At 44.3% G+C, this 1,101,296-nt stretch overlaps 2 protein-coding genes, 3 long non-coding RNA genes and 5 pseudogenes across 18 annotated transcripts; 4 read left to right on the forward strand and 6 right to left on the reverse strand.

Moving 5' to 3' along the window:
* Positions 1-13,277: 13,277 nt before the first annotated feature.
* Positions 13,278-372,709, reverse strand: RUNX2 (RUNX family transcription factor 2). Of its 11 annotated transcripts, XM_051855670.3 has the most exons (9): positions 372,490-372,709; positions 372,166-372,289; positions 268,421-268,785; positions 259,127-259,283; positions 252,167-252,271; positions 190,195-190,368; positions 165,989-166,150; positions 134,208-134,273; positions 128,392-132,665 (listed from the first exon to the last, which is right to left on the reverse strand). In XM_051855670.3, the coding sequence occupies exons 1-9, from the start codon at positions 372,625-372,627 to the stop codon at positions 132,187-132,189; spliced, it is 1,770 nt and encodes a 589-aa protein (XP_051711630.1). In that variant the 5' UTR covers positions 372,628-372,709; the 3' UTR covers positions 128,392-132,186. The 11 variants fall into 11 exon arrangements, with proteins under 11 accessions (XP_069930140.2, XP_069930132.2, XP_089189999.1 ...); XM_070074031.2 differs by lacking the exons at positions 128,392-132,665; positions 134,208-134,273; positions 372,490-372,709 and adding an exon at positions 13,653-14,384 and having other exon boundaries at positions 372,166-372,238; XM_089333877.1 differs by lacking the exons at positions 128,392-132,665; positions 134,208-134,273; positions 372,166-372,289; positions 372,490-372,709 and adding exons at positions 14,280-14,384; positions 164,896-164,964 and having other exon boundaries at positions 268,421-269,290.
* Positions 314,509-810,898, forward strand: SUPT3H (SPT3 homolog, SAGA and STAGA complex component). 3 transcript variants are annotated; one of them, XM_008262998.5, is made up of 12 exons: positions 314,527-314,810; positions 320,232-320,270; positions 331,369-331,469; positions 574,457-574,541; positions 648,969-649,055; positions 651,441-651,531; positions 668,238-668,377; positions 709,089-709,164; positions 718,001-718,113; positions 718,878-718,985; positions 731,318-731,428; positions 809,868-810,898. In XM_008262998.5, the coding sequence occupies exons 3-12, from the start codon at positions 331,369-331,371 to the stop codon at positions 809,907-809,909; spliced, it is 954 nt and encodes a 317-aa protein (XP_008261220.1). In that variant the 5' UTR covers positions 314,527-314,810; positions 320,232-320,270; the 3' UTR covers positions 809,910-810,898. The 3 variants fall into 3 exon arrangements, with proteins under 3 accessions (XP_008261221.1, XP_008261220.1, XP_089190004.1); XM_089333878.1 differs by lacking the exon at positions 314,527-314,810 and adding an exon at positions 317,491-317,513; XM_008262999.5 differs by lacking the exon at positions 320,232-320,270 and having other exon boundaries at positions 314,509-314,810.
* On the forward strand, positions 339,480-339,577 carry LOC127493292 (U2 spliceosomal RNA; annotated as a pseudogene).
* LOC127493293 (U2 spliceosomal RNA) lies at positions 367,915-368,012 on the reverse strand (annotated as a pseudogene).
* On the forward strand, positions 451,626-451,724 carry LOC127493322 (U6 spliceosomal RNA; annotated as a pseudogene).
* LOC103349767 (renalase pseudogene) lies at positions 499,605-500,311 on the reverse strand (annotated as a pseudogene).
* LOC149126638 (uncharacterized) lies at positions 706,484-709,830 on the reverse strand. Of its 2 annotated transcripts, none has more exons than XR_016234573.1 (2): positions 709,605-709,830; positions 706,484-708,663 (listed from the first exon to the last, which is right to left on the reverse strand). It is a non-coding gene; the product is annotated as an uncharacterized LOC149126638 (long non-coding RNA). The 2 variants fall into 2 exon arrangements; XR_016234572.1 differs by having other exon boundaries at positions 709,448-709,816.
* Positions 749,249-753,554, reverse strand: LOC149126639 (uncharacterized). The gene is made up of 2 exons (XR_016234574.1): positions 752,763-753,554; positions 749,249-750,446 (listed from the first exon to the last, which is right to left on the reverse strand). It is a non-coding gene; the product is annotated as an uncharacterized LOC149126639 (long non-coding RNA).
* An 86,405-nt stretch (positions 810,899-897,303) lies between the features above and the next one.
* Positions 897,304-898,160, forward strand: LOC149126640 (casein kinase I pseudogene; annotated as a pseudogene).
* A 109,535-nt stretch (positions 898,161-1,007,695) lies between these two features.
* Positions 1,007,696-1,013,460, reverse strand: LOC149126641 (uncharacterized). Its single transcript, XR_016234050.1, has 6 exons — positions 1,013,358-1,013,460; positions 1,012,586-1,012,627; positions 1,010,808-1,010,986; positions 1,010,481-1,010,625; positions 1,008,890-1,008,974; positions 1,007,696-1,008,102 (listed from the first exon to the last, which is right to left on the reverse strand). It is a non-coding gene; the product is annotated as an uncharacterized LOC149126641 (long non-coding RNA).
* Between the last annotated feature and the right edge of the window lie 87,836 nt (positions 1,013,461-1,101,296).

Genomic DNA, 1,101,296 nt, shown 5'->3' on the forward strand with positions numbered 1-1,101,296 from the left:
GCAGGACCCTGGTATCTTCATACGCGTCAGTCTTTCTGAGTTTCACCTCGCCCCACCAAGTGAAATACATGACCAGTTTGCATGGGAACTAAATGAGATCCTGGAGAGAGGTGTGTTTTGTATACAAAGAACTGCTTAAAAATCAAATGCTATTGATTGTGTACGGATGAGGAAGGGAGTCCAAGTCCGATTCTCCTAGTGGGACCGAGGATTTTCACCCAGAGAAAGCGACTTTTTGTCTTTAATTCAAAGCCTGCGGTTCAGGTTGGAGATCCATACACTGGACTGCCCACGAGGTAGGCTTGGGACCCCCCTCCAGGACCACCCAAGAGTCTGAGCAGCCACAGGACGCCAGCAGTGTTGACTTAAGAATATGAACCATTGGAATGTATTACACCTGTCTGTACTGGCTACCTAGCCTTACAGTCATTCAAGGTGTTTAATTTAATCTGCAGAACTCTATACAGTGGGACCCTCATTCCCTCTGTGGTTACTGCTTGCTTTTATAACATCAAGCTAGGAAGTTATAAAATTGCAGGGTGTGGGAAAAATACCAAGAGCCTAACCTTGGTTTGACCACCGACCAACTGTGTGGTCTTGAGCAAATCATTTCACTCCTCAAGCCTCGGTTTCCTCTCCTACAAAATGGGGCTCTCCATCCCTATGGGTCTCTCGGGGTCGCGATGAAGGTCAAGGCAGCATTTCGTTCCGTGTGAACAACTAGAGAAGCGTTCTCGTTTCCGCCATGTTGGTTATGACAGGATACCCTCTACTGAGATGCCACACGCACTTCCTGGACGCCCGGTGACATATGCAGACTAGGTGGCTCCTTGGGGCGCCCTCCGGTCTGAGGTGGGTCTCCGGGCTCACTGCAGCACAGGAGGAGAAGTATGGCGGTTTACCTAGAACATTATGAGACGCTACACCTGAGACCGGCTGTCCTTCGCCCATATGCTGGTGGAGGCAACCTCACTGCACACCAAGGTGGAAGATTTAAGGGAGTCCAGGAGGTAATGGGTGAGCACCTCTGTTTTTGCTGCACCTGCACCAGTGACGAAGAATTTACGTGTTTGGGAAACTGGAGGACAGAGAAAGAAGGGCTCAGACTCAGAAAAGCCCAGCCCGGCTTCAGGTCCAAGCTTTGGTGCCCTGCGCCCCGTGCTGTGCGACCTGGAGCAGTCAGCTTCCCTTTTCAACCCCATTTCCTCGGCTTTGGGAAGGGAGTGTTAACAGAGACACGTCATAGTTCTACAGTCAGGATTACAGGAGCTCACCCTGTAAATGCCCTTCTATTCGATACATAAGTGTTTAAAAAACAGTAGCTATTTAGGAGTCTTATTTTTCTATCCTCTGAGCTTTGAAAAGGTTGCTCCACTTCTGAGAATACTATGTAGCAGCCTGGAAAGAAGAAAGTTGGGCTTCTGTCACACTCACCACTTCCACCCCAGAAACACTTTATTGCTGGTAAAACTTGATCAAAATGAGCTTCAGAAAGAAGCAGTCATCTGAGAGTTATTCATTTATCAAATGAGCAGCGTGGACTGTGCCCTGAGAGCCAAGGACCAAGGTCATTATCCCACAAAATATCTGTGTGCAAATTAGAGACAGGCACTTCCTCTCGTGTACCATAATCTCGTGGGGCCTGCTGCTTGATGACTGTGTATTTCTCTCACTCCTCAACCTAACCTGCACAGCTGTACTGAGCAGCCCTGCCAGGGATGCATAAAGAAAATACATGTAGCCATGCCTCTTGTTGCACTCAACAGGAAGCCCTGGGAAGGCAGACCTACAACCCACTGACTCCACTCGGCCATGGAACAGCCAGGATGGAGCAAATAATTTTGTGGACACAAAAGACAGTGGGTTGTCTTTTATGTCTCTGTCCCTACTTGTCCTGGACTGCGGTGGCTTTCAGTCTTGGTTTGTCCCTGCGGGGTTAAAAAGAAAAGTCAGGGTTTTCAGTCTCTGCTCAGGGAAAGCAGAAATGCAGCACAACCTACAATTCAGAAATTCAGTCTCTGTGGTTTGCTCTTGGGAAGATACACATCAGATCCTTCCTCCAGATGGCTGGGGAACCTGTTTTCAAGTCCCTCCCCTGGCTGCCTTCCTAACAGGTTGTTTTCCTTTGAATAACTCGCTAATCCACCCCTTGCCTCAGTTTCCCTTAGTGTACTATGGATATGGGGTTACCAATCAGAAGTGTGTTGAAGAAGACGCAGTGAGAACATCACAAACTTTGAACAACATACACCAACATAAACATCTGAAGGCTATTTGTAGTTGATGTGTATAATTGATAAAGTGATGTAGTGATTAGCAGTCACATTTTGTCTACGAACTATCTTTAGAACACATCTTTAATTGTTCTAATGACTTTCTTGCAAACAAGGATGATGTGGGTGCCAGCGAATGGTATGAAGAATTACAATAAGCTACAAGTAAGATAAGGCTAAAAAAAAGAGTGGCATAAATAGTTGAGTAGTCTGATTTTTTTAACTAGAAGTACATAAAGAAGGAAGCCCGGGGCTGGTACTGTGGCTGTCCCATCAAAGATCAAGCTCTTTCTATGTTTCCTTTCAACCATTCGCAGCTTATCCTGTCACCTCGGGGCTGTGATATGCCGCAGCGTCAGCTTCTCTCCTTCTAGGCAGGAGGAAGAGGGAAAAGGCAGACCCCACCTCCTTTAGGGAGCCCCATCCAACGTTTCTCTCTGGCTAAAGAAGGTATCCCGTGACAGCTCCTTTCTGGTTTTTAGCTGGGTGTGTACTTTCGATATTAAGGAAAGAGAGGAGAATGAGTGCTGGGTATGCATCTAACACTGTCCCGAATGTATTTGGGCAGTTGATTGAAACGAGGGAAAAACCTGTGATTAAAATACATAGCTATACATACGCTCGTGCAGGGTCATTCTCCTTATCAGTCATCTACTTCCAGAGTAATACTGCCTCACACTCACCAAACCTCAGGGACACGCAACAGCAAACAGGAGGGGTGAGCTGGGGGTCAGCTAGGTGGCTCTGCCATTTGGCCAGTACTCCCATAGCCGGAAGTCACCCAGCAGTTGGCTGCTCTGGGCTGGCCTTGGCTGGGACAGCGGGGATGGCTTGCCTCTGGTCCTCAGTGTCTCCTCCTCCCATGGGATGGTTTGAACATCTTGTCGTGGCAGTGAGAGATGCACAAGGCCTCCTGAGATCCAGGTTTGGAAGTAACACCCAGCAATTCCACTTTCACTTGTTGGCCCAAACAGTACCATGACCAAGCCCAGAGATGGTGTTGGAGAACAACATGAAGTTTCGTGGTGAAGGGCAGGGATACAAGAGGGATGAAGAATTGAGGTTATTTATACAGTCTTCTATATCCCCTCTCTGGGCCCTCAGATCTAGAAGCTAAAAGGAATATTAAGTGGCAAAAAAAAAAAAAAAAAAGAATTCCCTAGAAAGTCAAGTTCATCACTTCCGTGCTCACTCAAAGGTCTACTGATAGTAGAGCTGTACCCAAGCAGCGTCATTACATGTTTAAACAATTTTAGGCTGTGTACCATATATTTAGAAGGCTTATTTTATTTAGATTAGTAAAAGTATGTGGCATCTGTTTCCATTTTTATTGTGGTGAATACACGTAGCCTAATCCAACACCTTCATGATCTTCAGTGTAGACCTCCAGTGGTATTAAGACTGTTCAGAATATCGTACAGCCACCACCAGGGTTCATCTCCACAACTCTATTCATCCCGTAAAACTGAAACTCTGTTCTCATTAACCACTGGTTTCCCAGTCTCTTCCCCGCCCCCGGCTCCGGGAAGCCACTGTTCTACTTCCTCTATGTTGTAGACATCTCCACCTACCTCCTGGATGTGGAATCATGTGGTATTTGTGACTGGATGCTCTTCACTTCATGTAGGGTCCTCACGTGTCATCCATGTTGTTGTATGTGTCGGAAGGGCCTTCATTTTTAAGACAGAATAATATCCGCTTGTTTGGATACACCACATTTTATTTATCCATCCACCTGTCAGTGGACCCTTGAGTCACCTCCACATGTTGGCCATGGTGAACAATGAACTTGGGAGTACGAATATCTGTTAGAGAGCCTGCTTTCAATTCTTTCAGGTATGGACACGTGATTGGAACTGATGGATTGTACGATCATTTTATTTTCAATTTTTTGAGGTACTGCTATGCTGTTTCCCACAGTGGCTGCTCCACGTTACATTCTTACCAACATGCGAAAGCCTTCCAGTTTCTCTACACCTTTCCCAACACTGGTTATTTTCTGGTGTTGTTGGGTTTTTTGTTTTTGCAGTATCGGTAGTCTTCCTTATGGGTGTGCGGTAGTATTTCACTGTAGTTGTTGAATTGTGATTCCCTGCTGAGCATCTTTTCACGTGTTTATTGGCCATTTGCATATCTTCTCTGGAGGAATACCGATTCAAGACCTCAGCCCATTTCTAAATTAAGTTGTTTGTTTTATGCTATCGAGTTTTAGCAGTGATCTTTATATTCTGGATGCTAATCATTTATCAGATAGATGATCTAGGAATATCTTCTCCTATTCTGAGGGTTGCCTTGTTATTCTGCTGCTGATCACGTGAGTTCTTACAGCTCGTGTTGAGGATGGCATGCCTTCCCAGAAAGTGGAGCAATGACGTCAGAACTGGCAAAAGATGGAACGCCCCGGATGCTCCAGACTTGGAGTTGGGGGTGTGGTGGGGAGGGAAGACACTTTCATCAGCTGCAGGAACCAGCCTTCCTGGCTCACTACCTCGCAGTCCCGTAAAACTGTACCTGTTTCAAAGCCGCCTCTTCTGCACGGCGCTGCCACCGTGCACCTCTGAGTACGGCACGCAGTTCTGAGAGGCGAGTACACTGTTACCCGCAGCTTGGCAATGCACGGGCTCAGAGCCCTTCAGTGAATCAGACCTGAGCATCCGCTCATCAACCAGAGGTGACGTGACCGCACGTGGAACATCCTGCTCCCTTCCCGTCTCTGAGGCACAGGCGACAAACGCCATCCCCCACCCATCTGTCACAGGTGGAGACCCTGACCGGGGAGACCTCTGAGAGCTGCAGGTCAGCCCAAGGAGGAAAAGCAACAGGGCAGCCCCTGTTCCTTCAGCTGCCCTTCTGGACCCAGTGTCCCAGCCTGAAACGTTGTCCGTGGCCAGGACAAAGAGCAAGAGAGAGCACACCCGCGACAGGCGCGGGGTGGGGAAAGACGGGGAGGAGGAAGGATCTTGGAAGACCTCCAGGTATTTTATTCCAGCTTTCTCTTTCCAGTTTGGAGAGCTGGGACACATTGATTCACAACTTTATAGTTCTTATTCAGCATTGATTTATGGCCTGACCAATCTGGGCCTAATCAGTAGGAGAAGGATTGGGGCTTTTGTCTAATAATGTGATATTTATGAGCCCACGAAGTGCACCGTGACTGCGGCCCTGGCTGGAGCCAATGAAGAGAACTTCTGAGGTCTCAGAGGGGGGAGCTCGCCAGCACGTCCTGCCCCCGCATGAAGCCCAGCGCCACCGTACACTGGGCGGCTCCTGTTGTCATCTTGTATTTGGAACCTCAAACGGCTTGCCCATAAATCTTTAACGGCCGTGAACAGCTAAGGCAGGCAGGCAAGCCTGAACATTCGTGGTCCTGGGCGTCCGTGAGTCCTTCTCCTCATCCCTTCTCCCACCGAGGAAGCGAATCTGCTTTCTGCTTCGGCTGGCTGCTCCCCAGCTGCAGCGACAAGGCCGTCGTCGCGTCTGCTGGCTCGGGGAAGCCCAGCCAAGCCTGTGCCGGGTTCAGCAGGTTATCGTGCACTTCCGGCTTGATTTGTGGTTATTCTGGTTCGGTGACTCTAAAGAAATGAGCGGCCTGGCTAGACAGGAACTAGTTGAGAAGCTTGCCGTGGTGGGGAGGAAATAGAAGTCCTCAGATGCAGTTTGCTTTGACGGGAAGGACCTGGTCGCACTCCGCAGCTGTCTGCTCTCAGGCCCCTGGCCGCCGGCCCTGCCTCCCCACGCCGGGGGAGGGCCAGCAGCGAATGCGCACCTCGTCCACCTGTGGAAGCGTCCCGATGGGGAGTTCCACCACGTGGTTAATCCCCGGGGAGAGAAGAGATGAACAACAGCAAGGAGCTTCTCAGAAAAGTCACGGGGACATTTGATGAGTGCTGGAGAAGGAGGAGAGCTGGGGGTTCTACGTGTCAGCGCCTGAGTCCCGCGCAGGTGCCCAGATCTGCCTGCAGAGAGCGCGCCCTAGGCATCCTGGGAAGGCGCTTAGCCACCACTGGGTAGACCAGCACAGGGACCGTCCAGGCCTGAGACTGGCCAACTTTTTCGCTGTCGACTGCCAGAGTAAATATTTTCTGCTTTGAGAGCCACATATGGTCTCTGTCATATAGCTTTCTGCTACTCCGATTTCCTTCTGAGTCTGCAGGCTATGCGTGACCACGTCCTCAGCCACCACTGGACAGCCCCTGGTTTAGATAAACTGAAATCTTTTTCATTTCAAAACGTTGAGCCCCTTCCCATGTGTGCATGGGTGTGAGTGTGTGAGTGAGTGTGTGTGTGTGTGTGTGTGTGTGTGAGACCTGCTCAGGGGAGAAGACCACGGGGGAGGAGGTGGCCTCTCAGTTCCAGGCAGCTCCACTCCTGCACAGCTCACCAGCCTGGGTGGGTGCGACACTGCTGGGATGACTCAGTACAAGGCGCCAGGACGGGCTCCGGGCCTCGGGAGGTACCAGGTGCCATCCCCGCTCTGCTGTGCCTTTGCTCAGTAGCCCAGCGCATGCACTGGGAGGCCTCTGGCGTCTGTCTGGGAGGTGCAGGGGGCCAGGCCTGATGAGGTCCAAGCTCCCTCCCAAATGACACTCTGCCTGGGCATCTCCAGCCCTTTATGGCACAAAGTGGGACGTCAGGGGAAAGGTGGATAAAACCTGTCCTGTTGGTTCCTTGTAGCCCAAAGGACAGCCAAGTTCAAGGTAACCACCCCCACACCCCCTTCAGAAAACCCGCCTTTGGAATCAGGGTGACTGGCACAAGCCCTGCTCAGGAAGACCCAGGAGGAAGGCTCGTCAGCCAGGGGCGCTGGCCATCCTGCCGTGCTCACCACGGAACAAGCTATGCGGCCTGCTCAGCTGCGCCAAGAATCCGGGCGGCTGACGGAGCCATGCCATTGTGGGCAGACACTGAGACTCCCAGAAAACAAGCAAAGGCGAGGCCTGGAAGCTGCCGTGGAGACAGGTCGTCATGACCTTCCCTCACCAGCCAGCGCCAGGCCGGCCAGCACACACGGCTTCATCTCCATCCAGGCATCCTGGGCAGCCCTGGAGAAGGGAGGGATGGAGCTCACCACTGCCAGGCAGGACCCCAGGATTGCACCCTCTATCAACATTTGTTGAGCATCAGCTGCGTGCCTAGAAGGTGATGGGTAGGACACAGTTACTGCTTGGAAGAGACGGCTGGACCCGAGGGTGAGCGGCCTCCAGCCAGCACATGGGCAGTGGGAACAGCATCTCATGCAACTTGGAAGAAGCAGCCAGAGCCAAGAGCCTCAGAAGATGCTCCCCAGTGGCTTCGCAACAGAGCTTTGCACTTCTACTTCACAGAAATGGCTTCGGGCCCCTGGGTACCCAGACAGCCTCACCCAGTCTGCAGGAACAAAGGAGCAGGGGGAACCTTGTTGTCTAGGAACCTTAGCAAGAATTTGGTGGCCAATGCCCCTGGGCCTTGGCAGTTTTATGCAGTCACCACAGAGACCTGCAGAAACCTTGCATTTGCTGGTTCTCTGGGCAGCATTGCTTGTTTAAGTCAGGTGGCTGAGGGGCTGAACAGCATGCAATGGGCTGTGTGCATGTAATGTGGTTAATGACATTGACCATGAAGAACCTGCAGGCTCATGGATGCTTCAAAGCCACCAAGGCCTCCCCCTCATCTTTCCTGCACCTTGTTTTGTCCTCAGTGCCTCCTCCCTCTCCCCCACCGGCCCCCAGGAAGGGCGCAGCCATTGATGCTGTGGACGGTGGTGCTGGTTGGGAGGTCATTTATTTTCCCAGTTTCCTGGCTCTTTCTATTTCGTTCAGAGAAGGAATACTTCCAGAGAACAGCTTTGCTGCCACCCAAGGGGAAATCCACAAGCCAACAGCCGCTGAATGGTTCTGGGGCTTTGAACTACTAATCAAAGGAACAGGAAGTCTCTGGTGGGAGAAGAGGTGCGGCTCCCAGGAGAGGGATCCAGACGCTGGACAGAGACAGATCCAGGCTTTTGTTAGTGATGAGCTGTGTGGCAGTAGGCAGGTCACATGGCCTCTTTGTGCCTCTGTTTCTGGTGGGTGAAATGAGGATGACAGGCCCTGATGCCCAACCTTGGTTAGGGGCTGCTGTGAGCCATCAGTGAGTTCCTGGCTACAGAACACACAGCCCGAGGTGCACGTTGGTGCAGATGTCCACGTTAGTGCAGATGTCCTTCTGCCGAGGGGAGTGGCAAGAGCTGGGCCCTGGGAGCTGGGTTGCTAGGGTTCCAGTGTGTTCTTCCAAACCTGTGTGTTGGAGCCTGGGACCCAATGTGACAGTATTGAGAGGGCTGTCCCGTCATCAGTGGATTAGTGCCCTGGTGAAAGTGCTGCAGGAAATGAACAAGGCCATTTTTGCCCTTGTGCCCAACCACCTTCTGCCACGTGAGGAAGCAGCCAGAGGCACCATCTTGGAAGCAGGGACTGGGTCCTCACCAGACACTGGACCTGCTGGCCCCTGGATGTTGGCTCATTTCTGTGGCTTGTAAGTTGCCCAGTCTTGGGTACTTGGTTACAGCAGCAGGAAAGGACTAAGACAAATGTCTTAAGGGCAGCCGGCTTCCTGTCCCCCAAAGGGGCAGTGTCTCCTGGTCAAGCTGCTCTTATCCTTGTCTGAACAGCCTGCCCACCCCAACCCCAGAGGCTGAGGAACCCAGCCCACATGTCATCTGTGGTAGAGCCGTTGCTAGGGGACAGGCACCATTGCACCGCCCCCGACTGCTGAGTGGCGGAGACTGGGAAAGCCGGGAGTTGTGCCTATCATGGGACCTACGTCCAGCCCCTTCTCCAACTGGTAGCCGCTTGCTTTGGGCCTTATCACTGCTGTGGCTCATGGTCCTATCTGCAGGGCATATGCCCTTTCGTGTTCAGTTGCGTCCCCCCAGCTCCTTTGCAATGCTCTATCAAAGAGGGTGGGACAGCCCCCACTTCCCAGACTCTCTCCAAGGGGCTTCCAGTCAGCCTCTGGGAAAAGGAGGCCCTGGGCAGAGGCTGGGCGGTGGGAAGAGGGAGAAACCACTCTTACTTCTTCCCTTCTGGCTTCCAGGGGTCCTCCCGGGGAGTCAAGAGGACGCCAGTGACATTTGAGGGTGATGTGACAGTGGTGGTTTCAGGCTGTGACCCACCAGTGTTGCTCCTGGGTTCATCTGGTGCAATTCAGTCCTTCAGCCAGAGCCTGAGGATCACACCGATCCTGGTCCCCCAGACAGCTTCTGCATGGGCCCTCCAGCCCGGGGCAGGTGGCCCTTTCCTGCGGCTGCGAGTCTCTGGGTAACCACCTTAATGCCATGGCTCCCCCAACACCCTTGTTTCCAACTCCCGAATTAGGTACCCCTGATTTGAAAAAGCTAGACTGCTTCTGTTTCCTGCACTGCCCATGACCAGTGCCCTATCTGAGTGGCCACCCCGAGCCGGCTCTTCATGGCGGTTTTGCACATCTCTGCTCTGACTGCTGCATGCGATTTTGAAGTTTCACCTTCAGAAGCCAGCCTTTTATTTGGCTTCTTGAATGGACGCACACCTGGGCCCCGAGCAGGAGCTGATCATTCACTTCTCCTTTTGGAGCCTGATGAAGCCACAGCAGCAGAGACCGAAATCAAGAAGCAGGAGTGGACCCAGCAGTCCTACCTCTGGGAACTTAGCACAAGTGGAGAAGAGCAAAAACATGGATACTCTGATACAGTCACCTCAGCATGGCTTATCACAGTGAAAAGTTGACAGCATAAATAGAGAATAGGTTGCATACATTTTGCTTCATAAATAACATTTTTTTTAGATTTGCCTTTTAAAGATCTAACATTATTAGCTCTCTCCGGGAATCAGCAAAAGTCAATACTTCATTGTCCTTTTATTTCTTTGTAAGATGTATTTATTTATTTGAAAGACAGGTGACAGAGAGATCCTCCATCCACTGGTCCACACCCCAAGAATCCACAACACCCAGGACTGAGCCAGGCCAAAGGCAGAAGCCAGGGACACAAAGACCTGGGCCAACATCCACTGCCCTTCCAGGCACATTAGCAGGAAGCAGGATCAGAAACGGAGCAGCTGGGACTCAAGTCGGTGCTCTGATACCAGATGCAGGCGTCACAAGCAGCAGCTCGACCTGCTGTGCCACAATACCAGCCCCGACATTTTTTTAAAATCTGTTTTAATTTTTTATTTTTACTTATTTATTTGAGAGAAAGAGAGAGAAAAACAAACAAAAACATAAACAGAGACTCCCTAAATGACCAGAGCAGTTGGGATTGGGCCATACCAAAGCTGGGAGCTGGGACTCCGATCTTGTTCTCCCACATGGGTGGCAGGAACCCAGTTACTTGGGTCAGCCCCAATATTCTCTTCTTTCTTCCCTCCCTCCCTCTCTTTCTTTCTTTCCTTCTTCCCTCCCTCCCTCTCTCTCTCTCTTTCTTTCTTCCCTCCTTCCCTCCCTCTCTTTCTTTCTTCCCTCCCCCTTTCTTTCTTTCTTTCTTTCTTTCTTTCTTTCTTTTCTTTCTTTCTTTCTTTCTTCCCTCCTTCCCTCCCTCCCTCCCTCCCTCTCTTTCTTTCTTTCTTTCTTTCTTTCTTTCTTTCTTTCTTTCTTTCTTCCCTCCCTCCTTCCCTCTCTCTCTTTCTTCCCTCCTTCCCCCGCTCTTTCTTTCTTCCCTCCCTCCCTCCCTCTCTCTCTATCTCTTTCTTCCCTCCCTCCCTCCCTCCCTCCCGCCCTCTCTCTCTTTCTTTCTTTTTTCCCTCCCTCTTTCTCTTTCTTTCTTTCTTTCTTCCCTCCCTCCCTCTCTCTCTTTCTTTCTCTCTCTCTCTTTCTCTCTCTCTTTCTTTCTCTCTGTCTCTCTTTCTGTCTCTCTCTCTGTCTCTCTGTCTCTCTGTTTCTTTCTTTTCCTTCCTTCCTTCCTTCCTTCCTTCCTTCCTTCCTTCCTTCCTTCCTTTTTCTTTAGCAGAAAGTTTTTCATCACCTATTATCAGGATTTTAAAAACAGACTGCAGATCAGAAAGCACATTATGATCACAGTTAAGTAAAACTTACACAGAGACACAAATGTTTCAAAGAGTAGTTGACAGTGGTTATCTCGGGGGAGGGGGCGTGGAACTTTCTGGGTGTGTTTTATATCTAACCACTACCTAGATGCGCACTAGTCAAAGGGTTCATTTACTGCATCTGTTTTTAGGATTTACAGGTCAGTCCCTCTTCATTCCTGAAAAATTTGGGTTTTTGTTGTTTTAGTCTGATGAAAAGGAAGTCAGCTAAAGTTTGGGTGAAAGAGTGCTTGAGAGAGAGAGGCCGATGCTGTGGCATTATAGGGTGAGCCTCCAGCTGCAGTGCATGGAATGCTGGTTCGTGTCCCGGCTGCTCCTCTTCTGATCCAGCATCTCTGCTGAGGGGCCTGGGAAAGCAGTAGAAGATGGCATCAGCCACCTCCAGCCATTGCAGCCATTTGGGGAGTGAACCAGCCAATGGAAGACCTCTCTCTCTCTCTCCCTCTCTCTCTCTCTCTCTGTCTTTCTCCCCCTCTCTCTGTCTGTAACTCTGCCTCTCAAATAGATAAATTTTTAAAAATGTTTGGATTCTCTTCTTGAAAACAAGAAAGGAGGGAGGCCTTAGTCCCTTAGAAACGGAAGTGCTGCAGCTCGGTCCCAGCGTACAACTCTGCTGTCCATCAGCGCTGCACCCTAACGGCACAGCACCGGGGACAGAGCAAGTAACAGAAGCAAGCGCGCGCCCGCCTGTGGACGGCACTGCTGTCCAGAGGCAGGCTCAGGGAGGGCAGGGGTTGCTCCCTCTCCATTTGCCACAGATTAGGAGACGGAGGCTCAGAGGGGTTAAAGATCGCTCCCCAAGTCCAACCACAAGAAGCCAGGCCTCCGGGGGAATACTGTTTTCGCCACACCCTGCTGCTTCCCAGAGCCCCTCCAAATTGTATACACACTGGAGCTGTGGCTAATCCCTCTCTGTGTGAGCCTCTGGGCTGGGAGTCTCTGCAGGGCAGGGACCTCAGCCTTTTCATCTTCGTGTCCCCCGAGGCACCAGCATTGTAGCACTCAATAAATGTTTGTCGAATTTGGAATAAACTTCATTGAAACTCCTTTAGAAGCAAGTGGCTAGACTCAACACACCCAGTCTCAAATAAATAAATAAATAAATAAAACTAAAAGTCGCCCCAAAGAGCTTGCATTGAAAGTTTTGGTTAGAGACTAAGGAATCTAGGTAGCTATTGGATACAAAGAGAAGCAGAAGTTCCCAGGGGAACACCGGCAAACGGAACTGGCGGGAATCCCAGGGCAGACAACCCCTCATTACTCAAACGGAGGCTTGGGCCAGAAGCATTAGTGTCTCTCGTTGGGGGGGGGGGGGGGGGGCTGGTTAGAAATACTGAGTCTCAGCCTGCAGGCGCAGAAGGCACAATTTCTCTGGCACTCGCCCGTGGTTCCTGCACACCAGGGTCTTGGAGGCACAGCGGGGCACAGAGCTGCAGAGAGCTGGCTGTCCCCAGCCCCGTGCGAGTCCTGCAAATGCACACAGGAAGACTTGTACCCTGCACAGGCAGACTGGTACCCTGCACAGTGTGTCTCCAGACTCCTGGGAGAGAGAGGGAGTCATGTCTGCTAATTGCAGCAGGCCAGGTGGAAGAGCCCTGCCTCACTACCGGGAGCTCGATCGCAGAGGGTGTGGGTCATCCCGGGTGTCCGAAGCAGGACTCAACCCGGGGAGGGAGGGGGACACGGGCAGTGTCTGCAGACACTACTGGTTTTCGCGACTGAGGAGGGTGGTGCTAAGGGTGCCCGCTGTCCAGAGCTGCTGTGAATGTTTCCACTCTGGTCCTGAGGAAAGGGGGGTGGGTGCTGTTACCAAACTTAGGGACACGTCGGGGCTTTAGACCAGAGCCATCAGGAGGTATTCTTCAGAAGCCTGAGAAAAGCCGCACTGGGACAGAGGCTAAGAGCAGAAAGCAGGGGGTGAGGGCACAGGGAGAAGTGTGTGTGGAGAGGCCAACGCCCAGAAAATGAATATATATAAAGACTTTATTTAGTATACAAAATACTTTCTTATTCAAAAGAAAGACTTAAATACCCCCCACTCCCCCCAAATACATCACTTTCTTACACTTCTCTATTTTTTTCCAAACTTCTTGAAATGTGGTTATAACAGGAAAAAAAAATAAATTTATGTTTCCAAAAGATAAATTTTAACAAAAGAAACGTGTGCAAGTGACCCTCAAGGCCGCAGTAGAGGAAGCCTGAGGCTCTCCCACCTGCGCCTTCCTCAGGTGTCCGGCGTGAAGGGGCCACGCGCCGTCTGGGAGCCCCGGACACCACCAACCTGAGGCTGTGAGAAGGGGCATTGGAAGGGTCCGGGTAGAGTGGCTGCAGGCTAGGCTGCACCAGCCGTCCAGGCTCGCGTGCAAGGCCATGTCCATTCCCGGCTGAGCTCTCTCGCTGAGTTTGCGAGGCTCTGGGACACAGGCATGCGGGGAGTGTCCCTTTGTCCCAGGCGGCCCGGCCTCGCCAGATCAGTTGGCATCCGGGGAATCGGGCAGGGGCTGCGGCGGGGGCCCCAGGGACGAGGCCAGTTTGGTGAGGGCCCTGGCTATGACGTCCAGGTGCCCGTTCATCGTCCGCAGCTCCACCAGGATGTCCCCGACGTTGGCCTCCAAGCTCGCGGCGGCAGCGGCGGGCCGGGCGCAGGGCGACGGCGAGGCGCCCGGGTCCTCGGCCGCCTCCTCCCTGCCCGCTGCTCCGGGGCGCGGGCCGCGGCCCCTCTCGGGGCCCTGGGCCGGCGCCAGGCGCTCCCGCTCCTCTGCCCGGACGCCGGGAGAGGTGGCCGAGGGGCAGGCGGGCAGCCAGTCGAGGCGCGCGGCAGCGTCAGGAGAGGTGGCCACCACGGCGTAGAGGCCCGCGCGCCGGGGAGCGCCTGGGCCAGGGGGCGCGGCGGCTGCGGGCAGCGGCGGCAGCAGGGCGGGCAGCACGGCGGCGGCAGCGGGGCCGGGGGAGAAGGCCTGGGGCTCGCAGGAGGAGGCGGGCGACGGCAGGGCGGCGGTGGAGGGGCCCGGCTCCTCGGAGGAGAGGAACAGGGTGGTGGAAGACTGGGAGTCCAAGGTGCTGGGCTCTGAATCTGTCAGGGAAGAAAGGAGAGAGGGGTCACTCCGCAGTCCTGCCCGCCAGCGTTTGTGGGAGTGCCCGGTGTGTGCGCCCGGCTCCGCGCTGGGTACTCAGGGAGAGGGGATTTGTTGGCTGTCCCCAGGGCCCTGGTAATGTGGTCAGGCGGGGTGGCGTGCGGTGTGCCACGGAAGCCAGGAGTGGTGCTAGAGAGGGCAGCCTGGGGCACGGGCTGTCCAGGGAGCTAAGAAGGGGTCCCGGGCAGGGGACCAGGGCGCAGTTTATCCAGAGGCAACCTGGCCCAGGGCAGTAGGGAGAAGACCGGAACAGAAGGCCTCTTCCCTGAGCTTCCCAGAAGCGGGAGGTGTTGGACATGACTGCTCCACTGCCTGGGCAAATCCAGAGCCTCAGCCTGAAACCAGAAAGCGTTCAAGGCCCACAACCTGAAACCCTTCGTCGTGTTGGGCCAGAAGAGGCCCTGGGACCCCCGGACAAGCCCCATCCTCCTTGGGGACTTTCATTTCCCCCATGGGACGAGGTCAGGCCCAGTGATCTGTGGGACCAGCTGAGTCCACAGTGGGCCACACCTGAAGACCTGGGAGCGCTTTCCACACCTACCTTTGTTCTCCCCTAATCTCCCGGGCCTCTGGCTAGAAAGTGGGCCGCAGCTCTTTGTGACTGGTACGGAAACGAGGTTTACCAACCTCAGATCAAAGGCTCCACATCAATGCACAGGGCCCAGTTGCCACCTTTGGTGGATGGTCCATGCTCGCGCTGGAAGCGGTTCTGAGCCTTCCCGGAGCCAAGTCTCTGAAGCCTCCCCTCCACGCCTACCCCCTACCAGCTCCAGTGTCTGGGCTGGGTTCTCCGCATTGTGCATGTGGGTGTCCACCCTTACGCCCCACCCTGGAGGGAGTCTGGGCTTTTCAAAGGCAGAACTGCTGAGTACCTCTGCTTATTATGTTGGAGAGAGTGACATGATGAAAGAGGCCGTGAGTAAACGCATCTGCCGCCGCCGCATGTGAACACGTGTGCTCTCCTCGTCATGGGTGAGCTGCTGCTCGGCTGGCGTCTGGCTGAGGCTCGGAGAAGCCCTTGGCAGCGAGTGTGAGCTCGGTTCCTTGCCTGTCCTAACTCCGGGGGCCTCACAGAGCTCTGGGAATTCCATCTGGTGGGGCCAGAGGGGCAGCGATTCCTCACGTGACAACATTGACACGGAAGCCACCAGTGCGCCCGAGGCTTCTCTGACAGGCATTTCATGGGCACTTCCTGCTGTGTCACAGAACTGCCTCTCCTCCACCCAGATGAAAGTCCCCCCGGCCTCTGTGGTGAGCTTTTGTAAACCAAGAACCACAGACACTTCTAGAACTATAGCTATGCTGAATTGAAAATGATTTTTAAAAATCAAAAAAAAGAAAGAAAGCAACTCCACAAGCTGCTCTGTTTTTACTTGAGAAAGATATCAGTGAGCTTCCCAGCAACTCCTGTAGCACACGAGAGACCTGTGTATTCAATCAAACGGAAGTCTGGCTTGTCAAAGAAAGCGAGCCAGTACACAGAGTGTTCTGGGGCAAGGCCATGGTCTTCCCCTGGGCGATGGCAGATCAGGGCTGGGGCCCGAGACCCTGGCTTTCTGACTGGCTCCCAGGTGATATGAATCCCGCTGGTCTGAGGACCACACTTGGAGTAGCAAAAGGGGGTGGGACAAACGCATGAACTTGGCAATAAGGCAGAGGTTCATGATCGGAGAAACCAGAGTAACCATGGGGTAGAGAAGCAACCTGGAAGCCAATATGATCATGAAGGTAACCACAGAGATGAGGCGGATTTGTCCGGGCTGCCAGGGGTGGAAGAGTGGTGACCCGCCATGAGCTTAACAGACCCCGGAAAAGTCCCAAATGGAGACGTGCCCGCTGATTGCAGAGGTATTCTGAAGCAGCACACCCATTCTCATTATTTCAGCTCAAAGTTCACGAGTGAGAGCTGTCGGGACCCTACCCAGCTGGACCGGTGAGTAGGACCGAGAAATAGAAACCCCTTTTTCGTAGATGCATCCCTGCCTAGAACTTTCTCCTGGCTGTCGGGAAGCTCTGGTGGCAGCCCTGCTCGAGCTGAAATGTGAGGCAAATGACTGGCAGCTCTCTCCCATGCAAGCAGGCACTCATTTTCTCTTTGAGTGGGTGCAGGGCCTTTGCAGTCAGCATCAGTTTTGTGCATCATGGTGGGGGCTGTCAGGTGCACGGGGCTGAGTTCATCAAACTGCCTAATTCCCTCCGCTGCCTTCTGCGTGTGACCTCCGGATAATTTAGGCATCTGTTGTTGTTGCTAACTAGGAGGCTAAGCCTGATGAAAACGAGGACATTGCTGATTTCATTCTCTGCTGCATCACCAGGAGCTAGTCTGCTCAGTAAACTGGTCAAATCAATGCCCATACAATCATCTTCCACGTGGAAACACAACTCCACACACGATAAACTGATCCAGCTACACATCGTGGGCCATTCGGTGCTCTGATTATTAATGGTGCCCGTGAGGTATTTGGGGCGTGCCTATACCGCAAATAGATCCCTTGTTTGTCTCATATTCACCTGTAACGGAGCACCCTGTCCTCTTTTCTGGCAACCTTTTAGGAAGTCAGCGTTTCCATCTTGTTTCATTGATGAGGAAACTCAAGCAAGAGAAGAGCTAAGAGTGTTCACAGAATTTCAGAGTTAGAAGGAACCGCTGCTGTAGTCTGGGCTCACTGCTTAAAATGCGGACAATTGAGAGAAAGGGATTTGCTATTTAGTGACATAGTGAAGAACAGAACTGAGAGCAGGGAGAACAGACACTCCTCCCTCCTAGTCATTCCTTCCTGATCACTCGGACATGCAGCAAGTGTGTATTGAGGGCCTTCTGTGTGCCAGGTGCCCTAGAAGGCTCTGGAGACACAGCTGAGCCAGACAGGGTCTCCCCCCCAGGAAGGAGCAGACAGGGCCATGTGCCCCCCATGCTCCTACAGGCTGTCAGGCGTTCAGATTGGGCAGTGATGTGACAGAGCCACACAGCAGATGCCAGTGGCGATTTAGTTAGCACTGATCTGTTCACGGGCTTTAAGCCTCACTCCATTTGGGACTTTGCTTGGGTCTCTTAAGGTGGTCTGTTACAGTGGAGGTTAACTAAATTTCAGTGATTCTTGTTCTCCATTCCAGTTCTAGAAAGATCATTGCCAAAGTTGATTGTGAAAGAAAACTGTAGTCTCAGTCTCTCAAAAGAACTGCAAGTTAAAATAATAAGTTGCAATTTTTCACTCAGGTGAGTACTTGCTGTGGCCAGCATTACCAGGAGACAGGTGGTCGACTGCAGTGTGGTCAGCCGGCCACTGTGTGGAGTGGGTGGGTGCAGCCTTTCCAGAAATCAGCTGTGATGCATGTGTTCCATTGCTTAGTGAACAGAGGCAACCCCCCAAGTGGTGTCAGGTGATGGGCTCAGCTGCTAATACTAAAGATGGGGAAAAAGCACGTAAAGATGCGAGAGGTGATTTCCTGAACTTTCTAGAATCTTCAAAGATTCCTCCAGTGACCGTGCACAGATACGCCTCCTCTCATCTGCAGAAATGACTGCTTCCTGCCAAGCTGGCATGTCAAGGCTGTCTGACTTTGTGGCTGGAAGCTATGCAGTTTGAAAGGTGGAGCTCTCTTTTCTATATACCATTTTTATACCCAGCTGGCATATACCCTGTTGTCACCACTGATACCTACCAGCCAGAGGACACCTGTGGAAGAGGAGGAATATGCTAGCAAGCTGTGGGAACCTGAGATTTATTTGCAACAAAACCCTTCCAATCATGACCCTAAAACCTGGTCTTCTCACTGCCTGCCCCTTCTCAGGAAATGGCCTTCTGTTTGTTCAACCAAGTACCCAAGGCTATGCTTGACCCCTCTCTTTCCCTTACTCCCTAAGCCCAGTGAACCAGCAATTGTTGTCAGCTCTATCTTCAAAATATACCCAGTCTCTGAACACCTTCTGTCCCCAGGCACTGGCCCAGCTGCCAGTGCTGGGGAAAATGGCTCTCCTCAGTCCCATGCCAGTGTTTTCTTATCCAGACCTGATGCCTACTCAGTTTGAATGAATTCTTTAAAATTATCCATTTGCTTGACTGTATCTCCCAAGCCCTCCTGGCCACCGCTTATCACTTGTTCCAGGAAATTCCTTTGCCTAAGTCCTGGCCCTCTTTTCTATGTACTTTTTAAATAATATCAAAGATTATTCACTGATTCATTCAACAAATACTTATTTGAATACCCATAGCATGCCAGGTAGGATGCTCCATTGTATGCAAAACCAGGCCTAAACCCTGCCCTCGTCTAGGGGCAGAAAATAATCAAATGATTGTACACACCAAATATGTCATTGCCACCATGATGTGACCTGTATGTGAATGGCAGAAACCCTCTAAAACACAAGGCTTCCTACCTAAGGAAGGCTCCCTGAGGACATGCTGCGTGAACAGAGCTCTGAAGGCTGCAGATAAGTGGGCAGGGAGGGAGGGTGCTGACATGGGAGCAGGGCCTCTGACAGGAAGGCGTGTTTCAGATATGTGGACACCCATGTGAGGTGCCAGCATCTCAGGCAGTAGCTTTACTGGCTACGCTACCATTCCGACCCCCGGCTTGCATTCTGAAACGTTCACCTGTCTACCAGGGGTGGGGTGGAGGCATTCACTGGGAAGGGTGGGGCAGACAGAGTAGGAGAAATTAGGAGGTTGCAGCTGCAGCTGAGAAGTGACAAAATGAGGGTGGCTTTTGTAGCCGTGGTGACACTGGAGAAGCAGAGGAGATGTTCTGGAGACAGCTAGGACGTGGAAACAATGGGACTTCCCGTCGGCAGGGATATGGCAGGTGGGGAAAAGAAGATCTCAGGGAGGCGGGTGCCCTACCTGACTGCCGCTGCAGGGCAAGTGTGCAGAAGTCCCGACCCCAGAAGGGACGGTTCCCTGCCTCGTTCTCTGGAGGCTGGCTGGCCGCCTCCCAGCCCACACCCAGCCCTCCAGCATAGCTCAGACTGACACACCTCACCAGCGGCATTTTCCCAAGAGCCTGGAGGGAAGAGAAACTCAGTGGCCTTGGGGGACAGGCGGCTGAGAGGCCCGTGGGATGAGGACAGCCCTGTCTGCAGGAGAAGCCAATCTCTCAGCACCGCAGCTGGGCCCTCGCCTTTGATGGTTGGAACTTGGCTGAGTTGCTGCCCTCACTCTGCAGAACAAACCAGCATACAAAAGGCAGGCCGGAGTGTCTGATGAACTCAGCCCAATAATATTCACTTCTTTTATTTTCCAGGAACGTCATGAGACCCACAGGGCAATCGTACAGTTTTAAGACCTGGTGAGTCAAGTCTACAAATACCTCTGACTCAGTCTCATCCCAAGTTCTCACCAGGCATCTCCCGTGAATGTGGCTCACTCAGCGGGGGAGCTGGAACAGGCCAGCCCCCGCAGTGAAGAGGAGGCTTGGTTTCTTGGGTTTAGAGTTTGGAGAGGGAGCGGGTGAGAAGGGCTGAGATTCCTAACTTGACACTGACTGTGCTCGCCATAAGAGCCAACGTGTATTGAGTGCTTAATAATCAATCCACGCCATGCTTGACCGTTCTGTTCCTTATGGGGAACTGCGAGCCCACTGGCAAGCCACTGAGGAAACTGAGGCCGAGCTGTGTGCCGTACCCTGCTTGCCTGCACAGAGCTGGGATACGAACCAAGGCAGCTGCTGCCCAGGCTATCGCGTGGGGAGGGGGAGATGAGGAGGGCTGAGAAGGCAGGCGGCCGAGGGCCTGCCGCACTCCAGGCCTGTGCTGCACCACCTTCTCTGTACGTGAAAAGCACCCGGGGCCTGGGTTCATTCAGAGTATCCACGGGTGCTGCCCAGGCACCCTACGCTGTAAAAGTTCCCATAGGCAGCTAGGGACTGCTCAGAGAAAGTGGTTCCTGCATTTTCTCACGTTAACCCAACCATGACCCCATACCCATTTGCCAGTGTGGAAACTGAACCTCCCAGAACGGGTGCGGCTTAGACAAAGCCCATGGCTGACGAGCCTCCTGCCTTGGTCTGCGTCTGGCTGCTCCCACTCCAACCCCTGTGCTCATTCCTGTTCATTCCATTCCCTCTCATGGCGTGGCGTCTTCCATTTTGAAACTGTGTGAGTTCTTGTATACAGAAATCTCTTCTTCGGTTTGTATCTCCTTTGCTCCCGTCCAAGCGCTGGCCCAGGGGCTGCTGAAACCATGGTCTTAGCTACATCCCGGGCTCTGTTACAGGCAAAAGTGCCAGGCTCTCCAAAGAGGTGTCCAGGAGCCCTGGCCAGGATGTAGGCTGGCCTGGCACCACCAGCCTCCACAGCCTCCACCCCTGCGGGCCACTAGCGGAGGCTTAGCAGGCCCAGCCCTGGGGCAACCCTGGGTTTCCAGCCATGTTTGTGACTTCCCATTCACCTCTGTGTAAAGCATCCAGCCGCTAATTTCCTGGTGGCTGAGGGTTGAGCTAATGGGAAAAAGTGTTCACCACCCATTGAGCTAATAAAACAAAATTGCTGGGAAGGGAAAAGGCAGCCACAGGGGACAGACTGAAGCAGCCAGAAGGCACTCCAGCCTGAAGAGTGCACTCAGAGCAGGGAAACTAAAGAAGTACAAGCAGGCACCTGTGCGGCCATGCATAGTGCTTATCCTGCCTTCCACTGAGGAGCACACAGGCCCCTCTCATCTGTTGGCTGTGGCAAATAAACGCAGTCTGTCCCGACAGTGGAATATTATTCAGCCTTTAAAAAGGAAGGTCATTTGGATACAGGCTAACACAACATAGATAACCCATGAAGGCACTGTGCTAAGTGACTGCAAGGTGCTCGCCAAAGTCAAAGCGCAAAATATTGTACAAGTATGATTTCTCTTGTCTGAAGTTCCTGGAGTAGTCCTGGTCACAGACACAGGAAGTGGAATGCTGCTTGCCAGGGGCCGGGGGCAGGGGAGGTAGCGTTTAATGGGTACAGGGCTTCAGAGGAGAAGGATGGGGAAGAAGATGGGTGGGGGTGACACTTTCCCAACAGTGTGAGTGGGCCTCATGCCGTGGACCGTACACTTACGAATGCTAAGAACGGGGGCAAGTGTTCGGGCCAGTGGTTAAGGCACCAGTTAGGACTCTTACGTCTCACGGTGCTCTGGCTCCGGATTCTGGCTTCCAGCTAATGTGAGCCCCAGGAGACAGCGACGATGACTCAGCTAGTTGCGTACCTGACACCCACACGGGAGACCTGAATTGAGTTTCTGGCTCTTGGCTTTGGCTCAGCCCAATCTTGGCTTCTGCCAGCATTTGGGGAGTGAGCCAGCAGACTGAGGAGCCCTCCTCCCCCACCCCACCCCTGTTGCCTCTCAAATAACTTAAAAACTTCAGTGATGAAAATGGAGAGCTGTATGTTGTGTATATTTACCATAATTAAGAGAGAGAGAGAGAGAATGACACCCTAATTCACAACTGAGCCAAGCGAAATTGAAACAAGAGCTACGTATGGCATTTCCACAGATGTCCATAACATGGGAATGCAGAAGAACTGCTGAAAGCTGCGAAAGCTACAGATCAGATGAGGGGCAAACCCCACAAGGGGCCGCTGAGACCAGGGATCGCCGACCCAGTCCCCGAGCCTAAACACAAATGCGTCCTCAAAGATGTGTCGTTTTCCAGTCATCAGGGGGAAAACGTCCATGGTGTGGCCGCACGTTGGAGAAGAGTAAACTCTAGCGTCTAACACGCTAAGAACCACTGTCAGGCCCACTCTGCTTGCATGAGCAAGATCATGGCCACCCTTCTAGCATTTCACAGCCAAGCTGCTGGCTCCTCAGCGCCGAGTATCCCCAGTGGCACACTGGGCACGGATACCAGTCAAGAGCACCCTGATTCAGGTCATCAGCCAAGAGAACCGCCCCCCCTGCACGCTACACCCCACTCCCACTGCTCCTGGAAGGTAGGGACCGCCTCCCACCTCTCCCCTCTGCCTGGGACGCTCTGCCCCGGGGTGGCTTCCTGGCTGTCTCCCTCATCGCCTCCATGCTTTGTTCAGGGTCACCTTCTCCAGAGCCTTCTCCTGGCCACCCCCTGCCAACCCCGCTCCTCTTCATCAGCTTTCAGACACTGTCACCACCCTCTCACATCCGTGGGGCACCCCAGGTGCAGGGAACCACACACACAAACCGGTGAGGCTTGGGCGATGGCGGCCTGCCTTGAACACAGACAGCAGTGGCTGGAATGAAGGCTGCACAGGGCCGCAGCCTTTCATCAGATGGCTTCCGAGGTCACCAGGACAGAGGGCAGAGGGAGCTTGTCTACCAGGCTTAGGAAGCTGCACTTTGGCAGGCAAGGGTGCGCCATCAAAGCATTTTAAGTAGGGGAGCCATCAATTAGATTTGTGTTGTTAAAAGGTTACTCTGGTGGTCGGCGCAGTGGAGGCCACACTGGAAGCTTGAGGCTGGAGGCTGAGACCAAATGCAAAAGTAACCTCCTGGATGTTGAATGAGTTACGGTGACATTACAGCACAGAGGAACAGGGGAATGAAGTCCATCCAACCAGTATTAGAAGCAGTTAGGGCCAGTACTGTGGCACAGCGAGTTAACGCCCTGGCCTGAAGTGCCGGCATCCCATATGGGTGCCAGTTCTAGTCCTGGCTGCTCCATTTACAATCCAGCTCTCTGCTATGTCCTGGGAAAGCAGTAGAAGATGGCCCAAGTTCTTGGGCCCCTGTACCCGTGTGGGAGACCGGGAAGAAGCTCCTGGTTCCTAGCTTCGGATCGGCGCAGCTCCGTCCTTTGTGGCCAATTGAGGAGTGAACCGTCTGATGGAAGACCTCTCTCTCTCTCTCTCTCTCTCTGCCACTCCTCTCTCTGTAAAACTCTGACTTTCAAATAAATAAATAAATCTTTAAAAAGAAAGAAAGAAAGAAAGAGTGTTTTAAAAAAAAGGAGCAATTTTTTTTGTTTTTTGAGTTTGTTTGTTTTTTTTTTGGGTCTAGGAATAGATTGAGCTTCAGCAAAAAAAAAAAAAAAAAAAAAAAAAAACTTTGCTGCCACCCTTTGTGACAACGCCTTGGATGCTGGCTGCAGCCTCCATCAGGTTGGCCACCCTCGGCCTTCGCTGCATCACCATTCAGTAGAAGCCAGCATGGGTTTTATGGGATTGTTTGTTAGGCCCCGAGCCAAGCTTTTCTACTCGCTCAGGCAGGGCTGCTTTGCCAGCTCCTCAATTGGCTGTTTTTGACGTCTAGGGTGTGAAAGATATCTCTATGTGTCTCCGTGAGCACACCCAATCTGGAAGGAGACGCGCAGGACGATATATAATATTTTTATGTGATGTCTTGAAGAGCTGTTTATACAACCCCTATATTCTTTGGCATGAGTATTTCTGTAGCATGGAGAAAGGAAGAGACAGGACGAGAAAGCTGCTCTGACACCGCAACTGGCTTTGGCTCATGAAGCAGAATTCAAAATAGATTATGTTCCTGAGAGATGCCTCCAGGGTTGAACAGTTCCCAGATCAACTCATTTAATCTTTCCCCCTGCAGGGTCACTCACCTTTGAACTTCACGGTTCTTTATAAACTACCCATTACAAAAGAACGGTGAGGGACAGCACAGCACTTCCCTGGGGAAGCTGAGTTTCCCTGCCACCCCCCAAACCCCAGAGGTAGCGCTCAGCAAAGGGGCCATCTCCTTGTAAAAAGCAGGCTGCTTGATGAACTCGATGGTGAGGGCCGCGTTGTAAAGATGGCATCTGGCCTTTAACAAGGCCAGGAAGCCCGGAGTGGAGCCAGCTGGGTAGTCTGAACAAACCCAAGAATATTAGAACCCCGGGGTCACATGGAGGTGGGACGCCTCCAGGAAGGCAGGCAGGAGAGACAGTCTGGCGAGGGGCTGGGGAACAACTGGAGCCCTGCACTGCCAGCTCCGTGTGGATAAACAAGAGGGATGGGCAGAAGGAGGGGCAGCTCCGCGGGGCAGAGGGTAACTCTGTGCCTGGCCACTCGGGGCTGCCCTGGGTCCTCTTTGCACCACGGGGCTCTGGGAGCTCTATGGGCAGCCAGGTGCGGCAGGTGTACGGCTCAGCCAGCCAGAACAGGCAGCTCAAAGTTGGTTCCACGACACCGCCTGAGCACGCCCTGGCCCTGCACTGAGGAAGGAAGCTGTGGGACACGCCATCTGGGAGAGGAGGAGAGGTGATGGCCCCCATCTCCCGAAGCAGGCAGCAGCCTGGTTTTTGGACAAGGATGTTCAGTTTGTCAGGGGCAGAGCAGAGGAAATAACTCAGGCTCCTTTGGGGGCCCTCCGTGGTTTCCGGGAGCATGGTGACCATGCCCAGCCCTGCACACGCTGGCAAGCATCTGTGAACTGGGTGAGCCTGTTGCCTGAGCAGTCCATGTGGTCCCAGGAGCAGCCCCCTGCTCTCAAAGGCTGGCTGGTGCTCCTGCTGTCTGCTACCGTGCATGACCATGGCCCCCCCTGCCCTGAGGAGCAAACAGTCCTAAGGATGGCAGGACCAGCGAGGGCTCTCTAAATGTCCTATCCGGGCACTTTTCCTGTGCAGTCCTTTGTTCTAAGAATTCCTCTGAGGCCGGACCTCCCAGCCTTGCCACTGTGTCTCTCCCTCAGGAAATCTTTTCTAATTTGGGTCCGAGCTCCCCTTTCCTGCGTTCCATGCCATTCTTCCTAATGATAACCTTTCGTGCCAGCCTCAATTATATACAAAGCTCAACTGAGCAGCCCCAAGTCTAAATTTGGCCCCGTCCATTGGAAATGGAGCCTGGGCATCATGTTTGTTTCAAAAGGGGGGGATGCTAACTGCTCCCCATCAGGAAACAGCCACGGAAGCAGGCCGGGGGCGGGGTGGGGGGGGATGCCTTTTGCAAAAAGAAAAGTCTGGAATGAAGAAACAGACCAGCACTGGCTGCCCCTGCTCACCGGGGCTGGGGGCTGATCCTGCCTCTTGAGCCAGGCCTGACGGCCCTGCCACAGGCACGCAGAGGCGACCGGTGTGCTTTGATTTTTCCTCCAGCCTGACCCTACCTTTGCTCTCACTGCAGGGTTAGCAGAGGGTGAAATGAGAGCATTCGCCAGGAATTTCCTGACTTCTGTGAATTTTTCTCAAGATCTGGCGGTGAGTCAACGTGATGCGCTTGTGACACATGGTAGAACTCGCAGCGGCTCCCCCTCCCCTCTGGGACGCCACGAAAAGCCCCTCCCTGCTGAGTGACTCAGGGTGAAAATCCGGAGGACCCCCCCCCCGCCACACACTCACCCCCACCCCAGCTCAAGCTCCATGCCCACGGCAGAGCAGAGGAGCTGGGGGACATTAGAGAAAGATCTCTCCGAGTCTCTGCATCTCGCCCCTTTCCCAGGTTCAATGGTTTCTCTATTTTGAGCATGTGGAGCCTGGGAGGAGGGAGGTGATGAGAAGGGGGACAGAAAAGAAAGGACAAGCACTGCTCGTCAGACTTACAACATCTGACGAGCGCTGAGAACCCCCGAAAAGGCCCCTGATGAACTGGACGGGTAGGCAGGCAGGCCAGTCGCTCCAGTTTTATTGATGCTGACAACCCATCCAAAATACTCAAACACAGCAGATTAATTACAATTGCATGTGTGAGATGTCTGCCTATCACTTGCCAGAGGAGAACAGCTAGGACCAGTCTCCGCCAGGGGTGGTTTGTAATCAGCACCCCCGCCCCCCGCCGCCCCGCCGAGTCTGGGAGGCACAGTGACATCCTTCTGAAGATCCTAGGAGCAAACTTCAGCCAGTGTTCAAAGGGGGCTGCTCAACATGGGGAAGGCATGGCCCCGCGCGGGGCTGCTGGGACAGAAAAGGGTGTGCTTTGCGGACCGTCGGATGCCACGCAAACAGCGAGAGGTTGTCGCCGCTGCAGTCGTTGGGGTGCACTCGCTCAGCACCTTGCAACCAAAGAACGTGCAAGGCTTTCATAAGCACAGCCTAGAGTCTCTAACACCCTTGTGGGCTTAGGGGCAAGGACACTGCATAAGTTGCACTGGGCACTGATGACAATACGACTTCCCTTGCCCGAAAGCCACAGCACCAGGAGACCCTCTGTTCTCACTGTGCAGAGCCTGACTTGGGGAGGATTATCCCCACATGAAGCCAGAGTGTGCTGAGGGGAGTGACCCTGTTTCTCTTCTCTGGGGCAGTGAGGGCGACTCCGAATAGGGACAACCAGAGGCTTGCAGGGACACCAGCCAGGCTTTGAGAGCAGGGGCTGCTCCCAGAAACCAGAGTGGGCTGTTCTGCAGCTCCCTGCGGCTCACGGCCCAGGCTGTCCCACCTACTTGAGCCCAGCTCACTGTGCCACCTGCCAGACCTGGTTTCCGAGGCCACCACGCAGCTCTCACATGCCCTGTTGTCATGGGGGTAAGGAAGATCAATATTTTCCAAGGCTCTCGCAGCCCAGATGAAGAAGGTAATTTTCCTCTTCCTCCCTTCCCCCCACTCGGCCCTTCACCCTGGTCTCTCTTGCCAGGTAGAGATGGTGACATCATCAAAAAATACAACTCTTCAGTTTCCTTTTCCTTCTGGAAAAAAAAAAAAAAACACTTTGAACTGCTGCTTCTTATAAAAGCAAAACAAGGGGATAAGCTGATGTCTAAAAAATCTTAGTGAACTTTGATCTTTATTTTTTAGTATAGAAAATCATACTTTTATTTTAAATGTATTGACCTATGCCATCTATTTGAGAGACAGAGAGCTCTCATCCCTACTTCAACTTCTCCCAAATGCCTCCAATGTCCAGAGTGAACCAGGAACTCCATTCAGGTCTCCCACGTGGGTGGCAGGGATCCAACTATTTGAGCCATCACCACTGCCTCCCAGGGTCTGCATGAGGAGGAAGCTGGAATAGGAGAGGAGCAAGACAGGGGTGTCCCAAGTGACACCTGCCCTTAAACTATAGTTTGTAATTTTTTTATTTTAAAATTATTGTTATGGTATTTTATGTTATATATGTTTGTTATTTATTCTAAACTGACATCCTTTCTTTTTTCCTAGCCAAATCATTTGGCTCCTTTTGTTCTTTGTTTTTTGAGGTGCAAGCTGTTGGAGCCTAGCTATTCCCATTAGCAGGCTCTGGAAGCATCTCCTTCCAAACTCTCAGTCTGTGGTTCACTTGTATATGAAATGGGCAGAGGCCGGCGCCGTGTCGTAGTGGGTAAAGCCGCTGTCTGCAGTGCCAGCATCCCATATGAGCACCAGTTCAAGTTCCAACTGCCCCACTTCTGATCCAGCTCTCAGCTATGACCTGGGAAAGCAGCAGAAGATGGATCAAGTACTTGGGCCCTTGCACTCACATGGGAGACCCGGAGGAAGCTCCTGGCTCCTGGCTTCAGAATGGGATCGGCCAAGCTCCAGCCATTGCAGCCAGCTGGGGAGTGAATCAGCGGATAGAAGATCTCTCTCTCTCTCTCTCTCTCTCTCTCTGCCTCTGCTTCTCTGTAACTCTGCCTTTCAAATAATAAATAAATCTTTAAAAATAAAGTAAAATGGGCAAAAGAAGACTGCTTCTCACAGATATGGGATGAGGTTGAGTCATCACAGATCTGTTAAGTGTTTCAGGTCTTGGGATTAAAGACGTTACACAAGGAAAAACAACAGTTTATTATAGAGCAGAGTCCTGCTTGGTTGTCAGGTGTCTCTTGTAACTCTCCCCCCGTGTCTTCTATTATTTGGAACAAGCACCCTGAGCTATGAGGTGTTCAGAAAGCCTTTAAGTAATTTCTTGGCCTGCTTTTCTTCACCTTTAATTTTAAAAGAAATGCTGTTGCTGCTTCTCCTTTTCTTCTCCCTAAAGCAGCCAAGACCTTTCCCTCCTGCCTGCATCTCATCAGAGCGGAAGTCAGGTGGCTGGGATGGACCCGTTCCCATCTCTGCATTTCCCACCCCTCGTCCCTTTCCTCTCTGCTGTCTTCACTCCCTGCCTGCACCTCCAAGGCATAAATTCCCCATGAATTAAAGCAACTGTAACCTTGGAGCTCTTGGCTGTATAATCTGTGTCTGCTGCTTAGACTGATCTGCAAAACGTACTGCGTGGGCTCCCTGAACCGAGGGCAGGGTGTGGGCACAGCAGATGACCCGAGCAGAGCCCTGCGTCCCTGGAGCCCTGGGGCTCATGCCCGCTCAGGGCTTCCCGGCATTGGCGCTGCACTCGGAATGTGGGAAGGCACCCAAGCAGGTGCTCGGGCGGCTGTGAGAATGCCCCTTGTCTTGGCTGCAGCTGTGTCCCTCAGCAGGTGCTGCCTGGCGACTAGGCACCCGCACGTGTCACAGCCTCCCCAGATCACTGTCATACTGGTGCTCGCAAGCGGCACTCAAGGGTCCTCTCCTACTCCTCCACCAGTCCCAAGGCCATGAGGACTGCGAGCCAGAGATGGGCCACATCCCTCTGCCCTCAGCATATGACTAACTGGAGCCCAGACAGATTAGGGCAGCCCCTCTGCAAGGGAGGAATGTCCCCAGGGAGGCCACGTCTGATCCTTCCCTGGCCAGCTCCACATGAGGCACACATCGGCTGTCCTCCCTCCCCTCTCCACTCACCACCCAACCACCCCCCACCAGCCTGCCCTGGCTCCTGCCCCCTAGCAGCACACCCTCGTCTCAAGGGTACTTGCTTATCGTGTGTGTGTGTGTGTGTGTGTGTGTGTATCTGTTGGGGGTGGGGGTAGTTCCAGGAGCTACCAGATGGAGTGCCATGATCAAGTACCACTGGTATATGTTGAGAGAGGAAAGCTGCATGGTTCCCTTGTCGTGCCCATTCTCAGCTCCTGAACACGAGGAACCATTTGCAAGCGGAATGTCCCCTGGCCAGTGCTGCAGTCCACGTCAGCCCTTGGAAGGTGGGCTTCTCTCTCGAACCACACACAGGGCCCAGCATGAGGATCCCAGGCAGACAGCACCTAAAGGCCAGCCCTTCTGCCTTCCTCCAAGCCGGAAGAACACAGGTGGCCTGGTTTTCCAGAACCTTTGATCCTGCGGCAAGCCAGGGACTTGCTGCATGCAGTCTCTGTCAGGGTGCGCTGCAGCCCTGGAGACAACGGGAGCTCTCAAGCTGGCCTCCCCCTCCCTCAAGAAAGAGCACAGAGAGCACAGCCTCGCTTCACCAGCACCGGGACCTGTGTCCGCACAGCCAAAGCATCGCCAAGCGGAGCAAACCTGCTCCTGCCACCCTGCTCCTGTGGGCTGTCGCTACCATCACCGCCAGCCTGTCTCCGGCTGCCCACTTTCCTGGACCCAGCCTCCGTCCTTTCTTGCCCTTCACTGTGGACACTCACTTCCTGGCTCCTGGGGGCTGGGCTTGCTGCTTGTGTGGCCTTGGGTCCTGCACTCTTGTCTGGAGCCCCCAGCTGCACTACGGCCTGGACACATATCCATGGGCTAGATTTGTTTCCTTCAAGTTGAAAGAAAAGGAGAAGGGGGTCTTCTAGCTTCCTGGGAATGTCAGCAATTTCCAAGAGCCTGGAGCAGGTGACATCAGAGGCACAGTCGTGGCCAAGGCAAGGTCAGGGTCAGGGTGCTCCTCGTGGGCACCCCCAGCAGGGAAGCTTTGACAAGCTGAGGATCCTTGTGCCCACTGCCGTTCACAGCAGCACCACTGTGGCCTGAAGCTCACTCTTATCGCTTCCTCCTTATCCCCCCCACCCTGCTACGTGCTCCCCACAAAGGGGGTGGGGCTGTGTCGGAGTCAGGCAGGTGCTAAACACAAGCAGCACTGCAGGCCAGCTTGTCAACTCCTCTTCCCCTCCCAGTACCGCAACCAAGAAAGCCCACCTCCAGAGCCACCGGCACTATGGCCTGGCACAGTCACTCTGCAACCCGGAGCTCCCCCTGTGTTCATCTGCAACCTGGGCAGCAGACTCCGGTGGGGGTGGGAGCGTGTGAGAGACCTAAGTGCTGGTCCCCTCTCCACTTCCCCAGAGCTTCTGGTGCCCGCCACTAAGTCTCTCCTCCCCATGAGGAACCAATCCAGACTCCCTCCAGCCCCTACAGGAGGGGACAGGAGAGCAATGGTCACTGGGTGCCCAGTACAGATTTCATGGGCACCGGGGACAGCAGTGTGCTAGGAAAGATGACCCCACCCCTTCCCGTACCACCCACCCTGCCCCAGTGCTGCCTGAGTACCCAACAGCTCTGCAAGCCCTCTCCTGGGAAGCTCTCAAAGGCTGTGGCACCACAAGTATTTCTTTGAACTTGACCAGATTGCAGCTGGCATGGCCATGCCTCCCTCTCCCTCAGAGGTTCTTGTGGAGTGAGCCGGGGAAGGGGGTGCATTGGGGGTAAGGAGAGGGGAGGCAGGGAGGAGGAGCAAGCAGCTTGGATCCTGTCTCCTGCCTCATCCCTGTCCCCAGCTGGCGGCCAAGGCCAGCGAGGCAGCTCACAGACACTGGGAAGGCGGCTCCCCACTTTCTTGCTCAGTGCAATTCCAGTAGAGAGAGGCCCGGGATAAGACTGAGAAGATGCCTGTCCCCAGACAGAGGCGCCCTCCAGAGAGCCAAGTGTGGCCAGGCACTTCCGGCTCCTGAGCTCCTGTCCCCTTTTCTCCTCGACTGGAACTTGCAAAGCCCTCCTCAGCCTGCTCTCAGGAGGCAGGGTCCCCACCCTGCCACCCAGCCCTCCGCACCCCTCTCGAATTGTGATCTTTAATCCCTGAAGTCCAGCACAACCCTCATAGCTCAGTGCTGGAGGTAGCACAGGGAGGCAAAGGTGGCAGAGTTAGGTCTACGGCCAAGGGCTGGTATGGCAGGGAGGGGGTTTAGGGGAGCGAGAGGAGAGGAAAGGAAGAATATCAGGCATCAGGCCAGGGAAGACCCCTTTCAAAATGAGCTTCCACTCCCCAGCCAGGACTAGGGTTTGGGACTAGTGCCACCAAAACGAGCAGCCACGAGTCCACATAAATACGGTTATTTTAGGGCTGGGTGGAGAACAGCTGCTGGTGGTCTCCCCTGCTTCCTGGGGGGTCGGCCCTCATCCCGGGGAAGAAAACTGGGTCAGCACGAGTCCGGGCCTGCGGCCGGCCTGGGCGGCCCGCGTGGGAGCGCAGTGGGCGGCCACATGGGCAGCAGCCCCCGGGTATGTGAGAGCAGCACTTTGATACCTGGCCACGAAAGGGCGCGCTCTCAAAGCCCCCATTCATGGACCCTGCACACAGGAGCAGCAAACAGAAAAAGTAAAATGTAAAAAAGTTGTTTCCCCATCGGGCTAGAAAGGTGGGTTTCTGTTTATTAAACCCAAGACCACATAAAGGGCGCGCGGTTCGCAACGTTCCTCTGGGCAGCGGCGCGGCCGGCGCCGTTCCATCCGGCGGGGACTTGGGACAAACAGCGGCCGGCCGCGGGCCCGGGGTTGGTGTGGAAGGAAAGATGGCCCCAGTGAGGGCAGCGTGGCTTTCCCCGGGCCTGCAGGCCCTGCCCAGACGGCGACCACCACCTCCTCGCCTTCCTCCAGCTGCCGCCCCTCCTTTTTCTTTCCTTCCGACGTAAAGCACCCCAGGCGTTTTAGCAAGAGGGTCACTGGTCAATTAGCTCCCTGTGGAAATCGGGGCAGCATGGCGAGGGGCTCCCTGGGAGGAAGATGAGAGCGAGGCGCACGGGAGGCGCGGCACGGCCACGCCGGCAAGGTCCCAACCTCCTCCATCGTCGGAGGCCCCAGACTGCTTTCCCACCTACAGCCGGCACCGTGGAGAGGGGAATTAAGGAGCAAACTGGCGATAAGAGAGAGGCTCGGGCTGTCTTTTGAAGCTTAATGAAAGCAAACTGATCAGCCTTCTCCCGCGCATGCCGCAGACTACACAAATGGCGAGGATAATCGTTACCAGGGAGCCGCCTGATTCCCGAGCTGGACTGGGGAGGAAGCCGGCGGGGGCTTCCAAGGCAGCGCAGGACTTCTGAGCTGTGATAATTAAATACAAATCACGCCTGGAGGCGAAAAAACCCCTGGCCTCCCCAGATAAGGGGGAGAGGGAACCAGCGGGGTGGGGTAGGGGAATGGGTTTGGGGCCATCGCCGTTTAATTTTATTTCTTTGGCAGATTCTAACTTATTTCTAGGTGAGGGGATCAAACGGGCCTGTCACCAGATCACAAAAGTCCTCTCAAATATGTGCGGCGTGGACCCCGCCCAGCTCCCGGACCACCAGCACGTTTTATGATTTCTTTACACTACAAATATTTGGCGGTGCTGAAATCACCCAATAAAATCAACCTGGGGCCTCATCTGTAGCCCCGAGGAGCTCTCCAAGTGTTTGCTGGAGCCTGGCCCACAATAACCACTGCTCATCTTATTCTGAAATCCCAGGAAAACATGTCCTCCTGCCCATGTCTGCCTACCACCGTCTACGAGCCCAGGGAGGGCTTCTACTCGGTACGGGTGGCTGTCGCCTTTGCCGTGGGACGCGACGGCTCTTGTTTTCCATACACACAGACGCAGACGTGGTCAAGTTGAATTGCCCATGGGTGACAGCCAGGTCCCAAGAAGCAGAATACAGGGCCAGTCCTGAGCCTCCACAGACAGAATGTCCAGGCCAGCCACCAAGGCAGGGGCCACGCCTGCCACCCGTGGGCAGCCACAGAGGTAGCAACATGGCCTGAGTCATAGGATCCAGACCCTGAGATCTTCCACTCTTGCCCTCCACCTTCCTTGTCTGGAGAACGAAGCCAGGCCAAGTTCAGACAAGGGCTGCTGCAGAAACAGGAAGGAGAGAGACGGCTCTGAGTCACGGAAGGAAGCCAAGGCTTGGAGGTGGCCGTGTGAAGTGCTGTTTGGGACCAGCACTGCGGCACACAAGTAAAGCTTACAATGCCAGCACCCCGTTTTGCAATGCCTGCTGGAGTCCTGACTGCTCCACTTCCGAACCAGCTCCCTGCTAATGCTCCTGGGAAGGCAGCAGACGATGGCTCAAGTGCTTGGGTCCCTGCACCCACATGGGAGGCCTGGATGGAGGTCCTGGCTCTAGGCTTTGGCCTGGCACAGGCCTAGTGAACCAGCAGATGGAAGATCTGTCTATATCTCTCTCTCTCTGACACTCTGCCTTTCAAATAAACAAAAATTTTAAGAAAAAAGAAGTGTTGTTCAGGACAAGAGGGAAAGTAAGGGGCAGGAAAGGTGGCATAGCCCTCATTCCTCAAGAAGATCGCATAGGGAAGCGCCATCATCCGTGAGACAACGCCACAACTCTGTCACAGAAAGAGCCCACTCCCCAGTAGGACATCCACGCCCAACTGCGTCATCCTTCTCGTTGAAGGCAGAAGTTCTTGGAGAATTCAGTTTGAGTTCCAGCTGGGGCCGTGCTGGCCTTACGTAGAGAAGTTGTAGAGAGAAATTAGGGGGTCCAAGGAAGTCAGGCAGGAATCTTTAGGCTGCAGCTAACACTCCACAATCCAGAGTTGCCAGTGTCTATAAGGAGGAGCCTGGAAGACCTTATCTTTAGTTGTTTATCCAGCACCTGTCTCCAAGAGCCCCTCTGCCCCTGGATTCAGGCCCTGATCCATGAACTTGACAAGTGGTTTTCTTCACAGGCCTGCAAACTGCCAGCACCTGGCCAATGCTATGAATGATGAAGTCATCCCAGGAAGCAACAACAGCACCACCCATGGCATCCTCATGTCGTGAGCCTGGCTCATGGTCAGAGCAGGTGCCAGCAACCCCCATCCCCCCCCCCCCCAGCCAAGGATGCTGTGCAGGAACCCTAAGGAGTGCAGAGGAGACAGCCCTGGGGATCATCAAATGGAGACAACCCTGAACTACACGACGAGGCCCACGCACATCCGTCTTCCCTCCGAGGCTGCACCCGCGCTCCTTGTCACACTTGCCTTGCCAATGACTTCCCCAGCTTGGTCCTCTCCTCACTAAAGAGACCCTTCCCACTGGTATGCAACCCTGAGTAGGTCCACAGTTCCCATAATGTCTCCTTCTCATCACTGTGCATGAGTCCAAACCAGATCAAAAGGCCCCACCCCATGCCATCCTCCTGAGACTTCCCAGGACCCCTCGCCACAGCAAGTTAACCTAACTGACGACAAGTGCCTGTGGCAATCAGCGCGTTCTGGAAGGTCATGCAGGGGAAGAACTTTGAGGTGAGGGAGCTGGGGTTGAGCCATGGGGCCTCTGCAGACCCAGCTCCCGCTGGATTGACCCTGATGCTCAGCTGAGACATCCCTCTGGCAATGGATAACTGGCTCTCAGAGAGAGGTCCCAGCCCCAGCCTCAGCCCTTGTCACTTATCTCCTCCGCATCTCCCCTGGAGGCCACATTTCCACTGTGCACCTGGGCTGCAGGTGGGGAGGAGGAGAGGGGTACCCCGAGCTCTGCCGCACAGCAGCTGTCTTTGTGTTACTGTTGCGATTTTTCATTTTTTGTATTCAAAGTAGCTTTGTTGTTTCCTGGTTTTAAAACAATAAGCTCTGCAAAAAAAAAAAAAAATGTAGGCTCTAGGAAAATGTCAGAAAAGAACACTAACCTGAAACCCACTAACCTGTTCCTTGCCATTAACATTTTGGTGACCATTCTCTCACCTATCTCTTTACAGGACAAGGTCGCCAATATGTTCACAGGCCTGTATATTATGAAAAAACTAGGCGTGGCTTTCAAATATTTTTACACCAAAATACGCTTTTAATTCCACTTTCCATGAAGTTTTCATGTGTAGATTTCCTATTTAAGCGGGATAGCACACAGACGGTCTTTTCTTAGTGTAATGTTCACCTTCTGTTTCTCATTTCTAACCTTTTTTTTTATGTCCCTCTTGCTCTTTTCAAAGCTCCTGCTCGAGGTGATGGCTATTACCTGTGTACTTCTGTGCCTCCTTCCATCCTTAGCTACTTTCTGTTCCCCATGGGAAGCATAGATTTTGACCATGTACCTCGGGAGGGACAGGTGGCGATCCAGATACGGAACTAAGGAGTCTCTGATTAGGAGTCAGAAGACCTCCAACCCTCAGACACTGCTGTGCTGTTGGAATTTTACAGACTGTTGGAGTCATGGCTTGTGGCCAGCGTTGTGGTGTAGTGGGTTAAGCCGCCACCTGCAACCCTGGCATCCCATATGGGCACCGGTTTGAGTCCAGGCTGCTCTGCTTCCGATCCAGCCCTCTGCTAGTGTGCCTGGGAAACAGTGGAAGATGGTGCAAGGGCTTGGGCTGCTGCCACCCACATGGGAGACTTGCATGGAGTTCCTGGTTCCAGGCTTCAGCCTGGCCCAGTCCAGGCCCTTGTGGCCATGTGGGGAGTGAATCAACAGATAGAAGATCTCTCTTTCTCTCTCACGTGGCAGTGATTTGGGCAGGAGGGTGACAAAGCAGATCACTGCCAGGCGTCTCCGTGGCTCTACCCCCTCCCCCAACAGGGACACAACCCTCTGCTCGATCCTGCTGAACACAGTTCTGCCGGCTCCCACCAGCAGCCGCTTCCTCTCCCTCGGCAGATTATGCCAGCTCTTGACTGTCCTGGCCTTCTGCGGAGTGGGCTCGCCTGCCGTGGTCCTCACTGAACCTGCCTTGCCTGTCCGTGAGTGACGCCTGCTCACCACCCCGAGTGGCATACGCAGGACGCCCATCACACTCGAGCGTGTGAGGAAGGTGGACATCCATGTAGTCAAACCTATCTTCTGAAAATTCAGATGTGCGCTAGAGATTAAGTAGATGGTAATTTTTTTTTTTCATTTATAAAATAATTCTTTTCCGGCATTGTGGCAAGCCGTTACCTGCAACGCTAGCATCCCCTATGGGCACCAGTTAGTGTCTTGGCTGTTCCACTTCTGATCCATCAGCTCTCTGCTCATGGCCTGAGAAAATCAGTGGAAGATGGCTTGGGCCCCTGCTCCCCAACATGGAGAGCTGGATGAAGCTCCTGGCCCCTGATTTCAGCCTGGCCCAGCCCTGCCCATTGCAGCTGGCATGAACCAGCAGATGGAAGATACTCTCTCTCTCTCTCTCTTTTTCTCTCTCCCCTCCCTCCCTCCCTCCCTCTCTCCCTCTCTCTCTCTCCCTCTTCTCTGTCTCTCTCCCTCTCTCTAACTCTGACTTTCAAATAAATAAACAAATCTTTAAGAAAACATAATTCCTTGCCTAAGGAAGGGATAGCTTAGTTGGGGCTACAAAATACGTGCTTCGTACCCAACATTCCGGGTGTGCAGGTTTATAGTGTTAAACAGAGGACGGCACATCTGGGTCCCTGTTGGGGTGTGTGTTTCTGCTCCATGAGCCAGGGCCTCTGGTCTCTGGCCTTTTGTAAATCAGGACCAGGTTGCCTGCCACTTAGCTCTGCCCTGCCTGTCACTCACTCACAAGAAGCAGCGCCTGACGGCCAGATCTGGGCTGTGCAAACAGGTGCTGCAGAGTTCACCCAAAAGATTTTTTTTTTTTTTTACAAAAACAAAAAACAAAAACTTTCCACTCAGAGCAGGGGAGCTGTCCTTTTTTTAAAAAATAAAATGTTACTTAACAGAAGGCCTCCTAAAGCTCATAAAACACTGGAACATCTGGTAGACGGTGTCAGCTTTACACAGTCTGCAGCACAGGGTACACGACTCTGGTTTCCACTGGTGTAGCTCAACGATGCAGAGCCCCAGGCTGGTGCGACGGCAGGCCCCTGCCCGCCCTGACCTCCGGGGACAGCCCCAAGCCAGCAGATCTGTCTCTACCTTCACCCAGCCCAGCAGCTCCAGCTCCAACAGGAGAGGAGGAGGTGGGAGAACAGAAGAAGCTGAGGACCTGAGGCCAGCACCCCTGCTGTGACAGGCACACACTGCATGCTGGGAACTCCCCGCCCCGGCCCCTGCACTCAGCTGTCGCCTGTGATTGACAGATTCCCTTTTTTTGGGGGGCGGGGGTAGAGGGTGCCTCTAAAATATCAGGAGAACCTTTGCTCTTGGTATTCGTTCATTTATCCTGGATGGTAAACACAGTGCCTTGTGCCTGGGTTGGGTGCCAGGGGTTGGGGAGGGTGAGTCCAAAAGCACTCAAAATCAACATTTCCAAAGTCTTCTGGAAAGGGGGCCATGGTTCCATCTGCAACTGCTTTTTCTATAGCTGTTTTTATATCCTGACAAGTAGGTGACCCCAAAGTCTCCGCTGTGAGATTCTGGCTTTGCTAGCAAAAGAAGGCTTCTTGCTTCCTGGCTGGACTGTCTTCCCACCTTGTGACTTTGAACCCTGGGGACAGCCAGAAGAAAACATCAGAGAGATCATCTAAATGTTTGGACCCTGGGGCAAGCGTTTGGCACAGCAGCTGTGATCTCGTTGGATACGCCCACATCCCAAATTGGAGGGCCTGCTTCAAGTCCCAGCTCTGCTTCCAATTCTACCTTCTTGCTAATGCACACCCTGGGAGACAGCAGGTGATGTCTCAAGTACTTGGGTCCCTGCTACCCACAGGGGAGACCTGGATTGAGGGCCAGGCCCCCAGTTTTGGCCTGGCCTAGCTCTGGATATTGTAGGTATTTGGAGAAAGAATGATCAGGTGGAAGATGTCTCTCTCTCTCTCTCTCTCTGATTTTCAAATAAAATGAAAATTAACAAAAATTTAAAGTAAAGGCCGGCGCTGCAGCTCAATAGGCTAATCTTCTGCCTGCAGCGCCAGCACCCCGGGTTCTAGTCCCGGTCGGGGCGCCGGATTCTGTCCTGGTTGCCCCTCTTCCAGGCCAGCTCTCTGCTGTGGCCCAGGAGTGCAGTGGAGGATGGCCCAAGTGCTTGGGCCCTGCACCCGCATGGGAGACCAGGAGGGACACCTGGCTCCTGCCATCAGATCAGCGCAGTGCACCGACCGCGGCGGCCATTGGAGGGTGAACCAATGGTAAAGGAAGACCTTTCTCCCTGTCTCTCTCTCTTACTGTCCACTCTATCAAAAAAAAAAAAATTTTAAAGTAAAATAAAAGAAACCAAACTTAGGGTCCCTGAGCAAACACCAGAGAAAGTAAACCGTCAAGGTGCTTTGCTTGAGTGTCCCTTTGTGGGTATGCTGCATTTAGGGTTCAGGATTGTCCCATTCTCCCAAACCCAGCAAACACCTGGCAAAGCAGACTCCCACAATCAAGCTGAGGAGCCCTGGCTGTGTGACCCTGGGCAAGTCCGTCAGCCGAGCCTTACCCTTCATCTGAGCATCAGCTCTTTCTTTTTCACAGGACTGACCTAAGAATCAAAAGACTTAAAATGCCTAAATGTGGTTTGTAAAGCATTGCACAAATGTGGCTTCTCATCCTGCCTATGTAAGGGCTGTGGGCCTCCTTAAAATCCCAGCTGTGGCCAGTGAAATGCTGAATGGTTTCAGGGGGAGGAATTTGTAGCTGCTGAAATCTACTTGCAGCAGAGAAAAGAGCTGGGGGCACAGGTCCCTCCCCTGCATCACAGCAGCCATTCTGTCGTCATGAGGCTACAGACCTAAGGGAGAGAAGTCTATGGGATTGTATCACTGAACCAACACCAGCAAATGCCTGCTTCTGGACTTCTCCTCATATCTAAGAAACAAACCCTGTTTATGTGAAGCCGCTATTGCCTAGGTTGTTCTGTTACTGACTGCTGGAGGCATTGTAATGGATTGAGTTCCCCTGTTATCTGTTCTCATGAGACCTTGTATTTTTCCTCTAAAGAACTTATCACAGTTATCATCACTTAATAACTATTTGATTATTAGTATGATGACCTGTTTAATATCTCTATCTCCTACCAGAACTTTAAACACATCTGTCTGGCTCCCCATTGAAGCCCAAGCTCCTAGCTCTGTACCTAGCATCTGGTAGATGTTCAGTTGATACTGGTTGAATGAAAAGACACTGGCCCTCGGCTTCCTATGCCAGGTAGGACTAACATTATGACCTCTCAAATTAGTCTTTAAGTTCTGGCAACACGGAGCAGCCCCCCGAACGCTGACTTGATCCAATTTTCCCTGTTGGGCAAGCCACCTTCCCTTACAGAGAATAACACCCAGCACACACCCCTTGAAAGAGCCTTCGTACACACTAGTCGGACAGAATTTGCAGCCTCCAAAAGTCGCTCCCATAAGGTAAACACGTGCGCCCTGCCTCCGAGGGCAATCTGAATCCCTCTGCCTCCAGCCCTGGGAGCGGCCAGCACCTCCATAGATGACATCCCGAGAGGCCGCCTTGCACTTCCGGAAGAAGGGAGACACATTTCGTAGTAAGAATTCTTCCGCCCTTCCTTTCTTGCCGCTCCGTGGGCTGTGTGTTACCGCTTCTGGACTTCAGCTGGAACCAAAAGCAGTCCCAGGACAGAGAGGGAAAAAGAACTGCATCACACCAGGAGTTTACAAATCACTCTCCCCTGGCTGGCTGCATGCGCAGTGTGGAGGGTGCTCTCTTCCCCGCCATTGCTGCCCCCAGCCTCCCTGTGCCGAGGGGCGGATGTCATTACCTTTCCCTTTTGTTAACACACAAGCTCCCGGAAGGGGTCCATGGGCAGTTTGAAGGCACGAGACAGGAGGGTCCTGAGTCCCCACTTCCCTGCCTCCATTCACACTGAGCCTCCCAGAAGCAGGGAGCCGGGCTCCCGAGAGGCCAGAAAGCCTCGTGGTCAAGAACCAGGACTCCAGACCCGGGAACGCCGCCACTTCCTGGTTACATAATCCTGGACGTTTGATCCAATCTCTGTAAAAACTCACCCTCTGCATTAGTAAAATTCAGAAATAAAGGAGGTAGTGCACGTGGAGTGCAGGTTTACCACACAGCGAGCCTCCGATAGACTTCAGAGCCTTTTACCTAGCTCAGCCAAGGTCACACTTACGCAGACCCTACTCCATATCCCCCTGAGGTGTTAAGTAGCCCTCAAGGCTTTTCCTCCTGCCTGGTGGGTTCTCTCCCAGCATCCCTCAGCCTTGCCTGTGTCTTCTCTGAGTCCCCTGGTCTTCCCTAGGCTCACTCCCTCCCAACCAGTGGCTCCAATTTGAGAGACACCTTCCTGGAGGTGCTAGAGCCCAGCACCGGTTTCTCAGTCACTGCCTTAGCTACCCTTGACCTTGCTCTCCTGGACTTGGCCAAGCAAGTTGCCTGCCTCGGCCTGTTTTCATCGTCTGAAAATCAGGGATAACAATTTCTACTTTGCAGGGTTGTTGTAAGGTTTAAAAACTAAATATTTGTAAAGTGCCAGGCACATACCGGGCACTCGAATCACGGTTAATGTTGCTATTAATATTATTATTATTATTTCTATTATTCAAGATCCAAGTTAGTATATGCCTAAGTTAACTGGGGGCAAAGTGTGGTGGGGGAGGAGGAGGAGAAATAATAAGAAAAAGCAAAGGCAAAATTTCTTTTTTTCTTTTATTAAAGTTCAGATGCAACTTGGCATTCGGCTGGGGTCTGGAACGGGAGCCGGCCAGCCACCCAGTGTGCCGCTGCTTTCCGTCTCGGCCCTGCTTGAAAGCTGAAGCCCCCCCCACCCAACCCCGGGCAGGGTCCAGAGATGCCTGGCACAGTGCTAGCCGCACCACACAAATAAAGAAGAATGTGTGCTTGCAAATACATGTACAGATTTGGGTTGGAAACAAAGTCCTCGGATAGACCCACCAAGCTTATATTTTAGAAAGATTTCTTTTTCTCTCTGTCCCTCTGTGTACATCTCTCTCTCTCTCTCTCTTCTCCCTCTCTGGCAATGTTCAGGGCTCCTGAAAATAGAGGTTTATTATGGAAATGCTGACAGACCCTTAAATAGAGCACTGTATTTGCAACACTGTAATTATGCCTCCATTGAAAAGCTCCAAAGAAAACATGATTTCCTTGCACAAATAAATCATGCGTGGCTTTAAAGGCTCAGATTTAAATCATTCGGCCCATAAAGAATCGCCGTCTTCCATATATAAATGGATTATAAATAATAATGACTTTAAACAAAAACTAGACCTATACCACTAAAATGTGGACAGACTCCTATGGAATTTTGTAAAACTGGACCCACCTCTCCCCACCACCCTACTGCATGAGTAGGCACCAGATTAGCCTTGTTACAGCCAATTGACCTCAAAATTGCCCCTGGATAAATAAGAGCCTGATTCCTCCTTCCGTGTGCGCGAAGCACAGATTCTCTGAACCATTCTCTCTGTCCTGCTGCCTTCCCTCTCTAACACATTTGCTCTGTGCCATTCCTCAGTGAGTAGATCTGAACTCGGACCCTACAAATGCCCCCCCCCCCCCGCCCCAGGTGCTGCAGTAACTCAGATGAGTCTAGCGGCCACACCTAGGCTTTCTCCCTCACGGCAAAGGACTCGCACGCTTTTCTACCCTCGCTCTTGACTGATCTCCTGGAAGACGTGAACCCCACCCCCCACCCCAGCTCTTCGGCGCTGCATCTTGACAAGTACCGTGTGTTTGACAGACGGCATGTGTGTGCAGCCCCAGCAAAATGCGCTCCAGATTTCACAGCCACTGCTCCAGGACTGGATAAGGGGCCATTATGTGAATCTGCAGCAGCTCCCAGCAGTAATCGGAGAAGTACACCCCGGCAGTGGAGGACGAACTCCACCCCCACCCCACCCCACCCCACCCCACCCCCACCCCCACCCCCACCCAGATTGCGGTTTGCTTATTTCCAAACAGCTATTGATCCTTCCAAATGGTAGTCACTAAATGACAGGCTTCATTTCGATGATTATCAAAAACGAAACTAGCACGCTTGAGACTCTAATTCTTTTTTTCCTAGGAGCAAGAGAAAATCTGCATTTTGACTAGGAGAGCCACATGTGGTAATAAATACTTCTCCCTACCAACAATAAGTGCTAAGTGGCATTCATTTCTTCAACAAGGAAGTCACACCTAGATTTTTCAGAGATGTAATTTTCATGTTTGGGGGCAAGTGAACTCCTAAGAGACCGTTCAAAGAAGAAAGGGGATTGAATTGTATCTCTTCTGATTTTCTTATCGAGTCTATTTATTGCATTTTAATTCTTTGACAATTGGATGTGATTTGCCTGAATCTAAGCAGAACACAGACAAACTCAGGGTTCTGGTGGCCAGGCGTGGTGCGGTGCTGTGTTAGAACACAATCCAACAGGAAACATAAACATAATTGAAAACAATTTAAATCTTTTCTTGTTCGTTTTAGAAAACACCAGATTGCCGGAGCAGGAATGCGTGTTTGGCATCCTACAATGGCTTTTTCAACTTTTCATGTGGACAGAAGGGTGTCCCACAAAACGCATCCACTGAAGCCTCGACCCCCAGTGTGCCTGTATCTTGAGATAGAGCCTTTAGAGCAGCAGTCGGGGTTACGTGAGTCATAAGGGTCCGTAGGGTGGGGTCCTAATCCTGTAAGCCCAGTGTCCTTGTGAAACTAAGACAAGTCAAGGGCATGAGCAAAGGGAAGAGGCCGTGTGAGGACACAGCAGGAAGACCGTCACCTGCAAGCCAAGGAGAGACGCCTCCGGAGTAACCAAACCTGCCAGCACCTTGATCTTGGAATCCCAGCCTCTGAAGCTGTAAGAAAACAAACTTGTGCTGTACGTGCCATCGGCCTGTGGCATTCCGTAAGACAGCTGTGGCAGACTAATAGAACCTTCTTTAGGTATCTTTCACATTTACTGTATCTCCTACACCCATCTGTGCTCCTCCCCAAAATCTACGCACTCCTCCTCTGCCTGGCCCGCCCACTCTCCTGAATGCCCATGTCATGCCTGCCTCCATTTCTCTCTTCCTGTTCCCCTCTTGGTTCAGCTATTTATTCTATGTATCAGCTGGGCCTCTCTGGCTACTTAAAATATTTGTCTCCCTCTTCTCTCTCTTTTTTTTTAATCTTACCCCAACCAACATTGATTCCAGAAAATTAAAAGTCTTCCTCCAAGAGGATGGTGGGTAAAGAGGCCATGAGTATGCATTACAATCTATTGTCCATGTCGCATACTGCAAGATTATGATGTCAAAGCAACTGGGAAGAAAGAAAGGAATGAAGATTTAGAAAGACAGAGATGAAGCAGTAGCACTGCTTCCATGATGCCAGAGATGCAGTAGGAAACATCAATTATTTGTTGTCAATACCATGTGCTGCGGTGTAGTAGGCTAAGCCTCCGCCTGCAGTGCCAGCATCCCATTCGAGCACTGGTTCGAATCCCAGCTGCTCCACTTCCAATTCAACTCTCTGCTAATGACCTGCGAAAGCAGCAGAAGCTGATCCAAACCCATGGGCCCCTGCACCCACGTGGGAGACCTGGATGACACTCCTGGCTCCTGGCTTCAGCTTGGCTCAGCCCTGGCTCTTCAGGCCATTTGGGGAGTGAACCAGTGAATGGAAGAGCTTTCTCTCTGTCTCTCCTTCTCTCTGTCTGTAGTTCTGCCTTTCAAATAAATAACTAAATATTTTTTTAAAAATTCAAATGTTTGTCACACTGACAAAGGTAACCTAAAGCTGTTCCAGTAAGAAATGAGTGTGAAGGTGAGCAGATAGAAGTGGTGTGTTTGAGTCTCCCCAGGTCCTCTCTAGGAGAAAACAGACAACTCAGAAAGTTCCATTTGGCAACCTCCATCAGAAGAAAGGGAGAATGACGGGAACCGGAAGTGCTCCACGGAGCAATCACCAATGAAAGGCCTGAATTTTGTTTCAGAATGAGCTTGTTTACAAATGGCAACCAAAATATTTAGAAATGTAATGGGGAGGAAAGGTCACCACCAACTCCAACAAATTCTACTATTAGTCAGCAAAGTGCCTGCCAGTCTGGATGCAGGCATCTGTGTGCAATTATGACAGTATTTACAACACACTCTTCACCTTCAAAGCCCTTTCCCCAGCGTTAACTAATGAACCCTCACAACACCCCTGTCGGAGGTAGGATTATATCACACTTGGAGTGAGTGGGTGGGGTGGCCCAAAGAAACTCCACCTTCAGCAGATCCTTGGCAGGCTCTGTTCAGCTAGGAAGCTCCCCCTTCCCCCCAGGTCTCTAAGGACTCCAGGTTTCCTGGCTCCTTCTGGGAGCAGGAGCCATGCAGAGATGGGGGGTGGGGGTGGGAAGGGGCGCGAGCTTTTTTGCTGCCACACCCCAAAAACTAAAAAATGCAACTGCCCTCTCCCAGGGGATGGAGGCTCACTTCTGCATCCAGATTGGCATCTCTCCTCCAACTGTTAGTTTTTGGAGTCCTCTTGCAACATGTGCTGGCTTTGTCCTGTGTCAGTGTATCTTAGCTGTCACTGGGAGTCCCAGAGTTCCCTTCCCTGTATGGTTCCAGGTTGGAGTTGGCTGTAAAAGGCTTTGGAAAGAAATCTTGGAGGAGGACATGATGGGAAAGACTTGAAGGGCTCCAAGCACCTCTATGGCTTGCATTGGCTGCTTCTGGTCCATTGGCTTACTCTGCTGGAAGACAGCAGAGCTGGGCCTAATTGGATGGATTCTGCCAGCTCTCCTCCTTCAGCTTCTCTGAGTCCTAGACTGTTCCATAGAAAAGGGTGCTTGCTTCTAAAAATCTTCCACCTTATCAAGGTGCTAAGTACTACAGTCTGAATGTGGGTGTCTCCCCAAAATTTATATTTTGAAGATCCCTAAAAATAAAAAATAAATCTTTTAAAATAGATAAATAAATAAATAAACAAACAATAAATAAAAAAAAAAAAAACAAAAGAAAATGGGGACTTTCAAATAAATAAATAAATATTTTAAAATAGATAAATAAAAAAAAAAAAGAAAACGACTAAAGGGAACATGTTTGCCCCTTCTGCCACAGTTGGAAGGCCTCACTCATGACCCAGAAAGCAAGCTGTCACCAAGCACTGCATCTCCAATCTCCTGGAGCCTTGATCTTGAACTTCTCAGCCTCCAGAACTGAAGAAATGCATTCGCTGTTTATGGATGCACTGGGCTGTGGTATTTCCCAGTAGCGTCCCAAGTAGACTGACGGCGAGTGAGACACACGGGTTCCGGTTTGTCTTCACAGGTTTCATGCAAGTGCATTCCAGCTTGTCCTTGGTGCTCTCCCACTTGACATCCAATCTTCTCTTCCCAGCTGTTGTCCCTTCTTGATGGCAGTGACTTCACACCCACAACCACATGAAGCAACAGCCTTCCATAGACTTGCTCAGCATCTCCACAATGTGTGAAGTATGATTGTTATCGAAAACTCCTTATTTGCCATGTCATTGTCATGTCAGCTTCCATGATCAAACCCCAGCTGATGGCCCAGCACTGAACTCCTTACATGATCACAGAAGCTCCCAACAAAATGGGTCCCCTACTGGGACTCTCACCTCCTGAACGCCTACAAAGCATGTAAGATGGTGACCACAGTTTAGGTGAGCTTGTCATTTTCCCCATTTCTCTCTTTTATATCTTCAGAAGACCTATGATTCTGAACTCTAACCCAAAGGTACATACCTGGTCCTCTCTTCTCTCTCCTGCCCACCTCCACCACTTTGTGAGGGCAAAGCAAGGACTGGACAGCCCAGCACACCCAGTCTGATCCCTGGCAGGTCAAGTCAGTATTAAGGAGGAACTGCCCAAAAGGTGCTCCACCCATGCAAATTTCAGTTTCAAGCTTCAGGTTAGTTCAGGAGTTTCATGGTTTCAGTTAAAAGTCTCAATATTTTCCAAGAAAGACCAAATACGGGATAAACAGAAATGATGCAGGCACAGCTCTCCCAAGGGAACAGCACTTGTCTAAGGCAAGTGCATCGTGTTCTCTCAAATCCACACCATAAAGCAGAGTGGGCAATCAGGGAGAGCTCTGGATGGACGGATGCTGTACTGGCCATTGGCCATCTGCTTGACCTCGGATCTGGACTCCAACATTTTCCTGCTCCCCTCCATATTTAAAGGAGGATGACTCCCATAAGCCATCAAGGTTCCCCTCCTGCTTGGGTTGGTCAATGAGAAACACAGGCAGGAAATTGGAGAATGGGCAGAAAACAGAAGCCAGGTGTTTATACCCTTCTCTTATTTGAGGCTGAATTTTCCTCATCCAGGATACACCACTTGGATTCACCCTAGAACCATCTCCCAACAGGCGGCCCAGGCTCTTGGGCTCATACAGTCCCGTCATTCCTCCAGCCCCAGGAGAAGCAGCGGCTTTCAGCAGTGGCTAACCTTGGGGCTGCCTTGCTTTCCCTGATTGCTCTTCAACTCTTCTAAAAACCTCTGTAACTAATTCCCCATATTAAATTTCCTCTATTAAATTACTCTGCCTAGGTTCTGTTGTTTCTGGAGAGACACTGGCTGATACAGATGCTTTCAACTCCGGGGACCAGAATTTGCCAAAATTGACTTCCGTCCAAGACCTTAAGCTCCCTGGACTAGCATAATTTCTAAAATTACTTGTAGACAACAATACACAAAGTGTGCAGAAGAGGGAAATTGAATGGTGACTCTGCCCCCAGCCTCTGTGTGTGGCAGGGTTGGGCATGGGTATGGGAGCGGGGAGATTGACTCAATTTTTCCCTTAACCCAGTAAGCGCAGATATGTACTGAGGAGTTTCTCTCAAGTCCTAACAATGGGTTCTGGCTTTCTACTCACCTCTTCTGCACCGTCTTGCTCAAATTTCACATCTTCGCTGTATCTGCCAGCATACTTTGAGAATCTGCTAGGGTCCAAGAGTACACGCTTGGCAAATGTGCTACTGACCTCAGGGAAGTTCTAGTCTAGCAATCACATGTGATCATGGGCAGACCCATGCTAGGATCAGTCCTTGCCATTGGAACCAAACGAAATCACCTGGCCTTATTGGATTGAATCTGTGGTACTTAGAATTGCCTACTCCAATCAGCACAGCCTGATGAATTCATCAAAAGCTGATAACTTGCGTGGAGTTCTTTATGAACGTAAGGCTCTTCAGACTCATCCTCACAGCACTGCCTGCCACTAGGGTGATTCCACAGAAGGGCCGTGGTGTGCACTGCCAGGCAGGAAGCCATACTCTCCCTCTAAGTGAGATCTCAGTCTCTCAAGGTTGGACATTCTGATCCTTTGTGTTACCGTCATGCGTACTCCACTCTGACGACATACTGGTCCCATCCACTAAATCTGCAAGGGCTGACTAGTCTTCTGCTTTCAAAGATTTCCTTCTCTTTCTTCCTCCTCCTTCTCCAAGTGAGACACTGACCCTGCTAGTCTTCAAGTTTCTTTTGCAGCTTTTCTCAGTGCTTAGTAGTTTCTGACAAATGCAAAGAATCAGTAAAGTCAATGAGTTTGCTGAGCAAATGCTTGCATAGATGCAGGGATCAGTTTGGAGAGGGAAGTGACCACTGATATGCTAGCTAAGAGTTGTCTACGCAGCACTGGCTTAGAAATCTTGCTGTAAGTGCAGTAACATGCTCCTCCTTGGCCATCATTGGCATTCTATGCCAAAAACAAGACTTACAGGGAATCCGGCTAAATCCCCATTCCCCAGGCACAGACCAGGGCCGAGGTGTGCAAAGGCAAACTGGCTGCTGTTCCTAGACCTGAAAAAATAGTTTTGTCCCAAATTCAGCCCATTTTAGGAAAATCAAGACTTCCAAGGAAATATTTGAAGCTCATTTCCCAGAGCCTCCCCGTGAAGTTGGCTCAGTGTGGATCCAATATTTAAAAATCTTTCACTGGCATTTCTAGTTGCATAAAATGTGGATCCTAACAGACTATAGGCAGACAGCTTCTCCACTTTGCTTTGCCAAGGTGGCCTGCAGACTCCTTCTCCACTTTCCTTTGCCAATGGAGCCGGTGAACTCAACACCCACAGACAAAGCCCTCTGCAGTGTTGAGTTAGAGACCACAGGAGTGTACGTCTGTTTATAGCTGCAAGACTCTCACTCTTCCCAGACATCCAGCTTTGGTCTCTGGCTCCTTAAAGACAGAAAATACACTCCCCACTGAGCCCAGAGCTGTGCCCAGACTATGAGAAATAATCAATAAACCAGAGCTGACTCAGCTACTACCTAGACTCAGAGGCTGACTTTTCTACTGACTGCGCTGTTATTTTGAGGTATCCAGCCCTCTGTGTTCTTGACCCTGTGTATGTTGACCACCGAGACATGTTATCCCTGTCTGGCCTCTGCTAGTCCCCTGGCTGGCCTGAGGGACAGGCTCATCACTTGTGGCTGGCTCATCTCCAGTCTCAATTCCTGCCCCATCACTGCATGTCCAGTCCTGACAGGAGCCACCCACACTCCAACCTGGGAGTACCTCTTCCCCCAGGAGAAAAACAAAATAAAATGTAAATCAATAAAAAGCCTAGCTGAACATTAGATAGCAGATTTTTCATGGACTCGGGTGCCATGGAGAATTAACACAGAATGCCTCGTGCCGTAAGATGGAATCACAGTATCCCAAGATGAGCCAAAGGATGGCCTCCAATGTCCCCCTACCCTGCTGTGACTGGCTGGCAAAGGCCTGCCCTCTCTCTGCCTTCTGGGCAGGAAGTCTTATATGGCTTTGCATTCCATCCAAAAGACAAAAGAGGGGGTGGATTTCTCTGAACCCTCTCCAGGTTGCACTGAGGTGGGTGTTGGGTCTTTTGAAGCTGTCAGAATGAGTGTGCTTCTGATTATGGGGTTCCCAAGACTCTGAGCCAGTTTTTTTTTTTTTTTTTAAGCACATACATTTTCTTTTGGATCGGTGCCACACTGCTCTGGCTATGTTAATCTCCCTAGTAGTCACATTGCTTCCCAGGGCATCCAGGGAGTTGCTTGTTTTAGGGAAATCCTGTGAGTTTGAACTCTGTTCAAGAATGCGCCTGGTGCACTACAGCCCAGGAGCAAAGTGGATTTCGCCTGGAGAGTTAAAAGCACTTGGGTAGTTGGGGGTGGTGCGAGGCAGGGTCAGCCAGCGACGATCTGTGAGACTGGAGGAACTGTAGGTGGCTCCAGGGGGTCAGCTAGTGTGGTTCTGCAGCGTTCTGACCCATGACCTTGGAGATGGCCTAACTGATGAAGGATCTGCTTGTGTTGGTGTGGTGAAGGCAACTGTGCAGTGGGATTGTCGTGGTTACTCTACCTCTTGTGTTGGGACCTTCCTCTTCTAATGTGTTCTCCAGGCCTTGTCTGTGTCTGAGAGACGAAGCTCTTCTCAACCAGGTGCCTTTCCTGATAAAGAAATATGCGCTCTTTCTAGGTATTCACCTCTCATTTTCCTAACTCATAAAAACTCACCTGCCCTGTCTGTCTACACTGATAATAGGAGATAGGTATTACCCTGTTAATGTGGTGTCCAGGGTAAACCTTAAAGGAACTGGAGTAGGCCCCTCCTATAGGACAGGACTTTAAAAGCACCAGTGGTTTGCCTCCCTCGACCCAAGAACTCTCTACTTCTGACATGAAGCCACTTGGACCCCTAAACTCACTTTCAAAAGTGACTCATTTGGCTTTAAGTTTTTACTGCATGTTAAAAGGCACAGAGGAGGCAGTCTAATAAACGGGAGAGAACACGAGACCAAGAATCAGGGTGGATCAGGGGTCTCAGTCTTCCTACTGGCTCTGCATTCATTCTCTGGCTGTGGGATCTCAGGCAGCCACTTCATCTCTCTGGTCCTATATGTGCCAAGAGCTAGTGAAGGTCCCCAGGCAGTTTACTGATTCATTAAGTTACATGGCCCTGAGAATGCCTGGTGGGGACATTAACTAAATATTTGATGAGCAGATGTGCTCCTTCCATATCCTGGCCTGCAAGCCAAGTACAACCTCATGATCACCTGGACTTGTGTGTTCATCAGATTCTTTCCCACTACTGGACTTTATCTCATTGGGGATGGCAAAAAGACAGAAAAAAAAGAGAGAGAGGGAGGGATACAGAGAAAATGAACCAGAATATACTGTCAAGAAAAGGGAAAAAGAGGGGTCAGGGCTGTGGCTGTGGTGTAGCTGATTAACCTACTGCCAGCAGCACCGACATCCAATATGGGCACCAGTTCATGTCCAGGCTGCTCCACTTCTGCTTCAGCTTCCTGCTAATGTGCCTAGGAAAGCATTGGAAGATGGCTCAAATGCTTTGGCCCCTGCACCCATGTGGGAGACCTGGAAGAAGCTCCTGGCTCCTGGCTTTGGTTTGGCCTATCCCCAGCCATTGCAGCCATTTGGGGAATGAACCAGTGGATGAAAGACCTCTTTATCTCTCTCTCTCTCTCCCTTACTCTCTCTGTAACTCTGCCTTTCAAATGAACAAAAATAAATAAAAATAAAAAAAGAGTAGAACAAGAAGATAAAGGTAGTAAATGGTGCTATGGAGAAAATGAGCCTCCCTCACACATTTTCTCAATTGTGTTTCTCTTAATTATAACACATTTAAAATATACTACAGGCCCTGTGTCCCAATAGTTAATACAGTAGAGGGTGGCCCAAGTGCTTGGGCCTCTGAACCCACATGGGAGACCCAGAAGAAACTCCAGGCTCCTGGCTTTTGCCTGGCACAGATCCAACAGTTGCAGCCATTTGGGTAGTGAACCAGCAGATGGAGAATCAATATCTCTCTTTCTCTCTCTGTCTCTCCCCCATCTCCCCTCCCTCCCTCCCTCTCTCCTCTGTAACTCTGCCTTTCAAATAAATAAAAAAAAATTTAAAAATACAGAATGTTATGATTTGAATCCAGACTCTACCTCTCATTTGGGAAAAATGTGTTTAGCCTTCCTACACCTTGAATTTTTATTCTATAAAAGGAGATTAATATTTATACCTCCTCAACTGGTTATTTTAAGGACAAAAAAACAGCAAGACATATTCAATTCTGCACTAACAATGCACATTAAGCCTTCCCTACAACAAACCACTATACTTCTTATAGGTTAATTTTATTTTTAGGGAGGAGCACAGGTGATCCAAATTCTAGTAGGTGACTAGAAGAAGTATTCGTTAGGTAGGAGGACAAGAGCTGTGAGGGTTGCCAGGCCTCTGAAGTCACACCATGTAAAATGGGAGAATTAGCTCTCCTGAATGAGCTACATGAAGAAAATCCTGAGACCTGCTTAAAACCCCAGGTAATGCGTAGACACCAAGTTACCAGTGCTCCACGTGCACCTCCTGCCAAATGCCGAGTAAGATGTATCACAGCGTGGGGCTTGACTCCACATGTGCAATATGTTCCCTGTGAAATACCCGGACTCTTGATGGTTCTAGACCACTGAGCTATTATTTTTAATTTTCTTGTGTTTACTTATTTTCAGTTTTTATTTGAAAGGCAGAGAGATAAAGAGAAAGAGAGAGAGAGAGAGAGAGAGATCTTCCATTTGCTGGTTCACTTCCCAAATGTCTGCACCAGGCTGAGGCCAGGAACCTGGAACTCAATCTGGGTCTCCCACATGGGTGGCAGGGACCCAAGTACTTGAGCCAGCACCTGCTGCCTTCCAAGATGCATATTAGCAGGAAGTTGGAATTGGGAACAGAGCCAGGACTCCAACCCTGACTCTCTACTATGGGATGCAGGTGTCCCAGAGGGGCATCTTAACCACTAAGCCAAATGCCCATTCCAAAACTCCTTATGAGTAAAATTATCATGTAGAATAAGGCCTGCTGAAGCTTAGGCAAGCAGCCATGCTCAAAGGGAATGAGGATGAGTTGGATGAACGTGTTTCCTTCTCAAGCCACAACTTCAGACTTTTTTTTTTAATCACCAATCATGCTGTGAGTTCATAGCCACAGCACCTTAGTGAACTACTATGGCCATTAAGAAGTTTGTGTGAAAGAAAAATGATCTAACAAGAACATCTTTTTTAATTAGTCCAGACAGTACTGAATCACAAAATACGTATTTTAATTTTATGTGCACGTTTTTAAAGTCCTAATAAAAAATAGATTTCTTTTTCACTGTGGGTCATTGTTTAAAGGCTTGAAAACTATTGATTTAAAAGGATCTATTATACTCTCAGATTGTTTGATCAAAGCCTGAATTGGAGTAGAAGTTACAAGAGAAGAGCAGTAATAAGTATTATTATCTCATGTACTCTTCACAGTAACTCTATGGAATAGGTACTCTCTTGACTGATTTTTCAGAGGTTGAATAGCAGGTCTGACATCTCACAGTAAACAAATAGAAGAGCCTGATTCTGACGCAATCTTTCTTGTGGTTTCTCTTTCTACTCCAAACACTCTGGTCACTAGACCATCTGCCTCACGTCTAAGTGGGCTGAGGAAGGTGGGAAGCTACGGCAATGAGGAGTCCAAATTATTGATGCCGGTTTCAGCCCTAAGTGGCTGAGTAAATGCTTGTGCAAATGCCTAAACTGTGCAACACAACAGAACAAGTTGGTCTAATTAGGGGAGTGAGCAAAATAGGAATTTTTAAAAAAATAAAGGGACGCCCAAATGTCTAATTCACAAGCCCTTTACAGAGATCACTGGGATTTGAGACAGGAACCCTCTCTGGGTTTGTGGATCTTGGGGTCAGAGTCAGCCCCTGGAGCCCCATGAAGGAAGAGCACTCCCTCTACTCCAGGTGCCTGCACTTGCAGGGAGGTGCACCTGCCTCATCATGGCACCGGCAGCCCACAGACACACTGGGATTGTGGGAGGCCAGCAGCCCACCCCTTTGTGCACACCTCTGCCTCCTCCCCCAAAAGACTGTCTTCTGCTCAGAGGTCCAAGAACGCATGACCAAGTCATTTCCTGTCGGCCACTTCAGTCTCTCAGGCTCAGATCTCCCTTAACCTTGTCCTTCCCCGGTTGAGAAGGTACTGGCCCCATCACTTGCCCTGTGCTCGCGTCTTGTATACATCTGTCCCTGATGTCTCTTTCTAGAGGGAAGCACTGAGCTTGTAGAGGAGGTGGGCACCACGTGGACTTTTGCCTTCCATGTAAACGTTGGCCAAGGGCAACCACACGTTCAGCATCTAAACTGAAAGTTGGCCTCATGAGAAATATGAAAAACTCAAGCACGTGCATCAGCCAAGAGTTAACAACACGGCCCAGACACATTCAAAATCGCTGCCCCTACACTCGTGGGAAGTGACTTAAACTACTCGATGCCTGCTCTGTGTCCTCAGGCCAGGTAAACTTCACAGGTGAGGCCCATAGCCAGAGACGAGGGCTGTGGCATCTGGAATCCAAAACTAACAACAAATTATATGAGTGGCTAAGTTGTGAACTAGCCCATTATAAAATATTAATGATTAGTCAGTGGAGGGGAGTTCCTCCCCCCAAAATAAAGCAGTGATTGCTTCTTTATCTTGGAGAAAAGTAATTTTGCAGATGTCAAGGAGTCTCAAGATGGGGAGGTTACCATGGGTAATCTGTGTGGGCCCTAAAAACAGTCCACACTGCCTGGTAAGAGAGAGGCAGGAGGAGATGTGACAGGCAAAGGAGAGAAGGTTGACGTGACTACAAAGGCCGAGATCAGAGTGATGTGGTCAAAGCCAAGGAAGTCTGGCAGCTGCTAGACACTGGAAGAAGCAAGGAACAGATGGTGCCCTTGAGCCTGCACAAGAGCGGGGGCCCTGCCACCCCGCCAGCTTCAGCACAGTGACACTGACCTCTAAAACCATGGGGGCATAATCTCTGTTGCTGCTGTAGTGCTTTGGTTTGCTTTGGTTTCGTTTCAAAGATCTATTTATTTATTTGGAATTCTGAATTGCAAAGAGAGAGAGAGAGAGCGAGCTTCCATCAGCTGGTTCACTCTAGGTCTCCTGCTTGGGTGCAGGGGCCCAAGCACTTGGAGCATCTTCCACTGTTTTCCCAGGTGCACCAGACAGGGAGCTGGATTGGAAGGGGAAGAGATGGGACTTGAACCAGAGCCTGTGTGGGATGCTGGCACTGCAAATAGTGCTGCGCCAAAGCACCAGCCCCCATAATCTCTATCGCTTGCCACTGTGTGGTGATTTGATAGAGCATCCCTGGGAAGTACTACGGCCTGTAACACAGACGTGCGACAGTGCCTGGCACAATTAATGGCACACAGTATGTACTCAGTAAGCGTCTGCTTTGTGCCCGCACATCTTTCTTCATTTATTGGGGGGCCAGGCAGAGTTAGACAGTGAGAGAGAGACAGAAAGAGAGAGTTATAGACAGTGAGAGAGAGACAGAGAGAAAGGTTTTCCTTCTGTTGGTTCACTCCCTAATGGCCACTACGGCCTGCGCGCTGTGCCGATCCGAAGCCAGGAGCCAGGTACTTCCTTGGGGTCTCCCATGCAGGTGCAGGAACCCAAGCACTTGGGCCATCTTCTGCTGCCCTCCTGGGCCACAGCATAGAGCTGGACTGGAAGAGGGGCAACCGGTGCCCCAACCGGGACTAGAACCCAGGGTGCTGGCGCCAGCCCGCCTTTCTTCATTTCTTTCTTCCTTAACGTGCCTTCTGATTACACATCCTCTTGTAAACAAAATATCCAGTGTGGGGGCAGGGATTCAGCCTGGCTATTAGACATCCAAGTCTCACATCCAAGTGACTGCATTCAGCTCCCAGCTCTGGCTCCTGATTCCAGTTTCCAGTGAATGCAGACCCGGGGAGGAAGCAGTGATGGATCAAGTAATTGGGTTCCTGGCACCCACATGGGAGGCCTGGTCCAGCCCTGGCCAATGCGGGTGTTTGGGGAATGAACCACCCAGTGGGAGAGTTTCTCTCTCTCTCTCTCTCTCTCTCTCTCTCTCTCTCTCTCTCTCTCTCTTTCTTTCTCTGTAAAATAAGGCATTTTTTAAAACTATGAAATCTGTAAGGCATTAGAAAAAGAAAGTACAGGCTTTGGAGCACGAGTTCAAATTCCACCACTGCTCATTCGTCACAAAACTTGGGGCTGATTGTGTGAACTCCTTCAGTTTTCCCTTCTTCTAAATGGGGATCATGCCACCTACTTCAGGGAGTTCTCATGGAAAGCAAAGGAGATAAGACACCTACGTCTTAACCCAGTCGGTTTACATCGTAGCCTTGTCTACCCTGCAGATCCAACTCCCCTTATTTGGGGGAAAAAGAGAGGGAGACCAAAAAATGTTTAAAAACAACAACAATGGGCTGGCGCCACGGCTCAATAGGCTAATCCTCCGCCTGTGGTGCCAGCACTCCAGGTTCTAGTCCCGGTCAGGGTGCTGGATTCTGTCCCGGTTGCCCCTCTTCCAGGCCAGCTCTCTGCTGTGGCCCAGCCCGGAAGGCAGTGGAGGATGGCCCAAGTGCTTGGGCCCTGCACCCGCATGAGACCAGGAGAAGCACCTGACTCCTGGCTTCGGATCAGCGCAGTGCGCCGGCTGCGGCGGCCATTGGAGGGTGAACCAATGGCAAAGGAAGACCTTTCTCTCTGTCTCTCTCACTGTCCACTCTGCCTGTCAAAAAAAAAAAAAAAATGTAAACAGTCAGAAAATAAGCCTGATGCTTCTCCCTGTAGGTGTTTGCCACAACCAGCACGCAAGAGGAAGGATGTGAATCCACCGCTCCTTCTGAGCCTTAGGCCTCAGCTGCTGCTGTGAGTACACAGAGTCTGCTTCTTAAAGATGCATTTTCAGGGTTAACAGCCTGGTCTGAAGCTCCGGCATCCCATATGAGCGCCGGTTCGAGACCTGGCTGCTCCACTTCCTATCCAGCTCTCTGCTATGGCCTGGGAAAGCCATGGAAGATGGCCCGAGTCCTTGGGCCCTTGCACCCACATGGGAGACGCAGAGAAAGCTCCTGCTCCTGGCTTCGGATTGACGCAGCTCCGGCCATTGCGGCCAATCGGGGAGTGAAACATCGGATGGAAGACCTCTCTCTGCCTCTCCTTCCCTCTCTGTGTAACTCTGACTATCAAATAAATAAAAATCTTTAAAAAAATGCATTTTCATACAGCATGATCTCTGAACAAAAATGCGTTTTCAACTGGAGCCTGACAGCACAAACAGAAATCTGATCCTAACCAAAGACACAGAAGCACACAGCGAAATCACTACGAGGGTGCCTTTTTCTCATTTTCACCCAGGTCAAGCATGCGTGGTGTTCACTCAGGCTGCAGGCCCAGGTAGGAGGTGACTCTGGGAGCGGGGCTGCCTGGGCGTTCTCCTCCTCCGCAGGGAGGCTCTGGGCTTGCCCAGCCCTTTCCTTTCAGCCCCGACTGAGCCAACTCGCATCAAGCTCCTGCAGACACCAAAGACCATTGCCTCACTGATTTTTCAGCAACACTCTCTTTGGGAAAAAGTCTGCTTTTGAAATCTTATCTTCATTACATAATCTTCATGCCAACATGCCACTAAGGGGCATAATGATTCCCAAAAGTTGGGCAAATGCAGAAAGTACCAACAATTCATGGGGCCCATCAAATACCAGATTCCTTACCCTCTACAATTCTCTCAAGGAAGATATTCCAGGGTACTTCAAAAAGTTTGTGGAAAATGAATTAAAAGGATAAGTTTAGGGCACATACTTGGCACAGTGGTTAAGATTCCAGCTTGGATGCCCGTAGCCTATTACCAGAGTGCTGGGTTCCATGCCAGCCTCGCTCCAATCTAGCTTCCTGCTAAAGCTCACCTGGGAGGCAGCAGTGATGCTTCAAGCAGTTGGGTCCCGCCACCCGACTACTAGAGACCTAGGTTGAGTTCCCAGCTCCCAGGCATCTGAGTAGTAAAATAATGGATGGTAGCTTTCTCTCTTTCTCTCTCTCATTTTCTCTCTCTCTCGCTTTTTTATTTGACAGGTAGAGTTATAGACAGTGAGAGAGAGAGAGCGAGAGAGAGAGGTCTTCTTTCCATTGGTTCACTCCCCAAATGGCCGCTACAGCCAGAACTACGCCAATCCCAAGCCAGAAGCCGGGTGCTTCCTCCTGGTCTCCCATGGGGTGCAGGGCCCAAGGACTTGGGCCATCCTCCACTGCCCTCCCGGGCCACAGCAGAGAGCTGGCCTGGAAGAAGAGCAACTGGGACTAGAACTCAGCACCCACATGAGATGCTGGCGCCGCAGGCGGAGGATTAACCAAGTGAGCCATGGCGCCAGCCTCCTTTTCTCTCTCTTTATGTGTGAGTGTGTGTCCTGTGCTTTTCAAAGAAAATAAATAAATTTTAAAAATATAATGTTTATTTTCATGCAATTTGAAATCCATGCATAATTTTTCATAATACACATTTTTAAAAGATTTATTTGAAAGGTAGAGTTACAGAGAGGCATAGGCAGAGAAAAGAGAGATCTTCTATCTGCTAGTTCACTCCCCTCATGGCCTCAACAGCTGGAGCTGCGCCTATCTGGAGCCAGGAGCCAGGAGCCAGGAGCTTCTTCTGGGTCTCCCATGTGGGTGCAGGGGCCCAAGGACCTGGGCCATCTTCCACCGCTTTCCCAGGCCATAGCAGAGAGCTTGATCAGAAGAGGAGCAGCCAGGACTCGAACCGGTGTCCATATGGGATGTTGGTGCTGCATGCAGAGGCTTTACCCACTGTGTCTCAGCAGCGACTCCCATAATACACATTTTTCATAATCTTTTTGAAGATACTTCATAGGCATAGATTTCTAAATTTTTTTTGCACCAAAATAAACTTATCTTGAAAATCCATTTACTCATTTATTTATTTGAGTGGTAGAGAGATAGAGAAAGAAGCACTCCCATTGGCTCGTTCACTCCCCAAGTGCCCGCAATGACCAGGGTGAGGCCAGGCCAAGGCCAGGAACCAGGAACTCAATCCAGTCTTTCACACAGGACCGCTTTTCTTCTATCCTCACACCAAACCAAGTCTCACCAAGCATCCAAAAGCTCCCACACGCACCAAAGACCAAGCTGGCTTACTGATTTCCAGCAATGTGTATTTGGGAACAAACCCCCTTTTTGAACCTGATCTTCATTACGTAATCTTCATTCCAACATGCCGATTATTTGAGCCATTGCTGCTGCTTCCCAGGGCCTGCATTAGCAGGAAGATGGTGTCAAGAAACAGAGCCAGGAATTGAACGCAATATGGACTGTGGACATTTAACCACCAGGCCAGATGCCTGCCCCTAAACTCAACTTTTAAGCTCATTTTCCATGAACTTTTTGAAGTCCCCTTGCATGTATTTAGAGAACACTGGGCTTCCTACACAGTCATTTACCACTTCAAAAGTCATTTTTCAAATTGTGGCAGACCTTCTTGCTATGCAACCACTTCTACAGCCAATAGTTTTTTGAGAGATTATAAAACCAACAAGCAGTTCTATTGGAACCATAACAGAGTAAAAACCTAGTCATACGGCCGAAAAAAGAGAAAACCAGAAATTTACCCTTCCCACCTTAAAATGGAAGTCTCTTGCGGAGAAAAAGAAAGGGGGGGAGAAAAGGTTCCTCTGGCTTCTTTAAATATCTCCCTGTATTTAATTTCACTGCAAACCACACTTCTGGCCCTACCATGCCAGCAGCCTTCTCATTACCTCCAGCAATTTACATTGCATCTTTTTTGAACTCTGAATTCCCGGACAGAGGTGAGTGTGGTGCAGCAAATTAGTGAATCATAAAAATTAGAGCTGAAAAAGGCCTCTGGGGTCGTAGGGTTATCCTCTGCCAATTCTAGATGGTTCTCTGTGGTTTATTCTTGAGTGCTTTGTTCAAACTGGTTTTAAATCAACAGAACATCCCAAGGGAGGTGGAAAAGAGCGGCAACAACAAGGAAGACTGTTGCCCATGCGTTCCCTTGCCAGCCCAACCCAGGAGACGGAAGCCGAGGGCCAGCGACTGGGGATGCAGGGATGAATTACCAGACACCAGGGCTTCAAAGGGCATCGAGACTAACATCAAACTTTACAAGTAAGGAAAGTGAGGTTCTGGTGGATCAACGCTCAATTCCATGAGGATTACAGGGGGCCCATGACAAGAGCAATGGAGCCTGCTACACCAAAGAAACTCGACAAATATTGATCCATTGCCTTCATCAGATCATCTGCTTTGCCTTACAACTTGTATTCTGGATTATACTGTGGCTCGTGAATTTCTTGGACCTCGCTCTTATTTTTATAACCCCTACAGTTCCTAGATCAGAGCCTTGCACATACAGGATGACTAGTCATGTTGAATTAAGTTACCAACAAAAAAGAAAAATGCTCTCTCTTCCTTTTATGAATCTCACCAGCTTGTATGTGTCTATCCTTGTCCCTGCCACCATCTTCCAGACCTAGGAACAATGTCGGTGCATTGCAGGAAGCATGACCAGAGCTTCCCATGCACTGCACCTGTAGTGGACAGGGCTGCCTCAACAGGGGTGTCAGGTAGAGCTGGACCCTGGGCAGAGACTAGAAGGGAACTCAGGCACTGGAATTAGGTTTACAGAATTGACCTCTGAGGTCCCATCCCACCTTCAAACTTTTACACTCCATGATATAAAAGAGCTTTCCTTCCAAATGCACATAAGGTTTCAACTAGTTGAATCCCTTAAAAGTCAAAGCCCTCTCAAGACAGATCCCCTAGTCCCTCACCCTTATAAATCAAAGACACCACAATATGGCTCCCTCCTTGGGCAAGGGGAAAGGGTCGTCCCCAAAGTTTTTCTCCCAAATGCATCTCTTGATCTAGCTTAGAGACTTCAAAAGTTATCCTCTAATACACTTTTTAAAACCTCATTTAACATAGTCTAAAGTGGAATTAGTTCTGTGAGTTAGCTTGGCAGAGGGATGAAATCACATCAAATCCATATTCATTATAGACATCCCATATGTCATCTATGAGGATGGATGGGAGCTCTCGCTCTTGTGGGAGGAAGGGTAGCTCAGCAGAAAAACTCAAAGGTTTTCACAGACCTGTCTGCTGCCTTCCTGTTTCACCTCCTTTTAATTGATTCGTCCCCAAGCCCTGGGTAGCCAGGGAGACTCGCCCGTGCCAGCTGAAACCTTTTCATGCTTAATACCCTTCTTCCCATTCTTAGCACTAGCTAGTTCTGTCTAAACAGGCCTTTGAAGACTATCTGATGTGTCGTTTTAAATTTTAACTTATTTAAAACTGGGAGCACCATTGTGGAATAATTACAAAATACCAGGAAACAAAAGCCCCGTGTCCTGGAGAGAGTTCCATGATTCTCTGCACACGTTCTAAGTTTTAAAGCTTTTCCTCTCCTGCTAGTCCTATTGAGCAATGGGAGTGGGAGCAGTTAGAGAGTAGCTTTATAACCCAGGCCACATTGAGGGTCAGCTGTAACTCCTCAGTCTGAGCCTCACTCTAGAACTCTGGACGTGGACAAGCCAAGACTAGGGGTGAACGGAAAAAACCCTCAGAAACAAAAACACCCTCCCCCTCTTGAGAGTAAGGGAGAGAGGAAAAGGGCAGGGGTGGCCTTTTCACCCAGATTATTCAGAATTCCCATCACCAGATCGTAGCTGGTATTTGTTCCACATTTACAGTGCACTCAGCATCCTTCGTCTCATTGACTTCACACTTCCTGGAGCTCTTCCAGGGCTGTGCTGGCGAAGTTTCAACAACTGGTCAATCTTGGAGGAAAGCCCTGACATGCAGCATTTGCCATTTTCTGTGGTGTAAATGCTCCTACCAATTTTAAGCTACAACACAGAGTTAGGAAGAGAAGCTCAGGAGTACAACACCATAAAGCATTACCACCATTCAAGACGCCAAAGTCACACATAGCCTCAGGAGCACGAACAATAGCAAAATGGAGTAAGGGCAGAGGGCTGTCATGAGATTCACATATTAATTGCCTATGTTTTAAAATAATGCATCCAAAGTAAAGTTTGTATAACTTAATTTTTGTCAGTGGCTTTAACTATTGGCTCTCAGAGTTCCTGGAAGGTGCTGACTGTGAGTTCCAGCACGCCACTGAACCTGCCTCAACACCTCCCTTCACCTTGCAATATAAACACAACCCAATTCATGAGCTTGCGTTTTATCTGAATTTAGGCTTTGTTTTAATACCTTCTACCTTCGAGATATTGTTGCATTTATTCCCTGTCCTCTGTTCTTGCCTTCCAACAGCAGGAGAGGTCAAGTTGGAGAAGGGAAGCCAATGTCTAGAGGGAAGGACTGGGGCCGGCACTGTGGCACAGCAGGTTAAAGCCCTGGCCTGAAGCACTGGTATCCCTTATGGGCGCCGGTTCAAGACCCGGCTGCTCCTCTTCCGATCCAGCTCTCTGCTATGGCCTGGGAAAGCTGTGGAAGGTGGCCCAAGTCCTTGGGCCCCTGCACCCACGTGGGAGACCCGGAGGAAACTCCTGGCTCCTGGCTTCGGATCAGCCCAACTCCAGCCATTGTGGCCATCTGGGGAGTGAACCAGCGGATGGAAGACCTCTCTCTGTCTCTACCTCTCTCTGTAACTATGTCTTTCAAATAAATAAAATAAATCTTTAAAAAAAATGAAATTAGAAGGACTTTCCCACTGAACCAAGATTTAAAGGTTGCAGGTGCTCGGCACAGTAGTTAAGTCACCCCTGGGATGCTGACATCCCAGGTCAGAGCGCCTGGCTCAAGTCCTGGCTACTCACCTCCAAGCCAGCTTCCAGCTAAGGTACATCCTGGGAGTCAGCAGATGATGGCTCAACTACTTGGGTCCCTGTCACATGTGAGACCCAGACTGGATCCATGTTCCTGGTTTCTAACTGGCCCAGTCCTAGCTCTTGCAGATATTTGGAGAAAAAATTAGCAGATGGTAGATCTCTCTCCATCTCTCTGTCTCTCTGTCTCTCTCTCTACCTTTCAAATAAAATGGAGATAATTAATTTTTAAATGCATCAAAGAAATGAGGAGCATTAAAGCAATAAGTGGGAGGCATGATCAAAAGGTACACTGTCCAGCATGGTAGCTACTACGTACAGCATGTGGATACTGTGCACTTGAAAACGTTTGAGTTGAGATGTGTTGTAACTGTAAAATACGTGCCAGATTTTTGGAGACTTAGTTCAAAACTATGTAAACTATCTCATGGATAATTTCATATTGTATGTTGACATTTTTACATATGATGGGTTTAAAATTATATTGGGAGATTAATTTCACCTGTTTATTTTTACTCGTAAAGCACATCTACTAGAAAATTTTAAATTACATATTGTAGCTTCCATTATTGTTCTATTGGACAGCACTGCTCTAGAGAGTTATCAGGGTTCAAGGATAACTTTGCTAGAGATGGCACACTGGTTTTTGCTTTTTTTAATTCATCCCTCCCCCAAAGGAACCTTTTATTTAAGGAATACAGACATCATGCATTTAATAAGCACAGCTTTAGGAATATAGTGACTCTTCCCACCATTCCTACCTTCCCACACGCTCTCCCATCCCTCCAACTCCTTCCTCTCCCATTCCCAGTCCCATTCTCCACTAAGATCCATTTTCAATTAACTTTATACACAGAAGACTAACTCTATACTAAGTAAAGGGTTCAACAATTTTCACAGTTAAAAAAAAAACTGTTCTTCCACAGTCAAGACAAGGGCTGTTCACAGTCATTGCATCTTGAAGTTAATTTCACTTCTTTTTTTTTTTTTTTAGAAACTTAATTAACTTTAATGAAGCACCCAAGAATAATACATCTTTTGGGAGCACTTAGACAAAACTATAATACAATTCTTTGAGGACAGAGGTCTTGCATGGGAAGTTAGTGCACAGTGACTTTTGTTAATTTAATAATTAACACTCTTATGTATGATGTCAGTGATCACCCAAGGCTATTGACATGAGCTGCCTAGGCTATGGAAACCTTTGGAATCCACAAACTCCATCAGTATTTAGACAAGGCCATAAGCAAAGTGGCAGTTCTCTCCTCCCTTCAGAAAAAAGTACCTCCTTCTTTGATGACCACGTCTTTTTTTTTTTTTTTTGACAGGCAGAGTTAGACAGTGAGAGAGAGAGACAGAGAGAAAGGTCTTCCTTCCATTGCTTCACCCCCCAAATGGATGCTACGGCTGGTGTGCTGTGCCAATCCGAAGCCAGGAGCCAGGTGCTTCCTCCTGGTCTCCCATGCGGGTGCAGGGCCCAAGCACTTGGGCCATCCTCCACTGCACTCCCGGGCCATAGCAGAGAGCTGGACTGGGAGAGGAGCAACTGGGACAGAATCCGGCGCCCCGACTGAGACTAGAACCCGGGGTGCCGGCACCACAGGCGGAGGATTAACCTAGAGAACCGCGGCACCGGCGATGACCATGTCTTTCCACTGGGGTTTCACCCACCAGGCACACCGGGTTATTTAGGACCAGGCTTCCCAGGTCAGAGCTCAGCTATAAACTTGTGTGGAAAAGTTCCCTCTGAACCTTTCAGGAACTCAGGCTGACCCTGATCTGTTGGGTGCTGACTCTTAAAGTGCTGAGTGAACAAGCACCAGCATGTTGCCAATGCGGCTCCAACCAGACAGCGCAGCTCGCTTGCATCATCTGACTTCCTCACTGCATCACTGCCCACAAAACCAGCAGCGCTGAACCAAATCCAGCGAGGAACTCCTGAAAACAGCTGGAGTCAACTTAGATCCTGAGCAGCTGCTAAACACTGTGTGTGTGCTAACCTTGGGTCGATGGCTTTGACACAGCAGGGTTCAGACTTACAAAATAAATAGTTCCCCAATATATGGCCAACTGATTTCTGACATAGATGCAAAAATATTTCAGGAGAGAAAGGAAATTCTTTTCTTTATTAAGATTTATTTATTTACTTGAAAGGTAGAGTGAGGGGGAGAGAGAGAGAGAGAGAGATCTTCTGTCTGTTGGTTCACACCCAAAATGGTCTTAACAGCCAGTGCTGAGCCAGGTGGAAGCCAGGAGCCAGGAGCTTCTTCCGGGTCTCCCAGCTGGGTGCAGGGGCCCAAGTACTTTGGTCATTATCCACTGCTTTCCTTGAAGCATTAGCAGGGAGCTGGATTGGAAGAGGAGCAACTGGGACTCAAACCAGAATCTGTATGGGATGCCCAGAATTGCAGAAGACAGCTTTACCTGCTACAGTGCTGGCCCCAGGGAAATTCTTTTCAACAAACGTTGCCAGAGCAATGAGACATTTCTATGCAAAAAACACCCTTCCACTCATATTTTGAAACACATAAGAAATTAACTCAAAATGGCACTTAGATCTAAAACTCTGAAACTTTTGAAGGAAACATGGAAGAAAAATTGGCAACCTTGTGTTGGGCAGATTTCTTAGTATGACACCAAAGCAAATCCATACAAGAAAAAGCACACAAATTGGGCTTCATCAAAGTTAAGAACTTGCATTCTTCAAAAGACATCACTAAGAAAATGGAAAAGACACCACAGACTTGGTGAAAATATTTATAAATCATACAGCTGATAAAATACTTATATCTAGAATATGTAAATTCTCACAACTCAATAATAAAAGAGCCAATAACCCAATGTGAGAATGGGAGAGTGATTTGAATAGACATCTCCCCAACAAGGACACACAGATAAAAAGGTGCTCATCACCATTAGGAAAATTAAAATTAAAACCACTAAGCATTAGGTACCTACCAGAATGTCTAAAATTAAAAGACCTGACCACAAGAAGTGTTGGGGAAGATATGGAGCAATTGGAGCTCTCATACAATGCTGGAAGGGAAGTAAAACGACACAGCCGCTGTGCAATACAGCATAGCACTTTCTTAAACGTGAAGTATACACCTACCACGGAACCCATTCCACTTGTGCTTATTTACCTAAGAAAAATGTGAGTATATGTTCATGCAAAGACTCGTACATGAGTGGTCATTACAGTTTTATTTATAACAGCCCAACATTGACAACAACTTAAATGTTCAATAGGTGAATGAAAAAAAACCAATGTCTACTATTCTGCAAATGAAATACTGCTCAGCAATGAGAAGGGATGAACTACGCATATGCAACAACAAGGTTGACTCTGAACTGAGTGTAAGAAGGCACTGCGGGGGGGGGGGGCGAGGGTATGTATTATATGACTGCATTTTTATAAAAGTCTAAAACAATACAAGCTCATCTATAGTGACAGAATGCAGATCAGTGATTGCTTGGGGTTGGAGCTGGTGAGGATGGAGAGGAAACATCTAAGGGTCTTAGGATAGATATTGTACTGATGGTTTTAATGGGTAACTACCTACATGTCAAAACTTATCAAATTGTGCACATTAAATATGTTCAGCTTATTGTCAATTATATCTCAAGAGAAGCACCTAAGGCAAGCCTTATCCTTGGGGAGTTTGCAACAGAAAGTATATGATCCGGATTCACAATGGTTTTCCCTATAAAACCAAGCATCAGGTGGTGGCCCCCGAGTTTCTACAGAACAAAGGCTTAAGGATGACATTGATGGATGCAAATGGGTGCCAGGGACTTCTGGTAATTTATCCTGAGGCTGAGTTGCACAGCAATGGGTGAAGCTTTTTAGATTTGATGTATGCGTGGTTGTGGGTGGTTGTGGAGATTACGGGAAGGAGACTAGCAGCCTCCTCGGCCCTGACTGTAGGCTCCGCTGCTCCCACTAAGGCTCTGTGAGAACCCTAACAAGTACACAAGATGGATTCCATTCAGTACCTGGTCCCACCTGGCCCAATGCAGGGCCCACCCCCACGGCCCTCCCACTTCTCTCTAGCACCTTCTTGTACCCCATGTTCGCTCCCTTCGGCTGCCTGGTCCCCACGCCCCTTGAGCAGCTCTGTTCCCAGCCACTCTCACTGGGGACTCAGGGCCTGGTGTAATGCTTCTGTTATGTCTCTCAACAGGGCCCCCATTTTTACAGATCAGCTAAATGAAAAGACTCAAAAGTATTCACGGCTAGAAGGGACATTTGCGAGTTAACAAGGACAGGGACAGCCTCCCGCCGTCACCTGTCTTCTGCAATTACAAGTCAGGAGATCTCTTCCCTTTGGTGCTGGCCCACTGGGAGAGGGAAGCTGGGCTATCGCTTGTGGTCCTTCAAATTTAATGCTCGCGAAGGAAGCAGGTGGTGGGAAAGCACAGAAGCCTCTGCCACCTGCTGGGAATCCAGGCGAGCTGCTTCCGCAACAGTGAGTGCCGGGCTGAGAAATGCGGGACACACTCAAGGTCCCCTGGAGAGTTATTTTAACCAGACTAAGCAGACTGCCCAAGAATGGCTTGCAGTCTCCCTGGAACGAAGTCCCTCTCCCCTCTGGGTAACAACCACCGAGCCAGCTTAGCTCCGAATGAGGCTGGAGGATGAGCCAGGGCCATGACTCAAAGCCCTGTTTCTGAGATGGCACAGGTTGGCTCTGCCTCGCTCGCTATTGGTTGAGCCCCAGGTCAGAACCCAGACAGAAACCCGCAACAACAATACTGTTTATTGAGTGGTTTTAATTGTTCTTTGATTCTTTGGAAAATGTAACAAAGGAGCAGGAAATCTCAGCTGAAGGGACAGTAGATGTTTTCCAGCCTGCCTACCTCGCTGACACATAAATCTCTACCCATCAAACCTGAGAATCGGCCACCAGTCTGCCTGAATGCCTCCAGTGACAGAGTCTTATTTTAAAACAAGCTCTGATTGTTGGAAAGGTCTTCCTTATGTGTGCAGCTGTTGAAAAGAATGAGGAAGCTCTCTTTGTACTGCTGTGGAACAATCTCCAAGATATACTCTCAAGTTAAAAAAGAAGTGCACAACATGTATAACACACTAGCATGGGGACTTCAAACTGAGACAAATAAGAATTCATGTTCACATTTGATTGCAAGTGGATTCAGAGACTCTGAAAGGACACACAAGAAACTTTAAAAAGTAATGATTGCTTAGCGAGGACAAAGGAACACTAAGCCAACAGCTTACACATGTGACAGCGACCACGTATGTGAAATGTGCTAGGAACCAAGTTCTTTACTTATACAAACTCATTGATTTCTCAAAACAACCTTACAAGATAAGTACCGTTATTACCCACATTTGTCTCACTAGCAAGCTGAGGCCTAGAGAGGTTAAGTAATTAGCTGAAGGTCACACACCCAGGAATAACAGAGCTAGCACAGACCCAGGCAGCCGGGCTTCCGAAACAGTGCTCCGAAAGACCATGCCCTGGCAGGGTATAAGAACAACCATGCTTTTCCTTGTATTTGTTTTTGTGCTTTGTGTTGGTTATTTAACTACTCATTTATTTATTTGCTTATTAAATCATTCTCTCATTTATTTATGTGGCTGGTTGGTGGGTTTGTTTTTGAACTGTGTGACCATTATACATTGATAGGCATTTCTCTGGCTGCTGTGTGCAGGCAATGTTAAAAGTTAGGGGCCTAGATGAAAAGGAAGAAAGAGGGGTGTGCATTGTTGTGCAGCCGGTTAGGCCGCACCCCTAGGAGCTCAGATGGAGTTTCGGGCTCCTGATCAGCCGTGTCCAGCCCCAACTGTTACAGGCACTTGGAAAGTGAACCAGAGGACGGAAGCTCATTCAGGCTCGCTCTCTCTCTCTCCCCCTTTCTCTGTCACGCTGCCTTTCAAGTGAATGAATGAATCTTTGAGAAGGACAAAGAAAGAGGGAGAGAGATGGAGGAGGAGGAAGAGGAGGAGGGCGAAGAGGGAAATGAAGGAAGTAAATAGAAGAAATCTCTTCTGTGAGCTGAGCAAAAACCTGCGCTCCCGAAGCTGACTCACTTCTTTGTCCTAGGTTGGTTCTCTGGGCACCTACCAGGTTCTGCTAAATGGACCCCTTCCCAGGACTGAAAAAGGACATTTTCAGTTCTTTCTACCAATCCCGAGAGGCCCTGGGCTCCCATCCCCCTCACTGCAAGGGGAGTCTGAAATACAGTTCAGGGTATCACTGCCCCAGACACAGCCCAGCTTGTCAGCCCTGGTGAGGCCAATATGTTTATCACCATTCTTGTTTTGCGAAGCATCTTTCCACGAATGCAGCCTATGTTTGCACTTGTGTTTTGGAGTTCTCATTCCCATGTTGCAATTAATGAAGTATCCAACCGTTATTCCCAGGAGCTCCTGCCGACTCAGCCCCTCCCCATTCCTGACTGGTCCTGGTGTTTTCTGAGCCCATTTCTGAGACATTAACTCTCTCATTAAACTCTGTCTTGTTGGCCTGTTTGTTCCAGCCTAGTTCAGATGGCTCCTGGCTCAGTTTCCCAAAAGAGCCAAGATCCCTCCCAGCCTCCTGTGAGATGTTTGGTAAAAAAAGACACTCAGCCCACACAGGGAACCTGCCTAAGATCTCTCACGCATGGAGGGCTCTCCACCACCACTCAATGCCGCTTCCAGGAATCCCTGGGGCCACACTAGGCCCACAGTCAGGTGCCTTCCAGAAGAAGAATCCCATCCTGCAGGCACTACCAGGTCGGTCTCCCTAGCACGAGCATCTTCCATAGGAACCCGGGAGAGTTTGCAGGAAGGCCAGCCGCCCCCTGATCAGGGCTACAGTGAGAAGAGAGGGCCGCCATGTGCAGGGCACATGTTCAAAGCTGGCTGGTGATTACAGGGACTTAAAACATCATGTTCTAGATGAGCTGCGTGGGGTTTTGTGAAGCTTGTGCCGAAATCAGAGATGCCGTGGGGATGACATCTTCTTTATCTGTGTGGTGATGGGAGGGGGAGTTACTCAGCCAGGAATCCCCAGAGACAGCCGACCAAGGAAGCCGTCCAGGAATGCCGGCTCTCGCCCGCCGGCCAGATGTTTAAGTCCCGTGCTGCGCGTGCCTGCTCTGGGGAGAGGAGACCCGTGCTATTGCAAAGGCAAACCTCAGCAGCGGGGGAGGGGCTGCCTGCCCGGCTCCCCGGCTGGCAAAGCGGGTGGACCAAGTGAGAACAGGTCGAGGCCCAGGGTGAATCAATCAGCGGCGGCAGGGATGTCGGACAGAGAGAACCAAGCCAGGGCTGGTCCCAGCACTGCGGGACCCACGACTGTGGGGAAGTCAGGAGGGCACAGGGAGCGGAGAGACCGCCTCGGGAAGCTGCCTCTGCAGTGAGGTGCGGCTGGGGTGGGCAGAGGTTACAGCCCCCTGTGACGGGCACCACAGCACACACCTCAGCCTCCGGAATCAAGTCTCAGAAGCCCCTAGAACTTCGGCTTGGCTGGATGGGCTTTCTACCCAAACTCTGCCTTACTGTGGGGCTTTTGAATATTACATAAAAAAAGAAAAACACTGCGTGCCTCAGTATCCCCATGTGGGTAGCTGTTGGGAGCGTAGGAGGCGGTGAACAGTCCCCACCCTGCCAGACTAACTCTCGGCCTGTAAATACAGGGGTGATAGCCTCGGGAAAGCCTCCCGAGTTACTCAAGGAGAGACAGAGAACGAGATGCACTCTTTACCGCCATTGCCACCGGGAGACCTAAAACCGTCTGTGAGGGTCTGTCTGCTGCAATCCTGACAGTTTCCCTCCCAGCGACATAACGGTGACCGCCTCGTTACCACGCGGCGGGGAGCGTCCCCGGGACTATATGCCGAGAAATTAAACCCCTGGAAAAGCAAAAAGACCTCTCGGAGATGCCCTTCTGACCCCAAACCGGTGCGGGAAGTCATCTCAAGCGTGTTCAGTTGTGCACTGGGTGCAGCTGGCACCCCTTAATGGCTAAAACTGGTTCCAAGAGTGAGTCATTCTGATTATACCCTTGGGACATCATTCATAAATATCATCTGTCCCCAAAGACGTCCAAAACACAGGAGTCATGGTAAAACACACACACACACACGCAAACAGGCTCCGAACAGTCAGGCCATTGTTCACAGCGGAATCACCAGCCACACCCTCTATCTAAGATAAAAGGAAAATGCAAAAAGCAATCAGATGAAACCTATCTTGCCCAACCTGAAAAGCAACAGCTGGATGAGAATACTGTCTGTGATCCGTTTGCGGGGAGCCACCTTTCGGGGAGCATTTCAGAGAGCAAGAAGGCCTTCTCAGGGTGGTGATGGGTCCCCCTTGCTCCCTGGACCCATGAACCCATTTACTGTTCCCAATTAGTCCCATCCTCCAAACAGGAGCTCAGCACTTGGCTAATTAAGCTTTCTTCTTTCCTATAAAATATGTTCCCAGAAAACAGCTCCCCCCCCCTCCAAGAATAGAACTTGAAAAATAAATGCCAATTTCAGCATTTGGGACATCAGCGAGCTCCTAGAGAGGAGGGCAGGTGAGGTGAGGAAGTATGCATAAACTTCTCTCCAGTGCCACAACACAGAGCCTGACTCGGTACCTCAGGGGACTCCCTCCCATCTCCACCTTCATTCCTGCACAGAACAGAAAGTCTCAAAAGGACCAGCCTTACCAGTGGCCATTTGGTCTCACTGTGGTCCTGCCCCAAAGAAAATTGCCCCAAGGATGCCTCTCTACAGAGATGACCTAATGCAAGGCCAGGTGCAGGATACCTTCCACCTGCTAAGCCTGCAGCAGTCGGGCAGAGGGTGAGCGGGTTCAGGCTCTCTCTCCAACCTAATGGGATTCTTGGTAGGCTTTAGAAACCATAGAGAGAGATGCACAGAACTGTCCCACACCCCCACCTGCAAGAGCACCAACCTTCAAAGAGCAAGGCTGCCCCCCATGTCCTTCTTTAGAAGGCATGAGACAAACAGCTTCCCACTGGACACACATCTGAGTTGTCCACCCAGAGGTCAAGGAGTCCTGCATTGATTCTGCATGTTTGAAACACTTGCCCAACATGAGAAGGAGACAGGCGGAGGTGGAGAAAGGGTGGGAGGTAGGGAGGCTCTCATGGACCACCAGGGCGTGATGATGCCTCCGTGTCGCTTCTTCAGTGGTTCTAGGTCTATTTGGGTTCTGCATTTATTCCAAGTCAATTTTGGTAATGTACTTTAATAGGAAACCGCCCACCTGACTTTTCACCTTTATGAATAAGGTTAGTCAATGTATAGCTGTATTTTGAAATCTCATGCTTACTGTCGTGTTTAGTTAATTTCATAGGTTGTTCATGGTTAACTTTCCCACAGACTTGTCTAGCAGCCTTTGCAAAGGAGCGGCTTTTGACACTATCAATCCCTTCCTGAATCTTTGCTTCCGCTTCATCCAGCCCTGTACTTCCTTCTACTTTCTTTGTCTTTACTCTTGCATTTTTCCTACTTTCCTCATCTGGACACTTAGTTCGTTCATTTAAATGTTCTTCATTTGTGATTGCAATGCCCACTCCATGACCACGGGAAGCCCCTTGGATCAGCTTCACTTAGAAACTACAAGACAAGGAACAGAGTGGCCAGCAGTCCAGGGTCAGGTAAGTCTCTTTCACAGGACGCCTCATAGTAGTCCAGGGGTTAGTTTATTTTTTTTAATTATTTATTATTTGAAAAACAGGGTTGGGGTGAGCAGTACTCTGATCTGCTGGTTCACTCCACAAATGCCTGCACTGTCCAGGGCTAGGCCAAGCCAAAGCCAGATGCCAGAAACTCAATACAGTTTCCCTTCTGGGTGGCAGGGACCCTACTACTTGAGCCATCACCTGCTGCCTCTCAGGGTGTGCATTGTCAGGAAGCTGGAATCAGGAGCAGAGCAGGATGTGGTCCATCCCAAGTGGCACCTTAACTGCTAGGCCAAATGCCCATCCCAGCTTATTGTTTTAAAAATGAGGACACTGAGGCCCAAAGAGAGAGAAACTGATAATAATCAATAGCAAGTTAATAGCAGAGTTGGACCCAGACACCAAATCCTGTCTCTTTTCCATGCTGTCCTAATTGGAAAACCAAGTGGAAAGTCTACCTCCAGAGTATCATAATATCTTTGACTCTCTATGTCTGCTTCTTCATCTGTTAGCCTTCTTATAACCATCCCAGATCACAGCATTTGGTAGAAAACAGTTGGTCGTATTCAAGAGATACAGTTGGTTGGTTTGGGGTGTGTGTGTGTGTGTGTGTGTGTGTGCGCACGCGTGCGTGTTTCGTTGTCTTCTCCTTTCTTCTTCTTCCTCTTCTTCTACTTCATTTAAGACTGGAGTCAAGATGCCTTGATTTTCCTGATCCATGATCTCAGCATTGATTATCCAGGATGAGCCCAAAGGTGAAATTCTCAGTGGTAAATAATTTAAACTTCTTCAGATACCATCAGTGAATACAGTAAGTCTGCAGAATTCAGTGGAAGAGATAAGTTTTGTCCTGGGCTTTAAAACCTTATTGTCTGGGAGGGACAGGGAGAATGGAGTCACATTTATATGGGACCAACCCTGAGTTCAGGAGTTTAAAAGGCATTTTCCATCATGTGTATCTTTGTGGGAAGACTTCAATTATCAATTTTACTTTACTTGTTATTAACACATTCATATTTTCTATTTCTCCTTGATTTTTTTACAGCTTCTTTTTAGGAATTCATCCATTTCATCTAAATTTTTTAATTTTATTAGCATAAAGTTGTTCATAGTATCCCTTAATTCTTTCACTTTTGAAAAGTCATTACTAATTTTGGTACATGTGGCTTCTATCTCATCAATCCTTGGCCAGTCTTGCTACAGTTTTGTCACTTTTGTTAAACTTTTCAAAGAATCAGCTTTGAGGTTCATTAAATTTATTTTTTTGTCTTCTATTTCATTCATTTCCATTATAATTTTATTAGTTCCTTCCCTCCGTTTGATATGGATTTAATTTAATTTTTTTCCAATTTCTTAAGATATAAGCTAACGATGTTGATTTGAGATCTTTCTCTTTTCAAACACAGATGCTGAAAACTATAAATTTCCTCCTGGAAAAATGTGGACTGATGGAGTAAGGATCTCTAAAAGTCAACTCCTCCAGAAAACCAAGAACACTGGCAGAAATGTCAATTTTTTTCAGAATTTTATTAAGTTAGCAAATCTTAAAATGATCCAAGAAACATTTATAAATTTTAGGATTGGCTTTTCCACCTCTGAAAAAAAGACAGTTAGAATTTTGATAAGGATTTCATTGAATCTATGAGACAGGTCAATTTGAGGGAGTGTTGCCATTCTTAATAACACTGAGTTTTCTGATCCGTGAACATTAGCTATCTTTCCATGTTTTAGGTGTTTTTTAATTTACTTCCACAATGTTTCGTAGTTTTCAGTATATAAATCTTATGCCATAGCTATATATAAATATTTATTTATCTTTACTATGCCTACATATAAATATTTATAAGTCTTATACTTATCCTTTTGATTCTGTTGTACTTAGAATTTTCTTCATTTCATTTTGGATTATTAATGATTGGTTTATGGAAATGAAACTGAATTTTGTATTTTTTGTATATACTTGATAGTGTATCCTGAGACCCTGCTTAATTGGTTTATTAGCTTGAAAAGGTTTTCTGTGGTTCCTTAGGATTTTCTCTGTACAGATTGTGTCATATGCAAGATAGTTTTGCTTCTTCCTTTCTAATCTGATTGCCTTTTATTTCTTTGTTTTGTCTAATTGAGCTGACTGGAAATTTCAGTGTAAAATTGAATGAGAGCTGTGAGCACAGACATCCTTGTCTTGTTCCTCACTTTAGAAGGAAACCTTTCAGTCTTTCACCGCTGTTTTACTTTAGCTCCAGGTTTGTTATACCTAGGCTGGTGGGTCTGTAAAGTGGTGCAGCCACTTTGGAAAAATGCCTGAAAGTTCCTCAAAAAGCTAAATACAGGGGCAGACCATTGGCCTAGGCACCAGCTGAATTAACTGCATTCAAATCTGAGTGCCTGGGTTCAAGTCCCAGCTCCATCTGCTGATTCCAATTTCCTGCTATTGCACACCCTGAGAGGAAGCAGGTGATGGCTCAAGTGTTTGGGTCCCATCACAAACCTTGGAGACCACGACTGAGTTACCGCTTCCTGGCTCTGATCTGGCCCTGCTCCAGCCATTGCAGGCATTTGAGGAGTGAACCAAGTTCATAGGAGCACTCTGTTTCTCTCCCTCTCCCTCTCCCTCTCCCTCTCCCTCGCCCTCGCCCTCGCCCTCGCCCTCGCCCTCGCCCTCGCCCTCTCCTTTTTCCTTTCTCCTCCCTCCCCCTGCCTTTCAAATTGATAATAACAACAACAATAAGGTTAAACACAAAGTTCCCATGAGATCTAGCAATTCCACTCCTAGGTTTGTACACAAAATAATTGAAAATGTGTCCACATAAAAGCCTGTACATGAATGCCCGTAGCAGCATTATTTAAAAGAGCCAAAAACTAGAGACATCCCAAATGTCTATCACGAGGAATAGCTAAACAAAATGTAGCATATCCATATAACACATTATTCAAAAACAATGCAATATTGATACATGCTACATTTGGATGAACCTTGAAACCATTCTGCTAAACAAAAGAAGGCAGGTGCAAAAGGCCACATGTTGTATGACTCAACTTCTGTTAAATGTCCATAATAGGTTATCCATGCAGATAACAAAGAGATTAGTGTTTGTAAGGGAATGGGGAAAGCGGACTATTAGAAGTGACAGGTAGGGGACAGCATAGCAGGTAAAGCCACCACCTACAGTGTGGACATCCCATATGTGCTCTGGATCAAGAACTGGCTACTCCACTTCTGAACCAGCTCTCTGCTGTGACCTGGGAAAGCGGTGAAAGATGGCCCTTGTCATTGGGCCCATGTGGGAGACCTGGAAGAAGCTACTGGCTCCTGGATTCAGATCAGCCCAGCTCCGGCTGTTGTGGCCATTTGGGGAGTGAACCAGCGGATGGAAGACTCTCTCTCTCTCTCTCTCTCTCTCTCTCTCTGACTCTCTGTAACTCTGCCTTTCAAATAAATAAATCCTTTAAAAATATGACAGGTAATAGGTACAGGTTTAGTTCTGGAAAGATGAAAATGTTCTGAAGTGACTAGCGATGGTTACAAAACTCTGAATATACTAAAGCCACTGAATTATATACTTTAAAAGGCTCAGTAACACTGTTATTTAAAAATGTTTTCCTTCTAAGCACTTTAGCAGCATCATAAAAATCGGAGTGATGTGTCTTTGTTTTCATTCAGTGAAAAACATTTTCTGGAGCAGTATTGTGGCACAGTGAGTAAGCTGTCATTTAGGATGCCCTCACTCTGTATCAGGATGCCAGTTCAAGTCCTGGGTCCTCTATAACCCAGCTCCTTGGAGGCAGCAGGTGATGGCTCAAGTACTTGGGTCCCTTCCACCTATGTGGGAGACCTGGATGGAGTTCCAGACTCCTGGCTTCAGCTTGGCGCTGCCCTCCAAATGTTGGCAGACATTTAGAGAGTGAACCAGAGGGTTAAAAGTGCTCTTGCTTTCTCACCCTCTCACTCTCACTCTCTCTCTCCCTCACTCTGTGTGTGTGTGCGTGTGCATGTGTTTCTGCATTGCAAATAAATGTTAAATTTTAAAACTATTTTCTGATTTTTTGTGTGAGCCATGAGTTACTGAGACATGTTTAATTTCCAAATATTTGGAAGTCTCTCATATTTGTGTTGTTTATATGTAACATAATTCCATTGTATTCAAAGAAATAGTTTATATTGTTTAAAAAATGCTTTTAAATTTCTTGGCATTTTGCTTTTAGTGTATAGCCTTTCCTGGAGAATATTCCATATATGCTTGAAAAGAATGTGGAATGTTCTGTGAATGTCACTGAGGCAAGTTGGCTGATAGTGTTGTTCAAATCTTGGCAGTTTTCTGTCCAGATAGTCTTATCAATCAAGAAAGTACCAACGATTCCCACTGTTGTTGAACTATCTATTTCTCCCTTAAATTCTTTCAACTTTTGTGTCACATATTTTAGGATTCTTCTCTTACGTGTGCTTAAATTTATAACTTATATTTTCTTGGTGGATGAAGCCACTTATCATTGTGAATCGTCTCTCTTTGTTTCTAATAATATATTTTGTCTTAGAGTCTATTTTGTCTGAGATTAATATAACCAATTTCGTATGTTTTATGATTCTTGTTTGTATAGTATAGCTTTTTCCATTCCTTTTTTTTAAATCTATTTGTATCTTTGGGTCTACTGTGACTCTTGAAGATAATTGGATCTTTTTTTAATTTTAGCATTTTTAATGAAAGTTGTAAATAAGATTACTTTATTCTAGCATCTTCTTGGTAGTTTCTTCCTTACGCCCACCCCTTTGCTTTCCTATTTGATGAGACTTGGCTTTCTGTTCCAGGTCTGTCTGTGACAAGAACCTTTCCGTGTGAGCCTTTTTCTGCTTCATATTCAGTGTAGAAGACACTTCTGGTGAGCCGGAACTACTTCATCGATTTGTTGACCCATTCAGTGTCCTTGCACAGTCTGACCCTCATTAGCCTTTCTGAAGGGTGTAGATGGGCCACTGTACTTCTGTCTCAGCTCTTGGGAAAGAGGGGAAGATAAACTCATCCTGCAAATGTGGGGAGTTGATTTGAAATGTCTTTTTTGGTTCTTCTTACATTGGAAGTCACAAAGAAACTGAACACCATTTTGGCCAATGCCGCTGTGGCAGTGGCTCCAAAAGGAAAGAACTGGATCTTATTGTTTATCCAGTGTGGAAATGTCTGCTTGGATTCACATCTGCCATGTCTTTTCTGTTTTCTACAGCTCATGCCCTTTTCAAATTATCTCTTTTACTACTTCTTTTGTGTCAAATAGATATTTTCTAGTGTGTCATTTTAATTCCTTTGTTTGCTTTTTAAAATTATTTTAAAATAACTTTCTTGGGGCCATAATTGTGACACAATAGGTTAAGCTGACATCTGCAAGGCTGGCATCCCATATGAGCACTAGTTCAAGTCCTAAATACTCCACTTCCAATCCAGCTCCCCGCTAATGTGCTTGGGAAAGCAACAGAAGATAGTCCAAGTGCTCGCAACTCTGCCACCTAGGTTGGAGACCTGTGTGGAGTTCCAGGCTCCTGGCTTTGGCCTGGCCCAGCCCTGGCTGTTGCAGCCATTTAAGGCATAAATCAGTAGATGGATGATATCTATCTCTCTCTAACTCTGCCTTTTATATAAATAAGTAAATCTTTTTTTAAAAAAAATAGCTTTGTTAGTGATTACTCTGGGAATTACATTATTCATTACAATTTATCACAGTCTACTTGGGATTAATACTAACTGAATTCCAGTGCAATAAAAAAGTATACCATTCCATCCCCTCTCCTGTGTGCTATTATTATATTACTTCTTTATAGATGTTAAACCCAATAATACAGTTTTATAAATATTGTTTTATGCAATTACCTTTTAAATCTGATAAGAGAATGAAAGAGCAAAAACATATAATACAGTCCTTACATTTACCTATTTAGTTACTTTCCCCGGTGTTCTTTATTTCTTTATGTAGATTTAAATTATTCTCTGGTGCCATTTCCTTTCAGCCCAGATGATATTTCTTATGAGGCAGGTTTTGCTAGCAATGAACTCTTTCAGTGTTTGTTTATCTGGGAAAGTGTTTAACTCACCTTCACTTTTAAAGGACAATTTTGCTGAATATAATATCCTTGGTTGGCTTTTTCTTCCCTTACACTTTGAATACATTATGTGTTGCCATCTGACTTTCAGTATTTGTAATGGAAATCAACTTTCATTACACCATTTTTATGTGTATATTATGGCTTCTTCTCTTACTGCTTTCAAATATTTCTATTTGTCTCTTAACAGTTATACTGTGCCTACATGTAGGTCAGTTTTTTCCTTATACAACTTGCTTATTAAGCTTCTTGGATATTTAAGTTAATCTTTCTAGTAAAAATTTGATAACTTTGGGAGCATATTTCTTTTAATATTTTTCTGCCTCCTCTCTCTTGCCTTTCCTGAGACTCATATTGCACACGCTCATCTGCTTGATAATGTCCCATAAATCACCGTAGCTCTATTCACTGCTTGTCACACAGCTTCTTCTGCTCCTCAGTTTGAATTTCTTCTATTGCTCTTTCTTCATGTTTACCAGTTCTTTCTATTGCTATTTGAAGTCTGCTGTTTAGGGTCTCCAGCGAACTTTTCATTTCACTTATTGTACTTTTCAACTCCAGAATTTCAACCTGATTCTTTTTATATGATTTATCTCTTTATTGATATTCTCCATTTGATGTGTCATCATCATACTTTACTCCTTTAAACATGGTTTCTTTTAGTTCTCTGAGCATGTTTATTATACTTGCTTTGAAGTCTTTGTCTGCTAAGTCCAAAATCTGGATTTCCTCAAAGACAGCTTATGTTAGCTGTTCTTATTTTTTTTTTCTGTATATGCATCATACTGTTCTGTTTCTTTGGATGTATTGTAATTTTTTTGTTGAAAACTGAGCATTTCGGTTAATGTGCTAGAGCAAGTCTGAATTCTGATTCCTCCTCCCCTTGGTTGTTTTGCTGGTGACTTCTTGGGGCTAATTCTGGAGACTCTGTGTGGCCACTGATGAAACTGCTCAGAGTTTTATTTGGTTTGGTTTTGTTTTAAGCCTGGTTTCCTATATTTCCTGTTTAGCCAGAAATATGTGGATATCTTAGTGCCCTCTCTGGTCACTCCCGAGTGTGTGCACAGCTTTCTATCTGTGAGCAGCCCCACTATGGCTGTCTCACTCTTGAAACTCTCCTTGTTCCTTTTTGGCAAGTTGCCTCTCTCTTGCTTACCTAACGCAGGATCGCAACTTCACGACTGTAATGTTAGCCTTTCCTATTCATTTGCCACCAAGATGGTTCCTCGATTCTCATTTTCACTGAAGATAAAAACCAAAATGAAGCAATAGGAAGTGCTTTCCCATTTCATCAGGAAAATCTAACTTCTTTCAAAGATTCACAAGATGTTAAAGGCTATTAGCTAAAAGTTTTTATATAATCTCCTTCTTCAATAACTAATTGTTTTTTTTTTTCAAATTCCCTTATAGTATGGCTCTGGTGAAGGCATACTCTTTCAGCTCTACCTGAAATTCCCAAATCTGAACAGCAGACTCGCACCCCCACCAGTGTGTGAGCTCCATACGCTGCTGAGCTCTGGTGCTTCCACACCTCTCTCTGGTCCTTGTAACAAAACAAAGGGAGACTCTTACAAGATACACTCCCCCTTTCAGGTAAGGCCAAATCCATATTTAAAAGGAGAAAATACTGTGTGAGTTTTAATAAAGAGATGTGTAAAAACCCCACTTGTTCCCATGAAAATCTCCTGCTTGATTTAATACTCAGAGGTAAGGCATAGCCTGCAGAATGTGACTGCTAAAGCACATGCAGGCCCTTGGACACATCTGCTTAAAGAGACGAGTACATCAAGCTGGCTAACCTTGGGGAGAAGGAGTGACTACGAGGATACTGACCTAGACCAAGGGAGCTTTGACCTGTGGACAATAAAGGTAGAGAGGCTGAGATTTGTGTCTTGCTGGAGGAATGGGTGCTGAGAAAGGCAAAGCTCCTGAGAAACGGGCTCATGCCCAGGGCATGAAACATTCGTCCTTAACAAGTGTCCTTTCAGTCCAGCCTTCACTCAGATCACGAAAAATGTATTCCTTGGGGCCAGGAGTCAGAAACAGGGACCTAAATCCTGCACCTTGGCTGCACCTCCGCCAGCCAGCTGGAACCATAAGCATATGTTTTTACATTCACATTTATATTAACTTCATTTTGCTAGAGATTTCATTAAAACCCACTTCCAGTGCTGATATGTGCAACATGAAATCCTCCAGATGAACTGGTTCTGTGGATGGTGACAACACTCTCGCCACACTCCATGGATCACATTTCTCTTTATCCACTTGACTTGACCGGAATGTAAAGGCAAATGCTATGAAATCAATAGCTACAGAGTGTTTGGTTTTGGTTTTGTTTTTTTTTTCTTTTTTTTTTTTTTCTGTGTAGACCCAAAGGAGACTGACATGCAGATTAGACAAATCACTTTTCATAATCCTAAGGACTGCTGCATGGTGTATCCAGAGTATTAATCAAAGGTTGAAACCAAGTGAAATGTGAATTAAATTTCTTAATGGAGAGAGACATGAACTTTCTATCCTTAGATCTCTGGCTGTGGACGTCTCTAAAGCAATGAAAAATTCAGCTACCCAGTTTATAATATTGTGAGAGATATATCACAAAAGTGACACGACTTATTGTGGTTACAGTTTCTGTGCAGAGAACTCAGTTTCCGATGTGGTCAAAGGGAGCTCTGGGGTTGCTGGCAGAGAAGTTAAGGGCAGCCCAGGCAAACCAAGGTCCTATATGTTCGAAGTCGTTTCGAGATTCCATGATCCTTTTCACCAGTGCCTGGAGGCTTGTCCTGAGTCTCAATCAAACACCAGTGGCTTAACATGTTTTGTTTAGTCTACAGAATTGCAATAAAGTACAATCTTTTTGCTTTCCATGCCAGCAAAGCTAAGATGGGCCTTAAAGAAATTAGACGGAAAGCCAATGAGATTTAATTCTAAAATTGGAAATAAGCCTGCATCACGCTCTTCTGGGAAGGCCAAACTCCCACCATCGGAACTCTCTGCCGTGACACAGGTCACATCAGGGTTCAATGGCAAGAAAAAAAAATGGAAGTCGTAAAAGTGTTTGTGAAACAGAGATTTTTTTTCTTGCTCTCCCCAAAAATACTTGGGATGAATGTGGCATGGCAAAGTCAATCCAGTACAATTGTGTATCCCAGAGGAAGGAACCAGGGCTGCAGGTGCTTCTACCCGATCTGGGGCTGTGTTGAGCACCCTGAGGATAGAGATTTTATAGGACACAGTGTTGGTATGCAAGCAGCTTTCTCATTAGGAGTTAAAAGGCTTTTATGGGCGTTATCTGACTTACCCCACCACCTCCTAATAGGTGGAAAGAGGGAACACCAAACAGAAATTCATGAAGCCTGTGTAGGAAGTACCAGCCACTGGTTTGGGATAAAGCAATTTGGTCAAAAAGAATTAGAGGCGTTCAGCTTTCCCAAGGAGTTGGTGGCTGCAGGACTGTACGTGCCCTCCAGCACGCATGCCTCTCCTGGCGATTCAGTTTGCTTCATTTCTAACATGGGGCCTATAGTGCTCGCCTTGCAGGATTTTGATGAGGATTCAGGGAGATGATCTAGGTTGAAAATGTTTCAAAAGCCTGATCCATAATAAAAGGCAATGTCTCCCTAAGCCCTGCTCTTTTTCCTGGTCACTGCTGTATCTTTCCAGAAAATGGACCAGCCACAGGTGGAGGCAGAACCTAAGAGGCAGCCCACTGGGCCCTGAAAGTAGTGAAACTTTTAACAACCCTCAAACAAATCAGCATACTATCTATTCCAGACATTGTCGGGATTATGGCAGCATGATAGAACACAGTTTTCATTAGTCAGGCTGTTGATAGTGCACCAGATCCCTAGCTGAAACTTCAGCTTCTCCATCCATGTCCATCACTTCTCTCTGCCTCTACTGGAATTCTCAGTAATTCACAGAGGCAAATCCTCCACACACTCCTTCAAATCCACGCCCCCCCTCCCCCCCGCCCCACACACACACACACACACACAGTTTGGAGACCTTGTGAGATTATCAGCCATTGTGCAGTAAATCTTGAAGATCTATCCCTCCTCAAATGCGGAGTGCCATAGCACACCTGGTTACAAGATGCATAATTAGGGCCCATTTGGCTGACAGATTAATGGAGGTGTAACAAAAGCTAGCTGACAGTAAATTAAGCAGCTAAACACAGCACTCTCTGGTTACCACTGGCATTAAATTCTTTCTTTCTTTCTTTCTTTCTTTCTTTCTTTCTTTCTTTCTTTCTTTCTTTCTTTCTTTCTTTCTTACAGATTTATTTATTTATTTGAAAGGCAGAGTGAGAGAGAGAGAGAGAATTCTTCCATCCACTGCTTCACTTCCCAAATGGTCCCAGAGGCTGGGGTTGGGCTGGTCTAAAGCCAGGAGTCAGGAGCCAGGAGCTGCATTTGGATCTCCCACATGGAGCAGGGGCCCATGCACTTGAGCCATGTTCCACTGCCTTCCCTGGTGCATTAGCAGGGAGCTGGATCAGAAGTGGAGCAGCTGGGACTCGAACTGGCACCCACATAGGATGCCAGCGTCACAGGACTACGCCACAGCACTGGCCTCAAACTTCACATCTTTCATAGTGCATTGGCCCCTTCTCACAGATTCTTTAGCATGTATCTGTTTGATGAAGTGTTTGCTTTCAAAGGTGTTCCTTAGCATAAAAGCAACATGGAGAGCTCAATCTACCTGTAGTCAGCACTCTATTGTCCCAACCACTTTGGAATTGTCTGCTTTATATATTCCTTTTACTTGTGGAAAATGCATATTATGAAAAAAAATAACAAATGGATTTCAGGAAATCTTTGGCCTGAAATATCTTTTAATTCTACTTTTCCACAAAGTTCTCGAAGTAGCCTCAAATATAATATATTTCCATGGTCTATTATTCTATGAGCAGTTAAATGTATATGCAACAACAGTGACTTCACAGTAGGACTTAGAAATATTCTTCTTGGGGCTGGCGCTGTGGCATAGCAGGTAAAGCTGCCGCCTGCAGTGCCAGCATCCCCTATGGGCACCAGTTCGAGTCCCAGCTACTCCATTTCTTATCCAGCTCTCTGCTATAGCCTGGGAAAGCAGTAGAAGATGACCCAAGTGCTTGAACCCCTGCACCCATATGGGAGACCTGGAAGAAGCTCCTGGCTCCTGGCTTCAGATCAGTGCAGCTCCAGCCGTTGCAGCCAACTGGGGAGTGAACCATCGGATGGAAGACCTCTCTCTCTCTCTCTCTCTCTCTCTCTCTCTCTCTCTCTCTGCCTCTCCTTCCCTGTGTGTAAATCTGACTTTCAAATAAATTAATTAATTAAAAAAAGAAAAAGAAATACTCTCCCTAACATGCTAAAAAAAATACCAAGCTCATTATTTGTGTTCATATTACCTGATTCTCTTAAACTAGGTAAGAAGGAATCTAAATTCCAGAGTGTTCAGATGGCTACAGCAAATACACCTGCATGATCAGAGTATTCTCATTCTAGGTAGGAGAGTTTGCCAGGCCCATGAAGTGTCAAACTCCAGCCCATAGTGCAGGCACCAGGATCTTCTCTAGCAGAACTTTTTAATTTTTCTTACCCTTTTCCACCTTTTTTCGGAGTTCTAGACTCTGGAGAGCATTTTTCTAATAGCAAAGTTCCTTTCTGCCTCTTAATGAATTTCCTCCTTGCCTCAGTCTGTAATCTTTCTCTAAACCACAGGTCTTCAAACAATTTGTGTACATCCTAAAAGAATGCTTTAAAACTGCATTTTAAAGATGACACTTACATTTCAAATTACACCTTGAGATGGTGATGCAGGCTGTGCTGCTGTCTGGCAGTCTGTGCACGCTGCTTGTCTTCAGCTACATTTTTATCAAAGCTACAAAGTTCCTGCTACAGATTTAGCTATTTTGGTTACGGGGAATGTCTGCCACATGACCTAACAGGCAAAGCAGCTCTCATGGTGAATCCAATTAGCCACATCAGACTCACTTTCTCACAGAGCAATTCTAACCACATTTTTCATTTAAAAGAAGTGTGTTAATGTGTGTCCCCATGGCAACTGCCTGGTTTCTGAATCGTCACCCTAATAGACAGCTGGAGCAGTGGGCAGATGGAGGGTGCTGATGTATCTGTAAATTCATATCCAGAGGTTGGCCACGAGTTTGTCAGGGGACAAACAGTGCTCTGCCCTTTTCAATGTTTCTACCCAGAGCTCTTTGTTTTGTCCTTCTGGGACTCTGCCCTGGGAAAAAACCTTCTTAACTTACCCCACTGTTTGGGAGATCTACGGCATATTTAGAAATTTAGACCCTGTGCCAGTGCTGTACGGCTAGATGGATATGGTGGTAAGATTTTCTTACCTGAAAAGGGTAGTGGGGTGGCTGTGGAATGATGGGGGGCAAGGAAAGCTGGCAGGGTCCAGGAAAGGGTGGCGTGGAAGCTAAGGACCTGGCAGTCTGTGGAAATCTGCAGCTGCAAAGCCACTGGAAAGCTTGTTCTTATCAAACACACACAAAGCAGGGGTCACCCTGTGCCAAGCTGAGACACCAGCTGCTTCTGCTACTCCAACCATCACAAGAGGCATCGCCAAGGGGGCTGGTGCTGTGGCCTAGCAGGTAAAACCACGACCTGCAGCGCCAGCATCCCATATGGGTGCCGGTTCCAGATCTGGCTGTTCCACTTCCGATCCAGCTCCCTGCTAATTCACCTGCAAATGCAATGGCAGATGGCCCAAGTGCTTGGGCCCCTGCACCCACCTGGGAGATCTGGAAGAAGCTATGGGCTCCTGGGTTTGGCCTGGTACAACCCTGGCCGTTGGGGCCATTTGGGGAGTAAACCAGCGGATGGAAGATTCTCTCTCTCTCTCTCTCCCCTTCCTCTCTCTGTAACTCTGCCTTTCAAGTAAATAAAATATAAATCTTAAAAAAGTGGCAATATTGAAAAAAAAGAAGAGGCATCGCCAAGGGCTCCCCCATTCATTTATTCATTCAATAAACATCTTTGTGTGAAGCACAGTGCCTTGACGCACTGCCTTGGCATCTCATGTCCCAGGGATCATCTGCAATGCTCACTGCCATCCAAATATGGAAACTCTACCAAACCTCATTGGTGATAACTGTATCATTAACAAAAACATGGTGTGCATAGAGAGTAACAGGTCACTTGGTTAAAAAAAAAAATCTGTCTACAGTATTTCCAGATGCTTGGGCCATTTAGATTCCAGATCCCAAATAAAATAAAATAAAATAAAAGAGGTGGGAGGGGTGCTTGAGGGAAGAGGTCATATCCTAAACTCATCATTAAATTGCTGGGAAGTGTGAGTGATGAAAATGGCCAGAAAATATGATCCTTGGGTGAATTGGGATCTTGCTAATGTTTAATTGAGTCTCCTGTGAAACATTTAAATCTATGGGCAGCTATCAAGGGTGAGAATTCTCCTCTCGAGGCCCCCAAATGATTTCACCTTCACTTTCATTTTAGTGGTGGAGGAAAGCCAGGACATTTGCTAAAATATTTGAACTCTGGGTGTGTGTTTTAAGGCTGCATGTGTGTGGCAGTCACCCTTGAGGAATCTCAGGGTCCATTGGTCTATTTCAGCACACCGGCTACGAAAAACCAGAGCAGCCGCACTGGAGGCCCAGGCCCCTCCTACAAGTCCTGGATTTCTCAGTTTCCCCAAACAGAGCTTTAGTTTGCTTCCTGTTTTTTCTTTTTCTTTTTCTTTTTTCTTTTTTTTTTTTCCACAAAGCTCCTCAAGGCTGACATCTAGGTGCTTCCAAATAAAAACAAAACGATTTGCAAAGCGTTCCTTAGCCCCTGCACCCCAAGATTTTCCAAAATAAACCCAAAAAGGGAAATGTACTTTCTTCTTTTGAGTCCCACCTCGGTGTCACAGGTGTGGGGACAGAAAGACCAGGAGGCAGTCTCTATGCTGGATGGGACCAAGGGCCCTCTGCAATGCGCTGCGAGTCTTGGCCCTCCTGTTCCTTGCTGTGCGACCCAGGACAAGTGACTTACCCACCCTTTGCCTTGGGATCTCTCTGAGAGCGGAGCAGCCCACCCCTCTGGGGGTGTGCAGGATTAAATGAGAGCAGGCACGGGAAGTGCTTAGCCTAATGCTGAACACAGACTTGGGGCTCATATTGACCATGGCTATACATGGTGCAAATGCGCATACACACACACAAACACACGTGTGCACACACACACAGAGGTCCATTTTCTTCCTCTGTAAAACTGCAAAACGTCCTGGGGCCTGAAACCCAAACCTTGTGTTTCAACCCCAGCTCTCCACCCGCTGTCTCTCTCCACTGCCCAACAGCACTTTCCACACCATGGGCCACAATACATAAATGGCTTCTGACTTGAGTTACCTCAACGTGCAAGTGGGCGATAAGGGAGTAAGTGAGCAAGCCGTTTCTGTGCGGGTGTGGGAGAGTCTGTGCAAGGAACGGGGGGTGTATCTGTTGGTGATTTAGTGGGGGACAGGCGGCTGCACAGGGCTGAAAACATCTCTGTGGTTACTGAAACGGCTTTAACTGACCCAGACACTTCATGGTAACATTGATCTCCAACTAGCACACAGAGATGCGGCTATTAAAACAGAACCAAAAAAAAAAAAAAAAGCACACTATTCACTCTTAAGTGAATCAGATTTTGGGATTGATCTTCCAAAGATAAGTGTGTGGGGGGAGAAAATGAGTTGCTTGTTTTCCATCTTTGCCCTTTCTGGCCTCTGTTAATCGAAAATGTCACCTCCAAGAGGGCTGGATTTTTTTTTTCACTTTGGAAAACAATTGACAATCAACCTCTCTCTTCCTTGGGGTTCCCCCCTCTCCCCTATGAATAACACCGAGGACAGAGGGAGCCCTTCCCCACAAACCTGGGGACCCAGATTGCAACTTCAGAAGCAAACAAACAACAAAAAACCCTAACACCAAAAACAAATCTAATCACGGAATGGGAATTTCTTTCATTTTTCTTTTTAAATAAAGGAGAGAAAACACACGCACACACACACACTCCAAGTGTTTTACCTGACACGTGTTGTCTGTGATGACTCACTTCGAGAACATTCTGGAGGGGAAACCCACCTTACTTCCACCTTTAGGAAATTCCCTCTTCGTGGGAATGAAAACCCCGGCTCCCACGCTCTCAGATCTGGGGAGCGTGGGGTGGGGAAGAGGGACTGCTACCAGCCCTAAGGCAAACCAGTGCTTTCTCTCTAACCAGATCATATTTTTCGATCTGAGCGATTTTATGGTGGGGGCTTAAGCGACTTCCTACATTCCTGTTGTTGCTCTTAATTTCTTCTACTTGGAGTGAAACCCCTACTGGGAAGCTGTAAAGAAAATAGAATAAATAAAGAAGGAAGAAAATGTTTCTCTTCTCTTTCCTCCCTAAACCCCACTCATAAACATCCCACCCCGTGTCACAAAATGTATGGCGAGCGTTAAGCCTCGGCAGTATTTTGACGCGGTGCACGGCTCTTTTCTCCTCGCCTGGCCCTTTGAGGTTCATCGCGCAGCCCAGGGCTCTGTTCCCCTGCCAACTTGGTGGGAGTGTTTAGTGACTGGAAGGCTGTGGCCTGCTCTCCCCAGAACTTCACACTTCATTTTTCCATATCCCTGGGAGCAGCAGCAAATATTTCACCAGCCTGGTTTGCCGGCTACTGCCATAAATCAGACTTAGGCCTCAAAAAAATATCCAGGCCTGTCAAGGCATTAAGCTTTTATTTTCTGACTCGATCCAGTGGTAAATGAGAGCTTGTATTTTCCCTTAAAACTGTAGAGGGATTTTTTAGGATTGTCACTGGACGGCTGCCAGCTACGACAGATACAATACAGCATGTAGCTGGTTAGGAGAGATTTGAAAAAGTCCTAAGTATGAAAAATGTCTTTTCTTAAAGGTTTTTCAATGAAATAAGAAACGGGGCTTAAATTTCATAAAGTTTTTTTAAAGAAAAAAAAAACAAAATCTTGAACTATTCACGAGAAAAGCATTAGGAAATGGAAGAGCCTTGCTCTTGGAGCACTGTGAGTTATATTTGTTATGCGTGCTCTCTCCTGCTTGCCTCTCCTCCCCGCCCCCGCCCCCCTAAACCCCATCTTCCTCTCTCTCTGTGTACACAGATACTCGGGCCGGTTCATTAGTCAGTTCCTGCCATCATTACTGATGATATGACAGCAAGAACAAACAGACTGGACAGTTTTATGTGCTGTATATTAATTGCTTCATAATTTAGGTCTGCAAACCCGGACAGTGGAGCAAGCCCACTTGGAAAACCCCCTGCTTAAAATTCTAAGCAAGTTTGCAAGGTGCAAATCATGCCTATGAGATCACTCCTTAATGTTTCCCCTGGTTGAGTCATCAAATCTTACAGGCCAAATGCTCAAAGTCGCCTTGCAGTTGGAAGAGCAATGGAGTGAAAGCAGGCAGGTAGTGTACCAGAAACACCACGTCCAGGAAATCTGGAAAAAGGTGCAAGGATCCAAGCTAAGATCAGGTACTAATTGTAGAAAAACAGTCTGTTCAGATTCTGGGATGTGTTGGGTTGCATGGAGGTATACATCGGGTTTCGGTAAGACGTAACTGAACGAGAGCAAACATAACCTTTGCCCTGCCTAGGCAAGGTCCTCGAGTGTACTTGCAGTGTGGGGTGGCGAGGAGGTCTGGGAAGTGGGGAGGAAATCACTAAGGAAACACGGACTCGCGTTTATGAAGCTTTCGGAGTAGCACTTAAACCAGATGAGGCTGGTGAAGACAGTCACCGGCCCATTAGACCGCGTGATCTGACTTCAGGGTCAGGACTGTTGGGAAGGAGGTAGGTGGGGCTGATGGGCACACAACAGCAATGGAACCCTGGAGTGGGAATGAGGAAGGGAGCGAGTACAAAGCTCCAAGGAGAATGGGCGCGTGCATCGTCCTGGGCTGATGTGTAAGCACCACCTGCACACGAGCAAAGTCGTTCACGTGCACCTCTCCCTCTCCAATCTCAAGCTGCTCAGCTGGGTTACATAGTGGGCGTTCCCCTGAATGGATCCAGTTCATCTCCCACCGCTGCTCCGCACCCTCCAGTGGCACATGCCTCTGCTCTCCAGCCATGCCTCAGCCCTGCTCCCGCTCCAAGTCTATCACAACTTCTGCTAGCTCTCTGAACTTGCCCAGGCTCTCTGGCCTGTGGGCCTTTCCTCTGGGCTGAAATATTTACCCCCAGCCTTCCAAGGGCCAGACCTAGCCTGCCTCCTGGTTTCATATGGTCCCTAAGGTAAGAATTACTGTTACATTTAGAAATTTTTTTATTAAAAGAAGATTGTTCATGACATGTGAAAATCACATGGAACCATACATAAAACTTTATTGGAACAAGTCGTGTTCACCTATTTCTATGTCGTCCGTGGCTACTTCGACAGTACAACAGCCCAACTGAGTACTTGTGACAGAGACCACATAACCTGCAAACATTTACTACCTCCCCTGGTCACCTCACACCTCCACACTGAGCCTAACCAAGCCCTCCTCCTTCGGATTGCCCTCTGGACTGACTCCTGGTCTCCTTGCCCCTGCCTTGTCCATGCAGTACTTATTGCTTAACCAAAATGTTAAATACTGAATTCATTTTTAGATGTTTTTCATTTAAAAATTTTCATCAAAATGACAGAATAATTAGATGAATAAACATTAGTCAATCATAAAAAAATTACCCAAATGTAGAACTGGAATAATACACCTAAAATGGTCATAGGGATTATCCATTAGGGAGGAAGGAGCTTAGTGTATTTTTCAATGTCTGTATTTTATGCATTTTCATAAAACATATCTTCTAAACTTTCTCAGTAATGTACCTGTTCTGAATTTTCTACAATGTAAATTCTATAATATGGAAATGTTATTTGCATAGGAATTTTACCAAAAATATGTATTGTACAGCTTTCATGAGCAAAGCGCTGAGCTAAGCACCATGGGAGAAATGCGAATTTTGCCTCTGTTGGTTGAGTATTCAAGACGGCAAAGATTGCTCGCTGAGGAAATGTGTTTCAGTATTACTGGATGACACACGTGCGTGTGTCTCTGTGAGCCTCTGTTTTATTCCCTTCCCCCAAGGATATGTATTTATTTACTATAAGGTCTTGAATGAGTTCATATCTTTTTTAAATGAAGTGTATGCTTTAGTTTATATGAAAGATATCTACTATACTATCATTCTTTTACTTTTAATTCTTGAAAAGAATTCTTTTTTATTTTTCCCAGAAGGTTTTGGGCAATCTTCTGTTAACTCAGTTTGCAGATATGCTGCAGTTTAGCTTTGGCTGCAAATGGTAGCTCATGGTCTATCATCTTTTCTGATTGATAAGTGCTGGGGAATAACAAATCTTGAACATGGCAAACCCTGTTGGGGAAGGAAAGATATAAGTGAAACCACAGAGAAGCCCCCTCCTGAGCACTGTGCTGCTAACCATGGAGTTTGAGGCCACAGCTGAGATACAAAAGACTGCGGCAGGATGGGGTGGGGCAGAACGGGAGTGGGGGAGCCATCTCTGTCACTTGTCACCAAGCATATAACCCACACACTTTGTAACTGAGGTCCCTGCAAGCCCGCTCCACGTGTCTAGCAAGCCCTGACATTGCTTCATTGCGACGCTGCCAATGCAAGTCCTACCCACTGAGTAACCCGCCCTTTCTTTAAAACCCCTTACACTTCCTTGTTTCTTCCTGGAGAGTCCTGCTGAGGCTCCCAGCCCACAGTCTGGTCTATAAATCTGTTGGAAGCAGCAGCTCTGGCTGTGTCCTCTCTCACTCGGAGTTTCACTTGTATTCTCTGAGCTTTCCTGGTGAGTTTCAAATGCCTCCAGTATCTGCCAAATGGTGCTGGGTGGAGTTCCTTATTCTAGGGCACAGGTACCACCAGTCCAATAACACATAGAGAATGGAGGAACACCCTAATTACCAGAGGTGTCCACTCTTGCTTGGTTCCTCTCACCACCTGGGCTACGTCATTTCAGAGGTGTCAGGACTTCCTGTGTTTCCCAGGAGTTTGCTGAGAGGGTGAAAAATGAACTGGGCACCATCCGCCTTTTGGCCACATCCAGAAAGTGATGGGAAATAAGCTTTAGAGAGGCTTATCAAAAGACTTGAATCATCCTCAGCCAGTGTGTATGAAGAAGCGATGATAACTTCTGCTGAGCCCGACTGATCCCCAATGTCTTCCCTTGTAAGTACAGTAGTGAGTCATCTATTTCTTCAATAACTGCACCAGAGGCTCTCCACCACCTGGGAACCTCTCACAACCACCCCAGAGAAACTGAATTAGAATCTCCCCATCTGCTATGCAAAGAGTAGCGTATTCTGGTCTCTGAGATGGAGTCGGGCATGTCAGAGGGGTGAGGCAAGGTGGAGGAGTCGGGTGGAGAGCTTGTCCTCTGACCCCACCTCTCTCTAACCACATCTAAGTTAAAACCACAAAACCAAGTAAACAGGCAAGGGAGGGTTGATGCAGTGATTGGAAGAAAGGAAGAGAGGAGGGGTGGGTGTTGGAAGAGGGAGAAAGGCCACATTTCACTAACAAAGTCTTCCTCAAATTCGGAACTCACAGTCCATGAATGGAAGTGATCTTGGAATGCCTGCGACACACTGTGACCCGGGCACGAGAAGGACGGTGCCATTCAGTGTCCAGACTGGAGAGGACTGAGCCTTGGCTAACTGCAGGCATCACTTCCACTTCCTCCCAGCGGCCTCTGGGCTGCGCTTGCACCCCTCCCCAGTGGCCTTCAAATTCAGTCACTCCATCACCACTGCTGCAGCCTGTGCTTCACGGACGTTCCCCCCACGGAGGAAAGCAACTTCCTAACATGCCTTGGCTTGAGCAGGCCATGTCTGCAGTGGGCAGCAGAGTGGGCCAGGTGGCTCAGGTGGATGTGTGCCCAAGTAGGAGTGCCGAAGAGTCGGGACTTCCTAAGACTAAAGGTAGACTCGGCAGCCTTCACTCCATGCTATGAGCTTTGTAGATTAGAGACTCGGCTTATCAGAAAAGTCAGAGCTGGTGTTCAAAGGGTCTCACCCGCATTAAGCAGATGCACCAGAACTCAGAGTCACTAGGAAAACTCTGATGGGAACCAGACAAGCTAATGTTGGGAGCATCCTCAGGCTTTCACTCAACCAGTTACTTGGTTCTGCATCCTCCATACTCATCTGTAAAACCAGACCATAGTGCGTACAGTGGAATCATTTAGTACCACGTCAGCTAAAGCCTAGGAGTTCCACATAATGTAGCCACCTTATTAACAGTATTATGATTAGAAGTATATGTGGCAAACATGTACTCACTCAGTGAATTTATACAGAGAGCCCTGTACTAGTCACCAGGATGCATTTGTGACCCACCCATGGGTTGGTTCTCTCTCCAGTTGAAAAGTCCACTGTGGAAAGTGAGTTGCCATCAGACGATCCACTGGAAATGGTAGAATTGGAGAATCATGGTGAGTTTCTGAGTTGCTATAGCTTCAAGTGGCTACTTCCCTTCGAGCATCTTTGAGTACCCGAACCTAGACTCAGGACAGGAGGGACCTTGCCTGACACAGCAGCTCCTTGTCAGATGCCTGTCACCCACGAGGAAGAAATGGTTCTACGTAGCACCTGAGATGCCCTCAGGCGGCAGGAGGCCCCAGCATTAGACGACACTGACTGACGGGGTGAGAGAGCAGGAGTCCTGCCGTGAAGAACTCCAGCTCAGTATCAGGTCATTGTGTTCCCAGCATGTCTCCTTCCCCAGCTACCTGTGTGCTCCCAGCAAGTGATTCATTCTCTCCCCACCTGGATGTCCTCAGCTCGAGAAAACATAAAAGTACAGCAGTCAGGGTTGGCAATGTGGCACAGCAGGCAAGGCCACTGCCTACAATACCAGCATTCCATATGGGCGCCAGTTCAAGTCCCAGCTGCTGCACTTCCAATCCAGCTCCCTGCTAATGCACCCACGTGGCAGACCCAGATGGAGTTCCAGGCTCCTGGCTTCAGCCTGGCCTGGCTCTGGCCATTGCAGCTATTTGGGGAGTGAACCAGCAGATAGAAGATCTCTGTCCTTCCTCTCTCTGTAACTCTGCCTTCCAAATAAATAAACAAAAAAGATTTTTTTAAAGAAGTATTGCAGTCCCCCCATAAACACATCTTCACTCTCCATGGTTTTCATTACCAACAGTCAACTGTGGTTAGAAAATACGCAGTGGGCTTCCATAGCCTTGGCAGCTCATGACAAGGGCCTAGGGTGATTACTGATGCCATAAACAAGAGTGTCAATTTGTTAAGTCAACAACAGGAGTCACTGTGCACTTATTCCTCATGTAGGATCTTTGTCCTTAGTGTGCTGTACATTGAGATTTAATGCTATAACTAGTACTCAAACAGTATTTTTCACTTTATGTTTCTGTGTGGGAGCAAACTGTTGAAATCTTTACTTAATGTATGCTAAACTGATCTTCTGTATATAAAGAGAATCAAAAATGAATCTTGATGTGAATGGAAGGGGAGAGGGAGTGGATAAGGGGAGGGTTGCGGGTTGGAGGGACGCTATGGGGGGAAGCCATTGTAATCCATAAGTCGTACTTTGGAAATTTATATTCATTAAATAAAAGTTTAAAAAAATGGAACTTTGAGAACACTGGCGATTTTGTGAATGGTAAGTCACAATTCATATCTCCAAAATTTATTTTAAAATTTATAGCTTAAATTGACATACTATTGTATATTTATCAATGAAGTCAATTTTTCAACTCAAAATAAAAATTGTAATTTTTTTAGTAAAAAAAAAAAGAAAATACGAAGTGGAAAATTCCAGAAATAAATAATTTGTAGGTTTTAAATTATGCACTGTTCTGAGTAGTGTGATGAGATCTCACAGCATCCTACGCCGTCCTGCCAACGACATGAATCATGCCTTTATCCACGCTGCATATGTTTCCTGCCTGCTGGTCACTTAGCAGTTGTCTCAGTTATCAGATAGAAGGCTGACATACTGCAGTGCTTATGTTCCAGTAACCCTTACGCAGTGGCCTAGCGCTATGTCACATGCCCATGTCATTCACCTCACTTCATCTCACCACATAGGCAGTGTATTGTCCCAAATCATCACAAGACCAGTGAGTACACAATAAGACATTTTAAGACAGACAGAGATCATAGTGACACTACTTTTATTATTATATTTTATTATTATCATTATTCTATTAGTAGCTATTTTTAGTTAAACCCATTTTTCAGACATTCAAGACACCACTGCACTTGAGCCACTCACTTCTAACAGGTCATGTGCCACTGACATGGTTTCACACCCTGGAACACCATTCCAGGCTTGGGGATAGGGCCCAGCCCCCTTGCCTCGGGGTCCTCCTCCACTAGGCTCAGAGACACAACCACAAACTGTCTCTAGGTGTGGCTTTCTTTTGCAGACGGTTGACCTCACTCACTTGGTATCAGTTCCAACACTTCCTTAGACGGCAGCTGTGGCACCCGGCTGTGGTCCCTCAAGTTCCAACCACTAGTCTCAGAGAGATGAGCACCTTATCAAGCTGGCGAGGACACAGCCACATGAAGAATTCTGTTCCTCCTGGCAGACATTGCAGTAGTAAGCAGAGATCTTTCACACAGCTGTGATTGTGGGTCTCAGACATTAGTGAATGAAAGAGTGCTGGGGGTGTGAATGAGACTGAGACATGAGAATCTCAGAAACTCAACGTAGCACTTCCCTAAAACTACACAGTCCCCCTCTTCTGCTTTGCACAGAAAAAGGCTGGGAGAGGTAACTTGACCTGCCCACGGCCACACGCATCCCAGTCAGAAATCAGCTACGTCCCCCTTTGGGCTCTGAACCCAGTTTGACCCAGGACCTCATTAAAAAAATTTTTGCCATGTCTTTTCTTCAATGGGTAATTTAAAAATAGAAATAATAATAAATATAACACCTCATTGTATATGTGTAGCGCCTTCCCTCCAATAAATGGTGTTCTTTGAGTTTGCCCACCCATGCTGCACAGAGCCAAAGTGTTTCCACTGTGGGCTCCGACATCGGCTAGAGACCGGAGTCTAGCTTCCAGCCCACACACACACCCCACTATCAAGGCACGGCTCAGCGGACAGGGCTCATCGCCGTTATTATTAGCAACTCCAGGGCCCTGCTGTTAAAAACCCCCTCCGCCACACAGCACTTGTGAAGAATATGTTTAGAAAGCTGAAATTTTATCTATTTTGAAAATTCACTCCTCTACTTTTTTTTCTTGCCTTTTTTTTAACTTCTCCATGAAATAGCAGGTCTTTCTGCATCGTGAGTAGCAGAAGTAGTTATTAATAGTAACAGGAGTAGCATTAGTAGCAGTTAGTACTAGCACTAATAGTAGCAGCAGTAACTAATTAAAATTCTATGGGGTCCGGCGCTGTGGCACAGGGGGTTAAAGCCCCAGTCTGCATCCCATATGGAAGCTGGTTCTAGTCCTGGCTGCTCCTCTTCCAATCCAGCTCTCTGCTAGGGCCTGGGAAAGCAGTGGAAGATGGCCCAAGTCCTTGGGCACCTGCACCCATGGGGGAGACCCAGAAGAAGCTCCTGGCTCCTGGCTTCGGATCAGTGTAGCTCTGGCCGTTGCGGTCATTTGGGGAGTGAACCAGTGGAATAAAAGACCTCTCTCTCTGTCTCTACCTCTCTCTGTAACTCTGTCTTTCAAATAAATAAAATAGTTCTTTTAAAAAAAAACTTCTATGGAGAAGGCATTTATATCCAGTTTCTTCACAAAAATATTAATGATATAGGTATTATTTAATCTTACTGATTAAATAAGCTAAATCTGAGATATAATTTGGCCAATATTACAATGCAAAACAAAAGTGAAGTCTTATCTTTTTGAAAGTAGGGTAGACTAGATTTCAGAGAATCCCTCAACGCAGCAGGTAAAATACCAACACACTTTCTGAATATATGACAGGTCTAGCAGACACATTCCAATGTCCCTGGGAGAAAGAGTATTTTAGATGCAGCTTTAAGGAAGTCCTACTATTAAGTTATGAGAAAAATGAGGTCATTAAAATACATCACTAAACATACAAGTAAATAGCACCCGAGTGCTAGTCAGAAGAAACAATGAACTCTGGAATCAGACCTTCAGAGACCACAGGTACCAGCATTACTCAAACACAGAACATGATATCAGTGTTTGATGTGTTCAAAAATACAAGAAGTTGAAAGTACAGCAAATGAAAAAAAAACTACCATAATCAGCCACATGTGGAAAAGGACCAAATAGAAATTTAGAAATAAAAACTATGATACTTGAAATCAGAATTTTAATGAATGGGCTTACAGATAAAATGGATGAACTAGAATACTGAAGAGATTAGACAGACTCTAGCAATGACAGAGAGAAATATGAAAATGGTCAATAAGCCTGGAGAACAGATGGGGATACTCTCAAAGAAGAAATAAAGAGAGTGGGAGAAGCAATATTAAAAGAGATAATGGTGGGCCAGTGCTTTGGCTTAGTGGGTAAAGCTGTTGCCTATCGTATGGCATCCCAAATGGGGGCCAGTTCCAGACCAGGCTGCTCCACCTCCAATCCAGCTCCCTGCTCATGTGCCTGGGAGAGCAGTGGAAAATGGCCCAAGTGCTGGGGCTCCTGCTCCCATGTGGGAGACCTGAAGGAAGCTCCTGGCTCCTGCTTCAGCCTGACCCTGCTCTGGCTGTTGTGGCCATCTGGGGCATGAACCAGTGGATGGAAGATCTCTGTCTCTGTCTCTGTTTCTGTCTCTCCCTCTCTGTAACTCTGCCTTTCAAATAAATAAATAAATCTTTAAAAAAGAGAAAGAGAGACAAGAGAGAGAGACAATGGCTAAAAACCCTCCAGATTTCATGATACCAGAACACAGATTAAGAAAGCCCAGGGAATTTAAGCAAAATAAATAAAATGAAATCCATTCCTAAATACACTATAATGAAACTACAGAAAAACAGACAAAAAAAATCTTAAAAGCAGTCAGAGAGTACAAGCAGATTACCTTAAAAAGAATGATAAGCTTGTAACTGAATTCTCAGGAGTAGCAGAGAAATTTAGGTGTATTATTATCAATCAGCTAATATCAAATATAACTAAGGATCTGGGGCCGGCGCTGTGGCATAGCAGGTAAAGCCACCGCCTGCAGTGCCGGCATCCCATATGGACGCCGGTTCGAGTCCCAGCTGCTCCACTTCCAATCCAGCTCTCTTCTAGGGCCTGGGAAAGCAGTAGAAGATGGCCCAAGGCCTTGGACCCTTAACCCATGTAGGAGACCCAGAAGAAGCTCCTGGCTCCTGGCTTCAGATCAGCACAGCTCTGGCCGTTGCAGCCATCTGGGGAGTGAACCAGCAGATGGAAGACCTCTCTCTCTTTCTGCCTCTCCTTCTCTCTCTGTGTAACTCTGGCTTTCAAATAAAATAATAAATCTTTAACAATAAATTGGAACAACTGAAATGATTGCCTGGACCAGTGTAGAGTGGAGGGAAATGGCAAATCGGAAACAACAGAGGTGACAGTTGGGAGCTGTTGTGTTCCTAGAGGTTAGCGGTAGTAATAGTGACTGAGAGTGAAGGAAGAGGCAAAACCGACTTCCTGATGGCAGTGACAAAGCCCGCTCTCGCCGGCTCCGGCAGGAGGCTCGCTGCATTGTGGAGCATTCATCCAGAACAGCGGCCCCCTTCTGATATCCTTCCTTACATCAGAGCAGGAAGCACCGCTGGGGCCTTGGCAGCCTCCTAACACATGAGTCAGTTTGATGAGATGAAAACACAAATCCAAAGACCCTCCCCAGTCGCCAGTCGACAAAACTGGAGGATCTGGAATGACCGTGAACTTTCATTCAGACGAATGGCTGGAGGAGACAGGAAAGTACTGTACTATGGGCCCTCAAATGGAGCTGACCGGTGCACCTCTGTGCCCCAGACCAGGCACTTCCTGAGAGAGCATTATTCCATGGTTAGATATGAGATCATAAGCAATTTGGAAATTGAAAGACCTTTATAATCCTTTTCAGTGCCTCCAGAGAGGGGTCCCTTGGCTTCCTAGAGCGCCACTTGTACAAGTAACTTAGCTTCTCTGAGCCCCAGACTGCTCATTCAAGCAAAGGGAATGGCAATAACAGGCTCCTAAAGGTTTGCTGTGGGGATTAAAGGGGATGATAACAGGGAAACGACTTGGCACAGTGTTTGGCCAATGTACGAATTTAATGCTTTTTTTTTTTTTTTTAATTACGGTTTCTAGAAAGGGAAGATAAAGATAGCCCTTCTGTTTCTGGAGAAATAATAGTGGAAATGGAAAGGAAAGAAGAGATTTTAAAACACAGTAAGGGAAAAGCAGCAGCAATAGGATTGAATAGAGGATAAAAGAGATAGCATCTTCCACGAATTCAAGAAAACAACAGGTGGGCCTATTTATCTGCGATCTAAATAGAGACGTCAGGAATGGAAATCTTGTCTCTGCAACAATATTTTAAGATCGGTAAAGCCGCCACCTCTCGCGCCAGCATCCCATATAGGCGCCAGTTCGAGTCCAGGCTGTTCCACTTCTCATCCAGTTTTCTGCTGTGGCCTGGGAAAGCAGTGGAAAATGGCCCAAGTCCTTGGACCCCTGCACCCGTGTGGGAGACCCAGAAGAAGCTCCTGGCTCCTGGCTTCAGATCGGTGCAGCTCCAGCCGTTGTGGCCAAATGGGGAGTGAACCAGCGGATGGAAGACCTCTCTCTCTCTCTCTCTCTGTCTCTCTCTGCCTCTGTAACTCTGCCTTTCAAATAAATAAATAAATCTTTAAAAAAAAAATTCTAAGACCTCTGAGGCGAAAAAGCAGGAAAAAAAAAAAAAAAACTATGCTTCCTTACCACAGCACTGAGCACAGGCCAAAGATTATTTTAGTTCTGAAAAACAAAAAGTGCTGGCTGGGTAAATACTGAGTAGGTGAAAGAGTAAATGAGCAGAGGAGGGGAGAAGGAAAGGGTGGGAGGGAGGCAAAAAGAGAGCAGAGTTATGATGGGGGGAGGCGGCTTCTCCTAGGCTGGGACAGCTGGTGGTTTGTGCACCCTGGCCAACACGTCATCATTGCCAAAGCAAGATGGGATCCTAAACCTTGGGGCCATATGTACATGATAAACCAGAATCCTTTCTGAGCAGCCGACATTGTCCTCCACCTAGCCCCACGTCCTCATCGCATTTCCGGAGGTGAGCCCTCGAAACCCAGAAAAGGGCTACAGGTTCATGCGAAGGTATGTGGCTGTCCCTGGCTTTGTAGGTGACAGGCAGAGGGGGGCCTGCCCTGCTCCAAGACCTAGCTTCCAGCAGAAAGCTCCCAAGGCCTGAGCCGACTCCTTCCCGAATCATTGGTGGGAAAGGAGGCCCCATCACTACTAAGCAGCATGGTATTTGAGAGTCCTCAAGAAGGAGTCAGGAAATGGAAGGAGTTATTTTGCCTGAAGACAGTTTGTTCTTTTGATAAACTAAAGTTTTGTTTTGTTTTGTTTTATTAATGCCAATAGTAGACTGAGTTTTCTCATGATTAAGCTTGTCTCCTCCCCCTTTAGACTTTGGCTATAAATAGAAACTTCTTTGTTCTGTCTCCTGTGGGCAATAATTGCAAACATAAACTGGGTGAGACCCCCTCGTGTCTGTCTTTCCATGTCTCTTGGTTGTTTCTCCACAGAGTAGGCAGTTGCACAAACAAACAGGCTGCTCTGTTTGTGTTTCCTCTGAAGTCACAATTTCTTCCACTAAATGTTTATGCATTCCAACATCTCAAGAACTTCAGGGCCAAGATTGATGGCATTTTAATATTCGTTTGAACATGTGCACTTAATGTGTTGGTTAATTGAAGTAATTAGTAGTCTTTTCATTCCAAGGCCATTGCTGAAATTAAAGTAGGGCTGTTATTTCTTTTAATGGACTAACTGAAGGATTCGTATTTTGAAAGTGAACCAGGACCAACGGATATGAAGTTCTGCACTGTGATAGGGAGGAAGGGACAAGGACACTGAAAAGCTGAGCATCTTTTGGGAGAGACCCCAACCTCATTTAGCCCTCCAGAGTTCAGTGTGTCAAAAACCACAGTACCCAGGGTGATAAAATCTATTACCCAAACTAAGACTCTTTTGAGAATGAAATGGGGTCCCATTAGTGAGCTTACCAGGACAATAGTCCTGAACAGGGTTTGTCCCAAGCAAACCTGGAGTATGATCACCTTATCAATGTCTCATTCGTGTGCCTCTTTACAAAGGGGATTCACTACTTGATCCCATTTGTTCCTTACATTCAACCAGGAGGGAGAAATCATCCCCATTTAACAGATGAAGGAACTGAGGCCGACAGGTCAGTGACCTCCCACAAGCCCACCAGGCAGTAGACAAAGCTGGGCTCAACCCCAGCTCTTGTTTGGAGCCTTATTCTTTGCCCACCACATGTGACCCACAATCTTCCTGGTTAGCCAGGGAGATGCAGAGGTGAGCTGGTAACAATTGGAGCATGTGTGGCAGACAGAAGAGCTGTCTTGATGAGTGGAGTGGGCCAGACAGCTGACCCAGAAAACTGGTGGGCAAGATAGGGTGGGTTTCCCAAAGAGGCCGAGCTTCTTGGGGAGTCTCCCAGGTGGCTGCTGTCTTGGTGGTCTGGAGCTTGTCACTCCGCAGGCAGGTATGGGGCTGGCTGGAAGGAGATCCCGGGGTCCTGTGTGGCCAAAGGGGCTTCATTTTAAAGGCACCAGCTGTTGTGAACAGAATTTTCCAGAAGATAATTTTTGACAAATCCCTGGACTGAGTACTGGCCATAAGGCTGCAGTGGCCTGTGGGCTATCATAGTTTCGCTTCGCACATCACCCCCAACTAGGACTTATGCGCTAGGCAGCATCAGCTGCCTGTTGCTTCTTATCAGCTCCCAGCTCCCCTGCTCTCTTGTCATTCCTGCTGCTCTGTTCCACTTAACTAATTCCCTCTGAGAGCAGAATTCCTATCTTTACAATTTGGCGTCCCTGTGAAGTTTCCCTTTGTATATTTTCCTGTTCCTGTATTCCCATTATTCAGGTATCATCACTCAATAACCCTCTGACAGCAGTAACACTTTTCACATGGAAAGAATTGGGGTTTTATTGATGGCAAATGTTGCGATGAACTTTCATGCCTGCTCAGAGCTGGTGGAGCTTTGTTGTTGGGTGAACCATGGTAAGATGTGGTTCCAAGAAATGTCTTTGGAGTGTGGCCTGAGATGTACTTTTGGGAACAATTCTTGTGGCAGGGGTGTGGCTGAGGGAGGGAGGAAGCTTCCCCATTATCAAAATCTCATCTATCAAAATGTGTAATAGCCACATTCTTAATAACTGTATAGAAGTATCACACGTGGTATTTTTTTCCAAGTACTTCCATACAATGCTAAAATGAAGGCAGGGCAGATATTATCACTTCATGTTACAAGTCAAACGACATGGTCACAGGACTGACTGGCTCCATGTGCAAGGAGTCAGCTGATAAGTGGGCAAGTGTCCCGTGAAGGGGAGACTTTTAGCACGCCTCAAAGTTGTCTTTGGGGTCCACAGATGCTCTGAAGATCAGGAGTCCTCCCAAAGATGAACTCTTCTCAAGGTCCCTTCTCCCCAGTCCAAATACGAGGGCATGGCCGCTATTCCCAGATTCGCGCCCCCGTGCAGTGCAGTGCAGTGCAGTCAAGCGTCCCGACACAGTGAGAAACGAAGGATTATTTAACAATGTGTGCCGTTGGCACAGAGTGTGAGAGACAGCACGTGGATGCCAGGGATTAGCTGTCCTCTAGACAAGCCTGGAAATGATGTGGATAAGAGACACAGGCCATTCTCCACTGGACCTAACAAGAGGATGGCAAACAGTGGATGATGGCGGGGGTGATGCTGGTGCACCCCATCCAATAACCAGCTGGGCCAGCTGGGACCCTAACCCAACCCTGCACACCTCTGAAGCCAGTCTTGGCACCTGCCCTGGTGAAAAGAAAATTAGGGGATTAGGCAGAGCCTGGAAACCATCTCAGGCTACCACTATCACCACATGTTGTTAACCAGGAAGCCAAAGCCTCGAGACTGTGAAGGGACTTGGCCTAGCAGCAAGATGAGCCAGGGCAGAATGGTGCTAGAAACTCACATGGCCCCTGACAGAAAGGGTCCTCCAGTCTCACCAGGACTTCTCCTTTTTCTACTTAACCTGTTAACTTTCCCTTTTCCTTGTCTGCAGCTGATACTCAGGGACTGGCCAGACTGAGCTGAGAAGAGGATGTTTTTGCTACACACTTGCCTTTCCGTGCTCTGGCCCACTCCCATCGCTGGTATAAAGTACAGCAGGTGTCCATTCCCACCATCATAAGAGCGTGTCCACCCACCCCCAGGGCAAGGCTCCCTGAGCAGCAGGCTGTGCAAGGAGCACTGGGAAACCGGCGTGAAGCCACAAGGAGTCACAACTCATGTTCGTGTGCACCTGGCACATCCCCAGGGGCTCGCCATGGCCTTTGTCTCGAACTCAGCCTCAGGTAAGTCCTGCTTCCGAACACACTACACAGCCCAGGAATGTGCTGGGAGGAAAGGTGCTCTGTTTCTGGCCACCTGCTTCCATCACTCACAGACACGGCTCATCCGGGCCATGCCTCCTTGTCGTCTAACTCGCTGGCTCATAAGGTAACACTCGGACCCTGCAGAGTTCAGATGGTGCGTCATTTCACACCCGCTCATCCCTGGCTCAAATCCCAGGTGATGTTTTCCCGCCTATCCCTTTTGGCTTGCCCTCTATGGTTTGCATGCCTTGTGAAATGTCATCTTCACTCTAAGCTGATAGGCTGCTTCTTCTTCAGTTTGATTCCAGGCAGAGAATGCTGAAGAGGCCAAACCATGATTAGCTTCTACAGACTCTAAGGTCGTAGAAAATTCCATGCTACAGATCTACAGCTAATGACCAATGTCAAAAGCAGGGCTCTTAAATTAACTTATATTTTGCTTGACAAACAAAACAACTTGTGGGGACTTTTTTCCCCCTGATTCCACTCAGAAATCAGCCTCCTTAAAAATCAGTCTTCTAGGGGCCGGCACTGTGGTGCATTAGGTTGATCCTCTGCCTGCAGCGCCGGCATCCCATATGGGCGCCAGGTTCTAGTCCCCGTTGCTCCTCATCCACTCCAGCTCTCTGCTGTGGCCCAGAAAGGCAGTGCAGGATGGCCCAAGTGCTTGGGCCCTTGCATCCACATGGGAGACCAGGAAGAAGCACCTGGCTCTTGGCTCCTGGCTTCGGATCGGCATAGCTCCAGCCATTGCGGCCATTTTGGGAGTGAACCAATGGAAGGAAGACCTTTCTCTCTGTCTCTCTCTCACTGTCTGTAACTCTGCCTGTCAAATAAATAAAAATCTAAAAAAAAAAAAAAATCAGTCTTCTAGTGCTATTCCTACCATCCTTTGCTTGAAGACAAAGTCAAAACCACCAGAGGGAGGTAGCCATTAATAAGTTCATGAAAGTTCCACAGCTCTCATGGCCGTTCTGGTGTCTGCCTTGCTGGACTTGCCGCACTGTCCCACCTTGTCCTCTGCCCCTTCAGCACCTCTCACTGCCAGGTCTTCCTCCCTCTGCCTTTTTTGGGTTGGTTCCGCTTGGGTTCACTGATGAGGATTGCTTAAAAGTTGGTCTCAGGTATACCCATGGCCCACGGCTCTTCACATTGGCGACATTATGAGTTGATTAGCTATTCTGTGCCCAACACTGTGCAAAGCACTTTATATAATTTGCCACATATTAATGTACTTCACATACATTATCTCATGCAATCACAGGGATCAAAGTCCAAGAGGGTCACAACACCCAAAGTCAATGAAAGATTCAGTTCACAGTCACCTAATTCCAAAACACTTGCATCATTCAATATTCCACTATGTCTTCTCAGGGAAATAGCTTCTACCAGGCACCCCTGCCAAGGCCCGACATCTTCACCCTAAGCCAGGCTTTCTCCTTTATCTCTGTATCTAATTCTTTCTCTTCCTATTGCTGAAGCTTCAAGTCAAAGCGCTGACTTCAGGGAAACAGGGGTCATTTATCATAGTGACCAGCACTTGCATTCCAGTGGACAGATACCGCTATGGCAGGATTAACAAACCTGAAATAATTTGAAATAACAAATCCTCCAACTTCAAGCACCCACCCCAGAGCACAGGCAGTTCTTAAGTGTAGCCTAGAAAATTCATGTGTGGTTTCCATTCAGCAGATATGAAGGGACTCCAAGATCTTCAGGGCCCACTAAGGACAAGTTTGTAGGTACTTTGCAGAAGCAGAAAGAACAGAGGCGCTGGCGCTGGCTCGCACTTGGAATCAGCTGCGTGCATCATTTCTCAACTCCAGTGAGTTTGTCCTGGCGGTTTGAACTTGGCCATAGTGGGAGTGTTTACATCACAAAAACTGGTAAATGCTACAAATAAGGGCTTTTCTTTTCTCCTCTTCCTCCCCTTCTTCCTCCTTTTTACAGACAGCTAATCATTAAACATTCACCAGCATTTGCAGCAACAGGTACCGCAGTGAGAGACAGCAGCGTAGGTGGCTTACCAGGCGGCTGTGAGTGGCTCCCATGCACTCATCTGCCACGTTGTCCTCACCAGCCAGGGCTACTTCCCAGGCCAGAGCACAGAAGAAAGGGCTCTTCCTGAAAGCCCTGGGCACCGTGCCCCACCCCCACCCCCCGGGGGCCCATGCGAGGCCCGGGCTTTCCCTCCAGTCCTACCCTTTAGGAACTGGCTCACTCAGCAAGAACAGCTCCACGCTGAGGATGGGAGCAGCTGGGTCTGAAGCTTTCTACCCTAGAGTCCTGGTATAGGGTGGGAGCCTAAAGCCAGCAGCCGGCAAAGAAAGAACTTAGCAGAGGCAGGAAGCTGAGTTAAAAGTGGAAACTACAAAGTTCCTAGGTCCAGGGCTTTCATTTTTTCCTCTCCAAGTTCTGGGAGAGGACTGCTCTAACCTGAGAAATTGCAGGCTTGCTGGATGCCTCCCCACCATCCTGCAGAGTCCCCTCATTCCTGCCAAAGACCCCAATTTCCGTCTCATGCAGCCCCACGTGTCTGAAGGCAGGAGTGGTGGGAGGAAGTTCAGGAAGAAAGAAGAGGAAGGAAACCGAGGTTAGAGGTAAATAAGCCAGAAACAGAGGAGCGGCATAGGAAACAGTCCTTTTGCTTCAGAAACCAGAGTAAGGAAGGGAGGGTGGGGCTGGGGATAGCATGAAGACAGGCAAATGCCTCCATTTCACAGACAGAAATGCCACCATGTATGTACCCTGCAGCCCGATGAACCACCCTAGAACGCTGCTTCCACTGGCTCGCTGTCAGATAGGTGCAGTGAATCCCTGAGAGCCGCATCACAGGTTTCACACCGAAGTCCCACCTATCTGACCACAATCTCCCTTCTCAAACCCAGGTCCTTTTTCTTTCCCTAAGCTTCTTCTAAACAGGTCTTCATCTCAGCCACTTAAGTTTTCATTCCCACTGAATTGACTACAGGGGAGTACTCTAAATTAACAGAAGGGGTGGGTGTTTGGTCTAGCGATTAGGGAACCTGTGTCCCTCATCAGAGTGCCTGGGTTCCATTCCCAGCTCTACTGCCCAATTCCAGTTTCCTGCTAATGCAAGAGGCAGCAGCAGGTGATGGCTCAAGTAATTGGCTCCATACCACGCATGTAAGAGAACTGGATTGAGTTTCCAGTTCCCAGCTACCCACATCAGGCCCAGCCCTGGATTGCAGGCCCATGCAGGGTAAGCCTACAGATGGAACTCTGTCTATTTCTCTCTCTTTCTTTCTCTCAGTCTCTCTCCCCACCACTCCATCTCTGCATCTCAAATAATAATAATAAATATAGAAAAATAATAAATTAAAAGAGGATATCAAGGGATGACAGTTAATACAATATGTGATCCTTGAGTGAATCTTAGAATTTTTTCAAAATAATTATAAAAGTATATTCTTGGGACAATTTGAGAAATTTAATATATTACTGTTTAGTATATTTAACAGTATTTTATAAATGAAGTTATTTTAATAAATAATAATAGGTCATACTGTTTTATCACAATTTCCTGGGTGTAATAATCATAAGATGGACATATATGATGAACCTTTAGGTGTGAAATGACACAATATCTGTAACTTACTTCAGAGAGAAAGCACAGTGAAATATGTTAGTGAAGAATCTAGATTAAGAGGATTATCAAATTCTTTCAGCCTTCTGAAGGCTTGAGGATGTTCAAAATAGAAAGATGGATTAAAAATAATAGAACAAATAAAGCCTAAGCCCTCATGCCTTCCAGCCACCCCTACCACAGCTTCCCCAGTGACCTCAGAAGGAACTCACCTGCTCCCCAGTCCCAGCCCTGCACTGTCTGGCCCGAGCCGCCTCCCGGACATCGCTTCCCATGGCTCTCCCTGATCTCACTGCACGCCAGCTACAGGAGTCACCCTTTGTTTCTAGAGCTGAGCATGGACTATATGACAGGGAAGCAGACCATAAATACGTAATCAGATAAGGAATACATGGTTGGTTTGTGTTAGTACAAGAAGGAAAACAAAGCGTGCACCTGCCCTAGGGCCTTTGCTCTTCATGACTCCTGCTGCTTGCAGCAGTCTCCCCGGGTAGGGTCTGCTCCCTCTCTTTCTTCGGGCCTCTGTTCAAGCGTGCCATCTTCAGAGAGGCCTGTACTTGCAAGCCCATCTAAAACAATACCCACCCCCCTTCCCCTTCCTCAGCTTCTCGACGTTACGCTGCTTGTTTGATTGTGAGTTTACCATCTATCGACCAGCGTCTAGAAGAGTGAATGGCACACATTTTGTAGGAAACGCGTAGGTTAACATGTAGATGTGACCATTTCATGCCTGACTGGGCACTGTGGGCTGCTTTTGCATCCACACGCATCCTTCGTCACAGGTAGTTGTGCTGAATTACTTCTGACTCTAATACTCTTGCCTGAGGGGGATTTCAGGAGGGTTATAAATATACACACAAATTCCTTCCTTTTTGGAAAGTGCACAGGGAGAGAACCTGTGCTGTAATCCTGGCTCTGCCACTCACTGTTTACAGAACCTTGGCCCAGCTGCGTAACCTCTCGAAACCTCGCTGCTTTATCTGAACATCAGTACCCACCCCTCTTTGCAAGGTTACTGCACTGAAGAAGACCAAGTATGCGAATGCAGTTGCAAACGACAAAGTACTGGGAGAATACAGTATTTTACCTCTGAGAAAATAAACACCTCATGTACCATTAAAAGCATTAAACTAGCCATAGCACTGGGTATAGAAATGGAGTCTTCCTTTACTTATCCTTTAAAGCAGCACTGTCTAAAACAACCTACTGCAATGATGGAAATCGCCTGCACTTTGGCCATCCAAGGCCGTGGCCGCTAGCCGCATGTCGCTAAAGAGCACTTGAAGGGCCGGCGCTGTGGCATAGTGGGTATAGCCTCTGCGTGCAGCTCCAGAATCCCATTTGTGTGCCAGTTCAAGTCCTGGCTGTTCCACTTCTGATCCAGCTGCTTACTAATGTACCTGGGAAAGCAGTGGAGGATGGCCCAAGTCCTTAGGCCCCTGAACCCATGTGGGAGACCCTGAAGAAGCACCTGGTTCCTGGCCCAGCTTTGGATGGACCCAGCTCCAGCTGTTGCAGCCATTTGGTAAGTGAACCAGCAGATGGAAGATTTCTCTGTCTCTGCCTCTCTCTTTTCTCTCTCTCTCTCTCTCTCTCTCTTTCTCTCTCTCTAACTCTGCCTTTCAGCTGGATATATAAATCTTAAAAAAATAAATAAAGAGCATTTGCAATGTGTCCAGTGTAACTGGGGGACTGCATTTTCTTTTTTTCCTTTTTTTTTTTACAGGCAGAGTGGACAGTGAGAGAGACAGAGAGAAAGGTCTTCCTTTGCCGTTGGTTCACCCTCCAATGGCCGCCACGGCCGGCGCACTGAGGCCAGCGCACCACGATGATCCAAAGGCAGGAGCCAGGTGCTTCTCCTGGTCTCCCATGGGGTGCAGGGCCCAAGCACTTGGGCCATCCTCCACTGCACTCCCTGGCCACAGCAGAGAGCTGGCCTGGAAGAGGGGCAACCAGGACAGAATCCGGCACCCCGACCGGGACTAGAACCCGGTGTGCCGGCGCCACTAGGGGGAGGATTAGCTTATTGAGCCGCGGCACCGGCGGGACTGCATTTTCAATTCCATTGGACTTCGATCGTTTAATTTAGAGCTGTGCTGTCTCATGTGGCCAGAGGCTACATTTTTGGATAGTACAGCCCTAGGCATCATTTACTCAGAAATATTTTGTAGAAAACCCCTTCATGGCCCGAACTAGGAAGGGAGTAGGTTTTGCAAGTGAAAAAGTGTGAGATAGGATGGAGACTGGAAGAGGAGAGCTTCCTCACCCCATGGCCATGCCTTGTGGCCCTGCGGAATTTCCAAAAACAAACAGGACCTGCCCCTCTTATTTTCTGTGTGATCTTAGAAAAGGTTTTTAACCTCTCTGAGCTCAGTCTCTTATCTGTAAAATAAGTCATAAAGCCTACATCCTAGGATAATCGTGAGGATTAAATAAAACAGGTGTTGCACAAGGTCTAACACAGTGCCCAGCACAAAGCAAACTCTGAACCCTTCTCCCTCCCCACACTCTCCTGCTACTCCAGATGTAGTAGGTGAGGTGGGGGGCACGATGGCTCGCAGGTCCTGCTGCTGGGGCTGCCTTGCCACGCTCAGGGCACCACCCCAGCTTCACGCAGTGCTGATGCGGCTGGGGCTGGCCTCCCTCCCTCCGGGCCTCCTGAACACCCTGACCTCACTCAACACTTTAGCAGGAGTCCCACTCCTGCTAAAAAACAGGTAGTGGCGGCCCCACTTCTCAGTAGAAAATGAAAATCTTAAACAAATGCTTTAGAAGCCATTTCTTCCCAAGAAAGTCCCCTTCACAACGACCCCGTGTCTGTAAACCTCCAAAATGCTCCAGAGCGCCAATACGTCACTGCCCAGATCTCATCTCTCAGCTTGTCTCTCCCCACTGGAAGTGGCACCAGAATTCTTTGTAAGGCAGAGAACTCTGTGTTCAGAAAGCAGGCTCACAGGTGGGACTGGAACAACAGGGCTGTCCATTCATGGGACTGCTTTAACCAATCTACTACAGATAGAGTGGCACCGGGTGGCCTCAGTAGCAATGTCATAAAAGGCCACACAGCTCTCACTGAGCTGACTAGGACACTTGGTCTCAGAGCACAAGCCACCTTGGAAGAAGCCTAACCACCCTGAGACCTCTGTATTGCAGAGGCCACCTGGACCTGTGCAGGGCAGGCTCAGCTAAGATGGTTAGTCCTGCAATCGCCCCAGGCCAGGCCCCAGACAAGGAAGACACTGCAGAAGATTCTAAGCCCAGCCTCTCAAGTCACCCTCCTGCCATCTGAGTGTTCCCAGCTGAGACCACATTTAGTGGGAAGACGAGCCCTTCCTGCTGAGCCTGTCCGAATTCCTGTTACAGAACCTGAGAGCATAATGAAATGTCAACTTCCTGTACCATGCTAAGTTTTGGGGTGATTTGTTGCACAGTAGTAGAGAACAGGGCCCCAGTACAGTGTCTCACAGAACCCAGGGCCCCGGACTCCCAGCCCGTCTGGAGCACTGACTCCCTAGACGGGCAGACTCCTTGGTGGGGACTCCTGCAGCTTCCACAGCTACTTGTTGAAAGGGGAAGGCAAAGCTGGACATGCACATGGAGTCTGGCGGAGAACCAGTCAGGAAGGAGACCTGTTGTTTTTTTTTTTTTTTTCACTTTATTATAATTCTGAACTCTGATTTTTAAAATAATTTCTTAAACTAGAGGGCGTGAGCATTTGGGCTAAAGGTGAAGCCTCCAGTGTAGATGCCTGCATCCCATCTCAAAGAACCAGGGTTCAATTCCCAGTTCCAGTTCCTAACTCCACTTCCCACTAACTCCAGCTTCCTACTAATCACCAGGAGGCAGTGGCGATGGTTTAGCTGGGTTCCTGTCACCCACCGAGGTAGGAGACCTGGGTTCGGTCCCTGGCTCCAGAATGGGCATTTGGGGGAATGAAACAGCAGATGGAAGTGAAAGAAAGAAGAGGCAGGGACTTCTAATGTGATTCCAGGGGATGGATTTATTCCGAGTTTTAGGTTGGAATTTGCTACTGCTTTAGTTATTTGTTTTGCTTTGATGTTCTGCTTTTTTTCTTAAGCTAGCATTTCCTCTTCACCCCTGGGTCATATGGAGTACTCTGAGAATAAAGGTCATTCGAGTGGCGTGTGGCTGTGATGATAAGTGCCTCCTACCCTTGAGATGGATTTGAATATCTGTGCAACAGAGAGGAAAGCCTGGGTCAAAAGGGGAAAACAGGGATTCACCAACATGTTGCTTAACCTTGGGCAAATCACTTTAATGTCTCCGCGTGTCTCAGTGCGGTCATTTGCAAATTGGATTTAGTGATTTTCAACATTTAGTGATTTTCTAACATTTGGGAGACAAAAGTGAAGATTAAGTGCTCACCTTCATTAAGTATAAGCACCAAGCAATGCCTTCTATCTAGATTATTTTATTTAACCCTTAAAAATTTCTGAGAGGCCGGCGCCGTGGCTCACCTGGCTAATTTTCCGCCTGCGGTGCCGGGACCTCAGGTTCTAGTCCCGGTTGCTCCTCTTCCAGTCCAGCTTTCTGCTGTGGCCTGGGTAGGCAGTGGAGGATGGGTCCTTGGGCCCTGCACCCGCATGGGAGACCAGGAGGAAGCACCTGGCTCCTGGCTTCGGATCAGCGTAGTGGCCATTTAGGGGGTGAATCAACGGAAGGAAGACCTTTCTCTCTGTCTCTCTCTCACTGTCTAACTCTACCTGTAAAAAAAAAAAAAATCTAAAAAAAAAAATTTCTGAGAACCATCATCCTCATTGTGTACCAGAGGGCATGGACAGTGAGGGGAGGGGTTTGGGGTAGGTGCTCCAGAGTCAACATGCCCCCCCCCCGGGGGGGGGGGGAGACCGCTGGCTCCCCTGTCTGCCTCTCTGGTGTTTCCCACCTCTTGTGCCCAGAGGCTCCCACAGTCTGGTTCTTCAGTCTCTAATCCTCCATAGTTAGAAGGGAGGGTCCTAACTACATTCCTTTGTGCTGTCATCAGACACTTCACGTGGCAAAAACAATAGCCTCTTTCTCTGGAGAGGTGAAGCACTGCTTTCCTGGTTCTTTGGACCGGCTGAGTCTCTGAGCGACAGCCAGGGCAGCCCTTCCAGCTCGGCTGCCCCCAGGTGCCCCGGGCAAGTATAGAGGGAATCTGCCACCCAGCCTTGCCTGCAGACCTTAAGACTGTTTGCGTGATGTGACTTCCATTTCCCCTTACCAAGGGTCCCTTAATTTGTAGGGAGCATATGAGTATAAGGAGATATCAAAAAGTTCAAGGAAAAATGGAATTAGAAGGAAATGTACATTTTCCATGAATTTTATGAAGCCCCTTTGTACTAAAAACTCATCTCTTCCTGATAAATATACATCTTCTCCATACCAGGATGCCTCTTATCCTTGTGTTTAATGAAGAGGTATCTAACTACCTGTGCAGGCATCCCTCATGCCCAAATCTCTTCCCCTTGCACAGCTCTTATCAATGCTAGAATTCTGAAATAATCACCAAACGTTTACTAAGTCCTCACCAAGAGGGACCTTGAGAACTGAGATAACCTCACAAGAGGAATCACTTCAGGATGGTAATCAGGAACATCAAAATCAGACAGGGTGGATTTCAACTATACATGCTAGATTAAAGATAACTCTAAATCTTTTGTCTGTCCTCCTATCTCCCTGCCCTTGCCTCCAGGCTGGCTTCTGTGACTGGCTTTGACCAACAGAACATAGTGGAAGTGACCCTGACCAGCCCCCTTTCCAAAGAGATCTATGGCTTCTGCTTCTGTGCCTATTAGAAGCCTGTGCTGTGTAAGAATTCTGACTACCCTGGGACCACATGAGGAGAAAAGCCATGTGGAAGAACACCACAAAACTAGACCCATGAGTAAAGGCTACCTGGACTTGGCAGCTCTGCTCCAGTTGAATGAAGCCATGTGAATGACACCAGCTGATTCCCTGTGAAGCAGAACCATCCTGCTGAGCCCTGCCTAAATTCCTGACCCACAGAACTATAATAAATGGCCATTGTCCTAAATCACTAGATTGTGGTGTAATTTGTTAACCAGCAATCGATATCTGAAGTAGAGTACAAGAGGATTAGAGTGTCAAACTCACAGTAAGCAGAATAGGCCACATGTGTGATCACCGAGCAGCTGGGACAGAATGGCAAAGAAACCTCCAGAGGAGAAGGCCTGAAGGTCTGAAGGAAGGGATGGGGTCAGATGAGTGAAAGAACCAGGTACAGGGAAAGGAAATCCTACCACTCCACGGGCCTCAGGGGAAACGTCCTGAACACCACTTTTTTTTTTTTTTTTTTTTTTTTGGATAGGCAGAGTTGGACAGTGAGAGAGAGAGAGAGACAGAGAGAAAGGTCTTCCTTTGCCATTGGTTCACCCCCCCCAAATGGTTGCCACGGCCGGCGCACTGCGCTGATCTGAAGCCAGGAGCCGGGTGCTTCTCCTGGTCTCCCATGTGGGTGCAGGGCCCAAGCACTTGGGCCATTCTCCACTGCACTCCCAGGCCACAGCAGAGAGCTGGCCTGGAAGAGGAGCAACCAGGACAGAATCCGGTGCCCCGACCGGGACTAGAACCTGGGTTGCCAGCACCACAGGCAGAGGATTAGCCAAGTGAGCCACAGCGCTGGCCATCAACTATTTTTACTGCAGCCCCCTAACTGCCTTAACTCTGGAGAGTTTGCCCCAAAGTAGCCTACCACAAGTAAAATATTTCTTCAATGTCCTGTTTTAGCTTTACAACCCTATGAACTTTGTACTGCATTCTATAGTTTATGCACTTGTATTTTAATATTAAAAAGGTTGCAATTAGTTAACAATTAAAATATTAAACCTTGGGGCCAATGCTGTGGTGTAGTGGACCAAGTCTCTGCCTGCAGCACTGGCATCCCATAAGGGCACTGCTCCTCTTCTGATCCTACTCTCTGCTATGGCCTGGGAAAGCAGGAGAAGATGGCTCAAGTGCTTGGGACACTGCACCCCTGTGGGAGACCTGGAAGAAGCTCCTGGCTCCCACTTCAGATCTGCCCAGCTCTGGCTGTTGCGGCCATTTGGGGAGTGAACCAGTGGATGGAAGACCTCTCTCTCTCTCTCTCTCCCTCTCTCTCTCTGTAACTCTACCTCTCAAATAAACAAATAAATAAAATATTTTTTTAAAAAATCACTAAACCTTATCCTAGATTCCATGCCCCTCCCCCACTGTCTCTTCAAAAATAGACACTCCACGAAGAGGGGTCACAATGAGACCCAGGTCTCTGTGTACCCAGAAAGGGGCAGCCTCCCTTTCCTCCTGGGATTAAAGATTCAGGATCATTCTTTCAGAATTAAGTCACTCATCTTCAGCAGCCAGAACCAGCCTTGGGCTTCCCCCAGGCCTGTCTCAGTCCAGGCTCTAAGCTACCCTTAGATTTGCAAGGAACCTGGCCAGGGAGAGGCCACCTGCTGAACCTCTCCAGATGCAGGTTGGGGAAAAAATCCAGATCTGCTGCTGCTGGACCAGGCTTGGGCCCCCATTCCCACAGAGTGTGTGCAACGCAACCTGAGGCAGTTCTTGGTCTGTCCCGAGCATACTCAATGCTCCCCAGGTTTTGTCTTCAACAGGCAATTCACATACGCATCGACAGCCTGTGTAGGTACGTTGACACTTGGAAGCAAAACAGAGGAAAGCTTTTATTATTGTTTGCCATTTGCGAATGATTATCTGGTGGAATGATGGGTATTGAAGGAGACAGTTTGCAGTTAGCATCCCGGAGAGAGTTCTTTCTAGACCTGGGTGAGCCTACACTACGTCCGAGCTTTGAGACCGGGGCCTGCCTGGTGCCAGACTTGGATGCCTCCCAACACAAATTAAAGGAGGAAGACGCCTCCTGGATGGGAGGCGGGATGCCTGAGAATGAGAATGCTGAGAATTTTCAAGGGATCATCACCTCAGCAGGAGACCAAAAATCTGCTGCAGAAAGAGTAGCTACCCCAACAGATGGTCCTCTCTGGTCCAGAAAGTTGTTGATTCCATGTTATTGTGAGATTCCAGACCCTGTCTCTCAAGTGCTTCATCCAGGTCCCAGCCCAGTCCCTCTACCCCTCCCCACAAGAAATATTCTCTCTCATCTCCCAGTTCTATCTGGAGATAGAGTAATTTCTTCCTGAAAATTGTGCAGCCCTAACAGGACGTTCTGTGAAAACCAAGCAAACCAGACAAACTTGAGCTCAAAAAAAAAAAAAAAAAAAAAGGATCTACAGTGGGACTATGCAACAACTGCTTAATGGGTTCAGGGTTTCCCTTGGGGGTGATAGAAGTGTTTAGGAATTAGAGAGAGGTTGCCATGGAATCCTTCACTTTAACATGATTAGTTTAAACTGTTCACTGTAAAATGGTTAATTTTGCTATGTGAATTTCATCTCTCTCTCCCTCTCTATCTCTCATTAAGGAAGAGTAAGCCCTTCTAGAATCCTATTAACCAGCACACATTTGACTCAAATCTTAGTGTCCTCATTTGCTAATGGGATCAGATTGTGGGAGAAGAAGCAGTTCTGCCATTCTATGGTTGTTCCAGTTCCTAGCAGGACAGGGACTTCAGATGATTCCAGGACATAGAGAAAATAAGATCATTGAGCTGGTGCATCAGGTTAAGCTGCCACTTGTGAGCCCAGATCCCATACAGGAGTTCCTGGAATTGAGTCCTGTCTCCACCTCCAATCCAGCTTCCTGCTAATGCACCTGGAAGGCAGCACATGATGACCCAAGTAGTTGAGTTCTTGCCACCCATGTGGGAAACACAATGGAGTTCCTGACTCCTGGCTTTGGCATGGCCCAGCCCTGGCTATGGTGGACATTTAGGAAGCAAACCAATGAATTGCAGATTCTCATTCTCTCTCTCTCTCTCTCTCCCTCCCTCCCTTCCTCTCTCTCTCTCTCTCTCTCTCTCTGCCTTTCAAATCAACGAAAACTTTAAAAAATAAGTTCAGTGAGTTTTCCGGGAAGATAAAATTAACTAACCCTCCATGGTCTAGATTTGACAAGTGCCTAAACTTCTCTTATGTACCTCCTCTGTGAGTTCAAATATATCATGTGAGGCTCTTGAGGGGAGATCATAAACATGACTGCAAGACTCAGACCAAATCTGGGGAGCTATATATTTGAATCTTTTAACTTTATTTCTTTCTCAATCACTAGCTAACAGATGGCAATAAGTCCCCATGTCAGGTAATGCAGGAGTTTTCTTAATGTAAAACTTTTGTCTTCACCAGCCCTTGCCAATTCACAATAAAAAGAGAGGATGCTGGGAGTGTGCACCCCACAAGTTGAAAAATAAAATTAAAAGGGTCTCATCTTGTACTTCAACCAGTCAATCTGGTACTTAGAAAATGATCCTTTTGGCCAAGGAGTATTTTTACTTTATGTGTCGATACAAATAAGCTCTTTTTTTAAAAAAATATAGAAAGCATGTCTCTTAAGACCAAATGTGGTTTTGATTGAACCAAACTTACATTTATACCTGAAGCTCATTTGCTAACAATAGAACTGGCTCTCCCATTTGCCAAGATCAATGTTGACCTGTTTTCACCTAAATTTTATAGATGTCAGAAAAAGAAACTGTTCGCTACTCAGTGGCATACCCTGGCCTTTTTCAGCCACACTTGCTTGCATTTTTGCAGCTCCTTTAAATTCCCCTTGTCACAAAAGCTAACAATAAGGTCAAGTATTTCAGTAAGAAATATTGAATTATTATCCAACGTTGTCAAACAGCCAAGAACCTACGAAAGCTAACCACGAACTGCAGAAGAGCGCGGCTTAATCTTGGGCCTTCAGGCCCTGCCTCTATTGCGCGGGGAAGGATTTTTGGCACTGAGGGGTTAGGGAGGAAGGGGGAGGGTGGGGGGGGGGAATGGGAACTGGACGGCTCACAATCACGTCCAGGCTCCCGTCCCTCAGGAGTGTCTTGTTGCACTCGTTTGCTGCTGCAAAGAGCCAGCTTTGATTTTTCTTGGAGAGGGCTCCAGGCACCCTATCATCTCAGCCATGCCAGCACCACGAGGCTGCCGAGCTCTCCTGATCCCCTGGCCATATCCCTGTCCATCAAAGCTAATTTCTGTGACAACATAAACTTCACTGTGCAGCCAATAAACTCAAACCCGATGGAACCTGATGTGGCCAGGAAGGAGAATGACAAACTGGCAAGACGTCAGGGCTGGAAATAGAACTAATTTCACCAGCCAGTGGTTTGGGAGGGGTACAGATGGATTTATGTGTGTGTGCATGTGATTTATTTGTTCTAATAACTCTAATAAAGATTCCATTAATCAATCAATGCACTCTCACAAAGACAGAAAGAAACGCAAGGCCCCAAAATGGGCCCCAGGTAAAACCAGGACTCACTCTCACATTCACCTTAACCCACAGTGGCTAAGGGTACAGATCCTCCCTTGCTTCAGGGATCTGGGTGTGGTGCATGGGCAAGAGGCAGAGAGAGAGGAGTGAGGACTGGCTTCAGCTGGGCGGAGAAGAGCAGCCTGCAAGGAGGCACAGCCCAGGATGGGAGGTGAGGGATGGCAGAGGTCCCCGGGAAGGTTCCTGCCCTTTCAGCAGGCTGAGGCTTTGCAGACGAGGTTTTGGTGGTTTCAGCAAACTTCCCTTGAAAAGCAAGTACACTCACTTCTCAGTGGTAAGAGTCAGCACAGGTTCATTCTTCAAAAGGGGCAGGCCACAGTACAGGGTTAGCCGGGGTGGATTTGGGAGAGAAGAGCCTGGTGTGAGGTCTGTTAGGAACAAAGTGGGCCTCCAAACAGAGGTCTGGAGGGGTGGGCAGAGAGGACCCCAAGATCCTGTTTTAAAATGTTACTTAGGCTGGCGCCGCGGCTCACTAGGCTAATCCTCCGCCTAGCGGCGCCGGCACACTGGGTTCTAGTCCCGGTCAGGGCGCCGGATTCTGTCCCGGTTGCCCCTCTTCCAGGCCAGCTCTCTGCTGTGGCCAGGGAGTGCAGTGGAGGATGGCCCAGGTGCTTGGGCCCTGCACCCCATGGGAGACCAGGAAAAGCACCTGGCTCCTGGCTCCTGCCATCGGATCAGCGCGGTGCGCCGGCCGCAGCGCACCGGCCAAGGCAGCCATTGGAGGGTGAACCAACGGCAAAGGAAGACCTTTCTCTCTGTCTCTCTCTCTCACTGTCCACTCTGCCTGTCAAAAAAAAAAATGTTACTTAAGGGGGCTGGTGCTGTGGCGTAGCAGGTGAAGCCACCGCTTGCAGTACCGACATCCCATGTGGGTGCTGGTTCAATTCCAATACAGCTCTCTGCTATCGCCTGGGAAAGCAGTAGGGGATGGCCCAAGTCCTTGGGCCTCTGCAGCTGTTGCAGCCAACTGGGGAGTGAACCAGTGGATGGAAGACCTCTCTATCTCTGCCTCTCCTTTTCTCTGTGTCTAACTCTGACTTTGAAATAAATAAATAAATCTTTAAAAATATATTACTTAGGGTCATTCATGGGGATAGGTCTTGTGAAGCTCTTTGAGTATGCAACCTTGCAAGGTGCAAACTTACCCCCACCGTTTAGGCTTATCACCCACCTCTGCTCAACACCGAAGGGCCCTGGGGGTCAAAATTATCCTTCACTGAGTCCCAAGGAGACTCCAATTCACATGATAGTAGGTGCAGGGCTGGCAACTGGATAGCAAACTTCCACACCCTCTGCTCAAAAGTTAATATTCTATGCCATCATCTTATCATTTTTCTATCTATAGCCTCTTGTGAACATTAAAATCCCACATTCTCTTTTTCATGTTATCTATTTTGATAACATAGATGTTTCTACTGATTGTTTTCTTCATTTTAAAGTTTTATTTATTTATTTATTTGAAAAGCAGAAAGAGGGGGCGGGGAGAAAAGGAGAGATCTTCCATGCTTCCATCTGCTGCTTCATTTCCCAAACGTCTGCAACATTGCCAGGGCTGGACCAGGCTGAGACCAATCTGGGTCTCCACGTGAGTTGCTGGGAGCCAAGTACTTGAGCTGCTGCCTCCCACGGTGCTCATTAGCAGGAGGCTGGTAGCAGAAGTGCCTTAACAGCTGCACCAAACACCTGCCCCTTCTCTCTTTCTGAAGAGCTATGCATGCGAGCTCCAAGGTGAAGGTATTTGTCTACTGCCAGGTACTGTACTGCGGGGGGATGTAGAGCTGCATCAGCAGAGTGCTGGATCCAGACTGGCAAAGAGTGACTCCTTCCAGACTCAGCTCCAATGTCATCTTGCTGCCTGTCCTGGGAGTTGCTGCCTCCTTGGGCCCCCACTGCCTTCGGTTCACATCTCTGATATGGCACCTGCTGCACCATAGGAGTTAATATTTCTGTCTCCCTGAGCAGATGGTGAGCTTCTTGAGGGAAGGAATGTGTCTCATACATTTCTGTTTCCATCACTTCTAGTAGGTGTTCAAACAATATTTACTAAATGAAGGACATTGCAATACCTCCCTTCAGATCAGGCTAGAGCTGGGACCTGAACCAAAGCAATGACAACTGCTCTGTGAAGGGATAGGGGGAAGCTGCTACAAGTCCCTCCTCCTCTCAGCCTTCCATCTCCTTTCATCCTGCAAATGCCTTAGCACTGGGGTCTCATCAGTACCATGATGGTTATGTCTATCATCAAACAGGGGTCAGATGATTAACTAGGTTATAGATTTTGTCTACACTTATTTTTATTTTTGACAGGTAGAGTTATAGACAAAGAGAGAGACACAGAGAAAGGTCTTCCTTCCTTTGGCTCACTCCCCACGTGGCTGCAACAGCCGGTGCTGCGCCAATCCGAAGCCAGGAGCCAGGTGCTTCCTCCCGGTCTCCCATGCAGGTGCAGAGACCCAAACACTTGGGCCATCCTCCACTGCCCTCCCAGGCCACAGCAGAGAGCTGACTGGAAGAGGAGCAACCGAGACTAGAACCCAGCGCCCATATGGGATGCTGGCGCTGCAGGCAGAGGATTAACCAAGTGAGCCACGGCGCCAGCCCCAATTTTGTCTACACTTAATACCTGTATGCTCTGTTGTTGCCTTGTTGTTGTTGTTGTTGTTTTTCTCTTTTTTTAACAGGCAGAGTTAGAGAGAGAGAGAGACAGAGAGAAAGGTCTTCCTTCCATTGGTTCACCCCTCAAGGGCCGCCACGGGTGGCACAGCGCCGATCCGAAGCCAGGAGCCAGGTGCAGGGCCCAAGTGCTTGGGCCACCCTCCACTGCCTTCCCGGGCCACAGCAGAGAGCTGGACCGGAAGAGGAGCAACTGGGACAGAATCTGGCGCCCCATCCGGGACTAGAAACCGGGGTGCTGGCGCCGCAGGCAGAGGATTAGCCTATTGAGCCGCAGCGCCAGCCTGTTGTTGCCTTGTTAACATGGTTCTCTGCTTCCAGGTTCTCAACTAAAGAGATATTGGTTATAGGTAATTCAGGTAGCAAGCAGAGAAAAGGTACGATTGAGATGAAGTCTTTTCTCAAAATTAGCTGTTAGGGTTCCACTTGTTTAGGTATCTAGGATGTCATATGAAACAAATAATTTCATCTTTCCTTAGCATTGAGAGCAAGGGGCCTGGCTGAGAAAAGTTCTCTTGTCAACTTGAAGCATGTTGCCAACAGACGGGTTATCTTTGTCCAAGGAGTAGCGTTGACATTCTTAGGCTGAATGTCTCACTTACCAAGTCAGGTACTGGTATACTAACTTAGCCTACAAGTGTTTTGTTGTTGTTGTTGTTGTTGTCATTGTTGTTGTTTTGACAGGCAGGGTGGACAGTGAGAGAGACAGAGAGAAAGGTCTTCCTTTTGCCGTTGGTTCACCCTCCAATGGCCGCCGCAGCCGGCGCGCTGCGGCCAGCATACTGCACTGATCCGAAGCCAGGAGCCAGGTGCTTCTCCTGGTCTCCCATGCGGGTGTAGGGCCCAAGGACATGGGCCATCCTCCACTGCACTCCTGGGCCACAGCAGAGAGCTGGCCTGGAAGAGGGGCAACCAGGACAGAATCCGGCACCCCGATCCGGACTAGAAACCGGGGTGCTGGCGCCGCAGGCAGAGGATTAGCCTATTGAGCCGCGGCGCCGGCCTGCCTACAAGTTTTTTAAAGTAACATACAACAGTTCTTCTTTAAGAAGTTTAGCTGAAACATGGTATGGGGTAAGTATACTAGAAATGAATTTATATGAGTCTAAGAATGATTTAATGAATCGGTTTGTCTGAGTTTATAACAAAAGGTTAATAGGTTCACGAGACCAAGAAAAGTAAGTGCTTAATGAAAATATATTGAGGAAGATGCTACTGTCAGAAAAGAAGGAAATGTCTCTTCCAGGGAACGCGTATAAGGATTGCTTTGAAACAGACGTCCTAACCCTCGACTTTCCATCATCCATCTAGTGTGATCTCATATAAGCGATTTGACCTCTCTGGGATTCCACTTCCTCATCCACCATAAAATGGCCATTTTTGCCCATTTGGTGAGAAACAATAGACCCCATTCTCTCCTGTAACGCTAGGCAGACCCTAGCTACCTCTTGCACTCACCATAATTTCTCCATTGCAAACCTATAGGCAGGAGCTGCATGATACCTCCACACACTAGCTGGTAGGCAACGTATCATGATTCACATTCAGGAGAAGGTCAAGGGGAGTCAAGTGGCTTTCTCAAGTCACACATCTCATTAGCAGGGGTTAAGAATCTGCAGTGCACATCTTTTTGCCCACTTCTGTTGTCCCCATTTCAATACATGGCTCAACCTCTTCAAGTAGGGTTGGTTACATTGCTGCAATAACAGAGAAGAAAGACTAGAAAGACAGCTTTTTTGTTGTGTAGAAATGCATTTACTATTATGCAGAGAACTGCAAAATATAACTGAAATGAGATACACCCTCAGACATCAAGGTGATGGCACAATTCTGGATGGATGGCAATACCATAAGTCACTATGTGAATGTTTAATTGTACAATTGGCAGGTTTTGCCCCTCTGAATATAAAGAAATCACTCACTGTTTAACACCATGCCATCCAAAAATGTGGTAGAAAGAAAGGCCTGTGTGACCAAAAATAGATGCTAAGTACCTGATAAATATCAGAGTGGTTTAGGAAATGAGAAATGGGAAATGAAATTGGCTATAAACAGAAGTCAAAACTATCTAAAAAATCTCCCTACTACAAACTAATTGCTAACTTTTTAACCTCTTTTTTTTTTTTTTTTTTGGCAATCTGAATTTGCTTAAAGAACAGCATGACAGAAACCTCTCCTATGGAGACGGATTAAGATGAACGCAAATACTTTCCAATGTGCTTCTTACCGGTGGTAAATATTGCTGTAGCTACAGTAGATGTTCAGTAAGTATTTGTGGAGAGAAAAAAGAAAACAAGGTACACAAGATGGGAGAGAGAGAGCTCATTTCTATTATCTAGACTTTTAGTACAATGAGATATTAATTCCATATAAAGTACATTTAAGAAAAATGGCCTTTAAAGTGCTTTAAGATCCTCAGAGAGAAATGCGCTTCTTCATTCCGAGTGACTTAAGTGATGATGCCCCATCCCTGGGACCCTGCAGGCCCAAGCACACAAGCAGAGAGCCTTGCCTGCCCCGGAAGTTCCACTTCCAGCTGGCCTCAAGCTTTCCGGATCAGCTCTTTCTACTCCACTGCACTGCCACTCCAGGAAAGGTGGGGCCAGGGTCTGCCCTGTCATCAGGTGGCAAGGAGGAGCCCACAACCCTTTATGGAAAAGTAGGGTTGAAATGGACAGAAGTTTCTTGGCCTAGGCCTTTCTCATAATATGAGGCCAAGGCTGCCAAATGAAGTCCCATCATACCTCTTCCAGGGCAGTGTTTACCTGAAACCCAACGCATCAAAATGGAAAACCTTGAGAGAGGCTCTGGATCAGAGGCTGGGACCAGGGTAGGGTCAACGTTCCTGAAAGCTTCGATGTGTTTTATATTTTATGGCTTCCATGCTGATACCTCTGGGCTCCTCACAGAAAAATAGTTTAGAAAATAGAAAAACATCACTTTCAAGGAGCAACATTTTTAAACGTGTTAAAATGGTATTGCTAAAAAACTGTTCCACTTGTGGCTCCAGCTCTATTGTGATTCAAACTAATTGCAAATTTTATTAGTGTTTTTTTAAAAATAATCCTCTTAATTATTATAATAATAATAGCTACCATCTAGTTTACATCTCTTACAAGGAGACACTTGGCTAGGCATGTCCTCCCCTCATTAAATCGTTTACCTCTTATCATAGCCTTTATTTATTTTCTTTCTTTCTTTCTTTTTTTTTTTTTTTTTTTTTTTTTGACAGACAGAGTTAAACAGTGAGAGAGACAGAGAGAAAGGTCTTCCTTTTTCCGTTGGTTCACCCCCCAAATGGCCGCCATGGCCTGCACACTGCACTGATCCAAAGCCAGGAGCCAGGTACTTCTCCTGATCTCCCATGCGGCTGCAGGGCCCAAGCACTTGGGCCATCCTCCACTGCACTCCCTGGCCACAGCAGAGAGCTGGACTGGAAGAGGAGCAACCGGGACAGACTCCAGTGCCCAACCGGGACTAGAACCCAGGGGGCCGGCGCCGCAGGCGGAGGCGCGGAGGCAGAAGTGAGCTGCGGCGTGGCCCATAGCCTTCATTTCTGCAAAGGATAAAGAAGCCTGGGTCCAAAGGGTTAGCCTAGGAACACAGTCCTTGGAATCGGGCTTGAGTCTTAGTATCCGGGTAACCTTGAACAAGCTGCAACCTCTGTTTCCTGTCAGTAAAATGGGGACAGAAGCAGTCGTTGCTGGGAAGACTGAGAAAAGGCAGTGAAATGCTACATAAAGTGCCAGGCCCCTACACGGTGAGCCTGCTGGCGCCAAGTCTTTTGCCCAAAGGGGAATGAAAGCACTGCTCTTTGGAGCCACCGCAAGAGCAAGAAGGAGAAGCATCTGAGTCCCTGCTCCACTCTCCCCCAGGACTTTCATCCTGGTGAGACGGGGGCCAAGAGGATGAGGAGGACAGCCGAGGGGAGGCGAGCGGTGAGGAACAAGCAGTGGGCCCTTTCTGTACTGCAAGGGCATGGGTGGACCCTGTTGGAGGGAAGTCAGAGGGCTCAGGGGGATGGTGTGAAGAACAAGGAAAGCAAAGCGAGCTTTGGGGACCGATTCTTTAGGGGTGAGCCTCTCAACCGTCTCCTAACACCAGATCCTTCTCTCTCCCTCACTCTCCTGATGCTCTGGGAACAAAGCCCCAAGGGGCGACCAGACGACAGGTCCACTCTATCCATCCCCGCCACAGGGCACTCCTGCTCTCCAGGGACACCACTGCAGCGCTCCAGGGTGGCATGAACCAGCAGAAGCGTGCCGCTTCGTCACCATCTGCTGTGGTCAGCCTGACCCCACGGAGCCCCACGCCGGCTGTGGCCGCTCCCTGCGACGAAGAAGGCAGCATCATGTATGTGTGGCATATTCTAGAACAAAATAGTAACTGACAGGTTGGATGAAGTCTGACAGGAGAAAGGAGGGAGTGAGAAAGATGGAACAAAGATGCCATTTTACACTATTGGCTCACGTTCAGGATTTCACTATTTTCTATGGCAAGGAGCAAGTCAAAAAATCCCTCCTATTGATGAGTATTTTTCTACAGTCATTGTAAGTCAAAGGGCTCGGGCTTCTGACTTTGCCTCTTGGGAAACCTGCAAACCGGTCCTCCAGATAACTTGGAAAAGGCCTGGATGGCAAAGGAGAGGCCCCATGGCCCCGAGCGAGCAGCCCGGCCGAGGAAGGGCTGCGGAGGGGACGCACCGTGTTTTCAGTTCGGATTCTGTGATCTTTCTGCCAAACGGGGGTTTACAAAGCAAAAACCTCCGGAGAATTCTCATACTTTCTGGCTTATTCTCCTGGTGTTCGTCTTAACAGGAATCAGCTGTTTGCCTTCTCACTTATACAGCATGTGGCCGGGGAGAAGTTAGCATCTGGTCTGGCTATTATTAAAAACAAGAACATCCTGCTCTGTTGGGAGAACAGCACCGCTGGCAATCCAAGGACAGAGATCATTTGCATTCTGGATTCCAGAGATGTGTTTCGCTTCGGTCTCTGCTCTCCCTCCTCCACCTCTGTTTCATTTGAAAATTTCCCGATGTGTCCATCACTTGGTCCCCTTTTTCTGAAACCGACAGGGAGAGACAGACACACTTTTTCCTTTCACTGGGAGGCAGGAATCACTGGAGTTGTTCAAGCCAGATCTGTTCCTGCAGTGTGATAAAGTTGAACTACCAGAGGAATTTTTTTTACAACTGCGGAAATGAAAAAGTAAACAAGACTGGGACTGCATTGGTATTTAGGCTCCAGCTTTTTGTTGTTGTTTTTGTCTTTTTCTTTTTTTAAGCATTGGGCTAGGAGCCTAGAGGAACCATATAATATGAAAAACCTTAAGAGGTTTTATTAGCTAATAAAAAAAAAAAAAAAACTCAGTTCCTATTCACCACTTAACTCTTTTGCTGGAGTCTGGCGCTTGCTTCCTCTCTGGGTGTGTCACTCCTCTCATGCCCACCAATCTCTTCCCCCACACAACCAGGGTTCTCAGTGTGCCTTCTAGAAGGTGTGGCTGAAAATTACATTCAATAATAATCTCTGCGTTTCTCATCTGTGAACTCACCAATAAAATTTCCATAGAAAGTCAGGTTTTTTTTCTCCATAAAGTCCATAGCCTCTTTATGTACTCTGCTAAAAAAGCAGTAAGGTCATTGTGATTTTCATGATTTTAAATATTATGTGACTTTGAGAAAACAGAATCCAGTTAAGGCACTCCTGGGACATGTAGTGATCCTACAGAGAGCTCCTCTCATTTTGGGGCAGAAGAATGAGGAGAAACAGAAAGTGAAACTGCTCAAAGAGGTTTCATGGCCAGAGGGGGGGATGGAATTATAGAAAAAAGAAAAAAAGAGAAAAAAAAAAAAGCATGATTTAGGAAGGAAAAGATGTCAAAAGAGACCTGAAGTATAAGGCCATTTTATTAATACTCCCACTATTACATGTCACATGGCTTTGCTATCTGCTTTTTGTTTTTAAATAATAACTGCATGGTGACATCAACCCACCACACCCAATTGTGTTTTGGGGGTTCTTGGTATCCCCATCTCTCAAAAACACCCTTAAGCTCTGACAGTATACTATAGGTCGAATTCCACCAAGCCTACCTCCATGCCACTTGTGTTTGCACATCCTGGCTAATTGCAGCAGTCCCGGTCTCTAGGAGAAACTTCTCTGACCTCAGCAGCACACAGCCACGAGACATGGTTGCATTTTTATGTTCTGGCACCACTTAATGTTGCTACTAGAAGAACCACTCCTTGAAGGCCTTGTGTGGAAGAATTTGGTTTGGAGGTTTGGGTTTGGGTTTTTTTTTCTCCCCAGTATACTGCTATATATTCTCGCCTTATTATGAGAATGGCAGGTGGGGGAAATTCTCTCTGTGTCAGTCAGCTGTGAAGCGGGACAGAATGATGTGAAGAACAGATAGCCATCAAGAAGTGCACTACGGTTTCAACGGGAAAACATAAAGCAACTGTTTTAAAAATCTCTCTAAGTGGCTCCACACCACTGCAACAGGATAATAAGAGAATGCATTAGAATAAGTTTTAGTAAAAGCTAAGTGCGTTTCCACAAATTTGATCTCTCTGCCTTCCAACTGGTTGCACCTAAAGCAGGGCTTGCTGGAGTCGCAAGCTTAGGAACAGAAGCTTTAGAAAAATCAATAACCTCTTCCTAAATGGCAGCTTCACCTTGCTGTCTTAATCGTCCTCTCAAGGAGCAGCCAGTGTCCCCTGAAGAAGGGTACTGCAGGAATAAGGAACTGAGGCAGGGATGCTGTGCCAGGAGCACTAGTGTTGGGACCATGGGTTTTATCTTTTCCTGAATGAATGCTCAGCCGTCCCCTCCCACCCCTCTTCTATCCTCCCACCCCCTCCTCCACCCCAACTCCCTTCAAGTGTGCCTGAGTACATACACACACACAAGCAAGACCACCTGCCCATGTGCGCGCACACACACACACACACACACACCCTTGCATCTTCAGTGGGTCCTTTTCTTTGTTAAGTTTTGATTCTTAGCTTTTCTAAAGTTCATTTCCAAAGCCTTCTGATTTATTAGCTACTACTGAGAAAGCCCTGGGAAGTCACCAAGAGGTTTATCAGGGTGCCTAGGAATGGTGGTGACGAGGGGAGCGATTCTTTGGCCTTTGCTCAGAGCCTGTAATTTCAATACAGAGTACTAGCTCTCCATGCCTTGGATCTTACCTGACCTTTTTAAGCACCTTCTCCAGGTGCAAAGAGCAAGTCAAAGAAGGAGGAGGAGGTGGGTGGAGAGCAATTTGGAATACAGCCAGAGTGTACAGCCCTGGCATGTACACCGAGTGTCTTATCACCTGCACATTCATGGCATGGTTGAGAAAGCTTAGCCCCTTAGGAACTGACTACAGGATCAAACGTATGAGCTTGCCCAGGATTTTAAAGGTGAGCTGGCCCATACTCTCCCATACAGTGCAGTCAGAAGAGTAGTCCCCCGCTTCCCTGGAAAACCTGAAGAGACTGTGACAGTGTCATCATAAGCCCCGTCCGTACCTTTTTAGATGCCCCAAACTGTTGTTTCCTAGAACCAATATTTAAGATGATTTTCAAAAAGTTGTAACAGAAAGCTTTTTGTTAATCCGATCCTCTCTGTGGGGGTGTTTGATTCCATGAAACAAACTCCATTTTCTGCCACAGCTCTTGGCTATGTCACTATTGTTCACTCCTTTTCAGAGGGAAGGAAAAAGCAACTCACGAAGATCTGCAGGACCTGCTCTCACTGACTGTGAATGAGGGCTTCCCCTACATCCTTCCTTGCCTTTCAGACTGTTTTCAAATCTCATAAATATAAACATGTGGCTCTTCAACCACATCTGTAGATAATAACTTCAGGGGGCTTCCTGTTTACATGGCAATACCCATTTCCCAGCCAAATAAACTCTGCAACAGAGAGCTGAGGTGTTTATTGGGCCAGTCTCGGCTGGGATTGAGTTAACAGGAAACACCCACTCTCGCAGAAATGTCTGATTATTAAATATTTGGGGGACGGGGGATCCAAGGGGTCACAACCACTGGAGAAATTGCTTTCTTCTTCCTCCTGGCGTTTCCGTGAGAAACAGAGGAGCCCGGGCCCAACACAGCCACACAGCTGTGGGGCTCACAGGCTGCGGAGCCTGTGATGCGGAGGGCAAGGCAAAAGAGGCACAGATCAGAAAGCCAGCAGAATCCTTCACAGTAACTCACGCAAACGCAGAGGTACAGCCTTCAGTGGGCAGCCCTTTGGCATTCTGCCTGGCGGGCTGCCCTGTTTTAACGAGCAGTGTACTTCCGAGTCAGCTCTGCTAGTAGCACCTGACCTAAAGAATTCAGAGACAGCCTCAAGTCCCCTGGTTCACCATCAGTGGTCAATCTTGCTTTGCTCTCCCACACGCACACGCCCAGGGGACATTTGGCAATGTCTGGAGACATGTTTAGTTGTAAGGTCTGAGGAGATGCTGCCAACATCTAGTGGGTAGAGGCCATGGGTGATGCTAAACATCTTACAGTGCACAGGGCAGCGCCTTCGCCACACACAACCGTGAGCCATCTAGTCTGATATGCCAAGAGTGCCAAGGTCTAAAGAAGCCCCTAGCTCCTCCTGGCTTCAGCCTGGCCCAGCCAAAGTAAACCAGCTAATGGAAGCTCTCTCTCTCTCTCTCTCTCTTTCAAATAAATAAATAAATCTTTAAAATAATAACAACAACAAAAAGAGTGCCAATGTCTAGCCCAACACTTTTTCATGAACCAAGAATCTAAGGCTCAGAGGAGTAAAGTGGTTGGCCCCAAACTATGCTTCTGGACAAAGATGGAAAGGGAAAGAAAACCATTGTGCCCACCTCCCTTGTGGATGCTTTTGTCACCCAGATGCTTAATTTTAATAAATAAACATACATCTTCAAAGAAGCTGCAAACGAGTTCCCTGTCCTAAGCCCACCCAAGTGCTTGCACTGTTCCTATTCTTGGGAGTCGGCTGTTCCCAAGATTTCTCAGACAGCAGTGCTGGGGGTTGAGACAGAGCACATGCTCTGAGGGAGGCCCCCTAACTCGCAGCATGATGTGGGCCCCTTGGCCAGGGACGGAGCTGCTCTGCACCACGGGTTCCTGGGTCCCTCTTTCAGAACTGCAATAAAGCCAAAGTACACCACCAGCACAGGAAGTCAAGACGGTGACCGCGGTACCCTAGGCCCTCAACCTTACTGCAAGGGGAGGGGCTTACTGAGAATAAATGATGGCTGAGGAAAACCCATTTCCAAACCACAGCTGCATTCACTGGCAGGATTGTTCTGATGCTAAGGCGATCCAGGGCAAGCGTCATTTTTACTCATCTTTGGGCTTTGGTTGACTTTATTTTTAAGAATCCAAAAGATATGTAGGAGGGAAGTAGCCTGCCTGCTAGGTCAGGGCTGTCTGAGACCTGCTGTCTACAGACAGGGGTTCCTCTGCTGGGCCCTGTTCATGTTCCCAGAGATCAGAATCACAAAACCATCAAGGCTGCCGTTTATATCCCCTGCCTGGTCCCTGAGTTGGAACAAAGTGCTTTACCCACGGATGGGGTGAGCATTGTTCCCTTGTCAGATTCCTCACCCTCCCCTCTCTAGAAGTGGAACAAAGCAAGAAGACACAGCGCTTACCAAGACTGTTTTCCCTCTCACCACTGAAAATAGGATCTCTGCTCTTACCCAGCCCTGGCAAGTCCTAAGACCAGTAAGTACCCAGGTGTAGGCAGGAGTAGGTGTCGACTAGAAAAGAAACCGCGGATGAGAAAAGACCCAAGGTACACACATAACAAAACAAAAAAAGCCATTTTATTGAAAATTAAATTCAAACTTCAAATTAATATTACAATCATGAGAAAAATGCCAAATAATTCAATTTACAGTTGCAACATACAATACAAATAGTCCCTTTGAAGTTAAGGGTAAACTCATCCACAATCATGTCCTGTGGCACAAAGCAGAATTTGTACAATATGTGCATGGAAAGCAAATCTTGGGCAATAGCAATTGGAAAAAAATAAAAATGAAAGCTTGTATTTACACAAAATGCTACAAATATTTTTGTTCCACAGAAATCTAAGAATGGTAAAGCATATCCAAAAACTGGAATTTTATTCAAAATACCTAAGAAATTACTGTAAGTTATGGTTTTGGCTGATATATTTCAAAGTACTGCATTAAAAAGCAAACAATTATTTGTAAACATGAAGTAAACAAACACCTAAAAATTCTCACATAGAAAATATTTTTTTTAAAATGCATTATCTTTTTAAGAACAACAAATTCAAGGTTTGGAAGAGTCATCTTTTATTTTATTATTGTTCCTTCAATACCATGGTGTAATTATCACCTCTGCTAATGCTTTGTATTCCCATGTTTTAACCCAGATTCTGGGTCAGTCCCTTTCCTTAATATGGAGGGGACCCTTGAAGCCAGTACACATCTCTTCCCTTGTGAATTTACAATGGAGGGTCCCTAACAGTATGGATTTCTCTGCTCATTTATAAAAGAGGCCCTTAAGGTGGGTGGGGCATGACAGTCTAAAGAGCAAAGGAGATTTAATCCATTGAGTCTCTCAGTTCTAGACTGGATATCTTTCTACTAATCTACAGCTTAAAGTTGTGGTACCTGTTCTGGAAACTGACATAGGTTAAAATTTGTGAGCAACTGAAATGGATTAAAAAAAAAAAGACTGCATTGGTCACGCTGTAAGTTCCAGCAACATCTGTGCTACCTAACAAACCACACTAACCCCAAGGAAAGAGAGTGTTGACTAGTACATGGTTCCACAGTAGGACTAAGATTTTGCTTTGGTCTTGAAATTACAAATCTTATACATGACACCAAGTGCAAACTAGGGTTCAGGGAAAAGAAAAGATTGTTTAACCCCTAGGCAAAAAAAGGACAGAATTTGTTCTAAGAAATGTCAATTGCCCATTGGAGTGGTGAGTGAGGGTGCAGGAAAGAAGTGCTTGAATTTTTCCCAAGGAAAAAACGTTTAAAGTGTTTTTGGGTTGCTGCCTGCAGCCACTCTAATTTAAACATTTCAACACTAGAGCATCCCTAAAGTCACTCAGTATGTGTACTGTAAACTTAAAAAAGCCCTTTAACATTAAAAAACAATGCACAAGTAGAGTACCTTTCTTATTAAATAGGGTGCAGATGGCACTGGTGGTTATGTCAATTAATTAAACTGGAAATGTGTAACCAGACACTGGCTTTTTTAAGTGCTGCTGAGACAAACACACATATTTCACACTTACATATAAATGGACAGTGGCATGCTTCAAGCTACCACACACAAAAAATAAATAGTATCAATTACTACTTCCATCTTAAGTAATAGAAAAGTGGCTTATTTATCTAAGCATACTTGGTATACATCCTTTAGAAGGCAAAGTATTTGGTTTGGTTTGGTTTGGTTTGGTTTGGTTTGGTTTGGTTTCCCCTCGATTGTTATCGGCAAGAGTCAGGACAAATTCCAAGGGAGACACCCAGGCAGGAAGCACAGGTGCAGCTGCCCCAGAGACTGCCCTGCAATGCCCTACAAAGGTGGGCTTCAGAATGGCTGAGGAACACAGGCGCTGGAGGGGACCTCTGCACGCCCTGCTTAGGTCGACACAGCATGTTCAGGAAGGGACCTGATCTTTGGTGAGGGGCCAGGGACGTGCCTGATGGTGTCATCAAATGACCCTGGCTTGGATGACGGATTCACATTTGGGAATTTGCCATGTGGGCTCCGAGGTGGTCAAAGTGCATCCTACAGGAGGGCTCTCACTCAAATTCATACACAGTAGTAGTAGACACCAAACTCCCCACAGCCTTGCCTTCCCTGGACCCTCCATTGTGAGAAATAGATATCAAAGGCTGGACGTTGTGTCCTCTCAGGTCAGCTACATGCAGGAACTGGGCTGCTGCTATCCAGAGGACCCAATCCCATGGGACAATGGCTTCATTCTGCTCCTTTCAATGCAAATTCTGTGGAAAGCCATGCCCAGTGGGGCAGGCCTTGGGTAAGGCTGATCTGGGTTCCCCTGATCTACTGCTTGGTAAGGCTGGTTGGCTAGGAATCCCTGGTGCAATTCTGCTTTCCTGTACGATGTGTATTACGATGGATCCTTTATCCATGTGTGTGGCTCTACACTAGGTCTTCACTAGGAAGCCTGGCGATTTAGAGTTTTACTTAACTAGGAAACCACAGAACGTTTCTCTGCAGTCAATAATTCAGTTGTGCTTGTGTTTTTTATATGACAAGAGTCATAATTATCCAAAAGAAATTAGGAAACCACATCACTCCAGCATCTCATGCTGATAAAGGGCAATGTGAGTGACAAAGGGCTATGAGTTGCTTTTTAAATCCCTAATTATTGCTTTAAAAGGCAAAAGCTGTGTTAGAGGCAATCAGAGATCTGAAAGAACTAAACATAACATTTCCTTCATACATCACAAAAACAAGCTACATCTAAAATATCTGGAGATGGAAGCATTTTTAAAAATCACATTGTGCCTGGATGAACTGAAATTGCTTAGCAATATTTCAGATATGGCTCTAGCCCACTGAAGAAATTTGTTATTTAATAAAGAGCACTTTTAGAGACCGAAGTCAACATATCAATACACTAAGAAATGTTTCAAGGGTCCAAATGTCATTAAATAATTATAAATATATCTTTAAAGTTATATGACCATTCATGTTAGCAAGTTACCTCAGATTTTTACACATATTCATAATTTAAAAAAAAAGAAAACAAATAACACACAGCCAAACGCAAACACTATCTATACCATTATGGCTATAATAAGGTATTGCCATTTTTAGTTTTGCATAATAGGAGAAGGGGAGTTTTAAGGAATGGGATTTTCTTTTTGGCTAAATGGGAAAAGGGAAAAAAGTATAAAAAAGTAAAATAAAATCTTCTATCCTGATCAGTATTTTTGAAGTCACTTTCTTAGAGAAGGGGAAGAAAAAAAAAAAAACTGAACCAGAGAGTTCAGATGAGTACCTGCACAGGTCTGTGAGTGAGCAGAGCCGAGAGCCAGGACAGCCGCTGCAAACACGCAGTGCTGTGGGGGATACATCCATTCTACCTGTCTCTTCCCTGTGCCTCCCCTGGCTCTGCAGCTGCTCAGAAGAGAGCACCGGCCAAGGCCATGAGGCTTTGAGCACAGGGAGGAAGCAGCTTTGCTCATTTTCCTCCTGCGCCCGGAAGCCACATCTCAGAATCGGCCAAGGAACAGGTTATTTACGATAACAGACCAAAAAAAAAAAAAAAAAAAAAAAAAAAAACCACCAACAACAAAATACCTTTTCCCTTGTTTGTTCTTTGCAAAAGTACTTCTTAAATAATAAACGATCTGAAACCCAATTATGATTGTCTCTCTTGGGCCTTCTGTTTCTAGTATCTCTACCCTCTTATGGCTGTCAGATCATGAGTGAGTGAATGAATGAAAACTCTTGTAAAAAAACAGGCACTTTGTAGATAGTTGATATACATATATATGCACTCTCTATATATGTATATATTGATACATGTGGGATGTGGCCCCCAGATACCGCTGGACCACTGTTGGGCCACGGCTGAGGAATTTCAGTATGGTCGCCAGACAGATTCATCCATTCTGCCACTAGAATTCAAAACAGTTGGGGAACTGCTGTGGCTTCCATCAGCGTCAACACCATCATTCTGGTTAGGCAAATTGGGGTTTAATAGCGTGCTGCCATTCGAGGTGGTGCTGCATGGCGGAAGCATTCTGGGAGGAGACCGGTCTCCCCCCGGCACCATGGGGAACTGATAGGATCCTGATGAAGTGCCATAGTAGAGATATGGAGTGCTGCTGGTCTGGAAGGGTCCACTCTGGCTTTGGGAAGAGCCGGGGTAGGGTGGTGGCAGGTAGGTATGGTAGTGGGTGGTGGCGGACATACCGAGGGACATGCCTGAGGTGACTGGCGGGGTGTAAGTAAAGGTGGCTGGATAGTGCATTCGTGGGTTGGAGAAGCGGCTCTCAGTGAGGGATGAAATGCTTGGGAACTGCCTGGGGTCTGAAAAAGGGCCCAGTTCTGAAGCACCTAAAAATTACAACAGAAGATGGGGGGAAAAAATCTGTAAATATCAATTAAAATAATGATAGAATTTTTTACAAGAAAAAGAAAACTTTAGCTTTCCCAAAAAGGAACAGCAAGCCACAAACAGACTTTCAAAGGCACCAGTCACTTGACAGACTTCGTTTTTTCCATGTGACAGTCTTAACGGCATTTATCCTTTCGTGCTTTACCTCCGGAGAATCCCAAAGGGCTTTAAAAACCCAATCGTGTGCTAGGTCCTGTGTGTGAACCAACCCAACACTCACATCATAGGGGCTCACTCACCAGACTTTAAGACCAAATCCTCATTGATTTTTTTTTCTTTTTGCTTCTCGTTGCACTTCAGATATTTGAAGTAAAATTTGTACTAAGTCAGACAAGTTTATTTTTCTCAACCCAATATAAAGAAATTCCAAAATGATCCATTTTTATGATTAGTACTCTTGGCAGGACTCCTTCATCAATGAAGGGACATCAAAAAGGTACCCTAACATGTTCCTATCATTTCCTTTTTAAACACTTAAAAGAGTTTAGAATTGTGTCATCATCTGCATCTTAGTGACAATGAAATCAAACCATAGTCCAATGTACCTTGAAACTATCTTACTTATCCAGGGACTGTAGGGGAAGCCTAGCCATCAGAAATTCTCTGGAGAGTAATCAGCTAAATAAGGAGGGTTTTGGGGAGGATTGCGGGAGGCTCACCACCTTAGGAGTCACTGTATTTCAAGTCTTAATGTCAGATGTAGGCCCTGTTTTAGGCCTGGGAAGGGTTCATTGCCTAGGGACGATTCAGAGGATGGTACCTCCTCAGCCCCTCTTCCCAGTCCTAGGGCCCCTCTACGGCATCAGTTTCAGGTCGGTCTGAAGCAGTGACCTGGAGGCAGACTAGGTCTCCCCTTTCATTGCTGAAGCTCCCAGCATGGCTCCTTAATAGATATGTCTGGTGCCAAACTGATGAAACCACTGTTAGGATCCATTTCATATGAAAGTAAGTTTTCTGAAATGCCTGAAAACTTACAGCTGTGATCATGGATTGATCATAATTTTCTAGAATTGACAGAATTGTGACAAGCCCCTTCATAATACCAGTGCTCTCACTAAGATTTTGGTTCCTTCTAAAAATCTTTACAGGATTTTGATCTCATGGGACTGTATTTTACCATAGCTGTCAGATATAAGGGAACGCATTTAGCCATTCCAGAAGACCTTAGTGATAGGTACTTCTTCAGCCCCATTTCTATTCACCCCTCGTCCTTGAATATCCCAGTGTTTCATAAAGGAATAATTCTAATACTTTCCTTTAAAGGTGCTGATTGAGCGTTGTTAATTTTTAATAAAATGCACGCTATTTAATGTCCACCTTAAAATACTAGGGCTAGTGCCATGATATGTATTTTTAATTGAAAGTGACTATTTGAAGGCAACACACAGTTAACAAAATTTTTCTCACAAATCGGATAGTATCAATCAGACAGCCCAGCCCAGCCCAGCCCTGCCCAGCCCAGCAATTGTTAAAAATCTCACCTGCCTGGCTCTTCTTACTGAGAGTGGAAGGCCAGAGGCAGAAGTCAGAAGTGGCAGTGTCATCATCTGTAAAATGAGGGGATGAGCTCTAAGTTCCCTTCCAGCTCTAATGTTCTATGACCATGAATTCCAAGGCAGAAGGAGAAGCAACAGCTTTAGGGGAGCGGTAAGGGGTAGACAGACAGGTTCCCATCCCTCATTAGTACTTTCCCAGGACTCCCAGGCCCATAAGCAGAGGGTAAAAAGTTAGCGAGCAGCTTCTAATACCAGAAGCAAACACTTTGAAGATGACAAACCAAAACTAACACAGACCCAGAAGTGACTCTCTGCTTCTTATAAATTATTCCATCCTCAACCTGCCTCTACCTAATCCCTCCCCAAAATGAAATTCTGACAGGCCCAAATTCAAAAAATGTGCAAGTAGTGATTCTGACAGAATCAGAAAGGGGAGCAGATGAGATGTAACAGCTCCCACACCTGGTGCTTACGCACGGCCTTGTACAATAATACAGACACTAAAACGGGGGTACAGATGTTCCTCAGCCAGCCTTCTCAGTGCAGAGCAGGTGGGTGAATTTGAGTTGGCAGAGCTAATAGTTCTAGGCAGGTCACTTTTGTATGAGTTGAGTTCAATACTCAGATCATATGAGAAAAAACAGAATAACACGAGCAATTTAAAGTAAGTCACACTTAAAATGTCAACATTTGCCCCTAACTCTAGAAGCTCAGAGTTCACACAGATAGGCATGTTGATATAAAAAATGCTTCTTGTGTGTATTTATACTTAAAATATACTGTAGTAATAATTAAAATTCTAAGTGGTTTATTTTGATGCAGAAGCCTCATTAAAACTGTAATGTGGGGCCCTGCCAGTAAACTTCAACATGGTTTTGCATATGCCACCCACACCCCTTCTTCTCTATTTTACCTGATAAATTTTGCCAATGTTTTTATTGCCCTTCAGATGCCAGGATCACTGTACCTCTGTGGTTTATAGACACCAGCTCACACAAATTGACATTCCTTTTTCAATTAATGAGCTCTGGTTGTGCTTGACTGAAAACAATGCAACAAATATCCACTAGATTTACAGTAATTTGGCCAGTCATTTGAGACTGTAACGTCTTAAGGATGAACTTTTTCTTGAAAAGGAGCTAATAAGGACTCTAAGGGGATTACAGGATTTTTTTATAATTCACAAAATATAGAGTTTTCTGGAATTTGCTTAGTCATTTTATGTTACTGAGAAATGTTTCTGAAACATACTGTAATATACTCTGTATGAAGAAATATTAGTAATTTGCTACAGTATAATGTGAAGTCCCTTATATAATAATCCATGAGGGGAGGCAGGAAGAATGCTACCTAATCTTCAACTTTTTATAATCTTCATTGCAGAAGGAAATAATATAATTCAATTATCTTTCTTTGATTGGGCTGTATCTATACTTCTAATCTTTGTTTTATACATGAAGTCAGGCTTTCTTTTACACTCCCTTCTTGGATTATTTTCACATTTGTGTCCTAAACTACTCAGACCTTGTATCACCGGCCTTGTTAGAACCACAAACTCAAAAACAAAAAACAAACAAACAAAAAAAACAATAAAAACATAACTGGATAATACATAAAGTACAGAAAATACAAATCTGGCTTACTAAAAAAACTATGAGATCAAAACCAATCACATGTTAAAAGTACTATTTCCCACACCTAATTTTATAAACATAGACCCAGAGCTCAGCAAGGGCCCCAGTGATGTGTGTGGTAGCCTTCATCCCCCCAGAACCAGTTTAAAACTCCTAAAACCTACTGAAGAAACTAATTACTGCTCAGATAACTCTAAGCTAATCCCCGTTTGGACAAATAGATAAACTGAAACCCAAAGAAGGGAAGCCATATACTCAGCATCACATAATCACACAGCTTGAGCCAAGCACACACACTAGGACTTTGACTTATAACCAAGAACATGAAATTTTAGTTTTCCTTCAGGAATTTGGTTGACATGATCACAGATTTCTCTCTCACCACCATCTACCTATTACTCTGCTATCTAAGAAATCTATTTGCCCAGGCTGGTGCTGTGGTGCAGCGGGTTAACGCCCTGGCCTGAAGCACCAGAGTAGAAGATGGCCCAAGTCCTTGGGCCTCTGCACCCACATGGGAGACCTGGAAGAGGCTCCTGGCTCCTGGCTTCAGATCAGCACAGCTCCGACCATTGCGGCCATCTGGGGAGTGAACCATTGGATGGAAGACCTCTCTCTGCCTCTCTGCCTCTCCTCTCTCTGTGTAACTCTGACTTTTAAATAAATCAATAAAATAAATCTTTAAAAAAAAAAAAAAGAAATCTATTTTCCCAAAAGAAAAACACTTCAGAAGACTCTTCTTGATGCCTCCATGAGAGTAACTACTTTGGGATACTATTAAAAATGCTTTTCAGCCTTGTTGCTGATTTAATCTTCTAACTAGTAGACAATTAATTCAGCTGCTCAGGGCACAATGTGAATAAGCCCAAGGTCAAGGGTTTGATCCCCTTAGGATCTGCCGGCTTCCTACAGATGCACTTCCTTCCAAAGCTTCTGTCTACACCCCTAGCCACAGCCAGACAGCTTGCAAACAAATGTAGCTGTCACAAGCAGAGCGGCAAGAGCCCTCCTCATTAAAGCAGCAGCAGCAGTTTCTCGTAACTTAATATACATAGGGAAGAATATATTAATAAAATGCCCATGAAGCTTAAATAAAAATAAAACCGTTAAAATAAAAACATCTTGCCCCTTACCACAAGGTCTATGGGGGAAAGGAAATAGTTCCTCTTTACCACGCTTCTTGGGTCTTCAGAGCGAGTAGAAGTGTGTGAAACCAAGATGGGGGAGCGAAAGAGAACCTCCATTCTCCTTTATTCCTCGTGCCCTGCAATTCCCCATGCAACAGCTGTCACTTGCTCTCTTCTAATGCTACCTATCTTGGGTCCCAGCAAAGAAAGCAAGGTGTTGAAGGCAGAGATCTGATGACACTTTGTCTCCCTTTCAGTAGTGAATAAGGATAATACTTGACATTCCTAGGCCTTTACCAAAGCCTTTACTTTAACATATACGTTCTCATTTAGCAGGCCCTCAATAAATGATGGTTGAATGAAAATGAGCAAGGAGACCTCTGGACTGAAAGGAAAGTGGAGGGTGAGAAGAATGACAGACGGGTTCCTGTCACTGGGCCCATCTGTGGGAAACCTCACACCCGTGTCATCCTCCCCTTGAAGCAGCAGAATTTACAGGTGCCCTCTGCGGAGGCCCGTCAGGGCAGAACTAAGGAAAGGGGCCTTCAACCCAGGATGAATGCTGGCCTGTTCAGAGACCTCTGTCCCACTTTTTTTTTTTTTTTTCAAATATGAGGGCATAAACTTACAGAATGAAAAGCCATCACACTTCTCAGCAATGAGGTGTTAACTTCAAAGCTTCACTGGGGCCTTTTAAATGGTAGAAGTTATTGCTTCAACAAATCTCAAATAAAGTCTAAGAACTTTTTTATTAACCCCCTCCTGGCATTCCTTCTACCAGGACATATAATGCACGAGATCTATGCAGGGCTGTTCTCTGCTAACCAGGAGTCTACTGCTTCTTTTCCAAGAGCATTTATTTCCTGTATCACTCTTTCAAGCCCTTACACACTACTTTCCTGAATTATTAGCTGTTTGTTAGTTTGTTCTTTCCAACTATAAAGTCAGCTTTGGATGATAAAGGATTTATTTTCCTCTCATATACCTTTCAGAATCTAGTATACTGTAAGTGCTTAAAATGAAAAAAAAAAAAACACTACATGGATGTACATAAGGATGGATAAATAGATAAATAACTGAATCTAAAGATTAGGAACTCTGTACAATAGCCAGTACATTTGGACAATTTAAAAGAAACAGATATGAAAAGCATTAAGCAATGTGGACATAAAATCTAAAATGTAGCTCACATATATTCCATACCTATAAAACCTTGTAAAACTCTTTAAAGAGTGTTCAAAGCTGTTTCCAAGCATCATTACATCACTTGACCTCACCCAGCAGATGGACCCCACCAACAGCATCTGCCACTAGTAAACAGATGCAGCACCTGTCCCATCTCAGAGCCAGGACCTGTGTGTAGGTCCACACTGGGGACACTGGACAGAAGAAAGGAAGTGGGCAGAGACTCTCCAGAAATGCCTGGCCTGCTGCAATGTCATCACATTCAGTCCCCTCATGATCCTGCATCAGTGGCTGCAACTAAGGTGATGGTATTGATTTGGAATGAGTAAATAACAGAGGGTAAAATATGCATCCCATCTGAATTCCTACAGTATGGAGAGCCAGTATGTCAGAGTCGTCAAGAATCATGGGGGACCTCGACAGGTGAAGACAGGGAAGCCTGCAAATGTGGTGGTCGCGAGTGGCAGCTCGAGCACCAATGGCACAGGGTTCTGCTCTGCCTCTGCAGCCTGACAGAGCATGCCGGTGCCAAACAGCAGAAGCGCCACTGCGAGCCTCCTGAGATCTGCATTCTACACAACACAGAGGAGAGGCAAACTCTTCACTGACGTGCACAAGCTGGCCTCAGAACAAGAATGACTCACCCCTACCTCTCACAGGGCATAACCAAGCAGCTCTGCAAAGAAGGGGTGAAAAATAAGGATGCAGCTGTGAGCCTCTGCCCACATACACACTACTCAGGACCCTCACGGGAGATGTCTGCATGCTCGCCCTGGCACACGTGGCCACCTCTCTCTCTCAGCCGAACCAAGTAAGGAAGCAGTCTTCAAAGCTCACCACTATGCAAGGACTTCCCAGGTGTGCACATTTTTATTATCTTTCCCATACACGCTTTGGACATTTATGGATATAAATCATATTACTCTGCAGGTTTTGAACAATTACCATCGTTTTACATAAGTATTTTCATCTTCCAGCTAAAGAGAAACCAAATTAAGAGTAAGACCCAAATACCCTTCTTTTAGTGCCTACCTATTATGTGTACATAGCATGGTGCTGAGAAAAGCCAGATGATTCAAAAACACACACTCAACAAATAATCACTAGCAATGTCCACAGCAGATGACACGGCAGAAGCAGAATGCTGTATAAACATGACCAAAAAGCTAACTGAGACTATGCATACGCATATACTACTTTATCCCTTCACACTAAAAAAAGATCAATTATCTATCACCAAATTAGCTTTACTTTCAACTCCATTAGGTTATAATTGGGAAAATATACCATATATTTGAGAGAAATGTAATGGATCATGCTGAGAGAGAAGAAACCAGCAAAAGAATTTGAGATCGATTTTTTAAGATAATGAAATGACTAGCAAACTCCATAGTTTTGCAAAGACAGGGAAAGTGCCTCAACTATCCAGTATAAATATTTGTTTTCCGTGTTGTAATGAATTGTACTTTTCCACTGCATGCTCACAAATTTTGAAAGACCAGCTGATCCTAACTAAGGCTAAGAAAGTATGTTACGCTGAAGGAAAAGACCAAGAGGAGGAAAAAATATCTGGCAATTTTCAGAAACTTCAATCATTCCTTAAACCCACCAAAATTTTGAGGATATTGCTGGAATAATGTACTTCCTTTCTGTGAAGGGAAAGGGGCAGGCAGTAGAAGACATGCAAGTATATGTGTATGCACACAAGGAGGGAAAGCAGGAGAGAAGAGAGGAGCCAAAGAGGGGGAGGGAGGAAGAAAAGAGAGATCTTCTCACTGGGCCTTGATTAAGAACTTTTTAAATCCTAGGAAGGGTGGATGGTCTTTGAAACCAGATCCGCTGCAGGAAGGAGGCCAGCACCCAGGACACCGTGTCTTTCAGAAGAGGCCACCCACGGTGCCGTGGCGGTCATATGACTGCTTTGTCACATCCTGAAGCCATTTCCAGCCCATGCACACGTCTGTGCTCCCATTTACAGAGGATGGGATATATTGGGAACACACATATGGAAACACTTTCAGAGAATCAGTTTCCATGAAATTCATAATGAGCCAAGTGGCTTCAGATGTGGTTGCGTTCCTCCGATTAGCCAGGAAAAAAGAAAAAGAAAAAAGGAGGAAAAAGGGACAAATCCACCCTTTCAGACCTTATTTCAGTTTCAGAAAAATTAAAAACCACTAATGACTTATGGCTACCAAAACACAGAGCCACAATTAAGAGAAGAGGAACTAGGAAAACGAGGGACAGAGGTTTAAAAGCAATAGCCTTTTTCTCCTAAAAATAACAGCTTCAGCGTCAGTAATCTCATCTTAAATTGGGGAAAGGCTTTCCATGATGCTATCTTCCGGGGGGAGGGGGGAGGCAGTAAATTTTCTGACCTCCTGGCAGGAGGTAGTACACAAGCACACCTGAGGGTGCTGGGGATGGTGAAGAGATGGGGAAAGAGGCAGACACCACAAGACTAGCTCTTATTTGATAACATATGTGGTCAATTAAGATTATTTTTAAAGTGGCAACTAAATGATAAATTGTTTCTAAGTAAATCTTTCAAAAAAAAGTCTGAATTCAGAGGACAGCCTGGCATTTTCCTATGACCTGGGCTACTGTTAACTTGGACTACACTAAAGCAGATACATATGAACTGGCTGAGATGTGATACAGTAGACACCAAGGCCTAGCTAACAGGAAGGCATGAAACACAAGAAGGGGACACATGGGGGAGGGCTTTTAAACTTCAGCTAATACAAGTAAGTTAAAACAGTTTTATATTAAAACAAAACCAGACATATTATGGAGAAAAATTCATGAATTTTCAGATAAAACCTGAGAGTTGAAAATATTCCCCTTAGGTGGCTGTGGTTGTTTTGGATTATTCCCAACAAATGGGGGTGAGGAGCGCAGGTATAGGGAAGGAGACTTTGAACTCCCTCTGCCCTTTGGGGTGCTTCCCTGAGAAGCATTTTTCTCAAGTAGTAGCAAAGTCTAAACCCGCTGTGCAGAAATGCTCTGACTCCAAGCTGCTTGATGACGGGCTGGCAATCAAAACTGGCTATTGCTCAACAGAACAGTCTTTGCCTTTCCCCTAACCAGACGGATCCTGCAGCTGATTTAATATTTACAACATCGCACTGATGAAGAGGAGAGTGGCTAACCAAACAACTGAGGTGCCACTGCCATGGCTCACATGGTATCATTAAATTCTCTGTGGGATGGACAAAATCAGTGACCTCACTTTGCGTTTTTTGTGGTTTTTCTTTTTTTATTTTTTATTTGAAAGGTAGAGTGACAGAGAATGAGAGGGAGAGACAAAGAAAGATCTCCCATCTGCTGGTTCACTCCCCAAATGGCCACAACAGCCAGGTCTGGGCCAACCCAAAGTCGGAGCCAGGAACTCCATCTTGGTCTCCACCCTAGCTGTCAGGCGCCCAAGTACTTGGGCTGCCTTCCTCTGCCTTCCCAGGCACATTAGCAGAAAGATGGATCAGAAGCAGGACAGCAAAGCAGTGGAAGTGGAGCTCCAATATGCGATGCCAGCATTGCAAGCAGCAGCTTAACCTGTTGCACCACAATGCCTGCATCCCCACTTGAAGGATGACAAACTTGAGCTTGCAGACATCAAGTGATTCTCTCAAGGTTACAGACCAGTAAATGGTGTCCTAGGACCTGCAGGGTTCTGTGTCACAGTCTCACTGCAGGGAGCAGGGACTGGGGGTCATCTTCATGTGAATTCTAATGGGCTGTGGACATCCCGGGTGGGGAGGCAATGATGCAGAGGATGCTGATCAATCATCCAAGGCAGCCCTGGGGATGGAGATGGGGATGGGATGGGAGATGGGGAGGCTGATGCAGTCCTGAAATCCTGTCTTCTTCACCCCTGGTGCTCTGAGTGATCTGAAGCAGGTTGGCCCACTGGATTAGCCTCTCATTTGTGGGAACTGATTGGTAAAAGGACACAACAGTAGATATCGCCATTTAAAAACCATGTCCCTTCTTACTGATGCTCTTTGAACCAGTACAGCCAGAAAAGAAACAAACCAACAAAAAGGATCCAGCAACCTGAAGTTCCAGAGTAGCCCTACACACCCAGCTCCAGGTGCAATGGGACTCTTCTGTTAAAAAACAAACAAATAAACAAAAACACACCTTGGAGAAGAAGGCTGTGAGAGCAAATCAGCAGAGGCGCCGGTTTTCACCACTCCCTGAATGCACACACTGTTTTCAGATGAACTTTGAATTCTCTGCTACCTAAAGTAAGAAATATCTGCCCCTCTTAAAAAGAAAAAAGAAAGAAAAGAAAAAGAGAGAGAGAGAGAATGAGAGAAGAGGGGCCTGGGGAACGGAGGAGTCCGCTCCAGGCAGCAGTTGCTTACAAGGTGGAACCACACAAAATTTGACAAGTGTGCAGCACAACATTTTCAAATACAACTCCCCAAGTTAGATCTCAAAAAGGCTTAACTCTGGTGTGGTCAAACAGCCCTGGAGCATCACAGACCTCAAAGCATGCGCTCAAACTGCCCCAAGCCCCCAACACTCAGAGTCTGAACCAGATTACCAAAGCGCTATCTGGACTTACAGCTACCCTGGGCCTGGCACAATCACACTGATCTATGATCAAAGCCACAGGCTCTGGCCTCAAACTGTTTCCTGTCAGAACTCATGCTAACCTTTGCCTTCCTTCCTACTACAGGTAGATGGATCCACTTACCTGCTCCCCAGAGTAGGCCTGGGCTACTCTGAAGTGGTCTCCTGTCCCAAGAGGAAACATATGCAAGGCTTTCTGGCTGTGACATAAAGCTGCCTTAAAATCAAGGTCCACTTCCACTCAGGTGACTTATCTGGGTTTCTGAATCCTTGTCTTGTTCAACTTTCTGTTGCCTCAAGATTTCCATGTTCATGTCTGCCCACCTGTGCTGCAATTTCAGATCAAACCTTTTTTTCCACCCAGCTGTGTGTGTATTTCTAGAGCTGTGTACTAGGCACACACAAACATCTGCAAGAGCAACAACCTTGCCCCAACTTACCTTTCCAGTCTCGCCTCTCATTCCAACCTTTGAGCTGCACAATCCTAGTCAAACTGGAACCGCTTTCTTTTCCTGCACTATCCAGAATGTTCCCACCTTCTTTATTCCTTCAGCCCTTAATAAACAACTCTGCTCTATCCCATCCCCTGGAAACACTAAGCAGCCTTTAAAATCTGACAAGCCCTCTCTGCTTCAAAGTTTCTTCCCATATTCTTGCTTCTGCCCATGGTAACCTTTCCTTCCTCTGCAGTTAGTTCTTCATCTGCATCTCTCTTGCAGTGTGCAGATGGAGCAAAAGCCACCTTGTCACCTGTTGCCTTTAAATGACTCAAGAATGGGGAACTCTGGGGCAGCTGCTGTGGTGTAGCCAGTTAAGCCACTGCCTGCAATGCTCACTCAAGTCCCAGTTGCTCCACTTCAGAGCCAGCTCCCTGACAATGGCCGAGGAAAAGCAGCAGAAGATGGCTCAAGTACTTGGACCCCTGCTACCCATGTGAGAGACCCAGAGGGAAGACTTTTCTCTTCCTTTCTCTTTCTCTCTCTCTCTCTAGCTCAAATAAATAAATCTTTAAAAAAAAAAAAAGGGAACTTTGTCCTCTCATCTGTCAATGCATTGTAGCCCCTCTCAGGGTAACATATAAGAAAATATTTAAATGTGTGTGAAAGGGGGACAAAAATGGCAATACCAGCTTTAACCAAAAAGACTGTCTCTATCTGCAATCTGTGTGTGCCCCCTGACTTCTGCCTGTACACCCTCAACTGCCTTCCCTGACCTAGTGTACCTGTCTTTACCCGAATCCAAAGGGCTTGAGTTAGTTCCAGATCCCCAGCTCTGCTCTCAATGCTGGTTTGTGTTGTCTCTCACTCATACCTGTTCTCTGGCTTATCCCCTTATCCTAGGAAAAAAACCTTTTCTCTGATGTTTTCAGTTTAGCAAACTAAAAGGAATCCACAATGATTCTCAAAAAATAAGATTTAAATAAAAAGAAGACATTTCAAATTTATACACTGCTTTTTAAGTTTTCACTACTTTTAAATATCTCTGAGTTTTTTGTTGTTGTTGTTGTTAACCTTTGCTAAAAGCCTGTGAGGCAGGCATAACAGGTACCAACTCACAATAAAGTTCAGTTCAAGGAGGAACACACTGTCTCAAGGATACAACTAATCAACCACAGAGCCCAAGGGAAGTTTCCGGGTTTCCTTACCTGTGTCCCCTTCCTCACTAGACTCTCCTCATTACATCTACTACTTTTCATCCAGACAGAAGTCCTGAAAAGGGAAACAATGGTGCTTCCTTCAATCAGGGGATGCTTGAACTATTTTATTTTAAAGTGATGACCAGTATGCTTTCTTTCTCACATTGGATGTTTATATCCAGTGACATCAGAAACCAAACTACTACTTTTTATTTAAATGAAAAACTGCTTCCTCTGACAAGAAATTCTATTTCTCTGTTGCTAGGATATAGCCTAAAACCATGTGTAAGAGTTGCCATCCTATCATGAGACAATGCTCCTTATGTAACTTCTGAATCCAGACCTGGTGCTGTAGTAACTCGTTCCTTTGACAGTCTCAGAGTTTTTCCACTCAAGCCCTGCGCACCGAATTAACTCAAAACTTCTGCAAGAAAAACGTCCCATTTAGAGTTTGATTTGGCATCCATTTCAAAGAGCTGTTTGTATACTTTAGAATATGTAGAATTTTCCTTTGATTGAAAACTCTCTTTTAACAATGGACAAGAGATGATTTCTCTTCTGAGTGTTTTAAACAAAAACAAACACATCCTAGTTACATAGAGCCTTGTTCTCAAAGTGGTTTTTGAGAGAAATCAAACCCTACAGATTGTTAAGCATTTGGCAAAGGCCCTCAAATAGTCAAATAGTGAAATTTTCCTTGTTGCAGGAGATAAACAAATCCTGGAGTTTTATATATATAAAACTACATATATGTATGTGTATATATATAGAGAGAGAGATAGATGGATATGGACTTCCTTTCACTTTCTCCTCTGCTAGATAACATTCCCATCTCAATTTACACACCCACCCAACCCCCTTCAGAGGGGTTTCATCCTTAATGTTTATTTCTAGTGCTATAGTAATAAACTCACCACAAATCGACATTTTCAACATCTGTTCATGGCTGCCTCCAGACTGCTTGGTTTCTTTGAGACATGAAGCCCTGTCTCCCAAGTATAAACAGATGCACCTAATTATGAATTAAGGTGTTTGACAGGAGCTACCTGTTTTGATGACCAAAAAAAAAAAAAAAAAAAAAAAAACTGGGGCTGTGGGACAAATACACAGCAGTCTTATAGTAGTCATGGCTCCTCACACAGTGGAAGTCCCCTGCCTGCAAAGGACAAAGCCAAGACCTATTTTTCTCAGCCTAAGAATAATGTCCACTCAGCCCACTCCAGATGTGGACCACATCAGCAGTAACTGGTCAAGAGTGATGGTGCTACCACAAATGCAGGGCAAAATCTACTCAATCTCTGCAGGACTCAATTTTAGGATGAAAAGAAGGAGCAACAGAAGACCTGGACGTAATTCAAAGTTATTCTTTTTCTTCTTCAGATAAAAATGGTCATGTACAGTCATCAATATCATCATCATCATCATCATCATCATCAAAGTCAGCAGCCTGTGAGGAAATGTTAAAAGCCCATAAAGAACATTCTAGAGTGCTGAGCCAGCAACTGGACATGCGGGTTGTGGTCCCAGTACTGCCTCACCCTGAATAGGGTGATGGTGATGGAGAGTCCCTTTCCCTCCCTGACCCTGCATTCCTCATCACTAAAATGAAGGGATCTGGTTAACTCACCTCCATGATTTTCTGGCTCTTTAAGTCTGATTTTACTATATATTAGACAACCCTGGGAATTTCAAAAATGCCTTCAAAATGTCTACTAGAAATTCTGTTCCTGTAAAGAAAGGTTCTTGTTCACTAAGGAGCAGTACTAGTTTTCAAAATGAGGCAATAAATTTATATATCCAATGTACAAAAAAAATCCAGGGTTTTTTTTTCTACAAACAAAGTATTAATTCAAAAATTTAGAACCTTTTTTTACAAAATTAAAAAGCATAATTGCTGGGGCCGGCACTGTGGCATAGCAGGTTAAACCACCATCTGAAGTGCTGGCATCCCTCATGGGCACCAGTTCGAGTACTGGCTGCTCCACTTCCAATCCAGCTCCCTGATAATGCACCTAGGGAAGCAGTGGAAGATGGCCCAAGTGCTTGTGCCCCTGTATCCATGGGAGACCCAGAAGAAGCTCCTGGCTCCTGGCTTCGGCCTGGCCCAGCTCTGGCCATTGCAGTCATCTGGGGAATGAACCAGCAGATGGAAGACCTCTCTCGGTCTCTCTCTCTCTCTCTCTCTTCATAACTCTGCCTTTCAAAATAAATAAAACAAATTAAAAAAAAAACATAATTGCTAACAGTTTGCAACAGAGACCAAAAGAAAATGGTAACACTATTAGTTTTTCAAGAAAATCTTTCATCAGTAAACTTAGCAATAAAGGGGGATAACCTTAGGTTCACATATTCAATGAGAAATACATGAGTTTTCTGTATTTCTTCTTTGTTCCAGTTCTTTAAGCAATTTGCTTCTTTGTTTCAGACTCTTTAAGAAAGTTGTTTACATCTGAACCATCTGAAGTTAAATTTTTACATCAACATTTCCAACTCTTCCAGCGTGGGATCTATTATTATGTGCAATTTATGTAACTTTAAGTTCCTTGATCCATACATAAAGATATATATATTTTTGAGGTTTTAACATTTCATTAATATGCACATTTTTAACCCTAGAACAAAATTTATGTTTATAGAATTAGGGATAGATTATCTCCATTGTTATTTCTGGCTAGGAATTTGGTGAGTTTTACTTTACTTTGGGTCCTCTGACCTATGTCACACATGATGGCTGACTACTGGTGTCATCCAGGTATGGCCTAGAGAGACCAATGCAAGAAAAAATTCCTCTTAGGGTCACATGAACAAGCTTTAGTAGCAAAGCCCAGTTGAGATTCTGATGACAAAGTATGGTAGGGAAAAGAATATTATTTGAAGCTAAAAGACTTGGGACTGATTTATTTTATTTTCCCTCTCTCATTCTGCAACCCAGGACAAGTCTCTGAATGTCTCTTATCCCTAATTTCCTACTGGCCAAATATAGACTATAAGATACTCATCCTCCAATGACAATCGCATAAGATAATGTCTATGAAAGTATTTTCTATAGGTTTAAATACAGTTGGCCCTATCTAAACACAGTTGGCCCTCTTTGTCCATGGGTTCTGTATCCACAGATCAAAAATATATGAAGGGGCTGGTGCTGCAGCGCAGCAGGTTAACGCCCTGGCCTGAAGCACTGGCATCCCATACGGACACTGGTTCGAGACCTGGCTACTCCACTTCTGATCCAGCTCTCTGCTATGGCCTGGGAAAGCAGTAGAAGATGGCCCAACTCCTTGGGACCCTGCACCCATCTGGGATACCCAGAAGAAGCTCCTGGCTCCTGGCTTCGGATTGGCACAGCTCCAGCTGTTGCGGCCATCTGGGGAGTGAACCAACAGATGGAAGACCTCTCTCTCTGTCTGCCTCTCTCTCTGTAACTCTGTCTTTCAAATAAATAAAAAATAAATATTTTTTAAAAAAGATGATTTAAAGTGTATGGAAGCTGTGTATAAGTTATATGCAAACACTATTTTATATAAGGAACTTAAATATCCTCAGGGGAGGAGGGTTCCGGAAGCCAATCCCCCTAGAATATGAAAGATAACTACACTAAGTGTTTGCTATGCACTTATTTTTACTTTAACCTTTGGACTCAACTACTATAATCCTTCCCATTTTCCCCTGTGCTTAATTATCTTAGGTTTTAACACGGGGTTCTTTACCCCCAAATTTAAGTAATTTCTGTCTTCCTACTCTTAGATGGCCCAAGTGTTCTGGGTCTTTTTAATTTCCTCTCTCTGGAGTTCCTGGACTAAAACAGAATATGCCCCAAAGATGCCTCCTTATTTCTGATGGTGTCCTTAGATTTTTCTCTACATATTCTGCTGTACCTGCCAAATCTCCACCTCTCTTAGCTGACCCAGCCTTTAAACCAGCGTCCTCTGGAGACAGTAGCTTGACAGGTTCCCAAGTCTGCTTGTCACTTATCTACAGTGTGCCACAGGCCTCTTCATATGCTGTGTGATGCTGTGGGGAATGCAACAATCCTACTCACAGTTTGCATCCATATCAATTTCTTTCTTTCCATCTTTCCCTGAATGCTAACTTGTTTATCTGCTGTATTTGTTAGTGCTTATTGGATTGCCATACTTCTAGATAACTGAAAGGGTTTGCCTCAGTGTGAATGGCTCCAAATTGCCTTTCTACATAACCTAAAGTGGTCCTGATTATTTGATTTTTATAAACTTCTAGAAAAACTTTCCAAACTTCCAACTTGAAGTTCTATAATTTGTAGTCTAAAACTGAATCTTTTTTAACAAAATGTTGATTGAAAGACTCCTGGCCCAGGGAACATGGCAGAGAAGAGCAGGGAGATGCAAAATTGCCACCTGCAGGGACCATCAGCATAAGCCGTGGCTTTACACGTCAAAGATGACGCTGATTAAAATACTAGCTTGGAGTTAAAGTGATCAGTGTAGGTTCATAACTGATCATAAAGATAGGATTAAATGTCAAAGGGATAACATAAATAAGACCAGTGTCTGCTAATAATAATTGATAGAATTAAAAAGGAGAGAACAGTCCAACATGGGAAGCAGGATACACAGCAGACTCATAGAATCACAAATGCTCCAAACAGCACTCTGGCCTCAGAATCAGCCCTTAAGGCATTCAGATCTGGCTAAAAAGTCCATGAGAGTATTTCAGGCATGGAAAGCCAAGACACTGTGGCAAAAATGACCTAAATGAAAGATCTCTTTGAGATCCCAGCAGAAAGAACAGGCCTTCAAAGAAGGAGGTACCTTTCTCTGAAGGAAGGAGAGAACTTCTACTTTTATTATGGCTTTGTCTAAATAATGTCAGAGTTTGTGACCTCAAGAGGCTTCCATAGCCTTGACAGCTCATAACAAGAGCCTCAGGTGATTGCTGACGTCACAAATAAGAGTGTCAATTGTTAAATCAACAACAGGAGTTACTGTGCACTTGCTTCCCATGTAGGACCTCTGTCCTTAATGTGTTGAACTATGAGAATTAATGGTAAAACTAGTCTTCAAACATTACTTTATACTTTGTGTGTCTGTGTGGGTGCAAACTGTTAAAATCTTTACTTAGTATAGAGTTGATCTTCTGTAAATAAAGATAATTAAAACTGAATCTTAATGAAGAATGGAATGGGAGAGGGAGTAGGAGATGGGATGGTTTGTGGGTGGGAGGGTGGTTATGGGGGGAAGAACCACTATAATCCAAAAGTTGTACTTTTGAAATTTATATTTATTAAATAAAAGTTTTCCATAAAAAATACTAGCTTTGAAAGTCTGCAGATGGGCTGAAATATAAACACATCTCCAGTTCTTTAGTTTTAAGGTCCTTAAATGTATGTCTTGTCTAGTTGCCTAGTTCCTTACCCATGTTTGTAATGATTTTCCATACTGCACTGCAGGGTGGTGGCTAAAAGATAAATATCAAAGCCTTCAGACCAGAGTAGATGGTGAGTTAGAGTAAGGCCAGCCCTTCCCCTTAAGAGGGAAGTACATATATCTGTTCCATCAAGACTTGGCTCTCTTGGCTCGTGGGGAGAAAACACTCCTCTTTTCAATGCATAACCCCATCTTTACACTTTATACCGTGTATAAGTGGCTGCTTTTTCCAGTGGCTCATTATCTGCTGTTTCTCACTCTGATTTTGCATCTTTCTCATGTTGAATTTTTTCTTTCCACTCTCTCCTACTGTACTCTCCTAAGTGAAAAGCCAGAGAGAAAGGCTGAAAACTAAATTTGATTGCCAAATAGTCAACCTATCATCCAGAGCTCCCATCTACATGGTTTTCGGAGCTCTTGGAACTGTATTGGACTTCCTTTGAACTGTATCTTCTTACGCATCCTTAGACTTTCCAAAATTCAAAATAAATCCATCAAATATATTTTAAGTAGTTTAGATCACTGGCAAATATGCTCTCCAGGCCCATATTTTACTGCTGTTCTTTTTTTTTTTTTTTTTTAAACAAATGGCTCCAATGGTTTTCAACACACATACTTCTGCACTTCAGGATTCCATGCATAAGAGGAAGCTTATGTCCAAGGAGAGCAGGAAATGTGTTACTTTTCAATCAGAAAATGTGAAAGAAACTGCCTGTGTCTCCACAAGACCTTGAAGCTAAAGTCTAGAATGTCAAACTAAAGCTTCTGTGAGAAAGAATGTCTTTGTACGGCACTGTTAAAGGAGCTGAGACAGAAGTTATGGCTTACTACCACTGTTGGATCCGTAGTTGGACCTGATTAAAGCTTTATTTTTAACCTTTGCTGGTGGTTATGAGATTCTGTTTAGACATGTTCCTTGGAGCTGGCGCTGTGGCATAGCGGATAAAGCCGCCTCCTGCAGTGCCAGCATCTCACATGGGCGCTTGTTTGAATCCTAGCTGCCCCACTTCCGATCTAGCTCTCTGCTATGGCCTGGGAAAGCAGTAAAAGAAGGCCCAAGTCCTTGGGCCCCTGTACCCACATGGGAGACCCGAAAGGAGCTCCTGGCTCCTGGCTGCAGATTGGCGCGGCTCTGGCCGATGTGGCCAATTGGGGAGTGAACCATCGGATGGAAGACCTCTCTCTCTCTCTCTCTCTCTCTCTCTGCCTCTCCTCTTTCTGTGTAATTCTGAATTTCAAATAAATAAATAAAATCTTAAAAAAAAAAAAAAGAACATGTTCCTCACCCTTTCTATTTAAGATATGCTACAACTTTTTAGTTCTCTGTGAAGAAGTTGTTCTGAATGTTGAGCCCAGGAAGCACATGTGCTGGGACCTCACCTAACTTTACCCTCCTCAAATGCAGGACATCAGCATGCGTGCCTGCCGTAACCACTGGCCACACACAGCTGTTGCAACACACTCCACTACAAACATGAGTATAATCATTTAAGGAGCACTCGTGTAGCTAATCTGATCAGACCCACAAGGCGATCTTCATTTCAACCCATCTTGAAAACAATAAAAGGAACTGGTATACTTAAAGGCCATGAATATACACAGCCTACATTTTAAGAGTATAAGGAGAACACAGAACACTGATTCAGTCCCCAAAACTCATCTCATCTTTGCACTTCACTGTAACAACATCTGGTTTTACACATTGCCAACGAAGGGGAGCAACGAGAAGTAACTGGATTAACCTTAAGTTGTTTTTTAAAATTAATAATTTTGAACTAGACAAAATATTTTGGGCCGGTGCCGCGGCTCACTTGGCTAATCTTCCGCCTGCGGCACTGGTGCCCCAGGTTCTAGTCCCGGATAGGGCGCCGGATTCTGTCCTGGTTGCCCCTCTTCCAGTCCAGCTCTCTGCTGTGGTCCAGGAGTGCAGTGGAGGATGGCCCAAGTGACTGGGACCTGCACCTGCATGGGAGACCAGGAGGAAGCACCTGGCTCCTGGCTTCGGATCAGCGCAGCGCACCGGCAGTAGCAGCCATTTGGGGAGTGAACCAGTGGAAGGAAGACCTTTCTCTCTGTCTCTCTCTCACTGTCTAACTCTGCCTGTCAAAAAAATTTGGTCCTCAAAGTGGATTTCTGGCCTGAATTTTCTATGCTAGTCATTCTGTATGTGCAAAATAAATCAAGTAATCCCTGAATGATCACTTCACTTTGGTGTGTATGAATAGTGTCTGAACATTAACTAAAGTTTCATAAGATGTGGTATTACTATTTTTAAAAGAAGTTAACAATTCAGAGAAAATATGATTAATCATTGTGATGACACAGGCAAAATACCCTTCTCTTGAGACCAGAGTACCTGGCTCTCCATCACTTCTAGGCAAGCCCCAGTCACCACCCTCTCACCCAGGCGGACTGCCACAGCCTCCCAAGCATACTCCTTGCTTCCTCCCTCCTCACCCTCTTAGAATTTTCCATCCAACATCCAGAGTGACCTTCTGGAAACAGAAATCAGATAACAACATGACTCTGTTTAAAATCTGCCAATGGATCTGCACCCAACAGAAGCTCCAACGTTCTGATCTTGACTATCAGAGGTCCTGCATGATGCAGACCCAGCCTTACCCCTCTGATTTCATGTCATCCACACACTCCTGCCACTGGGCATTCTTCTCCAAACACCCCAAATTCTTCCCACCTAAGGGCCCTCACACTATATTTTTCCCTGCCTGGAGTGTCCCCCCTCCGCCTCATCTTCACTTTTGATCTCCACTGAAATCTTGACTCCGTCATGTAACCCTACTTTACCTTTTTTTGTAGCACACATCCCTAGATAATATTTTCTTATTTTAAACTGCCCACACTTCCACAGAAACAACTAACATTTACTGAGTGCCAGGCACTCTTCAAAGGGTACATATATAAAGTATGCTTTGGTCCCTGTAACAGCCTTTTGAGGCAGGTATTATTGCTGCTATTGCATGCCCATTTTATGTTGAAGAAACCAAGGTATGAATGAGCTGAATTACCACCACAAGATCACATGGCTGCACCCAGAGCATCTGGCTCCAAAGGCTGAGTGTTGCAACACTATGCCACACGCCAGCAGAAAAAAAACTCCATGAGCTTTTCTGTCTTGTTCATCAGTGTATCTCCAATGGGTAGAACTGGGCTCAGTGAATTTAACATTGGTAATATTTTGTATTAACAAATAATTTTACCCTGTAGTCATAAAACACTATGACAGAAATATTTCACTAAAAGGAATTTTGTTAAGATTCAAATTACATTTTCCATGCCCATAGCTAATGTATTTAATGTAGAAAACCTGGTCCTCTAGTTTCGTTTATTCCATCACTAACAGAATTCACCCTGTTCTTGTGTTTTAGTAACCCCTAGCTTATAAGATCCTCAGTTCTCCAGTAAGATAAATTACACTTCATTATAGCCATTCGCAGGCCAAGAGAGCTAACAAAGATTACATGAAATTATGCAAGGGAATGCAAAATATCAATAACATTCCTTAATTTTAAATTAAATCTAGAAATCCAAAATCTGTGGTCTCTGACAAACACACGTGTATTTGAGACTTTACCTTGAACAGAAGCTAAGCTGAGGTCAAGTGTGAAGGTCTACACGCACAGATTTTTGGCATTAACTCACATCAAAATCGATTAGAATACAAAACAAAGCTTTTCTTGACATTGACAGCACTTGTTCCTGTTACCTAAGTTTTTTCAAGCAAACATCACACTAGCCTTTGTTGTTACTATTAATGGCAGTATTTAGATTTGTTTATTTATTTAAAATCAAAAGGGGGAGGGAGGGAGAGAGAGAGAGAGAAAGAGTGAGAGAGAGGAAGAGAGAAAGAGATCTTCCATCAGATGGTTCACTCTCCAAATAGCTGCAACAGCTGGGACAGGGCCAGACCAAAGCCAGGAGCCAGGAGCTTCGTCCGGGTCCACCACGTAGGTGCAGGGACCCAAGCACTTGAGCCATTTTCCGCTGCTTTCCCAGGCACATTAACAGGGAACTGGATTTGAAGTGGGGCAGCCGGGACTCCAACTGGCATTCATACGGATGCCAGACTGCAGACAGAGGCTTAACCTACACCACAGTGCCGGCCCCTGTAGTATTTAGCTTTATGATGTGATGATTAATACATTTTTTTCTGTAAGAAAACCTATCATTTGGGGTCTTAATTTAGAATCACAGCTACACAAAGCTTTATAATGTAACTTGGAGAACATCCAACCTAACCAACTCAGTTCACACTAAGGAAACTAAGACCCATTGGAAGTGATCTGTTCAAGAACTCAAAAGCACATACAAAAATCAACAGAAAGATCCTCAATTCCAGGCAAGTTCTGTTTCCAACATACTGCTGAAAATGCTATGGAGGTTTAATCAGTATGTCATATGCCTGGACTATGGAAGAAATGTTTTCCTGAGAAACCAAATCAATGCAACATAATTCTATTGAGCATCTGCTCTTTCGTCAGTGTTGGGTTCAATCCTTTGGGATGCATGTCCAAATTCAAACACTTCACCCATTTGCTGGATTACAAAGGTTGAGGTTTTGTTTACCTTTGAGAGGGTACCTGTGGCACCTGCCAAATTTTAAGGTCAGAGAACAACTTTAACTTTTTCTGTTAACTGCCCAAGGGGTCAAACTTTTTCCCTTTTAGAACCTCGTAGGTCAGTTCTCCACTGTGCCTTTTTTGTAATGTCTGTTTATTTTATTGACTTGAGAGCAAGCCATGCTGAGAACTCACTATTTTCCTGAAGTGTAGTGTGGGAGCTTACAGGTTTGTTTTCTTTAACGATGAGTACCACAAACTATTACTATACTTTTCCAAGCCTATTTTTATTTCCGTTATATTTTCTGTTTAGAAAGGGTTCTTCTTAATTCTGTATGGATTTACTGTGGCCACATCTCCTTGGAATAGGGCAAAGTGTGTTTATAACCATCATTATGTTTGTCATTACTGTTCCAATAACTGTAGCATTATTGCTGATTGCCATGGGGAGCTGGACCATGAACATTTTGGTTGGAGAGAGATGAATTTTAGTTACAGAAACATTGATCTGATCCCAGGCTGCCTGCTTGGCTGCATTTCCAAGGTGGTCACTTAAGGTCACAGACTCTCTGGGAAAGATATGACACCTTTTTGCTTAAATAAATCTTTTGAGATACTCAGGAACAATGTTGTCCAAGTCTTGTTTTATTTGCGTGACTTTCATGGATTTTAAATTCTTTAATTTCTTGGGTCACATAAAAATACTTTAGACAATATAGTCAAATAGGGTACAAAATCTGCTGAGATTAAGTTACTTAATTCTGACCCAATTTGGAATACATGCCTCCCTGACTGCTTTTCAGAAAAATAAACAAGAAGACTGAAGTTGACTTTGAACTGTTCAAAATCAAAATCAAGTATTGTTCACCAATGGCTTTGAACAACTCAAACTGAAGAGCTGTCATTTGCATTTTACCCTATAAAACTTTAATTATAAAAAATCTTTTTGTTTGCCTCTTTTCTAAGGTTCCTCTCATAACTCTACAAAACAGCAAACCTAAGAACTTACGCTAACCATGAAGTCTCTATCCCTTTTCTACAAGAAGTGACCAATCAATACTTCCTGAGAAATCAATGCTAAGTAAAATAACAAAATAATGCTATGATATAAGATTTCAATGGTCTATTTTTCCTGAAAGAAAAAAAAAGCATTATTTTGACTGGTACTTATTAATGTGACAAATAATAAATCTGTCAAGAATACTTGCATGAAAATTCATTCTAAATGTAGTGAGTAGGTGAATACATTCACATCAGCACACACATGTTAAAGCATAGAGCTAACACTGTTGTTATACTTTATTAGAGATACAGGAAAATTCTATAATATGTCATAGGCTGGACCCATACTTGTGTTTATGGAATATGAAATAAAGGCAATTGTCGCTAGTTTCCGAAGTAAGCCCACTTCTAAATCTATTAGCCAATTCTTAATAACAGTCGCAGCAGCAGTGACTCAAGCATGTGCACCACTAACTGCTGGGCGGACTTTTCTGCTGAATACAAGCACATTCCATGAGCACACACGTGCAGAGCATTAAAACAAGAACTACAGAGAGACAGCAAAGGACCAGTGGGTCAGGCTTTTGGCCTTTGGGAGCTTTCAATCTAACAGGACTTATGAAGAGATAGCAAAGGATTAGGATGAGAGGCCTGGCTTTCAATCTAGCTGAGAGAAGACAAGATCTTATACATTCTTGTCACATCTTAACATTTTGAAGCCACACACAGCATCATATGAAATTTTTAAAGTTGAAAACTTTAAAAACTATTGAAGCAATTCAGAGTAAAAGTCTGAAATTTTTAAAGTTGAAAACTTTAAAAACTATTGAAGCAATTCAGAGTAAAAGTCTAGTATGAACAGAACTATATAGGAATTTACTTTTTTAAGAAAATTCCTAAAAGAAATCACTTCAAGTTGGTTATGGATGTGAACTAACTGTGCAGAAGGGCAAAAGAGATCTCCATTCACTAAAATTCTGAAGCTTCTTTGCATATTTATACATCTACAATGGCTGGCATTACAGGGCAATGATGATCTTCACTTTATTTTGTCTCCTAAATGAGTCTGAAACTCTCTTGAAGGCACAGACTATGTCTTCTATTTCTTTTTTACTCCTTGTCTACCTTAAACACATTTTATTTGTTGACCTGACTTGAAATAATTAAAATGAACAGAAGAAAGGTATCCCACATAAGAAGGAATGCAAGGGACTACTAATATATAGGATAACATTTTTAAAATCTAAAAATTTCTTAGTGAGTAGCAATTACCTGAATCAAATAATGCCTACCAGGACTAACTAACTCAGCTTGATCTAATAAACAGCTATAGAGGTAAAGAAAGGGAGAAAGGCTGCTTGACAAAAGGGCAAATGTGAGAAAGCAGTGTACCACAGTCATCAGAAGAGTGCAGGCCACTTTCAGCCTGCACTAACAGAGCCAAAGAATCTGCCAGGCATAAAAAGGGACACTGACTGGGGCCGGCACTATAGCATAGTGGGTAAAGCCACCTGCAGTGCTGGCATCCCATATGGTCACTGGTTCAAGTCCCGGCTGCTCCACTTCCAATCCAGCTCTCTGCTATGGCCTGAGAAAGCAGTGGAAAATGGCCCAAATCCATGGTGTGCACAGAACCCACTGACTGGGACAGTGAGATATGTGATGATGTGAAACCATATTATGCAGAAAAGGGGGAAGGAAGAGGGATACAGGATAATTCGCCTAAAGAAAGTAAGACTGGGTAAGAAATAAGAGCTGTCAGAACCAGATCTTTTAGAGGAATAGCTTTGTCTTCAGTTTACAACTAAACTAATTTTCATTTAGTATTTTCTCAGAAAAGACTTTGACACTTTATTACATGATGGCTATAATTAATGTCAGACTCTAAATTAGAAATCAAAAATTCTATTTGATCATTTGGTTTCAAGCTGGACCTAAAGTGTGTTTTGGCATTATTACTAACTGTTAGCAGCAAGTTATGGAAACAGATGCAGTCTTGATAATGTGTTCCAAATATGAAACACATTGCAAGAAGACTTGGAGATAAAAATATATACTGCACATACACACTTTTACTGTGCTATTTCCTGTCCTTATCCGCAATAGAAGCGTCTTTTGTTGTGCCCTTTCTTTGTTGTTCCAGGTAAACGAAACCTTTGTCTTCCTTTTCTACATGCCTATCTTCCTCTTCTTCCTCTTTCTTTTCTTTTTTTTTTTTTTTTTCCAACTTCATTCCCAAGAATACTTGTTTTAGACATGACTAAGCACCTACTATGGGCCAAAACAGGGCTAGGTTGTTAAGACTCAAGAATATGTAAGCCATAGTTGCTGTCCTTGAGAAGCTCGCCTTCCACAAAAGGGGAATGGCACGTGATCAGTTATACGGGAGGAAGATGTGCACACATTCAGGGCATCCCAAGTGCAGAGGTAACATGCAGTGAGGACAGACAGGAGAAGGGATGGTGGGGAAAGGGTTACCCCAGGGACAGCAACAGGGCCCTGCTCTTGCTGTGGAGAAGTGAGCTGGCATGGAAGTGGGAAACAGCAAGGCAGACTCAAGGAACACCAGCCAGGCATCTCTAAGGAGAAAAGGAACATTCTTTACCTAGGAGAGTTGAGAGGCAGCAATCACACAGCTGTATTATTTTTTTAACTTGATTTGTTCTGTATTGGAATTGATGCCAATGACCACCTAAAGGTAAACATTTAAGAACTTATTTACGAGGAATTTTTTAATTAAAAATTAAATTTTAAAAATTAAAAATATGCCAGTGCATATTTTGTCTTAAGGAAACTTAAGACATTGCTAATTAGAAAAGGCAGAACCATAAAGATAATAAGAAAGTCAGTGGTGGGCCCAGCGCTGTGGCGTAGCAGGTAAAGCTGCTGCCTGCAACATTGGCATCTCAAATGGGTACTGGTTCATGTCCTGGCTGTTCCACTTGCAATCCAGCTCCCTGCTAATACACTTGGGGAAAAGCAGTGAAAGATGGCTCAAGTACTGGGCCCCTGCACTCACGTGGGAGACCCAGATGAAGTTCCTGGCTCCTGGCTCTTGCCTGGCCATTCCGGCCATCTGGGGAGTGAACCAGCAGATGGAAGATCTCTATCTATCTTTCTGTTTCTATCTCTCTTTCAAATAAATAAAAAAATCTTTAAAAAATAGAAAGAAAGAAAGTCAGTGGTACTGGGGATGGGAAGAGAGATGAATAGGTGATAATGAGATTTTTAGGGCAGGAAACTATTCCCTATTGATTCTGCAGCAGGGATACACAACATTGTGTATTTGCAAAACCCACAGAACTGCACAACACAAAGAGTGAACCCTAATGTAAAGTATGTCTTTACTTAATAACAATACATCAGTATTGGTCCATCATTTGTAGCAAACAGATCACACAAATGCAAGATATAAATAACAGAAGAGAGTGGGAGGTAGTAGGGGGAAGATATAGTAACCTTTACTTTCTGCTCAATTTTTCTGTGAGCCTAAAAAACTACTATAAAAAGTGTTAATTTAAAAACATAAATGTAATAGCATATTTGAAGCTAGTGACACAACTTATATTTTCCACTACCATTTATCTGACAAGGCAAACTTTCTTCATTGATAGTTCTAAGAAAAACCAATCACTAGACATATATCATCTGACTCCAAGCAGAACCTCTGAGACATAAGAATAAGCAACTTCAAGTAAGTCACTGACATGGTACTACTGAGGCACAATAAATAACTGCCATATCTGAAAATAACACGTAGACTCTCCAGTGACATTCAAACTAAAACTCAGGCTTCCTGAATTAAATCGCATCCCCCCTCTTCTCGGATCCCAGAGCAGCACAGAAGCCACTGCTGTTAGAAAATTAATATTTTTTGGTCGCATGAGATTCACACTCCCAAGTTTTCTTCTACAAAAAGGCGACTGCAGCAAATCTGTCAATAAAATTTATAACCATGTGTTTGCCATCCCTGCAGAAGCATGATTCCTTTCATTACTAAATCTTTTCCCTATGTGTGGGTGGCTGTGCATGTGTCAGAAATAAATCCCCACAAAAACAACTGACAAGAACCATGTATAAAATCCGTCAAACCATGTCCACAGGCTTCACTCTGAGTTTTGGTACCTGAGTCTAGCTACAAATAACTGTCATTAGTCATACGGCCAGGCTTCGTCAGCTTTGCAATGAGGGCCAACCATCTCCAATTGATTTAGTAGGAATGGAACCACTTCTTAGGTCCTCAGCACCAGTAAATCAAAGGTTACAGTAAACTGAGGTCCTTGTAACATTAAAACACCCCTTGCTCATGTCAGAAGGTGCCTATTTTTAGGGGAAAGAAAGATGAATTAAGACATATAGAATGCAAAAATAATCTAATTGATCATAGTTGATAAAATAGAGAAGAATACTGAGCATTCAGCTGTTAACACAGGGCTTTGCTTTTGTTGAGGGTCCATTAAGTTTAATAACTTCCCCCTCTGTGGCTTTAAACAGAGAACTTCTTCAAAATAAGAGTGGCTCCTATTAAACTTAATTACTTGCCCGTGGCTGCTGTGGCGAGGCATGTTCACCAAACAGGTGGCTCTTAATAAAGGAATGGTTCTGCAGTTTAAAAAGTAGATGCTCTAGTGTTTTACTATAGTTGTTTTAGCTTTCTGGTTTATTAGTATTGATTGCTGGAGTTTTCTTTTTAACCTTTCTGAAGGCGCTGCTCCCTCCTGTGAGTTAAGAGCTGCTCTGCTGAAGTGAATGTTCACGTATACTTGACACATTACTGAAGCTCCTGGTTTCAAAACTTGACAGAGACATGGTTCTAAGGGGCAATTTTAAATAAATGGCATCAAACGCCACTGGCTTTGAAATTACATGAAATTATCCTCCTGGCAGACCCTGAGTGGTCAACTGGGGTTTTCCACGGACAATTTCCAGATTTTGTGGCAGTGATAACATAATTTTTAGTAAATTTATTTGTTAGACTAGTGCCTAGTCTACTGACTTTTGGAACTATGATAGTTCAGCAACTGACACTCATAAAAACAGAAACATCGGGGCCGGCACTGTGGCATAGTGGGTAAAGCTGCCGCCTGCAGTGCCGGATTCCCATATGGGCAGGGGTTGGAGTCCCGGTTGCTCCATTTCTGATCCAGCTCTCTGCTATGGCCTGGGAAACCAGTGGAGGATGGCCCAAGTCTTTGGCCCCTGCACCCATGTGGGAGACCCAGAAGAAGCTCCTGGCTTTGGATCAGCCCAGCTCCGGCTATTGCAGCTATTTGGGGAATGAACCAGCGGATGGAAGATCTCTCTGTCTCTGCCTCTGCCTCTCTGTAACTCTGCCTTTCAAATAAATAAGTAAATATTTTTAAAAAAGAGACATCTTCAATAGTCTTATGCTGTTCAATTTTTAAATGGAATTTTTGATAGATAATTATTTCGAAAGAAGGGATTCAAAACTATTTTCTTAAATAGGAAAATAAAAAGCCTTCTGAAAGACTACAGTTCTTAACTCTGTCCTGGGTAAAAGAAATGCCACAGATGCAGAGAAAAATTATCCAGAAAACCTGTAGTAGCCTCGTCAAAGTGACTGAGGCAAAAAAATACCTAGGAGCCTCCCCGTACATGTAGTTATATGTACGTGTATACACAAACACACACACACACACACACACACACGCACACACACATATCTTAAGTTACTCTATGGTTGATATATCCTAAATCTCCAAGAGACCTCCAGAGAGCCGCAGAGAGGCCCCTGGGCACAATGACCACAATAACAGAAAACTGGCTGTGTAAATCTCTTTCAACTTCAGGTATGCCAAACAGTAGCACAGACCTAGGTCAGTCTAAGCCACTTCACCCAGGTCAGTGGGAGGGGGGAGGAGTAATTTGTGGTGAAAATGTATGTAAGTTCTCCAAGGAGGGGGAGCCACAAGCCAAAGAATCAGGAATAATAAGCAGCTGTGGTTCTTTTCAAAGCAGGATAACTATGTAAAATGTGTTTTGAAAGTCAGCAACTATTTATCTACACATTATTTTGTAATGACCTCCAGACAGTAACTATAATCTTTGTGTCAAATCTCACAAGTGCACTGGACATCAAAAATGCTGGGGTGTTGTTATTACAGCTATAAAGAAATACAACAGTTCACGTTGTATAAAGCAAGCTAGCCTTTACCTTACTATACCTTTCTCTTATCAATGGGAATGAACTTTCTGACTACCACTGCATAGAGAATATTCTTTTAGGACTATGTAAGATGAGATGGGTAATGTATAAATCACTCAGGCAGATATTATATGATAAAGTCATACACATAGTAAGTACCATGGGAAAGGAAGACTACATCTTTTGCTGCTTCTGCTCTATACTGCCAATAATCTGTTCTCTGATAAGTAGTGCTCGATTATTCTATGCAACTCAACACAATCCCAACTCTTCATAAAAGTGTAGGTCCTATTAGTCAACACTTGTGAATAACTCAGTTATAACCTTATCACTGCTATTGCTAAAATATTTAAGACTGCTCAAGGTTGAGGAAATATTTCCTGAAATATTGCACCACTGACCTTTAAGACATTTAGTATTATATCTTTCTCTATAGAAATACAGGGAATCAGAGGTGACACAACTTGGTCATTTTATTTTATCTTATTTTAATGATAACTTCTATCCAAAAAGGGTCTGAGGGAGATAACAGGAATATGCTATTCAACCAAGTGAGCCACAGCACCAGCCCCTGGAATGTGCTATTCAATATCATTGTCATTATTATAATTCATTAAGTCTGGAATTATAGTTACACTTAAAATTACTCAGAAGGATACTAACTGGGGCATGTATCTGGAGCAACAATGATGATGCCACTTGGGACACTAGCACCCTATACTGGAATATCTAAGTTCCAATCACAGCTTTGCTTCCAAGTCCAGCTTCCTGCTAATGAACACCCTGTGAGGCAACAGAGGATGGTTCAAGTACTTGGTCCCCCACCCTACATGGGAAACCCAGAATGAGTTCTGGGTTCCTGGCTTTGGCCTGGCCCAGCCACAGCTGTTTGGAAGTGAACCAGTGGATGGGAGAACACTCTCTCTCTCTCTCTCTCTCTCTCTCTTTCAAATAAATGAAAATTAAATAAGAAAAAGGTACTAGTAAAGAAAGATGTGGAAATGGATCCCCTGAATCATGGTTTTTCTCTGAAATGCTCTTTAAGGATGAAATGTAGTTTTTTTAGGAATGGTTCTTCTAAGGGATCTTTCAAGTTGCTTTTATTCCTATGATCCCCTGTTAATGTAAGTATATTATCATCCCCAGTTAATGTAAGCATAACTCAACATTTTCTGTTTTCTGACATAACTGAACAGCTATTTTTTTCTTAATGCTTAACTGACTTTTCTGTGATTGGCTCCCTATTGCTTTTAACTCTATTTACTTTAAGTCTATACAACAGTAATAATAAAGGCAATCATTTGAGTACTTACATGTACTAGGTATTATGTTAAGTACTTTGTGAATACCATGAGTATTAACTCATCTAAATATTTAAGTATTCAAAGGGTTTTTTATTTTAAATATGTTCTGTTGTAATTTATTTTGTTAAAATCCCATTCAAGAGTTTAGATTTTTATATATTTGATCCATTTAAACCAAAGTTTGCCTACAAATTATAAATGGATATTTCATTTTTATAAAATAATTTTAGCTTCATAATATCAACTACAATCTATTTGGCACAAACTGTGTCAGGTCTGTTGTAAGCACTTTATACCCTTGCAATAACCCTAAGAGATAGGTATTATATCCCTGCTTTTCCTAATAATAATAACTAAGTTTCAGAGAATTAAGAAGCTTGCCACATATATATAGGAGCAGGGATTCAAACCTGGAACCTCCAATCTTAAATATAAGTAATGAATTTTATTCTTTCTCACCCCAAATCATACAAGATTATTTTGTGCATTCCTCTAGAGAAAAGGATGAGAACTGTTCCAAGAATCATCTCTAAAAGTGACCATGGAACTGCCTGGGGATGAGGTTAGGGGTTAATAATTTAGCTGTGCATGTGACAGGGGAACAGTTTGATTTGGCACAGAACACGGTGAAGACTAGATGCACAGGGATGGACTTGATCCAAAGGATTTTATTCACAAAAGCAGTAAGACAGAAAAAAAACCAAAACTGTTCATTATTGAGTCTCACTTGTAGGAGCCTCTATGGCATGGACTTTAGGGACAGCCGTCCATAGGAAAGGGATAACAAGATAGAAATGTGCCTTTGGCACATGGGAACACATGAGACAGCAGCCTGTCCGAGGAGGTTCTCAGGAGCACGTGCCCAGGGAAGTGAAAAAGGTGCTCACTGCAAACGACACGGTCTGAAGTACAGCCCCACAGCCCACAGCAAGGCCAGGTAAATCAGGGCTCCTCCAGTTCCCTGACAGCCCACATCTAGTTGTTTCTTCCTGTTTCCCTACATGCTGACAAGAGGGATTTTCTGTTCCCTTTAATGTTTATATGAAACCTCCCACCCTGGCACCTTGCTACTTTACCAGCAACAACTCACAGAGATGCTTGGAGCAGGAGGAAAAAACCAGACTAGACTCAGCTGTAAACCAGTTTAAAGCAGAGGCTCATTACTACCTTCAGCTAAGATCAACATATGACTGGATAAATAACCAGTTTCTGCTCCCACCTCCTCTTCTGCAGAATCGAAAGACTGTGTTGTTTTAATGAAATGTTTACAGTATTCCTCAGTAAACTGATTCAAAATAATCTGGGTGCTCTATACTAGACATGTAAATGATAAATAATGAGTACCCATTCATACAGCATTTTTTCCGTGGTTTCCCAGTGAATTATTACATGAATAAGCCTCAGTGAGAAAGTTCTGTAGACAAGAGTCTAAAGCTACAATGGCTTCCTGAGGCTTGGTGCTTCCCCACTCCCCCAACCCCTCAATCTTATTCACAGAGGGTTGCGCAGATGGGAACCCCAGGGGATCCTCAACAGAAGCAAGTGTGTACAAGCCACAGTTTGTTCTATCAAAGTGTCATTCCAGCCCTGTGTAAAACAAAATGGATTTTCAGTGTGAAATACAGAAGGAATGACTAGAACTAACTCCATGCCCTGAAACACTGTGCCTTCAACCTCGCATCAGCCCTTGGTTTCCTCCCTGGGCCTTAGTCCTGCTTTCCTATGTCTTTAACTGATGTTTGCCTAAAGGAGATGGTGAGTCCAGCCAAAGGGGAGTAAATAAAATTCTATACTCTGCACAACGTGACAATAAATACCATGTGATTCATAAAAATAGTAATAGCAGTCATAACGAAAAGTGGTAACATGGTTTCCCAAGGAATCTTACAGTTCTCCCTCCACCCCTCTTCTTTCCCTACTCACCCCCACGAGAGTCCATCTGCAGCAGAGTATGTGAAGGCACTAGGACCAGAGAGCCCTTTCCTGCTATTTGCTTGAGAAACAAAGCTTTCCCTCCTCCCAAGTTGAAAGAAATAAAGGAGTCTGAACTAACGAAAACCTGCAAGCCTGCTGGTGGAGCTTCAGCTTGTCAGTGATGCAACTCAGCGGAGTGAGTAACGGCTTCGAGCTTTGCAGAAAATGAGAGAAGGGAGAGAAACAGAGACAGGAACACAAAGAGAAAGAAAGAAAGGCATTAACCTGGCCAGGAGTCACACAGGTACTTGGGGCCCGAACCCAGAGAAGAGTGTCTGGCAACATGGAATGCAGTGGGGTGTGTGCCTTTTTTTGTTTGTTTTGTTTTGGGGGCCAGTGTTGTAGTTCCTATAGCAGAGCATGCTGAGGGCTTTTCTTCCTTATTTGCAAGACTCATACCTTTGGCCAAGGGTCTTTAACTTTTCTGTCATGGACACTTTCTGGCTCTCTAGGATGAATTCTCCAGGAGAGAGAGGGAGGCAGTCAGGTCATTTAGCACTGCCACGGCCCCCATAAGCCACAGACTTTTGTGGTGCCTATGGCATAATCTGCAGGCACCGGACTGCCACACTGAGAGTGACGGCAGGGTGCTGTATGCCTCATAGAGAGGCTGCCCTGTTGTTGGGCTGGCTGCTCAGAGGCCAGCTCTGAATTGTCTCTCAAGACTCTCCCAGGCCTCACTGCACTTTGAGTGACTAGTTTCTGACAAGGACCCTAAGTTGGCAGGTGCTATCTTCGGGAACTGACTAACTTGGACTCCTGGGATTCATGAGCCTTTAGGAATGGAGGACTGTGCCACCCAAGCAGTAATCCGGCTCACAGGCAGATGTTAGGAAAAGAGAGGAACACAAGCAGAAGGAGGCCTGGCTAAGACCCTCAGGAGAAGGTCCTAGTCAAGAGGTAATGGGCACCAAATGGGATACAATTCAACTGGGTGGCATTAAATGTCATCTTAAGAAAAATATGCCACCTCTAGTGGATTTTCAGTCCCCTGACTTTAAAACACTTGAGTGTTTGATAACCCCATAATTCAGAAGACCCAGTTTACCCACTGCCTTACCCTTGCCCACATGCCTCTAATAGAATTGCTGTGAGTGTAGATCAGACAAAGCTTGGCCCATCCCACTTCCCTGGACCCCTGCACAGGGGTAGGTGTTTAGTTCAGGCATCATCTTTACCTGAAATGCGCCTGGGCACGTCGGTGATGGCAGGAAGCCCAGTGCCTCGTGTGGAAGACAGCGGGGTGGTGGAGTGAATGGACGGGGACGTCATCTGGCTCAGGTAAGAGGGGTAAGACTGGTCATAGGACCACGGCGGGGAAGACTGTGCCTGCCTGGGGTCTGAGAAAAACAAGAAGGAAAAAAACCTTTACTGGACCAGCCACTGCAGTCTTAGAAACATGCAACCCAAAACTCAGGACAAAGCAGAAAAATATGAAAATATATAAAAAATAACATTTGCTTCCCACAACCTCACCCTTTCACTCCCTGAATAGCACCAAGCAGCAAAATGGATCATGAATAAGGACCGTCTCTCTCTCATATAAATATTTGCATTTGGCAAGTCTAATGGTCACTTAGAAAACAATCTGCCTTGGTTATTTTTACCAGTGGAATTATGTCTTATTTATGTTCTGTGTTCTCCGAACTTCCTCCATCAAACATATATTATTTATATATAATATACATAATGATATAAATCTTTTTAAACAATTAACTTGCTTAAAGAACATACAGACTGTGCTCCTACTGCTATACATCCAGTAGAGAAAGGAAAAGATTGGAGGGGGCAGCTCCTAAGATGAACAGAAAGGAAGGGAGCAGGTTATATTGTTCCCATGCTAATTTAAACCAGAAAATAACCTTTAGGGAAAAGATAAAAGTTAATTTCAAGGTCAACTACCATTTAAAATTGCAAAGCTTCATCACTATCCAGTTTCAATGTTATACATATGATTTTCTAACAGTAAGAAAATGACCCAAAACAGGAGAACAGGGAAATGTTTTTAATCCTACTGGAGTCTGTCTTTAAAATGTCACGTGTTTGGAATGTGGCCTAGTGTTACCTACAGGCACAAATAAAAGTAGTGGGCAGTCAACTGGGTAGAAGTATTGCTGAACAATGACAATATGTTTTGATGTATCTCTATAGAGTTTCTTGAAGGTACAGATTTAAGGTCCAGTAAACTGACTAACAGACTAGTCTACCTAGGAACAAAAGGTAAATTTAATGTATATTTCCAAGGCAAAGAGGCACACACTATTTCAGAGTTTTGCTTCTACTTGGGAGAAAATCAAACAAAATCATAAGCAATTTTCTCTTAAAATATGTTCTTGTGCTAATTTTTAAATTTTTATGTGAATTTTTAGAATTCTAATAGACCAAGCTATTCACAGGGCAGCTTGGTCTATTAAAATTTGCTTGTACTTCTAAATGTTCAAAATTAGGCCTCACTACTAATCTCAGGAGTAATGAGACTCGTACTTTCTAGGTGATCTTGGCTTAATGGCTCAGTCAAGTTTCTCTGAGTCTGTTTCCTTATCTGTAAAGGGAAAAGAGTTAATAGCTGAAATGCAGGAATATGAGAATTACATGACAAAACTATTATGAAAAGAGTAGTACAAGATATACTCAAAAATGAATTCTTTCTTTAAAAAAATTCTTGGTAACACAGGTCTATTTCCATTAAGACACCTGAACTGGAGCTCATACATTTGGAGTAGATTTAGTTACTCCAGTGTCATCTACCACTCTTTGATAATGAAAAGCGTAATTTTCAAAAACAATATATTTGAACAGTCAAAGTTGAACTCTTACAAAAAGAATCTATGACAAGGCATGAGTTTTTCCTAAGATGACTCCTCTTTCCTCCCGCCATGGAAAAATCCTCTTGTTTATTTGATTCAACAAAAATAAGCTGCACAGGAACAAGTTTAAAGTCCAGAGAAATATACAGTTTGCTTTACAGTTATGGTATCTGACATAGCAAGCTTCTCAGTTTTTCTAGAGTCAAAGCGATTAAATTTCAGCTATATCTTATTTATTTGTTCAATTCAGACACAATTTATTTAAAGACTGTACAAATAGGACATATTTCCTTGAATCGAAATAATTAAATACACTTGGATATTTATCCGATATTTGCTGACATCAAGAAATACAGAGAAGACTTTCATCCAATCCAATTTTAAGGAACAGGTACCTGAGTTTTCAATTTGAATAAAAGTATACTATTGTAAGTGTCTGACATAAACTTTCTTTCAAAGAGCTAAAGCATATTTAATCATTATGAATTTCTGTATTTTAAAACTCTCAAGGCTGAGATGGTATAGACTGGCAACATTTCCAACTTTGAGTGATGGCCATGCTATGTATCTGATAATGACACACTTCCTTGTCATACACCATATCGTAATTCATTGTTCAGAGGAATGGTAAATGATCTTCAAGTGGAAAAAGATTCATTCCTTATAGCACAGGAAAGCAATTTCATAAAGGCAAGCCTTTCTCTCAAACAACATTGGGCACATGGGACTCGCTTTTGGATTTGAGTTCTAATCTAATTTCACCAGATGACTTCCTGGGCAAGCAGTTTAACCTGTACAACCATTTCTCTACTGAGCAGTATCATTATCAGCAGTATAGAGCTTCTGGCCTAAAAATAGGAAATTATACAAACAAATGTAAAGAATGGCTAAAATGATTAAAGTTATTTTAAATATATGAATATCTCAAAGGAATTAGGGTATTTAATTTGGATGCAGGAAACAACCTTACAGTTCTCATACAGGCAGGTATCTCAGTACAGTCAGAAACAAATGGGCCTTCTACTCTGAGTGGGAGTTCCAGCTGCACTATTTATAAGCTGCAGAATCTCAGCTGAGTTAGCAAACTCTCTCTCAATCTCAGTTTCCTTATCTGAAAAATGATGCAGCATAACATGGTAAAGCAAACAGAGCAAAGTGGCCACACATAACAACCAGGCAGAGAGGCCACAGCCTGAATTACGACTCTCCACCATGCATTTTTAGGGCCTCAGTGACCATGTGAAAAACAGGGATAGTGATATTTATTGGGATTTTTCTGAGCTTCATGTGAAGAAGGCCATATCTGACAAGGCATCTGGTACTCTCAGCACATATCAGCACATAGTAACTACATAATAGAGGTGCTATCTGTAATATGAATACAAAAATGACTATATCATGTTTGCTTGAAAAAATTAAATGAGGTAATGTAGTAAAACCACTTTGATAACTGTAAAGTACTATATTTAAACTATTATTATTCTCTTTAGGAGCTCTGTTTGGTCAAGAGTCCCTACCAGGTGACCTGAGGTAAGTTTCTTTTGGTTGATGAATTTTAATTTCCTCATCTGTAAAATGGGAATGATAATACTATCTCAGGTGCTGGATTTGTCCAGAGTTGACCTTAACAATTTTCAAGATCAAATTGAAAGGTCAGAGTTTGTGAACTCAAGAGGCTTCCATAGCCTTGGCAGCTCATGACAAGAGCCTCAGGTGATTACTGATATCATAAATAAGAGTGTCAATTGTTAAATCAACAAGAGAAGTCATTGTGCACTTGCTCCCCATGTAGGACCTCTGTCTTTAATGTGGTGTACTATGAGAATTAATGGTAAAACTAGTCTGCAAACAGTACTTAATACTTTGTGTGTCTGTGTGGGTGCAAACTGTTAAAATCTTTACTTAGTATAGAGTTGATCTTCTGTATATAAAGATAATTAAAACTGAATCTTAATGAAGAATGGGATGGGAGAGGGAGTAGGAGATGGGATGGTTTGTGGGTGGGAGGGTGGTTTTGGGGGGAAGAACCGCTATAATCCAAAAGTGGTACTTTTGAAATTTTTATTTATTAAATAAAAGTTTTCTATAAAAAAGATCAAATTGAACATACTTAAGCATAAATAACTGTAGGGTCATAAGCTGGAGAATATGTCTATGTTAGATGTGCAGACAACTTTGACAATAATTTAACCTTAATCATGTTCATTCTTAACCTTGGTTTCTTTCCAGAAGGAAAGTTCTAATCTTTTTAGTTCATTTTCAAATACTGCACACTTTTATATTCTCAACCTTTAGTGGATAATAATGGCTAGAAAATATCTTGACTTACTAAATGCTCTCGTGCCAAGAAAATAGTATATTGTAAATATATAGCACAGCATATTTGCCTTTTTATGGACGATTACTAATGCCTACAGTAGAGAAAAGTCACCTTAACTGGATCTCGTAAATAATTTCTGAACAACTTCCTGAAGAAATCTGAGACTTCTGAGATTCACTCTTAACTTGGATGAATCAGAGGACGTAGGTTGCTCCCTGCAGACCCTGAAGATGAAACCAGTGAGGAAATGGTCCCTAGCACTATGACAGCACATGAAGAACTACCATCTGTCTGTAAAGTCAGGCTACTGATTAGAGCCCTTGGGTCTGCAACTGTACCCTTCCAGAAGAACTGTGGCTTCCTTTGTGAAAATAGAGAAAATTTAGCTATTGTGACTTCAGGTTAAATTCTGTCTGAGGTGGAAAGTATTGAGAACCATAAAAAGAAAACAGTCATTTGACATAGGAATCCCCTCAGGACTTGCTCCAACTGAAGCAAAGTCTGCCACAAGCGTGTACTTGTGTTTTCACTGAAGCTCTAAAGTCAGAGATGAACTGTGGACAGGTGCGTACTTGTATAGCGGTTAAATGCTTGAGACTCCCACATCTCTTACTGGAGTGTTTTCATTCAATCCTAGTTCCACTCCTGATTCTGGCTTCCTGATGTGCACCTGGGAAGCAGAAGGTGATGCTTCAAGTATTTGGGTACCTGTCACCCACATGGGAGACTTGAAATTGAATTACTAGCTCCGGGCTACAGGCTGGCTCAGTTCCCAGCTGTTGTGGTTATTTGGGAAGTAAACCAGCAGATGGGAGATCTCTCTCTCTCTCTCTCTCTCTCTTTGTGTGTGTGTGTGTGTGTGTCTCCCCACTCGCATCCCCAGCCATTCAAATAAATAAATCTACAAGTTTTTCAAAAGATCTGCTACCTTAAAAAAGAAAAAGAAATGAGCCATGAAGGACCAGTGTCAGAGCTGCCTTCTGGGGGATGCTGTTGTTTCAGTTCAGACTTTGTGGAGAGAGGTTCCATCTGCTTTCCATGCTATAAGCTCCCAAAACATAAAAGTATGGCGGGTAACATATTCAGAGGATGCTAAAATGATAATTGAGAGGGGGTGGCTCTTGTCTCAAGGTGTCTTTTATGAGGCAAAAGTGAAGACAACCATTCATTTAAACTTGAAGATATGAGGAAAGTAAACAGTCTTCTTTGAGCTGAAGTTCAATCATGAGAATGGGTAAGGAGAAAGGGTGGCTGCAAACTCCCTAAAATGATGCATAAGGAGTCAAGTTCCACGAGTCTCCATACTTACAAATGACTCAAAAGCCAAACTTCATGTCTGCCTAATTAAACCCTAAATATTTGGGGTCCCAAAAAGAGAGAGGAGGATAGATGGTTAGAAAAAAAAAAGGGCTTCCAAGAAAAATGAATTAACTAAATGAAATCATATAGGATTCTTTTTGAATGAAAAAGTTTGAGCAGGAAGAGAGCTTTGTAAAAACCCAGTAAGAGGTATGCATGGTTGCTACTAGCAAGTCTCCTTTTTTAAGCACTTTGGCTAAACACATGGGGGTATAAAGGAGGGTCTGCTTTCCTAAGCATCACTTACAACAAGCACACCACGGACATGGAGGTAGGCTTCATGGCTTCGCGCAGAAATGGAAGGAAACAAGTCAACAGAGGCAAAGCCCAAACCAGCACACAAAAGGCTTCTTCCTGTTTGTGCTGCCAGCAGGCTTCAGTGTGATAGGAAACTATGACAGCCAGTGGTCCCTGCCAAATCAGGGTGTCTGCAATGAGCACTGCAATGAGTACTGGGGGAGGAGGGCACAATTAGGGAGACCCACATTCCCATCCATTATCCTCCACCCATTTCTCCTTAATCAGGACTTAAAATAGACTAAGCAAACTTCAGATATTTCTTGAGAAAAAATATATAAACAGCCTCTCCCAAGCATGGGAAGAACCCTGGACTACATAGGCTTTGGCACCAACTGTGTAATCATGAGCTAGCAATTTACCTCCTCTGAGTGTCTTTGTTCTCACAAGAATGCATGAGTTATCTCTAAGATATTGTCCAGCTATGAAAAGCTATGGCTCATTCCACTCAGAAAAATGAGCTTCCTAACCTCAGTCCTTTCTAGAGACACCTCCCATCACACAGTGTCTTGGCTCGTGTCAGCAGAGAAGACCTAAGAGCAGAATCTGACTCCCCATCTCGTCCCTACCAGGGTCTTCTAAAGCTGACCAAGGTGGCCACCAGACTCCATTTGTAAATCAACCTAACTTATTTAGAGCTTTAAAGTAAAATTTGAGAAAAATGCAGCCAACTGGATAAAAACTTGTTGCTATATAAATACATACACATACACCAAGCATGATAACAGGTTTGTAACAATGCAAACAATGTGAGAGGCAGGGCTCAGATCTTGGGAGACAATTTCAGGGGAGAGAATGAGGAATGGTATGTGCAACCTAAGGTATCACATCCTGTGAAAAGAGAAACCAGGAGGAAGAGGCACTGTTAAGACAAGGTGATAAGGATCTCATCACTAGCACCAAGTTCAATCTTACAGAAAAAGAAGGGCTTTTCTTTTTAAAGGAAAAACCCAACAAAAGAGGCAAGGGGTTATACCACATGTCACATCTGGGCTAGCCTCAGCCTTGGCATACCCTGGACCTAGATGGTAAGACAGTGGAGGGAAGAGAACAACATACAAATGGGTACGACCTGAACTTGAAATGTAACTGGGATCCGTGCTGGCCAGGAGAATGACTCATAGTTCAAGTCACATTATTGAAGTGGGTGTAGTAAATTCAGGTTCACATCAGGGTGGAGTCAGTATCCTGGGGCTCAGATAGAACAAGCGGGTGTTTCAGAAAGTGCCTAGGCACTGTGATACCTAATGTCAGATATCCACGCTTCTAGGAATTGTCTCCTAGTCATTCATTCCTTTAAAATATATTTACTGAGTCACTCTGGTGCTGTGGTAGGCACTAAGGATGCTAATGAAGAATAAAGGTAGGCTTTGTCCCTGCTCTCACGGAGTTTACAGTCAGGTAGAAGAGACTGGCATTAATCAAATAATGAGGTAACTGTTGCAGATATCCATGGCACCCTGAGAACATGCCAACCTGGGCATCAGGACATCTTTTCTTAGGTGGTTATGATTAAGTCAAGACCTGAAGAAGGAGCAGAAGTCCAAAGAGATGAACAGATGGGATCAAGAGAGCTTTTAAGCAAAGAGGATTGCATGAATCCAAAATCCAGGAAGGAGGTAGCTGAACTGTTTTTAAGCGCTTGATAGAAATCCAGTGTGTTTGGAGCACTGGCAAAAAAGTTCAAAATAATGTGAGATAAAATTGGAGAGCAGGAAGGGTATGCAGAACCTGCTGTTTAGGACCCAGCACAATAGGATGGGTATGCAGGAAAAACGGCAGCTGAAGTGGTGCTGCACTCAGAAAACTGGAAGGATCCTTACGGCACTTGGCTGCCTTCACATATCCTGACCACTGGGACGAGGTTCCTGAGGTGCCCCCATGCTGAACCAGGACTGGCTCTTGATGTGCACAGTGAACTTGGGGTAACAGGCTTGGGCCTACAGCTATGAGGGGTTTTGGTGAGCTCCACCTCTTACACGCTAATTCAAGGGTAAAGCCTGGCCATCTATACATTTAACCAGTTCCGTGGGTGATATTACTATATGCCAAAGTTTGAAAACAATGGACACAATCTTTATTAATGACAGTTGAAAAAGAAAATTACTCAACACTACTTTGATTTAATCTTTCCTATCAAGAAAGATCTTCAAATAGAAAGAGCAGAACAAACACAATTAAGAGGAAATTTAGGACCAAGAGAGGTGAAGAGATAAGGAAGAACAGCTTGCTGCTCTTGATGGAGTTAAGTCTCTGTCCAAGATGAATGATATCCCACAATACTGAAAGAATGTACGGCCACTAGCCGGCAAGAGCAATTTATTTGACAGGAGCTAAAATATTTTTCCTTATATGAAGTAAAATATGTCCCCTTGTTAATTCCATTCACTACTAATCTTAAGTTTTGCTTTCTTGAATCACTACTCAATATGACAGTTAAATTATTCGAGGATAATCCCTTTAGAGCTTACTAGAGGGGCCAGCATTATGACACAGCAATACTGGCATCCCATATGGGTGCTGGCACAAGTCCCATCTGCTCCATTTCTGATCCAGCTCCCTGCTTATGCATCTGAGAAAGCACTAGCCCCGCCCAGCCCTGGCCATTGTAGCTATCTGGGGAATGAAGATATCTCTCTATCTGTCTCTCTCTCTCTCTCTCTTTCTCTCTCTCTTTCTCTGTTTCTGTCACTCCCTCTCTCTCAGTAACTCTACCTTTCAAATAAATAAGTAAATATTTTACAAAAATAAAAAAGCTTATAATGTTAAATGCAGTAGGTTTTGTATTCTCTTACCCCATTTCCCTTATTCTGAAAAATGGCACAGCTATTAGTAAAATCTAACTGTCAACTAGTTTTTTGGAGCCCTTGTTGATGATGACATTTTTGCAGTCCTTAAAAAATCACTTTCAAAAACCTATGTACAGGGGCCAGTGCTGTGGCATGATGGGTAGAGCTGCCAACTGCAGTGCCAGCATCCCATATGGGCACCAGTTTGAGTCACAGCTGCCCCTCTTCTGATCCTGCTCTCTGCTATGGCCTGGGAAAACAGTAGGGGATGGTCCAAGTTCTTGGGCCCCTGCACCCATGTGGGAGGTCTCGAAGAAGCTCCTGGCTCCTGGCTTCAGATCAATGGAACACTGGCCATTGCAGCCAACTGGGGAGTGAACCAGGGAATGGAAGACCACTCTCTCTCTGCCTCTCCTTCTCTCTGTGTGTAACTCTGATTTTCAAATAAATAAATAAATCTTAAAAAAAAAAAGCCAATGTACAAACAACTTTTTACACCTGAACTCCACAGAGACCATCAGAAAGCAGATGGGATCCACTAAAAACCCATTTCATAGAATTACTGGAACAATAGATTAGAAGAAAGCTCATCAATCTACTATGTATCTGGACCTCAGCAAAGTAAAAGTTTTATCTCTAATGTGATTTATCACTAGTTAGTTAAAAGGCCTACAAGGAACTGGTTGCTAATATAGATCATAGTTTGGAGATAAGTATATAGTGGCATCACAGTTTTAATATGTCCAGCATTTTTACCAGTCTTGAATATATTACCTTGGAATATACTAACAGACTATTAGTCGACCCTTGCTGACGTGGTCAGACATGGCTAGAGGACTGTGTTCTTGAGTGTTCCAGACTGAAGAACACTGGAGAAAACAGTACAAGGTACAAGAACCCCCTCTAGGAGGAATGATTGAAGAAATAGCAAAGAGCTCCCATCCAGCCTAAATCTTTCCACATGATATTCCTACTTCCCACTTGAACTAGAATTCAGATTTTCCCCAGATCTTTCCTCCTAATCCTTCTATTTGGCTACTGGTCAGTCTCTAACTAGATGGGTTAACTCCAGAAGTTCTTCCATCATTGCCACCATCTACCAAACTATAAGACATTCCCACCTTGGTAATTAGCCCAATATCATCCTTGTTTTCCTGACTTGTAATGAGTCCTATGAAGTCCTAGGAGAACATGTCATTCACACGGATGACTCATCAGAGCATAGCCCACTCCTAGCCACAAACTGCAACTGCTGCAGTAGATAACCATGCTGACGGCTCTTCTAGCCTTCTCTGTCCTCAGCTGGGTCCTCAATGATGTTTATCCAAAGTCATGCTCCTGTCGCACTATTCACCCCAGTGACAGCTCCAGCACTCTCACCCCTCCCTACCTGAAATAATCCTGTCAGCTTTCACCTTCCTGAAAAACTGATGTATAATATAAGCTCTGAGTTTTTCACACATCTCCTAATGCCTCCATTCTCTTATTCACTAAATATTATTCATAGTACCAAGTATTCTGTTAAATCTGCCTTTTAAAGATTATTAAAGGGCACTGTGGCACAATAGGTTATCCTCCGCCTGCAGTGCTGGCATCCCATATGAGCGCCGGTTCTAGTCCCAGCTGCTCCACTTCCGATACAGCTTTCTGCTATGGCCTGAGAAAGCAGTAGAAGATGGCCCAATTCCTTGGACCCCTGCACCCATGTGGGAGACCCAGAGGAAGCTCCTGGCTCTGGCTTCAGATCAGTGCAGCTCTGGCCGTTGCGGCCATTTGGGGAGTGAACCAACGGAATGAAGACCTTTCTCTCTGTCTCTCCTTCCCACTGTCTCTAACTCTAGCTGTCAAATAAATAAATAAATCTTTAAAAAAATAATAAAGATTATTAAAGGGCCAGTGCTGTGGCATAGTAGGCTAAGCCTCCACCTGCGGTGCCCGCATCCCATATGAGTGCCAGTTTGTGTCTTGTTGTTCCTCTTCCAATCCAGCTCCCTGCTATGGCCTGGGAAAGCAGTAGAAGGTGACTTAAATGCTTGGGCTCCTGCACTTGTGTGTGAGACCTAGAGGAAGTTCCTGGATTCTGGTTTCAGATCAGCCCAGCTCCAGCCATAGAGGCCATTTGGGGAGTGAATCAGTGGATGGAAGACCTTTCTGTCTGTATCTCCCTCTGTCTATAACTCTACCTCTCAAATAAATACATAAAATCTTTTTTTACAAAAACATTATTAAAGCAGACTGTTTACAAACCATTAAAAGGCAAGTCCTAGGCCAGGCATTTAAGTATTCCAGTTAGCACACAAGTAAGATGCTTATATCCTATATTGGAGTACCAGGGTTGGATAAATGGCTCTAGCTCCTAACTCCAGCTTCCCACCAATACAGAAAATGGGAAGGAGCAGTGATGGGTTCTTGTCACCCACATGGTAGACTTCTATTGAATTCCCACCTTTTAGCTTCAGCCTGGCCCAGTCCTTGCCATCGGGAGTATGTGGGGAATGAACCAGCAGAGGAGAGTGCTGTCAGTGTCTCTGACTCTCAAATAGATTTTTAAAATATTTTAAAGTCCTTATCACAATAAGCAAAGCCCTAGAAATAATGTAAAGGTCATAACTGGAAGTGAATCCATACACTCTTATTTCTAGAATATTTCTGTATAAATTAAAATGTAATAAAATAATTTTACCCTGATAGTACCTATAATATATTACTGTTATGAACACTGCAGAGTCACTGTACACTAACTCTCTCAAAGCTTCAGATGTCTGTCTATGATCAAACATGAAAATATATCACCAGCATCTGTCATATCAAACTGTGTGCCTGACTTGCCCCTCTCCTGGATTAGCCCAATAGGTTGATTATTAACTTTAACATTGGTCTTCTATTCTGATTCTTTGCCAACACAGAGGATTAAAGCAGAGAAATAAAGATCACTAGAAAGCAAAACCAAGGAAGTATAGCCATCCTAATATGAAACAAAATAGACTTTAACACAAAAACTTCTAAGAGAGACAGAGAAGGGCATTATGGGATGATTAACAGATCAATTCAACAGTAAGATGTCAATATTGTAAATGCTTACACACCCAATGCCAGGGTGCCTGGCTATTTAAAATAAATGTTAATGGATCTAAAGGGAGACAGAGACTCCAATACAATAATAATGGGGAACTTCAACACCCCACTTTTATCATGGACAGATCAACTAAACAGAAAATCAACAAAGAAACAAAAGAGCTAATAGACACTATGGACCAAAATATTTCATCCCACAGTTGTAGAGTATCTATTCTTCAGTGAATGGAACTTTCTACATCATATGCTAGGCTATAAATCAAGTCTCAGCAAATTCAAAAGAATCGAAATTATACCATGTATCTTCTCTGACCACAGTGGAAAGAAGCTGGAAACTAACAACTTAAGAAAGTCTAGAAAATATACAAACACATGGAGACTAAACATCATGCTCCCAGTGGGTCACAGAAGAAATCAAAAGAGAAATAAAAAAATTACTGGAAATAAATAAAGATGACAATATAACATATCAAAACTTATGGGATACAGCAAAAGTAGAGTTAAGAGGGAAGTTTACAACAATTAGTGCCTAAATCAAGAAATCAGAAAGGCATCAAATTAATGGTCTATCAATGCATCTCAAGGTCCTAGAAAATCAACAACAAACCAAACCCCAAATTAGTAGAAAGAAAGATATAATTAAAATTAGAGTAGAAATAAACAAAATTGAAACCAAAAAAAAATCACTGAAATGAAGAGCTGTTTAAAAAAAAATCAACAAAACCGATACACCTAACTAACCAAAAAAAGAGGTAGAATATGCAAATCAACAACATCAGAGATGAAAAAGATGTAACAAGAGATACCACAGAAATAAAAAGAACCATCAGGAATTACTACAAACATCGATATGCCAACAAATTGGAAAATCTAGAGGAAATAATAGATTTTCTACCAAAATTGAGTCATGAAGGCATAGAAAACCTAAACAGACCAATAACCAAAATGGAGATTTAATTGATAATAAAGACCCTCCTAACAAAGAAAAGTCCAGGCCAGATGGCTTCACTGCTAAATTCTACCAGACTTTTAAAGAATTAGTTCCAATTCTTCTCAAACTATTCAAAACAATTGAAAGGCAGATCAGTATTACCTGAATTCCAAAACCAGAAAAAGATAGAATAAAGAAGGAGAACTATAGACCAATATCCCTGATAAAATGGATGCAAAAATACTCAACAAAATACAAAATCAACACACAAAAATCAATAGCCTTTGTATACACAATGCCATGACTGGGAAAGAACTTGTAAGATCAGTCCTCTTTACAATAGCTACAAAAAAAAAAAAAAAAAAACTTAAATACCTTGAAATAAATTTAACCAAGGATATGAAAGATCTTTGTAAATAAAACACATTAAATAAAGACATAGAAGAAGACACAAAAAGATATAAAAATCTTTCATGTTTATGGGTTGGAATAATTAATATAATCAAAAAGCCTATACTACCCAAAGCAATTTACAGATTCAGTGTGATCCCAATCAAAATACCAATGACATTCTTCTCAGATCTAGAAAAAAATTGTTGCTAAAATTCATATAGAAACACAAGATACCCCGATTGGCTAAAGCAATCTTAAACAACAAAAACAAAGCCAGAGGCATCACAATACCAGACTTCAAGACATACTACAGAGCAGCTATCATCAGAATAGCCTGGTACTGGCACATGAATAGACACGCAGACAAATGGAACAGAACAGAAAACCCAGAAATCAATCCATGCATCTACAACCAACTCATCTTTGAGAAACAAGCTGAAATCAATCCCTGGACAAAGGACAGTCTCTTCAACAAATGGTACCCGGTAAATTGGATCTATACATGCAGAAGTATTAAACAAGACCTACCTTACACCTTGTACAAAAATCAACACAAAATGGACCAAGGGTCTAAATCCATGACCTGATACCATCAAATTACCAGAGGAAAACATCAGGTAAACTCTGCAAGACATTTGCATAGGCAAAGACCTCCTGGAAAAGACCCTAGAAGCACAGGCAATAAACATAAAAACAGACAAATGGGACTATATCAAGCTAAGAAGCTTTGGCACTGCAGGGGAAGCATTCAATAAAGTAAAGAGGCAACCGACCAAATAGGAGAAAATATTTGCAAACTATGCAACTGATAAAGGATTAATATTCAGGATCTATTAAGAGCACAAGAACTCAACAACAAAACAAATAATCCAGTTAAGAAATGGATGAAGGGCATGAACAAGCAATTTTCAAAGGATGAAATAAAAATGGCCGACAGACACATGAAAAAATGCTCAGGATCATTAGCCACTAGGGAAATCCAAACAAAAATCACAATGAGGTATCACTTCACCTGAGTTAAAATGGCTGTCATCCAAAAAAAAAAAAAAAAAATGCTGGCAAGGATGTGGGTACCACAATCCACTGTTGGTGGGAATATAAAGTAGCATAACCATTATGTAAGACAGTAAGGAGATTCCTCAGAGATCTGAAAATAAATCTACCATATAACCCAGTCATCCCACTCCTGATAATTTACCCAAATGAAACGAAATCAGTATATAAAAAAGGTATTTGTACACTCATGTTTATTGTAGCTCAACTCACAATAGCTAAGTTATGGAATTAACCCAGATGTCCATCAACTGTGCTGTATATTTACACTATGGAATACTACACCATAAAAAAGATGAAATCTTGTTTTTCACAACAAAATGGATGCAACTGGAAACCATTATGCTTAGTGAAATAAGCCAATCTCAAAAAGACAAATATCATATGCTTTCTTTGATATGTGGCAGTTAATAAATACCAAAAAATGTATAGGAGTGAAACAATCATTTTGGGATATGATTGTCGTTTTAGCCCTTGTTTATACTCCTGTGGAACTGTGGTCTTCCTACTTTTTACTTGTTGAATATTATGATTAGTGGCAAATTAAGCCTGTGAATACAGATTAGATTAAAATTATGTTTTTGCAAAAACTGATGAAGAGATGGAATGAAGGGAGGGGAGTTGGGGGGGATAAAAGGAGTGAAGAATGTGGTTGTCTTCTTGGAACTGTATCTATGGAATGCATAAAATCTGTCTCTTTATATTAATGAAAAATTTAGGAAATTTAGAAAAAGAAGTATCCCTAGGCAACTAGTAAATGGGAAAGTGTGCATGTTGCACATATATATGTATACGCATATGAGCACACTGCAAAAGGTCTGTGGGGAAGATAGAACTAAAAGATAAAAATTAATTTTGGTGTAAGGAAATTTTTAAATCCAGACATAGCTCTTTCGTAATATACATTTTCCATGAAATTTTGAAGACCCTTATATCAAATTATTGAAACAGAGATGATGCTTTGGAAAAGACTAGGAGAATGAATTCAAGATGGATAGAAATGGAAAAGTCTTGGGGAAGAAGAACAAAGGGAGGCATCATATAGGAAACAGATTCTTTACACAATGAAATAGTAACTACGGGGCAGGCATTGTGGCACAGCAGGTTAAAGCCCTGGCCTGAAGTACTGACATTTTATATGGGCACCAGTTCTAGTCCTGGCTGTTCCACTTCCCATCCAGCTCTCTGCTACGGTCTGGGATAGCAGTAGAAGATGGCCCAAGTCCTTGGCCCCTGAACCCACATAGGAGAACCAGAAGAAGCTCCTGGCTCTTGGCTTGGGACCCTGCACTCACATGGGAGACCCGGAAGAATCTCCCAGCTCCTGGCTTCGGATCGGCGCAGCTCTGGCCATTGCGACCATCTGGGGAGTGAACCAGCAGATGGAAGACCTCTCTCTCTATCTCTACCTCTCTCTGTAACTCTGTCTTTCAAATAAATAAAATAAATCTTTATTTAAAAAAAAGAAATAGTAACTAAACTGAAGAAAATTACAAAGACAAGTTTTTGGAACAAGAAATTAATTTTTCTCAGAATATCACTCCTCTCTAGTTTTCTAACAGCATATTTCAGACCATCTTAAGTTAATAAGGGAATTCCAACTGATAGAAACCCAAACAGAGCATCTTTGAGAAGCTACCCTGCATGTTATGTTAACAGGCCAAGCAACATCATGACAGGTTGACCCCCAGCCCTTCACAGATCCTTCAGAACTTCATTCTTTAAAGCCATCACAGCCTGCACTCAAGTTCTGCTCTTCCTCATAAGGTGGCTGCCAAAGCTGAATAGATGTGAAACAGTGTTTACACACAGGACTTGTGATCCATTTGCAAACTAAGGCTTGTGACCAGCAACCTCCTCTAGAAGAGATTTCCTGCTATAAATGGGGTTGGCAGCAACACACACAACTAACCTGCCCAAAAGATCTCAAAGGAAGAAAATAGGGAAAGATTTCCCAGTAACTTCAGGAATTAAAACATAGCACCAAAACAACAACAAAACATAGCACCACCAAAGTAAAAGTACTTCCAACATTCTGTCTGTGAGTACGGAGCCTTCAGTTCTTTAAGACACAAGCTGACCCCAAGTGAGTAGAACCACAGTGGTTGTGAAGACTAACAGCTCACTTACCTCCCACTCTCCACACCCACACTGAGGGTGCCCTGCAGTTCTTCCTGCTCACCAACAGCCCCTGAGACTCTGATGGGCTCCTTCCCCTTCATATGCAACAGCTACCACTCCACGCCACTGCACCTCCGGACTTGCATCACATTAAAGTATCATATGGTCATTCATTACTTAAACTGAATAGTCATTTAAGACGCACAACTCAGCTGAACTTTCCCATTTCTGTTTCTGAAAAATCTCCACTAATAAATGTTCCAAGAGGGACTAGCATTGTGGCGCAGCGGGTTAAGCTGCCACCTGCAATGCCAGCATCCCAAATGAGGGTCAGTTTGAGTCCTGGCTACTCTGCTTCTGACCCAGCTCCCTACTAAGCTATCTGGAAAAGTGTATTACTTGCCACCCACATGGTAGACCTAGATGCAATTCCAGATTCCTCCCTTGAGCCTGGTAAAGTCCTGGACATTGTTGCAATTTGGGGAGTAAACCAGAAGATGGAAGATTCTCTTTCTCTCTCTCTCTCTCTAACCATTCCTTTTAATTAAATGTATAAATATTATTAAAAATAAATAACTAAAATAAAAAACAAATGTTTCAGGACAAGCACATAGAATCAGGCTGAAGAGAGCCAAGCACACATAGCCTAATTCCAACTGGCCTAAGTGGTACAAATTTTTTTAAAATTTTTAAAGGAGCACTGTTTGCTAAGGAAATACAGAACCACATAGAAGTTGAAGTGAAACCATGTGACTTCAGTCGGAGTAACTTTTGATAAGATCATTATTATTCCATAGATGTCTGGAAGCTGGGGCTCCCCCCACCAAGATATTCCTAGAAATATTAGTTTGAATACATGCTTTATATAACTGTGATTCAATCATTAAAAGCTATTATAATAAATTTCAAAGTATAAATCAGATACTCCTAATTCACCCCTTTAATGAAAATATCATCTCCGAGCAACTCAAATGAAAAAGAAATTAGTCTCGGGTCCAGCGCTGTGGCATAGCGGGTAAAGCTGCCGCCTGCAGTGCCAGCATCCCATATGGGCGCCAGTTTGTGTCCCGGCTGCTCCACTTCCTATCCAACACTTTTCTATGGCCTGGGAAAGTAGTGGAGAATGGCCAAAATCCTTGGGCCCCGGCAGCTGCATGGGAGACTCGGAAGAATCTCCTGGCTCCTGGCTTTGGATCAGTGTAGCTCCAACCATTGTGGCCAAATGGGGAGTGAACCAGCAGATAGAAGACCTCTCTCTCTCTCTGCCTCTCTGTAACTCTGCCTTTCAAATAAATAAATAAATCTTTAAGGAAAAAAATAAATTAGTCTTTTTGGGCATGTGTCACTCAGAATGTCAACTTCCATTGATGGGGAGGGCAATAACTGCCTGCTAAGAGCTGAAATCCATGGTCAATTATAATAACTCAAGTGGTCTTCAGCAAATCATTTCTCTAAGAATATATTTCTCCCTCTGTAAATATGTGCTTCTCAAAATTATTTTAAGGCTTCAGTAAAAACTTGGGTAAAAGTAGTTTGTAAGTGAAACCTAGTTGCATAAATTAAAGTTGTCAGGGACGTAAGAGGGAGGAAACTGAGTAACGTCAGCCTCCAAAGGGTGCAGAGTGCTAAAGAGCACTGGACCCTGAAGTATGGAGATCAGGTCTTAGCGTCTGTATTTGCCACTTACTAGTGTTGTAATGGAACTTCAGGGAGCTATCTCACCTCTCTGACCCTCAGTTTCCATAATAATGCCACTTTTCTCATAAAGCTAATGTAAGGAGTACATGAGTTAAATTCATTAGAACAATAAATGACACCTAACGGCAATCCAATCAGATAGATACTGGAAAAATACTATGACTAGGATAGTAATGGGTCACACTTCCTGAAGAAATCAACGTCAAGAGTCACCAACTAGGCAGGATGTAGTGGGGATACAACATTAAATAAAATGGCTTGGGGCCGGCACCGTGGCACAGCGGGTTAACACCCTGGCCTGAAGCACCAGCATCCCATATGGGCACCCGTTCTAGTCCCAGCTGCTCCTCTTCCAATCCAGCTCTCTGCTAGGGCCTGGGAAAGTAGTAGAAGATGGCCCAATTCCTTGAGCCCCTGCACCCATGTGGGAGACCAAGAAGAAGCTCCTGGTTCCTGGCTCCTGGCTTCAGATTGGCTCAGCTCTGGCCATTGAAGCCATTTGGGGAGTAAACCAACGGAAGGAAGATCTTTCTCTCTGTCCCTCACCCTCACTGTCTGTAACTCTACCTCTCAAATAAATAAATAAAATATTTAAAATAAATAAATAAATAAAATGGCTGTAGACTCTGAACTTTTTCAAAGTCTGATAAAGGAGACAGACATGCAAAGAAGTAACTGTCACCATGCAGGACTGTACAAGTTGGTATGGGAACTTGACTCAGCTTGATTATATTGGAAGAGGCTTGACAGAGGTGGCAGCATTTGGGGTAAGCTTGGAAGACAAAAATATAAATGTATTTAGAAAAGCAACACAAGGAATGGTATCCAGTGAGAGACAAAGGCATGAATTATGATAACATATTAATTTAGCATCCAAAAACAATATGCAGAAGTGTCAAGATGTACTTCTGACAACGGCCACTGCAAAAGAGGTCAGAATGGAGGGGTAAAATGTCCTGTGCACTTCCTTCTAGCATTTACATTCAGGGAAAATCAACTTCCATTGACTGCTTAAAAAAAAATTAAGAATCAAGAGCTGCTTTCAATGGAGAAAGGAACCCCACAGGGAATCATGAAACCTAGGAAAAATCATGGGGTGGGGGGCAGCTCTTCAGATGATGTTGCAGGGGAAGTTTTGTGCCTTGCTGTACAACTGAAAATGTCAAGTCTCCTTTCTCTACGTGACTGCTTTTCTGAGCTCCCCAGTTCCACCCCAGCCACGTGCTTCCAATTTTCCCCCACGTCAGTATAAACAGCACCACCAGCCTCCTTTTCCTAGGCCCTGTCTGTGTGAGGTCTCTATATTTTTAAGTGTTCAGAATACTTCTATCTCTACTGCAACCACCATCAACTCTCTTGTGCTACTACAGTATCTTCCAGAACACAACCCTCCTTCTTTCTTTACCCTCTGATAACCTACTCACCACACAGCATCCAACAGACATCATTTAAACATGCAAATTAGAAAATGTCACCCCTTGCTTCACATTCTTCAACAGCATCCACTACAATCATAACAGACTCAAGTGCCTATGGCCTTCCATACTCTCTATAATCTAGCCCCTGCTGGCTTCCTGCCATTCCCTTTACCTGAGTTTTCCACCACCTGAAGCGCCGTTCCTCATAGACCTTCAAATCTTTTCAAAGAATCTTTTCCCAACCTTCCAATCAAAATTAGCTTCTTCCACCCCTAAGCTGCTCTCTACCAATTACCTCATTTTATTTTCTAACAGCACTTGCTATTATTTGAAACTATTTTCTATGCATGCTTATTTACACTAAAATACAAGCTCCTTGTGAGTAGAAATTATGTCTGTCTTGCTCACTTGAATTAATGCCTGGCAGATAGCAGGCAATCAATAAATATTTTTTGAATAAATGAACGACAGAACAGCAGTGCATGCCCTGCCCTAAAGGTGAGATTAATGGTCCAATCCACAAAACCCAAGGCCCTGAATCAGTATAATTATTTTTAGATGTAGCTGACCAACACAGAGGCTACTGAATTAAAACACTGATTATCTTGAGAGATGCACTAATATAGTATCCTTACTCTACTATCATCATACTCTGAGTCAAAAGCAGTGGATGTTTGTGATAGACTAGGTGCTTCCTGGTGTCCAGAGGCAGGTAGCAGATATCAGAGCAATAAAGCAGTGCAGAGGAATCCATTTCCTTAGGAAGCTGTGGGGAGGCCCTGGACCCTACGGGTGGAAATCAGCCTGAAAGACTTCCACAGTTATCAGACCAGCACTACAAAGATGCAGGCCTACCTTATGATTAGAACCTTCACCTTGGGAATTGCAAGAGACATTGGAGAAGGCTAATAATTATAAAACACTAAATGCTTATGACTTCCTTCTTCAATTTATGATTTCTAATTTCATTTAAGCAATAAAATAAGACAATCTCAACTGAAGCTGAAAGGATGGAAAGACAGCCTTTAGATAAAGGTTCCAGGACTCTTTCCCAAAGAAGACAACATAGCAACCTTGAAGGACGCATGGTATCTTATTAATAGAGACTCGTAGAGATGTAGCAGTCTCAGTAAAAAAGAACAGAGGGAAAAATATGTACTCGAGGGTCAACAATATTATAGCCTGGGTCACAGAATGTGGAGCAGGAGGTTTGGGAAGGGTAACTAACTCTTCAGTGAGATTCTAAACCAAGGACAATACTTCTCCCACATATTACCTGGGCCCTAAAAGCTATTTGTGATAGACCTGAAATTATACTTACTAAGTAAACAAGAAAATTACTCTAGAGATTTAAAAAGTAAATCTATTCAACTCACTTTGATATTATTGCTGCTCTGCGTGTTTAGGGTTTTTCCTAATCATTTGGGTCACAGTAGAACTCTGTACATCCTTGGTTATGGGCAGCCACTTGTGTTATCTCACTAACAATATGAGGCCATTTAAAGAAAGTTACATGCCTCATTATTCCTGTAAGCCAATCGAGACCTTAAATACCTCTTCAAAAGGAAAAAGATAAGTAAAGCTTTTGCTTTTGCCACATCAAGACTTCTGCACCTTAAGACAAACATGATGCATCTGCCTCTTCTTTTGATTTTCTCTGGGAGCTGTTATTGACAAGAAAACTACCTAATGAGTTCTTCTATTATAATTCTCTATGCTCAGGCTAAATGGTTTTATAATCTGCATAAGGGTAGCCTATCACCAACCATTATCTGGGAGTCTGTAAGATATGTTCTTTCCATATTAAGGGGCACTCCACTGCAATTGGTTTTGTTCTAGTTTTGCTTATGCTGAATGACAAACTTACATGTTTCAGAACTCAACAACTTCTGAGAATAACTGACCATGCAGGGGACACTGCCATTGGTGGTGACCAAAAATTCTCCAGCTCATAAAGCAAACTCATTAGATGAGATAGCAAGAGACTTCCAGACCCAGGACAGGCAGGGTCTGTGCTACACCCCTCATAAGCAGGAAGCCGCTACAGAAGATATGATGATTCTACACCCTTCAGCATCCCTAAGATCAAGGTCTGGAATCTCTGATGGGGGGAATGATACAGGCAAGCAGATAGGATTAAATCAATTAGATTTGTGAGCTGGAAGACCACACCACCTGTGTGATCTCACGCCCCTACCTGACCCCACCTGCCAATCAGACAACATAACCACTCCCCTTTGGCAGTAAATAAAAGGCCTGGAGCATGGTGGGCCTGCCCTTGTTGTCCCGTGCCTCCAGGTACATGGTCTTCTGGCCACCTTGCTCTCTGATTTCCTGCCTGCATGCTTGCTTCACATGGCTCCCAGCCTGCTCTCTGCCTGGTATGGACCTAACTTAGTTTCTAGACTTCTTTCTCCCCTAAATAAAGCCCTCACTTTCCTGCATATTTCTCTCACTGAATAAATGCTAAAAACTAGCCAGCGCCGCAGCTCACTAGGCTAATCCTCCACCTTGCGGCGCCAGCACACCGGGTTCTAGTCCCGGTCGGGGCGCCGGATTCTGTCCCGGTTGCCCCTCTTCCAGGCCAGCTCTCTGCTGTGGCCAGGGAGTGCAGTGGAAGATAGCCCAAGTGCTTGGGCCCTGCATCCCATGGGAGACCAGGAGGAAGTACCTGGCTCCTGCCATCGGATCAGCGCGGTGCACCGGCCGCAGCGTGTGGCCCGTGCCGGCCGCGGCAGACATTGGAGGGTGAACCAACGGCAAAGGAAGACCTTTCTCTCTATCTCTCTCTCTCTCACTGTCCACTCTGCCTGTAAAAAAAAAAAAAAAAAAAAAAAAAAAAAAAAAAAAAAAAGCTAAAAACTGTAAAAAAAAAAAAAATAATAAAGTTAACAAGGCCAAGACTAAGTAGAGATGGCAAGCATGTATGTGTACATCAGCAAATTTGGAAAATTTGATATGAGATTTTAGACCCAACACCTTGTAGTCCTACAGATGTGGGGAGGAGAGGGGTAGGCGGTTAAAAACTTGCATCCCGTATTGGAGTACCCAAGTTCAATTCCCAGCTCCAGCTCCCAGGTAACACAGACCTTGGGAAGCAACAGGTGGTGGCTCAAGTACTTCATTCGCTGACACCCACATGGGAGACCTGGACTGAGTTCTTGATTCCTGGCTCTGGACCTGGGCCCAGACCATTGCAGGCTTTTGGGAGTGAACCAGTGGATGACCGCTCTCCTCTTTCTCTCTCTCACACACACTCTCTTGCTCTCACTCTTGCTCACTATCTCTCTAAAAAAAATTTTTTTAAAGAGAAGATTGATCTATAGATCAATTCTACTAATATTAATACTCCCCCAAATTAAGAGCTAATACTCTCATAAAAATTCCAAGAGGCTATCAGTACCTAGAAATGTTTGTTTTATACTTTCACTTTAAGAAATATATCCAATGTATATGTACACTTCTCTGCCACTAATTTGCCGTGCAACTATAGATGAGAAATTTCAGCTTCCTGAGCCTCCCACAGGGAAGAGAATGAGGAGTAGCTGACAAAGGAAGAGGATCCCTGTCTGTAGGGATAGCCACACTCCTGATCTGCTCAGCTGCTCTTCTGACATTGCTTAAAACAATAAGTCATTAATATAACATGATTAACAAGTAATTAAAAATTAAAACACAGAAATCAAACATTTAAATAAACCAGTGGTTGCCAAGTCATAGAACCTCTATTCACACACACACACACATATAAAGAGTTTAAGGATTACTATAAATACAAACAGACAAGATAAAACAAAGATAAGCCTTAATCAATAATCTAAAGTCCACTACCTTAAATGTAGTAGCACCTATAGCTACAAACATATAAGTCACAAGTTAAAGTGAATTTCACCCTTGCATTTTTATCAATTATAAATGTCTAGTGAACATATAAATGCTTATATGCATATAAATGTTTTATATTGGCTAAAACATGGACTTCTTTACAGATCTCTAATCTTTTTCCTTGATGTAGATATTTGATTCTCTTCAGTGTTTGGATATTTTTATTTTTATAACTATATTATTTTTAATATATACTTATGCAAAACTATATATTCAAAAATATACATATATATGTAAACTAAAATCTGAGTTAAATATACAAGAATGCTTTTATATAACACGGGCAGCAGAGAAGAAGTGGGTCAATTAGATTATAAACAATTACACTTTGAGACCATTAAGAACATTCAAGATTAACCATTATAGGTGAAAATCTAAACATTAAAAACGATTCATGTTGAGGGCTTTTCTATGTTTTGTTTTGACTTATTTTCCTTCTGTTCTAGTCCACCTCCACCAACAATAACAACTAGATGGCACCGAGTTCCCTTCAGCTCTCAGTACTTTTTGATCTGAAAATTAAAGCTCTATGATGACTGACACTCTATTCTATCACCATGTTCAAAAAAGCAGCCAAACTAGTCCTAAAATAAGGTCTGCTTCTGCACAAATGAGACAGGAAAAAAAAAAAAAGAGTTGGGGATATTCACATCATCTTTAAGAAGAAAGGTAAAGTAAGGAGCTCACTAGAATATATACAGAGAAATGTCACGTGAGGTGTCAGAGCTAAATGTGAATCAGAAGTGAATTCTGTCTGCCTAATGAGTTCCTTACTGACCAGGCTTTATAGCAACCAATGAAGGCTTCTCGGTAGCTCTGAGAAATTTTCAAGCAAACTTAATGAAACAGTTATACAGATAAGGAATTTAAGCCCAAATGTGAGACAGTAATGCTAGTTTTCTAATAGTGAGGATGTGATGTTATCTCCTGCACCATCCGGATATAATACAGAAACTTAAACAAACATTCTCCCCCAAAAAGCAGTCATTACCATTCCATCAGTGTGTAGACTGACATTGCTGCAGAGTGCAACAATGGTATAAGTTTCCCCAAAAATTTTACCCCAAAGTTATTGAATATTCAAATTTTTATATAAAAAAGAAGTTAGTATCCTCAAGTCAATTATTTAATAAGCCATTTCCCAGCTCCAGGAGTTTCGCAGTGAACACATCTCATCTGGTAGCCCCTCACCCCCAGCCTGCCAGTCTGCGCAAGTGAAACCTAGGAGTCTGTCTTACCTGTAATCTGACTCTGTCCTTGTGGATTAAAAGGACTTGGTGCAGAGTTCAGGGAGGGCCGTGGGTTCTGAGGCGGGACACCTACTCTCATACTGGGATGAGGAATGCGCCCTAAATCACTGAGGCGGTCAGAGAACAAACTAGGTTTAGAGTCATCAAGCTTCTGTCTGTGCCCTGGAAACAGCAAATCATAAAATAAAAGCATATTAATTAGCTGAACAATTGACCATACTAAATAGATATGTGAACATACAAACTGGAGGTTTAAGGCAAGGAATCATCAATACTGGTATTTATAATGATGTGTCTATAAATGCCTTCCATTTCTAATTGCTTGATAATCATTATCTGGTGGCAAGCATTCCTACTTCTGTTCTACAAATGGGGAGCTAAGGGTCCCAGAGACTCTGTGCCTTGGTAGAGCTCACGAGGAAGTCCAGGTGCCTCCTCCAGGCCTCTCAGTGAAAGGATGGGAAAGGTAGATGTGAACTGGGCAATGTTTGCTTGTTTCATGACAGAGGAGGCTGCCTCTGAAAGCTCAGAGAGTTCACGCATGTTAGACACACAGCCAGAGAGCTGGGGCAGAAACAGAGACAAACATTTGCCAAAGGGAAATTTCCACCATGATCACAGTAACTTTTTCTGTTTTATGTTAAAACTGTCCCTTACTGAAATCTTTTTCTAACTTTCTAAACGAACAAATAAAACTCAAACCTAGAACTTTAAGAAGTTAAGAAAAAAAAACAGAATATGGTCAAGGAAACGCAAATTTTCTAGAGGAATCTGGATATTTCATGATATGTCAAAGCCCAAAAATGCATAACAAGCTCTGTTAAGTCTGAGAGAATGCTTTTTTACCTTAAATTTACTGCTGTGGTTTTGTAAAAGAAACTGAAAAATTTTCGTCAGCTAAGCATGTAAATTTGAGTCTGTTTAAAAAAAAAAAAAACAACTTCCTATCCCTCTTCTAGTTTATTTGAATCTAAAACCTAAGGAAATCCTGGATAGTAAATAAATAAGTAAACTGAAATATACCCAAGGTAATAAGACTTCTTAAAAGTCATCAAATCATCCTTATCAGATGAGTATAGTGTCTTCACGCAATATAACAGAAGAGTATCAGACACTGCATGTGACATAGTTATCTGGAACTCTGGAGAATGGCAGTGTCATGAGTTAGTGCAATGCTTGATACATGAACAGAAATACAGTGTAACTCCCTGCCCTCAGATTCTGTACCAGTGAGGCCCTAGTACATTGTCCCAATAGCTAAGTAAAACCATTAAGTGACTGAAGCTGATTCCAAGAGCCACTATGATGATGACTGGATTCTGAATTTGTCCACTGAAGAAAAACTAAGGGGAATTAGGATTATCATCCATAAAAGAAAAAAAAAAGCTTGAAGGAGAATTATTAAAAGCCTTCAAGGTCGAGAATTCCTCACTGCTCCATGGGTGGTACAAACACTCTATTTTCCACTTAAGCAGGACAAGAGGAATGTATCAAGAAGGGTTAAATAGAACATTAGAATTTCCCAACTATAAGCTGTCTTCATAAGACAAATTCCTTATTTTATTTGCCCCAAAATGTATTTTCCTGTCTCCTTTTTCATTGCCTACCCAGACCAAAGAAAACAGACAGGAAGCCAAGGCTTGGTAATATGAGTGTAGCTGTCTCCACGGCCAAACATGTTCCAACTGGGCCCATTAACTGAAATGCACCCACCACCCTATTTCCTGCCAGTGCAAGTATTGGGCATCTGCTACAACAGAGGGACTGGACCTAGTAGAAAAATGATTGGGAAAAACTAGGGAAATTCATTGTTTAATAGTTGTTTTCCCCAACATTTATGAATTTTTACCCAGATTGCAAAGAGATTTTAAGACCCAAAAGAACTTTTAGAGGTGACCCAAAACAGTTCCTACCCCTAGCAAGTAAGGTGTCGGCAAATAAAGAAACCAAGGCTTGCAGAAGCAGAACAACTGTCCTGTGGTCCCCAGCGATTGATCCTGCGGTCCCCAGCTATTGATTAGGATAGTTAGTCTAAGTTGACTGTCTATTCATCATGTGATTCCATAAGTGTTGCTTTCTAGCTTTATCTCTGTTTCCTCCCACAACTGCTATGGAAGACTAAAAATAACCAGAATGTAGTAGAGTAAGACACCTAATAGTAAGAACTAATTTCAGTGAGGTGCCACGGCTGGTAGTAGCAGCAAGGATTCAATTACAAAGTTAATAACTCACCCATTACCATAAACAAATGGTTGCTGCCTGGCTCACCAGCTCCCACCAATACATTCTTCCAGGTATAACAATTGGGAAATTATATAGTATTTATAACAGCTAGGACCCATGGAGTCTCTCTGTCTCTCTGTCTCTCACACACAGTGTTGGTGTTGTATTGATACAGCTGTAAACATTAACAAGAAAACTTATGGAATTGTCCTTGGAAGTTTTTTTGGTTTTTTGTTTTTTTTTTTAAAAAAAACAGGCCATATTTTTGGAATGGCAGATTCCCTGAGGGCTAAGGGGAGGGCTACGGGAACTTGCATGGTTCCTTTATACTAGGACTTTATGTGGGCCATGGTTCACAAGAAAATTTAATAAGTTTTCCTCTGATTTGTACATTTAGCCTTTTCATTAGATTTTCATGGAGGCTGAATAGATGTGAGCTCAGTATGTGGATAGCTGAGGGCATTTTTATTTTCTTTTAACCCAGTGCTTTAGGGAGCAGTAGCAGGATGTAGGGCACATCCACAGTCAGCCTAGTTTCCCAGAGCTTCTATTCAAAGAGATCGGACCCTGATGACACCCTCCCTTCCCTTTTCAATGGTCGCTTCATCTCCCTTTCCCTCTTTGGTGCTTACACATCTCAGACCCCCAGCAAAACCCTTGCCGATCACAGTATTTTAGTTCTCATCATTCCCTGTGGTTGTTCATTCTTTGGAGGAAATCTGCCTTGACTGCAAGATGGGGCTCTGTGGGAAAGGGTGGCTTTCCTCCACCTGCACCTCTGCCTCCGGCTCTTCAGACAGGTGGTTGGAAGTAATGCAAGGTGACTAGGTTGTGCATATTTCCATGTGAATTTTTCTATTATTAATGTTACTGTGGTTGTTTTGAATAAAAATTCTGAAAGAAAAAAAGGAGGATGTAGGCATGAATAAAGAACTTGGAATAGCACTGGAAAGTGTGACTAATTTAAGAACAGGTAAAATTTTAAAGCTTCAATGATCTTTTGGAAATTACCTTCAAAGAGAGCTACCAAGACTCTACAGACATCAGGGAACATCTCTCTGTGGATGCATATATACAAACACACACACTCTTCCTGAAGATAACTGCCCCTTCACAGCAACCACTGCAACCACAAGAAAATTCTTACAGTACAACAAAAAGCAAAACCCAAACAGGTTCTTCATCTTTCAACCATGACAAATACCCACTACCGCTAAACCACATCAGGGTAACACTCAAATGACAGGCTGAAAGAAGATTTCTTAAATCCTCAGTACCAAAGACATCTTCAGAAATCAAGAAGACAAAAGACACATTGACTTAAATTCAGGACAGGATGCCCTGTCAGGGTGCACAGAGGACAATCCTCAAAGGTCCAAAGAGTAGATCTTCCAAGTAGCAGAAAGACACAAAGAGTGGAAAACTCGGGTTTTACCAGAGACTTTATATGTGCAAGCTCAGTCCTAGATCCACTTCTCTAGCTGTCCTTTCTCCCTACAGCAGTGGACCTTCCACCATGCACAGATAAGATTCCCTATAAAGCTTCGAAAAACATGAATGTATAGGCCCCACAATGGATCTAAGTCTGAATTTATGGAAGAGAATCCTGGGAAAAAAGTTTTATTTTATTTATTTTACTTTTGAGAGTGAGAGACAGACAGATAGAAAGAAGGAAACAGAAAGAGATGGAAAAAGAGTCCATCCATTTGTTCACTCCTTAAATGCTCACAACAACTGGGGCTGGGCTGGGCTAAAGCTGGGAACCAAGAACACAATCCAGGTCTCCCATGTGGGTAGCAGGAGCCCAATTTCTTGAGCCATCACCGCTGCATCCTTTAGCCTGTATTAGCAGGAAGCTGGAGTCAGGAGCTGAAGACAGAGTTGGGAATTGAACCCAGGGACTTGGATATGGGACATAGGCATCTCAAGCACTACGCTAAATGCCCACTCTCAAAGGTTATAGTCTAAAAGTTCACCATGTGAACCAATCCCATGTAGCCAGAGTTAAGAACACTGCTCAAGATGGTCTCAGTCCAATGCATGAACTGAGATCTATGCACACCAATGCCTTCCCCGTCTCTGGGTGAATCTTGATCTCTGTCCTGAGCTGCAGATTGTATGTCCCACTGCCTACTTGATATCTCCCCTGGGATGTCTCAAAAGTATCTTAAATGCAGTATATTCGAGATAGAATTCTCGATTCTTCCCTCCAAAAAAAACTATTCCTCCTTAACAGTCCCCCATTTCAGTAAATGACACTATCCACCCAACTGCTTAACTCAAAAACCTAAACATTTTCCTTGATTTCTCTTGATTCCTCACCTCCCACATTTAATCCATTAGCAAGTCTCTCCAATTCTATCTTAATGCTATATTTCACATCTAGTCAGTTCTCTCCACCTCTACTGCTATAACTGTAGTCCAAGACCCTATCATCTCTCTGAGTATCTAACATGTCTCCATTTCAGTTTCCCAACTCAAGAACCATCCGTCTTCCTGAAATGCTTCTTCCCTGATTCTTTCTCTGGCCTGTTCCCTCTTATTCCTGAGACCTCAGGGTGAATATCACCTTCTACAAGAGGTCTTTGCCTGCTTCCCATAACCAAAATAGGTTCCCACCCTCCCACACGTGCCCCCCCTCTTTATGGTGGCTATAATATGTAATTTTCTTTGTGTATTTATTTGTTTCTTCTGCCAGCTAAATCCCTCAGAACTCAGTGTTATGTCCTGTTCACAGCCTACTTCAGTGCCAGCTATATAGCAGGTATTCAATAATTATTTGTGCAATAAATGAGTGAATAAGTATTCTCCTCTTTTAAACAAAGGCCTAATTAAAAGACATTTTTCTGGCCCAAGATATCATATTACAACACTATCTTTCCCCACTCCCACGCTCCCCCCCCAAAAAAAATGCTTCTCTTCTTGTTAGTCAATCTAGTGAATCCAGGGGGCAAAATCTTTCCTTAGAGAATGCCTTTTATTGGTGCTTCCTACAAATTTTTACTAAGGAGCATTCATTTAAGAAAAGCTTTCTTTAATTCTGAAAAACCCCACTCATTCTTGCTGTAATTCTTAAGGTTTGTTGATAGTGATTTAGAATCAGAAATATGAAAAGGGCAACAAATTTTCAAGCAATGCACTTCCTTTTATGGATAAGGACCCTAAAACCCTGAGAGAGGATGTGACTTGCCCAAAGTCACTCAGTTAGTGGCAGGACTAGAACTCAGGTTTCCTCTTTGCTGGTCCAGTGGTCTCTTCTCTCCTGTTGCCAAAAAAGCTTGTTTTAGATCTTACTAGTGTGACAGTGGTTATTCAGAGTAAATCATGACCAAAAATGAATTTTAAATGGAAAAGAAAAAAGTGGTTTTCAGAAAAGATTTCCATGAAAAGTTGAATGTGCTTGGCTGAATATGACTTCTGTTGCAATAAATTCACAGACACAAGAAGAAAGCATGATCAAAAGGTCACAGCATTCACACATTCTTAGAGCAAAGACCCAAAAGGAACTGTTAAGTCACTAAGCAAGTTTAGCTAACCATCCCATTGTTCCCTACCCACAATGCTAGCAGTACTTCCATTATAACTTCTGCTTTCAAAAAATCACACTTCTGAAACTGGTATATAGAGGCTCTGAAAATATGGTCTGTGAACTACAAAAATAAAGTTGCCCACTTTTATAAAAGTTGACTGAGAAATGTTTAATAACTTTGGAGAGCTACCTGGCCCCCAGCCAGAACCTCACACTATGTAAAATATCCACAACATAATGCACTATACTAGTTAGAGCATTTCCCCTGAATGATGCCAAGATACACATATAAAAGAGCAAAATAAGAGGGGCTAGCATCGTGGTACAGGGGGTTAAGCTACCACTTGCAACACTGGCATCCCATATCAGAGCTCCAGTTCAAGTCCTGGGCTATTCCAATTCTGATCCAGTTCCCTGCTAATGTGCCCAAGAAAGCAGCAGAAGATGGTCCAGGTGCCTTTGCCACCCACATGGGAAGCACAATTTGACTTCTGGGCTCCTGGCTTCCGCCTGGCCCAGCCATGGCCATTGTACATATTTGGGTGGTGAACCAGTGAATGAAAGAGCTCCTTCTCTCTATTTCTCTCTCTCTCTCTCTCTCTCTCTCTCTCTCTCTCTCTCTCTCTCCATCACTATACCTTTCAAATAAGTAACTCTTCAAAAAAAATAAATAACAAAATATTGTATTTTTCACAATGAGTTCCCTAAGGAATACCTGGTTCACCCTACTAAGGCACAATACAGTAATTCTGCTGATCATTAGGGCATGCTGTGAAGCAACTCACCTTTTTATGGTAGTGTCTTAAATTGGTTTTAAACATTCACTTCTTTAATAAGGCATCTATCTGTAGTACCCTGGGTACCATCAAAATGCAATTTTTAAATAAAGTTTAAAGAAAGAGCTAAAACAGCATCAGTAAGGAATCAGAAGCTTGTCCACATTCAGACTAGTTACTCCAGCCAGCGTATACTGGGTTTCTACTCTCTGTGAGTCTCACTAGGCAATGTAAAGAGGGGACAGAAAAACATGAAACAAAACCACTTGCCCCAAAGAGTCACAATCTAGTGGGGAAGACAGGCAAGCAAAGAAAGACTATGGAGACAGAAACCACTGAAACACAAACACGGGATCAAATGAGAAATTTGAATATGGACTATTTTAAAGCCTTAAAAAAAGCTGTGGTTTTTGTGACTATGTAAGAAAACGTCCTCATTTTTGAGAAGGACTGACATATATCTCAAGGTTAAATGTCTTGATGTCTGGTATTTCCTTGACAATATTTCTGCAAAGCAGATGGAGCAAGTATGGCCAAAAAAACAGTAATGTGATGAGTAGATGGGACTTTATTAGGTATAACCTCTATTTTCATGTATATTTGAAATTTTTCATAATAAAACATTTAAAATTAATAATAGAGTGCTATAAGAAATACAGAGGATGGGGCCAGCACTAGTTAAAGCCCCGGTCTGCAGCACCTGCATCCCATGTGGGTGCAGGTTTGAGTCTCAGCTGCTCCACTTCCTATCCAGCTCTCTACTATGGCCTGGGAAAGCAGTAGAAGATGGCCCAAGTCCTTGAGTCCCTGTACCGGGTGGGAGACCCGGAAGAAGCTCACAGCTCCTGGCTTCGAATTGGCATAGCTCTGGCCATTGCTGCCATCTAGGGAGTGAACCAGTGGATGGAAGACCTTTCTCTCTCTCTCTGCCTCTGCCTCTCTGTAACTCTGCCTTTCAAATAAATAAATAAATCAGAAGGAAGGAAGGAAGGAAGGAAGGAAGGAAGGAAGGAAGGAAGGAAGGAAGGAAGGAAGACAGGGTAGCAATTAATTTCCACCAGAAGGAAAGAAGGAATTCACTAATAAGACCATTATGTCTTAGAAGGTTGAGTAGGCTTTTGATAAGCAGAGAGAGAAGGAGGAGCTAGCTGGAGAGTAAAATCACAAAATGATAATAGGGCTTGCATTGTGGTATAGCAAGTAAAGCTGTTGCTTGCAACACCAGTATCCCAAATTGCGCCAGTCTGATTCTCAGCTGCACCACTTCCAATCCAGCTTCCTGCTAATGTGCCTGGGAAAGCAATGGAAGATGGCCCATCTTGGGCCCCTGCACCTATGTGGGAGACCCAGAAGAAGGTCCTGACTCATGGCTTCGGACCAGCCCAACTGCAGCCATTGCAGCCATTTGGGGCTTGAGCCAGCAGATGGAATATCTTTCTCTCTCTCTCTCTCTATTTCACCCTCTCTATATATAACTCTGCCTTTCAAATAAACAAATATTTTTTTAAAAAAAAGAAACATGAAAGTAAATATCTTATGAAACAAGGTGATGCTGTACATACACACATGATAGCAATCCAAACAGAGGCACACCATTCTCCAATGACTGCTCTAGTCTTACTCCTACACATTATTTTTTTTTAAGCTTTGCAATCCATATGGGAAATTGCTCTTTAATAACAAATGTTCTGATCAATAAGATGATACTTTGGCAGTCCACGAGCCTCTATGGTCATGCATTCAGGCTTCTGGTGGAAAAAAGTGACTGGGGAGACATTAGCTAACTCTGCTGTCATCAAGTAAGAGATACAATGAAATCTGGTCCAATACTCCAGGGTTCAAGCCACAGGATATAACAGTTTAAGAATGTTGTGACAATGATTATTGGAGTAAAAAGGAAGAGAGGAGAAAACTTTGCACCAAAATTATGTTTCAGAATAAATTGGTTATGCGTCAACAGAATTGCTATTCCACAGCAGTTCCAAGAAAAAAATTATAAGACCCTCTGGTACTATCTCTCTGTCTTGAAAGCAGTACACAATGCTATATGTTTACAGCAACAGGTTGACTAATTTTAAGATCCTAATCCAATTCCTAAAAAAGTAGTTGAAATTCTACTACTAAGGATAAACCTTGGTATACCTCAGGGAGTTTAGCCAGTGGTTTCCAGCAAAAGCAATGTAACAGGAAGGATTATACAGACTCAGGTGGGTTCTTAGGGAAGCCATGCAAAGTTCTGATCCACACATTGTGACTACTGAAGCGCTAGACTAAAACCCTTGATTTTCTGCATTCCTACACACATGTGAAAACACCACTGAGGGACATGAAACTCCTTTCTGTTTACATTTAGATAATAGCATTTCACCAGTGGTTTGTGCAAGCCTAGAAATCAAAGACCTATAGATTACAATGTTTAGTTGAGCCCTTTGCCCTTCCCCACCCTCCACCACAAATGCTTCTCCTCTGAATTCCTTATTCCCAATAATGCCAATATTTTCTAGTTTCTAAGCCCCCAAATCCAGCAACCTCCTTTCCTAGACCCCATTATCCACTCAAACCCATTCCTAAAGTCTCTTCCCACCCTCACTAAAGCCACTCCTACCCTCTAGTCTGTGGCTCATATACCACAGAAACAGTCTGGAGTTTTTAAAAGGGCACTGACTAGTCCTATGACCATGGGGAGGGATTTAATGGAATTCTGTAGGTCCTAGTTTCTTCAACTACCAAAAATGAACGGTTAGCTGTCCTTTTAAAGCTCTTACTGCCCCCCAAACCTTAAAATTCACATTATTCAACTTAAGCTTAAAACATTTCATTGTCTTCCACTGACCATGGCAAAATAGAGCCTTGAGCCCAGCAAACAAGGCTCCTATAAATGGGGTGGGTATTTATTGTCATTCTCATTCCAATGGCTATAATTCCATCACTCCTAATCTATGCTCTATCCATAATGGTCTATTCACCATTCTTCAACGAGGCCCCATGTCTCTACCCAAGGCCTCCCCTCTACTTGGACCACCCTCTCCCCAACAATTACATTTGGCAAAACCCCACCCAAGTTTCACCTTGGTTATTACAGTGTTTTGGTGTTTTCTGTCTCATACATCCCTCTACTTTATGTCAGCAACCTGAGAACACCTATAGCTGTTTTGCTTGTTTATTTGTTTTAATTTTCATTTATTCAAGAGGCAGAGAGGGAGAAAGCTACAGACAGATCAACCAGGCTTCCATCTACTGCAACAGACAGGACCAAACTGGGGCCAAAGTCAGGATCTGGGAACAAAATCCAGATCGTCTATGTAGGTGGCAGGAACCCAATTACCTAAGCCATCATCACTGCCTCCTAGGATCTGCATTGGCAGAACAGGTGGAGTCAGGAACTAGAGCCAGGAATCCAACTCAGGTACTTCACTACAGGGTGTGGGCATCTTAACTGCTGGGCTAAATGCATGTTCCTACTACTGTTTTTTGTCTACTGTACATGTTTATGCTTAAGTGCAGTAGGTATTCAGTAAGAATTAATTTATTATAAAGTAATAGAATATATTTTTACGAAATCACAAACCCAATTATCTTAGATTTTCCTAGACTTGACTATGAAACCCATGCAGAGGAGTATCATGTTCTATCTCTATCACAAACTTAGAACGTAGGGCCATACAGGGGAGGTATACAACAAATGCTTGCTGAATTAATAAGAACATGGATAAGCTTAAAATTATCTTTCCTTTTGTCCAGAAAAGGCAGAAGGAAGGGAGGGACAGGGTGGGGTGGGGGTGGGGGTTTGGAACTGGCTATTGGGAAACATTTCCCACAGTAAAATTGATGAGTCTATAATCTTTGCTGGGAAAGGCTGCTGAGTCATCTTTTTCTCCTAAGAGTATACTGTCTGGTTCAGGTCAAAAAGCTATTTCTGGACTAGAATAATGAAATAGACTAAGAAACTGTCTTCATGTTTAAGGCTTCTAGCCCCTCTTGAGCCACTGGAAATTAACAGCCATGCAATATGACACAGCACAGCTCGTGAGAGGAGACAGCCCTAGAGCAATGTTAGTGTGTGGCTTCAGACAGAGGACCACAGATCATAAACAAAGCTCCTTCCAGGAGATTCTTCTCTGATGGCATTTCAAAAATGAGCTAACAGAGCTTCTCTCTAAGGGCCCCTCTTAATATATAAACCAATTGCTAAAAGAAAAAAAAATCATAATCACTACCACATATCTTCAAGAGCTCCCTTTCAGCCCTTGAACAGAGTCAGGCATGCAGGATTCAGAGTTTGTCAAGAAAGAAGAGAGGAAGAGCAATTTCACCCAAGAGAGGTCTGAAGCCTTTCCAGTCTCTTGGGTAAAACATAATTATGGGAAGAAAAATATAATCTACTCAAGAGACATAATTACATAGTTAAGCCATAGACTCCATAGAAATATTCTAGGAACTCCAGTTCATAGGGGAAAAAAAAATGCCAAAGCTGAATTTGCTTTCTTTTAATAATAAAAGGCTCCAGTTTAGATTAGGGAAAAAAGTTTACTCTCCAAAAACTACAATTAGATGTGTGTGAGAGAGGACTGAAGGCCTGTCCCTTTCAAGATTTAAGCCACTATAGGTTAAGATATCTCCATTAGCATACAAATGAAATATTGCAAATACTAATTTGCACACATATAAATGCAAGTTGCTTTAAAACTTTTAGGTGTTAGCTTGTGGCATATCACAACAATCATAACAAACAAGCATAAAGTATCTAGAAGGAAGGTCAGGGCTCTCAGACTGTGCCTGTATCAGTCACACATCAGGGAGTAAATTCTAACATACATGTAGGGCATAATCCCTTTCCTTGAAAAACTGCACTCAAAAAACTTGAGACATATAAAGAAAAAGGAACTCGTGGGAGATAAAAAGAGAAAAAGGATTTAAAAATGTTTAAGAAAGACCAGATAAAAGTATGGTAGAAATATACAAGAGGAGATGTGAGTAACACGTTTTGCAGGCAGGGGAAAAAAGAGCTCACAGGGAAGCCAGCTGAATTCCCTGTAGCCCCTCTCCCATGCCCTAATATGTCTCTGACCTGCTATGCTCCCTTATCCCCAGGTCCTCTCAAACTTTTTCATTTCAGTCCTGCTACCCTTGAACCCATTCTGCCTGGTGTCTCCTAGGGATCCTTCTTTTCCTTCTTACTCCCATCAAAGGAAAATTATATACATGAAAACTTTCCTGAGCTGGAGAATACAGACTTCACCAGACCTGGTTCTCCACGTTAGAAAAGTAATGGACTCTCAGAAAACTACTGTGACTTTCCCAATTCATGGAACAAGGAGCCTCAGCTCCTCCCAGAAGAAACTAGGCTGCCATGGAAGGAAGAAAAAGAAAAGCTGAGAAAAGAAACTCAAAGCACAGAGGAGCAAAAAGTAGAGAGGCTGACTTCAGAGATTTTATTATATTATAGGCAGTCTTTCCGACTCCGTGCTACCACAAGACATCTTGTTCTCCTGCTAATTACAAATCAACATCCACAGCCATCCTGGGCCATCTGACTCTTCATTGCTCCCTTCACTTTCTGGAAAATGAACAAAAGATCCCTTTCTCTATGTCTACTCTTCTCTCCCAAACTTCGGTAAAACTTGAGCAGTTTAGTTCCAAAAACATTCCTTTTGTCTTCTTTTACTCTGATACGTTCACAAAAGCCACAATTCTTTGTGTTACTAGCACTTATAGAGACCCCACTGAGAGATGTGAAGATTTCTTTTTTTTAATGGTAAGGTTTTTAGCAATGGAAATGGTAGTTTCCATAGTCAAACAAAAAACATCACTGTTTATTTGCCAATAATCCAGCTAAACATGGATGGCATTATTCTTCAAAGAGTACAGTGACAACTAGCCTACAAACGGACTGTCACGCAATTCTTGGTTTCTGGCTCAATTTCCTTAGCGTGCAATCCTCTCTGTTTCTCTTTCATTATTATGGTTTTGCGCATATGTTATGTGAGAGAGAGAGACAGAGACAGAGAGAGACTGATTTAAGCAATGAGAAACACTACACAGAAGTAACTAAAAAGTGCAAAGGGCTCCTCTTTAACGTTTGCTGCTATATCAGCAGAACATCATTTTCAATTTTCCTGTTTCTATAACAGGAAGAAAATGTTAAAAAGTAATAACCAAGGAAAAAGGCAGCCAGCTCTTGCAGCCTGGTCTTGCTGTGCTGAATGGCAGGGAAGATCACAGAGGAAGAAAAAAGAAAAAGAGAAAAAGGGGTGGGGGGGATTTTTTACTTAAACTGGACCTGGTCCAGCTGGCAAAAAGGGGTGGTTTTCTTAACGCTTGCGAAACCTGATTACTTTTTTAAAGGAATGAAGAAGAAGGAGATGTAAACACAGCCATTAAAACAGATTTAAGGTACTTAGTTTTAATCTAGACTAAGGCCTCTCCAATTGTATGCTGCTCTGCAATTCTCTGCTTGCTAGACATTAATACGGCACATACGGTGCATGTCAGTGTCTTCTAACCAGCGACTGCGGTCGGCAGAGCTCTGTGGTTACCCTCTCAGGTCAGGCATGGAAGGAACAGCAGCTTAAGCAATAATGGATGAATGTCTGTTATGGGCTATGTCTGTCAGAAGTCTGCTTTATTACATTAAAGGACTATTGTGTTTATATCTACACAACAGGTCTTAAACAGATTGTTTAAACACGATTAAACAAGATATGTCTTTGAAATAACCTCCCTAATAAAATTCAGATGGGTAAGGAACTGAAAAATGCAGTCAACAATATAAACAAAAAAAATCATTTCTTTCTAAGCTGCAAGGGTAACATGATACACACTCCAAAATAACAGTTTTCACAAGTTAAACTTGAAGGATTACCTCACATATCAGCACCCTTTCCCAATGCAGTAGCATTTATCCACCTATCCATTCACCCTTCTTTAATGCCATTGCACAATTTACTAGTCTTAATAATTGCTGTATTCAGCCATAGGTAATGAAGGGAGTCTGTTCTGTTAATCCCTGTATTCTTATCTTCTGTGAATTATGAATAATAAACTGAAAACTCTACCTCTTCATTCCAAAACTCCTGGAGTTCACTCACATTCAGATCTGCTAAAGTGTTCTTACATTCCACTCTGTCACTAAAGGTGCCAAGTATTTTGAGTAGGATCAAGTTATTGTTATATAAAAGAGAATTTAAAGTAGTGTTAAATGGAGTTAGAAAGATAACAAGTTTTACCCTTTTTTTCAAGGCACAGCAGATTTGAAAAGTGCATTGTTTTCAAGCCAAAGGAAGTAGGTTGGTGTAGGTCAATATTTTTAAAAACCTACAAGTGATTAAAATTGAAACTTCTTTCTGTATTTCAAAAGCAAGAGTAGTGTTAAGTTTTGTAGAATTCTGTCCCCTGACTTCATGCTGAATTATTTAATCAGTACTGACAGCTTGGTAGAATTTTCTTCTTTAATCATGTGAAGTATATCAGGTAATTCCTGGCTCACACATTCAGATGTATGATTATAAATTTGTATGATCCCTGTCCTGTGCATACATATGTTCAGGGAGGGAAAGCCAGCCAACGGGACAGCAGGACTACTAACATGAGCTCTACTGCTTTCCAGGCAGCCAGGGATACTGTCCTCTTGACTCCGCCTATTCAATAGGACTGTCATCACCTTGACTCCAAAAACACTTCTGACCATTAGACATACCTTTCCTTGCATCCCAGTATTCTCACGCTTCAGCCTGATTAGATGCCTTTGATTCATTTGAAATAGTACATGCTCAAAAACCTATTAAACTCACTGGGAAAGAAGTAAGATAATCTGGAAAAGAGGAGTAATCAATGAAAGAATGTCATCATTTCATTCTTTCTCTTCTGGGTCCTATCTCATTCATGGACTTTTGACTGAGAACATTGTTCAAAATTATATTCCTTCAGCACAGTTAGGCTCTTCTCAAGAATTCACTCGGGGCAGGTGTTGTAGTATAGCAGGGCAAGTCACCTGAATCACAGTACCTGGCATCGGTTACTACCTCTGCCTCTGCTTCTGATCCAACTTCCTACTTATGTGCCCGAGAGATAGCAACTGATGGCCCATGTGGGAGACCCAGATGGAATTCTTGGTTCCTGGCTTCAGCCTGGTCAAGCCCCAGTTGTCGTGGGCATTTGGGGAGTGGATGGAAAATCTTTTCTTCCCTGTCACTCTGCCTTTCAAATAAATAGAAAACAAAACAAAACAAAAAAAACTTAAAAAAATAATTAACTGTCTTAATGGCTTAACAAATCCTACTAGTAACCCTTGAGCTTCAACAATGAAACTCTGTTCTATAGAACTGATGATTATCAAGAATATAGTACAGAATGGGAAGGCAGCAGAAAATGACACAAGTACTTGGGTCCTTGCTGCCCACGGGGGAGACCTGGATGAATTCTAAGCTTCTGGCTTCTGCCTGGCCCACTCCCGGCTGTAGTGGCTATTTGGGAAGTGGACCAGTGGATGGAAGATCTCTTTCTCACTCTACCCCTCGCTTTATTTCTGCAACTCTGACTTTCAAATAATTAAATAAGCAAATCTTTAAAAATGTAAATATATTGACAATCTGTCTAATGAGTTAGAATTTTTTTAGGCTCGAAGACAATGAAAATGGCCCATATTACAGTTATGTACTGTGTTTCATTCAAGAGCAGTTAGGGAAGAGGAGACAGCCGTACTTGCTCCTCTTATGATAGAACAGGACTGACTATACATGTATTCAACTTCAATTCTGGAATTTATAAACCGAAACATGGGCTAGACACAAGGGATATATTAGAGAGTACATAATAACATTTACAATAATTATTACATTGGATATAATGAAATTAACACAATTGTTGATAAAATGGATACAACTATGCAATGAGGAGAAAAAGGTGAAACAACATAAAAACAATATTAATAAAAAGTAGCTGAATCTATTGTTAGAGGCTTTCTAAACTTCTGGAGACTAACACAAACTCTAATTTATAATTGTAAATTAGAAAACTGAGAGGAAAGTTATTTCTGGAAACTAAAACTTAAGTGAGATTAATTAGAAACTGGGAAAGCATACTTTTGATTATTTTAAATTATATTTTTTCCAAATATATGATATCTGGAGACTCTATTTTCAAATTTATTTCATTAACTTTTCTCTTATGTATCTCTAATGATAACAACAGTACTTGACAGATTGTACAGAGAAATTCAAAAAGTTTGTGTTCATTTGGTGCAAAATCTTTGGGGCATCATGTATAGTTTGGGTATAATATTCATTTTCTATGAAATTTTTGAACCCCCTGGTATGTTAATAATGTGGTTGAATATGTAATATAAGAGAATGGCTTAGATTAAAATCACAGAACAGATATTACAAAGTTGAACTGAACACTGGATCAATATAATCATGTCACTTCTCGAAAAAAAAAAAAAAAAAAAAAGAATATAGTACAGAGCCGGTGCCGCGGCTCACTAGGCTAACCCTCCACCTTGCGGCGCCGGCACACCGGGTTCTAGTCCCAGTTGGGGCGCCGGATTCTGTCCCGGTTGCCCCTCTTCCAGGCCAGCTCTCTGCTGTGGCCCGGGAGTGCAGTGGAGGATGGCCCAAGTCCTTGGGCCCTGCACCCCATGGGAGACCAGGATAAGTACCTGGCTCCTGCCATCGGATCAGCACAGTGCGCCGGCCGCAGCGCGCTGGCCGTGGCGGCCATTGGAGGGTGAACCAATGGCAAAGGAAGACCTTTCTCTCTGTCTCTCTCTCACTGTCCACTCTGCCTGTCAAAAAAAAAAAAAAAAAAAAAAAAGAAGAAGAAGAAGAATATAGTACAAAAGAGAGCATGTGACAAAGAATTCTACCAGTAACAACAAGTCGCAAACTTCTCAGGTACAAAATTCTTCAAATCTGTAGTAACAAACTACTCAACTCCAGTTCTAAGAACTACTGATGCTATGAATTCCTCACTTATCACTTTGGGTTACACATACACACTAACACAAAATTAGTGAACTTCATATAACCTTTAAAAGACTAAGGCTAACAGTTGTCCTAATTTTTTAAAGATTTATTTATTCATTTATTTGAAAGGTAGAGTTACAGAAAGAAGGAGACACAGAGAGAGAGAGAGAGATTATACATCCACTGGTTCACTCCCCAGATGGCTGTAATGGCCAGGGCTGTGCCAAGCCAAAACTAGGAGCCAGGAGCTTCTTCCTAGTCTCCTAAATGGGTGCAGGGTCCAAAGATGTTGGCATCTTCCGCTGGTTTCCCAGGCATATTGGCAAGGAGCTGGCTGAGAAGTGGAACAGCCAAGACTCGAACCAGTGCCCACATGGGATGCTGGCACCGCAGGCTGCAGCTTAACCTGCTGCAGCATAGCACCAGCCCGTAACAGTGGTCTTTACACTTTCTACTTGAACTCTTTACTTAGTGGAGCATTAAGCCTTTGACTATAAAGTAAATTGTGTTATGGATGGATGGATGGACGGAAGGAAGGAAGAGAGGGAGGGAGGGAAGAAAGGAAGAAAAAGAATAATACTTAGAATTGTGTCTATGAACTACAACAAATCTATTCTCTTTATATGAATAAAAAATATAAATATATAAATGACCAAGGCTTTATCTACTAAAAATGAAAACCCCTTATCTAAATCAGCCTGACAATACAATAAGCAGAAAAACTTGAAAGTCAATTCCCACTTTGCTCCTAATGTGGCTGTGAGGCTGAAGGCAAATATCTATTGTTTCTGTGACTCAGCTTCCTTGCATGACTCAACTTCCTCATCTGTCAAATGAGGATCAAAGTATCTGCATCATAGGATGTCATCAGCACAAAATGTTATAGAGGTATAAATGTCTTAGACAGGTAAAAATCACTATGCAAATATAATATTCACTTACCAAGGAAAACTGCCTAGGTACTTATTATGTACCAGGAACTATGCTAAGGCAAATGCCTCATAGTACACTGGGGGAGGGTATCATAAAAATAAATAATTGTAACAGTTTGCTAGACAACATAATCAAGCAGTGAACACAAAATCAAAGGTGAATTCAAAAAAATCAATATTTAACTTCCATGAGCAGTCAGGAAGGGCTCCCAGAAGATGGTATCTCAGCAGACTTAAAGAATGAACAGAATGCAGCCAAGCAAATGCAGAAGACATTTCAAACAGAGAACAGCAGGTGAAAAGGCCCAGAGATAACAAAGTTTAGAGTGAAGCAATTTGGCAAGGCTGGAGCTCAGCATCGTGGGTGTGGGTGGAAGGCCGCCAGGCAGATCAGATGCTGAAAGGCCTTGTCACTATGGCATAGAGGCAGAACTTCACCCTGCAAACAGGGAGCCATGGAAGAAGGGGTATGCCATGAGTTGGTTTCAAGTTTGGGTACACCATTATCTTTACAGGGGAAGACAGGTTTAGAAGAGAGTACAGTCAGAGACACAAAACCAGTCAGAAAAGTATTTTTATTCTCTAGGCCAGCAGATAAATACTGAGAGTGAACTAAGCTACCATATCACTAACAAATACGAGGGAATGCATCTGAGACATAGAATAGCGACACAGACAACCGTACAGTGGATAATTAGATGTAGGCAGGAAGGCAGAGAGAACGAGTTTCAGGTTTCTGGCTTGGTCAACTGGACAAACCTGGAACACTCAAAACCAGGAAACATGAAAGACATTAATGTTTAAGCAGAGAACTTTGGTTGATGTGGAAATTAGGAATCCCTAATGTCCTGTTGGATGCATGAAGTACCCATGGGACATATCCAGGTGGAGATACCCAGGGTGCAACTAAAAATATCAGTCTGAGGTTTAGAAGAGGCTGAATATGGGGAAGGTGCTGTGGTATAATGGGTTAAGCCACCACCTGCAGCACCAGCATCCCATATGGGCACTGGTCCAAGTACCAGCTGCTCCACTTCCAATCCAGCTCCCTGGAAAAGCACTGGAAGATGGCCCAGGTCCTTGGGCCTCTGCACCCAAGTGGGAGACTCGGGAGAAACTCCTGGCTTCAGCCTGGTCCAGCTCTGGTCCCCCATTGAGGGAGTAATCAGTGGGTGGAAGATTCTCTCATTCATTCTCTCTCTCTCTCTCTCTCTCTCTCTCTCTCTCTCTCTGCCTCTCAAATAAATAAAATAAATCTTGTAAAAAAGAATAGGCTGAAGATGCATTTTCAGTAGTCCTCCGAATGTGAAGCCAGTGGTGTAAGGACTCTCAGGGAATGGGTATAGAATGAGTGACGAAAGGTGTTTCAAAGGGAACTCTGAAAAGCACAAGCAATTAGGGGTTTAGGCAAGGAAGAGAAGCCAGCAAGGAGATCTAGGAAAGAGGACTTAGTGGTGTCATGAAGATCAAGGAGGAGACAGCACCCATCCTGGGGGGACCGTGGAACAGCCACTGTAATAGTTCTGAATCTGCTCTGCTACTTCAGGGGCCCATGAGGAGCGTGGCAAGAGGATGCGCTATTCCAGGACCAAGGACATAAAGTTAATTTGGACACAATGGTATAATAGGATAATTCTCCTCCATTAATTCCATTCTCCAAGCAACCTCACTGACGCTCATATCTTCAAGTTCCTTTAACTACTGAAAATACATCTCCAGTCCCTCCTGAACTTCAGACTCATATTTCTAGTTGTTTCCCAGGTGTCTTTTCATAAGAGTACTTCTAATGGTGATTACAAATGTTTGCACTGTCTTCTGAGTTAAAGGAAGAGAGAAATATCTGACCTGAAAGCTCCGCCAACTATATGATGAGGGGCCCCTTCTAGGCCAACTCACAAGGCAAACTATGGCTCTATTCCTACCTTGTGCACAATAAATAAACAAAATTTGTTCTGTTCTAAATATTATATTGGGAATGCTAATATCAGAGTCAGCATCAAAGGAGTTTCAGCAAAAAGAAAACACAAAGTGGGGGCTGGTGCTGTGGTATAGTGGGTAAATGCCGCTGCCTAGATTGCCGGCATCCCCTATGGGTGCTGGTTCGAGACCCCCTGCACCCGTGTGGGACACCTGGAAGAAGCTCCTGGATCCTGGGGAGTAAACCAACAGATGGAAGACTTCTCTCTCTCTCTCTCTCTTTCTCTCTTTCTCTCTTTCTCTCTCTCTCTGCCTCTCTATAACTCTGCCTTTGAAATAAATAAATCTTAAAAAAATCCACTTATTCATAAAAAAAACACAAAGTGACAACAAAACTTTCTACAATTAACCATCCTTCCCAGCATGTCTTTGGCTCCCCACAGGCTACCTACATCTCAGGGTATGGTTATATCTGACCACTTCCCATCCCACTATTTTCCAGTCCAATAGCCTTAAGGAAATATAGAAACAAAATTAAATGATTCAATGCCTCTTTTCTACCCTCCCCCCTTTTTGCATTCTCACTCCAGTTGTCTATCAGAGAGTAACAAACCCTGAAGAATGAATATAAGGATGGGAGAAAGAATTCATTTGTTACGCATGGCAATATGGCAGAAATCCAATGCAAAGAGTATCATTTATAGAGCTGCACAGACATAAAAGAAAGACTGTGAAAAGAAAGGCTGAGCCACCGAACTGACCTGAAGATTTTTGGATCTCTTATTTTTCCCACTAAACAAACTAAACTCCAGGGGTAGCTAAAGTCTAGAATGATTTAGAATATTCTTGGAAAAACATGATTACCACCCCTAATAATTTTGTAATTGGCTTAGTTTCTATCAATTCAAAAGAAGGCCCTAGACTGATCTATAATTTAACAAACCATTTCACAGTAATAAGCTTTTATTCCTTAACACTAATGTGAAAACAAGCTTCACTATGCCTTAAAGGGGTTAATTCAATTATCTGAGCTACTTTTGGCCAATCAAATTATATCCACTGAAATATCTACAATGTGTAGGGTGTAATCACATTGGTGGTATTGGTGCAGCATTAGTAGGGGAAATCAGCAATTACAGAACTTAAAAATGGTAGAAGTGTTAAAGTTCCAGAGAAGGTGGCATTTTAACGTATCCCTCAATGTATGTAATATATTTAATGTATCCCTCAATGATGTAATGTATTTAATGTATCCCTCAATACTGAGTCAGTCCTGGATAGCAGAGAAGAGAGTAGATGGTGGCTGAAGTAGAAGAAATCACCTGGGGGCCAGCACTGTGGCATAGCGGGTAAAGCCGCCACCTGCAGTGCCAGCATCCCATGTGGGCGCCGGTTCAAGTCCCAGCTGCTCCATTTCAATATCCAGCTCTCTGCAATGGCCTGGGGAAACAGCAGAAGGTGGCCCAAGTCCTTGAGCCCCTACACCCACGTGGGAGACCAGGAAGCAGCTCCTGCCTCCTGGCTTTGGATTGGCACAGCTCCGGCTGTTGTTGCCAATTGGGAAGTGCACCAGGGGATGGAAGACCCCTCTCTCGCTCGCTCTCTCTCTCTCTCTCTCTCTGCCTCTCCTTCTCTGTGTGTAACTCTGACTTTCAAATAAATAAATAATTTTTTTTTTAAAAAAAGGAGGAATAACCTGAGCCAAAGCAGAGAGGCATGTGAGTTTACACCTCCACTAGCAGACCTGCACATGAAGCAGGGGCAAGACGAAGTGGTTTTTTCCATCATAAAAACAACTGACATACAATGTTAGTCTTCTCAAAGATACCATCTATCTACCCAGTATTTAACAACCCAGAATTTCTAGCAGTAAGCCTAACTGTTGTTCCTCAAGACTCCACTCAAATGCTGTAATGTCAATAAAACCCTCCCTCCACATCCTAAATAGGAGTAAAACTGCTTCTTAACACCCCGTCACTTTAGCTGTCCATTTCTTAGGTCCCTTCTCATTTTCTATCAGAATCACTAATAACCAGGTCTCATCTTCCTTATTACATGAAGTTTCTTTCTGGGCCATCTGATGATAGAGATGCCTGGGTCATCTCTTAATTCCCACAGTGTTTTTAAAGTACATGTGGTAGATACCCAACAAGTGTTTATGACTGAATCCAAAACGTGAGTCAGTGATTGAAATAATCTACACGACAGCAACCATTCTACCTAGCAGAAAACATTCTCACTAAAAGACACATAAAGCAATAGAAAAAGTCTTCTCAACCATTCACAGCCACAGGACATTTTGCCTTCTTCCCCTCAGATATAAAATGAAAAGCTGACATAATGTTAAAGACACACTCACTGCAAGTCTGGCACTCAAGATGTTTCAACTCCCAAGCATCACCAACAGCCAAACTACGCACTACACAGTCTAATGTGATTCCAGGCTTATTAACAGACATCAACAAATATCAACAGTTTGCTTATATTCTTGCTACAGCAAGGACTAAACATGAATACTACTTCCCTCACAAAAAAAAGATGAAATCCACAATTATTCATCACAATGGACACATTGTAGTATATGCTTCAATACTTACACACACATATATATATAATATAAAAATATTATAGATATTACCTAACATGGTTCATTCCCAAATATTCCCTAGCCATTATACAAACTGCACTCTTACTTGACTTTTCGCTCTAATAGAGCTATTTCTGGGGCATCCTAGCACAGCAACAAACAAGTAGTTCATAGGAAAATTTTATAGTCATTGATGCTGGGCAAAGGAAAAATAATAGCAAAGCCAACTGAATCTGCACTAACGGTTTATACAGGCGGAATACAATTATCCTGACCTTAAGATGTGTTTTCAGTGCTGACAAATCACATGTTTCACTGGATAAAGGGAAATGTTTCTTTTCTTTTAAGAACAAAATTCTTGGCACAGAGAATAATTCAAACATTTATACCTGAAGCAGCTGTGCTGCTGTAGCCCAGCCTGCTACTTCCCAAGGACCTTGCACCTGGTGACCATGGTGGCATTTGTGAAAAAGGCAAGGAAACATCTGACTTCCACAGCTATGCCTGAGGAAGAAAACTTGACATTGGTTCGCACACATATGTGACTCCTTTCAAGAACTTCTGACTCAAAATTTCAGAGGGAAGTGGCCCTGTAATAACATCTCTTCTGAGAATAGTGCCATATGGTTTTAACAGAGGTTTATTTCCTGAACCCAAAGAGGGCTGCTGATTCTCAATCCAATGAAAATAATTATGCAGACAATTTCACTCTATTACTTTCAGTGAAACCCATTCTGTGTGGTCCACATATGCCGGCTGACACCTTCAAAGAGACATTAAGCCAGTTTTATGTACCATGCCCTTAATGGGTGGAATGCAAGGTAAATTTCCTTGAAGATTAGCACCTGTCGTCATGCATAAGGCACCGCTACCCCCACCTTTGACTGCCACATGTTAATTCTCTGGGTCAAGGAGAGAAATGAACTGGACTTCCAAGTTAAGAAACAACTAATCATCAGTCAAATATTAAGGCACACACACTGAGTAAGAACCGGAAATGCTGCATCTCCCAAAGTCAATAGCACTGCTGGGGAATTACTTCAGCCACAATTGGCAGGTGGGAAGACTGGGGCAGGGTGGAGCTGGGGGAAGGGAAGGATGGGGAACCACTCCCTTGTGTAAATTCTAGCAACATTCAACTACTAACCTTAAAATAATCAAGAGAATAGGAAAATAAAATCTCTTCGGTGCAAAGGCTGAATAACACAAATGCTATAAAAATAATGATTTAAACCAAAAATACTACTATTATACAGTGCTTTCAAAGACCACCCTTTAAGTCTAAGAATATTCCCTTAAGAACAGAATATGCTAACCCACGCCAGGTTGCCCCTGAATCCGAATTTTATTACAGTAGTTGGCAATGAAATGAACTGGTTCCCCCTTTCACGCCATTAAAGATCAAGTTTGAAAATGAACCAGTGAAAACTGTTTTTTATTTTGCCAATATACTTGGCCCACTGCAGAAAGAGTCTCTTCTCTTCCCATAAGATCTTTGCCTTCCAATACCCACCCACCTCTCTTCAAATCATTGCTGGAACAATCAAAACAAAGTTGTTCTAGCTGTCGTTAGCAGTTTCACTAAATCAAACACAAATCACAAATATGCTCTAAAAGAAAGAGAGTGAGTGAGAAAGAGAGAGACAGAGAGAGAGAGAGAGAATGGCTGTAGGGAAGCAGTAGGCCCAAAAGGTCAGAGCAGGAACGAGATACAAGCCGGCAAGTATTAACCACAAGGCAGGCCCAAAGGCTGTTCCAGGACTGTTTTCTTTAGACTGCCTGAAAATCTTGCCAAGAAGCAGACTGATGCTGCTGAAAGAATATCTTCCACAGCTGGGCATCTGGGTTCTGTGACAGACAGCCCTGTTCCTGTGTGTGTGGCCTATAGAACATATCGAAAGCCTGGGAGGGAGTACTTGGCAGAACAGGAGAAAATCCAAGGATGTTCTTTTTGGCGGAGAAGGAAACATAATTCCAAATCATGTTCATCTGATTAAAACTCTGCCTTCACTGCTGATACTCAGACTCAAATTCTGTTTCTCACTTTTGCTATTTGTTTCTGATGCCTACCACTGATGAGGTAGAGAAATCCCTCTGCTCACTTTCATTTCCAGTAACTTTTACATCTCAGTTTTGCACAGCCAACACTAAGGCGTTTTTATTTCTAACAATCCAGGGAAAAGTTTAAATAAAAAGTAAACTGAAAATCTTCAAATTTCTTGAAAACAGAAACAACTGGAAAGGGCCTAGCCATGCATGAAAACTATGTCACCAAACAAGTTATGAATTTTCTTAAATTAAAAAAAAAAAAACTCTACTTACCTTCATTTATCAGATTTATTTCCTTAAAACACAAGCAGTATCAAAGTTTAACTTTGACAGTATACTGGCTAAAACAGCAAGGCAAGAACAGATTTCTGTTAAAGAAGGAAAACCAGTTTCTACTGTGTGCCCTTCAGGAAAAAAAATCAGAGTTCTTTAGAGAAAAGGGAACTACGCCTGGAAAATTAACCATTAATAGAGAAAACTGTTTCCAATCTTATGAAATAAGAGGACACCTTGCCTTGACAATTCTATTTAATTCAAACAGCCTTGAAGACACCTGAGCTGAGAAGATACTCTCTGAGTTCTGCACAGGAGGAAAAAGGTACAAAGCACTTTGTTTTAAGAAATTTAAAAAATTAATAACAACAAGTATCTTTAAATTACAGCCATAAATATCATCCAAACGATAGTGTTTGCAGGGAAGCTGGGTGTACCCCTGACAAACAACAACTCCTCTGGTCTGGACCTGGTTTTTGATGTAACCAATCTGGTGAAGCCCATGAATGGGTATCACTCAACCAAATTTTAAAAGTTGAGGTACAGTTGCTAGAAAACATAGTGAGAAACCGAATAGCAATCTCCCATGCACCCCCATAGCCAACCCCCACATGCCCTTGTTTTTTAAGATGGTTCGTGGTTTGCTTTTCTTTTATCCTTGGTTTTAACTGGCAACACTGAAACGTGACACCATTATGATCACCACAATACCATTATTATGTAAGCATCTGTTAAATCTCAAATTTGGGGGGCCTGAATCCACAAGGTCTGCAAAAATTTCCCAGGGACAGAATGGTAGAGGGAGTGAGCTAAAGTGAATCAGTTTAATTTCCATGGAAATTTTTTGCCTTCTCAAAAGCCGCAGAACCCACCAGAGTCTTGGGCTAACAAATGTAAGAGCTACTGCATTTGGGACATGTCTTCAGAGAAGAGAAACAAGTCTGGAAGTGAGATCTTTTAATGCCCAACCACAGTGCTACAGAAGGCACAGCTTTTGAGCCCTCGGGGAAAAGCTCACAGAGATCAAGAGAAGCATTTTTGGGTATCAAAGAAAGGACAATCTAATAAAAGGCAACTTTAGTTGGGGCCGGTGCTGTGGCGCTGCGGGTTAAAGCCCTGGCCTGAAGCACCAGCATCCCATATGGGCGCCAGTTCTAATCCTGGCTGCTCCTCTTCCGATCCAGCTCTCTGCTATGGCCTGGGATAGCAGTAGAAGATGGCCCAAGTTCTTGGGCTCCTGCACCCATGTAGGAGACCCAGAAGAAGCTCGGGGCTCCTGGCTTCTGATCGGCACAGCTCCAGCTGTTGCGGCCATCTGGGGAGTGAACCAGCAGATGGAAGACCTCTCTGTCTCCACCTCTCTCTGTCTTTCAAATAAATAAAATTAATCTTTAAAAAAAAAAAAAAGGCAACCTTAGAAGAAGGCCAAAATCACCTGAAATCAGTGGTACTCCCCTCTGTATCACTCAGGTGACTTTTCTCACATCCTCTTTTGTAATCTCCTCTGTCAGGTATTTCTAAACTTCCTGGATCTACGTAAAATCACTGAAGGCAAAGCAAATCTTTGTACTCCGTTGCAGCGTTCAAACTACAAGAAGAGCTGGCTTTTAATTGACTGAACCATCCAAGGTCTGGGCTTTTTTCTTTCATGTCGCGGTCTGGGCAAGGCTTAAATGCACATGAGGGAAGAAATGGAAACAGAGTAATGAAAATTAATCATGTCATTTGACCATATCATTTTTCTTGGATCACTTTACATGGTCTCTGCATTCAAAGACAAGTATTTCCTATTTCAGGAAAAATTATAAACAAAGAGTTGTTAAGTTTCACATTACCATAGTTTCTCATCGTCCACTTTCATTGATTAACGCCTATAGATTGACTATTTAATACATGGAAACACGAAATGAAAATTGCATATTGCCAGAGTACTGCAGTTGGATTGACAGAAAAAATAATATCTACTTTTCCAGTGGCAATGGTGGTGTGCAGTAGCTTAAATGTGTTTTTCATTGTCAAAGGGGTCTGATTTCTTTCATACGGATATTGTTAGGAGGCTGAGGATTGGTGATGGAGTTAAGATGACAGAAAATGAAGGCACGGCAGGAAAGACTGCACAAATGCTTCATGCTCCTCTAGTTAGAGATGAAAGGTGGGTGGAGTGAGCACCGGCTTTCCTAGCTCATGTCACTGGAGAGAGATGCTCAAGAAAGTTGAAAGCTTTCAGTTCTTGGAAATCTTGCTTGCTCTTTAGACTGTATGTGTTAGAAGGAGCTCTTGAGGGAATTACCATAGTGGTTTTGAGGTTTCTGAAAAAGGGGGGAAAACAGGGAAGCTGCACAGGCATCCTGATTGACTTCAAAAGCTGATTTTTATCTGTACATTTCAGAATCGAATGAAAAGGAGGCACTTTATCCACATTTTCCCTACAATATTTGAGTACTGGTTAAGTTTTGCTCCAAACTTGCTAGGGGTAGAAAATTATCTTACATCTAATAACTATCCCAACAAGCACATATTTGTAAATATATATATATACAAATCAAGTCACAAAACTATGGACTTTTATGTGCATTTGCTAGTATCAATTTGTACCATTAGAAGTTAATGACATGAAGAGAAAATGTAAATATCATAAGAACAAAAGTAAGTTCTAAATGTTAAGATCAGAACCAACTTTCCCTTTTGTTCTTCTCTACATTCCATTTAAAAAAATATTTATTTATTTGAAAGGCAGAAGTACAAAGAGAGAGAGGGAGAGGCAGTGAGAGAGAGGTCTTCCATCTGTAGTTCACCCCTGCCCCCAAATGGCTACTGGGCCAGGTTGAAGTCAGGAGTCAGGAACTTCCTCCATGTCTCCTATATGGGTGCAGGGGCCCAAGCACTAGGGCCATCTTCCACTGCCCTCCCAGGAGCATCAGCAGGGTGCTGGATTGGAAGTGGAGCAGCTAGGACTCCACCTCAGGCAGCAGCAGCCCCACCCACTATGCCATGGTTCAAACATTCTTTTAAAATTACCTAATTTATTTACCTAATAAGCATTCACTGGACACCTACTATGTGCAAGAATTTTGCCAGAAATAATGAGGAATATAAATTCAGACATGTGGTCTGCATTTTCAAGAACCTTGCAAGCTGGCAGGTGAGATAATAGTTGTAACATAACACAAGGCACCGTTTCAAGAACTGTGAAGTGTCGTATCCAGAGTGCTGCAAGATTTCAGAATGAAAGACTTCACTCCTGAAGGAAGGCTTAATGGAGTGGTACCATCTAAGCTAGAGAGAAAAGATTTCAAGAGGGTGAGATTTGAAAAAAATGGAAATGGAGAGAAGCATATTCAAAGAAAAAAGCACAGCACAGAGATGTGCCACCAGGAAAGGGCCAGGCAGGTTCAACAACAGTGAGATCAGTTTGGCTAAAGTAGTGGTTCTTGGCACAGGACGGTATGAACCCCTGCGGGGAGGGGAGGTTCTGTCATCGAGTAGGCAGAAGCTACGAATGCTAACTATCCTGCGATACACAGGATAGTCAGTCTTACAGAATGAAAAGTCCCACATATGTCATGATTTATGGAAAACCCGTCAGACATTCAAGTAAGTGAGAAAACATGGTTATAGTTACATGAGCCTAGAACCAAACTTAGAGTGTTTTTTTCTATGGTTTCAATGCATTGGACTTTCTAGAAATAAAACTATCTAGAGAACAAAGTTAGAGCATACTTTTTTTGTAAGGAACTTCAGCAAGTATTGTTCTACATTTCAGAAAAGCTTTACCCACAAAACTGTTGCTCTTGGTATATCTGAACCACTAACCACACACCTAAACCAAACTCAGTTTGCAGCTGTCACATTCAAGGTAGGTTCACACATATTCAAGCACCTTGCTATGTTTTCTGAACATTCTTCTCCAAATATTTAGATATTTAAATGTCTAAATATAATTTTTAATCAACTTCACTTATTTTTCTTTTATATTACAGTGATGGCATTATACTGGTCTTTTGGAAACTGCATGCATAGATATAGAAAACCTGTGGATTTCATTTCAGCATAGTAAAGGATGCCTACTCTAAAAAAAAGAGGAGGTATTGGCTTGAATACAATTTGACAGCCACTGAACCAGAATGTGTGTGAGAAAGTGACTGGAGTTGTAAAGATAAGACAGGGCTAAGTCACTGTGGGCTTACGGAAACAGACTGAGAAGCTGTTGTTCACTGGACAACAGGCATACATGACGCACCAGGGAGGCATTCACAACGAGAAGCCCTCGTGTACACCTGATCAAAGCTAAGCCTTTAGAAGATGGAGCAGCAGCACCATGTAAGGAGAACTTCAAGCCAAAGAGTCAGTCTGGACAAATCATTAGTAATCTTGGCCTATTACAGCAATTCCCAATATTAAGGTAAGGAAAGGCTAGCTTTTAGATAGATTATTTAAAAATCAAAGGAGTAGCAGGTATTTAGCCTAGCAGTTAAGATACCCGTGTCCCACACTGTAGAGCCTTTGATTCCCAGCTCCAGCTCCTGATGGCAGCTTCCTGCCAATGCAGACCCCAGCACGCAGCCGGGATGGCTTGAGCAGTTGGGTTCCTGACACCCTTGTGGGAGTCTCAGCATGCATCCCCAGCCTGGCTCCAGCCACAGTGGGCATTTGGGAAGTGAACCAGCAGATATTCTCTCTCTCCCTCTCTCTCTATTTCTCCTTCTCTATGCCTCTCCACCTCCTAAATACAGTTTTTTAAATTTTTATTAAAGATTAAAAGTATTTTATGGCATTAGTTTTAGAAATAAGGGAGACAGGAAAATTGAAGATGGGGAGGCCAGCGTGTGGTACAGTAGGTAAAGCCACTGCCTGTGACACTGACATCTCATATGGGTGCCAGTTGGAGTCCCAGTTGCTCCACTTTGATCCAGCTACCTGCTAATTCACCTGAAAAAGTAGTGGAAGATGGTTCAAGTGCTTGGGTCCCTGCACCTATGTGGGAGACCCAAAAGAAGCTCCTGGTTCCTGGCTTCAGTCTGGCCCAGCCCTAGCCATTGCAGCCATTTGGAAAGTAAACCAGCAAATGGAAGATTCTCTCTCTCTCTCTCTCTCTTTCTCTCTCTCTTTCTCTCTCTCTCTCTCTCTCTCCCTCCCTCCCTCCCTCTTTCCCACCCTCCCTCTCTCTCTCTCCCTTCTTCCCTCCCTCCCTCTCTGGAACTCTACCTTTCAAATAAATAATCTCTAAAAAAAAAAATTAAGATGGTTAGAATTAAAGATTTGGGAGTTGTTCACAAAATCAAGGTGATGGCTGTGATCTTTTGACAATGCCATGCATAAATGAGAAACAGGGAGAGAGGACGGCCAAGGCCAGGGAGAGAGGAAAGCCCAAGTCCTGAACTTTTGCTGCTGTTCACTTGTAGGGGGGAGATGAGAGGTCTACAAGGAGTCAAGAATCATGAGAACTGATACGAAGGCTGCCAGAGTCATCGCCAGCAGCCTTCAGGAAAGCAGTGTCTGTCAGGCTGGGGGGTGGTGGTCAAAAGAAGAGAAGCCAGACTAACCTAAAGGAGTAATAAAGGAAATGAACACTCTAGGATAGTAAATCTAACCTTAAAAACAACAAAACACTGCAGGTATTGTCAGTTCTCTTCTCTGTTGATCACGTGCACTGAATCCAGTCTTTGTCACAACTCTAAGATTTCTATATGAGGAGCTGCTCAGCTGTACCAATTATGCTGGTTAAGATATAAAGCATTCCCAACAAAAATTTGTCCCATGGAGACAGGATTTACCTCTCCACAAGAAATGAAGAAGTAGAACGATAAATGTCTACTCCCACTAGGTTGCTACTGAAACCACAAAGCTAACACTTGAAGGGCTCACCAAGGCCACCTGTTGAAGAGATGCCAGCGACAGGCTGGCTGCCCTTCTTGGGGACCTGAAAAACCACAGCACAGGGGCAAGCACTGTGGCACAGCAAGTTAACTCACCACTTGGGCCATCCACATCCTATATCAGAGGGCTGGTTCAAGTGTTGGTTACTCTGTTTCCCATTCAGCATGCCAGCTAATGTATCCTGGGAGACAGCAGGTGGTTGGGCTCTTGCCATCCATGTGCGACACCTGGATGGATTTCTGGGCTCCTGGTTTCAGCCTGGACCAGCCCTGGTTGCTGAGAGCATTTGGAGAGGGAACCAAGGGATGAAAGATTGTGTACATTCTATCTCTCTCCTTCCCCCTTTCTTTCCCTTTCTCACCTCGTCTTCCCATCACTGTCTTTCATGTAGATGAAAATAAACATTTAAAAAAAAAACACACAGCACAACCAGACTGAGTTGTATCATGGCCTGGCAAGTGCCCATGCTCAGATGTCCATCCTGGATACCAATCCTGATTCTGAAACTTGGGTGTAAGGACTTGGGCAAGTTATTGGACTTCTCTATGATTTCTTCCCTTCACATTTAAGTTGAGATCACACAAGTACCTACCTCTTAGATTGCCATAAATACCATAAAATGTAAGATTATTATTCATATTCTTAATATCTCAATATTAGAGCCATGAAGTATTTTTCCTAATTTCCTATAGATATACAAGGCGAATTTCTAAGCTAACAACACATGACCATATCAATTAGACCAAACTACTTTTTTATTATCTGAATAGCTTATACTAGTTCAGATGAATAAAGTATTGGTATCTATTATAAAAGGTAAGTGTGGTACTAAAATCAGTCTTTTGAAAATAGGACTTTTGTGTCAAATAATATTTATCCACTGCTGAGTACTCTGAAAATATCATATAATTAACCATGAAAGACTAATATTTCAGAAGAATGAACTTTAAAGATAATTCATGTTCCCATTCCTTCACCTTTCAATAATCTAGATGTTAGTAAGAACTATCTACAGAATGCCCACAAGAAATGGGATGGTCCAGCTTACAAGTAAGTCATAAACAGGTAACCATATTTCAGAAGCATGCTGAGAGGATCATGAGGAAATACGATACAGACAGAAGACAGGGAATCATGTATAAATTCTAAAGCATTCCCTAAGCTTATAAACATTTACCTTACAAGGCACAAAAGATGACAAATCTTATGTACTCAAGAATCAGCGTCATTCCCTTTAGAGTTTCCTTGTGTTTGAAAGCAGTGAAGCAGCCACATTACAAATGTTCCAGATACTTCAGAAGCTGCCATAATCCCACTGTGCACAAGAGGCACTGTGATTCACACCCAGCAGAGGCTTTTTTCAGACTTTAAAAAAAAAAAAAAAAACATAAATCTGACTGCAGCCTAGTTAGGTGCCTGTGACAGTTTCTGATGCAAGTGAGGATATGAGTATGTTCATTAGCGCATAAGAGGGAAAGTGAATGAACAGGCCGCATATCTGCTCAATCACATATAGATTCTGAAGAGGAAATTCTTCCATTTCCTGTAAGAAAGTAAGTATAAAGTAAGTATTGGACAATGCGGTGACACTGGCCTGGGCTGGTTTTTCCAGCTCTGTAGACAGTAAGGTAAAGGAAGGACACACTAATCTTGTTTGAGGCAGCTCATGCCACCCAAGGGTCATAGCAGAGACAGCTTTAGAGTGCTAGCACCTATCAAAATGAAATAAAGGCTTTGTACTTCATTTTCCATTATTTTCATGTCAAACCCCAGCTCACACTCGTGGGCGAAAATATCATGTTTTTATTTAGGGTCCTTTTCTTGGGTTCAGCAATCACTTGATAGCTCATTTACTATTGGTAGCTACTACCTGATAGACAGTGACCTGGGACCTTACACACTAGGGTGGAAACACACAGTCCCTGATACAGAGAGAACCTGTAAGTGATCAGTTAGAAGCCACGGTATGCTGTTGTGAGCATTCTTCTAATTTTGAAGAAAATCCACAATGAGTCTAAGTCATTGTCTAGTTAATCTTATCTCACAAGTTAATAAAGATAGAAACATTTCCATTAACTTGTATATTTCCAGGATAAAGTGAAAATGAAGATCTGGATGCAAACACTTCACTTGATCTAGCTTGAAAAGAATAACTGTGTGAGAGAAACTATATTTTCCAGGGAAAAATAAACTGAAAGAGAAAAGGAACAAAAATAAGAAGAATGGAAATTAATTTATTAAATTATTTAAATAAAGTTGAGCATGACTCTATGGATTTCCTTGGTTTACTATTTTAACCTTTACACTGAAACAATCCATCTGATTTAATTCTACTGGCAAGACAAGAGGGAAAAAAAAAACATATACCAAATGAAACAGGGATTAATATTGGAAAGAACTATTCTCCCCAGCTAGAAAGGAAATATCTCCTTTTCTTGGCGTAATAAAGGCACTTAAAATGCCTTAACGGCAGCCTATTTAGTATATAGTCTACCTTATATCATTACTTTAATAGTTTATGTCTTAGTCAATTCACTCACTTTTTACTATGACTGAGAATGATACAAATGCTTCCTTGTACAGGCTTTTCCTCCTGCTTCTGTATGGAAAGATTTTATTTCTATTGGAGAGAGATGGTATGCATTTTATTTCCATTGGAAAGTATCAGCATGTACACTATTTCCTCTGCTTATAAGACCAATAAGAAAAAAGTGACCCAGGAACCAAACCTTTTGGTAGAGTCCTCTTTAAAAGTCAAAGAGCACTATTTAGTAGACAGAGAAATTGGCTGTGGTGTATTCCTGTTTCAGTTCATACACAAGCAGCTGCTGCTCTGTGAAGCCGCCCGTGCCAATGTATGCATCCTTAGTGCAGGTCCAGATGGGGATGACTTCAGCCTCAGGTCCTGGCCAGCCAGCACAGTCTGGGGTTAAACAAGCAACTCGCTCCTTCTCTTGCATGAGCACAGAGAGACAATATTACACTATGGCTCACAGAAAGTATGGCAATTGGTGATACTTTCCAGACCTCTGTGTCAAAACTAACTTGTAGTTGATGCCCACTTGCTTAAGTTTCATTCACTTGAATTCCAATTATTTGCTCTGAAAGGGAAATGTTTACTTTTGTACACATTTTGGTTTGAACCTCCCAAACCATTGCTAGAAATTAATCTTAACCACTGAACATCTGCTTTAAAACCCAAACCCAAGTCCATCATTTTAATGACATCAATTACAAATGTACTGTACTGTTTTGAAGACTATTATAAATAGTGGCATATGGTCATCACACAAATTATGAAAATAAGAGTCCTACCCTGATGAATTATTCAAAACTATAGTTTACTAATTCAGTAAGCACTCATTATTTCGTGTTTAAAGTTAGTTTTTAAGCCAATTCAAGAGCTCATTTATTCATGCATCTGTTTATTTGCACCTAAATCTCCAATGACAGTGTTGTCCTCTTACATATCCTTTCCACAGACATACATAAGACCTACAAGACCATCGATGCCAAGAAAAAACAATGGCAGAACTGTCATACTCCCTTAGCTTAATGCTGAATGAAAGATGGTAGGCCACTGCCACTCCCTCAGTACTGATCCAGAAATACTTTCCATAGGATTAGAAACACAGGTTACTATACAAAATTCTGCAGTATACCCCATTGACTCTAAATCCTTTCACTTATCTAAACAAATTTCCTTAATACAGACTGTCACAAATGGAACCTTTGTTCCCTTTATTTTTAATCAGTGTTTCTCTGTAAGTTTTGTGCTATTTATCTTTATTAGTGTCTTTTGTTTCGATTATTTACTTGTATGAGTGTCACAAGAGTGACTGTGGTATGGCAGGGGGCAGATTTGACAATATTCTTTACCAGCTGGACAAGCCAAATCTGGTCACGCATTCCAGCTACAAATGCACTGGGAACATTTTTAAAGCTCGTAATTTATATTGCCAAATTACATCTTTTTAATTGCAGCAACAGATAGATTGCTAATTCCTTTAACAAATATAATTAATTCATTTAACAAACTATGTAGTAGACAGAAAATATACAAAATCCAGTTACGTTACACTCCCTCACAAAACAGAAAGAAAAAAGGAAATGTAAGCCTAGTTCTGTCACCAGTTTGGCTTCCTCCCACACATTTCCTGCCATTAAGCATGTTGCAGTCCATGCTTAGAGCAGAATTTGGAACACAGCCCAGAGCAGTGTTGAGAGAACAGCAACTGCACATAGTACATACTCGGGAATCACTTGTGGACTCACTGACCTAGGACTCATCTCATGAGTTTTCCCTTCTGAAGACACATCTTCCTTCAACACTTTCCTTCTCCATGATGTTAACACCGGCTTCAACAGCACACACACTTCCTAACAGGAAGCTTCAATCCTGATTATCATCACTCTTAGGTTGTGGGAGTACCTTTCCTACGGGCTTTCCTGCTTCCATATACTCCTTACCTCCTGTGTCTTCCGTGTCTTTGGTTCTTACTGCTTCCCCTATCCAAATTAGAACACCCCAGTTGCTTCAAAACACTAGAGCTCTTCTGTAGACAGAGATAGAATTTCTTCCAGTTCCTGCAATTCCACATCAGGCAGAAATCCAAAGTCTTTCCTTGCACATATCTGATTGGAGATCTCACAGGGCCACCCTTCGGCAGGCCCTCAACAGACTTTTCTAAATGACTTTTTCAGCCCTCATCATTAGCCCAATTCTACCCACCTGATCTGATCCACCCCCCCAACATTTACTTTCTGTTGCAATCTAGCCTTTCTCTCCTTACTTCCTCCTCACACTCCCTGGTCTTTCCCTGCCCTGTGCCTTTAACAAATACCTTCAGTCCACTCATTCATTCATATATCTTTTCTTCAGGACTCAGCTTCCTCCAAATGATCATGTCTTTGTGAATTTCCATTACACACTAATGATGAGGTAACATATGCATTGATATAGAACTTTACAAATGACAAAACTCTTATTATACTCTATACCTTATAATCACTACTACTGGTAAATTTTATTATTCTCATTTTTCTACTGAAGATGCCAAGGCCCTAAGAAAAGAAGCACTTTGTCAAGAGTTGCCCCTCCCCCTGAAGACTCATCACAAGGGCTCCAGTTTTGTAACTCCAAGTCCAAATGCTCATTCCATTACTCCAGAACCTCTGCCAGTCGCTGCCTCACTTCTCTGTACCTTTTACAGTTAACACTCTGAACATGTGGCCATTTTCTAAATTTGTTAGCCTTACCTCCTATCCTCCACCTGTCTCAACTTTCGCCAAACCATTTTTTGGATCCATCCTTCCACTGACATCTCTTTTGTTGAGATCGCTGATAGCTTTCACATTACCAAATTCAGTATTAGTTCTTAGTCAGCAAAATGTGACACATTAGGGGCCACTCTTAAACCCTGAGTCCCTGGTTTCCTGAATGCCATGTTCTTTAGGCATCTCCTACCTCACTGGCTACACCTGCTTAGTTTCCCTCACTGGCTCCTCCTCTTAATCTGTTTGGCCCTCTTATCTAGCTAAATGGTTTTTACTGGTCTTATGGCTTCAAATACCACTCCAGACTTGTTCTTTAGCCTGAATTCCAGACTCATGGCCTACATCCTATATTGACCTGGCTCTTCTAACACCATTCCATGCCTCCACCTACCACTGTGTTTCTGTGGCCTCATCCCCTATTCACTCACACTGGTGTTCATGCTACGCCTTAAACATGCCAAAAAGCTTTGCTTTTGACACTGCACTGCCTGGATCCTCCCCCAGCTACTAATGGGTGGCTCACTTTCTAATTTAATTTAATTTAAGTTCTGAATTTAAATATCATCCCATCAAGACCTGCCTGATCAACATGAAAAAGCATCCACCTTCCTCTACTGTCTCCATCTCCTTTCTGTTTTTTTTTTTATTTAAAAACACTTATCACTACCTGTATATTTTCATGTATTTATTTGTCAATTTATTGTCTTCCTCTTTCAACAGAACACAAGCTCCACAATAGAAAGAAATCTGTGTGTTTTGTTAAAGGCTTTATCCCAACACAAAGAAGAATGCCTGACATATGGGAATACTCAATAAAAACTTGAAACAAACATAATAGCATCACACAATAGAATATGTGCCCCCTAAAGTTTATTAATTCCAGTTTCCTGATAATGGGAGGTAAAGTAGTTAGGTCATGGATGGAGGCATAGTAGTTAGATAACAGATGGAGGCACAGTAGTTAGATACTGGATGGACCAAGTAGTTAGATCCCTACCACCCCCATGGAAGACCTGGACTGAGTCCCCAGCTCCTACTATAGCCTGGCCCAGCCCTAGTTATTGCAGGCATTTGGGAATAACCTGGTAGTGGAGTCTGTGCCTCTCTCTCTCTCTCTCTCTCTCTCTCCCTCCCTCCCTCCCTGCCTTTCTCTCACACACACACACATATATATCTATCTCACTGGCTTTTTTTTTCTTTTTTTTTCTTTTTTTTTTGCAGCATGGTAAGGTTTATTTAGAGAGTGTGAGAAGACTACACAGGCACATGAGGGCTTCATTTAGGGAGAGTGGGCAAGGAAAAGTAAAAAGGCGAATTTCATGCCCTGCTTTGCTTATCCTGGATCCATGAAGTAGAGAGAGAATAAAAGGGCTCTCATTGCCTTTCACATAAGTAAAATAGCTAATTCTTAAACTGAAAAACATATATATGTGAACAAATAAATATAAACATGTCAAGCTCTTATGGTAAGAATCCAAACTGAAATAAATTCAACTCACATATGGAAGAGTAAGGTTTGAGATTAAAGAAGGAATAAGGAATATGGGATTTTAACTCGAGAAATCTAGTCAGAAATAAGGAGAGGGGATGATGTTACATGCAGAAGGGGAAGCAGGGATGAATTAGGACAGGAGAAGGAAAGGGTAAGCTGATCAAAGCTACAGGTTACTGAAACAGGTTTTAGAAACACAGACTACAAAGAATGTTCTCTGGGAACAAGGTCTTTCTGTAGGGATGGAACATGGACCTTGTGGCTTTACATGAGTAGCACCCACCATACCATCTCACAACTGAAACACTAACAACAGCAGCTCTGGAATTCCAAGATGTTAGGAGATTCTATAAAACTTCCAGAACATTCCTCATGACATTTTCTCTCCTGTGCCACAGATCGCTACATGAATTTTATTTTAAATGAATATATGAACCTTGATAGGTTCATTAAGCTAACTGTAAAATTCTGTTAGCAGTTTATTTTTCATAGATTGTTAATGGGATTGTTTATATCAGAGAAGAAAAAAATTACCCAATTATTAATTTAATGACTTCATTTACATGGGAAAAATAAATAGAAACTGACGGGGGTTATATTATATTTTCCAGTTAACACATTTTTTGGCACTGAATGAATGGTTTGTTTAAGTTATCTCAGTTGGTACCTTAGAAATTCAACATTTCTTCCTGATATTTCAATGTTATAAAAGCAAAATACATGGCCGGCGCCGCGGCTCACTAGGCTAATCCTCCGCCTAGCGGCGCCGGCACACCGGGTTCTAGTCCCGGTCGGGGCGCCGGATTCTGTCCCAGTTGCCCCTCTTCCAGGCCAGCCCTCTGCTGTGGCCAGGGAGTGCAGTGGAGGATGGCCCAGGTGCTTGGGCCCTGCACCCCATGGGAGACCAGGAAAAGCACCTGGCTCCTGGCTCCTGCCATCGGATCAGCGCCGTGCGCCGGCCACAGCGCGCCGGCCGCGGCGGCCATTGGAGGGTGAACCAACGGCAAAAGGAAGACCTTTCTCTCTGTCTCTCTCTCTCTCACTGTCCACTCTGCCTGTCAAAAAAAAAAAAAAAAAAAAAGTAAAATACAGGCTGAAGCTATGGCATGGTGCTGGCAATCCCATATGGGTGCTGGTTCAGGTCCCAGCTGCTCTACTTCCAATCCAGCTCTCTGCTATGGCCTGGGAAAGCAGTAAAAGATGGCCCAAGTACAGATCCGACCACTGCAGTAATTTGGGGAGTGAACGAGCAGATGGAAGATTCCCTCTCTCTCTCCACCTCTGCCTCTCTGTAACTCTGCCTTTCAAATAAATAAATAAAACTTAAAAAGAGAGAGAGAGAGAGAAAGTGAAATATAGACACTAAGTAGTTTCAATGTGAATTTAAGATGCTTAGCAGGGGCCCAGTACTGTGGTTTATCGAGGAAAACCACCACCTGTAGTGCCAGGATCCCATATGGATGCTGGTTTGAGTCCTGGCTGCTCCACTTCCAATCCAGCTCTCTGCTATGGCCTGGGTAAGCAGCGGAGGACAGCCCAAGTGCTTGGGCCCCTGCACCCACAGGAAGACCCAGAGGAAGCTCCTGGCTCCTGGCTTCAGATTGGCGTAGCTCTCTCTCTGCCTCTCCTTCTCTCTCTGTGTAACTCTGACTTTCAAATAAATAAATCTTTTTTAAAAAAAATGCTTAGCAAATATTCTGCACTGCCTGTAAGTTAGCACCATTCTTGTTTTTAACCTCCCACCCCAGAACATTATTGCTTAGTTCCCAATCAGTCAGTTAGGACAAGGATATTTGTCCTTGTCTATGCCTGTACATTTTAGAACCATCTTTGCACATTTTTCACAGAACTTTAAAATACAACAGTTGTCTGAGTCTCTGTTCCTTCCTCCTTGGTCTCAGTCAAGTGCCATTGCCCTGGCTTCTTTCTTCTGCACTGTTCAGCAAGGCAAACTCCCCAACTTGTGGCTGCTCCTTCTTTTCCTCTACCTCACTTGGCCTCTGTGACACTGGAAGTCAAACGCTGGAAAAGCTGGTTTTGTTTTCACAGGCTTAGAATACAAAATAATAATTCCCATTAGATGTCCAGGAAGACTTTGTCACTTGAAGCAAGGCATTTGCCCAGCAGGATGCTTTCTTATTTCTCAGATGACCTTATGCACTGACAGCACTATCCTATCATCTTCTGTGTTTCTAGAATCCAGAAATAAGAAAGGGCATTGTTTGACACTGGGTCTTCCTTCCACCAGCCCTTCACCAGAGAAAAAGAACCACGTCACCTAACTGATTGAGTTACCCTAACCTAACCTTCAGTCTTTCTGTAGAGAGAGGTTAAAACACTACCTTTCTTTTCCATCCCAAGGAGTGAGCAAGCTGCCACATGAAAGAGACAATCTTTGTCATTACACATATTTTCCCCTTATTAAATCCCTGCTGCCTTAACATATACAAAAACAAAAGACCAAAAACTACAAACACATTACTCCCAAAACAGACTTAAATTGTTTTTTCTTCCTTGTGCCTGATTCCTACTTATCTTCTCATAAAAAGCATATAGAATTGGTGAACTTCTAGGAGTAATCCAAAAGTGCTGCGGCTGCAGAAACTTAGTAACATCTTTTGCATTTCTCTTTAACAGCTTGCAATCTCAGTTCTTGGGTTTTTGAATCATTTTTAAATGTGAAATGTTTGGGGCCGGTGCCGTGGCTCACTTGCTTCATCCTCCCTGCGGCGCCGGCATCCCATATGGACACCGGGTTCTAGTCCCGGCTGCTCCTCTTCCAGTCCAGCTCTCTGCTGTGGCCCAGGAGTGCAGTGGAGAATGGCTCAAGTGCTCGGGCCCCTGCACCCGCATGGGAGACCAGGAGGAAGCACCTGGCTCCTGGCTTCGGATTGGCACAGCGCCAGCCATGGTGGCCATTTGGGGAGTGAACCAATGGAGGGAAGACCTTTCTCTCTGTCTCTCTCTCTCACTGTCTATAACTCTGCCTGTCCAAAAAAAAAAGTGAAATGTTTAACAGAAATGTGCAGCACTGATAAGTCCCTTAACTTCTCAAGTCCTCTTTCTCACTTGTAACATGGAATCCTCTCTACCTACATCACTGTGAAGTCGTCATTGTTAATAAAAACTTTGTAAACCACACACATGTACAAGATTGATTTTCTTATCAGACCAGGCCAGAAGGCAGGTCTGAGCACCCTAAGCTAAGGCTGGTAAGGACCACTTCAAAGGATGAATGACATAGAGAGGTGAAGCCCAGAAGAAGTGTGAAGAGGAGATCCTCAAAGCAAGATTATGGTACAAAACAGCACATTCATATTTGCTTAGCATCCCAGACATCGCATGAGCACCTAGATGAATAACGACGAAAGGAAAACAGAGAAAAGGACAGCCAGAAAGACAATCTACACGAAAAAGTAAGTTATATTCTGAAGCAGAAAACCAAATCAGGAAATGAATAGTCCAGGAACTCTCACGCAATGAGACTTCAGAAAGTTCACAGAAAGTGGAATTAAAGAATACAGTATTTTGGTACAATAAAAAATTGTAATCCATGGTTTTCCATAATACACATTTTCTAAGAACTTTCTGAAGGCCCCTCATATCTTTAAAGGAACAAGAATAGATTGACACCAATTTCTATAACATAATTATTGAAATGCACATCTTTATCAAACAGAAGACTTATCATCTTGAGATTAAGAATCTCAGTGTTGGAGCTGGCGCCATGGCATAGTGGGCTAAGCCTCCACCTATGGCACCAACATCCCATATGGATGCTGATTTGAGTCCTGGCTGCTCCACTTCTGATCCATCTCTCTGCTATGGCCTGCAAAAAGCAGTAGAAGATGGCCCAACATGCTTGGGCCCCTGCACCCGAGTGGGAGACCTGGAAGAAGCTCCTGGCTCCTGGCTTCGGATCAGCTCAGCTCTGGCCATTGTGGCCACTTGGGGAGTGAGCCAGCAGATGGATGACCTTTCTCTCTGTCTCTCCTCTCTCTGTCTGTAACTCTGCCTCTCAGATAAATAAATAAATCTAAAAAAAAAAAAAAAAAAAAGAAGAAGAAGAAGAAGAAGAAAAGAATCACAGTGTAGGGGTTGCATTGTGGTGTAGCAGGTTAAGCAGCATCCACAGTGCCAGCATCCCATATAAGCCCCAGCTGCTCCACTTCCAATCTAGCTCTCTGCTAATGGCCTGGGAAGGCAGCAGAATGAGGCCCAAGTGCTTGGGCCCCTGTACCCACGTGTGAGACTCAGTTGAAGCCCCTGGTTCCTGGCTTCTGTTGGCCCAGCCCTGACCATTGCAGCCATTTGAGAAGTTAACCACCAGATGGAAGACCTGTCTCCCTCTGTCTCTCTGTCTGTAAATCTGCCTTTCAAATAAATAAAATAAATCTTAAAAAAAAAAAAAAAAGAATCATGGTATAGCTCAATTCCTCCTCATAATTAAAACAATAAAATCTGGAAGATGTAAAAATCATATAAAATGAAGTGAACATATATGCACACACAAATATGCACTTAGGAAAAATATGAAAAGTAATTACATTAAAATATTAACTGAGATTATCTTTGGTATTGAGTTTCAAGTGATCTGATCTTTTTTCTTATGTTTCCTGCACTTTCTGAAATCTGTAAGAGACATTCATGGATATAAAGCATCCTGCAGAGCCTCACAAACTAAGGAAGGTTAATTTTCATCTGCCACCCCCAAACCCACATTTTAAACTAGATGAATGTTAGTTACACTCCCTTAAGCTTTCAGCTTTCAAACCCTTTCTTCAAACCCCGGTGTTCTCAGGAGCCCTCTGGGGCAGGCACAGAGGCGCCCTCAGCTCTGCTGAGAGGGAATGAGGCAGGGCAGGAGCACGGACGCTAAAAGGTGCTGCTAAGGAAATAGGTCGACAGCTGACGGAGAGAGAAAGGAGGCAGAGAGGGTGCACGAAGGAATGACAGACAAACTGAGACAGAGTGGGAGGCTCAGGGCTCAGGGCTCCGGAGGGCGGGAGCATGTGTGAGCAGAATGGTGACTGAGATGTGGTGTGGCCAGAGAGTGCACAACTGACAACGACCTATGAGTTTACAAGTCACAGACTTTTACAAGATACTAAGGGGGAAAAAAGCTGAAAAGTCTGTTCATTTCCTAAACAAACTAAGCCTGATACATTCAAAATAATATTGCACACTCCTCTTGGCTGTATCACCAGTTCTGCTGGTAGCCTTTGAGAAGTTATTTCAATTTTTTAATATTATTAGAAGGAATTAGGCTATACCCTGATTCTTAACCTCAAGATGATAAATCTTCTCTTTGGTAAGGATGACTAGTTCATTATTTGTGTACAAAAATTTGAATGCACTTAGCATTCAAAGTCCCTAAGACACAGTAGGCATGGTAAAAATGCTTGCCAATTAATGTAGAAATAAAGGATATGGAAATCTTATCAAAGCAGATTTTCTTTTGAGGGTTAGCTTATTTTAATCACTAAAGTCTAGAAATCAAAAGGATCCCAGATTCAATATTAGAATTTCACTGGAATATAATTATGTCAATTAAAAATAAAACTTTTTCAAAAAAGGAATTTCAACAAATTGCAGCAGGAATTTGTAAGTTGTATAGAGATCTTGAAATTTATGATCCTAATGTATAAAAAATAATGTTTTAAATCAGTCATCTTAAATCATTTAAAAAACATGAGCATTCCAGTAGCCTAGCTAATTGTGGAAGAGACCAGTGTGGTTCCATTTTCTTGATGTGAAAAAAATATCAAAATCAAGCCCAAGAACTGTCCAAATAGCACCAGGGACAGACCTAGGTCAGCTATGATTCAGCATCGTGAGCTCCTTGCAGTAGCAAAACAAAACAAATCTTCTGTTAGATTTTTTGGGGAGCAATTTATTCCAATTTAGGAAGGAATGAAAGGAAGCATTTAAAAACTAACCGGAAGTATCACCTGTTCTTTCAAACAAGATTTCTCTCTTCCCCATAAAAGTTTTTATTTACAGCTATATTTGACACATCCTGTTGCGTTCTTAACATAGAGGCACTCAACAGACGCAGTACTAACCAGAGCCATCTATCTAGATCATCAGATTTCCTTCCCCTGGCCTGTTTGCATCATGAATCTCATGCTACAAAAGCTACATTTCATCTAGTGTCAGCTTTTTCCCAATTCAGTTGTAAATCTGTATTTACTTATATTTCAGTTCTCTTAACAAAAATAAACAAACAGGTGGTGGTTCCATACCACAAAGGGGCTTTTGAAAGCTGTAACTGATAATGAAAGGTTGACCCTCAGCAAAAATGAATGAATTGGGTATTGTAAAGTCCCTTTCTATTAACTGATTTCCACTGAAATGCTACCACCGGGCTAGCAGGTAACAAATTAACTACAATTAGTTTCTCCATCCACCACCCTCAGGAAGGTTCCTGGACAACTCCAGAGGAAAGCAAAGGAGAGACCCATCTTTACTTTTTGTTACTCATAGCTCTTCCAAAGAACTGTTGTCCCAGGTCTCTCAAATTATAGGATTATATATTATGTAATATATAGAAAAAGCAAAAAAAATTAGCTTTGTAAAAAGTAAAATGGGCACTCATCGTGCATTATGGACCATTTGTGCTTTCCTAATTATAGAATCCAAAAACTCTTGGATCCCTGCCCTCTGTAAATTTCCTTGTTGCATCTGTCTGTGCCAGCAAGGTATCACTCCACAATACCTGGGAGAGTCCATGTGGGAATCCCCTGAGACGTGATCAAAGCACAGGACCATCACTATCCAAATCATTGGCTCTGTTCTCTTTACAAAACCCTCTGTCCTTCTTGATTGCACTTTTAGACATTATGTTTTATGAGCTCAACCTTCTGTAATGCCGTGACCTAGCAGCTCACTTTGTCTCTATCACAGTTCCTCTTAAGAAAAGGGAGGTTGGTTCAAAAATCTTAAGTCACAAGTCTTTGGGGAAGAAAAGAGCTCAAGGAAAAAGGCCAATGATGCCTATGGGTGCACCAATGGATCAAACTTCAGTTGCCTCAGATAAACCAAAGTATAATCTATTTCATAGCTTATTCCTTTAGGAAAATACAGCTAGCCTCAAAGCTAGCATTTCAAAGCTATTACAGAAAATATGGAACTGTCTCTCCCTTGTTCCCTGCATGTGTAATGATGAGACTTCATTTGTACAAAGTATTCAGGAAAAGGGCTCCTCCTTTTATTTTTTAAGATTGATTGAAAGGCAGAGTGACAGAGAGAGAAGGACAAACAAGATCTTCTATCTGCTGGCTCACTTCAAAAAGGGCTGTGCCAGGAACTCCTTGAGCCTGGAGCCAGGAGCCAGGAACTCTGTCTTGGTCTCCCATGTGGGTGGCAGGGTGCCAAGTACTTGGGCCATCCTCCATTGCCTTCCCAGGTGCATTAGCAGGGAACTGAATCCAAAGCTGAGTAGCTGGGACTCAAACAGGTGCTCCAATGTGGGATGTCGGGGATGCAAGCAGCAGTCTAACCCACTGCACCACAGCGCAGGCCGCAAGATGGTTCCTTTCTAAAAAGACTAACAATAGGAGAAAACCAAATCTCTCTTCAGCTGATTTTCCTTCCCACTATCCATCCTTTGGCCTCAAGAGCAGAAAGGGAGGGTTGCTAATCTCCTTAGGGTAGTAGTTCTAAAGAATCCTTAGAGGTTGAGATTGAAAGCAAACTATCTGGGAGTGAGGAATGAGGGAGACAAAAATGTAGAAATAATGAAAAGGACTAAATAAAGACCAAAGCGCCAAACAAGGCCACTAAGAAAACATTACAGACGAGGAAGAGGGGAGGGCAGGAACAGAAGTGGGTTGTGGCTTCTGACCCCGCCGTGGGCTACCGGTGGCTCTCCAGTGGTGATGATGCTTTGGAAAGGTAAAGGGTCTAAATGTGCTTGATGATCCAGGGAGCCCAAGCTATTTTGGGAGGAAAGAAAAACATGTTTTCTGAATATTTTTCCTTCCCCTTGCTTGACACCACACCCACAGCCCTCTTCCCAGTCCTGTCACCTGTTTCAAAGTCTGTTTCTTTAATTTTTTTTTTCCTTTAGAGAAAACTATATCTACAAAACAAAGACCTCAGCTGAAAATACTACGTGAGTGTTGTATTCTTTGTTTGCCACAGTTTCGTCAGTGAACTATCATGACTGCTTGAAACAAACCATCTACAGACATGCTGACTTATTATGACAAAAGTTGCTCAGACGGGCATTTAACAAACAAACGAGTAGATTAAAGAATAAATGTAAAAGTGAAGACTCTGCTGCTTGGCTCCTCTGAGAAATGCTAACCCAGGAAGCAGAGCCCTGTGCTCGCCAGCAGCTCCAGCTCCGCGGTCAGAAAGAACGGCACAGTCAGCCTGTCTTTCTCCCACCAGCTCTGCTCAACTTCTTCACTTCTCTGCCAGCTTTTAGATGCATGAAGTTTTCTGTTTTCAGAAATAAATCCTGCCCATTTCCTCTCTTCTTCCTTCTCTCTGATGATAATTTCCTTGAGGGTGATTTTTGGATTGCATCTGTGAAGCTCAGGTTATACAAAGTTTTTAGTTTCTCCCAGTAGGAAGAGAGCCGAGAAAAAGAAATCAACTTCATAAAACCCTATCGTTTTTTGTATCTGTAATATCCAAATAAAATAAACCTGAATTTTTCTAACAATAAAACATCATCTTCTTCATTATTAAATTCTCAATAATGCATTTATTCTAATTACCAATAGAAAAAAATTTTTTTACTAAGTGGCAGATCTGTTTCTCTTTTTGGTCATATTTTTCTCAATTAAAGATTTTAATGGCCATTGAAGCAAGACAAATTACCCTCATCATTTATGTCTACAAACCTCTGAGAGTCTGAGCTTCAGAATTATAATGGGAACCAGAAATCATGCCTTTGATTTTTAAAAACAGAAAGGTGGCACTTCGCTGCCCTTCAACACAGAGAATCACTAAGATGGAAGATGATTTGAAAATCCCTCAGCCTCTGGTAACTCATTCTATTTAAAAATTCTTATAGTCAAGAAGTCCTTCTTTAAATCTAACCTAAATCTATCATGCTTCAGTTAAAACCTATTCTTGTTTCTCTGATTTCACCAGAAACCAAACAGCTGGTCACCATACATGGCTTAATAACTCTCATAATTTTGAAGTCTGTTATTAAGTCATTTTTCAGTCTCCTCTTCTTGAAGCTAAATAATCCTAAGTCTTTCAACTTATCCTTATAGGTTCAATTTTACAATCCTTTAATCATCATCAATGCTCTTTGCTAAACATTCTGAAGTTTTCCATGTCGCTCTTATGTTTTGAAACCCAGCTCACCTTTGGAATTGCTTCTCATTGTCCATAAAAGCCCCAAGACTTTAGTGCATTACACACAATCCTAAGAGATTCTGTTCAAATAGGTGACCTACTGCTTTGTGTGGGTTATTTTTAGAACAAGCCCCCTCCTATTCCTCTTCTCTGAGAAAAAGCATGTTCTTCAGAACCCAGTACCCACACCAGCGCAGGTGCCGAGCAGCCAGTCCCCACCCAGCTGTCCCAGCCAGTCTTCCCCACCAGTGCACTTCCCCATCTTTCTCAACCTGCTTTCCCTACCACCCTGGGTCTCACGGTAACCTGCTATAAAATTAGTAACTAGCTAATCTTATCTGATCCACTTTTTAAAACAAAGTTGTTAACCAAAAATGGCCTAAAATGTGTTGTCCTCTGCGGATAACATCTATGAACATCCTGCCCTCAAAACCTTAACTCAAAGAAAGAAGACTCTCAGGCACCTGGTGAGAACAACACAAGAGATGGTGGGGCCCCTGGGATGGACATGGACTATCAGCCGTCTTCCTCAACTCACACGACAGCCGCCGGGGGTGAATTACTAACAGGTAACAGGTGGGAGCGTGAGCCTAGTCTCGGCTTCCTGAAATCTTTTCTTCTCTTCCCAACCATTTAGGCATTCGTATGTCGTCTGTTCTATCAACAGCAGACGTTAGATTTTGATCCTGAGGGAGCTCAAAGCCTTGCACAGGGCGTGCCGTCTGCCTTGAAATCTTTTCCCCACTTGTCCTTGATCTGGCTTTTTCTCACCCTCCAGATCTGCACTCAAGTGTAACCTCCTCAGAGAGACCCTCCCTGGACCACTCCGGAATAGGTTCATGACCACATCAGTGCCCCCTCCAGCACTTATCACAATTTGCAATTAGATGCAATTACAGATAGATGTTCATTTACCCATTTCTCCTGTCTTCCCTGCAGAATGCAGACTCCTAAAAGGCAGGGATCTGGCTGGCCCTGATTTGTATGCCTGGAACCTGGCTAACAGTAAGTGCTCAAAAATAATCTCTTGAAAAAAACCTTCCTGCCACTGGCAATATTTACATTTTAAAACGCCATTCTCTCATTGTCACAAAATAGGCATTGTCAGCTCAAAGGGAGATGGTGTTGCTAGGGATCAGACCCTTCTCAGATCTGTCCAGCCACACATCCTTTAGGCCAGAACACCCCTTCTCATCTCAGAGGCCACTAGAAACTGTCCTCACTCCTCATCCTCATGTTCCCAACCTCTTAGAGCAATTATTTTCATTTCTTGCTATTCTCTCTCAATTCAGTTTCCATGTAGCCATTGCATTCTACAGCATCCCACATTTTCCTGATATCTGCACAGAAGTACCAGCACTGGTCACGGAAAAACATTTGGGAGATATACATCACAATACTACCCTTGGCAATCTCGGAAGATGTAATTTACTCGTATAATTTTTTTTAAAGTTAACATATTTTCCAGGTACTAACTTTATTTCACTGGTATTCAAAATGAGATTCTATTTAGAATTCTTATTTTGCGAATTAGCTTACACAAATTGTTATTTTCATCTCAAAAAATTCAGTATTTCCAGTTGTTACTAAACTTTCTTCTTAATTAATTCAATATTCATTCAACCAACATGATAAACAAGTGTGAAGTAAACGAAATGCATGCTGGTGTGTGACTGGTCTTATACCTTGGATGGATTTATTACTCAGCAATGCTTCTACATCACTAACCATGCCAGCACCATTAGCACTGCAGTACCTAACATTACTTTCTCACACCAACCAAGAATGCCCTGGGCCCAACACCAGGAGCTCCCACAATTTTAATGACACAAGCGTCAAGGAGGTTCTGTAGTGAATAACTGAACAGAAAAAGACTTGGGATCATTGCCCATCTCTATAAACCACTGGCTGACTTGCAGAGTAACATGAGACAAATGAATTTTCAACTGTCCATGCCTCAGTTTACCTACCTGTAAAATGCATAATGCCTCCCTCAGAGGGATGTAAAGACAATCAATGAGGTAACGTCTAAGTGTTTGGAACTGCTTGGCAGAAAGGCGCTACATAATTACTATTTGGTATTCAGGCAGCCCTTCATGTGTGCCAAGTACTTTATGATCATTCCTTAGGAGTTACTCCCAACTACTCTGTAAAGGTGTCTTCATGTCTATTTCTACTTAAAGAAACTGAAATGGAGATTTTAGTGACTTCTTAAGGGTCACAAAGATGGCACTGAGATCTCAAAAGAAGAATTTCCAAGTCTTTCAATGTCCTTAGCTGTAGGTGAAGCCAATTCAAACCACCTTTAAGCTGCTCTCAAATAGACCGCATGGTAAAAAAGAAAACACTTTGTCACTTGCTTCTGCAGGGTGGAGTGAATGATGAAGGGGTAAAACAGAAACCAAAACTCTAGAATTTGTAACCCAGACTTCACACACACCCTTTCTACACATCTTTATTACTCCTCGCTTCCTGCCTTCATTTGGTAGCTTCGTAATCTCTCTGAAGGGCTCAGATTTTTATACTAACAATTTTGAAGAAGAAGAAGCCGCATAGACTGGATTAATCATCTTGAGTACACCCCTAGCCAAAATACACCTTAGCATTTTTACCCAGATTGTTAGTTCATGAAAATTAACCCAAGTAAGTAATGAATGAGAAGGTGGTAATGCACGCTGCAGAGGGGTCATTGGTAGTCTGAGGATGGAAAAGCAGAAGGTAGCACACGCCTGTCATTTCCTACACAACCCCAAGGAGACATACACTGAGCTGGCACTGAAGTGACCCTCCCACCACATTCATACAGTGCTAGCCCAGAGATCACAATCTCCCGGCTCCTACACCATGCCTCTCTCTTCCCCACACTCGTTTTCTTCCCTCTGCCTCATTCAGCAATCAGTTTACCATATAAAAGAAGCATCTTTTGGCTTTGAGTCCTGTACTCTCCCTAAAAAGACAGAAATATATAGATACCAAAATCTCAGATTTACTGTTCTCCTTGTTCAGTAAGCAGATGACTTCTGAGGATCAAATATAAGGATGGCACTCCTAAACATAAATTTGGGAAAAAGTTCCAAAGCATGGTGCGGTCTGCACAAAGAAAAACTGAAACGGGGGATTTAATTCTGTCTTTGCCTTCCACTGGGCAGGAACACTCCCTGCCACCCACTGACCTTGAACTCCTCAGAGCTCCCCACGATGACAGGCACTGAAGAGCCATTTCCCTTCCTCCATCTTCCATGAAGAATTACCTGTCTGTGCTTCATTCCCATAAGTACAACTGCAGCCAGCCTAACAAAAATGCCTGAAAGTCTTAACACACAGGACTGAGGACAAGCATGGTTCTCAGGCCCTCACACTTCCAGCAGGGTGTCTCACACATCACCTCATGCTGGCAGCAGCCAACGCACACAACTGCTAACATTTTCAGGAACAAAAATTTAAGAGTTTACCACAAACAGCCTCTCAGTGAAGGAACTACTGAAGGGTTGACATCAAGAAAAAGGAAACTGAACCCAGAAGAAAAACTGAACAAATAAACCAGAAACATAGGGGTAAATATACAACAAGCATCAACAGTTTCAAACACTGATTAACATCTAATCCAGGAAGTATAAAACAAGGACAAACTCAAATATCAGAAAAGCATTAGGAGACTGGTGGTGATGGCATTTTGAAGGACAATTAAAGTTTTGAAATGACACAGATCATGATTAACTTTATTAAGACAAATACATATATTAAAATGGCAAGAATAACTACAAAAAGAGAAGACACTAAAATGATGATTTTCAAACCAGTAGAGAGAGAAAAACAGACAATGACTACTCTGAAAAGGAAACATTTGCAAAGGTGGAAATACAGAAACCCAAACTTTCATTTTAAAATTCGCGGACCTTTAATAATGCAACAGACCTGAAATGCACTGGGAATCCACACTGCTGTGGCTGACATGCCACAGAACCATGATGCATGAAGCTGCCAACCACTGCCTTCAAGGCTGGCACACTTTGACTCACCATTTACTTTCTGGTACCCAGGACTTCATGAATCACCCCCCCTCTATTTCTCAAAACCTGCTCCCCCGAAAGAACTCTATATCGTTTTTTTTACCTTAATATGAATTTAACTCTAAACTACCTTTCCCATAGGTGCTTAAGTTTAAGCCTTAATCCTAAATTTTAATCAAGGGTTTTTGTCTTCTAGCAAATAGCTCCTAGTCATCAGTGCACAGGAGCAGAGAAATTCTGAGGCCTGGAGCTCTCTTTTTGCCACTTAAATACCACATTACAAACACAGCTTTTTATTGCAACTGTTGCATATGATCTTGAATTAATATTTTTATCTTTTTTTTAAATATTTATTTTATTTATTTGAAAGGCAGAGTTACAGAGAGAAGAGACTGACGTCTTCCATCCACTGGTTCACTCCTCAGATGGCTGCAATGACAGGAGCCGGGCAAGGAGGAAGCCAGGGCCCAGGAGTTCCTCCGGGTCTCCCACGTGGGTGCAGGGGCCCAAGGACTTGGGCCATCTTCTTACTGCTTTCCCAGGTGCATCAACAGGGAGCCAGATCAGAAGTGGAGTAGGGGCCAGCGCTGTGGCGCAGTGGGTTAATGCCCTGGCCTGAAGCACAGGCATCCCATATGGGCGCCGGTTCTAGTCCTGGCTGTTCCACTTCCCATCCAGCTCTCTGCTATGGTCTGGGAAAGCAGAATTTGGGCCCCTGCACCCGTGTAGGACACCCGGAAGAAGCTCTTGGCTCCTGGCTTCGGATCGGCGCAGTTCTGGCCGCTGTGGCCAATTGGGGAGTGAACCATTGGATGGAAGACCTCTCTCTCCTCTCTCTCTGTAACTCTGACTTTCAAATAAATAAATAAGTCTTCAAAAAAGAGTAGCCGGGACTCGAATAGGTGCCCATATAGGATGCTGACACTGCAGGCCAGGGCTTTAACCCACTGTGCCACAACATCGGCCCCTTGAATTAATATTTTAACCTAAATTGATTAATATTTTAACCTAAGTGGTTTATATGCCCTCTTGCTTAGTTACTTAGAAAAAAGAAAGAATTATTTTCCATATCTGCCTGAATAGAAACTTTTGAGATTTTACTTGGAGACCAAAAATGTGCTTTAGGGTACATCATAAATGAATCCTATGAAAATGCAAACTAGGGCCAGATCTGAATGTGAAAACTAGCACAATGAATCTTTTCCCCTGTTAGTTTTAAGTATATCCTATGCTCCTCCTGTCCCTCCCTACTTGAAGAAAATGCTATAGCACAATCACAACAGAAGTAAACGGAGGAAAAAAAAATAAAAGTAAATAGAGTATTTCAGTCAGTTGATTGATTAGGAATTATATCCCTTGGGAAGGAAAAGTCATTTTTATAAATAAACAAATAAGATGCCCCCACCCTCAGATGTAAGGGAGATTCATTCTCTCAAGTCCCAGTTTGTTTTTGTTTTTTTTTGTTTTTTTTATTTTATTTTTTTTTTTTTATTTTTTGACAGGCAGAGTGGACAGTGAGAGAGAGAGAGAGAGAGAGAGAGAAAGGTCTTCCTTTTTGCCGTTGGTTCACCCTCCAATGGCCGCCGCGGCCGGCGCGCTGCAGCCGGCGCACCGCGCTGATCCGATGGCAGGAGCCAGGTGCTTTTCCTGGTCTCCCATGGGGTGCAGGGCCCAAGCACCTGGGCCGTCCTCCACTGCACTCCCTGGCCACAGCAGAGGGCTGGCCTGGAAGAGGGGCAACCGGGACAGAATCCGGCGCCCCGACCGGGACTAGAACCCGGTGTGCCGGCGCCGCAAGGCGGATGATTAGCCTAGTGAGCCGCGGCGCCGGCCTTCAAGTCCCAGTTTTAAGAATGAATGATTTGGGCCGGCGCCGCAGCTCACTAGGCTAATACTCCGCCTGCGGCACCAGCACTCCGGGTTCTAGTCCTGGTCGGGGCACCGGATTCTGTCTCGGTTGCTCCTCTTCCAGTCCAGCCCGGGAGTGTAGTGGAGGATGGCCCGGGTCCTTGGGCCCTGCACCTGTATGGGAGACCAGGAGGAAGCACCTGGCTCCTGGCTTCAGATTGGCAAGGTGTGCCAGCTGCAACACACCGGCCGTAGCGGCCACTTTGGGAGTGAACCAACAGAAAAAGGAAGACCTTTCTCTCTATCTCTCTGTCTCTCTCTCACTGTCTAACTCTGTCTATCAAAAAAAATAATAATAAATAAAAAGAATGATTTGGAGCTGTGCTGTCAGTGGGTTAAATCTTCAGCCTGTAGCGCCAGAGCATCCCATATGGGCACTGGTTCAAGTCCAGACTGCTCTACTATCCAATCCAGCTCCCTGATGATGTGCCTAGGAAAGCAACAAAGGATGGCCCCAAGTCCTTGGGCCCCTGCACCCATATGGGAGACCTGGAAGAAGCTCCTGGCTCCTGGCTTTAGATGGCTCAGCTCCAGCCACTGTGGCCATTTGGGGAGTGAACCAGGGAATGGAAGACCTGTACCTATCTGTCTCTCTCTCTCTCTCTCTCTCTCTCTCTCTCTCCTCTCTCTGTAACTCTATCAAATAAATCTTTGGAAAAAATTAAAAAAAAAAAGAATAATTTCTGACTTACACCAAGAGAGAAACTACTGACACATTTGGATCAAGTATGTGTGTGTGTTTTTAGAATGCATATCATTTGAAAACCTGCCATGCTATATTTAGTTAGAAGTAAATATATCAACTGGAACACATGCACGTGGAAAATGTGCTCTTATTGTGAAAGCTGCAGGTCCTTGTTAACACAAGTCCAATACAATGAGAAAGCACATTCAGAACTAGGAAGCCAAGAAGAGTGCAAAGGAGGGACATGAGCATGTTTTAACGGCTGTGATAATTTGCCATGAAAGGATGTTAAGGCCATAGCTCCTTGCTGCAGCATGCCATGTGCTGCTGAATTAAATTACTGCCATGCAGCCTGCTAGCGAAGGAATGTGTAAACAGGCCATATATCCTTGCATCAGTTCCACAGAATGTTGCACAACACAAAATGCCTCTCGATGTGTCATTTCCTTCTTGGCCATCTTCCCAGCTCCTGACAGTCAGTCAACCAAAAAAAAAAAGCAAAAAAGCAAGCACTGAAAGAAATTTAAAACTGCTCTTCTCAAGAACACATTCCACCAACCACCAGACATAACCTCCACCAGTGCTTCTGACCAACCCCTGCCCAACACAATCTCCTTGAAGGGGGGAAAAAAAAGGAATAGAGAGTTAATAGCTGTTATTATTCTCTTCGGTCAAAGACCTGCAACATTTTTTAAAACTTATTTTTATTTAGTTGGACAGCAGAGCAACAGAAAGACAGACGAGATAGAGAAAAGTTCTTCCATGCACTGGTTCACTCCCCCAAATTCTCACAAGAGCCATGGCTGGGGCAGACCAAAGTCAGAACCCTGGAACTCTATTCAGCTGTCCCATGTGGGTGGCAGGGACTCAAATACTTGAGCATCACCTGCTGGGTGCATTAGCAGGAAGCTGGATCAGAAGCAGATTAGCTAAGACTCGAGCCAGGCACTCTGACATGGAACACTGGCATTCCAGGCAGTGACTTAACCACCGTCCAGCAACACCCACCCCAGTACTTTATGTACTAGCAGCCAAATGATTAATATCTATGACAATCAATATTGAAACATGCATTTACTCATTAAACACTGTGGCCATCTGGGGAGTGAACCAGGGGATGGAAGACCTCTCTCTCTCTCTCTCTCCTCTCTCTGTAACTCTATCAAATAAGCAAAATAAATCTTTGGAAAAAATTAAAAAAAAAAAGAATAATTTCTGACTTACACCAAGAGAGAAACTACTGACACATTTGGATCAAGTATGTGTGTGTGTTTTTAGAATGCATATCATTTGAACACTTCAGAGAAAGTTAAGAAGTCACAGGAAGTCTGTAAGTCAAGAAGCTAATTGCTTTTCTTCTAATGATCTATGCTCATAACTAAAACTTGGGGGCCAGTGTGGTGGTGTAGCAGGTAAAGCCACCGTCTGTAGCACCAGCATCCATATGGGTGCTGGTTCAAGTCCCAGCTGCTCCACTTCTGATTCAGCTCCCTGCTAAGCGCCTGGGAAAGCAGCAGACGATGGCCCAAGTTCTTGGGCCCCTTGTATCCAGGTGGGTGACCCAGATGAAGCTCCAGGCTCCTGGCTTCAGCCTGGCCCAGCCCCAGCCATTGCAGCCATTTAGAGAGTGAGCCAGCGGATGCAAGATCTCTCTCTCTCTCTTTCTCTGCCTCTGCCTCTCCTCTGTAACTCTGACTTTCAAATAAATCTTTAAAAAAAAAAAAAACCACCCTAAAAGCCAGGCCTGGGGCATCATCAAGACTATGCCACAAGGCCCACCAAGGTTTCTTCAAATTGTCTTTGCAGACAGCGAGAATGAAATGCAAGCACTGTGTCCAGAGGTATCAAATAACCTTATAAATTCTGCCGTTACTCCACACAACACATTGTACATACACGACCCGCCTCCAAATAAGCATTCCCCATTGGTAAATAAGCAAAGGTCACAGGTCAGCCACCATAAAAAGCCTATTCTTTCAGCCAAGCAGGATGGAAAGTAATGGAGGACAAAAGCAAACTGCCCCTGACATCATCTGGAATGAGGAAGAGAAAATTCCAAGCCCTCCACTCTCTCTGCCCTTTTCTGGGCTGGCACTCTCAGAGCTAGGAACAGCCTGAGAGAAAAATGAGAGGATGCCTTGCCCAGATCACCTGTTTTGTTAAATCCATTACCTCAAGTTTAAAACTTCTGCAACTGGATGTGCCTCAAGAATACAGAAAAGTAAAACTTCTCTGAAGAATTCTGAATTTGCTGATCAACTGGGCACAGGTGTGTGAGCAAACAAGAAAAGCAAATCACTTAACTACAGGACCTAAGCCTAACAGGCCAAGTCAACCAGTCTGGCGGGAGAAACAGTGCCTTCTCCTTCCAGAGAGGTTCTCACTCCTGAGCTCCTGCCTCTTCCCGAAGTCACAGAGTCCAGCTGAGAAGGAGAAGGGCTGCAGTCATGTCCTCTAATGCTGCAGGAAGGGAGCCAGAGCACTGGAGGAGCGGAGAGCTTTGCTTTTCTCCCAAGGCCAGGACAGGTAGCTGGTTGGTGGCCAACAGTCGTAGTATACAGCTGACGGCTTGGTATCTCCTTGAGAGTAATTTTGGTTTACTTTCCTAAGGCACAGCACAAAACAACTCATAGAAATCGAATCACCTGTGTCAAGTATTAGGGTTGCAGGTTTACCAGTAAGAGAGGATTTCAAAGCTGGATAATATAATATACTCACAGAACGTCCAGGCTTGTACATCTGAGGATTCAGAAGAATTTCTGCTATAGACCCAGATTGCCAGGCAAGGTTCATACCTCTTTTTGTTAAAACACTTACTGTTCTTTCATACTAGTACTGATCTGACTCAGTTTGATATTGATATGCTAATAACAAGCACTACTAGGTAACAGCCACCCTTAGCGAGGCTGGCACTGTGGCATACTAGGTTAAGCCACCACCTGTGGCACTCACATCCCATACGGACACCGGTTCAAGTCCTGGCTGCTCCACTTCCCATGTAGCTCCTTGCTAATGGTGTGAGAAAGCAGCAGAGGATGGCCCAAGTGCATGGGCCCCTGCACCCACCTGGAAGACCCAGAAGAAACTCCTGTTTCCTGACTTTGGCCTGGCCCAGCTCTGGCCATTGCAGCCATTTGGAGAGTGAACCAGCAGATAGAAAATCTCTCAAGTCTCTCTCTCTGTCTCTGTCTCTCTCTCTCTGTAACTCTGCCTTTCAAATAAAATACATAAATCTTTTCAAAAATAAATAGCCACCCTTAGGTTCCTCTGATTTTTGCCAAACTTGTTCAATTCAGGATGAAGCTACTATAATTGAAACTTGGAGTCACTTTGTAAAACTCTAAATGTTCCCGAGTGAAAAAGCCAACAGATAGGCCCAGGGTTGCAGTGTAGTAGGTAAAGCCACCACTGCAAAGCTGGCTTCCAATGTAAGTGCCAGTTTGAGTCCCAGCTGCTCCACTTATGATCCCGCTCTCTGCTTATGGCCTGAGAAAGCAGTGGAAAATGGTCCAGGTACTGGGACTCCTGCCAATCATGTGGAAGACCTGGTCTGCTGGCCAGCGCCATGGCTCACTAGGCTAATCCTCCACCTGCGGCGCTGGCACTCTGGGTTCTAGTCCTGGTTGGGGCACCAGTTTTGACCAGGATGCTCCTCTTTCAGTCCAGCTCTCTGTTATGGCCCGGGAAGGCAGTGGAAGATGGCCCAAGTGCTTGGGCCCTGCACTCACGTGGGAGACCAGGAGGAAGCACCTGGCTCCTGGCTTCGGATTGGCGCAGCGCGCTGGCCGTGGCGACCATTTGAGGGGTGAACCAACAGAAGGAAGACCTTTCTCTCTGTCTCTCTCTCTCACTGTCTAACTCTGCCTGTCAAAAAAGAAAAAAAAAAGACCTGGTCTGTGGCCATTTAGGGAGTGAACCAGCGGATAGAAGATCGATCTCTTTCTGTGTCTCCCTCTCTATATATCTCTGCCTTTCAAAAGCTAAATAAATCTTAAAAAAAAAAAAGCCAGCAGGCCTTTCAGAAAACAGTATCTTGGAAAGTTATTTCTCCCATTTCAACAACATTCCAGTTCAGCACCTGTGGAAGCTGATGACATTGGAGGTCCAGTGAGCCATTCAGCCCATCACTGACACCTTTGTGTAGTTTCTTCCTCTTGAGTTCAAGCTGCTCCTGTATCTTGCTTTACCCAATACACTATGGAAGAAGCAACTTGGTGCCAGTTCTGAACCTAAACCTTAAAATGAACTGGAAGCATCCATTTTTGCACCTTATGAAGTCTTGCACTGCCATATAAGAGGTCAGCCACTGCTGGAGAGATCTCATGGACAGGCCATGAGGAGAGACAGAGAGGGGCTTTAGGAGAGAGAGAGAAAGAAGCCCCACTGTCTCATTGTTCCAGTTGAGCCCAAACTTTCAGCCACACCACCAAGGCACAAGACAGATGAGTAAAGCCATCTTGGATGTCCCAGCCCCAGCCCCAATCTGACTGCAACCCCAAGAGAGATGAGCAGGGGCCGGCACTGTGGCGCACTAGGTTAATCCTCCACCTGCGGCACCGGCATCCCACATGGGCACCGGTTCTGGTCCCGGTTGCTCCTCTTCCAGTCCAGCTCTCTGCTAAGGCCTGGGAAAGCAGTGGAGGATGGCCCGGGTGCTTGGGCCCCTGCACCTGCATGGGAGACCAGGAAAAGGCACCTGGCTCCTGGCTTCGGATCGGCGTAGCTCTGGCCATTGCAGCCATTTGGGGAGTAAACCAACAGAAGGTAGACTTTTCTCTCTCTCACTGTCTATAACTCTACCTGTCAAATAAATAAATAAATAAAATCTTTAAAAAAAAGAGAGAGAGAGAGAGAGATCAGCAAGCAAACCATCCAGATGAACCCTAGTCAACCCACTGAATTGGGAGAAATAATAAACTGGTTACTGATTTAAGCCATTATGTTTTGGGGTAGTTTGTTACTTAGCAATAGATAATCAAATACACAATAGGGAATTAGAGGGACTCTGACTATGCACGGTGTTTACTTTTTTCCAACCCCTTCACAGTCAGTAATACCTTTTTCCATCAATCCTCCTCCCTAACTCGGAACTACTGCTACTATAGAATATGACATTGCCAACCTAGTCTTCACCTTCCTGTAGATATTTCTTAAATCAGACTGGAGGTCAAACCAAGTGCATAAATGGAACAAAGGATCCTAATGGGATCTGATGTTTAAAAGAGTAAGATATCCAAATTCATTACCATTGCTGCTGCTGCTGCTGCACTGACTTCTCCTGCTGGCAAACATACGGCAGTTGTCTTCAGAGCTAACTTGCCAACAGAAGGTCAAAACGCCTCGCCTAAACACAAGACTTACAAATTTGGGATCTTAAGTATGATGTCATGTCTTAAAATGATAAGCTGGCAAAGAAAATAAATGGCATTTTGCAAAGATGTGCACCGTTTTCATGTTTACGCTACTTAAGATGAAGGTTCTAATAAGTCATCGGCTATGTTCCTTTAAAGGGAAGTTTTATAACTGAGATGAATCACAACTGCAAAAGATCAAAGTTAAAAAACATCAATGATGCCATGGGGTACTTTTTAATCTTGTAATGAGTGATGATCATGTGCTCTTATGAAGTTAGTCCAACTGCCAACGCCAGATGTGTATATTAAGAAAAGAAGTTGTTTGTGATGTGACAGCACTGGTTCAGCTGCCAGAGACAGAAAGCATAGGAGGATGAAACCTTTTGGATTTTTGAGTGAAAAGCAAGTCTTGGCAGATGCGTTGATAAGCAGGGCCTCAGTGGGTTAGTAGTGCCACAGCATCCTCTCTTGGCCTCTGCACAATAGTGTTTGTCATCAGTTCTGCACCAGCTATCCCTGGAAAGCATGATGTCTGCTCAAAGCATGATTTATAACAATTATTAATGTCGTTTACTATTGAGCAAAAATTAGCAGAGCCATCTACAGGGGAAAAAATAATATCCTAGTGAAAACAATCTTGATGGTATCTGTTTCCTAGAAGCATATGATAAGCAAAGCACTACAGTAAACCTCTGACACTAGAGAAAACTGATGTAATAATATCTAACATTTAATGAGCACTTAATGCATGACAGTCACTGTGCTACCCATTTTACACACACCATTTAACATCCTGGCAGCAACTGATGGGGAACACACTATTATTTTTTATTATTATTATTCTCACTTTAAAAGACGAGAAAAGCAAAGCAAAGAGAAGTTAGGTAACTTGTCTATCTCCGAACAGTTAATAAACGGCACTGGGATTTCAATACCAGCAGTCTGACATAAAGATCTTAACCCAACCCAGAGTTTGCCCTTGTTCAAACAGCTGAGCTACTCAAAGCAGTTTTTTCAACACATACTCAGATCTTTAGGGGAATGAGAAAAGTTCCAGTAGCAGGAACCAATGGTACAAAATTCTCAACTCCTTCAAACCACCACAGTAATAAACAGAAGTATACTATTTCTATGAAAAATAACCACTATTTAAGGAATTCTAATTTTAGAGAAGAGCACGCTAAAACAATTGCATTGTCTTTTTTCTTCCTCTTCTCAGGAAAGCCTTTTATTAAAACCTTTCCCTTTTAAAAGTTTATAAAATAAGTGACTTTGAAATCTAGAGCAAGGATTGTCAAACTATAATTTGTAAGCCAAATGTGTACTACCACTCGTTTTTATCAATAAAGTTTTATTGACCATTCATTTATGTATTAGCCTGGGCTGCTCTGCACTAAAATGGTGGAGTTGAATGCTTGTACCATAAACCACCATATGAGCCACAGAGACAAAATCATTCCACCAATCTATGTGCTAGAGGCTCCTCTCTTCAACTTTGTACATACACCAAGTCAATCAAAATTCTTTAATACTCATTTTTGAAGAAAAATGAAAAATCATGTATGCTTTCCACACTAGGAGTGTCAAAATTAAAGACTAATATTGAGAAGAGTGCTACAATATAGTCAATACCCTGAATGGCCAAGAACAAGAATTAAATAAATAATACATGACAGAGTCCAGGCTGTAGGATTAGAGCTGTTACTGACACCAGATCCATCCTTACTTCCAGACTCTGACTTTAGCAACTGACCACATGATGTCAGGGAAATGACATCACATTTTCACAAATATATTCAGCTTCCAAGAAATGCTGTTCAGGCTGATCTAAGACAGGTGGTCTGCCACTCACAGATCTGTATCTGCTTCCCCCACCCACCCTCAGCACCATCCCAACCCTGAACGCAGGTCCCACATAAACCAGTGACTCCCTCCACCCCTACCCTCACTGCTTTCACAGCATTTCTCACAGCAATGAGTCTATACATTGATTAATTCTTCCCAAAGCCTCTTTGAAATAAGATAATGCTATCCACACTTGAAGCAGAAGTTAACTTTCCCAGCGCTGCTCTGCCTTCTGCTTTGTCATGTCTTTGAGAGTGGAGCAGCACCTACCCCCTTTTCCTGTTTCCTCCCAACAAGAAACTTTTGAGCATCAACTCTGGAGTGTACGTTCACATCCACACACACAGACATACACACACATTAATGGTTTTTCTAAGAACTAAGAAGAGCAACTGAGATCAGCCGGAAACATCTTTAAAAGACAAGCATTCGTGGTGCTAAATGTGAAGACTTCTATCCTGCCTTCTGCGCTACTAAAATGGACACCCTTGCCTTTTCAGAAACTCAACGGCTAGTTACATAAAAAGGTTACAAGTTGTCTTGCATCAGAAGGCATTATCTCTGATTTACAGCAAGTCCAGAAAAGTTAAGGAAAGCCCCAAACCAAGCAAGATACCTCTGCCCTCATCTGTTCACCAGCACTGCATAACCACTGGCCTTACGGACTCAAGACTTGGGGCTCACACACATGTGTATAGCAACCACCTAGTAGGACATTCCCAATGTGAACACAGGGCTAGCACTGACCCAATGTTATGAACTTGGAAGACTGCCATACACATGAAAGGAGGAGAAAACAAAAACCTCAAAGACTTGCTTTTGAGGCAGGAAACCTCCCTAGTTCAGGCTAGCAGTCAGCCTTTGTGAAAAGAGACAGCAGCAAAAGGGATGGAAGCCACCGTATGTTCCCACTGCTTAAAATCAGGGTACTTGGGGAGGGGCAAAACCTTTACCAGGCTTTTTCTCATTTCAGGGGAAGATATGTCACTCTCCTGATCTAGGCAGGTGTACTGTTATAGGACAAATATTCTTGGCAGCTGTATCTCCACCACAAATCAAATTTAACTCCCTAAATGCAATGGCTAGGACTCTAATGTATTCACACAGCAACAGCAGAGTTCTATAGGATGTTTCTATTGGTACAGAATTGTGCTCTATATGTCAAATAATTTTTAATCTCTAAATACATTTAAGTACTGCTATGCCAAGTTTGTTCAAGTCAGTTTTGAGGGGAAAGCCAAACTGTTTCAATTTAATTTTAGAAGTAAAACACATACTGGCCTAAACAGATCAGCTGTACTACCTTAAGCTGACTGCTGGTTAAACCTCTGGCTGACCAGAAGGACAAATGAACTAGGGTGGGTTTAAATCTGGTCTGACTCTATCTGTTAAAAGAAATTATCTATAACAATTACTCAAACATGACCAAGCAACGGTGTTGTAACAATCAAGCAAGTTATCATTTGCAAATAAATTCTTTGTAATTAAGCAGAGTGCTCTTTATAAAGGGAATTGAGTGGGCGAGTTAAAAAGCTAAAACACATTCTTAGGCCATGGGAAACATACACAAATGCTTTTTGACTAAGCTCAAGATTTTTAAGTTTATTGTTTTCTTCCTCAGCTCTCATGGGTCTCTTTTGTCCTGTCTATTATGTACAGTGGATGAGCAGAATTTCTTAGCAAATAGTTACAGTGACTAATTATCAAGGATTCTCAAAGTTACAAAGGCCTTAGCAATGCTGTGGCAAAAGTTAAAAACTGTAATTTGATTTTCTACTAACTCCATAGTTCTACTAACTGTCCCTCACTAAAAATCTATGCGGATAACAAACTTTGCAAAGACACACTATGTACATGAAAGTAACACTAACTCATCTGGAACAAAACTCCTCCTAGGGTATCAGCAAATTCTTACCCTTTTTAACACAAAAGTAAGTACTCACTTCTGGGTTCCCGGGGTCCATCCACTGTAACTTTAATAGCTCTGTGATAGGTGGCTACTTGGGGAGGATTTGTGAAGACAGTTATGGTCAAGGTGAAACTCTTGCCTGCAGATCAAAAAAAAAAAAAGAAGGAAGACATAGTGAGTATAAACGATAGTACTGACGACCATAAGAGCTTCACAGATGTCCAGATTTTCTTCGAGGAGGCAGTGAAGCAAAGACGAGAGCCACACTCCTTACGGTAAGCTAGAAACCCTCTGATGACCACTTCAGGATGTTTCGGAACTTGCTGAGTGTCAAGACCATTCTTAGCATTCTTCATGGCAGTACCCTTTCCAAACAAGCTCCTCAGTAGCCACAGCTGTATAAAAACAAAACCCTGGTCCACTTGAGGGTTCTCTTCCTTTCGGTTTTCTCCAACATCAGGAACACATCCAAGCACAGACAATTTTAGAAGTCTTTATTTAGGATTAGGTCACGACCCCATGAGAGAACAATGGTAAATCATTGTTGATTATGTTATTTACTTCACATGGCTTTAGCATTTCATTTGCTTAACTGCACTACAATAAGAAGATGAAAGAGGAAAGTTCTTATGGGAATCATTTTAACAGGAGCCAGTGTCTCCTGTCCTGGCCTTAATGTGCCTGTGGTATGATGATTTCATCATTACTGGAACAAAGTTTTTCTCCTCCCTGCCCGCCCCTCACCTAACATACAGCCATGCTGTTAAACCTTGAAACAACTCCCTGACAGAGCCTGATTTTTTGCTAAATGTATATGATATCTCTCGAGATAAACATGAAGCTTCACTTTAGGCAGGGGTGTGCTTCTTTGAAATAGTACATCTGATGCTTCAAATTAATGAGCCCAAAGCGATGAAAATAAGAGGAGGGCAAAGACAGGGAAAGATTTTGCAGCAGACTGGGGTGTCTGCTTTCTCCAGAAGAAGACACCAGACCCGGTTACACAGACTCACTGACAGTTGTAATCAGTTAGATTTGCAACGGTTAGTCATGTCAGATAGTCAAAACTGCAAACTGTTACAAGACAGGAAAAGGTGGGCGTGAAACAGTGACTCAATAAAACATTCAGCAATCTTGGGCTGAGTCCTCATTTAGTCTGCTCCTATAACCGACCTTTAAAAAGCTCCTTTTTGTTTTGCTTTGTTTTTTTGGTCAAAGACTCTTTTGCTCTCTACTGAAAGTGGAGGGTATTAAATCAGAACACAAATCTTAGACAATATGTAGCAATGCAAAGTTTAATGCAATCTTTTCAAAACTTAATATGGAACAGGTTACAGACAAGACTTAATGTAGAACAGGTCTTCGGCTGTCAGGTCTAGTGAATGGGTTTTCTTTTCAACCTAGACCATGTAAGTTCCTGAAATCTGTTTAAGACACACATCATTTGTTACTCTGTGTGTGTGTGTGTGTGTGTGCAGTTTTAAGTCTTCTTGGCTATTTTCCTCCACAGCCAAGGGGGAAAAATAGGACAGATAGAAATGTGGGGAGGAGTAAACAAGGAAAGATGAACACTGATTGGACACCTACTAAGAGCATCCACTTCATACATATCATTGCATTTAACCTCCCCAGCTTTTTGCTTTGAGGGACTGAAGCCCAAGAGAGGCTAAGTAATGTATCCATAGTCAAACAATTAATAAATGGAGAGGCCAGCTAAGCCTCCGCTTGCAGTGCTGGCATCCCATTTGGACACAGCTTAGCATCCTGGCTACTCCATTTCCAATCCACCTCTCTGTTAATGGCCTGGGAAAGCAGCAAAAGATGGCCCAAGTGCTTGGGCCCCTGCACCTGTGTGGGAGACCCGGAAGAAGTTCCTGGCTCCTGACTTCGGAAGGGCACAACTTCAGCCATTGCGGCCTTTTGGGGAGTGAACCAGCGGATGAAAGAATTTTCTCTCTCTCTCTCTCTCTTTCTCCCTCTCTCTGCCTCTGCCTCTGCCTCTCTGTAACTCTGCCTTTCAAATAAATAAATAAATCTTAAAAAAAAAAAAAAGAGAGAGAAGTGCTTTCTTTCTGTCTCTAACTCTACTTCGTAAATAAAATCTTTAAAAAAATTAATAAATGGAAAAAATCAGGATCTGAACTCAGTCCTTTCAGACTCCAAAATGAAGTTTCTTTTTTATTACTATTATTCTGTCACTTTTCCAAAGAACATTTAAAAATATTAATGTGTAATTTATTTCTAGATACGTCTCAATCAGTTCTATGTGTTCAAGCAACAAAGGATATAAACGGACAAATGTAATCTCTTAGGATGATGAAAGCATATCTTTTTAGAGTGTTACCGGTATTACATAGTCTTAAGTAACTTAATTTTTTAGGCAAAAGAAGATTTATTATAAACATTAAGACTAACCCAGGCTGGGCATTTGGTGCACTGGTGAAGCCACCACTTGGGATTCCCCATATCCTGAATCAAGAGGGCCTGGGTTCAAATCCCAGCTCTGCTCCCGATTCCACCTTCCAGCTAATGTGAACTCTGGAAGGCAGCTGTGGTGACTCAAGTACTTGGATCCTTTCCACCTACATGGGAGACCAGATTGGATTCCCCAGTTCCTGGCTTCAGCCTGGTCTAAACATGGCTGTTGCCGGCATCTGGGGAGCAAACCAGCAGCTAGAAGATATCTCTCTTGCCTCCCTCTCTCTCTCTCTCTGTCTCTCTGCCTTTCAAACAATTTTTTAAAATACATTTTTAAGAAGACTAACCAGAAGAACAAGATAGCCAGAAGTCTAAACTAGTTACAGGAAACTGAAAGCCTATAGAAATGGAGATTAGAAACTTAAATAGGAAGGCACTGCTTCAGGAGAGACTCTCAAAAGCCCTGGAAAGTTCTGGAGGACTGAGATCGCTAAATCTCTGGACTGAAAGTTAACATACATTGAAACATTAAAAAGTGCCACTCTGGACCCAGGACTGCATTTCCAACAGTGCCTCCAATGGCTATTTGGAAGGCAGATGTCATCCATGGCACTAATCTTAATAAATTAAGGATGCATCTATCTCAAATTATGCTTAATGTCTATAATTAGCTTATTAGAAATGCTGCCCATATGTTTACTTAGACTCATTTGGGGGAATATTTCTATTGTAGACCTTTACAATTTATTATGGATTTTAAAAATCATCTATGTATTGCCCAAATCCACCATCATGAAGGAACAAAAGCAAAACTCAAAACTCACCCTTCAAACATCTAAATGTTCAGAGGGGAGCCATTTTTTCTATAAATACTTACTTTAGAAAGGGGTGGGTTTGGGGGAGGAAACAGACATTGAAGCCATTGATGGTCTTCCAAAATCAAATCACAAGAGTCAAGACTCAACTAAAACAAAAGGCAAAGAGGGTCCTTCCATTCTTATTGTCCCCTTCAGAAGAAACTTGTTTGTTTTATTGAAAAAGCTCTCAGAAACTATAAACATGTTTGTTATACCGAAGAAACTCTCAGAAGCAGTGAGGTTCTTCATCTTTCAGTAACGATGCATTTCCTAAGTCTAATGTTCACGTGGGCATTCATGATTTCCTTAAATTAAAATGTGTGTGTGTGTGTGTGTGTGTGTGTGTCCCCAAACCCCATTTGTTATCACTTTCCATAAGTGATAAGAATGCAAGCTCTTACTTGTCAAAGAAGTCTCTTCTTATGGAGCTGGTACTGACCGGGATAGTTAATTCTATCACCCACAGCTTCATCCAAGAACTACAACATCCTCAAGTCATATGTAAACAGAGGGAAATGACACTGACAGAGAATTCTAACCTAGCCTAAGGGGCTGCCAGAAATAGTTGGGGGTGGGGGGACAGAGTGAGTCTGAGCAGACTGCATCCTACATTGACAAAGCACCATGATCTGTACACTGTAGATACTTAACAATGCCTGTAAATTAAAAGCAGCATACTTGCTGTCAAAACAGAGGAAGTACAAAACAAAGAAAAGGGCCAAAGTCATTTCAAACACTTCTGTTTAAAATATAAAGGAGAGGGGCCCGGCACTGTGGTGCAGTAGGCTAAGCCTTTGCCTGAGGTGCTGGCATCCTACAGGGATGCCAGTTCATGTCCCTGCTGCTCCTCTTCCAATCCAACTCTCTTCTAATGCACCTGGGAAAGCAGTGGAAGATGGCCCAAGTGCTTGGGACCCTGCACCTGTGTGCAGACCCAGAAGAAGCTCCTGGTTCCTGGCTCCTGGCTTCAGATTGGCTCAGCTCCAGCTGTTATGGACATTTGGGGAGTGAACCAGTGGATGCGAGACTTTTCTCTCTGTCTCCCCCTCTCTCTGCCTGGATCTCTCTCTCAAATAAATAAGTATATAGAGAAGAGAAAAGGAAAAGACAATTACAAACCATAAGCAACTCTGAAGTCAATGCAAGTTTCCTTGATGCTCTACTTTTATTCCACAGCACTTTCAAGGCTGTGTTCACAAGATGACCCATAAAGCCAAGGTTAGTAGTGACAGGACTCCTTGGTAAATCTTAGAATATCTTTTAATTTTTGAGAATTTATATTCCTGCCAGTGAAAATTTGTAGTATTTGAAGAATTTGATGCTTTTGTATTTGTTAAAGCTGCTAAAACCAAAAAAGGAAATGTAAGCTAAGACAGAAAATACAATGGTAGCACCGTGTTGGTCCAGCCTTAGTAATTTAAGAGAAAAGTAGAAGTGTGAAAATCAAAGAGGAAGCTGGAAAGAATCTGTTACAAAGCAGGTCAGGTGCAAAGGGTACAAAGGCAGGTTAAAGAGTTTCCTGCCACTGAAACACTGGCCTTTTTTTTTTAAGAGTGCAATCTCTTATCAGTGTTCTCTATCTTTTTCTTCCTCTTCATTTCAGCTTGATACTACTGTTTCCTTTCATACAATGTTAATACAGTGATTAAAAAATCTATTATTAGTGATAAATCAATTTTCCTTTCTCTGTCTACCCACTGCCCCCACCCCCATCTAAGTCTGGAAGACAAGTCTGGACCAATTTCTCCATCCTGCCTCTGGCAGCAGACTGTAGCATTTCAGATCCTCCACCAAGTCCCGGCTGCTTCAAAGGAAAAATCCTACTTTCTTCAGTTAAGATCATAAGAAATATAGGGGGAGGGGGTCAGCTCTGTTTGGACATAATTACACTTCATCAAAAGAAGCTTTCTTCATCTTCCATGCGTGAAAAGTCTGCAAGCAGTTAAGTCTGTCTTTTTTTTTTTTAAATATAAAAATTGCTATTTGGGAAACCAGCCAAAACTCAGAAAGCCAATATAGTAAAACAGTGCACACCCTTTGTTTCTCTTTGAAGTTTCTTAAATAAATATGTTGAGGGTTTACAAAGTACACTATCACTTTGCCATAGTTTCTACTCAAATTGATCAGAAAAAAAACCTATGCAGCATCTCTATGATACAAAAACAAGATAAATGAAAACACTAGCTTGAAGCTATAAAGTAATACTAAATAGTTCACTAAATCCTTTAAATACTTGAATTTGTTGCTATAGTTAATAAGAAAGTCTTAAGAAGAAAGATGCAATTTGGACTACACAGGTAAATCATCGTGTTCACATTTCTCCTGATTCTGACAGAGAGAAAGAGGGAGAGGGAGCATAAGGAGAGGGAGTGAGGAAGAGAGAGAGGACAAGAGAGATTTTTAATTGTACTGTGTACCTACATCAGTAACTGAGGGGAAACACACACACACACACACACAAACCTAATCAGTCAGTGCTGATATCAGATGTGTCCTTTTTTCATTTAATGAAAGTAAAATAAAACTGATGGACAGATAACTCTTTTAGTTTTGATTGTACCAGAGGCTCTGTGCCTCATTTTATTTCAAACAACCTTTCAGTGACAGTTTCTCATTAGCATGCATCGTTTTTTTTTTTTTTAAGTGAAAAAGTACAACTTCTTGGCCCTGTTCCTAGAAAGTAAACTAAAACTACTCATCGGAAACAGCCTTGCTTGAATTTCCCTTATCAAGTTTTTACAATGGTAATAATTTGACATCTGATCCAAACTAAAGAACAATTATTAGACATGGTTTAAAAACGGGTGCTTCCTCTTTCCTATTTCAAACCTGAGTTGCAGTGATGCCATGGGCTTTCTAATTTTATTTCACCTCAGTCTTAAAATGATATATTTTCTCTGCTCTTATCAAAATACTTAAAATGGAAATATTAGATTCAGTACATAAATAAATGAACATCTTACAGATGGATGACTAGAAAAAGTCTCTCTGAAAGTAAATAAAAGCCAAAATATTGGCCACCCTAGACTTTTTAAAAAACATTAACTCCATTTATGAAACAGCTGTGGAAACCCTTAAAGGGATTATTTCCTTTTTTATGATCCTTTTAAGGATTCTTAGCCTTTGAATGTGGATTGAGATAGTGGAAATCCCTAACAAGTGTGAACCACTACAATCCTGATCATTCATCTGTCTAGGCAACTTTACACTCTCATTCTCACATAAGTAATACATTAGTCACTCATTCAAATGAAAAGCCTTCCATTAAAAAAAAAACATGATTTTTAATAGATTCCTATTGTGAAAGCAAATTAAATCATATAGAGGTAATGTGTGACAAGTACAGAGCATTATGCTGGCTGTCCTTGCTACAATTTAAAGTAAAACCGATATGATTAGGAAACTGACCCAAGACATTCATTTTTCTTACCCCTTTGTCACTCAATTTAGTTGGTTATTTGATTCCTCACAATTCAGAATTTGATCCTCCAACTGTTCTGTTCTCTCCCTTATATGCTTTGAATTTTAAATATCATAAAACAAATGAAAAAGGCCTGAGTACTCAGAAATAACACTCAACTGCGTCTGGATGTATTTAAATAAAATCTTCAGTAATTCCAAAAGAAGGTGCTGACTTGTACACAGACTAGTCTACATTTCACCAGAGGATTCTAATGTGCTTATTCCATTATCAGTATTAAAAAAAATCAGAGACCTACCTCGTCCACTCCGGCCCACAAATCTCAGATCGTTGAACCTTGCTACTTGGTTTTTCATAACAGCAGAGGCATTTCGGAGCTCAGCGGAATAATTTTCATCATTACCCGCCATGACAGTAACCACAGTCCCATCTGGTACCTCTCCGAGGGCTACCACCTACATGAAACAGGAAACACAGCAGCAACAATGGCACATCAGAAAAGCTTAAAGACTGAGAATAAATTCTCATTGTAAACAATGTCTTATCAGGACATAGTCCTCCAGCCCGGTAATGGCAGGCAGGAGCAAAGCATCTGTCTACGTGTTAGGATGCCACTTCAAACAGACCAATGTTTCGAGGTCCACCCATTTCAAAGGCAGGCAAAAATTTCCTTCATTTGTTGTTGGATTCTTTGCAAAATAAATGTACATTTTTATTGAAACCCCATGTTAGGTTGTCCATAGCAATTATGCCACAGAAGGAAGGTTGATGTCCCATCAGTAGATTTCTTCATACATGAAGGCATGGCCTGTCTACAGCCTGGAAAGCACTTAGGTGTGGTCTCAGTTGGATCACAGGTTAAAAGATAGAAAGTCTGGTCAGCTCTATGGGAAGAACCTGCAGGTGAAACCTTGGAGTTCCTGACTATACAGAGCTCTAGAAACAATATGGCCCAGGGCCAGCATTGTGGTGCAGTGGGTTAAGGCATTGCCTGTGATGCCTACGCCTGGGGAGAACAGAAGATGGCTCAAGTATTTGGACCCTGCCATCCATGTGGGAGACCCACACAGAGTTTCAGGCTCCTGAACTTGAGCCAGTGGGCTTCCACTTGAGCCAGCCCAAACCACTGCAGTCATTTGGGGAGTGAACTGGTATATGAATGATCCCTTCTCTCTCTCTCTCTCTCTACCCCCGCCAAATCTGCTTTTAAAATAAATAAATGTCATAAAAGAAATTTAAAAAAAGATAGTCTATATACGGTCTCCTTACTTTGAGCTACATGTTTAGCATTTAATGACCCTACACATATTTACTAAATGCCCACTCTGCAGTGGGACCCAATGGGATAGCCCAAGTCATCAAGAAATTTACAGTCTAGGTGCAAAACAGGATATTTGCCAGGCTGAACATGATCAGTGACAAAGCCACACTTCTTATCTTGCCATTCTGCTATTCATCTTCTATTCCAGTTGGCCATCTTGGAATGGTATATTTGTCTCCTTGATCTTCAGAAGTTAATCTGATGCAAATTAAAGTCAAGCCAAGATCCCAAAGAATCAGTTTTTGAGGCTAATAGGACTTTTCTCTGCTCCAAGACTAGGGGTCGCACTTTAGCCTATATTTTATTAACTTATCAATGTGTGCCTCTGATTAGCACAGAGCCTAGAAACTGCACATCCCTTCCTACCATATTTATGCTTAAAATAGTTCAAGGAAAATGGAGCTAAAAGATATGTCTCTTTGGATGCAAAAAAAAAGATTATACATGCTATAAAACACACTATTCTTAATTTAAAAAAAAAATAAAAACCAAGAGACCGCACCTTGACAATAATTCTTTACCTCAACTATCCTCTAGGGTTCTATATTCAGATTAGTCCCATCTCTTCTTTGTTGAGCTTCCAAATGCCCTCATGGTAACTGAGCACTGGCTCCCAGCTAAAGTAGCTCCCTACTCCCAACTATGATAGCTCAGTATGGCTTGCCTGCCTGACAAACATCCACATATCTCTTTCTACTCTCAGTGCTACTCTGTCCTTCATTAAGATTTCCATAAGACAAGTTTAAATATTTAATCCCAGGCTCCCAAAACACCTGGAACACACGCTTATTAAAACAGAGTTCCTAAAGTATGATGAAGCAGACACTATTCTTTCATTTTAGGGCTAAATTTCCCCCATCCATGAACTCTGCTTTACCCAACACTCAGTCACCACATCCTCTCCTCCAACCAGGAAAACAGTCAAACAAGCCAAAAAAAATCCTGTCAATATTTTTGCCACTATCAGTTTCTTTTAGGTTGTTTCTCAGTCCCATTTCTTCCTTGTTCCTTCAGCTTGCTGCTCTGTTATTTGTACTTCGTTACTCAATTCAAAATCACAAAGCTGTCCTTTATCAAGCCCAGTTTCTGGCTTAGCAGATAAAGCTGCCGCCTGCACTGCCGGCATCCCATATGGGCACTGGTTCAAGTCCTGGCTGCTCCACTTCTAATCCAGCTCCCTGCTAATGGCCTGGGAAAGCAGTAGAAGATGGCCCAAGTCCTTGGCTCCGGATCAGCTCAGCTCCAGCTGTTGTGGCCAACTAGGGAGTGGACCAGCAGATGGAACACACCTTTCTCCCTGTCTCTCCCTCTCTGTCTGTAACTCTGCCTGACAAATAAGTAAATAAATCTTAAAAAAAAAAAAAAAAAGTTTCCACAGCATCTCATTCGACTTCAGTGATCTTCACCAACATACATATGTGCATAGGAATGATCAGCCTACTCATCTTGATATTCTAGCCCAAGAGACCATGTTAGATTTGTTTGTAAACTACATCAAGGAAGGGCCTTCACTTCATCTGTTCACTTCAAGTGTCTGCCCAGCTTCCCAATCAGTGCCCAGCACACAGGTATCTGATGAATATTTTTGAAAGGAGGAAACAAAAGAAATCCATGAAAGAGCACCACTGCCCATAGCCAGAAGTCTGGGAAGCTATCAACTAAAACACTGAGAGAGAGAACGAGTTGAAGGTTGAGTCAGCATCCGTCCCCAACAGCTGTGCCCCTGCTGGAGGTTTCTGCTATCCCAGGGGAGAGGGACTCATGCTGACTACCCTGCAGCTGGAGCATACGGTTACTCTCAGTCTGAGAAGTCCCCTCGGTTCCCCTCTGCATCCTTAACCTAGTGCCTCAAGTGGCTACCAGACATAATCAACAGTGCACTCCTGAGGGAGACAATGTGCTTTTCAATTTTTCAGCTTCATCATGCCAAAAATGTGAACATTCGAAAGTACTGAAACTGACTACCTCTGCCGGGCAACTGACTACCTTTGGCAGTATTCATCCAGAGGGCAGGCATTTTGTACGCTCAGCATATTGTGTTTTAACACCTGCTATGTGGCTTTCTATGTCAGTGTAAGTATGGAGTCTGTAAGTACATGAATAGAGGCAGAAGAAAAGCCGTACTGTTTGTAGAGGAGAAAGAATGCACTAAAAACCAAGGGGGTGCCCTTTTCCCCCACTTTTGTGGCATAGATACTACAACTTCACACAAGTAACTTCACCTCCAGGAACCACAGTCTTCCAAGATAAATGTGAAATAATTTTTTTAAGTCTGTAAGATGTGGAAGGTACTGTGCAAGAAGACAGTGTAATTATAATGATGTGCTTTTCCCACCATGAGGAGGGCAGCAGTGTTCTGTTCCAAGCGCACTGCCTGCTAAAGACAGGCTTTCACGGTGGAGTTCACCTGAACATACGATCCATCACATCCCAAGATGTTCTTCAGTATTGTTGTGCTACAAGAAGGCCATTGGATTTTACCCCCATCTGGGTGAATTTCAAAAGCAAAGAAATCTGTCCTAGTACCAAGGTTTTTCAAGAGCTCTAGGACATTATTATTTTACTGCATACTTTTAACATAATAGATTTTTCTTTAGTTAGAAAAAAATGAAAATTGATTCAATATGAGAAAATATGGGAAAAGGACCCACTTTATTTTGCATAAGTAGTATAGAAATGACCATATTAAACAGTGGTGTGTTTTACATATCACATTTAGCAAAACAGATAATCACAAATTGTGTGAGTCTCCCTCCCATAAGGCTTAGGACTTGGCCTGAAAAGAAAAAATCGCTAACATGATATAGTGACAATCGTTCTTGTTACGGCTGAATCCTAGGTTAACAGCTAAATATATATATATATTTTTTTCTGCTATTCATTCTACCAAATCAGGTTGCCCAGTGTTTTTCCAGGGGGAGGGGAGGTGTTGTGTGTAGGAGGTGGGGAGTACTGTATTTGACTTTATATCCATCAGAAGAGCTTTTTAAAGTAGACCTCTGAAGCTAAAAAGTTTCCCTTGGAGATTCTCAACCGTGTTTATCTAAAAGAAAACCAAAAGGATTGAAAATTTTTACACATTTCATCTGTACCAAACCCAAGCAACGGAAAAACATTTTAAGGGGTGAAGTGCAGTTAAAACTCGCTCTTCAGTTAAGAGCAGGCACAAAATAAAGTTTGTTTCTGTAACACAACACAAAAGTACTACACTGCAAATCATAATTTGTGACAAAACCTTAACAATTACATTCCTAGGTGATTTTAAAATATAAACTCTACAAATTCAAGAAATTTCATGGGAAGGGGAGAAGTAACTTTCCGCCTTAACATTACAGAACAGAGATTCCTTTACTTACCACACCTCACCCATAACTAGCATTTAAATCACATGATCTGTAACTTGTACAAAATAGATATTTAACCCTAGCAATGCTATTAAAATCTTGTGTGAGACTCCTTATGACTTAAATGTGAACACTTCTGGAAGAAAAGCAATGGAGAACTAACTCAGACCCTTAGAGTTGTTTCTGTAGTCTTATTATATGGAAATTAAAATTGCCCATGACACTTTCATGAGCAGAAATCTATTCTTAGTTAATCAATTACTCTTACAGGCCAACAATACTTGGCACATTGAACTTGCAGTATAATTGAGATATAATTATTTTTTAAGATAGAATCTGATAAAATCTTTCTTTGTAGCAAAAAAATGAGACTAATTACAAAAAACAAAAATTTTATCCCCATGTTAATTAATATAATGCTAAACTATAAAAAAAACTTTTAACAGATACTTCAGTTAATTTTTAGAATTTAATCCAAAATTTAGGAAAAGTCATTTGAATTCTAGAGGGAAAAAAAAAACAAGTATATCATTCATATCTTTTAAATATGTTAGAGAAAAATTTTGATGAAAATTATTTCAGTGTAAGCCAGCAATGCATGCGACATCAATTAAAATGGTTCAGATCTTATAATAATGGATGTTCCAGAAATTTGAAATGATACACAGAGTGATGTCAAAGAGGGGAAAAAACTATGAAAAATATCTACTATAACTTTTCTTAACTACAAGTTTTCTAAAAGTACTTTAAATATTCATTCTCCATCTAAAACTACTTGCTCTGGCTGCCTTATCAGTAAGTTTTAGATATTCAACCCTAAAATATTTAACTTTAAATGGGTTTTATTGCATTTAAAGGCATAACACAAAAATGTATCTTCCTTTATACAACTTGATATCTACTTTGATTTATACAATTTTGCACAGTAATTTGTAATAAGTTTACTGAGGACTTAACATGTTTAATACCCTATTTTCCATTGCTTAGGTATAACTTGATTTGAAACTATAGAAATATAAAATCTGATCATTAAATACAGAGGGAAAATATAATTCACTAGTGTTATGTATTTACTAGTTGCATAACTGTTGAAGAGGAAAATGGCCAATGTTGTCAAAAATATTTTCAAATAGAAATCGCTCTGTCATTTTGAAACCCTCCTTTTGACAATACTGAAAGTTCTTATTAAAGATACAAAATCAGCTAGGAGTTCTAGATCATGTATCTAAAAATGTGCTTTCTTCCTTTAATATTGCCAGAAAACATACGATATAGGCAAATAGATAGTTCAGTGTTCTCAAACTTAATACGCTTGCACTACTTTTAATATCCATACCTCTGGATTTAAAAAGTGTCTGCATAGTGCTTCAGCTGAAGCTATTTAAAGTAAGTTAGTTATGAGCCCAGAACACCAGCCTTCATAGTGGAAATGCTGACAGACCCCCTAACTAGAAGGACACTACCAGATACAGACTGGACATGTCCTCTCCACTGTTCCTACATGATCACCAACTAAGGAGCTACATTTGCAAAATGCTTCTCTGTCACTAGAATTATCTAGGACAGAAGGGGCCTGGGATCCTCTAACAGTATGCCTTAACTATTTTAAGCTTTCAGTGAGATACACCTGAAAGAAATGTTAAAAATATTTCCATTTCCTTGACACCTGGGAGAACTGAACTTTTCAAACCTGCAGTACTATGTTAAAAATACTATGTTAATAAATAAGCTTTATATAAGGTATGGTGTATACTGGTTGCTTTTGCATTTTGACACATCAAGCATAAATGAGTGCTTTATCTAATCCCAAAATAAGGTCAGATGAACAACACTAATAATCACTTACTTCTTGATGCAATGCATTGTCAGCATCACGAAGTACTGTTTCATATTAACGTATCAAACACAGTCTACTGAATTATCCTCTGATTGTCTGCAGTGCTGAGCTCAGTGTCATGGGCATAAAATACAGGCTCAATCCATATTGTATTGATTTGAATATCAGACTTCTCAACAATTAAATTCTGTGTGTGCATTTACCTATCCGCTATCTGCCCAACACTGTCATTTATTTTGTACATAGCTCTGAATAGAATAGCCAAATTGCTGTCACCACTTCTAAATTGGAGACTTCTTCATATTATTTCTTCATTGCAGATGTATTTGATTACGTTGCAAGAGTGTGGAAAGTCTACTGCTCTTGGGCTTTTAGTCCAAAAGGACAGGACGGCAAAGAAAGGTGGTTTTGACACCATTCAGGTGGAAGCGATAAAAACTGCTGTCAAAATCTGAACATTTCAAATCCCTATACTTCTCTTCAGGAGAGAGAGACAAAACTGCATTGCATGGATCTCTGTCATTCACCCACTTGTTTAATTCCATTCAACACAGGTATGGGGTGGGAAAACACTAAGAGTCAAGTTTTAGGTTAACTCAATTCATTATCCAATTAATAGGAACTAAAATACTCAACGTGGCCTGCTGTTATCTATAATCTGTTTATTGGTTAAAATAACAAAAATGTACTCTGTGTAATTACCAAGTATGATTAACAGCAAAGAAAAATTTATTTTCAAAATAGTTTCAAGAGGGTGGTAGTGAGAAAACCTAGACAACAACCAAAATAACTAAACATCTCAAACTAGATTGCATTCTATCTTGACCCAAACACATCCTTTCCATTCAGAATACTATTCCGCATCATAAATATAACAGTTTCGGACAGTAAACTCCCCAAACATGTTTAGCAGAAGGGTACATAGAACCTCAAACATCTAGATATCTTTAAAAACGTAAGCACTTATCCCTTTATTTTCCCATAACCTGATTTACAACATTGCACAGACAAAGTGCCTGCTGCTTTTTATTTTTTGCTGTTTTCATACGGGGTTTTTCTTGGTCTAGTTTTGGGGCTTTGCAGGGGAGGAGGGAGCAAATTTCCACCTTCCCATAAGGCTAATTAGAAAATTCTGGGCCCCTGCACGATGCACGTTGTACGTTGTATTAGATAGCTCTTGTATGGAAATTTAATTTTGTGTAATTCACATATATTGCGATTTTCATATTACATGGAAGAAAACATTAACGTATAAAAAAAACTGGCTGGTTTTATAAAAGGAGAAATGTGACGGTTAAAAAAAAAAAGATTTCTTGGGCCAACTGCAAAATGAAACTTGCCCCAGAATGCAACATCCCCTTTCCATAACAATTCATTCTGATTTCTGCTCTGATACAGACCGGGCGAGATAACCGGCTCTAATTGACCTGGACTTCTTTCTTTCCACCCACACACGGAATCTGAATTGGTGCGTGGAGGCGGGGGGTGGGGGGGCGGCGATCAACAACCGGGAACTGCCAGGGGCCCGTGGGAGTCTGGCCCCGGGGTCCGCCACGGAGGAACTGGCACGATTCCTCCCTTTCCCCCCCTCCCCCGAGGTCTCGCTTCCCACCCTGCTCCCCACAGATCCCACAGCCCAGGGGGTGTCGGGCCCACCTCCTCCAGCGCAGGGGCGAGCAAGGGCGGAGGGTGTGCGGGGAGCGCTCGCCTCCCCGTCGGGCCCCGCACGGGTCCGGCCCCCGCCGAGGGTGGGCAGCCCGAGACCCCCGTCTCCCTATCCAGCCAGGGAGCGCCCGCCCCGGGGCTCCGCGCCTCCCCCTGGCGAGGGCTGCTCCGGGAAATCTGCAGCGAGTCTGCGAGCGCCTCGGGAAGCCGCGAGGGGCGCGGGACCCCTCCGCCCCGTCTACCTGCCGAGCGCCTGCCACCCGCCCTGCGACTAACGGGCCGGCGGGGCGGAGGAGGCCGCTGTAGCGTCTCCGGGGCCCAACCCTTGCGCGCCCACGCCTCCACCTCTCAGAAGCCTGAGGGGCCTTTGGGGTTTGAACCCCTCCAGCATCCGAGTGGTGATAAAAACACATCTTCGAAAATGTCACCTCAGTTTTCAAGCCGGGGCAAACCGAAGTTGGTCCCAAGTTTCCCTCATCCCTCTCAGGCGCGGCCGGGCGCGCAGCTGGGTCCCGGCGAGAGGCGGCCGAGCCCCCGCCCCCTACCCCGGCCCCCGCCGCCCCGCACTCGAGGGCCCAGCGCCGCGGACTCCGGACCTCCCCGCCTCAGGGCGCGCGGAGACCCTGGAGGCCCCGCCTTCCCCCCCGGTAACGGGAACTGGCGCAGATCGGCGAACAGAGCAAACGCCCCCGTCCCGCGCCTCTCAGGAGCCCCCTAGGCTTAGCCCGGGACCCTCCAGAGTTCAGGTAGTGCGGCCCACGCGTCGCAGCCCGCAGCCTGCCTCGGCCCCCAGACATTGGTGCCCGGCGTCCGCGCCCCGCAAACACCGGCCCCCGAGCCCGGGAGGGGCCGGGGCCGCTGAGCTCAGGCGGATCGGGGCAGGGGATGCGGAGACCGGTGTTTGGGGTTGCGTGCGAGAACCCCGGAGAGAGGCGGCACCGGCAGCCCTCGGCGCAGGGCCGGCCGGGATGCCCAGCGAGGAAGACGCGGGAGTCCGGGGAGAGGGCACCGGGGGCCTCGCCCCTGGGGCAGGGGGCGGGGTGCAGCAAGTGGGGCTGGCGGGGCACGGTGGGCACCTTAGGGCTCCTAAGGGGGGAGGGGAGGCGCCTCGGGGGAGTGGGGTAGAACGCAGGCCGGGAGGCTGGAGGGGTGATGAATGGGTCAGGGGGACTTGGGCAGAGAGGTCGTGGTGGCAGCGGGCACAGGTGGGCGAGGGAGGGATTTTCTCGCGGCGACTACTCCCCGAACACGACCAGGCAGCGGGAGATAGAGGGGCAGCCGGGAGGTCCCTTGGGTCAGAGCCGCCGCGGCAGGGGGGGGGGGTCTTGGAGGACGCCCGGGGCCCGGCCCCCGAGAGCACGGAGGCGGCGGCGGGCAGGTTGCGCGGGGCCCGGCCGGGGGCGGGGGGCGGCCGTAGCCTCTTACCTTGAAGGCCACGGGCAGGGTCTTGTTGCAGCGCCAGTGCGAGGGCAGCACCGAGCACAGGAAGTTGGGGCTGTCGGTGCGGACAAGTTCGGCTGGGTGGTCGGCGATGATCTCCACCATGGTGCGGTTGTCGTGTGGCGGCCTCAACCGGGGCACCGCGGCGGCCGCCGCTGCCGCCGCCGCCGCCGCCGCTGCCGCCGCCGCCGCCTCCTGCTGCTGCTGCTGTTGCTGCTGCTGCTGCTGTTGCTGCTGCTGCTGTTGCTGTTGCTGCTGCTGCTGCGCAGCCACCACCGGGCTCACGTCGCTCATCTTGCCGGGCTGCAGGCTGCTGGAGGGGGGGCTGAAGCGCCGGCTGGTGCTCGGATCTACGGGAATACGCATCACAACAGCCACAAGTTAGCGAAGTGGCCGGGGGAGGGGGAGGAGGGTGGAAATGAGGGGCGAGGAGGAGGAAATTGGGGGGGGTGTAGGCGAGACAGGGGGAAAGGGGATGGAGGTGACGGGGCTGAGGAGGTGAGAAATGAAGTTCGATGAAGCCGACTGCCCGGCGGAGTCTGAGGGGGGCCAGTGGTGGCGTTGCGGCGCGGTGAGGTTGCGAGCAGGGAGAACCCGGAGGCGCTGATCTGTCCCGGAGCCGCTGGAACACCCCGGGTGGCAGCTGCAGACGGGCGCGGGGGTGTGTTCGGCCCGGAGAGGCAAGGGGCTTGAGTTTGCAGCGTGGAGTGGGGTCCCTTGGGGCAGCGCGTCCTGGGTGCGCTGGCGCCCCCTCCCAGTTCGAGTCCAGCGGTGGAGCCGAGTGGGTTCAGCAGTCCAGCCCCGGGGCCGGCACTGCCCCGCGCTGCCCGCCACCGCCGCGCCGCGCGCTGCTACCCAGCCGCAGGCGGCCGCGCCGCCGCCCTCCCGCGCCGCCGCCGCCGCCGCCGCCTCCTCCTCCGCGGCGGCCGCCGCTCCCCCCGCGCGGGCGGCACGCTCAGATTCCTCCCGCGGCGGCTGCCAGCCCGGCTCCCGGGCTCGGCTCCTTCCTCTCCCTTCTTCTCTTCTCGCCCCCTCACCGCCACCTCCTCGCATCCACTCCCTTCTGCTACGTGCAAAGCTCCCCTGTCCCTCGCGCTTCGAGGTGCCAGGAGGTAAGTCGCGGGCAGCGGATCTGGGGGCAACGGATTTCGAGCCCGCGAATCGCAGCCGCTGCCGCCGCCCGCCGGCCGCGCGAAGCAGCCCCCCGCGCGCCGTGCGCAGCTTCCGAGGCCGAGAGAGAGGCGGCCCCAGCCGAGGGCGATCTCTCCTGGCCGCGCGCGTCCTCTTGCTCCCCCACCCCCAGAACCAGGAACCCCCTCTTGGTCGGACGAGGCTGCAGCGGAGACGCCAGAGAGCCGCCGGCCGATCTGACTGTCGTTATTTTTCGTTGTTAACTTCGGCAGAGTAGGAAGGAAAATTCTTGAGCTTGGGTGCCTACTTCTCTGCGCTCTTCACCCGCCCCCCACCCCGCCCCCCACTCCTGCCCGAGCAGCTCCCGGGAAGAAGAAAGGTTTTGCAGGGTTTGGGTGGTTTTTGTCTTAAGTGACACACACACGCACAAATGAGGGGTTGGAGGGGTGTCCTTAGTTTTTAGAAACTCAAGTGGACGGCTGGACACTTCTCGTCCCCCCCCCCCTTATGTATTCCATCTTGTCATCCCCAGAAAGCAAGGATGAGTTTTTTTAAAGGACTGAGAAACTGTCAGCTTGATTAAAATAAGTGACAAAAAAAACTCTTGCTAGGAGAAGACTCCAGCGGCGTTCTATGAATTTCAATCTTAGCTTCTTTTTGACCCTCCGCTCTCGAGTACAAATATATAGAGTAAAATACAAAATAAAAAATGCAAAATGCTTCAATGACTATTTATTTCCTAAAATGAATTTAAAAAGCGATTTTGCATCCCCAAAAAGTTGTGGTCGAGAGGATGAAGGAGCGCGGGGGGGGGGGCGGTTGGGGGGAAGCGGCTCTTTTTACCTAAAATGTGGTTTTTGGAGGCTGGGATTTCTAATGATTAGGTTTTTGTGGTTTATATAGACACGACTCTGGCTAAGGCGATCATTACGCTGATGAGAGTCAGAAGCACGTGGGTGTCTCCGACCAGCCTCAAACTCTGAACCTTCAAAACAAATAAAACAATGCGCGGCGCCCGCAGAAGCCGGGAAATTCGCTGGAGGCTACCGCGCCGCAGCGAGAGGGCACGGGGCCGGCTCGCCCTCTGCGCCGGGGGCCGCTGCTTTTCTTGCTTATTTTCCTACCCTTGAAAGCCTTGTAAAGCTTGAAAACTTTGCAGAGAGCATCATCAGTTGCCAAAGTTTCAAAGACTCCTGATAGGGTAGCTGACACCGTAATCAGTGATTTTACAAAATAAATGAAAAGTTAGCATGCCTCCCTCTTGGAGTGTATTAGGGAAATGAGATAGGTGGGTCATCAGTCACCTCCTCTCATCTTATTGAAAGCTAGTCACATTCCCATTAATTGGTGTTTCTATTACTCGGTGCAAGCGCCTCCTGCCCTCGGCAGCGACCCGCCACGACCCTCCCTCTGGGCTTTTTAAGTGTCTGTTCCCGGGTCTGCGCCCTTGAATGGGCCTGGCCGGGCTCCGAGAGCGTGGGAGTCGCGGAAGAGGGGGTCCTGGTGCCTTTTGGGATGAACGTGGAGGGGCTGTGGCTGCCGGACTGTCTGGTCGCGGGGCTGCGCGCCGGCCTTGGGGGCTTCCAGACCGCAGGGGCGCAGGTGGCCGTGGGGGTAGCCAGGCCGGGGCTCCCACCTGGTGAGGATAGAGTTCGGGGGCGGGGGGGGGGACACTGCTGTCCTTCCTCTTAGTGCCTACCTTTCTTTTCTCTAGCCACAACTCCACGCCACCTTCATCTCTTCCCTGCCTCACTTCTCTCTCCACGTTCCCGCCTCTGGCCCCAAATCCCTCTCAAGCCCGAAGCCTCCTCGCCGCGCCCCTCCCGCCTCCTCGGCCTTCCCACGGCCGCCTTGCCACCGCCGCCACCCTCGGTGCGTCTCAGAAGCGATGCCCGTTAGGACTGCCGCTCCCAAACCTACTCGCTCGCGGCCTGCTGGCCTCCGGGCCGGGGCGGCCCTGGGGTGCGAGAACCCACTCATCCGGACGAACCAGCAGCGCTGCGACCTGGCTGCGCTGTCTCCTGCGCCTGCGATTTTTTAATTATCTTTTCGGTCACAGGGGAGAGCTCTAACCCCGGGCACGGCCGCGCCTCGTGCGTGCGCAGGTCTCCCCAGGCGCAGGCAAGGGAAGACAGGCTTTCCCTCCACTGGGAAAAAAGGGAGGGGGACGGCTGCATCGTCTCCTCGCCCACCTGACACTCCCTCGCAGCACACTCGCACAGCCACACGCCGGCACGCGTAATACACCGCTCACGAGCGTGGCTTGCCTGCTCCCTCTTGGGGGCCAGTTTTATCGGGGTCACACTGTGCCACTTTCGGAACAGAGATCTCTGACTCGCTTTGTTTTTTAATGTGTGGGGGCTGCGAGGGTGCAGAGGAGTCACAGGAAATGGATTATGTCTGCGGTCAAAAGGAAATAGAAATTCCGTGATGGGTGATTTGCCCCCTTCTCTGGGCTTGTCTTCTTGCCAGAGAGTCCAAGACCAGGGGACTCCTGAAATTTGAAGACAGTGAGAAACGGTCAATATTTCACATATGGGCGACCGGGGGCGGGGGGGTTCTTTGTATAAGAAATTCCCGGGCTGTGGAAATTTAAGAGATCATGTTGGACGCTTTTACTCTTTTCTTTCTCCATTGCTGGTTTATCCTTCCTTTGTTTCACTGGGTGAATAGTAAAAATGTGCAGGCCTCAATGGTTGGGGATTTTAAGGGCAATTTAATCAATGGTGAGATTATTTATTTTAATTAATCATATCCGGTAATTCAGCTTTATAGCCTTCCTCACAAACTCCCTCCATTAAACATTTCAGTGGAACTAATATAAGCAGCTCTTGGAAGTTACTAGTCTTGGATCCCTTAAAATATCCTACAGTTATTTATAATGTGGAAATGAAATTTTCCACTGAATACCCTAACAACGTTTCAGGTCTCTGGCACAGAGGATTTTCAGTCTCCTTTTAAAAATATCCTCTCGCTGAACATTCACACTTTCAACTGGAACTGCCTGAGCCTGGGACTGATGATGGCTTGGCTCTGAGCGGTATACTTAAAGGAAAAAAACATTTTTACAGACCCCCAAACCAAACCTCTCCTGGTAATAGTAGGCACATAGGAAAACCATGAGGCTTTGCATATGTGTGTTTTGTGCCATACTTCCATTGATCTCACCCTCGAGCTTAGATTTTCTTCTATGCTGAAATGTTCAGAACAAATCACCCACAAAATCCTCTTCAGAAATACTCATTTTTCGCTTGTATGTTATGGCATTTAAAAAAAAAGCACTTTTTTTCTGAAAATGTAGCTACTCTGAAAGACACAAGCATAATTTCACATTCCATCTCCTTTAACATTTGGTATGACTCTTCAACAATACCTGAAAATTCTGACTTTGCAAACAAAGTGTGATATGAAGTGGCCAAGTTATTCATCCAGTCAAAGAACTGAACCCTCAATGTAGGCACAGAACCTAGGCTTCTTTCATTCTGGTTTCCTATTCTAACTCCTCTACGTTATGTGTTTTTTCACAGTTAAAAGTAGAAAAAAAAAAAAACTAAAAATCTTAGCTATTTTTCAATAATAAAGATGACAATCAATGGAAAATTATGGCTAAGTTGGTGATCCCTAAAGCTTTAAATGTTTCTGGACTAATGCCTGTTTTTATACAATATACAAGTTAATTTTTTTGCATTTTTAAATAGCTGAAGAAATTTAAGGAATAATATTCATGCTGTACAAAGATGATATTAAATGCAAACTTCAGTGTCTAAAAGTAAGGATTTATTGGAATTCACCAATACTATGTATTATCTATTGGTGTCTTCATCTAGAGTGGTAGACTTGTGTGGTTGTAACAAAGATTTTTATGGCCCAAAAGGCTAAAATATTTAGTTTTTTTAATAGGAAAAGTTAGCCAATCCCTGCCCTAAATCGAAAGGCATTCAGGATCTAGCAGAATGAGACGATAGAAAGCAGTAGATATTAAAGAGAATAATGGAATGGAGTGTGCCTGAGGTTCAAATTAGTTCTTTAAAGTAAAAAACATATAATTTAACATTCTTCTTCGAATAAAATGTTAATAAGTTACAAATATTTTTCACTTAATACTTTCAGAAATGACAAATGAATGAGGAATAAATGCATTTTGATGGTTTCCTTTGTCTTGCAAATCTCCGTATGTCAGCATCTCCCTTTATCCTTAAAACACAGTAGGAGCGTATTAATTACATAGGTGAGAAGAGTGAAGAAATTTTCATGTAGTTTGAACATGAAGAGGTAAGGCTTTAATAGATTTGTATTCTATCTAGTTTACTCATGTTAAATAAGTAACACAAAGGAGCATACCAAGAAGTTTCTGGTATAGAGTATATTCACAAGTCCTACATACACTTTTAAGAAGTCAGTTTCATAATTTCAATGTCCCAGAGCTTTCTGACACACTATTTTGCATTTTGATTTTTTTTATCCAGTTAAATACTCTGATTTGTTTGAAGCTCAGTAAATTTCCCATTGCCATTGGACCCGTAACAATTTGCGTGGCTGTAACAAGAGATGAAATGTTTGTAGTGGAGGACTTAGCATCGTAAACCTCTCCTTGTTGTGCTATTGAGCGTCCCCCTGGGCCACTTCCAGGAACTTTTAAGAGAGTACAGAGCTGTCATAAAAAAAAAAAAAAAAAAAAAAAACCTGACACTTGCCACATGACCTTTTGGAACTACATTTGTGGAGCACCTATCTAATTGCTCTTCCGGAATGCTACTACCTCAAGAGGTACATATTTTGTTCAACTAAAATACCACTTTACTAAATGACATCCTAGTGACTGGAAGAGACCAGTATAATTTCTAAAGAGAATCTAATTAATTACCTAGGAGTCAAAGAAATAAAACTGACTTTTCGAAATCAACCCTCTGAAATATTGGCATTGCCAATTGGCATATGGCAGTAGTGTTGATCTCTGAGTGGTAATGGAAGGTTACACATAAAAGTTCATGGAGGTCTGTGATGAGGCATCTAAGAACACCCTAAAATTCAAGGTTTCCCATAGTCATTCAACCCTCTTATCAATCCGCTCATAACCTATTACTTTCAAAGCCCCTCGGAAGATGCTATCCAATTCTAATTCTGGTGCCCAAAGTTCCAGAGTTTCACATATGACTTTGCAGCGGTAGCCTGTACCTTTTCTCCCTTCCCTACACTCCATCATCAGGGTGAGAAAAGTAAATCATAATACTCTCAGTCTGTCTAACAAAGTACAAAAATCAGCATTTGCACAGTGGGAGAAATTTGAATTACAAACCAGAGATGAAAGAAAAATAAAACAGAAAAAAATACACAATGGCAAGAGTCCAAGTTGGTTCTATTTGCTGAGTACCAAGGGACACCAGTTATAGGGCACCATTTTAAATGCTTTGCTTCGCTGGATTTCAAACTCACAAATTCTCCTTCTAGTGTGCTCCCCCATGCTTTCCTTTACTAGGCTTTTCTCAGTCAAAGCACTTTCTTCTAATCTAGCCACGGCCGAGTTCTATAAGCAATAACTATTTCATCTTCTCCAAGTTTAAATGGGTCTCCTGGGGCTCTGGTTGTAGCACAACAGGTTACACTGCCTTCTAGGATAACAGCATCCCATATGAGCTCCGATTCAAGGCCCAGCTGCTCCACTTCTGATCCAGCTCCCTGCCAAAGTGCCTGGGAAAACAGCAGATGGTGGCCCAAGTGCTTGGAGTCCTGACACTCATGTGGGAGACCTGGTTGGAGTTCTGGGCTCCTGGCTTTCTCCTGGCCCAATCCCAGCTATTGTTGCCATTTGGAGAGTGAACCAGTACTTAGATCTGCCTGTCTCTATCTCTCTCCTTTTCTCTCTGTCACTCTGCCTTTCTGCTAAATAATTTTTTTAAAAAATAAGACTCTTGAATTATCTTTTTGATGGGCAGTATCTTATCCTCATGCACATTATTATCGTCACTGTTTTTCTTCCTTAGATGTATCAGTTGTCAACGTATTGCCTGTCAGCTCCAGATCCACCCTTTTTACCTGCTCTGGGAAAATGGATCTGGGCCTGTTAAATATTTCCCTTTACCAGCAGACATTGACATTTTGTCAATAGGTGGCACTGGAGATGCATTGCAGGAGGACAAGATTGTGCTTCCTGGTTCCCTTGTGTTTACAGAGCAGCAGGCTTTAGCAGTACAGCAAAGGGAGCTTCTCCAGCAACTGGCTCCTGTATTACACACACACACACACACACACACACATACACACACACATACACACACACGCACACACACACACACACACTGCACCCCTGAGGCCCAACTGCTGCAGGTGAGGACAGTTTCTCTGGTGCGAGGATCCTGGAGTGCAGGTCAGCCAGCAGCCCCCCAGCACCTCCCCTCTTGCACTATCATTGTGTCTCTGCGGAGACACTTCCTTCCTCCAGAACCAGAGAGGGAAGATTTGCAGCAATGTCCACCCGCCAATGCAACCTGTCTGCCATCCAGTAAGCCCAGACTGTGGAGGGTCTGAGTCTCAGTTCTGGGTGGGTATTGGGAGGATTATTCATTAGTTGCACTATTTTAGCTCTGCAGGCAGTGGATGCTCTTATTTCTACATTCTTTAGTGTTTTCTTCACTTCTTCCTAGCCAATTCTTTATTACTCCAAATCCTCTGTTATGGTCAACAATTCTTTATATTAAACTTTACTTGTTCAAATCATTGTGTGGTTTCTTTCTCTTCTCTGGACCCAAACCAATATGCTAAGGTTTCCATTTTTTGGCCCCTAAGATATTCATTGTCCTTGTCCATTTCGGAACCTCCATCTGGATCACATGAGCATTTCCAACACTGCATCACATCTATGAGGTAATTTATCTCTACCTGATAGGTATGGTAAGTATATAGTTAGAAGACTTAACAAAGGAATACATGGTCCAAGAGTAGAAATATTATAAAGCACAGGGTAAAATTGGTGGATATTTGTCCCAAGAATTCTCCTGACAACTTGCATGTAATCCCACAGCCCACACTTCGATTACAATAAATGAAAACTCACACAAAACTTCCATAGCTGTTCTCTCACTAGATCTGGTCATGGAAAGTGGAATGAATATCTTGCAGGATCTGAAGAGTAAAATACTACTGCCAAGGAAAAGAGAGGCTCAGAACTAAATGATTGCTGCTTTATTGCAGTTGAAATCAGAGATAAGCAATGCTATGGCCCATGATAAAAATAAAATGGGGAAGAACAGGCAGTTAGCCTAGAAGTTAAGATGCCTGTGTCCCACATAGGAGCAACTGGGTTCAATACTCAGATTTCTGACTCCATCTTCTTGCCAGTTGAGACTCCAGCAGACAACAGTGATGGCTCAAGTAACTGGATTCCTGCCACCCTCTGGGGAAACCTGGATTGAGTTCCTAGCTCCTGGCTTCCTTGTAGACATTTGGTTGGTGAGCCAGCAGATAGGAGCTTGCTGTCCCTTGCTCTTCTCCCCTTCCTCCACCCCCTGCCAAATGAAGAAATAAATTTTTAAAAATAAAATAAAATTGAGGGGCTGGCACTGTGGCACAGTGGATTAAGACACAGCCTTCAATGCTGGCATCCCATATGAGTGACTGTTCAAGTCCTGACTGTTCCACTTCCAATCCAGCTTCCTGCTATTGCACCTGGGAAAGCAGCAGCAAACAGTCCAAATGCTTAGGCTTCTGTCACCCAACTGGGAGACCCAAAAGGAGTTCCAGGCTCCTGGCTTCAGCCTGCCAAAGTCCAAGCCATTGTGGCTATTTAGGAAGTGAACCAGTGGATGGAAGATCTGTGTGTGTGTGTGTGTGTGTGTGTCTCCTTCTCTCTGTAACCCTGCCTTTCAAATAAATAAACAAATAAATCTTTAAAAAATAATAATAAAATTGAGAAAACACTGGATTAAACTAAATAAATTGATTTAGTATTGTCAATTTCCTCCCAGTTTTTACTACACTATATACATCCTAAATCTCCATGAGAATGTAAAATACAGGATTTACAAACTTAATTATTGCTTCTAAAACAATTTAAAAGTTTTTGAGGTATTTTGAGAAAATACTGAGCTAAAGGAGGGAAAAATTGTGTTGGCTGTCTAGAAGGGAATATTGCAATGTACTGAGGAAATAAAGGTAGGCGGCTTGTAGCTAACTCTCAGAGGGTCTTGGTACCATGTTTCCCACCTTTGTACACATTGAAAAGAATCCTTTCCCCCAATACCCCTGCCTATCACTATGCTTGGTCTGAGTAAGAGAGTTAAATAGAAGTTTCTCTTGGCAAGAGAAGGAGAGTCATGCAAATATAGAGTGGAATCCTTTATCTTTTAAATTTTTATTCATTTTCATTTATTTGAAAGGAAGAGAGAAAGAGAGCTCGAATCTACTGGTTCACTCCCTCAATGTGCCTAACAGCCAGTGCTGGACCAAGCCACAGCCAGGAGCTCAGAACTCAATCCAGGTCTCCTACATGGTAGCAGCTGTTTGAGCCATCAGGCACTCCGATAGGGGCCACAGGCCAAGTGACACTTTAACCATTGCACCAAACATCTGTCCCTGGTTTTTTGTTGTTGTTTTTTTTTTGTTTGTTTGTTTTTTGACAGGCAGAGTGAACAGTGAGAGAGAGAGAGAGAGAAAGAGAGAGAGAGAGAGAAAGGTCTTCCTTTTTCCGTTGGTTCATCCCCCTAATGGCCACTGCAGCCAGCGCACCGTGCTGATCTGAAGCCAGGAGCCAGGTGCTTCTTCTGGTCTCCCATGTGGGTGCAGGGCCCAAGGACCTGGGCCATCCTCCACTGCCCTCCTGGGCCATAGCAGAGAGCTGGACTGGAAGAACCGGGACAGAATCTGGCGCCCCAACCAGGACTAGAACCCAGGGTGCCGGCGTCGCAGGCAGAGGATTAGCCTATGGAGCCGCGGTGCCGGCCTGTCCCTGTTCTTCAGTTACAATTTTGATATTTGCTTTATCATTAATTTTTTGGTATTAAATTTGATTTTTAAGAATATTGCATTAAAATATTAACTTAAATACTAGATTTTTGGAATCCCCTTAAATTTTGCACCCAGGTAGCTGCTTTTCTCATTTCATCCTAATCCTGGCCTAAACCTCCCTGCTTCATTACCAACATCTTTCCTTTTCTTCTGTATTACTAAATGCAAAAACCAAACTGCAATCAATCCATATTCCACAAAGCAAGGCATTGTAAATCTTCAGTACAAATTGAGGCATCAACAGCAGCTATAACAGAAAGTTGACCTTCACTATGTAATTAGGAGTGTGTGTGTGTGTATGTGTGTGTATGGTTTTGTGTGTGTGTGAGAGAGAGAGAGAGAAACAGAGATATTTTTCTGGTTATCACTCTTTGGCAGCAAAAATACTGATCATATGTTTATTATTATGTAATTTTCAAAAGGTGAAAGATGTGCCTTCTTCATTGTTTTCATTCATTTTAGAATTGTCTTCAGTTTTATTTAAATATGTTGCAAACACAATACACTTAGAGCCCAGTATCTTTTGTTTCTATAAACATGGTGTCTTTGATGTTAAATGAATTAGATTCTTAAATTCTTCTCTTTTTTAAGATTTATTTATTTATTTGAAAGAGAGAGAGAGAGAGAAAGATCTTCCAACCACTGGTTCACTCCCCAAATGGCCATAATGACCAGGGCTGGGCCAGACAGAAGCCAGGAACCAGGAGCTTCTTCTGGGTCTCCCACATGGGTGCAGGGGCCCAAGGACTTGGGCCGTCTTCCACTACTTTCCCAGCTACATTAGCAGGGAGCTGGATTGCAAGTGGAACAGCCAGGACTCAAACCAGCACCCAAATGGAATGCTGGCACTGGAGGCTGTGGTTTTAACACACTTCACCACAGTGTCGGCCCTAGATTCTTCTTTTAATAACTGAAATGGATTCCATTATCAAATCTTTACAAGTGTTTGAAAGAGGCAGTCACCACTGGTGCCATTATGAAAGTCAACTTTCAATGGAGTGGGAAAAAGTAGAAAAGCAAAAAGACATTAAAAAAAATTAAGCTTACTTGGCCAGTACTCCTTCCTCTATCAATATAGTTCTTTCCTGTTCATTCACATATTTGCCCCAGGGAACATATTTATTTCTATTTCCTAAGTAAAACTTCTACCATTCTATAGTTTTTGATAACCAGATTTGAGTCTTTTCCTAGACATGTTGATTCTTTGACTTTTTGAAGTAGGAATTTTTCACATACCTTAAAATCACACTCCTCATATATACAAAAGAGTCTTAGTAAGTTTTGATTAGGGTATTTACCTAAACAAAGTATGGATAAAATATGGATAGTCAACAAATCTAAAATCCTGTTGAATTACACTACTCTCATTTTTTTCCAGTAAGAAATCCTATAGTAAACTGAACTGAATGAAATGTTCTAGATCTTCACCTGATGCATTCCGTTTACGCTTATTATTCTGAATATTGTTTAGAATATGGTTTGCATCCAGTATTTTCATTGAATAGTCTTTTTTTCTGCTTTTAACTGATTTGTTGGTGTTTATTCTTACAAAGGGGAATTATTAGGATGTGCCCATGACTGCAAACATGGAGACTGGTTGAAGTATTATAATTTCTTACTTATTATCATTCATGATTTAATCATGGTTTCTCTGATGTTAATAGTCCTCCTTCATAAGAAAATAAATAACTTTAGGGGCCAGTGCTGTGGTGCAGCGGGTTAACGCCCTGGCCTGCAATGCCGGCATCCCATATGGGTGCCGGTTCGAGATCCAGCTGCTCCACTTCCAATCCAGCTCTCTGCTATGGCCTGGGAAAGCAGAAGGGGATGGCCCAAGTCCTTGGGCCCCTGCACCTGCATGGGAGGCCCAGAAAATGCTCCTGGCTCCTGGCTTCAGATCTGCGCAGCTCCGACCATTATGGCCATCTGGGGAGTGAACCAGCAGATGGAAGACCTCTCTCTCTCTTTCTCTCTCTCTCTCTCTCTCTCTGCTTCTCCTCTCTCTGTGTAAATCTGACTTTCAAATAAATACATAAATCTTAAAAAAAAAGAAAAGAAATATCTTTTTATAAAAGGCATCCACGGAAAACTTGAACTGTGAAACATGAATTAATAACAAGAAAATTACTAAGAGTATAATACATAAGAAGCATAACTCATCTTATAGTCAGCCTTAAAAATTGAAAGACTTTCAATTTTTAACTTTGTTTTGCTAGCGTTTACAAACTCAACCATAAAAATTCCCTCTAGGCAGAAATCTGGCAAAAACATTCTAGTTCAAAGCCAAACTTTCTATAGAATGTTTCTTCCTGTCAGTATTAACATTACAAAATGGGAAGAAAAATAGCTGGAAAGTTGCTTTGCACTTGTCACTGAAAAAAGAGGGGAGGAATACATCTAAATAGATTAAAGTCTAAATAACCCATCAGTTATCTTTATTAGACATGTATGAAGAAGAAAAATGAATTCAATTTAGTTCATTCAGTTCACCCTTGAAATTGTTCCACTATATGAAAAACCTACACAGCCTTCATCATCTTAATATGAGTTGCTCAATTTTCTGAATTTCTCAGTTGGAAAGTATATAGTTTGATGCTATTGAATGAAAAAACAATTCCTTTTTTTCTTTTTTTTTAAGATTTATTTTTATTTATTTGAAAGACACAGCTACAGAGAAAGGTAGAGACAAAGAGAGAGAGAAAGAGGTTCTCCATCCACTGGTTCACTCCCTAGATGGCCACAACAGCCAGAGCTGTGCCAATCTGAAGCCAGGAGCCAGGAGCATCTTCCGGGCCTCCCATGTGGTTGCAGGGGCCCAAAGCCATCCTCCACTGCTTTCCCAGGCCATAGCAGAGAGCTAGATCGGAAGAGGAGCAGCCGGGACTAGAACACCCACGTGGGACACTGGCGCTTCAGGCCAGGGCTTTAACCCTCTGAGCCACAGCACAGGCCCCGAAAAAACACTTTCAAAATGTTTAAATTGGAGTGGGAGAATGATCTCTTCCCTTCGAAGTTCCTTGCAGGAGCAGAGCAACAGGACCACGTGTAGACTTCATTTCTTCTTAGCACATCCTAACAGAGCGAGTAGAGCTGCCAAATAGGAAGTGCACTGGCAAACCCATTTAAACAACTCACTCTAAAACTCCAAACAAGGGCTCTGAACTAACATGTCATAAGGGCTCAGAAATTTCCACTTGAAGATTTCATAAACCCTTCAAGGTCAATATGTTCAATATTCCCAGCTCAAGATTTGAGGCACAAAGAGAGACAAGGGACAGAATTTAGGTTCCCAAGACCCATTACACAGTCATTATTTTCCTCCATCTTGGTTAATAGTACCACTGCACCTAGGATGCTCCATAATGGTAGGAACTATGTTGGTCTGGCTCACAGATAATCGGCAACCACACCATTAAAGACCGGGGAATATCATTCCTACCATATTCCATGCATACTCAGTATGAACTGCATCCCTTGGAGTCATGTAACATGATGGCTCTAACGAAAGGCCTGGAGTACGGTATGTGATTGATGTATATTAACTGATTAAGTGAATGAATATACTCCCTTAGGCAGAAGGTTGGCTATCATGATTAATTAATGTTCTCCACCATTTTCTGTTTCTCATCTATCATCTAATTCTATTAGTGCTGTTTCCTGAAAATATTCATATCTACTTTCTGCACATCTCATTGTTACTTTCTTATGTTCAGGCCTTTATCATCTTGAATCTCAACTACAATAGGCCCCTAACCTGTTTCCCTGCCTCCACTCATGCCCATCTTAGTCCCTATCCATCCTTCTTTTTTTTTTTTTTTTTTTTTTTTTAACAGGCAGAGTGGACAGTGAGAGAGAGAGACAGAGAGAAAGGTCTTCCTTTGCCGTTGGTTCACCCTCCAATGGCCACCGCGGCCGGCGCGCTGCGGCCGGCGCACCGCGCTGATCCGATGGCAGGAGCCAGGAGCCAGGTGCTTTTCCTGGTCTCCCATGGGGTGCAGGGCCCAAGCACCTGGGCCATCCTCCACTGCACTCCCTGGCCACAGCAGAGAGCTGGCCTGGAAGAGGGGCAACCGGGACAGAATCCGGCGCCCCGACCGGGACTAGAACCCGGTGTGCCGGCGCCGCTAGGCGGAGGATTAGCCTAGTGAGCTGCGGCTCCGGCCCCTATCCATCCTTCTCATTGCTATCAGCAGTCTCTTTAGAATACAATTCCAATCCCATTGCTCCGATTGCTTAATACTCTTCAGTGGTTTCATATCAATGCTCATACAGGATTAAATCCCTTCATCGTCTGGCCTTCTCAGGTTACCAACATGAGTGTAGAGTATAAAAAAATGACACCCAGGGCCGGCACCATGACACAGTGAGTTAAGATTCTGCTTGCAATGCTAGAATCCCATGTATGCTCAGGTTCAAGTCCTGCTGTTCTTTTGATTCAGCTCCTTGCTGGTGAACCTGGGAAAGCAACGGAGGATGGCCCAAATGCTTGGTCCTGTGCACCCCTGCGGGAGACCCAGATGGAGTTCCAGGCTCTGGGACCAAGCCTCGATGTTGTGGCCATTTGGGAAGTGAATCGGCAGATGGAAGGTCTCTCTATATATACCTCTCCCTCTTTCTGTGACCTTGCCTTTCAAATAAATAGATAAATCTTTTAAAAATGGTACCCAATTTTGAAAGCAAACATATCTGATGAAAAACCTCAACTATTTGTCTCAATAGCCTTTGCCCCAAACTGGGACATATTTTTCTTTCTTTCCTTCATGAGTACTGTAGCAATTTGTGTTTACCTCCAATGTTGCACTGACCACCTGAATTCTTTGTTCACATATATGTCTCTCATATAGAAATATGGAGTATACATTCCTTAAGGTCAGGAATAGGTTTTATTTCACTACTGGGAATAATGATTAGAATACAATAAGTGCCAATAAATGTATATTAAAATGAGTCAACAAATAAACATATTTAGAATTTTCTACCCTTTTGAAATATGAAATTCTCACGCTATTAAGTTACATGGTTCTAGCTCAAATTATCAAATATTAATGAGTAGAGCAACAGTGACTTTCTTAAATTTTACCAGGAATGTGAATTAGGGAAAAGACTTGGTATAATAGTTTAACCTTGTCTAGTAGAGTTGAAGTCATATATTCTATGACTTAGCATTGCCATGACTAAGTATCACACTAGTTATAATATATACAGAAAGTGAAAGCATTTTGTAAGTCACTTTGCAGTAAAGCAATGAGAAGTTGAGGGACAGTCTTTTGACACAGCAGGTTAAGCTGCCACTTGCAGAGCCGGCAACCCATACTGGAGTCCCAGCTGTTCCTCTTGCAATCCATCTGCCTACTGGTATACCTGGAAAAACAGCAGACAATGGCCCAAGGGCTCAGGCTCCTGGTACCCATGTGGGAGACCAGGATGGAGTTCCAGGCTCCTGGCTTCAGCCTGACCCAGACCTAGCTGTGTGGCCATTTGGGGAGAGGACTGATGAGTGAAAGATCTCTCCTCTCCCACACCTACCACCCACCCTGTGTTTCTCCCCTGTCCCCTGTCATTTTGCCTCTCTAATTAGTTAAAAGTTTTGCTTGGGGGCTGGCACTGTGGCATAGTGCACAAAGCGGCCGCCTGCAGTGCCGGCATCCCAGCCTGTTAGAGTCCTGGCTGCCCCACTTCCAATCCAGCTCTCTGCTGTGGCCTGGGAAAGCAGCAGAGGATGGCTTAAGTCCTTGGGCCCCTGCACCCATGTGGGAGACCCAGAAGAAGCTCCTGGCTCCTGGCTTCAGATTGGCACAGCTCCAGCCGTTGCGGCTACCTGGAGAGTGAACCAGCAGATGGAAGACCTCTCTCTCTCTCCTCCTTCGCTCTTTGTGTAACTTTTTCAAGTAAAATAAATAAATCTTTAAAAAAAAAAGTTTTGCTTGGAGGCAAGGTAGTGAAGAGGAGACTCCATTGGTATCCTAAAAGCTGAGGAGATCAGTATCTCAGCACTGGTCCTGGTGGTGGTCTTTCACCTATGTGTAATGTAGTTTGCAGTGTGATTTAGCAATGTTCGGGGCAGAGATTAACAGTAGGTTAAGCTGTGCCCACATCCTATTTTGGAGTGCCCATTTGAGTCCCAGCTACCCCACTTCCAATCCAGCTCCCTGCTAATGCACCTGAGAAATAGCAAATGATGGCTCAAGTACTTATGTTCCTGCCACCCACATGGAGATCTATATGGAATTCCAGACTCCTGGCTTTAGCCTGGCCCTACTCCAGCTCTTGTGGTCATTTAGGGGATGAACCAGCAGTTGGAAGATTTCTCTCTCTCTCTCTCTCACTTTTTCTCTCTCACTCTCTCTCTCTGCCTCTCTGTGACTCTGCCTTTCAAATAAATAAATGTTTTTTTAAATAAATCCAATGTGAACAAGTTACAGAAAAATAGCTAATTACCAAGCATAAACAGTTATGAATTCAGAATTATATTACCAAATTTTGTTTGCAAATGGATTCTTTTAGTAGCAAGAATGAATCAATAATTTGCCACACAACATTATGAAAATTGGTCAAAATTCCCATCTGACTCTGGAAAACCTATATAACATGCAATAAATCTGAATATACACTAGTCGTATATTCTTCTATTGATTCTACAAAAAATGGGCCAACTACTGTCTGAGAAGTCAAGATGCCAGGACAAATCACTTACTAGTGTAGCCTCAGCCTCTCAATCAGTGAGCATTTCTACTCACTACCTGGACAGAGGGACTTCCATCCTATAGCTAAGTTCCCTCTCAGTAGAGGTAGGTTGGAAGAAGTCTGTTGTGGTGGCAAAGGGTGTGTACCGGGGAGCTGAGAGAAGCAATGGTGCAGAGATGAAGTATGACCATATCACCGGTAGCTGTGAAAGCTTTACAGAATTGCAGACAGTTTGTGAGATAGGTGGCTGCTTCAATAAAATTCAAGTATCAGTTGTTGAAAAGATACTATGTACCAAGGATTTTTCAAGGACCTGTATAAACTCATATACTTTGCAGCTTTATGGAGTTGCTAATTTAATATCCTCATTTTCAAATGAAGAAAATGGAAGGCACAAGGGGGTAGCATACCAAATGTCACAGTTAGTAAATGGTAAAGCTGTATGTGAATGCAGCCTACTGATCTGTAGCATTTATCTATTTCTATGGTATAAATATTCCTGTCAGAGTTGGTTTTAGGCCACCAAACTGGTGACACAAACACTGGGTTGTAAAGAGGCATGTATGGTTGGCTCTGGCAAGTTTATACTAGTCAGCTGTAGTGCATAACAGAACAGAGACTTCTCAAATGCTTATTGGCTACAAGAAGTATTGTGCAAAGGCACACATTGTTTTATTTCCAGTTCTTGACCTTGTGGTAGAGATAATATGAATGGACAGACAATAAAATGTTAAAGGACACAAATAGCTGCCCCCTGCAACACCAGGTTCAAGTCCTGGCTGCTCTACTTCCAATCCTGCTCCCTGCTAATGTTCCTAGGAAAGCAGTACTTGGGCCACTCCCTTCCACTTGGGCAATCTGGATGGAGTTCCAGGCTACTGGCTTCAGCCTGGGCCAGGCCTGGCTGTTGTGGCAATTTGGGGAATAAATCAGCAGATGGAAGATCTCTGTCTTTCCTTCTTTCTTTGTAATTCTTCCTCTCAGATAAATAAATAAATCTTTTAAAAAAGACACATAAATGTGTAATTCTATAAGAGGAATGATATTTCATGTTTAATTGCCAAGTAAATGCTACAGATATTACCATACAAGTGGAAAAACCACAATGAATTCCATGGGCAGGTAAGATTTTATGAAGAATTTATGAGTTATTAAATCACTGTAGAATTTGCACAGGTGGAGAGGAAAGAATTCTCAATAGAGGTAAAAGCACAAACAAAAGTGTTATTAAAGTGAGTTAATGTTCTTTGAAATAAGTTCAATAAATCAGACTATTGAGATAAACTAGAATTTCAATGGAAACTTTCCCAGGGACCTGGATAAGTTTCAGCTTCGATCTACCAAGAGGCAGCAGGGTAAATCATATGACTTTTAAAAATCTTTTCCAAGTTTGCTAGCTCTTAAAACCATAACTCATTATCCTATCTGATCTCATGTCTATACCATTGCCTTTCCTGAAATGCATTCATGAAGAGAGCATTGAAATTTGATCTTTCAAAACTGGATGATCTGCCTCTGGAATGTTGAGAATCTTTCTGTGGCTAAACTAAAATTTCACATCCTTTTTATGTTAAACTGTGAAGTTTGGCCCCTGGTCTATTTCCTATCAGTAAACAGGTTGGTCTGTTATGTTGTTGTCTTATATGTTGTTGAAAGACACCCTGAGAATTGTAAATTCTGTTCAACTGCATGAATATTTAAAGAATCAATTAATTATTGCTAATCAACAATATCAAAAAAAAAAAAAAGGATGATCTGCTAGAGGGAGAGTGTAGGAAGCTATTTCCTCACAGTCGGATTCCATAATGGGAGAGAAGGAGAAGAAATACCATAGAACACCAAGAGGAAAACAAAGAGATAGAGACTTGGGAAATTATAGGGCATGAGCGTTTCAAGAGGGTGAGTCTCTGCACACAAGTCCCTTCTGCCTAGAACATTTCTGTCTCCAGGATACTGCGTGGTTCACTCCCTCACCCGTTTCTACATTTATATTTATTTTCATTTTATTTGAAAGAGAGATACAGATCTTCCACCCATTGATTCATTCTCCAAACACTGGATGCTGGCAACAGCCAGGGCTGGGCCTGGCTAAAGCCAGGAGCACAGACAGACTTCAATCCAGATTTCCCATGTGGATGGCAGGAACCCAACTACTTGTGCCATCACCTTCTGCTTTTCAGACTGCACATCAGCAGGAAGCTAAAATCAGGAGTGGAGCTGGGACTCGAACCCAGACACTCCAGTATGAGATGTGGGGTCCCAAGCACCATCTTAACCATTGTGACAAATGTCCACTCTTGTTCACCCAATTAAGTATCATCTTCTCAGTGAATTTCCTGAGACTGTATATATGAAATACCAACTGTGGCCCCTAAGGCCCAAACTGACTCCCTATTTCCTTTACCTGCTCTGTTTTATCCCGTTTGTTTAGTAGCTCACCATTTGATATATATTTAGCTCTTCATATTCTGGCTTCCCTCTTCTCCTAACCACAAATATATCCATTTTAGAATACCAGCACTTTGGCCGGTGCCGCGGCTCACTAGGCTAATTCTCCACCTGCGGCGGGGGAATCCCATATGGGACTGGGTTCTAGTCGAGGTTGGGGCGCCGGATTCAGTCCCGGTTGCTCCTCTTCCAGTCCAGCTCTCTGCTATGGCCCAGGAGGGCAGTGGAGGATGGCCCAAGTCCTTGGGCCCTACACCGGCATGGGAGACCAGGAGGAAGCACCTGGCTCCTGGCTTCGGATCGGTGTAGCGTGCTGACCACAACGCACCAGCCATAGTGGCCACTTGGAGGGGTGAACCAACGGAAAAAAGAAGACCTTTCTCTCTGTCTCTTTCTCTCTGTCTAACTCTGCCTGTCCAAAAAAAAAAAAAACACCTGCTCAAGGTTTAATTAAAAATAGAATACCAGCACCATGACATTACTGCTTAATTCCCCACTGGCTTATATACAGTGGGTAAAGACCTTTCTCTCTGTCTCTCTCTCTCACTGTTTGTAACTCTACCTGCCAAATAAATAAATAAATCTTTTAAAAAAATACTAATTGAAGAAGGTATACTAGCTCCTGGAGTGGGCTACAACATCAACACTGGTCTGGTCTGCTTGAGTAATCATACCTCTATTAATTAAAAGGAAGATCAAAAGGATTTAAATATAAAAAAGATATCTTAAGCATGTTGCTAGTTGAAGATAAGCAAAATACAGCCTTAAATCCTGTTTTTGTGTGGATGATACATTTTATGTAAAGCACTTGGATCTTCACTATAAATGTTGTGATTATATTCTTGTGTTTTATAATCTTAAGAAAAATGTCCTGTGTGGATTACTTTTTAAAATTGCATAAATATGCCAAATATATGCCAAATAAGTTGTAAAGGTATTATTTAAAATTGATGTACTTTATGCTTTTCCAAAAAATGACTATCAAAGATATTTAAACATTGATTATCACACTGATTTTTAAAAATACTTTTAAAATATTACTTTGGGATTTTATAAGAACATCTTAAAATATTAATTGAAATTTATATATGTATAATATTAATATATATTTAACTAACTTGGCTAAACCATCTGAGGGCTTTAAAAAATCTTTTATATTTGGTTAAGTTTTGGTTTTGGGGCCAGCATTGTGGTGTAGTGGGTAAAGCCACCACCTGTAGTGCTGGCATCCCATATGGGTGCTGGTTCAAGTCCCGATTGCTTCATTTCCAATCCTGCTCTCTGTTATGGCCTGAGAAAGCAGCAGAAAATGGCCCAAGTCCTCAGGCCACTGCACCCACGTGGTAGACCCAGAAGAAGTTCCTGGCTCCTGCCTTCAGATCAGTGCAGCTCCAGCCACTTTGGCCAATTGGAGAGTGAACCAGCAGATGGAAGACTACTCTCTCTCTCTCTCTCTCTCTGCCTCTCCTTCTCTCTCTGTGTAACTCTGACTTTCAAATAAATAAAAATAAATCTTTAAAATTAAATAAATAAATAATTTTTGGTTTCAAGTTATTTGCTCTAGAAGACATCCTAATATTGACTGATCTTTCTTAATCCAACTTGTGATATGTGATTTTTCCAACTCTAAAGTTTAGTATAAGGCAATTTGCAAACTTTGCCAGTTTCTAAGGGGAAATTTCCTTTTAATTCTTTTTTGTCTGTTTCAGTTGAGGACTTGATAAGTTAAAAGAGGATAAGAGATTTTTAAATTATTTTGAAGAAAGTGAAGTGGTAACGAAAACCTTCAGTGATAAAGGAAAACTGTGGAGAGACAGGTGAATATTCACAATGAAACAGTATTTATTATATAACAGCACAATTAGCCAGAACTCCCCCGCATTATCTAACTTATTTCTCATAGTGTTGAATGGGACACTTCTTGATGCCCCAGAAGTACTACAACCTAAGGCACTTGAACCCAAAGCTGAAGACAGAGAGATTGAATACTGACATTACCACTGTGTGGACTGACATGGATACATGAGTTTTGTTTATGCCGAATGGGCACTGTGGAAAGCAGTGGTACTAGAGCCATCTGGAGATTAGCTCTTCTAAGAAGGCTGCCACTGCAGTTGCAGCTGGGGGTAGGAGAAGGGAAGAGGCTGAGCTTCCACATTAGAAAAGCATATTGGCCTTTGAATGCCTGTAGCTCATTAGCCAGAAAGGCAGGGACCCCCACAGCCACACAGTCCAGTCACATAAACAGGTTTTGCTCTCTGTTCATTATCCAATTATTCAATTACTGGTTGTAGATTTAAAAGACCATGTTATCCAATTTAATTCTCACAGCAATCCTGCAAGGTGGGCATTGTTTAAAACTCATACCTCTTTTTCAGATTAGAAAACTTGGAATTGGACTCAGAGAAGTTTTGTAGCTAGTCCAAGGTGACACAGTGAGAGACCCAGGACTTCAGCTTTATATCTCTTGGTTATTCCATCACCCAACATAGCCTCATAATCATATTTAGTGTCTCTTATGGACCATGCACTATTAAATGCATTAAAGAGTACATAAATATGTATCAAATGGTGTTTGCTCCTTTTTTTTTTTTTTGACAGGCAGAGTGGACAGTGAGAGAGAGACAGAGAGAAAGGTCTTCCTTTTTGCCGTTGGTTCACCCTCCAATGGCCACCGCGTCTGGTGCACTGCAGCCGGCGCACCGCGCTGATCCAAAGGCAGGAGCCAGGTGCTTCTCCTGGTCTGCCATGGGGTACAGGGCCCAAGCACTTGGGCCATCCTCCACTGCCTTCCCAGGCCATAGCAGAGAGCTGGCCTGGAAGAGGGGCAACCGGGACAGAATCTGGCGCCCCGACCGGGACTAGAACCCGGTGTGCAGGCACCGCAAGGCGGAGGATTAGCCTAGTGAGCCGTGGCGCCGGCCGGTGTTTTCTCTTAAAAATCCCTGAGAGGCCAGCACCGTGGCTCGCTTGGCTAATCCTCCACCTTGCGGCGCCGGCACACCAGGTCTAGTCCTGATTGGGGCGCCGGATTCAGTCCCGGTTGTTCCTCTTCCAGTCCAGCTCTCTGCTGTGGCCCGGGAAGGCAGTAGAGGATGGCCCAAGTGCTTGGGCCCTGCACCCGCATGGGAGACCAGAAGGAAGCACCTGGCTCCTGGCTTCGGATGGGCCTAGCTCTGTCCATTGCAGCCTTTTGAGGAGTAAACCAGTGGATGGGAGGCCTCACTGTCTCTCCCTCTCTCTGTCTGAAACTCTACCTCTCAAATAAATAATTAAACCTTAAAAAAAAAAAAAAACCCTGCCAAGTTGGAAGTTGTATTGCAGCAGTTATCCAAATACTCATCACCTACTTTCTGTATTCACATTTTATTATATAAAGAGTCTTCAAAAAATTCATAGAAAATGTATTATGCAGAGACTATGCTTGGATTTCAAAAATTTTGCACCAAATAAACTTACTTTTAAAAAAAATTATTTCTATTAATCTATTTAAAAGAATGAGAGAGAGAGAAAGAGAGAGAGAAAGAAAGAGGTCTTCCATCTACTGCTTCATGTCCCAAATGCCCAGAACAGGCAGAGCTAGGTGAGGCCAAAGACAGGAACTCATCTGAGTCTCCCACACAGGTGGCAGGGGCCCAACCACTTGAGCCTTCATCTGTTGCCTCCAAGATGCATTAGCAGGAAGCTGGATGGGAAGGAGAGGCGCTGGGACTCACCCTGGCACTCCAATACGGAATGTGAGCATCCCAAGCAGCAGCTTAACCCACTGTACCAAACACTGGCCCCAAACTTATCTTTTTTTAATGATTTTTTTTTATTTATTTGAAGGGCAGAGTTACAGAGCGGCAGAGGCAGAGAGAGAAGGAGGTCTTCCATCTGCTGGTTCACTCCCCAGATGGCCACAATGGCCAGAGCTGGACTGATCTGAAGCCAGGAGTCAGGAGCTTCTTCCGGGTCTCCCACACAGGTGCCAGGACCCAAACACTTGGGCCATCTTTCATTGTTTTCCCAAGCCATAGCAGAGAGCTAGATCAGAAGCGGAGTAGCGGGTCTCGAACCAGCACCCATATTGGTATGTTGGCACTGCAGGCAGCAGCTTTACCTGCTACGCCACAGCACCAGCCCCAAACTTATCTTTTGAAGTAACTCACATTTGCTTTATCACTCCCCTGGACATCTATTCATTCCTTTAGCTAACCAGCAATTCGTCTTCCTAATAAAATGAATTTTAAAGTAAAATGCAGACATTAATACAACTGAAGGTATATCATTCTTAAAAATTAAGAGGTAGAGAGAATGAGGAGAGCGACAGAGACAGAAAAGCTCCCATCTAGGGGCCGGCACTGTGGTGCAGCTCCCATCTAACAGTTCACTTTCCAGATGCCAGCAAGCATGGATCTTGGCTGGGAGCCAGGAACATGATTCCGCTCTCCCATATGGCTGGCAGGAACCCAACTACTTGAGCCATCACTGCTGCCTCCCAGGTCTACATTAGCAGGAAGTTGGATTCAGGAATTGAAGCTGGGCTTCAAACCCGGGTATTTAGATGTGGGAATCAGGCATCTTATCCTGTGTCTTAACCACTAGGCTAAAAGCCCACCCAAAAGGCTTTTAAAAAATTTAAAAAACAGGGATGTGTTTTAAAATGGCATTGTGGTGCAATAAGTTAAGCCAGGGCCAGCGCTGTGGTGCAGCAGGTTAACACCCTGGCCTGAAGTGCCGGCATCCCTTATGGACACCGGTTCGAGACCTGGCTGCTCCACTTCCGATCCAGCTCTGTACTATGGCCTGGGAAAGCAGTAGAAGATGGCTCAGGTCCTTGGGCCCCTGCACCCATATGGGAGACCTGGAAGACGCTCCTGGCTCTGGGCTTCAGATAGGCTCAGCTCTGGCCGTTGCGGCCAATTAGGGGGGTGAACCATCTAATGGAAGACCTCTCTCTCTCTCTGTCTCTCCTCTCTCTGTATAACTCTGACTTTAAAATAAATAAATTAAAAAAAAAAAAAGAAATAAGTTAAGCCTCTATTTGAAACACCAAGATCCCATATCAGATCACTCGTTCAAGTCCAGGTCACTTCTCTTCCCATGCAGCTTCTTGCTAATGCACCTGGAAAGGCAGCAGCAGGTGGTCTGAGTGCTTAGGTCCCTGCCACTTTCGCTGGAAACCTATATGAAATTCCAGGCTCCAGGCTTCAATGTATCCCAATTCTGGTTATTGTGGGCATTTGGGGAGTGAACAAGCAGATAGAAGATTCTCATTCATTTTCTCTCTCTCTCTCTCTCTCTCTCTCTCTTCTCTCTCTCCATATCCAATGTTCTGCCTTCCAAATAAATTAATTAATTAATAAATCCTAAAACACAACAGGGATGTACTGTTTTTAATTTTATTAAGTTGCTGCACTATAATTCTTCATTTCTCCTACCTCCAGTACCACTCACAACACACAAAGAGTTCTTATAAGAATGGTATTTTTAGGGACTGGTGCTGTGGTTAAGCTGTAGGTTAAGCTTCCATCTGTGGTACCAGCATCCCATATGGGCACTGGTTTGAGTCCCAGCTGCTCCACTTCTGATCCAGCTCTCTGCTGATTGCCTGGGAAAGCAGAAAGTGCTTGGGCACCTCCACCTGCATGGGAGACCTGGAAGAAGCTCCTGGCTCATGGCTTTAGATGGGCCCAGCTCTGTCCACTGCAGCCATTTGGGAAGTGAATCAGTGGATGGAAGACTCTCTCTCTCTCTCTGTCTCTGTCTGTAATTCTGCCTCTCAAATAAATAAATATTTTTTTTAGAAATTAAGGAAAGTGGCTAGATTTCAAGTGTAAACAGATGCAAAGATAGAAATAACAAAATATAGAATCAGTGCTTGGTATCTGCAGGGGATCAGTTTCAGGACCCCTCGTGAAGAGCACAGATGCACAAGTCCCTGTAGGAGTATAAAATGGTGTGTTTGTATATTACCTATGCATATCCTCCCACATGCTTTAAATAATCTCTAGATTGCTTATATACTTCCACAAAGTAAATGCTGTGCAAATAGTTGTCATACAGTATCGTTAAGGAATAGCGGCAAGGAAAAATTCTGCACATGTTCAGTACAGATATGATTTTTCCCCAGATACTTTCAACCAAATAATTTCCCCAAATAATTTCAATATGCTCAGAGCCCAGATTTAGTGGCATTGGGAAGTCAGAATTCAAGGTGATCATAAGACTATTAACTCCCAAGAATCTGAAGAAATCTTGGAGAGGGAGGACAATCAGATCTTGCACAAGGCAGAAATGGGGATTTGAGCCCATACTGTCTAGATCTTTTAAGGACGGGCAAACACCAGCTGACCAATAGATCACCATCTCCTTTCTTAGTTACCATTTACTGCAGCTAGAGGTATCTTAGTACTAGAGATAGCACCTGTGAGGGGAGGAGGATGGGGAGTAGGGAACAAGACAGAAAGAAAACTGTGACTTGTACCATAGGACCCAGGGCTGGCAATGGTTCTCCCTCTCAACACCACCTTCTCCACATTCCCCAAATTTCCCTTCCTTCCCTCTCCCCTCTCTCCCTTCTTTCCTCCTCTCCCTCTCTGCCTTCCTTCTACCTTTTCTCCCTCCTTGTCTTCTTCCCTCTCAAGTTGAAAAAACTCCATGTTCCAAATAAATCTTAAAAATTTCCCTTCACATATCTTTGGATTACTTGTAATGTTGTTATCTGTATGGTTTTAAAAAAGAATGTGTAGGGGCGGGCGCTGTGGCATAGTGGTTAAAGACGCTGCCTGCAGTGTCAGCATCCCATATGGGCACCAGTTTGAGTCTGGCTGCTCTACTTCTGATCCAGCTCTCTGCTGTGGCCTGGGAAAGCAGCAGAAGGTGGCCTAAGTCCTTGGGCCCCTGCACCTGCATGGGAGACCTGGAAAAAGACCCCGGCTCCTGATCAGCACAGCTCCGGCCGTTGTGGCCAATTGGGGAGTGAACCAACCAATGGAAGACCTCTCTCTCTCTCTCTCTCTTCCTCTCTCTCCCTCTCTCTCTCCCTCCCCCACCCCCCCACACCCCCCCGTGTGTGTAACTAAATTAAAAAAAAAAAACTTTAAGGAGAAAAAGTAGCTCACCTATCTTTTCTTTATTTTTTAAATTAATTTGTTTATTTGAAAGGCAGAGTTACACAGGCAGAGGCAGAGGTAGAGAAAGACTTCCAGCTTCCATCTGCTGTTTCACTCCCCAGATGGCCTAATGGCCAGAGCTGAGCCTATCCGAAGCCGGGAGTCAGGAGCTTCTTCCAGATCTCCTACATGGGTGCAAGGGTACAAGGACTTGGGTCATCTTCCACTGCTTTCCCAGGCCATAGCAGAGAGCTGGATGGGAAGTAGAACAGCTGAGTCTCAATGCGGTGCCCATATAGGATGCCAGCCCTGCAGGTGGCAGCTTTACCCGCTAGGCCACAGCATTGGCATGTTAACTTTTTTTTTTTTTTTTTTTGACAGAAAGAGTTAGACAGTGAAAGAGAAAGACAGAAAGGAGAGAAAGGTCTTCCTTCCATTGGTTCACTCCCCAAATGGCCGCTACGGCTGGAGCTACAGCGATCCAAAGCCAGGAGCCAGGTGCTTCTTCCTGGTCTCCCAAGCGGGTGCAGGCGCCCAAGCACCTGGGTCATCCTCCACTGCCTTCCCGGGCCACAGCAGAGATCTGGACTGGAAGAGGAGCAGCCTGGACTAGAATCCGGCACCCATATGGGATGCCGGCACCGCAGGCGGAGGATTAACCAAGTGAGCCACTGTGCAGGCCCCAGCATGTTGACTTTAAAGGCAATTATTTCTACAGCTATGTTAAATGTATAAAATTCTAGCATACAAACTAAGTTAAATCTCAATAATTTATTGACAATTCTGTAATTTCAGTTCCTTAAATCATTATGTGACTAGCAAAATATTTGAATAGACATTTCAGCAAAGACAGTGTAAAACTATCCTTGTTGAAACATTAAAAAGTATCACAAGTCTGGTATCACTAGCCATTAGGGAATGCAAATTAAATCACTATGAAGTACCATTTCACACTTATTAGGATGGCTTTAATCAAACAGATAATAAAAAATAGTGACAGGGATATGAAGAAATAGGAAACCTCAAACACTACTTGTGGGGAGGGGAGGTGGTATAGCCACCTCGGAAAAACGGTTGAATTGTTTCTTTAAAGAGTTAAACATAAATCTGCCATATGGCCCAGAAATTCTACTCCCCATTTACACCCAAGAGAAATAAAAGCATATACTTAGATTAAACCTTGTACAAATTGTGTATAACTGTTACTCGTGGCAACATTATTCTTAGGAGTCAAAAAGTGGGAATAATACAAACATCCATCAGCTACTGAATGGAAAAACAAAATGTGCTATATCCATTCAATGGCTATTGTTATTCAGCAATAAGGAGGAATGAAATACTGATACATGTTATAGAATAACAGCATGCTAAGTGAAAGAAGCCAGACACAGATAGCCACATATAATATGATTTCTTTTATAGAAGTCCAGAATTGTCAAGTACAGAGACAGAAAGTAAGTTAGTGGTCATCTAGGACTGGGGATGGGAAAAAAGATTAATTGGAAGTGGGTGTGCAGGGCTGGCGCTGTGGCGTAGCAGGTTAACACTTTGGCCTGAAGCGCCAGCATCCCATATGGGCCCCAGTTCAAGACCTGGCTGCTCCACTTCTGATCCAGCTCTCTGCTATGGCCTGGGAAAGCAGTACAAACGGGCCAAGTCCTTAGGGCCCTGCACCCATACGGGAGACCTGGAAGAAACTCCTGGCTCCTGGCTTCAGATCAACTTAGCTCAGGCCATTTTGGCCAACTGTGGAATGTACCAGTGAATGGTAGACCTCTCTCTCTCTCTGCCTCTCCTCTCTCTGTTTAACTCTGACTTTCAAATAAATAAATAAATCTTTAAAAAAAAAAAAACTGGAAGTGGGTGTAAAGAATCTTCTTGGGATGATGAAAATTTTCTGCGACTGGATTATGGTGATGATTGCACCCCTTAGTAAACTTGCTAAATACTGAGTTACACAACTAAAACAAGTGAATTTTACAAGATGTAGCTTACACTTCAATACAGATTTTAAATCCTAAAAATTATTATATGACTGCAATTTTCATAGATTTTAGTTATTAATATAGGGTCTATTTCTGTTTTATAAAATACTTACTTTGGCAAATGTACAAGTATTCTATATCTCACTAGGGGAGTTTTCTACACTAAAGCTTTATGATTGCCTGTCACTAGGTCGTATCCAATTTTAAACCCTGTCTTAATTTAAATCAATTCCTCAACTAAGAAATCATTTCATAAAGCAAGAAACATTCTGTATCAATAAATCTTTCTATAATTAACATTGGGAAACACTTTGGGTTAAACAGTGTATGCCTTATTTTTTGTTTATTTATTTACATATTTGAAAGGCAGAGTGACAGAGAGAAAGAGAAAGAGGGAGAGAGAGATTGATCTTCCATCTACTGGCTCATTCCCAAATGCCTGCAACAGCCAGGTCTAGGGTAGGCCAAAGTTCGAGGAGTCAGATGGATTAATAGACAGTCAGAGTGGTCCCAGTGGACATTTAGGGTGTAGAGTGCTTGCTCCCAGAATTTTTCCTTAGCAAAGCCTTTCAGGAGTAGGGAGAGAACCTTAAAATGGAGTTACAGAACATTTTTCCTGCTCCCACAATAGTCAGTCTCCTATACATCAGAGAATGCAAAAGACCTGGCAGTGTCAAAACTCTACTTATGAAGGAACCTGTAGGGAGACAAACAGGAGACAAAAATGAGGACATTAAAGGACATTTTAGACTCTGACACCACAGCTAGAGCAAAGAATGAGCACTGCCTAATTCCTTGCCAAATAAACATAAAAAATCACACAGAAGGCCTATGTATCTCAGTTCCTTTTACCTAATTTGTCACATCTGACTTACAACAGAAAATTGCAAGGCACACTAAAAAATAAAACAATGGTCTGGACAGGTAAGCTTTGGAACCAGACTCAGATACATCAGATATTTGAAATTATCAAATTGGAAATTTAGCATAACTATTATTTATATAGCAAGACTTCTGGGGAAAAATGGACAACATGTAAGAATACATGAGTCATGTACAGAGAGAATGGAAATATTAAGGAAGGATCAAAAGAAACTGCTAGAAATCAAAAACACTAATAGGGGTTAGTGCTGTGGTACAGTAGGCTAAGCCTCCACCTGTTCTGCCTGTATCCCATATGTGTACCAGTTCCAGTCCCAGCTGCTCCACTTCCAATCCAGCTCTCTGCTACGACCTGAGAAAGCAGTGGAAGATGGCCCAAGTGATTGGGCCCCTGTACCCACATGGGAGACCTGGAAGAAGCTCCTGGCTCCTGGCTTCGGGTGGGCTCAGCTCCGGCCATTGCAGCCATTTGGGGACTGAACCAGCAGATGGAAGATCAGTCTCTCCCTCTCTATGTCTGTAACTCTACTTCTCAAACAAATAAGTAAGATCTTTAAAAAAAAAAAAATACTGGCCAGCGCCGCAGCTCACTAGGCTAATCCTCTGCCTGCGGCGCCAGCACACCGAGTTCTAGTCCCGGTGGGGGTGCCGGATTCTGTCCCAGTTGCACCCCTCTTCCAGGCCAGCTCTCTGCTATGGCCAGGGAGTGCAGTGGAGGATGGCCCAAGTGCTTGGGCCCTGCACCCCATGGGAGACCAGGAGAAGCACCTGGCTCCTGGCTTCGGATCAGCGCGGTGTGCCGGCCGCAGCGTGGCAGCCGCGGCGGCCATTGGAGTGTGAACCAACAGCAAAGGAAGACCTTTCTCTCTGTCTCTCTCACTGTCCACTCTGCCTGTCAAAAAAAAAATACTAATAAAAATGTAGAATGCCTCCAATGGGCTCATCAGTAGATACAACATGGACAAAGAAAATCTGTGAGTCTGAAGACATGTCAATAGAAACTTAAAACTGGAGAGCTAAGAGAATAAAAGAAGGGGAGATCAGAATAGAATGTCAAGAACTGTAGTAGAATTACAAAAGGCATAATATACTTATAAGGAGAATATCAGGAGAAGAGAGACTGGAATACAAGAAATATTAGAAGTAGTAATGGCTGAGAATTTTCCAAAATTAATAGACATTAAATTACAGAAGTTTAGAGGACACCAAGTAGAACAGATACTCCCAAAAATGTTACATCTGATTATTTTCTAGGTAATTGCTTTTTTTTTTTTAAAGTAAATCTTTCTCTTTTTTTTTTTTTTTTTTTTGAGATTTGATTTTTTATTATTTTAAAGACAGAGTTACAGAGAGAGGTAGAGACAGAGAGAGGGAGGTCTTCCATCCACTGGTTCACTCCCCAAATGGTCATGAAGGCCAGAGCTGAGCTGTTCTGAAGCCAGGAGCCAAGAGCTTCTTCCAGGTCTCCCATGCAGATGCAGGGGCACAAATACTTGGGTCATCTTCCATTGCTTTCCCAGGCCATAGCAGAGAGCTGGATCAGAAGTGGAGCAGCTGGGACTCGAACCAGCACCCATATGGGATGCCAGTGCTGCAGACCAGAGCCTTAACCCACTGTGCCACAGCACTGGCCCCTTTTCTAAGTAATTTCTACACCTAGACATTAATATTAAAATTTCTTGGTCTTTCTTCTTTCTCTTCTGACTGTCACCTAAAGTTTCTCCTGTCTGGGAAATGTGGCAAGATTGTTACAGGAGTATGCAAAGTTGAATTATTTTCCATTTTAAGACAGAAAAATATATTTAAATACAAGGATAGGATTGGAGTTGTGACACAACGGGTTAAGCTAACCAGTGACAGTGTATCCCACATCAGTGTTGGTTCCAGTCTTGGCTGATGCTTCCCATCCAGCTTCCTGCTAATACTCCTGGGATAACACACAATAATGGTCCAAGTTCTTGGGCCCCTGATGCCCATGTAGTAGTCTAGGATGGAGTTCCTGGCTCCAGCTTCAGATTGGCCTAGTACTGGCTAGTGTGGCCATTTAGGGGGTGAAAAAGTGAATGGAAGATTCTCTCTGTCTCTCTACCTTTCAAAAAATAGGTAAATATTTTTAAAATGCAAGGATAAATAGTAAGTAATACAGTGTTCTTATATCCCCTTAAATGGACTACTAATTTCTTGAAGTCAAGGATTATGTATTATGTAATTCTGAATTCCCTAGAGTCTCTGGTATGTTTAAAATGAACATGTGCCACTTCCAGATTTTTCCTCTCTTGAAAGTCTCCCCTCTTTGCTGCTCTGGCTGAAAGTCTTTGACTCTAATAAATCTTGCTTTCTAAATCTAAAAAAAAAAAAAAAAAAAGAAAAAGAAAAAGAAAAAACACACACAAAAAACTACATGTAAAGAACATGCAGTTGGTTTAACTGATTGGAAGGAAATCTAAAAGCCTAACTGTACCAGAACCTGCAGGTGAAGACTAAAAACCTGGTGAAGAGCTAGACCACCAATCAAACAGATGAAATAGTTTTGAAATATTATTCAAGTATTTTAGAGGTAAAACCCATCTACTCTATGCTTCTTAATATGTTGTGCATATTTAAGATCCACAATGATTTATCAAGGAGCACATTTCTCCTGTTAGATAGTAAGTTCCTTTAGGACAGGGTCTTTCTTGCTCTTTTATGATGAGAAGCACTTAATTCAGATTTGGCAAATGAGTGAAATTTGAGAGATTCCATCCTGGAAGAAAGAGTCCAAAGTCATATAGCAATGAAGTTATGCATTTTAAAAGAAGCACCTAAATATCAGATTGCAGAGTGATTTTTACAGACTTTTCCCTCAAAGAGATGTATTTCCTTGCCCCACAATATAATATTGTTTGGGAGCCTGAATTCTCAATGTCTCCCATATAATTTTCATAACTCTACTTACATTGGCTTTTCTCTTTATTCTTAATCTACTTTATTTTTCATGGGAAAACAAAACCAACCAAAACTCTTTCCGCTTACCCAACTACCCTTTCCACCTTCTGTCTTGTTTCCTTGCTTCTTTTAATTGCTAACCTTCTTAAAAAAAAAAAAAAAGATTTATTTATTTGAAATGCAGAGTTACAGAGAGAGAGAAGGAAAAACAGAGAAAGACCTTTCTCTCTGTCTCTCCCTGTCTGTAACTCTACCTCTCAAATAAATAAATAAAATCTTAAAAAAAAAAAAAAAAAGGAGGGGGGGACCGTAGCCATGGCGCAGTAGCTTATTCCTCCACCTGTGCTGGCATCCCATCTGGGTGCCGGTTCTAGTCCTGGCTGCTCCTCTTCCCATCCAGTTCTCTGCTGAGGCCTGGGAAAGCAGGAGAAGATGGCCCAAGTCCTTGGGCCCTTGCACCCACGTGGGAGACTCAGAAGAAGCACCTGGCTCCTGGCTTTGGCCATTTGGGGAGCGAACCAACGGAAGACCTTTCTCTCTGTCTCTCCCTGTCTGTAACTCTACCTCTCTTTAAATAAAAAAAAAAAAAAAAAAAAAAAAAACAGAGAGAGGTCTTCCATCTGTTGGTTCACTCCCCTAATGGCCACAACCGTTGGGGCTGGGTGGATCTAAAGCCAGGATCTAGGAGCTTCTTGTTTTTCTGACACAGGTGCAGGGACCCAAGGACTTGAATCATCTTCAATTGCTTTCCCAGGGGTATTATCAGGGAGCTGGATTGAAAGTGGAGCAGCCAGGACTTGAACAGCTGCCCTTATGGGATGCTACCACTGTAGGCAGCCACTTTACCCACTATGCCACAGCTCCAGCCCACCTGCTAACCTTCTTAAATGAGACTAAGTTTTAGCTTTGGGGTTTGGCCCCTCCACTCTCATCAGAAAACATATCACTGTTCAGAGCCAACTCATTATAACTTATTAAAGACCCAGAATAAAAGCCAGAATGGTGAATTATTGATGGGCAGTGAGGAAAAATAACTGCTGAATGGAATGAACCTTCTAATCAAGCTGATCCTCATCATATTTGAAAACAAATTCTTTTATTATTTGGAAACTATCATAGCATTCATGGAAGTCAAAATACTTAAAGATTGCTTAGTTAGAATCAGGATAAAGGCGGTTAGCTACAAAACTTGAATTTTTAAATGATACTGGGTTTCTGATAGTCTGACCCATTTGTTTTCTTCCCTTTTACCTCTACAATATTGATATGGGCTATGCCAATATGTTCTAATTCTGATTTTTCTATGCTTCACAAGTAACCAACCAACTATTTACATAATATTTTTATCAGGATGTAATCAAGTATTGCTGACTTGGATCAGTCCTCCTACACTAATACATTCTTTTTTTTTTTTTTAAGATTTATTTATTTATTTGAAAGTCTGAGTTACACAGAGAGAAAGGAAGACGCAGAGAGAGAGAGAGAAATCTTCCATCCGCTGGTTTGCTCTCCAATTGGCCTCAGTGGCAGGAGCCGCACCTATCCGAAGCCAGGAGCCAGGAGCTTCTTCTGGGTCTCACATGCAGGTGTAAGGGCCCAACCACTTGGGCCATCTTCCACTGTTTTCCGAGGCCACAGCAGAAAAGTGGATAGGAAGCAGAGCAGCCGGGACTCGAACTTGTGTCCATATGGGATGCTGGCACTGAAGGCAGTGGCTTTACCCACTATGCCACAGCGCTGGCCTCAATACATTCTTTATTATTCATTAAATAAATTAGCTATCAGAGGTTAATCTTGTCAGTTAAATTACTGAAGAAATGTGCCAGTGTTATCTGCATGGGCCAGTATGATTTGTAAATATGGATTTCTACATATTATATTTCTTTAAGCAAAGCACATCTGGATAAATCAGCTTGATCACCTATATAGATAATTAACTGTAAAGTAAGTCTTTAAGATCATTTTGAGAGACCAGCTCAGTGGCGCAGAGGGTTAAGCCACTGTCTTCAGCACTAGCATCCCATATAAGCACCAGTTTGAGTCCTGGCTGCTCCACTTCCAATCCAGCTCCCTGTGAAAAATAGAAGAAAGCCATGGAGTATGGCTAAAGTGTTTGGGTCTCTGCACCCACACAAAACACCTGGATAAAGCTCCTGGCTTTGGTCTGGCCCAACCCCAGCTGCCAAGGCCATTTTGGGAATGAACCAGAGAATGGAAGATCTCTCTCTTTCTCTCTAATTCTGACTTACATATAAATTAAATAAATCTTTAAAAACAAGATCCTTTTAGACCACAAGTTTGTTGACTTTTTTATTGTTTAGGATCTTCAAAAGAACATCTCTCAGATCATGAAGGTGGTTTTAACTTAGGTTCTAAATATTTGAGTAACAGCAACCTTTTTAGAATAGTGACAGTAAAAAACTTTATTATTGGTCTATGATTCAAAAATAAGTCATAAATATGTGCTCAATTAAGGAGAACTTATTGAACTAAACATTACTAGCTAGCTTCAATTTCATTAATATTAATTTACTATTTGCTCACTTATTTTGTCATCTACTAGCACTTACTACAAGATAAATCTTAGCCAGGGTCATAAATTTAAGAAACATCTATGGAAGAATAAGTTAGAATTGAGAAAATTCAATTCATAAACATTTCTCCTATGAATTAAGAAATGATCATCATTATTTAGTTAGACTGGGATGGCACCAGTGCCAGAATATAATTTGAGAACTGCTATTATAGGGTGAGTCATTGAATAGTTTTCATGCAGTGAATAATAATTTTATTATTTTTCTATTATAATGTAAAACTTGAGAGGCAGGATTTTTTTCCTACAGTTTGTGCTGTGTAAAACTTGGGAGAAAGGAATCGCTTTGTTCAGAGTTTTAAATCTTATAGCACTTCCAGAGAGAAACCAGAAGTTATTTAAATCCTTAAGGATATTGTTCCAAATTAATAATTTTATTATAAATGGCAAATATTATTGAAAAGTGACTAGACTGTGGTTGAGTAGCTTAGTTTGTGTTTTATCATTCACTTACTAGTTGGTGAACACACCAATTCTGTACAAGCTCTAAGGCATGTAGTTCTGAAACATCAGTATACTTCAGAATCACCTGGAGGCTTGGTTAACATGGATGGCTGAGTTTCTCACAATGTGAGGAGTCGGATGAGTTAAAAGGCAGTCAGGGTAGTCCCAGTGGAATTTGGGGTATAGAATGCTTGCTTCCTCCCGAAAGGTTATCTTCAGCAAGAACAAAATGTCTGCCCTCCTTATTTAGGAATCACTAATTCTACCATGAGAATAGCAAGGAAGTGGTGATTCCATCCTCCTGAGCTCACAGCTTACTGTGAAAACACGTTGCCTATCCCACTCTTCTGGATGGTTTTTTGTTTTATCGTGAGCAAGCCAGACAGGATAAAGGATTGAAAAATCAGGTCTTTTGATGGGTTTTGCTTTACCTTGTAACTGAATGCCAATCTGATTGTCAAGGTTTTTTGTTTGTTTGTTTTTTCCAAAAGTGTGCTTAAAAACCCGACTACCACCAGGCACTTCAGGTTTTTTCCTCTCTTGGGAGCCCCCCTCCATGTTGCTCTGACTGGAGTTCTTTGATTCTAATAAATCTTGCTTTTTAAATCTCTCTGCTTGGAAATTCTTCTGCTATGTGAGACCAAGAACCGAGGTAATAATAGTTTCTCCACAGTCATTTCTCTGTAGCAATAATGTAGGTGTCGGTGGGGCCCAAATGTCCATTTCTAACAAGAAGCAGACATTACCACTAACGTGAAGAACGCCTGCCATGTATCCTGGGGTAGCATTAACTCAATGGCCTCTTGTATTTCTTTCCCATTCTCCATGGTGGTTTAACTCAACTTTATCACTAGATACAGAATTTACCTGGTCATTTTTTTAGCAAAAGAGTTTCTTATGTTACAGAAAAAAATGACATTATTAGGTATAAACTTCTTCAAGCTCTTATTTCTTCAAGGTTACCCTTTTTTCATGTTAAGGCTCTTCCTACTTCCTAGGCTCCTGATCAAAAGCCTTCCTTTCTGTCCCTGTGTCTAGTTCCATTCATGTGTCCTAGCAATTTTGTCATTGGCTCTCTTCTATCCTAAGTGTTCAAACCTTTCTCTCTCCTTCTTTTTCTTCTTTTTTTTTCAACCACTTTCTTCTCCAAAGCCTATACCCAAATTCAAATGTCTTGACCTTGAAAATCTATCCCATTATCCCTGAACATTTCTTTATTATTTATTTATTTCCTTCCAATGCCAGCAGGCCAAGTTCTGAGAGAAAGCAAGGAGCTTGATTTCTCCACTTCCTGTCTAAACTTCCCTTTTCAAGCCACTACTGTCAAGTTCCTGTTCCTACCACTCTCTTGAAGCTATTTTGCCAAAGGTCACCCTGAACTGAGTAAATTCTATTAATCCTAATTCTTGCTTTAGTACCACTAATGTTTCTCTTTGAAACTGTTTTCTTTGTTTCTGCAACACTATCGTCTCAGTGTTCCATCCTCAGTGTAAACTCTCCCTCTCCTATTGAATGTTGAGTGTTTAGGATCTAATCTTTAACTCATTTCTTTGGGTTGCATTCACTTTCTCTTGGCCATTTAATTTTCTTCCTTAGCTTTATTTGTGCTCACACAGATCCATGTGAGAACATTTTTAGGGCAAGTCTAGGTACAGAGATAAGTTCTATATACAAGTGATATGTATGGAATGATATATGCTGTACACTACTGATTCCTAAATCTAAATGTCCATCTACTTTCTTAAAGTTTAACTTTATTCTAGTTTCTATACTCTCCATTATGTCTGAATACTCCAGTTGGCAACTGGTTATATACACCTGTGTTAGGTAGGAAGTCAGAAATTGAGCCTATGTGTGTATGAGAAAGGCCTGAAGACCAGTACCAATTGCGGAAGCTCCAAAAACCCAGCATCTTGCACTTTAAAGTCCTGCCCGGATCCTGATGACCTTCCAGGGAGTCCTGCCCCTTCTACCTGGCCTGATAAACCTTCTTCCTCTAAGGCGGGGCGATGGCAGCCAGCCTTCTCCTGTCTGATAACTTCAGGGGGAAAAACTCAGAAAGGAATTTTTCATATTTACACCCAACAAGTCCTTTGTTCGGGAGAAGAAGGAGAGGGGGAGAGAAAAGGCAGGAAGGCAAGACCCATCCCCTTAAAAACCCCAGCCTAAATGTGAACTGTGCACCCTCTCTCAGGTCCTGTCTGGAGAGGTATCCATCTGTTCTTATGGATTTCCCTACCTAATAAACCTTGCTATTTTGCTTTCCATTACTCTCTGTCTCACGCCTGAATTCTTTCTTGTGCGAAGACAAGGACCCTGTGCTTCTCCAGCAACACCTGGATTCCATATAGTCACTTTAAACCCAATGTGTCTTTTTTTTTTAAAAAACAGGCAGAGTGGACAGTGAGAGAGAGAGAGATAGAGAGACAGACAGAGAGAAAGGTCTTCTTTTTCCATTGGTTCACCCCCCAATGGCTGCTGCGGCCGGCACGCTGTGCTGATCCGAAGGCAGGAGCCAGGTGCTTCTCCTGGTCTCCCATGTGGGTGCAGGGCCCAAGGGCCTGGGCCATCCTCCACTGCCCTCCCGGGCTACAGCAGAGAGCTGGACTGGAAGAGGAGCAACTGGGACAGAATCCGGCGCCCCGACCGGGTATAGAACCTGGTGTGCCGGCCTCGCAGGTGGAGGATTAGCCTACTGAGCCGCGGCACTGGCCGCCCAATGTGTCTTAAACTGCTACTTTTATTACTCCTTATCTTCATAATTAGTGCCACCATCCATTCAGTAAATCAAGAATCCTTGGAATTATCCTTGAGTTCATTCTTTGGGTTTCTTCTATTCTCCCCCTACCCCCCCCCTTTTTAAAGAATTATTTATTTATTTGAAAGGCAGAGTTGAGAGAGAAGAGAATCTTCCATCAGCTGGTTCACTCCCCAAATGCTTGCAATGATCAGGGCACATGAGTGGCAGAGGCCCAAGCACTTGGGTCATCTTTTGCTACTTTCCAAGGAACATTAGAAGGGAGCTAGGTTGAAAATGGAGCAGCCAGGAGTTGAACTAGGGCTCATATTGAATGCTGGTATTGGCAAGTGTTGACTTAACCCACTGAGCCACATTATTGTTCCCCTATCCTCTTATCTACCTTACCATTAACTAAGTTTTATAAAATTCTATCTTCTTGGCCGGCACTGCAGCTCAATAGGCTAATCCTCCGCTTGTGGCGCCAGCACACCGGGTTCTAGTCCCGGTCGGGGCGCCAGATTCTGTCCCAGTTGCCCCTCTTCCAGGCCAGCTCTCTGCTATGGCCCGGGAGTGCAGTGGAGGATGGCCCAAGTCCTTGGGCCCTGTACCCCATGGGAGACCAGGAGAAGCACCTGGCTCCTGGCTTCAGATCAGCGCGGTGTGCTGGCCACAGTGTGCCGGCTGTGGCGGCCATTGGAGGGTAAACCAATGGCAAAGGAAGACCTTTCTCTCTGTCTCTCTCTCACTGTCCAGTCCACTCTGCCTGTCAAAAAAAAAAAAATCTATCTTCTTGGTATTTCTCCTACCTATTATCTTCTATTGTTTCCTACTTCATTGACTTAGCTCTAGCCCATATCATCTCTTTCTTGAACTGTTAGCTCCTACCAATCGTTCACCCTTCCAATCTTTATTGCATGTTACTGTCAATTATCCAAGAGGAAAATTCAACCATTTCACTGCATTTTAAAAAATCCTTCCCAGGCTTCACATTAAAGTCCAATTTCCTTAACATGCTACTTAAGACTTTCTTTGATCTGACACCAAATTTCTAGCTTCTCTTCTTACACCCTATGGTCCATAATGTTGAACAAGTGAAGATCCCTCTTAACTCACTGAGACTTTGATAATAGGGCTCTCTGTGCTTAAATTATCTTTTCCCATCTTATTTGACTAGCACTCACTTTTTAAGGTGGAGTCTTAGGCACAGTGTTGTGGTGCAGTGTTAAGTCACTGCTTGCAACACCAGCATCCCATATGGGAGTGCTTATTCAAGTTCCAGCTTCTTTACCTCTGATCCAACTCCCTGCTATTGCACCTGTGAAAACAATGGAAGATGGAGCAAGTGCTTGGGCCCCTGCCACTCATGTGGGGGACCCAGATGGAGTTCTTGGTTCCTGGCTTTGGCCTGGCCCAGCCCCAGCCATTGCTGTCATTTCGTAAGTGAACCAGCGGATAGAAGATCTTTATCTCTTTCCTTTTCTCTCTTTCACTCTGCTTTTCAAATAAAAATAAAATAAATCTTTTTTTATTTTTATCTTTAAAAATGAAAGACAGAGTTACAGAGAGAGGTAGAGACAGAGAGAGAGGTTCTCTATCTGCTGGTTCACTCCCCAGATGGCCGCAATGGCCGGAGCTGTGCCGATCCGAAATCAGGAGCCAGGAGCTTCCTCCAGGTCTCCCACGTGGGAGATTTCACTTGGGCCTTCCTCCACTGCTTTCCTGGCCACAGCAGAGAGCTGGATCAGACGAGGAGCAGGGGCCGACACCCTGGCGCAGTAGGTTGGTCCTCTGCCTGTGGCGCCGGCATCCCATATGGGCGCCAGTTCTAATCCCGGCTGCTCCTCTTCCAGTCCAGCTCTCTGCTGTGGCCTGAGAAGGCAGTGGAACATGGCCAAGGTCCTTGGGCCCCTGCACCCGCATGGGAGACTGGGAGGAAGCTCCTGGCTCCTGGCTTCGGATTGGCGCAGCTCCAGTCGTTGTGGTCATTTGGGGAGTGAACCAATGGATGGAAGACCTTTCTCTCTGTCTCCCCCTCTCACTGTTTGTAACTCTACCTCTCAAATAAATAAATAAAATATTAAAAAAAAAAAAAAAAAGAAGAGGAGCAGCTGGGACCAGAACTGGTGCACATATGGGATGCTGGTACCCCAAGCCAGGGCTTTAACCTGCTGTGCCACAGCGCTGGTCCTAAAATAAATATTTTTTTTAAAAAAGGGAATGAGCTCTGAGTTTTCTTCTCAGTAGTAAAAACAATAATAATGAAAGTCAGCATTTATTAAGTGCATATTATATACAAGATATTTTATATACATCCTCATGTAATTTTCTTTTTGTTGTTGTTAAAGGTTTAAAAGTAAGATTTATTAGAATCAGAGGCCTCGAGCCAGAGTGGCAGGGAGGGGGGCTCCAAGAGAGGCAAAACCCTAAGGTGTCAGTGATACTGGGGTTTTTAAGCACAATTCTGGGGGAAAAAATCTGACATTCAGTTAAAAGGTGGGGACAAAACCCACCAAAAGTCCTGATTTGCAATCTTTTATCCTACTTGGCTAGCTCAGAATAAAAGAGCCTTCAGAAGGGCAGATACTTACTTGGCTTTACAATAAACTGGGAGTTCTGAAGGAATAGCCACTCCCTTGCTATTCTCATAAGATTGGAAGCTTTCTAGGAGTGGGCAGGCAGATTTTTTTGACCTTGCTTAAGATTTTGCATCCTCAATTTCCAGTGGGATCACCCTGACTGCCTATTAACCCATCTGACTCCTTACATCCCCCGCCCCAGCATCATGTAATCTTCATAACTAGGCTTTGGAGTTCATATCACTACCCTTGATTTAAGGCGGAGGCAACTGAGGCTTAGAGAGGTTGCCTCCTTTGACATCATTCTTTGCTCCAGTCTTCTAGTGCACTCACATGATTACTTCCTAATTGTATCTTTACTACAATTATGCATATAAATATGAAATAATTTATATTAGAGTTGATAGCTTTGAAGGAAATTATTTCCAAATTGCTTAAGAAAACTTACTAAGGAGCTGCAGGGTGGCCAGTAAGCCCTCAGAGACTTGGGCTGCTAGAATCTGAGAAAAAAAAAAAAAAAGACAACCTAACTACTCAGCATTAGAAAGAAAAAGAAGATTGTGATTGGGGAAGAGCAAAGAAGGATTGAGTAGGAAGGGGGACATTGTGGAGAAACATGCAATATAACATGAAGACACTTAAGACTAAGAATTTACTCTTAAGTTGTGTTTCTATGATGTAGAAACACATCTCTGATGGAACAAAGACATAAGCCTCAGCCATTCTTGCCCATTGCCCAAAATACAGATAAACATTGGAATGTATTCCTTGCCCTTGAATCTCAATTGGGTTTCACAGCCTATTGCCTTCAAACCCCACCCTGCATTCTTTTCCAGGTTCCAAGGCTCTGCCAAGTTCCAGGAATTCACCTCTGCCTGCTGCCCTCTACCTACCCCCCATCCCTCGCCCTCCTAAACATAAAAAGGCCCGGCACCTGGGGGTCAGGGCCTTCAGCCACATGTGCCGTCAGTGGTGTGCGTGGGCAGTGGGTCACCCACCTCTACAAATTCATTCTCTCTGAATAAATTCGGTCTGGCTGTAAATTCATACAGCGTCTTCTCTATTCTGCACCTCTTTTCCTAACATTTTGCTGTCCCATGTGAAGAGGCCCCAATTTGCAGCTCTTTTCCTAACACTCTCAAAACTCATAATCTCAAAACTTAAGTGAATCTGCAGTGCCTACACAGAACTTTGTGGAAATGCTTTTGGATAAAATCTATGAATGTGGGGGCCGGCGCTGTGACTCAGTGGGTTAATGCCCTGGCTTGAAGCACCAGGCATCCCATATGGGCGCTGGTTCTAGTCCCGGCTGCTCCACTTCTGATCCAGCTCTCTGCTATGGCCTGGGAAAGCAGTAGAAGATGGCCCAAGTCCTTGGGCCCTTGCACCCACTTGGGAGACCTGGAAGAAGCTCCTGGTTCCTGGCTTCAGATAGACGCAGCTCCAGCTGTTGCGACTATCTGGGGAGTGAACCAGCGGATGGAAGATCTCTCTGTCTCTACTTCTTTTTGTAACTCTGTCTTTGAAATAAATAAAATAAATCTTTTTTTTTTTTTAAAGAAATCTATGAATGTGGATGTCTGTGGAATAGGGGCAATTAGAGGTTCATTCATAAATCTCCATTCATATAGCAGAAGTGGAAGATCGGAGCCAGATGGGACTGTGGGAATATTTGCTCCCCAGGAATATGAAGAAATCTTGGGATGGCCATTTGGCTCACAAATGAGGTAGAATTGAAGTAAGCAGGCATATAGGTTAAAATCAATTAGGTTTGTGAGCTGGAAGACCACACTTTCGTGACTTCCCTGTGTGACCTCATGCCTCTACCTGGCTATACCTGGGTGCCCACCAGCCAATCAGGTTAATTAAACACTCCCCTTTGGAAGTGGGTTAAAAGCCTGGGGCACAGTGTGTCCAGCCTTCTTCTCGATTCTTCGCCCTGGCCTCTTGCTTTGAGGTGGCTTGCTGCAGCCCTGCACCCCCAGGGCACGTGGCCACACAGCCTACGCTTCCTGGCCTAGATGCTCCTCCACGTGGCTGGTTCCTGGTGCTCGGTACGAACCCAGATTTACCTCTCTTAAATAACTCTCCTATGCATCTTTCGCACTAAATAAAAGCCTAAAATGTACCATGCTGCCTCGTTTATTTATGCCGGTATGTAGAATTCTCTAAATATTAGGCAAGAACCCTCTTGGGCTTATTAATATTGGGGATTTATTAATAACTATATGGTAATATCATATGGCAACCCAAATTCTGGTAACATGTGGCAGCTCAGATGGCACTTCTGGGGAACTTTAAGGGGCCACATTTTCATATATATTTTAGGGGGTCATTTCTGAATGACGTTAAAGCCGATCTTAACCTACATCTTATAAATCAAGGAGGTCTTAGCTGATACTGAGGTTATACACATTACAGCACTTTTGCTCTTGTTTATATTCCTTTGTGTCTCCTAATACATCCTATTGAAGGCAGAAATTATGCTATTCATATTTACAGACCTAATTTCTACTAATGACTGGTGTATCTAATGGGTCCTCATAATTGTCATACTGACATAAATTTATTGAATTAAAAAGAAATAATCTCTACAGGTTGAGATATGAATTTTTGTTGAATATTCCAATGTCTAATGCAGTAAAAACAAAAGCATAAAATTACTAAAAAATTAATTACAAGGTGGAAAATAACAATAACTGTAAACAACTGGCATTTTCCATATTAGGAACTTTCCATTTCAATCCTGAAAACCATCCCACCTCTCCAGTGTTCTTTCTGTATTTTACAGTGGAGGACACTTATTTTCAGAGTTTGAATGGCTTGTCCAAAGTACTACAACTAATTAGTGGCACTGAAGCCCATATTTTACATTCTATCCTGATTAAATTAATGAGATGTAGCCTGGAAAGTCACAGTTTATGGTGCATTGATATAAAGCTAAAAATAAAAACGAAGTTTAAACCTGTTGGTACAGTTCCCTGATCACTATTTAACAACTGATCTAAGCATTACGTAGTCAAAAAAGGTTTATTGCATCCAGCTTCAGATTGTGAAGTAGCAATAGTGGGTTGTATTCACCACACTGTGGTTTATTTCACATGGCACCAATTAATTTTTGGCCCTATTTCCACATGTAATAGAAAAGGAAGGTAGTTATCCAAATAATTCACTGAAATACATCCAGTTTGACACTTTTCAAAGAAAATGCTTTAGGAAACTGTATGTTTCTGTATATTTGCCTCAACTGAATTTTCTAGTTTATTTTCAGTTTTTTTTTTTTTTTTTTTTTTTTGACAGGCAGAGTGGACAGTGAGAGAGACAGAGAGAAAGGTCTTCCTTTTTTGCCGTTGGTTCACCCTCCAATGGCTGCCACGGCTGGTGCGCTGCGGCCGGCACACCGCGCTGATCCGAAGGCAGGAGCCAGGTACTTATCCTGGTCTCCCATGGGGTGCAGGGCCCAAGCACTTGGGCCATCCTCCACTGCCTTCCCGAGCCACAGCAGAGAGCTGGCCTGGAAGAGGGGCAACCGGGAAAAGAATCCGGTGCCCCAACCGGGACTAGAACCTGGTGTGCCAGTGCCGCTAGGTGGAGGATTAGCCTATTGAGCCAAGGCACTGACTGAGTTTAGGTATTTTTAATAATCTAATGGAAAAATATTTTTGATCCCATTGTATAAAACAATGCTGTCAAACTACAAGCAAAATTATAACTTCAATTTTAAAAAATGGATTTTAACAGATTCTAGGAGGTAGCAGCACTAACATTGCCCATAAGGCTTCAAAGTTAAGACATCTGCCATCAATACAATTTCCTCAGAGCGAATTTTGAGCTCCCTGTACCAGTGCTTGAACTCAGCTTCCTTTCTCCACATCCATCATTAACTCTTGTTGCATGTGATTAGCCTGTGTCTAAGAGGATCTCTCTTCTATTCTGTCACATTCGGGGGTACTTCTGATGCAGGTGAAACTCCTGTGCAAGAACTACCATGGGTACCTGCATTGTGGCAAAGTGGGTTAAGCTGGTTACTCATATGGGTGCTGGTTCCAGTGTCGGCTCCTCCACTTCCAATCCAGCTTCCTGCTGATGTGCCTGGGAAAGCAGTGGAGGATGGCCCAAGTCCTTGGGCCCCTGCACCCATGTGGGAGACTTGGAAGAAGTTCCTGGCGCCTGGCTTTGGCCTGGCCCAGTTCTGGATGCTGTGGCCATTTGAAGAGTAAACCAAATCCAGTGGATGGAAAGACCTTTCTCTCCGTCTGTCCCTCTTTGTAATTCTGCCTTTCAAATAAAATAAACCTTTTTTTAAAAAAATGAGAAATTTAGTTGGGTGTAAATTTACTTAAAACGATCTGCTTGGAGTTCTATTTCTTTAGATGTGTAATTGATATTTTCTTTTTAGTTTTCTAACTACTTTCTTGGTAATGTACTCAAAAAAGTTTTCAACTATTGCAGAAACCAGACTCTCTTTTTAGGAGGTTAACGGTGTTACTTTTCCCTATACTGCATACTCTGCCCAGCATTGAATGAAATCCTGATTTACACATTATGCTCAGCTCTGACACCCTAGATATATTTCTGGAAGTTTAAGTGTTTGGCAAATATTGAAGTTTGGGGCGATTAAAGAGAACCAAACATAAAATTAACAGAAGAGTTCCACAATCCACAGAGGAAATAATCAAATAAGTTGCTATTTTTAAACAATATAAGCAAATAGGAGGAAGGAAGGATTATTTCAGAATACATTTACTCATAAGCAAGAAGATAACTGAAGCAGTAATGCTTAAAAAGATGTGGAGAAGCCTAATAGTTGATTCCCTATTAAATGTCTTATAATATTTGGCGTTCTGAGTGGATGTGAGCATGGATAATTAGTGTTTTTCCCTAAGCAGCCAGAAAAGAATGTTAAAAATATAAATAAGACTTCAAAAAACATAGAGTGAAAGCAACCGCAATCATTGTTTTACGACTATATAATTTAAAGAACTACATCTGCATTGATCAAACGTGCGAGCACAGGATGTACAGTTCACTACTGGGGTGTGTGTAAGATTAAAAAATGAGGAACAGGCCAACTTCCTAAGGAAAAATAAACATAGGCTCGTCCATAAAAAGCCTCTAAACAGAGTTTTCAGTAACAAAAACACGGTCTTTAAACGCCTGAGCTTAACAGAATTAGCTGGGGGGAAAACTAATCGCGGACCGTCTCCCAGCACCTCCTGACAGTCTCCGGGGAGCTGGGGGCGGCAGGGCCAGCTGGGACGTCACCGTCCCAACGCAAAAGCCGGCGAAGACCCCCATCACCCCCACTTCTGAGGCGAAGCTTCTATGAGCCAGTCTCTGACCTGGCGTTGAAAACAAACTTCCAGCGTCCGTCACCGTAGGCAGCAACAACCCTATGACTCTCAGCGCCAGTCCTAAAGAACTCGCGCTCAGGGCGCAAAGAACCCTAGCCGGATCGCAGGTCGTCCACACAAGCCTCCCAGCACGCCCCGCTCTCGGGCTCGCCGCGTGGCTGCGCGCGGCCCTCACGAAGCCCCACCCCCTGGCAAGTGTGGCGGAAGTAGCCTAGGAGACCGCGCGCCACCTGGCCGAACGCGCATGCGCCTGCGCCGCCAGTGCCGGGGGCGTCGAGATCGCTACCTCCTCGGTCCGCACAACCCCAGCCCGAGTCGGGCTTACGCCATCTTGCGCCCCCCCAACTCCTGCCACACAGCCGAGTCACCTTTTTCCTCTCTAGATTCTCTGCCATCCCCCCTCCCCGCCCCTTTTCAATCCTGTCGCGGGCCGCAGCAGGAGAAACCACGCCATCTCTACCCCCACAGTCTCCACGCGGGACGCGCAGCCGTGCCACAAGTGTTCTTAAAGCAGAGGTTGTAGGGGGCGTGGGGGGCGGCGCGGGGGGTGGCTGGGGGAGCGCTCAGGGCGCCGGGAGGGACGCCGAACGCTGCCCGGCGACGCGGGGCCCCTGAGCCGGCCACGCCCCGACCCCGGGAGTCGCCGGCGTGTGCGCGGGAAGAGCGGAGGGCGGGCGGCTGCGTGAGGCTGCGGCCCCGCGCCGCGTCGGTGCGCTGCCGCCCGCGGTGGCCTGGACTCTTGACTCCTCCCCGCCTGCGGGTGGGCGTGGGACGCGGGCCGCGCGCCGAGGCGTCGCTCGCGTGCCACCTGGGCAGCCTTTCCAGGGGAGAGTCCTTGAAGGAGGCAATTGTTGCTTGATAGCCCGTGAGGAAGTTAGGTGGGGTTAGTGGACTTCCAGTTTCCATGCGAAGGAAGAGAGCACCTCTGCCCTCGCCGGGGTGAGCCCGCCTCTGCGACCCTGGGCAAGTTCCTTAGCCTGTGTTTGCCTCGGTGTCCTGGAGGAATCGTGGTAGCCTCGGTCAGGACTGCGAGCGTGACACGCTAGCTGGATGTTGGTCCTGCTTACTGGCTAACTCTTGGTCTCCACGTTTCAAGAGTTCAGAGTGACTGTGACCTTGTTTTAAAAATCATGTCCGACAAGTGAGAGTGAAAATTACGGGGGCAAGTGGGATACATCTGACACTCAGAAGGTCTTGGGCATGCTGCTATGGCTCTACACGTTGATAAGTTAGTGTGTCCCCAAGTTTATAAGCTTCTGCTCGGAAGAAAGGAGTTTATGTTGATCCTGAAGAGGCCCAGAGCAGACCACTGCAAAGGTGCATTTGAACACCACATTGAGGTTGGAGCTGGGGGAATTTCTGGTGAATTCAGAAATTCCTTCAAAGAGGCTGAGTTTGAATGTGAGGAGCAGTTTCTTGATAGTCCTTTGCAGAGATGGGATGCGCTTGGTTCTGCAAGTTTCTTGTTATGGATATCAAGCAAAGTATGCCTAGGTTTAGAGCCCCAGTGTCCCATAGAACTTTCTGCCATCTGATGTGTGCCATCCCAGTATGGTAGCCATTGGACACTTGAAACATCACAAGTGTCACTGAGAAGCTTAACTTTTTATTTTATATTTTAATAAATTAATTAGAATCTACATTTAAACAGCCACATGTGGCTAGTCATTACTGCATTGGGCAGCGTAAGTTTAGAATACAGATTTTGAGAACCCTTCCAATTCTTGATTGGATTGAGTTTTAAAGCCAACTCTCAGAACATTTATTGCCTAAGGCAATCATAATTATATTCAAATAATGCCTTTCATTCAAATACTGTAGTTCAAAGCCTGGGTCTGTATTTATTTACAGCTTGACAAATTAAAGCAAAGCATTCTTTTGACTCCTACATTGTACAGCTCTGTCAGATTTAACAAGAGAGCCATAACAACACTCCCGGGAGTTTCCTTTAACAGTTTTAGACTGTATTGTGCTCATGAGTTTCCCACTATCTTGTATCACTTTGGTTAGTTTTCAGTAAAAAGTTTTCAAGTCTTCAACATTTTTATTCCTGGAGTTTTTTCCATGTGAAAAATGCGTGTTTTTTTTTTTTTAATTTTATATACTAAAACGATTTGATAAATTTTAGAAGTAACTTTTGAGCATTGGAACACTTTAGAAGTATTTTTACAGTTATTTGTATTCAAACATTTTAGAGATAAATGCAATTTTGTGATGTTTCACAAGATTACTTTATAAAGATCCTTTGAAATATGTATCTTATTTCTCAAGCAATTTTTTTATATACTGAGGTATGAAAATAAAATTTCCAAAAAACTTTTATGGGCAACACCCTTAACCGTAGCCTTAATGTCTATAAAATGGTACCCTTGGTCTCAAGGCTGAACGTTGTTTTAGATCTGGAACAATAACTTTCAGCTCATGAATTTAAATCATATGCAGAGAAAAGCCCCTAACATACAAAATCAGAATGAGTTATTCTTATGTCAGGTGACTGTATAGCTTATTTTTTCTGGGACAGTCATGGTTCAAAGCCTGACCAAGCATAATTATTAATCGAGCCCCTTTCACTATTAAAAAAAAAGTCCCAATTGAGACCATGTACTGACATGGTCACTGTATTTTTAGACTTGTTGAAATTTGTAATACATACTTTTAGAAGGATAAACCATACTGCAGTCTCAGGAATATACTTACTCTAGAACAATGACAACGTCACTGCTTTTGTGCTTAATTAATAGATGAGGTATGTGGCCATTAAATGACTTGTCCATTTAATCCACTGGTAATTTAAATATTTTGCTTTGGGTAGAAATTTTGGACAGCTTGTGTTCTTTTTTTTTCTACCTTTAAAAAATTTTTTTTTGACAGGCAGAGTTAGACAGTGAGAGAGAGAGAGACAGAGAGAAAGGTCTTCCTTTTTCTGTTGGTTCACCCCCAAAGTGGCCGCTGCGCTGATCTGAAGCCAGGAGTTTCCTTTTGGTCTCCCATGCAGGTGCAGGGCCCAAGGACTTGGGCCATCCTCCACTGCAACCCCGGGTCACAGCAAAGAGCTGGACTGGAGGAGGAGCAACCGGGACAGAATCCTGCGCCCCAACCGAGACTAGAACCCAGGGTGCCAGCGCTGCAGGCAGAGGATTAGCCTAGTGAGCCACGGCGCCAGCTTGTGTTCTTTCTGAAAAGAAAATGAATTTTTGGTGTAGAGAACTCCAAAGAAAAGTTAGGTTTCTGTGTATAAAGATCTAATCTTATCAGAGAAACAATTCTGAAGCTTTTTTTTTTTTTGAAAAAAAATTTTTTTGACAGGCAGAGTTAGAGAGAGGGAGACAGAGAGAAATGTCTTCCTTCCGTTGGTTTACCCCCTATATGGTCACTACCGCCGGCGTGCTGCGCTGATCCGAAGCCAGGAGCCAGGTGCTTCCTCCTGGTCTCCCATGCAGGTGCAGGGCCCAAGGACCTGGGCCATCCTCCACTGCACTCCCAGGCCACAGCAGAGAGCTGGACTGGAAGAGGGGCAACCAGGACAGAATCCGGCGCCCCAACTGGGACTAGAACCCCGGGTGCCGGCGCTGCAGGTGGAAGATTAGCCAAGTGAGCTGCGGTGCCAGCCCTGAAGCTTTTTTAAACTATAAAAATCACTCTTGGGTTCCATGCTGTGATATAATAGGCTAAGCTGCCACCCGCAACACTGGCATCCTATATGTTCCTGTCCTGCCTGCTCCACTAATCATCCAGCTCCCTGCTAATGCACCTGGGAAAGCAGTGGAGGATGGCCCAAGTACTTGGTCCCCTGCACCTGCACCACGTCGGAGACCTGGAGGAAGCTCCTGGCTGCTGTGGCCATTTGAGTGATGAACCAGCAGATGGAAGCTCTCTTTCTCATTCTGTCTTTCCCTCTCTGTAGCTCTGACTTTCAAATAAATAATATTGAAAAAATGTGGATTTAAAATAATTTTTGCACCAAACTTATTTTTTTTTAAATTTATTATTATTTTTTTGACAGGCAGAGTGGACAGTGAGAGAGAGAGACAGAGAGAAAGGTCTTCCTTTACCATTGGTTCACCTTCCAACGGGGAAGAATCCGGCGCCCCGACCGGGACTAGAACCCGGTGTGCTGGCGCCACAAGGCAGAGGATTAGCCTAGTGAGCCGCGGCGCCGGCTGCAAACTTATTTTTAAATTCAATTTTCCACAGACTTTGAAGTACCCTTATGTTTGTCTTGTTGGGTGATTGAGCAAAAAATGTGAACATGTGAAGATACCCTTTACAGATTCTAGATTTATTTTTCCATGCTTGCAATGAATCTTTCATTCCTCTTTTTTAGTGTTAAGTGTATTTTAACCAAATTAGACATGTTGTTGAATTATTTAACATAGAGCTCTCATGAAGTCTAATATTTCTTTTTGTAAAAGATTTATTTTTACTTATTTGAAAGGCTTAGTTACTGAGAGAGGTAGAGACAGAGAGACAGAGAGACAGAGAGGGGGGGGGGTCTTCTGACTGCTTGTTCATTCCCCAAAAGGCTGTAATGTCTGGGACTGGACCAGGCTGAAACCAGGAGCCAGGGTCTCCCACATGAGTGCAGTGGCTCAAGCACTTGGGCCATCCTCCAATGCTTTTCCAGGTGCCTTAGCAGGGAGCTGGATCAGAAGTGGAGCAGCCAGGACTTGAACTGGCACCCATATAGGGTGCCGGGACTTTAACCTGCTATGCCACAGCACTGGCCCTGAAGTTTAATATTTTTAAATTAAACCTGTAGATTGGAAGAGAATCTTGATGTTTAAAGGACATGCTTCTGTTTTTGGCCGGCGCCGCGGCTCAATAGGCTAATCCTCTGCCTTGCGGCGCCGGCACACCGGGTTCTAGTCCCGGTCGGGGCGCCGGATTCTGTCCCGGTTGCCCCTCTTCCAGGCCAGCCCTCTGCTGTGGCCAGGGAGTGCAGTGGAGGATGGCCCAGGTGCTTGGGCCCTGCACCCCATGGGAGACCAGGAAAAGCTCCTGGCTCCTGGCTCCTGCCACCGGATCGCGCGGTGCGCCGGCCGCATCGCGCCGGCCGCGGCGGCCATTGGAGGGTAAACCAATGGCAAAGGAAGACCTTTCTCTCTGTCTCTCTCTCTCACTGTCCACTCTGCCTGTCAAAAAAAAAATAAAAAAAATAAAATAAAAAAATAAAAAAAAAAATAAAGGACATGCTTCTGTTTTGCATTCTTGTCAAGTGCAGTTACTTCTTACTAAGGAATATAATTGATTCCAAAATTTCTCATATATCTAAAAAGTTAACCATTAGTGACTCAGTTTTATGTAAAAACAACAGTGTTTTGGTATTGGGAAAGAAAGCTTGTTATGTGCTATTTGTCAGAATTGAGATTTTGTGTATTTTTGGATCTGGTAAGCACATTTGCAGTGCACTTTAGGGAACATTTTGCAAAGAATATTTTTTTTTCTCATTTTAAGGCTTGGTTTTTCTGTAAGAGAGTACTGGGTATGAAAGCACATGGAATAGAAAGTAACATTAATATGAGACTAAAGAAAATATGATAATGGAACCTCCTGTGTCTCACATGTATTGGGCTCCAATGTCTATAACTCATGCAGCTAACTAGGATATATAAATACCCTATGTTTGTTTCTTTTTATCTCTCTTTGTCTCTTTCTGTCTTGCTTCCTTCTAGAAAGAAAGAAAGGGGAGGATTTTCATAGTTTACAAGATGTTTCGATATTATTTCCAATTCAGATATATTTTTTGAGTGATCCTGTGATAAGCACTGTGGTCTTCACACTCCCTTGAAGAGACAGAAATTATTCCTGTTAAGTGGAGAAACTAAGTTATGTTGGTTAATCCTTAACAAAAACCTTTTTATTTTAATTTTCCCCCTTATAATATCTCCCACAAAGCTTCTGCAGGATTTCATCTCCACTTGAATATCTCATTCACAGGTACTTCAAAGAGTTTGTGGAAAAAAGTGGAATTAAAAGGTAAGTTTATTTTGGTTTGAAAAATTTTAAAATCCATGTTTAGATAAACTACATTTCCATGAACTTTTTGAAGATCCTACATATAAATGATTTCAAAAATTTTTTGCATGAAAGTTACTTATTTCAGTTCCATTTTCTGTGTTTTTCTTTCTTTTCTTTTCTTTTTCAATTTATATTTATTTAAAAGGCAGAGTTACAGAGAGGAAGATACAGAGAAAGAGAAATCTTCCATGCCCCTCCCCACCAACCCTACTCCAAATGGCTGCAATGGCCAGGGCTGGGCTAGGCTGAAGCCAGGAACCAGGAGGTTCATCCAGGTCTCCCATGTGGGTGGCAGGGATCCAAGTACTTGGGCCATTTTGTGTTGTTTCTCAGGCGCAATAACAAGGAGCTGGATGGGAAGTGGAGAAGCCGGGACACCAGCCGGCACCTATATGGGATGGTAGTGTTGAAAGCAGAAGCTTAACCTGCTGTTACAACACTGGCTGCTTCCATGAGCTCTTGGAAGTACTCTCATAATCTTCTCAAATTTGACATAGTTTGAACTGAGCTCCTGGCTTTTTCCTTTCCAGTGGTTTTTTTTTTTTTTTTTTTTTTTTTTTTTGACAGGCAGAGTGGACAGTGAGAGAGAGAGACGGAGAGAAAGGTCTTCCTTTGCCATTGGTTCACCCTCCAATGGCTGCCATGGCTGGTGCGCTGCTGCCGGTGCACCGTGCTGATCTGAGAGCAGGAGCCAGGTGCTTCTTCTGGTCTCCCATGGGGTGCAGGACCCAAGGACTTGGGCCATCCTCCACTGCACTCCCTGGCCACAGCAGAGAGCTGGCCTGGAAGAGGGGCAACCGGGACAGAATCCGGCGCCCCGACCGGGACTAGAACCCGGTGTGCCAGCGCCGCAAGGCAGAGGATTAGCCTAGTGAACTGCAGCGCCGGCCCTTTCCAGTGTTCTTGATCTCAGTAAATGGAGCCACCATTCAATCTGTTGTTTCTTCTCATACTCAGTGTTTAATCCATCAGCAGGTCAGCTCTGCCTTTAAAATATATTCTGGAAATTGACCATTTGTTGTCATGTTCACCTGATACACTAATTTGAGCCAGTGACTTTTTGTTTGCAAAATGTCAGCAACTTCCTAGCTGGTTTCTTTGAGAAACCTTGCTTCCTTATAGTACATTCTCACAGTAGCTGGAGTTATCTTTGTATTTTACTTAAAAGTTTTTTCTTTAGTTAATTTACTTGAAAAGCAAAGAGAAAACCTAGACCATTTCAAGTAACTAACTTCTGTTTTCTATTTATCTAGTAGGGTTACATTACATTGAAGTAAAAATTTAAAACATTATTTGAGAGGTGGAGAGAGTAAATGAGAGAGAGAGAGAGAGATATACAGAGGGTGGCCTCTCATCCACTGGTTTACTCCCCCGATGCCTACAGCAGCTTAGGCTCGGTCATGTCAAAACTGGGAGCCAGAAGCTGGAACTTCAATCTAGGTCTCTTGTGGGTAAGCCATGACCCAACTGTTTGATCCATCATCTGCTGTTTCCCAGGTTGTGCATCAGCGCAAAGCTGGGATTGGAAGTGTAGTGGACACTCTGAGAAGGGATGTGCACATCCCCAGCAGCGTCTTTATTTATTTATTTTTTTTTGACTTGTTGCTGTCTTTCTCCTAACCTGATGTTAATTGTAGTGCTAAATAACTTTATGGGAATTTATGGGAAGTATATTTGCCCTTTCCAAAAGGACTAGATGGTAATGAGAGCTTTTTGGTATCACAAGCATATTTTTGGAAATGTGTTTTTTTTTTAAATGAAGATTTATTTATTTGAAAGAGTTACACAGAGAGAAGAGAGGCAGAGAGAGAGAGAGAGAGATGTCTTCCATCTGCTGGTTCACTTCCCCCGGTGGCTGCAATGGCCGGAGCTGTGCCAATCCGAAGCCAGGAGCCAGGAGCTTCTTCCTGGTCTCCCACATGGGTGCAGGGGCCCAAGGACTTGGGCCATCTTCTACTGCTTTCCCGGGCCACAGCAGAGAGCTGGACAGGAAGTGGAGCAGCTGGATCATCCCACATGGGATGTTGGCATTTCAGGCCAGGGCGTTAACCCCCTGCGCCACAGCGCTACCCCTCCCCCCCTTTTATTTTTAAAGATTTATTTGTTTACTTGAGAGGCAGAGTTACAGAGAGAGAGGCAAAGGCAGAGATCTTCTGTATGCAAGTTTACTCCCCAAATGACTGCAACAGCCAGACAGCTATTGCACAATGGCCAATCAAGCCAGGAACTGGGAGCCTGCTCCAGGTCTCCCATGTGGGTGAAGGGGCCCAAAGACTTGGGCCATCTCCCACTGCTTTCCCAGGCTGTAACAGGGAGCTGGATCAGAAGTGGATCATCCGGGACTCGAGCCAGTACCTATATGGGTGGCAGCAGTGCAGGTGGCAGCTTTACCCACTATGCCACAGTGCCTGCCCAACCCAGCAGCATCTTAACCACTAGTCCAAATGCCTACTCCAGGAAAAGGTGACCTTTTTGCCTACAGAGCTTTAGGAGATGTGTGTATTGCTACCTCTCAGATCTTATCTTCTACTGCCTCTTTGTTCACTTTGCTGTACATCTGTACACTGTCCTTAGGAAAACTTGGTACTTTGTTTTTTTTTTTTTTTTTTTTTGGCTTGAAAGTTCTCTAGCACCCCTTCCTGAGTTTCATTGAGGTCTTATGCTAAATTTCACCTCCTAGTTGAAATTAATTTGTTTTCACAGTATTTGTCATAATCTCAAGTTATATTTATTAATGTGCTATACTTCTTCATGACAATGAATTTCTTTTTATCTGGCTTAGTCATTAGTATATTCCTACTTCTTATGGCAGTGTGTGGCCTGTAGCAGGTGCCCAATAAATAAGTTATGATAATAACCCAAGTTATAAGTAGTGTTATCTTTAAATAAGAAGGTACCATTCTTATAAGTGGAGGGAGTAAAGGGAGCATACATCATCTTTGGTAAAGGAGAGAGGAGGGGGCTGACGCTATGGTATAGCGGGTAAAGCCACCTCCTATAGCGCCAGCATCCCATGTGGACACTGGTTTGAGTCCTAGCTGCTCCACTTCTGATCCAGATCTCTGCTATGGCCTGGGAAAGTATAGAAGATGGCCCAAGTTCTTGGGCCACTGTACCCCTGTGGAAGACCCAGAAGAAGCTCCTGGCTTCAGATAGGCACAGCTCTGGCCGTTGCGGCCATCTTGGGAGAAAACCATCTGATGGAAGACCTCTCTCTGCCTCTTTGTAACTCTGCCTTTCAAGTAAATAAATACATTTTTTTTTTTAAAAGAGAGAGGAAGGAGTTACTAAATTCGCTGGTTATTTGTACAGTAGATGCTTGCTTCTCCTGTAGCTGGGGGGAGGGATTTGGTGTGGAATAGAGGTTTGTTATTAATATAAGTTAATTATAGTAAAATAATGTAATGCTAAGTTAACATAATTAGTAAACTAAATTAGACAGGAGAATTCCTTATGGTTTTGTAACTAGGAATACTTCTTGGAGATGTTGAGCTTAGGTCAGATATTTGGATTTGGGTAGGTGAAGAGGTGTTACATTTTTTCAAAAGGTACTAGAAACAGGAAGAAGTGTAGGAGAAAGGTTCAGAAATACATTGGGTAGTTTGGAAGATACTGAATGCCTGATTTCATTGCTATAGAACAAAGATTGAGGAGGACTGATGTGACTGTTTTTAGACAAGTTTGAAAATCAGGTTTTTTTTAAAAAAAACTTTTCTTTTTTTTAAATTAAGATTTAAAAAAAAATTATTTGAAAGGCAGAGCTATGGAGAGAGGTAGAGAGAGACCAAGAAATCTTCCATCTGCCGGTTCATTCCCCAATGGCTGCAATGGCCAGGGCTTGGTCATGCCAAATCCAGGAGCCAGAAACTCTGGTCTCCTATGTGGGTGAAGGAGCCCAAGTACTTGGTCCTTCCTCTGCTGCTTTCCCAGGCACATTTGCAGGGAGCTATGTAGGAAGTGGAGTAGTTGGACTTGAAATGGTGCTCCTGTAGGATGCTGGTGTTACAGGCGGCTGGTTAACCCTCTGCACCATAATGCCTGCCCCTTTTTATATCTTTCAAAGTCTGCTTGAAATGGTGCATATAGAAGTATATTGGAATTACCACTGTGTTACTCCAGACACTACATACAGACTTTTTATAGGTACTTTAACATTTGATATTTTTTGCATCCTCAGAGGTTCAGTGACTGCTGGGTATTATTTTTCATATTGAGAAATTTAGATCATGATGTACATTGAGTTTTTTTTTTTTGTAAAAGTAAAATGCAATGTATAATAGTGTTGGTTGAACATAATTGCTTCCTCCCTTTAAAGATTTTTGGAAATGGAAATTTTCTAATTATAAAAATTTTTTATTTTTATATTATGTGGGTTGTTCAGTATACCAGTGATTAGGATTGAGACTGTAGATTCTCAGGATCAGTATATAGGTTGGCTAAATTAGTTTTCCTTAGCAATGATGATTGAAGAAATGATAAAAACATTCCATTAGTTTTTAATTAGTGGGTTGACTGATAGATTTCACAGTCTAGATTTTAATGTTGCTTTGAGGGTGCAGGAACTAATAATAAGGTTCCCAACTCCTCTGGGTCCTCTAAGCTTAAAGATACTTCATGATATTTCTTCTTTGATCACTTAGTCACCACAAATATGAGCTCTAAATAGAAACTTCATAACATAACATGTTTACTGCATTTTGTTTGCAGTATTTGTGGTGTGCAATTTTACTAGAATTAGAACTTCTTTTTCTATCAGTATTTTCTGAGGAAAACGGTATATCCTTAAATCCATTGTTTTAAATTAAAAAGTTGATTTTTTTCTTGTCTGGGACAGGATTTTACAGGTGTGACTTAATACTAGTTATTGGTTTAATGATCAGGTTTAAATAGTATTAATCAGAAATGAACCTTTTCCTTGGGTTCACATTTTAACTGGCATGTTGAAATAATCTAGGTCCCAATCTGCACATCTGAATTCATTTTGTAAAATATGGCAAACAGCTGCATTTCAATCGAAAGTTGAAACAACTGCAGGACATTAACCCATTGAGAAGATTACAGTAGGTTTTCAGTTCCATGTTAACTGTATTTATTAGAGAAAATTGACTTGAGTCCTCCTGCTTCTTACAGACTTTTTTTTTTAATGTCTGGAAGAAAGGAAATAAAGCATTTGAAAATGATAGAACTTTGATGTGTAAAGAAGTTAATGTCTAAAGAAGTTAATTACCTAAATCATCAAACAAAATATGGGTACGGGAAATAATTATTTTAAAGAATCTAATGAGCTATCAGCTCATCATGTCAAGAAAAATGTTTTTCACCTGTTTGATTTAAAAACTAAATAACTTGACTGTGAAAGGGTGATCATGGTTATAATAAACAAGGTTTAGGACCCTTTACATTTGCAGTAGGGAGACAACTAAAGAAAGCTATGGTTTTAATATGAATTTGCTTTATGAAATACCTTCTCTTCAGAAAGAATTAAAACAGGGTGAGTGGATTTGAAAATGAAAAAAGGGAAAGATTGCTCCAGCAGTGTCTCAGTACATTTGGCCATAAGATAGTTTCACAAAATGAAATGTATATAATGTGATGTGTGTCAACTCAAATCATAGCTGTGTTTTGAGGTTAGGATTGATACATAATCTTTAACATTTTCTCAAAGATATCTCTGTCAGTCAGCTGTTGAGACATTAGGGGAACATTTTCTGAAGTCTTCTAGAAATCCAGTGTTCTTTTTATTTGTTTGTTTGTTTGTTTTTGTAAAGCGTGTTCTGATTCTACAGCTCTTTGTGGAAATCTTTGGTTTCTTTCCATTTGCCCCAGTCTTGGAAGGTGATACCATTTTTCTTTAAACTCAGGTTTCAAATGGTAATGTTTCTTTTCCTATGTCATTTGTAGGAAAAATACTTATTCCAAAAATCTTTATGAAAAAGTAGAACAAATTTAAGCTTAAAGAAGTGATGGTCTTTTTTGGCATTAGAGTCTGTGTGTTTGAGAATTTTGGTTGTCAGGTTAAATTTGAGTGCAATTTTCTTCTTTTCCCTCTTTTTCTCTGCTCTTGTATTCTCTGGTGGTTTTGGCCTGGCCTTTTGGGCCCTCAGACTAGACCAGAGGGATATTGGAATATTCTAGATCTAGTCACTTAGCTAATGTGCTGCTTGTCTGACATGTTTGTCTTGCTGACTTCTCAGAAGTGTGATATAAAGCTCATCTCAGGCGGTGAACTGGGTAGCTTTTTTCCAGTTTCTTTTATTGAAGCCCAGCCTGTCTATCATCTCAGCCCTTGGTGAGTGTGTACTTGGTTTAGGTTTTCTGTGTTAATTTTTTCCATTATTTTGAAAAAAGTTTTTTACTTATTTGTGAGGCAGAGAGAGAGAGAGAGAGACAGAGACAGCAAGAATGAGTGTAAGAACATGTGAGCTCCCATAGTCTGATTCACTCCCCAAATGCCTGCAATGTCATAATAAATAAAATAAATCTTTAAAAAAAAAAAAGGGAGGGTCAGGGCCCAGCATTGTAGCGCAGCAGGTTAATCTGCTGCTTGTGGTGCTGGCATCCTACATGCGTGCCAGTTTGAGTCCTGGCTGCTCCACTTCTGATCCAGCTCTCTGCTAATGTGTCCAGGAAACCAGCGGAAGGTGGCTCAAGTTCTCGGACCCCTGCAACCATGTGGGACACCCAAAAGAAGATTTATTTATTTATTTGAAAGGCGGAGCTACAGAGAGAGAGAAGGAGAGACAAAGAGAGATCTTCTATCTGCTGGTTCATGCCCTAAGTGGCAGCAACAGCCAGGACTGGGCCAGGCCAAAGCCAAAAGCCAGGAGCTTCTTCCAGGTCTCCCACGTAGATGCAGGTGCCCAAGTACTTGAATCATCTTCCACTTCTTTCCCAGGTGCATTAGCAGGGAGCTGGATTGAAAGTGGAGCAGCTAGGACTTGAACTGGTGCCCACATGGGATGTGATTGCTGCAGACTGTGGCTTTAACCTGCTGAACCACAGCGCCGGCCCCTGTCTTCTTTCAAAATAATAGGGGTTGGGGCCGGCACTGTAGCGTTGTGGGTAAAATTGTTGCCTGCAGTGCTGTCATCCCTTATGGGCACCAGTTTGAGTCCTGGCTGCTCCTCTTCTGATCCAGCTCTCTGCTATGGCCTGGGAAAGCAGTAGAAGATGGCCCAAGTCCTTGGGTCCTTGCACCTGCATGGGAGACCCGGAAGAACCTCCTGGCTCCTGGCTTCTCTGATCAGCGCAGCTCCAGCCATCGTGGCCATTTGGGGAGTGAACCAGTGAATGAAAGACCTCTCTCTCTCTCTTTCTCTCTCTCTCCCTCTCTCTCTCTCCCTCTGCCTCTCTGTAACTCTGCCTTCAAATAAAATAAATAAATCTTAAAAATGATAATAATAGGGCTCCTGGCTGATGCTGTGGTGTAGCAGGTGAAGCAGTTTCTTGCAGTGCTGGCATCCCATGTGGGCATTGGCTCAAGTCCTGGCTTCTGCACTTCCTATTCAGCTCCCTGCTAATGGCCTGGGAGAGCAGCAGAAGATGGCCTAAGTATTTGGGCCCCTGCACCCATGTAGAGATCCCGAGGGGACTTCTAGCTTCTGGCTTTGGATTGGTCTAGTTCCTGCCATTGTGGCCATTTGGGGAGTGGACCATGGATGGAGAAATGTGCTTGTGTGTGCTTCTCTCTCTCTCTCTCTCTCTCTTTCTCTCTCTAGCTCTGCCTTTCAAATAAATAAATATTTTTAAAAAATAGGGCTCAGCAGGAGTCAAAGATAAGAGTGTGAGAATTAAATATTTTTTTAAAAGATGTATCTTATTCATTTGAAAGGCAGAGAGACAGAGATGGGTGGGGAGAGATAGAGATAGAGATAGATCTCTTCCATGCACTGGTTCACTCCCAAATACCTGCAACAGCCAGGAGTGGGCCAGGCCAATGCCTGGACTGGGAACTCAGTCCAGGTCTCCAGTGTAGAACCAGCTACTTGAGCCATTACCTGCTGCTTTCTAGGGTTCATGTTCCCAGGGAAGCTGAAATCAGGAGTGGAGCTAGGAGCTGCGTCCAGACACTCCAGTATGGGATGTGGACATCCCAGTGGTGTCTTCACCACTATGCCAAACACACACCACAGGGCTGAGAGTGAGCTGGATAGACTAATAGTTGTAGGTTTGTCAAAAGTGAAAACTGAACTTGCTTTATAAGAAAACTACTTGGCCGGCGCTGCGGCTCAATAGGCTGATCCTCCACCTAGTGGCGCTGGCACACCGGGTTCTAGTCCCGGTTGGGGCGCCGGATTCTTTCCCAGTTGCCCCTCTTCCAGGCCAGCTCTCTGCTGTGGCCTGGGAAGGCAGTGGAGAATGGCCCAAGTACTTGGGCCCTGCACCCCATGGGAGACCAGGAGAAGCACTGGCTCCTGCCTTCGGATCAGCGCGGTGCGCCAGCTGCAGTGCGCCAGCCGTGGCGGCCATTGGAGGGTGAACCATCGGCTAAAGGAAGACCTTTCTCTCTGTCTTTCTCTCTCACTATCCACTCTGCCTGTCAAAAAAAAAAAAAAAAAAAAAAACAAAAAACAAAAAACAAAAAACACTACTTAATATTTGTTGAAATTGATGTCTTTTAGTGAAAGTCTTCAAGGTGTTTGAACTTGTATGATTGTGAGATATGAATAATCTAAATTTATAAGGAGGTTAAGAAGGGGAATTCTTGATGTCTTTTCTTTTGATTATAATAGCCAGCATTAATTATGTGCTTACTGTGTGCTAAGTAATGTTCTGAATCTTGTATATGTTATTCATTTAATTCTCACAACTCCATTAAGAAGGTAGAACAGTCATTCCTGTTTTACAGATGAGGAAGCAAAGAAATATCTTGCTCAAAGGTCTAGCAAAGTAGCAGAGCCATGTTTTGAACCTAGGCAGTCTGACTGCAGAATCTACCCTCTTAGTCTTGTATACCTAGAGTTCTCTGTACTGCTTTATTTTATTGTATGTTGCACACTTTTTACTTTCTTTAGAATTTTTATTTTAAGGGAACATTATAACATTTCAAAATCTATGTACAGAGATGAAATAATACTTATTTTTGGAACTTACTATGTGATAATTGAGGATATACCTTCTTTCATGACTCTAACGTTATTTTGTTTCATTTGTATTTATTTAATGCTGTATACATTAATCAAAATGGCACACATTAGGATTGGCATCTAGTTTTCTCATACATGAGCTTAATTTTATGAGGGAAAATGCCATGTTTTAAATTGGATGAATTATTTGCCTGTAATATTATACATTATCATGTTTACTTTTGCTGTTGATTGATCTTATTTGTGTTTTAGGCTTAATGGGAATTCGATTCTGCTTTTTAAAAAAATTTTATTTAAAATTTTTATTTTTATTTTTTAATAGATTGAATATAGTTCAAAGATACAATTCCAAGAATATAATGATATTCCCTCTCTCCCTCTTTCTTTTCTTTTTTCTGTTCTTTTTCCTTCCTTCCATCCTTTTTTCCGTCCTTCCTTCCTCTTTAGTTTTTGAGATAATATTTGTAGTTTACATTACAGTAGATTCTGCTTTAGTTTTCTTTCTTTAATTCATTTGAGAGGCAGAGAGACAGCCAGCCAGAGAGAGCTAGCCTGTGTGTGTGCTAGAGAGGGAGAAAGAAAGTGAGCTGGCTTCATTGCTCACTCACATCCACTGACTCAATTCAGGTCTTCCACATGGTAACAGGGACTCCACCACTTGAGCCATCACCCTGGGAATCAGGAGCTGGGCTTAGGTACCAGGCACTCCCATATACGATGTGTGCATTCCAAGAGGCATCTTAACCACTAGGCCGGATCACAGGCCCTGTTGTACTTTTCTTTTCTTTTCTTTTTTTTTTTTTTTAAGATTTTATTTATTTACTTGAGAGGTAGAGTTACAGACAGAGGGAGAGGTAGAGAGAAAGGTCTTCCATCCACTGATTCACTCCCCAAATGTCTCCAACGGTGGCAGCTGGGCCAATCTGAAGCCAGGAGCTTCTTTTGGGGCTCCCATGTGAGTGCAGGGACCAAAGTGCCTGGGCCATCTTCTGCTTTCCTAGGCCATAAGCAGGGAGCTGGATCGCAAGAGGAGCAGCTGGGACACGAATGGGCACCACTATGGGGATGCCCAAGCCGTGGGCAGAGGATTAACCTACTGCGTCATAGCTCCGGCCCCCCGTATTTTTTAACTTTGTATTTTACAGTAGTGGCACTCTTTTTTAAAATGAAATCTTACGTGGGACTCTCATATTATGAAATAGAAAAATCATTATTGTTTTGGTGGTCAGATGAAGCAAGGGAGTATGTATGTTTGGGGGCCATTGTGAACTCCCTGAAGAGTCATTAATGAATCTTAGGGCTCCCTGAAACACATTTTGAACAATTAAGCTCTATTAAAGCATTTTAATGAATTTTTTTGTTATATTGCTTACTGCCAATTTATCAGTAAAGTGAATAGTTGATGTCTTAATTGAGCAGTCTTTTCTACCTTACTATTTCATTTTAATAATGAATATTTTTCAAGTATAAATAAATCAGACATATGCAAACCAAATAATCAGAAATTTCAAACTTTACTTCTTGATTTTATAATTGCTTACATTTTTAATACATTTTCTTATAGTTTAAAACAGTTTGTGGCCGGCACCGTGGCTCAATAGGCTAATCCTCCGCCTAGCGGCGCCGGCACACCAGGTTCTAGTCCCGGTCGGGGCACCAAATTCTTTCCCGGTTGCCCCTCTTCCAGTCCAGCTCTCTGCTGTGGCCCGGGAGTGCAGTGGAGGATGGCCCAAATGCTTGGGCCCTGCACTCGCAAGGGAGACCAGGAGAAGCACCTGGCTCCTGGCTACGGATCAGTGCAGTACGCTGGTTGCAGTGCGCCAGCCATAGCGGCCATTGTGGGGTGAACCAACAGAAAAAGGAAGACCTTTCTCTCTGTCTCTCTCTCACTGTCCACTCTGCCTGTTAAGAAAAAACAAAACAAACAAAAAAAACACAGTTTGTAAGCTTTATTTCTCCTTCTTATTTAGATGAATAGTACTGCAGCTAGCCCAATGTCTACTGCCACTTCAAATAGTGGAAGAAGTACAGGGAAGTCTATAAGCTTCGTGGCAGAATTACAGAGTATGATGTAAGTATATCTCTGCATGCTATTGCTGATACTGTTCATGTTGATGAAAGACAACAGAAATAACATTTATAAAACTTGAAAATATCTTGTACTTAAGTAGGAGAGGCAAATTGTTTAAAAATGCTACAGTGGTACTGTATTTGAAAAATGAGTATGAGTTCATCTTTATACAAAATGGAATAAATGATCATATATAAACATTAGATTTAATTATTACTTGCTCAAATTTATGGGTTGTTTATTGCTATTTTAGCTTTATATTTAGAAGATTTTGAAACTGATTATACTTGTTTTCTGGAATAGTTGAAATTTTTGGAGAAATTCTGTTTTTTTCAAATGTGATAATACTCTGTGAGCCTAATTCATTTTTTAGTTTTTATAATATTTGAAACTGCTGTTTATCATAATGTTGGGAAAAAGCTTAGATCTTTTAAACAACATACTTATTTAATCTTTGACAAATTGCAGAGGCCTTAAGATTTCTTTCCTAAGGCCCAATTCAGTTTGATTTCTGACTTCTTACATTGGGTGAGACTACATGTCTTAATTGATGAGGCAGCATATTTATTGGAAATGTCTATTGTTTCTTTACTGTTGGTTCAAGAGACAATCATTTACATGGGATGGGGAACACATTATATATTTTTTTCCTTTAGATACGTTATTCATGACTTCTCATGTAGTTTTGAAGAATATTTCTGTTGATGATTTACATGTCTTCTTGTGGGTGTTTACTGATACAGCCTTCATAATAGATTAACTCCACTATGTGATGATGATTATTTAAAGATAAAATGAGTTTGAACATATATCTATTAGTTGCTTGGTGAACATACTTTAAAGAGCCTTGAAAATGTTGAGGTCATAGGTTCTCAAACTTTATGGTCTCAAGATTCTTTTCGCCTTATTAAAGATCCTAAATGTGTGTTTATTTGGGTTATATCTATTAATATTTATTTTTCTACAGTTTAAGTTGAGAAATACAAAATTGCATTTATTTTAAAATTGATAAACCTAATATATTTCTCATAAAAATTATATTCTAAAATAAAAATTTGTAATACCTTTTGTTAGTTAAGATGGGAATAAAATAAACATAGTAATTTAGGAGCTGTAGGATGTGAATTTGTATTTTAAACTATGGAAATCTTAAGAATTTATACTTGTATATACTTTGATGGATTAGTTTTTTTTCACTATTAGCTTGGTGACTTTATGTGAAGAATCTCTTGTGTTGTGTTACTTATATTTAAAAATATTAAGCATATTTTATAATGTAAAGAAATTCTTGGTAGAGCTTACTTGAAGATTTAATTTGCATTTTTGAAATTTCTAATTTTGAATTTTTAACCCCTTAAAATTATAGAAGATAGAATAATGAACTCCATATACTCATCATCTAGCCTTAACTATAATTGTGTTTTACCAGTCTTACTTAACCTTTCTTCTTACTTTTTATTTTTCTTTCAATGAGTATTTTAAAGCAAATCTCACCACCTAATACCAAACTTTGAAGTATTTATTAAAACAATATATCTGTTAATAAAGAACAGGTAATCTATAGCAGAGGTCAGTAAAGCAAGGCTATGTACTTGCTTCCTATTTTTGTAAATAAAGTTTTATTTTGTTACAGCCATGCTTATTCACGTGTCTGTCATTTATTGCTGCTTTCATGCTACATGGCAGTTGAGTGTTTGTGACAATGACTATATGGGTTGTAAAGCTGAAAGTTTTATTATATGGCCCTTTATGAAAAAAGTTTTACCTCTGATTTTAAAACAAGCCTTTATAAGAAGCAAGGTGTAGAGCATAATTTTTTCTTTTGTCATTTGTACTTAGAAGTTTTACTTAATGCGTTTGATTGACCTTAGGCCATTTAAGAAAATTGAGTAAAAGTAAAAAAATAAAAAAAGTAAATTCAGCACTTTCTTATGAAATAGATTTGCAAACATCTTCCCAACTAATGTACCTAAGCTGGATTGAGAATGCAAAAGTTATTGTTGGCTCCAGCTCTGGAAGAAATGTACATTTTCCTTCTATTTTAGACTTCATAGAGAGGCCACTTCTAATAGTTACATTCATCATTTATAGTCTGGAGTTATTTTTTTCCTCTTATGAATTTCTTCACAGAAAGGAAAATGGGCTAATTTTGTGGCAGTCTTTTTTTTAATTTATTAATATTTTCTAGTGGTATAAAATTTTCAGCTCCTGATCATATAAAATGTGAATCAGTATACGTTTGATCCTTATCTATGTGCTCATTTCAAATGAGAAGTTGCAAACCTAAGCTGCTGTGTTAATTTTGTGTTGCAAGATTTTATTCTTGGAATCCCTATTTTATTGCTGCTGTTTCACTGTTTTTCTAAGCCTGTTTGTATTGCTGTGTTTCAATTCTATTAATGAATTATTTTCTTCTTGCATCTCTGCCTTCCAACTGTATTGTAGTGTTATTTCTGGGGAATGATTTCACTGAAATGTATCTAGTTTTTGTCGCTCCCCCTCTTCATGGAGGAACGACATAGGACCCTGCGCTGTTCTTTCGTCTGCTCGGCCCTCCCCGGGTTTGCTGCTGGTTCTTCCCGGGTTGGCTACTATCCCTTCCACCTCCGTGGAAGGGCAGTTCCCCCTGGCCGCTTTCCCCACTTCCGCAGGGGAGCGGCACACCGCCGGCCGGCTCTTCTCGGGGGCTGCACAGGTGTTCCCCTTAGATGTTCCCCATAGATGTTCCTGGTGCATGCTGTCTCTCTCCTCCTTTATAGTCCTCCTCCGCCAATCCTAACTCGGCTGCCCACACGCCGAGTACGCTGCTCTCCTCCAATCAATAGCAAGTCCTACAGTTTATTAGTTGAACTGGAGGCAGCTGTGCGGAAGCTGTTTACTTCTCTCCCAGCGCCATATTGTGGGAGAGCAGATGCATAGAATAAGTCTTAATTCCAGTAACTCAGTCTAGTCCGGATTGCTCCCCACAGTTTTCAAGCACAAATGAAATTATCATGATCTGCTAGTAAGTATAGAACAGGCAGCAAGTCTCTACCATTAGAGCTTTGAGAAAATTACCCTGTTTAAATTTGGGTAGTAGATACCACCAGTGAAGCATTCTTTAGCAAATGCTTCCACAGATGTTAAGTAAAGAATTAGTATTCAAACAGTTGTTAGTGGGTTGGGGTGACAGTAGCTGTCCCTTATCCACTGCATATAACAGCAGATTTGCTCTGTGCTACTTATCACAGCTCTTTAACAAATCACCTGGTTTGGAAGGGTCTAGAGACTTCATTTTTAACTTACAGAACTCAAGCAAGACTGTAAATTCACAAATCATTTAGTCCACACTGCTGGTATTTTAACAGACTTAAGAATTTTAATTTAAATGTACTTTAAGGGTCCTCATTGGACTCGCCCATGTTTTACTGTTGATACCTTGCCTTGTTGTGTTGCAGTTTTTCAGGTTTACAGGCCCAGAGATGATGATGCCAGGTTTCACTGCTTAGTAGCATTTAGTAACTCTAATGTGACCAAATTTTAACAAAAAAAGATTTGGTTTGCATGTAACTTACTTAAATAAGAGTTATAAAAATTAAAATTTTATTCTTACTTAAAAAGCCACAGATAAAATTTTAATTCATTCTTCCCATGTAGTAAAATGTACTCTTAATTGTATGGTTCTACAAAAAAAATTTTTTTAAGATCAAAATTTATTGACTCTTTTTTTATATGGCAGGACCTAAATGCTTTCAGAAAGCACCATGCTAGCAGTAGAGAAAAGGGTAAAGAGAGAAATAATGTCATGAAATAGGATGCAGAAAATTTCCTTGGTAGGGAGGGAGAGGTGAACCCTTTCAAGGGTAAGCTTCCTAACTTCAAGTCTGACTTTCTGACTGCTTTCTGGAATGGCTAGTAAGTATTCTGTGAGTATGTCCAAGACTGAACCGGTAATTTTCTGAGTAAGATTTTCTGCTGCTTGGAAGAGTTTTTGGGGTAATTAAGACCAACTCTTTACCCATTGCTGCACTAGACTAGAGTGTTATTATATATTTGAAAGATATCTTTTGGCTATTATTGACTTAGTGTTATAAAACTTTGAGCTGTGAGAGAATATGTTCCTATTTAACTTACTATGGCTATAAAAAGTCCTACTGTGTACATATCTGAATTAATGATAGATAATCAGGTTTTTAAACAGACATAGTGTTCCTTGAAATGTGTGTATTTAAGTTTTTCAGGAACCTGGAAGAAAAAGAAAATTCTGAAGGTAAATAGTGCTAACATACTTATAATTCCAAAGATGCCTTAATAATGCCAGTGATGATGATGAGTGGTTATATAGCACATACTGTGTTCAGCCTGTCTCCTGAGTATTTCCATATGCTATTTCATGCAGTCCTCACACCCTGTTAGGGTAGATACTGTTGTTCCCTTTTTTAGATGAAGGAATTGATACACAAAGGTTGAGTAATACCAAATATTACCCTAAAATCAGTACTGGATTTATACCAGGAAGTCAGACAACTTGTGCATCTGTGCTGTTCGCACTTACGCTAAACTGTATTTCAGTTAATATGATTTTTAGTTTTATTTATAAAATTTAGTTTATAAGTAAACCTTCACCGGTTCATTTGTGTAATGCAGTGATAATGTGAAAAGTAAATAACTGTTCAGGTAATTACCTAGTTGTTACTAAAGAGGCTAATTTTTATAAGATGTATTCGTTTAAATAGGCATTTTTGGGGCCGGTGCTGTGGCTCACTAGGCTAATCCTCCGCCTAGCGGCGCCGGCACACCGGGTTCTAGTCCCGGTCGGGGCGCCGGATTCTGTCCTGGTTGCCCCTCTTCCAGGCCAGCTCTCTGCTGTGGCCAGGGAGTGCAGTGGAGGATGGCCCAGGTGCTTGGGCCCTGCACCCCATGGGAGACCAGGAAAAGCACCTGGCTCCTGCCATTGGATCAGCGCGGTGCGCCGGCCGCGGCGGCCATTGGAGGGTGAACCAATGGCAAAGGAAGACCTTTCTCTCTCTCTCTCTCACTGTCCACTCTGCCTGTCAAAAAAAAAAAAAAAAAAAAAGGCATTTTTGTACAATTGTAGTGTTTGTTTCAGTTGCCTCTAACCACTAACTCTTTTCCAGCAAGGATATGTCAGTAACCAACAGAAAATATAACTTTCATAGAACTTAAATATTTATATATTCCTTACTATATGTCATACTGTGCTGCTATTACCATTTGGTATATAAATATGGCCGCATTGTTTTATTGAATATTTACTTATTTTTAATTTTTATTTGAGAAAGAGCTCCCTGATTCATTCCCCAAGTGCCCCTAATGGACATTCCTGTTTCCCCATTCCCCTGACAGAGGCTGGAAGCTAGGAGCTCAATCCAAGTCATTTCTCGCATGGATGTCAGGAACCCAATCCCTTGGGCCATTCTCTTTGTTCCTCAGGATCTGCATCAGCGGGAAGCTCAATGCAAGAGCTGCAACCTTGAATAGAAACTAGGCACTTCCCATGCAGGATGTGGGCCTCTTAACCACAAGGCCAGATGGCACAGAATATTTAGATATCTCTCTCCTGTCCACTGGCTCACTCTCCAGATGCCTTCAGTGGAAGAGCTAGACCAGACTAAAGCCAGGAGCCAGGAACTCAGTCTGGGTCTTCCACCTGGGTGGCAGAAAGATAACTCCATGAACCATCACTGCTGCCTCCTAAGATGTGCATTAGCTGGGATTTGAACCCAGGCACTTCATATAGGATGCAACTGTCCCAAGTGGTATCTTAACTGTTCTGCCAAATGCCCACTCCCCTAAAGTGTAATTTTAGAAAAGAATAGAATAAGCCTTTTTGATTTGACTATTGATTCTAAAGTCTCATGACAATTTTTAAGTGTGGCAAAGTGCAGTTGTGATTCTCTCTAAATTAGAGTCTGATAAATGGTTTTAGATTATTGCAAAGAAATGGGAATTGATGTGTTCACATATATATTAATATTTGTGTATATGTTTTTAACATATCAAAGTGTGCTAACATCTATATATTGATATATGTATGCCATTTTTTATGAATATATCTTTTTCAGATACATCTCTGTAGATACTTTAAAAAAAATCTTAAAACATCATAGGCCCTTAAAAAATGTTATTGTAGTCATTAGAAGGTTTTCCAACTGGCACAACATTTTTCCCAAGGACAGAATAAACAGAGTTCAAAAGCTACTTTCCTAGAGAAGAATAGTAAGAACTAATCCTGAATCTTATCTTTGTCTGATGGCTTGCTTCTTCCTTTACTTTTCATGGTTTTCTGACTTACAGCAACTGCATTGTGACTGGTTTTTGCCCTGGCTGGAAGATTATTAATAGCCTTTTGTGGCTTTCTCACCATTCCTGGATAACACTGATTGGTAGTGTGTGCTTAGTAGGGAAAAAGGAGTAAATCAAATGTTTTTGAGCTGTCCTGGCAATCAGAATTTATTTATGAAACAAAAATCACATTCTTTTTGTCTGGAATTACTCTCTGAAGAGTCAGACTTGGAGTCCAACCCATTTCTAAATGAAGTGCTAACTGTATTGTGCCTCTTCTTCAAACCTAGAACTTTAGTTTATCAGTGTTCTTTATTTACCTCTAATGTCAACAGAGATAGTGGTTATTTTTAATAGCCAATAAAATATCACTAATCTGGAATTTGTAGTAAATATAAATATTTAAAAATATTTTACAAAGAAAAATAAGTACTTTTTTTAATAATCACAATTTATTTGTGATTATGGTAGCATGATACAGTGGAAAGGATTGTAGACTTGGAGCCAGAAGATCCTAGTTCACTTCTGTATTAGTGGATTTTCCATGCTAATAACAAATACCCTTGGCTTCCTCCAATAAAAAATCCTGGAAATGTTATGGGTAGGGGAATTGTTGTTTTAACATTTTATTCTAAATGAAGTGTTTTTATAATTCCTTATTACAGAAGTAGTTCATATTATTTTCTAGAAAAAAAAATCAGAATGCACAGGAAGGTTATAAGAAACACCTTTAAACATGGAGAGTGAAAATGCTGTTAGTGCTTTAGCATTAATCCTTCCAGTTCCTTTCCAATGCATTAAAACAAAAACAAAAACCCAGAAGCCTAAATTTTAATTACTATTGTATAACCGGGGTTTTTACTTAATATGTAGTAAGACTTTTCCAGGTTGAAAAATATGCATAATCTTTATAGCTGCAATAATTACTATTCTATTATGATTAAAGAGGTATTTATAATTAAGAGGGATGAGAGGTCTGGGAGCCCTCTCACACAGTGGCAGGGCCCCAACTTCTTCAACACATCATCTGCTGCCTTTCAGGATGCACAAGTAGGAAGCTGGGAGTGGAGCACTCCAGTATGGGATCTGGTGTCTCAATCTGCATCTTAACTGCTTTTCCAAATTGCCCCCTCCCCCCTGCATTTGTTTGTTTATTTTTTTCTTCTTTTTTTTGGGGGGGGGTATTTTTATGACCTTTCCTGAAAGTTTTAGTGAGTTTTAATCCCGCCAGTGGTCTATGAGGGAACTTCAAAAAGTTGGTGGAAAATGGAATTAAGAGATAAGTTTAGGGGCCAGCACAGTGGGTAAAAGCTGCCACCTGCAACGCTGGCATCCCATATGGGCACCAGTAGTTGGGTAGTTGTACTTCCAATCCAGCTCTCTGCTAATGGCCTGGGAAAAGCAGTGGAAAATAACCCAAGTATTGGGAGACCCAGATGAAGTGTCCGGCCATTGCTGCCGTTTGGTGAGTGAACCAGCAAATATAAGATCTTTGTCTCTCCCTCTCTCTCTGTAACTCTGACTTTCAAATAAAAAAGTAATTTTTTAAAGATAAGAATAGTTTAGTGAAAAAAATTTTTGAAATTCATGTATGTGTTTTTCATAATATATATCTTCCAGGAAATATTTAAAGACCCCATGTAATGCTTTGACAATATTAAGTAATGTATGTTTTTTAGTGTGTTAGATTTGTTTTTCATTTAGTTTTTAAAGGTAATACATTTAATCGCTTCTCGGCCTTTTGGCTAAGATCAAGTGTAGTAAAGGTAATACATTTACATACTTAAAAAATAGTTATACAGCAAATAGTTCTGCTACCCATTTTGCCTACTTTCCTTCCTTTGAGTAACAACTTTTATTCTTTCTTGGGTATTTTTCCAGAGTTTGTCCATCCACATGTAAACAAGTGCATTTGTGAACTTTTTCCTTATTCTGTAGACATTCTTCTGTACTGGTTTTAACCTTTTATGAAGTGATGCATCATATAGAGACTGTGTGTTTGTGTAATTTAAAGTGTAGAGTTTTGTAGTTGCTGTTTGATTAATTCAGGAAGCCCTAAAAACAGAGAAACCCCTTGTTATTCAAGGAAACTGAGACAGCTACTAAATGAGATACTTACATTACAAGAGGTAATAAGACCCTTTTGCAGATAAGGAAAAGAAGAACTTAAAAACAATCTTTAACCCTTACCAAAAGAGACACTTTAGGATGTCTGTATGTATCTGAGTTAATTATTTAAAAAGTTTTTAGAAGATTTTAGACATTACTGTGGTTTTTTGATACCTGTCTCCCCCAATTAATGTGAACAACTTTCTATGTTATGACACTTCTTTATTTCAGTGTAGGAATATCTTTTTAAGTTATTAGTTGAGCCATTATTTCTAGTTTTCTACTATTAACTAAAACTGATGTAGTGAAATTTTGATACTTATTACCTTAAAGTCTTAACATTTTTGAGTCTAAAATCTCTTTTGTTGCTAATGTTCTAATTTTTCCTCCAGGAAATTTGAACTGATTTACTTACATTCCTATCAGGTTTGGAAAGCACCTCCTTCCAACTCTCTTTGACAATTTAATAGTAGTAGAAACGCTGTGTTGTTTTACAGCTTTTCTTGGACTAACTGATCATACAAATGTTTTAGCAATTTGTATTTCTTCTTTTGTGGTAGTCTTTTTGTGTTCTCACTGCATTTTTACCAAGTTTCTATTTTTTTCTTTTCTTTTTTTTTTAATTAAGGGCCTTTAATGTATTAAAGGCGTTGACCCTTTGTTGATCATATTTGGCATTCTTCTACCCCTCCGTCAATCTTTTGGTTTTCTTAAGGTTTGTTTATAGTGATTTTTTTTTTTTTTTTTTTTTGACAGGCAGAGTGGATAGTGAGAGAGAGAGACAGAGAGAAAGGTCTTCCTTTAGCCGATGGTTCACCCTCCAATGGCCGCCGCGGCCGGCGCGCTGTGGCCGGCGCACCGCGCTGATCTGAAGGCAGGAACCAGGTGCTTCTCCTGGTCTCCCATGGGGTGCAGGGCCTAAGCACTTGGGCCATCCTCCACTGCACTCCCTGGCCACAGCAGAGAGCTGGCCTGGAAGAGGGGCAACTGGGACAGAATCCAGCGCCCCAACCAGGACTAGAACCTGGGGTGCTGGCACCAGTAGGTGGAAGATTAGCCTATTGAGCCGCGGCGCCGGCCTGTTTATAGTGATTTTTAAAAACTATATGAACTGTGTGAGTTTTCATTTTTAAATGTAGCTTCATCAGTCATATATCTTAGTGCTTCTGCCTTTGACAGAAAGTCTCAACCTCTGTTTTGACACATATATCCATGTTCTTATATTTCAGGTTTTTAACTTCCGAATTTAATATTTAATCCATTTTTATATGATATTAGAGAGGGTTCAAAGTTAAAGCAATTTTATTTCAAATTGATTTGCCAGTGGTCATACACTATAAATTATATAACCCTTCCTTTCTATTTAGAATTGAAATGCTGCCTTTATGAAATAATAAATTATTAATTACTTTTCACTTTCTGCTTTGTTTTGTTGAATTGTCTATGCCTTTGCCAGTACTGCATTATTTTAGTTATTATAGTTTCTTAATATGTTTTAATATTTGGTATTATTGTTCATGTCCCTCTGCATAACTTTTCTTTTGAAAATATTTCTGGACTCTTCCTATTTTTATTCTTCCAGATGAATTTTTAGGAATCATTTCATCAAGCTCCAAAACAAATTCTAACTGCACATTTAAGCAGTTTCATTTTTCTTTTCTTTTTATACTATTTACTGTATTCTCAGATTTCAGACATTGGTTTGTGTGATTCATATTACTTTTAAAGTTGATTAATGAAGTAATTTTACATTTAGAAAGTTTATTTGAAAGAACTCTGGATAGAACAGCAAAAACAACTGACTAATGAGTGGGTTGGTTAGCTAGTGTATGATTAGAGACTCTGAAGAACTTCTCAGTTTTCTTTAATATTTATGTTTCTTGTTTAAATGTAGAATTGTGCTGTGACTGCATTATGTAAAAATCAAACTAGTCCCTTAATTTGAAATTATTGTCTTTATTTTTGAATGGTGAACATGGTTGGAAATTAAAGGGCAGTTTAATTTTTAAAATAGATATATAAAACTGCATTTTTACTAATGGAATTATATACAAGGTTGTCTATATCATAATTCATAGAAAATAAATATATTGGTACATTCTTTTATAAACACATGAGGATAATTTAAGTGATCAAATGAGTCTTATTTTGACCATGTTAATGAAAATGTTTCCACAATAGGTAATGACAGTGTATGAAAAAATGCACATAGAATACCAACTACAGTTGTAATAGTAATGCTCTCAGGCACCATAGAGGCATACAGTGTGCTCTGTTCCAGTGATAAATTGTCTTTTTTTGACATTTTATTTCAATTGATATATTTATTTGTATAGTTTTATTCTTTCTGTCTTCTCGGCACCTTATAATATATGCATATATATATATATTTAGTTTGCTTAATGCTTCAGCCGTGTTTCACTCCTCCTCCCCCCGCCCCCCTTTGAATAGACTAGTAACCAAATTTATTAGATTTGTGTCTAAATTAAGAGCTCATCAACTATGAAAACCTATACACTTTCTGTTCTGCAAAAATAGTTTAATTTCTGGTGCATAAGCTTAGTATTGAGAGTTGAGTGGCACATTTTTCAGTTCGGAATTTTGAATGTATTTTCAAAGGCTGAAATTGTTAGGTAGCAAGTCAAAGTTTATTTCCAACTCAAGATCAAATTTCATTTCTCAGATAATGTTAGGGTTTGTACCAGATTGCTGGGTGAGTTCAGTGCACACTTTTTGTCTTTCACCTATTAAAAAACGTCTGAAGTAATACTGATTTTTTTTAGCTATGCCTAATTATCCTTCACACCATTTTGAAGGAGTCGGCAGGGCCCCTGGGTGAAGAGGGTGGAGGAAGTGGCATAAATAAGAAGTAAGGAAGTTTGTAGAGAATAGTGAGGAGTTAATGAGAAGTGTGCTTAGTGTGATTTAGATGGTCAGGACTCAGCTTTAAGCTTAGGAAGATTATGTAATTTTCTAGAGTAGTGCTGAGCTGATAAGCACAGGACTGGGAAACAAAGATGATTGGGTTGATATGGAAATTAGAAGGGCAGTAGTGGCAGAAGGAGACTGAAATTAGAGGTGTGTTGGAGGTTCTGACATTGAGCCTAGGCTGGGTTGGGAAGTAAGGTATAGCAAGTAGGAAGCAGTTGACAACTTGAAGAATGTGATTTCTACAAATAAAAATTAGGTGGGAGCAATTTGAGCTAGAGAAATAGAAAATGTATCACAAAGTAGATGCGCCAGTTTGGACATCTCATTCTTTTGGAAGTCTTCCATGACCTCTTTGGTTTTCATCAACTTTCTTTGTGCTGTGTCACTTTCTACTGCTCTTACGACAGTCCCCATTTTATTGTTTTACAGTGTTTGTCTTTCTGTTTTTAATCCACTGTGAGCTTCTTGATTATAGAGATTGTTTACATTTTCCTGTTTTACAGTACTTGGTGTCTAGTAGGTGTGGAATTTTATAGAATAAATAGGAAGTTGAGATCATAGTGGGATTTTGTTTAGGAAGCCAACCTCTGTGAGTGTGGCTGGAGTTGAAAAGAGGTTAAAAGTCTGCAAAAATATAACTAGTAAATATGGGTATGGATAATCTATTTTCATACTATATTCTCCATATTAGAAATTCAAATTACTGTTTTATTTTGGTCATCCTCTAATTTTTAAAGGCTTTGAATATTTTCATATCCTGCCGCAGGTATTTATTTTGTTTCCTTATTAACTTTAGGAATGAAATTTAACCATCCCCATTATTTTGTTGTAATAATTTTGGTTTCTTCTTCATCTTAGCTGTCTGGAAAACATTTTTAGGTGTATTTAGATTTAGAGTGTCTTGAAGCTTTTATTATTTCCTTAGAAAGTAATATATGTATATGTATAGATAATATAAATAGTCTATGGAAGGTAGGATGACCTAATAGGGTTATGCAAATACGGGTGAATCTTATTTGTTTTAAAATATTTCTCTGAGGTATTTATTATTTATGAAGTCCAAATAACAGTATTCCTCTGTTAGACTCTGTTGTGTGTGGATTGAATCAGATTATGCAGATTATTTACATAGTCAATTGGTAGATGTTCATTGCAAATCTATGCCTTTTTTTAAGTTAGTTGGGCATTGTTGGATTCCAGATAGAATTGATGTCAGCCCCCCAAAAAATGCTGATGAAGATGCAGAGAAAAAGAACTCTTTCTCTCTCTCTCTACACACACACACACACACACACAAATACACACAAATACACAGCTATTACTATAAATACTATAGAGATTCCTCAAACATCAAGAAATAGAACTTCCATTTGATGCAGCAGAGCCATCACTGAATAGGTATCTAAAGGACATGAAATAAGTATGTCAAAGAGGAAATCTTCAATATCACTTTTATGGCAGCACTATTTACAATAGCCAAGATACAGAATCAACCTAAATCCATCAATGAATAAATGGATAAGGAAAATGTGATATAATCTCACACACAATGAAATATTAGTCAGTCATAAAAAAGAATGAAATTCTGTCATATGCAATGACATTGATAGAACTGGAGGGTATTATGTTAAGCCCTTATTAGTCAGGCTCAGAAAGACAAATACTACACATTCTTATGTATCTGTGGAACCTAAAATGTTGATCTCCTGGAATAACAGAACACTATTAACCAGAGCCTAAGAAGGGTGTGGGGGAGGGGATATGGAGGAATGATGATTAATGGGTACCAGGGTACACCTGGGTGGGAGGAATAACTTCTAATATTCTGTGGCACAACGGAGTAAATATGTTTAGCAATAACATTGAATATTTCAAAATAGCTAATAGAGAGGATTTTAAATGTTCCCAGCACAACGAAATCAATATCTGATCTGACCATTACACAATATCAATATCTCATCTGATCATTACACAATGTATACATATATTGAAAAGTCACACTGTACTCCTTAAATATGTACAATTACTATGTGTCAATTAAAAATTAAAAGATCTTTTAAAGGATTAAAAAAAGAATTAATGTCAGCATATTTTTTTGTGGGGCCACCTAATTGTCTTCATTTAGAAACAGAACAGTGTGTTTGGGTAATGTTAGGTAGAATGGAAAATCTGAGTCTTTAGTAATTATTTAGGTCAGTCTTGTTATTTACTCATGAAGAAATGAAGCAGCGGAGAGGTGAAGAGATTTGCTGTAGCATGTGTACTTCATTAGTTATGGACTCAGGACCATATACGCAGTCTTCTGAATGACAAGCAAGTGTACTTTCCCAGTATCTCTTTGCCATAAATTAGTGTTAATTTGGCTGGTTCTTCCTTATTCTTTATTTCTAAAAAACTGCAAGCACTTAATTCTTTACTTTTTATATTTGAGATGTCACTATAATATTAATGGGTAAGGTATATATTACTGGAAGTGTTTTTATTAAATCAAACAATTTTTTAAACCAATTTTTTTTAAATGTGTCTTAGATTCTGTGATCAGCTATTCTGAGTATGTAGACTTAAAACTATTCTGTATGGGGCCAGCGCGGTGGTGCAGTGGGTTAGCGCCCTGGCCTGAAGCGCTGGCATCCCATATGGGTGCCGGTTCGAGTCCTGACTGCTCCATTTCATATCCAGCTCTCTGTTATGGCCTGGGAAAGCAGTGGATGATGGCCCAAGTGGTTGGGCCCCTGCACCCACGTGGGAGACCTGGAGGAAGCTCCTGGCTCCTGGCTCCTGGCTCCTTGCTTTGGATCGGCACAGCTCCGGCCGTTGCAGCCAATTGGGGAGTGAACCAGTGGATGGAAGACCTCTCTTTCTCTCTCTCTGTCTCTGTGTAACTCTGACTTTCAGATAAATAAAAATAAAAATAAATCTTTAAAAAACTGTACCTGGCCGGCGACACGGCTCACTTGGCTAATCTTCCGCAAACAGTGCTGGCACCCCGGGTTCTAGTCCCGGTTGGGGCACCAGATTCTGTCCCAGTTGCTTCTCTTCCAGTCCAGCTCTCTGCTATGGCTTGGGAAGGCAGTGGAGGATGGCCCAAGTGCTTGGGCCCTGCACCCTCATGGGAGACCAGGAGGAAGCACCTGGCTCCTGGCTTCGGATCGGTGCAGCGCGCCGGCTGTAGCAGCTATTTGGGGGGTGAACCAACAGAAGGAAGACCTTTCTCTCTGTCTCTCTCTCTCTCTCTCACTGTCTAACTCTGCCTGTCAAAAACAAACAAACAAACAAACAAAAAACTGTACTGGGGTATCTTAAATTTCCTACTTATTTATCTGACAAAAATAACTATCCTTTAAATTTTTTGTTGCTTTCATGTTTCATAAGTTTCTTTAAACACTTAGGGATATAATTATGACATTTTAGCAGCCAGACATTATTTTTACAAATTATTCTTTGCTGTGAAATTGGTTTTTTTTCCTCATTTTTATTTCTGTTTTTAATTTGAGAGAGACACAGAGAAGTAGAGGCAGAGTTAGAGCTTCCATCTATTGGTTTACTCGCCAGTTGCCTGTAACAGCTAGACTGTGCTGAAGCTGAGAGCCTGGAACTGAGTCCCAGCTTCTACATGCATGGCAGGGACCCATCCAGTTGAACCATCACCTGCTGCCTCCTAGGATCTGCATTAACAGGAAGTTGGAATCAGGAGCCAGAAGCTGGAATCCAACCCAGGCACCCAGATAGGAGATGTGGCCAAGTGATAGGTAAAATGCTCACTCCTTCCCTCTTATTTTTTCTTCTCATTTCAACTCAACATTAAGTTTAAAACAGTGCTACTCAGCTTAGCCAGTTTGAACTGTTTGTCTTCTGTGAGATAAGTAGCTTGAGCCAGAATGTAGATCAATTCCCTACTTCATTAGTTATGTGTACTTCATTAGTTATGGACTCAGGACCATATACCCAGTCTTCTGAATGACAAGCAAGTGTACTTTCCCAGTATCTCTTTGCCATAAATTAGTGTTAATTTGGCTGGTTCTTCCTTATTCTTTATTTCTAAAAAACTGCAAGCACTTAATTCTGATAGTTTTCCTGTGATAAAACTGGAATTAAGCAGTATGTGTTAGAATCACCTACTGCTGTTGATTTACATTCTGGTACATATTCTTTATACGTATCTCATTGTGGACTTGTAACAAATAGTTCTTTGAATAGCACTTGTTGGATGACCACATTTGGTGTAGAGAATTATTGAATACTAATGCTTTTTGCTTATTCACTCATACCTATTGAATCCTTATTGTATGGTCAACATTGTTCTAAGCTCTGGAGATACAGGAGCAAATAAAACAAACAAGTATCATGGAACTTACTATTAGATATACCATTATTATTTCTCATTTCCCAGAAAACTATTTTTATAGTAAACTATACACCTTTGTTTTTTTGAAGGGAGAGGGAGGGAGGGAAGAAGAGAGAGATCATCCAACCAGGGGTTCACTCTGCAGATGGCTGCAAAAACTGGGGCTGGGCCAGGCCCAAGCCAGGAGCCAGGAACTCTATCCTGGTATCTTACATGAGTGGCAGGGACCCAATTATTTGGACCATCATCTGCTGCCTTTCCAGGCACATTATTAACAGGAAACTGGGGTGGAAGTGGAGCAGCCAGGATTTAAACCAGCATTCTGAAATGTGATGTTGGCATCCCAAGCAGCAACTTAACCCCCTGTGCCAAAGTGCTGGCCCTGTAAAATGTTTTCTTTCAGTTCAAAGTCTCGTGCACTAGAGCTATTTGACTTAATTATATATACATTTATGTATCATGGCAATACTACTTGTTTTAACGTTAATTTATTTCAAAGTGCAATAGAGGGAGGAAGAGAGAAAGAGAGAGAGAGAGAGAGAGAGAGACAGAGATCTTTCATCTGTTGGTTCATTCCCTGAATGCCTGCAACAGCCTGGACTTTTGGAGCCCAGAACTCCCTCCAGGTCTCCTACTTGGTGATGACAGGGACCCCAGGTACTTGAGAACATCATATGCTGCCTCCCAGGCTGCTCATTAAGTTAGAACCAGAAACAGAGCTTGGATTTGATCCCAGTCACTATAATGTGGGATGCAGGCATCTCAAGTGGTGGCTTAACCTGCTGCACCATAACGCCTGTCCCCTACTTTAAAAAAATAAAAAGAGGTTTTTTTTTTTTAACATATTATTTTATTTATTTTTGAAAGGGAGAGAGAGTTCTTCCATCACTGGCTAATTCCCCAAATGCCCAGAACAACTGGGGCTGGCCCAGGCCAAAGCCAAGAGCCTGGAACTCAATCTGGGTCTCCCAAATGGGTGGCAGGGATCCAAATACTTGAGTCATCACTTGCTGCCTCCTGCCTCTCAGGGTGTGCATAAGCCGGAAGCTGGAATTGGAAGCAGAGTTGGGATTCAGTCACAGGTACTCTCAAATGAGATGCAGGCATCTCAACCTCTACACAAACAGCTGCCCCAGCAATACTACTTTTACATTTTTTTCTTAAGTCATTTTGTTTTTCTCTTGTGTCTTATAAAACCTTTGAAAACAGTAATTATAGATTAGAGTCACCATTTAGTTTTACTTGAAATTAGTTTTTGTGAAAGAAGAGTTTTGTTTTTTAAGGAGTTGTAGAAGGAATTAATTTCCAATGAAAGAACAATGGACAACATGAATTGATTGTGCAGCAGATGCAGTAGTATATGAAACAGTCATTGCTTGGTTGTCTTGTGTTACTGATAGATGAACTATTAGAGTATTTTAGAGCTTATAATGAAATATTAAAATTTTAATGTTGAAATATAAAGACTGGCAAATTAAAATAAAGAAAACCAGTGAAACAAACTATGGTTAATAAAAAGACTTCTAATGCAGTCGTTCCCAGATCTCTTAAGACTGTTGTGCCTTGCCTCTAGGCTTTCTGGCAAATCCAAGGTGAACCCAATAATTTGCATTTTTTAGTAAATTACCAGGTGACGCTAATGATCCTGGGATCACACTTTGAGAGCCAGTGCTACAATGTTATCTAGCAGCAGCTCCCTAATTTCAATAAATGGTTGATTTGATCATGATTGGAGCAGATAGTGATTTGAAGAAAACTCAGTAGGATAGTAAAAGCCAAGAAAGAAAGTTAACATTTTTTTAAATTCCTATTTTAGTAAATTCATTAGTGGAAGATCAAGGAACAAAGTGTAGAGAATTATTGTGATTACATCATTGACCCTTTAGGTAGAAAGTGACTGAAATATGGGTAATGCTGTGTTCAGCTATTCCCAGGAGAATTAATTGAAATTTAAATACCCATTTATATTATAGGCAGTAATGTCTGTGGGGAGCAACTCGGACTAGACTGTTACTGGAATTAAGACTTATTCTATGCATCTGCCTTCCCACAATATGGCGCTGAGAAGGGAAACAGCTTCTACACAGCTGCCTCCAGTTCAACCAATAAACTGTAGGACCTGCTCCTGATTGGAGGAGAGCAGCGTACTCGGCGTGTGGGTAGCAGAGTTGGGATTGGTGGAAGAGGACTATAAAGGAGGAGAGAGACAATATGCACCGGGGAACATCTGAGGGAACACCTGTGCAGCCCCTGAGAGAGCCGGCCGGCGGTGTGCCGCTCCCCTGCGGAAGTGGGGAAAGTGGCCAGGGGGAACTGCCCTTCCTCGGAGGTGGAAGGGTCGGTAGCCAACCCGGGAAGAACCAGCAGCAAACCCGGGGAGGGCCGAGCAGACGAAAGAACAGCGCAGGGTCCTGTGTCGTTCCTCCACCAAGAGGGGGAGCGACAATGTCTAATCAGCATCCCACCGATTATGTGGCGATAAAATTTAATAATGTCAGTGGAAGAATTATAAACTTCTTTTATTTATTAATTAACTTGTAGTAATTTACTAGGTATATACAATTTCTGTGCACTGTATATATGTTTGTAAAAAATTCTACATTGTGATAATGACAATGAAGGAAAATATGCAGAATATTATGAAATAGTGCAGTGGGAGAACATAATTTGGGGATACGTTTTTAAGGAAGTTCATTTAAACTAAAACCTGAAAGGTAGAAATTTAAGCTATGCAAAGAGTTATATGAAGAAAAATGTTACTGCCATCACTGAATAGGTTCACTAACATCTTTCTGTGTGCTGTTTCATTTAACAGGTCTGTTAATTGGATAATATTATTTACAGATTTCAAATGAAGAAATTGAAGATTTTAGAATTGAAATAATTTTTCTAGAGTCACCTACATATTGTTATAGAACTTCTTTTTGACTCCAATCTTTTAACTGCTGTGTTACATTAGGGAGATGGGAGAATATTTTGGAATCTCTGGAAGGGCAAAAGAGGGAAAAATTTCCTTAATCAGAGATAACCATGTTGAAATTGCTTCATTATTTCAGTATTTAGTCATTTACCTTTTTTTTTTTTTTTTTTGGACAGGCAGAGTTAGAGAGACAGAGAGAAAAAGGTCTTCCTTTTCTGTTGGTTCACCCCCCAATTTGGCCACCACGGCTGGCATGCTGCGCTGATCTGATGCCAGGAACCAGGTACTTCCTCCTGGTCTCCCATGCGGGTGCAGGGCCCAGGCACTTGGGCCTTTCTCCACTGCCTTCCCGGGCCACAGCAGAGAGCTGGATTGGAAGAGGAGCAACTGGGACAAAATCAGCGCCCCAGCTGGGACTAGAACCTGGGGTTCCGGTGCCGCAGGTGGAGGATTAGCCAAGTGAGCCGTGGCGCCGGCCCGTTTATCATTTTTAAAAGATTATAAGCATGCTGTGTGTATAAATTTATTTACCATCAGATGCAGAGTATTTTAATAAAATATACAGTAAATAATTTATAGACACTAGTAATTTTTAAATTTTATAATGTATTGAGTTTGACCTTCATATAGGTAGTGAGAAAGAAAAGATTACCCATTTTTCCTGAAGTCAAGTGAAAAACAATCTGTTACAGTCATCTTCAGGAGTCAATTTTTGTAAACTATTTTTTAATCTTTTTGCCCTGATGGAGTGAAGTTTTCTTAAGACTTATTTATAATCTAATTTCTGTTTTTTTTTTCACTTTAAAGGACAGAAGAGAACTTTAAAAAATAATATCTAATTTTGACTCAGTTTACCATTATTGTGTGATATTGTCACTAGCTTTTTTTTTTAATTAAAGATTTATTTCTTTGACAGGTAGAGTTACAGAGAGAGAGAAAAAGAGAGAGAGAGATCTTCCATATGCTGGCCACAATAGCTAGGGCTGGATGAGCTTCATCCAGGTCTCCCATATGTACTAGTTTTTTTATGTAGTTCTTTTCAGTTTACTAATTTTCATCACTATGTAAATTTTTTTTGATATGAAAAAATAAATCACTTGGGTTTCAGTATTCTACATGAAGGAACAATTCCACAGGATATATGTCTTCTTCTTTTTTTTTTTTAAGAATTATTTTATTTATTTGAAAGAATTACAGAGAGAGGTAGAGCCAGAGAGAGAGAGAGAGGCCTTCCATTCCGCTAATTCACACCCCAAATGACTGCAAAAGCCAAGAGCTTTCTCTGTGTCTCCCACGGGGTGCAGGGGCCCAAGGAGTTGGGCCATCTTCTGCTTTCCTAAGTCATATCAGAGAGCTGGATTGCAAATGGAGCAGCCAGGACTTGAACCATAACCTATATGAGATGGCAGTGCTGCAGGCTGGGGCTTTAAACTGTTGTGCCACAGCATTGGCCCCTATTTCTTCTATTTGATTCGTTTTCTCTCTACCTACGCATACTCCTTTGCTTTTGTAAACAGACCTCAAGGATGGCAGAGAATTTAAAAATACATAGAATGTGAGGCTGGCACTGTGGCATAGTATGCTAAGCCTCTGCCTGCTGGCATCTCATATGGGCGCCAGTTCATGTCCCGGCTGCTCTTCTGATCCAGCTTTCTGCTTATGGCCTGGGAAAGCAGCAGAGGATGGCCCAAAGTGCTTGGGCCCTTGCACCAACATGGGAGACCTGTAGGAGGCTCCTGGCTCCTGGTTTCTGATACACTCGGGTGGAAGACCTTTCTCTTTGTCTCTCCCTCTCTCTCTGTGTAACTGCCTCTTAAATAAATAAATTTAAAAAATCTTAAAAGATACATAGACTGTGATCCTTGTTTTATTTATATTTACTAATCAAGTTATTAAAAATATTAAATGTTAGATCTTTTCAAACTTACAATGTGTTGCCTATAATGACATATGTCTGTTTCTTTTGGGTTCATTATGTGTCATGGTGATTCATTCTAAAATGTTTCTTTTGTGTGTATCTCCAACCAAGAGACTTTAAATATGGTTGCAAAATTTTACATTTGTAACTTGATACAAAAGGAAACGCATCTGAAAATCAAAACTGTTTCTTAAGAGTATACATGAATAAATGAAATAGAATTTATCTAAAAATAATTGTTCACTATAATTTCCTACATCTCTTAATTGTAAACTGTTGAATATGAATTGAATTTACATAATAGCCATATACTACAGTGTTAACACTTAAGCCTTACTATGATGTATGTGAATAAGTCTTTAGTCTTAGTGTCTGTCTTTGGTAGTAAGCCTATATTTATTTTTGTTGAAAATATGTCCTGTTTTTAATGATATCGAATACAAGTTTTGTTTTTAGCCATAAATTATTTTTTAAAAGTGTTCTTATTGTTTTCTTAGTTTTTTTAGCATGTCTTTTTTTCCTGTGGCTGTTACCAAATGCCTTTTCTAAGTTTGTTTAGACAGTTGTTATTCGTTTGTTCACCTATGCATTCCTCGTTCATTCAAGAGAAGTGTATTGAGTGATTATGTGCTAGGCATTTGACTAGATGATGTGGGAAGAAAGCAAGGGAGGAAAGAGACAATGGGAATTCTTGTGTTCCGGTTGTGTCAGTACTATGTAGTAACTTTTATGTCTCCTGCCTCATGTAATCATCACAGATGATAGGTTTTACATTTCCATTTTACAGATATGGATTAGGATCAGAGAGGTTAACGATTTGCATAGAAAAAAAGAGTGTATAAGTGGAAGAAGTAAGATTTGATTCCAAGAATATGATTTTACATAGTGTTGCCTTCCTACATGGGAGGTGAATAAAGTAAGTTCATTCCTTCATAAAGTGTGTTGTTAAGTGTACTCTGTCTCTGTGCTTTGTGAAGATTCCATTGGGGCTGCTCAGGCGAGGGTATGAGGTTCTGACTTCATCCTTTCTTTCTTCTAACTCCATAGGCTCCTTTGAAGATTTGCTTTATTTATTGTGCTTTCTCATAGTACTCATAGTAGTTCATATGAAGAGTTGGTTTTAGTTAATTTATTTCATTGAAGGGCAGAGTTTTGGGGCAGGGCAGAGATGGAGATCTTCCATCTGCAGGCTCACTTCCCAACTGGCTGCAATGGCTGGAGCTAGGTCAGGCCAAATGCAAGAGCCAGGAGCTTCATCCAGGTTTTCCTATGTGGTTGTGGGGGCCCGAATATTTGGGCCATCTTCTGCTTTCCCAGGCAAATTAGCTGGGAGCTGGATCAGAAATGGAGCAGCCAGGACTCCCAACTGGTGCCCCTATGGGATACCATGCAGTTGGTGGCTTAACCCATAATGCTACAATGCCAACCCTAAGAGTGATTTTTATGGTTTAAAAAGCTTCAGAACTACTAGTTTAATAAAATTACATTTGTTTATACACAGAAACTGAGCTAGAATGCAGGTGGTAGATGGAGTATGTCAACACAATTATAGATACACTTATATGAATTCAGAGGTAGGTGAACGAATTTGAATTTGAAGGATAATAGCTTGTGAAAATGCCTTTTGAGCTCTTGTTTTCAAGGTTAGGTAATATTTGTCATTCTAGAAATTTGGGAGGAGGGTGGTGGTGAAGGGAGGTGGAAAACATTGTAAGGGAGACTATGATCAAAGACATGCAGGAATGAGGCATATGGGACAAGTAGCTTAATGGGTCTAGAGAGAAACTTGGTTGTGAGAAATACAGATAAAGCTGTCAGTTGATATTAGAATATGGCAAGCTTTGAATAGCAAAGGAGTTTAATCTTTTTCATAGGCACTAGGAATCTTTAAAAGGTGTTTGAAGAGATAAAGATATGAAAAGTATTGATACTGGTTTAGGTGGATTGATTATAGGCAGGGTGTTAAATGTACTACCTGTGAGAAGTCCTGTTGCAGTCCATATAAGAGGGATTGGTATTGAGTGTGAATACTATCAAACAGGTGCAAGTGATAGGTTGAGGTCTTGGAGATTGAAGAGATTAATAAATTAGTTACTGAGGGTGATTTCGAGATCTTCTATCCTAGAGGAATGGGAAACTGATGGTGTCAGTTTGAACATTGAGTGTTAACATTTGTATCTAATTTGATTCCCAAAAGATTTGAGAGGAATGGGAAACTGATGGTGTCAGTTTGAACATTGAGTGTTAACATTTGTATCTAATTTGATTCCCAAAAGATTTGAGGAGTCTTTCATAATTGTTTATAATGTAACAGAATAGGAAATAAGAAAAAAGGAGATGAAGATGAGTCTTGAAAGGATATAGATCCAAAATTAATTCAAGAGGTAAAAATTCATAGAGATGTATATAATAAATTCCTTCTTTGGTTGTTGAAATTTGGGAGAATTTTACTGTTCAACTGTGTAGCAAATAAGAAAGCATGTCATTCTGTATTGCATTGTACTATCTCCAGAGAAACTAGATTTCCAGTTCACAAAGGTAGCATGTAGCAGCGGTTAGGAGCATAACATGTTTTGGTGATGAGACCTGAGAAAATTTTCTTTCACAGAAGGCTTTTTGGGCAGTTTCTTATATAGTCAACAGTATTCATCTGAGAGCACTTAAAGAAGTTTGTAGAGAGGGGCAAGTGTTTGGTTTAGCCATTAAGACGCTCATGTCTCATATTGGAGGGCCTAGGTGCCATGCCCACTTCAACTCCTTACTCCAGCTTCCTGCTAATGCAGATCCTGAGAGGCAGCAGTGATGGCTCATGGTGTTGTGTCCCTACAACCCACAGGGAAGGTCTGGCTCCTGGCCTTGACCCCAAACCTAGGACAATTGTAGACATTTGGCGAGTGAATCAGCAGATAGCAATTTGCTGACTCTGTCTCTCTCTGCCTCTCAAATAAGATAGCAATATTAACAAGTTTATAGATAAATGGAATTAAAAGATAAACTGATATTGGTGCAAAAACACTGAAATTCATTTGTAGGTTTTTTCATGATTTCATTTTCTATGAACATTTTGAAGATCCATCATTCCCTTAATTATAATCTGTGTAGTAAATATGGTATCAATCTGCTGAGTCTTACCACATCTTTACCTTCAAGCTGAGGAAACAGTTTTATTCAGTAAAAAACACTTTTATTACTTTTTAAAAAGAGGGCAATGGAAAGTCTGATCTCAGTTAAGATAGTTTTAAATTTTGCTGTCTGGAACTTTAAGGGTTTCACCATGGACCTCCAATTGTCTCTTCACTTACTCTTTTTAATCAGAGCAGCTCTACCTTCATCTGCTTTATAGATTAAATTTGAATTCTAAAACTTGGTGTTGGTTCAAACAGTCCCATAGGTTTGAAACCTTTGAAATGCAATGTGATTTCCAAAGTGCGTTTATATGCATTTTTTTTATACTGAAACACTTCTATTTTCACAAGTAATTTATAAGGTAAATAATACTTTAAAACAGTAACACGGAGCTGGCGCTATTGTGCAATGTGTTAAAGCCCTGGCCTGCAGTGTCAGCATCCCATGTGGGTGCTGGTTCAAGTCCTAGCTGCTCCACTTTTTTTTCTTTGAGTAGAAATCATGGCCAACAGCCAGCCAACAGCTACACGCCATAGATTTTTTTTTAAGTTGTTAACTTTATTTATTTATTTAAATGTTTACTTATTTGAAAGGCAGAATTACAGAGAAGCAGAGGCAGAGACAGAGAGATCTTCAATCTGCTGGTTCACTCACTCCCCAGATGGCTGCAATGGCCAGAGCTGTGCCGAGCCAGGAGCCTGGAGTTTCTTCCTTGTCTCCCGTGTGAGTGCAGGGGCCCAAGCACTAGGGCTATCTTTCACTGCTTTCCCAGGCAAGAAACAGAAAGCTGGATCGGAAAAGGAACAGCCGGGACATGAACTGGTGCCCATATGGGATACTAGCACTGCAGACGGTGGCTTTACCCACTAAGCCATAGCTCTGGCCCCTGCTCCACTTCTGATCTGGCTCCCTGCTGGTGCTCCTGGGAAAGCAGCTGAGAATGGCTGGGTCTTTTGGCCCCGGCACCCATGTGGGAGACCAGGAAGAAACTCCTGGCTCATGGCTCTGGACTTCGGATAGACTCAGCTTCAGCCATTGTGCCATTTGGGGAGTGAAACAATGATGGAAGACTTCTCTCTCTCTTATCTCCTCTTGTCTGTAACTCTGTCTTCTGTCTTTCAATTAAATAAAATAAGTCTTTAAAAAAAAACAGTAACACATAGATAATTATATATATAATTTTCAAACAAATAATATGGTGATTGCTACATGGTAAATGCTACATTTTTTAACTGATAGAGTACATTATAAAAAAAGGTTGATGATACCCGCTGAGCTACAGGAATATATAGAATAACTTGGAGATAATTTTAATTATTTTATTACTTTAAAGCTTTATTTATTTGAGAGGAGAGAGAGCAAGAAAATTTGCATCTACTGGTTTAACTCCCCAGAAGTCCTAGAGTTGGGAACTCTATCTGGTTTTCCACAAAGGTGGCAAGGACCCAATGGCTTAAGCCATCACCTGCTGCCTCCTAGGATGAATGTTGTCAGGAAGTTGGAATTAGGTGTGGAGCTGAGACTCAAACCCAGGTACTCTTGTGTGGGATGCAGACATCCCAAGCAAGGTGTTACCTGCTGCATGCTGTTTTAAAATTTGTGATAAGCTTATCTTTATGTGGACTCTTAATAGTTACTGCTGTATCTATCATAAAGGAATTAAGTGCTTAATTATGTTATTATAGGTGATATTTAAAGGGAAATTGACAGATATTGACTCTACTGGAAATTCAGAATCTCAGGCAGTGCTCATTGGACATGAATAAAAAGAAGGTACAATTAGAATAAAACTGCATGAATAGGCAAGAAAGTAAGTTATTTACAGCTGAGGGCAATTCTGTTTTAAGGGTAGAGCAAGAATAAATTTGTATGTAAGGGAAATTTAAACCAAGTAAATGAGAGAGTTCCCAGCTAAAAAAGAAATGTAAAAACGTTGAAAGTTATGCTTAAAATAGTCTTAAAAAATTTGTTCAGAGAAGATTAGCTTCTAGAAATTCTTGTGATGGTCTCTTAGTATACCATTGAATCTAACAAGTGTTCTTTTTCTTTGTCATACATACTTCATATCACATTTTATCTCCTAAATAAATTTGAGTTACTCTTTTGCCTGACAGTTTTTCATGGATACTGCTTTCTTCTATATTTCCTGTTTTATTTCATCAATAGTCATGGAAAGAAAAAAAAAAAAACAGGAGTAGGCATCTGTGATAGTAAACAATTAGTAGATCAAAGAAGAGGAACTAGTTGCAAAGTGGAAGTCTGTACACCTGTCAACTTGAGATCTCTGCTGGCTGATTCTAGACTGGATTGTTGAGGCAGAATTTATGAGCACCTAGAAGGTAAGCAGTAGGAGCTAAATGGTTTTGCTTAGTAGCAGCCGTACCTCACAAAGTCATGCTATTGTCAGGGTACTAGACAGTTGTCTCAGTAACATGGATAGATCCAGTATTTTTAATCTTCAGCAAGGCATTTGACAAGTTTTGATGAGCTATCATTGACATTGTGGAGAAGTGTAAGATTCGTAGCTATTAATGCAATGTGTAGCTTAATAATTTACACAATGTTAAATTATTGAAGACATTTACTAGAGAATTACATACATCAAACTCTTTGTTGTTCAGTCATTGTGGATAAACTGAAGAGTTGGATGAAAAAGAGAGTTTTCTTCAGATTTGTAAAGTTATCTTTTGGAAGTAAATTATATTCTCTGTCAATCTTTGAGTCTGTCAGAATTAGGAATTAGAAGTTACTGCCAGCTGTACTTCACACAGAACTCAGGATCAGAGATGAAGTAGACAACTTCAGGGAGCTGCTAATACATAAACAAATTGGGTACTCCCTTAGTTGAATGTTGTTTTGAGCAAGGCTTCTCAAACTCATTTCTCTTGGAGCTCTTGTTAAAATGTAGGTTCTGATTTGAAAGGTCTAGAGTGAGGTCTTTGATTCTGTTTTTTTAACAGTCTTTCAGGTCATGCAAATACTGCTACTCTGTGGATTTGCACTATGAGTAGTTGAGTTTAGGTGTCAGAGGATTTAAAGGTTAGAATGTGGATTATATTTTATAATTAATAATTTTGTCATATCAGGTATAGGTACTTTACATTTTATTTAATTTCATAGAAAACTTTCAGTGCAGGCAGTAATTTTTTTTTCAGATGAAAAAATTGAGACATAAGGCACTTAAGTAGCTTGTTTAAGGTTATATAATAAGTCATGTAACAGGGATTTAAAGTTAATACCCAAACCGTTACTTTGTCTGTCATGTTTCCATGAGAGTCTATGGTTTTTGTGAGAATAGTTTTCTCACTTAAAAACAGTTTCTAATTGGAAGATGTTGCTCTGTTTTTTACAACTTGAGCATAGAGAAATAAAAACATTGTTCACCCTGTAAGAAATTTGCTGCATGGGTTCAAAACAGAGTATACTATTAACTGAATTTGAAAAATTTTAATTTATATTCATGTTTTTGAGTTGAAAAATTGGCAATTATAAAAAAAAGTCTTCTATATTCCTACTACTGACTAGATATATTATAACATAATATTATTTTGGTTCCTTTAATATACATACACACTCCTGTAATTAAAAATAGTTGATTGGGGCCGGTGCCGTGGTGCACTAGGTTGATCCTCAGTCTGCAGCACCGGCATCCCATATGGGCATCGGGTTATAGTCCTGGCTGCTCCTCTTCCAGTCCAGCTCTCTGCTGTGGCCCTGGAAGGCAGTGGAGGATGACCCAAGTGCTTGGGCCCTGCACCCCAGGAGACCAGGAAGAAGCACCTGGCTCCTGGCTTCGGATCAGTGTAGCTCCAGCCATAGCAGCCATTTGGGGAGTGAACCAACGGAAGGAAGACCTTTCTCTCTCTCTCTCTCTCTCTCTCACTGTCTATAACTTTATCTGTCAAATAAATAAATAAAACCTTTTAAAAAAATAGTTGAGATTGTGTTATATATAATTCAGTTTCCCATTATTTTCCATTAATACAACTTCAGTAATGGCAAGGATGTAGCTCTTTCTACCTAAACCTCTTCCCATTTTACTCATAATTATTGGCACCATCTTCATTCTGTCCTCAGCTACAATCTTATTTTCCTTATCTTTTGCTTCTCCCAATAATTGACAACTCTGTGGTCATTTTCTTCTGCTAGTTTCTTAGTAATGTCTTCAACTTGTTCATCTTTTTCACATTCTATTTCAAGTTTTTACCCTAGATCAGTGACTACTGAGTTATGCCATTCTTAAATTTATTCTGTTGCTTTGATTGACTGTTTGGGCTGCACAGGAAACCATGCGTCTCTCTTACACCTTTTTAAAGGCATATGATGAAATAAGTGCAAACACTTTTGAAATTTAAAATGAAGATAATGAATTATGTTGCCCTATCACCATTTATTTCTAGCCAAATCTTTCTCTGACTTCTTTGTTCCATTATCAGATAGGATACTAGAATCAGAGAATTTATAATATATTGCAGCTACTGAAACCTGTAACTATCTCTTATTCAATAATTGTTTTCATATCTGTACTATATTTTGCCCATGACATTGCTTTCCTTATCTTTGCTTGAATTTTAACCCATTGTACTGCTCACCAAATTCCCAGAACAAACTCATTTTTAACCATTTTTTACTGGATGTTTCTAATTAAAATGAAAAATTGCTTCTTTTTCTAAGATGTAGAATCTGTGACTGTATATTTCCATATATATTTAATTTTATAGGTGATTCTACCCTATTTAGGCTTTTTAAAGTTGGGTGATCATTAAGGCATTACCTATCATATTAAATGTGGTGCAGAACAATTATAGATATTCAAATAGCTTTCTCAGTTCTCTTTCTGAAAATGGCTTTTCTTAACTACTATTATCTTCTATTCAGGTCGTGTTTTCTCAATGGTACTATATAACCAAAAAATTCAGCCTCACAGCTTTATCTTCTATGGCTTTTTGTTTTGAGTAACAATGTATAATTGGTTGTGGATGAAATTGGGATATTACATGTTAAAGATTTTCATCTTAGAATCTTGTATAATATATCTTTGATAGGCAATAAAAAGCTAAATTAACGTTTAGAAATTGAGGTTGCATAGATTACTTAGCATAAGTATGGAGGTAGGTGGGGCAGTAAGACTGGAGGGAAGGCTACTGATAAACACAGGACTAGAATTTGAGTCCTGGTCTAATTGATGCCAAAGCCCATGATTTTAGTCATTATTGTTTTCATTTTATAAAAAAGGAATTCTTTGTGTTCAATTTAAGAATTTAATTTTTTAAATCCTGAATGGTATTTCATATCAAATGAAGTATATACTGTGTGGTATGGATATTGAATAAGATTATTGGTTATAACAGTTGGTTAAGAATATATTGTAATTGTAACCTTTATTTTCTGATCAAACCTGGCTTTAGTCTTATCTCTTGATACACTTTTATTTTTCATAATCTCTCTGAATCTGATCAGTATTACTTAAAAATGTGCATTAGGATCATTGATAAACAAAGGTGATCTCCTTTTTTGTATTTTTTTTTCAGTTTAAGTTCAGAATAATTAGTTTCTGAGAACTAACACCTAAGCAGATGAAATTGAGGACTAGAGAGTAACTTCAATAAGATCATGTGTAACGTTATGTAGTAAGAGTTAAAAAACTTGGATTCAATTTTAGCTTTCCATGTGAGGTTGGACAAATTACATTATTCTCAGTTTCCTTCTCTTTAATTATTCTACTTGTCTCATATATGGACGGTTTGAGGATTAAAGGAAATAATGCTTAGAAAGTTTAGCACAGTACTTGGCACAGTAAACAATGAAGAAAAGCTCACATAAAATCAAAGAATAGTTTCAAGTAGGGTGTACCTATAAAAATCATGAACTGTGTTGTTTAGGCACATTGATTTTTCAAAATATGTTAATGAGCATAATTAAGTTAAAGTTTAAAATATTGCTTTGGAGTAGATTCATTCAGTACTTATAACAGCTTTTTGAACCTAATTGAAAAATTAAAATATTAATGTTTTTGACTATGGATCTTACTGAATTGTCTGTGCTTCTGTCTTTATTTTTCATATTAATAATTATTTTTTGGACACCTAACTATTGACTAACATTTCTGTGAGAAGAAAGGGAAGGAAAGAAAGGAACTGTTATTTTTTATTAAGCATGCTTTACAAATGTTTTGTGGCAGACAATTTATAGTTAATACATTTTGCATATCCAGCTTATCTTTAGCTTGTTTCTGGGTATATTAAAAGTTGGCTGTATTGGCTCTCAAATTGGCTGATGTATCTAGGGGAGGTTTGTTTAAAAACAGTTCCCAAAGCTCTTCCTCTCTTAGCCTCATCCCCTGAAGACATACTCTTTGGACAATTCTGGTGAGCAGCCAGATTTGGATACCCGTGGACTACAGGAATTTATGTATAGCACTTCATGGATAGCCCTGTGAACATTTTAATGGAACATACTTTGCAACTCCCGTTTAAAAGAAAAAAAGTATGGTCAAGTGATAATGACTCTTAGTTTAATTTGCAAGCTGTTTGTGGCAAATGTAAGTCTCCTTGAAGAAAATTTGTGCTGTCTCTGAAATCAACTGGCTAGAATGTAATGTGTTCATATTTAAAAAAAAATCATTTATGCTTAACTTTGAATCCTTTTAAAAGAAAAATATGAAGCAAACTGTTAAAGTGTTCTTTATGATTTTTATTGCTTAAAAATTGATTAATTAGTTTGAGAGAGAAAGAGACAGAGCTCCCCATCTGCTGGTTCACTCTCCCAAATGCCCACAGTGGCCAGGATGCTGAAGTGGGGAGACAGGAACTTCATCCAGGTCATTCATATGGATGGCTGGAATCCATTGACTTGAACCATCAACTGATGTCTCCTAGAGTTTGCATTAGCAGGAAGCTGGAGTCAGGAGTGGGAGGAGGTACTCAAACCTGTGCAACTCCAATGACTCCGGTATCCTAACCAGTGCCCATCTTCCACTTTCATACATTTAAAAAAATGTTTGAGAGACAGGATGATGCAATGAGTAACTTTTATTCTATTGCCATATTGCAATGTTTATGTTACCCTGCTTAATATTTGTCTCATGAAATGGTTTATGTTATTTTGTGTCTGTGACTAGACCGGACTAGGGTAAAGTACACAAAGTGCATAGGGTACAAAATATAGGGGGCTCTCACTTTGATGGCTGTGCAAGAGTGAGTATGTCCTTAAATTTTATGCCTTAGATTCCTCACTTGTCTCGCCCAAGCCCTAGCCCTATCCGTGTTGCAGAGATGTGGGCTCCACATAAATTATTTTGATTTTAGTTTAGCATAATCTCATGCATGCTTGGATAGTCTATAAAATTGATGACAAGGTGAAAATAATGTAATTAATTTCAAATTTATATTACCAAGATAAAACTTGACTGTTTAAATAAGAGAGTATTATAGTTTTATTCTTGCCTGTTCAGTAATCGTTAGCACTTCAGAAGTTGCAATTCAGTAGGATCTTAACTGACACTGAAGATTGTCGGTTTTACCTATTGGCAATTACCTGAAATCAGTGCTCTTGTAGGTACCATAAGCTTCTGAATTTGAAATATAGTGCCATCAGTCTTAATTTAAACTTAGAGATGCTCACTGAAGCAACAAGTAGTAGCTCTAGTTTTTCTGCATTTTTATTAATTTAGAATTCTTTGAGAATTTGCCTATGATTTTTTTTTTGAGTGCTACATCTGGAAATGCTCAAAAGTTGTTTGCCTTTTTGAGAGAAAGTTTGCAATGAAAGTATAACTTCTTTAGAGGTGAGGTTCAAGTTAACAAATGATGAGCCATAATATGAGGAAGCATAATATTGTGAATTATTATTTGGCAAATGTATCTAATGCAGGCATTAGCTGCTGGAGTCATTTATAAAGTACCACTTCCAGAATGCTAAAGAAATAGACTATACAGAACTTTCTCTGTAAACACTGAGAATGTAAACTAGAGTATAACTTAGTTTAGTATAAGGACTAAATTCTGTAAGTTTAAGTTTGATGTTTGTAGGTTCCATGATTAATGTATGATTAGAATATGAAAGGAATATTTAGGATCTGTTTAAATTTGTAGGTGTGACATCATTGTCAAGTAAGGAGTTTTATTTCTTCAAGTTAGATTTTATTTTAATGTCCTTTTTTCTCTAAAATAAATTTTTATTTCTGGTTACAGTGGTGCCAAGGCTATGTTTTCCCAAATAGAGTTTTTGGATATTTAGCTCCTTTGATAGTGTTTAAAATAAACAAAAATAAACCTATAACAACCAAAGGTGGAAGGGTGTCTAGATTTGTTTTTAGCTTTCTTTTTCATGGCTTCTCAGAAGTGTATCATATTATAAATACATTCAAAATGTTTTGCTCTGAGGATATGTAGCATTCCTATAAAGGTTAAATCAATAAAAATGATTTGGACACATTCCTAAGCGTGGCTAGAACAGGTAGCCCGTTGTTTTAGGTACCCTTGAGTTTCTGGAGCAGATCATTATGGCGTAGCAAAGAAACTCACTAAAAGTTGCTTTCTATGTGTAGATGCATCAGCTTTAAAAAAGTGAGATTTGCTAGCCTTTAAAAATGAATATTTTTAAACTAGCCCTAAATATACTGTTTTAATTATGTATTTTAAATGCAGTTAAAGTTTTGGAACTTCTTTTTTTTTATTCGAATGCTGAAGATGCACCCTAATTGATAAGGAAGAAGTATGTACAGGAGAAATGCTGTGGGCAAGCCTTTTCCGCAAATGTAGAATAAATGGTAGGTTTATGATTAAAGAAAATATCACACATTATTATAATTGTAAAATAGGAATTAAATGTAATTCTTTTTAGTCTTGCCAGTTTAGAAGAAAATTCTCTGGTCACTGGGATGTTATTCTGTTCATTTGAGCAGTTCAAAAGGAAAGCTTTAATTTGAAACTTTTATTTTAAAAAGCATGTGTATCTCCTATGCTCAGGGTTGGCTTCCTACTGTGTTATTGCTGGTAGATAGTTTTGTACATTAGGTTGCATTTTTGTTGTTCAATTAATATGTTTTGAATATGTACGTTTTCAGATCACGCTTTTCGTGGCTACTTTTTGAAAAACCTGTTAGTTTAAAATGATGAGTTAGGCTGTTTTTCTTAATTTCCTTTAAAGAGTATTGAAGTCATTAAATGGTTTTGGATGACAAATAATTGTAGTGAATTGACCATGAATTTGAATAAAGAAAATTTAAACAAACAAAATTTGAGTGACGTGTATTAATAAAGTTTTGTTACAGAAAATCTATTCCTATCTTTCTGTATGTCATATATAATTACTTTGTAAAAAATTTATAAAAAATACTGTTATATTAGTTGTTGGAGTACATGGTTTGATTTAACTTAGCTAAGAAAATGCTGCAAATATGTCTCAGTAAAAAGTTTTACATATATTTAAGGATTTAACCATTTAATAAATGAATAATTTATCGATTTAAACCAAATATTTTGTTCTTTTAAAAATAGCAAAATATGTCTTGGTAGATTCAGATTTATTTTGTGTCTTTATAAATCCAGAATATTTATAGAAATGAAAAATAAACCCAATAAGCTCTATTTTCTTTCTGAGTTCTTGGGAAGGGGAGTTCTCTTCGTCATGTGTTTCTCTAACCATGTTGGTACACTAAAGTATTCTGCAGTGTGCTTATGTATGTTATAAGCGAAGTATAATCTTTACTGTTGTCTCAACAGTGAAGTTCTTTTGACAATATCTGTTTTCCTTATTTATCTTAGATAATAACACTTCAAATGAGGTGAACACCATTGGTAGAAAGTTTTAAGAATGTTGTTTTCTTCCTAATTTGTAGAGTGAGTGAGTGTATGTGTATATGAGTATGTAAGTGAGAGTGTAAAGAATTCTGTGAGTACGTTGAAGTTTATAATATGAAAAAAAAGTTTCTGTTGTAGAGAGAAAGCTGAATTCATGATCAAGGTTTGGATTACATTGATTTTCATGTTTATATTGCCTTACAAAATGTACCATGGTACAATGTCTTTTAAGTAATATTTCCTTTATAGATTATGTTCTTAATAATTTTAATTTTTATATTGAACCTTATTTTTGCAGTAGCAATAGCAATTTTTTTCTGCATTTTATCAAAAGCTGAATTACCTAAAAGCTTTCCAAATTTCAGAGGGGTAAATTAATCTTTCTAGATTATCTTTTGTAACCAGTTATCTTACCTAATGTCAGGAGGCTATTGTCTTGATGGGAATTCTCTGGTAGAGTGGTTCTCATTGCATCTTAGTATTTTTGCATTGGATGTTTGAGTCCATAGTGTGAAATGCTTGCATACTTTACAGTTGTCAGTTTCATGGAAAACAGTGATCGATTTGTGATTAGCAACATAAAGAAGTTTTCTTTCATTGATACTGTACTATTGTAGCAGATATCTGTAATAAAGCTTATAAAATAAAATGGAAATTCACTTTTTTCTATAAAATAGATTTTTAAAATTGAGTTGTATTTATGAAAGCATTTGTAATAAATTATTATTCATTACAAAGAATCTGTACCTTGTGCCTTTTTGATACTCTTGCATCCTTTTCCTAGGATCAAGTTTTAAAGTAAAACAGCAAAGGTTGAAATATTACTTGTGAAAAATAGTACATTAAAATACATAAATAGTACATAAAATAAGATAAATGTGATGATCCTTTGTTTTCTGCTTCACACTGAATTCACTTTGAATTCTTTGTTTAGATTCATTTAAATTTTCATTCATTTGGTAGAATTAATGATACCTTTTAATTTAAAGATTACTCTGTAATTTGAAATCTTAAATCTGGAAGTTTAATACAGATATTTAAAAATGAAATTAATTATAATAATTGATAAAATCCCCAAAGTTAAAAATCCAGTGTTTACTCAGGTTGCATGGGCAATAATTAATATATAGAAAATAGGCCTGTTTAGTTCTGAGCCAGAGTTGTTCTTTGAGTAATAAATATGTATCTATTTGATTAATTACATTAATATTTCTCCTTGTAAACAGTAAAAATTTGTTTCATATCAGTTTCTAATTAGTGTTATTCAAGATTATAACTAGAAAGTAATATCCTTGGGATTTATAAGTATCATATTGTTTTAGTCTTGACTTTCCTAGTAGATTTCTAATCTTTGTTATTAGTTTTAACAATTGACATTACTCTGTTAGCGTACATGAAAAAATAGGTATTTTTTACAAGTAACTCATAGCACCTTGCTTAAATAATTTAGTTTTTTCCCTGGTTTATAATCATCATATCAAGTTCTGTAGTCATTGCTATATATTTACTCTCATATATAAGTAATTATATACTATATAGTAAGATTTTCAGCCAGATTGAGAACCACAAGAAATTAAAATTAATTGAATATATGTGACAGATAGTTTGTTTCTGTATAAAAATATATTCATGTCCATGTAAACTTACATTCAATGCATAATATCATTATTCCAATTTTTCCAAAGAAGGAATATCGGTATACTAGTATTTTACAAGCCTTATTGATGATTGTTATTGTGAGTTAGCGAGCATATTCTTTTATGTATTTAATTTTGCTTTTACTAAACCATATTTGGTGTAAGGTTTCTGACCATAAAGAGTGCATAAGTAATGATTTGACGCACTGATGGTTTATGTAATTTTAGGGAAGACTGAAAAATGTGTATTTAGGTTTATGGATTTTTAACTTAGTCTTTTATATAAATATATTTTTATAGTTGATTTTAGGATATTTCTAGTAGATGCCATTAATGTAAAATAAAAGTCAGTGTAACTGAAAAGTAAAATAAAAGTAATTTATTTGACTTTGTGGTAAAAATTATTTTCCCCTGCATAAGATATTAAGATATACATTGTTAGAAATATCACTCATCTAATGTAACTATCCTGTATAATTTCTGAAGAGAAATTACAGAAGAAATAGTGGAGATAGCAGTCTTGAAATTAGTTGCTGAAAAAATCTTACATACATTCCTGAGAAGAGTAATTTTCAAATTTTCTAACATTAAGATAATAATTTTAAAATTTCTTAAACATTGAAAATTGCATTTACTTAATATGTCTGTATATTGAAGAATTCCGTGTTGTGTGGGGCACCTGATTTAAAAGATGAAAATAATTTAATCAAGACACACTAACATTTAGTTCTTTGTTTTATTTTTGAATATTAACAAGAATATACAATATTTATAGGAAGTACATGATTGACAAAATTTTTTCACCACAAGTAGTAAATGGTTGTGTAGCAACTGGCCTTTAAGTGATTCTTTTAATTTTGTAGCTTATCTTATTTTGGGAGTGTTTTCTACATTGTGTTAAATGATGCACTTTCTATTTATTAATAGCAGAAAACATTTATGAAAAAATATGTCTTAGAGTGAACTCATGATCAACAATAGTAACAAAAGCCTAAAATACTTGATTTAGTATTGCTTATATCCATTCAGCACTGTTCCAAACCTTGAGTCCTGTGACCTTAATAAATAGTATGAGAAGGAGGAAATTGTTAAGGATTGTATATAAGGTGAAGCTATTTTATATCATAAAATAAAAAAGCATTCAATCTCAGTTGTTACGTAGGTCTTTAAAAAGTTATGTGGGAATGTATGGTCTGTTGTATGTGTATCTGCTGTTGAATGGACAAAAGCTTGTGGTTATGTGTGGTTAAAATTGTAAGGAAACTCCCTTTGAATAGGGTATAGGGTTTCGAATTGTAACACATTCATCAAAATACATAAACCAAGCTTTTAACTAGCAAGAGATTATAGTCAGGTGTATAATTTTGCTATATGAGATTTCCTTTTCTAAAAATTTATTTTAAAATATTAAATAGTTCAGATTTGGTGAAGAATTACACTTGATCTTAGCCAAAAGGCCGAGAAATGATTGATTAAGAATTTATACATACTTTAGGCAGAGTATTTTACCATTTAGAAAATATCAAGTTATCTTTATAAAGGGAGATTAATGACAATTTTTTATTTGGTAGAATTTTAACTTCAGTGCAAGTTACAGAGTTCTTTGGGATAAGAGAGAAAAATAATAGCACATTGAGGTAGTCTATTGGGAAGTCTGTCCCTAAATTATTATCTGTGCCTAAATTATTATGGTTTTCTTAGCATCCACTTAATAATAAGTGTGACATGACAGATGATTAGAAGAAATAGTTATGGTTTGTCACAATTACAATTTTAGTATTTGCAAGAAGGATTTTTTTTTTCCTGTTGAATTGCTGGTGTTCTATTTGGCCACATGTGTAATATTTTTAAAGAAACACTGTAGAGGTAGACTGTCTCAGTGAGCCCTTTATATAAAAATATCTCTAAAGACTTGTGTTAGTAATAGCATTTACAGTCTTAATGCTTTTGCTGAGCTTTTGTATGGTTTCACTATTGACTTGAAGTTGTCATATCTTGGTATCCTGTAACAAGTGTGAGTACAGCATGGAAGGCTGGTATTTACATGTTTTTGGAGAGGAATTTGAGATGGTGCCTGTTTTCCCATCAGTTTTCAAATATGCATGAGTGCATCATTAATCATAGGAAATGCAAAAATAAATGATCCAGTCCCATTGGATTTTTTAATATGAATACTTACCTTTTCATTTTTTTATATATACAGTTGAGGTATTTAGGTAACCCCTAACCTTTTACTTTAACAAAGAAGTACAGTATAAAAATATTACCACAGTTTTCATGTGAGCAGTTCTTGAGAGGGGGAAAAAAGCCCTCTAGATGAATATTTGTTGAAAAAAAAGTTGTGATACAGAATGTCTTAACTCAGCCCCAATACAGTACTTGCGGACCACCAGTGTGTAAAATTGAAAGCACATGAGTTTTGAAGCACTAGAAAAGGTTTGTAATTGATTAGCACTGCTTGAAAGTATTGAAGTACAGTGAGTTTTGATTTGTGAATGGTTCTATTCAATAAAGATTAATTCTGTGTGTTTGATAAAATCTTACTGCCTTCGATGAGTTAGCTACCTTCACCCCACCCCCCACAGTTTATTTAACCATCAAATATTTCAGTGTTCTTTTAACAAACTGGAACATTTCTATCTTACTGAGTTTAACTTTAGCATGACTGATTTAAACAAGTCAGACTATCAGTGATTAGTTTGAAGGATGTAATTGAAAAGATTAATATTTTGTGCTTTTAAAAATAAAATATATCATAATGTAATCATGTATATTTCATGCCTTTCTTGTAATTTAGGGACTATCAGGAGGTTCACACAGACTTATATGATATATTCCTGATTTCTTTTCAGTCTTCTACATTTCAAAACATTTTTAAAAACTAAATGTGAAATATTTAACAAATTTTCATGTAAAACAAGAATTAATAATAATTTAGAATAATTTATAATGTGAGTCTGGCAATCGTGTTGATATTTTTAGCTTTTTAGAGTGGTCTTCTGTTTTGTTCTTTTTGATTCTTTGAGAGTTCTGGAGTTTAGCTATCTTGTTTTAAAAGGAAGTAACAAAACTTTGGCACTATTAAATCTTGAAACTATTATTGATATGGACCACAGCTATTGTTTTGGAAATCAGTGTTCTCACATTGTGTTCAGTTAGTTACTGTGGTCAGTTAGAAAGGTTTTATGAAGAAATTTGACTCCTTAGCTGATCCGTTTTCATAAGTGAGTCACATCTATCATTTCCAACAGGCAGTATTTATGATAAATAATGAACAAATTTAGAGTAGCACAGATTGAAAATTGTTGATTAATTCAAAGTAAAGTATAATGAGAGATCGACACTGAGACTCTCATACACACACACACACACACACTCACACACTCTCCACTCATGTTTGAGGTGAGGCAGTTAGTTAACATGTGCTTTGTCCCTCATCTTAAAATTTTTAAAAACTGTTTTACAGAATTAGAGCACACACTCAGGACATTTCATTAGGAGGTTAATGATAATCATTATCTAAATAAAAATATGAAGCTTGGAGTGTGGTTTTAGATTTCAAATAGATTATAGAATGGGAAAATGTTTGCAATGTGATGATAACCTGTACAGAATTTCCACACTCACCTGTAATTAGTCTGGTGTAGTAGGTTCATGCTAAGTTCTCTATCTATCTAAGCTCTAAGGTACTATTTTTTAGTGTGTTGGGCTGTGGAGGGAAAAGTGAAATTCACTTTTCAGAAGAAGAAGAATTAGTTATAATGTTAAATATGATATGCAACAGAAGATGATTTTTATTTAGTTTATACCTTGCTAAGAAAATTAGTCAGGTTTGGAAATCATATTGTAGAATAGGTAAGAATGTCACAGAAATTTAAAACTCCTAGTATGAAATAATAAAAAGCATTTTAACGTGTTCTTTGTGACAACCTTACTTCTAATGCTGAAGTATTTCTTGTAACCTGTGTTGTTACTGGTCTGGTTAGAAACATTCTTTTTTAAAAAAAATAGAATTTTTCTAAAAGCACAACTGCTTGATTCGTCTGTTTCCAGTAATGCCTCTGTATAACAATAGTTTCCACTGCTTTTTGTTTTTCTTGGATAGTAAAAGTGAAAATTCCCAAGTATTAGCTATAATTATTATATAGACTATAATGTAGTCTAGTTGTGTTTATATTCTGCTTCCTTAATATAGAATTTTTTCTAGTAATGCTTAATATCCACTCTTCCATTTTAAAAATAATCTGTGATTATCAAATTGTGTATGTATTGTAACTGAGGGGGCTTATTCACAGCTATTGAGGGAGTCACTAGAGCAGTTTTACATTTTCTATAAAATACAGAGTACCTTACCTTATCCTTTAAGAGAAACTTTTTTCTCCCTTTCAGGTTTAATTATTTCCCTTTGACTTAAACTAAGACTGATCCTCTAGTAGTAGCCAGTTACAAAGTGTGAAGTAGGAGGAGTAAAGGAAACTCTCCAATCGTTAGTTGAAAATTACAAAGCAAAGTCAATACAGGTATACACAGCAAAAGGATTTATTTTAAATGATAAAAGTTAAAAAAGCTGCCTGGTAGTCAGAACATGTTGGACATCATAAAGAGAATCTTGTAAGTGTGTGGATATTTTACTATCATACCATGTTACCTGATGAATTTGAGGTCATTTATGTATCTGCAGCAACACTAACTTGGAATTAAATATTAAGGGGCTATATTATGCCTGTTTTCTTTTAAAGTCCAGCATGATTTAATAGGTATGGCTCTTTTAAATCAGGCAGGCCATCCTTACGGAGCTCTAGTTTTCGTGAGGTTTATTTTTGGTAGGTTGAAGAATGTGATTAAAACAATCAGATATTTCAGCGCTTGCTTTATGCTTGTAACAGATTTTACATATGGGTAACACTGTGTTCATGTACAATTAAGATTATATAGAAAAGTACACTTCCATGTAAGCTTTAAAAGACTTCTGTGAACTTTTTAATATCCTGGGTTACTATAAATATTCTTTCAAAAATGGCTCTGATGTACTGGTCATATTTTCTGTTGAATAGATTCTTCGATTTTATGGAGTTGTTTAAAAACAAACTTATGTAGCTATGATGCAGTTCAAAAGTTTGCATAGATTTCTTTTAATTGAATTTGTTAAATTATTAGCTATATTGCAAGTTTATTTCTGTTATACATGGTAGACCATAATGTTGAGATAATTCTGTGGTCTGTTATTTTGAAAATTGCTTCCTTTTTGAAGTTTGCTCAAATATTGGGAACTGCCGGAGTCAAGAATTTATGATACTTTGATTAATCTAGTGTCCAATTTTATTCTAGTGAGTACTAATGAGACTATTAAACTGTTTCTTTTACTGTTTTCATATCCTCATTTCTATAATTCTAGAAAACATGTTGATAAATGCAAAATTAAGTTTGTCTATTTCAAGTCATTACTCTGAGAATTAGTTATTGATGCCAAATGCAAATATGAACAGCAATTACATTTTTAATGCAACAAAATATAATTATTATGATATTTAATATACCATCATCTGGAAGAGTTACCAGTTTAAGAAATACTTTATGTTCAACAGGTTTATATATTAAAGGATTTTAAAATATAACACTTACCCCAAAAGAAGTTTTGCTGACATGGTGTCACTGTGCTGAAGAGGCTGTTTGATGCCATAGTCCCTCTTTTTTTTTTCAGATAGAACTTGTACCCTCTCTGGTAAATACTGCTTGCAGCCTTAAACTGAAAATACAAACCATACCCAAACTTTGTTTTAGTTTTACAGTATGTCTGGAGTACATAGACTTTATATTTATTTTTTTCTGTCAAGAAATTATGTAGCTGGTAACATGTGAAAAGCAAGGAAACAAAACAAAAAGAGAATGAGCAAATATTTGAAGGACCTACTATTACTGCATAGACTGTGGTTAGAGAGCACTCACTGACTCTGTTGGTCTCGGTGGCTGGTAGTGACCTGCGGAGATTAACCATTTAAAAACCAGAGACTTCTTGCTGTCCTGCTGGAGAAAGTTTGCACCGCACTTGTGGTTCTGTGGTTGTTTGTGAGGCGAATGAAGCATTCACACAATCCAAAAAAGCAAAAGCTTTAAAACTCCTTTTTTTTGCAAGCACTATTACTGGAGAGACAGAATCATGTGGTTTGTGACCTCACAGTGCTCAAAGTAAAGTGGGACTGCCTACCACTGTGGCTTTTCCCCCTTGCTCTTGCTTGCTCTCCCTCTTTCTCTCTCTCTCTCTGACAAAAGGCTTGTGGTAAGGCCTTTCCTGGCATCCAGAAGGATATAGCTTTTTAATTTTTGTGACTCATGAGGATTTGGATAGAATACAAATGCTGAAGGAGCCCAAACTCCTGTAAGGTTAAGCATTTGTAGAGCAGAGCTCTGCAGTTAGAGGACTTTCCTTTCTACCTACCCTCCCCACCTCCCCACCTTTTTTTTTTTTTTTTTTTTTTTGCCTCCTCCTTTTAGTTCATTATTTTGTCTGTGGCAAAGTGAACAAAATTGGCTCAAGAGGCTGTGTGAAATTCTGAACAACAGTGATGATTTACAATAATTTACATCTTTGGATTGTATCACATTCTGGGGTCTGCTTTGTATTTGCTTGGTGGCTGGATTCCTTCTGTTTTCCTTTTTCTTGTCTTCTTAAACTTGTGAATCTGTAACTCATTGTAAAAAAGTTTACCTTTCTTAAGGTCTGGTTGCAAACTGCTTGCTGGGCTTGACTGTAATTGGTTGTCATAAAAGTGTTAGTCTGGGGATTCCTTTACAGATTTTAAATCATGTCTGTCAAACTTATTAATATTAGATGTTGCCTCTTAGAATATAGATTAAATGTAATCAGTATCTTTTATGTTATGTATACCTTCATCTCATGGCTAGTTTGAGGATCTTAAGTGAATGGCAAGAATTGTTAACATAGTTTTCTTTATGATTGTAATTTTATTATTCAAGGAAATGTACAAGCACTTATTTTTTTATAGCTTTTTAATAAGTAGCCTGGACATTAACAGAGTTTTTGATAGCAAATCTTACTATAACTTAGATTGTTTAGTGTCAGATTTTACAAATTCAGAATGGAGTGGGTTAACAGAAGCTGTATTTTTTTTTGTTTATAATGGAAGCTTTGAAATAAATTGCAAAATGCTGTGTGTAGTAAGGAATAATGCACACAGACAGAGTATGTTAGTCGTCTCGATTTGCTAATTCTGATTCAGAAGAAAATTGAAAACATCTTTGGGAAACTATCTCCTTTTTTGCCCCTTTGGACATGTATGTATAGGACTCATTTTCTTATTAGGATGATTATATATCATAGACAGTGAATTTTGTATTTATGAATAGAGCTTCCTGTTTTCATCAGTTGGGAGCGATGGGGTATTTTTCAACAAAAATTATAAAGGCGAACAGGCCAATTTTCTAGGCATTTTTTGCCATTTATCCATGCCACTCTGAATTTGCATGTTAGTCTTCTTCCCAGTGTGGTAGTAACTAGGAGTGGCATGAAGTAAATGACTGGGATGTTGGGCGGAGACAGTGAATTACAAAGGATTATTTGGGGTATACATTGGGGTAAGGGCTAGGGAAACACTTTGGGAAGCTGTTAGGATCTGCAGTATCCTTGTGTATGTTCTTCCTAGCACAGTTCATTATCTGCTTTTGGTTTATGTTAGATAAAGATATCTTTATAGACATGTTTATAAATTGCTTTAAAAAGACTGATTTTTCCAAAATACATTGGAATGACATGATTATGAATTTAATCCTTTATTATTCAAATGTCCTGAACTTTTTAAGAATAAACTTTTAGTGATAAAAAACAGAATATATTTTGGTGTTTTACGTATAGATTTATCGTACCTTATTGTGCATGTAAACAGATTTTACATTGAAAAGTAAAAGTTTTCGTTTAACATGCAGTTGTTCATGCAAAGAGGAAAAATTATTCTCTTTCCCAAATAAAGTATGCTCGTATAATCCGTATCTCTCATTATTATCCAAAGTAAATAAAAAGAGGGTTTTGTTCATATAATTTGTAGAATTTCCAAACATAGTTCCATATAAACGTGTAATAGAAGAACCAAGCAGTTGAAAAAATTTAGGTGGCTGTAAATGGTCTTCATCTTTTAGAACAAGTTTATAGTTTCTCCATCAGGGTTCTCTGATGTATCTCATAACCCCAATGTTTTGCTGGGTATCTCTTCCTTAAAGCTTTAACAATATGTATACTTTGGCCTTCCAAACTTACTTGATAAGAATTTATTATTTTTTTTTACATCTGTCTGCTTTTTAACTGCCTGTTCTCTCTTTGCAGGTAACTTTCCTGCATGTAAACTTTGAATCAGGATCACCATTCTTACTTCATTAGAGCTTAGTAGATACTGTTGAATATATCCTTGTCTTGTGTGAGGTCCATGAAATTGTGGCATGAGAAAGGGAGTGAAATCATTTGCCTTAATATTTGTATACTCATTATCTACACATTTTTTTCTTCCTAAGTTAGAAATAGGTCTTCTTTGAAACAAGTATCACTTTGTGGTAAAATGCTGAAAACAGCAGTGATAACTGGTACACATTAGATAATTGACAGAGTGTTTCATTAGAAATGACTAAATACATGTGATGAAGAGACTAATTCAGAAAAGCCACTGCAAAGAAAGCTCTGATTATAGACTTATACCATGCTTATAATCAGAAATGGACACCACAGACTTTTTTGGGTCGCTGTTTTACTTTTGGAAGACCCTTAAAACTTTATACTTTTCTTGGGATGCGTTAATATTTGCTGTGTTGAAGTAACAAGTTCAGCATTACTATATCATTTTGTCTTTAAATGCCATGGAAATGAAATATAGCTTTGAACCTGAAATCAATTTAAAAAACCAAGGAATTGTTATTTTTGCTTCCTTATTTTATATTTAATAAAATTTGTCAAACTTTTTAGGATACCAACATATTCAGAATATAATAGCATAACGTTTTAAATGCTAATATGTCTCCATTTTTATATTTTAAATTATTTTCTCAATGATTGCATTTTAATACAATAGTTTTAGCTTATCAATATTTTACTAATTTCTTTGCAATTTTTTTAAGGATTGCTTCAGACTTCTATTTGCTGCTATTTTGTTCTTTTAGTTGAAAATAATAGGAGCAAATGGGTTGTCAACTGAAATTCCTAACTGGATTAAAATATTCTATGAGGTCTTAGCAAGGAACTTTCTTAATTTGTTGTTTCAACTGGGTATGTGATAATTTATTTTCTCTAATTTCTTGGTTCATTTTAATTTTTAAAATTTGATATATAACTTTTTGGAAAAGGATTTTAAGTTTATGTAGTATCTATTGAGTCTGATATTAATGATTTAAAATATTTTTATATTAGTAAAGTATGTATAGTTTTATATTTTAAATAATGTATAAGATATTCTGCTTCCTTATTTTAATGGATTTATGTCTTTGTACACAACTGAATGCTCATGTGTCAGTTTGTGTGAATATACAGTATATTATTTTGTGGTACTTTTCGTAGTGAGAGTGTTTTTTTTCTTCTTAGTTTGTTTTAATTATATCATGTTAAAACCCAAAGCAGCACCATTTCCTTGTTTGAACAACTCCATTTGGTTAGTTTTAGCAGATGTCTGTCTAAATGTCAGATTATATGGTAATTGGATACTGAAAGAGAAAATACTAAATCAAATTCTGTCTCTTCCTTTTTTCCTGTCCTTCCCTCTCTCCCTTCCTCACTTTGGGCTTTTTTGATTTTTATTTCCCTGTTTTGACATTTCTATACAGTCTCAAAGTAAATTCTTAAGTTGTAGTAGGGGATATACAGACATTCATCCTCACCGTGGATACCTGGTAGATTTGAAGCTATTAACAGTCATTGCAAAATGTTACATCCTGATGTATTATACCTCATTTGTAAGATAGTGTTGGCATCTGGTTATTGAGATTGTCTTTCTTATAATTCTTTTTAATTCAGAATTCCTTGACTTCTTCCTTTGTGTTAATTTACTTTTACACATGTTTCACATGACAACATTTGAGGAGGATTATGTCATTTTTAATCTTTGATTATTCTTTGAAGTACATAATGATGTATACTTAATGTAACTGTATAAATCATTTTTTCTTATAATTATTAGAACAATTCATCTTGTAGTGCTGTCATTTTGGTAGGAAAAAAAGGCGAGAACTTGCAGAAAATATGGGAAACATGCTCATATGATAGCTGAGGATGTGGCTAGAGTAAAGCAGGAAACTGCTACCCACAATGCAATGTTACATACACTACCACTTAATAAAATTTATATCAAACATGCTACTGACAAAACCAAAGAAAAATAATATCCCAACTATGCTTGCTAATGTATCTAGGGAAAAGTGAAACTAATCTTTTTAGAACTTTTGTATTAGAGAATATAGTAAATGAAACTGTGGAGCATCTTAGTACTTCAGAGCACTGCTGTTCCTTTGCCTTTGTGCCATGGGACTTTGGTTTAGGTGAAACTGTCTGACAGTGAGAACCTTTCAGATACACAGCTTCTTGGAAAGGTACAAAGGACACCCTTTCTCTTTTTCAGTATTAAGTAGTGTTAGAGGATATTGTCATCTGAAAGGAAAAATGAGTTAGATTTTGAGATGTTTATTGTGATTATCCAAACTTTTTATGTAGTCAAGTATATTTCATTACAGTTTATTTTAAATTGTCTTTTTGGAATGGGGCTTGAATTGTCTATTGAGACATATTTCTTTTCAAAGTAATTGTTTAATCCAACCATAACTTACCTGATCAGTTTATGTTTTATTATAGAATAAAGCAAAAATGTGAACTCCTTTTATAATGTATAAGTTAACTCATTTTCTTGAAAATCAAGTTTTAATATATGTAGAGTTTATATTTATAAATCTTAATCTACTGTGCTCTTAGCAGTCAGACTTAAACAGTTTTGACGGATTTAGGACCTTAGCACTTGAGGTGAATTTTGAGGTTTTATAAAGGATGTTGTTTATTTTTTAAATAAAGAAACATGACAGAGTTTTGAATGGATAACTAATGTATAGAAAGTTTATGAGTAAGAATAGTAAAGACTGTAAGTTAATGTTTCTTAAGAAAGATCCTCTCTAAGTATTCCAATATATGAATTGTCACTGTTTCATTTCAGAACTGGTAATTATCTCATCACTTAAATGTGAATATCATTGTCTGTCTATATCTCTATTAAGGATGATTTGCTTAATCGTTTGAAGTCTTTCTCTTCTTTAGAAAGTGCTTATCAATAACAGCTGTAGCACTGTGGCTTTTCTCCATGGACTCATGGTGGTCTTTGGAACAACGATCTTCAACTTTGACAGGTGAGACAGAGGCTCTCCAGTGCCACTGCTTTTGGATGAATCTGACTGTGGTTGGAGAAAGTGTATCTTGCCAAAATATATGGGTGAGACCACACACAGCCTTTAAAATAGTTATTGTAGGCTTATTTTTAGTAGTACATGTTTTGACAGTTCTTTTATTTGCATGCCAGTTTCATTGCTGTGTATAGATTTTTTTCATTGGTTTCACTATAAAGGCAATTGCAGATGTAGGTGTCTATTTGTTAAGCCTTTTTTTATAATTTATGCTGGAAAATACTCGATGAGTTCCAGCATAATTCACAATATAGAAAATATATTGAAAATGAAGCACTAGTATATTGAGCTTTTTTGTTTTTATAAATTTGACATATTCCCATTGGAAATCTCAATTTCTTGGTGTAGCAGTGAAAAATGGCTCCAGTTTGAAAGATTAGAGAAATTAAGAGACCATTCATTTACTTTAATTTACATTAATATTAACATTCATTTACATTAATATTACATTAATATTAACAAGAAACTTGTTCTTATTTCAAGTATATATTTTTATGATAGTTGTGTAATAAAGCATTGTTTGAAATGTAAGTTTTACACTTTTGTGGAAGTTTAGAAAAACGTAAGCAGATGATTGAAGAAGATAGCTTCTTAATGTATAGGCATAGTAACCAAGTTATCCAGGCTTTTTATGGGATATTAGAACATTAATCCAGCTTAATGAGCTATAAAATTAACTATAGGCTTTTCCTTTTAAAAAATATTTTAGACTTATACAACTGACTTCTTCAGTGACCAGTAGAGAACACTCTTAGACTTTCAGAAAATGTTGTTTCTCTTTATCAAATGATATTTTTGGGTTATTGTTCATGATTCTTAAGTTATTGCAGTATTAAAATGAATTTCTTGAGTCATGGCAGATCATAAAACTTTTCATTTGATGAATGTTCTTTTATATCGATTGTAACCTTCTAAGATAAAATTGTAGTTAAATTCCAGTTAGTTTCATTAAAAAGAAAAATCTACAAAGATAATTGGAAATTTAATTTTTCCCATTATTATCACAGTATCCTTCCACTGCTGAATGGATATGGCAGAAAAGTACTGGGGAAATTGTTTTCCTACAGCTTTTCCAGAAAATAAGTTTGTGGAAAGAAGAGAGAACATATTATATATGAATAAGTTATTTAATGAAGTATTTGGTCTTTGCCTCTCAGAAATTAACTATATATATGAACCTGGCTTGACTACTGGATTAAAAAAGCTATATAAATTATTTTAGGATATTTGAGAAAATTTGTGAATTATGTATCACTGATACTATGGAATATTTAATAAATTGTGAGAATTCTGTTGTACTTACATAAGAAATTATCCTTACTTTTAAAAGAAGTACATGATGAATTGTTATTAAGTCAGGAACATACTGACAAATACATAAATAAAATAAATGTGTGAACATATTAAATGGAGAATCTAAGTGAAGAAAATATGAATACTATGTGTTCATTTTATTTTTCAGCTCAAACAATGAATTCTGAAAGGCTAAACATTTTGCGTTTAAGGAGTTTTGGAATTGGATAGTTGGAGACAATTCATATTTATGTTTAAATAAATTTTTAAAAATGAGTGAATGGTTTGGGCTATTCATAGCAGTTTTGGATTTTAGTTTATAGTATTATTTAAATGTTTATGGCATAATATAACTAATTTTTACAAAACTAAATATCACAAATATAAATTGAAAGTTACAAAATATTTTAAAAAATCCCAACTTTTAAAATTTCAAGTTTGTATTGTAGTAACTTAAGGCCAGAAAGCTTTTAGAGGATAAAAACAAGTATCTTTTATTGGTATGTCATTTGTTCATTCTTTTTTTTTTTTTTTTTTGACAGGCAGAGTGGACAGTGAGAGAGAGAGACAGAGAGAAAGGTCTTCCTTTTGCCGTTGGTTCACCCTCCAATGGCCACCGTGGCCGGCGCGCTGTGGCCGGTACACCGCGCTGATCCGATGGCAGGAGCCAGGTACTTATCCTGGTCTCCCATGGGGTATAGGGCCCAGGTACTTGGGCCATCCTCCACTGCACTCCCTGGCCACAGCAGAGAGCTGGCCTGGAAGAGGGGCAACTGGGACAGAATCCGGCGCCCCGACTGGGACTAGAATTCGGTGTGCCTGCGCCACAAGGCAGAGGATTAGCCTAGTGAGCTGCGGCGCCGGCTTGTTCATTCTTAATTGAATATTTATGTAATATATATCAATTTTGAATGTGTGTGGGTATCTTAGATTATATGTATATATGTGCGTGTATATTTGATACCTTTATATGTTCACTCAGGATTAGGTATTTTGCTTAGTGGTTAAGACATCAGTTAGGATCCCCATGTCCCATACTGGAGTGCCTGGATTCAATACCTGGCTCTGGTTCCTGATTCTTAGCTCCCTGTTAATGCATATCCTGGGAGGAAGGAGTAATGGCTGAAGTAGTCGGGTCTCTGCCACCCACGTGTAAGACCTTGATTGAGTTCTGGACTATTAGCCTTGGCCAGCCCTAGTCCTATTTGTAGTGAGCATTTAGTATGTGAGCCAGAAAATGGGGTTTTCTCTCTTAAGCAAATAGTTTTAAAAATTTCACTCATATTAAATACGTATTATTAAATTATGCTATCATTACTAAATTGTTTAGAGTACTAAATTGTCCTTTTTCAACAAGTATTTAAAGAACAGAGATCTATATCGGTATATGGCAAGTGTTAGTTTAGAATCTGTGTTATATTAGTTGAAGGGCCAGTTAAGTAAATAGTTTTGACTTTGTGTGCCATAAAGCTTCTTTCTCTCAGCTGTGCAACTCTGATATGGAAGTCTGAAAGCAGACAATAAGTATATGAGTAGATGTTGCTATATCCCAGTAAAGTTTATGTATAAAAACAGACAGCTAGGGGTTGGCATTGTGGCACAGTGAGTTAAACTACCACCTGCAACACCAGCGTCCCATATGAGCGCCAGTGAGTCCTGGCTGCTCCACTTCAAATCCAGCTCCCTGTTACTATGCCTGGGGAGGCGACTATGATGACCCACGTGTTTGAGTCCCTGTCATCCATGTGCGAGACCAGGGTTTCCAGGCTCCTGGCTTTGGCCTTGCTCAGCCACAGCCATCATGTCCATATGGGGGAGTGAACCAGTGGGTGGAGATCTCCCTCCCTCCCTCCCTTCCTCTCTCTCTTTCTCTCTCTGTGATTCAATTTGCCTTTCAAATAAATAAAATAAATCTTAAACATGAACTACCTTAGTAGTTCTGCCTTCTCCTGCCTATTATGCTACACACACACACACACAGGTCCTTTTAAAAGTTCTTAGAAACATGAAATTGAAAGGCAAATTTTACTTTGTTGTAAAAAAAATTGCAAGTCCATTCTTAGCTTTTTCATAGTGCATTTTCCGTGAGCTTTTGAAGTCCTCTTGTACATGCATAGCTTTGTGGCCCTGTGTATATCCTCTTATAGGACAAATAAGAATGATTTATAATAACCAGTTTTTTGTTTATATATTGGAATTATTTCCTAAAGTATTGACAGTTTTTTAAGTAGCTGCTTTGCTATATTTACTTATTTATTTATTTCCATTTTTTATTTGAGAGGCAAAGGGACAGAGACCATCATTTGGTTGTTCACTGTTCAGCTGTCCACATTAGCTGGGTATGGGCCAGGCAGAAGTCAGGAGACATAAACTCATCCTCAGCCTTCCATGTGGGTGGCATGAACTCAGCTACTAACTGCCTCCCAGAGTGGTTTTTTTTTTTTTTTTTTTTTTTGACAGGCAGAGTGGACAGTGAGAGAGAGAGACAGAGAGAAAGGTCTTCCCTTGCCCTTGCTTCACCCTCCAATGGCCGCCACGGCCGCTGATCTGGAGCCAGGAGCCAGGTACTTATCCTGGTCTCCCATGGGGTGCAGGGCCCAAGTACTTGGGCCATGCTCCACTGCACTCCCTGGCCACAGCAGAGAGCTGGTCTGGAAGAGGGGCAACCAGGACAGAATCCGGCGCCCCGACCGGGACTAGAACCCGGTGTGCTGGCGCCGCAAGGCGGAGGATTAGCCTATTGAGCCGCGGCGCCGGCCCCAGAGTTTTATTACCAGGATACTAGAATCAAAAGTGGAGCCGGGACTTAAACCCGGGTATTCTAATAAAGGATGCAGACATTCTAAGCAGTGTCTTTTCTGGTGTACCAAATGCCTGACCCTACAAAAATTTTTTTAAAAGTTCATTGTTGGCCGGCGCCTCAGCTCACTTGGCTAATCCTCCACCTGCAGCACCAGCACCCTGGGTTCTAGTCCCGGTTGGGGCGCCGGATTCTGTCCCAGTTGCTCCTCTTCCAGGCCAGCTCTCTGCTGTGGCCCGGGAAGGCAGTGGAGGATGGCCCAAGTGCTTGGGCCCTGTACCCTCATGGGAGACCAGGAAGAAGTACCTGGCTCCTGGCTTTGGATCAGCGCAGCGCGTCAGCCATAGCGGCCACTTGGGGGGGTGAACCAACGGAAAAAGGAAGACCTTTCTCTCTGTCTCTGTCTTTGTCTCTCACTGTCTAACTCTGCCTGTCCAAAAAAAAAAAAAGTTTATTGTTACCTGAAAAATTACTATCCACGGTGCTTTTTGAATTATTGAATTGAATAAGTTTATCTTATTTTAAAAAATTGATTTCCTTTTGTGCAAGTTCATTGTGATTGTGTAGTTACTGCAATTTATATAGTTATAAACTATTCCAAAGTACATTTAAGGACGTGGTTAGAATCCCTATAGTCTTGATTAGAGTTCATCCCCATATTATTATTTAATGATTTATTTTATTTATTTGAAAGGCAGAGTTAAAGACAGGGACAGACACAGAGAGATCTTCTGTCTGCTGGTACACTCCTCAAATGGCCACAATGGCTATTGCTGGGCCAGATCAAAGCCAGGAACCAGGAGCTTCTTCTGGGGCTCCACCATGGGTAGCAGAGGCCCAAGAACTTGGGCCGCCATCTGCTGCTTTCCCAGGCACATTAGCAGGGAACTAGAGTAGAAGTAGAACAGCCAGTACTCCAGCTGGCGCTTGTATGGGATGCTGGCATTGTAGATGGTGGCTTAACTTGCTGTGCTACAATGCTGGCCCTAGTCCCCGTTATTATCAGTCTCAGTTCATTATTGCTAATGACATGTTATGATTTTTATACCTCTTATACATAGAAATGTTTCCTCTTTTAGAATTCACTACTTAATGCCCAAACATAATATTTAGCAGAAATCTTAATACCCTGATGAGCAATTTTCTGTTTTCCTACTGTATTTTAATTTAATTCTCAGTGTAAAAGAAAATTAGTTCTTTTTTGATATGCTTAATCTCCAGAAACACTTATGGCTTTCACCTTTGGACATAATATCCAAAATAAATTAGTTTTTTGAGGATTCATCTACATCAAGTAGACTTTATGTATTGCTTTGAAGATTTATTTATTTATTTGAAAGGCAGAGTTACAGGTTGAGGCAGAGGGAGGGAGTCAGGGAAGAAGGGAGGGAGAAGTAGAGAGAGAGAGAGAGAGAGAGAGAGAGAGAGATAGGGAGGTCAGTCTTCCATCTACTGGTTTACTCCCCAAATGGCTGCAACAGCTCTGGAGCTGGGCCGACCTGAAGCCAGGAACCAGGAGCTTCTGGGACTCCCACATGGGTGCAGGGGCCAAGGACTTGGACCGTCTTCCACTGCTTTCCCAGGCCATAGCAGAGATCTGGATTGGAAGTGGAGCAGCCAAAACTCGAACCAGCACCCATATAGGATGACGGCACTGCAGGTGTCGGCTTTACCTGCTACACCACAGCGCCAGCCCCAAACTAACCTTTTGAAGTACCTCACATTTGCTTTATCACTAACCTGACCATCTATTCATTCCCATAGCTAACAGCAATTCATCTCCCTTATAAAATAAATTTTAAAGTAAATGCAGACATCTAATCTGCTTTTCCCAGGCCATAGCAGAGATCTGCATGGAAAGCAGAGCAGCTGGAACTTGAACCGGCACCTATAAGGGATTGCTGGCATTGAACATGGCAGCTTTACTCACTTTGCCACAGCTCTGGCTCTTACGTAGACTTTAAATATTATTTTATTAGCTGATGATTATTACTAAGCAAGAAAAGTCACCCTCTTCCTCTATAAAAAGCACATAAATCTATAATTTGATCTGAATTTCAGACCTTTAGTGTATTAATATTTAAAATTTTAAATAAGTGAGGTACATATAAATGAGATAGCTTTAAGTAATAGCTTACAATTCATATTGTTGTCATATTTTATCCATGATCAATTTAATCTGTTTCAGTTATTAGATACTTAGGCTTGAATCAACAGCTGAAAAACTGTCTCAGAATTTTTTGAAGAATAATTCATCATGCCTTCTTTCTTCTCTCTTGAGAAACTCTGGTCACTTGTGATAAAGTTCTAACATTACTATTTTCATAATATCTCCAATACTGAATTATAAGACAGATGAATTTTTGAACTATTAAGAAGTATAACCTGTCTGGGAGGTAGAAATAAGAACAAACAAATGTATAGAAACTTAGAAAACATTATCCAGGTTCATTTGGTGTTAAGGAAGATTCCCCTGTCTACCTTTATTACATTTTAGAAGACATCCTTGAAAGTAGAATAGTAGGGCCGGTGTTGTGGCGCAGCATGTTAAAGCCCCGGTCTGCAGCACTGACATCCTATATGGGAGCTGGTTCTAGTCCCGGCTGCTCCACTTCTAATCCAGTTCCCTGCTAATGGCCTGGAAAAGCAGTGGAAGATGGTCCAAGTCCTTGGGCCCCTGCACCCGTATGGGAGACCTGGAAGAAGCTCCTGGCTCTTGGCTTCGATCAGTTCAGCTCTGGCCATCATGGCCATTTGGGGAGTGAGCCAATGGATAAAAGACCCCTCTCCCTTTCCTTCTTCTCCCTCTCCCTCTCCTTCTTCTCCCTCTCCCCCTCCCTCTCCCCTCTTCTCCCTCTCCCCCTCTCCCCCCTCTCCCTTTCCCTCTCCCCCTCCTTCTCCCTCTCCCCCCTCTCCCTTTCCCTCTCCCCCTCCTTCTCCCTCTCCCCCCTCTCCCTTTCCCTCTCCCCCTCCTTCTCCCCCTCTCCTCCTTCTCCCCCCTCTCCCCCCTCTCTCCCCTCACCCCCTCTCCTCCTTCTCCCCCCTCTCCCCCCTCTCCCCCCTCTTCCCCCTCTTCCCCCTCTCCTCCCTCACCCCCCTCTCCCCCTCTCCTCCTTCTCCCCCCTCTTCCCCCTCTTCCCCCTCTCCTCCCTCACCCCCCTCTCCCCCCTGCCTCCCTCACCCCCCTCTTCCCCCCTCCTCCCTCACCCCCCTCTCCCCTCTCTTCTCCCTCTCCCCCTCATTCTTCCCCCCCTTCCCCTCTCCCCCCTCTTCCCCTCTCCCCCCTCTCCCCTCTCCCCCCTCTCCCTCTCCCTCTCCCTGCTTCTATGTAACTCTGCATTTCAAATAAATAAATAAAATAATAAAGAATTTAAAAAAAGAAAGTAGAATAGTAATTACTAGATTACTGGAAAAAGTGCCAGAGAGGGAGATAAAAGAACGTTGGGTAAGGGGTACTGAAACCCAGATAGAAGGAATGAGTTGTAATGTTCTATGGCACAGTAGGTGACTGCAGCTCACATTAACACATTATATATTTGACACAGAGCTAGAAGACAGGAGCCTAAGGAAGACGAAATGATAATTACCCTGATTTGATTGTATATACTGTATGTGTGTGCTGAACTATCACACCGTATTCCAGAGATAAGAGTATTTTTGACTATTTTGTATTAATCCAGAAAATTCAAAGGGTATCAATATCTTGTGGCTATTCAGCAAATTAATTGGCAGGAGGAACGTTTTGTTAGACAGTCTGTTTCAAAAGATTAGGAATTATTTAATGTAGGAAAGGTTTTCACCTAAATTTAATAATGAAAAGTTCTAATATTTAAAGTTATAATGGTCACTTAGTAGGAAATTAAACCTCTAAAGGTTTAAATCTTGCTCAGTTGTAAATGGTTAAATATAGATTTGTTGTGTATGCTTTGTTGTCTCTTAGTACTATTTTAAATCTGTAAAACTCTTGCCTTTTTTTAGCTATATTGCTTTTTTTATTTTTTATTTTATTTATTTTTTGACAGGCAGAGTGGACAGTGAGAGAGAGAAAGGTCTTCCTTTGCCGTTGGTTCACCCTCCAATGGCTGCTGCAGCCAGCGCGCTGCAGCCAGTGCACTGCGCTGATCCGAAGCCAGGAGCCAGGTGCTTCTCCTGGTCTCCCATGGGGTGCAGGGCCCAAGGACTTGGGCCATCCTCCACTGCACTCTCGGGCCACAGCAGAGAGCTGGACAGGAAGAGGAGCAACCGGGACAGAATCCGGCGCCACGACCGGGACTAGAACCCGACCGGGACTAGAACCCGGGGTGCCAGCGCTGCAGGTGAAGGATTAGCCTATTGAGCCATGGCACTGGCCTATATTGCTTTTTCAAAATTGAGAAACCTTGGAATGCATATTTCTGAGAGAATTATGGATTGTTCAATAAGTTGATTTATACTGTAGCATTGCTGTTTAGTTATTTACTGCATGGAATCTTTATAAAGTTTATTAATGAAAGTCCCTAAAAGAACTGCTTTAAACAAGTTAATAGAGTTTTTTTGTTGTTGTTGTTCAGTGTTAAATTTACAGAAAACTAGGACAGAATAAAGTTACCATAAGCTCCTTCCTCTGTACCCATCTTCTGCAATAATCTTCCCTTTCTGCTTTTATTAATATTTTGCCTTGGTGCCATACATTTGTTAAAATTGATGATATTGGTCTGTTATTGTTAACAAAAATGTATAGTTTTCATTAAAGTTTATTTGTTATATTGTGCAATTCTGTAGGGTTTTTCAAATGTGTAAAGTCATATGTCTAACATTACAGTATCATACAGATTTAGTGTCACTTCCTTAAGAATTCTATGTGCCATGTGTTCATTCCTTCTCCCAATTCCTAGCAACAACTGATCTCCCTCATTTTTACTGTTATATACATAAAATATATAATATGTAATACTAATTATATATAATTGTGGTTAAATACACACGACATTTATCTTCTCAGTCATATTAAGTGACTGAGTCATATTTTTCTTTTCATAAGTCTCAGTCATATTTTCACTCTTTCTTATAGTGTCTCTTTTTCCAGAATGTCATAAAGTTGGTATTAAATGTAGCTTTTTTAAGATTGGTTCCTTCTAGTTTAGCAGTATGCTTTAAGTTTCCTCTACTTTTTGTGGCTTGATAGCTCTTTTTATTTTACTGAAGAATATTATTCCTTTGTCTGTGTTTACCATAGCTTATCCGTTAACCTGTTGAACAATATCTTAATTGCCTTAGTTTTTGGCAGTTATGCATAGAACTGCTGTAAACATTCAAGTGCCAGTTTTTTTGTGATCATACCTTTTCAACTCATGTTGTTGCTGGATTGTTTGATAAGGATATGTGTAACTTTGTGAGAGGCTGCCAAATTATCTTCCAACGTGACAGTATCCTTTAGCATTCATACCAACAATGAATGACAGTTTCTCTTGCTCCACATTATTGTCAAATTTCTGTTCTCGTTGTTTAGGTTCATAGCCATTGTAATAGGTTTGTAGTGGTATCTTATCATTATAATTTGCAAATGCCCCAGTGACATATGATAGTGAACTTCAGTTCACATGCTTATTTACCATCAGAGTATCTTCTTTAGTGAAGTGTCTGTTCGCCCTTTTAACTGGATTTTTGTTATCTTATTTTGGAGTTTTAAGATTTCTTTGGTATACTACATTTTGTTTATTCATCTCCAAGAGAGACTTTTTTTTACCTTTTGAGTATTACCTGTAGGGTGCAGTTGAACACTACACGCAAGTATCTGGTTGAGGTTTTTTTTTTTTTTTTTTTTTTTTTTTTTTTTTTTTTAAGATTTATCTTGATTTCTTTGAAAGACAGAGTTAAAGAGAGGCAGAGGCATAGAGAGAGGTCTTCCATCTGCTGGTTCATTCTCCAAATGGCTGCAATGGCCAGAGCTGGGCAAATCTGAAGCCAGAAGCCAGGAGCCAGGAGCTTGTTCCAGGTCTCCCATACGGGTGCAAGGTCCCAAGGACTTGGGCCATCTTCCACTGCTTTCCCAGGCAGTAGCAGAGAACTGGATCAGAAGAGGAGCAGCTGGGACTTGAACGGGCGCCCATATGGGATTCTGGCCCTGCTTGCAGTGGCTTTACCTGCTACGCCACAGTGCCGGTCCCTCTGTTTGTGTTGTGTTTAAACTTCTTCTGAATATGTACCTACATGTGAAATTCCTGGGTCATATGGTAATTCGTATTTAGCCTTGTGAGGAACTACTAAACCAGATATGTATTTTACAGATAGTGTTTTCTAGTCTGGGTCTTGCCTTTCATTTTCTTTACAGCGTCTTTCACAGAGCAGAATTTTTTTGTTTTAATGAAGTCCAGCCTAACAGTGTTTTTCTTTGCTGAATCATGCTTTTGTCATTGTGTCAAACTCTCTCTGAAGTCAAGATTGCCTACATTTTCTCCTATATTACCTTCTAGAAGTTTGATGATTATGAATGTAGGTCTATGATTTACTTTGAGATCATTTTTCTGAACTATTAGACCAATGTTTAGATAATGTTTTTAAATATGTGGCTCTCCTGTTATTTCAGCACCATTTGTTGTTAAGACTGTTTTGGATTGCCCTGTTGCTTTTTAGAAACTGGTTCATTATGTTTGTATGGATCTCTTTCTGAGCTTTTTATTCTGTTCCTTTGTTCAGTTCTATTCTTTTGTCATTACCACATGTATTGATTATTTTAGCCTTTTCATTTTAATTTAATGTGCTAGATTAGTGTCTGTATTTACAAAGTATTTACAAAGTAACTTAATGGGATTTTTATTAGGGTTGTATTGAAAGAATAGATAAAGTTAGGGGAATTGACTGACATCTTAATACTACTGAATCTGTCAATAAATAAATAAGACACTAATTTTTAATTTATCTAGATCTTTTGTCTCTTCTATCAGAGTTTGGTGATTTTCTTCATTATAGATCTTATACATATTTTGTTATATTGTTACTTTAGTATTTATTTTTTATTCTCATCTGAATTATATATATATTTTAAATTTTAACTGTTTACTGGTGGTTAATGGAAAAGCAGTTGACTTTTTAATATTAACTTTGTATTTCACAACCTCATTATATAATTGCTTATTATTTTTGTAGGGTGTGTGTGTGTGTGTGTGTGTGGTTCTTTGAAATTTTCCCCATAAACAACCATGCAATCTGTGAAAAAAGATGGTTTTATTTCTTCCATATCAATCTTTATACTTCATACTTCCTTTTCTTATCTTATTGCATTAGTCAGGACTTCTAATACAATGTTGAGTTGAAGTTATCAGAGGAGATATTCTTGCTTTGTTATCTTTTCTTAAGAGCAAAAGGTCTAGTTTCTATAAGTATAATGTTGCTTACATTTTTATAGCTGTTCTTTATCAGTTTGATAATTTGCCCTGCTCCTAGCTTACTGTTCACCAAAAAATTTCATGAATGTTGTTCAATTTTATCAAATGCTTTTTCTGTATCTGTTGAAGGCATCATGAGTTTTATTGGTTTTAATTATGCAGCCTTACATTACTGGAATAAATCCCACTTGGTTGTGGCTTATCATCTTTTTTATATCTTGCTAAGTTTAATTTACTGACATTTCTTGAAGGATTTTTACATCCATGTTTCTGGAAGATACTGGTCTGTAGTTTTCTTTACTTGTGATGTCTTCATCTGTTTTAGTATTTGGGTAATGTTGGCCTCATAGTATTGGTTAAGAAGAATTCCCTCTGCTTATATTACCTGGAAAAGATGATTGAGAATTGATATTATTTCTTAAATGTTTGCTTAATTCACCAGTGAAGCCATTCAGCCTTGGTACTTTCTATTTTTGAAAGGTTGTTAATTAATGATTTGACTTTTAAAACATGTAAGCTTATTCAAATTATTTCTCCTTATTTGAATTTAAAAAATATTTATTTATTTGGAAGGCAGAGAGAAAGAGAAAGAGACGGAGAGATGGGGCAGGGAAGAGAGGGGTGTTGTGGTGCAGTGGGTTAAGCTGCCACCTAGGATGCTGGCATCCCCTACAAGCTCCAGTTCAAGTTCTGGCTGCCCCACTTCTGATCCAGTTCCTTGCTAATGTTCCTGGGAAAGCAGCAGCAGATGGCCTAAGTGTTTGAAGCTCTGCTACCCATGTGGCAAACCTGGATGGAGTTCCAGGCTCCTGGTTTTGAGCTGGCCTAGTCGTGGCCATTTAGGCTATTTGTGGAATAAACCAGTGGATAAAACATCTTTTTGTCTGGAACTCTGCCTTCAGATAAATAAACATATCAGAGAAGGAGAGAGAGAGGGAGAGAGGGAGAGAGAGGGAGAGAGAGAGGGAGAGAGAGGGAGAGAGAGATACTGATTTTCTGTGAGTTTGCTGGTTTACTTCCCAAATGGCTATAATAGCCAGGGCTGTGCCAGGTTGAAGCCAGGAGCCAGGACTACTTCTGGGTTTCTTATGTGGGTCGCAGGGACCCAAGCACTGGTCCATCTTCCATTGCTTTCCCAGGTGCATTAGTAGAGAGCTGGATTGGAAGTGGGGTATCTTGAGTCTTGAATGGGAGCCCCCTATAACATACCAGTGTCGTGGGTAGCAGCTTATCTTGCTGCTCCTTGACTCCAGCCCCAGTCAGAGCGTTTTTCTAAGTTTTTCAGATAGCTGTGTCTTGCAATGTAGAACTTTAACATTCAATATTATTCATATATTCATTATACACGTACTTTAAAATTAATTATGTATGAAGTTTTTCATTAGTGCTAGGAATATAAAGTTGCATAATGTGTATGTTGTAGTCATATGTGCTGCTAAAATGAAATACCACAGAATGAGTAATTTTTAAAGAATGGAAACTTTATTGTGACATTTCTGGAGGCTGGGAAGTCTAAGATCAAGGCACCAGCATTTTGTGTATGGTGACATCCTGGTCTTTGCTTCTGTGATGGCACTCTGAATGCTGTGTGTTCTTACATGCCAGAAGAACACAAGCGAGTGAGCCCACTCCTGAAAGCCCTTTTTATAATGGCATTGATCCACTGATGAGGACAGGGTCCTCATGACCTAAATACCTCCCAAATCACCCCTCCTAATGTTGTTAATGTTAGCATTAAGTTTCCAATACACAAATAAAAAAAAATCTTTCTTTGTGAGGAAGGCATGCACACATACACACAGATAGATACAGAGCTTCTACCTGCTGGTGAACTTCCCAAATGCCGACAATTTCTAGACCTGGGTCAGAGCTGAAGTTGGGTGATAGGAACTCAGTCTAGCTCTCTCATGCAGGTGATAGGGAACCAGCTACTTGAGCCATCATCTACTGCCTCCCAAGGTGTGCATGAGCAGTAACCTGGAATGGAGAGCAAGGCTGGTACATGAACCCAGGCACTCTGATATGGGATGTGTGCATCCCAACACAGTATCTTAACCAGTAGGCTAAATTCTCAGCTCTCCAACCCATGAATATTAGAAACACATTCAGACCATAGTAACATAGCTCAAAAGTCAAATGAATCTATAGTAAATGGAGTATTTAGAACACACAGATAATAAATGTAATAATGCTGTGAGGCAAATACTATGGCAGAAGTAGTGAGACAATGGCTTGGTAAGATTAGAAAGGAGCAGTTTTGGTCAGACTGAAGATTCAGTGAATGTTATTCACAATAAAACTTAGATTAGGGGCTTGCCTTCTGCAGTGCTCGGCATCCCATATGGGCACTGGTTCAAGTCTTGGCTGCTCCGCTTTGGATCCAGCTCTCTGCTATGGCTGGGAAAGCAGAAGAAGGCCCAAGTCTTTGGGCCTCTGCACCCATGTAGGAGACCTGGAAAAACTCCTCGCTCTTGGCTTCAAATAGGCGCAGCTCCAGCCTTTGCAGCCATCTGGGGGAATGAACCAGTGGATGGAAGACCTCTTTCTCTCTGCCTTTGCCTCTCTGTAACTCTGCCTGTCAAATAAATAAATATTTTTTAAAAAAACAAACAAACAAAAAATCCAAAACCTGGCTTAATTTGAAAGGCTGGCAATAGTTGATTCAAGAGCACCTGTAAATAGGGTCAGGAGGAGGAAAATGTACAAAGAATGTTATGGGCCGAAACAACAGAAAACAATCTGTAGTGTTTTGTGAAATGCAGTCAAGGTAAGGATGCTGGGGCAAGGATTGAATGATGGATGGACAAAAGTCTAGAGAGATAGGCAGCAGCTAATCAGGAAGGAATGCCCCCCCTTTTTTTATTCAAAAATTTATTTATTTGAAAGAGTTACACAGAGAGAGGAGAGGCAAAGAGAGAGAGAGAGGGAGGGAGGGAGGGAGGGAGAGAGGGAGAGGTCTTCCGTCTACTGGTTCACTCCCCAATTGGCCATCTGAAGCCGGGAGCCAGGAGCTTCTTCCTGGTCTCCCACACGGGGTGCAGGGGCCCAAGAACTTGGGCCATCTTCCACTGCCCTCCCTGGCCATAGCAGAGAGGTGGATCAGAAGTGGAGCAGCACGATTCGAACCAGGACTCATATGGGATGCCTGCACTGCAGGCAGCCACTCCACTACTCCACAGTAGCGGCCCCACTTCCTTTCTTGTTAAGCTAAAATTAAACTTTGTTGAAAACTAAGGATAACTATTATCACAATTTTTATTTTTATTTAAAGATTTATTTATTTATTGAAAGGAGGAATTACAAAGAGGCAGAGGAAAAGCAGAGAGAGAGAAGTCTTCCATCTGCTGGTTCACTCCCCAAATGGCTGCAGTGGTTGGAGCTGAGCCGATCTGAAGCCAAGAGCTTCCTCTGTGTCTCACACATGGGAAGAGGGGGCCCAAGCACTTGGGCCATCTTGTACTGCTTTCCAGGCCCCTCAATTTTTATTTTTTAATTGGCAAATAAAAAAACTATGGTGAAGCATATCTGTGTTGTGGAATGTATAAATCAAGCTATTTATTAAAAACATTACTTCAAGCCGGCGCCGTGGCTCAATAGGCTAATCCTCCACCTTGCGGCGCCGGCACACCGGGTTCTAGTCCCGGTCGGGGCGCCGGATTCTGTCCCGGTTGCCCCTCTTCCAGGCCAGCTCTCTGCTGTGGCCAGGGAGTGCAGTGGAGGATGGCCCAGGTGCTTGGGCCCTGCACCCCATGGGAGACCAGGAAAAGCACCTGGATCCTGGCTCCTGCCATCGGATCAACGCGGTGCGCCGGCTGCAGCGGCAGCCATTGGAGGGTGAACCAACGGCAAAGGAAGACCTTTCTCTCTGTCTCTCTCTCTCTCACTGTCCACTCTGCCTGTCGAAAAATAAAAAAAAAATAAAAAAAATAAAAAAAAACATTACTTCATTCTCCCTGGATATCTCTCTCACTGTCCACTCTGCCTGTCAAAAAAAAAATGTACTTAATTTTTTGTGGTGAGAACACTGAAAATCTATTGTCCTAACAATTTTTAATTATACAATATTTTAGTTTTTGTTTGCTTTAAAAATTTTAAAAATATATCAAAAGACCTGCTTTACTGACATGCTAGTACCACCAGAAAATAATCCCAGTACCCACTGTGTCAGTAATACACTCAAGTTGAGCATCCAGCTCATATTTCTAAAGCCAAATGTGTGAGGCCGGCGCCGTGGCTCACTAGGCTAATCCTCCGCCTAGCGGCGCTGGCACACCGGGTTCTAGTCCCGGTTGGGGCGCTGGATTCTGTCCCGGTTGCCCCTCTTCCAGGCCAGCTCTCTGCTGTGGCCAGGGAGTGCAGTGGAGGATGGCCCAGGTGCTTGGGCCCTGCACCCCATGGGAGACCAGGAAAAGCACCTGACTCCTGGCTCCTGCCATCGGATCAGCGCGGTGCGCCGGCCGCAGCGCGCCGGCCGCGGTGGCCATTGGAGGGTGAACTAACGGCAAAAGGAAGACCTTTCTCTCTGTCTCTCTCTCTCTCTCACTGTCCACTCTGCCTGTCAAAAAATAATAATAATAAAAAAATAAAGCCAAATGTGTGGATAAATACCTGTGTGTGTTTTAAACTAAAGTCACAAGGCTTAAGTGACTGCACACAATGGATATCCACATGTTAACCAGTGTCCACATTCTCTAGAAGATGAGATTGTCATAGAAACCCTTGAGTAGTAATGAGAGTTGAACAACCTTAAATCACCAACTTTGCAAACACTGCTTCCACATGTACTTAAAAGGAGATCCTTCTGTCTGTCTTTTCTTTTTCTTTTTTCTTCATGATGTGTTTATTTATTTCGAAAGTCAGAGTTACAGAGAGAATCTTTCATCTGCTGGTTTACTCCCCAGATGGCCATAATGGCCAGGGCTTGGCTAGGCCAAAGCCAGGAACCAGGAACTTCTTCCAGATCTCCCAAGTGGGTGGCAGGGGCACAAACACTTGGGCTGTCTTCCACTGTTTTCCCCAGGCCGTTAACCTGGAGCTGAATTGGAAGTGGAGCAGTGGAGCACAAATTAGCGCCCATATGGGATACCAGTGTAGCAGGCAATGGCTTCACTTGCTTTGCCACAACACTGGCCTAGGAGATTTTCATTTATTTATTTATTTTTAAAGATTTATTTTTTATTTATTTGAAAGTTATGGAAAGAGATAGAGACAGCCAGAGAGAGGTCTTCCTCCTGTTCATTCCCCAAATGGCCGCAAAGGCTGGAGCTGAGCCGATCCAAAGCCAGGAGCTGCTTCCAGGTCTCCCACATGGGTGCAGGGGCAAAGACTTGGGCCAACCTCCATTGCTTTCTCAGGTGCATTAGCAGGGAGCTGGATCGTAAGTGGAGCATCCAGGAATCAAACTGGTGCCCGTACAGGATGCTGGCAAGGCTTTATCCCACTGTGCCACAACATTGGCCCTGGAGATTATTTCTAAAGTAGACTGGTTAGCTCAGATTTGACTCCTAGTGACTAGAATTGTTTTTTACCTTAGAGAAATACATACATATGTGTGTATACACAAGTGAGATAATTAAGACAACTGGGTGAAGGGACTGTGTTAGAGTGGGATGAGGAGAGCCTTGATAGTTTGAAGTCTAGTTCACTTAGTTTTTCTATTGGAGCAGCTCATTGTCAGTCTTATTGAGAAGACATGTGGATAAGGGCTTCTGCCACCTAGAAGGGATTGCAGTTGGTCAAGTGTAGCAGTAACCCTTTCTCCTTGGGAATGTAGATGCTGCTTCTACCATTTTTTTTTTATTTGACAGATACAGTTATAGACAGTGAGAGAGAGAGAGAGAGAAAGGTCTTCCTTCCGTTGATTCACTCCCCTAATGGCCACCACGGCCAGCGCTGCGCTGATCTGAAGCCAGGAGCCAGGTGCTTCGTCCTGGTTTCCCATGCAGGTGCAGGGGCCCAAGCACTTGGGTCATCCTCCACTGCCCTCCCGGGCCACAGCAGAGAGCTGGACTGGAAGAGGAGCAATTGGGACTAGAACTCGGCGCCCATATGGGATGCCTGTGCCGCAGGTGGAGGATTAAGCAAGTGAGCCACAGCGCCGGCCCCATTTCTTTTTTTAAAGATTTATTTTATTTATTTGAAAGACAAAGTTACAGAGAGAGGTAGAGACAGAGAGGGAGGTCTTCCATTCTCTGGTTCACTTCCCAGATGGCTGCAACGGCCGGAGCTGCGCCAATCTGAAGCCAGGAGCTTCTTCCAGGTCTCCGAAGCAGGTGCAGGGACCCAAGGACTTGGGCCATCTTCTGCTGCTTTCCCAGGCCATAGCAGAGAGCTGGATGGGAAGTGGAGCAGCCGGGACTAGAACCAGCACCTATATGGGATGCTGGCGCTTCAGGCCAGGGTGTTAACCCGCTGTGCCACAGCGCCGGACCCCTCTACCATTTGTTAAGTCAGCAGAAAATTTATGAGTACTGGTGGTTTTATGAAATCCAGTTAGGCGCTGGGCATTATCCCGTCTCCTTTGGGATCATAGGCCTGTGATATGTATTTGTGCCACTTGCCTAGCTTCTTGATGACCTCCACACTGTACTTCAGACCATTTTTCTTCTACATGGTTTTGGTATTAAAATTGAGATGATAAGTCTATACCATTCTGGTTCCCAGAAATGGGCTTAGGATCAAAAATTGCTTTCACTACAAAGTCTTCACATACATGGTGCAAGATGTAACAGGCCACCCGGAGATGATCTCCCCTGTGGACCCCATCATAAAGTCCTATTTGGAATTCTCACCAGGCAGGTACAACCTCATCATTCTTCTGCCCAGGAATGAGGGTCCACGATACCCTTGCCAAAGGCTTTGTCTGTTTCCACACTGTAGTGATATGAACCTTGAGATTTAAGGAAGCTATTGGTGATCCAAATGAAGAGATTCCCATCACAGTATATTCATGCTCCTTGCCAAACAAAGGTGCTGGAAGCTTACCATTTTTATACTGTTTACAGGTGTGCCTTAAATTGGTTTCAACAGACATTCAGTTGTACTTGAAAACCTCATATTGTTAGGGTTCTTACTGAGTTGACTTTTATATATGGTGTAAAATGAGGGTCTAGTTTCATTCTTCTTCATGGGGATTACCAGTTTTCCCTGTACTGCTTAATGAAAAGACTGTCCTTTTGCTTTTGTGTGTTCTTGGCTTCTTTGTTAAAAATCACTTGATATAAATGTATAGAGTTATTTCTGGACTCTCTATTTTGTTCTATTGGCCTGTGTGTGTTTTAATGCCAGTATCTTGCTGTTTTTTTTTTCTATTATTTTTGTTGTAGATTTAAGAATCAATCTTGGCTTCTCTTCTGATTCATGTTTTGGCTAATGCAGATGTTGAGAGGCAGCTGGTGGTGGTCCAAGTACTTGAGTCCCTAGCACTCATGTGGGAGACCCAAATTGAATTCTAGGCTCCTGGCTTCAGCCTTACCCAATCCTAGCTGTTGTGGGGATTTTGGGAGTGAACCATTAGATGGAAGATCTTTCTCTGTTGCTTTCTTTCTCTTTCTCCTTCTGTGCCTTTCAAATAAAATGAAAAAATTGGGTCATTTGATTTTCTCCCTCAAGATTGGGTTGGCTCTTCAGGGTGTTTTGTGGTTCCATAGGACTTTGACGATTGCCTTTTCTATTCTGTGGCAATTTGATAGAAATTACATTAAATCTATAGGTCCCTTCTGGTAGGTATAGAGAATTTAACAATATTAATTGGTTTAATCCATGAAGACAAGATATCTGTGTTTGCTTTTTCAATGTATTTTTTATTTATTTGAAAGCCAGAGTGGCAGAGGAAGATAGAGCCAGAGAGAGACATCTTCCATCTGTTGGTTCTCTCCCCAGATGCCTACAACTGTCAGGTCTAGGCCAGGCAGAAATGATGAACTCCACTAGAGTCTCCTGTGTGGTGACAGGGACTCAGGTCTTTGAGCCATCATCTGCTGTTTCCCACACACATTAGCAGGGAACTGGATCAGACACAGAGTAGCCAGGACTGGAACTGGCACAGTAATATATGATGCAGATGTCCCCAGTGGTGGCTTAACCTGCTGCAATACAGGGTCTGCCCCCTTTTATTTTTTACTTTTAGAATTATTTATTTGAAAAGCAGAGTGACAAGAGATCTTCTGTCTACTGCTTCACTCTGCAAATGCTGCAATAGCTGATGCTGGGTCAGCCTGAAGCCAGGAGTTAGGAACTCCATCCATGTCTCCTATGTGGGTGGGAGACTCAAGTACTTGGACTATCATCTGCTGCCTTCTAAGTACTTTAGTAGGAAGTTGTGTGGGAAACCAAGTAGCCAAGATTGGAACCAGGCATTCCATTCCAGCATGGGATGTTGACATCCCAAGGGGTGACTTAATGTGCTGCACTACAGTGCCTTCCCCTGTGTCTTCAATTTCTTGTAACTGTTTTATAGCTTTTAGTATACAATGTCTGGTTTCCATCTTCTTGATTAAATTTATTCCTGAGGATAATTGCATTTAGTCTAGAGGTTAAGACACCTGCTTCTCGTGGTGTAGCTCCTGGCTCCTGCTTCTTACCAGTGCAGACCCTGGAAGCCTGGAGCAATGGCTAAAGTACTTGGGTTTCTGACTCCCTTCTTGGATACCATACTTGTGTTCCTGGCTCTTGGTTCAGGCCTCAGCCCTCGTCCTGGCCTACCTCTGGCTGTTGTAACATTTGTGGAATAATTGAAAAATGGGTGCTTTGTTTGACTCTCTGTCAAAAATTAAAAAAAAAATTCCTGAATATTTTATTTATATATTTTATAGCTATTATAAGTGGGATTATTTTCTTGATTTCTTTTTTGGGTAGTTAATTTTTAGTGTAAATAGAAATGCTACTGATTTTTGGATGTTGATTTTGTATCTTAGAAGTTTGCTGAGTTTAGTAGTTTTTTTTTTATGAGGTCTGTAGATTTTTCTGTAAATAGGACATGTTGTCTATAAACAAAATTTAACTTCCTTCTCTCTGATGTTGATACCTTTTCTTTCGTGCCTTAATACTCTGGCTAGTACTTCCAGTACTATGTTATCAGAAGTGGCAAGTATGGTTATCGTGAACTTGTTTCTGTTCTTAGAGGAAAAGTTTTCTCCATTTCACTGTTGAGTTTGTGAGCTTTGGGTTTGTTATAAATGGTCATAATAGTGTTGAGATACATTCCTTCTATGTGTAAGTTCTTGAGAATTTTTTATATCATGACAATGTTAATTTTTGTCTAATGTGTTTTCTGAATTAAGTCGATCATATGGCTTTTGTCCTTCATTCAGATAATGTATATCACATTGATTGCTTTGTGTATATAGAGCCATCCTTGCTTCTCAGTGAGAACTACTGCTTGATTGTGGTGGATACTCTTCCTTTTAGTGTGCTCTTGAATTTGGTTTGCAGCATTTTATTAAGAATTTCTGCATCCATTTCCATAAGGAATATTGGCCTATAATTTTCTTTTCCTGTAGTATCTGGTTCTGGCTTTGGTATTTGGGTAATGCTAGCTTTAATGAGTTTGGTAGTTTTGGTAGTTTGGTAGTAAATTGAATTTGGAAGTTTTTCTGCCTCTTCAACTTTTGGAACATTTTGAAAAGGTTTATTAGTATTAGTCTTCTTTAAATGTTAGGGAAAACTCAGGAGTGAAGCATCAGGTTCTTGACTTTTTTTTTTTTTTTTTTTTTTTTTTTTATAATTTTTTTTTTTGACAGGCAGAGTGGACAGTGAGAGAGAGAGACAGAGAGAAAGGTCTTCCTTCTGCCGCTGGTTCACCCTCCAATGGCCGCCGTGGCCAGCGCGCTGCGGCCGGCGCAACTCGCTGATCCGATGGCAGGAGCCAGGAGCCAGGTGCTTTTCCTGGTCTCCCATGGGGTGCAGGGCCCAAGCACCTGGGCCATCCTCCACTGCACTCCCTGGCCACAGCAGAGGGCTGGCCTGGAAGAGGGGCAACCGGGACAGAATCCGGCGCCCCGACCGGGACTAGAACCCGGTGTGCCGGCGCCGCAAGGCGGAGGATTAGCCTAGTGAGCCGCGGCGCCGGCCAGGTTCTTGACCTTTTATTACTGATTCATTCTCATTTTTTTTTTAGATGTTATTAAACTTTTTTTTTAAACTTTTATTTAATGAATATAAATGTCCAAAGTACAGCTTATGGATTACAATGGCTCCCCCCCCCCATAACGTCCCTCCAACCCTCAACCCTCCCCTTATCCACTCCCTCTCCCCTTCCATTCACATCAAGATTCATTTTCATTTCTCTTTATATACAGAAGATCAGTTTAACATACATTAAGTAAAGATTTCAACAGTTTGCTCCCATACAGAAACATAAAGTGAAAAATACTGTTTGAGTACTAGTTATAGCATTAAATCTCAATGTACAGCACACTAAGGACAAAGATCCTACATGAGGAGTAAGTGCACAGTGACTCCTGTTGTTGACTTAACAAATTGACACTCTTGTTTATGGCATCAGTAATCACCCTAGGCTCTTGCCATGAGCTGCCAAAGCTATGTAAGCCCCCTGAGTTCACTGACTCTGATAATTTTTAGACAAGGCCATGGTCAAAGTGGAAGTTCTTTCCTCCCTTCAGAGAAAGGTACCTCCTTCTTTGATGACCCGTTCTTTCCACTGGGATCTCACTTGTGGAGATCTTTCATTTAGGTTTTTTTTTCCCCCAGAGTGTCTTGGCTTTCCATGCCTGAAATAGTCTCATGGGCTTTTCAGCCGGATCCGCATGCCTTAAGGGCTGATTCTGAGGCCAGAGTGCTGTTTAGGACATCTGCCATTCTATGGGTCTGCTGTGTATCTCACTTCCCATGTTGGATCATTCTCTCCCTTTTTTATTCTATCAGCTAGTATTTGCAGAAAGCCAGTTACACAGAGAGAGGAGAGCCAGATAGAGAGAGAGGTCTTCCATCCGATGGTTCACTCCCCAATTGGCTGCAACGGCTGGAGCTGCACCAGTATGAAGCCAGGAGCCAAGAGCTGCTTCCTGTTCTCCCACATGGGTACAGGGGCCCAAGGACTTGGGCCATCTTCCACTGCTTTCCCAAGCCATAGCAGAGAGCTGGATTGGAAGTGGAAGAGCCGGGTCTCCAACCAGCGCCCATATGGGATGCCGGCACTTTAGGCCAGGGCATTAACCCGCTGCGCCACAGCGCTGGCCCCGTGATTTGATCTCTTTGCTTGTTACTGTGAAGTTTGGATTTTCTGCTTCTTCACCGTTTAGTCTTGTAAGTTCTCTGTGTGTAAGAGTTGATCTGTTTCTTCTAGTTTTTTTAGTTGTTGGTATCTATTCATACTGTTCTCTTAGGATCCTTTGTATTTCTTGTGGTATTAGTTATAATGTACTTTTTTCAAATATTGATTTATTTGAAAGGCAGAATTACAGAGAGGCTGAGGCTGAGGCAGAGAGAGAGAGAGAGAGAGAGAGAGAGAGGTCTTCCATCTGCTTATTTCGCTCCCCAGATGGCTGCAATTGCTGAAGCTGTGCTGATCCAAATCCAGGAACCAAGAGCTTCTTCCGGGTCTTGTCCGCGGATGCAGGGACCCAAGGACTTAGGCCATCTTCTGCTGCTTTCTTTGACCATAGCAGAGAGGTGGATAGGGAGTGGAGCAGCCGGGACTCGAACTGGCACCCGTATGGGATGCCGGCAATGCAGGTGGTGGCTTTACCCACTACCCCACAGTACAGGCCCCCAGTGTATTTTTTTTTCTTTTTATTTGAGTCTTTTTGTTCTTAGTTTAGATACTTTTCCATTGATTTTATTTATCTTTTCAAAAATCTTACCCTTCGATTTGTTTGTCTTTTCTGTTGTTTTCTAGTCTCTATTTGAGTTATTTCTGCTCTGATCTTTATTTCCTTCCTTCTACTAACTTTGGGCCTAGTTGGTTTTTCCTTTTCTAGTTCCTTTAGGTATAATGTTAGGTTGTTAACTTCAGAGACCTTTCTTCTTTTTTGTTATAGCTATTCATTGCTAGAAAAGTCTCGCTTAAGACTACTTTTGCTGCATCCCATGAGTTTTGGTATGTAGTGTTTCCATTTTTGTTTGTCTCTAGATATTTTTAAATTTCCATTTTAGTTTCTTCTTTCACCCATCAGATGTTTAGGAACAATTCCTTCTATTATAGATTTCCAGTTTTATACCCGTAAGGTCTGAAAACATAACTTGATATTTCAATTTTTTAAAAGTTGTTAAGACTTATGTTGTGGTCTAACATATGATCTGTCCTGGAGAATGCCTGTGTATAAGAATGATACATTGATAAGAATGTCCATGCTTCTGCTGTTGGTTGGAATGTTCTGTATTTATTGGTTACCTTCATTTGATTTTATTCTCTGGGTAATTTGTCTATTGTTTACCAATACTGTAGTGATCTTTCTTCAGACAGTTTTTATTTTTATTTTTTTAAAGATTATTTATTTATTTGAAAGTCATAGTTAAACAGAAAGAGGAGAGGCAGAGAGAGAGAGAGGTCTTCCACCTGCTGGTTCACTCACCAATTGGCCGCAACGGCCAGAGCTGTGCCAGTCCGAAGCCAGAGCCAGGAGCTTTCTCTGGGTCTCCCACGCAGGTGCAAGGGCCCAAGGATTTGGGCCATCTTCCACTGCTTTCCCAGGCTATAGTAAAGAGCTGGATGGGAAGTGGAGCAGCTGGGACTAGAACCACCACCCATATGGGATGCCAGTGCTTCAGGCCAGAGTGTTAACCCGCTGTGCCACAGTGCCAGCCTCCAGATTTATTTATTTATTTGAAAGCTAGAGTTACAGAGAGCGAGGGAGGGACAGAGAAAGAAATCTTCTATGTGCTAGTCCACTTCCAAATTGGCCGCAACAGCCACAGCTGAGCCCGGCTGAAACCAGGAGTCAGGAGCTTCATCCAGGTCTCCCATGTAGGTGACAGGGGCCCAGCGTCTTGGGCCATCTTCTGCTTTTCCCAGGCCATTAGCAGGGAGCTGGATTGGATGTGGAGCAGCCAGGACATGAACCAGCGCTCATATGGGATGCTGGTGTTAGAAGTGGCGACTTTACCCACTATGCCACAACACCAGTCCCTCTTTCTCCAAATCTGTTAATATTTGCTTTATATATTTAGGTGTCTGATTTTAAGTGCATTGGCATTTATCATGATATCTTCTTAATGAATTTTTCCCTTTATCATTATAAAATGGCATTATTTTTCTTGTGTTTTACTTAAAGTCTATTTTGTCTGATGTAAGTATAACTATCCTCACCCTCTTTTGGTTTTCATTTTTATTGCATATCTTTGTTTACAAAGATATATTTGAATTTGTGTGTGTCCTTCAAAGATAGTTTCTGATAAGCAACATATACTTGGACTCTCCTTTTTTTTTGTAGGCAGCCACTCATTCAAGGTAATAATTGTTACGTAAACCATTGCTAGTACTGTTTTAATTATTTTTTGGTTGTTTTACAGAGGCTTTGTTCCTTCCTCTCTTCCTTTGTGCTTAGATGATTTTTTGTTGTTCTGTGTTTTGATTCTTTACTTTTTATCTTTTATATATTTACTATAGGTTTTTACTCAGTGGCTAACAAGAGGCTTACATAAAACATTTATAACAGGCTGTTTTTAGCAGATAACTTTGATTACATTAATAATTCTACAATTTTTCTCTGCTCTCACATTTTATAATTTTGGTTTCACAGTTTTCATCATGTCAAAAATTATAGTTACTATTTTGAATAATTTTGTCTTTCATACTAAAGTTATAAATGGATTACATGCCACCATTATATTATGTTAGAATATTTTGAATTTGACTACGCACTTAACTTTTACTGTTGAGTTTTATATTTTGATATGTTTTCACATTACTTATTAGTGCTCTGTTCTTTTGGCTTGAAGAACCCCTTTTAGCATTTCTTATAAACCTCTTCTGGTCAGTTTTGTTTGTGTTTACTAAAGTCTGTCTATCTGTCTGTTATTTTTGAATGGCAAATTTGCTGGGTGCAGTATTGCTGGTTAGAAATGTTTCCTTTCGTTTCTTTGAATTTTTTTTAAAGATTTATTTATTTATTTGAAAGTCAGAGTTACACACAGAGAGGAGAGGCAGAAAGAGAGAAGTCTTCCATCTGCTGGTTTACTCCCTAATTGGCCACAACAGCCGGAGCTGCACCCATCCGAAGCTAGGAGCCAGGAGATTTTTCTGGGTCTCTCATGCAGGTGCAGGGGCCCAAGGATTTGGGCCATCTTCTACTACTTTCCAGGCCATAGCAGAGAGCTGGAAGAAGTGGAGCAGCCAGGACTAGAACTGGCGCCTATATGGGATGCTGGCACTTCAGGCCAGGGCGTTAACCTGATACGCCACAGTGTCAGCCCCAGCATTTCCTTGAATTTATCAAACAACTCTATGCTGGGTCTCTAAGTTTTCTGCTCAGAAATTTGCTTCTAGGCTCATCCCTTGTACGTGATTTACTTTTCTCTTACTGCTTTCAGGATCTTTTCTTTGTCTTTGATTTTTAAGTCTGATTATAATATGTCTTGGTAGATGCTTATTTCGATTGAATTTAATTTGAGACCTTTGACTTTTCTGTATCTGATGTTCATATCTTCCTTCAATTTTTTTGCTGTTACTTCCTTAAATAAATTTTCTACCACTTCTTGTCTTTTTAAGCTCCTGTGATTTCTGAATTTGCTGTTTTTGATGCGCTCTCATAAATCATGTAAGCTTTTAGTCTTTCCATTATTTTTCTTTCTGTATATGTTCAAGTAACTTGATTCTGAATTCACAAATTCCTTCTTATGCTTGATCAGTTTTACTGTTAATACTCTTTGTTGGGGCCGGCGCCATGGCTCACTTGGTTAATCCTCTGCCTGTGGTGCCTGCATCCCATATGGGTGCCGGGTTCTAGTCCCGGTTGCTCCTCTTACAGTCCAGCTCTCTGCTGTGGCCTGGGAGGGCAGTGGAGGATGGCCCAAGTGCTTGGGCCCCTGCACCTGCATGGGACACCAGGAAGAGGCACCTGGCTTCTGGCTTCTGACCAGCGCAGCGCGGGCTGTAGCAGCCATTGGGGGGGAGGGGTGAACCGATGGAAGGAAGACCTTTCTCTTTGTCTCTCTTTCGTTGTCTACAACTCTATCTGTCAAATAAAAATACTCTTCGTTGAACTTTTGTTTTACTGTATTTTTCAGCTTCAGAATTTTTTCTTTGTGTAATTTCAATCTATTAAATTTCTCATTTTTATTATTTTCCTGATTTCGTTGAACTCTTTTTTTCATCTTTTAAAGATTTATTTATTTATTTGAAAGGCAGAATTACAGAGAGAGGTAGAGACAGAGAGAGAGGTCTTCTATCTGCTGGTTTACTCCCCAGATGGCTGCAATGGCGAGAGTTGCGCCAATCTGAAGCCAGGAGCCCAGAGCATCTTCCAGGTCTCCCACATGGGTGCAGGGGCCTAAGCCAAGAGCCAGGAGCTTCTTCCAGGTCTCCTATATGGAGAGAGAAGGAGAGACAGAGAGAGAGAGGTCCTCCATCTGCTGTTTCACTCCCCAATTGGCAGCAATGGCCGGAGCTGTGCCTATCCAAAGCCAGGAGCTTCTTCCAGATCTCCCACGTGGGCGCAGGTGCCCAAGAACTTGGGCCATTTTCAACTGCTTTCCCAGGCTACAGCTGAGAGGTGGATAGGAAGTGGAGCAGCCGGGTCTCAAACTGGCACCCATATGTGATGTCGGCTCTACAGGTGGTAGCTTTCCCCGCTATGCCACAGCATCGACCCCTCCATTTGTATTTTTCTGTTCTTAATTTTTTTAAGTAAAATTCCTCACTGTGCTAGATTGTTTTTTTCAAAATTAGAGCTTTTAAATTTGGAAGGGTCAATAGAAAGAAATGATTATTCTCTGTAATATTGTCTTGCAAAAGACAACTTTTAGTTATTTTTCATCTATTCTAAGTGAGATGTCATTATTAGATTTTTTTTTAAGATTTATTTTATTTATGTGAAAGAGTTAGAGAGAGAGGTAGAGACAGATGTCTTCTACCTGCTGGCTCACTCCCCAGATGGCTGCAACGGCCGGAGCCGCGCTGATCCAAGGCCAGGAGCCAGGAGCTTCCTCCGGGTCTCCCATGTGGGTGCAGGGGCCCATCGACTTGGGGCATCCTCTACTGTTTTCCCAGGCCATAACAGAGAGCTCAATGGGAAGTGGAGCAGCCGGAACTAGAGCTGGTGCTTCAGGCCAGGGTGTTAACCTGCTGAGTCACAGTGCTGGCCCTGTCATTATTAGATTTGGTATTTGTACATTTAAGCAGATATATATACATACACACACACACACATATGACATGTATATTATTTTTTCAGTTACAAAATTTCTACTTTAATGTTACTGCATTAATCTTGATCTGTGATATACCCCTGGTTAGTTCCCAACTACTAAGATAATTAAATAGCCTTTCAACAATGTATAGTCTGTCAAAAGCTAAAATTACAGCAAAGTATTTTAAAAAATTCACTTTTGTTTGTGATTTAGAATTAATTCTGTTGAGCTGAGCAGGAGGAAACTGGCTTTATAGGTAGAAGAGGGCTGGGGAAGCAGAAATAGAAAACAAAAAAAAATTGGTCATTTCAGTTACTTTCCTCTTAGGATTAAAATAGAGGGGACTTCCTACTAATGCTGGCTCTGGTAAATTTGGCCCCTTTTGGTTGATTACTGTGAATCTCCTATGTTTTGGGAACTTGCTTGTTTCAAAGTTCGTTTGGATTACGTGGCACTTAGCAGGAATGACTCAAGTCTGTTTTGATCTGGTGTGATAGGGTCTAATTTAAGAGGCTGTCACAATTGTGGTCTCCTGTAAACTTTATCAAGTCAAATCTACTTGAATAAAGGGCAGTGAAGAGTGCTTTGTAGTTATAGTAAATTATAGTTATATATAAAATTCCCTTTTAGTTATATTAGGACAACGTACAATTTAACGAACTTTTTTCAATTTCCTACTAAGTGACACATACCAATAATATGAAGATTGAATAAACCCATCTGATTCTTGCTTTCAGGCATATTAAAATTTTAAGAGCAAGCAGTTTTGTGAAGACAGTATAAAATCATAGCTATGAACAGGGATTTTAGATACAAAATTTAGAGCAACAGTTACTGCCAGGTGATGTGACATGAAGTAATAGTTTGCCAGAGAGGAGGCCAAAGGAGCACAAAGATCATTTCAGGCGGAACTGAAGGAATCCTGTCACTCTCCCTGCACCAGAAAAAAATCTCATAAAAAAGAAAGGACGGAGGGGGGTAAAACAAAACCACAGTGACCCAAAGTAGTCAAACAAAGATCCAAAACTAAAAGCAAGAAGAAAAACATAAAGGGATAAAAGAATGGATAAGGCTGTATATGAGGTGAGCTTAGCATTATATTTTAATAGATTGAAGTCTTGGCAAAGATGGGCTAGAAAGTTTCAAATTCCAGTTATACATGCTGTGTGATCCCAGCTAAATCACTCAATTTTCTTAAGCCTCATTTTCCTCCTTGTTGTAGCTATTTCATCCACCTATATCCTTTTTACCTTGATGGTCTGTCTACATATGTAGAGTTGGTGACTCACAGCCCTTAGTTTTTAGCACCTCCAGAGAATTACTGGGAGCTACATGCCTAGAGATTTCCTGAGACATTCTGCTCCCCGCTTTCCCAGAGGGTGAGTAGGTGATTTGTAGCCAATGACTGACTGTTTCAGGATATACAGGTTTGGCCATGTCTCAATATAGAGCAGCTCCCTGGTGCCAGTTAGACTATGGAACTCACCTTGTGATCAGGTTGAGGCTAGATTTTAGCTGAACCCACAGCTTTGTCATTTTATCCACTTCCTTGAATTTTTTACTTATGCATACTTCCTCAGTCAGGCACAAAGATTTCTTCTTTTAGGTGTCTCAGGAATTTGACATAAACCTTTCTCTCCATCTCTCTCTCTCTCATCGTCCACTCTGCCTGTCAAAAAAAAAAAATAAATAAAAATAAGGCCAGTGCCATGGCTCAGTAGGCTAATCCTCTGCCTTGCGGCGCTGGCACACCAGGTTCTAGTCCCTGTCGGGGCGCCGGATTCTGTCCCAGTTGCCCCTCTTCCAGGTCAGCTCTCTGCTGTGGCCAGGGAGTGCAGTGGAGGATGGCCCAAGTGCTTGGGCCCTGCACCCCATGAGGGACCCAGAAAAGCACCTGGCTCCTGGCTTCGGATCAGCACAATGCGCCGGCTGCAGTGCGCCAGCCGCGGCGGCCATTGGAGGGTGAACCAACGGCAAAAGGAAGACCTTTCTTTCTGTCCATGTCTCTCTCACTGTCCACTCTGCCTGTCAAAAAAAAAAAAAAAAAAAAAACACAAAAAACTGCCCCTCACTCCCTTTTAAATTAATTTCAAATACACATGAAGTTTACCATTTTAAATTAAAACATTAAATTTACCATAATATAAAGTTGGCCATTTTAAAGTGTACAAATGGTAGCATTAAGTACATAAACTGTGTTGTGCAACTGTCACCACCCTTCTAGTTCCAGAACTTTTTCATCAACACCCCAAAACCATGTAGCAATCATTCTGTTTTCCTACCCTGCATCAGCCACTGGCAACACCTAGGAATGGGATTATGGTGGTCATATGTCTTAATACTTTAAATGGAATTTAAAAATACATTTATTTTGGTGCAGAAATTTTTGAAATGATGCAGTTTTCTCATAATCTACATTTCCCATAAACTTTTCGAGGACTATTCATTTGTATGGATTTCAAAATTTTTTGCACCAGAATAAACATCTTTCTCATTATTTCATGAACATTTTCTAGTTCCTCAGTAATTCCATTTAACTCCTTGAGGAACCAGCAGTTGTTTTCCGAAGAGGCTGCATCATTTTATAATCCTACTAACAATGTGCTAGGATTTCAGTTTTCCATGTACTTGTCAACACTTGTTATTTTCTTTTTTTATTTTTATTTTTGTCCTAGTGAGTGTAAACATTCCTGTTTCAAACTGAATATTCATCTTAAAATTATTACGAGAATCAAATAACTTGGTAGATAAAAGATAAGACATACTAGAATCCATTGTAAGGTGGTTTTACTTATGATACATGGTTCAAACTGAAATTGGATTTAATTGATAGTTCTGTTCCATCTTAATTTTTGTTTGACTTTTATAGAAAGAAAATGGAAAAACTCATTGTAATAGACAACAGGAGAGATTAATAGAAGTCTACAGTGTTAAGCTTTGGCATATTTTATACATTTAAAAGACATTCTTGATTAATTTTTATTTATTTATTTATTTATTGGAGATATGTACTGGGCTCTGTACTGGGCTCTGTCATCTACTTGGGAGACCCAGACGGAGTTCCTGGCTCCTGGCTTGGTCTGGCCCAGCCACTGTGCTGCAGTTGTTTGGGGAGTGAACCAGCAAATGGAAGATCTCTTCCTTTCTTTCTTTCTTTCTTTCTTTCTTCTTTCTTTCTTTCTTTCTTTCTTTCTTTCTTTCTTTCTTTCTTTCTTTCTTTTCTTTCTTTCTTTCTTTCTTTCTTTCTTTCTTTCTTTCTTTCTTTCTTTCTTTCTTTCTTTCTTTCTTTCTTTCTTTCTTTCTTTCTTTCTTTCTTTCTTTCTTTCTTTCTTTCTTTCTTTCTTTCTTTCTTTCTTTCTTTCTTTCTTTCTTTCTTTCTTTCTTTCTTTCTTTCTTTCTTTCTTTCTTTCTTTCTTTCTTTCTTTCTTTCTTTCTTTCTTTCTTTCTTTCTTTCTTTCTTTCTTTCTTTCTTTCTTTCTTTCTTTCTTTCTTTCTTTCTTTCTTTCTTTCTTTCTTTCTTTCTTTCTTTCTTTCTTTCTTTCTTTCTTTCTTTCTTTCTTTCTTTCTTTCTTTCTTTCCTTCCTTCCTTCCTTCCTTCCTTCCTTCCTTCCTTCCTTCCTTCCTTCCTTCCTTCCTTCCTTCCTTCCTTCCTTCCTTCCTTCCTTCCTTCCTTCCTTCCTTCCTTCCTTCCTTCCTTCCTTCCTTCCTTCCTTCCTTCCTTCCTTCCTTCCTTCCTTTCTTTCTTTCTTTCTTTCTTTCTTTTTTCTTCTTCTTCTTTCTTCTTTCTTCTTTCTTCTTTCTTCTTCTTTCTTCTTCTTTCTTCTTCTTCTTCTTTTTTTTTTGACAGGCAGAGTTAGTGAGTGAGAGAAAGGTCTCCCTTTTACCGTTGGTTCACCCCTCAAGTGGCTGCTACCGCTGGTGTGCTGTGCTGATCTGAAACCAGGAGCCAGGTGCTTTCTCCTGGTCTCCCTTGCGGGTGCAGGGCCCAAGGACTTTGGCCATCCTCCACTGAAGAGGAGCAACAGGGACAGAATCTGGCATCCCAACCGGGACTAGAACCTGGGGTGCCAGCGCCGCAGGTGGAGGATTAGCCAAGTGAGCCATGCCGCTGGCCTTCCTCTTTCTTTCACTCTGTCTTTCAGATAATTTTTTTTGAAGAAGAAACAGATTTGAATCTATTTCATTTTTAGTGCCTGCTATTAGTTAAAGGACTGCTTTCACCAGAATCTACCATTGTTATGTTTTGTTGTAAATCATGTTATATACTAATTGAATTAGCAAGATATTGGCAGCTTGAAGAACACAAAACACCTATAATTTTTTTCCTAGAAATAAAAATTTTAAATTAGTCTTTTCTTCATGTTTTTATGTACATGATTTTAATTTTTAAGTTGCCATTATTACTTATGTTTTCTGAATATATTAAAAATTTCTATAGCATTTTGTCCCCAAAGGGACAAATGTCATATGTTCTCCCTGATCGGCGACAACTAACTGAGCACCAAAGAGGAAACCTGTTGAAGTGAAATGGACACTATGAGAAACAGTGACTTGTTCAGCTCTTGTCCTGACTATTGATGTACAATGTAATACTTTATCCATTTTAGAATTTTTTTTTGTTCTAGTACTATTGGTTGAACTCTGCAATTAACACACAATTATTCTTAGGTGTTTAAATTTTAACTGAAAAGTGATTCCTGTTAAATATAAGAGTGGGAAAAAGAGAGGGAGGAGATGTGCAATTTGGGACATGCTCAATCGGACTTGCCCCAAATGGTGGAGTTAGAAACGTGCCAGGGGATTCCAATACAATCCCATCAAGGTGGCATGTACCAGTGCCATCTCACTAGACCAAGTAATCAATTTCAGTTCACAATTGATCACACTGATAGGTCTAAGAGTCAAAGGGATCATGCAAACAAGACTAGTGTCTGCTAATACTAACTGATAGAATAAAAAAGGGAAAGAACGATCCAACATGGGAAGCGGGATACACAGCAGACTTGTAGAATGGCAGATGTCCTAAACAGCACTCTGACCTCAGAATCAGCCCTTAAGGCATTCGGATGTGGCTGAAGAGCCCATGAGAGTATTTTAGGCATGGAAAGCCAAGACACCCTGGGAAAAAAAAAAAAAAAAGAAGACCTAAATGGAAGATCTCTGCAAGTGAGATCCCAGTGGAAAGAACGGGGCCATCAAAGAAGGAGGTACCTTTCTCTGAAGGGAGGAGAGAACTTCCACTTTGACTGTGACCCTGTCTGAATAAGATCGAAGTCAGCGAACTCAAAAGGCTTCCATAGCCTTGGCAACTCATGACTAGAGCCTAGGGAGATTACTGACACCATAAACAAGATTGTCAAATTGTTAAGTCAACAACAGGAGTCACTGTATACTTACTTCTCATGTGGGATCTGCCCTTAATGTGTTGTCCAATGTGAAGTAATGCTGTAACTAGTACTGAAACAGTATTTTTCACTTTGTGTTTCTGTGTGGTTGCAAACTGATGAAATCTTCACTTAATATATACTGAATCGATCTTCTGTATATAAAGAGAATTGAAAATGAATCTTGATGTGAATGGAATGGGAGAGGGAGCGGGAGATGGGAGGGGTGTGAGTGGGAGGGAAGTTACAGGGGGCAGGAAAGCCATTGTAATCTATAAACTGTACTTTGGAAATTTATATTTACTAAATAAAAGTTAAAAAAAATTTCTATAGCATTTTCAGTTACTAGATGGTATTCCTTCTTACGTATGTTATAGAATTTTCACATGGTTGAACTTATATGTCTCTTTTTATGTGGTATATTTTGTCCATGAATTTAAAGCTTTTACAAAATCTTGGATCTTTAATTATTTTAAGATTTTAGTTTGTTTAGGATCTACCTGTTTTAGAGTTTGTTGCTTCTTTTGTTTTTTTGCATAGTCATCAGTTTAAGATCATTACTTCATATAAGTCTTAAAAACATTCTTTATTTATTTTGATTGTTTTAAAACCTTTCACTTACGTGGTTTTGTGACTTTTGGCCAAGGAAAATCAAAGAGCCTTAGGAATTAAATGGTCTATAATTTTGTTTTGCTCTCTGGTATCTAATTTAAACATTTTAATATGAAAAATGAATCTTTTTAAGGGTTATATTGTCAGAGAGATGTAGATTGCCATGTGTAACTTCAGATTTTACTGTTTAGTTAATAGAAAAGCAAAGGTTCATTTGGTAATCTTTATTCGTTTTTCTTTTCATTTCAGCAGATCTAGTAGTTGTGTATGTTTTACAGTATAATTTTTGGATGTTAGTTATTTGATGCTGAGTTAGAAAACATTTTAATGACCATTATTTACACATGGTGGCCCATCTTGTAAGATTCCTCCTGATTTTTTAAATGATTTGTTTTTTAGATATATTACAAGTGGATCAAGGCATAGATGCCTGGGAGCTAGCTGGGAAATATCTACAGTTCTCCTTTTATGACTGCTATTTTTCTTTAAGTGATAAGTTTTAAAATGAACTTCAGTATTTCTTGATTCTAAAATTTATGCATATACATTGTTGATTTGTAAAAAAATAAAGATGTTTAGTGGTACCATCATTTTTCTAGTCATTAAATTTATAGCTCTATCTTTGAGTCTTATTTTAGTCAGTTCTCACCAGTTCTTTCTTTTTCTGTATCCTTTCCTTCCCTTTCGTTTTTCCATCTTAACTTATACCTTAACCTTCAACAAACCTTGGCTTATGAATTATGATGAGGCCTCTACGCCACTCAATTTGTCCACGTAGATTTTTTTTTTTTTTTTTTGCTACTATAGTAATCTTCCCAAATCTTATGTACTTGTGTCCCTTCTCTTGTGTTAAATGCTTGTTGTAGGTGAGGATGCTGGACTTCACTCCCTAATTTCCTTCTTACTGTCTTCTGTGTTTGCATTCCTCTTCTTTTTGCTGCCTCAAATGACCTCCTTGCTCCTACTTGTTGTTGTTTTTTTTTTTTTATAAAGATTTATTTATTTACTTGAAAGAGTTACACAGAGAAAAGGAGAGGCAGAGAGAGGCCGAGAGAGGACTTCCATCTGCTGATTCACCCCCCAGTTGGCTGCAATGGCCGGAGCTGTGCTGATCTAAAGCCAGGAGCCAGGAGCTTCTTTTGGTCTCCCATGCAGGTGCAGGGGCCCAAAGATTTGGGCTATCTTCTACTGCTTTCCCAGGCCATCGCAGAGTGCTGGATTGGAAGTGGAGCAGCCAGGACTTGAACCAGCACCCATATGGGATGCCGGCACGGCAGGCTTTATCCGCTACACCACAGTGGTGTCCCCTGAATATCCATTAAGATATCATGTGTCCTACCCTTTCATAAAGCTTTCCAGAATAGCCTGTGGAAACAGAGATGAACTTCCTTGCAATCATAGCATGAAGCTATGAAAAGGTACCAACTTTGGATTTTTGTCAAAGTATCATTCCAGTTCTGTGTGTACACATTATAAAACCTGTGACCTGAATCAAGTTATATAGCCTCTATATTTTCCTGCTTCTTTGTCTCTGAAGTTGGCATAATAATATTTTATGGATATTGTTGGTGAGTGCTAAGTGCAAAAGTGGTTGTAAACATTACAGATCTTGTAGTTTATAAATAGTACCTAGTACAAGGAGCTGATAAGCAATTTACATTGAATCCTTCCCTCAGTATATACCAAGTGGATGTTTACTATCTACTGGATTTTTTCTTGGTAATGTGCTATATTGAATGATGTTGAAATTTTCAAATTTTGTATTATCTTAGCAATTTGGAAGAGGGAAAGTATGTAGGTAAGACAAAGCAAGGCTGTCTTTTATTTTTTAAGAGCAGCAACAAAAGTTCTAATTTAGTATCAGGAGAACCTACTTCTTCGAGGTGTAATTCTGCAACTTAAGAGATCACATAAAAATGTTTGTAAAGGATCTTCAGAGTCTGTCTGATCTTTGGCTGCTTTGAGATGCTGTGCTCTTGGGTAAGCCTCAATATCTTCATCCATAAAATGGGGTTAACACAGTAAACCCCTTCCCCCTCTGACTTTGCAAGGATTTGATTAAATATGTCACCTCCCTTTGTAGATCTTCAGAATAACCCTATGGAGTAGCTACTGTTATTTTTCCATTAAGAGATGAAAAACAGAAGCAAGCAGAGTCTAAGTGATTTATCTACAGTTTTCCAGTTAATTGTAATGGCATCCAAAGCAACTGCCATTGCCATACACTTCTCTTGTTCTGTGTGACTGTGGTTTCTGGTCTCACCAGAGTTTTGACCATGTTTTTTTTTTTATTATTATTATTTTTTTTTGACAGGCAGAGTGGACAGTGAGAGAGAGAGACAGAGAGAAAGGTCTTCCTTTTTGCCGTTGGTTCACCCTCCAATGGCTGCCGCAGCCGGCACGCTGCAGCCGGCGCACCGCGCTGATCCGATGGCAGGAGCCAGGTACTTATCCTGGTCTCCCATGGGGTGCAGGGCCCAAGGACTTGGGCCATCCTCCACTGCATTCCCGGGCCATGGCAGAGAGCTGGCCTGGAAGAGGGGCAACCGGGACAGAATCTGGCGCCCTGACCGGGACTAGAACCCGGTGTGCCGGCGCCGCTAGGCGGAGGATTAGCCTAGTGAGCCGACCATGTTGTTTTTAATACACATCTTTGCTGCACAGGTAAATATGCAAGGGGAAAAAACTACAGTGTGTTTTCCTTGGCTGGTAAAGTTGACGGGAAGTTGCATATCAGTTTTTGGTGGTGGTGATGGGACAAATATTCTCTGTCCATGAGGCTGTTAGATTGTTGAAAGGTCATATGAATTGGTAATCTCATTGTGATTCAGATGAACTTTTCAGAGAAAAAAGAAGTATTTTTGAAAGTTTTTCGGTCTAACTGGTGATGCCATTGGTGTAAAGGAACAATTTAGTATCTTTGACATTGAAAGGTTGAATTTAATCTTTTTTTTCTTTTTTTTTTTTTTTTTTTTTTGACAGGCAGAGTGGACAGTGAGAGAGAGAGACAGAGAGAAAGGTCTTCCTTTGCCGTTGGTTCACCCTCCAATGGCCGGCGCGCTGCGGCCGGCGCACCGCGCTGATCCGATGGCAGGAGCCAGGAGCCAGGTGCTTTTCCTGGTCTCCCATGGGGTGCAGGGCCCAAGCACCTGGGCCATCCTCCACTGCACTCCCTGGCCACAGCAGAGGGCTGGCCTGGAAGAGGGGCAACCGGGACAGAATCCGGCGCCCCGATCGGGACTAGAACCCGGTGTGCCGGCGCCGCTAGGCGGAGGATTAGCCTACTGAGCCGCGGCGCCGGCGATCTTTCTTCTATTAATAGCTCTAACTTTGAGTAAACCACCAACCTCTGAGATACCATCCTAAGTAGTCAAAAGGGATGATAATATTTATTTTTAAAATTTATTTATTTTAAAAGCAGAGTTAGAAAGGGAGGGAGAAAGAGAGAGAGATTGATTTCCACAGGTTCATATTCCAAATGGCTGTAACAGTAGGGCTGGGCTAGGCAGAAGCCAGGAGCCAGGAGCTTCTTCCACATTGTCTCTCACATGGGTGAAGGGGCCCAAGTACTTGGACCATCTTCTGCTGCTTTCCCGAATGGGGAGCTGGAATGGAAGTGGAACAGCTGGGTCTTGAACCAGTGCCCACATGGGATGCCAGTGCTGCAGCCAGCGGCTTAACCCACTGTGCCATGCTAGCCTCAATAATATATCTTGAAAGATCATGCTGAGGCTAAGATGAGATAAAGTTTAATTCCTTTACAGCATTATCCTTACTTAGCTCATAGTAGATGTAACATTCATGCTTTACCTCAAGCATTGTCACTTGTGAGGGAGCCTATAGTTTTATCCCTATTTGCAAATGAGGAATTCTGTTTAGTAGAGATTTATTGTAGATGGAAATATAGAGTAAAAAGGAGAAATCAAGTATACTCTAGATATTATAGATTGTTTATTCTCATCATTACACATGTCTTAATGTAAGGGCCTTATTACCTGTGTGTGTGTGTGTGTGTGTGTAATTTGTTAATTTATAGGTTGAGGAGTAAGGATTCTTTTATATATAGTATAACTTTTTAAAAGTCTCTAACAATGTTTTGATCGCATGAAGATAATAAAATAAATTTGGTTTTAAAGTGTTTGAGCGTACTTTTTGAGCATACTATTGGGGAGCATATTAACCCTTTGTGCTTGCATTTCTGCTGACCTGTCTTTGAACTTCCATGACAGAAGAACTCAGTACATAGAAGAATAGAATGTACTTCCTATGAGAAAACTTTTCTTGCTGTGTCTTTTTCCTTATAATTTTTGTTAGGCCTCATTGTGGCTCTTGAGATCCTAAGAAAAACAAATGATAAAACTAACTTTGCTTCTGTATAGCCCTTCAGGTGCTTGAAAAATATTCATGATCTCTATTGGAGATTCTCTTTTCAAGGGCAGCCTTCTCATTTTTTTCTATTTTGCTTGCAGTATGTTGGTTCAGTCAGTGTTTAAAATTTGGGGGCTGATGGTGTGGCACAGTGGTTAAGCCTTTGCCTGCAATGCTGGCATCCCATTTCAGAGCACTGGTTGGAGTCCTCTTTTTCTGATCCAGCTCCCTGCTAATGTTCCTGGGAAAGCAGCAAAAGATATGCTTGGGTCCCTGCCACTCATGTGGGAGACCAGGAGGGAGTTCCAGACTCCTGGCTTTGGCCTGTCCCGGCCCTTGCAGTTGTGGCTATTTGAGTAGCGAGCCAGCAAAGAGAAGATCTCTTTCTTTCTACTTCCTCCGGCCCCCTCCTTTGCCTCAACCCAATTAAATAAATAGAACAAATCCTATTAAAAAAAAAAAAAAGAAGTTCTTGGGTGTGAAGCCTAGTTTTGTCATGTATTTGCTGAAGTACCTTCTCATCTGCATGGCAGCAGCAAGATAGCCATCTCCACAGGCTTAAGTGATGTGCTTAGAACATAAAATAAGCCCTCTTTTTAAACATGTTTGTTATTTTTGTCTACTTAAAAGGCAGAATGACAGAGAGAGAAAGAGAAACACAGATTTTCCATCTACTTGTAAACTCCCCAAGTGCCCATGCCAACCAGGGCTGGGCCAGGCTGAAACCAGGGGCCTGGAACTCTGTCTGGATCTCCCATGTTGGGTGGTAGAAACCTAGTAATTGGGACATCTACTCCCCACCGCCTGCCATTTTGGGCAATCATCAATGCCCTGGTCCCCCTCTTTACCTATGACACTCACCATATGCAACATAATACCTATGTGTTTGAGAGAGAAGGAAAGCACTCCCATCTACTAGTTTGTTCCCCCATAAACCTGCAATGGCCAGGGCTGGATATGTGGCTGAAGCCAGGAGCCAGGGACTCAATCCAGGTTTATCTGTGGGTGGGAGGATCCAATTACTTGAGCCATCACTGCTGTTGCCCCAGGATGCACATTTTTGGGAAGCTAGAATCAGGGATTGAATTCATGCACTCTTGTATGAGGGACATGGGTGTCCTAACTTGTGTTAAATGCCTGCCCCATAATACAGGTTTGATGGTGAGTGGTCTCTTATGTTTACTTTTTCTTTTTTGAGAAACTGAAAATAAAAGGTAGGTAATGATTCATGTGTAAATATTTTCCACACAGCCTGTATGTTACTATATTATCTGACTTCAATAATTTATCATTTGATGATATTCTTTAAACATGATTCCAAGAATTAGTCTGTGGCATTTTTTTTTTAAGATTTATTTATTTACTTGAAGGGCAAAGGCAGACTTACAGAGAGAGAGGAAGAGACAGAGTGAGTGAGTGAGTGAGTTAGAGCGCACATGCTTCCTTCTGCTGGTTTACCTTGCGAATAGTTGCAATGGTTGGGACTGGGCTTGGCTGAAAAGCCGAGAGCCAGGAGCTTCATCCAGGTCTCCCTTGTGAGTGACAAGAGCCACCTTCCACTGCTTTCCCAGGTGCATTAGCAGGGAGCTTGATCAGAAGTGGAGCTGCCAGGACTCAAACTGGCAGTGATATGGGATGCCGGTGGGTGATGCAGGAGGCGACTTAACCCACTGCACCACAATGCTTGTCCCTCTGTAGTGTTTATACTTTCTTTTCCTAAAATTTGCATGGTACTTGTGAAAACAAAATATTGTACATTCTTCCAGGATGTCAGAATAAAATGACTCAGATACCACAGTGTATATCATTTCCAGGCCAATGATTTTAGATTTTAATTGGCATTTTCCCTTGGTCTATTTTAAGTCAAAATTAATGCCCATCTTTAATTATATTAGCATGTATCATAATGGGGAGAGAAAGGGTGGGTTAAGGAATATAGCAGATAAGACCAAAACATACTTAGGATTTCTATGATGTAGGACTTTGAACATAAGTGGAAGCATTTTATTTTTGCTTGTAAAATTGGAAACCATTATAGTATACTAAGCAAAAGAGTGACATGATTTTAGTTTTTAAAGGATCATTCTCTGCTCTATTGAAAATAGACTATAGGGAGGCACAAGTAGAGGAGAGAGACCTGTTAGGAGGCATTGAAGTAATCGCAGTTGAGAGGTAGCTTGACTCAGTATGGTAATAGTAGAAGAGATAATGAGACGTGATTAGATTTTGGATACATTTGAAAGATAGATTCAAGAGGGTTTGTCAAAAAATTGGATCTCAGGTTTGAAAGGAAAAGAGTTAAAAATGATTCCAAGGTTATCTTTGGCAACAGTTATAGTGGAGTGTAAATAAGCAACTAAAGGGAATTAAGTTTAAGTTATCTTAAGTTTGTGATATATCTTTGATAATCAAGTTGGAATGTCCAGTAGGCTATTAGGTATGATTCCAGAGAGATCTCTGGATGGCAGATAATGACTCAACTTTATGAAAATTTTCATGTTCATGTATATCAACATATATACACATCTGCACATACAAGCAAGCACACATACCATATACACGAATAAACTTTTTAAATGATTGGTCTGATTTTTCATTAACTTATGAATATTTTACCTTGTCTATACATAATGCTTAATAGTTACACAGTATTGTATTGTGCTAATGTACCATAATTTAATTTAATTTATAATTATTTTTGGTCAAGGAATATTAAGTATTTACTGTTTTAAAACTGAAATAATTTAATTGATAATAAACTCTAAGGAACACAAGAATTTTAATTGAGGAGCATTTTTTCCATTGTAATGAGATCTGAGGGTTTTAAATTTCAGAAATTACATAGAATTTTTCCAAAAAGATCATAAAATCTTCATTGTTTTTGAAATAAGCTAGTTATAGATTCTACATCAGTTCTGTTCTATGAAATGATTTTTATGTTGTTTGAAGGTCAGAATAAGCACTTTTTGGGTTTACTGTCTTATTCATGCATGATTTACAGTGTTCTTCAATATGTCTTCTTGTTATCCAAGAATGTAACAGTCAAATGTTTTTAACTGATTGTTCTGTCATTCTTTATAATCATCATTATTGAACAATTCACAGACTTCTCATTGTACTCTTCTCAATATAATCCTTGCTCATAAACTGTACTGCTTTGAAGAACTCATTAGTTCTTTTGAAATGACATTTAAAATGAAATCAACATTTAACTGTTAGAAAAAGTTAACAGCTGTGACTTTGTAAAGCTACTGTTAGTGGCTTTAAAAGCCAGTTGGTCAGCTAGTTGTCAGAATGAGGTCATTTTCCAAAAGAAAATGAAGTCATTTGCCATCTTGTTTTAGTCATATTGGTCTTTTTCTTTGCCCAAACATTTTCAAATTATACATTCCTACCCACTTATTTTCATAGTTGCTAATATTTTGATGGAACTTTTTAACATGTCCATTATGTGATTTTTATTTTGTGCCATAACTGGAGAAAGACCTGTATAGACTAGAATATTACTAATTTATATTTGCCAGTGGGAGACCAAGTAGTGTTTCGAATTCCCTGTGTAAATTTCTGGGAACAGAATATGGAACTCTACCAAGAACTGTGTTCTCCTGAGTCACTGTTGGCTAAGGATCTGTTTGGAACAAGGTAATCCTTATTTGCTTGACTGCCTTTTGCTTCACTATATGTCACCTCATCTCTGGAAGGTCTGTGGCCCTCATGATTTATTTGTGTTGGAAAGTTTGTGAATAGTAGAGATAAGAAGTAGCTGTCCTATGCTTTGCCATCTGTTTTCATGGCACCTGAATTCTGTTTTCTTCTGGGCTGATCCCATATCATTCTATGCATATGTGTTCATATGAGGATACCAGCCATACCAGGAGTCCTAATTCTAGTTACCTAATGACTGATTCAAGTCTCCTTTTCTTTGTAAACAAAAAATAATTACAGTGATGCTATGCAACAATATAAAAATAACTGTGTGATTTAGCAAGGTTCTTGTAATATAGCATTTAAAAGGTTTTATTTTCATTTTTTGAAAAAGAAATACATATAGACAGAGTGAGCTTCCATCCACTGATTCACTTTTCAAATGCAATAGCCAGACTGTGCCAGGCCAAAGCCATGATCCTGGAACTCAATATGGGTGTCCATGAGTGACAGGGATCCACATACTTGAGCCATCATTTGCCTCCCAGGGTATGCATTAGAAGGAAGCTGCAATTGGAAGCAGTGATGGGACTGGAACTCAGGCACTCTGATAGGGGTGTGAGTGTCTCAAGTGGTGTCTTAATTTCTGTGCCAAGTGGCTGTTCCAAGGAAGGTATTATAAGTATTAGAATTTATCTTAGAATAATAATTAAAGTAATTTATGAGCAATGGGGTAAAATGGAGAATGCCAAAATAGATTCAGTTGCATTTAATTAGTCACAAAGCAAGAATAATTATTAACTAATATTTACATTTGATTATAGAGTTTAATATTCATATATTGGATAAAATATTAGAGTTTTATATCATTTAAAATCAAAAGAAACAGGCATTAAAAAGAAATGTGTTCTATCTTTGGGTGTATTGTAATTATGACTGGAGTACTAAGTGGTGAATAGTTAAGTATCTTGTATAAGTTGTACTAAGAACACAGAAATCTCTGTGGCACACAAAAGTGCTTTTGGTCAGCTCTGCTCATTTAGGATGGCTTTATCTGGAATAATTGGTTGACTTGATTTTACTCTGTTCATTCGACATCCTAGCCTCAGTATGTTCTCATGATGATGGTAGGAGTGTAATAAACAGCAAACAACACAGTGCATTTTGAAGACTGATCTTGTGGCTGATGTGCCATTGTTCCTACTGTAATCTTTTAGCTGCAGTAAAATCACAAAATCAAGCAAGGTTCAAGGGGTGGAAAATAGTCACTATCTCTTCAGTGAGAGGAATTGCAAAGTCACACTGGAAAGGAATAGAAATAGGGAGAGCTGAGGGATTGGAACCATCCTTGCAACCTATCTCACAATTTCTAAAACAAACAAACAAAAAAGCCAATGAGCAATTATTTCAGTATATCAGTTTTCTTTTTTCTTTATATAGCATTTGATCATAATGTATATGTATTTTATAGCTCAGATTTCTTTTTTTGAAAACCTAAATAGGTTTAGATTTTTTTTCTGTCATAATGAATATATTTCTACATTGTAAATTTTAAAAGCTGCATGGTTTTTTTGTATTAATTTTTGAATGTTAAATGATAATCGCATTTCTGGTTTACACCTGACTTAGTTGTATATTATTATTTCCTATTTGTATGTCTGTACTGTATGTTTATTCAAATACCTTAAAAATTACTAGGCCATTTTATGTATTTGTATAAAATTTTAGTATAATCAGTAATATAACAAATGTTCCTAAACAAGAATCTTTCAGTCTGTTCTATGACTAGACTTTCTTTGTGAAAAAGCTGTATCTTGGAAATGTAATATACATACTTACCATGTATATATTTGCTTGCATATACATAAAAATCTCTGGAAGGATGTGTAAAAACATACAATATTGGTTGCTTTCTGCTATTGGGAATGAATAGCTGACAGACTAAGGAAAATTTCTGGTTTGTATTTTCTGTTTTTTCACCTACTAAATGTTGATCTAGGGGGACAGCGCCATGGCTCACTTGGTTAATCCTCCACCTGCGGCGCTGGCATCCCATGTGGGCGCCGAGTTCTAGTCCCGGTTGCTCCTCTTCCAGTCCAGATCTCTGCTGTGGCCATGGAAGGCAGTGGAGGATGGCCCAAGTGCTTGGGCCCTGCACCCGCATGGGAGACCAGGAGGAAGCACCTGGCTCCTGGCTTCGGATCAGTGCAGCGTGCCGGCCATGGCGGCCATTTGGGGGGTGAACCAACGGAAGGAAGACCTTTCTGTCTCTCACTCTCACTGTCTAACTCTATCAAATAAATTTTAAAAAATGTTGAGCTAGATATATGGATTATTTAGTCACAAAGTAACATTTTTAAAAACTTTTTATTTTGAAATAATTTAAGGCTTTCAAGAAAAGTTAGAAAAATAGTATGGAGAAAAAGGTATTCTTCAACCAAATTTCCCCAGTGTTAACAGCTTACCCAACCGTAGTACTAATTATCAAATCCAGGAAATGACTTAATAAATTTGTACTAAATTATAGAACTTATTTAGCAGTTCCATTTTTCTTCTAATGGCATTTTTCTATTCCAAGGATCAGTCTGGTATACTACAGTGCGTTTAGTCATTCTGTCTTTTAAGTTAGCAAGCTGTGCAACGTCTTTATTTTTTCTCTGTCTTTCAGGACCTTGATGCTTTAGATGTGTACTGACATTTTATAGAATGTTTCATGGACAATTTTAACAGCACCCTTTATAAGAACAACTTTGTAATTATGTTATAGTAAGTTTTTTCCTTTTGCTAAGAAGAAAATTGAAGTAAAACATACATCTCAAAAAGAGCACAGATCATGAGCATACAGCTCAGTGAATATTCAGAACCTTAACATACTCTTGAAATCAACATGCAGATTGAGAAACAGAGTATCGCCTTCATCTCTGAATGTTTTCTTATGCTTCCTTCCAGCCATTGATCCCTTTATTTCTTCTTCCTTCCAGTTAGTATTACTGTGACAAAATCAGAAATCACAAGAAAAGTACAGACTAATACTTCTTAGAAATTCATGCATACTGTCAGCATATAAAAATTATGTACAGCACTGTGTGGGATTTTTCCCCAGGAATGTAAGTTTGGTTCAATATCCAAAAATCTATATAATGCATCATTATATATCAGTAGAATTTATCAGTATAGTATAGCACAAAAAACACATGATCCATCTCAATAAACACAAAAATCACTTTGAATGAGATGCAGCACTTTTTCAAGCTAAACAATCAGAAATTAGAAATAGATGGAAACTTTTCTCAACCTGAAAAAACAAGTACAGAATCCCTGCAGCCTACATCATATGTAATGGTGTAAGACTGGTGGCTTCCTCCTGAAGAACATGCCGAAGAGGATGGCCTAGGACGCAGCGGATTAAGTCGCCATCTGTGGTGCTGGCATACCATATGGGCACTAGTTCATGTCCCGGTTGCTACACTTCCAATCCAGCTCCCTGCTAATGCACCTGGGAAAGCAGTGGAGGATGGCTCAAGTCCTTGGGCCCCTGCACCTATGTAGGAGACTCAGCAGAAGCTCCTGGCTTCAGCTTGGTCTAGCCCTGGTCGTTGGTGATCATTTGGGGAGTGAACCAGATCATGGAAGACTCTCTCTCTCTCTCTCTCTCTCTCTCTCTCTCTCTCTCTCAACCCCCCGACCCCTCACCTCTCTCTTTCAAGGAAATAAATCTTAGAAAATGGAAAGAAGAACAAGATGTCTTCTCTTACCATTTCTATTCAGCGTTGTTCTAGAGGTCCGAGCCAGGGCCAATAGGCAACAAAATGAAACAGAAGGCATCCAGATTGCCAAAAAAGAAATACAAGTGTATTTGCAGGTGACATGATCCTGTAGTTTCAGAATCCTGTGAGATTAATCCAAAAATGAGTTGATATGGCATCCAAGAAAGAATCAACTGTATTTTTTTGTATTAGCAGTGAACAATCTGAAAATGAAATTAAGAAAATTCCATTTTAAATTCATCAAAAATAATAAATACACAAGAATAAATATAACCAAAGAACCTGTACACTGAAAACTATAAAACATCCTTGAGAGGCACTGGGATTAAACATGACAATAGGTCTGATCTGATTTCATCATCATTTAAAAAAAATCATCTATTATTTTTCACTTTATGTTTCTGTGTGGGAGCAAACTGTTGAAATACTTACTTAAGGTATACTAAGCTGATCTTCTGTATATTAAGATAATCGAAAATGAATCTTGATGTGGATGAAAGGGGAGAGGGAGTGGGAAGGGGGAAGGTTGTGGGTGGGAGGGACGGTATGGGGGGGAAGCCATTGTAACACATGAGTCGTACTTTGGAAATTTATATTCATTAAATAAAAGATAAAAAAAAAAAAAAAAAACATCCTTGAGAGGGTGGCGCTGTTCTCTGAAGGGAGGAAGGAACCTCCACTGTGATAAGGCCTTTACTAAACAAGTTCAGAGTTGGTGAACTCAAGGGGCTTCCATAGCCTAGACAGCTCATGGCAAGAGCCTCGGGTGATTGCTGACGTCAAAAATAAGAGTGCCAATTGTTAAATCAACAACGGGAGTCACTGGGTACATGCTCCCCATGTAGGATCTCTGACCTTAATGTGTTTTACTATGAAACTTAAAAACACTACTAGTCGAACAATACCCTATACCTTGTGTGGTTGTGTGAGTGCAGCCTGTTGAAATCCTTGCTTAGTGTATACTAAGTTCATCTTCTGTACATGAAGGTAATTGAAAATGAAACTCGATGAAGGGCAGGATGGAAGAGGGAGTGGAAGGGAGGATCGCGGGAGGGAGGGAGGTTGCAGGGGGAAGCCACAACAATACAAAAGTTGTACTTTGTAAATTCACATTTATTAAATAAAAAAAAAAGAATAGGGTTAACAATTCTGAAAGTGTTATCCATGTATACTGGAATTGAAGAAGTAAATAAATAGCGATGGTGGGAGCCAGTTTTCTCACTGCTGGAGTGGGAGATTACAGAGATTAAGGGGAAGGGTTTAGAAGGACTCATGCAACAATGGATTAGAATTGGAGGATCAGTGAAGGTCATGTTTAGATTGATACAGATACAGAGGTTCCATGTAGAAATGTTTATGGATATATGTATATATCTGGGTCAGTACATACACATGTATTTTTTTTCTCTGTCAGCTGAGAGGACCAGGAAGCAAAAACCAGTGAGCCTATCTCACACTCATATTTTGGCTTCTAGTTCCCTTCTCCGATAAAAAAGACCTGAGATTCCTTGGAGAAATGACTGATTCCAGAACTGGAACAAGAAAGGCCCAAGATGAGCTTGGAGCATCTTGTAGTGACAGAAAGCATGAAGACAATAAAAACAAAGATCAACTACTTTGATGGGCATATGTCAAAGGGACACAGAAGGCAACTAAAAGAGCACCTAATGGCAAAGCTGGTACATTTGAATACCAAAAAATATTTTAAGTGAGATTGGATCATAATCCAAGCTATAAAGTAAATATATGTGAATTCATTCTGATACAAGTAAATAAATGAAAGAGAATAGACAAATTTCATGTACAGAAGAATCCCCAAAAAATTATGTAGCTACTGTGCCTTCAGGGAGGAAAGAACAACTCCCGGCTTATGTGGGGACTTTGTGCAGTGACTTCCTTCCATAAAGTGTAATGGATAGAGGCAGGGGTGGGGGTGGTGGGGGAAAAAGAGCAAACCTACAGTCAATAAACCTGACAAAAACTACCTCATCCAGGTGACCAAAGTTAAAATCAGCAATGGTAATTCATGTTCATAGTATGTACATGGCTTGTAGGCACCATGTACTTTAACTCTTTTTCCACAAAGCACATAATAATCATCAGAAGAACATTAAAATCTCAATTGAGAGACATTCTACAAAATACCTCCTCATATTCCTCAAAATTGTTATCACCAGAAATAAGGTGAGAAAACAAACTGAGAAACTGTCCCAGCCAAGAGGGGCCCATGGAGACAGAAGTGTGATGTGATGTGTTGGAGGGGATTCTGGAACAGAAAAGAAGAAATTAGCTAAGAGCTCAATAAAAATGAATTCAATATGGACTTAAATTAATAATGTGTTGATTTTGATTCACTAATTATAAGAAATATACAACACTAGTGTAATAACTAAATAATAAAGGAAAGTGGGTATGTGGCATAGAGGAAAAAAAATCCTTGAAAGAAGACCCTAATAAATAGAAGGACATCCCATATTCATAGATGAGAAGACAATATTTTTAAGATGACAATATGCCCCAAAATAATCTGACTCTATATAGTTTGTGTCAAAAATCTACCTTTTTCTAGAAACATACAAGCAGACTTATTTTATTTTATTTTATTTTGTAAGGGAATGGGTTTTTTGGTGGGGAAACCTGACAGACCGGAGGGAAGGGTTGAAGAAGGAGAAGAGGGAGAAGTAGAGCTGTAAGAGAGATCAAGAGAGAGAGAATCGAGAGAGAGCCTTGTGTTCAGGAACAGGTCCTCTTTTATATATATATATATATATTTATTTATTTGAAAGTCAGAGTTACACAGAGAAAGAAGGAGAGACAGAGAGAGGTCTTCCATCTGCTGGTTCACTCCCCAAATGGCCGCAATGATCAAAGCTGAGCTGATCCGAAGCTAGGACTCAGGAGCTTCTTCCCGGTATTCCACGCGGGTGCATGGGCCCAAGGACTTGGGCCATCTTCCACTGCTTTCCCAGGCCATAGCAGAGAGTGTATTGGAAGTGGAACAGCTGGGTCTCTAACTGCCGCCCATATGGGATGCCAGCACTGCAGGTGGCAACTTTACCTGCTCTGCCAGAGCCCAGCCCTGAACAGGTCCTCTTAAAACTTTGTGGGGATGGGGCAAGTAAGGAAGGAGTAGCGAATCCTATTAGGCCTGGCTTCCAGCAATTGCAGCGGGTGCTAGAGCCTAGGATGGTGTCTGGGAGACAGACTTATTTTAAATTCATATGGAAATGTCCAATTCTGACATGAAAGTGGCTCTTATTATGGGTCATATAATTTGCAAGATTGCCAATTCAATCTAGGTAAAGAAGGACAAAGTTGGCAAACTCATAATCAATTTTAAAGCTTACTAAAAAGATAACAGGAATCAGTGCAGGGTGCTTCTGGCATAAGAATAGATGTGTAGGTCAATTAAATAGAATTTAGATTCTAAAAATAGGCTCTCACGTTTACAATCAATTGATTTTTGAGAATTCTGAAACAGTTCAAAGGGCAAAGAATAGTTGAGTCAATAAATAGTGCTGGGATACATTCCTAATACAGTACACAAATATTAAAATTCATCATGCAACTTTATTCAATAACTAAAGCTATAAATGTATAGAAATATAGGGGTAGTGGCCTGGGAAAGCAGTGGAAGATGGCCCATGTCCTTGGGCCCCTGCACCCGCGTTGGAGACGTGGAAAATGCTCCTGGCTTCCAATTGGCACAGCTCCGGCCTTTCCAGCCATTTGGGGAGTGACCCAGCAGATGGAAGACCACTCTCTCTGTCTCTGCCTCTCTGTAACTCTGCCTTTCAAATAAAATAAATAAATCTTAAAAAAAATATGTAGGAGTAAATAAATGTTCACTACCTTAGGTTAGGTACTTTTAGCAGTGACACCAAAAGTGTAAGCTATCAAAAACAAAAGTTAAATGGACTTCACCAGATTTATGACATTTTGTTCTTTAAGGGATTCTGCCTAAGAAGTGAAAAGTCAGCCCATGAAGTGAGAGAAAATTTCTGTAAATCATAGTTTGATCAGTCCTAAATGGGTTATACATCATAACTAACTCATTCAACAATTAAAATACTACCTTATAGAAAAATGTACAAAGAATTCGAATAAACAGATTTACAAATGGCCAGTACATGCTTGAAAATATACCAGTAACAGTAGCCTTCAGTGAAATACGAATGGAAAGCCACAGTGCTACACTGATTCACACCCACTAGGACAGTTAATGATCAAAAAAGACAGCAGGAGGGATAGTTAAGATGCCACTTGGGATGCCACATTTTATGTCATATTACCCTGGGTTCAGTGCCTGGCTCTGGCTCTGGCTCCAGACTCCAGCTTCCCACTAATGAAGATCCTTGAAGGCAGTGATGATGGCTCAAGAAATTGAATTCCTGCTATCCACATGGGAGACCTGGATTGAGTTTTTGATTACAACTTCAGATGGGCATTTAGAGAGTGAGCCAGTATATGAGATCTCTTTTTCTTCACCTCCTCCTCTGTTCCCCTCCCCAAGAAAGAAAGAGGAAAATAAGGGAAACCCAATGTATTTTAATTTATTTATTTATTTGACAGTTATAGACAGAGAGAGAGATACAGAGAGAAAGGTCTTTCTTCCATTGGTTCACTCCCCAAATGGCCGCTACAGCTAGAACTGTGCCGAGCCGAAGCCAGGAGCCAGGTGCTCCTGGCGTGTGCAGGGCCCCAAGCACTCGGGCCATCCTCCACTGCCCTCCTGGGCCACAGCAGAGAGCTGGACTGGAAGAGGAGCAACGGGGACTAGAACCAGCACCCATATGGGATGCTGGCACCGCAGGCGGAGGATTAACCAAGTGAGCCACGGTGCTGGCTCCCCTCAATGTATTTTTAAAAGAAGTGTGTTATTGTGCAGAAATTGGAATCTTTAAAAAAATATATTTAAAAGAGTTACACAAAGGAAGAAACAGAGATCTTCCATCTACTAGTTCATTCCCTAATGGCTACAACATCTGGGAATGGATCAGGCCAAAGCCAGGGGTCAGGAGCTTCATCTGAGTCTCCCACATGGGTGGCGAAGGACCCATGCAACTTCTCCTTTCCCAGACACATTAGCAGGGAGCTCTATCAGAAGTGGACCATTGGGGCTTGCACCATGGCGCAGTAGGTTAATCCTCCGCCAGTGGTTCTGGCATCCCACATGGGCACATGGGTGCCGGTTCTAGTCTCGGCCGCTTGTCTTCCAATTCAGCTCTCTGCTGTGGCCTGGGAAAGCAGTGGAAGATGGCCCAAGTGCTTGGGCCCCTGCTCCTGCGTGGGAGACCAGGAAGAAGCACCTGGCTGCTTGCTTTGGATTGGCGCAGCTCCAGTGGGTACGGCCATTTGGGGAGTGAACCAGCGGAAGGAAGACCTTTCTCTCTCTCTCTCTCCCTCTCACCATCTGTAACTCTACCTCTCAAATAAATAAATAAATAAATAAAATATTTTAAAAGATAAAAAAATAAAACAAACACTGCAATTTCTGATTCAGTAGCTCTTGGATTGCAGTCCAAGTTTGAATTCTCTGAAGCACATTTTACTATACATTGCTTAAATTTCTTTTTACTAGCTATGGATATGGTGATGGGAGTATGACATACCCAGGCTACACTTGTTTGGATTCCTAGATGATTGAGGTATAGAACACTTCCTTCAGTTTGATGTTCATTTTTCTCTTTCATAAAGCTCTGCATTACATTGTCCTTTTGACAATAGGAACAAAGTTATATTTTCCTGATGAACTAACTATTGGCTTCATTTTACTAGATAAGACAATAGGAGCCTAGTAACCAATATGACTTCCTTTTTTTATTTTTTTAAATTTTTTTTGACAGGCAGAGTTAGACAGTGAGAGAGAGAGAGAGAGAGAAAGGTCTTCCTTCCGTTGGTTCTCCCCCCAGATGGCTGGCACACTGCACCGATCTGAAGCCAGGAGCCAGGTGCTTCCTCCTGGACGCCCAGGCAGGTGCAGGGCCCAAGCACTTGGGCCATCCTCCACTGCCCTCCCAGGCCACAGCAGAGAGCTGGACTGGAAGAGGAGCAACCAGGACAGAATCCAGCGCCCCAACCGGAACTAGAACCTGGTGTGCCGGTGCCACAGGTGGAGGATTAGCCTAGTGAGCCATGGCGCTGGCCTCCTCATTTAATTTTCATGAATGTTTTCAAACTGTTGACATGCACTTGACTTTTCAGTCTTCCTCAATATTAGTTATATATGATTTTTATTCCTTGATATTTTGAGGTACAGTATTTTAATTAAATCAGGAGAAATTTAACCTCTAAAGTTCTCATTATTTATGATATCCATATAAATGTTTTTATTTAAGTATACATTTAAAATTTTTTTCATTTATTGTGAGAGCATTCCCATTTAGAGATTTATTGCCAAACGCCTCCAGTAAGCAAGGGATGGCTGGGACCAAAGCTGGAAGCTGGGAACACAATCTAGGTGTCAGGAACCCAATTACTTAAGCCATCTCTACTGTCTCCTATGGTCATGAATTTGAGCCTGTTGTTGAATCTAGGTCCTCTGAATTGGGGGTATGGGTGTCTTAAGCACTGGACTATATCCGGCCCCCTCCCCTCCATGTATCTGGATATTTCTAAGGACCTGTCTTCTGATTCAGAGATTCTCAGTGCTGTTTGAGCTAATCTGTTGATACGGACTGTTTTTTTTTTTTTTTTAATTGCATACATTGAGGTCTTCAGTTCCACAATTTTTGTTAGACTTGTGTGTGTGTGTTTTTTTTAACATGCCCTCTAGCTCTACTGAATTTTCTCATTAGATCATGAATTATTCTCCTAATTTTATTTTTAAAAGATCTTGTTGAATCTTGGTATTATTTTGAATTCCTTTTCATATAATTCATTGATTTTCTTTTTAGTGTCTGTTGCTGTAGAGTTATTCTGTGGCTTTGTAAGCACTATGATACCTTTTTCAATGCTTTTTTTCCCCATGTGTTAGTTTTTGTACATCTGATGGCTTAATTGCTTCTATTTATTTTGTATGGTGGCTTTCATCATAATTTCTGCTAGTGATGTATCCTCAGATGATGGTCAGATGAGCTGCATTGACTTTGGTTCCAGATGAGTACTTTTATGTGTTGTTCATGTCTACTGGCTGCTTCCCAGGACTTGGGAAGGCTGTGCCACTCAGAAGGTGCTGTCTGGCTACTTCCCAGCATCACGGGTGGGTGTATGGGGTTACCTGGCTACTTACTAGGGCCACAGGAATATGTATTTTTTAAAGAATTATTATTTATTTTATTTGAAAGTCAGATTTACATATAGAGAGAAGGAGAGACAAAGAGAGAGGGCTTCCATCCGCTGATTCACTCCCCACTTGGCTGTAACTGCCAGAGCTGTGCTAATCCAAAGCTAGGAGCTAGGAGCATCCTCTAGGTCTCCCATGCAGGTGCAGGGGCCCTTCTGCTGCTTTCCTAGGCCATAGCAGAGAGCTGGATTGGAAGAGGAACAGTGGGAACTCGAACCAGTGCCCATATGGGATACCTGCACTGCAGGTGGTAGCTTTGCCCGCTATGCCACAGCGCTGGCTCCTATAATATGTATTTTTTATACACTAGATTCTGTACCTTGGTTTTCTGGGCTTTGTTCATTTTTCTTCTCTTTTATCTCTTTTCTTCAAATAGAATAATTCTCAATGTGATTCTTTTTTCCTCTTATCTGAACTCTTCTGTTGAATGCCTCTAGTGCGTTTTTCATTTTAGTTATTGAAACTTTAAACTTCAGTATTTCCAACTTTTTTATAATTTGTATCTTTTTGTTAGGGTTCTGTCTTCATGAAATTATTTTCATGATATTTTCCATTAATTCTTTTTTACAAATTTTATTTAACTTATACAGGTTTCATGTATTTCATATATATTTACATACATACACACACACAGTTTTGGGAACATAGTGACACTGTCCCCTGTACCCTCCCTCCCACCCATGCTCCATCCCTTCCTCCTTCTCCCTCTCATATTCCCACTCTTAATTTTCACAGAGATCTATTTTCAGTGTACTTAATGATCATATAGTTAACTCTACATTTAGTAAAATAGTTCAACAAATAGTATGAAAAAAACAAAAACACTGTTCCTCAATAGAAGAGACAAGGGCTGTGAATAATCAAATCTCAAAATATCCATTTCACTTCAATACATTACATTCCAGGTACTCTATTAGTTACCTTGGATCAGGAAAACATAGGATATCTATCTTTTGGGGATTGGCATATTTCACTGAGCATAATGGTTTTCAGTTGCGTCCATCTTGTTGTAAAAGGCAGTTGTAAAAGGTAGTACTCCATAATGTATATATGCCATAATTTCCTTATCCAGTCAACAGTTGATGGACATCTGGGTTGATTTTGTATCTTAGCTATTGTGAATTGTGCTGAAATGAACATGGGGGTACTACAAATAACTCATATACTGATTTCTTTTGGTTTGGGTAAATTCCCAGGAGTTGGATGGGTGGATCATATGGTAGGTCTGTATTCAGATTTCTGAGGTAATTCTTTAAAAATAATCTCTTTTAGCTCCTTGAACATATTAAATCTTTGCTAAATCCAACATCTGACAAAATGAGATTATTTCTTTTCACATATACTCTCCCTTTATAATTGTGTTGATCATTCTTTATCATTCTTTCCATTTCAAATATTTTTAAAAAATATTGAACACTTTAGATAATTTTTTATAGCAAGCCCGTGTTCTGATGATGGTCCCATAAGAAATGTTATCATTTTTATTGCTTGTTAAATCTATTTCTCCTCAGAATGTGAGTATAGGATTGCTTGTATCTTTTCTAACTTTTTCTTTGTTTTTATTTATTTATTAAAATATTTATTTATTTATTTATTTGAAAGGCAGAATGTCAGAGAGAGGAAGAAACACAGATAGATTGTCCATCCTTTGTTTACTCCCACATGGCCTCAATAGCCAGTGCTGTTCAGGCTACAGCCAAGAACCTGGAACTACATCTGAGTCTCTCCTGTGGTAGCAGGATCTCAATTCTCGGGCATCTACTGCTGCTTTACCTGGAACATTAGCGTAGAGCTAGATGGTGAATAGGCAGCTGGACTTAAACTTGCACTCTTGTATGGGATGCTGGTGTCATAAGCTTAGACCTCTGTTCCATAATGCCATTCCATCTTGTTTTCATTTAAAAACTAGAGCTCATCCTTTTATCTGTATTGCCAGTTGTTTACAATTTGCTTAGAAGCTGTGCTGAATCATTTCAAGGTAGTACAAGTTTTTTTTCCTTAAAGATTTATTTATTTATTTGAAAGTTACACACAGAGAGAAGGAGAGGCAGAGAGAGAGAGAGAGAGAGAGAGAGAGGGAGAGTTCTTCCATCCACTGGTTCACTCCCGAATTGGCTGCAACTGCTAGAGCTGCGCTGATCTGAAGCCAGGAGCCAGGAGCTTCTTCTGGGTCTCCCATGTGGGTGCAGGGGTGCAAAGACTTGGGCCATCCCCTGCTGCTTTCCCAGTCTATAGCAGAGAGCTGGATCAGAAGTGGAGCAACCAGGACTCGAACTGGTGCACACAGGGGATTCTGGCACTGCAGGTGGTGCCTTAACCAACTGTGCCACAGCGCCGGCCCCAAGCTAGTACAATTTCTAATTGCCACAACAGGATTTGTTTGTAGAGTGGGGAGCATTCTACATTCTTGCTGTTTTCAAATCTGCATTTTACACCTTTGTATCTCATTTGTCATCTGGAATGTGTATAGGCACTGTAGGTCCTTGTGCCCACTTTGGTTTTTGCTGTGCATGTACATGGTCACTGGTCAGTCTAGGATAAGTGAAAGACTTGTCAGCCCCTACTTGGCTAGTCTGTCTCCTGAAACTTTGTGTTAAGCCCCTAGCTAGTCTCACTGTCTAATGCTCCAACTTAAGCGAAGCCACTGCATAGCAGCTGAAAAGCTACTGGTTTTCATGACCTCTTATGCCATAGTTGAACTACAGTCCTCACAGAACAGTGAGGCACTGGATCATACCTGCGCAGAATACCACAAATTCATGCTGTTTTCTTTGAAGTTGAATATTTTTCTTGAATACATGCTTCTCAGTTTATTGTATTCTTTCCATTGACTTCTCCAGTGCTCAGATTTTTTTTTTTTTTTAAGTTTTGTCCAACTTAATAAGCAGTTCGTTTATCCTTTCACTGTGTCACACCTGAGATGAATTTTTGGTACTTTATCTCTGGCCTGTTTTTTTTTTTTTTCCCTTTCACAAAGTTCTTATTTATTGTCCTAGTTTCTTTTCTTGTTTTTGATATATTCCCTTCTGCAAATAGCAACCATAGTGAACCTTTTAAAACACAAATTAGATCATGGATTTTTGTGCTGCTGAAAACTCTTAATATTTCACACATTGTAGAAGCCACAAAGCTTTACAGTGGACATTTTGGCCTTACTTTATCCCTCTCCTTTTACTTTTCTGAACTTTTCTCCCCTCATTCATCTGCTTTTGCTAAATCAGTTTCCTTGAAGTTCTTCTAAAATGCTGAGTGTATCCTCTGCCAGGGGCCTTGCACTTACTCTTTGTTATGTCTGGAATGCCTTTCCTTTATATTCGCATATACTACATCATCAAGTATCTTGACCCTTTGTTGAAATATTACCTTCCAAGGGAAGCCCTCCTTTACCACCTAGTACAATCACAAGTTCTGCTGGCGCCGAGGCTCACTAGGCTAATCCTCTGCCTTGCGGCACTGGCACACCTGGTTCTAGTCCTGGTCGGGGCGCCGGATTCTGTCCCGGTTGCCCCTCTTCCAGGCCAGCTCTCTGCTGTGGCCAGGCAGTGCAGTGGAGGGTGACCCAGGTCCTTGGGCCCTGCACCCCATGGGAGACCAGGATAAGCACCTGGCTCCTGCCATCGGATCAGCGCGGTGCGCCGGCCACAGCGCGCCGGCCGCGGTGGCCATTGGAGGGTGAACCAATGGCAAAGGAAGACCTTTCTCTCTGTCTCTCTCTCTCTCTCACTGTCCACTCTGCCTGTCAAAAAAAAAAAAAAAATCACAAGTTCTTAGGTAACATTTCCCCTTCCATAAACCAAATATCACTACTTATTTTTTTCTCTAATACTTTATACTTTCTGATATATATTGATTTATTTCTTTTTCTACCCCATGTTAAGCTTCACTACAAGACGGATTTTGTTTCGTTCTATGTATTGTTAGGGCCTCATATACAACTGTGCCTTCCAGAGAACAGGCAGTTATTAAATATTTCTTGAATTAATGGATGAACATGAGAAGCTTGTCATCCAGCTAGAAAGATAGTGAAAAGACACTGTGAAAGACATGGTCCTTTTATAATTTGCCTACAGACTTACAGACTTATAATGTAGTAAGTACAGTGTTTAGAAGTAAATGCATAATGTGTTTTCAATTAGGAATTTGGCTTTTGGTTAATTTTGCTTGCAGAAGTCTAGAAATGTTTCACTGAGGAAGAGACCTTGAGTTAGGCAAAGGTGAAATAGAAATCTTCTGAGAAAGGAGACAGGTACAGAATTCTGAAAATACCCTTGTTCAGGAAAAGCAGAGGAAAGAAAGACCCTTACAAGATAGTGTTTCTATCATGGTGGGATAATCTTTTCAGGAAAATTCTTCAACTCTTAGGGTAAGAGACATTTTCTACTTTCAACAGTCAAATGCTGACCCATTGGAAGAAAATAAGCTGGGAACACACTTTAGTATTCCAGGAAGTCTGACTTTGAAAATTTTATGAATCATAGTGTCATTAACTTTGACGGGCAATCCATAGGGAAGAGAAGTTACTCTTACTGTTTTTTTAATCTATATTTTCTTGACTTAAATGTTTAAGACTTTTGCTGCTATATGTAACACTTTCACTTTTTTCTGAGCTCAAATTTTTATAAAATAATTGTGATTTTATTTCTCTGAGGTGTTGAACATCCAGTGTGACTTATTGATCTAGCCCAGTTTCCAATGCAGTACTTGGTACATCAAAAGGAATACGTAAATGCTTTCTTCATTCAGGCTAAACAGAAATCTCTGATTTGGACCTTTTTTGTGAGATGAACATGTGTATCTTTAGACATCTGGAGACTTCCTTGATGTTGTAGAAAATGTTGAACCTTTGTGTACCCAGTAGAACAGAAGACTGTCACCTGCCTTCTTTCTTTATTTTTGTTTTGTTTTGTTTTTGACAGGCAGAGTTAGACAGTGAGAGAGAGAGACAGACAGACAGACAGAGAGAAAGGTCTTCCTTCCGTTGGTTCACCCCCTAAATGGCTGCCATTGCTGGTGCACTGCTCTGATCCGAAGCCAGGAGCCAGGTGCTTCCTCCTGGTCTCCCATGTGGTACAGGGGCCCAAGCACTTAGGCCACCCTCCACTGCCTTCCCGGGCCACAGCAGAGAGCTGGATTAGAAGAGGAGCAACTGGGACAGAATCCGGCGCCCCAGTCGGGACTAGAACCTGGGGTGCCGGCACCGCAGGTGGAGGATTAGCCTAGTGAGCTGCAGCACCAGCCAGCCTGCGTTCTCATGTTACCGTCTTTGTTTTACTAGGGAGAATGGTAATGACTGACACAGAGTAATAAGTTGCATATATTCTTTTATCTGTAGTGTCAAGCAGAAGGGATTTTAGGGGCTGAAGTTTTGGCTCAGTGGGTTAAGCCCACACTTCCCATAGTAATATATCAGTTTGAGTCCTAATTATTCTCTTCCAGTGCAACTTCCTACTAATGTGCCTATGAAGGTGGTGGAAGGTGACCCGTGTGCCTGGGTCCCTGCCGCTCATGTGGGAGATCAGGATGGAGTTCCAGGCTCCTGACTTCAGCCTGGACCAACCATTTGGGCCATTTTGGGAGTGATTCCCCCCCCCCCCTATTTTTTTTAAGAAATTGTTTATTTATTTATAAAGCAGTGTTAAAGAGTTTTTTTTTTTTTTAAGCTTTATTTTATTTATTTGAAAAAGTTAGAGTGATGTAGGGCCAGAGAGAGAGTGAGAGTGAGAGAGAGAGAGAGAGAGAGAGAGAGGAGCAGTTAGAACTCGAACCAGTGCCCATATGGGATGTTGGTGCTGCAGGCTGGTGCTTTAACCTGCTGCGCCACAGAGCTGGCTCCAAGAGAGATATCTTCCATCTACTGGTTCACTGCTCCAAGCTGAGCTAGGCAGAAGGCAGGAGCCAGGAACTTCTTCTGAGTCTTCCACTTGGGTACAGGTATTTGGGCCATCTTCTGCTGCTTTCTCAGACACCTTAGCAGGGAGCTGGATCGGAAGTGGAGCAGCCCAACTTGAACCTGCTTAGCTCTTTAAAATGCATATAGGATGCGGGTGTCTCTGGTGGGGGGCTTTACCCACTAGGCCACAGCACTAGTCTGATTCTTTTGAGTTGTATTGTCAGTTAGAAACATCAGCTGTCTCATTTCATGGTGCAGGTAGTATACTGTGGATAATTTCATCTGTTTGAATGAGGAATTTGTTGCAAAGAATTGTACTGGTACTGTGGCACAGCTGAGTCAAAAATCTTGGTCACTAATTTTAGTCTTGGTGATTTCTATTGAAGCTCAGTGAGGCTTTCATATATTTCTTTACCTTGAGAATACATATCTAATTGTGATATTTTATTTGACTATTGAGTCAGCTTGGGAAATAATTGTTCCATTATTCAGAAATGATTTTCTGTAACCCCATAAAAGAATTTTCAGGCGTTTTTCATAGATTAGTGATGACCCTTTGGACATCTTTGTGCACTAGTATCCAAAAGGTTTGTGTAAGGTGTTAAATATTCTCAGGTAGTTAATGTTAATACATTGTTTTATTTGTTGAATTAAAATATAGGGATATAAGAATGATTTGCATTATGAAAGATCTGAATTTTAATAAAAATTTACTTATCATTACTTTCAATATGCTTTGAGCTTTAAAAGTTAGACTTGCCTTTAATGAACAATGCTCCTAAAAAGCTGTTACTTAGAATTTTTCCAAATGTGTTACTTTTTTGAAGGTACATTGATTTTTGATAGTAATAAATTGAATGTGCAGTGACCCTGGAAGATTTGGCCATGATTATTTAGGTAAACCACAGCTAATTCATAAAGTGCTGTGGACCCTTTAATACCTACCAAAAGTGGGCATGTTGTCAATTTGGAAGTTTCCATCTGAAACATATTCTTTCACTTGGCCCCTGAAAAACTTTCCTGCAGTGCCCTGCATAGAAGTTGGTTTATTTACTGAGAAGAAGGAATGGTTGAGTCAACTCACAGGAGATAAATCTGTGGTAGGTGTTACAAGGCTGATTTTGAAACCACACAACATCTCTCTCTTTCAGTTTATTTTACTTGCTAATATGTAAATTTTATGATGAAGCCAGGAGTGCTCATTCAGAGGTATTTTAGACTTCTTTTCAATGAAGAAAAACAGTGCTTTTGTTAGGTATAACAAATTAATTTTGTCTCTGAGTAACTGAGTTCAAAGCTTTTAGAAAAAGATTAAATTCTTGATTTAATCTGTGTGAAGGCATGAGAAAATAACCATCCAATGTTAATTTATATGTTTAAAGATTAATTTACAGTGTTAAATTGTAACATCCAAAGTTACCTTCTATGAGATTAACTGAAATGAACCTGTCATTTCCAGCATGAGTTTTGGATGTCAGCATTGGGCTGCCTGTGGTGGAGGAGATTCGCAACAGTACCCAGATTCCAGCCAAGGCCCAGGCTGGGCAGCAGAGGTCCTAACTTTATATGGCTTGATTTCAAAAAGAGGAGGTTCTTAGAAACTGAAATTTTCTCTTTTAAAGTGGGCACATTTCCCAGTGCAAATATGATACTTCTATACTAATCAGAACGCAGTTTTATCCTGCCTGGGACTTAACATTTTGGGCTTTTCACCACATCATTGCTGTTTTCTATGTGGTCAAAAATAGATATGGAGTAAACCAACCCCAAAAGTCAATTACAGGGTTTTATAGTGATGTACTGTGAAAAATTTGGTCGTGTTTTTCATTATACAGAATGTTCTTTCCAGAGACATAAACAGAAAAAGCACATATGTTTGATTTTAAAAATAACTCTGCTTAGCTCTTTAAAATGCTGCAGACATTTTAAATGATCATCATCATTGTATGATAAATCCTTTATCTAAAGGCAGGCCTGATTTGTAATTATTTATTCAATTGCTTCCTCCACCTTTAAAACAACCTTTTTTTTTTTTTTTAAGAGGGAATAACATACATACTTTGAAAATATTTCTGGTGATCTGATAAACTCAGTCTTTTCTCATCTCTTCCCAAGATATGAATGCTAAAATGTATTATGTCACTTTTGGAGAATACATGCCAGTTTATAAGTATTAAAATATAAAAAGTCTGGATCGGCGCCATGGCTCACTAGGCTAATCCTCCGCCTGCTGTGCCGGCACCTTGGGTTCTAGTCCCGGTTGGGGCGCCGGATTCTGTCCCGGTAGCTCCTCTTCCAGTCCAGCTCTCTGCTGTGGCCCAGGCCCTTGGGCCCTGCACCCACATGGGAGACCAGGAAAAGCACCTGGCTCCTGGCTTCGGATCGGCGCGGTGCGCCAGCCGCAGCACACCAGCCGCAGTGGCCATTGGAGAGTGAACCAAAGGTAAAGGAAGACCTCTCTCTCTGTCTTTCTTTCTCACTGTCCACTCTGCCTGTCAAATAAATAAATAAATAAATAAAAAAGTCTAGAAAATTAAAATCATTTGTCTGAGTTACTACTATGCTTAAAATATGATTTATGAAATTAATTGCTAGTACAATTATTACAATAACAAAATAGTACTTAAAATTATTTTAAATTAAGCTGTACTTTTTAAAAATTCTTTTTCAAAATTAAATTAAGCTTTACTTTATTTATTTATTTGAAAGGTAAACAGAAATATATTACATCTGTCAGTTCACTGTCCAAATGACAACAGCCAGGTCTGGGCGAAGGTATAGCCAGGACCTGCATCCTGGTCTCCCATGTGGATGGCAGAGGCCCAGGCACTTCGTCTATCCTTTGCTGCCTTCCTAGGTGCATTAACGAATTTGGATCAGAAGTGGAGAAGCTGGCAATTGAACTTGCATGCTGATATGGGATTCCAGTGTTACAAGCTGTGACTTAACCTGCTGCACCACATCCCAGGCCCCAGGCTTTACATTTTTAAGGAAAGCTTCTCTCTGCTACACAAACTCTAAATATAGGATGTGTGTGTGTGTCCTAGTACTTAAACCTCTGGTAGAATGCCTGTGTCTCATACCAGTGCACCTAGGTTCAGTGCCAAACTCTTGCTACTGAATCTTGCTTCCTGCTAATGGGCACCTTGAGAGGCAGTGGTGAAGGCTCAAATAATTGGGTTTGTGTCACCCATGTAGGAATCCTGGATTGAGTTTCCCATCCTGGCTTGGCCCTGGCTCAGCTCTGGCTGTTGTGGGCATTTACGTAGTGAAATAGTAGATGGGAGCTCATTCGCTCTCACTGACTTTCTCATTCTTTCTGTCTCTCAAAAAAAAGAAAAGAAAGGAAAAAATAGTTTCAGTGGTATTTTATTGGAAGGAAATACTATGTAGACTTGTAATTTAAGTCTTGCCTTTTATTAATGATTATTTGCCACGTTCAGCTTTAAACTCTAGTCAGTTTGTGTTTTGGAGGATCGGAGAGTTTGCAATAAATGTTTCTTATTTAATACTTCCCCTCATCAAAGCTAATTTTTCCTAGACATATTTCAACCTATTGCAAGTTTTGGTTTCTTTGCTTTTTTGAAATTGTTGCTTCCTTTGTTGTAAAGTCTTTTTCTGACTGATATTATAATTACCTACTTACTGATAGTTATACAAATACCACCAGCAGAAGTTGAATAATGACTCTTAAAATTTGGTATATTTTCTCATTTCTACGATGGACTGAACAGGAAAAACAAATGTTTTGTTTCCATATACATCTGGAGATGACTGATCAAGAGCCATTCTTAGTCTTTCTGAAAGAGCCCTCTTTTTGCTTAGAAACCCTAAGTAATCGTCCCCTCCAAACCTTAAGTAGAAATTTAATTGTCACTGTAACAGTATGGGAAGTAGGACCCTTAAGAAGTTTGAGGCCATGCGGGCTCCACCCTGATGAGTGGGATTGGTGACATTTTCAAAGGGTGAATTCAGCCTCCTCTTGCTCCCTCTTGACCTCCTGTCTTCAGTCACAGGGTGATGATGCAGCAAGAAGGCCCTTGTCAGATTCCAGGCCTCCAGCCTTGGACTTCCCAGCCTCTAGAACTGTGAGCCACTGAATTTTGGTTTAACCCAGTATGTGGTATTGTGTTACAGTGGTACAGAGCAGACTAGAAGAATGTTGTTCCTATTCTTATCAGTAATGGATTTAGGGAAGAGCATGTGCCCTAGTCTATGAAACAGGAGAAGTCTGAATGGTTTCTGGGAATATCTGACCGATAAAGTATACTACTGGAAAAGGCGGTTGCTGTGATGCCTAGAACTGCTGTAGGAGAATAATAGAAGATTCTGGGTCCAAGATTCAGCTTGCTTTGCTCAAAATTCCTACTTTTCCTTACCAAGTTTGTGACCTTGGGCAATTTATTTATTCTCTCTGTACTTCAGTTTTTCTTTTTGTAAAAATGGGGCAGATTCTCACATGGAAGGTTGATCATTAGGCAGAACATATTATTATCTTTAGAGAAATGCAAAGGAAAACCTTGATGAGATACTATTTGACACTTTCTAGGATGGCTACAATCTTGCTAAGTCAGATAACAACAGTTGGTGAGGGTGTTTACAGGTGAGAACCCTCCTACCCTGCTGGTGGGAATGTAAAATGGCCCATCCACCTTGGGGAAACTTCAAATGATTTAACAGAGTTACTATTTGATCTAGCACTCCTAGGTGTATACCCCAGAGAACTAACAACATAGATCAACACAGGAACTTGCACTTGAATGTTTATAGCAGCATTATTGGTAATGCCAAAGACAGAAGAAACTACCCAAATGTCCAACAATGGATGAATAAATAAACAGAATGTATCTATACAACAGGCTTTGTGTGGCTACAGAAGGAAATGAAGTACTGGTACATGCCACAGTGTGCATGAACTTTGAAAGCATTATGGTAAGAAGCCCATGCCAAAAACCCACATGCTGTGTCATTCTACAACTATGAAAGTGTAGAAGGGACATTTATAGAGACAGTGTGTGGATCAGTTGCTTAGGGTGTGGTTCAGGAAGACTAGCTGTTGAGTGGTTCAGGACAGAGAATGCTGTGGTCTGAATAAGTTGTGTCCCTCCAGAGTTCATATTGAAGCCTAATCCCCTGTTGTGGTATGAAGAGGTGAGGCCTTCAAGAGGTGATTGGGTCCCCAGGGCTGCAGCCTCAGCAATGGGATAATGTCCTTATAAATAGATTGGACGGGCACTAGTCCTTCTTTTAAGTGAGCACCTTCAGGAGCTTTTCCTTAAGCCGCACCAAATATGCTGATATCTTTATCTTGGACTTTGCAGCCTCTGGAACAGCGAGAAGTAAATTTCTGTTTAGAATTTATTCTATACTTTGTTGTAGCAGCTAGAATAGGCTAAGACAGAGTGATAGGTAAAAGACACCAGGTTTTTTTTTTTTTAACTAATTATTTTGTTTATTTGAGAAAAAGAGAGAGATGGAAATGGGGATGGAGAGAGAGAGAGAGAGAGAGAGAGAGAGAGAGAGAATGTGCAAGCTACCTCTCCCATCTGCTGGTTGACTCCCCAGACGCTCACAGCAGCTGGAGTTGGGACAGGCCACAGCTGGAAGCTAAGAACTTGACCCAGGTCTCCCACGTAGGTGGGAGCTATCACTGGTACCTCTCAGGGTGTGCATTAGCAGGAGACTAGAAATAGGAGGCAAACCTGGACTCGAACTGAGACACTCTGCTGTGGGATGCTAGTGTCCCAAATAATGGCTTATCTACTGTGCCAAAATCCTGCCTCCAGGTTTTTTTTTTTTTAATAATGAAATATGCTAAAATTGATATTGATGGTAGTTGTACAATATGTGATTGTACTAAAAGTTATTATATATTTTTATTTTACATTTTAATTTATTTTCATTTTATTTGAAAGGCAGAGAGACAGAGTTATTCCATCCACTGGGTCACTCCCCAAATACCTATGACAGCTAGGTCTGGAGCAGGCTGAAGCTAGGATCTTGTAGCTCAGTCTGGGTCTCCCACATGAGTGGCAGGAACCCAAGTACTTGGTCCTTTATCTACTGACTCCAGAGTGTGTATTAGAAGGAAACTGGATTGGAAATGGAGTATCTGGGACTCAAACCAGGCATTCCCGTTTGGGATGCAGTTGCCTCAAGCTGCATCTTACCAAATGCCCACCCCTGAATTATATACTTTAAATGGGTGAATCTGGGGGCTGGTGCTGTGGTGTCATAAGTACCAGCATCCCATATGGGCACCAGTTCAAGTCCCTGCAGCTCCACTTCCTGGAAAGCAGTAGAAGATGGCTCAAGTGCTTGGGCCCTTGCACCCACATTAGAGACCTGGAAGAAGCTCCTGGCTCCTAGCTTTGGACCCACCCAGCTCTGGCTGTTGTGGCCATATGGGAAGTAAACCAGCAGATGGAAGATACATCTCTCTGCACCTCCTCTCCTCCCCTCCCCTCCCCTCTTCCCTCCCCTCCTCTTCCCTCTCCTCTCCTCTCCTCTCTCTGTAACTCTGCCTTTCAAATAAATATATCAATTTTAAAAAGGGGTAAATTATATATGGTATGTGCATGATATCTCAACAAAGCTGTTAAAAATGGGACTGACTGATCCTCATATCTACCTTATTGGCTGTTTTAAGAATTAAATATATTAATGAATATAAAGTTCTTTTAATAATGCTGGCTGCAGAGCAAGCACTCAAATAATGGTAAGTTTATAAAATTATGTTCCTGAGAGAATGATGATACTGTGCAGAAGGAGGAGGACTCTAGATCTGGAGAAAGCACACTCTTTGAGACTCCTTCTGTGAAAAAACAAGGGATGTGTTGAGGCCAGTGCTGTGGCGTAGTGGGTAAAGCCACCGTCTGCAGTGCTCTCATCCCATATGGGCAGTGGTTTGAGTCCTGGCTGCTCCACTTCTGATCCATCTCTCTGCTGTGGCCTGGGAAAGCAGTAGAAGATAGCCCAAGTCCTTGCTCTGCACCTGTGTGGGAGACCTGGAAGAAACTCCTGGCTCTTGGCTTCAGATCAGCACAGCTCTGGCTGTTGTGGCCATTTGGAGAGTGAACCAGTGGATGGAAGGCCTCTTTCTTTCTCTGCCTCTGTTCTCTGTAACTCTGCCTTTCAAATAAAATAAGTAAATCTTTAAAAAAAAAAAGGGGGGGTGTGATTTTAGGGTTTTCTATTTAAAGTTTTCTGCTTCTTGCAGCTGAAGGCCTTTTACCTGGTATAACACTTATCTTCTGTAAATTTATTTTTTCTTAATCAGGATATAAAGGTTGTTACCTTCTCTGGACTTCAAGACTTGCAGTGTTTGTCATCTTTGCCTTTACTATAAATACTAGTATCTGTGATTAATTCATTTTCTAAGAATTTTAATGTCCTTTATATTGCTGAGTCCAGGTCTTAGGTTACTAACTTGAAATGGTTAATCCTCTGTTAATGAGAGAGAGAACAAATGACTTATATTTTATAGCATTCACCTCAAATTTGCAAATTTCTGCTTCTGTCTTGAGCTTGCCAGTGTGTCATAGTTGAAGTTCTTCCTTTTCAAAACGTTTAATACTATATGCTATATGGCTTCCTGTTTCAGCTTTGATTGAGCAAGGATATTTATTGAATTTTTAATTTCTTTTCTTTCTTTCTTTCTTTTCTTTTTTTTTTTCTTCTTCTTCTTCTTTTTTTTTTTTTTAGAAAGCGAGAACTATTCCATTAGTTTGCTTACCAAAAGCCCCTAGCCAGGGACTGGACCAAAATAAAGCCAGGAGCCCAGAATTTAATCCAGGAATCCCACATGGGTGGCCGGGATCTGTGTGAGCCTTCACCTGCTATCTCCCAAGATCCTCATTAGCAGGAAACTGGAATCAGGAAGGGAGCCATGACTCAGACCCATATACCCCGATATACAATGCCGGTGTCCTACTTGGTATCTTAACTAGTAGGCTAAATGACCACCCCTGAAGTTGATATTTGATAAAATGATTTGTTTATGTTCTTATACAGAACCTTTATTATTTTAGCACCTTTTCTTTTACAGTTACAAACAATATCTGAGTCTTTGAAGCTCTGAAACTTGTCATCAGGCAATGAATACTTCACTCAGTTCTCTAGCTTTTGTCAATACTACAATGGATCTAGAACTGGCTTTGTTTTACTAGGATGTGGGGTATGTGAAAATACTTTGAAGTATTGATATGGGAGGAATAGGCAGCTGCCAAATTTCTCTGACAATTTCTGTCTGTAGCCCTGCAGTGTAACTCCACCCCTTACATGTCAATCCAGTATGCCCACTTTCTCATGGTGCATCTGCTTCTCCTATACCAGGAGCTGATGACAGTACGGAAGTTAAACACCACACAGAGGTGCCAAGAAACTCCCTGAAAGCCTCACACACACTAAACTTCAGCCAAACTCCACCTCCTTAGTATATTCAATTAAGGGACCACACTCTACCCCATAAAGGAGACTGTTACACAAGGGAGCAGCCCCATTTTTGCCTTTTGGCTTCCTTCCCTGGTTGGTCCTACTTTGACCTCTTCCCACATTCTGTCTTCATAGGCAACTCTCTGGCCCACTTGTCACGGGGGTCTCTAGGTAGAGTTGCCTACAGTCATGCATGAATATATATTCACTCTCTTACTTTTAAATCTTGTTCTTATTTGTGCACTGTATTTATGCTTCTGCTCTGAATTCTTACCTCTGTGGTGGTAAGAAGTTGGAATAAAAATTGGGTTACATGTTCCCATAACTGTTTTATTGAGGCATATCTTTTTCTACTGGAAAAGTTGTCTTTCACATCTTTCTTCTCATTTTAATTTCCCAATTGTAGTTTACTCTTTATTAAAAGAGGATTATTGAATGCTTGAAAATTTTGCCAGTTGATTGTTGTTCAAATTGAAAATGACAGCCATGACTTTCTTTATAGTCAGCTGTGTTTGGAGATCCCCACTGCCAGTTTTTAACATTACTTTGACTTTGTGCTGGCAATGAGCACTTTTGTTGGCAGTTTCCCTTCATAGTCATTTAGAATGTGTTTAAAGAGACACTGATTGGTTTTAGGAAAATGTGATTTAGGTGTTAAATGTTGTTGATAGATTATAGACAATATAAATTTGAAGGTCAAGCTTAATGATTGCTAATATGTACTAGTATAGTACATTTCAGATAATTTGCCTATAAATCTCATATCATTTGAGAATAGACTTTTAGATTAAATCATTTTACCTTCATATTTTGAACCTTTGAACTACCTTTTTAAAAAAGGGTTTATTTATTTGAAAGGCAGAGAGAGAGAGAGAGAGAGACAGAGAATCTTCCTTCTGCTAGTCCACTCCGCAAATGGCCACAATGGCTGAGGCTGGGCCAGGAGCCTGGAACTCCATCTGAGTATCCCTTGTGGGTAACAGGGGTCCAAGTACTTGGCCATTTTACACTTACATCTTTCTCAAGCTCATTATCAGGGAGCTGGATTATAAGTCTAACAGGTGTAACTTGAATTAGCATTCATACAGGATGGCGGCATGCAGGTGACAGTGTAGTCCTCTGGCCCCTGATCCATGAGGAATTTTGTGTGACCTTCTCTCTCCTTTACTCTTGAAACTTTTATCTGTTATTTTCTGAAATTTTTATGATATTGTGCTAGATATGAGCCATTGTTCATCCACTTTGTTGGGTAAATTTTCATTTTAGTTCTTAGAAGATTTCTTTGATAATTTTTCTTTATTTTTCCTTTTTTTCTTTTAGCTTTCTGGAATTGCTACTTTTCAACTACTAGGTCTCTTAATCTGGCCTTTCAACTTTTTTTTTTCAAATGTTATTTGGACTATTTTTTTAAAAAACACATTTATTTATTTTTATTTATTTATTTTTTTGACGAGCAGAGTGGACAGTGAGAGAGAGAGAGACAGAGAGAAAGGTCTTCCTTTGCCGTTGGTTCACCCTCCAATGGCCGCCGCAGCAGGTGTGCTGTGGCTGGCGCACCGCACTGATCCGAAGGCAGGGGCCAGGTGCTTCTCCTGGTCTCTCATGGGGTGCAGGGCCCAAGGACTTGGGCCATCCTCCACTGCACTCCCTGGCCACAGCAGAGAGCTGGCCTGGAAGAGGGGCAACCAGGACAGAATCCGGCGCCCCGACCAGGACTAGAACCCGGTGTGCTGGCGCCACAAGGCAGAGGATTAGCCTATTGAGCCACAGCGCCGGCCTGGCCCTTCAACTTTAAAAAAAAAAATTTTCTATCTCATTTTTCATTTTCTTCTGTTTTCTAGGAGATTATTTTCTAGTTTATTCTTCAAGCTTGTCGTCAAGTTATTCTTCAAGTCATAATTTTAATTTCTGATTTTTTTATCAGAATTTTTATTTTACTGATGTTTTAAAAATTTACTGGATCTTTTCATGGGTGGAATATCATGTCTTACTAGAATATTTGTTATGATTGTATGAATTTTTTTTACTTCCTTTATTTATTCTGCTTCTGATTTCCTTTTCATCCTGTTTGTTTTGCCTCCCAGAGTGTGCAGTAGCAGGAAGCTGGAATTGAAAGTAGAGTCAGAACTTGAACCCATGTACTACAAAAAGGCATGTATTCATCCCTGGTGGTTTCTTAACTGGTGTGCCAAATCCCACTCCTCCCCAAACTTTTTGAAGTCTCCATTTGGAAAATTAGAAAAAATATTATGTGGTTTCTTTCTCCTTCTGTTCCTCCTCCTCTTCTTTTAAAGGATTATTTATTTATTTGAAAGGCAGAATAATGGGGATGGGGAGAAGGAGAGACAGAGACAGAGAGATAAAAATCTTTTCCATCTGATGCTCACTCCCAGGTGCCCACAACAGTCAGGGCTAGACTAAAGCAGGGAGCCAGCAACTCCATTTGGGTTTCCCATATGGGTGGGCCATTCTGTGCTGCCTGTGAGGCACATTAGCAGGAAGCTGGATCAGAAGTGCAGAGAGTAGTCTGTACTGAAACCAAGCACTCCAATATGGAATGCACTTGTACTGAATAAAGGTTTAACACATTTTGCCACAATACCTGTCCCTATTTGTGTGATTTCTAAGTGCTAAATATTCCGTGAATATAATTGCCAGATCATATGATAGGTTTATACTGAGTTTTACTAGAGACTGCCAAATGTTTTCAATAATGACTGTCATACTTTGCATTCATATCAGCATTACATGAGAGTTTTTGTAGTTTGGCATTGTCAGTGTTTTTGTTTTTTAAAAAAATTAATCTAACCATTCTAATAGGTGTGAAGGCATATCTTAATGTGATTTTATTGTGTATTTACCAGATGACAAATGCTGTTGAGAGTCTTTCTGTGTTCTTATTTACCATCTGTGAATCTACTTTGATAAAGTATATGTTCAAACTTTTTCTTGGTTGTTTACTAAATTATTTGCTTTCTTCTTATTTTTTTTTATTTTAAGAGCTTTTTTAAAAAATGTATTCAGGATACCAGTTTTGTAGAAGTCCTTTGTCTAGTAAATAATTTGAAAGTGCTTTCTCCCAATCTGTAGCTTTTCTTTTCATTCTTTGAACAGCATCTTTTGTAGAGCAAATGTTTTTAATTTTGACAAAGTCCAGTTTATCAATTTCCTTTTTATATATTATGACTTTAGTATTGTACCTAATAATTTTTTTAAAGATTTATTTATTTATTTGAAAGTCAGAGTTACACAGAGAGAGAGAGAGAGAAAGTGTCTTCCATCTGTTGGTTCTCTCCACAATTGGACGCAATGCTCCGAAGCCAGGAGCCAGGAGCTTCTTCCGGGTCTCCCACACAGGTGCAGGGGTCCAAGGACTTGGGCCATCTTCTACTGCTTTCTCAGGCCATAGCAGAGAGTTGGATCAGAAGTGGAGCAGCTGGGTCTCTAACTGGCACCCATATGGAATGCCAGCGCTTCAGGCCAGGTCATTAACGCGCTGCACCACAGCCCTGGCCCCTCCTAAGAATGTTTTGATTAACCAAAGTAACAACTGTTTCCTTGTGTTTTATTTGTAGCAGTTTTGTAGATTTTTTGTTTGACTTTTAAATGTATGGTTCATTTTTAATTAATTTGTGAAAGTTGTGAAATATAAAAGTATTTCAGAGAGTTCATGGAAAAAAGGAACTTCTAGGAGATACATTTATTTTCATGCAATGATATTTTCAAATCCATGGATAGTTTTTTTTTTCATAATATGCGTTTTCTTTTTTTTTGACAGGCAGAGTTAGACAGTGAGAGAGAGAGACAGAGAGAAAGGTCTTCCTTTTCCGTTGGTTCTCTCCCTAAATGGCCGCTATGGCTGGTGCACTATGCCGATCCGAAGCCAGGAGCCAGGTACTTCTTCCTGGTCTCCCATGCGGGTGCAGGGCCCAAGCACTTGGGCCATCTTCCACTGCCTTCCCCGGCCACAGCAGAGAGCTGGACCGGAAGAAGAGCAACTGGACAGAACCGGCACCCCAACTGGGACTTCTTGCATAGAACCTGGGGTGCCGGCGCCGCAGGCAGAGGATTAACCTAGTGAGCAGCAGCACCAGCCATAATATGCATTTTCAATAGACTGTTTGAAGGCCTCTTGTAAGGTCAAGATTACATCTTTTTCTGCATGAGTATCCAGATTTTGTAGCACTGTTTGTAGGTGAGTAAGTCTGCTGCTTCATCTCTGGAAACAATCAAGTGACCACATTTGTTTGGGTTTATTTCTTTTCTTTTTTAAGATTTATTTATTATTTGAAAGTCATAATTATACAGAGTGAGAAGAAGAGGAAGAGAGAGAGAGAGAGAGAGAGGTCTTCCTTCTGTGGATTGACTGTCCAGATGGCTGCAATGGCTGGAGAAGCACTGATCCAAAGCCAGGAGCCAGCAGCTTCTTCCAGGTCTCCCATTCAGGAGCAGGGGCCCAAGGACTTGGGCCATCTCCTACTGCTTTCCCAGGCAGTAGCAGAGAGCTGGATCAGAAGTGGAGCAGCTGGCACTGGAACCAGCGCTTATATGGGATGCTGGCACTGCAGGTGGCAGCTTTACCTGCTAAGCCACAGTGCAGGTCCCGTGTTTGGGTTTATTTCTGCAACCTCTGTTCTGTTCCATTGATCTCTGAGTCTAACCTTTTCTATTTTTCTTTAAAACTGTGGATTTGTAATAGGACAAAACATAGTTCTTTGTGTGTTTTTTTTTCCTTTTTTTTAGTTATTCTAGTTTCTGTAGTTTTCAGAATGAAGCTTTTAGAATTGACTTGTCTATGTTTATAAAAATATGGTTGATATTTTTGAGATCACTTTAAATGTATGGATCAATTTTGGGTCATAGTTTCCTATAAGCTTCTGCATATTCACTGATTTGCTAGGACTCAGAGCACCCAACATATTAGTTGTACTCACATCTGTAATTTATGATAGATCAGCATGGAAGTGTGGGAACACATGTGGCAATGTTTCTATTCAGGGAAGTCTGCTTCAGACTTAAAGTTCAGGGTTTTTTGTTTTTTGTTTTTGTTTGATTAAGGGCCGATAATGTAGGCACCTGCGTGAGCAGTAACAACTAATGAAATTCCTGACTCTTAGACAGCAAACAGATGTTTATGATAAGTCACAGTGTTTGTACAAAATTCTAGGCAAGCTAGTACATCGGGGTTCAGTGCTTAGATCCTGCAAAATAACCTTGTCATGTGAGGAACACACTAAAGGCTAAGTTTCCAGGAGCCTGCCAAAGACCACCTTTTCACTCATGCGTTTCTAAGGACAACACTGGGCTTGCTGTGTTGACTCCTCAAAAAAAAAAAAAAGCACTGTTCCAGGTGTCCATGTCTATTTCAATGGGTTTTTATTTTAAGTTTGTTTTACGCAAATGATCCCTTTTTAAAATTTATTTTATAAATGGTCGATTTCTTATAATTTGTCTATACTATGTTCTTAGATTTATTTATGATATTCCATTATTACCCTTTTATCATCTGTGGGGTCTCTTGAGAAAAACTTTTCTTAAACTTCTTGCATAGATTGGATTGAAAAGGATCAATTTAACTGATCTGATTAAAGAAATGGGTTTTGGTTTCACTCATTTTTGTCTGTTTCTGTTCAGTTAAACTGATGCTCGAAATTGCAGCTTTCCTTCTACTTGCTTTTGTTTTCTTCCTTTTAGTTTTCCTAAGAGTAAAAGTTTGGGGTAAGCACTGTGGTGTAGCAGGTAAAGCTGTCCACTGCAGTGCCGGCATCACATTTGGACCCCATTTTGAGTCCTGGCTGCTCCATTTTTGGCTAGCTATGTGCTGTGTGGCCTGGGAAAGTAGTTGAAGATGACCGTAGTCCTTGGGCTCCTGCACCCGCATGGGAGATCTGGAAGAAGCTCCTGGCTCCTAGTTTTTAGATTGGCACAGCTCCAGCCATTGTGGCCATCTGCGGGAGAGAACCAGCAGATGGAACACCTCTCTCTCTCTGTAACTCTGCCTTTCAAACAAATAAATAAATCTTTAAAAAAAGAGAGTAAAGGTTTAATTATTGCTTTAAGGCTTTTCTTCTTTTATAAAATATTAAATATTTAGAAAATATTTGAACAGCAGAGTGATTGAGAGAGTGGGGAAGGGGCCAAGAGATCTTCCATCAACTGGTTCACTTCCCAGATATCCACAACAGCCAGGTTGGGGCCAGGCTTAAGCTGGAGCCAGGAACTCCATCCTTTTCTCCCATGTGGGTGGCAGGGACTCAAGTATTTGGTCCATCATCTGTTGCCTTTCAGAGCACATTAGCAAGAAGCTGGATGGAAAGCTGAGACTCGCAAGTTGCAGCTTAATTGGTTTCCTCTTCTCTTCTGGTATGTTCATTTATGGTGTAAATTTCCCCATTAGCTCTGCTTCAGGTGTATCTCATGAATTTTGCTATGTTTAATTTACATTTTCATTTAGTTAAGAATATGTCTTTGAGCAGGAATTTAGCTTAGTAGTTAAGAAACTGGTTTAGCAGCACATGTACTAAAATTGGAATGATAGAAGATTAGCATGGCCCCTGCACAAGGATGACAGGCAAATTTTTGAAGCATTCCATATTTAAAAAAAAAAAAACACTGGTTTAGATGCCTGCAGCCATGGCTTAGTAGCTGAATTTAATTCCTTGCTGTAGCTCCAAATTCTAGCTTCCTGCCAGTGCAGACCCTGGGAGGCACACATATTTGGATTCCCGCCATCCATATGGGGGAAGTGGGTTGAATTTACAGCTCTGGCTTTAGTCCTGACCCAGCTCTGGCCATGTTGCTCATTTGGGGGGTCAACCAGTAGATAGAAGTTTTCTCTGTCCTTCCGCCTATCAGCCTGTCAATAAAGATTGAAATACATATTTTGTAAACCTGTAAAGAGATCCATTCTGAGTCATAGATTACTAAGAGGTGTGTTTTAAAATTTACGATTATGGGGCCAGTGTTGTGGCACAGTGGGTAAAAAAAGTGTACAAAAGGATGAAAACAGTACACACAAAAACGTGTACATAAATAGCAACTCTATAATTGCCCCAAATGAAAAATAATTCAAATGTCCCTCAACAAGTAGTGCCTTAACAAACTGGTACATTCATACCATAGAATAGTCAGCAATAGGCCGGCGCCACGGCTCAATAGGCTAATCCTCCACCTGTGGCACCGGCACCCGGGTTCTAGTCCCTGTCAGGGCGCCAGTTCTGTCCCGGTTGCTCCTCTTCCAGGCCAGCTCTCTGCTGTGGCCCGGGAGTGCAGTGGAGGATGGCCCAAGTGCTTGGGCCCTGCACCTGCATGGGAGAGGAGGAAGCACCTGGCTCCTGGCTTTGGATCAGCACAGCACGCCAGCCGCAATGCGCTGGCCGTAGCAGCCACTTGGGGGGTGAACCAATGGAAAAAGGAAGACCTTTCTCTCTCTCTCTCTCTCTCTCTCTCATTGTCTAACTCTGCCTGTCCAAAAAAAAAAAAAAAATAGCAATAAAAAAAGGAATGAACTATTGATATAGCTTCAATAAATCTCAAAAAAAAGAGAAAGGCAATAGAATAGTCCAATCTACTACTACCAAAAAAAAAATCCTGTTCAATGAAATATACATTCTTGAAAATTCACCAAGATATATCATATTCAAGGTCATCGAACAAATCTTAACAGATATAAAAGAAAATATTTTAGTGTATAAAAGAAAATATTATAGTGTGTTCTATGAACATAAACAAGTAATCAATAAAAGAAAGATAACTGGTAAATTCTCCAAATAATCAAAACTTTTTTTAAAGATTTATTTGAAAGTCAGAGTTACACAGAGAGAGAGGGGTGTTCTATCTGCTGGTTCACTCCCCAATTGGCTGCACTGGCCAGAGCTGCACCAATCCAAAGCCACGAGCTTCTTCCAGGTCTCATAGACAGGTACAGGGGCCCAAGGACTTGGGCTATCTTCTACTGCCTTCCCAGGCCATAGCAGAGAGTTGGATTGGAAGTGGAGCATCTGGGACTCGAACCAGTGCTCATATGGGATACTGGCACTGCAGGCGGCAGCTTTACCCACTATGCACAGCACCGGCCCCTCTATTACCTTTTAGTTAAACTTGTTTGATAGTGTTTTCTGATCTTTCTTATTTTTATTTATTTCTTTTTAAAAGATTTATATATCTGTTTGAAAGATAAAGTTACAGAGACTCAGAGAGACAGAAAGAGAGAGTGAGATCTTCCACCTGCTGGTTCACTCCCCAAATGGCTGCAATGGCTGGAGCTGGACTGATCTGAAGCCAGGAGTCAGGAGCTTCTTCTGGGTCTCCCACATAGGTGCAGAGGCTCAAGAACTTAGGTTGTCATCTTCTGCTTTCTCAGGTTCATTAGCAGGGAGCTGGATAGGAAATGGAGTAGCCAGAATTCGAACTGGTGCCTATACAGGATGCTGGTGCCCGGTGATAGCTTTACCCACTATGCCAGAGTGCCGGCCTCCCCTTGCTGTTTTGCTATAGAGGTGTTATGTAAATTACTTAGATAAAGGTGTTGAACTCTTCATGTCTTAGTATGGATTTATCTATTTCTCATTTCACTTTAGTAAGTGTTTGCTTTATGTATTTTGAAGCTCTGTTGTTAGGTGCATATGTTTAGAATTTTCATATCTTCATAGTGAAGTAACATTCTTTATTCCTTGTAATTTCTCTTGTACTGAAGTAAATTTTATATAATATCCATTTAGCTACTTTAGCTTTCTTTTGATTAATGTTGCATATTTTATCTTTTTTATCCTTTGGTTTTTAATGCATCTATATAATTTTAGTTAAAATAAATTAAACCTTACTTTTTGATGCCTCCAGCTACTTAAATGGATTAGAAAGAAACTTGGCTTTTTCTGCTTGTGAATCAAGTAAAAAATGTTTTGGGATTAACCAGGAATTGAGGTTGTTATTGAATTCTTATTTTAGGATGTGGTTGTAATTGGATTGCACCACAGTACCACAGTACCCAGGAAAGTAATAAAAAGAATCAGAACACTCCTTTTGGGAGTAGTTGTCTGCCTGTCTATTCTGAGGCTTGTTTATAGGCCCTAGATAAAATGCGTTTATCACTTTTCACCAGGATTCCTAATACAATAAGTAATGTCAGTTTTCAGGATCACTACAATTTTGTTTCTAGGCAGTATGGGCTAAAGATAAATTTGGGATGTTGCCTTGATATTTGGGGATTATGCCTGTTGGTCATAAATTAAGTTTTATAAATCTTAGTACTGAGAATTGCTTTGTTATTTCTTTTACATTATCCTTAAAACATCACATGAAGTCTAACTCAGAATAGGGAAGAATTCTGTATTTAGCCAACAGTGAAACTTGGGTCTGTTCTTATGTCTGTTTCCTTTTTTCTACACCCCAGTACTGTCTGTGTACTTTGCGGAGTTAATGTTTTTGAGAATATAGCCCTTACAAGATATACTATAACAAAAATACCTATGTTTTTTGAAATAGCCTGTTGAATTTTCAAAAGATAATCTCAGTGCTTATAAAATATTGCTTAGGAAAATAAGTGTTTTCTATTTCTAGAATCTTTACTGTCTACAATGTACATTATCTATAGTCTTTCTTTTGGTCATATCATTCTTTCAAATACCTTTAAAGGCCACTTATATGCTGCTGACAAAGTTGTATTTTCCTCCATACCTCTTTCCTGATTTCTAGACTATTCAGTTGCCTACCCTACATCTTCATTTAGATGTTCAGTAGTTTAAAACAACATTCTTCATTCTCTCCAAGTTTCCTTCTTTTTCTATGAAATCTCAATTTGATGTCGAATGTCTTAGCATCTTTCCTTTATACTTGATATTTAGTTTATCAGTAAATTCTTTGACCTGCATCTTTATGATTTCTTTAAATCAGCCTACTACTGCCTAACTCCAGTATCTTTCTAAAGTGTAATTTTTACTGATGAGTATTTCTGCTGCTTTTAGGAAGAGGAACAGAGACAAGGGAGCCAGACTACTTGTGTTAAAAGAAATCTCAGTTTTTAAATATTCTACTTGTGCAATCTCTGGTAGGTTTTTAAGCATCTCTGTGTGTTAGTTTCCTCATCTACACAATAATCTCACATGGTTGCCATGAAAATTTTAAAAAGGTAAATATTCCAAATATTCTTAGTCTTTGGCACATGGTTCTCTCTCTTTCCTTCCCTCCCTCCCTCCCTCCCACCCTTCCTCCCTCTCCCTCTCCCCTCTCTCCCTCCCCCTCCCTTTCTCTCTCTCTCTCTATATATAGTTTTCATATTTATATATTTTATATATAGTTTTTTAAGTTCTTATACTATTGTACATTATCTGATCCCAGCTATCTCTCAGTTACATCTCATGTGTTTCTTACCTATGCTTATGTCATTGTAGCCACATTTGTTTTCTTACTCTTTCAAAAACATAGCAATCACATTCCTACTAATATGTATCGGTTCATCCACTTGTTTTATTATGTGTCTTCTTCACTAGGATATACATTTCCTAAAATCAGAATCTTTGAAAGTCTGTTATCTCTAGTGTTTCTGACACGTAGAAATTTCTTTAAAATTTAAAGATTGGGGCCTGGTATTGTGGTATAGCAGGTAAACTGCCTCCTGCGATGCTGGCATCCCATATGGGCGTCAGTTCAAGTCCCAGCTGCTTTAACTCTGATCCAGCTCCCTGCTTGTCCCTGCTTGTCGCTCCCCCTCTTCCCGGAGGAACGACACTAAACCCTGCTGGTTCTTCCCGGGTTGGCTACCGACCCTTCAACCTCCGTCGAAGGGCGGTTCCCCCTGCCACTTTCCCCACTTCCGCAGGGGAGCGGCACACCGCCGGCCAGCTCTCTCGGGGGCTGCACAGGTGTTCCTTCAGATAGATGTTCCTGGTGCATGTTGTCTCTCTCCTCCTTTATAGTCCTCTTCCACCAATCCCAACTCTGCTACCCACACGCCGAGTACGCTGCTCTCCTCCAATCAGGAGCAGGATCAGCTCCTGCAGGTCATCACTCAAGTTGGCGAGAGGCAGCTGCGTAGAAGCTGTTTACTCCTCTCCCAGCGCCATATTGTGGGAGAGCAGATGCATAGAATAAGTCTTAATTCGAGTAACAGTCTAGTCCGAGTTGCTCCCCACACCTGCTAATGTACCTGGGAAAGCAGCAGAGGATGCTGCATTTGCTTGGGCCCCTGCAACCCACATGGGAGACCTGGATAACGCTCATGGCTCCTGGCTTTGGCCTGGACCAACGCTGACTGTTGTTCCTATCTGTGAAGTAAATCAGCAGATGCATGTGCCCTCACACTCTTTCCCTCTCTCTGCCTCTGTCTCTCCCCCTCTCCTTTTTTTTTTTTTTTTAAGGTTTATTTATTTATTTGAAAGTTAGAGTTAACAGAGAGACATGGAGCGGCAGAGAGAGAGAGAGAGAGGTCTTCCATCCACTGGTTCACTCCCCAGTTGGCTGCAATGGCCGGAGCTGTGCCAATCAAGCCAGGATCCAGGGTCTTTTTCCAGGTCTCCCACGTGGGTGTAGGGGCCCAAGGACTTGGGCCATCTTCTGCTGGTTTCCCAGGCCTCAGCAGAGAGCTGGATCAAAAGTGGAGCAGCCAGGACATGAACCGGTGCCCATATGGGATGCCGGCACTGCAAGTGGTGGCTTTACCAGCTACGCCACAGCGCCAGCCCCTTTCTCCTTCTCTTGTCTCTCCCCCTCGCCCTGTAACTCTGACTTTCAAAGTAAATAAATCTTAAAAGAAATTATTTTTTACTTATTGGAAAAAAAATTACTGATTGAATGAAATGAAGTAAGTCCTCTGGATTCAATTCCTAGATAGAGCATCCCTGGAAATCTTAGAATTTTTATTCAAGTGTCTGTTTATTTTTTTTAACTTTTATTTAATGAATATAAATTTCCAAAGTACCGCTTATAGATTACAATGGCTTCCCCCCCATAACGTCCTTCCCACCCGCAACCCTCCCCTTTCCCACTCCCTCTCCCCTTCCATTCACATCAAGATTCATTTTCAATTATCTTTATATATAGAATATCAGTTTAGCATACATTAAGTAAAGATTTCAACAGTTTGCTCCCACACAGAAACATAAAGTGAAAAATACTGTTTGAGTACTAGTTATAGCATTAAATCTCAATGTACAGCACACTAAGGACAAAGATCCTACATGAGGAGTAAGTGCACAGTGACTCCTGTTGTTGACTTAACAAATTGACACTCTTGTTTATGGCATCAGTAATCACCCTAGGCTCTTGCCATGAGCTGCCAAGGCTATGGAAGCCCCCTGAGTTCACCGACTCTTTTCATATTTAGACTAGGCCATGGTCAAAGTGGAAGTTCTCTCCTCCCTTCAGAGAAAGGTACCTCCTTCTTTGATGACCCGTTCTTTCCACTGGGATCTCACTTGTGGAGATCTTTCATTTAGGTTTTTTTTTTCCCCCAGAGTGTCTTGGCTTTCCATGCCTGAAATAGTCTCATGGGCTTTTCAGCCAGATCCGCATGCCTTAAGGGCTGATTCTGAGGCCAGAGTGCTGTTTAGGACATCTGCCATTCTATGGGTCTGCTGTGTATCTTGCTTCCCATGATGGATCGTTCTCTCCCTTTTTTATTCTATCAGCTAGTATTTGCAGACACTATTCTTGTTTATGTGATCCCTTTGGTTCTTAGTCCTATCATTATGATCAATTGTGAACAGAAATTGATCACTGGGACTAGTGAGATGGCACTGGTACATGCCACCTTGATAGGATTGAATTGAAATCCCCTGGTATGTTTCTAACTCTACTGTTTGAGGTAAGTGAGTTTGAGCATGTCCCGAATTGCACATCTCTTCCCTCTCTTATTCCCACTCTTATATTTAACAGCGATCACTTTTTTTTGTTTGTTTGTTCTACTTAATACCTTTGGTTGAATACTGTAATCAATACACAATTATTCTTAAGTGTTGAAACTTAACTGAAAAGTGATCAAGTGTCTGCTTAAAATCATGTAGGTGTTTAGAATTGGTAGGGAATTTTGAAACCGACACATTTCATTCCTTTCTTTTAAATTAAAGAGAATGAATAGTCAGGGTTGGTGGGGTGAGTTGGGGCAGAGCCACATTTTATGACTGTTCATTTTACTATAACACACTTCCTTCCTGGACCATGTGGCGATAGTGGTGGAAGCTAAGGTCCCAATATAGTATTTTGGTTTCATAGGGAGTAACAGCATCATATTTTCCTATTTAAGTCTGCACTGCTTTTTATTTTTATATAGAAGTAGGAGTTAAGATAAATATTGGTTCTTTATACTTCAGTTAGGAAAATGTTCTGTGAGTGGTTGGTAATGGCTTCTTATGATGATGCCCCTGCCATTCCTGATTTAAATGGTAATCAGTCAAAAGTAAACAAGGAGCCTGAATCTTGTCAGGATTTGTTTCTTTCATTTTGATACTGTCCATTCCAGTAGGTAAGGTTATATCTCATTGTGGTTTTGGTTTGCATTTTCCTCATGGCTAGTGATGTTGATCTTTTTTTTTTATCATGTATTTTGGGCCATTTTTATTTAATTGTTTATTTATTTATAGATATGTCTATTCATGTCATTTGCCCATTTCTGGATTAGTTCTTTCCTAAAGATTTTTTTATTTGAAAGGCAGAGTTACAGAGAGAGAGGGAGAGAGATCGTCCATCCACTGGTTCACTCTCCAATGACTACAATTGCAAGAGCTGGGCTGATCTGAAGCCAGCAGCCAAAAACTTCTTCCTGGTCTTCCTCATGGATTCAGAGGCGCAAGGAATTAGGCCAGCCTCCCCTGCTTTCCTGAACTCATTAGCAGGGAGCTGGATCTGAAGTAGAGCAGCAGACACACTAACCGGCTCCTGTATGGGATGCCTGTTTCACAGGACATGGCTTAACCCGCCATGCCACAGCTAAGGTCTCTGGATTAATTTTTGTTTTTAATGAGTGTTTTTGAGTTCCTGATGTAATCTGGATATTAACCTTTTGTTGGATGCATATTTTGCAAATATTTTCTCTGATTCTGTCAGATGCCTCTATACTCTATTGACTATTTCCTTTAAATTTGTTGCTTATTGGGGTATTACCAAAAAACTCTAAGTTGGGGCTGGTGCTGTGGTACAGTGTGTAAGCTGCTATCTGCAGCGCTAGCATCCTGTATGAGTTCAGGTTCAAGTCCTAGCTGCTCTACTTCCAATCCAGCTCCCTGATAATGTGTCTAGTAAGGCAGTATAAGATGGCCCAAATGTTGGGGCCCATGCCATGCACATTGGAGACTCCGGATGTATTTCAAGGCTCCTAGCTTCTGCCTGGCTTAGTACTGGCTCTCGAGGCCATTTGAGGCATGAAGATTCTCTCTCTCTCTCTTTCTCTTACTCTGCCTTTGAAGGAAAATAAATGTTAAAAAAAAAAAAAAAAACCTCATTATCTACACTAGGGTCTTGGGAAGTATTTCCCCTATGCTTCTAGCAATTTCATGGTTTCAGGTCTTAACATTTAGGTCTCTGATAACCAAGACATGGAGTGAACCAAGGTGTGCATTATCAGAAGAGTAGATAAAGAAAATATGGTAATAGAAGGAAGACCTTTTTTTCTGTCTCTCTCTCTCTCTCACTGTCTATAAATCTACTTGTCATTAAAAAAATAATAATAATAAAGAAGGGATGCATCAAAGCAGAGAATCTGAAATCAGATCTGATCCAGAAAATAAAAAACTAAACAGAGGAATATTTAAAAAAAAATATGGTATGTATATACATAGTGCAATACTATTCAGCCATAAAAAAGAATGAAAACCTGTCATTTGTAGCAGAATGGATGAAACTGGAGGGCATCATGTTAACTGAAATAAGCCAGACACAAAAAGACAAATACTGCATGTTCTTTCTTATGTGTTCTTTCTCAAAAATCCAAAAAACCGAAACCCTTAATGTAAACACAGAATGGTGATTACTAGACGCTAGAAGGGATGAAAGAGAGAGTTTGGATAAGAACTGATCAGGGAAGCTGGGTGTACTTCATTAATTGTGACAGTTAAATCATACTAACATGAGATGTTAGTAAACAGGGAAACAGAATGTGGTTTATCAATTGTGACAAATATAATATGTTAATAATAAGGGAAGGTGTGTGTGAAGTATATGGAGACTCTTTGTTCTACTTCACAACTTATATAAATCTAAAACTGTTCTAAAATAAAAAATTTATGGGGCTGGCATTGTAGCATAGCTGGCAAAACCTGGAATGCTGGCATTTCTTATGGGTGTCAGTTCATGTCCTGGCTGCTCCACTTCCCAATCCAATTCCTTGCTAATGGCCTAGAAAAGCAGTGGAAAATGGCACAGGTGTTTGGGCCCCTGCTACTCACATAGGAGACCTGGATGAAGTTCGAGGTGCCTGGCTTCAGCCTGGCCCAGGCCTGGGCATTGCTGCCATCTGTGGATGAACCAGTGGATGAAGATTTCTCTGTAGTTCTGGCTTTCCGATGAATAAATAAATTAAAAAAAAATTACTTAGAAAAGGTTGCTCTGCAGTTTCCACAAGTAGCACTGTCTAGAATGTTATTTAGAATGCTATAGGCATAATATATTTAATAGGTAGGTTTGTTATTAACTATATTTTACTAGATAGAGTAATGCCTTCTCCTTTGTGTGGTCCTTCCTGAGTAGTGATTTGCTTTCTAACTCCTTGAAGGAGCCTATTCTTTGTTTCATTCTTCTGGACAAATTTACTTTGCTTTTTCTTAATAATATTCCATTCTCTTTAAACTAGTCCTCTTTTCTCAGATGATTTCTTCCATTTCTGCTGACTCTGCGAGTTTGTCATATTCTGTTTCTTTGTCACAGTCCTCTTTTCTCAAGGTGACAGCTAACTCCCAGTCTACCTTCTTCTTTAAAATCAATTTAATCTATTCCATTTTCTTTTTTTTTTTTTTTTTTTTTTTAATTTTTTTGACAGGCAGAGTGGACAGTGAGAGAGAGAGAGACAGAGAGAAAGGTCTTCCTTTGCCGTTGGTTCACCCTCCAATGGCCGCCGCGGCCGGCGCGCTGCGGCCGGCGCACCGCGCTGATCCGATGGCAGGAGCCAGGAGCCAGGTGCTTTTCCTGGTCTCCCATGGGGTGCAGGGCCCAAGCACCTGGGCCATCCTCCACTGCACTCCCTGGCCACAGCAGAGAGCTGGCCTGGAAGAGGGGCAACCGGGACAGAATCCGGCGCCCCAACCGGGACTAGAACCCGGTGTGCCGGCGCCGCTAGGCGGAGGATTAGCCTAGTGAGCCGCGGCGCCGGCCTCCATTTTCTTAATTCTCCTGTCCAGCCATAGTCCACTTTTTCACCTTTATATTCCCACCATCCTAGTACCTGGAACCCTTAATTTGATTTGCTTCATACATACATATGCACAAGGCAGCTTCAAAAATTAACTTCATTTTGCACAAATTTTGTAAGCACATTGTACATATAGTTATAGTTGTATATGTTATATGGATTTCTGTTTATTAAAGTTTATGGTGTATATATAGGTAGGAAGTAGTTGTTTGTTTTAATAGCCTTTTTGTGAAGAAAAGGGCAACAAAATTTTTATAGATTATGTCACTTAAAACTTAGGTCAGATATGCTTTCTGTTAGTTTTTCATAAAAGTGGTAACTGTTTTCCATGTATTAAATTCAGTATAATGTATATAACTTATCATTTTAGAAGATACTTCTAATTTTCCTGTGTATATAAAAATTAATCAAATGTATATATTATTACATTTGTAAATTCTAAAAGGCTGCCATTTTTCAGTGATATTCAAATTAATATATGCAAACATGTTTCTCAGTAATGTCACTCAGAATTCCCAGATTTCAACATAGAACTTATTCTGAATTTTGGTAGTGCTGTTAATAAGGTAGACATCTTTATGTAGTATATGTGATGGCACTTTTCCAATTAGCAATGATATAAGCTTTTCAGATCTGAAAACTATTTGTTAGTGTTCATAACATGGTGTTTGGTTATTTAGTTTACAAGGCAGTTTCATAGAAATATTTTTTTCTTAAAATAACATGTATACTTTTTAAAAAAAGATGTATTTATTTATTTGAAAGTCAGAGTTACACACAGAGAGGAGAGGCAGAGAGAGAGAAAGAGGTCTTCCATCCGTTGGTTCACTCCCCAATTGGCCTCAACAGGACTGTGTGGGTTTGCTTTAGTACCCCTCTCCCTTTCTTATTTTGTGTAAAAAGTGAGATATAGAAGTTTTTGTTTTTTAATATATTCCTATTCCCACCATGTCCCTATCCCATCTGAAAGCATTGTATTACCCTTGTGTTCTTGATGTATTTGTGTGTCTTCCTTTATCTGGGCAAGCAAAATGTTTCCTCAAGGAATAGTTGCTCTTGACTTGCCCAGTGAAGTAGCTGGTACTAATGTTTTGATCCTTCTCTTACTCTTCTTCCCTACTTGTTTCTTGTTCACAAATAAGGCTGGCAGTGGATCTGAGTAACCTGTCTCAACGGGAAACCAGCAGATGTGCAGTCAGACTTTTTCTTACCTAGTATTATGACGTCAGTTTTAAATCTGAAACATAAAATGGAAAAGGAGATCCAGGTTTTAGAGGAAGCTTGGAAACAATTTAAAACTAGTAGAAGGGGCAGCACTGTAGTGTAGTAGGTTAAGCCTCTACCTGCGATGCCATCATTCCAGTGGATGCCTGTCAGAACCCTGGCTGCTCTACTTCTGATCCAGCTCCCTGCTAATGACCTGGGAAAGCAGAAGGTGGCCCAAGTGCTTGGGCCCCTACATCGGTGTTGGAGACTCGGAAGAAGCTCCTTGTTCCTGGCTTCAGATTGGCCCAGCTGCAGCTGCTGTGGCCATTGGGGAGTGAAGCAGCAGATGGAAGACCTCTCTCTCTGTCTCTTCCTCTCTCTGTAACTCTGACTCTCAAGTAAATAAATAAATCTTAAAAAAAAAAAACTAGTAGAAAAAGCTAATACTTAGGAGCAAGTGATTTTTATGGATAATATCTAGTTTTATGATAATCATTTATGTATTTATGTATTCTGAGATCTGCTAAATAAGTTAAAAATAGTGTGAAAGGGTTATGCACAGAGTTAAGGAATCATCATATTAATGAACTTTTTATAAATATTAAAAATTTCCTACTTCAGAAAGAGTATATTTTTCACAGGATATCTTAAATACTTTTTCTGAAGAATGTTAATTCCAGAAACTTTTCTCTTTCTCTGTTTGTTTATTGGAAGGGCAGAGTGACTTAGAAGGAAAGCAACAGGGAGCGAAAGAGATCTTTCATGTGCTGATTCACTCCCCAAATCCTCACAGCAGTTGGGCTGGACCAAGCCTAGACCAGGAACTAGGAACTCCATCTGGGGCTCTCACAAGGACGGCAGAGCCTCAAGCACTTGACCATTCAATTACTGGGTTTCCAGGCATGTGAGCAGGAGGCAGGTTTAGGAGTAGAGTAGCAGCAATGGCAGCAGGGCTTTTCCAAGCAGAGGGTTAACTACTGTACCACAGTTCTTCTCTTTTCTCATGCTAGTGTCTCCCATCATTAAATTGTCCTTTAAGTCTAATCATAGTATGAACCTATTTTTCTATGATGACAAAACTCGGCCTTCTGGGAATAATTATGTAGATGGAGAAAGAATATTGGTCTTCAGATTTTAAAGGAAATTTTCTTTCACTGTTTCCTTCTTCCTTAATTAAATAGGTTTGATGGTTGCATAAGTGGAGAGTATTTTTGTATTCTTTCATTTTATAAGCTAGCAATCATTAAATTACATATAAGCCTCTTTAACAGCACAACACATGCAGTCATCTTGCAGATATCAGATTTTATTTTTTTCTGTATTTGAGTAAACAAGTTTTATTTATGTATGTATAAATTATATCCTTAGAGTCATAGTGTCTGCCCAGCAGTGGCAGAAAACAATTTAAAACAATTTAGTTTCCTTAAAATAGGAATACTTTTCTGAAATAAAATTTGTAGTTTAAATACACTCAGTTGAAGGAGATCACTGTTTTCTGGATTTGATTTGTTTTGAAGTTATAGTAATATGTAGAATTATCAAGAAGATGAAATTATATAATATGTGTAAGGGGCACACAAATAGGCACTTTGTAAGTACTCAGTAGCTACATGACTTTTATTTGTCGATGATCAACTTAACATATTGGGGTCCCATGAGGATGACAGTGTTTAGGTTAATTTTTCACCTTATTGTATTTATCTTCCCTGTTTACCCAGTTACACTAAACAAACTCCTTCACGCTAGTCACTTCTTAGTAGAGAAGGAAATGTTTTAGTGGCGAATTTTAGTTCCACCACAAATAGTTGTGGAGGGGGAGATGGAAGGTTGTGTGTCTTTTTTTTTTTTCTTTTTTCTTTTGCAATTGTGTTTGATGTGAGGGTGCAGCGAATTTCCATACATATATAATAATGTGGTGAGAATAAAATATTTTAAATTATGTATTTTATTCTAAAGCAGTCTGAAGTGTATTTTTGTCATGTACCTTATGTATGTGTGTGTGTGTGTATATATATATATATATTTATGAGAATGAGACAGAGACAGTCATCTCCTTTCCATTGATTCACTTCCCAAATACAACAGCACAGTTGTGCCTTATGCTGAAGCCAGGAGCTGGGAACTCAATCCAGGTCTTTGTCGTGTGTGACAAGGACCAAACTTTTTGAGCCATCACCAGCTGTCTCTTGGGGTCTGTATTGGCAAAAAGCTGCCAAGTAGAGCTGAGTCTAGAATTCAAATCCAGACACCCTGCCCAGTAGATTCAGGGCATCGTAAACTGGCACCTTAGTCTAGGCAAAACTCCCACACCTCATGCACTCTTAATGAAATAATTGAGAGAAATCTCTAAGACACTTATAGGGCTTGAAAAAACCAGTAGTGAGCTCTCTGTGTCTACTGGTTCTGCTTCCTGGATTCAGACAGGTCAGAATTATTTGGAAAAGAGATTCAGTCTTTTTTTTTTTTTTTTTTTTTTTTAAGATTCATTTGCAAGGTGAGTTACAGAGAGAGGGAGACAGAGAGAGAGGTCTTCCATCCACTGATTCACTCCTCAAATGGCTGCAATGGCCAGAGCTACAACGATTCAAAGCCAGGAACCAGGAGGAGCTTCTTCTAGATCTCCCACTTGGGTGCAGGGCTCAAGTACTTGGGCAATCTTCCACTGCTTTCCCAGGTACATTAGCAGGAAGCTGGATCAGAAGAGGAGCAGCCAGGACATGATCTGGCACCCATATGGAATGCTGGTGCCATAAGCAGAGGCTTAGGCTACTTGGTGCCAGCCCCAAGAAGTTAAGTCTTAACTGAACTGAACATATATACTTTTATATTGTGATTATGCCCTAAACAATAAACACTACTTTATATAACATTTATATTGTATTAGGTATTATAAGTAATCTACAAGAGCAGGCATAGTAAGTGGGGCCATCCCATTTGGGCCCCTGTGTGTCCTAGCTGCTCCATATCCAATCCAGCTCCCTGCTAATGTGCTTAGGCAAGCAGTGGAGGATGGCTTGGGTGCTTGGGCCCTTGTACCCACACTGAGGGCCCAGAGGAGGCTCTTGGCTCCAGCTATGACAGTTGCAGCTATTTGAGGAGTAGACCAGCGGATGATCTCTCTCTGTCTCTCTCCATATATATGGATATATATATATATAAGATAAATATATATCTTTTGGTAAATAAATATTTTTGTTTAAAGATTCATTTTATTTATTTGAAAGACAGAATTCAGAGAGAAGTAGAGCCAGAGAGAGAAAGAGGTCTTCCATTCCTCTGGTTCACTCCACAAATGACTGTAATGGCTAGAGCTGAGCTGATCCGAAGCCAGGAGCCAGGAGCGTCTTCTGGGTCTCCCACGTGGGTACAGGGGCTCAAGGACTTGGGCCATCTTCCACTGCTTTCCCAGGCTATAGCAGAAAGCTGGGTTTGAAGAGGAACAGCTGCGATTTGAACTGATGCTCATATGGGATGCCGGCATTGCAGGCTGGGGCTTTAACCCGCTGCACCACAATGCTGGCCCAGTAATAAATCTTAAAAAAAAAAAAAAAAAAAAAGTAATCTGGGGATGATTTAAAGTATCTGGAATGTAGGGCCTGTGTTGACCTGGTGGTTAAGTTGCTGGTTAAGACAGCTGAATCTCACATCCTCAGGTGCCTGAGTTTGACACCTGGCTTCACTTCTAATTATAGCTTTTGTTAAAACAGATGCTGGGAAACAGTTGTGATGGCTCCAGTAATTGAGTTTCTAGCTTTGGCCCCCAACCAGAGGCTGTAGATGTTCAGGTAGTGGACCAGCCCATGGGAGTCTGCTTATGTGTGTTTCTTTGATAGAGATATAGGGACTTAAACATCGTGGATTTTGGCATCAGGAAATAGGCTGGGCTCCTGGAACCCATCCTCCTCCTCTATTGAATAATCATTTTTTTTGTGATAAGGAAGAGGAAGATAGAAGAAGAAAGAAAGTAGAAATTTGAGTTGGTTAATCTTTTTCCATCAGTGAAGCAGACAAAAGCATCTCTAAGTTATGATTTTAGTAAGTCATAAGTTATTTTGTGTAATTGATTGCTTGGGTCAGAAATAAAGCTTAACACAGCAGCTCTCTGTAATGATTTGATGTTGAACCTGAACCTTGAAAATTAGGATGTATAAAAAATTCATAAAATGTAGATTAAATAAGATGGTATATTTGTCTAAATGTTCTTTTGGCCTTGTTAGTGAAGATCATAAAAATCTCTTCTCAGAGTATAGATTATATATATATATATATATTTTTTTTTGACATGCAGAGTTAGACAGTGAGAGAGACAGAGAGAAAGGTTTTCCTTCTGTTGGTTCACCCCCAAATGGCTGCTACGGCCGGCATGATGCGCCGATCCAAAGCCAGGAGCCAGGTGCTTCCTCCTGGTCTCCCATGTGGGTGCAGGGCCCAAGGACCTGGGCCATCCTCCACTGCCCTCCCGGGCCACAGCAGAGAGCTGGACTGGAAGAGGAGCAACCAGGACAGAATCCAGTGCCCCAACTGGGACTAGAACCTGGGATGCCGGTGCCGCAGGCGGAAGATTAGCCAAGTAAGCCGCGGCATCGGCCGAATATATACATATTTTTAAGATTTACTTATTTATTTGAAAGGCAGAGTTGCAAGGAGGCAGAGGCAGAGAAAGAGAAGCCTTCCATCCACTGGTTCACTCCCCAAATAGCTACAATGGCCAGAGCTGGACTGATCTGATGCCAGGAGCAAGGGGGTTCTTCTGGGTCTCCCTTGCTGGTGCAGGGGCCCAAGGACTTGGGCAATCTTCCACTGCTTTCTCAAAAATATTAGCAGGGAGCTAGATAGGAAGTGGAGCAGCCGGGATGTGAACCAGTACCCATATGGAATGTTGGCACTGCAGGCAGCAGCTTTACTTGCTATGCCACAATGCTGGCCCCCAGATTATATTTTTTAAAGCTCGATAACTAAATGAGTGGGAAGTTTTGTGTGTTCAAAAATATAATATTTTTGCTGTGTCAAAATGTAGTGGCAATGATAGATGTTACAATTAGTAAGAAATTGTTTTTTTAATGCTTAATAAAACTTTTTGGGTATAGCTTTAAATAAACTGTTGCCCTTTTGTCAAATGATAGTAACGTAGGTATGTATTTTTTAGATTAACTGGTAGTCAGATGCCAAATACTGTAAGGTGCCATTATTTTTTTGTAATGGCAGTGAACTAGCTGTGTGTGGGTGGTGACAGAACCACACAGTGAGAACCATTCTTTCACCATGTCGTAGTTTGTTCTGCTTTAAACCATGAAGTATCGTAGATCCTTTAACAATCCCATTGAGAGAATTTCATGCTACTTAGGGGTACTGCTTCGTTATATATAGGTAATGACAGCATTCTTAGTAGACTGGAATATAGTGGAAACAGGAAAGCCTCAGAATAGTGAACAGTAAGAATGATGTTGATTCATTTTAGTGACTTATTTGTACTTTATGTCTATATATTATGTTTGACTTTCATTCCTGTAAATGAATTCTAACAGGAAAGAAACTGCCTTTGGTTCTTTGCAAAATTTTTTCAAAAAATTTGTTTTTGTACAGTGTATCTTAAATTTAATATACATGTTAGAGGACTATAGAAAGTTCATGGAAAACTGAATTTATAAGATGTTTATTTGGGTACATAATTTTTTGAAATTCGTACATAGACAGGTCTTGAGCTCGTTCATGAGAAATGTGTATAATGAAAAAACTATAGTGGTTATCAAAATTTTTTGTACAAAACTAAAATTATCTTTTAAATTCATTTTTCCATTAATTTTGTGAAGTACCATCATATAATATATAATCAACCCAGATATTTAGCATATTTTATTATGATTTATTTGCATAATTTAATCTTTGTAAGTATTTCTATTATATATAGGATTATAACCTGTAATATAACATCATTAATTAAGATCATAGATTATATATTTATATGTTAAAGATTCAATTTATTGGCCAGCGCCGCAGTTCAATAGGCTAATCCCCTGGTTCAATAGGCTAATCCTCCGCCTGCATCGCCGGCACCCTGGGTTCTAGTCTCGGTTGGGGCACCGGATTCTGTCCCGGTAGCTCCTCTTCCAGTCCAGCTCTCTGCTGTGGCCCAGGAGTGCAGTGGAGGATGGCCCAGGGCCTTGGGCCCTGCACCCGCATGGGAGATCACGAGAAGCAACTGGCTCCTGACTTCGGATCAGCGCGGTGCGCCCGCCGCGGCGGCTGTTTGGGGGTGAACCAACGGAAAAGGAAAACCTTTCTCTCTGTCTCTCTCTCTCTCACTGTCCACTCTGCCTGTCAAAAAAATAAGAAATAAATAAATAAGTAAAAAGATTTTTAATTTATTTATTTGTGTTACAGAGAGAGGGAGAGACAGAGAGAAAGGTCTTCCATCCACTAGGCCAATCCGAAAGGGAACCAAGTGCTTCTTCCTTGTCTCCCATGTGGGTAAAGGGGCCCAAGCACTTGGACCATTTTCTACTGCTTTCCCAGGCCGTAACAGAGAGCTGGATTGGAAGAGGAGCATCTGGGACAGAAACTGGCACCCATATGGGATGCTGGTGCCACAGGCAGAGGCTTAGCCCAATACACCACAATGCCGGCCTCCTATAGAGTCTATTTTTTAAAAAAGTTCATGGTATCCCCTGGCACGATTCTGACTCCACCATTTGGGGCAAGTCCGATTGAGCATGTCTCAAATTGTACATCTCCCTCTCTTATTCCCACTCTTATATTTAACAGGGATCACTTTTCAGTTAAAATTTAAACACCTAAGAATAATTGTGTGTTAATCACAGAGTTCAACCAATAGTTCTAGAACAAAACAAAGAGAAAATACTAAAATGGATAAAGTATTACATTGTATATCAACAGTCAGGACAAGAGCTGATCAAGTCACTGTTTCTCATAGTGTCCATTTCACTTCAACAGGTTTCCCGTTTGGTGGTCAGTTAGTTGTCACCGATCAGGGAAACATATGATATTTGTCCCTTTGGGACTGGCTTAATTCACTCAGCATAATGTTTTCCAGATTCCTCCATCTTGTTGCAAATGACAGGATTTCGTTGTTTTTGACTGCTGTATAGTATTCTATAGAGTACATGTCCCATAATTTCTTTATCCAGTCTACTGTTGATGGGCATTTGGGTTGGTTCCAGGTCTTAGCTATTGTGAATTGAGCTGGAGTAAACATTAATGTGCAGACAGCTTTTTTGTTTGCCAATTTCATTTCCTTTGTGTAAATTCCAAGGAGTGGCTGACTGTGGAGTTAGAATCATGCCAGGGGATACCAATACAATCCCATCAAGGTGGCAAGTACCAATGCCATCTCACTAGTCCAAGTGATCAATTTCAGTTCACAATTGATCACACTGATAGATATAAGAGTCAAAGGGATCATGTAAACAAGACTAGTGTCTGCTAATACTAGCTGATAGAATCAAAAAGGGAGAGAACGATCCATCATGGGAAGCGGGATACACAGCAGACTCATAGAATGGCAGATATCCTAAACAGCACTCTGGCCTCAGAATCAGCCCTTAAGGCATTCAGATATGGCTGAAGAGCCCATGAGAGTATTTTAGGCATGGAAAGCCAAGACACCCTGGGGAAAAAAAAAAAAAAGAAGACCTAAATGGAAGATCTCTGCAAGTGAGATCCCAGTGGAAAGAACGGGGCCATCAAAGAAGGAGGTACCTTTCTCTGAAGGGAGGAGAGAACTTCCACTTTGACTGTGACCCTGTCAGAATAAGATTGAAGTCGGTGAACTCAAAAAGCTTCCATAGCCTTGGCAACTCATGACTAGAGCCTAGGGAGATTACTGACATCATAAACAAGAGTGTCAAATTGTTAAGTCAACAACAGGAGTCACTGTGTACTTACTTCTCATGTGGGATCTGCCCTTAATGTGTTGTCCAATGTGAAGTAATGCTGTAACTAGTACTGAAACAGTATTTTTCACTTTGTGTTTCTGTGTGGTTGCAAACTGATGAAATCTTTACTTAATATATACTAAATAGATCTTCTGTATATAAAGAGAATTGAAAATGAATCTTGATGTGAATGGAATGGGAGAGGGAGCGGGAGATAGGATGGGTGTGAGTGGGAGGGAAATTATGGGGGGGGAGCCATTGTAATCCATAAACTGTACTTTGGAAATTTATATTTACGAAATAAAAAAAAAGTTCATGGGAAAATGGGATTAAAAGACAAATTCATTTTGATACAAAAGTTTTTGAAATCTATGCATTGTTTTCTCATAATATACATTTTCCACAAACTTTTTGAAGACTCTTTGGATAATAATTTGTATTAAGGAATTTGAAACAGTTGTAGGTGTTTGGCTTAGAGGTTAACATACCTGCATTTTATATTGGAGTTCCTAGATTCCATATCTGCCTCTGGCTGCTTATTCCAACCAACCTCATGCTAACGTTGATCCTGGGAGGTGGAATGGCTCAATTGATTGGATTCCTGCCATGCATGTGGGAGAACTTGATTGAGTTAGTTGATGCTGCCTTTGGCCTGGCCCAGTACTATGGAGTGAATCAGCAGATGGGAACTTTCTGTATCTGCCTCACGAGTAAATAAAATTTTAAAGCAGAAAATGAGTTTAAATAGACTAGGAATTTAGAGCTTCATAGTACATTCTCAAGTAGAATTCTAGTTTTTATTTAAATGTTCATAATATGTATTTTAGAAAAACAAAAATTTCACATTAGCTGGTTCACCCAAAAAAAAAAAAATGCTTTCAGCAGCTCCTGCTCGGCCAGGTCAAAGCTGGGAGCTCTATGTTGGCCTTCTCTGGGAGTGGCTTTCTCTGGGAGTGGCAGGAAATCAACTACTTGAGCCATTATCTGGTGCCATCCAGGGTGTGCATTAACAGGAAGCTGGAATTGGTAGCAGAAGTTGGGTTTGACTCAGGCACTCTGAGATGGGGAATGGGCATCTCAAGTGTTGTCTTAACCACTAGACTGATTCCCCTCTTTCTGTTTCTTATTATATTAGTAAATTTGTGATAATTTACATAATAGTATTGTGGGGAGCAATCCGGACTAGACTAAGTTACTCGAATTAGGACTTATTCTATGCATCTGCTCTCCCACAATATGGCGCTGGGAGAGAAGTAAACAGCTTCCGCACAGCTGCCTCCAGTTCAACCAATTAACTGTAGGACTTGCTCCTGATTGGAGAGCAGCGTACTCGGCGTGTGGGCAGCCGAGTTGGGATTGGCAGAGAAGGACTATAAAGGAGGAGAGAAACGGCATGCACCAGGAACATCTATGGGGAACATCTAAGGGAACCCGTGCAGCCCCCCAGAGAGCCGGCCGGCGGTGTGCCGCTCCCCTGCGGAAGTGGGGAATGTGGCTAGGGGGAACTGCCCTTCCACGGAGGTGGAAGGGATAGTAGCCAACCCGGGAAGAACCAGCAGCAAACCCGGGGAGGGCCGAGCAGACGAAAGAACAGCGCAGGGTCTTGTGTCGTTCCTCCACGAAGAGGGGGAGCGACATAATGGTGCCGTGACTCGGATAGGAAACTTAGGACGGATATGAAACTTAGGAGGGAAGAAACGGGAAGAACTAGGGAAAATATCGGAGAGAGAAACTAGCAAACAGCCTAGGGAAAAGCCGGACGAAAAAGGAGCCGGAAGAAGCTATTGAAAGCCTAGGCATAGACTCGGATACGGACTACGGGGGGAAGCTGGGAGAAATCTCTAAGGTCGAAAGCGAAAGTGAAAGCTAGAACAAACAGACTCGGATGCAGACTGTGGGGAGAGGCCAGGAGAAATGAGGGAGGAGTATTGTTGGAAGAAAGCTTGGGGAAACATACCGGGTAGAGAAAAATGTTAGGGAAATTGAAGCCGCGGGGGGCAGGCCGAGGCGGAAACGAAAGCCACTTTGGGGTTCTCAAGTTAGCCCGGGAATAGGGGGCGAAAAGTTGAAGCCAGAAGCTGAGACGTAAGCCAGATTGGGATCCGTCTGATTAGCCCGGGGAGCAAAGGACGGGAAGCCAAATCGTGGGGCGGAGACGTACGCTGGGTTGAATTCGCCAGGCTAGCCCGGGGAACTTAGATTGAATCCTAGTGGCGGAGACGCAAGCTACGCTGTGTTACTCGCGGAAGCCGCCGCGTGCAGAGAGAGCACGGGGCGTGAATAGATAGGGAACGCTGGCGTAGGCCGTGGTTCAGACGCGAAAGGGTTAAGCGTGGAGACCGCGGAGCGCGCAAAGCCGAGCCGCGCAAAGCCGGGAAGCTGCGCAGATGAGAGAGGCGCGCGGGCTGAAGCGGCGCAGAGCCGGGAACCCGCCGGCGGGGCGAGGTGCCGGAAAGCCGCAGGGATAAGAGAAACAGAAGTTTTAGAAGTAAAGTGAGAAAAATAGGAATGCTGGAAGATAGAAGTAAAATGGGAGAAATAGGAATGCCCGGAGATAGAGAAATAGAGAAATAAAAAGGCCTCCCTACAACACTGCAATGTGAGAGCTTGGATTCGGTCTGCCTAATCAAGTGAGGCGATGAGCACCTGCGGGCAGCTAGCAGCTTATGCGCCGCAGGTCACCGAAGACAGGCACGAATTAACATCAGTAAGGCTTCCCCACAATACAACAATATTAAGCTTGGATTCGGTCTGCCTGATTTAAGGCGGTAAGCGCCAGCAAAGCTCGACCAGAGTATGAGCTGCAGGTCACCGAAGATAGGCACAAACCAACACTAATAAGTCTCCCCCACAATACGGCAATGAGAAGGCTTGGATTCGGTTTGCCTGATAGGTTTTGTAAACACCTGCAGGCAGTTCTAGCAGAGCAGAGTATGCGCTGCAGGGCACCGAACACAGGCACGCATCAGCGCCTAAAAACCTCCTCACAACATGGCGAAGAGAGGACCCGGATTCGGTTTGCCTGATGGATAGGACTTGTAAGAGCCTGTGGCAACTCTAGTGTGTGCCGCGGGACACCGAAGACAGGCGCGTATCAACGCCAAAAATAAAAAGAAAGGGGGATCTGTGGGGAGCAATCCGGACTAGACTAAGTTACTCGAATTAGGACTTATTCTATGCATCTGCTCTCCCACAATATGGCGCTGGGAGAGAAGTAAACAGCTTCCGCACAGCTGCCTCCAGTTCAACCAATTAACTGTAGGACTTGCTCCTGATTGGAGAGCAGCGTACTCGGCGTGTGGGCAGCCGAGTTGGGATTGGCAGAGAAGGACTATAAAGGAGGAGAGAAACGGCATGCACCAGGAACATCTATGGGGAACATCTAAGGGAACCCGTGCAGCCCCCCAGAGAGCCGGCCGGCGGTGTGCCGCTCCCCTGCGGAAGTGGGGAATGTGGCTAGGGGGAACTGCCCTTCCACGGAGGTGGAAGGGATAGTAGCCAACCCGGGAAGAACCAGCAGCAAACCCGGGGAGGGCCGAGCAGACGAAAGAACAGCGCAGGGTCTTGTGTCGTTCCTCCACGAAGAGGGGGAGCGACAAGTATGATAATTATAGTAAGTATTTTTGTGCTTAAATTTAAAATATTTGATCATTTTAGATATAACACATTCAGAATTTGCTAGAATGTGATATAGTGTAAAAGTTTGCCTTATCTGTTTTAAGAGTATAAAGAGAATATGATCTATCAAATTATGAAAAATTTTAATTTAAAATAATTTAATATAAATTACATGGCATGGTTTTCTAATTAATAAAAATGTAAATGCTATAAATAATTGATATTTTAATTCTAGGAATCTTGGATGGAATTGCAAATTACATGAATTTAATAAAGCATGCCTTGCTGAGATTTTACAATAGTATATTTTGTCATTTCTTATTTTATGTTTTTTGAATTAACTTTTTTTAATAATTATAAATTCAAATGCAGTTGTAAAAAATATTACAGAGAGAGCCCGATGATAGCATCTTGCAAAACTGTCTTATTATCAACCGTGATGCAATCCATTGATCTTACTCAGAATTCTTCAGTGTGTGTGTGTGTGTGTGTGTGTGTGTGTTTTCTTCATCTTCATTACATGCAGTTTGATGTGGCTACTGTACAGTCAACATGTAGAACAGGCCCATTACAACAGACCTATTTGTGTTGCCCTTTTATAGTCTCAACCAAGTCCTTCTCATGTCTTCCACCTTTGTTCCTATCCCTTAGGAACCACTGAGTTCTTTATTTTTCTAATTTTGTCATTTTAAGAATGTTAAGTGGATTTATACAGCAGGTGGTCCATAGGTATTGATTATTTCACTCAGCATAATCCTGTGGCTATTCACTCACGTGGTTGCGTTCATCAATAGTTCATAGTTCTTTGTTGCTGAATAGTGTTCTATGATACGGATGTACTACAGTTTATTAGTCACCCATTGAAAGGCATCTGAATTGTTTCTAGGTTTTCACTAGTGTAAGAAAAGCTTCTGATGCTCTTAGTTTCTTTTTCTGATAGTTGTTTTCCACACTTCTTTGGCTACATATTATATTTTCATTTTCATTTAGTTTTATGTATTTTAAGATTTGCTTTGGAAGCTTTGTTTTGACTCATGGATTATTTAGAAATGTGCTGTTGAGTATCTGAGAACTTAAAAGATTTTTTTAAGCCGGCGCCGTGGCTCAATAGGCTAATCCTCCACCTTGCGGCGCCGGCACACCGGGTTCTAGTCCCGGTTGGGGCGCCGGATTCTGTCCCGGTTGCCCCTCTTCCAGGCCAGCTCTCTGCTATGGCCAGGGAGTGCAGTGGAGGATGGCCCAGGTGCTTGGGCCCTGCACCCCATGGGAGACCAGGAAAAGCACCTGGCTCCTGGCTCCTGCCAGGATCAGCGCGGTGCGCCGGCTGCAGCGGCGGCCATTGGAGGGTGAACCAACGGCAAAGGAAGACCTTTCTCTCTCTGTCTCTCTCTCTCACTGTCCACTCTGCCTGTCAAAAAAAAAAAAAAAAAAAAATTTTTAATTGTCTTTCTGTTATTTGCTAATCTGATCTAATTATGGTTAGATAATATGCTCTGGATGATTTCATGTCTTTTAAATATGTTGAAATTTGTTTTATTGTCTGGACATAGGGTGCCTTGGTGACTATTTTGTGGCTGGTGTTGTTAGGTAGCATATTCTATTGTGTATGTTACAATTTGATTCTGTTCTTTATGCTTAGATTTTCTATGCCCCTGATGATTTTTCAACTAGATTATCAGTTACTTATAAGTGGCTGTTTAATTCCTCGGTGACAGTAGTGGATTTGTCTGTTTCTCTTTCCAGCTCTATCTGTTTTTCCTTTTTGCATTTTCAGTTGTGTTTTTTAGTTTTTGAATAATTGTAGGATTGTTAGATTCTCCTAGTGGATTGATACTTGCATTAGTTAATGCCTGTCTGTATGTCTACATTCTTTGCTCTGAAAGCTGCTCTGATATTAATATAGCTTTTTATTGATTTATATATAAATGGTTTATCTTTTCCATACTTTCATTAAGGATTACTTTCATGTGTTTCACATACTAACTCTGCTTTTTTAAATGGTGTATTTTAACCACTTCTCTTTAAGTTAATTCTCAATATGTTATAGATTGTCTCCCATTTTACATTTTGTTTTTGTGTTTTGTTTATTTTCTTATATTTCCCATTTCTCTGATTCTTTTTTCTTGCGTTTTTGTGAGTGCTTGAACAGTTATTTTTGGATTCCATCTGGATTTATTCATAGTGTGTTTGAATTTTTATATAATTTTGAATACATTGCAAACTGGTTGTTCTAGGCATTACAATATCCATATGTGACTACTGGTATCCACTTTTCATCACTTTGAATGAAGTATAGAAACCCTGTTTCTATCTAGATGTTTTGACCACCTTCTCTTTAACATTAGATATTTTTAGAATTTTTGTTTCACTAATCACATAAGAATTTCAAGACTCGGAAGACTAATTGTGTGTCCCATGTACTGATATTTCTATTATTTCTGTTTTTTCTTTAGTGATACTCTAAGATTCCTTCTTTTTCACTTCTTTCCTTTCTGAAGAACTTTAGTTATTCTTTAGAACAGGTTCTTCAGTATATTTTATAAGCATGAGATAGAATAAAGTTTAAAGTACTGTATTCCAAATGGTCTTTGTGTTTTAGTGGTATTAAGAATAAGGACAAATTTTCTTATGGAAATGAAGTATCTTGGGGCCGGCATTGTGGCATTGCAGGTAAAGACACCTCCTGCAGTGCTGGCATCTGCTATGGGTGCCAGTTCCAGTCCTGGCTGCTCCACTTCTGATCCAGCTCTCTACTGTGGCCTGGGAAAGCAGTAGAAGATGGTCCAAGTACTTGGGCGCCTGCACCCATGTGGGAGACCCGGAGGAAGCTCCTGGCTCCTGGCTTCGGATTGGTGCAGGTCTGGCCATTTTTGACAGTTGGGGTGTAAACCAGCAGATGGAGGACCTCTCTCCTACCTCTCTCTCTCTTTCCCCCTCCCTCCCTCCCTCTCTCTCTCCCTCTCTCCCTTTCTCCCTCTCTCCCTCTCCTTCCTCTGTGTAACTCTTTCAAATAAATAATAAATCTTAAAAAAAAGAAAAAGAATTAAAGTATCTTGTACTTAGTGGGAATGCACAAAAATATTGATCTGTCATATAATATTTTCAGAATTTATTTGTTATACTGTTCTAACTTTCAAATAAATGTCAATAAGAATACTTCAGAGCTGTTTGCCATACTTTTTTAATCCTAATAGAAAAGAGAATATAGCAAAAAAATATAAAGATCATGATGTTATAGTCAAACTTCAGATTTATATTTGAGTTGTATGTTAATAATAGTGTTTTAATAATAATGTGTACATTTTATACTTAATCTGTTAACATTTCATACCAATTCACATTTTAAGTAAAATAGAGTTTTATATTTTTAATTGTTTGGGACGGCCGGCGCCTCGGCTCACTAGGCTAATCCTCCACCTAGCGGCGCCGGCACACCGGGTTCTAGTCCTGGTCGGGGCGCCGGATTCTGTCCCGGTTGCCCGTCTTCCAGGCCTGCCCTCTGCTTTGGCCAGGGAGTGCAGTGGAGGATGGCCCAGGTGCTTGGGCCCTGCACCCCATGGGAGACCAGGAAAAGCACCTGGCTCCTGGCTCCTGCCATCGGATCAGCGCGGTGCGCCGGCAGCAGTGCGCCGGCCGCGGCGGCCATTGGAGGGTGAACCAACGGCAAAGGAAGACCTTTCTCTCTGTCTCTCTCTCTCACTGTCCACTCTGCCTGTCAAAAAAAAAAAAAAATTGGGATATAAAAAATAGGCAGTTTTTTAAAAAGTTTTATTTATTTGAAAGGCAGAGTTACACAGAGAGAGAAGGAAAGGCAGAGAGAGAGAGAGAGAGAGAGAGAGAGAGAGAAAGATCTTCAATCCGCTGGTTCACTCTCCAGATGGCCGCAGCAGCCAGAGCTGCGCCGATCCAAAGCCTGGAGCCAGGAGCCTCTTCCAGGTTTCCCATGCGGGTGCAGGGGCCCAAGCACTTGGGCTGTCTTCTACTGCTTTCCCAGACCATAGCAGAGAGCTGGATGGGAAGTGGAGCCGGCGCCCATATGGGATCCCAGCATGGTAGGCAGCAGCTTTACCCGCTATGCCACAGTTCCAGCCCCCAAAATAGGCAGTTTTTAATAAAGGTCTTTTTTGCTTTCAGTTTTTTTCAGATCAATAAAACTCTTTTACTTTGATAATAGTAAATACCTGTGTAAGGTGATAGCAGTTAGCTTTGCAAATAGTTACATACAAATTTTGTTTCCTTAAAATAAGTTATGGTTATATAAACTCTTGGTATTCATCCTTTATATGAAGATATTTGGCTTCTGTTCACTTTTGTAAGCAGATACTTTATATTTAATGACTACCCTTAATGTCCTCACAAATGTGTATTCAGAGTAGCTGGAATGGCATAACAGTCTTTATTTTCAACTAGTCTACACTTTATCATGTTTCCTAAATTCTTACATATTTTCAGAGTTTTACATTAGTAGAGTTAATCATATGCTGATTTTCTTGCCATGCTTTTTACTGTCTTTATTTTTTTGAATGCTGTCAATCATTTCATTTACCATTTAGAACAATTTATACCTTTTCTTCATTTTTAGATTATTTTTACTCTGTTATTTTCTCTCCTCCTTAACTATGTGAAATGAGAATGTGTGTGGTCACATATTTAAATTTTTTTCCTAAGGTGTTGTAGAAAACTGATTTCTTATAAGCTGTTAAGTTCTTGGGTGGTCACTGAATGATTTGATACTATGGCTATGAGCTCTGTCTGGAGTTAACTGTTTTTAGTCTGTTGACTTTTTTTTTTTTAAGTTTCACAATCTCAGAATTACTTTGAATGCTATTGACATTATTGAAATGATTGTTTACGTTTAAGTGGTAAATTCTATGAATCTAAATGCATTTTGGAAACTTTGATATACCTCCTGTAGAATTAACTTTGAGTGTTCTTCAAGTATATTAATTCTCAAATGAGAATTTAATAGACCTTTTGGTTAAAATGATAAGAGTTTGGTGTCTAGTTGGAAGTAATTTTTAATGTCCTAGACTAAAAGTTTATAGATTGGATTATTAGCAACTTTTTAATATTTCACCAACACTTAATGAGCTCTCTTGCTTTTAATAATTTGTTCAATTGATTATTAGAGAATATAATCCTAGAAGTAAAAGATCTGTTTCCAAGGGTTAGACATTTAACGTTCTGTTACTAAATGTTTTCATGAATATAATGGTCCATATGATTATTTGTCTAACAACTTACTATATTTTGTAAAAAAATATGTTGGCTATTTATATTTGTTATTCTGTGAATACAGATAGTTCATTTTCCTTTGGAATATTTATCTTTTCCATATTTTCCTTTGGAATATTTATCTTTTCCATATTAAATTTAAATGTCTTTTTGTATGTTGAATATAATAGCCCTTTTTTTGATATATATGTTTATGTGTTCTTTATCCAGCAGTTTGCTTTAGATTCACTTGAACATCAAATGCTTGCAATGAGTGGCCTTGTTTGAACAATGCATTCTTAAATTCCCCAGGCACATCCAGTGTAGGGAGATGCTCAGTGTCAAAGAAATGTAAAGGGCTGGTTGGACTGAGATAGTAGATTTCATGTCTCTCATTAGGGCATATGTTAATTGAATTGTGTAGTAAGCAGAATTGTTTTCCCTTTCTGATTCTTATTTTTGCAATATTGGAGGGAAGAGGCAGTGGCACTTATTTGGGTAAACTAGTGTTTTTGCACTTTGATTCAAAATTGATTGCCACTTTTCTTGTGCTATTTTTGCCAAGTTTTGGTCTCAGGGATTTGTCAGCCTTGGAAAACAAATTGTCTTTATTTGGAAACAACCTTGATAATTTTAGAACAAGTTAAAGCATTCAAGGTGGGAGAAAGACTTCACATTGAAATAAGAATGGTATTTAATCTGTCACTATCAACATTTCATCCTAAAGAACAATGAATCATTGCATAATAATTGTGAAGGGAAGTTATTTTATCTGAATTTCTGTACACAAACAAACTGACAGCTGTGAAGACAGAACAAAGTATTTTTAAATATTCAAGCCTTCAAAAACAGTACCATGTTGAAAAAGTAGCGAAGGTTTTTTTTGGGTTGTTCTCTAATAAAATAAGGGATAAAATTAAGAAAAATAAAGTCTTAGGATCCAAACAGTAGTAGATTCAGTGTGCACGTGCATGTGTGTGTCCTACCTCCACCACACAAACAGAACATACACACACAGATAACCTTCATATACAGTGAATGGATGTTTCAGAAGTGAGAGCTGAGAAAGAGGACTCTCCAAGAAAGAAAAGAATCTCTTTGTAGTAGATCAATGTGATTAACTGAGTGGAAAACCTTAAAGAGATACATTACAAGTACTCATTTTTCAACAAGAAGGAAGGCAACAGTTAAAATGACATCCCGGCCGCCCCGGCTCAATAGGCTAACGCCGGCACACCGGGTTCTGGTCCCTGTCAGGGCGCCGGATTCTGTCCCGGATGCCCCTCTTCCAGTCCAGCTCTCTGCTGTGGCCCGGGAAGGCAGTGGAGGATGGATGGCCCAAGTGCTTGGGCCCTGCACCCCATGGGAGACCAGGAGTAGCACCTGGCTCCTGGCTTTGGATCAGTGCAATGCACTGGCTGCAGCGGCCATTGGAGGGTGAACCAAAGGTAAAGGAAGACCTTTCTCTCTGTCTGTCTCTATCTCACTGTCCACTTTGCCTGTAAAAATAAAATAAAATGACATTCCTACTTATAATTAGGACATCAACTTGGGACAACCACATTCAATATCAGGGTGCCTGGATTTGCTCCTATTTCCCAGGCTCTGCTCTTGATTCTAGATTCCTGCTGATGTGCATCTTTAAAGACAGGAGAGGATGACTCAAGTTGTAGGGTCCATATTCCCAAGTGGGAGTCCTGGCTCCTGGACTCAGCGTGGTCTGGATCTGGCTGTTGCAGGCATTTGGGGGAAAGAATCAGGGAATGGGAGTTCTTTGGCTATCTCTCCAGCTCTCATTTTGGGGGGAGGGGGAAGGGAAGGAAAAAACTGTCCTAAACATCATATAATAAATTCAGAATTTCAGGAGGAAGCATAAGTAAAAGTTGTTAGTTAGTCACATTTACACAAATTGGAGTTTTATATATAAACATATACATTATGTTTATAACTTTTATATTTGTTACTTTTAATGGTATTTGTTTATTCTGGGAGATTTTGACTTTTTTTTTCTGCTTTATATAAATAAATGGCAATGTATAGGGAGGGCATTTGGTATAGTACTTAATTCACTGCTTGAGCCTCCTAATTCCCACATCAGAATGCCTGGTTTGGGTCCTGCTCCTCTGCTTTTGACCTTGCTTTCTGCTAATGCACACCCTGGGAAGCAGCAGATAAGGCCCAAGTACTTGGGTCCTCGCCACCCATGTGGGACACTTGGATGGAGGTCTGGGCTCTTCTGTTCAGCCTTGCCTATCCCTGGCTGTTGTGGGCATTATGAGGAATGATCCACTAAATCAAACATCTTTCTCGCTCTTTCCCTCCCTTCCTCCCTCTCTTCCTCTCTCCTTTTTTGCCCACCCCTCCCCTTAATGTCTATAACCTTTCAAATAAAATGGAGAGGGGCAGATGTAACACATAGATTTTCTCAAAAACAGTTTCCCAAGCTCCCTTGTGCAGTGACAGTGAGAGTTAAAGTTACTGAGTGGAGGACTTCTGGGAACAGTTTTTAAAAGAGCCTGCTTCAGTTGGAGGCTTACCTTATTTTCTGTCCCTTTTTTTTTTTTTTTCCTTTTCCTGCCTTGAATTTGGGACTGGTGGTTAGAAACATGAGGGAAAGGCTCAAAGTACTCATAGGCCCAAGGCCCTGAAATTTTTGAGCCATTTTTATAGATAGAGTAATGGTGTCCCCAAAGTTCACCTGCTAATTCTTGGAACTTATGAATATGTTATGCATGGCACAGGATACTTGAAGGATGTGATTAAATGACAAACCTTGATTTAGGGAGATTATCTTGGATTATCAGAGTGCTTCTCATGTGATTACAGGAGTCCTTATTAGAGGGAAGCAGTAGAGTTAGACTGAGAAAGTGTGATGATGAAAACTTTAGTCAGGTAATGAGAACTGAAAATGTGGCCGGCGCCGCGGCTCACTGAGCTAATCCTCCGCCTAGCGGCGCCGGCACACCGGGTTCTAGTCCCGGTCGGGGCGCCGGATTCTGTCCCGGTTGCCCCTCTTCCAGGCCAGCTCTCTGCTGTGGCCAGGGAGTGCAGTGGAGGATGGCCCAAGTGCTTGGGCCCTGCACCCCATGGGAGACCAGGAAAAGCACCTGGCTCCTGGCTCCTGCCATTGGATCAGCGCGGTGCGCCGGCCGCAGCGGCCATTGGAGGGTGAACCAACGGCAAAGGAAGACCTTTCTCTCTGTCTCTCTCTCTCACTGTCCACTCTGCCTGTCAAAAAATAATAAAAAAAAAAAAGAAAATGTTTTGCTACTGTCCTTGAGTAGTAAAAGGGGCTGTCCAGAAACCAGAGAACACAGGCAACTTTTGAAATTAAAAAGGCAAGGGAACACAGACTGTATCCAGAAATTCAGGTGAGACGTGCCAGTAGTTCAGATTAAGTCAACAATAGCCAGATTGAAAAATCTACAAAAATATGAAACTTACTGAAGAAGTAGAATTCGTGGGACTTGGGGGAATAGATCTGAGTTCAAAAATTAGAGCTAGGAACTGAATTCAGGCCTCCTATGCAAATAGCAGGAACCCAATTACTTGAGCCTCCTAGGGTCTACATTAACAAAAAATTGAAATTAGAATCAGGATCCAGGAAATTAGCCCGGGTAGTCTCATGGGTGGTGCTGGCGTCTTAACTGTTGGGGTAAACGTCCACCCCAGAACTATTTTTGATACCTTTTTCTCTCACACTCCGCATTTAATTCCCTTCCTTACACATCATTCCCACCTTATTTTTCTCTAAAGCCTTATCACTATGTGATAGTAAATATTTAACTTGAATATTCATTCACATATCATCAGTCTCCCCTACTAATGCATATTCTTCATGAAGTTATTTTAGTCAGTTTTGTTCATTGCTCTATCCCTGGGATATGATAGGTACTCAATAAATGCTTGTTAAAATGAATGAGTCTTCTATTCTGTACATGTAGAAAAGTAAATTGCTAAAAATTAATACAGTGAAATAAATATTTTTTCAGGTATACATTATGACATATAATTAAACTCTAACAGTCGAGTCTAGAATCTTCTCCCATAATTGTACTCTAAGACTTCCACTGGAGGACCTGCATTGTGGTACCCCCAGTTAAGCTACTACTTGCAACACTGGCATCCCATATCAGAACATCAGTTTGAGTTCTGGCTGCTCTGCTTCCTATCTAGATCCCTACTAATAGCCTGGGAAGACAGCAGATGAGGCCCAAGTACCTAGGCCTCTGCCACCCACATGGGAGAACTGAATAGAGGTCCAGGCTCTTGGCTTTGGCCTGGACCAGCCCTGGCTGTTGAGGCCGTTTGGTGACTGAAATAGTAGATGGAACTGTATCTCTCTCTATCTGTTGCTCTGCCTTTAGCGAAAACAACAATAGCAACAGAAAAGACTTCCTATGGAAGATGATTGAGATAAAGTTGTACCATAAGAAAAAGGTGGTGTGTTGCGCTAGCTAGTAGGCTAGTAGTCTAAGTCATTAACTTAACTGTGTGACCTTGAACAAGTTGCTTACTTTTTTGACTTTGACTTCCTTACCAGTAAAATGTAGATTGTAGGTTTTATGTTAAGATTTTTCTTAACATTGGGATTCTTTGATTATTGAACTATGAGATTTTTTTATGCATAGACTTAATGGACCCAGGACTTACCAAAAATGTGGAAAGAAATATTGTTCCTATAGTTTAATTTTGCAAAAGTGGAACATAGAGTTATGCTGTGTTGCATCTGAGGTATCCAGGTAATTTAGGTTATGCAACTTTGGAACTGAAGTGTAGACAGAGTGTAAATCATCTTGCTTGGATAATTATGGTGTGCTTTTGAGAAAACTAAAAAACCAACCTGATCAAAGAAGAAGGAAATTTAATAAGTTGAAAAGGTGGTTTGGGCAGATTGTACAATTTAAAAAGCTGGACATGAGAATTTGGTCTTGTTAGGATGTACAACTGGAATTTACTGAGGATTTTTTCTCCAAAGATTTATTTATTTGAAAATCAGAGTTATACAGAGAGAGAAGGAGAGGCAGATAGAGAGAGTCTTTCATCCACTTCAGCCAATTGGTTCACTCCCCAGTTGGCTGCAATGGCCTGAACTGCGCCATTCTGAAGCCAGGAGCAAGGAGTTTCTTCCAGGTCCCCCACGAGGGTGCAGGGGCCTAAGGATTGGGGCCAACTTCTACGGCTTTCCCAGGCCACAGCAGAGAGCTGGATCAGAAGTGGAGCAGCTGGGACTCAAACCAGTGCCCATATGGGATGCCAACACTGCAAACAGTGGCTTTACCCACTACGCCACAGTGCCGGTCCCTCAAGATTTTTTATGGTCAAAAGAAAGTAGCATATGAGAAAATGAGTCCAACATGGGTGTGTTTATGAAGGGGAACTTGAAGTTTTGTAAATCAGTTGAGAAGCTGCTGTTGTAATTCCAGGACAAAAAGGTCTGAATTTGTTTTGCACTATCAATAATGAGAATGAGTAAAGTGGAGTAGAAATGAGAAGGGAAGAGTATTAGAATCTGGTAGTTGATTGGATGTGGAGAAACCAGGAATTAGAGAAATCAGATGATTTTGGGTTTTGGCTTGTGTGACTAGGGGTGGTTTCTATCAGGCAGCAGGTTGGAAATGATAGCAAGAGAAGGACATCATACCTGAATGAGTAGACTGCATCCTGAGTAGCCTGAGGGTGGTAGTGAGAAATCCCTGAAGTGCATCATCAAAGGGCTCCCTCTGACATTTGGTGATAGCCTGTGCATGTAATGGGTTGGCCATGGTTCCTTGTGTCTTCTCACTTAGTAATTACTAAATATTTATTGTTTCAGAATCTTATGTAGGCTCTGGGAAATAGTTGAATAAAAAGAGATATAATCTCTCCCCCACTGGAACTTACAGTTTATTCTAGAAAGGTGCTATTTAAAAAATAGCTGAACATTATTAAGTAATTTTAAGTATGACCCATAAAATACTAATAGAGAAGTACCAGGTATTCAAGTTTGTAAGAAGATCTAGCTTAGTGTGAGGAGGTTAAAGAATGGTCCAAGAGGACTTCCTTGGGAAAGGTACCCTTTAGCTTGCAGGTAGAGAGAGACAGAAACAGAGACTTGAAAGGAGAGAGGAGAAGGGAGGGAGAGGGGCAGAGGGTGGGGAGAGCAGGTTGTAGATGGGGAACTAAGGAAAGTTCTTCATGACCTCCCAGAAGGTGTCTCTCAAGGAGGCTGGAGAGGTGCAGGGTAAAATTTGAAAGAGAGATGCAGACCAAATCAACCTATGTCAAGTTAAAGATTCAAGGCTTTATTCTGGGAGCACTGGTAACCCATGAATGATTCTTTTAGTGAGGGAGTAACATGACCTGATTGACTTTTCAAACACACCAACCTGGAAACATGATAGAGAATTGCTTTGAAATTAGAGTGCAGTGAATCTGAGGGCTAAGGGATGTAAAAGACTACCTTGCAGGCCAGAGAAGTAGCTCAGATGGGACTGATTAGTCCATAGAATGGACAGTGTTACTGGGGAAGTGAAGATGAGAAGTCTAAAGATAGACTTGGAAGGTGGAATTAATAGGAATTGTGTGAGGGAAAGGAAAGTATCATTGATGAAACCTCAAATTGTGGTTTAACAGTTGGGTCAATGTTAGTGCCATTTATTAACTTTATAGTATGGCCTTTACCTCCTTTACTTTAGTTGCTTTTTATGTTGTCTTCACCTGCCTTCTACTCCTTTGGTACCCTCAATGCCTTTGTCCACCCCCATCTACTCTATGCCCTCAAGTTCTCTCTGCACATGTAAAGGAGCTGCTTTAACCTGTACCTTAATCAATTATGAGGCCTTTTCCCAAACCATGGTGCATGACTTTGTTCATGGAGTTTATCGTCAGTAGTCTCATGTTTGATTATTTATCTTGGCTTTATAGTCTTCAGCATTTGTGTGTAATATGTACCTTACTGTGTTATATTTGATATGTTTAGCAGTTGAACTCTAGTTTTTTTATATGTATGCTCTCATATTTGTAGAATATCCTAATTTATATTTTACTTTCCTTGTACATTATAAATACCTACACCTGAAACATAATGAAAGGTACAAATACTACCTCTCATATTTTTCTTCAGTATGTTTAATAGAATTTTGCGTGCCAAATTACCGAGAAACACTAGTTAACACTCTACATCAAATGACAAAGATATTTAATAATCTTCAGATAAATAGAAATTTTGGTAGGAGCAGTGGTAATAATTACGAGTTTTTTTGAAGTTAGCTGTTAAAGATTTTATATAAAACAATTTAAATAGTCAACGCAGACATTTGCTTTATATAAAAAGGTCATAAGGTAAAACCCATGTAATTAAATTGTTGTTAATTTTGTAAATGCTTCTGAATTACTTTTAAATAGCTAGTAAACTTAATTTTTTGTTGTTGAAGATATTGTTTTTTAAAATCTTCCAAGAAGCATATAAGGCATTTACTTTTTTCTCTTTTTTTTTCTGTTTACAGATATTTTCTCTTACAGATAAAATCAAGATATTACCTTGATTTTTTAAAATTCATTCAGTAATTATCTGCAGTTTATAATTTTATAAGTTCAAATGATATCATCATTAACTTAAAGATTTATATAATAAATATTTTTATTAGTGCATTTAAAATTTTTAATTAGGTCCAAAGAAAAGTGATATATTGAAAATCAATAGTAGTGATTTTGAGGTCTGGTTTCAAAACTTGATGCCTTATTTTGGGAATAAAAGGGAAATTAAAAGTGTAGCCACCTTAATATTAAAATGGCAAAGTATATGATTTGTGTATGTTGCATGAAGATCAGTCAAAATCAAGTTAAGTTTCAAAACTTGGGAAATCAGTGATATAAAATGTTGACTAGGTATATATACTATAACTTTTTATCATGTTAACATAACTTGAGAATTTGAACTGTTTAATGAAGTTAACTAGTTGTAAATTAAAGCAAAAAAATAAAACTACAATATTTTAAGAACTTAGGATAAGGCAGTTTGGTAAAGTTTAAGAACATGAATGTTTTACTTGGAACAGATGTGAAAGACATATTATTTAAAGGAAAATGAGCTCCACAGCTATCTGTTTGGAAATGTCTTTCAATTACAGTGGCGTCCGTGAATGTTGGATTTGAATGAAGATTTGGCTAGAACTTCTCTCTATCCTATTCTGTACTTCCTTCTGAATAAGAAATAGCATGTGTGAAATACATTTACTATAATCCATTCCATACTGAGTAATAAAAATTCTGTGAAGAATGATTATGCATGGTATGAAATTATCCCGATTATATGTTTTTTTTCCACTTCCAGCTAGCTAGTATTTTAAAGTTTATATAAACGTTATAGAGTGTGTTGATACATTAATTTATTTTTTAAAATGGCAATATGGAATAACTAACTCTTGTTATAGATAATCGCATTCCATTGGTGGTGTGACTTCCTGCATTTAACTAAAAATGAAACATTATTCACTAGAAAAAAAAATAGAGACCTTTTCTGAATGAACAACAAACCAAGCTATTAGAAATAAATTGCTTGCATTTTAAGTTGTATTTAAGAAGTTGCTGAATGAGATTATTTGCCTATACTGATTCTTATATTAACCTCTAGGTTGCCTTCAGTTTCTAAAATGAAAAATAAGACAGTAATGGGCTAGCTTTTAGATTACCTTAGAAGTAAAATGATGATTATGTTATCTAATTATTCATTTAACATCAAATACTAAAATTTCAGTAAATGAAATATTTAATAAATAATTATTTTATTATATACTTAATTATCAGAAGTACTTTTAGAAATGATTTTAAATATGTTCAGTTATATTGGAATCTTTATACTATTCTCACATGGAATTAATATATATGTGTTATGTATATTTATACATGTGAATTTTTAATTAAAATTGATAGTAGATAAAAATCAGTTTAATCTTACTCAATGTAGAAGATAACAAATAAGGTGAAGAATGAGCCATTTATTAAAAGAACAGTAATTTTATGTATTGTTTATTGTAGTATACTCAAATACAAGTATTTATAAATTTGATCCAGGTTTTATATCACTGAATGTTAGTTTTATTTTGAAATTTCATAAGGTCATAATTTTACTGAGATTCTTAGGTGGGTGAGCCTTAAGAGCATAGGCTTTGGAACCAAACTGCCCTTTTTCAGCTGTGCTATCTGCTAAATTACTTAAGTCCTCTGAGCCTCATTTTTCTCATTGATAAAGCGGAGGGTATTTTGAGCATTAGGGAGCTTCACAGATATAAAGTGCTTAGAGACAGTTGCACATAATTAGCAGTATTAACACATTACATATGTTTACATATGTTAGCCTAGTGTATCAGCTGCACTTAAAGGTATGTGATTTTGGTATCTTGATAAGTTTATTCATTTCAAAAAAGTAAATCAAAAAAGGATATGCTTTAACTGTTTTATTGAACATTTTGATTGTGAGTTTTTCATTAATGCATTAAATCATCTTGTTTTCGTTTAACATCGGAAAAATTAACTTTCACTTAGTGTTGGTAATTTTTTTAGAAAAATCAGACAAAAATATATGCAGCAGTATATAAACAGCATTTTGTACAATAATACAATTAAAGAACAAATTTCTAGATGTCTTATAAGAAGGCCTATGATATCACCATAATATGGCATTCATTATATTACCCTACTAGGGTTTTTATAAATATTTGCTGAATTGAATAGAAATGTTACTTAAATAGTACATTTAGGATATATTGAAATCAATTTTTGAGATCAGAAATGTTTTATTTTCCCCCATCATTCTCTTTTCATTTTTAACTGGTTTTGTTGTAGTGAATAATGACTCTTTCAGTCTCTTTATTTGGTTGATAGAGGATACAGCTGTTTGATTAAGCAGTTCTACTGCAGATGTCTGTATGGATAGAAGCTAGATTATGGTATTTCAGATACAAACTGACTTTCCCTGGACCAGAAAAATTCTTGTCAGTTAAGCCACAGACTCACATAAATAAGGTCCGGTCTTAAAGAAACATAATGTTTAGCTGATCTTTGAAAAAACTGAGTTCAAAGTCATGCATTTTTGCAAAAAAAATTTTTTTTGAATTATGAGTGCTTTTTGTACTGCTGACAGATAAAAGATATACCCACAATGAAACAGAAAATGTGTTATAGGTTTAACAGTGGTTTTAAGTAATGTGAAAAATTATGCTACTGTGAAACTACTAAAGAATTATCATCTAGCTATTGAGTTACCTACAAATGTCAATCTTCAGTATTTGGTAGGGTTTGTTGTCTGACCATAATGTAGAAAGAGTAGTCTATTGAATTACCAAGTATTTTTGGTATATTCTTTGCTCCAAAATAAGTGACTTTTTTTCTCTATAAGAATCCCGGAAAATGATCTTCATGTTGTGTGAATAAATGTGCAAAAATTATGTTTTTCATAAAAGCACAGTTTACTATCTTTGGGTCAATATATTTTGAATATAAAATTGCATGGATTTCTAATTTTAGAAGAATCATATATCCAAAGATGACAACAGGCTTTATATAAAAGCATTACTTGAAATATAATTACTATTTTAGGTCTTAAGATTTATAAAATGCTGTGAGGTAACACGAGTATTTGTAAGGGAACTAATGGTATAAGAAATAAATTATCTGTAGGTAATCTTGCATTTTTCTATACCTTTAATCACAAGACTTAGGTTCCTATTTCAGAGCTTAAAATAATAGATATGATTAGAATTTAATGTGTTTACTAAAAAATAATAGGTAGCTATTTCAGGGCAGTGATAATTAAGATATTAGTGCTCCAGATGCTTTAATTTCAGGTAGTAAGACATAACTTGAAGTAACTCAAGGACAATATGGATAGAATTTGAAAGTGTAGCATCTTAAATGGTCAAAAACCACCCATGTCAACTACTGTAAATCCCTAATGATCATTCTAGTTTTCTTCAAAACTAATTTATTTCATCAACTTAAATATGGATTTTTTTAAGTGTGTAGCTGTTATTATAGATAAGACATTAATACATTTTTGGTTGCTATTCCCCAATTCTGCAATGTAATTTACTTTCTTGAATGGAATTTTCAGCAAATTATTATAATGTGTTGGGACTGAGTCTTTTCTTTTTCTACATTTTTTTCATGGTTAAGTTTTTAAAAAGTATTTTAACCAAAAGTATACTTTTCATAAAGTATTAGGAGGACTGTTTCTAAGTTTCAGATTTTGAGGTTTGTATGTTCCATTAACTGCTAGTGTTTAATTCTGTATTTCTTTCCATCTCAGAACTTAATATTATAGCAAATGAGGTAACATTTATACTTTCATTCTTTGTTTTCATGCTGTTGCTGAATACAAAATGATACTTGAAATTTGTTAAAGTATCCTGTTTTAGATCAGAAAACTGCATCACTAGAATATATATTCCAATTTTGAAAAGCTTTTTAAAAAATATTGTTTTATTCCTGGCCTTCATATTGATTAGACTAGCTTTTATTTGTGGAAAATGTGATTAAGTATCATTTTAAAGTAATAATAGGCAATTCAAAGCAGCTAACCTTTCAGATGATGTGATGTTCAGTAGACCCTAAGATAAATTGAGAGGTTTTGTGATAATCTCTAGAAATGCAGTGATGTAACATTATCAAGTTTGTATTAAGCAGTATTCAAAGTAGGAATAAATGAAGTGTGAATGCTTATTATAGTTTACAGTCTGAATAGATGCCAATCGCAGATGCGAAGAATACATTTTATGTTTCTGAATTTATAATGTAATTTGGATGATTTTTAAAATTTTTGACAATTAGGTTCTTTTTCTGGTTTGTGAATTCAAAAAACAGAAGTTACTTAAAAAATTAATGCTTGTTAGAAAATATAGGGAGAGTAGCACTGTTGATACGATATCTGGCGGCCTGAAATACAAAGCTTAATAGTTTTGTAGTCTTGATTTTCTTGTTCTCAGTACAGTAAAATATATAGAAGTAAGTTTTTTCTGCAAGTACTGCAGAAATTTTGTCTTCCTAATTCATTTTACCTTTAATTTGTTACATTACATATTTTAATTTGAATTCTGATACTATTTTTATGAGTTTTAAAAAGCATATGTTATGTAAATTACATTTAATGTATTCATCCAATTGAATATGCATGTATTTAGTGAATCTTTGAAAATGATTTTTGCTTAAGTAAACTTGATAAAAATGCATATAGAAAGGAAACACCATGTAAAGCAGGAACCACTTAAAAATTCCTTAGTGGATTTACTTTTCTTTTAAGTCATTGGAATAATTAAATCATAATATGTAATATTGTTCACCAGATTTTGTATCCTTCATTTAAATAAGTTCATACAGTGCAAAAATGATCAAAAATGGCCAAGTGTCACCTTTTCTCCAGTTACTTAATAATTTTTGTCATTGTTAACAATTTCCTTATTGAATGCATCGAAAGATTAATAGACATAATTTTTCAATATTCCTCTACTGGTCCTTCAAAACCAGCTTAAATCTGTAGCATTAGGACTTTTAATATTGAAATGAGAACTAAAAATACTAAACAATTATTCATAGTGACAAAGCTTTTTTTCTCTACTGTTGAGTTTAATTTTATATATTATTTACTTTAACCTTTTGCACCAGGAATATTTTCCTTTTCTTTCTCCTCCTCAGAAGAAAGGATGTGTTATTTTAGATAACAGTAAAGAGACATAAAATCCAAGTTGTGGCTTGCATATTTATAAACAAATTTTTTCCTAGTTTTTAAAAAAATTAGCAATTCAGTAAATCAATCTTTTCTATCTTCCTGAATCTTGTTCATACCTTTGTCTTTTAGCAGTAGCTTTTATAATATTTTTATAGAATCAAATGCTTAATAATTGAAATACACACACAATCTTTGAAAAATCATGAAAGTACAATTCTTATTTCTAATGATATCCAGAAAGCATAATTTTCTGAAAAAAGATATTCCCTTTAGTCAATTTAAAATTAAATACTAATGCAAAAGGATATCTAAGGTGAAAGATGTTTGTGTAATGCTAAACATAACCAAAGAAACTGTGGTTTTAGCAAAGGTACTATTGCTCTATTTTATCAAGTGCCAAAAGTTGCATAATGAAAGTCTTTCAGTTAGTGAAAATATAAGTAAAAAAACATAAAAATACCACCCAGCTGGTAGAGATCTTCCTAATTTTTACCTGATTGTATTTCTGAAGAAATATGGCAGAGCTGTCGTAAATTTTCAACATGAACTGCATTTTTGTTGCCAATTTCCATATCCTTTAAAAAGTGCTGAAGCGTGCATTTGCTATTTATGTTTGCAGTAGACTGAGTACACTTTTACTATTTGTGGTTTTAGAAATTGGAAACAACCAAACAGTGGTGCTATGGTCTAAAAAAATAAATTTTAAACAGCTGCGGGGCAGTATTTTTAGAATGGTAGGAGTCCTTCTAAAGCAATATAAATGCCCCCACCCCCTTTTAAAATGATGAGATATTGTCACAGATATAATTTGAAGTCAGGCTTCCATTGCCTTTCATCTGTGATGGATTAAATCACTTAAACTAGTTTAATGTATACTTTTGATAGATTGTGAAACATACATTTAGCATCCTAGTGTTGGCTCCCTTTGCTAAATTGTAAACGTTTCCAACTATATCCGTGGTAATGGGCTTCCTCACTTTATATGCATGGATTCTTCACCAACTTTCTTCCTTGGACAAGCACTTTCCCTGTCTTACAAATGAGAAAACAGGCTGAGAGAGCAGGCCAATACCTTACTCAGGTTACATTTGTAGGTAGTAGACCTGAGAGTCAAGTTACTGTTCTCTAACTCCATACCCACTAATCCAAGTGTTTTCCTCCCTCCCTCCCTCCCTCCCTTCCTTTTTAAGGTTTATTTATTTGAAAGAGTTACATAGTGGGGGAGGAGAGAGAGAAAGAGAGAGAGAGAGAGAGAGAGAGAGAGAAAGAGAGAAAGAAAGAAAGAGAGAGAAAGAGAAAGAAAGAGAAAGAGAGAAAGAGAGAAAGAGAGAGAAAGAGAGAAAGAGAGAGAAAGAGAGAGAGAAAGAGAAAGAGAGAAAGAGAAAGAATCTCCCATCTGTTTGTTCGCTTCCCAGATGGCTGCTACAGCCGGCACTGGGCCATATGGAAGCCAGGAGCTAGGAGCTTCCTCTGGGTTTCCCACCTGCATGCAGAGGCCCAAGCACTTGTACCATCTCCCTTGCCTTTCCAGGCTATCAGCAGGGAGCTGAATCTGAAGTGGAGCAGCCAGGACTTGAATCGGCACCCCAATAAAGTTCTGATTATTGCTGTCATTTTCTGTGGGATAACTCAGTTTCTTGAGACATCTATTCCAGTTATATGGAACTGTTGTATTAAGGCATTATTTGGCCTTTTTTAAAAAATTATTAAATTAGCCTCATTCCATATCCTGTATCCATCCTTCCTATTTGTTTGCCACAATTAAAGAGGCTTTGGCTGCCAAGTCAATGTTTTTTATTAATAGAAAATTTTAATTATATAGGAAATACTATAGAAAACTTGCAAAGTTCCAAAAATTAGATCCACATTCAAAACACTTTGCTAACATTTATAGTCTTTGTATGTAGTTTAAACATTGTAACATGCCTTTTCTATGAAAGTAGCCTATGTATAGATAAATCTACTACAGATCAGTTTACCTCTTTCGAGTAAAAATTGTTAAACAGTATGAGATTAGATAAATACTACTCAGGGTGAGATTGGGTTTAAGTTGGGTTTATTTATATCAATGTAATGAAAATACCATGAGGGGGCATTTGATACAGTGTATAAGGTGCAGTACTTAAGGTACCACTTGGGTTACCAGTATCCCATATTGGAATGCTTGGTTTGAGTCCTGGCTCTGCTTCTGATTCCAAGTTCCTACTAATTTTCACTCCAGAAGAGGTTAACTAATCTTCCTGCTAATGTGCACTCTAAGAGGCAGCAGATGGTTGGATCCCTGCTACTCATGTGGGAGATCCAGATCAAGTTCTCAGCCCCTAGCTTTGGCCTGGCCCAACCTTGGCTTCTGTGGGATTTTGGGGAGCAGTGAACCAGCTGATAGGAGAACTTTGTCTTTGTCTCTCTGCCTTTCAAAGAAAAATATCACAGCAACTTCAGTTTAATTTCCTTTCTATTGCAATTACAGTTGTTTTATTGCATACTGTAGTATATTTACTGTAGAACTAAATGTATATTTCCATTAGCTTTGATGCCAGATTGATTGACAGCTTTTGTGAATATGTGTGTACTTAACTAAACATTTTGTCACCTGTACTTATGAAGCCGTTAGAAAATAAACCATTTTTTTTTTACTCCCAATTAATTTTAGAGACAATTTAGTCATAGTGGTTTGAATGATGATTTTACCCTACCTTTTTTTTTTTTTTTTTTTTTTTTTTTGTGGAAAACAACTGTCCATCGATACAATAGGCACTAGAATGGTTTTCTCTTTAAATTTATGACTTTTTGTATTTTGTTTTAAACAATTAGTTTAATAAAGCATACATTTAAGTAGCTATGTATATAATAGCAATTTTTTGTCCTTATACTACCACGAAGACTTTTAAGTACTACTCATTGTTGATTTTTTTTTCTTGTTAACAAAGGTCTATAAATCATGCTTCTCCTGGATGCAAGGGTAAATGCTTTATGCAAAATATAGTAAATATGATGAGTTATTTATTGCTTTCTATAATGTATATTTTCAAACTGTAGACTATAAAATGTGAAGTTTGAAAGAATCTTCTGTGTTGTGAAAACAGGTTGGTGGTTAAACTTCCACATAGACCTTGCCCTCTATCCATTCTCCCCTTAGTGTAAGGACCTTCTAATACACAATAAAATTGTCTCTAATTTTTAAAAATAAGCCTATCTTCTAATTCCATTTGTTTTCATAAATCAAAATGTCATGTGAATTGGAGGCATTGTTTCTCCCCAGAAACCCTGATAAGTTGGTACCATTTTTAGGATCCATAATGCCAGAATCAGAACCTTGATCCCTCCCTTTATCCAGTGACTAAGAGAATTCAAATGAGTGCCTGCAAAAGGTTTTAGAAACATCCTGGGAGTATCAATTTCCAACAAATCTAAATTGAAGGATTTAGAAAATGGAAGCATTGAACTAAGAGAAGAGAGAACTTCTGTGTCATAGCTTTCAGTGAGCTAATATTTGCCCTCTTAAGCAGTCTCCCTGACATTAGTTTACTCAGTAAAATAAGTGAATATGACGTGACTGCAATAAAATATGTTAAAGACATGTAGCAGGCATAAAATTTAATGACATCAATTTTACAAAGTAGGTATTTTAATAATTTTTACTTTAATAACCTGAATTGTTTTAAGTTATGGACAGTGGGCATGTTAAGATAGTATTCTCAGCTGGCCCTGTGGTTCACTAGGCTAATCCTCTGCCTATGGCACTGGCACCCCGGGTTCTAGTCTCGGTTGGGGTGCCGGATTCTGTCCTGGTTGCTCCTGTTCCAGGCCAGCTCTTTGCTGTGGCCTGGGAAGGCAGTGGAGGATGGCCTAGGTCCTTGGGCCCTGCACCCACATGGGACACCAGGAGGAAGCACCTGGCTCCTGGCTTCGGACCGGCACAGCGCGCTGGCTGGTGTGACCATTTGGGGGGTGAACCAACAGAAGGAAGACCTTTCTCTCTGTCTCTCTCTCTCACTAACTCTGCCTGTCCAAAAAAAAAAAAAAAAAAAAAAAAAAAAGGAGAGAGAGAGAGATAGTATTCTCTCTGCTTCTGCAAGAGAAAACGAGTGGATGATACAAATATTTAACACATGGCCTTACTGTGGGATTAGAGATTTGATAAAAATAATATTTTTATAAAGCTTGAGTATATATTACTTTTTTCCTCTCTTGAAATTCCCACATTGACTTTATTTTTAGTGCAGTTTTATGTTAATAGAAAATGATCTGAAAATACAAAGTTCCCATAAACCCCTTCTTCTACCTTTGCCACCTGCGCCCCTCTTCATAATTTCAATTTGAGTTAATGAGCCAACGTTATGTTGTTATTAACTAAAGTCCATAGTTTACATTACAGTTCATTCTTGGTGTTTCCCATTCTTTGGGTTTGGACAACAGTATAATGACATAAATGCAGCATTTTAATATCATATAGAATAGTTTCAATGCCCTAAAATATCTACTGTACTCCACCTATTCCTGTTCCCTTTCCTCTGAACTCCTGGCAACCATGACCGTTTTATTGTTTGCATAGTTTTGCCTTTTCCAAAGTGTCCAGTAGTCGATATCACACAGTATGTATATACCCTTTTCTTTCTTTTTTTGGACAGGCAGAGTTAGACAGTGAGAGAGAGAGAGACTGAGAGAGAATTATAGACAGTGAGAGAGAGACAGAGAGAAAGGTCTTCCTTCCGTTGGTTCACCCCCCCAAATGGCTGCCACAGCCAGCGCTGTGCCCATCTGAAGCCAGGAGCCGGGTGCTTCCTCCTAGTCTCCCATACATGTGCAGGGGCCCGAGCACTTGGGCCATCCTCCACTGCCCTCCCGGGCCACAGCAGAGAGCTGGACTGGAAGAGGAGCAACCAGGACTAGAACCTGGTGCCCATATAGGATGTCGGTGCCGCAGGCGGAGGAATAACCTAGTGAGCCACAGCGCCAGCCCCCTAAATATGTTTAGTATCTGTTTTTATTCTGACTACTCCCAACTCAATGTAGTGATCCAAATGAAAATAACCCAAAAAAGTCTTTTATTACCATTTGTTCATATAAGTTTCAGCACAAAGAATTGGCCTGTATCCAGAGTTTCAAACTGTGAAATCATTTGTAAAAATTAAATGTCAGATTTGAAGGCATATGGTGTGTTTTGTTTTGGGAAGCTTTAGATTGACCCAATTTCTTTGGGTCAGTTTGATCCTTCATTCATTTTAGTTCTTTTTAAATTTTATTTAAGTTATGTAAGTTTCATGTATTTCATATATACGGCTTTGGGAACATAATGAGACTTCCCCTCCTATCCTTCTCTCGTCCATGCACCATCCCTCTCTTCTCTCTCTCACATCCCCATTCTTAATTTTTATACAGACCTATCTTCAGTTTACTTAATAATCATATACACTTAGTATAGCAGTATGAAAACAAGCAAACAAACAAACAAACAAAAGCACTGTTCCTCAACAGAAGACACAAGGGCTGTAAACAATCATTTATTCTAAAAATGTCTGTGTCACTCCAATACATTACATTTCAGGTACTCTATTATTTACCTGAAATCAGGTAAACCATATGATATCTGTCTTTTGGGACTGGCTTATTTCACTAAGTATAATGATTTCCAGTTGCATCCATCTTGTGGCAAAAGACAGAATTCCATTTTTTTTTTTTTTACATCTGAGTAGAATACCATAGTGTAGATATACCATAGTTTATTTATCCAGTCAACAGTTGATGGATATCTGGGTTGATTCCATATCTTAGATATTGTGAATTGTGCTGCAGTGAACATGGGGGTACAGATAATTCTTTCTGATACTGATTTCTTTTAGTTTGGGTAAATTCTCAGGAGTGGGATGGCTGGATCATATAGTAGGTCTATACTTGGATTTCTGAGGTATCAACAAACCATCTTCCACAATGGCTAGACCAGCTTACATTCCCGCCAAAAGTGGTCCAGGGTACTTTTTTCCCCATATCGTCACCAGCAGTTTTCATTTGTTGATTTCTGTATGTTAGCCATTCTGACTAGAGTGAGATGAAACCTCACCGTGGTTTTGATTTGCATTTCCCTGATGGGTAGTGATCCTGAGTGATTTCTCAAGTGTCTTTTGGCCATCTGAATTTGCCTGTTTCTTTTTTTTTTTTTTAAAGATTTATTCATTTTACTTGAAAGTCACAGTTACACAGAGAGAGGAGAGGCAGAGAGAGAGAGAGGGAGAGAGAGAGAGAGTCTGCATCCTCTAGTTCACTCCCCAGATAGTCACATAAGCCGGAGCTGCGTGATACGAAGCCAGGAGCCAGGAGCTTCCTCCAGGTCTCCCACGTGGATGCAGGGGCCCAAGGACTTGGGCCATCCTCCACTGCCTTCCCAGGCCACAGCAGAGAGCTGAATCAGAAGTGGAGCAGCCAAGTCTCGAACCAGCGCCCATATGGGATGCCGGCACCGCAGGCGGCGGCTTTACCCGCTACGCCACAGTGCCGGCCCCTTGCCTGTTTCTTAACTGGATTTTTTTTTTTTTTTTTTTTGGTTACTGTTGAATTTCTTGAGCTTTTATAGATTCTGGATGTTAAGCCTTTATCAGTTGCATAGTTTGTAAATATTTTCTCCCATTCTGTTGCCTGTTCACTTTGCTAAGTGTTTCCTTTGCAGTGCAGAAGCTTCTCAGCTTGATGTAAACACATTTGTCAATTTTGGCCTTGATTACCTGTGTTTCTGGGGTCTTTTCCAAGAAGTCTTTGCTTATGCCAATGTGTTGCAGAGTTCCCCAAAATTCTTTAGTAATTTTAGGGTATTGGGGCATACATTTAGATCTTTGAGCCATTTTGAGTGGATTTTTGAGTAACGTGTAAGGCATGGGTCTAGTTACATACTTCGGGATACACATGGAGATCCAGTTTCCCCTGCATCATTTGTTAAAAGAGAATGTCATTCCTCCAGGGATTGATTTTAGCTATTTTGTCAAAGATTACTTGGTTGTAGATGTATGGATTGAATTCTGGAGTTTCTATTCTGTTCCATTGATCTATGAATCTGTTTTGTGCCAGTACCAGGCTGTTTTGATCATTAACTGCCTTTTAGTATGTCTTGACATCAGGTATTGTGATGCCTCTGGTTTAGTTTCTGTTGTATATGCTGCCTTTAGCTATTTGGGGTCTCCTATGTTTTCATATGAATTTTAGTATCATTTTTTCTAGATCGGAGAAGAATGCTGTTGGTATTTTTATTGGGATCACATTGAATCTGTAAATTGCTTTCCCTAGTGTATGCATTTTGATGCTGATTCTTCCAATCCATGAACATGGAAGATTTTTCCATTTTTTTTAATGTGTTCTTCTGTTTCTTTCTTTAGTGTTTTGTAATTTTCATTGTAGAGATCTTTGACATGCTTGGTTAAACTTTTTAATTCTTTTTGGAGCTATTGTGAATGAGACTGATCTTGAAAGTTCTTTCTCAGCCATGATATTTTCTGCATATACAAAGGCTATTGATTTTTCTGTGTTAATTTTGGATCCTTTTACCAAACTCTCTTATGAGTTCCAATAGTCTCTTATATGAAGGCAGCATCACGTTAATTCAGTTCATAATGTCACCTTGAAGTTGCAGAATCTGAGGAACTGGCATCATGAGGACAACAAGATCAAACCGCTCTGGGGAGTCTTTTTCCTTGGAGACTTCCCACTTCTCATTTCTCAGGTTGATTTAGGTCACACAGTGTCTGAAGTAGACTTCTGCACCTGAGTTTTTCAAGTAATGTTTAACAATGGAAGAAACTCCTTGAGGTGCCACAAAGTTACAATCTCCTTCTTTCATCACCATTTCTTCCATAGGAGCAGTCAGAGGTTTCAAAATGCCATGATCTAACAGTTCATCATAAAAACTTGGGTGCTTTTTTGCATAATATGGAGTGCAGGTGATGTACTGAGCACCTTAGTCTGCTGTGCATTGTGGGTTGTGGGGACTGCTGGCTGTAGTCATTCTTCCGGAGTCACCAGCCTTGTCCCACACAGTGAGGTACAAAGGACTGCTCGTTTCCTTCCTCAGCAGCACAGCGTAGAAGCTTCTTGTCAGCCCCGAGCCCAAGATGAGCACCTGTACCATGTGGGAAGGGGCCAGGGCACTAGGCTTCAATTTAGTTTTCACTTAAAATATCACTCTCCATACTGTATTCATGGAATGTGAATATTTTTCAAGATGTGATTTTTTTAACCCATTACATTTTTATTCCTTAGTCACTTATTTTGTGGGAAATAGTTCATAGTATGTGTTATTGCTTAGAGATATGTAATGCATATTAAAACTTTTAACAAGTTTTTATAGTATAGAAACCAATTTTATTTGTTTAGTGCAGTGGTTCAAGGTTTTGATGATGGAACCTGTTCTTTTGGAACACCTATTAAAGCTCTCAGAATGCCATTACACAGCGTTCTTGAAGAAAACGGTGCCCTGGAGCAGCATGCAGTTGGAAATGCCCTTGGCCTAGTACCAGAGGGAGGATAAAAACCTAAAAAGTTTAAAGTTTTGGTACGGGTATAAGCAAAAAAAATTTTTTTGTGGTAACTTCAGAAAATGTTTCCAATCCTGTAGTTATTAAAGTGATCAGTTATGTTACACATAGCTTGGGATATCTAGGAACATGGGGCTATTACATAATGGATTTCCAATCAAAATAAAAGCATTCTGTTTTTCTTCTGTAAAAAGGGGGTATCAAAGGTAAGGTTTTGGGTTTGTTTCACAAATGTATTATTCTGGAAACAGTGCTGTTTTCTTTGGTGGTGAGGGCTTCCTCTTTTATTTTCTAAGCTTTAAACCAGTGAAAATGTCTTTGGGTGGTCTTTTAGCCTGGGGGATGGATACAGAAATCTTAGTTTTCCTTTTCTGATAAATAGCCACTGCAGTTCTCCTTATTCAAAGCCATCTTATGACTTCCTTGATAGGTTTGAGCAAATGAGTAGGATTGGCTCGTGAACTTTTCTGAGGCTCTTTTTAAAATGGGGAACCATGTTTCTCTGACATCTTGGATTGATGAGAACTTAATATTTTTTATTGGTTAAACTGAGATGAGCCTTAAATATATTCATGTTAAAATTATGTTTTTCATCTCAGAGACTGATATATCAAAGGTTTTGCTTCTGATTTAAGGCTCTGAGCATTTCATGCCAAGTTACAATTCATGAACATGGTAAGGAGAAAAAAAAATCTTCCTTAAGTGTTTTGTACTTTGAAAATGTGAAGATTAAATTCCTACATAGTTTGTTTTGTATTTCCTCATATGTTTATTCTCCTTCTTTGAATACTTTATTTTTTGCCGTATAGAGTTTTTTAGTCCATACATGATGTGTTTCATCATTCCCATATTATAGGAAACTGTTAAGGGTAGCTTTTAAAGCTTTTTATTTCTTACAATTGATGGAAGGGCTAAATGAAAACTGTATTTACTTCACTCTAACTCTTAAAGAAGAAAGAAAAGTGTTAGTATTAGTATACAAGGAGATTGATGATACAGTAATTATATAAAACATTTATTTAGATTCCTTGTGTGTTTTTTAAAAAAACATTTATTTATTTATTTGAAAGAGTGACAGAGAGATGGAGAGACGGAGGGAGAAAGATTTCTTATCTGCTGGTTCACTCCCCATATTGCTGCAACTGTCAAGTGTGGGCCATGCTGAAGCCAGGAGCCAGGAACTCTGTCATTTGTGGAGGGCCAGGACCTAAGCTCTTGCACCTTCATGACTGTATTTCTAGGCACATTTCTGGAAGCTGGAGCAGAAGCAGAGTGGCCAGTACTTGAACTGGCCACTCTGCTGTGGGATACCATCATCACAAGCAGCATCCTAACCATCTGTGCCAAAACGTCCACCCATTCCTAATGTTTTTCACATGTAAAATTTGCTTTTGCCTGATCAAATTTTATTTTTGATCTCTCATTTATTTTATTAAAAAACATGTTTTATTTATTTAGAAGGTGGGATTGAGGCTAGAGGTGAGACAGAGAGCTCTTTTTTATTTTTTAAAAGATTTATTTATTTATTTGAAAGGCAGAGAGGCAGAGGCAGAGAGAGAGGTCTTCCATCTGCTGGTTCACTCCCCAGATGGCCACAACAGATCTGAAGCCAGGAGCCTGGAGATTCTTCCGGGTCTCCCACGTGGGTGCAGGGGCCCAAGTCCTTGAGCCATCTTCTACTGCTTTCCCAGGCCACCCTTTATGGGATGCTGGCACTGCAGGTGGTGACTTTACCTGCTATGCCACAGTGCCAGCCCTGACAGAGAGCTCTCAGTTCTGGTTTAGTTTCCAAATGACTGTACTAGCTGGTTTGGGACAGGCAGAAGTCGGGAGCTGGGAGCTCAACCAGGTACCCCATGTGCAGGACATGGACCCAACCACTCAAGCCATCTTCTGCTGCCTCCGAGGTTGTTCCTTGGCTGGAAGCTGGAATCAAGAATGGAGATGGGGCCGGCGCTGTGGCATAGCAGGTAAAGCTGCTGCCTGTGGCTCTGGCATCCCATATGGGCACCAGTTCAAGTCTTGGCTGCTCTACTTCCAGTCTGCCTCTTTGCTATAGCCTTGGAAAACAGTAAAAGATGGCCCAAGCCCTTGGGCCCCTGCACCCACGTGGGAAGACCTGGAGGAGGCTCTTAGTTCCTGGCTTCAGATTGGCGCAGCTTCAGCCATTGCTGCCGACTGGGGAGTGAACCAGTGATGGAAGAACTTTCTCTTTCTCTCTCTTTCTCTCTGCCTGTCCTTCTCTTGTGTGTAACTCTGATTTTGAAATGAATAATCAAAAAAAAAAAAAAAAGAATGAAGACAGGATTCCAATATAGGCACTCCGTTAGGATATGTGGGTGTCTCAAGTGGTATCTTAAATACTGTGCCAAATGCTTGTCCCATATTTATTAAATTTTTAAGTTCTTCCCAGGAAAATACCAGTGATCTAGTCATCTTAAAGAGGGCTGATTATTCAGTGAATAATTTTTCTAACAGTATAACAAAGCAAAAAGACTGCAATGAGGTGAGACCCAAATACTTTCAAAAATGAATACTGTAGTTTAAGGCCGGTTAGCACTGAGATGCACAGTGTGCTACAATGGAGAATGATCTGAAGCAAAAGGTAAAAAGGTTGGGTTTCAGATCCCCAAACATACACTGTGTACTCCCCAAAAATCCCTTGCACTTGCCCCTTTGTCTTCCTAGAATGCTGTCTCCTGACCCTCCCAGAGACTTTGTAATTTCACACAGTTCTCTCCCAGTTCTACCCCTTCTGAGATGATTTCCCTGACCACTTTGTCTAAAATAACACTTCTTTCCTTATTTCTTTCTTCAGCTTGCTTAGTTTTCTTTCATTGTACTTATTTCCACTTGTCATATTATCGTTATTTAAAGGTGGTGATTGCTGAAGTACACTATGCATTGTAGTAAAAAAATCAGAAGAAGCATTTGCTGAGAGTTTTTGTCATGAAATGATGTTGGATTATGTTGGGTCCTTTTTCTCCCATCAATTATATAATCATGTTTTCTCTTTCATCTGTTGATAAGGTGGGTTACACTGATTGATTTACAACTGTTTATTATTATTTTTTTTATTTGACAGGTAGAGTTATAGACAGTGAGAGAGAGAGACAGAGAGAAAGGTCTTCCTTCCGTTGGTTCACTCCCCAAATGGCCGCCCCGGGCAGCACTGAGCCGATCTGAAGCCAGGAGCCAGGTGCTTCTTCCTGGTCTCCCATGGAGGTGCAGGGGTCCAAGCACTTGGGCCATCCTCCACTGCCCTCCCGGGCCACAGCAGAGAGCTGGACTGGAAGAGAAGCAACTGGGACTAGAACCCGACGCCCATATGGGATGCCAGTGCTGCAGGCGGAGATTTAACCTAATGAGCCACGGCGCTGGCCCAAAAAACTGCTTTAACAGCCTGATATGCCTGGAATAAATTCCTCTAGTCATTGTGTATACTACTTTTTATATATTACTAGTTATGATGTGCTAATATTTTGTTGGGAATTTTTGCATCGTTTCTTTTTGTATTTTTTTATAAGGTTTAATACCCAAGCTTAGGGAAGCAGGGTATTTTTTTTTTTAAGGCTTATTTATTTACTTAAAAGGCTGAGTTACAGAGAGGCAGAGGCAGAGACAGATAGAGGTCTTTTATCTGCTGGTTTATTCCCCAGAATGGCTGCAATGGCCAGAGCTGGGCTGATCCGAAGCCAGGAGCCAGGAGCTTCTTCTGGGTCTCCCATGTGGGTGCAGGGGCCCAACGACCTGGGCCATCTTCTATGGCTTTCCCAGGCCATAGCAGAGAGCTGGATTGGAAGTGAAGCACCCATATGGGATGCTGGAATTGCAGCCAGCAGCTTTATCAGGTACTCCACAGTGCCGGCACCTGTATTTTTTTTTAATATTTATTTATTTATTTGAAAGTCAGAGTTACACAGAGAGAGGAGAGGGAGAGGGAGGGAGGGAGGGAGGGAGGGAGAGAGAGAGAGAGAGAGAGAGAGAGGTCTTTCATCTAATGGTTCACTCCCAATTGGCTGCAACTACCAGAGCTGCACCTATATGAAGCCAAGAGCCACAAGCTTCTTCCAGATTTCCCATGCAGGTGCAGGGGCCCAAGGGCTTGGGCCATCTTCTACTGCTTTCCTAGGTCATAGCAGAGAGCTGGATTAGAAGTGGAGCAGCTGAGACTTGAACCGGCACCCATATGGGAGACTAGTGCTTCAGGCCAGGGTGTTAACCTGCTGCGCCACAGCGCTGGCCCCTCTATTTGTTTTGCTTTTGTTGTTTGTATTATGAGAAATACCAGCCATGAAGCCACTTTGGAAGCTTCCCTTCATCCTTTGTTTTTTTTGGCACATATTGTGTAAAACTTCTGTAGAGAAGGAAATCTGTTTTTATGCCCCAGGTCCATGGTTGAAGACCCTGTAACAAAGGACAGATTAATAAGAGAAAAGATAAATTTATTTAATAGATGCTTTTCCTGACATAGGAGCATTCTTAGGGAAATGAAGACTGAAAGAAATGCATACTTGTTATGCTAGGTTTGGTGAAGAATGAATAATCATGGAGAAGTATTAATGGATAAGTAAAATATGACCTAATTGTAATGAACTGCAGGAAACTTTAGCGTTGTCCATCTGTCTAGATTCTTGTCTGTGACTCTTTGCCCTCAAGAGATCAGGATGGTCCTCTCCTCCTCCAGGTACTCTGGGAGCACCTCTCAGAGAAGGGGTCTATGTACCTGTCAAATGAGTGCCCATGACCTGCTTCAGTGGAAGGGCAGAAAATCCTTTCCAGGTTTGGTCTGTTTTGGGGAGAAGGGGTGAGAATGGCCATCGTTCTTTTAAGGTTTGCTCAGATTCTTTCCGGTTCAAATGTTTGGGGGTAGTGTGTCTTGAGCCTTATTATGTGTCATCTCTGCTTTAAATGTTTTTAGAGGGTCCAGGCTGTGGCATAGAGGGCAAAGCTGCTGCTTGCATCGCTGGCATCCCATGTCGGAGTGCTGGTTCATGTCCTGGCTACTCCACCTCTAAGCCAGCTTCCCATTATTGAAGCAGCAGATGGTGGTACAAGTACTTGGGTCATGTACAAGGGAAACATGGATGGAGTTCTTGGCTCCTGGCTTCAGCCTGGCCCAATAATAGACCATCTCTCTCTCTGACTCTCTCTCATTCTTTCTCTCTTTCCCTCCCTCCTCTGTGTGTGTGTGTGTGTATGTGTGACTCTCACTCTGCCTTTCAATAAATATATAAATATTAAAAATAAATAAATTTGTTAGAGTTCTACTAGGAAACCACCTGGACCTGAAGACTTCCTCTGTCACCTCCACTTTAGCATTGAGCCAATGTGCAATGAGTTCATTTTGATTATTGTATTTTTTAGTTTTACAACTTCTGTTTAGTTATTTAAAAATTTCTATTTTTTACTGAGATTTTGTTTTTTATGTATTTTAAGAGAATTTTAATGACTTTTTGAAGCATGTGTGTGATAATACTTTAAAATCTTTATCAGATAATTGTATCATTTGATCTTATTTTTTTTTTAAATTTTATGGTATTTATTTAAGAGGCTAGGGGGTGGTGGAATGCGATTGCACCTCCATCTGCTGGTTCATTCCCCAAATGTGTACAATGGCCTGGGCTGGATCAGGCTAGAGCCAGGAGCTCGGAACCCAACCTAGGTCTCCCACACTGGTGGCACCTAACACTTGAAGTGTAATTCGCTGCCTCCCAGGGTCAACATCAGCAAGAAATTAGAATCAAGAGTGAAGCCAAATATCAAACCCAGGCACTCTGATAGGGGAAGAGGGCATCAAAACACGTATCTTTGCTGGACCAAATGCCTGCACTGTCATCTTGGTTTTGTTATCTGTTAGTTGTTTTCTTTCTCATTCATGTTATGACTTCTTGGTTCTTGGTACTCAGTGATTCTTTTTTCCCCCTCTTTTAAAGAATTTATTTTACACCTATTATATCACATAGTATGTTTTAAACACTGACGTATTAACTCCCTAATAAGGTAAACTTTATCTTCTTTTTTCAGTGATTTATTTATTTATTTGAAAGTCAGAGCTACACAGAGAGGGGAGAGGCAGAGAGAGAGAGAGAGAGAGGTCTTCCATCTGATGGTTCACTTCCCTGTTGGCCACAATGGCTGGAGCTGCGCCGATCCAAAGCCAGAAGCCAGGAGCTTCTTTCGGATCTCCCACCCGTGTACAGGGGCCCAAGGACTTAAGCCACCTTCCTGTACTGTCTTATAACCCGTGATGGGGATTGTAAGATCCAGTCACTATGCAGCCAGCCTTGGTGTTTTCTCCCACATTTCAGAAATTTCCTTTGTTTCTTTGTTGTGTTATTTCCTGTGTTTTTTAGTTGTAAGAGTTTTTGTTTGTTTATTTGTTTTTTGGACAGAATGATTCAATAGAGGGTGCCTCAAAAATAAAATCTTCCTGCAAGATTTTTTTCCAAAAGGATTTTCATTGATTACTGTGCTGTACTATGATTTAATATTAGCATTTTTTCTTGAGACTCATAGAATTAAAACAGGGTCCATGACTTTTTTATTGCACTAAAATATATATAACATAAATCAGCTATTTAGCCATTTTTTAAAAAAAATATTTACTTGAAAAGGAGACAGAAAATGAGAGAGAGAGAGAGAGAGAGAGAGAGAGACTGAGAGAGAGAGAAATTTTTCCACCCCTTGGTTCACTCTTCAAATGCCTGCAAAAGCCAGGTCTAGACCAGGTTGAATTCAGGAACCAGGCCCTCCCCCTCGTTTCCCATCTGGATGGCATGGTCCCAAGTACTTGGGCTGTCTTCTGCTTTCTCAGGCACATTAACAGAAAGTAGAGCAGCTGGGACTCCAAGGCAATCTGATATGGGTTACCAGTGTCACAAGTAGCAGCTTAAGCTGCTGTGTCACATTGCTAACCTAACTTAGCTATTTTTAAGTATATGATTTGGTGGTGTTGATTACATTAATAATGTTACATGACTGTCACCACCATTCTAAAATTTTCCTTTTTTTTTTTTTTTCTTTTTTTCTTTTTTTTTCTTTTTTTTTTTCCCATAAGTTTTAGGTAGACAGAAGAAGGAAAAAACCAGTGGGGTGTTTCTGTGTACTTTCTTTCTCCCCCACCTCTTTTATCCTATTACCATTTGGCAATAATGTGGCATATTTGTTAAAACTGATGCGCAAAATACACTTTATAGGTTTTGACAAATGTCTGGTGATATGTGGCCACCATTATAGCATCAATCAAAATAACAGTACTGCCCTAAAAATCCCCTCTGCTTCTCCCTCACTTCTCCTTTTCTGCATTAACCCCGGGCAACCACTAATCCTTTTACTGTCTGCATGGTTTTGTCTTTTCCAGTATGTCAAATGGTTGGAAACAGAAGTTATGTAGCATTTTCAGATTGACTTCTTTCACTTAGCAATGTGTATTTAAAGTTCCTGTATGTCTTTGTGGCTTGATAGCTCATTTCTTTTTATTGCTGAATAATATTTTTCAAAGTACTTTCTTCATACCTAATAGAAACTGTATACATTAAGTAGTTACTTCCCATTGGATCTCCTCTCACCTCTTGGTAACCATTAACCTGCTTTCGGTCTTGATCAGTTTGCCTATACCAGGTATTTTATATAAGTGGAACCATACAATATTTTGTCCTTTTCTTAGTATAATGTTTTCACAGTTCATCCATGCTTCCATCCATGTTTCCCAGTCCGTTCCTTTTTATGTCTCAATAGTATCCAAGCATATGTGTAGAACACATTTTGTTTATCCATTCGTCTTTTTGTGAATACTTCCATTGTTTCTACCTTTAGAGTATTGTGAATACTGCTACAATAAACACTGACGTCCAAGTATCTGTTTAAGTCTCTGTTTTCAATTGTTTGTATGTGTAAGTAGGATTGCTGGGTCATATGGTAATTGTGTGGTTAACTTTTTGAGGAACTAACCAAATACTTTCCATAATGATGCCACCATTTTGTATTTCTGCAGCAATATACATGGATTCCAATTTCTCCATACCAGACTAACACTTGGCATTTTCTTTTAAAATATTTATTTATTTAATTTGAAACAACAGAGAGACAGAGAGAGAGAGAGAAAGAGAGATCTCCTATACCCTGGTTCACTCTCCAAATGCTGGCTACCGCTTAGGCTGTTCAAGGAAAACCAGGAGCCAGAAACTCAACCTGTGTCTTTCACATGGGTGGCAGGGACTCAACCACCTGAGCCATCATCTGCTGCCTCCCAAGGTGTGCATTAGCAGGGAGCTGGAATCAGGAGTGAAGCTGGAACTTGAGCCCGATTACTCTGAAATGGTATGTGGGTATTCCAAGTAGAAGCATATTAACCATTACAATCTTAACTGGTGAAGAAGTGTTTCATTGTGTTCTTGTGTCTATGTTTTTTTTTTTTTGTTTGTTTTTGTTTTTGTTTTTTTTAAGATTGGCTCAGCTCCCGCCATTGCGGTCATCTGGGAAGTGAACCAGCAGGGTGAAAGACATCTCCCTCTCTCTGCTTCTGCCTCTCTGTAACTCTTTCAAATAAATAAATAAATCTTTAAAGAAAAAAAATAAAGTGTGTAGCTCTAACCACCAGTGTTAGACCCGGGTGAAGCATTAGATTGAAGCATAAGTTATCACATGCAAAATAAAAGTTAGTTGTATTAGTGATTCCCATTAGGAACAACTTTGTGACATTTTCCTCTCAAAGACTCTAAATTAAATACTAACAAGGAAATCTACCAGTCTAGGAATAAATTCATTGCTGTCATATAAGGCTAACTGGTACCTGTACACAGAAGCTTTGATCATGGAATTAGATGTCTGTTTCTCAAGGTACTCTCACCCATTTTTATTATAATTTATAAAAATTCTAAATATAGTTGCAAAAGGTTGGGATTCCAAAATAAGTAAATTACCCAGTATTTTCCATTTCCCATATCTTCTGGGTATACCCAAGAGCCTGACTCCAGGTATTCTTCTTTGATACCTTCAAATATCTGTTAGTTAACTCAATGAACTCATAAATGCTGGGTGGTAGATGTAAAAAGGTTAATAAGAAACTCTTGTGCCACAGGCACTCAATCTAGTAGTAAATGATTGTGCATGTACACACACTTACACAAATGCACATAAATGAGGATACAGCAAAGAGTTTGTGGAAAGTGGAAATAAAAAATAAGTTTCTTTTGGTGCAACATGTTTTGAAATCCATGTGTGTAAGGGATCTTTAAAAGTTTCCTGGAAAATATGGATTATGCAGTAACTATGCATGGATTTCAATGAGTTTTTGCACTGAAGTAAACTCATACTAACATACTATAACATGTCTGAACAGGTTCTAGTTTGAGGCATTAAGGATAAGACAGCAATTTATAAAGAGCCTCTGTCAGAGCAACATGAATTCTGTTAAACTAGAAGCAAGAAAAAACACTGAATTTTGGTGAGACTCAGATGAAATCACTGATGCTTTATGAAACCTTTATGAGGAGAATGCTGCAAAGAAATCAGCAATGTACAAATGGATAACTGATTTTAAGATGAAGCAGCTCCAGACCATCTGCATCCATTTGTGAGAAAAATTTTCAACATTTTTGTTCCCTAGTTGAAGAAGACTAGCAGTTAGCTACAGGAACAGTAGACATTTCATTTGGTTCAACTTCCACAATTCTGACTGAAAAGTTAAAATAGAGCAACTTTCTGCTTGATGGATGCCAAAATTGTGTTTACATCAGCTACAAGTGAGCAGAACTTTCGATGGAAATTTTAAACAAGCGGAATCAAGATCCTAAAGCAAATTTTCAGAGAATTGGAACAGGATATGAAACATATGGCTTTACCAATACAATCCTGATGACACAGCATAATCAAAGCAGTGGTTACCAAGAGGTGGAAGAGTCCATGAAATAAAAACACACCAGTGAAGAGTAAAGGTCATAGCAACAGTTTTGGGGGCTGATGGAGGCATTTTGCTTGTTGACTTTCTGGAGAAACAACTGTAGTATCTGCTTAGTAGAGTATTTTGAGAACTTTAGCCAACTCTTCAGCAGAAAAATGCCTGGGAAACCTCATCAGAGATTCCTTTTCTTCCACAATAATGTTTCTTCTTGTTCTGCTCATCAAACAAGGACACTTTTATGCTAGTTTTGATGGTAGATTCCTTAGGCATCTACCTTACTGCCTTGATTTGGCTCTTTCTGACCTCTTTTTGTTTCCTAAACTCAAAAAAAAAAAATGTTTAAAGGGTCCTTCACCCCCCTTTATTTCAGTTAATAATATAAAGAAGATTGCATTGACATGGCTAAGTTGCCAGGACCCTCAGTTCTCTAGGGCTTGGACTAAATGTCTAAGCTCAAAAGGGTCTTGAACTTGATAGCACTTATGTTGAGAAATAAAGTTTTTATTTTTAATTTTTCAGTTTTGTCTTTTAATTCTATTTCCACTACCTTTTTGAAGTTCTTTTTATATGTGCATGATAAATAATTTTGATTAGATGATAAGTGATATAATAGGAAGCTGTCTATAAGTAAATGCCTCTGGCTAGTAGCCAGAAAAGAAATGTTGATGAAGATGTGACATTTTAGTGAGTCATGTGTTTGCAGAAATTAATGAAGAGATATCCAATGGGCATTTTGAGGAACGACTGACTAATCATCTTGTTTTTATACTGTGCCTCATTCAGTCTCACAAAATAGCCATATATGTATTTTAAGTTTGTTCATGAAAACATTTGGAGAACATAATTCAGTTTCAGAACATCAGGAAAATGAAATATAATATAAAATGATTTTTATAAACGTTCATTTTAAATAGGGCCAGTTAAAACAAACGATTCATAAATTCTTCTATTTTCCAAAGGTGCTATTTTGATTTATAGCTCACAAAGGTGAAAGCCAATTTAAGCAGTTAGCATTATACACCATTATGGCTGTTCAGCTTCATGTTTGCCAAGCTTTCCTCTTGTTCACCTCACTTTTTATGCTCAGTGATTCTTTAACTGCCTTTTGGTCCATGTCTTTTTATATTTAGATCATATACATTAGCAAGAAAAAGAATAGAATCTTTTATAACACTGAACTTATATATCCCTATAAGATTGGAACTAAGAGATGCAAAAAGGTTAATTTCTTATTTATTTGGAGTAAAGTAAAAACTAACACTTGTTTGCCTCTTTGTAACTTTAATGTGTCTCCATGTGTTTGTTGACAGACCTGAGGATCACTTCTTTGTGTTATATGCCTACAAATCACATGGAAAGTTCATGGTAGAACACAGAATAAAATTGTGAACTCTTGACCACTGTTGGCTGCTTCAGCCAGGAGGGAACACACTTTGAAACTCTTTCTCAATGTCTGCCCTATTTGATGTTAAAGCCTAATTGCTGACCTGACCGAGAATGAAAGATGAGAGGGACTGAGATGGTGGCACAGCTGGTTAAGGCACTGCTTGGGATGTCTGCCTCCCATGTTGAAGTACCAGTTCAAATCCTGGCTGCTCTGCTTCCAATCCAGGTATCTGCTGATGTATCTGAGGCAGTGGTGATGGCCCAAGAGCTTGGAACATGCCACCCATTTTGGGAAACAAGCATAGAGTTCCTGGTTCCTGGCTTCAGTCTAGCCCAGACCTGGTTAGGCCATTTAGGGAATAACCAGCATGTGGAAGAATCTCTCTCTCTCTCTCTCTCTCTCTCTCTCTCTCTCTCTCTCTCTCTCCATTTTAAGCAAATAAATAAATAAGTAAATCTTTAAAAAAGAGAGAAAGGTCAGAATCAGAATTAAATTGACCATGTTTATTCCTGAATTTTAGAGTTATTATATCACGCCTCCAGTCTAAGCAGTGGGTCTTTAATATGTTAGTTAGTGTTTTTTTTTTAATGTTTTATTTTGTTAGTAAATGTAGGCCCTTTTTGTGTGCTGACATAGTCCTCCCAATCTACCAATTGAGAACGTGTGGTATACAATTATTGGCTTAGAACCATTTCAAAAGAATTAAACTTCCATACTATAGGTGTAAGATGTCAGTGCTAATAATACTTAATGAAACATAGCTTGTCTTGTGGTAGTAGGAGATCCACTCTGGAATTCTGTTGACCTGATTTGATTTAAATCCTGCTCCTACAGTTACATGACTCTTTATAAAGCAGATAACCGCTGTATTATTGTGTATAAAGCACACAACCTACTGTTCTGTAGATTAAATGAGATTGTCTTATAAAGCACAGTACCTGACGTGTATTCCATATTGTATTAGCTGTTTCTATTAAAATATGAAGGTTACATAAACTGTCTTTGTAATTGCAAAAATATAATCATAAGTACATTTTACTCTGGTTCTAAATTTGTGCTTAACATAGTTCGGGAAATGTTCCATTTAAGTTTTTATAGACATAATAATATTTCCAGTGGTAACCATAAATTTAAACACTTGTGAAAAAATGAGAATTAAGAACATTTTAATTTTTGCAGAGAGATATTAAACAGTGTTTTTCTAAGAAGCCTGCAAATAGTTTATATACAGAGTTCTTCAGTGTGTGGCATTACAAGGTTTAGTGTTTGTTGCTGTGTACCTTCTCCAGTGTTTGGAAATCTAGATGCTTTATATTACCTCTTTATTTCTTATCACATCTCTGGACTGAGAAGTTTTTGATAAAGGGATTGTTTCATTGATAATTTTGGATTGTTGCTTTTATCTCTTGAAGGATTGCCAGTAGAAGTGCTCAGTCACTACATTTTTCTCTTTTTAGGCGTTTATCTTCAGGCTTTATTTTTTGGTTTTTGGACATATTTTGATTTTTTTAATAAGAAGAAAGTTGTGATCCCTGGCTTCAAGATGTTTAAAGTCAGAGGTGAAGAAGAATGATACAGATACATACAGGATAATATAAAGATAATATTTTATACATGATAAAAGTAAGACAATATTAAATATAAATGACCGTATTCCATTGGAGTCCCATGGGTCTTAAAAAAGCAAGTGGAATTATCCAGACAAGGATTATTGCACAGAATCATCTACATTTTTGGTCAGCTAGGTATTGGTGTTATATTAGATCATGATCTTTTATCAGACTTGAAGTGACTCACTGTTCAAGTTGGAGGTTCTGGTTTGAAAAGTCCTCTTCAGTAATTAGCCATAAAAATGCCATGGTGGTTTTGGGATTCCATTAAAAATAGCATGTGCTGATTTCAGTGTAGGTGTGCTTACCATATTTGTTTACATTTATTCCGTGTTGGTGTAGGTGTGCTTACCATATTTGTTTACATTTATTCCGTGTTGGTATTGCTTTTATTTCTAGTAAGTATTTCTTATATATATTTTGGTCTTGTTTGTGTCATAAGAAACAGAAGAAGTGAAACTGAAGGTATAAATTCATAACAATTTATAAGATTAAATACAGTATTAATTTTGAAAATGATGTCAGAGAAGTTGCTTTTTTTTCTTTGCCTATTTTTGTACTTTTCTCCTGAGATTAATTAAAACTGTTGCTGTTTTTGTAATCTTAAAGGTCATGCTTAAAAGTAATATAAATAAAAAAGATTACTTGTCAAGATTTTGATAATTGCTAATAATTTAAAAGACCACTACTGAACAATTATACTTTACTATTTATAGAGCCTGTGTATACAGGATGTCCTTGCGATCTTACCACCAACATGAGGTGATGTTATTATCTCAGAGAGCTTAATTGACTTGCTTGGGTCTTTAAAAAAAAATTATTTATTTATTTGAAAGTCAGAGTTACACAGAGAAAGGAGAGGCAGAGAGAGAGAGAGAGAGAGAGTGTTCTTCCATCTGATGGTTCACTCCCCAATTGGCCTCAACGGCCGGAGCTGTGCCGATTCAAAGCCAGGAACCAGGAACTTCTTCGGGTCTCCCACATGGGTGCCAGAGCCCAAGGACTTGGGCCATCTTCTGCTATCCCGGGCCATAGCAGAGAGCTAGATTGGAGGTGGAATAGCCGGGACTTGAACCAGCCCCCATATGGGATGCCTGCACTTCAGGCCAGGGCATAACCCGCTGCGCCACAGCACTGGCCCCCTTGCTTGTGTCCTAATATCTACCAAGTGATGTCACCAAGATGTTAGATTGTGGATCCCATGTTCTTTTCTACCTTCTGCAAGGAAGTATCTTGACTTTAAAATTAATTTTCATGAAATTTGGACTCTTGCTTTGTTAAATTTATTTTTTATAATCTCACTACATTTTAGAAAAAAAATAAAGAAGTTTTGTGATTATTCTTAAAGATATGAAAGAGGAAATGTTAGGCCCTATGCAAATGAAAATAATTGTGGCGCCTGAGCTGTGTCAGTCAGTAAAGCTGCTGCCTGCTGTGCCGGCATCCTGTATGGGTGCCGGTTTAAGTCCTGGGTTCTACACTTCCCTCCCATCCAGCTCTCTGCTATGGCCTAGGAAAGCAGTAGAAGATGGCCCACATTCAGAATTTTAAAGGGAAATAAAATAATGATCATTTGTGGACTTAATCACTGGTCAATGAACATAACCATTGCATTTGTCTAGAGAAAGAGCAGAGAGGTGTTTTTGTAGAGGAGGGGAAAATGCTCCACATAGGAACACTGTGGAAACTTTCATATGTTGTTATGCTCTAATTGGAAAAAATTCAAGGAAATGCGAAGTACCACTTAAAGTCATTAATTGGCATTAATTCAAGGTTCATATTTGTACCCAATATAGGAGGACACCTACAAAATTGTTCAAAATGATTTTTTTCATCTTCCATTAACTCTGGAAGCAATAATGATATCTCCACAGCTAAAACAAGTTGCTAGTATGCCCTAGAAAAAGATAAACTTCCTATCTAGAACTTCACCAAGAGTTGTTCTCCAAATCATAACCTTACCTAAATCAGAGTAGGCTGCTGTTAACTTTCTGTGTTTGAAGCAAGTTCCAGGGGTCTGATCTTTTGGGTAGCCGTTCCCTCTTCCTGAGGCTGGACCTTGTGGATCTATTTTGAGCTGCCAGACTGAGGTAATTTTATTTAACATCTCTGTTATGTACTGGCTTGAACCACTTACAGTTAAAAATAAATTATGTTGCAAGCAGTTTATGCTTCTTACCTGACTTTTATCACTTCTAATATATTTTGCAATCCTGGAAATAACAGGATGTGTCTTATTTAGATGTTTTAAATATATGTAAATATTGTTTTGGTCAGAAAATAATGCAATTGCTTTTCACAGATGAGACTGTTAAGATGATTGAGATCATTCCTTAAGGAGCCATCGCAGAATAATATGAAGAGTTTCTTCACAAATCTCCAAAGATTATTTAGTTACATAGTTCTGAGATGGCTCCTGTGTATGGCATATTTTTGTGAAGTTTCTGAGGTAGTGATTCTGATGGACATCAATGATGCACAACTATTTAATTCCAGTTTCTCACTCTCTCATTGAGTAAGGTGCTGCCCAGAATGTAAACTAGTTTTGCCATAGATTAGTGTTAGCAGAGCCTAGATCTGATCTTGCGCTCCTGCCTTAGGTTCCATGGTTTTTCTTTACTTTAGCAAAGTCACCCCCTAATTTGGATATTTACACTAATCAATGAAAACTTTCATTTCTTTTCTAGCTTGTTTCAGACTAGTGAGAGTGTACTGTAGAGTGTCACTTACTTTATGTTGGGATTTTTTTTTTTTTTTTTTTTTTGACAGAGTGGACAGTGAGAGAGAGAGACAAAGAGGAAGGTCTTCCTTTTTCTTTGGTTCACCCTACAATGGCCGCTGCGGCTGGCGCGCTGCGGCCGGCGCACCGCGCTGATCCGAAGCCAGGAGCCAGGTGCTTCTCCTGGTCTCCCATGTGGGTGCAGGGCCCAAGCACTTGGGCCATCCTCCACTGCACTCCCAGGCCACAGCAGAGAGCTGGACAGGAAGAGGAGCGACCGGGACAGAATCCGGCGCCGCAGGTGGAGGATTAGCCTATTGAGCCGTGGCGCTGGCCATTATGTAGTTTTAGATTGTGGTCATATGAAATATGTTTAATGACAGTAAGCTCTAGCAGTAAATTATAAGCAACATTAACATAAGAATGAACATAACAAATCTTTTTTTAACCTCCAAGCAATGTCTTAAATAACATTTTCCTTTTAATTATCATTCAGTAAACTTTAGTTGATGATAAGTAATTGAGACTTAATGTAGCACCTAATGCTATATATACTTGGTTTAGGTCCAATGCTCAATAATATTTAAAGGTCAGTCTTTAGGAAGCCTTTTTGTTTTGTTTTGTTTTGTTTTGTTTTGTTTTACAGTGTTAGGTATAAACTTAATTTTCTATGTAATTTTAAATAATTTTTATAATTTAAAACAATTTTTATATTTTCAAAATGAACTTTTTGTTTTGCTTTATGTGTAACAGTAGCACAATTTTTGCTTCTGGAAATAACAATACATTTGAGTAGTAAAGAAGTGTATTAGATTTAATGTGAGACCAGATTATGATACACTTTGGGCTAGAATTCAGCTCTAAAGTTATGTAAATATTTTTGTTATCATAAAGAAAAATATATACTCTAACTGTAGATTCTCTTTTTTCACATTCTTATAAATTATGTCATCCATTACAATCAGATTTCCAGGTTTATAAGTCCACTGAAACCAGCTATTCAAAATTCAGCAATGGCACTGTAGTTAACAAGAATCATTGTGTCTTTTTAGTACTAGGTCAGCAGTATGTTGGTTCTGGTTTTTCATCCCTTTACTATGTCTCCATGCAACATCATGAGTGATTTAAAAAATTAAATTTCTTTATGCCATTTTCATGTTTTCAATCCCTTAAGTGACATTGTTATTGTCTGTGTTTACATCTTTCAGACTGAAAGCAATTCATTGGCAGATAAGGAAATCAATTTTGTTGGTGAAGACTAGTGTTTAAAAATTATTTTTTAAAGATTTTATTTATTTGAGAGAGAGAGTTATAGACAGAGAGAGGGAGAGACAAAGAGAAAGGTCTTCCATCTGCTGGTTCACTCCCTAGATGGCCACGATGTCGGAGCTTCTTCCAGGTTTTCCACTTGGGTGCAGGGGCCTAAGCACTTGGGCTGCCTTTTACTGCTTTCCTAGGCCAAGCAGAGAGCTGGATCAGAAGAAGAGTAGCCGGGACACAAACTGGCGCCCATGTGGGATGCCAGCAAAGCAGGCACAGGCTTAGCCTACTGCACCACAGCACCAGCCCCTAAAATTTCTTCTAAGATAATTATTATTCAAGCGGCAGAGGGAGAAAGAGAGAGACAGAGTTCCCATCGGCTTACTCCCTAAATACCCACAATGACTAACAACCGGGGCTGAACTAGGCAGAAGCCAGGAACTGGGAACCCAATTCAGGTCTTCTACATGGGTGATAGAGATCCAACTACATGATCCATCATCTGCGGCCTCCTAAGGTCTGGATTAGCCAGATGCTAGAGTTGGAAGCTGGACTTATAGCCTGGCATGTGATATGGAATGTGGGCATATTAACTGGTATTCTTAGCTAGTAGGTGAAAGTCTTCCTGCTGGGACTGCTGTAGAAGAACTGGCATAGAATAGTATAGAAAATATTAGTAGACATCTTGGGGCCTGCGCCGTGGCTCACTTGGTTAATCCTCTGCCTGTGGTGCCGGCATCCCATATGGGCACCGGGTTCTAGTCCCGGTTGCTCCTCTTCCAGTCCAGTTCTCTGCTGTGGCCGGGAAGGCAGTGGAGGATGGCCCAAGTGCTTGGGCCCTGCACCCACATGCGAGACCAGGAGGAAGCATTGGCTTCTGGCTTTGGATCGGCGCAGCGTGCCGGCCATAGTGGCCATTTGGGGGGTGAACCAACCGAATGAAGACCTTTCTCTCTGTCTCTCACTTTCTCACTGTCTAACTCTATCTGTCAAATAAAATTTTAAAAAAATTTTTAAAAAGTAGACATCTGTAGTGAGAGTATTTTTATGAATGAGACAGTGTTTCATTTTATATACATCCCTGTATCTGGCTGCATACATTTGTATGGGTATTTCATCGTGATATTGCTTGTATTTCTTAAAATTCACAATCAAAAAATTTGAGAGCCCGTGGTCAAGCAGTGTTAGAGTCCAAACTCCATTGTATGACATTAAAGGTTCTTCATATGTTGAGCTGTTTTCCTTTTCCCTCTTAGTTCTTGTAGCACAACTGTTTCTTTTTCTGTTCAATGTCAGCTGTGTGTAAGGCCATCTTCACTACTCACAGTATTGACTTAACATGGGATCATCCAGAATCCAAGTTACTCTGATCCAGTTTTACCTGGAGTAAAAGGTCAGACTCAGAGATTGTAAGTAATCAAAAAGCAGTGATGGAGCCGAAATTCCAGTTCAGCATGTACTGACTTACTGACATAAGAATTTGCACATTTTAACAAGTTCCCAGGTGATGCCATTCCTACCGGACTAGGGCCATGTTCCAGTAGAGCCTTTAGAGAAGTGGTTCTCAAATTCTTGGCCCTTATTTGAGGCCTAATGAATCAGAAACTCTGGGAGTGGGGCCCAGCAGTTTGGGTTTTAAGTCCTCCCGGTGATGAGGACCATAGCGATGAAGAATATTGTTTACAGGCTCCTGTACTCGACACCTTCCTCCTGTGCTTCAACTAAGTCCAGAAAGAACTTTTATTACTGTGGCTACTCATTTCCTGTCTGCTTCCCATTCTGAAAATCGCAACACAAATCTGTCAGATTATCAGAGCATTTCTTTCTTTCTTCCGGGTGACCTTGCACCTTCCTTGCCTCCCTCTCTCATCCTTCTCCACTCTTCCCAAACCCCAACTTTGCTTTAGTACCAGGCACTTATTTAAACAGAGGAGATATAACAGTGAGGAAAACTAAAGTCTTTACATTCATGGAAATAACATTTTACCAGGCAAAACAGATTTTTAAAAAATTGTATATAACTTTCTCATATGATTATGTAATTTAAATGATGGCAGTGTTAAGCTATTTGAAGAAAAATGAAGCAAGGCACTAGAAGAGGGAAATAATGTTCCATTTTAGGTAATCAGAAGGGAGGCCTGAAGAAAGCAAGGGAGTGAGATATGTGGATCTCTCTGGCAGAGGGAAATGCTTACTGACTAGAACTTTATTCCTAAGTCACTCAAATGTCCATCAGCTAGGCAGTTGTACACAGAAAGGAATATTAGTCAAAATGAAGCACAACAAATACACCAATGTGGATATATCTGAAAAGCTGTAAAAGATTATATACCATATAAAATGTATCATTGTGACATTCAAGGAAAAGGCAAGTTGTTGTCACAGCGAACAAATCACTGGGTTCAGAAAAGGGGGCAGGAGGAGAAGGGGTGAAGGGCACAGAGAGCCTTTTGGGAGTAGAGTGGTGGAGACATTGTCGCCTTGATTGCCTTGTTATGTACTCATCTGTATACATTCGTCAGAACTCTTGCTGTACAGCTGAAAAGTGTGAATTTTACTGTTTAGGAATAATCTCACTAAACTTGACCTTACAGAGTTCTTTGTAAGTGACTCAGTATGAAGTAATGCTGATGCCATTGAATAAAACTTGATGCCAAATGCAGATAGGTCATTTTTCTCTTAGAACATTCTATTCTCCTTGGGGATGGAAGTACCTCTGTTCCAGTCTGAGAAGCATGGAGCTGAGTAAATTCTCACAGATAGTTCATTTAAGAAAAATTTCAGATGTAAGTTCATCCCAGCACAAACTGTGGGAGCCCTAGAAAGCAATAGTCCCTTGAAGAACACTAGTAAACAGTACTCCAATTACAAACTAAAAAGACTTGTTAATACTGTGGTCAGGAATACAGTTTCATGTGATGTAACAGGTGAAGTGAACCTTTTCTGGGGTAAGATTTATTTCTTTATTTGAAAGGCAGAGTTACATAGAAAGAATGGCAGAGTGAGAGAGACTCAGAGCAGGGGTTGGGGTGGGAGAGAGAGAGAGAGAGAGAGAGACAGAGACAGAGAGATCTTCCATTTGCTGGTTCACTCCTCAGGTGACCACAACAGCTGGGGCTGAGTCAGGCTGATGCCAGGAGCCAGGAACTCCATCCTGGTCTCCCACGTGGGTACAGGGGTCCAAGCACTTGGACCCTCTTCCGCTGCTTTCCCAGGTTAGCAGGAAGCTGGATCAGAAGTGAAGTAGCTGGGACTTGAACCCTTGCTAATGTGGGATGCTGGCCCTATAGACAGTGGTTTAACCTACCAATCCATAGCACTGGTCCGATAAAAAGTGAACTTTAACTTTGCCATTGTTGTAATCAAAACCTGAATGAAGCTACTGCTGATTCATTAGTAGGTCAATAAATGTTTCTCTCAGTTTTTTTTTTAATTTTCTACTCCTTTCTTTTTTTTTTTTTCCTCTCAGTGTTTTCATCACCTTCTGAATTTTCTTTAATCTAACAAGTTAGCCAAAGTCACCCAAATCTCTTCCTTCCATCCTACTATTGTTCATTGAATGCCAAGTCTAAGGTAATCAATGTTGAGTTTGTCAGCCATGAGCAACTGTTGAGGGGCTACAAAACCCTCATCCAGGGGAAGGATCAGGGACCCTGCCCTTTGCTAGGACCCACTCATGACCACTGGCTTTGCAATTTAACTTGTGGATAATGCAACTCCTAGAAGTTGATCACAAATGCCAGTCAAGAGCAGCATGGGCCAATCACCAGTTAACGCCCCTCACACTTTAGGGATAAAAGCCCCAGACCAGGAAGAAAGGGTGCTTTGTTTTCTCTCAGCTGGCCCCTTTTCCTTTCTCCCTTGGGGCATATTTAGCTTTACTACCCTTATGGGCTGGGGCCTTATGCTCTCTCCACTGTCTTGTTCTTTCCTTGGATCTTACTTCAGTAAGCTTTAGCTTTGTTATCTCTGCTTATATCTCAGAACATTAATTCATTACTACTCGGCGAAAAGGAAGTGAGACAAGTTGGCAACCACCAGTGACATGAACAAAATTTGCAGCTCATCAGGACTTTGAAATTACAAAGCAGATAATACAGCACGTGAAGAAAGATACAAAGAATAAGAACAAAAATATACCCTGCGGCTTCCCTTTTAAATTGGGCATACTACCAAAAATTACTTTTCAAACATTTCTTGACATGACTTTATTCCAGCCTTTCAAATAGTGTTTAGGATTCTAGCAGCTTCATAGGTAAGGCAAATGCTTAGTAATTATTTACTAAGGCCATTGAGAGCTGTGAAGCCAGAGGTAAAGTTCCAAGAGAAAGTTGAAGGTGCATCAACCTTTGGATGTATGCAAGATAGACAGTTGGTTGCCAAAGCTTCTTTCTCTTGGTTCTTGCCATGTATTAGATTACAGTGGAAATAAAGTAGTAACTCTGGCCCAGCTTTTCAGTACCTACAACTCCCACCCTATCCAAAGTACTTCAACCATTTGGAGAATCTTACCCAGCAACAATCTTATGTGCTGCAAAGTTTTAGCTTTTCATAATATACTTTTCATAATATACTTCTGACAATTCAAATTTGAGGCTTTTTTTTAAAGATTTATTTATTTGAAAGGCAAAGTTACAGAGAGCAGAAGCAGAGAGAGAGAGAGAGAGGTCTTCCATCCGCTGGTTCACTCCGCAATTGGCCTCAGCGGCCAGAGCTAGGCCAGTACGAAGCCAGGAGCCAGGAGATTCCTCCGGGTCTCCCTCGCGGGTACAGGGGACCAAGCACTTGGGCCATCTTCTGCTTTCCCAGGCTATAGCAGAGAGCTGTACCAGAAGTGGAGCAGCCACTTGCTTTTTTGTGTTTCATAGCTTTTAATTGAATGCTGAATATTGCTTGTACCCCAACACTGCACATTGTCCTGAATAGTATTTACTCTTGGAAATGGCACACTTCTGTTAAGTCTGAGTGGCTGAGCTGTGTTTGGATTTTGTTGTTGCTACAGTCATCTTTGGTGTACCAGACTTCAGTTTCTAACTATGGAACCTGTTGGTAGAGCTTATATAGGGTATGGAATCTGTGCTGCTTCAGGCTTGTCCTAGGTATTCTTGCTCTCTTAGGACAGTTTACGTGGTGGCTGCATGTTTGCACTGCAGTGTGGCCTCTCTGTAGCTGCCTTACCTCCTATGCAGCCAAACTTGGCCTGTTACTCTGGGATGTTGGACTTTAGCAGACTTCTGCTAAAGGCTAGACCCTAAGAGAATTTTTTCCTCTTCCTCCATTGCCTTAAGATTTTGTTTAGTATAAGAAAATGGTCTGGGAACTTGTGTGGGATTTTATTTGTGTGCCACCAAGGCCCATGCTTACTTTTTTTTTTTTTTTTTTTTTTTTTTTGACAGGCAGAGTTAGACAGTGAGAGACAGAGAGAAAGGTCTTCCTTTTCCATTGGTTCATCTGCCAAATGGCCACTACAGCTGGCGCTGCGCCGATACGAAGCCAGGAGCCAGGTGCTTCCTCCTGGTCTCCCATGCCAGTGCAGGGCCCAAGCACTTGGGCCATCCTCCACTGCCTTCCTGGGCCACAGCAGAGAGCTGGACTGGAAGAGGAGCAGCTGGCACCCGAACCGGGACTAGAATCCAGGGTGCTGGCACTGCAGGCGGAGGATTAGCCAAGTGAGCCACGGCGCCGGCCCCCCATGCTTACCTTTTAAACTTTGTGAAAATTTCAACTACTTGCTTCTTCTTACTTGGTGGTCCTGTCTTTCTCCCCTACATCAGTCTGTCCTGAGAGATTTTTTCCTTGCTGTCTTACAACCTCATTGTTCTGATAGGCTCTGGAAAAGCTATGATTTTCTAGATTTTTCTCATTGTGTAGTTAGGAAGTAGTATAAAATAAAGTAAGTACTTGTGTGATACTGAAAAAATCCTAAACATATAATAGTGTACCAGGAATTTAAGCAAATATTGCTTGTGATCGAGACACCAGTGCAATTTCATGTGCTCTAAGTGGTTAATAGCTTTAGAATGTGGAGAAATGGTTGAAGTAAGACATGGTTCATGTCTTCAAAGAGCTCTGATAATCAAGTACAGTATACTTCAAAAATGTAGTTTGTGAGGGTCTGAAGCACAGTTTATGGTAGAGAAGGGAAAATGCAATAGGGGTTTATACATTTAAAAAGAAGGATTTTTCTGGTGTCTGTAAATACTTCTGCTGTAGAAAAGTATAGAAGTCTAGACCTTAATTGGGTTCAGTCAACTGAAAATTTATAATAGGGCTGTGAACTCCTGGTCTTTTGGAGCCAAAAGTCCTTTTATAGCCAAGCTCTGATAACCCTTCTTTCTGGACACCATAATTTGTAAATTGCATATTACCCTATTTCAGAGGCACAGAGATTTATGATCTGATGAGAGGATTTTCAGAAAGAACTTCTTATCAAGACATAGAACTGTTGAATATGTAGATTTTTTCTTATATAACAAATTGTTGAATACTTTGACAGTATTCATTTTAAAATCATGTGCTTATTTTTATGTCATTCTGTTTTCTCATTTAAAACATACACATTTTATGGTTTTTTTTTTTTTTTGCTGTTGTTTCAATTCAGTATGCATTTTAAGTTCAGGCAGTTAGGAAACTCAACATAATTCACTTACATATAAAAAATGTTTTTACCAGCTAAAACAATATTTTTAGTTTCAGGTTTTGCTATGCTTGCAGAATCTGGATGTGTTGTACTCATTCATTTTTATGGAAAATCTTTACATCTCCAGACTCTAGACTTAGTACTTATGTTTTTTGTCATCTGATTTTAGACTAATTTTCGAGAAGACTTTGGGCCATACATTTAAAACATTTTCTCTTTTACTCTTAAGCCCTACTGTTGTATTACCAGTCTTTTTGTAAAATTGCTGTTAACATTTCAGAAACTTTTAACTGCCTTGCTTGGAGACTTGCCTCATGTTAATAATTTTTCAAAATAAGCAGTATATAGTGAATATGTATTTTAATTGACAAGGACATAAATGAGTCATACTTCAGCCTGCCAAATGTTTGTTGAATAGAAACATATTAGTATCTTGTTAATGACCTCAGTTTTAACTGATTGAGCAGTACATACCATGCTTTAGAGTAGCTCAGATAGTACCTGCTTTCAAATGGGATTTTAAAGATCTTTTTCATTTCTTTGATGATTATGCCGTAAATTAATTATTTTGGCCTGAGTTTATTTTGTTAGTTTGCAACCCAACATTAACTTTTGACATTGAAAACCATATTGTATAATTTGTTTGGGGTGTTTTGGGGCATGGGTATTCTTATACTGTGCCATTTGGTTTCTACTTTCAAAGAGAAAAGTCAGACTAATAACTGCTCCTAAAAAATTCTTGATACTATTGATCTGACCTGAAATTTATAAAAATTCACTCTTAAATTTATGAAGCAAGCAGAAAATAATATAGTTTGTAAGCAAGACACAAACCAGCATAAAAATATTAGGAGATTCTAAATTAATATGGATATCAACACTTAATAGCTAAACAAAAAAAATTAAAACACCTTAATTTTAAAATTACAAATGTATAATAGAATTATGTATAAACTACAACTTTATAATCCATTTAAAACATGGAATCTGTTCAGAAGTTATCTAGATGGAATATGAGTTATACATGAATCTGTATATTCTAGCTGATTTCCATGACACCTGTCTCTGAAGAATACTTGATGTTTAGATATTGAGTAAGGGAAATGATGATCGCAGATTCAATGATGGCATCCTGCCTATTAATAGATCCTTTTCGTGGGATGACAGTTTAGATCTGTACCTCGTGGGCCGGCACTGTGGTGCACCGAGTTAATGCCATGGCCTGAAGCGCCGGCATCCCATATGGGCAGCGGGTTCTAGTCCCGGCTGCTCCTCTTCCAATCCAGCTCTCTGCTGTGGCCTGGAAAAGCAGTGGAAGATGGCCCAAGTCCATGGGCCCCTGCACCCTCATGGAAGACCCAGAAGAAGCTCCTGGCTCTGGGCTTTGGATCAGCGCAGCTCCGGCTGTTGTGGCCATCTGGGGAGTAAGCCAGCTAATGGAAGACCTCTCTCTCTGTCTCTACCTCTCTCTGTAACTCTTTCAAATAAATAAATGAAATCTTAAAAAAAAAAAAAATGTGCCTCAGAAATCTTATATTGCTAATTGATTTTGGAGCCAAGGTGCTTAATCGGACAGATGAGGAGGTAAATTGGAATTCTAAAGTCATGAGAATAAGTCATAAATTCAAACACGAACGTTCAGAGGTGCCATGTAGTGATGTTCACGTCTGAAAATGATGTGTGACTGAATCCAGCATTTCCTCGTATCATGGGAAAATCAGCCTCTTGCACTGACAAGTACAGCTTCTTCAAATCTGGTCAGTGAAATAGCTTACTGTCCCTGAGTGGTGGCTCGACAGCCTGCAGAGGTGACTGGAGAATTAGACAGCTTGGTCATGCAATTCAGTGGAAGTGGAAGGATAGGTATGCAGATGCAACACTCCAGCCAACTGCAAAGATCTTTTTCTTTCCTTTTTTTTTTTTTTTAATTTGTTTTATTTGAGAGGCAGAGAGCTAGACAGGCAGATAGATAGGTCTCCCATCTGTTGGGTTAGTCCCTAAATGCCTGCAACAGCCAGGGTTGGGCCATGCTGAAGCCGGGAGCTAGGAACTCAATCTAGGTCTCCCAGATGGGTGGCAGGGAACCAGGTATTTGAGCCATGATTTGTTGCCTCACAGGGTACACATAAACAGGAAGCTGGAATCCAAAGGAGAGCCAGGCCTGGAACCCAGGTTCTCTGATGTGGGATGTGGGCTTCCCAACCAGTTTTTAAACGAGTAGCCCAAATACCTGCTCCATAGATTTTTTTGATACACTCCATTATAGATTTTGGAATGAAGCAGTAGTGATGAACACTCAATCAATTTAGACGTATGTCCCTTGCCACTTGGATCTGAGCCTGTTTGCTGTCTGTTTCTTCAATGTCACAACCATCTTTTCTTGTGAGAGAGTCCTGCTGACAAGCAGGAAACATCTGCCTGAGGATGACTGTAGTAGTAGAATGCCTCTTGTCATTATTGTTTTCTATTATTACATATTCCTGGAGGCAGGTGAACTGTGTGTTCAGATCAGGATACAACTTCTGATTCTGTGCCTTCATGATATAAAATGGACGAATTTGTATGTTAGGCAATAGGGATATTTCAGGCAACTATTCTTTTTTTTTTTAAATTTTATTTAAGGTATTCAGATTTCATGTATTTCCTGTATACAGGTTCAGGAACATTTGATACTTCCTACCTTACCCTCCCTTTCACCCATGCTCCCATTCATCTTCCTCCTCTTTCTCCTATTCCCACTCTTAGTTTTTTTTAATATTTATTTATTTATTTGAAAGAGTTACACAGAGAGAGAAGAAGAGGCAGAGAGAGAGAGAGAGAGAGAGGTCTTTTATCCGTTGGTTTACTCCCCAATTGGCCACAACGGCCAGAGCTGCACCAATCTGAAGCCAGGAGCCAGGAGCTTCTTCCGGATCTCCCATGCAGGTGCAGGGGCCCAAGGACTTGGGCCATCTTCTACTCCTTTCCCAGACTGTAACTGAGAGCTGGATTGGAAGTGGAGTAGCCGGCAGTCAAACCGGCGCCCATATGGGATACCAGCGATGCAGACAGCAGCTTTACCCACTGTACCACAGTGCTGGCCCCCCTATTCTTAAATTTTTAAGATCTGTTTTCAGTTTACTTTGCACTCATAAGATTAACCCTACACTAAGTAAAGAGTTCAACAAATAGTATGAAAAATCAACATTGTTCCTCAACAATTGAGATAAAGGCTGTAAACCATAATCAAATGTCAAAACATCAATTTCACTCCTATAGATTACCTTTTAAGTACTCTATTGTTATCACAAATCTGGGAAAACATAGGGCATTTGTCTTTTTGTCATATTTCACTAAGTATAATATTTTCCAGTTACATCCATTTTGTTGCAAACGACGGGATTTCATTTTTTTTTAACCACTGTGTAGTATTCCACTGAGTACATATATCATAATTGCTTTATGCAGTCTTCAGTTGACAGACATCTGGGTTGATTCCATATCTTAGCCATTGTGAATTGAGCTGCAATAAACAGTATTTCATATGCTGATTTCATTTCTTTTGAGTAAATTCCCAGGAGTGGGGTGGCTGGATCATATGGTAGATCTATATTCACATTTCTGAGTATCTCCATACTGTCTTCCACAATGGCTGCACCAGTTTACATTCCCACCAACAGTGGATTAGGGTAACTTCCCCTCCTACCCATCCATCCCCCACCCCCGCCCTGCATCCTCACCAGCATTGATTTCTGCATGAAAGCCATTCTAACAGGACTGAAGTGAAACCTCATTGTGATTTTGATTTGCATTTCCCTGATGGCTAATGATCCTAGCATTTTTTCATGTGTGTGTTAGGTGTGTGTCAGCCATTTGAATTTCCTCTTTTGAAAAATACTTGTTCAAGTCCTTTGCCCATTTCTTTACTGGAATATTTGTTTTGTTATTGTTGAGTTTCTTGAGCTCTTCAGATAGTACCATGTCAGCTAGCAACAACCAAGAAATAACTGATGATCACTAAATGTATGGCACTAAATTCAAACAAGAGGTATCCCCAATTTATCCTTCCATTAGCAGGATTCCAAAATGGCCTATTCTAGAAAAGTATTATTTTATATATGGGTCAGGTCTTCCGAGGTGGGTTTAGTAAACCCAAAATTTAAAATGTGGCTGTGACCTTGTGTTCTTCTGAGACCCATGAGTCACATTTATAAGTAAGACTAGGAAGTGCTTCCTTTTGGGCACCATAATTTATTAAGTTAAAAGTATCTTATTTCATAGATATGGAAGTTGTAGATCAGAGTTTTGCAGAAAGCAATTGAGATGTTGCAACTGTAAAAAAATAAGTTATGACAGTTTTTAAAGTTAAGATTAAGAAATATAATGTTGGGGCTGATGCTGTGGCATAATGGGTAAAGCTGCAGCCTGCAGTGCCAGCATCCCATATGGTGCCAGTTCAAGTCCCAGCTGCTCCACTTCCAATCCAGCTCTCTGCTATGGCTTGGGACACAGTAGAAGATGGCCCAAGTCCTTGGGCCACTGCACCCGCATGGGGGACTTAGAAGAGGCTCCTAGATCTTGGCTTCAGATAGCTCCGGCTATTGCGGCCAACTGGGGAGTGAGCCAGCGGATGGAAGACCTCTCTCTCTCTCTCTCTCTCTTTTTCTCTGTGCCTCTCCTTCTTTCACCGTGTTACTCTTTCAGATAAATAAATAAATCTTAAAAGAAATACAGTGTTTATCCTGGTGAACAAGGTCTAGAATGACGATTCTCAATCTTGGTTATACAATTTAATTACCTAAGGAGCTTTTTAAAAATACTAATGCCCCTTTCCTTCCCCTCCGCTCCCCTCCCCTTCTCTTCCCAAGGATTTATTTATTTCTTTAAAAGGCAGACTTAGAGTGAGGCTGGGAGATATCTTCCAGGCACTGGTTCACTCCCAAAATGGCTGCAACTGCTGGGGCTGGCCAAAGTGAAGCCAGAAGCCTGGAACCCCATCTGGTCTCCTATGTGGGTGCAGGTGCCCAGGCTCTTGGGCTATCACTTGCTGCCTCATGGAGCACATTAGCAGAAAGCTGGACAGGAAGCAGAGTGGTGGGGACTCAAACCAGTACTCTGATCTGGGATGTGGGCCTTTCATGTGGTGGCTTAGCCTGCTGCATCAGAACACCTACCCCACTGTTTTTTGTTTTGTTTTTTTTTGTTGTTGTTGTTGTTGTTGTTATTTGACAGGCAGAGTGGACAGTGAGAGAGAGAGACAGAGAAGAAGGTCTTCCTTTTCCCTTGGTTCACCCCGGAATGGCCGCTGCGGCCGGTGTGCTGCGGCGTGCGCACAGCGCTGATCCAAAGCCAGGAGCCAGGTGCTTCCCCTGTCTCCCATGCGGGTGCAGGGCCCAAGCACTTGGGCCATCCTCCACTGCACTCCTGGGCCACAGCAGAGAGCTGGACTGGAAGAGGAGGAACCGGGACAGAATCCGGTGCCCCAACTGGGACTAGAACCCTGGGTGCCGGTGCCGCAGGCAGAGGATTAGCCTATTGAGCCACAGCACCGGCCCCCAATGTTCTTTTTTCTTAAACATGTATTATTTGTTAAGCCTCGTAAATTATTAAATTATTGAAACTGTTTTCTCTAATGTTATATACATACAAACATAATGAATTGGAAGAATAATTTATGAAGTTGAAAGAAGGTAAAATGAAGGCTTTGCCAGTGTTTTTTTGGTAGTTTTTTTTTTTTTTTTTTTTTTTTTTTTTTTTTTTAATTTGACAGATAGAGTTAGACAGTGAGAGAGAGAGACAGAGAGAAAGGCCCACCCCCAAATGATTGCCACAGCCTGGTGCGCTGCGCCGATCTGAAACCAGGAGCCACCCCTCCCTCCCCAGTCTCCCATGCGGGTGCAGGGGCTCAAGCACCCGGGCCATCCTCCACTTCCCTCCCAGGCCACAGCAGAGAGCTGGACCAGAAGAGAAGCAACCAGGACTAAAACCCAGTGCCCATATGGGATGCCGGCGCTGCAGGCGGAGGATTAACCAAGTGAGCCGTGGTGCTGGCCCTGTTGGTGTTTTTAATAGCAAAGAAGTTTTTTCCAGGTGATTGTATTTTTATGGAAGATTACTGAAAGTCACATTCCTTTAACTTAATAGCATTCTCTGACAAAATCAGCAGAAATGAAATATAACCAGTAATGTCTTTTAAATTCTTTGTTTCTATATTTTTCATGAGATCATCAGATTCCTATTTTTTTTTCTTTAGAACTGTAGAAATTATGGTATTGTTAAGTCATGGAATTATTCTTTAAGTATCTCTTTATGAAAAAATACCAAGTTAGGCATTCTAAAAATTATCCTGTGGTGATCTCTTGCTCTAACAATTAGGCTACCAATTCGGATGCGTATATCCAGTATCAGAATGCCTGACTCTACTGCTGATTCTAGCTTCCTGCTAATGCAAGCCCTGGGAGGCAGTGGTCATAGCTCCAGTGGTTGTGTTCTTGCCATCTGCCTGAGAGACTTGGATTGAGTTCCTGGCTTCTGGCTGTTCCTGGCATTTGAAAGGAACCTGTAGATGGGAGCCAGTGCTTGCTCTCTCACTGTTTCTCTTTCTCATTCTCCCTTTCACACACATACACACACATTGGAATAAATAAATAGTTCTGATAAAAACTGAAAGTTGCCTCCATCCCTTATTGGAGCACTAGCTCAAGATTTGGTAGCTTCACTTCCTATCCAGCAAACTGCTAATGTGCCCAGGAAAGCAGCAAAATACAGCCTAAGTACTTGGGCCTCTGCCACACATGGTAGATCCAGACCTGGCTTTTGACTTTGGCCTGGCCCAGCCCCAATTGTTACAGCCATTTTAGAGTGAACCAGCAGATGGAAGATTGATCTCTCCCTCTATCTTTAAATAAATCTTTTAAAAAGTGAAAGGAACTATTTTCATTACTCTAAAGGGTATATGAGGAGCAGGCATTTGAGACGGTGATTACGAAGCCACTTGAGATGATCACAGCTCATATAGGAGTGCCTGGCTGAGTCATGGCTCTGCTTCCACACAGCTAATACACAGCCGGGGAGGTAGCAGGTGAGGACTTAAGTTGCTAGACCTTTACCACCCACGTGGGAGACCTGCACCGACTTCTTTCCTTCTGGCTTCAGCTTTGCCCAGCCCTGACTATTGCAGGCGTTGGAGAGTGAAATAGTTAAGGGAAGATTTCTGTGTCTGCTTGTCTCTGTCTCTCTCTGCCTTTCAAGTAAGTAAAAAGAAATAAGCACTCTTAATAAAAATATATGAGAGTCTTCAGAAAGTTTATGGAAAGTGGGATTAAAAGGTATGTTTAGTTTGGTGCAAAAAATTTTGAAATCCATATCTATGAAAGGTTTTCAAAAAGTTCATAGAAAATGTGGACTATGAGAAAGTTGTATACCCAAATAAGCTTACTTTTTTTTAAAAAAAATATTTATTTGAAAGCCAGAGTTACAGAGAGAGAAAGAGGAAAAGACAGAAATATCTTCCATTCACTGATGGACTCCCCAGATGGGCACAACATCCAGTGCTGTGCCAGACTGAAGCCAGCAGCCAGGAGCTACATCTGGGTCTCCCACGTGGGTGGCAGTGTCCCAAACACGTGGGCCATATTCTGCTGCTTTTCCCAGGCCTTGAGCAGAGAGCTGGACAGGAAATGAAAAAGCCAGAACATGAACCAGCACCCATATGGAATGCTGGCATCACAGGCAGTAGCTTTACCCCTAAGCCACAACACTGGCCCTTAAGCTTACCTTTTAGTTCCATTTATCACATGATGTTTCTGAAGTCTCATATATTCTAAGAGAAATCCAAGATTTTAAAATATTACATTTCTTTACACTTATTCATAGTTACCATCACAGAATTGGAACATTAAAAATAACATTTCTTGTAGTAAAAAAATTAGTTTTCTTTGGTTGACATTTGAATGATTATTGTGTTGACAGCATTGATTTAAACATTTTTATAAACAAAGGTCACAGAAATGTTCTGAAATCAAACTTAATCTTATAAACATCAGAATAGGAAAAGGAAAGAAAAGGGAGCTATCATTTTGATATTTACTCCAGTCATTGAGCCTATGTCTTTAAATGTGGAATCAAAGGTTATCCTAAGAAGTGTTTGCATTGAACCTTTTGACCATTCCAGAACTCAGGAAGGATGCAACAGTTTTGTTAGTTAAAGAACAGTATGCAAATGTGGAGGATGTCTGGGTGGCATTAGGTGAATGAAAGCATTTTGTCATCCTGTGATAAGAACCAAACCAGGTGTCTGTATTCTGTGGCTTAGGATGTGGGTTTCTTTGGTGCTGCTAGTCTTAGATGCTGAGGGAAACAGGTTATTTATGCAAAATGAGCTGTTATTTTAAGCTTTGTGTAGCTTGGTAGCATAATCATTGGCCATGTACTCTATTCTGTTGACCATGTTTTTGTGACAAGTTACTGGTTGTGTTCACCAGAGTATAGATGGGTCATGTTGGCAAATTAATTACAAATATATTCACTGTAAGATAAAAAGATGAAGTTGCCTTTATTTTTACTGTATTCACATGTCAGATGAATAAAGCATATTGCAAACATGGAAATTTCTCTATTTCTGAATACAGTGGCCTATTCAGTATAAACTTTCATGGTAGCATTGGGTTATCTCCATTGCCCAGATCCCTGAGTTTTTCCTCAGTACAGGGATCCTAGCATCTTAGTCTTGACTTTTGGTCTTTTTTCTCTTTCTTCTCTGTCATTCATTAACAAGCAACATTGTAAAAATTGTTTGTAATGCAAAAATCTATTTACTATTTCATGAGAAAATTTATGGCTGAAATATACACACTAACTCATTTTTTTGTGTATATGGAAGTTAGAAGGAAATAGCTGAAGCACAGATTCTAATCAGTCTAGTGAGTTTTCTTTTTTAGTTTCTATTTGTTTTACATGATTTTTGATGGGCTGCTTTCTAAGATAACCAGAGTTCCTCTTTGTAAATTAGAGATAAAACAGTATATTCTCCACAAAAGTCATGTATTGAATGTCCATATTTCAGGCACTTAGGCATAAGTTATTCCTCTTAATCCTGATCAAAGTCTTAGAAATTTTATTCTTTCTTTTTCCTTTCTTTCTCCTTCCTTCCTTCCTTCCTTTTTTCCTTCTTTCCTTCTTTCCTTCCATTTTAAAGATTTATTTATTTACTTGAGAGGTAGAGTTACAGACAGAGGGAGAGACAGAGAGGTCCACTGGTTCACTCCCCAAATGGCCACAATGGCTGCAGCTGGGCTGATCCGAAGCCAGGAGCCAGGAGCTTCTTCTGGGTCTCCCATGCGGGTGCAAGGGCTCAGGGACTTGAGCCATTCTACTACTTTCCCAGGCTATGGGCAAACAGCTGGATTAGAAGAGGAGCATCTGGGACATGACTCAGTGCCCATATGGGATGCCAGCGCTGTAGGTGGATGCTTAGACACAGTACCGGCCCATGTACAGTCATTTCTTAATTGAACTGACATTCACTGACCATTATCCTTGAGTCATTTTGCTTCTAAGACTTTCCAAAATCTTGGTATACAAGAATACATTGAGAAGTTCTTGGAAAAATAGAATTAAATTAATTAAATTATGTTTTATTTTGGTACATAACTTTTGAAATCCATGTGTAGCTTTTTTAATAATACATTTTCCATGAACTTTTTGAAGGCCCATGTAATAGTTGAAATTCAAAATTCTTTCATACCAAAATAAACTTAGCTTTTAATCCTACTTTCCACCAAATGTTGGGGGTACCCTCTTAAAGTCAGTGTGAAGTAAATCTCTGCTTCTTAATCATCTTTACTGTTTCTTCAAAATAAAATGTTATTCTGAGATGATTTTAAATATGGAGATAAAATCAAGTAGAATTTTTCTATAAATTCATATTACATGCTAGGTAGATTCTTAAATATTATGGCAACAAAGAATAAATAGATGAATTATATATAAAGTGCATTTTAGTTGTGAAGGGGTGATTCATGAAATATAAGATTAGACAGGGTGGGCTCATAGAATAATCCCCATCTCATATCTGAATTGTAATGGAGTAAGTGAACTTTTCATACCTATTTTAATTGTGGAACTATGGACTTAGAACTCAAATAGTATACTACTTTGTGACTGTTTAGCATCATGTGAATGTTCAGCATTATCTATTGACTTGTCTTTTGTAACACAAGTTTTGCACATTTTTCCTCAGTTTATTTTCTTTTTTTTAACTTTTATTTAAAAATATATATTTACAAAGTACAGCTTTTGAATTATAGCAGCTTCCCCCCCCATAACCTCCCTCCCACCTGCAATCATCCCATCTCCTACTCCCTCTCCCATCCCATTCTTCATCACAATTCGTTTTCAATTATATTTATATACAGAAGATCAACTTAGTATATATTAAGTAAACATTTCAACAGACTGCACCCACAAAGACACACAAAGTATAAAGTACTGTTTGGGTAGTAGTTATACCATTAATTCACATAGTACAACACATTAAGGACAGAGATCCTACATGGGGATCAGGTGCACAGTGACTCCCATTGTTGATTTATGACTTCAGTAATCACCTGAGGCTCTTGTCATGAGCTGCCAAGGCTATGGAAAGCCTCTTGAGTTCACCAACTCTGATCTTGTTTAGACAAGGCCATATTCAAAGTGGAAGTTCTCTCCTCCCTTCAGAGAAAGGTACTGCCTTCTTTGATGGCCTGTTCTTTCCACTGAGATCTCACTCACAGAGGTCTTTCATTTAGGTGGTTGTTTTTGTTTGTTTTGTTTTTTTTTTGTTTGTTTGTTTGTTTTTTGCCACAGTGTCTTGGCTTTCCATGCCTGTGAAACTCTCATTGACTTTTTAGCCAGATCTGAATGCCTTAAGGGCTGATTCTGAAGCCAGAGTGCTGTTTAGGGCATTTGCCATTCTATGAGTCTGCTGTGTATCCTGCTTCCCATGTAGGATCATTCTCTCCTTTTTAATTCTATTATTTGCAGACACTGGTCTTATTTATGTAATCCCTTTGACACTTATTCCTATCTTTTTGATCAATTATGAACTTAAACTGATCACTTTAACAAGTAAGATGGCATTGGTACATACCACTTTGATGCGATTTTCATTATCTGTTTTTATTTTATTACTGAAAGTTGTTTTATGAACATGAGAATTATATTCTAGCATCTATTTTCCTTTTAAATGATTAATTCATACTTGTCCCTGTTAAGTGACTAATTCATTGAACAAATTTCAGAAGCCAGCTTTGTGGCATAGCCATGAAAGCTACTGCTTGTAACACCGCATCCCATATGAGCACCAGTTTGAGTCCCTGCTACTGCACTTCCAGTCTAGCTCTCTGCTGATAGCTGGGGAAAAGCAGTGAAAAATGGCCCAAGAACTTGGGGCCCTCCTCCCCTGTGGGAGATGCAGATGAAGCTCCTGGCTGCTGACTTTGGTCTTGCCCAGACCTTGCCAATTGTGGCCCTCTGGGGAGTGAACCAGCAGATTAATTTTCTCTCTCTCTCTCTCCCTCTCTCCCTCCCTCCCTCTCTCCTTTTCTTCTTTGTGACTCTGACTATCAACTAAATAAATCAATAATAATAAATGAGTTCATTGTGTGCCTTCCATACCTGAGGTATAATGCTAGCCGCTAGGGCTCCAGTAAGGAACAACTGAAGTTTCTGTCTTACATCCCACTAGCGGAAATAAACAACAAATAAACACATATGTGATATCATTTCTGGTTGTACAGTGGAATTGCGGGGAAAGTGAGAATAGTTTTTGAGTTTGTGGATGGTGTTTGAAAACTGGGAACTAGGTGAGATCATCTTGGAGGTATCTATCTATATAAAAGAAAATTGGTTTGCGCATTGAGTCCTGAGGTACAAATTAGTCTTTCAAGAAAAGGAAGAGAACCAACCAAAGAAACTGAGAAGATGTTATAGTAGAGTTATAAGGACAGCAGAAGAACAGTCTGTCTTGGAGGCCGAGAGGAGAAGTATTTGGAGAAAGAAAGCATGAGCTGTATTAAACACTGACGGTGTTGGTTGGTAGGCTTACCAGGTAGCCTCCTTGTAGATAGTATTGGCCTAGAAAAGGGAAAAACAATATGAATTGATGTTGATTTTTAAAGCATTTTGAGTTAGAAAATAGTTGAGATATTACAGGCTTAGCTTTCATAAGTTAAAGCTTATGCCCATTGCTTCAGTGTGGGGAGCAACTTGGACTAGACTAAGTTACTGGAATTAAGACTTATTCTGTGCATCTGCTCTCCCACAATATGGCGCTGAGAAGGGAGTAAACAGCTTCTACACAGCTGCCTCTCGCCAATTTGAGCTGCAGGAGCTGATCTTGCTCCTGATTGGAGGAGAGCAGCGTGCTCGGTGTGTGGGTAGCAGAGTTGGGATTGGTGGAAGAGGACTATAAAGGAGGAGTGAGACAACATGCACCAGGAACATCTAAGGGGAACATCTATCTGAAGGAACACCTGAGCAGCCCCCGAGAGAGCCGCCGGTGGTGTGCCACTCCCCCGCGGAAGTGGGGAAAGTGGCAGGGGGAGCCGCCCTTCCACGGAGGTGGAAGGATCGGCAGCCAACCCGGGAAGAACCAGCAGCAAACCCGGGAAGGGCCGAGCAGACAAAAGAACAGCACAGGGTCGTTCCTCCGCGAAGAGGGGGAGTGACACTTCAGGAAAGTTAAAAATGTTTTAAGTAGTTTTAAATATAAAGTTAATAGTTAACTTCCTATTTCTGAAGACCTGATTTAAGCAGTTCTTTGTCTGGCTCCAGTCGTAATAGTGTAGCTTTTGTGTATTAATTTTAGCATATATATAGCTAGACATTTTCAAGAATGTAAACTTGGTTGAGCTGTCTTAATTATAGATAGTAAAAAAATGCTTTTGTCACTATGAATACTATATATATTATATGGTCTAGACTCTCAGTCTTGTTTTAATTTGATTTCCAGGGAATATTTAATACTATATTTAGGATGGTATGCATAGAAATTTATAAGTTAAAATGAATTTTTTAACTTTGTTAATCACCCACTTACCACTATGCAAAAATTTTCAAAAATTCTTTCTTATAAATAGTCATGAATAACATTTCAGCCACTTACAGAATCACTTTGCTAAAGCCATAACTCATGATATCAGACTGTTTGATAACAGATAATATCATACTGTAAGATAACAATAGGGTTGGAGAAATATGTATGAAATATCTTTTTCTTGGGATTTCAAGAAGTTAATTTCTTTAGTCTTACTGCTTTTCTGTTGGTTGTTGACTTTTTTGAAAGCAAATGGAAGGTGACAGATTCTGAACTTAGGTTTTTTTTTTTTTTTTTTTTTTGAAGATTTATTTTGAAAGTCAGAGTTACAGAGAGAGAGAGAGAGAGAGAGAGAGAGAGAGATCATGTATCTACTGCTTCACTCCCTAGATGGGGGCAACAGCCAGGACTGGCCCAGGCTGAAGCAAGGAGGCAGGAACTTCATCAGGGTCTCCTAGGTGGGCGGCAGGAGCCAAAGAACTTGGGTCACCTTCAGTTGTCACAGATGAGTGTTGCAATGTTTTTTAAACCACACAACTATGTATAAATATGAATTCATAGTCCTATCAGTTCATATAAACCAGAAGTAGAAACTTAAGATGTCCAAAAGCACTTTGCATATTTAAAGTATTCATGACTATTTCAGTTAAGGTGAGAGACCCAACAACTTACAAGCCTGGGTTCTGAAATCAGCAAACCTGGTTGTTACCTCACTGTTTAGAGTCAATTCTGCTATAACATATCTGCTCCTAAAAAGTCAGCATGCTATGCAAAATCACAATGAGAACTACTGATTTTATGGGAAAATGAGATTATGACCCAGTACACAAAACTTGTTAGCACCACATTAAAAGTGATCATAAATGTTAAATGGTTAATAAATACTGCAGTGCTTTTGGCATTTTATGTTGAAAAACAGTCAGATTGGTTTGTGAAAGCAGGCAGGGAAGAAATGCAGCTTGTGAGTTGTTGTGAAGTGATGGAGAGAGAGTTACCTGAAATCTGAGACAGTGTAGTACCAGCTGTGACTAGTTGTGAGTCACCTCCCACGTGGTGAGCCACGGTGAGCTGAGTTAGCTGGCAGTGTCTGAGGCCTGTGCTTATGTGGATTCTTGTATGGCTCAGTTCAGTTGGTTCAGTTCTTTACTTTTACCTCGTAATTCTTCTGGATGAAATCTCTCATGGAATACAAAATTTTAGTTTTATTCACATTGTTCCCTAATGTATTGATTGTGTTGGAACAAATCTACACTTTCAAAGCAGGTGTTATAGTAGAACTAATCTCTCAGAGCCTTGATTTTTCTCATAGATACAATGGTACAGTTGTGTAAACCTCATGGATTTGGGAAGGATCAAGCTAATGTGTGGCCGGCGCCGCGGCTCAATAGGCTAATCCTCCGCCTTGTGGTGCCGGCACACCGGGTTCTAGTCCTGGTTGGGGCGCTGGATTCTGTCCCGGTTGCCCCTCTTCCAGGCCAGCTCTCTGCTGTGGCCAGGGAGTGCAGTGGAGGATGGCCCAAGTCCTTGGGCCCTGCAGCCCCTTGGGAGACCAGGAGAAGCACGTGGCTCCTGCCTTCGGATCAGTGCGGTGCGCCAGCCACAGCGGCCGTTTGAGGGTGAACCAACGGCAAAGGAAGACCTTTCTTTCTGTCTCTCTCTCTCACTGTCCACTCTGCCTGTCAAAAAATAAAAATTAAAAAAAAATAGGAAAAAGCTAATGTGTGCAAGCAAGTTTAAAATAGGATGTATGTTATAAAAATAAAATAATTTTTAAAAAATATATTTGACAGATAGAGTTATACAGTAAGAGAGACAGAGAGAAAGGTCTTCCTTCCTTTGGCTCACTCCCCAAATGGCTTCCACAGCTGGTGCTGCACTGATCTGAAGCCAGGAGCCAGGTTCTTCCTCCTGGTCTCCCATGCAGGTGCAGGCGCCCAAGCACTTGGGCCATCTTCCACTGCCTTCCCGGGCCACAGCAGAGAGCTGGACTAGAAGAGGAGCAACCGGACTAGAAGCCGGTGCCCATATGGGATACCGGTACCATAGGTGGAGGATTAACCAAGTGAGCCACAGCACTGGCCCCCCAAAAATGAAATAATTTTCTATAATTTCTTTAGTAATTATTGCATCTGGAGAAATTAAAAATATACAATATATTTTTTTTATTTTTCTAGGTAGATTGGCGTTACATATAGCGTTAACATTTTATATATAATTTTAGTCCATTTCTATCATTGATTTCGTTGCTACTTGCAATAATAACTGGCTTTACCTGTGGAATGTGTGATAGGAGATTAGCATGTGATCATTTAATTTTCTATACTAACAACTCTGTCTTCCTGATGACGATTCTTTTCATTTTCTTTCCTCTTTTCCCTTCTACTTTAATATTACCATAATAGAATTGAATTCCTCTGTCCTCTGCCTCTTTCCTGTCCTTAGCGCTAAGATGTGCTGCCTCTACCATTGCCCAATTCACCCATCCTTTGGACACTGGCATAGTGACAAAGTGATCAGGCCATTTCCTTGTTCAGAATTCTCTACAACAGTAGTTACACTGTGTAGTAATTGTTTTACACATTTATGGAGTCCCTGAATTCTAAGCCCTTTACGGTCAATGATTTTGTAGTTTCATGGTATCTCTTAGATCTAGCAAAGGTCCTACTTGCTAGTATCATCTCAAAGTGGGGGATTCAGAATCCAACATGAATTGGGAGAGAGGTTAGTATAGATTCAGTCTGTTGCTCTGCTAATCTGTTACTTGTCTGGAAAGGACCTACTATGTCAGGCAAGTAGAGGTGGTAGCCCTTCTTATTCATATGCCACTGACAGTACTTTAAATTATCTGAGCCCCCTTTTGGCAGTGGTAGCCCCTTTTCCACTTATCACTTCCTGCCTAGTCCTAGTTGAACTACTACATATATAGAGCCTGAAGAATGTCCTAAATCCAAGAAAAAACTTCCATAGACTTGTGCTCTTCTTACCCAAATTGCATTGATTTTCATAAATAACTACCTATCAATTTGTTATAAGCTTGTGGTTGGCCTATAGTGTGGAAATGGTTGTTTTTGACAGTTTTGTCAGAGTTTTTATTCTGGGTGAATGGAAGTGGATTTTTTGCCCTCTCATGTAGCAGGAGTCGATCTGCCTTAGCATGTAACTGAGAACTTCATACAGTGTATTTTCAGATGTAAAGTGATTCAAATATTAAAGATAATCAGAAGTTCAAGTGTGGTTGGCTAACCTTTGCCTTTCCCTGAATAGTCTGTGTTTGAAAGAATAATTCCACTGGGAAAGGAAAAGACCCCATTAATTCATATTTCAAAACACTCTTTGAAGATAGGACTCAAAGAAACTAAATATCTGCATTGCAGATCTGAACAGGTGGTGTGGAGTACTAGCAAGAAGCAATGGACTTTGTATAGAGCTATGTATTTGCTAAATTTAGAACTTTGATATTGTCTTCTCAATTTGAGTGTGTCCTGACCAGGCTGAGCAATAAATAGAATTGGGCTGAAAGTAAGTAGGTGTAAGTTGCAACTGTGACTGTTGCATGTATATCTTTACTCCTAAAATGTTACTACTCCTTTATTACTCAGATAATATCTGTTCATAGGCAGTGATGTTTGTGCTGGTTAAGAGCTTAGAATGTGAGTTCAAATACTTACAAGCAGTGTGTTCTTGGATAAATCACAAGACCTCTGTAAGTCTCAGTTCTCTTTTCATAAAGGCAGTGATAATAATAATAGTACCATATTCATGTACTTCTAAGAGGTTTGAATTAGATCACCACTATTATTGGTATAGTTCTGTCAATTTCCAGACCAATACTTTTCTAGACAACCGGTGTCAAATCATTTTGCAAAATGAATAAAATTTCTATAAGAAGGATCTCTTCCTAAATTTACTTTTATAAATTCAGATGGGCTCTTTTCCATTGGGCTTTCCTAAAGCATTGGAGTTTCCTACTGGCATATATAAGTATTTTTCCCCATGAATAATCACCAATAAAATATGAAATGGTAATCTGTTAACTATTTTATTACAGTCTTTTATATTAACATGTTCTATTTAATACAATTTAATATGAAACTGCATTGGTCTCAGGAAGCATCCAGTGGTCAGTGAGATATGTAAGACAGCAAAAAGAAATTTTCTATTCTATCCTGTCATTACTTCGTTGGCTGGACTTTGGACTCTAGGCTACCATGTAATAGGGAAAATGTTAAAAAGTCAATTTGAAGTCATCTTTTGCAGCAATTTTGAATGGGAAAATAGAACTGAAAAAGGCATTACTATTCTGTGTCAGCTTATTTTATGTATCAGGGTTGATGAGAGGTTTGCAAACAGTCTGAAGCAGCAGAACTTCCTATCCTCCAGTCTGACTGCTCGGAGAGAATGCAGGGATCCAATTTTAGAGTGGATTTGGAATTGCCAGTACCTAGAACAGGAAGATAAAGCCAGCATTGCTCCCACCAGCCAGAAATGTCTGGTCACTGTAATTACAATGCAATAATACTTAACCAAAGCTGTAATTTACCTGTTCTTCTCTATTCACATTGCTTCTTGGGAATAATATTTATTTTTGTGCTTAGATAGCTTACCGTAGTTGAAAGTAAAGCATTAACAATAGTAAATTATGTTCTTTTTCCATATTTTTGAATATTTGTACTTTTAGGTGTTCCATCAATTTAAAGATATTTTTGTGTGTGGTATAAGGTAGAGGGCTAGGACCCTCTCCCTCTGCCCCAGTTGCTGGTCAGATTTTTAGTATCACTAGCTGGGTAATCCATTGTTTCCTTGTTGATTTAAAATGCCATGTTTTATTCTTACATGTAAATGGTCATTTTGCTGTATTCTATTTTGCTTTCTTCATTTGTTTATTCCTTGAGTAAATATGACTGGAGCACCTGGTATGTGTCAGGCAGTATGTTATAAAGTAGGAACACCATGGTCTAGGTAAAAGAGCCATTAAATAAAAGGTTTCTGCATCATTTAACATTACTGCTTTTAAAAGTGTTACATAGTAGAGGTACATTTATTTTTAAAGCTTATTTTTTTATTTCTATTTATTTGAGATGCAGTCTCACAGAGAAAAAGAGAGAGAGAGATTTTTGAGAGAGAGAGAGAGAGATCTTCTATCCTCTGGCTTACTCCCAAAATGTCTGCAACCACTAGAGCTGGGCCAGGCAGAAGCCAGGAGACACAAGCAGCATCCAGGCCTCTCACATGGTTGACAGGGTCCCAAGTCATTTGATCCAGACTTCTGCTTCCCAAGGTGACGTTATCAGGAAGTAGGATTGAAAGTAGAGGCCAGACTTCATACTGTGCAGGCATCCCAAGCAGTAGATTAATCTGCTAAACCGCAATACCTGCTCAAGCTAGCTTACAGCAAAGCATTTGTCCATTGTTGAATATTGCAGTGATATCTTATAACACCACCCTCATAATTCTTTTTCAAAGTTTCTTAACTACTTTTATTTTCTCTTCCGGATTAGTTTTTTTTTTTTTTTTTTTTTTTTTTTTTTGACAAGCAGAGTGGATAGTGAGAGAGAGAGACAGAAAGGTCTTCCTTTGCTGTTGGTCTATATTTATTCCTTTTGAGATTATATTGAATTTATGGATTAACTTTGTGATAAACAATATCTTTATAATAATGAATCTTTGTATACAGAAGTTTATGTTCTTACATTTCCAGTGTTTTTTTTTTAAAGATTTATTTATTTCATTGAAAGTCAGAGTTATACAGAGAGAGAAGGAGAGGCAGAGAGAGAGAGAGAATGAGAGAAAAGAGAGAGAGAAGTCTTCCATCTGTTGGTTCACTCCCCAATTGGCCGCAACAGCTGGAGCTGCGTCGATCCGAAACCAGGAGCCAGGAGTTTCTGGGTCTCCCACGTGAGTGCAGGAGCCCAAGCACTTAAGCCGTCTTCTACTGGTTTCCTAGGCCATAGCAGAGAGCTGGATAGGAAGTGGAGTAGCCAAGACTTGAACTGGCGCCCATATGGGATGTTGGCACTGCAGGCAGCAGCTTTACTCGCTATGCCAGTGCCTGCCTCTCCAGTGTTTTTAATATGTACATCATAAAGAAAATTTTCTTCATATAGGGCCTATATATTTCCTGTAAAGTTGCCAGTTATTATTATGAATAAGATTCTTCTATATAATTTCAAATTGCTTATTGATGATAAATACAAAAGTGTGGTTTTTGGTTATTTATATGTTAAACTTTTTTCCTAATCTTAAGTTGTTCCTTTTTTTTTAATTAGACATACTTATCAGTAAACTTACCTTCTTTTTCTCTTAACGTACAATAATTTATTATTTACAAATATTGAAAGTTTTATATCTCAGTCTTAATTTCTATCCTTGACATATTTCATTGACTAGGACCTCTTTTACACTGGCGAATAGTAGTGGTAAATTAAGCAGGTATTCATATCTTATTTCTGAGTTTAATGGAAAAGTTCTGGGGCTGGCGTGGTGGCATAGCAGTAGAGCCACCTCATGCAGTGCTGTCATCCCATACGGCGCAGGTTCAAGAACTGGCTGCTCCATTTCCGATCCAGCTCTCTGCTGTGGCCTGGGAAAGCAGTGGAAGATGGCCCAAGTCCATGTGCTATTGCACCCGCTTGGAAGACCCAGAAGAAACTCCTGGCTCCTGGCTTTGGATCGGTACAGCTCCGGCTGTTGTAGCCAATTGGAGAGTGAACCAGTGGATGGAAGACCTCTCTCTCTCTCCCTCTCTCTCTCTCTCTGCTTCTCCTCTCTCTGTGTAACTCTGACTTTCAAATAAATAAAATAAATCTTTAAAAAAAGTTGCTTATGTTTCATTATCAAATATGATGTTAAGTGTGTGTTTCTAATTATTTTTTGGTAAAGAAAGCCTTTTTTTTTTTACAAGACATGGAATGGATATTGAATTTTATTGTCTATTTTTTCAATACCTATTACAGTGATGTGTAGGAACAAAGCTGTGTACTCACTAGACTCCTCCACTTTTAGATTGGTCCATGTGATTGAATTCAGGCCATTGGAAAGTGGTTGGTGTGATCCAGCCCACTTCAGGCCTGAACCCTAGAACATCCTTTGCTACCCTTCCTGCTCTCTCTTGTCCCCTGTTTGTTTGCTGGATGTCATCTCAGGGGGTGATGTATTACTGAATCAATGTTTGGCTGAATTGCTGCCTCAGACGTAACTCATACTTTTTTGCATCCTTCATTCCCAACTGTGACTTGAACAAGACAACTTTAGGTTCTGTGATTGATTTTAATAGCAGCTAACATAATTCCATGACTTCCATTCCTACTGCCTTTTTTATGGTCTTCATGTATTTTCTTTTTGAAGTTAAGGTGTTTTGATGCCAGACACTTGTTTGGAAGTCATTGAATTCTATGATGTTTTGCTTGGGTCTTTATGGCTATCTAGAAATTAAATACTTAATATTTTTATAATCTACATTGTGTAAGCTATATAGAAGTCTAAGTTTTGGATTAAATTTCATTTTTCAGTGTGTTTCTCTTCATTGTTAATAATAAAATGAATTTCAGAGGAATGTTTAGAAAAATGTTTGCCAGCTATGTAATATTTTAGGTAGGAGAGCATGTGACTTAATTCTCCTAAAATATAATGTTTTGAGAAATAGGATTTTTTAGTGGGGAAAAGGGATTCAGTATTGTTTGTCACAAATTGAGTGCTTGTCATAATGATGGAAATTAATTTTTGTAGCACCCTCTGCAAGTTACAAAGAAGCTTGAACTTTACACAAGTCTAATAAAATGTGCAGGACAGGAGCTTGGTGTGTTTTTAGTGAGTGTAAAAACTGAGGCTTAGTCATTTAATAAACATGTTTATTCATTAATTAGTGGAAAGTACCTGGAAATAGTAATTAAAACACTTAATGTTCTTATTTTGACTCATTATGAAAATTATTTTGGCCAAGCCACTTTTACTTCTCTGAACTTTAATTATCATATCTGCAAAATAAAAAGACAACATTTATCTCCTCCCTCTCAAAAAGTTATTGAGGGGCCTGGTGCTGTGGTACAGTGGGTAAGCTGGCATCTGCAGTGTTAGCATCCCATATGGGTGCTGGTTCGAGTCCCAGCTGCTCCACTTCTGATGCAGCTCTCTGCTATGGCTTGAGAAAGCAGTGGAAGATGGCGCAAATGCTTGGGCCTCTGCACACGTATGGGGGACCTGGAAGAAGCTCCTGGCTCCTGGCTTTGGATTTGCCCAGCTCTTGCCATTGTGGCTATTTGGGGAGTGAACCAGCAGATGGAAGACTTCTCTCTCTCTCTCTGCCTCTACCTCTCTGTAGTTCTTCCTTTCAAATAAATAAATAAGCCTTTTAAAAAAAAGTCATTGAGAAATATCACATGTGGTGACTGCAAATACTCTAACAAATGAAATCCGTTATTACTAAGAAGTAAAATCTAGAATCAATAAGAGGATAAAGTATATAAAATATTAATAAAGAAACTATGGGAATAATATCTGTGGGTTCCCTCATCTACAGTGACGATATGCATTGACTATTACATTCTGTGTTTAAGAAGTAATGTTTCTGGTTCGGTACAGCTGAAATTTAAATGTATTCATTAGAAAGCTACCTTCTCGGCCGGCACCGTGGCTCAATAGGCTAATCCCCTGCTCACTGCCCTGGCACACCGGGTTCTAGTCCCAGTCAGGGCGCCGGATTCTGTCCCGGTTGCTCCTCTTCCAGTCCAGCTCTCTGCTGTGGCCCTGGAAGGCAGTGGAGGATGGCCCAGGTCCTTGGGCCCTGCACCCACATGGGACACCAGGAGAAGCACCTGGCTCCTGGCTTCAGATCAGCGCAGTGCGCTGGCCGCAGCAGCCATTAGGGGGTGAACCAACAGAAAAGGAAGACCTTTCTCTCTGTTTCTCTCTCTCACTGTCCACTCTGCCTGTCAAAAAAAAAAAAAAAAAAAAAAAAAAGAAAGAAAGCTAAGTTCTCTTCAAATCTTTTTGTTTACTTGCTAATTGCTGTAACCATCATGTAGTTATTATTTGAATACTTTGTTGATTTCTCCAGTTTGGCTTTGTAACTCAAATGCCTAGATTGCTTCTCACTTTCAAGGTTAACTTTTTGGAAAAAAAAATAAAAAACAAAAAAAAAACTCTGAAATTTAAAGAACTATTTGTGGTTTTGGCTTGTATGTAACAATTGACTTCTGTGGCTTATTTTATCAGAACTGACTTGGCAGATATTAATATGTGTTATGGTGACCACATTATTAGAAACCCACGCATATTTGAGGATATTGGTTGTGTACAGACTTGAATATATTAAGTTGTTCTGAATCTTGGATAAAGGTAGTAAAGAAAGAATTGATTCGTCTTTCTTGTAGACTTTGAGAATCATGACTGCTTCCGACAGAACATTGAGGAAAACAATTAAAAAAACCCATGAAGTGTTTCTTTCTGTTTCCTTATTTCCACCATAAACGAAAAAAGTAAACCATAAACTTTAACTAATAATACTTTAGAATATAAAGCCATCTTCATTGTAATTATGCACAAAATTGTTCATATACTTGTGGGGAAGCTCATGTCCTTGCAGGAGCTGAACTAATCAAGCTCACAGTGATGACAGCAACAGCACTGAGAAGATACTTTCGTTTCTTGATCTTAGTCCACTGCTCTTTTTTTTGCTGCTTTCTTTCTTTTTTTTTTTTTTTTTAAGATTTATTTTATTTATTTGAAAGGCGGAGTTAGACAGACAGATAGAGAGTGAGAGAGGTCTTGTATCTGCTGGTTCACTCCCCAAATGACCACAATGACCAGAACTGGGCCAGGCTGAATCCAGAAGCTTCTTCCAGATCTCCCATGTGGGTGCCGAGACCCAAGCATTTGGACAGTCCTCTGCTGCTTTCCCAGATGTACTAGCAGGGAGCTGAATTAGAAGTGGAGCAGCCAGGATTTGAGCCAGAGCCCTATGGGATGCCAGCATCACATTCAGCAGATTTACTCACTACACCACAGTGCTGGCCCCAAGAAGTCTAATTCTACCAGTCAGGCTCTTCCAACTTCAGAGGATAAGAGATAGCTTTAAAAAAAAAAAAAAGCCTCAGATGATGAGGGTTGCTGGTAAAAATTTAATGGTGCAGAGCTTGGCCTCTAAAGAGCAAGTGCAGACCTGCATACAAATACTCATTGTCACTGAAAAGTGAAAAAAAACAAGGGTCCATTAGCAGTGTCACAGTGCCTTCCACCCACCCACCCCCCAGTGATATCTTGACAACTGTGCCAAACACCTGTCCCCATCACTCTTTTTTTTTTTTTGACAGGCAGAGTGGATAGTGAGAGAGAGAGAGACAGAGGTCACTCTTATCACTGCCATTTTTGTGACTTGACTCTTTTCTGCTTACTTTTCCTTACTGTTCTACTAATGTTCTCTCTATCCCTTCCAAACTCCCACATTTCAGAATTTTTTAAAAAGAGATTTTCTCATGGATAGGCTATTACTATCAGCAGTAGAGACTTTCTAGCATATGGTACCAATTTCATTGATAAATTTTCATGAAAGGAAGTTTCTTTTAAAATACATTTATTAAATTATAAGTATATGCATATATAAACATACTTATATTTATTTAATTATTCACAGAAAATAGTAACAGCCTAACTAATATAAAAACTTACACAACTTGTAAAGGTGGTAGGCAAGTGGCTGACATTGATCCATACTGCTGTAAGATATGATAAGCTTTTGGCCGGCACCGCGGCTCAATAGGCTAATCCTCCGCCTGCAGTGCTGGCACACTGGGTTCTAGTCCCGGTCAGGGCACCAGATTCTGTCCCGGTCGACCCTCTTCCAGGCCAGCTCTCTGCTGTGGCCCGGGAGTACAGTGAAGGATGGCCCAAGTACTTGGGCCCTGCACCCACATGGGAGACCAGGAGGAAGCACCTGGCTCCTGCCTTCGGATCAGCGCGGTGAGCTGGACGCAGCATGCCGGCCGCGGTGGCCATTGGAGGGTGAACCAAGGGCAAAGGAAGATCTTTCTCTCTGTCTCTCACTGTCCACTCTGCCTGTCAAAATACAAAAAAAAAAAAAAAAAAGATATAAGCTTTCAATTGAGTGTTTTTCCCCCCAGTTTTCCTTATTGTAAGTACACTGATTGCTTACATATCTTGAAATACAAGACCACATAACTAGGAATTTTCTGTACATGGACTGTTATAGCTATATTAATTTATGTCGAATTATAGGCCAGGGTTGTGGCTCAGCAGTTTAAGCAGCTGCCTGTGACACTGGCTTTCTGTATGAGTGTTCATTCAAATCCAGGCTGCTCCACTTCAGATCCAGCTCCCTGCTGGTGTGCCTAGGAAGGCAGTGAGGATGGCCTCCATGCTTTGGTCCTTGCCACCTACATGAGAGACGTGAGTAGAGGTCCAGGCTCCTGGCTTAAAATGGCTCAGCACTGGCCATTGCAGCCATTTAGGGAACGAACCATTGGAAGGAAGTTCTCTCCCTTGTCTCTTCCTCTCCCTCCCCCTTCATCCATCTCTGTAATTCTGCTTTTCAAATAATTAAATAAATCTTTTTTAAAAAATTAAAGGCAAAATAGAATTCAGGATAAGAAACCTTGTCATAGACATGGAGGAATATAAAAGTTCTGTGTGCTTAATATCAGAGCTTTAAATTACACAAACAAAATATGCAATGCAGAAGGAAGAAATAAAAATAACTTCCTAATGATAATAAACACAGCATACCAGAATTTATAAGGTGAATCTAAAGCAGTTGTCCATAAAGAAATTTGTAGCTCTGAGTGCTTATGTTAGAAAATAAAAGCTTGAAAATAAATATTGCCACCACCTTAAGAAGCTAGGAAAAATGCAATTTGAATCCAAAATAAGTAAGAAAAGGATATAATAAATTTAGAGTATAAAGTAAGTGAGACAGAAAACAGACAATAGAGAAAAGTCCTTGAAAGTAAAAGCAGATTCTTTGAAAATATCAGAAAACTGGTAAACCTTTAGCTAGAGAAAACACAAATTACTTGTATCAAGAATGAATGAGATATCACAGTAGATATGACTGAGATTAAAAGGATAATCAAGGAATATTGGTAACTTAGAGAAAATGGAAACTATCCTTAATAATCACAACTTAATAACTGAGACAAGAAGGAATAGAAAAATCTGAATAAACTTATATCAAGGAAACACATTGGATTACTAATTAAAAACATATGCACCAAAGAAACTCCAGCCTAGATAGCTTCACTTTATGAAACCAGCATTGCTGTGATGGGAAACAAAAAACATAGCATGAAACCTGCAAGCATTGTCATGAATTTATGATGTAAAAATCCTTAGCCAAATACCAGCAAATCTGATCCCGCACCATACAAAAACTGTAATATATGGTGATAAAGAAGCATTATCTCAGTAATGCATGATTGTTCCAATGTTTAAAAAACAAATCCACCTGTATATTTTTTTCATAGTAACAGATAAAACGGGAAATCTTTTTTTTTAAGATTTATTTTTTATTTATTTGAAAGGCGGCATTACAGAGAGAGGGAGAGAGAGAGGTCTTCTACCTGTTTGTTCACTCCTCAAATGGCTGCAATGGCTAGGGCTGGGCCAGGCTGAAGCCCGGAGTCAGGAAGTTCTACTGGGTCTCACACTTGTGCAGGAGCCCAAGTACTTGGACCATCATCTGCTGCTTTCCCAGGCACTAAATCAGACTTGGAACAGCCAGGTCTTGGACCGATGCAAAGCCTTAACCTACTATGCCACAACACAGGCCCCAGAGGGGGAAATCTTAATAAATATCAATAAAGCATTTAACAAAATTAAGTTTCTATTCATGATAAAAACTCTTAGGAAGTATAAATATAAGTATACTCAAGAAGAGTAGAGTCATCTAGAGGTGATGTGATTAATGGAGTGACTGAATACTTTCCCCCTAAGATTGATAACGGCTTGATATTTGCTTTTACCACTTGTATTCAGTATAATACAGGAAGCCCTAAACAGTGCAGGGAGTCAAGGCAAAGAGATAAGAAGCATTACAACTACAAAGGAAGAAGTAAAATTGTCTTTATTCACAGATGACATCTTATATATAGAAATGCTTAAATACAACAATAATCATTTTAAAACTACCAGAGTTGGTAAAAAAAAAAAAAATCAAGCTTTCCAAGATTCAAAATTAGTATACATTCAAATATTTCTATAACTGAGCAGTTAGATATTCATAAAATAAATTTAAAGCAGTACATTTATAATAGCATTAAAATATTAAATAGGAATAAGTTTAAAATACGAGAAGTCTGTAAATGACAATTGCAAAACACTTCTGAGGAAAACTAAAGAAAGCAAAGTAAATAGAGACATATCTGAACTTAATTTATTGTCACTTCTCCCTAAAGTGATTATAGTTGTATGCAATCTCAATCATCACAGTGGGCCTTTTTTTTTTTTTAAACTTTTATTTAATGAATATAAATTTCCAAAGTACGACTTATGGATTACAATGGCTTCCCCCCCCGATACCGTCCCTCCCACCCACAACCCTCCCCTTTCCCACTCCCTCTCCCCTTCCATTCACATCAAGATTCATTTTCGATTATCTCAATATACAGAAGATCAGCTTAGTATACATTAAGTATGGATTTCAACAGTTTGCTCCCACACAGAAACATAAAGTGAAAAATAATAGATGATTTTTTTTAAATGATGATGAAATCAGAGCAGACCTCTTGTCATGTTTAATCCCAGTGAGAGTCAAGTTGGGAATTGATAATTTCTTTTTTTTTTTTTTTTACAGAGGATCAGTTTAGTATGCATTAAGTAAGGATTTCAACAGTTTGCACCCCCATAGAAACACAAAGTGAAATATATTGTTTGAGTACTCGTTATAGCATTAAATCTCAATGCACAGCACATTAAGGACAGAGATCCTACATGAGGAGTAAGTGCACAGTGACTCCTGTTGTTGACTTTACCAATTGACACTCCTGTCTATGGCATCAGTAATCTCCCCATGCTCCAGTCATGAGTTTCCAAGGCTATGGAAGCCCTCTGAGTTCTCCGACTCTTATCTTGTTTAGACAAGGTCATAGTCAAAGTGGAGGTTCTCTCCTCCCTTCAGAGAAAGGTACCTCCTTCTTTGATGACCTGTTCTTTCCACTGGGATCTCACTCACAGAGATCTTTTGCCAGAGTGTCTTGATTTTTTTTATTTATTTGAAAGAGTTACAGAGAGAGGTAGAGACAAGAGAGAGTTATTCCATCAGCTGGTTCACTCCCCAGATTGTCGCAGTGGCTGGAGCTGCGCTGATCAGAAGCCAGGAGCCAGGAGCTTCTTCCAAGTCTCCCGTATGGGTGCAGGGGCCCAAGGACATGGGTCATCTTCTGCTGCTTTCCCAGGCCACAGCAGAGAGCTGGATTGAAGAGGAACAGCCAGGACTAGAACCATTGCGCATATGGAATGCTGGTACCTCAGGCCAGGACTTTAATCCGCTGTGCCACAGAGAGGGCCCCCACAGGGGGCCTTTTTAAAAATAGAAATTGATACCCATATTATAAGATTTACATGAAAACACAAAAGAACCAAAGCAGTTTTTTGAAAAGAGCAAGGTTGGGGTTTTACACTGTGTAGTTTCAAGACTCATTAAAAAGTGAAATGGTACAGTAATGAGGACGGTGTCCTGGCAGGGTAGACATAGATCAGTGCAATAGAATAGAGCTAGAAACAGATCCACATATGTGATGAATTGATTTTCTATGAAAGTGCCAAAGTAATTAAATGACAAAAAAGTACCTTTTTCAAAGATTGGACTGTGTCAACTGAATATTTGTATTGAAGAAAATGAATAGGCAGGTCATATACTGGGGAAAACTACTTGAAATACCCATGTTTGACAAAGGATTTCTAGCCAGAATACATATATAGCTGGTATATTTCAAATAAAACTTTAAGTAAGCCAATTAAAAATTGGCAAAAGAGTTGCACTGGCACTTTACAAAGGAAGGTGTCTGGAGTGCCAATTAGCATGTGGAAGTACTGAGCAGCCTTAGTCTTCAGGAAAGTATAAAAGTATAATTAGCTATACCATTATAGCCCCTACTAGCAGCTTGCTACTAAACGTTCTCTTCTCTCTAGTCCTCCTTGTACTTGCTGTGGATTCCTTTTCAGTCTGCATGGTCCTTTTCTCTATCTTGTGGTTTTTAATTGATCGGGCTTCTGTTGTCCCATGCTTGAGTTTATTGCTTCCTCTGTTGGCATTTCCTTACTGCTCCCTAGCCTCCTTTCTACTCTTTTGTCAATTTTCTGAGAGAATAATTATAATTAGATAATACTCTTCCATAAAGAAAGCTTTTATGTTGGCCCACCTCTTTATCTCCTGGCTTGCCAGTAAGCACATATCTTTATGTTAAGTATTCATCCCAGTTAGCTACAACCCAAGTATTGAAATGATTGGGCTAAAGATTTAGTTCATTTCAGTCAGTGCTTTATGCCCAGTGTCTACAAGAATGCTGTCACAAGCAGCTGCTCAATAAATATTTATTGAATGTGAATGAGCTACAGTTGTCCCTTGGTATCTGCATGGGATTGGTTCTGGGACCCCTGAGGATAGCAAAATTCTTGGATACTAAAATCCTTTATATAAGTTATTATGGTATTTACATATGACCTAATTCTCCCAAAATCTTTAAATGATCTGTAGATTAATAATACCTAATGAGATGTAAATATTTTGCAGTTGGTTGTTATTCTGAATTGTTTAAGAGGATACTGACAAGAAAAAATTGGAGTATACATCATGTAGAGGTACAACTTTTTCCCTTAAGTTTTAAAACAAATTGTGAGGCAAAGAAAAAGAGAGGGAGAGAGCTCCCATCTGCTGTTTCATTCTCCACATGCCCATAACAGCCAGGATTGAGCCAGGCTGAAGTCTGGGGCCAGGATCTCAACCTGGGGAACCCAGCTCCTTGAATCGTCATCCTCTACCTCCTAGTGGTGTGCCTTAGAGGGAGCTGTAAGCAGAAGCAGGGCTAAGATTTGAACCCGGGAACTCCAATATGAGATATGGGCCTCCTAAGGTCATCTTAACTGCCAGGCCAGATCCATAGTTGGTTGACTCCATGAATGAGGGATCTGCAGATACAGAGGGGCTGTTGTATTTCTTAGTTTTAAGGGAAAAGGAATACAAAATTATTTCAAAAAGTTGGTGGAAATGTGATTAAAAGATGTTTATTTTGGTGCAGAACTTTTTTGAACTCCATGTATAATTTTTCCATTATCTGTGAACTTTTTGAGGATTATGCTTCTTACTGATGGTTCTGTCAGGGAACTACATTTGTGGTTTCTTGTTCTTGTTGGAGATGGAGAATAGCCTGACTCTGGAAGCAGGGTCCAAGTTTGGATAATATCAACCAGTTTTCCTGTTTGTGTTCTTGGGACAAATTACAAATTCCCTTAGAGCTTCATTTGCTTTGTCTGTAAAACGGAGATGTCTTCGCGTCTCATAGTATTATTGTAGGCGTCACATGACTTCATGTTGTCAAGTACCTAGAAGAAAGTTTGACACACAGTATGATGGCCGTGTTCGTAACTGTTATTATTTGTACTGTCAACATTGGTTTTAGGGGGAGAAACAGCATCATGTAGAGGAATGAAGACAATTTTGGGAGCACATAGTACCTTTTATCAGCACAGGTTTTTTGAGGCAAGCCTGTTTTCTCCTCAAGGTCCCTCTTCTTCCTTTTGAAAGGAGTTAAGTTACAGAGGTGTTAAACATTAGGAATCCAACTGAAATCTTTTAAGACACTTATAAGTTTGAGAAAATACATACAATGAAGCCTTGCTCCACTCCTGTCTCATCCTACTGGCCCTTTGTGTTAACCACTGTGTTTCCTTTATTCTAAATTCCAGGTACCTCCCTGGGAGGACAGGCTTGTTCATTGTCCTTAACTGTCACATTTCTGATGCTATCATTCATATCTTTTGGGGGAGCCTTTAATTATCGATCCCAGAGCGTCCTGTAAATCTTCATTAGGAAATTCCTTCTGAACTCTTGCTGAAAAGTAGTTACTGTGCACTGTGTGTGTAGCAGCTGTTTGCCTAAGTTAAAAAAAAATGACCGTTTTAATTTGCTTTAAAAATATCCACTGGCACTGGTTCTCATTACAGATGTGTGGTTGTAGCATTTCATTTTTTAAATGTGTATCCATCTTTTTTCAGTTCTAAAGGAGTCCAAAGAAACCATCTAAAACCTTAAAAATAACCACTAAACCTTCAGTGTTTTTGGTTTTTAAAAATTCTCAAGGGAGGACATTTTTTATCTTGGACCTAAGCTTCATACAGGGTGGCCCATTTAAAAGAGGCCCTGTACACAGCCACATTATTAAATGGGAGCTGTTCTAAATAGGCCACCCTGTAAATCAGCAGGGTTTTTTTTCCCCCAATGGATATTTACTTCTTCACACACTTTGGAGTTTAGTGCAAGTTTTCAGTTACGGTGCTTGATAAGCAGCCCTGAAATTTAAATTTGGGCATCTAGATGACATTGAAATGTCCAAATCAGAGCTCACAGACATTCAGAAGCTTGTCAGTTCATACTGTATGAGATCGTGTTTGGATTTCTTTGAAAATTTGGCAGGCATTCTATGTGAATCTCCTTTTTTAAAACTTTTTTTACATGTGTAAAATGCAAGTAAACTGAAAATGGAAACTTTTAACATACACAGTAATACAACTTTGGACTTTGTTTTACTGGAAATTTTGCAAAACAGAACAGAAGCCCATTTTTTAAATGGTTTAGGGTCAATAGTTCTCAACATTTTAATACACAATTTCAAAGCTCAAACTATTTCTTTTCAAAAAAAATCAAACAAAAGATGACTCTGCACTAGAAATGAGATTTTCTTTTGCCGTGATATGTCTGACCTCGGTTTTGCTGAAGCCTATCCCCAACATTTGCAGAGCTAAGAACAAGAAGGTGAGTGGAGGCTCATATGCCAGTGTCAGCATTGGTGTCTCTGAGATCATACATCAGAACCAGCAGACAAGCAAGGAAATGCATGGTAATTGGCACTATTTGAAAATGACATTTTGTGATACCAGCATCTTTTGCATCCATGCTGTCTGAAAAATTTAGGAGCGTAAGCATTTCTACCAGTTAACTCCTGCCCACTCTCCAGGGCAGTGTGCATGTCCTGTGAGCAGCAGATTAACCCCCTAACCTTGTGGCATTCTGATGCAGTTGCCTTTTGCTTTTAGAGGACTTTCCCTAGGGCCTCTATGGTGCTAGTCACCAGAGTAGCTGTTTTGAGTTACGGGCAGTGCTGTGCCAGTGATAAGTGTTGAGGTTGTATTTGTGACATTTCAGGCTAAGGATAAGGTTCTTCTCAGCACATCTCAGGGAAATATTTATTGTTAAACCAATGTATAATTTTAATTGATTGATTGATTGTAGAAATATCAACTTCTGCTTTAAAGATTAATGGAATCTTGGTCTCCAGAGTTATACTTTATATACCTCCATTAATTTATTACCAAGGGGATCTTATATATATTTCTCCAATTCTCAGTAATTCTTGCCCAGACCAGCTTTTCTTATCATAATTTTTGAGACTGTGGTTAATGTCTTGGTGTAGAACCTACTGCCTTGTTTTAACTTCTACACAATACAGAATAGTTCAGGGGGTAGTAATAAAGGTTAGAGAAGATTCCAGGTGAAGTATTTGTATATGAAGCCTAGGAAGGAAAAACAAAATAAAGAGTTCTAACAGCTAAATATCGTCTCAAGTCAGTCAGCTTCCTGTGGGCAAATGTAAAGAAACTTAAGGTTAAGTTGTTGTTAACATTTGTAATAAACCCATATTTTCAGAGTTGTTCTCTCAAAATATAGAGTGAAGGTAATTTGGGTCCTTCTTCATTGTCATAAATAGGGCTACATTTAATCAAAGTTAAATGAATAACTCATGTGTATTCTGAAAATGACTTAAAAAGATAATTAACAATTCTGTGATAGGCTGAATCTTACTGACTTTACTATTTACTGAGTGACTTTGACCCTAATAACCTTGTTTTAAATTACTTTCCTCTGTAAAGACCCTATTTTCAAATAAAGTCATATTCTGAGGTACTAAGAGGTAAGATTTCAACATATCCTTTTTGGACTACACAGTTCATCCCATAACAGTTGGTAAATTGTGTGGTACAGCTTAAACAAAAGCATGAAGCTTAATTACTTGTTTTGTACGTGTTTTGGCAAAATTACAGATTTTTTTTAGATTATGGAGCAATGTTTTTACATATACTAACTAGTTAGCAGCTATAATAAGTGAATTATCAGCTTCCTTTCAACCTCTCACTCAAACAGTTATTCCTTGAAGTTTTTCTTGATTATTCTAACATTTCTCTCTCCTCTCTGAATAAAAGTAGTAATTCTTATCAGTACCTAGTAGAACCACATTTTTTTGAAAGATATATTTATTTATTTGAAAGAGATAGGAGGAAGGGAGGGAGGGAGGAAAGGCGGGAAGAAGAGAGAGAAAGAAATATCTTCTATCCACTGGTTCACTCTCCAGATGTCTGCAACGGCCAAGAGCCAGCCAGGTCTCCTACATGAGTGGCAGGGGCCCAAACATTTGGGCCATCTTCTGCTGCTTTCTCAGGGCATTAACAGGGAGCTGGATTGGAAGTGGAGCAGCCAGAGCACAAACTGGAGCCCATATGGGATGCTGGTATCACAAGTGGTGGCTTTACACACTACACCACGGCACTGGCCCCAGAACCATTTTAATTCACATTGTGATGTTAGTGTTTAGTTATGCCAGGGGTTCGCAAGCTGTGGCTTGAGGGCCAAATTCCCTGAGCCCCCTGTTTTTGTGTAGCCTCTTCTACCACGCAGTTTTGCATTACTATAACAAAGTACCTGAGGCAGGCCTAATTTATAAAGGAAATAGTTTTATTTTGTCTCCTGGTTCTGGAAGTGTAAAGTCCAGGGGCCTCATCTGCTGATGGCCTCCTTGTTGGAAGAGTCCTAAAGTGGCATAGGGCATCACATGGGAACAGAGAAGGCACATGCATCCTTCTGTGTGTCTGGCCTCTCTCCCGGTTCTTATTAAGCCACAGGATTCATCGTGGGGCTCCTTAAGTTAGCCTTAAGGTTAACTTTGCCATGAAGTCACTGGGATAGAGGTAGTTACCAAATAAAATTAATGAGATTGGATTTAATACCCTTTCAAAGTCTGTGTTTTTTCGTATTTTTAGCAAACAGGTTAAAAAGAGATGCTTTGAACCTCAATATTTCATTAACTTTTTCCCTCTCAAAATCATTCTTAAAGCTTTTTTTTTTTTTTAAAGAAAGAAAGCATGTAAGGGCTTTAACTACCTAAAGTATGTGTGATTTTTAAGAAAATTGAGGTAGTTATATTGAATTGAACCAATATTTTTCTGTTATGTGTTATTCTTGTAACATGTACTGCAAGTGCTACAGACAGCCTGTTAGTTCTCTGCTTCCTTGCCAGTCCGCTAGCCGCAACCCCCACCCATGTCTGGGATCGATTATTGTAGGCTATTGCATTTTAACAACATAATGAAGATGACACCTAGGTGAAAATATAGTAGTGGTGAACAGATTAATTTCGCATTTTCTTTTTTAAAGTTGAAACTTATATGTGTAGAAAATACAATTTCCTCACTGGCACTCTGTTTATTTTCCCTTTTTAAAAAGTGAAACCTCTCTTTCACATAAGTTTCTCCACTGAAAGTTTTTAAGAATACATCTAGGCCTGGCATTGTGATACTGCTCTGCTTCCAATTCAGCTTCCTGCTAATGTGCCAGCAGAATATCCCACAAATACCTGGGCTTTGGAATAATTTTTACATTTTTAGTAGAATAATTTCTACTAAAAATAATTTCCCAAACCCCTGAGATTTCTATGTGACTTATACATAAAGTCATCATGGATTTTCTCAGTTATATAGTTTTAATTCTAATTAATTCTTTTTTTTTTTTTTTTTTTTTTTTTTTTTTTTGTGACAGGCAGAGTGGACAGTGAGAGAGAGAGAGACAGAGAGAAAGGTCTTCCTTTTGCCGTTGGTTCACCCTCCAATGGCCACTGCAGCTGGCGCGCTGCGGCCGGCGCACCGCGCTGATCCGATGGCAGGAGCCAGGAGCCAGGTGCTTTTCCTGGTCTCCCATGGGGTGCAGGGCCCAAGCACCTGGGCCATCCTCCACTGCACTCCCTGGCCACAGCAGAGGGCTGGCCTGGAAGAGGGGCAACCGGGACAGAATCCGGCGCCCCGACCGGGACTAGAACCTGGTGTGCCGGCGCCGCTAGGCAGAGGATTAGCCTAGTGAGCCGCGGCGCCGGCCTAGTTTTAATTATAATTAATTCTTGAAACTTAAAGGCAAAGTGAACATCACATTGTGAATGCAGCTCTTTGATTAGAGAGGAAATGATTTGGAATTTTCTTTTATTCTAGTAGATTTCATTTTTTTGTTATTGATATAAAAAGTAATTTCTGTTCCAATTCTCCAGATTTCTTTTCCTCTTAGTCTTGTAAATTCAAGAACTGTGTCCTTTGAGGGACACAATATATATATATATATAAGGACTTTAATCTGCATTTCTGCACATTCCTCAATTAGTTGTCAAAAAGTCACTTGTAATTTTATCCAAGTGGCATGCAGTATCCATCCCACTGTCACCATAATAGTTCAATATATGCTATTTTTTAATATTTTTCATTTTTATTGTGGTAGAAGTTGAAATAAATTACATCTGAAGTCTCTTCAGTTTCTATGGAACAAAATATTGTAGTCAGAGATTTGCAGTGAGACCAGGGGGCATTGGAATCCAGTTTTTGCTATTCATTAAATATGTGACCTACAGTAACCTAGTTAATCTCTTGAAGACTAGTAATGGAAGTAATAAAAGCACCTACATCAGAGAGCTATTTGGACATCTTATTCAGTTCAGTAGTGTCTAACCTCAGTATGTACCATAACTATTATCTGCTGATTTCCATTCTCATTATAATACTGATTCAAATCTTCCATCTTAGATGCACTGAGTTTTCAGCTTTACAATCTGCTTTTTAAATAGATACCATTAATCTGTTGCCTTTTGGAATAAGTTTCCTTGCCTCCAAGTGAACATAAAGTTTGAAAAAGTTACCTTTTAAAATATTTTAACTATGTTTTTATAGTATTTCTTCCTTATGCTGCAGTAAACATATGTTGACGTCCCACTGTGTGCCGGGCATCATGAATGTATACATGAAAAAGACTAAGTCTCTACTATCACTCAACTGCAGCTATTGTAGTAATTGTACACATTTATAGCAGACAAGCATATTTATAATGCTTATGTAAGTTTCTGAGAGAATACTTTGTTCTTACTGGGAAGAGGTTAGAGAAGATTTCATGAAGTGGGAAAAAATTTGATCAAAACTTTACAAGGATCTGATGGTATTAAGCACTTAGTAAAAGATGGTGACCTGTTGATATGAGCAGTAAAGCTTTCAAGGCAAAGACAAAAGGGTAGAAGCAATAAGATATGGAGAATGTTTGTGGGATTACAGTAGAACAGGAAAAATGAGAGCCTCTTCCATTTGCATCTTTGCAAGTCTGCCTATTACCTCTGCATATGCAAATGTTAAGATTTTTAAGAATACCCCTTTGATTTTCTGCCCTGTTTTCCGTTCTTCTGCATAATGTAATGCCACCAGTGTTATTGTTCAAAGGTTCTGCCTTAATTGGCTATTTCCTGTATACACTATATCCACAAATCAAATGAAGTTTAGGTGATTTTTCTCACTAAATAGACAACTACCCGTATGTCCTAAAGTGTCCAAAAAATTTTGTATCTATTTATGTGAAAGGCAGAGAGAGAGAGAGTAAGAGAGAGAGAGACAGAGACAGAGACAGATAGAGACAGGGATTGATATCTTCTATCTGCTGGTTTACTCCCCAGATGAACGCAACAGTTAGGGCTGGGCCAGGCTGAAGCTGGGAGCCTGGAATTCAGTCTGGTTCCCACACATGAGTAGCAGGCACTCAAGTATTTGAGCCATCATCTCCTGCTTCCAGGGTGCACTAATTAGTAGGAAACTGGATTTGGAAGCAGAGCCAGGACTTGAACCCAGGCACTCTAATATGGGATGTGGGTATCCCAAATGACAGCTAAACTGCTGCACCAAATAGCCAGCCCATGTCTTAGGATTTTCATCTGCTTTAGATTTTAATGTGCTCTTCCAGTATGTGTTTTATATGAACTTGGCCCACCATGAGAAAGACTCCTTATGATCTCAGTGTAGTCAGGCAGGAGGTGAATTCCATTTAAACAGCTGTTCTTCTACATAGCCTCTCCATAGTAATGTTTTCCTCTTCAACACTATGCTCCTTTTGGTTTCTGTTTTGTGTGTGTTGGAAATTAGACTTACATCTAAACTTTCACCCCTGTGGAAAGACACTTGTGATCAGAGGCCACAGTGGAATCAGACGGGACATGAATAGATCTTCTTTTCCTCCCTCCCTCCCTTCTACAAACAGGTATTGAGTAGCCCCATATAACCAGATTGTGTTTCATAGGGAGAATGTAATATTTTAAAAAGGTGTATTTATTTATTTGATAGGCAGAGTTATAGAGAAAGAGAAGGAGAAACACAGAGAGAGAGAGCAAGAAACAGATCTTCCATCTGCTGGTTCACCCCCCAAATGGCCACAACTGCCATGGTTGGGCCAGGCTGAAGCCAGGAGCCCGGAGCTTCTTCCAGGTCTCCCACATGAGTGCAGGGGTCCAAAGACTTGGGCCATCTTCCACTGCTTCCCCAAGCACATTTTCAAGGAGCTGGATTGGAAGTGGACAGCTGGGACTTGAACTGGCCTCAATATGGAATGCCGGTGCTTCAGCCCATGGCTTAGCCTGCTGTGCCACAATGCCGCCCCAAGAATACAGATTTAAACAAGTCATGGTCTCTCCTCTACAATTTAGGGAAGAGGAGACATAAACTCGTAGCTATAAAAGTGTAACATAAAATACACTATGAGAGTGTCAACATTGTTCTGTGAAAGCATCTGGAAGAATGAATTGTCAGTGATTGCAAAATGATGCTCCATAGCAGAATGCCCCCGAAACCTTAATAGTAAAACCTCATCATTTATGGTTGTGTGCTGAGAATAGATAAGGTAACTCTACCAACCTTGACTGGACTCTCATTAATCTGAGGCTCAGATGATTCTCAGCTGATCTTGTATGTCTCAACTGGATGACTGGAGTGACTCAGCTGCGGTCCATGTGTCTCTGATTTCTAGCAGATGATCTTGGACATGTTTTCATGGCAAAGGCAGAGTAGAAGAGAACAAGTTGAAATGCTTCAGTGCTTCTTAGCTTTTCTTGAAAACATCTGCTAGCATCCCACTGACCAAAGAATATAATATGATTGAGATCAGTTATATTATTATATTATGTGTTATATTATATAATATATAACTGATCTCAATCATATTCTTTATATATATAGTTATAGTATATATATATATATATAGTTCTGAGAAAATTAAGAAAAAGTTCATCTCTAGTCTCAACAATGTACCTCAAATCAAAATATATATATATAATTATAGTATATATATGTATATATATATATATATATAGTAATGGCAATAGTAATGGAAAAATGGTGTGAGATGAAGAGTAAGTTAGTGCCATCAATGCACTATGCCACAGAAGAATATCTAAATTAAACTGAGGATTAGGGAAAATTTCCCAAGGATGGTATCCTTTGAACTAAGTTTTGATGATGAGAGAGAAGAAAGAGGAAACAAAAGCTTATTTCACAGAGAAAACATCCTGTACCAAGGTGAGGAGATGTTAAAGTCATCTTGTGTTCAACTGTCTGCATGTAGTATGGTATGTCAGGGACAAAGGATGCATGGCTGGAAATAAAGCCAGTACTGTAGACAGAGCCAGATTTCAAAGACTTTTTATGTCCAGCAGCGGGGCTTGAAATATGTGAGATTCTGTGAAGGTTCTAAATCAAGATCTTTTATTGATATTAGTGCTTATGAAGATACTTGATCATATGAGGCTGGTGGTTTGTAGGTACATGTACAGTTGGCCCTTGATATCTGTAGGCTTAGCATTGTGGCTTCAAGCAACCTTGGAACAGAAATTTTTGGGGGAGAAAATGGCATCTGTGCATGTACAGACTTGTTTTTCTAGTCATCATCCCCTAAACAATACAGTATGACAACTATTTACATAGCACTTATACTGTGTGAGATATTATAGTAATGTGGGGTTATTTAAATTATTTGGGAGGATGTGCAAAGGTTATAAGCAAATATGGTGCCATTTTACATAAAGGACTTGAGCATCCTGGCTTTTGAAATCTAAGGGGATCCTGGATGCAGCCCCTGTTGATACTCAGAAACTACTGTATGTTTTCATTCATTCTTTTGATATACTTTGAAGACTCCATATGTTCATTTTGGGCCTCTAAAAGTACAGACTAAACTTGTTATGGAGTACAATTGAAAGATTAATGTATGAATTTCAGTGATGTGTATGTAAACATCTATAAAAATTCTTATTTATACATGCCAAAAATTTTAAGTTGTAAGCTATAATTTAAAGTAAAACCAAAGGATCATTCAATGTATGCTGTGTGTTTATTCTCAGTAGAATTGTTATATATAATTATGTCTTAACATCTTTCTCATGTCATCACTTTTTCCCATGTTTTGGGGAATAAAATGAAAATACATTTCTTTTGGGCATACTAAATTACATTTTGATTTGAGGTATATTGTTGAGACTAGAGATGAACTTTTTCTTAATTTTCTCAGAACAAAAGTGACTGATTGTTGTCAGGTTTACATATTTTAGGAAGACAGTTGTCTTGAACACTTCATGATTCAAACTGAAGCCCCATGTGATGGAACAAATGCAATGTATTATGTAGTACAACTGGAATATATTATGTATTTTCCTATTGGCAGTCACAAATGTTTGCACAATTAATTTTCGGGTTTATTAATTGGTAATATAACAGCTTGCACTGTTTTCCATATTTTTAAATTTAGATTTATTTAATCAGTATTATGGTATATGGGACCATAACCATTGTTTTAGGTGATAAATTGTACAACTACATTAGGAGAGAATTTTTTCATGTACAGAAGTGGTGTTAATTATTGCCATGTGGTATTTTTAGAATGCTATTTGGCATGACTTTACTTTGTTTTGAAAAATAATCAGGAAAGGGTGATTCAAGTTACTACATTCTGGTGAACTTGATATTAGTCTGAACTAGAATCTTCAATTATTAGGAACTTAATGAGTTTACAGTTCATAATAGAGTAAAATAACTTCCCTTTTGATACAGTAATCCCATAGCAGTAGAGTACAGATCACAACAAGACGTTCAACGCCATATGTAATAAATACTCTATGTATGAGGTGGAGATTATAGTCCAGATAAACTCAGCCTGAAAACTGTTCTAAATGTTCCTAGCCCACAAAGTATTGATTATTGGATCTGTTATCCTGAGAAGTATCTCTTTGATACGTATTTCTTCATTATATATCTTTTCACATTTGGCCTATGACTTTTTTTGTCTCTTAGAGTTTTTATTCATTTTGTTTGTTTGTTAAAAGTTTTGGAACCTTTTTTGCATCAAATGAAAACTTGGATAAGACCTCAATATATAAACCAAATAAATGCTGAACTATTCTGATTTAAGTGAAAATTCAAACTGGTGATCATTGCTAAAATATTTCTGGAGATACTGCATTTGCAATGGGATTTAAATGATAAGACATGGAGGATCTTTAACCTTGAAGACTGGAGGGAATGCATGGTTTCTTCAAGTAAATTAGTGGTCACCTTGGGCTCGGAATGGGAATAGGGATTAGCTGTAAATGGGCATGAGATAGTGTTTTGGAAAGATGTAAATGTTCTAAAAGTGGATTATGGTAAATTTAGTAAACCCTATAGATTTACTAAAAGTCATTGAACCTTGTAATTTAAACAGTTGATTTTTATGGCATGTAAATGATATCTCAGGAAAGCTATTTTTAAAAGATGCTATTTAGCAAACAATTTAAAAAACTTTTCATTTTTAAAAAGCTGTCCTGCAAAAGCAGGATTTGTTATTTCATATAGTTCTAGGATGCAGAAGTAATTCCATTGTGTAGAAGGCTTTTAAAGTGAAACAGAATTTCACTTACTATAAGGAATATTTCTCCAAGAGTCAAAGGGATAAGCTTAGTGATTGTGGGTCTTTAAGAGTTCAAATGACACACTGCATGTAACTATGCCTGGCACTTGGAAAGCACTTAGTATTTATTGTTTAAAGAAAAATAAAGGTACAAATATTTGTATATTTTTTTTGAGAGAGAACAAATGTGCCAAAATGTTAGCCATTGGTGATTCTAGGTGAAGGATATATATGTATTTGTTCTACTGGTTTTCCTCCCACTTTTTTTCTATTTATTAGAAATCTTCCAAAATAAAAAAGTTAGAAGGGGGGAAATGAGAGCCAGCACTGTGGCATACTTGGTAAGGCTGCCACCTGCAACACCATTATCCCACACGAGCACCAGTTTGAGTCCCAGCTGCTCTGCTTCCGATCCAGCTCAATTACTTGAGCTCTCACAAACTGTCTCCCTACGTCCACATGGGAAGGAAGTTGGAATCAGGAGGTAGAATGGAACCCACATACTCAGTGTAAAATGGGGGTATCTTAACTGCCCTGTGAAATGCCTGTTCCCTGTATGGACAGTTTCCTAAAGATCTGGTGTTGCAGAATTCTTCTGTCTCTGTGGGACTATCTCATACCATATAATTCTGTTGCTTGCTGTTGCTGACTCCTTAGGCAAATCTCTTAACTTGGAGTCTTTCTGATTCATGTAGTATAAGAGAAAGAAGCTTGGTTGTGTATTTTAGTTTGTTTGAAATTGTAGCTGAGGAAAATTCTTAGCATAAGATGTCATTGTGAATATAGTGTAGCTTTTTCAAATACTATTGAAAGTTAATTTTTTTTACTATTTCAGCACAAAACAAGATAGTAAAATTCTAGTGTTATTGAATGTATAAGGGAAATTCTAAAATAATATTCTTGAACTTACTGCTTTTCTCTCTAAAAGCCTCAAAAATTTATTAGCTATAAAAACTAATTGAACCATTGTATCCTTTATATTAGTTCTTAATCTTTGATAAATTGCCATTTGAAGTTAATTTGTCTAATTTGTTACAGTTTTTACACATCCAGTATAGTATTTTTCAAAAAGAGTTTTTGATGAACTAGAAGTCCCAGCTTTTGCTTCTAACTGGGTTTGTTACTTTGAGATGGTGAATTATCTTCTCTTACCTGTATTTTCCATCTGATCTTTTAGGTCCTTCCATGATCTAATATTCAGGAACTGTTATCCTCCACATTCATTGTCTTTCCTAATCCACAAACAGAGAATGTTTATGATCGGTTGCTAAATGCTACTGTCCATTTGAGTTTGAAGATGGAGATATTTGCTTTTTAGAAATAGAGGTTCATTTAAATTACATGTAAATATATACTAAGATATGGGGAAATGAATATTGAGAAATCAAGCAAACAACAGGAATAATGACCACTGCTAGGAAATCTGTTGTCTTAGGTGTTTGTGTGACATTTTGATGTACCTTTCTTTTTGGCCTTCTTTAAGCCATTACTATATATATTTATTCATTGTTTTGACAAGCAGATGGTGAAACTCAAAGTTGTGAAGGTTAGAGACATTAAAATTTAAAGAATAAGGATAATTTATGTGTTTCACACTTGCACTATTTTAAATGACTGATCATGGCCAAACTTCTGGATTCTTCTACCCTCTTTGGATGCTGGAAAAAACAATCTCAATAAATATTAAGAATGACATCATAAGTTTCCTGTCGATGTGTTTGCACGTGCTGTCTTGTGCCAGATTAACTGACTAGAGGGCATCTTAGGGCTACAGCCTACTTCACTGTAATTTCAGTTGGGAAAAATTCCTGGATATTATAGTAATACCTGGTCTATAAAAGTGTAATAAAATGAATGCTCTGAAAGGAAAATGGACACTTTCTTTTTGGGACAGAAAGTCACCCAGGGCCTTCTTACACCAAGTGGTAGTCACACAAGGTCCATTCCAAAGTAATGTCAATTACCTGAGGCAGGAAAACATCCAAAAAACCAATGCTAATAAAAAAAAAAAGGAGTAACTAGCTCCCAAGACCACAGCAATTACTTAACCACAGCATCCAGAATAGTTTAACCACATTAGAGTATGTAGCCAGTGGTAAGTATTTAAAGCAACTCAGCATCCAGGAAGATGCATACACGGCACTAGCAAAATGTCTGTTTGTCCTTTCTTTTACGTTTGGTTCCTGGATGCCTTATGAGCGTATCTGCTGTGGCCCTTGTCTTGTTAGTGACTGGCCTAACAGGCTCTCTCTTTCAGGTTATTACTAGTGTAATTCTTTTTTTCTTCTTTGTCAGAATCTCTTTATTATAAATATCCTGTGATAATATCTCCAGCCATTAAAAAGAATTTCTTTAAGGGACAGTGCAATATTTCTTAAAAGTTCTTCTGCATATAAGACTAGGAATAAAGTATAGCTTTATTTTCCTTGCCCCAGTTGTTTTTATTCATTTATTCATAGTTGTACTCATTAAAAATTATTTTTATTTTATTATTGCGACCCAATTTACTATGTAAGATTTCATTTTCTTATAATAGTGTTACCTCATTTTTGAAGACACAGTTTTTAAGATTTAAGGATTACAATTACTTTTGTAGATCATAATCAACTATCTGAAAAGGCATCTTTATTATTTTTTAAAAGGTTTATTTATTTATTTTCAAGGCAGAGTTACAGAGAGGCAGAGGCAAAGAGAGAGAGGGAGGGAGGGAGGGAGGAAGGGAGAGGGAAAAAGAGAGAGAGAGAGAGAGAGAGGTCTTCCTTCTGCTAGTTCATTCCCCAAATGGCCTCAGAGCTGATCCAAAGCCAGGAGCCAGGAGATTCTTCCATGTCTCCCATTTAGGTACAGGGGCCCATGGACTTGGGCCATCTTCTGTTGCTTTCCCAGACCATATTAGAGAACTGGATCAGAAGTAGAGCAACCGGGACTCGAACTTGTTCCCATATGTGATGTTGGCACTGAAGGCAGTGGCTGTACCCACTGAGCCACAGTGCAGGCATCTTGAAATGATTTCATTTAGTCCTTTTCTTTTATTTGTTAAGGAACTGAGGTACTGAGAAGTGGCTTGCCCATGACAACACTCTTTAGCAACAAAGGAGGAATTAGAACCAGGTTATCTAAATTCCACAATATTTTTTTTATTGTGAACGGACTTCTCCTTTGTAGCTGATGGCCAGCTGCATTACAGTGTTTTTAGTTGGGTACTGGTCAGGTGAACTTCTCACATCTCTGCCTGGAGCTCATTCACCTGTTTGCCCTGAGGTAGGGACTGTGACTGCAAAGAAATGTCAATTGGACATCAGAGCACAGAAAAGCATTACCTCTAGAGGAAGAGAGAGATTCCTCCTGTGCTGCTTGCTTTTCTGCCTTGGGACTCTAGAGGATTATTGAAAGCAAATAATACTTGTTTTGATTGTTCATTAATTATTTTCAAAAAAAAAAAGACCTGTTTTCTGGCTTGTCCAGTTCTTGCAAAAAGTATATATATCTTTTAGTAACAACTATGCTAATTTATTTGATAGAGAATAATTTGGGAAATAGTCCCAGGCTAAGATCAGTTATGCCAAATAAAACTATATATATATATATATATACATATACATATATATTATACATACATACACATATATATTAGAATAAAAAAGATTTTCTCATGTCAATAAATAAAATATTTATTTTAAAGATTTTGCTTTTTTAACCTCCTTTGCTATTTCTTTTGTGTTTGTTTTATGCTGTTTTTGTACTAATATTGTATATGTTTGTATAAACTTGAAATATATACATACTGCCTATGCTTGTTCAAAATGCATTGTTTTTTTTTATTTAAGTTCCTGTCATTAAAAGAGTTTGGAGTTGATTGCCTTTCACAGTTGAGGATAAGTGGATTTGAGAGGGATGAGTCCATCATTAGATATCTCCGTTTGTGTAGGGCCTGTAGGTTAGCAAAAGATTTTGGCAATGGCCGGCACCGCGGCTCACTAGGCTAATCCTCCGCCTTGTGGCGCCGGCACACTGGGTTCTAGTCCCGGTCGGGGCGCCGGATTCTGTCCCGGTTGCCCCTCTTCCAGGCCAGCCCTCTGCTGTGGCCAGGGAGTGCAGTGGAGGATGGCCCAGGTGCTTGGGCCCTGCACCCCATGGGAGACCAGGAAAAGCACCTGGCTCCTGCCATCGGATCAGCACGGTGCGCTGGCCGCAGCGCGCTGGCCGCGGCGGCCATTAGAGGGTGAACCAACGGCAAAAGGAAGACCTTTCTCTCTGTGTCTCTCTCTCTCTCACTGTCCCCTCTGCCTGTCAAAAAAAAAAAAAAATTAAAAAAAAAAGATTTTGGCAAAATTAAATTGTGCTTTGGAATTTATAGAGAGGTTAAAATTGCGTTGCCATAATCAAGAAGCATTTGGAGTTTTCTTGTTTTTGGACAATACTGTGACTTATTGACTATATTTTTTAAAATTTATTTTGTGTGCTTTGAAATTGTCTGTAGGGTGCCGGTGCTGTGGCGCAGTGGGTTAACGCCCTGGCCTGAAGCGTCGGCATCCCATGTGGGCACTGGTTCAAGACCCAGCTGTTCCACTTCCCATCCAGCTCTCTGCTATGCCTAGGAAAGCAGTGGAAGATGGCCCGAGTCCTTGGGCCCCTGCACCTGCATGGGAGACCCGGAAGAGGCTCCTGGCTCCTGGCTCCTGGCTTCAGATCTGTGCAGCTCCGGCCGTTGCGGCCAACTGGGGAGTGAACCTTCAGATGGAAGACCTCTCTCTCTCTCTCTCTCTCTCTCTCTCTCTCTCTGCCTCTCCTCTTTCTGTGTAACTCTTTCAAATAAATAAATAAATCTAAAAAAAAAAAGAAATTGTCTGTAAATAGTACACTCTTCTATTTTATTTTAGCACTTTCCATTCGTGCTTTTTTCCTTTTGATATATATTTATATAAAGATTCTCTTCCAGTGTTAGAATATTTTAGTATATATATTACACACAAAAAATATTGAAAGTCCTAAATTCTACAGGCTTTTTACAATAGTCCACGATTGTCGTCAGCACTCAACCTCCTATATCTCATTGTAAGTGTAAAGCTTAAGGAGTGTAACACTGCTCGTGAATGGTCTTGTCTATTTCCTACTTTCCTTATGCACTTGACAAAGGAATGGTAGAGTTGCCTGCCCTAGTGCTCACTGAGACATTTGATTCTAGAACTGAGTAAGACCAATACTATTTGTATCAGAAGATTCGGTGAAATAGCTCTGTCATTATCATTAAGAGGAGTTCAGTAGGATTTTATGGACCTACTAATAATCTGGCAATCAGAGTTACCCTTCTCCCTAAAATGGAGGATTGTAAATTATAACAATGAAACAACAAGAGAAGGAAGATAAGCTTTTCAGGAAAGTTTCCTGGAATACCTTTATTGGCAGCTAGTCTAGCAGTAGTGGTGTTATTACAGGCATCTAGGCAGTATGTGAAGGAGTTGAGTATCAGATTGTATCAATGGGACTAGACCCAGAACAGGTAAGTCAAGATGTCGGCGGTGACGTGGGTCTTTAAGTATGAAAAAGGTCCAAAGAATTGTATGTGTATCAATTACTTGTCTTTAACAGGCTTATAAGTATTATATACATTAGATTTAATCTTTAAGTGACTTATAAATACTATGTACATTCCTGAGCAAAAAGGAAATGACTGGCCGGCGCCTCGGGTCACTAGGCTAATCCTCCACCTTGCGGCGCCGGCACACCGGGTTCTAGTCCCAGTCGGGGTGCTGGATTCTGTCCCGGTTGCCCCTCTTCCAGGCCAGCTCTCTGCTGTGGCCAGGGAGTGCAGTGGAGGGTGGCCCAAGTGCTTGGGCCCTGCACCCCACGGGAGACCAGGAGAAGCACCTGGCTCCTGCCATCGGATCAGTGTGGTGCGCTGGCTGCAGCACGCCGGCCGCAGCGGCCATTGGAGGGTGAACCAACGGCAAGGGAAGACCTTTCTCTCTGTCTCTCTCTCACTGTCCACTCTGGCTGTCCAAAAAAAAAAAAAAAAAAAAAAAGGAAATGACTGTGGCTAGGTAAGGTGTTTTTCATTTCTATTTTCCAAAAACCACCAAAACAATATCTAGCTCTCTGTGTTTATGGAAATGGCACAAATATCATGAGCAAAATTATGGGAGAAAAACTGAAGTATCAAAAATCCTGAAAATTAAAATAATAGACTTAAGACAGTCATTTAAGGTGTCTGGTCCTACATTGGAGTGCCAGTGTTTAAGTCTCAGCTTAGGCTCCTGACTTCAGCTTCTTGCTTATGCAGACTCTGGAAGGCAACTGTGATGGGCGTCTCAGGTGGTTGGAGTCCGTTGGGAAATGAATTGGCATGTGGGAGTTCCTCTCTCTCTCTCTCCTCTCTCTCTCTTTTTTTTTTTTTTTTTTTTTTTTTTTTTTTTTTTTTTTGACAGGCAGAGTGGATAGTGAGAGAGAGAGAGACAGGGAGAAAGGTCTTCCTTTGCCGTCGGTTCACCCTCCAATGGCCGCTGCGGCCGGCGCACCACGCCGATCCAATGGCAGGAGCCAGGTACTTATCCTGGTCTCCCATGGGGTGCAGGGCCCAAGCACTTGGGCCATCCTCCACTGCACTCCCTGGCCACAGCAGAGAGGTGGACTGGAAGAGGGGCAACCGGGACAGGATCCGGCGCCCCTACTGGGACTAGAACCCAGTGTGCCGGCGCCGCAAGGCGGAGGATTAGCCTAGTGAGCCACGGCGCCAGCCTCTCTTCTCTTTTTGACTCATCAAATCATGTACCTGCTTATATGAAAGGACTTCAAAAAAAAAAAAGTCCATGAAAAATGCAATTAAAAGATAGTGTGGGCTGGCACCACAGCTAGGCTAATCCTCTGCCTACAGCGCCGGCACTCCAGGTTCTAGTCCCAGTTGGGGCACTGATTCTGTCCCGGTTGCTTCTCTTCCAGTTCACCTCTCTGCTGTGGCCGGGGAAGGCAGTGGAGGATGGCCCAAGTGCTTGGGCCCTGCACCTGCACGGGAGTCCAGGAGGAAGTACCTGGCTCCTGGCTTCGGATCTGCGCAGTGCGCTGGCCGTGGCGGCCATTTGGGGGGTGAACCAACGGAAGGAAGACCTTTCTTTCTCTCTCACTGTCTACTTCTGCCTGTCCAAAAAAAAAAAAAAAAAAAGATAATGTGCATTTTCTTTCTTCTTTTTTAAAGATTAAGGTAACATGTATTTTCCATAAGCTGTTTGAAGCCCTCTTGTATGTCTTCATGTTGGTATGCTAGCACAGTTTTTAGTAGAAGGATCTTAACTTTCTTATAAAAACTCAAGCAAAAGTTGCTAATTATTTGTGTATTTTATTGAGTTAAAATATTTTTACTAGAGATATGAACTGAGTTTGTAATTTTAACCTTAAGCCAATTATCTGACTTTGATAATTTTGTGCTTTTTTGAAAAATCATATTAGGAAAAACATAAGCGTGAATTTCAAAATATTTTACATCAAAATAAAATTATATTTTCATGCCATTTTCCATAAACTTTTTGCAGTTCCTTCGTTAAGTGAGTGTTTATGAATTCTCTCTTCTATTTGTCTCTTTGTTTTTATGTCAATATCACTTTGTTTAATTACCATATGTTAGTAATATGCTTTAAATCAGGCAGGAAATCCTCAAATGTTTTTGTGTTTTCAAGATTTTATTTGTTCATTCAGGGTCCCTTGAATATTCATATGTTTTTTTTTCCTGTTTCTTAAAACAATCACATCATTGGTATATCGATAGGGCTTTTATTATCTATATATGTAACTAGGTATTATTGTCATCTTAACACTGTTTATCCTTCCTAATCATGATTAGAATATATCTTTTCATTCGCTTATATTTGCTTTTTGTTTATATAGGTCTTTAATTCCCTCAGAAGTCTTTTATATGTAAATCTGAATATAGACCTACCATATGAGCCAGCTATCCCACTCCTGGGAATTTACCCAAATCAAAAGAAATCAAAATATGAAAGAATTCACTATATCCCTATGTTCATTGTAGCACAATTCACAATAGCTAAGATATGGAATCAACCGAGATCTCCATCAACTGTTGACTGGATAAAGAAATTATGTTATGTATACACTATGGAATATTACTCAGCTGTAAAAAAAAAAATAAAATCTTGTGTTTAGAATAAGATGAAGGCAACTGGAAACCATTATACTTAGTGAAATAAGCCAGTCCCAAAAAGACAGATGTCATATGTTTTCCCTGATCTGAGATAACTAATAGAGTAACTAAAATATAATGTATTGGAGTGATTTGATAAATTTTGAGATTCGATAAATGTTTACAGCGCTAGGGAGAGTCTTTTTTAATATTACTTGTTGAATTGTTTTACTTAGTGTAGGGTTAACTTTATGATCATTAAGTAAACTCAAAATAGATCTTTGTAATAATTAGGAGTGGGAGAGGGAGGAGGAAGAAGGGTTGGAGTGTTGGCAGGAGGGAGGGTAGGATGGTAGTATAATTATGTTCCTAAATCTTTATATATGAAATACATGAAACATATAAATTAAAGAAAATTTTTAAGAAAAGAAAATTTTTAAAAATCTTTATAAATCTTTCACCTCTTCTGTTAAATTTTTTACTAACTATTCTTTTTGGTGTTATGATTAGTGGAATTGTTTTGTTAATTGCCTTTTTGGATTATGGGCTAGTGTGTAGAGTACAACTGATATTTGCATGTTGATTTGATATGCTACAACTTTGTTGAAAGTTTATCTAGTTAATTGAAGAGGACCAGCAGTTAACAGCAGAAGCAATAGCCAACACCATACAAATCTCAAATGACTGAATTTATAAAATTTTGACTGAAAAATTCAAGTGAAACAAACTTTCTGTTCGATGGATTCCAGAACTCTTGTGTCCAGGTCAGGCAGCCACAGACAATAGCAGAACTTTCAGTGGAAGTTTTAAACATGTGATTCAAGATCCTGAGGCATTTCTTTGAAGATTATTCTTTCCTTCATAGTAATTTTTTTTTTTTGGTTGTGATCTTCCACACAGTGGAACAGTATTTTGCCACTGTACCTAATTCTGTTTCATCTTCTTTACTACTGCTAGTTAAAACATGCTTTCTTTTTTTTCTTTTCTTTTTTTTTTTTTTTTTTTTTTTGTGACAGGCAGAGTTAGATAGTGAGGAGAGACAGAAAGGTCTTCCTTCCTTTGGTTCACCCCCCAAATGGCTGCCGCGGCCGGCGCACTACACAGATCCAAAGCCGGGAGCCAGGTGCTTCCTCCTGGTCTCCCCTGTGGGTGCAGGGCCCAAGCACTTGGGCCATCCTCCACTGCACTCCCTGGCCACAGCAGAGAGGTGGACTGGAAGAGGAGCAACCAGGACAGAATCCGGCGTCCCAACCAGGACTAGAACCCGGCGTCCCAACCAGGACTAGAACCCGGAGTGCCGGCGCCGCAGGCGGAGGATTAGCCTAGTGAGCCATGGCGCCGGCCAAAACATGCTTTCAATATATGTTTTCAATATATTACTGTACATTTTCTAGTGTTCTTTGCTAGAAATGATTTGTGGCACATCTAGTCCTCTATATGTAAGTGACGAGAACTTTTAGGATCCATTTTCTAATCAATTCTCAATAATCTTCTTGCGTGTAATGAAAAATCATATTGGATAGAATTTACATAATTTTAATGAACAACTTTAGATATTATTACATCAGATATTTTTATAACTATGTTTGTGACTATCCTCTTTTATTGTTAATTGAATGTGATTACATAATTTTCTGATTGCCAGTATTATGAAGTTGTTGTGTTCTACATTTGAAAGCAATAAATGCCTTTAAAAATATTATACATATTAAGAAACACCCTGGGTAACACTCCACTTCTCTTTGGAAATTGTAGCTTACAAAGGAAATATTAATTATCTTCATTTAGAGAAAATTCTACATCCTTTCAGTCATTTGAGAAAAGATTATTGCCTGTATTGAGATGGTTCTTCTAATGAATAACTTTCACTTCTTGCCCTTCTTGTTTTCACAGTCCTTAATTGTAGTTTGTTTGTTTTTAGGTTTTCTTTGGGTGACGCCAGGAGGCCTCTTCATGAAACAGTGGTTTTGGTAGAAGATGTGGTGCATACTCAGTTAATTAATCTGGTAAGGCCATTTATAAATGTATTTGGTATCTCATTTTCTACCTTCTGCTTTTAAAAAAAGATCTTATTTGCTTGTGATAGTCTTTTTTTGTAGCCCTGATGAGATATACTTTACATATAACAATATTTACTAGTTTAAGTACATAATTTGATAAGTTTTGACAGTAAAATAGTCACACAACTATCAATACAATGATAGAGAAAACTTCCTATCATTTAAAAGCATACCCAGAGACAGACATTTAGCCTAGCCTACCCAGTTAGAATATCTGTGTCTAGCCCCAGACTCCAGCTTCCCATTAATGAAGACCATGGGAGGAAGTGGTGATGGCTCAAATAATTGGATTCTTGCTATCCACATGGGAGACCTGGATTGAGTTCCTTGCTCCTGGCTTTGGTGCCAGCCCAGGCCTGTCATTGCTGGCATTTTGGACATGAACCAGCAGATGATAGTGCTCTCTCTGTCTCTCTGCATCTCAAATAAATTATAAAAATTTAAACAGAAATGTACTCAGGTGCTAATAAGAAGTAGCAGGAGGGGCCGGTGCTGTGGCAGAGTAGGTTAATCTTCTGCCTATGGTGCCAGCATCCCATATGGGCACCAGTTTCATTCCTGGCTGCTTCTCTTCCTGTCCAGCTCTCTGCTATGGCCTGGGGAAAGCAGTGGAAGATGGCCCCAGTGCTTGGGCCCCTACAACCATGTGGGTGACCCGGAAGAAGCTCCTGGCTCCTGATTTTGGATCTGCCCAGCTCCAACCATTGCAGCCATTTAGGGAGTGAACCAGAGGATGGAAGACTTTTCTCTCTCTCGTTCTCTCTCACTGTGTGTAACTCTACCTCTCAAATAAATAATAAATAAAATATCTTTTAAAAAAAAAAGTAGCAGGAAGATGTCATGCTATAGGAGCTAAGATAAAATAATTGCTAAAACTCACAAACTTACAGGTTATCTGGTTGGTTTAGGCATAAAATGTATAAAATATGTTCCAGAAAGTAGGTACAGAAACGTGGAAAGCCTCCTAAACTTGATGGTTGTGGAGACCATCTCTATATTGCACAGCTCAGTATGATTGATAGGGCAGCAAGTGAAACCTTCAAACAATTGGGAAAAACTCAAACATTCAGGAATGTCTTCAGAAGGATATTTTTCAGTAATATAATTCAGTAGTTTCTTCATTAATCTGGAAATGTAGTTTTATATATATATATATAGGATGATATATTTTTTAAAAGATTATTTATTTGAAAGGCAGAGTTACAGAGAAACAGAGAGAGAGAGAGAGAGAGAGAGAGAGAGAGATTCCATCCTCTGGTTTACTCCCCAAATGGCTGTAATGGCTGGAACTGATCTGAAGCCAGGAGCTTTTTTCTGGTCTCTCAAAGACTTGGGCCATCTTCTGCTTTTCCTGGCGCATTAGCAGGGAGCTGGATCAGAAGAGGAGCAGCTGGGACACGAACCAGCTCCTATATGGGATGCTGACAATGCAGGCAGCAGCTTTACCCCCTAGGCCACAGCACCACCCCCTGATATGTTTCTTGAGAGCTTGTTTGGAGGTTCTAGCAGGGGAGCGCAGCAACTCGTATACCCTTGACCAAAGAACAGTCCTCCTCTAGTGAGGAAGGTCGTCCTCTTCGACCAACTGCACAGCTTCAGGAGGTACGCACATGGAGCGGTGAGGGAGCAAGGGGACACCCGCCTAGCCAGACAGATCAGCCAAATCAACCCTGGCGATCAATGGGGTGACATGTCGCAGCCAGATCGCCCTCACATCATTATGTTTCTTAAAAGACTAATAAAACCTATGCCGTATCCAAACTTTGGTTAAAAATTCTCTGATTCAACAAAGGAAATAAATATGTTTTCTGTTTTTAAACCTTTTTTGTACTCTTTGATGGAATGGCTTCTCTTAAAGGAAACTTTTCACTTAATATTTCCAGTAAACCTAAGATAGTATCTTGATTTTAAATGGTTGCAAACTAGAAAAACTAGACAACATGCCCACAGTCCTACAGCTTACAAGTAGTTGTAGAATTCAAATAATTTCTTCTCTGGCAGGTCTGAGCAGTCTATTTGAAAGCAAAAGTACTATATTAAAACTTTTTTCTGAATAATTTTATATTTTCCATCATCTAGGATATGAAATATTCATAAAAATAAGAGATCAGATGGTAATAAACAGTTAGTGCTTTCAGATGTTCTCAAGGAAATAAAGAAAATATTAGAATTTACTTTTCTACTTCAAGCTTCTAAATTATTTGTTCTCTTTTTATACTAGTCAGGAAATCGAAGTTTCCTGTGAGATAAGAAGGAAGATATCTATCTATGTCAGTATTAAATATCAAATGGCTATTCTCCAGAAGAGAGAATGATAATTAATAAATTAGTCTTTTATTTACCCTTGAGTTTCAAAACCAGTTCTTTGTTTTAACCAAATCATTTTGCTCAAATAATAAGCTGCTTTGTAATCATCAATAACTAAAATTGTTTGCATGTTAGAATATATTTGGATGATATCATCAGGAGTAGAATGCCAACATTCTGCAGTAATTGCATTTATGTGAAGAAACGAAATTTGGCCATTGGTTTATGTAAAATCATCTCTGATCAAGCCATATGGATTTCCAGTTGGGGTATAAGGAATGTTTTTTAAATGCACAATAGACAAAGAGCTGAAACAGAAGGCTTGGGGCCTGATTTTTATGGTCATTGAATACACACCTAATAGTTCTGTAGATAGTTGGAGTGACTGAAAATTTTAGAGAGTACACATCAGGAAAATGAGAGGTCAGAACAAGGATTGTGTATTCAATGAAGAGGTACTACTACAAGTTGGGTAATGGTAGGTTCTGATTTAAAGACTTAGGAGTAAAGATGTTAGATTTAAAAGGAAATGTGAAACATAGAATATAAAAAATTTTATGGCCAGAGAAGCAGAGATAAGCAATAAGCTAATCAAAGATGATTCCTAACCAATTGGGAGATCAGTTTCATGAACTGACATACAAAGTTCTAGAAAAGGGCAGTTTTGGGGAGAAATCATGTCTTTATGCAGTGAGTTTGAAGGTAAAAAAGATGTTAGAACACTCCACAGTGGTGTTTAAGAAAATACTGTGTTTGCCTGGGAGGCGGCCAAGTTACAAAAAGGGGGTTACATTATCCAAGGAGAACCAGGAAACCTGCAGAGGAAAAATTGAGTCCTGATTGTGAGATGGAAGAACAAAAAATGCAGCATATTGATTGAAATTGAATGATATAAGAACTGCTGTTTCTGCATTTTTATTCTGAATGCTGTGAAATGCTCTTTTTCAGAAACATGTATTTTTACTGTTGTTTTTAAGGTGGGCTATAAGAAAATGTGTATTTTGCCATAATAAAATCTTCCTAATACAGGTTTTAGAAACCTAAATCATGTATACTTGTATACATGTATACTATATTTTCTATTTACTTGATTTTTGAAGTCCAAAACTTGATGCACTGTATGCCTTAGTATGCCACCCATGGAGAACTAGGGTTGAGTTCCCAGCTTCTGGTTTCAGCATGGTCCAGCCCTGGCTGTTGCAGGTATTTGGGGCCTGACTCAATGGATGGGAGATTTCTCTCTCTGTCTTTTGAGTTAATAAATACATACTTTCCTTTAGTTGAGTGACACTTACTCTGAAGTAAGGATATTATTAAATTTGAAGTAAGGTAAAGAAGGATATTATTAAATTTGCAGGATTAGTGTAGTTTTTATGTATTATCTTTTATTTCAGCTGCAGCTCTTCATTTTTACCATGTGTGAACAATTGTCCATTATGGGTATAAATTAAAAGCTTTACAACCAAGAATAAATGAAATTCAAAACCATATGACAGTCAAATCCACCATGAGACCTATCAGCATTCATCTGAGTGAAAAACTAATAGAGATACTGGGGTTGTTAGTACATTTTCTGCATACTAACTTAGCATGTTTTCACTTGCTTAATTGTTGTTCTAAATGTGACTCCTCTGGTTACTTTTGCAAAACCCACAGGGGTTTATGAACCGTCAGTTGGGAAATGCTGGTAGAGTGGAAGGTTTTTGGAGACAGACCACTGGGTTTGAATTTTTGCTCCATCACTTTTAAGTTAAGCAATCTTGACTATATTCCTTAATCTCTCTGATTCCCTGTTTACTCATCTGTCAGAATTTACTTACCTAATAGGCATTACATAAGATAATGTATGTAAATGACCTAACAATGGTCCACACTGTTCACCAATAGAAACATTTTGTAAATGAATGACAGCCTAAAATTTTAATACCAAATCTAAGACATTTGGAGTTAGTTTCAAAGGCAAAGGCACTAACAAGTCAGAACCCCTAGAGGTTCGTATGCTATCTGGATTTCTGGGGCCACTTTTCTGCACACCATACACAGTTCTATCTGTATTTCTTTTTGTCTACTTTTCATCCCCAGTGTTTTTAGGTATTTTAAAATTCTTAGATACCAGTTTAGATGTTTTATTATATGTGAGTTTCCCTGTTCCTTTCCCTTGGTTTTCATTGGCCCTCATGTTCTTAAATTTGTTAAGTCATTTCAGTCCTAGGAGCTTGGGAAAACATTTTAATAAGCATTATGCCTTCTCATTTTATGCCGGTATCAATTTATAATCATTGAAACCGGACCATCAGTGAAACAAGAACATACTATTGCCTAAAAACATTTATTTTCATCCAATAAATCCTTGACTGTTCTAAATGATTTTGAGTCCTAACATTTTGTATTTTAGTGATGACCACTATGTTTAGTTTTGTTCATTTTCCAGCCATGATGCTTTTCAGAATACTGTATGAAAAACACATGGAAAGAGTTTATAAGTCAATAGTGATGTGGAGTTTCAGAGAGAGAGAGCAGGGAAGAGAGGTTGGTACACAGCAGAGTTTGAACTCCCAAAATGACTATGCTAAAATGAACATGGTTTTATTAAATTATTATTATTAGGCCTGAGTTTGGTAATAGCATGAATGTACTTTGTAAAATATGAAAAATTATTTTGATGTTAATGTTTCCTTGTATTATTGTTGTTGACAATAATCTTTTTATAATCTGTATTTTAAAAATCTTTACCCTGAGAAGTCTGTAGAGAGAACTGTTTATCTGAAATATTGGTAAAGTTATTAGGTGACATTTTTTTAGACTTAGTATTAACATTCATATCTTAGAAATATTCTCTGGCTAACAGAATTATGGACAGTATCAAATTCATGTATTCTTTTTGACCCTTAAAGCATTTTAACTTTAATTCTTTGAAAGTTTATAGAAGACTTCTGTTCAGGGAAAAGCCAACAATCCAGTTGCCTGTATTAATCATTCAGCATTATTATTTTGGGAAATAATTATTTCTCACCAAATAAAATCATGCAGCAAAATACTTCTGCACTTGTATCTGGGCTTAACACCATTTTTCAAAATTTATATTCTTAAAAGTAAAATTTTCTTCAAAACACATATTCTTAAAAGTAACAATTTGCATAATATAGCTGAGTTTACAAAAGTCTTGTAACTTCTAATAATCAATTTAATCTGATTTGAAACTCTTGATGGTTTTGGAACAGAATATCTTGTTTGAGAGAAAAGTTTGGCTTGTTAACTGAATTATGTAATTATAAGTAAATGTGGTCACAGCTGCTTTTAATTTTTTTTGCTATACACCTGATTGGAAATAACAAGTTTTAAAAAATATTTTTCCATTTCTTACACTGACACCTAGTGTTCACTATTCTTGATATCTTAAATATTGAATGTTAGTTATTAATAGCTATGGAAACAGATTTATGTAGTGCATGTTTTTAGCAGTGCACCTGTCCAGATAAATAAGTCTTTTTTTTTAACCAGGGATAGACAATTTTTATAGTTACTTCTATGAAATTGTGAGCCAGTTGCTGAGTTAAATTGAGTGTAGCAAATCTCAAAGAAGCATTGAGTGTTAGATGTGGAAGGAACTTGAGGGAGTTTTAAAAATCAAGATTCTTAAAATTCCAGTGCTTTGGTATATACACAGGTCCTTCAAGTCACAAGCCTGAGTGGATGATGTCGTTTGTGTGAGCTTGGGCCTTGCGCCTTGCAGAAAACAAAATCCCATTTAGTCATACAAGCTTTAACGGGTTGATATTACTAGTTGGCCAGGAATGAAGCAAGCTTGAGTTGTTTTGAATTCTTAAAATTGGTAACTTTTTGTGTTTTATGTTTACCATTGCCTGAGACTTTTTAAGGGCAACTTAAATGCCCCAGTTATTTTAGTTTTAAAATCTAAAGATATAGATTAGTATTGAATGACGTGCAATTAAGTGAAAAAATGCACTATGAAAATTGAAGAAAAAATATTTGCATCAGAATTACAGGTGGCCAATACATATAATGAAGTTTGTTTGTTTCATTTTCTTTTTTAAGATTTATTTTATTTATTTGAAAGACAGAGTTACAGAGAGACTTCCATCTGCTGGATCACTCCCCAAATGGCCACAATAGCTGGAGCTGAGCTGATCCAAAGCCAGGAGCCAGACGCCTCCTCTGAGTCTCCCACCTGGGTTCAGGGACCCAAGGACTTGGGCCATATTCTCTGCTTTCCCAGGCACATTGGTAGGGAGCTGAATCGGAAGTAGAGCAGCTGGGACTCGAACAGGCGCCCACATGGAATGCCCATACTGGAGGCCAGGGCTTTAAACTGCTGCATCACAGTGCCAGCCCACGTTTCATTTTTATATCCATTAAAATGGAGAATATTGTTGAGATGAAAAATTTTAATTGATGGAATATTTATGTTTTAAGTTTATGGTTAATGATCAGGACTAAATTTCAAGTCATTCCTAATAAATTGCAGCAAATATCAGATGTTTGAATATCCAAATATATCTTTTTACGGGGGATGAGTTTTTCATATTCTTAAATGCAAAGATTTTAAGTATAAGATATAACCATAATTGAATTAGATTTTTGAAAAATTATTCTTTTATTTGAGAGGCAGAGAGGGAGAAAAAGGAAGACAGAGGTGGGGCAGAGATAGAGACAGAGAGAGCTCCCATCTACCAGTTTATTTCTCCAAATGTGTACAGCAGCCTTAGCTCGGCCAGGTGCAATCTGGGAGTTAGGACTCCAATCCAGATCTCGCATGTAAGTAACAGGGACCCAACTGCTTGAACCATCCCCTGTAGCCTCCCAGAGTGCACATCAGTAAGTAGGAAGCTGAAATCGAGAGTGGAGGCAGGGCTTGAACTCCAGTTTCTATAAGAGATGTGTGAGTCCCAACTGGCAGCTTAACTGTTAGGCTGAAAGTTTGCCCCTAGATTTATTTTTAATAGTAGTTTCCTTGTTTTTGGTATCTTTGTGTTTATTTTTGCCTCATAAGCTGTTGCTTCACCATTCATGTAATATCTTTTCCCCAGACAAGCAAAAATTATCCTTTGTTTGATCCATCCATCAGATGACTATTGATTATCTGGTTCTTGGTAGCCATTATTTTAGATAGTTTCACGTGATAAAGTGGCAAATGAAGCCATCATTTGTGATGTCTTAGTTAACGGGGAAGATAAAGATATTGAAATATATAAAAGGAAGAGATGATTTAAAAATATTGGTTGCCATTTAAATAATTTCTGGTGCATTCCTCACATATTTTGGGGTGGATTTCAGTAGTGTATGATTAACTTTTTCCAAAATGATCAAATTCCCGTAAGAGCCAACCAAGTTCTTAGAAATGGGGTGCTATGTCTCTATCCCTAACACATAACATAAAAGGAGTATAAGGAAGTTGTCAAATAACACAAAAAAAAGAATAATAAAGTAGGTAATAATTGTAAGTACATTGTTTTTCATTGGCTTAAAAGAGTTGAAACTTGTAATTCAGAAATGCCACATCCATTGATTTTGAGGACTTTTTGTGCATTCATAAGTAAGGTACATAAATACTTTGTTTTTATCTGTGTATAGATGCTTCAGAATGTTTAATTAAATATTTAAATCTTCTTGTTGAAAGGACAAAATAAAATTTAAGGCACATTTTTCCCTTGACAAGTAATGGAAATGCATAGGTGTTGTACTTTATTTGCAAGTTGATTAACTTCTATTTTATTCAATTTTTTTTTTCATTTCATTTAGAAGCCCAAATGAAATAAAAGTAATGCATCACAGCTATGTATAACTGAGTGAAAGTCACCTAATTGGTTTCCCTTTCTGTTCCATGTGTAAAAATTGGCTGAAATTGCTGGGGCTAACAGTTACTTGAGAATAACTTTTAGAGTGTTTTGTCAGGCCCAGGGGTAAAATGTTCTGCCACTACTGTAGTTTTTTATTGCTGCTATTAAAGTAGAACTCTGTTTAAATGGTGTGTAATTATGTACACTCAGATATGATAAAAATAAAATTCTGTTTCCTCAGTTATGCTGTGTGAGTATATACGATCGGGAGAGGTAGATTGATTGCTAACGGTCAACTGCTCAGCAGTTCCCGCTTCCATTCGTTTGTCAAAGTTTTTCTGATAGCTGTGCCAAGCAACTTCCAGGTGTGAGGGATATATAATGGGATGTTAACTGAAGTCAGTGTCATGGAGTTTGCAAGTAAAGGAATAAGTGAAAAATAATAGCAGGTGGTGGTATTAAGTGCTATGAAGCAAAGAGTGCAGGACAGGGAGTGGGAGTCATAAAGTTAGATTCCCTCAGACTGTTGATACTCATAGATGAGCAAATATTTAGATACTGGGAAGGAGAATTGCACACATGAATCAGGGAAGAGCACTTCAGACTGAGAGGGAACAAGGATTGTAAGTGCCTTGAACCTGGAATGCAGTCCAGAAACAGTGAGAACTGAATAGAGTGAGTTAGCGGTCCAAAGCCAAGAGCCAGTATATAAATGGCAGACAGCAGCTGGACTATCCTTCTCTCTGAGTTACTTTTCCTGTCCTTACCTTTGCACAGAAGAGGTTTTTCAAAGTTTAGTTTACATGGATAGGGAAATCACGTTAAGGACCTAAATTTTGTTCTAAATCTGTTAGGAAACCACAGAAGTGTTTAAACGGGAATGACTTACACTCCAATTTCAGGTTTTGTTTTTTTTCTTTTTCCATCCTGTTTTCACAATTTGATTCTGAAGTAAAAGTGTATCAATTCAAAATACTTCAAGTATTTTTTCAAGTATCTCAGTTCAAGTGAACTAAATTCACCATTTTTTCCACTCTCCCAACAATTTTCTCTTTTTTTTTTTATTTGATGAGAAACAGACACAGAGAGAGAGACAGAAACAGAGACAAGAGAGATCTTCCATCTGCTACTTCACTTCCCATATGCCCACAAGAGCCAGAGAGCTTGGCCACACCAAAGCCAGGAGCCTGGGACTCAATCTGGGTCTCCCGTGTGAGTGGCTGGGACTCCGGAACTTCAGTCATCATCTACTACCTTCCAGGATATGCATTAGCTGGAAGCTAGATGAGAAGCAGGGGAGCCTGGACTTGAACGAGGCACACTGCTGTGTGATGCACTCATCCCAAGCAGCATCTTTAACCACTGTGTCAAATACCAGCACCCCTGCCAACAATTTCAAGCATATAATATTTTCAACCACACAAGTGTTGTTGTGTGACAGATCCCCACAAGGATCCCTACCCTTGAAAGGTTTAAGATTTTCAAAGATCACCCTGGCCACTATGTGGTATTTAGGCTCTAAGAGGTTCAGTATGGAAGTAGAGAGACTATGAGAGTTTTCTGGTAGTTCATGACAGCTTAGACTGGTATTGTTGGTGGTGGTGATGTATGGTCTAGTCTGACCTCACGTTGAAGATGGCATGAAAAGAACTTGCTCAGAGATTAGATGTGAGTGTAAGGAAGAATTCAAGGATGACTTTTAGAATTTTGATCTCAGTTGCTAGATGAATGTTGGTATTGCATTCTGATTTCCTTCTACATTTATCAAGAAGCCAAATTAAAAATGGGAAAAACTTTGGTCTGTAGCCATAGCTACTATAACATAATCCCTCTCTTCTTGAAGGGCACCCCTAAAGCTGTACTTGTGTGGAATAGCAGTCCTGCAGATGCTCTGAGGCCATCATGATTTAATATGTGAAAACATGAACATATGTGTTTAGATGCTATTCCTTTTGTTTTGCACTGAAGAAAGTTTACCCTTGTTGCATCTTATATATGAAAATGCCCAATTTCCAACTGATTCTCCTGCTGATTGGTATATGGAAGCTGCAGAAATCCAGACAAATACATAGGCTAGAAAATTTTTAGAAAGTGAGTATCCTATAAAGTGAGAATTCTTGTATTGAAAATAGGAAAGTAACTGAGTATCATAGAAAAGGAGAGATCTTGTATTGAAAATCCTAAGTTGAAACATTTATGTTTTACTTAATGTATATTAGTCAAGTTTTAGACTTAAATATTTATTAATTGTTTTTCTTACCAAGATTGTTACACAGTCATCTCTTGGTCTTTTTCAAAGATTTATTTATTTGAAAGAGCTCCAAAGAGGGAAGGAGAGAGGAGAGGTCTTCGGTCCACAGGTTATTGCCTAAAGGGACACAACAGCCAGGTCAGGGCTAGGCTAAAGCCAGGAGTCAGGAATTCCATCCTGGTCTCTCTTGTTAATGTCTGGGGCCTGAATACTTGAGCCATCATCCACTGCCTTCCAAGGTGCATGATTGGAAGCAGAGTAGTCTGGACTCAAACCAGCATCTTTATATGAGGTGCCAGTATCGCAAGTTTAATCTATCTACTGTGCTATAATGCTGGCCCTAATCTCTCAGTCTTAGGAACACCTCTGGCACCTATCTTCATTTTGTGTTTTACAGGATGAAAAAAGCTTTTCTTTTTCAATGATATAAATACAACTTGCTCATTATAATATGCATAAAAATAAGGATGAAAGTGAAAATCACCTGAATTCCAACTGATATTCATACTTAAATAATCATCAACATTTTGATGATAATCCTTTTTATTTACAGGTACATTTATAAAATTTTATAATGTTAAAGGATAGTATATTTATAGTTTGTGGTCACTGTTTTCTTCTTACTCTCTGCCATTGTTTCTTTCTACTACTATTAACCATGCCCTTCTTTATAAATATAGTGAGAAAAGGCACATTTATAAAGTGGTCTTCTGCCATTGTTTTGTAATATTACTTAAGTGTTATATACTTTTCTGCTGCTTGCTTTTCTTATTTAATATTAACATTAATCCTTCATTTCTCATTGTTTCGTCAGAGGGTACTTCAAAAAGTTCATGAAGAATGACATTTATAAATATGATTTGGTGCAAACATTTCATAGAAAATGCATTTTTCACAATAGCCACTTTCCATGAACTTTTTGAAGTATCTTTATACTCTATCAGTGTGTGGGATTGCTGTAATTTGTTAAATTGTTGCTTTAATTGTGGTTATTCACCTCTATTCCAATTTTTTTCCTGCTCCAAACTAACAATGCTGCAGCACTGATCCTTACAATGAATATCCTTTTTTTGCCAGATTCCACAGAGGGGAACCTCTGAACAATGAGTATTATGTTAATAAATATTTCCATATAGAAGCAAGCATTTAGCCTGTTTGTTAAGATGCCAATTTAGATGCCTGTGTCCCAGCAGATGTTTGCACAGCACTTAGGGCACCACGTGGAGCACCCACTTCCTCTATCAGAGTTCCTGGGTTCAACTCCCACTCCTACTTCTGACCTAGCTTCCTGCTGTTGTATACACAGGTAGGCAGCAAGTGACTGGGTTCAGGACTCCTGGGTTTGACCTGGCCCAGTCCCAGATGTTGCAGGCATTTGAGAAGTGAACCAACAGGTGGAAGATGTGTGTGTTTTTCTCTTTATCTTTCTACCTTTTCAAATAAGATGAAAAATATAAAAGATGCTGACACTCCTTATCATTGGTTCAATTCTTGGCTCCAGTGCCGAACTCCAGCTTCCTGCTAATGCAGACCCTAGAAGGCAGCAGTGATAGCTCAAGTGATCTGGTTCCTGCCACCCACATGTGAGATCTGGATTGAATTACTGGCTCCTAACGTAGGACCTTCCCCAGCCCTGATTGTTGCAGTCATTTGGAGAGTGAACCAGATGTTCATTTTCAAGGTTAGCTTGGTCTCATAAAACAAACAGGTTAGCTTCCAGTTATTTCTTTGAGCATCAAATGGCTTAATTAAAATTGGAATTTTTTAAAAGATGTTTTGCTTATTTATTTGAGAGGTAGAGTTATAGACAGAGAGAAGGAGAGACAGAGAGAAAGGTTTTGTACTCTCTAAATGGCCACAATGGTGGGAGCTGAGCTGATCCAAAGCCAGGAGCCAGGACTTCCTCCAGGTGTCCCATGCAGGTGCAGGGGCCCAAGTACCTGGCCCATCTTCTACCGCTTTCCGAGGCCATAGCAGAGAGCTGGATCAGAAGAGGAGTAGCCAAGACACAAACCAGTGCCCACATGGCATTCCAGATCCATATGCAGAGGTTAGCATATCACGCTATGGTGCTGGACCCTATTTGTTCTTTAAGGTTAGATTGAAATAATCTGTGAAGGCTTTTTAACACTGGAATCATTTTAAATTGTTTATCCTTAGTAAAGTTTTCAGGTTCTTCTAAGGTGATTGATCTAGTCATGATTTTTACTTCTGTGACTAAATCTTATACTTTATATTTTTGCTAGGTTTGATGGTTAATTTTATTTGTGATCTTGACAGAGCTAATACATATCCAGATAAGAGGTAAAACATGATTTCTGGAGTTGTCTATGAAGGATGTTTTGAAAAAAATTAGCATTTTAATCTTTAGACTTGTAAGGACCTTAGTTCTCCCCAATGCAGCTAGACATCATCTGATCTCTTGAGGTGCTGAATGGAATGAAAAGTTAAAGGCAGACTAAATTCACTTCCAGCTTCTATTTGACCTGGAATCCATCTTTTTCTGCCTTCAGATAATAGCACTACTGGCTTTTCTGGTTCTCCAACTTGCAGGTGGCTCTCTTTCTCTGGAGAACCCTAATATTGGAGACTTACTTTTCTTTAGGTTTTCAAATTTGCTGCAATGGCAGGAATTAATAGTTGTTTACTCTTGAATCCATTCTCCTTTTCTTTGCTAGCAAAATAACTCCTCTGTTTTGGGCTCAGCTGCCAAAACATAAGACTGCATTTTCTGGTGTCTTTTATAGTCAAGTATTTCTATGAAAAAGTCCTTGAGATTTTAAAAAAGGCCTCTGGACAGAAGCTGCCTTTAGGTGGTAGCTGGACCTGCAACAGCTACCCTGTTTTGAAAGATGACATGAATGATTATAACAAGGCTGTAAGAAACAAGGCTAAAATATTTAAAGTTGATTGAATTCCTGTATATCAGCAGTGAATAAGTGGAATTTGAATTTGAAACATTGGTGTTTACATTAGCAGCCAAAAAATAATAAATAGGAAATAAGTATAGTTCTTATGAAGTATATATGAGGAAAATTTCAAAACTCCATTGAAAGCAAAGAACTAACCAAGCAGAGAGATATTCCATGTTCATGGATAGGAAGGCACAATTATTATCAAGATTCATCCCAACTCAATCTAGAGATTCCATGCAATCTCAGTCAAAATCACAGCAAATTCTTTTGTAGATATGGATAAAGTGATTCTATTATCAGTATGGATATGCACATGACCCAGAATAGCTGACGTAATACTGAAAGAGAACAGAGTTGGAGTTGTGGCACTACCCGAATTTTGACTTACTACAAAGCTATAATAGTCAAGACAAGCAAATGGATAGATAAGTAGACAATGTAATAGAATAGAAAGCCCAGAAATAGATCCACAAAAATATACTTAATTGAATTTACACAAAGGAGAAAGAGAATACAATGCAAAACAGAGAGCCTTTCAACAAATGGTGTTGGAGATACTAGATACTGAGTCTAGACTCAGACCTTATACTTTTCTCAAAAATTTACTCAAAATGGACCAGGAAGCTACATGTAAAACACAAAAGTAGGGGCCGGCACTGTGGCACAGTGGGTTCAAGCACTGGCCTACAGCACTAGTATCTCATATGAGTGCCAGTTTGAGTCCTGGCTGCTCCACTTCTGATCCAGCTCTCCGCTATGGCCTAGGAAAGCAGTACAAGGTGGCCCAAGTCCTTGGGCCCCTGCACCCATGTGGGAGACCCAGAAGAAGCTCCTGGCTCCTGGCTTCAGCTTGTCTTAGCCCTAGCCATTGCAGCATCTTGGGGAGTGAACCAGTCGGTGGTGTATCTCTCTGTCTCTCCCTGTCTCTCTGTAATTCTGACTTTCAAATAAACAAATCAATCTTAAAAAAAAAAAAAAAGATAACATAGGAAAAAAACCTAGATGTTCTTTGGTTTAGTGATGACTTTTCAGTTACAATACCAAAGGTAATGAGTGACAAACTGGACTTCACTAAAATTACAAGTTTTTGCTCTGCAGCAAAACATTGTCAAGCAAATGAAAAGACAAACCACAGATTAAGAGAAACTGTTTACAAAAGACATATTTGATAAAGGAATATTATCCAAAATATACAAAGAATTCTTAAGCTTTCCAGTAAGAAGACAGTTGTGTTAGAAAAAGAGCCAAAGACTTTCAACAGATACCTTAGAATGAACCCATATGGATGACAGATAAGTGTGTAAAAAGAAGCTCCAGGTGGCCTTTATGATTCAGGTAGTAAAATGCTACTCAGAAATCTTGCATCTCCTATCACAGTGTCTGGGTTCCAGTCCCTGCACCTCTTCCTGTCCAGCTTCCTGCTAATGCACACCCTGGCAGGCAGGATATCATGACTCATGTATTTGGGTTCCTGCCATGTACTTGGGAGGTTTATACTTGGGTTTCACTCTCCCAGCTTTTACCTGGCTTTTACCTGATACCCCTTTGTCTATCTGTCTCTCTGTTTCTGTCTGCCTTTCAAATTCAAAAGAGAATAATTTCCATAATGTTTTTAATCAGGGAAATGCAAATTAAAACTGGGAGACACACCACTATTAGAATGACCGAAGTCCTTTACACTGTCAACCCTCAATACTAGTGAGGATGCAAAGCAACAGGAGCTCTCATTCATTGCTGGTGGGAATGTAAAATGGTACAGCCACTTCAGAGGACAGTTTGGTGGTTTCTTCCAAAGCAAAAGCATACTCTTCCCATTGAATCCAGCAATCATACTCCATCATATTTACCCAAGAAAGTTGAATACTTATGCCTACTGAGAAACCGGCACCCAGATGTTTGCAACAGCTTTATTTAGCTTTGCCACAGCTTGGACCAGAATGCCATTCAGTAGGTGACTGAATGAATGGAGTATGGTATATTCAGATAAGAGAATAGTCTTTGGCTCCAAGAAGAAATGACCCATCAGTCAAGTCATGTGAAAAAGTTACATTGGGAAACTTAAATGCATAGTACTAAGTCAAAGGACCAAATCTGAAAAGGAAACATTCTGTATGATTCCAACACATGTAATATTCTGGAGAAATCAAAACTACAGAGGAAGTGAAAAGATCAGTTGTTAGCAGAAGTTGGAGGAGGGAGACATGAATAGGCAGAGCACAGAGGATTGTCAGGGCAGCAAAACCATGCTGGATGATGATGTGATGGCCAATACTTGTCATTATAAATTCATTGGAACCTGGATCATGAAACACCCAGAGAGAGCCCTAACATATAATATGGACTCTATGTGATACATATGTCAGTGTAGGTTCATCAGTAGTAACAAATGTACCTCCGTGGTGGGGGGTGTTGATAATGAAAGAGCTTAGATGTCTGAGGGGCAGGGGAAATACTGGAAATTTGTACTTTCCGGCCGGCGCCGTGGCTCAATAGGCTATTCCTCCGCCTGTGGTGCCGGCACTCCGGGTTCTAGTCCTGGTTGGGGCGCCAGATTCTGTCCTGGTTGCCCCTCTTCCAGGCCAGCTTTCTGCTGTGGCCAGGGAGTGCAGTGGAGGATGGCCCAAGTGCTTGGGCCCTGCACCCGCATGGGAGACCAGGAGAAAGCACCTGGCTCCTGCCTTCGGATCAGCGCAGTGCGCCGGACACAGCGCGCCAGCCACGGCAGCCATTGGAGGGTGAACCAACGGCAAAAAGGAAGACCTTTCTCTTTGTCTCTCTCTCTCTCTCACTGTCCACTCTGCCTGTCAAAAATAAAAAAATAAAAATAAAAAATAAAAAATAAAGAAATTTGTACTTTCCCCTTGATTTTGCTATGTACTTAAAACTGCCCTAAAAGATAAAAATCTATTATAAACTAACGAATGTCACCACAAAACAGGAAAAAAAAAATGACTTGGGGCTGAAAGCCTTGCACCTGAATGGAAAAACCAGGCCTCTGTTGTTGATGATATTGAAACAGCAGAGGGAGGGTGGGTTCACCATCCTACGGCTCAACACCATCCTCCCCTCCCCAATCCCAAAGTCAGAACTACAGGATTGTGTTTATTTCTCTGTTCTGCTTTGCCCCAACCTTACTTTTCTATTTCTCTGATTTCTCACATTTTACTGAGATACTTCATAAATTTATTCCATAATATTACTAGACACGTGTTTTATTTACTTCTTCATCAGCACTGGAATACATTTAATCACTTAATTATAGCAAATTTTCAACCTCATTTTCTCATCTGCATCAATTCAGGGTTCTCTGATTAATTTGTTCCTTGTCCAGAGTTTGTTTCCAAGAATTTCACTCAAAGTAATATAGGAAATATATTTGCATATTTTAAAGATTATCCATTATGGGGCCGGTGCCTTGGTGCAGTAGGTTAATCCTCCGACTGCAGTGCCGGCATCATATGAGCACCGGTTCTAGTCCCAGCTGCCCCTCTTCCAATGCAACTCTCTGCTATGGCCTGGTAAAGCAGTAGAAGATGGTCCAAGTGCTTGGGCCCCTGCACCTGCATGGGAGGCTGGGAAGAAGCACCTGGCTCCTGGCTTCAGATCGGCACAACTCCAGCTGTTGCAGCCTTCTGGGGAGTGAACCAATGGAAGGAAGACCTTTCTCTCTGTCTCTCCCTTTCACTCTCTGTAACTGTACTCTCAAATAAATAAATAAAATCTTCAAAAAAAATTAAAAAAAGATTACCCATTACTCTGTGAATGAGTAAAATAGTGAATTGTAGTTTTGAAAATAAATCTGTACTAATCATTGAAGATGTCTACGTATCTAAAATGTATATGTCAGGTTAGCCAATTGATACAAAAATATGTTCTATCACTTGACAGATACAGGAATGTACTTCAAAAAGTTCCTGGAGAAGATAAACTTGTTTTGGTACAAAAATTTTGAAATCCATGCACATGAGGGGGTCTTTATAATGTTCTTGAGAAATGTGTATTATGAAAAAACTATGTGAGAGTTTCTTTTTTATTTTTATTATTTATTATTATTCTTTTTGCACCACAGTAAACACATGTGTGTGGATACCCCAGCCTTGCATCCAGGCTCAGCCTCAGGGATGCATATGCTCATAGAGGAGGTAACAAGTGAAGAGCCCACTTTGATCTTGGTAGTAGTTGGCTTGAGACTGCGCAGAGAACTGTAAGATTCTGGGGACACAGGCTGAGTGGGCCAGCTTCCCATCTTTTGGTCTATACACTACTCTTGAGCTTCATCTCAGCTCTGCAGAGGATGGTGTTGATTATTTTTTTCCACATAGCTTATTGCTTTTCCTCCGTTAATCACCCAGACGATTGCCACAGGGGTCTCTCTGCTTTACCCTTTTTTTTTTTGACTTTGGAGCCTCCTAAGAGTTGATTATACCTATCTGATAGGCATCTATTTTTTTAGGTTTTGGATTGTGGATTTTGTTCAGACCTTCCACCCATCAGATCTGTTTTAATTTCTTTTTTTTTTTTTTTTTTTTTTTTTTTTTGGACAGGCAGAGTGGACAGTGAGAGAGAAACAGAGAGAAAGGTCTTCCTTTTGCCGTTGGTTCACCCTCTAACGGCCGCCACGGCCGGCGCACTGTGGAGGGCGCACCGCGCAGATCTGATGGAAGGAGCCAGGTACTTATCCTGGTCTCCCATGGGGTGCAGGGCCCAAGCACTTGGGCCATCCTCCACTGCACTCCCTGGCCATAGCAGAGAGCTGGCCTGGAAGAGGGGCAACCAGGACAGAATCTGGCGCCCCGACCGGGTCTAGAACCCCGTGTGACGGCGCCACTAGGCGGAGGATTAGCCTGTTGAGCCGTGGTGCCGTCCCGATCTGTTTTAATTTCTATCATCCAGGAATTCTTCACTGTTTTGGTGCAGTAATGCCTATCTTAGTTTTCCTGGGTTACTTTTGATTTATTCTCTTTTTTCTCTAAACTATACATTTGTTTAAATTTCATAAAATATTAGACAAGAAAAGTTGAGATGTGAGCTCTTTGTCATTTTAATCTTATCTTTCTTTACCTTATGGAGTTTTTCTACTGATAATGTGATTAGATTGATAAATGTCTTTAGCATTTGCCATACCCTGGTCCTGCAAAAATAAAGGTTTTTACTTATTTATTCTATGGGGGTTTAATGAGCATCTATCATAACAAAATCTTATGATACATATTATAGAGAATGGCTTCTGCTTCAAGAGAGACTCCATAGTGGATAAGATATATCCAAGAATGAACACACTACTAGGTAACGTAATGTTTGTGTTAGGAGATGTCACAATGATTTACAAAGGAAGAAATTTGCTTTTTCTGTAAGAATTAGGGGAAAGCTTCCTAGAGGAAATGATTTTTGTATCTTGGAACTGGTGTTATCTGACCAGGTAGAGATGAAGGAGGGTTCTGAAAGTGGAAGGTACAGGTAGAACAATACCAGTACAGTAAGTAGTTCATTTTGAAGGCAATATTGCATCCATGAAAAGGAACAAAGGAAGATAAAAGTTAAAAAAAGTTATGAAAGTTACCAGGCCACAGTCAGTACAGGTTGAGAGCCAGCTAGTTTTCATTCTGGTTTTCAGCTGGTGTTTTTGGATGATAACCACATATCAGTTCACGGAAATATCTGGAGCACCCTACTAGGACACTAGGCATATAGATCCCAGGGCAGTAGATTGGATTTTATTCTGAACTGATCATGATCAAAATTATTAGGTTACTCATCAGGCTGCAACTTAATCATTTTGACCAAAGAAAAAAAAGCAACTAATGATTAAAGCATCAAGTTAATTTTCAAAGGCATTTGGCCATATATGGTGATTACAACCTTAGTTGTTTTACTTTAAAAGTACAAAAGCATGTTGGCACTGAAGAGTCTGGCTTTGCTGAGAAGAGCCTGTTTGTACCATGGAATACATCAGAATCTCTGCTCAGGTTTTTTCTCCTTTTCTTACAGCATATTCTTTATGGTATCAGACACAGTAACAGGAAGAACATCTCCATCTGGTAGCCATTACCTGTAGGATGTATAGCTTGTATGTGTCTTCTGGAAGTTCACTTTTAATGTTAAACAAAGGAAGCTGATCAAAACCAGCTGTCAAGCCTTTGTCTGGTTCATATTTTATACAGTCAGCATTAGGTTACCATTCACATGACTGCATGTCTCAAGTTTTAAAAAACAAGGTAAATCTTTTCCTTTTATTAAAATTAGTATAATCCTGATTTTATATTTAACAGTGCTTTACTTGTTTCCCTGTTTAGAAGGGAAATTTTATGCAGTTGACATCACTATGTATGTATTTTTATACACTTTGGAGAAATAATGGTCATTTATTGACTATATATGCCACCATTAATATATTTTGGTTGCAGTCAAATAAAAACAATAGGTAGGTTAAAATATAATTGTCTAATTTAAAATTATGAGGTTAGTAAATATAGAAACTTGCCAACTAAACATGTAACAGGCCATTAAATATATTATGTGAACTAATTATATAGATATTTAAATTACTCTAGTAATATTCCCTTTGACACATGGTATTATTATCCTTGGTACACACAAACATAGTAATTTTAAATCATTATTATTTATGATAAAAAGTGACTCAGAAAATTTTAAATCAAGAATACTTTTTTGTATTCCCTTAATTGAATTTAGAAGAACCGTGGAACTTGGAAAGATCGGAAATTCATCCTGGGCAATGTTTTGCATACTGTTAGTACATGTGTGTGTTAAATAATAATAGTTTCTTCTGCCTGGTACTTGGCAGTTGTTATATAAATAGCAATTTTGAAATCACAAAGAAGCACATGAATTTCTAACAACACACACTTGTGAAAGATCTGTAACAACAGTTTTGAGGATTTGCTATCATGAGGTGGAATTTAATGAGGAGAAAATGCGTCAGATAATGTAATGACTCAGGCATAACAATCTAGGTAGCAGAGAGTAAGCATTTCTGTCACAGAGAAATATTTTGAAATTCAGCGGTTGTTTTGCAAGTGATTAACATTGTTTTGTTGGGAATGTTCTAGTCTGGAGAAACCTAAGTATTGCTCACAAATACCATGTGAGCCAAGGACAGTTCTGATTGTTCAACTATATCATAATGTCAAGGCTGACTGTGTCTGGTGTTAGTACTTTCCTAAGGCTTTGGTTCACTGTCAAGCTTTAGGAAAGTTTTCTAAAATTTACACACACGTGAGAAGTAATATAACAAACAAATAATTTTTGAAGTGTTATAATTGCAGTTTTCATTTCTGCAAATTGTGATATTTCTGTTTTAAAAGGTATGGGATATCTTAATGAAAGGTTCTGAACTGTGTTATCATCTGAGAATTGACAAGCAATTCTTTTGGAAGGAGATTTAGAGTGCTTTACTTTAATCATAGCATTTGTATTGCAACATTTAAGTCAATTTAAGACAGTCATTAAGACAAAAAATCTGTTACTGTATTTATTTGAGAAACAGAGACCTCCCATCTGCTGGTTCTTTCCCCAAATGCCTGAAGCTTCCAGGGCTGGGCCATGCCAAAGGTGGGAGCCAGGAACTCAATCCAGGTTTCCATCATGGGTGGCAGGGAGCAAGTTCTTGATCCATCACTGGCTACCTGCAAGCATGGGCATTAGCAGGAGTCTAACATAAGGAGCAGAGCCAGGCATTCTGATATGGGTTCAGGGTGTCTTCAACTGCAAGGCCAAATGCCCTCCCCAACATGTTTATTTTTAACACAGAAAAAATAATTTACAGCATGTAGTATATACTGGCACCTAGTATATGTTTATTAAATTACCTTTTTGCAAAGATGACTTAATTATATTTAACTTTTAAAAAACTCTGTGTATAGTATTTGAAAATAAACATATTTGTTTATATAAAATGAACACTAAAGTACAGTTTCAGTTCCTCTTTTCAGAATTTTTTTATAGCCACCACTCCAAACAAGGAATATTTCCATTTCTGGGCCGGCGCTGTGGCTCACTTGGTTAATTGTCTGCCTGTGGCGCCGACATACCATGTGGGCGCTGGGTTCTAGTTCTGGTTGCTCCTTCCAGTCCAGCTCTCTGCTGTGGCCCTGGAAGACAGTAGAGGATGGCCCAGGTGCTTGGGCGCCTGCACCCATGTCGGAGACCAGGAAGAAGCACCTGGCTCCTGGCTTCAAATTGGCGTAGCTCTGGCCGTGGCAGCCATTTGGGGGGTGAACCAACAGAAGGAAGACCTTTCTCTCTGTATCTCTCTCTCACTGTCTCACTCTATCTGTCAAATAAACAAAAAATTTCCATTTTGTCGCTCCCCCTCTTCGTGGAGGAACGACACAGGACCCTGCGCTGTTCTTTCGTCTGCTCGGCCCTCCCCGGGTTTGCTGCTGGTTCTTCCCGGGTTGGCTACTATCCCTTCCACCTCCGTGGAAGGGCAGTTCCCCCTGGCCACATTCCCCACTTCTGCAGGGGAGCGGCACTCCGCCGGCCGGCTCTCTCGGGGGCTGCACAGGTGTTCCCCTTAGATGTTCCCCTTAGATGTTCCCCTTAGATGTTCCTGGTGCATGCCGTCTCTCTCCTCCTTTATAGTCCTCCTCTGCCAATCCCAACTCGGCTGCCCACACGCCGAGTACGCTGCTCTCCTCCAATCAGGAGCAAGTCCTACAGTTTATTGGTTGAACTGGAGGCAGCTGTGTAGAAGCTGTTTTCTTCTCTCCCAGCGCCATATTGTGGGAGAGCAGGTGCATAGAATAAGTCTTAATTCCAGTAACAGTCTAGTCCGAGCTGCTCCCCACACATTTCTTCTTTCTAGTCATGAACTTCTCACTGCTCTCAGATGATTTCTATCACTGTAATTCGACTTGTTCATGGATTTTGTATAAATGGAGTTATATAAAATGTACTCTTTTGTCTCTAGTTTTCTTGTTTGTTTTTTTTTTTTGTATTTTATACATTCTAATGGATGTGTAGTATTCGTCTACTGTAGCTTTAATTTCTCTTTCTATTGCCGTAATAATGAGTGCTTATAATTTGCTTATCGCCTTTCCTATATCTCACTTTGTACAGTGTCCACTTTTTGTGCTCTTCATTGAGTTATTAGTATTTTCCATTTTTTTCCAATGAATCTTTGTGTACCCTAAAATCTTGAAAAGTTTCTCTTAGGTTTCTTTATGATTTTGATTGTGGTATCTTTATGATTATAGATTTCATATTTTAGTGATCCACATTGAATTAGTTTATATGTATATAATGAGATAAATATTGGAGCTTACTTTTTTTTGCATCCAGTTCCAGCAACATTTTTGGACATGGATAAAGGACGATGTTTCTCAAATTACTTGTAGAGTTCCTTATCATTTCTATTCTCTTAGCTCCTTTAAATTTAATTTCTTTTCTCTTTAAGGTGCTTTTTAGAGGCTTTCAGTAACTATTGAGCTTTAACCCCTAATGAAACTACTGAAGTATGTCTTTCATAGCAACAAGTTGATGTCACCAAGCATTCCATTTCACAGAAATATTTGTAGACCATATATTTCTGACTGTATGGAGTGACCTGTGGGCAAATTAGTATCCACCTTCTATCCATAACCCTCTGTAGTCTCACTTTATCTATCACTGTTTCCTGCCCTTCTCATATTCAGCATAAAGATGTGAACCCAGTACTTCATAAAACAAGGTATAAGATGTTAGCTGTTTTCTGCAGCTATGTATGGTACCAATGACTCTTCTATATAATATTTTCTAAGGGTCTGTGACCATTTTGGTACCCATTTTGATGATTCTCATCAATGGATTCATTTGTAGTCTTTTCATATCAAATGACTTATTTCACCTTAGATCAATATATAAAGATCCCATTTATTAGTTTGAACTTTGGATTGTTGAGTGGTTTTATGGTATATTCAAAACTTTCCATGATAAATATTTATCACTTTTATAAAAAAGAAAGAGAGTGAGTTACTGAGAGTGGCCTTGAGAGGGATATGTTCTCCACACTTTTAGCAATGCCTGATTAACTAACAAAGCATGTTTGGATACCAGAGTATGTTGGCTAATGAATTCTCAATTTAATCTGAAGAAGATGAAGCAAATTGAACTTCTAGTATGTTTTCAGTTGACATGTCTAACTTATTGTTTGAGCTGTATAGATGCATATGTTTAAAAAATAACTGCTCATAGGTTATCCACACATCTTCAGCATGGATTACCCACACGGCTTCAGTGTACATAATAAAGACTGTCCATCAGAGTATCAGCCCAAACATTGTCTATGGGTGTAGTAACATTAAGGGAGAAAACAGACATTAAGGGAGAAAATAATTTCTTTGGAATTTCTATTTGGCAAATGAACAGAGTATATCATAAAATTCTACAAGTGATAAGGAAACAAATGATATTATTGTTTCATAGCTTTAAAATGTACTCTTTTTTTTTAGTTGATAATTTTCTGATGGTCAGATGTGTACTCACTGAGCTGTTATTGCTTGAGTCTTGCTGATATGAAAAGGTGAAGGCCAGTACCCAAGTTCAGAGAAGAATCAGTGCCTAAGATTGAAACCCAGAAGCTGGTTGTAGAACAGCCTTGATGACTCAGGAATTTAGATACCAGTGACTATGCATCAAAAAGAGATTCAGAAGATTCAGAATCTAAATATGAAAACATGTTATGAATACTTTTGCCAATTCATTTTGCTGTTATTTTTATGTGCCAATGAAATAATTCCCAGGTCTGATCTGTAATGATAATCTATGCTTTAAGTTTTTTTTTTAACCTAGAAACCTTTTATTTAAGGTATACGAACTTCATGCATTTCATACATACAAATTTAAAAACATAGTAATTCTTCCCACCCTACCCTTCCTCCAGTCCACACACCTACCCTTCCCCCTCCCTCTCCTATTCCCATTCTTTTGTTATACAAAGATTTACTTTCAATTAACTTTATACTGATTTTTTCAACTATATTTATACTAGTAAGATTAACCCTATATTAGGTAAAGAGTTCAACAAATAGTATTGGGGGGGAAAAAAGCCTGTTCCTCAACAGTCTAGACAAGGGCTGTTCAAAAACATCACATCTCAAAGTGTCAATGTCACTTCTATAGATCACCTTTTAGATACTCTGTTAGCACAGATCAGGGAGAACATAAGGTATTTGTCTTTTTAGGACTTGTTTATTTCACTAAGTATAATGGTTTCCAATTGCATCCATTTTGTTGCAAACAACATGATTTCATTTTTTTTAACCTCTGTATAGTATCCCGTGGTTGTCATATACCATAATTTCTTTATCCAGTTTTCTGTTGATGGACCTCTGGGTTGATTCCATATCTTAGCTATTTTGAATTGTGCTACAATAAACATAGGAGTACAGATTTCATTTCCTTTGGGTAAATTCCCAGGAGAGGGATGGCTGGGTCATATGGTAGGTCTATATTCAGATTTTTGAGGTATTTACATACTGTCTTCCACAGTGCCTGCACCAGTTTTCATTCCCATCAACAGTAGATTAGGATACCTCCCCTACCCCGCCACATCCACACCACTATGCTTTAAGTTTAGCAGCACTTAAAGTACTTTTAAAAGAAGAACAAAGTTAAAATTCTAAGTCATTGCTTCTCAGATGTTCTGAAGCAAGAGTCTGTATTTCTGTTTTTACCTTGATCTCTTTTATAAGATAAAATTAAAAATATCACAGTTATGTCAAAATATAAAAGTTCCTAACCAGGGCATTTTCTGCTCTCATCTTGCTGTAGACCGCTAATAGTTTTATGTCTGGCACTGTCAGGGCCCCCATTTGAGTGGCACCGAGAAGAAAGCATTGTATCCATTTACTAGAGTACCTTTTGTTCATCTTGGTAAGTCAATGGTAATTTCACACTTGATGATGTTAGAGATTTGATGAGATATTTGGTGTACATTGCCTAATTTCTCTAAAAGCAGAGTTTTCTGTTGTCAGACTGCCTAGTTAACTGTGGAGCAAATCCCTTATCCTTTCCAAGCTTTGGTCTCCTCATTGTAAAGTGAGGACAGTACTATTCCAGCCTCATAGCACTGTTGTGATGATTAAAGAGGAAAATTCATGAAAATTACTTCATATAATACAGTTGGAATAGCATATATATAAAACACATTGTCATTCCCACTTAGACATTTTCTCCTAGAAACCCAGTGACAGGGCAGTGTAGTGAAGTAGTTAGCATGCCAGGGCCAGTTGGGGACAGTCATAGTAGATTACCACTCCATATTAGAGCTGACTCTTAAACACCAGTGAACTCAAATCTCATTTAGGAAATGCCAATGACCTGTGCATTTCTTTTGGTAGGTCTGTGTGGGCATCAGAAATCTTTAAAGGAGATGGGTTGAAATAGGTCTTGGGTAAAAAATTGATAGGGATCAGGATTGGCACTGTGATGCAGTGGGCTAAGCCACAGCCTGCAGTGCTCGCATCCCGTGTTGATGCTGGTTTGAGTCACGGCTCTTCTGCTTCCCATCCAGCTCCCCAACAGTGTGCCTGGGAAAGTAGTGGAAGATGGTGCTTGGGTCCCTGTACCCACGTGGGAGACTGAATGAAGCTCCTGGCCAGTCGTGGTCATCTCAGTAGTGAACCAGTGGATGGAAGATTGATCTCTTTCTTTCTGCTTCTTCCTCTCTCTGTAACTCTGCCTTTCAAATAAATAGGTAATTTATTTTTGAAAACAAAAATGCATTAAAAAATCAAGATATGCCTCTCCTTGGAGAGGGATCTGATAAAGGCTAAGCTAACTCTTTAGAACTCACTTTGGGGAAACTAGTGTTCAAGGTGGGACTCGTACCCCCCCCCCCACAACTGGTATGCAACCAATAACCAAGACAAATCACTAGTCATGGAATGTGTACGTGGAAGGGTTGTTAGAAAGTTGTGTCTTGGCTGACTTGAGAACATGTAAAGCCTTACCTGTCCCAGTTGGCTATTGACCTAAGACAACTAAATTCTCTTTCACCCTTCTCTAGCTACAGATTCCTTCCTTTGGCTCCAAGCATAGTAAGGCCTCAGTTTACAGGTTAATTATCTTTAATGGATACAGCGGGCCAATGCACAAATGGGAGTAATGGAAAGTTTACAAGATTTGTATAGGTGGGTTCATCACCTGTGACTTTTTCAACTTTAACAAAAGGAAGATTCTTACCAGAAGTTTAAAAGTATAGATTTAGGGACACTGTTTGACTTAGCAATTAGGGTGCTTATCCCACATTTGGAGTGCTTGGGTTTGATGCTCAGTCAAGATTCCTGATTCCAGCTTCCTGCTAATGCACATCCTGAGAGGCAGTAATGATGCCTCAGGTAGTTGGGTTCTTGCAATCCACATGAGATTGAGTTCCTGGATCCCAGCTTCAGCCCCTCAGCTACTGAAGGCATCTGGGGAGCAAACCAGCAGATGGGGCACTTGCTTCTTGCTGTTGTGCTCTCTCTTCAAGTAAATAAAAAATAATAATAAGATACACACACACACACATGTACACCACACAGAAAGAGAAGAGAGAGAGATTCGATTTTAATCATGTTGGCCTGAGGAATCCTTGTTTCATTCTGCTGTGGGACAAATAAAAATTTGAGTTCCCAGATGTCTGTTATCCATGTTTTCGTCATTTATATCTCTCTACAAACTTGAGTCTCTTCCCAAACAGAAACCTGCCTGAAAGGAAGATATGTTTCTACTGCTGTGTTCTTTTTCCTTCACCTATATACACACATAAAAAATATGTATTTACTTATTAGAAAGTCAGATTTACAGAGAGAGGGACAGATAGACAGAGATGGCTCTCTCCGTATGGCTGCAGCAATTAGCCCTGGGTCAGGCTGAAGCCAGGAGTTTCATATGGACCTCCCACATGGGTGTCAGGGGCCCAAACACCTGGGCCATCTTTCATTGTGTTTCCCAGGCCATTAGCAAGGAGCTGGTTTGGAAGTGGAGCAGTAAGAACATAAACTGGGGCCCATATGTGATGCTGGCATTGCAGGGAGAGCTTTTACCTGTATACCACAACACCAGTCCCTTCATTTTATATTTTCCAAAATGGTAAGCAGAGACAAAATGCTGAGAAGCAGCTTTTTAAATTGTAAGTTATTACTCTTTATCATTTATTTTTTAATTTAACAGTAAAGTGAACATACTGATTATCTTAGGAATAAATGACAGGAGAAGACTTAAAAATAAGGAATTTGTTTTGTGCTTCAGATTTTTATTGCTTATACGTCTCCTTTTTTGCCCTTGATGTCATTGGTGATTTTGAATTCATTGATATGAGCTGTTTGATGGTGGTGACACTTGCTTCCATGTCATCACTCGAAATTTTGTAAAGTGAAATTGCTTCCATTTTGAGATTAAAGGATTTCATTTTCCCAGCTGTTGCCCATACATGTGACCCCCTCAACAGAAACATATACCTCTGAACACTGAGTAAGATTAGATTGGATCCTACAGTTTCCAGACTCACTTTGGGTGGTCTGAAATGATCAGAAATATCCTTTATGATCTAAAAGCTGTATATAATTCTCATAAATTCCAACACATTGTAATTCCAATCTGGATAGCAAATGTTCTTTGGATACCGTGGATTTATTAGATAATGATGGTTATTTCCCCTTAAATTTCCAGATTATGTGAAGTAAATGATGATATGTTATATTATTAGATTGAGAGATGATGAAAATAAATATTTTCTTCTAGGCTTTGAGTAGCTTTCAAGAAGGCTGTGTTAGAAGTCCTCTTCCTCTCTGGAAGTGGCCATGATGTAATTACACACAGCACTGATCTGATGGCTCTGTCAAATATGGCCATGTTGCTGCACACTTTTGCCTGCGAGAGCAGAGCCATTTCTCTTCCAGCTGTTGCAGATGTGGGTACCAGTGGAATGTGATTCATGTGTTTTTCCTTCATGGCAGAGAAGGAGATAGGTCAGTATTAACGTGGAAATTCTTTTCATACAACAAAGCTAATTTAGTGGCTTTTTTTTTTTTTTTTACATAACAGCTCTCCACAAGATACAATTTTGTCAGGTTAAATGGTGGACTTTTTGGTGGTTTCCTCCAACTCTACTGGTATATTTGAGGTTCTTTTGGTGTAATGCAGAGACAGATAATCTTTAAAACTTCTCACAGCCCCTTTCTAGGAAGGTGACTCTGAGTGTCCTGCTTCCTCCTCCAGCTTACATGTACTTAGAGGGAACATACTTACACTTTCCCCCTCCAGACACTTTCTAATCCAAGCCAGATATGCTGGGCCAATTTATAGGAATCTATAAATCTAAGTAGTATTAGGACCGCAGATCTATCCTATTTTCTTACTCTCTTCCTATAACTATAAAGTTAGTCCCTGTGGTGATATCTGAATTTCAGTATTAGTTCCTCCTGTCTCCTGACCTGCTAACGTGTACCATTAAACCTAGACACCGCTTTTATCATGTTGTTCCCCCTTGCTCAGATGTCTTTTTGGTGAGAGGATCCATAACCCCATTTATCCCCCAGCTTCTAACTTAGTGTCTCATACTCAAGTATTCTGTATGCTGGTTTACTCACCCCTCAGCTGTATGCTAGGCACTGTAAATGTACACTAGACTTATACATGAAAACTATACATTTATTGTTAATAACCAGGCTCTACTTTGATGCTCTGTTTAATGTATACTGACTGCAGTATTTGTTAGTATCTCAAACTAATGAAGAGTTTGAAGAATTATAATTTTATACTGTTCACCATTCTATGGGTTTATGTATTAAAATAGGATTTATTATCTTTTGGATTCATACTTTTTATTATTTTAATCTTTTGTGGTATTATTTGTGTTACTTTGTGGTTTTTTTGTTTTGTTTTGTTTTGTTTTTTATTTGTGTTACTTTGTAAAATATATGTTTTACCTCTCCCCAAAAGTGCTTTGAGTTTATCATGGGCTAGGTTGAAAAAAGCACCTCCAAGAGGCATCCCGCAAATGCTTTGATGAGTGTATATTCGTATAAAAATTTGTTCATTTTGTATTTAGAGGGGAATTGATTTTGGAGACTGCCCAAACTATTTAAGAAAATTTGGATATCAATAGTATTTGAATTTTAATAGTATGTAAATGTCCATACAACACATTATCAACTAGCTGAACCCCTTTCAATTTGAATTTGGTTCCTTCTCTAAAACTTACCTCATGGATTAAAAAGCTGTTTGATTTTATACAGTCGAATTTGGAATTTACAGTTCAGAACAAAGGTTGCTTTTATCGATGATGTCATGCTAGAATCCTTTTAGACATGACCATCATATAAAATATCAGTCTTAGGTTGACTTATATATTCAATTATAATGGGTTTTTTAGAACTACTCTACAGTAGTCACCCCTTATCTGTAGGGGATACGTTTCAAGGCTCCCAGTGGATGCCTAAAAGTGCAGATAGTACCAAATCCTGTATACACCATGTTGTTTCCTATGTGATGACAGTGCCAGAGGTTCATATATGAGGGTACTTCAAAAGGTTCATCATAAATGTACACAAGTGCTGCATACTGCAACAGTCAATCTGATAACTGAGATGGATACTAGGTGACAATGGATGGGTAGGATATACAGTGTGAAGACTCTGGACAAAGGGATGAATCATATTCTGCCAGGGTGGAATGGAACAGTGCAAAGTTTCATCATGCTACTAAGAATGGTGCACAATTAAAAATTTATAAAATAGTTCTGGAATCTTCCATTTAATATTTTTGTAACATGGTTGACTGAGGGTAACAAACTGGAAAACAAAAAAAAATGAATAAGGAGGGAACAACTATATGCATAGCACTGCAAAACCTTAAAATAGTAGAAATAATGACTATATTATAATAAATTCTATTTTTAAAAGTAGAAACACTTTCTAGGTTTTGAATAAAGTTTATTCCAATGCCGTATACAAAAAACTGATTCCATACTATGTAGAAAGCTCTATGTAGGAAGGCTGAAGGAAAGATAAGCAAAGATGAGCTCCTCCCCTCCTGAAGCTTCCCACCTCTCACCTGTGACATGTCTGTGAGCCATAAAAAAGGAGACAAAATGCTCATTCAGTCAAGGGAGAGATCAGAACTACTTAAAGATCAAAAACACCCTTATAATGCACTTGGAATGTTTGAGTAAGTCTTGAAGGATAAATAAGATTTCAAGTGGAAAGATGGATGAGTGGAAAGGGCAGGAATTCAAAGCCAAAAGGAACAGATGAGTGTGAACATGTACATTGGGGCAACCACAGACTAGTAAATAGTGAATACTGAGTTTGTCTAGACTGAGAGTGATTAGTCGGAGAGGTCATGAAAATTGAAAGGTAGCTGAAGATACACTATACAGTAATATTTCTCAGTGATAGTTACACCATCCTTTTACTAGGAAGGGTTTAGATCCTTAAAAGAAGAGAAAAATAGATGTACTATATATATGTGTGTGTGTGTGTGTGTGTGTGTCTATGTGTACCATAAAGACACTTCTGTTACAGCCTCTCTAGGGAATACACTCCCCAAATTGAAAATCACATAATAGTACTTGATGCCAAAAATGGTACTAAGTATTTTTGCATTTATTCTAACCCTTACAACAAGCTTATGCATAGCGTACTTCCTACAGTCTTTTTTTTTTTAATTTTAAGATTTATTTATTATTAGAAAGACAGAGTTACAGAGAGAGGGGGATGGAGAGACAGAGAGATCGATCTTCCTTCTGCTGTTTAACTTCCCAGTTGACTGCAAGGGCTGGAGTTGGGTCAGTCTGAAGCCAGGAGCCAGGAACCAGGAGCCTCGAGCCTCCTCCAGGTCTCACCTATGGGTGCAGGGGCCCAAGTACTTGGGCCATCCTCCACTGTTTTCCCAGGCACATTAGCAGAGAGCTGGATCTGAAAAGGACCAGCCAGAACTTGAACCAGTGCCCATATGGGATGCTGGCTCCGCAGGCAGCAGCTTTACCTACTATGCTAAGCACCATCCATCTCCCTAGAGTCTTAAAGCATTCAAGATGTACTTGCTGAATAAGTAAAGGAGTTTAAAAAGTGAATGCAAATTGTAGTTATTACTTTTCCAGTTTTCCAGATGAAGACACCTAATATGCAAAAACTTTGAGTGTAAGAAGGCAGTTGCCAAACTAAAAATGTGCATCAACTCTAGGAAGGGAGGGCTGATGTGATATGAGGGGGGTTGTTTTGGGGATTCTGCTTGTCTCACCTTTGTTAATCTGTTTCACCTGGGTATCAGGTTTTATTATCATACTTTTTCCAATAACATGGTTTAAATCCATTTCCTATCAAAATAATCCACTAATTCACATGGAAGTTGAAAAATAAGCACCACATATTTTTCTCACAGTCATTTCTGTTTTAGAAAAGATACTTTGAAGTTAAATAATTTTCTAATTAACATTGTATATGTGAAAATAAAATTAAATGAATATTTTTCAGACAACATTCAAGTGAAACATTTTCAGATCATAGCCCTCACAATAATATGCTAATTCTTTCTGGAATTGCCTTTATTATAAGTTTACTTAAAATTTTTTTTAACCTAGATTTTCCTTATTCTTTGTTTTCGATTCTGCTGATTAAAGCCATTATCCCCTGCCCACTACCCACCCCAGACCCTGGTCAGGCTTTCCTAGTAGTATGTCAGCCGGCATGAGTGAGAGTCTTTCACAAATCTAGTTTGTAAGTTGTAACTGTCTCTGTTTGTAGAAACTTTGTATTCTAGACCTCACAAAATATTTGGTTATCAGATGTCCAAACATGTTTTTTCCCCAACAAAGACACACATGACTTGAAAAAGCTGGGTTATACTGGGCAGCTAAATAAATACTGTCATCCCTCACAGCCTTCCCCAAGATAAAAATTTAAAGCTTAGTTCAGTGGTCACTTCATCACGGTCCACTTTGGAATATTGGTTTTTGTTTTATCAGAATAATTTTTATGTTCTGACTTTTTTTTAAGAAAAAAATCTTGATTTTTTAAGTGAACATTCCTGAAAACTTGTTTCTATTTAATGCTGTTTTGCATATACCTAGAAGATAGATGAAAGACTAATCTGAACCTTATCTTTATATTATAAAATATCATACTACATATATCTGGTTGATCTCCAAATATTGGGTATATATAGTAAGAAAGATTTTAAACAGGAAAATATTATTAAAGAAAATCATTTAAACTTTGTTGTTTTTTCTTCCTAATTTAAATTGCCACTTGCCACACTTTAGGCATTTTTATTTAATAAGTTAAAAAATAATAGCTTTTCTTTAGAGTTAATTTCTGTTTCCCTAAACTGTCTTTTTTTACATTATTGGTATTGGGAACTTCAGAACATTTGTGGAAGTTGAGATTAAAGGGCAAGTTTATTTTGTACAGGACAGTGTTAAAATCCATGTAGATGAGGGGGTCTTTAAAAAGTTCATGAAAACTGTATTTGAGAAAACTGTTCATGGACTTCAAAAATTTTTTGCACCTAAACATATCTTTTTTAATGCCATTTTCCACAAACTTTTCCAGTACTGTAATATATCTTTAGGTATTAAAAAGAGAATAGTGTTTATTTTAGAGCTTTATGAAATACATCCTTCAAGTCTATGCTTTCAACAGCTTGTTTAGGATTTTTATCTACCAAGTACAACATCTGAGCACCTTCAGAAACACTTTATATTGATTGTTTTTTCCTGTGTTTTGACCACACTTCCTTCTTTCTTTAAATATCTAATAATTTACAAAAACAAAAAACTGGGTCTTGTAGATAATATATCTTAGCAATACATTATTTCAGAATCACTACCAACTCTGGGGTGTTCTTGGCATTTTTGTTTACTTAGTGACTTGACTAATTATATAGTTATCTTCTATTTTGTGTATAGCCACTGAAGTCCCTGTGTATGTTTTTTTTTATTGTTTTTATGATTAAAATTGACTTTTAATCATTGGTCAGCAAGTGTTTAAGGTCGGCCAGTGATTAAAAGTCAGTTAGAAATTTGCTGGGAAATCTGTGTGTGTGGTCGTACATACATTCAAAAGTCAAGTGGTTTACAACTCTACTGTCACTTTCATGTCTTCATAATCAGCTTAAATGTACAGGTCTCATGATTAATTGTCGATAGCCAGACAGCCAGAGTCCTTTCTGGTTTTTCCTAAGTATATATGTATCCACATGTATGTCTAAGCCTTCCAGATCCCCAGGAATATTTTGAGGCTTTTTGAAACTCCCTGCAACTGCAGAGGGACAGAAAAGATTTATCTTTTCCTTACCTGATTGCAGGACTCATGATTTAGGTTCACACCATGAAAGAGATCATCAAGAGAAAAGTGAACATATTTATTTAATATAATTTTTTTGTTGTTTTGACAGGCAGAGTGGACAGTGAGAGAGAGAGAGACAGAGAGAAAGGTCCTCCCCTTGCCGTTGGTTCACCCTCCAATGGCCGCTGCGGCCAGCGCACTGCGGCTGGCGCACCGCGCTGATCCGATGGCAGGAGCCAGGTGCTTCTCCTGGTCTCCCATGGGGTGCAGGGCCCAAGAACCTGGGCCGTCCTCCACTGCACTCCCTGGCCACAGCAGAGACCTGGCCTGGAAGAGGGGCAACCGGGACAGAATCTGGCACCCCGACCGGGACTAGAACCCGGTGTGCTGGTGCCGCAAGGCGGAGGATTAGCCTAGTGAGCCGTGGCGCCAGCTATTTAATATAATTTTTATACCACACAGAAGCCTTCAGAAATGAAGATCAAAAAACTTTAATTTTGTGTTAAATTTGTTGAAAAGTGCACAGTTGTACAGGAGCCCATTGGATAAAAAGGGATACGATTAATAGTGATAAATTGAGGGGCAGGCATTGTGGCACAGCATGCTGAGTGCTCCCTGGGTTACCCCATCCCATATGGAGTGCTGGCTCTGGTCCTGGGCATCTATTCTACTTTCCTCATGATTCTTCCTGAGAAGCGGTAGGTGATGGCTCAGGTGCTTGGGCCCTTAACACCCATCAGGGAGGCTGAGGTCCTGACCTCTGCCTGACCTCACCCTGACTATTGTAGGTGTTTATGGAGTTTATGGAGCCAATGCACAGTTATCTCTCTGTCTACCTACCTCTCTGTGTCTTTTGGGTAGGTAAAAAAAAAATTAATATATATTTAAAAAACAGTAGTAGTAAGCTTGGGGAACTTAGCAAGACCTGTTTCTTCAGATCCTTTGTTCCTATGAGACATTCCTTTCCTCTGGACATAGGACACAGGAGAGCCTTTATAATATTATGCAGAAGAAAACCAGAGAATTCTTTTGTGGCCTGCTTGAAGAGGCAAGCAGAAGGTCAGGGCAGTCTTCCTTCTACTTAAGGAAGAAAAGATTTCTCATCCATAGCAAGGTTCACCTTATAGCAAAAGACAGATTGTTAGAGGATGATGAAGGTGATCTCAGTTCCTGTCTCATGTCGAAGAATTTCCACACGGACAGGGACAGTGACCAAAGCAAGATTTATTTGAGAAATTTCCTGCCTCAGTAGGCAGGAGAAGGGCTCCAAAGGAGAAATTGCCTGGGAAACTTGCCAGTGCTGGGTCTTTTATATACAAAATTGGCTGCCTAGATTTCACCAATCAAGGGAGAAGCAGAATAACAGGCCAATCAGAGGGGTAGAATAACAACCAGTCAGAGGGCTGAGATAACAGTCAGTAGAGGGCTGGAATAACAACTAATCAGAGACAAGGACAAAATCCATCAGTGGGCTGGAGTTGTAATCCTATCTAGCCTGCTCATGATAAAACTAAAAATCCACCAGAGAGGGTGGGATTGGTAAGCTTATCTAGCCTATACTCATGATTAAAAAAAATAATAATACATATTGCTATATACAGGCAGCCTCCGGGAGGAGGTAAGCACTTTGTCCACTCTTAAAAGGACTCTATCCCCTTTTCTCATCCTTATAGGGACCTTACCTAACTGCCTGTTAGCCTGACTGCTTACAATATTAACAAGAGAAAACATGCTCATTTATATAATTTACATTTTACATGACATGAAAGCTTTGTGAAATGACCCCTCCCCATTTAAAAAAAAAGTGGAAATCTGTTTTTTCGGACAGTCATACAGAAGTATACTTGAAGGACAAACAGATAATGATAATAAACTAGAGTGAGCACAGCAAGGCCTTTTTTTTTCTTCAGATTTTTCTTGGCATTTATTTGTCTTTATTCTTTCCCTCTGGGTATAGGATGAGAGTCTATCATATGAGAGTCTTCAGAGGAACTAGGAAAGAGAAAAGTGGAAGAATATCCTTTCTAGATGTTGTGTTTTTTTTTTTTAAATAATTCATTGATTGATTTGAAAGTCAGAGTTACAGAGAGAAAGAGAGATACAGAGAAATCTTTTTTAAAAAAATTTTATTCAAAAAATACAAATTTAATGCATTTCATATGTTCAAATTTTGGAACATAGTGATTCTTCCCACCCTACCTCCCTGCCAATACTCCTACCCTTCTTACTCCTACCTCTCCCATTCCCATTCTTAGGTTTTACAAAGATATATTTTCAGTTAACTTTTTTTTTTTTTTGACAGGCAGAGTGGACAGTGAGAGAGAGAGACAGAGAGAAAGGTCTTCCTTTTGCCGTTGGTTTACCCTCCAATGGCCGCCGCGGCCGGCGCGCTGTGGCTGGCGCACCGCGCTGATCTGAAGGCAGGAGCCAGGTGCTCCTCCTCCTGGTCTCCCATGGGGTGCAGGCCCCAAGCACTTGGGCCATCCTCCACTGCCTTCCCAGGCCACAGCAGAGAGCTGGCGTGGAAGAGGGGCAACCGGGACAGAATCCGGTGCCCCGACCGGGACTAGAACCCGGTGTGCCAGCGCTGCAAGGTGGAGGATTAGCCTACTGAGCCGCGGCGCCGGCCTAAGAGAAATAGATCTTGCATCTGCTGGTTCACTCTTCAGATGGCCACAATAGTCAGTCAGGGCTGGGCCAGGCCAAAGCCAGGAGCCAGGAGCCAGGAACTCTATTTAGGTGAACATAGTGATTCTGTGTGGGTGGCAGGGACCCGAGAACTTGGGTCGTTTTCCACTGCCTCTCCAGGGAGCTGGGTTGGAAATGGAGCAGCCAGGACTTGAACCAGTGCTTACATGGGGTAAAGGTGGTGGCTTAGCCTACTGAGCCACAACACCTGTCCATTTCTAGATTTCACAGCCTGTTTGAGAACAGAGGGATGAAGAGAAGTTGTGAGGGGTCTTCCAGCTTCTGTTATTTTTTGCAATTTACAAAGTGCTGTATTTTGTAGTAGTGTTTCCCACATCCCAGTGGGCTGATTTCTTAAAAGCTAAGGAGCTATATTTTGGAGTAGCATGTCCTGAAACCATTAGCTGTGTTTTGCAGATCTCTATTTTTAGGCCTTTTGGCTGTCACATTTGTAGCCCTGGACAGCTGTAGTGCTAGTATACCTGACTACTTGCCACCAAGTGCTATCCTTTTGAGAATCACTTATGAACAGGCATTTTCCACAGAGCTCCAAATCAGCATCTTTTCCCCTAGTGCCAATAACACTGATGCTCCACAACCCATTGGAACTGTACGAAGGAGAAGAGATTGATGATTATAGCCCAAAGTAATACACCATGTACCTTGCCTTTCTTCACATGATTCAGCCATTTCCATGTATAAATGCTATGCAAAATACTATATGTATTTGATTACTTTATAGAGTTCTGAGATGGTTGTCTTAATAATTTTGTGAATTTATCTTTTTTATTTCTTTAGGGGAGAGTGTTTGGCCATGTCCTCACTCAGTTATTCTTATGACCTGTTGACTATTTTTAGCATTAGGAAATATTAAAGTCACTTAGAATGTCATGAAAAAAGGTGTGTTGTGAACCTTTTTTATCCTCCTAGTTTCACTCTATTTAAAAAGCTGATTTTAAAAAATTTCCTAGGTAAAATAAACAGCAGAAAGGTTAATTTGTACTAAAAATTGTTTTGCAAATACTGCAGTCAGAGGATAAGTATGCAAGAATGGCAGGCTCTTCTTCATGGACTATTTTTTAGGAAGTCTGTCATCAAGAATATTATTATAGAGTGGGGCACTGTGGCATAGCTGATGAAGATGCTGCCTAGGACACCCACATCCCATATCTGAATGCCAGTTCCAGTCCTGCTGCTGCTTCCAATCCAGTTTCCTACTAATGTAGCTGGGAAGCATCAGATGCTGACACAAATACTGTCCCTGCCGCCCAGATGGGAGTCCCCTCCGTTTGGTACCTGCATCCTTTATCAGAGTGCCTGGGTTGGGTTTACGCTACTCCACACTTGTGATCTAGCTTCTTGCTAATGTGCCCTGGAAACAGCAGATGATGGTCCAAGTACTTGGGTTTCTGCTACCCATGTGGGAGACCTGGATGGGGTTTCCGTGTTCTGGCTTTGACCTGGCCTAGCCCCAGCTGTTGCAGGCAGTTGGGGAGTGAATCAGCAAATGGAAGATGTATGTCTCTCTCTGTCTCTCCCCTCTTTCTGTCTCATTCTGCCTTTCAAATAAATTAATTAATAATAATTCTTAAAGAAAAGGCTGTCATTAAAATCTAACGATGAATAACTGATAGAATTGATTGATACAGGCCAGATTATAGGAGAGTTGCTGAGAAGTACTTCTCGGGCCTTCTCAAGGAATGTGAGGATGATCAAATTGCATCAGAAATTAACTGGTCATTTGAACAAATAATGTGATGTCCCCGCAAATGAAATATTTGATTTTTGAGATGTTATATAATGCTATAATTTTGTGACTTAGTAAGAAATAGGTATTTGGTCTTCATCTCTGGTTTCTGGGATAGCTTCTAACACCCTTGGAATTTCTTGGGTGATAGATGTTAAAGAAGCATCTTCTGTTCATAATAAGCCCCTTTCAGCCATACCAGACTTTATGCTAATGAGATGACTCTTGGAGTATGGGATTGGTTGACAGGGGAACCAACCTTGTGATTAGAGAGTTGGAAGTATCAGAACCACTTCCCAGCCTCCAAGGAGGAGCGAGGAACTAGAGATGGACTTAGTCACCAAAGGCAGTGATTCAATCAATCATGCCTATATGGTGGGATCTCCACCAAAACTCTAATGAAAGGGGTTTGGAGAGCTTACAAATTGGAGAGTACGTAGAGATTGTAGGGGCAAAGGGAAGTTTTCTCTATGCCCTCCAGTGATAACGCTGGAATAAACTACCTGAAACAGATTAAATAGGAGGGAAAAGCATACAAAAGGAGGGAGATCCTTATGATGAACCTGTAAACATAAGTATTTCTGTGAGTTTTGTGCATCATTCAAGAAAATTTTTAAGCCTGAAGAGGTTGTTGTCGGATCTCCCAATTTATAGCCAGTCGGTTGGAAGTGCAGGGCACAACCTGGGATTGTAATTGACTTCTGAAGTTGCAGAGCAGGGAAATCTTGTGGGACTGTACCCTTAACCCGTGGGGTCTGAGCTAATTGCAGATGGAGTTGAACTGAATCATTGTAGACTCAGTTAATATCTAGAGTTGGAGCTGTTTAATGTGAAGGAAAAATTCACATATCTGTTAGAGATGCATTGTGTTATTGTTAAGAAAAACAAGGTTTTCTTTTGGCTTTAAAATTTAAAAAAAATATTGAGGCAGATATACACACACACAGATACATATATACACAGACATGGAGAGAGAAAGAGAGGGAGTTCCCAACCACTGGTTAACTCCCCAAATGTCCACAATGGCCAAGGCTGAGCTGAGGCCAGGGCGAGGAGCTGGAAACTCTAGCCAGCTCTCCCCCGTGGGTGGCAAGAACACAATTGCTTGAACCATCACTGCTGTATCTCAGGGTCTGCATTGGGAGAAGACGGGAATCACGAGCTAGAACTGGGCATTGAGCACAGGTACTCTGATCCACAGGGATGTCATAACTGGCATCAGAACAATGCTAATAAACGCCCCACCCTGGTTTTTTCTATTCAATGCACATCTAAGTTTTGGAATTCTGAACTATGTGTATGTCTCTTAGTGTGCAGTTTTATGTAAGAGATTGATGATTGTCTGTGGGTCACAGTAACAGTTGCCATTCATTATTTATTCATCCATTCATTCACCAGGTATTTATTGAGTGCCTACCATATGCTAAATACTTTTGTAAGTGCTGGAGATATTTCCTTGGAACACAGCAAAAATTCCTACCTTCCTGGGGCTTACAATGGTACAAATAACCTTTCTGAGTGTTTTTTATATGACCAGGTTGTTGGCATTTTACATATATTAACTCATTTAATCCTTACCGTATCCTGAGATTGGTACAATCTCACTTTATAGATGAAGAACCTGAGGGAAAGAGTTGTTAACTGATTTGTTGAGGATTACAAAGTTTGGGAGCGGACACAGATTAGCTTCAACAACTGTCACTCTAGCAAAATCAAGTCATCAAATAAACTCCAGTGTAATCTGTCAGGCAACTTAAGTCAGTGTTACAACAGGGTTATACAGGGTGTTATACAGGGTGTATAAAAGGTTACACAGGGTGTATAAAAGCAATGCATAGTAGGAATGTGGCAAACACTGCTGCCTTGGTATGGTGAATTATTGTCATCCAGATCTAGTGTTGCCCTTTTAAAAGTCATTTTCAGAAACAGTTGGAAGTTTGGACTTTATATGAAGCCTCTTGTTTTTTAGATGTTTCAAAATAATTTACCTGTCAGTGACTCTATACAAGTCCATGAAAGCATGTCTTTGTGCTTGATAGGATGCAAGGGATTCAGTTTCCTACCACTTGCTCATATTTTTTTTTTTTAGATTTATTTATTTGTTTGAAAGTGAGAGTTATACAAAGAGGAAGAGAAAGTGAGAGTTGCACAAAGAGGAAGAGAGAGAGAGAGAGAGAGAGAGAGAGAGAGAGAGAGAGAGAGAGGTCTTCAATCCTCTGATTCACTCCCCAATTTGCTGCAACAGCCAGAGCTGCGCCGATCCAGAGCCAGGAGCCAGAAGCTTCTTCCAGGTCTCCCATATGGGTACAGGGACCCAAGGACTTGGGCCATCTTCTACTGCTTTCCCAGGTCATTGCAGAGAGCTAGATCAGAAGTGGAGCAGTTGAGTCTTGAACCAGCGCCCATATGGGATGCTGGCACTGCAGGCGGCGACTTTACCTGCTATGTCACAGCGCTAGCCCCGATCATATTTTTAAGACTATCTCTATTATGATGGTCCACATCTGTCTCCTTAGATAATTATGGCACCTTAGGAATGCATCTAAAAATCAGCTGCTTAGCTCATCCCTCAAATTCCTGTTTTCCTAAAAATATTTTATTTCTCATGGGGAGGATATAGCTTTCATTCATTTAATGCAACTAAAAAGCAGAAAGTCATCGTTGACTTAACCAGTCTCTCTGTCTCTGTCTCTGTCTCTCTCTCTCTCCCTTCACACTTCTTTATCCATCACATACGTCGTTGTCCTCCTGTGCTTATTTCTTGTGTCTGGAATGCCCTTGTCCTTTTCATGCTCTTCTCCCCACCCCTCCCTTCTGGTCTTACTTGCCCATTAAACCATGGTCTGCCTAGGGGTAAGGACCACATTTTAGTCATCTTTGCATTCCCAGCCTCTGGTGTAGCGTCCAGTACACAACTCAGGAGTTTGGGAGAAGGTATAGTCTCTGGGTTTATTTCTCATGACCATAGGACTAAGGTAATGTCTGTTAGTAATAATGGGGCATTTTCTAAGAACTGTGTTTATGTGGAGGTTTTGTTTTGTTATTGCTTTAAATTTGGTTAAATACGAGTGTCTGAGTCAAAAGTGTTTAATTATATTGACAATTATCCACTGAGAAATGCAGACTGTACAGAATTCCACTGTTTGTATGATTGGATTTTTTTTGCACAGCTATTGAAAGTTATTCATACCATAATTTGGAAATTGTGTTCAGCACATTCCTAGAAAACCTTTCAGTGAAAATTGGTATGAGTAATGTATCATAAGAGTCTTTCTTAGCTCTTGTTACCTTCTAATAAGCAAAAATGTATGCCTTTCTTTACTATTAATTTAAATTTCATAATAAATATAATATCAACAAAGCCAAATTATAACAATCTTATTTGAGGTTTTTTTTTTTTTTTTTTTTTTTTTTGAAATTATTTCCTGTAAGAGACAGATTGTCCCTGTCTACCAGTTCACTCCTCAAGTACTTGCAATGGCTGGAGCTGCACTGGGGCTGAAACCAGGATCTGGAACACAATCCAGGTTTTCTACCTGGGTGTCAGGAACCCAGTTACCTGAGCTGTTACTGCTGCTTCCCATGATCTACACTGGCAGAAGGCTGGAGTCAGGAATTAGAGTTGGAACTTGAACCCGGGGACTCTAATGTGAGACACAGGTGTTTAACCACTAGGATAAATGCCTGCTCCTAAATATACTTCTTAAAATTCCTGACTACTTAATGCATAATCTCCCCACTTCATTAATGATCCTATTTCAGAAACTACGTTTCAAGTCTTATCACTGACTCTCTTAAAAAAGAGTTTTTTGTTTACGTACCTACTATCACTACATATATTATTCCACCAGACAATGCCACCAAATGCCTAGACCATTCCCACTAATTTCACAAAAGATTTTATTTTCTGTCTCTTTGCCCTTCTGCCATCATATTTCTTTTAAAAGTCCTGGTCTTTTCAACAACCACATATAGATGGTTCTTCCAATACCCTGGCTGTTCTGGTTTTTATTTCCTCTTCTCCAGTGGTATTGTGTTCCAACTTACTTTAGCCATTAATTCTATAGTTGTGCCCAAGATTTTGTTGTTAGCATAACTGTAACCTCTATATAACTTCAGTCTTCAGCTTAAACCATTCTACTCTCCCATTATCCCTGTCTTAATTTTGGATTTCATATTCAATATTTTTGATCACTCCCTTGCACATATATGCTGAAATTCCTTGGCCTCTGTTCCTTTGTCTTATTCACCTTGCAAAACCCGGGGTTGGTTGAATTCTGCTCTTCATCATTAGCAAGACAAGGCATCAGAAGTGGAGTCAGGACTTGAACCAAGCATTCTGATACAGAATTCAGGTATCCCAAGCAGCATGTTTACTGTTGTACGGAAAGCCCACACATTTTTAGTTACAAAGGCTTTAGAGTTTTAATAGTCTAGGTAGGAATAACCCTCCTTCATTATTCTTCTCTTTTCAGATTTTTCTCACTATTGTTGCATAATTGTTTTCCTGGCACATACACAATAACTAGTAAATAGGTTCTTACTTTAAAGTATCAGAGCTACTCTCTTCTGTGCCTCACAAACTGATTGAAAAGGTAGTTGCAAAATACTCTCGATGACAGCATTTTAGACATTTAGACAGACTGCTCTAAATAACAGTGTTTTTTTTTTTTGAGATACTAACATTAGATATATTTCAGAAAAATTCATTTATTTAAGGTAAAATTTTTATGAAATATAATAATGTCTGTTACAGAATGGCTGATGGTTCCATTATTAAAAAAGAAAGAAATGAAAAAAACTAAGAGCTGTGTTTATGTGTATACTCACACAATATACATATATACCTGCATGTATTAAAAGTTCATAGCCTTATTAAGTACAACTACATGATTATTTCCCATGAACAAGACAGTTTGAAACTATGACAGTGTTTTAGAAGAATTTAGATGTCTTAATACTTGAATATTTTTGGCTTAAAGGACAGTATGACCCCTCCTTCCCCCCAACAAAAAGATCAAATTCCTGAGTTAGTGAGGAAAAGGCAGTTTCATTTCTTATAACAGTGATTCTCAAAGTGTGGTCCCCACAGACCACTCATGATCTCCTAGGATTCTCTGGGTGGTCTACCAGCTGGTTTCTTGCAGTTCTAAGGTTTATAATATGACAGTGTCGGTAGTCTGTTTTATGGCATGGATTAATAATTTACTTATGGCATTTCTAAAGTATTTTTGCAGATACCATTCTTCCCATGAGTAATGATGAGGTTTTCTTCTTTAGTGGCATAGTGGTTATAGGTGGAGTTCGTGGTCCACTCAGCTTTCATCGTATGAAATAATGTAATTTGAAATTGAGAGTTGCTACCTGAGAGATGTCAAACTCTTTATATAATTATTAAAGCTTTGAGGAATAGTACTTCAGTGCCTATTGTAGATGAAAACATTTTCTGTTTTTAAAGACTTTATGTATTTATTTGAGAGGTAGAGTTACAGAGAGAGAGAGAGAGATCGAAATCTTCCATCTGCTGGTTCACTCCCCAAATGGCCGCAATATCCAGAGCTGGGCATATCCAAGGACAGGAGCCAGGAGCTTCCTCCGGATCTCCCATGCGAGTGCAGGGGTCCAAGCACTTAGGCCATCTTCTGCTGCTTTCCCAGGCCATAGCAGAGAACCGGATTGGAGGAGGAGCTCTTGGGACAGGAACCAGTGCCCATATGGGTGCCAGTGCTGCAGGCAGAGGCTTAGCCATCTACAGCACAGCGCCAGCTCCAGTAATGAAAATAACTTTTAAAAAACTGAAATTTCTGTTCATGTGTTTTAAAATGACTTTTGGGGGACAAGTGCTGTGGTACAGCGGGTAAAAGCCAAATAAAATAAATCTTTTTAAAAAAATAAAATAAAATCACTCTTGGATTGGCCAGAGGATGGTGGTGGCTCTATTTTCAAAGTGTGGGAGATGCCATCCAAGAACCTAAGACCTAAGAACCTAACAATCTAAGATAATACTTTGGTTTAATAGACTGAAGTCACCTGGGCTGAATCTCAGCAGGAGACCTGTATTTATTCCTGACTCTAGCACCAAGTAACTGGGAGACCATAATCAAGCTGTTTTCCATCTCTAAAGCTGTTGTTATCAGCAAAAGTGTTAAAAGGTTTGTTTTCCCACAGTTAAATTCTTAGTGTAGTGCTTGATGTGTTAGTCATTCATTCAATAAACAATGTATTGTATGTGCATTCTCATGCTACTTACCAGGGATGCAAAATTGGATAAGATGTGATTCCTAACTTCCAGCTGTTTGGTAGATAAATCCTGGCAATGGTAAAGGAAATCTGCTCTTTCAGTATAGTGCCATCATTTACTCAGTAGTGCTGTGGGCATTCTGAGAACTAGCGGGATTAAGGGAGGATTCCTAGAGGAATATGAAGCCTGAATCAAGTAGTGAAGGTTGGTTGGCTAGACAAGATTGGGATGGCCGTTCCATCTTGATCAGTAGATTCTCAGGCATACCAGCAAGACTTCTGTGGACAGCTTTTGACCCACGGCAGTGAACAATACATAAGGGGAAGGGGAGAGGGACTTAATAGATCAATAAATGGATATTACCTTGACAGTAAAATTGTCTACTATTGTTGCTGTTCTTTTATTACTAGTAGTCTCATTTTAGATGCTTAGATGAATGAGAAGGAACTGTAACAACTCAACTTAAATGAAATAAATGCAGCTCCCTTTGTTACAAATGAAAGTACAGAATGATGTCTTTTTCTTAATTACGCATACCAGAAATTAATAAATTCTAGTAATTTGCATACTTCTGAGTCTCTCATTTTTTGAAAGGCAGTGTGTACAGTCCTTGAAACCCCTGAATTGTTTGCATACATTTATTCAGTTTTCCTCCTAGAGAGTAAAGGTCAAAATTGTGTCTAGCATGTCCCAACAATCATTAATTTGAAATTAGTGAAAGCTGAATTACTGTGATTTTATCAAAAGTAATTATGCACAGCTAGAATCATATCATATTTACTTTTTAATTCATTTTTTTCAATCCTTTGATGTGCATGTGTGGCTTCCCACCCTGAAATAGGTTCCTTAAAGACAGGCTGGGACTTTTTAGCTTTCTAGTTTTCCTCTCCTTTGTATTATTATTAATAATATTATTTCAGCTACTATAAATAGCATCCACTATAGTGTTCTCCATGTAGAATAAAGCAGATGTTCAGAATTTATGTCAGAAAGGAGCATTTAACTTAGTGTAAGCCTGATTATTCCTTGTGGGAGTTTTGCCCAAAGAGGAAACAGTCTCTGTTAAAAGAACCAACAGCATTAAGACCACTTATTTTTTGCATGTGTGTGTTGCTCTAACTTTGATGAAGAACAAAATGAAATTAAGCAGGTTAATTGAGGTAAAGGCTTTATATCTTTTTTTGTGTGGTAGTCCAAAAACCCATTGAGACAGGAAAAATTCTTTTAGTATAGACTGTATACCACATAGCTTTAAATATTTGGAAAAGGTTCTGGAACAGTGCCATTGTGTAAAATCCTTCTTTCAATGAATAAAGGGATGATTCTTTAACAACAGAGAAATACAGATATATAACTTAACTATTAGTAGTTTGTGGAGCACTAGTACAAGGTTTCCTTAATGATCACCATATATGAGTATCAGATCTACACCAAACCTGTAGGAATTTGACTGAATGTATTTTTTAAGCAATTTTGATGTGTATCTTGGAATTTGTTTTAAAGATTTATTTATTTGAAAGGCAGAGTTACAGAGAAAGATCTTCCGTCTGCTGGTTCACTTCCCAAGTTGGCCATATTGGCCAGAGCTGGGCCGGGCTGAAGCCAGGAGATGGGAATCCCAGCTAGGTCTCCCATGTGGGTGGCAAGGGGTCCAAAGTCTTAGGCCATCTTTCACTGCTTTCCCAGGGGACATTAGCAGAGAGCTGGATCGGAAGTGGAGCAGCCAGGATGTGAACCAGTACTCATGGGATACCCGTGTTGCAGACGGCTTAACCCACTGTGCCACAACACTAGCCCCAATAAGGTGGTGTTTTTATTCCACATTTCAAGTGAGGAAGCTGGAGACCAGAGAGACATAATTCCTGAACCCTGAGATAGACATATTTTTTATAATATCCTATTGATGCTGGTTTTAAGGCTTGTGACTAGTCAGGAGGAAATGTTTAGATTTTAAAATAAGGTGGGGGATAGAATAAGGTATGTCTTCTCTTTGCATATTGTATACTTCCTGGCAATTTCCATTTCATATGTAATTTTTCTGATTTGGAAAGTTTGCCATTTACTGTTCATTAATTTTCCAGATTTATAAACAGATGACCAACACTGTCCTTTATGAGTTGGCTACTGGTATTTTTTTATGTCCTCCTTTGTTATTATTTTTCTTTAAGCATTGTCATCTCTGTATTTCTCAGACATGCCAAGTTCTTCTATCCAGGGCTCTGTGTATATTCTTCCTTCTACCTGGCTGATCTCCATCATTCCCTCCCACCAGTGAGTGCTGTTGGAATGGCTAGGGACCAGTATTCTTTAGGTCTCAGGTATCAGCTAAAATAGAATGCAATCAGGCATCCCTTGGCACTATTGTTAATGTAGATATCTACCCTGCCTCCGGCTCTATTTCAACAAATTGATTTTTTTCTTTGTATCTTTTTTTTTTTTTTTTGACAGGCAGAGTGGATAGTGAGAGAGACAGAGACAGAGAGAAAGGTCTTCCTTTTGCCGTTGGTTCACCCTCCAATGGCCGCCATGGCTGGCGGGCTGCGGCCAGCACACTGTGCTGATCCGAAGGCAGGAGCCAGGTTCTTCTCCTGGTCTCCCATGGGGTGCAGGGCCCAAACACTTGGGCCATCCTCCACAGCCTTCCCAGGCCACAGCAGAGAGCTGGCGTGGAAGAGGGGCAACCGGGAAAGAATCCAGCACCCCAACCGGGACTAGAACCCGGTGTGCCGGCGCCGCTAGGTGGAGGATTAGCCTACTGAGCCGCGGCGCTGGCCAAGTATCATTTATTTTGACTTGTTAAACCTTTCATTTATTTTTTCCTTTGATAAAGGGATTATTGCCATTTTTTCCACTATGGCACACCGCTTCTAGTGTAGTACTAGTAAAGAGGAGGTATGCAAAGCCATAACCTGCTTTAATCTTCATTCTGTAAGACAAGACACAAAATAGACACCAGTTCTCTAACAAGATGTGTTTGTCAGAATTTTGAAATGGAGAAAATAAACTACGTGTCATAATTGTGAGCTAACTTTTTTCACCATACTTACAAGGATGCTTAAAACAATTGGTGAAGAATGGAATTAAAAGATATGTATTTTGGTGTGAAAAAAATAGAAATTCATGCATAATTTTGTGTAATATACATTTTCCATTAACTTTCCTGAGTATCTTCTTTTTAAGATGTATTTATTTATTTGGACATTAGAGTTACAGTGAGAGAGAGCAAGAGAGAGATGAGAGAGATCCTCCATCTGCTGGATCACTTCCCAAATGGCCATAATAGCTGTAGCTGGGCCTGGCCAAAGCCAGGGGCCTGGAACTTCATCTTGGTCTCCTACATGGGTGGCATGGGGCCATCTTCTGCTGCTTTCCCAGGCACATTAGCAGGGAACTTGAAAGTGGAGCAACCAGGACAGGAGCCTGTGCTCATATGGGATGCTGGTGATTAACCTGCTGCACCTCAACACTGTCCCCAAAACCAGACAGTTTACTCTTTGAGAGCAAATGAAAATACAATAGAAATGATATTCAAGAATTTGAATTTCTATTTGAAAATTTGTTTTAATTTTTTTTGAAGAGCTTCTACTCCATGTTTATAAGGGTGTTAAAGTATTAGGAGCAAATAGAACTTTGCAAGTATGTATTTTGCAAATACAGGTCAAAGGTTATGATTGCTATTTTAATAATCATTCATAAGGTCATATCAAAACTTTGATATGTTATATCAAAAATGTAACTGATCATAATTTTTGTGTTTCTATGATTGTTCTTTATGTGTATTGTGTTATTATGTACTTAAAAAACTAAGTTCATGTTCTGTTTTGAGTGCTGTTCTTTTTTGCTTTGTTTTTTTCTTATAACATGGCAAATTTTTTTGCACTCTATAGTTTCTAGATTTTTTTTAAATTATAGGAGACCAAGAATCAGTAAACTATGACTTATGGGCCAAATCTGGCTCTTTGCCTGTTTTTATAAATAGTTTTTTAGGACATAACAATTAGCATTGATTTATCTGTTGTCTGTGGCTGGTTGCATTCTACAACAGCGGAGGTGAATAGCTCTAACGGTGAATGGCCTTGGCCAACTCCTGCTGCAGAGCATATAGGTAAGGAGGGGCAGTGACTGCATCTTCGCACTGTCCATTCTCTTAGTCCCCTGATGCAGTCTAACCAACTGCAAAATCCTGTTGCCAGTTAAAAATGCAGAAAGACTTTATTCTTATTTCCTTAACAGTTGTATGAATTTGCAACATCCTGTAAGTTTTATTCAGGTATGGAAAAGATAAATTCTAGCTAATAGCTGTTCTTTCAATCTGTGCATAGGTCTGAGTTGTTTCATTTATTTATTTTTAAGTAAGCTGATGGAAACAGATTTCAGAGCAAAAACCAATTTCTAAATATTATGGAAACACTCTTAAATCAATCATAGCAAGCATATTGCTTCATTTCTCCTGTAACTTTGATATTTTGCTGTTTTGTTGTTGATTTTTGTTTAAAATTTTTCACACCTTAGTAAAATATATGTGAAATGTTTAGACAATGCCCAGCCACATATTAAAACACTTTTCTTCCCAGAGGAAGAATAGCAATTTATTCTAGGGGTGTTGTAATTTAAATGGTCTTTTTCTTCCTGTTTCTTGGTCCAATGTAATTAAATAATAGATTTTATTTCATAACTTTTCAAAAGCAATAAAGAGGAAATTATGTTCAGCAGACTTGTTTATTTTTTTCCGTGCCCTTCTAAAGTTTAAATGGGATCCTTTCTCTGCACTAAAGGGAAGTGAAATAGCCCTTTCAAATCAATGTCCTTGGGAAATGAATGTTAATTAAAAAATAAACTTTAAAGAACAGTCACATAATTTTCCCCTGGAAATATGTGATAATGAATCTAAGCTAGATGCTACTAAGATTTTAATAACTTCAGTCATTTAAAAGTCAGTACCATGAAATATATATACACCCAGTGAAATGTAAGAATGAACTGGCAACTTAATCCTTATAAGTTGTTTTTATATGAAGAGATATCAGGCTATCCTTTGAAAAATAATGCCTTATCTTCAAATTGTATATGTATATTTTTATGTGCTATATGCATTTTTCTTATTTATGTTAATAGTTTTTCCTCCTAGTGTTATAAAAAATAATTGCAGATTTGTAGTAAAGAAGTCCTGATGCTTTTGAGAAAAAACCAACCCGGAGCTTCTTATATATTTACTTTTAAGGTCATAGTGATAGCTATTTGTAAATATCTTAAAGCCAAATTTGGGTTCAGTCACACTTACCCAGCCACTGTTATCAATTTTTTTCTATTTTTCAGGTCAGAGAAGTTATCAAATTTTGAGATTTTTTTCCTAGTGAAACACTCATTTCTTATTATTAGAAAAAGTGATGTAAAAATTAAAAATGCAGTTTGTTAATATGATTAGCTAGTTTGATCCTTCAGCATTTCATTTTCATAAACATCTCCCATACCCAAGTATGTGTGAGCTATTGTGTGGGTGTTACACATGCAGATTTATTTTCATTTTGTGTTTACAACTTAGATTATACTTAGATTTTGAGCAAGCCTTGACGCTTATGCTAAGTATTTCTGAGCAAGCCAGCTGAAGGTTTCTCTGTCAGACCCATGGAGACAAATTTTAGGTCGTTCATGTGGTAACTAAAGTCAATTAATGTTGGGGCTGGCACTGTGGAGCAGCGGGTTAATGAAGCGCCGGCATTCCATATGGGTGCCAGTTCTAGTCCCGGCTGCTCCTCTTCCAATCCAGCTCTCTGCTACGGCCTGGGATAGCAGTAGAAGATGGCCCATGTCCTTGGGCCCCTGCACCCACATGGGAGACGCAAAGGAAGCTCCTGGCTCCTGGTGTCGGATCAGCACAGCCCCAGCCATTGAGGCCATCTGGGGAATTAACTAGTGGATGGAAGACCTCTCTCTCTGTCTCTACCTCTCTCTATAACTCTTTCAAATAAATAAAATAAATCTTTAAAATAAAAGAAAAAAAATCACTAATGTTTTATCACAGATATGTCTGCTTTTTAATATTTTATGTCTTCTCTTTTCCTGTAAATAAAACTTTACTTTTACAGAATTTGTGTCATTACCATCCATACAAATTGTAGTCTGCTGTTTAATAATTTATCATTACAAATCTCTCCTGTTATCAAATATCTTTTAAAACATTCTGTTTAATGCCAGTGTAAAATTCTATTGAGAGTGATCTCCTATTAATGAAAGTTTAGACCTTTCCTGTGTTGTACTGTTTAAACAACCTACAAAATACCATCCATATTCATAACTCGCTATCAGTATCTGGTGACTTTCTGAGATAAGTACCTAGAAAGCAAATAATGAAAAGATACCATGTTAACTTCCTCAGTACATATTGTGAAATTGCCCTCTGTAAGATTCTGTCTCTCTAGCAGTGAAGGAACTTCACTTCTGAATTCCATCCTGCCAGGAGTATTATCGCTTTCAAAATCTGCTGATTCCAGATGTATAAAGTGACAATTCGTGGTTGTTTTAATCTTTATTTTTGATCACATTGGTCACTTATATTGTTATGAATTTTTTGTTCATATCCTGTGCCCATTTTTTTTTTTTTTTGACAGGCAGAGTGGACAGTGAGAGAGACAGAGAGAAAGGTCTTCCTTTGCCATTGGTTCACCCTCCAATGGCCGCCGCGGCCAGCGCGCTGTGGCCGGCGCACCGCGCTGATCCAATGGCAGGAGCCAGGTACTTATCCTGGTCTCCCATGGGATGCAGGGCCCAAGCACCTGGGCCATCCTCCACTGCACTCCCGGGCCACAGCAGAGAGCTGGCCTGGAAGAGGGGCAACCGGGACAGAATCCAGCGCCCCGACTGGGACTGGAACCCGGTGTGCCAGCGCCACAAGGCAGAGGATTAGCCTAGTGAGCCGTGGCGCTGGCCCCATTTGGTTTTTAATGTTGTACTGGTTGTCAGTTTCTATGTGCTCTTTACATATTTAAGATAGCAACTTTTTTTATCAACTCCTTTAAAAACATTTTTCTGCTTTGTACCTTTCAATTAGGCTATCTTATGCCAAAAATGTAATCCATTTCACTGATTTTTTTTCCCTATAATTTCTTCTAATGCTTTGTGGTTCAAAATTTCTTCTTGAGCTCATGTGCCTATATTAAGATTAATTCATTCATTTGTTAACATTTAAAATTACTCAATTATTATTTGTTTGAGTGTAAGAAACAAGATAGTGATCTAACTTTGTTATGTCTCCTCACACAAACATACATACAAAAAATTTTAACTGAATATGTCACTGTGTTCATACCATAAATGCTTGTCTTAGGGAATGTTATTTTCTGTTTGGTTCTCATGAATCCCTAAACCCATTACCTTCCTGTTACCCTTCCATATATCTTCGTATTTTCATATTCCTATGTAGATATATGTATAATATCCATAAATAAGAACATAGAAATGGTGCTTTCCCCATTGTTACTTGCTTTATACTAAAAGTCTATATTATGCACATTTTTCTGTATATTGATTTTCTTGCTAAAGAGTATTTCATGGCGGTCCCTTGAAGTCAACTAGTGAAGGTATTTCATTTTTAAATGGCTATAGAATATTCCATAGATACACTATAATTTATTATCTTTCCACTATTGATATGCATTCTCTTTGTTTCTATCATATTTGATTAATCTTACTGTATGTTGTCAGATTGTTTCCCCAAAATGTTAGAGCAATTCTAACTTCTGCAAATGCTATTTCCTCATATTCTTACTACCAGTAAAAGTTATAGCTTCCTTTAATTTTTGCCTGAATATTGTCTGTGAAGAAATGCTTATTTTCACTTTAATTTTCAATTCCCTAGCTACTGGTAATTTTGAACATCTTTATTTGTATTTGGGTTTACTGTTCTTTAAATTGTCTGTTTCTATCTTTGTCCATTTTTCTATTGAATTACTTGTTGTTTAAGCATACTTTTATATTTGCATATAAGATTTTTTAAAATATGCTATGAAGTGTGGAAAAATGTTATGTAATCACATGTTTCTATTTTCCTTTCTGAGCTTCATGCTTTCAGTAAGGATGCCCCCCCAGTCGTTAGATTATTTATGTTGTACCTTAGATCATCTGACAAGATGTTTGCTTTTTGGTGTCATTTTTCTTTTTTTTAATGATTTATGTATTTAATTTGAAAGAGAGTAACAGAGAGAGAGAGAGAGAGAGAGGTCTTCCATCTGCTGGTTCACTCCCCAGATGGCTGCAACAGGCAGATCTGGGCCAGGCCAAAGCTAGGAGTCAGGGGCTTCTTCTGGGTCTCCCACAAGGGTACAGGGGGCCAAGCACTTGGGCCAACCTCTGCTGCTTTCCCAGGCAAGCAGGGAGCTGGATCAGAAGTGGAGCAGTTGGGACTCCCAAGTGGTGCCTACATGGGATGCTGGCATTGCAGGTGGTGGCTTAACCTGCTATACCAAAATTTTTCTTTCTTGGTGTGTCACTAACCACCTCAAAATGTAGTGGAATACAAAACAAAAATCATGTTATTATTTCTCGTCATTCAGTGACTTGGCTCAGCTGGGAGTTCTGCTTTTCTTGCATGAGATCTCTCATGTGATTGTAGTCAGATGGCACCTGCAGGTAGGTCATCTGACGCCTCAAGCAGGATTCCTAGGAAGCCCTTTCTACTTGCCATTGCAGCAGGGCTGTACCCATCCAATCTCCCCCTGTGATTTCTCCAGCTTGATCTCACATCCTGGCGCCAGGCTTCGAAAGCACCAACTGTGCAGAAACTGTGGTGTCTTTTATTCCCTAGGCAGGTAAATCACAGAACATCACCTCCTTCAGATTCTGTTAGTTAGAACAAGACACAGGCCAGTCCAGATTCATGTGGCAGAGAGCTACCCAAGGGCATAAATTCAGGATTGCCTGTTCACTGAGGGCCTCTTTGGAAACTGGACCCTGCAATGTCTGTATTTTCTTTGTGAATTTCTAGCATGGCAAAGAATGTCTTTTCACCCACAGATTGTATACCTAGTTTCCTCGGTCTTCATTTACAATTTTTTTCATTTTATTGTTTATATTTCAAATTTTTAATTCATCTAGAATTTTGTTTTATATATGGTATAAGATAAAATCTTATCTTCTTGTTTCACAAAGTTAGCTATGGTTGGCTATGGTAGTTTAACTAATTCCCTGCTTTCCCACTAAAATAAACTATCCCTGTTATTGTATCTTAAATTCTCATGTATTTCTGGATTCTCATTTTTATTCCTCTAGTTCCACAGGATATCTCCTCCTTCCATTCTATTCCTTTGTGTTTCGTTCATCACCCTTTTTAGCTGAAACATTTCCTACCCCAACCTCCTAATACAGTCATATCATTATTTTCAGTTAGCTTATTAGGCATTGTTTTGATTTTGAAATCACTTGAATTCATAGCTGAGTTGTATGGTATATTTTCACTTTTTATGTAGAATTCTTGTTTTGTTTTCCTTGCAATCATTACCTTATGCATTGTTTAGTTTTCTATGTATCTACCAATAATTGGTACCCAGTTCCCAACAAGTGTGAATCTCCTGGCAATATAATTAGAAAAAATTATTTCTCACAGTTTCATCATTTTGGGGAATACCTCTCTGAGATCCTTCCATCTGCTTACTTCAAAAGTTCCTCTTGGGTCCATCGCTGTGGCACAGTGAGTTAAAGCCCTGGCCTGAAGCGCCGGCATACCATATGGGTGCCGGTTCTAGTCCCGGCTACTCCTCTTCTGATCCAGCTCTCTGCTATGGTCTCGGAAGGCAGTGGAAGATGGCCCAAGTCCTTGGGTCCCTGCACCCACGTGGGAGACCCAGAAGAGGCTCCTGGCTCCTGGCTTCGGATCCATGCAGCTCTAGCCGTTGCAGCCATCTGGAGAGTGAACCAGCAGATAGAAGACCTCCTTCTCTGTCTCTACCTCTCTCTGTAACTCTGTATTTCAAATAAATAAAATAAATCTTTTTTTTTTTTTTAAAGTTGCTCTTTAGGCTTGCCCATCCTACCATCCTGGGATCCATCTTTACATCTTGGAAGTAACTTTGTTTTCTGTTAGACTTCTTATGTTCTACATTACTTTCTACAAGGGACTAAACCAGTGAAAAATCTTTTTTGGTTCAGTCTCTTATTTTGCTAGAACATTTTCCAATAGCTTTGTAAAAAGGAGTCTGTAAGTGGTGAATAAAAATTATGTATATTAGCCAGCATTGTGACATAGTGTGCTAAGCCTGCATCTGTGGCACTGGCTTCCCATATGGGCGCCAGTTCAATTCTGGGCTGCTCCTCTTCCAATCCAGCTCCCTGGTAATTGCTTGGGAAATCAGTAGAAGATGGCCCAAGTGCTTAGGCCCTTGCACCCACGTGGGAGACCAGGAAAGTCCCTGGCTCCTGGCTTCGGATTGTCCCAGCTCCAGCCATTGTGGCTATTTGAGGAATGAGCCAGCAAATGGAAGACTTTTCTCTCTGTCCCTTTGTTTGTAACTCTACCTCTCAAATAAGTAAATAATAATAATAAAAAACACTAGCTTACTCTGCCTCCACAAATTTTTGATAATTTTGCTATATGTGAAAACTTTCAGATGACAAATTATTTTCTTTTAGAATTCTGAATATATTTCCCCGTTATTTTCTGTTATTCAGGGCTGTTGTTGAAATGACAGCTTAATTATTTTCCTTTACTTATTATCTTCCTCACCTCTGTAAATTTTCAGTATCTACTATTTGTCCTCAGAATTCCAAAATTTCATGATCTCATGTCTAGAATGTTTTAAATTATGTGCTCTCTCTCCCCAAACTTGGTTACTTTCTGATTTCATCCCCCACCATTCTCCCCTCTCTTACTTAGTATGCTGTTGCCTTAGGAGCCTTCTTTCCTTTCTGCCAGCGTGTTCAAACATGGGCTTGCCTCAGTACCTTTGCACTCCCCGTTCCCTGTTTAGAATGTTGTTCTCTCCAGATACCCTCATTTCCTTCTAATTTCTGCCGAAGTGTTACTTTAAGAGTGAGTGCTGCCTCTAGTGTGTCTTATCCTACTTATTCTCTTTCTTTTGGCATAGGAATTATGATGTTATAATGACAATAATCTTTATCTATTTTGTTCAGTGTCACATCCCTGCTGTCAAGAATTTTGCCTGGTTAGAAAGTAAAAAAATTAAATACAAATGTAAATAAGAAATAATTATGGCTGACTCTCAATGGATATTTGTGAATTTATGTTGAATGTGATTTGCTGTGTTTTTTTTTTTCATTTATTAAACTTGGAGTTGATTTAATCTTGAATAGTAATGTCTTCATTTCTGAGAAATTTTCTTGAATTACCTCCTTATTAATTTCTTCATGTCTATTTTTCTCTTTTCCTCCCAGAACTTCTGTTTTGGATTTTGGAACTGTATCAGTCCTCTAATTTTCTTATCTTTATGATCTTTCATTCTTGTCTTAATTACCTATTATGTTATATTATATATTACCTTTATGTGATTTAGAAAAGCAAATAAAATGCAAAGGGAGTTTTGCACGCATTGTTAGTGACTCTATAATAATTATTCATCATTATTCAACTGGCAGTATCCCAAAAGTACACACAGGGGTGAATGTTTGGCCACGTGGTTAAGGCACCACTTGGGACACTGACATCCCATATCAGAGGACCTGGTTCTTTTCCTGGCTTTGCTCCTGATTCTGGCTTCCTGCTAATGTGCATCTTGTGAGTCAGTAGGTAATGGCCCAAGTAGTTGCCACCCACTTGAAAGACCTGGATTGAGTTCCTTGCTCCTGGCTTTGGCCTGGCCTAGCCCTGACTGTTGTGGGCATCTTGCGAGTAAACCAGTGAATGAGAGATTTCTTCCCCCACCCTTTATCTCTCTCACCCTTTTTCTCCTTTCTTTCCTCCCTCCCGTCTGTCTCTGTCTCTGCCTTACTGCTTTTCAAATAAGTAAAAAATGAAGTTTAAAAATATTTTTTAAAATGTATAAATAGCTTTGCATAGTTTTTCACCTCTAATTCATACCCATGACTGTGCTATACATCAACTAGACAAATATATGACATAAATATGTATGGATGTGGGGGGACTCCAGATTCTGTCCATATATTACCCCAGAGTCCAGTTAATTGGTTAAAATTTTTCCTCCCATCTCTACCCTTATCTAATAGGGAGGCAGAGAGACTAGGTGCTAGTAGTTTTCACTTTTAGCTATTCAGTGCCTTTAGGTCAGAAGACAGTAAGGATAGAGAAGGAATAAGATTTATTGAAAGCCTGAAATTAGAACCTATACCAGACTTCTTCCATGTGCGATTTTTTTTTTTTTAATTTGAAAAGCAGGGTTCTGGGAGGTGGGGGCAGGGCTGGGGGAGAAAGAGAGAATCTTCCTTTCACTGGTTCACTCCTCAAATAACAGCAACAGTCAGGGCTGTAACAGGTTGAAGCCAGGAGCCAGGAGCCAGAAACTCCATCTGGATCCCATGCATAGATGGTGGATCCTAGCTACTTGGGCCATCATCTGCTGCCTTTCCAGGCACATTAGCAGGATGCTGAATCAAAAGCAGAATAGCTGGCACTCCAACTAGTATTCTGATATGGGATGCCAGAGTTGCAATGACAGCCTAACCCACTTCATCATAAGCCCTCTATATGTAATTTAAAATGGCCTGTACACAATCTGAAATATAGGCATTATTATATCCATATTTAAAGTAGGAGGTTCAGAAGTAGGTGATTGACTTATTCTTTAAGATACCCATGCCTCATATTGTAGTGCCTGGGTTCAATGCCAGGCTCTGGTTCCTGACTCTAGCTCCCTGCTAATGCAGACCTTGAGAGGCAATGGTGATAGCTCAAGAAAGTGAGTTCCTGCCACCTGCGTGGGAGACTTGGATTGAATACTTGGCTGCCGGCTCTGGCATGGTCCAGACCCAGGCATTTTGGGCATTTGGAGGCTGAATCACCAGATGGCATCTCCCATTCTATTTGTCTGTCTTTCTGCCTCTCAATTAATTAATTTTTAAAGTAGGGAAATTGAAGGTAAGAGTCATTGATTATCTAGCCCAAGGTCACATAGTTCTGCTACATTAAAATGACTTCTCAAGAATTTTTGAAAGAACTTCTATATGTTCGATGGGTATATCTGTTATAGAATAGATGAATAACTTTCCACTCTAGAAAAAAGAAAATGGAAACTTGACCCTTACCTTTCATCCTGTACAAAAATCAACTCAGAATAGATCAAAGACACAAATGTAAGATCTGAAACTGTGAAACTACTGGAAAGAAATCTAGGTGAAACAATTTCAGATGTCTGTGCAGGCAGCAGTTTTTTGCATTAGATGCCAAAAGCAAAAAGAGACATATGGGTTTATATCAAATTTAAAAGCTTATGCAGAGCAAGGAAAACAAAAAACAGTACAGATGTAACCAACAGAAAGGGAAAAAATATTTGCAAACTATTCATCTGATAAAGGACTATTATCAAAATCTATAAGGAACTTAAAAAAATTCACCAGGTCTTGCGTTGTGGTATAGCAGCTTAAGCAGCACCTGCGACACCAGCATCCCATTCGGGCGCCAGTTCCAGTCCCAGCTGCTGCACTTCCAATCTGACTCCCTGTTAATGAACTCGGGAAAGCAGCAGAAGACGGTGCAAGTGCCTTTACCTATGCACCCATATGGAAGGCCTGGATGAAGCTCCTGGCTCCTGGCTCCTGGCTTTGGCTTGGCCTTGACCTGGCCCAGCCCTGTCTTTGAGGCTATAACTCTTAAAAAAAAAATCAACAACAAAAATCCTTCTAAGTAAAAACATAAGATTTGAACAGACATTTCATAAAAGAAGACATACAGATGGCTAAGAAATATATGAAAAATACTTACTATCACCATAGCCATCAGGAACATGCAAATCAAATCCATAATGAAGTATCTCACTGCAGTTAGAATTTTTACTATCAAAAAGGCAAAAAAATAACAATTCTGGAAAGGATGCAGAGAAAAAGAAACCATTATGCACTCTTGGTGAAAATGCCAACTAGTGCGGTCATTGTGGAGACCAATATGGATTTTTCTCAGAAAAACTAAAAATGAATCTACCATATGACCCAGCTAATCCCACATCTTGATTTATATCTGAAAGAAATGAAATCAACCTATCAAAGAGTTACCTGCATTCCCATGTTCATTGTAGCACTATTCACAATAGCCAAGGCATGGGATAAGTGAATGAAAAAAATAGATGCATACACATACACACACACACACACACACGAATGAAATCCTGATATTTGCAGCCAGATGGATGGAACTGGAAGTTAATGATAAGTGAAACAAGGCACATACAGAAAGACTAATACTACATGCCATCTATCATATGTAGAAGTTTATGAAAAAAAAAAAAGTCCATTTGAACCCAAAATAGTGATTCCTAGAGACCAGGAAAGGTGGAGGGGTGAGAAAGGGAGGTAGAATAAAAGATATCAAGACATAATTAGACAGAAGTAATAGGCTCTAGGGTTCACAGTACAGTGGGACCATAATGTATTATCTCCTATAGAGGGAACAGAAGGAGAGAAGCTGGTAGACTACAAATATAGAGGAAGAATATGGAGGTGGGGATGCTGACTGCCTGATTCAATCAGTTTATGCTGTATGCATCTGTTGATATATTGCACTGTGTCCTATAAAGGTGTACAAGCATTACTTGTTGATAAAATTTTTTAAAAATATTGAAAAAAGCAATAAATTTTCCACAAAAACTGACCATTTAATAGTTCACAAAAAGTTAAATAACATGAAAAGTTGAAATTGTGCAGACTGTTAGTATTTCACAATACACAGTAGCCATTAATAACAGAAGTTGAAAATTACTTGTAAATAAGCAATGCATGGCTCATTAAAAATATTTACACAGGAATGTTTATGGAAATTTATCAGACTTATAAAACTCCATAAAAATTGTGTTAAACTACCAACTTTGTTTAAGTCCTGTAATGTACTGAATGTTGATCGATCAAATTAGTGAATTTTACATATTATATATACATTTACATAAAGAAACTATTATGATATAGAAAATTGGCTATTGTCTGTGAGATATAATCAAACAGGAAATCCCATCTTCATCATTTTAATGTCCTGAGCTACTGTTTTCCTTACCTGAAAACTGTTTCAGTATCTACTTAAAAGTCTTTAAGATACTAATATTACTTAACCTCTAAGGTTTTTGCAACGATTAGATGCTTTATGTTCTTGTTTCTCATTATTTTTTAAAGAAAATTATTACTTATCTGAAATTAGTATTTGGCTATGCATTTGAATTTTATTAACTAAATCTGGTAAACTTATTTTTTCAAAATTTATTATTTATTTGAAAGAGAGAGAGATTGATCTTCCATCTGCTGGTTCATTCCCCAGATGCCCCCAGCAGCTGGTGCTGGGTCATGTAGAAGATAGGTGTCACAGACTCCATCCAGGTCTCCCAACTTGGGTAGCAGGGACTCAAGGACTTGAGCTCATGCTGCCTCCGATAGTGTGCATTAACAAGGAGCTGGATCAGAAGCAGAGACAGGGGTTAGTCCTAAGCAGCCCAGTATGGGATGCAAGTATCCCAGATGATGGCTTAATCTGCTGCATCACCATGCCCATTACTTCTTACTCTTAGTTTAATGCTTCCTTTTCTTAAATTTAACCTTGGAATTTGAAGTTTTGCTCAGTGGGTCACATTGTCTGTTTTGTAGAGGACACTTTACTCATTTCTGTGTGTCAGTTGTCCATACAGAAGTGTTTCCGCAGGGAGTTGGCTCTGGTGAGGCTCTAGATAAGTCTGAACCCTCATGATTCTGCTGTCTTCTCTGATCCTCCAAATCCTTGTTTCTCCCTTCCTCACGCTTCTCCATCTATAGCAGGCTCATCTCTTTAGATCTGTTTTGACGTCTGACTTCTGGCTGAGTTTAACCAGTGGGACGCTGCAGGGGATCTGAGAGTGGGGTGAATGTAAGGCCAGGCTTGGTTGCATCCCTATCAGATGAACTTCTTGAGCCTCTGGAATCAGGTAATCGATGTCCCCTGTTATGCCTGGTAAGCCTGGGTTTTAATAATGGTTTTAATAACACTGTTAGAGCTGTTGGGGGCGGGAGGAGTACAAAGTGAGTTATGAAGAGAGTGGCAAAGAGCTGCCACAGTATTTCTGATGGCTTCCCTAAAACTTCTCTCCCATCTTTGTAAATAGTTCCTGAATTAAAGTCTTCTCAAATTACCCTTCCTAATGATGCTGTTTCCCTACAGGCCCCTGACTTATAAACATATATTAAAATAAATATTTATGATTTCCTATGGGATCATCTCCAAAGATGCTCTAGACACACATACATTAGCAGAGATCCTGGCAGATAAATTCTAAAAACTAAAGTTTTCTCCAAGTCCTGATTAGAGACTAACAGGCACAGTCTGATTTGCCTTAATGCCAGAAATTCATCCTGGCTCCTATTTTAAGTGAGCATTAACTCCAGAGAAATGGAGATGTTTTCTTTCAGCTTTTCAGATAATCTGTAGCAATGCCTTTGAGACTCTATTAAGATTAATTACCTTAATGTAGCCTGGCTTCTTAGTGCATCTTTTGCAAGGGTTTTAGCTTAATATACTCTTCAGCATAGTTGCTGCACTGTAGTACCTATCTCATAATTCTGTTTCCAGCATAAACATGTAGAATATGTTTATTTTAGAGTAAACTTTTTATAATGGTGATAACATCTATTGTCATTTATTATGCATTTTAAAAAAATTATTTAGTTTTATTATTTAAGAGGTGGAGAATTTCCATTCACTGGTTCTCTTCCCAAATGCCCACAACAACCAAAGCTAAGCCTGGACAAAGCCAGAAGTCAGGAACTCAATCCAGGTCTCCCACATGGGTGGCAAGGTCCCACCCCTTGAGCCTACACCCTCTGTCACATGCCTGCTTTTATTGTACGTGTCAACTGAAAAATAATCAGCCTATCTGCCCTACAGGGCTAGGTACTATGTTTTCATTAGTTTTCAAATTGTTTTTGTTGTTGTATGCTTTCTTGCTTTGTTTTGCTTCTGCTTAGCATAATTTCCAGTCCTCAGCCTTCTGACTGCCTTATACTGAGTGTTCAATACATAACATGCTGCATGAATAAACGAGGGGCCAGCATTGTGGCACAGTGGATAAAGCCACGGCCTATGATGTCAGCATCTCAAATATATGCCAGTTTGTGTACCAGCTGCTCCACCTCTGATCCAGCTCCCTGCTAATGGCCTGGGAAAAGCAGCGGCAGATGGCCTAAGTGTTTGGGACCCTATCACCTGTGCAGGAGACCTGGATGAAGCTCCAAGCTCTTGACTTCAGCCTGGTCCAACCCTGGTCATTGCAGCCTTTTAAGGAGTGAAACTACAGATGGAATCTCTCTCTCTCTCTCTCTCTCTCTCTCTGCTTTTCAAATAAATATTTAAATAATACATAAAATAGATATTTTAACCTCTGTGCTTGCCTATTTCAGTGTAGCCTCATCTGCAATACTGTAGTTTGAAGATTTGCCATTCTTTGGCTTCTCTTCTAATAGTGTCTCTGCCTTGAGAATCAACTGAAAAAAATAAAAGGCTGATAAGTGCTGGCTACTCTTACACTTTGGGCATTATCCTTTCTCTTTTTCTTTCTTCTTCTTCTTTTATTCTTTTTTTTTTTTTTTTAACTTTCCTGCAGGATGATTGGTATTGCTCCTGCCATGTCTGTTTTGGTGAGTTAGTTCAACCTCATTCTAATGACCACATTCACATATAGGATCCTGCAATCCCTAGCCTTTTTTATTTATTTTTTTCTCAAGATTTTTATTTATTTATTTGAAAGTCAGAGTCACACACAGAGAGAAGGAGAGGCAGAGAGGGAGAGAGGTCTACCATCTGCTGGTTCACTCCCCAGTTGGCCGCAACAGTCAGAGCTGCACCAGTCTGAAGCCAGGAGCCAGGAGCCTCCTCTTGGTCTTCCCACGTGGTGCAAGGGCCCAAGGACCTGGGCCATATTCTGCTTTCCCGGGCCATAGCAGAGAGCTGGATCAGAAGTGGAGCAGCCGGGAGTTGAACTGGTGCCCATATGGGATGCCGGCACTGCAGGTGGTGTTTTTACCCATTGCGCCACAGCACCGGCCCCCATCCCTAGCCTGCTGATTGCAGTTTCTATGCCTTCTCTCATGCATCTGCCGTAGCAGTAATTCACTTGAATATATTTTACTTCATTCTAACACACTTTAAAGGAGACTGCATGCTGGGAGGGAAGCGTTCTTGTTGTAAAGGGAGTGTTACAGAACAAAGTGGTAAATGGTAAGCTGGCTGAAGTTGTCTGGGGTACCCAGGCAGCACAACAGAGAGTGATTAACTCTCTGCTTGAGTCAGAGAAGACCTCAGAGAGGTGGTGATGTTTCTCTTGGGTTGTTATAGGCTATAAAGTTCTATCTTCTGTATGCTATTTGCTTTCTCAGAATATTTGAATGAGTATTGTTAGGTGAAAAACGTCATGATTTTGGTTTGAATAACCAAAGCTAAAGCATTTTCTCAGCCTACCAAATTATCAGTGAATTCTCATTTCCTTTTCTGTATACAATGCTGTTTTCCCTTCTCCTGGCCCAGAGCCAGCCTTTTCTTAAGCAGTATCTTTTGCTTCAGTAATGCTTGATGGATCTGCATCTGTCTGCATTGCCTTATTTTACTTGAGCTTCACAATGGTCTATGAGTGTAATAAGATCTATACTATATCATCTTCTTGATCCCTTTTGAAAAACCTGATACTGGATATAAGGTTGACATCTGGGCATAGGAAACCCGACTTTTCATTTAGTTTTACATATACTACATCTAATTTGATAAATACTATATACAACATGTATTACTTTTCCTATGTAAGCAATCTCTGGATAAAAAATTTGAATAAGGTTTACAGTCTCTTACAGACTGAAGGGAAAGTATATCCAAATTATCTCTGTTCATCATATGATAAAAGCAAAGGGCAGATGAGAAACAGAGACCAATCTTTTACGCATTCATAAATGCATTGCTATAATCCCATTTTGCAATTGTCTTTGGCTTTCAAATGCATCTGGAACTGTTGGGTGTGTAGAATACCGAAATAATTAACTATGTCACCTGCTGATTTGTAAACCATGGAAAACACTAAGATAAAACAAGTCATTAATGCCAAATAAGAGGCCAATCTGATACTTCTTTCCACCTTCATACAGTTAATTGGGTCAACTGTTATTTCCACTGCTATGACTGAGTGGATTTTCTGTGTAAATTGACTCCCATCTCTACCTCAGATGGTTGTACCATTCCTTCTTGTGAGTCTTTTTTATTTTTCTCATTAATACAAGCACTTACTTGTGGAACTAAAAGAAAATTTACCTAAGGTTAAATTAAAATCAGAAGATGCACACTTGTGGGTGCTAATTGTTGAAGTCTATGCTTAGCATGGAATTGGTCCTCTGTATATAAAGTCAAACTAAAAATGAACAAAAATGAAGGAGATGGGAGAGGTTGAGGGAGGTCGGATGGGCATTGAGGAGGGCGGGTGGGCATGGGGGAAATAACCACTGTGTTCCTAAAGTTGTATCTATGAAAAAGTGCATTCATTAAATAAAGACTTTAAAAAAAAAAAAAAGAAGAAGATGTACACCAAAAGTTGGGAGCTCTTTTGGTGTTCACCTCTCTTTAGTGCCCAGTTGAAGAATCTGTGGACTATAAAGATTAGCTGTTCTGTTACAGGGGCAGGAGTTGGCCTACAGATTCAACTGCTGGTTTGAATGCCTACATCCCAGATATGGGATGTCTGAATTCAATGTCCAGTTCTATTCCTCAGCTTCCTGCAGATGCACATCTTGAGGGATGCAGCAAGGGGGCTCATGTGGTTGGTTCCCTGTCACCCACATGGGAGACCTGGAATTAGTTTCTGGCCCCTGGCTTTGCCACCCTCCTCGCACCCCCATCCTGCCATTTTAGGCATTTGGAGTGTGAGCTAGCAATAGGCATCCTGTCTCTCTTTGTCTGCCTTTCTCTGTCTCTATATCCTCCCCTCTCCACTTCTCCAATAAAAAAAAATCTACAAAACAGAATAAATACTAAGGTGTGGTTTGTATTTCACGTTGCGGTGAATTTTGCCTGAGAAATTGTTGGAGGAACAGATTAATCTCTATCAAGAAAAGCCCACATAGTGTTTCCCTTGAAGTATAGATGAAAGGTACCTGATGCCTTATAAGGAAGTGAGTCTAGTGCTGCACACACATATGTGTTATACATTTCTGGGCATACACAGTATATATATACATGCACAAAGGCACACACATATAAAAACTAAAGATAAAAGCTTTCACATAAATGTACAATAATTATTTAATTTATCAACACAGATTATTTATATCCTGTATTGGTCAGCTCTTTGTCACCATAATTGAATACCTAAAACAAAATACTTATGAAGGAAGGAGGTTTGTTTATTTTGGCTCATGGTGTTGGAGGTTAGCAGTCCAGTATTGGGTGGGCTTCATTGGTCTGGCCCTCTGGGAAGGCCAGAAGATGACCGTATGCACTAGATTGCAGCATGTTTGGAAGAATGATCACATTGCAAGCCAGGAAGCAAATGAGAATGACTGGATCTAACTCAGTTTTCGTAACCACCTTCTCTCAAGGGCTACTTCCAAGAGTTCACTCCCAGTGTCCTAAGAGCTTCCTATTTGGCCCACCTCCTAAGCACCATAATTGGATTATTTTTCTGCTGTCTTAGTACCATTGACTTATGACTGTGGTGTTTCATTTCCAGCATAAGTTCAAGAGCTATATGCTGTTAAAACCATAGCATTCTGCCCCAAGATCCAATTTTTTTATGATAAAGTTAAAATAAGTCATTAATTCTAAACAGCAGTCTGATAATGGTCTTTAATAACTTCGTGAACGCTGAAAGTTAATAAACTTTTTCATGAGTACTACAAAATTTAATTTTTCTTCTCTAAATAAATGTAGGTAAAATTTATTTAGGGCCTACCACATGATAAACATGATCTCATCTAAACATCAAATCATAGATATTTAAAAACTGTTGTGAGAAGCAAATGGCAAGATGGTTTGGGAACTTTTTTCTTTCAAAAAATGATTTTAAATCTTAATTACTTGCAAAATGAATGTGTATAGAGTAATAGCATAGAGATAATATACTGAGTTAGATCATAGAATGGAGGTAATAATCCAGAATTTCCTTCAGGATATACCTTACTGACTGAGGCGGCCGCATCTTAACTGAGCCTCATAGCAGACCCTTGTCCCCTGTGTGGATTAGGTTCTTAAACCCAGCACAAGAAACTGTAGCTCTAAAATTGGTACTTTGTCCATAAATTTTCTCAACAAAAAGACAAAATTATAAAGTTGTTTTTGCCAAAGTAAGGGTGATAGTAGTAGAGATAAAATTAGAAATAAATTTCTTTACTCCCCATAATTACTCTTTCACATTACTTTATTCTTTCCATTTGGTAATTTTTCTAATCATTACAGTGGTCTGTGTGTGGTCTGGTGTAATTCCGTGCTTTTAGTACCCTGATCTAACCATGAAGATTTCGTACCAAACCTATGTTTATTCCTAAACATTTGAGGGTAAGGTGGAATCAGGCTATCTTCGAAAAATTAAAGAAAGTTCTGAAAAAAAGCAACTAACTCAGTCTTTTGTTACATTGTTGTCCTTTGAAGAATCAGGCAATGGCTATCACTCTTTCAGTGGATACTTTTTTAGAAGTATGAGCAGAAGGAAATGTGAAGGAAGGAGCAAGAAAAAATAAGCAGAGAAAGAGGAGGCATTGTTAATGAGAGGAGGAAAGCACACACTTTGTAGGCTACCAAAACATTTTGTGTTTAGAAAATCGCAAGAAATGCAAGTGAAATGTATATCTTAGACTTTAAAAATGTGTGATTTTCCAGATATTGAGTAGCCAAAAGATAGATATATATTATGTTTTACAAATTTAAAATACCTCCCATCTTTCTGAGATTTTAATTTAAATTGTTAAAATTATATTTTCCTTTTATTAGTTAATAGTAAGTAAATTTTAAACAATATTAATTATACTTAGTTAATGCCATAGTATTTAAACTATAACCTAGTTTAGTGTAGTGTAGTATTTTAAGTTTTAATATTAAGTGTAGTATATTTTATTTAAACTGTGATTTAGTGTATTACTTTAATTTTATTAAGAAATTTCTAAAATATCCTTTGCTAATTTTCAAGTTAGATTTGTTTTTTTATTTTAAATTTTATTTAAAGATTTATTTATTGGTTTGCAAGGCAGAGTTACAGAGAGGTAGAGGCAGAGAGAGAGAATCTTCCAACCACTGGTTCACTCCATAGATGGCTCCAGACCCATCTGCATGGGTCTCCCACGCAGGTGCAGGGGCCCAAGGACCTGGGCGATCTTCTGCTTTCCCAGGCCACAGCAGAGAGCTGAATGGAGAAGTAGAGCAGCTGGGACTCAAACCAGCGCCCATATGGGATGCTGGCACTGCAGGCGGCGGCTTTACCCACTAAGTCACAGCACCGGCCCCTGAAATCTAAATGTGTTTAGATTTAAGTTGCTTAGGAACAGCTTATTTGAAAAATAAACTAAAAGAAAACATTAAATGGTTATTACTTTTTGTTTTCTCAATTTCACATTTAAGCAGCAGTTATCAAAGAGTTACTTTCATGTCAAGTTTTCTGTCTACGATGACTATAAATATAGTCATTGTGTCTTGGACATTTTCTAAGCTTTGCAGGCTCACACTGATTATGTCTTGTTAATTTTTTAAGAAAGAAAATATATATGGATTATGTATGTGAATTCTTTGAGCCACGAGGTACTAATAATTATAGCTTTATCATACTTTTTAAAAAATTTGGCTGGTGCTGCGGCTCACTTGTCTAATCCTCAGCCTGTGGTGCTGGCACCTCGGGTTCTAGTCCCAGTTGGGGCACCGGATTCTTCCCAATAGCTCCTCTTCCAGTCCAGCTCTCTGCTGTGGCCCGGGAGTGCAGTGGAGGATGGCCCAAGTGCTTGGGCCCTGCACCCGCATGGGAGACCAGGAGGAAGCACCTGGCTCCTGGCTTCGGATTGGTGCATTGCACCGGCCGTAGCAGTCATTTGGGGGGGTGAACCAATGGAAGGAAGACCTTCTCTCTCTCTCTCTCTCTCTCTCTCTCACTGTCTAACTCTGCCTGTCAAAAAAAAAAAAAAACTTAACTATTTGGCTTACTAGCCTAAACAGAGTAGTTAAAGTCAAATTCAGGCACGTCTTTTACGAATTTATATACTTGTTTATGTTTTTAATATCTAAAGCAATGGAAGACCATTCACTAAGAAACAATAAGGAGGTATTTGATGGGATGATACAAGGTCATATGTTTTACATTTATAGTATTCTGAATGATAACTTCGGTTACAAAGACATTTCCTTTTAAATACATGTTTAATTTTTATCAATTCAATTTTTTTAAAAATGTATTTGAGAGAGAGACTGATCTGCCATCCTCTGGTTCACTCCTCAAAGAACCAAGAATTTTATCCAGTTCTTCCATATGATAGCAAAAAAACAATCATTTGAGTCATAGCTCCTACCTCTTAGGGTCCATGTTAGCAGAACTCTAGAGTCAGGAACCGGAACTAGGCATTGAGCCAGGTTTGGGACATGAGCGTCCTAACTGGTACCCTTACCGCTAGGCCTAACACCTGCCCCAAACACATGTTTGTTTATTTATTTATTTATTTATTTATTTTGGACAGGCAGAGTGGACAGTGAGAGAGACAGAGAGAAAGGTCTTCCTTTTTCCGTTAGTTCACCCCCCAATGGCCGCTGCGGCCAGCGCGCTGCAGCTGGCGCATTGCGCTTATCCAAAGCCAGGAGCCAGGTGCTTCTCCTGGTCTCCCATGCGGGTGCAGGGCCCAAGTACCCGGGCCATCCTCCACTGCACTCCCAGACTACAGCAGAGAGCTGGACTGGAAGAGGAGCAACTGGGACAGAACCCGGTGTGCTGGCGCTGCAGGCAGAGGATTAGCCTATTGAGCCACGGCGCCGGCCCATGTTTAATTTTTAATCCTTAGGTTTTGTCTGAGTGAAGCCTCTGGCTTGGATGTTGTGATACAAATTTGATTTTCTTTGGCAGCTGTTTATTTCCCAGCAATAAAAACATTTTGAAAGGCAAATATAGGTGTTCTTCAATTTATGAAGAGGTTACATCCTAATGAACTAGTTCCAGAGTAGAAAATGTATTTAAAGATTTATTTATTTATTTATTTGAAAGATAAGAGTGACAGAGAAAGAGAGAAAGAAGATATCTTCCATTTAGTAGTTAACCAGGCCAAAGCCTGGAGCCAAAAACTCCATCCAGGTCTCCCATATAGGTGGCAAGAGCTGAAGTTCTTGGGCCATCTTCCACTGCCTTCCCAGGCACATTGGCAAGAAGATGGATTGGAACCAGAGTAGCTGAGACTTGAACCAGTCCCTGATATGAGATGCCAGTGTTACAAGCAGCAGCCTAACCTACTGCACCACAGTCCCAGCCATCAAAAGTATTTTTAATAAACCTAACCTATCAAACATCATAACTTAGTTTATTATAGAGAATTGTTTACTCTTCTGAGTGCAATACAAGGCTAAGACCTGCAACTCACTGCCACTGCCCAGTTTCACAAGAGAGTATTGCACTGCTTATTGCTAACCAAAAAAAGATCAAAATTAGAAGTATGTTTTATATTTAATTCATAAATCTTCTTTTATCCAGTCATAAAGTTAAAAAATCATAAGTTGAATCATTGTGAAATTGGTGACCATCTGTAAATGTTTTTTGGGTGGACCTTTCTATGCAACATAAAGCTTGATTAAGTGATCACATGCGTCTTCCTGTATTCTGAGTAAGAAACCAACCTTGGAGAGAAACACAAACGACTTGGTATTATACATTTATTTCTTAGGACTAGTTTGTATGCTTGGTCATCTCAAAGGTTTGTCGTGAGAATTAAGTTAAATAATGTATAGAGGACATGCAGTATAGTACATTCAATAAAATTACTATTAAAGTAGGAGTGCCAGCTTCCAGTGAAACATGGGTGGTACATGTGCACATCTCAAAACCCCACTAAATAAAGCAAAAATAATTTTTCAGTGCACAAACCTGCAAAGACAAAGAAAATGGGAGGGGAATAAATAACAGACAAGACATATCAAAATCTTCTCAAAACTTACAGTGAATAGTAATGCTAAAGGCTTTATATACTTGTGAAAAACAAAACTTCGGAACTTGGAAAAACTGAAGATTACACTTGATCTTAGCCAAAAGGCCGAGAAGCAATAAAACTCAAGATTAAAGGTACCTCTGTTTAAAAAACAGGAAGATTTGTAGAAAATAATGGAACAATTTTATCCCAGTATCCTATCCAAATCATATATGTAGTCAACTACCCTTTTACCATTCTGGCAAAATACTGTTAAGTTTAACTCTCTGGAGAAGTGAAATAAAAATCTCTCTCATATTAGAGATCCCACATATACATCTATAAGCATGCAGTTCTTAGATATTCCAGAAAGAATCCATAGAAAAGAAGGAAGAAAGCTTTCAAAGTCATTCAAGACAGTTTCCTAGATATGAAAAATTAGAATATATAGGTTGAAGTATCTCTATGGATACCCAGCAAAATATATGAGGAAGATCTTCACCAAGACACGGCATCATGAAATTTTGGAATTTGAAGTATAAAGAGAATGGTCAGAGACATTTCTTAGAGTAAGGGAAAAGTCACCTGAAGGCTTAGGAAGAAGAAGGCATTGCATCCCAAAGAATCAAGAATTTCTCATAATTCAAATATAATCCTGTATTAGAGTTCTCCAAAGAAACAGCACCAACAGGATGTATGTATATAATCAGATTTATCATAAGAAACTTAGGCTGTTAGGGAGGTTGAGAAGTCCCATCACCTTCGGTCGTCAAGCTGGAGACCTCAGAGACAAAGTGTAGATCTGTGGCTCCGACCCAAACACCAGAAGCGTCAGGACACTGAAAGCACTGGTGACACCAAAGGCCAGAAAAGATCAATGCCCCAGCTCATGAATTCAGGCAGAAGTGGTTCCCGGTCCCTCAGCTTTGTTCTACTGAGGTTTATTCACATCTTCAGCTGATTAGATGAGACCCATCTACCTTTGGATGCCTCATCCAAAACTCTTGTTAAAATTCGTTTGTCATTGTAACAACATTGAGAGGTAGGGCCTCTGTGTGGGGAGTAGGCCATTAGTGCTCAGCCCTCCTCAGTGGGTTTGTGCTGTTCTGGGGAGTGGGCTCCTGATGAAAGGCTGAAAGTTCTGCCCCACCCTGGTGGGTGCTCACTTGCCATCCACCACATTATGATGTAGCATGAAGGGCCTCTCCAGATGCTGGCACCATGCTCTTGGACTTTTCAGTGTCCAGAAACCTGAGCCAACCAGACTGACATTATTTATAAATTACCCAGTCTATAGTATTCTGTTATATCAGCAGAGACTCAGAGAGCCATCTGCTTTACTCTGTCCACTGATTGAAATGCTAATCTCATCCAGAAACACCTTCCCAGACACACTCAGAATGTTTGACCCACTGTCAGCACCTCATCACCCAGTTAAGTTGATGCATAAAATAACCTTCACAAATACAGAATGCACAAAGGACCAAAATTATTGAAGCTTCAATGTAGAATTTTATGGGCGGTAAACAAGAAATATAGTGAGAATTGAAGGTATAGGTAAAATTCATGAGTTTGTCAGACTGTAAAGACCGCATTGAAGTTAGATAATAGTGAATTATCATAGACCTTGGAACAAGAATTTGGACATTATATTTGAGGAAGATCATTTTAGCAGTTAAATCTAGGACACAGAACAATTTGGACACATTGAAACGTAGAAACCAGTTCCCAAAAAATCCCCAGAGGCCTGAAATAGGTTAAGTGGAAGTAGAGAGCATGTTTACAACCCTGAGCAAATTAAAACATAAGATCAACAGAAGTTGGTGAAAACATAATATTGCAGAAGAACATTGAACCAGAATACTTGTGTCATTGGTAGTAATGAGAAACTGAGATTGATTTATGGGATCAATGATAAGACATTTGTAATATATATGTATACATATGTAATACATAGGTAATATAATATACCTTTTAATGTTCAAAGAAAATATAAAAAAATGAAAACATAATGAGTTTTAGTATACTGTGGAGTTGTCTTTTTTTTAAACAGTTGTTACAAATGTAATACTATACAAGGAGTCTCCCAAAAGTTCTTGGATAATGCATATCGTAAAAAAATTATGCCTGTTTAAAGTTTTTTGCACCAAGATAAATTAATCTTTTAACTCCAGCTTTCCATGAACTTTATAAAGTACCCTTGTATGTAGAAAAAAAATCAAAAGATAAAAATAAAATACTGTAACTAAATCACAGTTATGTTAGAATAATAATATCTGGCATCAAAATTGTTACTAAATTGCAAATAAATTTCTATTATACTTTTATCCATATAGTTAAGAAAAATTAACTTTTTGCTTATTAAACTAGTGATTAGGCTTAAAGTATTTCTCTAGTCTATCATTTTTATGTAATTTTATAATAAAATTAAGTATGTACTGTTTCTTTGTAATAAAAAATTTATAAAACTGTTAGTTCATGTCTTAATTACTTCCAGCAATACTTGACTTGCTGCAGTGAAAAATAAGTATTCCATTTATTTTCAAAGAATAAGAAATTAAAGTATTTCTTAGACTATAGAATAATCTTTCCTATTTTAGCACTGCAGATTTCAGGAGTTTTGTGATACTGGTTTGCTGTATTGTTTTCACATTAAATGCAACATTCTTGAGCTCAGCACCCTGGGAACCTGGACTGCCAAGTTAATAACATGTTTCTTTTTGTTGCAAAAGATGAATTTTTTTACTCTTTGTGGCAGCCATAGGCTACTATAGGCAGAAAAAAAATTGAGAAGCAAGCCATTGAGTGATATATACATGAATAGGAATTACTTTAACTATGCGATAAAGTTGTTCTCCTCTCATGGTGCCAAAGTGGAGGTCAGGGTTTGGAACAGGTAATTCTGAAGCATAGGATACATCAGAGGTGGGCAGGCCTTGGTGAGTTGACAGGGATCCTTTCACTCCCAGAGAGAGGATAACCAAGCAGAGCCCAAAGCACAGGAGTGCATAGATCTGTGCTGGGAAGGGTACTTTGTTAGCTGACAGAAAGCAGAAAGTCTGGCAAGTAAAACCCAACGTTGAATTTTATGATAGCAGTGTGCTGTTTTGACAAAGGAATTAAAAAAGTGAAATTCTCCCATGTCTTTATTTTGACTGTTCATTCTTTTCCTGGCTAATATGTTGGTAAACTTACATTTTGGAGACTGTTATAAATAGAGAGATTATTTATAGGTAGTGTGGGTAAACTATTAATTGGGACAGCTATTTTAGGAATACATGTTTTTCCTGATCCTTTCTTAACATGAGCAAAGTTACTTGTATCTTTGTAATGTGTTTTTTTAATTTCCAAATCCTTGCCATTCTTCCTTAAAGGAAGCAAAACTTACTTGACTGTGCCGTCTCCTGGTTCTCTGTATGAAGTCAAATGGATATGTAACCCATGTTCTTCTCCACAAGGATGGCATGTATTTTAGACTGTGATGGAAATGTTTTTATTTGAAAAAGCATGTGTACACATACTTCCCTGACAGTCTAGCAGTTTCTAGAAAAATATCCATGCCTTCTAAAAACTGTTAGTTTCTTTTTTGGGTAGATTTATCAACTTTTAAAAAACTTACCTCCCATGATTTCATTTTAAATGGTTCACAGTTAAATTTAAATTTCTATATTTAGGTAAGATTATGTTTATATACCAACCACCAGTATCCAGGAAATTCAGTGGTAAAGCTAACAAAATAGGGAGTTTATAGTCTATTTTGTCCTATGTGTATTTAGAGAAGTTTTGAAGCTTACTTAGCAGAATAATTTAAACATTCAAACAATTTCTTTAGCACAAATGCACTATTTGATTCTATATAATTGTTAAGATAACAGTGTACCACTTTTTAAAGATTAGTTCCCAAGAATATTTGTTAGGTTTATTCCTATCAAAGCAGGATGCATTTAGGAACAGCTTTTATATGTAAATATTTTTATAGTATTTCAGATTGGCTAGAGTTGGTTTGGTGCAATCAGCATGGTTTGATCAAATTTGGAAGAAGTTACAGGCACATTTTTGTAGTGTTTTCCCCAGCATCTTTATTTTTTTCAGATGGACATATTTTATGTTCCTTCCAACTAATCAAAATAAGAAACTATTTGCCTGTGCCAGAAAATAGAACTATCATTTTTCACATTCTTTTATTTTCCAGGTCATTTTCAAGTAAGATTGTGTTTCTAGGACTTCTGAATTCCTGAAAACTCTGAACTTTGTAGATATAAGGGCCCAGATGAACATTTCAGGGGGAATCTAACTTTTCATGCAGTATGTTTTGTGTTGTGCATTCCAGATACAGTTAACTTTTTGTGTGTATGTGATTAGTGTGGAAAGAAATTAATGCAGTCCAGTATTATGATTTATGGACTGAATCTTTTAACCACTGAAGACTTGCCAAAACTAGAAGTATTTTTTTTCCTTTGGATATTAGAAACAGCTACTGTTTTTGTTGATCTTTTAAAGTTCTGAATGGGGCTATTTCAAATCATACCAGCATGGGAGCTCAGATTAATAATATACTTATTCAACTAGTGATACTGAGTGAAACCATTGCTCACATGGGTAGGAAGGATAAAATTTCATAAAATTATTTTCAGGTGCATTAATGCACTTCTGGAAGCTGTGCATGATTTTTCTTTTGCATGAAAGAAATCAATGATTTCTATTTATTGTATCAGTTACAGGTGAGCTCATAATTTAATTGCATTTTTTTATATCTTAAAATATAAGACATTTTGCTTTTAAAAGCAGTAACGTGATTGCTGGATTATTCCCAAAGGTTTTTAATCCTTAGTATATTGATCTGTCTTGATTCATCATGACTGTACTCTATTTAATTTATGTTATTGAGAAAGAGTCCTGAGTTTCCTTTGTTGTTAGTTACAGCAAGCTGCTGAAGTTTCTCAGCTGCGGGGAGCAAGGGTAATTTCTCCTGAAGATCTTCTGTTTTTGATGCGCAAAGATAAGGTAATATAAAGCAATCTCACTGTATTAAAATGCTAGGTGTGTGCCTTAGTATCTCTTATATAAGGAAACTATGGTATCCTTGTTCTTTAGTTTTCAGATTGGAATCAGAACTACTGAATTGATATTTCAGGCTTCATAGTTCAAAACAAAATGGGTTCCCTGTGCAGAATTGCTTTTTATTTTACAACAGCAAATGTGTTTGTGTAAAAGCTATGTTAACAACTGATCATCATTTCTTGCATGTCTATTTAGATGTTCTCATTACTACACAAGATTCACTAAATATTGACTCTGGGCTTTGTTCTCATGAATGAGATACTCCTGAGCAGCTAATTTATTTTTCTTCTCATTTTGTATATTAACATTATCAAGATTATAGGCTTTCATAGGATGATTTTTTTAATTTGAAATAAAAAGTTTTCTGTGACACTAGCTGTAAAGAAGAAGATCCATCAAGATGAATATTCCTATAGCAGAAATATATACCCTAAATTCTATATTTTATAAAGATCTACTTTTCTTACTCTTTGAACTCAGTATTAAAATATTTGAGCTGATATGTATGTCTCATTTTGTCATTATTTTCCATGAATAGCTAGGTATAAATACTCTGTAATATTTCACACGTTCTATAGAATCATCTCTTAGAGGATAGGCAGAAGATATAGGAAATGGCTTCACTGATCTGGCTTAGAAAGTCTGCTTGGCTGAGTTGAAAGAGCCTTTTAAGACGCAGAATTACAAGGTCATGTGACCAGATAGCAAGTTGTAGGATTGCTGAAGCAGAGGTCTCTGCCTAGGCTGAGGCCCGTGCAGTCGCACAGAGCGGACCAAACGCAGGGTCCATGATGAAGGTGAAGTCTAGTTAGTGTGGAGGCTCTAGAAATGAACAGGAAGGAAGAACTCCGAAAGGTAGTGAAGAGTAAGAGTTTGTAAGAATGATCCTTGCAGGATTAAGGAGACATAGGCATCAGGGACCACATAGCAGTGGTGCTTGGAGGAAGGAGCCAGGAAGTGCTGCAGAAATGAGGCCCGTTATGAAACCAGCTGGGGCACACACGCTCGGTGCAGCTCGCCTTTGCACTGACGGAGGTGAAGAGGGGACCACACAAAGTCCACTGACACTTTTTCCTGTCCTTTTGGGCAAGCCAAAATTTTAAATCACATTGACCCTTCAGGAATATCCACCACGTGACGCCGCGCCCTGCTTTTCGGAAGGACCCTTCAACCAGAAGCATGTTGCCAAAAACCAACATAGCTGTGACATGAGAGTTGCCAGTTCTTTTTATTTCTATGCTGACAGGTTCCAAAAAGAATGGAAAGTACCTTATCTAGGTAAAAATCTTAGACAAAATAAAAGCCTGAATAGAATTAAAGAGAAAGAAGGGTTGCAAAAGACCTGTATGCAAGCGAATGCTTTTTCGTCTAATAATAGTTCCAGTTTTTATTCCAGCAGTGCTTATTGACTGCTATGCGTTGTGTAATGCACTGAGCAGCTTCACTCAGTCTCTCCTTAATTCTTCGAACAATAAGCATGTAAAGAGATACTTTCCTGTTTGTAAGTGAAAAAAAAAAAACAAAAAACCAAAGGTTGAAAAGTTGTGTTCTTTCCCTCAGTTGTCCTCCATACAGAAGGAAGATTGTTGTATTTACGTTCTTGTCAGGGCTGTTAAAATACCAGATGATGAGCATGAGAAGGGCTGAATGAGATGCACTCCTTCTCAGCTGTCGTTAGGAATCCTAAAGCCGAAGATGAGGAGCCAGTGGGAATGTGTTCTGTGCACACAGAGAATGAATCCTGTCAGGCACTGCTGAAGTTCAGCAGCCCTGTAACTATTTTAAAAAGCCAATGAAGGCCTTCGTTAGACCTAACTGTCATTCATCAGCTTGGAGATTCATATAATATGTTTCTCAGATTACAGAATGTTTTCCAATCAATTTTTCTAATGAAATGATTCTCAGAGAATAAAAAACAATGATGAGGCTTTGGCTTGGCTTTTGAACGCAGTTGTTATAAACTAATTATCTAGATTTTAAGTCAGTTTTTTAAAATAAAATTTTCTCTTGAATGTATACAAAATTCCACAGCAGAACTATACCTCACCTAGTATGGGGAATATGATATTTATCACAGTCTTCAATAGGGATTTGAAACTTTTTAAAGACAACAAAAAAATGATTATTCTGATTTGGAGCATCTGGACACTTGAAAACGAAAAATACTTTTTAAAAATACTGTTGTAGTTTTTATGTTTAATCTCTTCTGAACATTGTTATTTCATAGTACTATGCTAAGACTTGTTCTGTTTTCCTCAGTGATCCTGGTGTATAATCAGTAAAATAAATAAGAGTCTGAATTTTCTTTTTGCTTCATATTTTTATTAGAAAAAACTTAGAAGACTGTTAAAATACATGTTTATGCGAGACTACAAATCGAAGATTATCAAAAGCATAGATGAGGATGATCTTCTAGAAGGTAACCAAAAATAAACACTAAACAAAAAATAATAGATTATGATATATGTACATTGCATGGAACCTTTGTAGAATGTCAGGATAGATATTTCCAGCAGAAAAGATGTACTTCTTTTGTATAGTGCAGCTTGGAAATTATCCAAAGATTTTATTTATTTGGCAGTTTAATCTTACAATTTTTCTCTTTATGTGAATCCATGAGAAACTTGTATTTGAAATTCTTTCTTTTAATGATATGCATTGTTTCACATCAGGCTTTCATGACATTTAAAAATCATATTGATTCAATACATAATTTTTCTGTGATGGATATGGTGAGCTAGATACGGATATGATGGATATGGAAGCTATTATGTATCTTTGAAATTGATGTATATGGTGTTTTGTTAGTTTATCATGAAAAAATTTGATGTTTTATGATATAAACTTGCTTCATTTTGATGTGCCATTCCTGTGCTGTTTGAAATCTAAAAGGCTTAACACTGAGTAGAAAATTTTCCCTTTCTTGTCTCTCAACTCAATTCTCCAATGTAGAATATTTAGAAAAACATTAATTTTGTAAAATAAAATAATACTAAACTGAAAATATTAAGTACTAAATTATACTTATTGAATAAAAATAAATTAATAATATTTAGAAATATCTAGATTTATGTATTTAAAAATATTTTTGGAAATGGTCCATGTTTTTTATTGATTCCAGTATAGTGGCGTCTATTGTTATGAGCACCTTGATAAGTTAACTGAAGAAACTCTACTACATTAAGGAGAGTTCCAGGGAAATAGAGTCAATAAACTTTGAAAGACAACTAGTTATTTTCATTTACCATCAACAAGTAAAGTGACATAACCTTGGAAAAAAGTTATTTCTGATCAAATGCATCAGTATCACAGTATCACCTATTTAATATTTCCACCATTCTCATATTTCCTGGAAAATATTTCTACAGATGAATTTAAATGCTTCTTTCTATGGAGCACATAAAGATTACAGACTTATAACAAAGCAGACCTGGATTCTAGTCAATCCTAGTTCTCCACTCTATTTCTGACCTTGAGGGTCAGGTTTCTCATGTAAAAGAAGGAAATTATACCACTTAACATGTGGAATTCTTATGAGAGTTCAGTATAATTCATGAAAAGCACTTGATGTATGCCTTCCACTGAATAAATTACGGCTGTTAATACCATGATTTGAACACCAAGGAGTTCAGAGTGGTAAGACTTAATATTCACTTTTGCTGACATCTTGTTAGTTTGATGACCTCTCCTTATTTATTTCAAATCCTAACTCTTTATTTTCATTTATAGGTTTAATTTTGTGTGTCATATAAAAACCACACCAAAATTTTACAAATTAGTTGACACAAATGACAAGACAAAATACTCAGGTAAAAATGTGTCTGTGTGAAGAGTATGGCAGACTCTTCCAAGTGAAATATATTTAATTGGTTAAAAAAAAAACTTTTAAAAATAATCACTTATAGCATCTGGAAATTTCCCTGAGAGCCAAAAAGCAAATGGAGAAACATGTATTCAAGAAAATTGACTAAATCTTGTTAAAACAGTCTGCTCCCATGATCAGTCTCTGCTGCCCAGTTCAATGTGACAGAAGCTGTACTCTGGGAGAGTGTAGCCAACAACACTGGGCTCCCACTCATTCATGTCTCAGTCTAGAGCAAAAGTTTCATCCTGAGAGGGGCAGAGGTCAGCCTCTCTCACTTCCCCAGCTCTATGATGTTCTACCTTAAGCTTCTACAGCTGAGACGACTGGTATTCTGTTCTTTTGCTTATCCCCTACTCGGAGTGGAAGCTCTACATCAGACATGGCAGGCTGAGAACATGGGGCTTTCGCCACCGGTGTACTTTGCTCATAGGCTACAGACCCTTCCCAGGTCGCCACTCTTAGCCCAGGGTTGTCTTTCCAGGACAAGTTGTTTATTCCTCCCACCTTCAGCTCCAGTATAGTGGTACAGAGATGGGGCCCACGGAGTGAGGCAGGCCTGAAGAACAGAGAGCTCTCGGGCTCTGCCTGAGGAGACTGTTTTGGACAGAGAATGTGCAAGGCAGCACTGCAGGCACTGCAGTAAAATGGAGATCTTGGTGGTGAGCAGTTACGGGGAGGCTGGGAGTCCTGTAATACCAGTCACAAGTGAGAGTGGTTCAGCTACAAGTCAGACAGGAAGCACGCACAAGAGTGAAGAGTCCTCCTGGGACCAGAGCAAAACAGAATAGCTGGCAGTACTTGGACTCTTCAAAGGGGCCTCAGCATTATTTAGATCAATCTGTGGAGCAATTTTTGTCTAGGAATATTTTCAAAAACAAGAGAGCAATCAGCTAGCAATTAGGAAAGGTTAACATCTTTGTGTGGTGGTACCAGTAGAGTCTAGCCAGCCAGAAACTTGGGGGGGGGGGGGGGATCAGGAGAAGAGACAGCTGAAGACACTAGAAGCGTAGTCTTCCCTGGGGATGGAGGAGACTGCATCCTCTGAGGAGCTACATCAGAGGCTACACTCTTGCAAGGAAAGAGACTGCATCCTACTGGCCCATCCAAGTCACTACACAAACAACCAAACAGCAACAATTGACTCCAAGAAAGGGAGAGAATTATTATCTGGAATTGCTACTCTAGACAATGAAACAATAGACTTAAAGAAACAAGGATGGGCCAGCGCTGCGGCTCACTAGGCTAATCCTCCACCTGTGGTGACGGCACACCAGGTTCCAGTCCCGGTCAGGGCTCCAGATTCTGTCCTGGTTGTCCCCCTTCCAGTCCAGCTCTCTGCTGTGGCCTGGGAGTGCAGTGGAGGATGGCCCGGGTACTTGGGCCCTGCACCCCATGGGAGACCAGGAGAAGCACCTGGTTCCTGGCTTCGGATCAGCGTGGTACGCCGGCCGTAATGCGCCGGCCACAGCAGCCACTGGAGGGTGAACCAACGGAAAAAGGAAGACCTTTCTCTCTGTCTCTCTCTCTCTCACTGTCCACTCTGCATGTCAAAAAAAAAAAAAAAAAAAAAAAAAAAAAAAGGATGAGCCAACACTGTGGTGCAGCAAGTCAAGCCACCATGCTAGTGTCTGGTATCAGAGCGCTGGTTTGAGTCCCAGCTGCTCTGCTTCTGATCCCGCTTCCTGCTGATGCACCTGGGAAGGCAGTGGAAGTTGGCCCAAGTACTTGGACTTGTCACCCACGTGAGAGACTGGGATAGAGTTCTTGTTTCCTGACTTTGGCCTGTCCCGGACCTGGCTAATGTAGCCATTTGGGTAGTGAAACAGAGGACCAGAGGATGAAAAATCTGTCTCCCCCTCTCTGTTTCTCTTTCAAAGAAATAGATAAATCTTTAAAAAAAAAAAAAAGAAAAGAAAAAGAAAAAAAAGAGAGACACAGAGAGAGAGAGAAGGAGGGAAGGAAGGAAGGAAGGAAGGAAGGACCGACCAGTGATCTGTAAAAAAAAAAAAAAGGGGGGGGTGGAGGGAAAAGTAGAGAATAGAAAATACATTTTGGGCACCCAGATGTTGGATTTAGCAGACAAAAACTTCAAAGTAGCTCTTATAGATAAATATGTTCAAATTACTAACAGAAACCATGTTTAAAGAACAAGAGAAATATATGACAGTGTCTCACAAAATAGAGAGTGTCAATAAGAGATAACCTTTGAAAAAAAAAAAAAAAAAAAGAAAGAAAGAAAGAAACAAATGGAAACTATAGAGTTCAAAAGTAAAGTGACCAAAATGAGAAATTCATTAGAGGGACTCAGTAGTGGTTTTGAACTGGAAGAAGAATCAGTGAAGTTGAAGCCATCATTAAAGATTAAGCAACCTGAAGAACAAAGAGAAAAAAGAATGAAGAAAAATGAATAGCGCTTCAGAGAAATGTGGGGCACTACTAAGTGCATCAGCATATGTATGATAGAAGTATCAGAAGGAAAAGAGGGAAAATGGAGTAGAGAAAATGCTCAGAGAAACAATGACTTAATTTACACTAAGTGGACTAATATGTTGAAAGATAAGACAAGGAAAAAAATCCATAAAAGGTACAAGAGAAATACCTCATCACAAAGAAAGGAGCACCACCAGTATTAGCAGCTAATTTATCACTGGCAATAGAGGTCAGAAAGCAGCGGGATGATATTCAAAGTGCTGAGGGGAAAAAAAAAGTGGTAAGGGAAAAAATTGTCCAATAAGAAACTTGTACCCAGCAAAATTATCTTTCAAAAGTGAGGGTGAAATTGACATTTCAAGATAAACAAACACTGAGACAGTTCCTTGTGATCAGACTCATATTATAAATAGAAGTTCTTTAGATTAGACATAAATTATAGCATATAATAATTTGAATCCACATGCCTGTGAGATAATTATGTTGATAAATACAAGGGAATGCAATTGCATATTCCTTTTCCTTTCTTTTAACTGATTTAAAAATCAACTATGTAATATTGGCTGTATAACATAAGTGTAATATATTTGACAGTAATAACACAAATGAGGTGGGTACTAATAAGGCTGTTTTAGAGTAAGGAAATAACACATAGTGGTATTTCAAATTATAGGAAGAAAAGAATCAGAAATGGCTAATACTATGATTAATATGACAGTCTACAATATGACAATAATTACATACTTGTTCTACTGACACAAAATACTGGAACAGAACCAAGAAGAAATAGAAAATCTAAATAGACCAACAGCAAGAGTTTAAATTACTAGTTTAAAAACTTATTGAAAAGAAAGGCTGGTGGCGTTATGACACAACGGGTTAAGCTGCTGGCATCCCATATCAGAGTGCTGGCTTGGGTCCCTCGCTACTCTACTTCCTGTCCAGCTCCCTGTTAATGTACCTGCGATGGCAGTGGAAACTGACCCAAGCACATAGGGCCCTTGCTACCCATGTGGAAGACCAAAATGGAGTCCCTGGCTCCTAGCCTGGCCCAGCCCAAGCTATTGCGGCCATTTGGGGAGTGAACTGGCAGATAGTCAATCTCTTATTCTGTCTTTCCTTCTCTCTCTCTCTCTCTGTAAGTCACTCTGCCTTTCAAATAAATCAATAAATCATTTTTTGAAATTTTACAAAGAAAAACCCAGAAAGAGATGACTTCACTGTTGAGTTATACTAAATATTTAAAGAATTATATTTAAATATATGTAAATATTTAAAGAAGAATATCTTTTTAATATAAATGTAAAAATCCTCAATCAAACATTAGCCAGCTGAACCCACTAAAATATAAAAAGTATTATAAAGCATGACCACACAGCATTTGTACTAGGAACAGATGATTGCTTTAAACATAGAAAACAATTCCCATAATGCATCATATTAGCTGAATAAAGGACAAAAGGCACATGGTCATCTTAATAAATGTAGAAAAGACATTTTACAATTATTCAAAATCTTTCAAAAACTAGGAAAAGAAGGAAACTTCTTTAACCTGACAAAGGCCATCGCCATGGATCAAATGTTTGTATTCCCACAGAATTCTTTTGTGAAAGCCTGAGCCCCAGTGTGATAGTAGTTATAAGTGGGACCCTTAGGAGATAATTGGCTCTTCAGAGTGAAGCCTTTATGAATAAGCTTATTGCCCTTCTGAGAAAAGACACAAGAGGACCCTGCTTCCTCTCTCTCTCTCTGCTCTCCACCATGCTAGGATATAGTGAGGACACAGTCATCTACAAACCAGAAAGTAGGTCTTCCCTGGTCAGTGGATCTGCCAGCAATTTGACCTTGAACTTCCCAGCTTCCAGCCACCCATTCTATGGTATAATTGTTATAATAGTCTAGGACAGCCATGTAAGAAAACCTCACAGCTAGCGTCATACTTTATGGTGAAAGACTAAATGCTTTCCCTTCTAAGATCAGGAACAAGACAGAGATGTCCACTTGTGTTGCTTATATGAAACGTTGTCCAGGAGTTTTTAACAATCATTCTGAGAAAAAGAAATGAAGGCATCTAGATTGTAAAAGAAGTAAAATTATTTGTGGCTGACTTGATCTTGTGTATAGGGAGTTGTTAAGAAACCCACTGCAAATCTACAACTAATAGATAAGTTTAGAAAGTTTTCAGGATATTAGATAAATACACACAAAAAAATCAAATGTATGTCTATATACTGGCAATTAACAATCCAGTTATGAAATTAAGAAAACAATTACATTTACACTAGCATGAAAATAAAATAGTTTGGAATAAATTTGAGCTAAGGCAAGAAACTGTACACTGAAAACTACAAAACTTTATTGAAAGAAAGAAGGCTTAGATGGAAATGGAAAGACATATCATGTTCATGGACTAGAATAGTTAACATTTTTAATTTGATAGTGCTACCCAACTTGATCTATAGGTTCTACCTGCTTTCTTTGTTGAAATGCATAGGCAGACTCTACCATTCATATGGAAGTGGCAGATTCTGGCATGGAAATGACTCATTTTCCAGATTATCCAGGACCTTGAATAGCCAAAACAATCTAGACACAGAACAGATGTGTAGGACTCATACTTATTGATTTCTAAACTTACTGTAAAGTTACAGTAATCAAGACAGGATGGTACTGGAATACAGATAGACATATTGGTCAGTGGAATGGAGTAGAATTGAAAATCTAGAAACAAGGCTTCACATTTAGGGTGAATTGATTTTGACAAGGGTTTCAAAACAATCCAGTAGGAAAAAAATAGGCATTTGAACAAATGGTGTTGGTATAACAAAATATTCATATACAAAAGAAAAAATGTGAGTGCCTTCATAATACAGTATACAAAAGTTAACTTAGTATTCATCATAGGCCTAAATATAAGCTCAAAATATAAAATTCTTAGAAGGAATTACAGGAGTAAATGTTTATGACTTTGAGTGAGGCAAAGCATTCTAAACATAGGATTCCAAAAGCACAAACAGTTAAAATAAAAAAAGGTAAATTAGACTGGATCAAATTGTAAAGTTTTTGCAATTCAGAGAACATCATCAAGTACATTCAAAAAGGTCCTGGGGCCAGTGCTATGGCATAGCGGGTAAAAGTACCTCCTGCAGTGCTGGCATCCCATATGGGTGCCACTTCAAGTCCTGGCTGCTCCACTTCCGATGTTGTGGCCATCTGGGATTGAACCATCGGATGGAAGACTCTCTCTCTCTCTCTCTGTGCCTCTGCCTTTCAAATAAATAAATAAATCTTCATAAAAAAAGAGGCGGGTTGGCACTGTGGCACAGCAGGTAAAGCTGCCTGCAGTGCCAGCATCTTATGTGAAAAAAAAAAATAAGATCCCACAGAATGATAAGGAACTTATATATAATGTATATAAAGACCTCTTTATATTTATTTGAAAGAGTTAGAGAGGGGGAGACAGAAAGATCTTCCAGCTTCTGTTTGACCCCCAAGATGGCCACAATGGCCAGGACTGGGCCAAGTCAAAGCCAAGAGGTTATTCAGGCCTCCCACATATGTGGCAGAGGCCTAAGTACGTGGGCCATTTCCACTGCTTTTCCCAAGCCATTAGCAGGGAGCTGGATGGGAAGTGGAACAGCCAGGACATTAACCGGTGGCCATATTAGATGCTAGTGTCACAGGCAGCAGTTTTACCCACCAAACCAGAATGCTGACCCCATAAAGAACTCTCACAACTCAACAATAGAAAGACAACCCAATTTTAAAATGGGCAAAGTAGAAGAGGTGTTTGGTATTGTGGTTGAGACATCATTGAGATACCTGCATCCCATATTGGAATGCCTGGATTCAAGTCTTGGTTTCACTCCCAATTCTGGCTTCCAACTAATGTGTGCCCTGAAACACACATTCATGTGCACCCTGGGAGACACATCCAGCAGGTGATGGCTCAAGTCCTTGGGTCCCTGCCACCCACATCAGGGAACTAGATTGAATTTCTGGCTCCTGGCTTCTTCCTGGCATAGCCCTGGCTGCTGTAGGCATTTGGGTGAATGAACTAGTAGATGAAAAATGTCACACTCTCTGTGTGTCTGTGTCTCCATTTGTGCCTTCCTCCCTCATTTCTCTCTCATCACTCATCTCGGTCTTTCTGCCTTTCAAGTAAATAAATATTTTGCTTATTTTTTAAATGGGCAAAGAAACAATATAGGCATTTCTCCAAAGAAGATTTCTAATAACCAAAACACACTGGACAATATTATCATTAGCCATCCTACAATAACTCAAAAACCATGAGATTGTACTTCATGCCCACTAGGATTTTGATCGAGAAGACACTTACAAATGCTGTTGAGGGTGTGGGGAGTTGGAGCCCTTGTTAGTGGGCGTGTCCAATCGTGCAGTCACTTAAGAAAGCATTTTGGTAGTTCCTCAAAAAGTTAAATATAGATTTACCAAGTGAAATAAAAGTTCAAATGTTAGTAAAGTACAATGAGTGGAAATGAAAATACACAGCCAAGAAAAAATTAAACATGAATGTCAATAACAGCATTACTGCAATGGTAAAAAATGAAATGGAAACAGCCCAAATGTTTCTCAAATGTTGAATGCATAAATATGGAAGACTAACACAGAAGAATATTATTTGGTAATAAAAAGGAATTAAATACTAATATATGCTAAAACTTGAATGAACATTGAAAATATTAAGCTAAGAGAAAGAAACCAGTCACAAAGACCACTGTATAGCACGATGGGTAAAGCTGCCACCTACCATGCCAGCTTCCTATATGGGTGCTGCTTAATGTCCTGGCTGCTCCAGTCACAGTTATTTTTATGCATTAAGCTGTGTCAGTTACCTCTTGAAGTATTTACTTTCATTACTGACCTTTACAGTATTTCTCAGAATCATGTTTTGCTTTTAGATAAGTACAATGATAGTTTTATCTCCCAAAAGAAAAAGTGTGAGATCTCTTTAGGTTTCAAATGAATTGCCCCAGTTCTTTTTTTTTTTCTTTTTAAGATTTATTTATTTATTTGAAAGAGTTACACAGAGAGAAAACGAGAGGCAGAGAGAGAGAGATAGGTCTTCCATCTGCTGATCCACTCCTCAATTGGCTACAACGGCTCAAGCTGCGCCGATCTGAAGCCAGGAGCCAGGAGCTTCTTCCGGGTCCCCAACGTGGGTGCAGGGGCCCAAGCATTCAGGCCATCTTCTACTGCTTTTCCAGGCATATTAGCAAAAGTGGAGCACCTGGGACTCGAACCGGCGCCCATATGGGATGCTGGCACCAGAGGTGATGGCTTTACCTGCTACGCCACAGCACCAGCCCGAATTGTCCCAGTTCTGCACATGATACTTTCTTCATTTAATTTCATGTTTCAACCTTGTTATGATTTAGTTGTGTTAGCTTTTAATTTTCTTAGTTAGCCTTAGTTAGTCCATCTGTTTTATTGTTCTTTTATTTATTTTCATATATCTTTTTTTTAAATTTTGTTTATTAATGTCAGAATTTATTACAACTCCCACTTCCCTCTTTTTCCCTCTAGTTTCTTTTGTTATTATTATTTATCATTTACTTGAAAAGGCAGGGCAACATAGACAAAGATCTTCCATCTGCTGGTCCACTCCCCTGTAGATACTATAGATACTATAATAACCAGAGCTTGGCCAGGCTGAGGACAAGAGGTCAGAACCCAGGCTGGGTCTCACCAAGCAGGCACCCAAGTATCTGAACCATCACCTGCTGCCCGCAACATATGCATTAGCAGGAAGTTGGAATCAGAAATAGAGTAAGGTTTGGATCTCAGCACTGTGATATGGGATACAGGCATTTCAAGTGTGTCTTAATCACTGTGTCAAATACCCACCCTTTTCCTAATTTCTCAAGTCTGATTCTTAGCTAACCTGTTTTCCATTGTTCATTTTTAAATACAAAGGCATTTATGCTAGCTTTTTACTGTTGAGCAAAACTTTAGCAATGGCTGTGATATTTTATAAAAAATGTTCTTCTTTTTGTTAATTTCTAGATTACCTGGCATTGAAGTTTTGATTCACTCCAGGGCTTATTAGAGAAAAATGTTTTTAAATTCCCAAGTAGATAGTTCCTTATGTTTTGAAATATTTTGGTTGAATATTATTTAAAATCTCTCTCTTTTTAGAAATTATAAAAGTTTTTATTTTGGGTAAATACAAGGATAGGAGAGGAGAGTTTTACAGCATGAAAACCTGATGTGGAGTCAGTGTTGTGGTGCATTGGGTTAAGCTGCTGCTTATAATGCTGGCATCCCACATCCGAGCCTGGTTCGAGTCCTAGTTGCTCAACTTCCAATCCATCTCCCTGCTAATGTGCTCAGAAATGCAATGGGAGATCACCCAAGTGCATTGGTCCCTGCCAACCACGTGGGAGGCTGGATGGAGTTCTAGGTTCCTGGCTTGGGCCTGGCCCAGCCCTAGGTTTGTGGCAATTTGGGGCATGAAGCAGCAGATGGAAAAGACTACTCTGCTTCATAAAAAAGCAAAAAGAAAACTAGATGTGGCTCCTTTTTCCTTTGTTTCCAATTCTGACTTTGCTTACTAAGCTTGGGTACAGGTGAGGCTGTAGGCCTTGTTAGCAGTCCCTGTGGAGAAATTAGAGTGACACTTTCCTCTCATGATAGACCATACCAGCAGGAAGATAGCCTGAGCTACAAATGAGGAAAGAGAGAAATGTTGGATAGAGTTTGGCCTTCAAGGATCTGTAAGAGCCTAGGGAGAAAGTTGGCATGGGCCTATTAACTCTCACAGGCCAAAGAGGAGTTGCATGGGCTCAATACCCCTGTCCTTGGTGTTGGAAGACTATAAAGAAAAGCCACAGGCAGACTCAGTGGAGTCCCTCAGTAGCAGGGTGGCTGGCTGGCTGCCTGTTTCTACTTTATCTGCTTTGCTTTCTACTGCCTGTGGGTTGCTCTTACTTAGGGCACTGGAATAAGCACACCTGACTCTCAACAGTCAGAAAAGGAATGAGAAGACATCCACTTTAGTGAAGAGTGCAATGTACCAAGAGAGAAGAGAAGGCAGAACAGAATTCCTGCAAAATAGAGTGGGGAGCTAGGTGGCAACTTAAATTTTAAAAACAAAGGAAAGGAGGGGAGGAAGAAAGGTAGAAGGAGAACAGTTAGTGAGATTCAAATGGAGCACAAAGGATATTTTCTAGAGTTAGCACACATAGTTTTCCAACAAAGTCAACAGAGTAAATTTTTTTTTTCTTTTTAAGTCACTCTCCCCACCAAATTAGGGCCTGGAAGATAAAAGATAAAAATTATCTCAAAGCATGTAGGAAAATATAATAAAGACATGAAAATTTTGAAGGAAAAGGGTAAAAGATGTAGAGGATAAATCCTGGGAAGTTGATATGCATATGATAGGCATTTCCAAGAAAGAAAAAGGAAGAGTTGGAGGAGAGGCTATTGCTGAATAAAAGATGGAAGTAAACATCCTTAACTAAGAAAATCTAAGGTTACAGTTTAAAAGGGTCAGTTGAATTCTAGTCTTGTAATGACTAAAGATGCACATCCGGGGCCAGCATTGTGGTACAACAGGTTAAGATTCAGCTTGTGATGCCAGCATCCTATTCATAGTGCCAGTTTCAGTCCCAGCTGCTCCACGTCTGATCCAGCTCTCTGCTAATGCACCTGGGAAGGCAACAGAAGATGAACCAAGTGCTTGCGCCCCTGCCACCCATGTGAAAGATCTGGATGGAGTTCTTGGCTTCTGGCCTTAGCTTGACTCATCCCCAGCTGTTGTGACCATTTGGGGAGTGAACCAGCAGAGGGACTAGCTCTCTTATCTTTCTGTCTTTCCTTCTTTCTCCCAGCTTCACCCTTCAAATAAATAAGTAAATCTTTTTTTTAAATGTCTGAGTAAAATTTCTAATCTCTAAACATAATGAGAAAAATTTTACAAAAAGTTTAGCCTCCTTTACCCCTCAAAAGGAATGACTGAATCAATCAGATTGTCATTGGACTTCTCATGTGTAACACTGGGAGCTAGAAGACACTAGAACACCCAAGAACTTTACAACTAGCCAAACTATGACATATGTCTTTTAGAGCTAAAGAAATACATCTGAAGATATGCCAAAATGCAAAAAATTAATCATCCATGTATCTCATCTGGAGACTTCAAAGTTAGAAAAACAAGAAGAATTGGAAAGAGAACGTGTGTTTTGAGTAATTTGTTTTGTACAGAATGGTTGAAAATTTGTCTCTAAATGATATAGTACATGACAATAAGCAAGATAAATACTAAATTCTTTGAAATACTGTGAATGAAATTCTGCTAGTACTGTATACATAATATCCCTTTTCATCAAATGCCAAAAGGTAGAAGAGGTGAAGAAAAATATTTTTGCAAATGTGTGAGTAGAGAGAGGGAAAATGAAAATGTTTTGGAGGTCTCTTATTACTGGAATGGGGGAAAGATTAGAAGTTTTTTTATTGCAGAAATATTACCTCTTCATGGAGGTATAATTGATACCTGTTTTAAATAATAGTGTACTATTAATCAACACAATAGTAAGATTACTTCGAACATTATTTCCTTGAAATACAGTATCCATGTATTTTCCAATATGGCTTCACAATAATTATTTATAAGTTATTTGTGGAATTGATAAACTTTGTAAGTAAACCTTTGTAAGTTAAAATAGCAATAGATATCTGATGTGATACTCTTCACTCATCTTAATTCAGTAAAATTCTGACTTAAAAATAAAACAAATCTTAGCTACTTTGAAATTGTGAAGTACATTCTTAAATAATTCTAGGATCAATATAAAAAGAAAGCAGTAGGAGCTGGCGCTGTGGCATAGCAGAAAAAGCCACCACCTGCAGCACTGGCATCCCATATGGGCACAAATTCTAATCCTGGCTGCTCTACTTCTAATCCAGCTCCCTGCTAAAGTGCCTGGGAAACTAGTGGAAGATGGCCCAAGTCCATGGGCTCCTGCACCCACATGGGAGACCTAGATGAAGATCCTGGCTCCTGGCTTTGGCCTAGCCCAGCCCTGGCTGCTGGCGGCCACTTGAGTAGTGAACCAGCAGATGAAAGATTCTCTCTCTCTGCCTATGCATCTCCTCCTCTGTGACTCTGACTTTCAAATAAATAAATAAATCTTGAAAGCAAACAAGCAAGCAGGGAGGGGAGGAAGGAAGGAAAGGAAGAAAGGAGGGAAGGAAATACTATATATAGGATTTAATGAGAACAATTTTCGGTGTTGAAATGGGGTAACTTAACAAACTTTGGCTATCAAAACTAGTAAAATATAACAAGAAAAGAAAATCTAATTGAAGAACGTTAAATATAATCTGACCAAATGAACAGAAATTTTCAAACACAAATACAACAATTCAACCAAAATTAAGAATTAAAGTTGGGGCTAGTGTAGTGAGTAAAGCTACCACCTATGATGCAGCCAATCCCATATAGGTACCAGTTCAAGTCCCAGCTGCTCCACTTCTGATCCAGCTCCCTGCAAATGTGGCTAGGAAAGCAGCAGAAAATGGTCCAAGTATTTTGGCTTCTGTACCCTTGTGAGAGACAGAGATGAAGTTCCTGGTCCATACTGTTGCAGCCAGTGGGGAGTGAACCAATTGGTGGAAGAGCTCTCTCTGTCTCTTCCTGCCTTCTCTCTTTTTGAGAACAGTAACAGTAACTCTGCTATTCAAATAAATAATCTTTGAAATTTCTCAAAAAAAAAAAAAAAGAAATAAAGTTAGTGGAATTCTAGATACAACTCCAGTAAGAATTTCTTGCAATTGAAATGTCCACATATAGTTAGGGAAATATGAAACAGAATAAAAGCACACTATAAACTTGTAGTGTCACTAAGGACTAGACGTACAGGTCAGTGAGGCAAACTAGAAAATCCAAGAATAGAATCTGATAAAAATTGAAGATGTGACAAATTCAATTTAGTAGGAGAAGACAGAATACTATTATTTTATCAGTAGTATTATATAACTGGACACTTACTTGAAAGAAATATGAAAGAACCTACAAAATTTTTCTTTTTTTAAAAAAGATTTATTTATTTATTTATTTGAAAGTCAAAGTTACACAGAGAAAGGAGAGGCAGAGAGAGAGAGAGAGAGAGGTCTTCCATCCAATGGTTCACTCCCCAGTTGACCACAACGGCCAGAACTGCGCCGATCTGAAGCCAGGAGCCAGGAGCTTCTTCCGGGTCTCCCACGTGAGTGCAGGGGCCCAAGGACTTGGGCTATCTTCTGATGGAGCAGAAGTGGAGCAGCTGGGACTAGAACTGGTGTCCATATGAGATTATGAGATGCTGGCACTTCAGGCCAGGGCGTTAACCCGCTGCACCACAGGGCCGGCCCTGAACTTACAAAATTTATCATATACAGAATAAATTCTTGAGAGACTAAAGATGAAAAACAAAACAATAGAAATCTTAAAATTTAAGACATCACATTTACATTCCATGGGAGAGAAGAAAATTAGAAAAGATTAACTTATTTGAAAATATAAAAATTAAAATTCTTTCATGGCAAAAATATGCCTTCCAGTTGATGGACAAATGAAAGAATAGAAATACTTTAAACTCAAAAGACAAAGGGACAGTATAAAAGAGCTCTTTAACCTGGCAAATACAGAACAACCCAATTGAAAATGGGAAAAGCATAAAAATAGCTAACAGAAAGTCTTATAACCTGACAAACATGAGAAAAATTATTAAATTCACTGATGACTAAGATTTCAACCACAATGATACAGTACTTGATATTCTTCAGACTTTTTCCATGTAGAGAAAAGTCTGTTGGAACTATGAAGAATCAATGAATGGAAAACAGCCTCATAACAAAAAAGACTGCATCTGAACACAGAGTAGTAACTACTAGAGACTGAGAGGTATGAAGGGACTGAGGGAGGTTGGATCATGGTACCAGATCTGGGTTAGGAAGAGTAATTGGTTAGTGTTCCACAGCATGGTGCAGTGACTATTTTTCACAATAACCTATTATATGTTTTATGAGCAAATAAAAGAGAAGAGCTTCCAAACTGCAATCCTGAAGTCATGCCAAAGGGTGACAGATGTTGATTACCCTGATTTTTTTTTTTAAGATTTTATTTATTTGAGAGGTAGAGTTATAGACAGACAGAGAGAGACAGACAGAAAGGTCTTCCATCTGCTGGTTCACTCCTTAAATGGCTGCAACTTGCTAGAGCTGAGCCCATCCGAAGCCAAGAGCTTCTTCCAGGTTTCCCATGTGGGTGGCAGGGGCCCATGCACTTAGGCCATCTTCCACTGCTTTCCCAGGCAAGAAGCAGAGAGCTAGATAGGAAAAGGAGCAGCTGGGATATGAACTGGTGCCCATAAAAAATGCCAGCACCACAGGCTGAGACCTGGCCTACTGTACCACAGTGCCAGCACCCTCATTACCCTGATTTGATCAGTATACATTGTATGCATGTGTTGAAATGTCACACCGTATCCCATGAGTATGTACAATTATTTCCGATAATTTTTTAAGTATTATGTTTGTAAATCAATAGTTCTACTCTAAGGAATCTATATCATAAAAATAAAGCCACTCATACAGAACACTTTGTAAATTAGCATTTATTGCAGCATTTTCCCAAATTTTCTAATAGCCAAAACCTGACACAATGTGGGCACCCATCAATAGATGATTGTTTGGAGAGCTGTGATATGTGAGTACCATATAGTATTTTATAGCCTTTATGAACGAATCAAGCCTATGCCAGCTGACTTGGAGGGATTTATCTTTCTCATTGATTAAAAACCGAGAATTACTAAAGAGAGAGAGAGAGAGAGAATATCATAAAATCTCTTTCCTTAAAGTAAAAATAGATAAAACTTACTATAATAAGTATTTATATAGATAAAGAAGTATGAGCAGGGAGAATTATATTGGTTGTTGCATATTAGGTGTGTGAGAGTTAGATCTTGAGTTGGATGTTGGCTAATAACTTAGGGAAAGGCAAGCAAACAAAAGTGAAATATATGGTATCATTATAAGGCATTTCAGTTATATTCATTGATATCTGTAAAAAAATTTAAATGAACTTTTAAGAAAAAATGATAAAAATGAAGAAGTTATTTGTAGACCTAAGAGAATAGTATAGATTCTTTTATCTATGTAAGTAGTAAAGTGCTTATAAAGACTTAGAGAAGAGTTTCAATATGTATTTGCCAAATTTTGAAAGAAGTATATTCATTTGCCTTACATAAAAAACATAATTCTATGTTTTTATTAAGTTTTCCATTTTGTTACTCATCTTGCTATTATCTTTGATCCACAAAGTTTATTCTTATCAACGTTCCTTTTATAATTCTGAGTTTACCACCCTGACTCATCCAGTGCTTTTGGTCTCAAACCATATTTTCTAACATTCATGTTATCAGTTCTGCTTTCTTGCTTATGTTTGTCTGGTCTGTCCTTATTCATAATTGTTTGTATTGTCATATCATTTCAATGCATCTGCTGCAGAAAATATATAACAGTATCCTTTTTCCAAATCTGATAGCTTCTCCTTTTTTTCTAAGAGATTTCAATCAGTACTTTCTCACTTATTGTAATAAGTGATAGTTCAGTTTTATTCTAATTTTTGACATGAATATATGATTTCATTCTGCATGATTTACACTTTTATTTTGGTTATTAGTGTTCTCCTTTAAAAGATTATTTTAAGAGATTCCATTTCTGAATTTTGTATGAAGTATATAATATTTTAAAAGTATAATGACTATTGCTGATATAAGCATATTGAGAACGTTTCTGTTTTTCCTTCCCTTACCCTCATGAAGACAAATTGAGTGGCAGCAGTAATACAAACAAAAGACAAAAAATTGCTCAAGACTTCTTCAACTCTATTGACCAGACTGGAGAACTTATGGCAATGCTTGAAAATGATGAAATTGATGAAGTTAAACAAGAAAGAATGGAGGTATGATAGTTTCTTCCCTTTTTATAATAACACAGCAACCATTGCAGTGCTTATGCTGCTTAGTTCTAAATGTTCAAAATCCCCAGACCAGTTGTTTAGTGTCTGAGGGCCGCAGTGTGCTGAGAGGTAAGCCCTGGAGAGGGTGTCCGACTCTCCCTTTGGAGCTGACTTTGAGGAATGGCTTCAGTTTTCTGTTTCTCTATTTCTTCCTTTGAAAATGAATGGGCTCCCCACTCTGGATCTGACATTTGCTGGTTCTATTTCATCCCACAGATGCTAATTTATTGTTAAATACTTACTTTTTATTCCCGGCCATCCAGTTACCTTTGTAATTCTTACTGCTTTGGTATTGGTCTGGTATTGGTCTATAGAGTGAAGAGCTACCTTTCAGGCCATATTTTCAGGCTACGGTTGGTTCCACTTGCTAAGGTGGAATCCAGGGCAATTTCATGCTTTAGATCACTGTAACACAAAGTTAGTGACATGTATTTGGATTCCCTGAATGTATTTAAACAATGAATATGAAAATTGTATGTCTTCTATTTACCGTTGGTAGCTATACATAAAATTATTGTCTAACTACTTCTGGAAAAATGAAAGTAATGATTTATTTCGTTTGAATGCATTCCAAAACATAAGGGTACTTTCTTATGGTTCTTACAATGTTGTGCTTTCACATGTGAGAAATCTTTATTTCACCTTCTCTTGAAATTGGGCAACAGAAGTAATTCCAGAATTCCAAGATTGCGCTAAGTGTCTGCTTTATCATTGTCTCTATGCATGCTGAAAATATAATTAATTCATGTTAAATTTTGGAGAAAATCCAATAGACATACATGCTTTATCAACTTTAACTACCTTATTTAAAGAATTAGAATGCCTAGATCATAAACTGCGATCTAAAGGCAATGTTCTTTTAGGTATCAATTACCTCAGAAATGTGTGGTTATCTTGGTTTGGGGAACTGCAAATGGTTTTAGTTCAACTTTGCCTTGGGCCAAAAACCTACTAAGTTGTCCAAAGCAGATGATAAACATATATTTCTGATGTCATTATGGCCTAAACAGGATATGATTGTTTAGTGGCATGTTTTCACTTATGATACATTACACAGAGAGAAAATATTATTTATGCTTTATTTAAATATATTTTTATATTATAAAAATGAACACTAAGAAAGGTTCATTAAGGAGGGACTCTGTATGAAACATTAGTAAAATTGAACAAGTAGCCTTTCAGTTTTGATGGGAAAATATCTGCTAACCCAGCCTATTGCCCAGAAGGGCATTCCATAATCAAGAAGAGAAGAAATGGAGCATTTTGTAACACTAAGCGCATAATAGCAGGCTACTGTAGGCCTGGAAAAACGATGAGTCAGTAAGGTACCAGTTACAGTCAATAAAATATCTGGAAACGCAAAGTAGAGAAAGCCAAGACACTTAAGCAATATGTATACCCCTTCCCTACAGTTGTATTATGTATTACGTAGTGGCAATCAGGACAATGAAGTATCAATGGCCGATGAAAGATAATTACAGCCAAAGTCAGCTTCATCTCTACAATAAACAGGAGATCGGCAGCTTCTTCAGTCTTTTCTAACCGAGATAACAGAGTAGTTTTGATATGCTACTCATCCAAAGAACAGAGTTTAACTGAATAAAAAATGTTGGACTTCTAGACATAACTGTAGACAGTAGAAAGTGGAACCGTTAAGAGCAGAGGCTTTGCCTGCTTCTCATTTGACAGGTTATAGTTTCAAGCCTAAACCACAACTGTGGCAGTCCATATGAAACCACTTTGGACCCACAGACTACAATCTCTTGCTTTTAAAGTGCAGTAGAATAATCAGTCCTGGCATCATTCAGTGATTTAATTTTCCTCTAAGCATCACTTACGGTTGCAGAAACGTGTACTACCTTCTCCCCTAAAACGTATGAGGATGGTATAGAACCAAAGCAGCTTGATTTTGGTTTCTTTCTTTCTTTCTTTCTTTCTTTCTTTCTTTCTTTCTTTCTTTCTTTCTTTCTTTCTTTCTTTCTTCATTTAAATGTAATTTAGAACAGAAAAAATTTTATAGATATAAAAACTCACTTGGGACCCTAGGTTTTTCTCAAAACATCTAGCCAGCATATTTAAAAAAAAAAAAAAAAAACAGACTGAGTTCTTAACTGCTGTTTTCTGCTGATGTGTGTGTGCTTGTCCTTGTGTTTTATTCATAATTGACTTCATTACTATTCAGTATGATGTGACCAAAATAGAAGAGTGTCTACATTCTCCCGTCCACTTTTTCTTTTCTGGTCTGTCATTATGAGAGTTAGCTGTTACCCTACTTCTTTCTGTCCAGCACTGAATTTCTGACACTTGGGCATATCTATAGTTAAGATGCAGGATCTTTATCTGTGAAGATCCTTCTAAATGACCAAATAAAGATAAAATAATGTACAGAGTTGTTTCAGTGTATTTCAGGGACTGGGAAACAGATTGGGTGAGCAGGGGAGCATAATCATACGTGTAAACACAACTCCCTGCCGGTAACCCTCGCCCCCACCACCCACATCCCCAGATGAGGCAGGTTTTAACCAAGACAGTGTGCCTGTGTCAGCCAGAGGCCAGGAAAGGCTCGCTGAAACTGGGAATGGTTTTGCCTTTTCTTAACAAAAAAGAACTTTGGTCATTCATAGACGAGCCAGCCCTCCCTAAAACCTAGCCTTTCAGCTTCTGGAACAATCTGAGAAGCTCAAATGTGTCATTAATCAAGCAAACCATCCTGTGGGATGAGTCACTAAGTTAGTGTGACAAGGATGTAAACAGTGAACACTTAAATAAGACATTGGGTGCACTCTACCCTCAGACTAATCCTCATATTGATAAAGTTCATGACAGCAAGGATTAAAGGTGCCCAGAAAGAGCAGCCTTTACACAGATCAGCATGCTGAAAAATCCCTGGTAACTACTTATCCTGTGCTTCTAAATCAAGGGTTTGATTTTGGAATCTAGAGAGAAAACAGATTGATATGCATGAAATTTAAGGAAACAAATAAAAAAATTTAGCGGCTAGTGCTGTGGTGCAGTGGGTTAAAGCCCCAGCCTGCAGCACCAGCATCCCATATGGGCTCCAGTTCGAGTTCCAGCTACTCCACTTCCAATCTAGCTCCCTGCTAAATGCGCCTGGGAAATCAGCGGAGAATGGCCCAAGTGCTTGGGTCCCTGTACCCATGTGAGAGACCTGGAGAAAGCTTCTGGCTCCTGGCTTCGGATCCATCCAGATCCAGCCATTGAGGCTATTTGGGGAGTGAACAAGCAGATGGACGAACTCCCTCTCTCTGTTTCTTTCCCTTTGTCTATAATTCTGCCTCTCAAATAAATAAATACATATTTTTTAAAAATTAGATCAAATAAGATCCCAGATGGCCCTTTAGGTTTCCTTAACTTGGAATGAACCATGGATTTTTTTTTAAAAGATTTATTTATTTACTTCAAAGGCAGAGTTAGAAAGAGAGAGAAAGGAGTCTTCCATCTGCTGGTTCACTCCCCAAATGGCCACAACGGCTGGAGCTGAGCTGATCAGAAGCCAGGAGCCAGGAGCCTCTTCCGGGTCTCCCATACAGGTGCAGCAGCCCAAGGACTTGGGCTGTCTTCCACTGCTTTCCCAGGCACATTAGCACGGAGCTGGATCAGAATAGGAGCAGCCAGGACTCAACTGTAGAATCCCAGCACTGCAGGCAGTGAGTGGCTTTTACCCACTATACCACAGCGCTGGCCCAACAGACCATGGATTTTAAGTAACAAGGTTTCTCATTAAGGCTGGATCACAAAAGAAATTAAGTATATCATTCACCTGTGCTCCAAATAGTATGAGGTTATAATCTCTATAGATTTTGAGTCCCAGGATTATAGATTTTGGAGGTAAAAAAAAATCTTAAAAAAAAGAAAAGAAATACTTCTGCGGGCCCAGCCTTGTGGCACAGAGTTAGGTAAGGCCCCCACCTGTGACGGGAGCATACCATGGGGGTGCTGTTTCATGTCCTGGCTGCTGCGCTTCTGATCCAGCTTCCTGTACATCCTCCTGGGAAAGCAGAAGAAGATGGCCCAAGAGCTTGGGCCCCTGCATCCACATAGGAGACCGGATGAAGCTCCTGGCTGCTGGCTTCAGCCTCTCCCAGCCCTGGCTGTTGCAGCCATCTGGGAGTGAACCAGCAGATATCGTCTTTTCTCTGTAACTCTGACTTTCAAATAAATAAATAAATCTTACCAAAAAAAAAAAAAAAACCTAAAATGCTTTGACAAAAATAAGAAAATGATAGAATGAATCTGTGACAATAGATACTAAAAATTAGCAATGAGTATGAATACATCCATAGGCTAGAGAAATCAATTCTCGTATTTTTCCATACTAATCTATTTGTAAATCTTGTTGAGATGTGTGCTTTTGTAAGAATATATAAGTGATTAATTTTTACTTTACAGGAGATACTATATCTGGATAAATCAATAATCTTGGAAGAAATGCTAAATGTTTTTATTTATTTGTTTTCCAAATAAAACTTACTGAGAAATACTACTCCTCCAGGTGCTGACACTGTGGAGAGAAAAGTGGCCTGTTTTCAAATAAGTTTGTGAAATGCTAAGGGGAAATTTTAGGAGATTTCTTTTAAAATTCTTTAAAGAATTCTGTATTCTAATATTCACTGTGAGTTTTTCAAGAGGCAATTGAATCTATTACAGATCTTCAGAAGAGATATTCAAAACCTAGTTGAGGCCGGTGCCGCGGCTCACTAGGCTAATCCTCCGCCTTGCGGTGCCGGCACACCGGGTTCTAGTCCCGGTCGGGGCGCCGGATTCTGTCCTGGTTGCCCCTCTTCCAGGCCAGCTCTCTGCTGTGGCCAGGGAGTGCAGTGGAGGATGGCCCAAGTGCTTAGGCCCTGCACCCCATGGGAGACCAGGATAAGTACCTGGCTCCAGCCATTGGATCAGCGCAGTGCACTGGCCGCAGCAGCCATTGGAGGGTGAACCAACAGCAAAGGAAGACCTTTCTCTCTGTCTTTCTCTCTCACTCTCCACTCTGCCTGTCAAAAAAAAAAAAAAAAAAACAAAAAAACACCTAGTTGAGGGGAAAAATCACATAGAAAGTATCTGTTAATTTTGATGATATAAAAGTTGCATCTGTGTGTCAAGAAATTAAAAGACAAGCTAGCATATAAAATATGGCAAAGCATGAATATCATTCATATAAGTCTTTTAAATCAATAAGAAAATAACATTCTAGTAGAAAAATTGGCAGAGAATGTAAGAAGACAAACTCAAAAGAAGACATGAAAAGGGTAAACATACAAGACATCTTCTGGGATTAGCACTGTGGCTTAGCAGCTAGTCCCCACCTGTGACACTGGCATCCTAGTACGGCACCAGTCCCTGTCCTGACTGCCCCATTCTGATCCAGTTCACTGCTCATGGCCTGGGGAAAGCAATGGAAGATGGCCCAAGTATTTGGGCCCCTGCAACCCATGTTTGAGACCCGAAATGGAGCTCCTGACTCCTGGCTTTGGCCTGGCCCAGCCCTAGCCATTGCAGACATCTGGGGAGTGAACCAGTGGATGGAAGATCTCTCTCTGTCTCTTCCTCTCTCTGTGTAACTCTTTCAAATGAATAAATAGAGCTTTAAAATAAATAAATAGAGCTTTAAAAAAAATCTGCTTACTGTTCATGAAACAATGCCATTGTGTCTATAAAATTGTCAAGAGTAAGGTGGGATTGGTCACAAATTTCTTGTTGGTAGAAATGTAGATTGATTAAAACCAGAAAATATTTTAAAATATCAATAGAAGTATTGAAAGCATTAATAAACTTTAACTTAGTTGACTCACATTTTGTAATTTCTCTTCAAGATACAAGTACAGACTTAATTTAAATGCACATTCATTTGAACATGCTATTCATCACAGTGTGTGTGTTTTAAGATTTATCTATTTATTTATTTATTTGAAAGTCAGAGTTACAGAGAGGCAGAGAGAAAGAGAGAGACAGAGAGAAAAAGTCTTCCGTCCACTGGTTCACTCCTCAAATGGCCACAATGGCCAGAGCTGGGTTGTTCCAAAGCCAGGAGCTAGGAGCTTCTTCCAGGACTCTCAGGCAGGTGCAGGAGCCCAAGGACTTGAGTCAACTTCCACTGCTTTCCCAGGCCACAGCAGAGAACTGCTGGTCGGGGCTTTACATACTATGCCACAGCGCTGGCCCCAACAGTGTGTTTTATAATATTGCAAATGAAATGAGAATATTTGAAATCCACAGATAGTTTTTTTTTCAGAATGTGCATTTCTCATTAACTTTTTGAAGACCCCTGTCATATGCATGGATTTCAAAATTTTTTTCACCAAAATAAACTTACCTTTTACTTGACATACCCTCTGGACCTTGCACTTTTCAATTGCTTTCCTTTATTCTATACTCTTTCCTTTTTGTTTTCTTTTTTTCTCACCAGAAGCATTTAAGTGTCTGTGTAAGGCTCAAATGATAGGCTTTACAAAAACAAATTCAGTGGAATCTGTAGGAACTTACATCTAAAACTGAACAGATGGTGAAGGAATTGAAATTATTTAGGTAGTCCTCAAAATATCAAGCAGGATAAGTAGAATTTACATATACATTAATAGTTTCATTCTAATAACAATAAATGTGTGTTGTGGAGAAGCCTGCATCATTGATTTCGTATCTTTTAGGGAGTCATAGATGACACCTGTTGTAGTATTGAATTACTGGCATTAGAAACTGGTAAAATGTTGGGATAATTTTAGAAGTGACAAAGGGCGGTGGGTTAATGATGATTGACTAAGAAGGCAGTTGTTTCTGATGCATATTTTTCATTTTATTTGTCCTTTATATCTAGATTCAAGACACTAATAAGGATGTAGTGAATAAAAACTAAGTTTAAAAGAAAAAGGGGTATCTATGAATTGTTACACTGAAGGTAGTAAAACTTTTTTGACATTTTATTTGAGATGTCATGATATCAGAAAGATTCCAGCTTCACTGGCATTGTTAATGTGTGAATGGTGTAGCTATTATTGGATGTTCTCTCTAAAACAAATAGGTAACAAGTTTCTAAGGGAGTAATAAAGTAGATACTGATTTTTAGTGTTTTAAATGTACAAGACACTTGGGTCTAAAGTCTCAAATATCTCAGAAAATTGCTGTTCCAATTTAGGAGATGTATAGGTATTACATGATATAATTGGAGGAGGAGAATTATAACACTGCGCAGTGCCACACAGACTCTATTCAGAGCTGTAATAATGATAGAAAAGCTGAAAATAGTTAATATTTTTGCATAATGCTTTTGACAGCTGTTAACAAAAATCCCAATTCAAATTGAATTAAATAATTATAGAAATGTTGGTTTAAGTAAATAAAATTCAGGGGTAGCTTTGGCTTCTCACAAGTTTAATATTGAAGTTCTGAATGTGCACTAGATTTCTAGTTTCAGTTCCCTGTAATCCTCTTTTTCCTGCCCTTTTATGTTTTTGTTGGCCTGATCTCCAGGCTGATTCCTCACAGAGGAGCGCAAATGCCTATAGAAGTTCTAGTTCACTGGGAAAGCAAATGCCTTTGTCCCAGAATTTAGTCTAAAAATCTTAGGTCACAGTGTTGCAGGAGTACTGGAGAAGTCTGTGGCTTTAATTGCTCAGGTCTGTGTCTGTGAACCAAGAGACGTGGCAGATTCTTTTTTACTCTGGATTCTTTTGAAACAGCACGGCTCCTATCTTGCAGCTCTTGGTGTTCTGCTCTTTGTGTTACAGCACCTTGTACTACAGCTGTCCTCTCCTGTTGGTTCACAGCTTCTCCCTGTAAGGTTTCTCAAGGAGTGTTGCAGTCTTCTGTATTGTACCTCTTCTCTGCCAGATTTTGTTGTCTTGTAACCAGGAAGGATGAGGCACATGGACAAGGAAGAGTGAGCAAAACAAAGGAAATTTATTGAAAGAAGCAAAACAAAGGAAATTTATTGAAAGAAGCATTGAAAACTTATGGCAGCTGGGAGGGGTCCAGAGAGGTTTACTGGCCAGGACTGACTGACCCAGAATTTTTATGTATGTTTCTAAAGGAAGAAGTTTGTCTGATTGGTCAAGATATATGCTAATGGATAATGCTACATGAACCAATCAGGAAGTCAGCAAACCCTAACTGTGATTGGTTCTACCAGGAACCAATCAGCAGTGGCTTAACATGGACCTTTTCTGTCAGGGGGAAGTTAGGCATGTGTTAAAATAGGTCCATGGTGAGCTGGGCTTGGTGAAATGCAGGAACCAATCAGCAACTGCCTGGTGAGAAGCTGGCAGCTGCAGGACACTGTGCAGTGGTGAGACTGCAAATGTTGGAACCACCCAGCTAGGTTCCCTGGGCACTCCAAAAACCCCAACTGGGTCCCCTTGTATCAACAAGCTCTTCCCCAGACATCTGCCAGCCATAGTAGCTAGTAGGATGAAATGGCCTCACTGACTTAGTACTTCATTCCAGAAGCCCAGGGTTCAGCAAAAGCATGGATCCTTCCTTAGAGCTCTGGGAAGTAGGAATGGATGCTGGAAAGGCAGCCACCCGGTCCTTAAGTGGACCTCACCATTATTGTCAGTCTGAATAGAGTGGTATGTTACAACCCTGGCTCCCAGCTCATATGTCTAGGAAGTTCTCCTGAAGACATAGTGTTGTAGAATGAGCCCAGGTCATTTTCTTTGGAAATAAGCAAAGCTTCAATCCTTCCACTATTTCAATCCTTCCACTATTTATTTACGGAAGTTATTTTTTTGAGTTCGAACTGTACTAGGTCTTAAGGCTATAGACATATAAAAGGCAAAATAGTGCTTGTTCCTTCACCATCCTGGCAAAAGACAGCTAGGTCCTGGTTAGGAATATGGGCCTGATAAATGGTTACTTTTCTTCTTATTACTGTATTTGTTGTTTAATGTTGAAACTTCTTAATGGATTACTGGTTGTGTGATTGTGTCACATGTTTTCTATTTCAGTTTCGATTTTCTTAGTTTATTCTGAGGTAAGGCACATTACTTTTTTTTTTTTTTTTTTTTTTGACAGGCAGAGTGGACAGTGAGAGAGAGAGACAGAGAGAAAGATCTTCCTTTGCCATTGGTTCACCCTCCAATGGCTGCTGCGGCTGGTGCGCTGCCGCCGGCGCACCACGCTGATCCGATGGCAGGAGCCAGGTACTTATCCTGGTCTCCCATGGGGTGCAGGGCCCAAGCACTTGGGCCATCCTCCACTGCACTCCCTGGCCACAGCAGAGAGCTGGCCTGGAAGAGGGGCAACCAGGACAGAATCCGGTGCCCCGACCGGGACTAGAACCCAGTGTGCTGGCGCCGCAAGGCGGAGGATTAGCCTAGTGAGCCGCGGCGCCGGCTGTTTATTCTTTTAAAAGTGATTGTTAAATACCTTATGATTAATAATTTTAAAATACCATATGAAATCATTCTTCAGGGAATATTAGAAATACCTTAAAGAAATCTAACTATAGCAGGATTAATGTAATTTAGTATATTTTTTCTGGCTTAGGAACTGCAGAACGGGGAGTATTATTTGACTTTATGAGAACTCAAAATGAGGTATAATATATACCTCTGAAACTGATTTCAATGTGTGATTTTGTAGAGTCTGTCAAATTATGTTTTACCCATAGCCATAGTTATCCTCTCATTATGTGATGGTAACAGACTGTATTAGTTGCCAGAGTACTTGTCTAAACTTGGAAACAATGTCTCCTGGAGAAGTCATCTTTCAGTTAATGGCATGAAAAGTAAGTTACAGGTTATATGATAATAGAACATTCTCTAACTCTCACTCAGGTCCCAATTATTCTATAGCTTAATACATCAGATTTGACAGATGGTTGTCAACGGATCCTTTTAGGCTTTTCTTTACAAAGCAAACTGTACTTGAGGGTAAAGTCAGGCTTCTGCTGAGATGAGACCTCACCGAGTACCAGGTGTGAAATTGGAGGTGGCTGTAGGGTTTTTTGTTTGTTTTAATCATTCTCATAACTTTTCTGGATATGATCTTTGGGTAGATGTTCTGCTGTAGGAAAATTTTACAGCAAGATTAATCACCTGGCTGTCATTTAAAAAAAAAAAAAAGTTATTTATTTGAAAGGCTGAGAGAAGAAAGAGACATCTTCCATCCAATGGCTCAGTCCCCAGTGGCCACAATAGCCAGGGCTCATCCAGGCCAAAGCGAGGATCCCCGAACTCTGTCTGGGTCTCCCATATGGGCCATCCTCTGCTGCCTCCAAGAAGCATTAGCAGAGGGCTGGATTAGAAGCACAGCAGCCAGGACTCAAATTGGCACTCTGATACAGGATGCCAGCTTTGCAAGCAGCAGCGTGGCTCACTGAGCCACCACGGTGGCCCCAACCATCTTTATGATGAAAACGTTAATACCATTCTCATTTGTCTTCCACCCTCAGTTACTTAGAATTCTTTACTATTAGTTTTTGGGTGAAATTGAAACGTTTTTATTTTTTCCTCTCTGCCCCATTCCTTAGTTTGCCAGGGAACAAAATACATAGTGGCCATACTGAAAACATACTCATAGTCATCCTACTTTTCCTAACCCAAATCAGAATGTATGATATAAGATGGGGACAGAATATTTTAAATCAAGATTTGGTAGTCAAATACAAGAACAATGATTGCTATTCACTTCCACCTTCCCCACATCAAGGGAAGTAAAACAGTCATTTCTAGGGGAAAGATACCCATCAGCCCTGCAGACTGTAAACATTCCTGTCCACCAGCAAGAATGCGTGTGTTTATGCTCACGTAAATGGATCTTTGACTAATACGTGCTGATTATATTGCTCAGTTTAAGTTTTAGAATCAATCAATATTTTCTGTCTCCAATAATTTCGATTTTTCTTTATAAAATGAAGTTCTTCTCCTTTCAAAGATACATTCCAAGGATTTTCTTAGAGATCAGCCCACCAACTTGTTTATAAGACACCTTGGCAGAGTAGAGTTTTGAAATATCTTTGAATTTAAGAACACCACAGGATTTACCACTAATTTACATTTAATGTTTATAGTTCTCAAATTGTGGTTGTTGTAATAACCAAAATATTTTTGCCTTGAATATTTTGTGGATTATATTTCCCTATTCTTTACCCTTCACCATATTCCCCACAGTAGGTGGGCAGATTGTTGTTACCTTAGTCTGGCTTTTACTTATCTTTATTGATTTAATCTCAACAAGTTAGTGTTTCAAAATATGAAAATAAGTATAATCTATGGCAAGATTTTTGTCTTTTTAATGCTTCAGTTTATTTAGTGCAGTTAACAGTTTGTTGCTTGTTTGGTATAGATTATCTTCCCCTATTTCTTTGTTTGCATTTACGCTGTGGAGCTGCTTTTAGTTTAGTTCTTATTGTTACTTATTTACTTAGTTTGTATTGCTGCTACTCTATGGTGAACCTTGCAAATCAAGCTATTTCACATAATTAGACTTATTTCTATATTGTGGTATTTTTCTTTCAGAATTAAGAATTTTGGATTAATCCATAAATATTTGTTTGCTTGGAACTTTTCATAGCATCCATCCAAAAGTCATTTGAGATCCTGGAAGGCTTCTGCTTTTCATGACTGACTGTTTTCTAAAGAAGAGTTACAATACTGTACCATAGGATTGATACATTTTTCATAATCTTGCCCAACAAGCCTTCTTATCTATTTCTCCCATCTTTTCTACTCATTTTCCTTATATTCCCAAAGTCATGCATCACACAAGCAAGTGCACACACACACAGTACTTAAGGAATCCCCTTGAACTTGCAGGACCCTAAATAGGCTTTGCTTTGCTTCGCTTCCTGTCTCCTGAATCTTTTCCATCTGGCAATGTCTCAGTTCAGATATTTTAATATGTGATAGCTTATGGTATAACCAGTTGTGTTTGCTTAGTTCAGTTCGCTAAGTAAGCTCCCTGAGGACACAGCCTTGTTCTGTCTACTTTTGTATCTCTGTACTTTACACAGTGACTCAAACGTTGTAAGCTTTCAGTACATATAAGGTGAATAAAATAGGTGTAATTGTATAGCAAATAGATGTGAATAATAGTATCTATCTTTTTGTTTAGCTTATAGAATACAATTTCCAGTATGCAAAATCAGTTATTTTCTCTTGATCACCCAGGATTACAAAAGAATGTGTCTGTATAATTAGTTTTGTACCTTTGTGAATTTTTGTGTCAGGAATTCTTCAGCAAATCTTTTATGGGTGTTCTCCAGTTGCTAAAGGTTTTCATTGCTTCAGTAACTTCCTGTTCAAATTACAGTGTTCCACAGTTATGGGTATAGGTAGTCTTCTGCTTCAATATTAGCTTATCCTGGCCCACATCTATCTACAGGCTGATACTGAGTCCTGATTACCGTTTCTATTAGCAGAGTTGATTTTTTTTTCTCAGTATGGACCAATATCATCTGTGACCATTGGCTCATTCTTTCTAGTTGCCAGCTCAAAATATATGCCATAAACTGGGGCCAGAATTGTGGCACAGTGGATTAAACCTCCATCTGCAACAGCAGCATCTGATATGAGTGCCAGTTTACGTCTTGACTGCTCAGATTCCAATCTGGCTCCCTACTAATGCACCTAACAAAGCAGTAGACCATGGCCCAAGTGCTTGGGCCCCTGCCATCCATGTGGGACACCCAAATGGAATTCCAATTTCCTTGCTTTGGCCTGGCCCAGCCCCTGTGGCAATTTAGGGAGTGAACTAGTAGATGGAAGATGTCTCTCTGCCTCTGTCTCTCTCTCTCTGCCTTTCAAATAATTAAATATATTTTTTAAAGTTACATTTCTATTTAAGCTGTAAAATATATTTTGTTTAAAATGTACTAAATATTATCCAATGTTTATTTGGGTGTGTAGAAAGAGGGAATTTTTTAAATTTTTACTTATTTGCGGACAAACAGTAATTGTACATATTTATGGGGTACAATATAGTATCTCAATGCATGCATACATTTTAGTTATCACATTAGAAGAATTAGCATCCATCGTTGCATGTATTCAAGATTTCATTGTGAACATTCAGAAGTCTTTCTTCTAGCTATTTAGAAGAGTAGAATATATTATTGTTAACTATTATCACCCTACTGTGCAATAGAACACCAACAGGGTTGTTTTTACAATAAGGAAAGAAAGTATTTTTAATTCAATAAAAGTAAACCTTTCTGAGGTTTAATTTATCTCTCAATTTTTTTTGAGAGAGTTAACTTTGGAGATGAACCCAAGAATAAGTACATCTTTGCGAGCACTTAGACATTACTATAGCTGATGAGACATAGACGATGTCCTCCACTTAATACATTAAAACAAAGTAAATCTTTGCAATCAGATTTTACTATTAAGTCTCATAATCCAACTCTTTGAGGAGAGAGGTCCTGCATGGGAAGTTAGTGCACAGTGACTCCTGTTGTTGATTTAACAATTAACACTCTTATGTATGATGTCAGTGATCACCGGAGGCTCTTGACACGAGCTGCCTAGGCTATGGAAGCCTTTTAAATCCCCTGACTCCTTCCATGAAATAGAGAATTTTAACATATTAATGGGAGCCTCAGTTGATACAGTTCTCTGGAAATGCATGTGACAATATGTACAAACACATTTTTTTTTTTTTAAAAAAAAAGCATTATATGCTTTTTGACCCAGAAGTTTAACTTGTAGTTGCTGTCCTAACCAAATAATTTTACAAAGGTTTAAAAAGTTGTATATTTATTTAATAGCAATTTTTTAAAGATTTATTTATTTGAAAGAATTACAGATTGAGAGAGGTCAAGATAGAGAGAGAGGTCTTTCATCCACTGGTTCACTCCCCAAATGACACAACAGCCAGGGCTGGACCAAGCCAAAACCAGGAGCGAGGAGCTTCATCTGGGTCTTCCATATGGGTACAGGGACCCAAGGAGTTGGGCCATCTGCTGCTGCTTTCCCAGACTCGTTAACAGGGAGCTGGATCAGAAGTGGAGCATCTGGGACTGTAACCCAACCCATTTGGGATGTTGGTATTTGCAACACTGGCCCCAATAGCAAAATATTTTAACAATGACAATAAACTTTCTTAATACAGCTTCTGACATAATCTATAGATTCCAACAGTATATAATATTCTTATTATTTAAATATGATCTTGTAAATATTCTGTGATTGTGTTTTTAATTGCCCTTTGGCTTAATTTATTTAGAATACTTAAGATATGTACATATATATTTTCCAAGTGGCTATATGTTTGTTTCTTCTCTCAAAAGGTATTTCAATTGTTTTATTACATGGTAGTCACATTGTTAGATATATTGTTTTTAGTGTGAATAATTTATTAGAATTTTCTTGGAAAATTTTTATGTGTCTATTGGGTATCATTATTAATAGTCTCACTTTATCATTAATCTCACACACCTATGTCAGTAAAAATTTGAGAAAACAGATTTATGCTTATGCTAATAAAACCGCAATTCTGGTTAAAGCCAATCATATGCTCATTTTATATAGTTATTTCCTATTCCCCAGTAGCAGAACATAGCTGGCCAGTCTTACTTAACATTTATGACCAGACCAACATTTTGGCATAGCCTTTGATGCCAGCATCCTATGTGGGTGCCATCATCCCATGTGGGCACCTGTCTGAGTCCTAGCTGCTCCACTTTCGATCCAACTCCCTGCTGGTGTGTCTGGGAAAGCAGTGGAGGATGGCCCAAACGCTTGGGCACCTGTTCCCCCATGGAAGACCCAGAAGAAACCCTGGCTCCTGGCTTTGGCCCAGATCAGCCCCAGCCGTTGCACCCATTTGGGGAGTGAACCAACAAGTGGAAGATTTCTCTCTGTATCTCCCTCTCTCTCTGTAACTCTGCCTTTCAAATAAATAAATAAATCTTTAAAAAGAAATTATGACTGGGGCTGTCACTGTGGTGCAGTAGGTTAATCCTTTGCCTGCAGCACTGACATCCCATATGGGCAACAGTTCTTGTCCTGGCTGCTCCTCTTCCAATCCAGCTCTCTGCTATGGGCTGGGAAAGCAGTGGAAGATGACCCACATGGGAGACCTGGAAGAAGCTCCTGGCTCCTGGCTTCGGATCCATGCAGCCCCAGCCATTGTGACCATTTGGAAAGTGAACCAGTGGAAGGAAGACCTTTCTCTCTGTCTCTCCGTCTCACTGTCTGTAACTCTGCCTCTCAAATAAATACATAAAATCGAAAGAAAAGAGAGAGAGAGAGAGAAAGAAGAAAGAGATTATGACCAAGAACTTCACATAATCCTCAGTCCAGCTGTCCCAGAACGTTCTCTGATGTCCTCATTTTCCCACTGTACTTAATGATCATTTAAACCTTATCCTCTCTCATCAAGCCTTCAACACTTCCTCCCTTCTCCTGTTGAACTGATGGCTTGCATCCTGTTTTACTGAGAATAGAGAAGACAACTTCCACAAGCTACTCCCACAGCAGGGATACCCCTTACTGGCTACAGAAAAATGAAGTAACTTTCCCCTGTCTTAAGTCAAAAAAACTGAAAGCTACATTTTTTTTTTTTGCTCTCCTTTAGTGTGCAACTTCTCAAAATAGGTTGCATTTGCTTCCTTGTGGTTCTCCTTAAAAACCACTTGAATCATGCTTTTAAGCCCCAACACTCTAAAAAACACTCTTGTTAAAGTCACAAAGAACCTCATTGTTGCCAATTATATTGAAGAATTCTCTGGTATCATCAGCTCATGTTGCTGCTCCCAGATTTTTGCATGTACTGTTTTCTAGTTCTCTCATTTCCCTCAGGTCTCTGCTCACTTGTCACAGAGATACATCAGACCTTCCTCTGTGATGCTATGAAAAGGTGCTGTTGACTGCACTGCCTGTGCCCCATCCCATTTGACTGTCTCCCAGTGTGCTGGTGTTTGGAGATGATCAGGGCCTTCCTAATGAGATTAGTTCCCCATTTTCCTTTATCTTTGCTCTTCATTAGTCATTTCAGTTAATTTCCTAACAATCACATTTTAAAGGGGGGGGTGGTAATCAGGTCTGGTTTACAAATGTAAAACCTCATTATCTTAAGTCCACAGTCTTGAAAACCATAGTCCACAAGAGATTACCTTATCTTCTTTCAAAATTTTTAAAAGCACATGAAGGGCCAAGGTCACTCACTTATTTGCGTGTTAGCATGAATCAGATTGCCTGGAGCTCAGTCCTTAGTGGAGAGGAATTGTTTTTAAAACTTTTATTCGGCAAGAAAGAGAATAGTTTTGAGCATTACAGAAATTTTAAGATTAGGGAACATTAAATGATGTACTGTATCGTGTTATTGTGGGACAGTTTAAATTCTAGACACTGGAAAGTTGAAATTTCAGAAATAAAGTGAGAATGTGTAAAAAAAAACCAGATTTATAGATCTTAGTAAAAACAAGACTGGGAACAGGAGAGGGAAGAGGTAGAGCATGGGAGTGTGGGTGGGAGGGCAGGTATGGTGGGAAGAATTACTGTGTTCCTAGAGTTGTATTTTATTAAATGCATGCAAATAAATAAAAAAGCTTATATACTGCCAAAAAAACCACCAAATTTATGTTTTCAAAATTTTGCCTAATACTGGTCCTTGTGGAAAGAAGACAAAATTTGTTTGATCATGGTCCTTTGATGACTATATAGACTGTGTCTAGTCCAGAGGCATACAGGTTCAATAGCATTTTGTAGATTATTTGGAAACCACCATATAAGACAGTGTTCCTATGGGAAGATATAGTCTGAACTTAAAAAATCAAGATACATCATATTATGAATTGAGGGATTCTTTATTTCAGTTTTGAATGTGAATTTGTATGCAATCACAATTTTCATTGAAACAGGACTGCTTGCCATTCCTAAGAACTTTTTCATCAAGCATGTTTTCCTTGAAAACAGAAAACTGCTAGTATTAGAGATGAATACTAAGTAAAATTTGGCACCTCAGCCTGATTTCTTATGAGATTATTTAGAAGTATCAGACTTTTGTTTCCTACTGTGCAAAGTATTTTGTGTTGTCATTTAGACCTTTGTATAGTTTTTGCTTATGTTTCTGGCCTTTTCTGATGGTAAAGGCCATGCTGTTAAATAAAAGATATATGTTAATCAGATATACTGCTAATAATGTAACTGCAGTTACAGATGAGAATGAAGGCTGCTTTTCAGCATGCTGAAGCAAGGTTGCCATGGGAATAATTTTCAATAGGGAAACACTAGTGTCCTTACTGTAAATAGTGTGTAGACTGTACAAACATGATGGATTCATGTAGAGACCACAACAAAGCTAAACATGTACTCACATGCAAATAATATATATTATTTGATATGTTGTTCAGAAAAATAGTTAGTTGTATGTACAGGCAAATTTATCACATCACAAGGATGTCAATCTTCTAAATAACCTAAGGAAGGAAATCCATCTGGGCTTCAGGGACTGCAGCTCATACAGCAGTGAAGTAATGTTTTTGTTCACTGGTCTGATGTCCACTTCCCTTTCTGCATGGGCTTAATTTTTCTCTACTTGTTGAGCTATGTTTTTTACTTGGGGGGTGGCATGCCACCAGCAGTGCCCAAGTTAGCGTCATGCTGTTGAGATAAGCAGGCCTAATTCTCTGAATCACCAATCTCAAATTTCAGGAATTGGCCTTTGATGAACCAAGCTTGCGTCACATGTCCAGGCCTGACCTGGCACTGTGGCTAGAAGGCCGGGTCCTATTGTCCCTCTCTCACATATAGGCTTGTAGGGGATGCTGCAGAGATGGAGACAGCAAACAGAGGCTGACGGTGCCTTAGCCACTTACTATCCTAGACCATCCATCCATGCATCCACTCAACATTTGTTTGTTTTTCTAAAACATTGCTCTGAAGTGTCAAGAAAAAAAAATTTTTTTAAAGACAGTTACAGAGAGAGGGAGAAAAAGAGATCTTCCATCTGCTGCTTTATTCCCCAAATGGCTGCAATGGCCAGGGGCTGGGCCAGTCCAAAGCAGGAGCCTGGAGCTTCTTCCAGGTCTCCCACGAGGGTGCAGGGGCCCATGCACATGGCTGTCCTCCTCTGCTTTCCCAGGTACAATAGCAGGGAGCTGGATCAGAAGTGGAGCAGCCAGATTTCTAACCAGCACCCATATGGGGTGCCGGCATCATAGACCGCAGCTTAACCTGCTGTGCCCTCCACTCAACATTTGATAACATGCCCACTATATATTAAGTTGACCTTCAGACATCAGTGTTTCATTTCAAAGATGATTTTCATAATCTAAATTTAATTTTGTTTAAACAGCTACAGTGGATACTATTCGATTATCTTAGACTTAAAGAAAATAGCTAATAGAAGAATAAGTGTAAAATCCATTAAGTTCATAGAAAGACAAAGAGGAAGAAAAATGTGCCTTCAGTCCAGCTCTTTCTTCTAAAAAATATTCTCACTAAAACTGTAAAACATTTCAATAAAATTGTGTCTTCAAATCTGTTATTTTAAATACTATATTACTTAAGCAAATATTTAAATACTATATTAGTTTCTCTGCATACTTGACTTGAATTTACTTCTACCTGTCTGCCAAGTATGTTGAAACCTCAAATCCATTTTCATTTGCCAGGTTAAATGTTTATTTTGTTTTCCCACATAATATGCTCTGTAAAGTGTCACAAGCATACCAAATCTGATTTCTTTTTAATAGGGACATGGTAGGGCTTTTGTTTTCTTTCTTCAGTTAATGGGAGAGGATATGCTTCTCTCAAGGAATATGCGATGATACATTCACATTCCCCAGCTACTGGAGGTACCTACTACCTCCGTTAGCAATAGAAAATAAGCAGTAACCTAAAGGGAAGTCTAAAACATGTCCACTAAGTTTAACATACTTTTTTTGAAGCCTCACTATTAGTACTTTCAAATTGGAGTACAAAAAGCTCTTATTCTGCTGAAGGATGTCCGTTTATACCCAGCATGTCACTCTGTGCAGACCAGTACAATGAAGAAGTGTGACGCTGTAGTGATGCACAGACACTGCTTGTGGGGTTTCCTTTTTCTTCCCTCCATCCATGTGTATGTTGCTTAAGCATCCATTTAAAATTTTCTGTGCTCATTTTCAAAAAATACTGATATGTATTTGAATACTGTAATCACTTAGATATATGAAAAAATCCATTTTTGCTGATAGCTTTCAGTATATATTTTATTTTTTAAAGATAAATTTAGTATTTATTCTCGGGATGTATTCCTTTTGCAAAGTTTTGGTTCATCGTAGGTTGATTGGATGAGACCTAATTCACATGGTCAGAAGCATCTAAGGAGCTCCCTGAAACCACAGTAGCAATAATTTTCTTATCCTTTAATTTCCCTGATAAAAAGCACCTAAATTCTTCTTCCTGCATCTGCTATTAAAGTCCAGATGCTTCTGAATGCCAGTCTCTCTTCCATTATCAATATCGTTTTCCCTAAATCAGGGGGAAGGTAGGAGATAGGAGACTAGTACAAAACGGATGCCGTGGAGTACACAGCTGTATCATCACTACAGGTGAAGTGATTCTAACACATAGCTTGGAAATATCCAAGTGTTTTCCAGAATTAGGAACCTGGTAGCTTCTTCCAGTGATCTTCTGTATAAAGAATCATTGCAAATAGTCTGAAACCATTTTTACCAGATAGACGCCAACAAGTTGTCTGATATCTTCAGTCTTAGGACCCATGGTAAAGAAATATTTCTGAAGATCTCAGATATAGGATTCACACAGAACCACAGACTATGAGAGCTGTAATAAAAAGAGAAGTCACAGTGAGTGAAGCAACCACCCCCTGGAGATTCCCGTCATAATAGAGGGGTGAAAGCCAGACCTGAAGTCCAGGTCTTCTAATGTCCAGATCAGGATTCATCACCACTCATTTCCTGTCTTTCTTTAATGGTGTAGCATGTCTTGTAATATTTATGACTATTTCTAGCATTTAGATTATGATTAAAACTCACTTGGGGACCCAGCACTGTGGTGCAGTAGGTTAATCCTCTACCTGCAGCACTGGCATCCCATATGGACACCGGTTCGTGTCCCTGCTGCTCCTCTTCCGATCCAGCTGTCTGCTATGGCCTAGGAAAGCAGTGGAATATGGCCAAGTGCTTGGGCCCCTGCACCCACATGGAAGACCTGAAAGAACCTCTTAGCTCATGGCTTCAGATTGGCACAGCTCCAGCCGCTGTGGCCATCTGGGGAGCGAACTAGCAGGTGAAAGACCTTTCTCTCTGTCTCTCCCTCTCATTGTCTGTAATGCTGCTTCTCAAATAAATAAATAAAATCTTTAAAATAAAAAACTCACTTGGCACTGTAGATTTAGAATACGTGGGGATTTGGCTGGAAATATATTAACCCTGTAATATACCTTGTCTGTTGAACTTAAATTAAACTCAAATATATCTTGAATGCTTTTTTTTTTGCCTTTTGTTTATATCTTTTTCATCAAACAGAATTGCAAAAATAGAGGATATCTTAAGAAGTATGTCATTTTTATATTTTTTCAATTTTTAGCTTTTCATTAAAAAGCAAAACTTTTTCACATAGTAAATCTTCACTAAAATCCATCCTGCACTTGTTTATATACAGCTTTGATGATACTCTCTGTGCACTTACAAGTTCCATGTTCTTGGAGTCACTTCAGCCTTCATACCCGCCAGTCTACTTCAATCATCTTTTCTCTCTTTGATGAAATTTGAGACTGATGATGGCTTCTCATCAACTATATCCAAGCTTCTAATAAATGGATAAAACAGAACAGGTCCAGAGCAATGACCTGTCCTACCAGCTGAGCATTTATGTTGAAGGCGTACATAAAAGTGGCAGTGGAAGACATGTGTGCAGCCTAGCTCTTCAGATGCCGACAGTCCATGTCAGAGGGCCTGCGTTCGCTTTCCTCCCTCAGCTCCTGACCAGCTTCATGCTGCTTCCGAATACATCTCCCTGGGATGCAGCAGTGATGGATCGGATGATTAGGTTCCTTCTACCCTCAAGAAAGACCTAGACTGATTTCCTGGCTCCCAGCTTTGGCCTTGACCCAGTCCCAGCCATTGCAGGCATCTGGGGAGTGAACCAGCAGTTGAGAGTGCTCTCGCTTTCTCTCTCTCGCTCTTCATTGGCCCCCTCTCCTTCCCCTTCTCTTCTCTCATTGCTCTCCTCTCCCTCCCCTCCTCTATCAAGTAAATCAGTCAATAAAATTTTAATGGCCAAATAGTTAAGTCCTTGTTAGGGAATCATTTGTGAAGCCCTTTTTCGTATCATTCACCTTTCTAGAGTTGTGATTGCTAACTCTAAAGTCTGAGTAAATGTCACTGAATCTATATATTCCTAGACTACTGCTTCTTAATCTTTTTGGAGGTAGGATAATATTGATGTTTATTTTTTTGACTTAATGTTGCCTTCTTCTTATCTCCTGAAAACACTCTAAATTTTTCAAATACATAAAATAAATTGCATTTAAAAAAGAAAATTAGTTGGTGAGTGATGTAATGGAGAATCCTCGTTCTTATACTCATTAGAGGCTCTTGTGACTGCCCAGACTCAGTTCTGGAAATCGGAATGAAGGATCACGTAATTGTAATGGATTTTGTAGGTCAGTCATATACCACCCGTGGTAGAGACTAGCTACTTGCCTCCTATTACCCATGGTCTCCCTTTGTAACAAATCTCTGATTTGCAACTGGATTTCCAAATCTTCTAATCCTACAGCTGGTCTTGGTCAGGTGATTGACTTGTGGCCAATGAAATATAAGCATAAATATTCTATACAACTTCTTACTACTATTTTTTTTATAGAAAAGGCGTGCACCCTTTTCCTTCCTCCTTGCATTTGATTGTTTTATTCAGATGTGATAGTTGGCAACTTAGAAGTCATTCCAGTGGGAGAACCCCTGGAGTTGATAAATTAAGAATATATTTCTAGGGGCAACCATTGGCACAGTGGTTAAAGATGCCACGTGGGATGCCTGCATCCATATTGGAGTACCTGGATTCAAGTCCTAGCTCTGCTTCCAATTCAAGCTTTCTGCTGGTGCACACTCTGAGAGACAGCAGATGTTGGCTCAAGCACTTGGGTCCCTCCGCCTATGGAAGACACCTGAACTGAGTTTACGGCTCCTCACTTTGGCCTACTCCAGCCCCAGCTGTTGCAGTCATTTGGGGCATGAACCAGCTAATGAAAGGTCTCTGTCTCTCTGCCTTTTAAATAAATAAAAATAAGTAAATGCAATAGTTTTTAAAAAAGAAAGAAAAATATATTTCTTGAAAGTAATTAGTGTCTTCAGGTAAACCTAGCCCATACAAGAATTATACTCATTAACAGTCTGGTAAACAAAGAATTTGAGAGTTCTATTCTGTTGAGCAGTGATGGGATTCTGTTTTACCTGACAGAGGTGTGGAAATCAAGGTTCTTTACTATAATGTTTCTAATTGCACCAATGGAAAAAAAACTTGTAAGTTCCTAAATTCTGAAGCAAACCAAACTTTTTTTTATGCCGCATTACGAGAGCAGGTGATTCTTAGCTGTCATATGACCTCAAGATCTTTTAATGTGTCCAGGAAGCTGAAGAAAGGCTCATTTGTAAGCTTTTAATGCAAGTTTTAAGATAGACCCATCGTTCCAAAGCGTTACTTAACTTTTTACCTGGGGCGTTGATTTCAGGCCCTCCCCTCCTCATTAATTCTTCCCAGGTAATTGGTAAATTAAGTCCATTTTTTATATTGAAGGAGTATTTTGTCATGGGCTATGATTTTCAAAGAGTAATCATAACCAAGGAACAAGTGTTAATGTGTTTTGGCTTAAGGCTCATACTAATTTCAAGACTTTTGTTCATCAAATCTTATCAACATCAAAAGCTTGAAGAAATCAATTCACTATTTATTAGTATGTTTCCTGTCTTTTAAAGTCTAGAAGAAAATAGGGGAAAGGATTTGATTTTAGATTTTTTGTTGTTAATCAAAATACTCATCTTGCTACTTGTGAAATTAAAATACTGTGTTATAGAAAATAAGTACCATCTGGGCTGTGTGTTTTTCTACTTCCTCTAAAGAACACTATGTAAAGGAGAATATGCAAAGTAACAAGGCATGCTCATTTTGCCATATTTATCAGAGAGCTATGTAGTAAAATACGAGTATTACTTAAAAGTTAGACATAAATCAAATTTAGCTTATAATGTAAATGTCCCAGGAAGCCAACCGTTTAAAAGAATTCTAAGCAGGTTACTTTGTGCCACAGAGAATCTTAATTTATTATTTTGACAAATTCTGTTTTCATGATGTGAATTTGTCACTCATTTCAGTGCTGACCATGTTTTGTTTTTAATCCACTGTCAACACTTGGGCAATCTGATAATGAAAAGTGTTGCCCCACTGACCATCAGTGTTATTGCCCTGTTCTGACTGCTCACCAAACTTTATTCTCCCCACATAACCCTCACACTGCTTCTCCTGCATACATGCTGTTGCTTATTACTCAGTGGAGTAATGTGACTTTCCCAGATAAGTGAGACTGTGCGTATGCCAGTACAACATGTCCCTACTTGAAACTAGAAACTTACCAAAGAGAAAGGCACACACTGTACATAGTCTTAGAGTGATTAGCAAGTGCGTTTATATCCTTTGGACTCAGTTTCCTAATCAAGGATGTGAGTCATCACAAAAGAAGATCATGAAGTCTTTGTTATAGAATGATAATGTTTTTATCTTTTATCAAACTATGTGTGATATGGCTGTCTTCTTTCTGATACTCTCTTTAGGCTGTGTAATACTATGACCAAATCATCCATTCCTTATCTAAGATATGTCACCAATATGAACAGGTTGCTTAATGTTTCTGAATCTCAGATTCTTTATCTGGACCTTCCTCTTAGGCTATTGGAAAAGATTTGTTATAACATAGGTAATATATCTACCTTAATCCACCGTATGGATATTTAAGAAGTGGTAACTGTCATTGACAAAATATTTATAAAAATATACAATAGAGCAGGATTCCTATGGATATACACACAAATTGGACTATTTCACAAATAATCTTTCCTTCATTGCAAATAGGAGAAAAAAAAGAAAGAATTTACAGCACATATGAAATCATGTTTTTGGAATAGCTAACATCAACTACAATCACCCAGTAAAATGACTCAGTATAGCCTATATATTTAATAGGTACTATGTGAGATAATTCTGTAATTTTTGTCTACTTAAATCTTTCTAAATAACTTACTCATTCTAGAATATATTTCTAGACTTATGCAAACTTCACAAAGATTAAGTTTAAGTGTTTTCAATTCTATAAAAACAAAACCAGTATCTGATTATCAGGACCACTAAAGACCATTTCAGATAGAATTTTTTAGGTTGTTGCAAATATTAAATCTCTAGAGTTGTAACAGGTGGTAGTAAGGGACATTGAGCTCCACATGATTTTGTTTCATTGGGTAGAAAGTTTTATATCTGAGTAGAAAGTTTTGCTATAGGGGCCAGTTGTCTAGTAGAAGGAGCACTGCGTTGGGGGGCACTGTGGCACAGTAAGTTAATTCTCAGCCTGCGAAACCAGCATCCCATATGGGCGCCAGTTCTAGTCCTGGCAGCTCCTCGTCCAATCCAGCTCTATTCTAAGGCCTGGGAAAGTAGTAGAAGATGGCTCAAGGCTTGGGCCCCTGCACCCATATAGGAGACCTAGAAGAAGCTCCTGGCTCCTGACTTTGGATTGGTGCGGCTCGGACCATTGCAGCCATTTGGGGAATGAACCAGTGGATGGAAGACTTTTCTCTCTGTCTCTCCCTCTCACTGTCTGTAACTCTACCTCTCAAATAAATAAGTAAAAATATTTTTTTAAAAAAGAGCACTGCTTTTGGAGCAGTTACAGAAATTCTCATCTAATTATTAAACAGACCTGACCCTGCTTAGCTTATGAGATCAGAAAAGGCGTCTTTGGAGTGGTGAGACTGGGTGAATAGTGTATAGGAACTCTAGGAGTTGTAACTCTTCTGTAAATTAATTTTTTAAGATGTATTTATTCACTTGAAAGGAGGAGCCTCACAGAGAGAAGGAGAAGCAGAGAGAAAAAGATCTTCCATCGCTGGTTTACTCCCCAAATGACTGCAACAGCTGGATCTGGGACAGTCTGAAGACAGTAGTAGCTAAGAGCTTCTTCCAGGTCTCCCATGTGGGTGCAAAGGCCCAAGGACTTGGGCCATTTTCTGCTGCTTTCCCAGGCATATTTGCAGGGAGCTGGATCAGAAGTAGAGCAGCCAAGTCTCATATAGGGATTGCCCATAAGGGATGCTGGTACTGCAGGCGACAGCTTAACCCACTAAGCCACAGCGCCGGCCTCGATCTAAAATTATTTTAAAATAAAAAGTTAAAAAAAAAATCAGAGTGAGTCAGTGAGCTTCAATTTCTACATCTATGGAAGAGAAATGCCGTGATAGCTGATCTTCCTACCTCACACAGTTGTTGAGGGTAGACATGTAAGGTGATATAAAACTCAAAGATGTTACTGTTCTAGACTCTGATTCCTCCTCAACTTCACCCATTTTACTGCTTCTGCTCTTCCCTTCTTCTTGCCCCAGTGTTGTCCTTTGCTTCTTTAGAGCTTTTGTGGCTTATTTAAGGTAAAAACACTACCTCACATGGCCAAGTTGCTAGAACAATTGTCCTTTCTTCATCTGTCATTGTAATCCCTTCCACACCCTCTGTGGCATGCCTTCTTTAAGCCTTCTTACTTAAGAACTGGGCCTAATGGCCACTGACATTTAATCAAATAACAGTTTAATACATTGACTTATGAGTAAAGGCTGAATAAAATTTGGGCACTGACATCTAAGTGGATGAGAATGTCATCATCAAATATCTTAACAGAACCATTTTGTTAAATAACCATAATTAGAGGTTTTACAAGGATGATTCCAGGGGATTTTAGTCTTCTGTATTCTTTGAAACCCAAGAGGCAGCCATGTGTTCAAGCTGCTTGAAATACTTATACTGACTCTGACAATACCTAGGGCTTCTTCATGAAGTAACTCCCTCCAGGATTCTACCATTCAAAAATTTTATACCCACAGTTATTTTTAAAATGACTTTGAGCTTTTAAAATTAGTTATGTAGACTTTTAAGATGAGTATGAAAATAAACATTGATTTTCAGACTGTGTTAAGATATTTCTACTTTCTCCTGTTGAAGATTTCGGGGTTTTTATTTATTACATGTGGAACAAAACCAGTTTAGACTGTTACAATTATTGCTGTATTCTCATCGTAGTCATATTGGTAAAGACTATCATTTTCTGTCTTTTTTTATTTGTTTGTTTCCAGTGACTAAATCTGGGCGTATGCAGGAAATAATTTCCTTCTTTTTGTGTTGTGCTGACTCCTGCTTCCAGCTAGATCAGGCTTTGTGGCAATTTCTATTGATGAACCAGCTCACTTCTGACTCATGGAAACAGCCCAGCCAGTTATGAGAAAAGAAACTTTAGCTTTAAATGATGAAGAGCATTCTTTTTTAGGGGAATAAACAATTTAAATTGCTTGTTTTGGTTTTTTTAATTTTTAAAAAAGATTTTATTTATTTGAGAAGTAGATTTACAGCAGAGAGAGGGAGAGATAGAGAGGAAGGTCTTCCATCCTCTGGTTCACTCCCCAAGTGGCCACAATGGCTGGAGCTGAGCCGATCCAAAAGATCTGGCTAAAAGGTCCATGAGAGTCTCACAGGCATGGAAAGCCATGACATGGTGGCAAAAAACAATCTAAATGAAAGATCCTGGTGAACAAGACCCCAGCAGAAGGAACAGGCCATCAAGGAGGGAGGCGCCTTTCTCTGAAGGGAGGAAGGAACCCCCACTGTGATATGGCCTTGACTAAACAAGTTCAGAGTTGGTGAACTCAAGGGGCTTCCATAGCCTAGACAGCTCATATCAAGAGTCTCGGGTGATTGCTGACGTCATAAATAAGAGTGCCAATTGTTAAATCAACAACGGGAGTCACTGGGTACATGCTCCCCACGTAGGAGCTCTGTCCTTAATGTGTTTTACTATGAAACTTAAAGACAACACTACTAGTCGAACAATACCCTATACCTTGTGCGGTTGAGTGAGTGCAGCCTGTTGAAATCCTTGCTTAGTGTATACTAAGTTGATCTTCTATATGTGAAGGTAATTGAAAATGAAACTCGATGAAGGGCGGGATGGGAGAGGGAGTGAGAGAGGGGAGGGCCGTGGGAGGGAGGAAGGCTGGGGGGTGGGGGAGAAGCCACAACAATACAAAAGTTGCACTTTGTAAATTCACATTTATTAAATTAAAAAAAAACTGGAAAAGAAAAAAAATCATATTATAAATAGCTTTCCAATCTCAACATTATTTTAGATCCAAGTAATGTGCTAATTCATAATAAATAAAATCTGTGTCCTCCAGAAAAAAAAAAAATAGGATCCAAGAGCTTCTTCTGGTTCTCCGACGTGGATGCAGGGGCCCAAGGACCTGAGCTGACCTCCTCTGCTTTCCCAGGCCATTAGTAGGGAGCTGAATTGAAAGTGGAGCAGCCAGGACTAGAACCTGTGCCCTATATGGGATGCCAGCACTACAGGCCAGGGCTTTAAACTGCAGCGCCACAGTGCTGGCCCCTGTTTTGTTCCTAATCTTAACTCAGACACTATCAAGTTGTAAAAGGCAATTTTTCTTTACAGTGTATTCCCTTCCAAGTATATCCTTGCCTGCTGACTTTGCTTCTTCATAGCATCATAATGTAGTAGAGTTCATTATTCATGTTTCCATAGTTTGAGTTTTTAAAGGGTGTGTGATTCACAAATACAGTTGGTCATATTTTTGATATCCCCATTTTTCCAAGTTTATTTTCCCTCAGTTGAAAATCCCTAAGTGAATAATTCGACCGTTTTATTAAGATACCTTCTGAGTTGGAATACTTAAGGTTTACTATATCTTTTTATCAACTGAGATTGTGGAGCTATCAGTGTAAGTTGTAGCTAGTAAAAGCTATTAAACTGTCTTAATATATCATTGACCTGTTGTCCCTCTATTCTGTAGCCAGAAAGGCAGCAGTAGTGTAAGCTTCAGAGAGGGGGAAGATTCTGATCAGAGGGGAGGGGGGCCGTATTGTATTGTATTGTATTATACTGTATTGTACTGTATTGTACTGTACCTTACCCTCCCGTACCAGAAGGGTTCCTTGTAGCACCATTTGTTCTGGTCTCCCTTTTAGGAGCTCTTTCCTAAGCACTCTACAGATAGGCCTGTCCTTTCGCAACAGACCATGATGTCAGACCAAAGAGGGTTTTGATAGCAACGACACAACATGGTTCATACTTTAAAAGATCACTCTGGCTGCTCAGTGGGGATTAGTTGTTCTTTCAGTACTGTGGTCATCCTGTGAATCTCCCATGTGAAACGGCTTCTGCTTTGAAACTAGAGGCACATTGCTTGTTTCCTGAAGGGCAGGCAGCATATGATAATGAAGTAGTTTTCAAAGTGTGTTCTGTAGTTGTTGGTGTTTCTTTAAGATGTAGGTTGCAGATAAGGAATTGGTGGGTTCAAGTCTCCTTCCTTTCCCCTCCCTCTAACAGAGCAGCCCTGAAGTTATGAGGGTTCCACAAAATCTCTTAAATTACTCACACACCGGGGCCGGCGCCGTGGCCACTTGGTTAATCCTCCGCCTGCGGCGCCGGTACACCGGGTTCTAGTCCCGTTCAGGGCGCCAGATTCTGTCTCAGTTGCTCCTCTTCCAGTCCAGCTCTCTGCTATGGCCTGGGAGTGCAGTGGAGGATGGCCTGGGTCCTTGGGCCCTGCACCCACATGGGAGACCAGGAGAACCACCTGGCTCCTGGCTTTGGATCAGCACGGTGCGCCGGCCGCACTGGCCACTGGGGGGTGAACCAACAGAAAGGAAGACCTTTCTCTCTCTCTCTCTCACTGTCCACTCTGCCTGTCAAAAAAAAAATATATATATATATATATATATGCTCAGCACCCTACAGTACACAGGACTGCTCCCACATCAAAGAAGTATTCAGCCTAAAATGTCATTATCGCCCTGGTTGAGAAACCCTGCCTTAGAACAATCAATGTTTATAAGTATATATATGAATGGATATACATATATATCTAAATTTATAATGTATGTAAATATTTAAAGTAACATATATGGAGAACCATATATGGATTCATTCCACTTATATTTATGAAGTACCTACTATGTGTCAAGCTCTCTAGAAGTTTTTGGAATTTAACAGTGAGATATAGCAGACACAAAGGCCCTGGGGTGTTTAAATGAATTCATCTCAGGTGGCAGTGTGTTTGGCATCTCCAGCAAACGATAAGACAGGCCAGTGTGGTTGAAGTGGAGTAAATGAGAAGAGTGACAATCACAAGCCGATGAAATAAGCCATAGAAGCTGCTCTGAGGACTATGGCTTTTATTCCTGTGTCACGAGAAACCATGGAAAGGTTTTGAACATAACTAGTATCATCTGATTTTCAACTTTTGGAAGATCACTTTAGCTGTGGTGTGGTAAATAAACAGGCAGGACGAGGTGGTGGAAGGGGAGAAAGCATGGAAGCAAGAAGACCTGTTAGGGAATCAGGAAAGGGATTTAATGATGGTGGCTTCGACCAGAGCAGTAGCAGTAAGGGTAGAAGGTAAGAAAAGTGGTTTCTTTTAGATTTATATTAAAGGTAGTGCTGAGGGACTCGCTTAGAGGGAATTAATTGATGAATTACTATATGACAATTTTATTTTCACCCATAAAAATATTGTTACTGAGAGACACTCAGGCATGTCAGATGGTTCCAACAGATGGAGATCCCAAACAGGGCTCCCTGGTCTTGTACAGAGTGCATATATCCATCCCGAGGAAGACGCCATGAGCTCTGCTGCGTGACAGGCTCTCTCTGCTCAGGATTTGACCTTTAAGGCACCAGACTTTCAACTGTGAGAGTAAAGCAGGGATCTGTTGTGTGCACGTTTGGTTGTTTATGAATTTGATCTTGGCTAAGCCCAGACAGAAAAATCGACATTCTGATTCAAAGTATTCAAAGTATGAACTAGATGTTGTACAATTCTGACTCTGTTTGAGGGCACTTCAGACAGCTCATGGAGGGATGGGCATTGGCCTAGTCATTAAAATGCCTGTTAAGACATCCCACATCGTAGTCCCTGGGTTCAGTTTTCATCTCTGACTGCTGACTTGAGCTTCCTGCTATTGTGGATCCTGGGAGGCGGAGGCAAGGGGTTGAGTAATTGGGTTCCTGCCACCCTGGTGGAAGACCTGGACTGAGTGTATGCAGCCTAGCTGGGTCCTCGGCTCTTGTGAGCAGTTAGGGAGTAACCAGCAGATAGGAAGTCATTCTTTCTCTCTCTCCCTTTTTCCCTCCCACTCCTGCATCTGCCTCTCAAATATTTTTTTTTTTAATTTTGAAATCCATCAAGTTTTTTCGTAGTACACTTTTTCTGTGAACCTTTTGAAGACTCCTTGTAGGCATGGATTTCAAAAATTTTTGCACCATGGCCGGCGCCGTGGCTCAATAAGCTAATCCTCCACCTTGCAGCGCCGGCACACTGGGTTCTAGTCCCGGTCGGGGCTCCAGATTCTGTCCCGGTTGCCCCTCTTCTAGGCCAGCACACTAGGCTAATCCTCTGCCTTGCGGCGCCGGCACACAGGGTTCTAGTCCCCGCCGGCACACCGGGTTCTAGTCCCGGTCAGGGCGCCAGATTCTGTCCTGGTTGCTCCTCTTCCAGTCCAGCTCTCTGCTGTGGCCCGGGAGTGCAGTGGAGGATGGCCCAAGTGCTTGGGCCCTGCACCCCATGGGAGACCAGGAGAAGCACCTGGCTCCTGCCTTTGGATCAGTGCAGCATGCCGGCCGCAGCACGCTGCCCGTGGCAGCCATTGGAGGGTGAACCAAAGGAAGACCTTTCTTTCTTTCTCTCTCTCTCTCTCTCTCTCTCTCTCTCACTGTCCACTCTGCCTGTCAAAAACTTAAAAAAAAAAAAATTGCACCAAAGTAACCTTATCATTTACTTCCATTTTTTTTTCTTTTTTTTTTTTTTTGGTATTTTTTAAATTTATTTATTTGAAAGTCAGAGTTACACAGAGAGAGGAGAAGCGGGGAGGGGTGGGGGGGGTGGGTCTTTTATCCGTTGGTTCACTCCCCAATTGGCTGCAATAGCTGGAGCTGCACCGATCCAAAGCCAGGAGCCAGGAGCTTCCTCTGGGTCTCCCATGTGGGTGCAGGGGCCCAAGGACTTGGGCCATCTTCCACTGCTTTCCCAGGCTATAGCAGAGAGCTGGATTGGAAGTGGAGCAGCTAGGTCTTGAACCGGCACTCATAAGGGATGCCAGCACTGCAGGCCAGGGTGTTAACCTACTGCACCACAGCGCCGGCCCCACTTCCATTTTTTTTTTTCCACAAAGTTTTTGAAATCCTGTCATTACATATTTTCTATGCAGGTTCTAAAGTTTCACCTGATATGACCAAAATATTTAACTGTATCCCCATATGTTTGCTGTACTTTATATAAAGCCATGTTGGCTCATCTGGACATTGCCTAAGCCCCTGAGAATTTTTAAAATACCTAAAGACTTAGAAATATTAACCCAGTGTGTTCCCTTTGTGATATACAGCCAAATAAAAACCATACACACACACACACACACACACACACACAGGTTACAGCATCTTCATTCAGGAAAAAAGAGGAGTCAATCTATGACTTTAAAGAACTGAACATAGATTTTTATATTATTTGCCAACTTTGTTATTCTAGCACATGTTTACAACTCTAAGAAAACACTAGTAAAAATTAGTAGTAACACTAAACATGTTGATTTACAACTAAACGTGGAATTAGATTGTGTGGTACTGGTTTATTAACAAAATAATGCTTAGCACACATTTTTATCCCAGGGAAAGATATGTTTTATTATGTATAATTTTTCTCCACTGCTAGCTCAATAAATTCAGATGAAAAAGATTTAAACTGATATTAAAGCATTTTTAACTATATTACAACTATATTTTTATTATATAATCAATTCATGCCCATTTTTGATAGCTTGAAATATACAGAAAATGCAGAACTCCCATATTCATATCAGTTAGTATTTTTAGATTTTGTAGGGAATAGATAAAAAAGGAATGCAATATTTTGAAGCAACCCCAAGATGAACTAATGTCACAAATAGCCTTTTGTGTGTTGCTCAGTCACTGATGCTTTGTACATACTGAGAATTACTCATTTATTTTCAGCATACAATTCCTTTTAAATTCCTAAATGTGCCAGAGTCTATAGCTATTTCTTTTGGAACCTGGTATGACTGGTGTAATATAGTCTTAATACCTTTGACACATAAACTTAGTATGAAAGTTAGTCTAGAGGAACAAACTAGTATCAGTGAAAAACCTTTTTATTTCATCTTATTTTTAGGCTATGATACAGAAAAGGTTCTGCATTTCTATTCAGTTCTATAATTCAGTGAAAATTCAAGGTGAAGCATAAGTGAACCTTTGATTTCAGTACCATCATTTGGAATTCTGAGTTGTTTCCCTAAATATTGTGATAACATTCTCCCTTGTGTGTACCTTTTTTTTCTTTCTTTTTTTTGGCTTCTAACATATATTCAGGCCTCTACTGTTTCTCTGTGATTTTCTGTCTCCAAGTTAATTGCTTTGATTATTTTTGTGTGTGGACATTTAATGACTTCCTGTAAGTCAAGTAAAATTAGCTCAAGAGGAAAGATCTCCTTCCTTGGAAAGATCTTTCTTTTTCCTGATTGTAATTCACTGTTTAAAAACGGTTAAAACATTACTGAAATGTGTGATTACCAATGTAGAAGTTCTCTATAATCTTGCCCTCAGAGATAAATATTAAAAAAAAATAATAATGTATATGCTTCTAGACTTTCCCCTTGGGATTACAGGTGCACACCTGTGTGTAGGTGTGTGCGGCATTAGGGTACATACATTCTCTTTGCAGTTTGATTATTTTCATTAATCATACATTGTAATATCTGTAATCTTTAGGGAGAGACAAAAATGGCACACTTAGAAAAGTGCAGGGGGAGTTAGAATACTACTATCTGGAAAAACAGATATTTTCAGAAGGCAGATATCAATGTAAATTGGGGTCTGGTGGGGGGGGGGACTTGCTGGAAGAAGTGGTACTTAGGATGGGCCTTGAGGAAAGGGAATGATTTAAATTACTGTGGAGGGTGGGGGAAGGGATGGGCAGCATTGTAATGAGAGCGGGAAATGGGCAGCACAGCAAGGCAAGGGTGACCCAGCTCAGCAAAGAGTATATGATATTTAATGGAGTATAATGTGTGCTGAGGGAGAATGGTGTGTTTGAAAGACAGGATGTGGGGCTTGAATTTGTTGCCATGATCCACTGAGTTTAAGTTTATGAGCCAAAGAAAGACAGTGGTATGGGGATGAAGGAGGGCCTACTGTGGATAGGTCTTCCTGTGTGCCAAGGCCTTTCTTTATTTTTTATTTTAAGCAGTTGTTCCAAGGATAGGTTGACAGAGGAAAGGAACTAACCAGGAACCATTTGCAGTACTCCAGGCCCAAAATGATGAATTGTGCAGTAGAGTGGAAAAGAAGGGGAATTTGACCATGTGTTTGGAGGGAGGCTCACTTGAGTTTTGGAAAAGGGAGTTGACTAAATTACAGACTGACCAGGCAAGGAGAGCAAGCACTCTGTGCAGCTCCCCAGGTTAACTGAGGCTTTCTGAACCTCTCCTTCCCTGCCTGCAGTGAGCTGGGGAAGTGTCTCCAGCAGCCTGAGGAATTTACTCATTTGTGAATCTGTTTGCAAATGGACCACCACCTCATGCGTACATAAAAACATATTCTTATGTTGTCACACTGCTGAATGCTGCTGCCAGCCTCTCCATTGGAAGCTGTCAAATTCAGCCAGCAGTTCCTCTCAACAGGAGGTAGTCCGATGATTATCATTGGCATTTTGCCTTTTCCATGCAGAAGGGACTTTGCATTTGAACTATGGGAGTAATCAAAATAAGATTTAAAAAACTTTTTTTTTTCAGTTAGAAGTGAGAGCAGATATACTTTCATCTTGGTTTGAAAGTTATGTCTGTGATTCAGCATTGCTGTAGAAAGATAAATATCATGTGTGCTGAGAAGCTGCCAGGAGATACGCCATCACATAGCTCCTGTAACCTTTAAATACGCTCCAGTGAAAGCATGCGGGGAATTTAAATGGAACTGCATGCTGCATGAGGACTCCAGCCTTACCTCTCCCAGTGCTGCAGGGAGGGCCAGATAGTGAGTGTCCTTGCTGAACCTGTTTTTCAAAGAAAAACACAAAAGCAACTTCATGTTCATTGCAGTCAAAGTTTTTCACTAAAAATTTAAATTAAAAAGTATGCACTGAGACTGTTGTGTTGAGAAAAATGAACAAACACCTGATCCTAGGCACTGCAAATGCAGGAGTATTTGCTTTCCTGCTTTCATTTAGGTAGGATCCAGAAAATAAATTCATCTGGCATAGTTGTCTGCCTTCTAAGTTTGTTCAACAACAACCAGAAAAAGCTGTTAACGTTTTGGCAGTGAGATGAGTGACTGGCAGCATAACTATCTTTTGCCTTTTTAAAAAGCTATTGCAGTTAAACTGAAAATATTGTCGCATGTCTGAAAATTCTAGGAATAATTCTTTCAAAAGTAATTTTTCCACGTATGCTCCTATGTTGTAATACTTTGCCATATTGTAATAACACTAGTGAGGTTTAATTTCAAAAGCCTCTAAATATGTTGTCTGTTTTTATGAATGTTCAAAAATACTGCCATTGACACTTAAACCAGGGCCTGGGAAGAGTTGACAGATTACTCAGAAGATGAGCTGGACCTGCAGATCCGAGAACATGGCTGATACAAAGGTGACCTGACAGTTATGTGGCAGTCTCTGATCAAGAGAGAATTGTGTAATTCGAGAATGTCCAGTATGACTAAAGGCAGTGATAAACCAGCTGTGATTATTCAGTCATTTGTATTCCCAAGATCTGCATTTTCAGTCTTCTAACTGTGGTCTCTTTCATTCCAGTTTTATAACCATATCGAATGGTCAGATGAATTTTCTAACTCCCTTTTCAAGTGCCTCTTTTAAAATTAGTTTGTGTTGTAATACTTGGTTCAGAAGAAGCTAAAACCTAGAGGGAGTACCACATTCATTAACATTAATGTCATGCATATTAACAATTCAGAAATGTGTACACCTGAGAGTAGGTACTTAGGCCTCAAGTTTTACTTCTAGCTTTGCCTCTTTGTAAATATATACTTTTTGAAGTTTTTTTTTTTTATTATTTTAAACTTCTCTAAATCACTCAGTTGTAAAACTGAGCTGTTAAAACTTTATCTTAAGGGCCAGCCTTGTGGCATAACAGGTTAAGCTGACACCTGCAATGTGAGCGTCTCATGTGGTGCCAGTTCGAGTCCTGGCTACTCCACTTCCGATCCAGCTCCCTGCTAATGTGTCTGGGAAAGCAGCAGAAGATGGCCCAAGTACTTGGGCCTCTGCCACCCACGTGGGAAAACCGGATGAAACTCTTGGCTCCTATCTTGGGCCTGGTCATTGCAACCATTTGGGGAGTGAACCAGCAGATGGAGGATTTCTCTCTGTCTCTTCCTCTCTCTCTCTAACTCTGCCTTTCAAATAAATCAATAAATCTTAAAAAAAAAAAAAAACACTTTATCTTAAATGTTATTGTGCTATTCTGTGTGAAGGGTAAGCATCACTATTCTGCTCATCTTGTTTTTACTAGGCTTATGATATTTTTCCCTTTATATTTCTTGCCAGAGAGATTTCTTAAAGTTCTAGGGATAGGAAGGGACTCCAGTGGACACTTAACTATACACTGGAATCTGAGCGATGATCTGAGTAGAGGCAGAAGGGAAGGTACAATGAAGGTACAACAGAAAATAATGTAATATTTGAGCATTGCCGTGATTATGAGCCTTTGACTTAAAAACTGCCTACCCTCTCTGGAATTCATACAGTTTGAATACAAGTCTTACAGGTCCTGTTCTTAGGTCAAACAATAAGGATTTAAATGCATTTCTTTTGCCTCAACTCATCCAGCTGTCATTCCATTCATTTGGCTAGCCAGCAGATGCATACTGGGGTTCAAATAAATCCAAGGAAAGCATTGGCTTAACACAGATTAACAAAACAAGGCACAGTTCTTATGTTTAAAAAACATGTGGCCCATGAACTTTAGATATTCACTGTCTTTCTCAGTGTTTAAGATGATAGTGTAAGGACAGGAGGTAACATAATAATCAGATGGTTAGTGAATTGCAGCATCATACAGCCAAAATTTGTCCTGTTCTCTTAATTATTTGAAAGAATTCATGGGGAATAGAAAGGAGTAAACAAAAATTTGATGATAAGCATTATCTGCATCCTCTTTATCATCCTTAGATCTAGCTCTGCTTTTGTGAACTCCCTCAATCATCATAGGATACTTGGCTGTGTCATGTAACATTCAAGCATATCAGTATTAGCAAAAGTGCTTGCCAACTTTTTTCATTATGGCACATATAGAAAATGATAATATTTTTGTGACACACCAGGGTAAATAGATAAGCAGCTAACTTGTCGCCAGATACGAGCCTAGGGATCGGGCCGCCTCAGCCTTACCTGCATGTAGGCGGTTGAGGGGACTCCGTATCTCTGCAGACCTATTTGCAGCACACCTGTGCACTGTTAGCTGCATTGCAATCTGTAGGCGCTGCACTCATCACCCCAGGTGGTGCTTTCCTTGATGACTCAGCCGCTCGCTTATTTCTTCACAAGAACAATTTGGACATGTTAATTGTAGTGGCTACATGGTATGTTTTAAGAAGGCCATGTATGCAATCTGGAAAATCTCAAAGGAAAACATTGGAGTAAAAAATTACTATAGGTTTGAGACAGTTTTTCTAATGCAAATAAACTGGCTCAGGTGTTGGGAGCTCTGGGCTTCTTTTTCAGTTTAATCACCTTTGGCAAATCACTTCATTTTGAAGCTGAATTTCCTTATCTTTAAAATGAAGGAGCTTAACTAAGATAAACTTTAAGTTGCCCCTACCTCTAATATGTCAGGGTTTGTAGCTGCTTTGCATTGAGTGTTTCCTGTCAGGCACTGTGTCTGCGGCTTCCCATACGTGCTCTGTAGCCTGCTTCATGGGGCTCCTCTGCTCAAAGGTTTCTGCTTAGATGCTAGAGGAATTGAAACAGGCCAAAGCTGCTTAGTGAAGACAAGCGAACAGGCACTGGGAAGTGTGTCTGAAAGGAGTGAAGCTAACTGTAATAATTTCAAGTCCTTCAGACGTTTATGATATATGGAAAGGGATGCTGCAGGTCAGAATCTTCCAACCAGTTAAACACTTCACTGAAAGCTGGCAACCTGGTAACCCGAACCTCCTAGGGTAAGTTTTCCTAACTTTCGTTTCTGGAAACACTTATTGTAGATACTTCAATTATCTACGCAAACTGACAGAAGCCACACTTTGTCTAACTTGGTGGAAGAAAAGTTTGTGTTAAGAATCCCTCAGTAGGGCCAGTGCTGCGGCATAGAGGGTTAAACCGTGGTCTCTAAGGGCCGGTATCCCATATGGGTGCCAGTTTGAGTCCTGGCTGCTCCACTTCTGATGCAGCTCTCTGCTATGGCCTGGGAAAGCTGTAGAGGATGGCCCAAGTGCTTAGGCCCCTGCATGGGAGGCCCAGAGGAAGCTCCTGGCTCCTGGCTTCGGATTGGATAGGATCAGCTCCATTTGTTGTGCCTGTTTGGGCAGTGAACCAGCAGATGGAAGACCTCTCTCTCTCTCTCTCTCTCTCTCTCTCTCTCTCTGTAACTCTGCCTTTCAAAGAAATAAATAAACTTTTAAGAAAAAAGAATCCCTTAGGGGCTTTTTGTCATTTTCCATAGTTCATCTAATTTCTTTATGTCTAGCCATGTGTTGGGTAGATGAGGCTACCCAGCCAGAGTGTAGCAGAGAAGATAAGTAGGAACACATCGAGAACTGGTTGTATTATGGTAATAGTTGTTTGCCCTGTAGAATAAAATGGTAGCGTTTGCTCATTGAACACATGTTTATTGCTCATTATCATGTGCCAGATATCTTTCTAGGAGCTAAAAATTCAAACCTGAGAGGTCCCTGCTATAGTCAGATACAAACAAACATATGCATTTGTGTGTGTGTGTGTGTGTGTGTGTGAATCAGTATACACAGGATGGTACTTCGGGATGTTCATGAACGCTTCAGAATATCCTCATACAGAGGTACATATGAATGATACAGTGTTAGCAGTCGAGAGTTTTTTTTTGAAATAAACACATTGATAACTTGTCGCTCCCCGTCTTCGTGGAGGAACGACACAGGACCCTGCGTTGTTCTTTCGTCTGCTCGGCCCTCCCCGGGTTTGCTGCTGGTTCTTCCCGGGTTGGCTACTGTCCCTTCACCTCCGTGGAAGGGCGGTTCCCCCTGCCACTTTCCCCACTTCCGCGGGGGAGCGGCACACCGCTGGCCGGCTCTCTCGGGGGCTGCTCAGGTGTTCCTTCAGATAGATGTTCCTGGTGCATGTTGTCTCTCTCCTCCTTTATAGTCCTCTTCCACCAATCCCAACTCTGCTACCCACACGCCGAGTACGCTGCTCTCCTCCAATCAGGAGCAGGTCCCACAGTTTATTGGTTGAACTGGAGGCAGCTGTGTAGAAGCTGTTTCTCCTCTCCCAGCGCCATATTGTGGGAAAGCAGATGCATAGAATAAGTCTTAATTCCAGTAACTTAGTCTAGTCCGAGTTGCTCCCAGTTGCTCCCCACAATAACTTTTGTATGATGTTCAAAATACATAATAAATTCTCCCTTATTTTACATTAGCAAACATTTATTGAATCATATGTCAGATAAATTAAAAAGAGGGCAAGGCTAAATTGTTCAATTTTATGTGTATGTATATGTATATACACACATGCACACACACACAGTTATAAACTACTTCCAAGTGCATAAAATGCTATGCAGTGTTTGTCAGGAAACATGATATTCCTTATACATGTACAAAAGGATACATATGCAGACACATATAAAATATTTATAATTTAATGGTATTATTACTTCATAGAATATCTACTTATATTTTTACAAGAAGGATTCTTGAACTTAGAAGGTTCATAAGCAAGAGAAATCTCAGTTTCTGTCTTTATATATGTATTTGTGGAGGGGGTGGAAAAGAATGGAAGAAGAGACAGAGGGAGGGAAACAGAAAAGGGAGAAGAAAGATAAGGAAGGCAAAATAATCAGAGATCTTGGAAAGAGCCACAGTACTTAGTAATCTCTACCCTAACGCCCACTGCCCCAGCTACCTTTCTTGGTTGAGTGCACAGTTCCATCTACTGCCATATCATTGGAACTGATCACTCACATCAACAAAAAGGAAAAAAAAAGAATAATTTCAATTTTAAAAATAAAAAAGGGCTGGCACTGTGGTGTATCGGGTAAAGCCACCACCCCCCACCCCATGCCAATGTCCCATATGGGCAACAGTTGAAGTCCCAGCTGATCTACCTCCAGTCCAGCTCCCTGCTAATGCGCTGGAAAAGTAGTAGCAGACCAACCAAGCGCTTGGGCCGTGTGCCCACATGGGAGACTCCTGATTGTCTTCAGTCTGGCCCAGCCTTTGTGGCCTTCTGGGGAGTGAACCAGCAGAAGGAAGATCTCTCTGTCTTTCCTTCTCTCTCTGTAACTTTGCCTTTCAAGTAAATAAAATCAATCTTTAAAAAAAATAATACAGAAACATCCACAAACTTTAGAACAAGAACAAGTGGTACTTATGTGCTATAACAACTGTGATAAAGATAACTTGCTAAAAATCCTTCCAAAGCAGAAAAGTTAAAATCTCTGGGAATTTTTTTAATGTCCAGAAACTCATTCCAAGAAGTACCAGCCTGTCTCTTTTCAAAAAGCTTCCCTTACCAGACAAGCGGAAGAGGTCATATACTTTCCCACCAAAGTATGGGTGAATTATAATTATCCTACCTCTTGTGGGACAGTGAAGCAGCAAACATCTGCTCTACTGAATCCAGAAACCCGCGGACGAAACTCTACCAAACTGTGAATCATACCTGGACTCAGATGAAAGGATCTGTGTTGTGTTTACCTTTTTCTTCTATTTTCTTTGCAATTTGAAATACGGATTTGTTAACTCTGGCTCTGTGTTCCAAAGGGCAATCTATGGATTTCATTCGCTGACTCCTGTTTTAGCATTGGAAAATCATAGCATTAAAGCAGATAGACAATAATAGTTAATAACAATTTTTCTGTTTGGTTAATTATCCTTTCATAATTCTGTTTTTTAAAGGATCATACAAATGAGACCATTTAGGAGTGCAGTGTCTAAGAAGTGAGGTCTTTTAGTTTCAGTAACAGAGGAACAGAAAATCATATTTTAAACTTTCTTCTTGGGAGAGACAAGCTCCAGAGCTACCGTTACAACAGTCTTATGTGTTACAGAACATATGGCAGTGCTAAATGGTTCTCCCATGGCAAGGGAAGGAAAACAGTATTTCAATTCTGAGTTTTGGTTATGAAAACATATTTAAGAACCTACTTACTTAAATGTACTTTACTTTAAGATTGTACTTTAAAACTTGTGTGTCTTTGTGTTTTTTGTCTATTAGAGAGCAGAAAGACAAACTCGAATTATGGATTCAGCTCAATATGCAGAATTCTGTGAAAGTCGGCATTTAAGTTTCTGTAAGTAAACACTTAATTTCGCTTAATTATATGTATAAGACATTGTGTGTTACAGATGTTATGAAGTATGACACATTCCCTGTTTCTTAGAAATTGGTGGATTTAATATATGCATAGTTACAACTGTTACAGAAACAACTCCTTCATTGTGGAGGAGCCCATAAAAGATTTACACACTCAAATGTTTTGCGATTAATAGTATTAAGTGGTTTTAAAGGCTGCTAGTAATACACAGAAAGCCATGTTAATTATTCATATCACTTTTAGTCATAATTTTTCTTACTGTTCTCTTTTTAATTTCTTCTCCAGTTTCTTAGGCATATTTGCTCTGGTATTGCTGATTGTACCTGGCCCATAATGGACCCTGGTAGTACAGTCATGGCATTTAAAAGCCCCAATACTAATTATACATAGCAAACCTTCCCTTTATGCCTACTCACATTACCACAGAGACATATCAATATTCTCTTCTATTTTGTCTTCCACCCCCTGCAGTGACAGGCGTTGAACAGTGGCCAAATTCATTAGTCCATGCTGTCATAGCACTAATGAGCTGGTGGTCAAACTAGTGCTCGCCCATCGCTGCACACTCTTAATAAAGGATATGAACAGTCGTGGTAGCAGGCTGGATTGTACGGCCAAACATCCCGAGAGCAGTGGCTCAGTGATGATTAATGCTCTCGGGGTAAAGGTCAAAGAGAAAGTGTGATGAGAAGTCCAGTTAAAAATATGACCAAGTAGCACATGACCCTGGTCTGAGGGATTATAGAAACAATGATGTCTTTAAATGAAAAGCTATTATGTGGTCACAATAACAACGCACTTGATTTGGAAAAAGAAAATGAGAGCTTCATTTATAGATCATAAAGTGCAAATAAATGACACATTGCAAATAGTGCCCCGTGTAAATGTCAGTAAAATATAGGAAAACATGTTTGGGAAGATTTTTTTTTCTAACTAAATATACTTTCAAATCTGACTAACAATTTGGCATCATACATCTGTGAAGCATTAAGTAAATGACACTTCAGATCCTGGCAATTTCAGCAAATGAGAGGTTTTTGTATTATAATTCTTAGGTTTAAAAATGGCATTCAAGTCTTTTATAAGTATAAATCTCCAGTTTATAAAGTAACATTTAGTACAATTGAACTATTTTTTAAAATCATATTCAAAATTTATTTCATTTAAAGGAACAGAAGTGCTATTTCACACCAAAACTAATAGTCTTAAATTCTCCTAATATGCCTTTTGTTTGAAAATCAGGTTCTTAGCGACTTCACTTTTTGTTTTCAATTCAGTAATAAAATGTAGCAGATTAAAAATTAATATTTTCCTTTTCTGTCTAAAATAATTACAGTATAAGCATTTTATTGTACTTAATTTTCCTTTCCTGGGAGAAATTTTGTCATTTACCAATATTTGTTTATGTGGTTCCCATAGGCACTTCATTATGAAACCTAATGATCATTGACAAGAAAAATAAAAAAGTGTGAAGTTAATTAGCCTTAAATGTTCAAGTGAAACCATTATGTGAATTGTTTTAAGTTTGATACAAACTGTAAACCAAGGTAATGTCAGAGAGCTGGTCATTCTAGGAACTTCAGGCCATGTTAAGGACTGTTTAAATTGTTAGTCAATTTCCAGATTGTCCTTTCTCCTGATATATTGGGAAAGAAGAGCAAAGGGTAAGGAACTTATTAATTCCATGATTCCTCTACCTTTTGATGAAAAGAAACCATAATAATTAGGGGTATCTGTGTCTTTTGCTGGAGCCAGCGATACCTAGAAGGACAATCTCTGAAGTGATCCTTCCCTTGGTGACAAGGAACAGTTAGCTCAGAGAATCTCGCTGTTGCAATAGCAGTAACTCGAATGGTTTATGGGACCTGTACACATCTTTTTGATGCATAGAATTTGGGCCTTATGTTTTAATACAGAAGTATCTTTTTTCATTCATGCATACATTTTTTAAAGATGTATTTTATTTATTTTAAAGGCTGAGTTAGAGAGAGGGAGACAGAGAGAGAGAGAAATTTTCCATCCACTGTTTCACTCCGCAAATGGCCGCACTGGCCAGGGCTGGGCCAGATGGAAGCCAGGAGCCAGGAGCTTTCTCCAGGTCTCCTACATGGGTGCAGGGACCCAAGCACTTGGGTTTTTTTTGTTGTTGTTGTTGTTTTGTTTTGTTTTGTGCTGTTTTTTTTTTTTTTTTTTTTTTTGACAGAGTGGATAGTGAGAGAGAGAGACAGAGAGAAAGGTCTTCCTTTTGCTGTTGGTTCACCCTCCAATGGCCGCCGTGGCCAGCGCTGTGGCCAGCGAACCGCGCTGATCCAGAGGCAGGAGCCAGGTGTTTTTCTTGGTCTCCCATGGGGTGCAGGGCCCAAGCACTTGGGCCATCCTCCACAGCACTCCCTGGCCACAGCAGAGAGCTGGCCTGGAAGAGGGGCAACCAGGACAGAATCTGGCGCCCCAACCGGGACTAGAACCTGGTGTGCTGGTGCTGCTAGGTGGAGGATTAGCCTATTGAGCCGTGGCACTGGCCAGCACTTTGGTCATATTCTGCTGTCCTAGCCACATTAGCAGGGAGCTGGATCAGAAGTGGAGCAGCCAGGACCCAAACCAGCACCCATATGAGACGTCACTGCAGGCAGTGGTTTAACCCAGTGTGCCACTACACTGTCCCCCTCATTCATTTCTTATAGAAATATTTTATGTTGGTAATGCCAGGCAGTATTCTGAGTGCTGGGGATACAATAGTGAAAAGCATTCTTAGCGCTTACATTCTAGTGAGGAAGCTCCCAATTCTATTGATTATATGGATATATCAGTGAATTATGTTTTTTTTTCCTCCTCCTTGGGAACTCCTTCTCCCCCTTCCCCAAAGAAACCTTTTATTTAAGGAGTACAAATTTCATAAGTACAACTTTAGGAATATAGTGATTCTTCCCCCTGTACCTTCCCTCCCATCTTTCCTCCTCCTCCTTCTCCCATTCCCAGTCCCATTCTCCATTAAGATTCATTTTCAATTACCTTTATACACAGAAGACCAACTCTATACTATGTAAAGATTTTAACAATTTGCCCACACATGCACACACACATACACACACACACACACACACACAAAAAAAAAAACAGAACAAGTTTTATAGTTAATTCTCGTAATATAACCCATTGAGGACAGAGGACATTTTGATGATATTGATTCTTCCAATCCATAAACATGGTAGATGTTTCCATTTTTTTGTATCTTCTTTTATTTCTTTCTTTAACGTTTTGTAATTCTCATCATAAAGTTCTTTGATATACTTGGTTAAATTTATTCCAAAGTGATTTGATTTTTTTTGTAGCTATTGTGAATGGGATTGATCTCAGAAGTTCTTTCCCAGTCGTGGCATTGTCTGTGTATACAAGGCTGTTGATTTTTGTGTATTGACTCTATATCCCGATACTTTACCAAACTCTTCTATGAGTTCCAGTGGTCTCTTAGTGGAGTCTTTTGGATCCACAATTTATAGAATCATGTCACCTGCAAATAGGGATAGTTTGACTTCCTCTTTCCCAATTTGTATCCCTTTGATTTATTTTTCTTGCCTAATGGCTCTGGCTAAAACTTACAGGACTGTATTGAATAGCAATGATGAGAGTGGGCATCCTTGTCTGCTACTGGATCTCAGTGGAAATGCTTCCAACTTTGCCCCATTCAATAGGACACTGGCCGTGGGTTTGTCATAAATTACCTTGATTGTGCTAAGGAATGTTCCTTCTATACCCAGTTTGTTTAGCATGTTGATCATGTAAGGTTATTGTATTTTATAAAATGCTTTCTTTGTATCTGTTGAGATAACCATATGTTTTTTGTTCTTCAGTTTATTAATGTGATGTACCATACTGATTGATTTGTGAATGATGAACCATTCCCTGCATACCGGGATAAAATCCCACTTGGTCTGGGTGAATGATCTTTCTGATGTGTTGTTGGATTCATAGGCTAGAATTTTGTTGAGGATTTTTGCATCTGTGTTAATTAGGGAAATTAATTTGTAGTTCTCTTTCTCTGTTGCATCTTTTCCGGATTTAGGAATTAAGGCGATGCTGGCTTCATAGAAAGAATTTGGAAGGATTCCCTCCCTTTCAGTTGTTTTGAATAACTTTGAGAAGAAGTGGAGTTAGTTCTTTAAAAGTTTGGTAGAATTCAGCAGTGAGGTCCTGGGCTTTTCTTTGTTGGGAGAGTCTTTATTATTGATTCAATTTCTGTCTTGGTAATGGGTTTGTTTAGGTTTTCTAAGTCTTCATGGCTCAATTTAGGTAGGTTGTATGTGTCCAAGAATCTATTCATTTATTCTAGGTTTCCCAGTTTGTTAGCACACAGCTCTTTGTAGTAATTTCTGATAATTCTTTTTATTTCTGTGGTGTCTGTTATTACATTTCCTTTTTCATCTCTAATTTTATTGATTTGGGTCCTCTCCTTTTTTTGGTTAGTCGAGCCAATGATATGTCAATTTTTTTTTTTCAAAAACAAGTTCTTCATTTTGCTGATATTTTGTATTTTTTGTTTCAATTTTGTTGATTTCTTCTCCAATTTTAATTATTTCTTTTCTCCTACTAGTTTTGGATTTGGTTTGCTGTTGTTTTTCTAGATCCTTGAGATGCACTGATAGCTCATTTATTTGGTGCCTTTCCAGTTGCTATAAACTTTCCTCTTAACACTGCTTTTGCTATATCCCATAAGTTTTGATATGTTATATTGTCATCTTCATTTGTTTCCAGAAATGTTTAGATTTCTCTTTTGATTTCTATGACCCACTGTTCATTCAAGAGCATGTTGTTCAGTCTCCATGTGCTTGCATATGTTCTATAGATTTCTGAGTTGCTGATTTCCAACTTCATTGCATTGTGGTCTGAGAAGATGCATGGTATGATTTTGATTTTTTTGAATTTGCTGAGTCTTGCTTTATGGCCTAGCAGTGGGTCAATCCTAGTGTAAGTCCCATGTACTGGTGAGCAGAATGTGTATTCTGCAACTATTGGATGAAAAGTTCTGTAGATATCTGTTAGGTCCATTTGGTCTAAAGTGTCGATTAACTCTGATGTTTCTTTGCTGATTTTCTGTCTGGTTGATCTGTCCATTGCTGAAAGTGGGGTATTGAAGTCCCCTATTACTATTGTATTTGAATCTATGTCTTCCTTTAGATCCCTTAACATTTCTTTTAAATAGCCAGGTGCCTTGTAATTAGGTGCATATACGTTTATAATATTTACATCTTCCTGTTGAATTGATCACCTAATCGTTATATAGTGCCCTTCTTTGTCCCTTTTACCAGTTTTTTTGTTAAAGTCTTTTTGGTGTGATATTAGACTGGCTACGCCAGATCTTTTTTGGTTTCTGTTAGCATGGAATATCTTTTTCCATACTTTCACTTTAAATCTGCATACATCTTTGTTGGTGAGATGTGTTTCTTAAATATTCCCAATTTTTTCTAGTTTTCTAATTTTTTGTTGTGCTTGGTCTGACTGTTTAATTTCATGTGCTTTATCTTCTAATTCAGATATTCTTTCTTCTGCTTCATCAATTATGTTGTTAGGGCTTTCCAGTGCATTTTTAATTTGTTCTATTGAATTCTTCATATCCAAGATTTCATTTTGATTTCCCTTTAAGATCTGAATTCCATGGGTGAAATTTTCTTTCATGTCATGTACAGATTTCATTATCTTGTGCTTTTGCTTCTGATTACTTCTAAGTAATTCTATGATCAATTTTTTTGAATTCCATTTCTTGCATTTCTTCCACCTCATCATCTTTACAACCTAATATTGAAGTGTTGTATTCTTTTGTGGGCATGATATTGTCTTCCTTATTCTTGTTTCTTGAATTAGTGCATTTGTTATTTGGCATTTGTAGAATAACTCATTGGTTTCTTTGTTTTTTCACTGCAGCAGTTTTTATCTTTATACCATGCCTCTGTAGATTAATGGAGTGTCTGCTTTCAGTGAATACCTAGAGGTATGTGGTGGGTATGGCCAGGAGCTCTGTTCAGTTCTCCAGGGTGAAGGGTGTGTGTGAGGTGACACACCCAGGTTTGGTGTGGTAAATCTCGTATTTTTTTTTTAATCAAAGGGGAGGTTTGTTCTTGTCTGTTGTCATAGATTCAGCTGAGCTTCTTTCCTCAAAGGAGACCAGTGCCTGGGTGCTAGCCCCAGTGGGTATATTATTCGTCTGCTCTGCCATAAGGACCACACAATGGATCTGTGATGTCCTCAGTGTAAGCTCAGGTTCCCAAGCAATGTCCCTCACCAGGAAAGCAGGGAGCCCTGAGAGCATGGAGCCTCCCACAGTGATTTCCCAAAGACCCAGTCATACCCTGAGTCCTCCCATGAAACCTCAGTGTTTTCACAGTCAGCACACAAACCCCCCAGTCACAAGCACCCAGCCCCCTGTCTGTTCTCCCCACCAGATTCAGGAGTCTCTGCTTGGTTGGTTGCTGGGCGTGGACACAAGCTGGTTCATCTGTTACATATGTCCAAAATGGTGCCTTCTGTCTATCAGCTTGTTACAGGACTCGATTGCAGAGTGGTTGCTGGGAGAGAAATGTGCTCACCCTTTGTTTTTCCTCCTCTAGTTTGGCAGGTACACTATCTCTCATGGGCCTCCAAGCTGGATTCCCTCTAGGTTCTTCCTGCAACTTTTTCACTAGTGGTTTGGGCTGCTGCAGTCTGGTCTCACTCACTCTCCAACGCTGATGTAGAGGCTCTCAGCTGCTGGTGTCCTGAGTTATGCATGTCCACACCCTCTGTGTAGGTCCACTGTGTCTCTCTAATTTGCATAGAGTTTCTTCTGCTGTTTTCTCCCTCACTCTTCCCTGAGACTGTGCTCTTTTCACTTTTTTTAAATGATCTTCTTCTAGAGTAGAATAGTAAGCTCACTCCTTTCTCCTCCATCTTAATCCAATCCCCCTGAGTGAATTCTAATAATGATTTTTCCTTACTTTAAAATGCATTGTTTAGAGCATAGTCACAAAATCGCAGTTCTTTGTTCCTAGTGATCTGTCAGAGGTTAAAGTGAATCAAGCACATTGTATTGATCTTGCCAAATTGCTGCCTGTGTACTTCAACTTCAGAGGTATTTCACAGATGTTAAACAAGTGTTTGTGAGCTATTGCAGCTTTCTAGTAAGATGGAATGTTGCTTGCCAGAGAGTATTTGGAAGACTGGTTACTTTAGGGAGGTAGCTTTAAGGGGAATTATCATAATTCTGCCACATTTGACAGTTTTGGAGATGTACTTTGATAGCAGGACTTAATGTCTTCTGTGATTTATATACAAGGAAACTCTTCTGTGTGTGGAATCCATGAAGATTCTACCTACAAGGATCAAAATGTCATGCTTTGAGTTGCTGTTACATATTTTATAGACCTGTGGGGCCAGATTAATCAAAAGAATAATCAGTGGATTTTTTAAAAGAGATTATTTTTTAGATTTGATAAAACCTTCACTAGTAATTTTTTCCATCTAAGTTTTATTAGTTAAATTAGTAATGTGTAATGAAGACTCTGCTTAGCACTGTAGCAATTTAGAGATATTTAACTGAAGATTCCATATGTGCATGTTTACATATATGCCTGGGGCTGTTAGGTACACAGAGAAGCATGAGGCCTGGTCTTCTCCCCCAAAGAACTTACAATATGGCTGACAAGGATATGTAATGATATCAGTAAATGGATACCATGGAGAAGCAGCTTTTTTGGCCTCTGTGGTCAGGATTCATATGAATGACGAATGATCAGAAACCATTCCAAGGAAGGAAAGGAGCAAGAGTGAATACACAGAGGATTACAATCAAGGCCAGGTGGTGATTTAACATGGTAGTAATGTAAAGGTAATTTTGAAAGTCAGGCTTAAGAATTTCTTTTTTAGAAATGTGTTTGTTCATTCATTCGTTTGTTTGAAAGGCAAAGCAACAGAAAGGGAAACAGAGAGAGAGAGAGAGAGAGAGAGAGAGAGGGCTTCTATCTGCTGGTTCACTCCCCCAAACAGCTACTACATCCAGGGCTGGGTCAGGCCAAAACCAGGAGCCAGGAACTCCATCTGGGTCTGGGTCTCACATGTGGGCTGCAGGGGCTCAAGTCCTTAGGCTGCCTTTTGCTGCATTCCCAGGCACGATAGCAGAAAGCTAGTTGAATCTCCAACCCACACTGTTAAGTGAGATGCCGGTGTTGCAAGAGGTGACTGAACCTGCTGTGCAACAAGGCTGGCCCCAGAATGTGTGGGCATCTTTGTAATCAGGAATATACAACCGGATTTAGATTAGACAAGATATTAGTTTATTTAATGCAAAATTCACAACTTTGAGCCTGTTCTAGTAATAGATGCATTTTGAAGAGCATTAGGAATACAGTTTATGTGTGCTACTATCACAGGTTCTGCCTCACAGGATTTTCTTTTCACAAGAGTAGATTAAGTTAAATCAAGCAGGCAACTCTTCCGCCTGTCATTGTAACATATGCTGTGGCCAGTGCTACCTTGTCGTGAAGCAGTGTGAGAAGAGTTAAACATCAGGTGGTTTCATATACTATGTCATAAAGCACAGATCTGAAATAAAGCACAAGGAATTTCTTGAGCACAGCTATTTTTGTTGTTTTGTAACTGAGGTTAAAACTTAGATTTCTTGAGACTTGAATATTAAGATGTTATTAAAAGTTAAAAAATACTGCTTTAATTTATTTGTAATATGTCTTATTTTTTAATATTTTCGGCTTGATGATAGCAATATGCAGTATTAAACATTTTAAAAACATATTCCTGAAGTTTTTTTTTTTCTTTTTTCAATGGCTAGCCAAAAAAACTTCCAAATTTCGAGACTGGTTGGACTGCAGCAGTATGGAGATAAAACCCACTATTGTCGCTATGGAAATTTTAGCATATTTAGCATATGAAACTGTGGCACAGGTAAGAATTCTAAACTGCCTATCAGGCCACATGTGTCTGATGGATCTTTAGCTCTGTCTGTGATCAATTCTTTTACCCGCTGTGCTCTACCAGGAATGAACACAGCCATGAGTTGTCTTCCATGACAGGTATATCATTTTCTAAGTAATTTAGTTCTTTGCATCCTCAGTTCTGGTGGTTGTTAGGGTAAAACAGACTATTTCTTGTAACTTTACAATAAAGGGATGCCTGCATACTTTTTTCTTGACATTGAACTCTTAAGTTCACATCTGCCTCATTTAGATGTTATTTTTGAGATTTGAAAAATACCTTTCCAGGTATATGAGATCTCCCAAGTGCTTACCAAATCTGAGTCTACAATCACTGCCCTCTAACAGAGTTTTTGAAAGTGTGGTCTGTAGACCACAGCATCAGCATTTCCTTGGTTTTTGTTTAAAATGCGAATTCCTAGACTACACCCTTAGAACAGACCTAATGAATTAGAATCTCTGGGCTTAGAGCCCAGAAATCTGTATAAAGTGCTTCCCTGGTGATTTGCAAATGAATTTTGAAAACCACCCCTCTAGAAGATCAGAAAGTATCATTTGTATTCACAGGTAAGTCACTTCCTCAGTCAGTGACAGTATAGTCTCATGCCTATAATATAGTTTTAGGCAGACAGTATTATCGGTTATTTGAGATACATGAACTTAAGGTTTGCCTTTTCAGTGATATTCGTGATTATTTCCAGCTATGTGACTCTTTTCACTGCTCTGATCTTCTAGTTAGTGGACTTGGCTCTTCTCGTGAGACAGGACATGGTGACCAAGGCAGGGGACCCCTTCAGCCATGCCATGTCTGCAGCCTTCATTCAGTATCACAACTCTGCTGAGGTAAGTAGCAAATAGTTGGTCTTCAACACATCCGTGGGTCTTTCACATGTCTGGTATTTCATTTTTAGTTCTTAGAGAAGAATGGCCTTTAAAAAAATAAGATTTATTTAACTATTTGAAAGTCAGAGTTACAGAAAAACAAGAAGAGATAGAGAGAGAGGTCTTCCATCTACTGGTTCACTCCCAAATGGCTGCAATGGCTGGGGGTAGGCCAGGGCAAAGCCAGGAGCCTGGAACTTCTTCCTGTTCTCCCACATGGGTGCTGAGTCCACTGCTTTCCCAGGCACATTAGCAGGGAGCTGGATCAGCAGTGGAGCAGCCAGCACTCCAACCATTGCCCATATAGGATGCCGGCACTCAGATAGCAGCTTAACCCGCTACAGTGCCAGCCCCAAGAATGCCTTTAATGAAGAATTTAAATACATTCAACATCCAGATATTTTTGAGCACCTACTGTGAGCCAGGCCATGATCATCCACTAATACAACAGTTTTTTCTACCTTTTCTTCACTTCACTTCAGAAACGAGAGAGGGATGGTTATAGAAGACATGAGTTTTCCATGAGAGATAAAACAGCTCAGTTTAGTAATCGAATAATGCTGAAAAAAGTTATTTCTTCGTGCCTCAAAGATGAGGTATTATAATTCTTAGAATAATTCCTGATATTTATCAGTAATTTTCTGTCTCCCTTATTGATTCATTTCTAAACATAATTTAAAGAAGTCTTTTTGATCTGGTTAATGCTGCTGGAATCCTCAACTAGAAAGTCTTCTTGCCAATTTTAAGACTTTGTATAAAAACTGTGCACCACTTTTAGTATACAAAATATTTTCTGTAAGCAGCATGTGTCTAAAAACCAGAAACGTAATACAATATGTTGGATACATTTGCTAACAAAAACAGCAGTTTCATTTAATTCAATGTAATCATCGCAGAGAAGAGAGTAATGTTAAGCTAACATCCACATGTATAGCTGTGAAGCAAGTCAAGTCTGGTGAAATGTATATATTGACAATGGTTGAGTGCTGTTTTATATCTATATTTAATTACAAATATCTACTCCCTGTTAATATCTGCAGGTTAAGCTCAAATGGTCTCTAAGAAATAGTTGTAATCTTTTCTTAGGTTATAGACCCCTTTTGATAGTCTGATGAAAACTACAACCTTTTCTCTATAAACACATTTGCCAATTTTGTGTATCGTTTCAGGCTGTTCACCGATCCCTGTGGATCCCAGGGTTATTTAGAAACCATATTAAAATATATGCCTGCATAGCATACACGTATTCCAGACAAAAAGTCAATTTGGTATCTTTTTTTTTTTTTTTGACAGGCAGAGTGGACAGTGAGAGAGAGAGACAGAGAGAAAGGTCTTCCTTTGCCATTGGTTCACCCTCCAATGGCCGCCGCAGCCGGCGCACCACGCTGATCCGGTGGCAGGAGCCAGGTACTTATCCTGGTCTCCCATGGGGTGCAGGGCCCAAGCACTTGGGCCATCCTCCACTGCACTCCCTGGCCACAGCAGAGAGCTGGCCTGGAAGAGGGGCAACCGGGAGAGAATCCGGCGCCCCGACCGGGACTAGAACCCGGTGTGCTGGCGCCACAAGGCGGAGGATTAGCCTAGTGAGCTGTGGCACCGGCCCGATATCTTTTTATACCCCTTTAAAGAATCACATTGGCCTGAAGTCCAAGTAGGGATTAAAATGTTTATGCTCGGGGCTGGCACCGTGGCTCACTAGGCTAATGCTCCGCCTGTGGTGCCAGCACCCCAGGTTCTAGTCCCGGTTGGGGTGCCAGATTCTGTCCTGGTTGCTCCTCTTCCAGTCCAGCTCTCTGCTGTGGCCCGGGAGTGCAGTGGAGGATGGCCCAAGTGCTTGGGCCCTGCATCCGCATGGATGACCAGGAGGAAGCACCTGGCTCCTGGCTTCGGATCAGCGCAGCGCAGGCTGTGGCACCCATCTTGGGGGTGAACCAATGGAAGGAAGACCTTTCTCTCTGTCTCACTGTGTAACTCTGTGAAATAAATTTTAAAAAAATGTTTATGCTCATTAAAAATCCATTTTCCCCCCTTTGGTAAAGATCGTACATCATTATCAGTCAACATACTTTAAAGTCCCTAAAGCTTACTTAGTTGATTAAACACTATTTGTTTTCTTTATGTTACAAACACAAATTGTCATGTCAAAGAACACCGTTTAAAATGTCTTTGATGCATGTTCGCTTTATGAATATGTGCATAAGTATGCTTTCCATTAACATCAGACAGATTTGTTGTAACATTTCTAATTGAGGAAATTTACTGTGAACATAACAAGCCTAGTTTTCCCTTAACATTCAAGTGATTGCTTGCCTGGCTAGAAAAACTTTTATTTCCCCCCCTTTCTTGGTTCTCCAGGGTGGCCAAGCTGCCCTGGGCACTCGCTCAGCAACCACAGCCGCTGTTCCCAGCTTACCCAGCAGTTGAGAAAATGTCCAGTGTGCTGGATTTCCTGGGCTCTCGGGGAGCTGGAGCATGAATGTCAGAGAGCGTCCTGACAAAATATGTTAGTACAAGCCTCATGCTCTTTCCTGGCCTGGCAGACGCCTCTTGTCCTCTGTGACTGGTGGTCAGAGTGAACATTCACGGAGACTGGAGGCCTTCCTCCCTGCCCTTTGCTACTTGACAAAACACAAAGAGAATGCCAGGGTAAGGAAGGGGTCATAGATCAACATTACACATCAGCAGTTAGCTTCAAGGACCTGGACATCAAGGACTATGCCAAACTGGGTCCATAGAGGGACGCTAGAGACTGAAATGATCTGTGTTCAGAGAGACATAACAAACAAGCAAGCAATTCAAGATGGCTGAAACTAATTTTCAAATGAGTAAGACAGACAGACAGTGTAGAGGATTAGAAAAACAAAAACCAAGAAGACTTCTAGTGACAGTCACAGGTTTCAGAGAGAAGGTTGAGTGTTGAAGGGAAGCCAGCACTTTGGTGAGAAGGTGGAAGTGCAGAGATTACTCTCGGGCCTCAGACACACCACAAATACAATTATACAAGAAAAAAAATCCAATTAAAATAGTCAAGCAAAGCCTCCATTGAGAATGGGTAATAGGGAGTTAGAGAAGCAAGGCCCAGTTTGCATAGGGTATTAGACTGCTAGAGTTAAGGAACAGTTGAACATTTCTTGGGTGAAGCATGATTCATTCAAAAGAATGTGTTCAGAAGATCCAAATGGTGATGCTATGTATAGTAAATTGGAGTGAATGAGCCTGGAATCATGCCTCATAATAACTGGCTTCAGGAACTTGGGGTGTTTGACTATAGAAAAGCAGAGGCTCTAAAAATAGCAGTCTTCAAATATTTAAAGTACTTCCATGTGAAAGAAAGAACAGACATGCAGTCATGGCCAGAGAAACCAGATAGATATGAGAGCTGTTAGGAAGGAAGGGATTAGACACGAGAAAGGCTAGAGGAATCTCCAGTGACCCTAAGGCATTGGGTTTGGTTGAGTTACTGAGAAGATGCCGGTCACCATGGACACAAACAGTACCAGAAAACCATTGAGTTTGTAGAGAAAGTTGAGGGATTCCTTTTGAGACATGAATTTGAAAAGCTAGCAAAAATTCCAGGTGGAAGTGTCCATATCTCAACAGAAGTTTTCAAAGCTGTAAGTGAACAATTCTGAAGTTGTCTAAAATTATACACATTAGAAATTAACATTTAAATCCTTCAAGGGCAAGAAGGGAATATTATTTCTCTGGACTAGATAGGGTACATTGTGCATTTACCTTTGTTAGGTGTAAATAATATTGACTTCATAAAATGGTAAAGAAAATCTAATCTCAGTAGAAGACCATGTCTCTGTAGGCAGGGGTCTTGCCTGAAGTCCTGCCCGGACTCTGCTGAGAACATGCTTCCTCCTACACCAACAGCTCCATCTGCAGGGTCATAGTACTGGGAAAACCACGTTGAGATCCCTAGGGATGGGGAGATCAGGGCAAGACTCAGCTAGAACCAAACAAAGGAAAAGAAAAAAGATCAGTGATAATTAATTTTCTAATGGAGAATGGAGAAGATCTCATTTTGTTTTTTTAAGTGATATGAAAAATGTGTTTTTTTTTTTCTCACTGCTCATTTATTTTTAGAAGCAGTCCAGTAACATTCAACAATTCTTTTTTTTTGAAAGAGGAAAAGTTTATTGTCGGGTAGGGAAAGCCTGACGGGTTCAACAGTTCTTAATGACTTCTGCTCAAGCTTTCTTCTGGATAAAAAGGATGGTGATTTTTTTTTGTAAGATTGATTTTATTTGAAAGTCAGAGTTACACAAAGAGAGGAGAGAGAGAGGTCTTCCATCCGATGATTCACTCCCCAATTGGCCACAATAGCCGGAGCTGCGCTGATCCAAAACCAGGAGCCAGGAGCTTCTTCCAGGTCTCCCACATAGGTGCAGGGGCCCAAGAACTTGGTCCATCTTCTACTGCTTTCCCAGGCTATAGCAGAGAGCTGGATCGGAAGTGGAGCAGCTGGCTTTCAAACCATTGCCCATATGGGAGGCTGGCACTTCAGGCCAGGGTGTTAACCCGCTGCACCATAGCGCCAGCCCCAATGGTAATTTTTTTTTCTAATATTTTATTATAAAATTTTTCAAGCATGCAGAAGTTAAAAGAATTAGAGTGAACACCCTATAGAATCATCTGGATTTTATACTATCATTTTACTATATTAACTATAAATTTGCTATATTAAGAGTTATTACATCTGTCTATCTAATCATCCCTTTACCCCACCCTTCAGTTCTTTATTTGATACATTGCAGAGCAAGTTGTAGACACTAGTGCGTTTCATCCCCAAATACTTCATTATATGTAATTTATGGTATTTTAAGGTAAAATCGGTACATATGAACCACTTGACTGTTACGTGGACAGTGGGTTTTTAACAAATATATAAACGTCTTTCTCTCTAAAACTCTATCAAGATACAGAACAATATCATCTGCTCAGAAGCTTCATCCATGCCTCCTCCCAGGCGGTTTCTGCCACTGTCTCTGGAAAGGTGACCGCTGCGCTGGTTTGTTCCATCAGAGACTAGTTTTTTCTATTCTAGAACTTTATATGGAACGAATAGAGTATGTACTCTTTTCTGTGAATTCTCTTTTACTCAGAAGGTTCTTGAAATTTATTTTCAGTGTAATCCTTTTAAAAAAAAAAAAGATTAATTTTATTTATTTGAAAGGCAGAGTTACAGAGAGGCAGAGGCAGAGAGAGGTCTTCTATCTGCTGATTCACTCCGTAGGTGGCCACAACGGCCAGAGCTGAGCTGATCTGAAGCCAGGATCCAGGATCTTCTTCCAGGTCTCCCACATGGGTGCAGGGGCCCAAGCACTTTGGGCTTCTTCAGCTGCCTTTCCGGGCCATAGCAGAGAGCTGGATCGAAAGTGGAGCAGCTGGGACTCTAACTGGTGCCCATATGAGATATGAGATGCCGGTGCTGCAGACAGTGGCTTTATCGGCTACGCCACAACACCGGCCCCAGTATAATCTTTATTAATGAGCAATATCCCATGTGTGAATCTATTCATTTATTCATTCTCATATTGATGGGTATCTAAGCTTTTGAAACATTATGAATCAACCTACTGTGAATATTCTTGTAGAGGTCTTTAAGTAGAGGTGCTTTCATTTCTCTTAGGCAGACAGCTAGGAATGAGATTGCTGGCTGTGTCAGGCTTGGTTTTTAAAGAAATTGCAAAACATTTTTTCCAAAAAGGTTGTACCGTTTATACTTCTTCTGGCAATATTTGAGCTTCAGTTGCTCCACATCCTCATCAACATTTGGGTTTGTCATTGTGTTTGCTCTCAGCCATTCTCCTGCATATGTAGTGGTAACTCTTCGTAGTTGAGGGGCACTTCCCTCACTAAAGTGACCTTTTTCATGCACTGAACAGCCATTCACATATCTTCAAACCCTTTACCCAGAATTTTCTTGGGGGGGAGAGAGGCAGCTCTCTGTCAAAAATGTGTTTTTTGTCTCAGTTTGTGGTTAACCTATTCTTTATCATAACGATGTCTTTTTATAAGCATAAATTTTAAATTTTAATGAAGTGTAATTTATCTAATTTTTCCTTTTTTTATTGCCTTTCCAAACTTTGTCTGTGAAGTCTTTGGTTACTCCCATGTCATGATGATATTCTTTTGTGTTTTCTTCTAGAAACTTTGTAACTTTAATTTTTGTTCTGTTAATCTGGTCACATTAACTTTTGTGAATTATGTGAATTAAGGCCAAATTCAGCATTTTACATATGGATATCTAGTTTTTGCAACTATTTGTTCATAGGACTGTTTTTTTTTCCTCATTGGATTGCCTTGGTGGCTTTGTTGAAACCAAATGACCATAAACCAAATAGTACTTCAAAAAATGCTTGGAAAATGGAATTAAAAGATTAAGTTTAATTTGACGCAAGAAATGAAATCTGTGTGTAGTTTTTATTGTAATACGCAATTCCCATGACTTTTGAGGTACCCTTTTCTCTACATGAATTTATTTCTGGGATTTCAGTTGTATCTCATTGGTTTATTTGTCAGTTCCTTTGCCAGTATCTGTATGTGTGTTTTGGAATTGACTTTTAAGTTTCTGCCCCCAAAAAACCCAAAAACATTGTAGAATTTTTGAAAGTGATTGGATTGAATGTTTATATCAGTTTGGGATGTGAATGTTTTTATGATACCAGTTCATACAATCCATGAAAATGGAGTATCTCTCTCTACATTTATCTTTTTTTTAAAAAAAGTTATATATTAAATGGTAATTTTTTTTTTTTACTATCTGATACTGTATTTGAAAGCAGTTACAGAGAGGGAGGGATAGAGAGACAGAAAGAGATCTTCCATCTGCTGGTTCACTCCCCAGATGGCAGCAACGGCCAGAGCTGGGCCGATTCAGAGCCAGAAGCTTCTTCTGGGTCTCCCACGTGGATGCAGAAGGCAGAGGCCCAAGCACTTGGGCCATTTTCTCCTATTTTCCTAGGCCATAGCAGATAGTTGGATTAGAAATGGAGCAGCCAGGACTTGAACTGGCCCCCATAGGGTGCAGTCGGCAGCTTTACCTGCTATGCCATGGTGCCGGCCCCCTCTCTTTATTTATCTTTATGAAATCTCTTTTTTTCATTGTCCTATTCATTCTGAATCCTCCTTTTTTTTTTTTTTTCTAAATGATATAATCATTCCGGCCTTCTTGTGATTACTGTTTGTGTCATGTATGCTTTTCTATCCGTTTCCTTTTAATATAAAATTAAATACATTTAAAATGTATCTCTTATAGTCAGCAAAAAGTTGAGTCTTGTTCCTTTATCCTTTCTTTCTGTCAATATCTTTTAATTATAGTCTTTAGTTCTGGGACATTTAATGTATTTATTGACATGGTTCACTATGGATCCACCGCCTTCCTATTTGTTTTCTGCTTTTTCCCTCCATTTTTTGGTTTCTCTTCTCTTTCCTGTCTTCTTTTTAAGTAATTGTATACATTTTTAGCAACTCATTTTTTTTTTTTAATTTGACAGGTAGAGTTATAGACAGTGAGAGAGACAGAGAGAAAGGTCTTCCTTCCATTGGTTCACTCCCCAAATGGCCGCTACAGCTGGCGCTGCACCAATCCGAAGCCAGGAGCCAGGTGTTCCTCCTGGTCTCCCATGCGGGTATAGGGCCCAAGCACTTGGGCCATCCTCCACTGCACTCCTGGGCCACAGCAGAGAGCTGGACTGGAAGAGGAGCAATTGGGACAGAATCCGGCACCCATATGGGATGCCGGTACCTCAAGCGGAGGATTAACCAAGTGAACCACAGCCAGCAACTCATTTTAATATACCTACCAGTTTCTTTGGATATCTCTTTACATTCTTTTTTTCAGTGGCTATGCTAAGATTACAGTGTACATCCGTAAATTTTCAATATACTTGGAGTTGTACTCCTTCACTCCCATGAAGTGTTGACTCTTGTAGTTTTATAGGTTCATTGCCTCACTCCTGTCTTTCATGCTATAATTGTCTTAGTGTTACATCTTCATGTTATAGCTTTTAAATAATCATGTTCCAATAAAATTAAGAAAAATAGACTTTAGCATTTATCATTCACATTGTTTTTCATTTCTTTTTGACAGAATTTTTACTGGTATTATTTTCCTTTTGTGTTATGTTGAATTTTATTTAGCATTTGCAAGGTAAATCTTGGCTAATAATGATTTACATTAGTTTTCATATTTTTGAAAATGGCTGTACTTTTCCTTCATTCCTGGAAGATGCTTTCACAATATCTAGAATTCTAGGTTGACAATTTTATTTTTCAGCACCTTAATAACATTCCATTGTTTTCTGGCATCCACTGTTTTTAATCAGAAGTCTATAGGTGTATATCCTTATTTCCTCTGTGTAATGTTGTTTTCTCTGGATACTTTCAAAATTTTGTTTTTACTCTGGGTTCCTACAATTTGACCATGATATCCATCAATATGGTTTTACTTATATTTATCCTGCCTAAAGTTCACCTGGCATCCTGAATGGATCTACATCTTCAACCAATAGGGATTTTTAGCAGTTATTTCTTAGATATATTTTCTGCCTCATTGTCCATTTCCTCCACTTCTAAAACTTTGAGAACATTCCTTTGATTTCATAGGTACCTGAGGCTCATTTTAATTTCTCTTTTAATATTTTTTCTATTCTGCAGATAACATAAATACTATTAATCTTTTGTGTTTCAGACTTTTTATTGTGTCAGCCCCAGTCTGCTATCAAACAAACTCTGCCAGTTATTTATTTACTCATTCAGTACCTTATTTCTGATACTTTATTTTATACTCCTGGAATTTCTATTTGATTTTTTTATGGTTTCAATTTGCTGTTATTTATATTCTCATTTGTTATATTTTCTTTTATATTCCTAGGCAAACTTTAGTAGCTACTTTAAAAATCATTGTTTATTAAATTAAATATCTGAAATAGTTTTGGATTAATTAAGTATGGCTCACACTTTCTTGTATTATTGCATCTACTAATTTTGAATTATATCCTGGACATGATGAGTGATACATCATAGACTTTTTGGGGTTTTGTTATATTTCTATGGAGAAAGTACTAGTTGGTGATGATGGTACTATAGGTATATTGATATGTTAAACGGGGAATTTAGTTTTCTAGACTAACTTCTAAACTTCAAAGCCCACTTTAGTGGCAGTGGCTAGCATTTCTCTTTACTTCCTATAGTTTTAGCAGAGTTTCATGAATTTGGTACTATTTAGAAACAGCTGAGGGAGACCAGTAACAAGGTACTGGCAAAGTCTGTCTATTAAGGGTCCACTTCCTGGTTCGTATGCAGTCATCTTTCCACCTGAATCTTACATCGTGGAAGAGGTGAGGGGCCTCTATCAGACCACTATCATAAAGGCACTAACACCATTCATGAGGGCTTCATTCTCATGGCTTAATCACCTCCCAAAAGTCCCGTGTCCTAATCCATCACTTATGGAATCCAAAGATTCAGACCATACCAACCTCCTACTTCACTTTTCCCAAATCTTATTTGATTGCCATGCCAGAAATTCTGAAAGATTTTCTGTACTAAAACCCAAATTTATTTAGGAATGCAAAGGCAAAATATTGTATCTATCTGCCATGGAAAAAAAGAAATGAAAATTGAGTCCAATTGATAGAAGAAAGGAGTGAATTTAAGAGATGCCATGGAACACACAGGAAGGCCCTCCCACCCCACTTGATGTTGAACTTCTTGATGTGTCTCTTTCTGTATTTCCACTTGAGTTTCCTCTGGATTACCTACTTTAGATTACAAATCCAGGTGAACATTTGCATAGAATGCCTCAACTACCCCACAGATGTCTGTTATACCAACTGTGAGTATTAATCACATTCTTATTGTTGAGCAGATTAGACTCACAGAAGTCTTACCCTCATCTGGGGACCTGATATTCATACTTATTCTAATATATTTCAGCTGAAACAAAAGATTTGGAATGAGAGTTGAGAAAGCTTCCAAAGAAACCCTATGCACTTTTATATCAATGCCAAAGTTAGGGTTAAGATAACTTAATTTGTGTTATTGTGGGCACAGCAAGTATGCTATTTACAGTATTGTTGGAATAAAATTGAGAAAGATACCCTAGAGTAAATTTCTTTTCAGCCCATTTCAAATATTGTTAAAATAATAAAAATAAAATCCGTGTTTTTACATTTTAAGTCTTATTTCAAGTTCAGCTTGGGTAATTAGCAGATCTTTTTGTTTTGCAGGAATTTTTAAGTTATTATACTAGCTTAGAATAGGAAAAGCATGCTCATGGTATAAAAAATATATTTTAAAATCCCAGAAGGTAACAGTGAAGAGTGATGTCTCCCCTGACCGTGTCCTCTGGCTGCTCGTTCTCCCTCCTAGGATAAGCACTGCTCCTGACTTTCGGTGCATCTCTGTAGAGATATTCTGTGCTTAGAATGAGTGGATAATGTTTTGTGTTGTTTTATTTTATTTTAATTTTTAATTTTTTTGCATCAGTAGTTCTTTTGTTTTCATTATTAGAAACCCCATTACAATGTGGAAAAATGCATCCTTGTGACATCAACAACTTAAAGGTTTGAGGACAGAAGTGCTAAAAGACCACAGTTTTTGTGTATTTTTGAAAGTAAGTTGGTAGGGGCTGGCGTTGTGGTACAGTGGGTTAAGCCACTGCCTGTGACACTAGCAACCCTATTGGAGTGCCAATTTTTGTTTTGTTTTAAAATAGCTGTTACCATAAATCACTTCATTGGATAACCTCGCATTTTGTTTGCATAACATATCCTAGAAATAGCTCCATAGGTGTGTGTATGAAACTGCTGCACTTTTTAAGTGGATCTTCCAGTTTATATATCTCTGAATAGATACAATTTGTTTAACCAGCACCTCGTTGATGAACTAAATATTCAAGATAGATAGATAGATAGATGTAGATATATAGATATAAGTTTGCACCCGTGTAACATAGCTGTAGGATAAATTCTTCAGAGTCAAAATTTGCTTGGTCAAACAGGTTGTACTTTTTCATTTTGGTAAGACTTTGCCAAACTGTTACCCATAGAAGTTATTATCCAGGGACTTGTATTCCCTATAAAGAATTATGAGAGTAAAAATCATAGTATTATCAGAAAAATTATAGTGATTATAGTAATTATAAAAATTAAATAATGTTAACTATGAGACTAAAGATGAGTTTTGAATCATACTTTCAGTGCTCTGCAAGCTGGTTATTTTTCTCCCTTGAGTCTATAAGGTTGATGGCCTGGCATTTGATGCCTACTGTGCTTTAAACTAAATTAGCTCACTATTTCAGGAATGCAGAGGTTCCTTCTTTGCCCTTAATTTAAATAATAATGTTATTATTAGCTGATATTTATAAAGCACTGTTCTGACACATGTATCTCAACTCAATTTTCACAGCAATCATATGACAAATTACAATTGTTATTCCCAAATTGCAGATAAGGAAGCTGAGGCCCAGAGATGCTACATGGCTCGACAGAGCTAGTAACTGATCGGGCTTGGATCTAAACCCAAAATATTTGGGAAGCAGCTGAACCATGAACTGTAATGTCCCTGTTAAGCATTTTAGTTTTTTGAAAAACCATGTTACACTCAAATACATACAAGTCTGTCATTTTTTGAATTGGTATTCATACTCTCATTGCAAATAATCTTTCTCTTTCTAATGTCTTTTTTGTGCTTTCAAGCCTGCCTTTTATACATGAGGCAGATTAAAATAGAAAGCATTTGATTTTTTGTGTGTGTTGACAACACCTAGAAAATGAGGAACCAAGTTGAAATGGTCTTTAATGACAGCCCCCAGTATGATAAATAAATGTATAGCAACTTTACAGTTCTCATTTTAAATTGATGACCCTCAGGTTATTTCAGAAATATACCCGGGAAGCTCCCAAGAAACATTTATAATAATAAATGTTTAAACTTTAAAAAAAAAAATAGCTTCCTGTGGTTCTTTCAACACGCTCCGTGACACTTTTCATCTGCATGCAAGAGGCTCTATTCTCCTATACCTTGACGTGCAGGCTTAGGTGAAATATTGTGGGCATAAAAATTGCATTTGGTAGGTCTGCTCAGAAGAGGTCATGTAAAAGTCATCTTTGATTTGTTAATGGATTTTTTTTTTTAGATGTAGTATATGGCAGTGGTGATGTGCGTCCTAAGGGGGAAAAAACGGTCCATGTTACAAAGGTTTATTTTCATATTTTATGCACTACAGTTCTGTTGTGTGTTTTTGATTTAGTAACAATTTATGTGTTTTTCTGTCACAGAGCGCTGCGGCCTGTGGTGTTGAGGCTCACAGCGATGCCATCCAGCCCTGCCACATCAGAGAAGCTGTTCGACGCTACGGCCACAAGATTGGCCCCCTTTCCCCATTCACAGTACGTAATAACAGAGTTATAGAAAGTTATATTTATAATCTCAAAGAATTTTGATTTTCAAGTGGTCAAATGAAGAAGCAATGGAATTGTTGAAAGCAATTTGTGGCGACTGTAATTTTGTTGTATAAAAGTGGCATAATTCTCTTGGGAAATAAAAGTCATTTCTGTCTCTTTTGGAAGGACACTTTTTTCTACAAAATATTATTTTCTTTCAATTACAAATCAAGCTTTTTTTGTAGGGGCTTATATTTTCTATTTTGCAAAGCTCAGGTTTATAGAACTTTTTTGTCAAATTATATGTGTCCAAATATTGCTAGAAGCATTTTTTATTTTAAAATTGGTTAGATTGGCATTACCACTTCTATCAGATGTCCTTCTCCTAAACATACTTTGAGTTGGAAGAAGAAGAAATGACTTTTTTTTTTACTGGCTTTGAACTAGGCTGAAATGCAGACAATCTTTCACATCTTCAAATAATTTGAAAGCTTATAATCAGGGCTTTGTTTTTTTAAATGGAGAATTAAAGACTTGCCATTTCAAGAGCCTAGAGAGAGCGCCTAAAGAGAGATGTATGTGTGTGCGCGCGCATGTGCGTACATGCATGTGCTTTAATGAAATGCTCATCTGGGGCCCTTTAAAGAGAACTTTACTTCTATTAATAGAAGTTTCTTCAAATCCTTCTCTGTATGTGGAAACGATTTGATTCTCAAAAGTAATGTTTGATTTACATAACCAAGGAGTAGTAGAATTTATGTTTCTTAATATTCACTTTGGTTGTAGCATACTAATTGCTGGAATATATATTTATAACATCATACATAAACAAAGAAATGAATAAATACATAATAGCTGTAACATAGTATACATTTATACCTAACAGTGGATTTTACTATTATTTGTTTAGAGAAATAATTTCTTGTATCTTATATCATCTCTGTGTTTCTCAGAGTTTAAAGAGAATGCTCTCTTTCTATGCTTTATTCTAATTAGTTGTTCTTAATTGTATGAAATCTCAGGTAGCAAGAATGTGCTTTATAACTGTCTTGGAAGCTTTTTATAATGATGGTGATTATTTTCACTTTGCTTTCCTATTTAAAATTTGTCATATTATCATAAAAATATGATTTTAATACTACTGTCTAAAGTAATATATCAATGGCATAAATACTTTTAGGGTCTAAAAGAATGAAATCAAGTATCCTGTTTGTTTTTTCCTACATAACAAGAGGAGCTATTTTAAGCTATAGGTCAAAAGGAAAATGACATTTAGAAAAATGTGAGATGATGAAAAGTAAAAAAATTTAAAGTTAACTAAAATGGAAAGAATCAACTTAGCAAATCCATAGATAAGGAGCCAAATAATGGCCAATAGTTTGGGGCTGTGGAGTAGAGAGAAAAGAAAAGGGAAGCAGTAGCGATAATAATCTAGACAGTAATTAGAGGATAGCAAAGAGAGATATATTTTGGAGAAGTAGCAAAATTGCATAAAGGAAAATGTGTCTAATGCAAGGGGAAACCTCATAATCATGAAGTCTACAATATTTCCTCCAAAGGAAGCGGTGGATGCTTCATTCTGCAAGGTGTTTGTTTTTAAATAGACTCACCAGATTGCTTAAGAGTCACCTTGGTTGAAGATACTGTGTGTGTATATGAGTGTGTGTGTTTTATCCCATATCCAACCTGCTATTCATGTATTTCTTTTATAGGGCTGTAGTATATGGTTGAAAAGTACTGTAAACTAGGTTCAGTGTAGTCTAAGCTATTTCTATCTAACAAACATGTACCAATATGCTTTTTTAAAAACTGATGGGGAAGGGCATTTGGCACAGCCGTTAAGAGGCAGCTTTGGTTGCCTGCATCCCATATTTGAACTGTCTGGGTTTCCTGTCCCTGCTTCACTTCTGATTCCAGCTTCCTACCTGGGAGGCAGCAGGCAGTGGCTCAAGTACTTGGATTCCTGCCACCCATGTGGGAGACTCAGATGGAGTTCCAGGCCCCTTGCTTTGACCTGGCCCCATCCCAGCTGTTGCCAGCACTGGATGAATGAACAAGCATCTTTTCTCTATGTCCCTCTCTTTTTGCATTTCAAATGAAATGAAAAATAATTTTTAAAACTACGGTACAATTTGTAAATGTTCAATTTAAACAGATCTGGAAAATTGACTAAGTAAGCCATGACTTAGATGGTTCACTTAGCCAATACCAGAGCAGACAAGCAAATCAACAGCAAATGGTAAATAACCTGACCTTAGAGGGACACCCAAGGTTTTAATCACTCCTCAGAAAGCTCCAGTCCATTACCTGCGAGTGTAAGAATATGCCCAAGCTGTGCGGCTAAATGCTTAATCCATTTAATGTCATAAGTGATACCATCAGGGAGACGGTTTCGTGGTATAGATTACAATACATAAATTTCCCTTTTATTTCTCACTCAGATTTTTGTACATATGCAAGTGGTACAATCAGCATATGTATGGTAGGGCTGGTGCTGTGACATACCAGGTAAAGCTGATGCCTGCAGTGCTGGCATCCCATATGGGCGCCGGTTTGAGTCCAGGATGCTCCACTTCTGATCCAGCTCTCTGCTATAGCTTGGGAAAGCAGTAGAAGATGGCCCACGTCCTTCCAAGACCAGGAAGGAGCTTCTGGCTCCTGGCTTTGGAATGCCAGTACCGGCTGTTGCAGCCAGCTGGGGAGTAAACCAGCAGATGGTAGACCTCTCTCCCTCTCTGCCTCTCTGCCTCTCTCTGCCTCTCTCTGCCTCTCCTTTCTCTGTGTAACTCTGACTTTCAATTAAATAAATAAATCTTTAAAAATTATGTTTGCAATGTGTAATAAACCAATCCATGTAATTAGCATTTTTTTGGTTTGCAAAATTTTAATGAAAATTATAAAATCTTTAGAAGTGAAAGATAACAAAAATGCTGTATATCAGAAATTTGCATTATGAATTGTACTTTAAGTAGTATTCTGAGAAAAATGTGTAGCTTTAAATAATTACAATAGAAAAGAAGTTGTGCAAAGTGAATCCAAGGAAAAATAAGGAATAAAATATTAATGAAAGAAAAATACAATAAACAAGATTAAAAAGTCAGAAAGCTGATTCTTTAAAAATATAACACTTGTCTCTTGTACAAACTGTACCTAAATGTAAGCAATGGATTAATGAAGAAAAGTTTCTTTTTTTAATTTTTTTAACTTTTATTTAGCAAATATAAATTTCCAAAGTACAGCTTATAGAATACAATGCCTTTTCTCCCCCATAACTTCCCTCCCACCTGCAACCCTCCCAGCTCCCACTCCCTCTCTCATTCCATTCACATCAAGATTCATTTTCAATTCTCTTTATATACAGAAGATCAATTTAGTATATATTAAATAAAGATTTCAACAGTTTTCACCCACACAGAACATAAAGTGTAAAATACTGTTTGAGTACTAGTTATAGCATTAATTCACAATGTACAACACATTAAGAGATCCTACATGAGGAGTAAGTACACAGTGACTCCTGTTGTTGACTTAACAATTAACAAATTGACACTCTTGTTTATGGCATCAGTAATCTCCCTAGGCTCTAGTCATGAGTTGCCAAGGCTATGGAAGCCTTTTGAGTTCGCTGACTCTGATCTTATTTAGACAAGGTCATAGTCAAAGTGGAGATTCACTCCTCCCTTCAGAGAAAGGTATATCCTTCTTTGATGGCCCGTTGTTGCTACTGGAATCTCACTTGCAGAGATCTTTCATTTAGGGTTGTTGTTATTTGTTTTTTGTTTTGTTTTGTTTTGTTTTGCCAGAGTGTCTTGGCTTTCCATGCCTAAAATACTCTCATGGGTTCTTCAGCCGGATCTGAATGCCTTAAGGGCTGATTCTGAGGCCAGAGTGCTGTTTAGGACATCTGCCATTCTTTGAGTCTGCTGTGTATCCTGCTTCCCATGTTGGATCGTTCTCTCCCTTTTTTATTCTATCAGTTAGTATTTGCAGACACTAGTCTTGTTTATGTGACCCCTTTGACTCTTAGACCTATCAGTGTGATCAATTGTGAACTGAAATTGATTGCTTGGACTAGTGAGATGGCACTGGTACATGCCACCTTGATGGGATTGAATTGGAATCCCCTGGCACATTTCTAACTCTACCATTTGGGGCAAGTCAGTTTGAGCATGTCCCAAATTGTACATCTCCTCCCTCTCTTATTCCTACTCTTAATTTAACAGAGACCACTTTTCAGTTAAATTTACATCTCCTTAAATATTTGTCATTTCTTTGTGTTGGGAATAAATCTGCCCTTTAAAAATGAAAAAAAAAAAAAAATCTCCCTTTAAGGTGGGATCAAAGTGCAGACTTTGTCCCAATAATGTAGCCACCCTGTCCTGGGTCCTACATAGCTCCAGCTGCCAAAAGGAGGAACTGAGGGTGAAAACGTCCATGCCAAGGGTTGCTGATGTTTGCTTCCTGAGGTTCACCCCGAGTACCTTAAACGGTATTAAGAGTGCAACAGGAACACTTTGTTGCCTAGGCTTTAGCCTCAACTCCTGAAAGTAGAAGACTGCCTCTATAGTAACCAAAAATAAAATCTAAACTTTCATATAGAAGGTGAGCTTTCTTACCTCTAACATGAACTTTTCTCTGTGAATTAAGATGCCAGTGAACAACCATGTGTATTTATGAAGCAGAGGCTACATCTGTATAGCATGTCATTCCAAATCCAATGTTGATATATATTTAAATATAATATCTCATAATATAATATAATATATATTTATATAAATATAATATCTCATGTAGGATATCTATAACTTGGTGCATATGTATCCAATTTCCAATAATTTTAAACTCATTTGGAGAATTAAAATAGGAGTGAACATTTAGCACAACAATTAAAACATTGCATAGGATGCACACATCCCATATTGGAATGCCTGGATTTGTATCCCAACTCTAATTCCAATTCCAGTTCCCTGCTAATGCACACCCTGGGAGGCAGCAGTAGTGGCCCAAGTACTTGCATTCTTGCTACCCACATGAGAGACCCAGACTGAGTTCTGAATTCCTCACTTTGGTCTAACCCAGTCTAGGCTATGGTGGGCATTTGGGGAGTGAGTCAGCAGATAGAAGATCTCTTTCAATCTCTCTCTCTCTCTTTCTCTCTCTCTCTTTCATCTCTATTCAAATAAATTTTAAAAATTTTAAAGTTTCAAAAACATGGCCAGCATCATGGCTCAATAGGCTAATCCTCCACCTGCGGCACCGGCACCCCTGGTTCTAGTCCCGGTCAGGACGCCGGATTCTGTCCCGGTTGCCCCTCTTCCAGGCCAGCTCTCTGCTGTGGCCCAGGAGTGCAGTGGAGGATGGCCCAAGTGCTTGGGCCCTGCACCCGCATGGGAGACCAGGAGAAGCACCTGGCTCCTGGCTTCGGATCAGCGTGGCGGCCATTGGAGGGTGAACCAACGGCAAAGGAAGACCTTTCTCTCTGTCTCTCTCTCTCACTGTCCACTCGGCCTGTCAAAAAAATAAAAATAAAAAATAAATTAAAAAATAAAAGTATCAAAAATAGCCATTTGTTTACATGGGAAATTGATTCTAGCATAAATCAAACATACTTAAAAGTCTGCTTTTAGTGAGCCATTATTCGTCTTCTACTATATGATAAATTATTATCAGAAATAATTTTATACCAAATTTCAACATGATCAATTTCAGGAATACAATGCATTATATAAAGAATTGTGAGTTCTTGACCTTGTGAATAAGTTGATATAAGTTGCTGTGGTAAGTGAAGGAGAGGAAGACAGTATTAACAGTACTTAGCACTGTAGCTGTTGCTGGGGTGGGCAGTAATGGCTTGAGCATTAGGCATCTGCCAGTCAGCTGTGGGCCTTCATTGATGAGTGTCACAGAGACACAAACATCCATCCCCATTCACCCAGTCGTAACAGTACTGTCTTTAGTATTTTGGTTTCTTTTTCTTCTAGGTTCTCATTTATTTTCAGTCCTATAGAGAACATCAGGGAAGATATACATATCTGAAATATTTAAGTAATTCTGCTGAAGTTTAGCAATTAATTAGATTAAATAATAGAACCGTGGCTAAGATTCAGGGCTCCAGCCCCCAGAAAATGTATACTTTTGCAACTGTCCCCACCCCTGTCTACATAGTTTTCCATGTATGTTCCTAAAGACCTTTAAGAAAATAAATTTTACTTTTTGCTTCTTCTTTAGTTTCCTGTAGTAATTCTAAAAATGACTTCAGAATCTAAGATTTGTAGTAGTTATTTCACAGTGCTAATGCGACCAAGAGTGTCCTGTGTGATTTTCATCTTTGCCATGTTATGTGGTCCTTTTACTCATAGTGGCTGATAAAATGCAAGGGTATGTTGTGTGGAGATTAAGAACTTTTGTAAGCCGGCGCCGTGGCTCACTAGGCTAATCCTCCACCTTGCGGCGCCGGCACACCGGGTTCTAGACCCGGTTGGGGCACCGGATTCTGTCCCGGTTGCCCCTCTTCCAGGCCAGCTCTCTGCTATGGCCAGGGAGTGCAGTGGAGGATGGCCCAGGTGCTTGGGCCCTGCACCCCATGGGAGACCAGGAAAAGCACCTGGATCCTGGCTCCTGCCATCGGATCAGCGCGGTGCGCCGGCTGCAGCGGCGGCCATTGGAGGGTGAACCAACGGCAAAGGAAGACCTTTCTCTCTCTGTCTCTCTCTCTCACTGTCCACTCTGCCTGTCAAAAATTAAAAAAAAAAAAAAAAAAAAAAGAACTTTTGTAAAAAATTATTTTCTCATTGATGTGAGAGACAGGAAGAAAGCTCCCACCTGTCATTAAGAACTTGGATCCTGGAACCAAGGTTCATCATGTGTTCAGATCCCAGCTCTGCCACTTACAGCTCAGGATCCTCATCTATAAAATGAGGGTCAGAACTAAACATGCCTCATGATAGGATCTAAGTACTATGAACCTGACATGCTCTTACTAAATTGTATTAGTGACAGTGAAGTCCCTCATTTATTGTACACTAAACTAACTCACTTGATTCTCAGAGCAACCTTATGAAGAAACTAACAGATTTTAATTAGGTTGGCCAAGTTCACATATAGCTAGTAAATAATTGTGTTTTTCCTTTATTTTTATTTGATAACTAATGATATTGAATGTATTTAGTATATTTCCTGGCAATTTGTATTTCTTTGATGTTTTTAAAAAATTTATCTTATAGCAGAGAGAGAGAGCCCCCATCCTCTGATTCACTTCTCAAATGCTAAGGGCTGTGAAGTGAAGCCGAGAACTAAGAAGTGAACCCAGGTCTCCCACATAGGGGGCAGGGACCCACATACTTGAGCCATTACCACCACTGCCTCCCAGAGTCTGCAAACTGGAATCAGAAGCTGGAGGCAGGAATCAAACCCAAGTCTTCCAGGGTGGGACACAAGTGTCCTGACTGGAGTTGGAACTGCTGACTGCGCACTCCTCCTCTGATTTGTGTAATATTCTGCCAACTTTCTGTGGGTTACTGGTAGACTTATTTTTATGTATTTACCAATATATATGAATTTTTAATAGCTCATAATTTTTTAAATTTTTAAAGCCATTTGGAAATTATACAGTAAAAACTTTTGTCAGGTTTGTTGCAAATATTTTTCCCAGTTCTCTATTTATCTTTTCAATTTTTTTCTAATTTGATATTCTTCTCAATAGATAGAATTTTGTATAGCTAGATCCACCAGTATTTTCCTCTACATATTTTACATTCTCGTGATTTAAAAAAATGCTTCATGTGAGATTAAATATGCATCTATGTTTTTAATTTTTAGAAAATTTTTATTTAACTATAAGTCTCCCTGTTTTATCAACATATAATGTGAGAGCTTTTACAGTATGAGAACTAAATATCAAAAAATTAGTAAGCTATCCTTTTCCTATTATAACTATTTTATTATCAAATTATTATTATATTAGTATATTTAATGTCCTTCTGTTTTCTATTCGGTATTCCTTCTAGAAATATTGGTAATATTTCATATGTATTACTTGAGAAAAGAACATTGAAAATGATATTGGGACCCAAAAAGATGTGAAAAAATATACATAACTTCATCTGATAATCAACTGGCACTTAACTGCTTGAACATTTTCTTTTCACAGTCAAAAACTTCAAGTGTTACTGGTAAACGTTTCATAAAAATTATTCCTTTTTTGTTAACAATTTATTTATTTGAAAGGCAGAAATCAGAGAGAGAAGGAGAAAGAGAGAGAGAGAAATCTTCCATATGCTTGTTCACTCCCCAAATGGTCGCAATGGCTGGAGCTGGGCCAGGTGAAGCCAGGACCAGGAACATCTTCTGGGTCTCCCACATGGGTGCAGGGACGCAAGGACTTGGGCCTTCCTCTGCTGCTTTTCCAGGTGCATTAGCAGAGAGCTGGGTTGCAGGTGGAGCAGCTGGGACTCGAACCATTGCCCATTTGGGATGCTGGCACTGCAGGCAGAGGCTTAACCTTCTGCTCCACAGCACTGGCCTCATAAAAATTATTCTTAAAATTTACTTTTGCAAGTTTGAGGTAAAAGACATTTTAAATATTTATGATTATTAAACATTTGGGTTTTTTTTTTTATCCCAGAGAAAATACCCTGAAAGGTAAGCCACTGGTCCACTCCTTGTCTGTCTGATGGAAGCTGATCAGACATAGGTTTTATGTAGATCTTCACTGTTTACAAGCAGTGGATGGTGTCCATGGCTACCTGCTCTGAAGTTCAAGCCCAGCTCTCAATGGGAAGTGCCATAAATGGCTGATATAAAACCAAGTCTATAATTTTGAAAGCCAAAGAAAGGAAACTGTTCACTGAGTGTGATGACATAATCCTATGTGTAATACCTAAATCTGTTTTCATTTCTCCTGTTCTTCACAGTAGAAAAATATGTTAACCCTCTGAGCTTGCGTGTTATCAGGTCTCTTCCTATTAAACTAGAATAGTGAGACAATAAAAGTGCTCATTTAAGCGTGGTTATATTCACCTAAATAATACCTTATGTGCGTCTCTATAAGCGAGTCATTTCAGTATCCACTCAGCTGTCTTAATTACTGACACAGAATCATAGCATTTTAAAGCTGCTAGGACTTGAGAGAGCCAGTTAGTCTTGGCCTCAGAGGTCTGTGGCGTAGTACATGACAGAGCTAACCTAAGACATCCTGACTCCCTATTTACTGCTTTTCCACTGTGGCCATTTACTTGGATGTATATGTATTTATTAGGCCACGTGAGGGATATTCTCATGGAGTTAATTCTTCAGGAGTGTTCATAAGAGACTAATAGGGATCAACAATATAAAATTGTCTTCAAGAAATACATTAAATTTTAAAAACAAAAGAGATGTAGCAGTTTGCTTTGACTGTTTGATCTATATGAATTTCACATTCATAAATAATACTTACATCATGAACACATTAGATTTGTCTGCATTTTATGTGTTCAACGTAGAAAATTAAATGTCATAAAGTATTAGAATTTTTTCAAATGTAAATTCCAAGTAGGAATTGGGTAGAATTTGTAAGTATTTGTATTTTTGTTGGAAATAAGAAATTTTCAGTGAGTACTGATGTAGAAATCATTATTCATTGGAACCAAATGCCTTTTTGCAACCATAAAAACAGCACATTTTTTCTCCCCCAAATCTGTAACTTTTCATTAGTTTGATTTTAATTTTAAAGTAAAGGGGGCTAAATTCACAAAACTTACTAGATCAAGTTATATTATATTGTAGATTCAATTGAGTAACAAAAACTTCATATGGTTCTACTAATAACACTATACAATTTAGGATTATCCAGAGACAGTATGTTGGAAATGTGGAAATAAAGTAGAGGAGTTGAGAGAAGATTATTGGCTTTTGAGACAAGAACTGATTAATCAAATTATAATTTGCATAAGAGCTTAAAAGAAACTTTTCATCTGCATTGTCTCCCATCCAAGTGCAAACGACCCTGCTTAGCTTCTGAGATCAGGTGAGATCTGGTGCGTTCAGGGTGGTATGGCCTTGGACTGCATTGTCATATTTAATCCTCACAACAACACAGCAAGATCAGTGTCATTATCCCACTTTATAGATCTAAAAACAGAAGTAGAGACTAAGTAACTGACTTAAGATCACATAGTAGGTAGCTGAGCTCTTTCTGTGGATAGGAGCTCAACAGCATGTGGTTCACTGGTACTGTGGGCTTCCATGAATTTTCAGCAGTCCTGCCTGCTAAACACTCTCAGTACAGATTGGCCCATGCTCTTAACTCTTTAGATGGCTTCCTCCTAAATGCAGGAGATAGCATTTCCTAAACAGTATTATATCAAAGATGAGTACTCAAAGAGGTGTTAAATCTGTATGTTATATATGGAAGATCACTCTTTTTTTTTAACTTTTAATTAATGAATATAAATTTCCAAAGTACAGAATATGGATTACAATGGCTTCCCCCCCATAACGTCCCTCCCACCCGCAACCCTCCCCTTTCCCACTCCCTCTCCCCTTCCATTCACATCAAGATTCGTTTTCATTTCATCATACACATGCATCTCAACACGTCGTGTAGGGTAATTGGACTGCCTTAAACACCAAAAACAAAGCAAACCCAGATTCTCAGATATAACTTCTTAATTATAAGATATTCAAATATAAAACAAAAGACAATAATCTTTATTTTGAGTAACATGAAAGTTTTAATGGACATTCAAACCAAATATCTGTGAGGCCCCTAGAATCCTAGAATTTTCAGGAACATAGTTTGAAAAGGAGAAAATCAGTCTTCACTGTTGGGGGGTGGGGAGGATGGTTGAAGTAGCAATGAAATACAGTAGTCCTAGTCAGCCCTGGGGCTTGGGTGTGAGGCAAGAGGGCATTAAAAACCTTCCTGATCATAATGTTTTAAAAGGACTACATCTTGAGGTTTAAATGTGCTGTTATAGTTTGTGGATCTTTGCAATCTTCTAGAGGAATAGAAATAGAATGGAAAAATCTTTCGAGTGACTCCCAGAAGGAAAATATCTCCCTTTAAAAAAAATGAATCACAGGATTCTTTTCACTCATAACTTCATAAAAGCAACAGAAGGATTAGTTGGGAGGAACTAAACTAAGTTGCTATTTCTAAATTTTAAAATTATGCTCTAAAAATGGCATGAAACTTCCTAAGTCTGTGAATAAACAAGAAGATTGTAAATATTCAGTTAGACATAACAACTCATTCAGTGTATTAAATTGCTGATGTTGACCTAGCAAAAATACCAATCTTTTAAAATTAATATTTACATCTAAATTAAGTGAATATTAGAAAATAACACACTGTTTTTATTAAAATAGATTCTTTATTTATCATTACCAGAAACATTAAACATTCATAAACATATTTTGTTTAAGTGAAATGTCTGTATACTGTTTTATTGATAGTGTGACAAAAATCCCCTCCAAATACCCACGATGAGAGCCTGTTGAACTTGAGTTGATTTGCTTTTTGGTGATTTATTAAGTAGTGTTACATACTTTAGTCAACAGATGTAATCATTGAACCGTCATTTAATTTACTGATGTAGTTGCAAAGTTAATCCCACAACATAATAAGTAGATTGTTTTAAATGGGCATTTACACCTTCCAGAAATGAAACTGATATCTTACTCTTATTATGCCCAACATATATTTAAGGCTATGAGCAAGGTAGGAAAAACATGCAGGAAAAAAATAATTATGCCTTGTTTTCCTGCCTGGTGTTTTAATTATGATTTGATTTAAACCAAATCCCCTAGGCTGCATATGCCCAGATCAACTGTTCCACCCCCACATGCCACTTCTACATGACCCCAGGCTGCGAGAAGAGAAAATGCATAGTCCATGTGTCAGTCAGATGTTGCTTCTTGCCCTGGCACCTGGCTAGGCTCTCCAGCCTGATTAGAGTGCACTTGCAGTTCTGGGCGTATGCCCAATATGTGGTGTAGGCTCTCCAGATCGGGAAATATTTTGACTGATTAGTTGGCAGAGATCATGGGGATGGAGCCCAGTGTCAGGCTGCGAATTTGCTAGGAGCATTCGAGGTGATAGCTGGGCAGCTGTGTCCCTGGGTGAATACTGGGAGGGAATGTTTGAGTTGACTCTGGTTCCAGAGGTTCACAGCCTGGCCTGCAGGTTCCTGTCAATTCCAATGCAAACACTTGTGCAGATTTTATGGTTTCTCCTAGAGAAATTAGAGACTACATTTCTGGCTTGGATTTTATTCTGCATTCCGGACTTAACCCCAAACACCCATTTCCCTTCTCAAGACTAATTAGGTAAGAACCTACTAAGTAAATAAGTTATAGTTGACAAACATTCCTCATCCGCGCAGGCATTCAGTGTCGGAGAAAAAGAACAGAAAGCCAGCTAGGGCTCCACACTGCGCTTCTCTTTAAGGGCATTGCCTAAAGACAGTATTAAGGGTTGATCCTCAGGTGGGTGAACTAGGTTCACTTTAGTTTTCAATGGCAAGCAATATTTGTTACCCACACAGCCAGCTCACAAACGGTCAAAATCATGAGGCAGCAAGGCAAGAATGTACCACTGTGAGTCAATCTGTCACCCAAGGCTGCTGGAAAAATAATACAGAGTGCATGTGTTCCTGATTGGATGAAATCATATTTACATACAACAGACACCTGGTTTCTGAGGCCAACCCAGGCAGTTAACAGTCCGTCAGACAGAGGCTGTATGCACCCAGCTGAACCCCACATGATTCAGAAGTAGGACTATGTGTCCTGAAATCCTTATAGCTCTGATATCTCTATTTATTCATTAAGGAAAATCTGCCAGTCATAGTATTAGAAATATGTTGGGATGGGGCATGATATATGGCAATAAGTAGCCAGGTGCTTGCGATGGGGGCTGTAATTGAAAGGTAGGCAGAATGCTGGGCGGCAGAGAAAGGAAGGCATAAACTGCCTGAGGAAGTCAAGGACAATCTGTAGGGTCATTAACCTTTGAACTGAGTTTGTAAGACAGAGGAGAAGAGCATGAGTAACAACATTGAAAAAAAATAGCTCAGGCAGGAATAAAATAAAACAATACCAGAGACAGAGTTAGGGAAGCAGCCTGGCTGCCCAGACAGTGGGGAGGCTCTAGGTCTAGGCCCATCAAGGAGAGGTGAAGCGTCACAGGCCCCATGTGTCTTCTTGGGAAGGAGCCAGCTCACCTAGGCCTTGTGGTGTAGGACAGCAGTCATCAAACTGTAGGCCACGTGAATCCCACACTGTTTGTAAAACAGATGACGAAGAGCTTTAAGTGTTACCTATATATTTAGTAGATAAGAGAAATCTCAGTATGGTTTTATGTGATTAGATTTTTTTGAGCAAGGAGTTAACATGAGAAGCACTTTGTCATAGAAAAAGACTCAGATGATGGTGTGCAGAAGAGACCGATGCGAGGAGATGTAATAGGAAGAAAGACCAGAAAGATTGCTGCTGCAGTACCGTGGCCAGGAGAGCCTCCTCTGAGGTGGTGGCAGTGAGAACAGAGAAGGCAGACTGTGCTAGAGATGTGGTGGGTGGAATCATCGGAGTAAGACCCTGACTGAGCAATGAGTAAAAGGTGGATGAGCTAATGCATAGGACAGACAATGTGTTTATTGTTTATCTGAGGAAGAGACAGACACACAGAGCTCCTCTCAGATGGCTTACTCCCCTAATAGCTGTATCAGCCGAAGATGAGCTGGGGCCAAAGCCGGGAGCCAGGAATGCAATCTATATTTCCCATGGAGGTGGCATGAACCCAATTACTTGAGCCATGGCTGCTGCCTGGCTGGGTCAGCTTTGGCAGGAAGCTGCAGTCAGGAGGCAGGAATTGAACCCAGGCCCTCCTTTATGGGATGCGGGTGTTTTAGCCACTAGGCCAAATGCCCGCTCTCATAACAGACTATTTTAAATGTTCTCAAGACTAAATCAAGCGCTCAGATATTTATAGAAACTTAACATGAAGTTTAAAGATTAAACAAGGAAACTAATTTCAAGGGGATTTCCTGGTTGGAGAAGGGGAATGGGGTGATGCTTAATGCATAAATCACCTGAACGTAAAAAATGAAAAAATATTCTAGCTTTTTGTATGCACTTCTGGGAGTATATCTATGTATCTGTGACCAGAAGGTCTCACAGATAATTTTGCTGTTTTGGTGATCAAATTGACTTTCTAAGGTATTAATGAATTTGGTCATGCATTCCTGAAAGATGACTATAATCTAACCAGATTTTGAAATTTTTTTCTTCATTAAAGCCATGTCTGCGATAGCTTTGTGCCAGCATCAGTTCCAAAGTATCATTTTCCTAAACTTTGATTAGCAGCTTTTATCTCCATTTGAGTCTCCTATCTACACCCTTGCTCCTCCACCAAAAGAATTATGAGCAAAGTAATGATTGCAACACTAGGACACCTGATTCTATAAGGCTTCTGGAGTGACATGTTAGCATTTTTTACATAGTTTAATGAAAATCCAGTCTCACTGATTGTGGTGATGCTTCCAGCGACTTGCCGTGTAGTTCATTGTGGCCAACACGATCCTTCGACCTCAGCAGGTTCTGCGTAGTCTGTAAGAAACTCAGTCTCACATTCAGACTTTCCGCCCTTCCCTGAGAAGAGTCCCTCCTTCAGATTTATGAAAGAAAACATTTCTTTCTGTGAAAGGTTTTTATACACCCGCATCTGGAAGTGTTTATTTCAGTGGCATGTAAGCTATCTGTGGATTTAGTTAGCACCAGACCCCCTTTTGTGTACTTCTGCCTTAAAAATTTTATAAATGATCTTATTGAATTTGTGCCAGTGTGCACATGGTTTGGCTGATTGCTGCATATATCCTTTACCTGCCAGTCACCTTTGATTTATGTTCCTTCTGCTAAGCTTTTGCCTTCCAAAAATGGTGCCACTGAACTGTCCTCTAAATCATCTTATTGGTGAAATTACTCCAAGATGAGTTGGTATGTTTTTGGTTGCCTACAGACAGATGAATTTATATTTTTCTGCCCTTACCCACTTCCAGTAAAGCCACTTATAGAGGAGGGTTGGACAAGTTATGTCATCGATCTCTTTATTCCAAATGAATACCATCTGAGACACTGTGCCAAGTCAAGACTAACGTGATAAAGAAGTGTTCTTTGGCATCCACTTCTGTTATGAGTCCTCCTTTTGCAAATAACTGTGCCTTGGGCTGAATCTGATGTGGGAACTTTTTTCAGTTTCTCAGAAGAGGGGAAATAAAGTCTCACAAACAAAATCAGTAAACTTTGTCAGGAAGATAGAGATTTTTATGGGCTTTACGTAACTTTACTAACTTGTGAATTTTGTGATGTTTCCTGTAGAAAAGCAGATGGACTGGCAATTAGTTAAATGCTGACTAGTTGTGGTAAATTTTCAAGGGGATTTATATTTCTAAAAGAGTAGTTTTCTTTTGAAGATTTATTTTATTTGAAAGTTTGAAAGCTGGAGAGACAGAGAAAAAGAGATCTTTCATCCACTGGTTCACTCCCCAAAATGGGCTCGACAGCCAGGATTGGGCCAGGCTGAAGCTAAGAGCCTGGAATTCCATCCAAGTCTCGCCTGTTGTTGTCAGTGGCCCAAGTACTTAGGCTGTCTTCCACTGCTTTTCCAGGTGCGATAAGAGGTTAGAGGGAACTGGACTGAAAGCAGAGCCACCAGAACTTGAACTCTGGTGCTCTGATACGGGATACTGATATTGCATGCGGCAGTTTAACCCACTGTCCCACAACACGGCCTCCAAGATTGGATTCTTAAGAGTGTCTGACAAAGCGATGCATTGGTTTGAACTAATTTTCTAGAACTTTAGTGGTCATTGAGCATGCCATTTAACTTGACGTTGCAGTTACCAGCCATACTGCCAGGCACCTGCAGTAAACTCATTTAAATTTGCTAATTAGGGAGCCAGTATTGTACTGATGGAGCATGACATTACTGATGTCGTTTGTTTTTTATTTGAGAGACAGATAGACAGAGCTCCCATTCACTGATTCACTCCCCAAACATCCACATTGGCAGGGCTGAGCCGAAGTTGGGAGCCAGGCGCAGGAACCCAGGAACTCATTCCGGGTCTCTCATATGAGTGGACAGGGACCCAACCCCTTCAGCTATCACTTGCTGCCTCCCAGGGCTCATGTTAACAGGAAACTAGACTAGGGAGTGGAGCTGGGACTCAGACTGAAGCACTCCTAAATGGGACATGGATGTCCCAACTGATATCCTAACCCCTAGACCAAATGCCTGTCCCTGGTTGGTACAATTTTTAAAGTAGACTTTGTATACTTAGGCATCTCAGTTAAGATAGCTTTGCAAGTAACTGATTTTTTTCTGTTCTCTTTGATGGGAGAGGGTTTTCAGATTTTCATGATTGTACTTGAAATGGTGTGGAAGCATTTAAAATACTTGTATTACATAGGTCTCAGTATCATAGTTCACAAACTATTGTAAGCAAAGGATAGAACTTCTAGGCTGCTTGGCTGTGGTCCCACCACGCCTGGAGATATTTATTCCAAAAGACTCACAAGACTTCATTTTATACTCCTGAAAATTTACATGGAGCTCCCTGTGCTCCGCCAAGGTGAAAACTGTCTCAGGAGTGTCAGCCACGTTGGCGAGGCTCGTCAGTCATGGTAGTGACATGCCTGTCAGAGAAGCAGTGTGTGCAGCCCTGCTGTTACTGAAAACCAGCACCACAGATGTGAGCGCTGTGTTTCCATTACAAGGTCACTTTTAGCTTTAGACTATAACTATGTGTATAGATAGATAGAATGTATGTATGCATACATGTGCTAAATGAACCAGAACTTTCTTTATTGCTATTTTAAAGCTTCTGGGGCAATGTCTAACATATAAAACATGCTAAAAAATGCAGAGTTTTCTTTTAAAATCCTTAGCATCCTAATAGGAGTCAGAAGTATAGGTGACTATGCTAGTTTGCCAGTAGTGCCCTTCTGAGAATCACACAGGGAGATAGATCCAGCCTGACGTCTAGTGTCAGATGGGGATTCAGACCCAGTGACTGGCTTTCTGTTTGGCCTCCAGAAAGTTCTCTAATGCTTCTGTGTCCATTTACACATGTGTTGAATGAGTAATAATGTGTTCTTTATGTCAGAAAGGTTTTTTATAATCTCAAATTTTTCTGATCATTATTTACATGCAGATGTGTTATTTTTTTAAAAGATGTATTTATTTATTTATTTATTTGAAAGACTACCAGAGAGAGAGAGAGACAGTGAGAGAGAGATCCTCCATCTGCTGATTCACTCCCCAGTGGCTGCAATGGCCAGGACTGTGCCAGGCCAAATACAGGAGCCAGGAGCTTCCTCCAGGTCTCCTACATGGGTACAGGGATGCAGGCACTTGGGCCATCCTCTGCTGCTTTCCCAGGCACATTAGTAGGAAGCTGGATTGAAAGTAAAGCATCTAGGACTTGAACAAGCACTCATATGGAACGCCGGTGCTGCAGAGGGTGGCTTTACCCATCACGCCACAGTGCCGGGCCCCAGAAGGTTTGAGGATATCTTGAGACTTATGCATGCAGGACTCCTTCCTGCCCCTTGTTTGCCCTTCTGTGAGCAAACAGGCCAACACTGGGACCATTTTACCTCCAATGGCAATAGCATTACCGACTACATATGGGGAGTAGGCTTAGGTGCAGAAAGGGTATGATACAAAGAGGAAAAGCTTCAGAAATTGTGTGTTCCAAAAAGTGACTGCCAAAAACTTTTCCAGGAATGAGAGCTTAGAGCAGTTGGAAGCTTTAGATTGAAAGGAAAAAATGAAAGATGTAGTGCATTGTGAGTTGGCTTTAATTATAAGTTTCCAACTTGAGAATCAGGATAGGATCCTTACCCGGAAATAGTTCCTACAGCTGCCTTCACCGATTCCTAAACTTCTGCTTGTGGAGAGTCAGAGTCTTCTCTTAAAATATATCTTGTCCATCTCTGAAAGCTTAATGTTTCAAACCATGTAAGTGTAAGACTGCATAAGTCAACAGAATTATTTGACACTAATTCTTTAAGATGGTGTCATTATCTTTGGTCCATCTCTCAGTCTACTCTAGCAGTTACTCACTTAAGTTACTCAAGACGAGTACTGTTTGCAAAAATCTAAGAATTTAATTGTCAAATTTCTATAGCCAGGTCGTTCCAGCATCTGATCATTACATGCTTTTCTTCAAACCTACCTGGGAAGTTTTTCTGTATTTCTCCCTGTTGGAAAGGAAACTATTATAATGTTCCAATCTCTTCCTGATTCTGGTAGCAGTATTTCTCATATACTTCATGGGAGAATTTTGCCACTGTCTCAACTTGATTCTTGACACAAGCTTCTGAGCATCCATAATTCTTAGAGATTAGGGTTTAAAAAAAGGATCCCTTTCAGTCTTCGATAGCTCTGGACCCAAGAAGTTCCTGGTGATGGCAGAGCGTGGTGGAACAAGTCCAGATTTCATTTCTTATATTTCCTTGACTTTCTGGAAACATCTTTCTCCTGTTGAATCCTGTCTTAGTCTTTGAGTCTCTTCCTCCAAGATACGTTGTATTTCCCCATCTGATCCAAACTCTGAGGACCTAACCTCAGGTAGATCAAGGAACTTAATTTTTTTTTTTTTTTTTGACAGGCAGAGTTAGACAGTGAGAGAGAGAGACAGAGACAGAGACAGAGAGAAAGGTCTTCCTTTCAGTTGGTTCACCCCCCCAAATGGCCTCTATGGCCGGTATGCTGAACTGATTTGAAGCCAGGAGCCAGGTGCTTCTCCTGGTCTCCTATGCAGGTGCAGGGCCCAAGCACTTGGGCCATCCTCCTCCACTGCCTTCCCAGGCCACAGCAGAGAGCTGGACTGGAAGAGGAGCAACTGGGATAGAATCTGGCACCCCAGCCAGGACTAGAACTCAGGATGCCAGCGCCACAGGTGGAGGATTAGCTAAGTTCCGCCGGCCAGAACTTCATCTTAATCCTCTTGGTGCCAATGCTTTTTGTTTATTTGGAGCTCTACAACAACAGAAAAACAAACAAACAGATGAATCAGTGGTTAGATTGAGAGAATGATAGTCTGAAAAGAGAAAAATCCCACCACCACCACTAATGGATGGAGTCCAATTGTAATCTCCCCTGATCTGTTTTAGGCACCCCAAACTTGGGTGCCCTGTATAAATGGACATTCCACTACCTGTAATTATCAGTTCATAGATAACTGCAGGGCAACAAGAAGGAATGATATGATTGTTTCATTATTACCTTCCAACACTGATCCTTGATTGCTCAGGAATCTAAGGCAGAACAATGCCCAGGCACCTCATGAGCAGCATCTGTTTGGAAATGGACCTGTTGGGTGGGTAGTTATGTGGCACACATACTGAGGAATCTCGGGCATATGGGAAGCAAGTGAAGCCTTGCTCCCAGCGTCAATGCTGGAACTGTAATTTGAGCTGAGAAGTATCTGGTTGACCCTTGTACTCAGCACCTCCTTCAGTCTAAGGAGCAGAGCTTGTTCATATACTCAGCCCCAGAGAACAGACTTTGCTCTCGTAAGGCTCTGAGAATTATCCTGTAAGACCCCTGAGAAGACACTTCATGCATTTTTACATTGTGCTATTTAGGAAATTAGATAACATTTGTCAAACCTCTAATCTTCACCTCTGTGATTTTCATCACAGAAACCAATCTTATATATGTAACTGCTCTTGTTGGTGAGTTTTTTTAGACATGCGTATTCAGGTGAGCCGTATCCAACTATTGGGTTCTAGGAAGTGGCCTAGTGGTAGACTCTTACTCGTTATAATGGTACTGATAAAGTAAGATTTTACTCCTCTGGCAGTTTTGTGACTATTAAACTGGAAAACATTTAATGAAGATTAAATTGATATTTAACAAACATCTGATATTAAAATAACAACAATTATAAATATGAAACTCTACCATGGGGTGGTAGGGGTGGCACTGTACATTCAGGAAGCTTTTGTCTGAAAAATTTTAGACACCAAAAACAACCACCTAGAAAACAAGATTTGAAGAACCCCAAGTAGCAGGAAGCTTGGGATATTAAGACACATCTATGTGTTACCTGATTATGTGTTCTATAGACACAAACTAAGTTCTCTGATAAAAGTCTTTGTTAGAAGTATGCTCCTGTACAATTTCAGATACATTTTTATGACACATTTTTATGCAAAGCTATCAATTAGAAAAAGAGTCTAGATATCTTATTTTCAAATTTGGAAGATCTGTTCTCTTCTTGGATAACAGCCTCCTATGCTGCTATGAAATATGTGAGGGCTGGCGCAGTGGCTCAGTGGGCTAATCCTACACCTGTGGCGCCGGCACACCAGGTTCTAGTCCCGGTCGGGACGCCAGATTCTGTCCCAGTTGCTCCTCTTCCAGTCCAGCTCTCTGCTGTGGCCCGGGAGGGCAGTGGAGGATGGCCCAAGTCCTTGGGCCCTACACCCGCATGGGAGACTGGGAAGGGCACCTGGCCCCTGGCTTCGGATCAGCGTGGCGCGCCAGCCGCAGCGGCCATTGGGGAGTGAACCAACGGAAAAGGAAGACCTTTCTCTCTGTCTCTCTCTCCCACTGTCCACTCTGCCTGTCAAAGAAAGAAAAGAAAAGAAAAGAAAAGAAAAGAAAAGAAAAGAAAAGAAAAGAAAAGAAAAGAAAAAAGAAAAGAGCCAGCGCCGCGGCTCACTAGGCTAATCCTCCGCCTTGTGGCGCCGGCACACCAGGTTCTAGTCTCTGTCAGGGCGCCGGATTCTGCCCCGGTTGCCCCTCTTCCAGGCCAGCTCTCTGCTGTGGCCTGGGAGTGCAGTGGAGGATGGCCCAAGTGCTTGGGCCCTGCACCCTATGGGAGACCAGGAGAAGCACCTGGCTCCTGCCATCGGATCAGCATGATGCTCTGGCCACAGCACGCCGGCCGCAGCGGCCACTGGAGGGTGAACCAACAGTAAAGGAAGACCTTTCTCTCTGTCTCTCTCTCTCACTGTCCACTCTGTCAAAAAAAAATCCAAAAAAAAAAAAGAAAAAGAAATATGTGAGGTTCTCATGCAGACGGTAGGTGTCTGCATTCTGAGAGAGGAACTTTTTTCTTGCCCCAGTAAGAAGTAAATTTCCAACATATAATATAGTTTGCTCTTTGGCTAAATAAAAGAGCTGGACCGCTGCAGGTTAAATATGGAGCTTCATATGTCTCCTCACTATGGGAGAGTTTATTTCTTCTTGTGCCAAAGAAAAGCAGACATTCTACTACCTATAATCATCAGTTCATGGATAACTGCAGGGCAACAAGAAGGAATGATATGATTGTTTCATTATTACCTTCCAACACTGATCCTTGATTTCTCAGGAATCTAAGGCAGAACAATGCCCAGGCACCTCATGAGCAGCATCTTTGGAAATGATGCTGTAATTCTACTTTCCTTAGGAATTCTGAGGATTGTCGCAAAGGAAAAGATAGAACAGAGGAACATGTCTTGTTGGAGACCATTGGCTGGAGGCATGGTGATTCTGCTGCATAGGCACAGAGAGAAGACCTAGGAAGAAAGGGGAAATAAATCTCCTCTCCCGTCTATGATCAGGAAACCCAGTTCTCAAAGGTCTTTTCACATTATGTTAAAAAGGGAGGCATTTTCCAGTTACTCAAGCAGCGGTAAGTTTGAATGCTTCATGTATGTCCAGGGCCTCCTTAGCGATAGGGAAGAGAGGAGGGGCCGCTGAACAGGTGCTGCACTTCATTGCTGAGCCCACTGACTGGCACCCCAGAGCCAGTGTGCATTCCCTTTTCTATTAACCACCACCAGCTGGGAGCAGAAAGGGAGCTTGACATTTAATTGTGGGGACAGCAACAGCGATTCGTTGTGTAGATCCGTGTTACACTTTGCTTCAGTGACTGTTGGCACTTTCAGAATGAAGAGGCGAAGGGACACGTAAGAGCTGGAGTCCCCCAGAATCTGCACCAGGTCTTCTCCTGGAACACCAGAGCTGCTCTGCTAGGCAGGCAGAGGACACCGGCCAAAGCCCCACAGTGGAGAGGGCACTGCTCATCCCAAACACTGCTCAGGTCCCACTGCACATCTCCTGCGCTGCTTCTTGAATCAGAAGGCAACTGCTGATGAATGGGAACATAAAATGTGTCAGATCATACCATGCAATATTATTCAGCCATAAAGACAATTGAAGTTCTGATACATACCATAGCGTGGATGGCTTTTGAAAATATTAAACGCAGTGAAATAAGAGATTCAGAAGGACAGACTTTTTATGAGTCCATTTATGTGCAATATATAGGCAAACTCATGGAGACAAAGGAGATGAGACGTTACCAAGGGGGAATTATTGCTTAGCGGGTACAGTCTTTCTGCTGGAGGTGATGAAAAGGTTTTGGGATGTAGATGGTGACGATGTTTACACAATATTGTGAATAAAATTAGTCCTTTGAATTAAACACTTTAAGAAATTTATATAACACCAATGCCACCATATCCACCTTCATCCCCTCTGCCAAAAAGACAACCTGCTGCTGAATGCCATGATGGCCTGTAGATTATGCTGCCACCAGTGTCCATCTGAGACGCTATAGCTAAGTGTGAACGGAGGACATGAGCTGCACAAGCTTTTTGTGTTTACATTTTTTGTTCATTTACTTTTATTTATTTGAAAGAAAAAGAAACAGAGAGATGTCTATCCACTGGTTCACTCCTCAGATGTCCACAATAGCCGGGCCAGGTAGAAGACAGGATCCAGAAACTCATTCCAGGATTCCCATGTGGGTGGCTGGGACCCACTGACTGCCTCCTTGTATGTACAACAGGAAGAAGCTAGAACTGGAAGCAAAGGTGGGACTCACATCCAGGCAGTCTCTTTTGATGTGGATGTCTCAAACCCCATAAAGGACTGCCTGCATTCTTAACCACTGTGCTAAAGCCTGCCCTGGCACAAGGCAAATTAACTCACCAGAGTCCTTCTCTTGGCGTGAATGCAGTAGAGTCTGGCCTGGGGAAGTACTGTTTGCCAGTGGTGCCTGGCATCCATTTCCTTGTTTCTCTTCATGTTCCAACCATACTCACAAGTATAGTACACAGTAGCCACAACAATTCATATTACTATGTATATGTAGGCCTGGTTGTAAAATGCTTGAGATATAAGAGACATTCTTTATATTGGCCAACTAGATGGGTGCTAAACATTAGAATTGCCAATATCTTCTTTAAAGAGAAATATTAGTAAAATTCTATTGAGTTTTCAAAAAAATTAAAATAAAAATTGCAACTTTACTTAAATAATTTACAAACCACTCCAGGGAAAGGTCATCATACTAGTATTAACAAGCTGACCAAAAAATAGATATACATGCAAAAATTTTGGCATAAACTCTGGAGGTATTTTTTATGCGTTAAGCAACGCATAGTCTTTTGAATTTATTAGTAGGAGTTGTTTTCACAACTTTGCCAACAGTGATGACATTCCTTGGAACAATTTGTGATTATTTATGCTTTTCCTGGATGTGTTCAAAGAACTAACATCTTAAGCAAATAAATATCAAATTTGACCTTGCAACTACTGTCAAACATACGGTGAGAATACTGATTAACTTAAATAATTAGATTTGAGCTTGAGAAAATGCAAGATTTGTTGAAAATTCAAACAGAAGATTCAGAAATTAAAGTCTTGGTGGAAAATGAAATCAATTTCAACTCATGCTATCAACAGTTACTTGGTAGGAATGATAGCAAAAGCTTTCTAATAATGTTATCAATAGTTTTCAAAACAAGCTTACTACAAGCATCAACAGAAGTTATATTGGAGTTTGGCTATTTCATATATAAAAGAAATTAACTTTTTTCATTTAAAAGAAAATGATTTTTTTAAACCAAAGAATAGTTTGAACAAGGAAATGAAAACTATTGGCTAATTATGAAGAAGGTTTGCAAATAATCTTTTTTTTAATGTACTTATTTTATTTGAAAGAATGACAGAAAGAGAGAAAGAGATTGATTTTCCATCCATTTGTTCACTCCCCAAATGCACACAACGATGCAGGGTAGACCAGGCTGAAGCCAGGAGCCAGGAACTCTGTCTTGGTCTCCCACATGCGTGGCAGGGGCCCAAGCATTTGTGCCATCATCCACTGCCTCCCAGGTGCATTAGAAGGGAGCTGGATCCAAAGCACAAAGCAGCCAGGTCTCAGACCAGCCACTCACTCCAACATGTAGTCTTTTATTATGCCGGCATAAGGCCCAGTTGGAATTTCTTATCCAAAATCCTGAGCCCCAAACAAAGAAGGGTTTTCCATTATATATGGTTTTAGCTTCTTTGTCTCCCTTATATGGTTACCTGCATATATTTGATTGGATATTCTAATGTTACATGGTGGCCACAGGATTGACACAGTACTGCCCATGGGAACGTAGTTATTAAATATATTTATTTTTTTAACACACATACTGAGCCATAAGCTGCATGGCAAGGATTGACATCATTGCTTGGTACTAACAAACAGAACCTGAAATGGTCACATAAAAGCAGATAGGGACTACAGCCCAAGCATTCATAGGCAAGCAATTAACAGCCACATTTCATTCCCAGGACAGATGCCTCCATTCTTCTTCTTCTGACCTTGGGAAGGCCTCTACTACAACTTTAATCAAACAAGTTTAATTAAAAGACAGAGGCCTCTGCCACACATTGACTTCTCTGAAGGACACAAAACTGAAGAAAGTAGTTGCTCAGGAGAGAGATGAGTTCAGAGAAAAGGAGGCATACAATTTAATATCACCCTTTCTTGGCTAGCGCCGCGGCTCACTAGGCTAATCCTCTGCCTATGGCACCGGCACAGTCCCGGTTGGGGCTCCAGATTCTGTCCCAGTTGCTCCTCTTCCAGTCCAGCTCTCTGCTGTGGCCCGGGAAGGCAGTGGAGGATGGCCCAAGTGCTCGGGCCCTGCACCGGCGTGGGAGACCAGGAGGAAGCACCTGGCTCCTGGCTTCGGATCGGCACAGCACGAGCCGTAGCAGCCATTTGGGGGGTGAACCAATGGAAGGAAGACCTTTCTCTCTGTCTCTCTCTCTCACTGTCTAACTCTGCCTGTTAAAAAAAATATATATCACTGTTTCTTATAGTTTCAAGTTTTTAAACCAATCTCATGTATCACCTATTTTTAAAATTTTTAAAGAAAATATTAGCTCAGCGGAAGACTGGGCCAGTGGGTAGTTCTACAAAGTAAGTATGTTGATGACTTTTTGTTAACTTGGCCCTCAGCTGTTTCAGTGCCCGAGGTGTTTAATGTATCAGGAGCTGCATAAACCTACCTTTCTGCAGTTCTTGCATAGTCCCAGGCACAGTTGGCTTGCAGTGAAGACTTGGGGAGTGTGGAGGTAACTTTCCTTTGCCACGGAATGGGTCTAATTTAGGAAGCAGGATTGCATAGTTGGCAGTCCCCATGCATACTTTCCCCACAGAACCAGTGTGAAATAGCGAGCCTTTGGCAGCCAGACAAGTTTCATGAATTCATGTGTAGTGTTTCTTTTCTATTTAGAATTGAGATCCAATGCCCAGGGCCTAGCTTTTAAAAATGATCTTTCTAAAAATCTTGCTACATTTTTGCACTGGTTGAAATTAAGCTCTTTGGACACATGGGGAATTGTCAAGATTTCCTCCTTTGGAAAGTCACTGACATAGATTTCAGCAGAGAGATTTGTTTCTCACTGCTTTTTCCAATTCTCTTTAGCACTCACAGTGCCTTACCTCACCACAGTCAGTCGTTACGATTTATATTGAGAAAGTAACTAAGCAAGTTTTCTTTTTGTTTTCTTTAACTTAACATGAAATAAATACAGAAAAATATGGATAAACATGTTACGGGTATCTTTAGCAACTCAAGAATCTTGCAAGTCTGTGAAGTCATCATTTCAGAAAGTGGAAACAGCCGTGTTTATATATATATATATATGATCATTTTGAAAAATATCACCTCCCAAAACAGTAATGCCTATAAAAACCAAATATAAATCAGACTATGCCTTTTAGCCAGCTGTGATCTGGTCATTGTATAGGCTGTAACGAGATCATGGTAAGCTGTTGCCAGTTCTCAAGGTTGACGGCTGCATTCATAATATATTGTTATTATATCTATTGCATCTATAACAAATGACCCCAGCATTTTAATACCACAGTAATCCATTATTACCTCATGATTTCTGTGTGCCAGAAATTTGGGAACAGCATGGCTAGGCAGTTCTGGGCTGGAAGTTCCCATGAGGTTGCAGTCGGATGCCAGCCAGTGTTCTCTGAAGCTAGATCTACTTCTAAGGTGGATCACTTACATGGTTGGCAGACCAGTGCTAGCCGTTGTCTGGGGGCCTCCATTCTCCATGGGACTGCTGACGTGTTCTCTGTGGGTGGCAGCTGACTTAGCCCACAGCGAGCAATCAGGAAGATGAAGGTGGGAATCACAGTGCCTTCTGTGACCTTGCCCTCAAGGTCATATGCTGTACTGTTAACATTCAGCGTGGGAGGAAACTACAGAAGAGCTTGAATGTGAGAAGGCAAGAGTACCAGGGTCATCTGGGAACCTGGCTGTCATGGCAGCTCACGCTGGATTAGGCTTTAGGATGAAAGCATTCAGGCTTGGAATTAGCGGAAGACCTTAAGGAAAGTCATAAGATGCAAATTCTTTGTCACTCACTTTTCAAAATCAGATAAGCAAGTGTGTTCTAGAATTATAAATCATGTATATGGCAGTTGGAACATTCCAAGATTTTTTTGGGTAGAATAGTTCTGAAACATTTGGATATTCTTGAGTGCTTAATATTAATGTATAATAAGCAAAATATGTCTTAAATGTTTATTTTTAAGATTTATTTATTTATTTGAAAGGCAGAGAGATGGAGAGAAAGAGAAAAAGTGAAATCTTCCATCTGCTGGTTCACTCCCCAAATGGCCACAACAGCTCAGTCTGGGCCAGACCAAAGCCAGGAGCCAGGAATTCTATCCAAGTCTCCCACTTGAGTATCAGGCGCCTTGAGCACTTTACTTGCTGCTTTCCCAGGTGCATTAGAAAGAAGCCAGATGGGAAGTGGAGCAGCTGAGACTAAAACCAGCTTTCCAATATGGGATACTGGTGTTGCAAGTGGTGGCTTAACCTACTGTGTCATACCACCAGCCCCTATCTTAAAAATTTACATCTAGACTCTTTAAATTAGTTGTCAGTGGAGTGGGCATACAGTGCATAAACCACCACCAGCAATGCCCCCCTCCCATATGTACCAGATGTACCCGGTTCAAGTGCTGGCTATTCCCCTTCTGATCCAGCTTCCTGCTAATGTACCTGGAAAGGCAGCAGATGATGGCTCAAGTATTTATTTAAGTCCCTTCCACCCATGGGGGAGACCAGGATGGAGTTCTGGTTCCTGGCTTTGACCTGGCCCCAGCACTGGCCATTGTGAGCATTTGGGGAATGAAACATCAGATGGAAGATACCCCTTTCCTCTCCCCCACTCTTTGTGTGTATATGTGTCTGTGTGTGTGTGTGTGTATGTGTCACCCTCTCTGTCACTCTGTCAGTCTGCCTTTCAAATAGATACATAAATATTTAAAAATAAAAAATAGTAATAAAATAATTGATGGAGTGATAGTAGATAATGCCAAGGGCTCCATGAAGAGAGAGATTAGGGGACGCAGAAAGAGAAGCGTGTAACAAAGATGTCCTTAGGTGGGGAATTTGGAGAATGAGCTGGTCTGCACCTCTGAGAGAAATGAGCCTGGGTCACCTCTGCTCACTGCTGTATCCCTAGGAACCAGCACTGTGTTTAACACAAGTAGGTGTCCAGTGATTATTTTTTGAGAGTGGAATTGGAAACTAGTATTCCTGGGACATGGAGATTGCGTATAGGGAGCTGAAGCCCAAGGAATGAGCCCTTGCAATGGGTTTCATGATTTTGCTTGAAATGATGGCCCAGTCCATCACATTGTCAGTAAAAAGCATGTTGCAAAGTCAGGAGCCACATTGCTTTGCCCTGAGTACAAATGCTGAAGATGAAGCTGTATCGCCTGTGCTGATAGTCTTAAAAAAAGGAAATTTCTGTTGAATAAGGGACTACAGCCAAAACTGCTGAATGTAATTCAGGGCGCTTTTTTCCCACTAAATTTTAAGTTAACGTTTTTCTAACGTTAGATTTCTGTAGGGTGACTAATGGACTGCAGGGCAATTAAGCCATTGTTTATAAAAATCCATGTTGGCAAATAAACCTGAGATTCTGCTGAAAGAGTTGAGGTTAAATCCACCTCTTCCAAAAACTACCAAGCCCATGTCCTTGCTATAGAGAGAAGGCCTTCATTCTTGATGGCTAGCCCAAAGCCCACCCTAACTAATCTGTTTGGCCTTCAGTTTTTTCGCTCTGGTAGGGCCCTGGGCTGAGTCTACCCAACTGGGATTCGCAGTCTTGACTCCAGAAAGTCTGCATTTTATAAACCTCAGGCTTCACCACACCCTGATTTTAAAGCTAATAACATTTTCAATCATATCCTCAAAGGTAGAATGAACTTTAAATGAGATAATGTGCATAAGATGCTTTGGCACAATGCCGTAAAGAGTATGATAAATGAGATGACGTTGGTGATAAATGAGTATGATAAATGAGATGACATTGCAGCTGCCATCGTTGTGTCATCATTGTCACTAACATGCAGTTGACCTTGACCCTCTGACCAGCTGTCCTACACACTGACTTTAAGGTATCCTGAGTTTTCTAATCTGTTTTTTTTTAAGTGTGAGAATTATAACTCTCTCACTTTTCTACCCTAGAGCAGTTCTAAATATAGAAGTGAAATGATATATGAAAATTACTGAAAGAAAAGCCAAATAAGAAAGAGGTGTTTCTAAGAGACCATGGGAGTAAGAACTAGAAGACCTGCTTCAGTGTTGGCAGTTAACCATGTCTTTGTAAACCTGAGATGTCTCATGGTTACCATTAGAGCTTAGATTGGATGATCTTGAAGATCCTTTCTGTCGCTAGTCAAATTATTGATTCTGTGTTTATCTTATTGCAACCATGTAAAGCAAGCATTGTTATCTTTAGGCAAGTTACTTAGCCTGTGCACAATGCAGTCTCCTGATGAGACTGCATTAGATATGACTAATATAATGTTCATAGAATGACTCTCATGGAATCATTAGGGATTAAATGAGTTAAAATATGTACAGCCCTGAAAACAGTGGCTGCAGTAGTGGTGATGACGAGGATGAGGATGATTGTACAGGTGAGGAACCTGAGATGCCTGAAGGTCAATTTTGCTGACGTCACAAAGTGGTAGAGTTATGGACTTATGGACTCTATGAAGCCACGTTGTTTGCTATTATCTATTTTTGAAACAATACTGACCCTCACAGCATCTAAGTAGCCCAGAGCCCCTGATCAAATTCTGCCAGCTTGTTTATAGGAGTGTTACAGGAAAAAGGGAAGGAAGGAGGAGTTGGGGTGGTGTTCCTCCCCAGCCTCCAGGATGCCTCTGTGTGAGACATATGGCAGTGCCTCCTCCGAAACTGACAAGACCTCCCAGGGTGTCACCACCCAGGTAGGATGAGGGGAATTCTGCTTCAGCTCCAAAGACTACCTGTGGCCATCTCACTTACTTTACCTTGTAAAGCGCCCATATGTTCCCCACTCATTTGGACAAAGAGAATAAATGTCATTTCACACCATACAGCCTGATCAAGTAGTAAAATAATGGCTTGGTTTGGAACTAGATTCTTTGTTCTCCAATTTGCCAATCTTTTCAACTAATTGTGTTTCTGCATCGGATGAATTTATACAGAGTAAAATCTCATCCCCTTCACAGCAATGATTTCATCAGCCTGCACTGCAAACAATGTAAATATTGTTTTAGCTATGTTAAAAAAAGGTGAAACTCGAAGGCAGTTGTACTAGTTTGTTGTTCTGGTTTGTTTTGTTCTTCAAGTGATAACCAGAATAATAATTTCAGAGACTCTCTCAAAACAAAATGTCCTTGAATATCTCTATAATTCCAAACAGTCCAATAAATAAAACATAACATTTTTTTTAATTCTAAAAGGTGCTACCTTTGCTCAAAATATTTCTGAAATCACTCTTTAGTAATTCTCTTCAGATCTTCCAAAATGTTCTTTTGAAAAGACTAAGTGGTGATAAACCAATCACATTGTTATTACTCCACATAGTTAGATTCAGGCTGCTTCTAACATGCATATGAAAAAGCAAAGTTACAGGGCCTACCGTGGCACAGTAGGTTAATCTTCTGCCTGTGGCACCGGCATCCCATATGGGTGCCAGTTCTCGTCCCGGCTGCTCCACCTCCAGTCCAGCTCTCTGCTATGGCCTGGGAAAGCAGTGGAAGAGGGCCCAAGTGCTTGAGCCTCTGCACCCATGTGGGAGACCAGGAAGAAGCACCTTGCTCCTGGCTTCGGATTGGCACAGCTCCGACCATTGCGGCCATCTAGGGGGTGAACCAACACAGGGAAGACCTTTCTGTCTCTCCCTCTCTCTGTGACTCTACCTCTCAAATAAATAAATAATTATTTTAAAAATAAAAAGAAAAGTTATACAATGGACTTTCTCATGGTTCAGTACAGCAACTACATATGCTGACTCTAAATTGAGGGAAAAAATTAAATAAATGGTAATGAAAAAATTTTAAGTATTGAATGGTAATAATAGGTTATTACCATTACTGCGTATCATTGGCAAATTTCCATCCTAGCAACATAATTAAGAGTATTTATCTTCATACATTCTAAGTTTACTTAGTGGAAAAATTAAATAAAAAGTCCTTTAAGAGCAAAATAATGTTCAATTATTATATTGTTCAGTTTTTATATTTTATATTATTTCTAAATGGTATAAAAATGTATTATTTTATTGTCCTATAAAACACACATGGTTATTAACAATATTTTGGGGCTATTTATAGGCTTTTTTTATCAAACTGGATATTTTAACTATTATAAGGATGTAATACTTCACTAAATTAGGCTATAAATGATTAATTTGGAAAAATTTTGATTATTTTTCTAGAGTGCCTTTATATGTTATAAATAAGTGACAGGAAGTAAGATGCCTTCTGTGTGCACATATGCTGTCTTTAGATGCACAAGCCTTTCTGTAAATGAATAATTGGACCAACATTAATCCAAATATAAGTTTTTTGTGTGTGTTTGTAGTTATCCTTTTGTATATTTACACGCAATTTGTGTTTGTCCAAAAGACTTCTCTTTACTTCTTATCCTGTGTCAATAAGTTGATTTGTGGTTTTAAAAAAAAACAAGTAGAGAATAAAGTATAGGGTAGAAAAATGGAGTTGAATTTCTGAAAGAAATTTTAGTAGAAGGAAAAAAAATTAGAACTTTGGCTGCTAACACTTGGCTCAAGGATTTGATTCAATGAAACTGTGTGGTGTGGTAAAACAGCAGAAGTCAAGAGAACTTAAGTCCTTGTCTCTGCCACTAATCTCTCCGAAGGACCTCAGACAAATCACTTGCCTCCTGTGGGCTGTTCTTACCTCATTTGTAAAATGAGAGATTTGATGGCATCCAGCGCTCTCCAGTATAACAACCGGCATTCGAATCCTGCACTTTCTGATTCACTTTCCTTTCTTTCCATGTTATTTGCAGGAAGACTATCCAGATATCCAGAGATGTTTAAATTCTGGACTTTGTATTAGTCAGTTTGGCCTGCCAGAACAAAATGCCATCGACTCGATGGATTAAATAACAGAAATTCACTTTCTCCCAGCTCTGGAGACTGAGAAGCACAAGATCAAGCAAGATGCCAGCTGAGCCAGTTCCTAGTGAGGACCCTCTTCCCACCTTGTAGGCAGACAGTCACCTTCTCCTTGTGTCCTCAAATGGCCTTTCCCCAGCATGTGCTTGTGGAGAGAGAGAGAATGAATCTTCTTATAAGGCCACCACTTCAAGATAGGACCTTACTTTTCTGATTTCATTTAACCTTAATTTCCTCCTGAAAGCTCTATCTCCAAGTGCAGTCACGCTGAAGATTAGGTCTTCAACATGTGAGTGGGAAGATGAGGGCACAGTGCATTCAGCTCATAGCTGTTCTCTAGGATACTCCACTCTGGACGCTGTCTTCATTCCAGGTGGAATGTCTCGCAAACCTCCTTTTTAAGTTAATGAGCATCTAGAATCAATCAATCAAGAAATACAGTAGCAATGCATGTAGAAAAGAAATAGAAGTAGATATGACATTTTGATGAAACTTCCCAACATTTTATTGTAGGCACTTTGTAACATACAGAAAAACTGATAAAAGTTTTCACTAAACATCCGTACCCGTGTGCCCACCACCAGTATCCACAATTAGCATTTTCTTTTTCTTTTTTTTATCCCACATCTATCCTCCTTCAACCATTTTGTTTCAGTACTGAATATTTTTTATAATAATAGAAGGTGAATAACAAAATGTATAATTTATAACAATTTTAAGAGTACAATTCAGTGGCATTAAGTATATTCATAGAACATTCCTACATCACTCCTTTCTTACTTTCTCATCATCCCACATCCTTTGGCTATTGTGAATAATGCTGCTTCAAATATTGGTTTATAAATATCTGAGTACCTGTTTTCAATACTTTTGGCATAGTGCTCGCAATAGAATCGCTGGCCCACATGGTCACTCTCTGTTTAACTATTTGAGGAATCACCACACTGTTCTGCACAACAGTAGTGTAGTAGTAATACATTTCCACCAGCTAGGCACAAGGATTCCAGTTCCCACATATCCTTACAAGGGACTGAAACATTTTTAAACAAGGGATCCATACATTTATACTGTGTCTTTAACGTGATATTCTATTTATCAAAACTCATTAGTTGAAAAAAAAAGTCCTCAGTCTTCAGGCTGAATCCAAATAAGAAGTCTCCAAGAAAAGCATAACTTATAATTCATGGTAAGAAACGAGAACCATGCCACAGATGGCACTTTATTTTGGAAAGAGTTTAGTTTCCAATGAAAGTTAAAAATACCTGTAACTGCCCTTCGTGGGCATCATATTTACATGAATTCAACCCAGATACAAATGCTTTTAAATCAACTTGTCTTCAAAACAGAGTGCCAAAATCGATGGTACACCTCTTTTTATCTTTTACTTATTTTTTAAGGTTTATTTATTCATTTATTTATTTGAAAGCAAAGTACAGAGAGGGAGATGGAGAGAGACAGAGAAAAGAGAGATGTTCTGTCTGCTAGTTCATTCCCCAAATGGCCACAACAGCCAGGGCTGAGTCAGGACAAAGCTAGGAGCTAGGAACTTCATGTGGGTCTCCCACATGGGTGGCAGAAACCCAGCATTTGGACCATTCTCCGCTGCTTTCCCAGGCACATTAGCAGGGAGCTGGATTGGAAGTGGGGTAGCCAGGACACAAACTGTGACCTGTATAGGACTTTTTAACCCACTATGCCATAATGCCAGCCCCAATACACCTCTTTTTATCAAACAATTATTTTTTTATTTTTTATTTTTTGACAGGCAGAGTGGACAGTGAGAGAGAGAGACAGAGAGAAAGGTCTTCCTTTACTGTTGGTTCACTCTCCAATGGCCGCTGAGGCCGGCATACCGTGCTGATCCAAAGCCAGGAGCCAGGTGCTTCTCCTGGTCTCCCATGCGGGTGCAGGGCCCAAGGACCTGGGCCATCCTCCACTGCACTCCCAGGCCATAGCAGAGAGCTGGACTGGCAGAGGGGCAACCAGGACAGAATCCGGTGCCCCGACCGGGACTAGAACCTGGTGTGCCGGCGCTGCAGGCAGAGTCAAACAATTTTAAAGAAAATCTTGTCCCAGCGCTGCTGGGAGTCTTACTTTATCACTGCTGAGTGTCATAGGTAAGTATTTACAGCAGCACGTGAAGTGTTCAGAATGTATTAGAAGTATAGGTAGACTTGAAGGCAGAATACCTGTTACAGGGCAGCCAGGGTTCAGGGTTCTGGCCACATTAGTTCATATGCAGTGCTGAAAGGCCTTCCTTAGCTGCGTGTTGTAATAGCCTTAATGCCTGCCATGTAAAGAAACAGCATATTATTGTCATAAATTTTATTGTCAATTCCCTTTAGACACACTACAGGGATTTACAAACAAGATCAGGTTCCAAGGTGGAAATTACATCAAGTTTGTTCAAAGAACCTTTGGAAATAAATAAGGGAGAAATAATACTAACAACCCAATACAAAGCTAGCAAAGAACAAAAATCAAAAATTCACATAAAATTACAAATGGCAGACTTCACTGATAATGGAGTTGTATAAAAACAATGATAAACAGTGTCCAAGTTAAACTGACAAAAAATTAAACATGATGTTTGATACTGTAGAAGTCTGCACAAGACATAAGATCATAGGGGCAGTTAGAAAAAGACATGTGTATACACACATAACTGCTGCTAACTGTTAGCCATCACGAAGTAGATGGGAGCAAGCAGTTTTCATTGAGGAGCCTTCACTGCAGTACTTATGTTAGTGAAAACTTGGAAGCAGTTTACTCATGTGTAAGGAGACAGTGGATTAATTTATGGTGTACCCTTGCAGTGGGATATTATATAGTCATTAAAATCATGGTTTTTAAAATAATCAGTGATTTGGAGAAATGCTCAGCATGTTATAATCAGTAAAGAAGACTATTATTATTTCATATTTAATAATATGGTTCACTTTCCAGATGGAAATATTATATATATTTTATATATAAATATATTTTATATATAAGTATATTTTATATACATTTATATATATATTATATATAAATATATATTTATATATAAATAATATATGAAATATTATTTCATATTTAATATTATTAAATATTATTTCATATTTAATAAGATATGACTCAAAAATCAAATCTAGAAAAAAACTAGGAAGAACTGTCAGATTATTTAAAATTTTTTTCAGCTTTATTTATTTTTTTTTTTTTTTGACAGGCAGAGTGGACAGTGAGAGAGAGAGACAGAGAGAAAGGTCTTCCTTTTTGCCGCTGGTTCACCCTCCAATGGCCGCCGCTGCAGCCGGCGCACCGCGCTGATCCTGGCAGGAGCCAGGAGCCAGGTGCTTTTCCTGGTCTCCCATGGGGTGCAGGGCCCAAGCACCTGGGCCATCCTCCACTGCACTCCCTGGCCATAGCAGAGAGCTGGCCTGGAAGAGGGGCAACCGGGACAGAATCCGGCGCCCCAACCGGGACTAGAACCCGGTGTGCCGGCGCCGCAAGGTGGAGGATTAGCCTATTGAGCCACGGCGCCGGCTTCAGCTTTATTGAAGTATAAAGTTTTATGCATTACAGAGTAGTTGCTGATACTAGTTATTTAAGTGTGCATTTTACTTACTGAAGTTTTTTCTTTTAAGATAAAATGTGCATACTGATAATGAGATACACAAATCCTTTTATTTTTTAGTGAAGGAGCACAGACAGAATTCTCATCCACTGATTCACTTCTCCAGCGCCTACAACAGGGCTGAGCCAGTCTGAAGCCAGGAGTCCAGAATTCATTTGGGTGGCAGGGACCCAAGCACTTGAACCATCACCTGCTGCCTCCCAGGGTGTGCATAGGGAGCTGGAATTGGAAGTGGAGCCAGCACTCAAATTCGGGCACCTCAATATGGGCAACCCAACCAGGGACTTAACTGCGGGCTGAATGCCTGCCCCAGAATGCGTTTTCAGTCTGCTATTCTGATAAAACTCTATTTGATCACCATTTAAAGTCAAGTTCTGTGAAGAAAGGGCCACTGTTCTATCAGTAGAAACTGTTCACAGGTGTGAGCCTTGTGGCGCAGCAAGTTAAGCTGTCGCACGGGATGCTGGCATTCGGTGTCAGAGTGCCAGTTCAAGTCCTGGCCATTCCAATTCTAATCCTGGTCTGTGCTAATGCATCTGGGAATCAGCAGATGATGGCTCGAGTGTTTGAGTCCCTGCCATCCACATGGAAGAGCCAGGTGGAGTTCCTGGTTCCTGGTTTTCTCCTGGCCCAGCCCTGGCTGTTGCAGGATTTAGAGTGAACCAGCAAATGAAAGATCTCACTTTCAGTTTCCGTCTCCCTCTCACTTTCCTTGTCTCTCTGCTTTTCAAATAAATAAATAAATCTTAAGGGGGCGGGGGGAGGGGAGAGGAGGGGAAGAAGGAAGAGAAGGAGAATGAGAAAGAAAAAGAAAAAAAGAAGGGGAGCCAGCATTGTGGGTTCCTGCACCATCTGCAATGCCAGCATCCCATATCAGCACCGATTCGTGTTCCACCAACTGTACTTCCATTAGCTGACTGCTAATAGCCTAGGAAAAGCAGCAAAATATGGCCCAAATGCTCAAGCCCCTCCTACTCAGGAGACCTAGAAGAAGTTCCTGCTTCGGCCTGGCCCAGCCCTGCCTGTTACAGCCATCTGCAAAGTGAACCAGCAGATGGAAGATATCTCTGTTTCTCTCTCTCTCTCTCTTCCTCTCTAACTCTAACTCTCTCTCTAACTCTAACTTTCAAATAAAAAACAAAAATCTAAAAAAAAATAATAATTCTCTGACACCAACCAAGAATTCTACGATTCATTGAAAAAAAAAATTTTTTTTTTTTTTGACAGGCAGGAGTGGACAGTGAGAGAGAGAGACAGAGAGAAAGGTCTTCCTTTTTGCCGTTGGTTCACCCTCCAATGGCCGCCGCGGCCGGCACGCTGCAACCAGTGCACCACGCCGATCCGATGGCAGGAGCCAGGTACTTATCCTGGTCTCCCATGGGGTGCAGGGCCCAAGCACTTGGGCCATCCTCCACTGCACTCCCTGGCCACAGCAGAGAGCTGGCCTGGAAGAGGGGCAACCGGGACAGAATCCGGTGCCCCGACCGGGACTAGAACCCGGTGTGCCGGCACCGCAAGGCGGAGGATTAGCCTAGTGAGCTGCGGCGCCAGCTGATTCATTGGAAATTTTAAAAAAGGAAGTTGTTTACAACTTATGGTAGTTGTTGAAAGACAATTGTTTCCCAGATTGTAATTAAATCATTGAAAAGGATAATGGTTGGAAGTACAGGAATGAAGAAGGAAAAAAAGTCTTTTTTGAAAATTTTTTATTTATTTTCATTTTTGTTTGAAATGCAGAAAGAGACAGATCTTCCATCCACTGGTTCACTCCCTATTTGCCTGCAACAGCCAAGACTGAGTTAGGCCAAAGCCAGGAGCCTGAAATTCCATCTGAGTCTCCCACATGGGGGGCAGCTCCAAGTACTTGAACCACAATCTGCTGATGCCCAGGATGCACAATCTGCCTCCCAAGCAGCTAGATCAGAAACAGGGGAGCTGGGATTCAAACCAGGCACTGTGATATGGGATGCAGATGTCCCAAGCTGCTAAACACCTACCCCAAAGCTTCTTCGAAAGAAAAAAAAAAAAAAACCAGCAAAATTGGCAGGTTATTGGGAAAAGACTAGTTACAGGCATTTGAGTAATTTATACACACCACTTGTATACTTTGCTCTGTACCTTTGCTGCATAAATTTGGGGGTAGAAAATGGAGAAGAGATGTGTCCCAACTAGTCTTTGACATTCTTCTCATGTAATGGAGAGAGCTTCATGTTGTCCTGTTGCATGGTTGACACCGTGAAAGATGAGTGAGTGAATAAGTGAAAGTGAATGAATGAATGGCTCTCTTTTATAGTCAGAAAGCAAGAAACCCAGGACCAGTTGGAAAAGGGTTTCCAGTTCATGGATATGCATAACTGCTTTAGATTTCCTTGCAGATAGAAAAATAGCCAGACAAGCACACACAGACATTGAAGTTGTTTGAGACTGTTGAACGTGTTTGTCAATGTGCCTCTCTGCAAGTCTCAGAACAGTTGCACTAGACAGTCTATCAGAATCCATTGGGTTCTTAGTGTTCTTGGTGGTTTATATCACAGCTCTTTGTTCACTGCTGAGAATCTTCTACTGCCTCAGGGAACACCCAGCATTTACCAGCATCCATGGCTGTATTCTTCAAGGTCCCTTCAAGTGAACGCCTGGTCACTGGAAGGAGTTACTTGTGCTTAAGATAGTTTTGAAGAAGGGCTCATTTGCCACAGTCCCTAGGATATCGTGTGCCATTTGTCTTTCCAGGGAGACACTCTTGAAGTGGGAGGGAAAAAGACAAGCTAACCTGTTCTTAATGTTGAGAATCTCTTGTGTTTCATGTTTAGAGACGAGCTGGCCCTGCTGGAGATGTTCTGCTCAAGCTGTCCAGGCAAGCTCTCCCATCCTACTGCTGCTGTCTCCCTCTGGGGACGCGGGGATGGAAACATCAGTGGGATCTGGCACTTCTGTTCAGAGCAACGCAGAGTGACAGAGCTGAGCCAGGATCAGCAGTGCATCCACCCTCAGGCACAGTAGAGCTGCTAAGGAAATAGCACAGAAGCCTGGGCCAGAGGCAAAAGCATGGGTTTCAGGGACTGCGGCGGGGATCTGCAGGTGTGACTTCAGCAAAGCCCCAGCACTGGGAGACCAAGAGGAGGAGACAGGGAATCTGTCCCGTCAAGGGGTTGGGACAGACCTCAGGGAACATGGCAGGTGGTGGTTGCGATGAAGTCCACAAACACGGACTGAGGAGACAGGCCGGAGCTGCTAGGTGCAGGCACACCTGGGGCAGCAGAACCCTGTTGGGACTAGGGGAGCAGTGTGGGTGGCCCTGTAGCTAAGAGAGTTGATGGCACAATGGAAGAGACAGGGCAGGGTGTAGCAGAGAAGGGGGCTCCCTGGAGGGGCTCCTTGTCACACTCATACTCATCGGGAGGTGCAGCTTCATCCAGGCAGGCAGCGGTGACATCATCTGTAAGACTGAAATGGATAGTTCCATCCTCAGAGATTTTTCTTTAAAAAGTATAATTATTGGGGCAAGGAATACTGTTTTGAACTTGGTTTTTAAATCTTACTTTACATTTTCCTGGGGTTTAGTTCTGTTTGCTTCCAGCACGGTCCAAATACCTACTTCAAAGCAAACATTCTAACAAGAACTTGTTAAAAGGAAGGGAAACCAGCTCCTGTGGCTTCTTGTACACCAGCGATGGAGGCACTCACAGAACCACGTTTGTGAGTTGAGTGTAAATGAATCCGAAACCTACAAATTAGATTTCCCTTGAAATACACATGGGTTTAAAACCTTAACGGGAAAAGAACTTGGCAAATCAAATCTGACCATATTCAGTAAAACCTCACTAATTTGCACTAATGACCAAGAGACCCATTGAGAATTACTGAATTTTTGTGAGTGTGTTAGCCTGGGAAAAAAATACCAAAACAGGGCTGGGGAGGTGGAGATGGGGGGAGGAAAGACAGGGAGAGCAGGAAAATCAAAGTTCCAGCATCAAACAAACATACTTTATGGTACAATGAGGAATGTATTTGAACGGTTACTGGAATGAAACCCAATAGCTTAATGAGTGCCTTGCTGTGGTGCGCCTGCCCGCTGGGGAGGCAGCCATGTCACACGGGTTGCCGAAGCCAGCAGCTAATGTGCACCTAGGTAAAGAGGCCCTCGCTTTATTGAAAGTTGGGGGGTTGTGGTTTTTGCAAGGGTGTGAACCAATGCGATTCTACTGGGTGTCACGTTTGTTCTGGGCTTGCACATGCAACCTGTGATTGTGAATTAGCACTGGAGGTGGGCTTGCTCATTACCGTTTACAAAAGAGCAAAAACTTCTTAGAAAGAGATAGCAAGGGCAATTGGAATGCTGACTCGCTGAATCTTCCTTAGATGTTAGTGAATCATACATATTGTAGAAGGTAGATAATCTAAACAGTCATGAATGAAGATTGAATATTTGGTTACCTTTTAATGTGATGTGTTTTAGTAAAAGTAAAAGTTATACCTTTTTAATGAGCAATTGCCTACAAAGTTCTTTGGAGCTTAAATTATTCATGGCCCAGATTTCAGTAATCATAGTGGCTGTTTTTAAGCCATTTTATTTAAGAAAGAGAATCCTTTCCGTTTTTACTGTTTTTACACGTGTGGCCAAAGGACAGTCATACTACTTTTACTACCCTTTTAATAATGTCTGAGAATATCTAGGATTTGGATACTCATTCTAAGGCTTGATATGTTTTAACTAAATGCACTGGTCTCCTGACTTAAGCATAGCCCTTGGTAATGATTGGTATTTATAGTGATGTCAGTCCCTCCTTCAGACCTGCCTGATTGTAAGCTGAAGACTAATTCAGAGCTTCCACTCAGTGCTTGTACCCAGAGCTTCTCTGAGACCTAAGTTGGTACAATGGTCTGAGGTCTTGTGGTGCTGCCCTTGAACCAGAAATGTTGCCACAAAAAGACCAGCGCTCAGTTCACACCTCCTAGACCCTTCTGCTTTCATCATTTTAAATTGTGTCTTTCCTTTTGCCAGTTACACAGTAAAGACCCTTTGCGCCATCTCCTCCTCAAGCCAGGGAGAGGGGAAGTGAGGACATTTGGGGGTTCATTTTTTAGTGCCCTACAGGGACAAAACAGACGTTGTGACCCCTTCCCAAGCCCCCTGTTGCACCCCTCTGACTCAGGCAAACAATCTGCTTTGCTTGGAGAAAAATCCAGAGGCAGTGTAGGCATTCTAAATTATTTTCTTCTTCATCTCAGAACTTCTGGAGTTTTAATTCCTTTGTTTGCTCTATCAGATCTGTTTCTGCTTTGTCGAGCCAGGCTGGCTGCTGAGCCCTCTTCTCCCCCCTGTCTAGCAACAGGCTCGAGTCTCCACCGTCACGTTACTGCCCTTTTGCAGAACTCCTTAGACAGTCAGAGAACCTTCTATGTAATATGTATAACGTACTCCAAGTCTGCTGGTGAGGCCATACTTGAACTTGCCCCTGAAAGCTTCTCTTAGTTCATCCCTCACTACCCACCCTCTTGTTCACTCTGCTTCAGCCACACTGACCTCATCCCGTGCTCTGTGAACACCTTCTGCTGTCAACCTCAGGGTCTTCTGCTTGTAGTTCTCTCTACTTGCTTGACGGTCTCTCCCTTCATTGCTCTTTTGTCATGTGTTGGTGTAACTTACCCGTCATTCACTGTGGGTCACTCTGAACCAACGTTATCTTCACACACAGGCCTTCCTGACCCTTTGTATAAAATAGCAACTCCATCTGCAGTCCAGAACTGTCTTTCTCCAGCACATCTGTCCCCTACAGCCCTTGTCACCTGCCGCCATGCTGTGTCTGGTTGGTGGCACTGTGCAGTATCCGGGGTGAAGGCATGGGCTTTGCCCAGAACCTGGAAGAGCGATGGGTAAATAAGCGGTGAGAGGTTGGGAAATTTATGTGATATAGATATGTGTAAATATTCTACAAATACATACTGACCCTTTATCTAAACAGCTTTGACATTTTGTTTTATTTTTGGTCAATTTTTCAACTTTTTCATTGAGGGGAATTTTTGGTAGTTTTTTTTTTTTAATTTTTTCCATTTATTATTTTATTTGAGAAACTGGGGGAAGGGAAGAAAAAAAGAAGGAAAAAGCTTCCATTTGCTGGTTCACTCTGCAGTGCCCACCACCACTGTGGCTGGGCCAGAAGCCAGGAACTCAATCCGAGTCTGCCATATGGGTTGCAGGGACTCAACTGCTTGAGCCATCATTTTCTGCCTCCCAGGATGTGCCATAGCAGGAAGCTGGAGTCAAGAGCAGAGCCCAGACTTGAACCCAGACACTCTGATAGGGGATGCCAGGGCCCCGGACACTCTGATAGGGGATGCCAGGGCTCTAGACACTCTGATGGGGGATGCCAGGGCCCTGGACACTCTGATAGGGGATGCCAGGGCCCCAAGTAATGTCTTAACTGCTGTGCCAAATGTCTGCCGTCATTATGGAGTTTTTAAATAGAGTGTAACTCTCTCTGGCTAAACCCTCCTATTGCTTGATAAGAAATGGCTGTCATCATTCATTAATTTAGCTTGAAAGGAAGATGTTCATTTGAAAAAAATAAGCCTTCAAAGAGATGAATTGTACATCAAGAGGTTTTTTTTTTTTTTCAGAATTTTTGCCCAAATTCAAGGTATTTTTTTTATTTTAGGCACTAATATCTTAACCAATATAAAAGAGAAAGGCTTTGCTTATCAGACAGCTATAGCCCAGAAGAGACAGTATAGATCTTTTTAGTGTGATAATCCTTCAGAGGCTGACATGGGAGCAAGCGGAGGGGCCTTCCTCTGGTTCCTAGGTTCAGAGAGGCTTTGTAGAGCTTTGAAGGATAAGAAGAGGTTAGCCTAGTAAAGCGGGAGAGATGCAGAGGGAATATGAGCAAAAGCAGAGTCCCAAGCAAGTGTGAACAGGAGATTACCGATTACCACCATGTTGACATCTTTGAAGCATGAAGTACCCTGTGAAGAATCACTGGAGATGAGAAAGGGAGAGGTGGTGGCTGAGGCTGGGAGAGTGCTGTATTTAGGAGCTTGGACTTAATCTTTGGCAGGATATCCTTGCAGGACTTTAAGCGAGAAAGCCAACATCAGAGTTAGAAGGAATATCATAGTACTTTGAGCTATTCAGTGGTTTTGAAACTCTAGCCACATTACTTGTTCTTCAAACAAGAGCTTACATAGTAGCTTAGTATCAAAATCCGATCAAAGCAGAACTTCCCAGTTGATGTTGGAGCGGAAAACCTGAACTTCCAGGCTTGGCCTGCTTTCGTTCTTCTCTTGGCCTCTTTTGTCAACTCCTAAGACACCTTGTTATAGCACCGGGGTGGGTTCAGCCACCCACACACATCGGAAAGCCAGACACCGAACCCAGGTTCTTTTGTGAGGACAAAGTTTATTTCAAGGCAGCCAGGTGAGGATCCAGGGGAAATGCTCAAATCTGACTCTTTGGACAGCTTTGGTCAGTCCTGTGTTCGGAAACCAAGGATTGTGAGCAGGGGTCAGACTCAGGAGCTGACTGCTCAGCCACATCGGGGGAGTGCTTGGTCTTTCTATAGCGGCACAGGTCAGTTTTGTGCATCTTCATATGGGAGATGTTAAAAAAAAAAAAATGGAGGTCTTAAAATGTTTGAAGGGAAGAGATTTGGACCCAAACACCCAAAGTTTACCTTGCTGTCTATAGCATATGTGCCTCTTGCTGTCCTGTGGTCCTTGCAAGTTTTAGCCAACTTGGGGGGCTTCAACAAATTTCTTGGTGCTCTGCAAAGGAAACTCAAAAGGTTTCAGTTAGCTTTTCATTGTTTACCCCTATAGGGTATGGTTTTCACCTTCGCCCAACTTCCAGGCAGGGCTCTTTTAAGCACACTTTTGAGAAACAACTCTTTCTAGGGGCTAGCACTGTGACACAGTGGGTTAACACCCTGGTCTGAGGCGCCGGCATCCCATGTGGGTGTCCGTTTGAGACCCGGCTGCTTCACTTCCGATCCAGCTCTCTGCAATGGCCTGGGAAAGCAGTACAAGACAGCCCAGGTGCTTGGGCCCCTGCACCTATTTGGGAGACTTGGAAGAAGCTCCTGGCTCCTGACTTCAGATCTGCACTGTTCCGGCTATTGCAGCCAATTGGGGAGTGAACCATTGGATGGAAAACTGGAAGACCTCTCTCTCTCTCTGCCTCTCCTCTCTCTGTGTAACTCTGACTTTCAAACAAATAAATAAATCTTTAAAAAAAGGAAAAAAACAACTCTTTCTGTTTGTAGATTAGAAAGCTGTGACTTGGAAAGTTGGGGTACCTTAGCTAATCACTGGCAGAACCCAGAGTACAACAAGGCTTCTTGTTTCCTACTGTAGTGCTTTTTATGTGTAGTATGGTGTATATCATTGGAGAAAAAAAATATTGTCCAAGCTAGAGTAAATGTTCTTCACTGAGTACATGCTTATTAATCTGCTTTATGCAAGGTTTTTTTTTTTAATAGATTCTTTTAGAATTGTATCCAGGTTTATATAGTTAGTCCTCTGGCCTTATCACGCTTGTGGAGGAAGTACCAAGTTATGATGCCTCAACTTAAATTTTTATGAATTAGATACAGCAAGTTTTCTGTTAAGGCCCCTTGCTCCTTGTGGAATCTCTTCCCATTCAGTCTTGATAGTGCCTGGGTTGCTAACCCTGTTTAAATAGTATGTCATGGCTGATTCTGTTATAATGGCAAAAGCAGTGGAATACGAGTCAGGAGACCTGGTTCTACTCCCAGGCCAGCCATTAGCTGGTTGAATAACATTTGGAAAAGTCACTCAAGCTCAACTGTACAATGAGAAGGTTGAACTAAATTGCCTCAAAGGCCCATTCCAGCTCCTACAGTCTGTGATTGCAATTATAATGTCTGTTGTGGTTTATCTATGAAAGTGATGACGTTTTATAGACTGCTAGAAGCTCTTGTTTTTGGTGGTCCGAAAGACTTAGGATAGTTGGGTACACGAAGTACTTGATTTTGAATACCTCTGAAGAGATGTGGAAGTGGACAGAGGATATATGCTAATGAAATGCATTTATTTTCAACTTTGTTCTTAATCTGGGAATTTGAATGGCTTCACTGAAATTCTGGCATTACATTCCCCGTGACCTTATCAGTGAGCAGCTCAGCCTTGGACAGCCCACTTCAGCAGACTGGAGGGCGTTTATGAAGCACTGGGGTGATTTCTGCGTGGGCCGAGGTTTAGAGACTCTTTTAAGGACTCTCTGAATTGTAGAAGTCCTTCGTAGTCCTCTTCTGAGCTCCTCATCCTGGATTTGATTCCCCAATCTCATTTTTCTACAGAGCCCCACTCCTCACTGTGCTATTTAAAGTCCTTCAAGTCAAGTCCTATTACTTTAAGAATAAGTGTGATATAACAAACAATGACATTATTGTAAGGACGAGAAATAGGGGTTAAGTTAAAAAGCAGAACAGTTTTATTTACACAGCAGTGTTTTAATAACCAGCAAAATTTTGGAAGAGAACTAGAAAAATAGTTAAAAGATAAATGGACTTATGTTTCAATGTTATGATTTTTCACATACACTAAAGTTCATTTTTACTTTTTTAAATCCTTGAATTTCGGACAGGACCCTAAGAGAGTTGTTGGCATCCTTTGGTCAACACATTTGTCAGGGTATTTTCTTTTTTCAATGTCCTTCTATGGTTCTATTAAGCAATAACCTCATTAGCAACACATTCTGAGTGGTATAGTGTGATAGCTTTACTACAAAGGGGTTCTGTATTTCAGTTGCCAGGATATAACACTCTTATGACAGGGGAGAAAAAGAAAACTTGCTATGAAGGGGAAGCTTAGACATTATTTACTCTAAATATTGGAGCCTTCCATTTGAAAGTTTACAGAGGCTGAAGAATTGTTGAATTTGGAGATTTCAAAATTAAAATCTCCAGCAAACTCTAAAAATGTTTCCACCTTAAAAGCAAGTTCTGTTCCCTTCTGTGAGCATTTGCCTTACATCGCTCTGGATTAGTCTATGTTATTTTCATCACAAATACCTTTCACTGAGAGACCCAGTGTCACCCTCTTCTGGAGTGAGACAAATAAAGCATTCTGGCTGAGGGCTGGACAGCTTGAAAAACAGACTGTCAGTTTGTTGAGTTTGGTGGACTCTTTTTGCCTCTTTATGTCAAGTCTATTTTTTAGGCTACATTAAGTTAGAGTAAATGCAGATTCTGAAAGACTCGATCCATATTCACACTAGCAGCATCCAGAGGTACTAGGAATTGGCAAATTCAAATCCTTCCCAAATCTTACGTGTTTTTTTTTTTTTTTTTTTTACCTTTGCCTTTATGTCATCCTGTGTGTGTTAAAACTGTGGAAGAACACGTCGTTACTGATCGTAGCTCTGTTGAGGCCCTTGACTTGGTCCACACAAACAGAATACACTACAACCAAAGTCATTGTTTACAGAAGGTTTGTTCAGGTATATAGCAAAGATGGGGCTGAGTTCCAGAAAGACTCTGTTGACATGGCTGAAAAGAATTCCATGAATAAATGCCTTCTCTGGTCCCTGCCCACTAGCAAGATTAATCCACAGGAGTGTGCCTTTTGTTGCAGTTGTGGGCATTGGAGTGAACACTAAACTGTACCTTAACTCAACATATGAGATTGAATCATATGAATTTACCATATGTGTAAGCTCAAACCAGTTGACTAGCAATGCTTTGGTATGGCTCAACCTAATAATTATTTTGCTCTGTTATCAGTTAGCAGTAACTCTTCAGTTCACCTTTGTTCCCAGAATGTAAACTAAATTCACTTGAATTGACAAGCCACTACTATCAGAAAGTGACTCACAAAGATCTAGAAGGTTCTGGGGTGACTATTATACTAACCTTGTAGGACTGTTGTTTAAAAAAAAAAAAAAAGATTAAATGCATCAACAGTACAGTGAGTAGAGGAAATTTCTCCTCTATCCTAGTCTTGCTGAAATGAAGTGATAATAGACGGATTAATAGGAGAAAACACATATAAACTTAGTAAGGTGCAAAAGCACAAGAGCCATACAAAATATGAAACTCAAAGGATTGGATGGTTGAAGCTTAAATACCCTCTTCACAGGGGAGAAGGGAGAGGAAGTGGAAGCACTAGGCACTTTTGGGTGGTAGTAAATGAGTTTTAGGAGCAACGAATAAGCCCAAAGAACAGCGAGTGGTCTGGGACAGCTGTGGGAAGATAGCAGCAAATCATAGGAAGGTGAGGGGTGGGACTTGATGTGAGCCAAGGCTATCTTAGTATGCAAATGGAGTCTCCCAGGTAATCCGCTCAGAACTATACTCAGAAGAATACGTGGACATCCTGTCAGTGTGGTTATAGCATTTAATATCTTCTGGATTGTGTGATAAGATTCCTAGCGAGGGAGTTTAAGACCATTGCATTGTTGGGGGAAGAAATCTCTTGTGTCAGGTAAGGGACTTCAGAGCGAGACCCCTCTTTCGCTTTCAGAGTAAAACATGGAAAGATTAAGCCCCGAGTTATAAGACAGCACTTCTATCTTCCATGTTCTTTTAACTCAAAGTACTTGTCATTTGAAAGCATTGTACTTTGGGTTATTTACGATCCACAATAAGAGCTTAGAATAATGCTTAATAAAAGCAGGCACTCTCATAAATTTAGACATTATTAGCATTGTCATTATCAGCAAACTACTAATTCGGTTCTTCAGATAGGTAGTTATTGCCATCTGACTGTGGCAGGCAGAGTATCAGGTGCGAGGACTACATGTTTGGACAGGCTATGTCCCCTACTGCCACGAAGTTCACAGCGAGTATACAGGCAAGTATAATGTAGTAGAGGATTGACAGGTGCATGTCCTTACTGCACTTCAGGGAAGCCTTGCTGTGTCTTAACGATCAGGGAGGACTTCCTGAAAGACATGCCATCTACATCGAAACCAGAAAGACTAGTGAAGTCAACCAAGCAAAAAGAAACAGAGAGAGCACTCAGCAGCATAAAGTCTGGAGGCCTGAGGAAGACAACTTGCTGTGCTCTGAGAGCACCAGGGACAGAGTGGAGTCACTGCTTCCCTCCTGCTGTGCACTTGTTCCCCATGCAACAGCAGGTCTCCTCTGTGGCCACCAAGGCAAGACTGTGTATGATTTCTGCTCATGTGATCAAGAGCTTAGTGCCACTTGTCTTTTTTGTATAGCTTGAGAATTGGCTTACCAAGAAACTGAGACTCTCATGTATTTGTCCTATATAGAAGTGGCTGTTCTCTAAAGGTATGAATATAGTCCTAAGAAAACTAGGCTGAAAAATGAGAACTGTTCTCTGAAATAAAAAAAAAAAGAACTTTTAAAGAAAATCTGTTAGTAATGCCACTTACTGATAACAATAATAAAATGAGTATGGAAGAGCTGGGTTGATGACCTGTTAAGCAGAATGATCAAGGGGTACATTTTTCAAAAACAAAGGCAGTTAAAAAATCAACCTAATTTGGGCAAGTGTTTGGCCTAGCAGTCAAGATGCCGCTTGTGATGCCCACATCCCATACCAGAGTGCCTGGATTTGAGTCCCAGCCCCACTCCCAATTCCAGCTTCCTGGGCTGGGAGGCAGCAGTGATGGCTCAAATGGTTGGTCCCTGCCACTCATATGGGAGCCCTGGGTTGAACTCTCAGCTTCCGTTGCAGCCTGGCAGCCTGGCCCTGCCCTCGCTATTGTGGGCATTTTGGTCATGAACCTATAGAAGAGAGCATCTCTCTCTCTCTCTCTCTCTCTCTCTCTCTATATATATATATATATATATACACACACACACACACACACACACACACACATATATACAGAATATATATAATCTGCCTTACAAATAATTTTTAAAAAATTTTAATCAACTCAATTGATCTGGGTTTTGTTTGTTGTCCCAAATAAGGCAGTGCTCTCCTTCAGCAAATCTTTATTAGTAGGTTGTTTTTCATCTGCTTCTCAGCTCTCACTAAGGCAGAACTTGTATGTCCATTATGGCACTTTATGTTTTGTAAGGGTATTTAAGTGATGCCTTACATTTCTTTTATATTTCAGAGCACTCACATCGAAAGATTAAAATGAAAAAAAAGTAGGAAAAGCAAAATATAGACAATAAAAATGAAAGTTACCAACTAATATCCTATTCAGTCTGAATTTTAATAAAGGGTAATATTTCTTTGAATCTAAAAGACTGTTCACTGTTCAGCCTAAATGTTGTAGTTTATGATATAGAAAATTGATTGAATTGAAATGTATATCTTTCTCCCATATAATAACATACCTAACTCTATACTCATGAATACTAAGGTCCCCATGATTTCTTTATTACAGATTTTATTCTCATTTATGAGTTCCATGTTAAACTGTTAAATCAACGGAATCATCACCTTAGCCTTAAATTAGCATAGCACATCATTAGGGAAAGCAATGCTATACATTTAATTGCTCTTTTTAAAAGTTCTGTCATGTTGTCATGCCCTGCATGTGTGTTCATGTGTTACCATGGTTAATTTATAAGGAGTTTGTTTAATTTACAGCAAGCTTCTGGGCTGCTTCCTGTTGTTCATTAGCTCCCTCCAAGCCCAACTATTTTGGTAATAGCTGCAGCTATTTCTATGTGAATATTTGAACTGTAGTGAAAGTGAAATGATATAGGATAAGAGGGCAAATGTTAGAGAATTGGAAAAATAGAAAAACAGTGCAGCATGAAATGTCAAGCCACATTTTAGGGCACTTTTACTGTATTTCCATAAATGCATGAGGGGGTTATGTTGCAAACACTTGAAACTGTTTATTTTCATTTTTGGCCTGATTTTCTAGCATTGAAGAAACCATGTCTAATGATCTTGAGTATTTTAAAGAAAAAGAAATTATATTTTACATAATGGTTTGCATGTGTGAGTTCCCTGGGGTAGAAGCACTGTAATTAGTGTGTCGTCTCGCAGAGGACAGACTATCTGTCTCAGAGATGCAGTGGGCGCAGTGGACTGCCAGAGCCGAGTGCAGAACATCGCGATTTTGTTAAGAGATAGACAGCATCCCTTTTTACTTCTCCCTTCCCTCTTCTCCCTGCTTGTTTGGCCCCAGAGCAGAAGAAGCAAAGGATAACTGAGTGCCGCAGTTTTCTTCCTTCCTCATTCAGTAAACCGTGGAGAAAGAACTTGGCTTCTTGACATGAATAACTTTGCTTCAGCTCTGCTTGGAACGATTTGGGCAGTCTTTCAAACATGAAAAAGGTACAATAAAAGAGAACCCAACTTCCTGTTTTATTCAGAAAGTAGCAGATTCAGCGAAGACTCCCCCTGCTCTGGGAACAGCCGTATCCCTCCCTGGAGACTAGAGATTTTTCTGTAGATATTATTTCCTTGTGCAGTTTTCACTGTAACTATGGAAAGACAGTCAGCTTCAGTGGGCATAATGGCAGACCGTGTGATAACGAGAATAATAGTAGCATGAATGCTTGGCTGCCTTTGGACAGTCAGAAATGTTCCTGAGCAGAAGGCGGGGGGAAGACCCAGAGAATGTCCTTGAACCGAAACAGGAGAAAACATGAACTCACATAGAAGGGGTATGTGAGAGCTGTGTGGATACATCTGATATCTGTCTGCCCTATGCCTGTGTGCCGATAAAGTCATGCCCACACGTTTCCGTCACAGCGGCCTTTGCTGTACGTACGTTAACTCTTGATTCTCTGCAATATTTGAGAAAGTGAAATTGACCAAGGGTCAAATACTACACATTTCAGGTCATTACCTATGGTTGCACGGGAGGAGTAGTGGAAAGAAATGAACAAACCATTGAACAAATAAAGATGACAGTTTCATTTGTAGAGTAAAATAAGAAAAAAAAATGATGCCTTTGGATTCTGTTTTGCATTAGTTTGCATTCGTTCCTGAGTGCACTAGAGACAGGATGTCTGTGCGCCCTTATCTGGTCCAGGGTAGGTCATAAAGCCTGGAGATGAAAAGCTGCTGCTTTAGTAGAAGACTCTGCCAGTCAAAACTGGCCAGCCCAAGAGATGGGACTTGAGCCAATCAGGGCCTCCCCTGCTTTGTAGCAAAGTGACTCGGGCAGAGGGGGGTCAGAGTCAAGTGTGTGGGGTTATGTGACCCTTTCCAGAAAGTACAACATGTTTCTGTACACTTCTGTGTGATGGAAAATGCCTTGAAATCAGGAAGCATGAGTCCCACAAGGGGATCAGACTGTTCTTTGATAACCTAAGAATTACAAGTTGCAAAACTGAGTGGTGAAGGATGACTCTGTGGTTATTTTCGTTCTGCCATGGACCACAGCAAGGACACATGTTGTGCTTCCTCTTTGTTTTTATCTTTTAGATAAGGAAATGCTGTTTTATCTCCGGAGGTTTTCTTGGAATTTAAGGAATAAAGCTAATTCCGTTTCATGAGATGAACTTTCAGGTCTTTGAAGGCAGCTGTCACATTTGCAGATTCTGTTAGGAAATATTTTAAAGAACAGTCTACATGGAAATAAGTTTCCATTTCTCTTTTGTGTGACTGATACTTTTGAAATCAAGTTTTAGATGTATTTCAAATAATTGCATTGGCAGTTGAGTTGTTTGTGGTCATGAGCAGAGACTGGAACAGGAGGGAGTGCTTACCAAATCTGAAGCTGAATGGAGCTGGGTCTGCAAGAGGTGTGAGGAAGAGAAAAGAGGACTCCAGTGGGCTGGGTGGGATGCTGGCAGGTAGGGGGTGCTTCAGATGGGAGAAAGAAGCTAACTTCAACACAGGGGGACTTTGCAGGGAGGCACTGACTCTGCCAAGCTGACCCGCTCCAGAACCAAGTTCAGTAGAACAGCAGAAAGACGCACAGCGCACACTGTGAAGTGTTAGTTTGTCTTGATTGGATGATGGCATCTTTTCAAAGTAGGTGAAAGTAGTACAGGATCACTCTGATGGCTATAAACAGGGTGTCCTAAAGGCCAGAAGAGAAGCAGGAGACAGGTTATGGGGGCATAGACAGTGTGTTTTGCTTCGGGAAAGTTGATTGCAGCCAATTCATTCTTGCCTGTTATCAAGACCAAAAAAAAAATCACTTCTGCATTCATTTTTTTCCCTCTTTGGGAGAATAAATTTTATAATTTGCTCTGTGTGCATTTCCAAGCTCCAGGCATGGGGTAACTGTTCATTTGACGACATGACTGAATGAGCTGCCAGTGATGGCATGTTGTGTTCATTCTCTCTCCCCAGTGCAGAGCCCAAGGTTAGGCATGGAGTAAGCTCTCAGCATGTATTTGTTACTTATGAAAGGGTTCAAAATATGCCACTCTGGTAGACTGATTATTTTACAGTAAAGTTAATTGAGAATCAGCTGATGCCAGAAAAGCTCTTTACTTTCTCCTCAACTGTCTAAAAATTATGTAAATTCCCTCTTTTGTAAAGGAAATTGATGATTATAAAGGAATTTCTACTACTAAAGATGTCCATACCTGAAAAATAGCTACTCCCAAGTAGCTTTTATGCCCTAAGAGACTCCTATCCGCATAGTGGAATTCACCACACATTTTCATCCTTCTCTTTCCTATAGCTTGCTTCCTCGTCCCCATGCCAGAAGCCCCTAAACCCCAGTTCTTTTCTGTAGCTCAGGATAATATGTGTCAGTCATCTCACCACCTCCTTGAGACTTATTTTGTGAAAATACTATGCACATTTAGGTAATTTTTTTCTCGTGTTCTTCTATCTTATGTCAATTTAATTCTTAAGCCAGCTGCAGAACCCAAAGGGTAGAAGAAAGCACTTTTCCTTCCATACACAGGCATGTTTTTATGCATGTTTCCGTGTTGATTTCAGAGCTTCCAGAGTCTGTTAAGCATTCCAAGCCCAGTATAATATAGATGTTGAGACCATGGACTGTGGAAGAGCTTCCTACATCATGAGTCCTCTGTTTGGTAACTGTGTGACCTTGGACAACTCATATAACCTACTTGACAGCATTAACTTCATAAGGGTTGTTTTGAGGACTAAATGAGCTAAATCAAGTTCAATGCTTAGAATAGTGCTTGGGACACAGTAAACAGGGTATTCATCTTTGCTGTTATCATTAAAAACAAAAGCTCTTGGGGCAGACATTGGCACAGTCCCACTTGAGATGCCTGCGTCCCATATCAGAATGCCCAGCTTTGAGTCTCAGCTCCACTTCCAATTGCAGCTTTTTGCTAATGTGCAGTCTTGGGAGCAGCAGGTGATGGAAGACTCTGGGGCTTGGGTCCTGCCTTCCATGTGGGAAACGCAGATGGAGTTCTTGTCTCCTGGCTTTCACCAGGCCTAGAGCTGACAGGAGCTTCATTTCACTTAAAGGTAAAAACTTAGTGCTTAGAGAATTGACCACAGCTGTTCTTCTATGAAAATAATCTGCTCCCCAAATTAGAAGAATAGGTAAATATAGCACAATTTTTAAAGACCTTCTCTTGTAATGCTCATGAATACCATTTCTTGTGGTGGGAGTGCAGGAAAGAAAGCCAGCGCATGGGAGCAGAGAACATTCCTTTTCCGGTTACGTTCTCAAAGGATGAAGTCTTCCAGTAGCCTTAGAACAAAAATGCAAAGGCGAAGTGCTGCTGGGAGTCAGCCTGTGAAGTCTCCCTGAGGTGGGTGCCACATTCCATGCTGGCAGCTCCGTGCTATGGCTGACCTGCACGGGTGGAAGCAGCTGAGCAAGGCCGGAGTGCATCTCAGCCAAGCCCAGTACATAAGTAGGGGCAAACAGAGGAGTGCAATCGGTTCAAAAGTGGAGAAAGCAAAATGGAAAAGGTAACTATCGGTGGGAAATGTGTCTCCTGCCACCGATAGCTACTTTTCCTCAGATGCCTGTTTGCCTCATTCTGGCTTAAGCCAGATAGTTGATTCTGAGCCTCTTCCTTCCTTGCTAGAAAAGAGTAAAAATTGGAAACAAAAGCCTTTTGAATTTCCCCGTGGCTGAGAAATAGAAGATAGGTATTATTACCTCAAATTTGGTCTTCTAATGCCTGAGGATGATGGATTTTCCATTTCATTTGGCACTCAAGTATGTAGGAAATGCCACTGGGGCCTTCTTCTTTAAATAAAGTGTCAATCTTTACCCCTTTGACAAATTAAGTTCTTGGAAAAGACATGACAAGTCAAAGTGATGTAAGTCAATTTTGAATTTTCCCATAGAAAGTGTTCAGTAGGAATTTATAATCTTGACCAAGGGCTTGATGTCTGGCTTTTTATGGAAATAACCCCAGACACCAAATTTCATCAACTAAATCAATTAAAGAAGGTACTATAGTAATTTATAACCTAAGATTTTTACTTAGTTTTACTATGAAGTCAGCAAGCCATATGAAATCCTTTTTTAAAAAATTGTTCCATCACATTTTATTTTAAGGAACAGCATTAGTGTGGAAATTCAAGGGGCCATTTGGGAAGCATTTTGTTGTTGTTTTTTGGTTTTTTAGATTTTTTTAAACTTTTATTTAGCAAATATAAATTTCCAAAGTACAGCTTATGGATTACAATGGCTTTTTCCCCCCCATAACTTCCCTCCCACCTGCAACCCTCCCAGCACCCGCTGGGAAGCATTTTTACATTTCTTTAAGGAGACCTAGAACCACTCAAGGATGACACTTTTTCTTATTGCTAATTCCACTATATCCAGTAAAAATTCTAGAGAACCCATATTTTGGTAGATCAGTTTGAAAGTGTGTTCATTTTCTCGTAATTGCCTGATAAGTCTCTCTGTGCTGCCAGCCCTAATTGCAGTGGATATTAAAACAGGCACAATACCGTGAGTCACATTGGTCCCTCTAAGGCCACCTGTGTGCCCATTAAAGAGAATCTCCTGTGTCCCTACACGCTCTCATTTCAGCCATCTGGAAAACTCCTTTTCTTCCATAGATATTTGTGTGGCTCTCTTCTGTTCCTGTGTTTAGGTAAATTTCATACATAAATATGTCAAAAAAGTATATCTAAAATTCATCATAGAAAAGTATTTGAAATTACTGAAAACATTCCTGTGAGGAGGACTAAACACTATTCCTCTCCTGTGATCTCTTCATATGGAAAAATCCCCAAGTCCTTGATGCTGAAACCTGGGATCCACAGATGCACTGAGGGCGGTGTCAGTGTACCCCCATCCAGCAGTGGGCACAGCCAGCTCGTTAGATCTGGAGCCCACCAAACAGAGAGGACCCAGTTTATGGGTGTGGTTCCTACTCTAGAAAATCTTGAACATAATCTGAATCTGTAATTCTAGATGAACTAGCAGCTTATTATGGATATAAATGTGACTGTTGAGGTGACTTGGCGTCATGGTGGATGGTGGCTGTACTGCACCTGTATGCACTGCTTTGTGTGCACGTCAGTTCAGGTACATTCACGATGTAATGGCAGCAGCAGCAGAAGCCCAGCTTTCCCAGGTTCTGACTGACAGAGAGCAAAATCACTGAAAAGAGAAGTCCAGTTGTGAGTCAGAAGCTTCCACGACGCAAGAGTGCTTTTGTCTTGCTAACCACAGAGAGCAGTTAGACCGAGTGGATCATTTTATTTCGATTACTGCTCCGGCACTGGCCCTGGGGGACAGACTTGATGATCTAATAGGTCTTTCCCATCTCTAATATCTATAATTTTGGCTATTCTGTGGCAGCTTTTTATTGCTTTGAATAAGCCATCTTAATTCAAAAAACATACCTCTGGATTTGACCTGCCTAATATATGTCAAGGAGTGTGTGTCCCTTTGAAGCTCCACCAGGGACTCTGAGAGACTCAAGAAACTGAAAGGGAGATGGAAAAATGGAGAAGGGGGCAAGACCGTGAGTCAAACAGTTTTCTGTTTATTTCAGTTTTTGTTTTTCAATAGTGAGGTGGTCCCTTAGGCCTCCTTAAATCATCTTCTGGTTAAGATTTAATCTGATTATTAGGACATCCTTGCTTTAGTAATTTTTCTAAATTTTGTGTCTTGGAAGTTATCCTACCATTAACTAGCATTCCGTTCCACAGATTTTAGTCATCATCTCTGACCAGTTCTTGGCCTCATATCCACTCTGTGACTTCTCAGACTTGAACGTCTGAAGAGGAAGTGGTGACCATGCATTGCTCCAAATGTCATCCAGTGGTGGTCCTCAGGCCAGGTGTGCTGGGAGCATTGTTACAGATAGTACATAACAACTGTCTTCTCCCCAGCCAGATACATCGCCACACCGTGAGTTAGCTTTTGCAGTGTATAAATCTGTACCCTCTGCAGTCATAGCCGGCTCGTACATCTGGTTGAGCTGCTGGAACTGCTCTCCTTTATCCCTCCTGCCCAGTGATTTTAATTTAACGTGTAGGTCTTGTGAGCTGTTTTTGGTTAGTGTTTTCTCCTGCACATGTTTACTTACTTCCTGAGATGATTCTTCCAGACAGGAAGGATAGAGGCCCATGTCTGTGTGTCTTACAGTCCCCCTCTCTGTCCTTGTCTTCCTCTAATTCAGCCTGAATGCCGAGTTATTGTTCTGACCCTTTCTCTGGATCCTTGTAATTAAACAGATCAAACCAGGAAAAAAGAAATGAGGATTTATTCTGAGTGCTTACCTCTATAGCTGCACCATGTAGAAGGTTGTTTGTTGACCGCATACTATATTCCAGACTCCTCATTAAATTATATTCAACTGTTCCTGTGCATGGTTACCAGTACTTCAGCTATAAATTAACCTCACATTTGAGATCAAATTAAAGTCACAAGAGAACATTTGTTGCAGTCGTTTAGTTATTTAGACTGAAATAAAAGGCCTTTAAAAAGAAAGTCATCTCCCATTCACCTCTGTTCTCCAGTGGAAAATCTGACAGAATAAAGTGGTGGGACATGTACTTGGTTGGGTTTTAGTTGTCCTGATGCTGAGTCCTGGCTCCTGTCATTGAAACCTGAGATGTAGACAGTCATTTACTCTCCCAGAACCACGGTTTTCTCATCTAAAATGGGCAAAGTAATGCCAGCTGCTTTTTAGAATTATGGTGAGGTTCCCATGAGATAATGTTGTAGAAGTACCTTGTCAACCGTAAACCACTGTGAAATGTGCACACAGCAGGTACTGGAAATGGCTTATTGTCGATGCCAGTTGAAACAAAATGAAAATCTGTCAAATAAAATGTCTTTAAAGCTAACAGTTTGGACTTTAACGTCTAAGAAAAAGTCACTAGCTCACAGGAAAACCCCGGTTCAAAGAGATCAATTGCAGAGAACCCCATGACAAATATACACAGAATATAACTGCAAGATTCCTCTTAGCACAAGGGATGAAGACAACAGAGAATGAAATGGGGAATGGACTGGAAAGGAAAAAGGAGAGTTTGACCCTAAATTAGTGGTTCTCCACCCTGGCTGAACATGGACATTGCTGCCTGGGCAATCCCAGGATGACTTGCTCTGGAGAGTGGTCTGTGCTTCAGGGCATTCAAAAACTTCCCAAGAAGTTCTGATGCATAACAGCCAATGTTGAGAAGTCACTGGGCTAGGGAGATTTTTTAAAAATTCTCCAGAATTATTGATAAGAAGGTAAAACTTACAGACTCAAAGAGATAGCTGCCAGCACTAGAATGAATGGTAGAAAAAATTAGTGTAGCCCATAGGTCTCCAACAATAGTCTATAGAAGTTTAGGTTGACATCTCACAGGTGGGAAATAGGAACAGAAGAAAGAAAGGCAAAGGGAGTTTTTATAAGAAAAAAAAAAAAAACCTTTCCATAATTGTTGAATTTTCCAGTTAAAAATTAGTTCCCAGCCAGTAATATGATAGCTGTAGGGTGAGTCAAGTGGCACTAGGTATACATAAACACAAGTGTCCGTGTTAGTTTCTTAGTCCTTGTTCCGTGTGGTAAATATTTATGTAATGGCCAATCGGAGTCGTTGTAACCAATCATGGCTGATTCCCTGTAATGTGCACACACTTTGATTGTGACCAGACTTGTAATCTCACGTCATTTACAGCAATCCCCCCTCCCCAAAATAGAACTTTCCACAAGAAAGACAGTGGCATATTATGCCTAGCAAAATAACTATATCAGCAGTTGGAAAAGTATATAGTAGTTAACACAATCCCAAAATAAAATGCGAGAGGCAGAATATTAGTCTTTCATCATGGTGCCCAGGGTGAGTTCTCAGAGCATTGTCCTGATTTCTGCCGAAAGGTTTAATCTGATCCTTAATGTCAGTCACCAAGAAAAAGTCACGTTTCTATGCTTTCAAGTTCTCTTTGAAAATACGGAAAAAGCCAGAAGACTAAAAACTACATTCCTGATGTGGAAAGTTTGTCTCTGGTTTTCAAAAAACTTTTTCAAAAAAAGACAAAAATGTCCAGAAAGGTCAGGCTTTCCATGTTCTCCTCAAGGACCCTCCTCAGTTTCCCTGCAGAATGTCCAGGTCTTGTCTCCTTCCCCACTCTTTCCTAAGAGCTCCCTTTATTTCTTGTGTAATCTGCTCCCCGTGCTTTATTGAAAGGGGTCTGGGCTTCCTCCCAAAGGTTTTCTGGTGCCTGTACTACTCTCTGGCCCCTTGCCACTTTCCCTGTAGTTGGCACATTTCAAAATCTCTCTCTCTCTCTTTTTAATGTATTTTATTTATTGGAAAGACAAAGGGATGGGGTGGGGAAGAAACACACACACACATACACACACACACACATATCTTCCGGCTACCGGTTCATTCCCCAGATGACTGAGACAGTCAGAGCTGGGCCAGACCAGAGGATCTCCATCCAGGTCTCCCATGTGGGTGACAGGAGCCATCATGCACTGCTTTCTCAGACTCGTTAGCAGGGAGCTAGATCAGCAGAGCAGCTGGGTCTTGAATTGATGCTCCAGTGTAGGGTGCCAGTGTCACAAGCAGTGGCTTCACCTGCTGTGCCATAACACTGACCCCAGAAGTCAAACTTTTTTTTTTTTTTTTTAAGATTTATTTCAAAGACGAGTTACAGAGAGTCAGAGGGAGAGACACAGAGAGATTTTCCATCTGCTGGTTAACTCACAAAATGACAACAGCCAAGGTTGGGCCAGGCCAAAGCCAGGAGCTTCATCCAGGTCTTCAATGTGGGTGCAAGAGCCCAAGTACTTGGGCCATCTTATGCTGCTTTTCCCAGGCGTATTCAGCCAGGATTCAAAATGGCTCCCATATGGAATACTGGCCTTTCATCTGTGAGGGAGAGAGACAGAGAGAGATCTTCCATCTGCTGGTTCACATCCCAGTGCCTACAGCAGCCAGGCTAGCCAGCCCAAGGTCTAGAGTATAGAATTCAATGTAGGTCTCCCAGGTGGGTGGCAGGTACCCAAGCGCTGGGATAATCACCTGCTGCCTCCCAGGGTATGTATTAGCAGGGAGCTGGAATCAGAAGGAAGCCAAGACTTGAACTTGACACTCAGACGTGGGATGCAGGCATCCCAAGTATCATGCTAACTGCTGTGCTAAAGGCCTACTCCAATTGCTTCCTTTTGTTACTGAAGAGTATTCCATTCTGTTTTATCTGTGTAATGGACATTTGGGTTATTTCTAGTTTGTGGCAATTATAATAAAATTTTACATTAAAATGTATAAACATTTAAACATGAATCTTTCTATGGGCATGTTTACTTCCTTGAGGTTTTAATTTTCAAGTAGTCTAATTTATCATTTTTTTTCTTTATGTATAAATGTGTTAGCTAAGAAACTGCTCATTGTAAGGTCACAGAGATTTTCTCCTATGTCATTCTCTACAGGTTTTATAGTATCTTATGCTTAGGGCTGTGTTTCTAGTTCATATTTATAGTTAATATTCTAGTTATTATTTACATATGGTGTGAGGTGAGGAGCAAGGTTCTTTTTTATCTTGCATGTGAATGTCCAATTGTTCAAACACCATTTCTTTTTTTTTTTTTTTTTAAGATTTATTTATTTTACTTGAAAGTCACAGTTACACAGAGAGGGAAAGAGAGGCAGAGAGAGAGGTCTTCCATCCGCTGGTTCACTCCCCAATTGGTCGCAATGACCGGAGCTAAGCTGATCCAAAGCCAGAAGCCAGGAGCTTCTTCCAAGTCTCCCACGTGGGTGCAGGGGCCCAAGGACCTGGGCCGTCTTCCGCTGCTTTCCCAGACCACAGCAGAGAGCTGGATCGGAAGTGGAGCAACTGGGACTCGAACCAGTGCCCATATGTGATGCCAGCACTGCAGGCGGCAGCCTTACCTGCTACACCACAGAGCCAGCCCCCATCATATCTTGAAATGACTATCCTTTCCCTATAAAATTGTCTTGGCACCTTTGCCAAAATAAATGCACCAAAAATATGTAGCATCTGTTTTTTTCTCTCATGTTTTACACTGGTTTACATCTCCACCTGTGAGCCCGTGCCACACTGACTTGATTACTTTACCTTTATACTTAATTTTGAGATCAGATCATGTGCATCCTCCCAATCTCATAAGATTCTTTGAGTTTTAATGTAGAGTCAGTTTGTCACTTCATTCAAGAAAGCCTACTGGGATTTAGAAAAGAACTATATCTGGATCTGTAGAAAAGTTTGTGGTAATGTATTAGCAGTATTATCGTCTTACCCATTAATGTGATTTTATGTCTCCATTTAGATCTTTTTAAATTTTTCTCAACATGTTTTGTAGTTTTCATTATATAACTTTTTTGGACATATTTTGTTAAAATTTCCTCTAAGTATATATTTTTCATGCATTTGTAATTTCAGTTTCTTCTTCATTGCTAGTATAAAGAAATATTATTATTTTTTCTTATATTGGCCTTGTATCTTTTAGCCTTACAAAACCCATTAGACTAGAAACTTTTTGTTTGTAGATGCTTTGTGCTTTCTGTGTAGACAGTGTATTTCTGTGTTCTCGCCTTAATTCGCGGGTGTTGATGGGAAAATGGGAGCAATGAGAAGGACATCCTTTCTGTTGCCCCTGATTTTATGAGGAAAATACTCGTGCTTTCATCATTGAGACTGATGTGGGTTCCTCATGGATGTGTCTTTTTCAGATTGAAGAGTTCCATTTTTCCCTCTCTGTTTTCATATATGTTTGCATGCCATATTTTAGAAAATCTAATGCTTCTTTATGTGTATCTCTTAGAGCACTAAAACAAGTATGATTATGTGTTGCCACAAATAAAATGCCTTGTTAGGACATTAAACTGTACATGTCCTGAAAGTAGGGTCTTATTTTTAGCAGTTTTTCGCAATATTGGATACCTTTGATCCAGTTCGCCTTGTCCTTTGGGTAATTCACAGTGTGCCTAGGTTACAACCCCTTCCACGTAACAATATGTTTCTTTCCCAGTGTCCTAGACATGGGTCATTTTCCTTGAGCAATCTCTCTTTGTTCCCACCAAAAACAAGTGACATCATTGAACTCTGAATATGATTCATCTGCTGTGAGTATAGCATAGTCACCACCATAACCTTGTGCTAGTGCCTAGTGATGTGATAGACGGTCCCTTCCTGTCTCACAGGAGACTGGATAAACAGGCCTGTCTGTCACCACACAGTAATCATGTCCTCCTGTGTCAAAGCACAGACCATCAGACTGCTCTTACATCACTGGAATTTAAAAGAATAATTTCTCTTATCTTTTTGTATAATCTAGGTATTTATTGCATATTTTTTAAAAAAACAGGTATGTGACAGCATAAGCTTTTGAATGATTTGTGGTTGGTAATGTCTCTCCCACTCTTTCCATTCATTTCCTTATATTGAAATCCTCCCAAGGCAATTTGGTAGCCTTGGCCAGGCTCATGATCTCAAACCTGACAGGTTTATTATTAAACTGATATCAATAAATAATCTACTCCTGTAGAGGAAGCAGAACTTTCACATTCATCTCTAAATCCAAGCTACTTTAAATGAGATTTTACCCATGGCCCAGCATTCACAGCAATTACTTAAACCTCCAGTGTTTCCTTTTGAAAGAATTCATATTAGTTGCCATTGCTAAATGAGCTTTCTGTAAGACCCCAACATTAAAGAAGTGGTGGATCATGTACAACATATGATGTATTTTGAGGTCCTCATAAAAGTAGTATTTGTGGGGCCAGTATTGTGGCATAGCAGGTTAAGCCACTGCCTACAACGCCGGCATCTCATATGGGCACTGGTTCGAGTCCTGGCTGCTCCACTTCTGATCCAGATGTCTCCTGGTGTGCCTGGGACAGCAACGGAGGATGACCCAAGTGCTTTGGCCCCTTCACCCATGTGGGAGACCCAGAAGAAGCTCCAGGTCCTAGCTTTGTCTTGGCTAAGCCCTGGCTGTTGAGGCCAGTTGGGGAATAAGCCAGCAGTGGGAAGATCTATCTCTCTTAAAAATGAATTTAAAATTTTTAATTTTAAATTTAAAATGTGGGCCGGCGCCACGGCTCACTAGGCTAATCCTCCGCCTGCAGCGCCGGCACACCGGGTTCTAGTCCCGGTCGGGGCGCCAGATTCTGTCCTGGTTGCCCCTCTTCCAGGCCAGCTCTCTGTTGTGTCCAGGGAGTGCAGTGGAGGATGGCCCAAGTGCTTGGGCCCTGCACCCCATGGGAGACGAGGAGAAGCACCTGGCTCCTGCCATCGGATCAGCGCGGTGCGCCGGCCGCAGCGCGCTAGCCGCGGCGGCCATTGGAGGGTGAACCAATGGCAAAAGGAAGACCTTTCTCTCTGTCTCTCTCTCACTGTCCACTCTGCCTGTCAAAAAAAAAAAAAAAAAAAGAATTAAAACGTAGCCTTTGTATGCTGTTTATATGTAAGTCAAGATTGTTGCCAAGTGCTCCAGATACACATCTGGTATCTCTTCCTCCCGAGTGACATCACAGTAATGATGAGATTTTTCCCTTCACCATATAGATGATGCTCACACACTGTATGGTACCAGTAAGTTTAGAAACTGCGAGGGAATTGCATCACTGCAATCTCACCTTCTCTGTCAAAAGATAATTCACCTGTTTGAATGATAGAGGTTTTAAAAGAAAATGGAAAAATTGACTGGGAGAAGATGGTTTATTATTCACAAGTACATGAGGCAACTTCAAAAACATCATGTAAATTAGAATTAGAAGATGAAATGTTTTTGCAATAAAGTTTGAAATTCATGAATAGTTTTTTCATAATACATATTTTAATGCCTCCCATATGCAAAAACTTCAACATTTTTGCACCAAAATAAACTTATCTTTCAATTCCAATATCCATAGACTTTTTGAAGTCCCAGTGTATGTTGTTGGAGCTCACACTCAGCCCTTGATGATGAGAATATTAGCAACAGACAACCAAACAGCAGTTCACCTTCATTTTGGGGGTAGACGCCGTGGTTCTGTCACTCTCTTAGTAGGGCTGTGACCATCATCCTTGAAAAGGTTTTCTTTGAAGGTGCTCTGGGTACAGAGTGCAGGTGTACACACACTCCCCTGAATAACTTTCTCCCTCACCATTCCCCTCTCCTGGGTCCAAAATGAGACTGCTGTGTAGTATAAGCCATGACTGCTTTCCTAGTTCCTCAGGCCTGCCATCTGCCTCTCACAGAGAATACAAGCAGGAAGGCGTTAGAAGGAAGATAGGCCAGTCTCAGGGTTTGCAGCGTCCTGCTGGGATTTTCCTTCTAAATGTGACTTCACTTCTGCACCCACGGCCATCTGCACTTCGGTGTCTGCGTGGCTCCGTTCCTTACTTCATTCATGCCTTCTAATGGTTCCTCTTCAGGCAGACAATACCCACCACCTCCTTGTGTCCCCTCACCTGCCTCAGTTGTCCTTCTAGCACTTCTTGCCATTGTCATTGTGTGCATATATTTATTTAGTTCTAAATTGTCTCACCCTGCCAGAAAGTAAGAATTGGTGTATTCATGGACAGTGCATGGCAGGTCATAGGCACTCAATAAATACTTGTGCATTAATGAATGAACTAATGATAAACATATGTAGACCAGGAAGATGTTTCCAAACCTGTGACTCTGAATTCCCTAAGAGTCTTTCCCAAGGCACATTAAGCATTGTCTAGAGAGGGCATAACTGGTCAGTCTTGCTGGTCTGCAACAGCGTAGATACTGTTGTAATCAGTAAAATTCATTAAACACATCATCGAAAACTTTTAATTATTACATAAATTCCCAGCCGGTGGCTACCAAGAGTGAACTATTCCCAAGTGATGAAATCCCTAAAATTTTGTTATATTTCCTAACACAAAAATTTTTTAAAGATTTATTTACTTATTTAGTTGAAAGTCAGAGTTACACAGAGAGAGATGGAGAGGCAGAGAGAGAGAGAGAGAGGTCTTCCACCTGCTGGTTCACTTCTCAGTTGGCTGCAGCAGCTGGAGCTGCGCAGATCCGAAGCCAGGAGTTTCTTCTGGGTCTCCCACGTGGGTGCAGGGGCCCAAGGACTTGGGCCATCTACTACTGCTTTCCCAGGCCATAGCAGAGAGCTGAATCAGAAGTGGAGCAGCTTGGACTTTAACCGGCGCCCATATGGAATGCCAGCACTGCAGGCAGCGGCTTAATTCATTAAGCCACAGCGCCGGCCCAGCATAATACATTTTTAAATATTGCCCTTATACATCATTAAGATGGGAGTTACTGTTCCTAGGGTTTACTAGGCCAAAAGCAAAGCTACTTGGCTGCTATATAGCTTGAAAGCATCTCAGGCATTTTCCTTTAATACTTGCTACTGTCTGTTCTTATATTTTCTTACATTGTTTGAGATGAAAATGCCACGTCTTGAGGATACCCATCTAACATTTTTTCCCTCGAGATTGATCATTCAAGAAAGCCTTTCTACGAGTAGACTTTGGGGCATGTCTTTGTGTCGAGTGATTGTGTGTAAGTCAGAAAGAAAGTTAGGGAAAATTCCTGGCTGAGTGGAAGCTGACTTGATCTCACTTTGATGCTGTTATCGCAGAAAATTAGTGATCTCAACATTGCAGAAGCAGCCATTTCTCCTTCCTAAGCTGATGTAGGTTTTTGAGGATTTTAGCAGTGGCCTTAGTTTCCAGACTTTCTGAGTTAAAACTGGAGGCATGGAAGAAGCCAGACTTCTTCTAATACCACACAAATCTATACCAAAAAAATAGTGTCAGTAAGTGGGTTACCATCTGTATTAGTTGCCTAGAACTGTTTTAACAAAACACCACAAATCAAGTGGCTTAAAACAACAGAAATGTATTGTCTCACAGTTCTGCAGAGCAGAAGTCTGAAATCAAGGTGTCAGCAGGTCTGGTTCCTTCTGAGAGCCGAGGAAGAACCTGCTCTGGGCCTCTGCTAGCTTTCGGTGATGACGGCTGGTTCCTGGTGTTGCTTGGCGGGTACATGAATCCCTCTGGCCTCCCCTCCATCTTCATGTGCTGTTTTCCCGGTGCTTCTCCTCTCCAAAGTGCAGGCCATTCTAGATTAGGGCCCACTCTAACGGCCTCAGCTTAATCCAATTATATTCATAAAGACCCTGGTGTCTGGTAAGGTCAAATTCACTGGTATTGGAGGCTAGGACTTTAACATACCTTTTGGGAGGGCACAAACTTTTAACATTTAATTACCATATCATAATTTTTAAGTAATATATAGCATAATATTGTAAATCAATAATATCATATTAGAAATCAATAATATCAAATGATTATCTGCCAATATGTCATAATATTATAAATAAAATTAGCCCTAGTGTAAGACCCATAGAACTAGACTGGTTAATGTCATTGTAGTAAAACAAACTACCAAAGAAAGGGAAATTCAACATGACTCATTAACATGCTAGGTACACAAATTTGGCATTATTTATTCATTATTAATCAGTATTTCTGACATGTTTATTTTTTTAATTTATCTGAAAGGCAGAGAGAGACAGATACAGAAAGATAAACAGAAATCTTCCATCCACTTGTTTATTCTCCAAATGTCCATAACAGCCAGAGCTGGGTCAGGTCAAATAAAGCCAGGAACCCAGAACTCAATCTAGGTGTCCCCTATGGGTGTCAGGGGTCCAACTACTTGAGCCATCACCTACTGACTTTCCAGGGTGTACATTAGCAGAAGCCGAATTGGAGCAGAGCCTGAACTCGAACACACACATTTGGATAGGGGATGTAGGCATCCCAATTACCATGTAACTGCTACACCAAACACCTGCCTTGGTTTTCAACATTTTGGAAACATTAATTACAACCTAACTCTAGAACAGTGCAATATTGGAACACCTTCCCTCCAACTGCTTGTAAAGAGATTGGACTTCCCTGTATGAGCAAGACTGACTGTGGGTGACGCGGAGGGCAGGCAGGGAGGTTGCTCATTGTCCTCTCATCCTGCCTTCCTGCTCCCAGCACAGAGAGCTGTCGGTTGGCCCAGTCGTCTTGTTCTGCAGCCTGGACATGTGAGAAACCTGTCACTCAGCATCAGCTCTCCCAAGTTGCCTTTGCTCATAACTGTCAGGACCCTGCCCTACCCTGCCTGGTTGGCCCATCCGTGCTCTGTGAAAGGCCAGTGATTGACAGCTGTCTTCTGAAGGAGGGCCCTTTCTACATCAGTGTGCTCTATGAAGACCTGCCCTCTCTTGCCTGACAGCAGTTGTACATTTCTTTAAGGAAAACTCTATATTTTATTAGTCAAAGACATTTAAATATGACACTACACATATTTGAGAATTAACAGTTATCAATTTGCAAAATAAGAAATTATTTTGCAAATAAAAGTGTTCATATATTGATTTTCTTTAAATGAGGATGACCTAAAGTTGAATATTGTTACTTACTCACCAAGTATTTACTGAACATATAAGTGTATGGCATTATGGGAGCTGTAATATTGGGCAAAAGAGCATTTAAATGGTAAAAGTTATTAATTAACATACTTAGCAATATTAACATTTGCAAAGAGAAATATATGTTATAGAATTATAGTCGAAGTGTTTCCAGAGTTGAGATTATACATTTAATGAACATATATTTGTTAAAAGTTGAAATTCTCCAAGCATATGATTTGATTACATATTGTCATAATTAAATTAAAAATACATATACTGAATACAAATAGAAACACCTAGCACTTACACAGGCTTTGCATTTTACCAAATACTTTCATGTTTATTATCATGGTCAAACTCCCAAATCTCTCTTCTCCAAAGTTAGATTGCAATACCATGTTTTAAGGTATTACAACCTTACTTGACTTTCTTTCATTAAAAGTTGGACTCTTTAATATCACCATATAATTAATTAATTTTATATGAAGAATTGTAAACAAGGCATAGAGTCTCCATATGTTCATTTCAGCCTGGGTAGCTAAATGGCTTATAACAGTCAATGCATGAAAATGCCTAGATTGAATAAATTAGCAAAATCACAAAAGGAAACCACTATAGGAAATAGTTTTACACATGTAATTGCTGAAACCCTCTAGTGAATGTGTCAGTCTGTACTAACTAAATAAATTTGTTTATAGACATGTTCTGTATTAGCTTCCACTCTTTCACAGTCCTGTGCCAAACAAAATCCCACTAGAAGTAGGATGTTCACACCCGAGTAGGAGTTTCTTGGATAAATATTTTTACTATATGGAGACCAAAACCACTTTTACAAATTTCAGACTTTGATTGAAATACTATATTTCTTTAGGTTTTTGCCTCCCATCTTTTCTCCCAGTAGCTGCTTGTGTGTGAGCTCGCCTCCTCTCCCCTGCCTGGGTTCTGGGGTGCAAGAGGCTGGTTGTGCGCCCAAGGCCAGCATGTCCTGAGCGTGTGTGGGAAGAGCAGCCCACCCAGTCGCTGCTGCTACCGAATGGACTAGAGAAGCAGAGAAAGGTCTATTCGCCAAATCATTTTTCTTTCCCACTCCTAAAACCTAGCTAAAATGATTTGTCGAGTTAATTCAGTATAGATATCGTATATCCCAAGACTGTGTTTTATAGGTTGCCTACTTACCTTTCAGTTGAGTGCTACATGAATGGAACACATAAAGGTAAAATTCATTCATCCTCAAAATGCCATGGTAAGGTTTACTGAAAAATTAAAGACACATTATTTCATAAGGATGACACCCATCTCAATTTTTTAAAAATAATGGCTTCTCATTAAATCTTCAACTTTATTTTCATTTATTTGAAAGAGAGAAAGAGAGAGGGAGAGAGAGAGGATCTTTCATCTGTTGAGTCACTTCCCAAATGCTCACAACAGCCAGAGTTAGGCCAGACCAAAGCTGGGAGCCTGGATCTCCTATGTGGGTGAATGGAATCCAAGTACTTGAGCCATCACCAGCTGCCTCCCGGGACGTACATTAGTAGGAAGCTGGAGTTGAAAGCGTAGCCAGGAGTTGAACCCAAGCACTCTGCTATGGAGTGCAGAAATCTCAGCTGGTGTCTTAACCACTATGGCAGATGCCTGCCCTGATCTCAATTTTTGCCAACCAGTTTGCAACAGAATCTCAAATTGACATCTTAATTCTCTAGACATAGACCTTATAAAGATCTATTTTGTTAATTTGGCTGTTCACTGATAAGACAAAGTATTTTTAACTGTTCAACAACTTCTGTTAAAAGTAAAACTAAGAACTTTTTTTAAACTGCTAAACCTAAACCTTCTCCCTGTTCTTGAGAGACAGTGTGACCAGTAAGCAGTTGACATGGCCAACAGTAATAGTGTCTCCAGGAGGGGATCTGGGCCAGTGCAGGACCCTAGTTACTGTCATCCCAGAAGTCCACCTTTTAAATGATTAGACCCATAACCAATACAATGAACATTGTCACTAACCACATAAATAATCTATCTGACTTGGGATGATCCATACCTCGAAGAACTTATCATTTACCATGATAGCTCTGTTCAAATTTATCTTTCACAGTAGAGATTACACTTTAGATATTTTAGAGGTAATTTTTCAAAAGAACCAAGGCAGATTGTAAATGTCCATGGCACATCCCATTAACACAACCGTGTTACAAGTGCACAGTGTGTACACAGTGAAAGAACACGCTCACAGTGCCTGAAGAACAGCTAACCCTAGGGACAGACACCAAGGTTTGGAAGAGCCATGCCCTCCCATTGCAAGACCACAACAATTCAGTTCAGAAATAAAAGGCCAAGAGAGAGTATTCCAATTTAATTTAAAGTGTTTATCAGGCTACAGCAGTAATCCAAAGGAACTGGTTGAATGCTTATGTAACATGAGTATTTTCTACCTGGATTTTGATGAACACTTGGTACTCTGAGTTGGTGTCTAGGATTTAATCTTTATTGACTAGCCTATGGATTACCATTTGAGAACAAGAAAAGTCATGTTTTTGCTCCTCTGGGTCTCATCTGGAGCACCTTTCTGCCTCCTACCCATTCTCTTTACATATCCAGCTCAGGTCTTCCCACTCTCCGAGACTTCTGCTGCTCTGTTCCATGGATCCCGTTATACTTTATTCTCATTTTGTGACTCCCATCACTTGTGTCATCTCACATTTAATGTATGTCTTCCATCAGACGTTCACCATAGAGGGCAGGAACCACACCTCTGAGCCCGCTGTATGCTCTGCATCTTGCATTAGGTGTTTGTTGAATGAGTGAGTGACTGAATGACAGTAGTTTCATACAGAAATACACCTTCTCAGGGGACTACCAAATGTGATTGATTTCGTTAATGACTATCTCCTGATTGTTCTTTGTCACAATCTTTGTACTCAGTATCTTCAAAGAATCCTTAGGAACCTTCATTACAATTTATTTGTCATCCAGTCAAATTGATGTTGACCATTGACAAAACAGCTATTGATGTTCATGTTCATATTCCTCAGATAGTGTTTTTTGGGTAAAGACCGTTGAGGCAATGTTTTCTTTTTCTTTTTAACCTGTGTCATAATTGTCTGAGACCTTGAAAACGCAACTGAGCAACATGACCATAAAAATACATGTTGTATATTATTTACTATACACTTACTTTTCATAAGCTATAAATTAACTGTTGTTTGCAGTTTTTCAAAGCAGAGTATTTGAACCTAAAAAGTTTACACAACGAGATAGTTTGGCAGTGTTGTTTTCAATGACTTGGATACTCTTCTGGCAGGCGAGGTGAAAGGTGATTGGGTTGATTGATGGATGAGTCTTCACTCTAGAAAGTTCACCTATAAGGAGAAGCCCAGAGAGGCTCCCAATGGGAACTGAGACCTAGTATCAGACTATTTGCTTTGCGCCACTGCCAGTGGTTGGGGTATCAAGGACACTAGTTTTCTTGACAATTATGGCTGCTGGTCATCTTGTGAAATGTTAAAGGTGTGGGCTAAGCCCAGGTTTTAGAAACTGAGACTACCCCCAGACCCTGCTATCATGGCAAACATGTGTTAGCATTTCTCATTACTGTCCAGGGGAAACTAAGATCCCTGCTAGACAAATTAATGTATTCATTAAGTGGTCATTTATTAAATGCCCTAACTATATGCTAAGCATTGGGCTAAGCCCTGGACATACAGAGATAAATAAAACATGAAGTGCCCTGCCTGCTGGAGGGTATAGGTCAATCAAGAGAAATGAGAACTAACTGTTGCTAGAGCCGAACCTCCCAGAAATTGTAGTTTGCATTACTAACTCCTGCCATTTCAGTATTTTTCACTCATATACTTACATAATGTGTTTGCAGCTTGGAATAATTTCAGACATCTGTGTTTTCATTGTTTATAACATAAATTAGCTAGAGAAAAGTTTGATATTATTGGCATTAAATTGTTATTAACCATACATTTATTTAAGTTCATACAGCATCATGGAAAGAATAATTTATACATGGAAGTGATACCCTTTTAGTCTCATAAGATAACATTTATTAAAAAAAAAACCTTCTCTCTAAATGCAGTGTTTGTATCAGCCATTTAGTTATTTTGCTCAACAACAACAACAATAGCTAAAAAAAAAAAAACAGCTCTCATATAATTTGAAATGACTTGGGCAATTAGAAATGGTAATTTATAGTAACTAAATTTAATTTAGGGATTTTTGTATTCAGAGACAGCTTGGTAAGAACCCAGGACTATAAAAGCCCAACATTAGTATTCTTTAACAAACTAAGAAGAATCTGACCCAGAGAGAAAAGCATGCATAAAATGCCAAGTTCCTTAAGATTTATAGGCTTAGGGTAACTTGGAATAGAATGAGAGTTAATGCTATGTCTTTTCTGCCCATTCTGCCAGCCAGAGAAGACCTCTTATTTAAAGGGCAGGGCTCCCTCCACTGTTCTTAAATCAGGACTCTGCTGTGTGACAAACTGCCCTCCCCTCACAGGGTATTTATAACATGAGGAAGCATACAGAAAGAATGTTTAAGGAAGAGTTTCGCGTGTTGTTACAGCACTATACATCATATGGTTCAATTTTGATTCTCTGAAATATCAGATTTAGAATGAAAATTATCGAAAGGGGAAAAGTCACATGGCGATGGTGCAAACAAGATGTGCCTATTTGTATTTATGTTTGCTAATGAAATTCAGCCATGATTCCCACTTTGATTTTAAGAGTCTCAGACCACCATTCAGTTTTTTCATTATAATTAAATCTCTTGCCCACCCGCAGACACAAGGGCCACAAAGAAAGGGGGCGTGGTTTTATCTTTTAAGAAGCTATTGCACAGCTTTGATATGAAGTTCCAGGGCTTCAAAGATTTCTAGTATTAAAGCAAAACAGTATGTCTGTCAGAGTGCAGCCACCTCTCTAGGCAAATATGGGGGTCAAGAGGGGGCAGATTCTGAATCCAGTCACCCACGGAGGGCAGGGCTGAGTTGGGGCAGATGAGGGCAGTGGACAGCCTGAGTTGGGTATGGTCTTAGTCTCCAGGTTGCAGTCATAACAGAGGGAGGAGAAAAAGTTATAAGCACAACTGAATGTTACTAGACAGCTTGGGAACGGAGAGGACAGAGAAGGGGACTAATTCAGTTGACTTGTGAGACAGAGTTTATACATGAGGTTCGGGAACATACCCATCCCTACAAAGCTCAGCTGAGGATTCCCATAACCCAGACATGTGACAGGGGCTGTGAAACGGGCTGTTGCTTTGCTTCACTCCACTCCCTCCCTTCCTTTTCCTCCCAGCCAGGCCCAGCTGGTGAGTGTGGAATCCTTGCCCTGTTCGCCTTCTTCATCCCTGTGGAGTGGAGAAGAGCATTTGGGAAACCCCCAGGCTCTCATGATCCAGGACAGCTCCTGTGGCCCACAAAGCATGCAGAACCCAGAGTCTGCCCCACACTCGGTTACTGGGGAGCTAATGGTACTTTTGGAGGGAGTGAATGTACGCTCCAGATCTTTTTATTGTCCCTTTTATGGCTAAGTTTAACCCAAACTGACCAATTGGGAACAGATCCAGAAGGCCACAGTATTGACTCAATCCTAAGTAGGCACCGAGCATAGCTTTAACAAGACTTCAACAGAAAGGTCCTAAAAGATGCATACGTTTGTCTCAGAACCTTTCAGCCAGGTTTATCTGAATTACTTTGATATTTTGTCCATTCATCAAGAATATTATTTGGGGCACTCAGGGAAATTCAGTGATTCTCCAAGGGAGAACTGATCATACAGCAGAGCCAGCAGTAGAAATAGAAGCTGCTGATGGCCTGGCCTCTTCTAACTACTTAGCTGTCCTGCTCCCAAGGGCTCTGAATCTGGAAAAACAGTTTCTTTCTCTGCATCTGTTTCCCCTATTATGGCCAGAGATGCTAAGCTCACAGCGTTGGGCAGAATCAGAACCATCCATAAAGAGCCCTAGCCTGAGCCCAGAGTCCTGGGTTCTCTTGTGACTGTGGATGGGTCACTATCTCTGGTTATTCATGTTTCCATCTGTTCAGTTAAGAATTGGGCAAGGGGCAGGCCCTGTGGCATAGCGGGTAAAGCCTCTGCCTGTAGTGCCTGCATCCCATATGGGCTCCAGTTCAAGTCCCGGCTGTTGCACTTCCGATCCAATGCCCTGCTAATGTACCTGGGTAAACAGCAGAGGATGGCCAAGTGCTTGGGCCCCTGCACCCATGTAGGAGACCCAGAAGAAGCTCCTGGCTCCTGGCTTCAGCCTGGCCCAGCCCTGGCCATAGCAGCTATTTGAAGAGTGAACCAGGGGATGGAGCATTCTCTCTCTCTCTCTCTTTCTCTCTCTGTCTCTTTCTCTCTCTCCCCTCACCACTTATGACCCCCCTCCCACCAGTAACTCTGACTTTCAAATAAATAAATCTTAAAAAAAAAATAGAATTGGGCAAGAGGAGTCCACGGAGACACATTCCAATTTCAAACTTCCATTGTTCCTTGATTCTGCATGTTGGCGGAAGGTTTGTCCAGTTCGGGTAGCAGCCTGAGTTCCAGGTTCCTTGCTCGTGATGGTGTTAGCATGTTGTGGCTGTGTACATCAGCAGCAGCATCTCAGCACCTGGGAAGGAGGAAACCATGCCTGGCCTCCAGGCCTGAAGTGAGGCATGTGAGAGCCAGCCCAGCTGCCGCTTGCATAAAAGCCGTGGTCTCAAACCCTCAGTTTCTGTCTCTTCCACATCGGCTTCACTGATGCCAACGTTAGGATTTCCATCAAGCATGATTGCTTGCTGCGTCATCTGACGCTCTCTGGAAGCTTTCCATTTCTTGACGAGTCCATCGTGAGGTCCCATGAATGCAGTACTCGCGCATTCTCCGTGGTTCAGGCATCCGAATTGCTGGGCTGCTTCTAAAGATGCCGAAGGCCAAGTGCACTCAGACCAGCGCACTGGGCAGGTCCAGAGCCGCAGCTGCTTCCCAGGTGATCCTGACACACGGTGCTCTACACTCGACCCTCTGCTGCAGGGCGGTTTGGGAAATAAGCAGTCATAGAGGATGCCTCCAAATGGAAGAGGAATTTTGACCTAAGGTTCATCTCAGCCCTGGAGTATCGTACCAGGCTCATCTAGTTTAAATTCAAAGTAAAATTTTAATTTGCCCTTTATACGATGTTTAGTGAGAAAGGAGTTTGTTAAGACTAGGAAAATATGTTTCTGTAGTAATCTGGGCGGAATAAATTGTGCCACAATTTCAAGGAGGGTTATTTGTTTTGTTTTGTTTAAGACAATGTGGTATAATGAAAAGAACACAGGCGCTGGGTTTTAAATCCTGCATCTCCCACCAAGGAGTCATGTCACTTTAAAAAGTAGAATATGAGACCTGGCTTGCTGGTTGTGGTAAGGCTCCAATTAGATATGGACATGAAGGGCCTTCATAAACCATAAAACCACGAACTCAGCATTTTTTAATCTTTGCCACTCCCTATTTTGAGAAATACGTAAATCTCATGCCTCTTCCAAACATTATTTGAAATTAAATATTGTGACTAAAAGCAAAAAAGCAGACAAAGGCTGCCTGTGTCCTCCCGCCTCGGGAGCGACCTCTCGGTCCATCTTCCTCGCTGTAGTTCAGACGTCAGCGTTAGATTGGAAACTCGGGAACACCAGGGACCGCCAGACCTCTGGCTGTCCTGTGCAACACCCCGCACCAGCGCTGACACAGGCAAGATCTCAGTAAAGATGTGCTAAAATCAAATTAAGCCAATTTATAGGAATTCAGACAGTAGAACCAAAATCCTCTTTAGAAGGCCTTTGAGGAATGAAGGATTTGTTTTTTTTTTTTTTTTTTTTTTTTTTTTTTTTTTTTTTTGACAGGCAGAGTGGACAGTGAGAGAGAGAGACAGAGAGAAAGGTCTTCCTTTGCCGTTGGTTCACCCTCCAATGGCCGCCGCGGCCGGCGCGCTGCGGCCGGCGCACCGCGCTGATCCGATGGCAGGAGCCAGGAGCCAGGTGCTTTTCCTGGTCTCCCATGGGGTGCAGGGCCCAAGCACCTGGGCCATCCTCCACTGCACTCCCTGGCCACAGCAGAGGGCTGGCCTGGAAGAGGGGCAACCGGGACAGAATCCGGCGCCCCGACCGGGACTAGAACCCGGTGTGCCGGCGCCGCTAGGCGGAGGATTAGCCTAGTGAGCCGCGGCGCCGGCCTGGAATGAAGGATTTGTAAGAGAATCTTCTGGGACCTGCTGCGAGGAAATTCTTATGCTACTGTATTTAAATTTGAAGAAGCAAAAAACAATACAGAACGAAGTAATGAGATGAAATATAAGTCTGAAGGGGGTATCTACAGTTACTGCTTCATTAGGCCAAAGGGCACAAGTAACACACACACAGACGTATTTAAGTTGGGACTACAGAATAAGTTTTGCAGCATATTTATCTTCTTTTGCATGAGGTAATATTAACCTTTGGCTTTTTAATGTTAGTTTATATTCTTTAAAATATGCCAGTTGATGATGACCTATTGAAAAACAGAAGTAGTCACTTGGGGATTTGAATGTTTTCTCTAGCTTGTCCATATACAGATAACCAAAACAGAAAAATATTCTTTCAAGGCAGGCGAGCGGCACAGTGGGTTAAGCTCCTGCTTGGGAGGCCTGCATCCCATATCATAGTGCTTGGGATCAACTCCCACCTCTGCTTCCAGGCAGCTTCCTGCTGAGGCATCGGGGATACAGCAGATAATGGCTCAAGTCCTTGGATCCCTGCCATCCACATGGGAGAACCCAATGGAGTTCCTGGCTCCTGGCTTCAGCCTGGCCCAGCCACAGCCATTGTGGCCATTTGGGGAGTGAACCAGTAGATCAAAGATTTTGTTCTCTTCCCCCTGCCCCTGTTACATCAACTTTCTTCTTTCTTTCTTTTCTTTTCTTTTCTTTTTTTTTTTTTTTTTTTTTTTTTTTTTGACAGGCAGAGTGGACAGTGAGAGAGACAGAAAGATCTTCCTTTTGCCTTCCTGCAGCTGGCGCACCGCGCTGATCCAATGGCAGGAGCCAGGTGCTTCTCCTGGTCTCCCATGGGGTGCAGGGCCCAAGCACTTGGGCCATCCTCCACTGCCTTCCCGGGCCACAGCAGAGAGCTGGCCTGGAAGAGGGGCAACCGGGACTGAATCCGGTGCCCCGACCGGGACTAGAACCCCGTGTGCTGGCGCCGCAGGCGAAGGATTAGCCTATTAAGCTGTGGCGCTGGCCTAACCAACTTTCAAATAAATAAAAATAAATCCTTTTTTAAAAAAATCACCAGGCCGGCGCCGTGGCTCAATAGGCTAATCCTCCGCCTTGCGGCACCGGCACACCGGGTTCTAGTCCTGGTCGGGGCACTGGATTCTGTCCTGGTTGCCCCTCTTCCAGGCCAGCTCTCTGCTGTGGCCCGGGAAGGCAGTGGAGGATGGCCCAAGTCTTTGGGCCCTGCATCCCATGGGAGACCAGGGGAAGCACCTGGCTCCTGGCTTCAGATCATCGCAATGTGCCAGTCGCAGCACGCCGGCCGCGGCGGCCACTGGAGGGTGAACCAACGGCAAAAAGGAAGACCTTTCTCTCTGTCTCTCTCTCACTATCCACTCTGCCTTTCAAAAAAAAAAAAAAAAAAATTGGAAGTTACTTTGATCCTCAATTGAAAGCCAAAATCAAAAACCTAGAAACTACAATTGTCCCTTAAAAAAAACTAAGTATCATTATTGATGTTAACCTTGAGAGATGTTAAAATATGTAAACTTTCCAGCAGATTCAAAGAAGCAACGCTCACGGTTGACGTTGACGAGGCCATCATCAGACATCAGAAAAAAGCTCCAGTGGGACATGGCATGGCGGGGCCAGCGGCTGGGGGAGGTCTGATTGCGTTACTGATTTATTCGAAACTCTTGCTAGTGAGTGGAATGCTGGTCGTTTGTAGTTCAAGTCTGGGTCTTACTAACCAGCCACGTCTGAAGATGCAGAACTGGGAATCCTTCATGGGATCGGACAGAGAGAGGAAGTGGGATACACAGTGTTTCCTGAGAATGTGGCCGTGGAAGGCCCTCACACCAATCCATGTTTAAATTTAGCTGCAGCATTCTCAACACAAATAGAGAGATTTCACAGTTGACACAAAGATGAGCTGTCCTCATCCGTCTTCCGGGAACGCTGCTTACTCGGGAAGGGCTGCCAAATGCGGGAGGTTCCCACCATGGCCCTACGCAGGGAAGGCACATCCTTTGTACATCAAAGGGGAGAGCAGTGAGTCAGGGTGGAGGACCCTGGGGGATTGGTTTGCTGAAATTGCGCTTCACTAATTACACATGATTGTTTGTTCCTTCTTTATTTTAGAATTAGAATAGGAAGAACTCATTACAGAAATCTAGGTCAGCTCTCAACTTTGGTTTCCTCATTAGACTTGGCTACTTGAGAATCCATGTTATTTAAATAAGCCTGTCGTCTTTCAGTTGTTTGCAAAAAAAAAAAAAACAGTAATAATAATCTGTGAAGGTGAGTTGATGTTTCCAAAGTGACCTTTCCAATACCCTAGAGAAGCAGATTGTGCACCCTGGGAAGGTTAAGCCTGGTGACTTCCCAGGTAAACGCAGGCACCACTCACTTCCACCGGTTACCTGCGGGAGACACCCAGCTGTCCTCCTGGGGCCAGTTTGTCTTCTTGTAAAACCATCGCTGTGCTTTGGACATGGTGTTACATTAAAGAGCGTCACGTGGCTGTAAAACCGAAAACATCAGGGTCGACAAGCTCGGAGTGTTCCTTTGGCATAAGCCTCTCGGGGGTGGTCGGAGGCGGTGGAGGCGGTGGGGGCTGTGCAGTCTGAGGCGCCCCTGCCCGTGGTTGTGGAAAGACACCCCAGCCGTTCCCTCGGGGCATCTGTGGCTCTTTGAGGAAGTCATGTAATGCCGTTCTCCAGGCCGGGAGAGGAGGCGAGAGAGCTGGAATTCTCTGGGCCTAGGGGAACGTTTGCTGCACTCCAGCACCATGAGGAGTGAGCTCACAGGAGCAAGAATGTGCCACTGTTAGCCCACCCGTGCTACTCCCATCCAGAGCGGACGGCGTAGCAGCAGGACCTACGGGTAAAATCTCGACCAGGCTGCGCAGCCTGGCCTAGTGAGCCCTGTCAGCAGGGTCTTTCAGAGAAGGGCCACACGCTGGTTGAGTTTATGATGAGCAGAAGGGGATCCAGAAGACTGTGTCACTGCACGTCTTTCTCAAAAGGCTGGGTTCACTTTTTGGGTTTTGCGTAATTGCAAGTGTAGTGCAATCCCTTGTAGAGATGGCGACTCTTCAGTCCCTCTGTAGTATTATCTTGATTAGAAAAGGTCATTCTGTATTTCCTGTAATCTGGCTGTGGACAGTAAATTTCTTGAGCTGAAAGTGGAGACTCCAGAACAGCCCCAGAGTTACTAGCTTCAGGGGGAAAAATCCCTGATACAAGATTTTATCATTCTTCTCCATTTTTTTCTGAAAATAGATTATAAAAAATTCCATCTAATTGAAGGTCATTAATTCTGATTGTGACTGTTACTAGTTTCAATGATGAAAAATATGCCAGTAAAGGGAGAATTTTATAACTGAGGCCTGAATTTTAGTTCTGCTCTACTTTGTCCTCAAAATAATATTCAGGACGTCACAGAAGCTCTGTGTGGTCCAGGTCTTCCAATGCTGCAGTACAGAATACATCTCTTGGGATGAAAAGCCAGCAATTTTGCTTTCCTTATTGTAATATACTGTATTATTGCAGTTAATATCTGTCTTCCCAGTTTCTTTTATGGGAATATTTCCCCCCATGCATATCCACATGTACACAAATGTATGTAAAATCAGGTAAACTGTGAGTGTTCTGTCTCTAATGTACAGAACTCCTTTGAGATCAGATTTTAGGGGGAGGAAGGGCCTCTGTTGGTGTCTGTTCCCATACCTTTTCACTCAGACTATAAATTAGGCCTGGGAAGACTATAATGAGTCAGTAATTTATAGACTATTAAGATACTTAGTTAGAAATGATTCTTGAGCATGTCGAATGGAGAACACATGTTTGTAAAAGACAAGCGGATCCAACAAACAGCTCTTTGGCCTAACCAAGCCCAATCAATTAACAAAATGGATGTCTTATTTTGCATATCTCCTGCTTCCCAAATATAGACTCACCAACCACTTGTTAACCACACTGACTTCTTAACAGACAGAATGGTTGCCATAGCTTTGCCACCAGAACTATTCAGATTAAGCACCCCGTTCGACTGTAGCCAGCAGAGTCTACCAAACAGGAAGAAAGCTCTTCTTGCTTTTTGCCTCCTTTCCTTTGGCTGTGATAATTCATTGCAGATTTCTTTTTCTTTGACAGAGTGCCTACCGCAGGAGTGGGATGGCTTTTCTAGCCTGCTGATGTGACTGTGGCCGTGCCTGCAACAACAGGAAAGGCAGTGTTATACTAAGGGTATTTCTTTTCCCTTCCTTGGACAAAATAAAATACAAGTTTGCCTTCTTGGTATCCTAGGGAGTGGGCTGGTTTGTTGTGACTGTCCACCGGCTGACTCCTGCACTTCTCCAGCCCCCTCAAGCCTGTGTCTTGTTTACTAGATGGGCTGGTGAGCTAATTAATGGCAGGATGTTTGGGATGGTGTGTAGGTGGACAAGAATGCAGATCATACAGTTTTGAAATTTTAATTTGGAAGGGGTTTGCTGCCCTCGCTCACATATCTTGAAAGCAGTGTCCTCCCTCACCCCACTTGTTTAGTCTGTGCTTTATTTGATGCATTTCAAGACCCTGATTTGGAACAAAGGAAACTAAATTTAAAGGGCAGTCAGTCTTCCCCTCCTTCTACCCTCCCAACTTTACTTCCCAGCAGTCATTGGGGAAAAAAATTTACCTGAACTTAGAGCCTGTTCCTTTTAGAAACTTATACTTATGGAAGAGCTAATGGACCCAATCAACTGCCTGTTCCCACCACCTCCTCCCTGCCACACATGTGTCATTTGCATGCTATCTCCCAGCCTCCAGCCATCCTCCTATCAGGCATGGTTTTCCTCACCTAGAACCTCTCCCTCTGTGTTCTGTTCCCTCCTTTTCCTGTTCCTCCAGTCCCAGGCCCACCAGCTCCCCACTGCCCAACCCATTTAGAAACAGAGCCTTGGGAATTGGATTGCTTTCAGGGAGGGGCAGACTGAGAGCTTCCTCCCTCAAGCTCCCATACCTAGACTGGAAGCACGTGGGGGTCAAGTCTTGCCATAGCAGCTCAGCTCTCCCTGTGGCATCTGTACTGTGTCTAGGAAATAAGGAACTGTAAGTTTTGAGAACAAATCAAAATGTAGCAGACATAATTGTAAAGTTTCTTGATTAAAAATGAATTTCAATAAAGGAAGTTTTGTCTTTCATTCTGTAGTTTTGTGTACTTTTACTTTTTTTCCTGATTTTTACACTCCCTGAAATAGCCTTTGTAAAGAATTAATAAAAACAGAAATGAGAAGCATGAACGACTTTCTTCTTGTGACCGAGTCATTGTGAGTCTGAGTTAATGATTATGCCATGCTACTCACATCTGCTAACTGTCACTTACCTGCTCTGTGTTCATCTTTTTGGGAAAAATGCATTTTTTGGTCAAAAATGCAGATATAGAATATCGAAAAATTTTCCAAAAGGTTTTGATGTTCCATCTGTGCTTGTTGAAATGTATGATTAAACTTTTCTTTTTATCATCATTCTTATTTTCCTTGGCGTCCCTAATCATGGAAAATTATAAGCCTTCAGTAAACATCCTAACTTTTAAAACGACAGCATTTATTGTATTTGGTTTCGATCTGCCAGGCTTATAGATGGTATAAAATTTTCAAGGACTAATTTTTCAAATCAAAATTCCTTCTCTCCCACATTATACATTTTAAAGTATGCATAAGGCAGAAAATATAGGGTTTAGCTTTTTCCCTTCATTTTATTATACCTGATCTCCTTATAGTCCCAGAGAAGGAAGACTCAATGTACATTTCTCTCAGAAATATGACAGGTCTGTGTTTTTTTTGGTCTGGCGTATGTTTGTCTATCTTGAACCGGCTGACAGGTAATTATTTATAAAATCTGGTTTTGCCCAGTAAGTTCATATAATAACCTTTCACTTTTCATCATATGCCAGTGAGCTGAATTTAGAATAAAACAAGGTCATTTATGTCTGTCCTGAACCAGCCTAGGTGTCCCTATAATTGCTCAGTATTGATATTTTTAATTTTTTTTCCCTTTTCTACACTTAGGTTCTTTCTCTGACTCTTCACAGACTAAATTTAAAGAGAAATAAAATGTCCACAAGCAGCAAGTATACAGGAAAAAAACCCAAAAACTCGCGGTAGGAAAGTTTCAGAAAATGTGACTCAGTAAATTGTAGTCTCAAGATTAAAATGCTGTGTAGAATCATCTGTTAGAGCAGAAAGGGCCTGAGCGATCACTGAGGACAGGCACTGATTTTACAGATGGGAAAAGCAGTGGCTTTCCCAAGACCTGTCAGGAATGCAGGCCACAGACTGGAGGTGAGACTCCACGGGCCCTGGTTTTTGGTCCGGTGATACACACTCCACTGTTCTGAGTTTGCACGAGTTATTACCAGAACTTACAGGGAGTTCCTGGCACACGTCTCCCAGACAATAACGGAGATGCATCTCTCAGTGACACTAGCCATGGGCACATCCTGAAGCATCGGTGCTGTTTATTAAAATCCTGTAAGAGTTTATGGTGTGAATTAAATGGCCTGTGTTTCCTTGACACATGAGACTCAACTGTAAATCGAATGTGAGTACACAAAGAAATAGAAAAATAGCCTGTTTTTCTGGAAAACTGATGTTGCCCCCTCGATATCAGGGTAAAAAACAGAAATACTTCTCCTTTCGCCTAAATTTGGAAATAGGACTTTCTGAACATGCCATTTTACGGTTATGTCATTAACCTTCCTGCCTCCATATATTGTAATAGTTGAGATTCAAAAATAACATTCCAATTTTAGAACCAAGAGTTTGAAAACCATCAGCAGCACAAATATTCTTTTAAGCAGTGTATGTAATTCCTGTGTCTGGGGAGAACTTTATTACTGTTTGTTCTTTGTTTTTATAAAATAATAAACAACCCAGGTTTAGTGCTTTTACCACGTAGAAGACAAATACACATAACTGGTGATTCCTGATCTGAAAGAAAACACGTTTACTTGTCTAGAAATTATAAAGTTTAATTTTATAAAAAATTTTATAGTTCCCAAATCAGGCCTTGCTTTCCAGCTTGAATAACCCCCTCGTGTTAAACTGAATCACTACAGAGAACGTATTCTCTCATCTCACCTCCTGGAATTTAGATAGAACCTTCCCAAGTTGCATTTAAAATTCTACCATCAACGATGTATACATCTCATAAACTATTTTACAGTTTCCTCTATGCTCTGGCTGAACATTTCATAGTACATAAACACTTCTGCAAATGATCTGAGGGCATCAGGTTGGCGATGCCGTAGCCATGGCCCCCACAGAAAGGTAATTTTCTAGTTATGCATTTTCTTATTTTGATCTCACTATTTGAAATCCAAGGCGGAATTTTTGGTGCTGCTGCTGTACAGTGGGAGGCAGGCAGGAGGGAGCAGGGACTTCCAGCAGTCTGAGTGAAGTTGTATTCATTAAAGCCAAGGCTTTCTGCAGAGGGCATCAAGCCAAACTCACACAACAAAACCATGCCTGCAGGAACGGGATGTAAATGTGACGGTTAAATAAGGGCCAGATGCCTTTTAAAACTCAAATATTAAAAAGTCATATCTCTTAAAGTAAGTCCCAAGTGTTAGGAGTAGGGTAGCGATAGCATGGCACTTTAAAAAAAGGAAAGAGACTTGCGTTTGTTTCCTGGAACAGAATATCAAGTATTCAAGCCGTCGTAAGTCATGGAAATGTTGGGAATGGAGCATATTTTAAAACAATCAGTTCCTACAAAAGCAGCAGAAACCCGCAGCCAGTATTTCATGGTTGGAAACCGCCGTGATTCTGAATAGGCCATTGTGTTCATGATCCTTCCGCTGCTCATCCCTGCTCAATATTCTCTGTTGTCATTTCTTTCAAAGGAAAAAAATAGGAGAAACCAAGCATCGAGATGATCAAAATACTCCACGTGCTCTCAAGAATGAGGCTGTATGTCAGCATTTGGACGTTTGACATAATAATCGTAGCATGCCACACACTGTGCACACTGAGTGCTCACCACTCTGCCGCACGATAAGCACTCTTGTTCTCCCTGTTGCCCACAGACGGGGGAAGGAAACTGAGGTACAGCACGTTAAGCGCCTGACGCAGATTTCCCAAGATGGACTTGGCATTTGTACCCAGAGCCCTCATCTCAGAGCTCCTGTGTTAGCTGCTGCTGCTCCACAGCATGGCCTGTACTAGAGATCTGTGACAGCATAGTAAAGACAGCTGCTGCCTGACCTTGAACCCAGAAATGTTTCCCAGCACCAAAGAACTCGATCACAAGAAATTTCCATTTCAACCCTACATTCCTTCTCTACCAGCAAGAATGCTGTAGATGAATTAACATTATGTAATAGATGGTAGAATATAGTAATATAGAACCAAGCCAGTTCCTCAGATGTCTTAAACCTTCAGATACATGTGCATGATTAAAATGAGAAGAACTCCCTCAAAGACCCACCTTTCTAAAGGCTGGGTTTCTCCAAATGACTAATTACACAGGCTACTATTCGGTGCTTTCCTACAAGGTATTTCTCAATGTTACAAAAGAGCTTCCATCTTGCCGACATGTGTTCGCGGTGATAGATACAGAAGTACATAAGACAGTGCCCACGAAACGCTACACAGATGGCCCCCGAAGTGTTTGCTCCTTAATTTTGGTGGTCGTCATAGTTTCTCCCATCCAGGCTTGGTGGGTGGGTGGGTGTGTCTTTGGGGGAAGTGGTGCACACAGATAAACAGAAAGGTGGAAAGAACATTGCTGATGGCAATTTGAATTGCAAATGAGAATTTTGCCCTCCTACTTAGGAGTTAGCAGCTCCTGAATTCAAACTTCTGGTCTGTTCTGCTTTAGGACAAGTCACCCAATTTACTTGGATTTGCTTCTTCCAGCCACTTGCCCTGGGAGCAGTTAGTTCACCCGAGAGTGCATTGGTCCCCCCGACCCCTGCCACTCTTCCCTGACCTGTAAGTGCCAGTCATGCCAGCAACCACTTAGGCAGCTGGTAGGCTGGCTTGCTGTGCTCTCGGAGGTTTGGGTGGTAAGGAGACAGTGTGCCCAAGTTGCTCTACATAGTTTATAACTGATACAGCTACCAGGAGCCAAGTCAGCATGGGATCAGCTTTCCATGTTCCCAGTCCCATAGCAGATCACCAAGTCATGGGGACCAGGTGACATCAGACCTGAGTGAGTAGGTAGGTCACTATGCCATGGGGAGCCAACTTCAGACTGTAGCCAGGTAGCTTCATAGCTTGCATCCAGCCCCAAAAAGGGGTAAGGTAGGAAGCCCCACTCTCACTGGAACCAGGAGCTCCATGGGAGACTAAACCTTAGGGCCTGTCTGGCTTGCCGTGTTCCTGGGACAGTCATAGACTGCATTTGAACTTGGCCTGCAAGGCACGGCTGGAGACGAGTGTGGTCTCTTGGGTGCCCTCCCACTGTGACACATGGAATGCCATGTTTCTGCAGTGAGGTGAAATTCAGCCTGCCTGGTCTTCCCTGGGTTTTCACAGTGGTCAGCTGCTCTGTTCCCCTGAGGTTTCCTGCATGACCCAGCACTCAACACCCTCTTCTCCTTCTGCACTCCAGCCACGCTCTCTCTGCTTCCTTAATCATCTCTCCATGTGCCATTAGCCTGCACCAGGTTAACGGTCCTGGGGGCAAGTATTGAATTAACAACACCTCTTTGTAATCCGCATGCACATATGAGGTGTTCAATAAGAATTTGTTGTTTGATAGAAATTATTCATTTAAATATAAACTCAGACTTTACAAAAAATCTCTGCTTACTGTCTTACTGTTGTTTGTTTCGGTTATTTGGCTGCAGATATGAGCTGCAGAAGATCGCAGCTTTTGTCTTAAATACAGAGTCTCAGAGGCACTGTCAGTGCTGCTGTGAGTCAGGTTTCTTGTGGCTTTCCTGTGGCTTCTGCCTTGTTGGAAGGGGTCAGGGACCTCTTAGCTATCCTAGGTCACATCCGCACCACTGAAGACCTAAGAGCCCTTGTGGTCCATCTGAATCTGCACGGATTTGAGAGAGGAATACAAGTCAGTCATGTTCTATTTTTGTATCTAGCACACCTTTGAAAACTCTCTAGTTTCCCCGCTAATTTACTGTAAATACAATGAGCCTCTGAAGATGAAATTTCCCGAAAGATAATGGAGTGACATGTCCACTGAATTTAAAGCAATAGCATGATATGTCTATACTGAAAATGATATTTTTGTGAACTATAAGCAATAGCTGGCCACTAAAGAGCTGGCAGTTAAAATGACAGGGTTTTGTCTGCTCGTTTGGATTTTTTTTTTTTTTGAAGATTTATTTTACAGAGGGAGATAGTAAGAGAGAGAGAGAGAGAGAGAGAAGGATCTTTCATCCACTGGTTCACTCTCCAAATGGCTGCAATGGCTGGAGCTGGGCAAGGCCAAAGCAAGGAACCAGGAGCTTCTTCAAGGTGGGTGCAGGGGACCAAGGACTTGGGCCACTGTCTAATGCTTTCCCAGGCGCATTAATAGGAAGCTGGATCAGAAGTGGAGCAGCCGGGACTCGAACCTGCGCCCATATGGGATGCTGGCACTGCAGGCCAGGGCTTTAACTCGCTGCGCCGCAAATGCTGACCCCTGTTCATTCATTTTTTTAAACCTTTTTTGTACCCCAAAAAGCCAAGCAGTCAACATACAATCTGCAGTTCCCAAACAGTAAGTCGAGGAACTAAGGACATCTGTGGAATTACAGAATAGGCCTCAGGAGACCACCTAGATCAAATTACCTATAGATGAAGTAAAACTTAGGTTTCCCACAAAGGTGCCACTCTATTTTAAATATATGTGTGTGCGCCAATGTAATTTATAAACTGTGAATTAATTTAAAAGTGATATTGCAATCCTGGTATTTTTGGACATCACTTTTTTTTTTTAAGTGTAAGAGATCAGTGAATTTGTTAACGTTAAAAAGTGATTCTCAAGCTCCATAAAACCGAGAGGTGACCCTTGCTGTCTGTACTGCCATGGTAACCGCCACTGTTGCTCCAGGTCTTCACAGCCGAGTACGGCGCGTCTCGTGCAGTTTGCAGGCTGCTCTAACTTACACTTGAGAACATTTCTTTCCTTGGACATAAAGTATCACCTGAGCTTTTTTCATATGTCTTATTTTGGGAAAAATTCATGATATTTTTAACCTGAGGAAGTTTTGCTTTTCCTGACATTTTATTACCTTGCCTATTTGAAACGTTTCAATCCCAGACAATAAATATTATGTGATTATTGTTTTCAGATGGATAAGCTATTTCCTCCTGTTTTTTCCCAACCTTCTTTCCCAGCTAATGATACTAAGAAATTTATTAATACCGAGCTCCACCATTCAGCTTTCCCAGAATCACGTCTAACGAAATTGAAAGAGGGGCAGGTTTGCAAGAGGAGGGGAAGCAGTTGTTATAAATAAATCGAGGTGTGTGGTTTCCTTTCCACTGGGTCTCATTTTTTTTCTCGTTTGGTTGACATGAAGATCACATTTATTCTGTAAATCATTTTTACAAACTCTCGTAACCAGTTATCCCACTGCATTGTATCTTTTCATAGTATTACAATTGTTCTCAACAGCGTAGACAGATGTGGGGACATCACGACAGTGTTTAAAATCAGACACCTTTAAAAGCTGTCTCACCTTCCAGTCTTACACCAAATAGCATTTCTCAGTAATTCAGGCCTTCTCTGACCACCCTTTTAAACACCATGGGGCCAGCATTGTGGTGCAGCAGGTGAAGCCCCCTCCCAAGATGCCATTCTGAGCCCTCACTGCTCTGTTTCCACTCCTACTCCCTGCTAACGTGCCTGGGAAGGCAGCAGAAGATGGCCTGAGTACCTGGGCCCCTGCCACCCACGTGGGAGACTCAGATGAGGCTCCTGGCTCCTTGGCTTAGGCCTGGCTCAGCTTTGGCCATTTGGATCTGTCTCTGTCCCTCCCTCTCTGTCAGTCTGTCTTTCAAATAAATAAAATAGATGAAAAAGAAAAAACTTCTCTTTGAAAATAAAAACAAATAGACCTCAATTCCTGCCCTGGGACTCCGCATCTCCTTCCCTGCCTTCTTTTTCCAGAAAAGCATCTCCCAGGGTCCCATTGCCTGTGCTTGTTTTGTCTCCTCCCTGTCTCTCCACTGTAGCCTGTCTGCCTTTGAGGACTGTGTTGTGTTCTATGCACTGTTGAACCCCAGCGCCTAGAACAGTGCCTGACACAGAGGACATGTTTGGTCAGTGTGTACAGCTAAGTGAGCTGCGGATCAGTGCTGAAGTGTGCACTTCCCTGCGATGCTGTGCCCTTGTCAGTGCCCTGTCTGGCACCGCTCCAACCTCTAACTGCTCTCGCCTGCTTCTGTCCTGGCTTGTCAACCTACTTCATGCTTCAACCTGCCTTCCCAAGTCCTCTACACTTATATATTACATATGTAAGCTTATAAACTTACAATATTATGTATTATCATAGGTGGCAGAAGTGTTTTAGACAGGGAACATAGAAAATATTTCTTTTATAGCGATCAGTTTAATGCAGTATAGTTTACAAATAAAATAAGCCCCTTTTCCAATGTACATTTAGATGTCTTTGGCCAATGAACACAGTTGTAGTCACCACCACAATGAAGATACAAGAACCCCAAACGATTTTCTCATGTCCTTTTGTAGCTGACCCTGTCCCATCACTGACCCCTGACAACCACAGATCTGATTCCTGTCCTTGAAGTTTTAATTTCTCCACAATGGCATGTAAAGTGGAATAATTTCATATGAGGTTGAATTTCTAGTTTTCAGCATCTTTTAGCATAAATAAAAAACCTAAAATCTCCAGGGATCTTCATCTTTTATTGCTGAGTAATATTCCATTGCATGGATGTACTACAGTTTGTTCCTCCACTCACTACTGAGTGGACGTTTGGGTTGTTTGCAATGTTTGGCTATTATGAATAAGGTTACTATTATTGGGAATGGACAGATTTTTGGGTGGACTCATATATTTGTGTTGGATAAATACCCAGGAGTGGGATTATTGTTGTCACATAGTAAGTAAATATTTACTGAGTAATAGAGTAAATAAATATTTAATTTTATAAGAAACTGCCGAAGGGTTTTCCAAAATAACCCTACATTTAGTATTCTCATCAAAAATGGGATTTCCAGTTAAAACAAATCTTCACCACCACTTGATATATTGTGGGGTTTTTTGTTTTAATTGTGATTATTCTAATAGGTGCATAGTGGTATCTCATCGTGGCTTTACTTTGCCTTTCACAGATGACAAATGGCATGTAAGCATTTTTCAGTGTGTTCATTTGCCATCTGTATCTCGTCTTTCTTGAAGTGTTTGTTCAAATGTTTTGCCCATTTGGAAAAAAAAATGGGTGGTTGGTCTTATTACAATATAAGAGCTCTTTATATATTTTAGATACAGATCCTTTATCAGAAGCATGTTTTTCAAATCTCTTCTCCAAGTCCAGGGCTTGTTCTTTGTTTTTAAGATTTTATTTGAAAAGCAGAGAGACAAGAATCCACTAATTCATTCCCCAAATGGCCACAACAGCCGGGGCTGGGTGAGGCTGAAGCCTGCCAATGCACTTGGAAACGTGTCTTCTGCTATTGTTGGATGTAGTGTTCTACAAATGTCAATTAAATCAAGTTGGTTGATAATGTTTTTCAGTTCTTCTATTTACTTACTCATTTTCTACTATTTTCCCAATTACTAAGAGAGCAGGATTGAAATTTTCAACTAATATTGTGGATTTGTCTATTTCTCCTTTAGCTTATATTAGTTTTTGCAAATTAGTATTTTGAAGTTCTGTTCTTAGTTGCACACACAATTAAGAATAGCTGTCTCCTTGATTAACTGTCCCCATTAACATTGTGTAATTTACCTCCTTGTTCCTGGCAGTATTTCATGTTCTGACATTTACTTGGCCTGATACTAGTAAATGTACTCCATCTTTCTTTTAGTTGGTGTTTGGATTGTATATATTTTTTCATCCTCTTACCTATTTCTTTATATTTAAAGTATTTTTCTCATTGATAGTCTATAATTTTCACCCAGTTTAAAACAATCTCTGACTTTTGAAATATTTAGCCTATTTACATTCAATGTGATTATTGATATGCTTCTGTTTAATTCTACAAACTGGCCCTTACTATACCTCTTTAATATGCTTATTTGTATTTATTGGTTTGACTTTTTTTTTTAAAGATTTATTTTTTTTTATTTGAAAGAGCTACAGAGAGGCAGAGAGAGAGAGAAAGCGAGAAAATCTTCCATCCACTGATTCACTCCTCAAATGGCCGCAACGTTGATCTAAAGCCAGAAGCAAGGAGCTTCTTCTGGGTCTCCCATGCAGCTGCAAGGGCCTAAGCACTTAGGCCATCTTCTACTGTTTCCCCAGGCCATAGCAGAGAGCTGGATTGGAAGTGGAGCAGCTGGGACTTGAACCAGTGCCCATATGAGATGCTGACACAGCAGGTGGCGGCTTTACCCACAGTGCCACAGCACCAGCCTCTTAACTTATTTTTAAATAATTTAACTCTTTAACACATTCTTTATAGCCCCCTTTAGCTAATTACTTTATTTTATTTTTTATTTTTTTAAATTTTTTTTCTTTTTATTTTTTTTATTTTTTTGACAGGCAAAGTGGACAGTGAGAGAGAGAGACAGAGAGAAAGGTCTTCCTTTGCCGTTGGTTCACCCTCCAATGGCCACCGCGGCCGGCGTGCTGCGGCCGGCACCCCGCGCTGATCCGATGGCAGGAGCCAGGTGCTTCTCCTGGTCTCCCATGGGGTGCAGGGGCCAAGCACTTGGGCCATCCTCCACTGCACTCCCGGGCCACAGCAGAGAGCTGGCCTGGAAGAGGGGCAACTGGGACAGAATCTGGTGCCCTGACAGGGACTAGAACCCGGTGTGCCGGCGCCACAGGTGGAGGATTATCCTAGTGAGCCACGGCGCTGGCCTAGCTAATTACTTAAGAAACACATATTCATTGCAAGCAAAAGCTTGAAAGAGAAAAAATAAGAATTATCTACAATCCTATAAGATAATAACTGAACTTTTTTTAACGATTTATTTCATTTATTTGAAAGGCAGAGTGACAGAGAGCGGGAGAGACAATGACAGAGATCTTTCATTTGCTGGTTTCCTCCCCAAATGGCCTCAACAACTGGGGCTGGACCAAGCCAAAGACAGGAGCCAGGACTCTATATGGGTGTCCCATTGGGTGGCAGGGGTCCAAGTACTTAGGTCATCACCCACTGCTTTCCCAGGTGCTTTAGCAGGAAGCTGGATTGGAAGCAGAGCAGCCAGGACTCAACCGGGTGCTCTGATACAGGATGCCAGCATTAGAAGCGATGATTTCACCTGTTGTGCCACAGTGCTGGTCCCTTACTGCACACTTATTGACATTTTACTGTAACACTACAAGGGTACTTCAAAGTTCATGCAAAATGAATTTAGAACTAAAGTTTATTTTTAAATCAAAATTTGAAATTCAATTTTTCTATAATATGCATTTCTCATGAATTTTTGAAGATCTCTTGTATGTTCATACATCTTTGCATTTAACTTTCTTGAAAGTTGTAGGACTTACTGAATCTATTTTTGCATGCTTTTTTTGAGTTTTTTAAAAGATTTATTTTTTATATCATTTATTTTCCTTGAATTGCTTGTATTTTTTTAAGATTTATTTATTTTACTTGAAAGTCACAGTTAAACAGAGAGAGGAGAGGCAGACAGAGAAAGAGAGAGAGAGAGAGAGGTCTTCCACCCACTGGTTCACTCCCCTGATGGCCGAAACGGCCGGAGCTATGCCAATCTGAAGCCAGGAGCCAGGAGCTTCTTCCTGGTCTCCCACGTGGGTGCAGGGGCCCAAGGACTTGGGCCATCTTCTACTGCTTTCCTAGGTCACAGCAGAGAGCTGGATTGGAAGTGGAGCAGCCAGGACTAGAACTGGTGCCCACATGAGATGCCGGCACTGCAGGCAGTGGCTTCACCCACTGTGCCACAGCGCCAGCCCCAGATTTCTTTATTTATTTTGAAAGGCAGGGTGACTGAGATGGAGGGAGAGAGAGAGAAAGAGAGAGAGTACTTCCATCTGCTAATTTCTCCCCACTTTGCACAATGGCCAGGGCTGCACCAAGCTGAAGTCAGGAGCCAGGAACTCCATGAATTGCAGGGGCCCAAGTACTTGGGCCATTATCAAATGCCCTGGAACCAGCACTTGGATATGGAATGCCCATGTTGCACACTGCAGCTTAACCCACTGTGCGACAATTCCAGCCCCTCTTTTGTCAGCTTTTAAACAGTCGTAGCCACTCTTTGAACACATCCCTTCCTATCTTCTAGTACCTTAATTCCATGTATGTCAGACTCCCGTGCTGTATGCAGTATGTCTCCTGTGTTGTTTTCTGAACGTCCCGTCTCCTTTTCTCTGCCTCCCTCAGAATTTTATACTGGGCCATCTCATTTTTATTGAGCATTTAAGATTCTATGAAGCTCATCTCTTGAACTGTGTGTTTTAGTTTTTAAATTTTTCAGTTATAAGATCACACACACACACACGCACACGCACACGCCAGCTTTGCAGCACAGCAGATTAAATAAACCTCTGCTTGCAGCACAGACATCCAGTATCACAGCGCCAGTGCAAGATCTGGCTGCTCCACTTTTTTTTTTTTTTTTTTTTTTTTTTTTTTTTTTTTGACAGGCAGAGTGGACAGTGAGAGAGAGACAGAGAGAAAGGGCTTCCTTTGCCGTTGGTTCACCCTCCAATGGCCGCCGCGGCCAGCGCGCTGCGGCAGGCGCACTGCGCTGATCCGATGGCAGGAGCCAGGTGCTTTTCCTGGTCTCCCATGGGGTGCAAGGCCCAAGTACTCGGGCCATCCTCCACTGCTCCCTGGCCACAGCAGAGAGCTGGCCTGGAAGAGGGGCAACCGGGACAGAATCCGGTGCCCTGACCGGGACTAGAACCCGGTGTGCCGGCGCCGCAAGGCGGAGGATTAGCCTAGTGAGCCACAGCGCCGGCCTGGCTGCTCCACTTTGTGATCCACTCCCTGCCTGTGCGCATGGGAAGGCAGTGGAAGATGACCCAAGTATGTGCGTCCCTGCTGCCCATGTAAGAAACCTGCATGGAGTTCTGGTTCCTGGCTCTGACCTGGCACAGCCCTGGCTGCTGTGGCCACTGGGAGAGTGAACCACTGGATGGAAGGTTTTCTCTCTCTCTCTCTTTCTCTCCCCACCCCCTTCTCTTTCCTGCTCTGTCACCCTGCCTTTCAAATAAATAAATAAAAATCATTAAACACATACATACCTCCGATCCCTTTCTGATTGTCCTTATAGTCTGGGTTTCTTGTGAATCTTTCTATTTGTTTGAGTTTCCTTCCTGTTAGTTTCAGTCACTTGGTTCTGTTTCCTTCCTTACCTGGGGATTATTTTTATTGAGAGCCCAACTTTACATATGAAGTAGATGGAGACGTTATGGATGATGATTTCCTCCAGAGACGATTTAACTTTCTGGCAGGTGGATGGAGCCTTAGTCACACCACCGTGATCTCTTTCTGCTTTGCCCTAATTTCTGGACAGGATCCCTGTCCAGCTCCCAGCTGTGACCTTCAACAGTGGTGATCCCTGAAATCCAGCCTCTGACTCCCCTGCCCCACAAGGCTGACTGCATTTCTGCTCATCTTCGTAGCTTTCCAGGCCTTCCACCTGCTACTCAGCCCCTCATGTGCAGCTTTGGAGCTGACATAATTCCAGGGAAATCCCACATGGAATCACAGGCTCACATCTCTGAGGTTTCCTCCTCTCTCCGATCTGGGACCCTCTGCTGCCTGGGCAGCCCCAAACCCCAGCCTCTGCCCTGCTCCCAGAGACCACAGCCCCAGACTGCTGCTTCCTGCTTGGTCCCTATCCTCCCTATGCTCTCCCAGTTAACTGGCAAATTACTCCAAGGAAAAGTGAGACAATGAGCTCTCCTTTTCTGCAGCGTCTTGTTCTCTCAATCCTGGCTACCTTGGCTTTTTAATGATACCTCAAATGACTCATCTCCCCTCCCCGCCACCACACCCGCCACCTCCCTGCAAAGGTGTCCCTATCCAAACCCACAGACCTGTGAATATGGTATGGTATGCAGCAAAAGGGAGTTTAGGTTGCAGATGGCACTAAGGATGCTAATTGACTGATTTTAAGATAGGGAAATTATCCTAGATTATCCAGGTATGCCCAGTCTAATCACATGAGCTCTTAAAAGCAGAAGAGGAAATAAAAGAATAGAGAAGAGAGATGCATCATGGAAAGGATTTGATTTGACATTCTGGTTTTAAATATAGAGTGAGAGGGCCACAAACCAAGGAGTGTGGTGACCTCTAAATGGCCCCTAGTTTACATACAGCAATAAAAGGGAACTTGGTCCTGCAGGAACGGAATTCTCCCAACAGCCTTAGCAAGCAGGAAGCAGATTCTTGTCCACAGCCTCCAGAAGGTAACTTAGCCTGAGCACACTTTGCTTTTAGTCCAGTGAGCCTCACACAGGACTTCTCACTGATGGAACTGTAGGGTACATTTGTGGTGTTTAAGCTGCTATATTTGTGATAGTTTGTTATGGCACCATAGAAAACGATGGCACTCTCGCTTTTGTGTTTTGCCCAGCCTTTATTGTTGTTTTCAGTTTGAGCATTAATCTCTCATAGCCTTGTGTAACCGTCAGGGTTCAATCACAGAACTGTTGTACAAATGGGATAAAGAGGATGGGGATCAGACCTTATACAATCGTGGGAGGAGCTGGGAAATGGAAATCTAAGGAGGAAGTTGGAGGATCAGAGACAAAGTCGCCAACCTTTCAGTCTGAGAAGGAAAAGACCAAGTTTTAGCCCAACTGGCTGCAGGCCAGTGGCTCAGGGGAAGGAGGGGAGGTAACCATGTCTATCACTCTCCTGTCTATGGACCTACCACCCAGTGTCTAGTAGTAAAGTTGTGAGCCTCTGTTAGCTACCAGGGTCTTCAATCAGAACTGAAGTTAGAGTGGGAGAAAGCAAGGACAAGCTAGAACCTGTTGGCACACCTGTGCCTTGTCTCTAACTGCCTCTAACCACAGTGAGCTTCGAAAATTTTTAGCTGCTTCACTTTCACCTTCCAGATTTATGTAGATTTCTCTTTGGGCCAACTCCAGTTCAGAGCCATATAGAGCAGAGGATTCTGGGCAAGGAGTTTCAGTTCCACCACGTAGGCACACTGCCAACAACCACAGTCTACCCTTTGTCAACTTGCCACCCATACCTGGATCTTTTAGCCATTTTAATCTCCAAATATAGACAATAGCAAAACGTTCCCACGTAACATATCCATGTTAACCCTATCCTCCCCCTAAAATTCACAACCCTAGTCAAATCTTGAGAAAAGCATCTGTCAAATCACAGTTGATGGACAGTCTGAGAAATACCTGACCATACTCCTTGAAACCATCAAGGAAAGTCTGGGCACCATCATAGCCACAGGGAGCTTATGGCCTAAGCGCAATGTGGTACTCAGATGCAACCCTGGAACAGAGAAAGGGCAGTAGGGAAAGAGTAAGGAAGAGGTAAGGAGAAAAGTATGGGCCCCAGTCAGTAACATGTCAATGGCAGTTGGTTAACCGTGCTAAATGTATCATAATATACAATACCTGCTAACCAGGGAAAATGGATGCCAGGTGTATGGGAACTTTGTGTTATTACAGTTTTTCCCTGAATGTAAAACTATTTATTTCCCTAAATGTAAAACTATCAAAAATTAAAAACTTTTCTTTTTAAAAAAGAATAGTAAGTCCTGTATGACATTCATTTGCGGATGAAGTGTGCTCCTATTTTGGTTATGCCGCCTCTTGAATATACTGGAGCCTAAATACTGAGCTCCATGGCTACTCACTACTGATACTTCTTACATCGGATAGAATGGGAATGGGAGAGGGAAGAAAGTAAAGAAAAATTTTAAGACCTAAATAAACACGCTGCATTCACGTGAAAGTAAGGGAGAAATACTCCTAACCACCGCTGTTGCTGAGGCTGTCCCAGCGGCCATCGCTGGTCTTCTGCAGTCCACAGTGCCTTTGCCGTCTGTGGATACCTCAGCCGCTGCGTCCCTTGCCTGATGGCGTGGTCCTGCCTGTTCTGGTTCAGTTACCCATCGCTGTGTAACAAATCACCCCCAAAGTTTAGTGGCTTCAGGCAGCTTGAGTTATTAGTTCCCATGATTCTGGGTTTATTCGTTCAGGCAGGCCTTACCGAGATCCCTCTTCCACATCACGTGATGTCATCTGCCGGGTACACAGCTGCATTCAGCAGGCGGCCTATAGGGACTAAAAATATCAAAGAGACTTCACGCATTCATGTGACGCCTCAGCGTTCCTCCACGTGACCTTTCTCTTTACAAGCTTCAGACTCCTCGTGGCGTGGCGTGGCGTGGCGTGGCGTGGCGTGGCTGGCATAGCGGCTCAGAGAGGAGACGCCGCCTGCTGGGTGTCTCAAAGCTTCTGCTGTATTTTGCAGTCAGAGTTAGTCTCGATTAGAGGGGAAGGAAAGTAGACTCTAGCTCTTGATAAGGGGAGCAGCAAAGAATTCATTACCCTGGGTGTGGGAATCTCTGTTTATTTCCCTGAAGGCAAGTTCTTGGGTTGGGATTGCTCTATCAAGGTACTCTCCCCATTTTAGAACTCAACCACATATCCAAACAGCTCTCCATTCAGGTCTTGGCAATTTGCATTCTCAGTAGCAGCGTTGGAGAATCAGTTTCTCTGTGCCTTCAATGATACTGTGTATTACCATATCCTTTCATTTTGCCAGTGAGAAGAGTCTGACCACTGCATTTATTTGTCGTTTTTTAATACCACTGAAGTCGCACACTTTGCATGTGTGTTCTGGCCGTGTGCAGCTGTCCCTTCTTCAGTGGCCTAATCCTGCGCTTGGCCCACTCTTCTCTTGGACTGTTCCTTGTTTGAGTGTTGACATTGTTCTGAAAGCTGGGTTATTCAAGTTTGATTGACCTCAGATAACCCTACGAGGTTTTTAGACAAACATTTTTAATTACTGTCATCGAAAATAACCTCTCTTTATTTCCATTAGTTTATTCTTCATCTCCCTAGAGATAAAAAGAGAAGCCCTTTCTATTCTCAGATGCTTCATGTTTGAATTGAAGATCACCTCATTTTTGAGTTGAGGCTATCGACATCACAAGAAGAAAGGAGCCTGGTGTGCAGCAGGTTAAGCTGCCCCTTGGGATGCCCACATCCCACATCAGAGTGCTGGTTTGAGTCCTGGTTCCTCTGCTTCAGATCTAGCTTCCTGTCAATGTGCCTGGGAAGGCAGCAGAGGATGATGGCCCAAGTGCTTGGCTCCTGGCCACCCAATGTGGGAGACCTCTTAGAGTTCTGGACTACTGGCTTCAGTATGGCTCAACCCTGCCTGTTGCAGGTACTTAGGGAGTGAAGCAGTGTTTGGAAGATTTCCCTCGCTCTCCATCTCTCTCCCCACCTCATTCTCTCTCTGTGTCACTCTGCCTTTAGGAAAAAGGATTTTTTTTTTTTGACAGGCAGAGTGGACAGTGAGAGAGAGACAGAGAGACAGAGAGAAAGGTCTTCCTTTGCCATTGGTTCACCTTCCAATGGCTGCCGCGGCCAGCGCACCACACTGATCAGAAGCCAGGAGCCAGGTACTTATCCTGGTCTCCCATGGGGTGCAGGGCCCAAGTATTTGGACCATCCTCTACTGCACTCCCTGGCCACAGCAGAGAGCTGGCCTGGAAGAGGGGCAACTGGGATAGAATCCAGCGCCCCAACCGGGACTAGAACCCGGTGTGCCGGTGCCACAAGGTGGAGGATTAGCCTAGTGAGCTGCAGCGCCGGCGAAAAGGATCTTGTCCCAATATGCGGCGTGAGGGAAGTGGTCCAGTCGTGGTCAGAACTATGCCAACAAAGCATCCGTCTCCTTCACAGTGAGGTCTGTGTCTTCCTGTTCTTTCACACTAAGACTCTCACTTGAGGGGTAACTTGGATCCTGAATCCGCTCTGTCCCTAGCTAGCTGTGTGGGATTTGATTCATTACTATAACCTTGGGGCCTTGGATTCCCCATCTATGAAATGGGGACGTTGAACTTCTGCTAGATGACTACTCTTGAGATCTGTTATGCAAGGGGGGCTTTTATAGTGTGCGAGTAGGGAGAAACCAGCATAATTAGAAGTCACAACTATAAGGAATTTATTTCAGCCTAAAATGTCTATTTTTGAAGGGAACCTAATCAAAACTTTTAAAAATACTTTTTAATTATAGGTTGAAACTTTGCGTTATTTGTAATACCAGTTTAGAAGCATGAAAATAGCATTTCTCTCGGAACCAACTTTGTGCTTTTCCAGTTGGTAAACACTGATTTTCTTTCTCTCTGGGCCTGTAGGAATAAACCAAGCCAGTTCAGCACTTCCTGTTTATCTCCTTGTCATATGTATCATGGACAGTGACAGGCCTGCTCCCAGAATAAGCTTCCTTGGTTTCATTCTGCATTTTCTGGTGAAGGCACCAGCCCATCAATAGTTGAACAATGAAACGATTGGATCCTGCCTTTAATTTGTCAGCTGAAGGAAAGCCCCTTGATGGAGTGGTAGGGGTGACTGTTAGATAGGCGTGTCTCCCAGCCCCTGTTCGTTGAGAGTATCAAAGCATTGTCATCTCTTAAACTTGGCTCGTGTGACACTGGCAAACACTGGGACAGCAAACCCTGATTTCCTCCTGAGAGTCCTGGTGCTCTGAATATCTATTTCTTAAGAAAGAACATTGAATTTCATATGTAGTGAGTGACTAAAGTGTAAGCTTGGAAATATTTTATGTTTCCTTCCTAGTTTGTTCTGCTTAGCATTAATCATCGGAGCCAATCATAACTTAGCATTTGCTAGAGCTTTCTCAAAGTCGCTTGTATTACACTCATGTCAGACACACCTTCGTACAAGTCCCTCTAGGTCAATAGTTTAGAAATCCCTCTTCTTCCTTCCCCTTCCCCACTCAGCACTTATGGAAATATATGCTAATTGGAACAGAAGCAGCCTACCCAGCTAACGGGTTAGACCACTCTTAACACAAGATTAATGAGAAAGAAGTTTAAGGAAAAAATAACATTTCTCAAGCAGTCAGAGAGTGGATGCCAAGTAAAAACCAGCAATCTGGATCCGCCAGGTCCCGAGCTCTGCTCTCCCATGGCTTCACTCACAGGAGTTAAGGGAGGGAGACTCTCTGGATCCAGCCTGGCCGCCCCTCCTGCTCAGTGGAGCCCACTTCCTACCTTCTCCAGGGCCTCAGCTCAGCAGCCACCATTGTGACAACTCAGACCACAGACTCAAGGGTGAGAATGAGACTCCCCCCACCGTTTCCTGAGGCATGCACGAGAAGGAGTGATGAGACACGGACAGACCTCGGTGACCAGCCCGCATGGCTGGGCGAGGGCACTCAGAGACGAGGGAGCTCGAAAGGCACGGGTATTGACAAGAGGTTGTATGCGAACTAGCCTGCACTGCTGCTGTATGTTTGAAACGTGAGGTAGCAGGCAGGGATCTCTCAGTCAGAGTGATGATAACACACTTTGGGAAGAGGTGCAGAAAACAGTATTTGTTTGGAAGGAGAAAAGCCTTAGGATGTTGTGGCCATCTGGGGAGTGCACCAGCAGATGGAAGATTCTCTCTCTCTCTCTCTCTCTCTCTCTCTATATATATATATATATTCTCTCTCTCTCTCTCCTCTCTCTCTCTCTCTCTCTGCTTCTCCTTCCCTGTAACTCTGACTTTCAAATAAATAAGTACATCTTTAAATAAGCACATCTGAAAAGCCTAAGGACGTTCCCCATTTGCTGAGCTGGCACTCGGCACTCGGCACTAGGCACTCGGCACTCGGCACTGCATGTCTGTATCGCTGCTCAGGGAAGCGGACTTCCTCCTAGGTCTTCGGTTCCTTCAGGATGCAGAGGCAGCCTTCCCCTCTGGCGCATGCTCACTCCTCACAGCACCCTAAGTGCCTCCAAAACTGGAAATGATTAGCACACACTAAAAAAAAGTGATTGTGTTTCACATCTACTACCCAGATCTTAAGTTTCTAAATATCCTTGCCAAAGCTACTCAGAGCACCTCGGAGAAATGGCTGAATCCAGGACCGGGGCAGGGAAAGATGAGCCCTGAACATCTTACTGCGTTCGAAATACCAACTCGTTCAAAGAACCATGGGGACCTGTCGTAGTCTCAGAGTAACTCCCCATAAATTACAAAGGAAAAGTAGTGACAAAGAAAAAAAAAAACAGAGCTCCTTCAATTATTTATTTATTGTAAGGATTGTTCATTGTTCATTAAAATACAGCAGTCTCCCCTTATCCGCAAGGGCTGTGGTCCGAAAGCCCCAGGGGATGCCGGGACCCACTGATAACACTGAATGTTCCACATGTTACACTTTTCTTTTTTTTTTTTTTTTTTTTTTTTTTTTTTTTTTTTTTTGACAGGCAGAGTGGACAGTGAGAGAGAGAGACAGAGAGAGAAAGGTCTTCCTTTGCCGTTGGTTCACCCTCCAATGGCCGCCGCTGCAGCCGGCGCACCGCGCTGATCCTGGCAGGAGCCAGGATCCAGGTGCTTTTCCTGGTCTCCCATGGGGTGCAGGGCCCAAGCACCTGGGCCATCCTCCACTGCACTCCCTGGCCATAGCAGAGAGCTGGCCTGGAAGAGGGGCAACCGGGACAGAATCCGGCGCCCCAACCGGGACTAGAACCCGGTGTGCCGGCGCCGCAAGGTGGAGGATTAGCCTATTGAGCCACGGCGCCGGCCACATGTTACACTTTTCTCCCTACACACCTATGATAAAGTTTCATTTGTAAACTAAGCTCCTTCAGAGATGGTGCTGGATTCCATCCCACCGCTCAGAAAGGCGTGCGCCTGAAAACCTCCCAGTTGTTCATTTCTGGTCTTTTCCAGTTGACCGCAGGGACCTGCACAAAGTACCAGTGCGGACAAGGGTGGGCTGCTGTGTGTCTGTGCCGGGGGCGCTCACCAATGCAGAGAGATTGCTTAAGTCCTGTCTCCCCGCAGGCTGTGCCGTTAAATAAGAAACGCAGATGGAGAGAAATTCATTTACAACAGTTCCCAGGCTGTTTCCAATGATGGCACAGGCACGTTGTTTGATAAAACAGACTTTGGTCAGGGGCCCAAGACAGCTCCTTTTGTTCAGGCTCCATCCAAAAATCGTTCTTCATGGAATCGCTGTCACACAGCAGGGACACGAAGGAGCCAGGGCTGAGCCTTCGGTTAGAGAAAGCCAGCGAGCTGCGGCACCCCGAGGGTCAGGAGGTGGCCGCTCCGGGTTGGCACCTGCACCCCGACCGGTCCTTTCCCTCTGTGGCCTCCTTTGTTGTGTCTCTAAGTCCACGAGCAGTTTTCTGTGGCTGCGATGGTTAAGGCTGTGAAGCAGGCAGGACGTGGGTATCTGGGGAGGGCAGGTGAGGTAAGCAGGACGCCGCCCAGTGCTGGCTCAGCTGGGCCCCGGGCCACCGCGTGCTGAGCTGCCCTGCGCTGGCACTCCCGGGAGACGACAGCACCTCGAGGACTGTGTTCAGACGTTAAAATGCACACCCGCAAAACAGCCATCCCAGACCTCTAATCTTACTTTATGACCAAACTGTAATTACATTACAGCAATTACTCGAATATTACATTTTTATTACTGTTATGTCATTATGTCTACTAGGAAAAATATATGCCTACTTTAACCAATAAAATTCTTAATGACTCACTTAAGTTGTGTCTACACGAAACCCCTGACTTAAACATTTTGGTCAAAATCATTCCAAGGGCCCCGGGGGAAGAAGAGGGTTAATCTCCACCTTTGTGAGTGCTCCAAACGCAAGACTCGCATCTGTAGATGTGCTTGGAGTGGTTACTGGGGTCCAGGCGAGGCTAAGCGGGAAATGATGATGGCGAAGTGGAAGAGCTGTGTTTATAAAGCCATCAGTTCCTTATCTTCTGCTGATCGGTTCCAGCTATTAACACAAACGCAGAGCTTGGGACGCCGGGAACGCAGGACCGTGCCCCGTCGTTACGTGTCATATGGGCCTAGCTGTGTGGAGCCCTTAGAGGCCGCTGTGACTTATCTGGAACCCACAAGGACCCTCCTGGATAAAGTTACTACTGTGCGGCCCTCATAGTTTTTAATCGGTAGAACGGTGGTTTACTGCCTTACCTCTCGCGAGATCTCAGTAGAACAGTGGTTTACTGCCTTACCTCTCGCGAGGTCGGGTCTCATTCTCCAGACACCGGTGACCTTGGCAGAGCTCCCTGTGCTGAAGATTGCCAGGTTGCCAGGCTCGTTGCGTTCCCTCTGCCGAGGGACCTCTGACCTGAACCTCCTCCCAGCCTAGCCCAAACCCTGCGTGTCCCTTTCCCAAGCCGTGCAGGCCCGCACAAGCACAGGATGGCGCCTGTCTCCAAAATAATTCTATATTTTGGGAGCCAGCATTCAGGCCCTTGAACTTCGAGAATTTACCATAGGAGCAGCAGTGAGTCAAAATGGCCCAATGTATTCACTTCCCAAAATTTATTCCCACATATAATTTACATATGCATTTGACTCCCAGACATCCTCTGCCTCAAACATACACTTTTCCTGCAAGAGAATTAAGTCACCAGCAGGTTTTTGAGTTGCATTTCTCCCCGCCCCCCTACCTTGGTTTCTGCCTCCTTTTAGCAAACACGTGTGTTCGGTGTGATGGTGTAAAATTCAGTGCCTGATTCTAAAGTTCTGTGCATCTGCTGGCCATGGACACTGTGAAACACTCCTGGCTGCTGACAGATGTGGAAAGGATCGCCAGGTCTATTTTTAGCACTGTTTTGGCCAGGTGGCTGCTGGTGGGTGGGTGGGTGGGGGAATCCTATAGAATCTTAATGGGAAGGCTGCGTGATTCTCTGAAACGTGGCTGTGATCCCCTGACTTAGTAAGTGGGAAAGTCACCGTGCAGAGCGAGGGGCAGAGGAGCCGCTGCGTGCCAGTGCACTCTGGAGGTGCGCTAACAGGGGTCAGCAGCTCATCCCATGTGCTTGGCGCTGAGCTGTGCCTGCCCCTACAGCCCGGGGGTCCCCTAGGTCCCTGCACAGGACATGTCTCACATGCTGGGTTTGTCTTGTCCATGAGCCTGTGTCACCAAGGAGTGTGATGTTTGCACATTTTTTTTTTAAATAGAACTCCATCTGCCCACTATCCTTATTTTTTTTTAATTTATTAGCCTCGCTTTTTTTCAGCAGGTAGAGAAAGAAGGGGTTTTTCCCCAGCTCGCCTGAGTCCCCTTGGTCACTGAAATCAGCAAGTGGCCAGAAGTTCAAAGACGTGTGGCCGGACAGGGGAATGTGCTTTGCCTTGCCTCATGCCCTTCTCTCCCCACTCCTCAGACCTCCTCGGTACCCAGTGTGCGTCCTACTTGTCCTAGGCCCAGGGAGCAAAATGGTGCAGCAGCTGGGGCTGGGCAGGATTGTAAGACAGGTTGGGGCACACGTGGCTTGGGTTTCACAGAAGCCATGGGCAAGACCCCCAAGAAGGTGCACTGGTTCTTAAAATTTCCCTACCTAGCGAAGGCACTTTGTTGAGATTCTTCTGCCCTAAAAAGAATCATAATCCTTGTTTGTGCCAAGCGGCCATGTGTGGTTACTGGAGCCGGGGACCAGGACGCGGCCTCCTGGAGGGGCGAGGACACGCCGGCTGAGTCAGCGGGGCATGCCGATGAGGGCGTGGCTTCAGGAACAGACGTGCTCCAGAAGAGGTTCCTCGAGCCGAGCCGACAGCAAGTCTGGAACCTTGGAAGGTCCCAGGGTCAGCCGTAGCTGCAGGGGGACGACTTCGGGGTCAGCCCGGAGCCTGCAGAAGCAGCACCCACACGGAGTGCCACGGCTTCCATCCAAATTAGGGGCCAGGTGCCAGGTTGGTTCTGAATTGGGGGAAATGGAACATGAGGGGTGGCCTTGATGGTTTTAAATCTGCTGTAAAATCACGCAATCACTGAAGTTTGTATTAGAAAAAGCCCTGGGCCCTCTAAGACCCACTCATGACTCTCCAAAATGGCACAGGAACTTAGGGTACCGGCGTGCCGGCGTGCAGCAGCCCGAAGATGCCACCGTCTCAGTCAGTCACCGGAGCCTGCCTTGCACTCGCATCATGTCTTCCCCATCCTGGTGTTCTGGATCTTTTGGGGGAGAGGATTCCGCTTGCTAGACTCGGGCCCACTGGGACTCTGCTGGCTTCTGCAAGTCCTCGGAGAGGCCTCCCTGCCACCCATGTGCCAGCGATGCCCACCATTTGCAGGGAGTGGTTCGATGGCTCCGCTTCTCCTCTGTAGCCATTGGTGATCGCTTCAGGCTCCCAAAGGAACTCAGAGCCATCAACACACAGTCTTAGCCCAGCCCCTGCCCCAGTTCCAGCCAAGTTCGGCAGGATACCCATTCTCACCACAGGCACTGGGTTCCTTCCCAGGGACCCATCCTGTTACTACTCTCCACCCCTTTCAACAGAGTTCTATTTCCTGCCCTGGTCACCCCAGCTACACCGCTGGGGTGGGGTGGGGTGTTTGCTGGAGACAGCCTCCTCACCATTGCCCTGCAGAGGCTCCTGCTGGGCCCCACTCAGTAGCTCAGACTCCCGCGTAGACACCGCACCCCAGAGCCCTTCTCAGCATGGAAGTGATTGGGACTAGTGGTCGCCTTCCGTGGGATCAGGCCTGTGTTCCATCCAGCTGTTCTGACACCAGCACCCCGCACGTCACTCTGGAGATGATGCGTGCATTTGAGGCCACTCGTGGGCATGTCCTTGTCTGCTTTGCAAGAAGGGTGAGACTCTGGCAGGTTAGTTTGGTCAATCTGGAAGTCAAGTCTAGGGACTCCTTCAAACTATCACATTTAAGATGCTACGTGTTAGTTTAACAGGTGTCACAGGATGCAGCACCCATGGTTGTAGTATATTATATTTGGGTAGACCTTGCACAAACCCTGCTTTGAGACTGCCTCTCACACACTAACGTTATGTTATTCTGAACCCCAACTCCACCTAAGACACAGCAAAGTCGCCATTTGCTGTCCCACCCTCCTGCCCAGGACGCTGGCCCAGGGCAGAGCTTCCGAGGGCTGAGAGCCCTCTTATTCCCTTCTGTGACTGACTGCAGGGGCTGCCATCATTGGCTGAGCTATGGACTTTTCCTCAGTGATTGGTTCTGTTCAGTCAAGTTTTGGCAAAATCCTCTACAGGGTTCCCGTGTCAGTTAGCTGCTGCCGCCTAACAAGCATCCCCGGCAGCATTCGGCATTGCTGAAGACTCCACACGGCTTCTGGTCTTGGCCAGACACTGTCATCTGTTTGGTGGTCAGGTGTGCGGGTCGAATTAGCACGGCCATGGCTACAACAGCTGTGCTGCTCTCCACACGGCCTCGCCCTCCAACCCACACTAGTTCCTGGGGAGGTGGCAGACTTAGAACTTGTTCACGGTCAGCTCTGCCACAAGGCCTGGCCAGATTCAGGGCGCGGGCGAGTAGGCTCTGCCTTTGTCCAAGAGGAAGTGCAGAGTATGGATAGTTTTACACTTGACCAGTGGTCTACTAATAACTTTACTCTTCATAATTCTAAGGCTTTTTATCTTGTGTTCTTTTTTTCCCCAAAAGATTCATTTATTTATTTGAGAGGCAGAGTTCCAGACAGAGAGAGGCAGACACACACAGAGAGAAGTCTTCCATCTGCTGGTTCACTCCACAAATGGCTGCAATGGCCAGAGCCATGCAGATTGGAAGCTAGGAGCCAGGAGCCTCCCCTGGGTCTGCCATGTTGGTGTAGGGGTCCAAGCACCCAGGGCCAACTTCTACTGCCCGCTCCCAGGCCACCAGCAGAGAGCTGGATTGGAAGAGGGGCAGCCTGGACACATACCGGTGCCCATATGGGATGCTGGCGCTGCAGGCAGAGGCCCAGCCCGCTACGCCACAGCGCCGGCTGGCCCCTCTTGTGTTCTTTTACATAATATGCCCAACCCACAAGCTTTTTCTGCAAGAGGAAACTAGACACTTTAGGTGATTGAATTTCTTGCCAAGATCTACTACATGACAACGTCAGGACTAGAATCCAAACCTCTGACACCAAGTTCGGGGCCATTTCCAATATCCTACCCTCAGATGATCCCTTCTGGGCTAATGATTTGCCTTCAAAACAGATGTGTTTCAGAGGAGGGGGCCGTGTGTGGCCCTGTGGTCTAACTGGAGCCTCAACCTGTTCTCTTGGCATCCTTTGGCCCTTGGCACAGTGTGGGCACCCCTGGTCCAAAAAATCCCAGGGAAGTGATTGCCTACACATCCTCCCACACCTGAGTCCTGCCTACACACTCTCCCACACCTGAGCCCAGGCTAGGAGTTGATGCTCACGGTAATTACATTTTATGGACCACGGGTCTCCCAGCCGGCCCACTCAGCCTCTTTGTCCACCTCCTCCACCACACTTTAAGCTCCAGCTCCCCGTGCCAACCCCATCCCCATCTCCATCGTGTCTCCCTGCCCTCCCCTGGCTGTTGGATGTCTCCCCAGGCCTGGAGCCCGTGGGCAGTGTTTCCGGGACCAGCTGGTGACCTCACAAGCAGGAATGCAACCAACAGCCTCGGCGTTTTCCTAAGAAATCTGACCTGGTTCGGCAGCAGCTTGGTGGCTGCTACCTGCTAAAGTGTTGCTTCCCCTCCGGCCCCACAGAAGGATTGTAAAGGGCTAGCGCTAGGGAGGCGCCGCCGGCGGAGGCGCCCGTGCACCGAGGGGACGGCCCTCCTCCTTCCCTGTGGTCCTGCCATGCGTGGGCCGGCTATCCTGCGCCAACGGCTGCGTGCCCCAGACAAGCAGGGACACGAGGACGGTCGCGTCTGCTGGGAAGACAAAAGGGGCTGGGGTACTCGGAGTCGCCCTCTGACAGGCGTCTTATCCCTGAGCGGGCGCTGCCCCCGCTTCGAGGTCGGAGGGCTGGCCTCCGGCAGCCCAGGGCTCACTCCTAAATCCTCCCGTTTGCAGACCCTGGCGGAGCTGACCTTGACCTGTCCGCTCTGTCTGCTGCTTCCAACGGCCGAGCTAAGCGTGTCCCCTAATGCACGAGGAGAAGCGCCTCTTGAGATTCGCTCAAGAGATGGCCAAGTCGGCAAAGAAACCTTCTCCGGGGCCGCTGGCTCTCGGCTGCTCTGACAGCTAAGCGGTGAGGACGGGGCGGGCGAGGGAGTGTGAACTGCTGGTGTTGCCGTGGGGATTACACAAAGCAAACAAACAAAAACAAAAACAGCTTGACACTCCATAAACGACCCATTTACAGCAAGCGGGCGAGGAAGGGCGCCTGTGACTGCCCGGCGCCCACCGCCTGCTGCCCGCGCGCCCATTAGCAAGCAGGCTGCGGGTTGTGCTAACGCAGCAGCGAGCCCGTGCCAGACACCTTCTCAGGTTTTTTGCCCGCTGCATTTTGCTAATCCCTGCATGAAACATAATCGCCGAGAAGCGGTCAAGGTTGGACACGACAGAGAGGAACTCGGCGCTGGCGCCCGCCCAGTGGAAATAACACGCCCGCGCGCTCCGCGGGGCGGGAAACGCACGCACGCCGCAGCCCGGCCTGGCCCCAGCGCGCGGGGCGCTCCGCACGGCCCGGCCTCGCCTCTCGGCTCCCAGGTGTCGTCACCCGAGACGTGTTTTGCTAAGAGAGAACTCGGCGGGGAAGGCAGTGAGCAGAAACTCCAATCAGGAAGAGAAAGGAGAGAGAATTAAGTCATTTATTCCCCTCCAGGGCGAAATAAAAGTAACAAAAGTATTTCTGTGTAGCAAATATGTAATGAGAGGTAAGGTTGAAATGCCAGCAACTTGCAGTCGCCATTCTTTAGCGCTGTCCCGCGAACCGGAGGGAAGCAGGGAGCTGCTGTGATTTCGAGTTCAGAAGGGCCAGGTTGCCACCCATCTGCCATCTGCCTTCTGATGGGGCGGTGGCTAGGGGATGCAGAGAACAGGGCCGCATCTTCTTTCGTGCAAAGAGAAAGAAGTGTCCACCAGGACTCGAAATAGTAGCGTCCGTCTAAACTGTGTGTGCACAGGCAGGTGCAGGGGGTTGCGGGGCCCCTGCAGTGGAGTGGAGTGGCCGCTGGGCTTCTCCTAGACAGGAAGGCAGGCTCAGAACAATGAGACGCTTGACGCCACAGTGAAGGTTAAAGCCACAGCAGCCAATCTCTCTACTTCCTGGTGGCTAAAAAGGCAAATACTGTATCTAACAGCGCATGGCCAAAGTTCTAGAACTTTCCCTGAGGGGCTGAGAATGAGCTCATTGGTGAGGTTGGCGTCTCTCTGTCCAGTTACTGTTGAGGAAACCGGGCCTGGTAGGTTTGTCTGTGGGCAGCTCATGAATTCGTGCTAAAGGCCACCCCGGAACCGGCCTCGCCTCGATGTTGATGTGGTTCCCCTGAAATCAGGTGTTGTGGGCGACACCAGCAGGGACCCTGGTGTCTCTGTTGCTCCTGGGGTGCAGAAGGCGAGATGGTGGTCTCAGGGCTGACCCTGGGGATTCACTCGGGCTCCTTCTTGTTCCTGTGACGCAAGGAAAATGGTTGATTCCTGGTCTAGGGCAGGAAATACACGGGATGGGCTTTGGATAGCTCATACCAGAAATCAAGGGAACGCTCCCACTAATTTTAGTGAGTCTGCTCATGAAAACCGAAGGGGCTGTCGTTGGCCTGGGAGTCTCGCTGCTGCGTGCGAGAAGTGTGTACGAGCCGGGCGCCCCTTGGCAGACCCCCTCCCCCAAGACACTCCATGCAACGGCCCCTCCCCTTGGGTCGTTACTCCCTCCTGGTGCCCAGCACTGAGCCGCGTGGCAGCAGCCCCAGGAGGCTGTGAGCCTTGCCCGCGTCCTCCTCTGCCAGGTGAGGTGAGGCTTCCCTGTGTGCCCATTTATGTTACAGGTGTGTTCCTCTCGCCCCGACTCCCCAAGAGAGTTGAGGACGTGCCAGCAACACGAAGGAGCGAGATCTCTGGCTTTTGAATTCCGGCTCCCATCCTGGTCAGCGTGTACTCTTGGGCACATGTCCTTGACCTCTGTGTGCACCTGTGTGCTCACCCACACTGCGCAGTCACAGCTCCATCCCAGCAGGGGCTGAGCACATGCCTGTGATGCGGCCGGCACTGCGCATGCGGGAGTGAGACCAGTGTGCAGCCGCGTCAGTTGTCATTGGTGGATCTCTGACTTCCAGACTTAGTCCAAAGAGTTAACTGTTTTTTCTTCGCACCATCAGAAATTCCTGGACGCCAGATGTTCCGTGTACGCCTGGGTTTCTGGCTCCTTTTTGTTCTGTATTCAATGATTTCTTTCTGGAGGAGATGATTCCTGGCCAACTTCTTTGAGAGGCGTTGGCAGAGGGCAGCAGAATTTTAGTAAAATGCCACCAGAAGAAAGAGTGGAAGGAGTGACAATAACCCCCCTTCTGCCCACAGAGTGGGGACAAGGTGCTTCTTCATCTCCTGCCTAAATTCACTCCACAAGCACCCTGATGAATCATCGCAGTAGAGACTGTCAGCCCATTTTACAGACGAGGAAACTGAGGCTCACAGAGCTTGTATGCCTCGCCTGGGGGCACACAGCCAAGAAGCAGTGAAGCCAGATCTCTGAGGCAAGTCTCTGACTTAGCACCCATGTTCCTTCTCCCACTGGGAGCCTCTTCTGGGAGAAGTCCTTTGTCTTGTTGGACATCGAAGGCAGGGTGGGTTTTGGACTGTGGTGTAAGGGTGTGAGAGTGGAGTGACTGGGTGACCCAGGCCTGCCCTGCGTCCTGCCTTTTCTGAAAAGCTCTCCGGGTAGCTTCCTCTTGTGGGAACACAGGGAGTGAGGGCCTCGGACTGTAGCCCCGAGAGCGGAGTTAATCCAGATGTTGAGTCACTGGAAGTCCAGGGTCTTAGCCACCAGCCCAGCCTCATGCAAGTTTGCACTTGTGCCGCATGGGAAGCCTCCAGGAGCAATTATCCTGTACGAGCCGTGGCCTCCTCCTGTGATGATGGGGGAAGGTGACGCCTGCTTCTCACTGTTGGGCTGTTGTATGAGAAGGGAGCTTCCACACCGTGGACCTCTTCGGCAGGCAGGCTCAAGGCCAGGGATTATCCCAGGCACTGGGGTGGGCAGTGAACAAGCCAGGAGACAGCCTTCCTCCAGTGGGGAGACAACAAACAATGTTGCCAGGAGTGGTAATTGCTTATGGGGATATATGTTTTCGTATTTAAGTGACCATGACAAAAGTATGCAAACAAACAGAAAGAAACAACTTTATATCAAGTTGGGGATGGTGTTTTGACGTCTGTGATAACATATATTATCAGATCAAAATCACCACAGAGAAATCTTAAACTGCATTCAACAGTCTCACTGTAATCTCACATTCACATTGGACAATCAACAGGAATTTATCATTTTTTTGCTCCTGAAAAATAGCATTCCCTGGCTCTATCCATTGAAAAGGCTTGAAGCCGACACACCAGTAGCATATGCTTCTGGACAGTGGTTTCCAAATCTGATTCACTATCTGGAGGAGCACAGGATTCTTGGGAAAGTGGTTGACTCCAGGTCTAGGGCAGGAAATACACAAGATGGGCCATGGCTATCTTATACCAGGAGGCAACGAAACTCTCCAACTAATGTTAGTGAGTCTGCTCATTAAAACAAAAGCATCTACTTGGAGAGGCTGTCGTTGATAGGATAGCCACCTGCACAGCAAAAAGAGTCAGACATACCAGATGCACACACACACACACACACACACACAGATCCATGGGCTTGAAACCGCTCTAACGTGGAAATCAGGTTGCCTGTTTGTGGGTGACTGAGCCACCGACTCATTGTTCTGAAACTTGCTTTCAAAAATTGAGAGGAATAAAGCATTAATCCTGCCTTCACTAAATTGTTATTAGGGAAAAGCTTTTTTGTTGTTGTTGTTGTTGTTAGAAGAATTCCACATAATAAATGCAAGGAAGAATTATTGAAATATTTCAAAAACCACCAGTTTGCCACTCCGAGTGAAACAGTGTGTCAGGCAGCAGCCGTGGAAGGCTGCAAGATCATCAGATGAAGGGTTGATGCTGGCACCCCCTGAACCCACCAATCAGTCCTGGCACCACTGCCGGTGGGGCAGCTGGACATTACCTGATACACCCTGGGAAGGCCTGCCAAGCAAACTTGAATCTTACCCTAATTGAGCACGGAAGATCCGAGGGACCGAGGAGAAAACCAGATGCCACTGTACCAAAGCAATCAGCCATATCCGAAAATGTAGCACTGTGGTGTAGCGTGTAAAGCCACCACCTGCAGCGCTGGCATCCCATATGGGTTCTGGTTCCAGTGCGGTTGCTCCACTTCCCATCCAGCTCTCTGCTGTGGCATGGAAAGGCAGTGGAAGATGGCCTAAGTCCTTGGGCCCCTGCACCCAAGTGGGAGACCCAGAAGAAGTTCGTGGCTCCTGTCTTCGGGTCAGTGCAGCTCAAGCCGTTTTGGCCATCTAGGGAGTGAACCAGCAGATGGAAGACCTCTCTCTCTCTGCCTCTGCTTCTCTGTAACTCTGCCTTTCAAATAAATAAATAAATAAATCTTTAAAAAAAGATCATTAGACTTTTTTTTAAAAAAAAAGAAAAGGTAAAATGTGTTGGGTAAGGGAGGTTTTAAGGAATACAAAGATCTGGGGGATACAGAAACCAAATGCAGTGTGTAGACTGTGCTTGGCTCCTGATTTAAATAAACCAGCCACAAGAAGACGATCATGAAATCAGAACATTTTTGAGTATGTACTGCTTATTAGTTTTAGGGAAGAATTAGTCATTAAACTTTTAAGGTGTGATAATGGCATGGAGATACACCTTAATGGTTCAAGGTGTACTTTGAATTACTTAGGGTGGCATTAGTGATGTCTACTTGTCTACTGAGCTCAGTGGCCCCCAGACATGCCCCCACCACACCCCCGGGAAGCTGAGTCTGCTGCTTCCTATGGCAAAAGGGGCCTTGCAGGTATGGTACAATGAAGGCCCTTTCGATGGAGAACTTCTCCTGGACCCCTGTCCCGTCACATAACTGACAGTGCAAGGAGACCATGACCTGGAATTGGCAGCCCCTAGATGCTGGAGAAGTCAGGGGAACACATTCCCCCCAACCCCCGCAGCTTCCAGAAAGGCCCCCAGCCCCCCGCCCCAGCACCTGTAAAAGAAGAAATTCACGTGACGTCATTGGGCTCTGGTGACTTGTTACAGTAGAGCTTGAGATAGAAAGCTCATACAAGCTAATCAAATCTTACGCTTCTGTCTGGTTTTGTGTTTGAACATTTCCATACTAGAAGGAATTAAAAAAAAACAACTTGGGGGTGGGTAGTGGGAAAGGGGAGAAGGGGTGGGTCTACTGGAGAACACGGGTGGTTTCTGGTACAGCACTAGGCCTGAGGGCCCAGACCAGAGTCCATGAAGAGAGAGAGACACGCAATGTAGGGTAGGCAGTGACTTCCCCTGCCCGGTGCTGGTGCTGCTCGGTGCCCTGCATGGACTGAATGAGGAGTAGAGGACTCTCTCCGGGAAAAAGCGACACATCCGTCCTGCACTGCACACTTCCCGAGCATCTACCACAGCACTGATCGCCAAGAGCCCAGGCCCTGCAAAACAAGCGAAACCCAGAAAGACGTTACAGTTCCAGCCCTGTGCCCTGCAGATGCACGCTCCCTGGGCGGCGGGCGGGACTGCGAGGTCGGGCTTGTGTCTGGGAGGCTGATTTTCCACACTGTACTCCCATCCCCTCTCCTCTTGGCCACAGCTCAGCCAAATCAGCTCCCTGGACCATTTACCCTGCCCCAGGGTGGCAGGAAATAAATACATTCTCAAGCTGGCATGTAGAAAAGAGGCTTGGGGATAAAGTGGTGGGACAATGAACAGTGCTGCTCTAATGAGAGGCTGCCAGGAGAGGCGACCCGGCTATGGGAAGTTTGGCCAGTTCTCCCCTAGGCCCAACCCAGGCCCTGGGGCGCTCCTTCTCCATTCTCTGCGTGTCTGCATCCTCCCCTTGGCCAGGTCTGCCCACCAGCCTCTGCCCGCGTAGGTGGTTGGATACCATCTTGAATCATTTGTTTTCCTTAGCCCCTAGCCTGCAGCAGTCACTGGTGTCCGTTGTTCAGGGGATATTGGAGCTGTTCAATGGGAAACAGAAAGAAACCGTCAGTGCCTATGCTTGGGAAAGGGACTTCTTTTTTTTGACAGGCAGAGTGGACAGTGAGACAGAGAGAGACAAAGGTCTTCCTTTTGCCGTTGGTTCACCCTCCAATGGCCGCCGCGGCCATCGCGCTGTGGCCAGCGCACCGCACTGATCCTAAGGCAGGAGCCAAGTGCTTCTCCTGGTCTCCCATGGGGTGCAGGGCCCAAGCACCTGGGCCATCCTCCACTGCACTCCCTGGCCACAGCAGAGAGCTGGCCTGGAAGAGGGGCAACCGGGACAGAATCCAGCGCCCCAACCGGGACTAGAACCCGGTGTGCCGGCGCCGCAAGGCGGAGGATTAGCCTAGTGAGCCGTGGCGCCGGCTTTGGAAAAGGGACTTCTGACACAGAGCAAAAACATTCCTCCTGAAAGCCGGGGCTTTTGATTGGCAGGAGCCAAGCTATGCGGAAGCGAGTCCGTTGGGTTCTGAAAGCCAATTTATGAAAATGCAGAAAGCAAAGTCCCCAAGAGTTCTCATGCCCCAATTCAGGATGATTAGGAGAGGGGAGAGGCTGCCAGACACTAGAGCCCAGTGACTCTGCTGGCTCAGAATGGACGGCATAAAGGGAACAAGACAAGGGAATCTGGCAGGGGCCGGGGGTGGGAGGATGGCCATGGAGCTATTACCTGGAGACAGCTGAACGAGCCTCCACAGACACCTGGGTCACCATTTATCGCTCTACCCGGAAGTCCAGTAGGGGACAGCGTTGTAAGCCCATAAGTATCTCCCATTGACTGCAGCCTGCACACAGCCTGGTGGTGCTAACTGCATCTACCGTAATGCACAGTGCACTCAGGAACTCCCTAGACAGATAAGCGACAGAAGAGGTCCAGGGTGGAAACGAAGGCCTCCAGCCCCGTCTGTTGCAGAGAACTGAATGGCCTGGGATCTTTCCCTGAGCACAGATAGTGGTGAGCCCTATCCTGTTACATTAGCACAAAAACAACCACTCGGAGCCCAGAGGCACGGATCAATCGACAGCATCCCAAGCCTCTGTCCTGGAATAGATGACCCTATTGGGCAATGCACTGATGCTCCTGTCTTTCATCTGTGGCCAGGGAGGGGATCACATGGCCTCTGGCCTCCTCCCTATGGAGCGCACACTCTGATTCTCCCTGCCCCAAACCCATTCCCCAGGTGTGGAGCGTCTGGACACTGCCAGGTCCGCCCATCACTGTCTCTGTTTCACTAGCACTGACCCGGCTGGTTGTGGCCTCCTCGCTCTTGCTCAGTGACCTTGACTTCATCCTCGCCCCATTCTCCTGCTACCTTGCTTTCTACTCCTTGTCTGTCTCCGGGGCTGGCTTCTCTGATCAGACATTTAAAGTTGAGCTGCCCAAAGGCTTGGTCCTGGGTCTTTTCTTCTCTAGAAGGTCAAAGTCCTATGGCTTTGAACACCACCTCTTTGCCAGTGACACCACATTTACATCCCTAGCCCTGATGTCTCCAGTGAGCATCCAACTGATCCATGCCCTGCTTGCGTAGAGTCTTCATTTGCTTATCTAATTCAAATTCTTGACCTCTTGCTACAAACCTGCTCTTCCAAGCTTTAGTAAATGGCCCCAGCCAGCATCCGCCAGGTGCCACCTCTCATATTGTTAGGAGCCATCCTCATTCATTCTCTTTCCAAACCCCACAGCCAACACATGAAGCCAAAATATGGCCTTTACTTATCCACTTCTCTCTATAAGCAGCTCCCTAACCCCAGCCCTCATGGCTTCTGTCTTGAGCCCCACCATCCTCTTCTCTTTTCTCACTGCCATGCACCTGCCCGCTACAGAGACAGCATGGCTGATGCGTTCACTTCTAGCCCAATGCCGTCTCCTCAGAGGGTGTCTGACCTCAAGTCGCTCCCTATGCGCTCCCTGGGATCTCTGCTGCTTTACTCTTTGTGTCCTTACCACCACCTTGTTAATCACTTGATTGTTTTCTCTCACTCCTCACCAGATTGTAAACTCTCGCCAGCATCTAGCACAGCACCAGAAATTCAGAAAATATTCATTGAAGAAATGAATCCACAACTTACCTGGTGTAGGAGAAGCAGACAGAAGTGAGTGTGGGATCACAGAGGGTTCCTTTGTCCAGGCAGGGTGAGAAAAGCTGTTTATGGAAGAGGGACGGGATCTTGAGGATTTGGGAGAGGACAAAAATAGCAGGCATGGCCGTTTTTAAAGTTTTTTTTTTAATATTTTATTTATTTATTTGACAGGTAGAGTTAGACAGTGAGAGAGAGAGAAAGAGAGAAAGGTCTTCCTTCCTTTGGTTCACTCCCCAAATGGCCGCCACGGCCGGAGCTGCACCAATCGGAAGCCAGGAGCCAGGTACTTATCCTGGTCTCCCATGGGGTGCAGGGCCCAAGTATTTGGGCCATCCTCCACTGCACTCCCAGGCCACAGCAGAGAGCTGGACTGGAAGAGGAGCAACCAGGACTAGAACCAGTGCCCATATGGGATGCCGGCACCGCAGGTGGAGGATTAACCAAGTGAGCCATGGCGCTGGCCCCTTCAAAGTTTTTAATGAATTAATTGCACCATTCATTTATTAGACAGAAAAAGAACTCCCATATGCTGGTTCCCTCTTCCCATGTGCCTGCAACGGCTGGGGTTGTTCCAGAAGCAGGGAACTCAATCCAGGTCTCCGGCTGGGTGAGAGGGGACCCAAACCATTTGAGCCACCATCTCCTACTTCTCAGAGTCTGCACTGGCAGGAGGGTGGAAAGGGGGAGCAGGAACTGGGACTTGAACCCAAGTACTTCATGGGATGCAGGTGGCCTGACCACTGTGCCCAACACCTATGGGGGGGCTCCAATTGAAAAGGAAACGAAGTTGCTAAGCCTTCGCTCCACAAGGCTTCTAAGCCTTTGCTTGAATTTGCCGCACTTCTGCATCCCAGTGACAGCATTTCCAACAATCCAAGATGGCCCCCGGGGGGAGGTACCTAGCCTAACAGGAGACTTCCGTATTCATGAACAGTATGTGTCCTCAGCTGTGATTGGCCCTTGAGGGCGTGCCCGGCTCGTGTCCTGCCTTACCTTTAAGCTAGTTGGCTCGGTTCCCTTGTGCCCTGGACAGCCCCCCTTTCTGTGTTTATAAAAGCTCTTCCCCTCCCTATAAAGTCGAGAACCCGGCTGTGCCCTGGGCGTTGACTGATCTCCCGGCTCTGGTGTGGTTCCTTTGCCGCCGTCACTCTTCATCCCGCTCGGCCCCCGAGCTCCCCAGGCTGGCCCTGAGGAGCTCTATCGGGCCTGCTGCCCCGTGATGAGCAGCAAACACCCTCCCTTGCCTTTGACCAGGGCTTCCAGGGGGTGGGGGGGGCAAAGAGCGTCACTCTAATTTCCTCGCAGGGGAGACAAGCAGATAAGTGGGGGGGGGGTCACTCCAGGCCACGCAGTCAGTTCCTAGGATATGGGGGTGGGGCTCTGACCGCCAGATGTGTAGCTCAGCTCCTGTTTGGCCACTGGGCGCACAGAGCAGGGAGCCAGCCTCCTGGCAGTTCTGCAGGGAGAGGCGAGCACCCTGCCTGGCTTTCCTTTCCGCTGTCTCCTGGGACACTTGCCCTGGGCTCAGGCCACCATTCCTCCCAAAACTTCCCTTCTGATCTTTGAGTCACAAAAGCCTCGCGGTATGGCCCAGCCCAGGTCTCTCCATCTAAGAAGGAGGAAACCAAGCCCCAGGCAGGGGCATGACCATGTGGCTCTCCAGCACAGCACTGGGTCACACTCATCGCCCAGCTCTCACATCTTCTCATTTCTGAAAAATCAGCTCCCAGCTGCTTTCCTCTTAGCAACTGTCAAGGGGCTGATGCCATGGCTCAGCAGACTAATAGCCCCAGCCTGCAGCACCAGCATCCCATATAGGCGCCCTTTCACATCCCGGCTGCTCCACTTCTGATCCAGCTCCCTGCTAATGCGCCTGGGAAAGCAGTGAAGGATGGACTCTCTCTCCTTCTATCTGTAACTCTGCCTCCCAAATAAAATAAAAATGAAAAGAATTTGCCGAACACCGGTTACAAATTTGCTAAATCAGACATAAATGTGGGGTTGTTTGCTTCATCCTGATGACGCAGAGGCCATGGTTTCTTTATCTCTTTATTGAGGGACGTGTACGTTCTCGCCATTTTTTTTTTTTTTCCACTGTCACAAATAACATGGCAGTCAGTATGGAGGCGACACAGTTTTTCCGATTGCCTGCGGCTGGACCCCTGTTCCCGCCCTCAGCGGGTAGCTGTCGGGACAATGCTGCAGTGTCTCGCAGATCCCGGGACAAGCCTGGCTGCTCCCCCGGCCCCCGCCGCCCCCTTACTAGACAGCGCCCATTCGCACGCCACAAGTGGCTGCACCAATGGACACTCCCTCCCCGCTCAGTCATCTCTCCAGGATGCCAGCTGCTGCCGTCTTCTGCTTTCAATTCCTTATAATTTATGAAAGGAAAATATAAAAGAGGTGCTATTACCTTATTAAAAACGCCAGCTTCCTTTCCCTGCAGAAAGGCGAGGAGAAAAGAAGGGCAGTTGCATATTGGATTAGGGCCTGGCGTGCATTCATCAACTTTATAGGAGCCGGCTTGGAATTCGGGTCTCCCAGGGCGGGGCGGGGCCGCGGGCAAACAAGAGCCACTTTCAGCGCGGCCGCTCCCGGAACGCAGATATAATTTACTCTAAGGTACAAAAAACGTTTGCACTTACAGCCTCCCTGGTTCCAATCAGGACAAGGAGGGAAAGTGCCAGGACACCGGAGACTGAGCCAGGGCTCACAGACTTGCTGGCCAAGTACTGCAAAGGCTGGAAGGGAGACTCACAAGTGGTAATGAACTTGAGGGCTCTGCCCCCACCTCTTACCCCCCAGCAGCTCCTGCATAGAGCTTCTGAATCGGGACCAGCAGCCCCCCCCCGCCCCCTGCAGCTGGGGAGGGTCCCCTCTTCTCACCCTGCCACCCTGACGTCCTGTGACAACCTCAGGGCTCCGAGCCACGTGTCTGCCCCAGGCTGGTGCCTTCTAGAGAAGGGATCCTCCTTCCAGATCTGGACCCCTCTCCCCCTCTCCTCAGCCTCCCGGAGCCTCCTGCTTCCCTGCGCTGTCCTAGTGTGTACCACTGTGCCTGCCTTCACCCTGTTGGTGAGTGGCTCCCCCAAAGACCAGAGTCCCCTCACCACTGGGGCTACATCTTCCTCGCTTAGGTTCCCCGCAGGGTGTGTACCCCCTGTCTCACTCTAGGAGGGAAGGAGAAGAAGATAGTGGCTCTCTCTGGTGCTGCCTCCACTCCATCTTCACTGCCTGCTGGGACCGTTTTCGGTCGGACACCAGCCAGCACCTGGTGCACTGAACGACACTGAAACTTCATTTTCTGCCTCAGATTCGAACCTGTCCTGATGCCTGCTGAGCTGCTGGTCTCTCTTTGTTGGTGAAAAGCGAGTGGAAGGCGCTCATTTAGAGTTTCAGGTGGTGCTGCTGACGCCACAGGTGGAGATGATGAGAGAAAGCCGGCAGGGAGGAAGATGGAGACCACATTCATTGCCAAGCCTTCTCCCTTTCCTTCTCCTTGTTTTGAACTCCAGTCTTGGATCCTAGAAATTACAGGCTCCTTCAGCATTGCCTCTGTGGTTGGAAAAATGCTCATTTCACTTTTAAAACAAACAATGGAAAGTTCCTTTTCAAGGAAAATTCGTATTCGCTCAAGTCCAAGAAAAATCTGCCGAGACTTTCGGTCAGATGTGTGAGGATTGCCCACCGGGCAGAGCTGGGGGAGCAGCCCCAGTTCGGGGTGCGTCTGAGCCCCACCCCCACCCAAGGGCTCCCCTCCCTGCGGAGCCCAGGCCCGTGGACCTCACAGCCGAGGCGCCCAGGAGGAAACGGCTCAGACATGAAAGGGAGGAGAACATCTTCTGCCCAAATAAACAGCCAGGGGACGACGCTGAGGGGAGCGAGGCCCACCAGACAAAGCCACAAATCAAGATCACAAGACAGCGGGTTTGGGACTCGCCTCTGTCTTTACAGTGTCTTCCGGGAAGCTGGCCCTCGGGCAGTCCCGGGCGCTGTGCGGCCAGGGTTCGCGCCGCAGCCACAGCCCGGCGCGTGTGGAGTCCTCGGCGGCACGGGGACGGGAAGGGGCCCGAGCAGGGTGGGGGCCGCGGAAAGGAGGAGCCGGGGCCGGGCACGACACCCTAGGAGGCACGGAGGACAGAGCCTGGGGCCCACTCCCTGCACCGGCGAGCATGCAGGGCCTGCGCGGTGACGCGCACGCGGCCGCGCCCCTGCCACCGCAGATTTTGTCCTGGGCGCTGTGGCCTGGCTCCGGCTGATGGGCCCTCGGCCCTCACGCGGGAAGTCCGGTTGGCCCGGCTCTCCCAATGCGGGCTCTGCTGCCGCGGGGCACGTGATGTGAAGGTGGCTGATGCCACTCGAAGACTCTTCTTTTGGGGCCGGCGTGCCGGGAGGCGAGGAGACAGGAAGGCAGGACAGAGTCGGAACTGGACCCCCCTCCCCCAGGGCCAAAGACAAGCACGTTTTCCCAGCAAGTGCAGAAAGTAGGTTCCCGCAGCCCGGTGAGGGCTGTGTGCAGGAAGATGCACGCACTGTTCCCCTGGTGACGGAGAATTCGGGGAAACCTAAATGCTTGTCTCTAGGCCAAGGAGAAAGTAAAGCAAGGTGGCCGCCGGCCATGGGCACAGTGCGATTATTCAGCCACAGAGCAGGTGCCACGCAGCTGAGGAGCAACCTGAGCGCCAAGATGGCTTTGAATGTTTACATCAGAAAATGAGGCAGGCTGCAGCGAACGAGAGAAACAGCCAACTTAAGACGTTAGAAAAAGAACTTACTATGTCCAAAGAACAAAACTTAAGGCAAAATTGAATGAAACATAAAATAGATAATAGAATCTGCAAAGTAGGGGTCACGCTGTGGGGTTGTAAGCTAGGTCTGCCTGCGACACCTGCATCCCATATGGGCGCTGGTTCGAGTCCTGGCTGCTCCTCTTCGATCCAGCTCTCTGCTGTGGCCTGGAAAAGCAGTGTAAGATGGCTGCTGGCCAAGTACTGCAAAGGCTGGAAGGGAGACTCACAAGTGGTAATGAACTTGAGGGCTCTGCCCCCACCTCTTACCCCCCAGCACCTGCATGGGAGACCCGGAAGAAGCTCCTGGTTTCTGGCTCCAGATTGACCCAGCTCTAACTGTCTGGCCATTTGGGGAGTGAACCTGCAGATGGAAGACCTCTCTCTCTCCCCCTCTCTCTCTGTAACTCTGCCTCTCAAAAAAAAAAAAAAAAAAAAAAAAAGAATCTGCAAAAGTCAAAAGTTGGTTCTTTGAAAAGACAAACCTCTGCCTGGCAAGATTCATCAGGAGAAAATGAGGGGCTGACACTGTGGCACAGCTGGTTAAGCCACAGCTTGTGATGCCCACATCTGTGTCAGTTCCAGTGCTGGCTGCTCCACTTCCAACCCAGCTCCCTACTAAGGTGCCAGGGATGGCAGCCAGTGGTGGCCCAATACTTGGGTCCCTGCTACTGTTGGGTAAACCTGGTTGGAATTCTTGGCTCCTGGCTTCAGCCTGGCCCAGATCTGACTTTTGCAGCCATCTGGGGACTGAACCAGCAGGTGGAAGATACCTCTCTCACTCTCTCTCCCTTTCACAGGAATAAATGAATCTGAGAGAGAGAGAGAGAGAGAGAGACTCTGAAGCATCCAATTTTAGGAATGGAAAATGGATTACAACTGATGTATAGGGTAGAGATATTATGGACAATGTCATGTCGATAACTTTTAAAATTTAGATGAAACAGATAAATTCTTAGGAAAATCACAACTTGTCAAAAGTGACTCAAGCAAAAATAAACTGGATAATACTGTAACAATTAAAGAAGCGGAATCACTCATTTAAAATAGTTTTAAGGGACAGGCATTTGGCTTGTTGAGGCAACAGTTGAAACATCTAAATAAGAATGCCCGGGGTTGATCTGGGTTCTAACTCCTGGTTCCAGCTTCTCACCAGTGCAGACCCTGCGAGGGAGGAGGTGATGGTTCAAACAGTTGGGTCCCTGCCACCCATAGGGGAGACTCAGATTGAGTTCTTTGTCCTGGCTCTGGCATTTGGGGAGTGAGCCTCGTTTGGATTCTCTTTTTGCCCTTCAAATAAAGAGAAAAAAGTTATACAAATAAAACATCCTTCTGGAAGGCTTTACAGTGGGTTCTGTGAGTCATTGAAAGAATTGAAGATTCTGGTGGTGGGCATTGTGGTACAGCTGGTGAAGCTGCCCCATGGGACACCCGTATCCCATAAAGGAGTGCCTGCTTCCAGTCCAGGCTGTTCTGCTTCTGATCCAGCTTCCTGCTGATGCTCCCGGGAGGCAGCAGGTGATGGCTCAAGTGCGCAGCCCCCTGCTACCCATGGGAGAGACCCAGATGGAGTTCCAGGGTCCTCACTTTTGCATGGCCCAGCCCCAACTCTTGCAGCCATTTGCAAAGTGAAACAGTGGGTGGAGGATCTCTGTCTCTCTCTCTGCCTTTCAAGTAGATGAAAATAATTAAACAGTAAAAAAAGAATAGATAACTCCACAACCAAGAAGTTAAAAAAAGGAATTCTCTCCTTTCTGATTTACTGAAGAGAATAAAAGGATACCAAAGTGGAGAGGACAGCACAAGGATGGAAATTGTAGGACATTCTCCCTCCTAAACATAGATGCATAGAATATGGACAAAAGATTAGCAAGGAAATATTTTATTAGAAACAAATGTAAAAACAATACATCCTGACCAAGGTAAGAGCTATGCGTTATACAATTACATTAGCAATGTAAGGAAGGGGGCTGAGAGGATGCCCTTGCTTCTTAAAGCAGGAGCATTAGATAAAATCCAAAACTTCATGAAGGGAAAACAAAAGCTCTTTGCAAACTAGGAATGGAAGAACTGCCTGTGAGCAGGAGAGAGCCTACACCCAGCCTGCAGCAAACGGTATTCTTTGAAAGTCCAGAGCCCCTCCCTTTGTGATCACAAAGCATGAAGCTGTCCTGCTTGCTCCTGTTCAACACTGTCCCAGCCGTCTGCATAGAGCAAGAAGGAGCAATGAAATGTCAGGGGTGGGAAGAAACAAAATTATTATTCGCATATGATTTGGCTTTCCAGATGGAAAACTCAAGGTAACCCGGAGATAAACTATTATCATGAATAAAATAGATTTAAAAAGTCATGTGTACGAGGATTCCCTTTCTATACACCTGCAGCAATCAGTTAAACAATGTAATAAAATATCATTTATAAGAGAAACAATATAATGCATCTCGAAATAAATCTACCCAAATTTGCAAGTCTTCTGTAGATAGCTATAAACACCTGTTAAGAAATACAAACTATAAACACCTGTTAAGAAATACAAAGGGGCCGGCGCCGCGGCTCACTAGGCTAATCCTCCGCCTAGCGGCGCCGGCACACCGGGTTCTAGTCCCGGTCGGGGCGCCGGATTCTGTCCCGGTTGCCCCTCTTCCAGGCCAGCCCTCTGCTGTGGCCCGGGAGTGCAGTGGAGGATGGCCCAGGTGCTTGGGCCCTGCACCCCATGGGAGACCAGGAAAAGCACCTGGCTCCTGGCTCCTGCCATCGGATCAGCGCGGTGCGCCGGTCGCATCGCGCTGGCCGCGGCGGCCATTGGAGGGTGAAGCAACGGCAAAGGAAGACCTTTCTCTCTGTCTCTCTCTCTCTCACTGTCCACTCTGCCTGTCAAAAAAAAAAAAAAAAAAAAAAAAAAAAGAAATACAAAGGAAACCTGATGAAGAATCTCTGCACTTGGCTGGGAAGATTGTATACCCGAAGATGTCGCTGTCTTCCAAGTCGTCGTGTAGAGTCAATGCAATTGCATGCAAAATCTCATTAGCTATGTGTGCATGGTGATTGTGGGCAGGGACAACTGCACGAGACGATTCTCAAATTTAAATGGAAAAAAAAAAGGTCAAAAATAACCTGGAAAAAAAAAACTAAGGTGGAAAGACTTGCCCTACTAATTATTAAACCTTTTAGTGAAGCTGTAAATCTCAGCTAGTGTAGTATTAGCAACAGAAGAGACAAAGAGACCAGTAGAAGAGAATAGCAAACCCAGGGCCAAGCACGGGACACAACGGTCAGACGGGACAGCCAGTGTAACTAAGACAGTTTGTTATCTGTGCAGGACAAAGATAAAATCAGATCTTTACCTCACACCTCACACTGCAAACCAAGCAAAACTAAAACCCGAGAAAGGCAAAGGCTTAGTCTTTCAGAAGACATCGGGGGAGGAGATCGTCAAGGTTGCAAAGGAGGCTGGGAATTCAAGAAATGCAAGTGCAGACTATGAAGGACAATCTTGACAAATTTGACCACATTGAAATTAAGTTACCATGAAGAACTAGGATTATGCAACAGCGAGAAGCAATGAACTAACTGCACATATAATCACATGGATATTTCTCAAAACAGTGCTGAGTGGAAAATAGGAAACAGAACAAAAATTATAGCATATTTCTACTTATGCAAATAAAAACATGGAGACACAAACATCACATATTTTACAAGGATACAAACAAATTTAAGGATATTCATCCAACACATCACAGCGAGCACCAATTCAGAATAAATGAGACTGTGAACCCAGGGGGAAGGGGAGATGGAACAAACCAGAATTAGAGAGGGCTTGCTCGGGCTGGTGGTGATGCAGGGAACAGAGCAACCTCCATTCTGCTGGAAAAGCCCAGCTGGAAAAAGCAGAACAAGCCACCGAGAGCTGCCAATGTCACCTTGCTCACGAATCCCTGATCCTGAGAGTTAAGGCTGTTGCATTCTTCCAGTTGCCAGCATGCATGATGATTTCATGGAATAGCCCCAAATCCCATTATGAAGCAAAAACATCTAGAGTGGGCACCCCTGCAGGTAATAGGGGTTGTAGGTTGAATTCCTGAGAAACAGAACCTTGGATGAGGATCCTGTGTACAAGTGTTTCACTGAGGGAGTGAAGAAAGCAGGATGGGCCGAGGGACGAAGCCAGGCAAAGAAACAGGTGCAGCTGGAGTCTAGCCTCAGGGTACCCCACGGGGGCTCTGGAGCAGGAGCAACGCAAAAAGTGCAGGCCACAAATGGCGTGGAGACTAATGTTTGTGTCCCAAGGCCAGTTGGAGTAAGCTCCTGGCCATTTTTGTGCGACTTGACTCTGCATAGCGGGCCATCTCGGAGACTGGCTGTCACACTCTGTCCTCTGGACTCCCAAATTCACATCATCAGGGCCAGGTTAAACAGCCTTCTGAGAGCCAGAATCCCATATTGGAGTGTTGCTTCAAGTTCTGGCTACTCTGTTTCTGATCCGGCTTCTTGCTAATGCAGCTGGGAAGGCAGCAGAAGGTGGCCCATGTGCTTAGCCCCTTGCCACCTGCATAGGAAACCAAGGTGGAGCGCCTGGTTCCTGACTTCAGCCTAGCTCAGCCCTCCCTGAGGTAGCCATTTGGGGACTGAACCAAGAAGATTCTCATTCTCTTTCTCCCTCCCCCCTCTCTCTTCCTCTCTATTTCTGACACTCTACTTTTCAAATAATTAAATATATTTTTAAAAATCCCCATCCCTTCCAGTCACCCCCCTCCCCCGCAAAGTTTCCAAAAGCCTCATCCCATTACAGCACCAGCTAAAGTCTAGGATCTCACCATCTAAATGTCATCATCCACGGTTGCCAATGGGGCTCCTTGAGCCAGGTCCTTAGGCAAGCTCCTTAAAGACAGTTCCTTCAGATTTTAAAAACCCTTAAACTAGGCAGACAAATGGTCGTCTTCCCCAACATACAGTGTTGGAACACAGATAGGATAGCTGCCGTAGGCAACCCTGTTCAAAGTGGGGGGGCGGGGGGAGGTAGAAAGTACAAATGAGTCACTGGTCCATAGCAATTCTGAAATGCAGTGGGAAAATGTCAGAAGATCTCTGATTAGGACTACATCTGCCAGGGAAGAATTCTCCCTTGACTGTCTTCTAGGCTCTAGGTTTTCTCACATCCGGGGCTCTTGGTTTCATTCTCTGAGTCACCCCGTCTTTTTCTCACCCTGTTTCTTGCCAGTAGATTTTTGGAGTCCCCCAGGGCTTCAGTTCATTTCGCATCAGCCCCTTTCAGTCCGTGTTGGAGATGTTGTCGCAAATATAATTTTCCTTAACATGTTGTGGTTTCCCTATGAATGCTGTTAGAGATTTTTCTCCATCAGACAAAAGCCACACACACAAATCTCTTTGGAATAAGTCTTTGTCTATCTTGCCTTCTAGGACAATGGGTGAGCATCCTCTGTCGTTTGATTGAGACAATCTGGTGGACGCATCCGCAAACATCCTGTTCCCTTTCAACATATTTAATGGTGCTTCAAGACGCCCCTTTAGTTCTTTCTGAGAGCTTAACAAAGGATTTTATGGCTTTATTTTTGGAACCATGTTTTCCTGGCAATGCCTTTGGGCTTATTTTTAGTTGAAAAGTATTTCTTAATTTTAGCATCATTTGGCATCTGGAGATGCCGGAAAACTTTTAAAAAATTTTGTTTGAGAAGCAGAGATAGAAACAGATAGAGAGCTCCCATCCACGATTCATTCCCCAAATGTCCCCATCAGCCAGGGATGGGTCAGGCTGAAGCCGGGAGCTCGGAACTCAATCCAGGTCTCCCAACTACTTGAGCCATCACTGCTGCCTCCTTGGGTGTGCATTAGCAGGAAGCTGGAATCAGGAGCAGAGCCATGTCTCAAACCCAGGCACTCCAATATGGGATGCAGGCATTCCAACCTCTAGGCCAAATGCCCATCGCCTTCTCCTGGAAACTTTGAAATCAGCAAGAACTAGCTTCTTTTTGTTAATAGTCTTTCCAGTGGCTTATCTACGTTCTGTTACATTTTAGTATAGGCATCAAGAACCAAGTCAAACTTTTAACACTTTGGCTAGAAATACCACTCATTAGGGCAATTGCTCTTTCCGCACAACCACAGACAACCCCGTTGCTGAGTTTTCTGCCAGGATTCCCACTGATCCAGCTCTAATAGCTCCATGGACCTCCCAGCAGGCGCCTCATCCAGACAGTTCAAAGCATGCAAACCCATCAATAACACTTGCCAGTACCCCTGGCCTCCTAGCTCCAAAGCCACACCGGCACTCTTGGGTCTTTGTTACGACAGCCTCCCACCTGATGGTACCCAAATCTGTGTTAGTTTTTGATCTCTCTGTGGTTCAGGGATTCTGGAGCTGTTCAGCTCAGAGGTCGGCTCTGGGCCTCTCCTGTGGTTGAAGTCATTAGAGGGCCTGAGTGGCACCGTCTCCAGGGTGACTCACTCGCAGGAGGCTCCGGCCCTCAACACGGGGCCTCTCTGTCTGTTGTTTGAGGCTCATCATGACATGACCCCTAAGTTCTTCCAGAACAAATGACCCCTGTGAGAATCTGGCTTTGTGTTCTATGCGTAGAGGATCACTCTGGTTGCTCCGTGAAGACTAGATGGCAGTAGGCTAGGAGGAGAGACAGGGACTTTACAAAGAAGCATTAAAGTGATACAGGCAAGAGATGATGGTGAGGGGAAGCAGTGGAGCTGGTGAGAAAGAGTGGGGTCCTGGATATCGGCAGATATTTTGAAGGCAAAGCAGAAAAGATTCACTGATAGACTGGCCAAGGAGTCGAGGGAACCGCCCAAGACAGTGTTGAGCCAGCACCATTCACTGAGACGGCCACCGCCATATGACCAGGGAATTTTATTGTGCGTATCTCACAAGTGGGGAGTGGGAGATGATTCTGGGCGCTTAAACAGCTGGCTGAAGGCCTCCCAAGGAGCAAACGATGGAGCTGATTCTGAACCACTGTTCCCCACTGTCCAGCAAGCCTGGGACATCGCTACGTGGAATTCCTCGACAACGCACTTCGCAGGAAGCCACTGAGAGGTGCTTTCATGCTGCTTCCAGATGGCTGGCCCAGCAAAGGGGCAGCGGCACAGAGGACCCGATGCATCCCCACAGCAGCACTTGTGGGGCCACGGTGCTCACTGCCCAGCCCACTGACCCCTGGGGCCCTAGCCAGGCGCTGGTGGACGTGAGACATGCTGACGCGGAGGCTTCCAGATATGCCCTGTCGCTCCAGGGAGAAGGCATATGTCGGGAGAAACCTGTCCCCCAGGGGGGCCACCGGGCTGCCTGCTTCCCAGCTGTCAAACGTTAGCACCACTCGAGGGATTCGGTACCGGCGCCAGCTCCTCAGTGCGAACCCGCTGGCTTTGCCTGAGCTCTTGCCAAGGGCAGCAGCCTGAAACAGTAAGGCAGGGCTCCTGGGAGTGTCATTTCTGCAGCTGTCCACATCTGGACGGCCCGTGTGTTCTGGAGTCTGGATTCCTTTATAAGCAACTGGAGTGTTCTCTTTCTCCTCTAACTCAGTTCCCGCCCTCACCTCCTGGGCTACGTTCCGGGGCCTGCTGATGAAGAGGAGACTTCCAGAAGGCTTCCATGGGGACATGGGGTTCGGTTTCCCTTGCTTGAGAATCCCTTCCCTGTGCAGCTTGGGGAGGGACACTGGTCCCTCGTTCCTCTTTCTCTTTTTTCTTCTCCTCTGCAGAAGACTATGTCATGGCTGCTTAATATACCTATGAAAATTTGTGGATAAGCTCCTCCTACAAAAAAAAGCCACTGAATTTGTTTCATTTTGTAGTAAAGCAAAAAAGTCCTTGGAGAGAGGGGAAGAAAAAACATTCCAGTTGTTCCCTTAGGGGCCTCCTAAGAGAGAGTTTCCTGGAGGTGAATCTGCAGGGGACCTCAGACCTGAAGCCTGCTGGCCTTGGAAGGGACCTAGGGTGTCCCCATTTTTCATGTCAAATGGAAAACATGTATAGACCCAAAGGATTCCACATGAGGACCACAGAGCAATGGGAAGTCCAGCCTCGCTCGTAATGGAAGAAGCATAAAGGAAAAAGAGCCAATTGTTCGGCTCCTAGGGAATCGTGAAGATGTTGAAATGATCCAGCTGGTGAGACAGCTGCCCCCACGGCAGGTGCAGAAGGAGTCATCACAAATGCTTGGGCCCCACCGTTGAAGCAGCAATTCCCAAGACAGGTTTGTTGTAAAGAAAGGATGCGCTCAGGCCGGCGCCGCGGCTCACTAGGCTAATCCTCCGCCTTGCGGCGCGGGCACACCAGGTTCTAGTCCCGGTCGGGGCGCCGGATTCTGTCCCGGTTGGCCCTCTTCCAGGCAGCCCTCTGCTGTGGCCAGGGAGTGCAGTGGAGGATGGCCCAAGTCCTTGGGCCCTGCACCCCATGGGAGACCAGGAGAAGTACCTGGCTCCTGCCATTGGATCAGCGCGGTGCGCCGGCCGCAGCGCGCCGGCCGCGGCGGCCATTGGAGGGTGAACGAATGGCAAAGGAAGACCTTTCTCTCTGTCTCTCTCTCTCACTGTCCACTCTGCCTGTCAAAAAAAAAAATAAATAAAAATAAAAAAAGCTATGGTAGAATCTGCTCTGGTGTAACAATATATGCAACTTTTTAAAAAAGATTTGTTTATATTTTAAAGGCAGAGTTACAGACAGAAAGGAAGAAATACAGAGAGAGGTCTTTCACCAATTCGTTCATTCCCCAAATGGCCAGAATGCCCAGAGCAGGGCCAGACCTTCATCTCCCCATATGGGTGAGCACTTGGGCCATCTTCCACTGCTTTCCCAGGCGCATTAGTAGGGAGCTGGAGCAGAAGTGCAGCAGCTGGGACTTGAGCCAGAGCCATATGGGATGCTGGCTCTGCAGGCAATGATTTTACCACCCACTGCACCACAACACTGGCCAGCAACTTTGATTTTCAAATAAGAAAGCAAGATATGATAAGGAGAGATACACAAACCCCGAAGTTAAGTTTTTCACCAATTTTTTTTAACTTTTATTTAGTAAATATAAATTTCCAAAGTACAGTTTATGGATTACAATGGCTTCCATAATTTCCCTCCCACTCGCCCCCCTCCCATCTCCCGCTCCCTCTCCCATTCCATTCACATCAAGATTCATTTTCAATTATCTTTATACACAGAAGATCAATTTAGTATATATTAAGTAAAGCTTTCATCAGTTTTCACCCACACAGAAACACAAAGTGTAAAATACTGTTTCAGTACTAGTTACAGCATTACTTCACATTGGACAACACATTAAGGGCAGATCCCACATGAGAAGTAAGTACACAGTGACTCCTGTTGTTAACTTAACAATTTGACACTCTTGTTTGTGGCATCAGTGATCTCCCTAGGCTCTAGTCATGAGTTGCCAAGGCTATGGAAGCCTTTTGAGTTCGCCGACTTTGATCTTATTCCGACAGGGTCATAGTCAAAGTGGAAGTTCTCTCCTCCCTTCAGAGAAAGGTACCTCCTTCTTTGATGGCCCCGTTCTCTCCACCAACATTTTGAAGTCTGTGCACAGTGTTTTCATAATGCAAATTTCTGATGAACTTTCTGAGATACCCCTGTGTGTGTGTGTGTGTGTGTGTGTGTGGTGTGCGGATAACAGTCTAGCAAAGCCACTGAGAGTCAAAGTCCACATTCAGACGACCCGGACAACTCCAGTGATCTCCCAGGGCCTCAGCTCTTCAGCTGTGAATCGGGGCTCAGAGGCCCATCTTGGCAGAGCTGCTGCCAGGGTTCAAGGTGAAGTCCACATGCCATGAACAGGAGCAAATCTAAGGCTTTTCCCAGACATAACCAGTGGATCCCTAGGGTTGGTTTGAGAGGCAACTTTTCTCCATTGTCTTCCTTGTCATTTTCTATTTTGGATATTTCCTACAAGACACATGTATTACTCCTACAATATTACTCCCACAACAAGAAAATCAAATAGTTCTTATAAACAAAAGTCCACTTCAGGCCTAGCATTGCCTGGGGGTCTGGTCGTAGAAGCCATGAGGATGCCAGGAGCCCCTAGCAGACTTCAGGCGCCCCTAGCTGTGGCCCAATGGGACCATGAGTTTAGGCAGCACTGGGGTGGGAGACTAAAACCCTTTGAGTCGTATTCTGACCCTACAGTGCCCAAGCCACACCTCTCCAGGCCACACCAGGTCCCAAGGAGCTTACTGCACCAGAGGTGGCCATGGTAAGACCCACCTGGGCCCGGACCACAGAGCACCCCTTTCCCTCACTTGTCTGGCCATGGCCCAGGTCCTCCTCGGCCTTCCAGGCCCAGCCCAAGCCTTGCCTCCTTTTAGAAGCTACAGGAACAGCCTTGCAATCCTCAGCCTCTCCCTGGCCTGAACCTCGTCAGCCCTGCTGAGCTCACAGAGCACAACATTCTCCAACTCCTCAGCCCTCATGTCCGTGAACAAACCTGGCTCCTGCCTACTGTGTACATACCCTGCACACCTTACCTGGTCTCTCTGGGCCTCCATTTCTCCTCTACAACATGGGGGTATTTGCACAGCTGGCCGGATGGCTGTCAGCACTAGAAATGAGCACACAAAGCAGATACTGCTCTGCAGCCTTCCTTCAGCACTGGTGGCTGCTGTTACTACAACTGAATCCCTGGGGCCGGCGCTGTGGCGTAATGGGTAAAGCTGCTGCCTGCAGTGCCAGCATCCCATATGGGTGCCAGTTCGAGTCCCAGCTGCTCCACTTCCCATTCAGCTCTATGCCATGGCCTAGGAAAGCAGTAGAAGATGGTTCAAGTCCCTGGGTCCCTTGTGGGAGACCTGGAAGAAGCTCCTGGCTCCTGGCTTCAGATCAGCACAGCTCGGGCTATTGTAGCCATTTCGAGAGTGAACCAGCAGATGGAAGATCTCTCTCTCTCTCTTTCTCTCTGCCTCTGCCTCTCTGAAACTCTGCCTTTCAAATAAATAAATAAATAAATATTTTTTAAAAAAAGAATAGCTAGGGCCTGCACTGTGGCGTAGTAGCCTAAGTCTCCATCTGCTGTGCTGGCGTCCCATATGGGCACCAGTTCAATCCCAGCTGCTCCACTTCCAATCCAGCTCCCTGCTAATGTGCCTAGGAAAGCAGTGGAAGATGGCCCAAGTGCTTGGGTCTCTGCACCCAAATGGGAGACCTGGAAGCAGCTCTTGGTTGTGCTATGTCCATTTGGGTAGTGAACCAGCAGATGGAAGAGTGTGTGTGTGTGTGTGTGTGTCTGTCTGTCTGTCTGTCTCCCACTCTCCCTGTAATTCTGACTTTCAAATAAATGAATAAATCTTTCAAGAAATGAAAATGAACTCCTCTTTTCTTGAGGTTCATTCTCCCTGTCTATAAGGAGCAAGCAGGCTGAGAACGAGGCGAACGAGGCCCGAGTTACCGAGCACAAAGCATATGATCTGTGGATCAGAGACTTCTGGGAGCTCCCAGGACTTTTCAGCTGCTTTCCTGGTTCTCAGCAGTGAGCAAGAGACAGGTTTGTGTGTTTTATATCCAACGCACATGACCTGACTTTGAATGCAACTCTCCAGGACTTCTCAGGTTTGAAAAAAAATGACCTGAGGCCAGCATTTCCCAACTTAGTGCATCAGCAGGAGAGGTGGCTTTGACAATGAACATCTGTATTTCAGGCGCACATGGGCATCCCGCATGCAGACAATCCCCTAAGCCAGAGTGAAGGCAACTGAAAGGCCACTCCAAGGGGAGGCAGCCGTGGGTGTTTTCCAAGGCCAGGGCCTTGGAAAAGGCTTGAGCTAAGACCGTGAGCTGCAAAGGTCACGTGGAGACCTAACCAGTGATCTCCCCAGCAGGGCACAGCCACGCCTGAAGTTCTCCCATGAGTGCTTCACTCCACTGGGTTCTGCTCCTGTCTAAATATAAACCTATGTGGGCAGCAGCGATTAGCCAGCTAGCTTGTGCTTGCCTGCACTAAGATGTTGCTGAAAAAGACCAACAATGCAAATGAAAAATGGCCAGAGGATATGAGCAGTAATTCACAGAAAATGAATATAAATGTTCCTTAAAAAATGTAAAGAAACGGTCTTAATAAGAGAAATGCATAATAAAACCTCGTTGAGATACCATTTTTCACCTATCAGGCTGGCAAAACTCCAAATGTTTGACAAATCTTTTTTATAAATTTATTTATTAATTTATTTGCAGTGCAGAGAGAGATAGAGAGAGGTTTTCCATCCACTGTTTACTTCCTTTATGCCTGCAACAACTGGGCCTGGGCCAGGCTGAAGCCAGACCTCATTCTAGGTCATTCTAGGTCACCCACAGGGGTGGCAGGGACCCAAGCACTTGAGCTACCACCTGCTGCCTCCCAGGATATGCATAAGCAAGAAGCTGGATTGGAAGCGGAGTAGCAGGAACGTGCACTGGGCACTGCGATGTGGGATTTGGCCATCCAAAGCAGTGGCTTAACTACTGCACCTTATTCCCACCTCTGACACCACATCTTGACATGGGTCAGTTATTAGGTCATTGATTTAGTTACAAACTCACCCTTGTCTCTTCTGCTTTGCCACATTGGGGCTTAGCACTGTGCAAATCTCATTTCCACTTTGCCATCTGCTTACTTCTTAGGTTTTGCCAATGGTGGGGGCAGGGGGGCGGCTAGAAGGAGACAGCAAGGCTGGAGGAGGGAGATATTAACTCCCTGCTTCCTATTTTACTTCCTGTCTCCTCTCTGTTTACCACTCTTGAAAGGATCACTTTGGCCCTTGACTGATAAAATCGGTTATATTAGTGAGATCGCAAAACAGTATAGCCCTTAGATAGGGCAATTAGCAATATGTAACTAATTATAAATTCAATCCCCATTTGGCCCAGTAACCAACCCCTCTTCATTCCTACTTAGCCTGTCCCTTATAAAGTGTCCATTTTATAGGGAACTGGCTAAATAAACCACAATCTATCCATACAATTGGCTGTTCTACAACAATAAAAAGAATGAGAAAAACTTACAGTTAAGTAAAAAATGCAAAGCACATAATCATGAACGTAATGTTCTACTTTATGTAGCAAATAGGGTAAATTTTTTTTAAATTTATTTAATAAATATAAGTTTCCAAAGTACAAATTTTGGATTATAGTGGCTTTTTTCCCCCATAACCTCCCTCCCACCCACAACCATCCCATCTCCTACTCCCTCTCCCATCCCATTCACATCAAGATTCATTTTCAATTATCTTTATATACAGAAGATCGATTTAGTATATACTTAGTAAAGATTTCAACAGTTTGCACCCACACAGACACACAAAGTATAAAGTACTGTTTGAGTACTAGTTATACCATTAATTCACATAGTACAACACATTAAGGACAGAGATCCTACACGGGGAGTAAGTGCACAGTGACTCCTGTTGTTGACTTAACAATTGACACTCATTTATGGCGTCAGTAATCACCGAGGCTCTTGTCATGAGCTGCCAAGGCTCTGGAAGCCTCTTGAGTTTGCCAACTCCAATCTTATTTAGACAAGGCCATAGTCAAAGTGGAAGCTCTCTCTTCCCTCCAAGAAAGGCACCTCCTTCTTCAATGGCCCATTCTTTCTACTGGGATCTCCCTCACAGAGATCTTTCATTTAGGCCTTTTTTTTTTTTTTTTTTTGCCAGAGTGTCTTGGTTTTCCATGCCTGAAATACTCTCATGGGCTCTTCAGCCAGATCTGAATGCCTCAAGGGCTGATTCTGAGGCCAGAGTGCTGTTTAGGACATCTGCCATTCTACGAGTCTGCTGTATATCCCGCTTCCCATGTTGGATCATTCTCTCCTTTTTAATTCTATCAGTTAGTATTAGCAGACACTAGTCTTGTTTATGTGATCCCTTTGACACTTAATCCTATCATTATGATCAATTATGAACTGAAACTGATCACTTTGACTAGTGAGATGGCATTGGTACATGCCACCTTGATGGGATTGAATTAGAATCCCCTGGCACGACAAACGGGGTAAATGTTAAGAGGTATTTAAATTTGCTTAGAGAAACCCTAGAAGAATACACATGAAACCATTAAGTACTCAGACAGCTAGGCATAGGCTTGGGAAGACAATTTTCTAGGTGTTTTCTGAGCATAGGTCCTGATGTTACAAGTAAAACAGCATCAAAGAAGGGTGGCCTCGGTTCTTGTCTCACTTGGAAGAAGAATTTCCACGCGGACAAGGCAGTGAGCAAAACAAGATTTATTTAGGTTGGAAACCTCCTGCCACAGCAGCCAGGAGAGGGGCTCCAAGAGAGGTGGACCGGAGACATCTTGCTGGTTGAGTCTTAAGTACAATTTCTGGGGAAAAGAAACTTCAACAGCAGCAGCTAACAAACAGCGAGAGGACGGGGACAGAATCTTAATCTGACCCATCAAAAGGCCGGAACTCCAATTCTGTCCAGCTTGCTCATGATAAAACAGAAAAGGCATCAGAAGGGTGGAATAGTCTTTGTTTTCAGGATAAAAACTCAGAAAAGTGCAGTCACCACTTCTTTGCTATTCTCATGATAAAACAGGAAACTCAAAGTACTAGGAAGGCACTTTTATCTTGCTAAAGGCAGCTTTAGGGGAGAAGCACGCATTTTTGCACCATCCCACCAGGATTCAGCCTAACTGCCTGTTGGTCGTCTACCTCCTCTCACAGACAGGGCTGGTTGTTCAGTATCTATTGGAGGGTGCTTATATGGAAACAACCCTACACGCTGAAGATCACGTCTCCTTCAGGGCCAGAGACAGGTCTGGGAAAAGTAAAACAGTGTCTTCTTCCAGAGCAAAGATTGGGCAGGTTTGTCCTCAGTCTAGTATAAAAGATTGGGGTTCCCAAAGCCTGGGATTCCCGGGTTGAGATGCACACTTAGTGTGCACAGCACCCACAGGACCACTCCTTGGGTCAACTTGGGAGGCACAGGGAGCTGATGTGAACATCAAACTCACGCCGCCTCTGTGTCCTGAGTAGTGAAGTCGTTTGCCCTTTGCCTAACTATTGCACGTGCCCTTCAGGAGGGCAGTGGAGGGAAGTGCCCTTCACGGGGGCGTGCCCAGGATGGGGGAGGGCCTATGGGCGCAGCTTCTAAGCTACCTCTAAGTCCTGGGTTTCAGGAGCCGTGCTCCCAAGCGACCCAGGAGAAGCCCTACTCTGATTAGGAGGGACTGTTGCCAGCTAATTCATCAGGATGTGATTTCCTGCTGTGTTGTCCCCTCTCTGTTCCAAGCAGGAAATCTCTGTGCTGTGGTACTTTTTTTTTTTTTTTTTTTTTTGACAGGCAGAGTTAGACAGTGAGAGAGAGAGGCAGAGAGAAAGGTCTTCCTTCTGTTGGTTCACCCTCCAAATGGCCACTAGGGCCAGCGTGCTGCACTGATCTGAAGCCAGGAGCCAGGTGCTTCCTCCTGGTCCCCAAGTGGGTGCAGGGCCCAAGGACTTGGGCCATCCTCCACTGCCCTCCCAGGCCACATGTGATGTGGTACTTCTTCTTCTTCTTCTTCTTCTTCTTTTTTTTTTTTTTTTTTTTTTTTTGACAGGCAGAGTGTACAGTAAGAGAGAGAGAGACAGAGAGAAAGGTCTTCCTTTACCGTTGGTTCACCCTCCAATGGCCACCATGGCCGGCGCGCTGCAGCCGGCGCACCGTGCTGATCCGATGGCAGGAGCCAGGTACTTATCCTGGTCTCCCATGGGGTGCAGGGCCCAAGCACTTGGGCCATCTTCCACTGCACTCCCTGGCCACAGCAGAGAGCTGGCCTGGAAGAGGGGCAACCGGGACTAGAACCAGGTGTGCTGGCGCTGCAAGGTGGAGAATTAGCCTAGTGAGCCGCGGCACCAGCTGATGTGGTACTTCTGAATGGGCTTGTGGAACAGGCTAGAAGCCATGGCTTCCTGGGGACCACCCACTGGCCTTGGGGACAGTCCACTTCCTACCAGAGCAGCCTCATGGGATGCTGCAGCTGGGGGGAGGGTAGGAAGGGAGGAGGCAGCCCCATGCGGGGATCCTGTGGCCCACCCTTAGTGAGCAGAGCCCTGTCTGCCCGGAAGGTGGCAGGCCCCCCCTGAGAAGTGGTCTCCGGGTGCGCTGAGTGAGGCAAGGTGAGCAGAGGAGAGCCACCGACCCGGATTGCCTAGAACGGAGATCCCGGGCTGCTGGACTCCCAGTGCTGAAACTGGAAGGAGCTGGGGACTCAGACTGAATTTGATCTAAAACAGACAGTGGGCGGTCGTTTCTTGTGACAAGCGTCGGGGGCATTCTCAGCATCTCCTCTCCTCCTCCTCCTCCCTAGGTCTGCTTACCTTTCTATCTCTGTGACAAGCTCTCCTCACCCCTCTCCCGCTCCAGGTGGACCCAGTGAGACTCCTGACCTAGGACAGCAGCATCTGGCTGCCCTTGAGCCCCAAGCCAAGGACCTGGGTTTTTGTATCAAAGGGGCACTGCTCTTCCAACCCCTGCCTGCATCCCGAGGGTGAGGGGGCTGGGGGCTCAGCTGGCTGCATCCCTCCCGCCCACCCCACAGGAATTCCCGAGCAGTGCTCCCTGGAGGGTCTGGAAGCAGAAGTGCTCCGGTGCACGCTGCTTGCTATCAGAAGTGTGGTCTGACATGGGGGCTGCAGCAGGACCCTGAGCTGTTGGTAGCAGTCAGGAAGCACCAGGCAACCCCAGGCTCTCCCAGGAAGATGCAAATCAGCAGAGTCCCACCCTTATGCCAAGGCCAGGGTTGAGGGGCCTCCAGCTCAGCCCCAGACAATGGCTGTGAACTTCCAAGCCCTTTAAATACGAAATCTCTCCACAAGCTGTGAAGCCTTGTAAGTGGGTGCACCCCAGAGTCAGCCGGGGTTGCCTGCCCCCTTAAAACCCAGGCTTGATAGGCCTGCACCGTCCTCATGCAGGACAAGTTGCTTTGTCTGGGGGTCTTCACGCGGGTTTGAGGGCCAGGGTTTAGAGGAGCAGCCCAGCTGCTGTCCTGGAGTTGCATGCTCTCTGCTCAGTCCTGAAGGGGTTTGACAGCTCAGGCAAATCCCCAGCAAAACTGAGGCCAGCACGTGCTGAAGAGGCGCTTGTCGTCACCTTCAGAGGTCGTGGGGAGCTCCAGGCAGCTGCTCCTCAGCAGGCCCAGCCGCCACCCTGCCCCCAAGGGACCAGCCATGTGCACACGGCCCGTTATACATCACCCTGGTCCTCCCGTCCTTTCGAGGCGGGAAGATGATGAATTCGTTCCCATCAGCGCACTGCCCATAAGTCACGGCTGGAAGGGGCCTTTTTTTTTCCTTCCCTCTTTCAAAGTTTCCAATGACAAAGATTTCATTATCCAAAGCAATAATTTTTAGCCAGAGCGATGCAAGAGTTCCCTGTACCTGAATTAGGCCCATATGTGGGAGGGCAGAGGAGGACCGGGAGGGGGCTGGGGCTCCTTCTGTGTGCTGGCCCCTGTGGATGCTCCGCTTTCTTTGTTCGTGGCTCCCCTCCTCCTGGGCCAGCCCAACTCCTGGGCTCTGTACCCCGCAGTCCCTGACCCCTACCCCCACATCAGAGCCAAAGAGGGGGAAGGGAAGTATCAGTAGTATTTTTAAATGGAAGCCAAAGGGCTTTCCTTCTGAACAGAAAAGCAATTTCAAAACCTGCATGAGACACGGGCCACAGTACCTTCAGGGGGTGCTCACAGGTGCCACCTTCCGCCAGGCGCCATCCACCGCCAACCCCCTCTGGTTCTTACACTGGAGACCAGGAGCATGAACCAGACTCTGCAGAGGGAAGGAGGGCAGCTCAGGAGGCGCCAGCCCCAGGGAAAGCAGCCTGCTGGAAGGGCTTACCGTGGGCGGGGCTGCCTGTCCCCTACCCAAAGGCAGAGCCTCCTGGCTCCGCTTGCCTCCCTGCTAATAGTGCCCCCAGTCCAGGCGCTGTCCCAGGTCAAGCCACCTGGACAAGCCCAAGGTGAAGCCTTGGTGTCAGAGTGGAGGGAGCCACACACAGCAAGGCCTGCGTCTAGCCAGCGACTGCTCTTTGTCGAACCTTGTCCAAGTACAGAAGGTTAAAATGATGCATGAGACACATGCATTTTGGCTCCTCACAGAGCACATGCAAAGTGTAGCAAATACTGGATTCCTTTAACTAACAAAATGGCATTGTCCTGGGACAGAGTAGGGTGCCCAGACTGATCCCTGGAGGAGACCCAGGCAGAGGCCAGGGGAGGATGATGGAGGCAGAGTGGAGGGAGGAATGACCCTGGGGCTTCCAGAGAGTGACAGGGAGTGGGGGTCCTCCAGGGGGGTTAGGAATGCTGATGCTGGGGGGTCATGGGCCCCTCCACTCTGTCTAGAAGGAGCTGAGGCTCTGACTTACAATCGCCCCCAGCTGGTCACAAAGGAGGCTTCAGATGTCCCTGTCACTTCCCCAGTCCTCAGCTACAGTGATTGAGTATGATTTCCGACAACAAAATGCAGTAAAGCACCTTGGGTGCAGTGCGCTGTGTGTGGGGACAAGAGGAGGGGTACACACTGACGCTCAGAGCTGTGATGCCTGCGCTGGGTGCCTCCAGGTGCACCCACCAGCCAAGAGCACCCCCTTCAGCCCTGGTCGCACTGCAGGCCAGTCCCCAGATCCCTGCTGTGACAACCTCACCAGCCACTTCATGTCATGAGCAGAGTTCTGGTGAGCAGCCAAAATGCATGAGATTTGTTGGCACTGACAATTTTTTTTTAAATGTAAAAAAAAATTAGAGGTGACCTTCACCTAGGAAAATTAACCACTGTCAAGGGCACCATCCAGTGGCATTTGGTACATTCATGATGCCACATGTCTACTAGCTGTACCCAGTCCCAGAACATTGTCCTCACCCCAAAGGAAGCCCAGCATCCATTACCCACTCACTCCCCATTTCCCCTTCGCCCAACCTGGTGGTCAGTGATGTGCCTCCTCCTGTCTCTGTGGGTCTACCTCTTCTTCATGTGTTGAGCAAGTAGAATCATATGGTATGTGATGTCTAGGATCTGGCTCCACTCACGTGGTGTGTTTCGGAGGCTCACCGTATTGCAGCAGCGTGAGTCAGAATCGCTTCCTTTTGCAGTGGTGTGGTACCCACTGCGTGCATCACTGTTTCTTTTCTGGTGGATGTTTGCTTCCACTGTGACTGGCCCTCCTGGAAAAGTGCGTGATCAAATATTTATTTAAGTCCTGGCTTTCAATTCTTTGGGGTGGCTACCTGCGAGAGGAGTTGCTGCATTATACGTTCTATACATAAACATTGTACTTCCATATTCAAGGGGGATTGGTTCCAGGGCCCCCATGATTACCAAATCTGCAGGTGCTCAAGTCCTTTGTATAAAAGAGCACAGTATTGGGGCCTTCGCTGTGATGTGATGTAGTAGGTTAAACCTCTGCCTATGGTGCCGCCATCTCATATGGATGTCGGTTCAGGTTCCAGCTGTTCCACTTCCAATCCAGCTCCCTGCTGATGGCCTGGGAAAGCAGTGGAAGATGGCCCAAGTGCTTGATTCCCTGCACCCATATGGGAGACCCAGAGGAGGCTCCTGGCTCCTGGCTTCAAATTGGCCTAGCTCTGGCCATTGAGACCATTTGGGGAGTGAACCAGTGGATGGAGGAGTGTCGCTCCCCGTCTTCGTGGAGGAACGACACAGGACCCTGCGCTGTTCTTTTGTCTGCTCGGCCCTCCCCGGGTTTGCTGCTGGTTCTTCCCGGGTTGGCTACCGTCCCTCCACCTCCGTGGAGGGGCGGGCCCCCTGCCACTTTCCCCACTTCCGCAGGGGAGCGGCACACCACCGGCCGGCTCTCTCGGGGGCTGCACAGGTGTTCCTTCAGATAGATGTTCCCGGTGCATGTTGTCTCTCTCCTCCTTTATAGTCCTCTTCCACCAATCCCAATTCTGCTACCCACACGCCGAGTACGCTGCTCTCCTCCAATCAGGAGCAGGATCAGCTCCTGGAGGTCATCACTCAAGTTGGCAAGAGGCAGCTGGGTAGAAGCTGTTTCTTCCTCTCCCAGCGCCATATTGTGGGAGAGCAGATGCATAGAATAAGTCTTAATTCCAGTAACTTAGTCTAGTCCGAGTTGCTCCCAGTTGCTCCCCACAGAGGAGCTCTTTCTCTGTCTCTCCCTCTCTCTGTGTGTAGCTCTGCCTCTCAAATAAGTAGATAAATCTTTAAAAAAATAAAAAATTTAAGAAGCACAAATTTTTACATATAACCTACACAGTGCTCTCATATACTTTAAATCATCTCTAAATTATTTATAATACCTTATATTGTGCAAATATGCCATGTGCTATGGTTTCCATACAGTTTGAATGTGGCTCCCAAAGAGTCGTACATTGAGATTTAATCCCCAAATGAGGTGTTAAGAGGATGGAGACATAATCAAGAGTGGTGTTTAGATATAAGGCCTTTGGGAGATGATGAGACAAAGTTATTGTCAGGTGGCTGGGTCCAGGCTCTGTCTCTGAAGCAGAAAGAATTCTACTTGTTAAATAAATTAAAAAAAAGAGTGAGCTGCACTCAACAAGGTTCAAGGCCATCCCTGTATGTGATTTGGAGGCTTAAGGAGTGGTATCTGAGGTGGGCTTTAATTGAATATTTACAGGGGGCAGTTTGACCAGGGTTTGAAGACCTCCTATTACCTTGCCCTTTTGTGGAACTCTCAGAAGTGTCATGGTGTCAGGTGCATGATGGGAGTAGGAGTGTCAGCCATGATGATTTTATTATAATAACATTGTAATCAGCTAGAGGCACAGAGCTGGTAGCCATCCTGGTTGTTTTTGGCCAGTGCTGGTTCTGAGAGGCAGTTGTGCAGAAGCTGCAGTTTTCTGCTGCCTGGGAAAGGAAGAAGGTTTGGGCAGTCCAGATGGGGCTGCAGCAGGGCAGCAGGGAGTGGCGTGTGGCCTCAGCTCCTCCCTGTAGCCACCTCCTTGCCTACATCAAGAGTACGAGGTTGGAGCACCCATGATCAAATTCTAGAAGACAGGCCAGCGCCGCGGCTCACTAGGCTAATCCTCCGCCTAGCGGCGCCGGCACACCGGGTTCTAGTCCCGGTTGGGGCGCCGGATTCTGTCCCGGTTGCCCCTCTTCCAGGCCAGCTCTCTGCTGTGGCCCGGGAGTGCAGTGGAGGATGGTCCAGGTGCTTGGGCCCTGCACCCCATGGGAGACCAGGAAAAGCACCTGGCTCCTGGCTCCTGCCATCGGAGCCAGGAAAATGAGCCTGCCTTCAATTTACTGACTTGAGCGCCACCTGTGGTTGCCTGGGCAGGGCCAGACCAAATGATTTGCTCTTGCAAGCAGCTGTTAGACTAGATAGTCTAGGGAATGGCAAGGAGGAAAGAGATTGCACAGATACCATTTTCAAGGGACTGTTTTTGACCCATGGCTGATGGAACACACCAACACAGAGCCCTTTGGGTATGAAAGGCTGACTGTGTAGTGTTTTTTTTTTTTGTTTTTTTTTTTTTGACAGGTAGAGTTATAGACAATGAGGGAGAAAGAGAGAGAAAGGTCTTCCTTCCGTTGGTTCACCCCCCAAATGGCTGCAACGGCCGGTGCGGCGCCAATCCGAAGCCAGGGGCCAGGTGCTTATTCCTGGTGTCCCATGCAGGTGCAGGGGCCCAAGCACTTGGGCCATCCTCCACTGCCCTCCCGGGCCACAGCAGAGAAATGGACTGGAAGAGGAGCAGCCGGGACTAGAACTGGCACCCATATGAGATGCCGGCACCGTAGGTGGAGGATTAACCTAGTGAGCCATGACGCCGGCCCTGACTGTGTAGTTTTTTGAGGAGCAGCCCAACTGCTGGCCACAGTCTGCATCGTTTACACTCCCATGAGAATCTTGAGACAGAAAGTGGTGGAAGACTCAGCTGACGGCTTTTTAAAAAATTTATTTATTTTTATTTGAATGTCAGAGTTACAGAGAGAAAGAGAGAGCTTGATCTTCCACCTATTGGTCCACTTCCCAGATGGCTGCCATGGCCAGCACTGGGCTGGGCTGAAGCCAGGAGCTAGGGACTTCCTCCTGGTCTCCCAAGTGGGCAGCAGGGGCCCAAGGACTTGGGTCATCCTCCGCTGCTTTCCTAGGCAGAGAGCTGGATCAGAAGTGGGGCAACCAGGACACAAACCAGTGCCCATATGGGACACTGGCAGTGACAGTGGCCCTTTATCTGTTGGTTTTATGTGATGTGAGTTGTGGCAAGGGTTGTCAAGCCGGGGCCCAGAACAGTGTGTGGTGTAGGAGCAGGCCCTGAAGACTGAGATGCAGGGTGGGGGTGAGGATGGAGAGGCGGGAAGGTGGTCACGGGCATGGTTCAGGTTCATGGCGTCTGGAGACCCAGCAGTCTCCCTGAGAGTCCAGGCCGAGAACCAAGACTGCACAGGCTTCCCCCTGGGGACAGCCTGGGGACAGCAGGCTGGGAGTGGGACGCCTCTGCAGAGCCCACTGCTGGAGGCTGGGCTGCAACATGAAATGATAACAATGTAAAACATGAGCAAACACGCTGTCAGCCACTTAGAGGCAGCTGCCACCTCCCAGCCACACCCGAGCCGGGCGACCTGTGGCAGCTGCTCTGAATTTCCACTCCGGCCTGGACCACGCTGACCCGCCGGCACCAGGATCCTGACCTGAGAATGGAAACCAGGTGGGGTGAAGCCCTGGTGTGGGGGGGAGCTGGCCTCTCCGGCCTCTCCAGCCCAGGACACCCACCCCTCCCTGCATATTCTCCCGCCAAGCCCAGGCCCCAGGACCCACTCTGCCTCGCTGCCCCTCTCTGCTTGGCTTTTTCCTATTGGCAAAATGATGCTGCCTTGGCTCGAGTAGGCACCGGGGAGCCCGGATGTAGCCCAGATATGTTTTTTGATTCACAGAATTTCCCCTCCTCGCCTGGTCTCAGTGAGACAACTGAGAAACTGGAAAGTCCCTGAGGCCCTCTGGAGCCAACGCACAGGGCCAGGGTCACCAGCCAAGTTCTTGGGGCCACCTGGGAAGTGGGTGCTAAGGAACGTGTGGGGGCCCAGCCTCTCCAGATTGCGCATGGGGTATAAACGAGCCCTGGAATCATTCCCCAGATTAAAAGCCGAACTCAAAATGGCAGCGAAGTGGTGGACTGTCAGGCAGCCCTCACGTGTGCTGGGGGTGGGGAGTGCGCCTCAGCACACGGTTGCTGTCCAGTGCATGCCAGCAAGGCAATGATCCACACAGCCGGTGAGCTGGGGAAGCGGACCGATGCCCTGAGCCACGGTCCACACTCCCCGGCGGGCAACTGGGAGATTGGCCAGGTTGCTCAGCAGTCAGCTCTCTCCTGGTGGGAGATGGGGAAGTCCAATCGCCCAGTCCAACCTGCCCCAGTGGGGGCAGGTTCCTAGGGTTCCGTCAAGGTCATGTCTAAATCCAACAAAAAGCAAGCAGGGATGTCTTTCTCCGACAGTCATCCATTCACACTCTGGACACGGTGCCTGAGCACTGCCCACGGGGGTAGGCAAGGCACACATGTATGTCCACCCACATGCCTAGTGGCCGTGAGGGTCGCAGCTTTCTTGCTGGGAACAGGAGTGTGTGCAGTGGCTGAGAGCAGACGGCCACAGGCCAGTGTGGCGAACGTGGGGTGAATACGAGGTGAACATGGGGTGAACGTGGGTAACCCACCCACCTCCCCGAGCCGTGGCGCCCTTGTCTGAGCTCTCTGCAGGGTTCCATCCTCAATCCAGGCTGGTCTGGCCTGGAGCAAGTGTGTGTAGCTGCAAGGCAGACTGGGAGAGGACAGGGACATGTCCTCCGTGTCCTTGTCAGCCCAGGCGACCGCCTATGTCTCTGGGGGAGCTGTGGTAGCAATCCCCAGGCCAGGAACACTGGCTGCTAGGCAGAAGCAAAATCAGAGCCACTTCCACCGCCCCAGGGGCCCTCTGCCTGCTCCTCTGCCGAGGGGCCAGGTTCCCAGCTGACCCCCCGAACCTGTCTCTACACCTGACCTGACTGTCCCCTGGCAGGTGACCCCCATCCACATGTCCGCTCTGATGCCCAGACCTGATGTCCCCCAGGGTCCTCACACTCACTCACCCTGGCCTGCTTCAGCCTCCTTGGCTGCTTTTCCCCAACCTGCTACTGGGAACTCTTTGGGCTGGAGAACAGGTTCAGGGTCAGGCAGCCTGGACCTGGCTCTGGCTGTGTGTTTACCAGCCGAGTGCTTGTGGGCAAATGCCTTGAGCTTCTGGGTTTGCGGGGCGTTGAGTGACAAGTTGGGGATTGTGACGCGGGCCTCTGAGGGCTGTGAGGATGCGGGGGCGTGGCGGAAGTTCCCAGCACCAAGCAAAGGCTTCATAAAAGGCAACAAAAGCAATGCTGTTCATTTGAGTCTGACCACCCAGGGCCCTAACCGGAAACCTCCAAGTCATCCCCCCCACCCCTGCTCTTCCAGAAACCCAGGAAGCGAACCACAGCTGTGGTCCCGGAACCTCTCCGGCTGCCCTGCTCCCTGACCTGGGGTCTGTGCCCCCCACCCCCACCCTCTGGACAGCCCCTGGTGGGTGCTTTGAAAGTTACCAAAATACAAAGCACCCTGGTGCTGGCTCTAAGGAGCTGTGTGACCCAGCGGACCCTGGTCCCTCACCTGGAAACCACCTCCAGGGACCCCACTGTGACCCTCCCTTGAAGCTGTTTCCCGGCCCCAGCAGGGAACACGGGGCCTAGTGAGCTCCCCCAGGAAAGCCCATTCAGCAGCAGGCAGGAGTGAGGTGGCAGCTGCCCGGGGGCCTCCTGCTTCTCTCCCAAAGCCCCCAACGCAGCCGAGATGTCTGCACGACAGTCCCTTGGCTGGCTCCAACATTTATGAGCTCTCCTGATGTTTTCTTTCGTAGCTCTGTGAAGCAAGCTCAAACTCAGCCGAGCACTGCCTATGCGAAGACCTAAAACCACATGTTTATTTTCCTGAGCTATAAAAAGTTTACAGGGGACGGCCCGCTTGTCCAGCACATGCTCAGAGCTGCTACTGCACCCCCGGGGAGACACAGGGTTCTGTGTCGGTCGGGGACCGGAAGGAAGTGGGTGGGGTGCAGCAGTCCAGCCCCCAGTGGAAGGGCACAGGGCATAGGATGGGATAACATGGTCATAACTCACAGGGTCAGGGTGGCCATAGCGGCGACGGTGATGGGATGGGAGGTGTGGGGGAGATGGAAGTATGGCTGCAGCCTGCAGCAGAGTGACACGGTTAGAAGCAGGAAGCCTGCTTTCTCCTAGCGTTCTGATCTGCGTGGCCCCTGTCCAGGCAGCTTTGAGGACACTGAGTGTACAGAAGCACGGGGACTGGCCCTGGCTGGAGCCCCCACCCCGACCCCCACCAACACAGTCCCTGCCTTAGACACAGACGCGTCGAAGCTGGGCGTTGAACACCCACGCATGCCTCCCCGTTTTACGCTGACCCCAGCCCACTGTCTGCTCGTTTCCAACCAGAAACATAGACGCCATGGTGCCATCCAGAACTCAGGCTCCAGGACCCGTGCTGAGACACAGGATGTTGGTCTGCTGGCCTGGCAGTCCTGGACCCCCTGACACGGATTGGGCCTTGGCCCGCAGGTCCGTGTTTGCCCCCAGCAGGTGCAAAGACCTTGCAGTGGACAGCACCCAGAATGGCTCATGAACCCCTGCACCCTCAAGATCTGCTGAGACCTGAGCCTGAGCTTTTGGTACCCCAGGCCCATTTCCCACTGTGCCTGTCCTGGGACCTCGCGAGGGTCGCAGGAGGAAGGAAGCAGATAGAAGTGTTTGAAGGCCCCATTCCAACTCCACGGATCTGAGCACTGGGTCAGGATGAGGGGCAGGGAAACTCATGAGGTCTCATCACAACCTGAAATCCTGCGATTCTTTAGGTAAAGAGAGAAGTGCCATCGCTTCAGAGCAGTGATTCTCAGCCTTCCCAAGTGCAATGCCTCTTGTGTAATGCAATGATTCATAAGTCTCCTTTGCCATGCAGAAATGAAAGTACAAGGTAATAGAACGCCAGCCGCACTCATCGTCATTAAAGTCAGCATTGTAGCTGTAATAAAAGGGAAGAAGCAGATGATGCATTGGTATGGCCGTACGAGATGCCCAGGTATGGCTCCTCTGCAAGCCTTAGACAGGGCCCAGCATCCAGGAGGGCCTCACCCATGCTCGGTGGAGCAGGTCCCCCAGCGCAGCCTGAAGCGGTGCTGGACCCCTGGCTGGTGGATTCACAGTGTGAGTCACCTGCGTGGCCATCACAGTGGCAGGGGATTGCTAAGGCCTTTCCAGGGTACCTACAGTGCAGGGGCCCGCAATTCTGAGAATTCTCCACCTGCTCTGCTGCCACAGGTGTCAGTCTGTTGCCATTTTGCTATCAATTAAGACTTGAGTTGGGGATGCTTACCTCCCACACCTGTGTCAGCTCTGGCTCCCAACTCCAGCTTCCTGCTACTGCGGATTCCGGGAGGCAGCAGGTGATGGCTCAAGTAACTGGGTTCCTGCCACCCAATGGGAGACCTGCATTGGATTCCTGGCTCTTGGCTGGTCTGGCCCAACCCCAGCTGTTGGGGGAATAAATCAGTAGATGACCGATCTCGATCTGTCTCTAGGTCTCTCTGCTCATCAAATAGCTATTTTTAAAAATGCAGTTAAATTCACAGTACCAGAGAGCAGGCAGCAGGAAAAGGCTTAGCCCCCCTGCGGAGGACTGGGTGGTGGCGGGGCAGCCAGAGAGGGCAATCCCAGCCCTTCCAGAGCCTCTCTCCTGGACTGCAGAGGGGAACAGGAGCTGAGATGCAGCTTGGGACGCAAGCCATGACAGCCGTGAAGAGCATGTGTCACACACAGGAAAGAGCTTGCTTTCCCTGGTTAGAAACTTCTAGAGGGAGCCGGCATTGTAGTGCAGCAAGTTAAACCATCGCCTGCAGCACCGGCATCCTATATGAACATTGGTTCGAGTCCTTGCTGCTCCACTTCTGATCCAACTCCCTGCTCATGCACCTACCTGGGAAAGCTGCAGAAGATGGCCCAAGTGCTTGGGCCCCTGCACCCACATCAGAGACTCCAATGGAGTTCTGAGCTCCTAGCTTTGGTCTGGTCCAGCCCTGGCCATGGTAGCCATTTGAGGAGTGAACCAAGAGATGGAAGATTCTCTCTCTCTCTCTCTCTCTCTCTCTGTCTCTGTCTCTGTCTCTCCCTCTCTCCGTAACTCTGCCTTTCAAATACATAAATAAATATTTAGAAAAACAAAAACAAAAACAACTGGGGCCAGTGCTGGGGTGTAGAGGGTAAAGCCACCACCTGCAGCACTGGCATCCTATATGGGCACTGGTTCGAGTTCCGGCTGCTCCTCTTCTGATCCATCTCTCTACTCGTGGCCAGGGAGGGTAGTGGAGGATGGTTCAGGTGCTTGGGCTCCTGCATCCATGTAGCAGACCTGAAAGAAACTCCTGGCTCCTGGCTTCAGATCATCCCAGCTCTGGCTGTTGTGCTCATTTGAGAGAGAGAACTAGCAAGATGGAAGACCTTTCTCTCTGTCTCTCCCGCTCTCTGTTTGTAACTCTGCCTCCAATAAATAAATAAAATCTTTAAGAAAACATAGCTGACAATATTACTCAGTTGTTTATTTTTAAAGGATGAGTCCCAAATAGGTTCAAGGCAATCATACTTTATTGTGCTTTGTTTTGTTATTTATTTGTTTCTATTTATTTTAAAGGGAGAGGGACAGACAGACAGACCGCAACAAAGAATCTTCCTTTCTCTGGTTTACTTCTCAAATGCCCACAAAAGCTGGGCTGGTCCAAAGCCAGGAGCCAGAAACCCAGTCTGAGTCTCCCACATGGGTGGCCTGGGCCCAAGTACTTGAGCATCATTGGCTGTCTCCCAGGGTCCTAACATCATCAGCAGGAAGCTGGGATTGGAAGTGGAGCTGGGACTGAAACCCAGGCACGCTGATATAGAAAGCAGGCATCCCAAGTGGTATCTTAACTGCTCTGCCAAATGTTTACCCCCAATGTTTTTTTAAAATGGATTTTTGCACTATAGGTTTTGTGAAAGAGGCTTTTTATTCCCTCTTTCTTAGGACCGAGACTTTTTCCTTTTCTGAAGCACCATTTGTAACCATCTGTAAGTGTACAGTTCGGCGGTGTTAGACATAGTCCTGTTCCCGGGCACCCCTCACCACCAGCCATCCCCAGAACTCTTAATGCTTGCAAAACTGAGACTCTGTACCCACTCAACACGAACTCCCCATGCCCCTGCACCCTTGGCCCCTGACAACCACCATCCCACTTTCTGCCTCTCTGAATCCAGCTACTCCAGGTAGCTCACATCAGCGGAATCCCACAGTCTGTCTTGGGATTGACCCATTTCACTCGGCTGAGTGTCCTCCACAGGCATCCGTGCTACAGCGTGTGTCAGAATCCCCTTCCTTTGGAAGGCTGAGTGCTATTCCTTTGAGTGGATGTGCTCTATTCTGCTTATCCCATCCCACACTGATGAACGCATTGGCTAAGCACCTTTTGATCATTGGGAGTAGAGATGCCGTGGCCATGAGTGTACAGATACCTTCTTGAGACCCTGTTTTCCACTCTGCTTGGTATAGACCGGAAGTGGAGTTGCTGGAGCCCCTGGCGGGTCTGCTTTTGAGCTGAGGGACTGCACACTGCTTTCCAGAGCAGCTGCCCCACTTTGCATTCCCACCAACAGTACCCGGGGTGCTAGGTGCCCCGCCTCTGCACCAACGTCTTTTATTTTCTGTTTTTTGATAGTAGCTATCCTAATGGGTGTGAGGTATGTGATAAACTTTATATGCGCTTTTTATTGAGATCTTAAATAGCAAGCTTTAATGATGGTTCTAATGACTGCCATGATACTGAAGTCACAATGGGCGTAACTAGTGTTTCCCAAGACTTGCAATTGTACTTGAAAGCATCTGTGATTTTACTGGTGATAAAGCAAAAAATAATTTTTTTTTGAAAGGGAGGTTAACTTCAACTTGCTCCCAGTGTTCCCAAAGTCTAAACTTTGGAAGGAAAAGCAATGCTAGAGAGACCTCCCCAGGGGAAGCTACTGGACAAGCCCGGGCAGCTGTGTGGGTGGAGACGTGGAGGGACTGTGGCTGCCCTACCCCACCCTGCGACTGGGACCTGCAGAAGGACCTGGTGGATAAACCTCTCTCCCTTAGCCCCCGGCCCTCCTTAATCTTTTTTTTTTGACAGGCAGAGTGGACAGTGAGAGAGAGAGACAGAGAGAAAGGTCTTCCTTTGCCGTTCGGTCACCCTCCAATGGCCGCCGCGGCCGGCGTGCTGCAGCCAGCGCACCGCACTGATCCGATGGCAGGAGCCAGGTGCTTTTCCTGGTCTCCCATGGGGTGCAGGGCCCAAGCACTTGGGCCATCCTCCACTGCACTCCCTGACCACAGCAGAGAGCTGGCTTGGAAGAGGGGCAACCGGGACAGAATCCAGTGCCCCGCCTGGGACTAGAACCCGGTGTGCCGGCGCCGCAAGGTGGAGGATTAGCCTAGTGAGTCGCGGCGCCAGCCCCTCCTTAATCTTTATGTGAACTTCAGCCACAACAAGAGCCCTGGCCAGGATCTGCAAACCCATCGTGTCCATGCATTTACAGCCCCCTCACTGCCCATCCCTGCCTGTCTGAGCCTTGACCTCCAACTGCTCTGGAAAAAGGCACCCTCCCGGGTCCCAGGGTCCCTGTGGGTCTCCCTCGCTGCAGAGGAGAAATCACCGTCAGCTACAGGTGCTGCTCCCCCGGGGAGAAGCCAGGCTGGATCAGGAAGGGCCTCTCAAAGCCCCAGAAGTCAGCCACTCAGCCAGCCCAGCCACATCTTGAAGCGTTTTTACTATCCAGAAGGATCTGCATTCACATTTCAGACCTGTCTCTCGCTTTTTCCTGCACGGAGTGTTGCAACACTGGCAAGCAAGGAAATCCGGAGAGACAGCGTAATGGGTGTGGACGACTGCTGATGGGACCTTCCCGTCCCCCGGCTGTCAGCCCTGTCTCCCCTAAGCACACGTTTGGAGTTCAAGTTCAGTGAGGTGCAGTTGGGTTCTGACTTGTTGATTTAAAAAAAAAAAAAAAAGCACGCAGAGAAAAATTATCATTTTCTTTTTTTTTAAAGATAGTCAACATTTCAACCATTCATGTATTCAGGAAGGCTTATTTTCCAGCACGAGGTTGTCGGGCTGGGGTAAGCAGTTTTCCCCTTGTGCTCAAAATTATTCCTTCTTGTTCTACTCAGGCCCAGGATACATCTGGAAGGCAACAGGGACACTGCTGGTGAATGGGAGGCTGTTTCTTTACAATTTCCACTGCTGTTTAGTTTTTCAATTATTTTTTCCCTCCTCAAGATGCAATACCTATTTCCTAAAAGAAATTTCATCTAAAAATCACAACAGTCCTGGGGTGTCTGACTTTATAAGGTGAAAGTTGAACTATAACCCCTGGCATGGACTCAAAGGGCAGTGCCTGGGGGATCCTGAACCTCTGGCGCTGTCCCTCTCTGCCCCGCCATTCCTCACAGGTCAAGGAAACTGCACTATGTCAACCTGGTAGTCCACAAAATCTAGTTTTGCAGGGAGTTAGGGGTCCCTGGGCTGCGGCTACCGCCTCGGTCCAGGAAGTGCTGTGGTTGTTAAGGGGGGTCCTGACCTCTGGTCACTGCCACTCCACTGGCTGTATTTCAGGGGGCTCCCTGCACGCTCGTGTCCCCGGACCACAGCCTGGGCTTTGGATTCATCCTAAGGTTCACAACTTGCGATCTGAGCAGAGAGGCTGAGCTTCCATTCTCGTTTCTCCCGAAGGGTCTTGAATGAATTCCTGAAGCAAGCGTGCTCACATCTGCTCAGGAAGTGTCAGCTCAATCAAGTGTAGCTTGCTGGACGACCCAGCCTGAGACCTGCTGCGCACAACCATCACCCCTGCAACTTTGTGGCTTCCCACAAGCACCATTTCTTTGCACAGATCATCCAGTCTTCCCAGGACAGTGCTGGAGATGGCAACGGTGTCCCAAACTGGCAGATTCCTGGACAGCGTCACAGGCAGGCTCCCAGGTTTTGCGAGGTCGGGGCGAGGGGTGATTATGGAGCAAGGAGTTGGGGGGGGGGACACCACTATTGCTCTCAGAGACAAGGTCTCCGGAGCCAGCATCAAGGATTGGCATTGGAGAACCTCAGCAGCACTGAGACTAAAACAACGAGCAGCCTTCAAAGGCCGGGTGAATTACCGTCTGTGAATAGTTAATAGAGACATCTCGTTGGTCAGGTTAATTCAGCTTCCAGAAAGGAAAACGAGAAAACATCCTATTCCCTTGAGTCACCGTGGACTTACCAGGGAATTAAGGGACGTCACTAAATAACATATCCTCTGTCCTGAGAATGAGGCAATGCTGGTGGTTAGAGCAGGCTCCAGATGTCAGGGGTCCAGGGGCTATTTCTGGTGGCCTCAAATGTCATCAGGTGACTCGGAAATTCACGTAACCTCTGCGGTTCAAAACAGTTGGGAAAACATATCTGAAAGTCATATTGTGGTGGATGACGCCAGCGAATTTCTACAAATTCAGTGGCTCCGAAACAGCCTAGGGTTGGAAGTTGAAGTTCACTAACGGACAAGACCCAGGAACAAATACCCACAGAGCTTGCAGCTCGGGATCTGGTTCCGCTGCAGGCTCCTCTGAGTGCCTTTGGGCTTTTTGGGTAAAAGCAAAATGAAACACAGACCAACAGTGGCAACAAAAATCCAACAACAGTAGCTGTGTCTGCGTGGTGCTACAATGTGAGACATGTGGTTCCAAGAATGTGCGTCTGGTTCAACCTGCTTCCGGGCCACTTTCAAAGCAGCCTTTTGACACAGAGCCAAAGGCCCAGCGGCTTGCGTGCGACATTGGCAGGTGCAGCGTTCACAGGTGTTGCTGCTTTCCATCCCCTGCCTCGCCCCACCTGCCCCAGTGAGCAGCAGAGAAAGAAATCAAAGTGTCATGGTCAAGCTTTGAACTGAGCCGAGCTCTGAACCCCAAACCAGCCTGCGCTGCCTCTTTAACGGGAAGCCAAACCAAACCCCAGTGCTATTTTTCAAATGTTGCCACTAACCAAACCAAAGATTTTCCAAAAGCCCAGCAAAGCTTGTTTGAACAAATAATTGAACCTGTACAGATTTTTAAAAATGAAAAATAAAAACCCTGACCTGGAACAAAAACACAACATGAAAGCGCTCTCCAGATTGGACAGCTGCCTGACGTGGTTCTCGCGTCTGGTAACTCTGAGGTCATGGTCTGGGTCTGAACCGTGGAAATCGGCCAGAGAAAGCCTGGTTCTCATGATCATAGTCATCCCCCAGCTGGCTCTGTGACTTCCCCTGCCCGCATTTGCTCAGTCCTCTCCATCCCTCTGACGCTGTTCCACCTGTGACCCCTATTGCACAGAAGGGGGAAACTGAGGCAACGAGCAGCAAGGAGTGGCCCTGCACCAGCAAAGCCACTGCAGCTGGGATGGGGTGTCTACGGCGCTCCTCCCCGCGAGGCGGAGATGGACCGCGGAAGTGAGCGAGCAGGACCAGCTTGGAGCGAGAGGTTCCTCCGAGGCCGCCTTGGCCTCAGGAAGCTCGCATCGTGTGTGGAAGAGGAAATGGTCTTTTTACTGCCGACTCACTGATGTGGGCTTTTAAATTAGGCAGCTCCGGAAACAGCAGTGCTGTATGATGCTGTGGCACATGTTTAGACGGATCTGGCACCCTGGGGAGGCTCCCCAGCTCCCGTGTGTGGCAGGCCCTATGCTGGAGTTCTTGGCAGTGCCCCTGCTGGGCTGCCCACCTCTGCTCCGTCTGCTCCCCACTGCCTGCTCTCTCTGGCAGCCTCTGGGGAAGGTGGCTTCAGGAGGACCGGGGTTTGGTTCTCTCTCCCTTTGCCCTTGGTGATACCATTCTGGCCTCCTGAGGGTCTCAGCTGGGCCCAGAGGATCCCTCCAGGGGACATATTAGTGTGGGGGGGGGGCCTTTTGAGCAGTGGGGCCTCTGTCAGTACCCATCCCTGGGCAGGTCAAACAGAGTCTCAGCTCTGTCTACGAAGCCACCCTCTGGGGCTCGATAACGGCTGAGTCCTTGGTGAGGCAGGTGAGTGAGGCTGAGCAGGACTGGCCCAGGGCCCGGGGCCTCCAACAAGTGCTGGGTGAGGAGGTTCAGGTCCTGCCCTGATTCGAGCAGGAGCTTGGAGACATCAGAAGTTAGCGACCAATGGCAGGGTGGCTTTAACTGCATTCTGTGTGTGTGAGCGTGGGCTCCACTTGGAACAGACCGTCCCAAACTGTAATGTTGCAACATGACATAAGGTTATTCCTTGCTCACAGACTCATTCTCGACAGCTGTTCAGCTGATTCTCTCCTGTGCTATCTGGGGACCCAGACTCCCTGCCCTTTGTGCCTGTTCTCCAGGGTGCTCTGTGCATCCAGATGTTGGAAGGAGAAAACTCTGCGGATCCTATGTGGGAGACTTCGTGGCCAGGACTGGAAGTGGACACCTCACTTCCTCTCACATTCCTCTGCCTTCAGCTCAGTCACATGACACATCTAGCTGCAAGGGAGGCTGGGAAATGGATTAGCATGTGCACAAGAAGAAGGGGAGAAGGGTTTTTCTAACCAGCTCTGTCTCCACTCCCCACCTACACATTGGTGAGGCCTGCAACTCCTTGGAAGTTGCTTCATAAAGCATTTAAGGGAGAGCAAAAGGAAATGAAGAAATAAGGAGATATAAAAGTGATCTTTTACCATGATGAACAGAGTAAATTTAATCTGAACCCACAGATTAAAAAGACCAGCCCATTTAAAGAATCTTTCTAATCTGTTTAGGAAAATTGTCCTAATCTTTCATGCAAAAAGTGCTAATTACCACTTTATGCCTACCAACTATTCAAGAGAAAGGAAATTTCCATCCACTGAATCTTGACTGAATTGCTTTAATAATCCACCCGAAACGTGCTCGGGTTCCGGTGTTAAATGAAAGAGCAGGACAGAGGGTTGAATGCTCAGCCTGATGGCTACTAGTGACACTAGGAAAGCCGAGGGGAAGAAATTGCATGGAGAAGAAGCAGGGATAAACACATCAGGAGAGAAGCAATAGTTGTCACCAGCTAAGGGAATTCTTGGAGATCCGTTTCCCCTAGATCTGAATTTTCCATGTTTAAAGATTCCCAAGAGCACATGTATGGGTTGGTAGTGGGGCAGGTTACAGAAGAGAGGATCCCATGCCTGAAGGGGCACCTCCTCTCCCTGTCTGTCCCAGCTCAGGCCGCCCTCCTGTTCACCCTCCAGAGGGCCAAGTAGACGTCGCCATCCTGTCTCACTACCAACCCAGACAGAGGTCATCCTGGATCTTCAACTTCTGCTTCCGGGAAAGAGGGGAGAAGCTCTTGCACACAGGTCCCCACAGCCTGGTGTCCCGAGCTGGGAGCATCCAGGGTCACCGTTGATTTTTCCATCACGAGGATTCATGAATATTCATGAGCCATCTCCCCGCCTCTGCCCACTCTGCTCCCATCAGCTGTCTCCTGACCAGCGCACCCCTCACCAGGGTGACGCCTGCTCATGTGTATGCTATGTGCACGCACATACATGTGCCGATGTGCTTCCTCGTGCTAACAAATGGAGAGAAATTAAAATCAGTGGGCAGAAGACTTTCTGATTAAATCAGGCTTACCTTAAGGGCTCAAGGGGCTGAGATGATTATGATCTGTGAACAACTGCGAGTGCTCAAGCCCACAGCCGATCGTGAGAAGGAAGCAGTGATATCAAGAGGTGCAGAAAGGGACGGCGGGGATGTGCCTGTGTGAAGGGCGGGGCCCCGGGGAAGACAGGTGCAGTGCAGAGGGGGAATGGGGAGGGAGCTGAAGGAAGAAGGGGTGGGTTGGGTCGTGCAGGGTCTTGAAAGTCACAATGTGAAGTCTGAATTTAATTGCAACTACAAGGAGAAGCCACTGAGCCTTTGTATGCTCAGAAATGATCTGAATGACATTTTGAGGAATGGTTCAGTTCCTGGGGCAGCTGGGTGGAGGATGGACTGGTGGGAAGGCAGGAAGGGAGGGAGCAGAGATGGTGGAGACCACCTGGGAGAAGACCCAGGTTATCCAGACAGAGGCAGCTGGTGCCTGAAGGGGCGGTGGATGTGCAGGACATAGCTGGGGCCTGGGACTCCCACTTCCTGGACTTCCCGATGGGCTGCATCTGGGGCAGGAGTGCGAGGTGGTGATGGAGGTGGAAGCAGAGATTTGCAGCAGGAGTGGATGCCACCAATCCCAGCTCAGGTGCGCACAAGGCGGGAACAGAAGCCAAGAGTCTCATTTCAGAGGTAGATAATGAATTTGTAAATTAACTGCTGCTTTTGCTTTTCTAAGAAGCATCATGGTTGGGCCTGTGCTAGAGTTTTGTGTGTGTGTGTGTGTGTGTGTGTGTTTAGATTTTATTTATTTGTTTGAAAGGCAAAGAGGTAGAGAGGGAGAGAGAGAGAGAGAGAGAGAGAGAGTTTCTATCTTCTGGTTCACTCCCCAAATGGCCACAACGGCTGAAGATGGGCTGATCTGACGCCAGGAGCCTGGAGCTTCTTCTGGGTCTCCCACGTGGGTACAGGGGCCCAAGCACTTGGACCATCTCCCCTGCTTTCTCAGGCCATAAACAGAGGGCTGGATTGAAAGAGGAGCAGCTGGGACATAAACCAATGCCAATAGGGGATGCCAGCTGCAGGCAGAGGCTTAGCCTTCTACACCACAGGGCCGCCCCGTGCTAGAGTTTTTAAAAATCCCCCAGAACACTAGACCCATGGCAGATTCTGAGTGACCCCTGGTCATTTTTCCTTTGGCATCATTTCCAGAACTCTCATGTCCCGACCTGAAGCAGACTCCCCTTTTGAACAGCGAGGGTGGCTGCAAGCGGCAGGTGTCAGGGGCTCTGTCGCCTTGGGGAGGAGAGGCTGACCGCACGGGGCGCTCTCAGGAACCGGAAAGGCGGCAGCTCCTCTTCGCAGCTCTGCAGAGCCACCCTGAGGAAGGGCGCCTGCGCAGGCAATGGGGCGTGGTCCCTGAGGACCCGCAAGGGCGCCGCGGCTGGGGCTCATCCTCATCCCCAACTCCATTCCCCCGATCGGCGCTTGGCAAAACCCCAAATGCATTCCGGCTCCAGACTCCCTCAGCTCTGCATGGAAGTCCCTACATATTTCAGGGAAATCTGTAACCGATTTGTGAGCAATCCGCCTACCCTGGAGCAACTTTGTCACAAAATATAGTATTTTTGCATTCTTGTCGAAACCACTGATGCGTCCGCCCCCGCTGCCCAGCCTGCACCCCCATCCCCTCCCCGACCGGGAACTCCGTGCACATCTACCCATGCCGAATGGATGCCAGACCCAGCATCGGGTCGCGGGGCCATGTGCCCCAGGCAGTGGCTAGGGGAAGGTGTGCTGGAAACAAGAGCAGCTTATTTTCGGAAGCCATGCTTTAGAAAACTTGTCGGCCCATGCTCTTGCTAATCAGGCCCTCAGAAGAGGCACGGATGTCTCCCTTGGTGATGGAGTCCCGGATGAGCTGGTGGCTGGATCCACCCAATGGCTCGCCCCGGTCGTTGTATGCTGGGCTCATGGAAATCCCAAATGCTTTTTGCCCCTGCCCCTACCCTCTGGGTTGAAACTCTGTGTATTTCAGAGAAATTGTATCCATCTGCTTCTGATTCATTTACCCCAACTCATCCTGATCTTTGTTTTGCAAGAGATATCCAGCGATGGGAGAGTGATTGCCAAGCTCTTCAGAGAGAAAGGCTGTGTCTGTCCATGTACGGAGGTCACGTACCCGAACCCCTACAGGACAGCCAGCTGGGGAGGAGGGACGATTGGCATCTGGTTGTGTGACCTGTCCCCAAGCCTGCGAAGTCCCAGGTGCCAAGGAATCAGGACGGGACCCACCATGTGGCTGGCACTCTGAGCTTCATTCTGGGGACGCAGGGGTAAGGACACAGTGATGGCTTCCCAGTGGTCCCCTGGCGTCCCGTGCTCCACCAGCGTGGCCTCTCAAGGTGTATGGAAGCAGACAGGAGCAGAGGCCTAGGGATGGCAATGAGGGGCGAGGAGACGTCCAACAGATGGGACAGTGATCCTAGCTGAGGACAATCCACAGGGCTCAGGCAGCAAAGATGCTCACAGGAGCAAAGATGATCTGAGACAGCGACCTTAACCGTGACCAACCCCTGCCTCACTTCAGAAAGGGTTCAGGACTGCTGCTGATAGTGCTTGGTTCTGATGCTCCTGGGTGGGCACTAGGAGACCTCAGACCTGGCACCGAGCACGGCTGACAAGGGTGATCCCAGGAGGAAGCAGGCGCACGGCTCCTCGGTGGTCCCAGGGCTGGAGTCGGGGCCAAGCCACCAGGAGCCCAGCCATGCTGGGAAGGGAGAGGGTGCCGGCCAGGGCAGCCCATTTCCATGGTGGTCACCAGGAGGTTGTGGCCATCTGCCCCTCCCGTGGACGCCCCGACCTTCAGCTGCCCCCCTGCCTCTGGCTGTGGCTACAGCTGAGGGGGCCAGGGGCAGGCTCCTGTCGCCATCAGCGCATCTGGCGGGCTGGGCAGAGGCGCGTGGGGAAACACCAAGGCAGGGCAGAGCAGGCACCATCTGGGAGCCATTAGAGGCTGGCTTTCACCCCGAGGCCTCCATAAACCATCCATCAGGGAGGCAAGCAGCAGAAACACAAGCTTCTTTCCCTTTTTATTTATTTATTCTCTGCTTTGTTTATAGTGACAGTGGTCACAGTTTCCCTGAAAGGAAATCACTGAAAATTACAGGGTGTTTGCTTGGGCTTTTTAAAAATTAATTTCCTCTATTTTTGCATGAATTCGATTTGCTCTCATTCCCGTCCCCTAACTCACGCTTAGTGAAAAATCCCTTTTGATTTGTTCTTAATGTGGAAAATGTTGGCAGTTCCACGTGGCCGTTGGAAAATCCCCGAGGAGCAAAGACCAGGTAGAGCTTTCAGAGGCTTTCCAGAGCTCCGGGGATTATTGCTGTGAAGCCAGGCCGAGGCCCAGCCCTCTCCTGGGTTCTGTCCCGAGAGCCCTGGGCAGCCCCAGATGCACCGTTTCATCCCCAGGCTCTTCTACTGGCTCCCAGGTGTCAAGTTCATTGCCCCAGGGTGTGCTTTGTTCCTTCCGCATCTTCACAGCTCCCACCCTGCAGACCTGCCTCTGCAAGGCGCCTGTCCTTGTGCTCAAACTGGCGGTGCACCCTTCTGATGTTAACTCACAGCATGGCTTTTGTAGGCTAAGATGACAAGGGCCTGCCTCCAAGTTCATCACAGACACCGATCTCCTGGGGAATCGGGCGTCTCGGGACCCAGTGGCCTGGAGTCGCCCTGAGCAAGCCCTTGTCACAACACACCGTGGCTGGGGGATGGAGCTCTAGAGTGACAATCTAATAGGAAACCTGGTTCCAGACCCAGTGCAGCCGTTCACCTGCCGTGTGCCCTCGGACGGGCCACAGTGCCTCCCCAAGCTCCAGCTTCCCGTGAAACGTTGTCGTCATCATTGTCCGTTCAGTGTGTGGAGCTTTGCTTTGTGCTAACCTCTTTACTGACACTGCCTTACTTCATCCTGAGAACCACCCCAGAATAGGCACTTTTATCCCTATTTTACAAATGAGGAAACTGAGCCTTTGAGAATTTATATTGTTTGCTGAGGATTAACAATCGAGTAAAATACAGATTTGGAATTCAAACCCAGATCATCTGATCTTTTTGTTAAGTTGTCTGACATTGTATTTTAAGATGTATTTATTTATATATTTATTTGAAAGATGAAGTGACAGGGAGAGGGAGACAGAGAGAGAAAGAGAGAAAGAGAGAAAGAGAGAGAGAGAGAGAGAGAGAGACTGCATACGATGATTCACTCTCCAAATAGTGGCAACAGCCGGGGCTGGGCCAGGCTGAAGCCAGGTTCCAGGAGCTGCATCCAGGTCTCCCACGTGGGTGGTTGGGTTGGGCCATCGTCCGCTGCTTTCCTAGGCACATCAGCAAGGAGCTGGATCAGAAGCTGAGCGGCCGGGACTCAACTGGCGGCACTCTGACACAGGATGCTGGTGGCAGGTGGCAGCTTAACTCACTGCACACACTGCCAGCCCCGAGCCTGACTCTAACGCAGGTGCTCAGCGCCGCCACTGTTGTATTCTGCTCACCTTCCAGTGATAACAGCCAAGTGTTGAGCGTTGATGCTATGGAGCTTTGTCTGGGTGTCCTCACCTGTAACAAGGTGCTCGTAAGAACTGTTTTTAGTCACACCAGTCCTCAGCGTCCGGCTCGCTTTGCACCAGGCACATTCAGTGTGCCTTGCAGGCAAGTGACTCAGAGCCTCATATCAACCCCGCGAGGCAGGCACTGCTGTGATCCACGCGACAGCTGAGCACACTGGGGTCTGACAGTTAGGTAAGCTGCCCGAGGTCCCCAGCACCGGGCTCTACCAGAACCGCGTGCAGAAAATTGGCTTGAACAGGAAGGAGATGCGAGACAAAATGGTGAGTGAAGAGCTTGTAAATATCCATTAATTCTAAACAATTATTGATTTCTAAAGTATTTTTTTTATTTGACAGATAGACAGTGAGAGACAGAGAGAAAGGTCTTCCTTCCATTGGTTCACTCCCAAGATGGGTGCCACAGCCTGCGCTGCGCTGATCTGAAGCCAGGAGCCAGGTGCTTCCTCCTGGTCTCCCATGCGGGTGCAGGGCCCAAGCACTTGGGCCATCCTCCACTGCCCTCTGAGGCCACAACAGAGAGCTGGACTGGAAGAGGAGCAACCAGGAAAGCCAGCGCCCATATGGGATTCCGGCGCCGCAGGCAGAGGATTAACCAAGTGAGTCACGGTGCCGGCTCAGATTTCTGAAGTATTAACAATGGCTAATTTAAAGCAAAGTGGTATCAAAACAAAATAATGAGGGGCTGGCACTGTGGCATAGCGGGTAAAGCCGCTGCCTGCAGTGCCAGCATCCCATTTGGGCACCAGTTCGAGCACTGGCTGCTCCGCTTCTGATCCAGTTCTCTGCTCTGGCCTGGGAAAGCAGTGGAGGATGGCCCAAGTGCTTAGGCACCTGCACCCACATGGGATACCCGGAAGAAGCTCCTGGCTCCTGGTTTCAGATCAGTGCAGCTCCGGCCGTTGTGGCCATCTTGGGATGAACCAGCGGATGGAAGACCTCTTTCTTTCTCTCTGCCTCTCTTTCTCTCTGTGTGTAACTGACTTTCAAATAAATAAATAAATCTTTAAAAAAAATGCTAGAAAATAACAGAAGATGAAGGTATACTGAATTAATGCTTGCAAAGACCCTTTTTATAATCAAGAATGAGAGAAGACGCTTTGGTTAACTTTACACTGAATTAAGTAAGAATATATTGTTTGCATGCTAAGGATAATGTGATACAAGGTCACAAACAGGTCTCTCTATAGGTGGTTACATTCAAATGGCTTTTATGGTATAGCAATAGAAAGAGCAGGTGCCTCGGGGCGGGCTGGTCAGATCTTGGTTGAGAGCTTCTCCTCCATGTTCTGGCCTTGGGACCCTGGGAAAGCCATGTCCTCTCTCTGAGCTTCAACCTCTCAAGACGATCCTATCTTACCATAAATAATTATGCTTAGCACAGCACTGTTCTGTGACTACTCTCTCTCAAGTTACTGTAGACATCATGGAACAGGCAAGGTGCTGGAGTCAGTCTACACAGCCAGACTCGCACATCTAATGTGTCAAGTCCCACGGGAGAGTACACCGCTCCAGCATCGGCAATCTCAAAATAGACACCACGCACAGAGCTTCCTCCGGTACAGTGTGTGTGTCTGCCTCGTCCTCACCTGCCTTTATGTGGACCTTGGGTGTGGAGCGTCCCAGTCCGTGCAGAGCACCTGTCGGCCATCCATCCACACAAGGTCCAGCTCTTCTTTCCTGTTCCCACTCCTGTCCCTGTGGACAAGCACTCTGATGTTCTTCACGTGTGTGCTTGCATTCGAACACCTACTTACACATACGCGGTATGCTATTTAAATGTACAGGTACCTATGCTCACTTTACACGGGTGATACGGTCCTATGGACCTCATGCTGCCTCTTAGACTGTCCCCCAGTAAGCACCATGTTCTGAAGGTGTAGCCAGGTGGCAGCATGCTTCTCGGCTATGGAGCAGGTCCTCTGTGTCTCTGCCCCACTTCATCCCCCACACCCAGTTCCTCCCCTTCCTGCTTTTCTAAATAATCTGAGATGCACAGGCTCGGACAGGACGCTGAACCCTCCGCACCACACATGCTGCAGCATGGGCATCATGCCCCTCATTTCACGCCACCCCTCCGCAGGCTGCACCTGTCTGCCCTTCCACCAGCAATCCCCGGGGCTCCTGTTTCCCTGGGGAACCCTGGCAATGTCCAACTTGCTGATGGTGTCCTCCCAGTGTGTGCAGTGTCATGCGTTTTGCTGTTCCATGTGGAGTTTTCTGACTTCCAATGCACTTGCTTACTGAACCATTTGCGTCTTCCTTTTCTATAAACTGCCCTCATACATCCTTCGCCCACTTGTTTCTTTTTTATTTATTTATTTATTTATTTATTTATTTATTTTTTGACAGGCAGAGTAGACAGTGAGAGAGAGAGACAGAGAGAAAGGTCTTCCTTTGCCGTTGGTTCACCCTCCAATGGCCGCCACGGCCAGCGCACCGCGCTGATCCGATGGCAGGAGCCAGGAGCCAGGTGCTTTTCCTGGTCTCCCATGGGGTGCAGGGCCCAAGCACCTGGGCCATCCTCCACTGCACTCCCTGGCCACAGCAGAGAGCTGGCCTGGAAGAGGGGCAACCAGGACAGAATCCGGCGCCCCAACCGGGACTAGAACCCGGTGTGCCGGCGCCGCTAGGCGGAGGATTAGCCTAGTGAGCCGTGGCGCCAGCTCGCCCACTTGTTTCTGGTTGATCACCTCAGTTATATATATTTATATGGCCTTTTGGCTCATCTTTTGTTGACATAATTCTTTGTAATAACATAAATTTTAGAATACACTGAGTTTCTCGAAAAATGCAGTGGATTTTAAATATCCGGATTGTTTGGAATTCGTGCATCACCTGGAGGAGACAGGACATTCTTTTTCTTTTTTAAAAAAATATTTATTTATTTATTTGAAAGTCAGAGTTACACAGAGAGAGACGAAGAGGGAGAAGGGGAGAGAGAGAGAGAGAGAGAGAGAGAGAGAGAGAGAGAGAGAGGTCTTCTATCACTGGTTCACTCCCCAATTGGCCACAACAGCTGGAGCTGCACTGATCCGAAGCCAGGAGCCAGGAGCTTCCTCCAGGTCTCCCATGTGGGTGCAGGGGCCCAAGGACTTGGACCATCTTCTACTGCTTTCCCAGGCCATAGCAGAGAGTTGGATCAGCTCGAAAGTGGAGCAGCCAGAACTCGAACCAGTGCCCATATGGGATGCCGACACTGCAGGCAGTGGCTTTACCTGCTACACCACAGCGCTGGCCCCAGGACATTCTTACTGTGTGACTTCCTGTCACCTGGGGTGGGAGGTTTAGATCTAAACTTTCCTTCTATCCCTTAGAAGAACTTTAGCTTCCACGTTGTATTCTTTCAGTGAGAGCCTGGGTACCTCACTTTTCCTGTTAGCAAGGGTATTGTATGTTCTATTATGTTTTTAGCTGTCTTTTGCCGTCTAGGAAAGCTGCGTTCGTTGAGTTCTTTAGCTGTTGTGAAACGGCCTTGGTGCTGCGACGCTGCTGCTCTGCCAGTGTCACTGGGATCCTGCTTTGTTCTCACACTAAAGGGAATTTTCATCTCTGTATTTTCACCATTCAATGTGATGTAAACTACAGCTTTTTGATGTACAGATCTTTATTAGGCTGAAGAACGACCACCTAGTCCTTGTTTAGAAAGAGGTTTCGGGGCTAGTGCTGTGGCATAGTCGGTTAAGCCTCTGCCTGCAGTGCCAGCATCCCATATGGGCACTGGTTCGAATCCCAGCTGCTCCACTTCCAATCCAGCTCTCTGCAGTGGCCTGGGAAAGCAGTAGAAGATGGCCCAAGTGTTTAGGCCCCTGCTCCTATGTTGGGGACCTGGAAAAATCTCCTGGTTTCAGGATTTGGCCTGGCCCAGCTCTGGCCATTGCAGCCATCTGGGGAGTGAATCAGCAGATGGAAGACTTCTCTCTCTCTCTCTCTCTCTCTCTCTTTCTCTCTCTCTGTCTCTCCTCTCTCTGTGTAACTTTGCCTCTCAAATAAATAAAACAAACAAGCAAAAGTGGTTTCTTATTTTCTCATCACAAGTAAGTGTTGAGATGTAGAAAATGCAAGAATGAAGTGGTAATGTGCTTCTTTCTCTCCTTAATCCATAGATGGGGAAGCTGTGTGGCTCTGAACTCTCTCTTTCTTCATGGGACACAAGTTGTGATTTAGAATGTTATTATTTAAACAAGTTATTGGATTGTGTTGCCTAATATTTGAAAATTTAAACATTTAACCTCATTGCTTAACATTTTCTTTGAAAATCTATATTGGAAATGGGTTTTTCCGGTCATACAAATGTACATCATGCTTCTTGCTTTATCTTAAAAAAATCATAGGTGTGGATCTGGCAGAAATTTGAGAATAGTAAACAGCATTAGTGTTGAGTAAAGGAAGGATGATGCTGTATTCATTGGACTTAATGTTCTCTCTGAGAGAAAAGCTAAGGAGAAAAAAAATCTCAGAATTCAGTATATTTTCTTTTGCAGCTATGACTTTAAATCAGCTCCATGATTTGCTATGAAATATCTATTTTTTTTTTAAATCTAAGGCTTGTTTCTTTTTTAAAGATTTGTTAATTTGAACTGCAGAGTAACAAAAAGAGACAGACAGAAAGAGAGAAAGAGATCTTTCATCTACTGGGTCACTCCCCAAATGGCTGTAACAACCAGGTCTGGGCCAGGCTAAAGCCAGGAGCCAGGAACTCCAACCTGGTCTCCCACGTGAGTGGCAGGGGCCCAAGTACTCAGGCCATCTTCCATTGCCTTCCCAGGTGCATTTGTAGGGAGCTGGATTGGAAACCAAGCCGCTGGGACTCAACACAGCTCTCTGATAGGGGATGCTGGTGCCAACAGTGGCTGCTTACCCCGCTGCACTGTAATGCCAACCTCCTCCTCCTGCTGCTCCTCCTCCTCCTCTTCCTCCTCTTCCTCCTCCTCTTCTTCCTCCTCCTCCTCTTCTTCTTTTTCTATTTTCAGTTCTTTTTATTATTATTATTATTATTATTATTTGACAGGTAGAGTTAGACAGTGAGAGAGAGAGAGACAGAGAGTAAGGTCTTCCTTCCATTGGTTCACTCCCCAAATGGCTGCCATGGCCGACGCTGCGCCAATCCAAAGCCAGGAGCTAGGTGCTTCCTCCTGGTCTCCCACGTGGGTGCAGGGCCAAGTACTCTTGGGCCACCCTCCACTGCCCTCCAAGGCCACAGCAGAGAGCTGGACTGGAAGAGGAGCAGCCGGGACTAGAACCCGGCGCCCACATGGGATGCCGGAACCACAGGCAGAAGATTAGCCAAGTGAGCCATAGTGCCGGCCCCTTCAGTTCTGGAAGATGGACAGGATTGCCAGGAAGTTCCAACTTGTCCCACATGTCCTGGAAGACAGACGTCTGGTCAGTGAGTCAGGGGGATAAGCCCCTCACTCCCAACTCCACCCAGGGCCAGGCCGCCTCCACCCACCCCCACCACCTGCCCTGACCTTGGGCTCCTCAACCCTCCTGAACCCTCTGTGGTCAGAGCCAATGGCAAGGGTGACAGGGAACCGAGTGGGAGCCTCCTGTTCCTCCCTCTTTCATTACAAGAAGACCTGGCCGTGTCTCCTGGGGTGGGTGGTAGGGACGCACAGAAGGCCTCCCCGGTGCGGGGGGGAGGCACGGACATAGAGCAGCAGAGAGCTTGTGCCCTGTACCCCACTCTACTCTGCAGAGGAAGAATCCCCGCCCCGGAGAGGCGTCCACTGCAGATGTTTAGTCTCCTGAATTTCTCGCATTCCTTAATCTCCCTGCTTTTCCCAGGACTGGGTCTCAATGGCCCCATGGAGACCATCTCTCAGAAATGCCAGGAAGTGCTCAGGTAGCATGAAAACCAACTTCCAGTGCAGCGCCTCCTGCATGGGGGGTCTGGAGAAGACCAAGTACTTGGGTCCTCTTCCGTTGTTTTCCCAGGCGCATTAGTAGGGAGCTTAGATTGGAAGCGGAGCAGCCAGGCAAAGCCATGCTCTGGCACGGGATGCTGGTGTTGCAGGTGGCAGCTTCGCCCGCTGCGCCACAACGCCGACCCCTCTCTGAGGCTTTGAGGAACTTGATGAGGCTGTGCAGGGGCCGCACGTGAGAGGGCACCTGAAACCAGGAAACGCGGCGCCTCCCCCCACTGTCTCGAGTCTCCATGGGACGCTGAGCCACGGTTTCTTCATCCCCCAGTCCAAGCAGGCAGAGTGGATGCCTTTGAAAAGCCCTTCCAGGGCCAAGAAAACATCCCACGCTGTTTCACACTAAATTCCACCCAATTTCTCATGCCCAGAACCCAGTGGCCCACATGGAGGAGCCCCCAATTAACAACCTTGTGGAGCCAGGGTGTAGACACGCAACTTCACGGGGCACCCGACCAAAACCGTCCCCACAGGCAGAGACCACCAGCGCGCTCTCGGAGCCTGTGCAGAGCGGCTGGCCACGATGGAAATCTGCAATTAGCTGTTTTAATCCCTCAAATAGCTTTGCTACCGTTGCATACAGTCACGTAGGGAAAGAGCAAGCCAGGAACCCCCACAGCCGAGGTCCAGGGGAGTTGGAGACACCGCCGGCCCCGCGCACAGCCACCTTCCGTGTGAGTTGTGTGTGGTTGCAGATAATGTGCTGATTTCGAGGGAGCTGACAGATGGGATGAACGGCTGCTTAGCCTGATTAGATATGCCTCGGCCGCGGCCGCTGGGCCCGGGACAAGCGCTCATTGGCGATGCGTGCCGCTGGCACCCGTCTGAGAGAAGAAAGGGCAGCCTCCAGCAGACAACACATTCTTGGATGCAAACCTTATGGCTTTCTAACCGCCCGGGGTTCTTTTCCACTGAAGACTCTTTGTCGAAGGGTGTTTAGAGCAACTTGTAACTTTAGCACTTTTCTGTAAGTGCAGCTTGTCATTTAGGACGCGCTGGTATGCGGGGGGAGGGGGGCTGAGGCGTAGGAAGGGGGAGACCCGCACTGACTCCCCTCTGCCCGGCCCCCTATCCTGGGCAGCGGCTCCTGGCTTTTCCCTGCAGCCCCTCGGCGAGCCAGGGGGCTGCACCGCTGGTTGTCGGCTCCACACCGCCACAGTTTCACCACCAGCTGGAGCTCCCCTGCTCCGCCATGGTCCTTAGCTGCGGCTCTTAGCACATGCGGCCTCTTGGATGTCTCCAAGGGCCTTGTCAGTGGCCTGTGGGAGGGCAGTGGGCTGGCCAGAGGGGCTTCTTCCAGGCGTCCCCTCCCCAGCATCTGAAACGCGGCCCATCCTCAGCCTCAGGGGGCCTCCAGGCCCAGCACGACCCCGTGGTGCTCTGAAGCGTGCAGCACAAAATACTTCAGTCTGGGCACCTGCTGTGAAGAACTAGGCCTCTTTAGAGCACCCCTCTCCCCTCCCCCAGAAGGACAGAGCGCACACAGCACCCAAGGAGCAGTAGGGAGTCCTCACATTTGCCTTGTGTTGCCACAGCCTCATCTGTGCCCAGAGTCCCACCCCCACCTCTCCAACTCTTATTCACCCTTCAAAGTCCCATGTAAATTACCCTTCCCTGGTGACACATCTCCACACACAAGAGTCAGATGGGCTTTGTCCTGCTTCGCTTCTCATCTTCTATGAAATGTCACTTCATGGCAGGACTCAGCAAGCTCTCTGTAAAGGGCCCCGTGCAGGCTGCCTTCATCCCAGTTACACCACTGCACCAGCAGCCATAAGTAAGACACACACAAGTGGCCATGACTGTGTTTCAATAAAACGTTATTCATAAAAACAAGTGGTCTGTTTTCCCGGGGTGCTCTGCGCCCTGAGAAGGGCTTCCCGGGAGGTCTGGGGGTTGCTTTGTGCTGGAGGCGGAAGCACAGGGCTCCCTGCACCCACACTGGGCGGGCGGCAGGGGCGGGGGCTGCATCTCCGCCCTAACTCGCTGCGTCCCTTTTCCAGGCCACTGTCTCGCCCGACAGTGAGTCAGAGGCAGCACCAACCCAGTCACTAACCCGAGAACTCCTCACACATGGTGGCCTGGCAAAAGGAAGCCTGCCAAGGCGCCATGATCAGGTCCCCGCCCTCTGCGGATTTCAGGCCTGGGGCACCCAGAAAGGCCTCCATTGTCTGCTTCCGGTTTCCTCGCCCATAGCTTTGCCCCGTGGAAGAGCCCCAGAGGCCCCGCTGGCGCCCACCGCGGTCACCCATGCGTTGTCCGAGGGACATACACGCCGGAGGGGAAGATGGGCATCTGGCGCCTCTGGGGACATTACCTGGCGACTACCTTCACTAAGGGCGGGGAAGGGGCAGTGACGCTAGAATCCCACAAGGCCAGGCCGTCCCGCTGCCGCAGGAGAGCAAAGTCCGTGAGATCCTCGCAGGTGGGGCTGGCACCCAGCGCACGGAGAAAAGACCACAATGCCTTGGCCTTGGCCCTTCTGGGACCCGGCCTGCAGGGCCTTGTCCGCTTCTGCACCAGAGGTGGCACAATGGAAACTGTAGCTACGTTGGCTGACCAGATGATCAGTAGATTTGAATTTGTGCATACAAAAAACGTAGACGCCGAGACGTTGAGCCAGACGCTTCCTCATGGGCGGTGGACGTCCCTGCAACAGATTCTTCCTTATTGATTTTGGCCAAAAGGAGACAACCAGACTGGACATCACACACCATGCAGGGAAAATGCAAACTCCATTGGCACGGCCGATACGCCAGCATCCATCTTGGCATTGAGCCTGGGACGGGGGCTGAGCTGACATGAGTTCTTAGGGTACGCTTTGCTATATTTTAATAGAACCAGCCAGTCGTGGCCAGGACTGGAGGCCGCAACAAAGAAAAGTGTGACCAGTTGAGTGAAAAGATGGCATCCCTTCCCATTAAGTTTTGTGCAGGGGTTTTCCTGCAGAATGTGCTATGCCACGGAGCAAGCGCCAGATGACGCGGATCTGAGGCGGCTGTTCCGCGTCCTGTTCCGGCCCCTGAACCCCCAACATGACCACACGTTAGCACCCTGCTGACGCAGGAATCAGCACAGCGGGCAGGCTCTTCCACTGGGCAGGACTCAGCCCACTCTAAGCACGAACCGTGGTGCAGCAGGTGATGGAAGTGGCCTTTGTTTCTCCCTCAGTCTAGGAAGTTTAGTTGATAGGTGCACCGGCCGCTGGCTGTGGCCAGGGCTTACTTGTTGTAAGGGGCTTGGTATACTGGCTCCGGACGCTGAGTCATGGCCGCTGTGACTGGGAATGTTGACAGAGCTACATGGTGTGTTGTTTTCTATTGCATTTTTCTCAAGTGAAAATGCTAACTAAATAGTTGCCACACACACACACACACACACATATGTGTGTGTTCATATGCCAGTGTTTTGTTAAAACCTTTTATTTTTGCGGGTGGACATTTGGGCTGTCAGGATGCTGATTGGAACACCTGCATCCCATTTCAGAGTTCCTGGGTTTGAGTCCCACCTCTGCTCCCAATTCCAGTCTCCTGCTAATGCGCACTCTCTGGGAGGCAGCACAGGGTGGCTCAAATATTTGGGTCTCTGCCACCCATGGGGGAAACCTGGATTGGGCTCCCGGCTCGGGTTCAGCCTGGCCCAGAATTGGTTGTTGTAGGCATTTGGAAAGTGAACCAGCAGAGGGGAGCACTCTCTCTCTCTCTCTCTCTCCCTCCCTCTCGCTCTCTCTCTCTCTCTCTCTCTCACACACACACACTGTCTGCTTTTCTCTCTGTCTCTCTCTGCCTCTCACATAAATAACATTGTGAAACTTTTATTTTGACTATACTGATTTCAGATATCATTTCGGAAGAGTGGCGTGAGCAGTCCTCAGCCACAGTTGCGCTGGCTTTCGCTGCTCACAATCGTGCATGCTTTTTAAGGTTTTTCCATCTCTGGGGTTTGCAAGTTTGTTCACTTAAAACATTCTTGAAATGACTGGCTTTGGGTTTGTATGCCAGCTGATGTGGGGGCAACTGGAGATTCCAGTGTCTGAGCACGGGAAAGACCCTCCCCGCTTACCTGGGATAGAAAAAACCCCTGTGGCTCCCCAATGACCCTGGGGGCTCTGCATTCTCTCTCTAATATCCTTGGTGCTCAGCTGAGCATGTGTGCATGTTGCTTCCATAAAAGTAATCTATCAATCTGTGCTCTGGGATTTTGTTTTCATTCTGAAATGGGAGAGGTTTTTTGTTTGTTTGTTTATAAGTCCATTAAACACTAAAAACTATATGGAAGAAAATGGAATAAAAAACCAAAAAGCAAAAATGCCTTGCTGACTCACTATGAAGAAAAAATCTCCCCAACTTTTTGATAAACAAGCAGCAACGATGGGCCAGATTTGCCAACCTCTGCTGTGATCTCTTACGCTGTTGGTCACCTGTTGCCCTTTATTATGGTTATCTGAGGTCAGAACTCCTCTCCACTTCCAGAAAGGACGCTTCTTGGGGGCAGAGGCCACAGTTTTCTGTTGCCACCACTGACATTTGGCACATAGAGACGACTTAACTATATGAAGAGAGACTGGAACCAGGCAGGTCAGGCAGCCAGGGACGAGGGCGGAAGAGACAGATACGGAAAAGGACCTACAGAGATACTGAATCAGAAAGAAGTCATTCTGAGGTAGAAACCGGGACAGATTCGACCAAAAAAGAGGGCCGGGAGCCTCAGCAGGGGCTCCCCGCTGCACAGGTGCAGAAGGGTTGCCAGCAGTGCTGTGGGCCGCTGGGACCCCCAGCACGAGCCGGTTCCTTTGTTGAGGTCCTAACTCCCAGGACCTTTGCACATGGCTGATTTGGAGCTAGGGTCCTCAAAGAGGCAATTAAGTAAAAATGAGCTGAGGGCGCGGCCTCCAATCCTGTCTGACGGTGTCTTTATACCAAGGGGGAATGCGCTCAGGAGGATGCCAAGGATGCACGTGCAGACAGACGATCCTGGACAGACGCACTGGGAAGGCAGCCACTCGCCAGCCCAAGAGAAAGGCTGCGGAGAGAGCAGCCTGCCGACACCTTGCTCTTAGCCCTGCAGCCTCCAGACCTGCGAGGAAATGGGTCTCCATGGGCCAAGCCGCCCAGGCTGCGCCATTTGGTTCTAGCAGGCTGAGCTGAGTCACAGAGGACGGCCAATTAGAAAAACAGAGTGGAAGGCCCCCGTGACTGCTAATGATTTCAAACCCTTGGCCTGCTATTTCTCAAAAACCATACGTCTCTGAAGACATTCAGGTTTTATTCTTCTGGGAGGTGAGCGTCGGGGAGAGTTAGGAACGGATTCTGTTTCCGCGTCTGGGTTTCCAGTTTGTTGCTCCAGGCTCGCGTTTCTCAGCCCTCCGTTCCCAGGGTCCCTGCTGCACGCTCTCTCGGCCCCTTGCTCCAGCTTCCTAGAAGTTTTGCATCCACGTCCACTCAAACGGAATCTGCTTAGGACCTGCTGTTTCTCACGGACCCTGGAAGGGTTTTATTTGCATGGTAGAGCTGAAGGCAAGCATTTGATTCTTCTACCCTTGTAAAAACTCCAGTCGGGAGAAATAAATTTATTTTCCCCTCTAGGTTTATTTTGTTTAGCTAAGGCCATTAGAAATAGCTTCAGTTTTGCCTTTTTTTTTTTTTTCTCTCTCTCCAATCTGCTTGCAAAGTGTGTTACCATGGTGGTTGGATTTCAATGGTTTGGATTGTTTGTGGGTGATTTCTGAGTTCTCCTTCCAGTTCCTCAAATTCTGGTTGCTATCTAGGTGACCAGATGGAAGAATTAATTATTGAGTAGGCATTTTTTTTTTTCCACTGACTAAAGGCTTACATGTGTATATAAGAGTTGAGAAGCGGACGTCCCTCTATAGGGATAAATTGATCTCATGTACCAAGGGACTCAGCAGCCAAGAGTTCCTCTCTGCCACAGATAACTCGAAGACCTTGAAAAGCCGCGTCCCCGGGTGCTCGCTGTGGCCTCCTGCCCAGAGAGCACACCTTCCGTTAGGTCAATAGCCACCACCACCTGGAAGGCCTGGGAGACTTGTGCCTCCCGGCACCCCTGGCTTCTAGCAGGCAGCACAACAGGAAGTGTTGGCTTGACTTGTGCAGTTTGCAGATGCTCATTCCGCGTTTCCAGACTTCCTTCTGTTTCCCTAACCGTCATGTAGCGTTAGATGGTGCTTTTGTTTTCACTCTCCCCATTATACAGACAGAGACACTGAGGACCAGAGACGGGGTTGAGCGCTGCCTCGGGGGTTGCTTCTCTTTTGGGATTGCCTTGCCCATCCGGAGTTTGCTCGAGGAGTCACTGGGGGCAGGATCTGGGTTCCTCAACTCTTTCCTGTCCTCCTGGTGCCTTGTGATGTTAGAACACTACCACGTGTTCCGATGCACAGTGCTGCTGAAAGTGAACAAGAAGTTAACTTGAGTGATCAAAATCAAAATCCGTAGCTGAGAGATTTCTGGGATTGGTGACCAACAAGGCAGGATGCGAGGCATTTTTTTGGCTTTAGAAATCACCTTATGTGGGGGCAGCCAATCCTCCGCCTGCATGTGAACCTGCTCTTTTGTCAGGCAAACACCCCAAGGTGCACTCGCTTCCCTGATGCAGGTGAGCACTGATCCTGTGAGATGCATGAGGGGGGAGAGCACCCCTGCCCCGGGGTGGGTGGTCCCGGGGGGGCAGGCCCTCCTGCCCCTGTTGCAGATGCTTCCTCCGTGGGCACACCGGGCACCCCTGCTCGGTGGCGCTGGCGAGATGCAGGGCTGTCCTCCAGCTGCTAGGGAGGGCCCTGCATGGAGGCAGCGGGCAGGAACCAGTAGTTGGCACCGCTCCCCGGGAGGAAGCTACATCTTGAGAGATGTGAATGAAGGGACCCAGGAGGGTCTCAGTTTGGGCTCCGTTTTATTGAAGAAACCAAGCACGGACACAGACATCAAATGAAGATAAAAGCTTCTGATTTTATTTATTTTTTTGCCACCCAAACAGACTTCTGCCTCCACAAGCATTCACTCCGAACTGAAACTGGTGCCTAGCCAGGCTGTTCCCCTGTCAGCTAGGCAGCTGTCCCATCCCCTGCCTTGCAGGGAATTCCGGGGACAGAGCCCTAGTCCCCCGGCCCGGGGCCAGCACGGCCTGCCTGGGGGACCTGCCCTACTCCCAGCAGCCTTCGCACCTGCAGTGCCCTGATTTAATGAGGGCTGTCAGGGATTATCGAGTCGTGAACTCGCCTGCATCCGCCAGGCAGCCCCTGAATGAGGCGTTTTGTTCAGCGGCCTCTCCCTTCGTGTTTCTTGGAGCCAGCACAAAGAGAACAGGCAGCTATTTGGGGCCAGGGTCTAATATTCCAGCACAACATGATGGAACGGCCACCTCAGCTCACCCCACTGCCACCCGAACCCTGCTCCTCTGAGTCCCCCACCACCCCGCCCCTGTGGCGGGAGAGTCGCAGCTCGGGAACTGAAACAGAAGCTGGGGCCGCAGCCCACCCCCAGGCACGCCCCCTGGGAGCTGAGCCTGCGCAGGAGGGGCTGTAGGCCAACACTCGTCTCCCCGAGCTGGCCGGCGTTAGCATCCGACTCACACGGGCTCCTTCTGGATCCAAATTAATTTTCGGAGGGAAATCCAATAAGGAAGGGGCTAATGATCAAGTGACATTTTGAAGCTTGAAGAACATATGTCGGTAAAGGAAAATAGTGACTTGGAAGCCCAGGCGCTTTCAGTGGCCGCTGTTTTGATCAAGAGGAGGAGGAACATTCCGCGTGAGAAGCTCCCCCTGCCTCCCCAGGAAAGGGCGCGAGCACAGGGAGGCCAGCTGGGGCCTGCAGGCAGGACTCCCTGAGCACAACGATGCTAACTGCCCTAAAATGCATATAGTCAAATAAAATAAATACCATTTAAAGAAAATAAAATAAGCCATTATACTTGCATTATCAACAATAATTATAAATGAGATTTCTTTGACTCTTTTTCCTGCTGTCACCACAGAGAACCCCAAAACCTTCTGATGTTGCCGGAAAGAGGATATTGTGATAACTCTCACTGTTTTTTTTTTTTTTTTAAGATTTATTTATTTATTTGAAAGTCAGAGTTACCCAGAGAGAGAAGGAGATGCAGAAACAGAGAGGTCTTCCATCCGCTGGTTCACTCCCCAGTTGGCCTCAATGGCCAGAGCTCTGCCAATCCAAAGCCAGGAGCCAGGAGCTTCCTCCAGGTCTTCCCACACAGGTGCAGGAGCCCAAGCACTTGGGCCATCACCATTGGTTTCCCAGGCCATAGCAGAGAGCTGGATCGGAAGTAGAGCAGCCGGGACTTGAACCGGCACCCATATGGGATGCTGGAGCTAAAGGCAGCGGCTTTACCCACAATGCCACAGTGCCGGCCCCGCTCCCACTGTTTTCTAACACCTTCCTTAAAGCAGCAAACGGCCCTAAGACAGCCAAGCCCTCAGGACCCATGGTCTTGCTGGAAGAGCCAAGAGTGAGACTTTTCAGTTCTACCCTGTCTATTCTCTGCAGAAGATAAATTCCATCGAGGATCAAAATGTCCTCCGCACTCCACATTGTTCATCTAGCCATGCGACGAGGAAATAGCTCCTTCTCAAAGCAGCTCCCATGCTACAGCCTCTAAAAGAAGCCTGTCGACCAAAAGGTGGGTGGAGGATGGCGACCACAAGCGAAGTGGGCCACAGGGGTCCCAGCTGAGGAGGTCAGAAGACAAGGGCCCAAGCATTGTTGAGCTGGGAGCCACGAAAACAGGGTTGGTCAAAACAGCCTTCCACACAGGAGCTCCTTGGGTTTGTGAGATTCTGCTCCGGGCTCTGGCCACCCCAGACCACAGGAACATTCAGCATAGAGGCTTGGAAGGATTGAAACACAAACCCTGAACCTCAGTGTCCTCCTGTTGGCTGCAGTGGCCATCTGTCTGACCTTCCAGAAGCCTGGGGGAGGGGCTTCCTCACTCTCCAGCCTCGGGTCCCTGGGTCTGGGCTGTGGGTGAGCGCGGCGCAGGCAGCTGCACGTTGTGGCTTTGGTCCCTGGGGATGGCTGTGGATGCAGTTGGCCGTGGTGTCATGTAACCAGGATCGGTATGCAATTCCGGAAATCTCAGGGTAAAAATAGCTGTAGCCCCGCCAACCTCTGGTGGGTGCCACCATGCTGGACAGGACTGACCGACTGCAAAGTGCTGAGTGTCACGGTCTTGTCTTCCTTCCGGTGGTGGGAGGTTCTCAGAATAAGAAGTTCTGGGCTTTGGATTTCCCCCAGAAGTTTTCTGGGTGCTTCCCGGGCCTGCTGAGTCAGTGTAGTTGGGTTTGAGTAGGCTCTCCAGAAAGGCTGTTGGTTTTTGAGATGGGAGCACGCGGACTGAACCGCCTCGGGCTCAGTGGCCAGGGGAGGCAGCCACCAAGAGCCTCCACTGGGTCCTCACCTCCCCTGCTCCCAACAGCCCCTCGCCAAGGGTTAGCAGCCACCCACCCGAGTCGCAGAGTGGATCGCTCAGGGCCGAAGCCTCTTTCTTGCTCTATCAGTCCTATCTCATGCCAGGTCTGCCTCTGCAGTTTGCCATTTCCTGCCCAACATCCTCACCCCCTCGTTCTTCCTCTGCTGCCTCTGCAAGAAAGCCAGTGCAACAGCAAGTCCACGGTCAGTCCCCTACCCTGGCCACCGTCCCGTGCGCTCACTCGCCATCTGATCGTAACCCTGAACCGCTCTGTCCCATATTTCCCCCATTTTTTTTTTCTGGTAAATGTTCATTGCAAAAATGTTCTGAGAACCCCAGGAAGTAACGTAGCCTTTCCACAGACAGCCGACAGAGAGGCTGCGCTAACCTGGCTGCACCTGAGCTGGCTGCCCAGGCGAGTTCTGGAACGTCTCTAGGAGCACAGTCTCGCCGTTTCAGTGCTCAGGGAATAGATTCCGCTGGGCTGACACAAGTGGAGGTGGTCTTGGCTCTGTGATTTCCTGCTTTAGTAATTTGAGGGGTATAATTTCAGTCACTATGTTATTCTTTCAAATAAAAGGTGCTTCTGAAAGGAACGGGCTTCTGGAAACAGTCGATTGGATCTTAAGCTTTCTTGGACCTCGCCAAACCCGATTTGTCTCTCTCCATTATACTTACTCAGAACTCAGCTTTTAAAAAGTGTTGCTTGTGTGCACACACTTAGCATCCTCACTGTTAGGCTGCCTGTGAGGGCCAGGGTTATACAATTCACCATCGCCAGCACCCAGCATGTTTTATGAACTATTTATTAAATCGGACAGGATTACATGGAAAGATTCTTAAGGGAAATCCTGTTTACATTATTAATTTGCTTGGCAGGCTCTTTCCTTCCAGACAGTAATAAGATGCACTGCATTTTCAGGCCTCGCCCCAATCTGAAATTGTGGCTGAGTGAGGCTCCATCATCCCTCAGTGAGTCTGGCTGGGTATCTCCCACCACATCTTTATTTCTTCCCTCCATGTTGGAGGAGGACCCCGGCCTGGCTGGCTCCATTGCCTGAAGTGTTGTGCTGATAAGGCCAGGATCACATGTTTGGGCTGCTGGGGTCTGCTAGGGCCCACAGACCCCCAAGTTAGGCACCGCGCATTGCTCTTGGCCTCAGGAATGGAGGTAGAAGGGCACAACTGGTATCTGCCAAGAAGACAGTGTTTTGTAGGCTGTGAGCTTTCAACCAAACCCACCTGATTCAAATCCTGGCTCTGGTACTTTGTAAGTGTGTGGGCTTGTACTGTCAGTGCAACAAAATGTCTAACACAAGTTGCTAGAGGAGAACAAAGGCTTATTCCAGCTCCTGGTTTCAGAAGCTCAAGTTAAAGCTTGGGCAGCCACACTGCTGGGTTTTGGGCGAAGGTGTTCTTGATGGCTGAGTCCCAGGGTGGTACAGAATACCATGTGGCCAGAGGGAGCATGTGTCTGTCTGTGCCTCTCCTGGTAAAGCCACCTTGGGGCTCCACACCAACTACCTATTCCAATCCGATCACCTCCCAGAGGCCCCACCTCTACCCGCCATATTGGATTACATTCCACCCTCTCAGTGCCATGAACGTAAGACTTTGGGGACACCCAAACTAATATACAAACCATGCAAGTCTGCTTTTCTGTAAACTGAAGAAGACAGCAGCTCCTGAGCAAGAGCACTGAAGGAACTGGACATAAAGAATGCAAAAATGATTCTTGAGAAGCCAGAGCTGTTTACTGGCAGAAAAACACTTGAAAGTGTGCTCTTCTCACTATGGGCGAGTCCCACTCTGTTAACAGGAGTAGATGCTTCCCAATTCTGAGTCTGGATCAAGGAGCTGCTTAACAACGCAGAGGCTAGCTCTAGCTCATAGCAGGTGATCTTTACCTGAGACAAGGCAGGCAAAGAACAGCAGTAGACTATGAATGGAGCCTCACTAGTATCAAGCACTAGGCTAAGGACTTGGCAAGGAACATTTCATTTCTTCCTCACCATTTCTATTTTATAGGTGAAAAAGTAATTCAGCAAAGCTAAGTTCACACAGCAAGCTGAGGTCAGCTCAGTTCCACAAAGAACCAGACACCATGCAGGAGACCAGCTTCAGCAATGGAATGAGCCATACTTCAGATGGGCAGACTGAGGGCTGTGGAGGCAAAAGGAAATCTCTGCCTCTCTGTGTGACCACTTAGAGCTGAGCTGGGATCCAGCGAGCCCTCCCCATGGGGCTTGACGAAGCAGAGGGACCCAGCCCTTATCCCCAAGGCCTCAGCATCCTCTGCCTGACTCGGGCTAACGAGCTGTGGGCTGTGGATAGCTGTGATGAAACCAGTGACAGAGAAAACCCAGATTGGAACATTTCACTTCGTTCAGGACCAACTGCAAACCACACCTCAGCCTGCCAAGCCCTAATTGTCATCCACAGCAGAGTTCCCTTTTAGTCACTGGCTGCCCCTCCAAGGGACTTGTAAGACAATTCCAAGAACTCTGTGATACTCACTTTACACCTTTTCAGTTTTTATTTCCAGAATTTTCCCTCATTAAACATCCCTTAGCCCTGAGCCTGTATGTTGGAGTCTCCCTCTGCCTGATTCTATTACAGGGATCAAAGTCCCACAGCACCATCCTGGGGTTTGTGTCAGTGTCAATGGGATCAAAAGGGAGAGAAACAAGGCCCTTCAAAGTGAACAGCCCTGGGGCCGGCACTGTGGCATAGCAGGTAAAGCCGCTGCCTGCAGTGCCAGCATCCCGTATGGGCGCCAGTTAGAGACCTGGATGCTCCACTTCTGATCCAGCTCTCTGCTATGATCTGGGAAAGCAGAAGATGGTCCCAAGTCTTGGGGCCCTGCACCTGTGTGGGAGATCTGGAATAAGCTCCTAGCTCCTGGCTTCGGATTGACCCAGCTCCAGCTGTTGCGGCCATTTGGGGAGTGAACCAGTGGATGGAAGACCTCTCTGTCTGTCTGTCTGTCTGTCTCTCTCTCTCTCCCCCTGCCTCTGTCTCTCTGTAACTCTGCCTTTCAAACAAATAATTCTTTTAAAAAGTTCTTTGAGGCCGGCGCCGCGGCTCAATAGACTAATCCTCCGCCTATGGTGCCGGCACACCGGGTTTTAGTCCCAGTAGGGGCGCCGGAGTCTGTCTCGGTTGCTCCTCTTCCAGTCCAGCTCTCTGCTGTGGTCCGGAAGTGCAGTGGAGGATGGCCCAAGTGCTTGGGCCCTGCACCCACATGGGAGACCAGGAGAAGCATCTGGCTCCTGGCTTCGGATCAATGCGGTGTGCTGGCCACAGTGCGCAGGCCGCAGTGGCCACTGTGGGGGTGAACCAACGGCAAAGGAAGACCTTTCTCTCTGTCTCTCTCTCTCACTGTCCACTCTGCCTGTCAAAAAAAAAAAAAAAAAAAGTTCTTTGAAACAAGGAAACAGTTAAAAAAAAAAAAGTGAACAACCCCAAGCCAAGCCAAACCCCAGCCACAAGCCAAAGCAGGCTATGTGCTCGGGATTAGGAGACGCATAGCCATTTGGTGTTGCAATTTGGAGATGGGGTTGGGAGGCCTAGGTTGAGAAAGGGCTGGTTGCCTGGACAGAGGGTCCCATGCCTCAAGGGGCATAACCCAGGGATGGCTGCAGCTGACGCCTGGGAGAAAAGCGAGGCTGGAGGGAGGGTCGCGGTGTATCACAGCTGCACGCAGAGCAAAAGAGCCTGCTGCCCAGAATGGGAGCCATGTTTACATCTGCAGCCTCAACCCTCTCCATCCACACAAGCACACACATCCACACGCATGCACACTTGTGCACACACACATGCGATGGATAAAGGGGTAAGATGTGGAAGTTCTTGGTCAGGACAACATCCTCAGGTGCGTGAACTAAAGACGCTGCTTCTTTAAGACTCAGCTCCCAGCTTGGGCCTGGGTGGAGAGGCAGAGCCCTGGGTATGGAAGGCCCAGGAGATGTCCTCGGTGTCTTTCCTCCACGTCCCTTCTGCGAGGGTCTCACCTCACTGGTCTGGTGGCCATGTCCCTGGATTTCTGAGCACTTGGATCCCAGGGGAGAGGGCTCTGATTTTCCCTCTTAGGTTCCACATTCCACACCCTGACCTTGACCTCTCAAAGTTTTAGCAAGATGCACACACGCTGTGCAAAAGGTGGTGGTGGCTGAAGCAAACCCCAGAGGGAGAGAGGAATGCAGGAGCGTGCTGTCCGCAGGCTGGAAGCTGCTGTCACAGGGACTCGGGGGCCACAATCCAAGTCGGGACCGTTTCCGTCTCTCTGGTAGTCTGCAGGTGAAGGGCCCAGGCGGGCAGGGACGAGCTGCTCCACGTGGTCACCCAGGCTCCTTCCACCTTGTTGCTCTGCCATAAACCGGGCTGACCACCCTGCCAGCACCACCCGGTCGTAGGCAGCAAGGCAGAAATGGGAAACAGCCGGCTTGTTCCAAGCAAGTGATGCGGTCACACACCTTCTAACTGCCAGCTCCGCCTACTCACCCACCGTCTGCCTATCTATAAATCATCTATCTGTATCTATTCTCACTCCACATATGGTGGGACATTTGGCAGGAAGACAGACTAAGGATTACAGATATCAAGTAAACTGACGATTAACTTACTCATTCGACGAACATTTATCAGGTTCCTATAATGAGCTGGGTGTTGTGCTGGACACCAGTGATACACAGATGGGAAAAACAGGTTCCATGACAGAGACATCTGGGTAGTGGTTTCTAAATTTGTCCTATTTTTCTGAGAGAGAGAGAGAGAGTCTTGTTTTTAAAGACATTAAATGATGCTTCTTAGCTACCTTGTTTAATTAAAGAGCATCCTGGGATTGCATACAAACTAAATGCTGTTCCCATTCGTAGCTGTTTGTTTTCTTAATGACTTGAAACTACAACAACAGATACAGGAATACACTGAGTGCTGGTGTTGTGACCAGGTTTTCAATTCTGGGGTCCATCAAGACAGCATCATTGTGCTCTTTTGTTGGGTTTGTGATAAGCCTTTGGAAAAATGACCTCTTCGGGTGATTTCGTTTTCTACTACTAAACAGGTGTGATGACCAACAGAACTGAGATGCTCTGGATCCTTCTAACATGGCAGCTCTGTGGTTCTCTGACCCACATGGTGTCTTGTGGGGTTAGGGTGTGGTGTGGGACCCTGGGCTGGGAGCAGCAGCTGCGGGGAGATGTGGAAGGGAGGCTTGGCTTGGTGGAGTGAGGACAGTCATGGCCCAGAGCTTTCGGGCCTGAGAAGGGGTGAATCCGAAGCCATCCAGAAGAGTAAGAAACCTGGCAGGACCCACGCTCAAGTCTCCTGCAGCTGCCAGATTCTTGTCAAAGGAGAATGACTTCCCTCTCAAATATGTGCTCACAAATCCACAAGCTGCCATACACACGGGCTACAGCAATGGCCCGAGCAGCCACTGGCTCAGCCCAGCCCCCACCCCCAGTACCCCCACGGTGAATGTTAAGTGTCGGGCCTAAAGGAGCTAACTAGTTCACTGTCAACAGTTTGTCACTCTCCAAAGGAGCTACAGCTGGAGCACATTTGCTGCGTTTCCAAGGCATTCGTGTCTGCTCCCAAGCAGGAGTGTCTACGTAGAGTCACGTACTAAGGGCTGTGATGCGTTGCCTAGCACCACCTCTGGCTTACACAGTGAGCGAGGGGCTGCTGAGTCCAAGTTCAAATCCAAGATCCCAACATCCTGTCCCATGCTCTTTCCAGCACAACAGTGACCTTGGTTAACGTGCAGGTGCGGGTGGTGTAATGAGTGTCATCACAGTGCCAGCGCACCTGCCGAAGTGCCGTCAGCGCTCCGCATTTTTGTCACACCTGTATCATTCCCAGTCCTCACCAACAACCTCACGGAGGACATGGTGCAGGACCGAGCCACACGATGTCAGAGGAGACAGGATGGGATCTTGGAGAACGTAGAAGCCTGAGCCCCTGCACACAGGCTGTCTGTGGCACACGCATGCTTGTCCACTGGGCAGGTGTGGTGAACTCCCTATGCCAAGAACTTGGTTTCCCCGGGAGCAAGTTGCCACTCCCTCAGGTCATAGCTTCCTCTTCCACCAACAAAACAGAGGAAAAAAGAAAAGAAAACGAAACTTCCACAGTCACAGAGCTCCTAACCAGGGCCGGAAGTCCCAGCAAGAACCCCACCCACCCACAGGCCCCTTCCACAAAATGGGAGGCTCTGGGGAGGTGAGACAATGCCTGAAGGCACGCCTCCAGCCAGTGGCCAGGCTGGAACTGGCGCCCAGGTCTGTGTGAATCCCCGAGTGGTCCGGGCTTCCCGTGGGGTGTAGCACAGGACACTCGACGCCCGTGTTGAGTAAACAAGTGGGCAGAGCGGCATGAGACCAGGCGGAGAGGGAAGCATCCGGTCGTGGTTCAGGGTGCCGTGGACACTGATGGCTGCTTCTGTAGACAAGTGGACAGCATGGTGGCTGAACTTTTAGATGAAGATGCTGAGGCTCTGGGGAAGGCAGTGGAGGTGACCTATGCCAGCCACTAAGCAGAAGACCACCTTTCTGGGTGACAGAGGACCCTAGTGGGGAAAGCAGCTGCTTTTCTCTGCTCCAGGCATGTCCTGTCTGCCCACCTGCAGGGCACCCACGTTCATGTTCATGGGCATTGACCTTACCCACCCCCACCCTGCCTCACCTGTAAGAGAGAAGTCACGTCCCAGACGTGGTTCTCGGCTCCAAGAGCAGCCGCAGCCTGTCTCTGTTTCCACACATGGCGTTGGAGTTAGCACTGGAGGAGGCTCTGGTGGCCCAGGTCCCAGCTTCCAGAGGCCTTGACGCTGGGTGGGGGAATGGGGTGGTGGGGGTAGAGTGGGAGGAGGAAGGAGGGCGCCGACAGCCGACTGAGCAGAGACCCATCTTGCAACCTCCAGCTTCCGTGGCCGCCGTGAACTGTCTCCGAGCCTCCTCCAGGGCCAGCCGCGGCCGCCACTGTGGTTCCGAAACGGCTGACAGATGATCCGCCGTGCTGGGGGAGTCACGGGAGGATTAGCGCTGTCTGCCCCATCCCACTACCCGCTCCCGTTACATCCCCCGGCCGGAGAAGCCTCCCCAGCGTGCGAGCATGTCGTCAACACAGCCACATTAAAAATCTGTCACTGACACTTCCCAAACCGGAGCGTGACGGGCGTGTGTGTGTGTGAAAGAGAGAGAGAGAGAGAGAAACTGAGAGAGAGAGACGGGGGAGGGGGGGAGAGAGAGAGAGAGGGAGACGCTCCACTGTGAAAGTATCAAATAGATCCCATCTGCCTCCCAGGGTGGATTTTTGGGGAGACGAGAGAGGACAGAATAAGGACTGGATGAAAGCCCCACGGGTTCTGGTCCTGGCGCTGGTGACTCAGAATCCCCCATCCCGATCCGCCAGCATGAAGGGAATGGTGGCCTTGGAGCTCAGCTCTGTAATCGCACACACAGGCAGCACAGCTGGGCTGAGCCGGCAGCGGCGCCCAGGCCCACAGCCCAGGGGCTGTCCTCCGTGCTGGTCTCACTCCAGGACTGCGAAGCCACCCCTGTGGCAGGCTGGGCTGAGCTCTGGAGGCTAGCAGGAGACTTCTTTCTAAAGGGAATCGGCCTCACGGTTGGATGACTGGATGACAGCCTCCCTCCAACCTTGCACACACGCCTGCATCATCAGAGACCCGACTCTAGCAAGAGCCTGCATCCTCCCAGAGGCAGAACTTGGTCTCTCAGGAGCGAGATGCAGAAGTGGACTGTCACTGGGAGCAGTGGGAGAGTGGCTCGGTCTGGCCACCTCGCTGCCATCCCAGGCCACCCGCCACCTGGCAGCAGCACTCACGCTGGGAGCTCAGGGCTCTGCCTCTGCCCGCCGCCACCCCCCCCCCCAAGGTGTGCAGTCAGTTTCCCAGTCCTCTGGTCTATGCAAGAGTTAAGCCATAGCCTGGGGGAAAAACACGGCTCTTTGTGTCATTTTTATTTAAATTTTCACTTACACCAGTTTCTACAATCTATTGCTCATAAGTCATATCAGGAGGACCCAGTGTTATGGTCTCTGGCACTGCCACTATTAAAACATACAACCACTTGTATGGTAACAGATTAAAAGATAAATCAACGTTTAGACCACAAATTGAAAGACATATTGTCTTTGACTCCCAAATAAGCTATACTATAAATAACAGAAAGCTATTTTCCAAGTTACAGAAATCTGTGCTGTAAATCAATCATTGAGCCAATCAATAATTTCCAAATCATGTTGCGGTGTTTCAGAAATTATTGGTATGAACTTTTAAAAATTTTATACACCTGTCATTAGCCAGTTGATAAACATCCCTCATTACTGTTGGAGAGATTGCACGGTTTCAAACTCTCCCCGAGTTCTTTCATAAGTTAACAGGCATCAGACAGCTTTTCGTGTCAGTGGGTCGGGAGTGTCAGTGGGTCAGGAGTGTCAGTGGGTGGGCAGTGTCAGTGGGTCGGGAGTGTCAGTGGGTCAGGAGAGTCAGTGGGTCAGGAGAGTCAGTGGGTCGGGAGTGTCAGTGGGTCGGGAGCGTCAGTGGGTCAGGAGAGTCAGTGGGTCAGGAGAGTCAGTGGGTCGGGAGCGTCAGTGGGTCAGGAGAGTCAGTGGGTCAGGAGAGTCAGTGGGTCGGGAGTGTCAGCGGGTCGGGAGAGTCAGTGGGTCGGGAGTGTCTTTTAATGGCATTGATTTGGTTTCTGCTGAGAAATCACTCTCAGCGCCTGCCCAGCTAGAACTAAAGTTTAACTTCTCTAACTCTTGTTATTCCATTTGTGACTTTTTAATATTCTGCATCGCTACTATTGAAGGAGTCTCACAGAATTATTTATTGGAACGTCCGACTTAATTGGACTAAATTTATCGTTGGTTCACCAGTCAAACCCAAACACCATTTATCCAGGATCTAGGAGTCAGGCCCTAGAAAGCATGCCACCATTCATTATGTATTTTTAAATTATCAGACAATAAATACTCGTCCTTCCTTTTTTTTCTTTTTAAAATAATCTAATAGTATTTTTCCCCTTGGAGTAGACACTTTTTGTCTCATTTGATGGGTGAATCCATCAGGGTCCTGAGTGTGGACAGAGGGAACTCTTAGCTTGGCTCCCTGGAAGAGGGTGTGAGGCAGGGACTCCCGGCCAAGGGGTGGGCAGGGGGCCAGGAAATGAACAGGGACCACCACGTAGTGCCCCACGGTGAGGCACAGTAGGGAGCCCTGGCTGGGTGGGGGAGGAGGCGCTGTTGCTAGCATCTGGGATGAGAACCGTCAGGAAAGGGCTGCCCTACAGAGGGTCTGTTAGAGGAAGCCAGTGGCAAGCATCACCCGCCTCCCGCCGGAGCCGCCTGCTGCGCTCCAGGCGCCCAAACCCATGGGCACGTTGAGTCCACGCACAGCGCACAGCGTGTCGAGCAGAGGCAGGGAGGTGGGTCTCTTCCTCTCTGTAACATCTTTGGCTCCTCTTTCATGGCTAACCATATTTCCTGTTTAGTCGTCATGATTCTTCCGAAGTTAACCATCATAGAAACTTGCCTTTCTTGTACGCAGTTGCCATTTTCATTAGGACATCATTTAATAAAGCCAAGTCTCTAAAAGCAAACTTTATCCTCAGAAGTTTCAAGTGTTGGGGGCGGGCACTTGTTGTAGTGGTTCAGATGCCCCCGGGTCACCCACATGCCATATCATAGAGCCCGGGGCCAAGTCCCGGCTCTGCCCCTTACTCCGCCGGCTTCCTGTTAATGGGCACCCTGGGAGGCAGCAGGGGTGGTTCAAGTAGTTGGGTCCCTGCCACCCATGTGGGAGGTGTGATTGAATTCCTGGCTCCTGGCTTCAGCTTGGCTCAGCTCCTGCTCTTCTGGGCATTTGGGGGACAGAACAAGAGGACCAACCTCCCGCCAGAGCCTCCAGCTGTCTCTTTCTCTCTCTCCCTCTGCCTTTCCAATAAATGAAGTAACTAAAAACTTAAAAAATGCTCAACTCTTGCCATTTTGTCACTTCTACGAAAATAAATATCTCAACCTTGACACAGATTTGCAACCTGCTTCTGTGCCAGAGGCTGAAACCGAGGACTGAATACTTTTCCAGTTTATATGGTCTAAATTCTAAGTACTTCAAATATATTATTTAATTCCTAATACTCTTTTATTTGGTAAATTAAAAATTTATGGAGGAAAAAATTGAGCTGATTTAGTTTATTTGCATTTTTCCTTGAATCTTTCAAAGATCAGGAACACAGTGACTTAGACTGTATTATATTAAACCACATGGAAGTTCCTCTAAAATTCTGGGCGGAGGGATCGCATTTGGCCTGGCAGTCAACACGTGGGTTAACACACTCAAGTTCTACACTAGAGAGCCAGGGTTCCCATTCCAGCTTCCTGTGAACTTGCACCCTGGGAGGCAGTGGTGGTGGCTCAAGTGGGTGGGGGCCTGGCCACCCACATGGGAGGCCCAGGTTGAGTTCCAGGCTCCCAGCTTCAGCGCCTGGTGGATGTTCGAGGGGCGTGTCTGCAGCTGCTGTGGTTAAGCTACGTAAGATCAGACCACCACCAGGGATAGGTCCGCTTTAGTTCCGGACACGTGGACAGTGCGTGATCCCTATACTCTGCTTAAGTCGCCCCTGTGTGTGGTCCACCCATGCCTGCATGACCTTTTTACTGATTGGCTTCCCTACTGCACATGTCTCTCATAAGCTTTATAAACCTGTACGCTTCCTCAATAAAGCAGTTCCTGCTTCGACAGAACTCACGGGTGCTTGTGGTGTGTTCATGACCCGTCGACTTTACCTCTCCCGTTCACCTTGTTGGGGAGTGCTTGCGCTGCCCCTGCTGGTCAGGGGCTAGCATCGGGCTTAAAACTCCAACAGTTCTGTGCATTTGGGAGGCAAACTAGCAAATGGGAATGCCCCCTTTCTATCTTTCCCTCGTTCATAGTACTTCAAAATGTTTTTTATTTCTTTACTGGCAATCATTGGTAAACTTTTTTCAGAAGTGTAGATGGTTTCCAATATTGTTTGTTAAAGATTTATTTATTTGAAAGTCAGAGTTACACAGAGAGGAGAGGCAGAGAGAGAAAGAAAAAGAGGTCTTCCATCCGATGGTTCACTCCCCAAATGGCCATGATGGCCATAGATAGAGAGAGAGGAAGAGACAGAGAGAAAGGTCTTTCATCTGCTGGTTCACTCCCCAAATTACGGCAACAGCCGAAGATGAGCAGATCTGAAGCCAGGAACCAGGAGACTCCTCCGGGTCTCCCACGTGGGTGCAGAGGCCCAAGGACTTGGGCCATCCTCTACTACTTTCCCAGGCATAGCAGAGAGCTGGATCAGAAGAGGAGAGGCAAGGACTAGAACCAGCATCTATATGGGATGCTGGTACTGCAGCGGAGGATTAAATCACTGAGTTAGTCCCTCTCATACAATTCTTATTCATACCTGACATACCTGACAAAATTAGGTTCATTTTCAAATATGACACTCTAATAATTGTATAATTATTTCTGTAATCAAATTTTCCAACTATATCCTGGTTATTTAAAGACAGATATACAGAGTCCTAGAAATCCTTACTCATAAAGTTGTCTGGGAGCTGGTGCTGTGGCATAGAGGGTAAAGTCGCCACCTGCAGTGCCGGCATCCCATATAGGCATCAGTTTGAGTGCCAGCTGCTGCACTTCCAATCCAGCTCTCTGCTACGGCCTGGGAAGGCAGTAGAAGATGGCCCAAGTCTTTGGGCCCTTGAACCTGCCTGGGAGACCAAGAAGAAGCCCCTGGCTCCTGGCTGTGGCCTGGTCCAGCCCCACCTGTTGCAGACATTTAGGGAGTGAATGAGCCTTCCAAATAATTGAGTAAATGAAAAGAAAGAAAAAAACTGGGAGGTAATGACAATCCGGGGCTTTAAGATAGATGATTCTGGATTGCCCAGCTGGGCCCATCCTAATCACATGGTCCTAAGCCGAGAACTTTCTCTGGTACAGTTGAGATGTCCGAGGGATTGGAAGCCGGAAAGGGCTCGGCCACTTCTGCCATGGAGGTGGAAAGAGTGACGAGAGTGACGTGGAAGTGGCCTTGACCTGCTGGGAGGGGCTCCGTAGGGGAGGAGGATATTCTGAGCACTGCCTGCAGGGCCTCGCAGGCCAACCCCATTGGCTAGAGCCCCGGCCTGCAGAGACCCTAGGCAGAGCCACCCTGGGGCAGAGCCTTCGGTCTGTGGTCCCCCAGGCCTCCCAGCCAACAGCACTTCCTCTTAGCTGGTTTAGTCTCGGGAACAAAGCGGCACCCGCTCTCACCTGTGCTGCTTGGCCTCGGCGTGGGAACCGTGGGAACCGAGAGAGGAACTCCTGAGGAGGATTTCACAGGAGACGCCCAGGGGTCCTGGCGGGCTGGGGGGCTAGCCAAGCCCACGGCTCAGTCGCAGAGTCGCCTCACAAAGCTCACTTCCGCAGTCACTTCTGAGGGAGCCAGGAGTCATGCGCAAGGGCCCGCAGGCGCAGCCACCTTGGGGCTGACTCAGCCCCGGGGTCTTAGGGGATTTCAGGTCCAGGCTCCAGAGTGTCTAGGCCTGAGGCAGGAGACCGCAAACCCGGCATCCCGCTGCATCGGGGCAGCTCCTCCCGGCCCTCACGCCCCTCCCTCTGCTGAGGGGTGGGAGCGGCAGTTTCCTGGAAAATCGTCCCATGGAAGTCCCGCTGATGGGTTCCTTTCTTCCACCGGGGAGCCGTCCTGGGCTGCTTTGGGCATGGCCTGGCCAGCCACAGCCCAGCCCCTGACGGAGGGCAGCCTGGGGCTGAGGGAGGACTTGGCTCCTGCGTACAGCCGCTGCTCTCTTTTGGGGCGCGCTCCCCAGAGCCCACCCATCGCTGCTCCCGGAGTGCACACGGGCCTAAGCCTTGATCCTCTTGCCCAGAAGCGCTAGTCCTGGCACTCTGTGAGGCAGACCACGGGAGGCGTGGACACACTTGCTGCTGGTGCAGCCCTTGCTCCCATCCAGGAGGGCCAGTGGAGAGGAAGTGTGGGACAGTGAGGGGGGCTCAGTCTCTGGAGCTGGGATGGCGCCGTGGCACTCTTGGCCCTGCCACTTGCTCCCTCTGTGGCCCTGGGCAAACCATGTGACCGCCGTGTCTCCATGCCCTCCCCTGCACAGAAATCAACATCATACCTGCTGTCTAAGGACCGAGGTATATATAAAGCTCCAACCTGGGCTCTTTTCTCGACACCTGCTTCCCCACGCATTGGCATGCCCTTGTCTTCCTGATCCGTGCTAGACCCTTCCACAAGAGCCGATCTCGTGGCGAGTGTGTGCTTTGGCTGAAGAGTCCAAGAGTTCCCATGATCCTGCCAGGCAGCTGGTGCTATACCCCGTGGGCATACTGGGTATTTGGGAACAGTGACAGACACCCAGGACAGCAAGCAGAAGTCTTCAGATTTGGGCCAGAGAGAGGCAGTTAGGTTCCAACATGTAAGTGGGCTTTGGTCCATTCATGGCAAAGTAGAATTTAAAAATACATTTATTTTGGTACAAAAAAAAATCTGGGCCCCGTGTTGTGGTGCAGTGGGTTAAACTATTGCTTGTGTCGCCTGCATCTCATATCAGAGCTCTGCTTCCCATCCAGCTCCCTGCTAACGCACCTGGGAAGGCAGTGGATGATGGCCCAAGTGCTTGGGCCCCTGCACCCACATGGGAGACCTCGATGGAGTCCCTGGTCCTGATTTCAGCCTGGCTCAGCCCTGGCTGTTGTAGCCATTTGAGGTGTGAAACAGTGGATGGGAGCACTCTCTCTCTCTCTCTCTCTCTCTCTCTCTCTCTGCCTTTCAATCAATAAATAAATCTTTAAAATATGTGCTGTGCATTTTCCTGGGTGTCTCACGCTTCCCAGGAGCCAGTGCACTGCCCAGCACATAGTCAGTGCTGCATTCTCATTTTACGATTGAATGACTGGGCAGAGCTGTAGCATACAGCAAAAGGCAATGTGCTTTGGGCTCCTGATGGATGGCCTGTGTCCCACTGGCATTCTGCTCAAGAGATTGAAATTGTTGACAAAGCCTGGTTCTGGCCCCTGGGGACCTACGTTTTCAGAGGGGCCAGAGTGCAGGCCATTGGCTGGACATCAGCCATGTTGGCATCTGACACCCTGCAGGTGCCTTGGCACCATGCCTAGCTCTAGGACTCTGAGCTCTGGGCTTGGCTCCTACAGCCTGGGTTTGGAGATGAAGGTGCAGCCCTCCTCCAGTGACCACTGTCAGCTCTCATGCGAGAGAAGCAGCCCTGTGGATCTGTGTGCCACCGTTGCCCTCAGAGGCGCCAGGTCCGCCGGGCAACTTGTCCGGAGTGGAAGGAGATCTTGAACCTGGGGGGGGGGGGTGACTCATGGCTGCCCTGGCAGGGGTGGACAGGAGAGGCACACGCAGGCCGGGCATGCCCCTGCAGGCTGGATCACGGCCGCTTCAGTGTCTAATGACAGGCCTTCCAGCAGGTACCCTCCTGCGGCCGGTGCCGTGGCCCAGACTTCTGGTGCCTGGGGATGACTAATCCTCATCATGCCTCGGGCGGGGCTCCCCGCCGGGCATGCTGTCACCTGTGGCCGAGCCCCCCTCCCTCGGCTGGTGACGAAGGCACAGCCACCGCTTGTTGAGTTCACGGCCTCTCCATGAGCCAGGTGTGGGGCTTGGCTCTGCCTCTGAGCCTCTCCCTCCACCTCCTCCTCTGCGCGCCCTCATGGCCCGTTTCTTGCAGCTGCTGAGGGGACGCGCGTGGAATGATAAGGCCCAGCCTTCCCGGAAGTCTTCCTCAGCACGCTGGAGCCAGCGTGGGCTTCCGGCTGGATTCGCCCTTTCAGCCTCTGTCTAGCCCTTCCCCACCTCTCCCACCACTGTTCCTCCTTGGGGTCCCCCACCTGTGTCTTTCCAGCCAGCCTGGTCCAAGCCATGACCACCTTTCTCTCCTAAAAAGCCTCATAGAGGACCCCCTGCTTCCACCCTTGCCCCTGAAGTCCATTCTCTACCCTGTCCCTGTAATCCTTTGTCCCAGCCTCCCTCTGCTCTGTCTTCATTGAACACATCCACATTTGCAGTTACATAATGATGGTCTGGGCTGAGTGGAGAGCAGATTCAGTATGTTGTAGAGAGAAGCAAGCTGTGCATGGCACAATTCCAGGGCACGATGGGTATCTACATAGATTGGGATATGACTGGACACCTGGAATCATGAGTGCACAACCTGGGTGACTGTGCATGGCAACCCAATGTGTTTTTGGCTCTTGGCAGGGTACCTGGCATTTGATGGATGCTGAATGAATGAATACATGCAAATGTACCTTTAACTGGGAGGGCCGTATGAACAGCCTATACATCTCAGCAAATGCCAGATATAATCAAAAGTCTTAGAACATCAGAGATCTAATGAAGAGAGTCTTCAAGTATAAATGTGCAGTTGGCAGTGATCGTAAGAGCAATAACATTTACCAGGCATCTTTAATTCCTGACCCAGTCCTGGGTCCTTTGCATGCTTCCTTGTGCTCAGTCCTAACAACAAACTCAGGCATTATTTTCCTATGACACAGGAGGAACCCTCTCGTCAGAGGGGAGACCCACACAGGTGGGAGCCGGTACTGACCCTGCAGCCCCTGCCCCAGAGCCCAACACCAGTGGCTGAGGCTGACGTCACCCCTTGATTTCTTCCCCTAGTCTTGCCTGGGACTCTGGAAGCCGACAGGAAGGGCTCCAAAACCGGTGCCTGCAGTTGTGCGTTGCTCGGAACAGGTGTTCAGGAACGCCCTGTGGCAGCAGGTGGGGTGACCGCCGCGTCTCCCAGGGCCCCGGTTCATCAGCAGCCCGAGGGACCGAGGAGAGGCTCAGCAGGTCTCCTGAGCCTTCTGTGTTGGCTTCCGGCTCCAGCGCAGCCAAAGGGCTCTTTCTTCCTGGCGTGGGGTGGGGGGGGGAGGTAGGGGGAGACAGAGGCTGGAGGGGTGGGCAGGGGACAGAGGCTACTCGTGAGCTCTGTGGTTCCAGAATTCTCCTTTCATAAGGACTCTTAGCCCACATCGGTGTCTGCAAGTGTCCAGGCACCATGCCGTCTCCTTGGCCTATGGTACGTCACTGCACCGCAGGTGGCATTAGGCCTGTTTTACATGTAGGAAAACCAAGGACCGTGGAGATGAAGTAACACATGAACACCCCCTACCTAAGAGTAACAAACCTGGGGTCCCAATAGGGCCTGTCGGGGTCTGGAGCCCATGAAGTCGTAAGGGTGACCCGGAGCTAAGACAGTGTCGGAGACCAGAGACTGGTTCCCTGGGGACGGGGGCATGGGAGGGCCCCCGGCCCCTCTCTCACAGTGGGGCAGTCATGCTGCTTGGTGAAATTAATTCCTCTCCCAGCTCTAAGAGTCCATCAGCGTAGACTCCTCACCCTAGCCACGATGACCAACTCGTTCAGGCATAGGAAGGAATCCAGGCTGAAGACGATCGGGGCTCCTCTGCGTTCCCCTGGCCGCACTGACTGTCTTAGGGGGATCCAGCTGAAGTGCCGGCTCCATGTTATCCATTTGGAGCCAAGGACGGCAAGCACTCTCTTTGCTCTCCATGATGTGATGTGTGGCTATGAGGCCGGAATGGTTGTGCTGCGTTAGTCCACAACTACAACAAAATCCCCAGGGTTAGTAGTCTATCAAGAAAAGAGGTTATTTAGCTCATCCTTTTGGAGGCTGCAGGCTCAAGATCTAGCGACCCCATTAATTTAGCCTTTGGTGACGGCCTCATGGCAAACAGCATCGTAAGGCCCAGAGTATGCCCGGGGGAGGGGTCACATGGGGAGACAGGAAGTCAGAGGGCAGGGAGGGGTCACGTGGGGAGACGGGAAATCTGAGGGCCGGGTAGGATCAGTCTTGCGCCTTTATACCAACCCTCTTTCCTGTGCACTGACTGGGATCCCACAAGGACTACGGGAGTCCCTTCCTAGGGCAGTGCCGCCAGTGACCCAACCTCTCCTGCTAGATTGCGCCTCCTAAAGCAGTTGTCTTAAGTAAGAGAAATGCAAGTCAAAGACTCTTGATCCGTAGTAGATGTTGAATAAATCGTTCAAAGAAAAGAATGCATCCACGCAATGGGCGGAAGGGCGCCCACTCCTGAGTGCTGCCCTGCAGGCCACAGCATCTACTCTGGCTACTGGACACAACGGGGGGTAACTCTGGAGGATCTGGGAGTTTGTAAAATGTTGGCAAAGGCCAAGGAACCAAGCCAAGATGCTACACAGCTAGGAGCAATGCAGGGAGAGAGAGAGAGAGAGAGAGAGAGAGAGAGAGAGAGATGCTAACTGACTCAACCATTCCCCTGGGATTTAAGCCCCTCACCTAGGGGTCCAGGTTGTGGTGCAGTGGGCTGAGCTGCACTTGCAATACCGGCTTGGCCTATCAGAATGCTGCTTTGACTCCCGGCTTCTCCACTTCCGATCCAGCTCTCTGCTAAAGCACCTGGGAAAGCAGCGGAGGACGGCCCAGTGCTTGGGTCCTTGCTACCCACATGGGAGACACAGATGGAATTGCCTGGCTACTGGAGTCAGCCTGCTCCAGCCACAGGTTTTACAGCCATTTGGGGAGTGAACCAGTAGATGGACGATCTCCCTCTCTCTCTCTCTCTCTGTCTTTTAAATAAATAAAATAAATCATAAAAAAATTTATATTAAATCTGTCACCTACAGCCAGGCGATCATCACAACACCTCCCACTGTCATGCAACTCCAAGGAGGGGCCAGGTGGGAGAGGTTCCTTGGTAAATGGAGGCGCATCTTTATCACGACTCAGAGCTTTCCCGTCCTTCAAGGCTCAGGGCTGAACAGATTCAGAAGTGACTGAAAGTCACGGGAAGCCAATCCCAGTGAATTCGGCAAGTAATCGAATTGAGATTTTGGGTCAATTACGAGGCGGGACGGAGTGGTTTATTTGCTTTTCCACGGGACCCACACAAATGGACTCTGAAGGCGATTCCAGGAGAGAAGCCACAGGGAGCTGAGCGAGGCGGAGCGGAGCCCCAGGCTGTTTGCTGAGAAAACACAGTCGTTATTTTATAATCACATCGTGCATAAACACCAGCTTTTCTCTCCTGGCTTTGAAACGGGCTTAGATAAACAGGGTCCTCGCCATTTATTTTGAGCAAATGACCATTGTGGACAAGAAAGGACCTACAGAGACAGGACAGATGCATGTGGCATTTTAGCATTGTCTTTAAATGAGACAGCGTGAAGTCCGGTACGATGCGTGGTTAACCAGCTTTGCATGGTTCTCGATAGGTGGCTCAGGAAAAAGGCATGGATATTCTCTGCCTCATTTTGGCACAACACATTCAAGTGTTTTGGACACTGGCTGGATGGCGAGAGGAGGAGGACTGGGGGGAGCTCTCCTGCCCGCTCCTCCTGGTGTTCTGTCCCCAGCAGGTCTTGTCTGCCAAGCTGCCCAGGCTTAAGCTATGATGTGGGCTCCATACCCAGCCGCGGGCCCCAGCTTTGAGAACGGTGGGCTGTGGGCCCTGCCAGCTCTGTCTTCTGGAAGGAAACAGAGTTGGAGTCCAGGACCCAGCAGGCAGGCAGCTCCTGCCGGGTAGGCTGCTGAGTCCAGAGGCTCCCTCCCTCCCTCCTATTTCTTTCCCTCCCTCCCTCCCACTGTGGGTTCAGGGGCTCCTTAACCTCTTTGGGCCGAAAACAGACTCTGTGATTGGGAGTGTGACCAACCTGCAGGGTTCTTGGGGAGGCATCGTGGACAACTTGGGGGGCACAGTAGGTGTTCCCCTAACTTAGGGCTGCTCCCTCTTCTCCCTCCGGGGGACTGGGAGGCCACAGGAGCCCATACACAGAGGCAGGGGGACACTTCTGCCATGCAGGGGACAGGAGCTGCCCCAGGCTGTGGGAGTCTGGCCTGAGGTGACGTGCACCGAGCTGTGCCAACAGGGCACCCACCCCCTGCTCCTCTGCCCCCACCTTGTCTCACAGTAACTCTTGATGCCAGCACAAAGGAACAGGGGCTTTTCATAGGGGAAGAGGAAAGAAAGGAGTCCCTGGGGAGTGATGATGGCCCACCCCCCCCCGCCCCCTGGTAGAAGTCCCAGTGGCCAGTTGACCGGTGGGGCAGGGTGAGAGGCCAGGACTGTGGGCCCTGGAGAGGGGGTCACTGGAGTGTGGTAAAAGAGAGGGGCTCTCGTGGAGATGAGAAGGGGACACCCGCAATGGAGGGCCACTGAGTTTTCTAGAACCTTCCAGGCTGAGTTGTTTCTCCTCGCCTAATTTGAGGGAAGTGACCAAAGGCAGACGCCAGGGGATGAATCACAGGTGTGCAGAGAGGAGCAAGGGCGCCACCCAGCCCAACTCCAGCTGGGCACCTGAGGAGAGCTGGCCTCCAGGGTCCCCCACACCGGGGACCCACAGTTGAGCTGGATCTTATTCAAAGTGTGTGTGGGGTCTGTAGAGCCCAGAGAGCGGGCGTGGAGGCGGTGGTCAGCCCCCCGCCCAGGCCCCTCACCGGCACAGGCAGCAGGGAGGCCTCAGGACCAGCGTGACTCATTCATTAGTTTGGAGAGAAGACGGGCGGGGGATGAAAACAACAGAACAGTCCAGACGCAAGCATTCCGCTAATGCCTTCCGTTCCCTGCACACACATCTTAAACTAGATTCCTTTGGCTTCCCAGAATGTCTTAATTTTATGCTTTCATGAGTCATTAGAGAGAAGACTCCTGAACACTGTGGAGCGGCGGCCGGCAGTAGTCATTGGTAGCTCCAGGCGCCCTGGAGGATGCCAGCCCCAGGGGCCCGGGGACCTCCTGCCGCCTCTTCCCCTTCTCCCCCTCCTCCTCCATCACCCCTGCTCCGCTTCCTCGCTTCCTTCCGGCATGTGTCTCACACCCTGGCTGCCACCTCCTCGGGGTGTCCCCTCCAAAGCAGGTCACCTTAGACCTCTCAGACCCCTTTCCTGGTTTTAACAAACGCCTGCTTCACAGAATCCCACCTGTGCCAGCACCAGTCTCTGCCTAGGCTCCTTTGCAATGCAGAACAGACTTACCTGGCTTTATGCACGGCTTAGCCAATGATTTTAAAAAGAAACAGCCAACCTGGAACGCTGGCTGGAGGAACTTGGCTGTTGCCTTTTTTTTTTTTCAAAGCCAGCATCTTCTCCTACCGTCCGCGGCCCAGATGCTTGCTTTGGCTCCGGAGAGAGGTTCTCGATATCTGACACCTCCTGAAAGTGTAGTTTGGCAAGCGAGGGCTGAAATCTGCTCCAGGCAGCCAGGCCTGCCCTGGGGGCTGTGCACGAACACCTGCGCTCCCCCTCACTGCTGACGAAGGCCAGGCCTGTTTCCTTCCGAGAAAGCAACCAAGTGGTGGTCCACGTGCCCTGCCCTGGCGCCCTCGCAGCTGCCCCTGTTCTTTGAACTTGGAAATGAATCAAAAACCTGGGTACCCCAAGCAGGTGGAAGAAGCTGGCAGAAGGAGGCCTGGCTGCTGGGGCAGGGGTGGGGGGTGGGGACACATCATGTGGCCGTACAGCCATGGGATTTTTGAGGCTGGGCCTCTGCCCCTCTGCCTCCTCCTCCTCTCACCCCCTCCAACCTCCCCTCACCCCTGCTGTGACCATCCTCAAAGCCTTGCAGATGTCCTGGAACCGTCGGACTGGAGACATGGTTGAGGTGTCTTTCACGGGCTCTCTTGAGAAGCCCCCTGGCCCGCCCGCCACGGCCCAGCTCCCTGCGGCATCCTCCACCACTGTGAGCCCTGTAATGACAGGTGTTTGCTGTTCTAGGTGGATCCACTGAGGCCAGCTTGCAGGATGGAGGAAGCAGCAGTCAGGTGGGCCACGGCGGGCGACAGGGACCAGTATGCAGGCTGCTGAAGTAGAATGGCTCACAGACCATGGAGCGTGCCGAGGCCTGTCACCCACTCACAGACCTTCTGGGACGTGCAAGGGGGTCAGCTCGGTCACACTCCCATGCACCAACCCCCACTGGTCTCAATGGGATTTTGTGTCACATGATCCATTCTTCCATCGTGCATATTGTGGGGGGACAGCGCCGTGGCAGAGTGGGTTAATCCTCCACCTGCAGTGCTGGCATCCCATATGGGTGCCGGTTTGAGTCCCTGCTGCTCTTCTTCCGATCCGGCTCTCTGCTATGGCCTGGGAAAGCAGTAGAAGATGGCCCAAGTCCTTGGGCCTCTGTACTCATGTGGGAGACCTGGAGAAAGCTCCTGGCTCCTGGATTCAGGTTGGATCAGCTCTGGTTGTTGCGGCCATTTGGGGAGTGAACCAGAGAATGAAAGGTCTTTCTTTCTATCTCTCCCTCTCACTATCTGTGACTCTACCTCTCAAATAAATAAAATCTTTAAAAAAAAAAGACAAGAGGTTCTGTTTCTTTGTCAGCTGTGTTCTCTGAGATGAGCCAGGCTGCCCAGAACCCTCCTCTGCTCCCCAAGCCGTGTTCTCCCGCAGAGTGCAGGGCTGATCTGGGAAGGGTCCTGTGCGGGTTGAGGGCACTGGAATCTCTCCACCAAGGCCCCAGGCAGGACCACTCCGTCCTGCCTCGTTATTGACCCAGTTATTGCTTTGGCTCCAGGCCCCTTGGACCTGTTTCCTGCTTTGCTGTCTTCAGGCAGTGTAAGCTGAGACCCAGGGCTGGGATTGTGGTGGAGCTGGTTTGCCACCAGTAGGGCTGCCTGTTGGAATCCTGGCTACTCTGTGCTTCTGATCCAGCTTCCTGCTAATGCGCCTGGGACGCAGCTGATGACAGTTCATGCACTTGGGTTCCTGACTCTGGGAGACCCAGATGGAGTTCCTGGCTTCTGGCTTTGGCTTGACCCAGCCCTAGCCATGATGTCACTGGACCAGCAGATGGAAGTGTTCTCTCTCTCGCTCTCTCTCTCTCTCTCTCTCTCTCCTGAGGTTAGGCCAGCAGCAGTGCCGGGTGGGCCAGCCCATGAGCCTTTCCCGAGCAGATCTGACCTTGCTCTCCAGGAAGAGGACGAGGGGGCCTGGACAACCCCCAGGGGCCGCGGCAGACTACGGACAGCCAGGCCAAGCCCCTCAGTGTCCTCCGCATCATTGGACAGGCACAAGCCCCGGATAGGGGGACAATCTGGGGAGCCATGTTCTTCCTCCGTCTTGTGCCAAACTGCTCTCCTGGATGACATCAGAGCAGGAGCCTCTGGCCCGTACCTGGGGTGCCTCACTTACCTCACTCAGGAGTACACACACACACACACACACACACACAGGGCTGGGGCCAGGAGCTGTGAGCTCAGTCCCTCCCTGGCTAAGCGCTTTGCTTTGGCTCCAGATGTATGTTCCAAATACGAGGGTTTACATATAGACAGATCTATTTGCAGATAATTTGTCTGAGCCCTCATTATCCTGTAATTGGGTTAAATACTGCTGTGTAGGCAGCCGCATACCAAAGCCATTGCCGAATGCCTGCGAGGCCCCAGCCCCTGCGCCCTCCCTCCCCCACTCACACCGGCCCCTGTTTTTCCTGCAGACCTATGGGAAAAAAGAGGTAGAAACGTGAGTTAGGGCAAGGAGAACACATTGCTTTCTCAGAATGAGCTATTTAAAGAACAGGCCAGATGTGCAAGCAGACATTCCTTCTTGCTCTTGACATTGAAAAAGACTGTGTGTGTATGTGTGTGTGTGTGTGTGTGAGAGAGAGAGAGAGAGAGAGAGAGAGAGGCTGGAATACATCCTCTTCCCCCACTCTGGACACCTCCCACTTCCCACCTCTCGTTGGTGGGTCTGGTGCCACGCGCCTGGGCAGCACTTTCCACAAAGACCACCCACACTGGTCTGCCTTCGCAAAGCCTTTGCTTTTAAAGATTGATTTACTTATTCAAAAGTCTGAGTTACAGAGAGAGAGGGAGAGAGAGAGAGAGAGGGAGAGAGAGAGAGAGAGGTCTTCTATCCACTGGTTCACTCCCTAAATGGCCACAATAGCCAGGGCTGGGCCAGGCTGAAGCCAGGAGCCAGGAGCTTCTTCCAGGTGCCCCATGTGGGTTGAAGGGGTCCAAACATCTGGGCCATCTTCCGCTGCTTTCCCAGGCCATTAGCAGGGAGCTGGATCAGAAGTAGAGCAGCCAGATCATATGGGATGCCAGTGTCTCAGGTGGTGGTGGCTTAACCAGCCACACCACAGTGCTGGCCCCTCCCAATGCCTTTCTTGGCTCTCTCTGAGCCGGGGACCGCCACCCCCTGCCCAGGCCTCCCTGGGCCCTCACGTTCTCAGGGCTGGAACACCAGCTTGCAGAGTCCCCAGGCAGGAGGGAGCAGTGGCTCCGCAGTTGCCCCCTTTGACGGTTTTACTGTTCTGTGCAACTCTTTCTAGAACATACTGTGCTTTCCCACCCTGAAAAGGCAGTTGCTATAGTTTCAGACACAATCGAATTATAGACGCACAATAGAGTAGGAGGCGCGATGGCCCCTGGCAGCCCAGAACAGGCCCGGCATTGGGCGTCAGCACTGGGTTCAGATCCAGGGACGTCACCTAGTTACTGAGACCTTGACCGAGCCGGGAGTTGTCTCCTCACAGCAGGTGGGTTTGACCTTCTGGGGTGTGGGAGGATGAAATGAGACCACCCTGGGGGGCCCCTTTGCCCTCCGTTTGGCCTCCGCTGCCCTCAGGCACCGCGGGCCTGCCTGGCCCCTACTGCCACCCACCAAGCAGGCCTCGCTCTTGCCCTCTCCTCTCTGGACACTTCGGCCAGACAACATTTCCAAAGCACCAATCATGCGGCGGCTGGCCCCTCCTTGAGAGCTGCAGAGGCCCCTAGAGCGCTGAGAACAAGTTTTAGAGCCTGGCTCCTGGCCCAGCGCATCCTCACTGACCCTGCCTCCCTCCCACTGCCAGGCCATGGCCCTCCCAGCCTGCAGCAGCCAGGTCCTCCTGTCCCCCTTCTGCCTGGCTGACTTCCATTCCCCCGCCGGGGCTCAGCACAGCTGCTGGCTGCCCCTGTGCCATGCTCCCTCCTTTATGCAACGTCTCTCACCCCACCAAAGCTTTCCAAAGGCGCGGCCTGTGTCTTTTCCTCCTGCACCCCTCAGGCTCATGGGCAGTGGGCAATGAAGTTAGTTCTTGAGAATTTTGGCTCCATCGCCCCTCCTTCTCGCTCTCCATGACTTAGACCCAGAGTCCTTGACCCTGGCCTTGGTGACTGTAATCACAGCCCTGGGGTTGAGTGAGACTCATGTCTCCACCCTGAATAGGCCCAGACTACTGGGGCTTTGAAACAACTTCTGTTTGTTCTGCCATCAACTCTCACCTCTCCATGCTGACTGCGTGTCTCACTTTGTGACAGTCATTAGACAAGGCCCTCGCCTGCCTTAAATGTTAGATTGCAGGACCTGAGCCATTTTCCTGGCCATCAGGAATCTTGTCCCCCACCTTTGTCTCTCTGATTGTTGGAGTGATAGGTGTCTGATTTGGGATGAGCAATGGGGGAGGGTGTTGTGTGGTGGGGGTGGGCAAAAGGCGTCATGTGGAAGTGGGGAGTGTATGGGGCCGGTGCTGTGACATAGCAGGTAAGGCCTCCGCCTGCAGTGCAGGCATCCCATATGGGCACCGGTTCGAGACCCAGCTGCTCCACTTCTGATCCAGTTCTTTTCTATGGCCTGGGAAAGCAGTGGAAGGTGGCCCAAGTCGTTGGCCCCTGCACCTGCGTGGGAGACCTGGAAGAAGCTCCTGGCCCCTGGCTTTGGATCGGTGCAGTTCCAGACGTTGTGGCCATCTGGGGAGTGAACCAATGGATGGAGGAACTCTCTTTCTTGCTTTCCCTCTCTGCCTCTACTTCTCTGTAACTCTGCCTTTCAAATAAAATTAAAAAAAAAAAGAAGAAGAAGAAGTAGGGAGTGTAGCCAGACAGTCTGCTGACAGCAGAGACAACGGCTTCCGGGCTATTTGAGGACCAATATGCTTAAGAATAACTTTAGTTCCTGGAACCTGGAACCTGCTTTGAAAGTTGGCATTTGTGTAAATGCCAAGCGTCTCAGAGTTGAAATTTGAAACCGCACAAGGACAGATGTCCTGCGTGAGCTGGAGGATGACTGCCCACGTGCACGGAGGATGCACAGGAAGACCATCGGGGCCACCAGAGTCCCCGCGGTGCTTCCCGCAGGCGTGCCCTGCTACCAGTCGACACCAGGACCCAGCCACAGGCAGCAAGTGCAGGTGTTTTTGAGTGCCCTGGCACAGGAGCCACCTTGAGAAAGATGTGAGAGCTCCAACCCCCAAGTGACAGCACAGCAAGGCCCCAGGAACACACTGGGCTGCATCCCAGGGGCCATGCAAGGCGTGAAGTCTCGGTGAGGGACCAGGGGCTTTCCTGAGCACTGCAGGATGCTAACCAGCAATGCCCACCTCTCGCCAGGTGCCAGTGCATCGCCTCACCCGGTGTGACAACCAGAAATGTCTCCAGGGAGCAGGTGTTTTGCCCACTGGTTAGGACATTCCTGTCCCACGTTGGATGCCTGACTTCAATCCCTGGCTCTGGCTCCAGACTTCAGCTTCCCAGTAATGCAGATGCTGGGAAGCAGAGGTGATGGCTCCGGTAACTGGGGTCCTGCCTCCCACAAGGGGGCCCTGGGTTGACTTCCCAGCTGCTGGCTTTGGCCCAGCCCAGCCTCAGAGGTTCCAGTGGATGAAAGATCTCTCTTTGTCTCTCTCTGTATCTCTCTCTCTGTTTCTCTTTCTCTCTCTCTGTATCCCCCCCCCAAGACAAATAAATATTGAAAAAAAATTCTCCAGACATTGTCAAGTGCTCCCTTGACAAGAACACCTGCCATACATTAAAAGGGGCTTATGGGGGCCCATGCTGCGGTATAGCAGGTAAAGTCACTGCCTGCAATGCCGGCATCCCATATGGGTGCTGGTTCAAGTCCCAGCTGCTCTACTTCCAATCCAGCTCTCTGCTACAGCCTGGGAAAGCAGTAGAAGATGGCCCAAGTCCTTGGGTCCCTGCACCCACGTGGGAGACCAGGAAAAAGCTCCTGGCTCCTGGCTTCGGATTGGCACAGCTCTGCCATTGCGGCCAATTGGAGAATGAACCAATGAACGGAAGACCTCTCTTTCTCCCTCCCTCCCTCCCTCCCTCCCTCTCTCTCTCTCTCTGCCTTTCCTTCTCTCTCTGTGTAACTCTGACTTTCAAATAAATAAATATTTAAAGGGGGGAGCTTAGGAAACATGTTGTACAACCCCATTGTGTGGAACTTATCCGGATCCCAAATCAAAGAAATGCGTTGTTTGAAAGTAACAAAAGAGATATTCAGGGGGTAATCACAGCCCCTATGTCTGATGCCGAGGGGAATGTTAACTTTGTAGCTGTGATTATGAGCACCCTCTTACAGTCGCTCACCCTTGGAGACTCATCCGAAACACAGGACGGGACTGATGATGTCGGAGCTTTGGGTCCAAGTAACCCAGGGTAGGGGTAGGGAGGGGGACAGAGAAGACCCCAGAGGTGGCTGTGAGTTAAAGACACAGATGGGCGACAAGGTCAGGGGTTGGGTCAGGCCAGTCTGAGTGCTTTCACGTGCGTTCGAAACTTTTCATATAAAATATGAAAAGGGAGAGGACAGAGACGAAAAGACGGGAAACGATAATGAGGATTCGGAAGCCGGGCACATTATCTTTTTCTCTTCAAAGAACCATTGTCACCATCTCAGCAGCTCTCCCAGGTCCGTTCTTTTCTTAGACCCCTGGGGAACCCCCTGTTGGTGATACTCGTCACCCCACAAAGCTCAAGTTGTGCACAGAAGTCACATTCGAGTCCTCGGTGGGGATTTTAAGAGTCAGTGTTATCTGTATGACCCGCTTGCCCCAGCCTTCTCTCTACCGGGAGTCCAGGTGGGATGAGGCAAGCCAGACCAGGTGGGCAGGTCCCAAGTGGCTGTTGCGTGTGGCATCAGTGAGTGGGTGAGCGAGTAGATGTACAGAGTCCGAGGCGGGCTTATGGGCCGTGGGAGAGACGTAGTAACAGCTAAGCCACAATCCCTGCCCTGGAGGCCCTCACTGTCCGCTGCGGACGAGAGGCACTCAGACAACTACCGTGCAAATCATCCAGACCGAAGAAACTGCTCAGCGGGCTGAAAGCAATGCGACAGAGCGTGGCCAATGTCAAGGACCGAAGAGAGCGCAGTCCCAGCTAAAACCTTGGGGACGGCGCTCAGAGAAGAGCGGCACGAATTCTTCTGACATCCAGTGGCTTTCTTCGCTTCTCTCAGTTGTGAAGTCATAAAAGCGGCCCTGCTTTTGGCTGGCGACAAAAGGGGAAAGTCTGTTTACATTAAAAAGGAAAAAAAAAAGGAAAACCGTTGAACTACTGCAAGAAACCCCCAAATCAGAAAAAGCTGTCGATGGCTTAATAAGCTCTGTAGTGGCTGCGGAGGCCTGAGTCATGCCTTTGCCTAATACGTCTTCCGTGTCAAGCTCCACCACCTCAAAGGGGAGCGGAAGACGGTCTTATGCAGACCATGCCCAAGACAGCCGCATGTGAGTGCTGCCAATGTGTTAGCTCATCGCCCCGAGCGCAAAGTCCTTTTAGGAAATTGATTTTCCTTGGATAAAGTCACTTCCCCTCTCTGCACCTCACTCTCTTCCACAGTAAGATCAAGCAGTTGGGTGAGCTCAAGCGTGGCCAATGTGTGGCACACTTGCCACCCCTTGCTGCTCCATGCCCGTGGCAGGCTCTACCTATTGATCTGAGTGCCTTCCCTTCCCCCACTGAGCCAGGCATCCCAGGTCTCCTGGGCAGGAGGAGGCTGAAGCTGGCCTCAAACCCACTTCTCGTCTCTGGGGTTCAAAGGCCCAGCATTTGAAGAGAGGAGGAAACCCGAGCACACAATCAGAACACACAATGTTATTTGCAACCTAACGTAACGGTTGGTCGTGATGGAGCCCCTCCTTCTCACAGCTTGAGTGGCATGTGCTTTGGATAAGGGGGACAGGACGAATAGAGGAAAGATACACCAAGGCCAAGTGCATGAGCCAGACTGCAGGAGTTGAAGGTGGAGGCGACACAGAGGGAGGGGCAGTTGAAATCGGTCTCCCAAGAGTAAGAAACTTGAGCTGAACTTGGAAGGAAAAGTAGAGCAGAGACGACAGCCAGAAAAGCCAAGGGAACCCAGAAATCAGGCCCCCTACCCTGGGCTCCGCCTGCTCTCCCCGGCAGTCAGTGAGTGCCCCTTTCCTCGATGATGAAATGGCCCCAGGATGTGCAGTGGCGAGGCTGCCCTCACAGCATCCGATGTTGAGAAACCTGTATCCAAAGGCATCCTTCCTCCCACAAAGGACACACGTGGAGGCTTACTGATGCATGGGCATTTATCCCTCTCCCCGCACGGGCAGTGCTCAGCAGAGGACGGGACTCGGGGGCCTGGGGAGCCCTCGGCCTTCACTGCAGAAGCCCAGGGGGCGAGGAGCCTGGGTGTCTGCACGCCGCGCGCCTCCTGCTGGATCTCCTGACTGCTTTCAGACCAGCTTCGCGTGGCCTTCTTGCTGGAAGTAGGGCCGGCCAAGCCAGAACCTGCAGAGGAGGAGGTCTGTGCTAGCCGTGTGAGGGCTGGGACAGCGTCAGGGAGTGTGACGGCCAAGGGCACTGTCCCACCCTTGAGCTGTTGATGGTTTCGCAGGAGCACCCCTCAGCCAGCTGTAAAGGGAGGCATGGGAGCCTCCTGTGCGTCTCCTGGCTCTGCCCATAGGGCAATCAGACAACAGGCTGGGGCACATCCTCGCTCCAGAGTGCCAGGCTTTGGCTCAAGCCCTGGGCAAGTCCAGGTTCATAGCAAATGCCACGAGCAATCCCCAGACCACCGATCACCCATGCAGCCACACCTGGCCTCCACCAGTCACCCGTTCCTCAGTGCCCTGGCAGAGGAGGGGAGCAGGCAGCTGGCCTTGACTGTGACTGTGTGAGCAGAGGAGGCAGTTGTCCATCACTTGGGGGTCCACAATGGCACAGAGGGGAGGAACAGATGACCCCGAAGCTGTCCTGAAAGAGACCCTGTAATCATGCCTTGTTTCTCCTCTGCCTTCCACTGCACGACTCATAGTGTGTCTGACCTCTCAAAAACCACGGCACCTGCTCGCCCCACCCCCACCCCATGCCCCTGGTCCTTGTATTCTGATGCTTTCAATGTGTTATTTTTTAGGAAATCTGCTCAACAGCCTTGTTGGACTTGTACATCAAGTAAAAATAAATAACCTGGAGGCTGCAAACTACCCAGCATCCATCGACAATCAAGTGAATATATCGATTGTGCTTTAGTCACACCAGGGATGGAATACTGTGCAGCCAGGAACACGAGCCACCTGCCATCACACAACAGGATTGAAAGAAGTGACTGAAATGCACCGAACAGAAACAGGTGGAGGTGAACACACGGAAGCCAGGAGAGTGTTCTCTCTTGGTGGTGGGGCAGGGAGGGGGCGTGGCTTTGGACCGTTTCTTGATTTGAGCGGCTGTGACCAGGGGTGTGATCTGCTTATGAAGAGTTGGCAGGCTGTGCAGCTAGGATTCATGTGCCTGCTGCAGATTATACATTGATCAAATGCTTTGAAGACCTCCCTCGCACGTGTATCTCATGTGATTCCATTTGCATGGAACACCCCAAGCAGGCAAATGCAGAGGGGCAGAGAGCAGGCTGGTGGCGGCCAGGGGCTGGGTGGAAAGCAAACTGGGGAGTGGTTATTTCCTGAGCAGGATGTTTCCTTTTGGGGCGATGAAAATGTCTTGGAACTACACAGAGATGGGAGACACTAAATTGTTTGCTTTCGGGGGCCGGTGTTATGGCGTGGTGGGTTAAGCCTCCACCTGCAGCATTCATATGGGCACCAGTTCAAATCCCAGCTTCTCCACTTCCAATCCAGCTCCCTGCTAATGTGCCTGGGAAATCAATGGAAGATGACCCACGTGCTTGGGCCCCTGCACGCATGTGGGAGACCCGGAAGAATCTCCTGACTCCTGGCTTCAGACCAGCCCAGCTCTGGTCATTGCAGCCACTTGGGGAGTGACCCAAGACCTCTCTCTTTGTCTCTCTAACTCTGCCTCTTAAGTAAATAAATAACTCTTTTTAAAAATTGTTCACTTTTAGATGCTTAAGAGTTAATTTCATGCTATGTGAATTTTATCCTTGAAAGAGGGGGGAGGGTGGCATAGCAGGTAAAGCCGCTGTCTGTAGCGCTAGTTATCCCATATGGGTGCTGGTGGTTCATGTCCTACCTGCTCCACCTCCCACCCAGCTCCCTGCTGGTGCACCTAGGAAGCCGGCAGAGGATCACCCTGGGCTACTGCACCCACATGGGAGACCCAGAAGAAACTCCTGGCTCTTGGCTTTAGCTGGCCCAGTTCTGGCTGCTGTGGCCATTTGGGGAGTAAACCAGCAAATGGAAGACCTCTTTCTCTCTCTCTCTCTCTCTCTCTCTCTCTCTCTCTCTTTGTCTTTTCCTCTGTCTCTATAACTCTGCCTTTCAAATAAATAAAATAAATCTTAAAAACAAGAAGTCTGTAGGATGGTTCACCCTGCAGGAGCCATCTCTGCAGTTATGCAGTTCAACAGCCGTACCTGGGGCCCGGCATTGTGGCACAGTGGGGTTAAGCTGTCACCTGCAATGCCAGCATCCAGTATCAGAGCACAAGTTCAAGTCCCATCTGCTCCATTTCTGATCCAGCTCCCTGCTAACGTGCCTGGTTTTTTTTTTTTTTAAAGATTTTTATTTATTTATTTGACAGAGTTACAGATAATGAGAGAGAGAGAGACAGAGAGAAAGGTCTTCCTTCCATTGGTTCACTCCCCAAATGGCCACTACGGCCGGAGCTATGCCGATCTGAAGCCAGGAGCCAGGAGCCTCCTCCTGGTCTCCCATGGGGGTGCAGGGGCCCAAGCACTTGGGCCACCCTCCACTGCCCTCCTGGGCCACAGCAGAGAGCTGGACTGGGAGAGGAGCAACGGGACTAGAACCCAAAGCCCATATGGGATGCCGGCGCCGCAGGTGGAGGATTAACCAAGTGAGCCACGGCACCAGCCCCCATGTGCCTGCTTTTGAAAGCAGTGGAAGATGGTCCAAGTCCTTGGGGTTCTGTGGGAGACCCAGATAGACTTCCAGGCTCCTGGCTTCAGCCTGGCCCAACCCCAACCAATGCAGATATTTGGGGGAGTGAACCAGCAGATGGAAGATTCTCTCCCACCTCTTCCTGCCTCTCCTACCTTATAACTCTGCCTTTCAAATACATAAAAATAAATCTTAAAAAAAAAAAGCAAACAGCACTGCCTGGCCTCCAAGCTCCTGGCTCTTGCTACTACCATAGATGGTCAAAGTTGAGGGGATGCTGGTCTGAGATAACGGGGGAGTTCCACATCAAGGAAGCTGTTAAAGTAACGCAAACTTGCCAGATGGTCTACACCGGGGGTCCGTGGGCTTGGTGGAGGCAGCCTGGGCCTTGGGGGTTCTGTCCTCATGCCCTCGTCCTAGGGCAGAGCTGGGGCTGCCAAGTCTGCCCGCGGCCTCGGGAGGAGGCTCACACACGTGGCCGTCCACGCCTGGCCGGTGTGCAGTGGCGCTCACACTGTTCTCCCTTTCTTTGCAATACTGTTTAGGTTGGGGGACGAGTTCCAAGATATATATAATTCCTCCTGCTGAGTAAGGGCTGCGGGCCTGACTCCACTGCTGCTCGGCTACTGCTCTCTCCAGGAATGTTATGACAGCAGCGCTGGCCGGGCCGGGCCACGCAGCCTCTCAATGTCCTCATTATGTGCTCCGTATATTTCAGGTCATGTAACTCAGCTGTCAAAGAGTGCCCTTGGCTGCACCTGGCATAGGAGTGGCACAGAGGGGTGTGTGTGTGTGTGTGTGTTTAAGGTGGTGCTGTTAAAAATCAATTTAATAAGCAAAAGGGAGAAGAAAAGAGAGAAAGACTGTTTAACTTGAGCAGTGGAGGAAGAGACAGAAGGTCTAAGACACTGGCGCTTTGACCAAGTGTGTGTGTGTGTGTGCACATAAGTGCGCACGTGTGCGTGTATGTGCCTGTGCGTGTATCAGCATGCATGGGCAAAGATATGTTTTTTCCTCTGCAACTTAAAGCCAGCCCTGTTTATGAAACTGACATCTTCCAGATTGTTGGGTTGTGGTGTGGTTTGGTTTACCCTGTGCAACACCCCATTTTAAACACACACAGGTCCGCAGGTGAGAACCAACTGAGCTTCTTCAATTAGTGAGAGCGTGGGCAGCAATTAACTTTACAGGAGCATTTTCATGGGGTTTTTCTTCCCCCTCCTTCCCTTGGCCATGCAATCAACGGGCCGCTGACTGAACCCAGGCTCTGTCCATGGAGCTAGAAGGTTTTGGCTCTGGGGTCCAGGACATAGTAAAGGCCGAGGAGGGAGAGCGAGGGCTTGCGGACCAGTACTTGGGGCGGCAGGTGGTGGGCGCGCGGGTGGGCAGCCTGGCCCTCGCAGGGACGCTTCTGGGCCACGGGGACCCTGCCCTCTATCTCAACGCCCAAGACATTCAGCCCACCAGTTTTGCCCGACCTGTAGCTGAGGGAAGCTCAAACTTCTGCCGCCTGGCAATCTGAGACGGAGGCCCAGCCGAGCCCCTCGCCGCCAACCGCCGGCTCTCGGACGCCGCTGCCCCGCCGCCCCGGGCGCGGAATCGCAGCCTCGGCCCGACTCGGGCGCCCCCTGGTGCCCCCGGGCGTCACTGCCGGCGCTTCCGCGGCGCTCCGGGCTGTCCGCGCTCTCGGCCTAGGCCCTGCTGGAAGGCTCCGTGGCGGGCGCGGGGTCGATCCAGCGGGTCGGGGGTGGGGATGGCCCCGGGTAGCGCGGGGGGCCGAGGACAGGCTCCCTGCTCGGGGCTCGGGTTGTTCGGTTTTGTTTCCAGGTAGAGACAGGAGATGTGGGGCTCAGGGATCGGTGAGGCGCCCGGTTGGGTTTCTCGCGTGTCTCAGCCGCCTACCACCTGTGGGATCAGGCAGTTACCTGCATCCTGGCGACGCTCGATTTCCTTCTCTGTAAATGGGGAGAACAAGACCTCTGCAGAAGGTTCTTTTCTTAGCAGGCCAAGGGAGACAGATGACTTCAGGTTTGTGGGAAGCAGAATTTAAAGATAAGTGGATTTGCATACAAAAAAAAAAAAAAAAACAACCTGAAAAACCTGAAATCCATGCCTGGTCCTCTCATGACAGGCGCGTTCCATGAACTTCCGGAAGAGCCCTTGGTTAGGTCCTAGAAGTAAGGGCCCCAGAGAAAGGACTGCTTTCCTGGGTGTGGGGGCCTCTTCCTCTTCCTTCCTGCTTCCCACCACAGCTGCCCTGGGGTTTGCCAGGTCAGGGGGACCCTCACTCCACCTTCATGCAAGAGGCCAAGGGCACACGGGTGGCCGCACCTGCTGTTCTGGGAGGCGGGAGTAAGTGTTCATCAGTACTGCGCTGTGCCCGCTGGGAACAGCCCCTGGAGGTCAGAATCGCTATCCCCAGCACCCAGGTGAGGATGTTGGGGCTCACCTGTCTCAGACCGCACACTTGGGAAACTGAGTCCCACACAGTTCTAGATCCAGCTGGTCCTCCTGGCTCATCCAGAGGCCGCCCACCCCTCGGAGCTGAGATGGCCTCTCAGAGGGTCTTCTAGAGCCACAGCTTGTGCCTGAGCCCACTGGGTCAGCTGTCTCCACCAGCCCCAGCCCCTCTCCCCGCTGCCGTAAGTCAAGTCTGGGTTCCTGCCCAGGGGTCACTGGCGGGGCTCCCAGCTGTCTTCCAGGTAGCTCCTAGCGTGTGGCTATATTAAGAATGTGAACCATAACATTAACACTTCAAAAACAATCCCCCCTCCAAAAAAAAAGGGGGGGGGGAGAAAGGAAGAAAGAAATACCCCTAAAGAGACTAATGTCAAGTCCAGCCAGGGGTCGTAAATCAATGTCAGTAAATTTATAAACAGTTCGTAAATGTAAGTGCTTTTCACAGGGCTGTTTGTGATTGTGTCCGCTGGGGTGGGGGTGGGGCGAGGACAGGTCCTGCCCCGGCCCAGGCTCCCGGGAGGAGCAGCCCTGGGGACAGCTGTTATCCAGGTGCGCACAGAGGGCAGGCAAGACAGGAGCTGAGGTTTGGGAGACATTTGCCAAAAGTCCAGACTCTGTTCCCCAGGTGTCCACCCTGGTGGTGCCGGCGGAGGCTGCGGGCAGAAAGGGACGGCAAAGAGCAGGACTGAGTTCTTCCTGCAGAGCCCTCTGCACGCTTGGCTGGGGCCCTAGCGCCCCACCCGCTCCTTGGCCAACGCCAGCCCCACAGTGTGTGACCGACCGCTGGTGGCACACACTCTAAAAGTGAGGAGCATAGCAAAGAAACGCAAGACCTACGAGACCCTCTGGAATGGCCCATGAGAAAGGTAGGTTCTTGTAGCCAGTGCCTTCCAGAAGCTTCTCCCACCCCAGTGCTAAGACACGTACGTCATTAAGTATGGGTAGTTGGTTATAATTCTGCACACAAACCTGTTTTTTTTTAAGTAAGACCTTTAAAACTGTATTTTCCCAATTATTATAAAAGTTGTTTTATTCTTCTCTAAACTTATCCCCTAATTTCTGGGCACCCCCCGGCTCACTGCACCACCTCTGAAAGGCTGCTCGGTTTGACACAGCCGCTTGGTGCAGGCAGAACTACCCATGAAAAATCCTCTAACCCACTGCACCTTCGCAGGCCAGCCCTAAACAGGGATTTCATTTATTTGAAAAGTAGGTATTAAATATGTCAGATAGAGGAAGTGAGATGTAATGGGCCCAATTCCACACTCGGTTCCATATGTGTAAATCCCTCTGACGGAGAGCAGAGCGTGGCCGGCGCGGCAGCAGCGAGGCCCCGGGCCGCGGGAGGAAATTGTGCCGGTGATGGATCTCAGCTGACACTCTACCGGACACCCAGCCCAGGCCTTCCCCCTGGAAGGGGCCCTGGCGTCCCCGGGCTTCGGCTGGGCGTATTTAAGCTTCAGGGGCTGTGGCGTGTCTCTGTTTTATCCCTTGTTGCTTTTAGTTGGGGGCGGGTGCTTCCTAACTCCCAGGCAGCATGCTCCATTTCTCTTCACAGCTTTCCTTGCCATTCTCCTGTCCCGGAGCTGAGTTTTCCAAGAGGTTGACTAGGAGTCTGGCGACCCAGCGAGCGAACATTCCAGAGCCTAATTCTGGGAAGCAGCCCCAAGGCCCCTGACCACAGCAGCGGTGGCATCCCCTGGAAACTTGTTGCCCGGGCGGGGTCTCTGGCCCCACCCCAGACCTACTCGCCCCAACCTGCAGTTTAGCCCAATCCCAGGGGACTCACGTGCACACCGCAGTCACAGTGTGTGAGGCCCCGGATTAGAGAACAGACATGGGATGTGAATTTCACACCAGGCACCATCTTTTTTTTTTTTTTTTTTTTTTAAGATTTATTTATTTATTTGAAAGCGTTACACAGAAAGGGAAAAAGAGGCAAAGAGAGAGAGAGCAAGATCTTCCATCTGCTGGCTCACTCCCCAGATGGCTTCAACGGCTGGCGCTGTGCTAATCTGAAGCCAGGAGCCAGGTGCTTCTTCCAGGTCTCCCACATGAGTTCAGGGGCCCAAGGACTTGGGCCATCCTCCACTGCCCTCCGGGGCCACAACAGAGAGCTGGATTGGAAGTGGAGCAGCAGGGACTCGAACCAGCACCCACAGGGGATGCCGGCACTGCAGGTGGCGCTATGCTACAGCACTGGCCCCCAGGCACGACCTTAAGAAGCACGAGCATTCGGGACAGATGCAGGGTAACTGGCAGCCCAGGTGCTCTGACCCCTGGCCGGGAAGCACTTAGTGACTCAGCCAGCATCCATCTTCCAAGCGGCTGGGGCATTTGGATTTCCTAACAGTCCCTTGGGGGGAGGCCCCGGGGTAAAGTGTCCCAGGGTCCCATCTTGAGGAGTGGGAATGACGGCGTTCTGTGGTTCATGCCGGGCAGGGAGGAAGGCCCAGAAACCGTTACTATCATTGTCTTCCAGGGCTTGTACGTCAGGTAAGGAAATATAAAGTGGTTGCGAGGTGACGTAAGAGACGTGAGAAGCAGCATGAGTTTGAGACGCACACGCGCTCTGGGAGGGGAGTTGCGGGGCTGGGGCGTGGTGGGAAGGGATGGGAGCAGGCCCGGGGATGGAGAGCTGGGAAGAGCTGGGCCAGAGAGCAGAGAAGGGAAGGCCGTGTGTGATCCAGGCATGGTGCGTGCTCGAGCTGGACGGACTTCTGGAATCTTCTAGATTTTCCGCAGAACACCACCCTGCAGGGGTTTTGACCTCGGTGCTGGGGACACTGAGAGTCTGGGGATCCCTTGTTGTGGGGCTGACCTGCGTGTGGGAGGGTGCAGCAGCAGACAGCAGAATGACGTAGGATGCCCACAAGGTCTCGAGATTTGGCCAAAATCCCCTGAGGCCAGCGCACCCCTGGCTGAGACCTGCTGGCCTCGTACACTCAGGCTCTAGACACTGACTGGAAGGTGCACTGAGATGTGTTGGCAAGAACACAAAGTGTGTTGTGTGTGTGTGCATGTTTGTGTATGTGCGTGTGTACGTGTGTATGTGTCCAAGGGTCATGTGCCAACCATGGAAGGGGTGCCTCATCTCCAAGCAGTCAAAGCGGGGCTTTTGCCCTGGCCTTCTTATCACCCCCCTCTACTAATTACTACCCACCCTGATCAATATCCGTAATCTCAGAGTGTCTCAGTTTCTCCATCTGTAAAATGGGTCTGGCAGTGCTTGTCTCCAAGGGTAGTGATGGAGACTGCATTCACTCACTCGCTATTGGCAAAGCATCCCTGGCTCATCTGGCACGTGGCAGGTGATTCCAAAGTCTGGGTCGTGATTCCCACTGCCAGCTCTCGGGGGGGGGGGGGCGGTGAGCGAAAAGAGGAAGATGTGAGAGATGGAGACTCCAGGTTTTGTCTTGTAAATTTATGTTTGTTGAACCCTGGACAATGAGGTTGTGTTTGGGTAGTCAGTGTGTGATAGAGTGCACTCAGATCAGTCCAGTTAGTTTAATCGTACATATTTGTGGGGTACAGAGTGGTCAATGAGCCCTTTCTTTTGAACGACTGACCAACAATCTGCAGAGATAGTCTAGAGTATTCCTGCCTGCCTCTGGTGCGGTGTAGCGCCCCCCCCTGCCATGTTGTCATCTAACACTGCGGGGTACAAGGTCAGAATGAAGGAGCGTCTCGCACTCGTCTCTCAGCGGAACTCCAGAGCTCTTTGGGAGTTCACCGGATTCCTCACTAACGCTCTTTTTCTGTCCCCAGGTCCCACCCACGGTGTGTCTTTGCATTTAGTCCCCGTGTCTCCCTGGGCTTCTCTCAGCTGTCTCCATCTTTCTTGGTTGTCCATGGCCTTGACACCTATGAAGAGTGCTGGCCACTGGGTATTTTGCAAAGTGCCCCAGTGTTTGGGTGTGATGTTGTCTCATTAGACGGCAGTTAAGGGTGTGTAGGAAACACAAAGGCAGAGTCCTTATTCAAGGTCACCCCAGGGGACATCTCTCTGCCTGACTTCAGCAGTAATGTCCACCTGACGCCCTAACCTGCCAAGTGACCCCTGCCCCCTCCAGGCATCTCTGGATGCGAGTCGCCAAGCGCAGACCACGCTCAAAGCAGGGAGAGAGCAAGCACTGAGCATCTGCATAGCACTTGGACCTTTTCTGCCTCCGTTATTCTTTATGTCAGTACAGAGGAAGGGTATTTGTTTCTTTTGTTTCTTTTTTTTAATTTTGGCATGCTGCGCCGATCCGAAGCCAGGAGCCAGGAGCTTCTCCAGGTCTCCCAGGCGGGTGCAGGGCTCAAGGACCTGGGCCATCCTCCACTGCACTCCCGGGCCACAGCAGAGAGCTGGACTGGAAGAGGAGCAACCAGGACAGAATCCGGTGCCCCAACCAGGACTAGAACTCGGAGTACCAGCGTCACAGGTGGAGGATTAGCCTAGTGAGCCACGGTGCCGGCCAAGGGTATTTGTTTCTGATTGGGGCTTAGCATCCAACATTGCTTCACTTACTCTGTTGCTCAAATCCTCATTTGCATTGGTGGAAAGGCCCTGGATTTGGAATAGGGCAGGGACCCCAGCAGGGAGACAGTTGATGAACTTGAGGTCTTGGCGTTTTGGTTGGTCACTGCGGATGGCTGTGGCCGGCGGGGAAGCAGCAAGAAGAGAGGCTGTGTGACTTGTGGCAACATGGCAGAGTAAAGGGATCTGAGCAAGGATGTGGGTAGCGAGATGTATGATAAAGAAATGGCTCGCGGGATTCTGGAAGCGGACAAGCCCCCAGCTCTGCAGTCAGCAGGCCAGAGGCATAGGAGGAAATGAGGTATGGAAGCTGTGTAGTCATTCACTGTGATGTGAGTGGGGGGCACATCAGCCTGCCTCCCGTCAGTCAGTCCTCTGGGGCAGCCTCCGGAAACACCAGTCTTGACTTCACGACTGTCTTACTGGCTGTCCCCAGAGCCCATGGGGTGAGCGACACTCTCCCTCTTCCTTTGTGGCTTCTGGGTCCCTTCCTCTTTTGGGCTGCTCATGAGGGGTCTTGGGCTCTCTCCACTCACTCTGGTCCCTCTGTTCCAAGAGAGGGGCAGGGAGGGGAGAGGAGGAGCAAGGCCTTGATTGTGGAAGCCAGGCCCTCCCAGGCCAAGCTGGCTGGCGCCAGCGCAGTTCCCTGGGGGCATGGGTTCCAGGCCGCTCTCTGCCTGGCTCATCTCACCCCATACACCCTCCATTCCTCTGGCCTCCTTGCGTCTCCAGGAAGGGGTGGCTGGGGCTGGGGGAGCAGTCCCTGTCCTGGTTAAACATCCTCATGGCGCTTGCTGGTGGGAGGATGATAGGTTCCCTAGGTTTCCATCAATGAAGAGACAGACAAGCCAGCTCCATAGCAGTTCTTGGCTGGATCGCGGCTGGCTGTGGGGTTAAAAAAGGCCGTGAGCATAAAAGAGTTCTGATTCTTCGCCAGAATGTTCCGGAGCAGCCTTTGGTGGTCGGAGGAGACGCGGTCGTGGGATGTTTGCATTAGGAGGTGAGGTGAGTTACACATCAGGGACGGAGCCGGGACCCGCGGCAACCCTCGGTCCTGGGCGGCGCAGCAGACAGGCCTCTTGGCCAAGGGCACACCTCAGTCCTCCTTGTGGTAACTAGAAGCCAGGGGCGCCCCCAGGATCTCTCCGCATGTGGTCTGGCTGGTCAAAGGCAAGAACAGCTCACACTGGAAGAAGAGGTGAGTCAAAGACTAACAGCACCCAGGAGCCGGAGAGCAGACGGTCTGACCACAGGCAGGCCCCCTGGAGTGGCCACCGGCCCCCGCGCTGCTGGGAGAGCCTTCCTGGAAGCTGGGTCCCTCTGGCCAGGAAACTAAAAAAAAAAAAAACACCCAATGAACCACATGCGGATCCTGGGTCTCAGATCATGGAAGAGGAGGAGGGGAGTGAGAAAGGCCAGAACCATGATGCGCATGTACTGTCAGCCCAGCCCCCAGAAAGGATGCTGGTGACATTCACCCTCCAATGGCCGCTGCGGCCGACGCACCACGCTGATCCAATGGCAGGAGCCAGGTGCTTCTCCTGGTCTCCCATGGGGTGCAGGGCACAAGCACTTGGGCCATCCTCCACTGCACTCCCTGGCCACAGCAGAGAGCTGGCCTGGAAGAGGGGCAACCGGGACAGAATCCGGCGCCCCGACCGGGACTAGAACCGGGTGTGCCGGCGCTGCAAGGCGGAGGATTAGCCTATTGAGCCACGGCGCCGGCCCGGATGCTGGTGACATTCAAACGGAAGGACATGTCTGAGTGCAAGGGGGAGCCCCGCCTGGTAGCCCCGGCCCAACAGGGACAGCTGGGAGCACGGGGCCAGGTGGGAGAGGCTGAGCAGGCAGTGGGGCATCCCTGCCCTCCCGGCACAGCCAGCAACTGCAGAGGGTCGGCATTACCTTCCTGGTCCTGCAGGCTGAGAAACAGAGCAAGCGCGAGGCAAGGACCTTTCAAAGGAGTGACTGCAGTGTCTTGGAGATTGACAGGCACGGGGATGGGAAGAGCGCGAAGACCGCCCCGTAAATCGCTCTCAGAATGGACTGCAGCGGCCAGTTCACCGTTAGCATGAATCTGGCTGGGAAGTGGAAGACGTGGACTTGGTGGCCCCGATGCCGCACCCACCTTTACTTTTCAGGCCGTCCTCACCCCAAGGACGCCTCCTGTCCTGTCTGGGTAGCTTTCTTGGGTGCCTGGGGAGGCTATGCCCGGGGCTTTGTCACTCCTGGGAGGTTGCCCTGAGACCCAGCATCGGCACCCGGCCCAGAACCCGGACTCTGCTCTGTCTTCTGCCTCCTCTGCTATCCCAGCATCTGCTCGGGATCTGCACATCTCACCCCTGACTCTCACCTCATCTCTCCTGACTCCAGGAAGCCTGGCTCGGAAGATCCAAGACAGCTCCAGGATGGGCCCCCGCACACAGACATACACACACACACACACACACACACACCCGCCTCCCCTCTCCCTGCACGCTGCCAGTCTCGGCCCAGAGAAGAAAACAACCTTTATCCTCCAGTGTCTGAGCAGGAATGGGCAGGACAGCCCTGATCTTGAACTGTCTCCATGGATGCCTCCCAGTGGGTTTGCTTTGCTGTCGCCGCACCCACCCAGCACCCCCACAAAAGCCCTAAAGACAGACACAGGGGAAGTGCTTTCCTGGGACGGTGTGTGGCCGAGAGAGCCCAGGGAAATCATTTCCTGTGTTTCTCCCCATCTCCATCCTGTTCTTTTTCATTTTGAATGGTTCGATTCTGGTCAAGTAGAAGTTATTGACAGAATCCTCTAATCAGCTACTACTGATTAAACACCTCCCCCATACACACCCGCTCCTGGGCTGGGCACTTTGCAGGGATCATGGCCAATCCTTACAAGAACCAGGTGTGCAAAGCAGGCGACAGCGTCCCAATCTTACAGGGGTGAAAATGAAGCCCACGCGGCGGACAGCAGCGCCCACCTGCAAACACCTCTGGCTTTGGAGCCTCAGACACAGGCTCCGACTGTTTGCAATGAATGGAAGCATCTTTATAATGCCGGGAAGGGGTGAATATGATTGTAGAAGAACAAAGCAGAACTTCTAGAAAATGATAGTCAAGCAATAAAATGGATGCAAAGAACGTGATGGGGGTCTTTCCCAGCAGATCACATGGCACACCAAGAAAAGAGAGACTTTGTGGCCTGAAGATCCAGAATGCAGCCAGGAGAGATGGGGAAGAGAAAATGGAAAAAAAAAAAAAAAGGAGCACACAAAACGCATGGTGGGTAGAGCAGGATGTGTTTGGAGTTTCAAAAGTGGCGATGGGCAGGGGCAGAGGGGACCCCGGGACTTCTGATTGACAGCTGTGCGCAGGTTGAGCGTTTGAGCTGAGCTGTGCGGGTGTGAAGTGCAGTCTGCAGGCTCCCTGATGGGGGTGTGAGGAGCTCTGTGCCCATGGAGGGGGTGCCAGCGGGGCTGGAACCCTGGGACTAGCCTTCTCCACCTGACAGAAGACCGGGAGCCTCAAGGGGTTTGGGGGCAGCAGGCGCCCAGCAGCTCTGAGCCCCTCCTCCTGGTGCAGAAACCTCAGGACAAACCGCCCTGCTCCTGCATGAAACCTGGGCCAAGAGCAGTGGGGAGCTCCACTGCGGCATTTGGGGGCAGCACCCTTGGGAGAAAGGGAGAGCAGGGATGTGAATGTACCCACCGTGCAGAGCCAGGGATTCAGGGCACACAGAGCTCTCAAAAGGAATGAAGTGGCAGCCCCGGGGCCAGGGCCGTCTCCATGGGTGCCTGGAGCAGACACCTCAGGGTGACTAATGCAGACCCTCGGTCTGAGCCATGGTTGAAGTCCGGAGCCTCCGTTTCAGCCCTCGGGAGCTACCAGAAGTGGAGGAAGACCACAAGGAGTGTTGCTATGCAACAGTCCCTCCCCAAGCTGGGTCCGCCTGCCTGTCCCGAATGCCGAGCCCCAGTCACCGAGAACTGCCTACACCTAGGATTTAGACCCTGCTGGCACGGTGGGTGACGTGCGCGCAAGCACATCGGGGACTCAGAACTGAGGGCAGAGCTGATGCATCTGTCTCACGTGCAATGTGTGAAGCAGGAGACATAGCCCGGGGCTGGTGCTGTGCACAGCGGGTAAAGGTGCCAGCATCCCCTATGGGCACCCGTTCAAGTCCCAGCTGCTCTTCTTCCGATCCAGCTCTCTGCTCATGCACCTGGGAAAGCAGCAGAAGATGGTTCAAGTCTTTGGGCCCCTGCACCTGCGTGGGAGACCTGGAAGAAGCTCCTGGCTCCTGGCTTCAGATCGGCGCAGCTCCAGCCATTGCAGCCATTTGGGGAGTGAGTCAGCAGATGGAAGACCTCTCTCTATCTCTCTCTGTAACTCTACCTCTCAAATAAATAAATAAATCTTAAAAAGAAGGAGGAGGAGGAGGAAGAGAAGGAGGGGGGAGGGGGAGGTGAAGGGGGAGGAGGAGGAAGAGAAGACACAGCCCAAAAGGGTCAAACTCTCTGCATGTCTAGTCCCCACCCTGCCTCCTCTCCTGCCCCTTGGTCATTCCCTTTGGGGATTTCTTTTGGGGAGCAGGGGACAGTGTTGTTGGGGGATCAAGCTCTGTAGATCCCCGGAACCTGAATTCCAGGCCTCGGAGTTTCACAAGTCTTTTTAACTTAAGCCTCAGTTTTTGCATCTGTACAATGGAGCCTGTACCACCTCTTGGAATTAAATGGGACTACTTCTATTTTGGGGCATTTATCAATCCATGGAAAATAGTTGTATCAGGCTTATTTCCAGTAGCCCCATATTATGATCAAGTTAACCAACCATAGGATTCAATTAGCCTATAATTAGACACGGTTTCTTTGGCCTTAAGGTTTTGAAGGAGGCCTTAGAAAACTGTCACAGCATTTTAAAAGAAAATAGCAAGCCTGTCAAAAGAAAGACTAAAAATGCCTAAGGAAAAACGCAAATGACACAGAGGGTTCACTTTCTTCCCGTTCTTATCTGTCAGTAATTCTCCATGGGCACAGCCTTGCCTTCTTGGGAATCACAAAGACATTTTTCCCATGTGGCCACATTTTGGAATTCCATACCCTACTGGGCTACATTTGGATCAGGGTTGAGAGGCGAGGGGGCAGGACCATGGCAGAATAAGATGTGGTGGAGGTGGAGGTGGAGGAGGAGGGTGTGTGTGTGTGTGTGTGTGTGTGTTAGGGAAACAAATCAATGCTCAGACAGACAGTGTACCCAGAGTAGTTCTGTGTTAGCGATGAAATCCCATCACTCGGGGTGCCACCTCTGCATGGCCAACAACTGTGAAAGCAAATCACAGACTCTGTTCTGTTGAGAAATTCTAGCCTACTGGTGCGACAAGCAGGGACAGTGGGTGGTCCAAAGAGATCCAGCAAGAACTTGACAGTAGGAAAAGACGGAGAGGAAAAATTAGGCTCCAGAAAGGAAAAGGCTCCATTTGGCTGTAGTTTCCGCCTTCAGGGAACATGGCAGGACTTGAGTCCTGGGAAAAGTCATGGAGGAAGTGCACGAGACGGAGCTGGGGTTTGATTAGTCCGGGATTAGGGACCAGAGGACCCCACAGGTGATCTCAATCTGCACTGCTCTCACTCACCAGACTCAGCCAAGGAGCTGACTCAGGCTGGGGTGATGGCCGGGGCCCTGCCACGTGGGAGCGCACGTGTGTAAAGGGAGGTGCCTGCCAAGTCGTCCTTCTTCCTGTCCTCGGGCTGATGGGGATGTTTGTGAAGTTAGCAGGTTCACTCCTGCAGTAACTTTCACGTTGCTTGCAGAGTTTGGTTTACAGGGGGGTGGGGCATAGCAACAGGTGAAGGATATTCCAGCTCAGTTTGCAGGAAATCATCTCTAATTGGAAGGCTGCCACACATTTTGGGTTTCCCAACTGTGCTTAAGTTCATTGCTGTCATATGCGCGTGTGTTTGTTTTTGAACAAAAGCACGCTGCTCTAAATTATTTGTTTTTCCTAGAAGTACTGGTACAGATGTGAGCTCTATGCAATTAGGCCACTTTGGGATATCCATGTGATCAATATTTGGTTGAGCATGTTCTGTGTGGTTTCATTCATGAAGTTATCATAAGCCAGGAGCCCTCACCATAGAAACTTGGTACAAACTAATTTTGTATGTTCAGTATCCTCTATCGCCAGCACAGCGATGGGTCAGCAGTGCTCAGCAATCGCACGTTGGCTGACTGGTGAAGGGAGCTGCCTAAAGTCATAGCCTTTCTAGAATCTATGCAGGGAGCAAACCACTCGATGATGAAATGCAAGCCAGTCTTTCAAAACCACTTTGCTCTCCATTTCATAAACTCATAGGAACCTAAGGTGAGGGGGAAAGCAAACTACATCTTACCTTAAAAGACCTGCATTTATGGGAGCTAAGCTAACTCAAAGCCACCCTGCTGCACGGACCACTTAGAGCCACAGAGGGACAGGAGAGAGACTCGGCAGGTGCCAGCCGTGCCAGGTGCCCAGCCTAGCCACCAGACACATCAGTGAAGGAGGCCTTGAGATGACCCTGTGGGCATTATCTGACTGTTATCTCGTCAGAGGTACTGGGCTCAATCACTCAGCTGAGCCACTCCCAAATTCCTAGCACACACAGACTATGGGGATGGCCACTAATTAGTGACATTTGAAGACACTAAGTTTGGAGCCAGCACTGTAGCTCCGTGGGTTAACCCCAGCCTACAACACCGGCATCCCATATGGGTGCCGGTTAAGTCCCAGCTGCTCCACTTCCATTCCAGCTCTCTGCTATGGCCTGGGAAAGCAGAGAAGGATGGCCCAAGTTCTTGAGTCCCTGCACCCACGTGGGAGACCTGAAAGAATCTCCCAGCTCCTGGCTTCGGACCAGTTCAGCTCTGGCTATTACGGCCATCTGGGGAGTGAATCAGCAGAGGGAGGACCTCTCTTTCTCTCTGATTCTCTCTCTGTAACTCTTTCATATAAATAACATACATCTTTTAAAAAGGGGAGGAAAAAGCAGCCACTAAGTTCTAGGGCAGACACCTACAGTACTCCCCATCATCCGCTCTCAAAGGAGCCCCTGAAGACACGGTGCTGGTTCGAAGGGCCCCAGCAGGCAGTCCCCAAATGTGTTTCTATGACAGGAGCCCATACGCCACCATTTTCCTGAGACAGACATAAGAGCCCAAAGGACTGGGGACCTGCAACTCTGATGCTGACCCTGGGTGAGTCAGTCCTCGAGTGCTCGGCTTTTCCTGCTGTGAGAGGCTGAGTCTCTCTCGTAGTTTTCTACTACCCAAGAGCAGGAACTGAATGGCCTGAGACGCACAGGTTGGCGAAGCAGTCTGGACTCCCCATCAAAGGAGTTTGAGCCACGTCACGAGGTGGCTTCCATACAAACGCCCGCCATGGCTTTAGCACTCGCCCAGGAGGCAGTGGTGAGAAAAGCCTGGTTCTGTCACCCCACTCCCTCCCTTGACCAGTCGCCTCCCTGGACACTGATCTGAGCGCTACTCCTCCTGTGAAATGGAGGGACTGACTAACCCTATGCAGCTAGGGTGTGAACAGGGTGAAAGGAAGAAAAGACAGAATTCCTACCTGTAGCACGTCTGGCCCAAGGCAACCTCTGCAGATGCTGCAATGGGGAGAGTGGCACTTGATGACAACACAACTACACACAAGGTCCGGCAAAGTCATTTCTTCAGCAACTCTGGAAGGGTGGTGCTACACACAAAATTTCCTCTGTTGCAGCTAATGCCCAGTGGGATGGCACCAAGAGGTGACTCCTATGGGAGGTGAATAGGTCACCAGGGTGAGCCCTCCTGAATGGGATTGGTGTCCTTCTAGGAAGATGAGAGAGAGAGAGAGAGAGAAAGAGAGAGAGAGAGAGAAAGCACTCTCTGTCCATCATGTGAGGACAGAATGATGCCAGCCATCTGCAAACCAGCCAGAGGTCCCTCACCAGACACAGGATCTGTGGCAGCCTGGCCTCCAATATTATGAGAAACAAATTTCTGTTGTTCAAGCCACCCATCTATGAGACCTCATTATAACAGCCTAATAAAGGCAGCTAAAGTAACACTTACAGTTCTTAGTTGCAAACAACAGAATCCATTCTGCATCACCTAAAGGAAATGACGAGTTGAATCTAAATTATCAGAAAGCCCATAGAATGTCCCAGAGGGCTGGACCCTGAAGCCATGAGCTCTCAGCCGTGCCCCACCACACAAAGGAACATCTTATAGAGAGCACCTCACCACCCAACCCCCCAGTCCTCCAGCCCTGCAAGCCCTTCACTCCCAGGAACCAAGCCTCTCTGATTTGGCCCCCTGATGGGGACCACCTCATACCCAGTTGGACACAAGACACGGAGTCAGGAGTTTTGTAGCTTGTCCCTTTATAGTGTGGGATCTGTCCTGTGGGGAGGGGTCTGCCCAAAAGGCAGGGAGGGTGTTCATAACCGGACTCCCCACAGGACCAACACCCCAAAAATGTAGACTGCAGAAGCACAGGGTGGAGAAGAACGATGGGGAGGGGGATGGGCGAGCATGAGGAGGGCTGGGGCAAGAAAGATGCTTGGGATCAGGAAATGACTGCCACGAGTGGTGCAGGGTGAGGGCACAGCAGAGGGGAGACGGGCAAGCCCCAAGCCTTGTATCGCGAGATGCCTGTCGCCTGGCTGCCTGCCAAGCTGGCCGGGTCGGTTGGTGGTTGGCAGAGAGCACACTGCCTCGTTTCCACAGCCATCCGTCTTCTCTCTTTCCCCTTTCCAACAGGGCGAATCCGTCTCTCTTCTGCCTTGTGGGCCAACATACCTCGAGTTTGCTGGCAGCGGGTGCTCCTCGTGTGTTGGTTTTGGAACCTTTCAGGAGCTTGTTCTATTTCTCTTCCATCTGGGCTAGAAACATGCCAACCAGGATTTCTCTAGATTTTTTTTTCTTCTTAACCCCGGGCTGCAATCCAAGAGACTGTGCATCCAGGCCCTTGGGTCTCCAGCTCTGTCACCACCCGCTGTACCCTCTGCACGCGCACCTCTCACTGGGCAGCTGGGTGGTCGGTCATTCTAGGTGGAGTCCTGACTTGTGACTCCCTGGAACTTGGTGTTCAGAGGCCATTATTAGAAATGGACATTTGAGCTTCCACTGGAAACTGGTAAGATATATTCTTGGCAGCAGCTGGGACAGGCTGTGAAAATTCCCTGAGTGTTGGGCTTGTTTTAAGAAGTGGAGTTATTGTTTGAGCTCCACTCACAGGCGGCAGAAGTTGGTGGGGGCTGTGTAATGGGAAAACCAGGCTGGCGCTGGGTGGCAGGTGAAACCCTTAGCCATGAGCCCTGAGAACAGCCCTGCCTGGCATTGGTGGGTGCTGGATGAGTGTTTGCTGTATGGAAGGCTGGAGAAAATGTAAGAGAAAGCAATGCACAGGAAAGCTTGGACTTGACTGTGGGCGACCCGGGCATGGGAGTCCCGCTGAGTCCCTCTCCTATGACTACTGTCCCTTCCCTTTGGCGTCAGCTGTAACGCCTGCCCTCCACGTCTCTTCAAGGGTCTGCTGGCCTCGGGTTCACTCCGCACACCGCAGTCATGGTTTACCTTTCTGAAAACGAGCCTGCTGTGCGTACTGTCCTGGACCCTGGCACAGGAAGGGGACATTAGCAGAAAAGCGGGAGAGATGCGGACAGCCTGCAGGCTGGTTCACAGCAAGGTGCTGATGCTCATCCTTGAGTGTTGCCAAACGTCACATTTACGTAAGAGTTTACCAGGGGTGCACACTGGTGCTCTTCTGCAACTTTTCACTCCATCTAAAATTATTCCACAATGATTTTTTTAAAGGCAAAAAATAGAGGCTGGCGCTGTGGTGCAGTGGGTTAAAGCCCCAGCCTGTGGCACAGGCATCCCACATGGGCGCCACTTTGGGTCTTGGCAACTCTACTTCCAATCCAGCTCCCTGCTAATGCACCTGGGAAAGCAGCAAAGGATGGCCCAAGTGCTTGGGTCCCTGAACCCATGTGGGAGAGCTGGAAGAAGCTCCTGGCTCCTGGCTTTGGGTCAGCCCAGCTCTATCTGTAGTGGCCATTTGGGGAGTGAACCAGCGGATGGAAGACCCCCCTCACCCCGCCTCGCCGCTTCTGTAACTCCACCTTTCAAATAATGGCCATGACGCACACGACTAGGTGCCAAACGCCAACAGTGGAGACACATCCACGCAGGTCACCCCGCTCTGCTCTGGGATGTGGACAGCAGGGATGGCTGTGCCTGATGGTAGAGTCAACATGACGCTGAAACTGCTCTAGGAAACAAAGCCATTTAAAAACAAACACACAAACAAACCACAAAAGCCAGCCTTTCTCCGCGGAGCTGTCTACGCCCACCCCAGGGGCTGACCCCGCTCTTGTCTGGTTCCTTCACACCCAGGCCTCTGCAGCAAAGCAGTGAACTTCACGGTTCACAGTCCTCTTTGCCTCTACTCTGCCAGGAGCCTGGAGAGCCCGGGTCATGGCATACCTGTCCCTGCGCCCAGCGCTTTGGGTACTGGTTGGATGATTCCGTATTACTGATTCTCCACCAGGGGTCATGAACCCAGTCCCACCTCTCTCCAGTTCTGTCATTCTGCTTCTCTGCGGGTTTACTCCCTGCAGCCTGCATGGGCGCTAGCTCCAATCTCTGGCTCTGCCGTCCTGCTTAGGTGTTGGCAAGCTTCCTTGTCATTTTTTTTTTTTTTTTGACAGACAGAGTGGACAGTGAGAGAGAGAGACAGAGAGAAAGGTCTTCCTTTGCCATTGGTTCACCCTCCAATGGCCGCCACAGCCGGAGCGCTGCAGCTGACACACCGCGCTGATCCAAAGCCAGGAGCCAGGTGCTTCTCCTGGTCTCCCATGCGGGTGCAGGGCTCAAGGATTTGGGCCATCCTCCACTGCACTCCCGGGTCACAGCAGAGAGCTGGACTGGAAGAGGGGCAACCGGGACAGAATCCGGCGCCCCGACCGGGACTAGAACCTGGTGTGCCGGCACCACAGGCAGAGAATTAGCCTATTGAGCCACAGCACCGGCCACTTCCTTGTCATAATACAGGTGCATTTCTCACAAGGAAGCCCCCGTTCTTGCCATCTGTGTTCCCTAGCGGCTCACTCATAATTCCTTGCAACCAGCTGTGTTCACCTGCAGCTCTCCTGGGCATGGGCCAGGCTTCCCTTGCCTGAAGGGCCTGATCAGACACCCCCAGTTTACCACCCGTCTTGCCTCACTCACTGAGCTGTCTTCCTGTTTGTGGCCTCCCCTAGCCCTTTGCCCCAATGCCAGGCATGAATTCATGGTCTTTCACTTAGCTCCTGGGCCACGGCCTGCCCTGCCCTGGGTGGACATCCAGTCCTTGCCAGGCCAGTTCCGTTGCCCGGTCCCAGAAGCAGGCTGCTCTGTCCGGACTGCCCAGCCCTGAGGACAGAGGCCAGGAGCTTTGCCCCAAGAATGTATTCACCAAGGGCTCAGCTTTAACAAGGCCACCAGGCCTGTTTCCAGGGTGTTTCCTATTCCCTGCAGGATCGAATGCTATTGCCTTCTGCCCCACCAATCCTGGGAGAAGGGCACCTGTGGAGCATTATGGGAGAGGCATTTCAATGAGTTCTGCTTCTGAGGATCTTGTGTGCTGTGCTGGGACCGATGAGGGGAGCATAGACCAATGACTTCTCAGGAGGCAGCCTCATGCTGTGGACAGAAAGTAAATGGAGAGAGGGAAAAAAAAAAACCCTGGCCTTTCCCCGAAATCCTGCCTCGCTCTGAGTTTGCCTTCTCAGAATGCATCAATGTTGAAGCCGTAAGTTCCCTTTAATGCTGTCTCTCAGCAGTTGCAAATCTAGGCTAACACTCCACAGAGATGCTCCTGCGCAGGCAAGAGATGAGTGCACAGGGCATTTCTGCCCTGGTGGGATATTGACAATAATCCACCAAATGGTTGTCTAGACTGAGCAAAATTCCTGCAATGGAATCCTGGGAAAGTGGCCACAGTCCTGCACCCCAAGTCTAGCCCTACCTGTTTGTGTACAGACTACAAGCTTAGAATGGCTTTTAAATTTTTAAAGGGCTGAAATAAAATCAAAAGAATAGGAGTTCATGACACATGACAGTTACACAGAATCCAGAAATCAGCGTCCACAAATGAAGTTTGACTGGAACACAGCCACATGCATCCCTTTCCTGGAGCCTACAGCTGCTGTCACTCTGCAGAGCAGGGCTGAGCAGATGTGACAGAGACACAGACTTGCTATCTGGTCCTTTACAGAAAAAGTCAGCCAATCTCTCTGCTCTATGCCACGTGGGGATATGACAAGACGTCAGCCACCTGCAGCCCAGGTAGAGGGCCCTCACCCGAACCCAAACATGTTGGCACCTGATCCCCCACTTCCAGCCTCCAGAGTTGTGAGAGATAAACTTCTGTTGTTTACAAGATGAAAATAGTTTTAGTTTACATTTTATTATTGTTTTACAAGTTTCATGTATTTCATATATACAGATTTAGGAATATAGTGACACTTCCCACCCCACCCTCCCTCCTGCCCACACTCCAACCCTTCTTCCTCCTCCCCTTCCCATTCCCACTCTTAATTTTTGCAAAGATCTACTTTCAGTTTACTTAATGATTGTAAACACTACACTAAGAAAAAGAATTCAACAAATAGTATGAAGAAAAAAACACTGTTCCTCAACAGAAGAGACAAGGGATGTAAACAATCATCAAAATCTCAAAAGTCCATTTCACTCCAATACATTACAATAACTTTATGCACGTAAGATTAACTCTACACTAAGTAAAGAGTTCAATAAATAGTATGGGGGAAGAAACTGTTCTTCAACAGTGGAGACAAGACCTGTTCAAAGTCATCGCATCTCAAAGTGTCAATTTCACTTCTATACATTACCCTTTAGGTGCTCTACTAGTTACCACAGATGAGGGAGAACGTAGGGTATTTCCCTTTTTGGGGCTGGCTTATTTCACTAAGTGTAATGTTTTCCAGTTTAATCCATTTTGTTGCAAATTACAGGATTTCATTTTTCTTACCACTGTGTAGTATTCCATGGTGTACATATCCCATAATTTCTTTATTCAGTCTTCAGTTGATGGACACCTGGGTTGATTCCGTATCTTAGCTATTGTGAATTGAGCGCAAGTAAACATAGGGATACAGATAACTCTTTTATATGCGGATTTCATTTCCCTTGGGTAAATTCCCAGGAGTGGGATGGCTGGGTCATATGGTAGGTATAGCTATATTCAGATTTCTGAGGTATCTCCATGCTGTCTCCCACAATGGCCGGACCAGTTTACATTCCCACCAACAGTGGATGAGGGTATCTTAGGTGAAAATATTAAAAAGAGAAATTTATCAATCCCTAATCCAATGACAAAATGCAGCTCATACACAAAGGGTCCTCAAAAAAGTTCGTGGAAGTATATGACAAAAAAAAAAAAAAAAAAAAAACTAAGCATAGATTTCAAATAAATGCTTTCGCCAAAATAAATTTATCTTTTACTTCCATCCTACCTTGAACCTTTGGAAATATAAATATATATGTGATTCCTTTCCCGGATTACGCCCACAGGAAGCAGGCATTCAGCCCAGCCATCAAGATGCCTGCGACCTCCATCTGAGTGCCTGGGTTTGATTCCCCACTCCAACTCCTGACTCCAGCTTCCTGTCCATGCAGGTCCAGGAAGCCAGAGGTGACAGCCCAAGTAACTGGGCTCCTGTCCCCAACGTGGCAGTCCTGGATGAAGTTCCTGGCTATTGTGGGTGTTCAGGGGGTGAACCAGCAGGTGGGTACACTCTGTTGGTGTCTCTTTGTCTCTGCCTCTGCTCCTCCCATCTCGGAGCACAGCCAAGCTCTTACTCCCGGGCCTGCCCACCGATCAGTGTCCCCAGAGCTCCTGGAGAGACCTGGGCTGTGAGTTCCTGCTTGTGAGCCCAGTGCTGCTTTTTGGACCCAGAGAGCCCAACCCACAATGTATGAAGTGGAGCAGTGACTGAAAAGGTGGAAGTTTGTTCTTCATTCTTTCCAGAAAGAATCTGGGCTGGGGAGTCGGAGAGAGGGAACCAAGGGGTTGCTGTTGTCCCCATTTCACCGGGGAGACTGCAGGTGTCTAGGGGCACTGGAATTACCACGTGAAGCCTCCATGCCTTCTGTAAAGGATGCTCGGTCTGTACGACTGCGTCCATTTTACAGGAGAGAAAAGTAAGGCACGAGGTTCATCTGTGAAGCTCATACTTTGCTAGTAACACTGTTTATGCACACACACACACACACACACTTTGTGTTTTTTTTTTTATTTTTTATGAATCTTTTCCCCCCAAAGATTCATCTTATTCATTTAAAAGACAGAGTTACGGCTGGCGCCGCGGCTCACTAGGCTAATCCTCCGCCTTGCGGTGCCGGCACACCGGGTTCTAGTCCTGGTCAGGGTGCCAGATTCTGTCCCGGTTGCCCCTCTTCCAGGCCAGCTCTCTGCTGTGACCAGGGAGTGCAGTGGAGGATGGCCCAAGTGCTTGGGCCCTGCACCCGCATGGGAGACCAGGAGAAGCACCTGGCTCCTGGCTTCGGATCAGCGCGGTGTGTCGGCCGCAGCGCGCCGGCCGCGGCGGCCATTGAAGGGTGAACCAACGGCAAGGGAAGACCTTTCTCTCTGTCTCTCTCTCTCACTATGCACTCTGCCTGTCAAAAAATGAAAATAAAAATAAATAAATAAAAGACAGAGTTACAGAGAGAGAGGGAGTGACACAGAGAGAGGTCTTCCATCCACTGGTTCACTCCCCAGATGGCCACAATGGCCTGAGCTGCGCCGATCCAAAGCCAGGAGCCAGCAGCTTTTTCCAAGTCTTCCACACAGGCACAGGGACCCAAGTCCTTGGGCCATTCTCTGCTGTTCACTCTCCCAGGCATGTTCAACAAAGAGCTGGATTGGAAGTAAAGCAGCCGGGACTCAAACCAGCACTATATGGGATGCTGGCACTGCAAGTGGTGGCTTTACCCGCTACGCCACAGCACCAGCCCCAACACACTCTTTATTTTTCTTTTTTTCTTTTTTTCTTTTTTTTTTTTTTTTTTTGACAGGCAGAGTGGACCGTGAGAGACAGAGAACAAGATCTTCCTTTACCATTGGTTCATCCTCCAATGGCCACCGCCACCAGTGCACCGTGCTGATCTGAAGCCAGGAGGCAGGTGCTTCTCCTGGTCTCCCACACGGGTGCAGGGCCCAAGCACTTGGGCCATCCTCCACTGCACTCCCGGGCCACAGCAGAGAGCTGGACTGGAAGAGGAGCAACTGGGACAGAACTGACGCCCCAACCGGGACTAGAACCCGGTGTGCTGGCGCCGCAGGCAGAGGATTAGCCTAGTGAGCCACGGTGCAGTCCCCAACACACTCTTTATATTGTTGTATAGACATATAAACATATATGCATACACAAGTGTTATTTACATCTATTTCGCAATTTACCTTTCCAACGTCTCTCCTGATCCCCAAGAGCTCTGTAAGACCACACGGCCAGACTGACAGACCCTCAGCCCGTGACAGAGCCCTGTCACCTTTCCGGCTGGACTATCACAGATTGCTTAACCACCTTCGAACCCCACCACCACCACCACCACCAGCAATCCTCACCAAGTCCAATCAGGGCCTGACCCTCCCCCCACCACCAGTGCCAGGAGAACCCATAGCCCTTGCTGGTGCGGAGTCTAGAGCCCAGGTAGGCCAATCAGGTCAGCCTGGTGGGGGAAATGTTCTCTCTTCCTGTGGCTGTGCCCACAGAAGCAAGTGCTAGAGTTGCAACCATGAGAGAAGTCAGCCAGACAAAGAACAAGAAGAGGGCAGAGTAGGCAACACAGAAAAATGGAATCACCCCCCTGATCACACCTACCTGAAACCCTGCCTCTGGCTACCCGTGAGATGACATAGTCGGTGGGTGTGGCCTCTCTCCCCCCACCTCCATCCCGATGGGCACACCTGGAGGGACACGCTTCTCCCCACCTCTGCTCTCAGGCTCCGTGCCTCCTCCAGCCCCCATTAGAGCCAAGTGGGCTCACAGGGAAAGAGCCAGGGCAGCCCCAACGCGTCCTCTGGCCTCCACAAACGTCTCCTGTGGTATCTTCAGACGTTAAGAACCATGCAGGGAGCCCCGGCCCAGCACCGCACTGCTTCCCATTAGGATAAATACCCCCTCTGAGCACGGGGGGCCATGTTCAGCTCCAGAAATCGCTGCCTACCAGGGAAACACTCTTCATCAGACAGGCTTCCCACAGCCGTATCATTATCTTATAATCGCTTTTATCCACCCCTTTCTCCCGCTTGGTACTCAAATTGCATCTTTCAAATGGCTACGTAGCAGTCTGGGGATCTTCAGTGAAGCTACACTTGACTTTGAGCCAGGAAACTCAATGTCCAGAGATGTCTGAGTGAGGGGTTGGAGCCAGAGCCAGGCATTGAACGCGTGCCCTCTGATATGGGACGTGGGCATCTTTCCCCAGGTTTTAACCTCTAAGCCAAACACTTGCCCCTGGGCTCACTTTTAAAGTCAAAAGGTCTAACTTCCTACTTCCGAATTAACATCAACCCCACAGTCTTCACCCAGCACCTACTATGGGTGACGCCCTGCCTGGGCCCTGGGTGCTGGTTCACACTCCCGCAGACGTAGACATCCTGGCTCCAGGAGAAAGCAAGAGCTGGCAAAGTGGCAGCTGTAGGAGAGAGGGAAGGAGCGTCCCCAGGCTAAGCACTAAGGGACTGTAGCGCTCTGTTCCCCCAGGCTGCTGCGGGCAGTGCAAACGTAGGCTCAGCTCTCCAGAGGAAGCGGGGAGTCCGCACACAGGCGGGACACTGGGGGCTGTGACGTCTGGGCGCCCTATCTGAGACATGGGTGGGCTCTCTGCACCCAGGGCTGGCTCTGAGCAAAACGGGGAAGCAGGCGATGGGGTTGTCTCTGGTACCCAGCCCAGCATCTCCTGCCTCAGTGCCCTTCTGTCTCCTAGAAATCTGCTCCAGCTCCTCGCTGGGCCCGAGTGACAGGCTCCTGCTCAGAGTGCTCACAGGAGTGCTGGAGTGCTGGCCTGGGAGTGGTGCAGCGGGGTAGCTTCAGAAAGGGAAGCCAGCCCTCCTTTGCCAAGGCCACCGCCAACAGCAGAGTGAAGGGGGGTGGGGCAGAGACTTCTGACCCCTCGAGTTCCCAGTCCATCCCAGTCTCTACGCTTACTCCTTGCAGCTTTGTAAGAACTGTGCATCCAGATCACTGATCCCACTTTACAGATGAGAAAACCAAGGCCAACAGTGGTCAGCTGGATTAAAATCCAGGTCTTTCTGCCACTCAAGGTCTAGTCTGTTCCTCCCCCTGCTCGGGTGAGGTGACTCCGACCTCACACGGGACTTTGGCTTCCTTGTTGCCAGTTACACTGACCTAGGGAAGCCAATGGCAGCATAAATCCCACAGTGGGCAGGTCTGGGCAGCAGCGAGTAGCTACAGGCCTAAATATCAACCTCCTCTCCCCACAACCGGCTCCTGAATCATGCTGGCAGTACTGGCCATCCCAGGAGAAAGGGCAACATGGAATTTTCTGGAAAACTGCTAAACCCGTGAGTTCATAGGGCGATGGTGGAGCATCCCAATGTCCTCATTCCATCTCCTGTCCATGTTTGTCTGCTTGGGTGGCCGCTGCCGCCTCCCCACGGTTTCCGCCAGAGGCACCTGCTCCTGCTCAGCTGCTCACAGCCCCCTGGCCTTCTTGCCCAGGACCCCCACCCAGTCACACCTGGCACCATCTGTTCCTTCCAAAAGCAAAATACGTGAGCTTACGTCATCATGTTTTCTTCTAGGGGTCTGTAGTGTTTTTTAAAGGCGGGGAGGGGCCATTATCCCCACAGTTTTGGTTGAGGAACATTTTGGTGACCAAAACGAAGCAGCAGAGAAGCAGAGCTGATCTGTTTTGGGTGGGGAAGGCTGGGGGAAAGACGGCGTCTGGCAGACAGGTGCATGTCCCCGGTGGCCGCCATCACAGGCGTGTGGCACTTGGGGTGTCCCTCTCGCTCCAACGTGAACCCCCATGAGCTCCACGCACGTGCAGCATGTGTACTGAGGAGCCTGGAAACTCCATGGTCCCTCGCTCCGTCAGAATCAGGCAGCAGAAAACCGGCACTTAATTGCAGGTGTTGTAAAAATAATCCCGGCGAGGGCCGGCCAGCATGGAAACCGTGCGTCCTTGACTGGCAGCCCCAGCGAGCCAGCGAGCACACTCGGGCCAGCCCTCAGCCGCAGGGCGTCAGGAGCTGTAGGCTGCTGGCCCACACTTCCTCGAGAAAGCGTCTTCTCTCGTTAGCATCATTTCCCTTCTGCGAGTGTTCTCAGCATCTTCCTGGAAAAGAAGCTGGGGGTGGACGTGGGGTGCCTGCGGGGCCAAGGAGGGGCGGGCGAACTGCCTTAGATCTGCCGTAACAATGTCTTTCTTTGTAATCATCCGTGTCTTGGGCTCCAGTGAATCAGGTTCTCCCTGGAGCTCGAAACTCAGACAAAATCCTAGCATCCCAGCCTTCTCTCTACCTCCCAGACGGCGGCCTGTCCCATTGGCAGGCTGTTCACTGCTACTCAGCCACTTTCATGCACTAAATGATTCTCCATGCTCGGGTGGAGAAAATAGCCCAGCAGGGTTTGGCTTCGAGTCCCTGCGTGCTGCAGGCCCTGTCCCTGCTGGGAGCGCTCGGAGCCCCCGGCCCGGCCCGCTTCGGGGAACAGCCCAGACAGAATCCTTGTCCCCGGGGCTGCCTCCGGCCCGGTGTGGCTGTGCTTGCAAAGAAGGAAGAAATAGACAGCGTCTGGCTGAGCCGGTGGTGCCCCCTCCCTCCGCAATCTCCAGTAGGTGGTCAGCGGGTGGACTTGGAAGTGCAGATTTAGACTAAGTGGGTGGGTGCCAGCCCCTCCTGGCTCCCCACCCAGGTCCAAAATAAATTCACACCTCCTCATTTCTGTCCTATTAATCAGCCAGGCCGGGACAACGTATGCCAGGCAACCCCTGGCCAGCTGGATACAGCCACGGAATACATGTTTTCAGAGATTTTAAAATTAATTTTATTTCCTGCTCGTATTTTTAATGTTTGCTTCCGTTACCAGAATGCCACTGTGCTGTGCACGTCTTATAAAGAAAACTGTAAGTTCTATAGTTAGACACTCTTTCCTCCTTAGAAAATTAAGGCTGTCTTTGTAACTGTGCTGCCTACCTCCTGGGCCACGGCCCTGGGTTGTGGGGGCTGAACGCTGCCCCCTCACACACACCCCACTTCCTCCTGCGTGTTCTAATTTGAAGCTCCTTGCTCTCACTTCCTGCACCACTGCTGGCCAGGCCTGAGCAGCACCCGGCAGGGCCTGACACCCAGTTCTTCCCAGGTCCCAGCTGAGTCGCCCCAGCCTTGGAGGTGGAGGCAGCCCCGGGGGGCAGCCTGACTCCTCAACCGTCCAACTTCCCCACTGTCCTTGTTCTTCCTCCTCCCAGGCCTAGTCCTCTGATTGGCCCCCTCCTTCTGTTCTTGAGCCTCTTTAAAAACAAAAAAGGGGGCAGGCATTTAGCCTGGCGGTTAAGATGCCCGTCCCACATGGAAGCGCCTGTGTTTGAGTCTGGGTTCCAGCTCCCAATTCCAGCTTCCTGCTAGAGAAGACGTGGAGAGGAAGCCGGGGTGGCTCAAGTGATTAGGTTTCTGCCACCCACGTGGGAGACCTGGATGGTTTCCCCACTCCTGGGTCCAGCCGTGGCTGTTGCAGGCATTTGGGAGGTGAACCAGAGGATGGGAGGGCTTTCTCACGTTCTCCCTGTCTCTTGGCCTCTCCAATGATTAAAAAAAAGAAAAAGACTAAAGAGCAAGGCAAAAAAATATTTACAAGAAGCTTGGAAATGCTCTCTGCATTTGCCAAGTGCAGGCACTGCCCTGGACACCTCATGCCAATGAAACCATTTCATATCAGACCCTTTGTGGTGGATGGCACCAGCATCCCATTCTGCAGGCACAGAAAGGCTGGGACTTGCCTGAAGTCACCCAGCTAGGAAGTGGAAGGAGTGGGATTCGAACACAGGCAGCCCCTAACGGTTCCACAGTTCTATCTTTCTAAAGAGACATTTCTATAGTGGCACAAAAAAAGGTTTTATCGTTTTGACTAATGCAGTAGAACTTCATTGATCAAGAAGTCTACGCTTTGATGAGCTCAGCTCTTCAGATCTCAAGCAAGAATTGAGAGACTGACACAGAGGTCACAAAATTCAAAGCCATGGGCTCCCGAGGAGGCCTCAGTGTCCCTCCCATGAGACCCCCCCCCCCGGTTGATGACCTCTTATTTTACACACCAGGGCACATCCAAGAGCTGGTGGAAAAAATGGAATTAAAAGATAAGTTCATTTGGGTACCAAAGATTCTTGAAATCCATGCATGAATTTGTCATCCTGTGCATTTGTGTGAATGTTTTGAAGACCCCCTCGTGCATGGAATTCAAATGTCTGGCACCAAAATAAGCTGACCTTTTAATTCCATTCTCCACACACTTTTTGGAGTACCGGCAAACGGTTCCACCAGACTGGGGGTGATTCCCAGCCATACCCCATTAGGAACAAGAATTAGAGAGGAGTTGATATCAACTCTCAGGGTACATGTAGGTCACATCTTCACGCCACACCAGTCGTATTTATAGCTCAGCTGCATGACAGGGGTTGGGGGGAGCTGCACATTAACATAGGGAAATGTTTGTGGTATAACTCAGAGGCCATCTGGTTTCTTCCTTTTTTCCCCGCAAAGTGTCTGAATCTCAGCAGAAAATTCCTGGAGGAGCATTGCAAACCAGAACCAAGTGGGTGCGCGTTCAGCGCACTGACAAGGAGAGGACCTGCACACCCCAGCCCTCTGCCACCCTGAGGAGTTTAAGCTCTTGCCCTTCACTGTGATGCGAGTAAAGAGAGCAGAGAGGCGTTGGCAGAAGAGCGCTCTCCTGGCAGACAGCAAGTAGGTATGCAGTAAATTACCCATCAGCATGTGCCTCCTGCTGGAAGCCCTGCTAGGGCCATCTGAGCCTCCTGTGTGGGAGTGAGGCAGAGCACCACTGAGCTATGGCCTCCTCAGCTGCCATTGGCATTGACCTCTAGAGGATCAGAGACACCAAAGGGCCCTTGTGTCGGAGGGAAAGACTGAATGAAGACAGGCAGATGGTCAGTGTCCTCCATGCTTTGTGTTATGGAAGTGGTACTGAACTAGGCAGCCCATGGTTGGAAGCACCTGTGTGTGTGTGTGTGTGTGTACATATATTTACAACAGCCCTAGCAAATGAAAGCATTCTCCTTCCCCAGCGGAAGTGCGGAAGTGTGAAGAGGTGCGTGTGATCTGCCCTGTGTGCCAGACTCTGACCTTTCCTCCTTTGGTTGGTTTGGTTTGTGTGGAGACAGACAGGTAGGCAGTTCCCACAAGGCAGGAATGAGTGACAGCCACAGCGAATTGATTGCATCTTGCCCAGCACAAGACTTGGTTTTCCACCAGACTTTCCTTACATTGTGTAGCGGGCTTGTGGACTCAAACTGCTGTTAGGCTGTTTCCCCAGAGGTTTGCATTGCTTAGTTGCCTGTTTACTGCCAGGGAGGGATTCGGCCATCAGAAGCCAAGGCTCTGGCTCAGCAGCAGCTCCACTTCCCAGCTGGACCTCGGAATGGCCCGAAAGGCTTTGCCGTGACCCTGAGTGGGAAGAAAGAGGCCTGAGGACAAGCCGTGCCCGCGAGGGTCTACAGGGCAGCCCAGGAGGCGAGACTGGAGCAGGACACGCAGTCGGAGTCTGAGTAATGGCACCGGAAGTCATGCCGCCGAAGTCTCGGCCAGCAGACACGCACAACCCGCACAACCCGCAGGATGAAGAGTTCGGAAAAGGGGGGGAAGAAGTTTGGGGAAGTCAAGAAGAGCGGAACGGAGAGATTAAAATGTGCGGGGAACTCAAAATTCAGGCTTTGCCCAAGGCAAGGGGAACTTGAAACTCAAGTCCCCAGCTCACATCTAAATTTGGGGCTGGAGTTGTAAGTGGGTTTGAAATGTGGCCAAATCACCCATCTTTGGGGTTCAAATCTCTTGACAGGTTCAAAGCCACAAACTCAGCCTTTCTCAACAGAGGAACCAAAAGCTAGAGAAATCATCTGGGTTGGGTCCCTTAAGCACGGTAAATGTGCCCAAGTTCAGAAGGAAGAGCCCGCCCCCACCGGTGGTGCGGGAGCCACTGTGGTGCAGCAGGCGGTTCTCTGGGCGCTGCCCTCACGCTCGGGGGGGCGGCATCTGGGCTGGGGAGCACCGACTCTTCCTGTGTGCCAGGCATGGGGCTGCGTTCATGACGGACAGCGGGCGAGCTGCACCACGCCTGCCCTGGCCCAGCTCCTGGGAGCTTGCTCAGGCCCTAAGTCACATAAAGGTGCCACGTAGCAAGCCCACGCCCGCAGGACAGAAGCAGAAGGTACCAGAGGCCAAGACTGCCAGGCAGTGTCTCACCCACAGCCATCACAAGTCCCGTACACAATGATGACGTCATTAGCCGGCGACACTGAAATCCGTCCAGGAGTTAGGCTCCCCTAAGGGTTTGGCCCCTGATTTTGTCCTAATTCTCAGTTCTTGTCCTTGAGGGACCCACAGATGAGTCAACGGAGGCCAAGTGGTGGTGTGAGAGGAGAGGGCTGGGATTCCAGTGCTGGCAGGGCCAAAGTTGTTCAAAGACTGCTGGGGGTGACTGTCTGGTGTATGCATGTGTATGTGTGCACATGTGTGTGTGTGCACGTGTCCGTATGTGCATGTGCATCTGTGTAAATGTGTGTGCATGTGTGTATTCATGTGTGTGTGATGGATCTTCCAGCAGGCCCTCCCTGCCCCTCAGCAGTGATGTGTCTGTAACATGAGACCTGGGGCCAGGAGGTGGGAAGGAGCCCTCCAGAGGGTCTCCCTGGACTCCAGCAAGCCCTCCCTCTCCCACTGCACTCCAGCATCCTGTGAGGACCACAGCAAGCATTCAAGAGAAGCAGGAAGATGAGACAGTGGAGCGGATGGATGGGGAGCCTCTGAGCCCTTCCTGCTGCAGCTGGGAGAAGCTGCCTCATGCAGGCTGCCTCCCAGAGGTGCAGTTCCTATTGGCCCCTTAATTGTGTCAGGCACTTGGCTCATGCGTGATCAGGTCAGGCCTGGAGGGACAAAGGCCAAGGTCAATGTGCCCTTGATGTGGTCAAACAGCTCGCTTGGCTATTTCTTCCCACGGAGGGGGTTCTCTTTGGAAATGAAATCCCAAGACCTGGGGTGATCTGAGAACTCAGAATAAATTGGTTGCCTCTACTCTTCGGACCCTAATTTCCTTATCTGTAAGAAAAGTTTGGAGGGAATGGCACTGTGGCATAGTGGGTAAAGCTGCCACCTGCAGTGCCGGCATCCTATATCGGTGCCAGTTCGAGACCTGGCTGCCCCACTTCCGATCCAGCTCTCTGCTATGGCCTGGGGAAGCAGTAGAAGATGGCCCAAGTCCTTGGGCCCCTGCACCTGCGTGGAAGACCCAGAAGAAGCTCCTGGCTCCTGGCTTCAGATCAGTGCAGCTCCAGCCAATGCGGGGAATTGGGAAGTGAACCAGTCGATGGAAGACCTCTCTCTCTCTCTGAGTCTCCTTCTCTCTGTGTGTTACTCTTTCAAATAAATAAATAAATTTTTAAAAGAAAGAAAGAAAGAGTTTGGAGTCTGTGACCTCCAGAGTTTTTTCCACCCCACACACTTCCAGTCTTTGGGTTTTTTGTCTTGTTTTTGAGCTAATAGACAACAACCATGTCTCGCAGTTCTGGAATCTGGGAAGTCAGGGTGCAGGCAGATTCAGTGCCAGCTGAGAACCCACTTTCTCAGAAGTGGCCCCTCCTGGGTGGAAGGGCCTGGATTTCTTTTCTTTTTTTTTAAATATCATTAGTTATTTTTTAAAAGATTTATTTATTTATCAGGCAGAGACACAGAGAGAAGTAGAGACAGAGAAAGAGAGATCTTCTATCCGCTGGTTCACTCTCCAAATGTGTCACTCCTCTGCTCGTGGAGGAGCGGCACCGGACCGGACGCTGTTATTCCCTTTCAGTAGGTTTTCTCTACAGTAAAGCAAGAACAAGTAAAGAGAAGAAAGAACGAACGAAATAACGAACTCCCCAGCAAGCTCTCCAACCAACTCTCCAACCAACCCCTACCGCGCTGCCTCTCTCTCTCCCTTTATAGTCCTCTCCCACCAATCCATGCTCCGCTGTCCACATGTTGAGCACGCCGTTCTCTTCCAATCAGAGGTACGATCAGCTCCTGCAGCTTCTTAGTCAAATTGATGAAGCAGCTGTTTAAAATTTATTTACTTTCCTCTCAGCGCCATGTTGTGGAAGACGGGCCCTGCCTCCCACACAAATGGCCACAACTGCCAGGGCCGAAGCCAGGAGCCTGGAACTCCATCCGGGTCTCCCACATGGGTGGCAGGGACCCAAGCACCTGGGCCATCCTCTGCTGCTCTCCCAGGTGCCTTAACAGGGAGCTGGCTTTGAAGTGGAGCAGCAGGAGGTGCTCCACAGAACCAGAGCTCTGATAGGGGATGGCAGGGACACAAGAGGCAGCTTAACCCACGACGCCACAGTGCCAGGCCCTGGGCCTGAATTTTTTTTTTTTTTTTTTTTTTTTTGACAGGCAGAGTGGACAGTGAGAGAGACAGAGAGAAAGGTCTTCCTTTGCCGTTGGTTCACCCTCCAATGGCCGCCGCGGCTGGCGCACCGCGCTGATCCGAAGCCAGGAGCCAGGTACTTATCCTGGTCTCTGGTCTCCCATGGGGTGCAGGGCCCAAGCACTTGGGCCATCCTCCACTGCACTCCCGGGCCACAGCAGAGAGCTGGCCTGGAAGAGGGGCAACCGGGACAGAATCCAGCGCCCCGACCGAGACTAGAACCCGGTGTGCCGGCGCCACTAGGTGGAGGATTAGCCTAGTGAGCCGCGGTGCCAGCTGGGCCTGAATTCTTATTCTAAGAATTTTAGTGCCTTAGAACACGGTGCTTGTTCCCTGGGTACTGGAGCTGCACAGACAGCCCGTCAGCTCCCCTCTGGAAGGGAGGAGGTGTGAGAGGCTTATGAAATGGGCCAGCTTTGGCACCAGCAGGAAGCCGTTCCATTTCCCTCCGGGCTGCCACCTTCCATCAGTCCCCCAGATCCGTCTTCTCCAAGCTTGGGGACAGTTTACCTTGTCCCCTCTAGAAAGGATGGCAGTCTCACTTCCAAATGTTAGAAAGCCTAATGCAATTTAGTTTGAGAGAGAGAGAGAGAGAGAGAGAGAGAGAGACTTTGCGTGAATTCAAACGTGTGCCATCCTTGCCCGCGGCCCTGCAGGTCGCAGCTTGAAGCACGTCCACTACTGCGGCGCTGTCCTCTGCAGACAGAGCGCACGGCCGGCCCAGCATCGCGTGTGGGCACCTTCTCCTGAGTGCCTGACCAGTGGCCACGAGATGTGGCCTGAAGCCGCCCGGCTGACTCCTCACTTTATTCCGGGCCCAGGCTGAGGGGCAGCCCTCTCTAGAGCGCCCCCTTGAGGCCGCGGGGAGATCACAGCGGCAGACCTGGCGGCGGGTTGAAGGCTGTCACTCAGACATAGTCCATGCTCCTGCCCGCTCGCAGTCCTTGGGCCAGCACAAGTCACGTAGCCGTGCCCACAGGAGAGGAGCCAGGAAGCATAAGGACCCGACTCTAACCCCAATCCCCACTCCACCCACACACAGGGACACTGGGCGCCATGGGCCAGCAGGTGGGGATTCCAGACCTCCGAGAGGCCAGTGGCAATTAACTGGGAAGAAGAGATCATAAGTAATTTTAAATTATTTGTAAAAAAAACAAACCAGGCCGGCGCCGCGGCTCACTAGGCTAATCCTCCGCCTTGCGGCGCCGGCACACCGGGTTCTAGTCCTGGTTGGGGCGCCAGATTCTGTCCCGGTTGCCCCTCTTCCAGGCCAGCTCTCTGCTGTGGCCAGGGAGGGCAGTGGAGGATGGCCCAGGTGCTTGGGCCCTGCACCCCATGGGAGACCAGGAAAAGCACCTGGCTCCTGGCTCCTGCCATCGGATCAGCACGGTGCGCCGGCCGCAGTGCGCCAGCCGCGGCGGCCATTGGAGGGTGAACCAACGGCAAAGGAAGACCTTTCTCTCTGTCTCTCTCTCTCACTGTCCACTCTGCCTGTCAAAAAAAAAAAAAAAAAAGACTGTCATTTTATTTGAGGCCTTTTAATTAATGTGAGATACACCAGGTCCAGTATCATGGCACAGTGGGTTATGCCTCCTATTACAACAGCATCCCATATCAGAGCATTGTTTGAGTCCTGGCTGCTTCAGTTCCAGTCCAGCTCCTGCTAATGCAGCTTGGGAAAGCAGCAGAAAAGAGCCCAGTGCTTGGCCCCTGCTACCCACATGGGAGACCCCGATGGAGTTCCAGGCTCCTGGCTTCGGCTTGGCCCAGTCCTAGCAGTGGCGAGCTTTTGGGGAGTGAAGATCTCTTTCTCTCCCTCTCCATCACTCTATCTTGCAAATAAATAAAATAAATTATTTTCAAATGAGTTAAACCAGTTTATCTCACAATAATCATGGTTTTTTTTCTTTTTTTTTTTTTTCTTTTTGACAGGCAGGGTTAGACAGTGAGAGAGAGACAGAAAGAAAGGTCTTCCTTCTGTTGGTTCACCCCCCAAATGGCCGCTACGGCCGACGCGCTACACCGATCCAAAGCCAGGAGCCAGGTGCTTTTCCTGGTCTCCCATGGGGTGCAGGGCCCAAGCACTTGGGCCATCCTCCACTGCACTCTTGGGCCACAGCAGAGAGCTGGCCTGGAAGAGGGGCAACCGGGACTAGAACCCGGAGTACTGGCACCACAGGCGGAGGATTAGCCTAGTGAGCCGCAGTGCCGGCCAATAATCATGTTTTAAATCCTGTCTTCCTTCAATATTCTAAAGTGGTCCCAATTCCTGATTTATATATTAGAGTGGACTTGCCCTTGACAAAGTTCTCAGGAGGGACAGTCACCTGTGCTTTATTCTAGTGCCCGTTTCTAAAATACACACAAGGGGGCTTCCCAGAGCTTGCAGAAAATGCATATTCTGAAAAAAATGCGTGAATTTCAATTTTTTTGCACCAAAATATGTATCTTATAATTCCAACTTTCCAGGAACTTTTATTTCTCATCTTGTCCACAAGTTCCTGGAGCTGTGTCCCTCAAGTCTGATTGACATTTGGTTGATGAAAGAAAAGGTAGAGAGGAAGGGTTTGAGATCAGTGCCTTCCTTGTGGCCTGGCACCTCGTAGGTGTTGAACTGGCTGCTCAGTGAGTGAATGGGCCGGGGGGGGTGGGGGCGGCTGTGCTCAGTGGTGGCCATGTCCCTGGAGACTGATAGTGAGAAGGACCAGGCTTGATTTCAGCAGGAAGAAGTGGTGCTCAGAGCTAGAAAAAACTCTTTGACCGGGAGGCAACTGGGGCTGCTGTAGGCAAGCTTCCAAGGTGGCCCATGTGGCGGCTACCTCCTGCTGTTTGCGTGTTTGTGTGATGCCCAGCTCTGGAGTGTGGGGTCTGTGACTTGCTCCTAACCAACAGACTATGACAAACATGACAGGTAGCTGTGATCTCGCGATGGCGTTACAGGAGGCTCTAAACCGGTCTGGCCGGAGTCTCTCGCTCCCTTGCTGGCTTTGAAGAAGCGAGCTGCCATGTTATAGGATGCCATGTTGGAAGACCTGTGGGGCTGAGGAAGAGGAAGAAGGAAGAAGGAAGAAGGAGGAAGAGGAAGAGGAGGAAGAGGAGGAAGAGGAGGAAGAGGAGGAAGAGGAGGAAGGGGAAGGGGAAGGGGAAGGGGAAGGGGAAGGGGAAGGGGAAGAAGAAGAAGAAGAAGAAGAAGAAGAAGAAGAAGAAGAAGAAGAAGAAGAAGAAGAAGAAGAAGAAGAAGAAGAAGAAGAAGAAGAAGAAGAAGAAAGCAATGAGCCAAGGAACGTGGCACCCTCCAAGAAGCTGGGAGGGTCAAGGAGTAGGTTTTTCGCTAGAGCCTCTAGGAGGGAATGCAGCCTGCTGTCACCTTGACTTTAGCCCCAGGAGGCCCGATGGGGACTTCTGACCTCCAAAACTGTGATGGAATCAGTTGGAGTTATTTTAAGCCGCCATGTCTCTACTAATTCGTGACAGCATCTGTCAGAGCTAACACAATATACTGCGTGTTCTGTCGGGGCTGCTGACAAGATTAAAATGACAGCGCCCAGGGTGTGTATTGGTTCACTGACCACTCAGGAAAGCTGGTTGGGCAACTCTGAAGTGAAGCATCTAAAATAAAGGAGACGATGGGGTTCACCCTCTGTCCAGGCAGCTTGGCCTAAGTACATGTGGTTGAGGTTTGTGGAGGCCGACAGCAAACAGATGTAGCACAGATGTCATGGAGAGTGGCACAGCCCGCAGAGCACAGTGGAGACGTGGGCCAAGAAGACAGCGGCGATGGGGGCGTGTGTGGGGAGGAGGCAGTGCTTGTGGGAAGACACTTGATATGTTGTCCCTTAGTGGAGGAGAACTTAGAGGTGTTGAAGACAGGAGTGGGCGTTCAGCCTAGGGGCTAAGTCATCGGCATCCCATATTAAAGGGCCCAGGTTTGATGCCTGCCTCCAGCTTCCTGCTAACGCAAACCCTGGGAAGCAGTGTTGATGGCTCAAGTAATTGTGCTCCTGACACCCACGTGGGAGAGCTGGGTTGAGTTCCTGGCCCCCCGCTTTGGCCCTGGTCCAGCCTAGCCACTGTGGACATCAGAGGACTGGGAGATGGAAATTGTCTCTCTCTGCCCCTCCCTCTCTCAAATAAACACACATCCCAGAGTTGCACACATGGCTTCCGTTTTCATCCTGTGGATAAGACCTATGTCATATGCCCTCACCGGGCTGCAAAGGAAACTGGGAAACTCATCCTTATCTGGGCGGCCACGTAAGTTGCTAAAAACCAGGAGGTTCTGTTCCCCTCGGAGTGGGGGAGGGAGTGAGAACCTGCCTGGGCAGCCAGGATTCAAACCTGTGTCCAGCTGACTTGGAACCAGTGCCTAAAGCCACAGCATGGCCAGGACATGTTTATGGAAAGACTGGGGTTGAACCGGCCGACCTTGGCAGGCCTCCGGCTCCGCGGGCTGTGATAGCTCCTGTTGCTTACGCACGCTGAAATGGAGCCTGCCTGGGGTTTCTTGCTCAGACCCAAGCCTGAGCTCCAATTACTGTCCTTTCCAATTTCTCTCTCCCCGCTTACGCTGACCATAGTCTCCAAAACAGAAATCCGGACCCGTTTGTCTGATGCTAGCCTGACACATGGTTCCCCCAACAGGGCCGGCTGTTTGAAACCAAGGCTTTCTGGGAAATCCTCGGATGCGGAGTGGCCACTCCGGGAGGTGCCTCTGACCCGGGACGTGGGACACACCCATCCCACACACTGATTCTTGTGTCCCTTCAAGCTTGGGTGTTTGGAAATGAAGGAAGCGAAACTCAGAAGACCGGCAATGGGACATGTGTGGGCACGTTCGGATCTAAGGGCACCGGCCCTAGAGGAAGGGGCCCTGCCTCACTGAGGCAGAGAGTCTCAGGGGCCCAGGAGGTCAGAGCACCCCTGGGTTCAAGTTTACCCACTGGCCCCAAGTTTTTCTGGGGATTTGCAAAGGAACAGAGGAGTTCAAACCAGAGCTAATGGGAATGGACTGGCTGATTTGGGTGCCCTTCACTTGCTGACCAGGGTGCGTGGGGAGTGAGGAGGGAGCCAGGGTGCCCTCCAGGGCAGTGCCAGGGCCCTACTCCTCCTCGATGGAGACAAGCCCTCTTCCACCTGCTGCCTCCCCCTCCCTTCACTCCGTGGTAGCCCAGCTTCTTCCTGGAATCTCCCTGAACACAACACCTCTCTCTCCCTAGAGCCACTGCTTCAGTGCCAGCTGCCTTCCTCACCGGGCACTGGCCCACATGTTGGAGGTGAGGAAAGAGTCCAGCCAACAGACCGGGAGCCTCGCCCTTGTCACCCACAGGAGGGGCTAGGAAAGAGAAAGCCTGCCCCACCACCACAGGACAGCTGGCCTCCCTGACCCTACCTGCCAAGCTGACCCAGACACGAATGAGGTGGGTTTGCAACAGGGCAGGTGCATGAGGGACCACTATGGGGACTTGCAGCACCACCACAGCCCTCCGTGCCCGGGCTGCCCCCATGTCTCCCCGGGTGCTCCTCTCACCCTGCAGAAAACCCAGGGACACCTGCGGATGCCCGAGGGCCATGGTGCTCAGAACTCCTGTCCACGCCGCTCCCCCCCGTGAGCTGTTGGGACAATCCAATGGGAAGGTGCTATCGGAGTACCTCAAACCCCACCAGACACACAGCAGCCAGGCAGAAATACAGGGACGTTGAAGGTTCTGGGGGCCTGGACCACCCATTGCACACATACACAATGGGACGGGCCAGGGAGAGAGGACCCGTCTCCTTGGCAACCCTGTCACTGTCAGAGTTTCGGGATGACTCTCAGCCTTGATGTGCATTGCACCTATGGAGAGAGGCTGTGTAGCAAGCATGGAATCTGCAGCCTGTGTTCAAATCCCAGCTCTGCCACATGCTAGCAAAATAGTGACCCTCTCTGTTCTCCTCTGAGCCTCTCTGCATGTCAGCTTCTTCATCCGTGACATGGGAGAGTGGACTCAACAGGCTGTGCTGCATAAAGCGCTTCGCCGGCCTCCTGACCCCTGGACACCCGCATCAACCCCACCATTCCTGGAGCACAGAGCAGGCCCTGCCTCATCTTCCATCTTTGCACAGCCCCGCCGTGTGGTGGTGGCTCTGAGAGGCGGGGTGAGCTGTCTGAGGCGGGGAAAGTGTCTGAGCCAGGACTGGGCCTCTGATCGCCTGGCTCGCGGGCAGAAGCCAGAGCACAAGATTTCACAGTCGTGGGAGGCAAGTTAGAGAAAACCAAAATCCTCTGGGTCAAGTTCATCTGCTTCTCATTCTGCTCCCCCTCCCAACTCCAGTAAAATGATACAGCTTTAAACGCTCTTTTTAGATTTATTTATTTGAAAGGCAGAGTTACAGAGAACAGGAGAGTGATAGAGAGAGATCTTCTACCCACTGGTTCATTCTCTAAATGGCCACAACATCCAGGACTGGCCCAGACTGAAGCCAGGAGCCCGGAACTCCATCCTGGTCTCCCTCATGGGTGGCAGGGGCCCAGGTACCTGAGTCATCTTTCAATGCTTTCCCAAGCGCGTTAGCAGGAAGTTGGATCAGAAGAGGAGCAGCCGGGACTTGAATTGGTGCTTTGAAGTGGGATGCAGGATGGCACAGTAGCCTAACCCAGTGTCCCAGACTGCTGGCCCCAAACAATAGATTTTTTTTAAAAGCTGGTAGAAGCATCGAGACAGGTTCTCAGACTTTGCCCCCTGCTGCCCCACATCACTGCCTCACTGAGGCTTCTGGAGAGGCTCGCTCACCTGGCTGAGGAGAGGAGCAAGGAGCCCAGGACCACCTCCCTGCCGTGAACTGCCTCTGTGCTAAGGAGCCGCCTGGGTCTCCTGGTCCTGCTTCCCGCTGGCTCCGCCCCCAGCCTCTGACCTCTGTGGCTCCTCTTGGGTAGAAGGCTAGGGATGTGGGGCCACTTCGTCAAATCCCACCTGTCCTTCCATGATGCACCCCTGTGTCCACTTCCTCTTTCCTCCAGCGCCCTGCTCCCAGCAGTTTACTCACTGCCGGTCCCGAGGTCAGCCCCTCTGTACCTGGTCCTCAGAAGATCCGGTGCAAGACCAGGCCTGGGGACCTGCACTCCCTAATGTCCCCCCGGGGAGAGGGACAGGGGAGGCAACGCCATGGCCACAGCCTGCCCTTGGTTCTTCTAGGATGCCTAGATGGAGACAGTTTCATCAGGGATGGTGACCCTCAGGAGGGCCGCCTCCCACTCCCCCCCTCCCGGCCCCAGCCACCCCCTCTCCCAAAGAGAAGCCTCTCCTCTCCCTTGAGAATTGCAACCTGCCCTCACTCCCCAGCAGAAGGCCCACAGCCTGGATTTATTCTCTATACCCAGAGCCAGTGCCGCTGAAGACAACCCAGCCCACAGAAGTCATCAAACCACAGGCTGCACAGTGTAGAGCTGGCCCTGTCACCCCAGAGTGCCCAGGTCCAGGACAGGGGAGAGAAGAGGTTCCAATCCCAACCCACAGTTAGGCCCCCACCCATCCCCCCACCCTGAGATGCTGATGCCAACACCTGTGAGGGCTCTGGTGTCCCCAGACAAGAGGGAGAAATGCTGGGCCAGACCACCCTCACTTTGAGGGGCTCGTGGCAGGGGCTGATGGTTACACGTGGCTCAGTTCAGCCCACAGGTATTGGTGCACTGTGCTGTTACAACAACTTGGACATGGCCATGGCCTGCCTGGCTGTGAATATCTGGAACAAGACAATGACTTCTCAGCTGCTTCCAAAGCCAAGACCCAGGGAGCCACGTTGCATACCTCCAGGGGGCACTCTCCACACCATAGGGGCGTCTCCGTCCGGTGCCACCAACACAGAATGGATGCGAATGAGGCCCTGCGGCACTGCCACCTGGTCCTAATGCTGAGAGTGGCCGCTCTACCCTCCAGGGACCCACACAACAGAGAACAGAAGGTTGGAAATCCATGGGCCTCCAAAAACCACTCCCTGACTCCTGTCAGGTTTATTTCACTTCACTCATTCCAAAATCCTGAGATCCCAGCATTCTTCCAGCTAAACCGTGAGCTCTCCAATAGCATTTTTTGATGCTGAAGATGAGTATATCCCAAGCCAAGGTCCTGAGATTTATGAAATACAACAACGCAGCAGTGTCAGCCAGGGCTCCCCAGACACGTAGGACATGGGGTTCCTCAGTGCCTCTTCCTTCTGTTACCCCTGAACGTAGCACAGAGCTTCACACACAAGGAGTGTTGAGAAATGGTCAAAGGATTAAATATGTTTTAAAATATTTATTTATTTGTTTATTTGAAAGAGTTACAGGGAGAGGGAGAAACGGGGAGAGAGATCTTTCACCCCCCGGTGCACTCCCCAGATGGCTGCAACGGCCAGGCTGAACCCAGGAGCTAGTAACTCCATCCGGGTCTCCCACATGGGTGGCAGGGGCCCATGCACTTGGGACATTTTTCGTGGGGAGGCATAAGGAAACGGCGTAACCTCGTGCTCACCCCTGCGGCCTCATGAACACTCGGGCGAGCCAAGGACCACCCTGCCCTCAACAAGGCCATTTCTAGCGGACTGTCGGGCCGTGCTCCTGTGCTCGGGTTGTGCTGGGGGAGGTGGGAGCAGGATTCCAGCATCTCTTGCAGAGCACAGAGGAAGGATAAATGACTTATTCATTCCATGCCATCTGGGGCTCGCGCATACCCCTGAGTCCACACAAAGCCGGTCAGACTGTGACGCCAGGGGCCTGTCACCTCCCTGATCTCACTACAGTTTCCCAAAAGAAACTACAGGCATGCCTCACCAAAGGCACCTCTCACCCATGCCCCTGCCCCAGTGAAAGCCAGCCGGGGTGTGGGTGCCTGCTAACGGGTAAGTAGGTTGTCCCTGTCTGGGAGCTGCCTTTTTTTTTTTTTTTTTTTTTGACAGGGACCTTCTTGATCCCGAGGCACGTGTCCTACGAGCCGAACTTCTATTCCAAACCAAAGGGTACTTAAAATTACATCCTGCGTAAGTGGACACTTCTCTGCTGACCCACAAAAACAAGGAGGACAGAGGCCAAACCCATCAGGAGCTGCAAAGTGGCGCTCTGGGGCAACGGGTCGTGTTCTTTGGTTTTCTTTGCAACTTGCTCGTGGCCCAGGCTCTTGGAAATAGGCCCGCTGTCATCCCTGCGGCTGGCGGCCGCACCAGGGCCCCCGGCATAGAGCCCCCGTGAGAGGACAGATGCCAGCAGAGAGCAACGGGAGGAGCGTCCTGGGGGGCTCTCTAGGGGTTGGGGGGCTTGGAGCGCATGCCGCTTCGCAGGGATCATGTTCCCCGGCAAGTTGGAAAAGGCAGGGGGAGAGGAAGGGTTGCGCAAATGGCCAAGGGTCTCCCGAAGCTGCGGGGCTGTAAGGCGAGGATGGGGGCTCTCATCCATGGGCGCTCTTCACAGCTGGTTTTATTTTGCCAAATGTACAGGAATTAGAACCCTGATTAGAATTAGAGTCTCGGTCTGAGGCTTCAAACGGGACTTTCTCGCTCTAATTAGGGGGCTGCGTCTCATCAGCTACTCAGCAAGGGACACATGGTTCCCACTCGTGGGGGGCTGCAGTGCCCCCCGGCCCAGGGAGCCCAGGGAGCTGGAGCTGGAGCTCACACTGCCAGCAGCCAGGCCGTCCTTCTCCCTCCGCCCTCCACTCTCCCAGGAGCCCTAATTCCCTGCACTTCTGCAGATGGCGCTGGCGCCCCAGACAAGACGCCCACGGCCATCTTCCAGCACCTCCTGGTTTCTGTTTCAGTGCCCTAGCCCCAGACGCCAGGACCTTCCTGGCACTGGCGGAACCCCAAATCATTGCTTGTCCCAGGTGCTCTGCTAAGCCCCATGCAGTCACCTGCACATTTAACCTCCACCCAGGACCCTGATGCAGACAGAGAGGTGGACTTCTGGTCACTCAGGTGGTCCAGGTGAGAGTGAACATGGGGTGCTCTCGGGGCCAGCACTGTGGTGCAGCAGGTAAAGCCGTTGCAGTGCCGGCATCCCATATGGGCGCCAGTTCTAGTCCCGGCTGCTCCTCTTCCGATCCAGCTCTCTGCTATGGCCTGGGAAAGCAGTAGAAGATGGCCCAAGTCCTTGGGCCCCTGCACTGGCTTGGAAGACCCAGAAGAAGCTCCTGGCTCATGACTTCAGATCAGCCCAGCTCTGGCCATTGCAGCCATTTGGGGAATGAACCAGCGGATGGAAGACCTCTCTCTCTCTCTCTAACTCTAACTCTACATTTCAGATAAATAAATAAAATCTAAAAAAAGAAAAGAAACCTTGTGAGCCTAACTCTCTGATAACTAAAAAGCAAAATCAGCATGTGTTAACCCATGAATAATTGAGAATGGTTCTAAATGGCAGTGCCCGACTTGTGGGCGACAGGCCAACAGGGTGTGAATCCCCGTGGGCACCAGCTAGTGTCCATACATTGCACAAATGGGTATCAATAGAGAATAGGACGCCTGCTTTTCAAATGCATGTGGATTCATAAAGTATACACTTTTTTAAAAGTACTTTATACTAGAGCCAGCACTGTGGTGTAGCGGCTAAAAGTACTTTATACTCTCCAAGAACAGCTGCTGGGGCCGGTGCTGTGGCATAATGGATAAAGCTGATGCCTGTGATGCATCCCATAGTGGTGCCGGTTCAAGTCCCAGCTGCTCCACTTCCAATCCAGCTCCCTGCTGATGTTCTGGGAAAAGCAGTGGAGGATGGCCCAGGTGCTTGGGCCTCTGCACCCACATGGGAGAGCCAGATGAAGCTTTATTATAGCAGCCAATGTCTCCTGATCATAACACGTCGTGGGGACATATGGAGGCAAAGGTGGGGGCACTGGTAGCCTTCTTAGCTGGGCCTAGCAGTGGCTGAGAAGGAGCCGACTCCCTCAGCTTTCACAGGCTGGGCATCCTGGGATGTCTGAGCCCTCCACCTGTGCCTGTGTCCCTCACCACAGTGAAAATATAATTTTGAACCTGAAGACATTGCCCCAGCCCTGGAAGGGGTCTGGTTTCCGTAGGGGGCTGGAGATGCAGTGGGAGGGAAGAGGAGGGTGGAGAAGCCTACCCCTCCCCTGCTGGCTTCTGGCCCGGCTGCACCTGCTCCCTGGGCCTCGCTGGAACCCACGCCTGCCCTGCCCAGGCCTTCTGCTTTCCCTCCCTCCCCTCCTTCCTGCAGGCCTCCCTGGTTACCCACAGCCTCGGCGCCTGCCTCTTTCTTGCTATCTTGGTCGAGGTGCTGACTTTCAGTTCTGGGTACTGAGACGGCCTCTCTGCTGCCCTCAGAGCTCCCTCCCTGCCCCCTTTGCTCTGTGTTGGTGACAGACACTCCCCTGTCTCCTCAGACCCCAACCCGAGGACCACAGGAGGTTGAAGGCAGCGTGGGGGGAAGCTTTGGCTCAGAGGGGCACGAGTGGAGCTCCAGCAGGGCCCTGATCATGGCTGTCGTTATGATCAGCAACAACCTGCTGTGGATATGGAAATATTTCCAGCCCCTGAAGGCTTCCGTCCTCACACGGGACTGGAATGCATGCAGAGATGCAAAGGATGCCTCACCAAAGGCAGAGTCAGGATAGGAAGACTCGATGTCAAAAACAACAAAAAAGATGTCAATATTTTCTGCATGTCTTAATTTAGAGAAATGCTAATCAAATGCTAATGTGTATTTTTTTTTTTTAGCTAGATTATCTGATTTTAAATTTCACATGAGCAGCCCAGGGGTAGACATTTGGCACAGCAGTGAAGATGCTGCCTGGGACGTTGGCAACCCCACAGTAGAGTTCTTGGTTCAAGTTCACCCCTGCTTCCAATCCAGCTGCCCGCTAATGCGTCCCTGGAGAGGAGCGGGTGATGGCTCAAGTAGCTGGAGTCCTCCCTCCTGGCTTCAACTTGACCTCACCTCAGCTGTTGCAGGTATTTAGAGAGTGAACCAGTAGATAGAAAAATCTCTCTCTCTCTCTCTCTCTCTATATATATATATATATATAAATCTACATATATATTTGTCATTAAAATAAATAATAAGTTTTTACAAAGAATAGCTCAGATAAGGGGGTCTTACCCTATGAGAAAGTAAACATGCCAAGTATCTTAAAGGCAGGTAAATAGAGAAACAGGAAGACCAAAATCGAACCCAAATAGCACAGGATTGTGTCATGGTAAAAGTGGCATTTCAATCAATGCTTTAAGAAAAAAAAAAAAATTATTCAATCAATGATATTGAAACATCTTGGTAATAAGCCAGACAAAAACTCAGACTCACTCAATTAGAAAGTTCAAAATTGATCAATTACTTAAAAGATAATCAAACTATAAAAGTGCTAGAAAAATACACAGAATTATTTTAAGACCTTGGCTTAGAAAAGTTTCTTCTAACTATAGCAAGACGTCCAGAGTATAAAAGGAAAATCTTATTTGAAAATCAAGAACTCCCTAGCAGTAAACAAGCAAATAAACAGCAAAACCACTCCAAGGAAAATGCTTTCAGACATTAAATGAACAGGCCAAATAGGGCAAAACATTTGCAGCTTCTCAATGATAGACAGGTGGTCTATACAATACATTTTATTTAAAAAAAAAAAAAGACAAATTTTGTGGTTTTTAAAAAAGATTCAATTATTTGAAAAGCACAATTAGAAAAAGAGAGAGAGACGGGTGCCGCGGCTCAATAGGCTAATCCTCTGCCTGTGGCACCAGCACCCCGGGTTCTAGTCCCAGTCAGGGCGCCAGATTCTGTCCCGGTTGCTCCTCTTCCTGTCCAGCTCTCTGCTGTGGCCCGGGAGTGCAGTGGAGGATGGCCCAAGTGCTTGGGCCCTGCACCCCATGGGAGACCAGGAGAAGCACCTGGCTCCTGGCTTCGGATCAGCGCGGTGCGCCGGCCGCAGCATGTAAGCTGCAGCGGCCATTGGAGGGTGAACCAACGGAAAAGGAAGACCTTTCTCTCTGTCTCTCTCTCTCTCACTGTCCACTCTGCCTGTCAAAAAAAAAAAAAAAGAGAGAGAGAGAGAGATCTTCCATCCGCTGGTTCACTCCCTATATGGCCACACAGCCGGAGCTGGACCGATCCCACCTGCTATATCACAGCACCAGCCCCTGCATAATAAATTTTTAAAATTCCTATAAATTAATAGAAAAAAAGACCAACACCGCAATACAAAAGGAGGCAAAGGATAAGAAGAGATAATTTACATATATTTTTCAGAAAGCATTTGAAGCCTCACTTATCACATGAAAAATGTAAATTAAAACGATTTTACTTTTCCCCTAAGAGAATGACAGAAGTCTGCAGCTCTGCACACCAAGCCACTCTGCCGGCTAAGCTGCAGGCAGAAAAGGGCCCCGCACACCAGGCTGGGGGCCTGGCGTGTGGCCGTCTGGTGTCCATCAAGATGCACTATGCACAGGCTCTGTGATCAGCAGTTCCACCATTGGAGTCACCACTCGAGTACATCTGAATATATGCAAATTGGTGCATGTGCAAGATGACCATTGGATTATTATTTATAACAGCAAAAGGTGGGGCTGGCGCTGTGGCATAGTAGGCTAGGCCTCCATCTGTGGTGCCAGCATCCCAAATGGGCACTGGTTTGTGTCCTAGCTGCTCCTCTTCCTGTCCAACTCCCTTGTTAATGGCCTGGGAAAGCAGTGGAGGATGGCCCAAGTCCTTGGGCCCTTGCACTGGCCTGGGAGACCCAGAAGAAGCTCCTGGCTCTTGGCTTCGGATTGGCCCAGCTCTGGCCATCGCAGCCATTTGGAGAGTGAATCAGTGAATGGAAGACCTTTCTCTCTGTCTCTCCCTTTCCCTGTCTGTAACTCTACCTCTCAAATAAATAAATAAATTCTTTTTTAAAAAATAGCAAACGGTCAGAACAAACCTACATGTCTGTTAATGGGAAATTGGTTAAATAAACTATGGTACATCCTTACAATAGAATATCATACCTCTATTGGGGCAGGGGGAAAGGAGAGAGGGGAGAGAGAGAATGATGTTTATGCTCTTTAGTGTTGTAGGGAAACACCTGCAAGATGAACTAAGTGAGAAAAGCAGAATGCAATATGGCACATCAACATTCACGAACACAGCAAGAATAAAAACAACGTATATCGCAATTACCTTGAAAACTGCTGAAGTCAAATCTAAGTGGGCATAGTGAATGAACAGCAATGGTTTTCTGTGAGGTGCAATGAGAACGGAACAGCCAGGGTTCAAGGGTAGGAGAGAGCCGTGCGAACTGCGAATGCTTTTAACTATTTAACTTTCCATCCATCTATACATTATCTGTTTAAAAAAAAAATGTTGAACAGTACAGAAAGAGAAAAACAGAACCAGTGCTTGGGTGGCCTAACCATAAAGGATGTGGCTAATAGACAGCCACAGCCCCAGGAGAAGCCCCAAACCAGACTGAGTACCGGCAGCCTGGTTCGAGCGAGGGGCAGAGCCCGGGGTGGCCGTCTCCGCCTGCCTCGCCTCTCCACGGTGTTCAGTGCTGTGCAGGGTTGCCGCGGCTTTGACGCACCCTGGAGGACCAGGCAAGGCCTCGGAGATGCGGGGAGGGGGATTCTTCCTGCGTGGGACGGGAGCATAAGGACTTCAAGAAGTTCATGGAAATGGAATGGACAGATAGGCTTATTTTGGTGCAAAGAGGCTGTGAAATTCAGGCTTTAGTAACAGGCATTTGCCATGACATCTTCGAAGGCCCTCGCCTGTATGCATTCCAACATGGCTTTGAGCCAAAATGAGCTTCTCTTTCCATTCCATTTCCCATGAGCTTTCTCAAGTACCCTTGCATGGAGGGAAGGAGGCATAAAGACTCTTCTTAAGGCACCCCCTTCTTTCTTTTCTTCTTTCCCTGCCTTGACCTGGCCTCCAACCTAATTCTTTGCCCCTTGATCGCCGCCTCCGTGTCTCCACTTGCCTTCAACAGTGCCACCTGCTTCCTGTGCGCTTGCGTGACCTTGGGCAAATGCCCACTACAGTCGGCTCGCCTATCAAAGGGGGAGAATGAAAACTACCTCCCGGGATTGTTAGGAAAAACAAGCAGGATTACATAAGCGCAGGGCGATTCTACTGATGTGGGGGCTATCGTCCTCAAAGGCGGCCATGCCAGCAGTCACCCAGCAGAGCCCGCCCATCTTGCTGGCTTTGCACAGAATAAGGGCTTCTTTCCCACTCGGGAAATGCCAGTGCAGTTCCTGGTACTCTTTCTCCATCTTTCAGGGAAGTCTAATGCACCTGTGGCCTCCAAGGTTACTGTAGGAGGGGATAGAGAAGGTGTCATGGCTTTAATCTCCCTAGCTAAGGAGCAACACACCATTCAGCTCGTGCTCTGGTAGCCAGAATGAGCCCCATGAGCCCACCTCAGCCTACAAGGCGCATTCAGGCCCCCACACCACCCAGCTCAGGCCCACAGCCCCCTCGATCCCAAGAAGCACTTGGGGTATTTGGCGCTCTGTCCCCACCCTCGCAGCTCCCCCACCAGACTGCACACTTTGGCACCCAGGAAATACTGAGGCCAGGGCACCCATCCAGGGACAACGAAATGCTAACAGTGCAGAAGTCCAACCAAGTCTCGTCCTTGCCCCGCTTGGCACAGGTGCCAACCCTGAAGACATCGGCTCATCTCTGGCCTCCCCTGCAGCCCTCGATTGTTCTACCTGGTGCAGGGTACAGCCAGAAGGAGCCCTGCTGTGGGTGGGGTTGGAGTGGGGGCATTCAGCCCAGATCATCAGGGACAGTGCTGGTGGGGTGGGGGGCGGGGGCAGAATAGGATGGAGCAACTGGGGCCCTTGAACTTCTCACTTCCTACTTCTTGACCACTTGGTCTATGTGTGGGACCGTGTGGCCCACAGGGGGCTGTCATCCACCTCATCTTGCTGTCTCTTGTCCACAAAACTCCTAGTGACTCCCATGAGGGGCAGGGTCCTGCAGAGGCTAGGGGAGGGGTGGTCTTTCTTTACGTTGTCCCTGCCATTCTTCGTCAAGGTCACATCTCCTTTTGGAGGCCAACATGACAGCACAGGTGAAAACCAGGAAGAGAGAGTGGCGCGAAAACAAGGGACATTCAGTCCCCCACGCCACCCAGCTCAGGCCCACAGCCCCCTCGATCCCAGAATAGCCTGGGTGAGGAGGGAAGAAGTGGGTGGAGACGGTGCCCTGCTGTCCCCGTGGGCGCTGCAGCTGCCAGCCAGCTGCGAGGGGTCGCTTCCTCCCTGGGAACAGTCCTGCAGGGTGGCGGTTTTTGTCACCATGTATGGGAGCAGCACCCTCCCTTCATATCCCAGGGGACCCTCTGTCCCTCTGTAGCCTGGCCTGCTGGGGTCCTGCACCCTCTGGGGACCCCTGTGCCTCTCAAAGCCAAACCAAGTGACTCCAGCCTCCTCCCGTGGGAGTATGGGAAATGCAGCTGGGTCCCCAACACCCAGGGGCTCCTGGGAAGGGGCCACCAGGGTTGCCCTCGAGTGGCTGCTGTCCTGTTTCCACACACCCACAGCCCCTCCCCCTTCCTTGGCTCTTTCTCACCTTGAGGTTGGACTTTTCTAGAACTTTGAAGAACAAACAGTTGTTCTAAGCCATTGGCCTTTCCCTAGGAAGGGAACAACCCCTCAAGCTGGGCCTGGCACGGAGCACACACTCAGTAAATGGCAGCTACTGTAGGTATATGTAGTAAACTTATTCTTGGGTTTAATTACTCTCCAAATCGAACTTTTCTTTTTTTCCAAAGATTTATTTATTTATTTGAAAGTCAGAGTTACACAGAGAGAGGAGAGGCAGAGAGAGAGAGAGAGAGAGAGAGAGAGAGAGGTCTTCCATCCAATGGTTCACTCCCCAGATGGCCTCAACGGCCGGAGCTGCGCCAGTCTGAAGCCAGGAGCCAGGAGCTTCTTCTGGGTCTCCAACGTGGGTGCAGGGGCCCAAGGACTTGGGCCATCTTCTACTGCTTTCCCAGGCCATTAGCAGAGAGCTGGACAGGAAGTGGAGCAGCCAGATCTTGAACTGGTGCCTGTATGGGATGTAGGCACTTCAGGCCAGGGCATTAACCCACTGTGCCACAACACTGGCCCCAAATCAAACTTTTCACTCAAAGTGATTATTACAGGGAGAAAAAAAAAATAACAAACCCATTTACCAAAGCAAAGGGACACCCTCCCAGGTCTCACCCTCAGAGGGATACAGCAGCCGCCTGAAGTGTTAAAGTCACATTTTTTTTCTTTTAAAGATTTATTTTAGTTATTTGAAAGGGGAATTACAGAGAGAGAGAAAGAGAGAGAGAGAGAGAGAGGCCTTCCATCCGCTGGTTCACTCCCCAACTGGCCATAATGGCTGGAGCTGCGCCGATCCAAAGCCAGGAGCCAGTAGCTTCTTCTGGGTCTCCAATGTGGGTGCAGGGGCCCAAGGACTTGGGCCATCTTCTACTGCTTTCCCAGGCCACAGCAGAGAGCTGAAGCGGAAGTGGAGCAGCTGAGACTTGAATCAGCGCCCATATGGATGATAGAGCTGCAGGCCAGGACTTTAACCTGCTGCGCCACAGCACTGGCCTGAAGTCATGTTGTTGTCACACTCTAGAACCCTCCGGCCCATAGTCCTAGTGGCCTGGAGGCAGGACTTGTGCCCTGAGTGGGTTCTGATGGATCTTCTTGTCCTGTTCCCTGGCTGCCATCCATGCTGCCATGGTGCTTCTGGAGCCCGATGTTGTCCTACTGTGCGTCTGTGTTCATTTATCCTCCTTTCCAGACCCCACCTAGAGCCTGCCCCTCTGTGAAGGCCCCGGGCAGGGGATGAAGTGGACTCTCGCCTCCTCGTGCCTCTCTCTAGGCTCTTACTGCTCTTGTAGGGTGCCAGGCTAAAAGTAAAACAAAAAAGAGAAAAATAATCATAGAAAAGTAGGGAAAACAGAAGATTAAAATAAAATGATAGAAGTCTAAAAATGCCTGTAATCCCAATACATGTAAAGCAACTAGACTCATTTCTTTCTTTTTTTTTTTTTTATTTGACAGGTAGAGTTATAGACAGTGAGAGAGAGAGAGACAGAGACAGAGAAAACGGTCTTCCTTCCATTGGTTCACTCCCCAAATGGCCGCTACGGCTGGCACTGCACTGATCCGAAGCCAGGAGCCAGGTGCTTCCTCCTGGTCTCCCATGCGAGTGCAAGGCCCAAGCACTTGGGCCATCCTCCACTGCCCTCCCGGGCCACAGCAGAGAACTGGACTGGAAGAGGAGCAACCAGGACTAGAACCTGGTGCCCATATGGGATGCCAGCACCGCAGGCGGAGGATTAACCAAGTGAGCTATGGCGCTGGCCCCTAGACTCATTTCTTAAAAGACAGAGACTGGAATTTTTAAGAACTCAACTATATGCAACATATGAAAGATACATCTACAACTGAAGAACACAGAAATGTTGAAAGAAAAATAATGGAAAAGGATGCATCAGACAATTGCTAATTACCAGAAGCCTTGGAAGGCAAACATTAGAACAGACTTGAGCAGCTGAGGAGTCCACAGAGAAGTGGGACCTGCTTAGGACTCGACAATGGGCCAGTCTGCAGGGGGAGAGCTAACCAATGCCATGGCTCGTGGAGAAGTGTGGACAGTGAGATGCCACATGTGCACCCTCCTCCTGTACACAGCCATCTAATGCTGCCCTCTCTTCCCCAAACAGCACAGCCGATTAACACCCTGTACATCATGCCCCTAAAGCAAGGAGCTCCAGCACACCTGTCGGAGGCCACCTCCCTCTTCCAGAAGCCCAGCTTTGCGGAACGCCCAGCCCCTGGGCAAGCTCCTCTCGATTCCTGCTGGTGCTGCAGCTGGGGCTGCTGTGACTTTGAATGGGATGTGAGGGCCCCTCTCTATTCACTTTCTCTAAAGGGAATTCATTTAAGTGAGTGTTCAGGATTCAGATGGACAGGGCAGTAAGCTCTCCTGAAATATAACATCCTCCTAACGCACCCACAGCAGGGTGGCAGGGAGAGAGCCTCGCCAGAGAGCCCCCAAAGACTTCCTGCTGAATTTGTCAGTGCACCCTTAAGGTTAGTCTTGTCGCTTCTGCGCCTGGCTTTTGTCTCCCCTTCTTGTTTTACAACACACTCCAAATTCTCTCCACCCTCATCCATTCCAACCACTAGAGGACATAAAACCTTGGGCAACCAGAACCCGAGCTTGTAAAACATCTCCACCCTCCGAGAGAAGTCCTGTGCATTTTCTTCCAACGCTCGGCTTCCAGAGTAAGCGCTGGCATCTGTTCGCGTTTGGTCCGAATGCAACAATTCCTTCTCGTGACAGAAAGCTATCTCTCAGGGGCTCCTTGGAGAAGAATGGGCTGTGTCCACTGCCAAGGACTGCACCCTCTGCGGAATGAGCGAGGTGATGGACAGAGGCCTCCCTCACCCTCAGCCTCAGCCAACAGCGTCGCAGCTGTCCTAGCCCACGAATGGGGACATGCAGCCATCATGTGCCGCATTCTCCGTGCCGTTCACAAGGGATAGTCTGTATGAACCTCACGGCCTAGTCGATATTCTTATGCATTTGTTTCTTTGCAAGGAGATGCATTGCGTGCATCCAAGTGCAGAACCTACTGAACCAGACATTTCTGGTTATTTGATTAGAACAATTAAATGCCCCCTCTAGGCTATGCAAAAGGCAAATGAACAGCCAACTGTACTTCCCTTCTGCAACTCTCGCTCTGCCGTGCACCGCCTTAAATGTGTGAGGGTGGCACTCAGCAGCCCGGCACTGAGCAGGGTCCTGGCCCCGGCGGTCACACCCAGAGTCACTGGCTTCTATCAGGCATGACAGGGACCCAGAACAAAGCTGGGCTGCAGCGGGTTGCGACAGTCTAGAAGAAGCGCAGTAACTTAAAAGAGAATTCTTGCGGCTAGCAACTAACTAATGGTCAATGAATAAAGTTTTGCCTTTGACAAAAATGTCAAGCAGCCGAGGAGAAGATGAAAAGGCAGGCATTGTTGGCCCAGGTTGCATAGAATATATAGACGGAAGAGGGGGTTCAGAGAGAGTCCAAGGATTTCTCCCTGACTTCGGCCCCAGGCCTGGCTGCTTCCAGAACAGGGGCTTTGGCTCACTCTTCTTACCAAGACGGGTAGTCAGTTCTAGCAAGATTCTCATTCCTAAGACTGCACACAGAAAGGGGTTTCTCATTCGTCAACTGGTTATTTAGGAAGTTCAGTCATATAAAGCCCCCTCTTCAAACCTGGAAGGTCACCAGCGGTCATGTTGTGGGCAGCAGGGCCCCGGCTGGTCTGGGTCCCGGCTCTCCCCTGCACACAGGCAAGAGTTCAGGGTGGCAGCATGAAGGTGTGCAGGGAAGCGGGATTTGTTTAAAGCAAAGCAAAAGTGCACACTCAAGAACTATGTGCAGGCAAGCTCCAGAGAGAGAGAGAATGGACAAGAAGGCAAAACATAAAAAAGATCCTCCCCTCCCCTCAACAAGGTTCAGGCCATCCTATGCTATCTGGAGACATAGAGGGTGGTGTCTGAGGTGGGGCTTAATTGAATATTCAAAGAGGGTGGGATTTGGAGGTGGAGTTTGAGTTCTGCCTATTTTCATGCCCTTTTGGGAAGTGTCATGGCATCAGGTGCATGATGGGAGTGGGAGTGCCAGCCATGGTAGTTTTATTATAATGACATTATAGTAACCTAAAGGACATTGCAGGGCTGGTGCTGTGGTGTAGTGGGTAAAACCACTGCCTGCAGTGCCGGTATCCCATAGGGGCGCTGGTTTGAGTCCCAGCTGCTCCACTTATGATCTAGCTCTTTGCTATGGCCCAGGAAAGCAGTAGAAGATGGCCCAGGTTCTTGGGTCCCTGCACAGGCATGGGAAACCCAGAGGAAGCTCCTGGCTCCTGGATCCTGGCTCCTGGCTTCGGATCAGCCCACCTCTGGTTGTTGCGGCCATCTGGGGAGTGAACCCGAAGATGGAAGACCTCTCTCTCTCTCCCTCTCTCTGTAACTTTGTCTTTTAAATAAATAAAATAAATCTTAAAAAAAAAAGAAGAAAAACTTTGCAGGGACGTCTGTATTGGATATTTCCAGTTGGCGCTGGTTCTAACTTTGCAATGTTATAGGATTTGTGGTGTCTGCTACATGGGGGAGGGAGGCTTGGCGGTGCACAAAGGGGGTTTGGATGACACACACGGTTCTCACGGTGGGCTGGGTGGGACTGTCATGCAGGGGCTGGAGGCAGGCCTGCCAGAGCTGTCCCACTGCGGGCGGCTGGGGCTGTCAGACCTCAGCTCCTTTTGCTAGCACTGCCTACCTACCTGTATCAGTCACAGATTTGCCACAGTGCAGGAAAATCACTTTGAGGTCCTGAAGCTGGGTGCTCATTAGCCGGCTTTAAATGTTAACAACACCCTTGGGGCCAAGTCCGATGCTTTCAATCCAGACAGCAGGGCTGTTACCACCTGAACAAGTCTTGAATCAAGCTGGAACCTATGGTTTGGTGAGTCTGAGCAAAAAAAAAAGGGGGGGGGGAATTTCAAGGGATAGGGAACAGATTTGGGTTTTCAGGTCTCTGTTGGGAGAAAACAGTGCCCTCTGGCCCCGCAGTTCTAAGACGGCTGCTCTGGATCTTGTTCCACCATAAAAAGGGTCAGTCCTGGGGTCAGCACTGTGGCACAGCAGGATAAACCACCTCCTGCAATGCTGGCATCCCATACAGGTACTGGTTCGAGTCCTGGCTGTTCTACTTCCTGTCCAGCTCCCTGCTAATGCATCTGGGAAAGCAGCAGAAGTTGGCCCAAGTGCTTGGGCCTCTGTCATCTACATAGGAAACCCAGATGAAGCTCCTGGCTCCTGACTTTGGATGGGCCCAGCTCTGACCTTTGCAGCCATTTGGGGAGTAGACCAGCAGATGGAAGATCTAGCTTGCTCTCTGTCTGTCTCCCTGCCCCTCCCTCTCTCTGTAACTCTGCTTTTCAAATAAATAAACATTTTTTTCAAAAAAAAATGACCAGTCCTGTGTGTGTTTCCCTCTGGATTCTGTTCTCCCAATGACAAGATGAACTGGGCCATCTTCATGGGACTGTGGATGGAAACGCGATCTTCCGGGGCCAGAGCTGTGGCGCAGCAGGTTAATGCCCTGGCCTGCAGTGCCGGCATCCCATATGGGCGCCAGTTCAAGCCTTGGCTGTTCTACTTCTGATCCAGCTCTCTGTTATGGCCTGGGAAAATGGTGGAAGATGGCCCGAGTGCCTGGGCCCCTGCACCCACCTGGGAAGACTTCAACCTGGCCCAGCCCCAGGTCGTTGAGGCCATTTGGGAAGTGAACCAGTGGATGGGAGGTTCTCTCTCTCTCTCTCTCTCCTCCCCCCCACCTCTCTCTGTAACTCTGCCTTTCAAATAAGTAAAATAAATCTTAAAAAAAAAAAAAAAAGGAAACATGGCCTTCCTTCTAGAAAACACATGTAACAGACGTCACTCCAAGCAAATCCTGTTGGTTGCCCTTTTCTCTGAATTCCCCCGCGTAGGAAGAGTAAGCTCAGCACGTGGGGGAAGAGAGAGTCATGGTGCCGTGTCTGTGCCCCCACCCGCCTGAGCAGAGCCTGCTCCATTTCTCTCCCTTTAGACCTGCAAGACCCCTGGCCCCTGGTCGTGGCAATCTGGGCAATGCAGCCAGTCACAGCTGACCAGCCTTTGCGACGGCTCCAAAGGGTGAGTCTCCTGACCGACCATCTGGTGCCTGGATTTCTAAAGCAGGAGCTAAAGAAAGAATCTATTTCTTTCTCCATTGCTGAATCGTGAGTCAAGGGCAGGCAGCAGCTACGGCTCCATCACTTAAAAAAAAAAAATCTGAGGCTCGGGCGAGTGGAGCAAAACCACTGAGAACCTCCTGGTGACTTCAAGTCCCTGGCTGCTACCTCCACCAACCTCACCCCCTGCCTCGCAGAGTGCACGGAATTGCCAAGGCTAATTGCAGCTGGGTGTCTGTGACTTACAGCCTGGAGTCCTGCCTGGAGGAGGAAGTGCCCTGACAAGGGGCCCTGCCCTGCTCACGGCTGGGCTGAAAGCAGAGCCCCGAGTCTCTGATTTCACCAGCCCAGGTCACAGGGGGCTTCTGCCTCTGCTGGCTGTGTGATCTCACACACGCCACAGCCCTGCTCTGGGCCGGATAGGGGGCTGGACCCCAGGACTGCAGAATTTTCCCAAGAAATAAAAGTCCTGGTTTGCAATTAATGAAGGTGAAAGAGAAATAGAGGGAGAGACAGAAGACCTGGAGGTGGAGGAAGGGGAGGGGAAGTAGCAGGGGTTGGTGGTGGGGAGAGAGAGAGGGAAACACAGCCGCTGTAATAAAAGCCCAATTGACTCAATTAATCTCCATTCACTACTGGAGCTTGGAAAGGCGAGATGACTAGGAGCTCCGAGACAGACTGACGTCACCCAGTTGTCTGTCACCGGTGTTTGGTTACCCCGAGCCCACACTGAGCTGGTGGAGCACCAGAGCACCCGTCGTGAGAGCAGCCAACAGCGCTGGCTCCAGTGGGTGTGGCGAGGGACAGCAGGAGCCTCCAGTCCTGTGTTGCACGGGGACTTCGTGAACAGGACAGTGCCCGGAAGAAGTGGGTCACCAAATGAGTGCCAGAAACTTCTGAGGCTCAGGGTTTCCATTCTTACCGGCATGGGTGACGACAGAGGCCAAGTGGTCCCAGGCCATCTGTGGGGGAAGTGGCTCCCAGATCGCAGCAGCGCCACAGCTCAGCTCCAGCCACGTTTCTGGAAGTTTAATCTCAGTGTTTCCCCAGCCCTCCCAACAAGCCTGAGTGTTGTCTCCTGACACGGCTGTTTCCTGTATAAATTAGCTACAGTGGATTCTGGTTGCTTGTAATCCAGAACTGTAATATGGTGGTGTTCCCAGGGTAGCATGGGGCTTGATGGAGGATGGGTGTTACCAAGCACATGGCCAGGAACTGCAGGGTGCAAATAGGACCTGGGCATCAGCCAAGCAGCCCAGGAGAGGGACACTGCTGCCTTCATTGCGCAGAGCAGAGAGAGACTCAAGGCAGACGTGTTGGTGGCCTGCCCAGAGTCATCCAACATGCAGCTTGGACTCCCGCTCAAGTCTGCATCCCCAGCCTGCACTCCTTCCTCTGCTCCAGATGGCACTCGTGTGCATTCAAGAGCCCACTTCCTTAAGAAGCCAAGGGCCCTCGCGTTTGCACGAATTCAGCCCCACTGATCTGAGAAGTGTTCATGGAACACCCTAGCTCCACATGGCCTTCCTCAGCCACGTCTCTTCAGGTTCCAGTTCTCAGCACAGAGGGTGGACAAATTGACCTCCTGGGCCACCCTGACCTTGCAGAATCTGAGCCCCGCTGGCCTCTCCAGTACGTCCTGTCTCACACGCACCTCACGTGCCCTGCTTCTCACACCTACTGGAGCAGCCCAAGCTCCAGGAGAGAGGAGAAAGAGAGAGAGAGAGAGAGAGAGAAAGAGAGAGAGAGAGGTCTCCTATCCACTGGTTCACTCTCCAATGGCCGCAATGATCTGGGGCTGGGCCAGGTGTACAGGTTCAGCACTGTACTCCTAGCTCTAAGACTAGCTGTCAAACCTGGTCCTTAGTAAGGCCGAATTGATATTATTGAGTGACTGAATGAGTAACTGCTCCGAGAGAGTTCCTGTGTCGATCCAAAGCCAGGAGCCAGGAATCTTGTAACACAGCAGAGGGGCTGTGCAAGACCTTCAAGCTCTGCTCCCGAGTGCCCCATGGTTGCAGAGCAGTGAGGGGCACAATCAGGCTATTTCCCCTCGGTGTGAGAGGACAAGACGGGGAACACAAAGTCCAAAGACCCTCTGGGATTTTTTTCCCTACAGGCTATCAACGATGTGACCCCTGGATTAATTCTCCCCAGTGACCTCAAACGGGGATGGCGGCTGGGGAGGGAGGAGTTGCTGGGGAAGGGGGTCTCAAAACAGCCTCCCTGAGAAGTCCATTAGAGCAGCATTTGACTCTAGCAAGACCTGTGTGCACACAACGTGTGCAACTGCATGCGTGTGGCTGATGTACAGATCTTCTGGGAAGGCGACAGCACTTCAGGAAAGACAGGAGACGTGAACAGGTGGAGGACTTAACTGCTGGAAAGATGGGTTAAAACACACACACACACACACACACACACACACACATGCAGGGGCCAGCGCTGTGGCATAGCAGGTAAAGCTCCACCTACAGTGCCGGCATCCCATATGGAAGCTGGTTTGAGTCCTGGTTGCTCCACTTCCGATCCAGCTCTCTGCTGTGGCCTGGGAAAAAGTGGGCCAAGTGCTTGGGCCCCTGCACCCACGTGGGAAGATCCGGAAGAAGCTCCTGGCTCCTGGCTCCGGCTGCTGCAGCCATTTGGGGGAGTGAACCAGCAGATGGAAGCTCTCTCTCTCTCTCTCTCTCTCTCTCTCTCTCTGCCTCTCTGCCTCTGCATCTCTTTAACTGCCTTTCAAATAAATAAATAAATCTTTAAAAAGAAACCACACAAACCACATAGCTTTGCTCAGGGCACTTCAGTGGGGCCACGTTCTCAACCAGAAATGTTCCTGTTGGCTCCAAAGACCCGGCTTGAGCATCACTGGGGTGGCGTCTCACGGTCCATCCTCACACCTGTTCATTCCCTTACTTCCGGGTCGGGTAACTGTGAAGCGAGCGTTCCCACAACTGTGTAGCATCTCGGTTCTCTTGCAGTAGCTTCACCTCAAGTTCACAGATTCCTTGGAGGTGAGTGGATGACTTATGAGCATTCTTCTTAAGTCGTGGAATAAATCAGGCTGAAACTCGTAAAATACCTTAGAGACCACCTAATGTGGCCCCTCCATATTTCAAAGCATGGGGAAACCGAATCCCAGGGAAGGAAGGCAGTCTACCCTGTGTCACACTGTTGGCAGGAGCAAGCATCGCACCCACCGTCCTGACACCCGGCTTGGGTCTCTGGTTGCCGGATCCCAGGTTTGATTTACACCACAACCTGTGGGGTTTGACAGTCTCCGACCCGGGCTCCCCAGCACACCGTGGGGTCTGGATGTGCCCCTGACCTCACACGTCGACTTTAGCAACACCAGTCCCTTGGTTGCTCTGCCTCAGAGCCCAAGTCTCCCATTGTTCATCATCCTTTAAAAGAGTTTAACATCTGCTGCCGGGAAATTTACTGGCCTCAAGTTACCGGCTATAATTTTGGCCATTTGGGGAAAATAATGATGCTATAGTCGTCACTTTCCAAACGTTGCAGGAACCTGACCCAAATCAAGAAACCTCTCAATAAATCAGCTCCAAACCAGCATCAGCTCCTAGCCGTGCTGTTTAGAAGGTTGCAGCTCTGGATCAGTGTCTGGAGTGGAGGGAGCATCCAGCTCAAAGCCTCAAGATGTTAATAACAGCTGCCATTGTTCAAGGAGGGATTCGTAACTCCCCATGGACTCCAGCCAGGGGACCGGAGCCAGACGCAGTATTTATGCATGTGTGGATGCACTAAGTGCTCTCCAGGACTCAGGAGCGCTCCTTTCAACATGGGAGCTACCCAGCTTTCCGAGGCATGGCCCTGGTGTGGCCATCGCCTCACACCCAGCCCTCCCACACCCACCCTCCCCTCACACCCAGCTGCTGACAAGTCTTACAAGTCTTCTTGGGCCCTTGATTTGTGGACGCACGGCTGGGGGCGCTGTACATCATGACACAGGTCATTACCAGTAAAAGCAACAGCTAACTCTTGTGCAGGGTTTGCTCTGGGCCTGGAACCTTCCCACTAATTCATGGACTCCTCACAACAACCCCACATGGCAGGCGCTGCTGTTAAACTCATGTTAACGTGAGGTATAAAGTGGATTAGCAACTAGCTTAAGAGCACACAGATAGCAATATGAACAACTAGAGCTTTGGATTATTTAAAAAATTATTTTTTGAGAGGCAGATGTGGAGTGGTGGGGAGAGAGAAGGCCCACAATGGCCAGGGCTGGACTGGGCCAAGGCCAAGAGCCAGGAGCTCAATCCATATCTTCCACATGGGAGGCAGGAACCCAACAGCTGTGAGCCATCACCACAGCCTCCCAGGCTCGGTGTACCAGGAAGCTGGAGTCAGGAGCTGGAGCGAGGGATTGAACCCAGGCACCCAGATGTGAAGCCACAGGCATTCTGATTGGCATCCTAACTGTAGGCCAGACGGCTACCCTAGAGAGCCAGGGCTTGAACCCAAGCAGTCTGGCTCTAGAAAAATAACTCTTCCTATCAAAAAAAAAAAGATTTATTGATATATAATTCAAATATTATTAAACTCATCCCCTTAAAGATGCACTTCAATTATGTTTATTGTATTAGCAGAGTTGTGCATAATAATCTAATTTCAGAATATTTTCATGACCCCCCCCCAAAGAAACCTTCCGACATTAGCAGCCATTCCCAATCCCCCTCTCTGCCCAGACCCTGGAAATCACTAACCTACTTTCTGTCTGTATGGATTTGCCTGCCCTGGACTTTTCAGATAAATGGGAGCAGGCACTGAGTGACATTTTCTGTCTGTCTTCTTTCACTTAGCGTCATGCTTTCAGAGTTCATCCAAACTGGGATGTGAATCAGTATTTCGTTCCTTTTGATGAGCAAATAATATCCCATGTACAAATACATTGTATTCTTTGTTTATTCACTCATCAGTTGACAGGCATTTGGGTTGTTCCCACTTCTTGATCACTATGAATAAAAGGGTTTCCTTTGTTGGTTGTATACCTGGGAGTGCAATCACTGAGTTACACGCTAGCTCCATGTAGAATGTTTGGAAGAACTCCAAACTGTTTTTCAAAGTAGCTGAACCAGGCCGACGCTGTGGCTCACTTGGTTAATCCTCCGCCTGTGGCGTCAGCATCCCATCTGGGCCCCGGGTTCTAGTCCCGGCTGCTCCTCTTCCAATCCAGCTCTCTGCTGTGGCCTCGGAGGGCAGTGGAGGATGGCCCAAGAGTGCTTGGGCCCTGCGCCTGCGTGGGAGACCAGGAGGAAGCACCTGGCTCCTGGCTTTCGATTGGCACAGCGTTGGCTGTGGCGACCATTTGGGGGGTGAACCAACGGAAGGAAGACCTTTCTGTCTCTCTCACTGTCTATAACTCTACCTGTCAAAAAAAGAAGTAGCTGAACCATTCTCCATTCCCACCAGCAAAACACAGGAGTCCAACTTCCCCTCGTCATCATCAACACTTACTATTTTCCATTGATTTGGTCATAGTCATCAAGGTAGATGTGAGTGCCATCTCTTCATGGTTTCCACTTGTATTTCCTTAATGACTAATGATGTCGGCATTTTACATCTGCATATGGGTCATTTGCATGTGTATGTTTTATTTTTTAAAGATTTATATTATTTATTTGGAAGACAGTGTGTGTGAGAGAGAGAGAGGGAGGGAGAGAAAGAGAGAGGGAGAGACCATCTGCTGGTTCATTCCCCACTGGCCACAATGGCTGGGGCATAGCCAGACGGAAGCCAGGGGCCTGGAATGCCATAAAGGTTTCCTACATAAGTCAGGGTCCCAAGTATTTGGGTCATCTTTGGCTGCTTTCCCGGGTGCATTAGCAGGGAGCTAGATGGGAAGCAGAGCAGCCAAGACTTGAGCCAGCACTCTGACACGGGACGCCGGCGATGCGGGAAGCAGTCTAACCCACTGCACCACCATGCTGGCCGCTGCATGTGTATGTTCTTTGGAGAAATGTTTAGTCAAACCCTTTGCCTATTAAAAATGGTTGTTTGGGCCGGCGCCGCGGCTCACTAGGCTAATCCTCCGCCTAGCGGCGCTGGCACACCGGGTTCTAGTCCCGGTCGGGGCTCCGGATTCTGTCCCGGTTGCCCCTCTTCCAGGCCAGCCCTCTGCTGTGGCCAGGGAGTGCAGTGGAGGATGGCCCAGGTGCTTGGGCCCTGCACCCCATGGGAGACCAGGAAAAGCACCTGGCTCCTGGCTCCTGCCATCGGATCAGCGCGGTGCGCCGGTCGCAGCGCGCCGGCTGTGGCGGCCATTGGAGGGTGAACCAACGGCAAAGGAAGACCTTTCTCTCTGTCTCTCTCTCTCACTGTCCACTCTGCCTGTCAAAAAAAAAAATAAATAAATAAAAATGGTTGTTTGTCTTGTTGAGTTATGAAATTTTTTTCATATAATCTGGACGTAAGTTCCTTCTTAAATAAATGATTTCCAAATATTCTCTCCCATTCTGGGGCTGTCGGTTCAGTTTCTTGATGGCAGCCTTTGAAATACAGAAGTTTTACTTTTTGTGAGATCCAATTTACCTAGGTTTTTCTTTCTTTTGCTGTTTGTGCGCTTAGTATTGCACCTAAGAAGGCCTTCCCAGCCCAAGGCCATGGAGATTTTCTCCCATGTTTTGCTCTAAGAATTTGAATGTTTTAGCCATTATGGTTGGTCTGTGATCCATTTTGAGTTCATTTTTTTTTTTATCAAGTCCAACTTTATTCTTTTGCACTGTGTGTGTGTGTGTGTGTGTGTGTGCGCGCGCGCGCACATTCATCCTCATGCTACCGAAAGCAGCTGAAACCAACCAAAACCGTGACCTGAACTGCTGGTCCCTTCTGAACTTAGATCATCAGACATCTGGGCGCCTAAAGGGTACAGATAATGAACTGAGACCAAGGCCGAAGCATCCATGAATAATCCCACACCCATGGGATGCCCACTGGGTCTTAGCAAAGGTTTGAAAAATGAAGCTCCCCCAAGAAAGAAGGAAAGCGAAGATGCTGCTAAGCCAGCAGCTGCCCTCTGCCACCTCAGAGAGGGGACCTGGCATTCTCCACCAGGACACCTGAGTGAGCACATGACGCAGGGTGGGGTGAGCCGACAGTGAGACCGGAGCTGCAGATCTGGGACAATTTCAACCAGCCCTTCCCATGCGACCTCAGAGTGAGTCCTGTCCGTGCCACCACTGTTGATACAGTAACTTCCCGCCCATCAGGCCAGATTCTGCCCCATGCATGACCCAAGGGTCCCAGCTCGTAGGCAGCCCCAGAGCGGAGAAGCCCTGACTGTAGTGCCCTGCTCGTTCCACGAGCATGTCTTCGGCCTCAGAAGGAGCCTTGGCATTCATTATCCACGTGGTGATTAGCTCAGCTTCTCCACAGGAGGGTAACTCAGAAAGCCATGACCTTCACAAACAATTCCTTTCGGGGGAGGGATGATGTCCTATTGAAGAAAGCATAATAGGACCTGGGACTTAGAAGTGGCCAAGTCCAATTATTCCACCTTGAAGAGCCACTGCAGGTTTGCATTCCTTTCCTCTGCTTTCATCATGAGACACTTCCTCGCCTCTCAAAGAGTAAATTGGGGTAAGCAATGCTAATCACTAAAAGTCTCATGCGGGGCCGGCGCTGTGGCACAGCGGGTTGAGGCCCTGGCCTGAAGCACCAGCATCCCATATGTGCACTGGTTCTAGTCCCAGCTGCTCCTCTTCCGATCCAGCTCACTGCTATAGCCTGGGAAAGCAGTAGAAGATAGCCCAAGTCCTTGGGCCCCTGCACCCGCATGGGAGACCCAGAGGAGCCTCCTTACTCCTGGCTTCAGATCGGCTCAGCTCCGGCTGTTTCGGCCATCTGGAGAGTGAACCAGCAGATGGAAGACCTCTCTCTCTGTTTCTACCTTTCTCTGTAACTCTGTCTTTCAAATAAATAAAATAAATATTTTTTAAAAAGTCTCATGCAAGTGTTCCTAGCCAGTGAGACCTTCCATGTCCTCCCATCTCATGTCTCTGCACACCATGAAGACACAAAGTCCACTCCCAGACCCCTTCCATGGAGCCAGCAGATGGGAAAGAGGATTGAAAACCGCTCGGCTGGTGTTTATGGGATGGCCCCAAGTAACGTGCTTACCCACATCCCCTCAGCCAGAACTGAATCACCCAGACACACCTAACTCAGCAGAGGCTGCAAACAAGGCCTCCTGTGCCCAGCAGACCAAGGAAATGGACTTTGGTGGGCGACCGTGAGGACGCGGGCCTCAGCCGCCATAGAGACACAATCTTTACGACCCTTCTAAGCTGTCATAGCATGTGCCTTCCTTGGCGCTCAGATCAGTCACCCTCGCCACCTGCCTTCATTACCTGTGACCAGATCCACGGAGGGGAGGCACCTAAGGGGAGACTGCAGGCCAGGCAGTGGGGGGAGGCTGCGGGATCTTCCCTCCCCACGTCTGAAGGGTGTGGAACAATACCAACACCTCAACTTGGACAAAAGTCAGAAAGAGGGTCTGAGTGTCTGGCCTGGGTAGAGGAGATTTGGGTTAGAGAGGGAGGTTGAGAGGATGAGGCCTGGGGAGACCAGGAAAACAGCCATGTCACTCCAAGGGGCCCGAGCACGGAAGCAGAGACTGGCAGCATTGGGGCAAAGCGTGAGTTAATCAGCCCATCTGGGCAGGGAAGATCAGCAGCTCCTAACACCACCAAGAGCAGCAAGCAGAATTTACCAGGCTCCTGATGAAAGCGCTCACCCCTGCTTATCATCCTGAGAAAAAAGATTTAGACCAGAATGTGTGCTAAGCCTCCAGGTCCAACCACCAACTTCTCAGGAGCCCGCACAGGGTGGAGGAGCAGGCCAACCGACGCCATGAGGTTGACCTCAGCAAAGTCTGGGCTGCGGCAGCGCCACGGGTCAAACCACCTGGTTCTTCAACAAATCACGGCAGGGAACCTGACAGGGGCGGAGGAAGGGTTTTTTTTTACTAAAAGCAATTTTCAAAACAGGTATCGCAGATGTGGGTAAAATAAAACCGCAGTTCTGAGGGATGCACACTTGGGCGAACAACTATGAAGGAATGCGGAGCGTGAAAGCCAGCCGCCTTAGCACAGGGGGCAGCCCTGGGGTCCCGCAGTTCCCTGTCCTGTTCCTGGTTGTCAAAACGACTTCAGGCAAGTGGCTGCCTCTCTCTGGGCCTCGCTCACCTGTTTTGTAGAAGAAATGAGGTCAACTATACAGATTCTTCAGAACCAAATGAGCCTGTCTCCCCCCAACCCCGGGGGGAGCTGGTGGCTGTCCCTTCAACTTCTTCACTCACCCACACCACCCGCGCCTCAGCACATCACAGTGAAATTGCATACGGCTTCCTGCAGCTCATTTCACAAGCTGCGATGTAGCCAATATCCAGGAGGAAGCCTGGGCCCTGTAGGCAAACTCAAGGGCGAATAAAGTCCTTGACTGGATAAAATGCAAGAAAGATTCCGGGGGCCGGCACTGTGGCGCAGTGGGTTAATGCCCTGGCCTGAAGCTCCGGCATCCCATATGGACGCCAGTTCGAGACCCGGCTGCTCCTCTTCTCATCCAGTTCTCTGCTACGGCCTGGGAAAGCAGTAGAAGATGGTCCAAGTCCTCGGGCCCCTGTACCTGCATGGGAGACCCAACAAAAGCTCCTGGCTCCTGGCTTCAGATGGGCGCAGCTCTGGCTGTTGCAGCCAGCTGGGAAGTGAACCAGTGGATGGAGGACTTCTCTCTCTCTGCCTCACCTCTCTCTGTGTAACTCTGACTTTCAAATAAATAAATAAATCTTTAAAAAAGAAAAAGAAAGACTCAGTAAGGATGCAGGTGTGCTTACAGATGTAAACTGTTGAGATTTGCTTGTCTTTCTGAGCAGGAGGACAGCGGGAAATGTCGTATTACTAGGACTGGATATTTCACCACCTATCGTCTTTCAGGTGAAAGAGACATTTTGATAGAAAAAGAGAACACAAAGACCACAGCATTGCCAAAGCAGGGTAGCAGGTGACAGCACTGGAGGGCATGGTCACAGGAAGGAGGGATGGGCGTCCCAACCTGAAGCCACACCTGTATACAATTCTAACATGGCGAGCGTCTGGGCTCACCTGTGCTGAGGGGGCATATGGTGGAAACCCTGTGTTGGGTGGGAAGGGGCCTTGGGGGGGACAAAGCACCCGGGGAAGGGGATGGAGCAGCTATGGGAGCAGCCCAGGATTTCACAGGTGGTCCCAACCTTCCCCTCAGGCAAGCTCCCAGGAGAGTCCTCCCTGCCCAGTGCCAAGGAGCTACTCTGATGACCTCGGGAGGAATCTGACCTATTTCCCACCCAGCAAACCCTTTGTCCAGAAGAGGGTGGAGAGGAGAAATGTTGGGAAGAACTGGACCCCATTCCCTTATAAGCCCCAGGCTGCTTACAGCTGTGAACCTGCTCTTGCCTGAGATGCTGGCCCGGTCTATCAGGCGAATGTCAGCGTTCAGCTCTTCGCTCTCAGTTCTTTGCTGAGACCCCTGCCCGGCCAGGTCAGGTGCCCTCTCTTCATTAAACCATGTAATCTGAATGCCTGGGTCCTCTGATTCCATCAGTCGAGGTGCCTATCTGTCCTGACACATGCCCTACCCCATTAAACCACGCTACCTCGCTGATCATGCCTCTCTGTCTCACCCCTGCATTCTGTCTCTCACAAAGACCAGACCCTCTCTCTTCCAGCCGTCTCCGCTACCACCTCCAGCACCTGAACACAGGTTGGCGCGGAGGCTCAGTCAATCAGGCACGAAGCCTCTGCTCCTGGCCCTCCCAGGCTCTCCACCTGGCTGACGGGCATCACTGGGAGCCCATGCGGGCATGAATGGCAATCACCTGGGGTCTGGGACTGAGGGTGCTAAGCAGGTCCAGCAAACCTCCTGCGTTTCTAGTAGTTCGTCCTCAGGACTTGCGTTTCCCTGAGGGTTCATGGGGACCCCTAGTATTAAGGAATAGGAAAACAAGATAGAAAGAGCTCGCATGTGCAAAGTGCTGAATGAAAGAGAATGGAGCCGATTTCTTCATTGCAGAGCTTCTTAAAGGCTTCGCTATGTCAGCAAATGCTATGACTCTCCAAGAGTGGAGTCAGTGTCTCCCAAAATTTCTGGGTCTGGGAGCCCTGTTCATGAAGCATAGTGTGGACTGCACGTGCCAGCATGTGCTGTTCAGGAAAAGCTGGCCAAGGTCAGTGCCACAGTGGGCAGCTGAAATGCTACGCAGCGCCCCCCCCCCCATGCACTTGGAGCGAGAGATCACTGGGAGCTGCATGGCTGAGTTTCACACGAGCCATCTGAGTTGTCCCTTGGGGACTTGTGTCCCTTCCCCTTCACCTCCTGGCCCAGCCCCTTGGATGAAGGCTCTGACTGGAGCCTCTTCTTCTTTTTTCTTTTTAAAGATCTATTTATTTATTTGAAAGGCAAATTTACAGAGGGGCAGAGGCAGAGAGAGAGAGAGAGAGAGAGGTCCCCCAAAGGCCACAATAGCTGGAGCTGTGCCGAACTGAAGCCAGGAACCAGGAGCTTCTTCTAGGTCTCCCACACGGGTGCAGGGGCCCAAGGACTTGCACCATCCTCCACTGCCTTCCCAGGCTACAGCAGAGAGCTGGATCGGAAGTGGAGCAGCCGGGACTAGAACCAGCGTCCATATGGGATGCTGCACTGCAGGTGGCGGCTTTACCGGCTACGCCACAGAGCCAGCCCCGTGGGGCCTCTTCTGAACTCTCAATTCTGGCTTCACCTCCGGGTGCCTTGGGACATCTCTTTCTCCTAAGTAAGAGTGGGGCTGTTGCACAGTGGCTCAGTGACGCTGAGCCAGCCCTGCAGTGTAACAGCCCCGCCCACTGCAGGGCGGAAGCCAGGGTTTCCCACACCGAGGCTGGGGTGAAGTTCATTGTCCCACCAGTGGGGACTTCACAGCCCAGGGCTGCTGAGGACAGTCTGGGGTCCCTCACCAGCCCGGTGGGACCTCATTCAGAGGACTGAGAGGCACATACCGTAGGAGCCACAGTTCAAGTGCATCCACGAGCAGCTGACCCTCCTGCCCACCGCAGGAGCTACATGATGGTATCAGAATTTCCTACCTGAGAACCCTCTGCTGTGTCCCCAAGACATCAGCACAACATCCCAGCCCTCTCTCTGTGACAAGCTTTGGAAAAACTGAGCTGAGGTTGGGCTGGAGGCAGCTGCTGCCTGAGCCACGGCCAAGGCCAGGTCTGTGAGGAAGGAAGAGAGGGAACAGCCAGTACCAGCTCCCCCTCGCCCGCTGCCGTGCTGCTCCGGCTGCGTTCCCAGCTTCCTGGCCACCTCCAGCCGTTCTTCCTCTCGGCCACGGCGCGGATGAGAATTAGGGAAATGGTATTACTGCCCCAGCCCAGTGTCCAGGGCTTGATGGCTGCCGCCCTGGCAGCTCCGGGCCAGAGAGGAGCCAATGGCAATGACAATAAAACAAAGTCCTTGGCAGCCGAAGGCCCCCGTCTGTGTCCTGGGGCTGCCTAGCGGGACGTGGAGCCAGCCCTGACTCCAGCTCCTTGGGAAGTCTTGGAGCTTGCCCAGGGCCTGCCTGGCATCTGCTCCCCAGGGTGGTGCTCAGCCAGCTGGAGAGGCTGTGACTGTCTCCACAAGGCCCGCTCTATCGACCTGGAGAAACAAGAGTCTCCCAGGTGGACCACCTGTCCTGGGCACCTTCTGGAAGAAAGAAAGATGTGATTGCTCTCATTTGGCTGTCACTCAACCAGCCAACCAATGAGCATGTAGACAGCACCACTGTACGCAAGGACACTGCTCGAGAGCTCACGTATTCGCTAAGTGTTCTGAAGCACCTGCTGTGTGTGGGGCACGGTGTGGGGCGCTGGGGGCACACCCAGGGACTGGGGAGAAGGCAGCCCTGCCCTCCTGGGAGCTGGCTGGCTGTTGTCCGCAGGGAGGTAGGAAACAGGATGAGGAAGTGATGCAGTGAATCAGAAGGCAGTGAGCTATGGGGGAAACTGGGGCAGAGACGGGAGGTAGGCAGTGGAAGAGACCAAAATGGTTCATCAGGGAAGGACTCACTGGGGTGGCTTAGTGACATTTGAACCAGGACTTGAAGAAAGCGAGGGTCAAAACATAAACCCAGGGGCTAGCACTGTGGTGTAGCGGGTTAAAGCCTCAGCCTACAGCACTGGCATCCCATATGGGCACTGGTTCAAGTCCCAGCTGCTCCACCTCTGATCCAGCTCCCTGCTGATGCACCTGGGAAAGCAATAGAAAGTGGCTCAAGTGCTTGGGCCCCTGCATCCATGTGGGAGACCCAGAAGAAGCTCCTGGCTCCTGACTTCGAATCAGCTCAGCTCCGGCTCTTGCAGCCATTGGGGAGTGAACCAGCTGATAGAAAACCTCTCTCTGTCTATACCTCTCTCTGCAACTCTGTCTTTAAAATACATAAATCTTATTAAAAAAAAAAAAAAAAAAACATAAACCCAGCGATGGGTATTTGGCCTCGTGGTTAAGGTGCCTGACTCCCATAGTGGAGTGCCTAAGATCAGTAACCAGCTCTGGCTCCTGACTCCAGCTTCCTGCTGAGGCAGACCCTGGGAGGCAGTGGTGACGGCTCAAATCATTGCACTCCTGCCACCCACATGGACTGAGTTCCCAGCTCCCAACTTCAGGTAGGACTAGTCCCAGCCACTTGAGGAGCGAACCAGTGGATATGAGCTCTCTGTTTCTCTGTCTGCCTTTCAAATAAATAAATTCTTTTTAAAAAAAATTATAGGGGCCGGTGCTGTGGCTCACTAGGTTAATCCCCTGCCTGTGGCGCCTGCATCCCATATGGGCACCTGTTCTAGTCCCGGCTGCCCCTCTTCCAGTCCAGCTCTCTGCTGTCACCCGGGAGGGCAGTGGAGGATGGCCCGAGTACTTGGGCCCTGCACCCGCATGGGAGACCAGGAAGAAGCACCTGGCTCCTGGCTTCGGATCGGTGCAGCTCCGGCCATTGTGACTATTTGGGGAATGAACCAATGGAAGGAAGACCTTTCTCTCTGTCTCTCCTTCTCACTGTCTCTAACTCTACCTCTCAAGTAAATAAATAAAACATTTAAAAAATTATAATGCCCCAGATTACTTTCCAGGCGAGCAGACCTATCCACAGACAGCGATGACAGCAGGTGCCTCACGGACATTCAGAGAAGCAAAAGTGCTGGGGTGGGGGTGGGGAGCTAGGGCAGGGACCCGGGGCGGGGAGCTGCTCCACCTCTGGGACCGCTGCCTGGAAGTGCTTTGCTGCTGGAGACTGGGATGGGGGCAGATGTGAGCTGGGTTGACCAGAAATCAGGAAAGGGTATGACTGGGCACAGACGGCAGGGTAGGGACATCTAGGGGAGATGGCAGGGCCACAGGACCAGTCTAAGGAAGGGAGATCCCTCAGGAGGTCGGCAGGCAGAGTCCTTGGGAAGCCTCCCTTCCTCCCCCAGGAAACTCTCAGATCTGTTGATCATCCTGGACCAACCCTCGCACCCTGAGGATCTCACGGCTGCCAGTCCATCGCTGTCGCCTGCTTCCTAGTGAGAGTCCCCTCGGTCTCGTTGGAGGCCCACACAGCAGAACCTGCAGCTCTGAAGGCTATCCAGATGATGCCGCACGCAGGTCACTTTTGGGGCCCACTGTTCTGGCCCTGAGCTGTCACACTCTGGTTGCCTGAACCACTCCCGGGGCCACTGTGGGGGCAGGAGAGGCCCAGCAGGGGCCCTCCCCACAGAGCAGGACTGGTCTGACCACGTGTCAGTCTCCACGATGAGCCCCTGAGACTGGGGACTGCATTTCACTCTTTTGTATGAAGAAGCAGGCCCTGAAACACAAGAACATTGAGAATTGGTTCTGGACACAACTAAGCTAAACCTGGTCCTGCCAGGTTCGGGTCTTCCACTGCTCTACAGTTGGTGCCCCTCCCATCTCACAGGTTAGCCAAGAGGCTCAAAATGGGGCAACTGGTATCCCTGCAAAAACAGTTCCAGTTTCTTTGGGGACTTCCACTGAAGGTGAAGGTTGGCACACACAATGCAGAATAGATCACCTTAAAGTCTTATGTGGGGGGCAGCACTGTGGTGTAGTGGGTGAAGCTGCCGCCTGCAGTGCTGGCATCCCATATGGGTGCTGGTTGGAGTCTCAGCTACTCTATTTCTGATCCAGCTCTCTGCTATGGCCTGGGAAAGCAGTAGAAGATGGCTCAAGTCCATGGGCCCCTGCACCCGTGTGGGAGACCTAGAAGAAGCTCCTGGCTCCTGGCTTCGGATCGGCACAGCTCCGGCTGTTGCAGCTATCTGGGGAAGGAGCCAGCAGATGGAAGACTCTCTCTCTCTCTCTCTCTCTCTTTCTCTCTCTCTCTCTCTCTCTCTCCCCTTACTTCTCATTCTCTCTCTATGTAACTCTTTCAAATAAATAAACAAATCTTTAAAATAACATAAAAGTCTTTTGTGGCGATGGGCTCCATCCTATCAGTAGGTTTACCTTCTAGAATGCTTTCCTTTGCTTTAATAAAACTCACTCATCCATGTGAGACAAAGAATTAAATCACAACCTACCATGTGCTGGACACCGTATCTGATGACGGGAACTCACGGGGGACAAGACAGAGTCCTGACCATCACCAAGCACAAGTTCAAACTGGGAGGAGCAAACACGTGGGCCGAGAGTGCTGATGCAAGCAGGTGGTGTGAGGGCTGTGGCCGCAGGCTTCACCTCCTGCAGGAGAAAACCTCTGAGAGTTCAAAATCAAGAAGGCACAGCAGCCAGGCAGAGGCAATGGCATGGAGAACAGCTTGTTCAGGACCAGCAAGTCAGGGGCGTGACCAGAGCGAGGAGTAGGTGCAGAAGGCACTGGCAAGAGGCCAGGAGGGGGAGTGAGCCCTGAAGAGGGCACCCAGCAACCACAATGCCCTTGACCCACACCCTCACCTTGGGCATGGAATGGACCGCACGACTCCCTTGTAACAAACAGAATGTGACAGAAGTGATGAGATGCCCCCTCCAAGGTTAGGTTGCAGGCGGGCGCCGTGGCTCAATAGGCTAATCCTCCACCTTGCAGCACTGGCACACGGGGTTCTAGTCCCAGTCGGGGCACCAGATTCTGTCCCGGTTGCCCCTCTTTCAGGCCAGCTCTCTGCTGTGGCCAGGGAGTGCAGTGGAGGATGGCCCAAGTGCTTGGGCCCTGCACCCCGTGGGAGACCAGGAGAAGCACCTGGCTCCTGCCTTCGGATCAGCACAGTGCGCCTGCCGCAGCGCGCCAGCTGCAGTGGCCATTGGAGGGTGAACCAATGGCAAAGGAAGACCTTTCTCTCTGTCTCTCTCTCACTGTCCACTCTGCCTGTCAAAAAATTAAAATTAAAAAAAAAAAGGTTAGGTTGCAACAAGTGCAGTGGCTTTCTTCTGGGGTGTTCTCTCTTGCTCCCTCTGACGGAAGCCAGAACTGTGTAGTGAGCTGCCCTGTGGAGAGAGCCACGTGTTAAGGACCCGGTATCTGTGACCGACAGACAGCAAGGCCTTGAGGCCCTTGGTCCATCTCCCGGGGAGGAGCTGAATCCTGCCAACAAGCACATGAGTGAGCTCAGGACTCAGTCTTCCCCGAGTGGAGCCCTCAGCTGAGCCCACAGCTTGGCTGCCACCGTGGCTGCAGCCTTAGGTGACCCTGAGATGGAGGACCCAGCTCAGCGTCCCCAGAGTCATGATCCACAGAAACCATGAGCTAACAAGGGCTTCTTGTTGTAGTCTCAGTGGTTCGTTACTCGGCAACAGGCAGCAGGACAGGTGGCCACAGGTGCTTTCACGCATGAGAGTGAAATAATGAAACCTACTGCTTACCGGTCGGGCTGGTTGGCAATGAGCAGGCTCTGCAGGAATCGCAGCCATGAGCAATAGGAGCATGATTAAGGCAGAGGCACAGGGCACAGACAGCAAAGAAGGAGAGACTTGGTGAGGAACTGTGGGCAGGATTCGGGTTCCAGGAGGGCAGACTGCTCAAACCAAAAACCTCAGAGTTGTTACTGACTGCTCTTGTACTCACACTCCCACATTCAACCTACCGCTGATCCCATCTCTACTTTTCCCTCCCTCCCCTGGGAGCAACCTCCACAGGACAGCCAGATCCGTCACTGAGAACCCACCCATGCTGGAGCCAGCACTGTAACACAGAGGGTTAAGCCACCGTTTGTGAGACCAGCATCCTATATCAGCGCGCCAGTTCAAGTCCCCACAGCCCCACTTCCCAACCAGCTCCCTGCCAATGTGTCTGGGAAAGCAGCGGAGGATGGCCCAAGTGCTTGGGCCCTTGCCACCCACAAGGAGACCCAAATGGAGTTCCAGGTCCTTGACTTTGGCTTGGTCCAGCCCTGGCTGTTGCAGCCATTTGGGGATTGAACAAATGGATTTAAGACCTCCCCCCGAAAAGTCTGCCTTCCAAATACATTTTTTAAAAACTAAAAAGTAAGGAATTAAAAAAAAGACACCCACGACTTCTAACTGCATTTAAAGTCAAATCCAAAGTGCTCCCGGGCCCTGTGATCTGGCCTCTGGCCACTCTCTAACCTCGTGCCCTCTCCATTCCTCTCAGCCAACTACTCGCTTGCCAGCCCCTCTGTCATCTCTTCCTGCTGATGCTAGGTTTGCACCACTCAGTCTCTCCAGGAAAGGCTTCCTAAAAGGGAGGCATTTAGGTGAGACCCTAAAGAACAAGCCCGGAGCTTGCCATGCTGAATGGCTCAGGGGAACTGGCCACTTCCCTGCAGCAGCACCGGCAGCATCGGGTGTCCCGGAAGCTGTCCTGGATGGAGACAGGCATGCAAGGCCTGGGGGCTGGGACCAGAGAGACTGGGGCACATGCTTGCAGGCCTGGTGCCCGAGGAACACCTCGGTAGCAGCTCCTCACATCTGTCACTGTCCCTTTAACTGCCAGAGATGCTTCCATCTGCCCCAAGGCTTGATCCTCCTGGCTGCAGAGAGACTTGCTCAAGTGTCGTTGTCACCACTGCCTGGGCAGCTGAGGCTACAGAAGCATTCAAGTAAGAGTTGGGGGAGGGCTGGGTGGTAAAGGATCTTGCCTCAGAGTTTTTTGATCGCTGGCTCAAGTACATCTCATTTCCAAAGCAAGGAGAACTAGACAGGAAAAAAAAAAAAGCAAAACCTCAATAAGAAAATCAAAGTGACCTGTAGAAGTATTTTGTCAGTTGCAATTCATTTAATAACTATTCGAGCTTAGTATGTTGTGGATTTGAAATATTTAAGCTAACTCACTGGCCAGCGACTGGCCACGTGATCGGCACAGTGCTGAGCGCCCGGCATGTGCCAGGGCAGGGCCGTGTGGCTCACGGTGGGGCCGCACAGTCTGCACGGCAGTGGACTTGGAGACAGAAGGGCGTTCCGGGCCAGCTGCCTGGAGCTGGCGAGAACCACAGCGCCCAGTGAGCTCAGTGAGCTCCCTGTGGTCCCGAGGGTCTTCGCCATCCTGGGTGGAGCCACCTGCCTCCTTCCGCTCATGCCCCCAGGGAGGCCGCGTGCCGCGAGGGTGCTGGACACTGCCAACTGGCAACGGTCAGCCTCCTTGGGGGACCTGGCAAGTCAATGGTACGCCCCTCCCCCCAGTTTTCCAGTTCACTGTCCCCCTCCCAGGCCACCCACGATGTCCTAGAAATGCCAGCTCTTCTATTTTCACTTTTTTCCTAAACACAGAGGAAAAAAAAAAGGAGTTGGGAAAGCATGGGAGTCAGGTAGTGCCGCAGAAAGCAGGCAGACGGGGTGCTGGGACTAACCCAGGAGCAGAAGGCTCTGGGGACGAGGGACAGTCAGATCCCACCAGTGGAGGGCCCTGCCCCTGGGCCAACACGAGCATCTCCAGTCCCCTCCACCAGACCTGGAAGGAGCTTTAAGCCCTGTCTCACCCAACCTTGGTTTTAAGTCAACTGATGTTCAAAGAGGTCCGATGATGGCCCGTGTCCCTCATTAAGGCAGATTTGTTCTGGCCTTAGCGCCTGGAAGAGAAGGTTGGAAAAATAGTTACCTTGGATGGAAAGCCCGCGTTTTAAGGCACTTGGTCATTTCCCAACACCTCATCATTTACCTGTGCCCAGCCTCCTGCAGCCGCGTACATTCCTTAAGGACAGGGATTTACTCAAGATTCCTATTGTGTCACGGACACCCAGGAAGTGTTGGCTCAAATCAGGCCAACAAAGGAAAAAAGAATAATGGAGGCAGCTCGAGCAGCGGGCGGGAACAGATGACGCACAGAGAGATACCGCCTTAGTCATCCACGCTCGCTCCCACAGAGAAGCCGGAGCCAAAGTTAGAGTGCAGTGTGGCCCAGGAATGCTTATAGTGACAACAGCAATGTCAAGACAATTGGCAGGGCAGCTAAGACACCTCACACCCCGCATCAGAGTGCCACGGCCCAGCTCCCTGCTGGTGGCTCAAGTCGCTGGGTCCCTGCCACCCACGTGGGAGACCTGGATTGAGGTCTTGGCTCCCAGCTTCAGCCTGGCTCAACCCTGGCTTTTGTGGGCATTTGGAGGAGTAAACAAGCACATGGGCGTTCTCTCGCTCTCTCTCTCTCTCTCTTTCTTTCTCTCAGCCTCTCAAATTAAAAAAAAAAGTTCATGAAAAATAGAATCAAAAGAAATATTGATGGAAAAGAAAAGGAACGTGGGTTGCAATCGCACATGGTCTGCATCCAGAGCCTCTGCTTGGTGACCGGGCACTGTTGGCTGGGGCCGGCCCGGACAGACCACTCACTTCCCCAGCCCAACCCTGAAGGTCTGCCCGCACGAGCAGTGGATGCAGGGAGAGGGGGTGCTGCTCCTTCTCGCCCACCGCCCCAGCAAAGCCTGACAAACTCAATTTCCACACCTGCCTTGAATGAAAAATAGCATTTTTCATGCCTGCCTTGTGTTTATCGGCTTCCCCAGGGGACTGGAGACATTTGGAGAAAGCGTGATCTAAAATTACCACTGACTTTTCTTGAAGTCATCATTTCACTTATTTTGACACTTCACAAAGCATCAAGAGAAGGCACAAGGTATTTTTTTCTGCACGCTCATCACAAGGCAACTGGGTTTGAAAGGCTTAGAAACCCCACACATCAGTCAGCGGCTACTGAGAACACCCAGCGGCTGAGCGGGGAATGGGTGACGAATGCTCTCCCAGCCGCGTCTCTCGTCCACCCTCACGAGTACAGGAGCTCACTGCGGGCTGCTCGGCACACAGGGCTCCTGACCAGGGGACTCTAACTCTGGGTCTGCAGGAGGAGTCGGCCTCCCCAGAGGTTCTCCAGGCCCAGATGGATTAGGAAGCTCAGAGAGGAGGAGTTGCTTTTGTCCTCTCATTCCTGCCCTTGTGAGTGCCAGAGCCAGTAACGGAAGCCAGGATCCCCCAGTCTTCCCCATTCTGTGTTCTGTCCACCACTCCCTCCCTCGGCATCTCCAGCTGTTCCTGCAACAGAGAGCGGGGGAGAGAGACAGGGGTGGAACAAGCCGGTTGAGCACCTTGATGTCCACTCAGGGCACGGGGCCTTGGCTTCCACTCTGTTGGATGAGAGAAGCGCTCAGAGACGGTCTTCTGTACTTGCATGGTGCTTTCCCACCAAGCCCTGTTGAGTCTTGGCTCTCCTCAATGCCTCAGTTTCTTCATCTAGAAAATGGCCAGGGCCCAGGGCTGCTGTGAGGACTGGGGAGGTGAGGTCCACTCACCTCCTGCAGGCTCCCTCTTTTGCACCAGAATCCCGGAAATGGGACGCACCACTACTCGTGGGTGACACGGAGGTCCCTGGTTCCCATCTGAGAGGTCTTCCCCAGCCCTGCTGGGGCACCCACCTGCAGTAAGCTGGGGCTGCCCTTCCAGGAGCGCAGGGGAACCTGATTAGGAAAGAGCGCCTTGGGGCCGGCGCTGTGGCTCAGTGGGTTGAGCCTCCACCTGCAGCACCCGTGTCCCAGGCGGATGGCAGTTCGAGTCCTGGCTGTTCTGCTTCCAGTCCAGCTCCCTGCTAATGCACCTGTGAAAGCAGTGGAGAATGACCTGGGTCCTTGGACCCCTGCACCCACCTAGAGGAGGCTCCTGGCTCCTGGCTTCGGATCAGCCCGACTCTGGGCGTTGCAGCCATCTGGGGAGTGAACCAGCAGATAGAAGATCTTTCTCTCCCTCTCTCTGTCTAGAACTCTGCCTCTCAAATGATAGGTGAATCTTTAAAAAAAGAGAGAGAGAAAAAAAGAAAAGAACGCCCACACAAATCAATATGGAAAGCGATTGGCATGGAATCAGACCAAGCATTTTCTTTGCAAGCTCCATATTTTGTGAGGTTTACTCCTCCACGAAGAGGGCAGTTAGAACTGCTTTTAGTTTGGGAATTCCCACAGGAGCCCCAGAATGCTAAAGCCCTCCCCGCTGCCCCCACCGGGACACAGCAGTTTGGACTCCGATGCCCACAATGGCTGTGCTGCCATTGCTCACACATTCATCTGCGTTCTCCACGTTTGCACTGGAAGGCCCATGCCATGCTAAGAGAGAGAGAGGGGGTTGGGGGGGAGAGAGAGAGAGGTCTCCCATACACCGATTCAGTCCCCAAATGCCCATAAACAGCCAGGGTGGGGCCAGGTCCAAGCCGTGAACCAGAGCTCTATCCAGGTCTCCCAGGTGGGCAACAGGGACCCGAGTGCTGGAGCTCTCGCCTTCTAACTCCCGGAGTGCGCATCCGCAGGAGGCAAGGGTCAGGAAAGGAGCGGGACTCCAATCCAGCGCTCTGATGTGACTGCAGGCATCCCAAGCGGCATCCTAACCCCTACACCAAACACCGACCCCCGGCTTATCTTCTGATTATATTTTTCCACAAACTTTTCGAGGTACCGTCATACTGATCATTGCCATTTTCTGATTCTTTGAAGATGGATCAACTCCCCATGGTATACGAGGGGAAATTCTGTCTACTGAAATACAAACTTTTTTAAAAAGATTTATTTATTTATTTGAAAGTCAGAATTACACAGAGAAAGGAGAAACAGAGAGAGAGAGAGGTCTTCCATCCACTGGTTCACTCCCCAGATGGCCACAATAGGCATAGCTGCACCCATCCAAAGCCAGGAGCCAGGAGCTTCTTCCAGGTCTCCCGCGTGGGTGCAGGCACCCAAGCACTTGGGCCATCCTCCACTGCTTTCCCAGGCCACAGCAGAGAGCTGGATGGGAAGTGGAGCAGCTGGGTCTTGAACCACGCCCATATGGAATGGCCACACCGCAAGCAGCGGCTTTACCGGCTATGCCACAGCACCGGCCCACTCTTTGGGTTTTAAGGGAGGCGAGCAGAACAGGCCCGTATACAGTAAGCGCTCAGGAAGTACCGGCTCCGGTTCAGGTTTCAGAACTGGACCTGCTGAGGCACAGGTGGTTTGCTCCTCATCTCCACTTCCCCAGAACCTGGCGTGGGGCTGGCAGGCGCTGCTGACATGCAGGGGTGGAAGCAACACAAGGAAGAATATCCAACGCTGAAGCAAATACACGAGCTCATGCAAATACATGAGCTCACGGAAACGCAAAAAGCTCAGGGAAAACGCACAGCAGGACGCAGGGATTCCAAAATGTTTCTGCATTAAAATAAACTTACCCTTTAATTCCAATTTTCTACAAAATTTTGAAGAATGAACCCCTGTGTGGGTGGGGAGAAGACAGCCATTTGTTGCAAACCCCTTCCCTGTCCCCAGCCCTGGGGCCCTCCCCGCCCGCCCCTCCCCCTGCAGGTCTTGGGCGCGCCCGCACACCCCACCCCCACTCAGCCCCTCTCAGTTGCCCCAGGCTGCTTTCATCCCTTGCTTTATCTTCAGACTCTGGGGAAACGGTAGTCAAAAAAGAGCCAGCGCCCCCAGCCCGCGGCCTGAAACCCGAGCCGCGCGAGGAAAGGCGCAATTACGGGCTGCGCTCTCCGCCCCTCCTCTGCCCCTCTCCCCCGCCGTCCTGCCTGGCACTGAGCTTCGCGCGCCCCGCAAGCCAAGCCCCGCCGCGGGCGCCCCTCGGCAGCCCACAGCCCGCCGCCCGCCCGCAGGAGGAAATGTATTAGCGGGGCTGCGGGGAGGGCCGCAGGCGCTGGGACTCCATCTCGCCTACTAAATATACTCCGGGACGTTTACCAGTGTCCCGTGAAGTGCGGCCATAAATCAGGGCCGCGCCACTCCTGTCAGAAGAAAGGCAGAAAGCGCGCGTTCGCTCGCGCCTGCCCTGGCGCTGCGGGCTGACCACGCACCCGTCCACAGGCAAGGCCACCGCGGCTCACCGGCCAGCGCGCGCCACTGCCCAACCGGGACCAGCCACAGGGCCGCCCCAGGAGGCGCGCTCACTCCGAATGAAAATGTCACTGGGTGTCAAAGGCACGCCTGTCACACCTTGGAGCTCCCCTGCAGTTCTGTCCCCGTGGCCAGTTCTGTCCTCCTGCCCCTGGAGACCTACAAAACGGTGCAGCCTGCTCCAGCGCCTCCTTCTCTGCGCATGCGTGAAGGACAGACACACCGCCAAGGCCACGGACATTCTCTCCTGCCAGAACAGTTCCAGGTGATTCTGCTACCTTTTGTGTTCCTTCCCTGATTTTCCACACTTTCTACAAAATCAAAAGGCATTACCCTTCCCATCAGAAAAAAAAAAAATTACCTTTTTTTTAATAAAGGGAAACAACCAAGACGCCACCACAAGGATATATGTTTGTTCGTGTTATTTATAAAAACCGAGAACTGTAGGGACCAGTGGTGTGTAGTAGCTACTGGGAAGCGGCCTGCCATGCCAGCATCCCGCATGGACTCCAGCTTAAGTCCTGGCTGCTCCAGTTCCAATCCAGCTCCCTGCTAATGCACCTGGGAAAGCAGCAGAAGATGGCCCAAGTGCCTGGTCCCCTTTACCTACACAGGAGACCTGGAAGACTCCTGGTTTTGGCCTGGCCCGGCTCTAGTCATTGTGGCCGTCTGGGGAGTGAAATGGAAGATTCTTGCTGTCTCTATCTCTCCCTTTATGTATGTAATTCTGCCTTTCAAATTAAAAAATAAATCTTTTTTTTTAATAAGAACTTTCAATGTGTAACAGTCTGCATCTCCAGATAACCACACAGCCACATTCAAGGAGAGACAGAAAAATGCTCCTGACTCCACGCTTAGCAAAAGCATAAAATCAAAAAGCAAAAACCAGGCTCGTTTTGAATGCCTATGCTATTAGTAGCATATAAAAATTACACCTAAGAAAATGCATAGAAAATGCATTGTGGTATTAAAGTGGAGACTTCTGGAATTTTTTTTCCTCTTCCTTGTTCTCCAAATTTTGCATGGTGTGGTTTTAGTTCTTTGGTCATTTTTAAGTGTTTGAGAACAGAAGAGAAAATGCAAGCGGGGTCTAGGGCTCCTGGCCTCCCCCACCTCGCACCCCCGCACCCGCCGTGGGCCAGTGCCACACACGCGTTCTTGCCACACATGAAAACAGGAGGCCTGGGGTCCCCGGGTGGATTCAGTTCCGCTGGGACAGTCTGGAACAATCAGCTCCGCCAATGAACTTTTTATGGAGTTTCCGACTTTGAAGCTAAGTAACGAGACTTGGCTGCTAACCAGGCCTTGCCCTGTTCCCCGTGGCCTCTGCCGTCAATTAGCTAATTGGAGGCATCCGAGGTGGCTGGCGGCAGGGGGCAGTGAGACACAGGTTTACGGAGGAGGATGGGAAAGGCAAGGCGAGAGTGTGAGGGGCCCGCTCGAGCCCAGGGCCAGAGCCAGGGAGTGAGGGTGAGGTCCCCCAGCTCTCCGGACCCTGTAGGAACTGTCCCCCTCTTCCTGTCTTACTTTGGGGCCAACACCAGTGAGAGGCTGAAGGGCGTTTGGATTCTGGAGTTCTTGGACGCTTCTGTCTGAGGGACCCAGGCTGGTCCTCCAGCACCCCCTGGCTGAGGAGCGTGCCCACTGCCGCCAGCCTCAGCCCCACACCCTCACTGGCCTCTCTTCAAAGACAGCCCCTGAGTACAAAGGAACTGTCCCTTCTCTCCCACCCGAGGACCTCGAGCTAAATGGACCTCTCTGAGCACGGAAGAGGGCTACATTCTGTGGGGTTGCTGGGCTTCCCCACGTGGGTTTCTGATAAGAAGTCGCTTTGTCCCGAGCTGGCGGGGAGGGCAAAGCAGGTGACCCTCTGCCCGTCATCCCTCCCAGACACTCAGCCCTCATGCAATGGTCTCAATGGGTCTCACAGTTTTTGGAATAGCATGGCATTTGGTTTTGATTTTTAAACGAGTTAAAAATAATAGCACTTTTGCCTTGAAGCAGTGACTTCTCCTGGCATCTCCAGCTCTCTTCCAGATCTGCACTGGCAGGGCCAGGAGGATGAGCCGGTCAGCTGCGGTGTGGACTAAAACAGCAGCAAAACACAGCCAGGGTTTGCAGGAGGGGGGCCGGGGCCTCTGGTGGGCGTGGCCAGCCCCAGGTCTGCTCTCCTCCCTCCTGCAAATTACAAGCCTGCTTTTTGAAATTTCCTTTCTCAGAACAATGTTGTTCATTCAGTTCCAAAGTAAACATTGGGCTTAGATACTCAACAGTTTGGGAGAACAAACTGTCCTGGTTGTTAGGCTCTTTACCTGTCAGGGGCCTGATTAAACCCATAGATCTTCATGGCAGCCACAGGGGGCTACCGAAAGGGACCAGGCACCAGCCCCCGTGTCCCCAGGTGAGCACCGCAAGCCCCCAGGGCCCGCACCAGGAAAGGGGGCGGAGGCAGAAGGCGGCTTTGGAAGCGCCTTCAAAGTGATAGATGGGTGGGCTGGAGGGGAGCTGATTTGGGGAGAAAGGCAAGCCGTGGGCAGTAAATCATGCAATCCGGTGTCGGCGCTGGGAAAATGGAAGCCCATTTCCTCTCTCCTAGGGGAAGGCTGCTTAATTAAGAGATCTCCGGGTACTCAACTTTCCTCATAAATTTTAGAGAGCAGTGAAATCCAGTGTGTGCGTGCATGTGTGCGGGTGCGTGCGTGCCTGTGTGCACTGTGTGTGCACATGTGTGTGCATGTACGTGTGTATGTAGGTATGTGCACGAACAGAAGACCTTGTCAGGAGCTGTGCTCAGAACTGATGGGCTAACACGTCTGCCCATCTCTGCCCTTGGGTGCCCCAGCTTCCCACACCAGGGATGGCGACAACAAGGCTGCCTCTCCTCTCCCTGCCTGTAGGTGACCGTTAGGACACTCTGATTATTGTCCAAGCAAAAGGGGCAGGGGGCTCACAGTGCAAGAGGGAGAGAAGGGGAAGAAAGACGCTGGTCCAGGGACTATGCTGGACGGAGAGAGGACACGGATGGCAGCCGCCGATGTCAGGAGCCAGCCTCCCCCTTCCCAGCCCGTGGCCCGGGGATGCCCCAGCTTCGCGGGTGAGCCTCTGCAGAAACCTGCGGCTGGAATCTAAGGTTTCCTGCTGTCCTCTGAGGAGTATTTAATTTCCACGGTACAGGCTGTTTCTCTTCCAGAAGACCTCACTTCCCTCCTGGCTTATCTGATTGTGGGCATCTCGGCGAGCAGCTTGTCACCTATCATTTTCCACAGAAGTGAACATCAGCAGCCGGGAACCCGCAAAAGCTGATGGCGGTGGGGGGGGGGGTCCCGGGGAGCCAGAGATGCTTAGCCTGCCTGGGCGGGGGGGTGGGGGCGGCGCAGGCTAGGAGGGGCAGAGCCGGCAACGCCGGCCAAGGCGAGATTTTGATCACACGGGCAGAAAACACTCACGTGAGCATCTTCCCTGCACTATGTACTTTGATGCTCCTTGAGGCTCAGGTCCCACCAGGTACCCGGGGACAGGTAAGGCCAGAGTTACTGCTCCCTGTAGCAGACAGGGTGACCTGGGAGAGGTCACCCAGCATGAAGTGCTAACAGCTGAGAAGGGCAGAGACATGTCTTGCTTTTTCATAAAGGCCCTGCAGGACGTTATGAGACCGATGCGGGGAGTCTGCTCTGACTTCTGTGGCTCGGATGCCCTGGACGTGGGGGGTTTCCATGGCGATGACTTCCTGTATCCGGGATGGCTCAGGAGCCCTCAAGAGCCATGAGCCCTGGTGGCCAGTCTGTGAGCACACCCAGCGCCTGGAGGGGGCTCTCACCAGCCAGTGTTGCTTCCAATCCATTGTTTCAGGAAATGGGGTCACACCCTTGGCCTGAACAGCTGGCCGGCTGCAGCCCGCACCCTGAGCCACACTTGGGGCTCCTTCCTTCAAAGGTGGCGGTGCCAGGGATATGGCAAGTGGAAATCAGGACCCTTGAGATGTGAGGCTGGGGACCAACACTGTGGCCTAGTAGGTTAAGCCTCCTCCTGCGGTGCCAGCGTCCCATATGGGCACCAGTTTGTGTCCTGGCTGCCCCTCTTTCGATCCAGCTCTCTGCTAATGTCCCAGGAAAGCAGTAGAAGATGGCCCAAATGCTTGGGCCCCTGCACCCATCTGGGAGACCCAGGAGAAGCTCCTGGTTCCTGGCTTTGGATCGGCCTAGCTCTGACCATTGTGGCCATTTGGGGGAGTGAATCAGCGATGAACAACTGTTCTCTCTGTCTGTAGCTCTATCTCTTAAATAAATTTAAAAAAAAAGTGAGACTGGTCCATGGAGGGGGTCCCAGGGCTCTGAACATTGCAGCCCTGAGCGTGCTGTCCTCAGGCCCATGGCTCCATCACGCCTTTCCTGAGACGTCCGCTTCTGTCCTTACCTGCTTTTCCTATACTTAATATGCATTGCATGTATGAGGCAATGAAATGTTTTTAAGTGAAGGTTCACATTTAAGGCACGTAAGACCCCGATTTCTTTTCCTTGCTGCATTATAAGACAGATTTGGGGGCTGGAGCTGTGGCGCAGTGGGTTAACGCCCTGGCCTGAAGCACCGGCATCTCATATGGGCACTAGTTCAAGTCCCAGCTGCTCCACTTCCCATCCAGCTCTCTGCTATGGCCTGGGAAAGCAGTAGAAGATGGCCCAAGTCCCTGGGCTCCTGTACCCACATGGGAGACCCAGAAGAAGCTCCTGGCTTCAGATTGGCGCAGCTCCAGCCGTTGCGGCCAATCGGGGAGTGAACCATTGGATGGAAGACCTCTTTCTCTCTCTCTCTCTGCCTCTTCTCTCTCTGTGTAACTCTGACTTTCAAATAAAAAAATAAACCTTAAAAAAAAATAAGGCAGATTAAACTTACAAAAACCCTCGTTCGAACAAACCCTTCTGAAGGATCGCTCTTACAAGCTTCAGTGAAAAGTGAGAGCTGACCATGTCGTGTGCGCCAGGCACGGAGACAAGCCCTGGTGACACAGAGAAGTGATCAGCCCCACGCTGCTCCACACCTCGGCCTCTCGATGGCCAACGTGCTGGAAGGAGTCGGAGGAGGGGGCCGCTGGCCTGGTGCTGGGTGACCCTGGGTAAACACCTGCTGTCTCTGAGCCTCAGTTCCCCCAGCCGCACATCAAAGGGTGGGCTGGAGGATTCCCAGCGTTGCTCCAGCCATGTGGGTAAGGAACCCTGGTGGAAGCCATTCTTGCTAAAGCCTTCTCGCCCAGAGCTGGCTCTGAGGTCCGCCGGCCTTGTCCCATGCCGACTCGGTGTAGGGCTCACACGACATCTGTGCTTGGGACCCAGCGCTTTGGCTGGCGTTCCAGGCCTGGGCTTGGGCGGGGTCCAGGACACCGGGTCTTCCCAGAATTGAAGGCTGGGCCCTTCCAGAAGTAAGGGGTGGGGCCTCCCCTCCCTGTGCTCTCCCCATCCCAGCTTGCAGAAGGAAGGAGGGAGGGAAGAACCCAGATGAGAAGTGACCTACAATGCCCCCACTGGGAAGGCAGAAGGAACCCCCTGCAAAGAAGCTGGGGCAGGGTGGGGGCACCCCGGCAACCAGGTCCTTGCTGGATTATGGGGACCCGGCTGCAGAGTTCCTGCTGAACTTGGGCTCCAGCTTTCTGTGTCTGGAGCAGAAACGAGAGCTGGCTGCTCCATGCTGGTATCAGGCCTCCCAATATCTAGCCAATCATGCCTTTGGATTTATGTTCTGCTCAGATTCAGGGTGGGGGTCGGGGGGCTTCAAAAAGTTCATGGAAATGCATATTATGGGAAAAATGTGCACAAATCTCAAGAATTTTCAGACCAATATGAACTTTTCATCCCATTTTTCCATGAACTCTTCGAGGCGCCTTTGTGTATCTATGCATCAGAACAGAAAGGCCTTCGACCTGGAAGACCTGGTCCAGGGCCCTGTCGTGACCACCTGGGTGACGTACAGCACATCTCCTCCACCCTCAGTGTCTCACATTCTCCCCCTGCACCCAAGGGGAGGCCCCACATCCACCTGCATGGGCCCCCATGGCTGGGATGTGCAGGGAAGGATGCCTGCTGGGGGCGGGTGCCATGGCATAGTGGGCTAAGCCTCTGCCTGTGGCGCCAGCATCCTGTATGTGTCCCAGCTACTCCTCTTCCGATCCAGCTCCCACCATGGCCTGGAAAAGCAGCAGAAGATGGCCCAAGTCCTTGGGTCCTTTACCCATGTGGGGGACCCGGAGGAAGCTCCTGGCTCCTGGCTTGGGATCAGCCCGGCTCCAGCCGTTGCAGCCATTTGGGGAGTGAACCAGTCTGTAACTCTGCCTCTCAAATAAATAATATTAAAAAAATAAAAAAGGCTGGCTGGTGTGGCACAGAGTCCTCTGGGTGGGGAGCAGTGGCCCCGCTGCCCTCCAAGGTGCTGACCGCCCACCCTGGGGCCACACGATGCAGTGGCCCTTGACCGCGGGTTTCTCCTTGGCAGAGCAGTCAGCTCCCTCCCACCCATCCCAGTGGAAACAAGCTGGCCACATCAAAATGCCGGGAGGGGAGGGACAGTTAGGGTTCCGTGTGGGTCCAGCCATTTCCCGGAGGCCCAGCCGCCTGGTCAGCTTCCCATGGCTCGGTTTGCCAAGGACAAGGCCCAGTGTGTCCTTTGTCCCCATGTAATTGCTAGCACTGTGTCCTTTCACACTGGAATTGATCCAGTTTAGGAGATAAATACATGGTGATCCTACCCACGAGGCATTCCCATGGCTCTCACTATACCAAGTTCAGGAGCCCAGACCCATCTTTAGCCAAAATGTGACCAAGGTTGGGGTCTTCTGTTCCCCCTCCCCATCTCATTTTTCTGTGTCGCTGTCCCCAGCTGAGGCAACCTTCCACTTCCTTTCCCAGATGTGTCACTCACATTTGCTGTCCCACCCCTGGACCAATGGCTCTCCAAGCCTGGCCAGACCAACAGCCCCAGCCGTACCTGCGGGCTTCTCAGAGATGCACCTTCTCAGGGCAGGCATTTAGTGCAGCGGTTAAGACTCTGCTTAGGACTCCCATATCCCATATGCCTGGGTTCCAGTCCCAGCTCCGCTCCTGATCCCGGCTTCCTGCCAATGCAATGCCCACCCTGGGAGGCACGGGGGATGATGGCTCAGGTACCTGGGTCCCTGACACCCTCATGGGAAATCTGGATTGAGATCCTTGCTTGTGGGTTTGGCCTGGCCCCACCATAGCTGTTGAGGGCCTTTAGAAAGTAAACTAGAAATGGAACGCCTCTCTCTCTCTCTCTCTCTCTCTCTCCCTTTCTCTCTCACTCTCTCCTCTTCCACTGTGTATGTGTATATGTTTGTATGTATGTGTCTTTCAAATAAATAATAAATAAATTATCTCTGTAGAAAAGAAATGCAACTTCTCAAGCCCCAGCCAGAACTACCGGGGGCTGGGGGGGAGGCGGTGGGCAGCCATCTGTATCAGAACAAACCTTCCGGAAAATGCTGAGGTCCACTCCACAGAGAGCCGCTGTCTTCAGCACTCAGAACATTAGATGTTCTCTGGGACTCTGCCTCCCGTACTGCCTGACAGGAGTGGAAAACCAAGGGACAATAGAGGAGGCACTGGACCCTGGATCCTCATGGATGTGATGGCTTACCCACAGTGCAGGCGCCTGCCTATGGCCAGGCTCCGGGCTGTCAGCCTTGCGGTTGAGCCGAGTGAGCAAAGCACTGTCTCCTGGGGCCTCAGTGTCCTCCTCGGGACAGCCACGGATTTCCTTCGGTGACCTTTAAGGCGCTTCCGATCCGGTCATCTCACGTGTGATGCAGAATACTATGGTCACAAGCTCCGCCCCCTTGGCCCACCCCCAGATAACACCTGCGTTTCCCTGGTGACCTAACTGAGACTGGGTTCAGGCCAGCAAAGGCGAACCCAGGAGACATTTCCGGACAGACAGCCTTCTAGCAACCCCTAAATCCCAGCTTCGGAGCAGACTGGACATGGGGAGAATCTGCAGGGCAGAGGAAGTCGACCTTGGCCTTGCCGGAATTCCGCACTGGGATTCGCCTGCGTGGGGCTGTCCTGGGCACTGGGGGAGGTCCAGCAGCAGCCCTGGCCTCCACCCGGACTCATGACAGCCACCGAGCCTCCAGCATCAGCAAACGTGCCCTGGTGTGCAAACCACGGGGAGCGGGGTGCACTATGGGGGGGCACTCCCAGAGGCCTCTGCTGCCTACCCCAGCTGCCCCCACCCAATCCCGCTCACAGTCGGGGGGCAGAATTGTCTTGCTTCGCCACTGCCTGATGATGTGACTTTGAATAAGGAGCCTCACTTTTCCCATGAGACCTCCCCAGCTGGGACGGTTGTGCAGCCCTGTCTGGTGCACCGCACTCAGCACGGGTCAGCACTATGATAAGAACATGGGAGCAGGGATGCCATGTATGTATTGCTCCTGTCTCCTGTCTGAATTACAGCCGCACCTTCCATCTGCAGAAGTGGATTCACCCCAGAGAGATTCTGTTTGTTTCGGTCGGACTTGCCCTCCAGATGAGCAAAACACAGGTGCCTGCTCCCCTTGGTATAGGCCAAGCCAGGGTCCTTCAAAGTGGCCTCCCAGAAAACACTCTGGATCTCGGCCCTACCCAGCCCGAGGGAACCAGGAAACCCAGACCACAGACCCTGGGCCTCAGGGCTAGGCAGGATATGAAGAAGGGCCAGGGCCCTGGACAGGCACGAGGCACCCTTTTTAAAGCGAGCCACTTTGCCTGGGCCCCAGAAAGCTGTTCTGTGTGGGATGCAGCTGGAGGGTGGCCATGGCTGCCAGGGACTTGTAAGAAGCTGAAAATCTGGATTGTCGCAAGATGAAGTTTCCAAAGTCTTTCAAAGAGCGTGAAGCCTCTGGTGGAGAGGAACCTGCAATAGCTCAGTGACTTAGTGGTCCCCTGTGACAACCCCGATTCTGCACTGGGGAAACTGAGGCCCACAGAGGCTCAACAACCGGCCCAGAGTCACAGCAGCAGGAGGATGTGGGCAAGAGCCCAGCACGCGAGGGGTTAAAGGAAGAACTGTAGGCCCCTGTGTTGAATAAAAGGAGACAGAGCCAATTTTTCTACCCTAATGGTAAATTGGCCCCAAATTAAGCCAATACCCAGTCCTTATTGCTCCTGCAAAGAATTAATAAACCATGACATCTTCTGAAATGGGGGAGGCCGACTGCTCGGAGGGAGTCGGGGAGCTTTTTACAGGCTTGGAGATGCTATGCCTTAGCAAGAAACATGCGGACGCCACAGACGGGGGTGGGGGGGCAGGAAATGGTGGACGCTGCCACAGCCTGTGCCCATACCTGGCTGGCTCAGAGGCCTGGCCAGCGCCAGGAGGCAAGGCCCACATTAGCCGGCTCGCGGGTGCTAATGGCTGTGGCCTCCCAGAGAACATTCAGGAATATTTTAGGTTTCTATTTTGCAGATGGCGTGCCAAGTCAGTCCCTCGTTCTGCCTATTAGATGGTTAGTTTCCTTTTTCTAGTTAAAGGATTAACTAGAATTATCAGTAATCACCAGCTTCCCCACAGGACACATCGGAAGAAATGGGAGGAGACTGCCCACAGCAGGGACAGCCGTGGCCCCACGGGAGCGGCCATGGCTGGGGGAGTCGTCCCTGGCATGGGGTTCTGCCCGGGGGGATTGGAACCCACCATGGGATCCAGGCTGAGGTGCAAAATCCTGGGCCCCTGCACCCATGTAGGAGACCTGGATAAAGCTCCAAGCTTCAGCCTGGCCCAGCCCCAGCTGTTACAGCCATTTGGGGAGTGAACCAGCAGATAAGAAGATCAATTCTGTGTGTATGTGTGTGTGTGTGTGTGTCCCCGTAACTCTGCCTTTCAAATTAAAAAAAAAAATTTTAAAAATGGTGAGCCAGAGCTGGGCAGTGACTTACGAAGGGTCACACACAAGCTGATCAGCCCCAGAGCCAGCACCACTCACTGTAAATCAGATTACATACCTCCCAGGTTCTCGGTTGTCAGTTTATAAAATGAACCCCTGGACTTGAGGCGAGGCCGCTGTCTATTTTCATACCTATTCCCTGTCTACACTGCAAGATTAATGCGTCAAGGAGGGAGACCACGACTTACTCATCTTTGTTTTGTTTTAAGATTTATTTATTTATTTGAAAGGCAGAGTTACAGAGAGGCAGAGGCAGAGAGAGAGAGAGAGAGAGAGAGAGAGGTCTTTCATCTGCTGGTTCACTCCCCAATTGGCCACAATGGTCAGAGCTGCACTGATCCAACGCCAGGAGCCAGGAGCTTCTTCCAGGTCTCCCATGCGGGTGCAGGGGCCCAAGCATCTAGGCCATCTTCCACTGCTTTCCCAGGCCATAGCAGAGAGCTGGATCGGAAATGGAGCAGCCGGGACTCGAACCAGCACCCATATGGGATGCCAGTACTGCAGCCAGCGGCTTTACCCACTACATCACAGCGCTGGCCCCAACTTCCTCATCTTTGGCATTTGGTGCCCTCCACACAGCTGGACACATAAGGGGCCTCAGTGAGTGTGGAAGGACTGAGTGAAGACTCAGCTTGGACAGTTGTGGGGTTCAGCTCCTGTGCTCACGATCTCCGTGCGGCTCTGGGAGAGACGTCCCTGCGCCACAAGACGGCATCATTGCTGCCATCAGAGCAGACAAGAAACCTGGGTTCCAGGAGCGGCATCGAATATGGCCGATGTCACTGTTAACTCTAGGGGACGGGTATAAGGGCATTCATCACACCACCCACTTATTACGGGCAAGAGTATCTGTTGTAATTTTCTGTTTGTTTGAACATGTTCATAACATCATAAAAAGGAAACGAAAAGCAATGTAAAGTTTATTCCTAAAAAAGTACAAGCTCATGAAACTTGATTCTGGAACACAGCCTCGTCATGCATTTGGTGTCATCTGTAGAATGTTCCAGACTCTTTGGTGTCACAAAAGTGAAGAAGACTCAGCCCCTGCCCGAACGGCCAAGAACCAAGGCAGATGTGGTTGCAAAGGGAGACACGTACGGCACTGGGCCGGGTCCACTGACACCACCCCAACCAACTGTGCCCACATCAACCCACCACGCACTCAGGGTCGCACCACAAGGATGTCAGGAGGCAAGGGAGGGGCCTTGCCTTCACTCCTCATCTCCTGCTATGGGAGATTTGCACACATGACCCATGATGCTAAGATGAAACAGAGCCACCAAGCCAGCCACAGCAGGGCAGCCCGGGGCACACACATGTGCAAGGGAAGTTCAGCGTCTCTGCTGTGGGCACCTGTTTTGGAAAGGGGAGGAGGCGACTTCATGAGCTGGTGATGTGATTACGAATGTCAGTGTCAGTGTTAGCTGCATGACAGCCCACGTCCAGGGCCATGGCAGATGAGCACGTTTGTAAGCTCTGGGCTGCAGCATGGGAGCACAGGAACCCACTAGATTTGGCATTGAACAGCACTGGGTTCAATTCTGAGCTGTGCCCCTTACTGGAAGTGTTCGGCAAGTTGCTTAGCCTCACTTTCCCCATCTGGGAAATGGAGTTAACGGTGAGTGCCTGCTTCCCAGAGCTCGCGAAAGTATCTGACAAGACCGTACAGACAAGAGTGCCTAGTGCAGCCTGGCACACAGAGAGTGCTCAATAAGTGAGTCCTTCCCCCACCAACCCATGCCTCTTTGCAAGGAAAGCTGGTTGAGGGCAGGTGCACACAGAAGGCTGTGGATGCTTGCGGCTCTTTTGGCTCAGAGCAGACAGGCAAGCCACTTCCCATCTGTTTCCACTTGGAGTCTCCTGTGATAACACCCATTTCTCCTGTGGAAGCCTTGCCTTGGGCAAAGACCCAACTGGGCCGATGGTGCATGGGGTTTGGTGGAGGTGACCCCACGGAGGACCAGCAGGAGAGTGGGGAGGTGAGACAGGGCAAGGAAGGAAGCCAGTGAAGGGGGTGCTAATGTGCAGTTACCATGGGGGGCAGCCACCTAACAACCAGGGCCTCCACCCCCCACCCAGGGAATCCTGGGAGACCCTGTAGGCAGACCTCGGCAGGACCTGCACAGGAGGCAAGGGAGCTGGGGCATTGGCCGGGGGCTGCTCCTGCACGTAGGCACTCCTGGAAATGTTCCGTCTACCGTGCAGGCAAACCAAGAAAAAGGCTTCAGGTGCTCAGTGGCAGGTGTTTCAACACAGAGGGGTGGCACGCTCTCGGCTCCGGCTGAACTGACAGCCGAGAGGCACGGCTGGGTACTGAAGCAACTGCCACGCTCCCTTACGTGGAATACCTTCTTGACACAATTATTTCCGCTTGGGTTTTGCGGAGCTTTGGGGTTCCGTTTATAAGAAGTTCCTACCCGTGCTTTCTCATAGTCTTCTAAAACCTTTGAGCTTCAAATGACCTTGAAGTGTGAGCTCCCGAGACACACGTAATATGCAGTTGGATGTTAGAACCCTTCTGGACTGCGCCTTTTCTTGCTTTTCTCTTTCACCATGGACTTCGTGGTAGCAACGCGCCCCTTCTGGCCTTGGCTTCATCCGTAATTTCAGGAGGGTTGCTACGGCCTAGAGGTGGCCCACTCTGAGATTTTTTTATGCTGTCGGCCATCACCCCAAACCCTTGGTGCCAGGTAGAGCACACGGCAGGCATTCGCAAAGGTTGGGGGACTAAGCACAAGCGCACACAGACACACACACTGCTCCAGGCCAGAGGCTCTTTCCAACCTTCCTGTGGGTAAAGCAAGAGAACCAGCCCTCCCCCCAGAGAGGTGGCAAGGACTGAAAGACAGAGGCAAGATGGCGGCCAGCAGAGGAGCTGAACAGAGGAGCACTGAATTCTGGGAAAGGCAGCTGAGATGCAAATGGCAAAGTCACAGAATCCATGCCACTGCCTTTCAGTGAGACCACACTCACGCCCTCCAGATGAGCACGCAGGCTACTTGCAAGAACTTACAATGAATTAGAAAGCTCCTGATTCTCCCCCTGCAAAGTACCAACTGTGCAGTTCAGGAAAGCCAAGGAGAGAGGGAGGGGGAGAGACAGAGAGAAAGAAACCGAGAAGACAGCAACGGTCCTGTAGTTTCAAGCCAAAACAGCCCAGTCTCAGCCAAATGATGCAGGAGTGGGTTTTGCCCAGGACCCTCCAGGAGTCATCTGCCCGCCCCACGCAAGGCCAGAAGTTGCCCGAGTCCCAGTGGCTTGGTTCTATCCTCTGGCTGCAGGCTCCCTGGAGGTGGTGAACAGCTGTTTGCCCTCCCAAGTGTGGGAGCCTTCATAGACTTGACGACGTGTTAAATCCCCCCTGAATGGTGCCTGGGAAGACTTCTCGCTGCAGCTCCCACGTGGATTAGAGCTGGGCAGTGCAGGTGTTCAGTTCATCTGGGCTGTGGACGTGCAGCCCCACGGCGGAAGCTGAACAAGTAGAACAGGCTTGTTTTCAACACTTTGGCTTCGGGCAAAGACACGTTAAAAAGCAGGCGCTCTTTAAAAGACCAGACTCTGAGAAGCAGTCCACTCCTGGGTGATGGGAAGACAGGTGAATGGGATTCCTACATATTTGCTATGTTGTATACCATGAATGAAAAGAAGTTTTATAATTGGGAAAAAATACAAGGGTACTTTGAAAAGTTCATGGGAACACAGAATTATAAGTTAAGTTTAATTTGATGTAATAAAGAATTTTGAACGGATATGGGGTGGGTCTCATTAAGTCCATTTTATGAAAAATAAAGGCACATATTTTCAACATTTTTGATTCAAAATAAACTTAACTTCTAATTCCATTTTCCCATGCACTTTTCTGTGTAAGTGATGTATACTGACAGACAGGCATGAGTTTGTAAGCACAGTCCCAGAGGCTTTCACGTAGAACTGCCTTCCAAATAGTAGTGTCTCTAAGATTTATCCACGCCAAGGCTGGCAACTGTATTTTTGTTCATTTTCACTTGTTCATCCACTGTGTGGATCATATGTCTTCCTTCTCCTGTGGAGGGAGCTTGGAGCTTCCCATCTTATGCTGTGGGAATAATTCTGTCAGATACAGGTCTCCTGGTGCAAAAAAAAAAAAAAAAAAAAAAAAAAACTCGTCTAGGGCACAGGCTGCTCGATGCCTCCCTGAGAAAGCAAATGATGGTGGAAGGGCTGGCACTTTTCCCCTCTGCAAGGGAAGTGCAGGACCCAGGACTGCAAACAAGGAAACTTCGAGAAAAACGAGGCTGAGGTCAGAGTGCGGAGCTTTCAGAGTCCCTGGTGCTGCTTTTCAGCAAGACAGGAGCGGAACGAGGGACACGTAAGTCAGAGATGAAATCAGTGTCTCTGCATCAAGCTCAAGTTCACAGAGGAAACCAATGGCGACCCCGAGCAGCTGTTTCTTTACGTGACCGTGACCGGGAGTCTCTAAGGCGATGCTTCTCAATGTCCAGGTGTCACCATTTCAAAAGCCAACCGTATACGCAGAAGACTTCCATGCGAGGTTAGTTTTCATTTACTTCCGCTCTGAAAATAAATAGATGCCAGGCTGTGATCTCTTCCGCGTCTTTGCTGGAGGGAGGCACGTGGTAGAATCAAAGAACGAATGACAAGGCATCTCAACTCCCCGAAGATCGGTAATCACCAGCACAGGACCCTGGAAGGAAAAAAAGAAACAGGAGAAATAAGGCCACCGGCGGCAGAGTCTGACATCAGCTGAGGACTGATGCTAATCACGTAATTTATCCCAGTAGTTTCCTGGTAGATCCTTCCTTTTAGCTTTGACCCCAAGCAAGAAACTGCAAGCTTGATGCAATGCACTTGCTTTGCTTTCTTGAGGGTAACTCACAAACCAGGGTTCACCAGGGATGCGGGCGTCCCAGGCGGCAGCTTACCCCGCTGTGCCACAATGCTGGCTCCATGTTGTTTGCATGTAGGCCAAGGCACTCGGAGCAATGCTCTCATTTCAAAAATAAGCTCCTCTGAAAAATTTACAACCGCTCCCACCCCCACCCCAATCCCTGTGTGGAGCAAACACAAACAGAACAGAGAGGGAAGCAGCAAAACCTCCCCATGTGGCTCTGGAAACAAGCAGCTAAGGCAAGTCCATGAGGCCATCGGACCCAAGGGAGGACAACACCAGGCCCGAGTGCCCTCCTGGGACGGCGTCACAGCTGGCACAGGGGAGGGAGGCCAGTGAACAGGCTGGGACACTGAACGCAAGATTCCAACAGCAGAAAAACCTTAAAGAAAGCAAAGCACAGACAAAGGGAAAAGAGGCGAAGAGAAACCAGACGCAGTGCTCGCCTCATGCCCCAGCCGGGCGGCAGGGCGGGCAGAGCCGGCCCGGGAAGGGAACACACAGAGGTGGCCGGGGGTGCCGGGCACACGGGCCGAGGGGCGCCGGCACCAGGCGGCCCAGGCCAGACGCATTTGGGGCCAATCATTCGAAGGCTGTCTTTGTGGTCTCGCTCGTCTCTCGGAGCTGCGAGCTGGGGCTGCGCCGTCTGTTAATCTGTGTTGGAGCCTGAGGAGACAGCCCTGATTTCCCCAAAACCCTGGCGCTTTCACAAATCAGAAGAGACAGCAGCCCTCCGAGCATCCCCGCGCGGCTTCAGTCCCTTTCTATAAACACGTCTTTGCAAGAAAAGGGGCGGGGGGGGGGGGCAGGCGTGCTTTTCAGTCTGTAAACTGTAGCCCTAGGCGGGCAGGGGTGAGGCTGGTTGGTTCTCATGTCCATTTGACAAAGATGGTCCCTAACCGCCACCTTCCCCACTCCCCGAAGTGTGAAAGGCTCTCTCTCTGGGAGTCTGGCCCTCCGCCCCGCAGGGCCGGCTCACTCTCTCGCTCGCTCTTCCCTCCCACTCATTGTCCCCTCCAGAGTGTCCATCACACTCGGTGCTCCATGTTTAGGAAAGGGAGATTTTTGCTGCCACCTACCTCTTCCAAGCCTCATCAGCTCCCTCAGCAAGGTTCAGGTCTGTTGTGTAGCTCCCAGACTCTGCAGGTGTAAGCCCGTACTGCTGGGTGTTACCATCCTAGAGACTCAAACTGAACTTGAGGCACGCATCGGAAGGTGTTGCAGGGGAATGGCCTCAGCCTAGCCTGGGAGGAGGCTGCCCATCAGGCTTGCCCTCATCGACTCTGGTGCGTCCCCTCCAAGTGTCTGCTCGTAGCGTTTGCTGTAGTCTGAGTGTAACCCCACAAAAACCCTCATGTTGGAAATAGGGTTGGCATTGTAGTCTGCAACAACAGCATCCCATATGAGTGCCACTTCGAGTCCCGGCTGCTCCGCCTCCCATCCAGTTCCCTGCTAATTCACCTGGGAATGCAGCAGATTATGGCCTAAGTACTTGAGCCCCTGCAACCCACATACGAGATCTTGGTGAAGTTCCAAGCTCCTGGCTTTGGCCTGGCCCAGCCTCGGCTGTTGCAGCCATTTGGGGAGTGAACCCGCAAATGAAAGATCTCTCTAACTCTTTCAAATAAATTTTTAAAATAAAAAAAAAGAAACTCCATTCGCAATGCAATCGTGTTAGGAGGTGTCTGTATCCCCAGGGCTCCCCTCGTGAATTAATGCCATTAAGATAGGGCTTGACACAGGGAGTCCTGGTGTCACAATGTTTCTGGGCTCTGGGGAACACCGCACCTGAGGCACCACCTTGCAAGCACAGAGCCAAGCCTTTGCCAGGCACTACATTTGTGGGCACCTTGATGTTGAACTTCCCAGTGTCCAGGCTGAAAGAACTATCAGCAGGTGTCTGTCCTTCAAAGCTCCCCAAGTCTGTGGTTGTCTGTTCCAGCAGTACAGATGGACCAAGACAGCACTGTTCCCACCTGCCCGTGCTTGCCTGCCTCGTCCACCTACTACCATGCTCAAGGTCGCCTTAGGAAGCAGCTCTCCCAACAGCCCTGGACCAGGCCCCCTGGGAGACTTTTTTTGTTTTTTGTTTTTGTTAAAGATTTATGTATTTATTCAAGAGGCAGAGTTGCAGACACACGAGAGGGAAACAGAGGAAGAGTCTTCCATCTGCTGGTTCACTCCCCACTTGGCTGCAATGGCTGGAGCTGCGCCAATCCAAAGCCAGGACCCAGGAGCTTCTTCTGGGTCTCCCATGTGGGTGTGGGGCCCAAGGACTTGGGCCATCTTCTACGGCTTTCCCAGGCCACAGCAGAGAGCTGGATCAGAAGTGCAGCAGCCAGGACTCAAACCAGTGCCCGTAAGGGATGCTGGCATCACAGGCAGCTACTAAGCCACAGTACCCTCCCCCCACCAGGAGACTTCTGACTTTGGGGAAATTCAGAGCTCACCTCATGGGAGACTCCCAAGTGTACTTGGACACTGCAGTCCCAACACCTACATTAGAAATCTCCGGTCTGCCTTTCTGGGGTTGCCTGTGTGTGCATCTGCGTGCCCAGGCCTACCTCTGGCCCCTCATATTGGAGGCACACCTGGCAGTCCCTCTCCGTGTGGCCCCCTGATCTTTGGTCTTTTTTTTTTAAAGATTTTATTTACTTATTTGCAAGCCAGGGTTAGACAGAGATAAGGAGAGGTAGAGAGAGCGAGAGAGAGAGAGAGGTCTTCTATCTGCTGGTTCACTCCCCAATTGGCCATAACGGCCAGAGCTGCGCTGATCTGAAGCCAGGAGTCAGGAGCTTCTTCCTGGTCTCCCACTTGGGTGTAGGAGCCCAGGGACTTGGGCCATCTTCCACTGCTATCCCAGGCCACAGCAGAGAGCTGGATCGGAAGTGGAGCAGTTGGGACTTGAACTGGTGCCCATATGGGATGCCAGCACTGCAGGCAGTGGCTTTACCTGGTATGCCACAGCACCGGCCCCAGGTCTTTGGTTTTTACGTGGCTGATCACTGGGAAACTGGGGTGGGGGTGTGCAGTATCAGTTTGCTCTCCAGAGAGACTTTCAGACGCGCACTCCAGTTTTGTTCTCTGCAGTCTCAGAGAGAGGCCTGGCATGGTCTCCGAGGGCACAGGTGCAGGAGGTCAGCCGGCTGGTCTCCATGCTGTCTGCCCAGCACACCCCCTCCAGGAGTCTTGCCATGAGCCCAATCCCTATGCACGTCTCCTAAGATTTTATTTATTTGAGAAGCATAGTGATACACAGAGGGAGAAACAGAGACAGAGATCCTCCACCTGCTGGTTCACTTCCTAAATGGTAGCATGGGCCAGGACCATGCCAGGCTGAGGCTAGCAGCCTGGAACTCCATCCAAGTCTCCCAGCTGGTGACAGGGGTCAGTTACATGGGCCATCTTCCACTACTTTCCCAGGCCCATCAGCAGGGAGCTGGATGGGAAGTGGAACAGCCAGGACTTGAATTCACACTCCAACGTGGGATTCCAGCAACACAGGTGGCGGCATAACCCACTGCACCACAATGTCTCCTTTCTAAAAACCCCAGAGCCTGTAGCAAACCAAAGCGCATGAGCCAAACCTGGCCTCCCATCTGTTTTTTTTAATAAAGTTTTATTAAAACCTAACAGGGGCCGACACTGTGGCACAGCGGGCTAACACCCTGGCCTGAAGCGCCGGAATCTCATATGGCCGCCTGTTCGAGACCCAGTTGCTCCACTTCTGATCCAGCTCTCTGCTACGGCCTGGGAAAGCAGAAGATGACCCAGAAGAAGTTCTTGGCTCCTGGCTTCAGATCGGTGCATCTCAGTCCGTTGTGGCTAACTGGAGAGTGAACCAGCGGATGGAATACCTCTCTCTCTCTCCTTCTCTCTCTGTGTAACTGACTTTCAAATAAATAAATCTTAAAAAAAATTAATAATTCCTTTATGTATTATCCAAGGACTACAACCCGTGACACCAAACGCTTTCTGCTCGTCCCTTTACAGAAAGCGGCCCCCCGTCCTGCCACGCAGCATCTTCACAAGCTCTCGCTGTCACTCTGTGCTGGCCGAGGTCTCCAGAGGCCAAGGACGGAGCACACGGTGTCCTGCTGGTGCGTCCCCTTAACTCACGCAGCGCTGGCAATAACAAGGGCTGCTAAGAGGTTCAACAGCTGTGTCAGGGCTCCTTCCACCTCAGGCTCACTTGAGTTACTGTGACGTGTGACGATCGTAAGATAGCAAGTTCAGAGGTGGGGCAGAGACCAGCAGGGCAGATTCAGCCGCTCATCTAGCTCTAGCAGCTTCCAGACTAGCTTCATCCTGCTAGGATTCCCCCTCATGGCCTCAAAACGGCTGCCAACAGCATCTGGAGCAACGTGCATACTTGTTCACATCCTGCACGGTGGGAGAGGAGCAGGTGGGACTGGCTTCTCTTTCCCAGAAGCCCTGAGCAAGCCTCCCCTTGGCCTTCATTGGGGTACAGCAGACAAGCACGGAGCCAGTTCCTGGCAGGGGAAGAAGTCAGCATGACTGCCCTGGGCTGTCCATCATGGGGGGGTGTGGTAATGGATGTTGGGGAGTCACCCCGAACCCCAAATGTCCCTGCAACTGACAGAAATCGCAGTGTCGCACCTGTGCCTTCTGGTATACTATCTTTCCAGCTACTTTAAAATAAAACCTCAGGAGGGGCCGGCGCTGTGGCATAGCGGGTAAAGCCACCACCTGAAATGCCAGCATCCCATATGAGTACCAGTTCGAGTCCCGGCTATTCCACTTCCCATCCAGCTCTCTGCTATGGCCTGGGAAAGCAATAGAAGATGGCCTAAGTGCGTGGGCCCCCGATGCCCATGTGGGAGACCCAGATGGAATTGTAAGCTCCTGACTTTGGCCTGGCCCAGCCCCCTACTGTTGCAGCCTTTTGGGTAGTAAACCAGCAGGTGGAAGACCTCTCTCTCTCTACCCCCCACTCTCCCTATCTATTCCTCTGCCTTTCAAATGAATAAATAAATATCTTAAAATTATTTTTAAATAAATCATTTAAAAATAATAAAAAGTGCGGGGCATGAGGGTGGCAAAGATGGCACCAAGAGGAAGTTAGACAGGCAGAGTCCGAGTGGTTCACAAGAAGACTTGACTGGGCACAGGCATCAGGAGAGATGATGTCAGTGCGTGAACAGCGCATGGGCCTTACGGAAACTGAGCACGTGACAGGGTAACCTTTAAAACGACTGGCTGGCTTCTCTTCCCTTCCCCTCCAGCTCTGCGGTTTTTTGCTTTAAAAGAGGCTTACTGTGCAATAATAAATGAGTTCCTGCTTGACTCGACTCCCTGCGGCCTCTGGTTGTCTCCGGGATCAAGGGAGGCTGAGGAACGGGAGAGCGGCGCACTTACCTTTCCTCCGACCCAGTCCACCCTTGTTTGGGTGGACTAAGACCCTGCAAAAAGCACATTAGGGCCGGCACCGCAGCTCAGTAGGCTAATCCTCCGCCTGTGGCGCCGGCACACCGGGTTCTAGTCCCGGTCGGGGCCCCAGATTCTGTCCCAGTCACTCCTCTTCCAGTCCAGCTCTCTGCTGTGACCCGGGAGTGCAGTGGAGGATGGCCCAAGTCCTTGGGCTCTGCACCCACATGGGAGACCAGGAGAAGCACCTGGCTTCGGGCTTCAGATCAGCGTGGTGCACCGGCTGCAGCGGCCATTTGGGGGGTGAACCAACGGAAAAGGAAGACCTTCCTCTCTGTCTCTCTCTCTCACTGTCCACTCTGCCTGTCAAAAAAAAAAAAAAAAAGGCACATTAGAATGTAACCCCTGTGGTGTAGCATGTAAGGCCACCACCTGCATCCCATATGGGCGCCGGTTTGAGTCCTGGCTGCTCCTCTTCCCATCCAGCTCTCTGCTATGGCCTGGGAAAGCAGTAGAAAATGACCCAAGTGCTTGGGCCCCTACACCTACATGGGAGACTCAGAAGAAGCTTCTGGCTCCTGGCTTCAGATCAGCCCAGCTCCAGCTGTTGAGGCCATTTAGGGAGTGAACCAGTGGATGGAAGACCTCTTTCTCTCTGCACCTCATCCCAGTAACTCTATCTTTCAAATATAAATAAATAAATCCTTAAAAAACTTTAATTCCTAAGATTATGTATGTCACATGTCCGCACTCTACTGAAATTATTGTGAACATCCCCTCAATGCTGTGGCCCCAAACATACATGAGCTTCACCCTCCTAAATTACACCAAAAATTATCCCCAGAGTATACAGTCTCTATATATCACACATTGATATGCCAACCCAGAAGTATCTAGTTCTAACACATGAGGGCACTTCAAAAGTGTGGTAAATGGAATTAAAATATAAGCTTATTTTTGTGTAAAAAAATTTGAAATCCATGCCTAATTTTGTCATAATATATATTTTCCATGAACTTTTTGAAAACCCTGGATCTTCCAGATCCTTCTCCCCCACACCCGGCTTCCCAGAAATTTTAAGGCACAGGGAAACTCCAGGTCCACCCATGAATGAGAAGTCTCCTTCAAGCCACTCTGCTCAGCTCAGGTGTTTCACCCAGAGGCTGCTGAAATGCTACTTCATTTCTAAAAAGGAAGAAAGACAGGAAGGAAGGAAGGGGGGGGAGGGACTAATAAGTCCTCCCAGAAAAGAGCAGAAAGGACAAGCCTGTCACTGCCCGTTGCATAATACAGGAAGCAACACAAGGAGATGGCTTTCATTCAACGGATGCCATGAGTTCAGATTTGCACCAAGAAAGCTGGGGCTGACTGTGGAAGCTCTAAGCACCCAAAAGGGTGGGTGAGGTCCTGGCCAAGGATTTAGCTCGGGGAACAGCAAGACCCCTGAGCAGCAAGCCTGGGACAAGTAAGTGGCCACCCATGCAGGCAGGCATTACATGAGGTCCTAGTGAGCTACCCAGGACAGTGTCACCAGCCTCGCCACCATTAGGGAGCCGGGGCTGAGGACAGCTGAAGGGAGCTTCTTGTCTCTCCTCCTTGTCCAGGACGAGGGAGTGAGGCTGGGCTGCTAGAAATGAGGGGGCTTCAAGTGGTTCCTGGAAAATGGAATGAAAAGAAGAGATTCTTTTAGTGCAAACATATATTTTGAAAACCAAGCAAAGTTCTTTTGCGACCTGCATTTCTGAAGTCCCCTTGTATGGTAACAACATGTCAGTGGCTGGCGCAGGGTGAGTTATAGGCTGGGGAGCCCACCAGGGTCTCCTCACCGGGAAAGGGCACAAGCAGACCCCCCCGAACCCCCATCTCCCAGGGAAGCCGTCCATCTGCCACCCCCAGTGAGGCCCTGCTGCAGCGAGCCAGCAGCGTGCTATTAAGTTATGTCACTTTGATATAAGGGCCTCTGTCGAAAGAATTCAGGGTTGAATCATGGCGCACTTGGCTTGGACAACACCCAGGTCCCCTGAGCAGGTCAGTCGTGGCCCGGACTCCAGTGCGATGATGACATTGCTGCAGACGTAAATTACAAGAGTGATTTATCCGCTCAGGCCCCTCGTCCCAGGCGGGGGTGGCTTATGGGGCTGACTACCTGCAGATTGCCAAGCGGGAAGTTCACAGTGCTGATTTATGCGGAAGGCGGAGGGCCGCCTTTCTGGGCAGAAGACAGCAGAGCCGCTGCCTAAGGCGAGGCCTTGAAGACGGAGGGAATGAGCTGAGGAGCCCACTGGTGCACAGGGCTCACCAGGGCGCCCGCACTGCTGCTGCCAACCTCGCACGCCGGGGCGTCCACGTCACTGCCGCATCCCCCCTGCACTCCGCCCTCATCGCTGTCACTCCCGACAGCCCCCTCATCCTCATCTTCTGCATAACCCGCCACTGCCATCACCACCCACCGTGCCCACGGTCAATGCCATTGCCGCCACTGGGAAAGCCGCCAGCCGCAGCTCACTGCCCCCTGCACAGCTCCCTCCGCCCCCGTCGGGCTCTGTCTCGCTCTCTTTCAAGTAAAATAACATAAAATAAACCTTCAAAAAACGTTTTAAAATGGAGTGGATTCAGCTCAAGAAAAGCTTTTGGAATTGAATAAAATCCACGCGGCACCTACTGCCCAGCCCCCACACCAGGCCCCTCGGCTCACTTTCCCCACTGCTGCACAGGCCTTGTCAGGTCCCCCTTCCCTCCCTCTGCTCCTGCTGCATCTGCTGCCTGTGCCACCTCTTCCTCTCCCCACGTGCACAGAGCCAGGCACCTGTCAAGGGCGAATGCGGGGTGACCTCTTCCAGAACGGTGCCAGTCCCGGGGTTGTGCCGCTGTGTCCCGAGCTGCCCCGAGCTGCTGATCAGCATGCATTTTCTTCCCCCAACTGCACAAAGAACATGCTGACTACTGCTGCAGAGGGGGGAAATGGGAGGTTTGACTCCCAAATCCAGGCTCTGCTGCTTCCTAGCGGTGCAGCTCCAAGCACAGTCAAACCCTCTCTGAGCCTCATTGTATAACTGTGATGGAAGATTGCCTCAGGGACGGCACACACACAGATGCACCCCACATCCTCTGACCTGGTCAGCTGCAGAGAGCTGCTCCTTCCCCAGGCCACACCCTTCCCGCGACACCTGTGTCCTGTTATGAAGCCAGGTAGGGGGACATAAGCCTGGTGACCGGCCCCACCAGGTTACTGGGATAGGTAATTCTTGCTCTGCGCTCCCATGGAGTTGACCAAGGCTGTGCGGGGCCCGAGCCACAGTTCAGCATGTTCTCTGCACACTCTGCTTCCTCCTCACGCCTTCCCAGGGGTCAGCCCCTAATAAACACCACCTTCGAATCTGCTTCCCTCTCTTTTTAAAGACTTATTTATTTGTTTGAAAGTAAGAGACACAGAGATGGGGAGAGAGAGAGAGAGAAAGAAAGATCTTTATCCACTGGTTCACTCCCTGACGCCTGCAATGGCCAGGACTGGGCCAGGCTGAAGCCAGGAGCAGGAGCTTCTCCCAGGTCTCCCACGTCGGTGGCAGGGCCCAAGCACTCGGGCCGTGTTCTGCTGCTTTTCCCAGGCGCATTAGCAGGGAGTTGGATTGATGTGCACCATTGGAGGCAGCAGATGAGGCTTAAGTGCTAAGGTCTCTGCTACCCACATGGGAGACCCGGATGGAGTTCCAAATTCCTGGCTTTGCTATAGCCCAGTCCTAGCTGTCGTGTGGATTTATGGAGTAAACTAGAAAATCACTCTCTGCCTGTCTGTCTGTCTGTCTCTCAGCCTTTCAAATGACATGAAAATGAATTTTCAAAACAAAAACAAATTTTTTTAAGAGGCAGTTGTTTGGCCTAGCAGTTAAGACGCCTGCTTCCCGAATCAGGTTACCTTGGTTTGAACTTCCAGTCCAGCACCGAATCCCAGCTTCCTGCCAACGTGGACCCTGGGAGTCAGCAGTGATGGGCCAGGGAACCAGGCTCCTGTCATCCTGGGATCGAGTTCCCAGCCTTGGCCTAGCCCTGGCTATCGCAAGCTTTTGGACAGTGAACCAGCAGATGGAAGCACACCCTGTGTGTGTGTGTGTGTGTATAAAAATGTTTTTAAAGAGAAACGTTTATCTTGGTGCAAAGACAATTTGCAAAGCATTCGTAGTTATTTCATGATACACATTTCCACGAACTTTTTGATCCCCTTACATGCCTGTATTTCAAAAAGCTTTGCGCCAAACATCTTTTAATGCCATCCCCAGGAACTTTTTGGAGTCCCTCGGTAGGGGTTCACAGACCTCACTTCCCTGCGCTCTCCCAGCAAGGACCAGATGGAAGGTTCTGCATGGGGAGGCAGTGCGAGTGGAATCTCTCCAAAGGGCAGAGAGAGTCCCCAGGAGTCCTGGAGAGGCCACGCAGGAGAGGCCAGAGCCGCCCAGGGCCCTGTGATTAAAGACACAGAAGTGAATTCAGATGGCCAGGAAGTGCCGAAACCCAGCCGGTGAGCAGTAAGCAGGGATGAGTGGAAATCTATACGTGGGCTTAATTTTTTCCAGCTCTTCCAGGCTCTGCTACCCTGCAGACTTCTGCTGTCCGCCCGGGAGTGCAGGACTGCCGGCTTTGAGGAGCTTTTCCTATAAAAACAGCCCCCTGGCTATTTGTTCTTTGCCGTGTGAAGTGGAAAATTACCTGGATGAGGTTTCACGTGAGCCAGCAAGTTTCGCCGACAGCTGGAGCAGCTTCTAAGCCGAGACTACGGAATGCAGCCAGTCCTTGGGGTGCAGAACCAAAGAGAACAAAGCAAAAAAATAAAAGCGTGGGTCTGACCTCCGCACGAACAGCTGAGGTTGGGTGGGCACCAAGTCCCCCTGTTTGCCTTTTACGATCTCTTTATCCGCCTTTGCCAACTCTGCAACCTGAACAACCCGTAGCATGGTTGCTACCAGAGGCCTAGCTGAGTAGCAGGGACCCAGTGGCAGACATGAGAGCCAGCAGCTCCAGGACAGCCTCAGCTCTGCCGCTTTGTGACTGTGACACTGGGCAAGCTGCTTAACCTCTCTGAGCCCCAGCCGGTTGTTTTCTTCATTACCGTGTTGTTTTTGCCATGGAGACTTAGGATCTTCTGGGCAAAAGGATGAGCGTGCCTTCAGACAAAGCAGCGATGCAGTCTGCCCTACTGGACAGGACTAGGACAGGCTGGCTGGAGCAGTCCAGGTGGACTTCATGTAGGAGGTGGCATTCTAGTGGGAGCTTTGGGCATGGGAAGGAGAGCATGCTGGAAGCATGAGTCTACAGATGAAATGACAGAGGCAGGAATGGGCATGGGCATTGCGGGGTGGAGAGGAGCCTGCGGGCCTATGCTTCCTGCGGAGGATTCGAAGGTGATACCAGTTGGGGAGACGGAAGTCAAGAGCGAGCAGGCCAGGGCCCCACAGAGGCCTGGAGGCAGCCAGGTGGGCTGGGAAGGAAGGGGAAGGAGGAGGCCGTGGGGGGCTCTGAGATTTATGCTCTTCCAGGATGTGGGGAGCAGGTCACACGGGCCTCCTGAGACCTTGGTGTGCTCCTGTCACGCCCAGTCCTCCCCAACGGGGCCCAGGGCCTGCCTCAGTGCTCACTGGGACTCAGGACCAGATAGCGTCCAACAGAACCGCCAGCCCCGGGTTTCCCTGGCGAGAGGGAGAGGCTGAGAAGGGACCCTGCACCTCCTTGTGACCCGCAACCCACCCCCCGCCGCCCAGAACAATGCCGCTTTGCAGCGCCTGGGGAAGCCGAGCCCTCCACCCCCGCCCCCATCACCTCCACCCCCGCCCCCATCACCTCCACCCCTGCCCCCATCACCTCCACTCAGCCCCCACGCCAACCCCGTCCCCACACAACCCTCAGAACCCATACCAGAAGCGCTTCCGCGTGAGCATGCGCAAAGCCCAGCTGGTAGGACAGGGGCGGGTCCCGCGTCGGGGTCCTAGGGTCCCTTCTCTGGCAGGCACGGTCTTGTACCACAGCTGTGGCAGGGGTGGCGGCAAACAGCCTTCAGCCCCGGCCTCCGCTGCAGAGCTGGGACTTCCTGCTCAAGGTCGTGTCCTTTTTCCAGGCAGCTCACATCCGGGGACTAAGCAACCCTGGGTACTGGGAAGACCCACTAGGGTCAAAAGCAGGTGCACTGGCCACGCCCTCTCCCTGTCCCCAGCCCCGGGGCGTGTTCTGCACAGACCCAGAGGCTCAGAGACAGCGTCTGGGGGAGCTGATGTTGGACGTGGGCTTTTCGAGAGGAGAGGCTGAGGGCAGCGGCCCCTTATCTCTGCCCTGAATACCAGCACCATGGCACAGGCCTGGAGGAAGTGGGCCCGGTCAGGAAATGCTGAGATGATCGGGAAGGGACCGACCCACAGGGGACTTGTTGGGAGTTCAATTTTTAAAAAAGCAAAAAGAAGGCTTTGAAGGGTTTTAAGGAGAAGAATATCAACATCAGGTTTGTTTTCTGGAAGAAGAACAGGAGTGGCAGAGACGGACAGAGCTGAGAAGCCAGTTACAAGGGGCCAGCCTTTGGCACATGTGATAAGCTTACAGCACTGGCATCCCATATCCCGGGGCCCCACTTCCAATCCAGCTCCCTGCTAATGCACCTGGGAACACGGCAGAAGTGTCTGGGTCCCTGCAACAGCGTGCGAGACCCGGATGGAGCTCCTGGCTCCTGGCTCCTGCCTGGCCCAGCCCTGGCTGTTGCGGCCATATGAGGAGTAAACCAGTAGATGAAGGATCTCTCTCTCTCTCTCTCTCTCTCTCTCCTCTGCCTTTCACATTTCTTTAACAAATGAAAAGATCAGAGGACGAGCCAGCACGGTCTGCCCTGAGACCATGGTGGGGCTCAGAACACACTGCCCCAGCACACGGCCCCTTGGCACACTGAAGATGTTACTCTGCGGGAGTCTGAGAAAACAGTAGGAGCGGGGGGGGGGGGGGTCTGGCTCACCTCCCCTCCCCCCATCCCACAAACCCCCACCCCACTCACCCCTCACCCCCAGGCAGGCCACGCAAGAATTCTCTGAGCTAGCTCACCTGTGGCAGTCAGGCGCTGAGTCCCCGCCCCTAACACACCTTTGATGGGGACTTCCTCAGGTCCAGAGCACCTCCCTCAGCTTGCAGTGCCTGCGTCTCTACCTTGCTGGAGAGCCACCCGCTCACTGAAGGGACTGGCACAGGGGAGGGTCAGGCCCCCTGCAGGAGCGTCCAGTCACACAGACTGGGATCCACAATTGTCTCCACTCTGAGCTTCGGCTCAAACCAAGAACAGCCCCCAGACAGACCCACAGCCACCAGACAGGCCCCGGCCCCCTTCACCACCGCAAAACACACACGCCATGGCCACCAGCACTGTGGACCAGCCGGAGACCCGCACGCCAGCTGATCCAGGTGAGATCGGCCACCTCCAGCCCCTGCGGGCGTCCAGGGATTGAGTGACAGCTGCCTGACTCCCTCCTCTGCACGTGGGAGATGAACGCCTACCTTCTTCCACCACTCCAGTATGTCCCGCAGAGGACCCAGGCTTTGGGGGCTCTGTTACATTATGACCCCCATTCCAGAGGGGTCCTCCCTCTCCCAGAGGAAAGGAATGAAGACCCCAAGACGTGGCGGAATCTGGAAAGACAGCTACGTTACCCCCACCCCGCCCCGCCCCATCATTGCCACTATCTCCCACCCTTGGGTCTCCATGCACTCTATTTTTTTTTTTTTTTTGACAGGCAGAGTGGACAGTGAGAGAGAGAGACAGAGAGAAAGGTCTTCCCTTGCCGTTGGTTCACCCTCCAATGGCCGCCGCGGATGGCGCACTGCGGCCGGCGCACCGCGCTGATCCGATGGCAGGAGCCAGGTGCTTCTCCTGGTCTCCCATGGGGTGCAGGGCCCAAGCACTTGGGCCATCCTCCACTGCACTCCCTGGCCACAGCAGAGAGCTGGCCTGGAAGAGGGGCAACCGGGACAGAATCCGGAGCCCCGACCGGGACTAGAACCCGGTTTTTTAAAGATTTATTTTATTCATTTTGAAAGACAGAGTTACAGAGGAAGAGACAGAGAGAGAGATCTTCCATCTGCTGGTTCACTTCCCAGATGGCTGCAACAGCCGGAGCTATGCGGATCTGAAGCCAGGAGTCAGGAGCTTCCTCCGGGTCTCCCATGTGGGTGTAGGAGCCCAAGCACTTCAGCCATCTTCTACTGCTTTCCCGGGCCACAGCAGAGAGCTGGATTGGAAGAGGAGCAGCCGGGACTAGAACCGGTGCCCATATGGGATGCTGGCGCTTCAGGCCATGGCTTTAACCCGCTGCGCCACAGCGCTGGCCCCTCCATGCACACTTTTGTACAACGCGCATTTCCCTGGTTCTTCGGGTCTTCCCTTCCGAAGGCGCCTCTGCCTCACAGAGGAGATGAGCCTGGAGGGCTTTTCTGGGCTTAATCTGTGTGTGGCTGTAGACATCTCAGCCATGCACCTTGCAGTGAGTGAGGAAAAGAGAACTCTTCTCTCCACCCCCCCGCCCCCTCCACCCCCAGCAGAGGGCTGGGGGTGGGGTACATAACATCACCACATTCAGAGTCGAGAAACCCAGCCCTGTTCCTTTTAACAGTTCTGCAAACTGGGACATCTCGTAATCTCTTGGAGTCTGCTTCTTTCCCTCTTCCATGAATTCCTACCTCACAGCACCGTAGTGAGAAGCAAACTCGGTAACAGGCAGAAGTGCCTGGTACTTGTGCCTTCCACTTCAAACTGCTATCCTCTCTGCACAATGGGTGTTTTTTTCATCCCAGGCTACAAGGGAAGAATGCGAATCCTCCCATAAAGCAAAGATGAATTTTTCAGTGTAGCGACCATGGAAGCAGCTCCCGGCCTCGCCACGCCCATCGTGCACCAGTGCCGCCCTGGACCCCACCCCGCCCTCCCTGCAGAGGGTAGGAGAATGTGCGGCTGAGTTGCCTTCCTGGCCTGGTTTGTAGCCCAAGAGGATGCAAAGATAAGCAAGAAGAACAGGCACAGGCGTTCAGAGCACCGGGTAGCCCAGGGGTGGGTGAGGGCAGGACCAGCAGGAGGGCCGTTCCCTGCCCCTGTCTAGCGCCCTGTCTGGGAATTTGAAGGCTCCCCTCCTGGAGCGAACAAGGTGGGAAATTAGAGGCAAAATGTGAAGTTAATAAAAATTCTTTATTCAATCAAGCTCCAAAAGCAGCTGCAACCCCGTGATGGCCATGGCCGGCGCTCTGATTTTTCCCTTGGGTTAATTATCTGACGGCTGGCAGGGCTCCCTGCTGTTTATCACTTACACATTTTTCTCTTTCTTCTGTCCTCGCCCCCACCTTCTCACTCGGCTCTGCCTTGGTCTGTTCCTCACCCTCTGGAGCTTGCCTGCCCTCTCTGTCCAGGGGATGCTGAGTCAGCCCAGCCCCCAGCCGTGGGAGTTATCTGGACCCCGCCCACTCTGGTGAGCAGGTGCCTGCAGGCAGAACAAAGAACTCAGGTTCTGGGCCTTATCTCTGGGAAGCTGTTGGTCAAGGCGGGATGGCACAGATATTTTAAAATTTTTATTTATTTAAAAGAGAGAGCTAGAGATGGATACACAGAAAGAATCTCCCATTTGCTGGTTCACTCTCCGAATGGCCTCAACAGACAAGGCTGGGTCAGGCTGAAGCCAGGAGCCAAGAATTCCATCAGGGCCTCCCACATGGGTGGCAAAGACCCAAGTTCTTGAACCATCACCACTGCCTCCCAGGGTGCATGTTAGCAGGAGGCTTAACTCAGAAGCAAAGCCAGACTCAAACCCAAGCACTCCAATATGGGATGCCAGTGTCCCAAGCAACCTCTTAACTGCTGTGCCAGATGCCTGCCCTGCCCCCCTCCCATAGGTTTTCATTCCCACTGCAGGTACAGAAGAGGAGAGGGGAGGGCTGTCACAGGGGCAGGTGCAGTGAGCCACAGGGGGACAAAGGCGCATCTCCATCTCTGACTGGAGCAGCTGCCATTGGCTTCCCAGGAGAGCTGGCAGCCAGGCTGGGAGTCAGGGGCTGTGCTGACTCAGTAGAGGTGCAGAAGGTAGTTGAGGTTGCTCCAAGAAGACAGCAGATCTCACAGAGGAACACCTGTGGGTTGCAGGAAGGGGCGGTGGGAGGTGGTGGTGAGAGCAGGTACACATGACAAGCGGGAAGCCTCTGCTAATTATCAGGGCAGGAGTCAGAGAAGAGCCAGGACAAAAGTTGGTCATTTTGCTCTTATCAGAGGCACTACACTAGGGCATGAGTGACAAAAGGGATTGGGTCAAGAGTGAGGTGTGGGGGCTAGCATGTGGCGTAGTAGGTTAAGCCTCCACCTGCAATGCCAGTGTATATCATATGGGCGCTGGTTTGAATCCTAGCTGCTCTACTTCCAATCCTGCTCCCTGCTAATGAACCTGGGAAAGAAGCAGAACCTGGCCCAAGCTCTTGGGCTCCTGTACCCACATGGAAGACCCAGAAGAAGCTCTGGCTCCTGGCTTCAGACAGCTCAAGCTCCGGCCATTGTGGCCATTTGGAGAGTGAACCAGCAGATGGAAGATCAGTCTCTCTGTGTGTAACTCTGCCTTTCAAATAAATAAACCTCAAAAACAAAAAAGAGTAAGGTGTGGCGTGCAAAGGGTCTTGCCCTTATGGGCAATAGGAATAAGATTCTGTCTTGGACTGGATGCCCCTAGAAGCACCTGAGACAAGGTTTTTTTTAAAAGAATTATTTTTATTATTTATTTGAAAGACAGAGTTACAGGGAGAGAGAGAGAGAGAGAGAGAGAGAGAGAGAGAGAGAGATCTTCCATCCGCTAGTTCATTCCCCAGATGACTGCAATGGCTGGTGCTGAGCCGATCCGAAACCAGGAGCTTCCTCTGGCTCTCCCACGTGGGTGCAGGGGCCCAGGCACTTGGGCCATCTTCTACTGCTTTCCCAGGCCATAGCAGAGAGCTGGATTGGAAGAGGAGCAGCAGGACTAGAACCGGCGCCTATATGGGATGCCAGCGCTTCAGGCCAGGGCATTAACCCGCTGTGCCACAGTGCCAGCCCTGAGACAAGGGTTTTGATGCAAGTGGTTCCCTGGGAGGAGAAGGGAGTAGCTAGGGAGACAGGCAGGAGGCCAGTGCAGGGTGTATGAGCCTGCAAAGACCCTACACTGAGGGGACGGTGGGGGGATCAAATAGGCCCCCCCAAGGTTGGGGGTAGGGGCCAGAGAGGACATCTGACCATGGAGCTCCATGGAGAGTGGCTTCAGAGGTGAGCCAGGGAGAGTGACCTGGCATCCCCCAGTACGCACAGGCAGCTAGCAGTGGCTGTCTGGCCGGAGGCAGCAGTAGGAATGGCAGCTCAGCAGGGGACTCAGGGCACATTTGGGAATCAGCAAGTGGTCTCCATATAACAACCTCAGGTCGGCACAGCAGGGATAAGAGGCTGGGGGGAAGACTGGGACCAGACTGCCACACGTCTACAATTCCACCCTGAGACGTGTGTGCTTTATTCCTTAGAAAACGCACAGGCATCCAAGGATGGTTGGTTGGCTGTGACATGGGCTAGGCAGGCAGCTAGTGCAGGATCCGCTGAGCTGCAGGTACCTGCAAGTCACAAGCCCTGCCTCCTGTGTAATCAGATCCTCCTACTTGTCACTCAAAATCCCTCCTTTTCCTGGGATTCATCCGTTTCGCCCTGGACCTGGGGGGAAGGCACCATGAAGATATGCATATTGAGATCCACGGGGGATGTTGTGGAGGTATCAGGAAACTGCCAGGTGGCTGTATGCCTGTAGAGGCACCACCTCCGACCTCATCAAGGAGGCCCTTGTCTCGGGGGAGTTGTGTCTTCCTCCGCAGGCCACAACTGGAGGAGGCGCTGGGGCGTGGCTTCTGTTTCCTCTCCCTCTTTCCAGGTCCACTGTCCACTCGTGACAGGGATCTTTCTGCCTGGGGCAACCCATGCTCCTGAGTGTGTGCGTGTGTGTGCGTGTATGTGTGTGTGTAGTGTGTCTGCTTTCTCACCTTCTGAACAAAATTCACCTTATATATATCAGCACCTAGAATTCTTATCTTTGTGCATGACAAGGACCTAGAATAAAAGCATGTACACCGGCTGGCACGGCGGCTCACTAGGCTAATCCTCTGCCTTGCGGCGCCGGCACACCGGGTTCTAGTCCCGGTCGGGGCACTGGATTCTGTCCGGTTGCCCCTCTTCCAGTCCAGCTCTCTGCTGTGGCCAGGGAGTGCAGTGGAGGATGGCCCAAGTGCTTGGGCCCTGCACCCCATGGGAGACCAGGAGAAGCACATGGCTCCTGCCATCGGATCAGTGCGATGCGCCGGCCGCAGTGTGCTGGCCGCGGTGGCCATTGGAGGGTGAACCAACGGCAAAGGAAGACCCTTCTCTCTGTCTCTCTCTCTCTCACTGTCCACTCTGCCTGTCAGAAAAAAAAAAAAAAAATCATGTACACCCCACTCGGCCACTTCAGATGGTTTGGTTTTCGTTTCAGGGCTCTGTTGGAACCGAGCAGAAGCAGGCCCCTGGCCGTGGATGTGGGTGCTGTAGCAGACATTTCAATCGGCTTCCTCTCTAACGCATTTGCTGAACGTTAGGAAGGCGGAGTGGGACTCCGCGGGACTCTCTGGGGCCCCGCGGCTTATTTCTAATAAAAGCCAGGTCAAGGCAGGCCAAAGGCGAGCTGTGGGGTCCAGGCAGAGGGGTGAGACAAGCAGAACCAGAGGTGGCCCCGCTCAGGGCCCCCACTCCAGGAAGGGTCCGCTGGAGCGGGGTGGTCTTTGGCCTCTGGGCGGTCCAAGGCCAAGGCTGAGAGAACCCAGCTGGAAGGGCAGAGGCGGTGGGGGTAGATCCAGGGGAGAGTTCATCATGCCCATGGAGGGAGGAGGTCAAAGTGCACCAGACTCCAGGAGCAAGGGCTTCTGGGTAGGAAGGTGGTCTGAGCGGGTGTATGAGAATGGGGGGGGAGGGGGGAGGGTGTGGGTGTCTCTCACTCTCTACAGAAAACTATTTCTCCAGGCTAGCCGGGATCCCAAGTAATGACTCCTTCTCCTTCTCATCTTCCGTCTTCCCCACCGCGCACCTTGGGGGCAGGGTCTGTCCCCCAGGGCTCTGCCTGGGCCAGCAGTCAGCCTCCAACCAACACCTCAACCTCCCCCTCCAGCCCCCGCAAGGATCACTAGACTCTGTTTCAGATGGCCGTGCTGTCTTTCACTCCTGCACGTGGGATTAAAGCAGGACCAGTAGCCTGAAACCTTGCGATGTCCAAACCAATAAGCCGAGAGTGAAATCGAGTCCCCTGCAGCAGCAGGAGGACGCTCCCCAGTGAGCTCGGCCCCGGAGCACGCAGGGTAATGATTACCAGGTGCAGGTGCAAGCCCTCTCCCTGCCAGCCGCACCCCAGACCCCGTCTGCGCTGACCCCACCTGCACGCAGGGAGGCCCGTCATTCACGTGGAGAAGCTGGGCTATGGAGAGCGCCCGGTTAGCATGTGAAGAAGCCACGTCTAGCTCTCCTCGTGACCCCTGAGGCCTGATGCGAGCAGAGACTTCACGAATGTGAGCTCTGGTGAAGTTTTAGGTGCCGGGGTTCTTCAAAATGTTGCGGGAAAATGGGATTAAAATACAGCTAATCTGGGTGCCAATGATTTTTGAAATGTATGTGTCATGTTTGCATTATATATGTGTTCTGTGAACTTTTTGAGGACTCACTGGGACTCATCACCCACTAGTTTAAAAAGCCTTATGCAATCCCTATCACAGTGCCAATGACACCCTTCACTGACATAGAAAAAAAATCCTAAAATTCATGTGGAAACATAAAAGACCTAGAAGAGCCAAAACAATTTTGAGAAAGAAAACCAATGTTGAAGGCCTTATGCATCCTGATTTAAATTAACTGGTTCTGGGAAAACTAGGTTTCCACATGCAAAAAATAAATAAATAAATAAATAAAAATGAAATTAGACCCTTACCCTAGACTATACACAAAGAATCAAAGCAAAATGGATAAAAGACCTCAATATTCCTACAACACCAGAAAGCAAAAATCTCCTAGAAGTAAATACAGAGGGAGGAGTCTGGGACGTGTGCTGTCACAATGATTTTTTTGTATGTGTCGCTCCCCGAAAGCTCATGCCACAAAAGTAAAAATAAATAAATGGGGCTACATGAAGCTAAAAAGCCTCTACACAGCAAAGGAAATAATCAGCAACATGAAATGGCAGCCTATGGACCCGGAGAAAACATTGTGCAAACCATACATCTGATGAGGAGTCAATGTCCAACACTTGTAAGAACTCACACAACTCAGAGATAGAGAAGCAAATGACCCAAGTAGACATTTCTCCAAAGAAGACATGGAGGCCAGCGCCGCGGCTCACTAGGCTAATCCTCCGCCTAGCGGCGCCGGCACACCTGGTTCTAGTCCCGGTTGGGGCGCCGGATTCTGTCCCGGTTGCCCCTCTTCCAGGCCAGCCCTCTGCTGTGGCCAGGGAGTGCAGTGGAGGATGGCCCAGGTGCTTGGGCCCTGCACCCCATGGGAGACCAGGAAAAGCACCTGGCTCCTGGCTCCTGCCATCGGATCAGCGCGGTGCGCCGGCCGCAGCGCGCCGGCCGCGGCGGCCATTGGAGGGTGAACCAACCGCAAAGGAAGACCTTTCTCTCTGTCTCTCTCTCTCACTGTCCACTCTGACTGTCAAAAAAAAAAAAAAAAAAAAAAGAAGAAGAAGACATGGAAACAGTCATCAGGCATCGGAAAAGGTTCTCAACCTCATTAATCACCAAGGAAATGCAAATCAAAACCACGAGACGCCACTCTCACCCCTAAGGATGGCTACTGCCCAAAAAACAGATGTTGGCAAGGATACAGAGGTAAGGGAGCCCTTGCCAGCTGTTGGTGGGAATGCAGTGGGTGCACCTGCGTCATGGAAAACAGAATGGAGGCATCCAAAGAAATGTAAATAGCACAAAGAAATGAGTGTTGTTTGAGATGAAGATAACCTAAATCTCTGGGACTGACCAGTGCGCCATGTGTGTGGGCACCCAGTGTAGCACACGGGGAAGCCACATCCAGCTCTTGTCACGATCCTTTAAGGTCCTGATGTGGGCAGAGAATCCATGAAAGTGAGCTCTCATGAACACACGCATTCGAGGATACTTCAAAAAGGTTGTGGGAAAAATGATATTAAAAGCTAAGTTAAGGGGCCGGCACTGTGGCGTAGCAGGTGAGGCCACTGCCTGCAGTGCCAGCATCCCATATGGGCACCGGTTCTAGTCCCAGCTGCTCCATTTCCGATCCAGCTCTCTGCTGTGGCCTGGGAAAGCAGTAGAAGATGGCCCAAGTCCTTGGGCCCCTGCACCCACAGGGGAGACCCAGAAGAAGCTCCTGGCTCCTGGCTTCAGAATGGCACAGCTCCGGCCATTGCAGCCACCTGGGGAATGAACCAGCAGATGGAAGACATCTCTCTGTGTCTCTACTTCTCTCTGTATCTCTGTCTTTCAAATAAATAAATAAAATCTTTAAAAAAAATATGTTTAAAAAGCTAAGAATTTTGGTGCAAAAAAATGTTTGAAGTTCATGCATAAAGATGCACAATTACAGTCTGTCAATAAAACAAGGGAGAGATTAAAAACAGAGGACCTATGACCCAGTGATCCCTCTGCGGGGCGTATACCCAAAGGACTAAAAGCAGCACCTCCTGGGGCCGGCACTGTGGTGTAGCAGGTAAAGCCGCCGCCTGCAATGCCGGCATCACATATGGGCCCAGTTTGAGTCCCAGCTGCTCCACTTGCAATCCAGCTCTCTGCTGTGGCCTGGAAAAGCAGTAGATGGCCCAAGTGCTTGGGCACCTGCACCCAAGTGGGAGACCCAGAGGAAGCTCCTGGCTCCTGGCTCCTGGCTCCTGGCTCCTGATCAGTGCAGCTCCAGCCATTGCAGCCAGTTGGGGAGTGAACCAGCGGATGGAAGACATCTCTCTCTCTCTGCCTCTCCTCTCTCTGTGTAACTCTGACTTTCAAGCAAAATAAATAAATCTATAAAAAAAAAAAAAAAGCAACACCTCCTAAGGACGGCTGCACAAAGGACAGCTGTACTCCCATGTTCATAACAGCGCTACCCACAACGGTCAAGACACAGAAGCAGCCTCAGTGTCTGCTGACGCAAGAATGGGAAAGGAAGCCGTAACATGGACACATAGGGAAATAGAGACGGAGAGAGAGAATCCCAGGGAGATGGGGGAATATTATTCAGCACTAAAAAAGAGCAAGACCTTGCCGCTTGGTACAAAATGGATGCACAGAAAGAGAAAAGTACTGCAGGATCACACTTACCTGTGAAATCTTTTTTTAAAAAAATTCAAATATAAAGAGATAGAGAACAGAACAGTGGTTACCAGGGGAGGAACAGGGAGTGGGGGTGGGATGGAGAAGGAACAGGGAAGGAGTAGGTCAGAGCACACAGGACGTGCAGAGAGGAGCAAATTTAGAGATCTCCTGAGCGATGCAAAGGCAACAGGTGAAACCGGTGCCCTGGATGCGGGATTTATGCTCCATGAGCAGATTTTAGCTGCATTTGCCACAAAAAGCAAACCAAAGGAGTAACTCCGTGAAACATGGATATGTTCAGTTACTTTCCTTCAGCGACCTTTCCCCCCATCCACATGTATCCCCTAACATCGTGTTGTATACTTGAAATATAAACAATACAATTAAAAAAAAAGCAAAATTAAAAGGCCTGTTTCAAAAAGATGGAGATGTTCTTTCCAGGCCCCAGGGTATAAAAGAGACAGACAGGGAGGCCCACTTAGGGGCGGGGCTGACGTGGAAGCACACGCCCTTTCAGCAGGCCCAGACGCAGCCACTAGGCGGACAGAAACCGCTGCCTGCCCCGCTCGGAGAGAAACGGCCAGCGGCTCACACAGCTGGGGAATCCCGGCCCTGGGATGCAGACCCAGGACCCCCCTCTCCCGGTGCCAGTCTGTCCGTCCATCTGTCCGTCCTTCCTTCCTTCTTCTCTTTCTTTCACGATCAAATTCATTCACCCTCCTCCTTCTGTCCAGAACACAGCCTTATCTCAAAGCTGATGTAGCCCAGGGAGTCCTGCTTTCTCCCTTCCATGTCCAGTTCGCCACCCACGCAGACACCCCTTTAGCAATGGTAGGGAACTTAACGCACCTCCCTCCTGAGGTCCATTTGCGCATCTGTAACAAAGGAGCTCAGGCAGGGTAATTTCTAAAAGACAGAAACGCATTTCCCGGGTCCTGGAGGCCAAGAAGCCCCAGACGGACGACCAGCAGACGCAAGGTCCTGCCAGGGCTGTGTTCTCCGCGTCCAACGTGGTGCCACCCACTGCATCCTCCTGTGCTGAAAGGAAGCGATGGAAAAGGGGCTGGGGTGCTCCCCCCAACCTCTCATATAAGACCACCAACCTCATTCATGAGGGCTCCCTGAAAGGCCCACCTCTTAAAACAATCGTATTGGGTATTCAGTGCCAACGTTCGAGTTTTGAGGGAGACACATACAAGTCACAGCCCCCCACCCCACCCCCCACGCCCCACTCTGGGCTGCCCTAGGACAGGGCTCCGACATGCAGGGGGAGCTGCAGTCCAACAGGTGTGGGAAGGACCTTGAGGTCAAATTCCAAAGGTGCGTACCCCACCTGCCCCAGGTCCCCTTCACCTCCTCCGACAGCCCATTCGTGGGTATCTCAACCACGCTGTCTGGGAACCAGTTCCTTTTTCAGCCTCAGCCTCCTGTCAGGCTCAAAGCGGGTGAGATTTCGGTGGGCTTGGCGGCTTCTAACGCCAGTGAGCAAGTTCACCGTGTCCTTATCCGTTCCCATTATGATGGCTTTTACATCTGTCAGAGGGAGATCACAGCAGCCACTATGGGGGCTCAGCGAGGTTATGCATTCCGAGCACCAAGTACAACGCCTGGCTCAATAAATGTGAGCTTGAGAAACATAGCACCGTGGACGGCGTTTAAGCCAAAAAGGAAAGAAAGGCATATTTCTTAAGCTCCGCTCCTGACAAGGCACGGTGCCAGGTTTTCTTGTATGTTATGTCGCTTACACTGCTCAGTTACCCTACAGCTAGTCCATATATTTTTATCCCAATTTTTACCATTTTATAAATCAGGAAACTGAGGGACTGTGAGGGCGACATGCCCAGAATTTCTGAACAAGTTAGACATCTCTGGGTTACACAGGATCCAAGCCAGCTTACACACACACACACACACACACACACACACACACACGGGACACCGGATGGTTCAGAAAGTACAATAAAGTGTTTAATAACCTAACCGTGCACGGGGAAGGCAAGGGCTCCAGCCAAGCCTCAGGACCCCTCAAAGCAGCAGCTCAGGCACCGCCAGCGCCCTCTCTTCACCTCTGCTCTTTGCTCTCACCACAGGCAGCAGGAGGGCGTCCTGCGACGTCTCTCACGGCTGTTAGCCCCGCCTTCACCAGCAGTGGACTGACTTCCATTGGTCAGTTCCAGTTTCGGAAATCCCAGGGAAAGGCTCTGACTGGCTCCGCTTCGGCCAAATACCCACTCCTTAGCCAATCAGATGTGACCAGGGGGATGTGCTCATGTGACCACACAATAGGAGCGCAGTCCGTTCCTGGCCAGTGATTGAGAGAGTCCCAATTTCTGTCCATGTCTGTTGGGCTCCAAAACCTACATTCCTTCTCTCATGGAGGTCCCCTCTTTGAGACTCCGAAGTCTCCCCCTGCATCAGGAAAAAAGCATTGGTCAGTCAGCCTCCCCAGAAAGATAAAATCAAGTTAATAAGTAGTGGTGATAACCACGAAGGCTTCTGACACGGGACAGCAGAGCAAGGACAGCCCCGTGCTGGGAGCCATTTCCCACCTTCTCTCTCATGGTGATCACCGCCTCTTCGTCATCACCTTTTTATTGAACCCCGTCCCGCAAGTAGGGTTTTCTGGCTAATAGAGTTCTTTAGGTATGATGTCTAGATGGCAGATTTCCTAAGCATAAAAATTCTAGGGTGTTGGAGCCAAAAGGAAATCGCGGCACTACTAAATAGCTCCTTCCTTTCCTTTGTACAGCTGGGGAGATGGCGACCAGGAAGGTGACGTCCTGCACCACAGTCTAGGTCTCCTCCTTCCCGGAGCACTGCCCGGGCCCTCCCTGACTCTACCGGTTCCAGAATGGGCTACAATGCAACACCGAATCCTCTTAACGTTGCCACGAATGTAATTTCTGGCATAAGATTTTGTTTTTCATGATCCAATAACCACTTATTTTTAGTAGGTAGGAACAAATTCCTTAAATTCATAACTTCTTTTAGATTTATTTTATTTATCTGAAAAGCAGAGTTATAGAGATAGGGGGGAGCCAGAGAGAGGGATCTTCCATCCTCTGGTTCACTCCCTAAATGGCCCCAACGGCCAGGGCTGGGCCAGAAGGAAGCCTGGAGCCAGGAGCTTCTTCGGGGTCTCCCATGTCGGTGCAGGAGCCCAAGGACCTGGGCCAACCTCTGCCGCTCTCCCAAGTGCATTAGCAGAGAGCTGGATAGGAAGTGGAGCAGCCAGGATTCAAAACAGTGCACATATGAGATGCCAGTATCACAGGCAGTGGCTTTACCTGCTACACCACAGTGCTGGCCCCAAATTCATAACTTTCTTACAAAACACATCCTTCAGCTCCTGGCTCTGCTTATAATCCTGCTGGCCCCTGAGGACACTGCTTCCAGAAAGAACCACCCATGCTCACGTCCGGTGGACCTGGGCTGAGAGCCCCGAGCATGCCTGCGGTCCTCCGTGTTGCAGCACGTGCAGCGCGTCCTGCCTGCAGAGGCAATGCAGCCTCCATGCTGGCCCTCACTCCAGGTGTGGTGTTCCCGCAGTGATCGGCCTTGGAAGACGGAGCTGGCGTCGCTCTGGGGAGCACAGGGCAGATACTGCACTTTGCAGACATTGTGAGAGTTGTGTAGGGTTTTTTACTTTTGTTGCAAATTGCAGGCTTGTGCAACCCTGAGCAAGTCTATCAGCCGTATCCCCCACAGCACATGCTCACTCCGCGCCTCTGTGCCACATTTGGGCAGTTCCCATGCCATTTCAGACTTTCCCGTTATCGTATGGCGGCCTGTGAGCAGTGCTCTGTGATGTCACTGTTGTCAGCACTTTAGAGCTCCACAAATTGTATCCATGTAAAAGAGTGGCCGTTAACATAAATACTGCATCTGCTCCGACTGCCCCACCCATCACTGTTGCCCCATCTCTCTGCCTCTCCCTGGAGTGTTCCCTGAGACACAGCCATGTCTCAGCCAAGCTGTGACTACAAAGAGAACTCTCCTGGAGAAACTCGCAAGCGCCACTCCAGTGAACACACAAATAATAAGAAAGTAGGGGCCAGCGACATGGGTTAACTGTGGGTTAAGCCACCACCTGCAGCCCCGGCACCCCATATGAGCACCACTTTGAGGCCCAGATGTTCCACTGCCAATCCAGCTCCCAGCTAATGACCTGGGAAGGCAGCAGAGGATGGCCCAAGTGTTTGGGTGCCTGCCACTCACACAGGAAAACCCCAGATGGATTTCCTGGCTCCTGGCTTTAGCCTGGCCCAACCCTGGTTGTTGCAGCCATTTGGGGGAGTGAACCAGTGGATGGAAAGGCTCTCTCTATCTGTCTCTCTCATTCTCTCTCTGTAATTCTGCCTTCAAATAACTAAATATAAATAAATAAATCTTTTTAAAAAATAAGAAGAAAGGCCGGCGCCGCGGCTCACTAGGCTAATCCTCCGCCTAGCGGCGCCGGCACACCAGGTTCTAGTCCCGGTCGGGGCGCCGGATTCTGTCCCGGTTGCCCTTCTTCCAGGCCAGCCCTCTGCTGTGGCCAGGGAGTGCAGTGGAGGATGGCCCAGGTGCTTGGGCCCTGCACCCCATGGGAGACCAGGATAAGTACCTGGCTCCTGCCATCGGATCAGCGCGGTGCGCCGGCCGCAGCACGCCGGCCGCGGCGGCCATTGGAGGGTGAACCAACAGCAAAAGGAAGACCTTTCTCTCTGTCTCTCTCTCTCTCACTGTCCACTCTGCCTGTCAAAAAAAAATTAAAAAAAAAAATAAGAAGAAAGCAACACAACCTTTTCATTGATGGAGAGAAAGTCCGAGTGCTCTGGGTAGAAGATCAAACCAGGCACGACGTACCCTTGTATTAGAGCCTAATTCAGAGCAAAGCCCAACTCTTCAACTCCGTGATGGCTGAGAGAGGTGAGGAAGCTGCCAAAGGTATGTTTGAAGCTAGCAGAAGTTGGGTCACGAAGTTTACAAAAGAAGTCATCTCCATAACACACAAGGGCAATGTAAAGCAGCAAGTGCTGGTGTAGAAGGTGCAGGAAGTGCCCAAGAAGATCTAGCTAAGCTGGGTGTGAAGGCGGCTGCACCGAGCAAGGCATTTTCCAGACGAGCTCGGGCGTGCTCAGGGTGGTATGGCCGTAGACTAGGCATGTTCAATGCCGATGAAACAGCTCTATACTAGAAGTCACCATCTAGGATCTTCATAACCAGACAGAAGTCAGTGCTTGCCTTCCAAGCTTCAGAGGGCAGCCGGCTTCCTTGTTAGGGGCTACTGGAGCTGATGACTTCAGGTTGAAGCCAATCCTTAGTGACCATTCCAGAAATCCTAGCATCCTTCAGAATTACGCCAGGTCAGAGCTGGCTTTGCAGTACAGTGGGTTATGCCACTGCCTGCGATGCCAGCATCCCATATGAATGCAGGCGCGAGTCCCAGCTGCTTCCAATCCAACTCCCAGCTAATGCACCTGCCTGGGAAAGCAGCGAAAGGTGGTTCCAACCACTTGGGCCCCTGCCACCCATGTAGAAGACCTGGATGAAGTTCTTGGCTCCTGGCTTCAACCTGGTCCAGCACTGGCTATATCGGTCATCTGGGTAGTGAACCAGAGGATGAAAGCTCGCTCGTTCTCTCTCTCTCTCTGTAACTCTGACTTTCAAATAAATAAAATAAACCTTTTAAAGAAGAATTACATCAAGTCTGTTCTGTCTGTATTCTACAAATGGAACAACGAAGCCCGGTTGACTGCACATCTGTTGTCAGCATGGCTGACCAAACATTTTAAGCTCACTGTTGAGAACTACTTCTCAGAAGAAAAAAAAAATCTCTTTCCAAATACTACTGCTCATCGACAGTGCACCTGGTCACCAAGAGCTCTGATGGAGACGCACAACAAGGTTCATGTCGTTTACATGCCTGCTACAACAACACCGTTTCACAGCCATGCGATGATGCTCACACCTGCTGGTTCACCCCCACCACAACCACATCTTCCTGCTCCCCCTTCTAGACCTTTGGCCACCAGCACATCTGCATCAGTGTCCACTTTGTCTCTTCCTCGTCTGTTTCCGGCAGGTTCCTCTTCCCCTCCTTCCGATCCTGAGACCCTTTCTCTTTCTGATGGCTTTTCCCATCATCAAGTAAACACACTCAAGCTACTCCCTTTTAAAACCAAACTTCTGCTGGCGCCGCCGTAGCTCAATAGGCTAATCCTCCTGCGGCGCCGGCACACCGGGTTCTAGTCCCAGTCGGGGCACCGGATTCTGTCCTGGTTGCCCCTCTTCCAGGACAGCTCTCTGCTGTGGCCCGGGAGTGCAGTGGAGGATGGTCCAAGTGCTTGGGCCCTGCACCCGCATGGGAGACCAGGAGAAGCACCTGGCTCCGGGCTTCAGATCAGCACCGTGTGCCGGCTGCAGCGGCTATTGGAGGGTGAACCAACGGCAAAGGAAGACCTTTCTCTCTGTCTCTCTCTCTCACTGTCCACTCTGCCTGTCAAAAAAAAAAAATTTTTTTTTCCTTCAACTCTACAATCCTTCCCGGAACTAGTGTTCCTAGCCCTAATCCCCAGCACAGGGCAGTCGCTCCTACAAGTTCACATTGCCCTCCAGGAGTGCATCTCAGCTGCCATAGACTACAATTCCTTCCCCAAAGACAATGAACTCCTCGGGGGCTGGAACTTTGTCCTAATCACTATAGAATCCCCAACACCTAGCATAAAATGTGTGGAAGGAATGGCAGAATAAGGCCTAGGGTCATTGTTAGGCTCAGCAGCCCCATTAATCTCTGTGTACCAGTTACCAGGGAGTTCGGCTTTGATGGGAAGCCAGCTGGCAGAGTGCTAACTCCATAGTATTACTGATGCAACACAATTCTTTTCAGTCTATGGAAATTCTGGCTTTATTTAGTTAGTATCTAATTTGCGAGTTAATAAGTCTTTGTCTGAAGGTTTTGTGTGCAGCACAGGACTAAGATCACCTTTCCCAGACTCTCCTGGGACTGGTGGGAGGCAGGGAGGGGCAGGGAGTGAGTGTGTTTTGAGGCACTGACTCTTTGGATACTTTACAGCATCTCAGCCTGGGCCTATTACTCATTAGGATTTATTTACCTTTTGTGGTGGCTTAGAAAAAGTCCAGCTTAATGAAGTGGTTACCAAAAGCCTTTAACATCATATTTTCCACCAGAGTTCATAAAAATATTGACAGTGGACTTAACTGCCACATTGCGTCTTTCAAAGAGATGAACAGAAATCACACAAAGCATATTGATTTGATTTTTTCCACAAAGCCCTCATAGCAGGAAGCCTGGAGAGCTGTCACTCACTACAGCAGTGAGGAGGCCCTTCCGGTGGGTGACACGGAAGCTGGTCTCATGGCCTTGGGCGTGCCACTGTCCTTCCATGGGTCTCAGTTTGCTTGGATGAAATGAGCTCTCTGATATGCCCACAATGAGCAGGGACAGCCAGAAAGTTAGCAAAACTTGTGACGGTCCCCAGGGCACAATTCACCCCTTCTTAGGAGGCAGCCTTTTGGTTCATAGCCTCGCTTGGCCTAGGGTTCACCCACGTGAAGTCCCCTGCAGTCACCAGCCCTGAAGCCTCCTGGGTAGAGGGTGCGGAGGGTGATCAGAGGTTCCTGAAGTATCGGTGCCGGGTAAACACAGTGGGCACCTGGACAGAGAGACCTTCAGCCGCTGAAATGAAGCATGCTGAGACCCAGGCTCCACCTAGGCCAACTGGTCTCGAGGGTTGGGCTCAACCCTGAGTATTTTTTTTTTTCTAAAGATTTATTTATTTGTTTGAAAAGCAGAGTTACAGAGAGGCAGGGGCAGAGAGAGAGAGGAAGAGGTCTTCCATCAGCTGGTTCACTCCCCAAATGGCCACAACGGCACGAGCTCAGCCAATCTGAAGCCAGAAGCCAGGAGTTTCTTCTGGGTACAGGAGTCCAAGGACTTGAGCCATCTCTGCTGCTTTCCCAGGCCACGGCAGAGAGCTGGATCGGAAGTGGAGCAGCCGGGACTCAAACCGGTGCCCCTATGGGATGCAGGCACTGCAGGCAGCAGCTTTACCCGCTACGCCACAGCACCGGCCCCGCTAGCTGTGTTCTTACCCCCTTTGCACCTCAGCATCCTTGGTCGGTGGGTGTGCAGTGCCTGGCACAGTGCCTGGCACATGGCGAATGCTCGGTAAACACTGGCTCCATCATGCCTTTGTCCTCCTCCTCCTCCTCCCCACCATCATCAACATTATCACCTTGATCATTACCAGCATTGTCATCAACACCATCACATCATTGTCATCGTCAACCACAGCATCACAACCACTGAGATCTTTTTCTCCTCCTCCTCCTCCTCCTCCATCATCGCCACCATCATTCTCATCACCGACTTCATCGTCATCTGTATCCGCATTTCTCTTCCTTCTCCTTTTTCTCCTCCTCCTTCTTCCTCTCATCTTTCTCCTCCTCCTCTCTCAACATCGTCACCACCAGCAGCAGCAGCAGGACAGCTTGGCTCAGCCCATCACAGAGGGTAGCCAGCTGTCTGTGTCTCACTCACCAAGCCTCCGTGTCCTCGTCTGCAAGGCAATAACAACACTGGCATTAATTCGGCAGTCACCGTGTGTCGTGCACTGGTCGAAGTGCTTTATATGAAGAAGGAATCGCCACTTTACAGAGAAAGGGAAGCAGGCCACCAGCAGATGCAAGCTCTTGGACCTCGGAACAAAGAGTCAAAATAATTTTTTTTGAAATTATGCAGCCGTGGGAATTTCTTTATAATGACAGAAAACTGACTAACGGAGCTCCCCTATCTTGGTACTGACCTACCTTGGGTGTCCACACACTCACAAACACATGTGTACCCCTCTGGAGTGACACCGGACTTTCTTGGAGGCTCAGAGTCAAAGGGAATTGGGGTCCTTGACTACCTCCCATGGATCAGGCCCTGCCTCCCACAGGGATGGGCTCCTGAGCCCAGGAGTCCTCCCCCTGGTCTCCCTTGAACAAAACACTAATGTGGGCCAGGCCTAGTGGCTTCCACCCACCATCCGACCCCTTTTCTCACAGATGACGGAACCACCTCTACTCAGGTGACAACATGCTTGGTCCCCAGGAATGAAAGTGGGTTCAACTGCAATCATTCATTCCTGGCTACTGTATTTCCATTTGTCAGCATTGCTATGAGGGTACCAACAGGCTTACCTTGGTCCATGCTGTGTGAAGGCAGCTCTCTGGGTATCTCTGGAGGAGATTTTGCTGCCTGATAAAAGCTGATAAGAGAGAGCATTTGTGGCCCCTACCACCCCATCCCAGTTCCTGCTCTAGAAGCTGAGATGGGGTAAGGGAAAAGGCAGAGGCTGGAGGCAGAGGCCCAGGAACCACAGACACCCTGGCTGGGCACACTGCTGTCACTGAGCTCTGGTCAAAGCCAGAACCCGCGCCTCAATGCTTGCCAAGACCAAGCAACAGGACAATGTAGATCCTGGGCCCAGATCACCTTGGAACCAGCCGGGTGCTGGCTCAGCCACTCACTTGACCTTGGCCCAGGTGCTCAACCTTCTCACCTGCACTATGGAGACCACATTAGCACCTCCCACACAGAGACGATGTTAGGACCCAGCGCATGAATACACAAAGCACATAGAACCAAGACCAGTAGGTAGTAAGGGCTATGTCAGGGCTCACCATAATCATGTGAGATCATCAACATCTTTATTATTTAAATTACCAAAAATTAGGATTTCTAGGGGCTAACACAGTTGTATACTATGTGAAGCAGCCACCTGCAATGCCAGCATCCCATATGGGTGCTGGTTCAAGTCCTGGCTGCTCCTCTTCCAATCCAGCTCTCTACTAGTGTTCCTGGGAAAGCAGTGGAGGATGGCTCGAGTCCTTGGGGCCCTGCACCCATGTGGGTGTCATGAAAAAAAAAAGCTCCTGGCACCTGACTTTGACCTGGTCCAGCCCTGGCCATTGCAGCTATTTGGAGAGTGAACCAATGGATGGAAGATCTCTGTCTCTCTCTCTCTCTCTCTCTCTCTCTCTCTCTCTCTGTCTCTATCTCCCTCTTCTTTCAATAAGCAAAAATAAAGAACTTTAAAAAAGAAAAGAGGCGGTCCGGCGCCGCAGCTCAATAGGCTAATCCTCCACCTGTGGTACCGGCACACAGTGTTCTAGTCCCAGTCTGGGAGCCGGATTCTCTCCCGGTTGCCCCTCTTCTAGTCCAGCTCTCTGCTGTGGCCCGGGAAGGCAGTGGAGGATGGCCCAGGACCTTGGGCCCTGCACCCCATGGGAGACCAGGAGAAGCACCTGGCTCCTGGCTTCGGATCGGCGCAGTGCACCAGCTGCAGCGCGCTGGCCGTGGCGGCCATTGGAGGGTGAACCAACGGTAAAGGAAGACCTTTCTCTCTGTCTCTCTCTCTCTCACTGTCCACTCTGCCTGTCAAAAAAAAAAAAAAAAAAAAAAAGAGAGAGAGAGAGAGGCAAGGTGGCCAGAGAACAGAAGAACAGACAAAGAGACAAGAGCAGGTGGGCCACCTGTGCAAGCAGACCAGGGGATTATCCATACCATTGCTCAGAGCCTCCCGGGAGCTCAGGATCAGCAATGACTGGGCTGCTTTAAAGCTGCCCCCTCTCTTCTACAAAGCCCTTGGAAACTCTAAGTGCTAATAAAAAGAGAGGATGCTGAGACTTTTTAGAAGACTTTAAACAGCTTGCAGGATTAAAAGCCACCTTCAAATCCAACACCCACACATCTCCTTGTAAGTTTCAGCTGGAAAGCCATTCACAGTGAAGCAGCCGGGAGGAGGAGGGGAAGGGGCCGTCTGGAGCTGGGGGTGGCCGTCCACAGCCATCCCGACCTGGCGAGTGACAGGGCCTGGCCGCTCAGAGAGTGTGATGGAAGGGTAAGCGCCTCTCCCTCCACACGGGAGCTCAGCAGCCTCTGCTCCGGCTCACATGGAAAGTTCAGGAAGAGTTGGAAGATATTAAGCCAGGATTTCTGGAAGCCAAGTAAAAACGACCTTGGAAAATAAACCACATGCTGCTGCTAATTAATCTTAGTGCTTGGCTCTTTCCAATCAGACCCTGAACTGTAATCCATCTTCATTACACTTCTTGTAAAGCAAAAAAATGGTGCATTTCCGCAAGTCTAATTAAGGAAGGAGCATTATAAGGCCTTGGGTCATAATTCTCTTTCTGTCATAACTCTCTTGTTGTTGCCTGTTACACACACACACACACACACACACACGCTTTAAAAACCCAACATGACCTGTTTATTGGACAGTATGGGCAGGCCATTCAAGAGTCCAAGGATGGATGAGACGACTAAGTGGGTGCCATCACAGTTGACGTCACTGTCAGCAATTGTCCCTCTTCACCCAAATGTCCCCACCTTATATACATCCACCCTCCTTTTTGCTGCACACATACCTGATGGGCAGACGGGGGCCAAAGGCTGTCTGGCTCCTCACCCTAGGAGATGTAGCAAGGTGACCATAAAATGGGTATGTGGCCATCGGTTGCTTTTTGACAGTCCTTGGCTTTGGGGTGGCATTTGAACCACTTCTTCTGACCAGTCAGACCAGAGGGAGGGTGTGTTGGGTTTCTGACAAAGCTTATCTTCCTTGATAAAAGTGATGAACCCTGGACACAGCTGGCTTGTGTGAGGTTGAGATGCCCGTCTCTGCAACGGCCAACATCATGAAACACAAGTGACCATAGAGGGAAGACGCCTCTGTCAAAGACAAGACTTTGGTTTAGGAGAACTTGGGAAGAAAGTGTTAGAACTTGGGGCTGGCTCTGTGGCACAGTAGGTTAGTCCTCCACCTGCGGTGACAGCATCCCATATGGGAGCTGGTTCGAGTCCCAGCTTCTCCTCTTCCAGTCCAGCTCTCTGCTGTGGCCTGGGAAAGCAGTAGAAGATGGCTCAAATGCTTAGGCCCCTGCACCCACATGGGAGACCAGAAGAAGCACCTGGCTCCTGGCTTCGGATCAGCACAGCTCCGATCATGCGACCATTTGGAGAGTGAACCAATGGAAGGAAGACCTTTCTCTCTGTCTCTCTCTCTCATTGTCTGTTACTCTCTCAAATAAATAAATAAAATCTTTTAAAAAAAAAAAAAAGAAAAGAAAAAAAGTGTTGGAACTCTGTGGGCCTGTCTGGTTGTCACTGACCACTAAAATTTTGATTTGGGTTCTTGAGGAAAGGGTGAAACAGTTTGCCCCCCCCCCAAGCTGAACTTCACACCATGGGTTAGGACCAAGTCCAGGTTAGGGTCAGGTTTGCGAGCCTGGTGACAGGTTTCTCTCAGCTTGGGTGAGCCCTTGCCATCAACACACTCCTCACCCTCATTCCTGTCACTACGACCCTAGAGGAATCTGAGTTTTCTCAGTGTTCTTGCAAGGCTCTCATGGATTTAATTCAAGTCCATGAACCTGTTGCCCAAAAAGAGGCCCCTGAGATTTACTGAAGTCTCGTGCTCATCCACCCATGCCCTCTCTGACCCCTCCCGCTTACCCCATCCCAGCCCCCACTTACTACTTCAGTTCCTGTCTGTCAAACCCTGGAAGGGCCTCCAGTTCCACTTCCAGTCTCAATTATACCTGTAGTTACACATAACGAAGAGAAATACACCAGCTGTTGCATTTCCTGTCTGAAATACTTAACAATTCATTCTCAGGATTCCTGTTTGTCACATGACCGGCTCCGTCCAGAGGCAGTGGTCACCAGCAGCCCTTCTCATTAGGAGAGTATCACAGGCTGGTTCCAAGATGCCACTCGGAGCACATGCCCACCAGATGAGAGGGCCTGGGTTCAAGGCCTGGCTCTGCTCCTGACCCCAGCTTCCTGCTAATCAGACCCTGCAAGCCAGCGAATGATGGTTCAAGCAGCTGGGTCTCTGCCACCCATATAGAAGGCCCGGATTGAGTTCCCAGCTCCTGGCTTCCACCTGACCCAGCCCCAGCTGTTGCAGGCCTTAGGGGAGTGACCCAGCGAATGAGAACTCTCCTCCTTCCACTGTGTGTGTGTGTGCATACATGCCTTTCAAACAAATTAATTAAAAGTTTTTAAAAATGCTTTTTCAACAGACATAACATCATCATCAGAGCTTAGAAGATGCCCAAATGCATGCATGTGAGTGGATCCTCTTAGAGACTGTTTACACACACACACACACCACACACACGTGTATTCACATGTACAATGCGAGGCCCAGGCGGGGGATCTTCAACATGGGGCCCAGAGAGAGGGGCTGCAATAACTCATGTTAGAACTTGAAGGGGTCTTCACCCTCTCTCTCTATAGATGAGAAACTAAATCCAAGAAGGAAAGAGGCTTGGCCAGAGTCCCGAAGCTCTGGGCTTAAAATAAGTGAAAACCAGTGAGTTCACAGTGGTGTTAAGGCTGCCGGCTTCCTGTGCAGTGGAGCAGGAGGAGTGGCTTTGCACACCATCCAAGGTTAAGCCCTGTAGTGTGGCGGAAGTCCACGGGACCCTTGGGTGGCTCACCGAAGCTTCCCCTTGAGTGGTGGATGCAGCCAGACCCTTCAAGGGAGCCCAAAAGCCACTGGGCACAGCTGAGTGACCCCAGGAGGACGCATGACCCCAGGCAGGTCAGGCACATTCTGCACGCCAGGAAGACGAGATCTACAGGAACAGACGTGGGCTGGGCATCTCGGGGCTGAGTTACGTTACTAGGGGCCCAGCGAGGAGGGGAAAGGGACTCCTGCTGCCTGATGGAACAAGGACAGAGCCTCAGCCATTCTCCCTCATTGCCCAAAAGAGATAAACATTGGAATGTATTCCTTGCCCTTGAATCTCAATTGGGTCTCCCACCCTATTGCCCTCATACCCCCTGGGGATCGGGGCCTTCTGCCACGTGGTCCATCAATGTGCACGCAGACAGCTGGTCACCACCTCTACGAATTTATTTTCTCTGAATAAATTCGGTCTGGCTGTAAATTCGTACACCGCCTCCTCTCTATCCTGCACCTCTTTCCCCAACATTTGGTGTTCTGTGTGAGGAGGCACCAATCAGCAACTCCTTTCCTAACATTTTGGTGCCCTGTGTGGCAATTTTGTCCAGAACATGAACAAAATCCTGGGGTAAAAGGTTGGGAGATGGTCACCCAGGGGGAACCCACTGGCCGGATCTCTAGACTCCAAGTCCAGGGGGTCTTTCCGTGTCACATGAACCATGATCCAAGAGTTGGGAGATTTTTATCTTTAACATGCATGCACCTGGAGCCTGTGTTGTGGCAGGCAAAGCTGCTACCTGCAGTGCTGGCATCCCAAATGGGAGCGGTTCCTGGCTTCTGGCTTTGGATCAGCCCAGCTCTGCCTGTTGCAGCCATTTGCGGAGTGAACCAGCCGATCTCCCTCTCTCCCTCTCTCTATAACTCTGCCTTTCAAATAAATAAATAAATATTTTGAAAAAAAATACTTATGCAGGGGCCAGCACTGTGGCATAGCAGGTAAAGCCACCACCTGCAGCGCCGGCATCCCATATGGATGCCGGTTGGAGTCCCGGCTGCTCCACTTCCTATTCAGCTCTCTGCTATGGCCTGGGAAAGCAGTAGAAGATGGCCCAAGTCCTTGGGGCCCTGCACCAGTGTGGGAGACATGGAAGAAGCTCCTGGCTTCAGATCGGCACAGCTCCAGCCATTGTGGCCATCTGGGAAGCGAACCAGTGGATGGAAGAACTCTCTCTCTCTCTCTCTCTCCCTCTCTCCCTCTGCCTCTTCGTCTGCCTCTCTGTAACTCTGCCTTTCAAGCAAATAAATCTTGTATAAAAAATACTTATGCATTCACAAATTTACATGTAGCCTTAAACAAGGCACTCCGTCTCTCTGGGAATAATGTCTTCCTCTGAAAAATCAGGATAGGCAATTAAGCTACTTCTAAGTTCCTTCATGAGTATAAAGTCCTCCCTGCTGTTGAGCCAGTCACCTGAAATCTTTCTGCTTATTCATGTTTGGACATCAATTTCAAATCGATCCTTCTAGAGCTTGCTGGGTGGACCACATCTCTAGATTACGGTAATGAACTTGGCCAAGGCCTCTAGGCTCATCAACTGCCAAAATGGCCCACATGATCCTTTTTTTTTTTTAAAGATTTGTTTTATTTTATTTGAAAGTCAGAGTTACAGCAAGAGAGAGAGAGAGAGGGAGAGAGAGAGAGAGAGAGAGAGAGAGCTTCCATCCACTGGTTCACTCCCCAAACGGCCACAATGGCCAGAGCTGGGCAGATCCAAAGCCAGGAGCCAGGAGCTTCTTCCAATTCTCCCATACCGGTGCAGGGATCCAAGCACTTGAACAATCATCCGCTCCTTTCCCAGGCCATGTGCAGAGAGCTGGATCAGAAGTGGAGCAGCTGGGACTCAAACCTGCGTGCATATGGGATGCTGGCAATGCAGGCAGAGGCTGAACCCACTACACCACAGCACTGGCCCTCTGCCCACATGTTCTTTGCCTCCTACTGTTCACATCCTCGTGTGGTCCCCTCCCTCGCTATATTGGGGCTGATGTGTGTGACTAATAGAAGATGGTGGATGTACGGGTGTGTGACCTCTGAAATGAGGTTCTAAAATGCACTCTGGTTCCTCCTTGGCCCGTTGGCTCCCTCACTGCGGGGAAAGCTCACCACCACGTCGGGAGGACACTCGAGCGGCCCCAGGAAGAGGCCTGTGAGGCTTGTGAAGAAAGCACCAGGGCCTGCAGCCACCAGCCAGCACCAGCTTGTCAGCCTCGGAAGCAGCAACTTCCGGGGACTGCAGTCTGATCCACACCTGGATGACGTGGGAGACTCCAAGTCAGCACCACCCAGCCCGGTCACCCGCATATTCCAGACCCCAGAGACTGGGAGAGAGAATAAATGCTTCTCTTGGCTTTGGGGTAATTCACTGCACAGAGAAAGGTAGCTGACCTCATCTCTAAAAACACTACATTTGCTACAAAAATTTGAAATTCTAATAAAGGCAATAATAAACATGAGATAGTTGTGAGAGTTCTTTTTTTTCCTTTTAAAAGCCCAAAATGCTTTCAATCATCTGTGCAATTTTCCCTGAGAGATTATGTGAAGAAAGTAGGGGCCTGTGAGAGCTTAGTCCTCTATGCACTACCTGAAAAATGTACATGTTGCTTTTAAATGCTGATAGGTTTGGCAAAATAATGAGAAGACAATGGCTACCTGAAAGTTCACTCTGTTACTCGCTTCCCTTTGATGTGCACTGGAGAAATGTTCTGCTCATAAAAAGAAATCACGATGGATAAACCTTTGCTAAGGTGGGTGAGGGGCCATGGCCTTGCTGCCTCTCCTCCCCCCGCCTGCCACCGCCTATCCCCGGCTCACCTACGCCAGCCACACTGGCTCCCTTGCTGCTCACCAGACTCACTCCCTCTGCAAGTCTCTGCACTTGCTGCCCACCCCCACCCCCCACTACCCTGGAAGAGACCACCAGCTGTCCTCCGCAACCCTGGGCCATGACAGCATTTCCCAAGCTCCCTTGCAGATGGGGCGACCATGAAACATGAACATGAGTGACAGCGGTCACAGTCAGATAGGCCAAGGGCTCCTCCAAGCTCTTTTCCCTTCCAGCCAACCGGATGGTGGTGACAAGATGCCCATGGACGTCAGAATCTGAAGACGGCACAGCAGCCAGCAGTCTGTGTGGAGGAGAGCCAGCCTGCAAGCTGGGAGCACTGAGCGAGAAATCAGCAAGTGCCTGGTTCTCCCAGCCTTTGAGCTTTTAAAGATTGATTTATTTATCCATTTGAAAGGAAAAGTGACAGAGAGGGACACACACACACACACACACACACCTTCCACCCACTGGTTCATTCCCCAAATGGCCACAGCAGGCGGGAGGACTGGGTTAGGCAGGGACCCAAGTACTTGGACCATCTTCTGCTGTCTTTCCAGATGCACTATCAGGGGGTGGGATTGGAAGCAGAGCAGCCAGGACTCGCAACAGCACCCTGATAGGTTGGCATCACAAGTGGAGGCTGAAGCCACTGCACCATCACACCAGCCCCAAGCCTTTGGATTTCAAAGTCTAATCAGTGTGTCAGCTCAGCCCGTGACTCGTACAGTCTACATGGCTCGTGTCACATCAGTCAGCCCTGCTCAGTGTCACGGGCTAGGCAAAGCCCTCGCTCCCGGCCCCTCCCCCACCCTCTTCACAGCACTCTCTTCCCTTGGTTCCACCGTACTCTGCCCGACCTGCACTCTACGTGTCTGGATTTAGCTGTCCATTGTCTGTCTCCCCTGCTGGAAAGTGAGCCCCATGAAGGCAGGGACTTTGCTTGTATTCCCAGCAGCACACAGCACATACTAGGTACCCGCCCAATAGCTATTTGTTCTGGGAGGTCCTGAAGCTTCCACGGACTTGACAAGTAGCTTTGCAGGTGCCCTGCCACAGGGAGAGCTTATCATAAAGCGCCAGTGTCTGGGTGCCACCCAAAGAGACGCTGCACCTGCCAGCCGTGGGCTTCGGATGACTCCATGCCCCAGTGTGTGAATGCATGGCCAGCTTTGGAGGTCAGGGCTCGGGCTCTGGTCACAACCTGCAGAGATCCCTGGGATGTGAACTGGCGGAAGACTTACACGAGGGGTGGGGGGTGACCTTCCTCTGACCTGAGAGAGATTAAGGACAACCCCGAGGCACAGTGGTGCTCCTCATGGGAGAGGAGCCATTATTTAGGACGTAGACTTGGGTGTGATTGCAGATTCCCTCCCCCAGCAGTGGCTTGCCCACTTTCTGAGGTAGGAGAGTGAGCTGGGAGGGCAGCGTGCTCTGTCTCTTCCCATCTTGCTGCTCTGCCGTCTGCAGAGCGTGGTCACCACTCCCACAGTCAAGAACACACCCCCTACCACGGCCGCAATCCAACCAGTAACATCACCGAGAGGCCTCTCAAAACCAGCAAGGGCCGAAAATAACCAACATGGCTGCTGATTGCATCCCCACGATGACCTAGTTCTAATATCATTATAGTTCTAACATCATTATAATAGAATCACCATGGCTGACACTCCTACTCCCATCATGCACCTGGAGGTTGGTCTCTGCTTTCTTTGGCATCAGCTGGGGTGCCTGGGGTACAGGGCTTGCTTCTGAGATGTCTACCTCTGGGCTGCTCCTCAACGGCCTGGGATTCTCACAGCATGGGTGCCTGTCACAGCCACATGGCAGATGGCTCCAAGAAGGAGCAGAAACTGCCAGGCTCCCAAGGTTATGCCCCAAACTGGCACAGCTTCGTTCCTGCCATGTTCACAGGGCCGGGCCTAATTCAAGGGGGTGGAGAAAGAACTCCACCTGTTGACAGGGGCGTGTGTAGGATGGGGCTGTGACTGTGACCATCTCTGAAAAATGCGATCTCAGGCCGGCATTGTGGCACCATGGGTAAAGCCCTGACCTGCAACACAGGCATCCCGTATCTGGCTGCTCCATTTGGGTTCCAGCTCCCTGTTGATGTGCCTGGGAAGGCAGCAGAACATGGCCCAAGCGCTCCCATGTAAGAAACCCCAATGGAGTTCAGACTCCTGGCCTTGGCCTGGCCCAGCCCTGGCCATTGCAGCCATCTGGGGAATGAACAGGCTCGCTCTCTCTCTCTCTCTCTCTCTCTCTCTCCCTCTCTGAAATAAATATTTAAAGAAGAGGAGGCCGGCGCCGCGGCTCACTAGGCTAATCCTCCACCTAGCAGCACCGACACACTGGGTTCTAGTCCCAGTCGGGGCACCAGATTCTGTCCCGGTTGCCCCTCTTCCAGGACAGCTCTCTGCTGTGGCCAGGGAGTGCAGTGGAGGATGGCCCAAAGTCCTTGGGCCCTGCACCCCATGGGAGACCAGGAGAAGCACCGGGCTCCTGCCTTCAGCCAGCGCGCAACAGCAAAAGGAAGACCTTTCTCTCTGTCTCTCTCTCTCACTATCCACTCTGCCTGTCAAAGAAAGAAAGAAAGAAAGAAAGAAAGAGAAAGAAAGAAAGAAAGAAAGAAAGAAAGAAAGAAAGAAAGAAAGAAAGAAAGAAAGAAAGAAAGAAAGAAAGAAAGAAAGAGGAAGAAAAATGCAATCTGGCTCACATGCAGTCAGCATTTCCTAAAATAAGGAAAATGGCCCCGGATGGAGGAGAGGGGGATCAGAGCCCAGTGTTGAGCTAAGTTCGAGGTGGCCATCGGCTATCTAAGCAGAAGCAGAGGATAAGGCCCCAGACCTGCCGTCCCCCACCCCGTCCCATCTGCCGGTCCTCTGCGGAACAACGGGGATGCACGCAGTGGCTCTCTGAGTGGCTGACCGGCTCCGGAGCCCTTTATCCGCGAGGGAGGACAGGAGGAGGGGCTGAGAGGAGGATCTGACCGCTTCCTCCCGGCAGCCAGGGCCGTGTGAAGCTGCTGCTGGCTCCAAGCAGGGGCCCAGCACCAAGGTGCTGCACAGCAGGCCCCAGTCAATGAGAGGCAGCTGGTTGAAGCCCTGCCCAGTTTTTCATATGACTCATAAATTTGTTCCGTGGTGAGGAAATCCCCTGAAAGCTTGTTGGCAGCCTCATCCAGCCTGACCAGTAGCTAAGAAACACATCACCTCCCCGTTCCGAGAAGGCAAGAAAACACACGGGCTCTGACCCGGGGCTTAAACGCGGGGTCGCCCGAAAAGCCTTCCTTCCGCCCTCTTCACAGCAGCTTGCTGGGAGAGCTCGGGATTTATTAGGAAGAAGTCTGGGAGGGAGCTGGTGGCTGTGTGTGTGTGTGTGTGTGGCCGTGTGTGTGGGTCTCTGCGTGTGGCTGTGTGGCTATGTGTGTGTGGCTGTGTGTTTATGAGTGTGTGTGTGGATGTGTGTGTGCCTGTGTGCGTATGTCTGTGTCTCTGTGTCTGTGTCTCTGTGTGTATCTGTGTGGCTGTGTGTGTGTATCTATGTGGCCATGTGGGTGGCTGTCTGTGTGTGTGCCTGTATGCATGGTTGTGCGTGGTTGTGTATTTGTGTGGCCGTGTGTGTGTGTATCTATGTGGCCATGTGGGTGGCTGTCTGTGTGTGCCTGTATGCATGGTTGTGCGTGGTTGTGTATTTGTGTGGCTGTGTGTGTGTATCTATGTGGCCATGTGGCTGTCTGTGTGTGTGCCTGTATGCATGGTTGTGCATGGTTGTGTATTTGTGTGGCTGTGTGTATGTATCTATGTGGCCATGTGGGTGGCTGTCTGTGTGTGCCTGTATGCATGGTTGTGCGTGGTTGTGTATTTGTGTGGCCGTGTGTGTGTATCTATGTGGCCATGTGGGTGGCTGTCTGTGTGTGCCTGTATGCATGGTTGTGCATGGTTGTGTATTTGTGTGGCTGTGTGTATGTATCTATGTGGCCATGTGGGTGGCTGTGTGTGTGCCTGTATGCATGGTTGTGCGTGGTTGTGTATTTGTGTGGCTGTGTGTGTGTATCTATGTGGCCATGTGGGTGGCTGTGTGTGTGCCTGTATGCATGGTTGTGCGTGGTTGTGTATTTGTGTGGCTGTGTGTGTGTATCTATGTGGCCATGTGGGTGGCTGTCTGTGTGTGTGCCTGTATGCATGGTTGTGCATGGTTGTGTATTTGTGTGGCTGTGTGTATGTATCTATGTGGCCATGTGGGTGGCTGTCTGTGTGTGTGCCTGTATGCATGGTTGTGCGTGGTTGTGTATTTGTGTGGCTGTGTGTGTCTATGTGGCCATGTGGGTGGCTGTCTCTGTGTGTGCCTGTGTGGCTGTGTGTGCGTCTGTCTGTGTGTCTCTCTGTGAGTGTGTGCCTGCACAGGCAGTAAAGACCCCGCCGCTGTCTGGGGAACATAGAGGCTCCCCCCGCAGGCCTTGCTCTGACTGCTGCTGAGAAAGGCGCAGCCTGATCCACGCACATGCCGGTGTGGGTGCCTGCACCCAGCAAAGCCACAGCCAGGAAGTCAGCCCTGTCCCTTCTGCCTGCACCCACAGCCCCCTGGGAACGCCGTCTACCCGCAGGGCTCACATGGCTGGGCAGTGAACAGAGGACCTTCAGGCAAACTGTCGCACCGATGTGCTGGAAGCCAGGACGCTGGCCGCCTTTGGGAGGGCGGAGGGGCTGGCAACTGGGGGCACGTGGGGCATCTCTGGGATGCGGGGATGCGCTATGTCCTGTTCCGGAAGGCGCTCCACCGACACGTCCACTTTGCACTCACCCAATCAGGGCTTCCATCACCAACTCTAATGATCCTTGTCTTTGTCCTTCTTTTTTAAAAAATATTTATCTAGTTATTTGAAAGGCAGAGAGACACAGAGACAGACATACACACAGAGAGTGTTCCTGCCCGCTGATTCACTTCCCAAATGCCCACAATGGCCCAGGCAGGGCCAGGGTACAGAGAAGGAAACTCAATCCGGCTCTCCTACGTGGCTGGCAGGGACCCAAAGTACTTGAGCCATCACCTGCTGCCTGCCATCAGCAACGTTAGCAGGCAGCTGCGATTGGGAGCCAAGGCAGGGACTTGAACTCAGGTGCTCCAATATGGGAGGGGCATCTCAACCCCCAGGCCAAACGCTTACCTCCCCCTCCTCCGCCTTCCCTACCCCTCCCCCTCCCCGCTGCTGCTACTTGACATATCATGGCAGGATTTGATTTTTTTTTTTTGACAGGCAGAGTTAGACAGTGAGAGAGAGACAGAGAGAAAGGTCTTCCTTTTTCCATTAGTTCACCCCCCCCCCCAAGTGGCTGCTAGGTCCGGCGCGTTGCGGCCAGTGCGCTGCACCAATCTGAAGCCAGGACCCAGGTGCTTCCTCCTGGTCTCCCATGCGGGTGCAGGGCCCAAGGACCTGGGCCATCATCCACTGCACTCCCGAGCCACAACAGGGAGCTGGACTGGAAGAGGAGCAACCGGGACAGAACTGGCGCCCTAACCGGGATTAGAACCCGGGGTACCGGTGCTGGAGGCTGAGGATTAGCCTAGTGAGCTGTGGTGGCAACCAGGATTTGATTCTGTCACGCAGTCTCCTCTCTCCACTACTGGAATATCCCTCTCTCCAGAGTGTGTACATATGTTTCTCTGTGTATCTTAGACTTCAATTAAAAGCTTCTTTCTAAAAATCGCCATGTTTAGCTGAGTCCCAATGTCCTTACCTATAAGAGAGGGATAATGATAAACACCAGACGGGGTGTGGAGAGGGTTGGGAATCTTGACAGGAAGTGTCCAGCTCAATATCCTGACAAAGTAGACACCCAGCACCTGCTGAGCCAGCCCGAGGGACACGTTTCCCCTCTGACCTGCGGTGATGTAATGGGGTCCCTCTCCTTCCCTGCCCCCTACTCTACTCCTGGCCACCAACCTGTAGTATCTGTTAGCTGCTCTGCATTTGTATTCTCTTCATAAGTTAGAGCTTCAGAATTACTAGGTCAAGGGATCAAGAAAAACGTCAGGGTCTGACTCTGTCGGTACTTGTATTATGCAACAGGAGTCCTTGGAAATCCAGAGCTGTGGCTGCTGTTGAATAAGAAGCAGTGAGGTGGTGGGGGCTATGTTGTGGCATAGTGGGCTAAGCCTCAGCCTGTGGTGCTGGCATCCCATACGGGTGCTGGTTCAAGTCCCAGCTGCTCCACTTCTTATCCAGCTCTCTGCTGTGGCCTGGGAAAGCAATAGAGGATGGCCCAAGTCCTTGGGTCCCTGCACCCACGTGGGAGACCTGGAAGAAGTTCCTGGCTCCTGGCTTTGGATCGGCGCAGCTCCGGCCATTGCAGCCACCTGGGGAGTGAACCGCGGATGAAAGATCTCTCTCTGTCTATAACTATGCCTCTCAAATAAATAAATAAAACCTTAAAGAAGAAGCAGTGAGGATAATGCTAGTGGAAGAAGCTTCCTGTGTGGAGGCAAGGAATGACCTGGGAGGCACCCCCACCCTATGGAAGAGCATGAGTGACAGCAGAAGGGGCGGGACACACAAGTGACCAGATGGCCTGGCATTCCCTGGAATTTCACCCTGAAGGCAGAGAGGAAGGCCCTGGGTATTACAATGAGCATCGAGCTAGAGCCACATTTCAGAAGGAGAGCCGAGTTCAGGATGGGGTTAGAGGAGAAGGCAGGGTCTGGAGAGATCTAGCTCTCTTGGTTTAACTGTGGCAAAATGCGTGGGTAAGATTGACCATGCTAAACGTGTTTGGGGGTGCCGTTCAGCAGCTGTGACATTCGCTCACACTGTTGTGCAACCAGTCTCCAGAACCCCTCCGACTTGCCACTCGGAGGCCCTCTACCCCTCAACACCGACTTCCGTCCCCCCTGAGATCACTGTCGTGGGTCTTGCTGAACTACCAGACACGGGGCTGAGGCAGAGGGGGTGGAGCAGTGTAACTCCCAGCTCCGGGGCTGAGAACTGCTCGGATGGCAACGCCGCTGGCCCATCCGAGAGGCGTAGGATGCGCCGGTCCTCTGCTGTGCACAGCAAACCACGCCGGAGCTCAGTGACTTATAACAACGCCATGTGCATGGCCGCCCATGATATGGGAGGTTAGCTGGGTGCTGCCCCTGCTGGCTTTGCCTGGCCTCTCTCGTTTGGCTGCAGGAGCTCAGCAGGGCTAGGACGCCCACGTAGGCCTCCCTCGAGAGCCTTAGGCAGGTGCACTCGTCTGTGCCCTGTGTACCTCAGCTCTCCTCCGCCTCTCATCCTGCAATACCAAACCAGCTTCTTTCCATGGTGGTCGGCTTCCTTTAAGATTCGCTCTCCAGGACGCTCCCGATGCCAGCTCTGTCACATTCCATTGTCTAAGAATGTCATAAGGGCAGCCCAGATCTGGGGAGAGAGGAAGCCTCTTCTTGAGAGGGAGAGCTACAAGGATGTTTCAGCAGAGAAAACAAGCTTGTGGCCACGTGGTCGAAGCAGGAGCTGAAATCAACTCCAGGGAAGAACTTCCCAGGAGGAACCCTAACAGGAAGCCCCCATTCCCCACCCTGAGAGTGAGAAGCAGCAGCAGCAGCGACGGAGCTCGGGATACTGAGCGAGGGCAGCCAGCAGGACGGGAGGGGAACCAGGGGAGAGGTGTGTCCTACAAGCAGACAGGAAAGAGTGATGGCAGAACCCCAGGGAGCCGAGATGTCAAGGAACATGAACTTGCCTGGGGAAGAAAAAGGAATCATTAGATGTGGCGATTGGAAAGATCCTAATGACGGCGCCGCGGCTCAATAGGCTAATCCTCCGCCTTGCAGCACCGGCGCACGGGGTTCTAGTCCCGGTCGAGGCACCGGATTCTGTCCTGGTTGCCCCTCTTCCAGGCCAGCTCTCTGTTGTGGCCAGGGAGTGCAGTGGAAGATGGCCCAAGTGCTTGGGCCCTGCACCCCATGGGAGACCAGGAGAAGCACCTGGCTCCTGCCTTCGGATCAGCAGGGTGCGCCGGCTGCAGCGCGCCAGCCGTGGCGGCCATTGGAGGGTGAACCAACGACAAAAGGAAGACCTTTCTCTCTGTCTCTCTCTCTCACTGTCCACTCTGCCTGTCAAAAAAAAAAAAAAGGGAAAGATCCTAATGACGGCGGGGAGAGGGCACCAGGCTGCTCCAAATGATGAGTTGAAGGCACTGAGTTTAGCCCAGGACATGTCCCCTGGGCAAATGGAGATGCTTGCCTGGGGGCCTCCTGGTGAGAAAATTATTCTCTCCTAACCCATCAACACCAGGCTGAGCCATGTGACCTGCTCTGGCCGATGGGATACCAACGGAAGTGACACAGAGCCCAGGAATGGGAGGGCTCAATTAGGACTGAGGAGGGGGCTAGAGAGGGACCCCAGATTCGGGCTGGATCCTGACATGTGTCCAGGACTTAGAAAGCAGGCAATGGCAGAGGTGGCGTGTTAATGTCCTACTAATCAAAACCAGGCGCTCCTGGGGTTTTTTCCCCTACATTATAAATTCTGCATAAAAACTTTCTACTCCTGCGAGTACTTGTTTAATCGTATGCCTTGGTCCTCCTTGGAAACAGGCTTATGGCTGTAAGAGGGGCTGCCTCTTAATGACTTGGCCCCGCTGATGCACAGGAGGTCCAAATAAAATGGAAATCTCACAGCAGAGAAAATAAAGAAGGCTCTGAAAAGAGCTCCAGACTCTCGCCTGGAAAACGTTTCTCGTTAAGAGACGGGCACCTCTGACGCCCGGGAGAAGCTCGCCCACGGGAGCTGAGCCCCTTCAGCACGTGGGCCTTGCAGGGGAGAGGGCTGCTCCCCTCTCCCTGCCCAGGGCCTCGCTGGCTGTGCACTGCTGCAGGAAAGGGGGTGCCGGAGCTGCCCCAAGCCCTCCAGAGGGTGCTGCCAGGCCCTGGTGAGCAGATGGGGTCCGGTTGACCGTGCACGCGCACGCACGTCTATGTGCCCCTGCACAAGCACACACATTCAATTTAACAGAGGAAGTCAAGGCAAATAGCTTAATCACAACCATCCCTCGAGGCAATTTGGAATAATTTTCTCATTAGAGAATCGAGCGTGCGGCATGACTAATGAGCAATCAGACGGTAGCTCCCGCAGCCTCTGCTCCGCTCCGACGACAGGGCCGGCGGGGCTCCATCCTTCCCATCCAAGGCTGGGACGCTGGCTCCCGCCTGGTGATGACAAGGGAAAGTCGCTCTTCAAGTATGGCCGTGGGAAGCAGCATAGGGGAGCCCTCAGGGCTGAAGCAGGAGGGGTGTCACCATTGGGGGAGGTGCTCGGTGGGATTGACCTTAACCAAGGCAGAGCCGGCTCTCCCTCTGCCCCGCCCCCTTCCCTCTGCTTGTCCCCCACCCACCTTCCTCCTCCTCTGTCTCCCTGGCTGTCGCTGCCCCCACAGCCTCTCCTGCCTTCCTCCTCTCCCCTGCCTGCCTCACTGCATCTGCCCCCAGCCCACGTGGGCCACTTCTCTCTGCTCCCTTCCCTGTGCGAGTGTGTGTGTGAGTGTATGTGTGTGAGTGTGCATGTAAGTGTGTGTGTGTGAGTGTGTGTGTATGTGAGTGTGAGTGTGTGTGTGTGAGTGTGTGTGTGTGAGTGAGTGTGTGTGTGAGTGTGTGAGTGTGTGTGTGAGTGTGTGTGACCTTGGGGCTCTGGATGGTCTTGCCTCAGTCTTGAACTTGAAGAGCCCTGTTTCTATTTTCTCACTCGAAACCATCACCTGGATACGTTCATCCCGCAAGAGCTCTGGAAGTTTCTGGAGCTTCGTTGCTCCACAGGTGCCCCTTGACCCCAAAGACTCCCCATCCCCCTCCACACATCCGCTGATCACAGCCTGTGCTGCTCCAGGGCCTCAGGGGACTCAGGGCCCAGGAAAATGCGGGGAGCAGCTATCTGAGGCACCTGAGGGAAAGGCAGCCCCACCCCCAAATGATAGGAAGTCCTGTGATGGTCCAGGCCTCGCCTTCAGGGAAGGTCGGAGCCAGTGCTGTGGTGCAGCGGGTAAAGCCACTGCCTGCAGCCCCAGCATCCCACATGGGCACAGGTTCAATCCCGGTTGCTCCGCTTCCAATCCAGCTCCCTGCTAATGTGCCTGGGAAAGCAGCAGAGGATGGCCCAAGTGTTTGGGCCCCTGCACCCACCTGGGAGACCCGGAAGAAGCTCCTGGCTCCTGGCTTCAGCCCAGCCCAACCCTGGCTGTTGCAATCATCTGGGGAGTTGCCAGCAGATGGAAGAGATTCTCTCTCTCTTTCTCTCTCTCTCTCTGCCTTTCAAAAAAAAAAAAAAAAACATCTCGGGGAGGTTTACCTCCTTTTGCAGGAGGAAGCCCTTTCACATCCCTATCCTCCAAGTACATGTCAGTCATGGGAGTCCTGAGAATCTAACCTCACGTGTGCACTTGTCCAGACACGCCTGCATCTCACACACACACATGCACACATGACACATGTGCACACACACATGTGCCCACGCACGCACACAGCACAATGCAGCCCTTTTCAGACCATGTAGGTCACAGTCCACTTGGGCTGTGATAACAAATATACCACAGACTGACAGTGCCAGGACCATCAGTGTGCGAATCACAGCTCTGGAGGCTGCAGACCACGACCCTAGCTGCTCTCTGTGTCCTCCTGAGGGGAGAGTGAGAGCCCTCCGGCCCCTTCGTTCAAGGGCACTAATCCCACCGTGATGGCTCTGCCATCATGACCTAGCCACCTTCCAAAGGCCCCACCTCCAAGTCCCTCCACGTGGGACCAGGGATTCACACAGGGGCCACATTCAGGTCTTGCAGAGGGAGCCTCAGAGAACAGTCGGAGCTGGGTCCTTGTCCTCAAGAAACACTCATGCCCAGAAAGCCAAGGGCTTTGGTCTGCACCCCACCCCCACACACACCAACGCCTGATCCTGATGCGTGGTTACCCCCACTTACACACACAGCCTGATCCACACAGTAAATCAGACTTCCCTGGAGCTGGAACGTCTCAGAATTCTCCAGGGAGTTGCTCTGGGGACAAATCACCTCCTCCCATGCCTAGTTTTCTCAGGTGACAAAAAGATCAGCAGGTGGCAGCAGGAGGGGACCCACTGGAGCATCCGTCGCAGGAGCCTGAGGCTTGGTGACAACATGAAAAACGGTCGCTCTAAGACCCCACTCAGCTTTTCCCTTTCTCCTTCTTGGCCAAACTGGCAGGTTATGGAGTCTTTTTTTTAATCATTATTGCTATTATTTATTTGGGAGAAAGAGAGAGTCAGACATCTCCCAGTTCATGCCCCAAATGCTCTCAACAGCCAGGCTGAAGCCAGGAGCTGGGAACTCAACCCAGGTCTCCCAGGTGGGTGGCCGGGAACCAACTGTTTAAGCCACCCCTACAGCCCCCCAAGGGGTGCACTTTACCAGGAAGCTGGGCTTAGGAGCCAGAGCCAGGTATCAAGGCCAGATACTCCAATATGGGACACGAACATCACAACCAGCGACTCAACCGCTGGGCCGGATGGCTGCCCCGGGTTTTGGGGTCTTCACACAGCAACCGGAAGCAGCCCTGGCCAGCACAGAGCCAGGCACACGGATGTGGGCGTGTTCCCACTACCTCTGACCTAAATCCTAAGAACTGAATGAAAGTGGGGGAGCGTGGGTCCAGGCCGACCTGCTAAGTCTTCCAGCTGTGGGAGCGTGAGTGTGTCCCTGGGCCGCTCCAGCATGGCCGCCTTGGTGTGTAGAACAAGAAGAATCAGGACAGGCGTATGACAGCAGCAGCCATGTGCATGGAACATGATGGGGCTCAACCAGGGGCCAACAGCCGAGGGAGGAGGGAGAAGTTGGGGTTGTTTCCAAAGTGTGAGTATCCTAGGGACTCTCAGCGGTTCCCCATCTCCAAGGCTCCAGGCACAGAGGCGTGGTGGAGACGTGTGGGTCTGCAGAGTGTGGACTGTGATTAAAAGACCTTCTGGGCCTCCCCTGCAGGAGCAGGAGCCAACAGGGCGAGGCCAGGGCCTGATACCCCACCTCACGGCTTAGGGCGGGGCCCAGGATGAGCGCCCAGGTGGGGACCCCCTGCAGCGCCACCCCAGCTCCGCCCCAAGGTTGGAGTGGGAAGTGGGGTATCACACCACGCTGCCCCTACTGACTCCCACAAGGCCTCCAACACCACCCCTCCCCGATGTCGGCCTGGACACGAAAACTCTGGGGAAAGCCTGTGTGACGCTGCAGAGGTTTGCGGGGGGCCCTCACTGCCTTTGCCATGCCCACTGCCACTGCGCCTCACACACTTTTTCAGCAGCACCCCCCACCCCATCGTCAGAACCTTCATGCTGCCCGGACGCCCGCCTGCCCCTGCACACAGGCCTCCGCACCTGCACCGTGGCCATCCCGGAGGGAGCTCAAGCTTCGAGAGGGATCCTGAACAGAAGGCCACGACTGTGAAGAGCAAATGCAATTCTGAGAGGGGGACACCCAGGCACTGGCCGGCAGGGAGAGGCACCTGCGGGCTCCAGGCCAGGAAAGACCCCTCGGGGGTGGGGGGGAGAAGTTGGGGGAGCGGACCCCAGCCCCAGCTCTGCCCCTATCTGCAGTGTGCCTGTGGATAAATACCTCCCCCAGGCTGAGCTCTGGGCCCTGGCCTCACGGGGGAAGGGCTCCTCGGTCTCTAAAACCCACTCCCCCTACTGGGTATTCCTCAGTCCCAAATCGCCTGTCCTGGAGCCACCAGAGCCCCCCTCTGTGGAATGCATGCACCACATGATGTATGATGTCAGCCAACATGATTCCCGTTGTCCCTCCTACCTCTGAGGTCCCAGAGCCAGCCAGGGCTTTCAGCAGCTCCCAGGCAATGACGGAGGTGAGGCCCAGACAGCAGCGGCCTCCAGAGGTGGCCCTGAGAGTCCTGCTGATGTCAAAGTGTAAACGAAGGGGCTGGTGCTATAGTGTAGCGGGTAAAGCCGCTGCCTGCAGTGCTGGCATCCCATATGGGCACTGGTTCGAGACCTGGCTGCTCCACTTCTGATCCAGCTCTCTGCTATGGCCTGGGAAAGCAGTAGAAGATGGCCCACGTCCTTGGGCCCCTGCACCCACATGGGAGACCTGGAAGAAGCTCCTGGCTCCTGGCTTCAGATTGACCTAGCTCTGGCCATTGTAGTCATTTGTCAAATGAAGACATCTCTTCCTCCTCTCCTCCCCTCCCTTCCCCTCCCCTCCCTTCTCCTCCCCTCCCCTCCACTCCTCTCTCTCCCTCTCCCTCTCTTCTCCTCTCCTCTCTTCTCCTCTCCTCTCCTCCCCTCTCCTCTCCTCTCCTCCCCTCTCCTCCACTCCCCTCCTCCCTCTCTCTCTCCCTCTCCTCTCCTCTCCTCTCCTCTCCTCCCCTTCCCTCCCCTCTCCTCCCTTCTCCTCCCCTCCCCTCCTCTTCTCCCTCTTCCTCTCCCTCTCTTCTCCTCTCCTCTCCTCTCCTCTCCTCCCCCCTCCTCCACTCCCCTCCTCTCTCTCCCCTCCCCTCCTCTCCTCTCCTCCCCCCTCCTCCACTCCCCTCCTCTCTCTCCCCTCCCCTCCTCTCCTCTCCTCCCCCCCGCCTCTGTAACTGCCATTCAAATAAATAAATAAACAAATTTTTTTTAAAAAGTAAATGAGATCAACAAGTGAGCATGATTTGGAGGCCGGGTGCTGGAGAAACGTCCTCAGGGTGACGTACACCCTGGCACAGGCGAGGACATCACTCACCTTCGGCTCTCCCACAGCGTCCAGAACTCCTGCTGGCACCCAGTAGCAATGGACAGAAATGTGTTGGATGACCGGATGAACGGCCGGTTGTGTGGCTGGCAGGCCGGGGATGCAGGGGTGCTGGCTGCCGGCCCTGTGGTGGCCAGGGCCTTTGAAGCCCAGGCCTTTGAAACACATCTCTACACCAAAAGGGCCATCCTCTGGAGCCATCGCTGCCCAGGGCCCCTCAGCCTCCCCATCAGCCCTTCAAGCTCTGCAGCCATAGGTGTGAGCCAAGACCTCAGACACAGGGTGGGGGCGAGGGCCCCACAGTCACCAGTCCTCAGCCTCCCAGGGCCCCCCGGGAGCGGAGTCCCAGGAGGGACGGAGACTCGTGGCATCTGGCTCTCAGAGCCCCTGGACGGCTTCCCTCGCAGCCTCAGTCTTCCGAGCTGGCCGCTGCCTTGGGCCCTTGCGACCCTAGCACTGAGTGACGCCGGAGGCACTGTCACCTTCCGGTGCTTGCAGTGTTCGGGACCCCAAAGTGCCCACCAGGCTGGGGGCCAGTGAAGACACACACACACCACCACCCTCTCCCCAGCTCCTGCCTTGCCCCTTAAAGGGCCCTCGGAACACGTAATTCTACCTGCACAGAAGCCTCGCTGCTCCGAGCGTGGCCCAGACTGCAGCAGGGCGTGTTCCCTGGCGGCTCGCTGACAGTGAAGCAGGCTCTCCCCTCCTCCCCACACAGACTGGAGCAGACTTTGCAGAATCTGCGCTCTAACTTGGTGTTCGCATGCACACCGAGTCCAAGAAGTGCCAGCCCCGGAAGAGGCAGCCATGAGAAAGGGGACAGGGGCTGGGACTGGTTGCAAAAGCAAGCGGCTGTGCGGCCACAGAAAACTTCTGACCATGGAAAGTGCACGGGTGGCCTCGAGCCCCTCACATGGGACTGGGGTCTCGACGTGAGCTGGACATGGTGTGCGCCCAGTCAGCACAGAAGTGTTCCCTGCAGTGCTGGGAAAACTGGACACAGTCCAGATGTCACTCAAGAGGAGACTGCTGTAAAAGCTGGGATGCTTGGGCATAGCAGTAAAGCTGCCGCCTGTGATGCCGGCATCCCATAGGGCGCCGGTTCAAGTCCCAGCTGCTCCACTTCCAATCCAGCTCCCTGCTAATGGCCTGGGGAAAGCAGTGGAAGATGGCCCAGGTGCTTGGACCCCTGCACCCACGTGGGAGACCTGGATAGAGTTCTTGCTTTATCCTGAACCATTTCAGCTGTTGTCATTTGGGAAGTGAACTAATAGATGGAAGACACTCTCTCTCTCTCTCTCTCTCTCTCTCTGTGTGTGTGTGTGTGTGTGTGTGTGTGTCTTTTTCTCTGTGTCACTGTGCCTTTCAAATAAATAAATCAAGCCTTTCAAAAAAAAAAAAAAGGTATACTGTTCTCAGTCATTTTGATCGAGTATGTCCATAACCCATAGGGTTCCCCAAAGCCTTGATTCCAGGCTCACGGCCTGTAGGGCTGGGGAGATGCCCGTGATGGCTGCCAAGGGTCAGAGGGAAGCGCAGGAGAGCAGGGGGCCGGGCAGCAGGGAAAGGCGGCGCCCTGGAAGACCCCTCCGCGCTCCACCTCTGCCTGGCGGTGCCCAAGAAGTCCACTGCATGCTATTCCTCAGAGGCGGCCAGCCACGCTGGGGTCCTGGGCTCCCGGATTGCACCTCCAAGGCCACTCAATGAAAGACTGAGCCGGGGCGGAGGTGGGGAAGGGCGTGGCGGGCAGAGGAGGCTGGGGCCAGGCTGGCTGGGTGAGTCCCCACGGGACAGGGAGGCTCTTCAGAGGGACCCAGCCCCCTGCCCAGGATCCCTGGGTCAGGTGCCTCGGAACACATACAGAAAGCCACGGGGCCAAGGACAGGAAACACCGCCAGCTATTAGGGTTGGGGTTCAGGAAGAGGAGCAGGAGGAAGGGGCAGGCAGGGGACTGGGGTGTTCCCAAGGCTGGCACACAGCGGGGCTCCATACACAGCAGAGCAGCCTCCGGCTTTCCGCGGGTCCTGCCACCAGTGGGTGCTTGGGGGCCGTCTCAGGTCCCAGGCTGGAGGAGCCCTCTGCACCCAAAAGGGAAAGCCCATTTCCAAGTCACTTCCACAAGTCCCACCTCACGCAGTCTGCGTGAAAGAATGCCAGTAAAATCTGTCATGGGACACGCTCATCCTAAATACTGCTCCTTCTTTATCCGAAATTCAGATTTAAGGCAGCATCCTGTTCGGTTTTTATGTTACTTCGCTGTTGTTTTGTGACAGTCCGAGTGCAGAGACCAGCCTGGTTGGTGTTTCCCTAATGTTCCACGTGAACACGCCAATGGAAGATTTCTTTAAATACAAACAAAGACACTCGGGGTCCACCTCACTTGGACTAAGCCTGAATCTCGGAAGGCGGTGAAGGGGATTCTGCGGTGCCTCCACCACGCCCATGCTCTAAGAAGCAAAAGCCAGCAGAGGTCTCGCTTCTGCCCGTGGGAGACTCTGTCCACCTGCTGCACAGCCCCTCAGCTGGTTCCAGTGGCGGGGCGTGGCTGGGGCCCGGGGGGAGCCCACAGGACCAGGAAGAACAGCACATAGCCAGTACTCACTGCCCTGGGGGCTTCCTCTGACCCAGAACATAATGCATCTCCGAGGCGCTATGCAAATCACTTTGCAAATAAAATGGAAAACCGGGTCTCATGGACCGCCAACCCCATTGGGACACACAGTTACAGCCAAACAGGTGGCACCCCTGGGTGTAACTCCAAGTGGCAGCTCTGAGCTGGCACAGTGATAAAAACGTCTCACGCATCACTCTGGCCTCGGCAGCCACTTGGGATCTTCGGAAACATTCATAGATTTTTATTTTATTTGAACACCAAAGCGATAGAGTGGAGGGCGAGGGAGAGCAATCTTCCATCCACTGATTCACTCCCCAAATGCCTGCAACACAGCTGGGCAGGCCAACGCCAGGAGCCTGGAACTCCACCTGGATCTCCCACATGGTGGCAGGGAGCCAGGTCCTTAAGCCACCATCTGCCGCCTCCCAGGGTGAGCGTTAGCAGGGAGGTGGATCAGAAGCAGAGGCGGCACTTGAACCCAGGCACGCCAAGTGGCGGCTTGACCGCTGCCCCCGCCCCACCTGCATTTACAATCCAGGAGGCCCCTGTGACCCCCAAGAAGAAAGGCAACCGGCATGATGGAACCTCAGCCATGGTCAGGCGGTCCTCATCCCCTTTGCTCAGGGCTACAGTGGAGTGACAGTGCCAGCGCCAGTGTGGAAGACACAGCAGGGGAACGTGGATGGCCAGGAGCAAGTGGGCCTCGGGGTCTCCCCTTACTCCCTCTGAGGAAAGAGAATCCCCGCTCCTTCCACCCCAAAGTGCCCAGAACCCCCCCACCAGCTGGGCCCCAAGGGAGGCCTCTTCCTCTGAGACGCCCTCTCTCAATCAATCCTCGGATGCAAAGTACCTGCTGCTCAGTGGCCGGGGCTTGGCTACATCTAAACACAAAGAAGGAAGGATTCATTCATACCGAGGTGTAACTGACTAATGACGAAGGCGGTGCACGTGGGAAGTCGCCCAGCCATGAAGAACAGCGGCTCGGACCCAGACTCGCGCCAGGGGCTGTGAGCGTCCTGCCTCTCCTGCCTCCAGATACCTGCAAGCCTGGCGCCTGGCGCCATCTTCCCGGCCTCCGGGGTGAGCATGAGCAGGCCCAGGGCCCCTTGCATCCGCACAGGACGCCTTTGTTTTGAGCCACGGCTGGTGTTCCCACCAGCGACTGAAATAAATTAGAGCGTTTTCAACGAGGGCGGTTGCAAGCGGGGCTCTTGGAAGAATCTCAGCAGCTGCTCTTTATTGGATTATAACCAGGAGCAAAACACCCCAAACCACACAATCGCCTGCAACTCAAACACAGCATTGTCGCAGGCTCTGCGAAGCACTTCCCCAGCAAACACGGCCTGGGAACCCGGGCCCTGTTCTCCCGCTCGGCTGCTCTGCCTACACACGGGCAGCCGGAGGCAGCGACAGCCAGCCACCCGCAGGCAGGCTGGAGACCAGGCACAGGCGCCCCCAGGGGGCTGCAGGGGTGGCTCGGCCAAGTGCCACACAAGGGAAAGAGGGGGCCAGGAGGCCAGAAACCTGGGTGGCTCTAACTCTGCTCATCCTTAAGACTCTGTGGGCTCCAACAAGATGTGTGTTCCTCTGCACCTCAGTTCTCTGATCCATAAAATGGGTTTCCTCTTATTGTCTGCCTTTCCTTCCAAGGGGTTGTTCAGAGGCCTCAAGTGAGAAAGCAAACTGGGGACAGAAAAGAGAGCAGGGTTGTTGGGCACAGGGAGGGGGCAGAGAGCCGTCCCTGCTGGCGTCGGGGAGCCGTGGCCAGCCCTGGGTGCAGGTAGGATTTCTCCAAGTAACTGCATTCGCCAAGATGGGCCCAACTCTGAGCGTGGTGCCTGGGCGGTAACCGCAGTCTGCTCCCTGCAAACCCTATCTCCATCTTCAAAAATGAGGCGCGAAAGCCAAGTGCAGGACAAATGGCCACTCCTCCCGCCCTAAAGGAGGCTGGACGGGCCGGCGGTGCACGCCAGCAGGCCACTCGCGAGCAAACGCCGCCTCACTCCGCCTCGGGCGCAAGAGGATCCTGAAGTTCAGGTTCAATAGTTTTGGAAAACACATATGTTTGTGTCTAGTTCCAACTGGTTTGCTAGGCATTTCAGAAAAACACATTAGTTCACTTCAGAGTTCAGACGAAAAATAATAATATTTGGATTCGGTTTCGGGTTCAGTGAATCAGGGCAGTGTTTTCCAATTTGGGGGTCGTCGTTCGGGTCAGTTCAAGTTCTTGTTAGAACAGCCCGGCCTAGGGGGTCGGCCCCTGGGACCCACCGGCTTGGCCGCCGGTCCCTGTCTGCACACCTCCGTCTCTGCCCCAGCAGCGGCAGCAGCCAAGGCAGCCTTCCCAGCCTCCTTCCTGCGCCTTCCAAAAGGAGAAAGCGAACTTCAAGAGAAAATAGTTGCATTCCTTGGCTGTGTCAAACCAAATACAAGTGCGCACTCTCGCCCACGTGGGCAGGAGGCGGGAGGCGGCCCTGAGCGGCTGCCACCCACCAGGAGGAAAAGCGGGCGATCGCGGCCCTGGCACGGCCTGTGCTCCAGCCTCTGGGTGGGCCAGGGCTGCCATGCCCTTACACAGGTGGTCGTCCCTGGGGAGGGGGTGTGGCTTGCCCAGGGGCGGAGCCTGCAGTGGCTCCTCCCAGGCCACCCCAGCAGCCTGTGTGCCCCGGGGGAGTCCTGGTAGGCAGGCATGTGGAGCCATGACCCCCTTGTCCAGCCTTGGTATCTCTGCCTCGGAGGAAGACTCCTGCTTCGTAGTAGATTTTTAAAAAAATTTTTTTTCTTTTATTTGAATGGCAGATTGATGAGGGAGTCAGGAGAGAGAGAGAGAGAGGTTTTCCATCTGTTGGTTCACTCCTCAAATGGCCACAATGGCTGGAGCTGGTCCAAGCCAAAGCAAGGAGCTTGGAACTCTATCCTGGTCTCCCACATGGGTGGCCGGGGCCTAAGTATTTGGGCCATCCTCTGCTGCTTTCCCTGGCACATTAGCAGGGAGCCGCATCAGAAGCAGAGCAGCTGGAACTTGAACCAGCACTCCGGTGTGGGGTACCAGGGTCACAGGCGGCCGCTTAGCTCACTGCACACAACGCTGGCCCCTGACGGCTCCCACTTCTACTTGCAAGTTTCCAGCAGAAGACAGAGCGAGGGTGGAGGATGCTGGCTCCTGGGGCATCAGAGCTGTGGGGTGGGAGTGAACCTCTGGAGGAGCCTTAGAAAAGAGAAGGGGTCTCTTCCCCCACCCCACCTGGCCGTCCCCACAGCCCCCTTCCCTGGCCTGGCTCCTAGCACCTGGGCCCACCCACAGGCCAACTCCCCACCTCCTACTGTCCTGTCCACTGGAGGTTGTATGGCCTCTGGGCACTTGCACATGCCATCCATTCACCCAGCAAGCCATCCCTCCCCCGACCCGTCCTCCCGAATAACTTCTCCTGGGTGCTCCCCAGGCGGAGGAGGCCACTCTGTGCAGAGAGGGGAACGGATGGAAAGAGCATCACCCATGCCCCAGACCTCTGCAGCTTTGCTCCTGCGCCCACTCTAATGAACCCCCTCCCAAAGGGCTCATCAGTCTGTGGACACAGCCTCTGTGGACAGAACTGCCATGTGCAGTTGTGTAGTTCGTGCACTGAACAAGGATGTCCAGCTGAGGAGGTTGGAGGGGACGGAGTTCCACTGGCAGAGCTGTGTTCCCCCCACCCCACACACACACAGTGGGCCCCTTCCCCTAAATCTCACTTGTGGAGGCATCAGCGGCCCTGCCCAGCAGACCCGTGCAGATCCCAGGAGTGGACAGCTGGCATCTTGGCCTGCCATCTTGATGGGCTTGTCACTCATCTGGTTGCAGTGACCTGTTGGGGGCGTCTTCCCGCAGGGCCTGGAGAGCCGGGGGTTATCTCCCCAACAGCAGCCCCGAGCACGGTGCCCGTTGGGCCTCAGACCGGCCAGCAGGTGGCGCTCACCTACTGCACCTAGCACCCTGGGAATCTGCGCTGGGTTTCCACGCACAGGTTGAGTCTTCGTCCCACAGAACCCGCACCGTTGGTGACTGACAAGGATGCTGCCCCTGCCTGCCCTGCGAGGGAGGCCCCAGCGAATGCTCACCCAGCCCCTGCCCCGCCCACTCCAACCCCAGCCCTCAGCGGGCCCTCTGGGTGGGGCTCTCACCAGCCTAGGTGCGCCCCTCGGCCTGCCCAGCGCGTGCTTCCTGCGGCCTGTGCTTTGCCACCTGGCCCAGCGACACTGCCCCCCCACCCCATCTCCCTCGCCGCTCCTGACCCCACTGCCTCCCCGGCACCTCCACGCCCTCCCGGGCGGGCTCCTGGGCTGCTGCCCGGGCTCAGGCGGGCAGCACGACACACAGCATCATCGTCCTCACCCCTGATTTGTCTACGGAAGCCGCTGCTCAGCTCCCAACATCAGAGGCATCAGGAGCCCGTGGAGACAGCCTCAGAGAGAACTCGGGGCGCCGCGGGCATCGTGGTGCAGGACATTAAGCCACTGCCTCCTTGGGACACCCACATCCATGCCAGAGTGAGTCACCGCTCCATTTCTTTTCTCTCTCTCTTCTTAAAGATGTATGTATTTATTTGAAAATCAGAGTTACAGAGAGAGGGAGAGCCAGAGAGAGAGAGAGCGAAGTCTTCCATCTGCTGGGTCACTCCTGAGATGGCTGCAATGGCCAGGGATGAACCAGGCCAAAGCCAGGAGCTTCCTCCAGGTCTCCCACACAGGTGCAGGGGCCCAGGGACTTGGGCCATCTTCTGCTGCTTTCCCAGGCCACAGCAGGGTGCTCTCTCTGATCCAGCTTCTGTTAAGGAGCACCCTGGGAGGCAGCAGATGATGCCTGAATACTTGGGTCCCTGCCACCATGTGGGAGACCCAGATGGAGTTCTGGGCTCCTGGCTTCAGGCTGGCCCAGGTTTGGATTTTGTGGGCATTTGAGGAATACAGGAGTGTGGTGGAATGAGAAGGCCATGCCAAGATGGCCTCTGGCAAGCCAGCCGTCAGTTACTCAGGAATGGCTTCCAAACCCACCTGGCAACAGAGCCTGCCTGGCAACAGGCTGTGATTGGATGGCTTCAGATACTGCCTGGCAACAGGCTGTGATTGGTTATGGCATAAACCGCCCCTTGACTAGATTGGCTACCTTAGCTATATAAGCTGCTGTACCAACTGAAATAAATGAGTCTGCAGGCTGCTCGCCTCTGGCCTGCTTTCACCTGACTCCCGGGGTCTGTGTGGTGACTCCGTGCCTCTTGCCCTCACCATGCTCCTCCTCTCAGAACGAATCCACAGCAACACAGGAGTGAATGGAAGATAATGTCTCCCTTTCAAATACAAATGAATAAACAAACAGCCCAGGTGGTGCTGCACTCAAATGCCAGCTCTTCCCAGCCCATCCCGAGGCTCTGGGCAGCTCTGATCCTTCTTCTTTACGGTGGAACTGACCATATTTTTTTTTTTTTTTTTGACAGGCAGAGTGGACAATGAGAGAGAGAGAGACAGACAGAGAGAAAGGTCTTTCTTTTTCCGTTGGTTCACCCCACAATGGCCGCTGCGGCCGGCATGCTGTGCCCGGCACACTGCACTGATCCAAAGCCAGGAGCCAGGTGCTTCTCCTGGTCTCCCATGGGGTGCAGGGCCCAAGGACTTGGGCCATCCTCCACTGCACTCCCAGCCACAGCAGAGAGCTGGACTGAAAGAGGAAACCAGGACAGAATTGGCGCCCAGACTGGGACTAGAACCCGGTGTGCTGGCGCCGCAGGCGGAGGATTAGCCTAGTGAGCCGCAGCGTGGCTGGAACTGGCCATATTACTGGCGATGTGGATTAAATGAGATAATGCTTGAAAGTGGCTGTGTCCAGCTGGGGTAGCCAACTTGTCCTGGCTTGTCTGGGACTTTCCAGATTTAACACAGAGTCTTGCACACCAGGAGCCCCCTGGGTGCTGGGCAAACTGGAACTCAGCCATAGCCCCATACAGGAGAGCTGCTTCCTTGTCTCCCATGACTCAGAGGAGCCTGGAGCAAGCCCCACCTGCAGCTGCTGCAGTCCAGAGGAACAGCTGGGGGCGCTGATGTGAAGTCACTGCTTTTTGGCCACCTGCACCCCACATTGGAGGGCCTGGCTCCTCCACTTCCCACCCAGCTTCCTGCTAATGCACACCCTGGGGGGCAGCAGGGGATGGCTCAGGACTTGGTCCCCTGCCACCCATGGGGGAGACCAGGATGAAGTTCCTGGCTGCTGGCTTCAGCCTGGCCCTGATTTGTCTCCCGCATTTGGGGAGTGAACCAGTGGACAGAAGATCTCTCTGTCTTGTCTCTCTGCCTTTCAAATAAAATTTCAAATACATAAAGTAGACTGGTGAGGAGGTGGGCTGGGCCCCCCGCACAGCTCCCCGGGACAGAGCGGGCACTCTCTGGGGGCCAGAGAGTCCCACGGTGCTGAGCGCTCCCAAGCAGCCCAGCAGAGCCCCCCATGGGGACTCTTGGAGAACAACAGAGAACCAGAGAGAACAGGATTCCAGCGCTGCCTGCCACAAGCACACTAGGAAACGAACTGGGAACAAAGCCGGCGGTGCGGGCGCCCGAGGGCTCAGCCGCGCCCTCTGCTGGAGCAGCAGCGACACCTGCTGGCCGCTCCCGCCCGGTGTCGCGGCGGACTCGCCGGGTGGCCCTGGCCCTCGGGCCCCTGCAGCCCTCAGACCCTGGGTCCCTGGGGAGGCCATGCGCGTGCTCTCAACACCGTTGCCTCCCGCAGCCACTCTGCCTCCAGAGACCTCTCCCCGTGACCTGGCTTCTCTTCAGGACCCCCGGGGGTCCCAGGAACGCAGCACAGATCTCAATGGAACTGTGCTCAACCCTGACACGGCACTATCCAGAATCCTCATTTTTCGTTTTGCTTCGATCCCAGAGCAAACAGCTGGGTCTCTCTTCAGGGCGGCCGGCAGAAGTAACTATTGGGGGAGTATAGAAGTATACACGTGGCCCTCAGAGGCCTCCCCTGGGCTGCCCACTCCCTGCCTCATGGCAGGGCCCTCACACAGGAGGCCTCAGCACCTGCCAGCTATCACCTGCCTCCAGGGCCAAGGGTCTGCACTGGGTGCTGGTCCCATCTGCCACCTGGATCCGGCTCCCAGGTGCGCAGGGCTAGTTCCGGGCCGGCCCCCAGGGAAGAAGTCACCACTATGGCAGAGAGAAGACCGTTGATCGGTATCTAGATAATCAATTGTTGATCTGGTTAAATAAATAATTACACCCAGTGGAATGCAATGCTGACTCAACAACATAGCTAGGGTGGGCCTTGCGGTACAGTGGGCCCAGCCGCCGCCCACAGTTTGTGTATTCCATGTTGGTGTGCCTGTCCCAGTCCCAGCTGCTCCACGTCTGACCCAGCCTCCCGGCCAAGGTGCCCAGTACTTGGGCTCCTGCTACCCATGGGGGAGCTCCTGCCCACAGTCAGGCCTCCTGGCCTTGGACATGGAGGCCATTTGCATAGTGAGTCAGCAGATGGAAGATTCTCTCCCTCTCTCTCTGCTTCTCTGACACTCTTTCAAATAAATAGAATAAATTTGGAAAAAAAATAAAGGAAAATAACTTCTTAGAAACTTCCAGTCCGGGCTGGCGCTGTGGCGTAGCGGGTAAAGCCACCGCCTACAGTGCCGGCATCCCATATGGGTGCTGGTTTGAGTCCCAGCTGCTCCATTTCCAATCCAGCTCTCTGCTGTGGCCCGGGAGGGCAGTGGAAGATGGTCCAAGTCCTTGGGCCCTGCACCCACGTGGGAGACCCAGAGGAAGCTCCTGGCTCCTGGCTTAGGATCGGCGCAGCTCCGGATGTTGCGGCCAATTGGGGAGTGAACCAGCAGATAGAAGACTCTCTCTGCCTCTCCTTCTCTCTGTGTAACTCTGATTTTCAAATAAATGCATGAATCTTTAAAAAAAAAAAAAAAAAAGAAAGAAAGAAACTTCCAGAAAAATCACCTCTTTTTTTAAAAAAGGAAATTCAAAAAAGAAGGAAATTCAGATAGTGAAACAGATACACGGCTACGCCCCGGCTTAAGACGGGTTCCATCCTGATGTGCTCGCAATGAGCTGAAAACGTCACATGTGGAAAGGGCATTGAATGCTCTTAAGTGCCCCGCATCACAGCTCAGTGGCACAGCTCACAGCCACGTGTGGGCAGCTTCCCTGTGAGTGTGGGGCCGACCACGAGCTGCAGCCTAAGGCTGGGGAAGCCTCACCCTGCACGTGGCTAGCTTGGCGGAGGTACCAGTTCTCAAAATTCGAAGCATGGTCCATACTGAATGGTTAGCATCTTCCCACCATTATCAAGTCCCAAGAGTGCAGTGAAGCCACTGCCAAGCTGGGGTTCAACTCCCAACGGCAGCATCCCACTAATGCAGACCCTTGCGGGGGGGCAGCAGGGATGGCTCCAAGGGCTTGGACCCCTGCCACCCATGTGGGAGACCCAGATGGTGTTCCCGGCGCCCAGATTCTGGCTGGTAAGGGCATTTGAGGAGTGGACCAGCAGAAGGAAGAACTCTCTAGTTCTCTCTTCTTCTCTGTGCCTTTCAAACAGGTCAGTAACTATAAGCTCAAGAAACCAACGGGCATGTGCTCACAGAGAGACGGTGGTGGCAGGAAGACGACCTGCCGCCGTGCGTGAGTCATTCACCCCCAGGGTCCTTCACCCCTGAGGTGCAAGGTGCGAACTGATGGCGCCCGCTCCCCTCCCACGGCTGCGCTGGGCTGGAAACCTGCTGAAAAGGCGGACGCACATGCAAAACCCATGTGTCGGGAGTCACACGCTCGCTCGCACTCGCGCCTGTGCAGAGCGTTTCAATATTGTGCTTAAGTGTTTGAGAAGAGCCATCACTTCTCTTCATTTCCTGCCCCGCGGCCCGGGGCGGGGGCCTTTCGCTCAGGGTCGCGGATTCTGTTTCCGTCGGGGGCGGGGGAGGGGGCAGGAGGGTCCCGGGGGAAACGGGGCCCTTTAGGGGCTCCATCCCGGCTGGGAAATACAATCCAGTGTTTTCCAGCCATCATTCAGCGCAGCGTTGTCGGCGGGGGGCGGGTGCACAGACGTGGTGACTCTCAGGGAGCCAATCTGCGAGAACTTCGGAGGCCTCGGCTGAACCGGAGCGGTTTTTTTTTTTTTTTTTTTTTCAAAGAAACCCTTTCCAGCCCCCAAGAAAGGTAATATCCTGGAGGGCCGCCGCCTTCCTGCAATTAACTGGAATCCCACCCAGCGGCGCTTGTGTTGGCTACCGTTTCCCATGGAAATACCTCAGATGCTTTTCCTCCTGGCGGGGCAGCGGCCGGAGACGGGGAGACAGACAGCAGCTCTAAAATGGGACCTTTGTCTCCTTCCTGTTCCAGCCGCAGAACGGCGGCCCGGAGCAGGGAGCCCGTGCCCCGCCGCCCACCGCTGCCCAGGCACCTCTCTCTGGGCCTGCTCCCTCCTGGGTGGGCCCAGGACCCAGGCCCCCTGAGGCGAGGTTGGGAGAGGAAGGGGCTGGAGGAGCCCCTTGGGGGCTGAGGCTGGACCAGACACTCCTGCAAGTGCAGCCTTGCTGGAGAGCGTGCAGGTCCGTGACCTTGACCGAGCGCCTGCGCCTTTCCCGCACCCCACTTCCCTGTCCGTGCAATGGGGAAGCAAAGCTTTGCAGGGCTGCCCTGCAGATGGAATGCGATCGGACCCCGGGTTCTCACTGCTCCTTGCTGCACTGTCTCCTTCTCCAAGGGGAATGTTGGGATGGGTGTGGCTTGTGGGCTAGGGGTGAGGGGGCCGGCTGGGACACACCTGCACCCCTCCACGTCCCACACTGCAGCTCCGCTCCGGATCCCAGCCTGGCTCAAGCTGTTGGGTCCCTGCCACCCACGTGACCTGGATTGAGTTCCCGGCTCCCAGCTTCAGCCTGGCCCAGTCCTGGCTAATGTGGTTCTCTCTGTAAGAAGATCAATAGAAATTACACACATACACACACACACACACACACAGTGTTTGCCTTAGTTAAGACACCTTTGTCCCTCATCAGATTTTCCGGGCTCAGTCCCACCTCCAGCTCCTGACGTGAGCTGAAGGCAGTGATGATGGTCCAAGTAATTGGGCTCCTGCCCACCTGTCTCCCCAGCTCCTAGTTTGGGCCTGGCCACTGGGGACACTGGGAGAATGAGCCAGTGGAATGGAGTGCACACACTCTCTCTCTCTCTTCTCTTTCTATTTCTGTCTGCCTCTCAAACAAAAAGGTTAATAAATAAAATGCAAATGCTTCGGGAGAATACACTGTGAGCTTCTGGGAGCCTGTTGGGAAGAAGAAAGGAGGTGCTGGTGCCTGGCAGGGAAGGCAACGCAGAGGGGTCAGAACAGCCCAGGGGCCGGCGCTGTGGCGCAGCAGGTTAAAGCCCTGGCCTGAAGCACCAGCATCCCATATGGGCACCAGTTCAAGACCCGGCTGCTCCACTTCCGATCCAGCTCTCTGCTATTGCCTGGGAAAGCGGCAGAAGATGGCCCAAGTCCTTGGGCCCCTGCACCCACATGGGAGACCCGGAGGAAGCTCCTGGCTCCTGCCTTCGGATCGGCACAGCTCTAGCCGTTGCAGCCAATTGGGGAGTGAACCACCAGATGGAAGACCAATCTCTCTTCTCTTTCTGCCTCTCCTCTCTCTGTGCAGCTCTGACTTTAAATAAATAAATAAATAAATTTTTTTAAAAAATGTTTTGGGGTATAGCATTTGGCCTAATTGTCAAGGTGCCTGTGCCCATATTAGGGTGCCTGGATTCAATTCTAAGCTCGGACTCCTGGCTCCAGCTTCCTGCTAACGCAGAACCTGCTAACGCAAGCAACGGTGATGGCTCAAGGAACTGAGTTCCTGCCACCTGCGTGGGAGACCCGGGTTGTGTTCCCGGCTCCGGCCCTGGCCCAGCCTTGGACGAAGCAGTGATTTACGAAGGGAGCCAGCAGATAGCAGCTGCTCTGGCCTTCAAATAAACATAAAAACAAATGTTTTGGATAATCCAACTTTTCTGAGAAGTAAAATAATTCAGTATAAGAGTATTAAAAATAACAAAAAAAACCACTTGCATTTACAGCACCTTAAATTCAGAGGGGTTTGTTTTCATGTTCTGAGATTTGAATGGCTATCATTACTTCTATACCACTTTTATTATAGATCCATAACAAGCACCCACTTTGGGTGGTCCCCGCCCATACTGGGTAATAGAATTCTTACATACTGGGTGGTGAACAGCCCTCGCCACCTAGGCTCTTCCTTGCGACCCCTGAACCAGCCTGCAATCCAGCAGCTAAAGAGTTAACATCTGGCCTGCACAAGGGCTTTCCAGGAGACCTGGCTGCTGAGTCCCCAACCCTCCAGCTCCCCACGCCCCGCCCCGGAGAGCAGATCCCAACCACGTATCCCCTCCTGGCCCCACAGCCTGGACTCCTGGGCAGTTGTGTAGGCATCCTGGCGTGGAAGTGACCACCCTCCTTCCTTACTTCCTAAAGCGCTCACTGCCCCACCCCTGGCATCGCCCTCCCATGGCCATGTGGGGAACTGCAGCCTCTGGGCTAGGAGAGGCAGAAGAGGCTGGCAGTCTTAGGGACTGGCACAGGCGGATCTGACAGCATGGGGCAGCCACGTGACAGGAGGAGGGCCACAGAGCCAGGCCCAGAGGCACAGCTGGGGACCAGAAAGCCAGTTCCTTTGGGGGAATACACATTCCAACTTGAAGTAGCTGCCCATCACTGGCATTAGCAACCTAATCAATAAAGTGAGAGCTGACACCTTGCATGTGCTGGCTGCCAGGACCCACTTTAAACCTCTGACACTGCGCTAAATGCCAGCCACACCACTGCTGTCATCACCAGCCAGGCACCGAGGACAGAGCCCCTGCACTGGGCGCCTCCTCTCACCCACCTGAAAGACTAGGCTTGAGCTAATTAGATAGGACAGTCCAAGGGGCCGGTTGCTATGATTTCATCAACCAGCAAGGGATGAAATATGTGGAGCCCCCAGACATGTTTACAAGGCCTAGGAAATGTTTCAGTTAATTGCTGTTAGTTCAGCAGGGGCTAAGAGGAAATCAACACCATTTATAAAGTAATTGATTTCAGAAAGATTTTCCACTTAGCGAGGCTACGGTTTTCCTAACGACTACAACTGAACCCAGGAATTGGTGACAGGGTTGGCTGCCAATTTCTGGATCCAGGTCCAGCCCAAACCCGGGCCTGAGTGCGCTCATCAAACAAAAGCTCACGCCGGCCATTCCTAAAAGCTTACAGGTCATCTGGAAGCTTGGCGATTTAGTTGATGAACCATTGGAACTCCAACCTAGAGAATAACATCCTTGGGTATTTGCTGCACCAGGCGCTTTACATTAGCATCCCCGCGAAAGACCTGAGTTAGCAGCTCCGGTCCCGAACCAGCAAACACGAAAGCCTTTTGTGCAAGTTGGGCTTTCAGAAACGCTGTCCAAATGTGCCATTTCAAATCCTCTTTTTCCTCACTGGTCCCTTTAACCGCTCTACAGCAACTTCTCTTAGGAAGCGCTCGCCCCCATTTAGGCCTCCTTTCCCTGCTGCGACGCCCTTGTTGTCTGCCCCTCACCGGCTTCCGTGCACTGGCTGTAGCTTCTCTGGGGGAGGAAAGCTGAAACAGCACCAGGAGCCACGGGGCGCCCTCACTGTGCATTTTACCTGCATTCCGCGGAGTGACCTCTCACCCTCGAGCGCCTGAGCTCCCATTTTCCTTTTATCCCCTTCCATACTTGATACTGGTCCACCTGATTTTTTCCGATCAGCTGAGTGAAAGCGGCCCGGCGTTGAGGCTTTCACTCTGTTCCCTGGCGTGCTGAGGTTGGCAGGTGCACAGGTGTTGGAGCCCTTGAGGCCGCCTCTTCTGTAAAGGGCCTCTTCCTATGTTCCTTTTTCTTTGGGGGGGGGGGGGTCATTTCATTTTCACATGGTATCGTTTGTCTTCCTGAAAATGCAATCAAATGTACTGTTTCCTGCTCGGGTTCCGGCGTGAGCAGTGAGCATCTCCTGTAAGGAAGCCTCGCTCCGCCGGACAGCTGAGGCGGCTGCCTCTCTTGCTAACCATTCCAGGATTTTCCATGTTAAGTTCCTGGAGCACATGGGATGCGCTCTTGGGCACGATGTGAGGCGTGGGGGTAAGGGCAGGGAACTGGGGACTCAGACAGGAGCCACTAAAACACCACCGAGGAAGGTGCCCTGACATGGAAGACCTTAAATGTCACTTTAACAACAACAAAAAAGATTTATTTATTTATTTGAAAGACAGACATAGAGAAAGAGAGAGGGAGAGAAGTCTTCCATCTGCTGGTTCACTCCCCAAAGGGCCACAACAGCCCAGGCTGTGCCAATCCAAAACCAGGAGCCATGAGCTTCTTCTGGGTCTCTCATGTGGGTGCAGAGGCCCAAGGATCTGGGCCATCTTCTACTGCTCTCCCAGGCCATAGCAGACAACTGGATTGGAAGTGGAGCAGCTGAGACTCCAACTGGCACCCATATGGAACACTGGCACCATAGGCAGCGGCCTCACCCACAACACCACAGTAACGGCCCCCAATGTCCACTTTTACTGTATTTATTTATTTGAGAGGTAGAGTTACAGACAGAAAGAAAGATCTTCCACCCGCTGGTTCACTCCCCAAATAGCCACAACAGCCGGAGCTGAACCGATCCGAAGCCAGGAGCCAGGAGTTTCTTCCAGGTCTCCCATGTGGGTGTAGGGGCCCAATCACTTGGGCCATCTTCCTCTGTTTCCCAGGCCATAGCAGAGCTGGATCGGAAGTGGAGCAGCCGGGACTGAAACAGCGCTCATATGCGATGCGATGCCAGCACTGCAGGTGGCGGTTTTACCCGCTACGCCACAGCACTGGCCCCTGAATATATCTTTTTTTTTTTTTTTTTTTTTTTTTTTTTTTTTTTGACAGGCAGAGTGGACAGTGAGAGAGAGAGACAGAGAGAAAGGTCTTCCTTTTGCCTTTGGTTCACCCTCCAATGGCTGCCGCAGCTGGCACGCTGCGGCCAGTGCATCGCGCTGATCCAATGGCAGGAGCCAGGTGCTTCTCCTGGTCTCCCATGCGGGTGCAGGGCCCAAGCACTTGGGCCATCCTCCACTGCACTCCCTGGCCACAGCAGAGAGCTGGCCTGGAAGAGGAGCAACCGGGACAGAATCCGGTGCCCTGACTGGGACTAGAACCCGGTGTGCCGGCGCCGCAAGGCGGAGGATTAGCCTGTTGAGCCGTGGCGCCAGCCAAATTTATCTTTTAATTCCATTTTCCACCAGCTCTTGGATGTGCCCTGCTAAGAGGCCAGCAACCTGGGGGGGTCTCATGAGAGGGACACCGAGGCCTCCTCAGGAGTCCATGGATTTGAATTTTGTGACTTCTGTATCAGCCTCTCAGTTCTTGCTGGATGGGAAGTGGAGCAACTGGGACTCGAACCGGCGTCCATATGGGAAGCTGGTGCCAAAGGTGGAGACTTAATTTACTACACCACAGTGCTGGCCCCTTTTAATGCATTTTTATTAAAAGTGTACACGTTTCTAAGGCTACATCCAGTCCTCCCTCTCCTGACAGTGTCGCTGTGTCCAACCGCCCCTGTCTCTCCCCTGGCAAGGCCTCCTCTAGTCTCTGAGAAGGGAAGGAGAAAGAAGTCTTTGACCTCTGATCAGAGACGGGACGTCCAGGTCTCCCCGGGGTGGCCCAGTTTCTCAGATGACCCTGTTACTACTAACACCATCCCTATTTAGCACAGACCCTCTCCAGAGTGAGTCATAGTTTACCACATCCTACTTTTTACATATATTAAAAAAAAAACACTGGTGAGCTATAATTTGTAGTTATCAAAGTATTAGAACTCAGAATTAACACTGGTGAACTGCTTAAGTTTTGAATACAAATAAGAATTCTAGCCGGAGCAATCAGGCAAGCGAAATAAATAAAAGACATCCAAGTTGGAAAGGAGGAAGCCAAACTGTCACCCCAAAGACTCCATCCAAAGACTATTAGAATAAATGAATAAACCAACAAGCAGAGTTACAGAACACAAAATCAACATACAAAAATCAGCAGCATTTTTGTACAGCAATAGCAAATGACCTGAAAAAGAAATCAAGAAAGCAGTTCCATTTACAAAAGACACACACACACACACACACACACACACACACACGAAGCAGGAACAGATTCAATCAAAGAGGTAAAGGCACTCTAAAATGAAGACTATAAAACACTGAAGAAAGAAACTGAAGGGGGTCGCCAGCACTGTGGCGCAGCAGGTAAAGCCGCTGCTACAGTCCCGGCATCCCATATGGGTACTGGTTTGAGTCCGGCTGCTCCACTTCCAATCCAGCTCTCTGCTATGGCCTGGGAAAGCAGTAGAAGATGACTCAGGACCTTGGGCTCCTGCACCCACATGGGAGACCCGGAAGAAGCTCCTGGCTCCTAGCTTAGGATAGGCGCAGCTCTGGTCATTGCGTCCAATTGGGGAGTGAACCAGCAGATGGAAGACCTCTCTCTCTCTGCCTCTCCTTCTCTCTCTGTGTAACTTTTTCAAACAAATAAATAAATATTTTTTAAAAATGAAGGGGACAGAAAAGGCTGCAAAGACGCCTCCTGTTTGTGGGGTGGAAGAATCAACACTGTTCAAATGTCCATACTATGTAAGCAGCCTGCAGAGTCAACGCAATTCCTACCAAAATATCAATGACATTCTTCACAGAACTAGAAAAAGCAATCCTAACATTCCCTTGAAACCACAAAAATCCCCAAATAGCCAAAGCAACCTTGAGCAAAAAAAGAATAAAAGACTCCTGACTTCAAAATTGACTACAAAGCTACAGTAATCAAAACAGCATGGCATTTGCATAAAAACAGAAATTGAGCCAATGGAACAGACTAGAAATAGAAAGCCTGGAAGCACACCCACGCATCTACAACCACCTGATCTTCCACCAGGCTGCCGAGAACGTGTATCGGGGAAAGGGCCGTCTTCTCTAAGTGCTGCTGAGCAAACCGTCTACCACGCAGAAGCGAGAGCCGAGACCCCTTACCTGCATAAACACAGAATCGACGCAAAATGAACCAAAGGCTTCGATGTAAAGCATGGGCAAGTGCTCAGGACACAGGAATGGGCAAGGATATTTGGGGCTAAGACCCCAAAAGCGCAGAAAACAAAACCAAAACCAGACAAATGGGATTACATCAGAGCCAATGGCTTCCCCACGGCACAGGAAACCATCAGCGAGTGAAGAGAAACCTGCAGAACGGGAGGAACTGACCATGCGTCCAGGGAGGGGTTAACATCCAGATTCCATAAACTCAATAGCAAAAAAAAAAAAATCCAATTTTTAAATGAACTTTATACCTAAACAGACATTTCTCAAAAGAAGATGATAGAGAGAGAGAGAGAATGAGAGAGAGAGAGATGGCCTGGCCAAGAGGCATATGAAAATATGTTTGACTCCACTAACCATCAGAAAAATCTAAAGCTAAGCCACAATGAGACACCACCTTGCTCCAATTAGAGTAGCTATTATCAAAAAGACGAATGGTAACAAATACCGGCAAGCATGCAGAGAAAAGGGAACTGTTGCATGCTGGTGGGAACTCAAATTAGCACAGGGGCTCCCTGTAAAAGTTACACTTGGAGAGGCCGGCACTGCGGTGGAGCAGGTAAAGCCACCGCCTGTGATGCTGGCATCCCGTATGGGTTCCCAGCGCCCTACGAGTGTCCTGGGAAAAGCAGCAGCAGATGGCTCAAGTGTTTGAGCCCCTGCCATCCACGTAGGGAACCTGGGTGAAGCTCCCGGCTCCTGGCTTCGACCTGGCCCAGCCCTGTTCATTGCGGCCGATTGGGGAGTAAGCGCTGGAAGGTCTCTCTGTGTCACTTCCTCTCTCTATAACTCTTTCAAAATAAATATTTTTAAAAATTAAACATAGAACTACCATAGGACTCAGAAAGTCCCCCTACTGGGTATATATCCAAAGGGGGGAAAAATCAGTCTGTCCAAGAGACACCTGCAGTGGCAGGTTTACTGCAATACTATTCACAACAGTCTACGGACTTGGAGACAACCTAAGTGTCCAGCAGCTGACCACTGGAGAGAGAAAACATGGGGGCAGGCAGCTGGCCCAGTGGGCGGTGGCCGCTGGTGACATCTGCATCTCTACTGGACTGCCTGCTTCGAGTCCAGGCCCCTCTGCTTCTGCTACGGCTTCATGCGGAGGCATGCCCTGGGAGGCAGTGGACGACGGCTCAAGGACCCAGGTCCCTGCCACACCTGTGGGAGACTTGGACTGAGACCGGGCTCCTGGGGGCCGCTGTTGTGGTACAGCAGGTAAAGCCGCTGCCTGTGATGCCGGCATCCCCGGTGGGCGCCACTTAGTGCCCTGGCTGCCCCACTTCTGATCCAGCTCCCTGCTAATGTGCCTGGGAAAGCAACAAAAGAGGGCCCAAGTACTTGGGCCCCTGCACCCATGTGGGAGACTGAGATAAAGCTCTGGCTCCTGGCTTCAGCCTGGCCCAGTCCTGGCTGTTGTGGCCATTTGGGAAGTGAACCAGCGCTTCGAAGCTTTCTCTCTAACTTCCAAATAAATAAATAAATCTGAGAGAGAGAGAGAGAGAGAGAGAGAGAGAGGGCTCCTGGCTTCAGCCCGGTCCAACCCCAGCTGGGGAGTGAACCAGTGGACAGAAGATGGAGGATCTCTCTCTCTCTCTCTCTCTCTCTCTCCCTCTCTCTCTCTCTCTTTCTCTCTGCCTTGCAAATAAAATATGTTTTAAAATCTTGAAATAAAAAGAAAATGTGGCATATACACACAATGAAATACTATTCAGCCAAAAAAGTGGGTGAAAGTTCGTCATGTGTGACATGGAATTGGAGGTCATTATGTTAAGATAAGACAAGCACAGGACAAATATCACCACGTTCTCACTCACATGTGGAATACAAGAAAGTTAGTCTCGTATTGCTTGAGAGTAGAGAAGTGGTATCAGAGGCAGGGGCGGATGGTAAGAGTTTGATCCATGGGTACGAAGTTATAGTCAGGAGAACGAAGTTCTGGTGTGTTCCATCGTAGAGTGACTATGGATAACAATGTCTTGTGTCTTTCCAAAAAAAGCTGGGAGGATGGGTTTTAAATGCTTTTACAGCAAAGAACTGACAAAAGTTTAAGGAAATAGACACACTGGCCTGGACCCGGACATCGCACACACACCCTGAAACATCATTGGATACTGCATAAATAGATAGGAATATTATATGTCAGCCAAAAGAATATAAAAATGCCAAGCGGCCACACAGAATTACCGACCCGAAGCCACTCAAGCCCCGTTTCCATGACTACATGATCATCATTGCACTGTCGCCGTTTATTTCAAAGATTTTAGTTGAAACCCAAGAGTAAGTACCCCACCGAGGCTGGAGACCGAATTATTGACCAAGCCTGAGTGTCTTGGACAAGCTATGAACTCCCTCTCCAAACGACCGTGTGTGCGAGTGGTGGGGTCAGCCGTGGCCCTGCGCTTGTGCCCCATCTGCCCCCGCGGGGCGGCCAGCAGGAGGACCAGGGGCAAGAGCAGCACAGGCCATTTCCAAGAACACGGCTCCCGTGGCCGTGTCTGCTGCTGTCCCCCGGGGCCCAGACACACGGGCTCTAAAAAGAGGCCGGGCCCCAGCGCTGGGAGCGGCCGCTGAGAGAGCAGTTGTGCTGGAAAAATACAAAACAGGCGTAGAGGCTGGGGCCGGCGAGGAAGCTAGGGGC

Source organism: Oryctolagus cuniculus, chromosome 5 (assembly GCF_051225735.1).
Source record: "Oryctolagus cuniculus isolate XC-2025 breed Fujian yellow rabbit chromosome 5, ASM5122573v1, whole genome shotgun sequence".
Taxonomy (NCBI): Eukaryota; Metazoa; Chordata; class Mammalia; order Lagomorpha; family Leporidae; genus Oryctolagus; species Oryctolagus cuniculus.

Bases quoted from the DNA above. Each gene is read 5' to 3' on its own strand.
- SUPT3H (XM_008262999.5), top strand. From the start codon at position 331,369: ATGAATAGTACTGCAGCTAGCCCAATGTCTACTGCCACTTCAAATAGT. The intron at 331,470-574,456 runs GTAAGTATATCT...GTTTGTTTTTAG, and splicing joins GCAGAATTACAGAGTATGAT to GTTTTCTTTGGGTGACGCCA. The intron at 718,986-731,317 runs GTAAGTAGCAAA...TTTCTGTCACAG, and splicing joins AGTATCACAACTCTGCTGAG to AGCGCTGCGGCCTGTGGTGT.
- RUNX2 (XM_051855670.3), bottom strand. From the start codon at position 372,627: ATGCTTCATTCGCCTCACAAACAACCACAGAACCACAAGTGCGGTGCA. The intron at 372,290-372,489 runs GTGAGTGCTCTC...TTGTATTTTCAG, and splicing joins CACCGAGACCAACAGAGTCA to TTTAAGGCTGCAAGCAGTAT. The intron at 190,369-252,166 runs GTGAGTACTTAC...TGCTGTTTCCAG, and splicing joins TGGACCCCGGGAACCCAGAA to GGCACAGACAGAAGCTTGAT.